The following is a 1,105,538-nucleotide window of genomic DNA, read 5'->3' as shown; positions in this document are numbered from 1 at the left end:
ACCTTCTGGCAGCTGGTCCGTGTGGCCCAATGTGAAACAATTATTTCCTAGTCCTCAAAACAGGCTATTGGGCAGACCTACAGCATCCTGGACACATCAACATTCCCACCTGTGGGGGAGGAGGAAGCAGCAAGATAGCCCTTGGTCTCGGCTTTAAATTGATAGGGGGAGGAGAGGAAAGGGCTTCTTAATCCTTCCCTGGCTGGCCAATGGGAAGCAGAGGAAACAAATGCACTCTGAGCCAGGAGAGGCCTCTTCACCAGCTTGTCTTAGCATGACCTGTGTCCGCCCTACTGTGGTCCATCCCCCTGTTGGTCTGATCCAACTTTCCCTGCTGAGATGGGGAGGAGCATTTGAATACCAGCAAGAGAGCTGGAGCAGATGAGAATGCAAGTGCAGGAAGAAAAGTCAAAATGGTACTGCAGTTCTTCAGGTGTCTGGGATATGACTCTCCCCGCCATCCTATCAATAGGCTAATGAGCATGCTGGCAGTGTCAACTGGGTGCACCTGCAGAACATACTTTCTTCTTCAAGTAGTGTCCCTATGGGTGCTCCACTTCAGGTGTGTCTAGCAATATCTTGGAGATTTTTGGTAGCAGTGTCCCATTGAGCCTGGGCATGTGCTCTCCCTCCCTCCTGGTCTGGCTCGAGGCTATTTAGCACTACAAGGGCAAATCCTTCTCTACTGCCTTTGGCCTCTGACTGAACTGAGCAGTTGTCCCTTCTTTATCTGTGTCATTAGCATAAGTAGTGTTTGTTTTGTTACCTTTGTTCTCCCTAAAAGTACTCAGGCTAGTATTTTATTTTAGGTTTCAGAGTAGCAGCCGTGTTAATCTTTATCTGGAAAAAGAAAAGGAGGAGTTGTGGCACCTTAGAGAAAAATAAATTTATTTGAGCATAAGCTACAGCTCACTTCGTCGGATGCATGCAGTGGAAAATACAGTGGGGAGATTTTATATACACAGAGAACATGAAACAGTGGGTGTTACCATACACACTGTAACGAGAGTGATCAGGTAAGGTGAGCTATTACCAGAAGGAGAGAGGAAAAAACCTTTTGTAGTGATAATCAAGGTGGGCCATTTCCAGCAGTTGACAAGAACGTGTGAGGAACAGTGGGGAGGGGGGGAATAAACATGGGGAAATAGTTTTACTTTGTGTAATGACACATCCACTCCCAGTCTTTATTCAAGCCTAATGTAATGGTGTCCAGTTTGCAAATTAATTCCAATTCAGCAGTCTCTTGTTGGAGTCTGTTTTCGAAGTTTTTTTTGTTGAAGAATTGCAACTTTTAGGTCTGTAATAGAGTGACCAGAGAGATTGAAGTGTTCTCCGACTGGTTTTTGAATGTTATAATTCCTGACGTCTCATTTGTGTCCATTTATTCTTTTACATAGAGACTGTCCAGTTTGGCCAGTGTACATGGCAGAGGGGCATTGCTGGCACATGATGGCACGTATCGCATTGGTGAATGTGCAGGTGAACGAGCCTCTGATAGTGTGGCTGATGTTATTAGGCCCTGTGATGGTGTCCCCTGAATAGATATGTGGACACAGTTGGCAACGGGCTTTGTTGCAAGGATAGGTTCCTGGGTTAGTAAACACTAAGTGTTACCTGATCACTCTCGTTACAGTGTGTATGATAACACCCATTGTTTCATGTTCTCTGTGTATATAAAATCTCCCCACTGTATTTTCCACTGCATGTGTCCGATGAAGTGAGCTTTAGCTCACGAAAGCTTATGCTCAAATAAATTTGTTAGTCTCTAAGGTGCCACAAGTACTCCTTTTCTTTTCTTTTCTTTTCTTTTCTTTTGGTTTAAAAAGAGAAAAAGGAAAAGAACTTCACTTTCCTTCCCTGTCTGGGGCCATTCCTCCCCTCCCCAGGCATCTAGTAGAGCGGCATAGAGAAACCCTTTGGTACCCAATGCAACAAAACTCCCATCTAGGAAGTGTTCTGCACCTTCCCAACCATTGATACCAACTACAGACACTCATCTGGGGTTCTGGATGAGCCCCTGGTAACACAGGTACTCAGATACTCTGGAGACCTGTGGCCTCAGTACCCAGGGAGAGACGATTACCATACCGTCTCTAAAAAAGTGGCACCAACTTTTTTTTCTGGGCAAAACTCTCCTTTAGGGAGTGCTCTGCCCAACTATCAGTACTGACAATGTACCATGGACCCTCCTCTGTGGTACCAAATGAACCCATGGTACTGCATGAGCTCTGGTACCCTAGAGACCTGATGAATGGGGAAGAACCACAATCCCCATTACTTGGTACCAGGACCCCGGTATCGAGCACATCCCGGCACCCAGAATCGCTCTTAGCACTGGGCTGTATACTGCCAATACCCCAGTCAGTGGCACCCTCACCCACTGACAAATCTGACACTGGGCAGGAGGAGATCATTCCCTGGCCCCTCAAGGTGGCCCACCACCACACTACAAGGGACATCCCCAATTCCATCACGCCAACCGCCTGTGCCTGCCTTCCTCGCTCTCCCTCCCAAGGCCATATTGTAACTCTTTGGGTATATACACACACATGGCGTGACTGTCTCCGGTATCTCTCAGGGAGAGTCCACCAGGTGGTTTGCTACAGCCTGGCACCTGAGCCAGGGCAGGAGAAAGCTTTTTCAGAACAGGAAAGAAGCGGGAAGTGGGCGGGGAGAGAGAGAAAAAACACACCTGAAGAGGAAGCTACCTCTTCAGCATGCTTCTCCTCATCTCTCCCAGATGAGACTGTGCTGCCCACCCTTCATCACTAGGTGAAGATTTAAGAACTTTCTGGATCTTACCAAGAGGGTGGCAGATGAGCTGCAGATTCCCTTACAGGAGGTGGCAGATACACATCACAAGTTGGTGGAAATTCTGCACACTACCTTCTCATCTAGAACTGTCCTTCCAATTAATGAGCTGATTCTAGATCCTACCAAAACCATCTGGCAGGGCCAGCCTCCATCGCACCAACCAGCAACAGAGTGTAAACAAAAACAACCCTACATCTCTCCCCAAAGAGGCAGACTTTGTTTTCAACATCTGCAACCTAACTCCATCATAGTGGATGTGGTTAATGCATGAAGCAAGCAACATAATACCAAGTTAACTCCATATGATCAGGCTTTGCAAGGTGGCGTATTCATCAACAACATTACTGTTTAGAGTCATAAATTACCAAACTGTCATGGCCAAAACAATTTTGTTAAATTTAGGAAACCCAGGATGTTTCTGAAACATTACTGGAAACACAAAAAGAACAGATTCAGACCATTCTTAGAGAAGGTCAGTTAATAGCCAGACCGGTCCTAGAGACACCACTGGATGTAGCTGTTACAGCTGCCCACCCAGTCTCCATGACAGTGGTACTGAGGTGGGTTGTGGGGTTTTTTTGTTGTTGCTGTTCGCTACACCTCTCTAGATTGCCTGAAGAGCTACAGACTTCCAATTTGAAGGGCCAAACTCTTTGTGGAGAAGACAGATTTTCCCTCCACATCCTGAAGGATTCTCGGACCTCACTACACTCCTTAGGAATCTACACTGTGGAACAGAAGAGAAGATATACCTCTCAACCTCACCACAGATCACAATCTTCTCAATACTCACCATCTCTGTACTGTTATGAGCCACAGTGTAAGAGGCGCAGGGCTCAAAAGTGAGAACAGTCTGCACCCCAGTCCATGACCTCTCAAACTGCCTCTTATGAGCACTTTGATGAGCTGGTCAGGGGACTGAACAATGGTACTTTACAGCATCAGCTTCCATCTGTACACCTGTCACGCCACTCAGAAATCACCTTACCTTACTTCACAGCAGTTAGGACCAGCTCTAGAGCAAAGAGATTGATTTCTAGCCCTGAACCTACAGGGTGCCTACTTCCATAGCTCAATACAACCATCGTACAGGAGATTTCCTACTGCTTACCTTTGGGGCAGGATCATTATAGGTACAGACTGCTCCACACAGGGTAGTCTCCAAGGTTCACTTCATTGTAGTGGCATACTAATCCCGGTACAGTGACTGGACTTTATCAGCACCAACCTGGTGCAGTACAAGCAAGAGTGCTCCTCTCACTACCCACATTCACCACCCTGGGACACATCTCCCTAATATGCTGGGGAGCTCACCTACACAACAACAAGGTTCAGGACAAATGGCCTTCCACAGAAATGACCTTCCATATCACTCTTTTGGGGCTAGGGGCTGTCAGGAGTGTCTGTGCACAAACTCTGCTTTTCATCAAAAACAACACACAAAGGTTATGATGGACTTAATGTGACCTGTATGTTTTGTATAAACTGCCAAGGAGCTGCCAGATCGCCCTCCCTCTGCAAGACAGCATTCAAACTTTGGAATTGATGCACCCATCACAATGTGCTCATCGCAGCTGTCTGTCTACCAGGGATACAGAACGGGATAACCAACAGTCTCAGTTGGAATTTTCTCATGACAATAAGTGTATACTGAATTCACAGGTGCTTCAAGATATAGCCACCCTTTGGGGAAACATTGACTGGCAGTTGCCCTCATCTTTCCAGCGGACAGGGCCCACTTGTATGTCTTTTCCCAGTTTCCTACCCTATCCAAGATTCTGTTGAAAATTCAACAAAACAAAGCGAGAGTTACTGTGATTGGTCCTCTTGACTATGACAAGGCTGGCTCCCTTATCTGATGCAGACGGCAATATGCCCTCCTGTTCCTCTGATGTCAGCCCATTCCTCACCCACTCTCTCAAAACAATTGGCTGACCCTTTACTCGAATCCATGGGTCCTCTGCCTCCAGGTTTGGATCTTTCTTTGTTCCAAGGCTTAGAAGCAGAATGCTCTGACAAGCTGAAACACATTTTGCAACACAACCACAAGTTGACCATCCACATACCTATCTTCAAAATGGAAACGACTCCAAGTTTGCACCATTCCAAACGGACAGACCCATCCTCATCTTTCCTCCCTCTGATTTTGCACTACATTTTAAACTCTCACTCAGCTCCCTTAAGGTACACCTCATGGTGAAAATGGCTTCCCACTTGGAGTTTGCTCAACCACTAATGCGTAGACTCTTTAAGGGCGTTGGGACTCTCTTCCCCCCATGTGACACCACCCGCTGCAGCCTGGGACTTTAATCTAGTTCTCAGGGCTTGGACTAGACCTCCCTCTGAGTCCAGGGCAACTTGTTCTCTCTTACACCTGTCCATGACAACAGCATTTCTAATTGCCATCACCTCAGCTAGGCACATAGGAGAAATAGCGGCCCTGATGGCACACCCATCATTCATGGCCTTTGTCTTTAAAAAAAACTAATAATAATAATAATAATAACAATAATAACTCTAGGGCCATATTCCAAGTTTCTCCCTACTTTTTCTGCACTTTCCATATGAATCAACAGATCCATCTCCCTGTTTTTCCCCAAAACCACATTGTGACAACTGGGAGACAATTGTGCATATGCTAGATATTAGAAGGACATTAGCATTCTACTTGGACAGGACTAAGGACTTCAGGAAATTCCCTAAACTCTTCCTTTCATCCACAGAAAGATCCAAAAGCTCTGTGTTATCTCCTCGAAGACTATCCAAATGGGTCTCTAGTTGCATTAATCACTTAGCAAGGGCACAACTTGCTTCTGTCCATACGCACTCCATGAGATCAGTTCCTACCTCAATCACATTCCATAGGGATATTCCTATCTCCCCAGTCTATAGAGCAATGACTGGGGCCTCTGTCCATACTTTTACAGAACATTATGCGATCGCTGAAGATTTGGCCACTGACACAGTCTTCGACTCCACAGTACTCTCTATAGTAAAAGTCTCTGCTCCAAAGTCCCAGCCTCCAGTGGTGGGTACTGCTCCGGAGTCACCTACAGTGGAGCACCCAGAGAGACACTACTCGAAGAAGAAGAGGAAGTTACTCACTTTGTGCAGTAACGATGGTTCTTCGAGATGTGTGTCCCTATGGGTGCTCCACAGCCCGCCCTCCTCCCCTCTACTTCGGAGTTCTCTATAGGGCTCTGTGGTAGAGAAGGAAGTGAGCGGGGTTCACCCATGCAGTGCTAAATAGCCCTGAGGCAGACCACGAGGGAGGGAGAGCACATGCGCAGGCTCAATGGGACTCTGCTATCAAAAATCTCTGATTAGAGGTGCAGGGGCACACAGACACCTAAAGTGGAGCTTCACCATAGGAACACACATCTCGAAGAGCCATCGTTACTGCACAAGGTGAGTAACTTCCTCTTATCTGGAGAAGGGGAGCTTAACAAGGTGAAGCCCACACATACAGGAAAGGGGCAAAGTTTGCTCAGGATGAAAGGTTTCTAGGGACAGCCTGTGACCTCTAGTAGCAAGGGGAGCCTGGTTCAGGCAGGGACTAGCTTCCCTTTCTTAGTCCCCTGTTCCCTTTGTTTGGGGGCAGACCGGCATTGCAAACCTGATGTGGACAAGAGGCCTGTAAGGCTGTTCCCAGCCAACAACCTGTGGTCTGGCCTGGGGAGCACTGCCAAGTACTAGAGGTAATTGGACTTAGAAAGAACCCTGGGAGTAAGCTGAACTCTTGCTGGGAACAGTGAGATTGCCCAGGGGCGGGGAGGGGTGTGTGTGCTCCTGTTGGGGAACCAGGGACAGAAGAGTGCAAGAGACTATGACTGAGTGTCGGCTGACTACAGGGTGTCCAAAAAGGAATGAAATGCTGAGGGAAACAATCTATGGAGTGGGAAGTGACTATCTCTGGATATTTGGTAAGCAGATTGTAAGGACATTTCTCGCTCTTATATCAATTTAGAAGGGAAGAGGAATACAGGAATCCATATCAGAATCATTGATATGTATTGTTTCTTGACTTTAGCAAAGCTTTTGACACGGTCTCCCACAGTATTCTTGTCAGCAAGTTAAGGAAGTATGGGCTGGATGAATGCACTACAAGGTGGGTAGAAAGCTGGCTAGATTGTCGGGCTCAACGGGTAGTGATCAATGGCTCCATGTCTAGTTGGCAGCCAGTATCAAGTGGAGTGCCCCAAGGGTCGGTCCTGGGGCCGGTTTTGTTCAATATCTTCATAAATGATCTGGAGGATGGTGTGGATTGCACTCTCAGCAAATTTGCGGATGATACTAAACTGGGAGGAGTGGTAGATACGCTGGAGGGGAGGGATAGGATACAGAAGGACCTAGACAAATTGGAGGATTGGGCCAAAAGAAATCTGATGAGGTTCAATAAGGATAAGTGCAGGGTCCTGCACTTAGGACAGAAGAACCCAATGCACAGCTACAGACTAGGGACCAAATGGCTAGGCAGCAGTTCTGCGGAAAAGGACCTAGGGGTGACAGTGGACGAGAAGCTGGATATGAGTCAGCAGTGTGCCCTTGTTGCCAAGAAGGCCAATGGCATTTTGGGATGTATAAGTAGGGGCATAGCGAGCAGATCGAGGGACGTGATCATTCCCCTCTATTCGACATTGGTGAGGCCTCATCTGGAGTACTGTGTCCAGTTTTGGGCCCCACACTTCAAGAAGGATGTAGATAAATTGGAGAGAGTCCAGTGAAGGGCAACAAAAATTATTAGGGGTCTGGAACACATGACTTATGAGGAGAGGCTGAGGGAGCTGGGATTGTTTAGCCTGCAGAAGAGAAGAATGAGGGGGGATTTGATAGCTGCTTTCAACTACCTGAAAGGGGGTTCCAAAGAGGATGGCTCTAGACTGTTCTCAATGGTAGCAGATGACAGAACGAGGAGTAATGGTCTCAAGTTGCAGTGGGGGAGGTTTAGATTGGATATTAGGAAAAACTTTTTCACTAAGAGGGTGGTGAAACACTGGAATGCGTTACCTAGGGAGGTGGTAGAATCTCCTTCCTTAGAGGTTTTTAAGGTCAGGCTTGACAAAGCCCTGGCTGGGATGATTTAACTGGGAATTGGTCCTGATTCGAGCAGGGGGTTGGACTACATGACCTTCTGGGGTCCCTTCCAACCCTGATATTCTATGATCAGTAACTTAGATTAGCTTTCTGTAGATATACATTGAAAAATGTTGCTTTTAAATGAAGTTCTCAGTTTTGGTAGAAAGATCTAAAACAAGACTAAAGAATACACCTGGTGCTGTTATAAAATTCATACCTAGACTGTGTGAAAGTGAGCTTTTCTGTCCACTATATGTACCCAGTGTATCTTCAAATCCCATCTGCTATCAAAAATATTTCTATGAATGCAGCACTAATTTTCACTAGTGATTCACTGTGGCATTTCAAGAAAAGACAGAGAAATATTAATGCCATTGTACATGGCACTGGTAAGATTGCATTGGAATACTGTGCATGATTCTGGCCACCCAGGTTCAGGAAAGATTAATTTAAATGGAAACAGGTGCAGAGAAGAGCTACTAGGATGATCAGGAGAATGAAGGACCTATCTTATGGGATGACACTGGAAGAGCTTGGCTTGTTTAGCAAAATGAAGGCTCAGATGGGATAAGATTGTCTTCTATAAATATATTGGGGGAAAAATACAAGGGAGTGTGAAGAGCTAAACTAAGGACAGTGTTGGCACAAGAATAAATTATATAAACTGGGCCATGAATAAATTCAGGCTGAATTTAGGTGGTTTCCAACCAATGGAGGGGTAAGGTTGGGGAACAAGTTCCCAATAAGAGTTGTGGGAGAAAATAACTTAATAGTTTTAAGAGAGCAGAATACATTTGAGTATAATTGTGTGATGGGGTTGCTTGTGATGGTAAGGGGCAGGACTCAACAGCTTTGGGTCTCACTTCCACTTTGTCTTATGTTCCTAAAGCTCATGCTTCAGGGTTTCATCTGCATGCAGGTGTAAAGAAGGGATTTCCCCTTTCACCCCCTATATTCTGAGAGGGTTTTTTTTTAAAAACTTCTTTCTCTGACCATGATTGGAGATAGGACATAGGACGGGGAGGGCCAGGATACTGAGCTGGCTCCAAGCATTCTCTCTGTCAGGTGGTTGGCTGGCTGGTTCTTGCTAACATCCTCAGGGTCAGACTGGCAATGACCTTGGGGTTTGGGTTTTTGGGGGGTTTGGGTTTTCCTCTGCAGCATATGGGCATGGGTCACTTGCCAGGATTATCTGGTTATGTCTCAGTCATTTCTCTGCCAATGTGGGGGCCTTGAGCAGTGGTGAACCTCAGTCCCTCCCATTCTCTGCCTGTGGCATGTAACAGTTTAGTCTCCTGCGGGCTATAATAGTCTAATTTAGGTTGCTGGGTTTATTCTGCAAGTGCTGAATGGTGTTGGTGGTCTGTGATGTACAGGAAGTCAGATTAGATGACCTTAAACTCTCTGACTCTGCCTTTATGAATAGACTAAGGTGAGCAAACAGCTGCCTTAAAAGTTTTGGAAACCTGTTTATGAAAACCCTTGCTTTTGCATCAGTATCCTCAGCATTGTAATTTTTCTTTGCTCAGGGCTAGGAAGCTTTAATTGTATCCTAATTTTAAGAATTATGAGGTAGAAGAGGAGCAATCATTCATTTCTCAGCAACAGATCAGTGAGTGTGGAAAAAAAAAATCCTGTGTGTGCTCCTTTGTTGGGCTGGCCCAGATGATATCTATTCCTTTTAACCACTGGCCAAGACAACTGGTCACTGGCAGGTAAATCCTCCTCCTAAAGTTAAGTTTAGCTGCTTCGCTGCAGTTTTCATTGCCAATATCTTGTAAATTTATTAAATTAATAGTATTTCACATAAATGTAGCTGGGTTTGCAGGAGATACTTCCGCTAAGGCAAGTAGATCTGCCTGTGAATGGGTATGATTTCTGAAGAAGATGGTGTAGTGACTTGTAACTATAAGTTGGTATTTGCAAAAGCAAGTGTGCTTAACCTCCCCTTGTTTTGTGACTAATTCACTTAGCTTTTTGAAATTAAGAGCCCTGTTCTGTAACTGCTCTAAAAGAAAAAGGGTGGAATGACAAAAGGATGCTAACTTTGTCTGAAAATGAACTGCAACCCAAAGTCAGAATTTCCAGGCACTTTGTTTAATGCAGTATTGCTGGCTGTCTACTCTAGATGATGCAAATATTGGTCAAAAATCGAAAGCTTGTTTATGAGTAGTGCTCTGAATTAGAAGCAATTTATAACTTTATTTTCTGTACTTCGATTATTCATGTGACCATAATGCTCAAATGACCAAAGATTTTCATAGGTTCATAAATTATGAGCTTCAGGTCGATAGGTGAACTTCATTTACTGAAGAGACTTGCTTGGCACTGCAGTAGTCAATAAAAAGGTTAGTTGGTCCATGTCACCTAAGTAACTTGTCACAGAGCATGGATAGCAAACTCCAAAAGCCAATGAAGCAACTGAGTTTTCATTACAAACAGTACACAATCATCCATAATTCCAATATAGTTGTAAAAATTATTTCACATAGGCGCTTTTGTTGTCAATTTGACACAAAGTTAGCTCTTACGTTTGTCAAATTACTCATAGTTCAAACAGCTCTTGTTGCCAGTGGGTGATCTAAGCAATGTCTTAAATGCACACAGTGTGAGCAGTAATGTCTAATTTCTTGAACGTATGATAGTTAACCACTTTTAGGTGCAACACTAGCAATTGCGCTTTATGGCCAGTATGTAGGACTTCTGTCTTAAATTGGGTATGTTTAGTGAAAGGCACTACACAAGTTTTCCTAGCTGCCTTACTCTGTCAGCAATCAAAATGTTTCACATCTGTGCTGTCCCAATTTTAAACTAGGCTTTTTGTATGTAGAAATATATCACTGGTGGAGATGGCCACTCACCTGGGTCATATTTCCACATATCTCTAAAGCTAGTGTTTGGTCTTGAACAGGAATGACTCCAGACTCATTTAATTCTACTCTTGTGTGCTGTACTCTATCTGCCTCTTACATTTTCTCTAGATTTCCCAGTGTAGCTACCTCAATCTGAGAGCATGAGGTTCTGCTTCAGTAACACGTTGCACTTCCTTTTAATCCAAGGAATAGCTTTTATATTTTAAGAGGGTTGTTCTAATATATTTCCTGGGCAATGCTTTTAACCCCTCAATAAAGTTTTTCCAAAATAATTGGACAATGTCTTCTCCGTTGTTCTCCCTCAGTGCAAAGGCTGAGGCACAAACACCTTTTCCTGTTCTCAGAGTAGCAGCCATGTTAGTCTGTATTCGCAAAAAGAAAAGGAGTACTAAATTGGCTAGTCTCTAAGGTGCCACAAGTACTCCTCTTCTTTTTGTTCCTGTTCTGTGTTTGTCTTCCCCTTTCCTCTCACTAGTTAAGGAACCTTCAGTTCCCACTGGTTTATCTGCCTTCTTTTAAGGGCTTTCTTTAAGGGTTTTCGGAAGATTATTTTTAACCTCTTTTGACCACAGAGAAATTTATTCAAGTAGGACGTTCATTAATGCAGCACCTCTTACAATTACATGCACCTTAAAGTAGTGAGGTGAAATTCTTATCACCAACTTCTTCCCTATTATGTAAGTGTTTACTGCATTTCTATACATTTGACTTACATTTTACTTGGCAACAAATTGCTGCTCGCACTGCCTAAGATTAATTTTACGACACCGTAGTAAGAGTCAAATACAGTAGCATCCCTGAGTTTAAGGCAAGTTAACAAGTCAGCTCCCGTTCTTGCTTTTTTTGACAGGGAAAATATATTCTTGTGAAGGTTGGAAGCTTTCAGGTGTATGGGAGAACTGAGTGAGAGTCCTGCTTAAGGTAAAAATAAGTGTTTCATTTTTTTCATTCCACTAGCAACTTCAGTAGGAGGCGCACCATGACTCTACAGCTGTTATCAATGAGAACATATAGCATGCAGAGGAAAAGCCCAGAACTTTTTTTTGCCTGAAGACTGACACCTATCAAGTAGTAATGGCTGAAGCATTAAGTAAAACTTTCTCTTAAGCCTCTCCCTAAACAAAGCCATAGAACTGGAACGGTCATGTCCAAACAGGCTCCTGGGTAGTCCACTGACAATCATGGAATTCAGTTAATTAGGACACAAGAACAGTTTCTAACAACATTGCTTAGCAACCCATTCAGTTCCTGGTTGCTCTCAGATTCCTGCTCCAGGTGAACAAGTTTACATTTGATCTAGTCGTATTTTGTAACTAATACCATATAGCATTTAATTCACAAAATATGGCCAATGGATTTAAAAGTCTGCAGTTGTACTTAAATATGTTTACATATTGGGAAAACCCTTTCCTATTTCCAAGTAACCACTTTCAATGCAGGACATTAACCATTTCTTTGGAGGAGAAGGAAGAAAGGGAAGATGCAATGCACGAGCATGAGTACCAACTTCAGGGCAGACTATTGAAAACCAGGGCACCAACCCCTAATTGGCTGTGAGTTCTAAATTTAGATTTCACCAAACTACCGCACCAAGTACAAACTCCTTAGGCATTTTAACAGCTTCAACATGGAGGCATAGACAGTCCCCTTGGGTACTCCAGCCTGTCTTCCCACCCGGGTGACTGTATCTCTGTGACAGATGGCCCCTTACACTAAGAATCACAGCAATAGTCAGGTTACTTCTGATCCCAAAGGACCAGTCACTTACACCAGGTCAGTTGTGCTTTAGGTCTCACACCAAAGACAATGCCTTGAGACAATCCTATATTAAATTGTATCAAGATTTCTCAAATAGAAAAAGAAATTTACAGGGCTAAAGCAAACAAACATAGTCATACCAATGAGTTACAGCCTTACGTTTCAAAAGATAATATTGGTTTCTATAATTAGCAATCTCTACTTGACCTTTAGGGCTACTCCAGGCTCAGCAGCTGGGGAGCTCTTATTTATGCCTAGGAACCCTCCTCCACTCCCTGATTCCCCGCAGTACAGAGGTACTTAGTTCCTTTTGTTTGGGGTTTTCATCCCCCTGCTGCCGTGTGCTCGGAGCTACACCTTCATGTGATGGAAGGAGTCTACTCAAGTGACTCACCTTCATGGGGTAGAGAGCAGAACAATAAGAAGAATCTTTAGTCCTTTTGTTGATGGTTTCTCAATCCAGATGTAGAGAGTTTCTAGTTGTTAGATCCAATCAGAGTCCATTTGGTATCAATAGGTCTCCTCTTTTGTAAGGGGCATAACATTTTTTTGGAGAAGAGTAGCTCTTCATGCTAATTAATGTCCCTCTCCTGTATGGTGATTCATATTGTCACAGACTCACAATACAACCACTCAAATATTACATACAATATGGAACACAAATATCACAAGTAAGATTAATGCAGGCAGCAACTCATAAGCATTCAATACAGTCTAAACACTTCCTTATAAATCTAATCCCTATTTTACCAATATTAACCCAAAAGTGAGCCAGACAGATTCCAGCTATGCATCTATTAGTGCCCAGTTGAGACATGGGAATCTTGGCATGAGCTGGCACCTGGCCTACCTGTGTCACAGAAGGCATTCCTTGCAAATACTTTAATAGAACCACAATTTTCTCATAACTATAAACAGCTGAAAATGATCCCAGGTTTAAGGTCTCAGTCATTACAGTGTCTCCTAAATATTTAAAAATAGAAATAATAAATCTTTCACTTGGTTAGTTTATGGTATTTCTTTGGGGAAAAGGGGAAGGGAGGATTTGCTTGTTTGCATTTAACTATGTGAAGAACTTATTGGGAAAAGTGGAGTCAAAAATGAGTTGTTTCATGATCATTCTTAACTCTTAAAAGCGAGTTCTTTAAAGGTTTTTAGCAGACCCAGAATTCTAATCTTTAGTGATGTCTTGGAAACTCTTCAAAGTGGGACTTTGGAACCAAGAATACATTTTAGTGTTAGTGTTTGTTTTTTAGTCTAAAAGTTCAAATTTCAAACAAATTAATTTTTAAAATGTTAATCCTGTCCTAAAATTAAATAGAAATTGGTTTACATTCTTTTCCAATTGGTCCCTGTGACGGGGTGGAGTGGTCCCACACTGGTACCGCAGTGGTTAACGCTTCCTTCCTGGCAGAGGAAGCCCCGTCCTGGAAGCCCTGCTGGGCATGCTCCAACTGGAGAATAGGTATAAAAGCCTGCAAAGGTGCTCAGTCTGGGCTGACCACTGGAGGAGAAGGAGGCACACTGCCAGCTCCTGACAAGGGACACCCAATCCTCCAGGGGCCAGCCAAGCCAGGATGCACCTGGCGTCCCAGGCAGAGGTCCCGACAGGAGGGGAGGGACTGAAGGACCCCACCGCCCTGGAGTGGAGAACACAACGGTGAAGGTAGGAAGTGACCACGGGGAATTTTAGAGACAAGCAGTTTTAAAGCTGCACTGACACTCGGCGTCCCCGCTGAGCTAAGCGTGAGGGGAAACCCCACCAATAGGAGAGCCCTGGGTTGGGACCCAGTGGAGAAGGTGGGCCCAGGTCCCCCTACCACTCCAACCATTGGGATACATTTCCCTGCCTGATGGGGGGAGCTATGGGCTCTGGCCGCTGGGCCACGCTGCCCTGATATGCAGGGCATGACACATGGACTCTGGACGCTGGGCCACGCTGCCCCGACTAAGGGTGAACACAGGGAAACTGGCCATTGGGCCACATCGGAATGCCACTAAAGGACGGGCGTGGGAATGTAAGAATGGCAAGGCCCCGACACCCCATCCACCCCTGCCACAAAGGGATGCTGTGGTGCTGGACCCATCACAGTCCCTATAATTCTAATGTCACTAATGCCAGCTCTGACCCAGATTAGTCAAATGTAATTTAAAATCTTTAAAATGTGTAATTGTGCCATATATTTCAAATTTATGAATAAGGCTATGATTTAGTTATGGGTATTTTTAGTAAATGTCAAGGACAGGTCACGGGCAATTAACAAAAAGTCACAGCTCGTGACCTGTCACCCCTAACTAAATCTTAAGTGCTGGTTGGGGTGCTCCTGCAGATACTGCTCCTCCTGCGGGGGGGAGTGGTTTCCAGGGCTGCCCCAGCTGCTCAGGTGGCCCTTGGGTTAGCTGCACCAGCCACTGGAAAAGTCACAGAGGTCCCAAAAAGTCACAGAATCCGTGACCTCTCTGAAAGACTCACAGGCTTTGTAGTCTTAATTATGAGAAATTTTTACCTTGCAAAATGTGTATACTTAGTCTCACAAATCATATGTAAGAAACCCCCCTTTAGCATAAGCAAAGGGTAGCTTAAGTTGTTGGACTTCACAAATATTTTTTAAATTCAGAAGTTATAATAATGGAAAGAAATGTTAACTTATTAAACCAAAGGACTACAGATTTCTATTGCACTATATACTATCTTTGAGACACTTCTACTCATTACTTGGCTAAAATGCAAACTGCATCAATATTTAAACATACCAGGCCAAATACTCTGTTTATACTGATGTAAATTGGAATTACTCCAATGAAGGCAATGGAGTTACAATGGTATAACATCACCGTAAATTCAGTTAGAATCTGGCCTGCTACCTCTAACAATATAACCACAGAGTTCTGTAGCTTGCAAATAAGTAATCCATAGGACCACGTAAAACAAAATAATTACTGTAAAACTGCAATAAAAAAGCAATTACAGTAGTGTAAAACCTCTGTTCTTACATAAACTCTGACATATCCCTCTATTGCTCTCTGGTTGGTTGAAAAGGTTGATTAAAGCACCTGTAAGGTTAATTGCAAAGTCAAATTTAAAAAATAAAGTTAGAACCAAAGCTTCTGAGATTTATTGCAAGCAAACATTGTATGGAGAACCCATTTATAATTAGGATCTGTGTGTAAAACTAATTTTTTTTCTTCCTCTGTCTAAAAATTCTATTTCATGCTGCTAGTCAAATGGGTGAGATTCTTGGTTCTACTCCCTCCACTTTGTCTGGCAGTGTAAAGGGGACAGGATCTGTTCTCATCTCCTCAGTGGCCACAGTTTTGTATAGCCACCGTGGCCCCAATTCACAAAGGTACTTGGGAGGGCATCTAAGTCACAGTTTTAGGTTCCACTGTGATCTACAAAACTCCCATCGAACCCTGTAGGCACCTAAATTTCCACTTCTGGCCATGCAGGCTGTAGATGGTCTGATGCCTGTCTCCTGCCTAAGCCACAGACTGAACCAGGAGACGGTAGGCATCTTCCCTGCCCACCCCCAAAAAAGTCACATATGGAGCCCAATCCAGTAGGCATGCTCAATGGTCGCCTCCCAGAATGGGCCCTATTCAAAATCTGGATGGAGGAGGAAGTGGTGACAGTGGTGCCCTCCTGATAACCTTTAGCCCAGGGAGCCACCAATGGGAGATGCTGTGTCAAGAGGAGTGTGTGCTAAGCCCTGCCCCTCTCATGAAGACAGGTGCCAAAGTCCAGGCCAGAGAGGCACCAAGCTCTGCTCCACAATCCATGAACAAGAGCTTCCTGGAACCAGGTAGCGTAGTGCCTAAGGCGTTTCTTGTGGGAATAAATTAAGCGCCTGCCTCTCTCCACGCAACCTTCTAGATGTTATCCCAGTGGTTAGAGCTCTCACCTGGAACGTGGGAGACCCAGATTCAATTCCATTCCCTGCCGAATTGAGGATTTTGAACAGGGGTCTCCACTGAGCTATGGGATAGTCTGAGGTAGGGCTCCCTCCATGTCTCCTATTTGAAGCTGTTCCACTGTGGATAAATACTTAGAGTTGTCGGGTCAGAAATTTTTTTTGGAAACAACTGTATAGACATGTGATTAGGGTCCCCACCTGGGAGGTGACAGAGCATCCAGTCATTTCCCTCCTCCCAGCACTTTCATTATTTATCCACAGTGGAACAGCTTCAACAGGAGAGGTTGCAGGACCCACCACATTAGAATAGCTCAGTGGTTAGAGCACTGAACTGAGAGGTGGGAGACCCCGTTTCAAAGCTTTTCTCCCCATCAGGCATAGAGGGGAATTGAACCTGGATCCCCCCCCATCACAGGAAAGCCCTCTATGCAGTGGGAGAAAAGTTATCAGGCAGGCAGAGGTGGCACCCCCTCTTCCTCCTCCAGCTGTTTTCTGAGAAGTGAGACAGGCATCTAACTCATTCCCGCAAGAATATACTTAGATGTCTATGCCTCTGACTCCAGGAGACAGGTTCCCCTGTGTGGCTTGCTAAGCAGAGACAGACGCCTCCCTGCAGCCTGGATCTAGGCACTGATTTCCATGAGAACGGCAGGAGGCTGACAGACAGAATCTTTTCTGGTTCTAATTCCTGTGGCTTTGTGAATGCATAATGTATCAGAGACTCCAGGTTTAGCTGACTTTGAGAGGTTAAAATAAATGTGGCACTTAAGAAAACTTGATTACAGCTGAAGTTACGGTAATTGATGTGATTGCTGAAAAATCACAACCAAGTCAATGTAGGCCCAGTTTAGATTTTGTGAAATCAAGGTTTTTTAGAAAAAACAGATCAAGTGACAGCCGCTTTTGTTTCAGCTGAAACATCCCCTTACAGCGATTGCAACCCCTACACCTCAGCATTGTCTAGTGAGTGAACTCAAAAATGAATTTATTTGAAAGGCTGAGGGTAAAGAATATTGATAGGGAAAAGTGCTGTTGATTTTAGTGTTACTTGAGTTTTATTAATTTCAAGTGTTAAGGATACAATGAAGGAAAATTTTAAAAACCATTGTAATACGATAGCTTTCCTTTACATGGCTAGAGGTTTGAGTTGGAATGGCTGAGCATAATTATTTAAGCCGTAAAAAACCACAGCCTGTAACTTGCTGGGGAATTAATATATGCCTCGAGCCATCAGGTTAAAAGCACAGGTGCACAAAGCCTGATTGACTTTAACCACCCAGAAGTGTAATAATCCTTTGATTCCACTGCCTCGAGTGTCTTGTTTTTAAATTCTATTTGATAAGAACAATGAAAGGAAACCAGGCAGACCTCAAGCATTTGCTGGGCTTATTGAGCTGAGTAATCAACGCCAGCTCATCAGAAATTTCCTGTTAAACTCACAGTTCTAAAGCCATTTCATTACTTGGGGCTTGTCTACACAACTGCGGTAAGTTGACCTAAGTTACTACTCCAGTTACATGAATAACATAACTGGAGTCGAAGTAGTGTAGGTTGACTTACCGCGGTGTTTACACTGCACTGCATCTATGGAAGATGCTGTCCCGTTGATTTACCTCACTCTTCTCAGAGTGGTGGATTATTGGAGTCGATCAGCAAGCGCTCTGAAATCGATTTTTTTTTAAAGCAAGTCTTCATAAGACCTGCTAAATCGACGCCTGCTGCATCAATTGCATCAGCACCAATCTACTAGTAAATGTTGACCAGGCCTTGGGCGTAAAAAATATCCCTCACTTCATATTAGCACCATTAAATAAATAAATCATCTTTAGATTACTGATTTTGCTTCCTGACAAACAAAAAGTGGACTTGAGGCTGCAAGCTCTAGATTTCATTTTGCATTTTACAGCAAAAATGAAAGAATAGCTGGCCACTTCTTGCCAGCAATCATGCTTCATTCTAATATAGTAAGCATTCTCCTCAGTTTCCACTATAATGAAAGTAAGGAGGGTACAACTTCGATCAGTAAGCTCTAGCATCCCTAGCAGATGCCTGCAATATTAATGAAAAATAAAATAGTCTCTTAAAATCTTGGCTGCCCAGTTCATAAGCAACAGAAAGGAACAAATTGCTTGCTGACTACTATAAAGATTCCTCTTCTGCATCACAAGCAATACAGTATATGCAATGGGACACTGCTTCACTATGAATTCTCAGTCTCACAGGAACCCTGGTGAGACTGAGAGAATTAGTAATAGGAGTGTTATACACAGCATATACTGTACACAGCGAGTAAAAGCTACCGGTATTTCAAAGCTTGGAATAATCTTGCTTGCCAGTGTGCAAGGCAAAGCCCCTTCCTTTTAATTGAAATCCCTACTGGAAACCAATTTCTTGTGGTAATAGCATCACCACTCCCATTTCTCTCTCCCATACTGTACACATGAACAGTCATCATCTGGGCATACCAGTGTGTTCTTGGCTGACGTTCAGGGAACATATTGTCATTTGAATCTTTTACAGAACTAAGCACAAGTGGGCAGAGTTTGATCTTGTGGATAATACTTCAGACTGAGACTTTCCACAGACTTCCTGTATGACCTTTGAAAAGTTACTTAATTTGCCCCGTGCCTTAGTCACCAACCTGTAAAATAGGTACAACAATTCTTCCCTACTTCACAGCTGTTGTGAGGCTAAAATTCATTAACAACTAGGAGATGCTCCGATATTATGGTGATGAGGGCCATATAAAATAGACCATCAGTGCATGTGTGTAAAATAAGTAACAATAGTATTCTTCAGAAATTGAAGCGTTATGTAACTAGGTCATGTAACTTTTTTGGTTTCACCAACTAATGGAAGTATCTAGGAAGATATAAGTGATAAATCTCTCCTGAAATGGTGTTAGAGAGCCAAGGTGGGTGAGATAATATTTTTTATTAGATGAATTTCTGTGGGTGAAAGAGATTAAAATTTTGAATTTAGAGAGAGCTCTTCTTTAGGTGAAGTGGTGTTGGCTCAGAAGAGAATTTTCTGAGTAGCTATCTGTTTTATAACTGTCCTGTTCTGTGTCTGTGACAAGCAGTGATGTTGTTTGATCAAAGAGTCAGAAGCTAAGAGTTTGTGGGTTCAACGCTGAGGTCATGAAAAAGATTTAGAATTAACCTTTTTTCAAATATTTGGAAGCTGTAAAGAAATAAGAGTTAGGTATTTTTTATTCAGACAACTGGGGAAAACCATCTAAAAGAAATTGTAAATTCAAGAAAGTAACTGCGTGGTGTAAACTAGAATAATGTCTCAGGATGCAGACTATTTGCTAGTGGATTTTATTAATCTCAGACTCCACTGATGAGCGACAGAAAGATACCAGTGCTTCCTAAAACCCGATCAGAGACAGATGAATGACTCCAAGGAAGTTCCTTTCTGTGTGTTAAAAGGAAACCTAGGATAGAAATAATCTTGTGTCAGGATATTATTAGATCAGTCCTCTTAATTTTTGCTGCAACTGGTTAACTGTTCATAGCGATGCTATGCAATGACCTTCCCAATCTTCTGGAATTATCTGAGTGTGTCGGCAAGACCATGTAAAATGGAGCGCCAATAGATACAATTTATTTGGACTTTCAAAAAGGCCTTTGAGACAGTCCCCCAGAAAAGGCTATTAAGCAGTCATGAGGCAAAAGGCAAAATGACTGTCCTGTGTCAGAAACTAAGACTGAAAACCAAGAGATGGAATACTTGTGTAAACAGAGTTTGAATGAGATCTCCCCTGACATCTAGTGGTGAGCTGTGGAAAAGCACTTCAGGAGCTGATTTCTTTTGCATGGACACATCCACACTGCCTAGGTGCTCAGCATGATGGGATTGCTTGCCCAAATGATCACTTGTGGCTGGTGTTGGATCCCCAGTCGCCTTGTTATTGGGGTGGAGTAATAATGGGTTGTTATCCTTGTTGTGTGAACCAAGGGCAGCAGAAGTGTACCGGCATACCCCAATGGAGGGACTTGTCCTCAACTGAACAGCAGTCACTAGGGAGGGGACATGGGTTCCAAAACACAATGAGCCAATGCCCCTCTGTCATGTACATTGGCTAAACCAGAAAGTCTCTATGTAAAAGAATAAAATGGACACAAATCAGACAGCAGGACGGTAACATACAAAAGCCAGTAGAAGAACACTTCAATCTCTCTGGACATTCAATAACAGATTTAAAAGTAGCCATTCTTCAACAACAAAACTTCAAAAACAGACTTCAAAGAGAAACCAAAGAGCTACAATTCATTTGCAAACTTCACACCATCAATTTGGGCTTGAAAAGGGACTGGCAGTGGCTGGCTCACTACAAAAGCATTTTTTCCCTCTCTTGATATTGACACCCCCTCATCAGTTATTGGGAGTGGTCCACATCCACCCTGACTGAATTGGCCTTGTCAACACTGGTTCTCAACTTGTAAGGTAACTCCCTTCTCTTCATGTGTCAGTATATTTATGCCTGCATCTGTAATTTTCACTCCATGCATCTGAATTTTTTACCTACAAAAGCTTATGCCCAAATAAATCTGTTAGTCTTTAAGGTGCCACTGGACTCCTCATTGTTTTAATGGACTTAGAATACTGTCAAATATTTCTTCATCAAAAATAAGGAATGCTCTTCAGGAGTTTGCTGTACTGGATGAGCAGGCAAAATTATTCCAGCCTTCTGAAGTTCATAGGACTCTTTTCCCTCAGGGTCCATCAGGGTAACTCCTAGTACTATGGCACACGTGCGCCTTTGTTTCCACCTATCCAGATCTGAAATTATGGTTTCAGCTGAGGCATCTATTCTATGTGGGGGAAATAAATATGCAACTAAATTGTAGCTATGTGATAAGTATCCAGCAATTACTTTGGTGCGCTGCTGTGCTCATTAGTTTGCTTAGTGCTTCAAACTCTCCAGAAGAATGGAGCTATTCTATAAACTTCCTCTTTTACTTTTCTACACGCCCACCTGCTCCCTAAAGTCTGTCTAAGCTTCCCTTGTTGCTTCCTTTGCACTCCTGACTACAAGCCACCTTCTATGCCAGGCCTTACACATAGGACAGGCTCCCAGATACTGTGTACTAGGCTCCCTTACTCTCCTCCTTCAATTGCTGCTGAAAACCCAACAGTTCTGCAGATCCTGCCAGAGTTAAAACCCGAGGCCCCTTTGTGCCTTTGGTTTGTGAGTTGTCTGAGGCCAGCATTTTGCAGTTGATTTAGTACCTTTTTACCGGTTGTAATGTGCCAGATACCCTTTAATAATAACTTACACTTCAAGTATCAGAGGGTTAGCTGTGTTAGTCTGGATCTGTAAAAGCGGCAAAGAGTCCCATGGCACCTTATAGACTAACAGACGTACTGGAGCATAAGCTTTTGTGGGTAAATACCCACTTCGTCGGATGCATGTAGTGGAAATGTCCAGAGGCAGGTATAAATATGCAAACAAGAATCAGACTAGGGATAACGAGGTTAGTTCAATCAGGGAGGATGAGGCCCTCTTCTAGCAGTGGAGGTGTGAACACCAAGGGAGGAGAACTGCTTTTGTAGTTCCCTACACTTCAAGTTTATTATTATCAGTTTAAGAAATTCCCTACTGGTTGCTCTGCTGATCCAATATCCATGGGATTTTCCCCAAAGGCTGGTTAATATTTGTAAAGGAGCCAAAAGGATTTAATGTACAGGCTCTTCAAGAAAATGTCATGGTTTAAGATGACTACAGTATGACCTTAAAATGTTGTTCTTGAAAATATGTATTACTGAATGACTCATCAGCATTTACAGGAGTACGATAACTTATTCTCTCGAACACCTAACATAAGCACAGTCATATAAATGGCCAATAATAACAATCATTGTTTTTATTTATTTCCAGAACATCTGAAATGTACTGTCAGGCTTTCCTTGATGAGGTTTCTGTCTATACCCAGTCCATTTCGGTGCACTAGAGTCACTGGTAAGGAAAAACGGGGAAGAGAAAGTTTGAACTCCCTATTGAAAGGATAAATATTGATGACCTAAATTAAAAACAAAGTGATTTTGGGTCTCTTTTTGGGAGCCTAACTTGACATCCTTTAAAGGAGGCTGATTTTCTTAGTCTGCCTTGTGAAAATCAAGCCCTTTTGAAATGGCTCAAAGTAGGAAGCCAAAAACTGGGGCATGCAAAATCACTAACCCTTTTTGTATATTTTGGCCAATGTGTCAAAAAAAAAAAAGTCTTAACAGACTTTAGCTAAATGGTAGAGATATAAGACATTGAGATGAAAACTAGAGTAATAGAAATGGGATGAAATTCAACAGTGCCAAGTGCAAGGTTATGCATTTAGGGACTAACAACAAGAATTTTTGCTATAAGCTGGGGATGTTTCTGTTGGAAGTGAGAGAGGAAGAGAAAGATCTGGGTGTCCTGGTTGATCACAGGATGACTGAGACACCAAAGCAATGCAGCTGTGAAAAATGCTAATGTGGTGTTAGGATGTGTCAGGCAAAGTATTTCCATTAGAGACAGGGAAGTGTTAGTACCATTATACAAGGCACTGGTGAGACCTCATCTGGAATACTGTGTGCAGTTCTGGTCTCCCGTGTTTAAGAAAGATTAATTCAAACTGGAACAGGTGCAGAAAAGGACTACTAGGATGATTTTAGGAATGGAAAAACTACCTTAGGAGAGGTTTCAGAGTAGCAGCCGTGTTAGTCTGTATCCACAAAAAGAACAGAAGTACTTGTGGCACCTTAGAGACTAACAAATTTATTTGAGCGTAAGCTTTCATGAGCTACAGCTCACTTCATCAGATGCATGCAGTATTTTCCATTGCATGCATCTGATGAAGTGGGTTTTAGCCCAAGAAAGCTTATGCTCAAATAAATTTGTTAGTCTCTAAGGTGCCACAAGTACTCTACATAAAAAACGAGGGCTCAGAGTTGCTCTGGCTGTTGGGTCTTGCCCATGTGTTCAAGGTCTGACTGATTGCCATATTTGGGGTCGGAAAGAAATTTTCTCCTGGGTCAGCTTGCAGAGACCCTGTGGGTTTTTCGCCTTCCTCTGCAGCATAGGGCACAGTTCACTTGCAGGTTTAAACTAGTATAATTGGTGAATTCTCTGTAACTTGAAGTCTTTAAATCATGATTTGAGGACTTCAATAACTCAGCCAGAGGTTAGCGGGTCTATCATAGGAGTGGGCGGATGAGGTTCTGTGTCCTGCAATGTGCAGGAGATCAGACTAGATGATCATGATGGTCCCTTCTGGCCTTAAAGTTTGAATCTGAGTTATATAAACTTTGAAAACAATAATCATGTTAAACTAACAAGTGCATCACATCTCCATTTCAGTCCAAGCCTCCCTCAGAATGTGAACTGGCAATTTCTGACGTCTTCTGTATGGCACTTAACAACAGTTAATAAAATACTGTAATTGAACATTGGCTTTTGTTTTGCTCAAGAGCAACAATTGCAAACATTTAACAATTCCTTCTTAAAGGGCATGGTTCATTACTTAATAGAACACTCGGACTGATGAATCATTAGCATCCTCAACTGAGGATGGCTCTTGAATATCTCTTAAGCACTGCTCCTAATAGTCCCAATAAAACAGCAACATAAGCCCAGAACTGCAGACAGAACCTCCATTCGCTATTTGTAATTTAACCAAGACTGTACAGTAATATTGCTCAGTTAAAGTCCATTTCTCATCCAATATAGTGTGCAGCTGTCCTCTTATTAAATGGCACCTCTCACAGAGAAGAGTGTTACACCCACACTCTGTGACCTGTACTGGCTTCTCTTTTATTTCAGGGTGGATTTAAAGGTGTTGGTTTTGATCTATAAAGCCCTGTGTGGCTTAGGTTCTAGCAACCTTAGAGACTGCCTCTCCTTCTGTGGTGATTCTGATTTCTGATTCTGAGGTGTTCCATCTTGTGGTCTATTTGTTTAATTAATAGGATGTTGGGTCATGATATTCTCAGTGATGGACATTCAGATCTGGAATTGGTATCCACTTCAGTGCAACAAGGTTCAGTTCTGTTGGTCTTCAGGACTTCTGGTCTGAGGGATTGATTACAAAGTGTCCCAGCAGTGTCTTGAGAGCAGAAGCCTCTCTGTGCCCAAGGCCCATGCTTAGGCCTACCAGGGATTTCATAAACTGGGGTCAGGCTCCTAAAATCTTAGTAAATGATGACTAAGCATGCTCAGGAAATGATTTTTCAGTCTCTCTAACATATTTTCCCCTCATAACCAAGCAAAGGCACTGGTCTTTAGTGAAGACCATATGCCAGCTAAGTCTAATATTTCAAACTCCCATTGCATATTCTGCAGCTGAATCTAAAGAGAAGTGTGATTAGAATTTAACATTGACTGGAATTTGAGAGGTGGTTTTGTGGTTTATTTTTTGTCTGGGTATTTTGGGCCCACCCATATTAACAATGGAGAATGGCAATAGCTATAATGTGTGGAATATAATAAACATCTTAAAAATATGATAAGCTCCATGTAACATTACGATGAAAGCCAGAATATAACAAAACCAAAAAAAAAAAAAAATGGTTCATGGCAGTTAAAATGAATACACAACTGAAAGACTAAATCAGGATGGTAAAAACAAATGAGAAAAAGATTAGCAACTGGCCTTATCAGTGTAGATATATGAAGGACTACTAGCATTACTGAGCATATGGGGAATTTCAAATAATCCTGTATGGGCGGTTGCTTTTCACTCTGTTTTCAGATCTGGAACATAAGCAATGTCCCAATTCGCCACTAGATGGTGTTTTTGTACCAGAAATTAGGTTTCAGTTCAGTGAGTGCCAGCGAAATGGTTTCCACATCTGCAGCAGCATCCTTTCCCTGTGACAACTCATCTGAAAGGAAGACACTAATAGACAGAGCACCAATAGAAAACAACTCTCTCTCTGAGACAGCCTGGTGCCCTTTTAATCCTAGATAATTGAGAGAGGACTGTATAGTGTTGCGCTTTGATTTACAGCCAACAAATAGGGATCTTCTGTTAGGTCTATGAAATCATATACGAGTAAGATGCGACATCTGAGAGAAGCATTGTGACATTACCGAAGAGAACTTATACTCAGATCAAATCTCGGTTACATAGCTTTTAATGCAGAGGATACCATAGAGCAAAATACCATGGTGATGGGCACTTTAGGAGTGGAAGAATACGTAGGAAGAGGTCATGCTTGTGTAAGGGGACTATTGGTATCAGGAATGCTTGGAATGAATATTATTAGAGAGCTGAAAGAATTACTGCTGGTAGGGGAAGGAACTCAGCAGCTGAACGGACATGGGCAAGCTAAGAAGGATGCTATGCTGAAGTGGGTACTAGCCCAAGTGGAGAGACAGAGACGTTTCCCAGGTCCTATGGGACAAATAGGCTATGTTAAGGTGGCAGGGAGACAGAAGGTGGTTCTACCCCCTGGAGTGTGAAGATTATTGATATTATTGGGTACCAGGTGGCTTTGATGGGTACTGAGTGCTTGTCGAGCCAACACCTGGAATCAGTCTCCATAATGGGCTCCTGGTTGCAAATGGACTTGCTAATGCCAGCAAAGGAAAAGTGCCAGTCAGGCTGTGAAACCCAAGTGAGAAAGCCATAAAGTTGTGCCCCCGAACCAGACTGTCAGAGGTACACCGACCTGAAGGAGTGGCTCCCCCAGTGAGGGTGGCCCTGGAAGAAAACAGGGATGAACTGTGGGTTCACAAAAGTGGAAAAGGAAGCACAGTTTATCTCATCCCAAGTGGCACCCAACAGAGAGCAACTCATTCCAGTGGACCTCCAAGGGTGAACCCCTACACAGGTTGGCTGTTTGCAGGTACTACTAGAGAAACATCAAGAGGTCTTTTCCAGGGATGAGCGAGACTTTGGTTACATCACCACAGTGACACACCAAATACCCACTGGAAATGCTGTCCCGATAAAACAGACACTGGAGGATTTCACTACGAGTATTCCAGGAGGTAAAAAGACACATCCAGGACCTAGTGTCTCAAGGTGTCCTTAAAGAAAGTGATAGCCCTGGGCATCGCCTGCAGTGATCATTATAAAAAACGGTGGTGGGTGGGATTGTGCTGTGACTACAGGAAACTGAATGAGGTGACATGCAAGGATGACTTCCTGCTACCCCAGGTGGGAGAGTCACTGGATGCATTAGGAGGGGCAAGAGTGTTTTCAACTCTCAGTCTAACTTCTGGTTACTTCCAGATTGCAGTGAAAGAACAAGACCAGGAAAAGACAGGAGTTATGACTCTGTTTGGGCTGTTCAAATGGACACACATGGCGTTTGGCTTGTGCAATGAGCCCACTACATTCCAGAGACTAATGGAGGACGTGTTAGGAGAATATATCCTAGATGCTTGCTGATATACCTGGACGATATCATTGTGTTTTCCAAAGATTTTGGGAGTCGTATGGAAAAACTTGACTTGGTTTTCACATGGTTGAAGGAATATTGATTGAAGCTGAAGCTGAGCAAGTGTTGCCCCCTTGGGCCATGTGATTTTTGAAGGATCCAATCCAGGTATGTAAGGAGGAGAATCCCAACCAAGTGCCGCAGGCCCTAGGTTTCATGAGCTATTACAGACCATTCATCCCAAAGTTCGCACACATTGCTGCACCCCTATATGGACTAGTGGGCCAACTGGCTCAAAGGAAGGGACAGGACCAATGCGTTGTGTGGGATGATGTCTCTCAGACAGCTTTTGGCAAATTAGGACGCTGGCTAATGTCACCATTTGTTCTTGCATATCCCAACTTTAGCCTGCCATTTATAGTGACAACTGATGGAAGCCTGCACAGCTTGGGTGCGGTGCTCAGCCAGAGGCAAGAGGAGGTCAAGCACATGATTGCATATGCAAGCCAAGGACTGAGGAGGTCAGAAAGAAATGACAAAAACTACCGTGCTTTTAAACTAGAACTGCTGGCCTTGAAGCGGGCTGTCACTGAAAAATGTAAGGATTATTTAGTCAGTGTACTCTAAGTTCACGGTGACTTCAGAGCACAATCCACTCCAAAATACCTGGCAATGGTTAATTTAGGCAACACTGAACACCAGTGGGTGGCCCAACTTGCTGAATTCACTTTTGAAGTATGGTAGGCAGAACCTGGAAGGCAGAACATCAGTCCAGACACCATGTCTAGAGGAGGACTCAGAAGAGGGCGAACATCTGGAAAAAGACCTCCTGGTCATTCCTGCAGATCGTGTGCAGACCTGTTTGTGTCTAGAGAATCCAAAGCCTGAGGATGAAATGATAAAGGATGCAGTACAAAACCTGGTAAAAGAGGAGAGTGCGATAATCTTGGGGTACTCATAGGAGGAGATTCAAACTCTGCAATGAGAAGGTTATGTCAGAACTGTCTTAGTGGCAGTCATGAGCTGAATGGGGCCAGATACCCGCAGTCTAAGAAGCTGGCCAGACAGTGGGAACGACTTAGATTGCACCATGGAGTGCTGCTCTGGGTACCATATCATCCCCAAGATGGTGAAGAAGCATGGCAGTTAGTGGTGCCTGTGTTGCTATGCCAGCAAGTTTATGAAGCCAGGCATGATAATGGGGGGCATTTTGGAGAAAGGAGCACTCTTGATGTAATAAGGAGAAACGATTACTGGCCCATGATGGGTAGCAACATACAGTCATGAATCCATCAGTGCAAACAGTGTGCCCTAGCCAACTATGTGTTTCCTCGCACCCGAGCCTCTTTGACCTGTACTAACGTGACTTCCCCAATGGAGGTCCTGGTGATGGACTACATACAGCTAGAAAGATCTTCAGAGGGGTATGAGAATGTACTGCTTCTCCTGGACAAGTTCAGCAGATTTATCATTGCAGTTCCAACTAGAAACCAGATGGCGCGGACAATGGCCGAAGCCCTCATAGAACACTGGTTTGTGTATTGTGGTTGTCCACTGTGGTTACACTCTGATCCGGGGAGGAATTCTGAATCAGAGGAGATATCTGAAGTGTGCAAACTGTATGGCAGAGCCAAAAGCCAAACACCCTATCACCCACAAGGAAATGCTCAGTGCGAGAGGTTTTGTTACCCAGGGTTCCTTCAACCCAAAGCTCTTGGTAACTTTTACTCTGTGAGGTGGTGTCAGGAAATAAATCGGGAGATGCGACCGTCCGACCGATAGATGGCTGGCACACACAGGACAACACAAGAGTGCTTTCACTTAAAGCTAAACTTTACTTAGTGTCAAGCACTTATACACACATCCGCAGCAGGTTAGTAAAACACCCCCAACCTTTGATAATCACCAAAGCTGAGTGTGGCCCTCAAGTGACACAGCGGCAGCCTGTCTGCCAGTGGGGAACACAAGATGCATCCAGAGGGAGAGTCCAGTCCTGAAGAGTCCCACTGCCTCAAACTTTTTCTCCTTATTTATACATTAGTAATAGAATGACATGTCCCTTAAAGCAAACTTGTTAGGTAAGCAGTTTCAATGGTCAAGTGAGAGGTTCCTTCTGATTATCGATTTAACCAGGTGTGGGTTTTTCCAGAGTTTGCAGCCTAGAGGCCCCCGTAGACATTTCTGGGGCACATCCTGCCCTTCTAAAATGTATGTATCAGTAACTTCAACACAAGTCTTATCAGGAAGGATGCAGGGTCAAGCTGCCCTCTCTGTGGCACCCACCCCTCCCCTCCCTGCCTTGGTTAAACTAAGACTGCTGAATGGCCAATTTACAGCCTGCTGACTTGGCTGCTTTTAGCAATAAGCCTTAGTGGTTTTAGGCACTTCACTGGTTTGCCAAAGTCTCCCCATACAGTTTAACCAGTCAATGCATGACATGCTAAGAACACTCTCACCTGAAAAGAAGTGAGCCTGGCAGGAATGTCTCCCTGAGCTGGTGTTGGCCTATAACAGACACATCCATTTATTGATGGGTTATTCTCCTTTTTATCTCCTGTTTGTGAGAGATGTCAGGTTGCTATTAGAAAAGTAGTACTTGTGGCACCATAGAGATTAACAAATTTATTTGAGCATAAGCTTTCGTGAGCTACAGCTCACTTCATCAGATGCATGCAGTGGAAAATACAGTGGGGCGATTTTATATACACACAGAACATGAAACAGTGGGTGTTACCATACACACTGTAATGAGAGTGATCAGGTAAGGTGAGCTATTACCAGCAGGAGAGAAAAAAAAAACCTTTTGTAGTGATAATCAAGGTGAGTCATTTCCAGCAGTTGACAAGAACGTGTGAGGAACAGTAGGGGGGGGGGAAGGAGGGGGGGAATAAACATGGGGAAATAGTTTTACTTTGTGTAATGACATATCCACTCCCAGTCTTTATTCAAGCCTAATGTAATGGTGTCCAGTTTGCAAATTAATTTAATATGAATATTAGGTTGCTATTAGATATTCTGGACAGAGAGGGCCCTGAGGAAGATGAGGTGACCATTTTGGATGACTGGGTCACAGGTCACCTTGTTGTGCAGTGCAAATAGCTTCCTCCGGCGGCTCTTTGCTCGGCTCCTAATAGAGCCCCTATGAACTTGCCACAGCCAGAACAACAGGTTTCAGAGTAACAGCCGTGTTAGTCTGTATTCGCAAAAAGAAAAGGAGTACTTGTGGCACCTTAGAGACTAACCAATTTATTAGAGCATAAGCTTTCGTGAGTTACAGCTGAGGAAGTGAGCTGTAACTCACGAAAGCTTATGCTCTAATAAATTGGTTAGTCTCTAAGGTGCCACAAGTACTCCTTTTCTTTTAGCCAGAACAACATTCATTTTCTGCGTTCAGGTTCTCCGTTTCCCACCCCATTCAAAAGAATTAAATAAATGCCCTTAAGATAAATCCTCCTCAAAGACCACATACTGTTCCCCAATCAACCATATTTAGAAATACAACACAGCCCTTTTAAATGTCTAATAAAGAAACCTAATCACATTATTTTCCAATGCATTGGAAGTTTAAGTACAGTGTAAAGTGGGTATGTGGGAGAAACAGACGGATTAAGTTAAATATGCCTCGCTGAGAGCTTCAGTGCTCTATGAATGGAATGTACTTGGGTTGGTTGCAGCAAAACGTATTAAAGGGTTAGACTTACTGAAGACTGGAAGATCCTTACAGAGCCCTCTACACTTCTTAACCCTGGTATTACCTATTTGTAGGGGCAACACAGAGTGAATTATGGATCCAGCAGGGAAGTCACTGCATCCATAATGGATCCCAAACCCTCACATACAGTAGGGGCTGCAGTCACAACAATTTTGTTCATTTTTCCCCTTAAAAAATTCAAAATTTAAAAAATTTCAACCGGCTCTAGAAACTACTTGTATATGTATGCATACAGCTTCAATAGGACTCCTTATGTTGCAAAAGTAGGACTGCAGACCAAGACCCAGGCACTTCCCTATGCAGGGGTCAGAAGAAAAAGAGACACAAGCTGCTCAAGAAAGCCAAGATATTGGTTATTCCCTGTGTGACACTGGCAAATCAGATGCCAGCTCAGGTCAGAACCCCAGACCAATTCACCTGTGTGTTAGTGTAGATGTTAAATGTGTAAGTGTGTATTCAGATCTTTAAACTTCATGAAAACTACCGGAATGTTACTTGTATTGTTTTCACTGATCTGTTCCTGTTATAATGTAACAGCAAACATTTACATTGTGTATTCCCTGTAACTAAATAACCATCAAAGAAAACTTGTGAAATGTTAATGGAAAACCTAGGACTTTAACAAAAAATGCTAATTTCAAAGCAAGTGGCCATTATGTATAATGGTTGGTGGTCAAAAGACTAGGTGCATTCCTCACACATCATCAAAGGAAAACTCCACATGGTTATAGACACTGTCAGCTTGCTTTCAGTGTGAGATACTGTAAATATGGATTCAAAGAAAGAGCCTTTATTTCTGAATGATTGGACTCTTACACGGACGTGTACCAGATGCAAAGCAGAAATCCACAGAGACAGTTTGGGTATCCTGACAAGAGTGTTGGGAAACTAGCCGTTTATTACATCACTGCCATTATTTGAAATTACAAGCTGTGATTCGCATGAACATATATCTTACCTGATGTAACCTCTCAATAACTCTCATTCTTTTTTCTTAGCTAATAAACCTATCGTTAGCTTTACTAAAGAATTGGCTGCCAGCATTGTCTTTGGTGTAAGGTTTGGAGTACAATTGATCTGGGGTAAGTGACTGGTCTCTTGGGACTGGGAGCAACCTGATGTGGTGTAATTTTTGGTTTAAGTGATCATTATTACAAAGTCCAGGTTGTCTGAGGGGCAAGATAGGCTGAAGAGTATAAGGAGACAGTCTCTGACTCCAGGGTCAGACTGGTCTAGTGATCCAAGAGTTCACATTTGGTACTGGCTTGGTGAAATCTAATTATAGAACATACCGCCAGCTTCGGGTGTGTACCCAGTTTTCTGGCAATCTGCCTTGAAGTAGGCACTCTCGGTTGTGGGTCACTTCAGGCAGCATGATACCATATCACAAGATGAACTGTCCCCACCTGATACATTATGAATACTGTTTGTGTTGTTTTTCTCTCTCTTGTTTAACTACAAGGTGGTTTAAACTGTTCTTTGGTGATTTTACACCAATCATCCCAAAGGACTAAAACAATTTTTAACCTTTAAGAGGAAGTAGTGAATAAAGGGGTCTGCAACCTATCCCATTTGGGATCCTTGGTCAAAAAAGTCCTTCAGTGCAATCCCCACAACCTCAAAGATGACAGGTCTTTGTCTGGGCTGTTGCGGGGGAAAATGGGTAGAACTTTAAGTGTCCCACCACCCCAGGGGGTTGGAGCAGGTGGGTGGCTGGGAGGGAGAAAAGGCATCACCAGAGCAGATGGGTTGGCTGGTGTGATTCAGGTAAGTTACGGGCCCTGCATACTTATGGGAGAGAGAATATATAAACTTGTACCTCCAGTCTGAGCCCCTTCTCATGCCCAGATTTGCATCTTGTCTGTCTTCCCATGGGTCTAGGACAAATACCACAAGGCTGATGAGGAGAACTGAATGTGAATGACGTAAATACCTCTATATAGGCTATTCAGTCTTACCTGCACAAACCAAGAGTTTTTAAAAACCTGCGTGTATGGCTTTCATTGGTCTTTAAAGAGTCTCTTGATCTCCTGTCACCTCTTCACTACCTAACCCCCCATAGCATGTATTGTGTTTTTCTTCCCATTTTGGGGAAGTAAGATAATAAGTGAAAGCAGCTGTATTTTATCAGTGGAATGGTCCTTGACACTTCATTCAGTGAATAAAAAGGAGAGCATATAAAGAGACAACTAGAAAGATATAAAAACTAAATTGTTTTTAATATAGCACTTGGATTCATCTCTATAATAACTTTGAATTGACTGTGAAATAGCATGCTGACTTAAGTGAGCATATAAAATGTACTTAACTTGGTAAACAAAATAGACTTTTTTAATATTGGTTTTTATGAAAACTGAATTTATATAAAGGCAATAGTGAAGTGAAAGGATATTTTGTTCATGACTGGATCACAGACCGTGAAACTACATGGTGTATACTTGGCTTTCAATAGCAGTGATTCTTTCTGATAACCATATACCTGTCCTTTTAAATTAAAACCCAAGACATGCAATGGTAATGACCATTAAAAGTCCAGTCTTTACATGATGAACATACCTCTTCAGACTTTGCTGTTTGTTTATATAGTGCCTATCCACCAGTGTATTTTAGGTGCTACATGGCATTAAAATGACAATTAAAATCAGTAAAACCATTTAGAATCTGCTTTTTTTTTTTTTTTAATGAGGCATGAAACAGAGGCTTTGACCCCATGATATTTACTGATGCCCTGGTGTTTTTCGTAAGAATGGAGGTGTTAACATTGATTCCAGGCAGGACTGCAATTTAAGTAATTATAATCTGCCTACCTGGATGTCTCCTGCAGGTTCAGCTGGGCACTCCATTATTTTTCATTTCCTGTCCTGAATTGTTGTGTAGTGTTGGATTCCATCCCAGAATAGTTGCATTTCACTGACGGGGGGAATTGATATATCTGCTATACCACTGTCTTTCATCTAATATAGTCATTTGGATCTGGGAAGGATGGATGTAAACTGCTAACAGATCAGTCTAGTACTATTTTACCACCATTTACCCAGCTGTAAATGACTAAGCAAGGTGCAAACCAGTGGAGAATCAGTGTAGCTTATAAGTGTCTAACCTATAAGACTGAAAAGCAGTTTGGGATCTATTAGGACAAAAGGCTATATATAAATATGGTCCTAATAATAAAACTTCAGATGCTATTAGTATTACTGTTTTTGTTATAGTGACAATAATTTAGAGTTGCAAATATTAAATTAAATTATTGCACTTAGATTCTTTTGAAACATTTATAATTTTTTATTATTTTACTTTGCAATTTTACTATTTTTTTTACAATGGTTTATTGGACAGATTACACACAGGGACTACACCTGGTCATTGGCTTCAGCAAAGTCAGTTTTTCTGCATCAGAACAGGTTTTCCCTAAGTGTCTTTTGGTGACTTTCATCTGCAGTTGAAACACAGCCCGTCCTCTGCAACACCTTTTACATTGTCACAAAGGCCTTGAAGTATTGTACTAGAAACAGCCTGGTGAATATGTCCAAGGAGAACAAATAATTTGCATTAGCACTTCTGTGTCATTACATTATTTCCTCACATTATAATGTTCTTAGCTCCACTTCTCTCTGTGCTAGTTATAAATGAGAGATAATTTAGACGCTCATTGCTTCATTCTTAGCTCTTATGTGCCTGCGTGAGAGGCACTGTATGATAACATAAGATAGACCAATGTACCAAAACATTCTGGAGTTGTCAAGGATTTGTTCAATATGAGAGATGCCTTTGGACACAGAGATAACAGTTAAGGTCACTAAGCCAGTAAATATATTGATCAATAGATAAACAAGTGTTTCCATATGACTGTTGTACAAAGAACCAAATACTTAATGGATGCAGAGGATCAAAAATGTTGGTTTCTATTTCTGTAAAATATCAGTTGACACACCTCCCAGGGAGCTACGTCCTTACCTTATAGGTGCACAGACTTTTAGCTGCTATGCTAGATATGGATCCTAAACCATGCTGGTGTCTGTTGCCTCATACTGCTTAGGTCATCTGAAGCAGCCATTCTATAGCAGTTTTCAGGAAGACGCAGCTTTCTCCAAGGCTGTGATCTGGTACAAAGGCCAAACTTTCTGCACCCTTCCTTGCCTCTCCTGATCTGAGTTTAATTTTCCCCTGAGTGTGCAAAGGAGCAAATGCCTTAGCCCTGGTCTACACTGGGGGGGGGGGAAGGGGGGTCAATCTAAGTTACACAACTTCAGCTACATGAATAACGTAGCTGAAGTCGACGTACTTACATTGACTTACCGCGGTGTCTTCACTGCAGTGAGGACTGCTGCTGCTCCCCTGTTGACTCCGCCTGCGCTTCTCACGGCGGTGGAGTACAGAAGTCGACAGGAGAGCGCTTGCGGGTCGATTTATCTCATCTAGACTAGACGCGATAAATCAATCCCCGCTGGCTCGATCGCTGCTGGCCGATCCGGCGGGTAGTGTAGACATACCCTTAGATAAAGAGACAGATATTCATTTCACTGTACATGAGTGAAATTCACCGCTGGTCGAACTCCAGTGACTTTAGTGGTATTTGGCCAGGGAGTTACTGGCAATTTTACAGAAAGAGAAGGAAACCATAACATAAAAGCTAGTGCAATTCTTATGACTAGGTGAATATTACAGAAAGCTTCACAGAATTGCTATTAAAATTTGAAGTGACAATGTTGTAAACTACCTGGAATAACACTATAGTAAAAACTTGCCTAATGTCTCGAGCAAAAAGAGACATTATGAGCTTCTGAACCAAAGTTCCTACAGAGTGCATGTATGTCCACTTGGAAAAATAAAACCCTTAGCTATGAAGAAAATGCTATGCACAGAATGACAATTAGGCTAGCTGTGATTTCACCATAGTCCAACTGAGCTTGCCTGAAGATAAATGGGACACAGGAGAGGGAGCACTTTAGCTACTGTTTTTGTGGTTAGACCTTCATTTGGCAAAGCCCTTTACCACATACTCTACTTTGAGTACATGTTAAATGCTTTGCTGAATTGGGACCTTAGTGCAGCAGCTAGAGTTGATTCTTATCTTAACTGGTGGAGAGAATTATTTTCCCCATGCACTAAAACTTTTGAAATATACTTTTAAAACCCTTAATACAAGATTCCTAAATTAACAAATGGCATAACATAATTTTGCCCACAGTTCTTATTGCTTTAATCCAAAAAGGATCAATTTATAAACACACGAGTCTATAACTACATATACTGGATTCCTGAAGGGAACTGATACAACATTGTGACCTGAAACAAGTCAGTGGAAAATTCTATACCACACAGTTCTGCCAGGATCTGGAGACATCTGATGTAACTGTATATCTTGTTGTGGATTACTCCTGGCATAACATTACCACTTGAATGGTGTCACAAGTGTCGACATGATGATTTCCTGTCCCCAAATAAATGTACTGAAACCTCTTGTCATAATTATGTATCTATGGGGTATGCTGTACTTCAAAAGCTGTGCTGGATAAGCCCTGCTTAAAAGGTTTACACCAGTGTAACTATTGTAAGCTCTTTAGAGAGGGACTGTTATTTACTATATATTTGTATATCCTCTAGCAAAATGGGATCCTGACCTGGATAACATCTAGGTGTGAGTGGAATTTAAATGGAAAGTTGTTATAATACATCAATGTAGTTACACCAGGCAAAATTTCTCTCAGGGCAACCTTTAAAGATGTTCAGATATTCATTTGTACAGAACTTGATTCTTTTCAGTAACTGCCAGGGCAGGAGAAGATGCTATACCTTGACAAATTGGATTTAGCAGTCTTGAAGATACACAGGCTATGTACAACAGCTCTTTTAAAAGATGTGATATCAATATGCCCATTCTTGTAGTTATTTAGGTACCCCACTTAAAATTATAACAAGCATCGAGTTCAGATTCCATTCCAATAGGAAGTAATATATTCCTTGAGGTTTTAAAAAAGTATAAATTACCCTGTAATCTGACAGGAGGTCGTATACTTCAATTCCTGCAATAAAATGGGAATGGTGTGATGTGGGTGTGAAATGAGGAGGCGAACATAATCGTTAAACAAGGAGGGGCTCTGATCAAGCCCATTAATCAAGATGCTTGCAACAGCTAAGGATTTGATTAAAAGGATATATGAGAATGGCAAAGGAAGTAGTGGTGGTTATCTGCGGCACTGTGTAGAGGAATAGGATAATCTTGTGCAGCTTTAACTGTGAAGTACTTACCAGTTTTAAAAATGAAAACTCTCTTAAGTGATCACATAAGGGCCCAGCAAAAATTAACAGCATAACAGATGGGTTAAACAAAACAGATGGGTAAAATTCAAACAAAATTATACCTGGAAACTTACACCAAAATGCAGTCATTTATCACAGGGTTGCCTATTGAAGATGGTTTTTAGTGGAGGTTTTAATGCCAATAATACTTCTAATAGTGATTTTTATTTGTGGGGATCAAAGCACTTTACACTCACCAATTAATCCACTCCTCCTCCCAACACCTGTGTGATAGGAAAGTTTCACTATCCCTATTTTGATAATGGTTAAATGGAGACACAGAGAAACTGTGGGTCTCTCTCCACTCTGGAGATTGTTGCAGCATAGTTATGCTGGCATAGCCCTAAGTGTAGGAACACAACCTCCCCAAATGAAATTAGCTACAGTGATGGAAACCTCCTTCTGCCAACGTAGCCTCATGTAGACTGGGCGTTATGGCAACAGATCAGTCAGGTGTACGGTTTTTCCCACCATGCCCCGACCGACTAGCTATGCCAGTATAATTTTTCAATGTAGGCCAGGACTGAGTCACATAATGAGAGCTAGATGGCCATTTGGATTGGAAACTAGGTGTCCTAACTTTCAGATCAATGCTCTAACCGTTAGACAACACTGCACCTGTATTCTTAGACTAGGGCTGCTCTAGAGAGTTTACAGCAGCGCAGCTGCACCCATGCCGCTGTACCGCTGTAAGCTTCCTAGTGTAGCCGCTGTAAGATGATGGGACAGAGCTCTCCTGTTGACTTAATTAATCCACCCGCAATGAGTGGCGGTAGGTATGTCACCGGGAGAAGCTCTCCTGCTGACATAGCGCTGTCCATCCTGACGCTTAGGTCAGAGTAACTTACATCGCTTGGAAGGGTGGCTTATTCAGACCTGTGAGTAGCATAAAGTTATACTGACATAAGTGGTAATGTAGGCATGGCTTAAGAAGAAGAAACTTTCATCTGAAATAATCAAAACAGTTTTTGCTTATCTATTGAAATAATGGCTTCCTGATGGGTGTTAGGTTGATATGCAGCACTTTATCCAATCCGTGTTTTTTGTGAAATGTCTTTTGAGAGCAAATCACATGCAGTCCTGATGATCAGCATTGCAAGAAAATTTCAAATCTATTTTTCATGATATTTTAGTGTTATTGCTGGAAAAAAAAAATCTCTCCCGAGAACCAAAAAACCTCCACCAAAAAACATTTTTGTTATTGTAGCTAGACCTGGTCAAAGAAAGATTTCATGAAAAATTTGACAGAATATTTTTAAATTTTGTTCAGAAATTTTTAAATGTTGTTTTTTTTCAACAAAAATGTTCAAAACTAAAATTTTTATTTCATTTAGCTGGGAATAAAATTCATTTTCTCTTATTTTAACCACAACATTTTTCCCACTGGAGAAAGTGGAGAGGAGAGTTAAAAAGTGAGAGGAAAGTAGGAGAAATCCCACAAGTTGAAAATTAAAAATTAAAAAAAAAATTGAAATATCCAAATTTTTCATTTTTAAATGTAATAAAAAACTAGAAGGAAAAAAAGTCTGAAAATGTCTAAAAGGAAAGCTAAGTGGATCATGTGATTTAATAGTGGAAAAGTCATCTAGTCCCTTCTGCCACTTCAGGGGTATTTCTCTCTGTCTCTCTCTTATACTGGAGTAGTTTAAGTAATAGTTTTGTGAAAGGTTTCAGAGTAACAGCCATGTTAGTCTGTATTCGCAAAAAGAAAAGGAGTACTTGTGGCACCTTAGAGACTAACCAATTTATTTGAGCATGAGCTTTCGTGAGCTACAGCTCACTTCATCGGATGCATACCGTGGAAACTGCAGCAGACTTTATATACACACAGAGATCATAAAACAATACCTCCTCCCACCCCACTGTCCTGCTGGTAATAGCTTATCTAAAGTGATCATCAAGTTGGGCCATTTCCAGCACAAATCCAGGTTTTCTCACCCTCCACCCTCCCACACACAAACTCACTCTCCTGCTGGTAATAGCCCATCCAAAGTGACAACTCTCTACACAATGTGCATGATAATCAAGGTGGGCCATTTCCTGCACAAATCCAGGTTTTCTTACCCCCTCACCCCCCTCCAAAAAACACACATACAAACTCACTATCCTGCTGGTAATAGCTCATCCAAAGTGACCACTCTCCCTACAATGTGCATGATAATCAAGGTGGGCCATTTCCAGCACAAATCCAGGTTTTCTCACCCCCCCACCCCCATACACACACAAACTCACTCTCCTGCTGGCAATAGCTCATCCAAACTGACCACTCTCCAAGTTTAAATCCAAGTTTAACCAGAACGTCTGGGGGGGGGGGGGTTAGGAAAAAACAAGGGGAAATAGGTTACCTTGCATAATGACTTAGCCACTCCCAGTCTCTATTTAAGCCTAAATTAATAGTATCCAATTTGCAAATGAATTCCAATTCAGCAGTTTCTCGCTGGAGTCTGGATTTGAAGTTTTTTTGTTCTAAGATAGCGACCTTCATGTCTGTGATTGCGTGACCAGAGAGATTGAAGTGTTCTCCGACTGGTTTATGAATGTTATAATTCTTGACATCTGATTTGTGTCCATTTATTCTTTTACGTAGAGACTGTCCAGTTTGACCAATGTACATGGCAGAGGGGCATTGCTGGCACATGATGGCATATATCACATTGGTGGATGTGCAGGTGAACGAGTCTCTGATAGTGTGGCTGATGTTATTAGGCCCTGTGATGGTGTCCCCAGTTGCCAACTCAGTTCTTCATCTGTTCTTCAGTTGCCAACTGTGCCCACATATCTATACAGGGGACACCATCACAGGGCCAATAAATTGGTTAGCCTCTAAGGTGCCACAAGTACTCCTTTTCAGTTTTGTGAAACTATTCCGCAAGCTAATTGGTCTCACTGTCAGGAAATGTTTTTTATGACATTCAGACTGAGCTAATTTCATCCACACTATGCTATTTTGATAACTTTACTTTTTACCTCTTTACTTTTACTCTGCTAAATAGTCCTTTCCTTCCTTGGTGTTTTCAGTCTTCAGATATGTACAGATGACCTAGCCTTCTTAGCCAAGCTAAAACATATCGTCCAGGCTCGAATCGTTGTAGCTCTCCTTTAAACTCCTTTCAATATATCAACATCTTTCTGGCAATGAGGTCCTCAGATAGGAATGCAGTGTTCTGCCTGCACTCATATCGGAACAGCAGAGTGTGCGTGTCTTGTTTTCCTCATCTCATTACATGTTTCCTCTGTATTTGCAAGCCCAAAATAGTAATAGCTTTTTAGGGCCATATCTTGATTTTTTTACTCATGTTTAATTTGCTGTCCACTCTCACTCCTGGCCTCTTTCTATATTAGTGCTTTCCAACTTTCGCCCTCCTACTGAATGTCTCAAACATAATCTAAAACCTATATATTAGCCTTCATATTTCCGAAGCTGAATCTCCTTTTATTATTTCTCTCCATGTTACTTCTCTGTCCTCACTGGTGTCCTCAACTCCTGATTTAACATCTGTGAATTTCATTATGTGCTGTTTATTCTGTCAGCTAGATCATTTGTGAAGATATTAAACAAGTCTGGACTGAAAAGATACCTTCAGCACTCCACTAAAGATGTATCTAGTGTTGTTGCATTAAATAAAAGTCAGTAAAATAACTTGGGGCCATCTAATCCTATATGGGAGTTAAAGTGTGGGAGACTAGAAACTCAGAGACTTTGCCTTTGGAAAGTTTCCTTCCCATCACTGCTTTGTGGGGGATGGGGAGGTGAGGAGTTTAGCCTCAGAATGCACAGATCTTGGAGAATCCATCAGAGGCCACATGGAGGCCCTTTCTTTCTGTACTATCTTCCAGCTTTCTCACATCCCTATCCGAGTACAGCTCTGTTGGATTCGTGCTCCTATGACTTCCCCCATTTGCTGCTGCCCGCAGGAAGTACCTCAAAAGGTGTATTTCAGAGCACTGGGGTTGGAGATGTGGAGTCAACTTAAGTTTCTAGTGACCCACTCATCACTGTTAGGCCCGGAATCTCTACGTGTTACATACAGGCCATCACTGCAGTGAGTGGCTGTGCACCTGGCTCTGACCCCATTCCGTAGCCTGCCCCATCACCACCCACAAATCCCAGAGCGGATTACTTTGCTTGTCATCAGTTTGATAAAGCTGTTGATCTAGGTCAGTGTATCTCAACCGGTGGGCTGCAATCCCCAAGGGGGAAGTCCCAAAAGACGGTCAGGGGGGTTGTGAAGTATTGAAAACATTATTACAATCTGAGCAAAGAAAATCTTGCTCCCCAACTTCCCACGCTCCATAACCTTTCAAGCACACGTTTTCTCTGTCATCCTCTTGAGCATACATACAAATACATTCTATTGGCATAACATTGTTGTCACTGACACTTTTACTGTAAAAGTAAGGGGGTCATGAACATTTTTGACTTTAAGGGGTTCCAAACTTAAAAAGGCTGAGAAACAATGGTCTAAAGAGACAATAGACCATTAGCCCTATAATTTCATGTAATGTTCCTGTAAAGAAACTCTCAAGATATATCATTTCTTTATTTGCATCTTTCATCCAGGTAGCTTTCCCTGTTCTCTGCCCATTTTGAAAGGCTAATGGTTTGTTCCAGCAAGAAACAACAGAAATGTCTGCAGAATCATTAATGTCCCCCAAAGGAAAATACTGAATCTGTCCTGCTTTAGAAAATGAAGGCCAGCAGTGGATTATAGCATAAGGTTATATATAGGATAAGGGAATGGAATGGAATGGAGGATGGGCTGCTCATGTACTGGTGTAGTAATTGACTTAATTTCACATGCAGAAATCTGGAGTGTAAAAAAAAAAATAAAAGAATCAAGCAAAAACAAATCATGACGATGTGAGTAAAATGTAAAGACTTTTGATAAATAGGCTGCAGTGCCTCCATGCTTCCTGGAGAATTACATAAATCTTATGAAGTGTTAGCACCCCTGGGGACGGAACATAGGCTGCAGGGTTTCCTATCCATCTTGGGATCCATAGTGAAAGTAAGTAAAAATCACCTGCAAATAAAGAGCACAGAATTGGTTATTGTAAGTCTGCTCTCAAATATGAATTCCAGAATAAAAAAGCAAAGGCCAGTGGTTTGCAAACTTGTTGGTGTTACACCTAGCACAACAGGGTCCTGGTCTGTGATTGGGGTTTCCAGGTACTATGGTAACAAATAATAACTTCTAAGGTTCCATTTTTCAAATTTTTCTTTGCAAGTATAAGAACTAGAAACTTACTTTTACTTTGAATGAAAGCCGAGAGTCTTATGTAATTGCATGATTCCAGTAGATTAATCTTTAAAAAAGCCACCAAAAAAATCAGTCAGAGTCTGGGAAGGACAGAAGACAAAGCAAACAGGCTGAGGCTGGCTTAGATGTTGGGTTGGTAGAGTGGCCAAGGGCATACCTCGGTCTTCATGTGGTACCTCTCTGCCGGCTGAAGGCTTGGCTGTGTAGTCCTGATGAGGAAAAAGGCCTGACACTGCCTTGGAGCCGGCCAAAAATAGGGTTCAATTGAAAAAAAAATTGTGTGTGTGTGGGGGAATCTTGTTTTTGACAAATCTGGGGGAGGGTCAAAATCCAAAGTTTTTCAAAAGGTATAATTTTAATACCCCATACTTTTAAAATTTTGAAATGATGGTTTTTCCCTGCTTTTCAACACTTCGTAATTTTTTCCAAATTACAAGAGTTGGCAAACAGAAAGTGGTGGTGGGAACTTTGCCAGCTGGAAATTAGTTACAAAGTTTTGACATGGGGGAAAGCCCCCTCTTTTTACCCCCCCTTTTTTTTTCTGTGAGAAGTGCTGTTTTCCCCACTTTCTTGCACTTTATGACTTGTTTCCAACTTCTGCCAGGTGCAAAACAATAAAAAGGTGAGAAGTATTCTTCCCCCGCACCCCGCAACTTTATCAGACTTTAAAAAATCATCCTCCCCTCCCTTTTTCCCTGTGGGGAAAACAAGAAAAAGCAAAAATGGGGAGAGAGCCTGAAAATTAAAGAAACTCCATTATTTTGGTTAAAAAAAAACCACAAGCAAATGACATTTGAATGACATTTTAAATCTTTCTGTAGGAAATCAAAATTTCAATAGGGATTTTTCCCATAAAAAAATCAGCATGAAGAACCCAGTTTTTCAAAACAGCTCCACATTGTCTGCTGCTTAGGGTTGCCAACTTTCTAATTCCACAATACCAAACCCCTTGCCCCGCCCCGCCCCTTCTCCAAGGCCCCCTCTGCTCCCTCCATCCCCCCTCCCTCCATTGCTCACTCTCCCTCACTCACTTCCACCAGGCTGGGACAGGGGGTTGAGGTGTGGGAGGGGGTGAGAGTTCTGGCTGAGCATGCGGGCTCCAGCATGGGGCCAGAAATGATCGGTGGGACTGGGGATGAGGGGTTCAGGATGCAGGAGAGGGCTCAGGGCTGGGGCAGAGGGTTGGGGTGCGGGGGGGGTGAGGGCTCCGGCTGGGGGTGAGGGCTCTATGGTGGGGTGGGGGATGAGGGGTTCAGGGTGCAGGAGAGGGCTCAGGGCTGGGGCAGAGGGTTGGGGTGCGGGGGGGTTGAGGGCTCCGGCTGTGGGTGAGGGGTCTATGGTGGGGTGGGGGATGAGGGGTTCAGGGTGCAGGAGAGGGCTCAGGGCTGGGGCAGAGGGTTCGGGTGCGGGGGGGGTGAGGGCTCCGGCTGGGGGTGAGGGGTCTATGGTGGGGTGGGGGATGAGGGGTTCAGGGTGCAGGAGGGGGCTCAGGGCTGGGGCAGAGGGTTAGGGTGCGGGGTAGTGAGGGCTCTGGGGTGGGGCTGGGAATGAGGGGTTTGGGGTGCAGGCTGCCCCAGGGATGCAGTGGGGAGAGAGGACTCTCCCCCAGTCTTCTGTTGCTGCAGCAACCCAGGGCCAGGGGAGAGATGCCTCGCCCTGCCTGCATGGCCCTTGATAGCCGGTCGCGCAGCTTAGAGGGAACGTAGCCAGTCAGCAGTGCTGACTGGAGCCGCCAGGGTCCCTTTTTGACTGGGCATTCTGGTCAAAAACCATACACCTGGCAATCCTACTGCTGCTGTATGTTCTCCTCCCAGTCCTCATGATGGGCAGCTGGTATGTTGGGAATCTAGAGGAGCATCACAGAATGAGCTGACTGAAGCTGGGAGCCTCGCAGTGTCTGGCAATGGTGTGCAACAGTGATAAGCATAGGGTGCTTGTTGTCTCAGCACAGAGAGAGAGGACTAGCTCTGGTAGCATGAGGGCTGCTTCTCATGCAGGCATGTACTCTCAGCTTCCAGAGCATGAGTGAGAAGGCAGCAAACTAGCTCTCCAGCCAGCAGACACTGGCTCACAAAGCAAATTCTGTAGGGCAATGCTAGAAATCCTGGACAAATCTCACAGCTCTTGAGGGGGTACCAGCTCATTTTTGAGAAATTAGTCTAGGCAACTGGCAGTGGAGATGCAGCTGAGACTTTTAAGGCTTTCAGGCCTGCTTGCTGGCCTCACCACTTTTCTCTGTTAGCCAGAGATGTGGAGGGCTTGTGGCTGTAGCAAGGATGTTGGAACAACTTTTATAGTGGGAGTGCTGAAAGCAGAAACTATGTATTTGTTTGTTATTACTACTTCAAATGTGTTAAGGGCTGCTATAAAGAGGATTGGGTTCAATTGTCTCATGTCCACTGAAGGTAGGACTAGAAGTAATGGGCTTAATTTGCACCCAGGGAAATAGAAAAGATTTCCTATCATCTAACCTATAAGGGTAGTTAACCTCTGAAACAGGGTTCCAAGGAAGGTTGTGGAATCTCCATCAGTGAAGGATTTTAATAACAGGTTGAACATACACCTGTCAGGGATGGTCTAGGCTCATTTGGTCCTGTCTCTGTGCACATCTGGGTATTACCAGTTGAAAACTACAAATCCAGTTCAGAGACTGAGAATGGTACCCACTTGATGTCTTTTTGGTTGCCTATGTCAAAAAATTGGGTTTCCGTTGTCCTATTTCTATGCTATTTCTGCAGTAGTGCACCCTGAAAATATGTAGGGACTGCATAATTTTCAGAATAACCTTTTCCTATCTGAAAATAATAATAAAAAACCTAACAATCAGTCTGTCTAGCTCACAGTATCAAAAAAACCCTGGAGGTCTAGTGCATTATGCAACATAAAGAAAAATCTATCACATAAGTTAATATTAAGTGTTTTGTTTTCTAATGAATGAGTAAAAGCCTTCTAAGGAAGGACTAAGGACCACATTTTTAAGTGTTTGGGAGCCTAAAGATGCAGATAGGCACCTATTGAAATCAAAGGGAATTAGGCACCTATCTGCACCTTTAGACCCCTAAATACCTATAAAAATCTGTCCCTAATTGAGAGATAAGGTGGCTGAGGTAATATCTTTTATTGGACCAACTTCTGGCATTCCCAAACCTGAAAGAAGAGCTCTGTGTAAGCTTGAAAGCTTGTCTCTCTCACCAACAGAATTTGGTCCAATAACAGATATTAGAGAGACAAGGTGAGTGAGGTAATATCCTGGGACCAACATGGCTACAACAACTCTGCATACAAACATGGACCTAACTGACTAAGTAATAGAAATCTGAAATATCTTGAAATAAGAATGAAACAAAAGGGAAACCGCTCGGACTTATTACAGTAGCAACAATGTTCACAGTCAACATGTGTTGTTGTATTCTAGACTGATAGCTCATATTCATGAGCATTCAATGGCTCAGAATGTTGTTTCAGAGACACCACATTTGCATGCATTTCACATTCTAGAACATAAAAAACTGAAGTGTCAGAGAAGCATTTTAAAGCACTATGTTATTAAGCAGTTACCGGCAGATTTTCTGCTTTTTGGTCATTAGTCTCTGTGAGCTCTTCCTTTCTGTTGTGACAGCTGTAGACATTGCAGCTTTGGTACTAGACTTAAAAAAAATCATAAAAAAGTGGAAAAAGTTATCTTTAGCTCTCCTCTGTGTCTTAAGATAATTTCCAATGAACGTTTAAAAGTTAATTGGAATTTAATGAAAGTAAAAAAAACCCAGTCAGTTTTAGACTCTTTCAATTTTTTTAAAAAATACATCAAATATTTTGCTTTGAGGACCTCTAATAATAACGTGGGCAACATGGCTTGGATCTTAAATTCTAGCACTTTTTCCCCTTGCAAGCAACAGGCAAGGGACAAATTAATCTGATGGAAGATTGCAGACAGAAAGAATCATATGGCACTTTGACACTAAAACCTTACCTGCAAAATAAATAGATAAAATGTTGAAATGTCTAAAGAAAGAACAAAGTGAAATGTAATGGTAAGATGATCAGACATTTGAGGCAGGAAGTTAATGTGACCCAAAGGGACTAGCAGAGATAGCACCTGGCTGTGTGGTACAAAACAAACTGTGCAGGAAAATGATGTTTCTCAGAGAAAATAGTGGAATAATACTATGATTGTAGAGATGTAGGAGAGTAAAATATGATGATAGCCGGACTGACAAACTTAAGAGAAAGATGTAGGCTAATGTAAAAAGGTTAGTGGGAAAGGGGCAGGGAGAAGATTTAAGGAGAGATTAGCATTGGATTCAAGCAGTAAATACCCAGGGCTATCTTGTGGTGACAGAGAGATCACAGAGGGCATTTTGGATAATTGCTTCTGCCTCAAGATTTCTCACCCAGTTCCACCCCTCCTGTTCAGTGTGTATATACAGCTGTTGGGAGGGTTAACTAGGAAGTATGGGCTGAATTGTTTTCAATATGCTGATGGCTTCTTCTATTTTACCATTTCAACAAATGCAGAGAGTGAAGTTGAGTGTTTTTTCTCAGGGTATGGAAACAATTCAGGCATGGATGAGAGCAAGCTGGTTGAGGTTCAGTCCAGAGAAGACCGAAGTCATGATGGTAGTTTGGCAGAAGCCACCAGAGGAAATGGCAGAGGTTATATGGGCCCTTCTGATTCAGAATGCATATCCATAGTTTGTTCACAAATAAGGGTCTTGTTAGATATCCAGGTTTTGTTACGTAATCAGAACTGCGTTTTTTGCTGTGTAAAATGCATATTTTGACTTTTTTGGTTTTTCTACCTCTTCTTTACAAGTTAGGCTGTTTTGGATCACAAGTTATGACTATTTCCAGCTGTTCAAACCTGCTACATAATTTGTCACAAAGGGTGGTCTACGGTCAAGAGAGGCCCATGACCTGTCTATCTATCTGAGGTCCTTAATATCTCAGTAGAGAACCTTTCCCAGTGCCATTTTGCTTTTCTCATGGCAGTTCTATTAGTTCCTCTTTGCTTTCATTAACATTAAGCACATCCTCAACCATTTTTTACTTAAATAAGAAGTTTGTTGGAACACATTATGAAGAGGTTGCTTATAGCTGGCATGAGTAGATCTAGCGTACGTCGGCCGTTTATCCAACGCAAATAAACAACTTCACTGGAGTTATCAATAAAGCATATTTGGAGACGAGTGTAAACATCTGAAAACAATCTAATCAGCACTTTTCCTTAAATAATTGAAGTGATGCCAGTGAATAGAAACTGTTCAACAAGTAAAATACGTGCAGGAATCTATTTTAAAAAGCCTGTCTGCAAAATTATTGAAAAGTCCAACACAGCAATAAAAATAAATTACATTTCAGTTCTTGCTGTTTTCCCCTTTAGAAAAGAGCACCCTGCCATCAACATTACAGAAAAATGGAATTGTTAAGCTTCTGCATAGATTTCTTCACAGGCATTTACAGTGAGGCTTGTATCATGAGATAATGGTTCAGCTTTGAAAAACCCTTAAGGAAAGACCACTCAGCTGTTCGTCCCATTGCTGAAATCTTAAAGCATGTGGTTCCTGGTAGTTACAGAACTATTAAGACCTTAATTGGCCCAGCTAAAAAGTTCAGTGGCATTTTCAGTCCTGTCCCCCAAGCAATATTCCCCCCCCCCATCATATTCTATAGAAACTTCAGAAGCACAGAAATCTGTTGCCTCTGCAGTTTGTACCAAGATGTCTCTGCATTGGCATTCACATACAAAATGTTGGAAACAGTACTTTAGGCAAAACTCATACATACACATCTAAATTAGAACCCAATGTGGTGGAACGGTGCAATTTGGACCCTTGCTATCTTTGCTTGGATGCTGCAGCTTCTTAAATTGACATGTCAGCTCCTCTGTGCCAATGGTTCCTCTGCCAAGTACGCCTGCTCATCTGTTCACATTATAAGGCTGAAATGTAGAACCAATGGTTGAACAAGAATGTGGGTTCAACTCTGCTTTCTAACTCCTCCCCACAAAATGCCTTCTGCTTTCTGTAGCTTCTGGCTTGGTGCGGGATTTCCTGTCCATGGTACAGGGCACTGGGCTTTCTTATTGTCTGTGTTCCTATTGCCATCCATGGCCACCAGTGTTGACCTACCATCATCCACTGGGGCATTGTGCCTGCTTTCCCCCCATGCCCTGCAGTGCTCAGCATGTAAAAATACTGTCTTAGATTGAAAATACACAGTGCAGTAGGGTACTTCCAGGCTGAAGTATACATTTGTAGCTTCCACTAAAATCAATGGGAACCTTGTGTGTCTGTTTAAGGGCAGCAGACTTTTCCAGTTGGGACTTTCTCACCAGCAAAGGATACTAATAAATGTTATGTCCATAGGCATCTCAATTAAAAAAAATAACTAAAAACATACATGTAGTGCATCATTATTATTTGCACTGTGGGAGTGCCCCCAAATCTAATGTACTAGGTACTGAAAAAACACATTACAAGAGGGAGAGGTTTTCAAAGGCACAATGGCACTGAGGTGCCTAACTCCCGTTGACTTACAAAGGTTGTTTGGGCGCCAGCTGTTTTTTGTGCCTTTGAAAATCCTCCTCTATTTTCTGTAACTCTATTGATTTTTTCCCAGTTAATAACAAATAACTTGCCCTAATCTTAAGAACAGACTCCATAAGTGATAGTGTATTCCATAGGCTTTCTGCCACTCCTTGATTCAGTGCAACATTTGGGTTTTCTATGGTTCAAAATGTATCTGTCCTTTACACGTGGTCCTGTCAGGAACAACAGAGAGCTAATTTCTATTGGTGCAAATTGAAAAATGTGTTACAAACTTCAGAAGGCAGGAACGTAATGACTGCACCTCTCAAGCTGACAGGATGTCCTAGAGGTGGAGTAATTTGAATTGAAAATAAATTTCACTAAGCACCAGACAGCGGTAGAGAGAGTCCTCGTGCAGGAAAAGAATAATAAAAAAAGAGCGTTAGAAGTTTCCAAACTGTCAAAAGTAAGTCTCATTGGTATTGGAAAGAATAAAAATGTTCAGTACTTTAATGTAAGGTGATAAGGAAAAGGAATACATATTTCCTGTCAGCACTAATGTTACTAGGGCGTATGTCAAGTTCACTAAACGGCCTTACAGGGAAAATGACCTGAGCTTCAGATGCTCTACTATGCTGTTTCACATAGTCAGCAGTTTGGGGGAGTTATGCTTTATAGAGCATTAAAGTGACTGCTCTGGATCTCTCTGACTCCATTAGCAAATAAAAGAGTAAAAATATTACAGTGGGGGGGACAGATAAGAAGGAAGTGATTTAAAATACATAAATGCTGTACAGTAGTGCAATCTAAAACTACACACGGCACCCAAGGCAGATTTACATAGCTGTTTGTGTATATCTCTGGTTATGTGTAAGTACTTTATTATCTCTGTGGGGGAAATCCTACACACCCTTCTACTCCATATGGCCCCTGGCAACCACAGTCAGCTGCTGTGAGTTGGTGCAGCCCCTAAATATCAGGCTGATTTAATTTAGGGTGGGCCCAGAGCAAGCAACCTGAAAATCAGGGAGCAGTGAACAGTTTCCTGATGACTCCTCTTCTCATGTGGATCTTGGTGCTGGAAAGAATCTAGCCCATTATTTCCCTGGTTTCCAAAGCCTCTCTATCAGTCCCTTCTACAGCAGGCAGCCTCTTCTCAAAACTGAATCTGTGTCTTTCTGGCACTTCTTTGGGGACTCTTATTTTTATATTGTTGTTTTAATTTCTAATTTAAGCACCTATCTGAAGATATAACTAGTGTCACAAATGATAAAGCTAGACAGTACAAGCCAGGTGACTCATTTCTGCCTCAAAGAAACCCTCAGAGAAAGGTTTCAGAGTAACAGCCGTGTTAGTCTGTATTCGCAAAAAGAAAAGGAGTACTTGTGGCACCTTAGAGACTAACGAATTTATTTGAGCATGAGCTTTCATGAGCTACAGCTCACTTCATCCATAAAGGAGAATCTCTTGTACCAGGGAAATAAGAGGCATTTACAGGCAATTTAGGCAATCTTTCTATACTGAATATTAATCATTGATATTATGATAGTGTCCAAAGGCTCCACTCAAATTCAAGGCTCCATTGCCCTGTGTGGTTTCCACTTATCCCTCTCTTTAAATGTATCACGCCATTGTACGTTCACTGAATGTAGGCTTAGTAACCACTCTAGTCATCAGAGCCATAGAAACTGATGTTACAGATGTTTGCATGAAAGGTTTTTGAGACCAATGAGGGATATGCCAGGCAATATTGTAATACAGCAGAAAACCATACTTTGACTGCCATGAACTGTGCTATACCTGCAATTCATTTTCCAGTGCTGTCAATTTTCCTTTAGAAGCACTACTCTGAGAGGGTTTTAGCAAGACTGTAAATATCCACTACAGCATGTGCGGTTGCGTTCTGTTTTGTTTTTTAATTAAAGGAATGGACATTTTGAAATTAAAGGCATTGGAAGAATGATAACCCACCTGTAGAAGTAGTATGATTAAAAACAATGGCAGATGTAGCAGCATTTGAGAAATCAGTGTTTAAAACACTAGACCGCTGAAATGGGGATAGGCGTATATGAAAGCCCTTCTTAGATCAGATCAAATAAGATCAAAGTGAAATTAGTATTAGCAATATGAACTCTGGTGAGATCAGTGGAAAAACTGCATTGCATGCCTTGTTTGTTCGAGTTGTACAATATGCTTGTTTTGCGGATAGAAAATGCATTCCAAACCACAGATAGGTAAGATTTAATGAACTAGGAGGTAATATATTTATCTATAGACATATTGCGACAAAAGAAATTGCTGGAGTTCAGCTGCAGCGTGAGAGGTGTGGATCCCAGAATCAGAAAATCAGGTTCTAGAGAAGGCAGATCTCTGTGTGGAGTAGAGAGTGGTGAAAAACTGAGTTTTAGGGTCACAGGCAGTTTCAAGAAAACAGAAAAAAAATGTTTCAAGTTGAACAGAATCCAAAATGTTTCATTCAACCCCAAAATGGATATTTTTTGGTTCCTTGTAAAGGGCTACTATACAGCTGGAGGAAGAGCGAGAGTTGGTTCCCTTAATGTTTACTGCATTCACTTGGGAAGTAGGAGACCCAGGTTCAGTTCCCCATTCTGCCTGAGCTGGAAAAGAGCTATGAACCCATCTCCTACTTTGTGGGAGTATGCTTAAACCACTGGGCTGTGGGATATTCTGATGTGGGGCTCTCTCCATATCTCCTGTTGAAGCTATTCCACTTTGTATAAATAATCAAATAGTCAGTGAAGCCAGGAGTTGAACTTGTCTTCTACATTCTAGGCGATTCTCTTAATCACCAGGATATAGAGGCATCCTTGCTCTTTCTCTGGCCCAGTGACTATTCATAGTCATTCATAATAACTATTAATTATTTCCCCTCTCTGTGAGGTGCCTCTATGAATGACAATGAATAATAGAGAAAATACCAGATACTAAAAAGCACTTTAATCTTAAGGAGAAAGACATAATAAGAACCAATGGCTAGAAGCTAAAGCTAGATGAAAATTTGTGCCAAATTTCTTATTTGAAGTTACCAGTGAGCATGATTAACCATTTGAATAAATTACAAAAGGAAGTGGTAAATTCTCTTTCTCTTCTGGATGCCTTTCTGAGAGCTATGCTTTAGCCAAACACAAGTTCTGTTTTAATCAAACACACTTTATTGGGGCTAAATTCAGGGCTAACTGTGTGAAATGTAATGGCCTCTGATAATCATTAGATGATCTAATGGCCACTTTTGGCCTTAAACTCTATGAATCTATGAACAGAAGAGCAGAAAGAAATCCAGAGTCCGTTGGCATTTATAAATCCCACATTTTAAATTAAAATTTCATGACAGGTAAATTAATATATTGTCATTTAGCATTTACATTAAGAATAGCACCTAGGGACCAAAAATATTCCCCAGGGCTCCATTGTGTTAGGTTCTGTACAAAGATATAATAAATGAAAATCCCTGCTTCAAAGGGCTTTTTTCTGAGAAAAGTCACAACTCATGACAGGTTGTTGAGGCAAATAAGTGGACCTGGACAGAATTAGGAAGGGAAAGGGAATAAAATTCAACCTACAAAGTTCCAGTAACAATGTAGCCATCACTTCTTAAAGCCCAGTTTTAAGTGTAAAAGAATTTCTACTAGAAATCCAGCCTAAACTGAAGACTGAGGACAACTGACTCCTATAGTGCCTGTTGAGTAGCTTTCCTTTGCTTCATCTCCCTTTTGCTTCAGCTAGTCGGCCCTTTCCACAATCTAGCCATCACCCCTTTAAATATATGTTTTAAAAATGTTGTAATGGTTTTCCACTTTAGCTTCCTCTGACCAGAAGTAAATAAGTGGGGCACCACCATTTATGCAAACCAGAACAAACTGAAATTAAAATAAACAGCCACCTAACAAATATATGGCCATATCCCCACTTCACAGTGTTAAGCTGCAGTACTGTATGTGTAGCACCAGGTGGTGCTGTATGAGGGTATAAATAGCAGTGCTCCCCCTCTCTTAACCTAAAGTGGAGTCTATTAGCAATGGTCCTGGGTTCCCCTAGTTCTAGAGACCACTCAGCACAGGCACAGAGGTACTTCGTTAAGGTAAGAGTACAGCTAAGGAAGAAACCAGCTTTGTAGCTGAGTTCTTTCCTGCCATTGAGGCTTTGTGTACTTTCAGTGATGTATTTTAATGAAATGAAGTAGCTTTTTGTATGAAGCTTGTAACTGCTCTCTCCCCTTGGTAGCCTGCCCTGTTTGGACCCTGTGTCAAAGGGCTAAGTGTTTCCTTTCTGGTTACTGGTCCAGAAAGTATTTAGGTACAGACCCAGTAGCCCTGAACATCATGTCCAAACCATTAAGAGTCAGCACAGATATCTTCTGAATATAGAGGAAAACTGAAAATCTCTGATATCTTTCAGTTGTGACTACTGGAAAATGCTTGCTTTTTATGGCAGTCACTGTATTTATACTGGTCCAACAAAGATTTCGCAGGCAGCTCTGGTAGGCCCATTAAATTTAGGACCTTAAAGCATAGTTATTCCCTCACTTTGTCTCTGGTCCAGTAAAGCATTTAGGTTGAGATTTTTAAAGGCATTTAGGCATTGCTTCGCTTAGTCTTGCAATTTTAGTTAGTCTTAACTGATTTAGGAGCCTAAATATAATTTTCAAAAGGGATTAAACTCACTGATGTGGCAAATAAACTAAGCAGCACACCATGTGCAGAACGATTTCAGAGATGAGGGCGATTCTGCCTCTTTTCTGATCCCTGGCAAATCTCTAGGTATTATACTATGGAAAACCCTTTTTTGTTCTGGAGCATTGACTCCGTGAATAAACAGCTAAATTAAGCCAGAGAGAAGAATGCACTGAAGGGAGCAGAAACTAATAATGAACTCACTGGAAAAGACTGAATTTTTTGGCTCTGTCATCTTGTTGGATTGATATTCAAGAAGAATTTTCAGATTCTCTACAGTATGTTCCTGGCCAGCTTTCATGGGCACCTTGGTATCTGGTATTATCTGATTTGTGGCTATATGGCTCTGTTGCTTGAGACTCCTTCCTTAAATCCTGAGAATTCTGCCCATTAAAAAGAGCAGTTTTAGGCATATTTAAATGCCTTTTTTATTAGTAGATATGTTCTGTGTTTGTTGGTACTGTAACATAACATGTATAAGCCATTGGGAAATGCAAATTTGTTAAACCAGCAATTGGGTTTTAGGTAAACAACAATATGTTTGCTTTAATAAGAAACTGTGCTTTACTCTAAATAATTTCCACTTATACACTATTGTTTTCCAGTGTAACAATAGCTTTTGGCTTATATACAAAAGCTTCCCACACAACTATTCTAGTCATGTGATTGCAGTACTGACAGAGAATGTCTGATGTGGTTTTAACTAAGCAAACACCCCAGGAAGACAGTCATGAAATGAATAAGAAAACGGATCCATTGCTTGGGGAGCACTACAATGGAAAAAAGCCATGCATTAATTTCAGTGGGATTTGTCATTACATTTTGGTTTGTAAATCATTACTTGTTAATGTACTTTAGGGAAAAACCCCTGTTTAATAACATCTTGCATTTATCTTACCTTTCCTCTGGAGACACCTTGCAAACTACTTGTAAGGATAGCTTTACCTACCATGGAAGTACAACGGCCTTTGTGGTGAAACACGGCAGCTGTTGACGAGTGTACAGCAAACAGTGCCTTGCCAGGCAATGGTTTAGAGCAAGAAGTGAAAAAGAATATCCCATCCAACCGAAATTAAGGGAGAATTTGGGAACAATGTAAATTAGTTGAGTTGGAATTTGTGCTAGAAGAAAGGGTTAATGTGTCTGTTTGTCGGAATGAAATAATTTAAAAAATCCATAGAACCTGTAATGATTACAAGCGGTGAGGACCTGGGCCTGACATTTCATGATCTCAAAGACCACTTATCTAATAGCACAGTACTACCTACCAATGAATTGGGCATTGAATCAGAGGAAAAACTGCCCTGTGCTGAAACACCAGTACCTATGTATTCCTCAGAGGTCTGCCAGTCAAGAACTGAGCTGGGTCTGACCCTGCTCCAGTTTGAGATACGTATAACGTGGCATGACTGTAGATCTATTGGTTTCCTTGGTATACTGTATTTTAAAGGCTGATGGCCTGATAATCCTCAGCAAAGTGGAGGCAAAGATGTACACACAGGAGAAGTGGAGTTTGAAAATAATCCAGCTAATGGATGTCTGTAATCAGATCTGCACCATTTCAGCCTGATAAAATTCTGTTTTCTAGACACTCAGATACAAATCCCTTACAAATTTTGGTTTCCAGTTGTTGTCATATTTTCTTATTTTACAAGTTTTTTGCTTTTTCTTCAAAGCACCTGTCATAAATATAAAGGGAAGGTTAACAACCTTTCTGTATATAGTACTATAAAACCTGGCCAGAGGCACAAAATCCTTTTACCTGTAAACGGTTAAGAAGCTTAGGTAACCTTGCTGACACCTGACCAAAAGGGCCAATAAGGGGACAAGATACTTTCAAATTTGGGGTGGAAAGGTTTTGGTCTCTCTGTTCTGTGTGCTTGCCAGACACAGATCAAGGCAGCAAGCAATCCAACTCCATTAGAATTAGTAAGTACTAGCAAGGGAATGCGTTCGCTTATTTTTGTTTTGGCTTGTGTTTTTCTCTGTGCTGAGAGGAAGATATATTCATGGTTTTCTTTTTGTAACTTTAAAGTTTGGCCCAGAGGGAAATCCTCTGTTTTTTTAATCTGATTGCCCTGTAAGATTATCTTCCATTCTAATTTTACAGAGGTGCTTCTTTCACCTTTCTTCTTTATTATAAAGTTTTATGTTTCTTTTAGAATCTGATTGGGTTTTTTCTTTAGTGTCCTAAAAAACCCCAAGGTTGGTCTATGCTCATCTTGTTTATTCTCAAGTGTCCCCAGGAAAGGGGGTGTGGGGGCTTGGGGGGATATTAAGGGGGAGTAGGAACTCCAAGTGGTCCTTTCCCTGAGTTTGTCTAAATCACTTGGTGGTGGCAGTGTTACCTAATCCAAGGTACAAGGGAGAATTTGTGCCTTGGGGAGTTTTTAACCTAGGATGGTAGAAATAAGCTTAGGGGGTCTCTCAGGCGGGTCCCCACATCTGTACCCTAGAGTTCAGAGTGTGGAGGGAACCCTGACAGCACCACATCCGCTATATGTAGCTCAGATGTTTTACAAATCGTGCTGTGCAAGATGGTGTGTGAATGTGTAGGGGAAATAATATGATTAAGGGATTAAGAGGAAAAATGGGTTCACTAGTAGCTTTAATAGAAGCTGAACTGAAATAAAGTAGGAATCATAGAATTGTAGGACTGAAAGGGACATTGAGAGGCCATCTAGTTCAGTCCCCTGCACACATGGCAGGACTAAGTATTATCTGGACCATCCGTGACAGGTGTTTGTCTAACCTGCTCTTAAAAATCTCTAGTGATGGAGATTCCACAACCTCTCCAGGCAATTTATTCCAGTTCTTAAGTACCCTGACAGTTACGAAGTTTTTCTTCATGTCCAACTTAAACTGCCCTTGCTGCAGTTTAAGCCCATTGCTTCTTGTCCTATCCTCAGAGGTTAATGTGAACAATTTTCTCCCTCCTCCTTGTAACAACTTTTTATGAAAACTCTTATCATATCCCTTCTCCATCTTCTCTTCTCCAGAGTAAACAAACCCAATTTTTTTTCAATCTTCCCTCATAGGTCATGTTTTTCAGAGCTTTAATAATTTTTGTTACTCTTCTCTGGACATTCTTGAATTTGTCCACATCTTTCCCGAAATGTGGTGCCCAGAACTGGACACAATATTCCAGTTGGGGCCTAATCGTGTCTTGCTTACAACACTCCTGCTAATATATCCCAGAATGATGATTGCTTTTTTTGCAACAGTGCTTTAGCTTATGACCCACTATGACCCCCGGATCCCTTTCTGCAGTACTCCTTCCTAGGCAGTCATTTCCCATTTTGTATGTGTGCCGTGGATTGTTTCTTCCTAATTGTAGTACTTTGCATTTGTCCTTAGTGAATTTCATCCTCTCTTCTTCAGACCATTTCTCCAGTTTTTCCAGATCATTTTGAATTTTAATTTTATCCTCTAAAGCACTTGCAACCCCTCCCAGCTTGGTATCCTCCACAAACTTTATAAGTGTACTCTCTATGCCATTGTCTAAATCACTGATGAAGATATTGAACAGAACCAAACCCAGAACTGATCTCTGGGGCACCTCACTCAATAGTCCTTCCAGCTTGACTGTGAACTACTAATAACTACTCTCTGGGAATGGTTTTCCAACCAGGTATGCACCCAATTTATAGTAGCTGCACCCAGATTGTATTTCCCCAGTTTGTTTATGAGAAGGTCATGTGAGACAGTATCAAAAACCTTACTAAATGCAGGATGTTAGGTCTTGTATTAACTATTCACACACACTCACAGGAAAAAAACCCATGAGGCTGTGGTGGTGGGTCTCGTCCCTCAGTACAAAAGTGTGATGATTGTAGATTAATCTCGTTTATGAATCATCTGGATTGGTGGTGATGATGGACCAAACCCAGCACCAGTCAGCTGCTGTTAAAAGGAGCCAAATGCTTCCCTTGTGAATCCCAATGTGCTTTCAAAAGGCACAATGACACATTTCTTTCTTCAAATGTATGTACCCATATGGAGAACAATTAACCAGTCTACTTCATCAGTCTGAATGCATCTGGAAAACATTATTTAAATCTATTTTTGGGTGGAGGTTTTGCAATTATGTTGCAATCTAAAAACAATCCTCTCTCCCTCACTTAAAATGGCTTTGCATTGCAACAAAGAAATACTCTCTGAAAATTAAACCACAGAAGGGGCAGCTACTTGCATTTTTTTTCAACTTGTCTCAAAATAAACCTAATTTATAACAGTTCTGTATGCTACAACAATTCTCCATAATACAAATAAAACATTGCATGCAAACAATACATGAAAAAAACATTTGCTGTAAAAATATACTCGTAAAGTTTCATTAAGTATAAAAGTTGTAGAGTTGAAATCATCGCAGTGAAAATACAGTTGAAATCAATAGTGTAGTAGAGGCTAAATACAGATGAATGGAGTTTACCTACGTCTCATTTGGGGAACATGGAATCTGGAGTTTGCTCACTTTTTTTATCACTTCACCACTGGCTGAAATGTCCTCTAGCAAATTTTTGACCTTGATTTATTTTTCAAGGAATACCGTTAATACAACTTCCAAGAGACCACAGTTCTCTGTTATATTACTATCTGTTCAGGTTCAACAAGAATTGCCAAGGACCATGACAGTAGTTAAGTGTAATGTTGCAGCTGGCTATAATTAAACCGGGCATATCTACTATGAAATAAAATACGCTGTAGCATAATTGTGATGGTTTGAACAACTTACCACATTATACGCTTCTAGGAAAGTAGCAACTGTAATAAATGATAAATATTTCCCTTGGCACTGACAACACTGAAAGACAACCATAGTATTCAGTAATTCATTTCTTTGCATTGATATGTAGGAAATAGTAACATTTGTAAAAAAATAAAAATAAAAATTATTTTTGAAAAAAATAGGTATCTTGAATCCATTCAATTTTGGATAATTCTGCATTATGTATGCCATTTTCAAAGCTATAATAAAACAGTAACCTAACCAAACCAAATAGAAATTCTCTCAATAATCCTTGAATGATTTTGACAAGTGTATTCATGACTTTACTGATTAGCTCCAAACTTAGATGACTGATTTAATGACTAAATGTAGGGAATGAGTGATTATAAAGGTTTAGCTGACATACTTACATGTAGCAAAGACAGGAATGAGTTATGCAGCTCGTCCCAAACATGCTGATAAAACCACTTCTCCATTGTGTGTATTGTTATATGCTGCTTGTGCTATAGGGGGAAAAAATAGGGACGTTTTAGTAAATTCTAAAGAGTCTTATTGGATCTCTCTAATATGCCTTTGCTGGTAAAGTGAGGTGCTTTGGGCCCCAATACTACGAACATTTATGCATGTATTTAACTTTAGGGACACAAGTTTTAGAAAAGCTGGACGTGCACAAGTCCATGGGGCCGGATGAGTTGCATCCGAGAGTGCTGAAGGAATTGGCAGCTGTGATTGCAGAGCCATTGGCCATTATCTTTGAAAACTCGTGGCGAACCGGGGAAGTCCCGGATGACTGGAAAAAGGCTAATGTAGTGCCAATCTTTAAAAAAGGGAAGAAGGAGGATCCTGGGAACTACAGGCCAGCCAGCCTCACCTCAGTCCCTGGAAAAATCGTGGAGCAGGTCCTCAAAGAATCAATCTTGAAGCACTTGCATGACAGGAAAGTGATCAGGAACAGCCAGCATGGATTCACCAAGGGAAGGTCATGCCTGACTAATCTAATCGCCTTTTATGATGAGATTACTGGTTCTGTGGATGAAGGGAAAGCAGTGGATGTATTGTTTCTTGACTTTAGCAAAGCTTTTGACACGGTCTCCCACAGTATTCTTGTCAGCAAGTTAAGGAAGTATGGGCTGGATGAATGCACTATAAGGTGGGTAGAAAGCTGGCTAGATTGTCGGGCTCAACGGGTAGTGATCAATGGCTCCATGTCTAGTTGGCAGCCGGTATCAAGTGGAGTGCCCCAAGGGTCGGTCCTGGGGCCGGTTTTGTTCAATATCTTCATAAATGATCTGGAGGATGGTGTGGATTGCACTCTCAGCAAATTTGCGGATGATACTAAACTGGGAGGAGTGGTAGATACGCTGGAGGGGAGGGATAGGATACAGAAAGACCTAGACAAATTGGAGGATTGGGCCAAAAGAAATCTGATGAGGTTCAATAAGGATAAGTGCAGGGTCCTGCACTTAGGACGGAAGAACCCAGTGCACAGCTACAGACTAGGGACCGAATGGCTAGGCAGCAGTTCTGCGGAAAAGCACCTAGGGGTGACAGTGGACGAGAAGCTGGATATGAGTCAGCAGTGTGCCCTTGTTGCCAAGAAGGCCAATTGCATTTTGGGATGTATAAGTAGGGGCATAGCGAGCAGATCGAGGGACGTGATCGTTCCCCTCTATTTGACATTGGTGAGGCCTCATCTGGAGTACTGTGTCCAGTTTTGGGCCCCACACTACAAGAAGGATGTGGATAAATTGGAGAGAGTCCAGTGAAGGGCAACAAAAATTATTAGGGGTCTGGAACACATGACTTATGAGGAGAGGCTGAGGGAGCTGGGATTGTTTAGCCTGCAGAAGAGAAGAATGAGGGGGGATTTGATAGCTGCTTTCAACTACCTGAAAGGGGGTTCCAAAGAGGATGGCTCTAGACTGTTCTCAATGGTAGCAGATGACAGAACGAGGAGTAATGGTCTCAAGTTGCAGTGGGGGAGGTTTAGATTGGATATTAGGAAAAACTTTTTCACTAAGAGGGTGGTGAAACACTGGAATGCGTTACCTAGGGAGGTGGTAGAATCTCCTTCCTTAGAGGTTTTTAAGGTCAGGCTTGACAAAGCCCTGGCTGGGATGATTTAACTGGGAATTGGTCCTGCTTCGAGCAGGGGGTTGGACTAGATGACCTTCTGGGGTCCCTTCCAACCCTGATATTCTATGATTCTAAGTAGTCCCATTCAACTTAATGGGGCTGCTTGCATGCCTTAAGCTAAGCATTTTGCAGAATAAGAATAAGTGTTTTGCAGAATTGGTGCTTTAAGGTAAGTCTACCCTGTGCCAAAAAAAAAAAAAAATATCCTCCCCATGGCAGCAAGTCTCAGACTCTGGGTCAGCTGACTCATGCTCATGGGTCTTGCTTTACAGGGCTAAAAATAGCAGAGTAGATGTCCTTGCTCAGGCTGGACCTCAGGCTCTGAAACCTGGTGGGGGCTGACTCAGGAAGTGAGACTTGCTGCTTTGGCAAAAAGAAAAGGAGTACTTGTGGCACCTTAGAGACTAACCAATTTATTTGAGCATGAGCTTTCATGAGCTACAGCTCACTTGCATCCAATGAAGTGAGCTGTAGCTCATGAAAGCTCATGCTCAAATAAATTGGTTAGTCTCTAAGGTGCCACAAGTACTCCTTTTCTTTTTGCGAACACAGACTAACACGGCTGCTACTCTGAAACCTGTCGTTGCTGCTATGGGTCTCTTTTGCAGTGTAGACATACCCTTTGTGACCATGAGTTCCATTGTGTAGGGCTTGGGTGAGAAATTAAAACTAAGTAAAACACTACAAAATGGCTTAAAACAGGTTTTGTAGGAGTAAACCAGGTTATTGGGTAGGTGGAGAGGTCACAGGCATTTGATAAATTTATCTTACAGTTAATTACTAAGGACATCACCTTCACATATATGGCACATAGAGCATGCAGTGGTGTTGTGGCTCTGTCGGTACCACGATATTAGACAGATAAGGTGGGTGAGGTTATATCTTTTATTGAACCTACTTCTGTTGGTGAGAGAGACAAGCTTTTGAGTTTACATTAAGTAGGTCTCACCAACAGAAGCTGGTCCAATAAAAAATATTACCTCACCCACCTTGTATCTCTAAAACACATCGGGTGAAATCCTGGCCCTATAGAAGTCAATGGGAATTTTGTCATTGACTTTAATGAGGCCAGAATTTTTCCTTTGTCAGTACACTTAATCAGAATTTGAGTAACTAAGAAACCAAGCTGGTCCAGCAATTTGCTTTACAAAGCAGAAAATAGAAAACACAGAATGTCATTTTTACGTTAAAACTTTTCTTCATAATTGGTGACAATTTTCTAACCTGTAATTTTATTTTCCTTTTAGCACATCAGGTTTATTCTTTCTTAAAAGGATTAATTCTGCTTAAATGTTTCTGTCAGTGTCTAAAAGGGTGCTCTGACTTTCCAAGTTTTAATTTTGGTTAACATCTTGCTACTGTATAGTGAATATATGAGACAAACAAAACCTCTTAATCTGATTAAGAAAAAAATAATTAAACCTCTTCAGAAAAAATAAAATTAAATAAAATTAACCAGTTTTCAAACATGTGATTCTGATGTACCTATTTGTCAAATAGACTTGATTGTTTGGAAGGACACTGTCAACTTAAATTTAGTGCAAAATTAAATTTAAAATGTTAATGAATTCTAAGGTCAACATACATACACCCAGTTTTTAATTCTGTAGTGTTTGAAAGGCTGACATTGCAGCTCTAAGGCCTTGAACCATCAAAGCACTTAAAACATGGGCTGATATCCCATGGATTGCAATCAGACTTAAGTGTGTGTTTATAGTTAAGTATTGCTTCAGTGCTGTGTTGGGGGCTTAAAGGTCTGAGGTTGACTTCCTGTTAATAACCAGGATTGAGCTGACCATGTCAAAATTTCCTTCTCCTATGTTTCCTTGCAACTAAGTGTGGACAGTACATTATGCAGTTGGGATAGTAAAGGCAATGCTTTTTGCTGTAAGGTTTTTCTTTGCTAAAATGAAAATGGTGTGTTTGTCACATAAAATAACCCTGGGGAGAAAAAGGCTTGAGACCAGAGTCTCATTGATGTACTGTCAGAGACTGGTAACAAATGTAGCTGTAAATGCTTTTATTTCTTTATTTTGAATGAAAATTATGGCCTGAGTAACTGTTGTTTGACACCCTCTGTGACTGTTCCTGGCTGATGAAGTAGTCAACATTTCATTTGCAGGGTAAGCAGCCATACTTACAATCATCCATTTCATCTTGTAACAGAAAAATGATGCATATTATACCTGCTTGCAGTGCCTTTTGGAAGAATTTTAAAAGGGGAATATTTTAATATGGCAGAGTGCCACGGTGAAGATTTGCAGTTGTTTACCCAATCCATCAGGGGCCTTAAGAAACAAGCATGTGTGTGCGTGTGAGAGAGAAAGTGAGTTGCATGTGTATGTACATATATCATCGTTGTTGTCGGCTATCCCTCTGTACGAGGATGATGTCTACTGGGGAAAAAGTCATTGATGAGACTTAAGATGGCTGAGGAATCCAGTCTGTGCTCTACAGATTTTTCCACATATGTGACAGGTGGTGGCATGGTGAGAGCACATCTGCTGGCAGGGATGCTGTACCCTTTTCTTCCTCCTCTGCCAGTTTTCAGCCTCTGGAGCAAGGCAATTCTCCTCAAGCTAAGGCATGATGTATGATGTGACACCATTGCGGTCCACTGCCAACCTGCTCTTCCCAATTCATGGGGTCAGTGCCTCCCTTCTTAAAATATACAACACATTTATATAATACACACACACACAAACACACACACACACACACTCTTCTCGTTTTACTAAACTTAGTGGTAGATGGTGCTGAGTCATCTGAAGAGAGATCCCCCCCCCCTTAACAAAACTCAAAGAAAAATATTGTTCCTGAGTGGTAGCTTGGAACTACTTCTGGTAAAGGCCAGATTGTAATTACAGATGTGTAGGTTGCAGTGTCAGCTATCTTGACAAATTCAGTCTTTGTCCTGCTCTGCAAATCGTGCAGCTAAGAAGCTGAGCTGTACAGTGAGGTGTGCTGCCTCGTTGGGGTTAGAAACCAGACCTCACTGGTGTAGCCGCTGAGTAATTCCAAATGTATTTCAGTTTCCCTGGCATATGCTGCTGGTTCTGATGTTGGGACCAGAATGCTTATAAAATAGGGGATAACATTTATTTCCTCTTCTTTCAATTAACATACCTTTTGAAAGCCTATTTAAAAACAAAGGTTTAAAACTTCGCCCTTCCCTGCAACAGTGATCTGTAGTCTCCCAGCTAATTTCTCTTTTGAGTGGAGACTGTAACATTGCTCTATATAATGGCATTATAATTTTTTTTTGTATTTTCTATCAATTTGCTAGACATCCTATCATTTTATTACATGTTGCCATCCCAGATAACTTGAGTAGAGGTTTTCCCTGCGTGGTGCCCAGTGGATTAACAACCTAGCACTTTCTATGACAAGTTCTTGCAGTGTGCATTAAATTGCATTTGTCAGTATTTTGGTTTTCACCTGTCATATGTGAATAAAGAGAACAACCAAAATTTTTAAACCTGGCTTCCTAAAGGCATAGGATTCTAAATCCATATTTGAAACTGTTAAATAAAAATGTATTGAGGTATATTGGAGATAATAGGACCTGATGTTGCTTAGCACTTGTGAAAACTAGACCATATATTTTTATACCTAATTTAAAAATTGTGGATGTTCTCTTTCAGTTGGTGCCTCCCTGGTATATCAAGTAATCTAGGGGTGTAGTCCCATCTTTTGTGGAAAGAACCGCTGATTTTTCCCATTACACAATAGTTCTGGCTATGTAGAGTTGCCCCAATCCAGTTTTTACCTGGACAGTCCAGTTTTTAGCTTCTGAATCTGGGTGCCATTTAGGGTTGCTAGATGCTCAGTTGTTAGGGACCTGGCAACCCCAAATGGCACCTGAACCAAAAATCCAGTTACCGTGGGGTGAGGAGAGGTGCTGGGTCATTAACCCCCATGAGGCCCTGTTCAGCTGGGGCCGCCTCCTAACTGCAGAAAGGCTCCTTGAGGTGGTCCAGCGAGTGACACGGGCTGCGGGGAGAGGAGCATGCAATGGGGGCGGGGCCTTGGGGGAAGAGGTGGAGCAGGGGCGGGGTCTTGGGGGAAGAGGTGGAGCAGGGGCGGGGTCTTGGGGGAAGAGGTGGAGCAGGAGGTGGGGCTTTGGGAGTCTGGTTAACAGCCGTTAGAAAAGTGGCAACCCTATGTTTACAAGGAAGGCTGTTAATTTTAATGGATAATAAATGGGACTGGTAAATGTTTTAAGATAAAACTAATTTTGACAAGATCCCTCAGTGATAGGAACGTTTCCAAGCAAACTGAAAACCCTACTTTACAGGAGATTCTCCTTGCTATAGCTTAGATGAGGCCATTGTGAAAGCAGTTTTCAGGAATTCACACAATGCCTTTTTTCACAGATAATTGATCTGACCACCTCAATTTCTCCTGCCTCTCTTTCCCCCTTTCCCCCCGCCACCAATGTGAAAAGCAATTAACTTTTAATACTAAATGTCAATGAAATTTAAGTCAAAAATTACCAAAGTACACTGTTTTTCATCTCTCTTTTTGTTCAGGATCGTTTGCAAATTTTGTTACATTGTTATCCTCAGTTGGTCAAGGGTTATAACAGGAATTGTAGGGTGCTGAAATTTTGATACGTGGAGGCTGAGAAAACTAACTGCTCACTGTCCCCCGTACTGCCCCCAAAATGATGTAACTAATTAAATGTACTTTTAAAGTAATATTTGTATGAGCAAGTAGAGAGGAAATGTTTTAATTAATTGGAGTCAGAGCATTATAATCCCTGTTTTTTAGGAGTTTGCAGTGAAAGCAGGAATTTATACTAAACTAAAGCACTGCCAATGAGCTCTGCTATAATAAATGAATTAAATATCAGTCAAGGACGTGCCATATTACTATATATAATTATCTGAATTTGTGTAAAATAGATTTAAACTATGTAGCAAGGGCTAAACAAATATATTTTCTTACTCCTTTGCTCTTCCCATAAAAGATGAAATTTAGATGACTTTAGACAGAAGGCCGTGGCTAGTGGGTGGAGTCACTGGGTGTTTGAGAGGGAAATGCGTGGAAGGGGGTTCCAAAGAGGATGGCTCTAGACTGTTCTCAGTGGTAGCAGATGACAGAACAAGGAGTAATGGTCTCAAGTTGCAGTGGGGGAGATTTAGGTTGGATATTAGGAAAAACTTTTTCACTATAAGGGTGGTGAAACACTGGAATGGGTTATCTAGGGAGGTGGTGGAATCTCCTTCCCTAGAAGTTTTTAAGGTCAGGCTTTACAAAGGCCTGGCTGGGATGATTTAGTCGGGGATCGGTCCTGCTTTGAGCAGGGGGTTGGACTAGCTGACCTCCTGAGGTCCCTTCCAACCCTGATATTCTGTGATTCTATGATTCTATGACTTGTAAACCGTGAAGGTGGCTTGTTTCTAGGAGAGTGCAAAGGTCATGGGTTCTAGATAAAGCTGGTTAGGGTATTTTTCAGAGTTCACACTGTTGAATTTACCAGGTGGTGGTTTCTCCTGGCTGTAGTGTATGAAAGCTGCTGATCCACACTGCAAAAGGGTGATTGGTGTTCAGCTATTAGCTGAATTCAGTGCATGAATTTAGCTGACTCGGTGTGTCCAAAGATGAAGGAAGTGGTAGGAAACAAGTGATTGAGCGGACCGAAGTAAGTAAAATAGTTCTCCTAAAGAAAAGTGTAGACATTCTCAAAAATTGCTGGATTCTTCAAGATCAGATACACCACTGCATAAAACTTTCACTAGTGAAGCAGAAGAGCAAAACACTGAATTTGATCCTGCAAGAGATACCTTTTTAACCCCACCATTAGGAACAAAATATAGTAGTGATTGTAATTTAAGTTCCCTTTCCAGACCTTCTAATACTTTGTCAACATCAGCTTCATCTAATAGCAGTCTCTGCTCATTTTCAACACAAAGGGCAACAATTAGTCAGTAATCCATGCTATAAAAGACTTGGCATTGATAAGGAATTTACAACCTTCTTTTTTGCTATCAGTATTGCCTACAACCAAACACAAAACGAGGAATTTAAAGAAGTTATTGAGAAGTAACCACAATCTCACAAGTAGCCTTGACTTTCAAAGAAGTGAGAAATCTATTATGCTTTCTTTCATTTTAAAAATTTTAATGTAAGGATCAAATGGAGTTCTGTTGAAATCCAATAGCTATCCATGGTGTACATGGTAACCACAGTGCCAAATTACTGACAAATGGAGACTTTACAGTCAAGATAATGGGAAAAAATTTTATGTATATGTATAGCTGGCAGATTCAATTTTAGTGCCACTATTAAAGCAATGTAAGTGTGATTGTAGTCTAGAAATTGCTTTGTGCATGCACAGTATTTGATTTGGCACCTTGTAAATACTAGACTCTATTATTAACGTGACACTAAAACGAGCTAGTATAGCTGGAGATTGAGATTTGGTCACACAATGAATATGCATCAAGTTTTCAAACTGAATTTAGTTGTATATCACTTATGTTTGTGTCCTGCTTTCAGAGCTGCTGAAGTTAAAGCAATGTGTCACATTTAACATATGTATGTATACTTATTTGACCACTTTCTTCATACAAAGGCATAGAGTGCATCCTCACTGTGGCCTTATACTGTCCAATTATCCAGCGTAACTCAGAAAAAAACCCATAATGGGTTCTGAAGACATCATGTTAATTATATCAGATACATATTTCTAGCACATTCTCAATTTCCAGATATTAAATTCAGTCCTCTGTGAAAATGTTAAGTAATATTGCATCTCTACAAAAAAGGGCAAGAGGCTACAAAATAGATGAATTTAAAATTATAGTGGACAGAAGTTGATTTAGATGTCACTCTAAAAGTATTTATGACTCAATAATGATAAATCTGCATGGGATCAGGGTATGAAATCTTATTTTCAATTTTTAAACACTGACAAGCTACAAAACATGGAAAAAGGGGTTTTGTTATATTTTTGGGGTTTTATGAAATCCCATTTTTTCTACTTCTTTTTCAGAAATATTTTTCAACTTGCATCTAAAACAGGCCTCGTTGCAAAAAAAACTCTGGCCCACGTTCATCTTTCAAAGTATAATATGCTAGCTTGTATACAAAAACCAAACATGATGAAAATGATAAAATATAATCAGCCCACTAACTCTAGGGATGGATGAAGGAGCTAGATTATGCCTGGCCCTTGTGGTGTGAATGCACAAATTTGGAGAATGCATGGAGCACCCATAACTTTGGGTCCTGCACTTGTGAGTCTGCTTTCTGCTAGCACCCTATAAGGGCACCAACTGGGGAGTACAAGCTGAACCTTATTAAGAGTGGCGATAATGGACAAGCTCCCTGTTCACTGGATCTGTCACTGGAGTGCGACATCACTACACTGCCTCAGTGTAGGATTGTGCTTTAATGGAACAGTTTGATCTAAACAATCTGATTTTCTTTATTTTCTTTGCAGTGGTTACAAATCTCTTTGATGTTCACCAACCTTTTTTCAGTTTTTTTTAACTTGTGGTCCTCCAAGAGTGAATCAGTTTCAAAACGTTTCCGCCTGTCCTATGTATTGTGCATCAAGGAATACCTCCTTTCTCTGAAATCAGCTCAAAAGGGTGACTTGACACTAATATGTATATAAAACCTATTGTTGCATTAGAATTTTTTCTCTCTCTGCCTGTTCCTTTTTTCATGTGGTCTCTTTCCCTCCCCTCCCCTGAAAAACCCCTTTCCTGGTTGAGTAGAACTTCACAGAATGTGACTTAGAAGTTGGGCAATAAGAGATCTGCTGTCCCAAACTGCAGCCCTTCTGGATTCAAGGCCCACCTGTTAGACTAATCATATATGGAACTCAAATTCTAGAATAGAAGCATAAAGAAACCTGTAGTTACTCAAAAGAGCAGAAGTCTCTCAGTTCTAAAGCTTTGCAGCTAAACACATTGGTTGGCATTTTCAGAGGAGCCTGAGCAGTGCTTAATTTGTGCCCCGGCACCTCTAGGCTTGGCAGTGCACAGCCCCGGCACTTTTGAGCTTCTTGCATCAGTTATGAATGTAAAAAAAATTGCTTGAGCCCTGGCACCTCTTTCATTACAAATTAAGCACTGAGCCTAAGGGAGTTAGAGACCCAGGTCCCCTTGAATTCGAGTAGGAATTGGGTTTCTATTCCCTGAGCTGCTGCTGAAATTTCTAGCCATGATGATGAGTGTGTGTGTGTGTGTGTGAATTGCAAGTAAATAAATAAAATCAGTGAAACCACTATTTTTTTTTCTTCTCTTAAAAAAAGAAAAAGCTGTGTGTATTGTCACAGCAGTACTGTATGCACAGCATTGAGGGCTAGGCTCATGGCATGGGCAATGCATGCTCTTTAGCTCGATGTGATACTGGGTCTGAGGGTACATTTACACAGCAACTGGGAGGTGTAATTCACGATTTGGGTAGACATACACACACTTGCTCTGCTCAGTCTAGAATCTATCATTAGCAGCGTGGCCACGGCGGTGCAAGCAGCAGCTTGGGCTAGCCGCCCAAGCACCTACCAAAGGGGTCAATTTGGATTGTACTGGGGTGGCTAGCCACAGCCACAGCACTACTTTTAGGTGCTAGCTCCACCAAAGCTAGTGTGTGTATGTCTGGCCATGCTGGGAATTGCATCACCCAGGTCCTGTGCAGATGTACCCTGTGTGTTTGTACCGTAAGGCTTGGATTCAGAGTGCCTGCTCCCTGAGGTGCTAGGAGGTCTGTGATGCTGGTGATGGCTTCCTCACACCAGTTCCTACACCTTGATCATCTCATGGGTGGGACGGGGAGATACCATTCACCTCCCCAACTAACTCCCATACGCTTCAGGAGAAGCTCCCTACTCTGCTAACAGCTCCCAGATCTACTTTTTTGGAGTAATCCTAGAGGAAAATCTTTCCCAGCTGACTCCAAGAGCCCTTCAAGGGACCAGAAATGGGTAGCCGTGATCTTGACCACATGCAGCAGTATATTTCTCCATGTGCAAAGCAGGCAGAATATTTTGGGCAAAACATACAGGCTCCGCTGAGTCTAGGAACAGGGTAGGCTGGTGTCCAGTCCACATATGCAGCTGTGTCCTCCTTATGGGCCCCAGGAGGCCACCTATACGTGTTGCTGAAACATTCATAATAAAACTCTGGTGTAACTTTCAGTGTTCTGAGCAATGGAAAAGAATATTGGGCCTGATTTTCTTAGTTGTCCCAATCTAAGTGCGAGGAGAATCAGGGCCCCTGCATTTTAAACATTGATTATGCAAAATAAATATGGAAAAAGGTAGGTAAGGAGATAAAATTAAATGAAATTTGCTCTTGGCAACAGCTGTATGAAATACTGGTCTTGAGACAGAAATTACTGCAGTGGTAAAATAGTAGCCTCACAACTGTATCTCAAAATGTCAGTGATTTTATTCCCCTTATGCTCTATTAAATGCTATAGAACTTTTCCATAAATTTTTCTTTAGGGTTTTTTACCTATCTTTTATAATTTTATAGAAAATTATAATCCTATTCTAGAACTCCATTGGAAGGCAAATTATGAGTCACCTAATCTCAACAGGTTTCAGAGTAACAGCCGTGTTAGTCTGTATTCGCAAAAAGAAAAGGAGTACTTGTGGCACCTTAGAGACTAACCAATTTATTTGAGCATGAGCTTTCGTGAGCTACAGCTCACTTCATCGGATGCGTACCGTGGAAACTGCAGCAGACTTTATATACACACAGAGAATATGAAACAATACCTCCTCCTTGTTTGCATATTCATTTTAGCATGGTATGACAGTTACAACATTAACTAATTTACATTAGTAAAATTTTCTGTATTTACAACTTTATTATTTTAATGTGATAATTTGCATCTTCAAGATCATATGTCAGGAAATCTGACTCAAATTACAGTACTTCTCTTTGAAACTTGATTAAGATCCTTTACTGGAGAAACATAAATGATCTTAAATCCCTTCCTCCTTTCTGAGATGAATAATCTAATCTATAACTCCTGTGAGTTTTGAGAAATACCATCTCCTCATTCCTCTCGTGCCTCATTCCTGTGTTTGACCTGGGAACAGGCTATAGACTTCAAGAGGTTTTTCAAATGAGCAGATTGCGCTGTGACTGTGTGTAATTACATTGCACTTAAAACTTGAACTTCAGGTGGAATTTTATCTAGTGTCTTCCATTTCCTATCGTAAACTGTTGCAAAATATCACTGTGTGCTGTTGAATAACTGGTGTGTTTTGTCTTCAGAGATGGCTGTGTTGCTGTGGCAGGTAAAGTGATTCTTATGTAAGATGTGTAGTATGCAAAGTACTAGAGAAAAAAATGGTTCTATAGAAATGCAATGGATTTGGCTCAAATCCCGCTCACTCGAGCAAGCAAAGCAGGATTTGGTCCTATGTCCTACCTGAATCTTCAGTTGGGAGAGCTGAAAATTCTGGGCCTTAGACATACCTAAAATATACAAAAGGAGCTTCAGAAATAATATTGGCAAAGATGTTAGCGAGAACACATAGCAACAGCATATAAATACCAGACAGAATTTACTCTTATTTTATTGTGAAGTACTTACGCATTGATCTTTGTATGAATGTTCAATAGATCTGTAATCTAGAGGGTTTCGTTTTTTCAAATACTTGTGTACAAAAGATGGAAGATTTTAGCATTTAAAAATGTATCTATATAATCTCCTCAGTGTAGCTCTGCAAGGATGTTAAATGTTTAAGTAGTACCATATCATACTAGTTACCCTTTATTTTAATCTTATTGTATGACAGATGAATGCAGTAATATCAGTTCAGTGAACTTTATATAGTGCATGAACATTTGAGATTAAAGTAAGTGGCTAATCACTCAGGACCTGGAATTGTCCCTGGGTAAGGGTAATTTTTTTGCATGGGCAGAAGCCAGCATTAGAGATAATCTTTAGTGTTGTGACAGACATTAATTGAGATGTTATTGCTGAATGATGTAATTCTCTTACTGTCTTGAACTATGAATTAATTTAGCAACAAGCCTTGGTGGGGAAAAATGACTTGTACTAGCCTAGCCCTGAAGGAAATCTGATGGAAAAATTCTTAAGATCGTATAAGGACAACCTAGTGGATGTGCATCACCGCTATTGTTTTCTTCTGGAACAAGTGAATATCCATTCTGACAGAGAAGTCAGTGGATGGCTTAATCAAACTTGTCGTAATCAAACTTGTCACTTTTGTAGTAGTTGAATATAGACAACAATTTGTTTTCGGGCGCTCTCTGTTACAGCACTTTCTCTGACATATGGCCACTCTACTGTGGCTCCTAGTTATTAAACGTTCTCACTCTAAAGACCGATCCTTATCTGCTCAAATAATTATTTTGTGGGGAGGATATTTGAAAGAGGATACATCATCAGGTTATGATTTTAAAACAATGACCCCAGTCCAAACAAAAAAGCATGCATATTAATTATGTAAGGTTTGAAGGGCATCATATAGTGAAACGTTTTCTTTTTCTAAATCAGAGATGTTTTCCACAGAAATATGCATGATACCTCAGTACATTTTTTGGTGTCTTCTTGTGTGGTTACAGGCATATACAGTTTACTTCTTTTGTTGCTTATGACAACTTTGGGGGTGTCACCTAACATGTTTCTAGTTCCACGTTATCATACTTAAGCCATTTAGAACTATTTTTCACAGGTAACATAAGAACAAATCATTAGCAAGGCAGTCACGTTTAGCTGCTCATTAATTAAATCAGTGCTATGAAGCATGGATTTACCAGCATGAATAAAACTGAAATAATTATTATTTCATCTGCACAAAATTGCAGAAACTTATTTGGGATTTCATTTAAATGGTTAACATTTTACTTAGCTGACCTAAACGCACTCCAAAAACAATTAACATTTGAGGACTTGTCATACATATTAATTAATAATGGTACCAAAGGAAATGAAAAGATGCTTGGTAGTTTTAGCCAAACATTAATAGAATGGAAGTTTGAGGCATGAAAAGAATGAAATGTATTTCTAGTAGGGATCTTCTTAGAGTTTAGAAAAATGTGTATTGAGTCATTCTCTTCCCTCCCACCGAGCTACTTCCCACCTTTTCATTCTAAGGCAGGCTGTGTACCCCTTAAATTCCTCTTCCTTATCTCTATATGAATCTATTTCCCTCTTATATTTGTTGCCTCTCTGCCAAGTGATGGCAGATGTTGGGGGCGGGGCTTGCAGGTTGGGCTTCCTTTGGAAGACAAATCGGAGATGTGGAATCTGGGTATATTCTTAATACAACCTTTTTGTTTACACATATACTAGTCCCTGAACAGACATGGTTACAAACGATCCATAGGCAAAACCCACTTAAGTTCCTCAGCCTAAATATCCATGTCTAGTTCCCATGCAGCAACTCTTGTGTTGCTAGAAATGGAAAACTAGGAAGATTCTGCATGCTGGGAAGCAGCAGAAAATTATCTGTAACAACGTAACTAAATTACACACTAGATTCTGTGATTTTTTTCCAGATGAGTAACTCAAGGATGAAGAATGGATCTGTGATCCATTTGGAATATTGCTGGAAAATGTGAGTCTGCCTATGGAGGAAGAATCTTAGCTGCTTGAATTGTCTTGCAATCATAGTCTACAGAGAAAATATACTGAAACGAGTCTTCCCAGTTGTGTGCAGCACTGCAGGTGAATAACCTGTTCTTGCTAGCCATGCTATTAGTTATTTTGCCATTCAGTGTGACATACTTGTGTGAAACAGGATTTTCAGCTATGAGTCAACTGAAAAATAAAAGCATGGATGTTGAGCCTGACCTTGGGACTGCACTGATTTACACCAAACTTTGATAAACTCATCAAAGAGAAGCAACCTCAGGTTTCTCATTAAGTGGAACCTGGGATTTATATAAGAAATACTTAAATGCAATATTGAGATATTTGCTACATTTAATGCTTAAGTTAATGTGTATCTTATATATTGTGAGTAACAAATATTGAATATGCCAGAATTTTTTTTGCACTACAGCTATTTATTGGGTGTTGCGGTTCAAATACAAGACAGAACAAGGCTTTAAGCAAGCAAGCAGGCTGGTCTGCCGACAGGCTGGTCTGCCTGTCAGCTTTTCCACCCTCTGCTTTATTTCTCTCTCTCTCCCCCCGCACATTACATACTCCAACAGATAAAAGGAATACACTGGCATTGTATAATATTCTTATTTACCAATTTCCATGTACCGCATTCCTTGCTCTCGGGCCTTGAGCCCAGTCCTGGGAGGCTTCCCATGGTTCAATGTCATCTGGGTGAGGTTCCAAGGTTCATGCCCTTGAGAGGAGCCGTGTGTGCACTGCTCCTATACAACACTCCGGGTGTGCCCTGAATGTTGTCAAGTGCATGAACCCCGTATGAATCCTACATCCCCTCCTTTTTTGTTTATTTGTGCTCGGCCATCTCATGGTAGCCATCAGTTTGCTTTTGCAAGCCAATTAACTCCTGGACAGACAAGGTCATAACTCGTGGAGCCTGCCAGGGCGGGTCTCAACAAAGCCTTAACAAAAAGGAAATACATTGCACACAGCAACAGCAAAAAATAAGCCCAAGAAGGTAAAGTGTAGTTGGTCGGGCCCCAATTAGCCATGCTAGAGTTCTGGGAAGAGAGGTTCGCATAAGCAGCGAGCATCATTTCATTCCCTATTTCCTCAGGGTGATGACATACTGGAATAAGGCACGTACCTAACAATTCTTCAGCTGCTACAAAATCAGATGAACAAAAGTGGGTAACATTTGCTATTGAAGCCAATCTTTCCCATAGGTTATATGTCATTCAGGCCCGTAACGGAGGAGGTGCTCCCGAGTCAACCCCTACAGGAAATAGCAGGCACATAAGGCACACAATCAATACGGAATTAGCAGTGATTTGGGCGAGAATGGCCACAAACAGAGTCTCAGGAGTCTCTGGCTGTTGGTTTGCTGCCAGTCTTCTTTGAGCCACAGCAACCAATGCTTTCACTGCTCCCCATGTCACGGGCTGGCTTGGGACGCTACGTCTCCTCCGTCTCCGTCCCGCCATTGTCGACCCGGGAGGCACTGCGTTCTCCTCCAAGGTCAGCTGAAACTCCGGTATGGGGTTTGACAGCCCCTAGTGCCACGCCATGCTGTTTCAGTGCTGGTCGCACAAACCGGGCCGGAACCCACAATGGTCCTGCAGGGAGAGACACAGCAGCATATCCCCGACCCCAAGTAATTAAAGGTACTGGGCCCAACCATTGCAGATTGGGCAGCTGACAGTAATAGACACACGGTCTTTCCAGTACCTCGGACTTATGAAAATGCCAATCTGCGGGGGTCTGCTGATCTGTATTCAGTGTTAAATTATTTAAAGTAAACAAAAGGATATGCAATTGTTGCTGAATGTCTCCTAAGGTTCGGAGATGCAGCTCCCCTTGTTTTAATTGTTTGTCAAGCAAGGTTTTTAGCGTGTGATTTGCACGTTCAACAATAGCTTGGCCTGTGGAATTATAAGGGATCCCGTGTTTGAGATGGACGTCCCATTGGGCACAAAAGGTGGAGAGGGCTGTGGAGCAATAGGCACATAGGATAATGGGGCATTATCCGTTTTTATCTGGGTCGGGCAACCCATAACAGCAAAACAGGCTAGCAAATGGTGAATAACTTTGGGAGTGGCCTCCCCACGCTGTGGGGTCGCCCAGAGGAATCCCGAATAGGTATCAATGGAAACATGTAAAAACAAATAGGGGCGGAATTGTGGCACGTGAGTGACATCCATTTGCCACAGCTGATTCGCTGCGGTACCTCTGGGGTTAACGGCATAAGAAAAGGTAGGGGCAGCAGCGGCACAGTGGGGGCAGGAGCGAACAATAGAACGTGCATGATCAGCAGGAATGTGAAATTGTCGGGCCAAAACAGAGGCAGACTGATGAAAAAAGGAATGGCTTTCAATGGGGTCAGAAAAGAGGGAATTTACCTGACCACGTAATGCGCGATCAGCGTGCGCATTGCCTTCAGTAAGTAGCCCAGGCAGAGGGGTATGACTGCGAATATGAGCAACAAAATAAGGGAAATTACGAGTGGTGATGAGATACTGTAAGGACAAAAACAGGCGAAGAAGGTCCGCATCGACCTGAGGGGTAATGAGGGCAAGGGGTAAATGATCAATTACCTGATAAACATAATGGGTGTCCACAATTAAATTAAAGGGACAATCAGCAAAAAAAATTGAAAGGCCAAAATAACAGCAGCCAGTTCTGAGCGCTGTGCGGAACGTTGAGGCAGCGTAAAACGAGAATGCCAACGAGGGGGGTCACCTAATTGATAGGTGACAACACCGCGATGTGGAGAGCCATCAGTAAAAAGAGTGATAGGTGAAACAATAGGTCGAGAGCGGCTAAGACTATGTACGATTAGTGGCACCTTTTGTGTAATCACCAACCGAGGATCTTTTGGGGGATTATAAGAGCTCTCTCCCACATAATCACAAAGAGCAACCTGCCAGGCCAAGGAGTTGTGGTACAAAGAATCAAATTCACTACGTGACAAGGGGAACACAATGGCAACTAAATCAGTGCCCGTGAGTTGCACTGCGCGGTGGCGGGCTTTACGAACAAGGTCGGACAGGGCGTCTAAATAAGGATAAATGTTCCAAGGAGGAGTGGATGACAAATATATCCACTCTATGATAGAGTCGGCTGTGTCTGTACGAGGTACAAACAGAGCCGCAGTAGGCGTATGAGGGGTGGCAAGGAGAACCAACCACAGGGGACGAACCTCAGTGAGTCTATCCACGAACTCCTGACTCAACACAGCATTGATCTGTCGAATGCAGGCAATGTGCTCCTCAGTGATGGCAATAACTGTGCCCGGTGCCTGAGCTCCACATAGGAGCTCGAACAATGGCTGCAGCATCGATGTGGGGAGACGGAAGTAGGGTCGAATGAATAAATGACCCCAAATTTGCTGTAATTTAACAAGGGTTCGGGGTTGGGGTAGAACCACTTCCGGGCGAACAGGGGCAGCATAGGTTTGTAAAACCTTATGCCCGAGATATTGGTAGGGATAAGAGCATTGGATTTTTTCTGGTGCCGCTAACAGGCCATTTTGGCCAAGAATCTGAGACAAATATATATAAATAAATTATATTCTGGCACCGTAAATGCGAATTTTCCACAATCTTGTGGGCAAAGGGGAATTGTGAAGAAACAATCTTTTAAATCTAACACACAAAGTTGATCGGTTTGAGGAATTAAATTCGGGTTTGGCACCCCAAACTGCAAGGGGCCCATGGGTTGGATGCGTTTATTTATTTCTCTTAAATCGTGTAACAGCCTCCATGCACCAGATTTTTTCTTAATAACGAACACCGGGGTGTTCCAAGGACTAGTGGAGCTCTCCAAGAGCTGTGCATGCAAATGTTGTCGCACAAGCGAATGAAGCGCTTTCAGCTTTTCTAGGGGGAGGGGCCACTGGTCAATCCACACGGGCTCTAAGGATTGCCATACCAATGGTAATGCGGAGGGCAAGGTGGGTGGGGGAGGGTTTTGGGCCATTATATATTAATATCGAGGGTGGTGTCCAGCTTTACAAGTAAGTCACGGCCCCAAATATTGAGGTGGACAGGGAGCACAAAAGGGCGGATCGTAGCAAGGGCACGGCCTCCTGGTTTGGAGACCGTGACCCAAGACAAACTTTGGCGCCCGGGTTTGCTACCCCCAATCCCCCACAACTCTTTAGAAGGAACTGTTGGCCAACTGACCGGCCACTCCGGATCACGAATCACCGTAACGTCAGCTCCAGTGTCCACCAGCCCTGTAAAAGGAAAATTATTTAAAAGAAGTGTTAACTGAGGTTTCGAGGGGCGGAGCGACATTGTTAGAGCAACAAGTTGAGAGGACGTGTCGTGACGCGGCGACTGAGACAGCGTTGATCCAAAGCCGCCTCCGCCCCGGGCTCAATCCTCTGCGGCTGGCACCTGATAGGGGACTAAAATCAATTGTGCAATTGACCGTCCACGCGGGAGCGACTGCGGAAGATGGGTCCACACCTGAACCTTAATAACGCCGGTGTAATCGGCGTCAATGACCCCTGGGATGACAAAAAAACCCTGTTTCCCAGCGTGTGAGCGAGGGAGAACCAGACCCACAAATCCGGCAGGGAGAGGTCCCGTCACCTGTGTAGGTATGGTGCAAACCTCCCCCGGCAACTGAAAATCAGCGTCCTCCTGCATAATCAAATCAAGCCCTGCACTTCTGGCAGTCACCGCCCTCATGGAGTCTATGGATTTTAAGGCAGAGGAACAGTTGTCTGATTGGGGAACACCCCCGTTTAGCCCTGGGTTTGGGGGGGACCCGTCGTGCAGTTTCCCGACCTGCTACGACACTGATTAGCCCAGTGATAGCCCTTCCGACACTTGGGGCACTTCTTTGAGGGGCGGGCGGGCGCCGTCGATGAGCGGCACTCCCGCTGAAAGTGACCCTCCTTACCACAGCGGTAACAACGCTTCCCCTCCTTCCCGCTTTTCCACAGGGCGGCGGCCAGAACCCCAGCTTTATGTGCTTGTGTGCCGATGTTTTGGCACGCCCGCAGCATGTCCAACAGCTCTAGAACGCCAGCGGCTTGTGCCGCCTGGAGAGCACGGCGGCAATCCTCGTTCGCATTTTCAACTGCCATTTTTAACGGGATCTCCTGAGCTGCCACAGGGCTATCCACCTGTCGGAGGATAGCCTCCTGCAATCTGTTGGTAAAATCCATAAAGGACTCTGATGCACCCTGACGGATACTGGCAAAGCTTTTGGTAGGCTTGCCTGAATCCGGGACCTTCCGGAAAGCATGCTGGGCGCAGGCAGAAATAATGGGGAAGACAGCCTGAGGGAGCTGAGACTGCATCTGAACGGTAGCAAACTGGCCCTCCCCTGCCAAGTGCTCATAAATGACACCATGCTCTCTATATACCTGGGCTTGGCGTTCCGCCATCTGCCGATACTCACTAAGCCAAATAACATACTGACTGGGTGTCAGCATCATGCGTAACAGCGCCTTCCAATCTTCAGGGACCAGGGTGTACCCAGTACCTAGCCCTTCAAGGAGACCACGTACATACGTGCTAGTGAGGCCGAACTCGCGAATCGCTTTCTTTACCTCTCTGATCACCAAGTAAGGCAAACTGTTTGCAAGCTGGTTGCCCTGGCCATCATCCTGCCAGGTCACCGGACAAACTGAGACCAGATCAGCCAGCTCCTCTGCTGTAATATCTGAGTGAGTCTTCGCTGTGTGAACCATTTGTTGCACCAGCGAAAGTCCCTGAGCGGACGCGGACCCCACGGGGGGATGGGGCTCCACGGGGAGATGGTGATCACACACCGGCTCCGGTGGGGAAGACGGGGAGGAGGTGGTAATTGAGGCTCTGGGGGCGAAGCAGGAGGAGGGATGGCTTCAGGAGCGGACAGGAGTGGCGAGATCACCAGCCCCACGAGGGAGGGCCTTTCTGAGGCGACACGCTGTATCGCGTCGCGGCAGAGGTGCCAGGCATGTAAAGCCTGCACGGGCGCCCGAGGCTCTTTGTGCAATCTCTGGCCCAACCGCTCCCAGTCCGCTAGCTTAAGGGTTCCGGCTTCAGGGTACCACGGGCATTGGACACTCACCTCCTGTAGCAGGAGAGTGAGTTCTCGAGTGGGGCAATCATGCTGAGCCTTACGCAGCAAATACTGTAGCTCATTGCGGTGTTGCACTTGCAAAGCAGAGAGGGAGCTTCCCATACTTACCACAACGAAAAATACTCACCGGGATCCGCGAAGCGGATGAGTGACGCGTCTGAAACCCTTGCCGGGCGAGGTGAGTGCTGAGGGCCCCACGTTTGGGCGCCAGTTGTTGCGGTTCAAATATAAGACAGAACAAGGCTTTAAGCAAGCAAGCAGGCTGGTCTGCCGACGGGCTGGTCTGCCTGTCAGCTTTTCCACCCTCTACTTTATTTCTCTCTCTCCCCCTGCACATTACATACTCCAACAGATAAAAGGAATACACTGGCTTTGTATAATATTCTTATTTACCAATTTCTATCTACCGCACTCCTTGCTCTCGGGCCTTGAGCCCAGTCCTGGGAGGCTTCCCACGGTTCATGTCATCTGGGCAAGATTCCAAGGTTCATGCCCTTGAGAGGAGCCGTGTGTGCACTGCTCCTACACAACACTCTGGGTGTGCCCTGAATGTTGCCAAGTGCATGAACCCCGTATGAATCCTACAATTGGGTTGCAACAGGCCAAATGGGTCTTGAGCCTAAAAAGGTTGAGAACCACTATATAGACAATGCCTGTAACAGAACATGTTGGCCCTTTAAGGACAGGTTCTATGCCTACCACTCCTGTTACTTTCTCAGTCCAGGACTTTGTGGAGTTTTGCTCTTGAAGGGAGCATGGGTACTGTTGGCTGAAAGCAAGGCCTTTTGAGAAGGAGATGTGGGAATGAGGCTATAAGAAGTAGCCATTTCTACTGTGGGAAGAAACTGAGAGAGAGCGAGAGCGCACGAGCCTGCTGATAGGGCTCTGTAGTGACTTGGGCAAAGATTGTGGTGTGTCTCCCAGCAGAGACAGAGCCCAGGAGAGGCATTGCTGAAGAAGTGTGTGGAAGGACCTGGAAGAAGGCGTAGAACAGAGGGAGGAAAGCTGTCAGGGAGGCAGCCCCGATGGAAGAGTGAAGTGAAAATATGGGAAACTGGAGCAGATGACTGCTTCACTACTTAAGTCAGTTGCAGCCAAGGGACTTGGGATCCTCTGTGCTCCTAGTGCCACCTTGAGGTGACGTGCTGATACCCATATGTAAAGCTGGACCCATGTAACCAAGGGACAAAGGACTTTGTAAACCCCTGCAGCCAAGGGGTGAAAGGCTAATTGATTACCCAAGTTCCTGTGAACCACTGAAGGGAGAATTGTGGCTCTGGAGTGGAATTAAGTGAAGGCTTTTTGTTGAACTTCTGTCTTATTTGGACTTGCATCAGCCCTGGACTGGGCAGAATCTGTTTTGATGGAAGAGCTAAATTACCTACCCTACTGGGTGAGGGAAGTTAAGGCACTGTTGGAAGGGGAAACTGAGGCAATGACTGCACCCAATGAGGAGGAGGAAAGACAAACTATGTTGTCATTGTGCTAACTCCTCTGTCATTGTCACATGAGGTGATCTCGGAGTAGGTGACTCCTTCTGAGCTAGCAGCTCATCACTTACGGGAGCCTTTTGGGATTGTTTGGGAGTGGAATCCCCACCAGTTACTAATCTCAGGTCTCCTGCCTGGGAATGGGATGCATTACTGATGACTCACACCAGACCAGCCTAGTCATTAAGTTTCTGATTAAGAGTAATTCTTATAAAAGTAATTCTTACTCCAAACATAAGTCTATAGCAGTGGCAGTAAATTGGGTTGAAACTAGAGGAACAACTCAAATTAAGATTATTCCTTGCTAACAGACTAGTTAGATAGGCAGGACATAATTTTTGAATGGCCTGGAACAAATCTGTAACATTTATACTTACCAAAATGCCTGCATTATCTATTGCTTAATCAGTGGTTGTGTAAGAAATCACTCTGTGGTTATCAGAGTATAGGAAACAGCTTTACTGCTTCCATTACAAAGTAACATTATGCTACAGCAGCAAACTACCTTCATAAATCATTTGTATTAGGAATATATTTGTCAGGTTTCACATAGATTGTGTAATTATCACATAATTTTATTTCAAGGGTTCATAACAGGAAATTAGATATGACATGTGGTAATATAAACAGTGCATTTGACTTCACGTTGCAGTTAGCAGCAAATGTTTACCGAACTTGGCTCTGAAGGATTTTTATACCAGCCTTTGATAGTTACTACTCTTTCAAGTTCTCAGAATTCATGTTGTATCTATGGCATATGTAGGAGCAGTTTGTCAGTTGTTGGGTCAGTTTCATGACATGTGTCATGCATTACAAGGCAGACATAAACACTTTGCGCTGTCAGGACTGGAAATGTATTGTTCATCAAATTTCAGAGCTGAAAAAAGCCATAGAAAATAATAAAATCCAAAAGACTGTTAATCTTTAAAATTTTAAGATACATTACAAAGAAAATAGAAAAGGAGGACTTGTGGCACCTTAGAAACTAACAAATTTTTTTGAGCATAAGCTTTCGTGAGCTAGAGCTCACTTCATCGGATGCAGAGAACAGGACCCCTCAGCCGGGTCCATTTTGGGAGGCAGTGAGCCAGATAACCATGTCTGCACTTCACTCCACATCCCCAGCCAGCCTCAAACTGACTTCCCCTCCAGCCCCTTCTCCTCTGGGCTTTGTCCCTTTCCTGGACCAGGAGGTCGCCTGATCCCTATGTTCTCCAACCCTTTAGCTCTCACCTTGCAGGGGGGAAGGGCCAGACCATCAGTTGCCAGGAAACAGGGTGTCGGCCATTCTCTGTGTCCAGACCCCTGCACACACCTGCCCTCTGGAGCTCTGCAACGATCAGCTTATGCTCAAATAAATTTGTTAGTCTCTAAGGTGCCACAAGTACTCTTTTTCTTTTTGCGAATACAGACTAACACGGCTGCTACTCTGAAACCTGCAAAGAAAATGGCTATCTGAAATTCAAGATTCAGAAACTGGTGGGGTTGCTGAAGAATACTTAGAGTGTATTGAAGACCAGTTAAAAGCATAATATGGCTTTGTACATCTTCGAGTTTCTCATGCACAGTGCATTATAGAATTACATAGTGTGTATGGTATATCTAAAGATCCAGTGGGAGTTGACACAGCTTGGGAGAGGTCTTCTTAAAATGCTGAAGCTATTCTAAATGCAGAACCTACTAACTACATATAACAAATTATATTCAATACGCTGTCCAATTTCTGCAACACGGAAACTCCAGGGAATCAGTCTTTTACAGCACCCAAGCTTACCTGTCAGGGAACGGAACAATAGAACTTCATTGATAGGAGATGCTCCTGTTTTTTAACGCCTGTCAGCGGCTGTCAAGATCCACAGGGTGTGCCAGAACTGTATGAAGATCTGTGGTATAGGAGTGTACCCTTCTTAGTGACAGGCCCTAGGCCTCCATTTTACTAAAGTGACCCAGCTGTTCTGAGACTGGGTCCCTGGCTTCAGCACTTCTGTTTCTTGCTGTGACTCCTTTTAGCTGATCCAAATGAGCATGGATCCTTGTAGGGAAGACTTCACCCGTTGAGAGCGATGCAACCAGCACATGTTTGCAGTGACTCAGGGCAGCCTTTTCTAAATAAGACATTATTTATTAGTCAGCTGGAATACTGTATTTAGGGACACTGGGTTAAAATGGTAAAACAAAGACTAAACGCATGTCTCTCCCCTAAGTAGCCACCTTCTACTTGCTCAGTTAGGTGAGTCCCTCTTTGCCCTGGCCTGGTAGCAGACTGCATGGTTGCAGCAACCTCCCTGCCTTGCTCAACTATTCCGTGTGGAATTACACAGCACATGGAGATCCAGTTAAATATCTCTGTCTCAGTTCTTTGTCTCAAGTCCCAGTAACACTATTTTCATGTATGCTGTTCCTCCCCACAGTGGGGGTTGTGAGGAGACCGGCAATTTACCCACATAATCCAAAAAAATTCCCTTAGCTAGCAATTATTAAAGGTTAATGGTCTTGTCTTTTGGTCTTCCAGTGTAGTTCCACTCACGTGTTGTTAGTTCGTGATAGTCCATTCATACAAGGCCAGGATGTCTCCACCCTAATCAATTTATCGTGTATTCCTCTGTCTCTCTGAAAATTAGTCCTTTCACACCAAGTGAGTAGGAATACAAAAGTGAATGGGGAAACAGAGATACTTTTCATAAAAATAATAAAGAAATTTCCCACATTCCCCACAGCAGGAAACCTTTGTACCTGTACAAGTGTCACGGCAAACCTGGTCGCTGAATTGTGACTTTGTCCTCACCCATAACTATTTAACATTTGGGGACAATGTATACCTTCAAATCAGCGGCACTGCTGTGGGTACCCACATGGCCCCACAGTATGCCAACATTTTTTGGCTGATTTAGAACGCTTCCTCAGCTCTCGTCCCCTAATGCCCCTACTCTACTTGCGCTACATTGATGACATCTTCATCATCTGGGCCCATGGAAAAGAAGCCCTTGAGGAATTCCACCATGATATCAACAATTTCCATCCCACCATCAACCTCCGCCTGGACTAGTCCACACAAGAGATCCACTTCCTGGACACTACGGTGCTAATAAGCGATGGTTACATAAACACCACCCTATACCGGAAACCTACTGACTGCTATGCCTACCTACATGCCTCCAGCTTTCATCCAGACCACACCACACGATCCATTTTCTACAGCCAAGCTCTACGATACAACCGCATTTGCTCCAACCCCTCAGACAGAGACAAACACCTACAAAGATCTCTATCAAACATTCTTACAACTACAATACACACCTGCTGAAGTGAAGAAACAGATTGACAGAGCCAGAAGAGTACCCAGAAGTCACCTACTACAAGACAGGCCCAACAAAGAAAATAACAGAATGTCACTAGCCATCACCTTCAGCCCCCAACTAAAACCTCTCCAATGCATCATCAAGGATCTACAACCTATCCTGAAGGACGACCCATCACTCTCACAGATCTTGGGACACAGGCCAGTCCTTGCTTACAGACAGCCCCCCAACCTGAAGCAAATACTCACCAGCAATCACACACCACACAACAAAAACACTAACCCAGGAACCTATCCTTGCAACAAAGCCCGTTGCCAACTGTGTCCACATATCTATTCAGGGGACACCATCATAGGGCCTAATCACATCAGCCACACTATCAGAGGCTCATTCACCTGCACATCTACCAATGTGATATATGCCATCATGTGCCAGCAATGCCCCTCTGCCGTGTACATTGGCCAAACTGGACAGTCTCTACGTAAAGGAATAAATGGACACAAATCAGACGTCAAGAATTATAACATTCAAAAACCAGCTGGAGAACACTTCAGTCTCTCTGGTCACTCGATTACAGACCTAAAAGTGGCAATACTTCAACAAAAAAGCTTCAAAAATGGACTCCAAGGAGAGACTGCTGAATGGGAATGAATTTGCAAACTGGATACAATTAATTTAGGCTTGAATAGAGACTGGGAGTGGATGGGTCATTACACAAAGTAAAACTATTTCCCCATGTTTATCGCCTCCCCACCCCCCACTGTTCATCAGACGTTCTTGTCAACTGCTGGAAATGGCCCACCTTGATTATCTCTACAAAAGGTTCACTCCCCCCCTGCCCGCTCTCCTGCTGGTAATAGCTCACCTTACCTTATCACTCTTGTTACAGTGTGTATGGTAACACCCGTTGTTTCATGTTCTCTGTGTGTATAAATCTCCCCACTGTATTTTCCACTGAATGCATCTGATGAAGTGAGCTGTAGCTCACAAAAGCTTATGCTCAAATAAATTTGTTAGTCTCTAAGGTGCCACAAGTACTCCTTTTCTTTTTGCGAATACAGACTAACACGACTGCTGCTCTGAAACCTGTTCAAAGTCTGTACCTGTAAGCAATCTGGCCACACGACTTGTGGCCTGGCCACTGCCCATCTAGACTGACTAGCCACAAATAAAGGTCATCAGCTGGGAACTGCAGACTCAGTTACAGAAAATCCAAGACTGAAAGTGCAGCCCATTGACCAGTTAGACAGGACTAGAGAAGAATGCCACAGAGACAAACACATGAGCCATATGACTTTCACAGGGTGGCAATTAATGTTACTCTGCATAGCCACATAACCTGTATTCTTGGCAAGTTATGGAGGCAGTGTTGGCTCTTGATGGAGACTGGGTGACTCCTGGGTTCTGTTCCTCATAATTTCACTAATATGTTGAGTGACATTGGTCAAGTTACTTAGCCTCCCTATGACTCCATTTCCCCTTCTGCAAAATGACATCATATTGTCTACCTCAAAGGTGCTGGGAGGCTACATTAATATTTAAGTGCATTGAAGTCTTCACATGGAAGCTGCCACCAGGACTGTCCTTAGGCATACGCAGCTGCATAGGGGACCCTAAAATTTGGGGTACCCCTGGGTCTTAATGTCCATCCTTCTGCCTCTTCCTATCCCTGTTCTGACCTTTCCTGCAGGCATTGGCCACAGCTGACTGCTGCAATCTCGTGAGTCTTCCTCCAGAGGGGATCTGGTAACTTAGAAGTGAAAAAGCCTGCCAGACCTATTAGCACAACTTTGAAACTGTTAAAGAGCCATTCAAGGGGTAATGAAGCCATTTAACAGGCATTTGCCAACCCCCAGATATATACTGTCAGTTTCTGAATTTACTGACAAAAACGGTTTTGCATTACTGTAATATTTACTCAGAACATGTTAGTCTATAGGACCTTAGTTTAAAATTTGCTTTAAAAATATTTCATTAGTGTGTTGGTGAAGATGATAAAATCACATCTCTAAAAAATCCTTACACAGATTTTTAGATGCACAATCTGAGTATTCATCTTTAGCCTTAAAAGCTTGGATCTTCAGACATATAGTTTTTAAAATAAGTCCTTCAAAAGACCACCCGTATGTAAAATACACGTTTAAATTTTAATTACTATGGTACAAAAAAACTTGCTTCCAAAGTCTTTCTGTACTTTCTATCCATCCCTTTTTCCCTTCACCCCCATGTTGAAGAGAGCCCTTAAACACCCCTTTCCTTTCAGATAGCTGAACAAACGACTTTCCCTTTCTTTACTTCTGACTATTAGATGAACTAGTTTTAAGAGAACCCTCCAGCAAAATCAGTACCTTAGTAAGATATAAAATCCTTTGTTATGCCTAAAATATTTGGAAACATATTTTTTAAAGTTGGTGAAATTTCATAAACATGTCTATTGTTATGGAGATCACACAAAGTAATTAGTGTTCCCTTTTTCTAAAAGCACTGAATGTTGTTATCAACACACTAAACCTCTGTGACTGATTAATTTAAAATAATGTCTTTATTTCAGTGAATTAAATATGTAGTAATCTGGAATGATTACTTTATGAAGGTTTAAGAGTACATTTAAAATATCATATCAGCTTAGAAATACTGATTAAGAAAATGTAAAACCGAGAAGAGCTGCATCGTGTATTCCATAATATTTAATGTTGTATTCAGCAGGACAGCTGACTTGCCCTTAGTACAAAGTTTTTGCAGATAAATCTCTGACAGACTTCAGGGTATCTCAAAAAATCCCTGACTGACATTTTTTTTATTCCCAAATTTAGTGCTTTTAATTAGGTACCTTCTGCATGTTCAGTCTTCACCTTCTGGCATGCAGTGGGAAATATGCTCCATTTTCTTTAGGAAAAAAATTGCAGTGTTTTTTTTTTTTCAAATGTCATTTGCTTCATTTGGGTTCAGGGATTTGGCTGGAAGGGGGTGATCAGGGAGCAGAAGGGAAGAGTGGGGAGAGGGCGGGGCCACAGGCAGAAGAGTTGGGCTGGGGAGCTAGCCTCCCCAAGCAGCAGCTTCACCCACTGCCCATGACAGCAGGTAAGAGCGGGTTGGCTCCCGCACACCCAGCGCGCACTGCAGGGGCCGTATTCACAAAGCCGAATGCGCTGGCGCTGTGTATTCTGCATGAGGGAGAGGGTGTAGGGTCTCTGCGGGGAACTGTGACTCTCCCTCATCTTGAGACTTGGTATCCTTTGCTGTCTCATCCCTCCCGCACCAGGGCTGCGAGCCCGGGCTGCCGTCGGGCTTAGGGGCACCTGTTTAATAATACTGCACAGGGCCCCATAAATTCGAAGGACAGCCCTGGCTGCCTGTCTTATTACTACATAGTGTTGGTATTGTGACTGACTGTTGAAGACCCTTGAAAGCATTGTATATAATATGCAAGTCATACATATGTGTGTATATATACACAAATACCTTCTGAATACTCTTTAGAAACTAGTTTCAGAGTAGCAGCCGTGTTAGTCTGTATTCGCAAAAAGAAAAGGAGGACTTGTGCCACCTTAGAGACTAACCAATTTATTTGAGCATAAGCTTTCGTGAGCTACAGCATCCGATAAAGTGAGCTGTAGCTCACGAAAGCTTATGCTCAAATAAATTGGTTAGTCTCTAAGGTGCCACAAGTCCTCCTTTTCTTTAGAAACTAGTATGCTTGTATAAAATATTTCTGAATTTTCTAAATGACACTGTGGTGATAAACCTCAAAGTGAGCAAGCGATGTTCAAAAGGGAGTTGGAAATATATTATATCAACACAGCATCATAGCAAATCAAAAGAAAGACAGAACACATTAGTCCTGGAAATCACACACTGTTTTTTCTCCTCCCAGATCCCTACACCATGGTAAGGTGGGAATCCATCACATTTTGTCTAAGAGCGTTCTGATTGTCGACTTGTTGTTATGCTCCTCAGTCTGACTTATATTATCTTTTCAAAGTAGCCTTTCCTATCTCACTCTCCTGCCAGTGGGCCCTCTAAATCTGGAAATGACAACCAGAGCGCTGGTAGCTCTAAAATTGGTATATGTTTCTGAAATGTTGCTAGAGATTTTAATTATTCTTTAATACATCGGTGTTAGCAAGTATCAATGAGGCATCTGTGGTTGCTGGACTGTTAATTTTTTTAGTTACAGTAAAATGATCATTGATAGGGTTTTTATACGTACAAGGATGGTTTAGAAAAAAAAGTAAAAGTTAGGATTTTATAACTGTTCTAGAAGTGGCTTATTCATCTGTGTGGAGGTTGGTTGGCTGATATTTCATTTTTGTTGTTTTCAGCACAGATGAAATCTAAGCATTGATTTCGCTATTGCTATTGCTCTGTATAGTGTAATTGTAATAATACATGCAATTGATAATGGCTTTCATTCACTTGCGTTATTTTGGTATATTGATATTTTGTTATGATGAAATAATTCTGCATTTTGTAGCTGAATCTTCAAAATACAAAAATTGTGAAGAAAGGGATGGCCTTGTGGTTAAATGCACTGTGCTGGAGATAGATGTGGGTTTGGCTCTTCCTGAGCATTTTTGGCAAATCATTTTATCTCTGTGCCTCAGCTCCCATCAGTAGAACGAAGATAGTAATACTTCCTTTCCCCCAGCCTTTGCCTGTCTTGTCTATTTAGAGTATATGCTTGTCAACACTGTCTCTTGATATGTGTATGTACAGCACCTGGCACAATTGGGCCCTGACGTTGACTGAAACCTAGTGGTGCTACTGTAATAAACACATAATAAAACCTCTTATTTTGAATAAGGGAAGGTGTACAGATTTCCAGACAGCAAATTCTTCACTGTTCATTAGACATAGACTATAAAGCTCTTGGATTATAGGCTCTCTCTCTCTATAGAAGCTGGCTGCGTAACATTGAGAGCTTTGGAAACTGTGCTCACCTTCCACTGCTTAAGTTTGTTTGTAATGGTTAGTTATTTGTGCAGTTTTCATTATTTCACTGAAATGTACATCACAGCCGACTCTGCTGCTGAGACTTTTGTTTGCTGATTGTTTTCCCAAGGCGATGATTTTTACTCTTGTCACTACCAATTAGGGGAAAGTCCATTATCCTCACAACGAACCAGTGGGCTTCATTTCTATCTCTGGAAGAGAAGGAACTTCTGGAGATTAGAAAATTTGATTGACTAGAGCAATGACGCATGGATGAAATCCTTAGTTCCAAATGCAGATGGTGGTACTGCCAAACTCTAATTTGAGCAAAGGCCTTTTGCGAATCGTACAATATACCCAGAAAGCACTACAACTTGCATCTTTAATATATCATTCCAATCAGTTCTTTGAAAAGTATTGTGTTTTTTAAAAGGCAAATGCAATTTTCCCAACAGAAATTTTGCATTAAATTCTTAGAGGCATATAAAAATCAAGTAACAAAAGCAGCTGTGTAGCTGGACTTTGTATTGTTTTAAATTTACATTGTGCTGAATTTTAAATAAAACCTATATGATATTCTCCCAGATATTGTCCTCCTAAGCAGTTCCTACGATTCTGTGAGTAAATAACCAGTCTCTGATATTAGCTTTGAATTTTTTAAGTTAAGAGAAAATGCATGCGGTCTGGACATGCTATGAATGTAATTATAATACTTTACACTTCCATGGAATCTCTTATCTCAGAGGATCCCAAGGTGTTTATCAAATAATGAATGAGATTCTGTGCTCTCAGAGGCACAGCACAGAGTTTGCAGTTCAGGGAAAAGAGGATTAATTTGGCTTTAAACTACCCTTTCATGCGCCTGATTCAGATGACTCTTGAGGAGTGTAGTTTGGACAGTCCCTCAGGACTAAGTTTATGGCAGCCTGGCCCACACCTACCTATGGGCAGCAGTGCTACCCAGAATCCCCGCAGTACTGTGTTTTAGCCCTACCCCTGACATGGCCTTCCCACCCACACCACAGTTATTCCTCTGGCACCCCCTCCTACACCAGTACTTACAAGGGGTCCTCAGAGGACAGTCTGTGACTGTCCCTATAATGCCTGTGCCTAGGTTCTGTTACCTGGCATACAGCGGCTAGAGCAAGGTGAGAATCTTATGTCGTATACATGAATCACATACCTCCCGGTGCAGTAGCAGTCGGCAGGCATGCAGAAAACACTGCACAGTAGCAGAGGTTGCGGGAAATCCATTGACAAAAGACATGGGGGAAATCCATTGTCCTATAGACTGCACTATGTTTTTTTCTGCTGTATCTGTAGGATAGATGGGACCTTGTGTTTTTTGGGTCTCATCCAAAAGACCCACGTTTATTTATTTATTTATTTGAATTTTTACCAATGAAAATAGTAGTCTGCCCATCCAGTTCTCTGGGTGCCCCTAACAATCTCTTAAAAATACACAGAAGAGTCCTGTCAATTTCAGGGGTGAAAGTAACTTACATTTCTTAGGGATACAGTCCTGCCACAAGCAACCCACCTCTCCTACACATTTAATTTCATGGATCCCTTTGCATAACTTTGATATAGAAGTTAAAGCTACTGCTACCAATACCGTCTCGAATAAAACTTTAATATTGGAATAAAAGCCTGAAAAGTGAAAACTCACTCAGTCAGATTTCACTCCTCCCTCCTCCTTCGGCCAGGCTGTGGAAGGCGGCTAGGCTTGGCGCTTCACTCCTGCCTCGCACTCAGCAGTGGCCGCAGCTCCTTTACTCAGCTTGCAGCGGGGAGGATGGGGGACTGGCTGATGGACAAACCCAGGGGGCGCCTGCATAACAGCTTAAACTCAGCTCCGTCCGCGGTTCAACCTGCAGGATTAGGGGCCATTTCTGGCATCCTTGTTTATTTCACAGTTGTTGGTGTGACCAAGAGGCAGGTTTTTTTCTGCTCTGGGTCCAATACACAAATGCAATTGGAATCGGGGACCACTTCTGAGTTCAAGTCTATCCCTCCCCATCAGAGGACGGATGTGATGTCCAAACTCCTTGCAGATCCTCACTGAAATTTTACTTGGAAAAAAAAGATGGAGAATGAGGTGGGAAGATGTGTCATGATGACTGGGACTTATTTTTGGCAAAGGAATTTTGCTTAAGCAACGAAAGAATCACACGGAAAGCAATTTGCCTGATGGAGAAATCCACAAAGAGCTCAGAGGGGAAAACTGAATATTTAAGGATATTATTGTGTGTGAGATCTTCATCCATTGCCAGGAGGGGATCATCCACCAGAGGTGTAACCAGATTGACAGAGGTCAAGGGAGATCCAAAGCCACTGGATACCATGAGAATTGTCTCACCAAAATGTTTCAATTTTTTAAAATATGAAAGATTCAACAAAGGTTTGTCAAGGTTCCTTCCCCACTCTGAACTCTAGGGTACAGATGTGGGGACCTGCATGAAAGACCCCCTAAGCTTATTCTTACCAGCTTAGGTTAAAAACTTCCCCAAGGTACAAACTTTGCCTTGTCCTTGAATCCTATGCTGCCAGCACCAAGGGTGTTAAACAAAGAACAGGGAAAGAGCCCACTTAGAGACATCTTCCCCCCAAAATATCCCCCCAAGCCCTACACCCCCTTTCCTGGGGAAGGCTTGATAAAAATCCTCACCAGGTTGTACAGGTGAACACAGACCCAAACCCTTGGATCTTAAGAACAATGAAAAATCAATCAGGTTCTTAAAAGAAGAATTTTAATTAAAGAAAAATTAAAAGAATCACCTCTGTAAAATCAGGATGGTAAATACTTTACAGGGTAATCAGATTCAAAACATAGAGAATCTCTCTAGGCAAAACCTTAAGTTACAAAAAGACACAAAAACAGGAATATACATTCCATTCAGCACAGCTATTTTACCAGCCATTAAACAAAAGAAAATCCAACGTATTTCTAGCTAGATTGCTTACTAACTTTTTACAGGAGTTCTGAAGAGCATTCCTGACCTGGTCCCGGCAAAAGCATCACAGAGACAGACAGACACCCTTTGTTCCCTCCCACTCCAGCTTTGAAAGTATCTTGTCTCCTCATTGGTCATTTTGGTCAGGTGCCAGCAAGGTTATCCTAGCTTCTTAACCCTTTATAGGTGAAAGGGTTTTGCCTTTGGCCAGGAGGGATTTTATAGTTCTGTATACAGAAAGGTGGTTACCCTTCCCTTTGTATTTATGACAAGGGTGATAGTTGGTCAGATTGTCAGCGCCAAGAGATGGTTTCTTGAGTGCAGGGCTTAAATCAATGAGACTACTTGCATGAATAAATGCTCTCCAGTGTGATCAAGAGATACACAATCAGGCTCATAAATTACTTTAAAGACTGAGGAGTTAGCCTGTTGGTTCTTCTCTGGTATTCGATACAGTACGGAGTGGGAGTTTCTCAAAAATCTGTAGATATGCCATTGTGTTTGAAATATTAAAGGCAATGTCTGCATTATGAGCTAGGGATGAGAGTCCCTTGCTCGTGTACACATACTTGTGCTAGCTTGCACTGAGCTCGTGAGGGTACATGGATATGAATAGCAGTATAGCCTGTGTATCGGCAGCAAAGGCACAGCTGAGCCATGCTCAGTACATGCCCACCTGTTTCAGATGGACTTGAATTTGGCATGGCTCAGCCATTCCTCCACGGCTGCTCTTGGTGCTACTGCCGACTTTCTAATTTCTGAAAATCCGGACACTACATGAGAGCCAGAACCTCTCTCGCTCCCCACCTCTTCCCCCGAGGCCCCGCCCTGCTCCACCTCTCCTCCCGAGGCTCTGCCCCCATCACTCGTGGCTCTCCCACAACCCCTTCCTCCTTCTTCGATCCCTCCCTGCACCAGCTGGGCTCCCTCTGCTCTGGGGCTAGAAAGTGAGCCCAGCAGAGCAGGGGCTGGTGTGGGTTGAGGAACTTATGAGAAAAGATATATATATATATATATATATATATGTAGGCAAGAAAGCAGGCTAGCCTTAAATGTATCTCATGTACCTGTTATGTATGTCAGTTCATTGCCAGGACATTTCTGTGATTGCATTATTTAGCTGTGGTCAGAACTTTCCCTTAAACTCAATTTTCAGCTCCCCAAATACTTCGGGTTTTCCATTGGGCCGTTTATCTGCGCAAAGTTTATCTGTTCAAAGTTCATAGGTCTCAAGCCTTATGCTAATTTGCTGAAGTTAATGTCGTACAGGATATAGGCCTGTCGGTTTCTTGCTTTACTGCTGAATATAATGCAAGGCAGAATATACTGCAAAGCAGTAAATATAATAAAGGCAAACTAGGCTGGGCTACATCCGCTCCCCCCAACTAGAAAACAATTTTGTTGTTTTCGACATAAAAGCTTTTGCCTTATGGGGATTTGGTCAGTGTCATCATGCAGTGGCAGCTAGAGCTTTTTCTGGTTTCATTTTGCTGCTGCTTCGGTGGCAGACCATTTGTTTCCAGTCACACATACCCCACACCATCAAGAGAACTTTCATAAACCTTGAAAGACCATTTTGGTAGAAATTCAGTTGGGGATGAAATTTATTATTTTTATAGAAGTTTGTATTTTGACTATGTTTATATCCACTTCCCCAATTACTTTGCATTTCACTTATTTTGTTAGATAGTAAATTCTTTGGGGGCACAGGCTGGCTCCATGTATCTCTGGATAGCATCTAGCACATTATGGGTACTGCCAGAAAACAAATGAATATAATAACTTGGAAGGACTGATGAAGTTTTGGGTCAGGTCTTATTTTATACAAAGCAGTTTGCCTATCCCCTTCTAAAACATTTCACTGTCACCTATTCTAAACTCCTATTTTCATTGCTTCTTTCATTTGTAGAAACAATGAAAGAAGATTTTGTGGGAAAACTGTCATTTGCAAAGGAAAGGGGGTGAACACTAGAGGACAGTAGCAATTAGAAAAGAAGGAACATACTCTCTGGGCAGCAGAGGAAGCCCTAGAGAAAGGGAGTTCTTTCCTTCTGGACTCTAATGGTGAAATTTATCTCTGTGCAGACAGTCAGCATGAGGCCTATGCACCTCTTCAGCATTGTGTTGAAGTAATGTGAAGTAAAGTGCTGCAGGGGAGTCCTAGTTAAAATTCCGTCTCCAAATTTAAGGAAGGAAAAGGATAATTTCCCTCCCTCAGAGGAAGCTGACTGGTAGTGTGGGCACAGCTATAGCATCCCTGCCGGAGACGATTTTGTCCCGGTGGCTCATAACATTACTTTTAAAGAGCAAACTTTTTTGCCTGTGGAATGGAACAGATTGCACCAGGTGACAGAGATTTTCAAACTATTGCTCCAAGAGAAAGTATCGTAGACTTCCCTTATAACAGGGGTGGCCAGCCTGTGGCTCCGCAGCCGCATGCGGCTCTTCAGAGATTAATAGGAGGCTCCTTGCATAGGCGCTGACTCTGAGGCTGGAGCTACAGATGCCAGCTTTCCAATGTGCCGGGGGGGGTGCTCACCCTGCTCTGCCTCAGGTCCTGCCACCACTCCATCCGTTCCCCCAAGGCCCCTGCCCCTTCCCCCGAGCCTGCCATGCCCTCGCTCCTCTCCCCTCCCCACCAGAGCCTCCTGTGCACTGCAAAACAGCTGATTGCGGCGGGTGGGAGGCATGGGGAGGGAGGGGGAGGCGCTGATTGGCAGGGCTGCCGGTGGGCGGGAGGTGCGGGCGGCTGGAGTGGGGTAGTCATTGCGGGGCTGTTGACATATTACTGTGGCTCTTTGGCAATGTTCATTGGTAAATTCTGGCTCCTTCTCAGGCTCAGATTGGCTACCCCGCCTTATAAGGTCATCCTTCGTGCTTCGTCCCCTCCCGTCCTTTTCACATATACACTTGTTTTACCATCCATATCCTTAGTATAGTTTTCAGGAATGAAGCATAACCATTTCCAGCAAATGCACTCATAGTTTAATTCTGTTTGCCCAGTGGTGTAGTCTCCCTCCTTGGTTATAGTTATGAGGAGGTATTTTTGTGTAAGAAAATGAACAAATAGATTCCCCAGCTCCTCACCTCTCCTCAGGCTGAGCACGTTAAACCCTAGTTGGTGTGGTTTATCGGAGACCAAGTTGAAGAGGGAGTGATTTTTTGTGGGAGCCCCTTCTAATATTAGTAGCAAATTACTGACGTTCTAAATGCAGTGTTGTTGTAGCTGTGTTGGTCTCAGAATATTAGAGAGTGAAGGTGGGTGAGGTAATATGTTTTATTGGACCAATTTCTGTTGGTGAGAGAGATGAGCTTTTGAGCTTATGCATAGCTCTTCTTCAAGTGCTAAGTAAAAATTAATGTTAAATAGAAAGTTTTAAGTCTGCTTTTCCACAGTTATAATTACTTTTCTCTGCTGAAAAGTTGTAGTGGCAATAATTGTAGTAGAAAGTGTGTTATTTGGGAAGAAAATAATATTATTATACTACTATTAAGAAACCTCCTTGGGTAAACTGAGATGCTAAGTGCTGACAGAACTGTTAAATACATTGGAGAACATTTTTTTTTCTCCAACTTCCTTTGCTGAATGAGAATCCAATTTGTGTGTATATTTGTGTGTGTGTGTAAGTGAAGAGAATAAATCCTATATACATATAGATATGTGTGTGTTTGCTTTTTGTTTTTAAGTGCCAAGGAAGCTTCCAAGCTAACTGGAGCTTGTTTTATCTCTTAAAACCAGTTTGCTATGCTTGAAATTACTGTTGCTCAGTGGTAGGCAACCTGCAGGTCGCACATGGCCCATCAGGGTAATTCGCTGGCGGTGCGCGAGACAGCCGGCGCTGCTTCTCGCAGCTCCCATTGGCCAGGAATGGCGAACCATGGCCACTGGGAGCTGCGGGCAGCCGTGCTTGCGGACAGTCAGTGTAAACAAACTGTCTCGTGGCCTGCCAGCGGATTACCCTGACAGGCTGCAGGTTGTCCACCACTGCTGTAGCTGCATAGTCTTGGTAGATTTCTGTAGTGCATATGTATAATTTCATTTATACAACAAAGAGGAACAAACCAGAGAACAGTGCTTCATTATGTACTACTGATTGCTATTGCACATGCTGTGCAGTACTTGTATTATGCATTAAGGGGAAAAATTTCAGAAGTGAGTAGTGGATTTTTTTAATGCCTTTGATATTGAATACCCAACTTGAAAGGGTCTCATTAGAGAACAGGCTACCTAGCACTTTCTGAAAATCCAGCCCTTTAAGGTATCTCAAGTTGGTCACCTGAAGTTACTAGTCACTTCTGAAAATATTGGCTTTTTTATATCACAGTTGTGCTCAAAGGCTCCTTTGTGAATAAGGACCATAATGTGATAGGTTCTGTACAAATTGTAAGGTCTGGTCTACACTTAAAATTTAGGGCAACATAGGTCTGGCAGTCAGAGGTGTGAAAAATCCACACACTTGACTGACATAGCTATGCGGACCTAATACCAAGTGTAGACACAACTATGTTGATCGATGAGTACTTCTGTTGACCCAGCTACCATCACTCACAAATGTGGTATTCCTACAGTAATCGAAAAACCCCTTCTGTAAGTGTAGCCTATGTCTACGCTACAGGGTTATGCCGACATAGATACAGTGACAACTATGCTGGTGTAGTCCTTGTAGCATTGACATGTCCTTGGTTAGAAACCATTCCTCCCCTGAATTTCTTAACAGTCTACTTTAAGACAAGATACAACAAGTACGGAATTCAGTGGAGGGTTCCAGTCCATTTGGTGCTCCTGAGAAGTGAGGGAAGGGCTACTGGGGTCATAAATCTCTATAATTTTAGCTCCATGGAGATGAGGGCAGGAGATGTGGAATTGATGGAAGGGAGCTACCCTGGTGCAGTTATCATTTCTCCATTCTCAAGGATATTGGGGACTTTTTAAAGGGTCACTGCCCCAGGAAAATCCTGTACAGTATAAAATATAACTTGTTACTCTGCAGTATGAATTCTTGTCTGGCTTTTGTAATAGTAGATAGAACCAATATAATCCGTCCTCTGTAAGGGCAACAAACAGAATGCTTTTAATAGCTGATAATAGTCCACCTTAATCGATTAGTCTCGTTATAGTTGGTATGGCAACACCCATTTTTTCATGTTCTCTGTGTGTATATATGTCTTCCTACTGTATTTTCCACTGCATGCATCCGATGAGGTGGGTTTTAGCCCACGAAAGCTTATGCTCAAATACATTTGTTAGTCTCTAAGGTGCCACAAATACTCTTTGTTCAGAATGCTTTTAAAATCTGCAATTTATGGAAATAAGATATATACTGATATAAACACCTACTGGTATAACTGCATCCACACTAAGGCACTGCAATGATTTTAAATGGATCTGTTTCTGAAGTGATATAGTTATATAGCCAGTCCCTGCATTAATGTAAAAAAGACTTCTGACTGAGCAGCAAAAGTCGGGGGAGAGGAAAGAAAAAATATTTTAGGAGAAATTGGAGTTTAAAAGAAACTGATGATAAATTTCCATTCTCTTCATGAAGTCCAGGAGAGTGCATTAAACACTGCCCAGTTCTGTTTGTATTTCGAAATCACATTGAATTTCCCAGAGCAAACAAATCCAAGATGGTAGGGCTTGGATTAACATGTCTTCAGGTTTGACTTGATTCACCACTTCCAAACTGCAGTAGCTCACCAGTAGCACCGTCTCTTCATACATTCCTCTCATCTGAGATAAGTAGACTGTCTGTCTGTTGAACTTACATGGTCCCCACTATGTTAGTATCAGAGCCGCTCACAATATTTAATCTATTTATCCTTACAACTCTTCCACTGAGATAAGGAAGTGAAATTATCCACATTTTACCAACAGGGAAGTGAGGTGCAGAGAGACTAAGGTCTTTAGGCACCCAACTGATTATAATTGGAGTTGGATACCTAAATAGGTTTGTGAATCCCACCTTAAGTGACTTGTGCAAGGTCAGACAGGAAACTGGAGCAGAGCAGGGAACTGAACCCAAGTCTCTCAAGTCCCAGACTGGTACACTACACTGGGCCATGCTTTTAATCTGAAAGGAGGCAAAATATCTTGCTTAGGCAGGTGATGGGGGTTAAAATTCATATTTTCTTAAGGGAAAATATAAATTAATTATTCCCAGAAATCAAGATAAATAGTAGTGACACACATTCATGGATATGATGGATAACATTGAAGGAAATCCACCCCTTCAGCAAATATTGTCATGAAAGGCCCAGTTACTAGAATTGGGTGAATAATGCCAAGCCGATTATGTAAACATTGATTTGCATTTTAAATTAATTAATTTGGTCCATGTTTGCGTGACTTTTGAATTCATTTTCCATGACAATTGAGAACAGTGAGTTTTAATGCCAAAATGATCTTGGGAAGCAAATTTCAAAGTTGCAGGTGTGAATCTTTGTCATGATTGGGGAGTGGGCAGTCTGACCTCATGGTCAGAGCAGGAGACAGGCCAGGTCAGATACCAGGAGATTAAAGTTCAGGAGAACCCAGAGGCAGAGTCATTTTACCAGTAACTCAGGAGCAGGCATTGCAGAGGAAGCAGTCCTAAGCAGGGAAATCCCAGTTACATAGATAACTTCCTGTTCTTGTGCTGGGTTTATACAGAAGCTGTGAACCAAGCACGACCTGCAGTGTTCTCCCAGTCAGACTTCAGGACTGGAGTCCTCTGTCACTGTTCAGCTTCTATTTTGGGAATTGACAGTAGGTCACTGGGCAGCAGGTTGGAACCTACTATTTCCTCAGAGCCCTGTGGATGAGGGTTCAAGATCCACACCCCTGACAATATTGACAGAAACTGATTTCAAATTGATACATACCAGAGTACATTCTAAAGTTCTGGTGTAGTCATCCAAAAAGCAGCAGTAACGTGTAACTTATCTGACAGGTGGCCTGCTAAGCAACCCAGTTCAAATTATGAATATTTGTCACTACTTCATAGAGTACAAAACTTATGTTGTGAGACTATATTTGAATAACAAATACATTAAAAAGGAACAGTGAGATTTAATTTATTTTTTGGTATATATTATTTGTCACTCTCTAATGGTTTACACTGCTGTTCTTTCTCCATAATAGCAGATACTAAAATGGCACTGTAAAAGCCTTGTTGCTGTCAACTTATTGAATTAAGCTGTATTTTTGCAAATAGGCACCGTACTATTACGCGATTCCACTTGGTGGCTGCTCACAAACATGCTTGGGAAGCTTGACACTTAACAGTATATGACTGTCATCTTTTTTAGGCTCTATACACATCAGTGGCACTGAGTATCTGATGTCACATTACATCACTTAGCTCAATAATACAAGAATATCGAACTGTATAAAAAGCCACTTTGTGTGAGTGACAATTTGTTGGCCCCATAACAAAGCTGTTAGCTTAGCTTATCTGTTCAAACACAGGGTTTTTTTAGAGTTCTGTGCTGCAAAATATGTCTCTAGTTTATGAAATTCTGTCTTGCTTTCTTCTCTCTTTGAACCTGGTGAGTGTTGACAGAGCAATGAAGAATAAAATCTATGTTCTTGGGTGAGGTTTTTTAAGGTGTTTAGGTCTATAAAGATGGAGATAGGTGCTTAACCAGATTTTGAAAAGTACCTAACTCTCAGAAATCAATGAGAGTTACACACTTAGGCGCTTTTGAAAATCTCTCGGGTGCCTTACGAAACACGTTTTAGTTTCTGAGTTTAGTGGTAACTGCTTCCTGGAGGAACATCCATATGGCTGAATTCCCTAATTTGTGGAGAAGGTGGGATTTTTGTTGCCCTCTTGTAAGGAGACTTAAATCACTTGACAGCCAAAAGAATGCAGGATAATAATGATGTGCCGTTTACTCCTGCTGTGAAACCTGCCGGTTATAGATTTAGGATTGTCTTGTCTCTTTACATAGTTCATACTCTGAAGTGTTTACAGTCACTTAATATCAGGTTTCAGAGTAACAGCCGTGTTAGTCTGTATTCGCAAAAAGAAAAGGAGTACTTGTGGCACCTTAGAGACTAACCAATTTATTAGAGCATAAGCTTTCGTGAGCTACAGCTCACTTCATCAGATGCATATCGTGGAAACTGCAGCAGACTTTATATATACACAGAGAATATGAAACAATACCTCCTCCCACCTCACTGTCCTGCTGGTAATAGCTTATCTAAAGTGATCATGTATTTGTACGGGGCCTCGCCCAGTGGAGGCCTGGTCTTGTTGAGGCCTCTAGGTGCTGCCGTAATTTTGAATGAAGATTTTAATAAGTGGGGCTTTAAAAAAAAGTTTAATTTATTTTTTTCTTCAAATTTCTGTAATACAACTACAGATGCTCATGCAGTGATCTATGTCTACCCTATAAATTAAAAGTGGCAACATAAAAAAGGGCTGTTCATAAATATATCCACTTCACCCCCATCCCCAGCTCACTAGATGTGAAATACTCAACGCTTGTGATTTCCCATTTAGTCACTGGTAAAATGTTCCAGATATTAGGACAGTTCGTTCTGCTGCAAAACTTTCCTAAAGTGGACGTCCGTGGAGTCACAGCAGGGATGAATTTTGCTACTTGTACCGTACTCAGTAGGATAAGGAAATGGAATGGGACTGCTACAGAAGTCAATTTCAAGTGATGTTTGAAGTTGTTTTTTCAAATGTGCTTTAATTTGAATCTGTGAAATTTGCTTTAAAATCCTGGACTATCATGGTAAAACTGGGATACTCTGTCATCACAGTTGTCTGCAATACTCGTGTGATTATACTTCATAATCTTTTGCACATTTTTAGAATTATTTGCAATCCTGTTAATGGTGCTGTACATATTTTCCACATTTATTGAATTGGTATTTGGTATTGGAAGATATCTTCAAAAGAATAATTTCAAAGCTAGTTATTTTCTTTTTCTCCTTCCCTTACTAATCAATACATGAGGTTCTGCTCAGATAAGGAAGGAAAAAAACTGCAGAAGTTCAAAAGGAATAATTTTGATGCATTAAAGGAAGTAGGCTTCATGTTTACAAATGGCATTGATGTTGTTTGTTGGTGGAATGACTGTATATTGGTCTTAGAATCCCTGTCCTATGTAATGCAGGCAAACCCTCCTTAAGTGGAGGTAAACGTAACCTATAACAAGTAGTACTATGGAATGCCTTTTTGAATTTTGCAAACATTAACCAATAATAGCTTGTTTATCGTAATTCTAGGGTCTTTTTTCAAGTTTAAATTCTGCATAGCAAGGTGTAATGTACTGACTGATGTGTTGTCTACGTATCGCTTTCCTCTGCTAATCTAGAAGGCATATTTGATTAAGTGGTTGTCACCATTTTAACCTCTGTTGGATAGCCTGAAAACTATATACAGACAAGCTCAACACAAGCACCAGTAGCTGATGGAGATTCTCATTTAGCTCACACAACAAATGTGTGCACTGAAGGGCTTGGGTTCCCCATGTGTGTGGCTGAACATGGAACCCTGGGAAGCTGAAATAGATGGAAAAGGTGATAATTATGGGAGTAGAGGAGCTCTATGTTTATACCCCTTTGTTAGATCATTTCCCACAAAGTTACCTAGGCTGGGCCTGAGGGAGGCAGACAGCCAACTCCCATTGAGTTTTATATTTACCTTCACCTCATGAGGGTACTCTACATTAGGTAGAAACACACATATTCTAAGACCAACGTGAAGACAGGTACTCTAACTGAAATTCACTAGGAGTTGGGTACTTTTGAATATCTAATTTTATTCTAGATTAGTGCCATTCATTTATTATAAAAAAGTAGACATTTTCTTACTAAACAATGTGGTGGTTGTTTTTAATCTTGCTTGTGGTATCAGTTTAACAATCATAACTATAGTTCAAAAAACCAGGACTGAAGCCAACCAACGGGGTCCCAGGTGTTTCAGAAACCTTATATTTTATCTTTGTAATGTTAAGTGAAGGTAGTAAGACATTACATATGCATGGTTTTTTGTCTTTAAGATATGTTCAATAATATATTAATATTTCTCATTTTATATTTATCTAATCACCTGCACTGCATTATAAATCACTGTGTTCTTTCCTGTAAGGTTCCATAGCAGGCAAGAATGAACACTGACTACTAACAGTGCTGAGAGATGCAGAAAATTATGGAGTAGTTCTTCAGATTTTGCATGGATTCAAATGAAATATGCCATGCTCCTTCAGGTCATTAGTTTAAAAGATCCTTAAGCTAGGATAACTGTGTTAGTCAAGAGAAGGCTGTATTAAGAAACTTGAAAATTGAATTTATTATTAATTTTATGAAGACTGCTTCAAGAATGTGGAATTCATAGTAACACTTCCTTTATGTCAAACTGTCTGTTTCAGCTTTCATGGGGAAATCATAGGACTTGAAGATGACATGAATGCTAGCTTGTCCGTTTCCCTGCTTTACCTTCACCTCCATTACTGGCAAGGAATACAAAATCCCTGTTTTGTTGTAAACCAATGTCATGGAAAGAGTCACTGAAATAGTACAATGGGTTAGCGTTATCCTTCACTTTACTAATGGAAAAAGTTAAAATGCTAAGCTACTTGAAAGACTAATTCACAGTGTTTCCAAAAAATCAAGCTTGTTATCATTTTCATAATTAAAAAAAAAAGTAATAGGGAAGATTTTAGAGTTAGAATCAGCCCTGCTTTATGTAGGCTTCTGCAGGGGATAAGCTTGGCATGGGGCCCTGATGTTGAAATGCCCACCACAACCATCACACTACTCTGCAGATGGGGGTGGGGGAGGAGCCCAGCATAGTCTGAAAAGGTGCTGTGTTGGCAGCTGCATGTGGGCAGGGCACTGAGGGAATGTTGCTGATCCAGTGCGTTCCTCAGTAACCTCTCTACCTGTAAAGTTTCTGTGGATCCCCCTTTAATGAAAACCACCCTGCTGTAGCAGAAATGCGGTGTTTTGTTTTGTTTGTCCAGTGTTGGGAGGAACTTGGCTTGGATGAATTTCCTCTCCAGTGCAAAGGGTCTTGGTGACTCCAGGGAAGGGTTTATGTGTGTGAGCAAGAGCAGGGTGACCAGATGTCCCGATATTCAGGGATTTTTCTTATATAGGCACCATTTGCCTCCCTCCCCCGCACTGTCCCGATTTTTCACACTTTCTATCTGGTCACCCTAAACATAAGACACACCAGTATCTGCCTCTAAAACTGCAATATAATAACAAGAGAGACAAAACATGTAGAAGTCAAGACACAATATTGGTAAATCCTCATAACAGAAACATTTCTTGCATTATTAGTGTTACAGTATAGCTCAGGGGTGGCCAACCTGTGGCTCTGGAGCCACACACGGCTCTTCAGAGGTTAATATGCGGCTCCTTGCATAGGTGCTGACTCCGGGGCTGGAGCTACAGACACCAACTTCCCAATGTGCTGTGGGGTGCTCACTGCTCAACCCCCTGCTCTGCCCCAAGCCCTGCCCCCACTCCACCCCTTTTCCCAAAGCTCCCGCCCCTTCCCCCGAAAGTGCTGTGCCCTCCCTCCTCCCCCCTATCCCCCAGAGCCTCCTGCGCATGCAAAACAGCTGGTCATGGCAGGCGGGAGGCATGGGGGGAGGGGGAGAGGGAGCTGCTGATGTATTACTGTGGCTCTTCAGCAATGTACATTGGTAAATTCTGGCTCCTTCTCAGGCTCAGGTTGTCCACCCCTGGTATAGCTCCTTAAAAGCAATACATTAGAGAAATCTTCATGTTCTTATAGTCCAAAACCACATTGGGTTTGTTTATTGATTCCTTTCAACGCTTTTTCTCTGTGTCAGAGTAACAGCCGTGTTAGTCTGTATTCGCAAAAAGAAAAGGAGTACTTGTGGCACCTTAGAGACTAACCAATTTATTTGAGCATGAGCTTTCGTGAGCTACAGCTCACTTCATCGGATGCTGTAGCTCACGAAAGCTTATGCTCAAATAAATTGGTTAGTCTCTAAGGTGCCACAAGTACTCCTTTTCTTTTTTCTCTGTATGACTCTCCTTTTCATTCCTTAAGGAGTTAGCAGAGCTTGTCTACACAAACAGCGCTGCAGCGGTGCAGGAAGACGCTCTATGCCGATGGGAGAGAGCTTTCCTGTTGGCATAATAAAACCACCTCCATGAGCGGGGGTAGCTATGTCGGCGGGAGAAACTTGAGGAGATAGAGTACATTCTATCCTATTTTAATAATGCTAATATGAGAATTAATTGTACAGTATTTGCAAGACTAATACAGTGCAGCATTTAACGGTGACATTCCTATCACCCATGCAATCTGAAACATTATTGTCCTAAGCCTTTGGTATTAAGAGCTTTGAATAAAGAGTTGTGGAAGTATTCATGTAATTTGGAAAGTGGTGAACATGGGATGTTTTTCTTGGCCTCAGAACAAAGCAAAACCATCTTCCTTTCATGGAGTGCTGCACCAGATTCTTCACATCAGACACAGGATGTCTGATTCACCATGAGAATGCTTAATACAAATCAAATACAATATGAGGCAGAAGCTGTTTTTAATATATCTAGATGAAATGTTCTGAAACACTTCTGTCTTATATACAGCTTCAGAACGTGTGGAGAGCTTGAAGTCTCTCCTAAGAGTTTGCTTAGTTCAGAGTGGTGGTACCAATGGGGGAAGGGAGGGGCGAGGGGAAAGAGGGGAAATACAAATGAAGGTGGCTTTAAAAAATGAGAAACTAAGCACCGTTCAAAATATAGCCACTGTGGTATTTGTTTCACAGACTTTATAGCTGATGCCTGTAATTTTGGGATGGGGTTTGGATTATAGCTCTTGTGCTTTTGGCAAAGTGAGAGTTGCCCCAAAATATCCTTCTTTGTTATGGCAGGCACCCTCAAGTTAAGGATGTTTCTTAGTTTATATATTTTATTTTGCAAAACCATCGCATTTTTCAGGGGGTGAACCAGCTCCACTATAGGTACTTATAGGCTCAGGTTAAATCTCCCTTTGCAGAAACACTACTGTTTTGGAGTGGACAGTTAGAGAAAAGGAACTCTTCACAGCTATGTTTGATACTCACCTGTTTTTTTCCCCCTAGTCAATGTGGTCATATGTTCCCATTGCCTACAGATTCAGCCATTTTGTCCTTTGAAATTTGTTGAAGTGGAGTTTGTTGGTCTGCTATTAAATTACTTCAGACTGTTTCACTGTTTGTCTTTCCTCTGCAGGGCTAGCCTGCACCTGTAACAGAGGGGGAAAAGGTACTGTAAAATGCTGGGAAATTTGCATTAGAAGTTAAAATTAGGGCAATGGCAGGTTCTAATAGCATGTGTAATTTGAACTTTAAAGGCTGATCTAGTAGAACATTCAAGTGAAGGACCAACTAACCAACCCTCAGGTAAGCTCCACACTGAACGGTTAAAACAGCTGCCAGAGGTGAGGTGAAAAACATAATAATTCTTTTGTATCGTCCATCCAAGCTTGATGGGCTGCGAATGACCTTTCACTTGAGCCCACACCAACTTCCATTTTCTTATTATTATCACTTGTGGATGTAACCTTTCATTTCAAAAACTTCCCCAGCTAGCTCCCCAGGCTGTGAGATGATTTTTCCTGAGGGAAGCAGGGTCAAGAATGTCATGACTCCAGAGGGAACATAATCATCTAACAAATAGAGGTGCAACAACTGGGTTTCTGTTTAATGATGTTTCTATATTAAATTCCTGCAGATTTGGTGAAAATACATGATTTTGTAAGCGTATCAAGAATATATATGTGCACATACACATTAGCAGGTGGCAATTCTCCCTGTCAGTGGACATGGCTGTCAACAATTTTTTTGGCTAAAATATAACAAATAGAACTGGTGACCTCAGGTGAACATAATTTCTCCAAATGAGAGGCCTCATATCCAGCATGACCAACTAATGGAAGAAATTAATATGACTTTTTATAAATTGTTAGACTGACCTTTATGATAGAAATGTCTAATACCCATTTTTCTGTAATCGTCAATGTATAATGAATAAATGCACCTCATTTCAAGATTGTTGCTGGAAAGAATATTTGACATGTTGAAAATCTGATCTCTAATGGAAAAGTAAAAGGTCAGTGTTTGATTATGGGGGATCTACTTTCTTGTGTTCATTGGCATTGGTATATGAATAAATATTCCAAATTTCAAGATTGTAGAAGAACAACAGAACACATTGCCATTTATTTTCTGTTAAGTAGGGATGGGATGAACTACACATTTGTCCATCACAAGAATTGAACTGGAATCTTTTATCAAGGTGTGGAAATGTTGAAATAAGCATCTTATTTCTTTTTATCACTCCCAACCCCAGTTTCGCCAAGCTTTTGCATTCCTGAGTTACACAGTGGCCAGCAGCATCAAAATGCCATGAGACTGGCCGCCTTCATGATATTTTTAGCTGCAAAAAGGAAATGGAAGTGCTGGAAATCTTCTGAAAAGCCTGATAATGGAAGGCTTTCCTATAACTTCTGAGTCTCAAGAAACTTAGATCGCTTGGATAAAAATGAGAGAAACGTGAGACGTTCTTGATGATCACCAAATTGATTCAGAGCTCTGAACCTTTTAGAGACATGCCTATTCCTGGTGTTAAGTGGAGAGTCCAGATGGCAATTGGGTATTTACTGCTGGAAGTAGGTGGTTTAGGGTTTAAGGGCAGGTCTACACTTAAAATGCTGCAGTGGCGCAGCTTTGCCACTGTAGCACTAAAGTGAGGATGCTACTATGCTAACGGGAGAGCTTATCCCATCAGCATAGTTAATCCAGCTGTGGAAGAGGCGGCAGGTATGTTGACGGGAGAAGCCCTCCTGTCTGATGCAGCACTGTCTACACCAGGGGTTAGGTTGGTATAACTGCGTCACTCGTGGGTGAGGATTTTTCACACCCCTGAACGATGTAGTTTTACTGATGTGAGTTTATAGTATAGACCAGGCCTGAGTTTTAGATGTGATTTTGGGTTAATACAAGAGAACTGCCACAAAACATGGAAAAGTACTGTAGGGCCTCTTTGTCCTTTGTTACTTATTCTTGGATCTGTCCTGATACTTTTATAGTTTAATATTGCAGATACAGGGAATGACGGTCCCTAGCTATTCCATACTAGTTTACACTTGAAGTCATTTGGCATCAATTAAAAGATTTCTGGAAGTATATGAAAATAAGCAAAAAGGCTTTTCTTCTCACTTTGTTGCTTACTGCGCTTTTGTAGTTTTTAGATTGATATATTTTTAGTAATGTTGCTAGATTAGTCTTTATTTCTTCATGGGCTGCTCAGTCTGTTCATAAAATAGAACACATCAAGAATTGAAACAGCCTTGAAATGTTTTCTCATCCATCAAGAAACACATGTCCTTTTAAAGCTTAATTGAGCTGCACAAAGATAATTAGCTGTCCGAAGACATGCCATTTAATTCACAATGCAGCATTAATTTGTTTGACAGAATGGGCTTATCTCCTGTATAAATGTCTTTGCCCTATGGCTTTCTAAGCAGCTGCGATATACAAGAAAGACCGATAACTCTGTCATTTAAATGTTGCTTGTTTCCTTCACTTGTGCATAAAATACCAAATTGCATGTCAATTTAAACTGGAAACTAACGCTTTAGTTGTCAAAAAACATACAAAAAAACAAACAAACAAAAAAACAACCTGTTTTGATAATTCTGTTGTATTTTTATTCTTCTGTATCTAGGAATAATGCTATCACTTTGGTGTACAAAAAACCCATCATTAGAAGTTTTGGGCTTAGTTATCATTTGCAGCCTCCTAATCTATTGTGTTATTCTGATGCTATGTTCAGCAAATTGTTTCAAAGCTTTTCATGGGTAGGAACTAATTGTCTTATGCTTTTTTATTGTACAAATTCCAAGTATATTTGTAAAGCCATTATAACACAGGAGACTCTACAGCTAATGTGAAAGAAGCTTTATATTGATAATCTTTGAAGCATACAATATCATTTTCAGAAACCACTTAATGAATTATCTTCCTCCCCTGTCTTTAGGAAGAAAGTAATGATTTTCTTAGGATATGTAATGAGAGAGTTCATGAAGTATGAAGTTTCATGCCTAAATACTAAAACCTATGATACTACATTGTCTCTGTTGCTGAACTCATTGTTCTAGCTAATCTTTGCGATTCATTTTACCATCTTAAAATATGAATAGTTTTTGTATATTATACTATTGACATAAGTCTAACAGGTTCATTTGAAAGGAAGCTTCAAGTCATCCTGTTTTTTACTTACCCTAAATTACATGCATTTAGAGTTTTTTTAATCGTAAATTATCACCCAAACAAAAAAATCTTAAAAACAAACTGAGCAACTATATTTTCCTTGAGTGTGTCAGCATGAACCTGAGGCCGGCACTTCTGAACAGCTTGGCTAATGCTTTTTTAACCGATTTAATTTTTTTTTATTAAAGCTGATGTTAAAATTATATAATACACAGGGTTAAAGAAATAGTGTCTGTTACACCTGAAACACGCCCCGCTTTCAGAGTCCTGGTTCTTTCTACAACAGACTGTTAATTCTTGTGCCAAATTGTAGGTGATGCCTTTGCTGTGGGAACACATTTTTGACTCGGTTGGTTGGTTGCTTGTTTATCGAAGCAGGCGCGTTGTATTTTTGTTTCCCCTGAACTTTTATCCAGAAAAGATGGGGTTATTGTCAGTATAAGCCAGGCAGGGCCTTGAAAAAGCTGCATTTAAGCAGATATGCAAGCATGAGAACTGGAACTTTCCACTTTTGATAAGTATAGACAGTTTTTCAGGTGCACTGTGTTAATGTCATTTACAATGTTGAGCAAAAAAGTCAGGCAGCCAGCTGGAATGTGTGGGGAATGGTTTGTTTCAGAGTACGGGATTTAAGGTCTAAGGTGGCTTGAAGAAGCACACGCACACACCTGCTACTTTACTGTCCCTATCATTGGGGTACAGAAAATTGGGGAAATAGGCAGGGAAAATGGTAAGGAGGGCAGACAACAGGGAGAAGAGACCTGGCAGCAAGTAGGAGGGAAATTTTGTGGGAGAGTAGGGTGGAGAGGGGAATAGGGACGTAATCAGTGGCTACTGACTGAGGAATGACTACGATCCATGTCTGGTGACTGGGGAGAGGAAATAAAGATTAATCTCTTACCACCACTTCTGTGTGTCGCATCTTTATCACAGATGGCTCCTCCACTCTAGGAAGCAGGAAGGGGGAATGAAATCCCCCTCTTTTTAGCCGGGGGGAAACCTGTGTTTTTTGTATTTGCATTTGAGGTTGAATTTTAAGCCTAACATGATCACAGTTCCCAAAATCAGAAGGCAGCCCAAATGGACTTCCTTTAAATCTAATGAATATTAAGGTTCTCTCACTTTTTTTGGCTCCAACTTGTGACTTATATGCTCTTTTGGGTGGAAATACTGCCAACTAGTTCACTGCACTCACTGCTTTTCCAACCCTGCCCTCCACATCTTATCTACTCCCTACTTGCACCAACACACACACTAAATACTCCTGGGTCACACACTGTTCTCTGTGTAGGGTCAGGTTGGGGGAAGGGAAAGGTTGCAATATCATTCCAAGTTCTCCCCATGCCAAGCCACCAAAATGAAACTCTGCTCACTGTAGATTGTACTTGTACCACTTGGCTCTTTGAGCTTGTCTCTGCTGCTTTACGGGTTTCTGCTATACTCCTTGACTGGGGTGGGGAACTAAGTGTGGGCTAGAGCTGGTCAAGAATTTTCCAATTAAATATTTTTTTTGCTGGAAGATGTCAATTTGTTGAAACTAAAACTGTTTGTAGGAAAGGGGCGGTCTTGATAAATCTCCTGGTTGAAAACATTTTTGAAAAAACAAAGTTTGTGAATGGTCAGTGTCGTGTTTTAACATTTTCAAAATGAAAAGTTTAATTTTTCCTGGCCAAAACAACTTTTTGGAATTTTGGAAATTTTAGTTAATTTATAGTTAGTTTTTTTTTAAAAAATGTCAAAATTCAAACAAAATGTTTTAGAATTATCAAAATGGAATGTTTCAATTCAATTTTTGTTCAGATTAGCAGTTTGCAAAAACTTTTGAGATTTCAACCCTTCCTCCCAATTCAAGAGGGCAACATTTTTTGAAAACCACTTCTCACCCAGTGGTAGTATCTCCCAACCACCACCCACTTGTGCTACAAAAGGAGATGTCACTCTCAGTAAATTCTGTAGAACTGTGATTCTCTCTTTCTTACAGGAGGAATGAAATAGGTAATGAAATAGTTAACGAGCTGAATGGGGCAGTTCATACCTCTGAGCTATTGTTCCAGGTTCTCTGCAGTCTCCCATCTACCTCTCTTACACACAGCTCACGTTTTTGAGGTTTTCTTTGTAACAATAATAGCTAAATATTTTTTTAAAATGAAAGCTGAGATTCTGGAGAACAAGTTAATAGATCCGGAGAGGTACCAGCACAACATATGGGTGTGTACCAGCTGTTCCTGAGCCCTACCCTATGCATCTTCCACGCTGTCTAACAGACTTTCATGCTGTACGGAAGTGGTTTTAATTCCCTTTAGGTGGGAAGGGTTCCTTCCGCTCATCGAAGGAGGAGGCATTGAGCTAGTCTCTAGACTGAGTGCAGTGATCAGGTCTCAGCTTGGCCTGGCATCAGACTATGCCACTCTGCTCAGGTCACTCACTCACTTCTTCAGATTTCTGCACTGCCCTCCTTGTGCCTCCTGAATTGAGGTCAGAGTTCTCACTTGCAAGGCCATATCCTGCTCCACTATGACTTACATCTCATCCTGCTTCCCCTCCCCCGCTCCCTGCACCCCAACCATCCCTCCTTGCCACCCTTTTGTATTGTTTGCCCTGTCACCTTTACGCTGCCCTCCATTGTGCCCCATTCTGTGTGGAACAATCTCGTCCTCTCACTTACATCAGTGGAAATCAGACTGTTCTAGTTTCAATAGATTCTGCCCTATTGAACATTCCCTGACGTTCTGGCATTGAGTAGATGTGGTGTTCAAGTAATTGCTTTACAGACAGACAAAGAGAAAAATGTCTTTCTGTTGAGTGTAGGCCCTTGCTGTGCTCTGCCAAACAAGCAGATGGACAATTCTTACTGTTTTTGTGCATTTTTAGTTTTCTCCTCCCAAATTCATTAAGCCAAAATTGCTCTTTATTTCTCCTCTCCCACGCCTAATACAATATATTTCTGCAAAAGGGAATAACACTCTGTCTCATTAAATCCCTGTAAGGCCTTAACTCCAGCCGAAGGGCCAAACAGGTTCTCATTCTGGGTACTCATCAAGGAGTAAGTGGCACCTGTATCTAACAACAAATTCTGTCCGAATGCCCCTCCTTCAAACTCCACATAAACCATGAACCACCCCAACCCACTGGTGTCCAAATTTGTCACTGTTGGGGGAGCTGGGGATGCCGGCCTACCTACAGGGAGACAACTGGCTGTCATAGCAGTTCACTCAGGATTTTTCCTGCTTGCTCAGCCAGCCTCAACAAAAATTTCAAGATGGACAAGTCTTAAGAGCTGTCTCCAAATTTCCACCTTCCAGTTGAAGGGCCTGTCTTCATTCACTTTCCCTTTTTCCTTTTTGCCCTTCTTTAAAATCTTATTTAGGAGGGGCCATGGCTTTAAACAAAATTGCTTCATGCGGACACAAACTTTTCAATCTTTGGGCCTGATCCTTCTTTTGTTAATTTACTGCCTTTCTGAGAACTGCTTCCCAGGCCCTAATCAGTATTGCCTGGCAATCATATCTTCAACAGTAAAAACTTTCAATGGAGAAAGGGGGGACAGAGTTGGGGTATGGGGAAGCATTGAAAGAGAAAAAGCGGAGGGGGGGGAGAAGTGGAGGGAGAAGAGGTGGAGACAAAAAAAAAGCAGAGAAAGGGGGAGAAGTGGAGATGGGGAGTGAAAAAAGAACGACTTAGGGAGAAAGGAAAACCTAAGCCGAGGAAAGTACAGACAGCAACAACAAATCTAGAAGTAGGGCTCCGCAGACCAAAGCATCTGGGAACGTGGACTCCTAGCCCCTATCCTAGCTCCGAGAGGAGAGTGCAAGTTGCTGCCACATCGGCTGGAGTGAGACCGGGGGTGCCAGCTGTCTTTGCCAGACATTCCAAGGCTGTGCTCTGGGTTAATGGGCCAACAAGTTTTCCCGCAGCTCTAGCCTGGTTACGGGTGAAGAGCCTGACTTCTACCCATTATTCCCCTCCTGGGTTACTCCCTTGGTGACCAATCTCGCTTACGATGGGGGCTATGGGTGCCTGCAGCTCTTCCAGCGTTTCAAGCAAGGGACCTTACAGACACTGCCCAGAAGAGTCCAAGGGAAATGGAAGCTCATGGGGATCACCCCTCTCATCATCATCATAATGAGAAGGGTACAAGTTGACCTCCTCCTCTGACTCTCCACCCCAAAGCCTACCACTCTCATGAATCATAACCACTATTTCCTTCTGCTCTCCCCGCATGGGTCTGAGCGCACAACTTTGACTGTTACATTGCCAGAGATCGGCCTGGCTCTTATCTTGGGATTCCTTTAGTAAAGCTCTAACAACAGATTTACTCTGTTTTCTGTTGTTTCAATCCAGACACTTCCTGCTCCAACCTATTATTCTCTCTCTCACTGTCACAGCTGCCCTCAGTCTAGATAATTCTTGCTTTCTCCACTTTTATCTGTTTATCTGCTAGCATCTTACTATATGCTTACAGAGCTACAGGAATGCTCTGGGATCAGTAAATCTCCAGACTTCCAAAAATCATTATCAGTCTCCTGTATGAAATCTTCCAAGTCCTTATCCAAATCTACTTCTAGCTTTTCTTTCTCTCCACGTGTTCCCTGTCCTTCTGATATATCTTTTTACTCAACCAGGCTTTTCATCCTGAGCCCGCAAATCAATAACAGAATATGACCAAAAATCAACTCTCGGACTACAGCGTGGAGAATTACAGGTTGCTATCCTGTTCCACCGCCTCCTTCATTTATTGCAACAAACAAACCAACCAATCACTTGCATTAATTGTTCCCGTCCCCTACACGGCTCCTGGTGGGCTCGCCAAAATCTATTACCCAGGGTTTTCAGAACCCCCAACAGGTGCAACTTAACTATTTCACTCCAGGCAGCATAAGAAATAAATCAACAGGAACTCAGCAATTCTGTCTGATCAAGGAGGAATGAAAGTAAGCACGCTCTATCTAAAACTGCAGTTTATTAGATTTAAGCACACACAAACATAAGTAATAGGTTTAGAACGTCTCAGATATTTACCTAACATCTGGAATGGCATTGAGTAATTAATGGCAGGTTCGCAGTGGCCAGTTGCTCACCAACTGGGGAGAAAGAGTGTCAGGAAAAATGTGTCTCAAGATGGCTTCAGAGGACTGCTCCAAAGTACACTCTATTAGCTAATCTTTTATAACTAACTTCTACAAAATACATAGGTCATAATGACCCCTACTGTATCATCACTTTTCTAACTTTCAACAAACTTTTAATATCAGAGGCATCAAGGTTTTCCAACCACCAAGGTTTTTAGTTTCAATTGTTTACTTATTTGTCCTCTCCTCCCATTCTGATTAGCAGAAACTGTAGCAAGTTTTGACCTTGCTTCTGAAAGCCTGTCTCCAAATTAACCCTTAAATATGGTGTTCTATTTAATTAATTCATGGTGGCTGAATGCATATAATATGGTTGCAATTAGCTTGATCAGATTCTGGGGTAAACACACCCCTCAAGTCCAGGGCAGCGGTAGTACATAGTTGTCTAAAAGGGAGTGAATGGTTGGTACTGATGCAAAACTACATGGTGCTCAACTAAAAAGCAAAATAGCGTACTAATCTTGCTACTTGAGCCATTGTGTGAAAAAGAAGTCACAGAAAGACACACAGCAATAAAAGAGGCAGGAATAGAACCAAAGAGGCCTGACTCTTTGTCCCTTTTATTATCCGCTTGTAACTGCTTAACTCCTTATTTTTAATATAGCCTCTCTTCCAAATTACAGTTTCAGAAAGGCTGGGAGAAGCATTGTTATGAGAAGCTCATTCATGAGAGGTTAAAAAAATCATAATTTGAAATATCTGTTGCGGTTGAATTAAGCTCAAGATTCTTTATTGCTTTAAACAATTACTTAAATCTCTGTTTTGAATGTCCTACAGTTTTGAAACTGCTTTAAACTTGCAGTTGTCCAGAGAGGTAAAATTTATATGGAAGAGTTTTATGGGGCAATTCCTTCCATCACTGTGCAATGCACTGAACAATGGAACGTACCTGCTAAGATGGCAGAGGGCAGGTGGTTCAACATGTAACCCCCTTTTTCCTCCTTGGGTTACTTGTGAGCAGGCAACACTCACCTGTGTGCCTGGGCGCCTGATGATGTTGACATTAAAGGAGATCCTGAGTATCCCAGTGGTGATGTTGGGTAGGTGGGGATCCTCTATCCACCCCTCTGCTGCAGACCCCATTACTCCTAAAGAAATTTAAAATTGGAGGTGCCTCCACCTGGCGGGCCCCTGTACACACTAAAGGGCATGCCTTGAGAAACTCCAGGAATAAACCCATTCTAATAATAATAATCTGTGCCATGGGTCTAACTCAAAAATACCAATTATAAATAATATACATCAAAGGGTTAACAAACCTTTACTTAACAATTTAGAGAAACAGAGTATTACAGACTAAGATTAAATGTCACTACTTATTTAAATCCACAGGGGTGAGTTGAATGAAAATCAATTAACAAATCTAGTATACAGAAATAAATGAAACTTATCTAACTGGCATTTACACGGCCATCATTTATCCCACCCTGCAGCGTTCACTCCTCTGGGTTTCAGAGTCCTAGGCAATAGCTTGCGTGGGTGCGCTGGAAGATCTGCAGCTGGGGACAGAACTCTGTTGGTTCTGTGGATCAGTCCAGCCAAGGCAACAAGCTGCACAACCCCGCTGACGATTGGAGCTGGCCCCACCAAATGTCAGCAACTCTGGGTCCTGGTTCAATGGGAAGATCACTCTGCCTCTCCTCAGACTCAGTCTTTCTGCTGTGCCTCTTCCCTTGCAAGTACTTTCCCATACCAGAGTGGGAGTTACTCACAGTTCCATCACTGCAGGCCCACCTCAGTCAGCTCTCGGCACAGCAACAGTCTCTGCCCTGGCTCCAGTGAAGCCACCAACAACCTCTGAGGCTCCCTGTTTGATCAAAGCCCCTGCAGGCTCCCAGCAGCAGCTTCTGGCTTCCTAGGAGCAGTTCCTGGTATGGACGGAGCTCCACACCAGCAGTCTGACTCTTCTCCCCAAAATGGAGCCCACTACCTGCTCTCCCTCCACAAGAAAGTCTGTCACCCCTTCCCCAAGGTATCATGGGAGTTGTGGTCTCTAAGGCTGGATTGCAGCACACAGGATTTTCCTTTACTAGAGGGGCCCCTGAACTTAATTGGGGTGCCTATAAATACAACACACTTTTAACCAGTAGGCATTACTGCCTGAATCACTCAAGATTCATAGACTATCACATCTGCCTGAATTCCTAGAGCTCTACAGACTCCTCTCTGAGGTTTGCCACCCAAGTCTGCTTGGTATGGTGAAAAAAGCTTTGAATTAATTTGATTGTTCTTATTGTCTCATTGTGTAAATTAGTTTTCCAGACTAGACTAATGGACTGTCAGTGATTTATAAGGATTACGCATTCATGACTGAGATAATGATAATGGTAAGATACTTCTCATTTTCAAACTTTAAACAAAAAGGCATTCCTGTTGATTTTATTGCTAAATCATAATGAATCTAGCAATAATTAATGTGTATCTAGATTTAGAAAAGACCGTATTGGATTTCAGTATTTATAGAATACAGCACTGTAATATTATGGGCACTATCATCAGCAGCACAGCACACAGTGGCAGACCTTGACAGTGTCTCTGGAATACCAGGCTTTTGCTGGTTGAACTACTACTAGGACTAGTCGGGTGCAGAATAGGAGCCCACATGGATCTACACTGCGTTTCTTCAGTCTTTATTAAGACTTGGTGGTAGAGCGCCACACAAGCTGCTGTTCCGATCCCTCGTTCTTGTCCATACAATGGAGGGAAGGGGAGAAGATACCCCAATGGCTTCCCCAGTCCTACGGAGTGGATGGAAAAAGTCTAGGGGGTTCCCAATCCTGTAGAGTTGGAGCCAAAGAATCATTTCTGCAGCTCCCATGGCTTCCCAGCTGTGAGGATAGAGGATAAACGACCTCTGAACCAGGACTGCAGGTGGACTATTTCATCTGCTGGTTCAAGCACTCATGGGAAAGGGGAAAAGGGGCCCGTGCTGATGTGCCTTGATCTTGCCAATTTGCTGAGCCCACTCCATCCACCACCACTTGAATTACAATAGATATGAATGCTGATAGCTGGGGGGAGAATAGCTGGGGAGAGTGCATTTTACATGGCCCTTTGTGAGTGGAGTTTTTGGATCAGCTTTACAACCCATGTGCTCCTCCTCCTCCTCCTCCTCCTCCTCTTTTTTTGTTTTTTAATGTCAACAGGGATGATATGAGAAAACATCAGAATTAAATATTTATGGAGCACTGATCTACTACAAATATAGAAATATGATGATTATTACTTTAAAAATTTAAGAACACTCTGATGAAAACTTGAAAGTGGTTAAATAATTCATTAAGTTCCCTACCTTGTCCTCAAGCCATGGTAGAGCTTAAGGGCCATATACCCATGGGAGAGAACTTGGAATATGCAGCATGAGTGACTGTAATGAAATGCAACATATTACTGCTGGTTAATGCCTTTTATCTTTCAATACAATTAGTGCTGATTAGTCCTGGAAACTGGACACTTGTGTTGATCCAGATTCATCCTTGGCCATGCAAATTACAAAGCAAAATAAAAGTTATTATCCTGGAGGCCAGGTTTACACCCAACAGCTCTTGCTGAGCACGTTGTAATCTTGATCCTAAAGTCTTTGTTCAGATTTTTAAGATCTTCATAGCAGTAACTTGTCTTTTTTATTGTGTGTATGTATACAGTGATTGACACAATTGGGTCCCACACCTAACTAAGGTCTGTAGGGGCTACCAGAAAACAAACAAATTGTCTTGAAAAGTAAGTGTCTTCACTGCTGATTTGAAAATCAACATATAGCTTAGCAACAGATTAGAAAAATAGAGATCTGACCACAATCTGTTGGTCTGGTCTAAATTAAGTGGAAATAATGTGCGTAATGATTTACTGGAGACTACTGGATGATCAGTATGTATAGCTGTTCTCTAGATATGGCACTAAAAGTACTGAAAATGAGTTTTGTTTTTTATAACTTTTATAGATTTCTTTTTTCGTAACACTTACAATTTGGAGGATTTGAAAGACTCAGAAGAAGGCCAGCTGAGACATGGCAAAGGTTGTTGTTTTTTTTTTTTTTCAGAAAAATGATGTGGAATATCTATTTTGTTACATCTAAATTGGGTCCGTTTTTTGCTGCTGTAGTGTGTTATCTACACAAATATCATTACTGCATACACTCACTTGTAGCAATCCTTCATTTTGTCACCAATTTTAATAAATATTTTGTTTATTCTGTCCCGTGTTGGATTAAAGAAAGCTTATTTTTTTATTAAATGGCAATAGTTATTGCTGATGGATGATAATTTACAACTGTGCTACCAGTAAAAAAGAAATAAACCTTTTGTTTATTATGTTCTTGGAACTGATTACTGGTATAAAAGAAATAAAACAACTCGTACATCCAAGAAAGCTTATTGCATTATCAGGCAATACACCTGCCCAACTGATGAATAGGACTCAGTAGCACAGTTAATAAAAGGCTGAAGTTACTTGAAGCTGAAACACAGTAAAATAAAACAGCACAAATGTGGTGTTCATGATGATTTCACCATCATAAGAGAGAATCTGAAGCTTTAGCAGTGATTTGAGGAAAATATGTCCTTTGCATAGGACACCACTAGAGTGTGGACATTCTGCTTTTCAGTTCTAACTCACTTTTTTGTGTCTAACGGAAGCGAATGAGTGTTAAAAGGTGGTTTGATGGGGTGATGAAAGAATTTACATGGGCTTGGGGCCAGTTAGCTCACCTGCCTGCACCTGGACGGTGGGCCAGCCCTAATTCAAGATGAAGCCCAGATGGAAGAGGAAGTGGGAAGAGGAAGTAGTCATGCCTGACTAATCTAATCGCCTTTTATGATGAGATTACTGGTTCTGTGGATGAAGGGAAAGCAGTGGATGTATTGTTTCTTGACTTTAGCAAAGCTTTTGACACGGTCTCCCATAGTATTCTTGTCAGCAAGTTAAGGAAGTATGGGCTGGATGAATGCACTATAAGGTGGGTAGAAAGCTGGCTAAATTGTCGGGCTCAACGGGTAGTGATCAATGGCTCCATGTCTAGTTGGCAGCCGGTATCAAGTGGAGTGCCCCAGGGGTCGGTCCTGGGGCCGGTTTTATTCAATATCTTCATAAATGATCTGGAGGATGGTGTGGATTGCACTCTCAGCAAATTTGCGGATGATACTAAACTGGGAGGAGTGGTAGATACGCTGGAGGGGAGGGATAGGATACAGAAGGACCTAGACAAATTGGAGGATTGGGCCAAAAGGAATCTGATGAGGTTCAATAAGGATAAGTGCAGGGTCCTGCACTTAGGACGGAAGAACCCAATGCACAGCTACAGACTAGGGACCGAATGGCTAGGCAGCAGTTCTGCAGAAAAGGACCTAGGGGTGACAGTGGACGAGAAGCTGGATATGAGTCAGCAGTGTGCCCTTGTTGCCAAGAAGGCCAATGGCATTTTGGGATGTATAAGTAGGGGCATAGCGAGCAGATCGAGGGACGTGATCGTTCCCCTCTATTCGACATTGGTGAGGCCTCATCTGGAGTACTGTGTCCAGTTTTGGGCCCCACACTTCAAGAAGGATGTGGATAAATTGGAGAGAGTCCAGCGAAGGGCAACAAAAATGATTAGGGGACTGGAACACATGAGTTATGAGGAGAGGCTGAGGGAGCTGGGATTGTTTAGCCTGCAGAAGAGAAGAATGAGGGGGGATTTGATAGCTGCTTTCAACTACCTGAAAGGGGGTTCCAAAGAGGATGGCTCTAGACTGTTCTCAATGGTAGCAGATGACAGAACGAGGAGTAATGGTCTCAAGTTGCAGTGGGGGAGGTTTAGATTGGATATTAGGAAAAACTTTTTCACTAAGAGGGTGGTGAAACACTGGAATGCGTTACCTAGGGAGGTGGTAGAATCTCCTTCCTTAGAGGTTTTTAAGGTCAGGCTTGACAAAGCCCTGGCTGGGATGATTTAACTGGGAATTGGTCCTGCTTCGAGCAGGGGGTTGGACTAGATGACCTTCTGGGGTCCCTTCCAACCCTGATATTCTATGATTCTATGATTCTATGGGTGATTGCTAAAGGCAGGAAGGTCTGGAGCAGAAGGAAGCTGCCGGGAGAGAGGTAAAAGCTTTGCAGTTGGGAGACAACAGGCAGTATCAGAAGCTCAAGGTTGTAATTATAAACTAAACTGACCAAGTGAGCTTTATTTGAAGTGCCTCATTTATAAAAGGTTTACATCGAGGATAAGAAGCCTTCTCTAGTCAAGCAAAGGTTTCCAATTTTTGCTGTCTTTAAGAATGACACAAACTCCAACTGACTTCACTGAACTTTCCTCAGGTGCCTATATATTGATCAGCATCTTCCATTTTGTAGCACTTTTTTGAGGATGAGTTCAGTATTCACGTCTCTCTTTGAGCCCCATTGAGCTGAGTGGGGTTGCACGTCTGTAAATGAGAGCAGAACTTAGCTCACAAAATGCAATCTAAGATGATTTAAGTGTTTTGTCTCATTCTAAATTATGATGAAAGACCAGACATGTTACATTATACTCTGTCCTACTGATGGCGGACAGGTCTTTGTTATGCAAGTTTGCAGGTACTTAATAAATGAAAATTCTCAGGTAGTGGTTCACATAATTGTATGAATTTGGTTTGAGGGAAGGGCTACCATTACTGTTCTTAGCTAGGAGAACTCTTTGTAAAGCATTTTTTTCCCCCTGAAGGCACACCTTCCTACTTGATCTCATAAAAGACATTCAGGGTATGTCTACACTACGAAATCAGGTCGAATTTATAGAAGTCGGTTTTTTAGAAATCGGTTTTATATATTCGAGTGTGTGTGTCCCCACAGAAAATGCTCTAAGTGCATTAAATGCAGTAACTCGGCAGAGTGCTTCCACAATACCGAGGCTAGTGTTGACTTCCGGAGCGTTGCACTGTGGGTGGCTATCCCACAGTTCCCGCAGTCTCTGCTGCCCCTTGGAATTCTGGTTTGAGATTCCAATGCCTGATGGGGCTAAAACATTGTCGCGGGTGGTTCTGGGTACATATCGTCAGGCCCCTGTTCCCTACCTCCCTCCGTGAAAGCAAGGGCAGACAATCGTTTCGTGCCTTTTTTCCTGAGTTACCTGTGCAGACGCCATACCACAGCAAGCATGGAGCCTGCTCAGGTAACCGTCACAGTATGTCTCCTGGGTGCTGGCAGACACGGTACTGCATTGCTACACAGTAGCAGCAACCCATTGCCTTCTGGCAGCAGACGGTGCAATATGACTGGTAGCCGTCATCGTCATGTCCGAGGTGCTCCTGGCCGCGTCGGCCGGGAGTGCCTGGACAGACATGGGCGCAGGGACTAAGTTTGGAGTGACTTGACCAGGTCATTCTCTTTAGTCCTGCAGTCAGTCCTATTGAACCGTCTTATGGTGAGCAGGCAGGCAATACGGATTGTTAGCAGTCGTACTGTACCATCTTCTGCCGGGCAGGCAAGAGATGAGGATGGCTAGCAGTCGTATTGCACCGTCTTCTGCTGAGCAGCCATGAGATGTGGATGGCATGCAGTCCTTCTGCACCATCTGCTGCCAGCCAAAGATGTAAAAGATAGATGGAGTGGATCAAAACAAGAAATAGACCAGGTTTGTTTTGTACTCATTTGCTTCCCCCCTCCCCTGTCTAGGGGACTCATTCCTCTAGGTCACACTGCAGTCACTCACAGAGAAGGTGCAGCAAGGTAAATCTAGCCATGTATCAATCAGAGGCCAGACTAACCTCATTGTTCCAATAAGAACAATAACTTAGGTGCACCATTTCTTATTGGAACCCTCCGTGAAGTCCTGCCTGAAATACTCCTTGATGTAAAGCCACCCCCTTTGTTGATTTTAGCTCCCTGAAGCCAACCCTGTAAGCCGTGTCGTCAGTCGCCCCTCCCTCTGTCAGAGCAACGGCAGACAATCTTTCTGCGCCTTTTTTCTGTGCGGACGCCATACCAAGGCAAGCATGGAGGCCGCTCAGCTCACTTTGGCAATTAGGAGCACATTAAACACCACACCCATTATCCAGCAGTATATGCAGCACCAGAACCTGGCAAAGCGATACCGGGCAAGGAGGTGACGTCAGCGCGGTCACGTGAGTGATCAGGACATGGACACAGATTTCTCTGAAAGCATGGGCCCTGCCAATGCATGCATCATGGTGCTAATGGGGCAGGTTCATGCTGTGGAACGCCGATTCTGGGCTCGGGAAACAAGCACAGACTGGTGGGACCGCATGGTGTTGCAGGTCTGGGACGATTCCCAGTGGCTGCGAAACTTTCGCATGCATAGGGGCACTTTCATGGAACTTTGTGACTTGCTTTCCCCTGCCCTGAGGCGCATGAATACCAAGATGAGAGCAGCCCTCACAGTTGAGAAACGAGTGGCGATAGCCCTGTGGAAGCTTGCAACGCCAGACAGCTACCGGTCAGTTGGGAATCAATTTGGAGTGGGCAAATCTACTGTTGGGGCTGCTGTGATGCAAGTAGCCCACGCAATCAAAGATCTGCTGATATCAAGGGTAGTGACCCTGGGAAATGTGCAGGTCATAGTGGATGGCTTTGCTGCAATGGGATTCCCTAATTGTGGTGGGGCCATAGACGGAACCCATTTCCCTATCTTGGCACCGGAGCACCAAGCCGGCGAGTACATAAACCGCAAGGGGTACTTTTCAACAGTGCTGCAAGCTCTGGTGGATCACAAGGGACGTTTCACCAACATCAACGTGGGATGGCCGGGAAAGGTGCATGATGCTCGCATTTTCAGGAACTCTGGTCTGTTTCAAAAGCTGCAGGAAGGGACTTTCTTCCCAGACCAGAAAATAACTGTTGGGGACGTTGAAATGCCTATATGTATCCTTGGGGACCCAGCCTACCCCTTAATGCCATGGCTCATGAAGCCGTACACAGGCAACCTGGACAGTAGTCAGGAGCTGTTCAACTACAGGCTGAGCAAGTGCAGAATGGTGGTAGAATGTGCATTTGGACGTTTAAAGGCGTGCTGGCGCAGTTTACTGACTTGCTTAGACCTCAGCAAAACCAATATTTCCACTGTTATTACTGCTTGCTGTGTGCTCCACAATATCTGTGAGAGTAAGGGGAAGACGTTTATGGCAGGGTGGGAGGTTGAGGCAAATCGCCTGGCTGCTGGTTACGCGCAGCCAGACACCAGGGCGGTTAGAAGAGCCCAGGAGGGCGCGGTACGCATCAGAGAAGCTTTGAAAACCAGTTTCATGACTGGCCAGGCTACGGTGTGAAAGTTCTGTTTGTTTCTCCTTGATGAAACCCCCGCCTCTTGGTTCACTCTACTTCCCTGCAAGCTAAGCCCCTCCCGTCCTCCCTTTAATCATTGCTTGCAGAGGCAATAAAGTCATTGTTGCTTCACATTCATGCATTCTTTATTCATTCATCACACAAATAGGGGGATGACTACCAAGCTAGCCCAGGAGGGGTGGTGGAGGAGGGAAGGAAAATGCCACACAGCACTTTAAAAGTTTACAACTTTAAAATTTATTGAATGACAGCCTTCTTTTTTTGGGGCAATCCTCTGTGGCGGAGTGGCTGGTTGGCCGGTGGCCCCCCCACCGCGTTCTTGGGCGTCTGGGTGTGGAGGCTATGGAACTTGGGGAGGAGGGCGGTTGGTTACACAGGGGCTGTAGTGGCAGTCAGTGCTCCAGCTGCCTTTGCTGCAGCTCAACCATACACTGGAGCATACTGGTTTGGTCCTTCAGCAGCCTCAGCATTGAATCCTGCCTCCTCTCATCACGCTGCCGCCACATTTGAGCTTCAGCCCTGTCTTCAGCCCACCACTTACTCTCTTCAGCCCGCCACCTCTCCTCCCGGTCATTTTGTGCTTTCCTGCACTCTGACATTATTTGCCTCCACGCATTCGTCTGTGCTCTGTCAGTGTGGGAGGACAGCATGAGCTCAGAGAACACTTCATCACAAGTGCGTTTTTTTTCCTTTCTAATCTTCACTAGCCTCTGGGAAGGAGAAGATCCTGTGATCATTGAAACACATGCAGCTGATGGAGAAAAAAAAAGGGACAGCGGTATTTAAAAAGACATATTTTATAAAACAGTGGCTACGCTCTTTCAGGGTAAACCTTGCTGTTAACATTACATACATAGCACATGTGCTTTCGTTACAAGGTCGCATTTTGCCTCCCCCCACCGCGTGGCTACCCCCTCAACTCTCCCCCTCCCCGTGGCTAACAGCGGGGAACATTTCTGTTCAGCCACAGGTAAGCAGCCCAGCAGGAACGGGCTCCTGTGAGTGTCCCCTGAAGAAAAGCACCCTATTTCAACCAGGTGACCATGAATGATATCTCACTCTCCTGAGGATAACACAAAGAGATAAAGAACGGATGTTGTTTGAATGCCAGCAAACATACACTGCAATGCTTTGTTGTACAATGATTCCCGAGTACGTGTTACTGGCCTGGAGTGGTAAAGTATCCTACCATGGAGGACGCAATAAGGCTGCCCTCCCCAGAAACCTTTTGCAAAGGCTTTGGGAGTACATCCAGGAGAGCCACGAATGCCAGGGCAAAGTAATCCTTTCACATGCTTGCTTTTAAACTATGTATAGTATTTTAAAAGGTACACTCACCGGAGGTCCCTTCTCCGCCTGCTGGGTCCAGGAAGCAGCCTTGAGTGGGTTCGGGGGGTACTGGCTCCATGTCTTGGGTGAGAAACAGTTCCTGGCTGTCAGGAAAACCGGTTTCTCTGCTTGCTTGCTGTGAGCTATCTACAACCTCCTCCTCCTCCTCATCAGCTTCTTCTTCGTCCACAAAACCTGCTTCCGTGTTGCCTCCATCTCCATTGAAGGAGTCAAACAACACGGCTGGGGTAGTGGTGGCTGAACCCCCTAAAATGGCATGCAGCTCATCATAGAAGCGGCATGTTTGGGGCTCTGACCCGGAGCGGCCGTTCACTTCTCTGGTTTTCTTTTAGGCTTGCCTCAGCTCCTTAAGTTTCACGCGGCACTGCTTTGGGTCCCTGTTATGGCCTCTGTCCTTCATTGCCTGGGAGATTTTGACAAAGGTTTTGGCATTTCGAAAACTGGAACGGAGTTCTGATAGCACAGTTTCCTCTCCCCATACAGCGATCAGATCCCGTACCTCCCATTCAGTCCATGCTGGAGCTCTTTTGCGATTCTGGGACTCCATCATGGTCACCTCTGCTGATGAGCTCTGCATGGTCACCTGCAGCTTGCCACACTGGCCAAACAGGAAATGAGATTAAAAAGTTTGCGGTTCTTTTCCTGTCTACCTGGCCAGTGTATCTGAGTTGAGAGTCCTCTCCAGAGCGGTCACAATGGAGCACTCTGGGATAGCTCCCGGAGGCCAATACCGTTGAATTGTGTCCACAGTACCCCAAATTCGACCCGGCAAGGCCGATTTAAGCACTAATCCACTTGTCGGGTGGAGTAAGGAAATCGATTTTAAGAGCCCTTTAAGTCGAAATAAAGGGCTTCATCGTGTGGACGTGTGCAGGTTTACTTCCATTTAACGCTGCTAAATTTGACCTAAAGTCCTAGTGTAGACCAGGGCTCAGGCTTGTGAGTTGATAAGTCCATTAAAAGTCTCTTTCTCTCTCACTCACACACACACACACACACACACACAAAAGAATATGGACTGAAAGAAACTTTATAAACATACCTTCCTTTGAGAGTCAATTGTGTTATGAGTCTGAGCGACTAAAAGTACCAGCTTGAAGAGTACTTAGCATGGCCAGGTCTGATGTAGTCTCTCCTCAGACAGGTTTTGCCAGTGGTACCTTCTTTCTGTTTGCAGTACTAAACCAGTGCTGCTTCCCTTCTAAGGCCAAGGTGTCAGCCATGCTGGACCATAGCCAAATAATGGCAGTGGTCTTGTCTTGTGAACATAGTTTTTGTTGAGTAAATTTTTTGGCAAGACAGGAAAATAAAATAGGGGGTTAATTCACTGAAATATTAACAGTAGTACATTCTGCTATTTTTTTGCCAGTTTGGCATAGGTCAGGACCAAATCTAGTTTCCATTCAAGTCAGTGCAAGCCTGCTGAATTGGCGGATGATGAGTTGGCTCAGGCCCTCACTTCTTAAAGTGTTTGCAGCATTTATGTTGTAGTAGCCAGGCAAGGTACTAGCAAATTTCAACAGGACTTTATTTTTTAAAGTGAAAACCTCTTTTCCAAGCTGCTGCTGTACCCTCAGTAGCTCTCCCTCAGCCTCTTCAATCCTCCCCCCTCCTTCCTATTTCCTGTGCTTTCAGACTCCCAACAGCCAGTGCTCCCAATTCTAATAATTACAAGCAGCATCTAAACAACACAATTTGATGAACTTTTGGGTGATTTTCATTTTTCTTTTGCTTCAAAATGAGTGTAAAATAGAGGGGGAGCAGGTAATTGGCTCCAAAGGATCTTTTGACTCCTCAGTAACATATTCTGCTGTGTACCCAGAAGCTAAAACAACTCCTATAAGGCTGATCCATAGCAGCAAAATGGGTCTGTATGCTCTTTATTTTACAGTGGTATTAATGTCAAAGTGAAAGACTGCACAGATGACAGAGGGGAGCAAAGAGGCTCATGGAAACAGAAATTCTTTGTCCTGCTGAAAGGGTCAGAGAGTAAGAGGGATAAATCTTTAATCCACCCAATGCAAAGACTATTGGCTAGTGCTGTCTGTCTGCATTACCCTCCTTCTGTCATTCTCTTGTCTCTCTTCCCCAGTAAGCAGTGTGACTAGAACTGGCATGTTCACACATGGGTTGGATGCTGTGGGTAATTTAGTGGATAGGGGTTTCCTGTTAGAGAAGGGAGGAACGTGCAATGTGTCCCAGTACAAAGGAAGATAGCTTGGCTTCCTAAAGGTACCACCACAATAGTCTCTGTCTGCAAAGCAATGCATACCTGATCCCAGATGACGCTAGAGCACATGCTGTATACATCACATGGGCATTTCAACTTGGCCCTGGTGGAGAAGGCATCGGATGACCTGGAGACTCCCTGTGGATGAAGGTTTGGCAAAACTGTGTGAGTCTGGCCCTGTCACAGATTACTGTTTGAAAGGCCTGCCAAGTTTTAATGTTTTCAATATTAAACAGTGGCTGAAGGAGAGAGCTATCGATTATCTAGCAAGGGCTCATAAAACCTTCCCACTGAAAAAGCCACTAATCCACTTCCCTACCTTTTTAATCTCTAGGGGACCTAGTTCTTTCCACCTGCATGAAAATTCCTATTGACGTAAAGTGAGCCCTTTGTATGGAAAGACAAGTGCACAGAGCTAACTAAAGTGCCAGTCTCACAATAGAATTTTTACTGTGGAGTTCAGAAACAAGGTTACACACCTCTTCAACAATTTCCACTCAACTTACATTGAGTATGGTTCAGTAAACTGGAGAGGTGTCTGTCTCCTTTCATCCTTACAATGAACAGTGAACTTTCTAATGGAAGCATGACCCTGTTGGTGCTTTCCATAGGATTTCTAGGCCAGCAGAAAGTGCTTCAGTAAGCACATGCCTCTCTCCAAAAAAACACACTTCTGTTAATCAGAGAGGGATCATGTAAGTTCAGTGTGCATCAGTCAGACATATCCTGTTGGAAGTCTCCAGTCAAGCTCTAAAGTGGTGATAAATTCATATATTCTTGTAAATAGCTGACATAAAAGGTAGTACAATGAAGACCATGAAGAAACATCCTCCAAGGGGAGAGACTTTTAGTTTCTGTGAGACTGTTTCAAAGAAAACACACCAACTTCTGATAGAGCTCAAGCAATCAAACAAAACACAGTAGAACTCAGTTAGAATTGGCTTTGCTTTACAGGGTCACCTTGTTGATGAGACTAAAGCAGACAAGATTTTACCACTAAACACATGAAGAGGTGTATGTAGTTGCAGATTTTCTTTTGATCAAAATAAAGCATCTTATGAAAGGGAAACTTTTTCATGAGGTAGTGTATCCTGTCACTTTCCAAATAAGCCTACATTTTGCACAATGTAGTTAATATGTAATGACCTCTGCCCTTCAACTAGAATGAGAGTGTGTGAAAACGCTAGTAGTAGCTGTGATGTTGCTTCTTTTTACCTTTCCTTAGGGCTTTATGGAACATACACATAAAAGAGCAAGTTAGAACTAAATTAATATGTGATTTATATAAATGCGGAAATGAATTTTATAACTAGTACCACACTGAGACAATTCTGGAGCCAGATTTAACTAATTTCATAAACTTAAGGAGATAAATTTAGTTTTTGGAGGTTCCCAACTGGACTTTTCCTTCTAAAATCTGTTTGTAGTTCTTGAATAAAACACTTAAGAGCAACCCTGCAATAAGAAGCTGCACATACAATGGAATCTTTGTTGGATAAGGAAACAGACTTCAGTTTCAAGATTCCAAGGTTATTTGGAAATAACAGAGGGAGAAAAAATGTTGTTTTGTAAATTAGGAAATATATAGTACCTTGACAGTATCATTTAAAACTGGGCTAGAAAAGCAGCAGATTAAATACGTTGCAGGGAGTACTCCCAAAACAATTTTTTAAATTTACTATTTTTCTTAGTTCAGTAGGCATTATCAAGCAAACTTTATTGCTACAGTTTTTATGTCCATAAGTCTGTTCAAGTAGTAATACTAAGTTGTGAAGACATTTGTTCTTTCTTTTACTATATTTAGGAACTAAAGTTCTCTTCTTCTTCTTCTTTGTCTCTCATCCATCAGCTTCAGTCATGATGATGTGACTGAGTGAAGTCTTTTCTACCACTTTCTATCTTGTACCAGGTTCATGGCTTTGTTCATCTTTAAATGTTTTTCTTCTGTGTCATTCTTCACCGTGTCCAGAGCCATCCCTAGGGTATGGTTAATCGGGGCAACTGCCCCAAGCCCCACACTTTGGGGGGCCCCGCGGGAGGCGGGTGGGTGAGTGGGGGTGAGGAGGCGAACGGGGAGGTGAGTGGCAGGCAGGAGGCAGGGGTGAGCCCCCTACCAGAACCCCCCCTATCCCCCAGCGCATCCTGCCCGCTGGCGGGCCCTGCCAATCAGCACCTTCCCCTCCCTCTCAGCGCCTACTGTGGATCAGATGTTTTGCCCATGGCGTCATGAGGTGCTGGTGGGGGAAGAGAGAGGAGTGAGGATGCAGCACGCTCAGGGGAGGGGACGGAATTGGGTGGGAAAGAGAAGGGGCAGGGGCAGAAGAGCTGAGAAGAGGCAGGACGGGAAGAAGCAGGGTGGGGGTGGGGCTTTGGGGGAGGGGTGGAGTGGAGTGGGGTGGAGCCTGGGCAGAGGTGGGGGGTGGGGGAGCACCCCCTGGCAGATTAGAAACTCGGCGCCTATGTCCCGGGCCCAGCACCCACCTAGGGATGGCCCTGACCATGTCTATCTAATGCATTCTCCGTCTTCCTCTATTTCTAGTTCCTTGTAATCTGGTATGTATCACCATGCATGATATCTTTTTGGGTTCATTCACATGTCCAAACCATCTGTTATCTTTCTTGAATCTTCTGTAACAGCATTATTTCTTGCCCAACTCATTTTCTTAGCTGTTCATTTTTTTATTTTCTGCAGTCTTGAATCTCTTGGTATTCCTCAGAGACTGTTCATTTCTGCAATCAAAATCTTTTGTTTGTTGGCTTTCCTCACACCCCAGCATTCCCATCCATACAACAGTATCATCATGACAAGTGTCTTATATGTGCTGATTTTTGTTTTTATAAAAATATCTTTAGCCTTCCAGGTCTTGCAGAGTTTTCCAAATATAGTAGCAGCTAGTCTGGTCCTTCTTTTTTATGTCATCGTCACAACTCCCATTCTTCAATACTAGTCCTCCATGGTACACTTGTTCTCATTCTTTGTCTCTGAGTTTGAGCTTAGCTCTTTGTTTTGTCTCCAGTTGCCATAATTTTTGTCTTCTCCATTTTGATCTTCAATCTAAATGTTCTGCTTTCCAAATCTACTGGAGGCGGGGGGATGTGCTGGGTGAGCTCTATGGACACAAAAGGAGTGATTTTCTTGCAGTTGGTCCTGGCAACTCACTCAACTCTCACTGATAGTTCCAAGTACCTGTGTGCACTGCTCTGCCTCACCCTTGGACCTTGCCTCAGCTGGCATTTTAAACCTACTGAGGGTTGTTAGTGGCAATAAACACTACTGAAAAGGCACATCTGGCTCTCCAAGTGCACAAAGTCTCCTATGCCAAAGCTGGCAAAACAACTTTCAAAGTATAACATCGGTGGAAATGGTGCTCGAGCAAACTTGTTGAACACTTGGAGAATATTGGACAATAAAAGCTGAATGAAGAATGGAAAGAGAAATATGCTGGCTTAGTACTTACGTGAACAAACAAGGGCCTCATTCACCACTCAGAAACCAAGTGGGGTGTGTTAGGATATAGATATTCAGGCCTGTCTGTAAAGGCCTATACTCTAAGAATTTAGGTGTATTCTTATCACTTGGCTAGTGATGGAGGTATTAAAGAAAGAATCAAAATCACTGTCTGCTGGTGTAAGGGCCTTCTCTTACTGTGACAGTCTGAGGCCCTGTTCTTAGGCTAAGGCCTTTGGCTAAGCAGCAGAGGCAGCCATAAGCTGGGAAGCAAACAGTTACATCCTCACATTCCAAACTAGTCACACTGAAATAAGGTGCTATTCGGCTGTTAGGAATACAATCCTGTCCTGATAGTTCCTATCACCTCCAGAGAAAGGGAAGTGCCTAGAAAATGTAAAAGGAAACTTAGTTTGATAGCATCCTGTCTGGCAAGAACTCACTTATCAATAGCTGGGATGTGAAATCCTCGCTTCTGTGTTGTCTTGTCATTGAAGTTCCCACTTTGCTATTGTTTGTCTGTATAATCTCTGTCTGGTTCTGTGATTGTTCCTGTCTGCTGTATAATTAATTTTGCTGGGTGTAAACTAATTAAGGTGGTGGGATATAATTGGTTACATAATCATGTTACAATATGTTAGGATTGGTTAGTTAAATTTCAGGAAAATGATTGGTTAAGGTATAGCTAAGCAGAACTCAAGTTTTACTGTATAATCTGTAGTCAATGAGGAAGTGACTGGGTGTGGGTGGGGTTGGGCATGTGGGTGTGTGAGATGGGAACAGGGAATGGGGGTAAGAAAATTGGAATCATGTTTTGCTAAAGGGGGAGATGGGAACAGGGAATGGGGGTAAGAAAATTGGAATCATGTTTTGCTAAAGGGGGAGATGGGAACAGGGAATGGGGGTAAGAAAATTGGAATCATGTTTTGCTAAAGGGGGAGATGGGAACAGGGAATGGGAGTAAGGAAGTTGGAATCATGTTTGGCTAAGGGTAGGAATGGGAACAGGGACACAGGTGTAAGGAGGATAGGAAGGAAACTGGAATCATGCTTGCTGGAAGTTCACCCCAATAAACATCGAATTGTTTGCACCTTTGGACTTCGGGTATTGTTGCTCTCTGTTCATGTGAGAAGGACCAGGGAAGTAAGTGGGTGAAGGAATAAGCCCTCTAACAGGGTGAAAAGGGATAAAATCAGAACAAACACAAATACAACACCCATAAGGGGGTTATGTGATGAACTAGAAGGATAAGACTCACTGCCACTAGGTTTTTCTTTGTTTGTTTTTTGCTGTGTAGTCGTACCCTTAGCGACTTAGTTCTCCTAAAGGCTTTTGAAAATTTTACACATGTTACCCTAAGCCATTTTGAAAAATTGAACTTAAGCTCTTAGGTCACTTAAGTGTTTTTGAAAATTGGGTCCTATATTTTGTTTAACTGTTGATGAGTCTTCCACATGCTCTGGGAAAGTTCTGGAGTGTAGAGATGCTTTATAAATGCAATGTATTATTTTATTATTTACTTCATCAACATAAGAGATGTCAATTGTGCTGTATTTAGAACATGGTGAATCTTTTAGTTGAAATGATCATAGACCTGAATTTTTAACAAGGAATAGTACTGGTAGTTGCTATGATACAAAATCATTGAAATATTCAGAGCATCAGAATTCTTGTTGGTCATGTTAAAAAAAAAGCAATTTTATGGATATTAAATGTTTGAACAGTATTTGAAAAAAAACTCTCTCTCTCTCTCTCTGTATATAATATAAAAGACCCTATTCTTGTTTCCATATCAAATGCTTGAAAAACTTATTACACTGTGTTAGAGCTTGGCAGCTTATTTATAGTATACAGTGGTAGTGGAAAATTCATGTGTAAATAAAGCAAGCGAAGCGCTCTACATAATATAAACAAATCACGAAAATGTTGCAAGAAAATGCATGCTTCTCGATACCTAGTTATATGTACATTTGGATTTGCAAATGAAGAGCTGACTAATAGTGAAGTAAATGCAAAATAATGAATTCTTGTAGTTGGCTTCTTCACATAGGTTTGAGCAAGTATATGTTACATACACATTCTCCATGCTAAGGTGATTCTTTTGTACAACCTTGGAGTGAAAGATTTAAGTAAAAAAATCAAAGCAAAGTGTTGCTTCTTGGACTGAAAAGGTAAATTATTACATGACTGGGAAGAGTCCCCAAAGTATGCCAGAGAGAGAATCTTGATGTCTGAGGCTGTTACTATTTATAACTTCTATTACAATAGTATCCAAGGCGCCGTTGTGCGAGGCACTGTATATAAGCATGGTTAGAGGCAGTTCCTTCCCTAAAGAAGATCAGATATTTTTCTTTAAGATTTACTCCTGAGGGAATTCTGCATCAAAAAATTAAAAATTCTGTGCCAAAAAATAACAATTCTATGTACAATATTTTAAAATTCTGCCAATTTTATTTGTCAATAGATAAATATGGAGTTTCCAGAATGGCAGTGGGAAGCACAGATCACCCTGCATCTCCAAACCCCACCAGGACAGGGACTTGGTGGTGAGGCTTCGCCCAACCTTGACCCAGCACAATGGCCTGCCCTGCTTCAGAAACACCCTGGGGCCCTGCCTCTCCACTCCAGGTGCACGTGGTGTGGGCAGGCAGGTTCAGCCCAGCAGGATCCAGTGTAGAGGGGCTTAGTGTGGGGGGATCTAGGTGCGGGGTGAGAGGGTTCTATGTGGGGCAGTCTGGGTGCAGGTAGGATCTGGATGCGCAGGGGCTTGTTGGGGTTCCAGTTGCAGGGCCAATGGGACTCTGCAGGGGGGTCCAGATGAAGGTGTTTGGGGCTGGGGGGGCTCAGTGTGGGGATGGGGCTCAATGGGGGGCTGAGTGTGGGGAGATGGCCTGGGGGTTGTTTTGTGCTGGGAGTGTGGGGCTTGGTAGGGTGGGGGTCCAGGTGCAGCTGGTTGTGGCTCAGTGGAGTCGGGGTCTGGGTGCAGGGGAGGTGGGGCTCATCGAGGTGGGGTTTGATGAACCTACTTAACAGGGGAGCTGCTGCCAAGGGGATGATGGATGCTGGGCTCCTGCTCCCCCCCATTCTCCTATCCTCCTCTCTTCCCCATACTCTCCCCCTTCCTCTCCCCTCTGTTCCCTGCCCCTATCTCCTTCCCCTTATGCCAAAATCCCCCTCTCCCTGCCCTATCACATTCTCCTTCCTTCCCCCCGCCTCTTCCCCCTACCTTATTCGACTTCCCCCATTTCCCCTGCCCTACTGCGGGCACTCACTGTGGTACAGAAAACAAGGCACCCAGCACACACAAACGGAAAAGATGACCAGCACGAGAACCCAGGAGGTGGCGTCCAGCTGCAGAGTCAGCAAACTAGAGCTGCCAGGCAGCTAAGCACTAGTAGGAATGGTGTGTGTGTGTCTGTGTGTATGGGAGGGCAGTGGCACATGACTTCACATGCCCCCCCCCCAGCCTTGCCTCTGATTGGGGGGGCAAGGTCCTCCCAATTATGCTCATAAGCTTTCCCTACCCCACCGTCTGCACTAATGTATCTCTCCCCTGTCTACTTCAGGCTCCAAAACCAAGGCACCTGCACTGCTGGGGAGGGGTGCTTGACCGCTCTTATGGCTTTCCCTTTCTTCCCTGTCATTTTCTGTGGGGAAGGAAAAAAATCTGCAGAGGGGCATGAATTCTGTGTGCGTGCAGTGGTGCAGAATTCCACCAGGAATAAAGACACTGCATGTCTTTTAAAATGAGATACTTTAGCTCATAGAAGTTACGCGTTTGATGCAGGAATCACTTGGTGAAATTCTACAGTGTGTGTTATGCAGGAGGTCAGACTACATAATTGTAATGGGCCCCTCTGATTTTAGAATCTTTGATTCTATGAGTGTTTGTCTAAATAGACAAGAAAGACACAGGATAAAGGCAGTATTCTTATCAATAATCCCATTTTACAGAGGGGAAAACTGAGGCACCAATAAAGTAAGGGACAAGAGGTCTGTGGCACAGTTGGGAATTGAACACAGAGCTCCTGGGCCCCAGTCCCATTGCCCGACTATCTTTATTTTGGCTACTGACCCCTTCTTTCTCCTGGGAATAGGGGTGAAAATCAGTGAAAGGTGTTACATCCAGTCCTTCGTGGCTGATAGGGTGGTAACCATACAGCGAGATGTATTGAAGGGGGAAGAAACAAATAATTGGGGAAGTTAGTGAAGAAATTATATTGTATCATATATATATACACTTCATCAGGAATGCAAAGGTCTTCCCTTTGCCTCAGGGGAAAAAAAGTTAAAATGGTTTCTCATGGTCCATTTGCACTGGTAAAGTTGCCTAGAGGTAATAATGCTCCTTAGGAAGCCCCATTGAGTGAGACACGAATATTGCTCACTCGATCCAAGATATGATAGTATTCAGCTGCTAGCTGTGTTACAAATAAATATGTTTATAGTTGTTCTGAAGCAGTCAGGTCCTACTGGTTGTCTTTAATTAATCCGTGCTTTTCAGCTCTCAAAAACACAAACCCTGGAGGCCCATACAATAGAAAAGAGAGTAAACCAGCTTTGCGGAAAAGTCTCTGAGTGTGTCTCTACACTGCACATTTCTTATGGTGGCAAGTAGACCAACATGGGTATAAATAGCCGCGTATATGGTGAGGCACTGCTTAGGCAAGTTGAGTAAAGACATGCCAGAGCCTTAGGGTATCTACCCTACATGGCTATCTAAATGCCCTACTCCTGGGAGAATTCTATGCTACTGTGTGTGTGCATAATTAATGAGCCACACATATTTTTAATTTTTTTGCACAGAAAAAAGCTTCTGCTGAAATGTTGCTGCAGTTCCTCCTTTGCTCACCAGAGCTCACTGTGACGCAAGAATAGTAAGCAGCTTCCAGCAGACAATAACTTCTGCAGTTCTGCCTTTTGCCCACCAGAGGTCACTGTGGCCATAGAACACAGCAGCAGCTCCCAGGCAGCAAGGGAAGAGAAAAAGCATGCGACCTTCATAGCACCTGTTTGGCCAGGTCTGGAGACAGACAGTGTAGGGCTGCTGGGGGGGGTGTCAGACAGGGGCTCATAAGGACTCATAGTTGGGGGAGGACAGACTGGGGCAGGGGCTGAATGGGAGTGGAGGCACAGGGCCACAGGGGGGAGGGAGGTGCAGGGCCATGTGGTGATGGGGTACGGAGCTACATAGGGTCAGGGGAGCGGCTGAGTGGGGGCACAGAGGTACATGGGGATAGGGGATGTGGTACAGAGACACATGGGGACAGGGGAAGGGGTGCAGGGCTACATGGGGATGGGGGGAGTGAATGTCTGAGTGGGGGTGGAGGGACATATGTGAACAGTGGATGCAAGGACACATGGGGACAGAGGCAGATGTGCCTGACTGAATGGGAGAGGCTAGGGGTCAGCCAGGGTCTGCATGGGGGAAGCTCCCTAACAATCCCTCCAGCCTCTCCAAAAAAGTATTCCATACTTTTCCCACCCACACCCATCAACCCTCCAAGTTCACACCCAGGATCCTTCCCAGCAATTTACTTCCCTCTCTCTCAGCTCCTCCATTACCCCTGACTCCCCCAAGCCTTTGCCCCGCTTCTGAGGGGTGCGGGAAATATGGTTCTGTATTGTAGTTTAAATGAATTATTACTCAGAGTTCTGTGTTAATATGCCTAGTAAGGAATCTATTTGTCAAAAAACATTTCCTGAATCTTTATTGTTGTCTATATTGTTACAGACATATTTGCTGACAGGTATTTTAATATAAATGACCAAATACAATTGAAACCAGTGTGATTATATTGTGTTATGTTGACAAATAAAATATGCAGAATTTTGAAGAATTTTAAAATATTATGTGCAGAATTTTTTATTTTTTGGTGCAAAATTCCCCCAGAAGTAAAAGTGCCTCCCCTAGCTAGACAGCTATTTTTAGCAGTGTAGTGTCCCACTGCTGGACCCTTTTCCTGCTGCAGTGAAAAGCTGTGGCAGGAGTGGAGACAGTGGAGGAAAGACTCTGGCAGCTCCCCAGTGCTGGAGCCTTTCCCCGCTGTCTGCCCCCTTGCCAGAACTTTTCACTCCTGCATGTAGCTACCACAGTGTGGATGCAGCCTGCTTTTCACTGCAGTCTCTAGCTACACATACCCTCCATAACCTCATCAGTGGTGTGCAGTGTAGACATATCCTGAGAGAATACAACAAATTCTTAATCTTAAAAACCTGCAAAGATTTATACCTAGCTTTAATATGTATAAAATTGTATCTGAGAGCCACCCGTCTAATGTTGATAAAATACATATTTGAATATACAATGCTTGTATACCCTGTTGGTTTTGACTGAGGTGAAAACACATTCTGAAGCCATGAGGTGGGATTTGTTAGTACAAAAGAAAACAACAGTTATTTATTTTACCAGGTTGTTAGTATGTGAAGGATCTTAGTGGAATTCTTACCTTTTAATTGGGCTCATGAAACCAAAGCCCTGTAAACCGTGTATGTAACTGCTAAGAGAGGAGGCTTTGAGAGAATTGTAGGAAAAAAGCTGAGAGTTTTTAGAGCTACTACACGATGAATCAGTCTCTCCCAGAAACTTCAGTGTACTGAATTCTTGTAGCTTGTCCCTGAAAATTTAGGATGTACAGTATTTAGATATTCTGGAAAAATGTAAACTGTCTAATGCACTTGTATTTACAGAAGACAGGTCTCAGATTGTGATGTGTTAGTGTAGCTTAGCCCCAGAGTATCTCCACTGCCATGAGTAGAGATACTTTGGATTTATACTGCAGTGCCAGAGATTAACTGGCCCAACACCTTAAGAAGTATTACAGTAAAATCTGAAACTTCTCAAACCTGAGAGCAAGTTAGCTCTGTTAGTATGACGTCCTGAATCTAAATCGGGACTCAATAAAATGACATTTAAGGGACGTTTCCCTTGAAAGTTTGGAATTCTTAAAGATAGCTGGGAAAAGCAATTGGGGGGTCTAGGGTCTTATTCATTTTCTTGTACTGGATCTTGGCCTTGGGTCTTGGTCACACATGCCCAGTCCTTGCATTTTTAAATTTAAAAACTGTAATCGTGTGTGTGTGTGTGGCCTGTGATTGTGATCCCTCCTATCTAGTGTTTACATGAAATCTCTTCCCTGATCGTTCTCTTTCATCTGTTTTTCAAATATTTTCACATCTTGTCCAGATACTTAATCGTTAGTAATGGTGGTTGATTTTTTTTTTGTAAATTCCCTGATGAATTTTACTCTTTTTGATTTTTACATATTTATTAATGATGTGTAACTTTTATAAGCACAAAAACCAGCCTGTATGGTCATTCAAAGTGTTCACTTTTGACCATTTAAACAAGAGAGTAATTAATGCTTTGTTCAAGAACACTTGCCTGTGGTCAGTAAAACTGTTGCCAACTCAAGTCCCTTGCTGAGGGCTTGTCTATGTGGATCAGTAATGGGGGCTATCAGGATGTGATTTCTAAAGCACCTTGCTAATGCAAACTAAAAGTTCCCTAATATGCTTTAACGTACTGCTATATGAAACAGCAACATGTTAGTGCATTTTAGAAATCGCATTCCACAGTCCGCATTATTGCTCCACGTAGACAATCCCTGAGTATCAGCACTTGTTTCTACTGGGGGGAGAGATGGAAATTTCCCTCTGGTTGAGTTCAGTCTCTGTTTACCCAGTTCTTTAAGGGATCCACTGCAGTAATGGAGCCATTTGCACCAGCTCTGGAAGTGACTGACAGGCCCCACCAGAGGATATGCGAAGTGCCCCCAACAAAGGTATCTTCCCCACTGTGGTCAGGAGGGCTTCACACAAAAGTTAGCATATGCTGTATTAACCTTTCAGCACATTGACCGCTGGTGGCAGGCATGATAATGTGTTTTCCTCCTAGACCCATAGGGGATCCTGTGTGTGGGGCAGGGTCTGGGGAACGGTGCAGCAAAGGTGCAAACTCCTCCTGTGTGGGTGGTAGAGGCACACTGCCCTAGGTGGCTTTTCCTTGTGAGAGATAAATTGTCCCCTCTTAGTAGGTGGCTTAAAAATCTCTCTTCAGAGCATGTCAAGTCATGTGCCAATATAACACTTTTCAGTGACTATGACAAATTACTGCAGGGAACAACAATTTTTTTCTTTAACTACAAATATGACAATTTACAATACCCTTTACCAGGAACTTTTTGCTTTACCAGGACCAGTTCTAATTTTTTGATAGTACCTCAGCGTGCAGATGAAATGAACCGAAAGTATTCACTTCTCTTGGTTTTTACAGGCTTAATGAATTTTTTTGTCCCCACATTATTTTGTGCTAGCCCTAGGACTAGAAGAATTTACAAGTAGTAAATTGTCTCCCTGTCACTGAATTTTCTTTAACCTTTTCAGGGTATTTCATAAAATGTGATTGCAGTTCTTAACTTCTACCTCTAATAGTGCTTCCAAAACAATAAACAGGGGAAAGCTCTTGTTATCCCCAAATAATCCAACCCTCTGTCAGCATCCTTCCAAAATAACCTACATAGATTTTCACCAGTTTCTGTTAGCCTGAAAACATTATGGCTCTGATGCAAGGCTATGCTCTGGAACTTTGTGCTGCTCCACCAGTGCAAAGTGGCCGCACACCAAACTGAGCTAGTTTCCAGAGGACACATCCAGTGTAGGAGGACCTTGGATTGGTAAAAAACCCTCATAACAGGTTCTACGCTACTCACCACTGCTAGTTTAGGGAATATATTTGAGGTTCCTTTACAATCCTGCAATCTCTAGCTTTTGTAAGAGGCCTTTTGGAGTACAGCTTGCTCTGATCTATATCAGGAAGACCAGCCTGATGCGGAGTAGCTCTGGAACAGGGCAGCACAAAGGTCATATTTTTGTTCACAATTTCCAGTTGCAGCCAAGGATCTGCTCAACATGAGACGGGAGTTTTTAGAGGGAATGTTAGCAATAAGGACGAGTAGTTCATTTACTCTTCTTTGTTCCAGTCTCTTGCACAGACCAGAGTTTAGGATCATTTCCATGACTGTGTAAATACAGGATCTCAAGTGCTCTTTCCATATCTTTTTTTAAAAAGAAACTCGGAAATAAATGTGAAGCCCTGTACTCTTCCTCCTGCAGGTATGTACCCTCCTACTTCATGGTTCTGCAGCAAGCCCAGGGAGGGAGATTTGAGGGCGTCCCTTGTTTAGCTATTTGGGAGCACATCACTGATACATCACTGAAAATATTAAACAGTTTGGGAATATTAATTCTTTAAAATGATTAGCAATTACTTGACAGTCTCTTCAGTATTGTCAGTGCTCAGAGGCTAAAGGTGACCAAAAGGTAAGCTAGCAGCAAAGCTACTAGTGAAATGAGCTGATTAAGTCCCATACTGATTTGACCAATGCAAGATTGGCTGTCTGAGGTTCAGAAACCTTCCTCTGATCCAAGAGTTGAGACGCCAAACGTCCATCAATTTAGAGATTTCTAGCAAAGGGAAGAAAGAGGGGGAAACAGAACACTGAGTAATGTATTTTAAATAATAGAGAGGGGGAGAGTCCACAGCCAAATTATAATATAAATCAGAAGACTTCTACTCAGAAACTTTGAAAAGGAGATTATTGGACTCAAACAAATATCATACCGTATATCCTGAGGCTGAAACCAAGGCTTATCATTGGTAATACTTACATTCTAAAGCTAACCCAAGACACTCTTTGAAATAGCTGTTGCCAACTAAACATGTAAACAGGGATTGCTTGTCTGTTTTACCCATAAAGACAAGAGCAGTTGCTTACATAACAGTATTTTTTTCGACTAGCTCCCAAAGTTAATTGTAAGTATGTCCCTGTCATAAATATAAAGGGAAGGGTAAACCCCTTTGAAATCCCTCCTGGCCAGGGGAAAGTTCCTCTCACCTGTAAAGGGTTAAGAAGCTAAAGGTAACCTCGCTGGCACCTGACCAAAATGACCAATGAGGAGACAAGATACTTTCAAAAGCTGGGAGGAGGGAGAGAAACAAAGGGTCTGTGTCTGTCTATAGTCTGTCTTTGTCGGGGATAGACCAGGAATGGAGTCTTAGAACTTTTAGTAAGTAATCTAGCTAGGTATGTGTTAGATTATGATTTCTTTAAATGGCTGAGAAAAGAATTTTGCTGAATAGAATAACTATTTCTGTCTGTGTATCTTTTTTGTAACTTAAGGTTTTGCCTAGAGGGGTTCTCTATGTTTTTGAATCTAATTACCCTGTAAGATATCTACCATCCTGATTTTACAGGGGGGGATTTCTTTTTTTCTATTTACTCCTATTTTTATTAAAAGTCTTCTTGTAAGAAAACTGAATGCTTTTTCATTGTTCTCAGATCCAAGGGTTTGGGTCTGTGGTCACCTATGCAAATTGGTGAGGCTTTTTATCCAACATTTCCCAGGAAAGGGGGGGTGCAAGTGTTGGGAGGATTGTTCATTGTTCTTAAGATCCAAGGGTCTGGGTCTGTAGTCACCTAGGCAAATTGGTGAGGCTTTTTACCAAACCTTGTCCAGGAAGTGAGGTGCAAGGTTTTGGGAAGTATTTTGGGGGGAAGGACGCGTCCAAACAGCTCTTCCCCAGTAACCAGTATTAGTTTGGTGGTGGTAGCGGCCAGTCCAAGGACAACGGGTGGAATATTTTGTACCTTGGGGGAAGTTTTGACCTAAGCTGGTAAAGATAAGCTTAGGAGGTTTTTCATGCAGGTCCCCACATCTGTACCCTAGAGTTCAGAGTGGGGGAGGAACCTTGACAGTCCCTTTATAATAAATGAACACTTAAGTTTTAAGAACTGCTTTATGGAGATTGTAACTGAAGCATTCCAAACTTGAAAGGAACAGAACAACTGCAAATTATTCTAGTTTTGAATGTTTATAGTATTAATTGAGAATAAGGGTTTGGAGCCCTTTACAAGCCTGAAAAGAAATCTATCAATGTATTTTTTAGGATTTTAGAATCTATATCCTTCCCCAGAAGTGTGTCTATCACATGTGATTTTTTATTGTAAGGTTGCTTATGAGTATGTGGCTGCTGTCACTTTTTTTTTCTTAAAGAACATTGAAGCAGTTTGTTGCTTAAAAAACTGTACAAAGAATTATGTGGGCACTAAACTGCTCTTACAAAAATAAATTGGTAAATGTTTGCATCATGAGCCTTGAGAGCTTGCTTTTAAAATTTAACTTGTATTTGTAACAACCAAATAGGATCTGTTAATTTCACACCGTTAGCTTTCTGCAATCTGTTCTTCAGGTCTAGCTAGCTACAATGCATTCCACTTATACAAAGGTTTTGGCACCTTCTGCTCCCAGTAACTACAATGGGACTTGTGGGTGCTCAGCAATTCTGAAAATCAAGCCAACAAGTTTTTCACCTTCTTATGTCTCCCTTAGGGCTTGTCTTCACTACCAGGGAGATCAACACTTCTGCAATCAATGCAGCAGGTGTCGATTTAACAGGTCTAGTGAAGACCCGCTAAATCGATGGCAGAGTGCTCTCTGGTTGAGCCTGGTACTCCAGCTCCCAGAGAACAGTAAGGTAAGTCAACCGGAGAGCGTCTCCCATAGACTCAGCACAGTGAAGACACCGGGGTAAGTCGATCTAGGCTACATTGATTCCAACTACGTTATTCACATAGCTGAAGTAGCGTAACTTAGGTTGACTTACCCTGGTAGTGAAGACAAGCCCATAGAATTCTTACTTTCTTGCAAATTAGTATTTTCAACAATGAATATTTTCAGCATATTTCCCAGGCATCTTGGCTCAGATCCCCTTTCCATACCAGGGGCGTCTTTGAAGGAGGCAGCTTCTAGTCAACTCCCAGAATATAGGGAGTCTAGCAGCAGAATTTGGATCCTTTGTTCCGTGGTTAACATTCTGGCTCTGTCTGTTTCCATTTCTCCATCTCTTTATCTCGATGTGTGGTCCCTTCTTAGTCACCCTCCTTTAAATCTCTTCCCCAACAGCTCAGGAACGTGGATTGAGGATCCTTGGGGAAATTTTTAATGCAACATTTAGTACAGTGAGTAATGTAGAACACCACCTTCTTCCAATGGTGCAGTGAAACAATTTCCTTGACTCTTGTAGCTCAACAAACTCGTGGAAATTATTTACACTAAGACTGTAGGAGGCATCTCAATTTAAAGAATGCAAAATTCAATTGTGTAGTGCATGTTTCTTCCCAGGAAAGTATGGTAAGAAGGGACTGAGAGGAAGAAGATATTTTAGTGTCTGTGCATATTAAACTCTAGGCCTCATTTAGCAAAAGTTGCATAATGTGATAAAACTTTGCTAGATGTAAGATGTTCAGTGATGTAGAAAGTGTTTTGGGGAGATTAGGCAGTGTTCTCAAGCCTTTTTCTCTTCTGAGAATAAGTGTTTCAGTTCTCAAAGATTGGGTTGCTCCTCTTGCTCTACAGAGATGATTCATAGAAATTATTTGTGAATAACTGTTAGTAAATCTGAGACAACCATAAGTGGTTTTCAGAAATTTATGACTTATGGACAGATTTTTAAAGATATTTAGGTGTCTAAAGATGCTGATAGGTGCCTTGTGGGATTTTCAAAAGCTTGCTTTTCTGCAGCTTTAGGCACCTACATACATTTAAAAATCTGGCCCTTGGTGTCTATATTTGTTAAATAAATTATTGACATACAATGGAGGAATTGGCTGAGGTTCTGGCCCTTGGAATAATGTGGATGTGCAGGCAGAGGATAAGGGATTCTGTGTTCTTTGACTGACCACTCTGCCCTGCTTTTGTCTCTACATAGCAAAAGGAGCAGCCCAGTTGTTTGCCAGATTTATTATCTTGTAGAGAAGAAGTGAACACTCAAGCCAAACTTCTTCTTTCTTTTGCTTTATCATTTACAGTGGTTTTGTCCTTTCCAGTAACTATGATCACAGATCATTTAAAGGGTAAAAATCACCTTTTCATCTGCTCCTTGAAATTTCTCAACTGCAAAAGTAGGCCCTGGGTTTTGAATCTTTAAATTATTAACTAGATCTTGCATTAAATCTTACCAGCGTTTGAAAACACCTTTAGAAAGGAGCCTCTGTATCATAATGTTCCTGATCACAGTGCTCCTCAATTTTTTTAAAAAAATCTTTGGTGTGTTGTTAGGGCTTTCTACCTGCCTTTGGATGTCAACATTTTTGGGAATTATTTTTACAGACTTTCACTCACCTTGGGCCTCATTTTGATCTCACAATCAGGAGTCACTTCACTGAAGTCAGTGGAGTTAGAGCGGTATTTACTTGATATAAGTGAGAGATGATTCAGGCCCCTTACATTTCTTGATCTTTCATAGTGATGTATATTTGTATATGCAATCATCGTAGTTACAGATATTTCTAATAGACTAAGGTGTCAACCTAAACTTTTAGGTTATTCTACCTAAAATTTAAAATGTGGATGATTCTTTTTCTTGGTATGTATCCAGCTGTTTCAAGGACCCTTGTGTGTCTCTGCTTTTCCCTTGATTTAGGATAATCCCCTGCCTCACACAGACTGTCCAAAGTTCAGGTTCACCTTGCAACTTCTATCATGCTGTATCTCTGCAGCTCTTTGATGTTCCTGTGCTCTTCAAATTTCATCTGAAAACAAACCACTTCTCTTTTGCCTGTGCTTCTGCATTCTCTCTCCTTTTTATATTATGAGTTATTTAACCTTGTAATTGTACTATTTAACTTCGTAAAATGCTTTGGGATAAATCTTTAATGAAAAATGTTAAAGTGGGGGAGCTTCATTGTATTGTAAATGTAACAAACTCCATGCAATGAATTTAGTATCCCTGCTAATCTCCTTTGCCACTTTTGGCCTAGGATGTTGAAACTCAGATGTGCTTCTGCTCTGTTGGTTAATTTGGTTCATCGTAGGCACGGGAAATTGGCTGAGGTTTTTGTAAGTACTTGATCTGAAAAGAAACTCCATGGTGGCAATAGATCTGAGGTATCTTACAAAGAACACAGGCCCAGATCTCAGTCATTCATGTACAACCCAGGTTGCCATGGCAACAACAGGAAACTGTTAGAGAACCCACAAATTCAGTGGGTTACTGGAAACCCTCTGATAGCCACTTCAGGTTTCAGCAACCTCATCCAATTAGTAAAAACAAAGTACATTCTGCAATGTTTCACGTACGTTTCATGCCACTAACGTTTTGTGTGTGTGTGTGTGTGTAATGGATGTTGAAAATCTTCAGAGTTTGGGGCTGAAGTTAAAGATATGGGAACAGAGAGTTGGAGTTGAGAGAGACAAGCAGGAATGTTGGAGAAGGAAAGAGAAGAGAGAAGTAGGAGGAAGGAAAGGACAACCAAGTATATATGGAATGGGATGTAAAAGAGGAGGGAACAGAAAGGTTAAAGATGACGAGAGAGAGAGAGATCAGTGAAAAACGCTAGAGGGAAAGGGGAGAGAAGAAATTGGGAATAAAAGGCGAGTAAAGAGCAAAAGAATATATTTTTATGGTGGTGCTGTCAAAGGAGCCATAGATTTATACATTATAAAAGAAAAATAAAACACAAATCTACTTTGCCACTACTGGGAGAAAGGATTACTATGGTTGAGGTTAGAAAACACTCTTCTGAATGGCCCCTCCGGGTGCCATGCACAACCGTACATAAAGGGATTATTTGGCCTATGGAAGCAAATAAAAGAGGTGGCTATGTGGGGGGGGGGTGATAATAGAGTAGGAGGTTCTAATTCTTTTTTTCTACTGGGATCGTTCTGAAATATAGCGTCAGTATTTAAAGTGGCTTCAGAACTCAAATGAAAAGAACCCTCATTCAATGGTGTCTGTAGGGTGGAATTTGCAAACGTGCCGTTGTTTTTTTAGTGGGACTTGTCGGTTAGGCACTTTTGATAACCCCACCCATAATATGTAGCAGTGCAGGTTGTTCATTGTGAGAGTTATGGGATAATGCTATCCAAGTTCAGAACCAAGAAAAGTGACAACAGTACAGCTGCTGAAGTCCATATGTACAGAAAAAGAACTGGAACAAAATGAATTACATTACTAAACTTGATTTTTTTTTTAAATCCTTCAAGTCTTCATCTTGGAACGGTTTCTCTCACTTGTTACTCTGTACCTCCAAGGGTCACCCGTTCATCTCCCTCTTTACTGATAGCGATTCATCACAAAGATTCATAGCTTAACTCTGGTAGTTGTTAATCCACCACTCTGAGGCTACCATAGTAATAAGCAATATTGAATTGAAAAAACGGTCTTGAAATCCTTGGGCCAAATTCAGTCCAGTCATTAATCCATGATTACCAATGTATTTTGTAAAGTAACTTGATTTGCATCAGAGGCACATTTGGCCCCTTGAGTGATAATACGCTGCCAGTATCCTGAAAAATATCCAGCATGGACATGAAGGTAGCACTGTGTGAAACTTGGCTGTTCTGATTGGCAGAGGTTCATGGAAACTGCTTTGTTTTTCAGCTGCATGAGATCCTACCTTCTGCATTTCCCTTTGGGTTTCGGGTTCCAAAACACAAAGCAAGACTCAGTTAAAGCTGCCAAATATCAGCTGATTTTTGTCAAAATCCTAATTTGTCCCTGGTTCCTTTTGAAAATGAAACCAGGTTTGCCTGGAAGATTCATATATCTGACTTGTATTTTGATTCTGTAACAAAACCCAACCCTGGTATGGACAGTTTTATTTTGCTCTATGCTATTTGTTATATTCAGCATGTATAGGAGTCTGCTTGGAAGAAATCACTAAGCTTGTCAGAATAATTAATGTTTCCAATAAACATGCTAATTAGTTGACATGGAGAAAACTCTTCCTGGGTACCTGTTGGACTTTTACATATTATCCTGAATGCAAACACCACCTTATCATATCCTTACCTTTGAACGCTACCTCTACATCATTTCCTGAGTTTAGATGCTTGTAATTGACTACTCAAAGAGCAGCAAAAAGACTTAATAAAATCTGACAGCAAGAAGCTTTCTCTGCTTGCATAGATTAAGTGCTCAGCACTGTGCATTTCAATTACCTAAGATTAATGGAATAAATATTTTACATTTTAGCTCCTTATTTCACCAGTTGCTCAGAAGAAAAAAAACATATTTTGGAACTACAAGTATGTTCTTCCTTTAAAAATGCTTGAAAATGAGTTTAATCTTTTGGCTTCAATTTATAATAATCAATTTTTAATTAAGCAGAAATATACATCTTATTAAATACTCTTGTGAATTTTCTAAAGTCACTACTGTTAGAATTTTAGGTCTGTCATGGATTTTACAAATATATTTTGAAACTGCTAATGTAAAAATGTTTCCAATAAATCTACACTATTCCAGTTTCATAAATTTTCCAGATAAGTTTTTTTCAAGATTTTTTTTGTTTGAATGTTCATCATGCAGTATAAATAACTGATCTGAATTACAGCTTCTGTCTAGCCATTTGTTCTGTATTGTTTCAGCTCGTGGTTATCCTCATGTAGAAGGCTGATTATTGAAAACTGCACACACAAGTGACTTGAGACAAACTGCTGACTGAATAATATGTCTCAGTAAATTAAATCAAAATAATACATTTTTTGTATCACGTTTCTGTTACAAAAAGTGTAACAAATCTTTTGATTTATTTATTATATTAGGGTAAAAAAATGAAGGGTATGCTAATTTCAGTGTTTTGAAGTTTTCTGTTGCAGAAAAATAATGTATTTCCCTTGCAGGTATGCCATAGTTTAAACTATTGTTAATAAACGTAAAAATGTGATCAGAAAATGCAGAATAGAGCAGAAGCTTGAAATTATGTGTGAGGTACAAAGTTATTTTAAAAACACTGGGTTCGATACTACTGAATTCTTTACTCAGGCAAAACTCTGACTGAAGCCAGTGAGAGTTTTATCTGGGAAATTTTGCCACTTTGGCACGAGCAGATAGCCAATATTGAGGACCTTGCTTGGTTATTTCCATTAGGAGGAGAAATGAATTATTTGAGTCAGATATGTTCTTTGTCGCATATTGTGCGTATTTACAAAAAATGAACACAAAGTCCTGTTTCCCTGAACACAGTAGGAGCAAACAGCAGCAGGAAGTTTCCAACCTTGCCTTTCCAGCAATTTCTGTGCCCACAGGAACTCCTTTGCTTCCTCTTAGGGCAAGTTCATGACTGCTTCTGCCTTTTGTGCACACAGACAAGCACACAACTGAAATCAATCCCCAGCCTATGCATTTGAAGTCAGTCCCAGGGAACCTCTTCCCCTCCCCCGCCTATCCCATTTAGTTTGTCATTGGCCTTGCTATGTGGCCTATTGCATTGGATGGTGGCTTCCTGTTGTTTCCAGCTGTAACTACATAAATCGACATTTAATTGCTCCTCCCAGTCATCTTGAAAGAAGGCATATCCATCATATTAAACCAGATCTGTAATTGTCAATAGATGAAAGACCCACTTGATAGCAGCCATTAACAGTTTCCATTCTAACAATTAGGACTGAAGGATTGGGGTTAACACTAATTACAAAAACTGTCCTGAATATGTCCTTTGAGGTAGAATTCTGGGTAGTTCAGTCTGCTTAATTATTGCACATGAGACACAAAACCTGCTTGCATCATGTGTTCACCCAGCAAAGCACTGATCCCACCGACATAAAAAGCATTGTCCTTGAACAGGACTGAGTGATAACAGAGCTTCCTGCTAAGGCTACTGTATGTTGTGGTTATGCATCTTTCCACACTTGTTCCTGTAAAAGATATTGAATGAAGTCCCTTGAAGGATACCAGTTCTGTCTGTGACCAATGGGAAGCTAGGCCTGAGGTGGTAACTTGAGCAATGTTTGTGTTGACTACATGGGTTGACTACAAGATAATGTCAGGTTAACATACTAAAATTAAAGCAAAAAAGTCATTTTGTTAGATGTGAACAACTGCATTTTTTTCATTCAGTTCTTTAGAAGATGCTTGTGACAAGCAGAAGTAAAATGTGATTAGTTCAATGCCTAATCCTGTGAGGTACTCCCACTGAAATTTGTAAAGCTGGGCAGGAACTGGATTTTCAGTTTTGCGGAAATTTTCTGATTTCAAGTTTTTCTTTTCCAAAAAGGAGTGCAAATAAAAATTCCCACAAAATAAAAATTGAGAAAAAAATTAGTTTTGGGTTGATCAACACGTTTTGTTCAGTTTTTGACATACAAAAAAGTTAAATGTATAATATAAAATAAAACATTATTGGACTTACTGAAATGAAATTTTGTCAAAGTTGACATGTTTGTGAAACATTTAGCTTTTGATGAAGCTTCATTTTTCTCCAGAAAAACTTTGTTAGAAGTTTTCCAACCAGCTCTCGAAATCAACCCTGCCAGAGACACTTAGAACCTCACAGGATTGGTCCCTTAAAATTACTGCTGAGACTTCTGAATTAGCTTTGCCAGGCACCTGGTTGAAAAGAGACCCTGGTGGCTCCAGTCAGCACCGCTGACCAGCTGTTAAAAGTCTGGTTGGTTGCCCACAGTGGGGCAGGCGGGATGCCTGCCTGGCTCTGCGCGGCTCCCAGAAAACTGCCAGCATCTCCCTCTGGCTCCTAGGCTTAGGGGTAGTCATGCATGCTGCTCCTCCCCACCCCCAGTGCTGGCTCCACAGCTCCTATTGGCCAGGAACCACAGCCAATGGGAGCTGCGGGGGCAGCCCCTGCAGGCGGGGGGCGGCGCACGGAGCTGCCTGGCCTTGCCGCCTAGGAGACAGAGGGAGATGCCGGCAGCTTCCTGGGAACCACCTGAGGTAAGCGCCACCCAGAGCCCGCACCCCAACCCCTCCCATGCCCCAAACCCCTTCCCCATCCCAGAGCCTGTACCACCTCCCACACCCCAATCCCCTGCCCCAGCCTGAAGCCCCCTTCTGCACCCTGAACCCCTCATTTCTGGCCCTACTTCGGAGCCTGCACCCCCAGCCCAGAGCCCATACCTCCTCCCACTTCCTGCCCCAGCCCTGAGCCCCCTCCTGCACTATGAACAGAAGGAAGACTTGACATAAGCAATTAACCAGTAAGTGACCCTAGGTTAAAAGTTGTCACAAGATAGTAATGACCTTATATCATAAAATGCATAAGAAAATGCTGCATTAAGTAAGTGTGTTAAACTGCTGATATTTAGGAAACATACTGTAATGTAGCAGTTAAAGCCAGTTAGAGCATTGTTTGGATTTTTGCAGACATAAGGTATGAGCAACGTGTTATGGTGACTGAGTAAGTGTTAATCAATAAGGGGAACCAACAATGAAAAACAGGGTACCCCAAAAGTAATGGAGTGTAGCAGTTCAAACATTAAAAGGGCTTGAAAGCTTCATAAATATGTATGAACCCCAGTGAGTATCAGTGCAACACACTATAAAAGCTGTGTCCCAGCCTGCGTGCCTTGGAGACGCCAGGATAACACCCATTGGTGGTGGTGGTGCTGATGATGAGGAAGATGAGAGGAAATGTGAGTGATGCTCGTCACAGGGTTAAACCTGTTGCACTCTCTATCTGCTGTTATATTTCAGTGTTTGTGGAATTGTTTATCTGCTTAGTGGATTTGATACTAAATGGACTTGTGATAAATGGCACTCCATTCTATTTAACTGTGAAATTAAATCATAGTGGTCATTAATCAGTGTGATTTTTCTATCCATGCTTCAAATGACTCTTCCTATTTCGTTTTGATATCCCAATTCTTTTTCCAGTGTGTCTAGCTTGTATTTTACACGTTTTGTGGAAACACATCCTTCCACATTTGTTTCTGCAAAGCTTTTACTAGTGAAATTGCTTCTGCATGTAGATCAATGGCAAGTTAGAATTGAGGTGATAGTTTCAGACTCCAAACAACTCTTTGTTTCATTACCTGTGATTATGTAGCACCTTTCATATTGTAGCATCCCAAAATAGCTCCTAGGACACTCAACGTGGGAATTGCACAAGGAAAGGCAGCTGCCACTGGGATGGAATACAACAGCCATTCATACAAGCAGCACTATATAAAAAGTTTTTAAGGAGTGGAAGCAAAGGATAACTTCTCCAATTGAAACTTATATTAAGTTACAAGTAATCCTTAATAACCAGAAGTGGTCAGGACCTCAGGTTTACATCTCCTTCAGGAGATACAACCTGCACCTACATAGTGTCTTGTTGTTAATAAATAATAATATTAAATAACAATAACAACAATAATAATATAATGATTAATATGCAGGTCAGCTCAATGTTTATTCTAAGGGTATTCTATTATATAACCAACCACTGCTTGTAGCATCTGGAAGCATCCTGAAGTCTGCATCCAAGCATTAATCAGGTCTGATCCTGTTTTGCCTGCAAGATTGCAATCCATCACACAAAATAAATCACAGTCCAGCAAAAGGTATCAAATTTGCTACTCCAGCACAAGATATTAAAATTGCAGGCATAGCGATTAAAAAGTAGGGAAAATACTAAACTTCTTATACAGTTTTTACTCGATTCTTATTCTGGCAAACCCAGTTGGGGACTGAGCGAGGCCCTCAGAAGTTTGCCCAATGTGTTTACACTTTTGTGGCAAGAAAAGGTAATATTTCTGTAGCTAAGAAAACTAAAACAAGAAAAGCTAAAATAAAGCTGTTTTATCATGTTCCATTTCTGTATTAGCATTCAGTGAGAAATCCCCCTGGCATTGAGTCAGCTTTATACATAACTCTATATGCTCAAGTAAGTTATAAACATTTAAAAATATTCCACTTCTCCATATTCTAAACTCATGAACAATTGACTTGATGCTAAAAGCGTTAAGTTGTGGTGAATGAACTGCACATAGGTAGGGTGACCATATTTCTCAAAGGGAAAACGGGGTACTGCACGGGGCTCCCCTAAGGCATTCCCCCAGAGACTGTCACTGGTCACTCGAACCCTGCTGGCCCCCCGCTCGAGGATGTCACTTGAACCATGCCTGCCCCCCACTTGAGGCTGTTGCTGATCGCTGGAACCCTGCCTGCCCACACTCCAACACTGGAACTCTTCCTTCCCCACCAATCCCCTTCAGCCCAACCTCCCTCCTGCACGGAGCTGGCATCTCCATTCACCCCCCACGTGTTCCTCTGGACCTCCCTTTTTTGATAAAAGTGGGCAAGAGCAAATGGGACAAATTCCCACTTTTATCAAAAAAGTTGGGATGGCTGGGACAGGCCCTAAAAAAGGGACTGTCCTGGCCAAAACGGGATGTACAGTCATGCTACACACAGGAGTCTCAAAATTGCCCTAATGGATTAGACCAGTGGCCTGTCAGACCACAAACTTATTGCACACAGGCCACCAAATAGCCCTCAACTACTGAGAGACAGGTAATAGAGAGGGAAGGGAATTAGAAATGTTTTATCAAGCCCTCCAGCAATATATGTTTCTGAGTAATTTTCACAGAGGGGGGATCAAATTCTGATGCTCATGATTGTACTGTAAATAAATAACAGTAGCTAGACAGAATTGGTCCATCTCATAGACACTGTGTCTTATTTCTCAGTGTTAAATAGCTGAAGTCATCTTTCCAACAGTTCATCATTACGGTGAGTTTAGCCTGAGCAAGGACTGCAGGGTTTGGCTTGTACTATGTGCTCTCTTATAGTAGTGGCCAGAGACGATACTGAGAAAATTATGAAAAGCAATTTTGTTGGAGGGAAGCTTTCAATTTTGAGCTTTTCCGCTTGGACATGGAATTACAGATGGGGCTATAACTCACTCGAAGGCCAATCCAGCTCCTTTAAAATGGCATATGTGAAAAAACCTTCGATACCAAGCTTGCTAGCAGACTCCGTTTCCATCTACCCCCACTCCCTGTAGAGTCTCATTTGAAATTAGGTCTGCTCAAAGTCTGTACCCATTTTTATCCTAAGGATTTTGATGAGAAAGGTAAAGAAATTTAATTAACCCCTCTATGGGTATATCATTCTTCAATGGAAACTTTGTCACATGCAAATTTGTTAGGTGATGTTTGGTATGGATTTCCCGCTTGCTCCAATGTAATTACTTCAGAATCTGCATAATAATCAATAGTTAGTAGTCTGAATCATGGAAAGGATGACAGAGTGATTTCGAATTGCCACATTTGACAGGGTTGCATTCTCTTATCATATCTTTTTAATATCTCTGCTGAGATAGCAATGGTAATAGGAAAAGAGGAGCTATCTGGGCAGAATAACAATTGGCAGAAGGTTGACTAATACTCTCTAGTACCTAATAAAATGTTCTCATTGCCAATAAAGAGAATGGGCAATAGAATATTGTGGAAATGAGTTATAGCAGCTAGCATCTAACTCAGAAAATTACTTGTCATGGCAACAGGGAAGTATCACAGCTGAGACCACAGCCCTGGAGCAAATGGATTGTTTCAATTATCTAATTTGCACAGTGAATGAGACCTGTTTATAGGAAATCCATAGGTGGTTGGCAATGGCAAATGGTAACTGCGAGTGTAACTAGTTCAGAACTGGTGAATACACAACTTGTTCCAAACTGCAAAGCAGGAATGTTATTTCTTAAAAATGAACATGGGGTTTGGGGAGCTGGAGAAGTTGGGGGCGGGGGGGGGAAAGGGGCGGAGAGGAGCTGGAGAAGAATGGACAAACCAACTCTGTTTCTTGCTTTTAAATTATTAGACTTTGTATTTATTTATATTGTGGTAGCACTCAGAGACCCCAATCTGGGATCATGGTTCTATTGTGCCAGGCACTGCCAGGGACACCATTTCAGATTTAAGTTAAAGGGGCGGATGCTCAGCTCAAGAAGTTTGAAAACTGCTGACTTATACAATATTCAGCTATATTGTCATCTTATCCAACATCCCACTCTTTTTTGCCAGTTTATCCACCTGTTGCATCTTGTCATGATCCTTCACTATGAGCTCTCTGAGGAAGGAACTATCATCTTCATCTATGCAGTGCCCAATAAACGATGTTGGCATTTTGTACGGAAAGCCTCCATCTTTGCCCAGTCTGAGTGTCATAGTGTCCATGTTTCACAACTATATAGAGAGTTTGGAGAGGATACAGCTCAAATAGATCCTGAACTTGGTTGTCATGCCAAGATGATGTTGATTCCATCTTTGTCATAAATGACCCATGGCAGATGCTGCAATGCCAATTCTGGTGAAGAACTTCCTGATGAGAGTTGGAATAATCAGCGAGTCTAGAACCCAAATTGCAAAAGCTGGAGACTGCTTTGACAGTTTCATTATTCAAAGACATTGGAGTCATGGGTGGACCTGATCCTAGGTTTTTCAACTTTGTCTTTGAGCACAAAACATGGAGGCCAACCTTGGCCAGCTCCTCCTCCATTTGCTAGAGTGTCTCACGAAACCTGTCAAGGCTCTGAACTAGAAGAGTAATGTCATCAGGATAGTCGAGGTCTGAGAGTGAGAGATCACTGATCTTAATGCCTGTGGACCTGATGGAATGCTGCATTATGAAAAATTGACAAAAGAGTGCAGGGGCCAAGACACAGGCCTATGACACCAGATACTGATTTAAAAGGTGCCAATATCCGATTTCTGAGATGTATGGAGGCAGTGGTTCCATTATGCAGCTTGCTAATCAAGTCCAGCAGAATGGTTGGAACACTTTAAGGCCTTCCATCACACGACTTGGTCAACTGAATCAACTGCAGCCTTAAGATTGACATGTGCTATGTACAGGGGCTTCTTAAACTTGCAGTGTACCTCCGACAATAAACGGAGGGCCAAAATGGTGTCTAATGTGGACCTGTTCCTTGTAAAGACTGACTGTTGAGGGCGACACTTCCGATGTAGCAGGGGCTCCAAACGCGCCAGCAGAACATGTGCACCTTGGCACCTTCGCTGGCATGGACAACAAGGTGATCGGCCTATAGCTCTTACATTTGCTGTGTGGTCCCTTCCCTTATAAAGTGAGACCACAATACCATCCTTGCCATGGCTGGCCAGGTTCGAGTTCTCCACACCAGCCGAAAGCTAGCCAGAGTTGATTCTATTATAGGGTCAATAGCGCATTTTAGCAGCTCCAGAGGGATGCCATCAGAACGAGCTGCATGTCTGTTTTTCAGATCACAGATGGAGTGCTGCACTTCATCCAACATTGGTGTGTCAGTACAAGAATCTGGGTCCAAAACCACAGTGGCTGCCACATCATCCAGCTCTGAGCAAGTGGTGGCTGGAGGGTGGTTCAGGGCACTATCATAATGTTCCACCCAGGGCAAGGGGATGTCATCATCAGATTTACATGGATGGCCTTGGCTGTCATTCAGGATGCTAATGGAGACATGAATCAGTGTTCACATTGTGCTCCCCATTAGTACCTGCCCTGGGCAGAGGAAGCTAATGATCCAACCAGTGGACCAAATTCAGTGTTGAATCTTGGTCACATGCCACCTGAGGCACGTTGTGCATATGCTAAGAAGGATGCCATTCATAGCGACTACCTCTTGACCACTGAGGTTATGGATCACATGGAATGCTGGCTGTAAGTCTCCTCTTGCTAAGCCAAGTTCAACTTCATCTGCCACTTGGTTATAATATTCCCAGCAGAGATCCCAGCAGTAGCGGATTAATGGTTTTGCCGCCCCGAGGCCCTGAAATAATTGCCGCCCCCCAGCCCCAGCAGCTCCCAGCCCCCCCCGCCGCAGCACGCCTCCTCCTCCTCCCCTGAGCGTGCCACCAGGTCCTGCTTCTCCCCGCTCCCTGCCAGTGTTTGTGTGTGAAACAGCTTCACGAAGGAGGGGCGAGGGGAGGGGAAACATGGCGCGCTCAGGAGAGGAGCTGAGGCCGGGGTGGGGATTTGGGGAAGGGGACCAATAGGGGCAGGGAGGGGGTGGGGAATGGGGGTGGGGAAGGGGTGGAGTTGGGGCAGGGCTGGGGGCGGAGGGCGTGAACCGGTGCCGGGGGCTGCTATTATAAATTTGCCACTCTAGGCCTAGGCGTTGTTACCCCAGCCCACTGGGATGAGATGGAGTCGCAGCAATGTGAACCTTTTCCTGGTCTGCCAACACTGGCGTCGTGCTGTGCAACTGGAGCCATTGAGTCTTTCTTCCTGACTTCCTTCACCTTGGGTAGCTAGGTGCAGTTGCTACCCTGGATCTTTGCCGCCTGTGTTAGCTATCATTTTCAGGGTTCTCATTGGACCTGCCTACCTCGCATAATGCCCCCAAGGCGATATTTCGGACTGGCCTTCATTGCTACTGGCATAGCTCCAACGAGCAGTTTCCTATTTCAGATGTTACACCCCTCCACCATGATGAGGTACAGGTTGGAGTCTGGGGGAAAGAACTAAGAAAAATAAATTAGTTATTGACAAGATTAAAGCAGGTAAGCATGCACACACAAATGAGCTACCGTCAGGTTTCAAAAGGTAATAGAAACATCTATAGTAAGCAGACTCAGTATATCCTTTAGGTCTAACCCAAGCAAAACAACTGGGGACTCATTGCTTATGCTTAGAAATCTTTTCCCCTCAGAGTTCAAGCAACATAGGAATTATAAATTCTCCTTAACAGGACTTTTTATTCCCTTCCCGCAGCATTCAAGCTATGGTGGAATGAGGGCTTGGGCATATGCCCATTTTCAGGGTTATCTAGCTAAGATCCCAATATCAGGCACACTTTTTTGAAGGTGGTGTGTTACACTGCACACACACTCTTGTGCCTACAACTGTAACCAGGGACTAGGACTCACATACTGTAAAAGACTAGTGGACATTTTTGAGCCCTTTCTCAGAGTGAGTGCCACATTTTCTGCTTCTGCTCTTTTTGTGTGGTATCTGTGTTCTTGGAAATTAGACATGTTTATAGAAAGCACAGTTGAGGATTTTTGCCTTTTTTGTCATCGCTATTTTTACCACGTTTTATGCACACAGCTCTCATTGATATTTAAAGGGAGCTTGTAGCCCATGGGGGGGGGGAGTGTCCCTTCCCCCCTTCAGGTCCGTGGGAAGCCACTCCGCCCCATTACATCTCTGGGGGGTCGCCTGGTGTGGGAAGTCAGCGGGGAGACGTGAGCATGGGTCTGTGATCAGGGCCGATGGACAAACACAGTTACATAGCCCAGCCCCTGATTGGGGCAGGGCAGCAAAGAGTCTGAGGGCTTAGGCCTGCACCCAGGCTGAGCAACAAACAATCGGGCCTCCTAGCTCTGGAGGAGGGCCAATAAGCACAGTCTTCTTGCCTAAGAGAGGGGAAGACTGCCACCCACAGATTGGGGGGGCAGGGGGGACACAGGCCCACCCACTCCACTGCGTCCTGGCCCAGGGCCTTAGCAATGGCAGAGCGGTCTGCCGCTGGGTCAGCGGGGATCCAGCCACAACTCGCTGACTCACTTGCTGGCAATGTTGCAGCCAGACAGGGGTCGGCTACCCCTTGGCCACTTCCTAACTCCCCCTCAGGGCGTACCTGGCTCTGTAGAGGGTCATCCTGGTTGTCAGGGAAGAACACCTCTGTCAGGGCTTGCAGCTCCTCCGTGTTCGCATCCGTAAATGGCCCTGGCGGTCCTGGCCACTCCTCAACTTCCTTGGGGTCTGCAGCAACCTCCCAGCTCAGGAGCTCACTGGAGGCATCTGGCTCCTCCAGCAGCCAGGCCCACACTGCATTCTCCGGCCTGCTTTTTGTACTTTGTACTTCCTGTCCCGCCCACTAACTTCTGGCGAGAGAGTTGAGCGTGGCTTGGCTCCGCCCACGAGGGTTCAGTGAGGGGCCCCTCCCCTTCTGAGTCTGTGGGCGGCCAACCCGCCTCACTACAGAGCTTCACATGGGGATCAGAAATTAAATGAAATTAAATTAAATGAAATCAGGAATGAAATCAGATTCAGACCAAAATGTTGAGATATGTTTTTTTGTTGGTGGTAAATTCATAGCTTAGGGAGATTAGAAAAGCTATAGTAATTTATCTTTGCTGAAGACTAAAAACAAGACATTGAAAGGAGCATTTCATTTTCAGTGTCAATTTAATGTACTGTGTGTGACTTCGCTAGAATTTCAAATTTATTGAGCTGAAAACTGATTTTCTTTTAGACAGAAAATGTTCTTTGCTAGAGGATGCTGAGGAATGGTATGTGACTCCCTAATGCCCAGCATATGCTCCTTGAACCTTCCCATATCTTGAACTACAAGTGTATTTTCTCTTAGAGGAAAGAAAATCATTCAAAGTTCTGCATTACAGGAGGTATAAATAACATATATTGGTATTAAGCATAGAAAAGTTTCTTCTCAGCACCTTCTGCCAACTTACACACAAAGAATATCCGTCTTTCCTTCAGTAATTTGTAACTCTAATGACCAGATGAATAAACGTTTCTCTGTAAATTTCAAAGGCAGAAAAAGGTTTGACTTTTTGCTTATATTTCATTTAAAGATATAGAAAATGTCATCCAAAGAACAGTGGGGTTTTCTCTCTGTTGCTTTTGCCTTAAAACTAAAGGTGCTTGTTTAGAACAAACTCTGTGGTAACTTGTAACTGTTAGCAGTACACTGTTCATAGCCCCTGGAGAAAGAGAGAGAGAGAGCAAAGGACAGGCACTGGCCTTTTGGCAGACTGGCTTGCTGCAGATATTGCAGTGTAAGGCCGGGAGTTGTGCAGCCTGAAAACCCTGGTCAGGAGCTAGAGAGACATCCAAGAGAGATATTGGCTGGAAGCTAGAAACCTTAAGTGGTTGCCTTTGAGGGACCAGGGAGAAGAAATACATGTGCAGTTACCCAAAACTGTTACAGTAGGCATAGTATTTTATATTGTCATGATAAAATAGTAGATAACATGAGTAATCAGTACCGTGTAACATTCTGCATTTAACTTCATTTTTATGGCACTGGTTTTCATACTGTGTGTGATAATTGAATACAGTAGTTGGATTGACAGCACTTGTTTTCCTTCCTATGGAAGGAAATCCATTTTTTCCTTTCTTTTGATGGATTTCCTCTGGATGGAAATCAATTTAATGTATTTTCTGTGATGTGAGTGAGTTAGTGATTGGAAAAGGGCAGGAGGGGAAGAGCTTGTGCATTTTATGCAACTGTGCAGTGAAAGTGAATTTTTATGGCTTGAAATTATAATAATCAAATCTAGTCGGTAACCAAGAATGAGAACAAATACTTTTTTGAGACAGATCTGGCAATATTGTCTATATGAAATCTAAAACCAACTGCTGAGTCAAATATGAGACCCATGTGTCATGTAGTAGAATTAATCTAGGGAGACTGCAAGGAAATAAGTTATAGTTGCAGAGAAATTTGACAGTGGACCAAACATCAGTTTAGGCTCTTGAGGATGCCCTTCCGGGACTAAGGGATGACAATAAAAGAAAAACCAACCTGACTGACATGCACCCAAAAGATCTTTGTAAAAAAGATGCAGCTGTCACTGCAGTGCTGTTGCCTCGTTGATTATGTTGGTAAAGAATGGATGATTGAACACAGGATGGTAACTCATTGCGGTGCACTTTATACCACAAGAGATTAGTTCAGGGGAAAGTGATCCAGCAGCAGTGAAACACAATGTAATGCAAAATAAAAGCGGGGAATGGCCTGATCAAAAAAGAGACCCTGCAGGGCATTGAAAGAAATAAAGGAAGGAAAATCAGACCCTTTTAATGCCGTGAGCTCCCCATTCTCAATCAACAAAATCTAAGACCAAATTCTGGCTGGCTTAGGCTGAATAAGGATGGCCCACTGATGTGCTTTGTGACCTGAAGCATTTAGCATGTGAATCTACAATTACTTAATTTGCTTTAAAAGTACGTGGAAAAATCACCTTTAACACATTTTGTGTTTTTACTCAATTGGGTAGTGGTAAATTGCACATGTAAATCTACATTCATAATGATTCAATGAACATATGGGTAGTGGAACAGCTTTTTCTGCTAAAAAACCCCAATCCTATTAACTGATGCTTTTTGTGAACATAGGGCAGCTAATCAACCTTCGGCACCCACACTGATATTTTTTCCAATAGTAACTATCCAGGACACATTTTGTTATTTAAAGTGCGGTGCTACTCTGTAAAGTAACTCCTGTTCAAATGACATTGTAGAGCTTCAGGCTTATTGCCTTTCAATTATTTCATAGCAAATCTGCTCAGTTTACATGTAAAAAAGTTTTTCTTACTGCTACCTCTTCTAAAGCACCCTGGAATCTAGAAGTCAGGCAACATTTTTTCCAGATAGCATCCCCACTAATGAAGATCCTATGAGCCATATTCTGCTGTCAGTTGCACACATCTGACCCTATTGTTTTCGTGGTGGGGTTTCACAGAAGTAGCCAAAAAGTGGGGGAGGGTGTTATACACTTGCAATTGGAAATGGGGTTCTGTAGATGACACCAGACAAGACTGGAATATAATCCAAGAGGAATTGGGGCAGTTTAATTCCTAGGGTTAAAGTAAGGGGAAGCACAGATCCTCCTTCCCCTCCTCTCCTTATCCAAGACTTGATGGAGTGCTGCTGGTCTAACACCTCCCTGCCCCCACTTCCCAGCTGATGATGTGAAGACTTGCTGGGGCAGGCTTCTGAATTACAAGCATCAGAAGCTATTGCCTGGCTGAGGGTTTTGAAGCCCCCAATGGGGGTCTGCAGCACCTGATGGGGGAGGAAGAGATGTCCCAACTGCGAGACCCCCCTATCTTTCCCCTCCTCTCTAAGGGATAATACCCATCCTGGCTCTCCTTACGCGTCAGAGGTGATAGTCACCCATTTTTATAGACTTGAACCATTGCTCAGCACTTCCAGGATCAGGATCTAAATGCTCAGCCCTTTGTGGTTCCTGCAGAGACAGAAGCTATTAATACTGAGAAGCTCTGACCGTCCTTATTATGTTGCCTGTGCCCAGGCTTGTTATGATGACACACTTTCCTGGCACGTTTGAATCTAAATGTCACTGTGACGTGGACCAGACAGACCTAATAGACTCAGGCTCTAAGTCCAAAGGAAAAATAAACAACTGTGAAGCTTTATGTGGCTTGGATAGCCACCCAATTGAGAACTGGTTGAGAAAAATGCTGATTTGGCAAAATCAAAATTGTTCACAGAACAGGTTGGTTTAGATGAATCTCTTGACTCAAAAAGTTACTGGGGAAAAAGTTTCAGAATTGTCCAAATATCATGAAAAGTTTAGGGTATTTTTAGTCAAAATGACATTTCTGAAATTTTAGTAAATTTAGACTAAAAAGATTTTATTAATAAATCAAAATTACCAAATACGAAACATTTTGAGTGACCCTAACTGATATTTTTTTGGATGATCAGTTCACTAACAATGTCTAGATTTTGACTTTTTGTCCTGATTAAGGACCAGGAACATTTTTTGATCTCTCCCCCACACAGTTCTAACCCTAACCCTTACCTTTATCTATTGTGGCCACCGCTTTTATCAGATAACTTGGAATGTCATGAATGTTGTCTGCAACTTCCCCTTTGGGGAGGGGCTTCATTTTATTTTACGCCACCAGTGTATGGGGCTTCCTCCATCATTAATAACGTCACTTAAACTTCCTGTCTGCATGAGCTGTGTGCCTGGGAAGCAGCAAGCTCATCCTTTTCCAGAGAATATGATAGTAAACATATGGATTACTGCCAAGGTCTACCCATGTATTGGGAATAGCTTTAGGAAAAAGAGGATATTAAAATAGTCAGAATGAACTCGATGTAGAAGAATTGTGACTTTCCATCTGTGTTTCTTTAACTGAAATTGATGGCATCCACAGAGAACAACCTTTATTGTATAGAGACCTGTAAAATTCCATAAAAAGAAAAGGAGTACTTGTGGCAGAGGAGGAATTATGAACATCCCCAGTATACCACATAGCCTGTGGATGCTACAGGAAGAGCTTCGCTATATTCCCTAGCAGACCATAGGGAATTCTGCAACATTCAAAGGTTTTATTTAAACAGTAACGACACAAGAGGAGAAATTGGCCCGAAGGGTTTCCACTGAAAAAGCTTTTCAATTACCTGGAACTAATATTCTATGTGAAATATGCAAAATAATGTCAATACATTAAAAAAAAGAGGAACATCCATTAAACCACTGCTGCATGGAAGAATTGGATATTTGTGAATGTCAGGGGTGTTTTTCTCTGTTTGACCAAATGAATTAATTCATCTACAAAATTTATAATTTTTTTCTTAACTTATTATTAATGACCTAGTTCAGACCATTGATTTTACATCCTATATGGTTAGCTAATGTATTCAGAAAGGCCTTCAAAATATTTAAATTAATGATGTCAATTATCAAAAGTGATAGATGTTATGATGGTTATGGATATCAAGTGACACTTAAGATATGAACAACAATAACATGATGTGTGAAGTTATGTGAAGCAATTAAGGTAATGAAAACACGGCCTAGTCATCTTTTTGTTTCACTTTTTTTTAAAAAAGCTACTCAATTATAATAATGGTCAGTTGTAAACAAGTTAAAAAATCCTTCATCTGACTTCCTCCTGTGTATTTTGTAATGGAACTCCCACCTGCTGTTTAATATTTTATCATGTCATTACTGGTGAAAAGAATTTTCACTGGCAGCACTAATTGTTTAAAAGCTTTCTAACATTTTTATAAAAAGGGTATCCTGAGTTCTGCATAGTAACTTTACTTTTTTTATTGTCCAATTTCTCATTATAATATGGCTTTAAAATTGAATTTTTAAAAAATGGGGGAAAAGCATATTAAGGACTGTATAGACCTGGAACCAGGGGGTTCCATTACGGTAGGTCTATCTGAATATATCTGTCCTTACTATTTTGCTGCCTAGATGGCCTGCCTGTTTTTTCTGTATAGAAGAGCCAGTCTGTTGGTCTGTGTGATGGAGTCACACTATACAGGAACTGTCACATTTCATTTTGTGGTTTGAGTGTAATTTGAATTAGAATTTATTAACTATACAACAACAAGCATTTGTAGTGCTGGGGAGATACCAATGACACAGAGAAGGATAGGAGAGAGGTCCTGGAGGCCAAATTTAGGCTGCTAGGTAAGAGACTGAAGTCCAGGACCTCAATGGTAGCATTCTCTGAAATACTTCCAGTTCCACATGCAGGGCCAGTTAGACAGGCAGAACTGTAGGCTCTCAATGCGTGGATGAGACGATGGGGTAGGGAGGAGGGGTTTAGATTTATTAGGAACTGGGGAAACTTTTGGGAAAAGGGGAGTCTGTACAGGAAGGATGAGTTCCAAAATGGAACCAGATTGCTGGCACTTAAAATTAAAAAGAGCAGTCGTAGAGCAATTTTTAAACTAAGGGCTGGAGGACCACGTGGTTTGGACAGAGACATCCCTTACGGGGGGATCCCTTAATGGAGATTTTCTATGTCCTAGTAAGGAGGAGAGGATGGAAGATAAAATACAAGTAGGATCTGATAAGAAACAGTCAAATGAAAAAAAATCCCATTCAATTACATCATGTAATGTAGATAGCTAAAAAAGTGTTAAATTTTTTAAGTTCTTATATACAAATGCTAGAAGTCTAAAAAATAAGATGGGTGAACTAGAGTGCCTCATATTAAATGAGGATATTGACATAATAGGCATCACAGAAACATGGTGGAATGAGGATAATCAGTGGGACTCAGTAATACCAGGGTACAAAATATATCGCAAGGACAGAACAGGTCGGGCTGGTGGGGCAGTGGCACTATATTTGAAAGAAAGCATAGAATCAAATGAAGTAAAAATCTTAAATGAACCAAACTGTACCATAGAATCTCTATGGATAGTAATTCCATGCTCTAATAATAAGAATATAGCAGTAGAGCTACATTACCGACTACCTGAGCAGAATGGTAATAGTGACTGCAAAATGTTCAGGGAGATTAGAGATGCTATTAAAATAAAAAACTCAGTAATAATGGGGGATTTCAACTATCCCCATATTGACTCGGTATATGTCACCTCAGGATGGGAATGCAGAGATAAAGTTTCTTGACACCTTAAATGACTGCTTCTTGGAGCAGCTAGTCCTGGAATCCACAAGAGGAGAGGCAATTCTTGATTTTGTCCTAAGTGGAGCATAGGTTCTGGTCCAAGAGGTGAATATAGTTGGACTGTTTAGTAATAGTGACCATAATATAATTACATTTAATATCCTTGTGGTGGGGAATACACCACAACAGCCCAACACTGTAGTATTAATTTCAGAAAGGGGGACTACACAAAAATGAGAAAGTTACTTAAACAGAAATTAAAAGGTACAGTGCGAAAAGTGAAATCCCGGCAAGCTGCATGGAAACTTTTTAAAGATACCACAATAGAGGCTCAACTTAAATGTATACTGCAAATTAAAAACATAGTAAGAGAACCAAAAAAGTGCATCCTTTAAAAAGTGGAAGTTAAATCCTAGTGAGGAAAATAGAAAGGAGCATAAACTCTGGAAAATGAAGTGTAAAAATATAATTAGGAAGGCCAAAAAAGAATTTGAAGAACAGCTAGCCAAAGACTCAAAAAGTAATAGCAAAATTTTTTTTAAGTACATCAGAAGCAGGAAGCCTGCTAAACAAGCAGTGGGGCCAGTGGCTGATCGAGATGCTAAAGGAGCACTCAAGGACGATAAGGCCATTGCGGAGAAACTAAATGAATTCTTTGCATCAGTCTTCACAGCTGAGAATGTGAGGGAGATTCCAAAACCTGAGCCATTCTTTTTAGGTTTCAAATCTGAGGAACTGTCCCAGATTGAGGTGTCATTAGAGAAGATTTTGGAACAAATTGATAAACTAAACAGTAATAAGTCACCAGGACCAGATGGTATTCACTCAAGAGTTCTGAAGGAACTCAAATGTGAAATTGCAGAACTACTAACTGTAGTCTGTAACCTACCATTTAAATCAGAACTTCGATACCAAATGACTGGAAGATAGCTAATGTGGCACCAATTTTTAAAAAGGACTCCAGAGGTGATCCTGGCAATTACAGGCTGGTAAGCCTGACTTCAATACCGGGCAAACTGGTTGAAACTATAGTAAAGGATCAAATTGTCAGACACATAGATGAGCATAATTTGTTGGGGAAGAGTCAACATGTTTTTTGTAAAGGGAAATCATGCCTCACCAATCTACTAGAATACTTTGAGGTGGTCAAGGTGGAGAAGCCGGTGAACAAGGGGGATCCAGTGAATATAGTGTACTTAGATTTTCAGAAAGCCTTTGACAAGGTCCCTCATCAAAGGTTCTTAAACAAAGTAAGCTGTCATGGGATAAGAGGGAAGGTCCTCTCATGGATTGGTAAGTGGTTAAAAGATAGGAAGCAAAGGGTAGGAATAAATAGTCAGTTTTCAGAATGGAGAAGTAAGTAGTGATGTCCCCAGGGGTCTGTAGTGGGACCAGTCCTATTCAACATATTCATAAATGATCTGGAAAAAGGGGTAAACAGTGAGGTGGCAAAATTTGCAGATGATAACTATCTTGAGTAGTTTTGTAAGTCCCAGGCAGACTGTGATGAGCTACAAAAGGATCCCACAAAACTAGGTGATTGGCAACAAAATGACAGATTGAAATTGATGAATTGATGAAATTCAGTGTTGATAAATGCAAAGTAATGCACATTGGAAAACATAATCCCAACTATACATATAAAATGATGGGGTCTAAATTAGCTGTGACCACGCAAGAAAGAGATCTTGGAGTCATTGTGGATAGTTCTTTGAAAACATCCACTCTGAGCAGCGTCAGTCAAAAAAGCAAAGAAAATATTGGGAATCATTAAGAAAGGAATACATAATAAGACAGAAAATATCATGTTGCCTCTATAGGAATCCATGGTACGCCCACATCTTGAATACTGCATGGAGATGTGGTTGCCCCATCTCAAAAAAGATATATTGGAATTGGAAAAGGTTCAGAAAAGGACAACAAAAATGATTAGGGGTATGGAACAACTTCCATATGAGGAGTGATTAATAAAACTCTTTTCAGCTTCAAAGAGAGACGACTAAAGGGGGATATGATAGAGATCTATAAAATCATGACTGGTTTGGAGAAAGTAAATAAGGAAGTGTTATTTACTCCTTCTCATAGCACAAGAACAAGGAGTCACCTAATGAAATTAATAGGCAGCAGGTTTAAAACAAACAAAAGGAAGTATTTTTACACACAGTCGGTCTGTAGAACTCTTTGCCAGAGGATGTTGTGAAGGCCAAGACTATAACAGGGTTCAAAAAAGAACTAGATAAGTTCGTAGAGGATAGGTCCATGAATGGCTATTAGCCAGGATGGGGAGGGATGGTGTCCCTAGCCTTTGTTTTCCAGAAGCTGGGAATTGGTGACAGGGGATGGATCACTTGATGATTACCCGTTCTGTTCATTCCCTCTGGGTCACCTAGCATTGGCCACTATCAGAAGACAAGATACTGAGCTAGATGGACCTTTGGTCTGACCCAGTATGGCCACTCTTATGTTCTTATTGCAAATATCTACAGATTAACGGGAGGGGAAATTTTATAGATACCCGTGCCTCAATAAAATTCTCAATTGCCCTAAATTGGTAAAATAAGTTATTACATCCCAGAGTAGAAACAAAGTCAGAAAATTCAATATGATACTCCACAGTGTTTGCAAAGTCTGAGAATCCAAGCAATACAAAAGGGTGAAATGTGGTCAAACATCTTTAAAAAGGAAACTTTTTAAACTCCCTGGCTAATGGGAGCTGCAGGGGCAGCACCTGTGGGTAGAGGTGGCGCACAGAGCCATCTTGCTGCCTGCGCCTAGGAGCCAAGGGACATGTCACCACTTCCGGAGAGCCACCCAAGGTAAGTGCTGTCTGGAGCCTGCACCCCTCTCCCCAGCCCTGAGCCCCCTCCTGCAGCCAAACTCCCTCCTGGAGCCTGCACACTAACCCCCTTTCCCAGCTCGGGAACCCCTCATCCCTGATCCCACCCCAGAGCCTGCATCCCAACCTCCTGCCCCAGCCAAGAGCCCCGTCTAGTACCCTGAACCCCTTATTTCTGGCCCCACCCCAGAACCCGTAGCCCCTCTCATTCCTCAACCCCCTGCCTCAGCCCGGAGCTCCCTCCCACACTCTGAAACCCTTGGCCCCAGCTCGGAGCCCTCCCTGCACCCCAAATTCCTTATCCTTGGCCCCACCCCAGAGCCCCCATCCCTAACTGGAGTCCTGCACCCCAACCTTCTGCCTCAGTCTGGAGCCCCTCCTGCACCCTGAACCCCTCATTTCTGGCCCCGCCCGCAGCCCCAGCCAGAGCCTCCACTCCCTCCCGCACCCTAACCCCCTGCTCCAGCCCAGTGAAAATAAGTGAGTGAATGACAGTGGGGGAGAGCAAGCAACAGACGGAGGGGGGATGGAGACAGTGGGGGTGGGGCCTTGGAGAAGGGGTGGGGCAGGGGTGGGGCCTTGGGGCAGAGGTGGGACGTTGGGGCAGGCGTGGGGCAGGGGTTGGAGCAAGGGTGTTTGGTTTTGTGTGATTAGAAAGTTGGCAACCTTACACCGTTCTTCAAGGGCAGCATTCAGTTGCCTTTCTTCACCAAGCTACTACAGCTGTGCACGTATTTTTGCCTGAAATATTTTTCACAAAAAAAAAAAATGCCAACTTGTGTCAACTAAAAAGTTTGCAAATTTGGGTTGATTTTGTTAAATAGTTTGGTTTGGAAAAAACATAAAAATAAACATAAACATGTTTAATTTCAGCATTTTCTAAACAAAACTTTTTGTTTTGAAATGACTTTGTTATGACATTTACTTCAATTTTCTTTTTTAAAAAAAGGTTTAAAAAGATGGGAAATGTTTAATTTTGGGTTTAACAAAATATTTTGTTCACCCTGTGATGGGGGGGTCTGCCCTGCACTGGTCCTGCTAGGGTTAAAACCCAGCCTGGAGGGCTGCAAGGAAACAGCTAATTAGGGCAGTGGCTGCAGCCAATTAGGATGGCAGCTGGACCAGCCAATCAGGGCCTAGCCGGCCCACATAAAAGGAAGCTGCAGGCTCAAGTAAAGGAGTCTACTGCAGGAAGCCTAAGGGAGGGGACTGGCTTCTTAGAGGGCTGCAGGGACTAGGATTGTGAACAGGGCTGCTAGGACTTGCAGCCTTGGGAAGAGGGTGAAGGAGCCAGAGGCAGGAGCGGAGCTGGAAGCTGTTGTTTACAGGGTCCCTGCGTAGGGACCCAGAGAGGTGGATGGGCCTAGGTCTCCCCACCAGCCTGTGCACTGCCAAGCTGCTGTGAGCAGCGGCTAGACCAGGGGTGGGCAAACTTTTTGTCCTGAGGGCCACACTAGGGTTCCAAAAGTGTATGGAGGGCCAGTGTAGTGTATTAAATTGCTCCCCTGTAGGAATGTGCTGCTTATGGCTGCTGATCCTGATGCTCTTAAGTAGCACATTCTTACAGGGAGCAATTTAATACACTACACCTGGCGGCTCTCGCAGTCACACTGCCCGGCAGGAGCTTGCAGCCCTGCCTCCCAGAGTGCTGGTGGCATGGCGAGCTGAGGCTGCGGGGTAGGGGCTGGGGGCTAGCCTCCCGGGCCGGAAGCTCAAAGGCAGGCTGGATGTGGCCTGTGGGCTGTAGTTTGCCCACCTCTGGGCCAGACTGTTGCAGAAGGAGTCCCCTGGAAGGGGGGAACCTGGATTGTGACACGGCTGGAAGGCTGTGCAATGAAGCAGAGACAGTGAGACTGGGATTGCAGTGGATCTGCAAGCGGAAACAAGGATGGGAGAGCTGCCATCACTGGAGGGCATACCTGCTGACCAGAGCTAATTCCCGAAACAGCCAGCAGGAGGCACCAGTGAGGTGAGACTCCCCAAAACATTTTTTTTTTAAATTGGTTTGCCAAAAATTTCAAAAAGCTGGTTTTGGGGTAGAACCAAAATGCATTTTTCTTTTGGAAGAGCCAGCAAACTGAAAAATCAGTTATTTGCACAGCTCTCCATGAGACTCTTCTTTCTCGCAGTCCACATTCTCATTTACCACACTTTCCAATTTCTGCAGTAAGTGAAGCAGGAGGTCCTATAGACAACGGCCTCTGTCAGTAGAGAACCCTGATTAATTTCCCAGAGCAGGTCCATCCTGTGCACTGAATGAGGAAGGGGTCCTGTGGAAGAAGTAGTATGTAACAATGTAACTCAAGACTATATTGTAATGGCATACACACAAAGGGGCTGAATAAAGGTTGCTCAGGATACCTTAATTCTGGTATTTCCTAATTTTTTGAGTACTTGACTTTGACTTTTGTGTAATAATGGTTGTAATAATATTGTTTTAATGTAGTGTCCTAATACTGACACAGATGATGTTAATCAGCAGGATTGGAACATCTAGCCTCACCACACAGACATCTACCACTTGAGCTAATACAGTAATAGATAGCAATAGTATCTCCAATAGTGGTTGTCCTCTCTGCCAGCAGAGGATGGTGAGGCTCAGGATCTTCGGATGCATTCCATGCTCTGGAGGGGATGTGTTCTCGTGCAGTGGTTTGCAACCTTTTTTCATTTGCGGACCCCTTTATAAAATTCAAATGGATGTGCGGCCCCCTTTGGAAATCTTAGACGTAGTTTGCAGACCCCTCAATGGGTATGTGGACCACAGATTAAAAGCCACTGCTGTATTGGGCAAAGGCTCTTCAGCCCATTCCCTTCCACCCCCGTCTGTCATTGTCTTAGTTCTGTCTTGTTTGCACCCTTGGCTCTTTGTCCCATTTTAATCTCTTTAGGGGTTCTTGTCCCAATCCCAGTCTTTTTGCCCAGCCAGTCCCAATCTCCCCCACCTCAGCTCCTTGTCCTCACTCTCCTGGAACAGCCACCCCTCCTAGCACCTCATCCAGTTTGTCCTCTGTTCCTTGACCCAGGCTCTTGGCCCAGCAGATCCAGTGCTCCCCTCAAACCCTGGCTCCTAGTCGGATCTGTCACTCCTCCCACTTTTCCCATTTCTCCCCCATTCCACTGGTTCCTAGTCCCAATTTCCTTGTCTAGCAAGTCTTTCCCCCAACAGCATCATTTTGATCTTTTGCCTCCTAGCCTCCTTGCCCAACCAGTTCCAACCTCTTCTCCTCCTATGGCTCGCAGTCCTAGCCCAATCTCCCTGCCAGCTTACATTCTGTTTGCTCAGCCAGTCTGTCTTCCACTTCCCAAGTCGCTGTCCCAGTCTCCATTCCCATCCCCACATCAACTCTTAAATACAATTTCTCTACATCTAGTCTGTCTCAACAGACCCCTTATTCCAATTTATTCCTTTCTCTTCCCTTGCACTGGCTCTTGTCCTCTCTGTATTTAAATCTGATGGCTTCTTCATCCACACTGCCTGGGTACAATGAGGTGGGGTCATTTAGAGTACACTAGAGACAGGCTCCCTTCTCTCAGTTCCAGTGCTCAGCTTCACACTAGCTCAGAACAGCCACTACTGGGAAAAATCCTTTTGTGCCACCATACCCTGGGATTCCTACCCCCCACTAGCCTCATTTTCAGAAACTGCTGAACCATTTAGGCTGAAGATTTCTTAAAAAAAAGGAAAAACATCAGCCTGAGGCAGATATGCAATGTGGAAATTTCAGTCCAAACTGTTTGGCCAAGTTTTATAAGTAACTGAAAGTGGAGTCTTATAATGGGAGTTGTCAGGCAACCTTAATACTAGGTAGGGCTACTAGCCCTGTCTATAATTGAGCTCTTGTGTCACCTCTAATACCCCATCCCTTTAGGCAGGCCAGCCGACAGCAATACTGTGCCCCGGGGCCAGGACTAGGGCTGTCTCTGGGGGGGTGGGTGGAAGTGACAAATGCATCACTTCTGGGACTGACCACGCCTGCCCATGGGGCCCCCCAAAACACGAGCCCTAGAGTGGTCATGCATGCCTTGAAGCCCTGTAGCCCGCCCAGGTGATTTTAAAAGGGTCTGGGGCTCCTGGCTGCCGCTGGTACCACAGCAGTGGCCAGGGCCCCCTGGGCAATTACCCCCTTCGCCCCCACCTGTTGGCAGGCCTGCCTTTGGGCTGCTCCCACCCGTAGTCTTTGCATCATTTCCTACTTCTAAGCCAATGCTAAGGTCAGTTTAGAACAAACTCCAACCTAGTGGTTATAGTAGATCTGGGCATCTAATTTTATGTTTGATCTGGGATTGCTTTTCATGCCTCTTTGTACAGCTACTAACTCATTGACAATGAACTCCAGGCTCTAGTATCTCCTTGGTTTTGAAGTAGGAAGTTTTCTGTAGTTCCCTAGCCTTGTCATTTTTGGTTCACTCTGTATTCTTTCTGAATTTAGCCTGTGACTGATAATTATAACATCATCCACACTAGTGGAAAATAATTTGGTTCAAGCATAGATCTGAGTTCCTTCATGGATCAAAAGCATAATAGATGAAAACACAGTAAGTCTGATATTTTTTGAGTGATTCAAGATGTCAGACTCAAATTACCTATTTCTTCCTTAGAGTTAAAACACAAAAGATTGGTCAGGCACAGTATAATTGGAAAAGAGAGCTCCTTCAACCATGCCAGTGAAACTCAACATCTTTTGCCTCTTTCTTAAAGAGGTGAAGCTGACAGTTTGGAAACACTTGCTTTTAGAGTATGCCCAGCAAACATAAATTGGTCTATAAGGTAGATCTGAAGTTTTTAAGGTATATCCTTTAATGCACCATGATAAACTGCCTCATGTCTTTCTGCACGATCAACATTATTCACTGCTGGCTGGCTGATTAGAATTACAAGAAATTGTCAAAACTTAAAATTCCAAATAATCATTTCTCACAATGGAAAATTTATTATGCCATTAAATTTATTCCTAGCAGTGATTTCACTTTGGAAAACCTAAGTGCTATAAAAGTTTTATAGCTTGTTTAATGTATTTCTCCCTCCAGTCAGGAAACGTGAGACTTATTTTGGCATTACTAGTATCATTAGTTCTTAAATATACCAAAACACATTTTTATTTATTCATTGAATGCTCTGTGCCTTGGGGAGTTCCCCATTCTCTGCCAGCCCCCCACAGAGGGGCCCTAGTACAAAGCCTGCTTATCTGGGCTTTATGGGGATTTCAGGATTTGGCCCATAAGGTTAGAATAACCAATAATTCTGTATTAGTAGTTGATGCTCAGCTATGCTTTCATCACCACAGTACTGCTTAGTTGAGGGCCTGGCTATCTTACCATTATAAACACATGCCTTCAGGGACTCCAGGCTAAAAATGCCCACTGGGCTGAAAATTGTTTTACAAGGTCATTGCCTGGGCTGAACTTTTGGGGTGAAAATAAAGCATGGAGCCTGATTCTCTATTGCATCATCCTCAGTGTCATTTACATTTATGTGAAGTTGGTGTAAAATGCTTCCAGTTCAGACTGATTGTGTTTTATGTGCACCTTTCACAGGTTTCAATGACAAGGGGCAAGGTACTGGAGAATCAGGCCCAAAATGGATAGTTTTTATTATTTAAAATGATTGTTACTGAAGTACAAGCTTTCAGTGAAAACTCAAAGTTATCAAAATACAGAGGATTCTTACTTCTAAGAAATATAGAAGTAACTTAACCACTGTCAACAGAGAATCATATAAATAACCAGATCGGTTGGTTTGTATAATTTAGGGATATCTTCCATATGCTTAATGAAGGGTTACCATGTTTCAGTATACCTGGCATGTTTACCCTTTTACCTACACCAAAGCTTCTCCATAGATAAAATATCCCAGGATTTAGCAAGCCATTTATTGTCTAGGATGGTACTGGGAGATTTCTATTCTGAAGAGCATAGCCTTCTAGCTACATGGAGTAACTGATCCAAAAGAAGACAAAAAGGATCAAGATTTAAACCATTCTCACAACCCAGAAAAGTTAGTCCTGTAGTCAGATTAATTAGGGCATCAGAAGTGTTACAGCAACGGATTGATACTTGCATTCCAATGTGTTTGGTGAAAGGACATTGGTCACTGGTACTTGGGCACAGTTCAAGCTTGGAGTACAGAGTCCTTTGCTGTGTTGTCTGGTGTCCTCTCTGTGGTCACTGTACTGCTGGTCAAGACTTCTCTTCTGGGTTAGGCTGCTCCAGCAGCCTGGCTGCTGTTGTGCTCCTGGTCTTCTCCCTAGGTGGGCTCAGGCTACGCTTGGCCTTGATCTTGCACAAGTGATACTGCAACATATACTCAGGTAGGAGTGAGTGTGTGTGTGTCTTTTTAGCCCTGCCCATAGCCAGCCACCTGTCTTGTAGCTAATTCCCTGTAGCGGCTCTGGAATGACATTCCTTCACTCCAACAGGAGAGGCTGGCAGACAGAAAGAAGTCAGGGTGGGATTTCTTCCCAGTCCTCCAGGGCCACCTCCCCTTTCTGCCCACTCCCTGATCAATCAGGGTTTCTGGGGATAGAGCTGACCCTTCCACTCAGTGGCCACTCCATCGTAGGGACAAAAATTGCACAACATTTTACATTCTTGACTGTGTGAAAGGTTCTGACAGCCACTCTGGGCTTGCTCATAAATCAAACACAGGGACATGCAGGAAGCTGAGCACAAAGTGGCACGTTTGTCAAAATTAGTATAATTTCTGTGTTATATTCTGTGAACTGATATTTTATGGGTCTAAACAATAATTGCTCTTTGATGTAGGGATAACTCTGTGAAGGGGTGCATTGCTTGGGAGAAACCATCTCAAACAGCCGCTATTGTTAGACTCCAGCCTCTCCAAAAGGATGCCTTGGGAATAGCTTTGAAACTTACTGACTCTCAATCTCTGGCACTTGAATTTAGTGTGCTTTCTCCTGTATTCACATCAACCACTGACTGCTCTGGTTCTCCTGCAACTGATTGTCCACATAAGGTACTAAGGAGACAGAAGTACACTTTCAATATTTATATGTGAGACTGAGAAATCCTAGCAAGAGGAAATGATAGGAAATAGGTCCTTAGAGGAAGATACTTATGAAAGCTAAGGAACAGCTAAAAGCATGTGAAACTGCACTAACTCTGTCAACAACCAGTGTATTTACACAGTAGTTATAAGGTATTCATAAGTACTCATGAACACGCTAGTGAAGTATTAAAAGGTGACATGTCCTTTAAACTGTCTCATCCTTCAACCTGTAATGGACTAGATATAGAACATTCTCTACAAAGAGCAGGACTATATTGTATTCCTAGCGTATCCAATCCTGATCCCTAATGCTGTGCCTCTCCTTCATAGTTCAGGATATATCTACTGATCGCGTTTCTTGCCCTGGACCTGGATTCGTTTTCATAGATAGCATTTTTAAAATGCCACATAATTTACCCTTTGTGTATCCGTGTCAAAAGTGAAATTTAAGTGGCTCTTTAAGCAACTGTCTCACATCCATTTTGAAGAAAAATTGATCAAAGATAGCAAAAGATATATCTGTAACTGATGTACTTCTCTCTGTTGCATTTTAATGCATTTTGAGCCAGCAAAGTATCAATGCACAGCCTGACTCATGCTTTGTAAAAAGCAGTCTGCATAGTAGTGCACAGCTACATACATTTTCAATACTCATGCAACTTTTCTAGCACATCAGAGTTCTGTCTGCAGAGGAATATGATTCTCATTCTCCTGACCATGTTATAGAGATGGGTCCAGATCCTGGGTCTGGCTGAACTGCGCTTAACACTCTTTGGAGGTGGAGGCTCAAGGCAGTGCACTTTGGTACTCCCCCAGTCCTCCCCCACTATACAAATTGTTCTAGCACCACTGTTAATATTTTAATGTTTGTTTGTTTGTTCACTGTCTGGTCTATAGTTTGTAAGTGGGATGGGATTGCAGTAACTCAGGATGTCTGCATTCTGCAATGTTTGTCACATACATCATACGTCTACATGTCTTATTCATTTTAATATACCTTTTCTATACAACTACAGCCTGAATAATTTTCACTTGGCAAAAATCAAGAACAGTATGAAGTTGAACTTCATGCCGCTCATCCTTAACAGAAAAGTAAATAACAGTAAAGTTATTTGAAATTTAATGGAAGATTATTTCCAATGCATCCCACACAGACATCCTAATCTGTGCACTGTCAGCTAGTAACAAGTTTGTAATATGTTACATGGGGATATTTGCAGCATGCTTTTTTCTTTTAAAAAGAACAGGAGTACTTGTGGCACCTTAGAGACTAACCAATTTATTGGAGCGAAAGCTTTCGTGAGCAACAGCTCACTTCCTTGGATGCATGCAGTGGAAAATACAGTGGGGAGATTTTATATACGCAGAGAACATGAAAGAATGGGTGTTACCATACACACTGTAACGAGAGTGATCAGCTAAGGTGCGCTATTACCAGCAGGAGAGGGGGAAAAAAGCCAAATTTGTTAGTCTCTAAGGTGCCACAAGTACTCCTTTTCTTTTTACGGATACAGACTAACACGGCTGTTACTCTGAAACCTTTTTTCTTTTGTAATTCTCGTTTGGTTTTTCATCTTCCATGTTAATTTACAATTAGCAGTTTCACCAATAAGTCTGAATGCATCTACTGCATGCATCCGATGAAGTGAGCTGTAGCTCACGAAAGCTTATGCTCAAATAAATTGGTTCGTCTCTAAGGTGCCACAAGTACTCTTTTTCTTTTTGCAAATACAGACTAACACGGCTGCTACTCTGAAACCAATAAGTCTGAAATTCATAAGCACAGGTAATTATTGTGCATGTGTGTGTCCATAGGTATGTTTGTACGTAATGCAAATGTTATGAATCTATGGGAATTGGACTATGCATTTGCATATAACTGCAGTGCAATGACTGCTGACATAACACAATAGCAGCAATACATATATGTAGCTAGAGTGAACACATATTTAATTTCACCTGTCACAAGAACCTGTTTTGCAAGAGGCTATATTTTTAATACTGAAATGTTGACAGTGGTGCTATGTTACCTGCAATAAAGAGAAATACAGTTTGATTAAAAGCCAGAGGCTAAGCATCCAGGGGGAGCTAGCGAACAGAGGACTGCAAACAGGGGAGTTTGAGAGAGAGAGAGGAGATCCCCTGCTGAACAAACAAGGTGCGAACACTAATCTTTGGGTGAATGAGTTTGGTTGGTTGTGTGTGTTTCTTTCTCTTTCAGATTATTTAAAATAACAGGATCCATTGGAATTGTGTGTTTGGGGACTGACTGAGCATTTGTTCCCCTGATCCTCCTTGGTTATCTTCGATCAGCCTCAGTCAACCTCGTGGTCACCCTCCCCTTGTGTGATTCAGAAGTGGGTAGGGCTGACCTTGCAGCGAGAGCTTTAAAAGCCAGAGGCTGAGTGACCCAGGGGAGCTAGCAAATGGGGGATTGCGAACGGAGGCGTTTGAGAGGGAGTTGTAATACGGTTACTCTGGTTGGGAAGGGCCGCACGGCCAGTGCCAGCACTGCTCCTATCTCCTCCACTTGCACCTACAGACAGACGGAGAACCTGACTGTGGAGGCCTCTACCCAGATCCTGGAATTGGGGTTTACAGAGACTGTAGCCTGCATTTCCTGCTCTCAGAAAGCCAGGCTGGGGGGGACCATCCAGTGTGAAAGGTGCCTGCTGGTGGAATCTCTCAGGAAGCAGGTGGGAGATCGACAGGAGGAGGTGGCTAGGCTGAAGAACATCCATGTCTGCAAAGAATTCATTGAGAGTATTCATATGGAGACGTCCAAGGCTGAGGAAGCTATCCAGCTAGAGAGGACTGCTGTCATGCCACTGGGGGACTGACATATGGGTCAGTCACAGGGACGACACTGGCTGCTGGTTACTTCTGGAGACAGACTTGTTGAAAGTCTCTGGGTAAGGATAAAAGGGGTAAAAAAACAAGGATGATGTCATGGTAGGGGTCTACTACAGACCATTTAACCAGGAAGAAGAGGTGAAAGGCTTAGCTGTTTTAAAAAAAAAATCATCCAAAGCACAGGACTTGGTGGTGATGGGGGACTTCAACAACCCTGACATCTGTTGGGAAAATAATACAGCAGGACACAGATTATCTAACAAGTTCTTGAAATGTATTGGAGACAATTTTTTATTTCTGAAGGTGGAGAAAGCTACTGGGGAGAGGCTTTTCTAGATTTGATTTTGACAAATAAGGAGGAACTCATTGAGAATTTAAAAGTGGAAGGCAGTTTAGGTGAAAGTGATCACGAAATAAGAGACTTGCTTCCCATGGGATACGGGTAAAAACAGTTCAGGAGAGTTGGCGTTTTTTTCAAAGAGACATTATTAAGGGCACAAGAGCAAATTATCCCATTGCATAAGAAAGCAAGGAGATATGGCAAGAGACCACCTTGGCTTAACCAGGAAGCAGTAGATGTAGTATATCTTGACTTTAGTAAGGCTTTTGATATTGTTTTGCGTGACCTCATAAACAAACAAGGGAAATACAACCTAGATGAAGCTACTATAAGGTGGGTGCATAACTTGTTGGAAAACCGTTCCCAGAGAGTAGTTACCAGTGGTTCACAGTCAAGCTGGAAGGGCATATGGAGTGGAGTCCCACAGGGATCAGTTCTGGGCCTGGTTTTGTTCAATATTTTCATCAGTGATTTAGATTATGGCATAGAGAGTATGCTTATAAAGTTTGCAGACAATACCAAGCTTGGAGGGGTTGAAAGTGCTTTGGAGGATAGAATTCTAAATGATCTGAGAAATGGTCTGAAGTAAATAGGATGAAATTCAATGAGGACAAATGCAAAGTACTCCACTTAGAAAGAAACAATCAATTGTGCACATACAAAATGGGAATTGACTTCCAAGGAAGGAGTACTGCAGGAAGGGATCTGGGGGTCATAGTGGATCACAACCTAAATATGAGTCAACAGTGTAACATTGTGGCCCCCCACCCACCAAAAAAAAAAAGCAGCAAATATCGTTCTGGGATGTATTAGCAAGAGTGCTGTAAACAAGACACAAGAAGTAATTTTTCCGCTCTACTCTGTGCTGATTAGGCCTCAACTGGAGTATTGTGTCAGTTTCTGGGCACTACATTTCAGGAAAGATGTGGACAAATTGGAGGAAGTCTAGAAAAGAGCAACAAAAATGATGAAAGGTCTAGAAAACATGACCTCTGCGGGAAGGTTGAATAACTTGGATTTGTTTAGTCTGGAGAAGAGAAGACTGAGAGGGGACCTGATAGCTGTTTTCAAGTATATAAAAGGTTGTTACAAGGAGGAGGGAGAAAAATTGTTCTCAATTACCTCTGAGGATAAGAAAAGAAGCAATGGACTTAAATTGCAGCAAGGGCAATTTAGGTTGGATATTAGGAAAATCTTCCTAACTGTCAGGGTAGTTAAGCACTGGAATAAATTGCCTCGGGAGGCTGTGGAATCTCCTCCATTGGAGATCTTCAAGAGCAGATTAAACAAACACCTGTCAGAGATGGTCTAGATAATACTTAGTCCTGCCATGAGTGCAAGGGACTGGACTAGGTATCCTCTTGAGGTCCCTTCCAGTCCTATTACTCTATCATTAATCTGGGTGGGCTAATTTCAACTGAATTGTCATGTCAATAGTTTCATTCAGGAGAAACTGATTTTAAAGACCCAGGAGAAACTTCAGTTTTACCCAAATGTACATTATTTTTTTAAAAAAAATTCTTGCAGTTGTCTGCTCCAGGTTTTTCTTTTATCTACACAGGCAAACACAGACTCTTTCATCATTGGTGCAATGTGGCACAACTCCATTGGTGTTCCAGCCAAATTAATCCTTGATGTAGTTTACAAGAGAGAAACTTCTCTAGAGCTATATGTATACCTCTTTTCATTCATATGTGCATGTATACGCTGGGGCTGGTCAAATACTGAAAACATTTTGTTTGTGAATATTCATGTAAAGTTTTAAATCAATTTGTTTTTGCTATACCCCAACACACTATACATTTAGATGTACAAGTGTTTGTGCTAGAAGTTATTTTATTATAACCCTCTCCATGTAAGACTGCCTCTGCACATGTGTACATGTAAACTGAATAACATTCTTGATCTATATGATTTCTCATTTTCTTGGATATGCACACAGATGAATAAGAAAGTTTGGTGGAGTTTCATTTTTAATGTGTAGAAATATGTGACTGCTGAATGGACCTTGTCTCGTTCTATATGATGTTTGACAGTACGCATGGAATGAGGCTAGATTCCATGGGACTAATATAATTTAATAATATCAGAAATATTTTGACTGCTGGGGATTTCTCCAATAACTCATCATTTGACATAACAAAGGTTTATATGAGCATGTTATACAGTGTGTAAATCTAATTTGCAGTTGTAACTTTGACAGGAATTACAGTATTAAGCAGAACAATAGAATTTTTGGGATAATTTTTTACTTACTTTCTTTGTAGAGTAATGGATAGTGTAATGATGCTTCTTAAATCTGCTGTTATTTCCATGGCAGTGACTTTCTGCTTAGATCTTGGGTCTTGTTTTTATAGATTCCAATTTAGGAAAAGTACTTAAGCACCTGCTAAGTCCATCCATATTCAGGAAAGCATTTAAACGTGTTTATGTTCCATAGACATCAATGGGACTGAAGTGCACTGCAGGATGAGCAAACACTTTAAGTGCTTTCCTGAGCAGGGATGCTTTCTTGAAATGGAGTTATATAGTGGAATTGTTTGCATTCCCCCCATCCCCCCAATTTTTGTGCTATCTGCTTTTGCTAGCTTATATATGCTCTTCCTTTGCAATTTTCCATGTTTGTATATATGATGTCTTCATTCTATTCCTCTTCCCAAATACACTCAATGCCTTTCACATACCCCTTTTGAATAACTATTGCTGCTGTTGAGAAGCATCATGGTTTAGTGGATAGGGCTATGGAACTGGGAATTAGGAGATCCAGATGTTCTTATTAGCTGTGCCTGTGCCCCATTGCACAACCTTGGGCAAGTCACTTCATCTCTCTGTGCTGTAATAAATAACAATATTGATGCTGGGGAAGCAGAGCTATCCTGATATTGGTAAATTCACATGAGGCTGAACGGGGTTGCATGCAAACATCATTAGACTAGAGGAGAGTAAAATAAACTTGTAAGCTTAATAGGCTCAAAGAGGTGTTTTTTCTTGTGAGCTTTTCTGGCTTGCTATGATCAGAAACATCTTTCAAAATTGGTTTGATTGCGAAATTGATTACTGTAGCTGGGAAACTAAATTGAAACACAAAATAAATGAGGGCTTTCGGAGTTGAGAAGTAATTGGAGAATTATCGCAGAAGGGACAAAGCAAATACAAATTGGTGGACTTTTTGTAATCTTGATATAAGAGCATTTAAATTGATGCAATTAAACAGAGCCTACAATAGCAGTGGAAATCTTATTTAAGAAAAGATAAGCACTAATAGGGGGATTTTTTACACCATGGTACAGCTTTTCAAAAATTATTTCTGGAGAGGGAATAGTGCCTTGGGGGAGTGTATGTCTTCCTATGGGATGTTAACCAGATGGCAGGGGGGGAAATTTCAAGCAGAGGAATAGGTTGTTGCTGTTTAAATCTTCAGACAGAAGCTAGACTCCCTAACTTTCTTGGCCATTGGGTTATTGCTGTCTGCATGTCTCAAGCATGTGTCTGACTCTCACAATGACAGATTTGAGAAGGAGTTGATGTTTTTATAAATCACCAGTCTTGAAATGCTGCCTCAGGAATATGCTCTTGGAAGAATATACAGTAATTTACTGAAATTCATCTCTGCATAGCATCATTTATACAGAAATGTCATAGCCATTTCATGGCCAGTTATTGTCAATATATGAAAGACACTATAATCCAAAGTGCAGTGAAGGACTTGAGTGTTGCATTGATTGAAAAGATCAGGAATGATCTCTGTCAGAAACTGGACTGCGGAGAAAATGGTTGTTTTTGAACACTAGAAAATGGGTAAAGCTGAGCAAACTGAAGATCATGCACATTGTGCTGATGTACATATACTAATGTTACCATAGTCACATATCTGTGTAGACTGAATACCATTGTGGTGGTTGTATTACACTACTGCCTAGTGACTCATTCTACAAGGCATAGAGTTTTGCAAAACTGATTTTTTTTGGTTCACTTGCAATTCAGAAAACGTGTGTACAATTTTTTCCTGGGTTGACCTCAAAACAACTTTTTGAAAATTTTCAGCAAATCAGAGTAAAACAAAAAACCCTCAAAATGAAAATTTTTTTTTTACTCTGATTTGCTGAAAAATTTCAAAAAAATTATTCAATAATTGAAGGAAATTTCAAAACAAAGTAGTGTCAGATAAAAGATCAGAATTTTTGATTTTGACTTTTTTCAAACTTTTTTATACAAACAATTTCACAGAAGTATAGGACTGGAAGGGACCTCAGTAGGTCATCTAGTCCAGTCCCCTGCACTCAAGGCAAGACTAAGTAATAACTAGACTATTCCTGAGAGGTGTTTGTTTAACCCGTTCTTAAAAACCTCCAATTCCACCACCTCAGAATCAACAAAGATTTGCAACGCTTTTTTTAATTGTCTCAAAATCTGCATTTTTTTCATTGAAAACGTCTTTGGCTAAATTTTTTTGCCCTGCTCTAACTAGGCATGGTATATACAGTGGCCACAGTAAAGAAGTTAGTTCCAGTTTTAGAGGTATTACAGTTTCTAAAAATGTTCCCCATTTTAGATATTGGTAATATCACTTTATTATATCTGAAATTGGAATAAGTCTGACTACTGTACACATAATAAAAGACAGTTACTGCTCTGAAGAGTTAACAATTGAAATGTTCACATTAATGATAGCCCTGTACTTCCTTATTCCGATCATTTTATTGCTTAAATGAGGATGAGAGGGAATGACTTATGTGTGACTGGTGTTAGTGATGTTTCTTAACCCTGGTCTACACTGGTGGGGGGGGGGCGGGAGATCAATCTAAGTTAAGGAACTTCAGCTACATGAATAACGTAGCTGAAGTTGACGTACTTAGATGGACTTACCGTGGTGTCTTCACTGCAGTGAGTTGACTGTTGCTGCTCCCCCGTCGACTCCGCCTGCGCCTCTCACGGCGCTGGAGTACAGGAGTTGATGGGAGAGTGCTTGGCGGTTGATATATCGTGTCTAGACTAGATGCGATAAATCAATCCCTGCTGGATCGATCGCTGCCCACCGATCTGGTGCGTAGTGAAGACATACCTTTAATGCACTACTGGAAAATGCTCAGACACTACAATGATGAGTGAGGTATTAGAACCTATGTAAAACAGAATAGAATATGAATGTGGCCCTGAACTGTATTGCAATATTGAGAGATCATTTAGCTTGGGAGACAGAGTCCAGATGACAGCTAACTGGCAATTCTTTATTGAATTATCTGGCTACTAGCTGGCAATTCCTTACTGAGATATCTGTTAACAAACAATAAAATGAGTATGAAATGTACAGTTTCCGAAAGTTGCCTGTCTGTCTCTCTCCTTAGAGCTGAATGAACAGCTTACAGCAAAAAGTGTATTCAATGAGTTTCTGTTTGTGAATTTTCCATGAATAGACTATGATTTTTAACAAGTTTTTCATTATTTGAAATTATTGGAGTGTGCTATGCAAACCAATGTCAGCCTGTGGCTTGCTTGCTCTCATATTGTGTGATCCTTCAAGCATTCAGTAATGATTCAGTTTCTCTCTATACTGTATGATTGGTCAAGGTCACAAGATATTGTTTTTGTTCCTTGGCTGGGTGATTACATCCATTCCTACCCAAAACAAATATTTCAAATGAATTTCTGTTGCAGGCCCACAACTCACTTTCCATGAACATTAATACAAACAAAATTTCACCAGCGTGAACACTGCTGCAAAGCATATATAAAAGGTAGCAAAAAGGTCTAAGTGAAATTCTGTGTAGAATGTTCTTGAATTCCTGTTCATTACATTGCCTTACTATGTGCCTTCTCCTGACACTCATCCCTAGTGTGTGTTGAGTAACTGCTAGTTCTATTAATAATTTCCTCCTGACAACTTGTCTGCCTTTAAGTTTCCACTCCTTACTGTAATTGTTACATGGCGGAGCAAGCTATTCTGTGTCAGTATAAGAGCCACCAAATAGCACTTAAAAGTTCATTAACAAACAAGATAAAACTGCTGCAAATGTAGTTGTGAAAACAGTTTGCCACTGATCTGAGAGTCTCTTGCTCACACTCAGCCTCTTATTCCACATGTCCCCTGCTTTTGTGATGTCAAAGGAGAGTACATTATCCTCTGAGATTTTGTAGCTCTTCAGACCCATAGTCAGTGCCAGATGTAGCCTTCCATTTCAGTGGGTGCACTCCTCCTTCAGCATCACACCCTTCTCCTCGCTCCCTACCATGCACAGCAGCGCCTTTTGCACAAACACCACAACCCTAATCCCAGCCCAGTGCAGAGAGGAAGCTGGGGTCTCCTTCATTCACCCTGCAGTGGCAGCTTTTGTCCCACGGGGCTGGACCCAGCTCCCTGCTCTGCGCATTGTGACCTAGCATATTGGATCACAGTGCTACTCAGGTTTGGCCCAGCTGTCCTTCGGGCATGATGGAGTGGGGGCCAGGCCAAATTTGAGTGGGGTTACAACCCATGTGCCAGGTTGCAACTACCAGAGCAAGGAGCTGAGCCTAGTCCCAGGGGTCAGGAATTGCTATTCCAGGGTTTCTCTATGGTTGCAGTTGCACCCATGACCCTGTACTGCATCAAATGCAATACAGCTTCAGAGTCTGGTTTGCAGGCCATAAGTAAAATAAATCAAGAAAACAGGGCAGATACTTTTCCTGGATCACAGCTCAAGTTAGACAGGGATCAGAAGAGGACGTAAAAAAAGAACACCACCTAACAGTAGAGTTGATATAAATTACAAAGATTAAAGTTATTATGATGGTCAGTTCCCTGGTTAGTCTTGAGAGGAACCTTTAAAACAGAGATGTGATTGTGGCTTTGGCTTGTTTGAAGAAATCTGATTCACAAATGCAAAAGTTCTAAGTAATCAAACATGATGCTGTGGTGAAGCACAGTAGTTCATTTGTGTCCTTTTAAATCACTTATGACATTTTCATTAGTAAATCCAAATTTCTTCTGTCATACCAAGTGCACTTTTCCCTACCGAACCTTAGCTCCATGGCAATTCTCAAGTATAAAAATGATCCTATTTTCAGAGTATAAGAAAGCACCTTAATTTTTTTGAAAATTTTGTTGACATGCTTACAGGAGTAGGAAGGGTGATCTTAGATGGGTTCTGTTCCTGGCCTCAGTTCTCCAGCTGTGATGTGGATGACGTTTCCTTACTTCACAGAGGTGTTGCAAGATATGCAGGTGCTACAGGGATGAAGGCCATATAAGTACCTAGCTAGACAATGTGCATATTTTATTTTGTTGAAGTTCCCCTTTGTGCAGCAGCTTATGCAATTAGTTCAGTCAAGAAATACATCTACTGTAATTAGAGCTTGTTGAACCTTTTTTCCAGAATGATTTTCCCCCCAACAAAATATACCCCTTTTGGAAACTGAAAATTTCCAGAGTGAAAACAGAAATGTTTTCCTAGCTGCCAGTTAAATTGACAAGAGTTTTCCTAGAGGGCTAGCTTCACGGGAGGGGGAAGCAGACCTTTCAGCCTCCTCGCTAGCTCCCGGGGATGGGGAGGCAGAGTGTGCCAGGTTCTCGGCTTCTACAGCAGCTGGGCTGGAAGTCTCTTGTCAAGTTCACAACTTGACAAGTCGACAGGAAGCTGAAAAATTCCATTTTAAGTCTCTTGAAATGGAATTTTTCTTTAAACTCTCCAAAATTTTTCATGACTTTGGCATTTTGTCCTAATATATATTTTTTAAAAAGACAAAATTTTTCATGGAAAAGGATTCCTTTTTCAGCCAGCTCCAATTGTAACATCACATACTGAAGTGCATGGTATTGTAAGTGCTGTAAATGGATTATAGACAATAATAACTGTGTGTGATGGGGACTACTAATTTTCTTTGAGTTAATTGAGCATATTCTCTTTGAGCACATTGTTGGGTTTTCTTGTTAGGGCTCTTTGGTAAATCTTTATGGTGAAGAGGTGACTCCTGGGATATGACCTGAAGAGGATGTGAGTCTTTCTGATCTTCAGAGGTTTGTGCATGCTACTGAGGAGATTGTTCTTACATTTATTCTTGTTAGTTAGAGCACAGCTGATTATCAGATCTGCTGTGGCAGGTCCTGGAAGGAAAGATCATCCTGGAAGCGTCAGTAGGCACCTGTTAAAGGCTTTGCAGATTGATAACAGAAGCAGTTCTTTCCTGCAATAGGATGTGGTAGTGAATGGTGAGTGAATGTCCTTTGTGGAGCACTGGAGTAATACTCCCTCCTCAGTTTGTTTTGTGTAGGAGACAGACTACCCTGTTGAATGCAGATTGTATCTTGCTTGTTACCTTATGATTTTTCAACCCTCTCTGAGTGCACCCACTGTTGCTGTGACTGCAGCAGCTTCTGCAATTGGAACTCACTTTCTGTAGCTCCCATCAATGCCTCTAATTGTGTAAACACCCACCACAGCTCCAGCAGCAGATAAGGAACCAGGTCTAAACTACTGCTGCGCTGAGCAGGAGTCCTGTAATCATTATAGGTCACCTATTTCTCGGCAGTATCTGCAACTGATGTCCAAAGATCTGATACTGGTAGTCTTCAGCTAGGGGAAAAGCCTTTTTGTGGGGGAGACCAGCTCATCTCTTCTCCCAGATCAGCTCTGTAGGCCTCCAGCAGTGAGGAAGACCTGCCTACTTCCCAAATGACCGCCAGAAGGTGGACCTGCTCACCACCTCACCAGACACTATAACCTGAGACTGTAGGATGCCTTGCTTGCCACCACTGATCCCAGCAGAGTCTGTAGAACAACCACGTGCCACCATGACTGGTACTGATATGAGGAACAACTGCTTGGTACAAACACCACCTAGAGGGCCTCACTGAGATACTGAAGAGGGGGAAGCATGGTAGGCCAACAGATACCAGACAGGACCGTGTAGCATGAGGGGACTGATGGATTTGGGAGAGGGGAATATGGAATTAATAGACTTTCCTTGGATGGCAGGGAGAAGAGAGTGGATTTTTGTTCCTAAAGGGAGGGGAAAGGAGAGTGCTTCACCTAGGGAAAATCACGTGTTTCACTGATGAAGAAGGCGTTTAGAGGAAGCCCCTTCTTGTTAAGCATTTTCACAATATATTACTGCAACGCTGTGTAATGGACCCTGGGCAGAGCCATGTACTCTAGTATTCAAGGAGTTAAGAGGAAGATGACAAATTTCCAGGGAGGGCAGGGGAAGTGGAAAAGAAATAAGTTACTATGATAAAATATACTTTAGAAAGCCAAGCAAACTTGAAGCCCTTTTGAAGCCCAAATTTTTATTGACAATGTGTCAGAAAATAAAGAATGCAGATCAATAATTGATTTCTCTCATTTTAATATTTGATTTTAGTCAGCTATAGTGCAAACTGGTTATAGCGAAAGGCTGTTTTAACTCTCTACTTCTTTGAAGTTTATGATGGGTTGATGAGTGCTTTTTCACCCAAACATGCATTCCTTTCTCCTTCATCACCATAATCCCCAGAAAACAACCCAGCTAAAAGTATCTTATTTTAGCAGTGAAGGACACACAACTATGAAGACCTCAGAAAATTAGCAAAGCAATATGTTGTGTCTAATTGAAGGAAAATGCTGTGTATATCTCCTACACATATCTTATCAAGAATAAAATAGGTTAATGAACTGTTTAAATCAGTGGGAACAGAAGAATGTAATGACTATTTATGACAACATCAGAGCAGTATGTGTCTGTGTGTATATAGTTATTTTGGTCAGGGTAAACTTACCAATTGCCCCCAGGAAGAATCCAACATTACTCATGTTGATCAGATCAAATAAAATGAAAAAAGAGGATTTGATTTCTAAATTCATATATCTAGCTCATGCAAACAGGTCTTCTCTGATCATAATCTACACAGTAAGTTCACTACTCCTAGAAATTCAAACTCAAAAGCATAAATATATGGCACTGGATTACTTAGGTTTAAAAAAATTCCCACAGCTCCAAAAACTTTCTTAAAATTAATCTCCAAAGGGAATTTTAAAAGCAGCTTTATTTAGTTTGGGTTTTTAAAATTAAACCATATTGACATGGCAAATAGGCAAGTATTTTTCTTAAATTCAGGGCCACAGCCTTCAAAATGAATTTCAGTTTTGCATTAATCATGAACTAGGCCTTAGTATGTGTCCATTTAGAAGATTATCTTCTCTTCTGAGGGACCAAGACGTGTGATTACAGAAGCTGTGCATAGTATTTTTAATGAGCTTTGTTGAAAAGAGAGTGTGGGAAGGCTGGTTTGCAGAATTTATGGCTAGTTTTTATAGTTTGATAAGGGGCGATTTATGAAATGTTCTATGCCCCAAGCCTCAGAATTTGCCTTCTGCCAGATGCTGCAATATCCATTTCAAATATGCTCAGAATGCTATTAAAGGGAGTGTTAGAAACCAGTGGGGGAGTTGGGATAAAAATGCTGCAACTATAATTGTAGGTTGGAAATATCCTCAAGCTCTACTCTGCATAACAGAATGAGTCACTTTCTGTATTCTGAGCGTGTTTGTGAGTTTGGATGCAAGATCACTGTTGTACTGGAAACTTGAACAACGTAGTATTGCAAATATATCACTGAGGATAGTGGAACCCTAATACAGGATGTTTATTCTGCTTTCTTTTTCTCATTCTATATATATATATATATATATATATATATATATGGGGGGGCGGGGGGGAGGAAGACGGGGAGAAAAAACCCAAACACTGTGTGTGTGTGAGTCTTCAGCCTCAGCATGTTGCAAAAATAGTCATCCACCAATTATGTCTCTGAATAAGTCAACTTACCTGTACTGGAAATTTGTTAAATCATTGCTAGTGTTAAATTCAAAGTGGATTTAACCTCTAAGTGATTTTCATTCATTAATCTGCATTCAACCCCATTCTTCAGAGAACAGCAACGACAGTCTTCCACTTCAGTAGCCTATTATTAGAAGACAGATTTTAGGAGCTTGCAGTAAATCAGCATAGCAGAAATCAAATCTCAGATGTTGGATGCATTCAGATGATTTTGAAGTATTTGTTTCTCTGTTTCATGCAGCAGCTTCTTAACTGATGAATCGGGCCTGGCTGTATTGGATGTATGTAGAAGTAGACTTCTGATTCACAGGCAAGTCTAAAATAAACAGAATCTGTAGTAGATATGAGTGGTTTAATAATTGTTTCTGTTCTTAACTGGATAATTTACAACTCATACCATTTCAAGAAATTCAATATTGATTAGTAGCTGCTGCTTAAGCTAGCTGATGGTCAGCAAATTGGTGAATGAATTCATCTATATTTCAGATTATACTAGTGGAGCTTGTACCAGTCTATAAAGCTGAGCAACGATTTACAATTAAAGTTTTTAAAATGAAAATTTCAGACAAATATACACTGTCTTATTCAAAGTATGAAATAACACTCATGAATAAAATTTGACCCAATCCTGGAAGCTATTGTCCACATGAGAAATGCTATTGATTTTGAAAAAAACCCAAACCGTCTGCTTACATTTGTAACCGATTTCACAAACCCTAAATTACTCATGTCATAAATATAAAGGGAAGGGTAAACCCCTTTGAAATCCCTCCTGGCCAGGGGAAAGCTCCTCTCACCTGTAAAGGGTTAAGAAGCTAAAGGTAACCTCGCTGGCACCTGACCAAAATGACCAATGAGGAGACAAGATACTTTCAAAAGCTGGGAGGAGGGAGAGAAACAAAGGGTTTGTGTGTCTGTCTGTAGTCGTCTTGGCCGGGGACAGAACAGGAATGGAGTCTTAGAACTTTTAGTAAGTAATCTAGCTAGGTATGTGTTAGATTATGATTTCTTTAAATGGCTGAGAAAAGAATTGTGCTGAATAGAATAACTATTTCTGTCTGTGTATCTTTTTTGTAACTTAAGGTTTTGCCTAGAGGGGTTCTCTATGTTTTTGAATCTAATTACCCTGTAAGATATATACCATCCTGATTTTACAGGGGGGATTTCTTTATTTCTATTTACTTCTATTTCTTATTAAAAGTCTTCTTGTAAAACACTGAATGCTTTTTCATTGTTCTCAGATCCAAGGGTTTGGGTTTGTGGTCACCTATGCAAATTGGTGAGGCTTTTTATCCAACATTTCCCAGGAAAGGGGGGGTGCAAGTGTTGGGAGGATTGTTCATTGTTCTTAAGATCCAAGGGTCTGGGTCTGTAGTCACCTAGACAAATTGGTGAGGCTTTTTACCAAACCTTGTCCAGGAAGTGGGGTACAAGGTTTTGGGAAGTATTTTGGGGGGAAGGACGCGTCCAAACAGCTCTTCCCCAGTAACCAGTATTAGTTTGGTGGTGGTAGCGGCCTGTCCAAGGTGTAATATTTTGTACCTTGGGGAAGTTTTGACCTAAGCTGGTAAAGATAAGCTTAGGAGGTTTTTCATGCAGGTCCCCACATCTGTACCCTAGAGTTCAGAGTGGGGGAGGAACCTTGACATGGTGGCACAGTGGTGGGATTAACCTGAAATCATTTTGAGATCCAGTTGAGATTTTTTGAACTAGAAATACAGATTTTAAAAAGGAATTTTTAGGAAGTCCAGAAGGCAGCTTTGAAACTGAAAGCAGCTTGGTTTCTCTCTGCTTTGTGGCCAAGCAGAGACAAAAGGGGATTATCTTGTGAATTGCAGGTTTTCTTGCCTGGAGGCAGGGTACTTAACTCCTGCAGGGAAATTCACAGTCTTCCAACCCAGAGGTTTTTTTTTTTCTTTTCTTCCTAAAAGTAAATAGGGGGTGTGTGCTCTACCCATTTGCCTGGAGACAAAAGTGGCAGGGTTTTTTTTTAGGATTTTGATTTTTTTTTTGTTTTACAAGGAGCACAGGTTTGAAAAGAAATTTTTTTTTCTTCTTTGGGCTGGGTAAGCAGGTTTCCAAGTAGTTGGAGGTTTTTTGCTTTAATTTGGGCCCAGAGCAGAGACAAGGGAATTGTCTTTTTCTGTAGGCTGACAATCACTATCAGAGAATAGGTATTCTATTCCAGCACAGCAAAATTTTACAGCCAAGTTTTGTTTGTTTATTTCTAAACCTCGGGTGTAAAGTTAGTTAAAAACAGAGAGGTTAGAATGGCCAAATCCTCAGCTCGACTACAGCTGGAATTAGCCAAATTTCAGGCTGAAGAAAAACAAAGGGAACATGAAAGACAGATAGAACTCATGCGGCTGAAGGAGGAGGAGAAGGAAAAAGAGAGGAAGCATGTGGAGGAGATGGAGAGGATAAAGGCCCAGCAGAATATACCAACAAACCCTAGCAATCCTTCTCCAGGTACCACTTCCCATCCCAGAAGGTTCCCCACCTACAAGGCAGGTGATGATACTGAGGCCTTCTTAGAAAACTTCGAAAGGGCCTGCCTTGGGTACAACATCTCTACTGACCAATACATGGTAGAGCTGAGGCCGCAGCTCAGTGGACCCTTAGCTGAGGTGGCAGCTGAAATGCCTAAAGAACACATGAACAAGTATGAACTGTTTAAATCCAAGGCGAGAGTCAGAATGGGGATAACACCCGAGCAGTCTCGTCGGAGGTTCAGAGCCCTAAGGTGGAAACCAGACATGTCATTTACCCGACATGCCTACCACATTGTAAAACATTGGGATGCCTGGATATCAGGAGCAAGTGTTGAATCTCCAGTAAATTTGCCCTTCCTAATGCAAATGGAACAATTCTTAGAGGGTGTTCCTGAGGAAATAGAAAGATACATCCTAGATGGGAAACCCAAAACTGTAATTGAGGCAGGAGAGATTGGAGCCAGATGGGTGGAGGTGGCAGAGAAGAAGAAAACTGGTCGCAGTTGGAGCGGAGACCAGAAGGGACCACCCCAGACCACACCCTATTACCGGGGGCCGCCCAAAGCCCCACCTACCTCCCAAAGAACCCTCCAGACCCCTTATCGTCCCACCACCCCGTTCTCCAGCAACCCTCCTCGCCCCAGTGACCCGTCAGCTGGACGATGTTTTAAGTGTAACGAGCTGGGGCATGTAAAGGCCAACTGCCCCAAGAACCCCAACAGATTACAGTTCATTGCACCGGAATCCCACCAGAGGTCCACAGGCCCAGATACCTCCCAGATACCCTTGGAGCGGAGGGAAACTGTGAGTGTGGGTGGGAAGAAGGTCACCGCGTGGAGGGACACCGGAGCACAAGTGTCAGCTATCCATGCTTCCTTAGTGGACCCCAATTTAATCAACCCAGAGATCCAAGTGACGATTCAACCCTTCAAGTCCAACTCTTTCAATTTGCCTACAGCCAAGTTGCCTGTCCAGTACAAGGGCTGGTCAGGAATGTGGACTTTTGCAGTCTATGATGATTATCCCATCCCCATGCTGTTGGGGGAAGACTTGGCCAATCATGTGAAGCAGGCCAAGAGGGTGGGAATGGTCACCCGCAACCAGGCTAAACAAGCCGTGAGGCCTAGCTCTGTTCCGGAAACTTCTATCAGGACCCAGTCAGAGGTGATGGACCTGGACCCCAGGCCAATGTCTGCAACAGCAGTAGTAGATCCAGTCCCAGAGACCCAGACGGAACCAGTCCCAGAACCGGAACCAGCCAAACAACCAACACCAGACCCCGTGTCAGCACTGAATCCAGTACTTGCAACCTCAACACCAGAGGGCCCCACCGAACCTGAACTGGCAGCAGCCGATAACCCTACACAAGAGGCTCAGCCAGAGCCTGAATCCCAACATAGTGCACCAGCGGAGAGCGGTTCACAGTCAACAGAAACAGCTCCATCCCCTATATCGCTTCCAGAGGGACCAAGCCTAGGTCCACAATCCCATGAGGAACTGATGTCTCCAGCATCAAGGGAACAGTTCCAGACCGAACAGGAAGCAGATGAAAGCCTCCAGAGAGCTTGGACGGCGGCACGGAGCAACCCACCGCCTCTCAGCTCTTCTAATCGATCCAGGTTTGTTGTAGAAAGAGGACTTTTATACAAGGAAACTCTTTCTGGGGGACACCAGGAAGACTGGCATCCTCAGAGACAGTTGGTAGTTCCAACTAAATACCGGGCCAAGCTCTTGAGCTTAGCCCATGATCACCCTAGTGGCCATGCTGGGGTGAACAGGACCAAAGACCGTTTGGGGGGGTCATTCCACTGGGAGGAAATGGGCAAGGATGTTTCTACCTATGTCCAGTCTTGTGAGGTGTGCCAAAGAGTGGGAAAACCCCAAGACCAGGTCAAAGCTCCTCTCCAGCCACTCCCCATCATTGAAGTTCCATTTCAGCGAGTAGCTGTGGATATTCTGGGTCCTTTTCCGAAAAAGACACCCAGAGGAAAGCAGTACATACTGACTTTCATGGATTTTGCCACCCGATGGCCGGAAGCAGTAGCTCTGAGCAACACCAGGGCTAAAAGTGTGTGCCAGGCACTAGCAGACATTTTTGCCAGGGTAGGTTGGCCCTCCGACATCCTCACAGATGCAGGGACTAATTTCCTGGCAGGAACTATGAAAAACCTTTGGGAAGCTCATGGGGTAAATCACTTGGTTGCCACTCCTTACCATCATCAAACAAATGGCATGGTGGAGAAGTTTAATGGAACTTTGGGGGCCATGATACGTAAATTCGTAAATGAGCACTCCAATGATTGGGACCTAGTATTGCAGCAGTTGCTCTTTGCCTACAGAGCTGTACCACATCCCAGTTTAGGGTTTTCCCCATTTGAACTTGTATATGGCCGTGAGGTTAAGGGGCCATTGCAGTTGGTGAAGCAGCAATGGGAGGGATTTACACCTTCTCCAGGAACTAACATTCTGGACTTTATAACCAACCTACAAAACACCCTCCGAACCTCTTTAGCCCTTGCTAGAGAAAACTTACAGGATGCTCAAAAAGAGCAAAAAGCCTGGTATGATAAACATGCCAGAGAGCGTTCTTTCAAAGTAGGAGATCAGGTCATGGTCTTAAAGGCGCTCCAGGCCCATAAAATGGAAGCATCGTGGGAAGGGCCATTCGTGGTCCAGGAGCGCCTGGGAGCTGTTAATTATCTCATAGCATTCCCCACCTCCAACCGAAAGCCTAAGGTGTATCATATTAATTCTCTAAAGCCCTTTTATTCCAGAGAATTAAAGGTTTGTCAGTTTACAGCCCAGGGAGGAGACGACGCTGAGTGGCCTGAAGGTGTCTACTACGAAGGGAAATGTGCTGGTGGTGTGGAAGAGGTGAACCTCTCCATGACCCTTGGGCGTATGCAGCGACAGCAGATCCAGGAGCTGTGCACTAGCTACGCGCCAACGTTCTCAGCCACCCCAGGACTGACTGAACGGGCATACCACTCCATTGACACAGGTAATGCTCACCCAATTAGGGTCCAACCTTACCGGGTGTCTCCTCAAGCTAAAACTGCTATAGAACGGGAGATCCAGGATATGTTACAGATGGGGGTAATCCGCCCCTCTGAAAGTGCATGGGCATCTCCAGTGGTTCTAGTTCCCAAACCAGATGGGGAAATACGTTTTTGCGTGGACTACCGTAAGCTAAATGCTGTAACTCGCCCAGACAACTATCCCATGCCACGCACAGATGAACTGTTAGAGAAACTGGGAAGGGCCCAGTTCATCTCTACCTTGGACTTAACCAAGGGGTACTGGCAGGTACCGCTAGATGAATCTGCCAAGGAAAGGTCAGCCTTCATCACACATCTCGGGCTGTATGAATTTAATGTACTCCCTTTCGGGCTGCGAAATGCACCCGCCACTTTCCAAAGACTTGTAGATGGTCTCCTAGCGGGATTAGGAGAATATGCAGTCGCCTACCTTGACGATGTGGCCATATTTTCGGATTCCTGGGCAGACCACCTGGAACATCTACAAAAAGTCCTTGAGCGCATAAGGGAGGCAGGACTAACTGTTAAGGCTAAGAAGTGTCAAATAGGCCTAAACAGAGTGACTTACCTTGGACACCAGGTGGGTCAAGGAACTATCAGCCCCCTACAGGCCAAAGTGGATGCTATCCAAAAGTGGCCTGTCCCAAAGTCAAAGAAACAGGTTCAATCCTTCTTAGGCTTGGCCGGTTATTACAGACGATTTGTACCGCACTACAGCCAAATCGCTGCCCCACTGACAGACCTAACCAAAAAGAAACAGCCAAATGCTGTTCAGTGGACCGGAAAGTGTCAGAAGGCCTTTAACAAGCTTAAAGCGACACTCATGTCTGACCCTGTACTAAGGGCCCCAGACTTTGACAAACCGTTCCTAGTAACCACAGATGCATCCGAGCGTGGTGTGGGAGCAGTTTTAATGCAGAAAGGACCTGATCAAGAATTCCACCCTGTAGTGTTTCTCAGCAAAAAACTGTCTGAGAGGGAAAGCAACTGGTCAGTCACTGAAAAAGAATGTTATGCCATTGTCTACGCTCTGGAAAAGCTACGCCCATATGTTTGGGGACGGCGTTTCCACCTGCAAACCGACCATGCTGCCCTAAAGTGGCTTCACACCGTCAAAGAAACTAACAAAAAACTTCTTCGGTGGAGTTTAGCTCTCCAAGATTTTGATTTCGACATCCAACACATCTCAGGAGCTTCTAACAAAGTGGCTGATGCACTCTCCCGTGAAAGTTTCCCAGAATCAACTGGTTAAAATCGTCCTTGAGATGTGGAAAATATTGTTAGTCTTTATGTACTTGGTAGTATATTTAGAGATGCATGTGTCTTATTAACTCTGTTTTCCTAGAGCTCCAGGAAGAAATCCCAGCCAGTGTTTCACCCTAGCTGAGATTTGGGGGGCGTGTCATAAATATAAAGGGAAGGGTAAACCCCTTTGAAATCCCTCCTGGCCAGGGGAAAGCTCCTCTCACCTGTAAAGGGTTAAGAAGCTAAAGGTAACCTCGCTGGCACCTGACCAAAATGACCAATGAGGAGACAAGATACTTTCAAAAGCTGGGAGGAGGGAGAGAAACAAAGGGTTTGTGTGTCTGTCTGTAGTCGTCTTGGCCGGGGACAGAACAGGAATGGAGTCTTAGAACTTTTAGTAAGTAATCTAGCTAGGTATGTGTTAGATTATGATTTCTTTAAATGGCTGAGAAAAGAATTGTGCTGAATAGAATAACTATTTCTGTCTGTGTATCTTTTTTGTAACTTAAGGTTTTGCCTAGAGGGGTTCTCTATGTTTTTGAATCTAATTACCCTGTAAGATATATACCATCCTGATTTTACAGGGGGGATTTCTTTATTTCTATTTACTTCTATTTCTTATTAAAAGTCTTCTTGTAAAACACTGAATGCTTTTTCATTGTTCTCAGATCCAAGGGTTTGGGTTTGTGGTCACCTATGCAAATTGGTGAGGCTTTTTATCCAACATTTCCCAGGAAAGGGGGGGTGCAAGTGTTGGGAGGATTGTTCATTGTTCTTAAGATCCAAGGGTCTGGGTCTGTAGTCACCTAGACAAATTGGTGAGGCTTTTTACCAAACCTTGTCCAGGAAGTGGGGTGCAAGGTTTTGGGAAGTATTTTGGGGGGAAGGACGCGTCCAAACAGCTCTTCCCCAGTAACCAGTATTAGTTTGGTGGTGGTAGCGGCCTGTCCAAGGTGTAATATTTTGTACCTTGGGGAAGTTTTGACCTAAGCTGGTAAAGATAAGCTTAGGAGGTTTTTCATGCAGGTCCCCACATCTGTACCCTAGAGTTCAGAGTGGGGGAGGAACCTTGACAACTCATGAAAAGGGTTTTATACATATGAGTCATGATCATTGCTGTCTCCGTTCTAATAGATTTTTTTTGTGTGCTGCAGAAAGGCATGGCAACTAATGACAATGGGCAAGTTCCTGTGCTCATTTATGACAGTCTTTCATTCATTGCAGACAATGAACTTGTGTGGAGTTGAGAGCAAGATTTTTTTATTTTTATTTTAGCATATGTATAAAGATAAAAAGGCTATAATTATTTATATAGGATCATGGTATAAAGCGCTATGCGTCAGTATTTAAGGCAGAAAGGTTCCCATCCCTTGAAGTTTACATGGCTTCAATGGGAGCTGAGTGCTTGTATGAGTAAAGGCTTTTAGGTTCAGGCCCAATGCTCTCTACATGGCTGAAATGCACAATAGATCTTTCTCCACGCCAGTGAGAATGCAGTAAATCAGTAATCTGTCACTCTGAAGATCCTATAGCCACACTGATTAAATCTGTATTACTCATTTAGTATAAAAGAACTACAGTCATTTAGAAATAATTGTGCCCCAGGATCAAGGACACCTGCTTTGAAAATAAAGGTCTCTGTTTCACCCCCGTGTACTTAGGAAGCAGAAAGTGAGCTGCTTATCCTGAATCAACTTTACAATTTCACTGACATTATCTCTTAATTTAAACACTGACCTTTATCTGTTCAATGAACAAATCTACTGGAGACAAAATATGCCAATGGAGATGAAAAAATTACCAGCTTCTAATAGCTTGCACAAGCCCAAAATTTCCTATATACACACTGTGTTTTGGATGTTTGAAACACATACTAATTACCTGAATATGATGATTTAGGATTGGGGCAGGTATTGTCTCATTAGCATTCAAGCATCTCTGCCAAAAAATGAAAGAAATCCTCAAGTTTTTCTTTTTTTTTTTAAAAAAAACACACCAAAAATCTTGTTTTAACTTTTTTTAAAAAAATTGCTATTATTTAGAGAGACCTATAAGATGAAGGTTCACCTCTCTCATCTCATACGAACAAGGCCCTGACTAATCTCAAAAGCACAGAGAAAGTAATCTTCCTTTGAAGCATTTGATGCTGTCCATTCTTGCAGACAGGATAGTGGACTAAATGGACCTTGGGTCTAATTGGATATGGCTGTTTCTATGTGCAGTGTAGCCAGTGAATGGATATCATACTTGTCATCAGCTAAAATGGACCCGACGTAAGGAGCAGGAGATTTGGTGCAGGAGGTGGGAAACTAAATATATATAAAAATTAATATCAAAGATTAAAGATTAGATTTTTTTTGTTTCTTAAGAGGTAATGAATTAATGGCATTTTTGCTTGTTAAAATGTGAAAATAAATAAGCATTCCAGTGCTAATTAATTAATATATAAGCCCTTGAGTGATTTTTGTTTTTTAAGGAAAACAATTATTTGTGTCATCAGCAACCTAAACAATTGACCATTTTTTGCAGTTTTTATTGAGGGTTTTAAAACTTCAGTCGATTCATTTAAGGAAGGTAAACTGGGAGTTTAAATGTGTTAATGGGTTTCCAATTTAAATAATGGGGCTTGGGAAGTCTCATCTGTTTCTATAATATATCTTTCTCAAAAGAAAGAATATTAAATTATAGATTCATAACAAAAGGCAAACAGAAGATAAGATCCGAAACTCTGTCTCAGTGGTTCCCAAACAGTGGCCTACAAAGAAAGGGCTAGTCACGTGATGCTGGTTCTCCTTGTTTCCAGCTGAGAAGGAGAAAGAGTCAGCAGCAACAGTGTTCATGATAATTCCCATTATTGAAACATGTTTATGATGCAGCTCATGACAGCTCAAAAGGGTGATAAGAATTGCATGGTTTTAAACCATCCTCTAGTGAAATGTCTTAATCAGAGTAAACCAACAGATTTGACAAATCAAGAATAATGGTCTCAAACGAACCTATAAATAATATGTATTGTTATGGAGGGAGCTCGTGTGTGCCTTAAATTATCTTGTGAACATTATTTAAGATCCTGTGCACTGAAGGAATGCAGCGGTTTTTACTCTTTGCTTATTGTTGTCATGTCTAGTATCTGAAGCACATAACTCAAGGAAATAACTGCTGGGTGTGATGTATAGATGCAAACATTTTGCTGGCTCTTTGTTTTGTGTGAGAAAAATAAGGCTATAAACGCAATGAGACAGAGGGAAATTCCTGAGGAAAAAGAAATCCATGATTTTTCCTGGCTCGTTGTTGTTGAATTTGAAGGGATGTAAAAAGTTTACTGATCCCCTTTTCTTAACAACAAAAAACAAGCAAACAAAACCCGTCAGTGACTAGGGTTAGGTCTACATGTGTAGCGCTGCAGCGCGTTTGGTGAAGACACACTGTGTTGGTGGGAGGGAGCTCTCCAGTCAGCATAATAAAACCTCCTCCGCAAATGATGAGCTATGTTGGCGGGAGAAGCTCTCCTGCCAACAGTGCTGTGCACACAAGTGCTTATGTTGGCGTAATTTATGTCACTCGGGGAGGGGGGACTGAGTGACATAGGCTATGATTACACTACAGCTTGTGTCTGCATAACTTAAGTTAATATCCTTAGTGGATGTACAGTCGCTATGCAGATAGACTGTTATGAAGCCACTTCTGCTTCATGCACGATCATAGGGACCACTTCTCCCTATATCTGCGGTTCACAACTATGTGGGCTATCCTTTCCATTCACAATCACATAACAACCCTGTAGCTGCAACTTTCGAAATTGGTTGCATAGAAAAGTAATATTAAGAAAATACTTAGGTATTTTTGCTGTTCTCAGTGGTATAGTTTTTTCCCCCTCCATTTTAAAAACAGTTAAATGGGCAGCCTTTGAAAGAAAATGGGGTTTTTGACAAAATGAATGTTTTGCAAAAAAGTATTTTGCTTTTTGTAGAAAACTTAGACTCTTTGTAAAAAAAAAAAAAAAAAAAAGCCCTCCTGAACAAGTGAAAACTGAAAAATTCAATTAGGACATTCTACCACGATAACTCATGAGTAGGCTTTGAAGGATTAGGTTTTTATTGGTAAATGTTGATAAACATCAGTTTCATCATACACATACAAATCAAGGGAAAAATATTTCAAACAATAATCACTGAAATTTACAGATAGGCAAAGTAATAAAAATGCTGCTTGGGAAATTGATTAGCATTTGATTTAAGGATATGTACTTAGTTTATTTCGATATGTGATGCTGACCATTTGTAATTTAACTATTATAAAGCTTTAACTTTTTGAATCTCAACATCTACTGTCATTAAATAATTATTGTCTGACTCCCCCATTGACTGAGCCCCCCATGATTTCTTGCAACTGTGAACATTTAAATTGATAAAAATTAAAAATGCTTAAAAATAAACATCAATATAATTAATCAAAATTATCAAAAAATGAAAAGCAAATTCTGCCAAGCCTACTCATGAGAATTTTAGATTGCCTTATACCTCCATTCTTCTCTCTGAGCTTGGCCCCACAGCTATCCTGTGTCTTCCAGGATGCTTCACAGCAGCTCAGCAAGACTATGGTGCATCAACGGAGATATAGTCCAGCCAGGGAGCCAGGAACGTATTGGGAGAATGAGGCACCCAAACTGTAACTTCCATGAGGCACTGTGGCTGCATTTCCAAATCCAACATTTTTTGTTTTTGGCTGAAAAGTCAAAATTTTCTGTGGGTAAAATATCTCAATTTTTTTCTGACTAGCTCTATTAATCATTATTTACTTCATTCTTTGTTTAATTTCACTCTCCCATCTGCATGTACTCCCTCCACTCTGGTCCCCTTCTCCTCCTCCTTCTTCCCCTGTATGTGCTTCCTTGTTGCTTCATCCCTTCTATTTTATATGTTTGTCTCTTGCTGATGGCTGACACGTCCAGTTGCACCAGCCTTTATTCCTCCTTGTTTTGAGGTGCTTTACTTGAGGAGTGCATGCAGAACATGATCAGATTGTGCTCTGCACACCACCAATGTACATTGTTACTTGGGAATCAGTGTAATTAGATTCCAATTGTGGGATTCAGGATATTTAGTGCATTCCTCAAGGGAATGTACTTTCCGTGTCTCTACAGTGACTTGGAGAGTAACGTGGGCTTACCTTTAAATACTGTGTTTCCTCCAAGGAGCTCCAATAATTCACAAACTGACTGACTAACTAAATCATCACCTCCATGAAGCAGGCAATTATTATTTTATTTTATATCATTTTGCATATAGGAAAGCTGAAACAGAACAGTTAAGGAATTAGTACAAGTTCATGTAATGAGTGAATGGCAGAGGGAGGCATAGAATTAAGATGATTATCTAAGATTATCTGTGCTAATTAATTAGCAATACTTTTATGTATCAGTATATGGAAACATTTCAGACTGTAACTTGGAAAATAAGGTGTATGAAAGACTATTGCTTTTTTGGGTGGGTATGAAATAGACATGGGTGTGACATCAGACTTGAATACTGCTTAACTTTGAGTGTATGAATAGTGGGATATTTTGGTATCTGAATTGGAATTTCATACATGGCACTGTTACCAAACCCTTGATTTTCCAATGGTGAAAATATCTTTACATGTTGGTCTAGAAATAAAACTATAACATTAACCAGTATGTTATAGAGCTAATCACAGTTGTTTCCATGGAGTGTGTGTGTGGTATTTTCAGATAATGTAATGAGTGTTGCTATTTTCTTGCTTAATAAGGTCTAAAGTTAGAATAGACACATTCCCACTGGTACTGTGATGAGGTAACTCATCACTGAATATTTCAAAGGCTCTGCACAGACCAAGTGCTTGTGATAATTTTCTTAGGCTGTAGCTCTCCAAGAGGGAAACAGAATGATAAAAGGCCCATCTCTACTGGTAACTTTATAAACACTACATTTTTGGCTTTTTGAAATGTGGAATTCTGACAGAACTTAATTGCAATGCTGTTAGTTAGTTGTGTGTAGAGTCCTAAACAATGATTTAATGCGCTGCATATTATTCTGGGTGTTTACATGCCAATTACAAAGAATTTAGCCATCTTTGTAGGCACAAAAATTGTAAACATTTCTTAGGAAAGAAATCAAATGTAAGATTAATAGACTATTCACTATGTAGTTCTACTATGAAATTTGTCTGCACATGAGAGTTATTTGTTTGACTGCAAAGAGGTAACATGTGGCATAAAAAAGTTGAACAAATTAGTTACCTAGCTTTCATCTGTGGATGAAGTTCTAGAAGACTCCTATCTAAACTAACTGGAAATCTTTCTGACTGGATGTAGGAATAGTTAAGAATACAGACAGAAATCATTTTACAGAAAAGGCTTGTTGAGGTACCATAAATAAGATTTAAATATAATACTTGTATTTTTTTATTACTTTAGTTCTTATAATATTTGAACCTGATATTTACCATACTTACATGTTGATTATGTTTTGTAATATGTAACTGACCCAACCCAATGAAATTGCTGGAGCACTGTAGTACACAAACTTTTTCAGATACTTGGAAGCACACCAACTCATGTGCCAAGACTTGGAGGCAAGCGTTGACGGTGTTTCACCTTCTAGGCCCTATAGAGTTTCCAATGAGCACTGACAGAAAAAGAATTATTATGGCTGGTCAAAGTTTTTCTTTTGGAACTGTTTTTGATGGAAAATTGGGTTTTGACTAAATGAAACTCATCTGGAAAAGTGCCTGCTTTCTGCAGAAACTGTCAAGTTATCATAAAAAAAACCTCACTGTCTCATCCTCCCATTCTCCTCTAGGGGCCAGGCTACATGGTACACTACATCTCCCCTGATGCATCACAGCTGTGGAACTCCCAAGATGCACTGTGGTGGCTCAGTCATGGGGCATTGTGAAAAATGTAGTCTGATGAGGGAGCCCATCCCATAGAGGAGAATGGCAGTATGTGGTACTTGGACGACAACTCCTATGAGGCATTGCAGCAAGATTTCCAAATCAAAACATTTTTTATCCAGATTATTTTGGTTTTTGATGTTTGCAAAAACTTCAAAGTTTTCTGCGGGATGAGGGAGGGGGTTGAACGTTCTCACACATGTTCTAATGATTATTGGCAGATTAGCTGGAGTTGACAGAAAATTTGTAAATATCTTAAAAAGAAGAGGAGTATTTGTGGCACCTTAGAGACTAACCAATTTAGATGAAGTGAGCTGTAGCTCACGAAAGCTTATGCTCAAATAAATTGGTTAGTCTCTAAGGTGCCACAAGTACTCCTCTTCTTTTTGCGAAAACAGACTAACACGGCTGTTACTCTGAAACCTGTAAATATCTTAGGCACAGCAGCTTAGTCAGCAACTTTATTAGTGATTACCTTTTGTTGTACCTCCTAACCTGGTCTCTAGGGGGCAGTACATTAGAGGGGATCACAGTCCTCTTTCTTGTCCCCTCCTTCCTTCGCTTTTCTCCTGAACGTCCCACTGCCCAGGATTCAGATCCAGTTAGTTGTATCATTGAGTGCCCCCAGATGTGTGGCTGTCCAATGTCTTTTGCTAGCAGATGGCTCCATCTGTGCATGAGAGTTAAGTTAGAAGCTCCACCCCACGCCCCTTTAGGAGCACAGAGGCCCATTCCCTTGGGGCTAACACACATTCATATTGCTTTGAACCCATCCTGATGTTGATTCACAGTGTCTGGGGCACGTTGGCTGCCACAACTTAAGTTACTGCCCTTTTTAACAGCCTTGGCAGGCTGCTGCCTGTTTGCTCCTGAGAAGTCCCCATTGGGTCCTCTCTAGTCAGCTGTCTGAATTGAGGACTCTCTGCCCTCAGTCTCTGTTACTTCCTCCCTGGCTCTGTGCAGCCCTGTATTCAATAGGTGATACAGCTCCTGCCAGCATCAACCTTCTTCCATGGTGGGCTCTCTGTTGATCACCAGCACTAAAGCTGGTTTCTTCTGTTGGATCCCCAGAGAGCTTTCTGTTTCCTGCTTATTAGACAGGAGAAAGGACAGGGTCTGCACTCCCCCTTCCGCTGACCATCACACTGGTAGTGGTGGGAGGAAAAGTAGCAATTTTGTTGCTCAGGAGATTCATCATAATTCATATTTTATACAAGTTAAAGATCCTAATGTAATTAAGTGAATAGAGATCAAAACTATTCATTGTCGTGCTTTTTCATAAAGACACAATGTTCTCACACTTGGATCAGGATTTCATGGATTCATTATGAAATGTCGGCCAAACAGTTGTCATATTTCACCCCAGGGATAGCTGCTTTTCAGCAGCAGGTGACATGACATAATACTTGTAAAGATCTTTGGGATCTTTGTGAATGAAAGAGATTGCTGGAAGAATAATGAAAAAAAACTGTCCACAAATATTTTATGCAAAGTACTTTTAACTATGTTGGTCCCAGGCTATTAGAGAAACAAGGTGGATGAGGTTATATCTTTTATTGGACCAACTTCTACTGGTGAGAGAGACAAACTTTTGAGCCACATAGAGCTCTGCTTCAGGTCTGGGAAAGCTCTGTGTGGCTCGAAAGTTTGTTTCTCACCTATAGAAGTCGGTCCAATAAAAGATATTATTTCCCCCACCTCGTCTCTCTCAAATATTTGTTCATATTTCACCTCAGTTATTTACATTTCCCACATCTTTATTTTGGTTTACTTTACAAGCATTCAGAGCACTTAGGTTTTACTGGCATGAATTCTGGTGGAAACTGAATTTCAAAGATGTGTGGGAGAAACTGAATTTGACATTTGTGCAAATAGGTATGCTTGCTGAAAGTGCTTGTTCTCGTCCAACAAAGGAACAAACCTTCCTTTGGCTTTTCCATTGCTGGAGGTGTGTGTGTGTGGAGCACATCTGTAGGGATCTGTCTCAGAGAAGCTGATACATCCCCTGCAGTGAATCTGGCCCAGTATATAAAGGCAACTTTGACATGTATGAGAGAGTCAATATTCTCTAGTCCATCACTCACTTGACTCAGATATCTGGTTTGTTAACCAGTCCCCATTTGTCACTCAGAAAATCAATGCTAGTGATGCATCCTTAGGCAACTACTTACCAGGGAGTTCCATCTTTTATTTGCTCAAATGTGCCCTGAACCTGAAAGAAAAAGGAAACCCATTGTGCAGTAAGCCTGAGCTCTTAAGGTGGTCATGGTCTCTAGGATAACCTAAAATATGTTTGAAAAACTACTTGACCCATGTTTTAAGAGCTGCATTTGTAATATGGGGCACAGATATTCATCGATTAAAAAAGCGATTTACAAAAGAAACATGCAGTGGGAAAGGAATGGCCAGGGGTAGAAGGGAATAAGGCAGCTGGGGGACATGCACATGAAAGGAGGATGACCAGACAACTGGAAAAGATAAAAATATGTTATTACAGATCATATCAAGCTCTAGTTTCCAGATACAGGGCTAGCAGGGCTTGGGAATAAAGAGCTTCCATGTTATTAAGAATCAGATTCTGTCCGTCCCCAGTGAGTGCATAGTGTTCTTCAGACCCTTGAAAACATGGACCAAGAGCAAGGCAGGGCTGGAGTCCTTTCACTCAGGGAAGCATTAGACCAGCTCTCTCTCTCCTCACTTGGGGGAACTGCCACCCAAAGGTGATAGAGATTTGGCTGGGTCATGGCTTTGTCCTCCCCATACACTAGCTAGCCAAGCTGTCCAGGATGTAGTAAGCTGCACCCCATAAAGGGATATTGCAGTGGATTCTCTGCCTTTGTTTCCTTATGTTCTCTTTGCAGGCAATGAGGCTCCTCCTCATCACCTCTCATTATAAGCAGCTCCAAAAAGACAGGTTTCAGAGTAACAGCCGTGTTAGTCTCTAAGGTGCCACAAGTACTCCTTTTCTTTTTTCCAAAAAGACATGATCTAGTCCTATATATATAGATGGCTGAATCATGGTGTGTTGTTTTGCAAAATGTCCTGGAGCAAACAGGAACTGCCTCAGTAATGGCGCAGGAGCAAACACACAACAATGGTGGAGCTCTATTTGTGGAAATAATTTAACATATAGATTATCATGAGAGGGTTTTGTTGGTCAGCATAGTAGAACACTAATGTGCTACCCAGAGTATTATGGGATCGAGACATGCTTCCTATTTTAGTGAGTGGGAGTTTTTCCTCTACTCTGTTGTGATGCAGCTAAATAAAGCAGCAAGTTCCTTGTCTGCAGTCCTGTGATGGACTTATTTTTGTTGCACTGAGCAGACCTTTTACAAAAGTCACACCAGAACTATATTCCCAAGAAACTGTCAAATTTCTCTGTGATAAAGAATATTATACTTAGGTTTTGAAGTTATTTTGGAGAATGGAAAATAATTGTCAACACAGTGTTTGGTCAATATTTCTGTTGTTTGCGTGGGACAGTTTAGTTGCATAAAATTGCATGGATGAGAAAAGGGAATAACTGTCATACCTTTTTATTTTTGGCATGGTTGCAGAATCCCTTCCCAGTCTGTAAAAACAATCAAGCTTTCTCAGAAACAAGTGATATCCACTGAATATTTTACACATGCAAGGTTGTGCCATTGCTTTCTTGCTTCTTTGTGAGGACTTAGACACAATGGTCCAGATTTGTGTTTGACATAACTTTGTTATCTTAAATGGATTTACAGTAGGGTTGAATTAGACCCTTCTGTTTGGAATTTCAAAGCTGATTGGAAGTTTTGCACATATGGAAAATGAGATTTTAAATGGAAGGAGTATGACTTTCATTAATTTAAACCTAAGCTAAAGAAGTAATTGCATATGCTGCAACATTTTGTAATTATGAGTAATTAGTCACAAGTGATTATGTAAATTTTAAAGTCTGAATTACTTTTAATATGATAGGGGCTAAATCTTGCCCTGGCTGGTACAGCATGTGTCAGGAGATGCATTGCTCACTGTGTGTTCTTTGCACAAGGACTCTGTCTGGCATGGGCAAGATTCCTCATGGCAGGCCAGGAGAACATGGTGTGGAGTCCCTTTTGTTCCTTTAACTGCAGTACGCTTACTAGCTGGTTTGAGATGCCGAATACAATCTTAAACAGCAAATATGCCACTCTTTTGTCCAACTTTTAGCTGGTCCTTCCTACTACTATCTTGAGGTCTGTGGAGGGATTGGTCCTCTGTTACTTGGGGAGGAGATGGTAAAAGACTTCCCATGTTCTTTTCTCTTTCCTTTCCTCTTTAAACAAAGTTTTAGCCCTTGGTCTTTATAACAAGCAAATTGATTTTCATAAACTTTAACTATATTCTGTATCTGTACCTATATGAGGATATATTTTTCTAAGTCAATGTTAAAAGCATTCAAACTAACTTAGGTTGGAGGTGCATTCCAGCAGGTGTTACTATCCTCCAGTCCATATTTTTGGGGCATTTCTGATTAGACATATTAGGTTGATTTTTGAGTTTCCCTCTATTAATTTAAATACCCGAGTGAGCTAACAAATGCCCAACAACAAAAATTTCTTTCATGGTTTGTTCCAGTGGGATTCTACTATCTTTACTTTGGGTAGCTAGTTTGGCCAAGTGAGGTATATTCGTGTAATGGAAAAATTAACTAATATAAAATGGTGAGGAATGTTTGCTATTTAGCTTCTTTTATAAACACATGTTGGTTATAATGTATAGCTAAATTGCATCTGAAGAAATGTTTTTTTTACGAAAGCTTATGCCCAAATAAATCTGTTAGTCTTTAAGGTGCCACCAGATTTCTTGTTGTTTTTATGGTATAATAGAGGCTCTGATATTGTCTAGGGTCACCAGGCACTACTGCATTAATGGTATTATTATTTATTAATATTATTTTAACCTTCACTACCAAGGAAACCTGACCGTCTTAACCCTTGTTTTTGCTTGTGTGTGGCAGGTCTTTCAGGCAATGAAACTAAATTAATATATTTTACAAATATTTAAAAGGACATATTCTCTCCCCTCGTTCTACTGCAAAGGACATTTTACTTATGGGGTGATAACAGGATGACAGCCCCTACAATATAAAATTGTGAGCTGCTGCTACTGCATGCTGCTATTTTTTTTTTAAACAATAGAAAGATTTAATTTAAATAAATCAGTGTTAAATGCTTATCTGATTTCTCTATTATTTGATTTTGTGCTAGGGTGAGGGGGTAATGCCAGTTTTCCCTAGTCGGAAATCTTAACATATCCTGCATAAATGATATGAGCCCAATGTAGTTTGGGAGTTGGCTACTTTAAACTTTGCCTCTTTCTTTGTGTGAAAACACGATAGTTGTGTTCAGCACTCAAAGTAACAGCTCACTAGTTTGAACTAGTGGGAGTTGGTGGCAGAGTACACTCCGCAGGGGGTCCTGAACTCCTTCGAAATTCATTTCCTTTCTTGGTCCGTGAGAGCCTGGATTTAGGACAGATTACAAGGCTCATCTGTGCTGTTTTCTCAGGCTTTTTTCTGAGAGACAGTGTGAGAATGGAGTGTTACTAGTGTTTCAGGATGGGATGGAAGAGCAGCCTTTTGTTTCAGTAGGTGGGGATGTCTCTTTGATCTAATGAGTTGTATATTTTATAATAATTATGACAGCACCCTGACTTCTGGCTCTGGATGCTTTATACATTTAAATAATAAATAGATACATATACTATTTCCCAGACATTTCTTTTTTCTGTTGCAGGTTGTTACATACTAAATCAATTTTCCTTGCTTCCTTTTCTTGCAAATTCTCTCATTAAATTAAATAGTCTGAGAGGAATAACCATTAAACATTCATTCCTTATTAACTAAGTGGTTTAAAATGTAGGTCTTAGAATACTTTCCTAATTAATTGTGTAAAGCTGGAAACTAACTTAACAGGGAATGAAAGAGTATTACTTTGGGGAAGTAGTTTACAGTAAACAGGAGAGCTGTTTACCAAGTGGTGCAATTCTGAATGGCCCATTTAAAAAACAAACCAACCCTGCAGAGGTGTCAAAGTTTGTTGTATCTAACAGTTCTCATATTTGGGACTAATATATTAATTTAGGCTAATTTTCTTGCATAAGCAATTGTTTAGTTTGTTAGTTTAGCAACTTTGCTTAGTGTGGCAGTTAATTATTTCACAGCCTTATAGATTGTTTCAAAGCCAGCTGCCCTAGGATTATGGTCAATGAAACCCATGCCCAGATTCTGTTCTTGCATGAATTTGACACTAATGTGATTTAGTTGCCATCAATGGGCCTACTCCGGACTCTCAATAATGTAACCAAGCTTCGAGTCAGGCCCTCTGAAGTTATGGTTGGGTAGGATTGAATCAAGCCCATATATTTCCTCTGAGTATTTGTACACCTAACTCCTCCAAACTGATTGGCATCTTGATAGGATTTGAGAGAAGGAAAGTTCACACCTTCAGTTCTTGAAAATTTGCAGTAGGAGTGAAAATAGTATGAATAAAAGCATGCATAATTTGGTGGAACTATGTGATATTTTTGCGTGAATAGAAAAAAATATGCAATTGCTTGTCTGCTGGTTGCCCACATGTGGCAAAATTAACAGATTAGCACAGGGAATATTTTTAGTAAATCTAACACAGAAGTAGAGTTGGCCTTAAGCAGAAGCAACACAAATTACTGTGTAGGCCCCTGACTTTTCACGTCTCCTGTTAATTTGGAAACTCATAGGCCAGCCTGATATTTCCCTTTGCAGCTCCCACAAGAAGAGGGGTAGGCCACTTGCTGCCAATATTCCTTTTGCCAGTGTGACAGGGAGCAGTCAATTGACTGCCAGATACTCCCTTTGACAGCAGAACAAGTGTGTGTGTGTGTCTGTGTGTGTGTGTGATAAATATAAAGGGAAGGGTAAACACCTTTAAATCCCTCCTGGCCAGAGAAAAAACCCTTTCACCTGTAAAGGGTTAAGGAGCTAAGACAACCTCACTGGCACCTGACCAAAATGACCAATGAGGAGACAAGGTACTTTCAAAGCTGGGGGCCGGGGAAACAAAGGGTTCTCTCTGTCTGTGTGTTGCTTTTGCCGGGACCAGAGCAGGAATGCAGGTCAGAACGCCTGTAAAGAGTTAATAAGCAATCTAGTTAGATATGTGTTAGATTCTGTTTTGTTAAATGGCTGACAAAATAAGTTGTGCTGAATGGAATGTATATTGCTGGTTTTGTGTCTTTTTGTAACTTAAGGTTTTGCCTAGAGGGATTCTCTATGTTTTGAATCTGATTACCCTGTAAGGTATTTACCATCCTGATTTTACAGAGGTGATTCTTGTACTTTTTCTTTAATTAAAATTCTTCTTTTAAGAACCTGATTGCTTTTTCAGTGTTCTTAAGATCCAAGGGTTTGGGTCTGTGTTCACCTATGCAAATTGGTGAGGATTTTTATCAAGCCTTTCCCAGGAAAGGGGGTATAGGGCCTGGGGGGATTTTGGGGGGAAAGACGTTTCCAAGTGGGCTCTTTCCCTGTTATATTTGTTAGACACTTGGTGGTGGCAGCAATAAAGTCCAGGGCCAAAAGGTAAAATAGTTTGTACCTTGGGGAAGTTTTAACCTAAGCTGGTAAAAATAAGCTTAGGGGGTTTTTCATGTAGGTCCCCACATCTGTACCCTAGAGTTCAGAGTGGGGAAGGAACCTTGACAGTGTGTGTTGTGGGGTGGGGGCAGGAAGGACGGGTAGGTGAAGGAGGAAAGTAACTCTCCAGGTTCTTCCTACCTTTGCCTGGCAGCAAGCTGCAGTCCACTGCAAATGCCTCCCTCCAGCTGCAGGGCTTGAAGGGAGAGAGAGCTCACTGCATGATTTTCACCCTACAACAGCAAGGTGAGGAGGCAACTAGCTGGACTTCTCATCTTCCAACAATCTGGGATCCTGCAAATTTTAAGGCCATCCTTGACAAAAGGCGTATCTGCCCATCTAGTGAAATTTTTCACATTGCTGTTTTGGCATTCAGGTGCAGAAACAGGGCAAAGAAGCTCTGATACCCCACCAAAGAGAGTGGTCCATATCCTCTACTGTGGCAGAAAGGTGTACAAAATGCAGCACAGAGACAGCTGTATATATGTAGGTGGCTTGCACTTCTGTATTTCCCTTATCCCAGGAAATAGTGTACTGGTTTGGTCCCAAAGCATAACTTAGGCTGCTTTTGATTACACTAGCTGCCAACAGCCCCAAGGGGCCAATAGTGTTACTTCGGATTGTCAAAGTTCAGGAAAGCATCAGTTGCACCGATTTTCCTCTAGCTGTGCCCCTACACTGGACACCACTACATCTATTCTGTCTCTCCCCTGGATACCTCCTACACTGGGGAGGTCTTCCCATGACTGGCTATACCTGCTTCAGGGCTGCTTTGCATCTGCCAGATCCTAATCCAAATGTTCAGTTGTGCAGTCTGTAGACAATCTTTCTGCTGTATCTCTGTGGCATTTCATAGATTTTAAGGCTAGAAGGGACCATTATGATCATGTAGTCTGACCTAATTCTAGTCTGGATCTGTCTAGCTTCAGCTTTCAACTGTTGGATCTTTGTTATACCTCTGTAAAAATGCAAGGACTAGAACAGGGGTCAGCAGAGCCTGAGCTGGCTGAAGTTCCCACAGTGCCACCAGGAGGCCTAGCAGAGCTCCAGGCAGGGAGCAGTGTGGAGACTAAGCACTGCAGGAAGTACTTCCCAAGGGACCCAGAGATTGGCCGACCAAACTATTTAACCCTTGAGGGTACCCCAGAAAGTTGTTTGGGCAACAATACAAACTTTGGGCCTGCTGTGACTCCAGACCTCACCTCATCTTCTGATCTCTGGCCTTGGATCCCAGCTTGATCCTGATTCTTGCCTCCTGATTCCAGCTTGGTGCTACCTCTGGTCTCTGACTCCAGCCTGACTTTGACCCTGACTCTTGCTTATAAAACCCAGCTCTAGTGAGTCGTGACCCTTGCTTACCAACTACTGTCCCTGTCATGTGGACCCCTGTCCAGCTGTGACCGCTAGGCCAGACTGCCTATGCCTCAGTGCCATACAGGCGCTTTCTGCTACATTAAAGAGCTTTCTACTATCAAAGATATTCACCTTGTGTACATACTTGTAGACCACGATCAAGTCACCTCTTAACCTTCTTTTGGATAAACTAAATAGATTGAGCTTCTTTAGTCTCTCACTATATGGCATATTTTTGAGACTTTGAGTCATTCTTGTACCTGTTTTCTGATCCTATATTGATGACCTAGTCATCTATAGCTGCAGCTGGGAAGACCACCTACAGCATGTCACCATGGTCACTTGGGCCCTTGAGAAGGCAGGGCGTACAGTGAACCTGGCCAAATGAACCCAAGACAGAGAGAGGGGATGTATCTTGGGAACACTGTGGGGTGGGGCTGGATGCACTTCCTAGTGGACAAAGTCCAGGCTTTGATAGATTGCCTGATACTATCAACCAAAAAGGAAGTGTGACGCTTCCTAAGTTTGGCCGACTATCACAGGGGATTCGTTCCCGACTTTGCCACAGTAATTGCCCCCCTGGTGACCTGGTGAAAGGCACAAGCCCCAAGAAGATGCAATGGATGGAGGCCTGCAATAGGGCCTTCAGAGCACAGAAGCACCCGCTAATCTAGGGGCCAGTTCTCTTCCACCCTGACTTTTTATGAAGTCCTTCATTCTGCAATGAACACTTCAGAAGTTGGCCTCAGAGCTGTGCTATCCCAAAAGGTCAAAGGAGAAGAACATCTGATCCTATAAATAAGTAGAAAGCTGTTCCCTTGGGAGGTGAAATATTCTATGATCAGGAAAGAGGCCCTGGCATTGACAAGTGCCATAGAGACACTTCGAAATTATCTCCTAGGGTACTCCTTCATACTTATCCTAGACCACATCCCCCTCCGGTGGCTAAACTCCAGGAAATTCTCCAATGCCTGGATCATGAGATGGTACCTTTCCCTTTAACCCTCCGAGTTCCGGGTACTCCTCCGCCTGGGAAAGGCACACAAGAATGCTGATTTCTTCTCTTAGAATGGAGGAGAGTGGCAGGAAAAAGACCCACTCCCAGGTCTTAGCCTGAGGACAATATATGTGTGTGTGTGTGTGTGTGTGATGGGGTTCATAGGTCCCACACCAGGGGAATCAAGGATTAATGAGCAGCTCAGGGCCCAGAAGGCCCCACAAAGCTGTACTTGATGGGCATGCTCAAAAGCAGAGCTCAAAAGGGGAAGCAGAGCTCAAAAGGGGGTGGCCCAGCTCAGTCAGGGTGGGCAGAGCTGATAGCTTCTGCAGAGAGGCTGCAGGAGCACCACATCACCTGGACTAGACCCTACCGCAGAGCTACCGAGGGCCCCCATGGAGTCCTGGAACTGATGAAGAAGAGCCTCTGGACCACTGTCAGTCAGAACCAGGAGATTATTTTTGAAGATGCTCTGATACTATGATTATGGGGACATATTAAATAATGATATATTATGTGCCAGGAATGGGGATGAATGACAGACAAATCATCTAGTAATGAATACTGGGCCAGGTTCTCAGTTGGTGTAAATTGGCATAGCTCCATTGGCTAGTGTTTCAATTAAGCTATGCTGATTTGCCACAGCTGATTCACGTGCTGGACCCAAAATTGAGGCCATACAAAGATTAGCAAAAATGAAATCATTTTTCCTTTTTAGCTTCAGAATTTAGCTCAAAACATCTCAATGTCAGGTCAGTCATTCCGATATCTTTAGAATTTTTTGCTTTACTTCTTTGGTGACAGTTAAGCAAGGCATGAACTTGAATAAATAATTATTTCTGATTTTGAGGGCCTTGCATTCATTTTTACATAAAAGAGATGTCCACTCCTCCTAACAACAAAAAAAGCAATAAACAAAAATAATTCAGAATGATGCAATGTAACAAACAGCCTGTTCCATCTCAGCACTAAGCTGGGTTGAATAATTCAGAAAAGACCTAAGTACCTTTGGGGCCACCCATCAACACACCAGGAACTGTGAAGAGGGAAGAAAAAAACACCCAAACACTTCTCTTTTGACACTTCCATAAATAACAGCAACTCCAGCTCCCTGTTAGCTGATGCTGCAGTTGCTATACAGCAGTGTAATTGAAATGTCTCGTAAAGGCAGCTCAAATGGAAACAAATTCCCAAATGACTCTATTATACTTAAGAAGTGATGTAGTTAATTTTTCTTCCCTTCTGAGCCCAGAGAATGCCTGTTGACCAGTGATCATAAGAGCCAAATTCTGTGATCTGCACTGCAGATGCCTTAGGCATGTTGCAGACGTGTTGCAAATTCTACTCCAATTCCATTCACCAAACTCCCATATTTCACTGGCAGCTCTGCTTGTGAGTTCTTGTAGAGAGAAAGATGTTACAGAGGTCTGAGCACAGGATAAGGACAGGAGTCAGATCTCTAATCCTAACTCTGAGGCTGAACAATTAAAGTGTCCTGGGGCACTACACAGTTTTGATTGTTTCCCCATGTTTAAAATGAGGATGATAATATTGAACTATGTCACACCAGTGTTTGGTGTTGTAGAGATTAATTTTTATTATTAAAGTTTGTGAAGCACCATTGTATTTGAAGAGCTTTATGTAAATAATAATTTACTCTTCTTACGTATCAGGGGTTAGCCATACTAGTCTGTATCTGCAAAAACAACAAGGAGTCTGGTGGCACCTTAAAGATTAACAGATTTATTTGGGCATAAGCGTTCTTTATGGTGCCTCCGGACTCCTTGTTGTTTACTCTTCTTAGGGACCTACAGTGCTGGTTTCAGGGGAGAATTTTGGAACTCTCAACTCGAGCACCAGGGTCCTGTGAAACCAAGAGGCCTCTTACTTTCATTTTGGAGGACCCTCTAGATCAAACTGTAGCCATGGGGACTGGTGCTGCTGATGGCGTAGGGCTGCAGCAAGCCCCTTCAGGCAGTCTTTTGTTGCCGAGCAGATAGTAGGTAAATGATAATGTTGTTGAGGTCCACTTCAAGACAATCACTCAGCTCAGAAAGCAAGAAGGACTATGTATGCATCTCAATAGTCACCTAATTGATTGGAGTGGGGCGGGGGGGGGTCAACATTTTAAAAAAACAAAATAAAAATGAGTACAGCAAATTAATCCCATTGTCCTCTACAGTGGGTCACTCGTGGCACCTAATGAACACCTGATAGAAACTATTGCCAGGAAGCAAAGATGTCTGAGATTTTTCCATCTGTATCTCTCTTCCAACTTCCTTCCCTTTGTAATATTTTAAAACTCATTTAGTTTAGAGATGAGCCAAAGCTGGAAGATCCCAGTATGCTTTTTGAATACTTTAAAATTTGGAATAGCCAGTTAAGTGTTATGTTTCAAAACTTTTATGATCTGTCACTTGTAAAATTTTGGATTGCAAACACCTATAAGGTCTGGAGCATTCTGAGATGCATTATTCTAAAACAGGCCCAGCTCTGTTCTAGTGAACACACAAACATCAGTAGGTCTAATAGTCCTGGTCACCTCAAGTCCTCACCACAGCTGCCCTCATACCAGCCAGGCTATATATACAGTTTGTAAATTGCTTTGGAATCCTTTGGCATGAAAGGCACTGGATAAATGTAAGTTACTATTTGTAATTACTTTTGCAGTGCTGATTGCTTGGCCATACTCTTATTTGTATAGTCGGAATTGTGGATTTGAAAGGCAGAGCTATGGCATCTTTTTGAGTTGGGAAAAAAAGTATGTGCTAAGACTTTGATTTATGTTTTTCTATTCTGGTTTTTGAACATAAGTAGGAGGGGAAAGAGTAGAGTAAGTACATTTAGTGAATGTGCTCGTATGGGGAAATTTATCTTTGATACTGAAACAATCAGTTTATAAACTCAGTTAAGCAGCCTCCACTGATTCAGCTCTTTTTCATATACATAGCTGCAGATTCATTGTTTCCGAATCATGTCCATTAATTGAGGTTGAAGCATAAAGAATTTTTCTAGATACAGGCTTGGGGATAGATTCTGGTGATCCCTGAAGCAGCTGCCATTGGTACTGGACCAGACATGTATAGACTAGGGCAGTATTTCTCACTCATTAGTCATGACCCCCTGGGGAAGTCATGAAAGGCGATCAAGGGGTCACGAGACACTGAAAGTTTTATTACAACTCTGAAGCCAAGAAAATAAAATCTCCACAATAACTTCAGGGCAGCCAAACCCTTCAAAGTTTGTGAGGTCAAATGTACTATTTGGAATAGTAGTTGTATTATATACGTTTATCATTGATGCATTTCGTACTGTTGTGTTTATAGTAAATGTAAGGGGGTTGTGAATATTTTTGCCTTTGAATAAGGGTTTGCCAACCTGAAAAGGGTGAGAGAAACTAGGCTAGGAAAAGAACAAAGGCCTTTCTGGGGGAAGAGCCAACCCTTGGCAGCCTCAGGATCTTCCCCAATAATGACTGAAAGCAGCAGCAGCAACAGGGAAAGAGGTCCAATCAGAGCCCTCTCCCCTTAATCTTCACAGCTGGACAACCAGTGATATGAGCAGACTGCTTTTTACAACTGGAAGTTTGAACACTATTTTCTGCCCCAACATTGGCTTTCTGCCCCAAACTCTTCTGACTGTTTCTCATAGTCCCTTTACTGCTGGTCACAGGACTTCCCTCCATGCTCTTCTCCCCACTACTTCTGTCTTCTCACTATCTTTCCTTTTCTAAAGTAAGGGATTAGATGTGCAAAGTATTCAGTGTAGTCTTGTGCCTGGTGGATTCCCAGTTGCTGGAGTGGTCATTAGCAGTAACATAAGGTGTCTCACCCCAGAACTGGGGAGCCACAAAGGTGTATTAATGCCAGCTTTGTCCTCCTCCTGATGTTTGCCAGCCTGGAGGATCTGAGCCAGAACCCCTCCAAGTATATAGCTCACTGGATATCCCTGCCATCTCTAGTCCCTATTAATTAAAGTTGATGCTTTTTGCCAAAATAAAAATAAGCCAATAAACTTTATGTGGGGGCGGGCAGGACAAAAGATGAGTAATTTATCTTCCACTTTTATAAGTGTGCCAATAAATTAAAACCTTTTCTGGTATTCTGATTGTATTTTATGAACCTTTTACAAATTGAGGGAATTAGCATTTTTTAGATGAAAAAGGAAGGGGGCTGGGACAGATTGGGAAGGACATGTTTTCATTGATGATGTTGGCAACTCCTTATGATTCCCTTCCTAGTTAGTGTTGTAAGGTATATCCTTATCTTGTTGTGTGTGTATACAGGGACTGCATTTTCTTTTATGTCTGTGCAAAACATGCCACATGATAGGTGCTGCTGCAATATAGATAATAATTAGACTAATACAAATGGAAAGTATGAAGTCTAAAGCTGAGGAAAGGCTCCTAAGAAAAGCAGCTGAAGTGTTTTTCAGATGGCTCAAGACAAAAAGCTGCCCATGCAAGCCAATTTATAAATTTCATCCAGAAAAAAGGTCTGGATGAATATGATACTAAAATTGACCAACTTGCAGATTTGTATCCTTTTGAGTGCAAATGTAGGAAAATAGAGCAGTCCTTGTTGTTCAGTAGTATCCCTAAGGTTTTGACTTGGCATTCGTTATAGATTGAGTATTGTTCTTCTAGAGATGTTCTTTTGTTAGACTCTTTATAGCAACAGCCACAGAACAGGTGGTAACATGTCTTGTAAACCCAGAACTCATACGGCCCATGAGAGGAGGATCTGTAATGGATGGAGCCAAATTTCTTCTGTTACTTTTTTGAGTCACTAGGCCATGTTTTTATTCAAGCTGGAAGGCTGCTTTGTGCCTTTCCTGCCTGATCTCAGAGATGTAACATAAAATATAGACAGGGTCTGTTCATAATAAAAATTAATCATCAAAAGAAAAAACTTTCTCTCTTTTTTCCATGCTGAAAAGTAATGAGATACAGAATCAGATTCAGACAAAATATTCTCTGTCTTCTCTGATCTTTCATTAAAAACTTGAATCCCAACCTGAATCCAAGATGAAGAACTTCTGGACTTTAGGAGACTTTAGATCTAGATCCAGTGCCAAATTCCAGTGCTCATGCCCATCCTCCAGCAGGAGAGAAGATGCTGGAAGGTTAGACAAGGCTATAAAATTCTTTCAGTATAAGCATTCTATTTGGTTCTTATTGTCCCTATGGTAATCAATGTTTTCATGCTTAAAGGAGTGTAAATTGGTACTGGAAGATACTTCTGCTGCTTTTGGGACTTCTCCAATATTTTGTAACAGTTAATGAGAACTTAAACATCTACCCTATTAAATGGGAGGAGACGGCTTCTTTGCTGGCGTATCCTTATTATTTGTTTCTTGAGCTCAAGTGTGTGTGACTTGATTTGATTCTAAGGCTTTTCTGGTGGCAGACAATGTTAGTCTTGTTGGTAGCGGAAATAGTTGTTATGCAGAGAATTAAACCATCAATTCCAATGGTTTGCCTCTGTTTTTTGCTCCATTTTTATAACAAAAGAATTCCTACTAATAAAGGTTAAAATATAAGAAATTCCTTATCTTTGAAAAAGAGAGGAAGAGTGGTTGTCTTATTAAGTCCTTGTGCTTGGGTTCAGACATTCTGGTTTCTGTCCTGACCTTGCCACAGTCTTCCAGTGTGACCTTGGACAAGTAACTTATTCACTCTGTGCTTAAGTTCCCTATCTGTAAAATGGGAGAAATGCTACTTCACTTCTCCCACCCTTTTTCTGACTTGTCTGATTAGATGGTAAACTCTCTGGGGTTGATACTGCCTCTTCTATATTTCTGTACAGCACCCAGCACTGAGGGGCCCTGATCTCAGTTTGGACCTCTCGGAACCCCTGTAATACAAATATGTAAAAAGAATGGGACAATCTGATGTTTTATGGTGCCAAAGTCTCTCATATACTAGGATAGAAAGTAAGATGAATGGAGTTTCTGTGGCAATACAGATTTCTTTTTTTGCCTGTTCCCTGACATATTTGCTATTACTCTGCAGTGCTGTTTGAAAGCAATGAAAAAAGGGCAAAAAATGGATGTTCCTTCCACTTCCCCTCTGAAGGCTAATGAACAATGGAATTGCACAAATGTGTGCACAGGAGGATGGTATAGCTGGTGCAGTCACTCTTCACATCCGCCATGATCAAAATTCATTCAGCAGTTCTTAAGGGGCCTGGTGAGTGTGTTGCTGCTCAAGTAGCTCATAAAGTCACCTTCTATCTGCCTATGTAGGTTGTTGCAGGTGATGTTAGATGATGAGGTGGATGAAGGGAAAGCAGTGGATGTATTGTTTCTTGACTTTAGTAAAGCTTTTGACACGGTCTCCCACAGTATTCTTGTCAGCAAGTTAAGGAAGTATGGGCTGGATGAATGCACTATAAGGTGTGTAGAAAGTTGGCTAGATTGTCGGGCTCAATGGGTAGTGATCAATGGCTCCATGTCTAGTTGGCAGCTGGTATCAAGTGGAGTGCCCCAAGGGTCGGTCCTGCGGCCGGTTTTGTTCAATATCTTCATAAATGATCTGGAGGATGGTGTGGATTGCACTCTCAGCAAATTTGCGGATGATACTAAACTGGGAGGAGTGGTAGATACGCTGGAGGGGAGGGATAGGATACAGAAGGACCTAGACAAATTGGAGGATTGGGCCAAAAGAAATCTGATGAGGTTCAATAAGGATAAGTGCAGAGTCCTGCACTTAGGACGGAAGAACCCAATGCACAGCTACAGACTAGGGACCGAATGGCTAGGCAGGAGTTCTGCGGAAAAGGACCTAGGGGTGACAGTGGACGAGAAGCTGGATATGAGTCAGCAGTGTGCCCTTGTTGCCAAAAAGGCCAATGGCATTTTGGGATGTATAAGTAGGGGCATAGTGAGCAGATCGAGGGACGTGATCGTTCCCCTCTATTCGACATTGGTGAGGCCTCATCTGGAGTACTGTGTCCAGTTTTGGGCCCCACACTTCAAGAAGGATGTGGATAAATTGGAGAGAGTCCAGCGAAGGGCAACAAAAATGATTAGGGGACTGGAACACATGAGTTATGAGGAGAGGCTGAGGGAGCTGGGATTGTTTAGCCTGCAGAAGAGAAGAATGAGGGGGGATTTGATAGCTGCTTTCAACTACCTGAAAGGGGGTTCCAAAGAGGATGGCTCTAGACTGTTCTCAATGGTAGCAGATGACAGAACGAGGAGTAATGGTCTCAAGTTGCAGTGGGGGAGGTTTAGATTGGATATTAGGAAAAACTTTTTCACTAAGAGGGTGGTGAAACACTGGAATGCGTTACCTAGGGAGGTGGTAGAATCTCCTTCCTTAGAGGTTTTTAAGGTCAGGCTTGACAAAGCCCTGGCTGGGATGATTTAACTGGGAATTGGTCCTGCTTCGAGCAGGGGGTTGGACTAGATGACCTTCTGGGGTCCTTTCCAACCCTGATATTCTATGATTCTATGATTCTATGTTTATCTTTTACTCACCCCAAGCTAACATTTCCCCCTTTCCTCTTACATCCTTCTCTTCTCTTCTCCCTTATGACACCAGTGCTGTCTTCACCCGTCTGTTTTTCATTTTTATCATGTCTGCCAACAAACTCTGCTATCCAGTCCATGACATGTGGATGCTGTTGATCTTGTTTTCATGATAGACTACAAGTTCATAGTCCTCAGATAAACCTGTCAGAGCAGACTCTTCTTATTCAAACATCAGGATTTTCCCACTTTCAGGCCATAAATTAAGAACTGATTGAGAGCTTTTTTTTTTTTTTTTGCAGAAACTTAAAAGTTTCTGTCAAGAATCAGAATACTACAGCCTGCCCCTCCTTTCTGAACAGATATACCAAAAAGTCTATCTGACTATTTTCTATGAAAATTAAAATAGAGCTTGATAATAGTCGAGGAATCATCAGATATTTTGCAGTGGAGCAGCAGTTTGTATGTGTCGATGTTGGCTTATCTGTAAAATAGGAAGACACCTTGAAATGTTTGGGTATGTTTCTCTATCAGTTCAAAACAATGGATAGCACTTTCCAGTGTTTGCCTGGGCCTCATAAAGAAAATAATTTTAAGCAGGAAACTGGATTCTCTTCTTTGTACAAGAACATCAACTGTTGCTGATTCGCATTGAGCTGTTTTTAACATATGTATATTTGTACAATGCAATTGAAGGGTATTTTTTGGTTTTTTTTTTTTTGGATAGTGTGTATGTGTGAAAAGTTGAACTAAGTTAAATATATTGGGATGATGCATTCCAAGATAGTACACTGCTCTTCAAGGTATAAAAGAGTTCACCACATTAAAGACTCATTTATTTAAAATATAAAAGCAGTGACAGTTGCAGGTTAACAAAAGTAGGCTGTAGTCCTATATGGTTCCACGCTTGCATTAGAGAAAATTAAAATAAACATTAAAGGGTTGTTCTTTCAAGGTGTTCCTTATCTGAGTGATTTCTTTCCTGAATTCCTGATTTCTACTTCAAGTGGTTTAACCTCGCAAGCCCCATGACTGCAGAGTACAATCTGTGTGTGTGTGTGTGCGCGTGCATTAGTAACACTCAACTATGGTCTGTTATTTTCTTCCAACATAGGGTTTGACCATTAGAATTTGAACTGTATATGAATCCACTGGTCATGCCAACCCCATACTGCAATGCAGGGAGAAGGCTTCCTGTGTTTTGTGTGTACACATGTGCAGAATCCTTTGCATAGTGTCCTGGTGTTTCTGTTGTGTTTGAGCCTTAGGTTTGCTCACAAACCTGCTCAGAATTCAGCTCCTTTTGAATAAAACAGTAATCAAGATGGCAATCCAAGAGTAGTCTAAGGTTTACTGGTGCCATGTATAATTAGCCACAGAATTATTATGCACCTAAACAGAGAGGCCCTGAATCTGATTTCAATCCAATGTGAGCAGAAGTAACAACGACATCAACGCCAGAATACGTGAATTCAAAATCAGGCCTTGAGCTTGTGGGAAGGCAATAAAAGAAAACTTCAGTGTATGCCTATGTTAACAAAAGAAAGCAAATAGCTACAGGAAAGCGGGTTGGTTCCATGGGGAGTACCTAACTAGAGATATTGGTTTGCTTTTGTTCTTGTAGCACATCAGTTATACAAATTAAATTAGAAAACTGGAGTTCTAAAATACAGTAAGTTTTCAGAAAGAACATAAGGTTTAGAAAGAAAGCAAGGAGGAGAAAAAATATGTGGCAAGGGAGCCATATCAGGTGGTACTGACAGTGGGGTACAGAAGGCCTTTAATAGTTATCAGGAGCCTCAGGGAACAGTGTCTATAATAGCAGAAGTGGATGACTGCAATCACTTATTGCGTTCCAGGGATGGGGTGGTCATGAGTGTTTTTATTACAGGACTTACAATAATAGGAAGTTTAGTTTATATTATGAACTGTCACAGCAATTTCTTAATAATTTTAAATATTTAAGGAAAGAGGTTCATTCAGTGTACTGAGAGGTACAGTTACCACCTGTTCTATTGCAAAGTGCAATAAAGGCATCTGTTCTTAGCTTTAATATTCTCAAATATATTTTGGTAATCTCTGTTGTTTAATTGAACCCTGTGAGCACATGGATGCTTGAAAACCTCCTCATGGGGCAGCATGGATACTTGCATTAGCAGTCAACAACACAGGAGCATTTTGTTAAGCAGCCAGTTATCAAAGAGGATTACACACTACAAAGGATTAAAGACTGCATAAAAAAACCCAAAGGATGGGAATGAATGACATTACCAGAGAATTAAGCAATAGGCCAACGCTCTAGAGGATTTCAGTCAGCACTTTGTGGAACCCCATTCTATTGATCTAAATTGTTTCTGAGATATTTTATAATGATAAATGGTGCACTTACAGAGTCATTACTACGTCTGGTCACCCTTGTTAGGGTTATACTTATAATTAGGTTATATCTAATAAGACTGGAAGGTTAATCAGCAATATATGTATGTTCTAGGGGTACATAAATTAAAATTTGTAGAAGTCCATCTACATATAAAGCTGGGAAATTATTGATCTCTTAAATCTTTGGCAGCCTTTTAAACTTTTTTTTCTTTTGTTGTTTAAGGAACCATTTTATGAGTTAGCCACCAAAATAGACTTTAAACTAACACAGGAGATCAGCTATTGCAAATCATAAAACAGGGCATAAAAACTTGTGTAGTGCCTATTGAAGCTTATAAAATCAATATATATTTTAGTCACACTAAAAATCTCATTAGTTCATTCTCTTGACTTAAAGTAGCCAACACCTTATTAAATACTAACTATGTTTCTGATTCAAGAAAAAAAGTGTATTGTTGACTCCCCAGAGGTTCTTCCATTTACCCCAAGTCCCAATATCTGATAATCTCTGCAACCATCTAGTGAGGATTTTCTTTGCATTGTGAACATAAATAGTAGGAGTCATGGTGTAGGGAAGTTTACAGAGATCCTGTTAGCCTGAAAAAGACTTTTTTCACATAATATTATCTTGTGTTTTCCCCCAATATCAGTTTAGAAACCTACAAAGTCAAATGTGTATTTAAAAGTCATAGTTTTCTGTGATTGTTTTGGAACTAAATCCATTATGTTTCAGTCCTGCCTGGATGTGGGTGGTGAAAGAGCAGTACTGAGCTATTAAATACGCTTGCTGAACATGGTGCTTTTATTACTCATGATCCAATAAAATGAAGCAAGGTGAAGGGAGTGGGCTGTGCAGGCTAATTGTTACCAGGGACATGGCACCTAAGAGGCTCCTAGCTCGCTTGGGAAGATACTATTTTTTCAGAAACTTTGGGCATATTTCTGTCAGTGGGCTGTCCCTGGGCAGTGGTGTTCTAAACCTCAGTTGAGCAGACACTACTCTTGGCAGAAGGGGTCAGCAGCAGAAGAAATATAGCCTAGTCCATATCTAAAGCCCTTCCTTTCCTCAAAGAGACCTGCGCAAGCTGTCCATGGAGTAGTCAGGCGGTTTGTTCGTAGAGGATACAAAAATCCATGCACAGTTTGTATTCAGGTTGTTCCCTGTCTCAGGGAATCCCTGGCAGTTTCTTCCACAGGAAAGCCTCTTGTCTCATCAGCTTACTGTGGTTCCCAGGCCTGTGAGCCTGGGCCAAAATTGGAAAAATGAATTTTGAATTTGCATGCCCAATGTGAGATGACTTAAAGGGGTATGAACTTCAGGGATTGCTAAACACCAGCTCTCTGACAAGCTCTACAGCTGGCAATGATGTTACCCTCAACTGCCCACTTTCTCTCATGCTGCCCCTCATACATGGAACTCTCCATAAGCATCCGTAGAGCCACTTTATTGTTCTCTTTCAAATCCCTCCTGAAAACCCCTTTGCTGCGATTCCTATGGGGGGAAAGGGGACTTGACAAGGATTAGACTGTTGGAGTGCAGAGACTATTGGCTCACCAATATTGCCACATTGTTTCCTTGTACTCCCTATCTGTTTGTATACATCTGTGCTCTCTTGTCTTATGCTTAGATTGAGAGATCTTTGGGGCGGGGACCATATTTTTGTTTTGTCTGTTCAGCCTCTGGCACAATGGGGCATATCCATAAGTAGGGCTCCTATGAACTATGATAATACAAATAAGAAAAGGAGTACTTGTGGCACCTTAGAGACTAGCAAATATGTTTGAGCATAAGCTTTCGTGAGCTACAGCTCACTTCATTGGATGCATTCAGTGGAAAACCAAATAAATACAAATACAAATAAAGTTCTGTCTCAGCATCCATTGGGTTTGTCATAAAACCTAGGGTGGGTCCCCTGGGAGCAATCTCTTATTTAGTTGTTGGTCCTTGTCAGAAATGTGGAGGGGATATTTTCAGGACATGACACAGTCCAATAGCCCAAGAAAAGTTCTTTGGCAAGAAGGGAGCTAGCAAAGTCCAGCCCGAGTTCCTTTTCTCCTGATTTAGAGGAATAATATTTTCTTGTTTCTCCCTTTCAGGCTCTACAGCCAGGGACACATCCCAGGAAACGGGGAAGAGGAACATGCTATATTGGCATAGTGTGTGCATGTGACACTGATGTTCACAATCTGGCATCTGTGATATCTGATGAGGTTTGTGTCATTCTTGCAGCAATGGGAAAGCAGTAGAATCAACGGAAACAAACCCACACAGAAAAAGGGTGAAGCATGCGAAAAATAATCCCTGTAATAAACACTCAGAAGAACATAAACTTTTTGAAACTATCTTATTTAATGGGGTGGGAGGGGGATTTTTCAGTGCCCCATTAAGCCACGGACCCGCAGTTAATCTGGCGTGCTTTCTCTGGCATTCAGCCCTTTCGGAGAGAATGGGAGCCAAGATCAGTGGCTGAGCTGTGTAGCTGTCACAGTCTCGGTGCTGGAAAGGTTCAGTGGAAGCGAATCGAAGCAGCATTTTAGCTTGCTGTTGCACATCGCCAGGAGAGCCGAGGCTGATGAACGGAATGAGTGCTCTGAAGCTAAGTACGATACCGACTCTCTCAGCCTAGAGTAAGAAACGCTCCTGCTGCAGCAGCACAGCCACCAGCAGCAAAGTCTGCTAGAGAAAAGAACTGATTTCCAGCCACCCATGCCAGCGCCTTGTGGGACGGTGCGCTATCCAGGGTGCTGAAACATGAACCAAACAGCAACCGTGTCCCATCATGTCAAGTGTCAGTCATCTAAGCCGATCAAGGTAGGGGCAACATTTCTTTCTTTTATTCCCCTGTTGTGCAGCATGTACATTGTAATTCCATATATTTAACACACCTTAATGTGTATGCTGGGTTTGCTACCAATAGAGCGTCTTTGGATTGGGTTTGGAAGGAAGGTTGAATCAGAGTAAAGAATTTGTGTATAGGAAGCTGCATAAAGATTTTAGTGGGAGAACATAGTAGTGAATATAGTACTACAGGGTCATTTATCATTGGTAGTTTTAATCTTAGTGTCTGAGAATCTTGGTATAATGCAGAAAGTTTCCAAAACTTGGGGTGAGTTTGCAGTGTCATCTGGTTAGTGGTGAAAGAAATTACAGAAGACTATACAAGCTTGAAAAGAGCAAACCAGCACCCTGAAATTACTATGCATCTGGCAACTGTGTCTGATGATTTGCCACCTTTTATATCCTTTAACTAAAACATAAAAACCCCAGAGGCATTAAAGTTGCAGCAGAGATAATGAACATGTGTTGATTAATTGATCTTAAGGTCCAAATCCATTTTTTACAAATGGTTTGCTAAGTGAAACCCAGATGTATATTCATGTGAAAGTTTGTCATGTAGTATCTGGTTAATTGAAAATATGTTGTTCTGGAAGATCTTACTTTATTTTTTGATTCTTTACTGCATCGAAGGGTCAAAGGCTGTGATGCGATGATCTAGAAGTGCAGTATAATCTTGAGGTTTTATTAATCATTGTATCATTCTTCAACCAATTCTGATTGGCATGGGGCTAATAGTTCATTTCACATGGTTAACTTATCTGGTTACTACTTTGGTTTTCTTCATTGTGCGTTGTGACTGCACTTGTGTATGTATTGTAGTTCTGGTAAACGATGGGCATTTCTTATGGCAATAATCCACTAGATTTTTTGCCATCTTCTTCCCCCTCTTCTGTCAAAGCCTTGTTTTTTACACAGAGGTAAAGTTTTCTATTAATGCAAAATGACTTGCCAGCTGAAGTTCTAGTCTCTTTAATAAGGAAAAAGTAACCCCTAAATATACTTGTATGCAGTAAAAATGATCTCTATAAATATAAGTGATTTTTCCTGGAATAATATAATGTCCCTGTGTTTGGCTATTTTTCTCAGTTCTGTTCTAGAGAGAAAGTACCACAAGAGGAAATTTTGCATCTGTTATTTTTTTTCACAGATTAATGTGGAAATCTGCAAAAAGTACAATGCAATACTTCTTTTTTCACATAATGCAAAACTGTGCAGTGCTAACTGGGGTGCAAACTAATTCTAAGTGGCATGACAAAATCTAGTTCTTTACTCTGTATAATGGAAAAAGTTGGGAATTTATTTATTTTTAAAAAGGAATGTCTGAAAGACCTATATTAGAAAATTATCAGCTAGGTTTTCTACGTTAATTGCTGGAAGTAAAAACTGTAACCTTTTGAGTAACTGAGAGAGGAGGGAATAACATACATCTTCTATGTCATTTTATCTATAGGCTACAATTAATAGAGTACAGAGAATAATGCAAACTATGTGTAGACAGGGAGGGGTTGGGGACTGACCTCTGTTCTTAATGACTAGTCATGCAATTCATAATGGTATTTGTCAACCATAAATGACCAGGTTTTTTTCATGCTTAAATGTTCAAGGTCACAAAAATGATGAATTGCAGTTGCCTTGGCCCACTTCAAAGCGTGCAAGTGTATATAATATTAAATCACTTCAAATCATTTCATACTCTGCGGGTCTAGCACTGAGAATAATAAGGGAACAGAGTGTACCGTGCAGTAATGGTACTTGCACTGTAAAGTATTCCTACATTATATTTGACATAACTTATACTTATTTTTCACTGACAGCAACACTTCCTAAATTCATTTGATTGGACTTTTTAAACCAAAACAAAAAATGTTGATACACGACTAAAAAACAACCCAAACAAGTCAGTATTCTTCAGAAAGAGAGAGAACATGATTCAGAGTCTTCTAGACATCTTTCATTATGCAACAAACATAGCATTACTGATACCATAAGTTAAACTATATTTCATTTTTCTGCTCATTATTTAGTGTCAGGTGTAAGATGTGCCTTAGAAAAGCTAAGCCAGTGGTTACTACATGGTAAGGGAAATATGATGTTGAAAGATTAGTAACAGACCTATTGTAGAATGCCCTATCACTGAAGGCTATATGTGAAATAAGCAGTAGAATTCACAGTGAATATTACTAACTATATTTTGACAAGTAGCATGGAAAATATTGGTAGAGAAATTGTAAAATCGAAGGAGAACATGTAAAAGGATAAGTTAACACCTCTTGTTGTTTTGTCTATATAAAATAGTTCTTTGTTTTCTCTATTTGTGGTGTTCTTTATGCTTCTCTCTGACACACAGGCCCTTTACATCTCTGCTCACTCCTTGTTACACTTAGTATGATGATACCATCATATGTTTGTATGGAGTAGATATTTCTTGTGCTGCTAATGGAACCCGAAATTCTGAATTCACACACACAAATACACAGAATGACCCACTTGTCCAGTAAACTGAGTCTTGGACACTTTCTGTTGTCACTGACGTAATTCCTATCCTAATTAGAAGTTCTGAAACTCCCATTGCATTCTATCCAGTGCAGCAGACTGCATGGTAAACAGTGACATGTTGAGTTATTTTGGGTCTTCGCATTTTAACCATTGATATGTTGTGTACAGTAGAAACGAAAGAACAGCAGAAAAATAGTTTGAAAAGGGCAGCAGAATACTCAGGAGTATGATGAATAGTTTTCTCGGTAAAGTTTGACTGAAAATAGCTAGGGTTTAGTGAGTTAAATACTGAGGCTACTGCTGCTGCAGGTGAACGTGATGAATAGTTGACTTGCACGTGTGTGATTTCTTCATGCACCAATAACCTTTTGTTTAATATAGACTCATGCGGGCGGAGTCTCATTTTCAGCAAAGCCCTTTTACATCTTTCTTGGGATGTTAATGTGCCTCTAACTGGGTGCAAATTACAGCTACACCCATTTTCACTGGTCCCTTACACTGCCAGAGCAATGTTACCTGAGTGTATGTGAGAAACAGATCCATGACGTCCAAATGGTTTCAGGGACATATGGCCATGTTAACATATGAAATCCAATTGTAGCGTCAAGTAGAAAAGAACAAAGATACCAAAACCCTTCAGTTTACCTAGGATCAAATGCAAAATGTATTAATAAAATATTTTTAAACTTCTAATCCTTTTTATAGCTTTTCTGAAGCGATTGCAAATCTTACCAGCATGCTAGCAGTATTATGAATAATGATCTTTCACTCTGAGACCTGTAGCAAATATTTTTAGGGTCTAGCAGTGAACAAAGTCCCCCCTTTCTCTCCCCTCCCCCCGAGGGCAATTATCCTGTTTTTTTTCTTTACGCTCTTGGCCCATCTTGTCAACACTGCAAGTAAAATAGATCTCATAGCAGAATCACACTGCTATAGTGTACTAATAGCAAAATAAAAAAAATTTGCCACCAAGAAAATAAAAAGCAAATAATAATTTAATAGGTTTGAAAAAAATATTGAATTATCATGACTGATCAAACTCCCTATCACCATAAAAAACCAAAAATCTATATGAAAATTAGAGGTACTGAAGAGCAGGAATGCTTGCTTCTCACGTCTCTCCACAGGCAGGTCTATATTGTGCGCTTCAGAAGAAAGGAATTAAGCTAACATTTCTGCAATTCTCAACTTTCTTTAATGACATAGACTTTCCAATAGATCATGCCCCTTGACCTTTATAAGCCCGTTTCTGGATCAGATTATGGGTGGGTCATATAGAAAGGGCAACTGACTGGCATTTCAGGAACACATGGTCTCTGTGTAAGGCATGGTGTACTTCAACATATTGTCCATATGTTTTTCTCCTTTACCCCGCCCTTCATCCATTTTTACATTGTAAGATCTATGTGGTAGGGATGGATAAACATGTGTTTAGCCAGTGCTTAGCACTTTGTAGGATCTACCTCATCTTAAACAAATAAAAAGTAATATCAACCATTCTTTAATAATTTGACTGCTCCTTAAGGAAATAATAAAGCTTTTTTTGTGTTCAAGGTCCATTGTTGTAGTTGCAAAACACACAGTAGATGTCTTACCTGAAAGTAGTTTGAGGGATGTATTTTTAAAGGGGCTTCTCTCAGTCCTCCTGAACTGGGTATACAGTTTTCCATCCACAACAAATCGGATTTGTACAGGAAAATTGCATCTTCTGTCAAATCAAGGACATAATCCTGCAGACTCTTACACACACAAATCTTCATTGCTCAAGTGAGTACTGACTTCACTGAGAATGCTCATATGAGTTTGGATTATTTGCTTTGGTAAAGTTTGCAGCTTTGAGGTCCGGGTAGATAAATGCTTAAATACATAATTTGTGTTGACAAATTAGATTTTTTTCCACACATGCAAAAATAATTGCACCTGCGCCTATACAGATTGCTTAGAAAACTAATCTCTTATAGGTTTCAGAGTAGCAGCCGTGTTAGTCTGTATTCGCAAAAAGAAAAGGAGGACTTGTGGCTAACCAATTTATTTGAGCATAAGCTTTCGTGAGCTACAGCTCACTTCTGTGTAAACTGAGAATAGCACTATTGAAGACATGCTTGATTTGAAAGACCAGGTTCCCAACAGATAATCTGAATGATTGTTCCATTCTGAATTGTCCTGGACAGTATGTAACAAAAATGTCACATGTCACTATTATGGGAAATGGCATTCAATGGGAAGGCTATCTATGGCAGTGTAATAATGCAAGAAGAAAAATGTTGTGCATTTAGTACTTTAATAGGCTTGTATAGACTTACTATATATGTTTTATTTTGTCCCAACAGCAGTCTGATGCCATAGCATTGTTTTCAACATAAGATATTTAGAGTATTTCCATACATTGAATTATAATGCTCAGTTCCTGTTGTCCATTGAAGCATTGTACAGAGGTGATAGTGGAATGTGTGAGGTATGTTAATAATGTGAGACATGTCAAACATATGCTTTTGGAACCAGCCACCTAGGAACAGAAACTTAAAGAAAGAAAAAAAAACATTATTTTTTTTTACAGCCACTTGTCATTAATCCATGAGTTGAAGGCTTGTAATATACACACAAATAAATTATACACTTTGTGCATGTTTATCTAATCCACCGGTATTTGACTCTTCTGTAAAAAGACAGTACCTACAAAAATGGTAATCTAGCCATGTCAGATTGAAGAAGGGTAATGAGCAATTAGGAGGATTAGGTGCATGTAGATGAAAGAGGTAAATTGGGATGGGACATAATATGAATGTTTTGGGTTTTACTCCCTAAATGCATATTGGATTCCATTGCCACCACACCATGTACAGTCACATTTCTACCCACCTTCACTTTTGGTTTACGCCTGTGTGCTTATTTATATTTTATAAAACAAAAATACCAAGCAATGCACACACGTGCTTACAGTGAACATGACATAACAGTCAACTTCTGTGAGCTGGAATTTTCTAGATGAAAATGCTAAGACTTTGACAACCGCATGTAATTCTTCCATTTCCACAGCTTGCTCATATTACATTTCTATACCATCTTGTCCTTCCTGCCGACAGCCTGCAGCTCTTCCTTTGAAAGAGCAGCCCCATCTTAGTCAGAAGGTGCACATTTACCTGCATGCTTACAGAGAAAGAGCTTAAGGAAGGAAAACAATTTTAAATATAAAGAATTTTTTCCTTCCAAACTGTTTAAAAGTAGCTATTCTGTTATCTAGCTAACATCAAGATCAGTTTTATTGCGGTGATTCTGACTGATGCCAGGTGGAAGAGAAACAGGTAGTTAAAAAGGAATGAGAGTTGAAAAGAAATAAGAGAAACTAGAAAAGAGTTGGACAAAAAATAGAAAAAAATGCTAAACATATCTTTATTTTATACTGTAAGAAATGGTTTCGTATCAGCACTTTCTCGTTTCAGTTCCGCAGTATACCTGCACAGTGATTGTATAACGCTTTTCAGTAACAAAAGTGGAATTGTGCACAAGTAATTCCTAATGGTGAAATGAAACCTTGAAAAATCAGTTTTGTGACCTGACATTCATAGTCAAGTGGCTATATGTGTTTGCAATGGATCACACTTCATTAGAAATCTTAATATTGATCCATCAACTCAGGACATTCCATTTTTAATTTCACCTTCTTTTTATAAAAAGATATAAATCTCTTTGTGTGTGTGTGTGAGATATGCTTCATATTTGCCGATGCTTAAGCATGTATATTTATGTATATGTATATATATATGTATATTTACCTATATACACTATAATATATTTATATTATATATATAATACATTTGCCATTCATAACTTCTAAATGAATGACCTTTTTGAGAAAGAAATCATTGTAAAGTATGTATAAACAATTCTATAGGAAAGTTTTAATAAACTATATTTACTGTTAGGTTAGTAGTTTCCTGGATTGTAATCGTAAGTATTTGCCTGCTAAAAGAGAGATGGTTTTTGAGGCAGTGTAAAATATGGGTCTATGGATGTTAGATAAAGTTTTCCCTAAAGAATGTTAGAGTGAGCAGTTTAATCTATTCTGGTCTTTAATCTTAAAACCATTGTGTTAAACAAATTTTACAAGAAAGTAACACCCATTTTCTTCAGCATCAGAGCCTGAAATTTAACATGTCGAGATTTATTTCTTGGTATCTTATGGGTAAACTATAAGTTGTTTTGGAAATTAATAAGAACAACTTGCTTTTATAGATACTGCCTTTCATGTGAGCATATCAAATGCTCTTATAAATGTTAAACTTCACAACATCTCCCGGCAGGGAGGTAGAGTTATTCCCATTTGACAGATAGCTCTTCCGCAGAGACTGTGGTTTGGTCTACACTACAGACTTATTTCAGTATAACAATGCCGCTCAGGGGGATGGAAAATCCACACCCTCAGGGTAGCGTTACCAGGCATCTGGTTTTTGACCGGAATGCCCAGTTGAAAAGGAACTTTGGTAGCTTCAGTCAGCGCAGTTGACCGGGCTACTAAAAATCTGGTTGGCCTCAGCGGCCGGCTCCACGCTGCTCCCGGCATGTCCCTCTGGCTCCTAAGTGCATGGGTGGCCAGGGAAGCTCCGTGCGCTGCTCCTGCCCACGGTGCAGGTGCCACCCCGAGTGGCGGCTCCGCAGCTCCCATTGGCCAGGTACCACAGCCAATGGGAGCTGCAGGGGCAGTGCATGTGGACGGGGGAAGTGCGCAAAGCCCCTTGGCTACCCATGTGCCTAGGAGCCAGATGGACATTTCTGCTTCCTGGGAGCTGCCTGAGGTAAGCGCTTCCTCGAGCCCGCACCCCGAACCCCTTTCCATACCTGAGCCCCCTGTCCCAGCCTTGAGACCCCTCCCACACTCAAACTTCCTCCCAGAGCCTGCATTCCTTCCTGAACCGCAATCCTCTGCCCCAGCCCTGAGCCTCTTCCCACACTCTGAACCCCTTGGCCCCACCCCAAAGCCCCCTCCTGCACTCCAAACCCTGCACTCCCAAAGTCCATCCACAGCCCCAACCCAGAGCACGCATCCTCACCCCCTCCTGCATCCCCTGCCCCATCCTGGTGAAAATGAGCGAGTGAGCAAGGATGGGGGAGAGCAAGTGATGAAGGGACCAGGGGATGGAGTGAGTGGGAGTGAGGCCTCAGAATGGGCGGGGCCGCAGGAAGGGGCAGGGGATGTTCAGTTTTCTGCAATCAGAAAGTTGGCAACCCTACCTCAGGGATGCAGTTATACTGACATAACCCATGGTGTAAACTGTGCTATGTCGACAGGAGGGCTTCTCCCATGAACCATAGCTACTGCCCCTCGGAGGTGAAATACCTGGGTTGATGGGAGAAGCTCTCCTGTTGGCATAGGTAGCATCTTCACTGAGCACTACAGCACAGTGCAGCTGTGCTTCTGCAGCATGGTATGTGTAGATACGCTCAAAGTCTTCCTGTGTGGGTGGACAGTGCCTAGCACACTGTAGGCACTAGAAGAATTCAAAGAAATTATAACAATTCATTATAATTATTATTGGCACCCAGTGTAGTCTGGTGAATGGAGCTCTGGATAGACTGTCTGAGTTTTATTATTTATTATTATTTGTATTACTGTGGCTTCTAGGAGCCCCAGTGAAGGAGCTGGAGCCCCCAAGACAGATTAAAAAGATGGTCTGAGCTCCAAAGAGCTTACAGTCTAAGGGCATGTCTACACTTACAGCACGGCAGCTGCACCGCTGCAGTGCATGTGATGAAGATGCTCTACACTGATGGGAGAGAGTTCTCCCATTGGCATAAACACCACCTCATGAGCGGCATAAGCTATGTTGGAGGGAGAAGCTTTCCTGCTGACATGGTGCTGTGCACTCGAGCACTTATGTGGGTGTAACTTGTGTCACTCAGGGGGACAGAATATTCATACGTTTTGCCAACATAGGTGTAGTGTAGACATAGCCTTAGCATAAGCTGAGAGACAATGGATGTTTACAGGCAGACAGATAGGGGAGTAAAAGGAAACTAAGAGACAGTATTAGTCAGCATGATAGGCAGTTTTGAAGATGTTTACAAGGAGCAACTCTCAAATCTGAGGGGAGGCCTGGTAAAAAGCACAAAGGTGGTTGTCTAAAAATTTAACAAGTGGGTGATGGAGCCTGGCATCATGGGCCAATCAAAGACAGGAGCTGACATTTCAACAATGAATGGGAGATGATGGGTAGAATGGGGACAGGAAGAAGGTTCCATTTTATTTTGTCAATTTTCTCCTGGAAGAAATTGTTGAGATCCTGTGCAGGGGAGGGTTTTGAGGAGTGAGTCAAAGGTGGTGAAAATGCATCTGGGATTCAGTGAAGTTGGAGAAATTGTTTAGCTAGGAAGATGGCAGAACTGAAGGATGAAAGAACAAATTTGTAGCATGGGAAGTCAATGTGGTCAGAGGATTTCCACCAGAGATTGTATGCAGTGCAAGCGCAGGAGCAGAGGAAGTGGATGTTGGTGGTAAGACCGTCACGGGGGTTGGCAGGGTGCACTTTGTGATGGGAGTGGGGGACAAAAGAGTTAAGGGTGCAGAAAAGAGAAGAATGGAGAGAATCAACAATTATATCCATGGAAGAAAGAGAAAAGAAGGCAGTGAATGAGGGCAGAAAGCAGACGAGAAGTGATCGATGCTGGTGAACTGGAAGTCATGGAAAAACTGAGTGACAGGGCAAGTGGGGCTAACAGAGAGAACAGTGATGGTCGGAGAGGGGGGACTGAGCAACAAAGAGATCAGAGAGAGAGCGCAGCAATTGGTGAAGGCCAAGTCAAGTGGACAGCCCTTTTGGTGAGCGGGAGAGCTGAACCAGGGCTTCAGAGTGAATGAGGAAGTGAGAGCAAGGAAATGTGCAGCTAATGGGTTGGATGGATCATCAGCATGGAAGCTGAAGTAACCAAGGATGAGCATGGAAGATTGTGAGGAGTTGAAGAGAGAGAACCAGCAGTCAAAGTCAGAGAGGAAGCTGATGGGGAAGAGTTGGGTGGATGGTAGATGATCGCAACATGAAGTGGGAGAGGGAAGGAGAGTCAGATGCAGAGCTGTTCAAAAGGGGAGAAAGATAGGGAATGGGGAGGTGGCAGAGATGGTGGTGTCGGGAAGTGGAGAGGAGAAGGCCACCAACCCCACCCTTTTCTGATCCAGGGTGCGGAGTGTGAGAGGAGAGGCCTCTGTAAGAGAGGGCAGCTGCAGAAGCAGCATCAGACAAAGGGATGCAAGTCTGTGTGAGCGCCAGAAGCTGGAGGGAGAGAGAGATGAACAGGTTGTGAATGACTATGATCTTTTTAGAGATGGAGTGGGCATCCCAGGGACAGCAAGAGAAGGGGAGGGAGAGGAGGTAAGGATGGGGGTGGTCATCAGGTGTGGAATGGTGACCTGAAAGGGGCAGAGGGGTGGTGGGGGTGGATGTTGGGAAATGGATAGGGTGGGAATGAAGGGAGGGCTGAGATTGGGGCAAATGTTATCAGGGGTGATCAGGAGGATGTGGGACATACACTTTTAGGAGAAGGGCGGGATCCATGTGGAGAGGGAAAGAGGAGCAAATAGAGGTGATGGGACCTGTAAAAGGGTGAGGGTAACCAGGAAGGAGAGAGAGAGAGACCCAGAGAAGAGAAGTGGGTGAGTGAGAGCTATGGATGAATGGCAGATGGACAAGATTACAACCCGGTCCCTGCAAACCCACCACTCAAGGAAAGGTCTGCTCATAGCCCTGGCACTGGGTCTGAGCTGGCTGGGAAGTGTCCTCTGATACAGGCAGAGCCTCCAGTCATGCTCCCCATTGGCGGTGAGGGGAAAGGGCCAGACTGTGATGTTCTACTGACCAGTTCTGTGATCTTGGACAAGTTATTTTGCGTTTTTGTGCCTATGTTTCCCAATCTGTAAAACAGAGTTAATGATATTTGCCTTCTTTTTTAAAGCACTGTTTTTGGAGATCTGTGGTTGTACAGCACTATATAACCAGACGACTTTTCTAAATATGAATAAATCTGCCTCTTTGTGTCCAAAATATTTATTAAAAAACCGTGTTTGTATGCATCAGATGATGTGGGTGGGCAGGGATTAAATACCGGTTTCTTCATTTTCATATAATTCACTGTTTGGAATACTGGGGTGCAATCCAGACTTGTGGGTATGTGTGTCATTGCCTGCCCTGTAGCCTGGGTGCCTTAAATGCTCTGCTGCTGTCCTCACAGCCTGGACCCAAACTGCCAGCAGACAAGCTGCTTTCCTAGACCATTCAGGGGTTCGTGTTCTCCTTTAAAGAGACAAACTTTATCACTTTCACAGGAATTAACAAACATTTTAATTCAAACACAGCACTGGATTGGTTTTGATTAAAAGTAAAACAAGTTTATTAACAAACGGAGACAGGATTTTAAGTGAGTTAAAATATAAAGGTTAGAAACAAAAGTAGGAATATGCTTCGAAGTCTAAAGCTTAACTCGAGCCAGTTACAATCTTTGCCTAAGCAGGTTTCTCAACTATAAGCAGTTTTCAGAGGTTTCAACCCCATTGGTTGAAGGACCCATCTTTCTGCAATCTCAAGAACTCTGGCCTCTTTATCCCTAAAGTGATGGATAACGTAGGTGTTCTCTGCGCCTCCCTTTATAGATCAGTAAACCTTGAAAAGTATATCTCTAAAAGTTCATTGACCCTGCTTCAAAAAGCGGGAAGGCTTTTTGAGGGTGCTGTCTCCATCTCCTGTCAAGATTAAGTGATCATCTTTCCCCACCTATTCTTCTAATGGCTTTGTTTACCTTGCATATAAATATGTCTACATTGTCTCTGCCTGATGACCAGGCTGGTTAGACAAGCAAAATACACAGTCCTTTGTGATAGGGACATGCAGATTCCACAACTACCTCGTGAGCTTTGGTGGTTCTGTTTACTACATAAGTAAACTGCAGTCCCATTGTCACTGGTCAACTGTGCTTCATTTGTATTCAAGATTGGGCACACCTGTTTCTACTTCATTCATATACAGACTTTAAAACATAATATCAGAGAAGATCCATGACTCCATATAGGGTATTCATACATATATGTCACAATGATATTAATCCCCATTGTGTTATTAGTTTTCCAGTCATATATTACATGACACATTTTAGTTACAGATCATGACACCAATGAATTGGAGGACAATGGTCTAGCCAGCTGAAACTCACTGCTACATACCAGGGAGCCACTTGCCCTCTGGCCTAAGGATGCTCTTAGGGTCACAAATACCTTATTGCAGTACTGTGGAATATGACAAGGCAAACAACTAAGGTAAATGTTGTATTTTCATACCAATACATTTTGGCTTAGGTCCTCAGGAGGTTTAACAGGATGCAACATCAGCTAGGTCTTTAGAGTTGTGCCCATTTACCTCCATCCTCCCTTATTTACAGTGGCTACAAAAATATGTATACAGTAACCAAATACAGCTAGATCCCTTGATTCATGTGCCACAGTACAATACGTAGGATTGATGATGATGATAATGATTCTGTCTGTCACAATGGGCAATATATTACTCTTTGCCTGTGATAACGCTATTCTGACCAAAGCAATGACACTTGCCTCTGTTGAATGAAAATGATTGGTGAAAACACTGACAAAGTTAATGCATACTCAAGCAATAACTGATGCATACTTTTTTGCAGTCAAACTACAAGACCCACTTAGACAGTGAACATGAGTTTAGTCACACATTGATGCCAGTGACTGTGCAATGTTTTATTATTTTTGAAAAATAAATGCTTTGGAAACATAAAGAGGAGAAATAATTTAGATAGTCTTTGTTGAATTTGAGCTGTATATACAGTAGTGATTAATACTGAAACCCAGTGGCAGTGTGTAGGCGGAAATACTTATTCATTTTCTTTATAATAGTTTTAAAGCTTATTCTAAAATGTTTTAATTGATGGAGTTTGTAAAAAGTGTACTTAAAAAATACTTGCTGGGAAGATGTCTCATCCATCCCTCATACATTTTCTGCAAAACCTGTGAATTATTAATACATAAAAGTAGCCTGACCTGTAGCAATCCATAAAAAATCTCTGTTCAGAATTGCTGAAAATTCTGATATTAGCACAATTTTGGACAAATCCAGAATTAAAGTTATTCTGTGATCAAGAGTCTAAACTCTTGTCATTTACAGTAGCTAATCTTCAGAGATGCTTAATTGTTTGCACAGTGTGGGGAAAGCTGATGGTATTAAATTCTAGGGCTGCATTTAAGTTTTCCAGTTTTCTACTACTTGAGAATTGCAGAATCTCTAAACCATGACATTTGTTTTTACATTTGTATAACTAAGGTAATTTTTGGTAATGAAACATCAGAGTCCCATTGTTTTCTTTAAAAAGTTGGGGTGGGGGTGGGAGTGGGAGGTGGGGAGAGAAACACTTTTCCTTCCCTGGAATCTTACTTAGCCTGCCAATTTTACTTTATTTTTAATGCTCCAACTGTGATCTCTTGCTCAATCACAATGCTTCTTTCCACCAGCAGCCTATTAATTCCTTGATAATTGGACAGCCTTGATTATTGCACCAGAAAAAAAGGCCCCCTACAGTGGTGACAGCATCATAGTACGGTACAGCTGCACCCTGCTACACATACTGTGCTCATGTTCATCTACATACTTGATGTCCTAGTGAGGAACACAGTTTTCTGGGAACACAGACTGCAGCAAACTGTACATTCTCACTCTGGAAGAGGCCAACTTATTCATCATAAAGATTGGGTTGTTGCAGAAGCACAAAAGAACATTCTGTCTCTCATGCTCTCTCTCAAACACACATGCTAGTTCTGTGTCTGAAAGATGTGGATCTGACAGACTGGACGGGGTAAGACACAATTCACAATAATCCTTCCTTCTCATGAGATTTAAAAACTCTCCACATCTAGGGTTGCCATCTTTCTAATTGCACAAAACCCAACACCCTTCCCTGCCCCTTCTCTGAGGCCCCACCCCTGCTCACTCCATCTGCCCTCCCTCTGTTGCTCGCTCTTCCCCCACCCTCACTCACTTTCACCAGGCTGGAGCAGAGGATGTGGGCTCTGGCTGGGGGTGCAGGCTCTGGGGTTGGGCAAGGGATGAAGGGTTGGGATGAGGGAGAGGGCTCTTGCCTGTTGCAGGGGGAGCATGGGCCTGGGCTGGGGGTGCGTGCTCTGGATGGGGCTAGAAGTTAGAGGTTCAGGGTGCGGGAGAGGGTTCTGAGGTGGGGCCAAGGAGTTGAGAGTGCGGGAGGAGATGCGGGCTCCAGCTGGGGGTGTGGGCTCTGGGGTGAGGCTGGGGATGAGGGGTTTGGGATGCAGGAGGGGATTCTGGGTTGGGGATGAGGAGTTCGGAGTGCAGGAGAGGGGGTGGGCTCCAGCTGGGGGTGTGGGCTCTGGGGTGAGGCTGGGGATGAGGGGTTTGGGATGCAGGAGGGGATTCTGGGTTGGGGATGAGGAGTTCGGAGTGCAGGAGAGGGGGTGGGCTCTGGCTGGGGGTGTGGGCTCTGGGGTGAGGCTGGGGATGAGGGGTTTGGGGTGCAGGAGGGGACTCCAGGCTGGGGCAGGGGGGTTGGTATGTGGAGGGGGTGAAGGTGTGGGATCAGGGAGGGAGTTTGGGTGTTGGAGGGGACTCTGGGCTGGGGCAGGGGATTGGGTTGCAGGATGGAGTGCAGGGTCCCGGCTGCGCTTACCATGGCTCCCAGGAATTGGCAGCCAGGTCCCTGCAGCCGCTAGGTCACAGTTCCTGGTCAATGTGAGCTGCGGAGCCGGCAGCAAGAGCGGGGGCAGTGCACGGAGCCTTCCTGGCCACCCATGTGCCTAGGGGCCGCAAGGACTGTGTAGCCACTTCCAGGAGCCCCTGCTGCACTGGCAATTGGACTTTTAATGGTCCCTTTTCGACTGAGCGTTCCGGTTGAAAACTGGATGCCTGGCAACCCTACCACCATCATGTATTTTGCAAGAGCTCCTCTAGAGAGACTGTGATGTCTTAGCTAATTAAAACTGTTGCTGAGCAGGCTATACTGAATCCATTCACTGGAATCCAATCACCTCACTGTTCTAAACAAGCAGACAAGTACTAATAAACAGAGCATTTTGAAAATTTTCTGATGCAAAATGCAGGTTAGTCAATAGTGACGCTTTCCGCAGGAATGTGTTGATATAAGCAAAAAATCATTGAGGAAAAAAATCATAGCAAAGCATTGTGAACTCTTATTTCCTATTATATTTATTCTGTAAAATAAAATTTCAAAATGCTTTTCTCAATGTTTTTATAAATAATATAAAATAAAGTCAAAGTCTGAATGAAATATTTTGATTGTATCAAAATGGAACATTTCAACTCACGAGAATTTTTTTTTTTTTTGAAAATTTTGTTTTGTGGGAAATTTCAAATGTTCTGTTTTTGTTCTGATTTGGAATGAAAATATATTTACATTTTTTGCAGTTTTATGTGGAATGGAAATTGAGTTTCCACTAGCCACACTGATGACCCTGTCCAAAGTGACGTCACATATAGGGCTAAAATAGAAGCCTACAGTTATAGAACAAAATGTTCATTTAGCAGGCAGCAGCACCGCAGGAGAGGCCTACCTTGTATGCAAGATGGCCATCAGGTATTTGATCTATGGATGGACAACACTTAGACCCTTCTTCCATCTCCTCCTACATAGCTGATACGTGAGGACAGCAACAATGAAACAAAAGAACGCCTGTCAAATATTGAAGCCTTTCATTTCTCTCATGCCCAGTGTGAAAAAGTTGTTTGCCAGAGACACGGAAATAGGGCAGGCAAAAGAACCATCAAGCTGGAAATCATTAACAAAGAATTAAAAAGGAAACTTTGTTTCTAAAGGAAAAAGCTAAAGAATCTGGGACACAGAAACAGTGTTGTTAGCATTGTGGTTGGGCCCAGGAGAACAGAGGACATGAAGGTAAAATGTTTTGCAGAAAAGCTGCTAAAAGATGACAGGATCATTTCACAGATTTATTCCCATAGTGGAAAGAGCTGACTGCCTGTCTGCACTGAAACCTCCTCCAGAAGGATTGCAAGAACCCTCCTCTTTTGCTGCCTGAATTTTCAAGATAAGGAAGATATCAACTCCCCACAACTTGCAGTCACATTGAAATCAAAAGGAATTGAGGGTGCTCAGTACCTCATAGGTGCTGGTTAGTAACTTGTAGGATTGGGCCCTCAGTTTGTTGAAGATGCCAGATTAATTTCAGTTCAGCTAGAGAAATATAATAACATCTTGAAAGAGTGCATAATTTTGGCATCACTGAAATCTGTAATAGAGAAGTCTTTGATCTCTCTTATTTACCCTTGCTTCAAAAATAGAACAAATGTCACTTTCCCGGGCAAGGCTGAGTTGTACTCTGAGAAATCCATAGTTTAACATGTATTCTGCTTATCTGTAGAGTGTATGATGATCATATGTATATTGTGTATTATCCCTAAATGAAACACATTCAGTAAGATTAATATTTTAAACCTTTCGCATTGTTAGTGCCTAGCATTGCAGTGTGGCCTCTTGTGCCAAATTAGGAAATAAATAGTGGGGACAGATTCTGGTCTCTCACTGGTGAAACTGTAGTGACTTCAACCACAGCCGGTGTTCCCCTTAAACAGCGCCTGGTGGCAAAAGAAGACGTAATCCACTCTTCTACTCCTGTAAGAAGCATCCTGCTTGGAGCAAGAAAATGAAGCCAGCATAGAAACCTGCAAGATGTAGGGCTAATGTGCACCAAAAGGCAGTACAAGTTTAGAGAGGGCATAGAAACAATGACTAAACTTTATCCAAAGTTTGTCTGTCTGTCAATTTGGGGATGAACCAAGGGTCAGGCTAATAGATTTTTGTAGTGACAGGTTTTCCCATTCCTGATATGAATATGTTTGGACAAGTTCTATGATTGCCATCTCTGCCTCCAAATGCTGAAAGGAACCAAAGCCCCAAAGCTTTTGAGGTTTGCCTATCACTCACACTTTACCCCATAAGGAAATCATGGTCCGTCTCTGTGTGTGTGTGTGTGTGTGAGAGAGAGAGACTCTCCGAATCCTTGTAATGAAATGCAGAATAGTCTATCAAATCTATATCTTAACCTTGTTCCCCTGTGAGGTCAAAAGGAAATTGCTGTGCCTCTGCATTTGTCCCGTGTGGGATCTATTTCTTTCAGATCCTTATAAAGTTCCTATTTTTTTCCTCCGAATCCAGACCCATTAAAGTATTTTAGAAGCTTGGAAATGACTGAGTAAAGGCTTTCTTGCTTTAATTTATACACACATCAATAATTATTTAGTTGACTCTTGGACCAGTGGGAGCAAGGCCAGAAAAGGGAATCAGAACCTTTGGGTAAACTGGTGTGTTACCATGGAGAAAGTCACCACTTTTCATTTTTTCACATAACCAAAATGGTAAAAATGATCATTTAACTATAAAGAAGGAGAGGCCATTTTTTATTCATCTTGAACTTGTTCTGTGGAGTTAGAGAAGCCTTTTCAACAGAATTTATTCCTCTTAGTTTCAGTAATTAATTATCAACACTCTGCATGTTAGCTTTCCTTAAGAGGTTAGATTTTTCTGATAGCTCTGGGGAAAATTCTGGCCCCCGCTGAAGTGCCAGGCTCAAATTACAATAGAAATGCCATTTCTCCATTGAAAGGAGGAAAGAGGTAAAAGGCAGCAAAGGGCTTTCACAGGAGGGATTCAGCACCCCTTTTTGTGCTGCTGTGTAGAGCTAAGTACAAGGTCTGTGTATCTCCTTATGGGCGTGAGTGTAGGCCAAGGAATGGATCCACTGCCATACAGGCATTCATGGTACTCCTTCCCATACACTGTCATATCAGATGTGCCCCAGCTGCATTGGTTCTTTAGCCCTGCATATGAATTGTGAAGGAGGATTCCACCTTGGCCTAGCTTCTGTGTAGTTCTTGTTGGCCAAGGCTCCTTACTCACAGGGCCAGATTTTGTCCCTCTGGGCATTACCTCCCAAAACTTTTTGTTTGCTGCTTCATGCGCTTCCACTGCTGTAGTCAGATAAACACCTGGGCAAGAAAAATAAGACATAGTATTCTTGAAGGCTGGAAACTATTATCATGTTACAACTGTCATTGCAGCTCTGTGGGAGTGTTCTGGCAATCTTATCAAGCTGGGCCCAGATCTGTCATTCAAATTCTATGATAGTTTATATTGTATTTCTTGGGGATTAAAAAGTAAAAATCTCAAATTCTTGTTAAGATGGGTACATTTTCTGTTAATCATATAACAGTTCAATGGACACCATTTATGACTTTGCATGCTACACCAGTGCCAAGAAACCATGGAGCTTGGCTGTCTGGCAGTCTGACCTTTTGGCAATGAGGTGGGGCTGTGTTGTAGGGGGTAGTGTAATATGAGCTGATGCTGTGCTTTAATTTTTGCAATTCAGGGATTTACTGCAGTCTACAACTAGAAAAGAGCACTTAGCACAGTTGGCTGGGGATAAAGTAAGGCACTTTTATTAAGAAAGATAGGGAAAAGTCAGGGGAACAGAGGGAAAAGATTGAACTAGTTACAGCAGGAGGAGGAAAAAATAAGTAAGTGTAACAACCACGCATAATTCCTCAGTTTCCTCTGCAACGTTATAAGAGACGTGTTTGTTGAAAAAAGATCATATTCCCCTCAAAGTGATATAGGACCTGATCCTGCTCACATTGGAGACAGCTGAATTTGTAGCTCTTCACTTTGAGCCGAGTGAATAAATCAAAAATGAATATTTTATCCAATTAATTTCCATGAACACTCTTGCCTTAAGAATCAAGCTGGGGTTGGAAAAATCCCATTTTTAAAATTCAGTGGATGCAAATAGAATGCTTTCTGTGAACATAAGTGCCAGTGAAATTTGACTGTATGAACATTTGTGGAGGAGAAACTCAAAAGCAAAACAAAAGCAACTTTGAGTGAATATTTGATATTCACTCTGTACATTTCCCTAACTCTGAATGTTCATTTCTCTTCAGTTGTTGTGTGGGTCTGTAGAGGAATCAGTTAACTTACTTGCATCCCTAATTTAGTCACATTTCTTGAAGATAACACATCACATTACTAATGATCTTTTAAAATCTAAGAACTTCAGTAGTGTTCTAATTCTGAGTAGCACATACATTATTAAGTATTAGGGATTGTTTTAAGTTAAAAGTGGCCATTGATTTTGGGTCCTTTTGTTACTAGTGCTCAACGTGAGCACCTGATTTGGCTTGATTTTAAAACATGCTAACACCCAAACCTCCATTTTAAAAAAACATTTTTAAAAGGCTAGGCAGCCTTTCACTGATCATATTCATCTCATTATTACCTTGTACTCATCTTCTCTGTACGTTGCATGTTCCATTTGTCTCTTGCCATGTATTTTGATTATCGGCTTTTTGGGACAGGGACCATTCTTTTATTGTAGACCTAATCCTGCACCACTGAAGTCAATGATAATTTTGCCATTGACTTCAATGAACTCAGGATCAAGCCCTGTATATGGATGTACAGTGCCTAGCATAATGGAGGCCCCGATTAGGTCCTTAAGTGCTATTGCAGTACAAATACGAAACAACAATTATGGATTCTCAGCACTTCTGAAAATCAGGCCTCAAGCTAGGCAATCAAAATTGGAGGCCTCCTTTGAAAATTTGGTTGCAAGATGTGATAGCTCCGAAAGATAGATGCTTGTTGTTTTTCTACACCTGGACTTCTCTCTCTATCACTTCTCTTAAAATATGCCAATATTTTTTTTCTTGTTTTGTGGTTGTTTTTTCTATTGGTTGATCCATTATTGTAAACTTGATGTGTATGGATTTGAACTGCACAAAATAAGACTTCAGCTGTATTTACATTTAACATAAAAGTATCAAGGATCAATATTCTGGGTCAAATTTTCAGGTGAACTAATCCACTGATGTGCATAGTGTTATGGCAGCAGAAAATTTGGTTCTCTGTGACTAATAAGTGTCCTGTACTTGAACTTTTTTTTGATAGAATATATTTGCATTTCTAAATTGAAATATTTGAAACTGCTTTTGAGGTTCAACCAACCTCTCCCCATTCCCACCGAAAAAGAGTATTTTTGTATGATTGCAAATTTAAACAGAACAAAAATTTCTCTAAACCTTGAAGTTTTTAAAATCAGATTAGGACTAGATTCTGCAGTCATGATGTAGTCAAAACTCATAATTAATACAGGATTACCATTAACCTATTCCTTAGGTAGCAAAGACTCATGAGAATATCCCGGTTTTATTCAGCATGTGACATCCTATAAGAGAAATCTGTCTTGAGTCCTACAAAAATAAAGCTGACATAGATGAAATGTCAGGGAAATGAAAGGGAATGGATTTGAATGAGAAAACAAAGATTGTAATGCATTTGAGACTCAAGAATTTTATGTTTCATTGTTAAGCTGTAAGATCTAAGAAGTACTTATACTCTTGTTTGATGAATGCTGCACTCACTGCAGAAAATCTGATTTATAAATCATTGGAAACAGTTTCTGAAAATGCTGTGGTGTTTTTTAGATTTTTTTTTATTGTACAGTATCTTTAAAAATAATAAATCTCAAGTTTCCTACCTACCTAGCCCAACTATTCACTGGATGCTAATGCTACATGCTCATTACTTCCTGTTCCTTTTTTCTGTATTAATGCTTTGTAGAAACAGACAATGTGCTTTTAAAACCCTTCAATTAGTCCTTAATGCCAAACATCTCAGATGCAGAAGAATAAAAAACTAGTGTCGCAGCTTGGGTGAGAAATAAAATTAGCACAAATCTGGCTTCCATTTATAATGGAGTTAGATGCTGGCCTGCCTGGAGCTTCAGTGTTGTGTAAACTGGGATGTGTATGTTTTAAAAATAAAAAGCTGAGAATATACAATACAGAGTATTTAAAATAGCATGTGACGTAGAATTGCTCCCTAGAATATTATTACTTAGATTGCATGTTTAACAAAATCTCATAATGTCAAAGCTAAAGTCATTAAACGAATTCTAGTCTAAGCAGCTGATGAAACAAACAGTAGTAAAAAACAAGTTAATTGGATAATGTAGGTAGATTATAGATAGTGTTCTAAAATAAATGATCATTCAGTGGCTGATAAAGGTATCTTAATGCAACCAAATAGGTCTTTAGAAGAAGCATATCAGAAAGATTGTGTCCAATTAAATATTAAATAAAAAAAACTTAAATGTAAAGGGCAAGGAAAAAATGGATGACAAGTCCTTGTGTATAAGTATTCTCTTATCCATCCCTCTCATAAGATGACATTCTTAAACCATTACAGGCACTCCCAGTGGTATGTACTAATTCATAACAGATGATAGTCTAGAGATAGATAATGACTGATTAAGACACTTCATAGCCAGCAATAAAGAGATTTGTGTACACAGTAAACATGAAAAAATGAATAATAGAAGTCAAAAGGTCAAGACTGTATACATCATTAATTAATTATGAGCTACCTGAAGCCATATCCAAATGCATAGGGTAAAGGCAAATTTGAATCCCTAGAGAAATTTCCAATACCAGTGAGCTTAATCTTGCAAAGTATTGCTACACCAACAATGTTCTGAGTGCCATCCAATGACACTTGTTATAAATACGATCACTAATACTGTAAGGACTAGCCTCACAGCTCCAACAAATCATCCATTCTGGGACTAATCACTATCTTGCAGAAGTAATACTCTCTCTCCAGAGTTAAAGATGGAAAAATATATAGCTTCACCTCAGCAGGTACTTGTTTGGGCATCAAAAATCCGTCATGCCTGCCAGCAGGTGAATAAATGCTGTCAGCAGCAGAATCTCTGGAATTTTTCAAGGCTGGCTAATATACCTGCCTATTTTAAAACACACATTGGTTTGCCTCACGGAAGGGAAAAGAAGTAAAGGAATTAAAAGCACTAGCAGCAGCAGCAGTGGTATTCATAGCAATAGCATCTCCTCTTTACTAACCAGAAGCAGTCTGGGGAGAGATTAAAGAACTGATATGTCCCATGGGACCCGATGCTCCTTTGTTCTTACTTTTTCCTTTCTGATGTATTTTTCATCTCCTCTCCAGCGGAGAACTAACATGTAGCTCCAAAGCCAATGGCAATGAGCTGAGGTAATGAAGTTTTCAAAAGAAAAAGGGGTAAAAAACAAACAATCCCCCCCCCCAGGTGTATTAACTATTTCAAATCAGAGGTCTGTTGGCAAATGTGAAATTCTGTTTAAAACAGCAGATGAATGATACTTGGGAAATAATATGTATGATAACAAATACCAAAATCATAGCAATAACTAAATGTTTAAAATTCAACTACTGTTTTATATAACTAATTGATCCATCAAGACTTATGGAAGGCACTGATGTCTATGAGAGCTAGATAACAGACTGACTTTATCTTTAAAAATGTGCCAACCCCACAGTCTGTATTCAGTCAAAACTCCTACTTTTCACTGGCTATTTTGCATGAGTTTCAGAATGGAGAGAGGTAAATAGTGGTGTCTTGCAGGGATGTGTACTGGGACCAGTAATGTTCAACTTATTCATAAATGATCTGGAACAAGGGGTAAAGAGTGAGGTGGCAAAATTTGCATAACATACAAAATTACTCAAGATATGTAAGTCCAAAGCTGACTGCAAAGAGTTACAAAGGGATTACACAAAACTGGGTGACCGGGCAACACTATGGCACATTAGAAAACATAATCCCAACTATACATACAAAATGATTGGGTCAAAATTAGCTGTGACCACTCAAAAAAAAGGTTTTGGAGTCATTAATCACATTAGCCACGCCATCAGGGCCTCATTTACCTGCACATCTACCAATGTGATATATGCCATCATGTGCCAGCAATGCCCCTCTGCCATGTACATTGGCCAAAGCAGACGGTCTCTACGCAAAAGAATAAATGGACACAAATCTAACATCAGGAATCATAACATTCAAAAACCGGTAGGAGAACACTTCGACCTCTCTGGCCACTCAGTAAAAGACGTAAGGGTGGCAATTCTGCAACAGAAAAGCTTCAAAAACAGACTCCAAGGAGAAACTGCTGAGCTTGAATTAATATGCAAACTAGATACCATTAACTTGGGTTTGAATAGAGACTGGGAGTGGCTGGGTCATTACACGTATTGAATCCATTTCCCCATGTTAAGTATCCTCACACCTTCTTGTCAACTGTCTAAATGGGCCATCTTGATTATCACTTTTTTTTCTCCTGCTGATAATAGCTCATCTTAATTAATTAGCCTCTTACAGTTTGTATGGCAACTTCCACCTTCTCTGTATGTGTGTATATCTATCTCTATCTATCTATCTTCTTACTATATGTTCCATTCTATGCATCCGATGAAGTGGGCTGTAGCCAACGAAAGCTTACGCTTTAATAAATTTGTTAGTTTATAAGGTGCCACAAGTACTCCTGTTCTTTTTGCCAATGAAATTAATAGGCAGCAGGTTTAAAACAAACAAACGGAAGTACTTCTTCACATAACACACAGTCAACCTGTGGAACTTGTTGCCAGAGGATGTTGTGAAGGCCAAAACTGTAATGGAATGCAAAAAAGAATGTACCTAGATGACAAAGATGATCACGGATGAATCCCCAATACTCTGGGTGTCCCTAGTGTCATAAATATAAAGGGAAGGGTAAACCCCTTTGAAATCCCTCCTGGCCAGGGGAAAGCTCCTCTCACCTGTAAAGGGTTAAGAAGCTAAAGGTAACCTCGCTGGCACCTGACCAAAATGACCAATGAGGAGACAAGATACTTTCAAAAGCTGGGAGGAGGGAGAGAAACAAAGGGTCTGTGTGTCTGTCTTATGCTGGTTTCTGCCGGGGATAGACCAGGAATGGAGTCTTAGAACTTTTAGTAAGTAATCTAGCTAGGTATGTGTTAGATTATGATTTCTTTAAATGGCTGAGAAAAGAATTTTGCTGAATAGAATAACTATTTCTGTCTGTGTATCTTTTTTGTAACTTAAGGTTTTGCCTAGAGGGGTTCTCTATGTTTTTGAATCTAATTACCCTGTAAGATATCTACCATCCTGATTTTACAGGGGGGATTTCTTTATTTCTATTTACTTCTATTTTTATTAAAAGTCTTCTTGTATGAAACTGAATGCTTTTTCATTGTTCTCAGATCCAAGGGTTTGGGTCTGTGGTCACCTATGCAAATTGGTGAGGCTTTCTATCCAACATTTCCCGGGAAAGGGGGGGTGCAAGTGTTGGGAGGATTGTTCTTAAGATCCAAGGGTCTGGGTCTGTAGTCACCTAGGCAAATTGGTGAGGCTTTTTACCAAACCTTGTCCAGGAAGTGGGGTGCAAGGTTTTGGGAAGTATTTTGGGGGGAAAGACGCGCCCAAACAGCTCTTCCCCAGTAACCAGTATTAGTTTGGTGGTGGTAGCGGCCAATCCAAGGACGACGGGTGGAATATTTTGTACCTTGGGGAAGTTTTGACCTAAGCTGGTAAAGATAAGCTTAGGAGGTTTTTCATGCAGGTCCCCACATCTGTACCCTAGAGTTCAGAGTGGGGGAGGAACTTTGACACCCAGCCTCTGTTTGCCAGAAACTGGGAGTGGATGACAGGGGGTGGATCACTCACTGATTGTGTAACTTTAGCACCCTCGAGGCCAAGATGGAGTCTGCTCTGCAGGTAGCTTTGACCAAGAAAAGGTATGTGCAGGAGTGAATGGAGAAAAACAACAGGGAGAAATATAGGGGGAACAACAAAACAGGGTTACTTTCAACACCAGCCCCCACAGCCCAGTGGTACCACAGTCTAAAAAGGCAGACACCGAGCAATGTGTCTGCACACAGAGTTCAGGAATCCAATGGGGGATGCTCTGGGGGAGGTGCGCATGGGCAGCAGGCGGGACCATGGGAGAGACCCAGCCCCCAACATTGGTGGAGCCTGGCCCGTGGGGCCCTGAATTTGCTGGAGCAAGGGCACCAAGGGCCTATACAACTCACCACTCCTGGTCCTGGGCAAAGTTCCAGTCCAGTGGTGATTCTTGGGTGCTTCTGGTTGTCTTCAGCTCCAGTAAACTTTCCTCAACAAACCCGTCTGGTGCCCTCTTCTGCCGCTCTCTGCAAAGCCACACAGAGCGACAACCTCCCCAATTAACTAGCTGCAGCCACCCTCCTTATTCCCAATGCAAGTCACAAGCCCCAGTACAAGTCACAAGCCCCAGGCAGCTCTGGGCAGCAGTAATACTGGGTCCAGCTGCAGTTTGTCTTTCTAGGGTGATTCCTCTGTGGCACAGTGCTCCTCCTGGCTCCTGTCCTGGAGTGTTCCTGGTCAGCCGCTCTGTCCCTCCCAGGTTTCAGGCAGGTTCTTGGCTCCTTCACTTTGTGAGGGCCTGCTTGCTGCAGCCCTTCTGTCTGGAGCTCCAGACATGCATCTTGTTCTCTCACCTGTCTTTTAAAAGTCAAATTATTTCACAATTATTAAGTACTTTATTTCCCTCATTACTTTCTATGATTCAAGCTTTTCAGGAATTATATTCCATCAGGTAATATTTAACATTTGTGCTTATTTTATTGAGAGATGAATAAAAAAAGACTAGAAGTTCTATATTCAAAGCACTGTAATTTAATATTCTTAAACAATAACTCATTAATCTTTTCTGAAAATAAATACAGAAGTATTCTGTTCCCCTGAAACAGCACCCCAGATAAGTCGGAGGAAATGTTTCCTGTGTCAAAAATCTTATCAATGTGAATATTTTAGTTATCTGTTCATTGTTAAAAGAACATGCTGTGATCTTCATTACTATGTGAAGAAAAAAGCAGGAATAAAAAAAAAATCAAGACATCTAATGAAAATCTTTCCTGTCTAACCATATTTGATTCATTTGTTGTCTTTCAGTTAGAGATATTACAGAAATCTATCTGGGTAGGTCGTTGCTGAAAGAGGCTGTGCTGTGTTTCTTCATAACAAACACAGCTTTATATATAGTGGCGACTTACAAAGATTTTGTCCTCCTTCCCCTAGATATGATCCAAGTTGGTAAATTAAAGGAAGGCAGGTGGAGTTGGAATCAAATGATCTTATTAGGAAATTTGGTAATACACAGAACTTTCTTGAGGCTGACTCTAGGGTTATTGCGAATATGTGTCTCTGTAGAATACTGAGTGAGATGGAGGAATCTCTAGCATGTATATTGCATGAGTAGCCTACTGATGAAATATGGATGGAATCAAATAGTAAAACGAATATAATTGTTGAAATCTGCTGCAGAAGCTGTGCATAATTGATAAATAATTTCTGATAATTAGAGCAATAGGTTTTGCTATGTATATGTTCAAATTAAGCTTATGCTTTAAAGAGAAGTTCAAATATGTCTGTCTGAATTTTACTCATTTCAAACTCTGAAAGCCCATATCCTGAGCTGCTTTGCACTCCACTACTGCAACAGATCGATCTATTGATCTGTCTAATATCAGGTATAGCTGTGGCCTGAGAACGTTATTATTGTAGAGGCATCCTCTGGTGGTGTAGATCAACATAGTGGTTTCTATGCCACCCCTTACTCCAAAGGTGGGCAAACTATGGCCCGCGGGCCACATCGGCCCATGAGACCGTCCGGCCTGGCCTTGAGCTCCTGGCCAGGGAGGATAACCCCCGGTCCCTCCCCCGCAGCCTCAGCTCATTGTGCCGCCAGCAGTCTGGGTGGCAGGGCTGTGAGCTCCGGCCGGGCACAGTGGCGGCATCGCTGGCTCCGGCTGGGCGGTGCGGCTGCCAGTCCTGCTGCTCTGAGTGGCATGGTAAGGGGGTGGGGTTGGATAAGGGGCAGGATGTTCTGGGGTGGTGGTCAGGGGACATGGAACAGGGGGCGGTTGGATAGGCGTGGAAGTCCCAGGGGGCCTTTCAGGGGGTGGGGGTGTGGATAGGGGTTGGGGCAGTCAGGGGACAGGGAGGAGGGGGGTTAGATAGGGTGTAGGGTCCTGGGGGGTGGTTGGGGTGGGGGTCCCAAGAGGGGGCAGTCAGGGGACAAGAAGCAGGGGGGGTTGGAGGGGTAGGAGGTTCTGAGGGCGGCAGTCAGGGGGGCGGGAAGTGGGAGGGGGCAGATAGGGGACAGGGAGCAGGCTGTTTAGGGAGCCACAGCCTTCCCAACCCAGCCTTCCATACTGTTTCAGAACTCTGTTGTGGCCCTCAGGCCAAAAAGTTTGCCCACCCCTGCCTTACTCAATGGTTATTATAGGGGTACGATTTTCCAGGACCATCCTGACTTCCAACTTTTGTTATCAGCCTTTTGGGGCTGTTAGTAGTTGGTGCAAGTTAACACATTTTGTCTCAGCTGGCTCAACTGGAGGAAAAGTGGTCCAGTGTTTGGGAGTTATCCTGGGATTCAGGAAATCTGGGCTCAATTCCCTGCTGTGCTGCAGACTCTTGTGTGACCTTAAGCAAGTTAAGTATGTTTCTCTGTGCCTCAGTTCCCCATGTAAAATGGAGATAACCACATTTCCCTGCCTTCAAGGATAAATATATTAAATATATTAAAGATTGTAACTTAGGTAATGGGGGCTATCCGAGTACATAAGATAGATCAATAGAAAGATGAGTTCAGAATGTACAAAGATGGCTTTGAGTCATAACAGCAAAAGAACAGAAGAATGGCCATAAAGGGTCAGACCAATGGTCCATCTAGCCCAGTATCCTGTCTTCCAACAGTGGCCAATGCCAGGTGCTTCACAGGGAAAGAACAGAACAGAGCAATTACTCAGTGATCCATCCCCAGTCACCCAGTCCTAGCTTCTGGAAGTCAAAATGTAGGGACACCCAGAGCATGGGTTGCATCCCTACCTCTCTTGGCTAACAGCCACTGATGGACTTATCCTCCAGGAATATATCTAATTCTTTTTTGAACCCAGTTATACTTTTGGCCTTCACAATATGCCCTGGCAATGAGTTCCACAAGTTGACTGTGTGTTGTGGGAAGAAGTGCTTCCTTATGTTTGTTTTAAACCTGCTGCCTATTAATTTCATTGGGTGACCCCTTGTTCTTGTGTTATGTAATGAAGTACAGAGCACTTCCTTATTCACTTTCTCCACACCATTCATAATTTTTATAGACCTCAATGATACCCCCCCCTTAGTTTTCTCTTTTTTAAGCTTTTTTGACTGCTGGGCAAGGCTTTCTGAAAGGCCAAGTGCAGTCTATCAACTGTATCACCCTTGATGACATACTTGTTGATACTCTGAATGAGTTTTGATACAGCAGTGAAGCATGATTTCCCTTTAGAAAGTTGACTTTTCCCCAACATATCATGTTCATTTACGTGTCTGATAATTCTGTTCTTTCCTATAGTTTCAACTAATTTGCCTGGTATTGAAGTTAGGCTTCCCAGCGTGTAATTGGCAGGATCACCTCTAGAGGCTTTTAAAAGAATTGGTGTTTCATTAGCTGTCCTCCTGTCGACACTGCACTCCAAATACCTCTATAAGCCCTGTAGCCAAGGACCTGGGCCTAATTTTCTAGTTAAACTGAAAAACAACATGTGTTTTTGACCTTTCTTTAAAGGCTTAATACTTGAGGATGTCAACTTGTTACAATATGTTATAGTGGCAGAAGAACTCCCATCTTCTTGTTCCAATTTTTAGGCACATCTGAGTGTGTGAATTTAGCTGTGGAGAAGTTTTCACTGCCAAAATCAGATAACAACGATTTAATGTTCTGAAATTTGTGACACGTTTTTGTCAACTTACCTATTTTGCTACTTACATGGTTTTGTCTACTTACATATTTTGTTTAGTTACTGTGTTATTTGTTCTAGCTTTCCAATCCAATATGCTTATCTAGACATACAATATTGGAATGCTTGCTGTAATCATATGATGAATGGACTTTTCTTTAGTTAAAGCACCAGGGTCAAAACAATTTAGCCATAATTGTGTGACTGTGAACCTAATACCAATTATTGACGGAACTGAAAATTGCAAATGACCTTGCTAAAACAAAAATTTATTTGAGCATAAGCTTTCGTGGGCTAAAACCCACTTCATTGGATGCATGCAGTGGAAAATACAGTAGGAAGATATATATACACAGAGAACATGAAAAAATGTGTGTTGCCATACACGCTATAATGAGAGTGATCAATTAAGGTGAGCTATTATCAGCAGGAGAAAAAAACATAGCTCACCTTAATTGATCACTCTCATTATAGTGTGTATGGCAACACACATTTTTTCATGTTCTCTGTGTGTGTATATATATATATATTTTTTTTTTTCCTGCATGCATCCGATGAAGAGGGGTTTAGCCCATGAATGCTTATGCTCAAATAAATTTGTTAGTCTCAAGTACTACTCTTTATTTTTGCTGATACAGACTAACATGACTACCACTCTGAAACTTGCTAAAACAGATGTTGTTATTAATGCCCCCTATTGGTGAGAATTATAACGCAAATGCTTCTTGCTAGCTTATATGATAATGCCAAAGGAGTCCCTTAGGGAACAAAAGTATATAGTACGGTATTAATAATTTTAAGTGGAGATAATTATAAGTAGTAGTTCCTGTTTTGGATTTGAAGTCTGATTGTAGCTTGGATTTGTGTTATTGCTCAAATTTGTCACCATAACTTGAAAAATCCCTTATTAGGGATGCTAGTTTATAAGCAAAATTAAGTTCTTATGTTCAGTGTTCCCCTGTACCGTCTTGATGGTTAAGGTTTTGGGGTATTTTAAAAAATCCTATAGCATACATTGTAGAGCAGATCAATATTTCCATGAGGCTAAATTATCTCAAAAGACACAGAGGAGTTATTAGAGTTGATGTGGAGTTGTAGTTCCAAAATATTGCTGGCATGTTGGGCTATTTGTTTTACCTACCTTTAAAATAAATATCTTCAAAAGTGAAAGCTCCTCCCTGAGATCAGAATTTCATATGTTTCAGCATTCTCTGGCTGTTTTGTGGCAATGTAAGAGTTTGGGATAATTATCATCAAAAACATTTCATAGTGTATTCATGCTGAGCAATGCATCATATTTTGAACTTTCTGTCTTCCGGGTTGATGTAAACTGAGAGCAGTTCTTTAAATAGAGAAACTTATATTAGTTGCATAGAAATATACTACTACATTTATAGCTTTAAGAAAAGGAGTACTTGTGGCACCTTAGAGACTAACAAATTTATTTGAGCATAAGCTTTCATGAGCTACAGCTCACTTAGTTCACGAAAGCTTATGTTCAAATAAATTTGTTAGTCTCTAAGATGCCACAAGTACTCCTTTTCTTTTTGCGAATACAGACTAATACGGCTGCTACTCTGAAACCATTTATAGCTTTGTAAACCATTTACTAGAATATTGTCTCAAAGCCATTCAAAATCTTTCACAGATCCACATGTTGATAATGAATGCAAGATTTGTGATGTTTATACTCTGGAATTAGTTGAGAAGATGAGTAACAACTCATGCAGCTTTCTGTTGCTTAACCAGTAAGAGTATGGAATAAACAGCATTGAATGATGTCTGTTCATGTTATGCTCTTTCAGATGTGAAATAACTGGTTCACGGGACAAAAAACCTCCCACTTGAGATCAAATCTCAAAGCACACTCTTCCAGCGCAGGCCTAGGAGTGACTAACTTAACATTCTTTGGAAATGGTGAGGTGTATTTGATTCAGATGACCCATGCTCCCTGGAGGGACTGGTATGGACAGGAGACCAGAAGAAGATGGAACGTGTGGAGTGAGGCTGGAAGTGACTCAGCCATATGAACAGAGCAGTCCACAGGGTTTAATGAAATTCCTCTTGTTCAACTTATCCTGCATTCAGCATTACGTTTTGCTAAGGATACATAGCTATGAGTTCTCTGAAATGCAGCAGCTGTTAATGTGAGCCATAGAACTCGGCATGAAGCCTCCTGGAGCCCTGGAATTTGCAGACACAAACCTAGCCCAGTGATGGACTTACTGGAAGGAGGAGGGTAGTGGTCCTTCGCTCTTAAGATGGGAGGGAGGCCACTCCGCCTCACTGTGTCCGGTCGCAGCACTCGGACTCAAGCAACAAGCAGTCTAGCTCTGTAGCCCCCTAACAGAGGTAAACAACCATTAACAGCCTGGTTCTCTAGCTCCCTCGGGCGGGGCAGAGCAGTAAGCAGTCTCTAGCCCAGAGTTTCCCGGCTCGGGCTGCTGCCAATCAAGAGGTTAGGGCTCTGGCCTCTCAGTGGGGCAGAGCATAAGCAGTCTTTAACCCACAACGTCCTTCTTGGGGAAGACAGCAATTAACAGTCTGAGGCTCAGGCTTTAGTCTGAGCCTTCTGGCTAAGGCAGCCAGCAAACACACAGTCTAGGCTCTGGCCCTTTGGGTGGGGCAGAGCAGGAAGTAGGCTGTAGCTGTCAAGGTTCCTTCCCCACTCTGAACTCTAGGGTACAGATGTGGGGACCTGCATGAAAGACCCCCTAAGCTTTTTCTTACCAGCTTAGGTTAAAAACTTCCCCAAGGTACAAACTTTGCCTTATCCTTGGACCCTATGCTGCCACCACCAAGCGTGTTAAACAAAGAACAGGGAAAGAGCCCACCTGGAGACGTCTTCACCCCCAAATATCCCCCCAAGCACTACACCCCCTTTCCTGGAAAAGGCTTGATAAAAATCCTCACCAATTTGTACAGCTGAACACAGACCCAAACCCTTGGATCTTAAGAACAATGAAAAAACAATCAGGTTCTTAGAAGAAGAATTTTAATTAAAGAAAAGGTAAAAGAATCACCTCTGTAAAATCAGGATGGTAAATACCTTACAGGGTAATCAGATTCAAAACATAGAGAATCCCTCTAGGCAAAACCTTAAGTTACAAAAAGACACAAAAACAGGAATATACATTCCATTCAGCACAGCCTATTTTACTAGCCATTTAACAAAAGAAAATCTAACACATTTCTAGCTAGATTACTTACTAACTTTTTACAGGAGTTCTGAGCTGCATTCCTGATCTGTTCCCGGCAAAAGCATCACACAGACAGACAGACCCTTTGTCCCCCGCCCCCAGCTTTGAAAGTATCTTGTCTCTTCATAGGTCATTTTGGTCAGGTGCCAGCGAGGTTACCTTAGCTTCTTAATCCTTTACAGGGTTTTGCCTCTGGCCAGGAGGGATTTTATAGCCCTGTATACAGAAGGGTGGTTACCCTTCCCTTTATATTTATGACAGTAGCCTAAGCCTTTGGGCTAAGGCAGCCAGGAAATCACACAGTCTCAGGGTCACTGTCTTCTGACAGGGGCAAGCTACCAGCCAAGCACAGGCCTTCTTGCCTAGGGATGAATAGGCCACCCCCTCAAGGGTGGGGTTGGCGGTGTGTGGGTGTAGGACCCAGGCCCACCTGACTCCACCAGGGCCTTAACAGTGGCAGAGTGTTCTGTCTTTGGGTCAGCCGGGAATCCAGCCACAACAGGGTGGCTCCTGCTCTGGCAACAAAACCAGACTAAAATCTGGTTTCCATGGTCTACTTCCTACCACAGTCTGGAGAGGGGGTTTTGTAGTCCAAGGGTCCACTGTCTCCTCGGGGCATACTGCAGACAGCAGACCTAGCAACTCCTCCCCAGGGTCAGTCTCTCCAGAGACAGGGCACTGCACAGTGTGGGCTCAGCTGCTGCAGTTGGCAGCAGCCTGGAGAGGTCTGTCTCCATACGTAGCTTTGCTCAACTGAGCTGCAGGGCCCTCTCTTTATACTTCCTGTCCCACCCTGGTATGTCCATTGAAGGGGGGTGGTGCCCACTGCGGGGGTGGGTTAGTGGTTACTCACTCTTAAGTCTGGAGGGAGACTACTCCGCCTTGCTACAAGGAATTAGAGTTGTTCCTAGACCTTGCTGTGCAGGAGGGTGACAACAGCAGGAAAATAAAACTTATTTTACCTTACTGGGGGACAAGCACCACTTTGAAGCTTACCACTGCCTCAAGCCTCACAGCGCTCCTACCAGCCCTGGGGATGTATTGCTCCCCAAAGCAGAACAAAACTGTGGAACGACACAGGTTTTTCACTACAGACTAATCTGAAGGGGAGCTGACAGACCCATACGTAATTATGCATGCCGGTTGCTACATGAAATTTTGGTTAGTTGAAAGACTCCCAGGATAGTTTGCAGCATGTGGGTTCACCACCTGCAGGAGAGGCTGCTCTGAGAAGGCAATCTCACATTAGACAGATGCTTGGACATGGCATGTTCAGCAGAACCCTCAAGAAGAAAAGATGAAAGCTGTAAGAGGCACAACATGCCCAGAGATATACGCAGTGAGACAACACCGAAAGGAAGCAGATGGCTATGGTCCATTACCCGTAGTAAGATGCATTTACTGTGGGAGACAGCATGAGTGGGTAAAGGAGAAGTGCCCCACACTAGGACAGAATTGTATGTAGGAGCAGAAAAAGAGCTCAGAAAGATTCAGTTAGACTTGCGCAAAAGGGAGATGACACATCAGACAGCGGTGAGGACATCATGACTTTCTCCTTGATTCCAAGAGCATATCAGGTTCCAGCTGTTTGAACTGGTAAGCAACAAGAGACCGTACCAACCATGCATGCAACAATGTTAATAAGGAAATGCACTCTGCGATTACTGCTGGATAGTGGGGCTTCCAGCAATGTGATTCCTGAGGGTGAATTGGACTCAAACACACCCATGACAAAGAGCAGGTGCAATCTAATAATGTACAGTGACAACATAATGCAGCCCATAAGAAAATCGAAACTCATGGAAACTAACCCCCAAAATAACAGTACTAATTGAAGTTTGGGGTGGTGAGTGGCAAGCACCCCTCTTGGGGAACACAGCCATGGATATGGTCAGGGTACAGTATCAGAATATTATCGTTACAGTACAAGAAGCAAAAAGAGAGTCCCATGGACAAAAGGCATAATTTTAAAGTCATATGGGGATGTTTTCAAAGGTGACGGGTATCTTGAAGAAAAGTTGCAATTGGAAGTAGACCCCCACAATAGAACCTGTATGCTTACCACAAAGGAAAATTCCAGTGGGTCTACATAATCAGATATGCAAGGAGCTTGAAAGTCTGCAGTGCTGGGGTATCACGGAACCTGTAGAGGCAAATGTAGCCCTGGTAAGCAGCATAGTGGTGGTTAAGAAGCCAACAGACAAATTATGCATTGGGATAGATTCAATGCCACTGAACTAGGGATAGAAAAGATGCCATTATCCACAGCACACAACTGATGATATCTTGCCAGAACTTCCCAGAACCTCAGTCTTTACAGTCTGTGATATAAGGAATAGGTTTTGACACAGAAGACTGTTCCTTGAGGTTCAGACCCCTTGTTAGCATTTTTGGCTCACAGGAATACCACATCACAGGGGTGCTAAAACAGTCCAGCACAGGAGCTGGTGGGATGAAGGCCCAAAACCCTGCTGCCAGTGAGAGGAGACCTGTGGCTGCTGGAAGGATGGAGATACTACTGAGAGGAGATGGCAGCCATTACAGTAGGACCGGTTAGCCAAGGATCTACCAGCTCTGGAGACAGGCACTCCTGTGAGGATCCAGCCATTAGAGACACATCGGAAGGAGTGGCACCTAGGGTCACACAAGATGACTATGTAAGAGGGGAAAGTGATCTGAGGGAACACAAGGCACTTATGAGTCAGCTGACCCAACACCTTCACAGATTGTCACAGAACAACGAGACAGAACCATCTGGAGGTCAAATCCACAGTGAGGGAGGAGACTCCAAAGAGAGAGTTTGCTAGACTCAAAGACAGGTTACAGAGAGACAGAGAGTGGTCACTCCCAGTATGGTTGCCTGTTGAGGAGATCAGATTATCTCAGACTATGTAACAAGCTGTCTGTGGTAAAGATAAGATTCCAATTTGGCTATGTGCTAGCAACCTCTAGCTGAAGGAACATGGGGTAGGGGTTTGGACATCAATTATTTGTAGTTAATGTTTTACTAAAATATTTGTAAAATAGGGAAGATGTACTGTGATCACCCATGCTTCCTGGAAGGACTGTTATGGACAAGACACTGGGGGAACAGGGAATATATGGAGTTAGGTTGGAAGCAACTCAGCCACATGGACAGAGCACTCCACAAGGCTTAATAAAGTTACAATTGTTCAACTTAACCTGCATTCAGCATCACTTTTTGCTAATAAAAAGGAACAGTTTGACAAGCAGTTGATTATTAAAACAAATTCTTCCAATGCTGATGTTATGCATATGCAGAAAATGGGGTAGAATTGCTCCTTTAATCTGAAATTAGAAGTATGTGATATGGCCAGAAATTTAGGTGGAAATTTATCTTAGTATTTAAGCTGGCATAGGTGTGATCTGAGAAGACAATGTAGAGGGATGCTCTTTGGTACTGATACCATATATATGTCTCTTTTTGTTACACTTTACTGATAAATCAAAAGTAATCTGACTTCAAAATTTCTGCTTAACTGAAGTCAGATTACTTTCAATCTTAACAGTAAGGTGTAACCAAAAGAGAAAAGCATCCCTCTGCGCTGTTGTTGTCTTCTCAGGTCCCACCTATCAGCTCAAATACATATTTAAAGCACAATATGTATTTGTAAAGAAAATCACAAAGGGGAAAACATTTGTTTAGAAGACAGACTGTGTGTGTGGCTTATCCTTCTTTTCAAAATTTAGGATAAAACTAATCTGTGAACCTTAACTTTTTAAAGACTCAGGGAGTTTACAGAACATTGATACTATATATTTTCCAGTATGTGGAGTAAGGAGTGTAGCAAGGTTACAGAACAAAACAAGATAGACTGTTCAGAACTCCCTAAATTAAAATAAGTGGAGGAAATGTTGAGACATTTTTTAGGAAAAGCACATCAATGTTCATTCTCTCCCCCTCCATTGTGTTACAGTTTGTAGAATCAAATAGATACAAGTTGGCAGCTTTCAAGACTAACAGGTGATCAGCAGAAGGTTTACAAGATTTTCTAGATGAGTACAGAGGGATTTTTTTTCTCAAACTCTGCTCTGAAGCCCTGAATATGCCAAATCCCATTAAAGTGAAAGAACAGCCTCCTTACAAAAATAAAGCTTACTGAGAGCAGCTAGTCTCCAGTGCACAAAGCATTTAGTTCCTATCTAAGACAAATATTCAAAATACTGAAAATCTGTAGCACACTTTAAAGGATTAATGAACAAATGGCTGTCTGGAAATCTTGTGGATCTGTCTAGAACCTGAATATGAGGTTGCTGCCTTGTGGCATTGTTGTCCACTCTTCCTTTGACTTCACAAAGGCCCCTTTATGGATTCCTCCGGGGTCTCAAAGATAGCTGCTTTCTTCAGCATCATCCTCACACCAGCCCCAAGGAGGTTGGACTGTATGCATGCCTTTCAACATTACCTTTCTCGGTTTCCTTTACAAGATCTGAATCTTCATTCCACCACCTTCACAATAGTGGATTCCAAGGAAGAAAGCCTTTTTTCTGGGGCGGGTAGAGGAATCCTTAACAGCATGGCTCTTGTAAAACTTGACAAGGAACTGTAGGTGACCAGGGATTCTAGGAGGTAGTATGGAGGCAAAGAGCCTTTGCATTTGTAACGCCAACAGACTCCAGTCGTCAGCGGGCAGGATCAAACCTATGACCTCTGGCACTAAATGCATGAGCTAAAAGCCACATGGCCTTTTGCTAAGGCTGTAGCAGACTCATTAATCTCTAAATGGTCTTGGTGCCGCTAGAGGGGAAAGAGCACCACACTCAGGAGGTGCGTGGATTGCATATCTCTCCTTTGGTGGGTCACCAAAGCTCTATGGATTGTGTGCTCTGAATTTCTTGCAATATCATCAAAGGTTTTGGGGGTTTCCTAATACCTTCTCTGCACCCCTCTCTTCCATGTCCTCCCCCCACTAAAGAATGATAAGGAAAAAGAAATTATGAATGCAAACTTGTGGGGTTTCCAGTTCCCCATGGAGAAGTAACAAAAGTAGCAGACTTTTGGGTCTAACTCTTCATATGCTGTAAATTAATACATTCCCTTGAGAAACGCATGTAGCCTAAGAGTTATAAAAAATAAAATCTGAAAATTGGTTCAAAGTTCGTTTTTCTAGCCATACGATAGCCGTGCATGAATAGATCTAAGTTAGTTTTTGAAAAGAGGTAAGCATCTCATGTGCCCAGTGCTGTATCAATATTTTGTTCAATTGCATATATAAATATTCAATCAGAAATGGCCCCAAACAGGGTTTGTAAAAGAAAAGACACTGCTGCAGTTCAGTGATGGAACCCGCGTGGGCATGTCTGCATTGCACTTGGGAGCGAGCCTCCCACCCTGGGTCCACAGACTGGTAGTTGTGGGGCTTGGGCTAACACTCCAAGAATAGTTGTGTAGGCGCTGTGGCTGGTGCTCGGGCTCTGAAACCGGGTGTGTGGGCTTGAGAGCCTGAGCTCCAGCATGAGCCGCAGTATGAACACACCAGGTACACACCTATTTTTAGAGTGCTACTGTGAGTCTCTGACCTGGGCTGCGAGACTTGCTCCCAGATGCCGTGTAGACATGCCCTGTGGGTTAAGTTTCTCAATTAATGTTGCTGTTTTCCCTCATAAAATTGCCTTCATTCATACCGAATCATGCTCCTAAAAATTTAGATCTGTGTTTCAGGACAACCCAAGAAACTCAGTTCAGTAAAAAGCACCTGTACGGGTTGCATTTATGCGCACAAGTACTCTGACTGGTTCTGTTTTATGCATGACTCCTGCACTTTATCAACACACACTGTAACATGAGCCAGAGGCGATCAAAACCCTCACACGCACAAATTCCTCCCTAATATTAGCCTATTTGCAAATAATACATTACCTTTCTGGGAAGAATTCCGTGGTGGGAACAGAATACAAGTTACCCAGCCAAGTGTTCTGCCACAGAACCAAACGAACAATTCTATTACATAATTCCCATGCTGCTTTATGGGAGGCTGTCATTCGTGACTACACCTTTCATGTCTTTAATTACTCAGCTACTGCACTTCTCTTCAATATAAAATCAGGTTACGTCTCAATGGGTTTTTATCTATTTAATTAATTTATTTATTTGGGAAACTACATCTGAGAGAAAGTTATGTAACACTACCTGAAATGTCATCCAGATTCACTGAAGGGTTTGCAGGAGTTTGTGATCGGTCAGTTTGGGTCAAGTCTTTAAAAGAACAATTTATGGCCAAAAATTTGGAGATTTTAGAGCGTTTCCTGTTACTATTTTATGTTCTCTGGAAGGGAATATTAAATGCCTTAGATTACTTTGATTATTTTGTATTAAAATAGTACAAAGAGGCCCCAGTCAAGAGCAGGGCTCTATTTTGCTAGGGACTGCACTTACATACACAGAGTAGGAGACATCCCCTGACCTGAACAGTTTATAATCTAAGTAGATAAGACAGGCAAACCACTAAGGGGAAAATAGCGGCAGAGAGGTGAAGTGACTTGCCAAAGGTCATAGAGCAGCTCAGTGGCAGGAGCAGAAATAGAACCCTGATTTTCTAACCCAGTCTAATGCTTTGTCCATTTGGCCATACTATCTCTTGGCTCAGGTACCTTAAGGAGGCACGGAGTTCATATTTTGCACCTATTCATACCAGGACTCTATTTTGGTATGTGTTGCACAAAAACAGAACAAAACATGGTCCCTGCTCAAAGATCTTACAATCTAAATATAAGATGAGAGGCAACAGATAGGAGAGTACAAGGAAACAATGAGACAAAGTAGGTCAGTGTGACAGTTAGTGGTCTCAGTTCACCCGTGGCCTAATAGTTGTGAGATTTTTTGTAGGCATCCTGGCAGAAGAGAATTTTAAGGAGGGATTTGATGGAGAACAATAAGATAGCTTTGTGGATGTTTACAAGTAGCTAAAGAGGGATGGAGAGGCTGAGGGAGCTGGGATTGTTTAGTCTGCAGAAGAGAAGAATGAGGGGGGATTTGATAGCTGCTTTCAACTACCTGAAAGGGGGGTTCCAAAGAGGATGGCTCTAGACTGTTCTCAATGGTAGCAGATGACAGAACGAGGAGTAATGGTCTCAAGTTGCAGTGGGGGAGGTTTAGATTGGATATTAGGAAAAACTTTTTCACTACGAGGGTGGTGAAACACTGGAATGCGTTACCTAGGGAGGTGGTAGAATCTCCTTCCTTAGAGGTTTTTAAGGTCAGGCTTGACAAAGCCCTGGCTGGGATGATTTAACTGGGAATTGGTCCTGCTTCGAGCAGAGGGTTGGACTAGATGACCTTCTGGGGTCCCTTCCAACCCTGATATTCTATGAAACCACTCTAATGTGCACAGCCTTAATATACATAAATTAAAAAGGATTTTACTAAACACCATTGAATGGCATTAACATGTAGGCCAGCTAATGGGAAATAAGTCTGATTATCTTCCTTTTGTCTCTAGGAGTCCATAATGGTAGGAGCCAGTGAGTTAAATGACTAGTATAACTCTTCCTCTTATTTAAGATTTCAGAGTAGCAGCCATGTTAGTCTGTATCCACAAAAAGAAAAGGAGGACTTGTGGCACGTTAGAGACTAACCAATTTATTTGAGCATAAGCTTTTGTGTTGCATCCGATGAAGCGAGCTGTAGCTCACGAAAGCTTACGCTCAAATAAATTGGTTAGTCTCTAAGGTGCCACAAGTCCTCCTTTCCTCTTATGTAAGTATTCTAAGGGGAAAAGTTGCTTCAAAGTTCAAAGATGAGGTTGCAATTAAAATAACACACCAGCACTAGAGAGTACAATATGGATTCATACAGTTAGTTACTAAGGAATCTTAATTCTGCCCCTTCATCAATGACATTTCACCCTGCCCCTCCCATCAGACCTAGTACCTAAGACTGAGGCATTTTGATGGAGGTTTGCTGGAGGATTTCAAGAAGCTGGCTACAGTCTACTTTAAATACTCTAAAGACCAAAACCTCAGCTGGCTGAAGACACGGGTACATTGATTTCACTGACACTTGAGTTCTCTGTGCCTGCAAAGTAAGTGTGTTTCGATGTTACTGTCTAAATCTCTTCTCAGCCCCACACCTCTCCTTAGATCTACTTACCTTTCCCTCACCAGACTGGTTCCCCCATCACATGTGAATCCCTAACTTATTGCTCCCCCATCATAACTGTATTTGTATGTGGGAATTAACCATGACTAACAATATAAAATGTAGTCACTCACTGTATATGTACGGTGTATAGATGTAATGATTATTCCATAGGCTGGCAGTGTGCAATAACTGTAACAGAAATAGAAAATTCAAATTGCTTTTATGGTACAATTGTGGACTTTGAAAAGTTTTGTTTGGTTTTGTTTGTTTGTTTTTAACTTGTGTTTACATCTTGCTCGAATCCCCTAGAAAGAGAAATATAAATCTCTCAGTGTTCTGATATAAAATTAAATAAGATCTGTGCTCCATGTGAAATACAAATGTAGGTGGGACTGCAAGAAAATTAGCTTGGTTAGAAATGGTTTTCAAGTCGCATTTAATAGACTCTGGTCCCAAATCATATCACTAGGTTGCACTTGCTATGTGTCTCAATGAACAATAAGAGGCACAAAGAGAAGAATGTGTCTAGAGTTGGCAAGTCTGCACAGTGCAGGAAAAAAAAGACATAATTTACAAAAATAAAAGGCTGCAGCTTAGAACGGACTGAGAAGAAGTGAGACAGGAGATAATACTTGGCATATACAATTAAAATTATGTGAAAGCCTTTGGAGAGAGACATCAAGATCCCACAGCAGGTGATTGATCTTCAGGGACATGAGGCTCTTTCTGGGTGACTAGTCCTTGCTGGGGCAGCTTGGCACCAATGGTAGTGAGAAACCAATTTGTTTCTTTTCTATTTGAAAGGGTAACTAGGAGACAGCTGACTTACCTTCTCTATAGCCTACATTATTTTATACCTCCATCTTTTCCCCACTGATTCATCTCCTCTAAGATAAAAAGTCACATTATTTTCAATCTCTCTTCTTGCAAATGTCCCCTATACCTCTAATCATTTTTGCCAATCTCAGAACCCTTTCTGTTTCTGCTCTAGCTCTTTTGAGATATTAAACATCATGCTTCAGGGTTTAAGCCAGTCTGTATTAGCGATCGGATTTAGATCTAATGTGGTAGCGGGCAGATTATCCCATGTTTGGCTGTGCAGTTCTTACATCTTCCTCTAAGGCGTCTGGGGTTGGCTGCTTTCAGAGACAGGATACTGGATTTCAGTGGACCTCAAGTCAGATCCAACATGGCAATTCCTATCTTATGGAATTATAAGACCTAAGCATAGTATTTTAGATGTGAACATACCATTTGTTCATACAATGGTATTTTCATATTTTCTATATTATCTTCTATTATTTTTGATAGAAAATTGTGTTTGGGATTAAACAATTTTTGGGTGTGAAAAGTCTATTTTGTGTGGAAAATTGAAAAACCAAACACCCGAAACTGAATCATTTTGGAGCAAAAACCTAAAACTTTCAGCCAAAACCCCAAAAATTTCAATTTAGAAATGTTGAAATATTTATTTCAACATTTTAAATCAAAATCAAACATTTCAGCATTCCTGAATTGAAATATTTCAGTCTAGCTTAGTTGGACATTAAACTGTGTCCCTCTGAACTCCTGGAGTTGTAGTTTATATGCCCCATTCTTTTCTATGGGTTGGGCTCCTTGACCAGAATATACATCTCCCACGATGCATCACAACCATGTGACTGTCATGATGCACTATTAAGGGACACCAAGGAGCGAGATTGTGGTACATCACTATAAGGATCTGGGGACTAGAGCCTGGGGTGGCTGATATTCCCACAGTGACACCAGAAGGCCCTGCAGAGGCACAGCTAGGAAGCAATGTGGAAAGTAGGCACTGCAGGAAGTACCGCCCATCAGACCCAGAATGGCGGTACCCTGTAGCCCTTTGATTGGCCCCAGGGGTTGGGCCCAGGAGGTTGTCTGGGCAACCATATAGCACTAGGCCTGTTACTGTATTGGATTCTGCCCTGTCTCCTCATCTCTGGTCTTTGACTCCAGCCTGACTTCGATTCTGACTCCGGCCTCTCAACTCTAACCTGGTACTGCCCCTCATCACCGGTCTCCAATCCCGGCCTGACTCTTATCCTGACTGCTGTTTATGGAACCTGACTCTGTGATTCCTGATGACTCCTGTCCCTGACTTCTGTCCAGATGCGACCACTTGGCAAGACTGCCTACACCCTGGTCCCTTACAATCATGGAAGATGTAACCTGGCCAGGCAGCCTGGCTCATAGAGGAGAATGGGAGCATGAGGCACCTGAACGACAACTTTCATCACAGCGATGTCAACACACTTGGTTTAACTTGGGACGGACACAAAACAAACTGCTTCAAGTCACATTGACATACTGAAATATTTTAATTTGGGTCATCACAACCTGAAAAAAATGTTTCATTTTCATTCTCATGATGATGGAAACTTTTGGTTATCAGCCCAAATTTTTCAGGTTTTGGGTTTTCGATGAAAAGTAACTTTTGTGTGTGGAAACTTTTGATTGAAAACCATTTTTGTTGTTTTTTCTTTTGTCAAAATTTTCAGTGGAAAAACACATTTTTGACCATCTTCTACTTTCTATCCCATCCTGTCATAGCATATTGTTGACATTTTTTGACTACTGCTGCACATTATAGTACAATATGATGGCCAGACTTTTTTTTGGAATTAATTTAGAATCCTACAATTTGTATGAACTCAAATGATTCATTACAATGTGCATTATCCTGCATTTGTCATGGTAGTATTTCAGCTGGACAGCATGCTGCTCCATTGTCTAACTGTTAGATTTCTCTGAAGCGCCTCATAGTCTTCTCTAATATTGACCTAACTTAAATTACTTTTTGTTTTCTGCAATCTTTACCATCTCATTACTCAATCCCTTTGCTAGATTATTTAAAAATATGTTGAATAACATTGGTGTGACATTCCAGTTCTGGAAAGTATCCTTGTGCCAGAGAGCACTTAATAATCTGCTCAAATCCCTTTGAAGTCATCATTAGTTTGTTGTAATTATATATTATTGGAATTGGCTATGATTCCTTGCTAAGGTTTGTAATTTTTGACTGATCAGTGTGTTGTATTAATAAATACTAATATTTTCATGCCAATATTCATGAAGTTCTGTTTTTTACATATTAATATTATATGGGTTTTTTGCAAAGGATGTATATTCTCATAATAAAAACAATGTCACTAAATGTATGTAATATTTTGAGTGAATATCCCATGTATAAAAGGAGTGTGATACTTTTGTATCACAAAACAGGATACTATATTCAAAGGAGACATGTAGCAGAAAATGCATGTCATTACACAGGTGAGCACTCCCTTAAAACGCACTGTACGTCCGATGAGACACTGAAGAAACACTCAAAAAATTCTGAATTATTTATTTCCATAGGTTATCCTTTAAAACCATTTTAAGATCACTCAAAAAAAATGCTCCTGTCAGCATACAATATTCTCAGAAGTTGGATGAAGTAAAAGATGTGTAGGTGTAGGAGACAAAGTGGTGAATGCGAGACAAAGTGGTGAATGCGAGGTTACTTAGCTAAGGTTTTAGATGGATCAAAACCATCTTTCTCTGTTTCCTTAGACACTGTGATAGAATTGAGAGTTGTTATTTTTTTTTAAAAAAAATAGACATTTTATTTTTGCCTTCAAATTGTTTCCTTCTACTTTCTATCTTTTGATCCATGCACAAATCTCACCTCTCCATCAAAGAGGGGCATCAGCTTCCCAGATTCCAAATGCCAGAAGTGATCATCTAGTCTGATCTCCTTTATAACACAGGACATTGAACTTCCCCAAAATAATTCATAGTGCAGCGCTTTTAGAGAAAAACATTTGATCTTGATTTAAAAATTCTCAGTCATGGAGAATCTACCATGACCCTTGGTAAATTATTTCAAAGGTTACTTATTGTCACTGTTATAAATATACCCCTTATTACCAGTCTGCATTTATCTAGCTTCAATTTCCATCCATTGGATTGTGTTATATCTTTCTCTGCTAGATTGAAGAGCCCACTATTAAATATTTGTACCTCATGTAGGTATTTATACTTACCCCTTAACCTTCTCTTTGTTAAGTTAAATAGATTGAGCTCTTTGAATCTATCACTGTAAGGGATGCTTTCTAATTCTTCAATCATTCTCATGGCTCTTTGTTGAACCCTTTCTATTTATCAACATCCATTCTAAATTGTGGACAACAGATCTGGCACAGTATTCTGGCAGTGGTTGCACCAGTGTCAAATAGAGAAGTAAAATAACCTTTCTACTCCTACTCAAGATTCCCCTATTTATGCACCCCAGGATCTTATCAGCTCTTTTGGTCACAGCATCAGAGTGGGAGCTTATGTTCAGCTGCTTATCTATCATAACCCTCAAATCTTTTTCAGAGCCATTGTTTCCCAGAATAGAGTCCCCCATCCTGTATGTATGGCCTACATTATTTGTTCCTAGATGTGTACATTTACATTTAGCCATATATACTCTGGAACCCTCCCACCTTGCAGAGACCTAGAGCCCAGGCTCCAGCCTGAGCCCGAACGTCTACACTGCAATTAAACAGCCCTTTCGCCTGAGGCCCACGAACCTGAGTCAGCTGGCATAGGCCAGTCGCAGGTGTCTAACTGTAGTATAGACATATCCTAAGTTGCAGAGTAGGCAGCAGTATGTCAAAGCATATTACCTAACTTTTAGCGTGTGGTAGCAGAGTCCATGTGCCCTGTTAGTGCGTAGCAAGCTAGGTGCTGTAGATTTACACCGCAGCTTGCCACCACTGATTGACTGTGTAGACAAGCCCTCAGTGTTTGTTTGGGACTAAGGCTGACTGAAAAAAGATATTTTTCAGAGATTTTTTTTTAATTTAGGGGGTTTTTTTCCCAAATTCTCACAAAACGTATAGTTAATGAAAAAACACGCACACACAGTTTGGTTTTTGAAAGTAATTGAAAACAAAAAAATATTGTTTTTTCATTTAAAAAAAAAACCCTGAAAATGTTTGTTCAGAAAGGATTTTTAGCTACTTCTACTGAGGACACAATGCAGCCAAGAGGCATCAGAACACACTGCCTGAGCTCCTATGGGGCTCATTCTGCTGTACTGTGCCTAGATAGAATTATTCACGTAGCCCCCTGTGAAGAGAAACTTGCAGAGATTTTCTCCTCTTGGTCTTTTCCCGCAAATTTCCCCACAGGCAGTGGCAGTCAAGCCCACACAGTGATTAAGTACCATTTCAAAGGGTCATTTTAACAGAGTGGTCCATAGAGTAGCTTGTTGTGTAATATCATTTTCAGGCATAACTATCCATTACAGGCAGGCTTAACATGTACTTAGGTGTTACTTTTCCTGAGTTTGTATTTAAAGTCTCTGTCACTGAGCTGTCTTTATAGACACTTTGTTCCTTTAATCCACTCTGTGTTAAAATTTTTATTCTTCTTTCTCTTATCTTTTAGCAGTGATAAAGGGTATATCAGAAGATTTAGTACTACAACATTTTTAGAGTTCTTTGTCATTTAAAATGGAAAAAGAAAGTGTAGATGAGGAGGCAGAAATTCTGGAAGAAAAAGTTAGATGCAGACGTTTATCGCTAAACAAGTATACAATTCTACAATATTGAGTTAAAATACTAATTAGTATTAGTATAATAAATACTAATTTATTATAATGTTAATGACAGCTTAAAGTCTTAGTGTAGGTTTCTCAGACTAGCTTTTCTGTATTGGAGAGAGAGCACGCTCTCAAAACTGAACTTTGGGCAGGATTTTCAAAAGCATGTACAAGATTAAATCCCATTGATTTATGAGTTTGTCATACTGAAAGTCAGTGGGATTTGTGCTATTAAGTCATTTAGACACTTTTGAAAATCCCATCCTTTTCATTCAGTTAGGCACTTGGGGATGAGCAATGTACTTTTCAAGCACTCATTAAATTTAGGCTTATAATATATCTTTGATGTGGACAAGTATTGTGCTCACTTAAAAGATGAGAAGACTGAAGTATGTTGGCTGAGATTTTCGAAACTGACTAGAGGATTTAGCAACACAACTCTCGTTAATGGGAGATGTCTGACTAAATTCTTTAATAAGCTTTGAAAATCTCAACCATTGATATTAAGGTACAAATTCTGCTTTATTTTATACCTGTGTAAATTGTAACTCAAATGAAGTTAATGAGTTATTCTTCATTTCCACCAGTGTGATTAAGAGCAGAATTTGATCGTAAGTGATTTGGCCAAGGTCACACAAGAAATATGGGGTGGAACAAGATAAAAGAATCCAGGTCTCCTGCCCCTACAGGCTGCACCTTTATTGCAAGACCATCCTTCTTCCTCTTGCATACCAACTGCCTACTTTAACATAGAGCACTCAAAAATAATTCATAAGAAAATGCTCCAATCTCACATGACTGTGGCAATGGACAATAAGCAACACACACAACTGTGGTAGTAGATAGTAAACAACATATTTCATCTTGGAAGAATCTTTTCAGTAACATAGCTTGACACAATTAGTAATATAATTTGTCACAACCGTGCCCTGATTTTCAGAGGCACTGAGAGTCTGAAGTTTGCACTTAAGTCAATAAGATTGCTCAGAACTAGAGGTGTTTGGGAATATTTGATTAAATATTTTTGTCAGAAAAATCTGATTCATCAGAACTTATACTGTTATTGGGAAAGAGTTAGTTTTGATGAATTTCTCAACCTGGGGAAAAAAGTTTAGCAAATGTTGAAACATTTCATTTTGACATTTTCTAAATGAAACCTTCCATTTTTCCTGTTAGAAACAACCTTTCATTTTGAAATTTAAGTTAATTGTAAAAAAATCAAACAAACACAATTTAAAGATTGTCATCATTATAATTATCAAATGAAATATTTTGATTTACTTGAACCATTTTTTCCAGAGATTTTTGACTTCTTGTCCCAATTTGGGGCAGAAAATGTTTTCAAAACCTCAAATTTTTTCAGAGGATGAGAAGAATGTTTCCCACCCAGCTCTACTCAGATTGGTTGGACCATTACTGTACATACATAACGAATATCCAAAAGCATTTCCATCTGTCAGTTTATAACATGCGTAATCATGAAGTCCAACCATGACACCAAAGCAGAATCTTCATTTTCTGAGATGCTAGTGTTAAGCTAAAAAATAAAAATATCCCAAGCTCTCCTACGGTGTTAACTTGCCAGTAGATTGTTGTTCTTTACAATTGATCTTGCAAGGATTCCTTTCCTTCTTTCTGGTGTGTTTTATATATGGTTTAAATATTGTTGGTTCTCTTTAATGGATCCATTCAGCAGATGGGGCTTTAATGCTTACTTTGCTTCACTGAAAAATGCTATATCCAACCTTCTTCTGAAAGGAAGCAATTGAAAGTATTAGATGCAAAGTTATTCAAAGCATATGTAAAGTTAAGACAGAATTGGTTAGATAATATTCTGTTCCATTTTTATCAATGTTGCAAATCAATTTTATTCTAAAAGGAAAATTATACAAATGAATAAAATAAGATAGCTTATTCCCATCAGAACTTAGAAGATAAAGTACTTCACCCATCATGCAATAGTGAACAATAAAACCTGTTATTAGGTTGGGAACTAGCACATATTACTCTTGAAATGTACATAACATTTTTAGGATGATTAGTAACCCAGCAACAGTAAACTTGCTTCATACATTAATGAATCACCATCATCCTGATCTGTTCAGTATAAATGAAGATGGTTTACTGAAAAAAAATGAACTTAATTCCATGATAAAATATGCACCAGTTATAGGCATCTTTTGTATGTCAGAATTTAGTCAAATGTGGTTTAGTACCAAAAAACCCTGAGTAAATCCCAAAGGTCTTCATACATCATTGCCACCACCTTTATGTGCAGTTAGTTCATTTGTCACTCTGCCTGAAACAGAAATGGGATAGAGCAAGCAGAGAAAAATGTGAAATAAACAAAGGAACTAACTCTGCTCTCATATACTCCTGGTATAAATCAGAACTAACTCTTTTGAGATCAGAGGAGAGTTACATTAGTGTGAAGTTGTATTACACTGTGTGAAGCTGTTGTAAATGAGAGCAGAATTAAGCTCATAAGGTGAAATCCCATATTGAAGGCATTGAGTATTTTGCAATTGCCATTAATGCGGCCAGGATTTCCCCATAATATTTAACATAACATTTTGAACTCTCTTTTAAATGGAAATAAACTTTTTCATATTTGAAAACAATTAGTTCCACTCTTTCAGTGGACTGCTTTTGAAAACATGGACACTTCATTTAGGTGCCTAAATAAACACTGAGCTCTGTTGAAAATCTGCCCCAGAATTTACTATTTTAAAGTTGCTGTGTTTGATTGATCAGCTCATGTTTATTTGTAATTGCTGAGGCCACATGCCATGGCAATGGATGCTGTGTAAAATTACGTAAAGTAGCTGTGCTGTGGTTACCATTATTCTTGTATTAGCATTATCTTGTATCCAACTGGATAAACATCTCTTCAATATGAAACATTTTTGTTTAAAAAAAACCCTATGCCTTTTTCTCTGTAAAATGTTAATATAAAACATGGTTGAGTGTATTTCCTTTATCATTGAGCAAAAGAGGTAACTTAGCACTTGTAAAAGCCAGTGAGTCAAAGAAAAAGTTCTGGTCTCACTTGTCTGTGTCAGGTTCCAAATTTCTTTTCTCTCCCCTCATTCTCTGCTCCTTCACTGTGTATTTGGAAGACAAATAAGGGAAACTAGAAAACTAAAAAGAAATGACAGTGGACCAACACTTGTCCTCAGATGTATAGCTTCAACTGAGTTAAATGGGAACTAGCCATGTACATCAAAGGACAGAATTTGGCCCATAATTTTATCTGTATATTTAATTCATGTTAGAAGCCTGCTGGATTTTTTAAAAATGCTCTTATTAAAAAAAAAAAAGCAAACCACCAAACCCAGCTTATTTATAAAACCACCATCTTATTGTACAATATTTTAGCACAGTTATTACTATTAAGTGTTATATAAAATTACTCTCTTTTACTCATGATATTGAAAGTTGCAATGCATTGTGGAATCTTCCATTTTTGTGAAACTGACATTATTTTTAAAAGTGATTCAGCTCTCAGTAAACAGCAGGACTGTAAAGAGGTACACAGTGGAAAAGATAAAATGAGGATACAATATTGGGATCTGTATCTGGATTGGGTTTGTGCTATGGTTCAGATCTTGAATCAAGAGCAAGGATTAGGTTTGGGCTCACGTACAGTTTTGAATGTGGAATTCTCATGAAATCAGCAGTTCTAGCAAAATTTCATATCCTTTGTGGCTTTGGATTTCAGTTAGAACCAACATCATACATAGGGGCAGGTCGAATGAATTTATGTTTTCCCCCCTCAGTGGGGATTTGAAATTCTAGTTTTGGTCCATCTCTGCATTGCAGCTGCTTTCAAGCTGTCAGCAATGATGGTGCCTCCTAGTAAATATTCAATATAAGAAAGCCAGCCCTCAAGTGCATTTTCTTTGTGTTTTCAAGGTCATGGCAGATTCTCTGATCAGGCCCAGATAAATTTCAAAGAAATAAAAGGCTATTTTAGCATAAATGGTCTGACCTATAATTATGGTTAAAGTATCCATAGGTTTAACCTGCTGAAATGCCATTGCTAACCCACATAGTGTGTGTGTGTTGTTCTCCTTGCATTAGGACATGTAAACTCCTCATGTTCAGCTGTGACATGAGCCAAAAACTTTGTCATGGGATAAATAATTAGTTACCCAGAGAACAATTCTGTTTCACAAAAAAATCTGGGTTTTGAAATGTGTTTGTGTTCAGATGCAAAACTTAACTGAAACTGAATTTTCTCTCTCTCACACGCACAGATAGAATGTGATCAGAATAGGCAATAGCCTGGTGTTTGTGACACTTGCTGGGGACGTAGAAGACCCAGGTTCAAGTCTCTGCTCTTAATCAGAGAGTGTCCTTACCATGGAGCTGTAAAGTCAGTCTTTCTCTTACAGCTGCTTCAACTTTGTATAAATTAAATATTCAGTGGGCCTCAAAGTGAGACTGGCAGACTCGCTCTCGCTCTCACACTCACACACACACACACAAAATTCACTCCTGGACTTGAAGAACCTTCTTAAATAAATTTCTTGTCAAAAGTAAAGTTAAGATCAAGAGTGAAATATTGTAGCTTTAAATCAGATAGATCATTGTAAAAATGAAACGTTCTGTGGTTCAGTCTTCATACTTTTTTCTAATACCCTGACCTTTTTCACCATTGTATATTATAAAAAGTTATGATTTTATCTCGTTTTAAAAAAGCAAGAGAATAATATAATAATAATAATGTTTTTCCACATATATACTTATGCTGACAAAGAGCAGTGGAACAAAGAACACACAACTAATGGAGCATGAGATTATAATCTTTCCAAATGTTATGTCAGAACCTAATACATGTAACAATCATTTCACAGATGCAAGATACACACCCACATACATGAAAAATAATTGGGCAGTAAAAACAAAGGAGCATTGCAACTATTAATGGCCCTACTGACTTTCTGACAGACGAAAGTAACAAGTATGTTTGATAGAATATTGAGTGACTTCTGAGTGCAGCAGAGCTCCCTTATGCAAGCCATGTATCCACCATGGAGCTGCAGAGATGAGGAGCCATAAATCTCCTGTATCAGATGGCTGTATGTACTGCACCCTTGCTTGAGCTGAGGAGTGACAGTCACATTGGCAATACCAGGAGGGATGAGCTGGAGTGCCGATGAGAAGCGCAGTAAGGAAAGTAACTGAAATACTTCCCTGATAGATTGTATTTTCTAAATGGACAACCTACCCTAATTCTCAATTACTGAGGGACAATCTCCACTCATTGATATAGTTTGCTTTCCACATTTCTCTGTACAACTTCTCATGAGTGATGTACCCGAATACTTGGATGCTAATATCTAAACTGTACTCTTAAATTTATTCACCTAAATTTGGGTGATTGCTGATTATGTACTACATGTATCAAATTACTTTTTAAAACAAACTTTATATTTGTGGATAATCTAAGCACTGTACCCAGATGTACAGACACTCTTTTCTCAACCTGTGCATTATATAATTTTAAGATTGGCTTTAATAACATTTTAAAATCTGTATTGTCCATGAGTCTTGAATTGAGTCTCTTTGTAGTTTGGCGGTCATGGTTGGTTGTTGAGATGTGTAAGCAGTGCAGTTGCATGTGCCCTGTAATGTCCCCTCTCTGGCCAAGGATTTGGGCTGGAAGTAGTAGCAATACAGATACTAAATATTCTTTTTTTTTTTTTTTTTAACATGGAAGTGGTGAGACCAGCAAGTTCATTTTGGGAAGCAGCAGGATGGGATTTGAGTAAACTAGCTTTCCCCTAAATGATTCCTGCCCTTTCAGTGAAAGTCTATAAAACCATTAATAGTCATGGTGTTTCTTTGTTTGTGCTGCCCAATTATTTTTCATGTATATGGGTGTGCATCTTGCTTCAGTGAAACGATTGTTACATGTATTAGGTTCTGAAATGACACTTGGAAAGATTATAATCTCATGCTCCATTAGTTGTGTGTCAAGATTTTCTTTCTTCCAACACCAGGCTGCATAGTTTGCTCAGTTATGAATGCTTTTGCAGTTCAATCCCTTGGAAGAAAAACTGTGCAGGAAAGGCCATTTAACAGTTTTACCACTTATTCATCAGCCTTTGAACACACATCAAAGCAGCTGTTCAAGGGGGGAGGGAGAAGGGGAATAATGCGTAACACAAAAATAAAGTAGTTTGTAAGACCAGCTCAGTGGTTTGGTTTGCTGGCAACAAGGAAATATATTTGCCATTTGATTTTGTTTAGATTGAAAGCAGAACGTCACTTTTTTTCCTGATAAAAATAAGTTTTGCTATTTAATTACTAAATTATCAAAATTGTACTAACAGATTGAGTAGCTAAAAATATTGTAATGCATTGTACCACAGTTAGCTAGTAATGGCATGCACTTTTTTCCCCCATGGAATACATGACTAAAGTGTTCTGCTCCTGGAATTTGCATAGAACATTTTAAATAAAAAATAAATTAAAAGCATTTTTATTTACATATACCATGTGATGGAAAGAGAAATGAGAACTCTCCACTAAAAGCAGCAGAAACCTCCTAGAGTAATTTATACCTGGAAATTCAGAGGACACCATGATGATTTTCATGAGGATGCTGCAAAGGGTATGAATGAATATGACAGCTAAATGTGAATGCGAGTAGCTTGAGACTGCTAAAAACTGGCATGCTAATTGTGTCAATTTGCTCACACTGACTTTTGAATTCACATCACATGATGAGATATTAAACATTTTAAAAAAATCAAATCTCAATTTTTGGTTAACCCTTTTAGTATGCATGGATCCATCATGACAATAAAAAAATTCAGTGGGGGTTGAAATTTGAAGGAAGATTGCATGCACCATAGGATTTGTCTCATTGTTAATATTTTTGTTGTCTTTCATCCATGGGTACTGAAAGGATTAAATGAAAAGGCCTGAGTCGTGTGTAGAAGATTTGGTGTGGTAACTTATTGTACACAGTTCTGCCCTTGCTGCTCAGGTGCTCAGGAAGACACACAAGCAATTAAAAAACAATCAACACAATAATTAAAAGGTCACACAATACAAATTTATGGTCTCCTGAATACATGTGATGTGCAGTATTTGAGAGGTGAGTAAAATATAGTGCTAGTCAATAGCTTCTCAATGCTTTCTGTGCTAAAGCAGGGAATGTATATCCTAAAAATGACACACATCCCATTATATACTGACAAACTCCCACAGTATCCATGGTAACAAGCAACATTTTCAGGGACTTGTGCTGATTGGCTCGTAGGTCCCAATCCTGCATGAAGACGCCCATGGCGAGGGAAGAAATTGTCCTAGAAGTCTGTTACGTTCATACAATCCATTCTGATGTCAGCTGCATTATACAGTTGTAAGGGTAGAATTTAGCTCAAAGTGCAGTTTAAGTTACTACTCTGTTTGGATCAAAGCCTTCCATGGGAGAAGGTATCCACTTGCTGCTGGCTGAATTTGGCCCATTTGGGGTTGAACATGGCCCTTAGCTATGAACTTCTAAGGTAGAGAACAAAAAAAATACATGGGGCCTAATTTTGATCTCACAACAGGCATAAATGAATTAATTTCAGCCAGTTGTTCCTGATTCATACTGGTGCAAGTGAGACCAGAATCAGACCCACAGACCTTTGTTCACCTTGTAGACTCAGTTTGGAGAAGTAGAGCTCCTATGTATTATTCAGTCAGGTTAGAAGCATTCCACTAGCTCACGGCCCTGGGAATCTAGTGTTTTTTGTACCACTTTCTTTTCTGGTAAGTCATAAAATTCTGTGCATGAGAAGGCTGTGTCTGCTCTTCAGGTGAACTCATCAGTGAGGGTAATTCAGAGTTCCCAAAACTAAGTGCTACTGTAATTAGACAGGCAAGGAAGAGGTTGTGATTGCAATTCTCAAGGCTCATATGGATGTTATTCTGTGTCTTTTTTACTCCTTGTACCAGGGAGATGCAAAAATCAAATAGCTGAATAGCAACTTTGCAAATAATGTTTAAGATATATTTGATTATGCCTCTGTCAGTATGTGTTCTGGGGGAAGGCTGTGATTTAAGAAACATCAGGCTGGGGAGGAGTCAGGGGAACTCTTCTAACCAAACATCTGTATGTATTAATGAGGTAATTAGGAGAAAATGTGTAACTCTAGACTTTTCCTGTGACATCTTATAGTCACACTTACAACACAGCAATACTGATGATAATAACAAAGTTGAGCTCATTGCTTTTTAGTTCAGCAAAGCTGCTACGAAATCCAGGCAAGGTAATCTGGTTAGTTGAGTGATTGGGGCCACCTAGGTTTTATTATGGTCATCTATTTAAAAAACAAAGTGGAATTTAAAGCTTGTAGCAGACCTTAAAACCATGAAAAGAGAAAATGAACACTTCCAGTTTCCCCAAAATGCCACTTTATGTAGTCATAGAATCATAGGACTGGAAGGGACCTTGAGAAGTCATCTAGTCCAGCCCCCTGCACTCATGTCAGGACTAAGTATTATCTAGACCGTCCCTGACAGGTGTTTAACTTGCTCTTAAAAATCTCCAGTGATGGAGATTCCGCAGTACTCCTTTCCAGGCTGTCATTTCCCATTTTGTATGTGTGCAACTGATTGTTCCTTCCTGAGTGGAGTACTTTGCATTTGTCCTTATTGAATTTCATCCTATTTACTTCAGACCATTTCTCCAGTTTGTCCAGATCATTTGACTGGTCCTTCTAGGTGGGCTTTAGGTTTAAACCTGAAATGAATTACCAAATTATGTTTAAGGAATTCTGTTGAATAATTTAGGTTGCAAGTTTGACCCATCTTAGAATTATAAAAATCTTGGATAAAATTTAGGCACCTAGGAGCTTAAATCACTTTTGAAATGGAACTTTAACTGTGACATCACTGAGGCACTTTTGAAATTTTACCCTGGGCCTGGAAAGTTCTCTAGATTCTAAATATCTTCTTTGTTTCTTAGCCTGCTACTGACTGTTTCATTTAAAAAACACACACACAGAAAAGAAATAATACACTGCCTTCTTGTGACATCATTGGTGATGGCCCTTGTTGTAGTGATTAGGTGTTCCCCACCCATTTTTCTCATGTGTAGGTACACAATCTACCCACAGCATATAGTCTTTGCCTCTTTCCTAGAAAAACAAAAGGTACAGAAATACCAGAGTACAGGAAGACAGGATTGCAAGGGGGAAGCTTTTGTTTTATAAAGGAAAGTGTTTGCCTGTTAGGAGTTTTGAGGTAGGTATAGTGTAGGGCCTTTAGCTGTGCAGATCCTGGTACTTCTGGAGGGAACCTGCTGTTCTTCGTGCTTGGCGTGGAGAGACCACGTTCTGTTGGAGGGATGTTATGGATGAGATCCTCAGCTGATGCAAACTGGTGGAGCTCCACTGAAGCTGATGAGGCTGTGGTGATTTACATCAATAGGGAGCTATATCTTATTCACAGTTGTAGCAGTTGTGATGTCATTTGTTTGTGATGGCCATTCCTGTCCTTCATCTGATACTGCTTTTAGGGAAGGAGAGGAGAAATCAGTGTAGATGTTTGATCATTGTCCATCTCTGGAAAAAGATCATAAGCCAATGAGATTATTGTTGTACTCAAGGTAAACCAAAAATGTGTCCAAGAAATCTGAGGACTGAAACGAACTAGGATTGCATCACTAAGGTTCTTGAGTAATGGCTTATTGGTCACTTGTCTGTGGGAAGCTGACACCCTGGTTTCTCATAAGGAGGCATTAAGAATCACAGCCGTCAAAACACTGCAGCTTTCACTGCTTGCTTTTGCAAAATGTAGGTGAGTTATCTTCAAGGTTCTAACACAATCTTTAAAGACACAGGAGAGTAAAAATCAACATTTAAACCTAAAATAAGTATAGTACTGTATATCATTTTAGCATCTGTGGAGCAAAGTCATCAAGTGGGAGCTCTGTGTTTTTCCAAGGGGAAAATTGAACTTTATGGATTCAGTTCAATACCAGCAGTAAATTACTACCTGAGCTGGCAGAGAGATTCTGGCCAGCAAGTAAAGGGGGATTGAATAAAGGCTGTACCCATTCTCTATTCTTCTCCACTCTTCTCTTTTCTGCTTGCTCTGGAAGGAGCAAGCATGCAAGTAGCCCATCTAACTCTTACTTGGTTAGACTCAAAATCTTGGTAGCTTGCATAGGGAGTAAAAGGTATTTCTTCATGCCACTTGCTCCCTTGCACAGGTGTATAGTTAGAATCAAAGTAATGCTAGCCAACATCCAGTTATGGCAGCAAAGCCTCTTTGTTTTTCTATAAGTCACCTCCAGTAAACATGGGAAACACATCTGATGGTTTCCAAGGTCATTTTTATTTACTGTACGTCTATTGCAACTCCAGCAATTATTAAATAATGATGGTGTGCTTTGAAATACGTAGAATTGATTTTTTGTAAATTATTGATTGGATTGATTTTACACTTAAGCCAGTATGGGACAATTAAGTGTATAAATTGCTTTGGTGTCTCAGATATTTTTCTTGATCTACTGTGATGAGCTAAGGCTTTAGGCACATTAATAGTGATAATTATAGACTCTAGAAATGGAAAAGGCCTATTATTTCATCTAGTCCATCTCCTGCCAGGGCAGGACTGTTCCCTAATGTACATGTATTAGTCATTTTTTCCCCAGTCTAATTTTAAATTTGTCAAATGATGGGGCTTCTTCCACTTCACCCAAGAGAATATTCCATGGCTTGATATATCTGACTGGGCCAAATTCAGCTGTGGTGTCAAGACTTCAGTAGAGTCACATGTGCTTCCCTTGGGTTCGAGGTTTTTCCTGACTCAGCCTAAACTTTATTTTTCTTAATTTTATCTCTCTATTCTTAGTTATTGTGAGACGATCCGACAAAAGAAGTACCAAAGCTGGCATGGTTAGTGAAGCAGGGGGGACGGGAGGTGGTTCAGTAAGAGTGTGGCAGAATTATGGAAGGTCTTGAAGTTGAGGGCAAGAAGCTTGATCTAGATACTGTGGAAAAGGGGAAGCCAGAGGAAGGATTCAGAGGCTGCAATGATGTGGTGGGAGATATCTATATTATCACAAATATTATCTATTTTTATTAATATTATGGGGTGCTCTGTCTATTGGATTACTGTTATGTAGTCTGCTACTGGGTACAAAGAGATAACAGAGTCACCTGTGGTTATTGCATGTCTTCAGGAAACAAAGTCATTGGCTTTATACAGCCTCAAGCACCAGTGCTTAACAAACAGTTCAGGTGTCAAGTCCTCTGAAGTTTTGCCTGTGTCCCAGTTGGGCACAATATTGCCTTTGTTTGGGGTAAAGGGGCCTCAGTGTGTGAACACAGAAAACAAAGGGGTTTGCCTGGTTTGAAAAAGACATACTTCCTGAAACTCAGGGGAGAAAGAAAGACTGGGTCTGTAGAGAAACAGACTATAACCCAGTCCTCAGAATACCGGGGGTAGCAGGAAAAAGTCTGGCCTACCTAAATCTTGAGGGTAATGCTAAACTTAGGTAAGACAATATGTGTGAAATCCCTTTTGTTATTTTAATCCTTTTCTCTCTGATTATTATGTTGCTATGGATGGATAAATAATACTTTGTTTTGAAGAAGCTATTTTGTATCACTGCCTTTATCTACTGGGGATTTTCCTTTTTCTCTGTCTCTCTCTCATACTTAAAATTGTCCATTACCATAGTATCCAAATGCCTCAGGTCTTTAACGTATTTATCCTGAGAGGAAGTCTGTAGTAGGGGCCAAACACAGTTGGACATATGGTTGGTAATTGGAGGTGCTGTAACCTGGAAAGCAGTCTAAAAATGGGGTGACTTGCAGGATTCCAGTCAGAGATGGGCGGGTGCTTGGCATGTCACTTGAAAGAGGTGCCCATGAAGAGACTGAGTGTGAGGTCAAAAGCACAACTAACCCTGGAATCATAACACAAGGAAAGTGATCTTAACTATATTTTATATAGACTGGAGGAGGCAATGTTGGTGTCTTGGAGGAGGAAATGCCAGGAGATAATACTAGCAATCCACAATGTCTGTCTGCTCCTCTCTGTACCTCTCTGATAGTTACGTGGCCCCTATTATTGTGATATCCAAATGCCTCACAATCTTTAGTGTATTTATCCTCACAACATTTCTGTGCAGTAGGGAAGTACTATTGTCCCCATTTTACACATGGGTGACTAAGGCACACAGAAATGAAGGGCCAGATTTTCAAAGATATTTATGCACCTAAAGATGAAAATATGTGCCGAGTGAGATTTTGAAAAGCACCTAAGCAGGTTAGACATCTAACTCCCATTGAAATCAATGGGAGTTAGGCTCCTACCTCATTTCAAAAGTGCCTATTTGCATCTTTAGGGGCCTAAATACATTTGAAAATCTGGTCCTAAGTGATGTGCCCAAGGTCTCACAAAAAGATCCAGAGTACTAATTAGTGGACCATCCCTCTGCTAATTCCTGAACCAGGTAAATATGTGCTTTCACAAAATTTTTGGATTACTCTACATCTGAGATTATTTTTAACTTTTTTGCCTTTTGGCACTGAAAAACAGTGTCCCATTGGTATCAAGTTTCTTAGCAAATCAGCATTGATGCAACATTTAGGTGGAATCATGTTGAGATTATATTAATCCTCAGACAGCTTTTTCCTTAATGGCATTTACTGCAGCACTTTCTATTTAGAACTGCTACGTTTAATATGCCATGTCTATTCACTGAGGGGGTGGCTGGAGTAGGAACGAGATTATGCAACATTAATACATAGTGGCTTATTACTTTTCTCATCTGCATCATCCTAGTAGTGACGCTACTTTAGAGAAATTCTATAATTCAGGACTTCTGCACCCAGTAAATCAAAGAATAAAAGTTGTTTTTGTTTTTCCATAATTTTAAAATCCTGATTAATTAAAATAATAATTGTGATGTGGGGTGGGATGGGATAACGAGCCTTTCATCAAAACCAGCTGAGGCCGGGAGTGACTGAAAACTTTGTTTTATTGTCCAGTGTTAATCAGAGGTCTAAGTGAAATACATTTATGCTCTTGTGACCTATTCCTAAAATACCACTAAGTAGAGGGGCCAAAGATTACATCGTCATGGAGGCTAGACCACTTCTTTCTCCCACATTCCAAAGCAATGTTAGAGGCTTAGGACATATTGGTAGGGACTGTGCATTTCCAAGGTTTACATGTTACTTGTTCTGTGGACAGAGGACTTTGGTCTTTAGGACTGTCAATCTGGCACTTTCATTCGGCCGTAGTTCAGCAAGGACTTAAGCATGTGCCTAATTTTAAAGCACACTGAAGTCAGAAAGAGTACTCACATGCTTAAAGTTGGGCACATCCTTAAGAATTTTGCTGAACGGGGGCTGTGAAAACTGAATTTATTAAATTGTTCTTAGCGTGGTTAAATATCAGGCTTCCTGTCATGGGGAGCTTCCTCTAAGGGCACTCAAGGCTTCATGCCTTTAGTCTATTACTTTTCATATTTTGTCCTCTTTGGCTCTTTAAATAGGTTCTTAGCTGAATGCTTTAGAGTAAAATCTGGGGATGCAAGAAACTGATCTCCATGTAACAAGTTTCATTTATACATGTTGTGACACTAGCCTCTGCTGCATTGAATGCTGGACATGTTCAGGTCTAATGATCTCTCAGCTGCTTGGGGGCCTGGAAAGTAGTTACAAGTGGGTATATCTGTGGCCATTAATGGTGATTTGCCTGTAACTCAAGTACTCGTACCTTGTGATTTGGAAGGAGAAAACCAGTTCTGTTCCCCTCACTGCATGCATGAGACTAATGCATGGCACAAGGTGTTTTAATATGTGGCAGTGACTCATGGATCTACTACAAAGAAAATACAATGTGTCTAACTCCATCCTATTCTTACAAGTAGGAGTTCCTAGCACGGAAATAGGGCAGTTACATAGTTCTTGATGTTTAACAAACTCTTCTGTGTGCAGACTTGGTATTCTTCTAGTTATAAATATCTCCTTGCTCTGTGTGTTCACATGGAAGAGAGGCAAAGAGCTAACTAAGTGGAAGTGTTAACCCTGAATGGACTGCAAGCTGCTAAAACAAGCACTGGATGAAAGAAGCAGCATTCTATTTTATCAGGCAATCATTTGATTTCCAAGCGGATAAAAGAAGACTGAAAGCGAAGTAGTTTATTGCAACAAGGAATTGGATTACTGGCATTGAACTCTGAGCACATTTTCTGTCACTTGAGGCATGGGGCATGTCACTTTTGTGTTTGTACAGCATCTAGCTTGATGGGCCCTTACACTGATTGGAGCCTACAGTGATACAAATTATTATTATTAAGACAAGAAAAATAAAAATCCCCACTTCTTACTGAAGAAGCTACTCACATTGCACTCTCCATTTAATAGCTGATCATTTAGATTCTCCCTAATAATAATAATAATAATAAATTAATAATTAATAACATTTCCCTCCATTACCTTACAAATGATTAGCACTATCCATGTTCACATGGGCAGCTTAACAAAATGTTAAAAATTAAACCCATACTTTTTTCTTTCGCTTGCTGCTCCTTCAAGCTGAGCTCACCTCGCTTCAGCCCCAAGTAGCTCAAAAATCCACCCACAGCAACAGAGTGGTTGATAATTCAGAGTTAATAGGAATGAGGAATTTTTAGTAAGCAGTTCATTATATTAATTATTTTTCACACAGTCTCCTGTTAGAACAAGTTTGAATGTGTGTTCTGATGGCACTCTTATTAAGACAGGCTCCCTCTGAAAATAATATGAAGCAATGAAGCAAGCAAATTTAATCTGTAAAACTCACGGTGCCTCCTGGTGGTTATACAATGTAATTTACTTTTACTATCCACTAAAGACCAATATCATAGGCTTAGTCTACAGGTGAAGTGCCCTCATGGACTACTGTGTATATTACAGAGAGAGAGTGTGCAGTTAGTCATATGAAATCCAGATTCTCCTCAACACTGAAAACAATCTACAACTTTCAATAAATACTTTGTGGCAAAGCAACATAAAGACTTTGCCATGGAGGTTTCAGGTCTAATGTTTTATTCATTAATATAAATAACATACTTTACCATATATGAACTTCAGTTTTGTGAGTTTTAAAATTATGGTTTGTGCTACTCTGTGTGAAATAATTTAGCGATATCATATTTTAAAGGGATATACAGAGGTAAACTGCCTTGACCCCCAACATTGCTATAAGTGGGTATCAAGAGGGAAACAAAAACCATCTGCATAGGTCATATTTGCTGAAGTAGTTATGTCAGAAATCTGAAGGAGAGAGATCTTTGTGTGCTGAAGACATTATGTGCAGAAATCTTACTTCAGGACACAACAAATGGCTCCTCTGTTTATCTGAGTGTTAAGTTTTCTGAGTGAATTGCATAACATTATTACTCTGTTTTTTACCTTCGCATAATACTACTATACATAAGGCCCCAACAAAAATATCTCTCTTTGTAGGTCCCATCACTCTAGGACCCACCTCCATGGCAGATATGCCTCACTAAGAAAAAACATCCTCTCTCCTGTATCTTTTGACTGATGAATTAAGTACAGACTCTCCAGTAGGGTTGCCAGGTGTCCGGTTTTTGAATGGAATGTCCAGTCGTAAAGGGACCCTGGTGGCTCCGGTCAGCACTGCCGACTGGGCCATTAAAAGTCCGGTCGGCCTGCTCCAGGGCTAAGGCAGGCTAGTCCCTACCTGTTCTGGCTCTGCACTGTGCCCCAGAAGTGCCAGCAGGTCTGGCTCCTAGGCGAGGGGACAGGGGGCTCCATGAGCTGCCCCCACCCTGAGCACCGGCTCCGCACTCTGATTGGCTGGGAACCATGGCCAATGGGAGCTGCAGGGGTGGTGTCTGCAGGTGAGAGCATGTTAGCCGACGGCCAAGGATGTTTGGTGAGGTGCCAGCTATGCCCGTTTATACCATCCGTGACTTTAACCGCTAGGACGCACTGTCCCTTCGCGGCGGGCAGCCCGGGCTAGGCTGACGGATGCCCCAAGGTCCTAACCACCCGTGACTTTAACTGCTAGAGCTCAGAGCTCCTTCGCAGCGGGCAGCCAGGATTGACTGACAGGTGCCCCAAGAGTTTGCCCCGTGGAGGCGGCACAACTCAACGCTAGGCTCTTAGTACTCTCACCTAATGGCCAGGCTTTAGAGCCAAAACGGCTGAGGTTCTTTAATTGTGTTGGCTGCTTTACAGTAAACCAGAGAAAACAAGTCAGGCTTATGCATAAATGGTTACCAAAATTTATTAAGCTAGATTCTAATCATGTGGTTACAAAATTGCTAGTGCCTACTTATTTAAATGTAGAGATGTTACACACACAAACAAGTTACAAAACTGAAGCCACAATCCCAAAGAAAGAAAACAAAGTATAGAGCTCTATTTCAAAATATGTGTACACTAAAGATAGGAGATCAGGTGTGGGTGCTTCTTACCCTCCTTGCATCTCTCGAGTCCAGCGGTGCCAAGCCAGGATCGGTCACTCAATTCCGCGGAAAGACGAATAAGGGACAAGGCGTAGGGACCCTCTTAGCTGCAGAAGCCTTGGGAGGCTGTCACTTATCTGACCAGCAGATAGATAGTGAAAAGTACTCAAAAATCATGGTGCTGTAGATCCCCTACTTATACCTCTGTACTCCTTTATTCTCTTTCTCCTTTCTTATGCCAAATTGGGGCTGGTCTGTCGGGGTGACGCCAGCTTTCGCAAGAGTAGTTTACACTTGCAAGGGAGAGAAACAATAAGTTTCGACTACTGGACATTTCTTTTATCAGGGTAAATATTTTCCCACCTAGGATGTTGGTGTGTGTGCATCACGCTATTTAGTAGGGGCTAAGAGCCATGTCTGTCACAGGGCCTCTGCCTGCTGTGAGCTTAATCGTTGTATCTGTTCCCAGAGGCACATTGTAGCAGCACACCTGTGCTTTCACAGCTTCAAAGGCTGTGCTGGAATATATGTTAAGTGCCCTGTTCCGGCTTCCTCCTGTGTTTCCAGCAATGCTGGTCTGAGGGGGGGCGGGGGGGCTGGCTGTCTGGCTACAGAGCAGGGCATGGAGCCTCCTGGTCCCCCCCGCCAAGGAACCGGCCCTGGTAGTGCTTCTGGGGTGCAGCGCGGAGCCAGGACAGGCAGGGAGCCTGGCTTAGCCCTGCTGTGCTGCTGACTGGGAGCTGCCTGAGGTAAGCTCGCACTCGAACCCCGAGCCCCAAATTCCTGCTCCAGCCCTGAGCCCCCTCAAGCCTGTAGCTTTTCCTGCACCCCAAACCCCTCATCCCTAGTGCCACCCTAAAGCCCTCACCCCCTCCTGCACCCCAATCCTCTGCTCCAGCTCAGTGAAAATGAGTGAGGGTGGGGGAGAGGGAGCCACCGAGGAAGGGGGGATGTAGTGAATGGGGGGTGGGGCCTCAGGGAAGGGTGAGGCCTTGGGAAAGGGGCGGGGCTACGGTGTTCGGTTTTGTGTGATTAGAAAGTTGGCAACCCTACTCTCCAGACAAAAGGCAATGGGTTCAAACTACAGCATAGCAGATTTAGATTAAATCTCAGGAATAAATTCCTAACTGTAAGAATACTGGGACAATGGAACAGACTGCCTCGGGAGATTGTGGAAGCTCCTTCACTGGAGGTTTTCAAAAGGAGGCTGGATAGCCATCTGTCTTGGATGGTATAGACACAACAAATCCTGCATCTTGGCAGGGGGTTAGACTACATCAGAGGTTCTCAAAGTGCAGGGTGTGCTCCCATGGGGGGCACCAAATGTATTCTGGAGGTGGGGTGTGAGAAACTTTAGGAGTAAAAAAATTTCTGCACACATTCAGAGCTGGGTGTCTGGAGAGTGGTGCCTGCTGGCTGTGCACCCAGCTCTGAAGGCAGTACAGCAGTGGAGAATTAAGGGTGGCAATGCCATACCATGCCATGTGCCCGGGGGTGGGTGCATAAGCTACTACAGACCCAAAGAAGGGTGTGTGTGATCAAATAAGTTTCAGAACTATTGGACTAGATGATCCTTTTGGTCTCTTCTAACTCTGTGGTTCTAGGATTCTGTAATTCTCAAAGCTCAGGGAATGATGGGCATCTTAGCTGAGTAAGGAGGGCTTCCACGGTTCTAGTTCATACTATGCTTGTATTTATCTAGTGCTATAAGTATATAACCCTGAAACAACTTCCATTAAATTCACCTAAAACATTTCTAATACAAGTAAAATCAGGCTAGAATACAATGGCCACCATTTAAAAATACATGTGCCAACAATCACCACCACATTTTAATACTGAGATGCTACAGTTATTTCTTATTTGATATGTAGGGGAATTCTGTATTGTAAGGACTTTAGCTGCATCTCAAATTATGTTAGAAAGCACTCAGTACATGAAGCTGTTTTGTTCTACCAATCCTACTTATTTCTGCACTCTGTTCCTCTGTTTCAGAGTAGCAGCCGTGTTGCATCCGATGAAGTGAGCTGTAGCTCACGAAAGCTTATGCTCAAATAAATTGGTTAGTTTCTAAGGTGCCACTAGTACTCCTTTTCTTTTTGTTTCTCTATTGTTATTGAACAGCCTTGTGGCTTCCCCAGAGACGAGTTTTAGATTTAATTGTGGAATGAAAGGGCTTACATGCTGAAGCTGGACAACAACTGGAAGGCTCACGCTAAGCATTGAGAGGTGTGCAAAATATCCTGCCTTGGAAAGTACTTCAAGCTTGAAATTTCACTTTCTTACTGCAGTCTCTAAACACGTTTACAGTCTTTTCTTTCATTCTGAAAAAAGCAATCCTGTTCCACAAAAGATAATACTTTTCATTGTATTCCCAAAAGACTAAATCTCATTGTTAGAGAGGCCAGAAATTCTTTCAGTTAACTGCTACATATCATGCCAAAAAATGAAATTCTTTTCCACTCTAGTAACTTTACATTTTCCTCAAACCAATGCACATTTCTAGTCTACATCCCACTATAAAAAAGGTCAAGCCACACAATGCAAATTAAAATGAGGTGAACCACAAAAACCTTCCTCATGCTTTCACTTATTAGGGGGAAAAAAGTTTCCTAATTTCACTAGGTTTTTGATCTTAATTAACATTCACAGGAGACTTAAAAGTGAAGAGAGAAAATGGAGGGTAGAATGAAAAAGAAAAAATTCTTATTTATATGATGGTCTCTCTTTCTATTGAGCCTCTTCCACTAGGGTGACCAGATGTCCCGATTTTATAGGGACAGTGCCGATTTTGGGGTTTTTTTCTTATATAAGCTCCTATTACCCCCTACTCCCGTCCCAATTTTTCACATTTGCTGTCTGGTCACCCTGTCATCCACACTGGGATGTAATGTTTTATGCAGATGGATCAACAATCACACCTACACAGAGTGTTGGAATTTGAGCTTCACACCTATCCAGAAATTTTTACATACTTTGGGATAGGAAGGAATCACTTGCTGTAGAGTAACAGAGAGGTGGGGGAGAGAGACAAACCTGTGTGTTTCCACTGTCATTAACTGAAATCCCCAGATGAGAGGCCTTTGTGTATGAAGTTACTATTGTTTATTAGGTATTTTTCTTTCAGCATCTTCCACTTCCACATCAAACCTTGATTGGTACATGTGCAACAATGTGTTTTGTGTCCCCTTTTCTGTTCCCAATCCATAGTATATGTGAGTGGGCGATAACCCCTAGGTGGAAAGCCTGGCTCTTTAGTTTAGAAACTGTGCTTTTAACTACAGTTTCAGTTCCTGATGTCGGCCAAGATGGCGACCAAATAAAACAAAATAAATCTCCAAGGAGAAGCGGAGAAGAAAACCTCACGCTATCTGATCTCAGTCTGATCATAAACTTGCTAAACTACAGAGAAGAAAAAGACCACAAGAATGTTATTTTGTTATCACAGCCTCAAAAACAAAATAAAATAAAAAAGTCTTTCTGAGTTTCTTTGCTTTCTCTAACTGGTTCCTATTAGATCATGTAACAAAACAAACACCCCAAGAAAAAAAAGTAGTTAATTGTGTTCTGTTCAGGGCTCCCTGTCTTTTATCAAAATCAGTAGAATAGGAGAGGAAATATCTTTTAAAGCACCAGGTTCTGTTGGTGAAAGAGGCAAGCTTTCAAGCTACACAGAGCTCTTTCCACACCTATCTTTTGTCTCAATAATAATAATAATAATAATAATTAATAAAACAGTTGCAATCATCTTGAGGTATCACAGCATGCTTTATAAACTGGGCCAGCACAAAGTCTGTAGGAATCACTGTTCTTATGTGGGGTGAAAAACACCACTGTTCCATGTCACTGATACCTGTGATAGACCCAGACCAGTTGGGTATAGCAGAGTAGCCTTATTGGTATCCAGGAAGTGGGCAGGCGAAGCTCGCCCACTGCTAAAGGATCCCCCCCCAGCCTAAGGGGGGGATCCACAGGACCTGGGAAACCAAATAATTACGGGGGACAACTAATGAACAACAGGGACAGGAGAGCGGTCAAAGGGTCAAACGAAGGGAACTGGATGGGGACACCGAGCAGAGAACCCCAGACAGCGCCCACCGCTCCTCAAAGGCATCAAGGGAGTCGGTGGACGCCGCCCAGAGGAACTCTGCCCGGAGGCGTGAATGGACAGAGGATCGGAAATAGGCCCCGCCGTCGCAGGAGACTCCATCGGCCAACCTCCTGACCCTGGTGTGTTAGATGGCCACTTTAGCCAGGGCCAGGAGGAGGTTGACTAGGAGGTCCCGCGACTTAGTGGGGCCACGGACAGGGAGTGCATAGATAAGGAGGTGAGGAGAAAAGTGCAACCAAAACCTTAACAAAATATTCGTGAGGAGCCAGAATAGGGGCTGCAACCTGGCGCACTCCAGATAGACGTGTGCCAGGGTTTCCCTCATGCTGCAAAAGGGGCAGGTGTCTGGGATTGGGGTGAACTGCGCCAAGTACATGCCCGTGCTCACGGCCCCGTGAAGGAGCCGCCAACTGATATCCCCGGCGGGCCTTGGGACTAAGGTGGAATAGAGGCTGGCCCACCGGGGCTCCTCACCCTCTAGAGGTGGCAGGAGGTCCCACCACTTTGTGTCAGGGCGGGATGCGAGGGTGAGGACATGAAGGGTGTGGAGCGCGAGCGTGTAGAGATGTTGTTTTGGCGCGGTCTGGAACCGGACCGGCTGCAGCTCACGTAGCCGGCTCACGGTGAAGGGGCGGGAGGGGGTCGGTCGGGTCCATGGGGCAGGGGCCCATATAGCAGAGTAGCAGAAGGCAGATATACTGGCCACTGGATGAACAGTTTTCTATTCCCTGACTGACCAGAGCAGGGGCTGCTCCAGGCTAATGAGAACACCTGACTCCAATTAATCTGCAAAGAGTCAGGTGAGGCCATTAAGCTAATATGACCACCTGTCTCTAATTAAGGCCCCTCTGATAATATAAAAGGGTTCACTCCAGTCAGGCAGAGAGGAGTCGAGGAGAGGAAGTGTGACTGAAGGGCTGATTAATGAAGACACCCTCAAGTCATTGGTAAGGGAGCCCTAAGCTAAGGGTGAAGAAGGGAGAAGCAGGAGAGATGTGGGGAAGTGGCCCAGGAAAATGCAGCAACTCTGGCAGTAAAAGGTTGGCTCCCAACAGCTGCTACCTTTAGGGTCCCTGGGCCGGAACCCGGAGTAGAGGGTGGCCCGGGTTCCCCTCCAACCCACCACTACAGAAACACCTCCTGGGAGGGGAAAACAGGCCCCTGTCAGGACAGGAGGCTAAACTGTTTTGGCATGAGGCCGTAGGAGCAACAGAGACTGTGGGAATTCTCTCACCAACCTCCATTGCTGGCTTATGATGAAAAAAGCTCAGTAGACTGTATCCCTGGCCCTAGAGACAGAAGGGCTATGTGGAGAGTTGCAGTGAGCCTCTGAAGCTAGCATAAACCGCCTGGAAGCGCAGGACCCATGGAGACAAGGTTGGAGCTCTGCCACACACCATACAATATATTTTTTAGTCTAGGGAGTGAAGAGTAACTTCTCCACTTTACACTAGTGAGCAATTTTAGGAAGGTGTAATCTAAAAACTCAGGTTAGGACAAGACAATGTACTCACTAAAGGTGCTGTGAGATATTTAGGTGAATCTGCCCAACAGTCTGCATTCCTTTTACAGACACAATTGAATTACAAATATAAATCTGAGTACTTGCACCTCTAACTGCCAAATTGTGTTTGTATATCACCCAATTAGACATGCAAATACTCCAATTTGTGTCTGTGATTAGTTTTGAGGTGCATAATGCAGGTGTAGATTCTACCTTATGCATTTGATCCCACAGCCACCACAGTTAGTTTGAGTCTTTCCATTAACTTCAATGGATTTGGATCAAACCCTCAGTCAGGGAGACTGGGCCTTAGCCACTTTGAAAATGTACTTCTTAATAATTCATCATCATCATCACTTCCATAACCTCATTGGTCATTGGGGCACCATCATTGATAAGCAATCAACCTATTGTCTCCACCCCTAACAACTGTGTGTCAGTGCTTGAGTCTCCGCGAAGTCCATTCTTATCCACTCTTTTATGATGTTAATACATCTCTTCTTCTGTCCACCTCTTCTTCTCTTCCCCTGTACTGTCCCTTGGAGGATGATCTTGGATAGGCCAGATCTTGTTACATGGCTGTAGCACTTCAGTTTGCGCTTCTTCACGGTCGTCAGGAGGTCTTCATATGACGCAGTTCATTGGGTGATGATTTTGCGGACCTCTTAATTAGTGATGTGATTGAAGTAGGAGATGCCTAGGATTTTACAGAAGTATCTCATCTCAACTACCTGTCTTTTTCGTTCAAGTTCTGCCGTAAGGGTCCATGTCTCGCACACATACAGAAAAATGGAGGTGACCAGTGCATGCAGCAGTTTCAGTTTGGATTCCAGAGAGATGTCTTATTCCTTCAAATTGGCTTTAGCTTTGCCACTGTTGCTGTTTGCGCAGTCCTTGCCAGAATTTCTGCCTTTGGTCCTTCTTCAGTGATGACTGCCCCTAAATACTAGAACTGTTTCACTGTCTCCAGCTCTTGTCCACTGACAGTGATATATGAGCTGATCCTGTCACATTTGTTTGTCATCAGCTTGGTTTTCTCTGTACTGATTTCCATACTGTATTTTGCGGAGGTTTCATCCATTCATTCAATTGTTTCACAAGGTCGGCAAGTTCATCTTCACCGCCTGCCAGGCCGTCAATGTCATCAGCAAACTGAAGATTTGAGATTGTTCGCCCCCCAGTGCTGACTGTGTATATGTGATCTTCCAGGGCATCAGTCATTATGCGCTCCAAGTAGATGTTGAACAGCGTGGGTGAAAGAAGGCAGCCTTGCCAGACTCCAGCAGTGATACGAAACCACTCTCCTATTGTGCCATTGACAAGAGCTGCACTGCTGGCCTTGGCATATGTTTGTTTAATGGTAAGAATAAGCTTATGACCAACATTGTACATCTTCATGGCTGCCCAGAGAGCTTCGTGCCATACTCTGTCAAACGCCTTGATGAAGTCAACAAAGATGTGGTAGATGTCCTGCTGGTGTTGTAAGTACTTCTCAAATAGAACACGAAGATTAAAAATTTTGTTCTGTAGTTCTTCTTGTTCAGCGGTGATATTCTCCGCCTGTGGCTTCAATCTGTTCAGTATGACTTTCAACATCACTTTGCTAGGATGGCTAATTAAGCTTATAGTCCGGTCATTTTGACACAGTTGCAGGTTGCCTTTCTTTGGCAGAGTGATGATTAGTGACTGTGTCTCATGGAGCGCCATTGACCAGTCTTCCAGATCTTGTTGCAGATCTTGGTGTGTACATCTATTACTATTTCTCCTTCGAATTTCATCAGTTCAGGTGGGATGTTGTCAATACCTGTAACCTGTCCGTTCTTGAGTGATTTCACAGCTCTCTCCACTTCTTCATGGAAAATTGGAAAGTCATCCTCCTCTGTTGAATCTGGGCTGTCTGACACTAGGATATCCATTTGTCTGGTGATTGTATAGCTCAAAGTAGTAATTTGTCCACCTATTCATGTCCTTTTCTTCTGTAAGACTGTTTCCTTCTTTGTCTTGAATTGCCTTAGCTTTGTCTGGAAGGCTTGTTTGCTATTTTTATTATTGATTTACTTTTCAATTTCAGAGCATTGTTTTTTGATCCATATGTCCTTGGCCACCTTCATTTCTTTCTTGATCTTTCTGCCAATTGTTCTGTATTTATCAGCTCCCTCAGTGCTGTTCTTGTCTCTCGAGTTCTCTTCTAACGTCACACATTTGTAGTATTTCATTTGTGACCCAAGGTTTTATCTTCTTATGGTGTTTCCCAAGAATGTCCATTGCTGCCTCATTCATTACAGCATTGAAATTGTTGGTCATTGTTTCTACATCTTCCTCTAGAACAAGCAATGGAGCAAATTTTCCACCGATCATTGCTTGGAATGGTTCTGCAGTGCTTCGGTCTCTAAGTTTTTCTAAGTTAAACTTGATTCTGGTGAACTTTGGCCTAACGATTTTCCTTAGCCACAAGGTCTAAGTATCACAAGGTCATGATCACTTCCAACATCAGCACTGGGGAAGCTTCTTGTTTTAGCTCTATTGATCCCAGAACAAAATCAGTTTTTCACCATGATGTAGTCGATCTGACTAATGTAAACCATCAGGTGCATGCTACGTTGATCGTCTGGATGCTTTATGTATTCCTAATGTGTTTGCAAGAACCAGATTATTATAGCTGGCAAACTCCAAAAGTCTCAGTCCTCTCTCATTGGTTACCGCATTACAGAAAGGGCCACAATAATCTCACCAATCTGCCTGTGTGTCAGTACCCACTTTAGCATTCTAATCTCCCTGTACAATCAGGATATCTTTCTTGTGTACTTTATACATGACGTCTTGGAGCTGATTATAAAAATCTTCAATTTGCTCATCGTCATAGTCTGTTGTAGGGGTGTAGACTTGTACCACTGTGATACTGAATGGTACTGCCTTTAGACAGATGGAAATAAGCCTGCTGGATATTGGGTGGCATCCTAATACTGAATTCCTGATATCCTTTTGCAGAAGAAATCCTACGCTGTTGACATGTTTGTCCTCTCCACTGTAATAGAATACACGGCCTTCTTCCATTAGTGCCTCTCCAAAGTTCTTTCATCTGACCTTAGAGATTCCTAGGAGGTGCCAGGTGTATTGTTCCATTTTGTACGTGAGTTTTTTCTACATCCCTATTTATCTCAATGTCCTTACATTCCATGTGGCTATGGTGGTGGTCTCTCTTCCACAGATTTTCTTTATTGGGGTTACACCAGTAGTATACTTGTCGCATCTGTTCTGGTGGGAGACGGTTGGCGCGGTCATATTAACCCGGGCTGCCACCAATCCGGTACGGACATGGTTGACATGCTCATCATATGGTATGTCTTGGACAAATTTCTAACCTGGCAGAGCCCATCCCTCTCCAGGCAGCCCCCTTTTAGTCGCCTCTTATGACATGTAGGAGGAGCAATGGGCCTATTCTGTCCCCAAATCCACAGGGGATAACCTTGGCTCAAAACCTTGGTTTTACATTTAATGTGAAAGGTGACACCTACAGGAGTATTTTTAAGTAATATATTGGATCTTCTCCCATTGACTTCCATGGCAAAACTTTTGTTCTTGACTTCAGTGACAGCAAACTCAGGACCAGTATGTCATCTGAGCCTTTGGAAGGAGCCTAAAAGTTTAGTTTCTTAGCTGAACTGAAAATACTTTTTTGCTTTGTCTTGTCTTGCTCACTGTACTTTTCTAATTCCAGACAATGTCTATTAATCATCTACCCCTGTTGGTTATATCTTGCCAGCTCATGCACACCCCTCACTGCGTCTCATCATCACATCCTTTTAATTTAACTTGCCTTTGTAAATTTAACTTGCCTTCTCTCCATCACATGGAGTATCTTATGTGTTATATTAATCTGCTGCTTAAATTGTTCTCAGGTTTGAATTATTTTACAGTCCTCATTTCATTTTCAAGATGACAAATTTTGTCGTAGTCCACATTTCAGATAATTCTTTTTTTCTCTCCTCACCATTGTCATACTATACTCGGGGGGGGGGGGGGGAGGGTTCTGCCTAAATCTGTTATTTTCTTCCTCCCTGTAGTTGACACTGATGAATTCCAAATTAAATCTTATATATGAAAATTGTATCCTCAACTGGAGTTGAAATCCAGCCCCTTGACATTATTATCGCACTATGTTCATGGGCAGGTAGTTGAAAATGATAGATTTCCACTGACTGGAAGTCATAAAGTTGTGCATCTGATTGCAAATATATTTATGCACACATACTACTTTTGACTGTGGTGTTTTACAGAGTCATAGAATCATAGACTATCAGGGTTGGAAGGGACCTCAGGAGGTCATCTAGTCCAACCCCCTGCTCAAAGCAGGACCAATCCCCAATTAAATCATCCCAGCCAGGGCTTTGTCAGGCCTGACCTTAAAAACTTCTAAGGAAGGAGATTCTACCACCTCCCTAGGTAAGTCTTTCTATCTTCAGTTTGTCTGTTTATATGAGAAGAGTTAACTTGTTTTTCTGTACACTTCCATCATTCTGAGGTAGACAAGGTAAATGACATCACAGCTTTAATTAGACCAACAAAAAGCCAAAGGTTTATATTTGTTTTGATGTGTCTTCTAGGCCAGAGAAAAGGATGTTTTGATGGGTTCTTCCTTGTGTTCTTCAGTGGTATCCCTGGCTCCACAATGGCGTCTCCTGAATGTTGCACTGGATGTTTCACTTCTACATAGCAGTATGGATGTGGCCAGACTAGAACTGGGCAAAACCTACATGATGTAAATCAAAGTCCAAATAGATTGGCAGACTTGATTTGCATCAGGCATTAAAAAAGTACTGTTCAGGTGTAAAAAACACCTTGGAACCGTGGTCAGTCCCTGCTGATACTAAGTCATTCCACAATTCTAGCATAGCCTCCTTCTCCCTGTCAGTGTGACTCTTTTGGGAGCTGGGCTGTCATTGGTTCTCTTCCCCTCTAGCTTGTGGCCTCTGAAATGGGAGAAGTTGCAGAGGTCAGTTACCCATGATTTTGACAATGGAAATCTGTGTGGTACAGAGGGCAAAGTGCTGTGGAGATTATCTTTCCCCTCCCCTGCCCAACGCTGTGGAGCTGCCAACTCTTGTGATTTTTATTGCAAGTTATGTAACATATGGTGTTTCTCAAAGCCCCAGCTCCTAGAGGCACATGATTACACAACTATTTCAGCTTTTCTTTACAAAAAATCTAGCCCTCCTGGTTGCCTAGAAAACATGACCTGAGTGTATCCTACAGGCTTACTAACCATAATGCAAAGGAAAAGAATCCAAAATGTATTATGTATTTTTTTTTTAAATCTCACTACTAAGACAATTTTTTTTTTAGGCCAGACTCATTACTTTTGTGTGCTTGGAGTTAATGATTTGCAGCAAGAACATTATCCCTGGGGCTGAGGGTAGCATAGGCTATCAGCACTGCTCCCCAGTCTTGCATATTTTAGGGGGCTTTCTGCCACACCTTAGCGGGGAGTCAGTGTCCTTGTGATTTAAGTCTGTCTTGCTGTTTTCCTCAGTGTTGCAAGTTGGATTTCTTCAGTGAATCTAGTGAGCAACGTTCAGGTTTGCTGCGAAGAGCCAGGATGTAGGGGGATGGGTAGTGAGCTTGAGGACTGCAAGGAACTTGTTCACTTCAGTTGGCTGCAAGAGTGAGGCTGTTCCTGGCACACTAAAATATCACAGTGTAAGCATGTTGTATTCCTCGGGTGAAATCCTTGCTTATAGACAGCCACCATATGGCCTCCTACAGTTTTTTTTCCCTTTGTTGCTCCCCTGTGGCCCTATCAGGAAGAAGCATGTGGCAGACAGGAAGCCTGAATCAAACATCCTAATAATCTTTCCTAAAAGCTGCATGTAAACAAGAAAGCACAAGAAAATGAGGCCATGGCTGTAATCCAGGGGGGATCGCTAAAAACATGAAATGATGAACAAGCTGCAATGCTGAGTGTCTGTCCTTAACATACACTCCCCAAATTAGTTCTGAAGCCCATTTATTACAGAAAGGATCTTTGATCCACCTTTCTAGAAGCAAAATGACTGCAGGTAGAGCTTAATTCCACATGTAATTTTAAAATTATGTGTTTTTAATTTTGTTGAAAGTGAATTATGACTATAGCCAGGAACTATGTATGCTTTCCATCACATTTCTTCCTGAGCTCATCTAAACCTCTTGGTCTAAATATCATGCTGGAAAAATCTGACAATAACATGCTGTCTTGAGAGAATTCTAATATTAGCCTGCTGCAACCAGCTGGGAAATACTGCCCCAAAATGAATCTTATCTCATAGCATATCTCTCTATTTATCTCAGCAATCCTGCTCCTTTCTGAATTTGGTAATTCCATTTCCAGTCATGCTTCAAATCACAGAATACAGTGGCATGCAAAAATACTTAAATGAGTTTTTTGTGCCTTAAAAGAGGTTTAATTTCGAGTTTTAGGTAAGGATTACTTTTTGAGAGAGAATTAACAGTGCCCTTGGTGCTGTGCAAAACAAAGAGGAAAAAGGCTCTGTTTTCCAGAAAAATACACTCTAAAGACATGCCCCTGCAAAGGCGTATATATGCAAATAGTCTTATTGACTTCACTGGGACTACTCCAATGCATAAAATTTTGCATGTCCCAATCCTGAGAGATGCTGAGTGCCTCCTGAAAATTGAGGCCTGATTCTAATCTCATTGAAGTAACTGGTGTTTTGCCACTAAGAAAACAAGATTGAGCATCCTCACTTCCCACGGAAGCTAATGTATGTGCAATAAGGGGACAGATTGGGTTTCATTTTGTTGCTTTTGGAAAAAGTCCTGCATCATTGAATAGATTATGATCCCTCTGTGGAATTTTAATGTAACTGTACACAGATATACAGGGTTACAATTCTCTATTGATCTATTAAGAAATATTCTTTTTGTAGAAATATTCTTCTGTTGGTTTTTAGGATCATTTGTATAGAACTCTATTGGCTCGATCTCTCTTAAGGGTAAACCTGACCATTAACTGTGACATAACCAGGACTCATAAATTTGAAAGAACCAAATTCATCTAATTTGTGAATCAAAAGTACATTTAAAGCTATGAAGAGATTAAAAGGATTAATCCAATCACACTACCCAACACTTCTGTCGTCTAAATAGTATTTAATAGTAAAAGATAATTCTTTATTAGGTGTTTGTTGAACCATCCTGTAGAAATTAATATTTTCCATGCTATGGGACTCTATAGGATGGTTTGAAAACCTATAGAAAAGATATCAGTCTCAATTAAAATTGCAAAAGTATTTAGCGTGTTGCGGTAGCAGTGTTGGTCCCAGAATATCAGAGAAACAAGGTCTGTGAGGTATTATCTTTTATTGAACCAATTTCTGTTGGTGAAAGAGACAAGTTTATGACCTATAAAGAATTCTATGTAACTTGAAAGCTTGCCTTTTTCACCAACAGAAGTTGGCCCAATAAAAGTTATTACCTCACTACCTTGTCTCTAAAAGTATTTAGAGTAATTTATTTAGAATATTATATTCCTTTAGAATCCTGTTACCATTGTCTTTATTAAATTCTATAGGATTTTCCCTTATGTTTTCATTTTTGAATGAAATTTGTCTGCATGTGAAAAATAACTGTCAGTCATCTGGCAGTGTCCTTTCAGTTTATGCTTTGCTGGTATATTATGCTCTTTTGACTATCCTCTGTAATTTTACTTATAGGCAACAATGATATGTACTGAATTTATTTTGATCAAGTATTTGTTTAAAGTTCAGTATGTAAAGTCATGAGAGAATCTTAGAGCAACTAATGAAGCCTCAGTTGATATGCACATTCGAAGGATGTTGTTTATTCACTTCATAAATCAGCCCTGGTTTGTACAGCTGAATATAATCCAAACAGTGGAAATGAGAAATAACCATGGCATACATCTTTGCTGAATAATTTTATGACACTTTATAGCCTGGAAAATGTAGTGAATTTCATAAAAATGACAAATGACACAACCATGTAATAAATAGCTATAGTTTATGAAATGTGAATTGGAGTTTAGATTCAGATGGAAATACTTTTTCAGGAAATTGAGTGATGACTTAAATCTCCCAAACTCTTTTTATACAGAAAAGAATCTGATTTCTATATGCTTGTTCTCTATTATGATCAATTACATGGCATGCACAATATGCTAAATATGAAACATACACAAAATTGGTTTGAGTTCATATAAAAAAGTATATGGTATAAAATTAATTATTGTATATTTAATACATAAAATTTATATGATTTTTATCACATAGCAGGTCAGATTTTGGCCTGATTCACACCTCAAGAAAGTCTGCTGAATGTAGTCCACTGTAGGCTTCAGTGTAATAATCTTCTACCAGGTATAGGAAATTTCTATACTATATGTCTCATATTCTGCATCTACTGGAGGTGCATGTTAATAATTCAAGTATACCCCTGTGTTTTAACAGGATAATCTGAGGCCATCATTCTCCTACTGAAACAAATCCCTTCTTTTTTTAATTAGTGTATAATAATATAATATTAATTTAAATTATAATTAGTATATAAAAACCAAAAGGGATACATACAGGAAATGGAAGGAGGGGCATGTCATCAAGAAAGTATCCATGGGACTAGCACAAGCATGTAAGGACAAAATCAGGAAAGCCAAGGCAAAGAATGAGTTACAGCTGGCAAGAAATGTTAGAGACAACAAGAAGGGGTTCTTCAAATATGTTAGACAAAAAAGAAAGATTAAGCACTGTGTGGGTCTGATGCTCAATGGAGAAGGTGAGCTGGTAACAGAAGATGATAGGAAGGCAGTGCCGCTCAATACCTACTTTGCTTCAGTCTTCTCACAAAAAAATAACATGACCAGATGACTAGTGGATAAATAAAGAACATATCAGAGATCTTCTGACCAATGTGAATGAATTCAGACTAGTGGAGCTGGGTGCTATTCACCTGAGGGTACTGAAGGAATTAGCTGAAGAAATCTTGGAGTCACTGGAAATAATATTTACAAACATATGGATGACAGGAGACGTCCTGGAAGACAGGAGAATGGCTAATGTAGTACCCATCTTTAGAAACGGGGGAAAGGAGGAGTCAGGAAACTAGAGACCAGTCAGCCTGACTTCAATACCTGGGAAGCTACTAGAGCAATGTATAAAACATTCAATTTGCAAATACTTGGAGGATGAAGGGGTGATCACTAGCAGCCAGCATGGATTTACCAAGAACAAATCATGCCAAACCAACTTGATTTCCTTCTTTGACAGGGTGACTGATTTGGTTGATGAGGGAACGTGGTGGACATAACGTACCTGGACTTCAGCAAGGCTTTTGACACAGTCCCACATGACATTCTGATAAGTAAGCTGGAGAAATGTGGGCTCAAGAGAACTATAATTAAATGGATACATAATTGGTTAAACAACTGCAAACAAAGAGTAACTATTAGTGGAATTATGTCAAATTGAGGGAAGGTCTCAAGTGAGGTTCCAGATGAAGTTTGTAGATGACCCAAAGCTAGGGGTGGGTTGCCAGGACTCTGAAGGGTAGAGCTAAAATTCAGAGGTATCTTGATAGATTGGAGAACTGGGCTATAGACAACAAAATGAAATTTGACAAAGACAAATGTAAGATGCTACACTTAGGGAAGAAAAACCAAATGCACAAATACAGAATGGTGGGAAACAGGTTTGGCAGCAGCATTGCTGAGAAGAATCTGGGAGTTGTAGATGTCCAGATCCCCTGATTTAGCAGATAAGGAGCTTATCTGTGTTACTGTACCTCCTGAATTTTGGCAAGGACTCTACTAGCCGAGAAGCTTCAACACAGATATCAAAAGCAAAGGAAATTAAAGAACAGCATTAAATGTGCCAATCAAGGTCGGGAGCCATTGTCTTCAAATAAAACAGAAAGGAAATTAATCTATACGGTCTAAAGGGAAAGTTTCCAATGATCATATTAGCTATGATCACATCATAACAATGTGGAAGAACTTGCAAAGTATCACAAAATGATCACATAATTTAGAAAAAACTTTAGAAATCAGACCTGTGATCAGTGTAGTCTAGCACCCTATCTCTGACAGTGGCCATTATCAGACAGGTCAAGAGGAGGATACAAAAAGTCTGTGGAAGCTATGGAACAACCTGCTTATACAGAATGTTTCTTCCTAATGCCCATCATTTAGAGGTTAGTTCATACCTGAGGTATTACGGTTTATATCCCTTCCAATTTTTTTTTTTAATCTATGCTATTGTAATTTTGGATGTTCCCATAAACCTGTTGCAGGAAAACCCACATAAATTGCTGATATTTAGATTTTGAGGCCACATCCCAAGCACACTTAAACCTGCCTCAGCCTAGGGGGTGGACTAGATAACCTCTTGAGGTCCCTCACAACCCTTTCATTCTGTCTCCAGTATATTAATTAATTGGACCAATAAAAGCAACCTTTTGGGTGAGACAGTAAAATAGTCTGACAGATTGCCCTGCCACAGCTTGAAGCCTGCTCTTTAAGAATTTGTCAATTAAATACTTATATATAACATACCAGTACACTGAAGTAATGGATTTCTATGGAAATTTGTGCTTGTAGTCTTTATAAATAGGGGGACATAGCAAAATGCAGGAAATACTTGTGAAGAATAAAGGAATTATGCCATCAAAACAACCCCCCCCAATTTTGCTGAAGATTGACAGAATCAAGAACCTTGTAATTAGTGCTGCATACTACATATTCCTCAGAAAAATATTATAGCGTACATCTGTTCATATGAAATTCTGGAATGTGGGTGCTTTGTATCTCAGTGAGATTGTGATATACACTAATGCTCTCTGCTGATGTTGGTTTTTACTAAACAAAAAAGGCATTGTAAATGGCATAAAAGAGGTAATGCCTCCTGTGATTTGAGTGCCAGAGGCCTTCCTTAAGTCAGCAAAACATTTAAGCGTGCGGTTCACTCTAAGCAAGTACTTAAATGCTTTGCTGAGTCAAAGCCTAAGTGAGTAAATTTCCTATTGAAATCAATGGGAGTTTTGCTTGATTTAAGATCACAGAATCTGGCCCTTTTTATTTAAAGAATTTAGCCCTTTGCACTTAAAAAATGTGATCTGTCTTTGGGTTCTGATGTATTTTCAGTAGGATTGACTTCCAGAGGCAAAAAGCCACTGCCACAATACCCTGCTCTCAATTCTCTTTAGCTTTATGTTAGGGATATCTAGCCATTGTGTTAATCAGTCCGGGTTTGGATTTTGTTGATTATGCTAAGAAATTAGTTCCTTCAGCACCTTCCACGGGACTTGGCCCACATCTTTAAGTGCTGCCTTCCATGCTTTTAATTCTTGGTTTTTCTGCTGAGACTGCTAACCATGGCACTATTTGGGGTGGGAGTTCAGTGATGGAGACACCTACGTCAGTATTCTCTGTGAACTAGACTGAGATCAGCAACACATGACATGGAGCAATGACATGCAAAATCTGGTCTGCCAGTTTGGAGCAACTCTTCAAGGCCACTCTTAAAAATTTCAAAATATTGTTTTTGATTGGAAATATAAATCAGAGCCACAACTTGGGCTCCTCTTGGCAATATTCACAGAAAGGCCAAAGACTGATTCATTCTAGAGCTCAATTGTACTCTCTACTGTGAGCAGCTATAACCCTGATTCTTTTCTGTATTTTCTATTTTTATATTTTTAAGCCTTTCCCTTTGCGTACAGTTTATTCTCTCAGTTGCTAATAGCCTGTAAAACACAAGTGGCTCATACACACGGAGTTCTCTCAAAGAGACTTTCTTGTCAGTTTCCTTAGTCTAAAATCATTTTAGACTGAAAATGGATGATTGCACATTATGTATGGAGAACATTCTCAAACAACTTCACTCCTACTCTATATTAAAGTAAAGGGAAATTGCTGCTACCCTTTTTATACATTGGCTGTAAACTTGTAGGTCTTGGATAAATAAGGAGCAATGAAACATACATGTGAGACCTATTTATTTGCAATCATCATAGAAATGCCATCAGCTAATACAGTTTATTTTTATTTTTTGTTATACTGCTTAATTCCAGAATTGGCAAAAGAAAGAATGTCTTTGGGGTATACATCATACAGCTGAATCTCCTTGATGACAAAATCTTATATAATTTTTTCAAAGCAATCTTGATAAGTGAAAAATTATGTAAGTGCTTTACTTTTCATTGTAGGCTGTTACTTAAAATGTTACCATTAGAGGAAAGCTTTTCACTTGTTGAAGAAGTCTCTTAGATCTGCACCACAGAAGGGGCTGAAGAAGAACATTAAAAGTCAACTAGCTATGCTGCATCATCACAAAAAGCACTTGCTAACCCATAGCAGCGATTGGAGAGAGAGAGCGAGCACACTGTGGAGGGGGCAGAGAGGGGAAAAAAATCTCCTGTATGATGTTTGCAGTTGCACATTTTATTAAAAGTTTCTCAGGATTGTTTCTCTGATGCCAAGGAACTTCTAGAACAACATAAACACACACACACAGTGTGTCTATGTCTCCGTGTGTCAGTCTCTGTCTGTGTTTGTGTCTCTCTCTCTAGACTAGCCTCTTACTGTCCTAGGAAGTTCATTAGAGCAGTGAATAGGCAAATGAGATTTTAACTTGGATTTAAAGTTTGTGAAAGTGGGAGTATTATACTAAAACAGAAATTGCGTTACCTCTCTTACCTCATGTATGCCGGAGCTGTTAAGATATTATTGCCACAATGAAGTAGCACTTTGTATTGTAATGTACACTACTGAGCCCAATCAAAACACCAAAAATACCTTTAATATATTTGCAGTGTGCTTCGGGGAGAGTATGTGGGTGGAGGACAGTGGGAGTGAAAAATATTTCAAATGTAGCAAAGGAAGGAAAAAGCAGCAGAGAATGAAAGAAGGATAAAGGAGTAGTAATGCTAAAAAGAAATGGGGGTGGGGGGGCGAAGCAACGTACAAAGGGAGGTATTAGAACCCCCTAAAACATATCCCCCTGCCTCCTTTGGGAAAGGATATGTGAATGCAGCTGGGGCATTCATAGCAGTAATGATTTTCCTCCCTCCCTAGCTAACCATCTCATTCTTTGGAGGATAGGTACACATGAGATGGATCCTATGTAATGTTTTCTACGTGGTTGTTATAGGGCTGTTGACAGTGAGTTGAATTACAGCATTAACGCTGGGTCTGAGCTGCAAAGTCTGGATTAAAAACATCTTCAAATGGAAGAGTGTCCAAGCACAGCACTTTGGTGCAGGCCCCTCTCCAGGCAACTCTATTACTTTCCCTTCACATTGTATCTTGAAGCTTATCTTTGACTCCTCTGTTTCCTTCTGTCATATCCATGATCTCACAACTCTTGCTATCTCTCGCACTATAACATTTTAAAAATCTGCCTTTTTTCTCCAAAGCCTGGTTCATGCCATTGTTCCTTCTCTCCTGGATTACTGCCACCACCTCCTCTTTGGTCCCTCTGACTCTCTGTTAGCTGCTCTTCAATCTGTCCAACATTCAGCAGATAATAAAAGGCAAAATTGTGCCCTACATGTGGTTGCATTGTCCTAGAGCAGAGGCAGGGAACCAGATTGTTCACTCAGAGTGCTGCAAACTGCTTCCCAATCTGCAGCCCCCCCTTCACTTTGGGCAGCAGAGAGGGGAATAACCTGTGCCAAATTACTTCATCTGCCTCGCCCTCCCCAACCTGCGCCCTCCCCGCTGCCTGGCATGGAAGGGGGAGTATTGCCCCACTGGAAGCTGCTCTCTGCCCCCTGTGGCTACCTGCGATAGATAAGCCCATAATTGTTCCTTCCTGCAGCTCTAACCATGTCATGTCTCTGCTCAAATTCCATTGTTCTTGTCTTGTCCTCACTTCTAAAGGTATGTCTACACTTACCAGAGATTGATGCTGCAGCGACTGATCCATTGGGGGGGGTCAATTTAGCGGGTCTAATGAAGACCTGCTAAATCGACTGCAGATCGCTCTCCCGTTGATTCCAGTACACCACAGGAATCAGAAGAGTAAAGTAGGTTGACGGGAGAGTTTCTCCCATCGACCCAGCACGGTGTGAACACTGCAGTAAGTCGACCTAAGCTTACGTCGACTCCAACTATGTTGTTCACGTAGCTGGTGTTGTATAACTTAGATCAACTTAACCGCGTAGTGTAGACCTGCCCTAAGGCTCTGCACAACTCAGTCCCTGATCCCTCCTTCTTTTAGTTCTCACCTTGTTGTGTTCTTGTTATCCAGCACCTTGTGGGTCAGAGACCTTTGTCTTCTCCCTGTTATGCCTTTGTGAACATGGCTCCCTCCTCCTGGACCTCCCTTTGTTCTCTGCACCAAGAATCCTCATCCCCCCCACCCTCCCGCAACCCTAGCCAATCTCTTGTCATAAACCATGTGTTCCACCAGTCTTTCCTCCAATGACTTCCACTCCTACTCCTGAATCATCCAGAATATTTGATCACAGTCTCTATTACAGATTGCAGAAGGTTGTATGCTGTATTCTGCGTAGGCAGGGGTTGAGTTTAGCTGTTCTGTCTGGTTCCCTTTTTCCTGGATCACTTTTAATTAGGGATGTTGCCTCTTTCCTTTTTGGTATTCATCCAGACATTGAATAGATCCTGTAAGTGCCAAATAATTGCATGTGAACAGCAGCCTTGTCATTTTAGGTACAAAGGGCTTTTAGTCAGTTTTCATGATGTGAATATTATGGGCTGGATTATCACTCAGAATAAGGCCTTTTTTGCTTCCCTGCTCAGACCGGGGACCCAAGGTTTAGTGGGGAAAAGAAAGGTACTAGAGTTGGGTAGGTACTGGATTTTTCATTTCACAGGGAATGTCACAAGGTTTCCATTCTGAAATGAGAAAAAAAAAAGGAAATTTCCCACCCAAAAAGATTCAAAAAATGTTTCATTCCAATTCTGACTTTTATATTAGATGGTAATAGAAAATTTTAAAAAGTAACAAAGTCCTTTTGAAATGGAAAAGTGAAACCTCCAGGTCGTAAAAGGTTGAAACATTTTTTTTCCAAAAAGAAAAGGAGTACTTGTGGCACCTTAGAGACTAACAAATTTATTTGAGCATAAGCTTTCATGAGCTACAGCTCACTTCATCGGATGCATTCAGTGGAAAATACAGTGGGGAGATTTATATACATAGAGAACATGAGACAATGGGTGTTACCATACACACTGTAAGGAGAGTGATCACTTAAGGTGAGCTATTACCAGCAGGAGAGCGGGGAAACCTTTTGTAGTGATAATCAAGGTGAGCCATTTCCAGCACTTGACAAGAGCGTCTGAGGAACGGTGGGGGAGGGGGGGAAATAAACATGGGGAAATAGTTTTACTTTGTGTAATGACACATCCACTCCCAGTCTCTAGTCAAGCCTAAGTTAATTGTATCCAGTTTGCAAATTCATTCCAATTCAGCAGTCTCTCATTGGAGTCTGGTTTTGAAGTTTTTTTGTTGAAGAATTGCAACTTTTAGGTCTGTAATCGAGTGACCAAAGAGATTGAAGTGTTCTCCGACTGGTTTTTGAATGTTATAATTCTTGACGTCTGTTTTGTGTCCATTTATTCTTTTACTTAGAGACTGTCCAGTTTGACCAATGTACATGGCAGAGGGGCATTGCTGGCACATGATGGCATATATCACATTGGTAGATGTGCAGGTGAACGAGCCTCTGATAGTGTGGCTGATGTGATTAAGCCCTATGATGGTGTCCCCTGAATAGATATGTGGACACAGTTGGCAACGGGCTTTGTTGCAAGGATAGGTTCCTGGGTTAGTGGTTCTGTTGTGTGGTGTGTGGTTGCTGGTGAGTATTTGCTTCAAGGTTGGGGGGCTGTCTGTAGGCAAGGACTGGCCTGTGTCCCAAGATCTGTGAGAGTGATGGGTCGTCCTTCAGGATAGGTTGTAGATCCTTGATGATGCGTTGGAGAGGTTTTAGTTGGGGGCTGAAGGTGATGGCTAGTGGCGTTCTGTTATTTTCTTTGTTGGGCCTGTCCTGTAGTAGGTGACTTCTGGGTACTCTTCTGGCTTTGTCCATCTGTTTCTTCACTTCAGCAGGTGGGTATTGTAGTTGTAAGAATGCTTGATAGAGATCTTGTAGGTGTTTGTCTCTGTCTGAGGGGTTGGAGCAAATGCGGTTGTATCATAGAGCTTGGCTGTAGACAATGGACTGTGTGGTGTGGTCTGGGTGAAAGATGGAGGCATGTAGGTAGGAATAGTGGTCAGTAGGTTTCCAGTATAGGGTGGTGTTTATGTGACCATCGCTTATTAGCACCATAGTGTCCAGGAAGTGGATCTCTTGTGTGGACTGGAGCAGGCTGATGTTGATGGTGGGATGGAAATTGTTGAAATCATGGTGGAATTCCTCAAGGGCTTCTTTTCCATGAGTCCAGATGATGAAGATGTCATCAATGTAGCGCAAGTAGAGTAGGGGCATTAGGGGACGAGAGCTGAGGAAAGCTTATGCTCAAATACCTCTGTTAGTCTCTAAGGTACCACAAGTACTCCTTTTCTTTTTGCGAATACTGACTAACACGGCTGCTACTCTGAAACCTTTTTTTTTTCAGTTTTTCCTTTGAAACAAACTTGTGTCAAAATAAGCATATTTATGTGAAATGTTTTGCTTTTGACAAATCAGTTCTCCAATAGTTTTTCCAATAGAAAAGTATTCCCCTGGAAAATTTCTGCCCAGCTCTGCGAGGGATACCTGCTATGAGCAAGTGCGTAGTGAGGGTATGGAGTGGGAGGAGCCTTGGTTTTACATCCCGCCTTATTTGCTGGCCAGTAGCTGTTCAGGAGGGGATGAAGTAATTGACTCCCTCCCCAATGCAAGGAGGAAGCAAGGGAGCTACTGCAACTCTCTGAATCAGTTTTTCTAGTTTGCTCCTGAGGCAGTGCAGCTACATGCTTCTTCTTTCTTATAGTATATTGTAGAGTTACAACAATCTAACCTAAAATAATAGTCTGAGTCTATGTCCCATACTCTTGGTGAGAAGCATCTTACTCCACTAATAGACCCATTCCATTTAATGGGACTAATCACGGAGTAAGAATGACAAAATCTAGCCCTCAATATATATCCTAAAATATAGTAAGGGCCAGTTTGTGCATTCCTTTCTCACATCTGTGAGCTGTTAGTGGGAGAGCTCAGGTTAATAACTGTTCAACAAAGTGAGTAATGATTGGCAGTTTGACTCTAAAGGGATGGCTAACAATAGTCACTGTACATGTTGTAGATCATTTCTGATTGCAATCAAATATAGATGTAACTGTGCGAAAACTGAAGACTGAATACAGTCACTAATAAAATGAAAAGATCTGGAAAATTCATTTAAGATTTTACTGTAGAGATAGTGCTATAATACCTATTTTTAATTCCCAAAAGGGTTCATTTAATGTGTGTTGTAATTAGTTACCCATAGAATAATAGTTTTTACATTATGCATTAACTTTAAAATATATTTTCTAATAATTTATTGAATGCTTAGTGTGCAAATTGACTAAAAGGGCCTTAAGTCAAAAAACTATAAGTGCTGAGCAGCTAAGCACATGCAGTTAATTTTAAATTTAAAAAAATCACTAGTTTAATGTGTTTGCATTAGTTATACTTAGGTTTGGATTGGGCATTTGATCCTTATCAAAGTGAATGGAGAGATTCCTACTGAGTTCAGTATGTTTTGGATCAGGTTCTAATACAGTTACCATTAATACAGTTTTGATGATTCACTTACTTTTGTAACTGTCTCCCATACACGAGAAATAAAAGTTTGTTTGGAGAGAACTTCCACAGCTGGCAGCTCATACTTCATATCCCCTATCTCACCTGTCGAATTTCAGTGAACCAGAGTGCCCCCTTCTGCAGATAAAGTCATGGGAGGAAACTATTTTTACTGCATTTTAATTAAGGACTCTGGATTGCCCTGATAAGAGAGTGAAGTTTGTACATACCTCCTCCTAGCTCTGCTGAAAAGCTGCCTCCCAATAGCATCCTCTGGAAGCTGCAGTTCTCTGGCCCCCAGCAGCTCCCTGCTCCCTACAGATACATTCCTTTGGAGCTACAGAGTCAGTGACATCCTGACCAGGGCTTCCCCAGGTTCCCCACTGGAGGAGATCCCTGAAAAAGTCAATATAGCTTGTGGGGATATTTAATTTTTTTGAAGAAGTTCTACAGGATCTAAAAGGAAATGATGGACAATTCCTCCAGTCCTGCCCCACAGTCTGCCCTGGCTCCATCCCTGCCCCATGCAGAGAGAGCTTCCCAGGGTTTAGGGAGACAGAGATGGTGCTTCAGAGGCACCTGATTTCCATTCTGTTCTGTGAAGGACTCCTGCATGAGTGGATCTTTGGGGGATATGAATGTGGGCCACTACTTTTAGAGTGACTCCTTTCTTTTGCTTAGGGTCAAAAACCAGGGACATTAGTAATAATAATCCCAGCAATCACACCTTAAAACCTTTGCCAATCAATAACTGCTCAAGTAGCCCAAGAAAACCTCCAGATGAAATACTGTCAGTAAAACGGACCGACGTAAAGAGCACACACAAACAAAGCAAACCAGGAGTTCGACTTATTCAGGTCCAAACCTTGAGAGAGTGAGTAAAGCTACAATAAAAGAGCTGAAAAAGTGAAAAAAACACAGTAGGGCAGAGGAAAGGACTCTCAGCCTCCACTTGATCTTTAATACCATCCTGCAGCAACTTCTGTGTGGAAATCATGGCCGCCTACTTATGTGGGTTTGGGCATGAAATAACCCCACTGGCCATTCCTCCCTTTGTGGATGACACACCCATGTCTCCTCTGCATATTCTCCTATGGAGCCCTACACTGGAAGCCATTTCTGTGAAATATTGGGGATCCAGCATCTTCTTGTATAGGTTTTATATTAGCCGAAGTGCTTAATTTCTGCTATGTTAATTCATGTGTTTGTATTATTGGTCTTGGGATTGGTCCCTTTTCATGTGGCAGTGGTAAAGGATCACAGGAAGAATTACTCTGCTGAATAAGGACAGCACTATCAATTCTCTCTTAAAACTACGTTGTGTCTCTGCTTCACTGTAAAGATTCTGCCTAGCCCCCTCCGACCTGGCTTTGTGCTAGAGATTTAAAGAAATTGTACGTCTCCTCAGAGGCCTATATTAGTCAATAGATATCTAAAAACAGCGTGAAAATAAGTTGGCAAGTCTAGTGCTCAGCAGTTGTAAATGCATTCAACTAAATGATTAAACAAACTCTTTGTGTGTGTGTGTGTGTGTGTGTAAGAGATAGATACACCTAGTAGATTCATCAACAAATCTTCCTGCGGTTGTTTCATTTTGCTGTGGATCCCCAGCAGAACACTATTTTGCACAATATATCACTATCTGTATGTTGCCCCCTTTTTATTCAAATGGCTAGTCAAAGTCTGGGGCTCTGGGAATGTTCCAATTGGGAGCAGAAGTTGGTGATAGGTATTTCTCTGATGCAGTCCTGTTTATTTACAAGGGATGTACAAAGTCCTGTGCCTCTGAACACAGAAGGAATCAAATAGCAGGAAACTGTTTCTTTTGCTCACAGTACCATGAACACACTTTTCAGCCTGTGTCGCTGACCCAAAAACCTCTCCCCAGATTTCTTCCAGGGTCAGACACTCTGCTTTCAGCTGCTCCTTCAGACTGTCTGTCTGTCCCTCCTTGATCTTCTGTGTTCTTCCTCCTCTCTTTCACAAACACCCTTGCCCAAAACAATACTCAGCAAAGACTCCAGGGCAGGTTCACATACTCCTTTTGTCCTGTATGGGGGCTTATCCTTACAGTTATGTTAACTGAAGAGTTTCAGAGTAGCAGCCCTATTAGTCTGTATCCGCAAAAAGAAAAGGAGTACTTGTGGTACCTTAGAGACTAACAGAGGTATTTGAGCATAAGCTTTCGTGAGCTACATCTCACTTCATCAGAGCTGTAGCTCACGAAAGCTTATGCTCAAATAAATTTGTTAGTCTCTAAGGTGCCACAAGTACTCCTTTTCTTTTTGTTAACTGAAGAATGAGTTTGCACCAATCTCAACGAGGTTTTAAGTTAACCCTTAACAAGGTTTCACCCAGCTCATAGCATGTCCTATACAGTCACACAGTCCTATATCTTCTCATAAGAGAAAATTCTCACTTTTAGAGGTAGATTGTGGTTAGCCTTGTGCCATGGGACAAACAGGGTGTTCAGGGAAAGGGGAAGGTAGAGGGTATAGGAAGCTTTCCCAATACATAAGTGGCTAGTCACAATTCCAGTCCCTCTGCACCCTGAGCACAAAGACTGGGCAAAGCTAGGCAAGGGAAGGGCTGTGACCATGTGCCCCTCCACAGCAAAAAGCTGAGCAGGGCTGGTGCAAGGGGGGGGCATGCTACACCCTCTCAAATGACATAGTAGAATTACTTTGGTCTGTGTTCCATAAACCACCTGGTTTGAGTGAGGCTCAGTGCTGCTGAGATAGCATGCCTCCATTACTCTCTTATTGCAAACTGTCATCTTGCCCTACTTGATGCTGCCTAAGTTGCTTGTAAGGAACAAAGGAAATGGTCAGGAAATCTGCATCCTATTTAGAAATGACATCTTTGTTATGCATGCTCTGTGCATATGCCCATTGCTTGTGATGGTAAACACTATGCAGAGAATAACTACACACTTCCGGGGGGAAACAATATAAAAATCAAGACAATAGAAATGTGTTTTAATTTTCTTGGCCGGTTAAGATACAGTTGTATGAATCAAATTATGTCAGACCAACCAGAAGTGACAACTCCAAGTAATTCATTTTTATGATCATGTTAAGTTGAGAAGATGCTGAAGGTGACAGATATTACTAGAGCAAGCCTGCTTATGGAAATTTTCTGTAAACAAGGTCCATTTAAACACCTTTGCCTTTGGAATGCAAGCTTTCTGATTTCTAGCATAACTGTTTACGATAGTGGGAAAATGAAAAATCTTACCTGTTACCTCCACTTAAGGGTCAGATAACATTTAATATTTTTAAATTGCCAGTAAATTTACAGTTGCTTCAGCTGACAGGATATGAGATTAAAATAATCTCCTGTAATGACAGAAGGTAGTTTAACATTTATAGGGCCTCAATCATCCTGCCATATGAGCAAAATGCATTTTAACATTTTTTTTTAAACCTTCTGATGTGATGGAGTTTGGTTTGACTGATTAATTTTAGTTCTTCTGCTTCACAGAAGAGATGGGAAGAGAGAGAATGACCATGATAAATTGATGTATTAAAGTTTTGATTAATGGTTACTTTCTATTCAGTATAATTATCAGGTGATAGTTTCAATGAAAGATGCTGGGAAATGAAACTTTTCACTCTAGATAACCATCCACCCTGTCTGGCAAGAAAAATGAGTCTCTATTTTCAACATATTACAGTGAAGCAAGGCCAATGGAGGGAGAACATACTGTTTGTGAATTTTGAGGGATAAGATTGATTTGAAAAAGTGCCTGTCCAAATGAAGTTGTGAAAGAAATTCTGATGACCCACAAATAAATAAATAAAATAAAACTGTACATAAAAGATAAAGAAACAATGATTCTTGAAAGCAAAGCTTTTTGGTTATCTGTGCTTGGCAAAGGATTATTCATTAACAAAAACACATACACATTTATTTTTAACTGCAAAAAATAAAGAGGGATAAAATGTGCTTAATCCATTAACGTGTGGATAGGTTCTTACCGATTGCATTCCATTTCTCACCCCATGAAATAGTCCTGCAAGCAACTGCCCATGAAGTTGTTGGTGAGCTTCATTTACCACTGCAGACGCATTAAAAAGAGGCACAATTGGGAAAAAAAAAAAGAGAGAAAACAGCAGAAAACACAAAACCTTCCTCATAGACTCAGAGTTTGTCAGAAGGGACCATCATGATCATTTAGTCCGATCTCTTGTACATTGCAGGCCACAGAACCTCACCCACCCATTCCTGTAGTAGACCCTCTAACCTCTGGCTGAGTTACTGAAGTCCTCAAATCAAGCTTTAAAGACTTAAAGTTACAGAGAATCCATCATTTACACTAATTCAAAGCTGCAAGTGAACCATGCCACATGCTGCAGAAGACGAACCCCCCCAGGGTTTCTGCCAGTCTAACCCGGGGGGAAATTCCTTCCCAACCCCAGATATGGTGATCAGTTAGACCCTAAGCATATGGACAAGACCCACCAGCCAGACACCTGGGAAAGAATTCTCTGTAGTAATTCAGAGCCCTCCCCATCTAGTATTTCATCACCAGCCATTGGAGATATTTGCTGCTACATATATCAGATACATTCCATTGTAGGCAGTCTCATCATACCATCCACTCCATAAACTTATGAAGCTCAGTCTTGAAAAGCCAGTTAGGATTTTTGCCCCCACTTCTCCCCTTGGAAGGCTGTTCCCAAACTTCACTTTTATGATGGTTAGAAGCCTTCACCTTATTTCAAGCCTAAACTTGTTGATGGACAGTTTATATCCATTTGTTCTTGTGTTGACTTTGGTGCTTCATAGAATCATAGAATATCAGGGTTGGAAGGGACCCCAGAAGGTCATCTAGTCCAACCCCCTGCTCGAAGCAGGACCAATTCCCAGTTAAATCATCCCAGCCAGGGCTTTGTCAAGCCTGACCTTAAAAACCTCTAAGGAAGGAGATTCTACCACCTCCCTAGGTAACGCATTCCAGTGTTTCACCACCCTCTTAGTGAAAAAAATTTTCCTAATATCCAATCTAAACCTCCCCCACTGCAACTTGAGACCATTATTCCTCATTCTGTCATCTACTACCATTGAGAACAGTCTAGAGCCATCCTCTTTGGAACCCCCTTCCAGGTAGTTGAAAGCAGCTATCAAATCCCCCCTCATTCTTCTCTTCTGCAGGCTAAACAATCCCAGCTCCCTCAGCCTCTCCTCATAAGTCATGTGTTCCAGACCCCTAATCATTTTTGTTGCCCTTCGCTGGACTCTCTCCAATTTATCCACATCCTTCTTGTAGTGTGGGGCCCAAAACTGGACACAGTACTCCAGATGAGGCCTCACCAATGTCGAATAGAGGGGAACGATCATGTCCCTCGATCTGCTTGCTATGCCCCTACTTATACATCCCAAAATGCCATTGGCCTTCTTGGCAACAAGGGCACACTGCTGACTCATATCCAGCTTCTTGTCCACTGTCACCCCTAGGTCCTTTTCCACAGAACTGCTGCCTAGCCATTCGGTCCCTAGTCTGTAGCTGTGCATTGGGTTCTTCCGTCCTAAGTGCAGGACCCTGCACTTATCCTTATTGAAGCTCATCAGATTTCTTTTGGCCCAACCTCCAATTTGTCTAGGTCCTTCTGTATCCTATCCCTCCCCTCCAGCGTATCTACCACTCCTCCCAGTTTAGTATCATCCGCAAATTTTCTGAGAGTGCAATCCACACCATCCTCCAGATCATTTATGAAGATATTGAACAAAACCGGCCCCAGGACTGACCCTTGGGGCACTCCACTTGATACCGGCTGCCAACTAGACATGGAGCCATTGATCACTACCCGTTGAGCCCGACAATCTAGCCAGCTTTCTACCCACCTTATAGTGCATTCATCCAGCCCATACTTCCTTAACTTGCTGACAAGAATACTGTGGGAGACCGTGTCAAAAGCTTTGCTAAAGTCAAGAAACAATACATCCACTGCTTTCCCTTCATCCACAGAACCAGTAATCTCATCATAAAAGGCGATTAGATTAGTCAGGCATGACCTTCCCTTGGTGAATCCATGCTGGCTGTTCCTGATCACTTTCCTCTCATGCAAGTGCTTCAGAATTGATTCTTTGAGGACCTGCTCCATGATTTTTCCAGGGACTGAGGTGAGGCTGACTGGCCTGTAGTTCCCAGGATCCTCCTCCTTCCCTTTTTTAAAGATTGGCACTACATTAGCCTTTTTCCAGTCATCCGGGACTTCCCCAGTTCGCCACGAGTTTTCAAAGATAATGGCCAATGGCTCTGCAATCACAGCCGCCAATTCCTTCAGCACTCTCGGATGCAACTCGTCCGGCCCCATGGACTTGTGCACATCCAGCTTTTCTAAATAGTCCCTAACCACCTCTTTCTCCACAGAGGGCTGGCCATCTCTTCCCCATTTTGTGATGCCCAGCGCAGCAGTCTGGGAGCTGACCTTGTTCGTGAAAACAGAGGCAAAAAAAGCATTGAGTACATTAGCTTTTTCCACATCCTCTGTCACTAGGTTGCCTCCCTCATTCAGTAAGGGGCCCACACTTTCCTTGGCTTTCTTCTTGTTGCCAACATACCTGAAGAAACCCTTCTTGTTACTCTTAACATCTCTGTCTAGCTGCAGCTCCAGGTGCGATTTGGCCCTCCTGATATCATTCCTACATGCCCGAGCAATATTTTTATATTCTTCCCTGGTCATATGTCCAACCTTCCACTTCTTATAAGCTTCTTTTTTATGTTTAAGATCCGCTAGGATTTCACCATTAAGCCAAGCTGGTCGCCTGCCATATTTACTATTCTTTCAACTCATCGGGATGGTTTGTCCCTGTAACCTCAACAGGGATTCCTTGAAATACAGCCAGCTCTCCTGGACTCCTTTCCCCTTCAAGTTAGTCCCCCAGGGGATCCTGACGCAGGGAAGAAAGGTAAGCAGCAGGATACGGACCCTGGACTTCAGGAAAGCAGACTTCGACTCCCTCAAGGAACAGATGGCCACGGGTAACTGCTCTCTGGGAATGGTTTTCCAATCAGTTATGCACCCACCTTATAGTAGCTCCATCTAGGTTGTAGTTCCCTAGTTTATTTATGAGATGGTCATGCAAAACAGTATCAAAGTATACTAAACCTACTGCTTTCCCCCCATCCACAAGGCTTGTTGCCCTGTCAAAGAAAGCTATGAGGTTGCTTTGACACAATTTGTTCTTGATAAATCCATGCTGACTGTTACTTATGTTATTCTAGGTGTCTGGAAACTGATTGCTTAATTATTTGCTCTGTTATCTTTCCGGGTACTGAAGTTAAGCTGATTGGTCTGTAATTCCTCAGGTTGTCCTTATTTCCCTTTTTATAGATTGGTACTGTATTTGCCCTTTTCCAGTCTTCTGGAATCTCTCCCATCTTCCATGACTTTTCAAAGATAATTGCTAATGGCTCAGATATCTCCTCAGTCAGCTCCTTAAGTATTCTAGGATATATTTCATCAGGCCCTGGTGACTTGAAGGCATGTAACTTGCCTAAGTAATTTTTAACATTGTTCTTTCCTTGTTTTAGACTCTGATCCAACCTCATCATCACTGGCATTCATTACGTTAGATGTCCAATTGCTACTAAAATCTTTAATGATAATTGAAACAAAAATGTCATTTAACACTTCTGCCATTTTCACATTTTCTGTTATTGTCTTCCCTTCCACCCCCCGCATCATTGACTAACAGGCCTACTCGGTCTTTGGTCTTCCTCTTGCTTCTAATGTATTTATAGAATGTTTTCTTGTGACCCTGTAGCTCTCTAACTATTTTAATTAAACTAATTAAATCTTTAATTTGTGCCTTGGCCTTTCTAATTTTGTTCATACAGACTTGTGTTATTTGTTTATATTAATCCTTTGTAATTTGACCTAGTTTCCACTTTTTGTAGGACTCTTTTTGAGTTTTAGACCATTGAAGATCTCCTAATTAAGCCAGCATGGTCTCTTGCCATACTTATCTTTTCTACACAGTGGGATACTTTGCTCTTGTGTCCTTAGTAATGTTTCTTTGAAAACTGCCAACTCTCTTGAACTGTTTTTCCACTTAGACTTGCTTCTCAGGAGTTCTTACCTACCAACCCCCGAGTTTGCTAAAGTCTACCTTCTTGAAATCCATTTTCTCTATTGTGCTGTTTTGCTTCCTACCATTCCTTAGAATCATGAGTGTTATCATTTCACAATTGCTTTCATCAAAGCTGCCTTCCACTTTCAAATTCTCAACCAGTTCTTCTTTATTTGTCAAAATCAAATCTACCTCTCCCCGGTAGCTGTCTCCACCTTCTGAAATAATAAAAAAAAAAAACGGTCTCCAATACATTCCAAGAACTTGTTGGAAAATCTGTGCCTTGCTGTATTATTTTCCCAACAGATATCTGAGTAGTTGAAGTCTCCCATCATGATCAAGTCCTGTGCTTTGCATGATTTTGTTAGTTATGCTAATGGACACAATGAAAAAATGCCAGATGTTGCTGGCATTCACAGAGCAGCTCCATATGGTGGATCACTGCTTCTGGACCCAAGAAATGAGTACTGCCTGGTGGGATTGTATAGTAATGCAGATTTGGGATGATAAGCAGTGGCTATGTTACTTTTGGATGTGAAACGCCATATTCCTGGATCTGCATGCCAAGCTCACTCCAGATCTCCAGCACACTGACACCAAATTGAGAGCGGCATTGACAGTAGAGAAGTAAGTAGTGATTGTGCTCTGGAAGTTCGTAATACCAGATTGATATCAGTCACTGGGCAATCAGTTTGGAGTGGGAAGATCCACAGTGGGAACCATTCTCATCCAAGTGTGTAAGGTCATTCAGTGTACCCTCCTGTGCAGGACAGTGTCTTTGTAATGTACAGGAAATAGTACTGGATTTGTAGTAATAGGATTCCCAAACTGAGATGGAATGGAATTCAAACATCTCCCTATTCTGGCACTATCCCCTCTGAGTACATCAGCAAAAAAAAAAAAAAAAAAAAAGCTTTTCCATGGTTACGTAGCTACCAGGGACTCTGCAATGATATCAGTGTAGGATAATCAGGGAAGATACATGACACTCACATCTTTAAGAACACAGAACTTTTTAAAAAGCTGCAAGCAGGGACATTTTCTCTTGACTGATGCATTAATACTGGCAATATTGAAATGCCAATAGCAATTCTGAGCCTACACAGTTTTCCTTTGGCTCATGAAGCCAGACACTGGTCATCTCAACGGTACCAAAGAAACAACTACCAGCTCAGCAGGTACAGAACCATTTGTGATTGTGCTTTTGGTAGACTGAAGGGTCACTGGCTCTATTTACTCACTAGATTGGATTTCACAGAGGCAAACATCACCATTGTCATAGCTGCATGTTGTGTCCTGAGTAACATCTCTGAGCCAAACAAGGAAAGTCTACCATCTGGCTGGAGGGGTTGAGGTGGACCGGCTATCTGAGAACTTGACCAGATGACAAAAGCTATTCAAAAAGCCACCCTGGAGCTACATGACTGACGGAGGTCTTAAGACCATTTTAACAGTTAATCTTAGTAATGTTGTCTGATGCTTGTCTGAAATAGCATGTCTCATGTGATTGGAACTTAAATGTAGGCGGGTAAGTGCTTCCCGTTATGAATTCTATATTGCACGGTGTAGACTAATGAAAATAGTCTCAGGTGTCTGGGTTGTAGGTGGTCAGAACAGGAGTCACATCTAGTGGTCAGAGTCAGAGTGCCAGAGCCCAAGGTCAAAGCAGAGTCAGAGCCACAGGTCAGAACTGAAGGCAGAATCAAAATGCCAGAGCCAAGTGTCAAAGCCAGAGCTGAGGGTCAGAACTGTAATCGGCGTCTGAATACCAGACTTAAGGGTCGAGTCAGAGTGGGAGCCAGAAATCAGAGTTGAGGATTAGAATCAAGTTACTTGGAATCAGGAAAAGCTGGAGCAGCGCTGGTTCCAAGACAGGAACAAGACTGCTGCAGAACTGGAGAAGGTGGGGTGCAGGGCCAGGTCTAGCCTGGAGCAATACAGTAACAACCAGGACCAGGGCCTGAAGTGTGGTGAGCACAAGGAGCTTGAGAATCCAGAGACATGTGCATTGAGCAGCCACTTTTCATTCACAACTGCTGGGCTTAAGAGCAAGTCTCCTGACTGACTTAACCAATCAGGGAGTTCTGCTGTGTCCCAGCTGTGCTTATTGGCTGGGTGATGACTAGGTGGATGTAGCTATAAAAACTCTCATTCCTGACAGAGCCTGAGTTCCCAAAAATAAACTTTGTGTGCAGAACAGGCAACAACATTAACATGCAAACACACAAGGTAAAAACCTTCTAGCAACTCTAACAGGATGAGCCGTACTTTAAAACCCCATGTAAAAATGGAAGCAAACAGTGAATGTTTATGTCCATGTAACACTTACTTCTACCACTCCATGCCTGGAGAAAACAAGGAGAAACATAGCTACCAATATATCGGTCTATGGAAAAAAAAATCACAGAATCAGCCACAGTTTACTAAACTGTAGTAAATACTGCCACCTGATATGTGCGTGGAGAGGAGTACAGGAAGCACCAATCATGGAGTTTTTCAAGGATTGGATAGGCTGCCGAGTCTGGGCTATTTGGGCACGTAGGTCAGTAATGCTCTGCAACATCTGAGCAAACCCATGATGTTCTGGTGCATCTTTCCTTTGGCAACCACTCTTCATTTTTCTACGATCAGGGTCTTCTCTATGGTCAGGGTCACAAAGCCCCTCCAACCCCTCTGTTCATGGTTCAAGACCATAAAGGATCAGAGAATCTCTGAGAGCATATCCTTCCTAGTATGCTTCTTTCTCCTCCTGATCAAGGTCAGACATTTAGCAGATATGGAGGGGCGACCATCCAGGCCACATTGCCAGAGGCTGCTGATTAAAACAGACAGATTACACCATTAGATTTACAGTCACAGTGGGAAGGGAAAGATGTCTGAAAACATCCAACATTATTCCCTTTTGTACCTTTAATAAGGAATGATAATTTTCACTTGAATTTTGGAGTGGCTTGCTACAGCCCTGGTCTGTAGCTCAAACCATGGTGAGTGCTGCCTAGCCTAGAAGCGATGAAGAGGCGTGTTTTGTGGCATGGAGGGTTTAAATGCTGTAGTCTCCTTGGAATGGGTATTGGGAAAGTGTAGGCAGTGTTCACAGACAGTTCTTTTCAAGAACCAGGTAGTGGTTATTTTAGATGTTCTCACTCCTGAGGGTAACAAAGGCAGAGAACCCAGATGCTACTGGCACTGGGCGAGCCAGGATGTTGCTAGCCTGTTTACTGCAATAGAGCCAGCCAAACTCATCACAGAGTGGTGTGAAGTTTCCTGTTGCAGGGGAAAACAAGGCTGCCATCCCTAGAAATGGTCCAGGAAACTTTCATTGAGATGCTTAAGAGGATAAAAAAAGGACATACCTATTCAGATAAACAAAGAACTCTGTATGTCCCTGCCTCCTCTAGCCCAACAAACCAAAGAGCTGAAAAGCAGATGCTGGAACTACCCCTGGTTGTTGTGTGTCTACCCAAGTACAGGAAACAATCTGATGTGGAGTGTGTAATTGAACGGCCATACTACTTTAAATTAATTCTCTAATATTTTACTTTCTGACATATACCAGGTTCAGCAGAGTAAGCAATGAAAACTCTCAGTGCCTTTGTACTCTAAACTTATAGATGGGATGGACACCATTTTTAAAGGTGGAAGAAGGGCAGGAAAGGGAGGGAAGGAGGTGAGGTTTCAGGCAACAAAAAGAAAAGATAAATAATGCATATACACACTCACTCAAGATCTCTTCCCCTTCATCAGTGGGCTCACTCGTGCTTGCTTGGTGTGGCTGGCTTGACTCTGGAGTTTCAAACAGTTCCTGGTTTATGGAATGTTTTGAGTCTCCACCCATGTTGCCTCTCTCCTTGCCACTCTACCTCAGGCTCCTGCGAAGTGCCCACAGAAGAATGTGGGGTGCTGGTAGGGGGTCACTGCCAAGTACAGTAGAATCTCAGAGTTACAGACACCAGTGTTACAAACTGACCAGTCAGGCACACACCTCATTTGGAACCAGAAGTACACAATCAAGCAGCAGCAGCGACAAACAAATTTAGTACAGCACTGTGTTAAACATAAACTACGAAAAGGGAAAGTTTAAAAAAAGATTTGACAAGGTAAAGAAACTGTTTGTGCATGTTCATTTAAATTAAGATGGTTAAAAGCAGCATTATTTTATTCTGCATTGTAAAATTTCAAAGCTGCATTAAGTTAATGTTCAGTTGTAAACTTTTGAAAGAACCAGCGTAACATTTTGTTCAGAGTTATGAACAATTCAGAATTGCAAACAGGGTGTTCATAACCCTGAGGTTCTACTGTATGGCACAGTTGTAAAAGCAGCAGATTTTTTTGTTGCCTTTCATCATTTCCCCTATACTGGAAACCTACTGACCGCTGTACTTCCCTACATGCCTCCAGCTTCCATCCAGACCACACCACACGATCCATTGTCTACAGCCAAGCTCAACGATACAGCCGCATTTGCTCCAACCCCTCAGACAGAGACAAACACCTACAAGATCTCTATCAAGCATTCTTAGAACTACAATACCCACCTGCTGAAGTGAAGAAACAGATTGTCAGAGCCAGAAGTCACCTACTACAGGACAGGCCCAACAAAGAAAGTAACAGAACGCCACTAGCCGTCACCTACAGTCCCCAACTAAAACCTCTCCAGCACATCAGCAAGGATCTACAACCTATCCTGAAGGACAATCCCTCACTCACAGACCTTGGGAAACAGGCCAGTCCTCGCTTACAGACAGCCTCCCCCCCCCAACCTGAAGCAAATACTCACCAGCAACTATACACCACACAACAAAAACATGAACCCAGGAACCAATCCCTACAATAAACCCTGTTGGCAACACTGTCTGCATATCTATTCAAGGGACACCATCATAGGACCTAACCACATCTGCCACACCATCAGGGGCTCGTTCACCTGCACATCTACCAATGTGATATATGCCATCATGTGCCAGCAATGCCCCTCTGCCATATACATTGGCCAAAACCAAACAGTCTCTATGCAAAAGACTAAATGGACACAAATCAGACATCAAGAATTGTAACATTCAGAAACCAGTAGGAGAGCACTTCAATCTCCCTGGACACTCAATAAGACTTAAAAGTGGCAATTCAACAACAACAAAAAAACTTGGAAAACAGACTTCAACGAGAAACTGCAGAACTGGAATTAATTTGCAAACTAGACACCATCAAATTAGGCCTGAATAAAGACTGGGAGTAGATGGGTCACTACAAAAAGTAATTTTCCCTCTGCTGATACTCACCCCTTCTTGCCAGCTGTTGAGGATAGGCCACTTCCACCTTAATTGAATTGGCCTCATTAACACCTACCCACCCCCACTTCCATCTTTTCATGTGCTGTAATATTTATACTACTGACTGTGTTTTTCACTTCATACTTCTGATTGTCAGTTTTAGCCCACAAAAGCTTATGCTCAAATAAATTTGTTAGTCTCTAAGGTGCCACAAGGACTCCTTGTTGTTTTTGCGGATACAGACTAACACGGCTACCACTCTGAAACCTAAATTATAGTGTAGGCCAGGCTTAAGAAAGCAATATACGTGTCTGATATAAATAAACTGGTATCAGTGGGTCTTTCAGGTATAGTCTTTGTATAGTATATGGTCTTTCAAGCCAGAGACGCAGGCCCATTTCATACCCCCATGATGGCACTGGTCACTTCTTCCTAGAGCCCCATGTTTTTACCTCTCTGCTGGTTCAGGATTTGTGCTGAGCATAGGGATGGGCACAGGGACCAGGCTGTCCACATTCAGTGGAAGTTGGGCTGAGTGAATATATATATAGCTTTTCCTAGAGCTCTGTGGAGACCCCCCACTCTGTAAACTAATACAGCCTGGAACTGTATTACCTCTTCCCAGGAGCCCCCTTTTCTACAGGCTCCATGTTTCTGCAAGCACCGAGGACAGCATTCATTCAATAGCACAGTCTCAGTGGGGTACACTCAGGAGAAGAGGTGATGTTGCTCTTGTGAAAACTCATTCCTGAAGGTACAGTATGGCCCCATAGAAGCATATAGACTGTCTTTCCAGGTTTGAGAGATTATGGTGGGAAAAACTTACTGGAAATAGAAATGTGGATAAATACAGGAACTCAATCTGAGCTGTAAATTTAACCACTACATTCAATTTCTAAAAAAAGGTTTTTAAAATATATTTATCATATTGACAAATATTCAGATATGACAAAGAAAAAGCTCTTTAGAGACATGGACATTTTTAGTGCAAGACTGAATCTTTCCTCAGTTAGAGATTATATGAGACACATTCAGTTTATTATCAGTAGAAATGGGGAAAAGTAGTCGTGTTTAGATTCAGTTTAGGTTTAAGAACAAATCAAGGCTAGATTTTTTTGATATTAAAAACTCCGAATCTTAAGACTTGTTTTCTCTAGTTTTTGACCCGAAAGATTTCTGCCATCTTGAATAGAAGACATTCAAAATGTTCCCTGAAATTTTCACCATCTTCTACTATAAGCTCACAAAGAAACAGATACATTGGCTGCAACTAACGTCAAACCAGAAAAGAGAGAGACAAGGTGTGTCAAGGTTCCTTCCCCACTCTGAACTCTAGGGTACAGATGTGGGGACCTGCATGAAAAACCCCCTAAGCTTATTTTTTACCAGCTTAGGTTAGCTAAACTACTCCATTTGTACAAAAATGATTCTTTTTCAAATGTTATCTTACATGACTTAAGATATGGCAACCTGCAGTAGAATAAAAATCATTCTGGCAAAGAGTATCAATGTATCAATTTGTATTGACTGAGAAAAAGTTTTGCACTCAGTCCCATCACTTGAATTATGGGGAATGGATATCTATTTCAAGAGTATCTTCTATAATATTATCTTATCATTACTCCATAGGTCTTCATTTTCAGCTTCCTCTGGGTATTATTTCAGTTTAAAAAAACCATCATTTTTGTCTTTTCAATTTATCTTCTTGTTCTTTTAAAGCTTAGAGTAAAATCCAGTAGAATAAAAATCATTTTTCTTTTTGAGTTAGTTGTAGTAACAGTCACATGAAAAAAAATCATTTGTCATCTTGTTCTTTTAAGGCCTGGATATAGCAAAATCTAGAAGGAAAAAAACTTTAGCTATCCGTGATGTTATACTATCTTTTAAAGTAACAAAGTGTTTAGAGAATGTGTACAGGTAAGTGGAGAAAGATAGAAGTCAGTGGGTGACAAATGTTTATTTTCAATCTCAGTGGAATCGGTGACTTTAAAAACCATATCTCACAGTTTATACCTAGGAATATGGGCCCAATTCTGCATTATTAATGCACTCAGTTCCACTGATTTAAGTCAGAGCTTTGGGTATACAAAGGATGTATGATCTAGTGCGAGTGTTGAGTGGGCAAGTAATGTCTTACAGCTCCACACTCTAGTGAAACCAATGTTTTCTATGATTAGAGATGAGAGAACTGCTTTAAGAACTGACATACTGGTCAGTTACTCAGGACATGCAAATAACCTTTTGTGAGATTTAAAAAGGTTTGACAAAACTACTTTTGGTGTGATCCAGACTGGAAGAACCTGAACTGTACTACTGTAGGAATTCTACTAATTCAGCTGCAACTGGGCAGTGAATAGAGATAGAAATTTCATGAGATGCAAATGTCAGAATCATTGTATTAGGGTTGCACACTTTTACTTGCACAAAAGCAAACACCCTTGCCCCACCCTGGCCCTGCCCCTCCTCAAAGGCCCCAATCCATGCCCTGCCCCTCCTCAAAGGTCATCCCCCCTTCCTCTGTTGCTTGCTCTCCTCCCCCCCATCCCTTCATTTTCACCAGGCTGGCTCAGGGCTCCACCTAGGAGCATAGGCTCTGGGGTGGGGCCAGGGATGAGGGGTTGGGAGTATGGAGGGGGCTTCAGGCTGAGGGAGGAGGTACAGGCAGTGGGTTGGGAGTGTAGGTTCTGGGATAAGGAGTTTGGAGTGTAGGAGGGTGCTCTGGGTGGTGATTACCTCAAGCAGGTCCTGGAAGCAGTGGCATGTCCCCCCAGCCCTGGAGCTCCTATTGGCCATGGTTCCTGGCCAATGGGAGCTGTGGGGAGTGGTGTTAGGGGTGAGGGAAGCGTGTGGAGCCCCCAGCTTCCCCTATGCCTAGGAGCCGGGAGGGGCATGCTGGCTGCTTCTCAGGAGCTGTGTGGCAAGGAGGCTAGTAGGGAGCATGCTAGCTCTGCTGCATGGCACCACCAACCAGACAGTCAGTGGCCTGGTCAGCGGTGCTGACTGGAACTGCCAGGATCCCTTTTTGACCAGGTGTTCTGGTTGAAAACTGGACACCTGGTCACTGTACTATGCAGCCAGATACCAGAGGCTCAGCTATACTCCAAAATAGCATACCACATTTTTCAATTGTTTGGACTGAACAAAAGCCTGCTTGAATCTTTGTTCCCCCCCCCTGAGATTTGAAAACAGTTTTACAAGGAAGGAAGTTGTCCAAATCCTTTGTACTGCAGTATGAGAATTGATACACTGAGTTGTCCAAGGACTATGTGATATTCCAAAATGAGGAACTTGCTGTATAGGAATCCAGCTGGTAAAGAAAGATGGATCTGGAGAGAGAAAAATTAAGTAGTAACAGGATTCAGCACATTAAAAAAAAAAACTATGGTTCTACAACTTATGAGTTTAAATAGTCTTTGACACCAATGGGTTAATACAGGTTAATTGTGAACTACTTTTCTGCATGTTTGCATGATCAGGGCCTGTATCTCATTGATTTTAATGGGAAGCTGTATCAGGCCTTGTAAAGGAACCATAGTTTCCTTACATACTAAATACAGTGGAATGCATTATTTCAAGATAAATATACATATCACTGATAGCTGAATAATGATCAGCTTTTTAACAGCTCCATATTTATTGCTTTGTAAATATTGTGAAGACTTGTCAAAGCTTAGGGGTGTATTACAGCTGCAAAATATCGGTCTAATTTCAGTTGTTTCAAGATACTGGTGTACTTTCATTTTGAAAATTGATGAAAGCATTAAGTTCTGAACTGGAATGTTGATTCTAATGGAAACAAATGGCACCATTATTTCATAGCTTGAAGTTCCAGTAAACTGAAACCTAACAAAGAGGGTTATCTTGTTAAAGGAGAAAAATTAAAGCAATCAGCTTGCAAGGCTTATGCACAGATTCAGCATGTTAGATAGTGTTTAAAAATGTGCCTTTAAAGCTAGACGATTAGAAAGTCAGTAATAACAGGGATAACTCAGTTGCACATAAACAACCAATATTGGTGCATAAAAATATTTGGTTTCACTTCTACAATGTGCCACTGATGTAAACTAAGAACACTCATATGACATTAATACAAGAAAGAAGGTTGTATTGTGAAGAAATGTAAAGATTTTATGAAACAAAGGACTTCATACATTTTGAAAACTGAAGTAATTATGTGAAAGAGAATTACTGTATTTACCTCCTAATGAAAATTCTTATATAGGAGCTAGTTCTTGTTATTACTACAAGATGAATTTTATTAAGACTTAATCTCAACCCAACATAATTTGTAGAAAAGCTTGGTAGAAAGGAACATTTTCCTAACCTGAAAGAAACTTTCTAGTATCTTGTATAATTAACATTAATGATTCTGGGACTTAATTTAATTGGAAATCCTAGGTGTCTGCTGTGAAATTCTTTTCCATTAATATTAATTTACATTTTACACCAATTGAGTTAAGCAGTGGTTGTGACTTGTTTGTTTTTAATGAATATACTAGCAAACGAGTTTACTTGCAGCAATGTTCATCTTTTTCATGTTCTGCAGATTTTAAGGAAATGGGACAACAGGTGAAGATGATCAAACTGGGAGAGGGCAAAGTATCAGAATTAATCCTATCACAGCATACTTGCTGCCTAGACATGCTTAAGGGCCTTATAGAAGAGGTGAGTTTAAAGGAGGGATTTGAAGTAGGACAAAGGAAGATTCAGTGCATTTTCAGACTTAAAGCAGTGTCTTTATACATCTTTTAGGATGCTTACCTAGGCCAGGTATTTAGATCTACAGTGCCTTTCAGCCCCATTTCACATAAATGACATTTCAATGTGACAAAGGTCCTGCCTTCAATAGAATTTGCGCTTCATAAAGGAGTGCAAGGCATGGATTCACTATGATTTGGTGTTAGTATTTTATTTTAATCAGTAGTTCTATATCATGTTTCCATGAGTCTGCTTATTAATGAACTGTACATTTTATTGGTTTTTTTAATAAGACATGCATTGACCAGTTTTTCCCACTAGGGTGTACAAACAGTCTATGCAATTTCTACATGATGGTGTAAGAATTATATTAATTCTGCATAAATCACAATGGCAACATGCCAGCCCAAATTAATCAGTATTCTCTAAAACAAGCAAGCAGATGGAGAGAGATGGATTTCTGAAACAAGAATCTCATGAACAAAATCTAGAGAATGCTGCATTTTAGGGCAAATTGGAGTCTATACATCAGTCTGTACAAACTATGGAAAATTTACATAATTGTAAAAGTTACCATGAATTTCAAATCTTTAGAAGACTGCCCATCTAATAGAACATTATGAAAGGATCGAAAAATCAGTGTAAGTCTCACACAAGTCTCCTTGGAGAAAGCCACTCAATTTTTAAAATATATCTATATACCTGAATACACTGAATCCTTTTTTGTAATTTAATGTTAAATTCAGGTGCAAATGGATATATAAACTCTGCTGGTACATGTGGGCATAGGTCAAAGCTTTCAAGGGGACTAGTAATTTTGAGTACCTCTGTTTACATCTTAAAGGGTCTTGTCTTTCCGAGGATGGATGCTCAGCATTTAAAAAAAAATAGGGCCCTTTCACAGTATCTCAAGCTGGGTGCATGAAAATTGAAGCCACCAAAAAATCACTAGTCAGTTTTAAAAGTCTTGGCCATAAATTGCATCCCACTGTGTCACGGTGCTCAAATACTATTTTAATAGGGGAAAGGTGACTAGTGTGGCATCTTGTGCTCCAGGGATTATTCATCACTAGGGGAGGGCAAACTGCATATCCACTGCATCTCCTAGAGATGGGCAGCTTTAGATTTTCATGAGGCTCCATCGGATGTCTGCAGACCAAAGCATCTGCTGGAAAGCATGGCATCATTGCTCTCAGTACCCTGGCCAATGCCACCCATATTTGGAGGGTGCCAACTTCCTGACACATGGAAGGTTGTACATACTTTGGGTACAGACTTGCTACAGAGGGAGCTGAAGGGAGGGGCTTCACTCTTGATTTCTCATGCTAGATTAAACTAACTTTTTAAAAACAATGCACATAGAAACTTTTATGTCCTGCAAAGAAATATACAGTATTTAGTTTATGCAAATTCCATACCCGGTCATGTAGAAAACTATTTTACACCTAGCATGAAACTTGAGCAATAATACCAAAACAAAATTTTGTTTGAGTGTAATCCAGCTTCTTTACAAGAGAAGTGAAACCTATTTCATTAAAAATAAGAAAGAAATTGGGACTGGTTAGTACTAAGCAAAAAACCGCTGTAAGGTCAATCTTTGGGGTCTGGGAGGAGTGAAAGTTCAAAGTGAACATTTGTAAATGAGGTTGGTTGAGGCACTTTTGCGCCAATGACTCTAACCTTATCAGCAAGGTCTCAGCTGAGAGATGAGGCAGTTCATGGGATCCCAAAGCTTTAAATAAAACTTTGGGAAATGTTGCCTAAAGTGGACCAATTGAGAAGAAAGGTGTTGTGTATTTGGTTGTGGTAATAGAACCTTGTTGTTGCTATGGCAACTGAGTTAGATTAGGGGTTAGCCCAGCCAGTTTTGGCTGGTTTGGTCAGTTCAGTGTGGCAATAAATGGCTGCTTTTAAGGTTTACAGCTCTGTGTCTCAAATCAAAAGGCACATACTGTTTTTACCCAGAACTCTTTGGGGCAGAGTGGGGGTAATAATATTTATAAACAACATTTTCATTATATTGTTTCGTGAGAGAGGGAAGGAGAGGCTGGATAAGGACATGATTCTACTTTTCATAGCTGCAGAGTACAGAATAAGTCAACGAACATGGTGGGAGAGGATTCAGAAAAGTAGTAAAATAGCCTGTTACAGTCAAATCCTCAATCTTCTTGTCATCTTGTTTGGGAGACATTAGAGGGGGGTGCCTTGGGGAGACCAGAGGTATTGATCAGAGCTTAATATTTTATCTGAGTCCAGGCACCACTTTTCAGTGATTTTTTTCCTATTAAACACACAGAACTGGAGATCAGCTTACCTGCTATATCAGGTTTGTAAACAGTCCACTGTTAATTTGAAATGGGAAGGCATGTGGGTGAAGGCAAACCATTATGATTCTCATTACAAGCCCTGGCTAAATCATTGAGAAACCAGGATTTCTGGATTATAAAAAAACATTTCTTGTCTTAAAATTTATTAGTTTCACCCTCATCTCAAATGCAGGAGAAAAAAAACAGCTGCCTTTCAGTCTGGATATAGTGTTTGGTTGTGTCTCTAATATCCTGGAGCTGACACACAAGGTGGGTCCTTAGAATATATGCTCATTACTTATGGTAAACCACCTGTTTGATCTTGTATTTTGCTCTTAATACCTTTCCCAGACCTGAAGAGCACTGTATAGCTTGAAAGCTTGTGTGACCAATAGAAGTTTATCAAATAGAAGATATTGCCTCACCCACCTTGTCTTTCAGTCTGGGGAAAGAGGCAGCCTCATGGTACAGAAACAGCTCTGAGCAACGTGGTAGAAAATGTTGTCCTGGCAATAGACTAAGGGATCTGTCCTTGACTGACAACTGATCATGTGTTATCAGTTGACTATGCTGTACTTCCTGGTTGAGATTGATAGAAGCCATCATGAATCTTTGAACTCCTTGCTTGAAGAGAAGGCTCAGAAAATACAGATATGAGTTTGCCAAGATTACAAGTTGACACAGGTCAACTTGATACATACTCCTCCCCATTCATCATGTGCAGTTGTCATGGGGCAAGTATACCCCAGCACCAGGGTGATGGGGTAAGGGTGTGGTAGACCCATAATTAAGTCAATATGGCTGCACTCAGCCTCAGAGCTGTATGGCCAGCACCAATAGGGCTTCCCATGGCAGCAGGGAAGCATAGTCTACTGGCCAGAGTCAGTAAGAGGGAGTTTGGTGGGCTACCCCCCAAAGGAGGGGTGGCCAGGAAGGGGGACCTAGGCCCTCCCTGTTCCACCAGGTCCCAGCCCAGATAGTGGCAAAAGGGTTCACCACAAAGTCAGCAGGGAATCTACCCACAACACACTAACTGCTGCAGGGACACTGGCTAGTCCCTCCCTGGGCTACTTCCTACCTTGACTCCTGCAGTTGAAGTGGGGGGTGTCCTCAGAATCTCCAGGCCCCTTGGGCAGTGCAGCCCTTGGAGGCTGCAATCTCCCTGGGTGCCTATCCAGGTCTCAGCAGCATACATATGTCCCTCCCTGGGCTTGCTGCTGCTGCTCAGCTGGAAACAGAAAAGTGCATCCTTCCTCCTTAGTAGTTCACTCAGACTGAGCTGAGTTGCTCCCTTTTATACTGCAACAGTTGGAGCAGGCCCAGCAGGGGCAAGGGGGTGTGGATTCTCCTGCCAAGAGTACTGGTGTAACCCCTTTGTCTCCCACATGGGGCAAGTACACCCCATCACAGCAGTATACAGTGCTTCTAGATTATGGCATCAATTTGCTGATTATACTAACCCATGTGCTTCCATTTTTGTTGACTCCTTGTGGACTGTCTCTTGACTTAACTATCTGGCAGATATTTTGGTTTGGCTCAAGCTAAACCCAGTTAAAATAGAAGGCAATTGTAGTGGGTTGAAGGGAGAGAAGTACTGCAAGGGACTCACATCACAATCAGATTCTTCAACCCTCACTCATTTGAACTGCTGACACTTTAGCTTTGAATCCCAAACTTTAAAATTATATTACTTTGCCTCAAAAATTCTCAAACTCCTCCAGGATGGGCAAATAATTAAGACAGGTAATTGGACCTGATTCAATAGCCTCAGAAGTAAATTGGAATCTTTACTTGATTTCAGTGGGCTTTGGATCAGAGACTTAGTGAAGAAACTGGCCTAATTGTTGAATCTAAATCTGTCTCAGACACCATTATACCTTAATGGCCAAATTTGAAAATGAAAGCAAAGAGTAGGCAAAAATAAAAACAAGTTCTAGTTAATTGAGCTACCTTCTTGCCACTTGTGTTCTCATGAAGCCTGGAAACAGTAGGGAATAGTAGCAATGATTCCATTTAAAGTGTCAATCCATATAAATGAATAATAGCAAGATGAGTTCATACTGTCTTTTTGGATTAAATAAAAAAAAATCTGAAATGACAATGTCAACCAGCAAAAGTCCACATTATTCATGGCACAGAAAAATCGGTCTCATTAGGACTCCATTATAGATGGCTAACTCTTCAGCCCATTTCTAGTTCAGCTATAAAAATAAATTAATGTCCCTTTATTTTTAACTGCTTCACTCTCCCTCTACTTGTGGATACAGTGTGGTCTGGGGGCTAGGGTATACAACTGGGTGTCAAGAGACCTCTGTTCTCTTTGTAGCTCAACAACTGAACTGCACTGTGATCTCAGGCAAAATATTTCTTATCTGGATGCTTCTGTTTCCCCTCTCGCCCTTTCTTTATTTTGAATTTAAACCTTTAAGGCCAGGACTGTTATATGGTGTTTGTACAGTGCCTCACACAATGGGGTCCCATTCTTAGTGGCTTCAAGGTGCTGCTGTAATACAAATAATTTATAATTATTATGGAGACAAGAATGGGAACTGAATGCAAAATAATCAAAGTTTAAAGCCCTTTAGTCACCAATGTTTCACTGCATATGCAAGCTTTTAAAAATTTTATTTTGGGGAGGGGTTCTAACAACTCTCGAAAATATTCTGAAAATTGTGACTCTGCATCAGGGCCACACTAAAGCAATGTGACCCCCTTCACCCTTCCCTCCACCACCTGTATCCCTGAGAGGTACTGGCAGCTGCCTGGGGCTCCCCTTTCCCCCATGTAGCATGGCAACCTTTCCCACCCACTTGGAGGCCCCCTTCATGAAGGCAGGAGTAGTAGCAAGAGGGCCTCTTACCACTTACCCCTGGGGTAAGTCTACTTATGCAGGTGAGCTGGGCCTACTGCACTCTTCTTCTACCACATATACAGTCCGCTACTAGTGTGATATTGATGGGAACCTCTTATAAAGTGGGTCTTGGAGTTGATGCCTCAATGAGTTGCCTGGGGCAGTTCACACCTCTTAGATCTATTGTTTCAGGCTGTCTGCAAACTCAGAAGGATCTTGTTGCTTTAGTTACACTGTTTGTGTTTTCAGACTTTTCTTTGTAACCAACTTTTATTTGAATGAAAGCAAAGATTATGATGTAATGACAATACTTTAAGAGTTGGGTCCCTAGACACAAGCCTGTAGTTCCTGTGTTTTAATTCAGCCTCGACCAGCTTAGCCTCATTCTAGTCTATGGAGTAATGTAAATTTACAGCTAACCTGATGTTTTGTAACATAGAAATTGATTACAAACCGTTCGCTTGTCGAGTCTCTGTGCACAGCCAACAATTTTTTTTTTATTATGATGAACAATTTGCTGCTGTGATGTGAGGGGCTGTCAGGAGCCAGCCTGCAGCAGAGCCAGTCCCCTGGCAGTCCGCTGAGCTCAGCTGGCCCTGACAAAAGCTGTCTGATTGACTGCGCCATCTGATTGGCTGCTGGAGTTTGCAGGCTCAGATTTAAGCTCAGAGGCAGCAACTCAGTGTGTTCCTAGCCTACAGCTAGAGCCCTGCACCAGGCCTGGGATTTGCGGGGGGTCTCCCCTGATTCCCCCTGCCGCTGGAGCAAAAATATAGTCCTCCTGCACCACAGACAACATGAATGCCCCAACCAGCAGCCACTGCTCTCTGACCATCCAGCTCTGAAGGCAGCACCACTGCCAGCTGCAGTGCAGAAGAAAGGGTGGCAATGGGGGCTGCCTGCCTGCCTGTACCTGGGGATGGTAGTGTAGGGGGGCTTACTGTCCCCTTTACATGAAGATGCAGGGGCTCTCCAGCCATTTGCTGGAGGGTTAGAGGCTTCCTTTATGTGGGGAAAGGGAGATGCAAGTGCTGCTCATCTCCTTCTAGGAGAGTACAAGGACTCCAATCCCTTTGCATACGTGAGTTGGGAGGGCGGGGGCAAGGAGTGGGTGAGTGCTGCTGAGAGCAGCACGTCCAGCCATTGCTGGGACAATTTTAGAACCTTGCAGCGGGACTGGGATCCTGCGGCTTCAGCAGGACTTGCTGCCATAATAGTGGGAGCAGGATAAAAAAAAGAAATGATGTGGGAGCAGGTGAGAGTGGGTATTGCGGGGTGGGACAGGAGTTGGGAGTAAATAAGAGTCCCGTGCAATTCTGTCTGCAGCTGCACTTGGTCCTGTCTATACCTCCACTGTCTCTAGACTTGCCTCAGCTCCTTCCTGACTCCCAGCTCAGACCCACCTTCTGACTGCAACTCCAGCCAAGCCTTCGGTGTAGGTTTTGGTTTCTGACTCATGGCCCAGACCCTTGGCTGTGCCTTCTGACTGAGCTAAAGGGTTATCAGGAGTCTCGGACTTCAGTCTTTATCTCCTAGCTATGACCCTTGGCTTCGCACCTGGACCTGCCCCATCTGGATTCAGCTCTCACTGGTAGACTGGCTTCTTGCTCCAACCACTAGGCCAGGCCACCCATTATTTGGCTGCTGATAGGGCTAATAGTTCTTCCAGGGAAAGTTGCAGGACAATTATTTATTAGCACTCGGAAAAAGGACCAAAGATAATGCTTTCATGATCAATTTCATTATTTGAAATTAAAAATTCATCATTTTCATAATATTCAGGGTGGAAGGTAGCAGCTGTGTAACAGCACACAGCAATCCCACACAACAGTAGGAAGTGAAGAATGATATAACACTGTAATGAAAGTGCATAGGAAAATGTTGATAGGAAAAATGACAGGAAGCAAAGTTAATCCCAGATAGAACACAGAGCTAGTACCTTTACTGTGCCATGTTGGTCAGTCACAGGTGGTCATTTTACACAACACCTAAAAGATGGCATCAGTTCATAAATTAATTTGGGCCCAATCTTGTGAGACACTGGGTAGTTCCTGAGAGAGAGGATGTTTGCCCTCAGTTGAGGGTGCATAGTGTGGAGAACTGGGGAAATTCTGTATTATTTTTAGGACTATAGTGCATTCCTCTGTGGGTTTATTTATGATGAGCTATCTGTTATGGAGTTATATGGAATAGGACTGTCAGGAAAACCAAACAGGAAAGGCAACAAATTGGCCTAGATAAGGAGCATCTGAGCAAATGTCCAAACACAATAGTACGTTAATAGCCATGAAGAGGCAACTCCTTGGACCCAACCCTGGTTACATAGCTATTTTGCCAAGGCCGGGAACCTCGAGATTGAAAGACACTAATCAGACAAAAGATCTGCTGGCTGAAGGGTAGGGAGGATGTTATCAGCTTCAGCAGGCTGACAGAATCAGGGTCTGCAGCAGGTAAGCAATTTGGTCCCAAAGAGAATGGGGGCTGGGTTGGGAGGGACACCAAGGTTAAGTAATTTCTGCCTAGAGCCTTAAGGGAATGCCAGACATAGGTAAGACAGTTTGCATATGGGTCTCTTTGTTGTTTTTAAATGCATGTCTCTGAGTGCTCTCAATCGTTGGGCAAATAAATGCTACTTTGTATTGAGGAAGAAGCTTTTGTGTCATGCATTCTGTTACTAGCCACAAGCTCCTGAAGAGAAACTCTTGAAGTTGCCAGGCCCAATGGGCCCGCTAGGTATCCTGGGTGGTCACCAAGGGATAAGGTTATCAACTTTCTAATCACATAAACCGAACACCCCTGCCCTGCTCCTTCCCCCCCCCCCAGGCCCTGCCCTTGCCCTGTCCCTTCTCCGAGGCCCCATGCCCACTCGCTCCATCCCTCCTTCCTCTGTTGCTCACTCTCCCCCACCCTCACTCACTTTCAGGGGCCTGGGAGGGGGATGGGGGCTGTGGTGTGAGGTCCAGGCTCTGGGGTGCAGAGATGAGGGGTTTGGGGTGCAGGAGCGGGCTCTGGGCTGGGGCAGTGGGTTGGGGGTTAGGGTGTGATGGGGAGTGAGCACTCTGTCTGGGGGTGTGGTCTCTGGGGTCGGGCCGGGGATGCAGGAGGGGGCTGGAGCAGGAGGTTGGAACGGGTTCTGGGAGGGAGTTTGGGTGCAGGAAGGGACTCCAGGCTGAGGCAAGGGGTTGCATATGGGAGGGAGTGCGGGGTCCCGGCGGCACTTACCGCGGCTCCCACGAAGCGGCCGCCAAGTCCCTGCAGCCCCTAGGTGCATAGGCGGCCAGGGAGGCTCCATGGTCTGCCCTCATGTCCGCAGGTGCCATGCCTCCCCCCCCACCCGCCCCGCAGCTCCCATTGGTTGCCGTTCCAGGCCAATGGGAGCTGCAGAGCGGGCACCCATGGCCTCCCTGGCTGCCCATGTGCCTAGAGGCTTCAGGGACCTGGCGGCTGCTTCCGGGAGCCATACAGAGCTCCCAGGCCCCCACTGCATCACAGACCAGACTTTTAATGTCCCAGTCAGCGGTGCCAACTGGAGCCACCAGGGTCCCTTTTTGACTGGATATTACAGTCGAAAACCAGATGCCTGGCAACCTTACCGAGGGGGGTAACCTGGAGACCCATTGGAGAGTAGTTGGCTCATGGGATTTCACCCAGAAGAGAAGTGGAGGCACCGGCCTGTCAGTTAAAACAGGTGCACTTGGGATACTGGAAGAGGGTCTCAAAAGGGACAGCCTATCCAGGGACTGTGATACTTGGCACCAGGCAGGATTGGACTTTTAGGAAACAAAGTGCCCAACTGGCAAACACTTATTTTTTAGGAAGCACAAGCCTCATGCCCAGCATTATCTATTTGCAAGCAAAATTCTAGGAACAGGGTTTCTTAGTTGTATTTCAAACTCGGTTGTTTGAATGGCTGCTTCTACAACAGTGTTATGAAGTGTTCCATTTTCTTGCAACCTTATTAAGTCAGTCTCAGATTTCATCAAAGAGTTGCAAGTTGGAGCTGCAAGTATTTTTTCTTGATGATGCCACTGGCTACCCAAAGCCTTGAAATAGGCTAATGTAGATCATACCTTATTTTGTCGTGATGGAGCCACTGATGTGACCATAGGACGTGATGCCACATTGGAAAACTGCAGTCTGCTCACATGAAATTCACAAAGAAAAAGAGAAACCGCATCAAGTCAATTATTCATGAATGCTCTAAATGTTAACATTCTTAGAGGTAATTTAACTTTTAGGGCTAAACAACTTGACAGTAGTAGTTTTCATTGGAAGTTAGTTCCAAATGCAAATCTTGAAATTTCTGAAGTTTTTGACTACACATGATTCTTTACACTGGCATAAGAAATAGGTGAGAGATTTACTTACATCTTTCTCCATAATGTGCTTGTGTGTCTGTGCCTGTGTTTTCACAGAAAGGTGAAATACAGGACTCGTGATATCAGAATGATTTCTTTATCCCTTTGTAATTCATTCTTATGACTTCAGGTGGTTCTAGGGTTTCATAACACATCATAAGAAATGAAACTTAGCAGAGACAATCTCAGCTAAGTTTGAGGGAAGATCAAAGCTCCAATTTTTCCCATAATGCTTTTTCTAAAACCTAATTTAAATAAAAGTAGAAGGAGCATCCCCTTGAGTGAAAAAGGAAAATGAGAAGTAGAATCATAAGAAGTGGATGTAACAGGAAAACAAACACCTCCCCCTATATTGTACATTTTTAAAGTGAATAATGCTTCCAGTAATATAAGTAACAAGGAAATCATGCAAATTACTAAGTTATAGTGAAAATGTAAACATAAGGCAAAACTCTTTAGTGCTCTGTGTCTCTGTAGGCATGCATATACTGCAGTCTGGTGTGCAAGTAAGAATTGTAAGAGGTTTGCAACGTTTTTTAGTTTTTATCTTATTGTATTTAATTGTGCTGGGTCAGTGTATTGCATTTTTTTTAAGGTCACTACACATCTGAGACTTAAATCACTGTTCATCTCAGTAAGAGGACCCTCATATGTCTTTAAAAGTAACATGCATTTGGAAATTTCTGAAGTGGGAATATTTAGTGTGTTCTTGCACATGGTAATTATTTGAGTTAAGGTGCTTTTCTTACTGGCATGTTTTTCTTCATCATTGCTCTATGAAAAGACCAAAACTTTTGAGTTTGAATAACTATAAATAAAAAGCTATTCCCACACAAATATTCTAAAATATTCACACACAAGTCCTATTGGTTTTAAGGGTTCTCTGCTGAATACACAATGTAATTCTTTCTAGTTTCATTTTGGTTTTATACATATAGGTCAGATTCTCAACTAGTGTAAATCAGCATAACACAATTGAAGTCTATATAGAGCTATGTGGATTTATAACACCTGAGGATCTGAAACATTATCTTTAAGACTGAGTCTTTCTGTGCTCCCACAAGATTTTGCCTTAGAAAAATAACATCACCTCTTAGTTTAAACTCTCTTTTATTTTTCACTTATTAAAAATGATTTGCTTAATGTACGTCAGTCAGCTTTTCATGTGCTCATTCTGTATTGAAATATTGGCATAGGTGTTTCTCATGCGACTAATGAAACATAATTGGTTTTGCTCATATACATGGGGATTACTTTCCAGAGACAGGCAGAGGATTCATTCTTAAAGACTGCTGATTATCTGATGGATAACATGCACACTCATACTGCTTGCAAGATTTTTTTTTCCTGTGTCATAATATAATAGAAGTTAGAGTTGGAAGAGACTCATCCAATCTGATAATCTAAACCATCTCCTTGTCAAGACAGGATTGTTCTCTATTGTGCATTTGTCTAATCTGGATTATTAAAAGCCAGTGTGATTATACTACGGAGATATTTGTGTGATAAAACAAATACAACTTCATCTACATCTAGACACACTTATGTCAGTATGCATGGGAGGATACAGGGAGCCTTTCTTTCTCCTAAGATAGTATACAATATTGTACTCTTTGTGTAAGTAATTTTTTTTTAGACCTCATTGAAAAAGATTTGGGAAGTGTAAGATTGGAATCAGGTTGTGTACTTAAGTGTTTATCCTAGTGTTTTTCTTTTTCATTTTTCTTTCTAAATTTATATTTTGTTGTCATAATTTGTATTAAATATTAACATGCCTATCGGGGGAGACTATTTTGCACCATATTGACTTATCTTCTACAATAAAATGTGTGGTATATGGAAATACTAAATATTTCCATTCAAAAATTTACCTTCTTACAAGTAAAAGGTATTAAATTAGAACAAGAATCTCTCCCAGAAGATTTAACTTAGCCAACTGACCTCAGCAAAAAACGTGAGTAATTTTTTGTCATGAAGTGGCCTCCTAATATAGTACTTCTGCTATTGTAAATCTTTTTTTCCAAAAAGATTAAGAATTGCTGTCACTTATTGGTTAAATAGGGTCAGTGAGGATGACCTTATAGTTAATATTTCCCCAAAAGGCCTTTGAAAATCAGTTAAAGGGATAGATTCTGCTCTCATTTAAACTGGTGTAAATCTAAAATACAGTTGCTTCAGTGGAGTTGTACTGAAGTACTAGAGCAGAATTCAACCCTTTCATGAAATATAGCTCTAACCAAGTTTGTTTGCTTTCTTCTTTGTTGGCATGAGGTAGTAAGAGTACTGTACCATAAGTGTCAAAGGGTTAATTTACTATGAATATTGATACCAAGGCACATCAATTTATCTTTAAATAGAAGTTAAGGAAAGTGCCTTAAAAACATTGTGAAGATGTCTTAAAATGCACATACTAAGTGTTAAGTAAAAGATGCTTTTTAACTATTTTTAAAGTTAATTTAGCTGTTTAAAGAGGGTGTCTTAAAATTAAGTAAATGTGTATGTAAAAGAAGTAAAGTGTAACTCTTACAAAGGTTGTTCTCAGAAAAAGAAACTGCTAAAACCTATAAGCTAATGCCAGAGCGGAAGTATAAAGATGCATTCTTCTGCAGTTGTAACCTAGGTAAGTAAATATTTAGCTGCTATTGTAAAATTTTCTGCCATTAATTTTTCCAGTTATTTATAAACTTGGACCATGATTCTGCAAATGCATATGTTCACACTTACCTTTTAAGCACGTGAGCATAGCCCCATTCACTTGTAGACATAACCCAAAATGGCAACTGGGAGGGAGCTTCCCACTTAGTAGATGGATACGCTAGTTCTGCTGGAGCCGGTGTGCTAAAAATAGCAGTGTGGTTGCAGTGACACAGACACGGGCTTGGGTTTAGTCACTTGCATACAATTGTGCCCAAGCTCCTGGGCATATACGTGGATAGGAAGCCCAAGCCAATGCCAGTGCTGACATGGCTACACTGCTATTTTTAGCATGATAGCTGAAGCAGAGCTAGCGTGAATACATCTACCCAAGCTGGGATTTACACCTATCAGCTACTGTGTAGACATACCCTTGGTAGAATAAGTTATTGAAAGTGTGGGCTTGTTTGTACAAGCAGTCTGCCTTAAGATGAGGTGTGACTCTATCCTGCACTAGCCTTCTGCGCACTAACAGTTCCTTAGTGTGCTCTGATCTAGTTTAATTTCAGAGAGGGTAGATCAAAGCACCTAAGGAAACCATTAGTGCACAGCAGCAGGGTCCATATGAATATTTAGTTTGGGGTAGATGCACACATAGGTTGACATGGATTAACTGTGTAGACAAGTCCTGTATTCTTGTTAGTGAAAACATTTCTTTTGCTATGTCTCATGCTTATTATATAGCACTAGCTTTTACCCTCAGAGAAGTATCATGGTGAAAATGAAGGTTTTCTTCCTCCTATACAAAGTGTGTGTGGGTTATGACTTCAGAAGTAAGTCCTCTTATGAACAACTCACTCTTGACTGGTGGGACTATGATATCAGTGAAAAATAGATCAGACAGCAAGAGGTGAAGAGAAAGCATTATATTGTGACATCAGATGTAGCATCTCTGCCTCTCATCCTGTCTGTACCTTTGTCTCTTGAATTATACATAGATGGTAAGCTATTTAGGCAGGAACCATTTGTGTTCATGCAGTGCCTAGCACTATGGGCTCTGATTCATGACTGGGCCCTCTAAGGGATGATTAATAATAAATACCTGTACCCTTCTCAGTGTTTTAGTCCTTAACTCATTTACATGCTGCAGTCCAGTTGGCTACAAGGAAACAAACAAGCAAATTAGTCAGGAGAAGAGCATGAGGACAAATACTTAGACATATGTCCTTGGTCACAGCATTAAAGGTACCACTGGCTATGGAGGAAGCATGGCCAAAGTGTCAGGTGTGCTGATTCGGTGTATTTTTCTCAGTCCCTTACCAAGCCATAACTGCATGGTGCAAATAGCCTGTGGAATTAAGTTCAACGTAATACACTGTGGGATATATTTTTAGACAATTATGCAGTGATCCTTTCTGTGTGGCTGCTGTTGACATTTCTAGCTAAATCCCTGCACGCTGCTTTAAATATTAATCCCTGTTTGTTCCACACATAGAGCTGGAAATAATTTAAATATGACAAAGGATTATCAAAATTAATTAATTTGATATTACAAGGTCATGTTCAGAGGTGAAACATGAAAGCAACTTTTGAATTAGTGGGCTTTTAAAAAATATAGTGACTGTTTGTTGAGCTCTGACAAGTGCACAGCACTATACAAAAAGCAAAAATAAAGACAGTGTCTCTCTTGCATAGAGAAGATTAGACATATAGAGGAGGCAGTTATCAGGGAAGACAGGGAACATTTTTATTCTCAATCACTATTCTTCATTGTAATGGAAACAAGATGAAGGATGGTCCACTGGTTGGGGTGCTAGTTTGAGAACCCAGGAGATCTGAGTTCAGTTCTCTGCTCCCTGAATTCACTTTCAGTGCAACCTTTGGCAAGTCAGTTTCCCTGTGCCTCAATTTCCCATCTCTAAAATGGAGGTAATGTGGGTGTTACGATAGACTTTGTTGTTCAGCAACATGAACATTATTCATCAAATGCAATAGCAGCCTATGTAGTAAGATAATGTGAGTTGGGTCTCCTGTTTTTTCAATGCAGTGAGTTTCTCCCTAACAAGGGTATTCTAATCATTGGTGAACTACATCCCTTGTCATAAATATAAAGGGAAGGGTAAACCCCTTTGAAATCCCTCCTGGCCAGGGGAAAGCTCCTCTCACCTGTAAAGGGTTAAGAAGCTAAAGGTAACCTCGCTGGCACCTGACCAAAATGACCAATGAGGAGACAAGATACTTTCAAAAGCTGGGAGGAGGGAGAGAAACAAAGGGTCTGTGTGTCTGTCTATATGCTGGGTTTTCTGCCAGGGATAGACCAGGAATGGAGTCTTAGAACTTTTAGTAAGTAATCTAGCTAGGTATGTGTCAGATTATGATTTCTTTAAATGGCTGAGAAGAGAATTGTGCTGAATAGAATAACTATTTCTGTCTGTGTATCTTTTTTGTAACTTAAGGTTTTGCCTAGAGGGGTTCTCTATGTTTTTGAATCTAATTACCCTGTAAGATATCTACCATCCTGATTTTACAGGGGGGATTTCTTTATTTTTATTTACTTCTATTTTTATTAAAAGTCTTCTTGTAAGAAACTGAATGCTTTTTCATTGTTCTCAGATCCAAGGGTTTTGGTCTGTGGTCACCTATGCAAATTGGTGAGGCTTTTTATCCAACATTTCCCAGGAAAGGGTGGGTACAAGTGTTGGGAGGATTGTTCATTGTTCTTAAGATCCAAGGGTCTGGGTCTGTAGTCACCTAGGCAAATTGGTGAGGCTTTTTACCAAACCTTGTCCAGGAAGTGGGGTGCAAGGTTTTGGGAAGTATTTTGGGGGGAAAGATGCATCCAAACAGCTCTTCCCCAGTAACCAGTATTAGTTTGGTGGTGGTAGCGGCCAATCCAAGGACGACGGGTGGAATATTTTGTACCTTGGGGAAGTTTTGACCTAAGCTGGTAAAGAAAAGCTTAGGAGGTTTTTCATGCAGGTCCCCACATCTGTACCCTAGAGTTCAGAGTGGGGGAGGAACCTTGACATCCCTATAGAAAGAATATAGGGATTGTGCCCCTGAGCAGCAGCGGGGAGCTTTACTACAGTGTAGTTTTATATGTATCAGTCATTTTAATGATTGCAAAGACTGGTATGTAAAACCAGGCACTTGCAGAAGTTTGTACATCCTATGAGTCTTCTGAAATCCAGAATTATGAAAACACTCCTCAAGGAAGTGTTGTTTGTTTATTCATGATATTTATAATCATAATGCCACAGGGTACTCTGAGCTTAGAGCATGCAGACTCTCTTATGGGAAGAAGTACACTTAAAAATGAGGTGCAGAGCAAAAGATGGGACAGAGCCAATAACAGCAGGTGCAGGGAAGGTATGCAGCTCTAACACTTTTGAAACCCACCTCCAAGCAGTATTTCTCTGCCTCATTTAGTCTCTAGGATATCTGAGGAGTCCGCTACAGATAATGCCAAGTTGCTCCCTCTCACATCAATACCTTATAGACAGGGCTTAAATTCTCACCAAGTATTTCCTGGAGCCTCAGTGCTCAAGCCTTCAGCTCCACGGGGTGTGCTGGGCTCAGGCCTTCAGTCCCGCGGGGCACACAGGGGCTCTTGTGGGTTTGAAAATATTTACCAGAGCTCTGCTCCATACGAATTTAAGCCCTGCTTATAGAACTAAAGCCCTGCAGAACTCTGCAGTAAAGACCTGCACCCCAGGAGTGCTGAAAAGAGACCAGTCTATTTTCCGTCCCCAGGTGCATCACATGAGAGATGTCAAGGTGAATACTCTTGTCATGTGGCCAGGGTCAGTGGATTCTGTTCCAGGTTCCAGTGGATGAGCTTATGCAGGGTGCTTGAAGAGAAGGTTAAGAAGGAGGGGATAGAAGGGCGTTACAGGAACATTCTATAAATGAGGGATGTCTGATTATATATAAGCAGTTAGCTAATGGATAATGTGCCATTAGATGACACTCAGTTGGTTTAGACATAGGGTTGAGAGAGCATATGGAGGCAGAATCTGGCTGTGACCTACTTTTGCTTGTCGGGATTTCCTCTCCGACAGAAGGAATATTTGGCTGCACATTTGTGGCCAGATTAGTTTTTTGGCACAAAGGGGCATAATGCAGTAGAGAATCTGGCCTCACCTCTGTGAGATGAATCCGTTCAGTTTTACCACACGCACACACACAAAAAAACAGAGGCAGCATAGACCAGTTGCATACATATTATTTTTAAAAAATTTCCAGTATAAATAAGGTACATTTACCCTTTTGTCTTATTTGAGATTGTAGCTACTTTTAAGTTAATACAATCCTTCACACACAGCAAACTAACCACTGGCTGTAGTGCTTTAATGAGAATGGAACTTGCTGGAAAAAAAACACGTACACGCTTTTATGCTTTACTACATTGTCACCATTAGTGCCAACTGGACGGCATAGTGGGTTTATTTACGCATTATGAATTGGCTCAGAGGAACACTTTGTCCTGATCTTATTAGTTTTCGGTCTTACTTGAATGAACAGCTGTTGAAGTGTAGGTCTACTTTTGTATCAGCATCTCAGAGGAATATGTTTGTTAATTCAGCAGTGAAAAGGCTTAATAAACTGGCAGTGATCAAAATCTAATTGAATTAGCTCAATTAAAAAAAATGCACTGAATGAGTTAAAAAATCTCTCGACTATAGCATGGGAAAATTAAACTTTCAGAATTCCGTCTTAAATTAGACATCAAGGAAATTTTTGCTATGATGCCTTTGTTACCTAAGACAATAGAATTTAATGGAATTACATGAATTAGCCACGTAACAAAAGTTTGGTTTGTTACCTGTGTGGCTACATGAATATAAAGGGAGTCAACCGATAAAGATCTCCTGCTTCTAGAATTACTTCTAGTAGTGTGTTTGGTCTTTTTATTTCTGGATGAAATTTGGTCTTACCTATGTTGGCTCTGTGTTCCAGTTGTGCTTATATTTAATCATTAGGTCTTAGTACAAATAGAAACTTAATGTTTCCATTTTTTTCCCCATTAATGGTAGGATTGGGTTGGTTTCTCATGTTTGAAAGAGTTTCCCCTTTAATATGTTTACAAAAAAGTTAAAATATACAGGACTTGATTTTAATTTGTGTAAAATCCTCTTAATAGCATTGCCTAATTAAGACACCCATTAAATTCATGTAATGCTAGTTTAATTGGAGGAAAAATCTATTAAAGCACTACTGGATTTCCCTCCAGCCCCAGCCCATAAAATGAACACTGAACATAAAATAAATCCTCTAATTAGATATAGTTATCAGAAATATTACATGAATGAAAATTAGGTCTGATTTCTTGATGGTAATATTGATTTAGAGGCATGGTGAGCAAGACATACTGGATATATATATTAAAAGGAGTACTTGTGGCACCTTAGAGACTAACCAATTTATTTGAGCATAAGCTTTCGTGAGCTACAGCTCACTTCATCAGATGCATACTGTGGAAAATACAGAAGATGTTTTTATACACAGAGACCATGAAAAAATGGGTGTTTATCACTACAAAAGGTTTTCTCTCCCCCCACCCCACTCTCCTGCTGGTGGTAATATATAATACTATATATTAGTACAACTTAGTATTTAAAACAGCCTAAGAGCAAATGTAAGGACAAAATTTCTCAAGGTAAAACTCCATTATTTATCTCTTCTTAGATCCGGAATATACTGGACAACTGTGGTAATTCCAGTCATGTCATGAGACAGTGCATAAGAACATAAAACATAAGAACAGCCATACTGGGTGAAACCAAAGGTCCATCCATCCCAGTATCCTGTCTACCGACAGTGGCCAATGCCAGGTGCCCCAGAGGGAGTGAACCTAACAGGTAATGATCAAGTGATCTCTCTCCTGCCATCCATCTCCACCCTCTGACAAACATAGACTAGGGACACCAGTCCTTACCAGTCTTGGCTAATAGCCATTAATGGACTTAACCTCCATGAATTTATCCAGTTCTCTTTTAAACCTTGTTAGTGCAATTGCGTATGATCGTTATTTGCACCTGCATGCCTTACAGCAGAGGTGGGCAAACTATGACTCGCGGGCCACATCCGGCCCCTGAGCTCCTGGCACGGGAGGCTAGCCCCCGGCTCATCCCCTGCTGTCCCCCCTCCCCCACAGCCTCAGTGCGCTGTGCCACCGGTGCTCTGGCCCGCCACTCCTGCTGGGCAGTGAGGCTGCGAGCTCCTGCCTGTCTGAGCGGCGTGGTAAGGGGGGGAGGGGTTGGATAAGGGGCAAGGGGTCCTGGAAGGCAGTCAGGGGACAGGGAGCGGGGGGCGATTGGATGGGGCAGAGGTTCGGGGGGGTGCGGTCAGGGGACAGGGAGCAGGGGGGTTGGATAGGGGGTAGAGTCCCAGGGAGCAGTTAGGGGCAGGGGTCCTGGGAGGGGGCGGGCAGGGGACAAGGAGGGGGGGGGGGTTGGTTGGATGGGTTGAGGTTCTGAAGGGGGGCAGTCAGGTGGCGGGAAGTGAGAGGGGGCAGATGGGGGTGGGGTCCATGCTGTTGGGGAGGCACAGCCTTCCCTAACTGGCCCTCCATAAAGTTTCACAACCCCAATGTGGCCCTTGGGCCAAAAGGTTTGCCTACCCCTGCCTTATCACTATTGAGAAGTACTATATGGATTTTATAGTGACATTAAAAAAAATCACATGATCTAATAACATATGCACAGAGCGGGTCTGCGGTTTCATTTGCTTCTAAAAATTAACCTTTTTGTTTGAATCCTAATAAAATTTCGGGGGAATGGAGACTTTCACTGATACACAGAAAGATTGCATGGGCAGCAACAATTAAAACTTCTCTATGCTGCTCTCTCTGGCACCAATCCAGCAAAGCACTTATGTACATTCTTAACTTTAAGCATGAGAAGTGTCCCTCTGAAGTTCCATTAAGCATGTGTTAAGTGCTTTGCTGGAGCAGGTCCTCAAAATATTTTTCTCCAGTCTTGGTAACATTCCTTGCAAATCTCATGTTTCACCAGAACTTCTGAAGGATACCTGTGACTCGTTGGCAAGTTTCCAAGACTGCAGCCAGGAGCATCAAGTTAACACTATTGAACCCTCAGATCTGAACATTTGCTTCCAGCCTTGAGTACTCTTATCTGGTGTTATCGGTGGCATCTTTAAATCCTACTCTGATACTAATTTAATGACACTAAAAGTGGGTTGCCAAATTCTAATCTAGAATTTTATATAAAGATGCCTGATACAGGCCACAGTATAAGAACCAGAATTGAATAGAATAGGTGCAACAAGTATATATACTCCAGTGGCTGATCCTGTATGACCCTCCCTCAGACACCTATTATTAATCATGTTTAATATGGTAGTGCCTGGGGGCCAGACTGAGAATGAAGCCCCATTCTGCTAGGCACTGCACAAACAGAGAATGAGAGACAGTCCCTGCCCTGCAGGGCATCTAATCTAAATAAATCTAGTGTTTGAGTCCTCAAGAATGTGTTGTTGGAATCAGTGAATAACCTGTAGAAGGACTTACTACTTCAATGTCCACCTTATCATATCTAGGACAAGGCTGCACATTCATATCAATGCATGAATGCTTTAAAGTTGATGTTCAGAATTTTTTTTCTTTTTAAAATGCCTGGGAAATTAAACAAAGTCAATTTAATTAATGTTACTGAAGAAATTTTAAATGTATTTAAGTCAGGTTATAAAAAATTATGACTCCCACATGTAACTGACATCACGTTACTTGAGGAGGATCTAATAACCCCCCTAATTGACAAGTTTTACTGATGAAAAGCACCAGATAGCGCTTTCTCAGCAGGAGACACTCTCCCACCGATGAAGCTACCGCTCCTCATTGGGGGTGGTTATATGTTGTCGGAAGAACTGTCTTCTGCCGACAGAGCAGCTACACTGCATACCTTGTAATGGCATGGTTGTAGTGGCATAGCTGTGCCGCTGTAGGATGCACAGTGTAGACATTGCTTCAGGGGGGTTTTTAGCAAGGGCAAGTGGGGGAGAGAAGTTTTATCCATATGTAAATGATGAGAGATTATTGCCTAGGTACTTTAACAATGGTCTGATTTTTGCCAACTCAGTACCTATTCTTGGGAAGCAGAACCTCTAACCTAAACTGATCTGTGGTTCCTTAAACAGTGTCTCACGTTTTATTATTGTCTTTATTCTCTAGGTGGTCCACTTTAGCAGTGTGCTGTATTTTGGGGTAATCAGAAGGTGGATAGCTTGTCTGATATTTGAGGTCCAGGAGGAATTAATAGTTAAGCTTTTCAGAGAGAAAAGGTAGGTGAGGTAATATCTTTTGTCAGTGGAAGGGACAAGCATCTGAGCTACACAGGTCTGGGAAAGGAAATCAATGTCTGAGCTAAACACAAGTTGGGATAGATGGTTAAGCATAAGGGGTAATGCATGTTGTAGGCAATCATTTGAAACGCACTGGGTTCAGTTGAAGGTTAGATTGTTACAAATTGTTGTAATGAGCCATAAAACCACTGTTCCTGTTGATTCCATGCAGTCTAACAGAGTTATGAATTTAAGTTCCCAGGCTCACCTTTTGAAGGTGTTACACAAGTTTCTTTTAAGGACAAGTATTGAAAGATCAGAGAGAGAGTGATTGCTTTGTGTAAAGTTTTTGTCCATGGGTGACATGGTGTTTTTGACTCTTATTTTTCTGTGTAAGTTCATTCAAGAGCATTATCTGGTTTCACCCACATAGTTGTTATTGGAGCATTTGATGCACTGGATCAGGTACACCATCCTTTATAATAAGCATGTGTAGGACCCATGAATCTTGAAAGGAGTGTCTTGGGGAGTAGCAGTGGAGATATGTCTGCAGGTCTTGCATCTATTTTGGCAGGGTCTGGTGCTGCACTGGTTTTGTGGCTCATTACAACAATCTGTAACACACCACACTGTCTGCTACTCTTAATACCCTACTTCAAACCCCTTATGCATCACAGTCTAACCCTCAATTGCCCGCTTCATTTTCAACTGACTGCTTGCAACATTTCAACTGACTGCATGCATTACCCCTCAGGCTTAAGTTTCTGTCCTAACTTCTATTGAGCTTAGACACACTGATTTTCTTTCCCAGACCTGAAGAAAAAGCAGCTCTGTGGCTTATCTACACTTACAGTACTGCAGTGGCGCAGCTGCGCTGATGTAGTGCTTAGTGAAGACGCTACCTATATCAACGGAAGAGCTTCTCCTGTTGGTGCAGATACTCCTCCTCCCCGAGAGATGGTAGCTAAATTAATGGGATTTTACACACTCCTGAGAGACACAGTTATACCCACAGGTTTCAGAGTAGCAGCTGTGTTAGTCTGTATCCGCAAAAAGAAAAGGACTTGTGGCACCTTAGAGACTAACAAATTTATTTGAGCATGAGCTTTCATGAGCTACAGCTCGCTTCATCAGATGCATTCAGTGGAAAATACAGTGGGAAGATTTATATACACAGAGAACATGAAACAATGGGTGTTGCTATACACACTGTAAGGAGAGTGATCAGGTAAGGTGAGCTATTACCAGCAGGACAGTGGGGAGAAGGGACCTTTTGCAGTGATCATAAAGGTGGGCCATTTCCAGCAGTTGACAAGAACATCTGAGGAACAGCAGGGGTGGGGGATAGACATGGGGAAATATTTTTACTTTCTGTTGACACATCCACTTCCAGTCTTTATTCAAGCCTAAGTTAATTGTATCCAGTTTGCAAATTCATTCCAATTCAGCAGTTTCTCATTGGAGTCTGTTTTTGAAGGTTTTTTGTTGAAGAATTGCCACTTTTAGGTCTGTAATCGAGTGACAAAAGAGATTGAAGTGTTCTCAGACTGGTTTTTTGAATGTTATAATTCTTGACGTCTGATTGTGTCCATTTATTCTTTTACGTAGAGACTGTCCAGTTTGGCCAATGTACATGGCAGAGGAGCATTGCTGACACATGATGGCATATATCACATCGGTAGATGTGCACGTGAACGAGCCTCTGATAGTGTGGCTGATGTGACTAGGCCCTATGATGGGGTCCCCTGAATAGATATGCGGACACAGTTGGCAACAGGCTTTGTTGCAAGGATAGGTTCCTGGGTTAGTGGTTCTGTTGTGTATGGTTGCTTCAGGTTGGGGGGCTGTCTGTAAGCAAGGAATGGCCTGTCTCCCAAGATCTGTGAGAGTGATGGGTCGTCCTTCAGGATAGGTTGTAGATCCTTGATGACGCGCTGGAGAGGTTTTAGTTGGGGGCTGAAGGTGATGGCTAGTGGCGTTCTGTTATTTTCTTTGTTGGGCCTGTCCTGTAGTAGGTGACTTCTGGCTTTGTCCATCTGTTTCTTCACTTCAGCAGGTGGGTATTGTAGTTGTAAGAACGCTTGATAGAGATCTTGTAGGTGTTCGTCTCTGTCTGAGGGGTTGGAGCAAATGCGGTTGTATTGTAGAGCTTGGCTATAGACGATGGATCGTGTGGTGTGGTCTGGGTGAAAGCTGGAGGCATGTAGGTAGGCATAGCAGTCAGTAGGTTTCCCGTATAGGGAGGTGTTTATGTGACCATCGCTTATTAGCACCGTAGTGTCCAGGAAGTGGATCTCTTGTGTGGACTGGTCCAGGCTGACGTTGATGCTGGGATAGAAATTGTTGAAATCATGGTGGAATTCCTCAAGGGCTTCTTTTCCATGGGTCCAGATGATGAAGATGTCATCAAAGTAGCACAAGTAGAGTAGGGGCAGAAGTTTGTAGTGTAGACTAGGACTTAGTAGCTCTAAAGGTTGTTCCTTCCACCAACAGAAGTTGGTCCAATAAAAGATATTGCCTTGTCTACCTTGTCTCTCTCATATCTTGGGACCGACATGGCTATAACTAGCTGGAAACAAGTAAGCATTCCAGGCATTTGTCACTTATACTTGTCACAGGAAGATCATATAACTCAACAGTTAACTCACAGGACTTGCTCATGAGGGGTAACTTCAACTACCTAGACATCTATTGGGAAAATAATACAGCAGGGCACACATTATCCAACAAGTTCTTGGAATGTACTGGAGGCAATTATTTCAAAAGGTGGAGGAAGCTACTAGGGGAGAGGCTGTTTTAGATTTGATTTTGAGAAATAGGGAGGATGTGGTTGAAAATTTGAAAGTGGAAGGCAGCTTAGGTGAAAGAGATCATGAAATGGTAGAGTTCATGATTTAAAGAAATGGTAGGAGGGAAAACAACACAATAAAGATAATGGATTTCAAGAAGGTAGATGCAGGAAGTTGGTAGGTAAGATCCCATGGGATGCAAATCTAAGGGGGAAAACAATTCAAGAGAGTTGGCAGTTTTTCAAAGAGACGTTAAGGGCACAAGAGCAAACTATACCACTGTGGAGGAAAGGTCGGAAGTAGGTCAAGAGACCACCCTGACTTAACCATGAAATTGTCAATGATCCGAAACTCAAATAGTCTTACAAAAAATCAAAATTACAAAGGATGAATATAAACAAATAGTACATGCATGTAGGGACAAAATTAGAAAGGCAAAGGCACAAAATGAGATTAAACTAGCTAGAGACATTCTGGGTAACAAGAAAAGATTCTATAAAATATGTTAAAAGCAAGAGGAAGACCAAGAACAGGGTAGGCTAGTTACTCAATGGGGGAGGGGGAACAATAACAGAAAATGTGGAAATGGCGGAGGTGCTTAATGACTTCTTTGTTTCAGTTTTTACAAGAAAGGTCAGTAGTGATTGGACATCTAACATACTGAATGTCAGTGAACATGAGGTAAAATCAGAGGCTAAAATAGGGAAAGAACAAGTTAAAAATTACTTATACAAGTTAGATGTCTTCAAGTCACCAGGGCCTGATTAAATACACCCTCGAATACTCAAGGAGCGGACTGAGGAGATATCTGAGCCATTAGCGATTATTTTCTAAAAGTCATGGAAGATGGGAGAGATTCCAGAGGACTGGAAAAGGGCAAATTTAGTGTCCATCTGTAAAAAGGGGATAAAGGACAACTTGGGGAATTACAAACTAGTAAGCTTAACTTCAGTACCCAGAAAGATAATGGAGCAAATAATTAAGCAATCAATTTGCAGACACCTAGAAGATAATAAGGTGATAAATAATAGTCAGAATGGATTTTGTCAAGGACAAATCATGTCAAAGCAATCTAATAGCTTTCTTTGACAGGTTAACGAGTCTTGTGGATCGGGGAAAGTGGTAGATGTGGTACATCTTGACTTTAGTATAGCTTTCGATACTGTCTCACATGACCTTCTCATAAACAAATTAGGGAAATACAACCTAGTTGGAACTACTATAAGGTGGGTGTATAACTGGTTGGAAAACAGTTCCCAGAGCATAGTTATCAGTGGTTCACAGTCAAGCTGGCAGGGCATATCCAGTGGGGTCCCACAGGGATCAGCTCTGGGTCATCTGATTTAGATAATGGCGTAGAGAGTATGCTTACAAAGTTTGCGGACGATACCAAGCTGGGAGATGTTGCAAGTGCTTTGGAGGATAGGATTAAAATTCAAAATGATCTGGACAAACTGGAGAAATGGTATGAAGAAATGAGGATGAAATTCAATAAGGATAAATGCAAAGTAGTTCACTTAGGAAGGAACAAACTGTTGCACATATAAAATGGGAAATGACTGCCTAAGGAGGAGTACTGCAGAAAGGGATCTGGGGACCATAGTAGATCACAAGCTAAATTTGAGTGAACAGTGTAACACTGTTGCAAAAAAAGCAAACATCATTCTGGGATGTATTAACAGGAGTCAGAGGTGAAAGTAAGCTGGTACGGTCCAGTATGGCATACCGGCAAGAGCCGTGCTGGACCGGACCAGCTTCCCCAGGCTGGCACTTTAAAGGGCCCTGAGCACCCCGCAGCAGCCGGAGCCCCGGGCCCTTTAAAGCACCGTCCGAGCCCCACTGTCAGAACCCCTGGGGTAGCGGTGGCAGGGCTTCAGCGGTGATTTAAAGGGCTTAGAGCTCCTCTGTGGTAGTGGCAGCTGGAGCCCGGGGCCCTTTAAATCATCCCAGGGCTCCCAGCTGCCTCTGCAGCTGGTAGCTCCGGGGGTGATTTAAAGGCCTGGGGGCTCTCAGCTGCAGCTGGAGCCCTGGGGCCTTTAAATCTTGATTTAAAGGGCCTGGGTATTTAAAGGCCCCTCCTTTTCCAGTCAAAGCCCCGCCTCATCCAGTCAAGGCCACGCCCCCCTGCTCAGGACTCCAGAGTACAGGTAAGTCCTTTTAAGTTACTTTTACCCCTGATAGGAGTGTTGTAAGCAAGGCATGAGAAGTAATTCTTCCACTTTAATACACACTCTTTAGGCCTCAGCTGGAGTGTTGTGTCCAGTTCTGGGCATCACATTTCAGGGAAGATGTGGCCATATTGGAGAGAGTCCAGAGAAGACCAACAAAACATGACCTAGGAGGGAAGATTGAAAAAAACTGAGTTTGTTTAGCCTGGGGAAGAGAAGGCTGAGAAGGGATATGATAACAGTTTTCAGTACATAAAAAATTGTTATAAGAAGCAAAGGGCTTAAATTGCAGCAAGACAGGTTTAGGTTGGACATTAGGAAAAACTTCCTAACTGGCAGAGTGGTTAAGCACTGGAATAAATTGCCCAGGGAGGTTGTGGAATCTCAATAATTGGAGATTTTAAAGAGCAGGTTGGACAAACACCTGTCAAGAATGATCTAGATAATACTTAGTTCTGCAATGAGTGCAGGGGACTGGACTAGAAGACCTTTCCGGTCCTATGATTCTGTGATTCCAACAGTGGTGAAGTCATGGATGAGCTGTGCTATAATAGGTCACTTATCATGGGTTGTTTCAGCCATCAAACAATCAAACTAATTTAAGGTGGGATCCTGTGTTCTTGGATATCTGTGTTTTGGAGAAATTGAAAGTTTTTTAAAATACTTCTTAAATTCGCCTATCTTCAGCAAGTTGTAGTATTTCACTGCATGTGTAGTGGGTACATATGCAGAACGTTTTAACCTATTGCAGTTGTGCCTCCAGCAGCAGAAAACTGCATTGGAAATTTGAGCCTTGGCATTAAGTCTGTGTGGCAGTGTGTGTGAAGGAGAGTTTAACAGCACCCTCCATTTTGTAAAAATAAAGTTTTCATTAACCAGTGACATTGTGCCCTCAATGCACTCTACTTGCATGAGTATCTACAATAAGTAGACATGTTGGATTGGTGTCCATTTGTTTTTGTTTTTTTTCTTAGCCAAACCACCTCAGTAAGAAATAAAACGTTTACAAGTTTTTATGATCTCAAGGTAGAGAGCTCCATTACTGAGCAGGAAATGTTATTTAGAGTGCCTCTATTACCCTTGCTTTATTCCTTGTTGTCTTCTGTAAAACGGTATCTTTCTAGACCGCTTCCACTGTCATCTGTTGCTTTCTGCTTCCAGGGTCCTAATCCATCTCTGTTTATTTCCTGAGTCGTATCCACAATTCTTTCCAACACACTGTCTTTCTGTCTCCTCTCAGGGTTTCTGTCTATCTTTTTCTTTTTCAGATAACCTTTGTCTCTGTTTCTCACACAATCCCCCCCACTGCTGAAAAGTTCCCACATGTCTTAACTCCTTACTTGCTGCATGTAGTTTCTGAGAACCTCTCTATCTATGCTCACTATCGTTTTTCCTCAAGTCCCTGTTTTCACTTTCGGGTCTTTTCTTCTCTCCTCCGGGCTGAAATTCCCTTTATCCAGAGCCAATACTCGCCTTGTGGCCTTTCCACATTAATAATGATGGGTTACTTTTACCATGATGTGGGTGAATGGATGTAGCTAAGCCACACAGACTAGATACAAAAGGTAAGAGACAACTGAAAATGTTCACTTCCTTGAATATTTCAAAGTTCTAGATTAAATATATTCACAATTTGAGTGTATTCTCCCTCTGTTCTAATGAATGTTTAGTGGAAACTATGTATATTGTGACAAAGTTCCTTCTCTACCTTGGTGGGTCTTGTACTTATTGTCGGATTTGCTTGCCTTGGAGCTTCACGGCAGCCCTCACTTTGGCTGTTTTCGTGAACCCACAGTCCAGATCAACTCCTCCTGTGTCTGACCAGGAGTTGGGAGGTTTGGGGGGAACCCAGGCCCGCCCTCTACTCCGGGTTCCAGCAAAGGGCTCTGTGGAATGCAGCTGTCTAGAGTGCCTCCTGGAACAGCTGTGCGACAACTACAACTCCCTGGGCTACTTCCCCATGGCCTCCTCCCAACACCTTCTTTATTCTCACCATAGGACCTTTTTCCTGGTGTCTGATAATGCTTGTACTCCTCAGTCCTCCAACAGTACTCATTCTCACTCTCAGCTCCTAGTGCCTCTTGCACCCAGCTCCTCAAACATGCACCACAAACTGAAGTGAGCTCCTTTTTAAACCCAGGTGCCCTGATTAGCCTGCCTTAATTGATTCTAGCAGCTTCTTGATTGGCTGCAGGTGTTCTAATCAACCTGTCTTAATTGTCTCCAGAAGATTCCTGATTATTCTGGAACCTTCCCTGTTAGGAAACGGAACGTCTTTTGCTTGCTCCTCAGCTATCTGCTTTCTGTTCTTTCCTAAAGCCCCCTGGCCCGGATTTTTCTTACTTTTTGCACCTGCCTTAGTCCCCCCCCCGACCGGGCCAGACGCTTTTTTGTTTTTTCTTTTCATTTTTTGTGTTTTTTTTCCGTTTACGTCCTTCGCCAGCCACCCCCCCCACGCCTGCTTTCGGGCGCAGCTATTTGCCTCAGCTGAGCCCCCGGAGGGGGGGGAAGATTGCCGATTTTGCTGTCCGGAGGGGGGAGTGGAAACCCCCAGACCCAGCCGTTTCGCCAGTAGCTCGGACCTTATAGCATTCTTAACATACCGGAGGACTTAGAACACAGCCAACACAGCCGGAGACGGAGATTCCATCGGACAGAAGAAATAATATAAATCATCGTGACGGAGGCCGTAAGACTGAGTAACTTTCTGAATTATACTCTCGTGGGGGGGAGTTTGACTGTGATTACTTGCGTTTGTGGCGGCACAGGGGGTGTGGCGTGGAGACCCCCACCCCCGATCCATCGGTGCCCCTAACCCCCCCATCGTTATTACAACTGTCACGGCCCCCCCGCAGTCTGTCCCTGCTGGCAATCTGCCATCTCCCTTCGGATCCAGCTGTTTGCTTTGAACTTTGCCTTCCGGACCGGACCTAACAACCGACCAACCGAGACTCTTTGGACAAACGTGTGTGGGTCTGCACCCCCCCCCCGGATTGCTTATCCCACAACTTGCCCCTTTTACTGGACCCCGATTTTGTTCCCCCCCTCCTCCCAGCCCCCCTCCCTCGGCATTTTTTCCCTTCCCGTCCGCAGCCAGCGGAGGGAGGGGCTATTCTGCCTCCCCCCCCCTCCTTCCGGTGTCTCCCTGTCTCTCCCTGCTCACAATGGCGGGGAACGAGAGGGGTGAGACTGCTTTAATAAAATTAGTTGTCCCTTCCCCACCACCACCCCAGCCCAACCCCCAAGGTCCCCCCCCTACTACTATTGTTAAGGTACTTGCCACCCCCCCTGCTGGGGCACCGGTAGCAGGAGGCACCAGGGTGATTGCTGCTGCTGCTGCTGCACCCACCACCCCCCCAGATTCTAGGAAACCCCCCCCGGTTCGCAAGAAGGGCCAGGGCGGGTGGAAGGGAAAGGGCCCCGCTAAAACCACTGAGCCCTCCATGGCGGGAGCTGCCCCCACCGCCGCGGCCTCGTCATCAACCGTGGCGCCCCTCCCAGCGTTTCCCTCCACCAGCTCTGCGATTGTCCCTCCCCCGGCCCCCAGGACGTATGCCCGGGCGGCAGCGGGCTCCCCGCTGCCTGCCGCCTCGTCATCTCGCCCCCCCCGCCTCTGCCACCATCACCAGCGGCCGAGGCCCTTTCCCCGCCTTGACCAGGAAGCACGGCGTCCGTTGCCTCCTGGTGCCCGCCTCGCCCCACGTGGAGACATACGTGCAGGCGTTGGCGAAGGTGGTGGGACCCACGGCTATTGTGGCGGCCTCCAAGATGTATGGGAAGGTCGTTTTCTTCTTAGCCTCGGAGGATGCCGCCCAGGAGGCAGTGGAGAGGGGCCTAACGGTAGGGGGGGTGTTTGTCCCCCTAGAACCGTTAGAAGACCTGGGCGTTCGCCTTGTCCTTACCTCCGTTCCTCCCTTCTTACCCAATGCTGCCCTGTTACCCGCTCTTTCCACCCTGGGGAAACTTGTTTCTGTCATCAGCCCTCTCCCGTTGGGCTGCAAGGACCCCACCCTCCATCACATTTTTTCGTTCCGCCGGCAAGTGCAGCTTCTACCACCGGCAGGGGCGCGTGACGGAGAGGCGCTTGAGGGGTCCTTTCTAGTCCCCTACGAGGGAGCCCGCTATCGGGTCTTTTATTCTACCGGAGAGGCCCGGTGCTACCTCTGCCGCTCAGCGGGGCATGTCCGCAGAGACTGCCCTTTGGCTCGGGGGGGAGGGGCACCCGAAACCCCCGAGACCCGGCAGGACGTTGGCCCCGTCGCTGCCAATGCCCCTGGCTGCCCAGTACCTGAAACCAACCCTCCTCCTACTCGACCCATCGCTGCTCCCGTCCGGGCCCAAGAGATACCTTCCCTACAATGCCCGGGCGAGCAAGGGGTTTCCACCCTTGCTAGTACCACCCCAATAGAGCCCATGGAGGAGGGTGTGGCAAGGATGTTATCGGGTATAAGAGAGGGCCCTCCCCAAGGAGAAGCCCCCGCCCCTCATGTTGCCCCACCGCTACCTCCCCGAACCCCTAAACCATCACCTCCGCCCCCCGACACGACCCCTGCTAACCAACCCCCAGATGATGCTATGGAGGGCTGGACCCTAGTCCAGGGGAAGCGAGGCAAGCGGAAGGCTCGAGCTCCGCTGCATCCACCCGACGCGGAAGCCCCCCGGAAGACCAGGAAAGGAGGCACTGCTATCGAGCCTCCCGCCACGGCCGCGAGCGAGATCCATCCGCCGGTGTCGGGAGGGGAAGACGGACTGGCATTGGTGGGCAGAATCCCCCCTCCACGGGAAACCCTCCCCTCCGAGACTTCTGAGGACACCCCTTCTGCCTGGATGCTACCCGAACCCCCCGCAGACCCCGAGGCCGCCGTTGAGGCGGGCCCTAGAGGAGAGGCCCCCGGGGTGGCAGGAGTTGGCCTCTCCTCCGTGTATGCGGAGATTGAGGCCCTAGATTTGACCCCGGTCACCCAGGGAGGGGATGATTTGCTGCCGGCTGGCCTCGAGCTGGGCAGCCTTACCCCAGCCTCCCTTTCCCCATGCTCCCTCCCCCTTTTTGCCTTTCCGGGTGAGCACCCTGCAGAAGGCGGTCCACCACCTGATGCCGTGACCGCTAAAACCACCATGGAGTCAGCACCTAGCATTCTTGGGAGCCCCTCCCCTTCCCCCTTAACCCTTGATTCTGCTCAGGAGGCACTTTTCTTTAGCTGCTCGCCTCCTGCACCCCAGAGCCTTACCCCTGCCCCCACCCCTGCCCCTGCCCAAGGTCCCTCCTCCTGCAATGTTAATGCCGCCCCTGGGGTTATTTCCTTTCCGCCTTTTGCAGACTCCCCCCAGGGAGCAGTCTTTGCACTTTCTAGTCGCGACCCGTTAGGAGTGGCAATTTTTCCCCTGCCATCCCCCTCCACCCCAAGGTGTGAAATGAATTTAATAACCCCAGCCTGTCAGACGCCTCGTCGGTGGTCCGCACCCTGTCTACCTGCCTTAGCGGACCACGAGGCTGTATTAAGAGGCCCATTAGGGAATACCTTGGGAATTGTAACCCCACCCCCCCATGAGCTGCGGCATGCGCTACGGAAGTTCCTAGAGCACTCCCGTGGCGCCCGCGATAGGGCACAGCTGGCTCTTCGGCTATGTGGGGACTTTGATCAACTCCTCCAGGCCGCAAAGGCCCTTATAAAGGAGGGCAGGGGGCAAGGACAGCGCGGTGCTGCGGCCTACGAGCGAGCCCGCAGCTTCCGCAGCGATCTACTCATCTATGGGATGGGTCATGGGTTGCTGTGCAACCCGCCGGGGGCCCTGAACCCCCCCGCCAATACGAGACCCCCACCCCCCCAGCCCTCCGTATGACGCCTCTTATTATTGCGACCCTGAATACCAGGGGCTGTAGGATGGCTCTCCGCAGGTCCCAGGTGCTCTCTTACCTTCGGGAGGGGAGGTACTCTGTAGTTTTCCTGCAGGAGACCCATACAGACCCGGCCGCCGAGGACAGGTGGCGGCTGGAGTGGGGGGACAGGGTATACTTTAGCCACTTTGCGACCTGGCAGGCTGGAGTGGCAACCCTATTCTCCCCCAACCTATGGCCTGAGGTGCTAGGGGTCAATGAGGCCGTGCCGGGCCACGTGCTGCACCTTCGAGTCCGTATGGAGGGACTCGTGGTTAATTTTGTTAACATCTATGCCCCGCAAATGAGCTCCAGGCGGCCACAATTTTATCAGCAGGTGTCCGACTTTCTCGGCACCCTGGATTCGCACGAGTGCCTGGTCCTGGGAGGGGACTTTAACACCACCCTCGAGGAACGGGACCGCTCAGGGGCCGAACCGAGTCCGGCCGCTGCGAATGTTCTCCAAGGGATAGTTGACCATCATTCCCTAGTGGACGTCTGGCGCGACCATCACCCAGATGACACCTCCACGTTTACCTTTGTCCGGGTGGAGGCCCATCGGTCACACCACTCTCGGTTGGACCGTATTTACTTATCCCGTTTCCATCTTTCACAGGCCCACTCCTCCGCCATTCGGCCGGCCCCATTCTCCGATCATCATTTAGTCGCTGTAACGGTTTCCCTCCGTGCAGAGAGACCGGGGCCGGCCTATTGGCACTTTAATAACAGCCTGTTGGAGGACGAGAGCTTTGTGATGTCCTTCCGGGAGTTTTGGTTGGCCTGGCGAGAGCAGTGGCGTGCCTTTCCCTCGGTGCGGCGATGGTGGGATCTCGGGAAGGTGCGCGCCAAGCTCTTCTGCCGTGACTACACTCGGGGCACCAGCCGACGGCGAAATGCGGCGATAGAGCAGCTGGAACGGGAGGTCTTAGAGATGGAGAGGCGCCTGGCCGCCGATCCCGAGGACCCGTCCCTCTGCGGAGCGTGCCGGGAGAAGCGGGAGGAGCTCCGGGCCCTTGAGGACCACCGGGCCCGAGGTGCCTTCGTTCGATCCCGCATCCGCCTCCTTCGGGAGATGGACCGCGGCTCCCGCTTCTTCTATGCCCTGGAGAAAACGAGGGGGGCCAAGAAACACGTCACCTGCCTTCTTGCGGAAGACGGCACCCCCCTCACGGGTCCGGAGGAGATGTGTGGGAGGGCCCGTGACTTCTACTCAAGCCTTTTCTCCCCGGACCCGACCGATCCTGACGCTTGCGAGGTGCTCTGGGAGGAACTCCCCACGGTCAGCGTGGGCGACCGAGACCGACTAGAGCTGCCTCTCACCCTGGCCGAGTTCTCGGAAGCCCTCCGTCGCATGCCCACCAATAAATCTCCGGGCATGGACGGGCTGACCGTGGAGTTTTACCGCGCGTTCTGGGACATTCTCGGCCCAGACCTAGTCACCGTCTGGGCTGAGTCCTTGCAGAGCGGGGTCCTCCGTCTGTCATGCAGGCGAGCGGTGCTCGCTTTGCTGCCGAAGAAGGGGGACCTCCGCGATTTACGAAACTGGCGTCCCGTCTCACTCCTTAGCACGGATTACAAAATCGTAGCGAAAGCAATCTCGCTGCGGCTAGGGTCCGTGATGGCGGACGTGGTCCACCCAGACCAGACCTATACTGTCCCGGGTCGCAGCATTTTTGACAACCTCTTTCTCGTCCGAGACCTTTTGGAACTCGGGCGGAGAGATGGTCTATCGTTCACCCTCCTGTCTCTTGATCAGGAGAAGGCGTTTGATAGAGTAGACCATGGGTACCTCCTGAGCACTCTGCAGGCGTTTGGATTTGGACCTCAGTTTGTGAGTTTTCTCCGGGTGCTGTATGCCTCCGCGGAGTGTTTGGTTAGGCTCAACTGGACCCTGACTGAACCGGTCAGCTTCGGGCGAGGAGTGCGGCAGGGGTGCCCCCTCTCGGGCCAGTTGTATGCTCTGGCGATCGAGCCTTTCCTCTGTCTCCTCCGCAGGAGGATGACAGGGTTGGTGCTGCGGGAGCCGGAGCTGCGGCTGGTCCTGTCGGCGTACGCCGATGACGTACTCCTCGTGGTCCAGGACCCGGGTGACTTGGCGCGAGTGGAGGCATGCCAAGCCATCTATTCGGCAGCCTCCTCCGCCCGAGTCAACTGGGTCAAGAGCTCTGGCTTGGCGGTGGGGGACTGGCGGCAGGTGAGCTCCCTCCCACCCGCACTTCAGACCATTCGGTGGAGTGCGGGTCCACTGCTCTATCTCGGCGTTTACCTTTCCGCCACGCATCCTTCCCCGCCGGAGAACTGGCAAAATTTAGAGGGCGGGGTGATAGAGCGGATCCGGAGATGGACGAGGCTTCTTCGATGTCTCTCCCTCCGAGGGAGAGCACTGGTGCTTAACCAACTAGTCCTGTCCACGCTCTGGTACCGGCTCAACACCCTGGCCCCGGCCCCGGGTTTCCTGACCCATCTCCGGAGATTGATTCTAGAGTTCTTTTGGTCAGGAATGCACTGGGCCCCTGTTGGAGTTCTTCATCTACCCCTGAAGGAAGGAGGGCAGGGCCTGAAGTGTCTGTACACTCAGGTCCGCGTCTTCCGCCTCCAGGCCCTGCAGAGGCTCTTTTATAGTGCAAGTAGTTGGGCGTGGAGCATACTGGCGCACGCCTTCCTGCGCCGTTTCCAAGGGTTTCGATATGACCGGCAGCTCTTTTATCTTTCTCCGAGGGGTTTTCCGCGAGACCTCTCTGGGCTGCCGGTCTTCTACCAGGACCTCCTCCGGACCTGGAAATTGTTTCTAACAACCAGGTCCGTGGCGGCCACCGTGGGGGCAGATCTCCTCACGGAGCCCCTGCTACACAACCCCCAGCTCCGTGTGCAGGTGGCGGAGTCCCGCTCGGTGCGCCAGAGGTTGGTCCTGGCGGAAGTCACGAGGGTCGGAGACCTCCTGGACTACGACCGGAGAGACTGGCTGGATCCCCTGATGCTCGCTCGGCGCATGGGGCTCTCCAGCCTTCGTACCCCCCGGCGCGTACTTCAGGAGGTGAAGGCCGCCTTGATCCCTGCTGCTCGGGCTTATGTTAGCCGAGCCTTGTGCGAGGGCGCACCCCACCCATCCCTTACCCCGGGCCCGCCGGACCTTTCCATCGGGCCCCCACCCCGTAGATCCCAACAAACCCCTCACCCTTTCACTGCAAGCCGGCTGCACGAACTGCAGCCGGTTAGCTTTCAAATTGCTCCACGGAAATACTTATATACACTTACGCTTCACACCCTTCACGCCCACACCCTGGTGTCTCGCCCCGATACAAAGTGGCGGGATCTCCTGCCACCTTTGGAGGGTGAGCAACCTCGGTGGGCCAGCCTGTATTCCACCCTGGTCCCAAGGCCCGTCGGGGACATCAGTTGGCGGCTCCTTCACGGAGCTGTGAGCACGGGCGTGTTTTTGACACGGTTTACCCCCATTCCGGACACTTGTCCTTTTTGTAATGTGAGGGAAACCCTGGCGCACGTGTATTTAGAGTGTGCCAGATTGCAGCCCCTTTTCCGGCTCCTCACAAATATTTTATTACGCTTCTGGCTTCATTTTTCCCCCCACCTTTTTATCTATACACTTCCCATTCGTGGCCCCACAAAGTCGCGGGATCTTCTGGTCAACCTCCTCCTAGCTTTGGCTAAAACAGCCATCCATAAAACCAGAGAGAGGAGGTTGGCCCATGAAGCGTCCTGCGATTGTGGGGCCGTTTTTCGATCCTCAGTACACTCACGTATCCGGGCGGAGTTCCTCTGGGCGGCGTCCACCGACTCCCTTGAAGCCTTCGAGGAGCGGTGGGCGCTGTCTGGGGTTCTCTGCTCGGTGACCCCGTCCGGTTCCCTCCGTCTGACCCTTTGATTGAGGGGAAGAGCGAGAGACGCCAGCCCCAGCCGTTGCCGCTGTGGATACCATCATTCCTGTCATCTAGGAGGGGTCCTATAATACATGGGTGTCTACCCCCCCCCCCTCCCTAACCTGCCCACCCCGCAGCCATGCCCATCTTACCGGGCACTCTCAGGAGGGGGAGGATCGGTGACACTGGGCGCGGCACTGGGTAACTCGAGGGGGTGGAAGACCACGAGTGTCGAGGAAGCCCCCCCGCTCTAGGCCACCAGGTAACTCAGGAGGGTGGAAGACCACGAGTGTCGAGGAAGCCCCCCCGCTCTGGGCCCAGGCTAGCCTGAACACTTCTCCCTCCTGAAAGCTGCTGTGTTATACCTTCTGATTGCGTTGTTTTGTTGCATAGTTGTTTTGTTTCCTTTGGTAATTCTGTAAGCGTTACCAATAAATTTTCTTTCTGTTTCAAAAAAAAACCTTCCCTGTTACCTTACCCAGGGAAAAGGGACCTACTTAACCTGGGGCTAATATATCTGCCTTCTATTAGTCTCCAGTAGCTATCTGGCCCGACCCTGTCACAATATTTACTTTAAAAAAATGTAGTGGTGCTCTACATTTCAGTCCCTGGCAAATGTAGAACATTTACAAAAGGTTCCCTGACCACAGCCAAAGTCTATTTAAAAGTTTATTAAAGTTCTCTAATAAACTACCTTTTCCAGCTCACAGATAAAAATATATTTTATGGTTCAGTATAATAATTCAGTGAAATTAACCCAGTAAGTGATCAATGAAGCAAATGATTAAGAAGCAGGAGAATGCAAAAATGAATATTAAAAAAGATAAAATTGCATTTGCTATTACTGTGTGTTTTGCAGGTCATAAATGAAAGCCCAATGCACAAAAACTAAAAGTGACCTTTTAAAATGTTGAAAAGGAATGTTAGAGTGCTTACACTTTTGCCAACTGAATTCAATTATTTAGGTCTGTTTCCATCTTTCTGCAGTATATTTGATAACTGCTAATAATTGTACATTTAGTTCTGGCTTCCATTGTTGCACAGAGGATGTTTGGCTATATTAGCCAGTGATTTTGCTCTAATCTCTGATTGTATATCTCTGATCAGCTTTTATTTTTAAATTAAGTATATAAATAGCTAACAGTGAAAATAAATTAGTTAGATCATCTGCTTATTTCTCAGAAGTTATGGGGAGTTTATAAGAAAAATCTTCAAAGTGGGAAAAAATGAGTATCTTATGGAAATGATTAAATGCTGTTTGAGCTTTCCTGCCTTTGCTACTGTTTGTAGTTTTGCTATTGTTTGTTTGTACTTTTAAATCCCAGGATGTTGTTAACAAATACCCTGCCAAATTAAGGGACATAAGGTAGCATCAGAGTGGCTCTACATCTAGTTTGGACACACACAACAATATTTTCAATTTCCTGTCTAAATGCCAGAATGGGAATACTGAGGCACCATGTTTTACTGCCACCCAGATTCTAACCTCTCCTTTCTGTAGCATTCTTTATCAATCCTCATTTTGTATCTACCCACCAAGCTTAGATGCCTAAATAGTTCCCATTACCACAGCATCTGAGCGTCTTGCAGACTTTTAATATATTTATCCTCAAACACCGGTGTGAAGAAAGAGAGTGGGGTTTTACAGATGAGGATTTGCACTACAATGAATAAATGACTTGCCCAAGATCACACAGGACGTGTGTGGCAGAGCAGGGAATTCAGCCCAGGTCACTTGAATCCTATGCTTGTGTCTTAACCACTGGACTATCCTTCCTCTGATGGGGCAGAAAAAGGTTTTGACCCTGCAAGGTGATTGAGGACCTTGTGACAGGTGCTGAGCTCATGCTTAGCACCTTGCCAGTGAGACAGGGCAGATACTAAAACAAATTCTGTAAAAGAATTGTGGAGAAAAATCTTGTAGATGATGATTCAGTACTGTATATCTTGTCTGATGGGCAGCCGATGATGTATTAATGGGTTTCTTGTGAACATTTTTGAGCATTGTAAGAACCGTCTAGTTCTTCCATTGTGGACAGGTATCTCCATCATAAACCCACCAATGCAACAAAAACTAAAATTAGCATCTTTGCCTCACAGAGAAATTTGGATCCTGGAGGTTATCCATCCTGGTCATTTCTTCTGCACTTGTTTTTAGACAGGAGACTTTGTCTCTAGGCTATTAATTTGGTATCTTCCATCGGCACTAAAGACAAACATTTGCAGATAGTCTCATAGGCAGTCTGTGAATTGAATCTGAGAAGTTTTATCATGAATTGAAGATGATTGATAACCTCAGAACGTGCTTTCCGTTACCACTTCTGTTTTTACATGCTCTAGGCAGAATACTTGTAATGGTGAGTTCAGAGACTTTGCATAAAGACAGTGCACCTGAAGAGAGAGAGAGAGAGAAATACATTGTTGTAATATTTGACATCATGCAATGTTTTGTATTCTTGTGTGGGTGTAACCTAAAGGAAGCAGTTGAACATAAGCAGTGGGGGCAAAAGATCTATCTGGCTTTAAGATTAAACTCTATAACTTTATGGAGGAGATGGTATGATGGGATAACATGGGTTTGGTAATTAAATATTCATGGTAAATAGGCCCAATGGCCTGTGATGCGATATTAGATGGGAGGGGATCTGAGTTACGCAGGAAAGAATTTTCTGTAGTATCTGGCTGGTGAATCTTGCCCATATGCTCAGGGTTTAGCTGATCGCCATATTTGGGGTCGGGAAGGAATTTTCCTCCAGGACAGATTGGAAGAGGCCATGGAGGTTTTTCACCTTCCCCTGTAGCATGGGGCATGGGTCACTTGCTGGAGGATTCTCTGCTCCTTGAAGTCTTTAAACCATGATTTAAGGACTTCAATAGCTCAGACATAGGTGAGAAGTTTTTCGCAGGAGTTGTGGGTGAGATTCTGTGGTTTGCTTTGTGTAGGAGATCAGACTAGATGATCATAATGGTCCCTTCTGACCTAAATATCTATGAATAAGGAAAAGGTTCTTGTGAGAGATTCTGGCAGATTGGTTTTAGAATTTAAAAAGGACTGCATCACAGCTGAAAACAATTTATTTCAAGAACTATCTGCTTAGTCATTCATTTAGACCATCTTGATTTTACAAGTAAGGTACTCAGAAACTATGGTGATGGGCAGCAGTATAAAATCCTAAGATCTGCAGCAGTGCAATTTGATGACTTCCAGATTGCATAATGCAAATAAAAGACCTTTATTTCTCCCAACCAAGAAATGGCCAGTTGGAAACTGACACATGAAGGCTAATTAAATAATAAGTATGGTAGAATCAGTGGAGTCACGCTGAGACTAGAGCAGCAGGGGGATTGTGACTTTTCAAAAAGCAACCTACATATTGTGTCAATAAATATGTTCTTGTTGTTTTTAAATCTGATGACTGAAATGGTTACCTCTCAATTATGTATAGATTATTTTAATAATTTATTTTTATAATTTAGTCTATTTGGTGCGGAGGTGAAAAAAGGTGATAGGAATATTGTGGGACTGGCAGTTAAGTAATAAACTGATAGGACAAGTGTATGCTGTGTGTTTGTTCCTACCTGCTCCATGGTGTGGAAATGGTGGGTGTTATGGAGCTGGAAGAAAAGATACGTGTAGTAGAAAATAAAAAAAACTGAGCAGAATGGCAGAGAAGTGGGGGGTAGATGGAGTGTGAGTGGAAGAAATTAGGGGGGAAGATGAACTAGGGACTCACAATGATAAATAGTTGGAGAGGTGGGCTGGAAATGTGGTTAAAATGGGAGAAGAATGACTAGCAAAGACAGCAGTGGAGTAAGATGACAGTAAGAGAGGATGTGGAAGACAGAGAATATGGTGGGACGACTCTGTCAAGAAAAGTGTGAAAGGAAAAAGAAGTGGAATTCTAAAACTTATGAACCTGTGCCATGGATTGGAAGGAGTGGCGAAGAATCATGGACACCTTCAACCCTGTATAAATGGGAAAAAGTCAAGAAGTGAATTTAATGCAGCCACTGCACTTATTTCTTATTTACATATGTTTATGCACTACATTAACTAGTTTTACATCAGATAAAACTACCTTATTTTTTTAATTACTTGGGTAAGTTAACTATTTAAACGCATGGCATGTGATTCTTCTTTGGCCTGAAGGCATGTATGCGGGATGCTATAATCCTGCACCCTAACATCCCTTAGGTACTTCCTAGTGGACTGTAGAACACTCTACTAACTTTGTATGCTACTTGCTCTAATAAATGTAAACTATCTGAACCATGGTTCCATAAACGTCTACATTTGTTTAGCTCTATGCCATCCTGTACATTATCTTGAATTCTGTAAATGTACTGTAAATTATTCCTTTCATAGTTCTGTCTGTCTCACTTTTAATAAAATGCTCTTTTAAATGGAAAATATATTTGACACATCCAAATGGGGCAAACACATCTGGCCATAGTGAAGAAGAACATTTCCCAGGACAAACCTAATAGAGAATATTTAGGAAATACCTTTTTGTATCCTGTGGACAACATCACAGGCAGATCCCTGTGCAGGGAGCCTTAAGCTATAGTTTGTTGCAAAGTAGGAAATTATATTTTTTTTACGTGGGGAGGACTTAGAAATGAAGTATATTAACTGTTTTTAATACAGATAATATCTTTCCTCTCTGTTTTCCCTAGCAATATGCTAAGTCTCACAATATTATCCACTCTGAGGCTCAAGCCTGAGTAATTCCTCTACTGGAAAAGAGAGGCAAGGAGTGATATTATCATTTAAGTAAATGACTGCATTTTTAATCAGTCAGAAAATTAATAGTAAAATCTCAAATGTTACTATTAAGCAATAGAAACGTGTTTGAGAGCCTTTACAATTGGGTAATAATTGGCTAGTGGATCTGAGATAAAGCAGAAATTACTTAAACCAGTCTTTACTAGATTTTTCAATACCCACAAATGGTTTGCTGAAATTGGAATTCAATGAGATTTAAAGTGCAATGTAGATGTTTCTTTTTATTTCTCTGATAAATTTGTTTAAGAAATTGCAGCCTAACACTCATATGGTCTCTGTAAAAGAATTTCCATGATTGGGGAAAGATGACTAAGGGAAGGTAAATATTTAAAATGTTCAGAACTGGAAATATCTGATTTGGTGAAAATAACTTTGGATCCAATCCAAAAATAACTGAAGTAAATAGAAGGACCACCATTGCTTTGAGTTGGCTTGATAAATATGAAGATCTAAGCCTTTCAAATAAGAATTATAGCTAAAATGTTCAAACTTTGGGTGCCTTAAGTAGGTACCTATATCCACATTTAACCATCTGTGTATGATAAATAGTCTGATTTTTTTGTTTGAAGGGGTCAGACTACCTCAACTCCTGAAGTCACTTGAAATCATTGGGGTTCCACACTACTGAAAATCAAGCCACTCCATTTAAATATGCATGCAGGTGCCTTTAGGCAGCCAAATTTGAATGTGTCAGCCTGTGTTTTAGAACACCAGTTTTCTGTTCACTGATGGAGAATATTACATAATGACTTTGGCATTAGTTATTTGTTTTCAACTACCATGTACCAACAACTATATTTAAAGACTAAATATAGCTGATCTTCTATCTTTGTAACTTCATTCTTAAAGTATTCAGTTTGCATAATTAAGTATGATTTTTGTGGCTACCTTTCATATCCCAACTTGGGAACCTCAACTGAATCTAATTATCTTTCAATTGAAAAGAAATTTCACAAACAGAAGCTATAGATCAGAGCTCATTACTAAGGCAGCTCATTATTTTTAATGAACAACTTCATTATCTGATTCTGCAGAGAACAAGACATAATTCTATTGATGCAGGGAAGCTTGTTAAACTTCAGCGGCCAGAGACATATGGCTAACAGTCAGAATTTGGCGACAAAGATTATTAGGGTTAAAGAAAGTATCTTGTAGGATTCTAAGGTCTTCATATAGGTGATTTATAAAGGTCAAAAATTACAGAATACTTTTCTATTTGTTTTTTCCCAAGTGAAGTTAGACCATAATATGTATACATTACCAGTCTAAGTGGTCGTCTTTAGAAAACAAATTGCATGGAAAATTCACATTCAATAAAACACAATCAATTCACTGGAAAGCTTTACACCAAAGGACGTGGTAACAAAATCACTTTTCTGCAATTCCAAGGGCCTCTTGGGAGTATTACAAATATTCAGTGTTTCCAAATGCTGCATTTTGCATTTGGATCTCTGAATTAGCTGACAGATATGAAAAATCTCATGTAACCAAACAACTTTCCAGGGAAGGTGCAAATTGCAAGGTATCCCGACTACATTTACTATTAAAATAACATCAAACTCTGATCCAGCAAGTACATATGTGCTGTACAGCAGGGAACATAAGGTGGCTGTGCTGTACTGAAAAAGTCCAGCTTGTACTATGTTAAAAGTTACTATAGTACAAGCTGGACTTTTCTTTTCCTCTGAACAAACATAGTGTGGGAAGTCGTCATGATGCTCACAGGATGAGAAGCAAACTGCGAGCCTGATACATTTATTAATTTATAAGTATCTAACAGAAGTATTTGTAAGAGTGTTAACCCTAGTGTTCTGGCCAAAATTCATTCCCCATGATTTCATTCTGCTTCTCCAAATTCTCCCTGCAGATTCTTCTTCACTTCTTGTCTGGAGTGTTTTTATTTTCTGTATAAACACAAAGCAAAACCACCTGCCAGATTTCAGCTAGGGCTGTAGGAAACCCTCAAGCTTACGGGAATTGATTTCAACAGCCGCGAGATCAATGGTCAAACTTCCACAGAAATGAGTGGGAATAGAATGAGGCTCTTGGGTTGTGTGAGATTCAGCTAGCCATTTGAGAGGGTTTTGGTCATGCATAAAAGGATCCCCAGAGTTCAGCTTGTGTTTTTAGGCTCAGTAAGTCAAGCTACCCCTCAGAACAAAACAATGGGAACTAGCTGAAGGTTAAATACTTTAGTTATGAAACCAAGGAAACTTCCCTTGCCAATTTCTGCTGAACCATATCCCAAAAGCCAGATGCCTCTGCTTACCTCCTGGGGTGGAGAGCGAGAGAAAGGAAGCAGACATTGTGGCATTTTGCCTCCTCCTTTAAATTTGCAAAATACTTTGGAACCCATTGATTTTATTGGCAATTGAATCAGGTTCTAATTAAATGTAATTTATTACCTGTCTCAGTTTTCTAATTTAATCTATCTGACTGGCACTAATATGGCAGATAACCTATACCATGTGTTTGGGGCTTGCAGACATGCCATTTCTTTGAAGATCCCCTACAGTAAATAATGACTCACCTTAGTAGAATTAGAGAATAATGTTTTAACTAGGATTAACCAGACGGCTGTCTTAATGCATTAGGCACAGTGATGCTTTCTCTTTCCTTCAACTTCAAATATCCACCGCACTGTTCTTCAATAAACCTTTGCTCCGCCCGCAGCAGGTGGTCCATTTATATCAACAGCTGATTTTTCCAAACCTCCAAAATCTGCAACAGCCTCTTGAGCTACAACAAAAAATATCTGGGTCTTTTTTAGTTCCATGTAATGAGGTTAACTACATAAATTCTTTCTGCATGTTAAGATTACTGCCAATTGTTTGTATGTATATCAGTAGCTGATCTTACATATGACACACCTGTACTAATGTAAAAGAAAAATAAGAACAACCGTGGATAGTTTTCTTTGGCTTTTCTTCCATATGTTCATGCATATCTGAAACGCTTCGTAAACTTGTACATCAAGAAAGAGATACTGTTTCAAATAATTTTTTTTTGCCATTTTATTGTTACTAAGTGCCTTTGCTATTTATATTGCACATCATTTTACCGTTTTGTCATCACTCGGTGGCTTTTTTAGCCCATACCAGCTTGAGATCAATAAGTTATGATGGAGAAAGTCTTGAAGTTTGTACTGTGGCAGCTCCGGCAAAACAACTCTGCTGCCTTAAAACTTTGCCATTTAGATCAGCAACAATGGCATCCCTGGCATCACCAGTATATTTGTTGTACTTTGCTTTGTGATTGGTACATAGTGACCGTTCAAGTTGTATTCCTTTTTCACTACAATGACTTGGAAACATGTGAGGCAATGGGGCTTGCCTCCATTTTTCAGTAAAAAAAAAAAAAAGTTAATGTTTCCACTATACATGGATGTCTTAGATTTCTCTACCTCTTTCTTTTACTCATGATAAAACTGTAAAGGAGGAATCAGCCACTGGCTTCTCCATATGCCACTTCCCACTTTACTCATGGTGCAGAGGATATAGAGCTGACATTTCAGGATATTGAATTTTGTTGCAGTCATCATACATGCAATCCAGAGAAGTGCACGACTCCCCCTAGTGATGGGTCTTCCACATTGAAACAAGCGCTTAATATTCACAGTTGACCACAGAAAATAAGTGATAAAGAAATGTCACAGCAGACTAAATCATCTGTTACAATTGGCTGGCTGAATAAAATGATCTGGCGGGCCAGATGCAGCCCCAGGCTGCTGTTGCCAATCCCTGATCTATAGGCTCCCTTAGAAGGGTTCTTGAAAAGGAATGAGTGAAGGCACAGAGGTTTGTGGAATGTAACTGCTGGCAGGCTTCTCTTTAAAACACCAAATGCCAAATCTTCTTTGACATAGAGGAAGCAGGATAGAGAATAGAAGCCAGCTTGTACTCCCTGCCCACAAATACCGGCTCTTAATTCCATATGCAAATAAACATCCTGTGTGAACCACTAGAGAATGCGATAAGATGCAGTGCAACACAACAAAAATAGTATTTAATTCAGATTTCACTGAAACATTTAGAACAAGACTGGTTCCTTGATACTTTTTTAGAACAGTGGAATACAAGTAATTGCTAGCTACTTCCTGGTCTTGGCCTTTTCTTCTTCTTTTCTATCTCTCTTCCCCCCTGCCCCCAGTCTATTTTGCATCATCTCCTTTGTTCAGTTTACAGATGGGCATTGTTGGTGCCTTTACATTTATTTATTTTTTTAGCAATAAGAAATCAGCAATTCATTACTCCAGGCTTTTTGGACATACATGCAAATCCCATAAAAATTTGTTTTAGCAGAAACATACCTTTCAATGTCATCCTAACTCATAATAGTTCAGCCCTGTAATATGAATAATTAAGATATTATACATAGACATAAATATTAATATTGGCTTTGTCTCAATTAAGCATGCCATTGTTTATAAATCCTATCAGTGCACCTGCTTTATCACTGACATACTAATTATTTTTACCTTCCTTCCACTTTAATTGTTTGGGGACTAGATTCACTAGAATATTTTATGTTACTGACAAACATGTTATTTATAAAGATATCTTATTTTTGATGGTGTCTTGTATAAAGAAAGAATTTTCTCTCTTCTCTTTACTTTTTTCCTGTTTGGGTTTTTTTTTGCACATAAAACTCTCACACCAACATTTTTTGCTTCTTTTATCTAGATTATAGATAAAGGGTGTATGAATTTGGGATCAGTCTATTCTCACTCTTCTTGTAATATTTAGGAAAACTTTTGCCCATACAGTTGATCGAAGACTTGTGTTCTGGTTTCTTATAAAGACAGTGTCAGGGAGAAGGTGGAGGTACGCTAATTAAGTTCTCCTTCTCTGGTTTAAAGGAACATTATATGCCTTTGAGATAATTATAGTTTAATATTAGGCTTTAGATGGGAGGAAATTTGTTTGAGAATGGTTGTCCAAATTAAACATGAACCAGATTACACCCCTGTATAACAAATTATGGGTCTTATTCAGCCCTTCTTTCCCCCTTGTTAGGCATTGATATATCCCATGGAGATTAATGGGAATTTTGGCTAAGTAAGGTGGGCATAGAGAGTACTAAATAAGGGCATACAAAAGGACGAGGACTAGCAGGGACTAGTACAAATCAACAGCAAAAGCAAATCTTTGTGTGTGGTTACCTTATGTCACAATTTTTTCTTGGAAATCCTAAAATAACCAGTGGATCACAGGGCTGTTCCAACTGTCCCACCAGTCCTATGGTTCATGTTCCAGATAACCAATCAGAGCAGTTATACAGAGAAAGAGGGCCTTGTGTCATCCTTCGTGGTCCTAACCTGTCCATATGGAGCACCCTGAATATCCCTGGTCTCCAGTGTCATATAGACGTCTCCTGTGACATGAGTTAATGTTCACGAGCACAGCTAGAGAAGGGAAGAACACATTTCCCAAACTATCATGGCAGTGAAATATTAAAGAAGGTGCGTATACAAACTGAAGTTTGTGGAAAGGATAACTTCTGAGCAACCCTTTCTTCTTGGTCTTTATACCTGAATGAGCTCTATTAGATTTAGCTCCAGGAAAATGAATTTTCCTAATAATATACATGCATTGAAGCAAAACAAAAAATTGTAAAGTAAGAGTTACTGCATTTTAACTCATTTGAAGACATGTCAGTCAAGTTATAATTAACACTCCCACAAGCTGTAACGTTCTGTACCTTCACTAGAGTTGAAATCACATGGGTGAGGCATTTTTTCTTTCCTTCAAAATCATTTACTACAAATGAGAAATTTTCCAACCTGATGCTGACAACCAAGAGGCCTATGAATCATGGGCAAACACTTCCACTCCAGTGTACACTGTCTTTTGGAAAGTAAGGTGTGATCTAGGTATTCAAATCATCATTTGAGATACTGAGTAATACTGAATCCCCTTGTAACCGGGCCTGTGTTATGCAGTGTTTGTATCTCACTTCATTAAGTGTATTCAGCAGCTGAGTATTCTAATCAGGGAAAATATGGAATGCCACTTTTAGATTGTCCAGATATAAACGAGAGACAATATATGGAAGTGGGTAATTCATCTTTTTAAAATAAGCAGAAAATCTTCAGTGTGGTACAGTCGGATTGGGTGCTGGGTTAACTTTAAAGATCAACCTATCTGAAAAAAATATAAAACCATAAATGATATTGTGGACCTGTTTCTGCTCTGATACACCTACATAAATACTGGGTAGCTCCACTGGCAGAAAACATGCTTTGAGCCATAATATTGGCCTGGATTGTCCCCTCTCACAGTCAAACCCACAGAAACGTGATATCAAAGGAAGAAAATCTACACAGGGATCCCCTTGCAGAGTTCTTCCATTGTCATTCTCTTGCGGTGACGGGGCGGGGTGGGGGGCCCTTAACTTTGCTCTCATGTGAATAAGCAATGCGCCTAACTCCCAAACTAACAGATCCTAAAGGGAGATCTGTTGTCGGCAAGTATCATCTGTGGTATGCAGGCTTCATGTCTGCACACTGGCTCTCTGACCCGAGTCCTTCCTGCCCCGGCAGCACAGCTCCTTTGGAGCTGCACCGCCACCATGCTTGGCCATGGCTCCGTGGAGAAAACAAAACAGCCACTGGCGATATTAACTCTTTCATTCAACCTCCATGGGGCTGGAGGAGTGATAATGTCCCCTGCCCTCACCTCCTCATTGACCATGCAATCTCCATGCCTGGCCTAAACCGCAGTTCTGTGGCAGCAACTGACGGCAACCTTCAGTATGGGAAGCGGGAGATTTACAACTGAAGGGGAATGATCTGGGCCATTGAATGTAGTTCCTAAAACTTCGGGGGAGTTACTCTGATGAAAGCAGAATTTGGCCTAATATCTTTAGAGATACCATGGTTATTTAAAGGTTTTAAATTATTTTAAATATATTTGAGTCTAAAATGGAAGATGCTAAATTTCCTGGTTCCTTTACTATAATGTTGGGATACAGAATAAACTCAGCAAGAGGGAAGAACTGATAGTGCAGGAACTCTGGATATAAACTTCCCATCTTAAAAACCTTCCCACTTACCAAAATATCAGAAGGAAATGTCAGTAATCAATTTCCCCAAAAAAACAAAAAACCAAGATGAAGGTCTCCTCCAACGTCCATCAATCCTCACCTGATTTCTTTTTTTAAAAAAAAAAGCTAATTCAACAGAAAATGATATTTTCCTTTGTGGACACCAACATGAACAGCAAAAGCAGGTAGAAGTATTAAAACAAACATTTAAGGGATCAATCCTTGTGCATGCAAAACTGCTGTTGGTTTCAGTGAGAGTTACTTGTGTGTAAAGGCTACAGGATTTGGCTGTTGGTGCTAGACTGTAAGTGAGGGAAAAAAATTAACATTAAAATCATCCATGTCCTTACAAGCATTTTTTAATCAGGGCCTGATCCAATTTCTGTTGAAATCATTGGAATGTCTCTCATTGATTTCAAAGTGCATTGGATCAAACCTTCAGCTAAGAGCAATTAGATATTTTCTAATGTATTTTACTAATTTGTTGCCACTCTAACATTTCTTTACTTTGTGGTGGAATCATAGAATATCAGGGTTGGAAGGGACCTCAGGAGGTCATCTAGTCCAACCACCTGCTCAAAGCAGGACCAATCACCAATTAAATCATCCCAGCCAGGGCTTTGTCAAGCCTGACCTTAAAAACTTCTAAGGAAGGAGATTCTACCACCTCCTTAGGTAACACATTCCAGTATTTCACCACCCTCCTAGTGAAAAAGTTTTTCCTAATATCCAACCTAAACCTCCCCCATTGCAACTTAAGACCATTACTCCTTGTCCTGTCCTCTTCTGCCACTGAGAATAGTCTAGAACCATCCTCTCTGGAACCACCTCTCAGGTAATTGAAAGCAGCTATCAAATCCCCCCTCATTCTTCTCTTCTGCAGACTAAACAATCCCAGTTCCCTCAGCCTCTCCTCATAAGTCATGTGTTCCAGACCCCTAATCATTTTTGTTGCCCTTCGCTGGACTCTCTCCAATTTATCCACATCCTTCTTGTAGTGTGGGGCCCAAAACTGGACACAGTACTCCAGATGAGGCCTCACCAATGTCGAATAGAGGGGAATGATCATGTCCCTCGATCTGCTCGCTATGCCCCTACTTATACATCCCAAAATGCCATTGGCCTTCTTGGCAACAAGGGCACACTGCTGACTCATATCCAGCTTCTCGTCCACTGTCACCCCTAGGTCCTTTTCCGCAGAACTGCTGCCTAGCCATTCGGTCCCTAGTCTGTAGCTGTGCATTGGGTTCTTCCGTCCTAAGTGGAGGACCCTGCACTTATCCTTATTGAACCTCATCAGATTTCTTTTGGCCCAATCCTCCAATTTGTCTAGGTCCCTCTGTATCCTATCCCTGCCCTCCAGCGTATCTACCACTCCTCCCAGTTTAGTATCATCCGCAAATTTGCTGAGAGTGCAATCCACACCATCCTCCAGATCATTTATGAAGATATTGAACAAAACCGGCCCCAGGACCAACCCCTGGGGCACTCCACTTGACACCGGCTGCCAACTAGACATGGAGCCATTGATCACTACCCGTTGAGCCCGACAATCTAGCCAACTTTCTACACACCTTATAGTGCATTCATCCAGCCCATACTTCTTTAAGTTCATCTAGAATTAGAATGGGCCATGTATATTGCTAGACATTTTTGATTTGTATTATTAGCTGGTGACTTCATTCATTTATGCATGATACTACTCTGAAAGGGTGATTTTGCACAATTAGATTTTTAACCTCTCTAAATATTTGCTGCATGCATAAATATTTGTGCTGGAACATGAAAAATCAACGTTTGTAACTAAATGCTTATTTACAGATTCATGGCACTTTGAATATCTAACCCATAATATGGATTTAATGTTGGTCTTTGTGGAGGAATATGCAACTAATTTGCACTGTGTTTTTCAAACTTAAGTGGACATTTTATCTTAATCACTATATAAATAAACAGTTTAAAATTCAGGAGTTTAAAGCAATCATGAGTCGAAATAAGAGTAAACTATTGCATAAGAGCATCTTACGTGTCATATAGTACTCTGTGGTTTATACACAATATTAATTTGCTGTTTGGCAGTTATCAGAATAATTCTTCTTTACATGTTATATCAAAGTATTTCAATAAAATAGAGTAAGATCTGCTTACCTGGTTCTCCAGAGTTACATAAGTGGAATCAGAGTTTGTTCAGGTTAATCAAATAAATTGGTTCTTGTTGAATAACAGCAGAATATTTTTTTAATTTGTTTCAAATGATCTGCAATGCTTTTTATTCATGGAGTAGCTTGTAAAGAAAAAAGAAAGAAACTATCATTTGGATTTCAGATGTCTGGTCCACCAAACAGTCAAATGAATATTTAAACATGCACAGTAAAGTTAGACTTTATATTTTGAAAATATTGCTATTTGCAAAAGTCAGAATTATACATCCATGACCTTTAAAATGAAATGAACAATTTCAGTTAAATGCACAACATGTGAGTGGATGCGGTTTAGTGTCTCTTGCAAATGACTGTGACAAAATTATCCTACATAATGCATCTGGTCTGCTTTTAAAAATATACTTAAATTTGAGAAATGAAACTGTTTAGAAAGTCTGCAAATAATATGCCTTTTACACATTTATATTAATTCCTAAAATGTAATAGCAGGTATTACTCATGTATAACTTGAAGTATATCAATCCATGTTATAGAGACTATTTTAATTATTAATTTATTAAAAAAACGATTGCATTGCAATTTTAAACTGCAGGTCCTGATTTCATATAGGCAGCACATATCAGTGTGTGACAGATTTATCTTACCAATCTGCCTGGGGCGTCAGGTGATGAGGCTGAGGCTGCAGAATATTTAGGGGAGGAGTTGAAGGAGCACACCAAGTGACTAAGTTTTAAAGCTTTATTAATAAAATAACAGCGGTGAGTGCTGGGAACACTCCCACGTCATTCGGAGGAAGAAAGAAAGCGTTAGTGCTCCAGCCCTAACCCACTTTCATACGCACACATGCACGACCTGAGGCTGGCCAAGCCTGTGTGTAACGTAAGAAGAAGGGGGGAAGGGTGGACGAGAATTCTGTCCTGTGCACAGGCCCTCCAGGGTCCACTGTTGAGCTCCAACTTGCTTCAGCTCTCGGGAGGGTTTTAAGTCCTGGGTTCTTCTGGGGGCATTTCATCCAGGGACCTTTGTCCCCCGTACTCTCTGTACCGGTCCAAACCGACCTTTCAAGACTTCCTTGGCTTCCCCAAAACACATCGGCTTCAGGGTTGTTTGTTCCCATTTGCTGACCTTCGCATTCTCACTAGTTATTGCAATCCCCTGCAGTCTTGCTCAGTTTACTGCTCTGTTCTCACGGCTGGTCGGGGCTGGAATCCAGGCCCCCGTCTTTCTTGGCATCAGAGAGTCTGCTCGGGTGCGTTGGCCTTGCATGGCTGGAGTCAGCTTCTTATCTTCAGACCTAGCTGGATTGTCGAGTTAACCCGTTCCTTTCTCCCTTCCTCCTCTTTTGGCCTCTTGCAACCTGCAAAGGAATCTTTTGCTCCACACTCACACCTTCAACCCTTCCCAAGAGCCTTTCCAATGTGTATGAATGCATTAGCAGTATACAATGCTGGGGCTTACCCAGGGGACCCCCGGGGGCAGGGGGACAATTTTACTGTGACTGTGACATTCCCATGGGGCAATTTTACTGTGACTGTGACAAGTGGATATCTCATATACCCTCATGTACCATCATTCATATTATGTATGTCAGTATTCTACTCCCTGAAAACTGCCATTGCACATCTTCAAAAAGGAGCAGAAATAGATAGTCCTATTTTTCCCCTCCCAGGGTGAAATTCCATTCTCTTCTAACTTCTACCTGTGGATTTGATCATCTTGTTTACTGCAAACAAGTCCATAATCTGTGCATTTCATATCAGAAAGATCTGCAGGGACTTTGTGTATGTGTATGTGCGTGTGTGTATATCTATATCTATATATCTTGAGCAAATATTATGACTCAGAAAATAAAAGTTCATCCCTCCCCCTAAAAATGACCTGGAACCTGACACAAACGTAAGGGTAAAGTTGGCTCCTTTAGCCATATGTTGATTGATTATAACATCAAGCTATTTTTCTAGTAGTGATAATTGGATGGTAATGCATTTTGCCAAATGGTTGATTACAGGCAAACATAGTGGTGGTCTTTGAAATCTTTACAGATACCTTAGAAAACTAAACGCTGATATGAAATTTGATAAATTTCCCTATTAAAAGCATGTATAGAAGTACAATGCAATATTGAAGATACTGAAGTTATTGTTATTTAATTTTATTAGTGTAACACCTAGGAGCATTAGACATGGACCAGGACCCCGCTGTGCAAGGTGCTGTACAATCCAGAGGGAAAATGTTGTCCCGGTCCCAAAGAGCTTACAACCTAAGGGCCAGATTTTTAAAGGTGTTACTGTGTTCTACATTGCAATGCCTAACTGATTTCGGAACCTAAATCTCATTTTCAAAAGGGATGTAGGCACTTAGGAGCCAAAATCCCAGCCAAAGTTTTGAAGTTCCACAAGAGCTTCTAAATTCTGCTTTGAGGCAGTGATTCAAAGCTCTGTATTTCTAACAACCACATGACTGAAGCTCTGACAGAGTTCAGAAGCTGTGCAGGGTTGTTTGATAATCTGAAAAAATGCTTAACAGGAGCAATAGGCTACCACCTGGGTTGTCCCAGTTACGCAGTTTCTACTGTATATATTGCAACCTCAAGAATGTGAAACCAATTATTTGAATACAAACAATATGGCATATGGGCTGTCACGGTTCCTCCCCCACTCTGAACTCTAGGGTACAGATGTGGGGACCTGCATGAAAAAACCTCCTAAGCTTATCTTTACCAGCTTAGGTCAAAACTTCCCCAAGGTACAAAATATTACACCCGTTATCCTTGGACTGGCCGCTACCACCACCAAACTAACACTGGTTACTGGGGAAGAGCTGTTTGGACGCGTCCTTCCCCCCAAAATACTTCCCAAAACCTTGCACCCCACTTCCTGGACAAGGTTTGGTAAAAAGCCTCACCAATTTGCCTAGGTGACTACAGACCCAGACCCTTGGATCTTAAGAACAATGAACAATCCTCCCAACACTTGCACCCCCCTTTCCTGGGAAATGTTGGATAAAAAGCCTCACCAATTTGCATAGGTGACCACAGACCCAAACCCTTGGATCTGAGAACAATGAAAAAGCATTCAGTGTTTTACAAGAAGACTTTTAATAAAAAATAGAAGTAAATAGAAATAAAGAAATCCCCCCTGTAAAATCAGGATGGTAGATATCTTACAGGGTAATTAGATTCAAAAACATAGAGAACCCCTCTAGGCAAAACCTTAAGTTACAAAAAAGATACACAGACAGAAATAGTTATTCTATTCAGCACAATTCTTTTCTCAGCCATTTAAAGAAATCATAATCTAACACATACCTAGCTAGATTACTTACTAAAAGTTCTAAGACTCCATTCCTGTTCTGTCCCTGGCCAAGACGACTACAGACAGACACAGACCCTTTGTTTCTCTCCCTCCTCCCAGCTTTTGAAAGTATCTTGTCTCCTCATTGGTCATTTTGGTCAGGTGCCAGCGAGGTTACCTTTAGCTTCTTAACCCTTTACAGGTGAGAGGAGCTTTCCCCTGGCCAGGAGGGATTTCAAAGGGGTTTACCCTTCCCTTTATATTTATGACACGCCCCCCAAATCTCAGCTAGGGTGAAACACTGGCTGGGATTTCTTCCTGGAGCTCTAGGAAAACAGAGTTAATAAGACACATGCATCTCTAAATATACTACCAAGTACATAAAGACTAACAATATTTTCCACATCTCAAGGACGATTTTAACCAGTTGATTCTGGGAAACTTTCACGGGAGAGTGCATCAGCCACTTTGTTAGAAGCTCCTGAGATGTGTTGGATGTCGAAATCAAAATCTTGGAGAGCTAAACTCCACCGAAGAAGTTTTTTGTTAGTTTCTTTGACGGTGTGAAGCCACTTTAGTGCAGCATGGTCGGTTTGCAGGTGGAAACGCCATCCCCAAACATATGGGCGTAGCTTTTCCAGAGCGTAGACAATGGCATAACATTCTTTTTCAGTGACTGACCAGTTGCTTTCCCTCTCAGACAGTTTTTTGCTGAGAAACACTACAGGGTGGAATTCTTGATCAGGTCCTTTCTGCATTAAAACTGCTCCCACACCACGCTCGGATGCATCTGTGGTTACTAGGAACGGTTTGTCAAAGTCTGGGGCCCTTAGTACAGGGTCAGACATGAGTGTCGCTTTAAGCTTGTTAAAGGCCTTCTGACACTTTCCGGTCCACTAAACAGCATTTGGCTGTTTCTTTTTGGTTAGGTCTGTCAGTGGGGCAGCGATTTGGCTGTAGTGCGGTACAAATCGTCTGTAATAACCGGCCAAGCCTAAGAAGGATTGAACCTGTTTCTTTGACTTTGGGACAGGCCACTTTTGGATAGCATCCACTTTGGCCTGTAGGGGCTGATAGTTCCTTGACCCACCTGGTGTCCAAGGTAAGTCACTCTGTTTAGGCCTATTTGACACTTCTTAGCCTTAACAGTTAGTCCTGCCTCCCTTATGCGCTCAAGGACTTTTTGTAGATGTTCCAGGTGGTCTGCCCAGGAATCCGAAAATATGGCCAGATCGTCAAGGTAGGCGACTGCATATTCTCCTAATCCCGCTAGGAGACCATCTACAAGTCTTTGGAAAGTGGCGGGTGCATTTCGCAGCCCGAAAGGGAGTACATTAAATTCATACAGCCCGAGATGTGTGATGAAGGCTGACCTTTCCTTGGCAGATTCATCTAGCGGTACCTGCCAGTACCCCTTGGTTAAGTCCAAGGTAGAGATGAACTGGGCCCGTCCCAGTTTCTCTAATAGTTCATCTGTGCGTGGCATTGGATAGTTGTCTGGGCGAGTTACAGCATTTAGCTTACGGTAGTCCACGCAAAAACGTATTTCCCCATCTGGTTTGGGAACTAGAACCACTGGAGATGCCCATGCACTTTCAGAGGGGCGGATTACACCCATCTGTAACATATCCTGGATCTCCCGTTCTATAGCAGTTTTAGCTTGAGGAGACACCCGGTAAGGGTGGACCCTAATTGGGTGAGCATTACCTGTGTCAATGGAGTGGTATGCCCGTTCAGTCAGTCCTGGGGTGGCTGAGAACGTTGGCGCGTAGCTAGTGCACAGCTCCTGGATCTGCTGTCGCTGCATACGCCCAAGGGTCATGGAGAGGTTCACCTCTTCCACACCACCAGCACATTTCCCTTCGTAATAGACACCTTCAGGCCACTCAGCGTCGTTTCCTCCCTGGGCTGTAAACTGACAAACCTTTAATTCTCTGGAATAAAAGGGCTTTAGAGAATTAATATGATACACCTTAGGCTTTCGGTTGGAGGTGGGGAATGCTATGAGATAATTAACAGCTCCCAGGCGCTCCTGGACCACGAATGGCCCTTCCCACGATGCTTCCATTTTATGGGCCTGGAGCGCCTTTAAGACCATGACCTGGTCTCCTACTTTGAAGGAACGCTCTCTGGCATGTTTATCATACCAGGCTTTTTGCTCTTTTTGAGCATCCTGTAAGTTTTCTCTAGCAAGGGCTAAAGAGGTTCGGAGGGTGTTTTGTAGGTTGGTTACAAAGTCCAGAATGTTAGTTCCTGGAGAAGGTGTAAATCCCTCCCATTGCTGCTTCACCAACTGCAATGGCCCCTTAACCTCACGGCCATATACAAGTTCAAATGGGGAAAACCCTAAACTGGGATGTGGTACAGCTCTGTAGGCAAAGAGCAACTGCTGCAATACTAGGTCCCAATCATTGGAGTGCTCATTTACGAATTTACGTATCATGGCCCCCAAAGTTCCATTACACTTCTCCACCATGCCATTTGTTTGATGATGGTAAGGAGTGGCAACCAAGTGATTTACCCCATGAGCTTCCCAAAGGTTTTTCATAGTTCCTGCCAGGAAATTAGTCCCTGCATCTGTGAGGATGTCGGAGGGCCAACCTACCCTGGCAAAAATGTCTGCTAGTGCCTGGCACACACTTTTAGCCCTGGTGTTGCTTAGAGCTACTGCTTCCGGCCATCGGGTGGCAAAATCCATGAAAGTCAGTATGTACTGCTTTCCTCTGGGTGTCTTTTTCGGAAAAGGACCCAGAATATCCACAGCTACTCGCTGAAATGGAACTTCAATGATGGGGAGTGGCTGGAGAGGAGCTTTGACCTGGTCTTGGGGTTTTCCCACTCTTTGGCACACCTCACAAGACTGGACATAGGTAGAAACATCCTTGCCCATTCCCTCCCAGTGGAATGACCCCCCCAAACGGTCTTTGGTCCTGTTCACCCCAGCATGGCCACTAGGGTGATCATGGGCTAAGCTCAAGAGCTTGGCCCGGTATTTAGTTGGAACTACCAACTGTCTCTGAGGATGCCAGTCTTCCTGGTGTCCCCCAGAAAGGGTTTCCTTGTATAAAAGTCCTCTTTCTACAACAAACCTGGATCGATTAGAAGAGCTGAGAGGCGGTGGGTTGCTCCGTGCCGCCGTCCACGCTCTCTGGAGGCTTTCATCTGCTTCCTGTTCGGTCTGGAACTGTTCCCTTGATGCTGGAGACATCAGTTCCTCATTGGATTGGGGACATAGGCTTGGTCCCTCTGGAAGCGATATAGGGGATGGAGCTGTTTCTGTTGACTGTGAACCACTCTCCGCTGGTGCACTATGTTGGGATTCAGGCTCCGGCTGAGCCTCTTGTGTAGGGTTATCGGCTGCTGCCAGTTCAGGTTCGGTGGGGCCCTCTGGTGTTGAGGTTGCAAGTACTGGATTCAGTGCTGGCACGGGGTCTGGTGTTGGTTGCTTGGCTGGTTCCGGTTCTGGGACTGGTTCCGTCTGGGTCTCTGGGACTGGATCCACTACTGCTGTTGCAGACATTGGCCTGGGGTCCGGGTCCGTCACCTCTGACCGGGCCCTGATAGAAGTTTCCGGAACAGAGCTAGGCCCCACGGCTTGTTTAGCCTGGCTGCGGGTGACCGTTCCCACCCTCTTGGCCTGCTTCACGTGATTGGCCAAGTCTTCCCCCAACAGCATGGGGATGGGATAATCATCATAGACTGCAAAAGTCCACATTCCTGACCAGCCCTTGTACTAGACAGGCAACTTGGCTGTAGGTAAATTGAAAGAGTTGGACTTGAAGGGTTGAATCGTCACTTGGAACTCTGGGTTGATTAAATTGGGGTCCACTAAGGAAGCATGGATAGCTGACACTTGTGCTCCGGTGTCCCTCCACGCGGTGACCTTCTTCCCACCCACACTCACAGTTTCCCTCCGCTCCAAGGGTATCTGGGAGGTATCCGGGCCTGTGGACCTCTGGTGTGATTCCGGTGCAATGAACTGTAATCTGTTGGGGTTCTTGGGGCAGTTGGCCTTTACATGCCCCAGCTCGTTACATTTAAAACATCGTCCAGCTGACGGGTCACCGGGGCGAGGTGGGTTGCTGGAGAACGGGGTGGTGGGACGATAAGGGGTCTGGAGGGTTCTTTGGGAGGTAGGTGGGGCTTTGGGCGGCCCCCGGTAATAGGGTGTGGTCTGGGGTGGTCCCTTCTGGTCTCCGCTCCAACTGCGACCAGTTTTCTTCTTCTCTGCCACCTCCACCTATCTGGCTCCAATCTCTCCTGCCTCGATTACAGTTTTGGGTTTCCCATCTAGGATGTATCTTTCTATTTCCTCAGGAACACCCTCTAAGAATTGTTCCATTTGCATTAGGAAGGGCAAATTTACTGGAGATTCAACACTTGCTCCTGATATCCAGGCATCCCAATGTTTCACAATGTGGTAGGCATGTCGGGTAAATGACATGTCTGGTTTCCACCTTAGGGCTCGGAACCTCCGACGAGACTGCTCGGGTGTTATCCCCATTCTGACTCTCGCCTTGGATTTAAACAGTTCATACTTGTTCATATGTTCTTTAGGCATTTCAGCTGCCACCTCAGCTAAGGGTCCACTGAGCTGCGGCCTCAGCTCTACCATGTATTGGTCAGTAGAGATGTTGTACCCAAGGCAGGCCCTTTTGAAGTTTTCTAAGAAGGCCTCAGTATCATCACCTGCCTTGTAGGTGGGGAACTTTCTGGGATGGGAAGTGGTACCTGGAGAAGGATTGCTAGGGTTTGTTGGTATATTCTGCTGGGCCTTTATCCTCTCCATCTCCTCCACATGCTTCCTTGCCTCCATTTCCCTCTTGTGGGCAGCCTCCTGTACCTCCTTCTCCAGCCGCATGAGTTCTATCTGTCTTTCATGTTCCCTTTGTTTTTCCTCAGCCTGAAATTTGGCTAATTCCAGCTGTAGTCGAGCCGAGGATTTGGCCATTCTAACCTCTCTGTTTTTAACTAACTTTACACCCGAGGTTTAGAAATAAACAAACAAAACTTGGCTGTAAAATTTTGCTGTGCTGGAATAGAATACCTATTCTCTGATAGTGATTGTCAGCCTACAGAAAAAGACAATTCCCTTGTCTCTGCTCTGGGCCCAAATTAAAGCAAAAAACCTCCAACTACTTGGAAACCTGCTTACCCAGCCCAAAGAAAAAAAAATTTCTTTTCAAACCTGTGCTCCTTGTAAAACAAAAAAAAAAATCAAAATCCTAAAAAAAACCCTGCCACTTTTGTCTCCAGGCAAATGGGTAGAGCACACACCCCCTATTTACTTTTAGGAAGAAAAGAAAAAAAAAAACCTCTGGGTTGGAAGACTGTGAATTTCCCTGCAGGAGTTAAGTACCCTGCCTCCAGGCAAAGAAAACCTGCAATTCACAAGATAATCCCCTTTTGTCTCTGCTTGGCCACAAAGCAGAGAGAAACCAAGCTGCTTTCAGTTTCAAAGCTGCTTCCTGGACTTCCTAAAAATTCCTTTTTAAAATCTGTATTTCTAGTTCAAAAAATCTCAACTGGATCTCAAAATGATTTCAGGTTAATCCCACCACTGTGCCACCATGTCACGGTTCCTCCCCCACTCTGAACTCTAGGGTACAGATGTGGGGACCTGCATGAAAAAACCTCCTAAGCTTATCTTTACCAGCTTAGGTCAAAACTTCCCCAAGGTACAAAATATTACACCCGTTATCCTTGGACTGGCCGCTACCACCACCAAACTAATACTGGTTACTGGGGAAGAGCTGTTTGGACGCATCCTTCCCCCCAAAATACTTCCCAAAACCTTGCACCCCACTTCCTGGACAAGGTTTGGTAAAAAGCCTCACCAATTTGCCTAGGTGACTACAGACCCAGACCCTTGGATCTTAAGAACAATGAACAATCCTCCCAACACTTGCACCCCCCTTTCCTGGGAAATGTTGGATAAAAAGCCTCACCAATTTGCATAGGTGACCACAGACCCAAACCCTTGGATCTGAGAACAATGAAAAAGCATTCAGTGTTTTACAAGAAGACTTTTAATAAAAAATAGAAGTAAATAGAAATAAAGAAATCCCCCCTGTAAAATCAGGATGGTAGATATCTTACAGGGTAATTAGATTCAAAAACATAGAGAACCCCTCTAGGCAAAACCTTAAGTTACAAAAAAGATACACAGACAGAAATAGTTATTCTATTCAGCACAATTCTTTTCTCAGCCAATTAAAGAAATCATAATCTAACACATACCTAGCTAGATTACTTACTAAAAGTTCTAAGACTCCATTCCTGTTCTGTCCCTGGCCAAGACGACTACAGACAGACACAGACCCTTTGTTTCTCTCCCTCCTCCCAGCTTTTGAAAGTATCTTGTCTCCTCATTGGTCATTTTGGTCAGGTGCCAGCGAGGTTACCTTTAGCTTCTTAACCCTTTACAGGTGAGAGGAGCTTTCCCCTGGCCAGGAGGGATTTCAAAGGGGTTTACCCTTCCCTTTATATTTATGACATGGGCAAATACAGTTTTTGGAGTTATTTCCACCAACACCAAAGAGCACCAAACTCTGCTCATGTTTCTTCTGAGCAGTTGGTTCCCAATGAAGATAAATTATTCTAAGAATATGTTGATGTTGTTATATTTTAGCTGTAGAGTAAAAGGGAGAGCCAAATATTTATATACATATATTAAAAATAAATCAAAAACAAACCCTGCCTCCACTAACAATGGAGTCAGTGAACACAGAATCCCCAAGTCCTCTATAGAATATTCATGATCAGTAAATCCCAGTTTGTGTACCATCATTCTTCAAATAGAACTCAAGGGATATCGAGTAAATGCTGTGGCTGAGATGATAAGATTCAAGAAAAGAAATATGCAAACAATGATGTACCTTTTCCCTGAGAAGTAAGTTATATCAGTGCTAATAAGAATGCCGTCTATATTTAATCAGAAGTATCTTGTAGAACTAGGATAACTACAAGTTGACTACATTTAAGATTGTGTTTCCAGGTGTTTTTCTACATAAAGAATAAAGAGGACTCATTTGAGAAATGTGTAGTGTCAAGCAGTTTATTTGCATGATAATTGTTCTGAATTTTTGTATTCTTACAGGCAGGGAACAGGGGGCTGGACTCTGGGTCTCCCACCTCAGTGGCGAGTGCCATAACCACCAGCCTTACAGAATCATTCCCTCCCACCAATCTCTCTCTTGGCCAAAGACTATTTAAGTATTTATCCAGTCCTTAATCCAGTGTCCCAAATAGGAGTAGATAGGTGGACATATATATTCATAATTCTTTTAAATGTTTCACCTTGTTGTAAATGAATGCCTGTATGATTTAGCCTTGTATTTCAGCCAGCATGATCTTTTGGCATGTTTTGGATGCCTGCCCTCTATAATTTCCAGTTAAGAACTATATTGCAGTAGTTGTCAGGGTTCAATCTGGAGGGTTTGGCAACTGGATAGAGGATATTAGGGTGTTTGACATCTGGTTGGCAGTTAAGGATTTAGGAGTAAGCAAATTGTTTGGATGGCACCTGCCTCCATCAACACTAGTTCAGTTTCAGTGGCTTTCCTGATATGGGCATATTATTAGAGTGGGTGACCAACAAATTCTGAAGCATGTGTACCAGGAGTGCCACTGTATGGCCAGCAATCACATGGGATTTGTCAAGGTTCCTCCCCCACTCTGAACGCTAGGGTACAGATGTGGGGACCTGCATGAAAACCTCCTAAGCTTATCTTTACCAGCTTAGGTCAAAACTTCCCCAAGGTACAAAATATTCCACCCGTCGTCCTTGGATTGGCCGCTACCACCACCAAACAAATACTGGTTACTGGGGAAGAGCTGTTTGGAAACGTCTTTCCCCCCAATTACTTCCCAGAACCTTGCACCCCACTTCCTGGACAAGGTTTGGTAAAAAGCCTCACCAATTTGCCTAGGTGACTACAGACCCAGACCCTTGGATCTTGAGAACAATGAACAATCCTCCCAACACTTGCACCCCCCTTTCCTGGGAAATGTTGGATAAAAACCTTAACCAATTTGCATAGGTGACCACAGACCCAAACCCTTGGATCTGAGAACAATGAAAAAGCATTCAGTTTTCTTACAAGAAGACTTTTAATAGAAATAGGAGTAAATAGAAGTAAAAAAATCCCCTCTGTAAAATCAGGATGGTAGATACCTTACAGGGTACTTAGATTCAAAATGTAGAGAATCCCTCCAGGCAAAACCTTAAGTTACAAAAAAGATACACCGACAGAAATAGTTATTCTATTCAGCACAATTCTTTTCTCAGCCATTTAAAGAAATCATAATCTAACACATACCTAGCTAGATTACTTACTAAAAGTTCTAAGACTCCATTCCTGGTCTGTCCCCGACAAAAGCAGCATATAGACTGACAGAGACCCTTTGTTTCTCTCCCTCCTCCCAGCTTTTGAAAGTATCTTGTCTCCTCATTGGTCATTTTGGTCAGGTGCCAGCGAGGTTACCTTTAGCTTCTTAACCCGTTACAGGTGAGAGGAGTTTTCCTCTGGCCAGGAGGGATTTTAACGGGGTTTACCCTTCCCTTTATATTTGTGACAGGAGTCAAAAGCTTCAGTGGTACAACAAGATTACCAGTGATGGTCATAAACTGAATATGAAACCTGACCACCTTAAGCGCCTTGCCAGAGATTGAGCTGGGTGGTGCATGATTAGCAAGGAAACCATATCCCTGTGGGATTTATCAGGATAATGTTGATGTTATCTGGATGTTTTTGCTGAAATGATCAGCAGTGAAGTAGTTAACAACAATAGTAAAAACAATCTCGATATTCAGACTGTCATCTTTAGATTTCAGATGAGATGACTGACTCCAGTTTTAAACTGATATAATTGAGTGCAAAATTTGGCCATTTGTCTTTATATGTGTCTCCAGGTTTTGCTATGTTCTTACCAAAGAATAACTCTTTCTAATAGCTGAATGCCACCAGATGATTCATGTGGCAACCACTTACACATTTCTTTGGAGCATTTAGGTCTTGATCCAGAAAATCAAGTAAGGACGTGCAATTTTAAGTATGTGAGTAGTTCCACTGACTTCAGCTGTACCACTTATTGGCTTTATTAGATTGGGACTAGTTCAGTAAGTCTAGTGAAACAACAGAGTCCATGAATGCCTGTGGATTTACTGAATGCAAAAGAGAGACTTGTAAACTGGCACTTCTGTAAATGATGGCAAGAAACATAAAATTTCCCCACATGGATTTTCATTCAGGAACACCCAGGGTATCTCCAGTGACATTTCTCCTATTGATGTCCTCCTGAACACTTTGCTATCTGGTGCCTGGATAATGCTGTAATGGGAATACATGCTGAGCTGAAAAGTTGTTTTCTATTACCCACTTCACTGTGCCACTGTAATTTGGGTGATATATTACAACTCGCACCTGCCCCTTGTAATTCTCAGTCAGTTCCCAGCCCCCACCCCGACTTAACTTGTACAGTAGGTTTATGATATGTAGTTGATTTAAATGCTTGTCCTCTTTCCACAGTCTCTAATACCTCATCTGCCTTCAAGTTGTTTGTTGTTGTTGGTGGTGGGTTTTTTGTGTAGTTTTGTTATTTTATCCTAATCATATATTATAGCTGTGTTTTCCAACATGGCTATGAATGAGGATCTGTCAACATTTTCCATTGTAGACTTCTGTTTTTAGAGTTTTATAACTTCAATGTGCAAATTCTGTGCAGGCTAAAATTTGATATAGATGATCTCAGCCTATGAGAATAGAAAAAGTTGACTAAGTAGAGAAACAAAAGAAAACTCTAGCTATAGTCTAAATTTTCAAAATAAATAATGATCTTGGATCAATCGACTTCTGACTGTTCAAATTGAGACAATGGGCGAATTCTGGATCATGAAGTTGCAGAAGTTTGCAGGAGAGCAAGGAGTACACTATGACCTAGGGATTGCTGACTGCAGGCTGATTTGGGTGGAGAGAGGTGGCCTGCATTAGCATCATGTTTTCTTCATTTGAGGTTGTAATCTACAGGACACTGGTGAGTCACTCGAGTGGAAATGATCTGGTGCACTCTCATACAATGTATGAGAGCTAATTTGGATCCCATCAGAGATTTGTGTCCAAGATTTGTGATAGTTTTCTCTGATTTTGTGAGCGTCTGAATAATTGCTACAGTGACAATATGAAAGAAATTAAGAAGTGTTGGAAGAACATTAATTAGGAAATTGGAGGGGTGACCAGAAAATGTGCATTGTATGGGCATAGAAACATTATAAGCTCTGACGTTTCTCTGTTTCTTGAGATGGGATACACCTATTCGACAGGGGTCAGACAATCTTTCTCTCAAACATAAAATTGTCAGTATTTTGCTGTGAATTGTCTTGCTGGCCCTGCACAAATTCTACCCTCCAACCATTCTGAAACATGACCAGGAACACCATTCCACTGTAACATAGCTGTCAAGGTTCCTCCCCAACTCTGAACTCTAGGGTACAGATGTGGGGACCTGCATGAAAAACCTCCTAAGCTTTTCTTTACCAGCTTAGGTCAAAACTTCCCCAAGGTACAAAATATTCCACCCGTCGTCCTTGGATTGGCCGCTACCACCACCAAACTAATACTGGTTACTGGGGAAGAGCTGTTTGGACGCGTCTTTCCCCCCAAAATACTTCCCAAAACCTTGCACCCCACTTCCTGGACAAGGTTTGGTAAAAAGCCTCACCAATTTGCCTAGGTGACTACAGACCCAGACCCTTGGATCTTAAGAACAATGAACAATCCTCCCAACACTTGCACCCCCCTTTCCTGGGAAATGTTGGATAAAAAGCCTCACCAATTTGCATAGGTGACCACAGACCCAAACCCTTGGATCTGAGAACAATGAAAAAGCATTCAGTTTTCTTACAAGAAGACTTTTAATAAAAATAGAAGTAAATAGAAATAAAGAAATCCCCCCTGTAAAATCAGGATGGTAGATATCTTACAGGGTAATTAGATTCAAAAACATAGAGAACCCCTCTAGGCAAAACCTTAAGTTACAAAAAAGATACACAGACAGAAATAGTTATTCTATTCAGCACAATTCTTTTCTCAGCCATTTAAAGAAATCATAATCTAACACATACCTAGCTAGATTACTTACTAAAAGTTCTAAGACTCTATTCCTGGTCTATCCCCGACAAAGACAGACTATAGACAGACACACAGACCCTTTGTTTCTCCCCCTCCTCCCAGCTTTTGAAAGTATCTTGTCTCCTCATTGGTCATTTTGGTCAGGTGCCGGCGAGGTTACCTTTAGCTTCTTAACCCTTTACAGGTGAGAGGAGCTTTCCCCTGGCCAGGAGGGATTTCAAAGGGGTTTACCCTTCCCTTTATATTTATGACAATAGCAGTTCTTCACTCCAGGCACTGTGTGTGTTGGGTTATAGGAAGGCAAAAGTAATGGCAATAGACACCTTTGTATTCCAGGGAGTGAGAATTTCAGGGATATGCATTCTCTGCTTGGGATGGGGGGAGGCAGGGACTGGGTACTGTAGCACAGAGGAGGCCAAATTGGAGGGAGAAACACAGTGAATGGGTCTGGGACATGGTCCTGAAGCAGGGCTGGTGGAGCCCAGCTGGTGTGTGTGTGTGTGTGTACTGGCCAGGCAGGCATGCAAACTGCAGGACATATGTACAGTTTCCTAAATGACTACTAACTCTTACCAAAAACATATCTTTTCCTGTTTAATAAAAATTAGGAAATTCAATGGTGAAAACTCTGAGTTAAGGTTGCTTGATGGCATGTCATCTCCTCACAGAACGGTGAGCTGATCAAAACTCAAATTTCCAAAAACCAGGCAATGCACACTTAAGGTTGTTCAGGCAACCTTAACTCTTCTGTCTTTCAGCAATGCCCCAATATACCCTGTTGACTCTCATACCTGTTATTTATGTATGTCCCAAAGCACCCAGTATTCACTCCCTACATACCATTGGAATAATCTTTGTACAACATATGCCTTGTGAGGTATCATTTGAAGATGAATAACTCACTGGTCAATAATATCATGGCAAAACGTATGTAGCAACAGTATATGTAAAGTTATGATTTCCCCTGGTATGATGATGTTAGCACATGTTCAAAACCAGACAGCCCTGCCTACACAAAACTTGTTAAGCAGGCCTAACCTAAACAAAGAAATGTGTGTTTACCTTAATTTACATATAAGTAGTAAACATAGTCCTCAGGACAGCACAGGGAGGAGATGACAGAAAACAAAACAACTTGCATTCTAGCAAACACATGTGCGGGAATAAAGAGCATGGAGCCTCATCACCACCAAACTCCATGTCTCCTTCCTTATGGTTTGGATAAGCTTTTAGTTGGAGGGGAAACCACTTCAGGAGAACCCACTTCCAAGGTTCACTGGACTAAAAAAGAAAAGGGCAGAATACCACATTTTCTCTTTCACCTAAGAAGAGAAGGTGCACCAGCACCTTTGAGCCTCTGGGAGAGATTCTGACCAAAGAAAGGGTCAGTCACCATCTTGCTGGAAGACTGTGAGTGAGAAAGACCATCTTCAACAAAGCCTTGAACCAAATCTTGCTAGATATTTTTAGATGTGTATATTCACTTTTATTTGCTCATGACCATTTCTAACTTTATCCCATATACTTGAATTCACTTAAAATCCTCTCTTATTTTGTTAATAAACTTGTTTTATTTTTAAAACAATCCAGTGCTGTGTGTAAATGAACTGTTTGGTAACTCCAGTTAAAGTAACTGTCGAATATTGACTCTTTTCAGGGGCAACAAACCTTAATATCAGAACTGTCTAGGAGAGGGCAGAACAGTGCCAAACTTTTTGGAAAACCGAGGACTGGGAGTGTGTTGGGGTCACCCTGTAAGTCTGTACAAAGATGGTGGAAGCCAGAGTGTGACTGGAGTGTTGCTGACAGGCTGCTGGGGTCAGATCTGCTGGACCAGGGCTGCAGCTGCACACAAACACTCAGGGTGTGACCTGCCTGCTGGTAGGCTGGTTGTGAGTGTCGCAGGTTGGGAGCTACAGCAGCAAAGTAATGTGAGACACCCAGGGTTACAGGCCAGGCAGTGGCACAAGCCCTCCATGGTCTGGATTGCATCCCAAAAGGTGACACTCTGTTAGCATCACAATTGCTGACATGTACAAGCTCTTCACCTCCTTTTACGGGCCATTCGCTGCCACCCCCAGGATTCTACTTAACACAATTGAAGGGGGGGGGGAAAAGTGCGCCTTCGCTCTGTTTCCCTGGAGCTGGCAGTAGCCAATGGGAATTATTGGGATCCACTCCCAGTGCAGTCTGTGTGTTTGTCGTACCTACACTAAATGGTGAAGGCAGTAGCTAGCCCTGCTTGGGAAACGTGTGTTTGTGGTATGAGAACTGTGGGTTACTTTCAGGTGTGCAACAATGTGATAAAATCGATGTTTTGCACCCTCCAATGTGTGTGAGCAAAGGGAAGAGCTGCAGGGATACCTAAAGGATCCATATGCATCATAGAAATGCAGAATTGTGTACATTATATGATTAGGAGGGAACTGCAATTGTATTTCAAAGGGCAATAGCAAACTGGGATAGGAGAGCTGCCTAAGCATTTATTATCTGCATGCACTCCAGGATAAAGTGAGTGTGATTTGTGTCAGGCGTAGCTGTACTGCTTGGTGTGTTTGTGAGATCTATGGATTACTCTGAGGTATGTGACAGAGCTGTGATCGTGATATGAAGAGATCTATGTTTTTCACCCTCTTGTGTCAGGAAAGAGAGGAGGTGCATGGGAACCTGCAGGATGCAACATTTCCATACAGAATTGTGTGGGCTATGTCCATAGCAGGGCACAGGGCTTTTATTAGAAAGGATATTGTTAGCAGTGAGGTGGAATAATAGAGAATTCTAGTGCATTAAATGAGGGTTAAGTCAAAGTGCAGGCTGAGATGGCATCCTGTAAACATAAGGGTGTTGTAAAATGCTGGGAAAGGTTTCTTGAACTGTAAACATGTGGTATTCTTTCTGAGGAGCTGGCAAAGTGTGTGAATGTACCTGGAACCTCTGCAATATTATAGTGCCACCGGCCAGTGCAAGGATGGGCATACTGAGTCATTGCTTGAAGAAGGTAGAGGGAAGGTGGCATGGACAACTGCCCCCGCCCCTTTTGTTTTTTAATAGTGTTAGATGGAATCCTGTGGGTGAGAGTGAATGAGTTGTAAAAGGAGGGGAAGAGAATGTACATTTCAGCAACTGTGGTGGAGTAAAGGTTGGTGGAGTAAAGGTACTTGTGTTAACAGGGTGCTGAAAGAGAGCAAATGGAAGGAAGCATGGGCAAACTGAATTGCAGTTCCTGGTTTTCAGAAATTTGAGTTTTGCTTAACTCAGTGTTCTGCAAGGGGGATGACGTACCAGCAAGCCACCTTAACGTGCAGTAAATATAGTTTTTTGCCATTGAATTGTTATATCTCTGTACAACACTGAACCCAATGAGGCACCAACTGTGATTAGGGTTTTGAGGCACAGCTGAATTACAAATAATAAATAAAATAATATTTATAGTTATAATTAGTCACACTGTAACCCCAAATTATGACTTTTTTGCAGCCCAATCTTATTTCCTTTTCACATCTAATTGCTCTCTTTTTCTTTTAGTATTAAGAATAACATCCGTAGGGGGTAAAAAGTACAATGACAATCCCCAGGCCATGGGGCATCAATGAATAACAGATGCAGGTAGCACGATATCATCCCATGTTACAATGCATTATGGGTTTGGCTTTTCTCTGAAGCATCTGACATAGGCCACTGTTTGATACACCATATGGGTCCAGAAGTACTATTGGTATTATCTAGTAGAACACTAATAATGGATTGGGTTATCCCCTCTCATGGAAATGCTCACAGGAAGGGAAATCTCTTTCCCTGCAGAATGGGCTTCAGGGCTGATCCACAAACCTAGAGGACCACCCTGAACACCATACCCTTGGTCCCTGGTAGTCCATTGTACTGGCAACTTTTGGCTTCAGTTGTCCCCAGGATGCCTGGGAAGAAGGGGATCCACGGAAATGATAACACAGCCTGTGGACCACTGGGCGTGGAGGGAGCTGGAGGCTATGTTATTTTATACGGTAGGTAGCTGTAGTGTCTTTGCTGCTTAACCTACCCAGGACCAGAAGGGAACAAAAATATGTGTTTTCACCCCTCTTCCTTCATGGAGTCAGACCTCTGGAGAGGCTTCTACAGGATAGGGGGCGGGGGGAGGATCTGCACCAAACAGAATAATTCTTTCCGCTTTTATAGTGCCTTACATCTGAGGATCTCAAAGCATTGTACTCAGCTGAATTAACTTAAGCCTTGAAATAAATTTTTTCAGGCAATAGCTGTGCACCCATCATAGAAAACCATTCAAGGAACCTTAACTTTCATACTGCAAATCTTTTAGTAACTCAGAGTAAATTAAAAAGTGCTGCCAAAACAATCTATGGTGGAAAAACTGTAGTTCATATTTCTATTTAATAAACCTCATATATTCTAAAAACAAGTACCAAAAACCCTTTCCAAAACAGAGCAGCAATGATTAGCTTTGCTGCATTTGTACCTTGACAGTAACATACTAGATGTTTTATTTGCTCTGTTATATATAACGAGCATTCCATTTGGATTATAAAACAGCATGACGAATGAATCAGAGTGTATTGATTAGGCTTCTACACTGGTCAGCAATCATTTTGTTTTCTTAGTTTTTATGCCCAAAGAGTGGGAATGAAAATATGGTTTAATTAGAATGTGACGAAGTGTCCCCTTCAATCAACATCTAGTAACAATGAAGATAAAGAGCTTAAAGCAGTAAGGTCTAATGGCTTGTCATAAGAAATGTGAAGTGATGAATGATGTTAGCAGTTGTTTCATAATCAGACCCTGAAGATTAATATTAAGCTGTTTTACTTAGTTTTTTATTTTGTTCATATTGAATTTGGATAAAATCTATTTAAACAATCTAGTATAGTTTTCAGGGACTAGCCTTGAAAAAAAAAACCCTTCTAATTAAACCATCTATGTTTCATTTAAGCTAAATGATTAGAAACATCTCCTAGTAATGGTGAATTAAGACAGTTTTTCCTAAATGAAATAAAGGCTTTCTTCAGATCAGTAACCTTCATGAACAGTCACTATCTAATTTACCCTTTTCTTTTACAAGTCCCTGAGTAAATAGGACACCTAGAGTAATGTTTCACTATCTTTCCTAGCATCCTTATTTGGATAGGAGTTATTCCAGTCAAGTCATCCAGTAGCAAAGTCATTTTTTCCCCATAGAGCTTCACTCATTACAGCACTAGAACAATTTGGTGGTTTCATTTTGCTTCGCTCCAGAGTCTCCCTATAGCCTAGGTCACTAGAAGTGTTTTCCACTGCATATGATAATTCAGTGCACGACTGGTAAAACCCGAATTTGCACTATACGAGATTGTATGCCTCTGCATATGCCTGAATTCAAATTCAAGGCTTTTGCTTTAAAAAATACAGCATGTTTTAAAATATGTTAGCTTGGAGGAGATCAAAAGATCAAGGGTGACATTCACTCTTCTGCACGGAGCCTGATGTTAAGGGTCCATATGGCCTTCTGCAGCCCCTGTGTAATGAAGTGAATGTCAGTTCAAGGGAGAGGAGATAGGAAATGTATTGTCTGGATTTTTGACATAGAAAACTCTCCCAGTTGCAGAAATGGAGAATGGGGCTCCTATTCTACACAATAGGAGATAGAAACAACCATATTATAACCTCATTCAGCTTTTGTTGGAAAAAACACTGGCTTTTTGAGCTTTGCGTTAATCATGTACGGTAACTCTGATGTTTTTAATGAAAAATTCTCTCTCCTTAAATTGGATTGTGAATGATTTCATGAAAAACAATACAATCTGAAATATATGTTTGAAATATGTTTTTCCTCTAGGATATAAGCTAGCTGGCAACAACAGGAAGGAATAAGGTATCTGATAGTGTACAGAGGTTCAGTAGGTGGCAGCCAAGGATTAGTTTGTGCTGTAGTCTTAAAGCCCAGTCCTGCAGCTCTTATTCCCATGAGTAGTCAGTCCATTGACACTCCAATGGGGCTACTCACATAAGTAAGGGCTGTTGTATAGGGCCCTTACTATGCAAGTTCTGGAGGCAAGATAGGGAAATAGCAGCTGGTTTGTAATTAAGATTAAATTCAACTGCAAACAGTTCCGGTTCTTCTAGAAAGCCACCCATTCAGCGTTAACTCTGGATATTGAGGGCAACACATTCTAATAATGAGACATAAGATGGAGCATTATTGATCCAATCAATGGACTTGCACTGATTGACTACAACCTGGGATTTAAATACACTGAAGATACAGTATGTTACCTAGCAACTGCTAAAGGACGATTAACTCTTTTGTGGCCATCACTTCCACTACCCTAACATGCTAAATATGTTAAAGCTGAATTTCTTAAATAAAACATTGAAAAAAAGTTTATTCTATAGTCTTTGTAGGGTCACACTTTGTCTGAAGGTTCCATTTATAACCAGTTTATAAATAATTAATAAATGATTAATAGATGTTCTAATAAATGATTAATCGATTGTTGTGGAGTCCAAAGAATTAATAGATTGTTCATAACCATGGCTTATAACATATTTTACTGAAGTGCTTATAAAATCTATAATACTCCCTACTCATGCCTATAATATCTATTAATCATGTATTAATTCTTTTTAAACTATTTAGACATGGGACATTAATATGAAGTGTGACCATTTGCAGATTCATTTTTATTTTTTTCTTCATTGCAACAGGGAATCGATGCTATAAATCTATGCCAGTTTACACCAGCTGAGGATCTGGCCTATAATGTGGGATTACTTGACTACTGTACCATGTTCTGAAATCAAAGTTGCATCCAGCTGCTGCAATTTAACAAAGTATTAGTTGAGAGCAGGGTGACCAGATAGCAAGTGTGAAAAACCGGGACAGGGGATGGGGGGTAATAGGCGTCTATATAAGAAAAAGCCCCAAATATCGGGACTGTCCCTATAAAATCGGGACATCTGGTCACCCTAGCTAAGAGGCAGTCAAACATATAGGAAGCACAAAGGATGTGTAAAGGGGTAACAGCAGGTGAAGGATCAACTTGAATTCTGAGCACTGTAATGTGAAATAAAGACGAGATGACCTAGTCTTTGTTATCTACTCTGCTTAGAGATCAATATATTGGTCAGGGTGTGTCAAGGTTCCTCCCCCACTCTGAACTCTAGGGTACAGATGTGGGGACCTGCATGAAAACCTCCTAAGCTTACTTTTACCAGCTTAGGTTAAAACTTCCCCAAGGTACAAATTAATGTTATCCTTTGTCCTTGGAATATCCACTGCCACCACCAAACTCTAACTGGGTTTACTGGGAAACGTAGTATGGACACGTCTTTCTCCCCAAAATCCTCCCAAACCTTGCACCCCTCCTTGCACCCCTCTTCCTGGGAAAGGTTTGGTAAAAATCCTCACCAATTTGCATAGGTGCCCACAGACCCAAACCCTTGGATCTGAGAACAATGAAAAAGCATTCAGTTTTCTTACAAGAAGACTTTTAATAGAAATAGAAGTAGATAGAAGTAAAGGAATCACCCCTGTAAAATCAGGATGGTAGATACCTTACAGGGTAATTAGATTCAAAACATAGAGAATCCCTCTAGGCAAAAGCTTAAGTTACAAAAAAGACACACAGACAGAAATAGTCATTCTATTCAGCACAATTCTTTTCTCAGCCATTTAAAGAAATCATAATCTAATGCATACCTAGCTAGATTACTTACTAAAAGTTCTAAGACTCCATTCCTGGTCTATCCCCGGCAAAAGCAGCATACCGACAGACACAGACCCTTTGTTTCTCTCCCTCCTCCCAGCTTTTGAAAGTATCTTGTCTCCTCATTGGTCATTTTGGTCAGGTGCCAGCGAGGTTACCTTTAGCTTCTTAACCCTTTACAGGTGAGAGGATTTTTCCTCTGGCCAAGAGGGATTTTAAAGGGGTTTACCCTTCCCTTTACATTTATGACAGGGTGTTTGTCAATATGTGATAATTTTTTTAGGTGTTCTGAAGACAGCTGAGTTGTTTGGCCTTTTGCAGCCATGAAGTAAAAAATTTATTTTCCACAATGTTATTCTGCGTTTTCTGTTCTTGTTTCCCAGACCTGATGTTCTTTCTGCTAATTGCTGTTACTTACCTATCTAATTATGGTAGAGCGGTTGGCAACTTTGGTGTTGTGTTAATGCCAAGGGTTATTACTGCTGTTATTAATTTCCTAATATTTGTAGGAAATTACTTTAATTTCTAGAAATTGCCGTCAGAGAGGCGTGAGGTAGAATAACTCGTCGATTTCTCTTTAAATGACGATGGAACAAATTCCACTTCTCTTTACCAGTGAATGCCAGCTATGTTAGCACTACCATGCTACATTTATGTGTAAGTGCTTTTAGGGCTAAACTCATTGTTGGCTTTAATGGACTCAGCTCTATTGAATTCAATGGAATTTCACCCATTTTTACCAGTAGCGATTCTAGCCACTTAGTTTGTATTTTACATTTACTTTTTGGACTTTTTTGTTAGTAATAATAATTATTATCATCTGATAATTATGTTGTATGTCTGAATCCCAACCTCTTTATTTGCAGTGAGTCAGATTCTGACACCCTTACTCACATTGAGGAGCAGCTTACTTCAAGAGTAGCCCACTGATTTCATTGGATATGTTAATGAAGTAAGGTGCTATTTGACATGAGTAAGGCTATCAGAATTTGGCCATCTTCTGAACCTTCCCACTCAGGGAGTGCACTGAGTACTTCAGAACTGGTAAGGAGTTTCCCTCCAGAACTTGTTTCTGATCTTCAGCACCAGTCCGCTTCCCCAGTGCTGAGAAGAAAGCGCTAGAAGGCAGATTCCTCAGAAGAGCAGAGAGTTAGTTCCACGAGGCAACTGAGCTCCCTTATACTGCCCACCAGCTTGGGGAACAGGGAAGGGCGTAGTCTGGAAAAAGCTTCCCGGTACCAACCTCATCTCATCAGGAGTTGTTGATTCTGGCACTGGCCATTGAGACTGACCCTCTGCAATGATACTGTCTTCTTCTGTGCCACAGCGTCAGGAAAATGTTTTTGTACCATTGACAGCAGAGAACAGTGCTACAGCATGAGACCTACACTTCTCAATGCTGGACTCCTTGAGGATACAGGAGACAAGCCGGTCAGTACCGGTGGATCCTCAGGCCCGAGCTACAGATTTACCACACAGTCTTGAAAAGCCCTTGGTTCTATGGGGTAGCTAGATCATCAGAGCCTCCAGTGCTTTCCTGTGCAATCGTTATGGCAAATGTCATCCTCTCTGCCTCCGCCAGCTAGGAGAACCAAGAAACGGTACCATATTCCTTCTCAAGGATGTGGACATATTTATACCCATTCTTTGTCTCAGCAGTGAATGAAGATGCTTATCAGGTTTGACCTTCTTCTGCCACAAAGAACAAGGATCCAGAGAAAATAGACCTTTGTGATAGAAAAATGTATTCCATATCTGGTTTACAATTTTATATCGCTAATCAACAACCCTCACTGGCCAGATGTAGCTTCTTTCTCTTGGACAATATGCTGATGTTCTCAGACAACTTGCTAGAGGATGCCAGAGAGGAATTCCAGACACTATTAGAGCTGGACAAGTTGTTCGCTTGCACCGCTCTGCAAATATCATTGGATGGGGCATGCAGAAGACTGATGAGATGTTCCATAGTCTTAAAGATTTAAGAGCCACATTGAAATGGTCACTTACACCAAAAATCACACAATCTTCAGGTTGCTTCTGGTCCCAAGAGACCAGTCACTTACCCCAGATAAATTGATACCCTAGATCTTACACCAAAGACACCCACAAGTACTCCTTTTCTTTTTGCTTACACCCATAGCCAGTCTTGTAATAAACTATCTAAAGATTTATTAACTAGGAAAAAAAATAAGAGTTATTTACAGGTTAGAGCAAGCAAATATATATATATATTTGCTCATATGAGTTATCATCTAAATCCTAAGAGTGACAGAGTAGTAGTGATCTGTCAGTTCAAAGTGTCTTTCAGGGCACAACCCAGGATGTAATTCCTGGTGATGTCTGGCTTCAGTTTGTTGTATCTAGTTCAGTAAGCATTCAAACAGCAAAGAGAGATGGAAAATTTTCCTGTAACTTTATTTCATTTCCTTCATTCAGCTTCCAATTCCAGAGGAGGAGCTTCCTTGCAAATAGCATTTCCAAGGTATAGCATAGCTATTAACCAATCCTTTGTATTGTGATGTTCCTCAAGGGCCCATCTGATTTTGGTAGGTTGGATGGGTGCGAGGAGGATCGGAGATGATTCTTGTGCCTGGGTTCACATGTTCAGAGCAAATATTTTCAAAGTTAAAAAGCAAAACCTACATATTTTCTTATAGCGTGGAATATCAGCATTACAAGTGAGATTAATGCATGCAGAAATTTACAAGCATTTCATAGTGTCTAAACACTAAAATATGTTCTTATAAGACTAATACCTATTTTGATCAAAACTAACATGCATCTGAACTGGTCTGGTCTCCATGAGTACCACTAAGGGAAATAGCTCTGATTCTGATGCACAAGGCGTGCACACACCTGGACCAGAATGGATATGTGCAACACATGTCAAAAAACAACAGTTATAGAACAGGTTAGTAATATTTTTTCCGTATAATATGAAAACAAAGATTGATTGGAAACAGAAATGAAATCTCCAAGAACAATATCAAAATAATTTGCATATCACTGCACAGACTACTTTGAATTAAAGTAATAGATTGTACTAGGACAAATATTTCTCTACAGCTGAATATTGATTTTGGCTGGGTGAGCTAACACTTTTCCATATTTTCTCAGATAAAATTACACTAGTGAAGTTCTAATTTCCGAAGTGTCAACAAACACTAACTGCACTTAGTGATGTGATTTTAGGGGTTTCATTACTTGCCTTTCCATGTAAAATGAACAGATGTTTCTTTTCCTGGCAGAGAGAGATTATTTCATACCAGATCTGATTAACCAGTAATACCCCAAGCATAGCATTGTTTTGGACTATATTTATATAGTTCAGAGTTAATGAGAACATCCTCAAGGATTTGGGCCCAGAATGTTTTTTTCCCCAAACCCAAAGGTGCATCATAGTACATATAAGAGACAGTGGGTAAAATTTTCAAACATGCCTAAGTAATTTAGGAGTGTAAATTAACTTAGGCCAGATTTACCAAGGTGTTTAGGCAGCTACAGGTGTAGACAGACACCTAGTGGGATTTACAAAAGTGGCTGAGTGAGGCGCCTAACTCCCATTGAAAGTCAATGGCAATGAGGTGCCTAACATCTTTAGGATTTGTAAATCCTATTAGGTGTCTGTCTATACCGCTAGGTGCCTAAATATCTGGAAAATCTGGCCCTTAGACTTCTGCGTGATTTAGGCTCCTAAATCATTTAAGTGCTTTTGAAAATTTTACTTACTATACCTGCCCTTGAGTCTTTAGAGATTGGTTTGCCCTAAGGTTAATCTGGAGTAATTCCATTGTAAATGAGATTGGACAGCTGAGATGCAGATGAGGAGTTTGTAGTAAATATATGAGAGCATTGCTCCTGTTGTCGTTTGCATTTTGTCGATAAACATAAGGCTTTGTAAGATAACTTCACAGAATAATATTCACAAGGAGCCATTTGTCAAGTAAAGTAAGACTTTGAGGGGAAGGTTATAATTGTTCCAAAAACACTGCAGGCACTAAGGGTGAGAACTCCACTGACATATGGTCTGAACTAGAGAAAATGGGCAAAATTTCATCTCCAATTATACCAATGCATTTGCATGTGCCTAACTGACAGCAGAATTTCGCTTTGTTTTATCTGGAGGATGGTGTTAGAACCAGAGCTTGGCCAGATTTACAGTCATCAGTATTCCCAGTGTAAAGCTCTACGTCGGTAGCTGGGGCTGTGGGGGTGCACAAAGGGAAAAGGGTGACCAAGAGCCCTCCCTCTTGGTCCAGCATCAGGCAGATGTGAGCCCACAAGAAAGAGTGTGAAGACAGTGCCATGTTAAAGAAAGTCATAGCTTTGTTCTTGTGTGCACTCTGTACAAATCCATGGAGGCATTGTGGCTGAGTCAGAAATAATGCCTCTGGGTATTTCTGCTGATGCAGAGTCCTGATGCATTCCACTTACCCTACAACTTGGGCTGTGGTTTAACACTAACAAGGCAATCTTTCATGTGGGCTATCCTGAATAGCTAAAATCTACGTTAAACAATGCATGCAGTGATAAATTGCCTTGGGACTCAGGTTTAGAGGATGTTTAAGGAAGATTTCTATTTATCAACAGCAGGGAAAATTGTATGGCCACCTTTGATTTTATTAAAATTTTTTATATAGTCAATATATCTTGCCTGGGTAGTAGGCCTGTGCCTCATTGCACTCCACACACGAATTCCTACTAAGTCAATACTGGTTTGTCCCTCTCTCTTTGGTATTTCTAAGGTGTCTGTGATCTAGATATCTAGCTCACAAACACTAGTACAAGTTTCACGTGGGCAGTGCTTGCAGGACTGAGGCCCAGAGTGATTTTAGCGGTTACAAAAAGGAGGAATTAAGTTATTTCTATAAAATCATAGAAATTACATTTCTTGAAACAAAAAGCAATGGGTCAAAATCTGCACTGGAATGCATGAAGATTAGAACCAAGACCTTAAGCAGGTATTTGAAACTGAGTGAGTTTTAGGGAGTATGGGTCTTGACCCCAGCTCTACAGCACCCTGCGGTGCTACTAAGCACCAACCTGCCACCCAGTATCCTGCTAATGGTTACTAGGACAGAAGGACTACTGGAACCTTATTTGCAGACAGCTGGGAGTCCTGATTGATCCACAGCTTCTGTATAAACCCAGAACAGGAACATATCCATGCAAATTGGAGGATTGGGCCAAAAGAAATCTGATGACGTTCAATAAGGATAAGTGCAGGGTCCTGCACTTAGGATGGAAGAATCCAATGCACAGCTACAGACTAGGGACCGAATGGCTAGGCAGCAGTTCTGCGGAAAAGGACCTAGGGGTGACAGTGGACGAGAAGCTGGATATGAGTCAGCAGTGTGCCCTTGTTGCCAAGAAGGCCAATGGCATTTTGGGATGTATAAGTAGGGGCATAGCGAGCAGATCGAGGGACGTGATCGTTCCCCTCTATTCGACATTGGTGAGGCCTCATCTGGAGTACTGTGTCCAGTTTTGGGCCCCACACTACAAGAAGGATGTGGATAAATTGGAGAGAGTCCAGCGAAGGGCAACAAAAATGATTAGGGGTCTAGAACACATGACTTATGAGGAGAGGCTGAGGGAGCTGGGATTGTTTAGCCTGCAGAAGAGAAGAATGAGGGGGGATTTGATAGCTGCTTTCAACTACCTGAAAGGGGGTTCCAAAGAGGATGGCTCTAGACTGTTCTCAATGGTAGCAGATGACAGAACAAGGAGTAATGGTCTCAAGTTGCAGTGGGGGTGGTTTAGATTGGATATTAGGAAAAACTTTTTCACTAAGAGGGTGGCGAAACACTGGAATGCGTTACCTAGGGAGGTGGTAGAATCTCCTTCCTTAGAGGTTTTTAAGGTCAGGCTTGACAAAGCCCTGGCTGGGATGATTTAACTGGGAATTGGTCCTGCTTCGAGCAGGGGGTTGGACTAGATGACCTTCAGGGGTCCCTTCCAACCCTGAGATTCTATGATTCTATGATTCTATGAAATGGGATCCACCTTGCCCTGGACTATGTGACTCCTGCGGCTTAACTTCCTGGTATCCTGACCTGGTCTGACTCTGGTTATCAAGCTGTGGTTCTGCTTTCAAGTTTGTCTCCTGCCCCTGATAACTTGTCCCAACCTGCCTACCATCAACACTCAGATCTTGGTTTGCTCGCTGGCCTGTCTCGGACTCTGACATCCCAGTATCAGACCTGGCCTGACTCCTGCTTTGACCATTAGGTAATACTGCCCATGTCCTGGTCCTGACACTGGGAGCCGGGGGCAGTGCCTGTGGGTGGAGGCAGTGAACAGAGCTGCCTGCCGCGCCTCCGCCTAGGAGCAGCCGGGACCAGCTGCCACTTGCAGGGAGCCACCCAAGGTGAGCGTCCCCTGGATCCAGCACCCCGCACCTCCTCCCACACCCCAACCCACTGCCATGAGACCCCTCCAGCACTGCTTCCAAACTCCCTCCCAGAGCCCGTGCTCCACACCCCACCCTGCACCCAAACCCCCTGCCGGCCCCACACCGACCAGACTATAAACCGGAATTTCAATGACGATCAGAAATGCTGGTTTATAGAGCTTTCTGGTTGGTGAAGTGCCAGATAAAACAGCTTTTACCATATTATCATTATGAATTACTGTTATACCTGTTCTGGGCTTGATACTGCATCCCCTGAATTCAATGACAAATGTTGCATTTCAATGGAATGATTTCAGTGGGAGCAGATTTAGGCTCAATATCTGTGGTCTCATTTGGCTCTGACACATTTGCTTTCTGGCTTGTATATTTCCTATTTTTACCTGATTTTAAATATACTAAAACACTTCTCATTTCCCCCCAAGTCTCAAGACACTGAGAGCTTAGAAAAGCTATTTTTCTCATTTTAGTTAACAGTATTGAGTGGAAGATGGCTGTAGTTTTGTAGCCTGATTAAGAAGAGAAATCCAGATTTTAGAGTACAAAATCAGAGCCAATTAAAAATAGCTTCAAGGTTATCTCAAGGTAGAGACATTTCAGAACTTGCACAGCTGCACTCAGGCTAAAGTTAATTACTACAAATACTTCAAGGAATTATGTTGTTTATAAAACTGGAGAGAATGCAGTCATGAAAAGCGAGCTTCAGGAGTAACAATGCAAAACCAGGCAAGAAAATTATTAGGAAGATTTGCTTGCTTTTGTAATGCATCTTTAACTATTAGTAAAATTGTTCTCAATAATCTACAATGTAAGGCACCTTCCCCATCAACCCAGCCACTGCTTTAGAGATACATGCTCCAGTTCTGTTATTACCTATCAATAGATACATATTTTTTTTGTCTCACGAATTTGTATTTAAACAGTATATTTAGTAAATATAGGTTTCAGAGTAGCAGCCGTTTTAGTCTGTATTCTCAAAAAGAACAGGAGTACTTGTGGCACCTTAGAGACTAACCAATTTATTTGCGCATAAGCTTTCGTGAGCTACAGCTCACTTCATCGGATAGTGAATATAGTAAATATAGGGTTCTTTTAAATGTATACAATCCTGGTCCTATAAAGTTTCTCCAGTCTTATTTGGGATGTGCTGCCCTGCATCAATGCTCTTCAAACATGACAGAAGAAATTGTAAAGGGCCAGAACAGTACTCAGTAAATTCCTATGCTGTTGGTAACATGAACACCGAGATTAGGAAATGAAGGCAAAGGAAAAAATGCCACATAAGCAGTGAAATGAATTGGATGCTTTATTAAGTCTATTCTGTCTTTTCCTGCTAATGACAAAAGCAAATCACAAACACCCATTATAAGGTGGTGTCATGGGGTGTTCACACCATGCTAGGTAGCTGGAAAGGGTCTACTTAGCCTGTTAGGCTGCACCTGGAGGAGAGTCAGTGCTCTGAAGGCCTGATGGCTGATGAAGCCCAGCTGAGGGAGGAGCTAAGCTAGGTATAAAGAAAGGAAGTTGGGGGTAAGAGGAGCTGCAGTAAGCAAGGCCTGATGTTCTACTCTGGGCCTAGAAAGAGAAAGGAGGAACTAGGGAGGTGAATAGGAGCCCTAGGATCCTGGACCTGAGAGAAGGGTGTACCTAGAGGAGGTTGGGGAAGGAGCATGTGCAACAGCAATGGGATCTGGCAGTGAGTAAACTGAGGAGGCTGCTGGATAGAGGGTCCCTGTGCTGGAACCTGGAGTAGTAGGGTGGGCCTGTGTTCCCCTACTCGCCAATGGGAGAAGTGGCACAGTGTGAGTAGTGGAATGAGATAGTCTGTCCAGTAGGACTTTGATACTCTCAAAGGGAAGGACTACAATGACCTGGTTGGAGGGCCATGCTATGAAGAAGCAGCCATCAACACTCAGATCTTCTGAATTCTGAATGATGAAGAAGCAGTAACCTGACTGAGGGAGGGGGTGTCTGACTGGTGGTGAGCTAATCCACCAATGAGCCACAAGGGGGCTACAGGGGTAAGTAGTGAACCCCATTACAGGTGGAAACTATTGTTTCCTCCTGCACTCTCAATGAAAAAAGAAAAGCTGTTTGTAATTTAAAGCATTTACTTAGTAATATTGAGAATCTCACTTAAAAATCACTGAGAAAGCTGGATGGATCGATCTTAAAGCTTGAAGAAATAAGAGGGCACCATTCAGAATTTAATCTAAGTCAGCTGCCCATGCTTCAGTATTTGAGCAGAATATATTTCATAAGCAGGGTTAGAGTATTAGATGGAAGCAGCCTGCTATCATCTTTACTTTCTGTAACTACTTTACATATCATTTATATAGGCTATAAGAACTGTATTTGGGCCCTGCTGAAGAGATAAACAGGGCTTAACCTAAGATACTGTATCCCTTTTAATAAACTTGACTAAACTTTAATGAGGGCTAAGAGATGCATTGTTTTAGCACTGGGTTGTGTGGGGTATTTACAATTACAAATGATGCATTGTATAGGGCCTGTGTGTGTATTTATAGCAAGTTAGAATTTTTTGTCCCCTCTAAAACAGGAATTATAAGATCATATTCGTGTATCTCCAGGGAATAGGATTCCACAAAGTAATGTTCAATTGGCTTAGAATTTTCTGCAGGAGAAAAACTTAAATATCCAAGACATGCAATAGTCAGTATGAAGATTCAAAGTAATGGGGCAGTTAAGTGTCATATAAAAAATTGCATTCTAGTGAATTCATTCAACTAGATAAATCAACACTAACCTGATAGGGGGAAAAAAATAAAGTTTAAAATAGATGGAAAAACCAGTGCTTTTTATTTTAAACTCCATTTGCTGTGCATTGGATTGCTTTCTTGAGCTTATAAATGTTTTTTTTATTCAATCTGATTAACAGAGATCATCACCAATAAAAACTCCTCATTACTAATAGTCACAATACTGTCATGTCTGGGGTACCACAGTATTTTGCTCTGCTTATTAGGTAACGAGTCCTTTATTCCATGTTATGGTAGCTGTGGGCAGATTGTGACTCCATAAGATGTTTGTTGTAGCAGTCATACCCCTTGTTGCTTGAGTACCATGATTTTGTTGGCAGGTCATCATTTTGACTTTAATGCTAAGAACAACAGATTCTCTGGCAACAGATTCTCTCTTTTCTCTTTTAGCCAAACCACTGTCTTGAAAATAAGTTTGTAACAAAACACAACTATTATTCTTCATTGGACCCAACACAGAACCTTAGATCTAAACAACTCTTTCCATCCAGCACTGTTTCTGGATAACAGGGTTCAGATTCAAATAGTCTCATCTGAGACAGTTCTTACTGTTTTCAAATGAAAAACAGGCAGGGACCTGTGAGACAACCGCTGTATCCCAGCCAATCAATCACACAAGACAATTTGGCAGATACTCTTTCTTTGTCATTCTCACTATATTTCTCCTGCACTTACAGAGCAACAGGCATCTGTTGGGTGGCTAATTTAATATACTTCTAAATTATCAGGGATGTTGACAATTTTCTTTTAAGACCTAGAAAATAAAATGTTTGCCTTGCATTTCAGTTATCCGGTTCAAATCTGATTGGAGACATATTTCTACACCTGACCTAGTAAATGGGAGGGCAAAAGCAGTTTAAATTTATCTTTGCACATGCTTCTACTGAAATGTGTGTGCTGCTTCTCCTCAGCCCTGGATCTGTTCAGTCCATAGATCTAGTTATTAAAATACAGTTAGTAGGTGTACATGTCTGAACTATTCTTTACCATAGCTTTTCTGTACAATTCTTAACTTAGCTTTTTTGTACATGTGAATCTTGAGGATCAGATGTAATTTTCATGACAGTCCTATTGTAAGTGGCCTCAGTCAGTTACCCAGTGTGTGATGTTGGACTAAAGGCTTTAGATTTCCTTACCCTATATCTGCTTGCAGCACTTAGTGAAATGATTAATTTCTCATGATTGACTATGTCAGCATCCTAGGATGTAAATATTCCATTTCAAAGAATCCTACCCACACAGCATTCTGCGTTGTAAAAACAACAAATGTTTTCCTGTGTCTGAGAATATTGGAAATGCTAAGCCACATAAAGACGTCTTTCCTTTCTCATCATTCAAGTTGTCCTTTTTACAGACAGTAACACAACTGGGCTTGGAATATAACATGACGACAGACAACAATAAAAGGGCTCTCCAGAACTGTTCCTTTTATCATACTCTAACCTTCAGAGTGGTTCTCTACTCTAAATTTTTTACAAGGCTCAACTTCCTCTGTGCAGTTATAGAACTTGAAATGCAATTCTCTTTGGAACACTAAAAGATTTAGAGTGTTTTGTCCAAAACCAATTTTTATCTGCCAAAACTGCAAACTGATGTGTCACAGAAAAACATTTAGAGGATCATTAAAATAGCTGTTGAATATGAATGTCCTTAAATGGAGACTGTAAGAAGCTCTCATTTAAAAGCATAAGTATTATAGAACATATGAATTTTTGGATTCCTTCTTAGACAGTATTTGGGATGATTTTTAATGAGCACTGTCATAAATATAAAGGGAAGGGTAAACCCCTTTAAAATCCTTCCTGGCCAGAGGAAAACTCCTCTCACCTGTAAAGGGTTAAGAAGCTAAAGGTGACCTCGCTGGCACCTGACCAAAATGACCAATGAGGAGACAAGATGCTTTCAAAAGCTGGGAGAAGGGAGAGAAACAAAGGGTCTCTGTCGGTCTATATGCTGCTTTTGTCGGGGATAGACCAGGAATGGAGTCTTAGAACTTTTAGTAAGTAATCTAGCTAGGTATGAGTTAGATTATGATTTCTTTAAATGGCTGAGAAGAATTTGTGCTGAATAGAATAACTATTTCTGTCTGTGTATCTTTTCTGTAACTTAAGGTTTTGCCTAGAGGGTTTCTCTGTTTTGAATCTAATTACCCTGTAAGGTATCTACCATCCTGATTTTACAGAGGGGATTTTTTTACTACTATTAAAAGTCTTCTTGTAAGAAAACTGAATGCTTTTTCATTGTTCTCAGATCCAAGGGTTTGGGTCTGTGGGCACCTATGCAAATTGGTGAGGCTTTTTACCAAACCTTTCCCAGGAAGTGGGGTGCAAGGTTTTGGGAAGTATTTGGGGGAAAAGACGTTTCCAAACAGCTCTTCCCCAGTAACCAGTATTTGTTTGGTGGTAGCAGCCAATCCAAGGACAAAGGGTGGAATATTTTGTACCTTGGGGAAGTTTTGACCTAAGGTGGTAAAGATAAGCTTAGGAGGTTTTCATGCAGGTCCCAACATCTGTACCCTAGCGTTCAGAGTGGGGGAGGAACCTTGACAAGCACTACAAAGGAATTTTATCAATCTTCATTTGCTTTACAGAAATCAGGAACAATACTAAAGATCATATTTGTTATGTGCATCAAAATAGTATCTTACAACATCAATGGTAACATGCTTTAATCTGTCATATTTATACAGTAAAAATAAATACAAATATACAGTTGCCATTTTACAAAGACTACACCATACCCACATATGTGTTCGTAGGGCGTATACTACGTTCCAAGTAAGTTTGTGCTAATTCAGTATCAAATGTGGCTCTGTATTCCAATGCCATGGCATTTTTTGCCCTAGGTAGTGTTGGTCTTTCTAAATAATTGGCCATAACAACTTGATAGCTTACTATAGTCTGAAAAGACACCCACTACTGGAAATTCCAATAAGACAAACCCCACGCAAGTATGTGGCATACAATCACTGGAAGCCAGAGCTGGTGCAGTTTGTTTCCTTTGGCATTTGCCTGTGCTGGTCTTGGTGATTCTCCTCCACCTTCAGGTTCTTTGCACCCTGTTCCCATTCTATGGGAGAAATATGATGCTGCTTTACAGAGGAGCAAGAGTTTCTTTGCTCTCCTCCATCCTCTACTGATGCTGCTGCCCTCACATGGGAACAGTTCAGGGGATTCCGTTATGAGGAAAGAGAAGCTAGCAAGGTAGTTCTCAGTTAGAATGATGGGGCAGAAAGCAAGCACCATTCACAAAATGGAGCAAAGGAGATGGTCCTGCCACCACCATTTTCCTTATACCCAATAGTCCAGTGATGAGGACACTCATCTGCAAGAGAACTTGCTCTGGAACAGGGACTCGAACCAGATTATTGGCTATTCTGGTGTAGGTCTTTCTTTGAAGCATTTCACTTTGTATGTGATCCTTGCATAAACATTGGGCCAGATAGAGCAAGAGTGCAAGAATGATTCTATAGCCCGGTGGTTAGGGCATTCCCCTGGGAGAGGGAATGCCTCGGTTCCACTCCTGGCTGCACTGAGTAGTTAATTGCTGATACAAAATGGAACAGCTTCAATAGGAGAGAAATTGAGAGAGACCACCTGAGAGAGACCACCTCAAAATACCCCATAGTCTGGCACTCACATGGGATACAGAAGACCTGGATTCAAGTCCTGTATCCCAGGTGAATGACATAACCACTGGGCTACCTTTTATGAGGGAGTCCCCACCACCTCAATCTAGATCTTCTCCTCCTCCTCAGTTCTATGGCTCTAGCCCTTCATTTCCCCTTCCTCTTAAAGGATAAGTGTGTGTGTGTGTGTGTGTGTTTAAAAAAAAAAAAAAACACCCCAAATGAAACTTTTTTTGATTTGAGTCAAAATAAATGTTTTGACCCAAAATTATTTTTGCTCAGACTTTTTCAATTTTCCCCAAATTTTCCCCCACCCTACCCTAAAAGTTTGATCCAAACCAATTTTTTTTTTGACTTTTTGGAACTGCCAGTGAAATGAGAGGGTGTTTTTGGTTTCCTCCCACATACCCACAGCAGTGGGCCAACTATGTTTTGTGTAAACAGCCATTGATTGTGATTAAAGCATGCTTGAAAACCATCTAATCATTCCTGTAGCTAAAACATCATATACGGCGCTTGTTTGAAGAATTCATGCATGAGTTGGTTGTTAGTTTGGCTTGACATAAATTATCAGGAAATAATATGTAGCCCTGAAGCCTAAAATTTCTATCTGTCATGAAGACCATGTCTTCTGATTACAGGAACTCAGTGCTATTCAATGGAATTTATCCTGCAGGGCAAGAAAGTACCTTCGGGGCAGGTGACATTTTTAAAATCCAGGGTAGTATTTGAGTTCTGGTAATTTGATACACAACACCTAGTTCGCATTAGAGTATATGAATATGTATGTCTTCATTTACCACTTGTGCTTTGCTCCATTTTATTTGCTGTCTTTATTTCCATGTTAGAGTGCATTGCAGTAAGCCACAAAATATCTTTAATTATAAGGTAAAAAGTTGCTGTTTGTGAGCAAAACTTAGGCCATATGAAAACTTTCCCAAAGCTTCTGCAATACAAGCTGTTGTTCATGTCTACTAAAGACTGATTATGCCTTTCAATCCAGCTTTATAGTACGTTTTGCTAAAATGGCAAATCCTATATCTGTTGGGGGTGTGTGTGTGTGTTGTTTTTTTTTTTTCCTGGGTGATGTCATGCCATGCCACAGTGAGTGCTCCAGGAATAATCTAACCTGCGGCATTGTACAGTTAGAGTGAAATTCACCTCTTTGAAGAAGGTCTAAACAAGCACCTCTGCACTCTGGAAACCCTGAATGGGGAGGGAGATGGAGAGGTGGACTCTTACCCCCTGTTTAAGGAGAAAATATCTTTGGATTTGTGGAAGGGTCACAGAGGGAGAGCAGAGGGTTCACAGAATTGTGTGAATGCAGTTTCTTGTGGTTTGAAGGAGCAGATTCCATGCTCCAACTTTCTGCCCTGAATATATCCAGTTTACTTTGTGCAGGAAGATTTGAATTTCAGTCATAGCACACATGGGGGAACAGAGGACTGTATGCACCTAGATCCCTTATGAAAAAGGCCTATAGAATGTATAAATGATGGAAACAATAGAGTATTATGGAAGTGTAATAGGTTACTATGGAAATTTTATAAACCCATCAAATTTAATAGTGTGCCAAACTTTCTATTAGTTTTAGAATAATCCTGTAGAATTCTATAGGAGGGACATAATTCTCAATTACATCCCATAGGATGGTTCAAAAGCTTTCCATAAGGAGTAGACCACAATTTAAAGTAAAAAAATATAACTTTGCCTGAATTTACCCATAATCTTGTATCCTGGCCAAAGAAAAATGTCCAACAAAACCCAACTATAGCACTTCAGTCATACTGCTTTCTCAGGGGAAATCATTCAGACCTACCAAAAGCTAATCTGACTTATGCTCTCATTTCAAAATACATGTTAAGTAAAACAGCAAATTATCTTAATTATGTTTCATATTTAACTATGTGTTTTCCTGGGCAAATGAAGCTTTACAATTGTTTGAAAGTCAGAGTAATTTGCATCTGCATTAAGAAAAGTCAAGGATATCAAATTATTAGTAGTTTCCACTAGAACAGCTGTGTGACTTTAAAAAATAAATAAAATGAAATTCAATAATCTAATCCAACAAGTGCTCTAACCACTGAGCTAAAGGCTATAAGAAGGGAACCATCCCCATTTACTCTTCCTTCTCTGGCAATTTTGTGCATTTAGACATCCATTGCTTTTCTTGAAATGCAAATGAGAAATTGCAGGTTAGGTCAAATGGAACAATTCCTTCAGTCTGACTTGAAATTTCTTCTGACATCTTGATTCACTGAAAATGTTGGGGGGGGGGGGAACTGGTGTTTAGTTCAACCCAAAACTTTTTTTTTAATTGCCAGTGAATCAAAATATCCATTTTCCAGCTCTATCCATTAGTACTTCAGTAAAGGGTTAAGATTTTAATTAGTCATCTGTTTAAAATACACTTTCAAAAAAACCCTACAAAACAGAAAGCAGACGTTCAAACATTTGTGTGTGTGTAAGGAATCCAACTACTTACCATTTTAAATCTTAAATAAAGCATGCTTATATGGATACATGAAATATGAAAGGTTAAGCCTGTGAGGACCCAATACAAGAGAAATGTTATGTGTACTCCATAGAAATATTCTGCAGAAAATCTTGCATATTTTACTTTTGCATTCAGGAAGACAACTCCTAGTGAACCATATTCTAGGGCAACAGGTGAGTCAGAAATAAGTGCATGATTTTATGCTGAATATAGAAAATACATAAACTATAATGGACACATTTTTCCTTGCCTTCAAAGGACCCTTCACTTTTCAGGAAGAACATATACTGCAGGGGGTCCATATTTAAAAAAATATAGGGACCTACTATACTTTCCAGCTTTATGGGTGTCTCTGCAAATGTCAATGTACACAAATAACAAACTGTTAGCATGTTGTTCGTTTAATTTCAGTGCCTCATGAAAGTATAATATAGTTCTCTCTTACTCTACAAAAATCAATCCATGCAAATATTCTAATAGCTCTTCTAAGAGTATCAGTAACGGAAGAAATTTATAATTTAAAAAAAATCACATTAATTGCGCTCTGATGCCCTGATTCAGGAAGTTATTTAAGTATGCATGTAATGTAAACTAAGTAAGTAACTTTCTTGAAGGCAGTGACGCTACTCACAGGGTTAAAGTTACACATGAGCTTAATTACTGTGGTGAATTGGGTCCATACTGACCAAACTTACCCAGACTGTACAACAGACACTTGTTCCATGGTCTGTTATAGGTGGACCTCCTGGAATAATTATACTAAAATAGATTTTGTATTTTCATTACGACTTTGCCTGTCTGCTTATCTGTATCCATCTGCATCCACTTTTCTTACCTTGAAATGGTAAGCTCCCTGGGCAGTTACTGTCTTTTTTTGTTGTATCTTGGTGCAGCACTTAGCATAATGATGTCCTGATCTGGAGCTGGTAGGGGCTACCCCAAAACAAGTGATAAATAGTAATAGGTTTGCACAGTTCTTAAGAAGCAAAACCAGCTGGTTGAATTTATTTATGCCCTTGTGACCTGAGGTTTGCTTCAAATTGTGAGATTTTAAAAAACTGAATGTGCCAGTTCTCTACTGAAATTGGTGTGTTTCATCCTCCCATCCTGCCTCTCATATGAGTCTGCCCAGTATCTTCTCTTTAACTTGGGTTATCTTTTGGGAAGACCCTTTTAGCCCAGCCTCACCTCCAGATGTTGCTAGGTTGTCAATCTTCTTTGGGAAGAGAAAATACATTAATAATAAGAACACCACTACTTGATATAGCACCTTTTCTATTCAGATCCCAAAACTTCAGACCCAGCCCTTCTGATTCTGGGAAGCAGATCAATGGTCCATCTAGCCCAGTATCCCATCTTCTGACAGTGGCCAGTGCCAGATGCTTCAGAGGGAATAAATAAGTCTGGAAAACTTTGAGCGATCCATCCCCTGTTGTCTAGACCCATCTTCTGGCAGTCAGAGGTTTTGGGCTACCTGGAACTTGGGATTATTTCCATGAGCATCCTGACTAATAGCCATTGATGGACCTCTCCTCCATGAACTTATCTAATTTTTTTTTAAGCTTAGTTATACTTTTGGCCTTCACAACCTCCCCCTAGCAATGAGTTTCACAGTTTGACTGTGCAAAGAAGTACTTCCTTTTGTTTGTTTTTAAACCTACTGCCTAATCATTTCATTGGATGGCCCCTCGTTCTTGTGTCATGTGAATGGGTAAATAACACTTTCTCTATACCTCCATGGTTTTCTAGATCCCTCTTAGTCCTCTTTACTGAACTGAACAGTCCCAGTCTTTGTAATCTCTCCTCCTATAGAAGATGTTCCACACCCCTAATCATTTTTGTTGCCCTTCTGTGTCCTTTTCAAAATTCTGTATCTTTTTTGAGATGGGGCAACCAGTATTAAAGGTATGGGTGTGCCATGGATTTATACAGTGGCGTTATCCTTTTTTTATCTGTCTATCCCTTTCCTAACAGTTCCTAACATTATTAGAATTTTTGACTGCTGTTGCCACTGAGTGGATGTTTTGGGAGAACTATCCACAGTGACACCAAGATCTTTGAGTGTTAATAGCTAATTTAGACCCTATAATTTTGTATGTATAGTTGGGATTATGTTTTCCAGTGTGCATTACTTTGGATTTAGCAACATTGAATTTCATCTCCAGTTTGTTGCCCAGTCATTCAGGTTTGTGAGATCCCTTCGTAACTCTTTGCAGTCAGCTTTGGACTTAACTATGTTGAGTAATTATGTATTGTCTCTAAATTTTGCCCCTCACACCTATTTCCAGATCAAAATGTTGAATAGCACAGGTTTCAGTACAGATCCTTGGGGGACCCTGCTATTTACCTCTCTCCAGTGTGAAAACTGGCCATTTATTTCTCTTTTCTTTTCTATTTTTTAAACAGTTACTGATCCATGAGAGGACCTTCCCACTTATCCCATGACTGCTTAGTTTGCTTAAGAGCCTTTGGTGAGGGACCGTGTCAAAGGCTTTCTGAAAGTCCAAGTACCTATATCAAGTGTATCATTCTTGTCCACACGCTTGTCTACACACTCTGAATTTTAATACATTTGATAGGCCTGATTTCTCTTTACAGAAGCTATGTTGGTTCTTTCCCAACATATCATATTTATCTCTGTGTCTGATTACTCTGTTCTTTACTATAATTTTTAACCAATTTGCCTGGTACTGAAGTTAGGCTTGCTGGCCTGTAATCACCAGGCTTGCCTCTGGAGCCTTTTTTTTAAAAAAAAAGTTGTTACATTAACGGTGGTAACTTATCACTTAAATCAGCCTCCGTACCAGATCACTGGAGGATAGTTAGTCATTTTACAATTTCATATTTGAGTTCTGATGACTTATTAAATGGATCCCGTTTGTTCTAAAACCTCCCCTATTGGCACCTTGATCTGGGACAGTCCCTCAATTTGTCACCAAAAAAGAATGATTCAGGCCTGGGGCTCTCCCCCACATCCTCTGCAGTGAATACTAATAAATAATTCATTTAGATTCCCTGGTTTGTGTTTTTCTACAACTGTGAACTTGCTTGAGCAGTGTGTTAGAAGCCACCTCGAAAGCCACTCTACTGTGGTTTTTCCTTTCAAAAGTTAATTTTGTGTGTACTATGAATCCCATAAATATACAAATATTAAGAGGGTTTATATTTAACATCCTGTTTTATTTGACTATCTTGTGAAAGAGCTGTTGGGTAAAATTATTCAGAGAAACAGTGGATGGCACTGTTGGTTTGCAGCTATAAAGTGGTAAAGAAATGCAAGTCTGATAGGACAACATTTAAAATTATACATAAAATATACTGATGTCTCCTTAAAACAGAGGAACTGAGTCTAAGACTATCAAATCTGGGCAAGAGCTGTGGACACCAGAGAGGGATTTAACTTTGAAGACTTTACATTATCAACAGTATTCAGGCAAAAATGAGACTGAATTATGTTCTAAACCCCACATTTTTGATCACACTGAATTTATGCCTTTTAACTGTTAGTCTGATACTGTGGATTTTTCATGAAAAGAGAGACAGACTAATGATGGGGTTAATAGCAGCAAAACAAGTTGTCCAGAGGCACTGGAATAGCAATGACATGCTAATCAAGGCAGGGCAGTGAGCATTTCTCTCACATGGCTTCCTACAACAAGATCAGTTACATTGTGAAACAGAAGGGATGTGTTTTTGAGAACACTTGGAGGCCACTTATGGATGAGGTTTAGAAAGTAGATGCTGCTGCTTGGAAGTGTTTGTATTTCCGTGTGTGTGCGCGCACACACGATTCAGCTGAGGTTGCATGGTGTTGCAAAATGATTGTGACTCCCTTGTCATTATATTTGATAACTCTGTTATTCCTTTCTTACCTTTTTTGGCAAGGTGAGTTAAGTTGCTTAAATACATGGAAGTTTGGGGTTGGGTTTATCAAGGAGTAGGAAGCTGGGATGTGTGGTGAGTATCTGCTTTAAGGCCTGATCTGAAGTTTGAGTCCTTCTGCTGACTCCAATGGGTTTTGGACCAAACAGCCAAATATATTGTATTGTTAGCCTGTTGCTTTTGGAAAAAAGTGTGTGTGTAACTTCTTCCTACATATGGGGTGTGTGTGTGTGTGTGTGTATATATATACTCCTGGGGATGGCTTTCTCCTCTTGAATGTATCAAAGCAAAATAATAAATACAAGCCATAAGGAAAAAAATCTAATGGGCTCAGGTCCTGTGTTAAGTTGCCATACATTAAAATTGGTATCTTCAATTCCTATTTTGTCCCTTTCATTTTAAAGGGAGAATAAAGCAGTTAAAGGGAAATATCACTCAAAAATGAACATGGTTATCATTGTCACTAATTCGTATATCTTTGGAGACTGTTGTTCTCAGAAAAAAGTTATTTGCAAAAGTCTTATTCAATTTTAAAATTTATGGTCTTAATGCTACAACATTTCTACAGTCCACTACATATCTGAACCCTTGAGAATCATATAGGTGTTTGATAGCTGGGAAAGCTGCAAGGTTATAAATCTCTATAGTCTTTGAGAACAGAATGTCCTTTGTGGTTTATAACATGATTATAAGAGTCCATTTGAAATTATAAGAATCTATTGGTTGACTAATTAACCACAAAAATAAACCTAATGGCTGGAAAGAGAGGGGAAAATACTCTGGTGAATAATATCAAATTGAATGTATGTAGGTATAAATAACACTTTTTTTCATTCTGAATGAAAACAGGATATTAACTATGAAGTTATCACTCAGTTAATGCTTTAATAATGTAGGTTTGAATGAAGGAGGATTAGCATCAAGTCAGGTAAAGAAGAAATCCAATATTAACAAGGTCAAGTGCAACCTTTTACTAATTTGATTGAAATCATTCTTACTATATTATCCTCAAGTCTCTTCCTTTGCTGTCACAATCTAAGCTGGATACTACTTGTCCACTATACCACAAATGCAAATCATGTAAAATCATCATATAAATACTAGCAGCTGAAATGTGTAACTTTGGGAGCACACCTTCTGTGTAAGGTGAATTGCTGCACAAGACAGCTGCATGAGACCGCTTCCTGTAGACCGGTGTATATACACCCTTTTTCGTGTACTATATCTTTCATTTAGAGCAATAACCCTGATTAACATTGGTCATTTGCCCTTTTCAATATATTTCATAAGGAACCAAAGTGTGGTCAAACAATTGACTATACAATATAGCAAACCAACTGGCTTTCAGTGCCTTTCATTTAAGGTGAGCAGGACTTGGTGATATGGACTCAGTAATTTTAAAGCCTTTGAGACATTCAGATATTTCCTTAAAATCTGGAAAGAAATCAAAGTTCCTGAGAATCAGATATAGGGCTTGATCTTCAGCTGGTGTAAATCAAGTAACTCCATTTACTTCAATGTAGTTACACCAATTTACACAGGTTGAAGAGCTGGCCCAGGATTTCTGTGCATTTTGCTTTGTGGGACTACCATGCTCATAAGTAATTTCATTCCTTGGGCACTACTTAGTATTCAACACTTACAAGAGCTTTTGGATAGAGTTTTACTGAAAATATTTGACCACTTGTATGCAATGTTTCTGAAACATTAGCAATACCTAAAAATCTGACACAAGTACAATAACCTTTGCAAAAGTCTTCCACTCTACTTCTTGTAATCTTCAAGATCATAATTTAGTAAAAAATAATTACCTGAAGATACAAATCTCTGCAAAACATTTTAGCTAGGATATGCAAAAAACATCACTTCATAAATGGGAACCTAATTGAGTGTTTAACTCCCCCCCAAAAAAGTAGGTCAAAGTTTTGGGACCCAATTTGAGACACTTGGGGCCAAACTTTCAGAGGTGGTGCCCACTCACAGCTTCTTCTCACTTCAGCTGGAATTGCGATTATACCACACCTCCAGAACTCAGGTCATAGATCTCTCAAGCTGGGCACTCAAATTGATAAGCTCCATATCTGTGGCTATTTTTGAAAATTGACCATTCACTATCTCAATCTCTGCAAAATATTAACTTTTGTGGTGGGCCCTCAGGCTGGCTCCACAACAGCTTACTCACTTATTTCTACACTTTCAAATAATTTACTAAATGCAAGTTAAATTAAAACAATCTGAAACCCTATCTGTCAGCAGCCTAGAGCTGTACAAGGGCAGAAATCTTTACTTGCTGTAATTAATTGACTAGGTGAAATGGTAAATGAAAATATAGAACCATAGAGATGTAGGGCTCAAAGGGACCTTGAAGTCCTCAAGTCCAGCCCCCTGCATTGAGGCAGGACAAATAAACCTTGATCATCTCTGACAGGGGCTTGTCCAACCTGTTCTTTTAGAAAAACAAAAAAACAACAACTCCGGCTGGGATTCCATGGTTTCCCTTGGAAGTCTATTCCAGAGTTTAGCTACCCTCCTAGTTAGAATATTTTTAAATATCTAACCTAAATCTCCTTGCTGCAGATTAAGCCCATTACTACTTGTCCTACCTTCAGAGGACATGGAGATCAATTGATCATTGTCCTCTCTTTATAACAGCCCTTAATATATTTGAAGACTGTTATCCGGTCCCCTTCAGTCTCTACTCAAGACTCAACATGCCCAGTTTTTAACCCTTTCCTCATGAGTCAGATTTTCAAGTGTGGTGTGTTCGTTTGTTTGGCTGGGTTTTTTTTTTTTTTGTTTGGTTTTTGCTTTCCTCTGGACTCTCTCCAAATTTGTCTACATCTTTCCTGAAGTATGGTGCCCAGAACTGGACACAGAATTCCAGCTAAGGCCTCACCAGTGCTGATCACCTTCTATTCAAGGAGCTTAGTGGGACAACTACCTCCCCCCCACCCCATGCCTTGCAAACACTTACTATACCCAGTACTACCACTTAGTTATACCTAATTTTGTAGTTGTGCATTTGATTTTTTTTCCTTCCTAAATTAAGTACTTTTTTTACTTCATCTTGTTAACTCAGACAAGTTCTCCAATTTATCAAGGTTATTTTGAATTCTAATCCTGTCCCCCAAGGTGCTAGCAGCCCCTCCCAGCTTGGTGTCTACTGCAAATTTTATAAGCATGCTCTCTCCACTCCTTTATCTGAGTCATTAATGACCCAGAACTGTGCGACCCACTAGATAGCCATCCAAGACTGACAGTGAACCATTGATAACTACTCTTCAAGTACAAACAACAAGGAGTCCTTGTGGCACCTTAGATACTAACAAATTTATTTGGGCATAAGCTTTCATGGGCTAGAACCCACTTCATCAGCTGCATGGAGTGGAAAATACAGTAGCAGGTATAAATACCCATCTGTTCATGTGCTGTTTTTATACCTGCTACTGTATTTTTCACTCCATGCATCTGATGAAGTGGGTTCTAGCCCATTGAAGCTTATGCCATAATAAATTTGTTAGTATCTAAAGTGCCACAAGGACTCATCATTGTTTTTACTGATACAGACTAACACAGCTACCACTCTGAAACCTGTCTTCAAGTACAGTCTGTCAACTAGCTGTGCACCGACCTTAGAGTAATTTCATCTAGTCTCCATTTCCCTAGTTTGCTTATGAGATTGTCATGTGGGACTGCGTTAAAGCTTTACTAAAATCAAGATATCCCATCTACTGCTTCTCTCCAATCCACTACACCAGTTACCCTGTCAAAGAATTAAATTAGGTTGGTTTGGCATGATTTGTTCTTGACAAATCCATGGTGGCTATTCATTATTATTCTCTAGGTGCTTTCAAATTGATTGTTTAATAATTTGTTCTAGTATCAAAATTAGGCTGACTGGTCTATAATTCATCAGGTCCTCTTTGTTACCCTTTTTAAAGGTAGGTACTGCATTTGCCCTTCTCCAGCCCTCTGGGACCTCACCTGTCCTCCAAGACTTCTCAAAGATAACTATGAACAGTTCCAAAATTGCTTTGGTTAGTTCCTTAAGCACCCGAGGATGAATTTCATCAGGCCCTGCTGACTTGAATATATCTAATTTATCTAAATATTCTTTAACCTGTTCTTTCCCTATTTTGGCTTGCATATTCAACATTCTTTCTGTAGAGTATTGGTCACCCTTCACCATTTTAGTGAACACTGAAGCAAAATAGGCTATTAAATACTTCCACTTCCTTGATATCCTCAGTTATTAGCTTTCCTTCCCTGCTAAGTAGAGGACCTACATTTTCATTCTTCTTTCTCTTGCTTCTAATGTATTTAAATAACTTCTTACTGCCTTTTATGTCTCTTGCTAGGTGTAACTCATTTTGTGCCTTGGCCTTTCTGATTTTGTCCCTACAGGCTTGTGCTATTCTTTTGTACTCATCCTTAGCAATTTATCTGTTTCCACTTTTTGTAAGATTCCTTTTTAATTTTCAGTTATTAAAGAACTCCTAATGGAGCCATGTTGGCCTCTTCCTATCTTTCCTTTGCAGCAAGATTCTTTGCTGTTGTGCCTTTAAGTTTGTCTCTTTGAGAAACTGCCGGCTCTCCTGAACTCCTGTTTTACTTAGATTTTTCTTCCCATAGAATCTTACCTACCAGTTCTGAATTTATCTGTAATGCTTTACTTAGGCTGTGGAGAGTATATCATAGCAAATTCTAATTTAAGGAGATATTCTGTACTAACATAACTTATTTTGGCACATGCCAGAAATTGTGTAGCAGGCATCACTTGAGGGCCAGCAGTAGGGTTGCCAGATGTCTGGTTTTCAGCCAGAATACTCTGTTGAGAAGGGACTCTGGCAGCTCCAGTCAGCATCACTGACTGGACTGTTAAAGTCTGGTTGGTGCTTTACCAGGATTAAGGCAGGCTCCCTACCTGCCCTGCCTCCACACAGCTCCTGGAAGCAGCAGCATGTCCCCCCTCCAGTTCCTAGGCATTAGGGTAGCCAGGGGGCTCTGCGTGCTTCCCCCACCCCAAGTGTCACCCCTGCAGTTCTGTCATAAGAATAAAGGGAAGAGTAATCACCTTTCTGTATACAGTGCTATAAAATCCCTGCTGGCCAGAGGCAAAACCCTTTCACCTGTAAAGGGTTCAGAGCTAAAATAAACTCACTGACACCTGACCAAAATGATCAATGAGGGGACAAGATACTTTCAAAGCTGGAGGGGGGGAAACAAAGGGTCAGTCTGTCTGTGTGATGCTTTTGCCAGGAACAGATCAGGAATGCAGTTTCAGAAACTGTTAATTTAGTAAGTAATCTAGCTAGAAATACGTTAGATTTCCTTTTGTTAAATGGCTGGTAAAATAAGCTGTGCTGAATGGAATGTATATTTTTGTAACTTTAAGGTTTTGCCTAGAGGGATTCTCTGTTTTGAATCTGATTACCCTGTAAGGTAGTTACCATCCTGATTTTACAGAGGTGATTCTCTTACCTTTTCTTTAATTAAAATTCTTCTTTTAAAAACCTGATTGTTTTTTCATTGTTCTTAAGATCCAAGAGTTTGGGTCTGTGTTCACCTTTACAAATTGGTGAGGATTTTTATCAAGCCTTCCCCAGGAAAGGGGGTGTAGATCTTGGGGATATTTTGGGGGAAGACGTCTCCAAGTGGGCTCTTTCCCTGTTCTTTGTTTAACATGCTTGGTGGTGGCAATATAGAGTTCAAGGACAAGGCAAAATTTGTACCGTGAGGAAGTTTTTAACTGAAGCTGGTAAGAATAAGCTTGGGGGGGGTCTTTCATTCAGGTCCCCACATCTGTACCCTAGAGTTCAGAGTGGCGAAGGAACCTTGACAAGCTCCCTTTGAGTTCCTCTGCATAGGAGCCAGTGGGGGGACATGCCACTGCTTGAGGTAAGTGCCGCTTGGAGATTGCACCCTGACCCCCTCCTGCACCCCAACCTCCTGCCACAGCCCTGATTCTCTACCCTGCACTCCAAACCCTTCATCCCCACCCCTGAGTGCACACCCCCACACCTGAGTGTGCACCCCCAGCTAGACCCCGACCCCCTCCACACCCCAACGCACTGCCTCAGCCCGGAGCCCCCTCCTGCACCCTGAACTCCTCATTTCTGGCCCCATCCTGGAGTCCGCACCCCCAGCCAGAGCCCTCACTCCCTCCCACACCCCAACCCCCTCTGCCAGCCCAGTGAGGGTGGAATGGGAGAGCAAGTGATTGAGGGAGGGGCCTTGGAGGAGGGGTGGGGCGGGGCAAGGGCATTTGGGTTTTGTGCAAGTAGAAAGTTGGCAACATTAGCCACCAGGCCATGGCTCAACAGGGTCACAGACTTTGTGGGATGGCTTTGTTGGGCAATCTGGGGGCCTGGCAATTGTCCCCTGATGTTCTCCTGGTCAGGAAAAGGGGAAGGGTTCCTGGGCCCTTCCGCTCCACCAGGTCCCAGCCTAGTGCCCAAGGGGGAAGGAGTGTTTCAGTTTTGTTTAGCTGATATATTTGACACCCCCGCCCCCCCCCCGGCAGGGGCGCTCTACCACTTTTACCGCCTCAAGCACTCACCACTGAATTGCCACCGCGCCCAGACAGAAGAGCGGCAGAGCTGCCTCCAAATTGCTGCCGCGAGACACGGACTGCCGTCCCATTCTCGATGTCGCCCCAAGCACCTGCTTGGAAAGCTGGTGCCTGGAACCCAGCCCTGCCTCTGGGCCACTTCCTACCTTTCTTCAATTTGGGGATTGATCATAGCACTCTGATTCTCTTCTCCCCTCCACCCCCACCACCAGCTTGCTCAGACATTCTCTGTAATTCAGATACTCAATTCTCACTTGTCAGTGTCCAGTTGTTCCCCCTTGTCAAGGAGAAGTAGGGAGGAAAAAGTGGCATGTCCCCGGTCTCCCAGTCAGGTCGTACCCACAGTCCAGGCTCTTCCTCTGTAGATCTCTGTCCAAGAAGCTAAAACTGGCTTCCTTTCTGCAGGGAGCCTCTCCATTCTTCCCTCCCCACGCTGACTATGAGTGCCCCATTTTAAGTAGTGCCTCCATTTGGAGCATGCTGTAAAGCTGCTGAGGGCTGGGGACTTCTTGGCACTACTGCTCCACCACCCCCTTAAACTTGGGGTGAGGGTCTGTAAACCCCATCGTGCCTTGGAAAAACTAACCCCAAACTTAAACTGTCTTAAGAATCCAGCCACAATTTGAAACAAAAAACCCATAACAGCAGTAAAGACCATATGACCCATTTAATTTAGGTGACTTTGCCACCATTATGGAACAGAAGAACTCTTGGTCCATATATTTGGATTCTGTAGCACTGGCAGCTACAGAGCAATGCTATTACCCTTTTTTATCCTATTGTAGTGTTCTGATACCAGTATATAATACTCTGTGCCATATATACTCAGACATGCTTGTTGTTTATTCATGGACTTTGTTTTATTGCTGCCTGCTTTCAAAGAGAACAGTAATTTGAGAAACTTGGCAATAACTTTTTTTTTTGAGCTATGGAGTAGATAAAACACTAAAAAAAATTGTAACAAGTAATGCTATACTGACAGTGGGATGGACTAAATAACGTATTCGGTCTTTTGCAACTCTAATTTCTGTGGACCTGATTCCATTTGCACTAGTGTAACTCAAGAGTAATGTTACTAAAATCCAATTATGCTGGTGTAAAATCAGAATGAGCAAAATTGAACCCTATGATTTTGAGATTAAATGTATGTACTTTGCCAATATATGGGTGTGTTCTAAGGGCACGATCCTGCAAAGGGCTCAGCACTATAATCTGATCAAGCAAGAACAGAAGCATGTACTTAATTTTAAGAACTTCTATTTAAGTCAATGGGACTAGTCACATTTACAGTGAACCACGTGCTTAAGTGCTTTGCTCTATTAGGTCAGTGTACTTAACACTTTCCAGGATTGAGTCCTAATATGTAAGAAATCTTCCTCTACTTGTGTGACCTACATAAGAGCCAGGCCAAATCCCTGTCCCTTACTTCAAGAGGAGCTGTTCCCTCCCAGGTGCCTAAAAATGGGGAGGCAGGTCCTATCTCTTCCTCTCAACTATAGGTTGGTCACACGATGGGCAGAAAACTGCATCCTAGGAAGGTAGGTAATTAGTGTTCATAGGCGCTCCAGGAGACCTGTTTCTGAATGTAGAGTGCCTCCAGGTGCTGCTCCTGGGGTGGTGTGCTCTGCCCTGTCCCTCACTCTGGCAGGTGCCTAAATATCTCAGTCTTGCCCCACGTTCTCTTTTACCTGTCTTCCATTCACACTTATGGCTGCATGATGCATAATATATCAAAGACTATATTAAAAGAGGAAATCAATACTTTTCTCCAGTAACAAATCAATTGTTCGTTTTTCTATAAGTGAATTCTTGTCAATAAGTTCCATGAACCTATTACAAGGGTGTTATTGAGTGTGTGTGTGTGGAGGGGAGGGAATCCTGTATAGCCAGAGATAAAACTAGGTGTTCTAAAAATATATTCACATTTGGTCTTTGGGCTGATTTTCTCACTCACTTCCACCAGTTTTCCTATGGTGAACTCCATTGACTTTGCAGGATTTATTCCCAGTTTACACAGGTGTAAAGGAGTGGAAAATTAGGCCCATCACCTTTTTGGTGGGTGTTTGTGTTTTTTTTGTTTTGGGTTGCATTATTCAAGCACACTTTTCCCTCCCCCCTTTTTTTTTTTTAAGCCTGATTCTTCTTTCCTTAACGCTAGAATAAAACAGCAGTGACTTCCACTGGTGATAAATTGGCATTATGTGAACGGAGAGTCTGACCTATAGAATTTAAAGCATGCTTCATGGCAATGATAAAAGTAGCATATAGTTTAAAAATACTCTAAACAAAGGAAATATTATATCATCACAAAAATGAAATCAATATATTTCAAAAAGGGATTTCAAAAAAGCTAATCACATACGATATGTATCCAACTATGTTAAGTTTTCTAGCAACTTAATAGCAAACCTTTTCTACCAAATCAGTATATATATATATATATTTTTATATACAGCTGAACATCAGGAGATGGCAGTAGTGTTTGCTGAATTGGATGATGTGAATGTTGGGGGGGAACCTTAGAAATAAAAACAAGCCATTTTGCATGTTTGCCAAACCAGATAACATTCTAATTTATAAAGACTAAACAATTATCTCACTTTAATTGTGAGCTTTATTGATTATTTGGTATGATAGTAAATAATTTACAATTTTAAGACCATTGAAAGCTGCATTGTATATCTATTGGTAATGTATTAACAGCAGTGCTCTGAAAGATTTTTTTTTTCATCACAACTGTCTAATTTCATCTGTGACCAAATTTCTCATCCATTCCTCTGAGCAGTTGAAATCTAGGTCCAGTTTAGACTTTATGCTTTTACTAGGTGCCATGTGAATGAATCCAAACTGCTAAATGTGCAAATCTAGAGAAATTATTGTGTGATTATGTGCTGTCATTTTAACTTTACCAATATTGAGTGTGTATAGGAAGAATGTGACTACATTTTATTACTATTTTTGCTAAATCAAAAATATATTTTATTTTACAGAATGAGATTAAGAGTGAAAAGGGAAGCTTTGAAATGTCTGTGTTCAAAGTATTCAAGTCTGATCTATGCACTGAAGTATCTCAAGCTTAATTCAGACTGTATCAAGTTTCTAAAACATGAAATTTCTTATGGAAGCTTGGCACCAATTATACTTTAAATGCTTTGAAATAACTCAGAATATATATATACACACACACATATATAATCCTGTTAAAGGAAATTAAATCCAGAAAAGTTGAGCTGTGTTTTTATTAATGAACTGTGTAAAAATTGCACAATAGATGTCACTGTACTCTAGCATATAATGTGGTGTTAATGAATAAATGAAGATATCCTGGTCTCTTATAACTATTAAAAGAAAGTATTCAAATGCATTGGCACAAAATGCTGTAACTGTGGGCAGGAATGAAGTATGTAGTTTTCCTTAATTACTATTAGTGTCCTAGACATGTGGGAAGAAAGACAAGATGCAAAGGATGTGGTTTAATTAGCTTGTCACTTGAACTTAATTAATCTAGGAACTCTCTCAATAACTCATAGCACAGGTCATGAGTCCTTCCTTAATCTTTTCTACCACCAACCCATTGCTGGGAGCTCACCACCCTTACCTCGTATGGAACTGGCTTCTTTTATCACTGTACACTCATCCACATCTACTTCAGGGGATGTCTTCACTTAAGTCCACTTCTAATTCCAGTTTACCAGGAAACTGGACACTTTACAGAACAAGTACCTGCACTGGGCACCTGCTAAAAGGAAGCAGTGGCAAACAATTTGGCTGCCTCCTCTGATCCTCAGCCAGATTTCCAGATAGCTAACAATTCCCTCCCTCCCTCACAAATGGCCAAAAATACATCCGCCCTCTTGTTGGAGAGGTGTACCCCATGCTCCCTGAATAAGTGAGGTACTGACTACTGTGTTTGGTGGGTGATTACTAATCCTTCCTGTTTACAATGATTCATACATCTTCTGGTTTTGTCAACCCATGGCAGCCTGGTGATTCCTTGCCAAACATTCCTCTTCAACATAACAGTTCACTGTCACCTCCAGGAAAAGGTCCTGCTCTTCCCTAAATTTCTCTGTTCTAATGATTAAACCTCCCTTATAAATCCAAGTTTTCACTCAGCTGTACAATAATCTTTAGGTAGCTGCTTCCTGATTGCCCCTCTTGCTATGAAGAAACCACTGCTCAGTTTCCCACCAGTCCCAAATAAAAATCCCGGCCTGTAAGGTTGCGGTTGTTACATTTTAAGAGCATTCTTTAACAGCACAAATTACAAGCTATCCATTGTGGTGGTTTTTTTACATGTATTCACCTCACTGCCAGTTAACTAATACTACTACCAAATAGTCAATACAAACATGCCTTGCTGTCCCTGTGCAGGAATCATAACTCTTAAATTACTCCGTTCCTTCTCTTGAATAGTTTGTTTTTAAGGTAAAGGCCAACAACATATACAAGACCAACTTGTACTTCTGTTTCAGTGAAAATACCTCTGCAGTAATTTGGTTACTTCATGGACAGCTGCTACTAACCTAACCATTAAAGTGCGAAACCATTAAACTGGAATTGCTAATCACTATGATGGAGGAAGAAAGCATTTCTGGTTGTGGCACCAAGTTGGGACTCATGACCAAGGGCTGGTCTTCGCTACCGGGAGATCAACACGGCTTCAGTCAATGCAACAGGGATCAATTTAATGGGGCTAGTGAAGACCCACTAAATTGATGGTTGAGTGCTCTCCAGTCAACGCTGGTACTCCAGCTGTCTGAGAAAATTAAGATAAGTCGATAGAGCATTGAAGGCACCGGGGCAAGTTATCTAAGCTATGTTGACTCCAGCTACATTATTCATGTAGCTGGCATAGCGTAACTTAGGTTGATTTACCCCTGTAGTGAAGACAAGCCCTAGGCCTAGTCACAATTGGCTGTCCGTTCAGCCAATGGACTCTGGTGCTTGAGGAGGTCATGGTGACAGATTTATATCCCTCAGTTTGAGGTCCCATCATTGCAGAGGACGTGCTTCGTTGGGCCCATTACTCCTCTTGAGTGAATCACGTACTCTGCCCTGATGGAGTAATTGCTTTTTAACCTTAATAGCCAAGGACAAAATTATCATGTCTTACCACACTATCAACAGTGGGGCTATAGGATATTTTGTCCATGGCTATCAAGATCAAACATCCTCTCCCTCTTTTCATCCTTTAATATACAGAATATCTGCAACAGATGTAATATATGTGGAGGAGACTGGAAAATGGATGGTAGCAGCTGTGCTTTGTCAATTTGTGCTAGACAGTGGTGTGTGTGATGTGTTTTTGTTGTTTTTTTTTTTATTAAATGTGCTGCACTAGAGGTCAATTAAAGTGTACTACCCCTCCCTATATGGCATCCACCAAGTCATGTGTGGCTAAATATCTGTCAGCCTCACAAATCCTGACTGCTTCCACTTGGAAACAGTGTCAGATCTTAGTCTGTGAGGAATTTTTCTACTTCACTGGAAGGATTGATTAGTTTTGGAATGTGTTGGCTGCCACAGTGGCAGCAGACCTTGTCTGAATACAACAGGCCAATGCGTGTTTTTCTCACTGTGTTTCAGCCAGTTTCACCCATGAGGTTTCAGAGGTATTAAGGGAACTCTGGCCTGCAATTAGGACCCTTGCCCCAATGGCTTGTTAAAGCAAGTGGGGAATATAATGGATCTATTGACAGTGGAAATTATTAATGCCTGTGGGAAAGTTAAGTTACAGCTTCCATCAAATGAGCAGTTGTTAGACTCTTAAAGAAATTATCACTTGATGTTGGCAATCCCCTGACTCAGTGCCCTGTCTCTAAGGCTATGTCTATACTGGCAACTGAATGACACAACTTTTGTCTTTCAGAGGCGTCTTAAAAAAAACACTGCCCCTCCCCCCAAAGACACAAACATTTTTCCGAGGACAAGTGCTGGTGTGAACAGCTTTGTCAGCAGGAGCACTCTCCTGCTGAGAATGCTAACGCAGCTCCTTGCGGGTGGAAGTTTTTAGTTGGCGGGAGAGCTAACAAACAGCAGCTATGCTGCACGCCTTTTACTGATATGGCTGTAGCAACACAGCCTCTGTTGCTAAAAGCTGCGTAGTGTAGACATAGCCTAATCTTCCTTTTTAGGGAAGATTATTGAGAAAGTTGTGACAAGATGTTACCCAAAGGCCGCCTATTTTCTTGATCCCTTTCAGTCTGATTTGAGATTCATTTGTATATGCTTTGAGCTGGTTGAACTGAGAATTAATCTCCTAAAAATGGTGGGCAATACCAGTTGTTGGGTTTTTTTTTGTTTGTTAATTAACAGCTGTTGATTCTATTGAGTGGGATGTTCTGTTAACTGACCCGTGGCTAGCTAAGTAAATAGCCTCCTTTCCCTCTTCTCTGAGAGGTCAGTTTAGGGTCATCTACCTTAAGGAAAATCTTTTGCAAGGTTCCACAGGGTCTACTTTATCAACCCAAAGTTGTTCATTTGTATATTAAGTGATTTGGGCTCAAGTTTTTATCTGATTTTTATCAGATCCGGCTGCTATAGTCTCTGCTTTCCCAGTGTCTGACAGCCACTGAACCTTGCATGAGAGCAAGCTGTTAGAGGAAAAAAGAAGCACTATGTAATGGAAGCTGACGGAGAGGGTATGGGAGGGTTATGAGCGAAATCACAGAATCGAGGGTTAGTTAGGGAGAAAGTGGAACAAGAATTGAGATTAGAGAGAAAAGGAGACAGAAGTACTTGGAGAAAGGCAGAGAATCAAAAAAGGAGAAAAACAAAATGGGGACGTGAGAAAACAGAGAAGAATATAAATGCAGAGAGAAATCTGAAACAGGCACCACAAAAAAGGGCACTCACTGATTCTGCACTCCGATTAAACATACAGCTTTTCCCTAAGTAAATATCTCTCAAGTTTCCTTTATTGCTGCTCATAACCCTTCTGATTCAGAACTGCCACCTCTAAAAAAAAAAATCAGTACTCTGATTCCTTGGTTCCCTGGCTGTTCTCCTCCCCCTTCTTCAATCTCTCAGTAGTCACTGACCCAAACAGTAGGCATGGCTGATGATGGATTTGTCTACAGAAGATGCAATACTTAGCAGTGTAGTGCTAGTATGTTCTCACTTCAGACCTTGACCGGATCAGCACCGATTCCTTTAAAAAGCAACACAAATAGCAAGGGCAGAGGACTTGGTAGAAGACTCTTTTTATTAGTTAGACAAATCAGGACCTGTTCCATTTTGTACCAATGCCAAGTACCTTTTAGAGTGGTCATTTTGCTGATCTGACCAGATTAGGAGGCTTTTTTTCCCCTTTCCCTTGTGAAGAGGGAATCCATTCACTCTACAATTTTAAAAAGTAGCTTATAAAGATATATAAAAGGACATTCTCTGGGCAACAAAGAAAATGTTAAATTAGGCTTTGATAGAGCATTTCACTGCAGGTAGATTAGGAAATTGAATTGCAAATAGCTCATAGAGGAAATTTTTATTTCACATCTTAGTGTGGTACATGCAAAATGCTAGTGCATTGAATTCACATCCACCATAGACTGACTGCAGTCTGTGGAGATCTGACACTTTTTTCCTCATTATTTGTCATACATGTGATGAGAAGAGGATTAATTTCGAACAGGAGTAGGATGCAATGTGAATGCTGGAACTTTTGTCAAACTGACTGACTAAAACCTGTGTTTGAATATATTGACTTGATTGGCAAATAACCATGATTCCCCTCTCCCTCTTTCTCTCTCCTCCCTCCCCTCCCAAAGCCCCTTATTTTTGGTGGACAAACACTCTGGACTACAGGAGATAATTTATTTTTACACCTCAATGAAAGGGAACCAAGGCACAGTGTTCGCAAGGGCTAAATGGATACATGAATAACGAATGAGTCACAAACAATACTGTATAATATGCATAAGGATTTTTTATCACATCTAAGATTAGCATGACATTATGAAGTCTAAATGGCAACACCGAACTGCACATTGACATTTGGCACTGAAGTGGAATGCTTAAAGCTAAAATTTGAACTTTAGCCAAACCATCAAATGCACACATGAATGGACCAATTGCAAGCTTCATTATGGGCTAAATTAACTGCTTCACATTCTCTCCCTGAACTGCAGTTAATAGAAAAGGAAAAGTCTCTCTTTCTTTTTAGTTCTGACTAAAATAGAAAAAAATAGCTGGAATATTAGTGACAAGAAGAAATGATCTGAATGGCAAGTCTCCAAGCTGTTTAGATACATTTTATCTGACTTTACCTTTAAAAATAATAACACGTCTTTCTTATATTTTTGCTTCATTCTGCAGAAGATTTTGGCCAAATTAGTTGTGCTCTCACAATGAGGTTTTGCTGTCATATAAAGCTTAGATGGATTTCTTAGTTTTAGCTATGAATAAATGCAAATTATTTTTTTTTAAAAAATCACCATGAAGTGTTTAGGACTTGATCCTGTGTGTATTGAAGTCAATGGGGGCTTATCAGACACCTAAAGAATCATAGAATATCAGGGTTGGAAGGGACCCCAGAAGGTCATCTAGTCCAACCCCCTGCTCGAAGCAGGACCAATTCCCAGATAAATCATCCCAGCCAGGGCTTTGTCAAGCCTGACCTTAAAAACCTCTAAGGAAGGAGATTCTACCACCTCCCTAGGTAACGCATTCCAGTGTTTCACCACCCTCTTAGTGAAAAAGTTTTTCCTAATATCCAATCTAAACCTCCCCCACTGCAACTTGAGACCATTACTCCTCGTTCTGTCATCTGCTACCATTGAGAACAGTCTAGAGCCATCCTCTTTGGAACCCCCTTTCAGGTAGTTGAAAGCAGCTATCAAATCCCCCCTCATTCTTCTCTTCTGCAGGCTAAACAATCCCAGCTCCCTCAGCCTCTCCTCATAACTCGTGTTCCAGTCCCCTAATCATTTTTGTTGCCCTTCGCTGGACTCTCTCCAATTTATCCACAGAGAGAAACATTATATTTTTTCATTAATAGCCTGGTATAATGATTATCACACTTGGTCATTTTTCCCCATGTATTTTGCATGTGTGTGTGAATTCCTCGATTTTGAACTTGGTTAGCTCAGCCAGAATATTTCAATTTCATTGTCTCTTCCCATCTTATTAACTGTTGTTTCTATGAAGATGACTTAGACATTAATAATGCAATAGCAGTTTCTGAATCAGTAATAGAAACAGACCTGATTAACATGAGTCTTGAATTCAGATCCTCACAATAGCAATAATATGCTATATTTAATATTCTTTTTTGGATACTAGCCTTTGAGATGTCAGTTAAAGCAATCTAAACATTCAGAGCATTAAAAGTTAATTCTTTTAATGAGATAAAGCAAAGATTTGGCCGCTAGAAAGAACTATTTCTTTGGGGTATACTGAGCTTAGTCTGTCTCAAACCTCTTGAAAATGTTAATTGGCATCAAATAAAGAACAATGTCTGCATGTCTGAGTTCTTCCTTAGAGACTTCGATTTGGGACAAGTAATTTTGCACGTGAATAGAATATGTAAGTGTAAAGAGATTTAAATATCTGATTTTAATAGGTTTCATCCCACTGGGAGAGACACTTTTTGATTATCTATGACCTATACCAATTATCGTGATACTCCCTGTAGGCCAACCATAATTTTAATAACTAATCAAACTAAGCCTGAAGGTTCTGTAAAATGCCAAATATGTACTTGCACTTTTGCTAGTTGCAGAACTAGTACTTGCTACCTGACCTTCTTTCAATTTTTCTTCTTCTCAACCCATTAAAATGTTTAACTTTTTTAGCAAAGGATTTTTCAAACGTAAAATAAAATGAATTGATAACTACTATCCCCATTTTGATGTTGGCTTCTGAACAAGCAATGGCATGTGTTTTGGAAGCAGCCTTATGTTGTGTTTAAAATAATGCTAACTTTGGACTCTGTTTAAATGAAATTAGATCCCTGGTGTTGAGCTGCAAAGCATATAAGCATCAGTATTGTGGGAATTTAATGGTGTAAATTAAGCTCCTTCTATGGCAGTAGCCCCAATAAAATCAGCATGTGGTTGATTGTACCAGCTTCACCTTACATGTTAGGTCAGTACCATGTCCTCTCTCTTATGTATACTGAAGACTTTCATTAACTGTAGGAGCCCAGGAAGTTCCCTGAAATCAGAGAATAGAGGAGTGCTCTTCCAAGGTAACATCTTGTCTAGAGTATTCTAAAAGAACTGAACTGGGAACTCTTCTTTTAGTCTTCAGAATGGTTTTTTCACACCCCTGAGCAACATAAGTTATGCCAACATAAACTGTAGTGTAGACGGAGCCTATTATAAATCTGGAGTAACTGAAATCAGAATCTGGCTTGATGTTCCCCTTAAAGGTGTAATTGGGGGTTTTCTATAAGTGCCATTTTGTTACATCTTGACTGACCTCTGAGGTAGAGTTGAAATGTAAAACTCAGCTAGGGGAGGGAAGGTCTGCGGGAATAAATAGAAGTATTTATAGGTTAGACCACAAATTGAACAACTCGTGCACCTTAACCATATCTGTAGACTACCTCTCATTTGTGTCTGTGGAACTAGGAACGATAGCAGTGAGGACGACTGTTACCTAACTAAACATACTAGGCTTCTCTTCTTCCATTGTGCTGTTGCCTCATTCTCTCTAATTTTCTACATTTTCCCCAAGGAAATTGGTCCCATTCTACTGAGGTGGAGACCATCCAGATGCCATTGTCCCCTCTCACTATGGAAGGTGGACCAATATTCCCCAAAACCAAATTTGGCTATCTAGGAACTTCCAGCCTCTCTTATTCTCAGTAGTGTCTGTACTTGCCCCTCCAATCCAAGAAACTTTTCCTCCAGCACAGCCACCAACTTTCACTTCATACACAGGAAGTCCCCTTTGGTTTCAGGGAAGAAAGGAAAATGTGGCACTTCCATTTTGGGTCACCCACACTGTTCTATTGCTCACCATCATGACATTGCACAGAGAGCTGAACCTAGAAGGAAAGCCTTTCATGCTCCCTCTCCAAACTCCCTCTAAAACTCTCCTGTTAGCTGCCTCTGTTCATGCATCTCAAGTTTGTATTAGGTATCCCCCTCCATACCTGATCTCTGCCTATGTCTGGACCCCTCTGGGCTGCCTGAGTGACACACAGTGGTGGGAATCTGGCCGTAGCTGCTAATTTGAGAATTAATGTAGATGAATGAATTCTTAAACACTTGTGTTTGTTCCTTAGGGATCAGAGCCATCTCTTTATAAATTTAAGACAGTCACTAGGTTGTGCCAGCTTAAGTTGAAGTTGAGCTTTGGGGTTGATCAAGAGTCAGGGAGCTGTAACTAGCTTCCTGACAACTCCCCTCTACCAAGTGGCTCTTGGCATAAGAGACCATATGGTCTGCAGTAACCCACATTGCTGTAGGAACTCTTCCAACTTTGTAAGCTGTTTATGCTTTCAGGATCCCATTCTAGCCTTTACTTTTGACTCTTGGACTTCTGCCAAGTTCCAGGCCTTTTTATCTGCTTAAAAATTGGGGTCCCCTTTTCTTCTCACACTTCCCTAGGTTCTGTCTCTTTTTATATGCTTTTCCTCCTGCTGATAGTGCCCTCTTTCATTCTAGCTATCCCTGTACTCAATGTTGTTCTTTCTTCTGCTCATTAGCTTTCTTCCCCTGCTCCCGTCTCTCATCAACTTTCTTCTTTGTGGCAATACAAAACGCAGCACATTTTAATGGCTGGCTTTATCAGAATGACTTCTTGGCCATCTTTTAAACTTCTGTATGTTCCCATTTTTCTGCGTTTCATCACGCTGAATTATGTCACAGTCCATTCTGCATGCTGCTATGGAAAATTACAACAAAGCTGGGCAGTCCTTTTGCAACACCAGTACTTCCAGAAGTACATGGTGACTGCACTCGGAGAACACACAGTCCTGAAAGATTCGATTCAATAAAAATTCAAGCCCATAAAGTTTTACAGGTTTCAAATTTACGCACACAAGTTAAAATCCATAAAAAGTAACACTTCCATCTCAACCCGATTAGAGCCATCTAGGAGCCTAACATTTTTAAATATTAGTATTTGAGGCAGTAATTTTATGGATACAATAGCTATTTTGTTAGTTACTGTGTGGTATATCTTGATATGCTGTACCCTGGGTCAGCCTTGGGATGTGGGGAAGAGCCATCCAGAGGGCTTATTTTTCTTCTCCACCATTCCTAACTGACATACAAGAAAAAAGGGCTTACACAGAGATTTCAGGTGACTGTCCTGTCAGTTCCTCTACTGCCAAAGTGGTGTCTTCAGTTTGTGCTGGGGTACATGAATAGCTGCTCATATTTGAGATTCATTAGTGAAGGACAGTAGGAACCCTGTCCCTAAGTAAACTGGGTATCTGAGGGATTCTCATTCTCCTCTCCCCCGCCCCCATATTATGAACACTCCCATCCACTGGAAGTTCTTATGGTCTTTCTGGTGACTTTTAGGCTCTCTCTCCATTTCTCCAGTAATTCACCTATAGGGCCTGTGTCTCCCATCACCCCAGCGTAACTCCATTAACTTCCAGGCAGTTACTTCTGATTTATCCCAGTGTGAGGAGGAGAAGTAGGCCCACAGAATCCTCGGAACAGGGAGCCCTCCCCTTCTTTTCCACAGATGCAGCGTGTGTCTGCTAGGGTGATGCAATAAAATAACAGAACATAATTAAGGTATATCATTAACCTATTTATACTTTGGTATTACCTAGAAATTGTTTGTCTGCCTTTTTCCTTCTTTCTTTGCATTTCTTTATTTTGTTTTCTCTCCTTTCGTCCATGTCATTCTGTTGCATTTGGAGCTTAAACATTTTTAAAAACATATTTAAAAACACACCCACGGATGAGATCAGCAGCAAATACTCCTTTAATGACTTGTAAATATACAAAGAGATCAACCTAAGATAAATACTGCCATCCATAATTGAGATAGATTGACATAGATCACTGTAGTCAGGTCTTACAAAATACGAGTTCCTCATTCCACGGCCTATTTCCAGACCCCCCCCCATTTGTCTATAGTTTGCATTCTCTTTAAAATTCACTCTTTTGATTCCCTTTTCTTTCATTGCCTCATCCTTTTCTTTTTTTTCCATATTCCCTATTCCCCCCTTGTTCACCCTCCGTGCTCTCCAATTGTATACAACCTTTGCTCACCTTTTCTGCTTTCACTGTTCCCTAAATTCTCTCTCCACATTTCTTCATCTCTTCCTCCTCCCACCCCTTAACCCAAGATCCTCCTCATCACCGCTCCCTCTTCTTTGCTACCTCTTGTTTTCAATTTCTTCCTTCGAGGTCCCTCCAGAAACATCGTCTCATCCTGTCTCTTCACATCATCCCTGCCCCTCGAGAGGCAGCTCAAATGAAACCGTTCTCCCTTTCTTCTGCTTTTAGCATATACCAGTACCCTGCAGCTCAGTGGGCTCTTCCTTTGAACTGGATCTCCATTCTGTGGCAGGAGGCCACATTGGCAGCTCTGCAGGCATCTGGTCAGTGGTAGGAACAGAGCTCTGGGCCATCCTTGTATCAGTGTTGGCTCCCTCACAAACTTACAAATGTCAGTTACTACACAGTTTGCATTGACATCCTGTAACTGCTTGAGGCGGGGGAGATACGGTTGTGGTCATAGCTATTTCCTACCCCAAACCATCAATTGAGTCTGTCCCCACCTCATCTTTTGCTCAGAAGCACAGGCAATCGCATTATAATTGATGGCTGTGTGGGAGCATTAGGGAAGAAAATGGCTCACAGCTTCTTCCCCTTCACCCAGTACACCTGTGCTTGGGTAAATCATAGTTTGTTCACCGGTAATTTACCTAGAAGCTGATGAGGGGTTCTCAATATGCACATGTAACCCACTGGTTAGTCTGTGTTATGTATCCCAGAGGAGGTGTGTAACCCACTGGTCAGTACGTTCCAGATCCCTCTATGTGCTGCTCTACAAAGGATATGTGTTACAACTACAGCTAGGGAGCTCTAGCTCGAGCTGCAGCAGCTCATGCTTTTAGCTCTAGATGTCTCTGGTTCACATCCCAGTTGTGTCAGCCAAGGTGGCGACTGTTAAACAGATACTCATCTCTCTGCCACTGATCTAAAAGTCCAAATGCATGCCCAGAATTAATAACAAGCTTGTTATATCGTTAAATCACTGGGCCGAATCCTGAAGTCTTTCCTCATTATTGCCTGAACGATGACCTCAGAATTTACCCATTGATTTGAATGTCCAGTCAGCTATCAAAGGAAAGGGAAAAAAGCAGCTTAAAACAATGGTGCACAGTAGAGCATTAAATTACTATGTTTGTTTATATTTACTTTTCTTTAATGTACAACAGGGAGTTTTTTCACTTAGGTAATGGTGATTTAAAATGTTTTTTAGCTCAATTAGCCCTAGTAATTTTCCATACATGTTGGATAGCATTTTACATTAACTAATTTCTTTGGTACTAAAGACTTTCAGCAAAGTGCATGTCCAGTAAAGTGACACTTGGCTAGCTTTACAGCACATGCAGAGATTCAAGCTGCTGCTTAAAAAATTTTTTTTTTAATTGCTATTAAAGTGCTTAATTTCCTTACCAACATAATTATTACCAAGAAGCTTATCTGATTTCTATTGGATCCAGTACAATAGACGTTTTGGTAACTGTGTCAAAGAGTGTGGCATTGTAGAAGGTTGGTGGAAGGTGATATCACATGTATTATCTGCAGGCTCCAACTGAGATTGAGGCCCCATAATTGTGCCCATATTGAGAAACAGTTCTTGCTCTGATGACCTAGTTCTACTGAAGTTGCTTTGTAGCTATACCTGCTGGTAAACCCATAGCTTTAGTGGTGGTTTTGAGTTGTGCATTGTAAAATTGTCTTCCCAGACTCAGACTGAGAAAGCTAAGTCCTAAAAATTTAAAAGTATAAGCAACACATTGAATGCACATACACACCAATTTTGCTCATACCTTTGCACACACAGATCCAAAACTTGTCCTCTGCAAACACACACATAATGCAAGCCCAGATGGGTTAAAAAGTTGCAAAGGCTCCAATTTTGCTCTTATTAGCTGTACACTGATAACTCCATTTATTTCAGTAGAGTGATGCCTGATTTACCCCTGAGTAAACAAGAGGAGAATATGGCTAATGAGTCTTGTATTTTTGGTGGAAACTGCTAAAGCTATATGAAAAGGATGAAGGAAAAGAACCAGAATATACTGACAAGAATAAACGTCCAAATGTATCATGGATTCCGACATGAAAGTAAATTATATCAGCATATGTACCCTTTCATGATACTATAGTAACAGCTGTATTCCCCTGTGTTCTAGAAGGCTGTGATAGAGCATGCTGACTCCTATAATAGAAGGTGTTGCCAAATGGCATATTACTGGAGCTCAGCCTTTTAAGACAAGGTATAATAGTCCTTGGCGGGTTACTTAGCCTAGGAGTAAGCACACCCATTTATAAGACATTATCAATAGGGGACTCCTTGTGCAAGCAACCAAAACCCAATATGCAAAGAGTTGCCCACACAATTAGAGGTGGTCTTAGAGATGTGCCATGGAGCTTTGGACTGATAAGTATGTCTGGCTAACACAATTCGATTGATTGTACTTATTAGGACTTCTGTATAGCCACACTACCAGATGGTCCAAGAACCAGATTCTGATGCCCCCCCTCCCTTTTTTTTTTTTATGTTGAGTAGTATCTTAACCTACACATAGTCTGTTGGTGGGACTCAGGCCCTTATGACCAGATTCTGATACCATCTTTGGTACAGGGGTTAAGGTTCAGAGAAAAAGGAGTGGGAGTTGAGCCTAAATCTGATATTATCCACAGTATATGCTGGAAATGATTCGCATCAGTTCAACTGTGTCCAGTTGTGCCTGGTGATGATTATACCCTCTTTGTCAGAGACTAGAGGACCCTGAAAAAACCCTATTAATTCTATATTGGAGATGCTTGCTACAGAATTTGTACTATTCCATTGTACTTCCGTATATTACTGGAGGGAACGTCTTAAATAATGAAGTTTCTAATTGCAAATCATTATTTTAAATCTAAGATAACTGACCTTTTAGTAACTGCCTATCATGTATTCCTTTTAAACAGAGACACAATTAATTTCTCTTAGTGGCATATCAGAAGCTTTGCAAACTTTGTAACACTTTGTCAGTGTTTGGGTACAGTGTTGTTTTTACATGCTTTCTAGTATAAAGGTTTTTCAGCGTAGTTTCCAATAGTGATCGCAGTGTTCAAGCCCTAACCATGCAGGCATATGTGCTACTTCCCCCTGAAACTGGCCCTGCATAATGTTGCCTGCAGCATAACTGAAGGCAAGAAATATTTTGATTATCTATGGAGATTAGCCTTAATGTTTTATATTAGAGGTAAAGGTTTGCTGCTTATGCAAGTTGTTTTGGTGACTGCTATTTCTAAAAGTGCTTTTGATGAGTTAAACTGCCTCATTAATTGTTTTCAGAGTGAACATCCTAACTTGTGAATGATCCTTCATCTAACTTAAAAAGATGCATATTTCCATTATGGGGCTTGAAACATTGGTGGTTTTTTTCATTTCTGTGCAAGTGGTAGAGTCTCTTGGATTACTTTTTTCAAATTTTCAGCTGCCTATGAAGACTCCCTTGGCCTGGTCATCCTGCACTTATGAATATTCTTGGCTCTGAGAAACAAAGCTTTTAGCTTCACTATTGTAACATTCTCTCTCTCTCTCTCTCTCTCTCTCTCTCTCTCTCTCTCTCAACCTTGACACCTGCAACAAGTCGGAATCTCTGCAGTTTTATTGCATTATATGCTTTTATGGCACCTGCCATCCAACAAAAGCAGCATTATTTGATTAAAGTGAAATGTTTAATAACAAAATTTCACTTTAATATGCAGTTCTCTTAGTTAAAGTTGTTCTCTCTCTCTCGTTCTCTCTCTTTAAAAAAAAAAAAAAAAAAAAGAGGAGGAGGAAGTTCCCTTATACCCAATAACCCAGTGGTTCAAGCACTCAAGCAGGATGGGGGAGACCCAGATTCAAGTCCCCACTCTGCTTGATTCAGAGCAAGAACTTGAACCCAGGGCCCCCACCTCGTAGCTGACTGTGATTAGGGTAGTCTATGTGACCCCTTCCTGTGTTGTAAAACGTGTGTGGAATGGGGAATCCCAAAAGAGTGGACACTCAAGCAGTCACATACTGTACTTGCACTTAAGGTTGGTACTATGCCTTGAATCCATAATTCATTGTGTATAATCTTGATGGCTGCAATATACTGGCCCTTCATTACCAATTCAGTGTCTAATTGAAATCTAACATTATCAGTCATATCTTTTTTGTAAATTATAATCAAGTCATTACTTATATAGCACACAGCAAGTTGGACGGTGATTTAGATGGCACGGTAGGGGAGGAAGATGTGTCCAACACAATGTAATCTGAGAAGGCATCAGTAAAATTACTAGTATCTAATATAATAATCAGAACTGCGTAGGATAAAAGGAGAGCTGACAACGGTCCAAAGTGGCTGAAGGAACTGAGAAAGTAGATTAGAATGTCAAGGAAAGGAGAATAGAATGGATCATGCTTCTGGTGGTTAGCTTTCATTAACTCCATTGTCGTAGCTGTGAAGAGGATTTTGTAGACCCAAGAGTCCTTGATAACAAAATGTGGTTCCAAACTATGGGAGCTGAGAGGCAGAGGAGCATATATTTATAGCATACCCATTTTGTAGGAATAGTACATTCCCTTCCACCATGGGCTCGTGTTGGTTTCCTTACATATGCTAATTTCCCAGCACCATGTTTTTTGGTGCCTTACAACTGGTCACTCCTACTTACAGATGTTTTTGGATATCAAAATATAAAAATACGTTTTCTAGCCTATAGTAAACAGTAGAAAGCGTTTCAGTAGACAGAGAAAAGCTGTGATTAATGGAGAGAGAGTTTCACCATGGCTCCAGAGAGCCTGTCTGTCATTCTGTATTGTAAAATTTAAGCTGTTAACAACTCCTTGTGCACCTAAAGTTGATGGTTGTTACTTTGCTGTCCAATGTGATTACATAGAACTTCATGGCAAGGGCAGGAATAAAAGCCAGAGTTTGCAGTTCAAAAGGATAATCCTTCACCAATTGAGTTGTTACTACTACAGAGTATATTGAACACATTTGAGCAGGTCTGAGTATATCCACAAGAGGGTAATTTAATTGAGGGCAGTAGAGGGCATGTGTTCCCACAATGCCCCTTACCCATATTCCTTCTTGGTAGCCAGCATATTATCAAAATAAATGTTCAATAAATAAAAGGATGAAATAAAAGGAGGCAATGCTTAAATAACTGTGGTTGGACACATGAGCCTGTGTCATTCCCAACCTTTGCACGATATGCAGAATCTAAACTCACCCCTTTACTGGGATTTTTTTTTTTAAATACAGAAATTAACAGTAAGATAAATTTCAGCTCAAGTTTTCTGTTGAGGATGGGCTCAACAGTTTTGTTTCTTTGTTCCCCACCCCAGACTGCTCAGCTCACACCTTAGAACGGGGCAGGCACATCCGGTTTCCAAAATTGTATGGAGGGCCGGTTAGGGGAGCCTGTGTCTCCCCAAACAGCCAGGTGTGGCCTGACTCCTCCCCCCCACTTCTCACCCCCTGATGGCTTCCCCGGGACTCCTGCCCCATCCAACCCCCCTGTCTCCTGACAGCCCCCGTGGGACTCCTGCCCCATCCACCACCCCCTGCTCCCTGACCACCCCTGGACTCCCCACCCCGACTGCCCCCTGCCGCCCCATCCAACCCCTCCTCTCATTCCTGACTTGCCCCCTAGGATCCCTGCCCCATTCAACACCCCTGTTCCCCGCCCTCTGACCGCCTCAACCCCTATCCACACCCCTGAACTCCCCGCCCTCTATCCAACCCCCCTTTCTCCCTTACCGCGCTGCCTTGAGCACCGGGTCAGGCTGCGGCTCTGCAGCTGCGCTGCCCGGCCACCCAGAGCATTGCGCTGGCAGTGCAGTGAGCGGAGGCTGCAGGGAAGGGGGACCCTTGGGGGAGGGGCTGGGGGCGAGCCTCCCAGGCCAGGAGCTCTGGGGCTGGGCAGGAGGGTCCCGTGGGCCGCATGTGGCCTGCGGGCTGTAGTTTGCCCACCTCTGCCTTAGCCTCTGTTTCTACAGGACAGTTCCCACATCCCTTATATGTGAGTGGAATAATAACCTCAGTGAGTCAGCAAACTCCATACAACATTTCCCAGCAGTCTCAATAGCTGCTGAGAGGGTGGGGTGCTTTAGGCAAGAAATAAAGAGATTAACATCAAATTTCTTTATTTTCCTCTATAATCAGTAGCAGCTTTCATGGGTCTTCATGGGTTCAATTGCACCCACAGAAATCATGACACCATGGATGCAAAGAAACAGACAAACATCCTGTGACACAATGCACCCCTGTATTCATACCCTATACACTATTGTAGTACTCTTTTGTACAAAATATGTCCTGTAAAGTATCATTTGATAACTAATAACTTGCTAATATCATGGTGAAATGTGTGTAGCAACATTATATGTAAAGTTATGAACATAAGCTGAGATCGTGACTGAAGTCTGTTTACCAGACAAGTCTGGGGAGTGGGTGAACCTGTTTCTCAAATATAAAGAACAAATTGATGTCTCTGGCCAGGTGTCATCAAAGCTGATGGGCATCAACTGTCAAGTGGCCATTCTTTGGTAAGGAATGGGGGTAGGATCAAACACCTCTATATCTCAGTGAACAACAGCATGAAACCTCTTCCTTTCTCTCCTCTGGACAGAACTTTATCTAGGGGTCACTCTTAGAAAAAATCATTACAAAGTGTGACTGAACTATAACAGTGAGGGGCAAAAACACACCACGTTCTCTCTCCCTATCTGTCTCTCTTGTCGCCTAACAAGACAAAAGAAACAATAGTTGGACTTTGGGAGCACATCCTGGCCTGAGAGTTTGGTCAGCAATATTACTGGAAACATGTGGTAACGAACTTCACCTTAAACCAAGTCTAGTTTTAAGTTTAGAAAGCATTTTATCTTTATTTTTCTTGTAACTATTTTTTATTTCAGTGCCTCATTACTTGTACACACTTAACCAACTATCTCTATAAGTAAATAAACTTCTTTATTTTTTAATCCAGTGTTGCAAATTGTTTGGGTAATTCTATTTAATGTGGCAGACTATTGTGTATTGATCCCCTTAGAGGGACAAGGGATCTAATATATCTGGACTGTCCAGGAGAGGGCTGGACCGTGCAAGACACAGGTGGTGGTTTTTTGTTTTTTTTTTTTGTTAAGGGGGTGGATCTGACCTGGGAGTGTGTTGGAGTCACCCTGCAAGTAGTAACCAAGGCTGCTGGAAGCCAGCGTGTGGTTGGTGTTTGTTGACAGGCTGCTGAGGTTAGAGTTTCTGGACCAGAGCTGTGGCTGTACGCAGACATTCAGGCTCCTCACAAACAGCATGTAGGTCACACCCTAGTAGGGAGTTACAGCAGCATAGGGTTGCCAGGCATCTAGTTTTCAACCAGAATGCCCAGTCAAAAAAGGAACCTTGGCGGCTCCAGTCGATACCGCCGATCAGGCCATTAAAAGTCCAGTCAGCAGTGCAGCAAGGGCTCAGGGCTAAAGTAGGCTCCCTGCCTGCCCTAGCTTTGCACGGCTCCTGGAAGTGGCCGCCAGGTCCTTGCAGTCCCTAGGCGCATGGGTGACCAGGGAGGCTCCATGTGCTGTCCCGCCCTGATTACCAGCTCCACAGCTCCCATTGGCTGGGAATTGCAACCAATGGGGGCTGCGGGGGCGGCACCTGTGGGTGCGAGGAGCCTCCCTGGCTGCCGATGGGGCTGCAGGGACCTGGTGTCTGCTTCCTGGGAGCTGTGGTTGCACCCCTGTGACCCCGCACCCCAACCCCCTGCCCCAGCCTGCAGTCCCTGCCTGCAACTGAACTCCCTCCCAGAGCCTGCACCCACACCCCCTGCCCCATCCCGGTGAAAGTGAGTAAGGGTGTGGGAGAGTGAGTGACGGAGGGAGGGGCAATGGAGTGAGTGGGGGCAGGGCCATGGAGAAGGGGCAGGGTCTCGGGGAAGGTGTTTGGTTTAGTGCGATTAGAAAGTTGGCAACCCTAGAACAGCAAAGCATTGTGAGGCACCCCAGGCTGCAAGGCAGATGTAATACAGCCCTTCACTGGTCTGGATTGCACCCCATAATGTCATACATACACTTGTCCTGGTCTGGTGGGAAGGGTGGTTAGAGAGCAAACCTTCCCTGCTCTCACGCGGCAGCAGTGGTTCCTGTCCTGCAGGGCTGGCCCAGCTCCCCACTCCAGGCATTGTAAGCTGATGGACTGGGTCACAAGGCCACTCAAATTTGGCCCAGTTGCCCTTCTGTGATGGGGCAAAGTCCGGAGCAATGCCTAGGTCCAGTTCTGCAGCACAGGAGCCGCCACTGTTGTGTAAGTCCAGAGTGGACTTTATTCTCCAGTTTCCCCTCCTCACTGATTCAGAAATAGGGTTCTGGTTCTAGGGTGGAAGGTGATGCTGCAGGTGATCGGTGAGTGCACCTACTGAATCAGGAGGCTACAGCCAGCGCAACATGTTAGTGCTGCCCCTTCTTCCATAATTTAGGGTTTTGTCTTTTTGGTTTTATTTCTCCATAATGGCATCAGCTGAGGTGTCTGAGGTCAAAACGTTTCTTTCTGTTAACATGTAGGCAACCAAGAGACTACAACCAAGATCATATCTAGGAAATACAACCCAGAGAATACTGCGTTGGAGTTTGACTTTATATTTTCTGTTTTATTAAGTTTGTGTCTCATATTAATATGATTTCTGCATAGCTTTCCAGTTTAGTTTATACATAAAAATAAGGGAGAATTACATTTTTTTTTTTTAGTACAGTCTTGGCGACTGTGATAAAGTGGAATCTTCTGACACTCTTGCTGCTTTCAAATATGCAGAGACACAAAACACAGTGCAGTGCAAATGCATTATTAACACTCCATACAGTACCTCTTTTACTATGATATATTTCCTGCTATACTGGCCTCTAAATCCATTGGAGACCTACGTGTTTTTCTTTTTCTCAAGCTCTCTGGAGAAGTTGTATAAAGGATAAGTGCTGATTTATATGCTACTTTAGTCATACTGTGAGAGTTTGTTTGTTATACAATAGCTAATGTTTGCCCAGTTTGGGTATTATATTGAAAGTACAATTCCTTCAACATGGAAAGTACTAATTATTACTATTCCCCACCCCTGTGTGTTGACTGACTTGCACACCCCGTTGTGCAACCTCCTTTTTTTGGTAATGAATCAAGACCCAAGGTGCTTCATTTTATAGGACCTCATTAATCAAGATAGAATTTGTACATTCATGTCTACTTGTTTGTGAATATGTAAGCAATGAAGTAATGCAATATATCAAGTGTATACGTACTTTAAACTCAAATAGCATAAAATGTAATACAAAAGTGGAACTTTATCAATGTTGTCTTGCATTCTCTGCTGAAGGGTAATGGGCAGATCTTCGGCGGGTGCGTACTGTCCTAGTTCTACAGGAGATATAAGAATGTACGCTATTTGAGGATCTGCACCATCGTGTTTGGTGACTATGATCTACTGCATGTAACTGGATGGAAATGCAGTGGAAGACATCAATGCAAAAAGTCCCAAGAAGAACTGGGAACTTTAGAAGGAGCAGCCTGGTTATGTTTGTAATAGCATAAGGAAGTATGACATGGCACATTATACATAGGTTTCAGTAATAAGTGATTTATTATAGTTGAATTGCTATTGAAAACAACTCAGATTTCATTCTGCAGTAGGTCTTTATCCTACAATGGCCTGAATGAGACTGTGATAGTGTTAATGGTGCAACAGGAGTCCAATAGATGGACAGCAATGCATATAGACCAAAGTTTTGGATAACAGCAACATAAACTCTCATAATATAAACATGTATGTAAGCCAGTTGAAAAATATGAATTTTTCACTTCTTTCTGCATATCTTATAGGTCCCTCAGTGCAGAAAATGTAGAAAACAATACATTGTCAGGAGTACTTCCCTTGATTCTCTGCAGGATTTTACAGACTCTGTTGAAGCCCCCGAGGGGGAATGTACTTTCCAATATCTCTATTGTATATACAGAAAATCCCAAGCAGCATTTCATTACACTACTGCATATTATAAAAAAACCTTCTCTATTCCTCAGCTACATGTCATTATTGCCTTTAGCAATATGCCAATAGTTGTAATATAAAATGAAAATGTATGATTGCAGGGAGAAAGTTTTTATATCTATTCAGATATACTAAATTGCCAAGATATGAAAGGGATAATGTGCACTTCTGCCCAAATGCTTACAAAGTATACTATGATTATGGTCAGTAAATGCCATTCTGCAGAGCTAATTCATTTAGAATATTTTGGAAGAAAAGCAATAACAGAGGATTATTGAACTTCTATAAAAAGATGGACTCTCTATGAAATTTATGTTAACTGAGTGAATGCTGGCAATTTTGAATACCTCTGAAGATTGTCTTGTCACTTTGGATGATAATAATGTGAAATAAATAAGAATACTTGTAATATGATGGGTGTTTGATTTATGCTACATTCAGATGTGTACATCAGTCACTTTCAGTAAGTGGATGCTGGTCTCTCTTGGGATTTTCATGGCAGTGAAGGATATCTGACTATAGCTCATTGTTTTGCTCATCGGGTTCTCTCATGCTGCTTTCAGATTCACTGGCAAGAATCCTCTTAGGATAGTCCATCATAATAACAAATGACTAGATAAGGAAGACAAAGACAATTTGTAGCTTCATCCTACCTCACAAGACAATGGCCTAAAATTAAAATGCTGATTCAATAAGTTAAATAGAATTATTTTGCAGGATCTGTGTGTCAATGTGAATATAAAACAAAATGAGAATATGTACAGTCAGTTTAACTTGACCCCTGAAAAGTGATGTAAATCCATGTGCCCTGGCTAAACAGCATTAGAATATGAACACCAGCCTTTTGTTTGGGGTTCATATCTTTTCAGTATTGCAGGTGGGATCAATACTGTATGGGAATTCTCCTTAAATCTTTCACTGGCCTGGTGAACTATTTATGCCTCCTAGAAAACTATGCAGCAAATTAAACCATTTTTTATTTTCAAGGGGAATTAGATACCTAGGCACTTTTGAATGTCCAACTAGGGATATTTAGGCACCTAAATGCCTTTTAAAAATCTCACCCAAACTGTCCTTAGCATATTCTCCCTTAAGGAGTTGATGGCCATTTGTTTCAATACCACTAAAACAGTATACTGGTGGCTGGTTTGTAAAGTCTCCCACAATGTGACTAGATACTAGAAAACTCATCACCATTCCTGTAGGTTAGATTATCACTGTGCACATATACCTCTTACACCAGAATAATACTGCTCATCTGTAATTGTGATCAATAAAATTACTGGTTAATAATAAAAAGAAAATGCACTGAGGAAAAAGGGAGTTGACTTATTTGCAATTTAAGAAATATTTGTTTTCTGGATGAAATCACTTTATGATGGTGCTTCAGAAGTGAATAGAATGCCACAAGTAAAATGTGGCTTCATTGTATTAGGTTTTGGTAATAAAGGAGTTTAGTACAATAAATATTTATGACTTCTCTATATCTAATATATGTAATGTGGAGACTTGCTGTACAGAGTGATATCCATTCAAAGAAACACTCAAGGATTTTTACAAAGACTTCATGATTAGAGAAATTTCAATACAGAATTTGTATCTACCAACTTAGCAAGTTACGTATTCAAACTATCACTTTTCAAATATATATAGAGAGTAAATCAAGCCAGGCTACTTACCAGAAAGACACACTAGGCTTGATTCATCAAAGCAGTAGGGAGGAAATATTTTTAGTAATTATGATGTTTCTAGTCTGTAAAACTTTGAGTGAGATACCTACTTACCACTAGGGGCCAATCCTTCAGGTCAAACTCTTCAGACACTATTGGTGAAGTATGACCGGGGATCTTGCATCTCTTTGAACTGTACATGTTCTCTGGATATCGAGAGAACTTCAGTCTCCACTGTCATCTTTCACAAGTAGTAAATTCCCTTTTTCACTTGCACAAATATTAAAAGTATATGAAATGAGATACTTTATTAGTAAGGATACAATTCTGCCTCAGAGGTCTTAGATTCCATGACTTTCCGGGACCTCTGTGACTTCTTCTGCAGCAGGGCTGGAGCAGTTGTCAGTCAGGGCCACCAGACTAGTGGCCCTGAGGCTGGAGCAGTGGCTGGGGTTGGTCAGGTCAGGTCAGGTCAGCACCTCTGGGGCTGGAGCAGCAGTGGTCAGCCCCTGCTGCAGGAGCAGTTACAAGCCCCTATCTGCGCTTGATTTCTTTTCCCTTCCTGGGGTATTTTTAGAAAAAGTCAGAGACAGGTTGCAGGCTTCCATGAATTTTTGTTTATTGCCCATGACCTGTTTCAAGTTTCAAAATTCCAAAATGAATATTTTCCAAAAGGAAAGAAAAATCAAAATATTTTTTTCTGTGGGAATTTTTGTTTTAAAAAAAACCCCAAAATATTTCCAGCCAGCTTGACCACTAAGTGCTTAACAGGAAAATAAAATGGACACACTGTCTATTAGAGTTGCAGTGAAAGATAACAGGAAATAGGAGGAAAGAAGGACGAGAATTACAAAAATGAGGTCCTTTGGCTACTTTGGGTTAAATGCACAGCTTGATGGTTTAGTTTGGCTTATGTAATTTCAGTTTTTCAGTATTTGCATAGTTTGTATACAAACTGTGACAAATCAGGACAAAGGCAAAATGATCAGTTAGATGTCCAATTTCAATACAGGTTATGTCTACAGTTGGAGCTAGGGATGTGATTCCCAGCTTGCGCACACGTACTCATGCTAGCTCTTAATCAAATTAGTGTGCTAAAATTAATAGTGTAGCCAGGGTAACCACCCGTGTTACACTACAGTACTGGGTTTTTTTTCATAGATTCCAAAGTGAGAGGGAAACACTGTGATCATCTAGTCTGACCTCCTGCATAAAGGAAGTTGGTCTCCTAACACCCCTTTGTGCCTTTGTAAATCTTCCCCTAAACGAACACATAACTAATTCCAACATTGTTAGGAATTACTGTTTATCAGTGTTCCCACAACAGTTCATCTACATGAAAGAGGCATATATGTAAATAACAGGATAACTTGATATTTATTCAGTACTCCAAATCAAATGACGTTCTGTTATTTTAAAAAAATAAATAAAAGCCAGAGAGACTACTTAGTTGTCTGTCAGGTTTTGAATAGCTAAGAACCCTAGCATCATAATTACTTATTCTAGCAGAACTGAGTCATTCTTCTGATGCTGATGAATCAAGAGTATGATGCGGTTTACTGTGTGTGGTTCTTTCAGATGACACTTTAAAACCCATGGTCCTCCTTTTCTGCATTTTGTAAGAGTCACAGTTAAACTAGTCTCCTTGGTCAGAATTTCTCCTTTCTCCACTTTTTGTTCAGTGTGCTGAGCTCCATTTGGATGCAACTCTAACATCAAACAGGTGGTGGTAATTTCATGGTGTGCTTTGTATAGTCGATGGTCCCGACCCTTCTCTGTGACTTCATTTACTCAGACTGGAAAGTGCTATGTAGATATCCAGTAACCTATTACATTCTGCATATTTTTAAAAATGACATACTACGGGTAAGTCATTGTTACACTGTCTGAATGTAATTCATCCATTTCTGTTTCACAAATGTGTAGGAATTTCATTTATTTGTTGAAATGTGACACAGCTGCTTATTATCCTTCATAATTTTGGTATATGACACTAAAACTTAGAAAATTCTGTTGCCTGGAAAAAAAAGGGCACTGGGTCTTCCATCTGGGGATGGGTAGTGATGATTCTGGCTGCTCAAGAGTAGAATTGGTTGATACTCATTTCCAGGGACAGCCAGGAATATGTAGATAACCCCAAAATATTTCTCTCTATTTTTCAGGCTATTGGTGGGGAGGTAGTGTGGGTCATTGCCCAGATTTGTGATGGAAGGTGAAAAAGCATCATCAGTCTGGAGATAGTATGTCCACAATTCTCTTAGTGTTATTGTATTTGGCCGTGTGTGTGGTATGGATTGGGATTCTAATTATATTCCACCCTCAGTTCTCATCTGTGGTATCCCAATAGGTCTAGGAACGTAAATGAGTTTGGTGAACTCCGTGCTATTGGCCATTTTAGAATATCATTACAACATGGCCCTTTAAAGTGGTTAAATGACTGTTTTGTGATTTAGTGTCCCTCGTAGACAAGAGCCAGGACTCAGGTTTAATAAGCACAGAGGAAATCATTCACTTGGGATGATGGATGCCCACAGATTTGTGTAACTCACTGGCTCTGTAACGTGTAGACTGAGATACAGGGTTTAGGCTGTACAGTGTGACACACGGGACATGTGTAAATCTTGATCTAGATTAAGCAATCATGGAATGGATTGCTGGCATTGCTACAATAATCCTGAAGGCCAAAACAAGTAAGTAAGGACTTGTTCTATAGAGGTGCAAAAAGGTTTTGGCAGAGGGCAGACATAGCTTCTTACACGGACGGCTTGCTTATTTATTTATTTACTTATTTAGCAGAAGACTTATGAAAGGAGCATGTGATCTAAAAAAATGGACAAAACGGCAGCTCATTAAGGAGCTGGATTAAAAACTCTACACATTTACTGTGACAGGCAGGAAGCTTTTCTTAACTCTCTGCTCTGGGAAGGAAAAATTCCCCTGACATAAAACTTCATTTTGAGGTCAGAAGGTGAAAAAAATAATACTTACTGGCCAAGGCGAAACAGAAAATCAGATCAGTTTCAGGCTGTGGATTTTTTTTCCCTTTGAAAAGTCATTGAAAATGAGGCTCTAATTTGGACTTGCCTTGTGCATATTTCAAAGACTCACTTTTAAAGCAATAGGGACTTGATAAATGACAAAGTTTAGTCTGTGGAGTCACTTCATTTATTATCTAGTTTTGCCACTGAGAAACTAGAAGGTTGGTTTAATTACTTGAATTATGCTAAACTCAAATCTTCACCCAAAAAATCAAAATCAATTTCTCCAACATCCCCTGGGGAACTAGAAAGAAGACAATTTTATGCCAGTCTGACTAAAAGAAATGATATTTAAATACTGAGCATCGTTTTAATCAGCTGATTATCATAAAATGTCACTCTGTTAGTAGACCAATGTATGAAATATTCAGTTACATAACACATTTGAGGAGATAATGATTCTTGACTGCATTACCTCATTTATTTTTATGCCATATTCCATTGTCTGTGAGAGTTGCACAGTGAGTGACATTTTTTAAAAATAGGAATGTGCAATCTGTGAACACAGACACGGGTAAGGATTATGCACACAGAGTTTGCAGCTGTTTGCACCCAGGAGTGCATATTTTGCATGCCTATTTTTGAAAATGTGGCCCTACCAGCTGTGTCAATGATTAATAACCAAGTACAATTAAAAATATGTGCTCTGAATCAGAAAAGCCTGCCTCTTGATGGATGAAATTTATGAAGATCAGAGTTTACCTCATAAAAAGCATCCATCTGTTTGGATGATAAGGATCCGTATCCACTTTGGTGTGAGAATGAGATGGAAAATGTAGGAAGATCTAGCTCCCTTCTTACATTTCTAGAAAGTTCTAGGTGTTGGCTAAGATGGCAGTACCTTGAGAGCAGCTTTACTTGGGCTATTTCAGAGGTTTTACTTTTGGCTTATGTTGTTAACTGCAGAAGGGCATGATATTGATTTAAAAAACAGAACCCCTTAATTTATACAACTTGAAATGTTGGCTGGCTTGAGATCTGTCACGGGCGGGAGGGACAGGTATAGATTGAACTAGGAAATCTCAAATTAATGAAACTTAATTTTTTTTTTAATTTTTAAAAACAATACATGTAAATTCTGCTCTTGGTTTAATTACTGTAATCTCATGTTTTTGAGGCTGCAAGGGTGAATTTGAGGTTGGTTGATATTTTTCTCTCTCAACAGTACTCCACAGAGCTATGTAGCATGAGATGGAAATAGGGCTGGTTCAAACAGAAGAAGTCATAAAGTCCAAAGACAAACCACTGAAAAGATTCCCAAACCGAGCAGTTACTGTTCCAAACTGAGTCAGGAGGAGTTTTACATAAGCTTTGGCTTTTATACTCCAATTGAATAAATCAATCTGCAGATTAGAAAAGATTATGCTGGAAAAGTATCATACTGTATGTATAAAATGACCCAAACTTGATCATGTAAAAAGTAGTTAAACTTTATAGTGAAAAGCATACACAAGTTCACCAAAACTTTGAGGAGCATTTTAGTGGCGCTTTTTCAGTCATATCATCCGCTTTTATAATATGGTATTAGCAGATTTCAGTCGCATCAGATTATTGTTTATCCTAATGCAATAAGATAGAAGGATCATAATTCAGGATATATTAACACAAATTAATGAAAGTACTTACATGATATGACATTAGTGTTGTCGAAAGATAATGCAATAGGATGGTCAATTGGTATAGAAACGTAATTTCTGGCTTTCCCATCTTTCTTGTATTCTGTTTACCCCTTGCTATAGCAATGATTAGTTTGGAAAGTGGTATGCCCTTGATCACTTGTGTAACTTCCATTGACCTCTTTGGAAATTGCTTGTGGGGATCAAGGGTAATTGTATATAAAGAAGGCCCTATGCTATTTTTCTATTTCTTTTTATGAGCATAAGAGCATTTTATATGGAATAAGCAATGGAGTACAAGAAAGACTGAGTCCACCAATGACTGTTCTCCTACAGTCACAAGAAATCAGTTATGGGATACATTTCAGAGCTCCAGCAGAAGGTAAAAAACCCAAGTAATTCACCTCGGTGCATGTGAACAAAGATTTCTTTATAAGTATTTAATCACAGTTATACTCTGCAATACTGTTAATAGGCAAACAGTTGTGTGAGTTCTCCCCCGTCCCCCCCACACCCTCCGGAATCCCAGTAATATGAATTCTTTCAGTGCTTCCTGGAACTAACAATGGACCAGATCCTCAGCTGCTATAAACTTAGCTTCAGTAGACCTCTGTTGATTTACACTGTCTACAGTCTGAACCAATAGATCTAGTAGGGGTAGCACTGGGCGGGACTTATGGGGGCTATAGCCATCCTTAGCAGGCCATAGCTGGCTGCTGCTCTGCGGCTGCCCAGCTCTGAAGGCAGAGCGAAGATATTGGCAGTTGCTGGCTGGGCACCCAGCTCCAGCAATGCAGAAGTAAGCCTGGGTGGGGGTTAGGGATGCCTGAGAGCAGCCTCGGCCCATGTTCACACCCACCGGTGCACACCGCCCAGGGCACATCTAGGGTCCGGGGCTCCCCACAGAGGTCCAGACTGACCTTCTCTAGCCAGGGCTCTTGGACCCCCCCCTCCCCACAGTTGCTGCTCCCCAAGCCCTGCCAAGGACTCTGCCAGCCCTGAAGCTGAGTCCCCGCCTGGGCAGCTCGTACTGCCTGGAAGCAGCCAGTGCTGTGCACTGGCCGGCTCTGGCTTCCAGAATCCAGTGGGGCCTTGAAGGGGAAGGAGGACCGCATGGGACCTTGTGGTGGTGGGGAGTCTGACGACACCCCTGATGTCTAGTCAGCATAAATCTGTACTTCAGTCTTTTATTTACCATCAGTGAACAGATCTTTGCATCAACACATATTTTTACTTATCTATGAGGCCATGTCTATTCTACAAAATTATGTTGACCTATGTTATGTCAGCATACAGTTGCCACAATTATTACATTGCTTGAGCATGTGCACACTTCGGTCCTTGTATCGGTGGTTCATGTCCTCATAAAAGCACTTGTATCGATGCAGAGTGCAGTGCACCATGGGTAGGTATCCCACTGGGCAACTTGCCACCATCCAGCGTAGGGTGTTCTGGGAAGTTTTTGCAGTGTCTCGTTGTTACCAGATTTGCCCGTTACTTTGGGGTACGCTCATTTATTAGGGTTACTTTTTCGGGGAGGGGGATGTTCTGTAATTCTATGAACGTACTGCTTGTGTCACTTGTGTTTTCATATGGAGCTCTACTCCTCCCTTCGGCAAGTCCCCTCCCAATGGAGCTATTCTGCAGGACCTAGGTTCCCCAGGGCTGGGTTCCTCCAGCCCCAGAACCAGATGAGCATGCGTGCGCACACACACACATTAACAGATTAAGTCTGAACAGACCGGGTCAATCAGCACTTTCAAGCTGACCCCTTATATGTTCCTGGACTCAGTGGGCTGGGTCAAATTGCCCCCCTCCCCCACACACCCTTATGTGCCCTGGGCTCAATAGGTTGAGCCAAGCATCACTTCCAAGCTGCCACCCTTGTATGTCGCAGGTTCAGAACATCCCTATTCCCACTTTCACGTCACAATTGCACTGGTAGTAACCCACTTGATGAGTAAACCCCACAGTATTTTTGGGCATTGCAGGGATCTTTAGCTTAGGTAAAAGAATAAATGGGGAAGCTAAAAACACAAAAGGGTAAAGTTCAGAGAGAGAGAGAGAAGCGACCAGCTTAACCATAAAAGTTATTTATTGAATAATAGTGATAACTACACAAGGAGAGCCTAAACCAACAACAGTTACATTATTAAAGGTTAACACCTAAGGTAGAAAAGAAAACCGAGAGAGGGAAGGAGCTCACCACTCCCATGAAGCTTGAACTGGTCAGGGTTCCCAGGTGATGGTGGTAGCTCAGAGTCCTGGAGACAGGCAGAGCCCCCAGCACGATCAGTCAGGAGAAGATGGACTCCCAGTGGAACTGATGCATAGTTTGGATCCAAGCATCAGAACACTTACAGGAGTGCGGGTGGGGTTTTTTGTAGGGAAACAACAATGGTTCAGGGGAGAACACTGGATTTGTTTATGGGTAAACTGATGACTCAAGGGTTTTCTTTAGGCTAGACAATTGGAGCTAATCACTCTTGGCTATGGGTGGTGTTTCTTCCAGGGAGTTCACAATGCAATTAGGCTGCTTCAGTATTTTGGATATCAATCAAGGGTTTATTACTAGAATTGGTCTGATAACTGCTGAGCTGGGTGTAGGCAGAGCAGAGATCCCCCATGATGCAATGCTTCCCTCCTTTTCTGGTCCCAGAGTTCAGTGTGGTTCTTACTTTGGAATCTCTGTTCTCCATTCTGAATGCTAATGGAGATGCCTTCCTGTCCTATCTTCGATGCAGTGGAGGCTAGTGGAGTTGCCTTAATCTTGTCACCCTTGTCATGAGGGGGTCTAGGTGTGTCTCCCACTGCCCTTCACTGCTTTCTGCTAGTCTTTTCTCTGATTGGTTTTGGTTCAAGCTGAGGCTGCGGTGGGGTGTCTTTCATGAGTCAGACAGTCTGGATACTGCGCCCTGGTTCCCCAAGAACACAGAGCTGACTGGTATCATCATGGGGCTGAAACGAATCATGCAGGGGTAACTGGGAGCATGGGGTCAACTTCTCTTAATGCATTGTTCTCCATTCCATAATTTCATCTGCATCCCATAATATTTTGCACCGTCTTAAAATCCCCACATCCCTCCTCGCTGTCTATCATCTCTGACTGAAGCATGGAACCTCTGCACTATTGTCATGACCTTTGCAAGCACTATTTGCAGAGCCACAAGGGGAGCCCTGGAGAACATGACCATTCTTTGGAATCTAGCTTGCTGTGAAACATAGAAACAATTCAAGGTTGTTGGTGGCGTTCACGGAGCAACTGGGATTGGTGGAGTGCTAGCTCTGGGCCAGAGAAACTAGCAGTGGCTGCAGAACATTTGGATGCACAAGGCCACATTACCAGATCTGCATGCCGAACTCACCCCTGTCCTCCAGCTCATTTGATTGTCTTACTGACAGTTGAGAAGAGAGTGGTGGTTGCACTGTGGAAACTTGCAACCCAAGACTGCTACTGATCCGTCGGGAATCAACTTGGAGTCGGGAAGTCCACCGCATGGGCTGTTGTCATGCGAGTGTGCAAAGCCATTCATCGCCTCCTACTACTCAGGACTGTGACTCTGGGCAATGTGCCTAACTAAAAGAAGGCTAAGGGGAGATATGATTGCTCTCTATAAATATATCAGAGGGATAAATACCAGGGAGGGAGAGGAATTATTTAAGCTCAGTGCCAATGTGGACACAAGAAATGGGGAAGTTTAGACTTGAAATTAGATGAAGGTTTTTAACCATCAGAGGAGTGAAGTTTTGGAATAGCCTTCCAAGGGAAGCAGTGGGGGCAAAAGACCTATCTGGCTTTAAGATTAAACTTGATAAGTTTATGGAGGAGATGGTATGATGGGATAACATGATTTTGGCACCTTTAAACCAAGTCTTTAAACCATGATTTGAGGACTTCAATAGCTCAGACATAGGTGAGAGGTTTATTGCAGGAGTGGGTGCGTGAGATTCTGTGGCCTGCATTGTGCAGGAGGGCAGACTACATGATCATAATGGTCCCTTCTGACCTTAATATCTGAGTCTATGAGAGCACAAAGGTACCACTGTCAGCATATTCATGACAGGAAATTGAAACTTAGAATACTGAACTCTTGATCCCCAAAAGTTGTAAGCACTTCTCCTTGGGATTGGTGCAGCACCTTGCCAGCACCACCCATAGTGCATATGGGCCTCGGGGGTGGAGGGTAGGTGAGCAGGGGTTGGGGAAATGAGGGGAAATAGGTGATAGGCATGAGTCTATTTGCTTAGGGAAATGGAACTGAATACTAGCACCGTTTTCCACGGGGAGTGGTGGTTTTAGCTGATACCCTCAGGAGTGAAGTAACAGTGGTGGAGAAAGCACAGCTGCTGCTGGTGTTCCACTCCCACCGGGGCCTGTATGCGGCTAGTCTCTGTACTGCGCTGGTGCCTGCTGAAGGACTTGCTGAGTGGCGTGGGAAAGTGTCACGGCGGAAGCAATAAGGCAGCCCTCCTCAGAAACCTTTGGCAGAGGATTGCAGAGAACCTCCAGGAAAGTTTCATCAAGCTCTCTATGGAAGATTCAGGAGACATGCCAGTGCGCATAAATAAACTGCTCTGCGTGGCCCTCTCTGCCTAACTCTAGAGAGGAATGAAAAGCAGATAGCAACTCGACCTCTCTTGGTTGGTTCACTACCTCTTCTAGCACAAGTAAAAAAATGTAAATCAACAGATGTGTCCTGTTACTCTGAGAATTTCAAAGCAAACGCTATACTTACCAGAGGTTCTTTTTCCTGCTCAGGCTCACCCAGGTTTGACTGTTGGGACTGGCTGGACAGCAACTGGAGTCAAAAACGTGTCCTGGTTCGCTGCACAGCTGGATCCGCTGGTCAACTGTCCCCCATATTTCTCCTCCTCCTTCCACTTCTTCCTCCTCGCTGTTCACAGCAGGAGTCTGTGACTTGGACTCCTCTGAAGTATCCATGACCTTCTTGGGAGTGTGTGTGTGTCAGGCGGTTGTGGGGGGGGGGGTTCCACTGAGGATGGCATGCAGCTCTTAGCAAAAGTGGCAGAGCAGCTCTGTGACTTTCACATGCCAGTGCTGCTGGTCCCTGTTTTAGCCTTTCTCCTTGATCCACCTCCCCCCATCTCACCCCCCGAGCCCTCTGCTCGTAAATGCCCATGTTTTTATGGCTGGATTGGAGCCGTGCCTGTACAGCCTCTTCTCTTCACAGGCCCAGGAAATCCAGTATCTCCTGTGTACTCCAGGAAGGAGTCCATCTACATAGTGTAGCTGGCATGGTCAGCTGGGCAGCTATACCCACAATGGAGAGCTGCTAGGTGTGCTGGGCAGGCTTTAAAGAGGAGGGGCAGCTTCCTGTCCACCTGATCCCTGGGCAATGGAGTTCGCAACTCTGATCAGAGCAGCCAGCGTGGGGCACTGTGGGACAGCTTCTGGAGTCCAGTAAGAGTCAACTTAAGTAACCCAGTGTCTACACTGCATCAACCTAACTACATCAACCCTGACCCTACATCATCAGAAGTGAAATTTAAGTGTAGACACATCCACAGTTAGGTTGGTGTAAGCTGCCTTGAGTTGACCTAACTATGGAGTGTAGACCAGGCCTAAGTCTATTTCTTACATAAGGTCTTATGTGCTGTTAGTACTGGTAATTCTGTTGTTGTGTTTTGATTTTAATGGATTGTAGAATAGTTCAGAGGCTCTAGTATGTAAAATCTCATTCCTTCCCCCAAATTATCCTAATTCATTACCTTCTTGCTATGGGAGTTTGAGGTAGGGTTTAAAGCTAATGTTTCTTTTTTTTTCTTAATGGTTTTTACTTTCTTTACTGAAAAAGTAACTACCAAATTCCAATACAATAACTGGGAAATTACATTTTCTAATAACTCAAATTATCACATCACCATCATCATAGTAAAAATCATTGGTGCACCAAAAAGAGGATTCTGGACTTCAGATTAGTTTAAAATTGCTTGTATGGTTATAAAAATGTTCGGATTTCTGTTCTGTCACCATTTAACCTTCTGCACTAGGGACTTCACTGTTGTGGATAGACGGTCATAACCCTGGGAAATGTTGTGGAGTTCACTTCTCTGTTGCAAAATTCTACATGGGTAAAAAAGACAAATGATCCTTCTGTGCTTAGGGAATGTATCTAACAGCTTCTGCCTATATTTGCTGTCTCTCCCGCCATCTACCCCTTCTTTAGATTGTTCCATTCAGAGATACTAAAAGGGAAAAAAAATATTTAGCTTCATAACATAATGCAGGATTCTTTTGAAATTACATCAGTATATGCCATAAAAGAAGGCTTAAGGGTAGAAAAGAACAATGCTGAGTTGATAACTTAATGAGATTATGCAAGATGTATGTTGCGATGGAGATGTAATTTCCCACAATATCCTTGAAAGACATTATGGTATTGAGTTTATGCAGAATTCTGAGCCTAGATTGTATGCAACTTCCTTATGTGGGGGATATGACTAATATTGAAACCCTGTGCAGAATCTTTGGGGTCCATTGCTTTAAATAAATGGTTTATGTATGCTTATGTTCTAATCCATGGGGGAGGGCTACCACAGCTCCTTTAGGAACTAAAACATATGTGGTGATTAAGGGAAATCAACCTGGTTATAATCCCCAAGAGAGGTCCACCTCCCAGAATGGCTCACATATTAGTGCAAACTACATTCTCCAGAGAACGACAGACAAATAAACCTACTTTTGAATAAATAGCTGGAGTTTAAACTGATCCAGGGTCTTATTTCTGATCCAGCCAAGAGACCCTTTTGTCAAAAGGGGTCCCCCAATCCTTAGGGTAGGGTTGGAAGGACTGACACCTGCCAGAACCAAGGATGGAGTTGGGGTGACCTCTGGAAAGCTTTTTAGGATGCCTGTAGGTTCTTTTATTGTTTTAAATATGTTTTCTTTGTAATGCTTTCACCTTAAGGATATATGTGCTTTCTTATAAGGAGTTGTGTTGTAACTTGTGACTCATAGAATTTAAGGCCAGAAGGGACCATTGTGATCATCTAATCTGATCTTTTGCACATAGCAGACCACAGAACCTCATCCACCCAGTCTTGTAATAGGTCCTTAACCTCTGACTGACTTACTGAAGTCCTCAAATCTTGATTTAAAGATGCACTATTTATTTTACTTCAAACAAGTGACTCATGCACCAGCCTGCTGGCAATTACAGTTGTTCAAAAGCCTTCAAAGTGAAAGCAAAGTTCAGACGCTGGCCTGTTTACACAGTTTGGCTTGCTGATTATATCACAGTGTAAGGAGGGAACTCTACAGCCTGGAAAAAACCCAGTCAGGAAGGGGAGAGAGACAGGTCTCGACCCAAGAGCAGTAATGGCTGAGGAGTCTAGTGTGGAGTGAGTTTCACTGAGGGACCATGGAGGGGGAATACAGGTTCAGTTGCCCAGGAACATGACACATATTAGTTACTTACTTTAAACAATGAGAAAGTTGACGGCTAAAATGGGTAGCAAAACCAAACACATCAGCACTTAGATATTGGATGTGTGAGCAACTGAAGCTGATACAAGCATTTGCAAATTGAATGAATAATAAATAACATCTAATATGTATAGCATTAAAAACAAATCTTCATGTTATACTTGCATAATTAGGTAATTTATTGTCATGCATGTTGTATTAAGGCAAATATATGATTGCTTTATTCCCTTCTCCTTCATTTTCAGTGGTCATTATTTTGCATTGCAATTAAGTCACTTTCAACAGAATTTCTGTATGTTTTTGGGTGAACTGGAGACAGCCATTACATTGCTAAAAGACAGAGAACAGCACTGGGTTGGTGGAGGGTGAATGGAGCTGCATAAGTGTCAGCCCTGTGAAACACTAATTGTTCTCCTATACTGCACAGTAGAGATAAGAAACTAGACAGCAATAAAAATGTGTAAGCCTTAACAAGAACATCTAGTTCTATCACTTAACTTCTTTTAGATTCAGGGCCAGAGCCAATGCACGTTGAAGTCAATGAGAGTTTTTCCACTGATTCCACTGGGGACTGGATTGAATCCTTACGAATATGGTGCAGTAGAACAGGAGCAAATCCATCATCATGTGACTAATGAAATATCTCTTAAATATGGAGGGGGAGTGAACACAGCTATGATTCTTCACAGGATATGTGTGGGTCAGTGCCGTTTTAGGTAATGATAGACTATTTGTTGTTAACAAGTGTCTTTTTTTTCTATCATGTAGTATATTGAGGATCCTGTTTGACTGGGGGACTCTAGGTGCTACTATAACACACACAATTAATAATAAGTTCTGTAGCTCAAGAAGCCAGTTTAGGATGACTCGCTGTCCAAAATAAATGGCTTCTTTTTGAAGCCAGTTGTAATTTTAAAATAACGAAAACCCTAGAACTTAGAGATGATCAAAAATGGTAAACATTTTCCACAAAAGATATTTATAATTCTTCATGGAAAAAGATGATCACATTTTCTGAAGCCTTTGAACAGCTGTATAAACTGGTTGACAAACAGTAAAAAAACAAAACAAAAACCAATGAAATTTCAAAAATTCAAAACATTTCAGCTAGCTATAATAATAATTAACTGTGTCTCTTTTTTTACATCAAGCTTATATGGACCAAATCGTAGAAGGTACAGGTGGAAAAGACCTACTAAATCTACTCCATCCCACTGCCCATACAAAATAATATTTAGAATATATTTGCTAGTGCACTACCCACTCTGGTTCTAAACATGCCAAGCAATGAGGCTTTCACCATGCCCACAGAGTGAATAGTCACATTTTACTATGAATGTATCTATTGTAGAAGATAGAATTAACCTGTGTTGGTTTTAGCATTACATCCATTTTCACTCGGTACAAGTCAGTTCCTTCATTCTTGAAATGTATTCCTTTTGAAACCAGAACCTAATCTTGGGTATCTCAGTATAATTCTGTAGCTATGTCTATAACCCCTTTTGCTGCTGTCTTGTCAGCTTTTCCAAGCCAGATATAGTCCAGCTGGCTCAGAACAGGTCTTGGATGGGAGGCTTCCAACTAACATCCATTAAAGGTCTTGCAGGAGGAAGAGTTAACACTTCAAAGTAGATGGCATTCTTTTCTCTGTCTGTACTGAACCAATGCCTCCATGCAGTATTCGGCCGGTCTATTTCATGTGGCAGAGATGTGAAACTTAGGTCCTGACTACATATGGCTATCAAAGATCCTACAGTGCTTTCCACTCAAGTATTAAGATTCTAACCTTGGTGTCCTGGACTACAGGTCAAATTCCAACCTCAGTAATTGTATTTTACCCTAACAAAATTATGCTAGCAGCTTCGGTTGGAGGCAGTATTCTTTACTGCTGCTGTTCAGCATTAAGCAGTTGCTGTGTTTCACCTCAAAATTGGATGGGTTTCAGTGATGGATGAACTGATCCCTGTAAAGCACTTTGAGACGAAAGGCAATGTAAAGGTAGGATCATTCTACATCTGATATTTAAGTGTAGTAAAAATAAAATTCCCCACATTTTATCTTGCTTTGTATTGTATATCCTAAATTAGATTTTCATGTTGTGGATTAACATAACTAGGCAAAATATATAACTTGTATGAGTTTGTATCCATATAAATGATGATAGAGCAGTTTGATTCATTGTTCCATGTCTGCTCATAGATCACTTTTCTATACATTACAACATTTATATGTGACCTCCCAGCAAAATGTTAACCAGTAGTTTTTAATTTACCTTCATATTGCCAACAGGAGCTGCTGTTTGGCTTCTTACTGCAATCATGAACCCTTACTTGGGTTTGCAGGGCTTGTTCTAGTGCTCTGTAAGTAGCGGAGTAGGCAGAGCTTTGAAAGTGAAGGTCAGGCTGGAAGCTTCAGCTCTGCAGCCTAGGGAGGGGGATGGGCTTCAGAGCTCCAGCTGGAGCCAGAACTTCAAAGCTCTGTCTACACAGCCTTTTTAGAGCACTAGCATGATCCCCAATGGCCCAAGTCTGTTGACCCAGGCTGGGAGACTCTTAGCTGCAGGCTGTGCCGGCGCCTCCTCAGAGACAAAACTGTTTAGTGATATGACTTACAATTATATTGTGACTTGTAAGTACACTGCCCAAGGCTTAAATAGTTGTTAATAATCTGGAGTTTTGCACTGGCCTTTAATTATTCCTCACTTTACTTGTGATGTAACTTTGAACAATGCAATATACTTGTAATTATTGTTTCTTCCCTTCTTCTATATTTTTCACTTAAAGCCCTGTCGTTTTCTATTCTTTCTGTCCCTCTTCCTTTTGTTGCCTTCACAGTAGCAGGGCCCACATCAGTGCCAGTGGTAGAATAAAATTACAATGCTACCACATGCTTCCCTGGAGTTTTTTCTTAATGCCAGAAGTGTATTTCTATTCAGCTGTGCAAGGTCATTCAGAGCTGCTGCTGCTTTTAGTGGTAAAATACACCAAAGTACAGTGTGTCACTCTTTGTCATTTTTCTGAACAGATGTACTAGGCAATTAGTGTGTGCATCACAGTTCCCAACTGGCTAGCAATAATATCTGAAATAAGCAGCAAACTATATGTTGTCAGTGTTAAAAAAGTGAAGAAAATGGCAACACCTTTCAATTAAAGATATTGCAAACATATGGGCCTTTCCCTAGAGAAATGTCTATCCACGTGTTTTAAAATGGATTGGAAAAGGACTGCAAAGAGAGAGTGTACAGAAAGTTCCAAATGGAAATGAACATAATTTGCCCCTCTGTATTGTGCTACATGTCTAAGAGGCAAACCAAACTCTTCTATTGTAATTAAATTATAAAATATTATAGGTCAAATTAACACCTGGTATAACTCTCTTCACTGTAATGGCCTCATGTATTTCACACCAAATCTCAAACAGATATGCTTTTCTTAAACTTTGCCAGAAAATATTGTGGTGATTGTTATTTCAGTACAATACTAGTTTGCTAAGTTCAAGGAATATTGGTTAGAATCAGAGAAACTTCATTTGATGTGGTTCATTACACATAGAAGACTAAGGAAAAACAATTGACCGTACAACTTACATGAATCTAGATTGATATGAACAATATCATTCCAATTAGGATAAGATTTTGCCATCAAGAACATTTTATAACTTTATTAGGAGCCTCAAACAATAGGTATCTGTCAAGGTTCCTTCCCCACTCTGAACTCTAGGATACAGATGTGGGGACCTGCCTGAAAGACCCCCTAAGCTTATTCTTACCAGCTTAGGTTAAAAGCTGCCACCACCAAAGTGTTACACAAAGAACAGGGGAAGTGCCACTTGGAAACATCTGCCCCCCAAAATATCCCCCAAAGCACTACACCCCCTTTCCTGGGGAAGCCTTGATAAAAATCCTCACCTAAAGTATTTGATTTCTGTCCCTTCATTTCAATGTCTGCTCTGAGGACAGTTAAATTGTCAACATTGTTAGCAATCTATTTTGTAGGCAAAGGCTTTGCAAAGACAAAAGCCTATTCTTCAAATCCCAAGAGGCATTGTCAAGGTTCCTTCCCCACTCTGAACTCTAGGGTACAGATATAGGGACCTGCATGAAAGACCCCCTAAGCTTATTCTTACTAGCTTAGGTTAAAAACTTCCCCAAGGTATAAACTTTGCCCTGTCCTTGAACAGTATGCTGCCACCACCAAGCGATTTAAACAAAGAACAGAGAAAGAGACCACTTGGAGACATCTTCCCCCCCAAGCCCTACACCCCCTTTCCTGGGGAAGGCTTGATAATAATATTCTCACCAATTGGTACAGGTGAACACAGACCCAAACCCTTGGATCTTAAGAACAATAAAAAATCAATCAGGTTCTTAAAAGAAGAATTTTATTTAAAGAAAAGGTAAAAGAATCACCTCTGTAAAAGCAGGATGGTAAATACTGTACAGGGTAATCAGATTCAAAACATAGAGAATCCCTCTAGGCAAAACCTTAAGTTACAAAAAGACACAAAACCAGGCATACACATTCCCTCCAGCACAGCGAATTTTACAAGCCAAAAAACAAAAGGAAATCAAATGCATTTTCTAGCTAGATTACTTACTAACTTTAGAGGAACTGGAAGGCTTGCATCCTTGATCTATTCCTGGCAAAGGTATCACACAGACAGACAAAACCCTTTGCCCCCCTCCAGATTTGAAAGTATCTTATCCCCTCATTGGTCATTTTGTGTCAGGTGCCAGCGAGGTTACTTTAGCTTCTTAACCCTTTAGAGGTGAGAGGATTTTGCCTCTGGCCAGGAGGGATTTTTATAGCACTGTATACGGAAAGGTGATTACCCTTCCCTTTATATTTATGACAGGCATGAAAAATGAGAAACCCCTGGGATTTACGGAGCTGCCCGGTCTCACTGCTTAAGTGCCTGATGATGTACATTGGCTTCCATTCACATCAGTGGGTGTCAGAATAGGCCCTAATTGTAAAATTTGGCCCATGATGATGATTATTTCAACCTAACTGTATGTAAAACTCTTTGATCCTTACATATTGGATGTTCTTGTTCCATCATGGGTAGATTAGACCCATTGCTTTACTATGAAACCCTTTTTTGTTTCTCATAACATCAGATTTAGTCCTTTGTTTATTGTTGAATATTTTACCACTTAACACATGGGTTTTTTATTGAATTAACAGTCCTGATCTCTTGATCAAGTTTTTGTTTTAAAGATTTTCCTTGTAACAGATTTATATAAATGAGCCCAAAGTGAGTAGCCATGGTTTATACTTTAAAATACAAACATATTTTATTTTCTTTTTGTAGAGGGGAGGACTGTTAAAAATAAGCTGGACAAATAGGGAAATCTGAGGACAAATTAATCCAATATTAGTGGGTAAGACAGAAAGCTGGGATTTTCAAAGGCGCTCACTATTGGCCTCACTGTGCTCACATTGAAGTCAATAGGAATTTTACCATTGACTGCAATGGGAGCTGAGTTATGCCAATGCACTTTTGTCCAGTGTTGCCAACTTTTGCAAATTTATCACAAGTTTCACCATATTTGGTGGGTTTTTTAACCTTGAGCTCTGGTTCCTGGAGTCATGTTATTTAATGAGAATATCAGCTTTTAGAGAGAATCCAATCTCATAATTTTAAGCCAATTTTGTGATGTTTTGAAGCCTGATCCTTTATTTATTTTATTTTTGAATGTTTGGAGTTAACAGTACTGAAAATCCTACCTCCAGATTTCATCATCAATTAGTTCCCTGTGTCGGGCTTCTCAAAGAGGGATGTTTTGACTAACCAGGAGGTGGAAGAAGAGTTCCACACATCTCTGCCTATAGTACTGACATATTCACCATGGAAGGAAGGAATTTAGAGGGTGCTTTTGGACTGAAGATGGGCCTGAACCAAAGACAGGGATCTGAGCAGGGATTTTGAGTAATGCACTCTACACAGAAGGAGCAGTTGAAACATTTAGGAAGGATGTTCGCTGCTCCGAGGAGCTCATGGTCTAGAAGGACAGACACGTAGACAGAGTTTAGGGGCAAGAGAGGAGTTACAACAGTAGACGATTTATATAAAAGTTAACTGGATTCATTGTGGGCAGCCTGGCCCATAAGAAGAACACACATGTCGACAGTGTAGGAGCCCTTTGAGAGGTCATGCTATGTGTGTGAGGCTACATGAAAGAAGTCCTAGAAGTGGCTGTGTGAGAAGCTGAGAGGGCAGGGCACACAGAAGGAGCAGAGGGGAAATTTTTAGGAAAGACTGGACCTGATGTCCATGCTGCTTGTTTTGTTCTAACATTAGAACTGATTTTAACAGGTTTCTCTCTATATATTTTATGAAGTTTTATTTGGAAGGAATTTTTTCCATATATCGCTAAAATGTTGGACGTTAAAGTGATTCAGAAGAAAGAGAGATCTGACAATACAGTAATTGTACTATATATTGAATTGGTGTATATTCAGTTTATCTCACTGGTAATGTCATGCACGATAAATGTATTTGGCAAACTGGGATTAAAAGAATGTGGACCAAAGAATTGATATTAACATTTTATAGCTTACTCAGTGACCTGCTAATAACAGTCTGCAGTAATGTGGGAGACCTAGATAATATTATTCTCATGACTATTTTCCCTGGAGCTACAATGAATGCAGCTATAAAAATATGAAGTCACTAGCCATATTACAATGGACTGTGGTCTTATTCAGCTGATGAAAACCAACAAAACTGGCCCAGCTCAGAATTTGGACAGGAGACCTCCAAGAAAAATGAATCCATGGAACATATACTACTATGGCTTCCTGGCTAGACTACATCTCCAATGATGCAACGTGGTCCCTCTGGTTGAACTGATGCAGTCCATCATTGGAGTCATATGGGTGTGGTCAATTATGGAAGATGTAGCCCCCCAGAGCCTGGCCCATGCCTTTTTAGGAGGTAATATTTTCTAGGCAGTGTTTTTTAAAGCACAGGGCTTGGAGTTGGGAATCCTAGATTCTAGTTGTGCTCTACCATTCTGTGAGACCTTAGACCAGTCTTTCTCTACTTCAGTTTCCCTATCTGTAAATTGAATCTAACGATACTCATCTTAGAGGGCTTTCATGAGGCAAGTCCCAGAATCTGTGCATAAAGAGATGGGAGAGGACTTGTTAGGAGCAAGGTTTGTAGGGATGTGCATTATTCTTGCTAGGGGCTGAATGCCCATAGCTTCCATTGATGTCTTGTAATAATATATCTTGAAATCCTCGGGAAATTCCAGAAGACCAAAAAAGTGCTACTATTTTGGCAGTATTCAAAAGGGAAAAAGATAGGACCCATGTAACCTGATACCAAACTTAGGCAAAATAATGGAAAAGCAAACACAGGATTCAACTGATTAAACATTAAATGATAGGAATATAACTAACACCACTCACCATGATTTTAAGGAAAATAGGTCTTTTGAAACAAACCTGATTTCATTCTTTGAAATTACACATCTGGGTGATAAAGGTACATCTATAAAGTTAGTATGGCACATCTAATCATGGCTGATTAGAAATTTAGCATGATGTAACATCGATAGAGGACACGTTAAAAGGATTACAACCTGGCTAACTGACAGATCTCAAAAGTAATTGTCAATAGTGAATCAAGGCTGGAAACTGAAGCCCAACAAATTCCAACTAGAAATTAGGTACAATTTTTAACAGCAAGGACGACCAGCCATTGGGGGTGGGGGGGGCTAACAAGGGATTTGGTGAATTCTCCACCTCTTGATGTCTTCAAAACGAGGCTGGATGAATATGCTTTAGGCAAACAAGTTATTAGCGCAATACTGTTGTATGTGGGAGAAATTTAATGGCCTGTGATATACAGGAGGTCAGACTCTATGATCTAATGGTTCCTTCTTGCCTTAAACTATGTGAATTGATTAAGCTACTGTAGTATTCTATAATGGCACACTTTGAAAATGTAGCCTATTAAGTCATAATTGATGATTAGTAGTGTTACTTATTTGTTCTTATACCACCCCGAATATACTAGGCACTTTATAATCCTTCCCCAAAGGGCTGGGTTTTTTGTTTTGTTACTTTAAATAAGACTTCTTTCTTGTCAAGAGTAAATACATTTTTTGTAAGTCCTTATGCCACCAGTCTAAAGGCTAAGTCCATGGTACAATGTTCAGTAGAGAATGTCCTCAAAACTGGCAGCCAGCAAGTTAGATCCGTGGTGGAGAATGGTTTAGCTTTGAAGTACATCTAAATGAGTAGAAGAATTAAGACTAATAAATCTCTGTAGTGGGTTATATGTATTTCTAGAAATCTTGCTTGTGAGGGATTAGATTGTAAAATACACAGTTAACCATTTCGCCTGCTATCTCTCTGAAGACAAGAAACCTGGCATGTTTCATCATTACCTCATAACACAGTGTTTTTTCATGATTGTGTGCTTGACTTTTTTCCCCTCAGAGAAACTTTCAGGAAATATAAGGGCAGGGACTCATACATGGTTGAAAGATGCACATTTCGGCACAAAATAACCTTTGGCTATAATAGAAAACATAATGTAAAATCTACATTTTTGTTACGAATGACATACCAGTCGGAAAAAAGCCATTTTGTAGTTGTCCTTTATGATACTAAATTTTATAATCTGTCTTTGTGGAAGTAGAAAGCACAATGTTTAATGTTAAGGAACAGTTGAACTTTGGGGATTTTCAGATAACTATACATGCAATAGACAGGATATAATTAAAACTGTCTTGGATAATGAACATTGTACATGTGTTTTTTTTTTTAAAAAACCTGAAGTAATAAATAGTTACATTTGCCATTTCCATTGAGACACTTTTTTCAGAAGGTAACTTGTTCAGAAAGTTATGCTGTAGGAAAACAGATTTCAATGCTTGGCCTCTGTCTTGAGGTACTTTAACCAATGCCCTGCTGCCCCTGGAGTGCTCATGGAAGCTGTGTTCCACATTATGGATTAGAGCTACTATATTGTGTCTGTTGTGATACCTCCAAGAAATGACCTGAATAGTGATAGATAGCCTGAGCCACAGTCAGAGGTAGCTGATCTTCTTCATGTGGGTTTATAAAAGCAAAATATACATAATAATTTGAAAAATTTGGAAGGATAAGTTGTGCACCTAAGGGCTTTGTTAATTAAAAGGCAAGTTAATATAGCATAATAGCCTTGATGCCATAATTGTGATCATTTTGTTTTAAATTAGGAAAAAGACTTGTATACAGGGGCCCCACAAAATCTAATGCCCCCGGATCCACAGAAGACTTAATCCAGCCCTGGCCATAGCCATGGGGTGGGGGTGCATCAGCTGGTGAGTCACTCTCTTTCATAAGCACCTAATGCAAAGAGGGCCTGAGCCTGAATAGGGAATTTTGCTACTGCAAAATAAATAGTAATTTAATTAACATTATGTGTGTGTAACCCATATATACTAGACATATATATTACTATATATGCGCATATAGATATCCTTCACACAGGTATACCCTGTTGCTTGACTTTATAACAGGCTACAATTTGTCTAGGGAAAAAACTTGTACCCATTGTGTTTTAGTTTACTTGTAAGGATTCAGATTTCCACTTCCTTAATTATGTCACCTGTGTAGGTAGCAACTGCTGACAGGGATGCAGTATGTGGAGTCCAAATTGAGGCTTTGTGACTAGTCTTACAATGCGTGAACAAATGTTACAATTGTACATTTCCCCTTTTTGGTACAAATGTTGTCACAAGACTGGATTAATGTTCTGCCATTTTCTGTTCTTGTTCTAGTCATTTTCAAAGACTGTTGTATCAGAATTTTAATGCCTTGTATAATCTGTGAATTATATTGGTGTGCTCTACCACTCTGACCTTTTCAGCATGTTGTAATTTGATTGAGTAGCCATGCCAGTGCTCTCTTTTAACTGCTTTATTGTCTCATAGGGAATAGATAGACTAGGCAGACATTCAAAATGTATTCCACCCTCATTTTGACATCAACTCTTGGCCTTTTGAATGTTATACAGAGGTGTTACTGACGGTTGATACTCATTAATTGGTATCTAACAGTGAAGTCGCCTTATCCAGGAACTTGTTTTAAAGAGGGAGCTTTGAGGGAACAATGTGTACCAGAATATTGAAAATCCATAGTGTAGCATAGGTAACATATTTCACAAAGTAGTTTAGTAATAACGTGCTCATATGCATTAATCTGTGCTATGATAGAGATGATAACAAAGTGGGAAATGAAACAAATACTGCCCATTCTTATTATGGTGTCATGATCATAATCTTGTGGTCTTTCTCAGATGCCATAATATTAAACTGCATGATGAATGGGGGGTTAATATTGGACATTACCTTTCAGAGAGATACAGAAATAGTGTTATGAAATTGATACTGCATCAAAGGTTGAAATGAGGTTTCAGAATTAAAACTATAATAAGAACGATTTAACTTTATATTTTCCCCACACTCATCCCAAGCTTTGAAATAAGTGTATTGATTTTTGTGTCACTTTTTGTTACTATTGCAGGCTGTCTCTTAAGTATACTTAGCATATGCCAGAGAATAAACATCTGCTATGAGTTGCAGCAGTTGTAGAGAGCTGTGATAGTTTGAGCATTTTTTGGTTGTTTCCTATATTTCAATCAGCTCTCAGGTTCTTCAGTTCATAGCAAAATATAAAGTTCATGAGCACTTGCATTTATCATACAGCTGCAAGGAAGGGATGTCACTTGCCATGTCTACACAGCATTTACAGCAAGTCTGCTAGCCTGCGAGGCTCTAAAAATAGCTGCATAGACATGGCTTTGAACTTGTTGCTTAACATAGACCTTGGGCTCTGAAGTCTAAGGAGGTGGGTGGGCTTCAGAGCCCAAACTCCAGCCTGAGCAGCAACTTCCAAGCCCTGTTGATACAGCTATTTTTAGAGCACTAGCATGAGCCCCCCACTAGCCGAAGTCTGTCAGCCTGGGCTGGGAGGCATGCCCCAAAATGCTGTGTAGATGTACCCTCTGTGGCTCAGTTTTCACTCTTGCAGAATGGGAATAAGACTTGCTAGCAGAGTGCACTAGATGTCACCTAAAATTATTTTTGGCAATTGAATAAAAATATTTATTATCTGAATTAAAAACAGAAAATTGTTGGTTAGAACTGATGATGTGAAATTAAGACCCCATTGAATGAGAGGGTCATAAAGGTTAAGACCATGGTGTTAGCTGTAATTCTGAATTTCCTGGGGGTTGGTTAGGCGGGTTTTGGACAAAACTTTAAACACAACATAGTCTAGCTTTACAAATACGTCTTTTATGTTTTCCTGGTATCTCTCATAAATATCTATTAAGCTCATGTGAATATCAATGTAGGGGCTGACTTTTTTCAAAGTCAGAAAGGGCAGTTAGGTTCCCGACTCCCATTAATTTTGAATTATAATCCTAACTCCCAGTTATCTCTTTGCAAATCTCCCTCTCAGATCGTATAAAAAGTCTGTTATTTAACTGCTAGATGCTTAAAATACATTTGTTATATGAATGTACACCCCTTCTCATATCCATAGTTTGTTTCAAATTACTCTGGTAATATATTACTACCAGCTATGCAAGAGACCATTTGAAAATATCACAGGAACTCCTTCTTCTGATTCATCTTTGAAACACTTTTTTAAAAAGTAATTTCAGATTCTTGTAACAACTATGGTGGCTAGTCAGCGATCTGTAATGCCTTATAGCAAACTACAAAGTACAATAAAACTTCAGGCCCCAATCCTGCAATTGATAGCATGGAGGTGGATTCACATAGAAGGCAATATCAATTGCAGGATTGAAGCCTTATTTTGTTCTGATCCTTTTGTATTTCTATAAACCCTGCTTGAGGACAACACTTAAGCACGTGCTTAACTTTAAAAATATGCTTGTATACCCTTCCTGAGGAGGAATGCTGTTCTGAATGAGAACCACAAGTTGCTTCTCAGAATTTTTTAGAGTTAAATAATACAGTGCATATATGGTATAAATTACAGCAAACAGTAACATAAAGACCTTGTGATGAATAAAACAATCAAACATAAGTCAAAGGTAACTAAATGAAAAAGTTAAAAAGGAATGGGAAGACATTGAGGTAGATTTTGAAAAAAAGATAGTCATTGAGATGGCAAATACAAGAAGGATGTTATAGGTGACGAGTCATGACATCAACAATAGCAAGATTAGGTGAAATGATAGAAGGGAAGGTGTGCTTGTACAACAAAGTTTTTCAGTCCAACTTAAATCTCAGGCTTGAAGTCTCTCTCGACTGTATTTTCCCCAAAGTCTTGTGTAACAAGTCAGTGCACCAGACTTCAGTGCAGATCATTTAACAGAATCCATAACATATTTCACAATATCATGGCTCCAATCCTGACCCTTTGGATCAAATGTTTTGCTACTCCAGTCAATTAAATATCAGCTAATTTTAAAATTTGACTGTTTTTGAACCAAATTGAAGCGTAAATGCAGCTCTCAAGAGGAAATCCATGTATTTTAAACAACATGTACGTCAGTGGTTAGAAGCTGGACTGGACCAGAGGAGATCAGAGTTCTATTCCCAGCTCTGCTAATGAGTAGAGCTGGTTGGGAAATTTCAGACACAACACTTTGTCAGAAAGTGCCAAATGTGAAAAACAAATAATTTTGCATGAAATGCTCAGTTTCCATGAATTTCCTGTCTCCAACTTCTTTTGGAAAAAATTCCCCATCTCAAAATAAAAGTTCTGTTTTTCAGTTCAAAATGAGTTTTCATTTTGAAAGTTATATTTATTCATATTAAAAAAGGTTAAAAAAATTAAGTGGTCAGAATTGAAAAAGTATTGATTAAAATATTTCAATTAACCTAATTTATGGTTTGTGGGGGAGGAGGAAGAAGGAACGTTAAGATTTCAAAAAAACATCCTCCCCAATTGGGAGGAAAAGTTGAAATCTAGAAAATTCTCATGGGATAGGGAAACTTTCATTCCTAGTTTTACTGATGAGTGATTTTTTTGGGCAAGTCATTTCACCTCCCTGTGCCTCTGTTTCCCCCCAATGTCATTTCTCATCTATTTAGGTTGCAAGCTTCTCAATGCAAGGTGTGTGTGTGTGTCATAAATATAAAGGGAAGGGTAAACCCCTTTGAAATCCCTCCTGGCCAGGGGAAAGCTCCTCTCACCTGTAAAGGGTTAAGAAGCTAAAGGTAACCTCGCTGGCACCTGACCAAAATGACCAATGAGGAGACAAGATACTTTCAAAAGCTGGGAGGAGGGAGAGAAACAAAGGGTCTGTGTGTCTGTCTATATGCTGGTTTCTGCTGGGGATAGACCAGGAATGGAGTCTTAGAACTTTTAGTAAGTAATCTAGCTAGGTATGTGTTAGATTATGATTTCTTTAAATGGCTGAGAAAAGAATTGTGCTGAATAGAATAACTATTTCTGTCTATGTATCTTTTTGTAACTTAAGGTTTTGCCTAGAGGGATTCTCTATGTTTTGAATCTAATTACCCTGTAAGGTATCTACCATCCTGATTTTACAGGGGGGATTTCTTTATTTCTATTTACTTCTATTTTTATTAAAAGTCTTCTTGTAAGAAAACTGAATGCTTTTTCATTGTTCTCAGATCCAAGGGTTTGGGTCTGTGGTCACCTATGCAAATTGGTGAGGCTCTTTTTCCAACATTTCCCAGGAAAGTGGGGGGTACAAGTGTTGGGAGGATTGTTCATTGTTCTTAAGATCCAAGGGTCTGGGTCTGTAGTCACCTAGGCAAATTGGTGAGGCTTTTTACCAAACCTTGTCCAGGAAGTGGGGTGCAAGGTTTTGGGAAGTATTTTGGGGGGAAAGACGCGTCCAAACAGCTCTTCCCCAGTAACCAGTATTAGTTTGGTGGTGGTAGCGGCCAGTCCAAGGACAACGGGTGGAATATTTTGTACCTTGGGGAAGTTTTGACCTAAGCTGGTAAAGATAAGCTAAGGAGGTTTTTCATGCAGGTCCCCACATCTGTACCCTAGAGTTCAGAGTGGGGGAGGAACCTTGACAGTGTGTGTGTGTGCGTGCGTGCGTGCGCACACACATCTGTGCCCTGTGTGTGTGTGTGTGTGTATGTATATAAATCCGGTCATCTGTGCTGTGTGTGTGTATGTATCCAAACTGAAATCTACTTCTGTTACCTGGGCCAAATTCTGCTCTTTACAAACCCACTGATATCAGTGGGTTTTTAGGGAAATGGCTGAAGGCTATTCAAAAGCTCACTGAGGTCAGTGAAAAGATTCTCATTGGAGCAGGCCCTGCGAGCAGAACTTATCCCACCATAGTCACTCAAAGGATCTAGCAAAGCAGTTGTACACTGTGTGTGTGTATGTATATATATATAAAGCCTTTCAATGGCACTTGCTTGACAGTAAATGTCAAGTGTAACCCCTTGACATACAGCCTCTAGGTGACTCACTCCTGGACTGCAACAGCTAGAGAAGCTCAGGTCTCTGTTTCCCAGACTACCTTGATACTACCCTATCGTAAACTGGAACTTGGAGACTAAGGGTTTTGTCTTACTTTTAGTTTGGGCTGGGTAGTAGAGACACATCAAGTCCAGGGAGGACCCTCCTACCATCCATATTGCTACCCAAGGGAAGACAGAGTCCGTTGGGGATTTCTGGGACATTGAAAAGACACCCGGGAGGTCGAGGAGAGACTAAAGGTCAGGCTACTAAGAGCTAGCCTAGTCAGACATTTGAATCCAGATCAGAGAGCCATAAGGATTATCTTACCAAGGGGCAGGGGAATCTGCGGGGGCTCCCTGGCACCTGTGGCAGCTGGGAGCTGCAGGGGTGCCCAATGTGGCCCCACGGCTGAAGTGGAAAATGTTGCAGAGGTGTCCAGAAGTCACAGAATCCATGACCTCCACGACATAAACTAGCCTTCCCATAACTACTTGACTTTTTCAAGGTCTCTCCATTGTGACACTGGCTGAGGAAGATGAATCACACCTTAGACCTTCAACTCTCTCTCACTGGTGATTACACAGCTTTCCATTTTGTAAAATGGAAAGCTGTTTTCACTTGCAAAATCATTTTATTTTGCCAGTCAGGTTGCTTGTCAAAACAGACTGAGTTTCTCTCTTTTACTCTGAAAGCAAAAGGAACACTAAGCAAACTTCATCTTTTGGGTCTTTTTCTCCTTTACTAAACAACATTTGTTCTTTGAGTTTGATTCTGGTATAAAACTTTCCTGCAAAACAAATTAGGTAAAGTTGGTGCAGTGAGCTCTGAGCAGCAATGTGCTTAAAATCCTGGGACTGCATAAAGGTTTCTCTTTGATAAAGATCAAGAGTTCTTGCAAAACTATTCATGTACAACACATTTGATTTAAGGTTGAAGGAAATTATGATTAATGAAAAATTTAATGTTTGAAGGAGCTCCTCTTAACACAACTGATAGTCTACTAAAATTGTGCAGTTATTTCATCAGTAGGATGCAAGCTACCAACATAATTGTACATCTCATTACAATGAGCTTATAGGAGTGAAAGGCAGTAGCATGTGTATTTTAATTAACTTTAGAATTTTAAATTCATTTATGGAATGTCAATGCATCTGTCCTTTCACCTCAGATGATAAAATTTCCGGAGCATCTCTCTGTAAAATATTCTACTTCTGCATCATAATCTCTCCCTCTTCCATCTGAAAGTCTTTTGAAAATTGTATTAGAAGCCTACAGTGCCTTTAAAGCATCACAGAAATAGAATCTGGGTTCTTTTACTCTGATTCTCTTCATCTCCCTCCTTAATTATCATTGGCCCTCAAAATATTTTTTTAAAACCCAACCTTTTAATTATCACTCTTCGTTTGCAGTAATGGTACATTTACACTGCTGGTATATTTGCTGTTGTCTTACAGTTTCTAGTTGTTACAGTGCAGCTGAATTTAAAGTACTATTTTACCACTTTGACAGGCAGCGTCTTCTGGCTGCTGGAAGCCACAGGTATAATAGCACACTTGCACTGTTTGCAATTACAAGAGAGAAGCCAAGAATTTCAGAGTGGGAGCTTTTAGAGGTAGACAGACCAGCTTTAAAGGTGCAAGGTAGTATTAATACAGTATAGTACAGTAGTACTAGAATGGTCTTAACACACAGTGGCGTGGTGTGAAGGATCCTGAACTTCTAGTATCCATAAAGGTGTGAGGGAATCTGTACTCCTCATATACATATTATACTTGCTGTTCTTGTAGAAGACTTCACCATTCATTGGCACCAGCAGAAAATTTGGCCTCTGGTCTCAAAATACACTTATACAGCACTCGGGTTGTGCAAAACCAGCCGTGGAACCAAAGTACAGTGTTCAGCGTATACACGTATATCATGGAGTTGATGCAATGGCGGCAAGGACGCTGGAGACTGGCCTGTGAGCACTTGAACAGAGAGAGAGAGAGAGAGAGAACACTGGGGCCAAGAAATTGGCAGGCTGACAAATCTGTCCTCTTTGTGGGAGTCTCCTCTGAAGGAACAAGGATTCTAAGGTGTCTGCTGTTTGTCAACCTCCTGTGCCCCTCCCAATCAGTACAACTCCACGAAGGGGGAATATCTGTAGCTCCTCTTCTGTGGATCCCAAGCTCTTTAGCAAACATGTAATAGAGAATAAAATAAAATGTATGGAGACTATAGTGCTCTCTGAAAGTGTGACTTCTGTATGTTAACTAGTGACCAAGGCAACACTTCTGCCATGACAAACTACTCTCCTCCAAAGCAAAAATCTCCAATAATTTTGAGACTAGTTTGCTTTGTAAATGTCGTAATTTTCCACAATCACTGAGCAGAAAACAGATAAAAGAGGGTGGAGGAGAGTATGATTTTTTTAAAAAAGAACATAATCTCCCACATTTATTTCATTTTCTGCTCATAGAGTCTTTCATGAAATCTTGTCTCCACTGAAGTCGGGCAAAATCGTCACTCACTTAAATAGTGCCAGGATTGCACTCCTTAGTCATGCTGGGAAGAGAGATGTTCCATTTCAGAGTTTTTCTCTACTTTCTTCCAAACTGGAAGAAACCCAAACATTTCCACATTCTCCCTGAAAGAGAGTGGAGTCCTGACTCTGGGGCAGCGCGTCAGGTGGACTGTTCTAGAGTTGCAGACCCTGGAAGCCCTAGTGTCCCTGATTCTGCCACAGTCCACCTCATAGGCTATCTCAGAGCTATGGATCTGAGAAGCCCTGGAGTCCCTGGCCTCAGGACAGTATGGATGATTGGCTGTCCTGGAACAATGGACCTTTGTAAGCCTAGGCTCTCCAAGAGGGCTACTGAGGAGCCAGGCAGGCTTCCAGAGGAATTTCATAGAAATCAACCATCTCCACAGACTTTTTTTTATTTTAACGAATCTGTAAATTCCAATGGAGGAACAGTTGCACCAAAAATTTTCCAACCAGCCGTATTTTTTAGTTTTAATTAGGGCTGTTAAGTGATTTAAAAATAAGTAATTGTGTGAATAATTGCACTGTTAATAATCATAAATACCATTTATTTAAATATTTGTCGATGTTTTCTACATTTTCAAATATATTGATTTCAATTACAACACAGAATACAAAGTGTACAGTGCTCACTTTATATTTATTTTTGATTACAAATATTTGAACTGTAAAAATACAAAATAAATAGTATTTTTCAATTCACCTAATACAAATACAGTAGTGCAAGCTCTTTATCATGAAAGTTGAACTTACAAATGTAGAATTCTGTGCAAAAAACCTCTGCATTTAAAAATAGAACAGTGTAAAACTTTAGAGCCTACAATCCAATCAGTCCTACTTCTTGTTCAGCCAATTGCTCAGACAAACCAGTTTGTTTACATTTGCAGAAGATAATGCTGCCTGCTTCTTGTTTACTTTGTCACCTTAAAATGAGAACAGGCATTTGCATGACACTGTTCTAGCCGGCATTGCAAGATATTTACATGTCAGATGCGCTAAAGATTCATATGTCCCTTGATGCTTCAACCACCATTCCAGAGGACGTGTCCATGCTGATGACAGGTTCTGCTCAATAACCATCCAAAGCAGTGCAAACTGATGCATGATCATTTTCATCATCCGAGTCAGATGCCACCAGCAGAAGGTTGATTTGCGCCCCCCCCCCTTTTTTTTGATGGTTTGGGTTCTGTAGTTTCCGCATCAGACTGTTGCTCTTTTAAGACTTCTGAAAGCATGTTCCACACCTCGTCCCTTTCAGATTCCTAAATCTCGGGTTGAGTGCTGTAGCTCTCTTTAGAAATTTTACATTGGTATCTTCTTTAATTTTTAAGTTAATCACATGAGTTAACTGCAATTAATCGACAGCCCTAGTTTTAATGCTTACATTTTAGGATGGTTGCTGAAAAGCAGAATACTTCAGAGTTCCATCTAGCTAAGTCATATTTTCCCTCTTCTTGCCCTCCTTTTCAGCCTTTTTATCCTATAATATTTTCTTCGCTTTCCTCAGGGGGAGCTATTTATAATGTATTTTATTGGCTATACTACAGGCGGCTAACATGGACATAGATTCTATTCTCTCTCATATACCCAGCAATCCAGTATTTCACATTTATGAACCCAGTTTTAAATCTGCTTTTTGCATTTCCAAACCGAGAGCCTACTCTGATTTATAGCTCAGCTGAGACCCACATAGTATGCACCTAATGTGCAGAAACTGTTTTCTTTCCACACTGGTACTGCATTGTTCATCTTTTGAGAAGTCTTCTCATACAATCAGTTTTAATTGTAGGTGCTGTGTTCCTGGCAAAAAGAGCAACTCTGTTATTTGAATGTGTATCATAATTCTGAAAGTCAAGGAGGGGGAAAATGCTAAAGAATATTAGAAGTAGAAAAAGAATTAGATATTCTGCACATAAGCTTGCTCCATTAATGTGAAAGCACAAGCGCTCATCAAAAGGGAAAATCACAATACTGTTTAGTAGCAGAGGAAATTAAGTTTTAGAAGAATATACCATAACTAAGATATTAAATAATACTTCACATAGTTTATCAGAGAACACTAAAAATGTACTGAAGATATATCTAGATAAGGTTTTTAAAATCTTATGTAATTTACATCAGATTAAAAAGCCTCCATGAAATAAGAAAAGGTCACTTGGCCCATGAAGCCGGTCCCTTGTTGATAGCTTTACTTCGAATTGTCTATTTACTCTTCATATTCCCTTATCTTCTCAAGAATTTAGCTATTTGAGAAACTCATTTTCGATGCCTTTTTACTTTGAAATCTTTGTTGCCTTTTGCTTTAATAACTTTTGTGGTAATCTATTTCCTATTTGTACTCATACCCTCTGGATTTGGTGGTTTAAGCAAGTGTGAATAGTTTAAATTGATCCATTTAATCTTCCCTTTTCATAATTTTAATTAGATCATATGAACTCTCCTCCTTCCACTGAGCATAACTTTAACACAATACCAGCTTTCTAAGGCCTTCTCCTTAATTCAAAGGAGTCATAAAAATGAAGGGAAGGGTAACCACCTTTCTGAATACAGTGCTATAAAATCCCTCCTGGCCAGAGGCAACATCCTTTTACCTGTAACGGGTTAAGAAGCTCAGCTAACTTGGCTGACACCTGACCCAAAGGACCAATAAGGGGACAAGATACTTTCAAATCTTGGGGGAGGAGAGAGGCTTTTATTTGTGCTCTTTGTTTACGTGGTTGTTCTCTCTTGGGACTGAGAGAGGCCAGACAGAAATCCAAGTCTCCAATATTGCAACCAGTATAGGTAAGCCAGGCAAGGCGAATTAGTTTATCTTTTGTTTTATGTGAATTTTTCCTGTAACACAGGAAAGGTTTAAGAGAGAGGTTTATTCCTGTTTTCTGTAACTTTAAGGTTTTGCCCAGAGGGGTATCCTCTATGTTTTGAATCTGAATACCCTGGAAAGTATTTTCCATCCTGATTTTACAGAGATGATTTTTACCTTTCTTTTTTTTTTAATAAAATCCTTCTTTTAAGAACCTGACTGATTTTTCCATTGTTCCAAGATCCAGGGGTTTGGGTCTTTGATGATTTTGTAACAAATTGGTTAGGATATTATTCTCAAGCCTCTCCAGGAAAGGGGGTGTGTAGGGCTTGGGGGGATATTTTGGGGGAAGACGTCTCCAAGTGGTCTCTTTCCCTGTTCTTTGTTTAAAACGCTTGGTGGTGGCAGCATACTGTTCAAGGACAAGGCAAATTTTGTACCTTGGACGAGTTTTTAACCTAAGTTGGTAAGAATAAGCTTAGGGGACTTCATGCAGGTCCCCACATCTGTACCCTAGAGTTCAGAGTGGGGAAGGAACCCTAACAAAAGGATTAAATCCTGGTGTTATTTCAGCCCCCATCCATTGTAAACAGCCTCTGTCACTGTTCCCTTTCAGAGAGACAGCCAGTCTTTCTGCCTATGTAGCCACAGATTATTCCTAATTATGTAGCCACAGATTATTCTAATGGGTGTACTTTCCCTTCTAAACCCTTCCAATAGTGGCCACTCTGATGTTATAGGATTAAAATATGACCATGTAGAGCAGTGGTAGGCAACCTGTGGCCCGTCAGGGTAATCTGCTGGCGGGCCACCAGATAGTTTGTTTACATTTGCATGGCCGTCTGCAGCATCCAGTGGCTCCGGCTTGCCGTTCCCAGCCAATGGGAGCTGTGAGAAGCTATGGCCAGCATGTCCCTGTGACCTGCACCGCTTCCTGCAACTCCCATTGGCCGGGAATGGCGAACGCAGTCACTGATGTAGATCATTGTTGCTATCACTGTTATATAATCGCAACAAATCTTGTACAAAGTGTGTCAAGTAAGGTGTCAATGGAAAAGTTTTATGGTTTGCTGAATATGATTATCCTACTTGTATGCATGTATCATTTTTAATCTAAAGTTATGAATATTGGCTATATACCTGTATTTCAAATGTGTTTGCTTCTGGGTAACATCCACAAGGTATTTAGCCAGGACATTGTGAAGGGACTATTCAAGTTGAATGGTCCATCTAAGAACACTTAACTCACAATGGATCATGGAAGAGGCCTATCCACAACTGATGGACTTTCATGTAAACATTCTAACTAGAGTAAGGGTAATGGCCCCTGCTTTGACTCAGCGAAGCATGCAAGGACATGTGACTAAACCATGTGATCCTAAACTCCATCTTGTTATCTGTATTTTTGCACAAGCTGTGCTGAAGGCTTTGTTTGAACAATGGGTTTCCCTCTACATGGCAGAAGCTATAAAGGCCCTGAAAACATCTCCATTTGGCCTCTTTCCTGCCTCTTTCTAACCTCTGAACTATGGACTTATACTAATGGGAGCATTCTAACCAAGGGACTGAGGACCTTCCAATCATTTGGAAGCAACCAGAGACTTAACAAGTCAGCACTTTATTCCATCACTGCATCAAGAACTTTGCAGTGTTTGTATGTATTTGATTCCTTTAACCAATTTTAACTCTCATCTCTCTTTCTCTCTATAAATAAACATTTAGATATTAGATACTAAAGAATTGGCAACAGCATGATTATTGGATAAGATCTGAGTTATATATTCACCTGAGTAATGTGGCTGGTCCTTTGGGATTAGAACAATCCTTTGGGATTAGAACAATCCTTTGGTTGATGAAACTGGTTTTAAATAACCTCTCATTAAGTCTAATGTCTGGGTGTTGAATCCAGGACTAGAATACCTAAGGAGTCTGCATTTCTGACTTCTTGTTAGACCGTGTAGTGAAACAGAAGTTTACTTTTGTTGTTGGTAAGTGGTTTAATGAACTATTAGTATATAAAAATTTATCTGTGTGAGAGGGTTACTTGGCTGGTGTCTGTGTAACACCAACAGACCCGGGTCGTCGGTGGGCGGGATTGAACCTGGGGCCTCTGGAGCTTAGTGCATGAGCCTCTGTCACATGAGCTAAAAGCCAACTGGCTGTTAGCAGACTCATTTGATCTCTAAGTGGTCTCAGTGCCACTAGATGGGACAGAACCTCACACCCAAGAGGTGTGTGGGTTACATACTTCCCCTACCTGAGGAAGCGCATCCCAAGCTTCAGAGACTTCCCAGTTGAAATCCTGGACGAGCCCCCACTTGTAACACCGACAGACCCCCTTCGTCAGTGGGTGGGATGAAACCGGTGATCTCTGGAGGTTAGTACATGAGCCTCTACCGCGTGAACTAAAAACCAACAGGCTGTTAGCTAAGGTTGTAGAGCAGACTCATATTATCTTTCTCTCGGTGCCACTAGATAGAACAGAACACCACACCCAAGAGGTGTGTTGGGTACATCTGTATTTGCTCAAGAGCATAATGGTTCCATCTGCATCAACAATGCACATCTTAATGGTTTCAAAGTGCAGTTTTTGAAGAGTTCTATTGAAGGTCCAAGTATCAATGACTTGATTCTTCATAAAACAACGAGGAGTCCTTGTGGCACCTTAGAGACTAACACATTTATTTGGGCATAAGCTTTCATGGGCTACAGCCCACTTCATCAGTTGCATCTGATGAAAGCTTATGCCCAAATAAATGTCTTAGTCTCTAAGGTGCCACAAGGACTCCTCATTGTTTTTGCTGATACAGACTAACACGGCTACCACTCTGAAACCTGTTCATTTTTCATGTGTTCAGTCAGCTCATGCTATGGTCCTTTGAAGAGTTACTGAGGTGTATAAAAGAGCATCAAGCCTTAACTACACTTTCATACATCCTTGAAGTTCTGTGACAGAGTGAAACACAAGAACATGGAAGAAGGAACATCAGAAAAGAAATCAGCTCATTTTGTATATTTTTTTATCTTTTCTAAAGAAAGCTTCTTTGATTCACTTTTGCTTTTTCTCCATCTATTTTTTTCCAATAATAATAGTAATAATTAATAATAAAAAAAGCAGTAAGATTCAAGGTTCAAAGATCAGGTCATCATTTTCTCAGTTCTGTGTACAGGCAGACATAGGATTTTTCAGACCATTTATCACCATATTTCACCTGCAAATATTTATTCAAAATTAAGATTAAATGGGAGTCTGTGGCTGCTATGATGGTGGTCCTGTTGCTAAGTGATGACGTTTGGGAACAGTCTGGGAGCCCAGTGTCAGAGAACCAATTTCAGGACCTGATTCTCCTGTTGTTAATGTAATGGGAATCATGAGAACCTCCATTAGAGCCAGTGAAGTCACACCGGTATCAGTGGGAATAGAAGCTCTTATTCTTAATGTAACACTTGAAAAAGAAATTTACACTTGTACTCTGAACAAGCACAGTAAAGTTAAAAAGTTCTGATAATAAATTCACCTGAGTAATGTGGCTGGTCCTTTGGGATTAGAACAATCCTTTGGTTGATGAAACTGGTTTTAAATAACCTCTCATTAAGTCTAATGTCTGGGTGTTGAATCCAGGACTGGAATACCTAAGGAGGCTGCATTTCTGACTTCTTGTTAGCCTCTGTGGTGAAACAGAAGTTTACTTTTGTTGTTGGTTGGGTATATCTTATCGAAGAATAACCACCAGTTTGGGGGTGTCTCTGCCCTGTTTCTCAGCAGTTTGTCCTGAATTTGGTATTCTCAGTTGTGACCCATTCAGGCACGGTGGCAGCCACTCAGTGTGTAAACTTGTTATGCAGGGCTATCCAAGAATGTCTTCTTTCCAGAAGCAGTGATAAAGCCTGATTCTCCTCTCCTTCCACCAGTGAAAATCTGGTGACCACAACTGAGTTAATCCTGATTTTTACATCCGTGCAAAGGAGAGACAAACCAGACTGTGTCCACCCTGATTGCCACATGCACTGACTGAGATTAGTACTAGATTGTTTGGAGAGACACTGAGCATGCTCAGTACAACTCCTCTTGGCCTTCTACTGGGGCCTCTACAGCTCTTGAGTTTAGCCCAAACTAAGCTTACTCCCTATCAACATTTTATTGATTCTTCAACAATATATCAATTTAACTAGAAACACTACAGTTCTCTACCAGGCTGACAATGCTAGGGATTTTGCTGTAATAGTATCCCCTTTTATATACACGCGTTTCCTGTAAATTGCAGCATCTTTTTCATGTCACACTTTTTTTTCAGTGGCTATTAGAATCCTGCCTTGTCTTAGGCTGGCATGTGCAATCCACTTTCTACTTGTTGTTAGAGGTTAGGGGCAAAAGGGAAAAATATAGTGTAAGTAATGCAAAATCTGTTAACGCTACAGTCTTCCACCTCGAATGTCCTCAGTCTTTCATTTTTCATAACTGCCCTCCTTATTATCCTCCCATTCCTTTCTGCTGTTCCACACCCTATTTCTCATCTCACCATGTTGAACATCATTTCATGTAAACAAAATGAGTTCATGGCTTGATCTTCTCCTCCCATTCCCAAACCTGCCTAATCATAGGAATTATCAGTCACTCACAGTCCATTGATTTCCTCTCTGTTGATCTTAGGACTGTTTTTACTGTGCTCTTTTCAAACTGAATTCTATCTCCACCAGTAGCGAACTTCTCATCACTAAATTTCACTTCCCAGAGCCTGGAAATCTCCACTATCACCTTTCTCAAACCAATTTCTATACCATCCAAGTGGGGGGAGGGGGGGGGGGAAGGATGGCCGGAATGCTGCCCCTGGAATTGTGCCACCCCAAGCACATGCTTGCTTTGCTGGTGCCTAGAGCTGGTCCTGCCCACAAACACACTGCCATGATGTCCCACAGCCTTCTGTCCTCATATCCATACACCTCCTGTCCTCGTATTCAATGACACCTCCTTTTCTAACTTCAGCATGGAATATGAATATTATACAGATCAGAGCAAAATTCTGTTGCCCACTAAGGTCCTGATTTAGCATCTGCCTAACTTCAACTACATGAATGGCCCCACTGAGTTACTCAGATCACATCAGAAGTTTGTTTTAGACAATAAAACTAATTACTTAACAACTTTGATATAAAAGACAAGCACTTGTATCGGATTATCTTAAATTCAAGGTTTATTTCCCTACAATTCTGTCGAACCACTTACCTTTATTAGCCTGTTTTCTGTTTCTATCTTACAATTTTTGTTCCAGTTGAAACTTTATCAGACTTCGTACTTACTGAGTTTACCTGCCTTTCCTTGTCTATTCCAGAGTTTTGACCTGTGTTGGATTTTGATCTCTATTTGGCTGTATTGGTGATCTATCTACTCTGTTTTTCTATCTTTGTTTCTTATTTATTTTCTTCTCACTTCACCTCTTTTTCTTTAAATGGTGGACTGAGTATTCAGTATTCAAATCACAAATATATTTTAATTAAATATGGTTCTGGTTAAATAAAACAGGGTGTAGATTGAATTAATTTCACATTAATTACCTGGAAAAATATACAACAAACTCAGAAAAAAGTCTTTTTTTTTAAAAAAATATTGTTGTTGTTAGATGTAAGCAGAGCTATTATGCATCAGATAAGAGGGCAGGCATTTAAAAAAACAGGTTGAAATAAGTGGCCAGTTGTAAGTTGGCACAGTTATATTGACTTCAATGGAACTACACAAATTTACAGCAGCTGATTATCGAGCCTGAAAGATATAATGTAATTTTGAAAAATTATTGGGGATACATGGGGTTTGAAGAGTCGGGATGATTTCATATGACACTTCTTTCTGGCCTGTTTGTCACATAGATGGACTTTGGCAAGAGCTTCCAAATATATGAAAGAGGACAAGAACAGAACCCTTTTTAATTGAATGAACAAAAAGATTTCTGCTGGTTTGTGTGTGGTGTCACATATGTCAGTGGGATTGAAAGGGCTTTCAAGTAAACCATGAAGTGGTAATGCAAAGAAAATACTAAAATAATATCTTTAGTTCTCTTGTCTCTGGTGGATTGATGTTCAGTAGCTCGTGCCTTGGGCATTAAGCTGAAATAAACCTTAAAATGAGAAGCCATTAGAGGCCATTGTGATGGGGTTACGGAACCATATCCATGGATTTGGAAGAGAGAAATAAAAACAACATGGCTGAATTGGGAAGGAAGATCTTGAGGCTTTTCTCTCTTCCTGCATATATGAAAGTGTTGGCCAGATACCTTTTTCTGTCTCCATTTCCCCATCCAGTGGTGGATAGAAAACTTGCTAAATGAAGAATTAGAATGAATAATTCTACTGTTAAACCTAGGATATGCCATAGGATCTGTCACATTAATGGTCCATCTAAGTCCATCATTTTGTCTCTGACACTGGTGAGTACTAGACACTTTAAAGCAGTTGTTCTCAACGAGGGGTACATGAACCCCTGCGGATACACAGTGGTCTTCCAGGGGGTATGCCAACTCATCTAGATATTTGCCTAGTTTTACAACAGGCTACATAAAACACACTAGTAAAGTCAGTACAAGCTAATACTTCATACAGACAATGACTTGTTTATATTGCTTTATATACTATGCTCTGAAATAAGTGTATTTATATTCCAATTTATTTTATAATATGGTAAAAATGAGACAGTAAGCAATTTCTCAGTAATAGTGTGCGAGACTTTTTTTATATTTTAATGTCTGATTTTGTAAACAAGTCATTTTTAAGTGAGGTGAAACTTGAGGGTACGCAAGGCAATCCAGACTACTCTACCCCTTTCAGGAGTCTGATAAGGTTGAGAGCCATTGCTTTAAAGTAAAATGGAGGAAACCTCTCTGAGACCATAATTTGTACACAGGAAGTTTCTTCCTAACTCCTTTCAAGTAGGGGGTGTACGGTCTGTGGCATGAGGGTTTAAATCCTTCTAAACTTTTATTTATGTAATTACGGACATTCTCATTTTCTATATAAATGCCTTATCTTTCTTGGAATCCTGCTACCTGTGTGACATCTTATGACAGTGAGTGCCATTGGTTAATTACACATGGTATTAAATTATATCCTTTTATGACTCTTTCATCTGTCGCCTTTCAGGTTCATTGAATGTCACCTTGTTCTTGTATAATTGGAGGATAAACAGGAGTGCCAGATTTACCTTCTCTTTAGTATGCATTATTTTCGATACCACTTGTTAATCTGGTCTGTAAACTATACAGTCCCAATTTTTTCAATCTCTTGAATTAATTTTCTCACGTCTCTAATAATTTTTGCTGTGCATTTCTAAGCCTTTTGTTTCTGCTGTATTGTTTCAGTGAGTGAACAGAATTGATCACAGTATTCCAGGCGAGGGTGTTATGTCAGTGTATATAACGACATAATGGTGTTTTTAGTATTACATACACTCTCGATGAACTATAAAGCACAAGCTGACCAGAGGTTTTTGCTCTTATCTGTGCTATTCCATGGCAGAGATGTGTTGTCAGTTTCCTGACTGGACAGGTATTGCAACTCTTATCTGTTTTAAGTGGCCATTTCTGGGGTAATAAGAAACCATTAATTGATACCCTCTTACTGTGTTTGTCTGTTTAAATGAAAGGACAGTTATGGTTATTCTGGTTCCTATTAGTGATACAATGAAAATGCTTAAGGCTGAAATGTTCTCCCCTGGAAATACTTAAAGATGTCTTGGAGGGAGAAACTCTGCAGGAATGCCATTGTAGGGTTTTCCCCAGCCATTCTGGGATGGGGCTTTCCAGTAGAATGAGCTATGCTTTTGCCAACAAATCTGCCACAATCTCCTAAAGCACCTTGGAGACCCAGAGATGTCTTTGTGGCAGAACCATTATTGGAGCCATGCAGTTGAGGCCTCCAGTCCCCATCTTGATTGTTGTTGCCCTTGGAATGCTCCTGAAAGGGATAGACACTGCAAGATGCTCAGGACCCCTTTGAGATGGTGAACATACTAAACTCCCATTAATTTCAATAGGATTGAGAGCCTTCATCCCCTACAAGGAATGTTCAGCACCACGCAATATTCAGTAGAGCTGGGTGGGCACAGGGAAAATTCTCATCTAACCCCAAGAAACTTCAATTACTTTGATCCAAAATTGATTTTTTTTCTTTCCGTTTTTGACCAAAAGGTTTCTGGTTTTGGCCAAATCACTTCCAAGTGAAAACTCCAAATTTTCAGTGTTAAATGGACACTTTGCAAGAAATATTTCTTAACTGAAATCCCACTTGCCATCAAAAATATTCACCAAAAAAATTTCAGCCAGCCCTACTGTTCCCTATAAATAGTTTCCAACATGGAATCGTTCACTTTCTCAATGAAATTGCTGCACAGCTGGTGGAAAAATGAGGTGGCCTCCTCAGTCCCACTCTTCTCTGGGTCCATCCCCTCTTGATCCCTTCCCCTGCATGGATCCTGCCTCTGAAAAGCATTTGTGGGGTTCCAAGAAGTGTGTGTGTAGGGAGGGCAGTGTTGAAAAGGCAATTAACCCTACCTCTGCTTCTCATCTGTGTGGGATCCGTGTGCAGAGGGACCACGATGAATGGATCTAGGGGACACAATTTGCCCCTGAGATATCACTTGACCACAGCCCTGAGATATACAGTATAAAACAAACATTTAATGTTTCAGTTGGTGCATGTCCAAATGAAGAAAGGTGATGTAGGTTGAGAGGAGGCTACAGAAAAGGCAACAGTTAAAGCAAGTAATTACCGAAAAACCTCTCTCTTCCTGTAAGGGTGTTGGAAGTAAGTTATCCTGAGCATGCACAAAAAAAAAATTAAAATGCAGTGTGTTTGCCAAGTTGTGTAATGCATTGTGATATCCCTGCTCTGGTTACTGACCTGTAGCAAATCTGTCAGTTTCCTTGCATGGAAATTTATAGGGCTAATATCGATGCCTGACCTGTGATGGATTTGGGAGATCTTTGTGTGAAAATTTCCATCTAGTAACTTTTTGTGGCGATATCACCAAAGACTTTTTTTTTAATTTGAAGCTATTGCTGAAGACTCATCTTTCTTTTTATTGTCCCAGTCTGTGCAGAACTGGGTGGCTACACCCACGCTCATTTTGTAACAGAACTTTGATTTAAAAATCCCAAACTCTACAATACAACATTTTCCCCAGCCAAGGGTTTTAAAGCCACTTTTGTTTATACAGTGGCAGAGAGATTCAGAATGACAAAGGAGAACATTTTCAAAGGCACAAAAGCGACACTGGCAAGGAACTGCCATTGACTTTCAATTATAATTGGTCACCAATCTGTCTTTAAAAGAACGAGTCATTTCTCTGAGGAATTTACAGAGAGAGAGGTTGATCTTCTTAAGGCACTGCCCTGTGACTTGGAAGATCTGGCTTCAGTGCCTGGCTCTGGCAAACACTTGTAGTCAATTGGTTCATTTTATCATTCATTCAACTAACATGTTAGTCATATAGAAAGTTAAATTGTAGGATTATAGAAGTATAAAATTGATCAGTAGTTAGAAGGGATAATTAGGTGTTAGGTATCTAAGGAAGTGGGGCTGGAACATGACGCCTGTAAGATTTGAGCATAGCCATACTAGGCCATGTCAAGCTTTTCTTAAGCCTATAAGTAAATGACCCTATGCCACAAGATTGAGAAAAGATGTCCCACTGGGTGCTATTGCATTAAAATTTACAAAAACAATATTTGTTTTGCTTACAAGATACCCAGTAGTCACACTTTTCTAACACATGCCCTAACTGCAAGGTGCACTATGTGAATAAATGCTAATGAGATATAGTCAGAATCGCATTATGAAAAGAGGGTGCCTAGATTAGGAAAATTGAGCTCCCTATGGGAAACTCCAGCAGGAACCATCCCTCTATTGATCAATCCATGAGAGACCCATCAGACCCTAACACTATCTAGGAGGATGTGAGTATGACCCTATTTGTAACTTGTGCATAGGTCTGTATGGAATTTCTATATTCTTGGGTAATCATAAGTTTAATTGTAACTTTAATAAAACTTGTAAAACAGACTAGACCTTATACTTGTAAATGTATGTGTGGTCACTATCCTGGTCTTTGTGTTCCTAGAGACTCTAAATCTGAATCAAGTAGCAGAGGTGACTTTCACTCTGAGCTTGAAACTGCAGCCACCAGAGCTGAACACACAGTGGTGTAATACTGCATTGCAAAATTCAGTTTAAATAAAATAAAAGGCTATACACTTCATGGCGTAACCTTTTGAAAGTCCCTTCCTCCCCCCTGCCCTTAGTTCCCCATTTGTAAAATGGGGATAATCAGTCTGGTCTTCCACCCTTTATTTTGTCTTTTTTTTTTCTTATTTAGGTCTGGTCTACACTACATCGATTATAACTACATCTCAGGGGCATGAAAAATCCACACCCCTGAGGGATGTAACTATACTGACCGGTGTAGACAGTGCTAGATTGATGAAAGAATTCTTCTGTTGACCTCGCTACTATCCCTTGGGGAAGTGGGTTAACTGTTGTGGTCCGTAGGCACTACCTTACCACAAATAATAACAAACATGACAATATCACGAATGAGGAGGGAAGTCCGATTCGCCCCTAGATTATAAGGGTGAAATTCTGGCTCCACTGAAGTCAATAGCAAAAAACCTATTGAATACAATTGAGCCAAGATTTAATCCTAAGTGGAGACCTTTCAAATGGGCTAACAGATTCATCCTGCTGCCTTTTTTACATTATTTGTTTGCTTTATTTATAATTTAGGTCTCAACTGACCTCACAGAATATGGGACTTTGTCCTTAGAGCATGTGCAGAATACGTTGACTTTTTTGGGTCAAAAATGCCGGTTCATGAAAACAAAGGGTCAGTTTTAACAAATTTCTTGACTCGTGTCCCTTTTCAACATTTTTAAACAGAAATTTTTGGTTTTCCAGTTCAAACTGACTTTTTGTTTGGAAATGTAAGGTGGTAACGTGTACAAAAATAAAAATAAAAAATTAAGTGGTCAAAATAAAAAAAATTTCAAGTCAATCAAAATGTTTGAGTTTTGGTGTGGAAAAATATTTGCAACTTTGATTTCCTCCTGATTTGCTTTGGAGAAAGTGGCTGAAATCTCAAATTTTCATGGGATGGGAAAAATATTTCCCATTGAGCCCTACTTGTCTTTGCACAATGGGATGATTTGTGCGTCAGAGCAAATGACAAATTAAATTGGTTCTGAAGATTAAATATTCAAATCCCAAAAGTTGTCATGACTTTAAATAAAGACGTCATTTTAAAGTTGCTATTTTTCTTTATTTTAGCTGTCAAATTAAGAGGGTAGCATGCCTGCCTTTTAAATAATCTGAAGCAGGTAAAAGCCAATGGAATTTAGGAAAATAATCTCTATCTGGAGTAGTTCAGTAACACTGTGTGAAGTTACATAGCAGAATTTCTGCATTACACTCAGTACAGTATAGATCTTATAAAGAAACAGGTAGAATATCAGCATTTATAAGCTATCAGGTGTTCAGATTCTGTGGCAAAGGGACCATATAAATATTTTGAGGATTAAGTCCAATGATTTTTTTTATTTAGTGAATAACAAATGAAAAATGCTTTTCTTTACCTGGTTTTAAATGTAGTCTTTCTTAGCAGCTCGTGCTGAAAAGTGTGTGTGGTTTCATGCATAATTTGACCATGTACTTACCATGATTGTGCATGCAATTCAGGTATCTGTATGTGCCTTAATCACTACTGAGATAATGGTATATACATTAATTTGGAGCACAACTGAGCATGGATTTTTGAAAACTTTCACTCCTGCCATGTTGAATCATAATTTAAGTGTCACTGTTGAACCATATTTGGAGGGACTAGGCTAGTAGCTACAGCAAAGAATGAGAAATCAGTATTTCTGGGTGTTCTTCCTAATTTTGAATGCGGCTCATTCTGTGAATTTCAGCAAGTCACATCACCTCTTAGTGATTCAGTTTCACCCATTTGTAAAATGGTGATTGTAGTAATTGCAGGAGTATTTATTAATAGATATTTTCAAATTATTTTTGGATCCTCTTATAAAAGATGCATTGAATGCAAGCTATTGCTGAAAATTATTTAATGTATAATATGTTTATAATATATTTTTGGTGCTTATGTATCTAAGTCTGGACTGATCGTGCACTCTTTCCTTATGTGACTTATCCTTATTCATGCAAATACTCCAGGTAAATAGTTTAATGAACTATTAGTATATAAAAATTTATCTGTGTGAGAGGGTTACTGGACTGGTGTCTGTGTAACACTGACAACCCAGGTCATCGGCCGGGATTGAACCTGGGGCCTCTGGAGCTTAGTGCATGAGCCTCTGTCACATGAGCTAAAAGCCAACTGGCTGTTAGCAGACTCATTTGATCTCTAAGTGGTCTCAGTGCCACTAGATGGGACAGAACCTCACACCCAAGAGGTGTGTGGGTTACATACTTCCCCTACCTGAGGAAGCGCATCCCAAGCTTCAGAGACTTCCCAGTTGAAATCCTGGACGAGCCCCCACTTGTAACACCGACAGACCCCCTTCGTCAGTGGGTGGGATGAAACCGGTGATCTCTGGAGGTTAGTACATGAGCCTCTACCGCGTGAACTAAAAACCAACAGGCTGTTAGCTAAGGTTGTAGAGCAGACTCATATTATCTTTCTCTCGGTGCCACTAGATAGAACAGAACACCACACCCAAGAGGTGTGTTGGGTACATCTGTATTTGCTCAAGAGCATAATGGTTCCATCTGCATCAACAATGCACATCTTAATGGTTTCAAAGTGCAGTTTTTGAAGAGTTCTATTGAAGGTCCAAGTATCAATGACTTGATTCTTCATAAAACAACGAGGAGTCCTGTGGCACCTTAGAGATACTAACACATTTATTTGGGCATAAGCTTTCATGGGCTACATCCCACTTCATCAGTTGCATCTGATGAAAGCTTATGCCCAAATAAATGTCTTAGTCTCTAAGGTGCCACAGGACTGCTCGTTGTTTTTGCTGATAGTGACTAACACGGCTACCACTCTGAAACCTGTTCATTCTTCATGTGTTCAGTCAGCTCATGCTATGGTCCTTTGAAGAGTTATTGAAGTGTATAAAAGGGCACCAAGCCTTAACTACACTTTCATACATCCTTGAAGTTCTATGACAGAGTGAAACACAAGAACACAGAAGCAGGAACATCAGAAAAGAAATCAGCTCATTTTGTATATTTTTTTTTATCTTTTCTAAAGGAAGCTTCTTTGATTCACTTTTGCTTTTTCTCCATCAATTTTTTTCCAATAATAATAATAATAATTAATAATAAAAAAGCAGTGAGATTCAAGGTTCAAAGATCAGGTCATCATTTTCTCAGTTCTGTGTACAGGCAGACATAGGATTTTTCAGACCATTTATCACCATATATCACCTGCAAATATTTATTCAAAATTAAGATTAAATGGGAGTCTGTGGCTGCTATGATGGTGGTCCTGTTGCTAAGTGATGACGTTTGGGAACAGTCTGGGAGCCCTGTGTCAGAGAACCAATTTCAGGACCTAATTCTCCTGTTGTTAATGTAATGGGAATCATGAGAACCTCCATTAGAGCTAGTGAAGTCACACCAGTATCAGTGGGAATAGAAGCTCTTATTCTTAATGTAACACTTTGAAAAAGAAATTTACACTTGTACTCTGCACAAGCACAGTAAAGTTAAAAAGTTCCGATAATAAATCCAGTACTGAAGAAAGAGAAATTATTGGCCAGTATCTGACACTGGACCCCAATAGTTCCTCTTTAAGAATGGATACCATTTTCGGCTACAGGATTTGAGTGGTAGATACAGAGAGCAAGTCTTATAATTAGGAAGAATTTCTCATAACGAATCCTCTGGAAAAAAATAGTTAGGTGCATCCTACTAAAACTTTAGCCGTTTCATTGTTAGTTTAATCTTTGCTGGTGGCCAGACTTTCCCCTCTCTCGTATGTAACCCACTGACTTCAAGAGGGTTACGTGTGTAACTGAGGATTGAATTTGGCCTGCAGGTGTTGTACATTCTAAAGGCCTGATTCTCAGGAAAACTAAAGCATAGGATTGGCTAAGAAAATTAAGCATCATATTAATAAAGTGTCCCTTCCTCATTCAAAGTGTCCTATCTTGGTAACCCAGCAGAACCTCTTTAACTGTGCAGAGCAAGTTCTCAATGGGTGACGTGTCTGTGAGGTGATCCGAAGGTCAGGAGTTTAAATGCAGATGCAATGGTTATTCCAACAATATTTCACAGGTTCCCTCTACAGCATAAACAGTCAAACAGTTGCAGAGTTAGCTGATGGAAATTTTCTTTTTATCTCAAGTGGTTAGAAGCTGGTGCTATTAGAGCACAAGGCTCCACGTTCAACCTTGCTGTCTCTGTGAAATTTCAAGGGGCCATGATGTGACAGCCATGAGAATCCTAGATGATCCTGGGTTTTGAACAATATAATGCTGAATCGATCTCTCAAAAACTAAGAACATGCTGAAGAATTATGGAGTAAGCAAAGCTAGCATGGCTGCATCTAATCAATCTAATTAAAGCTGATTAACTTTAAATGATTATTGAGGTCCAATAATACTCAATAGATTGTGTGTATATTCTCATGGAAATGAAGATGAGAAAAGCTAGCCCTCAGTATGCATCTGAGGGACATTTGAATGCAAGAAAATAAATTCGTGTGTGTGTAAATTAACACTGAAATGGTATATGATTTTTTTCTTTTAACCAACAGCTCAGTAGAAAACCTGTCAGTGAGCAGGAGTCTGAGCCAAGGACCAAACTGGGTTACCAAGAGTGAGGTCGGGCTAGGTCCTCACCTGGGAACAAGCAGGCACCAGTACTATGACAGCCGAACTGCTGCTGGAGTTTAAGAGCCGGCTGCTGAGTCTTCTAGCCAATCAGGAGATGTAGCCACTTTAGGAAGCCTACAACAGGCCAGCTGTGCTTGCAAGGTTGCCCCCAGACGGACTCTGCTGCAGACTCTGATTCCTGGCAAAACAAAAGGATCCAGGAAAAGAGATGAATGTAGGAAAATAATCTTATTAGAGATCATCAGTACAGCAGTGTGTTTCTCCTGGTGGTTATTAATTTTTGTTTGTTTCTGTAGCTCTGTAGATGGAGAATGGGATTTAGAATGAATTTTTTAAGAAGACAATGCCCTGAATTAAACGGCATATAGTCTAAAGCTCTGGTCCTGAAGTTCACTGAGCATGGGAATTTCACTTCATTTGGGGAAGAACTACTGCAATCAATCGGACTTCACACAGATGCAGGAGTTCATCCACACAGCTCCATTTGGAGGTACTAGCCTTGAATAAATTCTGGAATCCAAGGGCCTGATCTATTGAAGTCAATGGGCTGGTTTCCTTTGGAACAGGTGATGGTGATTCATTCTGGTGACCCAGCCTCGTTAAATTTTACACCTGCATTGAGAGTGAGAGAAAAAACACACATCTATATTTAAAAGTTACCCTCAATACTAAGGACCCTTCTGCAGTAGCTGCTGCTTTAAGTAGAAGCTGCCCTTGCTAGTAGCCACATTTTTATCATTCAAGCCATGTAATGATTATATTCACATCATACACACAAGTTAGATTTAACAACAAAATAATCTTGCGGGAAGTTTGCAATGTAACACTACTTTATTTCTTAGAATTCAAAACACTGAAACACAAGAACCCCGAACCACAAATAGAAAGCAGGCGGAGAGAAAACAGAGGCAAAACTCAACCTTGCTCTTAACTTGCTTTCTGCAGAGTTACTGAAAAAGACCAAAATTGCAGGAGTCCCTATAGAGTCTCCTAGTCCGCAAGCAGGACAAGGACACCTCTTACAAACTTAAAGTGAGAGCATGTAATTTTAACATGGTTTTTAATACACCACAAGAACAAAAGTAAAAATGAACAAAAAAGATGCTTTCCCTGTTAAGCAACCTTTAATGGAATTCTCCAGTCCCGCTGCTTAACTTTATGCACTCTTAATACCTCTGTAGACTTCAGTTGGTTTGCTCAGAGTTAGAGGTGGCAGGGAAACCAGATCTTAGTTCTGTGAAAGTTTGAGGTTTTGGAAATATATTTCTTCCCACCTTGGAGTGAAAGGTGAAACTTCATTTTTTTGTGTGTGTGTGTGGAACTGAACTGCTGCAATATATTATGTCAGAAACACCAAAATGTGATGGTCCCAAAATGAAATATATGCCCTAAGATCCCTGACTGCCTACTTGGGAGTCTACAGCAAACCAGGGACTTTGGAAACCCTGGAAGCTGCATTCTGAAATTGGCTCTTCCAAGAATCACCACTGCTGTTCAGTGGGGGGCAGCAATAAAACTGACAAGAATCATGTCCGTTTCAGTTCACAGCTATCAGGGCTTCCAGAATCTCTCTGGCTCCATGGCAGCCTGCCTGCCAGGATCTGGAAGCCCTGGGTCCTCAGACCATCTGGTAGGCTGCAGAAGAGCAAAGTATCATGAGCTCTAATGCTCCCAGCTGCCCTTCAGCTTGGCTGGGCTGACTGGGAACCTGGAATCCCTGGCTCCCAAGATCTGAGGCTTCTGACTCTGCCAAAGAGCTGGGCAGGTGATCTGACAGGAAAACAGACAGAAGTTTGTCAAAATCAAACCATTTCTACAAAATGTTTCTATTTAGACACATCAGGAAATCGAATAACTTGTTTCATTAAAATTTTTCCATTTTCTCCACTCAGAGCATGTAAAATTAAGTACATACATAATTATTTGTAGGATTGGATCCTAAACTTGTATGGGGAAGAAATTAAACACAAGAGATATCATATGAAGTAGTAGTAAAAATGCAATTGAGTTCCATAATACATTATGTAAAGGACTTACTGTGTTCTCCATATTACAAATACTATAAATCATATAAAACAGCTATAATTCTGTTAACTAGGGTCATTCCTCAAAAAACAAGAAAACCCCCCAAAAAACCCTCCCCAATGATGTTACAAAAATATATCTACTTTACAAGTGAAACACCAGGAAGAATTTTTTTAAAAGCCTCAAGAAAGGAGATCTACTTAAAGAGAACAAACAGGATTCTAGAATACAGAATTGAAAAAAAAAAAAGTAGAACATAAGTTTAATTATGATTAACTTTTTCAAGTAGTATCTCACTTAAAGTATATCCCCACATTATAAAAATATCTCATGGCTCTTGAAAAATACTGGGAATAGCAATTATGTTAATCCTAGTTGTAGAAAGGTGTATGTTAGGAAGATAAGCTTGCAAAAAAAAAAATCAAATCAGTTTAGTCAGCTAAGGAGGATTCCATTGAATTATAGAAAATCTTACATGGCATATATAATGTCAGCTTAAGTTAGTATTTTTATCCTAACACAGATAATAAGATAACAAGCCATTTCTGGAGATTATACACAAAGAGGAACAAATATGCTACACTCTAGCCAGCTGGAGAATACAATGGGGGTCATTTTAAGAAATTAGAAATGATCATAGCACAAAGTAATATTAAAAAGGAAATGAACTTTCTTGGGTTTAATGGCTTTTTACACATTCTCCAAAGGCTTCTCATGTCCTCTCCAAAAGTATTTAGTTGTTATAATGCACGTGCATTTGAAGTTTAATATTGGATCCTCAGCTGTGCTGTCACCTAGACCACAACTGCACCGGTTTTGAAATGTGCCTTAATGTCTGCTCTCCTCCAAAGGCAGGGTTATTTGGTGTGCCCAATCAACTGTGAAAAGGCAGGGCATTTGCAAAATATAAGGTGTTCACTATTGGGCAGTGTTTTTAGCTGGTATCAATCATAACTGGTTTTAGTTGGGCAGTGTTTTTAGCTGGTATCAGTCATAACTCTGGGTTCAATGGAGCTACTGAAACATGCTCACAGAGCATCTGCCCATATGAATAACTTGCTTTGTGCTTATAAGTGGGCAGAATGGTAGCAGGAATTTGATGTAATGTAGCTCTAATATCCTGTCAGCACCATTTCAGGCCTTTGAGGATGGTACCTTTTGATAAGATGCACACAAAGGTCAGTGTTTCAAGTAGTTTGAATTTTGTATAAATAATTTCTCCCACCAGTTTGGGAAGAGGGGGCAGGGAGAGAGAGAATGTGAATGAAACAGAAGTGGAAATGGATGGGTGGGGGAGAAGCTATTATGGGACCGACCCAACCCCCTTATTTGAAGTCAATGGGAATCTTCTATTGGCTTCTGTAGTAGCCCTGGGTAGAAGGTTTCAGGAGAAACTTTTGCCACCTAATTGTTTTTGTCCTAGCCTAAAATAAAAAGCTCTCAGTAAGTCATTAGGAGACTTTCCATTGACTCCATTGGGAGCTGAAGTGCAGTATTTCCTCTAAAGACTTTATTTCCACGGTAAGGGGAAAGTTTCTGCTTCAGTCACCCACTGTATTATTATTTTGGAAGTGGTGGGTTAAAGGTGTAATTAAATATTCCAGATTCCTGAATGCTTATTTGATTAAGAATATTGATCCAGGGTAAAATTTTCAGAAGTGCTGCAGTGTTACCCTTTACTATTTGCTTAGCATCAACATTGTGTTTAGTGCCACTGTCCATCTGTTGAGAAACTTACATCCTTAGCAATATGACATTCCTAAAAGAAAAAGACTCTTTAAAATCTTAATATAAAGTTGCAATAGTGCACACGTATGTATTTGCTGGTTCACAATAGGACTAGTTATAGCTGACTACCTAACTCAAATGGAAAAGACACATGGGTTTTGCTAGATCATGAATGGAGCAAACATGCAGTGTCCTTTTCCACTGCTTTCCCTTAATGTTAGCATACATCCTTTTAGCTGTGTCATTTGTCATTAGTTCAAAGAGCTTGTCCGTGATGACCCTTGCTATCCTTTAAGTAACTTGAAGGCTTCAGTCAGACCCTGTTCTCTTAACCTCCTTTTTTCTAAAAAGTGTATTTTCAATTTTTCCAGCTTTCCTACATCATGTAACCTTCCTATCCTATATATCATTTTTGTTCTGCTCTGGTTCCTTCCTTTGTCCTCAGTGCCTTTTCTATAGTAATAGTCTTAAGAACACTATGAAGGGCTATTGTTAAGGTTCAAGACTAGAAGCCACATTTTGCCTTTCAGATGTACACATCATAATCCTATTCTCTTCAATGGGAAGTGAGCACCCACAGAGATTAAGGCCAGGAGGAACCATTAGTTTATCTTGTCTGACCTACTGTGTATCATAGGCAATTAAATTTCATTCAGTTACCCTGGCTCTGAGCACAGTAACTGGTGTTTGACTAAAGCATATATGCTCCAGAAGACCTCTAGTCTTGATCCGAAGACATCAGCTGATGAAGAATCCACCACTTCCCAGGGTAGTTTGTTCTAATGGTTAATCATCCTCACCAATAAAAATTTGTGCTTAATTTCTAACTTGAATTTGGCTGGGCTCAGCATCTAGCCATTAGTTCTTGTTATCTGTTTCTACACTAAATTAAAGAGCTCTTTAAAACATGGCATTTTCTCCCCTTGAAGGTACGTATCTACTCTAACCAAGTCACCTCTTTGTCTCCCTTTTTGATTGGCTAAACAGCTGGAACTCTTTAAATCTCTCACTGAAAGGCATTTTGTGGATCTTTGTGCATTCTCTCCAATTTTTGAACAGACTTTTTAAAATGTGGGCACCAGAACTATATGCAGTATTCCAGTGTTCGTTTCACCAATGCCATACACAGAGGTATAATCACCTGCCTACTCTTACTCACTTACATGGGGTGGATACCCCATCACCCAGGGTAAGACTTGGAGGGGTTAAGGTGGCCCAATTAACTGCCCAGGCTGCACCTGGAGGAGGAACGAGGGAGCCAAAGGTTGATTTAATGAGGCTCAGCTGAACAGGAACAGGAGGGGCCTGTATAAAACCCAGGAGGTGACCGTACAAGGGGGCTGCTGAGAAATGGAATTCAGTTACTTTTGGGGAGAAGGAAGGAGTGTTTGGGACTACAAAGATAAATATTCTGCAGTTGCTTCCTGGGAGAAGAGAGTTGGGACCGTGGCAGGTAAACCCAGAGAAGGAGTGCTAGCTGGTAGGGAAAAGGCTCAGGGAAAGGCAGAACTTGGCTGATGACTGGAGGGTCCTTGAGATGAACCTGGAGTAGACAATGGGCCTGGATTCCCCTCCCAGCTACTGGAAGTGGCCCAGAGCAAGCAGTGTGGAGCAGACTGCTTAGGACAGTTTTTGTCCTGAAAAGCTTTGATATCCTGGAAGGAGAGGATCATAGTGACCTGACCAGAGGGCTAAGTCACAAACAGGAAGCTGCAGCTCGTGGTGAGGGGCTGTAGAATGAGAGAAAATGGGTGGAGAGACCACTGGAAGAGGGTGCAGCACCTAGAAAGAGGTAATCCCCAGAGTGGCCAGGAGGAGGCATTTAGTAGTGAGTAGATCCTGTGACACCCTGTCTTACACAATCCTTGGCTGTATAAAACTGTTTACCCTCTCACTTGGAACTTATTTTGAGCTGCTTGTCTGCTATGAACCCTATGTCATTTTTGGAGTCACTACTCTCCAGGATACAGACTCACCTTCTGTAGGTAAGGCCTTGTGATGGGGTGTTCACCCCATATGAGCCCTGATGGGGTTAATTGGCCCCTTCAAGGCCCCCTTAACTTTCACAGTTGCACTTGACTGGAGGCCCAGGGAATAATAACACTAATAGCATATGAAGCCTAGCTGGGGGACAAATGGAGAGGATTATGTAGATAAGGAGCCTGAGGAAGCAGGAGGCTGCAGGGAAAGAGTCTAGTCACTCTCTGGGAGAGGAAATCGGGGTGGTGGAGAGAATAGGCCTTTAGATCCTGGCCCTGGAAGGGTCAACCCCAGAGGAGTTGTGAAGAGAGCCTGTGAAAGCAGTGTAGGAAGAAACCTAGGGAAACCTCTGCATTGTAGACCTTTGCTGCTGGAACCCAGGTTAGAGGGTGGGCCTGGGTTCCCTTACCAGCAGCTGGCAAGTGGGGCAAGGTTGTGGGGACAAGCCAACTGAATGGCTGGGCCAACAAGACTGATACCCTGGAAGGGGAGAACTAAATAGTCACCTGGCCAGAGGGCTAAGAGGGAGTGCCCTGAGTCCGAGAGAGACCACAGGGTGAGCAACTGATGGAAGGGTAGGGCAATTATGGCCACAAGGAGGTGCCCCTAACAGTGAGGGTACCCTATTACAGGGCTACAATCCTTGTTCATGTTAAAATACGTGTGGTTTTGAATGCACTCAATTACCACATTGCTCTGTGTGACTGTCCTGTTTTCCTGATTATCCACCTTGCAAATCTTTGTCATCTAAACTTTATCACTAGTGATTTTATATTTACTTCCTGATGTGATGATTTTTAAATCAGCATGTCATGCAATACCAAGATGACATGCCTTACAAAATCTAAGTATGTTATATCTATACTGCTACCTTTATCAACCTTACCTGTAATTTCAAAGGATTAAATTGTTTGAGACGACCTGTTTTCCCCAAAACCATATTGACTGATGATTATATTCCTATTTGTTAATTCTCTATCAAATGAATCCTGTATTAGCTTTTCCATTATTTTGCTCACGCTTGATTTCAAACTATAGTTGACCTATAGTTTCCTGAGTCATCCTGCTTGCCCTTTTTGAACATTGGCACAACATTAACCCTATCCCGCTCTTTCAGAATACAGGGGTGCAAATTATCCAGGCCTTCAGATTTTAAAATATTTATCCTTAGCAAATGATGTTTAACATCCTCCTTAGTCACTAATGAACAGAAAAACACTGCATGATCCACATGTGATGCAGAATGAAGAATGTATTTGTTTCTTTCCAAAGACAGAACAGAAATACTTATTGAGCATATCTTCTCTTTTCTGCATAGTAACAACAATTGTAACTGTTTCCATCTAATAATGGTAGGATTTATTCTGTTCCCAAGTGCTTGTCTACATCCAGGTAGGGGGGAAGCTCCAGAGGAGTTAGTGCAAAGTAGCTAGTACACACTAGCTACTCCACACCAACGCCCTGTGTGGACACTTACTCCTCACTGAGACTACCTTTATGTGGTTTAAGGAATAAGAATGTCCACAGGGGGAACTGGTGCACTTCAAACTGGTGCACACCGCACTTCAAATTCACACCAGCTTACTCCACACTCCATTCCCCATGTAGACAAGCCCTACTGTACTCCAACGCCTTCTTGTCCTTCGGCTTGCTAGTCATGTCTTGAGCTTCCTGTATCAATTTTGGGACTTAGCAATTGATATACACTTTTTTCTTATGTTTTTTATTGCTGCCTTCACTTCATCTCTGAACCAGGATAGGCTTTTAGCCAGAGTTGTCCTTTTTCTTGATTGTGGAATTGTGGCTTTTTGGCCATCTAAAATCTCCTTTAAGAGTGTCTAACTTTCATTCATATTTTTTGTCTAAAATTTCTCAATGAATTTTGCTCATAATTGTCTTCAGCTGTGGGAAATTAGCCCTTTTGATGCGCCAAGTATATATATTAGTGGTTGGAACGATCTTCAGTTTGCCCAAATTGAATGTAATCAGGTCATGATCACTGGTCCCTATGCAACCACCATCTTCCATACCAGTGATTAATTTATCTTCATCCATCAGAAGGAGATCCAAACTAGTTAATGTATGTTAAAATATAATCTATAATGTTTAGTAATCTGGGTCAAAGAGGTTATAGACATAATTGCCTGTTCTAGAGTTACAGATCATCTAGACCCACAAGATCTTAATGCATTTGGATAATTGTACTAACAAAAAACATTTTTAAACATACTAACCATGTTTTACTATTGGCTGCATGAGACCTTCAGCATATTTCCCAAATTGAAATAGCTTGTAATACAAGTTTTCTTTCCACATGTTAAATAGGGGCTTAAGCATCTTGTTCTTTGGTTTTCTTTGATCTGAACAGACTCCTCCTCCCCCTCCCCCGCCACACACACGCTTTTATTCCCAGCTGGGCTTTTTATTTGTGCAATGAATCAAATACATTTAAGATATTGTGGGTCTGAATTAGCAATAACTCTAAAACAGGCAATTATGTCTGTAACCTCTTCTATGCACTCTGCTTCCTGAACAGGTTATAATCAGTGATTTTTAACAGTCATGTAATCATCTCACCAAGTTTCCATAATGCCAATTTATATCAATTTTTAATCACCACTGAGAATTTCTAGTTCCTCTGCCTTGTTCCCTCTAGCATTAGTAAATAAACTGGAGAAAATTCTCTTCACATTTTAATAATTTGAGGGTAGAATTCAGGCTTGGACACCTTTTCTTGGATTATCTTCTTTACGAGTATGTTCTTTGCTTTTCCTAAGACCTCAAATTTCCTCCTCCTCCTCCCATGGTGACTGCTTCCCCTCTCCCTAGCAAGAGTTGGATGTGGCTTCCTTGGAGATGCACACATACAACTCTGTAGGTAGCTGGCCAGAGTGTGCTGTGTGTGTTTATATATTTCAAGGCCTTCTGCTTCTTCAGGGACTTGGTGAGCTGCCTGCATAACTCTCCCAAACTTGCTATCCTGGGATTGAAAAACTGAGGTCAGAATTTGACTATGAATCCCTTTCATAGCCATACTGTCACTAAACTGCCAAGCCATTTTTCTCCTCTGGGAATCTTGCATTCAGTCTAATAGCAGAGAATTTTTCTAAAAATCCTAAATAACATTTCAATTTGTATCAGTAGCTGCCTCCCATATCTATTCCTGGGCTGTTCAATATAGCTGTCTCACATTCTTAGAGCATGCAGTGTTTGTTGTAGATGTGTTGGTCCCAGAATATTAGAGACACAAGGTGGGTCAGATAATCTCTTTTTTTGGATTAACTTCTGATGGAGAGAGACAAGCTCTTGAGTTTACACAGAGCTCTTCTTCAGGTCACATTCTTATAGTGAGAGAACTACAAAGTGAAGCCCAACAGTTCTGCCAATTGACAACCTGAAGAGGTGCGATAGAAAAGCAATTGGCATATTATCAATTTTTAAATGTGCACTTAAAAAAACCCCTTTTCTTTTTAGCTTCCCTCATGCAGTGGAAAGACAGCTCTGATTATTTGAGTGTGCTGAAAGGCAATTGTTCGTTCATTAGAGTAGAAACCATTCAAGTAATGTGAAACTTCTCTGGCACATTTTTCTTCTGTCTCTGAAAATAAACACAGAGGCTTAGGGAGATTCCGCATCTTTAACATCCTAATCTACAATGACGTAGTTTTGTGTGCTTTTATATATACTCTTATATATCAAAGCTCCTACTGATCTAATAGATACACTAATGCCAGAAGGAAGGTATAGGGTATCTTAGGGCATATCATTACATTAATAAGGGTGATACATCACCAAAATGTTGTTCATTGATACATCTTCGAACAATATCATTACTCTGCCTTGGCTGATGAATCAATGAAATGCATCATTGCCTTGAACCATCTGATGTTGTTGCAGTATAATACATCAGTGGCATGGCATCACCTAATGATAACTCAGTCATGCTAGCAGACCCCATTACATTAAGCTATCCAATACAAGCTTATCTCTTATATACACTAATATATTATTTAAACCATCTGATCAAGTAGGGGAATGAGACAGAAGGGAACAATGGATGGATGCACAAACAAAAAGCATACCCAAAGACCAAATTACTGCAGTTTGATTTCTTCTGAAAATAAAACCCTTGAGTAGCTGTTGTTAAAACTGGACAGATCAGCACTTGAAATTGCTCTTTCAATCACAGCATAATAAACATGTCTCCTGTTTTCTTCTGGGCTTGGCATTGTTATGTTAGTCTGTCAGATTAAAAACTTGGAATGGGAACTAATTGAACATGCGGGGAGTGGGGAGACTATGGCTCTACACAGAGACCTCATGAATCATAGAATATCAGGGTTGGAAGGGACCTCAGTAGGTCATCTAGTCCAACCCCCTGCTCAAAAGCAGGACCCATCCCCAATTAAATCATCCCAGCCAGGGCTTTGTCAAGCCTGACCTTAAAAGCTTCTAAGGAAGGAGATTCCACCACCTCCCTAGGCAACGCATTCCAGTGTTTCACCATCCTCCTAGTGAAAAAGTTTTTCCTAATATCCAACCTAAACCTTCCCCACTGCAACTTGAGACCATTACTCCTTGTCCTGTCCTCTTCCACCACTGAGAATAGTCTAGAACCATCCTCTCTGGAACCACCTCTCAGGTAGTTGAAAGCAGCTATCAAATCCCCCCTCATTCTTCTCTTCTGCAGACTAAACAATCCCAGTTCCCTCAGCCTCTCCTCATAAGTCATGTGTTCAGACCCCTAATCATTTTTGTTGCCCTTCGCTGGACTCTTTCCAATTTATCCACATCCCCCTTGTAGTGTGGGGCCCAAAACTGGACACAGTACTCCAGATGAGGCCTCACCAATGTTGAATAGAGGGGGATGATCACGTCCCTCGATCTGTTCGCTATGCCCCTACTTATACATCCCAAAATGCCATTGGCCTTCTTGGCAACAAGGGCACACTGCTGACTCATATCCAGCTTCTTGTCCACTGTCACCCCTAGGTCCTTTTCCGCAGAACTGCTGCCTAGACATTCGGTCCCTAGTCTGTAGCTGTGCATTGGGTTCTTCTGTCCTAAGTGCAGGACCCTGCACTTATCCTTATTGAACCTCATCAGATTTCTTTTGGCCCAATCCTCCAATTTGTCTAGGTCCCTCTGTATCCTATCCCTGCCCTCCAGCATATCTACCACTCCTCCCAGTTTAGTATCATCCGCAAATTTGCTGAGAGTGCAATCCACACCATCCTCCAGATCATTTATGAAGATATTGAACAAAACCGGCCCCAGGACTGACCCCCGGGGCACTCCACTTGACACCGGCTGCCAACTAGACATGGAGCCATTGATCACTACCCGTTGAGCCTGACAATCTAGCCAACTTTCTACCCACCTTATAGTGCATTCATCCAGCCCATACTTCTTTAACTTGCTGACAAGAATACTGTGGGAGACCGTGTCAAAAGCTTTGCTAAAGTCAATAAACAATACATCCACTGCGTTCCCTTCATCCACAGAACCATTAATCTCATCATAGAAGGCGATTAGATTAGTCAGGCATGACCTTTCCTTGGTGAATCCATGCTGACTGTTCCTGATCACTTTCCTTTCATGTAAGTGCTTCAGGATTGATTCTTTGAGGACCTGCTCCATGATTTTTCCAGGGACTGAAGTGAGGCTGACTGGCCTGTAGTTCATGGTCAGCAGGGATCAAACTTGGGACCTTCAGTCCAAAGACTGACTTTTATTTGGGAGAAAGCAGTCAGCTGTTACAGTCATAGGGACGGGGAGATACTTAATATTCATACGGACTAAGCCAGTGTGTTTATATACTTCTCTCTTCGGTAACTGAGTGAGATCCCCACAAGTTCCATCTGAAGTGTTATTTTGAAAGGAACTGTGCCGGTGCACATAAATACTACATGACTTCAATGGTAGGGAGGGGCCTGAGACCTTGAGCACAAAATTGTAGATCTCTTCTCATTTGAGCTAAAGGATAGCTGTGAGATAGTACACTGTTGTAGTTTGAAGCCAGTCACTAGAGGTGGCCCAATCACCAATACAAGGCCTTTGTGTTACCCACAGATAATGATATACTGGGGGAAATAATGTCCCCTGTTCAGACAGACGTGTTATAAGTCCAAACAGGGAAACATATCGTGCTTGAGTTAAATAACTATAAAATCTGTTTAGCAGTAATAATTTGTACTAGAGCTGGTTACATTTTCTGATATTCCCAGTGAAATGTTTTAATCAAAAATGAAATTGTTCAGAGGAAATGTAATTGTGGGTGAGATTTTTTTCCTATGGGAAATCATGAAACTTTCTTTTACTTGTTTAGTTTTTGAAAACATTTTAATGAAGTCTCACTTTTTCACTTCATAATGTCTTGTGGTAAATCAATCTTTTGAATTAAATTTCCAATGCAAGCTTTTCATTTTTGTTTTTGTTTTTTTTGAGGGGTGGAGTTCTTGACCAGCTCTAATTTGAATACAAAGTGCTGGTTACATTCACAAGAACTTAAAATAGAAGGTCAGGACTGTGTTTAAATAAATTCACTGAAGATCTACACCCTCAAAATTCAGAAATTCTAATTGCTGTGTGGGTGTACATCTTTGAGTGTTTCAGCTATGAGCCCGACAGTGAACTTGAAGTAAATGTGGCTTGGGGACCTTAAGCATCTGTTTTTATCAATGGGCCTAATCACAAAATAAAGTTGTTTCTGAAAACTCTTAAGTACGTGCTTAAACTGAGACAAATGCGTTGCTCCATTAATGTCAATAGAGCTATTCAAGTGAAGAAAGTTAAGCATGTGCATAAGTGTTGGCAAGATCAGGGCCCAAGGTACTATTCAGTGTGCATAAGGATGGAAGAATTGGCCCTTAATTATTAGTATTCCCAGCATTTTGTGTTACAACTTGGTACAGTAAATCTTAATTGTTTTGGTATACTGTACATAACAGAACATGGATTCTTTTCCTGTATGTTTCCTAGTAGGTTTGGAAAACCTTCAGAAATATCTTTTATACAATTTAAAGATGCTGAAGTTTGCATGTATTATGTGAACCCTCCAGATATTATCAAGTAACATCAAAATAAATTAATCATTTTGAGTTAGTATTTTTGGATTTGTGGAAAGGGTCTGAAGAAAAACCGAATAAAAAAAAATTTCACTGCATAACTAAAAGGATTTGTTGAAAGTAGCTGAAGATTCAAATCTAATTAAAAATGCACATGCTACATAAGAAAAAGGGGTTTCATGCTAACTATATTTCCATAAAGAAATTAGCTTTCCATTATTATTTGTTAATGCTCTCCATTAAGTTAATGAAGCGTGGAAATTTAGGGTATATAGCCTGGTAAATTTTCCCTTTAGCTACATCCTATGTGTGCTTTAAAATCCCACACTGATTGCTTCTCAGTACACTGTGCAGCTTGTGTATGGAAAAAACTGGAGAGATGATCTGAACAAGTTATTTGAATACATTTAAAATCTAGTTCATAGTCAGAGTAGGGTAAGGGCCAGTGGGGATTGCAGATTTATTTATACTTCTATAAATTCAAACAAAAAAAAAAACAAACTTAGTCAGAACTCTGTGCCATGTATAATGATAGCCTCAGCAAAAGCATATTCTCACTATTACTCCATTCTCTTCTTTAGTTTATAACATTCATTATAATAGAATTTAGGAACTTCAATCCGTGATCAGGGGCCCATTGTGATAGACACCGTACTAGTAACAAATAAAAGACAGTCCCTGCCCCAGAGAGCTCTCAATCTGCATGCAGACAGGACACAGCAAGAGGCAGGTAACAATTAAACTAACAAAGGTTTGCGGAAAAGCAGGTTTTGGCTTTTTTTTTTTTAATACTAGGCTGTAAAGTCCTGCCCACACAAAGGGGCTCTTGTTTCTAGACTAGACTCAGTTGCCTCTCCAAAAGCCAAACTTAGGGCTTGCCTACAGAGTAAAATGTACACTCCTCTAATGCGGACTAAAGCATCGCTTAGACCAGCCCTTGAGCAGTACAGAAGAACAGTCAGTGTACAATGTGTTAAGCAACTGCTGCTACTCCAACTATTCCTCCTCCCATGCAGCAGGTGGAGGGAGACAGGACAGATATTCTTTTCAGAGTAACAGCCGTGTTAGTCTGTATTCGCAAAAAGAAAAGGAGTACTTGTGGCACCTTAGAGACTAACCAATTTATTAGAGCATAAGCTTTCGTGAGCTACAGCTCACTTCCTCAGATGCATATCGTGGAAACTGCAGCAGGCTTTATATATACACAGAGAATATGAAACAATACCTCCTCCCACCCCACTGAGTGAGCTGTAGCTCACGAAAGCTTATGCTCTAATAAATTGGTTAGTCTCTAAGGTGCCACAAGTACTCCTTTTCTTTTTAGGACAGATATTCACGTTTCTACTTTCGCTGCTACCTCTAACTTCTGAGGAAGCACCAATTCCGGTGTTTAAGGCCATAGAGCAAGAGCTGGATGGGAGTGTGAGCACATAGACTAGTTATGTGAAGTGTGCCTGCTGTTCCCCTGAGGTGCAGACTCCAGTGAGGGCATAAAGGCTAGCTATGCTGTAACCATACCACGTTAAATCGGTGTCGTTAGCTCGTGTGTGATGGTGCTGGGTCATGGTCTCTAAGAGATGGAAACTCTCCTCTGCTTCCCTCCAAACTGCTCTTTGGTCCAACGCCAAACCACTCTGCTTCAACTCCTCCTCCTGTCTGATTGAAGCAGGTGTTTTTTATCAGCTGACTGGCTTCAGGTGCTCTAATTGGCTTCAGGTGCTGTAATTAATCTATAGCAAACTCTCTTCCCTCTACAGGGAATAAGGCTCCCTTCTAACAATCCTGTTGCCCTCTGGCCATACTGTATCACAAGACACATTTCTTTATTGTAACCATTCAATGCTGAATAAAACTGAGAAGAAACACACTAACAGAGTCTCTGTGATTAGATTGTCCAGTCCTTGGTCATTCAGTGTTATCCCAATGGTATTGCCTGTCCAGTTTAGATAGCAAAGGTCTGATTTTTCTTAATTTTTTTTCAGAAAGTCTGAGTACCCACTGCTGCTACTGGCTTAATTTGGAGTTACAGAGGGTCAGTTGCACCTCTAAAATTCAGGCCCCAAACACTTTTGAGTAGCACTGTGTCAAGCACACTGATAGTGTTTGACTAATAAACTTTGATCCAAGAAACCATTAACATGCATACTTAATTGTTACACATGACTTCATACTGAAGTCACTAGAACTATACTCATGAGTAAAATTACTTATGTGACTGTGTGTTTTCTGGACTGGGATTTGAGAAGTTTTCTAGACATACTTTTCCTAATATAGCTACCACATAACACCTTTTTGGTTCCTAATGACATTTAGCAGACTAGAAGATTAGACTGAATATTCATCAGTTCAACAGTTTTCAAAACCCTTTATTTGTGAATCACGAAACACCTACAGCAAATAATATTGCATTACTTTCGTTCTTTGGTAGCTAAGAATCTATTATCGTAAGCTTTTTTTCATTACTACAGTGCTTAGGAACCACTCAGAAACCGGATACCATTGTGCTAGGCATGATACAAAGAGAGTAGTAGACAATCCCTGCCATAAGGAGCTTGCATGGTGTCTTGTCCTATCTTTAGAATGCTTTTAAATTGGAAACGGCAGCATCTATTTGGCCATTGGGGGCCAGATGTTTCTTTCAGTTACAAACTCCACTGACAAACTGCATTTCATTACTGAGTATTATCTATTGTTTCTAGTTATTGAAAAGCACCTAAAACATTTTAACTTGCAGTACACTAACTACTGCAAATTACTTTGTGTCTGATCCAAATACCATGTAATGTTCCTCTTTGTATTCAGAAAACTAAAAATGAATCTAACAGGTTTGGAATCTAATTACACTATCCTCTTATCTGTGCAAAATTGCTAATGACTGGATGGCACATAAATATGTGAGTTGTTATGACAGGTATTGAGATGGCAGCCATTGTGCTTTGAATTGGGTTTCATTTCAGCAATGAAAGACTATTGTCTACTCTGCAAGAGGTACAGGAAAGAACTTCATTTAATAATCATTTGTTACATTACATTGGTTTTGGTTCAAATTCAGCCCTGATGTAAGTGAACCCAACTTCACTGAAGTCAACTGAGCAGTACCGTGTCTGGAGTTGGCCTTTAGTTTCTGACAAATATTTAGAGAGTGGAGTAAATCTGTGTTGTGTTAGAATTAAAGGAGCAATTATGACACAATCATTACACACTGATCTAATGCCAACCACTGAACACGAGTGGAATCTTGTGAAAGCTACAGGAAGATTGTATCTTGTCACAAAGCATGTATTAGTGAAATGAAGGAGAAAGTCTTTTTTGTCTGTGTGAAACTGCTATTTCTCAGCAATCATCTTTATAGAACTCAAGGGGAAATGAGACTGATGTAATCCCATTTTTAGATCCAATTCACTGATGATCTGCACTTTGTGCAGTCATTTATACTAGCACAAAGTGAGTGGAAAATATTACCACATGAGTAAAATACCATCCAAGTAGTTGTGAACTCTTAGATCCAGAGGAATATAACATAAAACTAGCCCTGTGTGGGAACCAGAATTTTCATCTTTTGGAAAACTGCATTTCCAAAAATTGGAATGAAAAGTTCAAAATGAAGAAAATTCTGATCAAAGGAAATTTTTCCAAAAAATCAATTTTGGAAGAACCAAAATGGATTCATTTTCTTATATTCAGAAAATTTCTGGGTCAGCAAGCTGGCTCCCTAGCTGACTGGCCTACCCAGCAGGCAAGCAGTCTGGGGTGCCTGCCACCCAGGCAAACCTATTTAAACCCAGGGGATCCTGGGAAAATGGATACCTTGCCATGGAAGCATCTCCAGAGCCTGAGGCCCTGGAGAACTGGAAGTATTTAATTACCCATGTAGCCACAGGAAGCTTGAAAATTCTGTACCATTATAGGACCCAGGAAGGAGAAGGCACTTAAAGTACCACACTACAAGAAGGATGTGGATAAATTGGAGAGAGTCCAGCAAAGGGCAATAAAAATGATTAGGGGTCTGGAACACATGACTTATGAGGAGAGGCTGAGGGAACTGGGATTGTTTAGTCTGCAGAAGAGAAGAATGAGGGGGGATTTGATAGCTGCTTTCAAGTACCTGAGAGGTGGTTCCAGAGAGGATGGTTCTAGACTATTCTCAGTGGTAGAAGAGGGCAGGACAAGGAGTAATGGTCTCAAGTTGCAGTGGGGGAGGTTTAGGTTGGATATTAGGAAAAACTTTTTCACTAGGAGGATGGTGAAACACTGGAATGCGTTACCTCGGGAGGTGGTGGAATCTCCTTCCTTAGAAGTTTTTAAGGTCAGGCTTGACAAAGCCCTGGCTGGGATGATTTAATTGGGGATTGGTCCTGCTTTGAGCAGGGGGTTGGACTAGATGACCTCCTGAGGTCCCTTCCAACCCTGATATTCTATGATTCTATGATACTACAATCCTAATGCAGAAATATATAGAGTAGGAGACCAATTATAATGTAAGTGCATCGTATATCAGTTAGGAATTGCACAAGAATAAGACTTCACTTGAAAATAATGTAATAAGTTAATCTTCTGATTGTAGGATTTTGTAGTATATATGAGTATTAAACGTAAAGTATGATATTAAGGAACTATAAGTAATTCAGGCATTGTTAAGCTTCTCAATATATGAAATAGTAGTAATGATAGGCAATAAATATTAAACCGAAGTGGTAATCAGAGTGTAGTATGAACTGTGTACTTAATCATGAAGAGTATCTAAATATTTCATCTACCAAAAAAAAATGCTAATATATGTCTCTAGGTATTTATTCTAAAGTAATTAGCACATTTTCAGTTTGAGCTGTAGAGTCAAGGTCTAGCAAATCTATTGATATCAAAATGTAAACAAAGATAGCCACATGAAGAACGACTTCCTTGTTGCTCTCAAGTATGAGGGCAGCTAGATAGCAGACAAGGACCAGAAGCCAAACCCTGCACCTCAACATATTGCACTTTCAGAAGGTTTAGAACTGAAGCTGAACTTTGGGATTCTAGCCCATCTCGCTTTTATATGGATATATATTAACAGGATGCATGAGTCCTGCAGATTATCTGGCAAACCAGGGATTAAACCTGTCTCAGAATGCCAGAGCACCTAAAATTGCTGGCTGCAATTAGGCTCATCAGCATCCCTCTCAGAGAAGTACTACTGGCTTATTAAGGATAATTGCTAGCAGGCACCCGATTCCCCTAGATGAGAAGAATATAAGCTAGGTATGGGGAGGGTTGTGAGCTACTGTGCTAGAGGGGACTGCCAAACAGCTGTGTGCACCTTTAATAATTCCTGCAATTAACTCACATCTCTAGGAAGTTTGACCTTTACTTTCATTAGAATCCTAGCTGATGAAATTCCTCTTCTTCCCCACAATCAGCTGCCACACCAACAGGGCCATCAAATATGCATATCTATGTATCTGAATTAGGCACATTACTTTAATGACTGCAACATTAAAATCTATTACAATTGCTGATTACAGCTCTGAAAAGGTATCCGTTACGATGAAGTAATACTATTTTTAAAACTAATTTTGAGAGGAACAGCCAACCAAACTGTAGATAAAATGTTAGTGTTTTATTTTCAGTTATTTTACGTGGAGAGCCTCAGTAGAACTGTGCAAACACTGGATATTTTAGTTTTCTGGAAATGCTGGAAAAAATTGTTTTGGGTTGACCCGAAAACAAATTTTTTTAGATATTTTTGGCATATCAAAAAGGAATAAATTAAATTTTGTTTTGGGTTGAACAAAACATTTTATTCCACCTGAAGCCAAATGTTTCATTTTTTATTGAGCTTTTTTTTTAAAAAATTGTTTTAAAACAAAATTTAAAGAAATATTGAATTGACAAGTCCCAACATTTTGTTTAAAAAAAAGTCAAAATATTTCCACAGTTTTCAGATTTTTATATTGGTTTTTAATTGAAACAATTCACTGATATTGGACACAAATACACAAAATGTTTTGACTGGAATCTTCATTTTTCACCAAACAAGTGTTTTGATTGAAAAATTTCACCCAGCTGTAATCCTAACATTCTTGTCCTTTGCCTGAGCAATTGTGTCCATGTAAGCATGCTCCTGCTCTCCAAAAATAAGGTCAGTTTGAGTGGGGGGTGGATTAACTGGCTTGTACACAATCAGAACTTGGGCTGCACCTTTTCCCCAAACTCAGATTAAATTTATTTTTGAGGTTCAGAAACATTTCGACAAACTTTTTCTCCCTTCCAATTAATTTTGTTCACACTTGTCTCAAAATGTTCAGGTTCCATTTTACAAAGGAGCATTGAAAACATACAGATATTTCCAGCCCCAGCAGAAGCAGGACATCCTGAACATCTAATGAAAGGTCAGCCCCAGGCCCTCATCTTGCAGCTGATCTCTTTAAAGTAAATGGTGCTTTGCATGGGTTGAGGAGGATGCTTGCATGAGTTCAAAGAGAGGACTGGGACTTAAGTTTGCAGCTCCATATGTGCTAACTATTTTAGATGTCTTGGAGAAGCATCAACATTTTTGTTGTCTAAACAGACTACAGTTTCCAGTTCATTTTTGTTGTCTAAACAGACTACAGTTTCCAGTTCTGAGATTCTTTGCTCATAATATACCTTCATGCCAGGATTCCACTCTGCATACAGGTCAATGATCTGGAGCCCCGTGGCAGTAGCTTTCTGATGCTCTTTTCCAGAGTTTTACTTTACAGAGCATTACTGACTATAGCTGAAAAGATCTGTATTGCTTTGTGTAATTACCTAACAGAACTACTGGAATTGCCTGAAGGATAAACTATATATCACATTCACAGCATTTATTACTTTTCCATTCTTGTGGAGGAAAAAGGCTTGCTGTGTCAGACTTACCAAAAGAGTCATGAACGCTGTGTTTATCAACAGCATGACTTAACAACAATTACAAACCGGCGGTGTATAATAAAACTCTGAATCCCAGCAACTTTTAATTATATTAAAACTTGTTTGATTACTACGTCATGGAGTTTCAGACTAAAGGTTTTATTCCTCCCATCCACTTGTGAATTATAGCAGCAGTATGATGAGTAGAATATTTCAAGGACTAAGGGAGCGTGGAGGGAGAAATATATACCTGAGATTAATTCAGAAGAGTGTGGACCTTTTAATACTTATCCAAAGCAACTGAAGTCTGAGACCTTCCTCTGTAATGGTTTTTGGTGGACTAGACACCAATGTACTAACAATTGGAATGAAACCCCCCAACTCACTTCAGTTGGTGTGCAGAACCACTGCAGTCCTGACCTGCAATATCCCTCCTTGTTCAATTCTTAGATATTGTTTAAAAGATGCCTGTTGTGCACATTGCGATTACTTAGGTGGTCATTTTGTGGTGCACACAAATCAGAAATTAGGCTAATGCCTCCAAGGTCCTTTTCATCTGTCATCTGTTTAGAATTTGAACCCAGCTCTCCACACATTTCAGTTTATTGTGCTGTGTGCCTAGCTTTCTCTTCATGGTGGAACTCATGTAACTTCACTATCAAAAAAAGTTTATTTCCCCCAGAAAGTCCAGACTTCCTGGATTTGTATTTTCTTCTGAAAACATACACACATTCTATTTATGGTGATGCTGCCTGAATATATTCCACTTCTTTTCTGGGAAAACATTTGTCGTTCAGGGGCAAGATATGGTTTAATATTTGGAAAGACACATTATAGATCTTCTCATCTATTTTCTTCTTCTAGTTAAAAATATAAGTAACTAACTTTTTTATACCTGTGAGACTGTGACAACAGCTATTTAAGTTTCAGGATGATTATAAATGACATTGTCAGAGCTAGTGACACTAAAGTTATAACCCTCCCCAAGACGCACATGATTTCATTACAACATCCCAGAACTATAGGTAATATGTGTTATACTAAGTCCTAAATATACTTACTTATACATACTAATTGGTCTGAGGCAGACTTCAGAACAAGCAAGTGATGGCAGTACTAAAAAAGTTATTTTCATTATTATTTGCATTATTTACTATGGAAACTAGTTTGCCACGTATTAAAGAATATGACTTAAATGTGTATTTACTGCACGACTTGTGGAAAAAGTGAATTAAATTAAACCTATACCAAAACTTGACTGAAAAATGTAGTTATAGTTTATACTTTCAGGGACCTCCCCTCAACTTGGCCTCTAATTTTGTGCCCAAATTGATGTACATGTACAGATGCCTGATCTGCAGGCACAAAGACCTGGATCCTCTAACTTCCATAGTAATCAGTGAAAATTAGGAGTTTAAATTCCTTTGAGGATCTGGGCCAAAGAGCCTGCAGTGTATCCACAGCTGAATGCACCTGTAATATTACAAGCCCTAAACTGGAAGGTTGAGGTGCCTTTGGAAATGTGGCTCTGAACAGGTCTCCTAATGGGAAAGGAATTTTCAATCATGTAGGGCCATGGTGTCCCTTCCATGGATTAACCCTGAATAGGAGATTGGAAACTCCTTTCCTTACCTCATTTGGTGCACGTCTCTGTGGAAGTAGAAGAGGTTGGGAATGATATGCCTTCTCTAAAACATCCATATGCTTTCAGGAAGGTTTTTCACAGAATCAGCAGTGAGAGTAATTCAGTATAGCTCCATTGACTTCAGTGGAGCTATGCCACTTAATATTGGATGAGGATTTGGCCTAGATTCCCGACCGAGAAATTTATGCAATAGGATACAAGGAGGTTAACAGGAGACAGAGAAAAATATAAGACAGTGCTGAGTCCCTTTAATTTGCACTGGAATAAGTAGGAGCTCAAGGCACTTTCCACTTCATGGGGACAAGCCCCACACGGTGTATGATGTTAAAAATGTCTACATATTTTTGCTGGGTTTTGTAATATATCTACTATCTTGTGTGCAAAAATAAATGAATAGACAAACTGTTATAGCACACTGTGCTGTATCCTCACTTAGCTATTCCTGCTGACTCCTCACCTCTCTCCTCAAAGGATCCTGCAAGCTCAGTTGAGAGCTGATCTGTGTATGTGAAAAGTTTTTTGTTTTTGTTCTGATGTATTTCATTCTTGGTAATTCAGAAAACAGACCTGAACAATCTTAGCCATAGTCATTTAATGGATGACCCGTAACTCAGCATTTTGAATGACTGACTTTAGTCCGTCAATGCTTGTGAAATTACGGGGGGGGGGGGTTACCCTATATAATCAGTACTGGTTGGAAATGTATTGAAGTCCTAATATCTAAAGACTGTATGCAGTATAAGGATTATGTACTGCCAATTTTAATCCCTCCCTCCCAATATTGTATTAAAAGATACAAAAAGTACGGTATGATTAACAATTTTTACCCAAATGAAAGTAAACCTATAAAGTATCTGTTTTTCTGACTGAACCACAAGCATTTTTCATAGAAAAGTGAATATTATCAGAAAGAATAAAATCTATACATGTAATCCCATGCAGAGAGAGATTGAATTTTTAACCTTTTGAAATGTATTTAAAAGGATATAGTCACTTAATCTTCCTTAATAGGACTACATATGTATAAATTAGCCTTTTGGTCAAGTTGATTATTTTATTTTGCTATCTATAGTAAAGAACTCTCAATCAACAAAATAATAATAATTGAATTAATACTCATGCAACTGAAGCTAGACAAATTCAAACTGGAAATAAGGTGCACATTTCTAACAGAAAATAATTAACGATTAGATCACCTGATATGGGTGTATCCTCTATTCCTTGAACTAATTAAATCAGCATTGGATATCTTTTTAAATAAAAGGTCGCGTTAGTCTACGTGTTAGTGCACTTGGTGCAGGAATTGCTGGCTGATATTGTAGAGTCTATTATGCAGGAGGACAGACTAGATGATTACAATAGTTCTTTGGCCTTAATATCTAGGAATAGTAATGTTTTGCACTTGTAGATCTCCAAGCTTATAACTAAGGTGGGTGATCAACATTGTGTCCAGATGTAATCACTTGGGCAGAGAGAAATTTTCACGTCTGGGTCTCTTGAATTTCCTGCTGGCTTTTCTCAGTAACCATAAGAGCTAGAAATTTACTTTTTTTTTTTTAAATAAAAACTGAAATTCTCAAATCCCATGATGCCAGATGCTGGGGCTTTGAGAAGTAAACTAAATACTGTGAGACTCGTGATGAAATCTCAAGAACTGGTAACACTGCATGCATCTCCCGCTCCATACCTGGCCAGCTCTGCTATCTAGTACAGGACTGGAGCCATGCCCTCAACTCACTGTGCTTCTTTCAGGCACCTAGCACTTGCTGGAGTGCAGTACTTGAAGACAGCAAGGAACATTCTCCCTATAGGCTGCCTGGCCATCCCTTTCACAGGCACACAAGTGGATGGATCTCCTTGTTCCCACATGGAGCCTAGCCAGAATCATCTATTCCTAAATATTATCACATTTACGTATGTCCAAACCAGCCTCATTGATATCAGTGGGACACTTGCTCACTGGTCAGCCTCCTAGTTGTTGGTTAGGTATCATACATGTGATTCACGTTCTACCTATTCCTAGGTAAATGCTTTCCTCACAGCACTACATTACAGTCAGGCTTCCTTTCTACTTCCCTGTCCCCGGCTGCATAGAATCATAGAATATCAGGGTTGGAAGGGACCTCAGGAGGTCATCTAGTCCAACCCCCTGCTCAAAGCAGGACCAATCCCCAAATTAAATCATCCCAGCCAGGGCTTTGTCAAGCCTGACCTTAAAAACTTCTAAGGAAGGAGATTCTACCACCTCCCTAGGTAACACATTCCAGTGTTTCACCACCCTCCTAGTGAAAAAGTTTTTCCTAATATCCAACCTAAACCTCCCCCACTGCAACTTGAGACCATTACTCCTTGTTCTGTCATCTGCTACCACTGTGAAGTCTAGATCCATCCTCTTTGGAACCCCCTTTCAGGTGGTTGAAAGTAGCTATCAAATCCCCCCTCATTCTTCTCTTCCGCAGACTAAACAATCCCAGTTCCCTCAGCCTCTCCTCATAAGTCATGTGTTCCAGTCCCGTAATCAGTTTTGTTGCCCTCCGCTGGACATTTTCCAATTTTTCCACATCCTTCTTGTAGTGTGGGGCCTAAAACTAGACACAGTACTCCAGATGAGGCCTCACCAATGTTGAATAGAGGGGAACGATCACGTCCCTCGATCTGCTGGCAATGCCCCTACATATACATCCCAAAATGCCATTGGCCTTCTTGGCAACAAGGGCACACTGCTGACTCATATCCAGCTTCTCGTCCACTGTCACCCCTAGGTCCTTTTCTGCAGAACTGCTGCCGAGCCATTCGGTCCCTAGTCTGTAGCTGTGCATGGGGTTCTTCCGTCCTAAGTGCATGGCCTGCTCTAGCACAGTATGACCTAATTGCCAGGATAGCTCATTCAGAACAGAACGTCAAGGCACTCCACTCCAATTTGAAGTGAATTAACTCCTGCTGCTTGGGCCCTCTAGGCCTTGAATTCTGACGTGAATGGTTTACTATGACACTTTCATCTCTTCAGAGTGAAAAGAAGGATCCAAAAGCCCAATGAATAGAAAGTATATTCAGGAAACATTGCAGCATATCACAATGATAATGGGCGGGCAGTGAGGGGAGGTCAAAAAAGTAATCTTAGAGCTTTTACCAGCCAGGCATGAGCGACGTTTCTGAAACGGTGCGCAAGAGCATTGGAGTGCCCTACCTCCTGCTTCTCAGGCCTTTGTTCTCTGAACAAGCCCAGCTTCTGTGCTCTGTTCTATGCACAGAGCTGAGTAACTGAGCAACATAAATGACTTGCTATGAGGATAACTTTTGTTCTTCTCCATTCCCCTTCATTCTTGCTCCTCCAAAGAGTCATGACTTAGGAGTGTGGAACTATAGGTGCTTTTTAAATCTGAGAGAATGGAAACCCAAAAGAATATATTCCTACAGAGGTAGCACATCGTGCAGAAGGGCTGTCGGTTCACTTGTATTTGGAAGCTGATTCTCTCACACTTACTTTCTCGTTGGCCTACCCCTTGAAACACTGTAATTGCCTGCATTAAGGTGAACAAGGCTCATGTTTTGGCCCCCTAGAAAGAATACTGAGGGGTAGATAGAAATGAAGGTAGAGAGAGGAACCAATTGAGAGCTAGAAAGATTAGAGGTGATTAGGGGTATTTTGAAATGGAGATGAGAGAATGGCAGAGAGAGTTTGGGGAAAGAAAACACTGAAGATGAGAGAAAATACTTAAGGTAATGAGTAAACAACGGTGTGGGGGCAAGGGCGCCAATTATGTAGGGTAGAGCGGGGCTGCCTCCCCCCTCCTGAGTTTCGTACAGAAGGTGGGCTGCCAGACTGAGCTCTTAACAGCTCAGGATTAGTGTGGAATATGAGTTCTGCAGAGAGGTGCTTCTCCTAGCTTGTGTCTCTGGGGCAGGTAGTCAGTGTTTTGTTTACAAACCAGGGAAGGGTGATTAAGATAAGAAAAGTCCTTCGATCATAGAATCCTAGACTTTAAGGTCAGAAGGGACCATTATGATCATCTAGTCTGACTACCTGCACAACGCAGGCCACAGAATCTCACCCACCCACTCCTGTAACAAACCCCTAACCTATGTCTGAGCTATTGATGTCCTCAGTTCATGGTTTAAAGACTTCAAGGTGCAGAGAATCCTCCAGCAAGTGACCTGTGCCCCATGCTGCAGAGGAAGGTGAAAACCCCCCAGGGCCTCTTCCAATCTGCCCTGGAGGAAAATTCCTTCCCGATCCCAAATATGGCGATCAGCTAAACCCTGAGCATGTGGACAAGACTCACCAGCCAGACACCCAGGAAAGAATTCTCTGTAGTAACTCAGATCCCACCCCATCTAACATCCCATCACAGGCCATTGGACATATTTACCGTTAATAGCCTAATTTTGGCAATTAATTGATCTTTGAGTATCCCATCATACCATCTCCTCCATAAACTTATCAAGCTTAGTCTTGAAGCCAGATATGTCTTTTGCCCCCACTGCTCCCCTTGGAAGGCTGTTCTAGAACTTCACTCCTCTGATGGTTAGAAACCTTCATCTAATTTCAAGTCTAAACTTCCTGATGGCCAGTTTATATCCATTTGTTCTTCTGTCCACATTGGTACTGAGCTTAAATAATTCCTCTCCCTCCCTGGTATTTATCCCTATGATATATTTATAGAGAGCAATCATATCTCCCCTTAGCCTTCTTTTGGTTAGGGTAAATGAGCCAAGCTCGTTGAGTCTCCTTTCAAAAGACAAGGTTTTCCATTCCTCAGATCATCCTAGTACTTATGTTGTCTATGTACTTAGTATCTATGTACCTGTTCCAGTTTGAATTCATCCTTCTTAAACATGGGAGACCAGAACTGCACATAATATTCCAGGTGAGGTCTCACCAGTGCCTTATATAATGGTACTAACACCTCCTTATCTCTACTGGAAATACCTCGCCTGATGTATCCCAAGACCGCATTAGCTTTTTTCATGGCCATATCACATTGGCAGCTCATAGTCATCCTGTGATCAATCAATACTCCGAGGTCCTTCTCCTCCTCTGTTACTTCCAAGTGATGCGTCCCAAGCTTATAACAAATTTTTTTGTTCTTAATCCCTAAATGCATGACCTTGCACTTTTCACAATTAAATTTCATCCTATTACTATTACTCCAGTTTACAAGGTCATCCGGATCTTCCTGTATGATATCCCGGTCCTTCTCTGTATTGGCAATACGTCCCAGCTTTGTGTCATCCACAAATTTTATTAGCACATTCCTTCTTTTTGTGCCAAGGTCAGTAATAAAAAGATTGGTCCCAAAACTGATCACTGAGGAACTCCACTAGTAACCTCCTTCCAGCCTGACAGTTCACCTTTCAGTGTGATCCATTGTAGTCTCCCCTTTAATCAGTTCCTTATCCACTTTTCAATGGTGGTTGAGGAGGGTGGGGGTTGAAGAGAGAATGCAGGGGACTCAGAAGAAATAGAATCAAGCCTTCTGAGCCAAGGTTACATTCAGAAAAGTGGAAGATGTGAGGGGCATAAGTGAAAAGAAGGGACCAAAATCAGGGAAGGAATAGCAGTGGTATAGAGAAGTTACCACTCTACCTCTGGTACTTATGTGGCCCCATCTCCATAGTAGCTGAGTGCCTCACATCACAGCCCCTCGCTGAGGTAGAGCAGTGCTGTTATCCCCATTGTACAGATGGGGCACTGAGGCACACACAGACTAAAGGCTGGATTTTCAAAGGTATTTAGGCACCTTGTGGGATTTTCTAAAGTGCCTAGAAGGTTAGGTGCTTTGTAAACCCCACTAGATGCCTAGCTACATCTTTGGGTACCTAAAAACCTTTGAAACTCTGTCCCTAAGGCACTGACCTAGGTCATACAGGAAGTCCAGGGGGGGGCGGGGGAGTACACCAAATCTATTATTTTTACATAATCTCGTTATTTTAAAGCCAATTTCATGATTTTTGGTGAGCCTGATTCCTGATTTTTGAACATTTGGGGTTGGCAAGACTATGAAAGTGACTTGAAAGTGTCAGTTTCACTCCTGTTTAAAGTCATTTTCTAGTCTATTATTTATAGTGAGGTAACACCCCTAGAGCCCCAGGCAGGTGCAGTATAAACTCATGGGGCCTTGCCCTAGTAGGATGTTTCCAAAAGTTAAATGATCTGTTCCAAGCTTGATGAACTGCAAAAAAGTGATAGAAAGTAATCTAGGTTTTTCTACAATTGTTTCAATTGTTGTATTCAAGAATTAGTAACAAAGTAAGAATATACTTTAAAAAAAACAAAAACCTAAAGTGAATTGACACAAGATGTCAGAACAAATATTAGAGCTGAGTGGGTCTAATATTTATTTAATTTTCTTTGGTACCAAGTATCAGAGGGGTTGCTGTGTTAGTCTGTATCCACAAAAACAACAAGGAGTCTGGTGGCACCTTAAAGACTAACAGATTTATTTAGGCATAAGCTTTCGTGGGTAAAAAACCCCACTTCTTCAGATGCATGGACTGAAAACTACAGATACAGGCATAAATATATATTGGCACATGAAGAGAAGGGAGTTACCTTACAAGTGGAGAACCAATGTTGAAGGCCAATTCAGTCTGGGTGGATGTGGTCCACTCCCAATAACTGATGAGGAGGTGTCAATAACAAGAAAGGAAAAATTGCTTTTGTAGTGAGCCAGCTACTCCCAGTCCCTATTCAAGCCCAAATTGATGGCGTTAAATGTGCAAACAAATTGTAACCATCAATTTGGGATGCTATGGAATCCTGTGAGAGTCAGGGGCAACAAAATTGTCAAGTGATAGTCTAACTTTCAGTTTCTATATATTGCCATTATAATGTTAAAATACAGGATGTGATGGAAGGAGATATGGCTTCCAGTCTTGTCTCTATCAGCCTTCCTGTGTGATCTTGGGCAAGACACTTGGGGTGTGTCTACACAGCAACTAGACACTCATGCTGGCCCATGCCAGCAGACTCAGGCTCATGGGGCTTGAGCTGCAGGGCTGTCTCATTGCTTTATGGACTTCTGGGCTCTGGGAGCCTGGGAGGTGCTTTTTGATGTATAGGGAAAATACACTTTGTGTGAGAGAACCTGCTAAATGGCCTGTCTTTTTTAATTTTACTTTTTAAAATCAATGTTCTCAGACTGCCATTTAGAGAGGCTCAGAGAAATATTATTCAGCTGCAAATGGATATTTTTTTCATCTATCTGTAGTTCATCTTTGACAAAGATTGATAGCATTGAGTAGGGATAGAATTCATCCCTGAAGTGTATGTCCCTGTTCTTATAGGGGACATAATGCCACCATGTCATCTGATCAGCATCTTTGAATACCAAAAAGTCCTTTGAAAAATGACCTCTTTGAGTAATGTGTTTTTTATTTCTGGGAATAAAGGAAAAAACAACATTGCAAGATTTCCAGATTCAATATTTTGCCAAATATTTTATCTCCACATATCAACTAGCTTCTGAATATACACAGCTCATTTTGTACCGGTCAGTGCTCAGTATAACCCTCCAGGGGTCATGTGCATAAGATTCGTTCAACTACGTGGAAGTTCTGGGTTCTATTCCTAATTCTGCCAGAAGTGGCTTTGCAGCATTTCTGCTGGCCTCTGAGCTCCCAGTATCACTTTATAATTCCCTCTGTGGCAGGAGTTACTTGCCTGTATTATATGGGAGATCGGAATAATTGTTTACCATGCCCCCTTCAGGCCTTAAATTCTATGAAACCCGTTAAATCAATTTCTTCTTAATTTCTGACCTACATCAGTCACTTTGTTTCTGTAAAGTAGAAAAATCTTATTTAATCTGCTACTGCTGTAGGCAACTCCCTCTGTCTAACACCTGCTTAAGAAAGTGTTCTGATAATATACTAATTACTATATCTTTATGGGGATAGAAAGCTACTAAAGTCCTGGGTTCTGAGGAGTCGTAAGAAGAATCAATAGATGAGTGTTATCTAAACAGGAAGGTGAAGTCTTGCGTTCACAGATGAAAAATGTAGTATTGTTATACCAATAAAATAAAAACCAGCAGGATCTTATTAAAGGGAATAAGGCAAAATGCCACATTTACAGTGAATACACAAAGAATCGTAGTAAGCAGTTAGTTATAGGTATAACATTCCATTCAATTTCATATTTATTCACAAATTCATTCATACACACACACAGGTTCTGCAAGGTTGTTATCATAATTACCAGCCTTAGAGTTGCTCATGCCAAGCCACTGGCCAGGTGGCCTGGACACAAGGAGGGAGCAGAGCCTTGTCAGATGCACATCTGAAGCTCCTGGAAGTTGGTTTGCAGAATCAGACCCCAAAGTTCTCAGTTTCTAGAGTCCATTTTTATAGGAATTTATTCCTATGCCAGTCTATGGGAATTGCTTCATCATGCTGTTGCTGAATCAATCAGCAGATGGCACATTCCTGACGGCTCCGTGTTGTTCTTCAACTTCCCATCCTTGAGGCTGTTGGGTGGATTCCAGTCTGCCCTCTGGGGGTCCTCTGGTTGTTTCCACTGGACGCCTTCTTCGGTCAATGGACACTGGATTCTTAGGCTGGCACCTCCCTGATCATTCCATTATTATCCACACCAAGCATCCATCCACATACATCCTCTATCTCTATTTTAATCACAATTGTTAACAAAGCGAGATAAATACAACAAAAGGGCGGGGAGACTCTGTGTGCTGTTTCTGTTGTTACAAAATATCACTTTGAGTCTCTCTCTGTCTGAGTTGTTGTTGGTGCAAAGTATTGCTTTGAGAACAGACTCTGTCTCAGGATGTACTAACACAATTAGCAGCTTGCAAGTTTCACACAGAGAGGGAGAGAAACAGTAAAAGCAAGAGACCAAAAACCAAGAGACCTTTTAATTAGTAATGCCCTGGAATTTAAACTATGGGGAATCAAACTCATTTGTGATTTTAATACAGAACTTCTTTAATATGATCCAACATTATTAAGTAATGTTCACTATTTTAGAAATGAATTGAAAAAATGTTTGGCATAAATAAGCCTGTCTACCAAGCCCTGCTTTAGTACTGGCAGAGAAAGGAAGCTGCTTAGAATCCGAACACTGACATTTTAATTACTGAAAGATCAATTTATATAAGCTACAAAGATGCTGGGGAAATAACCAATAAATATAAAATGCACAACTAATAAAGTAAGTGTGTTTGTTTTCAACATCTTTCTAACTTCCATACAGAATGAGAGATCAGAAATTTGTAAAACTGCAGGACATGTATTTACTGACAATTTGTATAGTGTAATTTGTTAATATACTAGGATATTTAATTATAGTTCACAAAATATGTTCAGAAAATACCTGTGGCAAAATAAAAAATCAATATACATTGCATGCATATAAGGAAATATCTCTGAAATAAGGGTATTTATCTCGTCACTTAAAAAGACCTAAATAATCCTTTTGCAGTAATTGTAAAATGTTCATGATTTATGGTTTCATGTCTTTTCAAGTAAGGGCATCATTTAAAAACACTTTTTCCATAACTGCTGATAGTCTTTTAGAGGCCAAAGATAATTAGATCTCATGTAAATTGTGTGACTGGAATATACCTTTTATAAATGTTAAACACATAACACCAGTGCAACAGATTTTATATTAGAAATCTGATCTATTTGTTGTACTCACAACAATAAAAGTATCTGGATCATATCTAGAGCTGGTTGGGATTCCCCTCCACCTTCTATTTAAAACACACACACACTCACAAACCAAAAACTTTTTTGTTTTGGTCAAATATTTAAATCAGAAATATTTCTGCAGCAAACCAAAATATGTTGATTCTGAAATGCTGCCATGATTCCTCCTGAGGGGAGCTGTAGTTTAGATGCCTCAGATTCCCTAGTCAAACAAAATCTCCCATGTTCCCCCACATCCTCCCATCTTGGTGAGAGGTAGCAGTGCATCCTGTGAGTCACATGGCCATAATGCATAATGGGTAGATGTGATAGAAACTTGGAATTCAAGTTCACAGGGCACATCCACGTTTCAAAATTTGTTTTCAGTCTGGATTAGCAGGAAAGCCAATACTTCCAAAACTTCCTGCAAGTCAGAATTGCCAAAATAAAAAATGGTTTTGGAATTCTGAAATTTCAGGTGGTTCTTTATTTCTATTTCATAATATGCTCTAATACTACTAACATGCCATAATATGACACAACATAGTTGAAATATTCTGATTTTATTTTTTAAAATAATTAAGGGCAAGTGCTCCCTAAAACTGATTGAAACATTTTATCTTCGTTCCTAGATCAGTGTATCCTGTCTGAGCTGTAATGAAATGATTTAAAGCAAGCTATTTTATTACAACTCAAATAGGAGACACTTTAATCTGGAAATGAAGATAAAATGTTTCAATCAGTACAGGTACCGGTTGCCTTTAATTTCAAAATAAAACTAGATTTAAATGATTATATGTCATATTATTTTGTTTATTGCTGACACATCATAACATGTAAAAATAATAAAAAAAATAAGTTTAAGAAGCATAAAATAAATTCCAAAATAAAATTTCAGAATTCTGAAATAAAAACACTTTTGCTTTGAATTTCCACCCCCACCGCCACCCCCAGAGGAATGTTCATCAAAATAGACACTTTTTTCCAAACTGTTTTGATTTTAATAATGTTTCATCAAAATTTTCTTTTCAAACATTTCTGACCAATTCTAATCATCCAAGATAAAGTCGGGCTCCAGAGCCCAGCATATAGAGGAGAATGGGAGCATGAGGCACCATGAGGTGCCCCATTGTGGCATTTCACAACTGAAAGCAGAAGTGTGTGTGTGTGCGTAGGAGAGAGAGAAATATCACTTAATTGAAACCCCAGTTTTCCATCAAAACTGTTTTGATGGGAAAAAAATGGATCATCCCTTCTTTCCACACTGAATATTGTGAAAATCACTTAGGCTCAAATCCTTCAAGTAGCCATGTTGAATTCAGTAGCTTGGTACCCTATGGCAATGTCTGATCCTGCAACGTGCCAACTTCAATGAAAGGGCGTTCGTCCCCTCATAGGAGGTGAACAACTCCTTGCGAAATTGGGTCATAGATTTTTTTTTTATACATATAAGTGCTCAGTCATGTTCCCAGTGAAACTGACAGCAAGACTCCCATTTATATCAGTGCTGTAGGATCACTTGCTACAACATCCCTATAACCAGATTTTTATGATCCAGCAATGTGCTAACCAGCATTGGATTCCATTGACTTCAACTAGAGTTTTGGGATACAGAATTGAGGAGACCGAAACAATACTACTTAACACTTCTATAGCACTTCTTGTATTCAAATCACTTTTCATGTATATATGTATAGATATATTTAAACTGCATTTTCTTTAGATCTGTTTACAAATTCAGTGTAATATCTTGTGCCAAATGCATGTCTTTCTCAGAACAAATGCTTCAGTGGTCTTTAATTGATGCTTAACTATTAGAAAGCCAGGAAATTGAGTTAAGATTTCACATCAGCCCCGAGCCATTGTCACACTCAGCTGACCACTTGCTTTAACTCTGCTCCAATTAGAGGTGTGAATACCTAGTAGTCTGACTTGGAAAGCATTGCATCATGTTGTTTTTGTATTTCAGTTTAAGGGGTTGATTTGGACATTTTACAAGATGACCGTTTAGAAAGTGATAGTGAAACTGTTGATGTGATTTGTGGGCCAGGTGCACAATTCTTGTTTACCTACATTTGTCCTGGAAGGTGTTATGAAATTCTTATGTTGGTAAATACCGATATAATACAGTTCACAGTCTGACTGTGGATTCTGCAGACAGGCTTTCCAAAATATGCTATTTTCAAATGACATTTCATTTGACTATCTAGACATCGGATTCTTATGTAGACATAGTGATAATGAAAGGGGCTTGGAGAAAACACTGCTATTTTGGATATGCTTCCTTCTCCTTTCCTCAGTTTACTTCTCTGCCATGGCACAAAGCAGAGATTAGCGTTTTCAGGATGATGAATTATACAATCTCTGATATGTGAGTAACTCCCCTGACTATGTACTTTCCCCTTGCAGACCAAATAGAGAGGCAGGACTAGAGGCACAAGATGGCATTATGGCAGGATGGCGAATGTGGAAAAGACAGTGTAGATTTGGAATGGGCTATGCAGTTATGTCAGAGAGATCACATGGCCTTGGCAGGATTTGGGAAAGCACCGACAGTCACCTAAACAGAATATCACTTTATATCCTAACTGCATGTTTGGAAACATTGGTTTCCATAATCACCCCCAAAATGTGTATGTATGCTGAACTAAGTTGTGCTCTGTTATATTGTTATAAATCTGGCATAAACCAAGTGCTGTGGTTGAAAGCAGAATCCATCCCAGGCCTTCAGTGTTCAGAGTATTGGCAATATTTCTAAATCCTGCGCTGCTTGGTGCAATGACACCTATGATCAAGGAGCCAATTTCTTCTCCCAGCTACATTTGTGATACCCCCTTGGCTCCTAGTGTCTTTAATGAGGTTAGTGAGTAGAATTTGGCTGAGTCTCTCAACTGTCAGGAGAGTGTAGTTAGTGTAAAATCAGAGTCCCATTTAAATGGCATCCTGATCCACCAATATAGCAAATGGTTCCAGAAGAATCACAATCATAGACTCTTCCCACTCATGCTCCCTCTCCCGATTCCACTTAGTGTATGTAGCTTCTATGGCAGAGCACCAGGCCTGGATTCCAAGGATCAGTCTTTGCACACCTCAATATAAAGTCAATTGAGAGAGAGAGAAAGAGAGAACTTCACAGTTAACAATTATCTATTTGGCTAGTAACATCATTCAGTGACCCCTGGCCTTATGGCAATAATACAAATTGATCAAGTTTCATTTCTAGTCTCTGCATAGCAAAGAGAGAGCCTTATTTACACCATTCTAAAACTGCATTTGCTTGGCAGTCTGGAAAGTAGATTTCTCAGAAAGCTCTTCCTCTTTCAGAAATTTCCGTCACAATTTCTTTTCTGTTTTTCTCTTGCATCAGATGCTGTGTCAAGGAAAAAAACAAGTAGTAAATATATTATGTGGCATCTGTATATTTGATTATTTTTTCCAAAGGAGCCTAAGGGAGTTAGGTGCTCAACTTCCATTAAAATTAGGCTCATTTGAAAACCCCAGCCATAGTGCTTTCTTATCCATAACCCTCACAATACTCTGTGATAGAAGGTAAATACCGTTATCCTTAGCCTCTGTATAACTCCTATACATTGTGACTTGTCAACATCTCACAATGAGTCCGTGCTAGAGACCGGCCTTGATACAATGTCCCTTGATGATCTTCAGTCTGGATGTTTCTCCTAAAATGATCAGTGAAATAATTAATGATGACACTTAAATGATAGTCATTAATCTGCAGAACCAACACCACACTGAGATGAGTGGTAGCGGCTCGCATTTTCCTTAGAACAACTTTGTCTACAGGCTCAGTGAAATCATACCACATTGGACTGAATCTGATTGGGAGTTTATCTTTGCAACCAGACACTTAGAAATGTGTTTCTGTTCAAATGAAATCTTATCTTTGCCGAATAGTGGTGGGAACACTGATCAAGGTATTATTTCAGTCCAATCTCTGTGCACCAAGTCATAGTTGCACTACTGTAAGACTGGGCAAAAGGAAAGAAAATAAACCAAATGAGCAATGGAAGAACAGCTGTTGCAGAAGATGGATGTACAGCTGTAATGATGTTTCTGAGATTATTAATTTATATGAATAGAATTCAGAAAGGATTCATCTGTTAATTATCATGATTTTATCATTGAGAGACTGTAGGCTGCTGCAGGCTATGGCCATGATGTTTGCCTGTTAACAACATCCAAGGGGGCCAACTGACAAATAGCTTTGTTTTCTAGTATTTGGTTAATAGTGCATACAGTATTTTGGTTGGAGAGACCCACCAAACATTTTGTCCATGATATATTTCTGAACATTGCTGATAAAGGGTGCAACAGCAGCCCATGCTTATGTGAAGGTTGCACTTTTCCCAATGATTACGTTTCCATTGTTGGTCAGTCTCCTTTTCCCCAGGGATTTTATTCTGAATTGGTAGACATGTTAAGCAGTGTCTAACCCTCCCCCCTCACCCACACATACCAATATGATCTGTTGTAATCATTGGACCTATAAATTTCCCCTAATTGTGAGGTCAGTTGTGAGAAGTGACTGAAAGTTCATGGAATGTCTCAATAACCTGTAGCAACAAATGTTGATGGGAAAAGGTGCACAAGCAGACAGACTGAATTAGTCCAAACGAAAAGGCCTTCTGATATAAATCAAGGTCTGCATTAATCATGCCCAGTAAATAAGAAAAGTGTAGAACTGGAAATCAATGAACCAAAACTGGTGCATCAGAAACTAGGCCTAATTGGTGGACAACATAATAACATAAGAATGGCCATAGTGGGTCAGACCAAAGGTCCATCTAGCCCAGTATCCTGTCTTCCAACAGAGGCCAATGCCAGCTGCCCCAGAGGGAATGAACAGAACTCCCATTCCCAGCTTCTGGCAAACAGAGGCTAGGGACACCATCCCTGCCCATCCTGGCTCATAGCCATTGATGGACCTATACTCCATTAACTTATCTAGTTCTTTTTTGAATCCTGTTATAGTCTTAACCTTCACAACATCCTCTGGCAAGGCATTCCATAGGTTGACTCTGTGTGGGGAAAAAAAATACTTCCTTTTGATTGTTTTAAACCCGCTGCCTATTAATTTCATTTGGTGGCCCCTAGTTCTTGTGTGAGGAGAAGGAGTAAAAAACACTTCCTTATTTACTTTGTCCACACCAGTCATGATTTTATAGACCTCTATCATATCCCCCCTTAGTCGTCTTTTTTTTTTTAATAAAGGGATGAGCTATTCTTGTGGTGTCCTCCAAAAAGAGACTTTATGGGGAAAAGGAGGCTACAGTGATGCTGGCTGACTGAAAGAAGGAGAAGGAGTGAGCTTCTCTATCATGGCTGCCACCCCTACTGTTTCCTGGGCCGCTGGACTTTCTTTGCTCTAATCCTGAGAGATGTTGATTAGGCTATGGACATCCAAGAGTACCAGCTGACAAATAGCTTTGTTTGTTAGCGTTTGGCCAGAGAGAGACACCCAGATGACACTGCCACCTCCACCAGCTCCTGCTGAATCCCAAATTCCAGCTGGGCTGAATCCTGGATACTGATTTGTCTCCTCCCCTCAATGTATCTTTTTCCTTCACCCCTTATTTCTTCTTTCTTGTCTCCTTTTTCCTTTTGTGTAATAAGAATCTGGCTAAGCCAGCCAAGACTTTCTGCTTTGCAATACTGATGTAAACCTATGACCAGAAAGATGTGGCTAAATGCAATGCCCTAAACAGCTCTAGGCAGTACAAGTTTGCCAAGTCTTGGTGTGGCTGATAAGATCGTGTGCTGAGCCTCTGTCATACCAGCAGTGCAGTTGAAAGTGAAGGTCAATGCCAGAGATAGAAGCTGCAGCTTCTTTCTTTGCTGTTCTTTTTTCTCCCCTTTTGTGTGTGTTTGTCTTGTTTTGCCATCTTAGGAGACAGGATCAGACTTTAATAACAATAGCAATAACAGCTCTAGCCCATCTCAACTGATGTACCTCTCTCCCCCTCCCTCATACATTAGGTATTACCATCTAAAAGACTGTCAAACAAGGGGGAGGAGCAATCCTTCTAAAAACCCTCTCCAGCTATAGGGAAATGGAACAAAAGATGATAAAATGAAAGTCTTAATTAATAGGTCACATTTCAAATGCTTTAATTTTTCTTCTTTTCTGTATCTTTAATAAAAAGGTAAAAGATTTTTTTGTGCTGTTTGCCATGGTGCTAATCAGGCTGAGATCCCTATATACCAAACCCTGAATTTCGGTTAACCCTGTCACTGTCCAACATTAAACAGTGTCATGGTAACACCTTTAACTCTTTGGGCCAGTTTATGCATCTAGATTAATACAAGAAATCCCTGGGGTTTACAATCAAATCAAAGGGTTTACAATCAAAAGTATAAGACGAAGGACAACAGGTGGGTACAACAAACAGATGTGGGGAGCACAAGGTAATAGTGAGATGATTGCAATTACTGTAATAAAGCCACAGTCACAGTACACCATCTGTCGAGCCATTGTCCAATAGTTTAAAAATTAGAATACATAGTGTGAAATCTTTTAAAGATCAGTATTCTTCTTTCTTCGTGAATTCAAAATAAGATTACAGGAAACCTTGATTTTTAGATCCTAAATTGTTACTTCTGCTTCTGGCCTTTCCCCTGTATCCCTAATTCCTTCCACATAGTATAAATAAGTTTAAACCTTTCAACCAGTGAGGTGTGTCAGCTGTGTGGTCCTGAGTCAGTGAGATGACTACCGAAGGTGAAGCTGAGTGATTCTGGTGTGTGTACTGATGAGACAACGCATCACTTAAGATGCCAACAGTTATTAACTATAACCTATACTCGTAATTTAGGCAGTCTGATTTAACACAAGTTGATAACTCTCCTGCTCAATATTATTTTAATGTAATAATTCACTAGGGGAAAAATACAATATAGCCTCTCCAGCGAATGACCATGCAGTCAGGATTCCCTAGTCACCTGGGAACTGCATGAGCGGACACAGACTTGATTTCTAGGAATACCATAGGTGCTGGCCCTGGGGGTGCTAGCACCCCCTGGCTTGAGGTGGATTCCATTATATACAGGGTTTATGGTTTGGTTCACTGGCTCTCAGCACCCCCACTATGCAAATTGTTCCAGCACCCCGACGGAATGCAGATTGGGGTAGTAGTACAAACAGAAATGCGTGGGCCATGAATGTCCTCCTTTACCAATCCAGTGTTTGTCTTTCATAAATTTAAACAAAACAAAAATTCTTCTCTTTATAACTTCTCTTTGTTTGTAAATTCTTTACTGCTCACAAATACTCATGTTTAGGCTACTGGGGTGACACCACACACTATTGTGCTGACCAGTATTGTCTCATTATTTCCTCGTGCTCCCCCATCTGCTGTTCCTCATTTTACACTTAGCTTGTCAGCTCTTTTGGGGTTGGGGCGATCTTTTTGTTCTCTTTGTACAGCATGAAGCACAATGGGGTCCTAGGTGCTATGGCAATACTGCTAATAAAAACTTTGCAAAATGTAGGGAAATGCAGTAGAAACTGGAGCACTGTCACCAGGGTCAAATGTTCATTGGAATTCAGCAAGTCTATTGGGTTGAACTGCAAAAACTTCCAGAAGCAAAAGCAAGAACTTTGTTCGGTATCCAGTTAAGATTGGGAGATTCAGAGATCAGTAACACTGATAAAGAATAGCAAGGAGTAAATGGTTTTACACTTGTGTAAAAATCTGTGGAAGAGAAGAGGCAAATGAAGCCCATATAGATTAGTGGGAAGGAGCGAGGAAGAGATGGGAAGCAAAAGTGGGACAAGTACCTAGGGGCATGGTATTCACTCCTCATAAATGGACTAGAGGTAAAAAGGCCAATTTCATGTCTATCAGAGGAAATGCATTAGGCAGTGTTCCTGTCTGATATCTCTGCCCTGACAAGATTCAAAGCTACAACCATCAAGAAACATACTTTGAGCCACGATTCAAAGGCAGAATTGAGTGTGAAACCATACCTCCCTATGAAGAGTGATATTTTGCTGGAAAGGTGCTTCCATTATAAACTGCTCAAGCAATGTCATCCTTGTCTTTCACCTCCTCTTGCACCTTCCAAATTCCCGTGTGCAGGCCAAATGAATAACGTGAAATTCCAACAATGAAATCTATTCTTTAATGTCTTTGAGTTAAATATATTGAAGTTTTGCTGTCAGTAGAGCTCAAAGGAGAACATGCACAAGTTCACTGAATGTCCTAGATTGCAAAAGGAACAGAGGCAAGAATAACAAGCAAGTGATGTGTCAGCCAGTAAAATAGCTGCACAATAATTGATCATAATAAAGCAATGCCGTCAGCATCGAAAAGGATTAATGTTCCTGTACTACTACTGCTCAGTGAGGCTGAGAATATAGTAGCCTGGGCACTTTCTTCTAGCAGAGCTGCTTTTTTAAAAAAAATAAAAAATAAAATTTAATTTTATTTATTCTAAAGTCAAGTATTTTTGTGGGAAATTTTGGAGAAAATAAATATCCACCCCACCTCAAAAAGACCTTCCAGTTGAAATTTTTCAGAAGAACAAAAAACTGAAAAATGTTCATTTTGATTTTAAGTCTCCCCCACCGCCATCCTTTATTTTTCCTCTTTCTCCCTCTTTTTCAAATGCGGGGGGGAGGGGAAGCAAAAAAGAAAGAGGAGGAGTGAGGATCCCCCAAATTTGATTTTAAAAATAAAAATTTCAGGTGGGGTTTTTTTATTTAAAAAAATGAAAAATTTCCAAGAAAACAACTGAAAATTTTCACTTAAAAAAAGCCAATAAAATATCAAAATATATTAAATAGAAAATATTAGTCAACATGAGTTATGCACATATAACTGGGGACCAGATATGGCCCCCAGTTATATCTGAATTGCTCACCATTTAGTGTTCACTTGTGAAAAGCATTCCAACAGCACAGAGGGTCCTTTTTGTTGCAGACAGTAGATTCCTGTTTTCTGCAACCAGTATTAAATGGTGTAGGTCTCCTCTATATACACGAATTATGCAGTTTTAACTATACCAGTATAGTTAGAACAGCCCCTTTGTGTGGGTACAGTTATGCTGGTGTGAGTGCTTACATAGGTATAACTTATTCCTGTGCAGGATGCCATACTGATATAAAGGCACCTTAAACTTCATCTGTCCTAAGAATTTACTGGTATAACTCTTTTGATAAAAAATCACCAGCTAATCAACCTAAAGTTATGCAAATACAAAAACATGTGTGTAGCTCTGGCATACGTTTCTTTAAAATAACTGAACATTTTTCCATCTACTTCTTCAATGTGCACGTCAAGATCTGTTCAGGAAAGAAATGAGGATAAAGGTCCCATCTTTAGTCAGTTACTTTCCTTACCTCCTCTTCCTGACATATTGGTTTTATGTTACGTTATTCAGTTAAGTACTCTGGCATGAAGTTCATCTTACCTCCCTCCTCACAAAAATAAAATAAAACTTGTTCAAGAAACAATGCTTGGTTCAATCACATATGAAGAGACTTGATATGTAGTGTTAAAACTGTTTAGACGAGTTTTTGGGGAGCTTATATGCACTGCTTTTTGATCTCTTGAGAGGGATTGGTTTAGGGAGCAGTTCTTTGAATCTCTGGAATATCTTGAACCATTGTTGAGACAAGATGTCTGAGGTAATATCTTTCATTGGACCAACTTCTGTTAGTGAGAGAGACAAGCTTTGAAGCTTACATTGGACTCTTCTTCAGGTCTGTGTAAGCTTGAAAGCCAGTCTCTCTCACCAAAAGAAGTTGGTCCAATGAAAAATATCACCTCATCCACTGCATCTCTCTAGTATCCTGGGACGAGCATTGCACTGAGCCTTTAGTATTACTTACAAACTTTATATTGACAGGTTTCAGAGTAGCAGCCATGTTAGTCCTGTATCCACAAAAAGAAAAGCAGTACTTGTGGCACCTTAGAGACTAACCGATTTATTTGAGCATAAGCTTTCATGAGCTACAGCTCACTTCTTTGGATGCGATGTGAAGGAATGTAGCTCTCATAAAAGTGAGGGACATAGGATCATTTCTTAAGCCAAGCATAGCATAGCATTATTAAAAAAAGAAAAGGAGTACTTGTGGCACCTTGGAGACTAACCAATTTATTTGAGCATAAGCTTTCGTGAGCTACAGCTCACTTCATCGGATGCATTCAGTGGAAAATTCAGACTAACCAATTTATTTGAGCATAAGCTTTCGTGAGCTACAGCTCACTTCATCGGATGCATTCAGTGGAAAATTCAGTGGTATTTTCCACTGAATGCATCCGATGAAGTGAGCTGTAGCTCACGAAAGCTTATGCTCAAATAAATTGGTTAGTCTCTAAGGTGCCACAAGTACTCCTTTTCTTTTTGCGAATACAGACTAACACGGCTGCTACTCTGAAACATAGCACTATTAGGCTCTCCTCTTACATAGCTGTGGTAGTACACCTCAATGCTGACCTGTAATATGCTTGCTATTGCAGTTTTGGTTTTCAGAGAGAAATTTAGTCACATTTTGTAGTGTTTTTGATGTCATAAATTACTGCTAAGGTGATGAGCCTACACTACTCATCACTTTATGACCAGAGATGACCTGAATCATAAAGTTACTATCCAGAATCAAATCCTAACCTGAGCCCTTCCAAATGTCATGGAGGTCCAGATCAGACGTTCCAGTTTGAGCTCATCTCTCCTAATAATCTAAACAAGGATTTGGCCACAGTTTTTGGATGGCGGGATGATATTATATGAAACCACTGCATTATCTAGCAGCTGTGTCATTGTTGACTTGATTTGTCGTCTTGATCAGCATCCAGATCAGTAGAATTACATTGTTGGAATATTTTTGGTGAAGGATGGGGAGGGGAATGTTAGGTACATCTGTATAAACATGATCCATAGCATAATACACTGGAGTTTTATTTAAATGTTAATCATTTCTTTGTATTATTTGTAATACAACCACCAGATTTGGTCTGAGACAAAATAAAGAATATTGACTCATTAACAAATTTGGCAGCATTATTGTGACAGTAATCACATTTTCATTCTATTTTCATACCCAGCGCTTCAAAGCAGCTTGAGAAATGTTCATTAATGATGCAGGCTTTAACATGCAAGTTGAATAGCTGTATCAGCAGTGTCATATATAATTTCAGTAATGCTATCAAGCATGGAGGAAGTTTAGCTTAACTGCAAAATAAAAACAATGGAATTCCAGCTAAGATTAATGTAAATGTTCCTGTGAAAGAAAATGAGCTGCTTGAAATCCCATGGTAATTTATTAGTAAAGCAATTATTGTTCATTATTGATTAATTTCCTGAAGGAGAATTGTTTCATGTTCTTTTAATTTTTTTCCCCCCAAAGCGGATCTCCAGGCTTGTGCATTGCAGAGAAAATACCAATACAGGACCCCATTTTCAATATATTTTTCTGTAGCTCATACATTTTAAAAACAATTTGCTCCCACTGCCCTTAAAACATTTAATCATTGTCTGTTAGTCATTATGGTTAGAGCTGGTCAAACTCTTCATTAGAAAAATAGATTCCAAGGCCAGAAGGAGCCGTCTTAGCCATCTATTCTGAACTCCTATAGAATGCAGGCTGTAGGACTTGCCGAAAATAATGGCTAGAACGTATCTTGTAGAAAAACCTCTAACCTTGATTGAAAAAATCGTCTTGACCCTTGATATGCTGTTCCAATGGTAAGTTACTCTGTCTGTTTAAAAAAAAATATGCCTTATTCCCAGATCCTTGGGCCGAGACTTTTTGTTGCGTGGACAGTGCCTAGCACAATGCAATCCCAGTCCCCGGTTGGGGTCCTCAGGTGCTCACATGGTATAAATATTAAATCAATAGACACAAACACTGTGGGGGGTCTATGTCATTTAAGGTTAGTCTACATTTCACAAATCTAACACACAACCCAAGAATCAAGGGAATGGAAAATAAAGCAACCCACAGTACATACCATCTCATGTTTCAGCTATTGACACACACCACACCATTAGCACAAACACGCTACAGAGAAATTGTGAAATTACTAGCACTCAGGTTTGGGAAATAATAGTAAAATTATTTATTTATTATTATTTTACCCCTTTCTAGGTTTGCACACTGATCGTTATTTTCTTTTACTCTTTAAAAGACTGACTAATAATTAATACATTTTTTTTAAATGGGTTGATTGCAAACTCTTTGCTATGACTATCCTCTGCCGGCCTCATGTAAAGCCCATTGAAGTCAACGGAAAGTGTCCCCCTGACTGCATGGGCCATGGATCCTGCCCTAGGTGTAGTATATGGCTGATAACCTGTGCCAGATGGTGGTATTTCTGCTTCCTGATTATGGTGAGTAACACTTTAAAATGAAAAATGAGTAGTGAATAATGCTCTTCAGGTATGAAGAGCTGGAAATGTGGTGGTTCATGCAAAGATCTGTGTAGCTCCAAGAGTTTTAATGAATACCTAGTGGTTGGGTGAACACTCAGAAATAACAATTATTGGGCCTGACTGTCTTTTCTCTTAGTTTAGCCGGTCATAGGCTTTCATTGAAGTTACTGATTTCTTAAGACACAAATGATCCTATTCCACCTGTGCTCTCTAGACCTCACTGGTTTCCATTTGTTTGTTTATTTAATGCAAGTGATGGTGTTAGCTTTGATACATATAACCCAGCATGAATTGCATCAAGCTACATTTAGGGCCTGATCCAACTCCTGTTGAAATCAATGAAGGTTTTTTTTCCATTGACTTCAGTAGGTGCAGACTGAGCCCTTTAAAACCACTTCTCTTATGACCTGTTCTTACAGCTGAGATCTATGTAGTCTCCAGGTTCCAAATCTAGGAGCTGGGAATGAAGGCACAGCTCTGGAATGGTCTGATGAGACTGCATTTGTTGATCAGCCAGGCACGTGGCAAAGCCTATCTCTTCACTAATTCATTTAAAGACGACTATCCAGGAAGGAACTCAGTCACAGCCCTAGCGGCAAACATTCATTTTTTATTCCATTAGCGAATGGCAGCCCTCAAAGGGATCAGTGGTTTGGTTCAATTCAGGAAGGAAAAGCAGATGGTCCAACATGCGACACTTTTGCGTTGTGCTTTCTGGCGAAGGACCAGAATGACACAACACTTTAAATCAAAAAGCAAAGTGGATGCAGCAAAACACTTGCTGGAGTCTGCTGCAGTAGATCAGGGGAATAGGATGGCACCTGATCAGACACAAATGTACAGCCACATTCCAGAGCCTTCCTACTGTAGGCAAGAAGCGGTTGTGGTTAGCAGGTGGCTTTAGCCCAAAAAACAGGAGAAAGCTTTGGGGAGTCTTATTTTATTTCAGCCAGGTGCCTGTTTTCTTTTTCTTTTTTCATTATCCCAGATAACCAAACACTCATAAGTAGTAATTTATTCTCCTGAAAATAGAAATAAAGCTGAACTGTTCAGAGAGATGGAGGAGTCTGTAGAGGGAGGTGGAGTAATGGAGGAGAATGCATAACTTGCTTATTGTCCTGAACCTTCTTCACTCCACGTCAGACTGCAGCTAAGCATGACCACCATGCTCCTGCCTGGGAGCAGGGTTGGGGCACGGAGGCTTGCCCCACTCCACCTGCCCTCACCTGGTGCTCCTGCCAGGGAGCGGGGTCAGGGCGTAGGGGCTTCCTCCGCACTCCAGCAAGAGCGCTGGGCTAGCAGAGCGGGGCAGCCCCACACCCCTACCCTGCTCCCCAGCAGGAGCACTGGGTGGGCAGAGTGGGGCAAGCCCTTGTGCCTCGACCCTGCTCCCTGGCAGGAGCGCCGGGTGGTGCAGGTCGAGGCATGGAAGGTTAGGGTTAGGGTTAGGGTTAGGGTTGATGACCGTGTCACAGCAGGAGCTCATGTTTATTTGATTACCTCTTTATCACAGTCACTGCTTCCCAGGATAAAGTCCCACATACTATAAGTTTGGGCTACATTGTTTGTTCCTAAATGTATACATTTAGCCATATTAAAACATATATTGTCTGCTTGCACCCAGTTTACCAAATGATCCAGATTGCTCTGAATCAGTGACCTGACCTCTTCATTATTTACTATTCCCTCAATTTTTGTGTCATCTGCAACCTTTAGCAGTGATGGTTTTGTGTTTTCTCCCAAGTCATTAATAAAAATGTTAAATAGTGCAGGGCCAAGAATCAGTCTGTGCAGGACCCTGCTGGAAACACACTTGCTCGATAATTCTGTTTGTAGTTACAGATTTGAATTTGTCCCGCTTTGCTTTGGAGTTCAATCACTTTTGGAAATTGGCTTTAAGATACAATTCTGTGACACATTTTTAACCTTGTCTAGCAAAAAGCATTTGCAACACGAGAGTTTTCTAGCTTGGCAGTTGTCAGCACAATCTCGTGTAATGTTATGTCATTAACAGCTGATCTTCTAGCTTGATGACATGATGGTCTTACAATCAGAAAATGCACAAAATGTTTAAGACATTCCACATCTCTGCTCTTTCTCCTATGGGATTGTAGTTGTTTGTGGGATTTTTGGTTTTAAGGTTTTCTTTTTCTGCCTATTTATTTTCTGCCTATTTAAATTTTTTAATTTATAAAAAATAAAAAAAACCCACCTTGTGAAGTCCATACCATTTATTAGAGAAAATGGATGCAGTTTTATGACTATCTATATTTAAGGATATTTAATTATACTATTTAAGTTGTTATAGCAATCTATCTGTTTTGTCTTCATAATTGAACTTCCATGAATACCGCAATTTTCAAGTTTACATTAAAAAATATTTACAGAAACCAAGCTGGAAGGGAGGAGGAGAGTGTTAGCAGCTAAAACCAACCTCGAAGTACCAAAGAGTTTATAAATCAAACCTTGTGTCATACCAGAAATGAAGATGGTGCTCTCTTCTCAGTTATTCACAATAGTAAAGTATATTCTTGAATAGTACATGCAAACAAATATCTGTAGGATACTAAGAAGCATCTCATGTAATCTTCTAAAGAGACCATCAGCCAAAAGACCTTCTAAAGTAGGTGGTGCTTGTATTGGAAATTTTAATTTTCTATGTGTGCATTACAGAAATGGACCTCAAATTTTGACTGACTGATTTTTTAGGGCCACCTAAGTCTATGGTTTCTACACAATATGGACTCATCACCTGACTCTCTGTACCAGCAGTTCTCAAACTGTGGTCTGTGCAGTACTCGTAGCCCACAGAACAACTGCTGTTGGTCTGTAGACAGCTGGTTGGTCTCATGGTATTAACTCTATCTTATCTTCTCCTGCTAAAATAAACACTTTCCTCCATATTGCTCTTCCAGGGAAGTAATTGCTGCCGGTGCCACAGGGATGTCATATGACAGCAAATTGGGGGGAGAGGAGGGGAAGGAGGGAGGGGGAGTTTGACTGAGTAATCACAACTGGGAGGGAAAGAAGGAAGTCCATGAGATATGATGTATTAAGATGCTGTCCACACTGTGAAACAATTTTGAAAATCCCTGGAATATGTGGTATAATGGGGAATACTTCTCCATTGGACCTGAATTTTTCCTTTTGGCCTGTGACTCCAAAGCATACAATTTATATCTGTGTACCTTGAAAAAATACCCTAAAGAAAACCCAGATTCCACCCTTTAGTTCGTGCGAGAGCAGCTGCACTGGGACTAACTAAATGTTTCTCTGAAGATATACTTGCAATTCCTTCTAAGGGACACCTTCAAAGATACCCCAATGGGCAACATAAGAGGAATTTTAGGCATCGCAGTCTATAGTTCCTGGGACCATGATCCAATAACTAGGGCATACGGTTCCTAACTGTAGTTCTAGTATTTCTCAGTTCAGGGGAGAGAAAGTTATCTTTGAGCTGGCAGAGTCTTTTATCAATATATTGTTCACTATGGTTTCTCTGGGAGTCTGTCTATTGCACCATTCCTGTTCTCTGTGTGTTGCAAATTTCTCCATATCAGCAAATCTGCTTCTTCTATTTGAAGCTGACATTTAGAAAGGAATGGATTCTTTTTCACTCCATCTTACGAATTTTAGAGAAGATTGCACATTTTCACTCCCTACTCTGCTGATTGGTCTTGCTCCTCTCCGTTGCTTCCAAATCTTTTGGCTCCAGATGTCTTCCCTCTCCCCAAAGCAGCCCCTCTGAGATTGTGTAGTATCCAAATACATTCATGCTATGTGACATTCCCAGAATTACCCACGTCAGGATACAGTTCTAAGAAAGTCGAAACTTAACTGCAACTGCCTCAAATTTCCTGGAGGTATTTGAGAAGTTCCACGTAGGTAAAAAATATTTTTGCTACTGCCGGTGTCCAAAGAACACCAGTCCCTGATTTGCTTATATTTAACCTATTTTATCTTTAGGGCTCTATTTGCACAGCATTTTCCAGTGGAAAAGGAACTGGAAATGAAAAAGAAGAGAAGGAACCTAACAAAAGTATATGAGAAGTCAGTTAAGGTTTGCAAGGGAATAAGAGTTGCAAAAAATGAGAACAAGTGAATGCTAGTCAAAGAGTTAATGGGCCATAAGAAACATTTTTACAAATATATTGTACAGAAAGATATACTATATAGCTGTGGTCTTTCTAACACATCCATCACTGTAAGACTGAGGTACAAAGCCAACTAAAAAACCGATCCATTAATAAATGAAGAAAGATTAAATCAACAGAGGCTTGCAATTAGCTAACTAACAAATTGAACTTTAATCTTGAAAAACAGGAAAAAGAAAAGGTTTTCATTTCTTCATAATTGCCCCCTATCAATATAGGTGTGGTTAAAAACTGGGAAGAGTAATATTTGAACAATTGAAATTTATTTATATAAATAACACACATGTAACATTATTGTTACATAACAATCAGCATATATCAAATATAGGACTCTATAAAATTGGCAACTGAAGCTATTGAACTATTGGCAATGATTTCTGTAAAATCATGAATAACTTTGAACAGATAAGATATCTGTTTGTTTAAATGCGAATATGGTACTGGTCTCCAAAAAGGCAAAAGTGAACCATCATGTCACTTACCAACTGACATGTATAACAGCTAAATAAAGGAACACACTTGAAAAAAATGGAATAATCTAGGTGAGAAACTAACCCAGCGAAACAAGCAGCATGAGTAAAATTCAGTGCTGATTTACAATTCAAGGTTCCATGGGCTATAAATGAATGCTTGCCTTTTTGTTTCCCACCAGAGGTTTCTACCATCTTGGCTGTTACCTTCCCCAATAGATTACAGGTCTAACTGGAAAGCCTCCCACCACATTGTGGAATCATCTCCAAGGAGACCTTATTGGTTCAGTCAGTTAGATCTAGGCTGGACAAAATGCTTGGGGAATTTGTTGTATGGCAGGGTCCAGATCCTCAAAGTTATTTAGGTATCTAATTCCCATTGAGTTAGGTGCCTCAGTACATTTGAGGATCTGGGCCTAGGTGACCTAAATATGCCTATTTTATCTCTAACTTTTATAATTCTACTAAAAGTAACTCTGTATGTAATTCAAGCAATATAGGAATGTGTCTAATCTGTATTCTTTCATCTTGTCCTGAATGAAGTACAGTTATAATCTCGGAAGTAACTATACTCATGGTCCAGCTCCCCAGACATAGTTCTATTTCTAGGACCTCCAGTTAGCTTTTCCCAACACCATTTGTTCAAACATGACATTTGTCTGCTATCTCCAGAGTCCAGCTTTTCACATTTATAGAGAGTTTAGCATTCAGGACTAAGCCAATGCACATATCATTCTGATTTTGTGCTTATCAAGACAGTCCATCCGTTTTCCATGAATGTAGAACAAACCATTGCTGATGTCTGTCAGAGTTTGGAACAATCCTCTCCTGAAATCTAGTTAAAAGTACTTTTTTCTGCTTTTCTAATGTAGAGAACTTAAATTTGCTATTTAGGTTTTATCATTTTGAATATTAATGCTACATTTAATATTCAATGTACAGTGGTGTTCATACTGCAGTACTGCAGGCCAGTAATTTTATTGTGATTCTTCAGCATGGCAACACATTCCTCAAATTCAGCAGTGAGTTTATACACTTTGTGATTCTATCTCATTGTTCTATTCAAGCTAATGCTTTTATCAAAACTTTACTATTATTCATCTTTTTCACATCTTATTCTATTATGACGCATACAGTTTGCTCTGAGGTCTCTTGAAAAACCTAGGCAGTTGTGCTCTAGAAAATGTCCTCCAAGGAAATTCTGCAATTACAGTAACAAATTTTGTACAAAGTTACCCCTCTTAAGGGTATAAAACAAGGAAGAATTTTGGCCATAGGATTCATTCTTGCTTGAAAGTTGCATGTGGCCTCCAGCTCTGCTATAATCAAATTACAAAAGTGTTTTGATTGTTGTTGCCATAAAGACTTTATCATTTATGTCATCATCATTCATTCCCTGAGGTGCAGGTTAAACTTTGTGAACAGTAGCTATAAGCCAATATTAGCATTAACATGAATGTAAAAGATTGATTTTATTTTTTTTCAGGTCAGTTTGCAATATGTTTGTTTCCAGGATACTTAACCTGACAAGGTGTAAGTATTTCTTTTTGCCATGCTGTTGAGATAGTGATTGTGGGAAGCTCACTGGGGAGCTGTTCGTTTTGACCTCCCTAAATCGTTCACCCCAATTCCTTTCTGATCTACAATCTGCTACTTTTTACTACCTAGTTCTCCTTTGATGATTCTGAGTACAGTCATAGTAGATCAGACTAATGGTCCAGCAAGTCCATTATCAGTCCCCTGACAATGATCTATATCCAGGACCTTGTGAACTGTGTGATTTGTGTGTGTGTGTGACCACAGCACTTGCCAGAGAATCTACTTTTGTTGTAGAAGTGCACCTAAAAAAAAATTTCTGGCCATTATGGTTGCACAGAAAATGTTTCAAATATAAACTTACAGTAAAACATTTGTGGTCCTATTGTCCTGAGTCTGCAAGCAGCCTGCGACAATTATTTTTAAAGAATTTTTCCTTTCATATTTGTGGGATTTACCTCTGAAATCTAATGATGACTATTTTAAGTGTCATTATAATATCTAATTCCATAATCATGTTAACAGCAACATTCAGCTAATATGATTATCCAATGTATCCAATCTGCCTGTAATACCTTCCAATAAGTCATACCTTCAGTGTCCCTCCCTGTGACCATGACTTCGTCCATCCATTGGTGCTGTCACAGTAACTTACTCCAGGAATTCTCAAACTGGGGGTTGGGACACCTCAGGGGATCACGAGGTTATTACGTGGGGCGGGGGGTGCCATGAGCTGCCAGCCCCTACCCCAAACCCCACTTTTCATCCAGCATTTATAATGGTGTTTAAATAGATAAAAACATTTTTTTAATTTATAAGGGGTCGCACTCAGAGGCTCGGTGTGTCAAAGGAGACACGAACACAAAAGTTTGAGAACCACTGTCTTATTACCAGCTAAGTGAGTCAATCAATAAACCAGTGTCGTGGTCATTCAGGAGATTGGACAAGAAGAGGAAGTTGTGATACACCCTATACTCCTAGTGAGTAAGAAAGTTTGTTGATACAGACTCTGAGAAGCAGGATGTGCTTCAGCTGGTGCTGATTGCAGGTCCGCTAAAGGATATTCTAGCAGAATGAAGAAGGTTGTCTGGGAACCTGGGGGAAAAGGCTCATCATGGATCCAGTAGTGCTGGATAGAACTATTTTCCACCAGCCAGGGGAAATGAGCTCCTGGTCAATAAGTGGATGTTACAGGTGTACTTATCTCTGTAAACAGTTGATATATAGGAAAATGCAATAGATGGCACTCAAAAATATGTCGCATGGTTGCTGGTGTTTTCAGGACCAATAAAACTTCTGTGCACTGCAGATGTTTTCCTCTAGCAGCTCTGTATATCAGTTCTTAAGAATGGATGCTTGCCAAGGTCTTGGTTGAATTGAGTCAGCCCAGGAACTTTCTTACTATTTTAAATAGGGCTGAGGCAAGTTGGCTCTACTAATGAGTATCCATTTGCTTGGGCTTAATAAAAAATGGGGGCGGGGGATGTCTAAATGTTGCCTTTTAAGGGGGATAGGACCATCCAAGCAACCAGCCATCCTAGTCAGAAATTCTACATTAATCAAAGATTCTTTCACTCCCCTCCACATTTTGTCTTCATTATATCACATCTACAGTAGTACCTGTGGGTCAAGGGAGCATAATTCTCAGAGCTCTTCACTTTTAAGTCATTTTATTTGAGTGTGTGTGTGTAAGTAAAAAACACACACACAGAATAAATGCTGGCATGGCTAACCACAAGCGAGTTCTGCAGTTCATTGCAAGCTCATACCAGTAAAACCTTTTTATACCTCATGATAATCTGTATGATGCATCTTATACATTAAAGAAAAATATATATTGCAGAGTTTTAAAAAGTTTTACATTGATTATTTTTGTATGGCCCTCTATCTGTAAAACCAGATGTCTTCGCTATCATAAGGCCAACCATACATGACTCAGGGAAGGAGACATAAATCAAATGCAAGACAGCTATAAAATGAGCTAAAATGACTTTTGTACACTTCAAAAATCAGGATTTTAAAGAACATTTGTAATCCTGGGAGGGATTACTAAATAGAAAGTGCTGTGTACACCTTTAGAGATCTGGCACTCTTAAGAAGATCCCATATGTAGTCATGCAAGTCTGTGGGAAACTGAGTTTTGAAGTGGTTCATGTTCTTCCAGTGTAGGGCCTGATTGTGCAAAGGGCTTATGGCCCTGAGAAGCAGAACCACTGCCCCGGGGGAACATGGCTAGGGATAGTTCAAAATTCTTCCCACAGCTCCAGATAGTGCAACCCACTCTGCCGTCAGCACACTTGGCTTGCTCCCTAGGCCAGTGCGGATAGTGGGCCCTTGACAGTCAGCAAGGTCAAGCAGTCCCTACAATTTCCCAAATATAGGGAGTGCCTATTATATGGAGGTGGGAAAGGTTTGGGTGGCAGAGCAGAGTTCTTTGCACCCTCCCTCCACTGCATGCCCATGATAGGGCAATGCACAATATGGCCCGCCATGTTTTATAGCTGAAGCAGCTCTTCGTACTCCCACCTATGGCATGGCATTTCTTTTCTCTATGGTTGGTAGGTTTGTTTTGTGTCCTGAATCGCTTTGTAGTGTCCTCTTTCTTACAGAAACAAATGGAAACTGTCAATAAGTGGAGTGGAGATAAGATAGATAGTTACTAGTTAGTAATTTGGGAGCTAGGCAGTGTGGCCAAGTGGATTAATGCGTTGCCTTCACTTGCTGACATTTAATCTCTAGAGCTTGGTTTTGTATTTCAGCCCAAACGTGAAGTGACTGAATCTCTCTGATTTGATAGCTGTGAAGTTGATATCGTGATAAAGTTCAGGAACCTGGTTCCAAGCACTAGTCGGGGCTTAATGTTTTATTTTATTTTTTTTAAGGAGGACTTTTCTCTACAGTCTTGCAGATTGAGATAATCTCAATAGTTTTCAGGGAATACAATAATTATCTCACCAGCTTGCCATATTCTATCCCTTTATTTTTTCTTTTCCCCGTTTCTCTGGAGAGGGCATCTATTGACTCGGCTGTGTGTGTGTGTGGTCCACTACTCTACTGTTGGCATTCCCTACCCAAATAGTACTCAGTCTTTCCTTTTGGCAATGCTGCCTGTCATCAGACCAGTAGTGGAGTCTAGAAGAAGCTGCTATGTGCCAGCTGGAAACAAAATGAAGAGAAGAGAGTTTTCTCTTTGCAAGGTGCTTCCCCTAACCAGAGAGCGAAAAGACTGGAGACGTATAAGAAGATTGTCTCACCTGTCGCCTAGGAAGGCTGAGTGAGAAGCCTGAAGGTTCAGCAGCACCATTTTTACCCATCAGCCAGTGAACTTCTAGGAAGGGCAAGGAGGTATAGTTCAAATCTTTCCAACGGTCAGATGTTCAGCTGAAAAGCTGATCACAGGAGGGGCAAAACGGAGAGAACTAGACAGTCCTTGTAATGCAAAAATTTATCTCCTGCAATTCTGAACCTATGCAGGGGCATGAATAAGAGAACTCATTCCCTGTGAGTGTGAGCTCAATGTAAAACCATGCTGGTGCACAGGACTAGGTCCTTCTGAAATGCTAGTTATAACATGATGGGATTCTGGGTGGCCATGAACACAAGTTACTGACAGCATGTGTTCTACTTAGAACTTCTGACAAAGTGCCTTTTGCCTTTTCTTTGCTAAAATCTACTAGAAGAAACCATTCTGAAAGCAGTTAGTACTTGCGAGAGTTGCCAGTTTAACATACCTCGTGACCAAAGTCTTCTCTTCAGTCAAAGATGTACAGCATGGCCTGTAGGCGTAGTATCAATGGTTCATCCTCACTTCTTCACTAAGGATATTGGCTCAAGGAGAATTCACAGTGATGGGCATGAGCCCAGGGCATGAGCCCAGGTTTTGGGAGATGGGGTGCAATTCTCTTCCTTGCCACAAATTTCCTATGTGACTTGGGCAAGTCACTTAGTCTCTCTGTGCCTCAGTTTCCTGTCTGTAAAGTAAGGATAACAACACTTCCATACATCAGTGTGTTGTGAGGATGAATACATTAAATATTGTGAGACACTCTGATGCTATGTTGATGAGGGCCATATAGGTAATTTAGATGGATAGAGTGGAGAAGAGAGTTCATTCTGTTGATGCTAAGACTCCCACAAAGGATAAAACAAGAGACCGTAAATGTGGGACCACAAGGAAATGATAAAGTTGGTAGGCCAGGTCTCAGAACTTCAGTGGTCTGTCAAGTTTTATGTAAGCACAGTAGAGCAATAAGAAAAGAAATGGGGAAGGGGGAGAATAATAGAGCTCATTTTCTCTATTGGGACAGGGGAATGTTCAAGGTAGTATTATACACCATGCTTCAATGGTACATGTTGTTTTAAACCAACCTTCTGAATATCATCCTGAAAACATCAGCCCAAGCATAGAATCCTCTCATCCACCTTTAGCCCGCTGATGGTAGAATGAAATGAGTAAATAAATAATATTCTCCTGTTAAAATAAATATGAATTACATGCATTGGGTGAATGCACAAGTAGTATTTTGCAAAGCTGGTTTAACCAGTAACCCCCTTCCTTTGCAAATAACAATGCCTGGGTCAATTCTTGTTTTATCCAGACTAGTTCAGCTGTATCTAGATGTAACATAGTAACACTTTCTGTAGTTAATATGCACCACTATGTTTGGTGATTAATTCTTCAAGTCTCCCCTAAATCACCCTTTTGTGTGCAGAAGAATACTAATACAATTTAGTTAGTTCCTTGTGATTCTCTTCTATTGTACGGTGAAAAATCTTGCTACATGACTGACTTCTGCATCTTAAATATTTAAATTATTTTTTTCTTCTTTGCAGTGCTGAGCTCGGTGTATGCTTGAAAGCTGGTGTCTCTCACCAACAGAAGTTGGTCCAATAAAAGATATTACCTCACCCACCTTGTCTCTCTTTCTATCTACACAATTTGCCTGAGCCTGCAGTATGGATATGTATCTGTGTGACTGCTGTTGCTACAATAAAATTGCCCAAATAATCACCTACGACAAGCAACTCCGTGCCTTAAGAGACCACTTAAAACAAAACATCTATGAAGTTTCCAATTCAGTTTTGTTTGACCTGTACCTAAAGCACACAGGTCACTTAGGACAGATTTTTCCTGTATAACTTCCACCAGGAGATGTTCAATGGGTTTTAACTATAGCGGCTTCCTTCTGTTTCTTAACCAATTGTAATGTTGACCTCTACCACCTCTGTTATTCCGCAGATGACGTAGAGTATCTGCCTTAAAATTCGGTGGATCTGATTACTTGCTTATTTTCAGTATGACAGTGTGGTGCTGTTTTTGCCCTGTCTCTACAAGTAATCTGTCTGCTAATTGCTGCAGGTCTTCTTCTCATCCTATAACTAATTTATTTTCCTTATCTAGAACATCTGTCACCTCAGCATTATTTGCTTCTTTACTAATTCACTATCATTTGCACTTAAGAAATTTTAAAGGGGGAGGGTAAATAGAGAGCGTGGGGAATTTGTAATGGGCTCTTCATCCCTACATACCTGATTCTGATTTCACATCATTGTAAATAGAAAGTAACTCAATGTGGTCTATAGAGTTAAACCAAGGTTATAGAGAACACAATCTAGTCCTAGATCACCTGGCCCCAAAGGCTGTTGCTCTCTGATGGACATTGTGGTTTATCTGGTGGGAGTCTGGCGCTCTTGCTCCAATTCCCTCTGGATAGGCGTCCCCACCAAAACCACTGTGGCAGTTGGCATCCATGTTAACAATGTCAGTGAGAAGACAAAGACTGCACGGGCATGGAGAGGGAAAACTGGAAAACTGGCTTCTCTCCCCGCTGTGTGAGGCTTGAACCTGACCTTCAGTGCAGATGAAGACTTTGCTGGATCCACAGCCTTCTTGTTTCAGAGTAGCAGCCGTGTTAGTCTATATCCGCAAAAAGAACAGGAGTACTTGTGGCACCGTAGAGACTAACAAATTTATTAGAACATAAGCTTTCTTGGGCTACAGCCTTCTTGCTGTATTCTGTGGGGGTGCCCCAGGGCTCTGGGAATCCATGAGGAATTGGAATTTGGAAGGCCAATGAAGGAGTGAGTAGCCTAGGGATAGCGAGGAACGTCCATCTGTTATCTTTCTGCTGGGCCATCTTCTTGGTGGGCTCTCCCTTTTCAGGGATGTCTGTGATGTGTGGGGTACCATCAGCTGCAGCTCCATTGGAACCATATTAATGCCAGTGAGCAGTAAAAACAGGAGCTGGCTGCTGAGAGCTTGGCTTCTGCCTGTGCAGATCCCACATTCAGTCCCCATGTGAATTCAGAGTCAGTCTGTAGTCTCCAAAATACCTTTCCATGCCTTTTACTCCTATGTAGTTATAGATGCTGGTGGAGGCTTTTAAAAACGGATTAGACAATCACCTAGTATATTTGGTCCTGTATCAGTGCAGGGGACCGGACTAGAAAACCTACAAGGTTCCTTCCAACATGACATTATAATATTCTAGAATATAGATTCATAGTAGGTAGCTAAATTAGGTGGGTAGATTCTCTACAACTAATCATGGGAGAGGGAGCTGGATTATAATTTGACTTCCCATCAAAGTGATTGGCTAAATTCCAATTTCAGAGAACTAGGGCTGGTTGTGAACTGGGAACATGCTATGGAAAAGTTACAAACAATGAATATGGAACCCATTGGAAGACACTTTTTTTTAAGCTATTCTTTGATGCGCAATCCACGCTCTAATCAGGGGGATGGGGACTCCTGTCAAATCTCACTTTCCCCAGTAGTAAGGACACAAATTGGTGTCAGGCTGACTAGCGCATTGGGCATTTTGCACATTTGGGACCATCATTTCCATCTTTATGTTCCTGTTTCCTTCTCTGTTGTGGTACTGGAATCCTGTATGATGGGGCCACCATTACTTGGGAAAAGTTTGTAGTTGTGCATGACTTACTATGTACAACATCTTGAACTGACTTTTTTCCCTTTTGTAACAGCTTTGGATTTTTGCCCATCTTTTTTTCTTACTATTCTCTAAAGCTCCATTATTCCCATATAATCCCTTTCTACGTTCTGATTATAGACTCTAGTCTCCAATAACACCATTATATTTCCTGTATAAGAACCAAAACAGTGGAAAAAATTGTACACTCCACTATAGACACTACTATAGAGTGCAGATTCAATGAACTCTGCCAAAAGGTTTATGATGTTGATTACAGGAAGTCTTGCAAAAAGTTAACAAAAGGGTCACAAAGTTCCTTCTTGTGCTGTTCATGACTTGTTAATCAGAATGCATATTATGCATGTATAATTTCTCTCGTCTCTGAAAGCATAGGGACAAGCTAGCATACACAACAGATTAAATAGTAAAATTGTTAAGCACCTGTCAGTTCAGTATGAATCACAGATTTGTAGAGGTCACACTTTCTTCCAAAAGGGGTAGGGAGGGTGAACAATACAGCTCTCTTATGCACTCCTTAGCAGTTGATTTTAAAATTGAATTACAGCTTTGGTGAAAATTGTTAGCCCTTTGATCTGTGAGGTCACTGCTGTGATGCAGCAGAATATAAATGGGTAAGAGGGGAGAAAGGGAAGGGAATGTGGTCAGTCTATTTAGGTCTCCGAATACACTTTCTGCAAAGGAATGCTAATCCTATACAGATGATTTTTTCATATTAAAGACTTTGTTAGCTTTAATTGGGACTTCAGCAACTCAAAGGATAGCTTTCGTATGTATTGTGCAATGAGGCAGCTGGTTTATAGCATGCTTTTGAGACAGTTATAAAAACCTAATTCATTTCATATCCATTTTACCATTGTGAGACTATTTTACTCTGGGCTTCTGCATGTAGCTTGCCTACGTTAACCCTATGGTTTGCATGGGTTTGTTTCATTTTAGAATCAGGGCAACAATTACAAGGGGCAAAGGTGACTATTATTTCAGTTTGAGACAATTGGAGAGCATTAGCACCGGTACCTTTTAAAAATAAGCTCTGTGTCCCGCAGGATCAATTCAGAGCATATGCTCATTGTAGCACAGGAATGAGTGTACAGATTATATTAAATAACCTTCTGCTACACATTCATAACCGTAGGAGGGGAACTTGTTTGAAGATTAGGCTGGGCCTGCCGGTCTGTTACCGTCTGAGTGGGTGTATGGGTGGTGGTGCCTTTTTTGACCTGAGTGGCTCATCAAATTTCAGGGCCTTGGAGATGTTCCAGTAGGATGTAGAAATTGATGGACTCTGTTTCCTTCTTTGGTGCAATCTTGTTTATTTACAAGGAAAGCACAAAGTCCATCTTCTCTGAATGCAGGAAGACCCAAGAAAAAAAAAGATCACTTTCCTATCTGACAGTCCCAAGCCTCTTTAGACAATAGATCCAAAAGTTCACAAGCTCCTGCCTGGCTTTGTTGCTTTTTGCCTCTATGTCCCTTTCTCTGTTCTTGCTTTTTTGCCCCAGTCTTTTGTCTCTCCAGCCTTCCCACACACATATTCAAACAATACTCAATCAAAAGCTTCTGTGCAGGTTCATACACTCCTTTTGTCTTAGGTGTGATCTTGTGCCTATAGTTATATTAATTGAAGGGTGAATTCACCTCGCAGTCTCAATGAGGCTTTAATTCAGCCCATAACATTGTTTCACCCAGTTTATAACATATTATTATATATTTTACTTTTTTATGAAACATCCTAATCACTCCAGTGACCTTGTGCAGTGAAGAGGCCAAAAGAATCAGTCATGCTTTGGAAGTGGGAAGTAGGAGGGAACCACGTAACTCATCCACAGCTCTTGCTACTGATGATGCTTTCTTCCACGTACAATTGTTCACACGCTCTCTTGTCTGGGCTTTACCTGTTCTTTTCATCCTGCTGCTCCCAGTGCTTGCTTACTTGTCACTAACATTTTCAGTGTCTTAACTGTCTTGCGTAAATCATAAGAATGTCCATACTGGGTCAGACCAACGGTACATCTAGCCCAGTATCCTGTCGTCTGACAGTGGTAAGGGCCAGATGCTTTGAAGGGAATGAACAGAACAGGGCAATTATCAAGTAATCCATCTCCTGTTGTCCAGTGGGGCAGTGGGCAGTGGGAGGTTTAGAGACACCCAGGGCATGGGTTTGTGTCCCTGACCATTTTGGATAATAGCCATTGATGGACCTATTCTCCATGAACTTATCTAGTTCTTTTTTGAACCGAATTATACTTTTGACCTGGTTTTTGTGTTATGTGAAGGGTAAATAGTACTTTTTCTCCACATCATTCATGATTTTGTAGACCTTTGTCATATCCCTACCTAGTCATCTCTTTTCTAAGATGCACAGTCCCAGTCCTTTTAATCTCTCCTCAAGGAGACATTGGTCAGTGCCCCTAATAATCTTTCTTTCCTTTCTCTGTGCCTTTTCCAATTCTAATATATCTTTTTTTGAGATGGGCCAATCAGAACTGCACACAGTATTCAAAGTGTGGGCATACCATGGATTTATATAGTGGCATTCTGATACTTTCTGTCTTGTTATCTATTCCTTTCCTAATGCTTCCTAACATTGTTACCTTTTTTTTGACTGCCGCTGCACATTGAGCAGATGTTTTCAGCAAGTCATTCATGATGACTTGAAGATCTTTCTTGAGTAGTTACAGCTAATGTAGACCCCATCAATTTGAATATATAGTTGAGATTGTTTTCTAATGTGCATTACTTTGCATTTATCTACATTGAATTTCATCTGCCATTTTGTTGCCCAGTCCGCCAGTTTTGTAAGGTCCCTTTGTAACTCTGGACAGTCAGCTTTGGACTTAACTGTCGTGAGTAATTTTATGTCAATTGAAATCTTTACCACCTTAGTGTTTAACCCCTTTTCCAAATCATTTATGAATCTATTGAACAGCAGGAATTCCAGTACAGAATCTTGACGGACCCCACTACTTACCTCTCTTTCCACTGTGAAAACTGACCATGTATTCCTAATAATTGTTTCCTATCCTTTAACCAATTACTGATCATTGAGAGGACCTTCCCTCTTATCCCATTATTGCTTACTTTGCTTAAGAGCCTTTGTTGAGGGACCTTGTCAAAGGCTTTCTGAAAGTCAAAGGACACTATATTGACTGGATCACCCTTGTCCAAATGCTTGTTGACCCTCAGAGAATTCTAATAGATTAGTGAGGCATAATGTTCCTTTTCAAAACTTATGGTGACTCTTCTACAACATATTGTGTTAATCTATATGTCGGATAATTTTGTTCTTTACTATAGTTTGAACCACTTTGTCTGGTACTGAAGTTAGGCTTACTGGCCTGTAATTGCCAGGATCGCCTCTTGAGCCTTGTTTAAATATCAGCATTACATTAACTTTGCTCCAGTCTTCTGGTGGAGAGGCTGATTTAAGTGATCGGATACATACCATAGTAGTTTTACCATTTCATCTGAGTTACTTCAGAACACTTGAGTGAATATCATCTGGTCCTGATTTACTTCTGATACTAAACTGGGAGGAGTGGTAGATACGCTGGAGGGGAGGGATAGGATACAGAAAGACCTAGACAAATTGGAGGATTGGGCCAAAAGAAATCTGATGAGGTTCAATAAGGATAAGTGCAGGGTCCTGCACTTAGGACGGAAGAACCCAATGCACAGCTACAGACTAGGGACCGAATGGCTAGGCAGCAGTTCTGCGGAAAAGGACCTAGGGGTGACAGTGGACGAGAAGCTGGATATGAGTCAGCAGTGTGCCCTTGTTGCCAAGAAGGCCAATGGCATTTTGGGATGTATAAGTAGGGGCATAGCGAGCAGATCGAGGGACGTGATCGTTCCCCTCTATTCGACATTGGTGAGGCCTCATCTGGAGTACTGTGTCCAGTTTTGGGCCCCACACTTCAAGAAGGATGTGGATAAATTGGAGAGAGTCCAGCGAAGGGCAACAAAAATGATTAGGGGACTGGAACACATGAGTTATGAGGAGAGGCTGAGGGAGCTGGGATTGTTTAGCCTGCAGAAGAGAAGAATGAGGGGGGATTTGATAGCTGCTTTCAACTACCTGAAAGGGGGTTCCAAAGAGGATGGCTCTAGACTGTTCTCAGTGGTAGCAGATGACAGAATGAGGAGTAATGGTCTCAAGTTGCAGTGGGGAAGGTTTAGATTGGATATTAGGAAAAACTTTTTCACTAAGAGGGTGGTGAAACACTGGAATGCGTTACCTAGGGAGGTGGTAGAATCTCCTTCCTTAGAGGTTTTTAAGGTCAGGCTTGACAAAGCCCTGGCTGGGATGATTTAACTGGGAATTGGTCCTGCTTTGAGCAGGGGGTTGGACTAGATGACCTTCTGGGGTCCCTTCCAACCCTGATATTCTATGATTCTGTTTAATTTATCAATTTGTTCAAAAACCTCCTCTATTGCCACCTCAATCTGGGATGGTTCTTCAGGTGGGTCACCTAAAAAGAAAGGCTCAGGTTTGGGAACCTCCCTCAAAACCTCTGCAGTGCAGATTAATGCAAAGAATTCATTTAACTTTACCACAACAACCTTGTCTTCCTTGAGCGTTCCTTTAGCACCTTGATCATCCATTGACCCCACTGATTGTTTGGTAGGCTTCCTGCTTCTGATGTGACATTTGTATGACAGGATTACATCCTTCTATCTTACATCAAAGCTAGCAAAAATGATGGCACTGAGTTTGCTACAGTTCTGGCTTGTTAGCTTGAGGTCTGTGTGGGTGAAACATACTACCTAGGAGACATGTGGCCCAGGTGTTGGACAACTCTTTACATGTACGTGAGCATGCACAGTGTCCATTTGGGGAAGGAAATTGAGAGAGAAAGGGATCAACAACAGCATAATACACTTCTCTCTTTCTGTCTTGCCCACCATTTTGCATTCACTACAAGTGCATAAAAGAAATGTAACTGATGGGTATTGTGCCTCAGTCACCTGAAATTTTGCTTGCACAGAATTTTGAGCAAAAAATTTTGCACATTTTTCCATCTTCTCTTCTAGCCTTTCTCTTTTAATTCCTACATTCGCAATCTGAACTGCAGATAACTGGCAGATATGCACATCCACTGACATTTCTTTCCCAGTAAGATATGAATCAAAGTTAGGGTAAAATTTTCATAAGAATCTTAGTGACTTCAAGTCTAAGTCCTATTGACTTACATTGATACTTAAGCTCCCAATTGACTTAGCTGGTTTTGAAAATTTCACCTGTAGTCTGTAAAGAGTGCTGGTTCTGAAGATACTCTCCATTCTTTCCCTTTGTCCCTTACAGAGGGGTGCATGATATGATTGTCAGTGTTTAAACCTTAAGATGTATCCTAGATTATCCTGATATGCCTAAATATTATCCAAAAAGTGTGTGATTGTATAGGTGCTGAAAAGTCTATTTGAAAGATTTGATTTAGCGATCAAAGTTTAGCTTTAACTTGGACATTTTATAAGTATTTCTTCATTTACTATTTGTTTTAAAATGGGGGGAAAGACCCTTGCTTTGGAGGTTTTTGGCAGTTATCAAGCTGGAATGGAGTTGAGGAGCTATTGTAACTGTTATGTGCAATATTTCAACCATAAATAAATCAAATACAGCTTATACCTAATGGAGTGCAATTTGGCATTATGCACCAATGTTTCATTACAATACGTATTTAGAATACTACAGTAAGCATCTTATTTAAAAAAAATAAAAAACCTCAACAGCTTTCTTTTAGTGCTGCAGGTGACTGGATAATGTTTTAAATGTGCTAATTACTCAAGTCAATCTTCCAAACCAAGGTAGGAGTTTATATAAGTGAAGATACATGTTGTAAGCGATTTAAATGTCATTTTAATTTAAAAATAATCTTTCGTTATTTCTGTGGACCTAGTTCTGGTTTCACAGCAGCGTCGCTCTTTTGACTTCAGTGAAATTATTCCAGACTGTAACCAGTATAATTGAGATCAGAATCAGGCCTCTTATTCACATAAGCTAAAACAAAGAGCCAATCTGACTCTCTAACGCCAGAGTAACTCCATTGAGTATAAATTAGCTACTCTGGAATCTAAGCAGTCTGAGCAATGTTATTTAATTCTTAAATGTACTATAGCAAGATCCAGACCAGAGTATTGTTTTAGTGAGTAGTTTATAAAATCTGAGTTTCACAGTGGAATCTTTGATATGATCATAGCAGCGCTAGGTTTTCCCCCCGTACCACACAACTGTAGAGATCTGGGAAATATCTGTATTATTTTTATGAGTGTGAGTGTGTGTGTGTTTGAGAGGTTACTTGCTATGGAGTTGTATCAAATGGGACCATGATGGGGAACCAAACAGTAAAGCCAACAGGATTGCCTAGCATCCCAACAAATGCTGAAACATAACAGACGGGCTACTAGCTGTGAAGAGGTGACTTCTCAGCTCCAGCCCTGGTACATAGTTGTTTTGCTAAGACTGAGATTCTGGAGATCAAAAGACACTGATCAGATAAAAGATCTGCCCTGCAGAGAGTGAGGGAGAAAGTTGTCAGCTGCTGCGGGATGACACAGATTGAGAGCATCAGCGTCTGCTGTAAGCAGGCTGTAACTTGCTGCCCCATATTCTCTTGAGGACTAAGGCTGACATGTCTACTTAGGGCCTTGAGGGGAATGCCAAGCATAGGTAAGACACTATGCGTACAGGTCACTTGGCTTTAAATCCATTTCTCTGAGTGCTATGAACCTTTTGGCAAATAAATCCTGCTTTTGTTTTGAAGGAGTTGCTTCTGTGTCACTGCATTCAATTACTGTTTCCGCGCTCCCGAAGGGAAACTCTCTTGCAGGTGACAAGTCCGTTGGGCCTGCTAGGTATCCTAGTTGGCAACCAAGGGAGGTGTAACCTGGAGACCCAGTTGGAGAGTGGTTGGGTCACACACAGTCTCACCTCAAAGAGAAGTGATGAGACAGGTCTGTGACTTTAAAGGGTTACACTCAGGGAAAAGGATATCAGAAGGTGCCAATTTATGCAGGGATTGTGACAACCACCATGATGACAGGTTTAAGAGTAGCAGCCGTGTTAAGAAAAAGCTGATCTATGCAGGAAAGGGTCATTCTTATTCAATTGCATTGCACTTCCTTAAGCTATTGCACAGGTTCAGAATTTTCAAGGGTTATGTCAGATATTAGCTATTAGTTTTGTTTTCATATAAATATGTTTTTGGAATTTTGTCTACATTAAACAATCAGTTTTGAATTAGACTCCATGTAACTGATTGGTGAAGGCACAGCTAGTGAAGATTCACATGCCTGCACTACAAAGAGCTTCATTAAATGAAATATAGATCAAAAATACTTGGCATACATTAATCCTGCAAGATCCATGGCATTGACAGCCTTTCTCCTGCGCCCCCTTTCCCCATAGTTTTGAAGTTTTTAACAAATAAGCAGCTTTGTAAAATGGATTTTAAAGTTCTCTTTGATGTGTAAACCTTTGGAAACACTGAATATCTTATGTTCTTTTTTGATACACTAATCAGCTAAAGGACAGACACATGTTATATTATAAGAGCAAACAGAGTGCATCTGCTCAAGGGATCAGAGAGAAAGATACAAGGTTTGACAGCTGTAGACTTCTAAAAGAGGCTGGACGGAAATGAAATTTTGCAGAACAAGAGCTGTTAGTATTGTGACAATCAGTTTTCATCTAAATAACAGCATTTGCACCACAGACATCTCTGAAACAGTGACATTTTAATGAGATTTCTGCATGTTTACATTTGCGCAGCAAAGTAGTAGAGCAACAAATCCTATACCAAGATCTAAAACTTGGTTCTACCTTATGTCTAAGGAATATCAATTAGATAGAAAAGAAATTAAAATGTCAAGGCTTGATGATAGAACATTAAATGATAAAGTGAAGAACAGTGACAGGAAAGCCATTATGATAACATGTTGTACTTCATGTTGACTTGTATTTAACACTTTATCCATGTTGATTTCATCTTGTCCAGATATTCTAGTCATCTGATCTCTTAAAATGATTAAAAGCTGTAATTTCCCCATAAAAAACACTTCACAGTCACTAATTACATTTCTTGCATCACAAAATTCTTATTCCCAAAGCTGTTGCCTCCATTTTAAAATCCTATAAAAATAATCGAGTGATATTCATCTAAGCCCATAGCCATTCAGTTCAAATGATATGCCAACATGTGGCTTCATTCTGATCTAAAAGCACTTTCACATCTGTCAGGTTTCAGAGTGGCAGCCGTGTTAGTCTGTATTCACAAAAAGAAAAGGAGTACTTGTGGCACCTTAGAAATTTGTTACTCTCTAAGGTGCCACAAGTACTCCTTTTCTTTTCACATCTGTGTAACCCCATTAAATTCAGTGGAGTTACTTCTGATTTACACTGTATAAACAAAATCAGAATCAAGCCCTTATGTACCGTGTGTGTGTATAATATATATAGCTGCATATGAATGTATCGTTCGTTGTGCATGTGGTGTTAAGCTTTTATTACATGGCTTACCATGTTTCTTCTAGTTTTCTCTCTTTCATACCTGTTCTTCAGATTGTGTTCATTGTGTTATTGAATAGTCTGCACCGAGAACCAGATTGATCATATGTCCCAAGGGCTGCAAATAATTTGCATATACATTTCCATAAATATACGTGTACTGGGCTTTCCCTCACACTAGCTTTACACTGCATTAATTCCATTTACTCCAGAGAATTCCCTCCTGGTTTGCACTGGTGTAAATGAGATCAAGCTCATGCTATGTGTGTATCACTTTGTATTCTCTACATAATGCAGTTAGAATAAATTAACTATATATGAATGCATAAAATGTTTTATTAATGTTTTAACTAAAATGAATACTGCATTTTTCATTCTCCTTCCCCCTTTTTAAGCTTTATTTCTCTCCTTTCTGATCCTCCTCTCTCTCATTTCTCTGTGACAATTTCCTTCCTCACTATTTTTTCTCTGCCTTGTTTCCCTATCTTTCTGTGTCCATTCTTAAATGGCCTGTCTCACCATTCTTTCCCTTCCCTCTATCCTATTCCACTTTTTCCTTTATACTCATTTCTTTTCTCTCTTTTCTCTTTCCCTAATTTTTGCTCAGCAACCATGAGACACAGAATATTTCCATGGGCTTGTGATTGGGCATTAGTGATTTACATAAGAATGACCATACTAGGTTAGATGAATGGTCCATGTAGCCCGGTATCCTGTCCTCCAACAGCAGCCAGTGCCAGATGCTTCAGAAGGAATGAACAGAACAGGGCAATTATCAAGTGATCCGTCCCCTGTCATCCAGTTCCAGTTTCACACCCAAACTGACAGAGGCCAGCAACAACCTTATTACGTATTCTGCTTTATAATTAGTTAGCAGTAGGCTTGGGATTTTTGATGTGACTTAGTAGACCAAAAGTCAGGGAAAAAAATTCATTTTCATCAATGCAATTCACTTGTGCAATGTAAATAAAATTTAGTGTTTCTTCCAAAAGTGTGATATAAAAAAATAATTTCATAATGTGAAATTTAAAAAACAAAAACAAACAGTCCTACATATTTCTGAAGTGTGCTGTCAATCACTTCACACACACACACACACACACACACACACACACACACACAGCCCTCTCTTTCCACCCACTCCCCAAAAAGAGACCTAATACAAAGTGGCAGCTAAAAGCTACCAATCCCTACTGTCACCAACTAATTAACTTTCTCATTCGCATTCTGATTAGACTTGAAACTTATGTGGGATGCTGCCAAGAAACCTAACAATAAAATGCTAGTTTAAAATATTGAACAAGTTAGAAAAGATCTCAAGGCCTGGAATACATAGCATTACTTTGAAGGAAACCGATATCTTCAGTCTGTATACATCGTATACTTTCTAAATACACAGCCATCACTTTGAAATCCAGGTAGATCCATAGCTGCGAATGGATCTACACACCTGTCAGGAACAATGGAACCCAACTCCATACTATTTTGGGCCACTGTCTTGGAATTCCTCAAGATCCCCAAAGTTTTTGTGTATCATTTGCTATAAAAGCATATACATAGAAAATCACATGTCCAGTAGTGTTGAGCACCCATACTTGTTAATTTAACTGAAAGCTGTAGGTAGTCAGCTGCTTTAAAAATCAGTTGCCTTTTTATCCCGCCACCTAAAACTTCTCTCTGACTTTACTATGAATTCTGAAGTCTATGGGCCAGATTTAAGGTATTTTGGTGAATAAAGATACAGATAGGTGCCTAGAGGAATTTTTAAAAGCACACAGGTGTCCCATTTCAGCACAACCACAACTATAGTATCCCTCAGTAGTCCAAGAAAGGCACCCATTCTCAGGCTTCCAGCTCCCCACCTTTGCCTTTCTAGGTGGAGATCCATGCCTCCTTTCTGACTGGGGTATTTCCAGGCTGCACAGTTGCCTGCCTTTACTGTTATTCCCAGCATAGACAGGTTGCCCAAAGACGTCTGCTTGCTTTCTCTTCAGCCACAGTTAACAGATGCAATTGATACACTTATAAGTTATTACACAGGACTTCCTATACCTACTTTATTCTTAAGGTAAAAAGCATTACAGAGAAAATATATTAATCAACAAAAGAGCATGTACACATGCTAATAAACTTACAGAGTTCTCCCTAATGTGGATTCTGGCAGGAAAGGTCCTTTAGCCCCAAACCAAGGGGATTCCTTGTGGTTACAGGTTCACCACAGCTTCAGCTCAGAACAAGCATCTAATCTTATGAGGCCTCAGTAGGCCCAGTCCTTCCAACCCTTCACAAAGGATTGGGGCCCTCTGTGGACGAGGGATCCTGTCCATTTGTTAGATCAGGAAGAAGACTCTGAGCCGGTTTAAAACCAGACTATCCAAAAGCTTTCTTTGTCTGTTGGTTCCTGGAGAAACCAGTTTGAACTAGTATATTCACACCTCTCCCAGAGTGTGTCTTTAACGGCTAATAAGGGAGGAAGTACACTAGCATCACCCTGCCGTACTACAGAAGGTACATATGATGTCACAATAATATACACACAATTGCATTTTTAATACAATATATCCCAAAGGTATTAACCCTAATTCAGTAAGGTTTAACTTAATTTAATAAAGATTATCTTAATTCCATTAGGCTTGTTCAGGATATTGTTAGTCTGTCACAATAGGTTCATAATTCCCATAGTGCCTAGGCCCTTTTGAAAATACTACTAGGTACCTGTCTGCATTTTTAGATACCCAAATACCTTTTTTAAAATGTGATCCATAGCCTCTTGTAAGATCAGACCCTTAGAGCCTGTGAAATCCCATTCATTCAGTTATGAGTTGTGTAAAACCATGTTAACCTAGTTATTCATACACATGATGCCGAGAGTTAAGCACTGGCATCCATTAGAAAGCCTGCCTATGAGATTTCTGCATCAGTAACCTTTGTATTGTGACTCCTTGTGCTGTTTTGCTATTTGGTTAAACAATGTATTTGTGAGGGCTGAATTCTGCTGGAATTGAATGTGATGCCATAACAAAAAAATACTAATGAACGGTCTATTTTTCCTAGACAGCAAGGGGAAAAAAATCACCCAACTTTTTTCAAAGATGCTACTTGGTTTGTAAATTGAAAAATTGCTTGACACTATGCTAAGAATTGAATTGACATGAAATGGAAATACAATATTTTATAATGCGACAGATTCCCTAACTCGGGTTCATGGACTGTGCATTCACTTGGTCTGCCTGACATTTAAATTTGTGTAAATTCAGTGGTTTATAAGAAAAGCATCTGTTGTTGGAATGACAATAGCAAGATACAATACTGAGGAAAAAAATCTAATTGTTATTAGCTATTAAGCTAGAATGTCAATGAAGGGGCCCTCATTGTGTTCAGACTCTGGCATCAGCACGGATAGGAAATTGGCCAGCTCATCAGGGAATATAGTACATTAGCGAGTGATTCAGCTGTGACGGAGTGTGTGCATTAAAAAGCGTGACTTAGAAAGTTTCTAATATCATAAATCAAGAAGAGATTTCATGCACAACACATTCATGAAGGAATATAATATATTTTGTGTGCCTCAGCTTAACTAAGTTAAAACTTTAATCACATTAGAGTCAATATTTCATTTTTCCAACTTTTTTCATGCTATTGGCATGCTTCTTGTAGTAGTACGCACTGAACTGTTTTTTTGCAGCTGGTAGCTTGAATTTTGCTATGTATGTCAAGCTGAGTCAAGAGTAAGGCAGGTATCTGGTAACTTCTTGTTCAAGATTTCTAGTTGGGAATTTTCAGTAACTAAATGGTGGGGATTCTTTTGAATGACTTTATAATTATATCAAAAAGCTCTGAGATCATGAATCCACTGACATTATTTCCATTTTCCAGTGTGAAATGAAAGTAATTACTGTACTGCATATATGGGCATCTTATTAGATTTGCCTTAAAGCTGCCTTTTGAAATTGAGACTTCTGTTAATGAATGAAGCAAGTAATGCCTTTCAGTAATTTAATGTTGCAAACATTAACATATTTTTCAAAAACACATTTGAGAACACTTGTTTTTTTACCTTAGTTTTATTTTTAGAGTCTGAATTAGCCTATTCCATTGCAGAAATTTTGGTAGCCAGCTGGTTTCTAATTATTGCAACAAATGTGATTCTGGTATGCAATGGCCAGTTTCATAATCTCAGTATACTGAAGAATACTATAGTACAGCTTTTTTTCATTAAAACCCCACTATAAACTCTTTACACAGGACATAGTATACAATATAGAAAACAAACAACTTTTGTCGTAGGAGTAGCATGAAAAAAAAAGAACAGAGGTGAAAAGCATCTTTAATTTTCTCCTCAGTGCATAGCTTCTGTAGTTTATCATAACTTTTTCTTAATCTAGCAAAATGTGCTGTGCAGTGAAGGGAAATTTAAAATTCTTATTCCTAAATTTTAGTCCAGGTTGAAGATCACAGTGATACCCATTCTGGAGCTCTCTGTCTACTGAGAGTTGTCTCCCTCTCTTCCCACTTGATGCTAAGATGGTTGAACATCATAATTATGTAATCACTGCACTTTGTTTTAAGATCTCAAGATATGCCCAATAAAATTTTGTTTGCTAGATAATTTCTAAGTAAAATCAAAACCCTCTGATATGGGTTCTGAGGGAATCTTTTGCATTCACATTAACTTGTGTTGGACATGACTGGACAAACATGCTGATGATTGCCATATATCAGAACTTTTGTACTTGAGATGAGTTATTTTTTTAATAGTTCTCTCCCACATGTTTGCCTGGGCACATTTTTGTGGCAATATTTCTCTGCATGCGCCAATTCTCAGGCCCTCCTTGTATTTTTGCATGCTAACTTCATCACCATGTTCATATAGAGTTGCATTTGCTGCAAATGCCTGCTCCTGCTTCTCTCCTATCATTTCATTGTCTCGTCTGTGCTGTCAGCATGGGATTCTTGCCTTGCTCTAATGCTAACATCAGTTTAGGCTGCTTTTTTCCAAGTTTATCCACAGTAGGATGGTTCTGCTTTACCTTTTCTTTCTTTTACTCCTCCCACTTTAGCAATGACCAAGCCCCCTATTTTGTATTTTTACCTCTTTTTCACCATCCTCTGCATACTGATACACAAGGTGATGCTTTCTAAACCCCCTTTCTTCACTTGTGCTTTGCATCACTGCTGAAAACTTGACTCAGCTTGACATACTTAATGAGATTCAACAGTAAGGCAGGTACCTGACTTTCCCTCTTAGCTTGTTTCTCTTTGTACCACTGGCCATTGAACATCTCACAGATTGAACTGGCCTTAGTTACTGAACAAATGGCTGCTGCTTCTTTTTTGTTTGTTTTTAATTTCTTGGAAGATTGAATCTGAGCACATTGTTTTCTGAATACAAGTATAAAGCTCGCTGAACTACATGCTTTAGGTTTTAATGGGTAGGATAGTTGACTTATATATGATCATAGTTATACTGTACTCTCAACTTGAATAACACCTCACTTCTGGAGTTAAGTGTTTTTTAACATTAATTAGTTAAAACAAACAAACAAAACACTTATACAGAAGTATGCAGGCATGAACTTCATTCTGTGGGCAAGGAAAGAGATGAAGCCCCTCATCCTGCAAGTTGTCCTACACAATTGTAGACATCTGTTCATGTAGAACTGCTAGCAGGATCGGGGCCCATATGACTTGTCCAGCAAGTCCGTACAGAACCAGGAAGAGAACCCAGGTGTTTCAGGCTTTATTTGTATTTGGACAATATGCATAAGCATTGTCTGTATATCAAAGAGCTTTTAATATTAGAAGACAGTCAATGGGCAGAAATGGAGAGAGAAAGATACCATCCAAATACATACAATTGATAGACAAAATTTTCAATAGTGCTCAGCTGCCATTTAGGCACTTAAGTGAATTGGCAAGATTTCCAAAAGTACTCAGTACTCAGCAGTTGCTATTGTTCTCTATGGAAGCTGCTCACTCTTGAAAAGCTGGTTACCTCCTTTAATTATCTAAATGGGAGCTGAGCTCTTCTTTGAAAATCTGTTGTCATGCTTCTTTGTCTTTTTAAAATACTCACATCAACTATACCCCTATTTTCAATCCTATCCAATGTGGTAGCCATTGTAGATATCACAGAAGTGGGTTTCCTTTTCCAGGAGATTGTTTCACATTTACGAAACAACATTGGAGAAGGTTCAAAGTCAGTTGGGGGAGATGCTGACAAGGTCTCTAAAATCTCTAGACCATGATACCTCATTATTCCATAAGACGCAGTTTCTTTGTGTTACAGGGTATCTGTCCCCTGGTAGGGTCAGACACCCAGCCTATCTGTGATAGAGTCCACTAAAAAGAATGAGCCAACTCAGATCCACTAGTTACTAGATAATTACCTAAGTGGCAGGGTGGTAGTTAATTATTAAGGAACACCTGGTCCTCATAAAGGGTTATGAGGGCTCAGTCAGAAAGCCTTAGAAGGCAGAAGACAAGCGCCTGAGGAAAGGGACTTCTCAGGGATGAGGGTTAAAGAGCTCACTAGAAAAGAGGACCAAGGAAAGATGCCCCTGGAGGGAGGAGTATCCAAAAGTGCTATGAGAGGCAAAGACCTGGGGAGGCTCAGCCCCAGCAAAAGGACCTTATCAGATAGGGGTAAAAAGTCTGGGTTGTTGGGAACTACAAGCTGCTTCAGGGAAGACCTAAAGCTATTGGATCTCTTCAGAGGCCTTGGGGCCAGAGATGGAACTGTGCCCTGGGTGAGTGCAGGAGACTTGCCTCCAAAAGATGGTCCTGGATTGAGAGGGCCTTACTGGTGAAGAGTCTGGCTGGACGAGGAGAGACAGGTGAGGGAAGACTAAGATTAACTTGGCCCTGCAGCTAGGATGCTGGAGTGAAGTCACTGGCTGTTGACTAAATGAACTAAGTCCCTGAAGGGACCCTGTTTACTGTATACAAGCCTCACTGAACTTATTGATAGCCCATAAGAAGAAACTGAGGCAGAAATGCAGGCTTGGTTCCCAAGAGATCGCCAGTGGGCTCTCTAGGGGTGAAAGCCCACCTTTAACACTTTGGCTACAACAAGTTCTGTACAGCATACTTTTTGGAAGTTGTTGTCTTCATTCCAGTACCAAAATACAATTATCTGGAATGAGTGGTCAGTCACTGTGTTCTACTGTTATACGTGCAGGTGGACCAGAAGAATAAGTATGAGCGTGTGTCATACCTAGTAGCTTCCTGCAAGCTATGGCAGCTGCTTGAGCTTGTTTTGTTTTTTGTTTTTTTAAGTAGCGCTAAATTCATTACAAATCTAAAATCCAAACAGTGACATGTAAGGGTTTAGCTATCTAGTTAATGCTCATTTTGTAATATTAGCCACACAGTGAGAGAATTCAAGACTTGCATCATATTAGGGAGACACTAAAACATCCACAAGTAATCAAGATGTTTGGAAAACCACAGCATAGGTGGATTACATTGATAACTGCTATTAGCTCCTTCACTTGTGTGTTCCTCTTTACTTTAGAAACTACTTAGGACATATCATCAGACCAAGAAGTCATCTATATTTTCAAATTACAGGCATATCCATTACAGTACCATTGCATCACCTCACATTCTAAGCTAGTGTGATGATGCAGCTTCTAAAATGTGCTTTACTGCTTCAGGAAAGTAAACTATTGTAATTTATTTTTTTAAGTTACACAAACTATGGAAACTAGGTGCTGTGCAGACCATCCGTTTTGTTCTGTTTATACAGCACCTAACCGAATAGGGCTGGTCCATGTCTGGGGTTGCTAGGTGCTCTCTCAGTACAAGTAATAACTAATTTTTAATATTACTTAACTTCACAGGAACAACTAGTTTATAGGTCTGCATTACTAAGTCATTCTGAGTCCCCCCCCCCTTTTCCTTATGTTTCAGAATAGACAACTACTCTTCACTATGTGCTTAATTCAAATCAAAGACCATTGAAGTTGGTGGGAATTTTCATACCCCATCATAGAGGCAGGAACGAGGGTACTGGGGGTGCTGCCGCACCTCCGGGCTTGAAGTGGTTTCCATGATATAGAGGGTTTACAATTTGGTTCCATGACTCTCAGCACCCCCACTATACAAATTGTTCCTGCACCCCACATTTGGCTATTGACATGTGCATGGAATTTTTCATGTGCAAAAGGCAGTGGAAGGCTACCATCCTTTTTGAGAATAATCCATTAAAGGACCAGTAGTTTTGTATTTGTCTACTGAACAAGTTGCTGCATCAAGTTTTTGAGCTATGTTCCATACATTTATAAAGACACCTATTGGCCTAATGTACTTATAATCAAATTTAAGTTTTATTTAGATATTTAAAAATAAGTATTTTTGAAAGTACTTTTGATAGTTGGTTTACAAAATAATTTCCATGAAAACTCTGAAGAAATGACAAAAACTAATTAGATTTTTCTATATAATTTCAACATTCAAAAATTTTAATTTAAAAAATTGGAAGGTTTAGGTTTCTTTTAGTTTTCCAGGTTTTTATCCCTGCCCCTCTTTCCCTTCAGATATCACCTTTCCTCCCCTCCTCTTTGAAGAAAAAGGGGAAGCTGGAGAACGTAAAGTCAACCCCCCAAAATTGTATGTCCTTTTGAGAAACAATACAGAATGAAATCTTTTTTTCTAGTAGAAAAACTTCAAAAGAAACATATTTTTTTTATTTCCTTCAAAGAGACTTTCTATGGCTAGAACATTGCTGTGTTCTAATTTCTGACTGAATTTTACATTCCCAGGCACTCACAAAACACACATGCAATGCTGCATTCAATTTGTATACGCCCATTGCTACAGGCAAGAAATAATTACTCTGAGCTTTTTGAGAAACCTAGATATACTACTTAGTAGTATGGAAAGAACGAAAACATCAGTAATTTTGAAATGTAGAATGTATAATAATTGCATCTATTTTTAAATTTATATTTAAGTTCACAAATATGTACAGGGGAGAGTCTGGGGTTAAACAGTAAAATAATGTGTCATCTTAGGGTATAACTACACTGTAATTAAAAACCTCTAGCTTGCCTGTGCCAGCTATGGCTTGTGGAGCTTAAGCTGCAGGGCTGATTAATTGCAGTGTGGACTTCCAGGCTTGGGCTGGAGCCTGAGCTGTAGGACCCGACAAGGTGGGAGCATCCCAGTACATGGGCTCCAGCCGGAGCCTGGAAGTCTTCTCTGCAATGAAAGAGCCCTACAACCTGAGCACCATGAGCCGGTGTCAGCTGTTATGGGCTGGCTGTGGATTTTTAACTGTAGTGTAGACACATGGCATCTGATATCAAATATCACAGTGCGGCAGGGTCTCTAAATAATTATCAGACTTTAGCAGATGAAGGTCATTAGTTTGGCTCATGTTCTCTATGGGAAAATCTGTCTTTTAGAAGGTACAAAAATGAGAAATGCACTTTGTAATGACCACTACTTATATAATAGCAAATAATGGTGGCATTTTAGTAGCAATGCATATTTCATATTCTTGTTTACTTTACAAAAGTTTTTGTGAATTCAGTGGTAAAGAAGACTGAAGTCTTCTATGCATAGAATAGGTACAGCACAGCATGTGGTAATGAAAGCTTCCACGTGCTCCCTTGTCAACAAGCTTCAACCCTCCCTTGGGTGGATCACCTGTAATTGAGGAGAAAGGAGCTGCTTCTTTTCTATTGCATCCTTCATCTTTCAGCTGATACTGCCAGGAATAATGCCAATTTTTTTTTATGTGGAAACTAGACTGAGACCTCCCAACCAATGTTGCTTACTGCAGCTGCTAGTAGCTATATCACTGATTGGAATAGTACCAATACTAGTATCTAGCATCTCTTTAAATTGTCTGACTCCTCATCGTCTCCTTACGTTTGAGAAGCCATCTGCCGGAACAGCAGTGTATATATGTAGCTACGACTTGCATATTGTGAATAGTTAGTAAACAGCATTATTCCAAAAAACCCTCAGGTCTGTGTTGTTGCTTCATATCATAGAATCATAGAATATCAGGGTTGGAAGGGACCTCAGGAGGTCATCTAGTCCAACCCCCTGCTCAAAGCAGGACCAATCCCCAAATTAAATCATCCCAGCCAGGGCTTTGTCAAGCCTGACCTTAAAAACTTCTAAGGAAGGAGATTCTACCACCTCCCTAGGTAACGCATTCCAGTGTTTCACCACCCTCCTAGTGAAAAAGTTTTTCCTAATATCCAACCTAAATCTCCCCCACTGCAACTTGACCATTACTCCTTGTCCTGTCCTCTTCTACCACTGAGAATTGTCTAGAACCATCCTCTTTGGAACCACCTCTCAGGTAGTTGAAAGCAGCTATCAAATCCCCCCTCATTCTTCTCTTCTGCAGACTAAACAATCCCAGTTCCCTCAGCCTCTCCTCATAAGTCATGTGTTCCAGACCCCTAATCATTTTTGTTGCCCTTCGCTGGACTCTCTCCAATTTATCCACATATTTCTTGTAGTGAGGGGCCCAAAACTGGACACAGTACTCCAGATGAGGCCCCACCAATGTCGAATAGAGGGGGACGATCACGTCCCTCGATCTGCTCGCTATGCCCCTACTTATACATCCCAAAATGCCATTGGCCTTCTTGGCAACAAGGGCACACTGCTGACTCATATCCAGCTTCTCGTCCACTGTTACTCCTAGGTCCTTTTCCGCAGAATTGCTGCCTAGCCATTCGGTCCCTAGTCTGTAGCGGTGCATTGCGTTCTTCTGTCCTAAGTGCAGGACCCTGCACTTATCCTTATTGAACCTCATCAGATTTCTTTTGGCCCAATCCTCCAATTTGTCTAGGTCCCTCTGTATCCTATCCCTGCCCTCCAGCATATCTACCACTCCTCCCAGTTTAGTATCATCCGCAAATTTGCTGAGAGTGCAATCCACACCATCCTCCAGATCATTTATGAAGATATTGAACAAAACCGGCCCCAGGACTGACCCCTGGGGCACTCCACTTGACACCGGCTGCCAACTAGGCATGGAGCCATTGATCACTACCCGTTGAGCCCGACAATCTAGCCAACTTTCTACCTACCTTATAGTGCATTCATCCAGCCCATACTTCCTTAACTTGTTGGCAAGAATACTGTGGGAGATCGTGTCAAAAGCTTTGCTAAAGTCAAGAAACAATACATCCACTGCTTTCCCTTCATCCACAGAACCAGTAATCTCATCATAGAAGGCGATTAGATTAGTCAGGCATGACCTTCCCTTGGTGAATCCATGCTGGCTGTTCCTGATCACTTTCCTCTCATGTAAGTGCTTCAGGATTGATTCTTTGAGGATTCCTGCTCCATGATTTTTCCAGGGACTGAGGTGAGGCTGACTGGTCTGGTCTGTAGTTCCCAGGATCCTCGTTCTTCCCTTTTTAAAGATTGGCACTACATTAGCCTTTTTCCAGTCATCTGGGACTTCCCCCATTCGCCAAGAGTTTTCAGAGATAATGGCCAATGGCTCTGCAATCACAGCCGTCGATTCCTTTAGCACTCTCGGATGCAACTCATCCGGTCCCATGGACTTGTGCACGTCCAGCTTTTCTAAATAGTCCCTAACCACCTCTTTCTCCACAGAGGGCTGGCCATCTACTCCCCATGTTGTGATGCCCAGTGCAGCAGTCTGGGAGCTGACTTTGTTAGTGAAGACAGAGGCAAAAAAAGCATTGAGTACATTAGCTTTTTCCACATCCTCTGTCACTAGGTTGCCTCCCTCATTCAGTAAGGGGCCCACACTTTCCTTGGCTTTCTTCTTGTTGCCAATATACCTGAAGAAACCCTTCTTGTTACTCTTGACATCTCTTGCTAGCTGCAGCTCCAGGTGCGATTTGGCCCTCCTGATTTCATTCCTACATGCCCGAGCAATGTTTTTATACTCTTCCCTGGTCATATGTCCAACCTTCCACTTCTTGTAAGCTTTTTTATGTTTAAGATCCTCTAGGATTTCACCGTTAAGCCAAGCTGGTCGCCTGCCATATTTACTATTCTTTCGACTCATCGGGATGGTTTGTCCCTGTAACCTCAACAGGGATTCCTTGAAATACAGCCAGCTCTCCTGGACTCCTTTCCCCTTCATGTTAGTCCCCCAGGGGATCCTACCCATCCATTCCCTGAGGGAGTCGAAGTCTGCTTTCCCTGAACTCCAGGGTCCATATCCTGCTGCTTACCTTTCTTCCCTGTGTCAGGATCCTGAACTCAACCAACTCATGGTCACCGTCTCCCAGATTCCCATCCACTTTTGCTTCCCCCACTAATTCTTCCCGGTTTGTGAGCAGCAGGTCAAGAAAAGCTCCCCCCCTAGTTGGCTCCTCTAGCACTTGCACCAGGAAATTGTCCCCTATGCTTTCCAAAAACTTCCTGGATTGTCTATGCACCGCTGTATTGCTCTCCCAGCAGATATCAGGAAAATTAAAGTCACCCATGAGAACCAGGGCGTGCGATCTAGTAGCTTCTGCGAGCTGCCGGAAGAAAGCCTCATCCACCTCATCCCCCTGGTCCAGTGGTCTATAGCAGACTCCCACCACTACATCACTCTTGTTGCTCACACTTCCAAACTTAATCCAGAGACACTCAGGTTTTTCTCAAAAAGAAAAGGAGTACTTGTGGCACCTTAGAGACTAACCAATTTATTTGAGCATAAGCTTTCGTGAGCTATGCATCCAATGAAGCGAGCTGTAGCTCACAAAAGCTTATGCTCAAATAAATTGGTTAGTCTCTAAGGTGCCACAAGTACTCCTTTTCTTTTTGCGAATACAGACTAATCAGGTTTTTCTGTAGTTTCGTACCGGAGCTCTGAGCAGTCATACTGCTCCCTTACATACAGTGCTACTCCCCCACCTTTTCTGCCCTGCCTGTCCTTCCTGAACAGTTTATAACCATCCATGACAGTACTCCAGTCATGTGAATTATCCCACCAAGTCTGTTGTTCCAATCACGTCATAATTCCTTGACATCACCAGGACCTCCGGTTCTCCCTGCTTGTTTCCAAGGCTTTGTGCATTTGTATATAAGCACTTGAGATAACCTGCTGATCTCCCCCCATTCTCAGTATGAGGCAGGAGCCCTCCCCTCACAGACATTCCTGCCTGTGCTTCTTCCCGGTATCCCGCTTTCCCACTTACCTCAGGGCTTTGGTCTCCTTCCCCCAGTGAGCCTAGTTTAAAGCCCTCCTCACTAGGTTAGCCAGCCTGCACGCAAAGATGCTCTTCCCTCTCTTCGTAAGATGGAGGCCATCTCTGCCCAGCACTCCTCCTTCATGAAACACCATCCCATGGTCAAAGAATCCAAAGCCTTCTCTCCGACACCACCTGCGTAGCCATTCGTTAACTTCCATGATTCGACGGTCTCTACCCCGGCCTTTTCCTTCCACGGGGAGGATGGACGAGAACACCACTTGCGCCTCAAACTCCTTTATCCTTCTTCCCGGAGCCACATCATCTTTGTGTAAAGAGGAAAAAGACACAAATATACTTATGTATAAAAGTATCTGGGTTTGCTATCCACACAATATACTATTGTTTGTTATTTTGTACACATAAAAGAATGCTGGGTGTCGTACAGGAGAACTCTAGGGACGTGGTTCCTGCCCTAAAGAGTTAACTATCTACACACTAATCCTGCAATTGGCAGCATGCAGGCGGACTGTTGATCTTGCATGTAGCCCTGTTGCTTTCATAAATATTTTGCATGGGAGCAGCAGTCTGTTCAGTTGCCAGATTGTAGTCTAATTTAGATATGATGCAACCAGTGGGCTTAACAAACAGCAAAGGAGGACCTGATTTAAAGGTGCATATCCTTTTATGCATTTGGTTTATAACCTTTACATGGTAAGATTTTTATACCCTTGTTCCCAAACACACACAAGTCACCATTCCTGAAAAAATTATGCAGTGCTGAGACTCATTAACCACTCTCAGCTATGAAAAGTAAGCTCCATTAAACACCTAATGGTGTTTGTGGCAAACAGAGGTAAAAACAGGATGATGGGATGTATTCCTGTCTTGACTGCACAAACCACACTGGAGTCAATTCATATAATAAAGTTGGCCAGGGTCAGATAGAAATTTCAACTGTCTATTTACTGTATCCGTATTTGAAGCAATGGTTTACTGTGTTGTGCAATAGGAAATGAATACCCGCAATAGTAACTTGTGGTCTGTCTGGTGGCTGTAAGACAAGGAATGTAATTACTAGAGACATAAGATCACCCCTACATAATGGAAATTGCAAGAGCTTTACAGTGTTGTAAAGTAGTACATTTTTTATAATAACCCTTAATTTATGGAAATACAATGCACTTCCAAGTATCCTAGTCAGCTGCAATATTACTTGGAATATTAACCAGAGGAGAAAGTTACCAGATAAAATATAACTTTCATTCAAAAGCATTTATAAATAAGAAAGAATGGGAGAATATGCTTCAAATTATTTTCCTAAATTGAAAAGCCTGGCTTTTGTCTTTGATATAATTTATTAGAACAGTATCACTTGTTCAAAGAGCAAGTTGTCAGCATTTAAAAGGAAAGTAATATATGAAAAGACATGCTATGTTTGAAACAACGGATTGCCGCAAATAATAGTCTGACTTAAAAAGTAATTAGAGAAGTCAGTGCTAATTGGAATAGAAATTGCAAGTGAATCTTTAATGTCCAGGTGCATAGTGGGGAGAGAAGGGATTTGCTTTCAGGCATTTTTGGAAGGGTGATGCAAGTACGTTTACTCTGGAAAATAATTTACTAAGTCATCTGTTTATGCTTTCAAATGTAAAATATGAACATTGAGTTCAATAAAGGAAGCAGAATATAGTCATCACAATCATGGCTGGCACAGCTATTCCTAACAGAGAACAATAACCTAATAAATCAAGGCTGCATAAGCCAAACAATAGACCCAAGTTTAAAGGAGTTCTTATCCTAGTTTGCTGAAAAGACCAAGTGAACACAAGTGGAAATCACTGCAGCAAAAATCTTTAAATAATCCCAAATTATATTAACCACCCTGCCAGAGAGTAACTCCATCATGTTTATTGAAGCTCAAGAAGGCCTGTGGAATATTTGAGTTATCACTTATGAAACAGATGCTTGCCCCTCCTGGCTGTTGACTACAGACACAATAGCTATGCCTACTACTAACTGAAGTGATCAATGTGTCCTGCAGAGAAGCAATGGAGGAAACCTTTCCAACCTTCCATAGCACCAGCTCAGTTTTTAGCTACATCTGCTGGCATCCTGGGAGCTCTGCAACTGGACTTCAAAACAGGTCGCAGCATGAAGATCACACTGCAGCCACTAAAATCTGACTTCCTGATAGCAATGGGCTGTATTTCCCAGTTGTCAAATATGTAAACTGTCCAGAAATGGTTAGCAATTCTCCCTGAGCAGGGGAGCGCTTGCTGGCAGAGGCAGCATCGGAGATAGGAGGAGTGTTGTGCTTACACCAGTGCTGAGCAGCCTGGGATCAGGGAAGAACAATAGGCTCCCAGTAGCCACTGATTTCAAGTGTGGGATGCAGAATCTAGACCTGAATCTCAAGGCTCATGCTACTCAACCTCTCTGAGCTTTTGACACATCCATCTACATGATGTGACAGCACTAGACCGCATGGAACTACAAATCTATACCACTGAGAGAAATTACCATAGTTAGAGGTTACGTGTTGAGGTAGAAAGATAGAAAAGTCTGATGTTAAAGGCTGAGAGACAGAGAAAACTAGAGTTGACAATTGTTGGGGGAAGGAAGGGGAGTCCCGGTTTTGATATAGTAGGTTTTAAGAAATCATTGGGACTTCTAAGAAAAGATCCTGGTGAGACTGAAGGCGACGTGACTCCAGACAGAAGGACAGAGTTCAGGGTGGAGAGGTGGACTTCTGAGTTGTTGGCATAAATGTGGTAGGTGAAATGGTGGAAGTGAATAAGGTTGCCCAGGGAGCAGGGAAAGGGACCAAGGACCGAACAATGAGGAATATCAACAGAAACAGGCAGTAGAGGAGAAGAGCAGCCACCCAAGAACACACTGAAGGGCCTGTGAGCCAAGCACTGTAGTCTAGTATGAAAGCCAGGCTTTAGGGAAGCTAGAGCAGCAGATCTCTCCAGAAGGAGGTCCACTTTGCCAAAGCCTCTGGAAATATAAAGAAGAATGATCAGAGAGTTGTCTTATATTGTATAACCAGCTGTTCTCATTCTAAATATTGTCACGAAAATGGATTAATGTAATAATGCATGTTCCAGTTCTAGTGAACATAGAACGATTGCACAGATTGTAATACATTATGCCACCTTAAACCAGGACATGACAAAGTTAGCTGCGTACTGTAAGACTTGGTGCCTCCAGCCAAGCGTCAAAAACAGTTTCCGGTTTGTTCCATCTTCATCACGCCAGCGCAACCCGAGAACTGAATGTTTATCTGAATGGTCAGAAGGTGAAGCATGAAGTAGAACCTTAGACTGCACACTGACTTACCATGCCCACCTGAAGATGACAACAGCTACAGTTAACACACATAACAATTTTCTTAGCAAACTGGCAGGTTCGTCATGGGGTGCTCGTGCTCCAAATCTGCGGACATCAGATCTTGCCACCTCATATTCGATGATGGAGAACTGTGCGCCAGTATGGAGCTGACAGTCACCCACCAAACTGGTGGATACACAGTTACATGCCACCATGTGTATCATCTCCAGCACACTGCATCTGACTCCACTCCCATGGCTTCCAGTTCTGAGCAATATTGATCCTCCTCATATCAGATGAGAGTTTGCCACTGGCAAGTTACTGGAGAAAGGATGTGCCAGTTCGAGCCTGCTGCTGCACAATGACCTTTTTAAACCACCAGCTGCACGTTTGCCATCACGTCACCCATTATGGTCTCATCTGCCACATCAGGATGTTCGGGCAGAAATACTCTGGCGAGAGAAATGGATATCGGTTATAATGCCCAACCAGTCCCTCATTGCTGACCCCACAATTTGCCTGCCTGGTTTTAACCTGCCCTGTCGCCAATGGTCCCTGTTGGATAGGTTCTGGACCGGGCAGGGTCTCTGTGCAGCCAACCAGTATCGCTAGGGCCTTTGTGCCAGCCCTTTGTGCAGCTGCGGCACAACACAGATGATGCTGCACATTGTCAATGAATGCCTGCTGACTAGGGTCAGCGGTGGCCTAGAACAGTGGTCTCCAAACTGGGGTGCACGAACCCCAAGGGGTTCGCGAGACGATCCCAAACTGGGGTGCACGGCAGGAGTAGCGCTGCCAGACAGCGCTCTGCCATTTTTTTTCTTTGGCAGCAGCTCTGCCCGTCCACGGCTGGTGTTCCCCTCCAGCAGCCCACCTGCAGCAGGTCTTCCGTTCTTCTTCCTCAGTGGCAGCAGGTCACCCTAGGGGTGCATGAGCCAAAAAGTTTGGAGACCACTGGCCTAGAAGAACTGCATCATGCCTATAATAGAGCCAGACTCACCCGGTGGTGCCTCCTGCTGGTCGTCCTTGGGAATTAGCTCACCGGCCTCTGGAGCGCCCTCTGCCGTCCGGTGATCCGCCTGTCACTGGCCCCCGTCCCTCCCAGACCCGGTGCCCTTTTGTCTGGGGTGCTGCCCCTCTGGCAGCAACCCCTCAGTCTCAGGGCCTCCCCACCCAGGGAAACCCCCCACCCACTATCCCCACTTCACTTCAGTCTTGGCTACTGCCAGCCCTCACTTAGCCCCACTCTTTGTGAAGACTGCAGTGTATCAGCCACTCATCACGGGTGAAGGGGCTTGGACCTGCTGCCTCTGTCTAACTGTGGGCTGCCCCCTTGCAACCCCAGTACCTAATAGGCCCTAATCTAGGCCTCGCAGCCTGGGGGTTTCCAGGCTGGAGCTCCCCTTCTCCCAAGGCCTTTCACCCTCAGCCCTGCCCCAATCTAGGTATTCCCTCAGGTCCCTGCAGCCAGGCCCTTCCCTCTCTGAACACAGAAAGACTGTGGCTAAGCGTCAGCCTAGCAGTCCCTTTATAGGCCCAGCTGCAGCGATTTCCCCAATCAGCCTAGCTTCTCTTGCCCTCAGCCCTGGCTCTCTCCCAGGGCTGGCTTTTAAGCCCCACCGGGCAGGAGCAGGTAACCACCCCGCTACAATGCCACTGAAGATGCCATCGGTTGGCTAGATGACTTATGCGCATGCTAAATAAATACATTATTAGTATTTACATGATACATATAATAAGATATAGGGCCTATAGTTATGACTGAAGGCCTTTGGGCACCTAATATAAAATAAAGTATCATGTAACCCTGGAGAGAGAAGGAATAAAGTCTAGGATCTATCCAGGCCTGCCCCATGTTGTCTATGCAGAAAATCTGATCCAGGCAGATTTTGTTCCATTATCTCCATTGCCTTTTCACTGATCAGGTAATTTTTTTCACTGAGTTGTGGTTTTAACCTCACAAGTTACTAATGCAGTAAATGTTTCACATTCATAATTACACAAACATGACTGCACTTTAATCTGTAAAATTTGCATTTATATTTTCATCCCAATGATTCATCTATTAAGGTCACCCTTACTGCGTTGTGAAGTCAGATAAAATACTTTGGGCCTGAATCTCTTGTTACTTTCACCAGCATAAATTAGAAGCAGCTTCATTGAAGTCATGGAGAGAGACAAATCAGGCCCTTTATAACTACAATATCTTGACCTACTTGATGCCAAAAAATTGTCATTGTTTGGTAACTCTGATCTTAATCATAACAATTATAAATGACTGTGTTTTTTGATACTTTCCCCTGTAGTGTAGCGGAGGGAAAAAAATCAAGTGTTCGTATTAGTCCACAAAATGTGCGTTTTTACTGAAAACCATAATAAAAGAGGAATATTTTGAAATACTTAGCTCTCATGTTAATCAAATTATTATCATGACCAATATACACATTGTTACATTTTCAGTGTCACTGGTCTATTGGATTACTCCTCACTCATCTAATAATAGTGACAATCTTCATAACAACCTTCATAACTTGTGTTATTCAACACTATAAGATCAGTTGTCACTTAGCTCAGATGGACAAAAATAGATATATCGGAAAAAGCCTTTGCAAAAGAAAAAAAAAGAGGAAATTTGCTTTAAATAATAATAAATCAAACTTACTGACTGGTTCCATTTTCTCCATTAGAGGTATTTAATTAGGTGCATTTGATGGAATCTTTGACACAGTTCCTAGACACCTGATATTTAAGGCTGTTTTGTAATTAGATGTCATATCATAAAAAGCTCTTCTGGCATGTGCATTCACTGTTGTTAACAGATTTCAAAATTAATATAGCAAATGTAATGCTAAGCAGGCTGTTGAATAATCTTTAAATTCCACCTAATAAACAACGTGTGTCTTGACAGTGTTGCTGACATAGGAAACTTTTTTCTTTTAAAAAGAAACACAGAATGGTGATCAAGTACTGTGAAGAACCTAAATATAGACCCAAAGGGCACTGCAGATTGTTCACGTTTTTCAGGAACTCAACTCTACTTCTGTTTCATCAAATAGTACACTGGGGCTCTGACATTAGTCACTGAAAGCAGCTCGGATTTAGCATCTGGACACAATGCAACCATATGTAAAACTGGAAAATAGATTTTTAAATAAATTCAAGTACTCACAGGACATTAGGAATTTGAAGCTTAATCTCCCAGCCCTGATCCTTTTTGTCAGATCAACTAAAGAGATACTGTATGTTGTGGCTGTTGAATTATATGGTTTAGCAGTCTTTGTAATTGAAATGGTTGCACATAACAACTGTGTCATGTCTGAGTACTGTGTACCTAAAGCAGTGCTGGGATGAATTTTGATGAGCCTGTACATTTCTTGTTTCTTCTTGGAAGCGGGAATAATTACAAAGTAGTAGAATATCACATTTCCAATAAATGTCATACGCTTTTTTTGTTGTTTTATTTCGAGTCCTGATAAAGCTAGCTACAGGAAATGTTCCCTTGTTGGAAAGAGTCTTCAGTCCCAAACAGTAACTGTAACATCTTAATTAAAAGGTTTGGCATAAACACAGCCTTGTTATAGCCATGCTGTCTCATGAACCTCAATGCGCTCTTGTGCATACCTGGGAGCCTAAGATTCTGACGGCATAGATTTTCCTCTCTCTCTCTCTCTCCTCCCCTACCCCTACTCCTACTCCTACTCCTACTCCTACTCCCCCCCCCCCCCCCGCAACCATGGAAATGTGTTTGAGGTGGGTGGCGGGAGGTGAGGGGAAAGCAGGTGAGGCAAGGCACGGCTCATCCATTTCCATTGTTCTATTCCCCCGTCTCTCCAGGCAGTGGTTAATGGGGAGGGAGTATGTACTGGGTGGGCCAGAGGAGGAGTGGGTGAACTGGGGCTGAGCATTATCCCTCCAATATCCAGCTGATATCAGCAAAGAAAGTTGATCACTTTCTACAGGAGATTCTGCACTAGTGGTGTTGCCCACCAAAAGGAGTCCTGGAGCAGCAGATGCCAAGGTAGTCCCTGAGAGTGTGGCTCTGTTAGAGCCATGCTGTTAGATGATCTTATGCTATGTGACGCATGCGGCAACCCACCTCCATCTGTTGAATGCCATGTTCTTGCTCTGTATCTGTTTGGGGCACATTGCAGGGGACCCAGCAGCCAGGTGGAGGCCTTTGTGGATGACCTTTTGTCATGCAGGGATCCAGCATTTCTTTGCAAGGTGGTGAGGTGGAAACCTCATGGAGCTTCCTGGTCCCTATGTGGATGTTTTGGAGCAGATGGGTATGCAATTGACTGTTTGTGTGAGAGACAGATTTTAAATAAATAATAAAAAGTTTATGATCCATGTTTAGTCCATAATGCATCACCACCACTTTTGTTTCATCTCAGATTCTTTTAAATGTTGTCATCGTATAGATGATCAATTGCTTTATTAATAGTTCTACATCTAGGAACTGATGTTTTGAGAACCCACAACACTCACAATGAAGCTCTGGGGCTGAGCACCTCTGAAACTAGACCCTATATGCTGCACTTCAAAGAACCCAATTTGGCTCAGATTCTTAGCTTGTGTACTTTGGTGGACACCCAAGTCATTGGACCTACACTGATTTGTACTGTGTGAAAATATGGTCTGTTATCTCTAAAGATACTCAGAAAAACTAACTAGGTAGATTCCAACCTGAAGAGAACATTGCAGAGCTTCCTCTCACCTTCAGGGGGAAAAACTTCTTAAGAGAGAATTTGACCTCAGAATTGTAGGCTCAGACTAAGGCATCAAGGTTTCCTAGCTTCAAATAATATCAACACCTCTTAAGCTGCAATTCAAACAACTCCGACAGTCACTAGGCCATAGACGGCAATATCATAATAGGCAAACAATTTATTAGGCTAACATTAAGACTGCAGTGAACAGGAGTGAAGGGGATGATGTAATTCTCACATTCTTGAGAAACAAAAAAGGTTAAATTCCCCAATCTATGGTTATTGATGCAGGCAAAAGAAAAGATTGGATTGATAGCAATTGGATTTGTGGCTTAAATTTACCAAAAAAAACATTTTCCTAATTTTTTTCAAGAGTGATTTGGGCAAAATAAGTTCTCTCCATACTGGATAATCATTCCTTTATGGCTGGATAATCATGCTCTTTCCATCTTCTTATCCTCATTTTGCATTCTCTAAATGGTGCTGTTGAATTTTAACTGGACTGGCCAAGCCATTCTAAAATGGAATTGAAAACTCCATCAAATAGCTACTGAACAACTTGAGATGATTATGGCAGAGCATTTAAGAAGCATAAATGCACAATATGCAAATCTGTGAGCTCTAACCACCATCCCCCATGATAAATGTTTTGTTGCATCTATTTAAGGATAGTTAAGTTGGTTCCTGATAATCACTGTTCTGAATTTAAAGAATAAACATGAATTGAATTAAACTTTGCAGGTGGCTTGACCTCCACTAAGCTTTAAGGTGCTTTTTGACTAGCCATCAGGACCTAGCCCATGATTTAGTTGCAGTTTATTTGGGCAAAATTCTCTTAAGTATTCAGGATTTGGTCCCATATGTTTAAACAAAGCAATAGAGAGTATATGGATTTATTGAGGGTAAAGCATCTGCAATTCATGGAAAGCAGAAGACTTAATTCCCCTCAACATATAATTCTATGATGTCATAGAAAGTGTCAAACCCATGCAAGTGCCTGGTGTGTATGTGTGTGTTTTAAACACAGAAACCTCTATGGTAAAGTGGGAATAAGAGCAAAACTGTGCCCCACCTTATATCCTGTGCAACATTGAATTCAGTGGAGTGGTACAGGGTAGTGTCCGAATAGAATGTTTCTTGGGCCTTCCCTAGGTGGTGCTTCAGTCACACCAGAGGAGTGTACATTTTAGTTTGCACTAGTATGTCATACACTCAATAGCCTGTGAGGACACTGCAGATGTGCACTAAAAGTTCCCTAGTGGGTGCTAATGTAGTCCCATTTCAAATAGTTTTAATGTGCACTAGGGAACCTTTAGTGCACACCAGCAGTGTCTCTCTCGATCAGTTAGTTCTCCTCACCCTAGTGAGGACTAAAATTTACGATCCTCTGGTGCAGATTAAAACACCATGTATGCAAGACCTTACACTCTATTCTAGCTGTGTTGGGGTTTGTTTTCTTGAGCAGTTAGGGAAATGTGATACCCTGCTCAGTTGTCATATTATATAAGAGCAGAAGAAAGGCCATACTGGGTCAGACCAATGGGCCATCTAGCCCAGTATCCTGTCTTCCGGCAGTGGTCGGTGCCAGGTACTACAGAGGCAATGATCAGAACAGGGCAATTTATCAAGTGATCCATCCCCTGTTGTCCAGGCCCACCTTCTGACAGTCAAAGATTTAGAGACACCTGGGGCATGGGGTTGCTTCCCTAGCATCTTGGTTAATGCTCATCAATGGACCTATTCTCCAAGAATTTACCAAATTCTTTTTGAACCCAGTAATACTATTGGTCTTCACAACATGAGTTCTACAGGTTGACTGTGCATGTTATGAAGAAGTACTTCCTCTTCGTTTTAAACCTGCTGTCTATTAATTTAATTGGGTGGTATGTGAACCCTTGTTCTCGTGGTATGTGAAGGGATAAATAACACTTCCTTATTCACTTTCTCCACACCATTCATGATTTTATAGACCTCTATCATATCTCCTTAGTCATCTCTTTTCTAAGATGAACAGTCCCAGTCTTATTAATCTCTCCTCATATGGAAGCTGTTCCATACCCCCTAATAATTTGTTTCACTTCTCTGTACTTTTTCCAATTCTAATATATCTTTTTTGAGATGAGGTGACCAGAACTGCACACGGTATTTGAGGTGTGGGCATACCAAGGATTTATTTAGTGGCACTATATTTTGTGTCTTATTTTCTATCCCTTTCCTAATGGTTCCTTATATTCTGTTTTAGCTTTTTTTGACTGCTACTGATGTTTTCAGATCACTATTCATGATGACGCCAAGATCTCTTTCTTGAGTTGTAACAGCTAATTTAGACCCCATCATTTTATATGTGTAGTTGGGATTATGTTTTCCAATGTGCATTAATCTGCATTTATCAACATTGAATTTAATTTGCCATTTTGTTGCCCATTCACCCAGTTTTGTGAGATCTCTTTGTAGTCAGATTTGGACTTAACTAGTTTGAGCAATTTTGTATAATCTGCAAACTCTGCCACCTCACTGTTTACCCCCGTTCTCAGGTTATTTGTGAATATGTTGTACAATATTGATCCCAATACAGATCCTTGCGGGGCTCTGCTATTTAACCTCTCTCCACTGTGAAAACTGTTTATTCCTACCCTTTGTTTCCTATCTTTTAACCACGAGAGACCCTCCTTCTTGTCCTGACACTACTTACTTTGATTAAGAGCCTTTGGTGAGCGACCTTGTCAAAGTCTTTCTGAAAGTCCAATGACATTATATTGACTGGATCACCCTTGTCCACATGTTCAAAGAATTCCAATAGATTTTTGAGGCATGATTACGGCTTCTGTAAAGGCAAGTCTGACACGTATAATATGTAGTATATAACATGTTAACAGGCCCAGACCAATATTTCTGACAGTCTTTGACATAAGTTGTTGTACACTTTCTTCTCCTATTCAAAGGCTAATGGGGAGGCAGGGATGTTTGATCATTGATGTGTAGGGTGACCAGATGTTCCGATTTTATAGGGACAGTCCCGATATTTGGGGCTTTTTCTTATATAGGCACCTATTACCCCTGTCCCGATTTTTCACACTTGCTATCTGGTCACCCCATTGATGTGGCTGTTTTTCCCAGTGGGGGAGACGTATCTCCTATTGATCTCAATCGCAGCAGCAGCCAGACCCTCTGTCCAGATGTTCTTGCCTGTAGTATATGGTGCCTGTCCCAAGCCTACAGATAGCAAAGCTCAGACTCTCCTAAATTCTCAATATATTTTACTAAATAGTTCTTTGACATATAAAGATGCTCTGTATTTTTTTCTCCCTATTCTGCCAGGCCTTCTACATTCTCCACACTATTTACTGTAACACCATTCCCAATAACCTTTCTGATGCCCAAGACACCACTTCCCCATTAGTCCATATGAAACACACATGATGCTAAGATCATTTTATACCTGTCATTCTGTCCCTGGCAGGCTTCTCTATAAGTCTCTCCACTGGTTTCCTTGATTTCCTCAAAGCATTAATTTGAGCTTATTTTCCTTTTGTAAAAATTTCAAATGACATAGGATCCTCTTTCCCATTTTTTTAGGTGCTTTTGAACAACCTTCCCTGTGTCTTCAAGGTTGTGCTGCATACCTCTGCCCCTCTCCACTTACCTCACTTGCCTCTTGTCTTGTCATGCCATCATTCTGCCAATTATGAAAGCATTGATGCTGCTTGTCTGCTTCTCTCATGTTCATTGTCACGATTTCTGCCGTGCCTGTCTCCCCGTGCACATATTGCCTTCCCTAAGCTGGTCCACAAAGCCAATACCTTCTCCAGACAGTCAAATTTCTCTTCTGCCACAAAGCCTGCAATAAATTATCTAATTACTAATGGGCAATTGGGACTTGGCCTTATACTTTAATGAAACAAAACACATCTAGGTTGTGTTCTCCCTTTGTATGTTTCATTTGTCTCCTAAAAAGTATAAGCTGTTCAGACTTGGGATGGTATCTTTCATTTTGTGCATAGCTAGTGCCTCTTGGGTTCTACCATAACAAAAGAGATAAATAGACAATTAAGTTGTGCTCTACTTATTTTTTGCAATAAATATCTATTATAATTCATTTAATGTTATCTAGTGCACAATGCTCTTTTCAGGACAAATCCTGAAATGATCAAATTCTATAAGCCATCAAGAATAATTAAACAGAATGTCTCCAGTCTTGTGTGGAAAATGGGACGTTGTCAGGTGTCGGACAAACGTAGAAGAGATGAGTGAATCAGTGTCTACAAACTTGCTGTGTGGTTTTGTTTTTCATGATCTCTCCTCCTCAGTAATGACCTTTCTTTTGGGAATTAATGAAATGAATCTTCGTAAGGATAGTCCCGTAAATTGCTAGGCTAAAAGTAGTAAACATCAGCCTCAAGGACTAGCATGTAAGTTGAATGGCTTTGATTTTCTTTAGAGGGATTTAATTTATTTTGAATATTACAGTGGCTTGAGGCAAGCTGTAGTCATCTGTCATTCTTTAGTCAAATCATATTATTTCACTGATAAAATATTCATTGATCTCTTAAACTGTAAATCACACTTTGCCTGATTTTGCTAGATGTATATTTTATTAATACAAAAATGATATTAAAGATTGGTGAAAAGCTCTCCAGTACAGTCTGTGCTTTTAAACAAGGTACTGAGAGATTGTATGTATTCATCCAACTCAGTATGTAGGCTTTGTTACAGCCCATGGCATTCCCTATTTTCCAAAGTCCTTCTTGAATATAGAAAGAGAAAATAAGCTGTTAAAATTTCAAAGACGCATAGCATGTTTAGTAAGATCTTTCCTCATAATTGGTAAGGAAGAAATATTGTAAGCCAATATATTTGTTTTCTAAGTGTCTGTGCATTTTTGTACCACTTACTGAGTCTCTGATATCAGTAAGAGAATAAGAATACTTTTTCCCTCTGGCAGTTCAGGATAGCTACCTACGGTAGACAAAACCTGCAGAAGTCAATGGCAAAATTCTCTCTAACTTCAACAGGTTGGGTCTGCTGTGGGTAGCTATCCTGAACTGCCAGAAGGCTGGAAAAAGTATTCTCATTTTAAAATATCAGAGTTTCAATAAGTGGTATTCCTACTGAATTCACTGGGAGAAGTATATTTTCTAGGGTTTATTATCTGTGGAAAGAAGATATACTAATTATTTCAGTGGGTGGCTCTGGCTACTCAAAGAAGGCAGGACTGGGCTCATGTCTGTATGATTATTGCACTTTATTATTGGCACTGCAGTAGCTCCTAGAGGTCCTAACTGAGATCCAGGCTCCAGTGTGCTAAACCCTGTACAAACACAGAGTAAGAGACAGAACCTGCTCGGAATAGCTTACAATCTAAATAGAGAGGACATTTGTATTGTTTTGCACGTTGGCTTCATTTTCTGTGCGTATTCTTTCAGGATATTTTCTCTTTTAAGTACTATGATTATTATGTTTATTCTTCTCCCCTTGTTGTGTTACATTTTATACTTTTGTTCTTTCCCTGCCTCCTGCTATTTTCAAGGGAAGCCAATGGAAGAGACATTCTCCATCCCTGAAATGTTTAAAAAAAAAAAGTATTGAAGGTACTGATTTGATGGGATTGGAGCAAACAGAGAACTTGTGCAACACTTAATTTTCATGGAGTTCATTTGCTATACAAAAGGGTAGTTGGTGTTTGTATTTGGAGTCTCAGCTCACTGAATTGTATTGCTTTTCTATAGGAGAATTTTACTGATCTGCTCCTGACATAGCTAGATATGTTAGAAGACTGCACATAGTAATTATAATTTCATTTTCCCCAGGAGCTAACTGTAAGGCCTGGCATTTTAAAAATCCACTGCAAATACTGTTGTGTCTCCTAACATTAGCATTAGTGTTATCATAGATTCATAGATTCCAAGGCCAGAAGGGACCATTTTGATCATCTAGTCTGACCTCCTGTATAACAAAAGTCATAGAACTTTCCGAACAAAATTCCTAGAGCATATCTGTTAGAAGAACATCCAGTCATGTCCTCAGTGTGGCAAAGGCTAGGATTAAAGTCACAGCACCAGAATTAGTAAATGATTTTTACACATTAGCTAGCATATACCTGCCCACTGGCACTCAGAGATGACAATGCAATTATAGAAATGGTTCATATCTAAAAATAACTTGCCCGAGTTTCTAAGAAAGTCGTGTTTTGTATATGTGGAAATTAAAATAGCACTGACATCTTTTTCAGGTGTAATATTTTAAAAATGAAATGATAATTTAAATGTTTACTTTCAGTAGGATTTTCAGTCTCAAAGTTAAAATGGAAAGGATGCATATTACTTTATATGTCATGTTTTACTGAAAGTACACAACAGGCTATATTGGGTCATTTTGTACCTTTCATCATGGGAAATGAATATTTATGTGGGTATAGCAGTTGTTCAACTTCATACACACAACTTGCAAGCCAAGGTCTTATGATATTAGTCCACAGACAAGATAGGGTTGGTGGAATTTTATTACAGATAATAGATCACACAAGATATGTCGTGTATTCTATACTACCATGTGTTCTATTTTAAAAGCTTTTTTGAAAGTCAGCTTCTTTATTAATAATGTACAAATGGAAACAGACCAGCTGAAAGCTGAGAAATCGGAAGCTACACTAGATAGAAGGGATGATAGTAATTGGAGATTACAATTCAGTAATGATTGTAAATGCAAAACCTGACCTTTGCTGTATCTTTATTAGATATTTTCATGTCATTCCTGTGATTAGAGAAGTGACATGAAGAGTGACTTCTTAACTAATAATGTTGGCTTGAAGTTTCTCTAGCAGAAATATGTGATCTGAATTTCTTGACATATCTTGCTTACCAATCAATGGTATGATTTTATCTCTTATAATCCTGAAAATAAGTGTTATACCTGGGTCTCAGTCATTGCCTGTGGTAGGAGGTGCAGGGGAGCATCTCTCAAGCAGGAACTCTCATAGGCACAGTGTCTCCAGAATCATTGGTCATTTAGTCAGAGAGTGTAGTATGCATTTCCCTCTCCATCCCAGCTCTACTGATGTCTTTAGCTTCCCTTATCAATTTTCATAACATCTAATTTATGTTGATTGCTATATATTTCCCCTTTATTTCCAGGAACAGATCCTCCATCACCTTTTGAAAAAGTACTGCTTGCTCTTCCCCCCCCCCCCCCAGATGTACATCCACCGCAGTATCTGGAGCAGAAGGGTAGAAAGGGTTATGACCCTGCCCTCACTCCACCCACTGAGTTGGGGTATGAGTGACCAGAACCACTGGCAGTATTAGCCTAAGATTATGCCTGTGCTATTCAGTTTCTGCACATGGCTGAGGAGCACCAGGGAGGTTCCTTTGCACCCCCTCTGCATTCACTTTTCCCCATTCTAATGTTTCTATGGGTGTTCTTTAGAAAAACAAAATAAACAAACTAATAGTTAATCTGATGTAGAGAAAAACTGATCTCCTTGCTGTCGGTCTCTTCAAAATACTCTGCATATTCTCTTTTTAGACACCTGACAGGTTAGTCCCAGCTTCAAACTTTAATGTAAATCAATGTTAATTTCCTTGGATATAAAGATAATGTATAATGAATAAACAAATCACTTATTGCTCATGCTATTCATTTTTTCCTCTCAAAAAAAGTTAAATCTGGACTGCCTGTGTCTCTGTACTGTGTGAAAGTAATATCTGATCAAAGGGTTTGGTGAAAAGATCCCCAGCTCAGGACGTTAAAATTAGAATAAGCTATAGAAAATATTCTGCAGGGGTCAATGTTGTATTGGCATGAGGTTGGATGAGATGACTTAAAAGGACACTTCCATTTCTAATATCTGTGTTTTTGTTATTTCAACAAATTATTTTTCCAGTGATAGTGATATGAACATGCTTTGGGGAAAGGATTTATAAAGGCAATTTCATCAAATGATCCAGGATGCTACCAGTGATGTATACTAGCAGACTTCTAAAGCTTCTTTCCTCCTCTACCGTTTCAGCTTACATTTCTATAGCCTCCAAATTGCAAGCTGCCTTATGCGTACCAACAGGTGGCACCACATGATACCCATCTATTCCCATGACTCATTCATGTCAGAGTACAGTTAAAAAATATCCTTCCTTGTTTATTTTTTTTTAAACCTTCCATAGATTTTCCCCAGCTTCTCTGCATGCCTTGAGCCAGGGCATTGTAGGAGGAGTGTGTGCTCAAAGCAGCCAGAGCACAGCCCATAATATGGAACCTTGTCTCTTTCACCTTCTGTCTCCTTTCCCTTCCATCATCTAGCAGAGGCCTCCTCTGCTCATTCACATAATCTTGATGATTTTGGTATGAGTAAAAACCAAGGGCCTGATTCCTTTAAGTGGTGAGTACTGTCACCCCAAACTGATGTTGCTCAGCACTTTGCATGACTGTGTCTAACTTTTTGTTGACTGTATCTAACTTTCTAAAGCATTTTGAGATACAGTTCCTAAGAAAGAGGCTCTACCAAGTATTATAAACTAATTTACTGCAGCATAGCATGTAGTATGTAAGGGCATGATTTTGCAATTTGTCAATATTAAAAAAAAAAACCTTTTGTCTTTTGGTGGGATTTGTGAATGCAGCGCTACTATAGGATTGTGCCCTTTTGTAATACTGGGATTTCCTAGATTTTTATTGTATATGTTTATTAAATGTTTGTTTTTATCTAACAGCAAAAATAGGTTAGGCATAGACAGTGAGTTTTAGGGTCACACGTAATTCCACTAAAACACTGTGGATGACATTCTGCTTGCCTTACGACCACGAGCCATTAAGAGTAGTGGTGCTGATCATATGAGTAAAGTGACTGAACCTTATATGGATGTGCAGGCTGAGAGGGCATAAGGAACCCATCTTTTGCATAGCACGTGCAAAGTCAAGGGACAATGGCAGTCCCTGCACTCAGGGAAATAAAGAGACTGCTTTCTATGTGAACCTAGCCACCCCGTCTCCCGTCCACACTGGCCTATCTAGCAACCAAGGTGGAGCAACCTACACCATCCTAAAGGTGGACCAGGCTACATGAGTCAGAATTCTTCCCTGAACTCCCTAGAGGAACTGAAACTCTGCGTGGCCCCTAACTAATGGTTGTGCCTACAAGGCAATATTTGGTCTCTGCAATATACTTGTTCCAATGTAGCAAAAAAACTTCTTAATATACCACATCATGCTTTAAAAAAATGAATACATTTAACCATGATAGCAGGTACTAATTTATTTTTGTTAGTGGATAATAATGAAAAGTCAGAGAGATTAATGTGCTGTTACTGTTTATTCAGTACTGCATTGCTCGTGACTAAGTACAATGGATGAGACCTTCTTTCTGCCTCATTAAATAAGTTAATCATGTAAGTCAGGGGAAAACATTTTGGATAGTGTGAGTATAGGCTGAACATCAGATATGCATTTTTCACTACAGAGCGGTAACGCAGGTTTGACAACATACAGGTGTCCCATCTGCAAAACATTAACATCTCTCTCCTGTTATCGCTAAAGTAAATGAAAATTACACAATTAAAAGGTTGAACTGGCACATGTTGCTATCAGAGTTACATGGCCACCAATAGGAATTCCTTCCTACTGAAGAGAGAAGTTTTAAGATGGATAGTCTTCTGCGGTAAATAGACCATTAGATTATCAGGAGTGCTGCTATAATTTAACTAAAAATACATTTTCCTGTGTCTTTTAAAATGTAAATAAAAGTACCAATTCATTTTTCATTAGCAGGCACATTTTAATGGCAATAAAATGTTTACGGTTATTGTTTTTTAGCTTACAACAAAAGTTAACACAGAAAAACACTGTTATTCTGATACAAAATATAATACATAACCCTGAAAAAACAACTAGGATAGACAAGAACAGGAAAATCCTTATCAATCAAAATTTGTCAAAACATAAACCAACGGTTGAACTTCAAAATTTTTGGTTAACTGGTGGTTTTTTTTAATTTTTTTTTTTTTATTTGCTTTAAAAAATTTGGGTATCTGCACTTCCTGACCGGAGACAGGACTGGAAACAAATATCCCAATAAACTATTTTTTCGCCCAACCTGGCTAAAGTTAGATAACACTAGACTTATTGTGTTGCTTGCTGCCCAGAGTGCAGATCCCAAAAGCTCAGATATTCATCTGAACTTTTGAAGTTCCTTCAACCTTAGTAACAAGAATGAAATACTCAAGTTATGTAACTTGTGGTGTTTAGGAGCTGGACTGAAAGACTATGGAAGCGAATGATAAAGAATCTGATTGGTTGAAAGAAAAAGTAGGCATGGACCTGATGCAAAACACACTGAAGTCGAGGCAAAAACTGTTGTTGACTTAACTTGTTTTGGATTATGTTTTATATAAACTGTTGGATAATTAGACCTCTAAATGCTATCATTTGATTTGTCAAATAATTGCATTTGCATTGGATTGTATGCTCGAAAATAGAGGCAGGTTTTTTTAAGTGTCCCTCTGTGTCCATTTTATAAAAATCTTTTGTCAAATTTTAGCTCTGAAGTTTTAACAATCCTAATTTAAAGATAGCTACTTTATTTGGTATAAAATGTTGTATGACATGGATTTACAATCTTGAAGTTACAAACAAGCAGGAGGGTTGCCATTTATTTTATTTATTTATTTTTCTTTCTTTCTTTCTTTTGTGTGTGTCCTGAAAATCTTCTGTTGTAATACTGGGTATGGTATGGAAAAGGTTCAGACCAATATGTAATAACTACACATGGAATTACAGATCCACTTCAGATTTTGAGTAGGATAAAATTGGAATTCCTGTTTTCTAACCTGTCCTTCCTGGTTTGGGACATGACCAAGAAACAAAACATCAAAGTAGCTATATTTTGGATCAAATATAAAAATAGCCTTAGATGACTGAAATTTTGTGAGAACTGTCATGCTGGTGAAATTTCTATCCAAAATGGTAGAAATCTGGCACGAGCAGCTGTTCTCATGACATTTATGCTGAAAAAAATGCTAGAACAGCTAATGAGATTTTGACACTGTTGAAACCATTACTTAATATTGATTCTGCCTCCTTGATCTCTATTTTAATAATAACTGTAAGGATATATGGACTTCATTCCTTTTTCATTATAAATATAGTATGTTTATTTAACAATTTAATAGCCACCACATTAAAATCTTCCAAAATATGCTTTCCTATTTCCATGGCATTATGAATAAAAATGCATTATGTGGCTCAGAATGACAAAAAATATGTTTTTAATTTGATAAATTGGTCTCAATTGAAAATTTCATGTGTTCCTGTTTAAAACTTACTAAAGACTAGCAGACAGTAAATAATGTACAATTTTATTTGAACTGACATCATTAACACTCTTTTTTTCATGATGCACAAATAAACACTCCAGATAGACCACTAGTTTAACTGATAGACAGCATCTTTATCAAAGAATTAATCTACATCTCCAACTGTTAACCAAGAACAAATCAAGTTCTTGTGGTCACATTCATAGCTCAGTGCTATAGCTTTAGTGATAGAGCCAGGCAAGAAATGGCTTTCCTGTCCCAGGAAAAATTTCAAGATTTCAAAAAAAAATTCCTATCTTAAATTGGGATGAAAAGTCAAACTCGCAAATTTTCATGAACTCACAATGTGAAAAATTATTGATTTGAGACAATTGAAATGTTTAATTTTGATTTTTGCCTTTTAAACTTAATATTTTACTGTAATTAGGTTAAATTTCATAACAAAAACTCATTTTGACCAAAAAAATGGAAATTTTTCATTATAAAAATGTCAAAATGGAACACTGACAACTTCAAAACTTTTCCAATATGAGAAGTTTATCAAAAGCTACCCTTTCCCATAAATAGTTTTAGTTTTGATAAATTGGCATTTTCCAACAGAAAAAGTTTAGTTGAAAAACATCTGGCTGGCTCTACTCAAGGATAGCTTTACAGCCATCTGGTCAAATCAGGGATTTAGCCTTCCCCATTGGAAGAATCCAGTTCCCATAAGCAGTAGAGATTTAAATTTCGTTCTCGGATCCAGCACTGACTTCCTAGATACTCTTAGGCAAGTCACTTAACTTTTGTGGCTGTAAAATAGGAATAATGATGTTTGCACACCTTTGTACAGGAATTAAAGATCTGTGGATGAAAGGTAGTAGAGATATGCAAAGTATTTATTATTCAACTTGTATGCAAATTTAAGGTTGCCTCCCCATGTGTAATTTTATACACATTATCTTGGCGGTCTTGCTCCTGAACCTGAGCCAGGGTTTGAGACTACAAATGAGACCATTGCCTGAACCAAAACTGCAAGGGACTTCAGCTATAAGAGTGGCAGTTATTAGCGTATATTTGGAAATGATGATCCTAAATATGTTTCCATTTATAACCAGATATTCAACAGGCTTGTCCTCCTAACAGGTAGATGCCAGGCTGTGTGAAGAAATCTAGAGCAGCTATTGCCAAATGCCCAAATATTTACTTAGAGCTCCCTAAGGCTTTCTCTTTGCCTGATTCAATTGCAAGATCAGCAGGTAGGGCATAGGTGATCCAAATTCAGAGTGGTATTGCCATTTATACTGTATTCATCACCACGGTCTCCAAGTGTCTGTTTTTCTATCTTGTCCTTTGTCACTTAATTTAAAGTACAGTCAATTTCCAGGCTTCCAGTCAAATGAATGCTTAAGAGGGCACACTTAAATGTCTACAGTCTCTAAAGGGTTAAGAAACTTAGCAGTTAAAATATAGTAATGAATTATTTAAACAGTTGCAGTGTTTCATGTGTTTTCTGATATATTTGATTATCTTTACCTAACTTGCTTAAGTTAAGCCTTCATCAATATGTTAAAATATTTCTCCTGCATTGTAGAACAAAATGCTACCTAATGAAATGAGCAAAAATATGACATGGGCTATGTTAATATATTTTCTGCTCTTTTACCTTCCATGGTACCTATGTCACTCACTTTGTTCAAAATAGGGGGAGAGAAATATTCCTCTCTAGCAACAACCCTGTCAAGAAGCTATTTTTTAATTTTGTGTTTTACTCCAGATAAATGATGGAGAAAACCCTTTTCCCAGAGAGTCTTAAAATATTACCACTGATGCTTGTAGATCATTACAGATATAGTGCAGGTAAATCCACAAAAATGCAGGGGTGGGAAAATGAGAGGTCTTTTTAAATTCCCCCTCCTAATTTAAAAAAAAAACCCAAACATTAAATATGCCTTAATGTTAACTGGTACATCATTAACATTTCCCTGTACATAGACTAATACCAGTTAAAATATAATTTTACATCTACATATAGAGCAGTGCTTATCCCAACTCTTGAAAACAAAGCTGTATCCTCCACAGGAAAATTAATCTAATCAATCCATACCATGGCTGTTCTGAAGGCCTGCATATCGTCCCCCACCTGTGGCTAGTTCTTTGCACACTCACACTCTAGGAAGCACTGATGTGTGCCCATAATATGATCTATCTACCTAAGGATTTTATAAAGCCACCTGTCACATGGCATCTGAGTGCTTTCCATGTAAAACCAATAAAAATAGCAAAATCCTTTGTGGAAGTCATGTCACCTCTGGCGCTTCTCTATTTTTGGGGTCAGAATTCTGCTTGGGGTAGGGTTTTATTTATTTCCTTTTTTGCTGTTAGCAGTTAATGACCTCTCTCCTTTCTTACATGCATTGATGCATAGTGAAATAGTTAACAATGTTTACACTTCAAGTATCACCACTGAATTAGCTCCCTGTGATGGGACATGCTTGCATCCCGCTGACAGCAAGCCTAATAAAGGTTCCTGCACTCAGGCAGTGCCAATTAAACACCCCTGCAGAGCATGCGCGACCAGGAGAAAGGGAACTTTAAAAATGGAGCTGGGCATAGAATAAGAGGGGAGTTTGCCCAAGAGGAGAGGTTGCTAGGGAGCCTAGCCTGAGGCAGCGACCAGCCTTTCCCTCCTCCCTACTCTTGTTAGGGCGGACAGACAATGCAGCACGGAGAGGTTTCAGAGTAGCAGCCGTGTTAGTCTGTATCTGCAAAAAAACCAGGAGTACTTGTGGCACCTTAGAGACTAACACATTTATTAGAGCATAAGCTTTTGTGGGCTACAGCCCACTTCATCAGATGCATTGCATGGAACATCTCTGGATGTCTGCTTTCTGTCAGTGCCCTGTTGCTGGGTCTGTGGAGCAGCACCAGGGCCTAGAGGTAATTGGACTCTGAAAGGACCTTTGGAGTGAACTCAATTTCAGGGAAGCTTGCCCAGGAATGGGGGTTCTGGAGTGGCCCAGGGGCAATACACATTAATTTCAAATTTACTTCTGTATCATTATATACATTTTCTGTGCTGTGGATTTGTGCCCATTTACAGTGTCTGAGAATCTGACTCTATATAGATTTTAGGGCAGTAAGTTTCTACCTTGTGAGAATGCCCCATACTGCGTTAAATCAGATGCTCACAGAAGGAATTTGGGGAATGTGCCATTGGACAGGAATAAAAAGGTCTTGCAGCTATCAAAAGAAAACTGAAGAGGGAATTTGAGTTTTCTCGTAGGAACGTTGCTTTCAACCCCCAGCAGGGCTATGGACATGGGTTTTCCCGCACAAGTATCTAACATCATACTATGATAGCTTGTATTGAGTAACCTTTCTTTTTGTGGGAGATGAAGTTCAGAAGTCCTGTACAATGCTGAATCTGCTTTTCATCCATTCTCTGCTCTGCAGTAATGCACAGTGCAAACTTCATTTGCTAGCATTTTGATCCAGCAAGAGTTTAATTACTAGTCAAGAGGTTATCACTAGAAAATGAACATTTACTCACAGTTGCCGTAGAGTAGTATCCGTATGCTAGTTATTCCATTACCCCAGTATAAGGAAATAAATGCTTGCCTTCTGATACCACTGACATTTAATGGTGATCAGTGTAGGTTCTCTAGTGATTCTTTGTGTCATCCCGGATTCCTTTCAGCTACCTCCTACACTGCCAGACGCCAGAAGTAATTTTTCCCCATATCTAAGTAACAGTGGTTTGTGTCAGGACTCTGAACTAAACAGAGCATTTAAAATATTTACTTTAAAATATCTAGGTATGAAAAGGTACACTTCAGTAACATTTCAAATAACAAATGGAGGAAGGAAATCTCAGCATTTCAGTAATTCAGTAACTTCCTGAAATTCAAATCCTTCCCCTGCCCCAGTCGCTCGTCTTCTAATATTTGAAGCTGCTTTGGCGGTCACAATAGTTTATAGAGCACTTTCACAATACATTATTGAAAGAAAGGGAAGTACCATCTGAAAAATATGGAAGCAAACACAAAAGAACAAGTAGTAAAATACAAAAGACCAGATTCTGTTTCTTATTCATGTTGAAAAATATTAAGTGTTCCTACTCAAATCAGTGGGTTCACTTAGAGAGTATGGGGCTTTTTGGCATCCGTATCCAATCAGAATCTGATCTGAAGTACCAGAGTGATTATAATCTCATAAACATGGACATCAAAAGATGCTGAATCACATTCTTAATTTGAAATGGCATATTTGAAGTGTCTCTCAGAAAAGGAGAGCAATGGCTTATATCATTTACAGCATTTTGTATCTTGTCGTCTTTAAACAAAATGACTCCCAAATTTCTAGAAACATGCTAATGACTGCAAGCTACCAGTATATATACCTGTCAAGAGCTATGGATTACTTAATTACCATTTTCTACCCCACAAAGTCCATCATCTGAAAAATCTTCAGAATGCTGCCAGTGGTGGTAATAAGAAAAATCAATCATTCAAAAAGGGGGAAGGATGATGACAAAGTTATAGACAGGCTTTTGTTACCCTCATGATCCTGTTTATGAAGATATCTGATTGAAAACTTATCATATTAGCTGGTGAGGTTTAGGTTCAACCGTTACTATATGAAAACATAACATTTCACAGAGAGCAGAATCTTCAAAAGCATCTGGGTGACTTAGAAGCCCACGTTCTGTTGACCTTTAACGGACCATCACGCCTCCATCTCTTAGGTTCTTCTGAAAATCCCACCCACTATGAGAAATTAAAGCTCAGTAAAGTTGTGATGTAATCCAGCATAACTCCCAGTGCAGTCTACTAAATTGTGCCTCTCCCAGGGCACATTTTTGTCTTCCAGTCTTTCCTTCTATTTAACGTTTTTTCTTCTAAAAATTATATATATGTAATATTAAATGTAACAATAAATAAATATTAAACTTGTTTTAGCACACAGGAAAGTGAAGAATAAATTAACTTAATTTAGCACACTCACTGGCACCAGGCATAATGCAAACCAGGGTTGTGCATGTTTGCCCACACAGTTTGGCAATTTCTTTGCTATTTAAGTCCTGGGTTTCTCCTGAGTAGAATCTGCATGTTGTTCTAGATAGCATCAAATTGTCTTGTAATTTTTCTGACATGAACAAATGGAGACTAGAGTAAGACCACCAGGTTAATGTTTGCTTGTGATCTGAGGCATGATGTGCTGTAGAACATTTTTTTTAAAAAAAAGCATGTCCCTTAACCCTCCTTTCTGCATTTTTTCAAAGTTAAGGCATCAGTCAAATTTCTTGTAACTCAGAGGTGCTTCTGTATTCTTGTCATATCTTCTGGGTCAGACTGCTACTGTTACATGAACCTTAAAAGCACTTTGGCCTACGTCCCCTACTGCAGCTGAAGAACGCACAGTGAAACTCAGGAGGCTTTGGTGCAAAGGTGGCCTACTGATCTTGCACTGGCTGTGAACTGGGCTAGTTCCTTGGTAAAGTATAGAATAGCCTGAGGACTGCTAGAACTCGCATTAGCTGCCATCAGCTCCAGGGAGCTCTGATGGCAGATTGGTATCACCAGGGTGAAAGGACGCCTCAGCCAAGCCTCCTTTTCACTAGCCTTTCCCTGCCTTGCCATCAGCCAGATAAGGGGAACATTGAAGTCACTCTGGCTCTAAATAACCCCAAGATCTGCCTGCATTATAGGATTCTTCTGTGGCTGACTTTAGGGTAATTTGTGGCACAGTGTGAAGCAGTGACAGTGTTGGGAAGAATCTGACTTTGTTTCTCCAGTTCCTAGATACATAAACAGTGCCCTTCACAGATCTATACTATGGTATATCTAATGCAAAGCTTGTGTAAAGTCATGCATGCTCATATTGAACAGTACTTAACAAAGGGAAATATAATGATTACATCCAGGTAGCAAACAACCGATGTGTTAAAGAGGGAAATAGTCCGCAGGAAATCAGCGCTAGTCTAAAATAGAGGGGATTGCACCTGTTTTGTTGGCCTTGGTATGGTATAGAGCTTACCAATGTGATGAGCTATGATCCTTTCCCGGTGATCGTCAAATTCCAAGTGTCCTTGCTCTTTGTTTGAGCTCCACTGACATCCTTTTGGTGCTGCAAAATACTGTTGACTGGAAATAGGTGAAGATTTCAGTTTTGTCGCTGGAAAAGTTTTCTTCCAAATTTACAGGGGAAAAATGAGTAAATTGTTTGATTTGCCAAAGTGACATTTCTAAATCAAATGTAACATTTCATTTCAAAATGTCTACTGGAAACAAAACATTTCAAATTGACATTTTGACTTACTGTCATTTTTAAGTTGAAATGCCAGTTTCAAACAAATTTGTACTTCAAATCAAATGAAATATTTTGGTTCAAATCAGTATTTCTCTTTAATGTTTGTTTGAAATGCCAAAGCATTTGTCAACATTTTTTAGTTTTGTTAGTTCCAAACTGAAATTTTCAGAATGGTTGAAATTTCTCCTCTATTTGACATTTTGTCCTTATTTTGGATGGAAACAAATGTCAAATCAGTTTCCCAAGGGATTGAAATTCCATTTTCCAACCAGCTGTATTGTTTACTTTAGATGGAGTACATGTATTTTCCTTGAGTTATTCACCCCTTGTTCCACCAAGAATCCTAATAAAGCTTCAGGACTGCATTTGCTTCTATATGTGGTGCTACAGTACATACATTCTACTGCATTCAAGGATAATACAGTACTATTTTTATATACCCTATGTCCAAAGCACAAAATACTTTTTTGGTATACATGACCACAATGCACCTATATTCCTAACAGATTTTTCCTAATATGGGTTTTGGCCTCTAGAACTTTTATCTTCAGCCAAAGGAGTTCCTATGCATCCAATGAAGTGAGCTGTGAAGCTTATGCTCAAATAAATTTGTTAGTCTCTAAGGTGCCACAAGTACTCCTTTGCTTTTTGCGGATACAGACTAGCACGGCTGCTACTCTGAAACCTTTGAAAAAGGGGAAGTCTTGTGGAATAAGAAAGGAGAACGGTACTCCTCTGGGTTCCTGGATGTTTCCTTGCCAGGAGATTTTATTTGCTTGCTCATTCTCCTCATGAAGATAAATAACAAGAGTAGTAAAAAACTGAGGCAAGCATATAGGTTCCAGCAAAGTTACTTGGGTTTTATTAAAACAAGTTCCTATGTAATGTAGCAATTTGAAAAAGGTCCTGCATATGACATTGAGCTTCTTATAATCATTCCAATATTAGTTGCTAGAAATTTTGAAAGGACTATCAACCTTATCAGTGATACCACTCTCAGCTGAGGCTGCTGCCACCACCAGACTCAACAATACAGCAAAAGAAGTTCAGAACCCCGCCCCCCCCCAAGCAACTCTACTGTAAAGGAGGACTTTAGCCAGAGAAGCAGTGCTCAGAAGCAAAAACGTTTGCGAAACAAGGATAATTACAATGACAAAACACTAAAGAGAACTAAAATTAGTCAAATAGGGGTCAGTGTCACAAGAGAAGTGCTCTGGGGAAAGTAGCATAACTGCATCTTTTGTAGAGAGAAACTCTGGAGGACTTCTCCTTTTGTGTCCTTAGTCAGTGACTTTACAACTCGAGGGAAAGTAAATGAAATGAATCACAACCACAGGCCTGCCACTACTGGAATGCAGAGCTAATTGGTAAATGTAACACATGCCAGCACTCAGCAATAAGACAGCAAACCAAACAGCTGCGGAAGAGCATCTCCTCAATATTAGTGACAGTTAAGGAACTGATATACTGCATCTTCACTACAGGTTTCTCTATTTACAAGGCTCCTTTTGATATAAGACTTCTCTTCAGTGGCAGCTAGCTTCACCGAAATTCATTATACAGTAAATAGATGCTACTTTTCTAACGCACCTCTTGATAGAATATGTAAATTTCATGATTCCCAAGAACATGCTGTGAGAATGTGCTGAATTTTTTTAGTCATCAGACTTTTCTGCTGGATCACTCATGAAGAAGCAGCAAAGTTTTTAATGTGGCTGTCTTTCCCCTGCTTTCCCCCACCCCCTTTTAAAAAAATATTTTGTTTTGCTGTACTGATTGTAATGGAAACCTTGGTGAGTTTTGCATTTAGGTCTGAAAGTGGCTGGTCCTGTTATTGTTTTGATCTTTTGTTGAGGGAGTGAGTGCCATAGTTTCTGGTTCTGTGAAAGTTATTCCATTTTTGAGCCTGCCTCTCTCTATTCCAGAGGAACTTAGCTGTTATGGAGGGTCAAGCTCAGGGAGCAAGAGCAGTGCTTAATTTGTAATGAAAGAGGTACTGGAGCTCAAACAAGTTATTTTTTTTACTTTTGTAACTGATGCAGCAAACATAGAAGCATGAACTGTTAAGACTAGAGGTGCAGGGCTCAGCCCAGGCAGGCAGCAACACAAATTAAGCAGTGAGCAAGAGACAATCCTGTGGAGACCATTGAATAATCAGATACAGACCATTAATTGGCATCTGTATTCAATGGGAAGTCAGTGCAGACAGCACAGCACTGGGGTGATGGCTTCCCGTGTTGCTAAACAGATGGATTGCTGAGTTTTGTGCCAACTGGAGTTTTTCAGGGAGTGTGCCTCATTCCTAAATAGCATAAACTGTAAGGTTTTCCAATGTACAGTTTCTTTGATTCTGAGGCCATGTGAGATGCTTATGTCTCCAGTAACCTGACTTTTTCCAGTCAACACTCACTCCTCAGAACTTCAAATTTGTTGTTCCTTTCAGCCGCAGAGTGCTTTCACACCACTGGTTCTCTACCAGTGTTAGGAAATGAAAAGATCTCTAATTCCCCTTCTTTGGAACTCAGTCTTCTAAAATGAATATCAAGCCCATCATAATCTGGTTCCAGTCAGTCTTCTCCTGCCCCTCTGACAATTTGTGCGGCCCCATTTGCTGTTCCTCCCACACCCCTATGATTTATTTTATATATATATATATATATATATATATATATATATATATATATAGAATGCAAAACTTATAACTTCCATGGTGACTCTCGTAAAGTTGTTTCCAGAGTACCTCAAGGCTGCTGAGACTACAGCAATTACTGTATTTAGCCCTGATCCTGCAGTTGACAGCAGAGAGTGAAATCAATGAGGGTCCAAGCGTGCACCAGTCTAACCAGGTGCTTTCCATTGCAGGAGCAGTGCTTTGGTCCTTATTCCTAGAATAATGCTTTTAATTCCTGGCAACAGAAAAGTTCTGTTTTACAAAGTTAATATTTTTGTTTCCAAAATTTCAGAAGACTCCTTGTTGTGCAATTAGCATGGATTGAAGTCTTTTTGTTTTACTGCAGAATAAACAGTACGCAACTGACACATTGTAAAACTAGGTTCTACTGAAACTTGAAAGCACTGAAATTGGAATAAGAAAATGGCTATTTTCAGTGGTGTGTTTCCCTGCCTGATTGAGGAAATAAAGAAGTGTCTTGTTCCCTGGGCACTCTATTTATACTATTTTCAGTTAGACATGTCATGGCTCATTGCAGGATCGGGATGTTCATTATAAATTTAAATAATGTAATATGGCCATGCACATATATTTCAGACAAAGCTTTACACAATAAGCATCGAACAATTGAAACTTACAAAATCAGGTGGTATAGATGTAAAGAAAGAGGAAAAATGACCGTTGAAGTTTATAGAGCCAGTAAATTAAAGAGCTAATTTTTTCCAGACTAGCAACAAAAGGAAAAAAAATAATTAAAAAAAATCTTTGGGTTCAACAAATTAACAGCATTTTTTATGGAAGACAGCTTTAATTGCTATTATTTTCCATAATGCTTTGCATAAATTATATCTTCACTATATATTTTCTTTGTTTTTTTGGCTTTGCCTCCTGTGGGTTTCATTTATCAAACTTGTCATTTCCTGACTCTTATCACAGATTGAAATGTATAGTAGACACCTGGAGGCTTTTACTTTTTTTATTTCCATCCTTGGGCTTTGTAGAAATAAGACCATCTGGCCTGTTGGTCTGGAAGCATCAACTTTCACTCATTAAATGTGTCTCAAACCCTCGCATTCAATCTGTTTCCTATTTAGGTAGCTTCAGAATATTGTTAGGAATATTTTTTTCCAATTCGTGGTTTAAAAGCACTTAAGAGTGAATGTGCCAAACCTCGACTAGCATTCTTTTTACAAAAATCTGTGTTTACAGTGCTTTTCACTAAAATAATAACGGTAACACATATAAAGTCATATCACAGTGAACAGTAAACACAATATGTGGGAGTTATTGTCCCACAATCTGCTTTCATGTTTCACAGTCTTCATACAGCCTTGAGAAGTGCACCATACCACATCCAATCCAGTCAGCCATATTGGCAAACCACAATTGCTGTAGATCAGAGGTTCTCAAACTGTGGTCTGCGGACCACTGGCTCCATTCAGGAGGTCCACGGGTAGTTCCCTCTAAGGTGTGCACCTGGGTGGCTGCACAAGAGAATGAAGGGCTACACACCTAATCAGTGGAGCCGTGCAGGCGTAGCTCTGCTAATTAGGTGCCTGGACCCTGGAGAAGACAAACATGTAAGGTGAGGTGGTGCCTTGGGGGGAATAGAAGGTAGGTGGGAGGGGGCAGTGGGCTGAGAAGAGGGGTTGGGGGGAATTTGGGATGTGCAGGGCTGTGGTGGCCAGAAAAAGAGACGACTTTCCCCAGCTCCAGGGCTGCAGCTGCTGGGCAGAGATGGCCCTCCTTCCTAGCCTCAGCTCTGTGGCTGCCGTGGTGGGGGAGACACCCCCCTCCTTCCCAGCTCCAGCACGGGAGCTGCCACGGAGGGGGGAGAGAGGGCACGTCTATTGCAGTAGAAAGGAAAACCACTGATATTAAAATATGAGTTGTGTATTTTTATTTGTAGAACAAAAGAAGTTTTTATTAAGTTTTTTTTATATAGCGCTTTTATCCAAAGTGCTTTACAATAGTTAGCTAACGGTACAAACACTATTTGAAAAGATCATTAAGTGGTCCGCCGAGATCCTCAGCAATTTGCAAGTGGTCTGCGAAAAAAAAAGTGAGAACCACTGCTGTACATGACACCTGACACCAGTCTCTGCAAAACTCGCTACTATTACCTTTCAGATATTACTTCTCCAAAAGAGAGGCAGAATGGGATTTTGCAAATTAAAGGGAAAAATAAAACCTGAGATGGTGCTTTTATGATTCCTTCTTCCCTAACTTTATTTCTGATATGTACTCTGAACCTAAAGGTGATTCAATTAAAAAGGATAGAAGGGAGATTTTCAGTGGCATAAATGACAATTAGGTGCCTATCTCCCAGCTGGTATTTTTTCCTTTAAAATTTCCTCTAAGCGCTTTTATATTCTGCCTTTTTATGTGTTGAATGAACTAAATGCTTACACACCTCACCCTAACAATCATAGGACCAGCTCCTCCTCACCACCTTTGTGTGAGTAATATTTATGACTTTACCAAAATTACATACATGAGTAATCTGTGCAGGTCAATCTTGAATCTACTGAAGTCCACAGAAAAACTCCTAATAACTACAATGGATGGAACATTTGGCTCATTGATATTAAAGCTATTGAGCATATGGCTCAATCCAGATCCCGTTAACTTCAATTGGAGTCTTTCCATTGATTTCTGTAAGAGTTGGATCAGGGCCATACCACTTCCTATTGTGGGGAATTGTGAGCAATCTCATTGACTCAAATACAATAGTAAACGCTACAGGACTTGTCTTGCCAACATCCTGAACTCAGTGTGACTATTCATGTGATTAAAGTTATTCATGTGCTCAAGTGTTTGCAGGATTGGGCCTGTGCTTGGCAGCTAGTGTGTATGGGATTGGGCTGCTGTTTTGTACCTTCACTTTTACTGCATATGATTAAAATATTGGCTTTTATATATGAGCACTAAGACCTCAGTGGTCCTTTGGCTGCTTTCTCCATTGCTTTGGCTTCTTGGAGTCTTCAAGGTTTCTTTCAGTATATGTAAAAAGACTTATAAACACGTTTACACACATAAGATTTAAAGTCTGAGAGCCACAACCACTTCAGTAACTTTAATAACCAAGAATACCTGGGGAGTGAGATTAAATATTGATGTTCTTCCATCCTCAGTTTGCCTAAAATATGTGCATATCTATCAGTGCTGCCTTTCTGAGTGACAGGGGGAGAGCCATGAGTGGAGGCAACCCTGCCTGAGAAACTGGGGAAATGATCTTACAGTTTGTTTAGATGTGATATTGAAATCCGTGGGAAGATTCCTACTGGGGGTTGAATCTGGCCTGAAAAAAGCAAGACTAGAAAGCCAGTCACTTCAACCTCTTTCCCTCCTTGAGGATACCCAGCCTATTAAAATATTTTTTGCCCAATACACAACAGGATGTTCTTTGCACTCTTGTAACGCTGTCGTAGAGTGACTGAGAATGGAACCAGTGGCGAATATCTGTACCAATATAAGAGAAAGTGATGCTAATCTTTCCTTTCAAGCTGGTCAAGTGATGCAAGTTGTTCCTTTGGCATCTGAAAATGGAGGAATAAAAACCCCTTATTGCATTCTTCATTTAAAATTGTTATAGGAAGTAAAAACATTTTTTAAAATGCTGTGATATGACTGTAGCTATTTACAAGGTTCCCTCTAGCAGAAAAAATGACAATCAATTAGGAGTTATAAATATAGAACATAACTTGAGTCTGAACTATAATTAAATCAAATAATACTTTGGGCCTTATTTTTATTTCCATGCAGGCCTCCGAAAAATGGAATGCCTGTCCTGAATTGGTTTTCCAGGCTTCTACTCTTTGCCTCATTCAGATCCACCTTTACTGCAACACGTACAAAACATGAGTCTTGGATAGTGTGGTGCTCAGGGCATTGATCTGGGACCTTGGAGATCAGGGGTCAGATCCCAGCTCTAACAAAGATTTTCTGTGTGCTCTTTGAAAATCACTTAAGCCTCTGGGCTTGCAAACGCTTGCATATGAAAAGTCCCAATGAAGTCATATGCTTGAAGTAAAGCACATACATAGCTGTTTGCATTCTCTGGATCTTCCATAGCAGCTTTAATCCAGGCTTTTAAAAAGCACTTTTCAGGCATTAATTCATTAAGTCTTTCACCAACCCTATGTGGTAGGTGAATATTTGTCAGTGTTTTAGAGGTGGCAAAATCAAGGTGTAAAAGACTTGTTGGAGTTGCCACAAAAAATCAGTGGAGAAGTCATGGGTAAAGCCTAGAACTAATTGTGACCCATTGGTACCTGGGGCAGCCGTCACTGGTAATGCCAAGGTCAGGGCAAGCTGCAAAAGGGAGAGCAGATACTCCCGAGACTGGTGGGTGACACTGAAGTTATACCACCCAATCAGTCACAAACTGTGCTTCTGATTCTGCGGGTTATCAAGAAGCAAAAAAAAAAAAAAAATCTCACAGCCCCCTTTATTGCCTTCCAGTCTCTGGATCCCAATCAGCGCCTAGGTTCAGTACAGTGAGAAGCTATTTAAAACTCTGCTCACATATACAAAATGTTCTTCTGACCCCAAAGGGTCAGCCACTTTACCAGGTCAGTATAGGTTTGGATCTTACCCAAAATACCACACTGCCACCCAATCCTTTAGTGTCTAAAATTAAAGGTTTATTATAAAGAAAAAAGAAAGAACAAGAGCAATGTTAAATGGTAAAGCAGTTACATACCTACAAAGACTTCAAAGTTCATATTTCCGGTTCCTAGCAGCATTGGTGAATTTGCTCCCTCTGGATCACATCCATACCTTGGATCGGTCATTCAGTCCTTTGTTCAGAGCTTCATTTGTAGAAAGGTTACTCCAGAGGTAAGAAGCAGGATTGAAGACCAAATGGAGAAGATGCAGCTGCCTTTTATAGTCTTTTGCCATGCAGCCTGTGCTTCCTTTGTTTCAAACAAAAAGCTGTCCAGCACATGGCTTAGAGTTCTGTCCATAGGCATTTCCCTGCATGCCTTGCTGAGTCATAAGTTGTATCTGCCTTCTCTCAATGGGGCGATTGTATAGCTGATGGTCCTTAATGGGTCATCAAGCAGGCTAGGCAGAGCTGGCGCCCAAGCTGTCTGGGGTGTCCCTCAGAAGCATAGCCCAAGTTTGAAATACAGACATACATACGTATCTATAACTCATAATACAAAGGTGATACAAACATATAAATGAGATGATCATATCTGGCAAATAATAACATTTTTGCGGAATCTCACATGGCCTGTCATAACTCATTACAATTTTACAATATTGATATTCATAATATCCTCAAGTGTCCCCCGGATTCCATACAACATCACATTAATAATGTATTTTTTAAATTCTGTGTTGCTTGTGTTTTTTCCATTCATTGTGGGCCCAATTCTGTTCTTGCTTATTCAAGTGTAAATCAGGAATAACTGCACTGAAATTGAGCTACATCAGAGTATAACTTAATTTGTGGTCAGAATTAGGAATCATATATTTCTCAACTTTAAATTCTGTTACATTAGAGTTAATATTAATATGCAATAGCTGAAATACATCAACCAACTCTTTCCCACAAATGGTTTCGATAAATTAGCATTTTCCAATTAAAAACATTTAAATGAAAAATGTGCAACCAGCTCTAATCAGAAGTTACTTCCCTAATACCAAACCTAAACCAGCATTAACATGGTGTGGGTGGACAGAGAATTGGGCCCTCGATATTCAGTCATGCTTTGTGACTAATGCCAAATATTAGTTTCCACAAGCTTTTTAAGCCCCAGTAAGGTAGAGGAGGAAACTATAAGAACAAATATACCATTCAGTGGCTGTCCACAAAAATGTATTTAGTGAAAATACAGTATCTGTTTACAAAATCATGTGACTTTTTTAGTGTCAAGCCTCAAACATACACCTGAGAATTCCCGTAAAAACAAATTATTGTCTCATCCCAGGCAGAAAAACTCATCTGTAATAACTATTTCATGGCTTTTTACTTTAGAATGAATCATTCTGTCTCACACTCATAAAAACATGAGTGACAAATAACTTTTAATATGAGCTTTTAGCATTAAGCTTTTTTCAATGTTTTTAATGATTCTTTGCAAGGGGGAGGAATGAAGGGGCAGATTTTGCTACCACTGATGAAAAGCATTCTATTAAGAGCTAGGTAGTATTATTCCCCCACAATGTGAGTAGGAGTATTAGAAAGTGGCCCTAATCGGGTACAACCAGATGCACCGCTGTCTAGATAAAATTTGTTAATCCTGCCATTCATACTTTACATCAACCTTTCTTCTTCCTAAACAAAGTCATTATCATGTACACTTCAAAATGGGAAACTACTTATTGTTGCACACATAAATAATCATATCTCTCATTTGGATCATATGTAGTCTTAACCATAAACATAAGATTAATGTTTTAAACTAATCTCCAGATCAGGTTATTATTTTTATAACTATCAAATGAAAATTATGAAGTTTAAAAGAAAAAACAAAACCACCAATACTCAAAGGGAATAATGAGAAATAATCAGCTGTTTATAAAAAAAATCTCACATAAATGTGACATACATTTCTGCTCTATCTGGGCATTACTATATTCTCATTGGTTATGCAATTATTATTCATTCATTTTTTAATATTCTCTGGTCTTTGAACAGCATTCAGAAATATTCTATTTTGCTTTCAAGTACAATGTAGTCATTTAGCTATTTTCAGCTGAAGTCAACAAGAGCTAGACCACATTGTGGTCTTTGATCAATGTTCAGTATAAATATGACAGAGAAATATTAATCCTTACCTCTAACATATTCTTTCCAGAGGGCAATAGATTATTTACTGCCATATTAAACCACATAAACTAATTCAAATATGATAAATCACAATAAAATACATTATAGAATTTTGTTCATGACTTCTAAGATTATGTAGAATAGATTTTTAGCTACCATAGACTGCTCACATTTATAATCACATTAAATTTACAAATACATTTAGTAACAAGTCTTAAACAGTGCATATAAGTTGGAATTGAAGATCTAAACATTCTTGACAAATTTTTTATTTCATTTTATTTTTGTCAAGGTCCTGTACATAAGAACAGCTTGAAAGAAACATTGACACTGACTCTATGGTGTCACATTCTTTGCTGGTGCAAATTGGTGCAACTGCATTGTGGCAGTGGAGTTGTGCCAATTTACACCAGAAGATAATTAGACCCATTGATAGGCATTGTTTAGACATCTCCCTAAGTTTGAAATAACAAAAAAACAATCAAGCAAACAAAAATCCTAACTGAGATACTTCTCAAATTTATGTATCAGTGAGCTTTACCCTAACCTAGTAAATATGTTGCTTTGGTAACAACCATAAAATTTTCCAAAGACTAAAATAATGAGACTGCAAAATCAGTGTCCTATACAGGGATTTCGAATGTCATTTATGAAAGAAAAGTTGTGCTCTTACATTAGTCATTAATTGCAAGCCATTTTCTTTCCATGTGCTTCCATTAATGTTAGTTGAATGACTTCAGGATTGGACTCCTTTGGTGAATCGACACAAAGTGCTGAGTGCCTCCAGCTCCCATATGAAGTCAAAGAGAAATTGACTCACATGAGAAGTCTGACTGAAATCAATGAATTACTTACATGTGTAGAAAAAACAGGACCAGGGCCTTTGAGAGGTTTGAAATCTGAATCTGAATTTTGTGTTGCCAGTCTGTCTTTATATTACCTGTTGTTTTTTCCCACGCACATTTTTAGTGATCACTCAACAGCCTGGAAATAGGGTTATAAAAATGCAATGCTCTTGCAGTCTTTTAGGTACATATTATACAGAAAACATACATTAAACCAATATACTTTAATCTGCATGGTAGCTGCACTGAGCAGGAAGCTGTTCGGGTAAGACTAAAACTAGCAAATAAGCGAAAGTATTAACCAGTACAGAATGTTGTTGTTGTTGCCAGTGGCCAGGTTTTAAAGATTTAACATAGACAGGCCTCTTTCTCTAAGGCAAAAACATTGGATTATATTTATTCATGGAGATATTTTTTACCCCATTGCCTTGCATGATTCCTGCTGCGTACAGATGTGAATATAGTGGCTTTAAATTCACCTGACTGCTGCATATGTCCTTGAATCTACAGCCTGCAGTTCACTTAACAGTGTTATGATGGCTATTATTTTCCCTCTTCCCAGTGGGCTACCACTCTTTGCATTCCTGTTGAAAACTCCAAACACAAGACCTAGAAATTTAATATTAATAATGAACACTTTGTTTTGTCTGAGAATTATTTTCAAACAGGAATATACTGTTAGGAAATTACACAATATGTGTAACCCTTCTTTGCTAATACCCCTTGGTAACCCAAGTTACAGATACAGTTATCTTAACGTAAGTGTAAAGGCATCTAATTTATGAGTGCCTTGAAAACATCTATCTTGGAGATAAACTTTATGAATAGCCAAGCCTGAGGAGGAAGTTTGAGCTGCAGTGTATCTCACGTTAACATGGCTATCCCTTTTGGCCCAAGTGGTTAGCCAAAGTTTGGGGGCCTGTGGGCTGTTTCTGTTAGGAAGAGAAGTTGGTGATGGAGTCAGGTATTTTGTTGACGCAACCCTATTTATTTACAAAGAATGTATACAATCCTGTTTCCCTTAACGCAGGAGGAATCAAACAGGAGATGGTTTCTTTCCTCACAGTGTCTTGCCTTTTTCAGCCAGAACTCAGCTCAAAAGCACTCTCTAGCATAGGTGCTGGAACTAGGGCTGCTGGGGGTGCTGCTGCACCCCCTGGCTTGAAGTGGTTTCCATTATATCCAGGGTTTACAGTTTGGTTCAGTGGCTCTCAGCACCTCCACTATTAAAACTGGTCCAACATCACTGCTCTCCAGGTTTTCCTCTGTCTCTGTGGTGTTTCTCCTGATTTTCTCTCTCTCTTTCTCACTCACCCACATTTCTACTACCCAGGGGAAAAAACCCTCCGTTTACATGTCCCTTTGTTTTGGACAATGACGTGCCTGTGGAGGCTGCTATTTTTCTGATTCCGCACAGGATCTCATTGACTTCTTACTACTATCTTAAATGATGCACGGCAGTTGCATGGATCAGTTTCAGACACATTTTGCCCAGTCCACAACAATATTTGTGAGTAACGAATAAAGACAACTCCAAGACAGGGAGGAGTTCGGACGCTGACTCAAGGTTTGCACGCTTTGTTGTGGGCAGGGTAGGAATTCAGCCCACTTCCAGCCCCCCCAAGTCACATGATATGGCTTCTGTTCCCTGACTGGATGATTTAATCTTTTATAAACAATAGGAGTACTGAATAAATTATTTGAGGGTGTTGCTCTTCTAAGTGCGGGGGGGGGGGCACTTTTGGAGTGAGAGGTAGCAGGAAATAAATAAGCCTAGGAAAAATTAATTAGAATTGTTATTTTCTTGTCCTCTTGCAAAAGTACCTCTGCTTGAGCTCTAAAAATAACTGGGTTCCTTCTTGATTGATAGTGAGAGAAAGATATAAGCCAGATTTACTGGCTCTCTAGCACAGTTGACTAGGCTATGGATATAAGTTAAATTTTGAAGTTCCCCTTTCCTCCTGCTCCCAATATTTCATCAGGAAGCTTAAGATTTACCAGAGTCTTGAATTCAGCTCCTCAAAATATTGCTGTTCTTTCCACAGATTCAGCTGGAATCTTAGTGGGTTTTATAGGCTTTCACTATTTTCCATCTCTCTGGCTAATCCTTTTAAAAAGATTATTAAAGTTTATTAGCCAATATGTCAAAGTATATAACACAAGAATTTGCTCGAAAGGAACTGGTAGACTTAGTGTGCTGTAGGAGGCTGGGCAGTGTGGTACTATATCTTTTATCCATCAATCTGTCTTTCTCTAGAACCAACAAGTAGATAAAGGGGGCCAGAATACCAAAATCCTCTTTTTTTTTTCCTTTCTTTTTTTATAGAAAGAGGGTAGTATTTACTGTACCCTTTTCAGCAGTGGTGACTCACTAAGAATGGTTCTGATTTGATATCTATCTTTTTTTCTTTTTCTCCCTTCTACCCCAGAGCTGTACCAGTGGTGGGTGCTAGACCTTTCCCCCTCCCCATTTTGTCAGTTATTTTTAGGGACCGATCATGAGCTTCCATGAATTTTTGTTTATTGCATGTGACCTGTCCATGACGCTTACCAGAAATAACCATGACAAAATCTTAGCCTTAATTATCAATAATTATATAGGAAGGCTGAAGTGTTAAATATTTCTGTTTTGTACGGGGAAGGGAGGGGAGGCAGACAGATAATATAGTCTCATCGTATGGTGATGTTTACACTCTTTCTAGTCTACGAGTATCTCTGGAGGATGTTAAACAGAAGCTAATAATAGACATTTTTAAATCATCTGGCCAGATAACTTACATCCAAGAGTTATAAAATCACTGGCTGAGGAGCTCTCTGGACCATTAATGTTGATTTTTTTCAATTAGTCTTGCAGCACTGGGGAAGTTCCAGAAGTCTGGGGAAAAGGTAATGTTGTACCATTTTTTAAAAAGGGGAAATGGAAGGTCCTGCATAATTAGGCCTGTCAGCTTGACATAGACCCTAGGTAAGATAATGGACTCTATCCTGGCAAGTAGTGACTCAGAAAAAGATGTGTTGGTTGTTGTGGATAATCAGCTGAACATGAACTCCCAATGTGATGTTGTGGCATGTGACAGGGTGATAAGTAGAAAACTGCTTAGCCAAACCTCTGTCACTCCAGCTCCAATTAAGGGAGGTGAACTGGAGCTTGGTAGATCATCTGGCCCTGACTGGGGAAGCTGGAACAGCTGCTGCCTCATCAGGTTTGGGCTGGATAAAAGCCCCAGGGGAAGGAAGGCACTGGACAGGCTGTAAACTGCATTAGAGGAAAGGTAGTGAGGGGAAGCAGAGAGAGAGATAGCTTGCCCCCTCTCTCCTGCTGGTGGACTGTAAGAAGGGGACTATGTGTATGGTGGAAAGGTTGTGGGAGCACAACCTGTACATAAAAGCACCAGGTGAGCACTGCATCAACGTCTCTGTGTGACTTTCTCACCCCAGTGGGGGCAGGAGCCAGGAGGGCCCTGCAGGGTCCCCATTACATGGCCAAAAGAGCTAATGCAATCCTGGGATGCATAAACAAGGGAATCTTGAGTAGGAGTAGAGAGGTTATTTGACCCCAATATTTGGCACTGGTGCAACTTCTGCTGGAATACTGTGTCCAGTTCTGATGCCCACAATTCAAGAGGATGTTGACAAATTAGAGAGGGTTCAGAGAAGAGCCATGAGAATGATTAAAGGATTAGAAAATGCTCGTATAGTGATACGCTACTTCTATTTAGCTTAACAGAGAAGGTTAAGGGGTGACTTGATTATAGTGAACAGTGAGTAACAAATATTTAATAGTGGCCTCTGCAGACTAGAAGAGAATGGTACAACATGATCTAATAGCTGGAAACTGATGCTAAACAACTTCAGACTGGAAATAAGGTGTAAATTTTTAATGGCAAAGAGTGATCACCATTGGACTAATTGTCCTCTTGTATTTCCATCTCTGACCATTTTGAAATTGGATGTTATTTTCTAAAAGTTATCCTCTAGGAATTGTTTTGGGTAAATTCCCTGGCCTATGTTAGACAGGAAGTAAAATTAGATGATTTCACTGGCCCCTTCTAGCCTTGGAATCTATAAGTCTGTGTCCTAGACTAATGCCCTAACTGCCGGACATGGTGCTGTAGGCACAGGAAGTAGCAGTCTAGGGGGGTGTGGCAGCACCCCCAGGTTTTATGTGGGGCCACTGGCCCCGCACGTGGGGCTCCACTCCCTGGTTCAGGTCCTGGCGGGCCGGCCCCGCTCCCCAGCTGCTGACTCTGTGCCCAGGGCCCTGCTCCCGGCCCTCCACTTCCTGGCCTGGGTCTCAGGTCCTGGCCACTGGCCCCGCTTCTCAGCTGCTGGCCCCGCACCCCACACTCTGTTCCCCAACTCCAACACCTGGGGCTCAGATCCCAGCCCTGAGGCCAGGGCTCTGCTGCTAGGGCCCCGGCCGCTGGCCCTGTGCCTGGGGCCCTGTGCCCAGCTCCACTCCCAGGACCCTGCACATGGCACCACACTGGCCCACTGCATGTGGGGTGCCAGCTGACAGCCCCCCCCGGGGCTCCACTTCTGGGCCCGGGCCCATGCCCATCCCCAACTGTGGCTACAACCTTGACCCCCTTGCCCCTGTCTGGGTCCCGTCCTCCCCCCGGAGACACAGCCCTCCTCCCAGCCTAAGCTCTGCACAGACAGCAGTAAGTGGGCTGGATTTCCCCACTACTAAAAATGTTCCAGCGCTACTGCATAGTGCAGGCATCAGTTACTGCAGATTATTATGATTTCCCTCTGGAAGGAAGTAGGAAACAATAAGAACAGTGAAAGTTCAGGGGGTCGTTTGCCCTGGGAGTTGACCTGGAAGCAGAGCAGACTCTCCCTGAGATAAAAGAGTAGGAGATTGACTGACTGTAGACGATGTGGAAACTTTGGTAACTATGGAAACTTTAGGTAATATCTGCTCATTCAATTTGACTCTTGTGAAAGTAGCCATTAATTTTATATTGGGATTTGTGTCACAGCAGGAGGATTAGTACTAGCCTGTGGCAGCTGCATCATAACCACAAGGTAATTTTCATTCCCCTCACAAAGGGATAGAGGGGTGGCCATGCTATCATACTGACATAATACATTTTATTCAGTAGTCCACAGTGACATATTCCACTTATCTAAACAATGTATGCCAAATCTGCTGCCAGAAACACAGGTGCAGTTCCTATTGACTTCAGTGGAAGTTGCATATGTGCACGTGACGACAAAATTCAACCCTTTCATTTGTAGCTTTATTCGTGAATCCTGAATTTCTGAATATTGTCAATCATTCCTTGGGATGGACCCTCAGCTGGTATAAAATGTCCATTGCTCCATTAGCTTCAAGGCACATTGGCTTCAGTGGAGCTGCAGCAATTTGAAACAGCTGAGTATTGATAGTTTTGCCTTCATACAACTTCCTAATGTAAATCACAGCCACACCCTTCTTACAATATTCTCCCCAATCCTTGATACTAATTCTTGCACCACTCTTAATCTTACCTTCCTCTGCAACATGCTTCAGATGTGACTTACTCTTATCTATTCTGGAATCTGTGTTGGCCAGAAAAACCCCACAAAACCTACTTTATTATCAGCTCAGCAAAGCTTCCCTGACATAGTGTCCAACACTGTGATATCTAGATATGCGGAGCAGGGACTTAAATTGGCGAAATCAGCAATGAACAATGTAACCTGGCAAACTTCCCCCAACCAAAACAAATGGCTGGAATATAAATAATAAAGGTTCCTTACAAATATACAGTAATTGAGTAAACATCAGAACGTCAATGTGAAGGGCAAGAGTGACATCAGCTTTCTTTGGTATGGCTCACACCAACTTTGGTAGGCTATGATATGCCAGCTGTCAAGGTTCCTCCCCCACTCTGAACTCTAGGGTACAGATGTGGGGACCTGCATGAAAAACCTCCTAAGCTTATCTTTACCAGCTTAGGTCAAAACTTCCCCAAGGTACAAAATATTCCACCCGTTGTCCTTGGACTGGCCGCTACCACCACCAAACTAATACTGGTTACTGGGGAAGAGCTGTTTGGACGCGTCCTTCCCCCCAAAATACTTCCCAAAACCTTGCACCCCACTTCCTGGACAAGGTTTGGTAAAAAGCCTCACCAATTTGCCTAGGTGACTACAGACCCAGACCCTTGGATCTTAAGAACAATGAACAATCCTCCCAACACTTGCACCCCCCCTTTCCTGGGAAATGTTGGATAAAAAGCCTCACCAATTTGCATAGGTGACCACAGACCCAAACCCTTGGATCTGAGAACAATGAAAAAGCATTCAGTTTTCTTACAAGAAGACTTTTAATAAAAATAGAAGTAAATAGAAATAAAGAAATCCCCCCTGTAAAATCAGGATGGTAGATATCTTACAGGGTAATTAGATTGAAAAACATAGAGAACCCCTCTAGGCAAAACCTTAAGTTACAAAAAAGATACACAGACAGAAATAGTTATTCTATTCAGCACAATTCTTTTCTCAGCCATTTAAAGAAATCATAATCTAACACATACCTAGCTAGATTACTTACTAAAAGTTCTAAGACTCCATTCCTGGTCTATCCCTGGCAGAAACCAGCATATAGACAGACACAGACCCTTTGTTTCTCTCCCTCCTCCCAGCTTTTGAAAGTATCTTGTCTCCTCATTGGTCATTTTGGTCAGGTGCCAGCGAGGTTACCTTTAGCTTCTTAACCCTTTACAGGTGAGAGGAGCTTTCCCCTGGCCAGGAGGGATTTCAAAGGGGTTTACCCTTCCCTTTATATTTATGACACCAGCCAACACTCAATGGAAAGGGCAGTTGCTATTGTAATCTTCACTGCTGCTTCTATATCCAGTTACAAGAGAGTAACTCAGCAAAAATGGCCCCTTGAAGAACTCCAACCTTGTAATAGTGCTGAATCCACACGTTTAAAACAAGTGAGATCACTGAACAACAGTGTGAGCTTACTGAGGACATCTCATATCAAAATCTTTGTTACATATTAACAGAAACTGCATTTAGAAGGGGACAGTAGAAAAAACAAACAATTAGTTGCATCCTCTGATGTTTAAAATTGATATTCACTTTTTAGGTTGCTAAGGCCTGTGGCAGCAATACATAATTTATATAAAAAAGTAAATGTGTTTAAGAACTGCTATAAAGAGTAGGAAGGTAGTTAAAAATACATAAAGGTAGTTAAGAAAAGAACACCACTTTCCAATGAATGGAGAGGGGTTCTCTTTAGTGTTTTTTTTCCTTTTCTCCATCAATTTCTCCCTAATATAGCACCATAGTTCCATGAAATCATCTCTGAACTAACATTTCCATTTACTCTACTATATAAAGAACAGATCTACGAATTTATCTTCTCCATATTATAGGAATGCATGCCCAGCCCTAGGCAGCTAATTATTGTACCATCTCCACAGCACACCTCCTTATCTGTTTGACAGTTTGTTCAGAGACTGAAATTTGGTGTAAAATAACAAGAACTAAAAAACTCAACTTTGCGTTTTGTGTGTGTGTGTATGTGTGTGCAGGCACTAAGGGTGATGATACTCTGAGCCTATGGAATTCCAATCAAGTTTTGCAGAGGATTAGCACAAATGGAAATGACTGAGTATTGAGAAGGAGAAGTAAGAGTAATTGTGCTTGATGTGCATAGATGTGTACAGCATCCGTGTTCTAACTTTAGAACATGGCACAGGTGAGTTGCATTATACAGAATGTAGTTGTATTGATCCCAGGATATTAGAAAGACAGGTGTGTGAAGTAATATCTTCTTCAGACCTGAAGAAGAGTTCTGTGTAGTTAAAAAGTTTGTCTCTCTCACCAACAAAAGTTGGTCCAATAAAAGATATTACCTCACCTACCTTGTCTCTCTTGCATTATATTGTATGTATGTATTGTGTTGTATGAAAGGAGAGAAGGTTAGCACTCCCCTTGATAAGGATGGAAGAGGTCCTAGTGACCTTTACAACACGCATATGGTTAAGGCATTGCCACTTACTTCGTGGCATCTAACCAAGTTTTTTGGGGGGAGGGATAGTTCAGTGGTTTAAGCGTTGGCCTGCTAAACCCAGGGTTGGGAGTTCAATCCTTGAGGGGGCCATTTGGGATCTGGGGCAAAAATTGGGGATTGGTCCTGCTCTGAGCAGTGGGTTGGACTAGATGACCTCCTGAGGTCCCTTCCAACCCTGATATTCTATGATTCTATATGCAGCAGTTAGAGCTGGTGATCCATTGAGGACATTGTAAGAAACATTATCAGCAAGATTCTTAACTGGTATAAATAGGCATAGCTTGCATGAAGTTAATTTGCAGTATTGATTAATGCCAGCTGTGGATCTGGCCCATTGTCTTTTCTCTATAATGCAACACTTTTTTTGTTCTCTTCTTCTGAGAGGCTGATGTTTTAAAACATCAAAGCTTATGTCTATGTCCAAAAAAGGAATGTGCAACTATATCACCTTTGTCTGGCTAGCCCTCATCCGTCCCTCCATGAAAGCAAATGGACACCACACCATTCTATTTTGTTGTGACCACCTTCTTTCCATTTCTGGCCAAAGAGTTTTGTCATGGGATTGGCCCAGCACGTTTTTGGTCTGCCCAGAGGTCGCTTGTGTTCTCTGGGGATCCAGTCACTGATGTGGGTTGTCCACCTATTGTCTTGCCTGCGGACTACATGACCCAACTGTATGCTCAATGTATACGTGCAATTACCGCAGTTGTACCCACAAATAGCCAGTTAGATGCCTAACTGGTGAACTGTACACTTACGAACTCAAATTGCACACAAAAGCATGGTAATTAAGCAAGCAAATTAGGCATGCAGTTGAACACGCATTTATGGCACAACCCTGGGATTCTAGTATTTTAAAAATCCAACTCCTCATTGTCTCTATCAATTTTAACAAAAAAAGGAAACTTTAAAAAATCCTCTTTGCAAGACAAAATACAGTGGCTTGTAAAATTCAGCAGGTCAGACTAGATAATCTGGTGTCTGGACTTAAACTCTGACTCTATGGTCAATAATTTGAAATATTTCTTTCTGATGTGTGAGAGAGAGAGAATTAGCTCCAGCCATGTTCCCCAAATAGAGAATCTCTCTCAAAGCAGAACAAACATTTTGTGTGATCATTCTATAGCCATAGAAAAACACAAGCTAGATACAAAAATAGTTCCAATTAAGGTTGTAATATTTGCTAAATATTAAATTTATTTTCTCATTAAATATAAGCATACGTAATGAGTCTGTTATGATGAGAAGAAGGATGGTTCAGCAGTTATAGCACCAGCTGGGCTGTGGAAGACCCAGACTTCATAGCTGCTTCACCACAATTATCTTATGTGACCCTGGGCAAGTCACTTAGGGTATGTATATACTACAGCTACAAATCCATGGCTGGCCCATGCCAGTTGGCTGAGGCTAAGGGGCTGTTTAACTGAGATGTAAAATGGGGATTGGGTCATATAAGTACCTAAGATGGTTAGAAATGCATCAAAGACTATTTATTTTTAAATGCACCAATCCCCATAGTATCTGAATGCATATTTTCATAAACATCAAGCAAACTAGAGGTAAATGTGATGTACAATGAACCCCATTCATAAATGGTTTCTGCCAATGGGTAACTGTCCCTGGTTGCAGCAAATGGTCCAGGATGAGTGGTCATGGGGGCGGGGGGTACAACCTCACCTACATGTATGTGTTTGAGGCTGTTATAAGACGCTTTTTCATGGATTCCAAACTGAGTGCCCAAAGGGCTGTACTCATCTTTGCTGAATTTGGCCTTCTATCTATATTTAATGCGTGTTACCAATAGGTTAAGGATATGATTTTTTACAAAGAATTCTTTATTAACTAGATCTATTTTGACACTTTTATTTAGAAAACCTAATGCCTTAGATCCTGATCCTGCATTGAACTCAGTAAGATTACTCACGTGCTTGTACCAGTGTAACTGCATTGATTCAAAAGAGATACCCCTAAAGTTCACCAAGTTAACTAAAATCAGAATCTGGTCTTGCTCCTTCAGAAACTTCATTCATTCATTGTTTTAAGAATATATTATATATTAATATATTATTGGAATATTATTCTGATGGACACTATTCCTTTGTTCAATCCTAAACAATGGTCCTAATATATTTACAAATGAGACCATCTTCTGTAAGACCTTATCCAATATTATTACTTAATATTTGTATCATCATAACACATAGAGGTCATAGTAAATAGTGGGTGCTAAGTACTATAAGAACTTGTAACCAAAACAGTTCCTGACTCAAAGAGTTAATAATCTAAGTAAGCTTTCAAGGGAGTACTTGCATGAGGAAGGACTACTTCTGTAATAGAGCTGGATGGAAAAATGGAATTTCCATGATGTGAGAAAGTTGGACATTTTTAAATTTTATTTTCATTCCAAATCAGGCTGAAAAGTTGAAATTTTAATTTTTTTGTGGAATGGAAATTCTGAAAACCTTTTTTTGGTAACATTAGAAACCTTTAATTTTGATAATGTTGAATTACTTCGTTTCAGTGAAGTAAAAATGTTTCATTTTAAAAAAATCAAAATGTTATAATGTATTAAATATAACATATTATGTTACATGGACTGTATTATAATAGTATAATATAAAAGTGAAATGAAAATATTTTGATGCTATTGAAGCAAAATGAGAATGTCAAAATGATTTATTTGACTCTTTTCCACTGGAAATTTCTACATTCCCATGAAATGTTTCGATTTTGACACAACTGCATTTTCCAGTAGAGAACTGCTCTGTGGCATATTTTCTAACAGCATTATTGTGTAAGGATTTGCAGCTTCAAGTCTATGCTCCTGTGAATGTTTGTTCTACTTAGTGAGTGGAAGAACCATTTTATTGTACCAAGTTAATCTTAGTAACATTTTGAAATGTCAGAATAATGAGGAATTAATTTAGAATGGTCTACCACAGAGTGAAAGAGTCTGGTACTCATGTAAATGTCACATATATTTTCATGACTGTTCCATTGCAGTTTAGCAATAGTTGTTAGACAAATAGTGAAATATTCTGTTACTTTAATCTGAGCCATATTTCTACTAACGTGCATTTCTCAGCCTCTCATTTCAAATAATATGTGCTAAAACATTAGATTTACCAAAAGCAACAACCTTTGCAAGCCTCTTTTCAACCGTGTATAAGATATCTTATTATCAGGAACTAATCAAGGGAACTATCCATTATTTTAGGGAACTTAAATTATTTTAATGTTTATTTATGCTTTTTAAAAATGAACTACATTTATAAATGGATACAACTTTTATTAAACTTTAATTTTCTTCTTTTCATTTGAAAATGAGTCCACAATCCAATATGTTTTATTTATATGAAAGTGGGAGAACATGTATTCATGAAACCATTTTCAGGAATTCTGTAGCATGAACACAGTACAACTGTACTTGCCAATCAAATCATATAAATTGTGGTTACAGAAATCCATTTTGCAGCTCGAGTTTCCAATCCTCCTTTATTCAAAGCAATTTAAGGAAAGACCAACAAACCTTTGTCTAAATTTTAAGAATGTATTGCCATAAACGAAGGGTTACAGTGTTTTGCAGAATATGTTTCAAATGCCTTTTAAAACCTCTACTTGGCCAGAATATCTATATTAAAAAACCCTGACAACAGTTAGGTTGCTGGTATTGAGCCATTGCCATCCATGCTAAGCAATATTGTCTATTTAATAATTGATTATTTCCTGGTACTACCACATCTGTCTGTTTTACACTTCATATTCATAGATTCCAAGGCCATAAGGAACCACTGTGATCATCTAATCTGACCATATCTATAACACAAACCAGAGCGTTTCCCCCAAATAATTCTTTGAACATATCTTTTAGAAAAACAGCTGATCTTTGTTTAAAAAATTGTCCGTGATGGTGAATCCACTACGATCCTTTGGTAAATTGTTCCAATGGTTAAATACTGTTGCCATTAAATATTTATGCCTTACTTCCAGTTTGAAGTTGTTTCACTTCAGTTTCCAGCCATTGGCTCATATTAGACCTTTCTCTACTAGATTGAAGAGCCCATTATTAAATGTTTATTCCCCATGTAGATACTTATAGACCATAATCAAGTGGCCCCTTAACCTCCCCTTTATTAAGCTCAATAGATTCTATTTAGCTTAGCTCTATCACTATAGGGCATGTTTTCTAATCCTTTAATCATTCTTGTGGCTCATCACTGAACCTGTTCCAATTTATCAACATTCCTCTTGAATTGTGAGCACTAGAACTGGGCACAGTATTCCAGGAGCAGTTGCACCAGTGCCAAACAGAGGTCAAAAAGCCTCTCTTCTTCTACTCAAGATTCCTCTGTTTATGCAGTCCCAGTCCCAGGATCACAGTCTCTTTTGGACACAACTTCACATTGGTAGCTCATGTTCAGCTGATTATCCCCCCCGACTCCCAAATTTATTTCCAAGTCACTGATTCCCAGGATAGAGTCCCCCATCCTGTAATTGTGGCCTGCATTCTTTGCTCTTCAATGTATATGTTTACGTTTTAGCCGTATTAAAATGCATATTGTTTGCATGTGACCATTTTACCAAATGATCCAGATCACTCTGAATCAGTGATCAGTCCTCTTCATTATTTGATGTACTGCTATTTCTTTTCCTTTATATGTTATACAATTTGAATATTATGTGGTATTAAATTTTATTTTATGTCTGTAGTTTGCTATTACGCCAGACATTTTCTTTTAAAAATAGATATACACTCTACTTATTTAGAACATTTTAACGTGTACAAATCATTGACATGTAAATATCTGAAACAAACCAAACATAAAATAAGCTCACTATTGTAACAATTACTTTTTTTGTTTAGAGAAATATTATGCAGTAATTTAATCATCAGACCTTTCTGTTTAACAGGGCATTTTTTATTATAGAGTGAGCCTCTTTACACTGTCCAGGATGTGTTGCTAGTGACTTGATTATTACATTGACTCCCCTGACTTCACTCATATTTATCAAACCATGCTTGTCAGCATCTGGGATGTTTATAAGTAGCATTTCAGACACAGAATAAATTACTTTAAATCTAGATATTTTCCCAAAGTCATGGATTTCTTTAGATACTAATTTTAGGGAATTGTTCGGGTTACATAAAAATAATATTACATAATTGACATATAAACTGTTATCTGATGTGTCCCTGCAAAATGTATTCTTGTGATTTCTTGTCCTCTGTGCAAAAAGGCTCCAGGACCAGTGCAAAAAGGAAAGGAGTCCGTGCACATCCCTGCCTCCTTCCCATGTATAATTCAAATGGAAGATTAAGTTCCATTGACCAGTACCCCTGCAGTAGAAATATTGGGGCCCTGGATGTCTGTTTTCACCCTGCCAATGTCTTCTGCCCCCACAACACCTCATGGAGGCAAGAGCAAAGCGGCACCCAGCTATGTTCTACATGCATAATGGGGGAGGAGGCAGAGATGGGAGCAGGACTTTGGGGAGAGGCTAGAGCGGCTGCCAGTCTGCAGTTCACAAGATCAGGGCATAAGAGTGTCAATGCATTGAACTGTTCCTGAATGGCTCTTCTTGAATAACACCATGTGCAGACAAGCCATAATTATGCAGGACCTTGATGGAAGGGGGACAAAAAGTTTAAACTCAATAGTACAGGCAAAAGATGGAGGGGGGCTTTATCAGTATCTTCACCTGGTCTTTATATTGTAAGTGTTACACTTTATAGTTGCTGTACTGATAAGTTTGGGAAAAGCTTCATTTAAAAAACATCCACCTGGAAAGGAAAGTGTTGAAATATATAATAGATTATTGAAATAGAAAGAAGTTGAAGAATGTAACTGATTTTTCACTATTCAAGCTTTTGCATTTGTCCCAACTCAGACAGTGAAAATGAATGGAGTCATTTTTTGTTGTGTGTGTTTACATTCGTTCTCTTTCACTTTCTCAATTCTGCCATATGTTGGTTGCAGGTACTACAGAGTTATTGGTTTTTAAAACAGCCCTTTCCAACTGATTTAAAAAATTCTGAATATCCTCAGGTTGTCTTGATAAAACTTATATTTTGTTCCAAAGATGAGTTGACATTGTGTCTTTAGAGAGTTTGCTAGCCTCCTTCCCCTACATTGACTGTGTGTGCCTGGAAAAGTTCTTACACACACACACACACATGGTTTAGATACAACTGTGATAATACTATACAAGCTCTTTAATACTCTGAGTATGGTTGCTGTACAAAGGGTTGTTTTTAAAACAAAGATAGCTAAACACAGATCTCAAATTCCAATGTAGTTTGCCTATAGCCTCACAGTGTTTGTTCAACCAGAGGGTCCTAAATATGGGAGCATGTGCATCCCACCGTAAAGAAATACCCTTGTGATCATCGTCTGACCTCCTGTGTAACACAGGTCATAGAACTTCCCCAAAGTAATTCCTAGAGCATACCTTAAATCTCCAATCTTGATTTTTAAAAATTTTCAGTGATGGAGATTCCAAGATGATCCTTGGTAAATTGTTCCAATGGTTAATTACCCTCACTCTTATATGCTTATTTCCAGTCTGAATTTGTCTCGTTTAACTTCTAGCCATTGGGTCAGATTATACCTTTTTCTGCTAGGCTGAAGAGCCCACTACTAAATATTTATTCCCCATTTAGATACTTAGAGACAGTAATCAAATCACCTCTTAACAAAGAGGAAATTTAAGTGAAATATTGAGCTCTTTGAGTTTATCACTAGAAGGCATGCTTTTTAATCCTTTAATCATTCTCATGGCTCTTCTCTGAACCCTCTCCAATTTATCAATATCCTTCTTGAATTGTGGGCACTAAAACGGGACACAGTATTCCAGCAGCAGTTGCACCAGTGTCAAATATAGATGTCAAATAACCTCTTTACTCCTACTTCAGATTCCCCTTTTTATGCATCCTAGGATCACAGTAGGTCTTATGGCCACAGTGTCGCATTGGGAGCTGATGTTCAGCTGATTATTTATCGTGACCCCAAGCAAGGCCTTCTTCCTCAATTTGTAGGATTTGGCATTTTGGGCCTCTATTAAGATGTTCTTAAAGGATTCCCAATTATCATTCACGTTTTTCTGATTAAGTTCTTTCCTCCAGCTGATTTGACTAGAGATCCAGATTCAAATCATTGCTGTGCTGCTGCCTTCCTGTGTGGCCTTGTTCAAGTCTTAGGCCCAGATCCTCACATGTATTTAGGCCTTTCATTTCCACTGAAATCAACAGGAGTTAGGCATTCAGATATCTCTGAGAATCTTACGGCAAATCTACACTAGAGCGCTACTGTAGTATGTCTGAAGATGCACTATGCCAATGGGAGAGGACTCTTCTATCAGCATAATTACTCCATCTCAGTGAGATGCAGAAGCTGTGTCAGGGGGATAGTGTCTCCCACTGATATAGCATCTGTGTGTACAGTGTGAAACTTGTGTCACTTGGTGTGGGGGGATGGGACGCTATTTCACACTCCTGAGAGATGTAAATTAGATTGACACAGGCCAGTCCTTGCCTACAGACAGCCCCCCAACCTGAAGCGAATACTCAACCACATACCACACAACAGAACCACTAACCCAGGAACCTATCCTTGCAACAAAGCCCGTTGCCAACTGTGCCCACATATCTATTCAGGGGACACCATCACAGGGCCTAATAACATCAGCCACACTATTAGAGGCTCGTTCACCTGCATATCTACCAATGTGATATATGCCATCATGTGCCAGCAATGCCCCTCTGCCATGTACATTGGTCAAACTGGACAGTCTCTACGTAAAAGAATAAATGGACACAAATCAGATGTCAAGAATTATAACATTCATAAACCAGTCGGAGAACACTTCAATCTCTCTGGTCACGCGATTACAGACATGAAAGTTGCGATATTACAACAGAAAAACTTCAAATCCAGACTCCAGCGAGAGACTGCTGAATTGGAATTCATTTGCAAATTGGATACAATTAACTTAGGCTTGAATAGAGACTGGGAGTGGCTACGTCATTATGCAAGGTAACCTATTTCCCCTTGTTTTCCTAAACCCCACCGCCCCCCCTTCCTCAGAGGTTCTTGTTAAACCCTGGATTTGTGCTGGAAATGGCCCACCTTGATTATCATACACATTGTAAGGAGAGTGATCACTTTAGATAAGCTATTACCAGCAGGAGAGTGGGGTGAGGGGAGACAAAACCTTTTGTAGTGATAAACACCCATTTTTTCATGATTTGTGTGTATAAAAACCAACATCTTCTGTACTTTCCACAGTATGCATCCGATGAAGTGAGCTGTAGCTCACGAAAGCTTATACTCAAATAAATTGGTTAGTCTCTAAGGTGCCACAAGTACTCCTTTTCTTTTTGCAAATACAGACTAACACGGCTGTTACTCTGAAACCTGTCATAAGCAGTAGTGTAGACCTACCTTTAGTCTCTCTGTGCCTCAGTGCTCCATCTGTAAAGTGGGGATGATGTGTCCCTGACTTGCAGGAGTGCGGAGAGAATAAATACATTAGAATATGAGGCAGATACTGTAGTTAATGGGCATTATATAAATATGTTAGTTAAACAACCTGTTACTCTCCTGCTCAGAAATAAGATTTTAATTATGCTTGGAAGATTTTTAATCAGTAAATGGCAATAAAAATAAATTTTATGTCTGCACGCAAACCAATGAAAAATATTTTCATCAATAATAGTTGAAATTTACAAATAGGCAACACAAGAAAAATGTTGCTTGAGAACTTAAAGTTTGATCTAAGGATATTTACTTTGTATATTTTGACGATCTGTGTTTTAATGGTTAAGGCATTATCTTTTTGAATCTCAACATCTAATGTCATTAAATATTGTCTGACACTCTCCCCTCCCCCAATTTCCTGCAAATATGTACCTTTCAAATAGGTAAACAGAAAAGGTAAAAAGCTAAAACCCCACAATTTTGCATAACTGGAAATTTTAAGTGATAAAAATTTAAAAAAAACATCAAACAGCCATTACCCACTGATATTACAAAAATCACATTCAGCCAGCCCTAGTTTTAATTCATCATGGGACTGAACTGCAAAATTACATTTGAATTAAGATCTTGGTTTTGAAAACCCTTCCTGTTGAGACAAAGAGTTTAGATCCAGAGTTTTTGGTTCCTCTGGGTGATCGAGACAGGTGCCAGCTATTAAATTCAGATTCAGATCTGGATTTGGTTTCTAAGGCCTCCCTCCCAGAGGTCAAGTTTCTAAAGTTTGGTTTAGTCCTATCTGTAGTTTGAAAACACCGAAGTGCAGAATTTATATGCTTCATCACAATCACTGTGTTATACTTATTTTTAATTATAAGTACATGCCATAGTTCTGCATTTGTACAATATCACTTTGGGTAAATATACTATGTTCAGTCAGAATTGTAAAATCTAAATAATGTCTCAGATTATTTTGCTTTTAAGGGAAGCACATTTGCTTAGTAACGTGACCAGGCACTTAAAAGCCATTTTATGGGTTGGCAGTTTCAAATGCTTAATTAGAATGTTGGTTCTTTTAATCAGCAGTAATTTGTACCACATTGCTTCAACATCATAGCAATATGTGATAATGCCATGGCACGGACCTTCTGTGATAAATGAAGGGGGGTAACTCCCTTTTATGGACACCCAGTCAACCAGTTAGCTGTAAAATCCCTCTTGGTAGCTGTTCTTTGCTTGCTTTACCTGTAAAGGGTTAACAAAGGTAAACAAAAGGGCACCTGACCAAAAGAGCCAATGGGAAGGCTAGAACGTTTTAAAATTGGGAAAGAAGCTTTCCCTTTGTGTCTGTGATTGTCCTCCAGAGAGCAGAGACCCAGGGCAGCAGAAATGCTGTGTAAAGCTTTAAGCCAGGTATGAGAAATCATCAGATCATACCTAGATTTGCTTATTGGAAAACCCCCAAATATGTTAGTAAATTAGGAATATTTAGATAGATGTGATGAGGTTTATTTCTTTATTTTGGCTTGTGGACTCCTTTGTGCTCAGCCCAGATGCTTTTGTTTGCTTGTAACCTTTAAGCTGAGGTTAAAGAAAGCTATTTTGGGTGTTTAATTTTTCAAATGGCTCTTTTAAAATCTAGCAACAGCCTAAGTTCCAGATATATTTTCTTTCTTTTTTGTTTTTAATAAAATTTACATTTTTTAAGAAAAGGATTGAATTTTTGGTATCCTAAGAGGTTTGTTGTTTGATTAGCTGGTAGCAACAGCTAATTTCCTTTGTTTTCTTTCTCAGCTCTTTTCCAGAGAGAGGAGCATGAAAGGGCTTGAGGGTACCCCACAGGGAGGAATTCCCAAGTGCTCCTTCCTGGGTCCAATGGGATTCTTTGTATTTGGGTGGTGGCAGCGTTTACCAAGCCAAGGTCAGATAAAAGCTGTAACCTTGGGAGTTTAATACAAGCCTGAAGTAGCAAGTATTAATTTTTAAAATCCTTGCAGGCCCCCACCTTCTGCACTCAAAGTGCCAGAGTGGGGATTCAGCCTTAACACCTTGTTATACCTTGGAACCCAACACAGGTAATGGCAGGATGCTATGAACTAATAGTTAATGTACAGTTTAATATTGTAGATTCATAGATATTAAGGTCAGAAGGGACCATTATGATCATCTAGTCCCCCTGCACAACGCAGGCCACAGAATCTCACCCGCCCACTCCTGTGAAAAACCTCTCACCTATGTCTGAGCTATTGAAGTCCTCAAATCGTGGTTTAAAGACTTCAAGGTGCGGAGAATGCTCCAGCAAGTGACCTGTGCCCCATGCTACAGAGGAAGGCGAAAAACCTCCAGGGCCTCTTTCAATCTGCCCTGGAGGAAAATTCCTTCCCAATCCCAAATATGGCGATCAGCTAAACCCTGAGCATATGGGCAAGATATCCTTCAGGTATCGTCTATGTTTTCTGTTTTATGGTGGGAATGCCATTAAGTGGTATAGAATATTTATTTAATCCATTTGTAGTGCGCCAATCAACATCTAAATGCTGAACAATAAAGCCAAATTAAATATTTTAAAAAATTAATTAATTAACTAGCTTCTCCTGCCAAACGTTCAAAAGAATGAGGAAGTATATATTTCAGAGAAATGACTGCATTTATGCTCAACTTGTATGGACTGTATTAAGAACTTCTAAAAGCATACATGTAATTATGAATCTCTTAGAAATATAAAATTTGAATTTTTATCTAAACTTGTTTAAACTATATTGTTGGAGTGAAAAAGAAATGCAACTTTTGTTCCTTCCTCTTGAACCAATAATGGAAAATACACATTGTTCCGCTTTACTGTGTTTTAACAATATAAACTAACTTCGCAATCCAGGTAGCAAGTTGTATGAATGCTGTATGACCTGAAAAGTCCTTGCCCAATGCAAAGAAGAATGTAGTGCTGTCGTGTGTGTGTGTGTACATACACACATACACGTACATAGATGTATAGCATTCAGCGGAGGCACTTACCATTTAAATTGGCTTACATTATTCACAGAGCTGGCAGTGTTAAAGTATTTGACCTTTTCTGCTAGGTTTAGTTAAAAAAACAAAAACAAAAAAAATCCTATTTTTCCCCATTGAAGTATGAGCACTTGTGATTTGCCCTATGTTATTCTTTGTGCTATATAATTTAAAAGGCAATATAGAATCATAGAATATTAGTGTTGGAAGAGACCTCAGGAGGCTATCTAGTCCAATCCCCTGCTCACAAATATTAAGATGTTTCTGAAGAAATAACATTTCCCATGATTTTTAATCACTTAAAAACAATGCGCCAAATTTATTTCTGATATCAATGAAGTTCCATCAGTGATAATCTGGTCTATTTTAAAAGTTCATGCTTACATATATCTTACATTATGGAGCAGAATCCATTCTTTCCTACAAATCTTTGTTTCCAGACTTCATCTGGTTGCAAATGCATAATTGTTTAAGAAAGAAAATGAACGAATAAAAATGAATTTTCCTGATAAGGTTGAGAACATTAGCATTTGCATGTGGGAGTTAGATAGGGTCTTAAAACTGGCCTCATGTTGGAGCTGTGGTTATAATGTTTTAGTGTCGTATTTCCTCAGATCAAGCAACTGTGTTCATTATTTTTCATTGTTTCTACTTGTGTTACTAATGCTGATGATTTGCTTAAAAAGCTGTTAAACATTTTACAATTCTGTTCAATTAGTCTGAGTCTAGACACCACCACACTAGACACCTTTGCTGTTACACTGGATTAGCCCCTTCCATTCTAATTACTTGCCAAACTAGCTGGTAAAAGGAGAAATTGGGAACTGGTATCCTAAGGGTGAAACTTAAGTAGGAAATTCAAAGTCATCACTTTTCCTGACAGACATATTACAGTGCCTCACTTCCTGATGACTCTCTCTGGTTCCTGCCTTTGTGCATGAGAGGGCCTGTTTCAGAGACTGAGATAGAGAATACTTCTAGGATAGACTATAGCATCACCAATACTATGCTTACTGTTTAAGTTACTACTTATTATGAGTTAAACAGTAAAAGGGGCTACATTGATTTACAACATTTGGCCCTTTTTTGTTTGGATAACATGGCCAATATGAACGTTACCGTTTTCTATTCCTGCAAAATTCCATATTTTAAGTTACAAATACACACTTGCATGAATTTCTAGCAGGCATTTATATTATGTAAGGCTCTGAAAACATGTAGATTCTCTTACTGATAGAAATGGAGGAGGAAACTGAAACTAAATTAATGCTGTCAAGGAAAACACCAAACATAGTGGGTTATTGATGTTTAATAAAAAGTTTGACTTGTCTGACTCTAATATTATCAGGACTTTTAAATATTTTTCTTCACAGCCAGGCTTTCCCTAATAATATGAGAGAAATAATGATACCTTATTTTTAAGAGACAAATGTCTGCTACAATATGGGTCCTACTGGGTAGTGCATTTTGGTGGCAGGACATCACTTATGCTTCATGATCTATGCTGGCTTCCTGTTGGTACTGGAATTGAATTTAAGGTCCTGGTTTCTATCTATAAAGCCCTAAATGGGCTGGGAACTTGCAACTTAAGAGACCGCCTCTCTCTTCATGCCATAATACCACTGTTGTGATCAGAGGAGGCTTTCAAGCTGCCTCCTCCATTTAAAAGAGAAGGGATTGGCAGTTCAGCATTCTTTGAAGGGCCCTCAGCTTAGGAACAGGCTTCTACTACTGGTCTGAAATAGCCTAAGTTTATTGATCTTCAGAACATGCTTCAAGAAACATCTATTTCTGTAGGTTGCTGTGGAGGTGGGATTTTGAAAAATCGTGTGGAGGAGAGGGGAGCTTGGTAATGGCAGAGGTGCTTACTGGCTTCTTTGTTTTGGTTTTCACCAAAAAGGCTGGTGGTGATCGGACATCTAACATAGTGAATGCCAGTGAAAATGAGGTAGGATCAGAAGCTAAAATAGGGAAAGAACAAGTTAAAAATTACTTGACAAGTTAGATGTCTTCAAGTCACCAGGGCCTGATGAAATGCATCCTAGAATACTCAAGGAGCTGACGGAGGAGATATCTGAGCCATTAGTGATCATCTTTGAAAAGTCATGGAAGATGGGAGAGATTCCAGAAGACTGGAAAAGGGCAAATATAGTGCCCATCTATAAAAAGGGAAATAAGGACAACCTGTGGAATTACAGACCAATCAGCTTAACTTCTGTACGCGGAAAGATAATGGAGCAAATAATGAAACAATCAATTTGAAAACATCTAGAAGATAATAAGGTGATAAGGAACAGTCAGCATGGATTTGTCAAGAACAAATTGTGTCAAACCAACCTGATAGCTTTCTTTGGCAGGGTAACTAGCCTTGTGGATGGGGGGAAGCAGTAGATATGGTATATATTGACTTTAGTAAGGCTTTTGATACTCTCACATGACCTCATAAACAAACTAGGGAAATATAACTTAGATGGAGCTATTACAAGGTGGGTGCTTAAATGGTTGGAAAACCATTCCCACGGAGTAGTTATCAGTGGTTCACAATCATGCTGGAAGTGCATAACAAGTATTTTCTCTCTTCTGTTTTTCCTTTTTGGATAACAAATGTTCAAGTGCTTAGGATTGTCACCTAAACTGTATTCATTTTATACACGGTTTTTATTTTTAACTTAATGTGGATTTTGGACAGTAATCCAAGTTCATCCTATCATTCATGGAAAGGACTAACTTAACGGAGGGGGGAATGATTGTATCCTTTTCCTTTCTTAATCACTTTTACCTATTAATATAACTGATTTTTTTAAACAGATTTACATTTGGCGCTAAATGAATTTGGAAGCCCAGGGTTTAACTGTCTGGGAAGTGATAACGGGAAAAAAACAAGTCCTACCACAGTCTGATTTTCAATTTCATTATTGAGCAGCTAGATCAGTGATTCTTTTAAAGAAGTGGATGCAGAAAAGCCCCAATTTAATGTGGCTTCCTTTTGAAACAATGCCCCATGGAAACACAGCTCTGCATTGTTTTCTTTTTCCCTCCTCTTCGGTTCTTTTCTGGAATATGGTGCCAACTGGAACCCAGTAATTATGCATTTTAGGTAAAATTCTGTTTTGAAGCTTGTTTGGGGAAGCTCTATATTCTAAGTGCTTGTCTCCACTGACCAGAGGGTTGACACGTGGCAGTCGATCCACCGGGGATTGATTTAGTGGGTCTAGTGAAGACCCACTAAATTGAGTGCCGATCACTCTCCCATCGACTCCAGTACTCCAGCAGAACAAGAAGCATAAGGTAAGTCAACGGGAGAGTTTCTCCCATTAACCGAGCATGGTGTAGACACGCCAATAAGTTGATGTAAGGTACGTCGACTCCAGCTATGTTGTTCATGTAGCTGAAGTTGCGTAACTTACGTCAACTTAGCCCCAGTAGTGTAGACCTGCCCTAGGATGTCAAGATTTTTTTTGTTTGTTTCTTCATTTTTTGAGTCCTTTATATTTTCCTAGGAGCCTTGTGATTTTTTTTCTTCTAATTGGCAAACCAATTTCAAAACACAGTATCCCATTTATGGAAAACCTACGTGCGGGAAGGAGGACTCAGACAAATGTGGATGTTGCTGCAATAGAAATAGAAAGATAATCTAATTTATTACATTTGTTTGTAAGCAATGGTGAGATTAGGAACTGATCTTTCTCCATTTTTGGAGAGTGTATGATACACCAAGAGCATTGATATTGAATTCCCAATGGGGTGCTCTTTTTAAAGCGTGTAAGTGTGTGCTTGATTCTTTGTATATTTGATTAGGGCATCCTGTGTGTGACTTGATAGGCAACAATACAGAGTGATGTTTTTAAGGGTCTAAATATTTCTAGGATGATCTGCACTTATTGTACTGCTTTTGATTTGTCTTGTCTTAAATAAATACAGCCAGTTAAAAATAAGTAAATAACTCCTACTTAGCTTTTACTCCCTGTAGAAATTTCCTCCTTTCTTAGTAATATGACAGCACATGTAGAGTTGCCATGATTCATTGTTTAAAAGCAAGTAGTTTAAAATGCATTTTCCATAATAAGATAGGTTTTGTGCACCTAATGCTGATTTTCTTGTTACTGTTTTTCTTTGCCACTGCTAAGACACCTCCCCTGGTTCCTTTCAGTGGTGGTTTGTATCAGGGAAGACGTACATTGCCCCTCCAAGGTAGTAATCCTTTTATAAAGCTCCAGTTGCATTAATCATTCCTCTAAATAGAAATATAGAATTGTTGACTTCTTTAACTGCTGTCCGTGACATTCTCTGTGAGTAGTGCTCAAAGAATGACTTGTTCCATTCTCTTCCTCCTCCCTCTTTGGAAATGACATTCAGTGATAATTTTCAGTGATAGGAGAAAGACCTGGGTTTTTTTTGTTTGTTTTTTTAAAGCTTAGGAAACGATAATTGTACATTGTGAGCCTGAGCATTTGCTGTGTTGCACCTTTTTGTAGCTATTTACATAGGGTAAAGAGAAAAATGAATGTTTTAGAATAATAGCCTTTTATACATACTTTAAAGGCATAAATGACTAAAGCATGTGCATGAATCAGGTTCAATGTTTTCTTTGTTTTAACTCATAGATGTGGCTGAGAAATTATAGAAACTCATATCCAGCAATAGATTTTTAAATCAGGTTTTCCTTCATGAGCATGTATAAGGCTACAAGAAATTAACACATTTTAAGAACTCAGTTTATGTCAGGAGACCTGGTCATAAATGGTCATGCCTAGTGGTTGGAGCAGGAATGACTCATAGGGATCAGAGTCCAAATGCCAGACCCAAGGGTCGAGGCAGAGACAAGAATCAGAGTTGAGAGACGGAAGCAGATTACCTGTAGTCAGGGAAGGCAGGAGCAGGGCTGGTTCCAAGACAGGACTGGAATAAGACAGGGTCTTGGCTGTAGCCATGCTGAAGCAAGGCTTGGAGTGAGGTGGACACAAGGAGGCAGAGAATCCACAGGTGTGTATGTTGAGCAGCCTGTGATCCTTTATAGATGCTGGGCTTAAAAGAAAGTCACCTCACTGCCTTAGCCAATCAGATGGTTCTGCTATGGCCCAGCTGCACTCATTGGATGCCTGACAGCTGGGCAGAAATGATGTTATCATTAATAAAAATGGGTCTTTTTCTGCTGCCAGATGTAATGCCATTGGGTTGGTTGCCCTGGTGTAATTGACAAAAAACATTGAGCAATCCCTTCCCATGTGGGTATCCCAATCTTCTGAGATGTGTATCTTGCCAATCCACGTCCCAGCTTCCAAGTGCTCAAGAAGTGTTTGAACTTCTTCAGTGGTCACATTCCTTGTTGGAAGAGAAATAAGGATGCAGAATTGGAATATTCATTCTTCATATATTTTTTATTAAAATATGCATGTTATTCATGATAATGCTTTGACCAAGAACAGACAAAGCAGCAGCATAGGTTATGTAGCACCTTTTTCAAGAACTCCAGCAAAACAGCTCTGTTCAAATTTACACCTATGCTCCTAACACCCAAACTGCCTTCAATTGCTTGATAAACTTGTAAGCCCTAACTATATCCAACGCACACTAGAATTCTTTTTCTGGGGACATGTGTTAGTGCTCTCACTTTTTATTAAAAAAAAATAATAATAATTGAAATTGCTAATGGCTAAATCCTATCCTGCAATAAGTCCCCCTATCCCAACCGTAAATACACTGTTGATGATTCCCCCATGTTGAGGGAATCTTTACACTATTCACTCTGCCCCCACTTAGGTGTAGGGAATGCAGAGAGGTATGCTTAGTTGGATGGAGAGAGGATGATACTATGGTTATGTCTACACTACCACGGTAAGTTAACCTACGCCACCCAACTCTAGCTACGTGAATAACGTAGCTAGAGTTGACGTACTTTAGGTTGAGTTACCGCGGGGTCTACACTGGATGGGAAAAACTCTCCCGTCGACTTACCTTACTCTTCTTGTTGGGAGTAAAGTACAGGGGTCAACTGGAGAGCGATCTGCTGTCAATTTGGTGGGTCTTCACTAGACCCACTAAATTGACCACGGGTGGATCAATCTCAGAGCGTCAATCACGGCTGTAGCGTGGACATAGCCTGCAGAGACTTTAAATTACACCAGGGGCCATCCCAGCAGTGTTAGGATTATGAGAGCCATAGAATTGGCATTAAACTCTCTCTATCTTCTAGCCTTGAGGGATGCTGAACTGCACCTGAGGAATGAGCCTGAAATCTGTATTTCTAATTTAAACAACCCAAATATTGCATATTTGAAATGCACTTCAGCTTCTAAGATGATGCTAGTAGGTGAATCAACTGCTAACAGATGTCTAATGCTTCACTTGCGTGTTTTAAAATATTAAATTTTAAACCAATCCCATGGAGAGCTGAAGGAACCTTAAATATGAATGGTTTAAATGAATTAATGGTCATATTCTTACTACATCTGTTGGAATAGGCTGGAATAAGTTATGAAAATGCCCAAATGCTGGTGGGATTTGGATATTCTGTTCAGGTGCCAGTGTCTGAATATTTAAATATTGTTCCCATAGCTGTGCTGAGACTTACCTGAATTCAGTTATTCTAAAGAAACCCAGAGTCTGTAAACGGTTTTTAATTCAGCTGCACTTTTCCAGAACAGACAGACATCAGGAGCTAACTTACTGTATATCTGAATGCTAAAGGATTCACAATTTCCATCTTGAACTAAAAGGTAAATGTAATCGACTATTGACTATGGCTACTAAAGAAAATACTGTAATCCCTAATGGAACAATTTTATTAAGATCTTCACAAAATGTGTACTCAAGCTGTGATAGTTTTTAATGAACCCCTAGATGGATCTGTTTGTTTTCCCTCATTAAAGCCCTGGATTTTTTTTATTTCATCATTTATTATTTTGTAAATTAATGGTGAAAAAGGACAAGTCCTCAGGAAAAAAAAATCACAAAAGCTGTAATATGGACATTTTATTTTTGATCTGTAAATGTCACTGACACCAATATATTTTAAAACAGAAGTCAGACTAAATCATGACATAACTAGCTGATTAAACACAGCTTCAAAGTGCTTAATACATAAACATACATATAATTTCCATCACCTAAAACTATTTTGGCATCAGTGTGATGGCCCTACTGTACTTTTGCAAATTACTTTGTCTTCTTTCAGCTTTGCAATTCTTCTTGACAATGGCATGTCACTGATAATGTCACTTTTAACAGTGTTTGTGTGAATGCTTGGAATTACTGATAATTTCCAGAGACACTGTCCTTCAGATAAAAAATTGATTCACCCCCCACCCCAACACACACACACACACACACACACACTTCTTTGCAAGTCTTACAGTAACTGATTTTTGTAGAAAATGGGTTTTTTTGTGTGTTTAAATACAAGGGCTTTTCTCCAGAGAGAGAACTGTACACCAAGATTAGAAATGTATAAAAAGATCTTATTCTTAAAATAAAGTCTCAGGATTTGCAAGGATATTCTGTACCGTATCTTCCAATGTAAACATCTAGTTCTACATTATGTAATTAAGTTCAGTTTAAGCATACAATAAAGTGATTTTTTTAAAATATAGCATTGTATAGCAACAAAGATAATATACTATGTTGCAATTGTTGCATTTCTTTTGCATTTTTCAAGAGAAGAAAACAGATATTGACATCTGTTGAAGGTCTTTTTTATCGGACAGATAAATATCGACTAAACTGAAGTTACTGTCAAGGTTAGAACTCAAGGGTCAAAAATAAGTCTATTTTCTGTGAGAGGAAAAGAGGGAGAGCCAGAGAAAGAAAGAAAGATGACAAGCTTATCGCTTGCCATAGATTTCCCCCCACCCCAAAGGTAGTTATAAGGTCAGCCATGATGTTTGATAACTATAAGCTAGCTATCTACATTTTTTTTTTAAAAAAACTTTCATTCCCCTCTAAAATTTGGACTAATATATACAGTCCCCTCTCTTCTTTTTCAGGGTTAAAAACCTTTTTCAATTTGTTAGATCAAGCTGCTTGTTTTGAGCTGGTGCAATCTGGTCTTAAAAATCAAAGTTTGTCCTGAAATGTTGTGGCCCTTAAGGCAGCCTGTGAACATCATGGTACATAAATTTGCATGGCTATTGCTCTCAGAAAATAACTTTGACATGAGGCTTATGCAGATTTTTGGCCAGGTGCTTTGAGAAAATGAGTGTGCAAAATGAAGAATGGCAGCTTTCACTTTTTTTTTTATAACAGGCAATTATATCCCTTAAGTCCATTATTGTGCAGTGACAATTTAGATGCATTTGTAAGAGAGATGGTAATTTCCTGCGATATCCTTGAAATACCTTAATATATTAAGCTTCCATATTATTGTGAAGGGTAACCTCTCTTGGGGGCAGATGTGAAAGATATAAGACCTGGGAATTCAAAAGTCTATATTGAAAATGTGCCAGACATGTATAGACTATTAGGACAATAAATGTTAACTGGATTTCCTGGGGAACCCGTAGGAAAAAGTTAATGCAAATTCCCTAGGCCTAGCTTAGGGCTCTGGTAGGTTTTAGTCCTTCAAAACCCAGAGCTGGGTTTTCCTCATGGTTACAAATTCATCTGTCTGATTCAGAGCCCTGACTGGGCAGATCTGCCATTTCTTTATACACCTTTGATTTTTTTCGGTCTGTTGACTACCTGCTACAGAAGGCAATGACCCTTTCCTCAGGGTGTAGCTTCAAAAGGCTGGAGTTGGGGAATTTGCATTAACCACTGCCTAAAGATTCTCCAGGATATCAACTGAGACACCATGTCATTCTCAATATTTTTTTTTTCAAATGGAGGGAATTAAGGCCCCCTTCAGCAGTGCAGCTAAGCACTTGCTTAAGTAAATCACTGTTCAGCAAAGCACTTAAGCATATGTTTAACTTTAGGTGTGTGGTAATGTCTCACTTATTTCAGTGGGAGTTAAGCACATACCTAAGTATTTTGCTTAATAGTGATGGACTGCTGAGTCCTGGAGTAAAACTAGATGATCTGGCCCAGATATTGTTGGAGGAAAAAGGAAATGAGCTTCTCTCTTCACGCACTCTGAAGAAGCTCCTTGCACACATTAAATAATCCTTTGTTTCAGGGAAATTAGGAGACAACTAGGTTAGCTGGAGGATAGCTGCTCTTCTAACATTCATCCTCACACCTGTGAAGATCTCCAGGTTAGGATAATCCTCACACCTGCTGTCATAAATATAAAGGGAAGGGTAAACCCCTTTGAAATCCCTCCTGGCCAGGGGAAAGCTCCTCTCACCTGTAAAGGGTTAAGAAGCTAAAGGTAACCTCGCTGGCACCTGACCAAAATGACCAATGAGGAGACAAGATACTTTCAAAAGCTGGGAGGAGGGAGAGAAACAAAGGGTCTGTGTCTGTCTGTATGCTGCTCTTGCTAGGGACAGAACAGGAATGGAGTCTTAGAACTTTTAGTAAGTAATCTAGCTAGGTATGTGTTAGATTATGATTTCTTTAAATGGCTGAGAAAAGAATTGTGCTGAATAGAATAACTATTTCTGTCTGTGTATCTTTTTTGTAACTTAAGGTTTTGCCTAGAGGGGTTCTCTATGTTTTTGAATCTAATTACCCTGTAAGATATCTATCATCCTGATTTTACAGGGGGGATTTCTTTATTTCTATTTACTTCTATTTTTTATTAAAAGTCTTCTTGTAAAAAACTGAATGCTTTTTCATTGTTCTCAGATCCAAGGGTTTGGGTCTGTGGTCACCTATGCAAATTGGTGAGGCTTTTTATCCAACATTTCCCAGGAAAGGGGGGGGGTACAAGTGTTGGGAGGATTGTTCATTGTTCTTAAGATCCAAGGGTCTGGGTCTGTAGTCACCTAGGCAAATTGGTGAGGCTTTTTACCAAACCTTGTCCAGGAAGTGGGGTGCAAGGTTTTGGGAAGTATTTTGGGGGGAAGGACGCGTCCAAACAGCTCTTCCCCAGTAACCAGTATTAGTTTGGTGGTGGTAGCAGCCAGTCCAAGGACAACGGGTGGAATATATTGTACCTTGGGGAAGTTTTGACCTAAGCTGGTAAAGATAAGCTTAGGAGGTTTTTCATGCAGGTCCCCACATCTGTACCCTAGAGTTCAGAGTGGGGGAGGAACCTTGACACCTGCCTTTCCTTATGTGCGTGCCTCATCTACCTGTTCAACCCACCAACCTGTTTTAGGGCAGCCCCCAACTGGGAAACATGCTAAGGCCAACATCTAGACAGCAATTTCAAATCAGTTGTCATCCATGTCGGAGTGGTCCTCTGTAGATGTCTAACCACCAACAGTGGTGCAAATCTCAATACGTTTGTGGATTATGATCTCTGCTCATTCTTCAAGGGTAAAAAACAGTCCCAAACTTTTAAACAACATTTCTCTTACCCAACCATGGCCCCCAATATTTCTAACAGAACTAGCTTTCCCACCATCACCACTCTTTTTCTTAACTAGTTCACAGCTAGTTTGGTTGATAATTCATATAAAAAGACTACATCAGACTCCTCATTACCTGCTGCATGAGCCCTTAAGTATCTTTCCCACTCTTTGTCACCCTCTTTATTCAACAAAAGTGATAGAATGACTCGAACTCAAAAATGCTCCATTGGCCTTAAAGCAAATATGAAGTATGGCAACTATGTCAAAATCTACTGTGCTTTCTTACACACCTTCATAGTAATTATGACCATTAAAAATGAAAACAAAATAATGCATCCGATGAAGTGAGCTGTAGCTCACAAAAGCTTATGTTCTAATCAATTTTAGTCTCTAAGGTGCCACAAGTACTCCTTTTCTTTTTATGGATACAGACTAACACGGCTGCTACTCTGAAAAATAAAATTGGTGTTAGTATTTTAGCAAGCAATCCAAATATTACATGTAGATCAGTTTAAGGCGCTTTGCATTCTGGTTTTGGAAACTCCAGGGTAACTTTAGTTTGGGATTCAGAGCCTATAGGAACATTATTTTCCCTTGAGGTTGATTTGTGCCTCTGAAAATACTAATATACTTCTTTTGAATACTTCACACCCTGCTTCTAGGAATTGCATGGGAATATTTTTTAAATGAATAAGTGACTTAAATATTGGGAAAAATGTTTCTGAAAACTCAGTAAACTACTCCCCATATTGAAAAATTACATATTAAAAAGTAGTGCTGGAAGAGCAAGGAAGTTCATGTTTAGTTTGGATATGTCTCCAAAAGTTTCTTAGCTTATCCAAAGGACTTGCAGCCTATTGAGGCCAGAATGTGGACTTGCTCTCTTCAGTCATTCTTCTCTTCTCCTGTCTCACCTCTGTCCTTTAGTGAAGGCCTAGAAACCTGATATCCTTTCCCAGTAGCTTCAGGTCAGAATATCTTATAGTAGTTGTCTTCAAAAGCAAATCGTGTTGTGTTACATATTTTTTCTTAATTTTCAATGAAGCATAAAAGCATAGGTTCAAATTTGTATCAAAGAAAAATGTAATTCTCTGTAGAAATAGATGTATAATCCTATTTATCATAAGGATTGTAGGTTCATGTGCTGCATTAATAATATTATTATTATTATTAATAAACAACAAAGGACTATGGATAACATTTCCAAAAGTGCCTAAGTCCCATTTTTGAAAGTGATTTAGGACCAGATTTTTAAAGGTATTTAGGTGTCTACAGATACACATGGGTTCCTACTAGGATTTACAACAGTAAGTTGCCTAAGTGAGTTAGGTGCCTAACATCCATTGAAAGTCACTGGGAGTTAGGTGCCTAACCTGGTTAGGCACTTTTGTTATTTCCACTAGATAGCCCTCTGAATCATGATTCCATTATTGTTGTATCACCCTCTTTCATGGACGATGTGCATGGGGACTCTAGGGGTATGTCTACATTGCAATAAAACACTCGTGATTGGCCTGTGGCTTGTAGCTGGGTGCAGGACTATAACATTGCAGTGTAGACCTTTGGGCTCAGGCTGGAGCTCAGGCTCTGCAACAAACCACCCTTATGGGGTCCCAGAGCCTGGGCTCCAGACCAAAGCCAAACTTCTGCACTGCAGTTTTATAGTGACACAGCCTGAGCCCCACAAGTCTGAGTCAGCAGACACAGGCCAGCTGTGAATGTTTTATCACAGTGTAGACATACCCTCAGATGAATGCTAGCCTGATTATTCCATGAGAAATGGAAGGGGAGTTTGTCTCCCTCCTTCGTCCCTTCCCCATGTCTTAGGCTGCAGGCCCCACTCTTGAAAAGGATCTTTCAGAGGCCAGAGACATGTATTTGGTGGTGATTCTTCAAGTGATGGTCCCTATTGTATTCCAATGTGAGTTATGCATTCCTGTGTGAGTTATGCATGTCCCTAGAGCTGGAGCATTTTGAAAGAAGTGTCCATTGGTCCATGTATGCTCCCTGCTCACCTCATGCATCCAACTAAGGTGATAAAGGGTCTCTCCAGTTCCTTCTCAACACTGCAAGGTCTGGGTCAGAACCTTTAATGTCCTCAGCTTCGGCTTCACACGACAAAACAAAGATTAATCTTATTGTTAATAGTCTTAATAGTTTTAGCAGTTTTTGCAGTTAACTAATTGTATTAGCTTAGCATTAGATTAGTCTATGGGGGGGGACCCTTTCCCCCCTCATTCCTCTTACTCCACTCAGGTACTGGACTTTGCCCAAGATCCTGGGCTTCAAACTCTGCACCTCCTGCCCACGATCTTTCTTGGTCATCAAGAACCAGCACCATTGCCTGTACGACCTCAAGAAAGCTCATATCATGGTGAAGTGCAGTGTCTGCTGCTCATTTCCCAACTGCACTTGAGAAGCACAGGAACTTGGGCTCTGTTAACACCTAATGGAAAAAGCATGAGCTAGGGAACGCGCTGTACATCATCCTGATTCTGCAAGGACCATGCCTCCTGCTGTGAAGTCTGACTCCAATGTGGGAGAATTTGCCCCCACAGACCCTATGGCAGGGCCTTGCCAGGAAGCTAGGAAACACTCTCATAAGCATGAGTCCAAATCTTCCTCAAAGTCCACTTCAAAGAAGTCCAGCTCAGTGGCAAGCAAACCTCTCAGCTTGACCCATGAGGACTTAGGATGTACTAAGTCCCATAGGCACGTCAAGAAAGCCCAGAAATATTGGGCTCCATGGGCTCTGGACTGTGTACCATTACTACCATCTCCCTGGCTCCTTCTGCATCCTGGGATCCATCAACACTGATGATGCCCAGTCACAACTAGTTACCATCCTCCTTGCTGGCTTCAATGGCCTGCACAAATAGTCCCTTTTACACTGGGGAGATCTGAACCCAAGACCACACCACAGGACATCTTTGCTCTCCCAGATCCAAAATCCCCTCCCCCCCCATCAGGACCCCCAGTCTCTCTGTAGAGATATTATCTCTCTGGAAAAATTGCTGCAGGATGGAGCTTATCACCTCCTCCATACACAGAATATACCTTCCCTTTGATGACACTACTGGTACTGCCTCTGGAACAGAAGTCAGCCTTCTCTTTGGGAGAGTTGGAGCTATCAGTAGATCCATTTTGAGATTACCGTTATCCACTACCTAAAAGGCCCACCTGGTCCTGGGACAATCTCCGTCTTATCTACCTCAGAGTGCCATGGGGACCCCCAAGACCACCTCTTGATCCTACCTATTGGCCATATTGGGGACCTTGATACTAGCACCCCCATACAGAGGCCATCCAATCTATTAAGAAATCAGCCTTTGCCTCCCGTCTGAGGGAATCCTCAGATCAACCTCCAGATCCCATAGAGGATGACCAGCACTACACTTTGGTACTGGAAGTTCCAGCAGAGCCAACAAGACTGCCATCATCATCCCCAGATGAGTCTATGACATTGGGAAGAGGGGATGTCTATGACTTCAGGGAGTTCCAATACCACCTTTGCAGAGTCGCTGGAGAACTTTAGAGTCTCCTGCAGGAAATCCAGGACTCCCAACACAAACTCCTGGACATTCTGCATACTCCTGGATCTAACAGGATAGCTCTCCCATTAAGGAAGCTACTGTTGAGCTGGTCAGGACAGTTTGTACTCCCCTGCCACCTGCACTTCTACCCTCAAGGGAGCAGAGAAATGTTATGTGCTAGTCAAGGCTGCAGAATTTTTGTTCTTCCACCCAACTCACTGGTGGACCAGGCAGATACTAAAAGGTCAAGACAACAACATCTCAGATCCACTCCTGCAGAAAGAGAGGTTAAATGCTTGGGTCTACAGGGAAGAAATGTCTTCTCATCATCCATCCTCCAGTTCAGGATAGCCAATTACCAGGTGTTACTGGTTAATTATGATTTCCTGAACTGTGACAAGTTCAAGAAGTTTACCAACAACTTTCTGTAACAGGACAGTCTGTTTCCAAGCTCTGATAGACAAAGGCAAACTAAGCTAAGACCACTCTCCAATCCACTGTTGATGCTGTCGGTGCCTCCTCTACAGACATGGCTACTGCTGTTTTGCACAGGGAGTTGTGGCTCCATGCCTCAAGACTCCCTAAGGAGGCCTAGAATACCATTAAGGACCTCCCTTTTGATGAATTTCACCTCTTCAGTCAAAAGAGAGAAGTCCTTACATACCCTAAAGGACTTTAGGGCTACCCTTCAGTCACTAGGTATATATGCCTACTCCTAAGAGGAAGTTTCATTGCACAGCCTCCAAATTTAGGTACGTGGCTCATCAGTTCTTCTGTCAGTGACCCTATGAACCACCACATAAGAAGAGGCAGAGGGTTCAGAAGTTCCACTTCCCTACACCCTCCACAACAGGCTCAGCATCTCAATCTCAGCCACCAGCTCAACGACATTTTTGACAGGAGCTCAAGAGCTGCACATCACTAAGCCCAACACTTCCTGACCCCCACCATGACGATTTGGGGGTTGTCTAGCACTCTCAACAGCTGGAGTGCCATAACAATGGACAAAGTGGTTGCTGAACATCATGCACTCTGGCTATACAAGTTTGCAATGTTTCCTCCAAGACTTCTTTCCCCAGTCTCCTTCAGGGACCACTCTCAATAATATTCTCGCTTATGAGGGAAACACCTTGCTGCTGTGAGGAGCAGTAGAACGTGTCTGCACAATATCAAGGAAAAGGATTCTACTTGACCTACTTCCTAATACCCAAAAAGAAAGGTGGTTGGAGACCAATACCCGACCTCTGCCATCTCAATTACCTCATTCACAAACTCAGATTTTGCACAGTCACATTGGCAGCATCTCTAGGAAAAGGGCTGTGGTTCATGGCTCCCAACATGAAGGATGCCTACTTCATGTAGAAATTCATCCTGTACACAGACACTTTCTCATATTTACAGCAGGCTCTGACCATTTTCAATAGAGAATACTACCCCTCAGCATATCAACCACCCCCAGAATCTTTACCAAGATGTTTTCAGTCATAGTGGCTTATGATAGATGTCATGGCCTCCTTGTCATTCCATACCTCTCTGACTAGCTTCTTGCCACCAAATCTCACCAGGAAGCCTATGCATCAACCTATATGATGCTCTGCCTCCTCTCTTCACTGGGAGTTAGTGTAAACACAGAAAAATCTGTTTGTTTACATTGACTGTCCACAGGCACGGCCGCCTGCAGCTCCCAGTGGCTGCGATTCACCGTTCCTGGCCAATGGGAGCTGTGGGAAGTGGTGGCCAGCATGTCCCTGCAGCCCATGCCGCTTCCCGCAGCTCCCATTGGGCGGGAACAATGAACCATGGCCACTGGGAGCTGCAGGCAGCCATGCCTGTGGATGGTCATTGTAAACAAACTGTCTTGCAGCCCACCAGTGGATTACCCTGACGGGCCACAGGTTGCCCACCACTGCTCTAGACTGTATCTGAGTAACCTTGAATTCTGCCTCCACAAGGGCGTACCTGCTGACACACTGGTTCGGACCATGAGTGATATCATAGCTCTCATCACTACCAACCCTCAGGTACAAGTCACTACATGTCTGTTCCTAGTAGCCACATGGTCTCATGCACTGACATCACCCCATTCACAAGACTCCACCTTCAATGCCTTCAAGATTGGCTACAGTCAGTATATGCCCCAAGTCGCCATTCCATGAACCTCATGGTGACAGTCCTGATCAAGGTACTGTCCTCCCTCCTATGGTGGACAAATCCACATTTAACATGTTTGGGGGGTCTCCTTTTTCTCTTCCTCCGGACAGAACCATCATTATGGATACATCCCTGCTAGGTTGGGGAGTACATATGAACAACTACACAGCTCAAAGACCATGGACACCTTGAGAATCCAGGATACACATCAATATCCTGGAACTATGAGCAGTATGGAAGGCATGAATCCTTTCTTCCATTCATTCTCTCTCCCCATATGCTTATACTGTCAGTCAACACTATCAATGAGCAAGGGGGAGTGATATTGGTCTCCCTGCGTGAAGAAGCAGTCAGCCTCTGGCACTGGTGTATCAACAATCACATCACCAAATCAGCAGCCTAGCTTTCGGGAAAGTTGAATGTGCTCACAGATTCCTTCAGAAGACACTTGAAGTTCCCCCTTGTGGTCAGTTGCAATGACATTGTGCTGCACAACATAGTAACTCTATAGAAAGTCCCAACCAGAGATGAAGTGAGCTGTAGCTCACAAAAGCTTATGCTCAAATAAATTTGTTAGTCTCTACGGTGCTACAAGTCCTCCTTTTCTTTTTGCGGATACAGACTAACACGGCTGCTACTCTGAAACACACCACATATTACTCCAGATGTGCCCTAGGTCATTGCTTCCAGAGCAATGCTCTGCTTCTTTCCTGGCCAGATTGGTTCAGTTATGGCTTCCCTCCACTGCTGCTTCTGGCACGAGTCCCCTATAAGATCTGACAGGACAGAGAAAGGGTCATCTTGATTGCCCCTTTCTGGCCCAGACAGTTGTGGTTCCCCAATCTCTTGTGCATATCATCTCACCCACCAATTAACCTCCTGATGTTCCCCGAGCTCCTCACACATTGAAATAACAAGTTCAAACACCCCAATCCATGACCTCTCCACTTCGGAGCATGTTACTTGGAGGGGCATCATCCCTAGAACATTCATGCTCTTCAGCCATACAAGACATCCTCTCTAATAGCAGAAGACTCTACTAGGAAATGTTACCTAGCTAAATGGAAATGTTTCTCATCTTGGACACAGAAAGGAGGCATTGTACCAGTGGCTGAAGATATTCTGCACACCTTAGACTATATCCTATCTTTAAGGACACCAGGTCTATCCATCAGCTCCTTACAAGTGCATTTAGTGGTGATGGTGCATACTTCCCACCTGCTCAGTGCTACTCAGTTTTTTCACACCCACTAACCAATAGATTCTGGAAAGACTTAATAAGGACTTTCCCACCTACTCGGATTCCAACCTAATGGGACCTGAATCCCATTCTTTCAGCACTAACAGAACCCCCTCTTTGCTCCATGTCCCTTGATGAAAGTAGTCTTTCTTGTAGTTATCGCATCCGCAAGAAGGGTTGGTGATCTGGGAGCCATGATAGCAGACCATCACTACACTGCATTCCATATCAATAAAGATTCTTTGCATCTACATCCAAAATTTATTCCTAAAGTAGTTTTGGAATGTCACCTTAACCAATCCATTCACTTGCCTGTATTCTTCCCGAAACCACACACTGAAGAACAAAGAGTACACTACCTCAAAGTTCAATGAGCCTTGGCCTTTTAACTGCTGAGAACAAAACCAATCAGGAAACCCCCAAGCTGTTTATCACTATACAAGAGAGAGAGAGTCAGAGGGCACGCCATCTCCACCCAGAGATTCTCCAAATGGATATCTGGCTGAATTCTACTCTGTCAGCTCTCCAACCTTCCCTGCACAAAAGAGTACAAGCTCATTCCACTAGAGTGCAGACAACTATGGTGTATCTTCAGGAGGTGCCCTTTCTGGACATCTGTAAAGCAGCCACATGGAGTTCCTTTCATATGTTTTCAAGGCATTTTGTTCTGATACTGGACTTGGCTGCTGCTGTCTCCTTCGAGATAGCAGTTGTCTGCTCAGTCCTACTGTCCATGTCCTCTCACCTTCTCCCATTTAGGTACTACTTGTCAATCACCCACAATGGAATAAAATAGGGACCATCACTCGAAGAGGAAGTTGCTTACATGTAACTGGAGGGGTTTTTTTTGTTTTTTTTTAGATGTGTGGTCCCTATCTGTATTCCACTATCTGCCCTCTGTCCCCTCTACTTTGAATCCTCTCTGATTCAAGGTGGAGAAGGAACTGGAGAGGTGGCCAGTACACTGTGCCATTTATCACCTCGGTCAGAGACACAAGGTGAACCAGGGTACATGTGCAACAGAGACTAATGGACACTAGTTTCAAATTCTCCAGTTCTGGGTGCATGGTGCACATGTGTAACTTGCAGTGGAATACAGATAGGGACCACACCTTGAACCTCCAGTTTCAGGTAGGCAATTTCTTCTTTTGTACCTCCACATGATTTGTAGCTCTAGAGGCTCCCCCACCAGCTGGTCCCTTGCAGAGGGATATCTCTGGGATGCCAAGACAGTAGAATTCACCCCCAAAATGTGCATCTTCCTAGCTTAGACTTTCCTACCCACTCCTGGCCAAAGATGTTGGGCCAGCAGGAATCCAGAGGAAGGGGCATACTATAATGGTGGCTGACCTGCCTCCTTGAACGTAAAAGCGGAAGGACCTGTGTGCAGAGAGGACCCTCCACTTGTGTATCTGAGAAGCAGGGGAATGATCCCATTTTTAGGTTTTAATCAGTCCTCACTCAAGCAAATTCCCATTGGTGTCAATGATTTTGCCTGAATAATAATTTGGTCCAAAGCCCTCATGATATTGGTCCAATTATGATCATTTTTATTTATAAAATACCACCACATACCTCCTGTGAAGAGGCAGTGGAGATGCTGCAATATGACATTTTGTTTTTGAAAGCTCACTTAAAATTCAGAAAAAAATAAAGCCAACTGACTGTGCCTAAATTCAAGAATAAAAGGAATAAAATGAGTAGAGGCAAAGGTAATACATATGGGGACAAGTGGATACATTAAAAATCTAATCTTATTAGGAGAGAAGATTGTTTCTTTTAAGTTGGGAAGAATGGGTGATATCAATGAATGTGATATGAACAGTAGGAAGTACTTTTTGCGTTCTCGTATTTATTATTTGTTGACTATATTATTGGTCATTTATGTTTTTTGCTGTGCTTTTTGCACAAGAGCTGCAAACTGAACATCATGGAGAGACAAGGGTCTTGTTTTGATCTCCTATCAGTTTTTCACCACTGTTAAACCACTGACTGAGACTCTGGAACCAATTCTGATCTCTGCCATAAGAGGCTTCAGTCACCTGACAGCCTAAGTTGTCACAGTGTAATCTGTAAACAGCAAATGAAGTATGAGTGCAGATACCCATCAGGAGAAATTTGAAAGAGTAGATCTTAAAATATAGTTATAATGCGGTATCATTAAGGTGTTTTTGTTTTTGATTTTTTCACAGTAAAGTTAAGAAAATAGTGTTCCTATTTGTGCCTCATCCTCTAAGCATAACCTTTGCTTGAATGTAGAAATTGTTCTAATGTCTCACTCCAGTGCAAAGATGTGACCCATTTAGTTCACTCTTCTTGCATGTGCACAGCTGCATAAACATTTCCATTGGGTGATTTTTGGAAAATAAAATCTAAATATTTTATAAATGCATTTCTCTTGAGTGGATAAATACCTATTAACCAACAAAATACACAAAGTAAGCATTTTAAAAACTGCGATATTGGTTTAGGGTGAGTCTGCTACACAGTTAGAAGATCAAAAAATACTATAAGGTATGAAATAGTGTATTGTAGCTGATCTGCATGAGCAAAAGGCTGATACATTAACTCATGTTGCCAGAGTGGATAGCGTGGTATAGTGGCTAGCGAACAGGAATGAGAGTTTTGAAATCTGGGGTGTATTTCTGCTCTTGCCTTCCTCTCAACCCCATTTTAAACTTGCCAAATCACTTTAACTTCTTTCTGGAAGTGGGCTGTTTATAGCACTCTAGTGTGTGTTGTATGAGACAGCTATTTGTAAAGTGCTCTGAGATCCTTACGTGAGCAGTGTTATAGAAAAGTACAGTATTGAATTATTTTACTTATGAGTGTGGTGTTGATACAGGAAACCAAATTACTAGGTAGAAGATTGAGGCAGATTGATTGTTGGATTTGATTGAGTGGCCAGCACAGCACTTGTGGATGGGTAAAAGGAGATAGGCATGTCACTCATTCCCTTGCTGCTGTGACATTAATCCCAGTGTTGGGGAAGGGATGGGAGTCATTGCGATCCCTGTCTAACAACTGAGGATGGCTGCCTCAGATACAAGGACTCCAATTTGTTAGTCTTTAAGGTGCCACAAGGACTCCTCTTTGTTTATACCTGAACTATTGGTTGATGCAGCCAAATCTTTGTCCGGGGGAACAGTTGAATCTGTCATCCTCTGCACAGCCATTTTTCCCAAATGTATTTTCAGTCATTCACATCCTGGAAAATGTGTGGTTGAAAGTTATTAACAGTGAATGATAAAGCAAAAATTAAAATTGCATTAATCCTGGGTTGATTATAAGACTATCTCCACTTACATGTCAGTGGAGGAGCAAGAGGCACATTGCAGCCTAGACTCCTAGAGTTCTGGTAAAGTTATACCACACCCTCCATATCTGCTATGTAGTATATGCTTGTCCCTGACCCGCTCATAGGATGAAATGGCATTATAAATATATTGAAACAGGCTGTGAGAGATTATAGCTGGTTGGGAATAAAAACATAAAACCAACTTTTTCTTTCTTTCAAAAAAACCAAAACAAAAAACCACAGAACTTGTTGAGCTCTTTCTAACTAGCTTTGTCAGAGACCGAAAACTGCTATGAACTAATGAAATCCAACTGGCAAGCAATGATAGACACAGCACTTCTCCGAGACTACTTTAAGGCATAGGTGAAGTTGGAGTTTGTGGGATTCAAATGATTAACATGGGGCACTTTGACCATCCTATTGCACACGTCTTTGTACATCTTTTTGTATTGGAAGGTGACATAGCATAACTTCTGAATTCATAAATTATTCAGTAACAAGAAGCAGATGTCATGGGGATGACACTATGATTTGTGTCCTTTTGTAATAAATTATTCCTTCGAGCACTTCTCAAAGACACATGCTGGTGTGCACTGATTGTGCATTTTATTGGTTAAAGGGTGGTATTTTGAAATGTAGCTTGGCTCTGTTTGCATTAGTGCTGAAATATTTGCATATGTATTTAATACGTACTGTGATCTTTCTTGTTGGAATATATTTGCATTCATTTGTATTAACTCAATGTTTGCATTGATTGTTTTTCTAAAACAAGGCAAGAAGAGAAAAACATGTTTATAATTTATTCACAAAGAAAATAGGCTTTCAGTAGAACAGCTATTTGAATATAATGTATTTTTGAATACAGAGGACAATTTGGTTTTTTTTTCCTCTACCAGCAAGAGAATTTCCTCAACCACATAGTTCAGTTGTTCTAAAAGAGTCATTTAAGAGCATGCTGTACAAAAATATGTTCTTCCAGAACCTCAGCTGGTACAAATCACAGTAGCTCCACTGAGTTGAATGAAGCTACATTCATTTACACCAGCTGAGGATCTGGACTACTATTTTCTTTAATTCTTGCAGACTCACAGATCTCCTTAAAAACACTATAAAAATGACAGCATTCAGCTATGCTCATTGGTTTTTGAGGTTGCATTAGAATCATAGAATATCAGGGTTGGAAGGGACCTCAGGAGGACATCTAGTCCAACCCCCTGCTCAAAGCAGGGCCAGTCCCCAATTAAATCATCCCAGCTGGGGCTTTGTCAAGCCTGACCTTAAAAATTTCTAAGGAAGGAGATTCCACCACCTCCCTAGGTAACGCATTCCAGTGTTTCTCCACCCTCCTAGTGAAAAAGTTTTTCCTAATATCCAACCTAAATCTCCCCCACTACAACTTGAGACCATTACTCCTTGTCCTGTCATCCGCTACCACTGAGAATAGTCTAGATCCATCCTCTTTGGAACCCCCTTTCAGGTAGTTGAAAGCAGCTATCAAATCCCCCCTCATTCTTCTCTTCTGCAGACTAAACAATCCCAGTTCCCTCAGCCTCTCCTCATAAGTCATGTGTTCCAGTCCCCTAATCATTTTTGTTGCTCTCCGCTGGACTCTCTCCAATTTTTCCACATCCTTCTTGTAGTGTGGGGCCCCAAACTGGACACAGTACTCCAGATGAGGCCTCACCAATGTCGAATAGAGGAATAACACGTCCACTGCTTTCCCCTCATCCACAGAGCCAGTTATTTCGTCATAGAAGGCAATTAGATTAGTGAGGCATGACTTGCCCTTGGTGAATCCATGCTGACTGTTCCTGATCACTTTCCTCTCATGTAAGTGCTTCAGAATTGATTCCTTGAGGACTTGCTCCATGATTTTTCCAGGGACTGAGGTGAGGCTGACTGGCCTGTAGTTCCCAGGATCCTTCTTCTTCCCTTTTTTAAAGATGGGCACTACATTAGCCTTTTTGCAGTCATCCAGGATTTCCCCGGATCGCCATGAGTTTTCAAAGATAATGACCAATGGCTCTGCAATCACATCCGCCAACTCCTTTAGCACTCTCGGATGCAACTCGTCCGGCCCCATGGACTTGTGCACGTCCAGCTTTTCTAAATAGTCCCTAACCACTTCTTTCTCCACAGAGGGCTGGTCACCTCCTCCCCATGCTGTGCTGCCCAGTGCAGTAGTCTGGGAGCTGACCTTGTTCGTGAAGATAGAGGCAAAAAAAAGCATTGAGTACATTAGCTTTTTCCACATCCTCTGTCACTAGGTTGCCTCCCTCATTCAGCAAGGGGCCCACACTTTCCTTGACTTTCTTCTTGTTGCCAACATACCTGAAGAAACCCTTCATGTTACTCTTAACATCTCTTGCTAGCTGCAACTCCAGATGTGATTTGGCCTTCCTGATTTCACTCCTGCATGCCAGAGCAATATTTTTATACTCATCCCTGGTCATTTGTCCAATCTTCCACTTCTTGTAAGCTTCTTTTTTTGTGTTTAAGATCAGCAAGGATTTCACTGTTAAGCCAAGCTCGTCGCTTGCCATATTTACTATTCTTTCTACACATCGGGATGGCTTGTCCCTGTAACCTCAATAAGGATTCTTTAAAATAAAGCCAGCTCTCCTGAACTCCTGTCAAGGTTCCTTTTTATATTTATGACAACTCCTTTCCCCCTCATGTTATTCTCCCAGGGGGATCTTGCCCATCAGTTCCCTGAGAGAGTCAAAGTCTGCTTTTCTGAACTCCAGGGTCCGTATTCTGCTGCTTTCCTTTCCTCCTTGTGTCAGGATCCTGAACTTAACCATCTCATGGTCACTGCCTCCCAGGTTCCCATCCACTTTTGCTTCCTCTACTAATTCTTCCCAGTTTGTGAGCAGCAGGTCAAGAAGAGCTCTGCCTCTAGTTGGTTCCTCCAGCACTTGCACCAGGAAATTGTCCCCTACATTTTCCAAAAACTTCCTGTATTGTCTGTGCACCGCTGTATTGCTCTCCCAGCAGATATCAGGGTGATTGAAGTCTCCCATGAGGATACATTACTTTCATGTATTTTACATTTTATTTTTATAATTCACAAGATTTCTTTTTACCAATGTACTGTAGTTTAACAGGAGTTAGGAAAGGTGAACATTGATAAGATGTGATTTCAATAGTGATACAAGGGAAATAAATCAACCCTTAAACCATCTGTGATCTTTGTGGATTTCATAAACTGAGCTACATCAGGGCTATAGATAGTAAGGTAGGATTGGTGATTCAGAAGATGCATTAAGGTACAAGGGGCGCTGCTGCTGGTGAGTAAGCTATAAAACTGGGGTTTTGACTACCTGAGGCCTTTAAAAATCCCATGGACTTTGTGTGATAATAGAAGTGAATTCATAGGCACTGATTTCCCCTCTGCCCCGCCCCGCCCCCTTCCTACCCCCATTCTACCCCTTTCCCCCAAGTCCCTGCCCTCCCTCTTCTCCACCTCCTCCCCTGAGCACACCTCGTTCCCGCTCCTTCCCCTCCATACCGGAAAGACCTAAGCGCCACCAAACAGCTGTTAAATGGCGGGGGGCTGGAAGCACTGAGGGGGAGGAGCAGTGATGCAGCACACTCGGGGAGAAGGAGGTGAGGAGGGGGGAGGTTGGCTGCTGGTGGGTGTGGAGCACCCTCTAATTTTTCCCCGTGGGTGCTCCAGCCCCAGAGCACCCACGGAGTCAGCTCCTATGGAAGTGATAGCTCTGGTGTCCAGACCAAATTCCAGGTGAACAATTATATTTTCTCACCAGATTTCCCTATAGTTTCATTTGGACGAGGTATTCTTCGCTCTGCACCCTGACCTGTTAGTAGATTTTCTGTGCAATTTTTAAAGGCTCAAAATTTCACTCGTGGTCTAAGTGATCCAATTCCTGGCCCTAATGCTGACACAACTTTCATAGAATCATAAAACTGGAAGGGACCTCAGGAGGTCATCTAGTCCAGTCCCCTGCACTTGTGGCAGGACTAATTATCTAGACCATTCCTGACAGGTGTTTGTTTAACCTGCTTTTAAAAGTGTTCAATGACGGAGATTCTACAACCTCTCTAGGCAATTTATTCCAGTGCTTAACCAACCTGACAGTTAGGAAGTTTTTCTTAATGTCCAACCTAAACCTCCCTTGCTACAATTTAAGCCCACTGCTTCTTGTCCTATCCTCAGAGGATAAGAAAAAAAAATTTTTTTCCCCATCCTCCTTGTCACAACCTTTTACATACTTGAAAACTGTTATCATCTCCCCTCTCAGTCTTCTCCTTTCCAGACTAAACAAATGCACTTTTTTCAATCTTCCCTCACAGGTCATGTTTTCTAGACCTTTAATCATTTTTGTTGCTCTTTCCTGGACTCTCTCCACTTTGTCCACATCCTTCCTGAAATATGGCACCCAGAACTGGACACAACACTCCAGTTGAGGTCTAATCAGAGCGGAGTGGAGCGGAAGAATTACTTCTTGTCTTGCTTACAACACTCCTGCTAGTACATCCCAGAATGATGTTCTCTTTTTTTTACAACACTGTTACACTGATTCATATTTAGACTGTGGTCCACTATGACCCCCAAGTCCCTTTCCACAGTACTCCTTGCTAGGTAGTCATTTCCCATTTTGTATGTTTGCAACTGATTGCTCCTTCCTAAGTGGCGTACTTTGCATTTGTCCTTATTCAATTTCATCCTATTTATTTCAGACCATTTCTCCAGTTTGTCCAGATCATTTTTGAATTTTAATCCTATCTTCCAAGCACTTGCAACCCCTCCCAGCTTGGTATCGTCCACAAATTTTATAAGTGTATGCTGTATGCCATTATCTAAACCATTGATGAAAATATTGAACAGAACCGGACCCAGAACTAATCCTTGTGGGACCCCTTTCGTTATGCCCTTCCACTGATAACTACTCTCTGGGAATGGTTTTCCAGCCAGTTTTGCACCCACCTTATAGTAGCTCCAACTAGGTTGCATTTCCCTAGTTTATTTACTAGTTCATTTACGTAAATGAAAGTTTTAACTGCATAATTGCACAGTGGAATCCAATGTTTGTAAAGTGTCTTGGAATCTTTGGCTAAAAAGGCTGTATTAAGTATCATTTATTAACAAATACTAAATGGCGCTAAGCAGAATACACTCTACTTTACCATTGTTCGTCTTGCCACTGATAAGAAAACAACACTGAGAAGAAATATTTTTTATTTTAAATGCATCCACTGTGGCTTGATCTCAACAAGGGGCAAAATTGTGTAGCGACTTACACAGTGGAGTAAACTTAGCTTTCAGCTGCAAGTTAGTTAGCAAATGGATGTGAGTAGCAAAGGAATATAACACACCAATGAAGCATTGTATGGATGTCTAATTTTAGAGAAAATTAAGTTCCATGAAGGAGGACAGAAGGGGGGAAGTACATAAGGATAAAGAACAGTGGGCTAGCCAAATAGAGGGAACATCCCACCTAAATCTCTCCTGCAATTTTTCATGCAACTAAAAGAAGGGTGTAATAAAAAACCTGCAGCAATGTAGACATTGCTCTTGGCAGCGCCCTGTTCTGTTCCCATTTTTGAACTGGGCCCATATGGGAGAAATAAAGAAGATATACACAATCTATTTTCAATTCATATTAAAAAATATGGCTTTTAGAGTCTCTTCCTGTTCCACGATACCTTTGACTGATGGGCTGAAGGCCTGATTCTTCCCTTCCTCACCGCATTTCTAGTAATTTCTATCCTTGCAAAGTGGTAAATGGTGGTACACCCACTTTGCAAAGGTGCAAATGGCTGGGAAAGTAGCAGAGAATCAGGCCTTGCATCTTCTTGAGATTGCATCTGGCTGGGGTAATCTATAATCAGTAGATCTGATTCTGTTCTCCCAGACACTAGTGTAAATTAAGGGTAACTCCATTTCAGTCAGTGAAGTTGCACTGGTCCATCTGAATGCAAAATCAGGCCCAGTATGTTAGCTGTAACTTTCTCTGAGCTGACATTACTCTACTCTAAAAGAAAAAGTGAGACAATGCCACATAGCAGGCTGAACAGTACATATGTTAAGAATGAGTTTGTAGAAAATGCTTGCAGTTTTTAGTAACTCCTACTGAACTTTTGAGAATTGATTTTGCAATATACAAACAGATCAGTAACAGATGCTGACATGATTTTTACAGTTGAAATGCTAAAATATTAAACTAGGAATAATTTTATGAACTCCATCAGAGCTACCTTCAAATGTTTGTGTATAGAGATTGCCTGTCTACTTAATGCCCTCCAATAAACATAGTTAGCAATGGGATGAAACTGTGGTGTGACTAGAATAGATTCACCCTTCGAAATCAAAAATCTGTGCTATTATCAAGATAAAAAGAAATGAGGGTGATCATACATGTTATATATTATATTACACAATGCAATTTAGGTGATACATTTTATGTCCATGTCCTCATATAGAATAGAGGAGAGACCTGCAAAGCAACTGCCTTTCTACCAATAATGAAAAGCCATTCTTACTGATAAGATGTACCTTTGCAGACTAAGTCTAAACCTGCACTCTCTGTGCTGGCAACCCTGCCCCCAGGAAGTAAGGCAATTGCAGTATTGCCTGCTGTCACAGCTTCAGCAAAAGTGTACCTCTATTCCCCCTCTATGGTCCCTCAAGTGCACCCACTTAAAGGTTCCTGGATCCCAGCCATCACTTCTTTTGCACCAAGACCTGTCTCTCACTCTCTCATGACTGGGTTTCTCCAAGCTGCATATTTCCTTGCCTACACTGATATTCCTACCCATCCAGACTTCCTAAACAGGCCGGTGGCTATGCTTTGCTTTCTTGCTGAAGGTTATGAAAAGTGTAATTGTCTGCAGTGACAAGTTACCACACAGCTCTTTCTAAGCAAGCACATTTATTCTTAAGGTGAAAGCACTACTGAAAAAACAACATAAATACTGCACACTAACATGACTGTTACTCCTACGTCATTCATTTTAGGATTGTCTCTAGTCTAAAATGTGTGTCTGAGGTGTAAGTTGATAGTCACCTGAACCAACCTGTGGACCTCATTGCCAGAGGGGATGTTGTGAAGGCAAAAAGTATAACTGGGTTCAAAGAAGAATTAAATAAGTTTATGGAGGATACCATAAGGTTACATCTTTAACTATCAATGGCTGTTAGCCAAGATGGTTAGAGATGCAGTCCCCATGCTCTGGGTGTCCCTAAACCGCTGATTGTCAGAGGCTGGATCACTTGATGATTGCCCTGGTCTGCTCATGCTTTCTGATGCATTTTGCACTGTTCACTGTCAGAAGACAAAATACTGGTTTAGATGGACCAGCGTTTCTCAAACTGGGGTCCACCGGCCCCACTGAGAAACTTCTCCCCCTCCCTCCCAACATGCCACAGAACAGGCTTCCTACCTGCCCTGGCCCTGTGCTGCTCCCAGAAATAGCCAGCATATCCGTGCAGAGATTCCTTCCCCCCCCCCCCCCCCCCCCCCCCCGGAGTCACTGCCAGAGGGATGTGCCAGTCGCTTTCGGGAGCTGCCTGAGGTAAGCACCACCGGGCCAGAGCCCTCACTCCCTCCCACACCGCAACCTCCTGCCCCAGCCCAGAGCTTGCACCCAAACTCCTTCCCAGAGCCTGCACCTAACACCCCCTCTGGCACCCCAAACCCCTGCCTCAGCCTGGTGAAAGTGAGTGAGGGTGTGGGGAAGGGATGGAGTGAGCAGGGTGTGTGGCCTCAGAGAAGGAGCAGGGCAGCAACATGGCCTCAGGAAAGGGGCAGGGCAAGGCTGAGTGGGGGGACTTGGGGGTCCATGAAAAATTTTAAATCAAAAGGGGGGTCCTCAGGTTGCTAAAGTTTGAGAACCGCTGAGATAGACCATTGTTCTGACCCAGTATGGCTATTCTTACCTTTGGTCCTGATCAGTCAGATTATTATTATTTATTTATTTGCATCACTATAGTGTCTAGGTGCTTTGGATGTGGACTTCTGAATTTTGATTCAGAAAAAAAACCAGTCACATAGAACTGAAAAGTGTCAATTTGTTTTGTATCCTCAAAACATTAGCAGCATGACTAATGCAGCATGAACCAACATTTGTAAAGGTATTTTTAAAGTAATGATAAAGGGTATAATCCATTGATATAATTGGGAGTCTTTCAACTGATGTCTAGGATCTTTAGATCAGGCCTAAACTGCATGGGGCCTGATCCTGCAACCTTTATAAAAAAAAAATCCTGATTTAAGCAAGTAGTTCTATTGATTGAGGGTGTTCCCGAGAAGGCAACATGCATGCCCTTTTACAAAACTGACACTGCAAATCTTACACTACCTGAATGATAAAACCAAGCAAGTCAGAATACATGTGATTGGGCTTTGATTAGTACAGCTGCATCCAGCAAGCTGCAATTAAAACTAAATATATTTGTGACTACCACCATCGTTTGCCTCATTGATTAATAGTGGAACTCCAGCAACATGGATGACATTCAAAACAACAAGATTAAAGGAACCAAAACATGGTTTTAACATGCACAATTAAAACTGTAAAATGAAAAACTTATTAATAAAGGGATTCAAGAATTGTTGAAGTAATGCTCACTAGAAATGTACTTTAAGGGGTATGATTATGTAGTTGTGTTTTTTAAGATGAAGGTCCCATTGTGCTATGTCCTGTATGGACAAATAATCTCTGCCTTGGTGAGTTTACAGGTTAGAGATAGGATCAGGGGAAGGGATGCAGTATGAAGGCAAAGTAATAAGGGTGATGATTGACAGATCGATGTCATGTTGATTCATTTTATTTTTCTTTGTCTGTGGTGCATGTGTGATGGGTTTCTTCCTATGCTGCCACCTAGAACTGGGGTACCACTGAGCTCCCTGACCCAACAGCTTGGCCCCCCTTTTACACTGTTTTACTGTGACAAGCTGCAAAGCCCTCTCTAGCCTGCACTTTCACCAGTATGCATATAGGTAGGGACACACCCAGCTGCAGTTACATACAGGCAGGCTCTCTGACCAACCACTGCAAGGGAAGGCTACAGCTAAGGCAACTATCAGCTCTTCAGGCACGTACCCCCTCTGGAGTATAAACCCAAAATGATAACCTCTTGCCCTACACAGGGAACTGTACAGCATAAGCTCATAAAATTCACCCCCTTCGTCAATGGGGAGAGGAATGTGTAACAGCCTTTTGTCCCTGAGTTATGAATTCCACACCGGTTTAGATAGAGCAAAAACAAGTTTATTCTCTAACTACAAAATATAGATTTTAAGTGATAGTAAACAGATCAAAGCATCTTACCTAGCAAATAAACAAACTAAACATAATATACTGAACAGATTGGATATGAATAGCAGTTTCTCACTCAAAGAGATGATGCAAGCAGGCTGCAGATTCTTAAGGGGCAAGCTGCACTTGCTTACAGCTTGGAATGACCAGATGTTCCATTCACAGGCTAAAAATCCCTTTAGTCTGGATCCCACACTTCCCCCAGTTCAGTCTTTGTTCCTCGAGTGTTTCCAGGAGTCTTCTTGAGTGGGAACGAAGAACACCAGATGATGTCCTTCCCGGCCTTGTATAGTTTTGTTTCAAAAGCTTAGTTCCTAGTTCCCAGACCTGTCTGTGGAAAATTGACATCCCAAGAAGGAGTCCAGAGCCACATGGTCTCATCACGTAGAGTCATAGCAGACATCGCTCACAGGCTGTTTGGAGCATACACAGGAAGGCTCCCTAGGTGGAAGATAAGCTTCTCCCAAGGCCTATTGTTTTTCAAATGGCCCATTCCCCACCCACTGTCTAGAATGAAAGCATCTTGTCTAGTGGACATTTCCCAAGGTGTAATTACATTTGAAATGCAGACTATTAATAACTTCAGATACAATTATACATGAATACAAATAAGAATCATATTCAGCAAATCATAACCTTTTCAATGATATCTCACATTACTTATCTTGCATAAAGTACATCATAACTATGTCATGATTATATCATGCCAATATCACCATGAAGAATATGGGGTGCAGTGTCACAGTATGCAGACAAAAAGTGAGGGTGAGGTGGAATGGTGGAGGGGAAAACTTAATAGGAGAATGGGGGTAGGGAAGTTATGGTAATATAGAGCAGTGAGGAAGGAAGGGAGAGAGCAAGGGATAGAGAAGAGAATGAGTTGTTCAGAGATGGGGTGGAAGGGGGAGAGAAGCTGTTGGAATGAACAGAGAGGAAATAAATGTCCAGATTGAAAACCATGGTACATAGTGGCTGATAATCTCACAGTGTTCACAGCATATGCTGCTGTCCCCTTGCTGGATCTCTTGGTGTGAGGGATGGGGAGTGCTGACTAGGTCTTATCCCCATTCCTACTGCCTCGGGCCCTGTGGGGAATGGTGAAGTCTTTGTGTTCCTAGTTGCTGGCTCTGCCCTGGACCTCTGTTTCTCTCACATGTGGTTTGTAGCCGATGCTGCTAAGGGCCTCATCCACCAGTGTGGGTTCCCCCTGATAATTCTGGTAGTGCAACATTGTGAGGCCAAACCTATGGATGGATTAGTTAATGTAGAATTGAGCAAAATACTGCTGAAACCAGGGATAACCAGACAGCTTGGGCCTCATTTTCAGAGGTGTTAAATGCCTGAACCTACCATTGATGTTAGCTAGAGGTGTGGGTGCTGCGTACCTCTATCCAACATTGGACAGCCCAAACACTTGGACCCCCCACAAAGCAGTGGCTTGTGAATAGGCGGGCCTAGACCCATGTAGGTCACTGTGCAGAATCAAGGCTTCTCACCCTAGTTATGTATATTCCCCAGGTGCTGATCCTCAACCCTTCTAGCACCTGATTCTTTCCCTGATAGCTGAAAGAGGGCCAAGTCTCTGGTAGCATAGTTTACACCGGTAAATCCTGTAGAAGGATTAGGGACTAACCCGCCCCCAAACACCTGTGAAGGTGCCCCGCAGCCAAGTAAGCAATATACAGGCTATGTAGATAGTCTCCGATATGACTGTATGAGGGATACAACAAAAAACCTGAGAATTTGATCAATATCCCGAGCTCCAGCCGTGCTTTTCGAGCTGGAAATGGCTGAGGCTGGGACTGCAAACCTCTGGCTGTTTTTTTAACTTTGTGTGTGTGTGTGTGTGTGTGTGTGTGTGTGGCGGGGGGAGGGGGTACAGCTTGTCAGATCCTGTTAAAGCCAGATCCACAGCGCCCTCCTCTCCCCCCCCCCCCCCCCAAAAAAAAAATCCGTCCCATCCTAAACAGCCCAGAAGCAGCTGCTCTTCGCTGCCCAAAGAGAGGATTTACCACAGCTTTGTGGGGCCGGGCTTCCAGGAAGGCGGGTGAAGGCATTTGCAGCGCGGAGCTGGCGGGCTGGTCCAGTGGTGGGCGGCAGGAGCAGCCCGAGACCCGCCCACCCCGCTCCGGCTGGGGGCTCGCAGTGGTCGGCTCCCGCCGAGGAGGGAAGCGGCGGGTGACAGCGGCGCCTTGTTGCTCTGCCGGTCCATTGCTCCAGCTGTGCAGCCAGCGGCGCTCGGCGGCGGGACGCTGCCGCTGCCGGGAGGGGAGAGGCGCTAAGGCGGGGAGCCCCCGGCTCCGGCTCCGGCTCCTCCGCACCTGCCTCGCCAAGGAGGGTTCTTCGGCGAGCCGCCGCCGCCGCCGCTGCTGGAGGGGGCGCGCACACTGCAGTAATGCGAGACCATCCCCTCCTGGCGGGGAAGGGGAAGCCGGCCGAGTCCCAGCCCAGCCAGGTGTTCCGCTTCGGTCTGCGGCTGGCGGCCCAGAGCGCTCAGTGACCCGCCAGCTGGAGTCTCCTCTGCCCCTGGGCGCGCTTCAGACCGCCTGGCTTCAGCCGGAGGGGGGGTTGCGGTAGCTGGAGAGGGGGAGACAGAAGCGGCTGCTCCTTGGTGCTCCTCTTCCTCCCCCCCCCCAGCCCCGGTCATTTTCTGCTGCCGCCGCTTTGCCAGTTCGAGGAGGGCAGGGAAGCTTGTGTCATGCAGTCGGTGCCCAGTGAAAGGTCCCCGAGGCTGAAGTACCCGTGAGAGGAAGTGCAGCGAAATCAAGCCCGCTCTGTGCAATGACAGCCATGAAGGAGCAGCAGGCACCGCCGAACCCGGGCAGCCGGGGGAGCCAGCCCCAGCCGCAAGACCAGGTAAGAGTTTGCAGGAACTGTGCCTTGGGGGGGGGGGGGGGGAAGGTTTCTCCCTCCTTGTCTCCCAGAGAGGCTTGAAGATTAACCTACGTTTCACGTGTGTGCCTCCCCCCGTCTCCATCACTGACTCCGGACGAAGTTGTAGCAAACGGTGGGTAAAAGTAACAGTCTGTGTGGCCAGGAAAACGAGGTGTCGAGAGGGCAAGGGGCTGCCGCCTTGCTCTAGAGGGGAGGGGGACAGGTTGGCTGCTACAGCCGCCGCAAGAAAGAAACGGACCCTTTGCGCCCTGGGGGAGGGGGGCACAGCAGCCTGAGTGGAGTACTTTGTTCCCCTGCAGGCGAAGACTTTGGGGGTGGGGGTGGGGGAGAAGCTCCTTGGACGCATCGTTAGCAGACGAAATTAAGCATTCGAATGACCTTTCCAAGCGTGTGAACGGAGCAGTGAGAGGGACCAGAAGCCTTTTACTTGCGGGGAGGGAGGCTAGAGCTGGAGGAAGATTCAGGGGCTGTGGGAGGTTGTTAATATATATTTTTAAGGAGTCCAGATTTGAAAGGGTCTCCCAGGGTGTCTTGGCTGCGGGGCTGTGTCTGTTTCAGGTGGGCGCTGGAGAATTCAGAATGCAAGTCAGGGCTCCACACTTCGATCATTGCGCTCCGGTATCATTCTAGGCGGTTTGGGTGTCATTTCCAGAGTCTCCCGCCGGAAAATCGTGCAGGACTTTGTGCTCTTGCTTCCCCAAGTTGCATCAAGTGACATACATAGACGAAGTGATCAGTCTCTACAGATGTCATGTTTACATCAATTAGTGGCTCTAAGTGGAGGCTGTCAGCTATTAGGTCATTGGATAATTATTGCACTCCGGAGAGGAGCAGGCTGATACTACCAGAGATGGTGCTGTATGCTCAGGATACGCTGTATGGAGTGGAAATCTATCAACTGCATGAAAAAACTTGTCCACGATATGCATCTGAGGAAGTGAGCTGTAGCTCACGAAAGCTTATGCTCTAATAAATTGGTTAGTCTCTAAGGTGCCACAAGTCCTCCTTTTCTTTTTGCTGGGAAACAGTGTAATTCTTTCCATGTCAGTCACTTTAGCTGCCAAGCGCTGGAAGTGGGGCTGAAAGGAGTGTAATAAGCTTAAACATCCGGTATTGGGGTGCGGGAAACAGTGTAGGTTCTTTTCCTGCTGTCCAGCTAGAAAGCAGAAAGAGCGACCCCTGGATCCGTGGGGAAGGCTAGGGTCTTTAATACTGTGAGATTCCACACCTCTGTTTTGCCGAGTGCTTCCCACATCCCTGTCTGTTCATCCCCTTGGCAAATGTGTGAGCACTTTGGTTTGATGTAGAAGGTGAGAAAGGTTCTTTACTAGCCTGACAAGCGTTACAGCAGCATTTCATCCAGCCTTTTCGAAGTCCTGCCGCTAAAAGCCTCTACACTGAGTTTATGTTAATAAATGGGGCTATTTGGAACGTTATGTGTCTCTTAGTACCATTTTGCAAGCAATTTCAGTGTACAAAGGTTTGCCCAACCAGGGCATGTGTGTTAGCAGAACTAATCTTTCAGCATCACAGAACCTTACGTTTCATTAACAGGCTGCTATTTCTCACTGGTGCTCTTGGATGATGGTACCAGGACGCTAGAAAAAACGGGTCGTGTGAACACTCCCTTATGAAATCTCTGATCACTAACCTGTGACCCCAGATGGTTACTTCTGGTGCTGCAGAGTTTGAAAAGGTGGGAGGGGGAGAGGAGAGCAAAGAACAGACTATAAATGCTGAAAATAGTGCACCTAACCTCATCAGTTTTTAGCGGAGTCCAGCGGATCAGAGATTTTGTATTGCCTGCAAAACACCTGAAATTTTGCAAACTCATAAAGATTCTTTGTGAGGTTGCATTTTCCTTTCTGCTCTCAAGACTGATACGTCCCAATTTGTGCATTTTGAAACCGGCATTTTTCAAAACGTAACCAAGATAAAAATTATAAATCACATTTGTTTCATTATCAGACTAATTGATAGGATTTACGGATATATCAAAGAAGCAATTTATTGGATGAAAAAGCACATTTTGATATTGAAAAATCCCATGTTATAGGTTTATGTGTTAATTTAAGTCTAAGGATCCTATCCTGAATATATTTACCTATGTTTAAGTATGTCAGTAATCCTACTTACTTTAGTGGGGCTACTCGTGTGAGCAAATTTAAGCAAGTGTGCCAGTATTTGGAGGGTTGGGTTTATGTGTATGCATTCTGACATTTTTCTCCTGTGATATTGAACAAAGTATTCCATTTTGGCTGGTTTTGAGGAGGCTTTCAATATTCTGAATAAATTGAATGCATCTGTTATAATAGTTTGAGACAGAATGACTGGGATATTGCTGTCAGCGCTTCCTATTATCTGTACAGAATGATTAAAGTTTACAGTAAGTCAGCTGGTGCAGGCGTTTGTTGCTACTGTATGATCAATCTCAGGCATTCATAGGGCTCTTTAATGTCAATAAAATATTCTGTTTGCTCTCTTTTAGAAGACAGTGCTCTTAGCCAACATCAAAGATGGTTGGATCTAACCACTCACTATAGCTTTATTTTAAATTCACACACAATTGAATTACCAAAATCGCCTTTTGTTGTTGAAAAGCTAGTGATCTTTTTTAAATATCAAAGCAGTTTGTTATATATCAAACCCTATTACTTCCTACTGCCCCGTTACCTTGCACTGAAGAACAGTATTCTGTTCTCTATTAGTTTTAAATAGTTGAAAAGCTTAGGAATATACTTATCATTATTTCACTGCTCTACAGTTTTCAAGCTCTCTTTCAACTAATTTGTAAGTCAATGGAGATAACTGTGATTCTCCCAACTGTATGCAAACATTAAATATAGAAGAGAACAAAGTTTTGCTAGGCTCAGACCAAATCATGTTGTGAAATTCCTGGTTTCCAAGTATTTTTTGCACAGTGCTTAATATTTAGATCACACATAATGGTTTTTCAGAGTTGAATTTTATGTACAGAAGAAGATTATTCTCTTCATTTTAAATGGTAATTGACTACTGAGAAGGTTTTAGGGGTCCAGTCCTGTAGTAGAGCCCATGCAGCATTCAATTGAAGCCAGTGGGGATCCATATGGATTCAAAGATCTGCCCATATGCATCTATCTAGATACTTCATATGGTCTCTGTAAGCATCATTTCTGAGAGTGCCACAATCGTTAACATATTTTTCCTCACAAGACTCCTGCAAGGTAGGGAAGAAGGTCTATCCCCATTTTACAGATGGGGAACTGAGGTCCAGAGAGACTAAGTCCAGGTTTGCACTAGAAACTGCGGTTGGTGTAGTAATGTTGAATTTTTTTGTCATACTTCTATACTAACAAAAGCCTTCGTGTAGACACAGCTTGTATCAGCAAAAGCTGCTTTTGAAGGTATAGTTTATTTTTCTTGTTGAACCAGTATAAACCATACTGGCAAAAGTCCTCCTTTGATGGTATAAGCTGTGTCTATATTAGGAAAGTTTGCTGACATAGCTATGCAGGGAAACAGGAACTTAGGACTGGAAGAGAAATCCTGGGTCATTGAGTCCATACCCTGGCTATTGCAGGCAAAACTGTCATATAAACTCATTCATAAATTTAACAAGCTCTTTCTTAAAACTAGTTAGGTTGTTTGCCCTATGATGCCCGTTGGAAAACTGTGCCAGAATCTCACCCCTCTGATGGCTAGGAAGCTGCTTCTAATTTACATCCTACATTTATTCATGGCCAGTTTATACCTGTTTGTTCTTTTACCAACACTGTCTTTTAGCTGAGAGAGCTCTTCTCCTACCCCTGATGTGTTTATAGAGAGCAATGAAATCTCTCCCTCTCTTCCCTTCCCCCCAGCCTTACCCTTCACTTTGCAAGGCTAAACAAGCCAAGCTATTTTAACCTCTTTTCGTAAGATAGGCCCTTCATTGCCTGCACTTTTTGTAGTGTCAACCTGGCCCAAGTGACGTGCCCAATGCCCCAGAGAAAATCTGTGGTGAAACAAGGAATTGCTTATGGGTCTTCTCCTGCAAACACCTAAGCACAGATATACCTTTACTCATGTGAGTAGTCAGATTGAAGTCAATGGGTTTGCTGCAGTAAGTGTTTTCAGGATTGGGACCTGAGTTATCACTGTAACTTACAACTGGCTGTTACAGAGAATTTCCTGGTTAAAAAAAGGTGTTATTTTACTGAGTGAAACATTAATGGTCACTTAGAAAGAAATTTGGTATAACTTCTTATCGAGCACTTTCCTCAAGAAGGTAGTTGTAAACCAACATTCCCATGGACAAAACATCTAATGACTGTACATCCCTCCCAATCTCTTCGCTTCAGTGTCCCCTCTCCCTTCACTTTTATTTCCACTACCTTGTTCCCTCCTAATTAAACTCATTCTGCTTGAGTCGTTCCTTTTTCTCCCACACTGTTGGTACGTCTACACTGCAGTTGGGTGTGTAGTTATAGCATTTGTAGACATACCCAAGCTACCTTATTCTGTCTAGCTTCTGTACTGGTAGCTGTGAAGTTGTGGCAGCATAGCCTTCAGCACGACCTAGCTACCCCAGTTATTACCCTGTTGTACAGTCCCTAGTGAAGCTGTACTGCTTCAGCTCCACTCCCATTGGTACATGAGCTAGCTACATTCAAGCTGGCTCACGGATGTCTATGCATGCAGCAGTCACACTCATTGATTGCATTATAGGCACACTGTGTGTCTTGTCGATTTTTAAATTGTAGGCTTTTCCGGGCAGAGACCGCCTACTACTTTGTGTTTGTACAAGGCCTAGCACAATGGAACCCCATTTATAGTTGGTCCTTAGGCAAGATTGTAATAAACAATGTTTTTAGAGAGAACTTTGATAAATTAGTCACATTCATTCCAAACCCTTTGTTAAATTATTGCTGCTGTTTATTTCTAAAATTACATTTTTATGTTATTATACTTTATCTGCAGAGGAAAATACCTTTTAAATTACTCTTATTTCCACTGAACTCTGTTTCCTGAAAGCTTGCTTCAGAAATTATTTTAGCTTTCTGAGTTCTACCTGTGTAATACAGCAAATGACTTTGTCAATCTGTAGTTTTTAACAGCTGCCTGCGGTCTTAGACAATAGCTCTTAGTGATCATAAAAAAAAAAAAAAAGCACTGTTTAATAGTCAATAACCACAAAAAATTTGGTACCTGTATAACATGCCAGTTCATGCATATTGCTTTCTTTGCGGATGAAAAACTAAGATAATTCCTATCGGAATTAACATTGTGAGGCGTCAGTCTGTTTATCTAAAAAAAAAAAAAAAGATGATCCACACCACCTGCTGCTGCTTGCTGTTCTTTGTCTGTATGAGCAAAGAGATCTTTGAAAATTTTAATCATTCTCCCTTGAGTCACTATTATTCTCTCACACTTAAGTATTGGTTTTTTAAAATTCAGTTTTAAAATACAGCAAACTAAAATTTTCTCTAGTAGTTCTGAACTGCAGTCCGTTACTGCAACTCTAAGTTAATATATTATTAAAATAGATATGTGAAAGTGAAGTTAATTGTGTGCTATTCTGCTATTATAAGGCAGTTATTGGTTGAGCACAAGAGCTAACTATAACTGTATAATATATAGACAGGCAGAGTCTGCTTTTGCTCCTATGGAAGTCAATGGCAGTATGAGTATTGCCTTTATTGTAAAGTGCAGTGAATTAAAGAGCAAGACATTTAAACACTGCTTTCTCAGGGCTAAGATCTGAAAATTTAAAATGTAGTAAAGCCCCTATTGAGTTCAAATAAATTTGACCTCCAAGGGAGTTTTATCTCTGTATGCATCAAGGTTTAGTTTTCAGTGAATAAAAGGTGAAATAGTCTAATGTCTTTCACGTGTTCCTTCATCATGTTTTAGTGGTTTCCCCAAACTAGGCCCTGATACTGCAAAGAGAAGTAAATTGGTGGACACCTATGCCTGTTCAATGGGTTTCAACGTGGACAGAGGAATCCCCCCACATGGATCTCTTTGCAGGATCAGGGCCTTGGGGGACATATATTTTGTGTTTTGGTGGATGGTTCTGTTAGATTATTTTTCATATTTCTAATTTTTTAAAATAATTGTATGTTGTCTTTCAAAAACTTACAAGACTTTGTGAATTTTTACATTATGTGGTACATGCACACATAGGAGACAGTGGGTGAGCACTGACCTACTTTTAATGTGACAATATTGATCTATTGTAGGTATTCCTACATAAGTACTGGTCTTGAACAAGATCCTGTCTGTTCAGTCAAAATTGTCTTTTCCTGCTTGGATACATAGAAAAACTTGAACTCTTACGTTACACACTAACCACAGTTTCAGCAAACTTGGAAACTTGTAAGATTTAGTGCTTTGTGTAAAAGGTATTCAGCTCCAGGTAATGATTGTCTCAGAAATTCTTTCCATATGCTGTGTGTGTTTGTGTTTTGAGTGTGCTTAGGATTGAAATAAGAAATGCTCTTACAGTACAAAATCAAAAGTGACTTCACATTTCTCCAAGTTTCTGTAGCTAGCTGTGTTTTTGACTTGTAATACTATTGTGATATATCAAATGTATTGATTTTTGTGGGTCAATACAAAGTCAGGTACATCTGGGTTCTAAGGTGGAAAAATGAGGAAAAGTGGAAAAAATAAAGTTCTTTTATTATCCCCAGAATTTTATGACAACAGTTAAGATTTAGATTCAGATTCCATTTCTTACACCAGATGTGAGTGAGCCATGCCATTTCCATGCTGAAGACAGAGAGGAAATATTACAAACCTAGATTATGTGGTCAAGTATATGAACGGCAACCCAAGAAGTTTATTTGAATTTGCATTAATAATCCTGCTACAAGGTTAGAACTATATTTTTCAAGCTCTACATGCAGGAATTGAGAATTAGGGGACTGCATAGAGCAAGTGAATATTGAAATAGTTTACTCTGCCTTGAATTACCTCCCTCCTGACAGGTGTCCACGCACCCTTCATTCACAAGTCTGGTTTCATACAAGAGGAGAAGTCAGGGTGTGGGCTGGAGAAAAATAAGCACATTTTTCTTTCCAGGTCCATCTCCTGATCACCTTCCCCAGACGACTACTCTTCATGATTTCAGTGGGACCACTTGCATGAACAGGACAAGCAGGATTGGGCCCTAACTAGCATGACCTGTGTAGGAGCAGGACTATATATGTTGTAAACAGGCTGTTTGTGTCTAGAACCTCAGACATCCTGGGTGCATGCAGAATTCATACCATGGGTATTTAAAATGTGTTGTTGTTGTTGTTTTTTTTTAAATCAGGAGTTCTGAAGCAAACTTTTAAGTGAGTAACTATATAGGGCTTAGTCTTACGGATCTTTCTAAGGTGAACCTCCCATTGACTCGTTGACCTATTGACAATAGGAAAACAAATCAGACTGAAATTCACATACCTATTGCAGAGGGTCCAATACTTGAGCACTTAAGAACAAATTGTCACCCCAGGAACCATGCTGAGTAACTGCACTGCGGAACTCAAAAAGGGCGAGGGGGAAAGGAAGCTGTTGTCTTATGTTACAGAGCAAGAATATAGCTATTAGGCTGAAGGGGCTTTCACTCGCATTTTATAGTCCCTCCAGGCCTGCACAAAAACCCCTTTATCTGTGTTTTTGTTTCCATAATAACCTACAGGTAATTCCTATCGAGTAGAACAGTACTATATTTTCTGTTTGTGGGACCCTCTGCCTCTATAGAGGTGGGACTAGGATTTGCCTCTTCACACAGAACTTTAATGGGACTTCTGTGGTGTAGAAGTCTTTGCATGGTTTTTATACGCTGGAACAATTTTTCATTTACAAAGTGTCCAAGTTAGCCCCAGGATCTTGAAAATGTCTGTTATACCATATATGTTCAAATACAATTTCTTTGCCTCTTTTTGGTAGCTTCCCATTTTAAGGTACTGCAGAGGGCAAGCTACTTTGATAATTAATAAGGAGAAGGAAGTGTTTAAGCAAACTAAATTGCTGTTGAATAGTATTCTTTCACTGTATGAAAGTCCTTTTATTAGCTTTGTTTGTTACATTTTAAGGCATTTAAAGGCTTTCATTGATGTTATGAGGAGAAATAATAATTATTCATATAAATTTTCATACTGGTAAAATGTGTGAATTCAATCCCTGAATCAGTATCGGGGCCTGATCACTGAAGTTAATGGAAGTCTTTCCATTGATTTCCATAAGTTTTGCACTAGGCCCCATCTGCTGTAAGTCCGTTTGTATTTGTATTGTACTGTATTTAGTATGTCCTAGTTTATACCGCTCATAATTAACCCTTCTTTCATATTGCACTGACAGAGTTAGACAGGAAGGTGAGTAGCTGCCTTCAAGTCCATTGCCAGAGATGCCCTTAAGTCTTCTGCCAGGAGGTAGCTATAATTTGATGAAAAACTCTTTCTCACTCTTAGAAGACCTATGTCATTTCTCAGTCCATTCAGTAACCATAAAACCTGTGCTGTTTCAAACTCTGCACCTTTTCACTTTAATCATGTAGTTCTTTTATGCTCTACTAAGCTGTATCGAATAATGTTCATGAATATATGATAGTAAAAAGAATAATGCTGATGGTGACTGATGATGATAAATTACAGTATTTATCCATTAGGAAGGACATTGGATGACCTACAGAATTGACGGCTGAAGCTAGAAAACCTTTCCTAATTGTTCTTAACACTGTTAGGAACTTGAACATAACTTACTGTATAGAGATTCTGTACACAATGAGTGATTCAAACCAAGATAAAAGCCCTCTGACACTTTGAGACTGTTGTATAAGATGATCAATTATCAAGTATAAAATTGCCTATTGATTTAAAAAAATAGAAATTACTTTAATAGAGCTGGTGGAACATGCTGTTTCATTGATGTGGACATGTTTTGTGGAGATATATCTGATTTTTTTGTGGCATGGCAGAGATGGAAGGGAAGAGAGAGCAAAGATGACAAACTTGTTCTGTAGCTTAGTAGTTAGGGCACTAGACTAGGATGAGGCAACCCTAGGTTCAAATCACTGCTGTAGCTGAGTGAGAATAGGCTGGGATAAAAAAAACTGCTCTGAATCAGGCAGAGAAGCAGGGACTTGAACCTGGGTCTCCTACATCCCAGGCCAGACATGCTGAAAAGCTTAATCTTTGAGCCAAAATGGACATTTTGACACACTTCTGTTTTTTTGCATTTAAGATATTTTGGTATCGTTCCCATGCAGAACAAAACCAAACTTCAAAACCTCAAAAGTTGCAGTGACATGGAACTGTCATCCTCTAGCCATCTCTACCCTTTAAAGATTTAGTAGAGTGTCTAGGGTAATATTTGCAATTCCCATTCATTTGAAAAGGCAAAGTGTTCTGTAGACTCCCTGAAAAGGAGCTAGGTAAAGGTTAAGACAGATTCTTCTGCAATATGGGTGTGATTTCCAAATACTAGAGGGGAAAATGTTAAGCTTCTTTTATTGTATAAGTTAAATACTGAATGAATACAGAGAACTAAACCAAGCAAACATTACTAATGGGACTGATCATAAATTCTGGGTCTGATCCTGCATTTGTATATGTTACCCTCATCCCTGGACTATACAGTGAATGCTGAGTCCCTCTGTCCCCCACTTTCTGTCTTGAGCACCCCATTGATTGTCCAGGCTAATGAACTGACATACATGGGGAAAGAGGCTTTCGGAGTCTCTGGATTTTGGCTTAAGTAAAATCTTATCTAAGGACTTACTAGAGTGAGCTTCTTGAATTTCGAGCTTCTCTCTTTCTCTATACAGTAGGGTGTGGGGGGAAAATAATCCTGAGGACATAGGAGCTGAATCCCATGTCCACGACTAATTCTGCTGGAGGGCAGGGTAGGCCAAATGACGACTGTAAATACATCCAAAAGACCACAAAAATCCCGGATGGCTTTAATAATAAAAGTATTGTCCAAGTAGGTGTCTTTTCTGGATAGGAATTAGCTTGCAAGATTGCCTGCTCTTTCTTGGAAGAAATGTACGATATCCCACAGTGTAAAAAGCAACAACATAAAAATCCTGGTGGAATGTTTGTACTAAAGGCCTTCTTGCTCCAAGGCATAGATGATTGTATAGGGTAATTAGATGCTGTCAAGCATAAATATAAATTTAAATCTAGTCAAGGTAATAGACTCTTACAAAGTCAAAGATTCTGAAATAAGGGGGTGGCTATACAAGGAAATTAGTTATAAAATAAGCTTTTTATTTTTTTATATCCAAACTGTATTGCAGGGTAATTGCAGGTGCATTGTTAGGCAGATGCCGTGTTCTGCTCCTGATGTGACTGTATTTCATAGTGGTTGAAGTTCTTGTCTAGAAGCCCACTGTTAATACTCTTAGTCTCAATGAAAGCAGTGGGACTAGTTACATGACTAATTGGTACTAGTACAAGCACATATTTACACTACAATATTTTTTGTAGTTTGTCAATTTGTTAAAAGTTTTTTGGGGTCCCACAGGATGGAAGGCAATTTTATAAATGCAAATTGTAATCAGACTTTTTGTGAAAGTGGTTTGTATTATCGTTCTGGAGATTCTGTGCTCTGGTCTACACTAGGACTGTAGGTCGAATTTAGCAGCATTAAATCGATGTAAACCTGCACCTGTCCACACGATGAAGCCCTTTATTTCGACTTAAAGGGCTCTTAAAATCGATTTCCTTACTCCACCCCTGACAAGTGGATTAGCGCTTAAATCGGCCTTGCCGGCTCGAATTTGGGGTACTGTGGACACAATTCGACGGTATTGGCCTCCGGGAGCTATCCCAGAGTGCTCCATTGTGACTGCTCTGGACAGCACTCTCAACTCAGATGCACTGGCCAGGTAGACAGGAAAAGAACCACGAACTTTTGAATCTCATTTCCTGTTTGGTCAGCGTGGCAAGCTGCAGGTGACCATGCAGAGCTCATCAGCAGAGGTGACCATGATGGAGTCCCAGAATCGCAAAAGAGATCCAGCATGGACCGAATGGGAGGTACAGGATCTGATCGCTGTATGGGGAAAGGAATCCGTGCTATCAGAACTCCGTTCCAGTTTTCGAAATGCCAAAACCTTTGTCAAAATCTCCCAGGGCATGAAGGACAGAGGCCTTAACAGGGACCCGAAGCAGTGCCGCGTGAAACTGAAGGAGCTGAGGCAAGCCTACCAGAAAACCAGAGAGGCGAACGGCCGCTCCGGGTCAGAGCCCCAAACATGCCGCTTCTATGATGAGCTGCATGCCATTTTAGGGGGTTCAGCCACCACTACCCCAGCCGTGTTGTTTGACTCCTTCAATGGAGATGGAGGCAACACGGAAGCAGGTTTTGGGGACGAAGAAGATAGCTCACAGCAAGCAAGCGGAGAAACCGGTTTTCCCGACAGCCAGGAACTGTTTCTCACCCTGGACCTGGAGCCAGTACCCCCCGAACTCACCCAAGGCTGCCTCTTGGACCCAGCAGGCGGAGAAGGGATCTCCGGTGAGTGTACCTTTTAAAATACTATACATGGTTTAAAAGCAAGCATGTGAAAGGATTACTTTGCCCTGGCATTCGCGGCTCTCCTGGATGTACTCCCAAAGCCTTTGCAAAAGGTTTCTGGGGAGGGCAGCCTTATTGCGTCCTTCATGGTAGGACACTTTACCACTCCAGGCCAGTAACACGTACTCGGGAATCATTGTACAACAAAGCATTGCAGTGTATGTTTGCTGGCATTCAAACAACACCCGTTCTTTATCTCTCTGTGTTATCCTCAGGAGAGTGAGATATAATTCATGGTCACCTGGTTGAAATAGAGTGCTTTTCTTCAGGAGACACTCAGAGGAGCCCATTCCTGCTGGGCTGTTTGCCTGTGGCTAAACAGAAATGTTCCCCGCTGTTAGCCACAGGGAGGGGGGAGGGTTGAGGGGGTAGCCACGCGGTGGGGGGAGGCAAAATGCGACCTTGTAACGAAAGCACATGTGCTATGTATGTAATGTTAACAGCAAGGTTTACCCTGAAAGAGTGTAGCCACTGTTTTATAAAATGTGTCTTTTTAAATACCGCTGTCCTTTTTTTTTTCTCCACCAGCTGCATGTGTTTCAATGATCACAGGATCTTCTCCTTCCCAGAGGCTAGTGAAGCTTAGAAAGAAAAAAAAACGCACTTGAGATAAAATGTTCTCCGAGCTCATGCTGTCCTCCCACACTGACAGAGCACAGACGAATGCGTGGAGGCAAATAATGTCAGAGTGTAGGAAAGCACAAAATGACCGGGAGGAGAGGTGGCGGGCTGAAGAGAGGGCTGAAGCTCAAATGTGGTGGCAGCGTGATGAGAGGAGGCAGGATTCAATGCTGAGGCTGCTGGTATGCTCCAGTGTATGGTTGAGCTGCAGCAAAGGCAGCTGGAGCACAGACTGCCACAACAGCCCCTGTGTAACCAACCGCCCTCCTCCCCAAGTTCCATAGCCTCCAGACGCAGATGCCCAAGAACGCGGTGGGGGGGCCACCGGCCAACCAGTCACTCCGCCACAGAGGATTGCCCCAAAAAAAGAAGGCTGGCATTCAATAAATTTTAAAGTTGTAAACTTTTAAAGTGCTGTGTGGCATTTTCCTTCCTTCCTCCACCACCCCTCCTGGGCTACCTTGGTAGTCATCCCCCTATTTATGTGATGAATGAATAAAGAATGCATGAATGTGAAGCAACAATGACTTTATTGCCTCTGCAAGCGGTGATCGAAGGGAGGAGGGGAGGGTGGTTAGCTTACAGGGAAGTAGAGTGAACCAAGGGGCGGGGGGTTTCATCAAGGAGAAACAAACAGAACTTTCACAGCGTAGCCTGGCCAGTCATGAAACTGGTTTTCAAAGCTTCTCTGATGCGTACCGCGCCCTCCTGTGCTCTTCTAACCACCCTGGTGACTGGCTGCGCGTAACCAGCAGCCAGGCGATTTGCCTCAACCTCCCACCCTGCCATAAACGTCTCCCCCTTACTCTCACAGATATTGTGGAGCACACAGCAAGCAGTAATAACAGTGGGAATATTGGTTTCGCTGAGGTCTAAGCGAGTCAGTAAACTGCACCAGCGCGCCTTTAAACGTCCAAATGCACATTCTACCACCATTCTGCACTTGCTCAGCCTGTAGTTGAACAGCTCCTGACTACTGTCCAGGCTGCCTGCATACGGCTTCATGAGCCATGGCATTAAGGGGTAGGCTGGGTCCCCAAGGATACATATAGGCATTTCAACATCCCCAACAGTTATTTTCTGGTCTGGGAAGAAAGTCCCTTCCTGCAGCTTTTGAAACAGACCAGAGTTCCTGAAGATGCGAGCATCATGTACCTTTCCCGGCCATCCCACGTTGATGTTGGTGAAACGTCCCTTGTGATCCACCAGAGCTTGCAGCACTATTGAAAAGTACCCCTTGCGGTTTATGTACTCGCCGGCATGGTGCTCTGGTGCCAAGATAGGGATATGGGTTCCGTCTATGGCCCCACCACAGTTAGGGAATCCCATTGCAGCAAAGCCATCCACTATGACCTGCACATTTCCCAGGGTCACTACCTTTGATATCAGCAGATCTTTGATTGCGTGGGCTACTTGCATCACAGCAGCCCCAACAGTAGATTTGCCCACTCCAAATTGATTCCCAACTGACCGGTAGCTGTCTGGCGTTGCAAGCTTCCACAGGGCTATCACCACTCGTTTCTCAACTGTGAGGGCTGCTCTCATCTTGGTATTCATGCGCCTCAGGGCAGAGGAAAGCAAGTCACAAAGTTCCATGAAAGTGCCCTTACGCATGTGAAAGTTTCGCAGCCACTGGGAATCGTCCCAGACCTGCAACACTATGCAGTCCCACCAGTCTGTGCTTGTTTCCCGAGCCCAGAATCAGCGTTCCACAGCATGAACCTGCCCCATTAGCACCATGATGCATACATTGGCAGGGCCCATGCTTTCAGAGAAATCTGTGTCCATGTCCTGATCACTCACTTGCCCGGTATCGCTTTGCCAGGTTCTGGTGCTGCATATACTGCTGGATAATGCGTGTGGTGTTTAATGTGCTCCTAATTGCCAAAGTGAGCTGAGCGGTCTCCATGCTTGCCTTGGTATGGCATCCGCACAGAAAAAAAGGGCGGAACGATTGTCTGCCGTTGCTCTGATGGAGGGAGGGGCGACTGACGACACGGCTTACAGGGTTGGCTTCAGGGAGCTAAAATCAACAAAGGGGGTGGCTTTACATCAAGGAGTATTTCAGGCAGGACTTCACGGAGGGTTCCAATAAGAAATGGTGCACCTAAGTTATTGTTCTTATTGGAACAAGGAGGTTAGCCTGGCCTCTGATTGATACATGGCTAGATTTACCTCGCTGCACCTTCTCTGTGAGTGACTGCAGTGTGACCTAGAGGAATGAGTCCCCTAGACGGGGGAGGAGGCAAATGAGTACAAAACAAATCTGGTCTATTTCTTGTTTTGATCCACTCCATCTATCTTTTACATCTTTGGCTGGCAGCAGACTTTGCAGAAGGACTGCATGCCATCCTCATCTCTTGCCTGCCTGGCAGAAGATGGTACAGTACGACTGCTAGCAATCCGTATCGCCTGCCTGCTCACAATAAGACGGTTCAATAGGACTGACTGCAGGACTAAAGAGAATGACCTGGTCAAGTCACTCCAAATTTAGTCCCTGCACCCATGTCTGCCCAGGCGCTCCCAGCCGACGTGGCCAGGAGCACCTCGGACACGACGAGGACAACTACCAGTCGTACTGTACCGTCTGCTGCCACAAGGCAAGGGGTTGCTGCTACTGTGTAGCAATGCCGTACCGCGTCTGCCAGCACCCAGGAGACATACGGTGACGGTTACCTGAGTGGGCTCCATGCTTGCCGTGGTATGGTGTCTACACAGGTAACTCAGGAAAAAAGGCGTGAAATGATTGTCTGCCCTTGCTTTCACGGAGGGAGGGAGGGAAGGGGGGCCTGACGATATGTACCCAGAACCACCCGCGACAATGTTTTAGCCCCATCAGGCATTGGGATCTCAACCCAGAATTCCAATGGGCAGCGGAGACTGCGGGAACTGTGGGATAGCTATCCACAGTGCAACGCTCCGGAAGTCGACTCTAGCCTCGGTACTGTGGAAGCACTCCGCCGAGTTAATGCACTTAATGCACTTAGAGCATTTTCTGTGGGGACACACACACTCGAATATATAAAACCGATTTCTAAAAAACCGACTTCTATAAATTCGACCTTATTCCGTAGTGTAGACATACCCTGTGAGTTTATTTGTAAAAATTCAGTATGTGGCAAATTTGAAAGTGTGGGATCAAACTGTGAACATCATGGAAATATTTTGCATAACTAAGTGCTCCGGATTCTGAGCGGGGACTTAACGATCTGACGCTATACTAGTTTATTTAAAATCAACAGTAATTGGTTTCAGAATGAAGTTCTAGTTCTATTTTTATTTTTCATATATTAATAAAAACAAAACAGAAAGACTCCTCTGCATGTAATTCTGAAACATAATACAGCAACTTTAAACCTAACTTTAAATCTAGGCATGTTTATAACTAGGGTAGTTCCATTGAAGTTTTTTTCTTCCCCCCATTGCCCCACACTTTGGACAAATATAGACATTTAATTTGACTACCTTTTTCTCTAAAACAGGTTTCCAAGTTTGTTGTGTCAAGTAAACATCTGCCAATGCATTTCATGGAACACAAGCAACTCAGATTTGGTTCCAAATTATGCATGTGAGTAACATTGCAGAGACAAGGGAGGACCCATTCAGCTTGATAGGACCACCAATGGACTTCAGCTTGCAAGAGCAGGGCATTAGATTTTTATAAAATGAAATCACAATACGTGAGACCAATAGTAAGGTTTCCATTGTTCTTATTCTAATAGGAAGAGTTATTTTAAACAAACTCTCCCTTAGGGTGTTTGGAATCCAATTACTGCAGAATTATGAACCAGAAAGTGAATCTAATTTAATTATCTTTTTTTGTCCATCCTGAGAAAAAATTACAAAGTAAGGCTCTGATTCCACCCATAAGCTCCATACAAGGAGATCCCTGTACCTCTGCAAATCTCAATGCAGAATTGGGACCTAATAAACAATATAATAGTAAAATGTAGATTGGAAGTGTGTTTAATTATGTCAGTTTTAAAGTTAATTGTTGAGGAGATGTATTTGTTTAAAATATGATTCTTATTGACAGTGTCCCTTTAAGTTCTTGGGCTAGCTGTTTAAAAATAATATTGACTTAATTATAATTATTTTTTGTAATTCGTTAAAATAATGAATGCATTATTTTATAGTGTCCCACAGAAAGCCCATCAAAGACACGGTTATACCTCCAAAAACTTAAAACTGAATGCAATGAAAATGTCATGTTTTGTTTTTTACTTTTGAAACTTACATATCAAAATATCTACCGCTAATAATAATGGGGTGGGGAGAAAGGAAAAGAAGAAATTGCTTTACAAAATTAAATACTCTTGTTCTGGAACATAGAATTATAAATTGTCAACTAATCTTGAAAATTACATGGTTTGGGAAATATTTTGATGGGAGATAGAGATGCAAAATTCTGTAAATTGTGGCTTAAACACAGAGTAGCGGCATAAAACAACAAGATCCCTAGATCAGCCAGGAAATTGGAATAAAATGTTAAATGGAACAAGAGAATTGAGCTCTGGTCATGTAAAAATGTATGCATGCGCATAATTCTAGTCATGTGAATTGTCCCGTTAAACTCAGTGGAGCTACTCTTGGGCTTAAATTTAAATATTTGCATATGTGTTTGTAGGCCTGTGATTCAGTCATTTTCCTAATGCTCCGTTTCTTTTAAAACAAAAGTTAGGTGTCTCTGTCTGTAGTTATTTCACTCCACATGGGGGAAAAGGTGAGTAGAACTGGAAGAAATTTTTCGGACAAACATTTTTCTCTAAAAAATGCTATTTCGTGTTGACCCAAACATTTAGCAAATTTGTGTGTAATTCAACACATTTTTTAGCCAAAAATAAACAAAACAAACAAAAGATATGAAACATCAATGTTTACTCTCAAAAATATCAAAACAAAATGTTTCAATTTTTTGATTCGGAGTGACTTTTAGTTTCAGATTTTTGTTTAAAAACAAAACCAAAATGAAACATTTCATGTTGGGTCAAACAATATTTTTGAAATGAAATGAAACTTTGGTTTGTTGAACAATTTTCACTTTGTCTTGACCCAAAACAAATGCTTTTATTATCATTGTTATTAATATTTTATTACTGATTCAGCCAATGATCTTAAAAATGAGATACTCTCATATCTCTTTTGGGGAGTAATAAAGGAATATATTTCCTGATTTGCAGCGCCGTCTACAGGCTTCAGCTAGGATTCACTTTATCCAGAATCCTGCCAAGTAAGGCCCTGATCCTGCAATCTGCTGTCTGTGTGGATTCCTTGACCTGTGCAGAACCTCAGTGAAGCCATTTGGGATTTCCATGGGTGCAAGGTTCTGCCTGAATGGATCAGGTGGTAGAATCAGGGCCTGCCTGTATTTGGTAAAGGAATGATGTTGCCTGTCTGGGTTGAATTGATGAGATTTCCCCCCTCTTCTTTACAGTATACTCACCAATTCCCACAGCACTGTTATGTTTGCAAAATTGTCATTCTCAGGTGACATATTATCATGAAATATGCATATCACAGCTCTTACCAGAAATTCCACCTCTGTAAAGCAGATAACTTCAAATGGAGCTAACTTCTATTTTATGCAAAATATAGTGATTTCAGGATTCTTCTTGTTCCCTGGAAGTGAGTATAATTACCAGGTTATATCTTAACTTTTTTCCCCCTTGGAAAATGTAAGATAATTTGTCAGTCTTCTCCCAATAAGAAAATTTTATTGCAGAAAAAGTTTAGATGTCAGGAAAAGAAAATAGTCACAGGCAGTTACTCTACTTCATTTCTTGTAGAGTCCGCTTTTAGGTGTATATTGAAAGGGAAATATTCCTGGTTTGTCCCCTGTCACAGGAGATGGGAAAGAAGACTACTTTACATCTTAAGCAGAGCTGCAGACATCAAGACCTTAATGATCTGCCTGCATTATGGGAAAGCTGGCGAGAGTAGGTGGAAAAAAAGAGCACAGGGTATAGGCTGTAATGGGTATTTAGGCCCTGATCTTGGAAACTGATTCAGGTGGATGGATCCCCATATCCATGCATTGTTATAGGAACCTGAACTTGTTTTTCTCCTGACTTTGGTACATTTACATTTGTAAACTTAAACCGACAGTAATGTAATGTTCTGCCTTTAATAACTTTAAATATCGGTATCTTGCCACAAGAGTTTGGAAGGAGAGTTCCTTGCCTCTAGCTCTTCTCCTATATAGCATGGTGTAAAGTTGCTTATTCAGGAAAACCAGAAGTTGAACAACTTCAGCGGATGTAATTTACTACACCTTTTGAGCAACATTGACTTATGTACCAACACGTGGTACATCTTTTATTTATTTACCTTCCTGTTCAATAAAAAATGTGTTTGCCATGGTAACCTTGTATCTCATGGCACATATGCTGAGATAAAGAACACCTCCTGAAAGAAACAAGCACAGAGTAATATATCATGTCAACATGGGAATATTTTTCAGTGTATAAAGAAAGAAAAATATTCTTCATGCTAAAGTGTCAATTTCATTGAGGTTTTTCATTTCATTTTTTTATTTTTAGATCTAAAAATAATAAATAGAGAATTATTTTTTTCTTCAATGTTTTCTTTCAGTGAGACTGCTTTTATTAAATGAATTTTCTATATCTAGGAAACCTGTCAAATATATTTGCCATAAATCTTATATAATTTCAGAATGGGTGTCTTTCCCTTTGTGAAATATCAGATATACCACTGGCATGTCAACCTTTGCTATTAATTGAACTCATATTTGCCAGCCTGGTTAGACTTTCTCCAACATTTGACTCTTATGAAGTGGTGCCCTATTATTGGATTTTCCTATCTCTTCCTTCTAAATGGTCACTGCCAGGATAAAAAATGACAACGTTAAGCAAAGAACTGTCCTTAAGCAAAGGACGTTAAGCAAAGTGTCTGCCACTACTAACACCTTATAAAATACTAAAACAGAAAGAAGTTGAACAGCCCCCTTTGCCCTTCGTTATTTGTGCTGTTTCTTTACATTATGCAATATTTTTTGGTCTTACATGGGCAATGAAAATCAGTGAAGGGCCTGATGATTCACACAGTTAATCATGCGCTTTACTTAAAGCGAGTGAAGAATCCAATTGAAGTCAACGGGACTAGCTAAATACTTAATTTTGTTGTTGTTGTTGTTGTCTTGAATCTTAGCCTTAAAGGAGGACTGTGTCAAATCTACTTTTATAATGTCAAAGGAAATTTTTCTTACATTTTTGAGGGGTTTTGTTCAAACAGGTGTGGGATTTGTAATTAAGATGGTGCAAATTAACTTAGTTCATGTGAAGCCTAATTAGGAGGCTGAGGTTCCACTGTATGCAAGAACAGTTCAGTATGAGATGGAGAGCCAGCGAGAGAATGAATATAAACAAGGATAAGAAAACATTTAGAAAAGTCTCAGTATAGGATTTTAAATCATGCCATATTATGCTATATAGTAATTAAGAAATATAAAACATTTTTGTTTAGGCAGAGGAGTTTAACACCAATGATTGGTGACTAGGTTTTCAATCCTTATACTTGGGCTGATGTACCTGAAAAGAGCATCATTATTTGTGTAGTGAAAACGGATGGTAGGCCTGGGAATTAGCAGCATGAGTTCTATTCTTGGCTCTAGTACAGAATTCCTGTTTGACTTTGGGCAAGTCTCTAAGGCCAGTATTTTCCAAAGTGCCCATTTGAGTGACTCATTTTCTGCTGGAAACTTGAGGCGCCAATCTAGAATTGGGCACCAAAACACTGTGGCATCCAAATTTAGTTGAGGTTTTTGAAAATTTAGTCTCTAATCTCTCCTAGTCTCAGTTTCCCATCCATTAAATAAAGATAAATACCTTGCTATCTTGCAGGGAGGGGTGTTGTGATGTTAAATGTATTGGTGTTTGTGAAGTGCTTTAAGATCCTTTAATGAAAGGTGCTATAGAAGTGCTAAATATATTATGATCATAATACCAAAAACATGCAAATAAGTAGAGGATTTGTTTGTTTTTTACAGTTATTCCGTGCTGACTTCCTGAAGAAAAGTCTAGGTTTCTGCTGTACAGACTGAATTTTGGGACAATATTAAATCTAATGATTCACAGTGTCTGCCATAAAGGCGGAGTTTCCACTATTGCAGTATCATGCTTTGGTGGTGCTGTGTTATACAAACATAGTAGCAGCTCACTCTGTGACTGTAAAGCAACTGCAGTGTGGGGGCGGGGGGTGTTGTCAGTCAGTATGACAAAGATTTCTGTTTGGTGCAGTCCAGAGAATGTGGCAGTGTTCTGCAGCATGTACTTTCAAACCAAGAGCTCTGTGCTTGATCCTGCATAAATACATATGTGCATGAGTAACTCTACATCTAAGTAGTCCCATTGTTTTGAATGGAAACTACTCCCAGGCATAAAGTTTCTGACCTGCATGAGCATTTGCAAGATTGGGCCTGAAACTTTGTGCCACAGAAAAAGCTGTGAAGAACATTTTAATTACTTTATTCTTTGCTTCCTCTCATTTTAAAGAAATATGAGTAGTCTTCCTTTTTTCTGTGCTGCTGCCTCTCTCATCCCTTGTTCTGGGAAAGCACTACTATTAAATCATAAGTAATAGTATCACGTTTTAACCATTGAATCCTACCCACTCACCCAATTCTGCAAACCCTTACTAAAGAGCATAGTAATTAGTCCTATTGACTGCCTATATGGCCAGTTTTGGAGCTCAAACCTTATTTAGATGAATGGTTGTGGTGTTTTCAGTGGAATTTCTATTTAGTCTTACCTATCCAGACACCGTTGGTGAAGACTGAAGGTTCCTGGGCCTATTTCTGCTGTCACTGACATCAATAGCAAAAATGTCCAGTGGCTTCAGTGGGAGCAGAATGGGACCCCAACCACTTATAATTCATTATTCTATATTCATTGAACATTCTATATTCAAAGATCTTTGATATCAATAGTCTTCTTTCCACTGACTTCAATGGATCCCACTTTATAGAGCACTGCATATCTTGGTAAGTTTCAACTTTTCTTTAACAACTATCTGTAAAATACACATTTAAATTCAATTGAAAAATACATAAGGCATTGAAGATAACTTCTTTAAAGTAAAATTAATCTTTAAAGTATACTGATCTATAAAGCCAACATTTAGAGTACTTATCTAATCTTTGAAGTAAATTTAGCCAGATGTGGTGGAAGTATGGATATGAGGTTAATTTTTTTTATTTGTGAATGGGGAAGAGCAGGATCAGAGTAGTTCAGAAACTGTAATGCTCTCCTTTTGTTATGATTTATCAAAGTTTTCCTTAAAAACAATATTGGTGTGACAGGGAAGTTTTGGCAACATAAAAATTGAAATATTTTTTCTGATATTTTAATAATTTTATCTCCGTTTGTCTTCCCAAATGGAATCCATCATCTTGGTATCAGAGTATCTAAATAATGCAAGTGTAAAAACATACATATAGAAACCATGACTTTTAATGAGGGTCATGCCTGCTTTATTACACTAATAAAATACAATACATGAAAAGGTTTATTGAAAATGCAATGGGAGACCATTTTTTCAAACCTTGAATCAGACAAGTAGTCTTTATGTGAGGAGTTTCATTGGGGGTGAACTTAGGCCTGGAATAAGTTGTCTTACACAAAAGGAGAAAATAGTCCACTGACTTAATTGGGACTACTTGTATGAATAAGTGTTTGCAGGGCAAGTCCATGGTTTGTAATCCTTCACTATTACTTCTACCATACTCTAAAAATATATAGTCACACTAAAATATTCTAGTAATCTATGTGATGCCATTGCACTATTGCAATAGAATAAGACTGATATACTTACATTATTTGAAATGGTGAAAAACTTTCCAGTCCACTAGAATAACTGAGGAGGATGTTAGACAACATTACTAGGGATACACATTTTTAAATCATGAGGCCCAAATAACTTTCATCCAAGAGTCCAAACAGAGTTAGCTAAGGAAATATATGGCCTGCTGATGTTAATTATTAATAAATCTTGAATACTGGAGAAAATCCAGAAGATAAAACTACAGGCCAGTTAACCTAACATCAATCCTGAATAAAATAATATGAGTCTTATTTGATAAAAAAATTAAAGATAGCAAGAGAATTAATGCTAGTTAACATGGTTTTGTGAAAAATGGGCCTTGACAAAGCAACCTGATTTCATTCTTTGATGAAATTACAAGTGTGGTTGATGAAGATAACTGTAGATGTAATATACTTGAACTTTTGTAAGGCATTTGACTTAGTACTGCATGACATTCTGATTAAAAAAATAACACTATTCATATTAATAGAGCTCACGTTAAATGGCCTGAAAACTGGCTAAGTGACATTTCAAAATGGAGTTGTCAATGGGTATTACTTTCTTTCCTGGGTATCTGGCTGGTAAATCTTGCCCATATGTTCAGGGTTTAGCTGATCGCCATATTTGGGGTCGGGAAGGAATTTTCCTCCAGGGGAGATTGGAAGAGGCCTTGGAGGTTTTTTGCCTTCCTCTGTAGCGTAGCGTGTAGCGTGGGGCACGGGTCACTTGCTGGAGGATTCTCTGCTCCTTGAAGTCTTTAAACCATGATTTGAGGACTTCAATAGCTCAGACATAGGTGAGAGGTTTTTTGCAGGAGTGGGTGGGTGAGATTCTGTGGCCTGCGTTGTGCAGGAGGTCAGACTAGATGATCATAATGGTCCCTTCTGATCTTAATATCTATGAATGGGGAATCATCATGGATTGGGGATACTTCTACTGGGGTTCTGCAGGGATTGGGATTAGGCCCAATGTTATTGAACATTTTTACCAGTGATCTGGAAGTAAATATAAAATTACTGCTGATAAAATTTGAGGACGACATAAAGACCTGCTGAATGAGAAATACTTATGAGGATAGGGCAGTCATTTAGAGTGATGTGGATTAATTGGTAAATTGTGTCATCTTATGCAAAATGCATTTTAATACAGCTAAATGCAAAGTTATACATCTGGGAACAAGGAATGCAGGCCATATCTACATCATGTGGAAAGCAATGACTCTGAAAAGGATTTAGGAGTCATAGTGGACAAGAAACTTAACATGAGCCCCGAGTGTGATGCTGTAGCAAGAAGGGCCAATGTGATCTTTGGCTATACAAACACAGGAATAGGGTCCACAGTTTAAAATGGGTGTTGAGAAATTGGAGAGGGTGTAGAAAAGAGCCACAGAAATGATTTGAGGGTTCAAGAAAATGCCTTAAAGTGTGTGAGAGAGACATCTGTTGAATTTTATGAAAAAGAAAGTTGAGAGGTGACATAACAGTGTATAAATACCTTCCTGGGGAGAAAATACTGTGTACCAAAGGGCTATGTAATGTAAAGGAGAAAAGCATAATAAGAACCAATGGCTAGATGCTGAAGCCAGTCAAATTCAAATAAGTTTAGGTGAGGATGATTAACCATTGGAACCAACTACCAAGAGAAGTGATCAATTCTCCATCTCTTCAAGTGTTCAAATCAAGATTGGATGCTTTTCCAATAAAGATATGCTTTTTTAGCCAAAAACAAGTCCCTTATAGAGTGATCTTGCAATTGTTGACATTGTTTTATAAATGGACTTCTACAAAAAGTAGCTCTTTTGGTCTATCTTAGCTCTTTTTTTCCCTTTTGCGTGATAGTGATAAAATCCATTCTTCCCTTTTTATTAGATGTTGTAAATCTTAAGTCATAATAATTAAAGAATAATAGGTTATTTATATATGATCTAAAGAAGAATAAGTTCTTCTAAAGGATTATATGCTTAGATGTGTGAAATTTTCCTGTCAGGAAGGCTTATGTTTAGAATTCTGCACAGCCTCAGTCTTGGGTCCCAGTGATGCAGTTTTGGCTGTAGGGAAGCTTTGGGGATCTACACTTTTCTTGCACTTTCTCAGTGGTCCTCCATTAGCTAGTCCTATATCTGGGGTGCACTTATTATATTAAGTGCATGTTCTTGGTTAAGGACTTGCGTGCTGGCTACCAGGATTCTCCAGACTTCTTGACTCTCTCTGAAAGCACAAAGAATTCCATTATAAAAGGTCTAACTTACTATGTACCTGTTGAGGAAATGACTTTTTTTCTTCCCTTTCCCATCTGCTGTATATCACTTGATCTATTTCAATACACAAAATCCAGTATGTCTACCTCATGAACAAGCAAAATGGTGGTTCAAGTAAGGCCAACCTGAAAATCTGTTCCGTTTGTTTTGTGGCCTTAGCAGGTACCTCCTATGCATAGCCAAAAGCTTATGTCTCTTTAGCACAGCTGCTCCATGGGCATAGTAGCTGTTGTGCATAAGCTATTCCCTGCCTCAGAGGTGGAATATTTTTGTTCCAACCAGAGCCTTATTTCCATGAACTTGAGATAGAAAGATTTGGAGTTGAGCATGTGTCAAAGCAAAAATGTTACTTTTGGGTCAAACCATACCCTGTTTTTGGAGATGAACAGCGAGCTTCTGTTTAGTACATGGAAACATTTTTAGGAGGAACATTTGTGCAGTGAAATGGTTTTAAGTCACTATTGCTACTAGGTATCTCTGATTCAGACCATAGATTTAGCCAGAGGATTTTGCCTTTAAGGACTTTCCTGAGGTTCTTGGTATTCAAGAACCCATGCAGTGACATTAACATATTCAGTAAGTGCTTTTCAAAGTAATTAAAGCTTCTAGGATTTAATCTTTTATGTATGTAGATTAAAACTGAAAGTTGGTTTAAATTATGACAAAGGGAAGTTCATTCAGAAACAGCTGACAGTAATGCCCCTTTTGTGGCTGGTAGAACGCTGTTGAGCCTAGTTTATAACACAGAACATTGAATTTATTATACTTGTACAATTTTCCCAAGTGACAGTGCAGAGTGTGTTGTTTTTTTTTTTAAAGTAGAGGTAATATTTGATGCAGTAAGCCTCTGGGGTTCTTATTTAGAACAGAACATTTCTTCTGTCAAATATCTGATGTATGAACAATTTAAGAATTTTTGTGTTTTGCCATGACCAACCAAGATGTACAAAACTCAAAAGGATCAAGAGACTGATCAAAGTATCTATTTTCATGTTGGCGAATAATAGACCATGCCAAAATACTGTGTAGTAACTGCAGGTTTTTACAGCAACAGCAGAGAATAGTATTATGTGAAACATACGTTACATAATTTATCAGTGCTTAAGCTTTTGCTACTTTGAGCTAGAGTAATTCACTTTCTATTTGTTTTTCAGTCATTTAGGTTTTCAGTGTGTAAACACTTTCAACTCTTTTTTAAAAAAATAAGTGGGACATCTTTTCTGGATTGAGTGCATCATTATTTGAATACATACTCTTGACATTAATCAGAAATAGGCAAATAGTCCTATTTAAGTTCTTACAGAAAATAGAAATTTTGTGTCTGTCTCGTGTATTTGTATAAAATACACATACCAATGATCTATATATTGATTTCACTAAGACTGGAAGTGCTTGTCCCCACCTGAAATTGTTCCTGAGATTATAGATTGTTTTCTTTTTGCGACATCTGTCTGGGCAAAAATCAGATTGGGGAAGAAAGCTACTAGAGCCTCTCCTGGGATAGTGCTTGGGGTTTGCTATAGACCACCAGGATCCGATTTGGATATGGATAGAGACCTCTTTAATGTTTTTATTGAAGTAAATACTAATGGGAATTGTGTGATCATGTGAGACTTTAACTTCGCAGGTATAGACTGGAGGACAAGCGCTAGTAATAATAATAGGGCTCAGATTTTCCTGGTTGTGATAGCTGATGGATTCCTTCACCAAGTCGTTTCTGAACCAACAAGAGGGGATGCCGTTTTAGATTTGGTTTTGGTGAGTAGCGAGGACCTCATAGAAGAAATGGTTGTAGGGGACAACCTTGGTTTGAGCGATCATGAGCTAATTCAGTTCAAACTAAATGGAAGGATAAACAAAAATAACAAAAATAACCCTGTGACTAGGGTTTTTTATTTCAAAAGGGCTAACTTAAAAAAAATTAAGGAAATTAGATGGGGAAGTGGATGGGACTGAAGAATTTGTGGATTAAAGGCAGAGGAGGCCTGGAATTATTTCAAGTCAAAGTTGCAGAAACTATCAGAAGCCTGCATCCCAAGAAAGGGGAAAAAATTCATAGGCAGGAGTTGTAGACCAAGTTGGATGAGCAAGCATCTCAGAGAGGTGATTAAGAAAAAGCAGAAAGCCTACAAGGAGTGGAAGATGGGAGGGATTAGTAAGGAGAGCTGCTTTATTGAGGTCAGAACATGTAGGGATAAAGTGAGAAAGGCCAAAAACCATGTAGAGTTGGACCTTGCAAAGGGAATTAAAACCAATAGTAAAAGGTTCTATAGCCATATAAATAAGAAGAAAACAAAGAAAGAAGAAGTGGGACTGCTAAACACTGAGGTTGGAGTGGAGGTTAAGGATAATCTAGGGATGGCCCAATATCTAAACAAATACTTTGCCTCAGTCTTTAATGAGGCTAATGAGGATCTTAGGGATAATGGTAACATGACAAATGGGAATGAGGATATGGAGGTATATATTACCATATCCAAGGTAGAAGCCAAACTCGAACAGCTTAATAGGACTAAATCGGAGGCCCAGATAATCTACATCCAATAATATTAAAGGAATTGGCACATGAAATTGCAAGCCCATTAGCAAGAATTTTTAATTAATCTGTAAACTCAGGGGTTGTATTGTATGACTAGAGAATTGCTAACATAGTTCCTATTTTTAAGAAAGGACAAAAACGTGATCCGGGTAACTACAGGCCTGTTAGTTTGACATCTGTAGTATGCAAGGTCTTCGAAAATTTTTTGAAGGAGAAAGTAGTTAAGGACATTGAGATCAATGGTAAATGGGACAAAATACAACATGGTTTTACAAAAGGTAGATCATGCTAAACCAATGTGATCTTCTTTGAGAAGGTAACAGATTTTTTAGACAAAGGAAAAACAGTGGATCTAATTTACCTCAATTTCAGTAAGGCACTTGATATGGTTCCACATGGGGAATTAGTAGCCAAACTGGAAAAGATGGGGATCAATATGAAAATTGAAGGGTGGATAAGGAACTGGTTAAAGGGGAGACTACAGCAGGTGACACTGAAAGGTGAACTGTCAGGCTGGAAGGAGGTTACTAGTGGAGTTCCTCAGGGATCGGTTTGGGGACCAATCTTATTTAATCTTTTTATTACTGACCTTGGTACAAAAAGTGGGAGTGTGCTAATAAAGTCTGCAGATGACACAAAGCTGGGAGGTATTGCCAATACAGAGAAGGACCGGGATATCATACAGGAAGATCTGGATGACCTTGTAAACTGGAGTAATAGTAATAGGATGAAATTTAATAGTGAAGAGTGCAAGGTCATGCATTTAGAGATTAATAACAAGAATTTTTGTTTTAAGCTGGGGGTGCATCACTTGGAAGTAACAGAGGAGGAGAAGGACCTCGGAGTATTGGTTGATCACAGGATGACAATGAGCCGCCCATGTGATATGGCTATAAAAAAGCTAATGCGGTCTTGGGATGCATCAGGCGAGGTATTTCCAGCAGAGATAAGGAGGTCTTAGTGCAGTTATACAAGGCACTGGTGAGACCTGATCTGGAATATTGTATGCAGTTCTGGTCTCCCATGTTTAAGAAGGATGAATTCAAACTGGAAGAGGTACAGAGAAGGGCTACTAGGATGATCCAAGGAATGGAAAGCCTGTCTTATGAAAGGAGACTCAAGGAGCTTGGCTTGTTTAGCCTAACCAAAAGAAGGCTGAGGGGAGATATGATTGCTATCTATAATATATCAGAGGGATAAATACCAGGGAGGAAGAGGAATTATTTAAGCTCAGTACCAATGTGGACACAAGAACAAATGGATATAAACTGGCTATCAGGAAGTTTAGACTTGAAATGAGATAAAGGTTTTGTAACCATCAGAGGAGTGATGTTTTGCAACAGCCTTCCAAGGGGAGCAGTGGGGGCAAAGGACATATCTGGCTTCAAGACTAAGCTTGATCAGTTTATGTAGGGGATGGTATGATGGGATAGCCTAATTTTGGCAATTAATTAATCTTTGACTATTAGAGGTAAATATGCCCAATGGCCTGTGATGGGATGTTAGATGGGGTGTGATCTGAGTTACTACAGAGAATTCTTTCCTGGGTGTCTGGCTGGTGAGTCTTGCCCACATGCTCAGGGTTTAGCTGATCACCATATTTGGTGTCGGGAAGGAATTTTCCTCCAGGGCAGATTGGAAGAGTCCCTGGGGGTTTTCGCCATCCTCTGCAGTGTGGGGCACGGGTCACTTGCTGGAGGATTCTCTGCACCTTGAAGTCTTTAAACCACAATTTGCGGACTTCAATAGCTCAGAAATAGGTTAGGGGTTAGTTACAGGAGTGGGTGGGTGAGATTCTGTGGCCTGCATTGTGCAGGTCGTCAGACTACATGATCATAATGGTCCCTTCTGACCTTAAAGTCTATGATTCTATGATCTGATGTGGGGTGGCCTTATGCTACAGTGTGTACATGGGAAACTGTTGAAAGGTGTACCTTTAAAACTGATACATCACATATACATATAATTAGAAGAGCTGGGCAAATAAATAATTTTTTGGTTAGCTGGCAGTTCCAAAAAACTGAAAAATCAAAAATTTGGTTTGAGTCTAAATGAATTTGAAAATGCTGAAAAATGTAGGTGAATAAGAAAAATTCAAACTGCAATGTTTTGTTTTTGTACATTTTTAAAGGGCATAGAAGTGAGGATGAGCAGCTTCAATATCTGTCTATGTTTGGTACTTACATGGCTCCCATTACCAGAGTATCTGAGTGCCTCACAGTCTTTTAATGTATTTATGCCTGTGAGATAGGAAGTGCTATTATCCCCATTTTACAGATGAGGAACTGAGGCACAGGGACTTGCTCAAATAACACAGGAAATCTGTGGCAGAGCAGGGACTTGGAACCCATGTCTCCAAGTCGTAGGCTAGTGTGCTAAATGCTGGACCATCTTTCATCTCTTGGCCTCAGAATGTGTCCCTCAGAGCCATACTTTGAGATGACCCTGAACATACTGACTAGGAAAGCAAGGGATAGCAAGTTACTAGTCCTCTCCTTCAAGTAGACACCCAATGTAGTACTGCAAGGTTTCAGAGGGTTGTGGAATGCCAGAGGGCCACATGGCCTCCATATATTCAGAAAGTTCAGATGAGTATTGACTCCCGAGATCATTTGAGTCATTGTTTGCTTATAATTTTCTTCTTGTCTGTTTTTTATTTTTTGTTTTAGGGAGGTTGTTTAGTTTTTGTGCCATTACGTTGTGTTTCTGTCAAATATGTATGGTCCCTATGACTCTGGAAAGGTGCTCACACAGATCTATATATAAATATCTTATTGATCCAAATAAATATATTTCACTTTGGGACCAGTTTCACACGAACTGTTACATGTAATTTGGTGACAGTAATGTTTGGGGGGGGGGTTATGTTTTTGATCTTATTCACTTGCACTGGTAGTGATAGGTCAAAAGAATTGGGAGTGCTTTGTGGTACTCTGGGAAGTTCTTTGTGACAAAGATAATGTCCTGACTGGTTTAGTATTCCATACAGATCCCAGTTAGAGCTGGGTGATTTTTTTTTAATCAAATAGTAAATTTGCTGAAAAATTTAGTTTTGGACAACTATAAAATGTGGAATTTTTTTTCAAAAAAGTAAAAAGTTTTGTTTGACAATTTTGAAGTGAACCATTTCTACATTTCATTTCAATATATCGTTTGAAATTTTTTGTTAAATATGAACAAAATTTTTTTTTGTTTCAACAAGAAAAACTAAAAAAAAAAATCTGTCTAGGTATGAATGATTTTTTGATTTAACCACCAAATCAAAGATTCACTTCAGCTCTCATCACAATGCCAGCCTCAAGGTGGAACTAGACTGCATATATCCCATACCACTTTGACCTGATGTGTTCATGTTTGTGTGTGTTAGCATATGTATTCTATTACAAAAGTGTGTTATGTCCCTCCCTATCATCTCTGTCTATGGTTCTTCTGTGGCACCCATCTCCATAGCATCTACGTGATGGGTCCCTGTCTATCAATCAAAGATGTCTCCCTTTGTAATTTAGAATATGTAAAATAAAACTGTTCCAATCTGGAAGTGAATGTTATAGCTTCGGGGTGGGGATGATATTTGTGGAGTAAATCTAATGGGTAGTGGACAATGCCATTTAGAGGATTGAAAACCACACAAAATGAACAGGCAAAAACGTTTGCGTGAGAGAGCATGGGAAAACCTTCCCCAATTTCAACTAGCTCTGTTGAATAAATCTTACTAACTGTTACTTAAACAACTTCGGTTTTCCATCCCATTTCTACTGCAATGAGAAACTCTAGATGACACTAAAAGATTTGTCAGCATGGATAGAGCTGCTGATATTTAATGGCTTTGCTCTTGAATGCAGACAAGGTTTTGTCAGTATGTAGGGGGTAATCTTTTCATATGAAGATAATTTTGGTATTAACTCCCTGGAATGGCTGAAACTTCTGTCTGAGAGACCAACAGGATGTGCTCTGATTATTTTCTCTATTGTGTGGAACATGTCAGGGTTACTCCATGTCTCCATTACTGTTCCTAGTTGAAACAAAGTCACTGCATGTCACCATCTGAGCTCTGCTTTATATCAAGGGATTGAATCAGAAAATATACCTGTGTGCAGATGTTATAATCCGAAGTGTCTATCCCTCACCTTTAAGTGGCTGAAAACTAGATTTAAGATCACCTGGGAGAAATCAACGGTTATTTGGTTTTTAAGATATTGCTGACAGGCATTGCATTCCCAATGTAGCTCCCTCTGATGTAAGTGAAGCATGAAATTTAAGCATGAAACTTAAGTTTAGCTCAAGTGTTATACATCTCATGTTAATGCAGAATTGTGGATGCTGCTCTGAGGTTAATCCATATTAGTGTGAGTTGTTACCGATTAAGATGAGGACTGCATTGTGCTGTACAACACGCAGTGAGAGAGAGCCCCTACCCCAAAATCTAAATAGATAGAAAAAGAGAGGGTCAAAGGAAGTAATTGTATCTCAGTTTTTTTTTTTTTCATTTGAGGAACTGAGACACAAATCCTGACTTGCTTAAGGACATACAGGAAGTCTGTGGTAGAGACAGATAGACCCATAGCTCCTAAATCTAGTCTAGGCCCTTAACTAAAACACCACTATTTTTCAGGCCCAAGCCATCTGAAGATGGGTACCTAAAATTGAAACATCAAAATATTTTAAATTTGTGGTTGTTAAGCTATGTGCTTCAGCAGACCCATCTCTGAAATAAGGATAAAAATGTTCATTCATATTTACAATGGGTTTTGAGATCTTTGAATGAAAAGTGGAATATAATGGAGATATACTGTTATCTTTAAAAAGTCAGCTGATACAAAGATGAGTGTGGTTTACATCTCTAGATAAATGGAGAGAACATCTGTCAACAATTACAGCAGAGTGGAATAAGAGATACTATAGTATTTCCATATATTTATTAAAGGAAACAACTGGAATATCTCAATCTAATTTGGATAATAATTGAGAACGGTTTTCCTGGGGACACCTTGCTTAAATGGCATTGATGGGGCTTAAAAGCTTCGCTGCATGCAATGGGTTCCCATTAAATAGTCATCTTTTGTCATTTGTTACTTCACAGTGGTGTCTCAGTGAGTTACCACCATGTGGTGACTATTGGTAGATATTGACCTTTTAATGGGGGCCAGTGCAGATATACGTTGGTTGGTCTAACCACCCTCATCTTGTGGTGAAGTGCATCTCTCCTGGATGTATGTAGAGCATTGGATCAATACTCTTTGAGGTTTGATAAAACCTACCTCCAAGAGGTGTTGTGAGTATTAGGTAGACATTTGTGAAGCAGTTTGAAATGCTACAATGATAATTTAAAAATGAAAAAAAAATCCCAGAGAAAAGAGCTTCTCACTAGAAATGCTCATAAACCTACAGCTAATGCTGTTAAGATTTTCTTACGTCTTCCTTTTGGGGTATGCACTGTGTAAATTCAGTAGGAGATTATACTGATATTTTTCATGGAAATTAATGAAGCTACAAGTAGGCCTGCTGCTCGGCTAATACTCCTACTAATTCATTCTGCTAAGGGTTTGTAGAAATCAGCTTTACAAAGTTTCTCAGTTCTTATATGATACTTAATTGGTATAAAGTGAAATGTGGGCCATGTTAACTCTTTACTGCCTGTTCCTCATGAACCCTGAATGATCCTGATGAGTAACAAGCTAGTTAATAAGGTGGTATAAGTCAGTGGGCAAAATCACCAGTTAGGGAAGCAAAAAACAAAACCAAAAAACCCCACCCAACAAAAACCAAAAAGACTCCTAACATTCTCTGTCTTTCTTCGGGACTGATTTTATTAATAACAAAAAATGCAAAAACCTTCAAATGGTACAAATATTAGGTAACAGAGACCTTTTCTGCTTTCCTCAGCTAGGAAAGGATGTGGTACAATCTACCACTTGGGCTATCCCCTAGGCCTTCTTCTATTTCCTAAGAGAAACACTTCCTTCAGAGTCTTAACTCCAACCATCATCTTTGCCTGACTGATGCAGGAGAACTCCGTTATGTAATCTCCAGCAGGCAGTCACATGATGCTTAATCAGCTGACCCTTCCACTTCATGTGTCTCTCTCCCCTCCCACCGCTAACCTTGTTCTTAAGACCTGAAGGCAACATGCACAAGACCAAGACATCTGTTGCAGGATCATCAATGGGATTTACAGAGATGATTAACAGGAGGGGTTTTCATGCTAATGACTTTCCTGTCCCCCCCGAGTAGCACTCCATATAGTCTCCTCTGCCTGTGCAGGACCTGTAGAAACAACTGAAGACCTGAGATTGCAGGAACTGCTGAGACTACACACAGAAATTGAGGGATGAGGATGTTGCATGGTAAGACATAAGTGCTATTCTAGCTCTTCCAAACTACAGAAGTGAGAGAACATTCAGATGAAAAATACTTTTTTTCAGGGAAGACTATAGAGGACTTGCTTGGTAAAACTACCTCAGAAGGTTAGGGGACATAAGAACATAAGAACGGCCATTCCGGGTCAGACCAAAGGTCCATCCATCCCAGTACCCTGTCTACTGACAGTGGCCAAGGCCAGGTGCCCCAGAGGGAGTGAATCTAACAGGTAATGATCAAGTGATCTCTCTCCTGCCATCCATCTCCACCCTCTGACAAACAGAGGCTAGGGACACCATTCCTTACTTATCCTGGCTAATAGCCATTAATGGACTTAACCTCCATTAATTTATCCAGTTCTCCTTTAAACCCTGTTATAGTCCTAGCCTTCACAACCTCCTCAGGCAAGGAGTTCCACAGGTCCACTGTGCACTGAGTGAAGAAGAACTTCCTTTAATTTTTTTAAACCTGCTACCTAGTAATTTCATTTGGTGGCCCCTAGATCTTATGGGAAAAAGTAAATAACTTTTCCTTATTCACTTTCTCCACACCACTCATGATTTTGTATACCTCTATCATTTTCCCCCCTTAGTCTCCTCTTTTCCGAGCTGAAAAGTCCTAGCCTCTTTAATCTCTCCTCATATGGGACCCGTTCCAAACCCCTAATCATTTTAGTTGCCCTTTTCTGAACCTTTTCTAATGCCAGTATATCTTTTTTGAGATGAGGGGACCACATCTGTACGCTGTATTCAAGATGTGGGCATACCATGGATTTATATAAGGGCAAAAAGATATTCTCTGTTTTATTCTCTATTCCTTTTTTAATGATTCCTAATATCCCGTTTGCTTTTTTGACTGCCGCTGCACACTGCGTGGACGTCTTCAGAGAAATATCCACGATGACTCCAAGATCTTTCTCCTGATTAGTTGTAGCTAAATTAGCCCCCATCATATTGTGTGTATAGTTGGGGTTATTTTTTCCAATGTGCATTACTTTCCATTTATCCACATTAAATTTCATTTGCCATTTTGTTGCCCAATCACTTAGTTTTGTGAGATCTTTTTGAAGTTCTTCACAGTCTGCTTTGGTCTTAACTATCTTGAGCAGTTCAGTATCATCTGCAAACTTTGACACCTCACTGTTTACCCCTTTCTCCAGATCATTTACGAATATGTTGAATAGGATTGGTCCTAGGACTGACCCTTGAGGAACACCACTAGTTACCCCTCTCCATTCTGAAAATTTACCATTTATTCCTACCCTTTGTTCTCTGTCTTTTAACCAGTTCTCAGTCCATGAAAGGATCTTCCCTCTTATCCCATGACAACTTAATTTATGTAAAAGCCTTTGGTGAGGGACCTTGTCAAAGGCTTTCTGGAAATCTAAGTACACTGTGTCCACTGGATCCCCCTTGTCCACATGTTTGTTGACCTCCTCAAAGAACTCTAATAGATTAGTAAGACGCGATCTACCTTTACAGAAACCATGTTGACTTTTGCACAACAATTTATGTTTTTCTATGTGTCTGACAATTTTATTCTTTACAATTGTTTCAACTAATTTGCCCAGTACTGACGTTAGACTTACTGGTCTGTAATTGCCAGGATCACCTCTAGAGCCCTTCTTAAATATTGGCGTTACATTAGCTTTCTTCCAGTCATTGGGTACATTAGCTGATTTAAAGGACAGGTTACAAACCATAGTTAATAGTTCCGCAATTTCACATTTGAGTTCTTTCAGAACTCTTGGGTGAATGCCATCTGGTCACGGTGACTTATTACTGTTAAGTTTCTCAATTAATTCCAAAACCTCCTCTAGTGACACTTCAATCTGTGACAATTCCTCAGATTTGTCACCTACAAAGGCGGCTCAGGTTTGGGAATCTCCCTAACATCCTCAGCTGTGAAGACTGAAGCAAAGAATTCATTTAGTTTCTCTGCAATGACTTTATCGCCTTTAAATGCTCCTTTTGTATCTCAATCGTCCAGGGGCCCCACTGGTTGTTTAGCAGGCTTCCTGCTTCTGATGTACTTAAAAAACATTTCGTTATTACCTTTTGAGTGTTTGGCTAGCTGTTCTTCAAACTCCTTTTCGGCTTAGTTTAAAAACTGTTCTGCAACCTTTGTAATGTTAAATGCCAGCAATCTGGATCCACTTTGGTTAGGTGGAGCCCATCCTTCCTGTATAGGCTCCCCATCCCAAAAGTTTCCCCAGTTCCTAATAAATCGAAACCCCTCCTCTCTACACCATAATCTCATCCACATCTGAAGCTCTGCCTGCCTACCTGGAACTGGAAGCATTTCTGAGAATGCCAGCACAGAAGTCCTGGATTTCAGTCTGTTTCCTAGCAGCCTGAATTTGGCCTCCAGGATGTCTCTCCTACTCTTCCCTATGTCATTGGTACCGACATGTACCACGACCACCGGCTCCTCCCCAGCACTACACATTAGTCTATCTAGATGCCTCGAGAGATCTGCAACCTTCGCACCAGGCAGGCAAGTCACCATACGGTTCTCCCAGTCATCACAAACCCAGCTATCTATGTTTCTAATGATCGAATCTTGCATTACTAACACCTGCCTTTTCCTAATGACTGGAGTTCCCTCCTGCAGAGAGGTAATCTCAGTGCAAGAGGATATCCCAACATCATCTGGAAGGAGGGTTCCAACTGTGGGAAGGTTTCCCTCTGTTCCTGTTGACTGCTCTCCTTCTCTGAGCCTTTCATCCTCCTTAACAGCGCAAGGGCTGTCTGACCAGAGGTGGGACAAATCTACAGTGTCCCGGAAAGCCTCATCAACATACCTCTCTGCCTCCCTTAGCTCCTTCAGTTCCGCCACCCTGGCCTCCAAAGCCCATACATGGTCTCTGAGGGCCAGGAGCTCCTTGCACTGAATGCACACATATGCCACCCGCCCACAGGGCAGATAATCATACATGCTACACTGAGCGCAATAAATAGCGTAGCCCCCACTATGCTGCTGGGCTTCTGCCTGCATTCTCTCCTACAACTACCTAGGATAATGATAGGGTTTTTGTTTAAATCAAGAAGTTTTGATTATAGTTTAGTTTAAAGGTTTTACAGAATGGCAAGTGTACCTTGCCCCCTTTCCACTCTCCTTCCAAACTCCCTCTCGAAACTCCCTATTAGCTGACATTCTACAAGAACATTCTGAGAACAAGAACAAGATGATATTCTACAAGGGGCGTTCTACAAGAACAATGGGCTAATCCTGGAAAGAAAAATCATCAGCCCAAACTTGTTCAAGGAAAGTTCAATTACAGTAAAGATGAAAAATGATTTTCCTCAGATCAGTGTGTTTTCAAACTATGGTTCATGGACTATTTTATTATTAATATTTATAGCAGCTAAGAGCCTAAGCCTGTTGTACAAGGCACTGTACAAACTTGGAGACATTCTGTGCCCCAAAGATTGGAAGTAGAAGACAAAAGGCAACAGGAAGGTGCCACAGAAAGAAAGACACAATGAGCCAAAACAGCGTAGCATAGGTAGTATGATGCATGGATAGACAGATGGCTACGCACATGGTGATAACTCTTCTCTTTGTTTCTGCCTGCTAAATCACATTACAGGACAGATAAACTATATTAAATACTCAAACAGCTTTTTCATGGCAGTCAATCACAGGGATGTTTTGTGATCATGAACAGGAGGGGAGGTGCAACACTTCTAATTAGAGTTTGTTGAAATTTGGAATCTCTTTTCCAAGGGACATTCTGATATTTCAAAGATGTTTTTGTTCCTCTGGATGCCAAGGAGTTGGGGAGGCAGGCAGGTTTCCTTCAGAAATCTATATGGTTTCTGTGAGGTTTTCAAGCTGGAAATAAGGTGTACATTTTTAACAGTACAGTAATTAATCATTGGAACAATTTACCAACGGGTGTGATGAATTCTTCATCACTGGAAATTTTAAAATCGAGATCAGAGGTTTTTCTAAAAGATATGCTCTTAGGATTATTTTGGGGAAGTTCAGTGTCCGGTGGTATAGGAGGTCAGACTAGATGATAACAGTGGTCACTGCTGACTCTGGCATCTTTTAATTTCACAGATTCCCAGCTGCTGTTTAACCCCCTAAGTTTGTCAGCTCTGAAAATCAAATCTGTAGTGTTTTTGCCAACACATTTCAGTTGTGGAGATGATGATGCATGAGTGGCCGGATTTTCACAGATACTAAGCATTCACAACATTCAGCGGGAGTCTCAGATGCTCAGTGTCCCTGAAAATCAAGCTATAAACTGAAATAATAAAGTAGTAATGGTAACCTGTTGGTGGATCACCCTGACCTGGCCTTTTCAGACAATTACTTGAGAATACAGCTTTGTAGCTTCTGTTTTCAGCATATGTCTCACAAATTAGCTAAATATCAATCAAGTTGTTAAAATTAACCTTTTACATTTCCTTCAAACAATAAAAATGTGCTAGTGTTTTTATCCCTTAAGTATACCAATATATACAGCGTCAGAATGTTATTTTGCACTGCTGTGACACTTGTATGCCCTGCTGCTTTATTAGATGACTTCTTTGCATAACAATCATACAAATAACTATGTTAATATAATGTTAAGGTTCTGCAGGTTTTCTTAAGATGTTCCCAGAACAGTTCCTTTTGAGATAGAGAGCAAACAGAAGAAATTCAGTCCACAGAGGAAATATTGAAAAAAAAATTATAACCAATAAAATAGGGATTTGGATGGTAATAGCTTTGTGTTGCTGCTGTGATGTTATAATAATAAAGTTGACTTAAATAAAAACCAGATCTGATTCTGCCCTCGCTTACACCTGTAAATTTGTAGCAATTCCTCTAAACTTACTGGAATTGCACCAGTGTTCACAATGCCAGACTCAAGCCTGCTGTTCCCACAGAGTTAAAATAAAATGGAACAACCTCAGTATTTTCCCAGTTTTGTAAAACACAAAGTTTATAGAAATGTGTTGGACAACAAATTAGTGTTATAATTGCACACACACTAAAACACACATGTGCACGTACACTCTAAAAAAACTTTGCCATTTGTATTTAAAAAAACCCCAAACTAATTGCTCCTAAAAAGACCATTGATCCAGGAAAGAACTCATCTCTTAAAAAGCAAGGTTCTTATTTTTTTTAATTAAAAATAGTATTTTTCTTAAGTAAACTACTCCCCTTAGATAAACCATATGATTCATGGGAGTGTTCTTCCTGGCTGCCTGTTCTCTGCACTAGCCACTACAGGACCTTCTTCTGAATTTTAGTTCCAGCTCTGACCTAGGGCTTGGTTATCTTTTTGGCAAGCTTTTCGTGCAGGGATTTGTTTGAAAATATAGGTCTTAGGCCCTGATCTACAGCCCACTGAAGTTAATGGAGATTCCCATTGATGTTTGTGGACTTTGGATCTGGCCTTTTATTCTCTTTCTTCTTCAGGTTACCCAATTTTGTAACAAGCATAACAATTGCATATATCACAGGGGTGTCTGAGGCTTAACTTGAGATCCTGAAGCTTTTTCTGGGATCTTGGAATAAACAGTGATATGTTATTTTTTCCCCTCTAGCTGAACTGTTTGTTTTCTACTAAAAGATAGACTCCATTTTCTTATCCAACAAAGCCCAAGCTGTTGCCAGAATATTACCTGTACACTCTTACCTCACATTTTAGCTGTCACATGAAAGTATATTTGAATTAATCACTGTAGAATTTTGAAGCATTAGGAAGCAAAGAGAAAAGGATTACTGTTCTCTCTGGAACATGAGCAATCAACTAATGTTGCTTTCTGTGTTTTTCATCAGCTTTCAGCAGAAAACATTTCTTCATGGTCTCTTTAGACTTTATGTAAAGCTTCAGGGCTAAATTATGCTCTCAGTTACAATGGCTGAGTCAGCGGGGGTAATCCATATTTACACTGGTGAACTGTAATTGAGAGCAGATTTGGCCCACCGTTGTCCAGAGAGTGAGAGGTTATTTACATCCTATGAAACATCATTGAAGTGAGTGGCATTGCACAGGGTGCAAGTGGTGGTGTTTTGGGTTGGGTTGAGTGTAGGGGGAATAGAGTCAATTAGTCAATGAAATTGTGGGTGTATTGATGTGATGCGTAAGAGGAGGGTAGTATTAAGAGCCAGGTTGGGAAACAAGGGGACACAGAGGGATACATGCTGTTTACCCTTATTGTGACCCTTAGACACCCAATCCCACCCTTCCTGATTACACCATTAGTCTTCTCACTTCCCCACCAACCTACCTTCCCCTGCCACCCCCACCCCCTCGATGCTTCACTGTGACACCCCAAATGAGGGTGTCCCCATTTTCACTTTGAACATATTATTGATGGGGGAGAGGTGCATATTGGCTAGCGGTGCCCCCCCCACTTTGGGCACTAGTCATCACAGAGTGTAAATCAACACAGAATGTAACCCAAAGATGCTGCCACCACCACAAAGAAGTTACAGTATTGCTGTGTTCTTCCAGTAATGTAGCTTTAATCATTGTCCTGGAGTTCAACCCTGTTGCTGAGTACATCTTCAAGACACAATCTACATTTGTTTTTCTTCAAAGAAAAAAAACCTTAATGTCAGCAGAGTGATTGATTACTTTGTAGGATTGATAGAGTTATTGCAAGTTTTTTATTATTATTATTATTATTTTTTTAGCCCACCATTCTCTAATGAAGAGGGGTAAATAATCGATTGCAGTCTATTTCTATAAAGTTTGTAAGATGTTTTTTTAGAAAATGTACTATAAAAATCCCCAGATCTCTTCTTTTGGTCTGGAGAGTTGTTTCTCGCATAAGATATAGCGGCTTTTATGGTGATAGAGGAGATTTTGAGGAAGGGATTTAAAAAACTTACATCCTTTTTAGTGCCATCCCAACAATGCAGCTTGGAGTATAGTCTCAGTGGATGTGGCATTTTGTAAAAAGGACGTCGGACTGAAGGTATTATTCAAGTTTTTATCTATCTCACCACCCTTGTGAAGTGTGATGTGATATTGATTTTAAATGGTCAGCTTCATTCCCTGGGCCAGAGTCTTCTCTTGACCACACCTCATCTCAATCTGGATAACTATGGAGAGAATTGAGAGAAGAATCTGGCCTCAAGCTAAATTAAACCCTCTGATGTAAATTCCTATGTAAAGCCTATGTAAACTTCCTGTGAAGTCTATGATATGGGTGTGTGCACCTCAGGAGTCAGAACTGGGCCCTATCTACATCAACTTGTACAGATGAATCAAATGTGGTAAGCACCATTATTTTAACAGGGAATATTGGTATTTATGTGTTAGAACAAGAAAGAAAGAAATAAAAGGGAAAAGTTGGTTGAAGATATTAATGTATGAATTACAGGAGCTATGGTGGCAGATAAACACAAAATTCAGGCTCTTCAATCTAGTCAGAATATGCCCCCTTATTAGAATAGAACTGACCTCGGATTATGTTGCTCCTTTAAGTCTCAGAATCATTCTCGAGGGGAACAATAATGCTGCGCTAGTGGTACATATCATGTCGTCAACATGAAGACCTAGAACAAAGTCCAGGGAGAGATTGGAGAGAGATGCAGTAAAATCAAGAACAAAATGAATCTATCATATCTGTTCTGTTAATGGTCTCCTGCCTAGTTTTAAAAACCAAATAAAATATATAATCTTGCTCCTGTGTGAAGAAATCTCCCACAGATTGTCAACAGGTACACAAGAATATTCATTCCCCTCTGAAGCTTGGATGTGACCATACAACACCACCACATTCGTAACATATTTTTTTCAAATATAAAATCACAAGAGAAAAAAGGTAGGGTTGCCAGGTGTATGGTTTTTTGAATGGAACATCCGGTTGAAAAGGCACCCTGGCGGCTCTGACTGGGTCATTAAAAGTCCGGTTTGCGGGGCTGGCAGGTTCCCTCCCTGGCTCCGCATGGCTCCTGGAAGTGGCGACATGTCCCTCTGTCTCTGAGGAATAGGGGTGGCCAGAGAGGCTCCGCGCACTGCCCCTGCCCCATGTGCTGGGTCCACAGCTCCCATTGGCCAGGAACTGCAGTCAAGGGGATCTGCGGGGGCAACTTCTGCGGGCAGAGGCAGCCTGGCCACCCCTATGCCTAGGAGCTGATGGACATGTTGCCGCATCCAGGGAGCTCCCTGAGGTTAGTGCTGCCTGGAGCCCGCACCCCCTTTCCACACCCCAAACCCCTGCCCCAGCCTGGAGCTCCCTTCCAGAGCCTGCACCCTGCACCGCCTCCCATACCCTAACCCACTGCTCCAGCCCTGAGCCCCCTCCTGCACCGAGAACCGCTCATTTCTGACTGGTTTCAGAGTAACAGCCGTGTTAGTCTGTATTCGCAAAAAGAAAAGGAGTACTTGTGGCACCTTAGAGACTAACCAATTTATTTGAGCATGCTCAAATAAATTGGTTAGTCTCTAAGGTGCCACAAGTACTCCTTTTCATTTCTGACTGCATCCCGGAGTCCACACCTTCACACCCTCACCCCCTCCTGCACCCAACCCCGTGCCCCAGCCCAGTGAAAATGAGCAAGTGAGAGAGGGTCGGGGAGAGCAAGCAACAGAGGGCGGGGGGGGGGGATGGAATGAGATGGGATGGTGCCTTGGAGAAGGGGTGGGGCAAGGGTGTTCAGTTTTGTGCGGTTAGAAAGTTGGCAACCCTAGAAAAAAAGGTCATTACTGAATATTAAATAACGTTTAACATACTGGGGGAAAGTATGTCTTGGCAAATAGAATCACTTGTAGCATTCTCTTCCAGTTGTTGCTAGTATGTCATGACATGATTGGTGACATTTTTCTTCACTTTGATTTCAAGCCCTTTAAAGCATATTTTTAAAATGTAGGTCGCACAGTCTTAAGGACCAGACTGTGTGGTTTAGGCACAGACCCACTTTCGGGGCAGTGTGATATTGCAACACCACAGTAGAAGCTGTAGGATTCCTTATGCCTTAGAGAGATTTTATTGGGGTGTAGATTTTCATCCTGTCTGCATCTTTACTGGCCACTTAGGGCATGCACCCTCCTCCCCCATTCTTAACTGGTTAGGAATGGCTTGCTCTTCAGAAGGTATTAGCAGAGATTAGACCCTGTAGTCATTTTGAAAGTTGATTTCCAATTTGGCTAGCAAGTGAGGTGGGGAAGGTTCTGTTATCTTCCACCCCCTTGCCTTCTTTTGCATCGATGTAAGGGCCAGGCATAATCCTGCCTTAAGTCAATACTGACATTTTATAGTCCATTTTCCCCCCTAAAGGCTTGATTGTGCTCTCTTAGCGAACTATTAAGTGCCCTTGCTACCCAATAAGATATATTAAGAAAAGCAATGATTTGTGTGCTCATTCTTGTCTTCATTTTTTTGGGTAAATTTTAATTCATAATGCTGAGCCTTTGTTCTCAAACCCATGATTAGAATTAGATGAGGATGAACAGTGCTGACATCACATTTGACAGTGGTGGGAATCAGTCAGGCTCGGCCAGAGTTTTATATTTGACAAAGCTTAATTAAAAATGGATCAAGTGAAAGATTTTTGAATGTTGTCAAATATCCTGGCATGGACCTACTCACACAGTGATTCCTTTCGCAGCAACACACTGGAAACCTAGCTACAAACTGGTATGTTGCTTTGATACCACCTGTCACTGGGGACTAAGAAATATCATGGTTTAGAACACATTTCCATAAGCAACATTGCTAAACCCTTTAGTATAGCTGCCTTCTCAGTATGTATTCTATTTAAAAATCTTAAATTCAGTCTCTGTAACACATCGAGATTGACCATCAAAGGAATGCCCAAAACCTTACGAAAGACCTGGTCATTGAGACAGGTGCTTAACGTGGTAAAAGTACTGAGTATGAATAAACAGCACAACATAAACACTAGACCTCCAAGAGTTTGTTACAACTGTTGTGTGTCAGTAACACAGCTAGCAGTAAGGTATTGGCACAAACCACTACTTTTGGTTTTATTTGGTGCTTTTTTTGAGCTCACTCCTGCTTCCATTGAAAGTGAGTGTGAACAGGAATATGTTCAGTCTTAGTAATAGGAAGGTGTCTGTAATGTCTGTATGTTAGGATTCAAAGTAAAGGCTATTGGTGTGCTGAGACTGCAGTTTATCATGCTGACCAGATTGTCACATTGTTTCCTTGTACTCCCGCTTTGGTCAATCTGTGTCTTTCTGTTGTTTCTTGTCTTGGTACTTAGGTTGTGTAAGCTCTCTGGGACAGAGACCATCCTTTTGTTCTCTGTTTTATACAATGCCTGGCAGAACAGAGTTCTGGCTGATGACTGGGGCTCCTAGGTGCTACAGTAGTACAAATAATTATTATCCATTTTCATAGGACACTAATGATGTATTACCGGCCATCAGTATAGTACTATATTTTTCTTTGGCTTTGCTTAAGAAGGGTGTTTTGTCCAATCATCAACCTGCTGGGCATTTCCATTATGACCTGTGACCATATATATCCTGCCAGAACCCACTCTTGTTGACTGCTTCATCAGCAAACGAGAAGATGCTTTCATTGCCAGTAGTTGAACAAAAAACTAGCACTTATTTCTATCTGCAAGCTGAATGAATATTCTAAACATTCTGTCACCTTAAATGTTGTGATACTGAGGCATGCAGTGTTGCTGTAAATCCAATTAAAGGTATTATCTCACTCACCTTGTCTCTGTGACACTCATGTCAGGATACCAGATTTTGTTATGATCAGTTCAGTAATAGTGGGGAAAGCAGGCCTGTTCAAAGATGTACATGCAGTATGTTCTGTAAGGCTGGATTCTGATTTAGCTATCTGAAAGCATCTTGCAAACATAAAGAATGCATTATGCTGGCTTATTGAAATGGTCACTTTTTTTCTCATAAAGTGGTGAGGAGAATCTATGCATATGTAAAATAGTTGTCTTGATATCCAGTCAAAAAACTACTTAGCATCCTACATTTTGATACTTACATTAGCCCTTAAAACAGTGCTGTGTTTTTTATCTCAGCACTCACAACAGCATTGTGTAATGTTAAATATTAAAATTGATGGAAAGATAGTAAAATATGACTAAAATACTTAAAACCTTGCTTTGTTTTGGGTTTTTTGTTTATCAATTACAGTACTTTTCTACAAACCACAGTGAGAACCCTGAACACCTACCTGCAGGATCACATTATACATGGCTGTATGTCTTTCTTGTAAAATCATGTCCTGTAGAATTATTGTACAGTGCAAACTTGTAAAGGCACAAAGTGCAATGTAGCATAACCCAACATTATGCTAAATGGAAGATATTAAAGTATTTCTTTTCACTCTGTTACTTGTTATTAGTAATGGATATATAATCTCTACAGTATCCATTGTGGCAGTGAAGGGCAAAATTGCCTTCTCTACCTGCAAACTGACAAGTGCAGACCTGTGGATTTCACATTGGTAGTTCACTTTTAATTAACAATCTTCCATCATGGTCAATTATCATTATGGATGTGTGTGTGTGTGTGTGTGTGTGTGTGAGGGTTAATTAAAGGAACTTTTCAGAATTTTATAAATATTAGGTTTAATGTTATTAATAATTAAACATATACATGTTGCTAGCTTCTGCGTAATGTGGTTTATGTTTTCCACTAAAGAGTGACTCAGTCATTTGCATTAATTATTAGACTTTTCTTTAAAAAGTCATAACTAAGATATAGTTATGCATGAAACCCTTGCTATGTTTTCCAGGTGTTGAGTGCCAGTGACTGCCTGAGCTATAGGGACATGATAGGATGTAGAATTGCAAAGGACACCTATTCCACTTTGAGGAATATCTAAGTGTATACTATCCCCTATTGCAGGATTGAAGACTATGCTAGATGCCTTTCTTATTTAGTTGACATTTCACACCCATCAGCCACAAATGACTGTGTATATATTCTTCATGTGACCATGGTGAAACATTTGGGGAACACTTTGTTATAAAAATAATTTTTATAAGGGTTTGTTAAAGATAAAATGACTCTATTTGCTACTTTACTTTGCTTCTTAATAGTGAATGAATTATTTAGCAGCACTTTAACATTTTTGGCTTATGTCTATTGGAAACCTGGGAAATAATGATATTATCTAGAATATGTAAGTGAGAAGTAAAGTAGTCAATGTGTGTGTTTTGGGGGAGCTTGGTGGAAGCTCTTCCCTTGAAAAACACAAAAAGAAATATTATGCTGGTGGTATTGTGGCAACACTGATTGCCACAGATTAAACCATTTCAGAGATGTTTAAATGGAAGATTGTACACAAAAGGAGAAAAAAAAATGATGGTAAACAGAATGAAGGAGTGGGGAACCTACAAAACACCGGCTGGACATGCCTTCTGTCAGGGCCAAGCATAGGAAGAAAGAATCCATGCTCCGACAGCTTGGTGGGGTGCTGTAAAGCACAAGCAGTAACATGCTATTACAAGTGTTAAATCCATTCTGTTTTATCCTGTGTCAGATGGAGGGGAAGTAGAGCACCAGTGGAGAGCTTTCCAGGGACATTTTCTTGCCACACAGCAGGTGGTAGGCTGACCCCAAAAGGTGGAAGTTTCCTGCCAAAAACAGGACATTTGGCTAGAATCAAAACCTTTTCCCCCACTGTTATCTGCATTGTCATTTAGTGACTTCTACCAAATTTTACATCTGAAAGTTCATATTCAGGTATCTGGAGGGAGCATTTCAGATTTAGTTAAAAAGTGATCTTTGTGCCTGTATCATAAAGTAAATAGATGAGTACACTAGATTGATTTCAAATCTGTAAACTTTGGCAAAGGGACCTAATTTCTGCTGCTTTTCAGATTTTTTTAAAAAGTTTACCAACTCACTGATTATTTTATTTTTGTGCATTTGTAATGTAGCCTTGGTTGTAGCTTTTACAATGTACCTGTCGCATAGGTGGTAGATGAAACTTCTAAAAATTGCTGATACTTGGTTTTTTTATAGCCTGACTTCAAATCATGCTGGAATGAGTTGACCTCTGACTATAGCTTCATAGCAGATAACATTGTTTATACTACTTTCCAAACAAGAACTGATGCTCAATAGAAATCTACTGATCTCAGAGTATCTATTCAGGATCTGCTATGTGATTTCATTACTGTAAACTCTGCCCTTAACAAAACTGTTTGTTACTTTTCATATTGTCTGTCTCTAAAATTTGCATGAAGCACAGTTTCCATACAGTCGTCATATTGGGCTGATAAAAAGCCATTGCTATACTGTGTTGAACCTTTCGAAATTGAACTCTGCTATGATCAAGGTCATTTTGTGCTTTGGTTTTTTTTTTGGGGGTGGGGTGGGGATTATGTTTTTTTGTCACCAACCTCAAAACTGGCTACTTGATTCTTTGACTTATAAATTACATTTTCTAATGCGCTCATGACAAAAATCATATTATAAATTCTTAATCTTACCTGCATTTGATTTTCACATTCATAGAATTGTAGAAATTTTCATTGTAAATATAGTGCATAATTAGCGTTACTAAGTCTGATTCATGGGCATGAATAGGTGGTATTTTCTCTGTACTTCAGCAAGCCAAATAGAGACATGAGTTGTTGGCTTCCCGACTCGACCACTCCATGGAGTCCTAGCACCTGATGGTGTGAAAGTGCAGTGAATTTACTTGTGTTGTAAACCAGGCTAATAAGGGGTTTCTGCTTGGATTGTAACTTGAGGAAGTGCACTTAGGTAACTAGGCTCCTTCACTTAAGAGATGGCTAACAGAGGAAGATACTCTTGTTAGATCCAGACGCAGTAGTTATTGTTAAAAATACATGTAATAAATAAAAATAATTTGTACAGCTCTGGAAATTTACATGATGCTTTATAACCAAGGATGCCATAAATATAGATTGCTTACCATATAGAAATTACTATCCAGGTAAGAGGAGGCAAATGAGGCAACAGTTCAGGTAAAGGATGGTGAGGGGGTTACTGTTAAACTGGTCAGAGGCATCACTTTAAGAGATAGGATTTAACAAGGGTTTGAAGGATTTTTGAGAGGCAAGCAACTGGAAACTGTTCCAGACATAGAGGGCAGCATGAAAGCAAATGGGAAGTAGGAGACAAAGGGACCAGTAAGGCACAGGAATGGGAAGGGATAGAGAGCAAGAGGGGAGTATAAGGGAGAGTAAGAGCAGAAGTGAAGGTGGGGGTAAACTTTTCTGTGCCACAATCAAGGAACATTCTTCTTTTCAGCATGGTGCTTGAAAGGTTGAGCTGGTCTCACTTGTCTGCCATCAGAAAATGAAGAGGAACCTTGTAAGATCCCATAACTCCATAAACTTTCCTACAAGTTTCTGCTGATTTTTAATGGCTGGCAATACCCAAGTATCTTAGATAAGTGAGAAGCAACTGGAATAGATTTTTTTTTAATTAATGTGATACCAATATTTTTTAATCAACATCCTGTGTCTTTAATTAATCATTACCTCACTGGCAGTTCAAATCTACACACTTATAAGGCTGGCATTGATTCGCATTGGTATCTGAAGTATAGTGAAACTTGAAATGCTGTGAGAATTGTTAAATCTTGCATAATTATAAAACTCGTGGAATTGGCAGACTATACCGAGGAGATAGAATGTGCAGCCGCACTGAAACTACTTTGTTATCAGAAATGCAGAAAACTCCAACAAGAGCGGTATGTGAGGTGTCCAATCCCACTGAAATTCACACACAGAAGTTTTCTTAGAATTCTGCATTTCAAAAAGTTTGGAAAAGAGTAAATGGTCATATGCCCATCTTTGTCAAGGTAATAAAATGGGATTTATGTTTCTTCTTTCTAGCACCAATGAAATACTTTGTTTTTTTTCCCTTGATAAGAGATAAATAAATAAAAAGACCACTGAGTGTGACTCAATAATTCAATGATATTTAAGGGGTGGATACATTGCGAATAAGACAGTGATTGTATCTTTTGTGACAACAAAGGTAGAAAAATGTTTGTAAAATGGCTTTTCATAATGGAAGAAAGATTTGTGAGAGCTGAGTTTTATTACACTTTTCAAGGACTGTGTTCCAAAATGTGATATTAAGAAGATAATTTTACTGGCAAAGTCATAGGAGAACATTTATAATTATGAATCTTCTTTTCTACTGCATATCATCAAGAGCAAAACAATCTCTTTCCCCCAATAAAACAATGATGAAGAATACAAAGGACTGTTCTTTCTACGCAGATTGTAATTGGCATATTCAGGGATAGATTGTAATTGGCATAAGAACTGTGTAGGGGGCCTTGGGGAGCTATACCATTTTGGGGGAGCACCAGAAGAAGATTAGCCTCAGGAGGCATAGTCTCTCTGCCAGGCCTGCTCCATACACATAGGTGATGCACTCCCTGTGCCATCTATTAGAATAATATAGATATTTCTCTCCTCCTCCCCTTGCTCTGGCCCCACTTTGTGGGATTCCTAAATTTAAAAAAAAGCCATAACTTCATATTCCCATAATCACGTTTCCATTCTCTTTTCCCTTTAAGCAGTGTCCCAGTCTGGGGGCAGTGCAGAGCCACACTGCCCCAGTGGAATCTCCAGGAGGCACTGTCCTTCATGAACATCAACACTGGTGTGATCGGTGCACCAGCAATTGATTTAGTGGGTCTAGTGAAGAGCTGCTAAATCGATTGTATATTGCTCCCCCATCGACTCCAGTACTCACTGGAATGAGAAGTGTAAGGTAAGTCAATGGGAAAGCGTCTCCCGTTGACCCAGCACTTTGTAGACACTGCAGTAAGTTGACCTAAGATATGTTGACTCCAGCTACGTTATTCTCGTAGCTGGAGTTGTGTAAGTTAGGTTGACTTACCCCCGAAGTGCAGACATAGCCTTATTCTCTTATCCTGTTTTCTTTTCACTGGAGAAAATTCAGATCTCATTTGCAGTGTTTTAAATCTGTCCTCTTCTCTGTATAAATACAATCAGAATCTGGTACAGTATGTCCGATTTTTCTCTCTCTCGCTCTCTTGCTTTTTTCATCCTGTCCTTCTCTCTTTTTGTCTACAAGACAATTTGGTGGTATATTTAGTGAAAGCAAAACAAAAAGGCCACGAGACTTGCCCTCCCAATATTTCTTCTGAGGATGGTATTCAATTGCCTATTAAATAATTCACTCAATATCTATTTCTCACCAGTCTTTCTCAAAAAGCTGTTCTAATAATTTGTTTCTTCAGACAAAATTTAGGGCTAGATCCTCAGCTTGTGTAACTCCAGTGAAGTCAGTGGAGTTCTGCTGATTTACATCATCTTAATACTGAGCTCCTATTAGCGTAATCTGCCTTTAATTCCCCACTTCTATCTCTTGCCTTTAGCTGCTTGTTATGCTGTGTGTGCTATAATGTGTGCTGTGTTTAGGGGTGGGGATTCTCTAGCAATGTATTATAATGTTATCCACATGACTTCAGCTTTTGGTATTTTGGTAAATAAGAGCATACAGCTTATTTATACTGCTGTAGGCTATATGCATTTAAGATAATTGGTTAGGAGCTAGGAAGAGAGTTAAAATAATCATATTAGTAGCCTAGTTGCACTTCCCTGTAGCACTTAAGGAACAGTAATGCCATTGTTTGTTTAATGAGGTGACAGAACTTAACTGGTATTTTACTATACATCTAACCAATAGTGTATAATTCCACATGAACAGAGTTCAGTCCCTTTCAACGTGTCCTTTTTATAACTACTGTTTGGGATTAGTTTTTTTACATTTGTAGATTGTGTTTCATCTGTCAATTTAGTGAAACAAGGAATCTAAATGCTTCCATAGGGTGGTTCATGGCTCCAACTCTGGGGCAACTGTGACTTCTAATTAAGCAGTAACCCATGACAGTGCCTTTGTTCAGTTAGTAGATTTGTGGAAATGTGATCCAATCATCTTAGGAGTAGAGAGACATGATTTCTAATCTTAGCTGTCATACTGGATGACTTCATGATAATGGGTAAATTTCGTAAAGAAAGTGAGATGCAGGGAGATATCTGTATTAATACAGATAATGAATTTCCTTGGTATGTAAAGTGTCTCAAGACATAAAGGTGAGCAGTACCATGTAAGTGCCAAATGGTATCTTGGGTATGCTAAGACCTGCAGTGCTGATGGCTATTTTGGCCACTTGTGTTTTGTTACTCCCCCGTTAAGAGTCACAGAATACAGAGCATTGTTTGATGATGCTTCAGGCAGTGGTGAATTAGTGCCCAGTCCTAATAAAGAACCCCCAAAAGCAAAGGTCCTCCTTGCAAAACTATTGATGGCATGCCTGGCTCCATACCCTGATAATGCTTCCTGGTCCCTAAAGTAGAACACAGCACACTCTGGTGATGGTCCTGACCCATGGATCCCTTCGGGTACATCTACACTGCACACGCCTTATGGCAGTGTGTAGAGTACATACACTACACACCCCTATCACGAGTATAAATAGTGTAGATGGTGAGGCACTGCTTAGATGAGTGGAGTAAAAACACACCTGCACCCTCTGGGTGTGTGCCCTGCACACCTCTCTACATGCCCAAACAGCACCTCCCCCATCTACACTGCTGTTTTTAGCAGTATAGTGTCTCACTGCAAGAGCCTTTCCTTGCTGCAGGGAAAAACTCTGGCAGAGGGGAAAGGCTCCAGAAGCTCCCTGCCTCTGGAGCCTTTCCCCATCACAGGGAAAGTCTGGCAAGGAAGAGACAGTGGGAAAGGCTCTGGCAGACCTGCAAGAGCCTTTCACTGACACACGTAGCTACACTCTGCAGTGTGGATGCAGCCTGCTTTTCACTGCTACACATACTCTATATGCTGCCACCAGTGATGGATACCCCAAATTAAAAGAAAACATTGTAAGAGGATCAAAAAAGAGTGCAATCGTTGCTAAACAACAAAGTAAAAGAAACAGTTAGAGGCAAAATACAAACAAACATCTGTTTAAAAGTGGAAGTTAAATGCTATTGAGGAAAATAGAAAGGAGCATAAACTCTGCCAAGTGAAGTGTAAAAATATAATTAGGAAGGCCAAAAAATAATTTGAAGAACAGCTAGCCAAAGACTTAAAAAGTAACCGCAATTTTTTTTGTAAGTACATCAGAAGCAGGAAGCCTGCTAAACAACCAGTGTGACCACCAGACAATCGAGATGCTAAAGGAGAACTCAAGGACGATAAGGCCATTGGGTAGAAACTAAATTCATTCTTTGCATCGGTCTTCATGGCTGAGGATGTGAGGGAGATTCCCAAACCTGAGTCATTCTTTGTAGGTGACAAAGGTGAGGAACTGTCCCAGACTGAGGTATCATTAGGGGAGGTTTTGGAACAAATGGATGAATTAAACAGCAATAAGTCACCAGGAACAGATGGTATTCACCCAAGAGTTCTGAAGAAACTCAAATATGAATTTGCAGAACTATGAACTGTGGTATGTAACGTATCATTTAAATCAGCTTCTGTACCAGATACTGGAGGATAATTAATGTGACACCAGTTTTTTTAAAAAAGTCTCCAAAGGGCTCTGCCAATTACATCAGCCTTGTTGGCCATTTGTCATGGTAAACTATCTTTATTCTTTTTTCCATGCGGCTCTCACAAGTGAATTCTTTTCCTGAATTGGTCTTCACAGCTGCTATTAATTCACTTAAATCCCTCCTGTATTTACAAGACCGTAGAGGACTAAGTCATCTGCATACCATTTAATTTGGTTACTCAGTGATGAATTACTAATTGTGTGGCGAGCGGAGCATGAGGGATACTAGTCATGAGGCTGTAATTTTGATGTGTGCAAAAGATGATTGCTGAACTGTGGAGAGAGATTGTCATACTCTGTTTAGATTATATACTCTTTGGGGAAGGGGACTGTATCTTCATGTGAATTGGAAAGTGCCTAGCACACTATGTGGATGCTACTCCAGTTTACGTAATATAATTACATCAAAAATATGTTAAAGGAACATTAAAGTTGCCAAGTCAAGCACTCAGAGTTACGGGAGCCTGTGCAACTTTAATTCAGGCCCCTTTGCACATGCATTGTGATACAATATTTAGTAACATTATCACATAAGTGGAAAAAATCATGAGCTAATAAAGTAACTGGTAGCAGTATTGAACTGTTATCCCCCATGTGGACCTCACATGAGAAGCAGGATGGAGAGAGACATTTTGCCAGTATGTTTTACAGTTATTTGCTGACAGCAAAGGAGTGTAGAGAATGATCACTGCTTGGCTCAGTTCCAGGTTCTGCAGAGGACCGGTTATAGACCTACCTGTCTGCCTCCTCTACTTCTATCTGCCTCGGTCTGATTCTTATTCCACTATTCCCTGTGCTGCATTTCAACTCCGCTTCCCCCCACCACACCCTATCCCTTTGTTCCTATCCACCCCCTCCTTTGGACTTCTGTGTCATTTCCTTTCTGCCCTTTCTACTCTCTGACTCTTCCAACAACCCCCTCAATCACATATGGGGATGAGGGAGAGAAGCAGGAATGAGTTTTTTAAACTTAAAGTTTAAATATTGTAAATTATTGTTCGTTAATATAAATATAAGTTGCATATTTTGGAGTGGAAACACAGATCTGGCAATCTGGTAAAAATTAAAGATTTTTGAATAAAATACTCTGGGCCTGATTCCTTCTTGCTCTGCATCTCACTTATACAAGCACAAAGTTAAGTATAAAATACTAATGAAGCATAATGGTAGTGTTTTACACTCACTTTGCACTCAGTATTAACTTCCCTTTGAGAGTAAAATTGCCCATCCTTAATTCTGACCATCTTTACCATTACTTTTCTCTTTGTAGCCTTTTAAAATTAATTGAGTTATTTTTCAGAGTTCTCAGCTGTTGAAATCACATTTATTTTTTAACAATCCGATATATTTTAATTAAAAGGCCATATTTGAAGAGGAAAGCATTCAAGTCTATTTTTATATATAGAAGATCATCTCCTGAAGTGCCTTACTTCATTAAAATTAAAAGAGAGAAAATAGACAGGGGAAGTGAGGCATATTATACTATTACTTTCATGTTTAGTTTTGAAGGTAAAACTATGTCAAAATTATAATTAGATTTTGTCCTTGAAATGGCCTTGCTAGAGTAAGTGTATTGATGGAAGAGAGTGTGATAGTATTTCCTTTATGGAGTTACAGAATTCCCAAATGAGTAAGTTCAAACTGCCTCCAACCATTCCACTAAATTATCATAACTAAAATCATATTGCCCACACACTGGAAGTTCTGGCATACAGGGTAAAAAATTGCCTTTTAAACGTTCCTTGAAAAATTCAGATGGTTGATTAAGAGAGAAAAAAATCAAATTTTCAGCATGAGGTATAATCCTGGACTGAAGTATTTTAGAGAAATTACATCATTTCTAAAATTCCCAAAACAAGTTTAAACCCAAATAAATACCACTTTCAACAGTGCATGTAGGTGATATTTGGGCCAGACAAGGTTGGTTTGGTTTTGGTTGCATTAGAGAAACTGGAACTAATTCCTCTCTGCTATAACTCCATTGAGGCAGAATCACCCCAACAGGCAAAAGATGGAGCAGTGCACACTTGTCAGGGATATAATTCTGAAGGAGGGGAAGTCATGTTCAGAATGCCTCCCTCCATTTTAATTTGGGGAGGGCAGATTTTATTTCTTACAAGGATATCATAGATGTCCTAGCAATGCAAACAGCTCGGGAATCAAAACATCCTTCCTCATCTGCTTTGGTCACGTTTACCTCTCTGGCCACATCAGGAGATGCTGGTTCCCTGTAGCTTTCCTGTTGCTGTTTTCTGTCACTGCATCATTCTCCTTCAGTTAGACTTTTCTGCACTGAGGGTTTTAGAACTGATTTTCACACAGGAATAATGTTCTCAGTTACTCCAGTGTGAATATAGAGTAAACCCAGTCAACTAATTGGATTTACTCCAGATGTACACCAGGATAAATTAGAAGAATTTGACCCATTAATGCAAAAACTAGCATTAATTAACATTTGTCTAATTTCCCAAAAAAAGACTGAATGTCTATACTTAGGATTTATGTACAAATATAAATAAAATATGATAGGGAAATTAAAACTCAGCACTTCTTACAGTGCACCCCTAACTTGATAAGGTCTGAACTGTGGCAAATTAATTTAGGCAGCTTAATTTAGGCATCATAAACAACCTGAAAGACTTTTTCTGACTTCAGCAGGTATTGGATGTCTTTAACTGATCCACCCATAACAAGTGAGTCCTAACATAATACATGTCAGACAAACAAAAACTATATAGAAAATTCAAACTCACTGTGCAAAATTGCCAAATTGAAAATTTAAGCTTGAGTAATTTGAAGGCCTAAAAATTTCAAAATTGGCTTATTTTATAATCTCCACTGAGGAAGTAAAACAATTAAAGTTTTGCAGAAAATTGGTTCAGTATCTCTTTGAATTATAACGATTTCAATCAAAATTTATGGCAAAGATGTATTTTTCCACACACTTCTGTAAAATCATAAGTGACATAATGGTATACTTCGCCTCTCCCTAGCTTTCCTCCAAAGTTAACCCAAAAATAAACTTGTTAGAGAAATTAAGCCATGCAAATGACAGAGAATGGGATCTTCATCTAAACCTTAAATATAGTATGGTAATACTATAATATTCATTGGGCAAGTTACTTGTTTGTTATCCAGATTTGTGTTACTTCATAGATTTGTCCTTTCATAATATATAAAGGAAGATAATATAATGAACCTTGACTTTCTTTTTTACACTGGAGGTCATGTATCTAATGAAAACATTTCAAAATTTTTGATGGGCTGATAGTTGATAAAAGATGTAGAAAATGTAGAAAAACATCCAAAATATTTAATAAATTGCAATTGGTATTCTGTTTTTTAACAGTGCAATTAGAAGTGTGATTAATCACAAATAATTTTTTAATCGTGATTAATTTTTTGAGTTAATTGCATGAATTAACTGCGATTAATCAACAACCCTAATTTTTGTTTCAAAATTTACTTAAAAATCTTTTTTTATTTTTTTGAAAAAGGGTTAAAGTAAAAAATGAAACATTTAGTTTGGGGTCAAATGAGCTGTTTAGTTCTATCTGTTTTCACTTTCACATGACATTGTAAATAATAAGTGGGAAGCTTTATCTCCCCTAAATGTAAACAGACTTGTTTGTCTGAATGAAGAAGTAGGCCTGAGTGGACTTGTAGGCTCTAAAGTTTTACATTGTTTTGTTTTTGAATGCAGTTATGTAACAAGAAAAAAATCTACATTTGTAAATTGCACTTTCATGATAAAGATATTGAACTAAAGTACTTGTATGAGGTAAATTGAAAAATACTATTTATTTTTTTTACAGTGCAAATATTTGTAATAAAAATAATAATATAAAGTGAACATCGTACATGTATTCTGTGTTGTGATTGAAATCAATATATTTGAAAATATAGAAAATATCCAAAATATTTAAATAAATTGTATTCTATTATTGTTAAATTGCAATTAATTTTTAATTGCTTGACAGCCCTAACAAAAAGTAATTTTGAATAACAACGCCAAAGGTTGGGTTTTGAAAATGTCAAAACGAAATTTTCAATTTTTTTTCAGAAACGATTTGGCAAGTTCAACATAAATTTGCAAAATGTTTTGGTTGACCTGAATCTTTTAGTGAAAAAAAATTTTCTCCAAGAATTATCACCCAGCTCTAGTTTCTAATATTTCTTAATTTCAAAATGGCTGAGCCACTGTTTGCTATGTATATAATAGCTTTCAGAGTGTCATCGGCTTTCCAGTTTTGCACTTCTACATTCCAGCTACTCAAATGTTCCTTGTGATGAGGAGTGTTATCATCAGTATTTCATTGTAAGCCTCCTTAAAATGTTATTGTCACACACAACACTCTCACTTCCTGATCTGGGGCTCTCCTTTAAAAGAATATTCCCTTCTCTTTGCATAACTGTTCAAAGTCTTTTGAATCATGGGCATCACAGGGCCGTGGTTCACTCATGTATCTTCTTTAACCCTTAAAAACTCTAAACATCAAGTTAAAACTTTTAACAGTGCTGGGTTATGAACTATAAATCCAATTGACCTGTAGCATGTGAATCCTCCCAAGACTATGCACTGTTTGGAGTGGCTCACAAGCAAGAATACCAACCTCATGGCAGATTGTTAAGAAGGCAGGGCACAAACCCCAAACTATACTTAGATTTCACTAACCCTAGTAACAAGTGTGAACTCCTCAGGCACTATACCGCCTTAACATGGAGTCACAGACAGGGCCTTTGGGCATTTGGATCTATCTTGTCACCCAGGCAAACTTGACTCTGTGATAGATGATCACTGTACACCAAAGATTACAAAATATTCAGGTTACTCCCAGTCCCAAAGGACCAGTCACTTACCCCAGGTCAGTTTGTACCTTAGATCTCACACCAAAGACAACACTTGTGGCCAATCCAATGGTAAGCTAACTGAAAATGTATTAACTATGAAATAGAAATAGGAGAGTTATTTACAAGGATTAAAAGAGGTAAACATACCCACCAATGAGTTGCAGTCTTAGGTTTCAGATGAGGATGGAGCTTCTGAAATATACCAGTGCTATAAATCCTTTAGGACTAAACCAGATTAATCCTGGGGATCTCTTCTTTATGTTTGTGAATCTTTGCCTCTTAGAGTGTAAACAGCATAAAAAGACCCTAAATTCTGCTCAGGGATTTTTATCCCAATCTCCCTAGAGTCCAAGCTGTTGGGATAGGTGCTTGTGCATGTCCCCATCTTCATGGGTGTGTCAGGAGCAATCAGAGGTGAAAGTGGGCTGGTGCAGCGTACCAGTAAGAAGTGGCTGCTAGTACTGGCCTGTAGTGCTTTAATGTTGCTGCCACTTCCCGCCCCCTCCCCCCTCCTCAGGGTTGCTGATGGCAGCGGGGGAGGGGCAGGGAAAGAGGCAGCTGCCTCAGAACCTGTAAATTAAAAGGGCCCAGGGCTCCCGGCCGCCAGAGCCCTGAGTGGTGCGGGACAGGCAGCATGGAAGGGCTGGCTGGGGGAAGCTGACCCCCAGTCCCGCGCCTTCCGCCTCAGGCCCTGCTCCTTCCAGGAGCCTGGAGTCTGGCTCCCGTACCAGTAACTCTTTTGTGTTACTTTCACCCCAGGAGCAATCAACAAGGTCCTTGTTCTTTGATGGCTTATGATAGCCTATTTGGATTCAGTAGGCCTTCCTGAATGGGCTGGAGATAACTCCTTCTCATGGGTGCAAACCAGTATGTCACACTTGGTGATATTTCTTTCCTGACTGGATTTATAGTTTCAGAGCAAACTATTTTTATAGTTGCAGAACAAACACTTAAGTATTACCTTATAGCATGGGTTACAGATTTTATAAGTGAGAATATTGCATGCAGCAATTTACAAGAATTTCATAAAGCCTAAACACATTGTTACAAATCTAATACCTAATACTAACACACTGGTGTATAAGACTGGTTTCCAGCTATGGATTTGATAGTGTTCACTTGAGGCCTGGGGGCTTTAGGATGAGATTGCACCCAGTGTCACAGGTATCTTTCTTTTAAAATTCCATTCTCATCCATAAAGAAGCATAGGTATGTTGGTATGACTTTGATCATTATTGCTGCTATACTTTGAATGAAACTGTAAATAGTTAGTGCAGATTTTATTTAACTGGCTTAGTGATAATTACTTTTGAGCAATCCATTTTTGATATCTGAGCAATTTAAATATGGTAGTATTTAATCCTGGAGATTCTTGAATTGTTGGAGCTGATGTACATAATCTTTGCGTTGTAATATTTATGCTTCAGGAAGTATAAAAACTGATATTATATGGCTGAAGCTGAATTTATCTGTGGACCTCTCCAATTATTTTAGCAATCTTACTATCAGATGAGATATTTACATTGCTAGAGATCTGAAGTTTTCCATTTGATATGCTTCCATGTGTTAAGCAAATACAAGGATGATAACCAGATTTGCTTCTCTTCCTTGCAACTGCAACAATGATATGATCAGATTGAGATGAGTTTTTACTCCATACTATTTGTGAAGATCCTGTATGCTGAGATGTAAATTTTAAACATTCCATTGTTTAAATATGGTCATTTAAACATGAACTGACTTCAGACTTATACGCTTCTTTGAAGGCGAATATTGAAGTGGAGGAGGGGGGCAGTACGTATTTAAAAATTAATCCTTTCTTTAAAACCAAAATGGCTGTTTAGAGTGAATGTTCATCCATTATGGCCTATAATTATTATTACTATAAACATTTTACCACACTGTCTTCTATAACAAAATTGTTTAGTATATATCAATGCTTAGGCCTCGTTTTTTATATTTTTAATGGTCACTGTAAATGAAAGGACTGCTTGTAATTCTGGATAGTAAAACTGAAATGTACAGAAAATGAGAAAAGTGGAAGCAGTACGATGCAGTTAGATGTTATCAGTAAAACATGTAGAGATGAAAATGGGAGCAGGTGAAGTAGTCTCAAAAACGGTGAAGGAAGTAATACTCAGTGATAAAAGTTCAACCTAAGGATAAAAATAAGACTTGTTTCAGAGTAGCAGCCGTGTTAGTCTGTATTCACAAAAAGAAAAGGAGTATTTGTGGCACCAAATTTGTTAGTCTCTAAAGTGCCACAAGTACTCCTTTTCTTCTTTCTAAGGATAAGAGGAAAACAAGAATGGGGATGTAGGATCGCTGCTAGATGGGAAAGGAAATCTAATATATTGTAAACCAGCAAGAAAGATGGTATACATCCAAGAATGGTTAAAGAACTACCGGAGGTAATTGTCAAGCTTCAGGAGGATATCTTAGCATCCCATTGAGAACAAAGGATAAATATTGAAAAAACCCATAGGGACATTCTATGAAGTGAAGCAAACCCTATAGTATGTATTTGTTTCATATGCATACTTATTCTTCAAGCTTGAATAGGTAAAATAAAACCTAAGAGTTACAAACACCAGGGTTACGAAATGACCGGTCAACTGCACACCTCATCTGGAATTGAAAGTACAAAATCAGGCAGCAGCACACACACACACACACACACACACAGAGCAAATATAGTACAGTATTGTGTTTAAATGTAAACTTCTTAAAAAAAAAAAAGCATTTTCTTCTGCATAGTAAAGTTTGAAAGCTGTATTAAGCCAATGCTCAGTTGTAAGCTTTTGAAAGAACAACCATAATATTTTGTTCAGAGTTACAAACATTTCAGAATTACGAACAATCTCCATTCTTGAGGTGTTCACAACTCTGAGGTTCTACTGTACTCATTATCCAAAATGAAAAGTTTGCTATACCGTAAGTAAAATGTAGGAACACAACAATTGAATCATCAGTCTACTGACAACTTCGGTCTACCACATTTTTGTATCTGCCTTTAGGTTCTAATACACTGTTACCAATTGATATGCTTTTTCAGCACTAAACCTACTAATAAGATCTGATCAAACTAGTCAAAATGTGCTAAAAATACATGCTGATGTTGAATTAGTGAAAATCTTTTAAAAATTGAAAATTATAAATTTAAGTGTTCCATGTCCTATGATTTTACTTCCTCGATTTTCCACTACTTCGATGCAACAAACTGTGACCCCTCTTTCTTTTCAAATATGGATGTGAGTAGAAATCTCATTGTAACCTGAAGATCTAGGGGGGGAAAGAAAGAAATTTGGGATCGTATCACATCAATCACATTTCAGGTTCTTCTTGCTTTGGGTTCCACCAATAACTTTTGAGTTTCAGATTGGTCATGTGGATTAAGTAACAGAAAGGTTCTATATTCTTTCCGAGTAGTATGTTCTTACTTTGGTCCTGGTCTAATATTTACATTATAATCCAGTCAGGAGCAGAACCCTGTTGTGACAGCTGTAGTATTTCAGGGGTGACTGGCAATATTTTAGAACAATTTATTTAACCCTCAACAAGAAATAAATTGAAGAAAAGGCAGCCCTATTCTGTCCTGGCTGCAACTGGTTCTTGTCTGTGTGTGAGTGAGTCAACTGGATGTTCAGCACTACCTAGTAGTATGCAGGGTGTGTGGCAGTTTGAAGCTCCATGCTGAAGCATAATCCTTTACATGATACCACAGTGGGCACTGTCCAAACATGTTCAAAGACATGATCCTTGACCCATACAGTTTAAAATGTAAGAAGGCAAGTGATATCCAAAAGGGGGGGATGGATAGTCAAAATATGATTTTTATAAACACTTGCTTATTTTGATGAAAGTGTCAGCTATCCCCATCTGCCTCTCAGCCCAGCCATCATGGGTTTGTTTCCTGTGGCTGATTTCTTATACGTATTATGACAGAGTTGGGTTTTGGGGATAGACTTTGAAGAGGGAGAGGATATGGGGTCTGACTATAATTTATTATTTCTGTGGCAGATATCTGGAATCCTTAGAAAGTATTATCCAGAGGCAAAGTAGTATATGAGGAGGTGGCTTTGGGGGACAGATTAAGAGTGAGTGTGTGTGTGTGTGTGTGTGTGTGTGTAGTGGGGGGTGTGCTCTCTGTATGGATTGAGTTTCCTACGTATATTTACCTATTAGTTATCAGTGCATATATGACGTAGTGTGACCTGCAATGTAGTTGTAGCTGTGTCAGTTCCAGGATATTAGAGAGGCCCATCTAATAGTATGTCTACTAGTGTGACCTTTTATTATAACCTCCCTTAGGCCTTGGCTACACTTGTGAGTGGAGCGCATTAAATCAGCTCCTGAGGTGTCCACACTGTCAAGGCACGTAGAGCGCCAGGACTCCGCGGCTGGAGCGCCCTTGGTAATCCACCTCCACGAGAAGCATAATGCTTGCTGTGCCCCCGGCTGGAGTGCTGTGGTACCAGTGTGGACACCCTGGTCTATTAATGCGCTCTGATCAGCCTCCAGAAGTGTCCCAAAATGCCTGTTCTAGCCACTCTAGTCATCACTTTGAACTCTATTGCCCTGCCCTCAGATGACCAACCATCACCAACCAAGTAGATAGGCATCTAAATGGATGCAGTTGTAGCACAAATAACTGGACACTCAACTTAGGAAGTGGCTGGAGAGCCAGCTAAAAATCAGGGCCTTAATGTGCGGCTATGAGAAAAGGCAGTGAACATTGTTCATGGGCACTTCCTGATCTAGTACTGGCAGTTAAGGCACTGAATTGATTTTCCCCTTTGTTCTACAATATCTTGACTTGTAATCTGAATAATGTGTTTTCCTGCTCTTTGTAATAGCGCACTGGTGCAGCAGTTGTTGTTATTGTACCTGTCTGCTGTATAACAGAACAAGAATAGATCTCATTCTGTTAGAGATTATACCCTTTTCTTGCTCTTTACACTTACAGTACTTGGAAGTTGCAATCCAAAAACAAATCACTTACCAAAAGTACAAAGGTTTCTCTTGTCTTGTGCTCTGCAATGGTACCTAAGTATACAATTAAAAACCTCATTGGAATCATAGAAAACAAAAGAATTCTGATGATGCAGTCTTGCAATGGATTGACTAATGGCATATACTCAGAGAGGAGGTAGCAAAGCTGATGTCTGACAGGACAGAGGGATTTTGTTAGAGATAGGGTTTCATTGGAGGGTTACTGGTGGATCAATTGCTGCTTTCATTGGGTTTTTGTCAAAGGTACCTAGAATCATTGATAAATACTTTTGCTATCCTATTATTAATTTCACAAATTATAATTCAGATTATAAAATATTGACTATGTAGTTATATTTTTTTAAATTTCACACTTCAAGATTTTTTTTTAATTCACATTTTGGTTCCTTCTAACAACCTGGATTTTTGCTTGTTTAAATTAAATACAATGGGCAAAACTTTTAGTTTGTAAAATTACCAACAAATAAAACCCCCTAGCTTCACTTTGGTGCAAAACTTGGTGTACAGGATACTTTGCAGACCTCCTTTATTTAATTCTTCATAAAATTAATTGCAATGCAGCACGTACATGCTCCTCTCATAGTGGAAATAATTAAATAATCACCACTAACTACTATTCTGCAAGGTCAGAAAAATGATTGTTATAAAACTCTCAGTTTACTACAGTCTGGCAGTAAACCCAGTCTCTTTGAGGCACTTTAGGAATAACACCACCAACTGAGAGAAATGATTTTTTTACACTAGATTAGGAGACATTTAATACTTTTCTATAAGGCTTGCCTCAATTTCTTTTGTAGTATCATTCTGGTGTATCAGACCATTAAATCATCATGTTATTGTATGAATAATGAAATTATGGACAAACATCCTTTATAAACAGTTAAGACTACCAAACCCATTCCACTTGTGAGTGTGCGATGTAAGTTATGAGACCAATCCTGCTGCCATTGGAGACAATATAATTTTATTTTTCATTGACTTCAGTAGACAGGCTACTGCCTGATTTGTTCCTGTAGCCCAGTTTTGTTAAGAGGAGTTGTTCCCATTATCTAAGAGTAAAATTTTATCTGTGTACTACCTAGTCATTCCACAAGTCAAGTTTGAGTAAAAGGCTTTTGCAGGGATAGGTGTGGCAGAATCTTCCCTGGATTTAGAGGTATGGGGCAGAGGCTATCTGCACAACCAGGCTGGGGGATCCATTACAGCCAGTAGGGAAGAGGAGTTCAAGGTTTGGAGCAGTGGATCTGTGAGATCCACTGGCCATGAAACCACTACTCCCTTGGCCCATTCAAAAACCCACCTCCCTCCCACATTCACTCTAATGGGGCAGGGGAAGGTACGGAGTCCAGAACATGATCTCTGCTTTCCCTCCTTGTGTCTTTGCACAGCAACAACACCGCATTTGCAGTGTGTTTCAGCCATTACATGCCCACAGAAGTTGCTGCAGGATTTGGCTCTATATCTCTAAAGAGTGCTTCCTATCCTCTAATCTTGCTACTTTAAAACACCACTGTAATTTAGAAGTCATTGTTACAATGTCAGACACTATGTTTCCCCCTTCACTGGATTACTTGGTAGGCTTGGTCACTTTCAAGGTTCTGATGTAATTTGGTCTTATCTTGGTGTGCTGTCCAAACTCATGCCCCTATACAGAAGTCTAGTGCTGTCCAAAGTTGTAGCCTGACAAATTGCAGAGTGTACCTACTGCCAAAAAAGCTAATAAAAATTTTACACTATAAAACACTGTTATAATGAATGATTCAGTGATAGCTGTTCAACAGGGAATCCGGAGTTTATGGTACAATGAGCTGTAGCAAACAGAAAATAAATATATAGGGGTAAAGACCACAAAAATGTGAAGGAAAAAATTCAGATACAATATTATATATTAATTATTGCAGTTGTGAAAGACTGTGAATTAGCTCTGATATACTTGTTGGCAGTTTTCCACAAATTTTAAGAGCCATTTGCTAATCATTGGGACTTCTCTGTGTTCACTTTTCCCCCCCCAACTTTTGAAAGTGGTTTGTATGTTAGGAAATGCAAGATTAGCAAAAATGTGCTTCCCAGAGGAGCAGAGATGATCTTTGGCATGAATCTAGGAATGCACCCAAATAGCTTCTGGAAGTGGTGATTAATTTAAAAAGATGAAAGGTCAGCAGTTCAAGTAAATATTAATTGAGTCATGCAGAATACTCATGAGTTGTTTTCATACTATTTGGAGAGACAGTTGTGATGGGGCAAGGCCAGATGGCTATAGAAAAGTAGTGGGAGATAGATATATTAGCTCCAGGCTAAACAAATCCCTGGTACCAGGATAAGTTAAATGGCAGCTGCTCCAGGTCAGTTAAGACACCTGGGGCCAATTAAGAGCTTTCCGGAAGGCAGGGAGGACGTTAGGTTGATTGAAGCCAATCAGGGGCTGGCTGAAACTAGTTAAAAGCCTCCCAGTCAGTCAGGTGGGTGTGCATGTCAGGAGCTGTGGGAGGAAGTTGCGCTGTTGGAGAGACTGAGCAGTACACACCTTATCAGGCACAAGGAAGGAGGCCCTGAGGTAAGGGTGAAGTGGAGCTTGAGGAAGTGGGGGCTGCTGTGGGGGAAGTAGCCCAGGGAATTGTATGTGTCATGTTTCGAGAAGGTCAGCTACCAGCTGATACTATTAGGGTCCCTGGGTTGCAGCCCGGAGTAGAGGGCGGGCCCGGGCTCCGCCCCCCCCCACACTTTAGCCTTCTGATTAATCACTGAGACTGGGAGACAACAGAGACTATGCAAGGAAGGATAGCTTCTCCTCACCTCCCTTGCTGGCTTGTGATGAAAATGGCTCAGTAGACTGTGACCCTTGTCTCTAGAGAGAGAAGGGTTATGTGGAGGGTCACAGTGAGCCTCTGAGGCAAGCGAAATTCACCAGGAAACGCGGGACCCACGGAGGCAAGGACAGAGCTTTGTCACAACTTTATCACCATATCCACATGGTCCCTGGAGCCAAGGTAACATTGAGACCCTACCGAATGCCAGCAGCCAAAAGAGAAGAAATCAAGACCGAAGTAAAGAAAATGTTAGATTTAGGGGTTATTGAAGAATCTTAGGTTTCAGCGTAGCAGCCGTGTTAGTCTGTAGCCGCAAAAAGAAAAGGAGGACTTGTGGCACCTTAGAGACTAACAAATTTATTTGAGCATAAGCTTTCGTGAGCTACAGCTCACTTCATCAGATGCATTCAGTGGAAAATACAGTGGGGAGATTTATATACACAGAGAATATGAAACAATGGGTGTTACCATACACACTGTAACGAGAGTGATTAGGTAAGGTGAGCTATTACCAGCAGGAGTGGGGGAACCTTTTGTATGATAATCAAGGTGGGCTGTTTCCAGCAGTTGTCAAGAACATCTGAGGAACAATGGGGTGGCGGGGGGAGAGAGGGGGAATAAACATGGGGAAAGAGTTTTACTTTGTGTAATGACACATCCACTCCCAGTCTTTATTCAAGCCTAAGTTAATTGTATCCAGTTTGCAAATTAGTTCCAATTCAGCAGTCTCTCGTTGGAGTCTGTTTTTCAAGTTTTTTTGTTGAAGAATTGCCACTTTTAGGTCTGTAATCAAGTGACCAGAGAGATTGAAGTGTTCTCCGACTGGTTTTTGAATGTTATAATTCTTCATATCTGATTTGTGTCCATTTATTCTTTTACGTAGAGACTGTCCAGTTTGACCAATGTACATGGCAGAGGTGCATTGCTGGCACATGATGGCATTTTTCACATTGGTAGATGTGCAGGTGAACGAGCCTCTGATAGTGTGGCTGATGTGATTAGGCCCTGTGATGGTGTCCCCTGAATAGATATGTGGACAGAGTTGGCAACAGGCTTTGTTTCAAGGTTAGGTTCCTGGGTTAGTGGTTCTGTTGTGTGGTATGTGGTTGTTGGTGAGTATTTGCTTCAGGCTGGGGGGCTGTCTGTAAGCAAGGACTGGCCTGTGTCCCAAGATCTGTGAGAGTGATGGGTCATCCTTCAGGATAGGTTGTAGATCCTTGATGATGCGTCGGAGAGGTGTTTTAGTTGGGGGCTGAAGGTGATGGCTGGGGGCGTTCTGTTATTTTCTTTGTTGGGCCTGTCCTATAGTAGGTAACTTCTGGGTACTCCTCTGGCTTTGTCCATCTGTTTCTTCACTTCAGCAGGTGGGTATTGTAGTTGTAAGAATGCTTGATAGAGATCTTGCTGGCATTTGTCTCTGTCTGAGGGGCTGGAGCAAATGTGGTTGTATCATAGAGCTTGGCTGTAGACAATGGATCGTGTGGTGTGGTCTGGATGAAAGCTGGAGGCATGTAGGAAAGCATAGCGGTCAGTAGGTTTCCAGTATAGGGAAGTGTTTATGTGACCATCGCTTATTAGCACCATAGTGTCCAGGAAGTGGATCTCTTGTGTGGACTGGTCCAGGCTGAGGTTGATGGTGGGATGGAAATTGTTGAAATCATGGTGGAATTCCTCAAGGGCTTCTTTTCCATGAGCCCAGATGATGATGTCCTCAATGTAGCGCAAGTAGAGTAGGGGCTTTAGGGGACAAGAGCTAAGAAAGCGTTGTTCTAAGTCAGCCATAAAAATGTTTTCATACTGTGGGGCCATGCGGGTACCCATAGCAGTGCCGCTGATTTGAAGGTATACATTGTCCCCAAATGTGAAATAGTTATGGGTGAGGACAAAGTCACAAAGTTCAGCCACCAGGTTTCCAGTGACATTATCGGGGATACTGTTCCTGACAGCTTGTAGTCCATCTTTGTGTGGAATGTTGGTGTAGAGGGCTTCTATATCCATAGTGGCTCGAACGGTGTTTTCTGGAAGATCACCGATGGATTGTAGTTTCCTCAGGAAGTCAGTGGTGTCTCAAAGATAGCTGGGAGTGCTGGTAGCGTAGGGCCTGAGGAGGGAGTCTACATAGCCAGACAATCCTGCTGTCAGGGTGCCAAATGCCTGAGATGATTGGGCATCCAGGATTTCCAGGTTTATGGATCTTGGGTAGCAGATAGAATACCCCTGGTCGGGGTTCTAGGGGTGTGTCTGTGCAGATTTGTTCTTGTGCTTTTTCAGGGAGTTTCTTGAGCAAATGGTATAGTTTCTTTTGGTAACCCTCAGTGGGATCAGAGGATAATGACTTGTAGAAAGTGGTGTTGGAGAGCTGCCTAGCAGCCTCTTGTTCATATTCTGACCTGTTCATGATGACGACAGCACCTCCTTTGTCAGCCTTTTTGATTATGATGTCAGAGTTGTTTCTGAGGCTGTGGATGGCATTTTGTTCTGCACGGCTGAGGTTATGGGGCAAGTGATGCTGCTTTTCCACAATTTCAGCCCGTGCACATTGGTGGAAGCAGTCTATGTAGAAGTCCAGTCTGTTGTTTCGACCTTCAGGAGGAGTCCACCCAGAATCCTTCTTTTTGTAGTCTTGGTAGAAAGGTCTCTGTGGGTTAGTATGTTGTTCAGAGGTGTGTTGGAAATATTCCTTGAGTTGGAGACGTTGAAAATAGGATTCTAGGTCACCACAGAACTGTATCATGTCCACCCCCACAAACATGATATGATATTGGAAACCTACTGACTGCAAAGCCTACCTACATGCCTCCATCCCTGCCACTAGGCCAACATTTTACTTTCTGCTGTGGGCACCAATACCGTCACCCAATCCCCAGGTTGGAACCATCGAAGCTTCGCTTGGTGGTTATAATGGGTTCATTGGTCCTCCTTTTCTTTTTGAAGAATCTTAGTCAGTGGTCCAGTCCAATTGTTCTAGTGCCTAAACATGACGGTACCATGAGATTCTGTAATGACTTTTGCTGAATGAAGGAAGTATCCCAGTTCAATGCATACCCCACGCCACGCATCGACGAACTGGTTGACCGACCAGGTAGTGCCCGATTTTTGACTAAACTGGATCTGACAAAAGGGTACTGGCAGATTCCCCTGACCAATGAAGCTAAAGAAAAGACCACTTTCTCCACCCCGGATGTGCTATTCCAGTACACCATCCTCCCTTTGGGGCTACATGGGGCCCCAGCCACATTCCAGTGCCTCATGGATAAGCTGCTGCGCCCACATACTAGTTATGCAGCTGCATACCTAGATGAAGTCATCATCCACACGCCAGACTGGGGAACCGACTTGGAGAAATTTGAGGCAGTACTGCGCACCTTAAGGCAGGCTGGCCTCACTGCTAATCCTGCTAAATGCACCGTAGGGCTAGCAGAGGCTAGGTACCTGGGATATATTGTAGGAAGGGGAATAGTGAAGCCCCAAACGAATAAGCTAGAGGCGATTCAAAACTGGCCCCGGCTGACTCGAAAGAATCAGGTCCGTGAGTTCCTAGGCGTGGTAGGCTACTATTGACGTTTTATTTCCCACTTTGCCACGAGGGCAAGTCCCCTAACAGACCTGGTGAAAGCCCAAGGTCCAGACATGGTGAAGTTGACCAACGCAGAGGGGGCATTCACAGACCTTCAGATGGCTCTCTGTAATGACCCTGTACTCATAGCCCTGGACTTTAACAAGGAATTTATTTTACAAACAGACGCTTCTGTTTGGGGTTGGGGACGGTTCTGTCACAAATGGTGGCAGAAGAGGAACACCTGATCCTCTACCTAAGCAGAAAGCTTCTCCCAAGAGAACAGAAATACACAGTAGTCAAGAGAGAATGCCTTGCTGTCAAACAGGCTATGGTGACACTGTGTTATTACCTCTTAGGCCAGTGATTTACTCTTGTGACGGACCATGCTCCCCTCCAGTGCATGCAGCGGAATAAGGAAAAGAATGCAAGAGTCACCAGGTGGTTCTTATCCCTCCAACCGTTCCAGTTCTGCATATGGCACAGGGCTGGATGCCACCATGGCAATGCTGATGGTCTTTCACGAGCATACTGCCTGGCGTCCCAAGTTGCCCAACTCTATGGTGCTAAGTGGGTGCGGGGGGGGGAATATGTGATGGAGCAAGGCCAGATGACTATAGAAAAGTAGTGGGAGATAGATATATTAGCTCCAGGCTAAACAAATCCCTGGTACCAGGATAATTGACCTGGAGCAGCTGCCATTTAACTTAAGACACCTGGGGCCAATTAAGAGCTTTCCAGAAGGTAGGGAGGATGCTAGGTTGATTGGGACACCTGTAGCCAATCAGGGGCTGGCTGAAACTAGTTAAAAGCCTTCCAGTTAATCAGGTGGGCGCGCATGTCAGGAGCTGTCATAAATATAAACCACCACTTAGTAACCACCTTTCTGTATACAGTGCTATAAAATCCCTGCTGGCCAGAGGCAACATCCTGTTACCTGTAAAGGGTTAAGAAGCTCAGCTAACCTGGCTAGCACCTGACCAAAAGGAATCATAGAATCATAGAATATCAGGGTTGGAAGGGACCCCAGAAGGTCATCTAGTCCAACCCCCTGCTCAAAGCAGGACCAATTCCCAGTTAAATCATCCCAGCCAGGGCTTTGTCAAGCCTGACCTTAAAAACCTCTAAGGAAGGAGATTCTACCACCTCCCTAGGTAACGCATTCCAGTGTTTCACCACCCTCTTAGTGAAAAAGTTTTTCCTAATATCCAATCTAAACCTCCCCCACTGCAACTTGAGACCATTACTCCTCGTTCTGTCATCTGCTACCATTGAGAACAGTCTAGAGCCATCCTCTTTGGAACCCCCTTTCAGGTAGTTGAAAGCAGCTATCAAATCCCCCCTCATTCTTCTCTTCTGCAGGCTAAACAATCCCAGCTCCCTCAGCCTCTCCTCATAACTCATGTGTTCCAGTCCCCTAATCATTTTTGTTGCCCTTCGCTGGACTCTCTCCAATTTATCCACATCCTTCTTGAAGTGTGGGGCCCAAAACTGGACACAGTACTCCAGATGAGGCCTCACCAATGTCGAATAGAGGTGAACGATCACGTCCCTCGATCTGCTCGCTATGCCCCTACTTATACATCCCAAAATGCCATTGGCCTTCTTGGCAACAAGGGCACACTGCTGACTCATATCCAGCTTCTCGTCCACTGTCACCCCTAGGTCCTTTTCCGCAGAACTGCTGCCTAGCCATTCGGTCCCTAGTCTGTAGCTGTGCATTGGGTTCTTCCGTCCTAAGTGCAGGACCCTGCACTTATCCTTATTGAACCTCATCAGATTCCTTTTGGCCCAATCTTCCAATTGGTCTAGGTCCTTCTGTATCCTATCCCTCCCCTCCAGCGTATCTACCACTCCTCCCAGTTTAGTATCATCCGCAAATTTGCTGAGAGTGCAATCCACACCATCCTCCAGATCATTTATGAAGATATTGAATAAAACCGGCCCCAGGACCGACCCTTGGGGCACTCCACTTGATACTGGCTGCCAACTAGACATGGAGCCATTGATCACTACCCGTTGAGCCCGACAATCTAGCCAGCTTTCTAACCACCTTATAGCGCATTCATCCAGCCCATACTTCCTTAACTTGCTGACAAGAATACTATGGACCAATAAGAGGACAAGATACTTTCAAATCTTGGAGGGGAAGGCTTTTGTTTGTGTTCTTTGTTTGACCTCTCCAAGTGATCTCTTTCCCTGTCTTTGTTTAAAACACTTGGTGGTGGCAGCATATTGTTCAAGGACAAGGCAAAGTTTGTACCTTTGGGAAGTTTTTAACCTAAGGTGGTAAGAATAAGCTTAGGGGGTCTTCATGCGGGTCCCCACATCTGTATCCTAGAGTTCAGAGTAAGCTTAGGGGGTCTTCATGCGGGTCCCCACATCTGTATCCTAGAGTTCAGAGTAGGTAAGGAACCCTGACATGGTGGCAGAGCGGTGGGATCATTTTGAACCAAAAGCACAGTCCTGAAGAGGGTTTTTTTTTTTAAACTGAGAGCAGCTAGAGGGTTTTCTGTCTATTTGCTTGAAGACAGAGGTGTTAGTTTTTTTACAAAGGGATTTTTCTTTTTTTGAGCTGCAGTTTTCTCTACCTAAAGGCAGGGTAGTTAACCTCCTGCAGGGAAAGTCACAAGTTTTTTTTTTCCCTTAACTCTGGGTATAGCTAGAGTTAAGCACAAGAAAGCAAGAAAATGACTACCAGTGAAGCAGCTAATAAACTAGAGCTGTCCAGATTCAAAGATGAAGAGAAACAAAAAGAGCATGATAGACAGATAGCCTTAAGGCGCTTGGAGGTGGAGGCAGAAAAAGCCAGGATGGAGGCAGAGGAAGCTGCCCACAAGAGAGCTATGGAGGAGAAAGAAAAAGAGAGGAAGCATGCCCTGGAAATGGAGAAGGCCAGGGCTCAGCAGAATATACCAACTAACCCTAGCAATCCTTCTCCACGTACCGCTTCCCATCCCAGAAAGTTCCTCACCTACAAGGCAGGCAATGATACTGAGGCCTTCTTAGAAAACTTTGAAAGGGCCTGCCTTGGGTACGGCATCTCTACAGACCAATACATGGTAGAGCTGAGGCCATAGCTCAGTGGACCCTTAACAGAGGTGGCGGCTGAAATGCCTAAGGAACACATGAACAGTTATGAACTTTTTAAAACCCAGGAGAGAGTCAGAATGGGGCTAACACCTGAGCATTCCGGTCGGGGGTTCAGAGCCCTAAGGTGGAAATCAGACATGTCGTTTACCTGACATGCCTACCACATTGTGAAACATTGGGATACCTGGATATCAGGAGCAAGTGTTAAATCTCCAGAACAGTTGCCCTTCCTAATGCAAATGGAGCTGTTCTTAGAGGGTAATAGAGGAAATAGAAAGGTACATCCTAGATGGGAAGCCCAAAACTGTAATCGAGGCAGGGGAGATTGGAGCCAAATGGGTGGACGTGGCAGAAAAGAAAAAAACTAGTAGCAGTTGGAACGAATATCAGAAGGGGCAACCCGAAACAAAACCCTATCACTGGGGGCAACCCAAGGCCCCACCTACAGCCCAAGGAAAACCCCAGACACCTTATCGTCCCGCCACACTGTTCTCCAGCAACCCACCACGGCGCAATGACCAGTCAACTGGGCGATGTTTTAAACATAATGAGCTGGGGCATGTGAAGGCCAACTGCCCCAAGAACCCCAACAGATTACAGTTCATTGCACTGGGGTCAAACGAAATGTCCTTAGGCCCAGATGCCTCCCAGATACCCTTAGAGCGAAGGGAAACTGTGAATGTGGGCGGGAAGAAGGTTACAACATTGGTGAGGCCTCATTTGCAGTCTGTGATAATTATCCCATTCCCATGCTGCTGGGGGAAGACTTGGCCAACCAGGTAAAGCTGGCCAAGAGGGTGGGAATGGCAACCCGCAGCTTCCACACCTATCACTGTTCCTGAGCCTTCCACCCGGTCCCCGTCTGTGTTACCAGAGACCCAGATGGAGGTGGTGGAACCGGATCCCCTGCCAACGACTGCAATGGCCGTAGTGGATCCAGTCCCAGAGACCCAGCCAAAGCCAGTCCCTGAACTGAAACTGGCAAAGCAACCAGCACCAGAACCATTGCCAGCACTGAGTCCAGCACTTGCAATCCCATCTACAGCTCCAACACCAGAGGGCACAACCGAGCCTGCACTGGCAGCAGCAGCAGATGACCCTACACAAGACGCTCAGCCGGAGCCTGAAATAACCCATAGTGCACCAGCGGAGAGCGGCTCACCATCAACGGAAATAGCCCCATCACCTGCATCGCTTCCAGAGGGACCAAGCCCAGGTCCACAATCCAGTGAGGAACTGATGTCTCCAGCATCAAGGGAACAGTTCCCGACCGAACAGGAAGCAGATGAAAGCCTCCAGAGAGCTTGGACGGAGGCATGGAGCAACCCACCGCCTCTCAACTCTTCTAATCGATCCCGGTTTGTTGTAGAAAGAGGACTTTTATACAAGGAAACTCTTTCTGGTGGGCCCCAGGAAAACTGGCCTCCTCAGAGACAGTTGGTAGTTCCAACTAAGTACTGGGTAAAGCTCTTGAGCTTAGCCCACGATCATCCTAGTGGCCATGCTGGGGTGAACAGGACCAAAGACCATTTGGGGAGGTCTTTCCACTGGGAGGGAATGGACAAGGATGTTTCTGTGTATGTCCAATCTTGTGAGGTATGCCAATGAGTGGGAAAACCCCAAGACCAGGTCAAAGCCCATCTCCAGCCACTCCCCATCATTGAAGTTCCATTTCAGCGAGTAGCTGTGGATATTCTGGGTCCTCTTCCGAAAAAGACACCCAGAGGAAAGCAGTACATACTGACTTTCATGGATTTTGCCACCCAATGGCCAGAAGCAGTAACTCTAAGCAACACCAGGGCTAAAAGTGTGTGCCAGGCACTAACAGATATTTTGGCCGGGTAGGTTGGCCCTCCAACATCCTTACAGATGCAGGAACTAATTTCCTGGCAGGAACTATGGAAAGCCTTTGGGAAGCTCATAGGGTAAATTACTTGGTTGCCACCCCTTACCACCATCAAACAAATGGCATGGTGGAGAAGTTTAATGGAACTTCGGAGGCCATGATATGTAAATTCGTAAATAAACACTCCAATGATTGGGACCTAGTGTTGCAGCAGTTGCTCTTTGCCTACAGAACTGTACCACATCCCAGTTTAGGGTTTTCACCGTTTGAACTTGTATATGGCTGCCAAGTTAAGGGACCATTACAGTTGGTGAAGCAGCAATGGGAGGACTTTGTAACCAACCTACAAACCACCCTCCGAACCTCTTAAGCCCTTGCTAAAGAAAACTTACAGGATGCTCAAAAAGAGCAAAAAACCTGGTATGATAAACATGCCAGAGAGTGGCCCTTCAAAGTAGGAGACCAGGTCATGGTCTTAAAGACTCTCCAGGCCCATAAAATGGACGCATCATGGGAAGGGCCATTCACGGTCCAAGAGCGCCTGGGAGCTGTTAATTATCTTATAGCATTCCCCACCTCAGACCAAAAGCCTAAGGTGTACCATATTAATTCTCTAAAGCCCTTTTATTCCAGAGAATTAAAGGTTTGTCAGTTTACAGCCCAGGGAGGAGATGACACTGCGTGGCCTGAAGGTGTCTATTACGAAGGGAAAAGTGTTGGTGGCGTGGAAGAGGTGAACCTCTCCATGACCGTTGGGCGTATGCAGTGACACCAGATCAAGGAGCTGTGCACTAGCTATGTGCCGATATTCTCAGCCACCCCAGGACTGACTGAACAGGCATACCACTCTATTGAGACAGGTAATCTCACCCAATTAGAGCCCAACCTTACCGGGTGTCTCCTCAAGCTAAAACTGCTATACAAAGGGAGATCCAGAACATGCTACAGATGAGTGTAATCTGCTCCTCTGGCAGTGCCTGGGCATCTCCAGTGGTTCTAGTTCCCAAACCAGATGGAGAGATACGTTTTTGCATGGACTACCATAAGCTAAATACTGTAACTTGCCCAGACAACTATCCAATGCCACACATAGATGAACTAATAGAGAAACTGGGACGGGCCCAGTTCATCTCTACCTTGGACTTAACCAAGGGGTAGTGGCAGGTACCGCTAGATGAATCTGCCAAGGAAAGTTCAGCCTTCATCACACATGTCGGGCTGTTTGAATTTAATGTGCTCCCTTTTGGGCTGCGGAGTGCACCCGCCACCTTCCAAAGACTTGGAACATGCTCCTTGGAACAAGGAGACTTGTAGATGGTCTCCTAGCTGGATTAGGAGAATATGCAGTCACCTATCTTGATGATGTGACCATATTTTTGGATTCCTGGGCATAACACCTTGAACATCTACAAAAAGTCTTCGAGCGCATAAGGGAAGCATGACTAACTGTTAAGGCTAAGAAGTGTCAAATAGGCCTAAACAGAGTGACTTACCTTGGACACCAGGTGGGTCAAGGAACTGTCAACCCCCTATAGGCCAAAGTGGATGCTATCCAAAAGTGGCCTGTCCCAAAGTCAAAGAAACAGGTCCAATTCTTCTTAGGCTTGGCCGGATATTACAGGCGATTTGTACTGCAATGCAGCCAAATCGCCGCCCCACTGACAAACCTAACCAAAAAGAAACAGCCAAATGCAGTTCAGTGGACTGAAGAGTGTCAGAAGACCTTTAACCAGCTTAAAGCGATACTCATGTCTGACCCTGTGCTAAGGACCCCAGACTTTGACAAACCGTTCCTAGTAACCACAGATGCATCCGAGCGTGGTTTGGGAGCAGTCTGAATGCAGGAAGGACCGAATCAAGAGTTCCATCCTGTTGTGTTTCTCAGCAAGAAGCTGTTTGAGAGGGAAAGCCACTGGTCAATCAGTAAAAAGGAATGTTACGCCATTGTCTACACTCTGGAAAAGCTACGCCCATACATTTGGGGACGGTGTTTCCACCTGCAAACCAACCATGCTGCACTACAGTGACTTCATACTGCCAAGGGAAATAATACAAAACTTATTCAGTGGAATTTAGCTGTCCAAGATTTTGATTTCGACATACAACACATTTCAGGAGCTTCTAACAAAGTGGCTGATGCACTCTCCCATAAAAGTTTCCCAGAATCGACTGGTCCAAATCATCCTTAAGATGTGGGAAATATTGTTAGTCTTTATACAGTTATGAGTATATTTAGAGATGCATGTGTCTTAACTCTGTTTTCTCCTAGAGCTCCAGGAAGAAATCACAGCGAGTGTTTTATCCTATCTGTGATTTGGTGGGCTTATATGTGGAAGTATTATTTAAATTTGTTATTCGTTAAATATATATTTCAGACTCTTGTTGGAACTGGATCTGGAACCTGGAATTCTAACTGTTCAGTCTGGGGTATAGTCTGAAAACTCTGGTCCCGCTGTTGAGGAGTTCACTCACCACAGAAGTTCCTCCTTGTGGCCAAGGATTGTGTAGCAGCTCTCACCCCCATCTGACACCCATTGCCCATGGTTGCTTCCCGTTACTCTGTCCTCTGGCAAGGCCATGATTTAATCTACCACTTCTGAGGTGACAACATCCAACAGAAAACAGTCCAGTGTCCTCACAAGAGGTCTCTGGCCCCAACTCCTGGCCCTGTGATCCTCATACCCTTGCATCAGAGCTTTCCAGTGTCCTTCACCCCTTGTATCATGGGGGCTTCAAGTTACCTTCTCCAGGTAACATAACAACCACATAACATAAATTGACCTCTCAGGCTCTGATTATCCCATTCAGGGTCTGTCTGGTATATATCCCCCTTCCTACCCACCAAAAAACAACTCCAAAAATATCAGTCATTAGAAAAAAAAAACACGAGCCTTTTACCTTCCCTCTAGTTTCTTCACTTACCTTACTGTCCTCTCTGAATGTTGACATTTTAATGACAACCACAGTAGACATTAATCTGGAGTTTGTGGAGAGAGTGTTCCGGGAAGCAATCCTCCTTTTAATGTTAAAAAAGTAATTTTCTTTCAATATGCACATTTTAAAGCTTTTTTATTAAGTTGATAGTGTGGCCTGTCTCATAGCCAAAGACCTTCAATTGGGTCAAATACAGTCCTCTGCTAAGTGCACAAGATTCCCATTGACTTCAATGGGAGTGCCTCTGAAAACACTGTTTGGCCCTCATGTCAAAGCTCAGTACCAAGGCTTCTGAATTACCAACAATATATATTGGACCTTGTCATAAATATAAAGGGAAGGGTAAACCCCTTTAAAATCCTTCCTGGCCAGAGGAAAAATCCTCTCACCTGTAAAGGGTTAAGAAGCTAAAGGTGACCTCGCTGGCACCTGACCAAAATGACCAATGAGGAGACAAGATGCTTCCAAAAGCTGGGAGGAGGGAGAAAAACAAAGGGTCTGTTGTGTCTGTCTGTATGCTGCTTTTGCCGAGGACAGAACAGGAATGGAGTCTTAGAACTTTTAGTAAGTAATCTAGCTAGGTATGTGTTAGATTATGATTTCTTTAAATGGCTGAGAAAAGAGTTGTGCTGAATAGAATGACTATTCCTGTCTGTGTGTCTTTTCTGTAACTTAAGGTTTTGCCTAGAGGGATTCTCTATGTTTTGAATCTAATTACCCTGTAAGGTATCTACCATCCTGATTTTCCAGAGGTGATTACTTCTATTAAAAGTCTCCTTGTAAGAAAACTGAATGCTTTTTCATTGTTCCAAGATCCAAGGGTTTGGGTCTGTGGTCACCTATGCAAATTGGTGAGGATTTTTACCAGACCTTCCCCAGGAAGTGGAGTGGCAAGGTGCTGGGTAAGGAAAGTTTGGATGAGCCCAGGCAGCCTTGTGAGCTGATGGCTGTGTCTATTCAGCAGTGTGGGAAGGCGAGGAGAGTGGAAGATGAGTGTCCCTGGACCTTACCTGTTAGCTGAGTGGAGAATTGTGACAGTGAAGGAAATGTGCCTGTGTCTGTCAGGGGTATTGACTTGCCTATGGAGGGAGCTACCCTGGTCTCCCAGGAGTTGTCTGTGACCAGCCTTGTGTGCTGGGACAAGGGGAAAGAGATCCCAAGCTGTGTGTCTGGGAAAGGAGAAAGTGTGTCCGGCTCTTCTTTGTCTGTGGAGCAGACAGAAGGGGCCTTTCAGCCTGTGACGGTTGAGGGTAGTGCAGCAACTCTGTCTAATCAGGGTGAGATCCTAGCCAGGGGACACGGAGAGCATGAAGGTGATGTGATTGTGTTACCTACTGAGGGTGTGGAAGCCTGTAGCAAGAAGGAAAAGATTCCTGAACTTGTGTGTGGCAAAGGGAAGGAGAAGGCTTCTGACCTTTTATCTAGGAAGTCTGTGAGTTTGCCTGAAAGGGGATTGTGTAGGAATCCGCCAGATGGGCCAGAGGTAATTCTGGATGTAAGGGAGACCCAGAAAAAGTCTGTTGCTCAGGAAAGTGTTCCTCTAGAGCAAGCCCTCAGGAAAGAGGATAAGGGCAGAATTTCTGTGAGGGGTGAATTGTTACATAGAAAAGCCCTAGGGAAAGGAATCCTCATGGATTCTTTGCAAGCAGTTTACGGCAACTGAAGGGTGTGACAGTGATTTAATCAAGAAAGTTTCAGTTCCTAACAGCCAGAAATTTTCTGCTGTGAATGGATCCACTGACTTTCCTGTTGAAAGATCCAGTGTGGAGAGCTCTGAGAAGGTCTCAGATGAAGTGAAAGCTGTTAAGAAAGTTAAACAGTCTTATAACCAAGTGGGTGTGTTTGGCCAGTTTGTTGGGGAGAAGACCCAATCCCAGTTTGACCCCCTGGGGTTTTGGGGTGGCCAAAGGGCACGGGCCGCATAAACCTTCCCACATGTGGCCTGCGAGTGCTATCGACCACCCCCGACCTAAGGGAGGGCGTGAAACTGGAAGGGCCTGGTGTAACTCCTACCAAGGAATGGGAGAGATGCTGGGGCATCCCTGGGAACATTGGTGGCTTTGAACTTCCCCAGGTCACTGGCTGAAGTGACCCTGCTCAGCTCAATCTCGAAGGGGGGAGAGATGTAATGAAGTAGGACTGTTCTTAATGTTTCCTCTGAATTGTGTGGGGGTGCCTCAGTTTCCCCTATGCAGTTCTTAAGTATCTAGGGGGTGGGATAAGGGTGTATGATCCTTGCAGACCCCTAGAGGTCAGGTGTGTGCAGGGTTCTGGACACAGAGAATGGCTGACACCCTGTTTCCTGGCAACTAATGGCCCGGGACCTTCCCCCCTGCGAGGTGAGAGCTAAAGGGTTGGAGAACAAAGGAGTCAGGTGACCTCCTGGCCTGGGAAAAGAACAAAGCCCAGAGGAGGAGGGGCTGGAAAGAGTTTCAGTTTGGGGGCTGGCTGGGACATGGAGTGAAGGGCAGACGTGGTTGTCTGGCTCACTGCCCGCCAAAATGGACCCAGCTGAGGGGTCCTGTTCTCTGCACCTACAAGCTCTGTTTTAGACCATGTTTCTGTCATTTAATAAACCTCTGTTTTACTGGCTGGATGAGGGTCACGTCTGACTGCGAAGTTGGGGGGCAGGACCCTCTGGCTTCCCCAGGAGCCCCGCCTGAGCGGACTCGCTGTGGGAAGTGCACGGAGGGGCAGAGGATGCTGAATGCTTCGAGATCAGACTCAGGAAGGTGGAAGCTGTGTGAGCTGTGTGTCCTGCAGACAGTCTGCTCACAGAAAGGCGACTGCCCCAGAGTCCTGACTGGCTTCATAAGGAGCAGTTCCAGAGCATCGCCCAGGGACTCTGTGACAACTGGTGGCAGGGGTGGGATGTACTGCACCCCATGGATGGCACTTCCTGCAGTAAGTGACTGGGGAGCAGTAAAACAAAGGGGGATTGACAAGGACCAGGTGTGCCAAAGGCTCAGAGAGGAGCAGTTTTGGGGGGCGGTTAACCCCTGGGAGTGTGTGACCCACGAGAAGGGTGCAGTAACAGGGTTCCCCTGGGGATTGCAGTGAGCGGTCCCAGTGGCGGAGGAGTCTGCAGCTGGACCCTGGCAAAGAGGTGGTGACCTTGAGAAGGGCTGGCACGCTAGGGGTTCTCCCTGGAAACCGTGGGGAGCTGAGAGCACACAGGCCTGTGAGTCCACAACAACTTGGGAAGAGCAGAGTGATGGTCTGTCACCGTCTCCTTAAGAAGGACATTGTAACCCTATGCAGAAAAAGAGGGTTGAGCTTTGGAAAGTTCACCAAAGCACAGTTAATCGTGCAGCTGGAGGAGGATGACCACTCTAAGGAACAGATTCCTGACCCCAACTGGGGCTATAGCAGGATCTGGGAGCAGCTGGAGTAGTAGCCGGGCATCCCCAAGACTCCTGTCCCCGACCAGACGAGGGTCTTCACGATCGGGTTCCCCATCCGGGGATTGGAGATGGATGGGATTGGAGCTGAGTCTGAGAGAGCAAGAGGACTGTGAGAGACAGCGAGAGGCCAAGAAAGAGCTGCAGAAGCAGCAGCTGCATGAACTGGCGGTGGGGGAGCGGAGAGGCATAGGGGACCTCCCAGGGGTGAGTGGGGATAGATCCCGGGGGGCCAGTTCTGCAGGGAACCTCAAGACTAAATTGCTGCCCCTGGTTAAGGAGGGGGGGATGTGGATGCCACCTCACTGCCTTTGAGCAGGCTGGCGATTTGAACCAGGGGGACCCTGCGGAAAAGCCCCAGTGTCTAGCTCCCTTGCTGGGTCCCAAGGCCATAGACTCCATCAGCCAGATGGCTGGGGAGGTGGACAGGCTCCCACTGCTGACCCCAACCTATCTGGCTGTGTGGAGTTTCCTGGGGTCAGGCCCCTCGGACCTCCAGTGGGAGCGGAAGGTGATGGTCAATGGGGAGACATTCCTGGGGTGGCGAGATCCTGGGACAGAGAGAACTGTTGTCAGACCCCATGTGGTGCGGCCTCACCAGATGCTGAGGGGCTGTGTGAGCTGGGTGAGGGTCCCAGGGACGAAGCCCCTTGCCCTGCCTATGGCCCAGATCCCTGTGCAGACCCAGGAGGGGTGGGGCTGGCTGGTCGTTGGGGTTCTTCAGGATATCAGCTGCAAGACCCTGTTGTGGGGTGGCTGTCTCTCTTGCGGACAGGATCCAGGCCCTGCTCCTGTAACTGCCGAGGGTTTGAATTTGAATCCAGGGAACCAATCGGTGGAGGGGGAAATGGTCAGTGAAAATGCAGATGATCTGGCTGGCAGCAGAGAGGAGTTGCTAGGCTCAGGCTACCTGCCTGCCTGTAACCAGACCCCTGGGGCTGGGTGGGACAGAGAGATGCTCCCCGCTCCCTTGCACACCGGAGAGGGGCTCACGCTGGCTCTGATGCAGTGAGGAAAGCAGGGAGCTCGCTGCCTACCCCCACTGGGACAACAAGGGCAGCGCTGAGCACAGTGGGAGCTGAAACAGGCAGGGCAGGGCATCTGTTGAGAGTGTCAAGGTTCCTTCCCCACTCTGAACGCTAGGGTACAGATGTGGGGACCTGCATGAAAACCTTCTAAGCTTACTTTTACCAGCTTAGGTTAAAACTTCCCCAAGGTACAAATTAATTTTACCCTTGTATTTCCACTGCCACCACTAAAGTTTATCTGGGTTTACTGGGAAACATCTTTCCCCTCCAAATCCTCCCAACCCTTGCACCCCACTTCCTGGGGAAGGTTTGGTAAAAATACTCACCAATTTGCATAGGTGACCACAGACCCAAACCCTTGGATCTTAGGGCAATGAAAAAGCATTCAGCTTTCTTACAAGAAGACTTTTAATAGAAGTAAAGGAATCACCTCTGTGAGATCAGGATGGTAGATACCTTACAGGGTAATTAGATTCAAAACATAGAGAATCCCTCTAGGCTAAACCTTAAGTTACAGAAAAAGACACACGGACAGGAATAGTCATTCTATTCAGCACAACTCTTTTCTCAGCCATTTAAAGAAATCATAATCTAACACATACCTAGCTAGATTACTTACTAAAAGTTCTAAAACTCTATTCCTGTTCTGTCCTCAGCAAAAACAGCATAAAGACAGACACAGACCCTTTGTTTTTCTCCCTCCTCCCAGCTTTTGAAAGCATCTTGTCTCCTCATTGGTCGTTTTGGTCAGGTGGCAGCGAGGTTACCTTTAGCTTCTTAACCCTTTACAGGTGAGAGGATTTTTCCTCTGGCCAGGAGGGATTTTAAAGGGGTTTACCCTTCCCTTTATATTTATGACAGACCTGCAGACAGCCATTACCTTCACTGAATTAAGGAAAAAGTCAAAGACAAGGCTGATTTGAACTTTGCTTACAATTTAGTAGAACCATTCCACCACTTGACAATCAACTACCCTCCTCTGCACAAGTAGAATCTTCCCTGCCCCACCCCATCCCTAAAACTGTTCAACCTGTCTGTCATTATAAATTCCTAAATCTCAAAATTGGCAAGAAACCAAAAAGAAATAAATAATATTGTTAAAGAGAGAGAGAAATTGGCCCTGCCTTATATGTCACAAGAACAGGTACATTACTTAGGAAGAAGACCTTACGCTTGTGGAAATGAATGATGCCGTTCACTCCTTGCTCTCAGGCAAACCTTTTTGTTTGGATGGATTTCTGCCAAAATTTTATAAGATGTTCAATGAGATGCTGTCACCTTTAGTAGTGCAAGTATTATGGCATGAATGGGGAGCTCCAACAATGTGATGTAAGAATGGGTCCTAAGCTCAAACTGACCCTTCAGTTAGTTGTGCTTACTATTGTAAAAAGGGCATGTGCTCAGGTCAGTAAGAGATTTGTATGTGTTGTAATATACACGCAAAAAAGTCTCTAAAAAGAATCGACTGCCTGAAAGATTCCTGTGATTAGCTGTTATAACAACTACCAGACCCATATCTGTGGCTCTGCACATTCTATTGATTAAAAAATGTGGTTAAAGACTCAGTTGAAGTAGCGTATTATCCTCCTGATACATATGTGTAACTTTTCCTAAAGTTAATCGAAGGTGTAAATGTGCAGCAAGAAGGGAATATATCTCTAAGCTTCTGCTATCCAAGGTCTGTTTGAGACATACGCTGCCAAAGGCACAGCTACAAAGGGCCACAAGTCATTAAGATCCACTCCACCAACTGCTATCACATGAATTATTACTATTACTGTCATGTGATGTTCTGTACACTGGCTGAGAACTCTGATGAGAGTTGGGATCCTCTGGAGAGTCAGCATGTGTTCATGGCTGAGTAACCTCACCAGTTCTCCCATTCATCCATTGTTTATGGTCTCATTTGAAGAGTTTTTTGGGGGAAGAACAGGAGTGTGTGTGTATGAGAGAGATTGAGAGAGAGAGATGAACACAAATTAGACTATAGTGACATTTGCCTTTCAAACAAAGTGACATTTGCCTTTCAAATTTGCTTTCCGTTTAGGAGAGATACTGACCTATGAGGAATGGTTAAAAAAACTGGACAGGTTTAGTCTTGGGAAAAGATGATGCAGGGACAGGGACCTGATAACAGTCTTCCAATATGTTAAGGGCTGTTAGAAAGAGGATGGTAATCAATTGTTCTCCATGTCCACCAAGGTAGGACAAGAAGTAATGGACTTAATCTGCAACAAGGGAGATCTAGGTTAAATATGAGGGAAAACTTTCTAACACTATTCCTCTAACTCCCTCCACAAATGTCAGGTCTGGATATATTACTTGTTCAACTAGTTTAACTTTGCTAGTGTCTAGCAAACTTATACATTTAAGCTCCCAGGCTTATATTTTGAATGTGTTGGACAAGTTGTCCTTTGACTGCAGAGCTGTTAGTTGGCTGCTCACTTCACTTTGAAAGATCTCTTACACTATGTGTTTACTTATGCTAAACAGTCTGTTCCAGCTTGTTTGTAGCTGTGACACTTTAAGTACCTCTCTCAGACATGAAGAAGAGCTCTATGTAGCTTGAAAGCTTGTCTCTGTCACCAACAAAAGTTGGTCCAATAAGAGATATTACCTCACCCAGGGGACTGAAACTTCCCTGCTATCATGGTAATAGGAGTTTGAAGCAGCTGGTAGGAAGAAGGCAATAAAGAGATTTGACCCTTATGGCCCAGGGGTCTAACTGAGTGGTTTTACAGATGGCCAAGCTTTTCTTGAGCTGGCCCTAGTTGTCTGTTTGGTCTGTTTTGTTTTCAGTAAGGTGGAATCTGGAAAATTAGACTATAGTGACATTTGCCTTTCAAACAGCTTTCCGTTTAGGAGAGATACTGCAATATAAGATTATTCTTAGGATGGCCACATTGTTTATGGTCTCATTTGAAGAGTTTTTTTGGGGAAGGACAGGAGTGTGTGTGTGTGTGTGTGAGAGAGAGAGATGAACACAAATCTTTCATTCAGCAGTTGAAAACGCTTTTATATTGAGAAAGCAGCCAAGATGCTTTGGGGCCTGATTCTGATCTTTCTTTCACTGGTGTAAATCAGGAGCATCATGGCTGAAATAAAACTGATGTAAATGGGGTCAGTACCAAGCCTTGAGAGAAGACATGGACATTGGATAAGAAGTCCATAAAACATATCCCAGAACTTTAAATAATTGAGTATTTTAACTTATTCTGGTTCAACTTAAAATAGCACTTTAAGATCTTAATGGTTTTTACTTTAATTAAGCTTGCCCTAGGGTAGGTGCTGATGGGCATATCTGCATGAGAGAACTATTATAATACCTAAATGAGAACAGAGCTGGTTTTTGACCTCTGCAAAGAAGCATTCCCTCTAAGAAGTATTCCAGTTATCCTTAAATCAGTCAAGTTCTACTGACTTATTGCACCGCTCACATTCCCCCATGAAACATAAAGGATAAAGAGGCTTTTAAAATGTTTTATATAGTGTTGTCCATTAAAATAAGAAGAGCTTGCAGAAAAAAATGTGGGATTTACACAGTATCTCTGCATCTCCTATTGAAATCAATGGACCCTGTAAAATGACCAACAAATCCCCACAAATTGTTTTCCCCAATAGCTCCTATTGCTTTTTAATTGTATATCTGGAGGAAGAGTTTCAGGAGAACCACACTGTTTAACATATTTGTGAAAAATACCATGCCCTTCAATGCTTCCAGGATCCATATTGTTTCTAAATGGGAGTATAGCTTCTTTAGGTCAATATGTACAGTGTGACCTTGGGTTATTAAGCCTTGATGTATATCTCAGCATACACTAATAGCTATGTATTAGAAAGACAAGGTGCTTGAGGTAATCTCTTTTACTGGACCCACTTCTGATGGTGAAAGAGACAAGCTTTCAAGCTACACTGAGCTCTTCTTCAGGTCTTGGTATTTGTCATTCATCATCTGACAACAAGAACCTAAACTAGAAATCTACCATAGGGTCATTTTGTCCTGACAACATAAAGAAGAAACAAAATTTTACATTCCTGATATTGAGTATTACTTTGTCTAGAAAAACACACTATCCAATTCTCATACGACTAAAAACCAAATGTTTTTTAAGTCTTATGTAGGGAGAGAATTAAGGAGAGAAGTGGGGTCTAGTTCTTGGGCACAGGATTGGGAAAAAGAAGCTCCAGTGCAGAGCTGAGTGAATAACCAATTTTTTTGATTTGATGGTCAAATCAAAATACAGTCATTTTGGAAAGACTCAAAACAAAACAGTTAAACAAGAAACAAACAACAAGAAAGTTGTTGTTTCAGGTTGACCTAATAATTTTGTTCTTTCAGGCATTTTAACTGTTCTCCAAATTTTTTTCTTTTAATTAAAAAAAATTGCCATTCAAAAAACCACTGGAGGAAGAGGAGATCATGGGAATAGGGACTTCACAAGTGTCTCCCAAGTGTGTGGCCTAACCACCAGGCTGTAGAGTTTTCACACACTTTCCCCCTCTCTGGCCCAGTGATGATTTAATCCTAAGTGGACAAGCTTCAACAGGAGAGACTGAGAGACTCTGTGGCAGGATGCTGCTGGGGAAGCCTCAGCCAGCTCCTGCCACTCCAGCCCCAATCAGGGGAAATGGATTGGGGCTGGGTAGATAGCCTAGGTTTGCCTAATCACTGATTGCACCTGCTAGCCTCATTAAATAGGAGCTATAAGTCTGGGAGGAATTGAGTGAAAAGGGGGATAGGCAGGAATCTACCTACCGCTGACCCAGCCTATGTTAGGCCAAACCATTATAAATATCCTGTATATAGTAGGAAACTGGTGGTGGGAAACAGACACAAATAAAGAGTGTGGGTGTTGCACTAGCTTGGAGTGTCTCTGAGTCTGTGAGGAGCGGGACCAAGGGGCTGAATACACAGGGGTATGCCGTGAACCTCGTTACAGATCCACACCAGGATACCCCATAGCTCAGGGATTCAAGTACTTTTCTGAGAGATGGGGAAACCCAGTACACCCCTTCTCTGAATCTTTCAGAGTAGAAACTGAACCTGGATCTCCCACATCCCAGGTGAGTGCTGTAAACAGTGGTCTTTAGGGGATGATGAGTGTGATCCCTTGTGAGTCTAGCCTGGTGTGGTGTTCTTTTTTTGTTTGTTTTTGTTTTTAGATTTTTTTTTTTGGCTGAAACTACTCAGTGAATTCATGCCAAATTGGGGTGACCAAAACTGCATATTTTGATGAATAAACTGCCCAAAAAGTTTTACCCAGCTCTGCTTCTGAAGTCTAATCTCGACACTAATGCCTTCTGAGGCCTTGGCCAAGTCACTTAAGCTCTCTGCCTAAATTTACTCCTCTAACAAACATGATACTTACATGAAAGAGGTGTTGCCTTTCCCACCATATCTCTCAACCTCTGGACTTTGAAATGAGGGATAATGACACTCAAAATTAGTGACAATGATTAAGGCTATAATTTAGTCATGGCGGTCACAGATTCTATGACTTTACTGGACCTCTGTGACTTCTTCCTCTTCAGCTGTTGACAGTTGAAGCTGGAGCTGGTACTCTGTGCCCCTGCCCTGCTGCAACTGGGGCTGGATGGCCGGAACCAGGACCCTGCAGCCCCTGCTCTGCGCCTCACAGGGGTTGGGGGTGACTGCAGCCAAGCTGTACTCCTCTGTCCTCCAGCTCAAAGTGAGGGCTGTGCGCCTGCAGCCCAGCCCCATGGCTTCTGCTGGGGGCTGCAGTCGGGGCCCTGTGCCCCCTCGTGGTGTCCCAGGGCTGTGCACTACTCCTCCACAAACTCCTGTCCCACAGCAGTGGCCAGCTTTAGAGTGGGGTCTATGCGTTCCCGCATTGCTGTGCCCCCCGCTGCAGCAGCTGGAGCCAGGACTCTGTCCCCGCCATGGCGGTGGTCTCAATCTTTCAGTCGCCTCCGCCGCCCATGGGACTCCATTCCTCCCCCGCACTTAGCCCTGCCCCAGTTATTTTTAGTAAAGTCATGGACAGGTCACCGGCTCCGTGAATTTTTGTTTATTGCCCGTGACCTGTCCATGACTTTTATTAAAAATAACCATGACAAAACCTTAGCCTTATCAATGGAACACCACACCTTGAAATAAGGGACATAAAGAAGAACATCAAATTTTGTATTGAACATACTGTTTTATTAAACATTATATAGATGTACAAACATGCTGGACCTTATAATAGGAAAAAAAGTCAATTTGCTCCTTATTTTTCACGTGTGCTGTGAAAATCTATTAGCTGATAGGAGATTCCTTCTGCTAGATCACTAGTGTAGTGGATCCCTCAGCACATTTTGTCAATATAACTCGACAAATCAAATGAAATTAAAAAGGATTTGAAGTTTTTCAGAAAGTTTCCAATGTGGGTGCAGGTTTCAGAGTAACAGCCGTGTTAGTCTGTATTCGCAAAAAGAAAAGGAGGACTTGTGGCACCTTAGAGACTAACCAATTTATTAGAGCATAAGCTTTCGTGAGCTACAGCTCACTTCCTCAGATGCATATCATGGAAACTGCAGCAGACTTTATATATACACAGAGAATATGAAACAATACCTCCTCCCACCCCACTGTCCTGCTGGTAATAGCTTATCTAAAGTGATCATCAGGTGGGCCATTTCCAGCACAAATCCAGGTTTTCTCACCCTCCACCCCCCCACACAAAAATTCACTCTCCTGCTGGTGATAGCCCATCCAAAGTGACAACTCTTTACACAATGTGCATGACAATCAAGTTGGGCTATTTCCTGCACAAATCCAGGTTTTCTCACATCCCCCCCACCCCCATACACACACAAACTCACTCTCCTGCTGGTAATAGCTCATCCAAACTGACCACTCTTCAAGTTTAAATCCAAGTTAAACCAGAACATCTGGGGGGGGGGGGAAACAAGAGGAAACAGGCTACCTTGCATAATGACTTAGCCTCTCCCAGTCTCTATTTAAGCCTAAATTAATAGTATCCAATTTGCAAATGAATTCCAATTCAGCAGTTTCTCGCTGGAGTCTGGATTTGAAGTTTTCTTGTTTTAAGATAGCGACCTTCATGTCTGTGATTGCGTGACCAGAGAGATTGAAGTGTTCTCCGATTGGTTTATGAATGTTATAATTCTTGACATCTGATTTGTGCCCATTTATTCTTTTACGTAGAGACTGTCCAGTTTGACCAATGTATATGGCAGAGGGGCATTGCTGGCATATGATGGCATATATCACATTGGTGGATGTGCAGGTATACGAGCCTCTGATAGTGTGGCTGATGTTATTAGGCCCTGTGATGGTGTCCCCAGAATAGATATGTGGGCACAATTGGCAACGGGCTTTGTTGCAAGGATAAGTTCCTGGGTTAGTGGTTCTGTTGTGTGGTATGTGGTTGTTGGTGAGTATTTGCTTCAGGTTGCGGGGCTGTCTGTAGGCAAGGACTGGCCTGTCTCCCAAGATTTGTGAGAGTGTTGGGTCATCCTTTAGGATAGGTTGTAGATCCTTAATAATGCGTTGGAGGGGTGTCATAAATATAAAGGGAAGGGTAAACCCCTTTGAAATCCCTCCTGGCCAGGGGAAAGCTCCTCTCACCTGTAAAGGGTTAAGAAGCTAAAGGTAACCTCGCTGGCACCTGACCAAAATGACCAATGAGGAGACAAGATACTTTCAAAAGCTGGGAGGAGGGAGAGAAACAAAGGGTCTGTCTGTAGTCGTTTTGGCCGGGGACAGAACAGGAATGGAGTCTTAGAACTTTTAGTAAGTAATCTAGCTAGGTATGTGTTAGATTATGATTTCTTTAAATGGCTGAGAAAAGAATTGTGCTGAATAGAATAACTATTTCTGTCTGTGTATCTTTTTTGTAACTTAAGGTTTTGCCTAGAGGGGTTCTCTATGTTTTTGAATCTAATTACCCTGTAAGATATCTACCATCCTGATTTTACAGGGGGGATTTCTTTATTTCTATTTACTTCTATTTTTTATTAAAAGTCTTCTTGTAAAACACTGAATGCTTTTTCATTGTTCTAAGATCCAAGGGTCTGGGTCTGTAGTCACCTAGGCAAATTGGTGAGGCTTTTTATCCAACATTTCCCAGGAAAGGGGGAGTGCAAGTGTTGGGAGGATTGTTCATTGTTCTTAAGATCCAAGGGTCTGGGTCTGTAGTCACCTAGGCAAATTGGTGAGGCTTTTTACCAAACCTTGTCCAGGAAGTGGGGTGCAAGGTTTTGGGAAGTATTTTGGGGGGAAGGACGCGTCCAAACAGCTCTTCCCCAGTAACCAGTATTAGTTTGGTGGTGGTAGCGGCCTGTCCAAGGGGTAATATTTTGTACCTTGGGGAAGTTTTGACCTAAGCTGGTAAAGATAAGCTTAGGAGGTTTTTCATGCAGGTCCCCACATCTGTACCCTAGAGTTCAGAGTGGGGGAGGAACCTTGACAAGGGGTTTTAGTTGGGGGCTGAAGGTGACGGCTAGTGGCGTTCTGTTATTTTCTTTGTTAGGCCTGTCCTGTAGTAGGTAACTTCTGGGAACTCTTCTGGCTCTATCAATCTGTTTCTTTACTTCTGCAGGTGGGTATTGTAGTTGTAAGAAAGCTTGACAGAGATCTTGTAGGTGTTTGTCTCTGTCTGAGGGGTTGGAGCAAATGCGGTTGTATCGCAGAGCTTGGCTGTAGACGATGGATCGTGTGGTGTGGTCAGGGTGAAAGCTGGAGGCATGCAGGTAGGAATAGCGGTCAGTAGGTTTCCGGTATAGGGTGGTGTTTATGTGACCATTGTTTATTAGCACTGTAGTGTCCAGGAAGTGGATCTCTTGTGTGGACTGGACCAGGCTGAGGTTGGTGGTGGGATGGAAATTGTTGAAATCATGGTGGAATTCCTCAAGGGCTTCTTTTCCATGGGTCCAGATGATGGAGATGTCATCAATATAGCGCAAGTAGAGTAGGGGCTTTAGGGGACGAGAGCTGAGGAAGCGTTGTTCTAAATCAGCCATAAAAATGTTGGCATACTGTGGGGCCATGCGGGTACCCATAGCAGTGCCGCTGATCTGAAGGTATACATTGTCCCCAAATGTGAAGTAGTTATGGGTAAGGACAAAGTCACAAAGTTCAGCCACCAGGTTAGCCGTGACATTATCGGAGATAGTGTTCTTGACGGCTTGTAGTCCATCTTTGTGTGGAATGTTGGTGTAGAGGGCTTCTACATCCATAGTGGCCAGGATGGTGTTATCAGGAAGATCACTGATGGATTGAAGTTTCCTCAGGAAGTCAGTGGTGTCTCGAAGGTAGCTGGGAGTGCTGGTAGCGTAGGGCCTGAGGAGGGAGTCTACATAGCCAGACAATCCTGCTGTCAGGGTGCCAATGCCTGAGATGATGGGGCGCCCAGGATTTCCAGGTTTATGGATCTTGGGTAGTAGATAGAATATCCCAGGTCGGGGTTCCAGGGGTGTGTCTGTGCGGATTTGATCTTGTGCTTTTTCAGGAAGTTTCTTGAGCAAATGCTGTAGTTTCTTTTGGTAACTCTCAGTGGGATCAGAGGGTAATGGCTTGTAGAAACTCGTGTTGGAGAGCTGCCGAGCAGCCTCTTGTTCATATTCCGACCTATTCATGATGACAACAGCACCTCCTTTGTCAGCCTTTTTGATTATGATGTCAGAGTTGTTTCTGAGGCTGTGGATGGCATTGCGTTCCGCATGGCTGAGGTTATGGGGCAAGTGATGCTGCTTTTCCACAATTTCAGCCCGTGTACGTCGGCGGAAGCACTCTATGTAGAAGTCCAGTCTGCTGTTTCGACCTTCAGGAGGAGTCCACCTAGAATCCCTCTTTCTGTAGTGTTGGTAGGGAGACCTCTGTGGATTAGTATGCTGTTCAGAGGTATTTTGGAAATATTCCTTGAGTCGGAGACGTCGAAAATAGGATTCTAGGTCAGTATGCTGTATATTTTAGACAAAATAACCATTCCAGGAACAATTCCCCTCTGGGTCTTTGCAATATCCCCCTCCCCAGAATCTGTCCCACACGTGTGCTGAATATATTCCCCAGCAGACATTCTATCTTGAGATGGTAACAAACAACTGGCCCAGTGACCTTCTCCCCTGCCCCACCCTGACTGGCGCTCTCACTGACTTGCCAAAGACTCTGATGCTCTTAACAGCCTTCCTACCTAAATCCTATTTGCCGGTGCTCCTATTTTGCAAGACTGCACTGGGTGCAGAGCTTGCCAGTCACTGTCAATCCTACCTGTTTTCACCTCCCCTCCCCAGGAACTGTTCCCCTCCAGGACTTTGCAATGGCAATGCCAGACAACTTTAAAAATTGGGGCTCGATGTGGGATGTCCTTCACAATGTGGGGCAGTTGAGAGGTATGCATGCCACAGAGACTCCCTGTGTGACCTAGAAGTCTTTTAACCTCTGAATTTCAGATCCCTATATGTAAATGGGTATTATTATACTTCCTTTCTCCCATAGTTTGAGAGTCTTGTCTATTTCCGTAGTCACTAGAATGAAGAGCTTACAATCTTTACTATGTGTATGCACAGTACCTAATACAAAGGCGCTCCACTGTTGGGGCCTCTAGGTGCTACTGTAATATAAATAAGAGGATTAATAGTTTGAAATGTTGTGATCAGGAAAAGCACTATATAAAGGCTAAATGTTATTGAAGCATCTTGTGTCTAAATTGCCTTTTTATTTGAAAGTGTCTCCTGCAAGTTCTGACAATAGCTGGAAAGCCATTGACTGATATTTCAAAAATATCCTTGAAAAATTGATTAAGCAGTCTGAGAATTCCTGATACACTACAATTGCTCTTGAAAACTTTTGGAAAATGTACTATTATTTAAAGTGCTTAATTCAACTTTCTTCTTAATTGCATGTTGTCTCTAATTAGTGTGTTCCACTTTAGGCGTGAAGAGCTGTAATTAAGAAAAAAATAGTCTCTCCTAATCAGTCTGTCACTTTATCAAATTCTAGCACAGTCATTCCACTGTTAGATACGTTAATAGTATCTAGCTCTGCCCTGTCCTGGTTGGAGTCAAATATAGCAATTACAATTAAGCATCTTCCAAATTTAATTTTAGAACTAGGTTTCTGGATTCCCTGGTATCATAAGTCACTTCAGCCCGCACGTGTTTCTCTAGCAGCTGCAAGTGATTGTGAATCAGAATTACCTGAGGGTCTGTTGCCCTGTAAGTCCCCACAGGTGATTTAGGGCCTAAAGATGTAGATAGATGCCTAGTGCAATTTTCAGACATGGGAGTTAGCCACCTCACTTGCTTGGGCACCTTTGAATATCACACTGGTTGCCTAGCTGCATCTTCTGATGCCTAAATACCTTTGAAAATCTGGCTCAAACCACTATTATTCAAACCACGTCTGAACATACTGATTATTCTAAGTCCTCAAAGCAGGACTGGGTATCACAGGGGAACATGCTTTGACATGGATAGATCGATCTAAATTTTAAGCATAGACCAGGGCTCAACTAAGTTCAGTTCAGCTAAGATAGGACTTGGTTCATATGAGAGAGCACAAACATAGAGAAATAAAATTATGAAAAGAAAGAGTCCCCCTAATCCAAATTCTGACAATGTACTTTTGCTAGCAGCATAATGGCTCCTTTTAAAAATGCTTTCTATCCATACAGTTGAGAGAGAATCACGGACTTGTGTGATACTGACACTTCACAATGACTCTGAAAGAAAACTCTGCTATTCCGATGAATAGAGACATTGACCAGGGGAAGTAATTGTGAGACCATAATCATTCAGACAAGAACTAGCACAAAAGAGTCCTTAAAAGCTGCGAATCACGAAGGCAGCATGATGTGTGAAACTTATGGGTACTTACGCAAATGGATTATAACTATACCATACCACTTCATAAATACATTTTTTTATTCCCCATTGCTATCTAGGCCATGGAATTACTCAAAAACAGCCAGGGAGCTACAAATACCATCCTTTTTTTCAGTTTTTAAGTTGTTGTTATATTCATTTTCCTGCATGTACAGCACCGCAAAATCAGTGAAGGTAATATTTAATACCAATTACAGGACAGGCTGTATTGTGAGAAGCTCCACGTAAGACTAAAGCCTTTTATTAAAAGTATACCAGACATATCTTTTGCAACTCCAAAACAACAGCAGGAGTATACCTGTCTTTTGAAGTTTATCACCTTTCTACATGTTTATGGGCTGCAAATGGCAATGTTTAACAAAGTAGATACTTGAAGTGTTAGTGTCATGACTACATTGAAGCTAAAGTCACACTCCTTCTTGCTGGCAAAGCAAAGTACACTTCCCTCTGCCAGCCTGGCCAACTCTATCCCAGAAACATTTGCACTGAGTGAAGATAGTGATGGGGGTAAAAGTTGGGAAACTGAGTCACCAGTCCACCCAATTTAGCCTTAATAAATTTTGCTTTTATTTATACAATTTCAGATAGAATTATTGCCCATTATAGTGACTGGACATATATTTATGCCAGACAAATAATAAGACAAGACCGAAGTGGTAAGTGGGTCCAAGTTACCACATTCTGGGATACCGCTCAGATGTTCTTCCATCTTCCATGATTGCTGCCGCCACGTTTGACCCCTTGGTCTGGTCCTTCAGTATTGTTTTTCAGTTTCTGGTCTGGTGTTTCTCCAGTTTAAGCCCCCATGTTCACTAAGGTCTTTTTTACATTTCTACAGTATGGCTTACTTAATTTTTGTCCAGTTGGCTTTTAGCACATCAACCCTTTGGATTTTAGATAACCCGTACTGTACACTCAGTTATCTAATGTCTCTGTTTTTTCTGCTGGATTTGCAGTTTCTGGGTCATGTAATCTTATGTCACCTTACCCTGGGTCTTCCCAGATTTTTTTTTTTAAATTTATCATTGCATATTTATGTTTCTCTTACTTCTTCCAACCCAAACAGGTTACCTTTGTTCTGTCAGCAATAACATTCTTTTAAACAAATCAGCAATCCTATGTAAAGGAAGAATTGGCTAAACCAGACTTATTCCAGCAAAGCTGTGACCTAAGTGTTATGTCATCTGGGCTCATTCAGTATCCATAATTACAAATAATTAAAAGTATAACTAACAAAGATTTTAATTGTACCATTTATCAAATCCTTCATTTTATATTTCAGTGTTATAAGTCAGTAAATATTGCTCTGTGCTACCCTCAATGTGTTAGAAGGTGTGGGGAGTTATGGAAAAAATGATGATTCTTCAGTGCCAATATTTCTTCTTTAAACTTGGGTTTTTCATTCAAAGTCCAGTTTTGTTTGTAAATGGTTAGAGAGAAATGGCATTAGAAATTTTCCTGTGAATGCATTTTGAGGGGTGTCTCAATTTTAGTTGTTTTTAATGATATCTATTATTAATATATTATTATTTTATTATTTATTATGGTTCTGCTGCATGCTTTCACTCACGATTTCTCTCCAGGTGGTGAAGAGGGAACAGTATTTCTATATTTTCATTGAAAGCTTCATAAGATGATGCACCATTGTGAGAGGCTGCAATGAAATGTTTGGAATCGCCATGTACCCTTCTGCCCAGGCTAAGCCTCTTCTTACACAGTACCCACCACTTTTCCGTGAAGCATCCCCATCAAAGGAAGGGGGAAGTCAACATGTACTGCTGTAACGTCCCACTGATGGATCTTCTGCTTGGAGGGACCCTTAGTCAAGAGTTTGCATCAGTGCATGTAGACATTTTTGTATCACTGAATACTACAGCACTGTGTAAACTCAACTCAAACTGCAAAAGCCTAACTTTGACTTTGAGTAGCATCCACAAACCAGCAAAAGTTATCTTAATCTGTGAATTTTCTGTACTTGGTGAGCCAAAAACTTTAAGAAGAAACTGCTTTAGATCAATTTTAGGTTCATGGAGTTTATACGGAGCAAGTCAAATAGTGGAAACCACATGGTAACTCTCCTATATATTGGATTAGTTTAGCCCATACCACATTACCAGGAAAGTTCAGAGCACCTCATCAAAATCCATTTTCACTTGTTTTCCAAGGGAGACGTACCTCTTTTTAGTTAAGAAGCCTGTGTCAGCTGAAAAAGTTGGGCAGAGGTGCAGGGACCGAAAACCTTCTGTCCAGTAAATCAAGGGAAGTGATTATTCCCCTCTATTTGGCACTGGTGAGGCCACATCTGGAGTATTGCATCCAGTTTTGGGCCCCCCACTACAGAAAGGATGTGGACAAATTGAAGAGAGTCCAGGGGAGGGCAATGAAAATGATTAGGGGGCTCGGGCACATGACTTATGAGGAGGGGCTGAGGGAACCGGGTTTATTTATTCTGCAGAAGAGAAGAGTGAGGGGGGATTTGATAGCAGACTTCAACTACCTGAAGTGGGGGTTCCAAAGAGGATGGAGCGTGGCTGTTCTCCGTGGTGGCAGATGACAGAACAAGGACCGATGGTGTCAAGTTGCAGTGTGGGAGGTCTAGGTTGGATATTAGGATAAACTATTTTACTAGGAGGGTGGTGAAGCACTGGAATAGGTTACGTAAGGCGGTGGTGAATTCTCCATCTTCAGAGGTTTTTAAGGTCCAGCTTGACAAAGCCCTGGCTGGGATGATTTATTTGGCGTTGGTCCTGCTTTAAGCAGGGGATTGGACTAGATGACCTCCTGAGGTCTCTTCCTACCCTAATCTTCTATGATTCTATGATATGCAACTCAAACTGCAGACATTTGAGATTGTTGTGAAACGTATAAATCCAGCGCTGTTGATATCATCCAGGCAGATGATATTCTGATCTTTAGAGAAACAAGGTGGGTGGGTTAATATATTTTAATAGATCAACTTCTATTGTTGAGATACAAGCTTTTGAGCTTATGCTCTACTTCAGCTTTGTGTTAGCTTGAAAGCTTGTCTTTCTCGCCAAGTTGGACCAATAAAAGATATTACCTGATATACCTTGTCTTTCTAATATCCTGGGATCGATGTGGCTACAACAACACTGTATACAATTTTGGTCTTTATTACTTTAGGGCTAGATCCAAAAAGGTGAGTTGGACTGAGAGGTTCAACAGCTAACGTTTAGGTATCCTGCCATGCAGTGGAATACACACCAGTCCCAAGTTAGGCTCCCAATGCAGTACATGAGGAGAATTAGGTGCCTAAGAACGGGATTCACAAAAGCCAGTATGCTGAGCAGGGAGTCACCTCAGGTATTCAGTAGAAAATGTTGAGGGGAGGGGTGTTGCCTAAGCCCCATCCATCAGAGGGAGTTAAGTCCCTAACTCTGGACTGCACAAAGATGCCTGACTTGTCTCAGGATTCACTGAGACGTCAGATTCCTGACTCGTCTCAGCCATGAACTCTCTCTGGAGTTAGGTGTCCAAGTCAGATCAGTCAGTCCTTTAATGCAAAAAAATAAACCCTAAGATGGTCCCCTCTCCCCTTATATCCATAGCCATGACTGGTGGGTGGAGCCCCAGTTTGGGGAGGCTAAACCCTATCTCCCCCTTCTGTCTTCCTCCCTCCTGCGGCCCGAGGAGCCCTGGACCAGCCGAAGCCCTGAGCCTCCCCCCAACCTACTTAGAGGAGCCGCAGGCTGGCCGGAGTTCCCGAAGCCATGCCTCCCCTCCGTAGATCCCAAGCTGCCCTGCAAAAATTCAAAAGCTCTTCTCTTCTTCTCTCTTCCGGAAGAAGAACCTGAGCTTTTACTATGCCCCAAGCAGGTTCCGGGCCAGTTGAGGAGGCAGTATGTGTTATTTATCACCCTAGGGAGTCCTGGGAGATTACTAATGAATCCAGGAAGCTGAATAGCACATACTCTCTCCTCAGCTGCCCCGGAACCTACATAGGGCATAATAAAAAGTAAAAATTTTCCCTGAGCAAACCACCAAACGCACAACTGGGGTCCCACAGCAGCACCTGAGCTAGGGGAGGCTGAGCCTCCCCTGGCCTATTATACCCGCTGCCCATATCTATAGCCCAATAATTAAATCACTCACTGAGGGCAAGGGAAACCCACGTGCAGATCCCCGCTCTGCCTGACTGGGAGCAGGGACTTGAACCCAGTTCTCAGACTGTCTAGTTAAATGCTCTAAATGCCAGGCTATAGTGTATTCTTTCTCAGTGTTTCCTGTTGGAGCTGTTCATCTTTGTATAAAATATTAAATAGTCATTGGGCCAGAGGGTGTGTGACTCTCTAGCCCGGTGATTAGAGCATTCACCTGGAAGATCCAGGTTCCAGCTCCCTGCTCCTATAAGCAATTAAATATTTTATACAAAGGGGAAGTGAGTGAGATAGGTGGGGAATGCCTAGTCTGAGGATCTGCTGAGCTGCTTGGCAGTGTCAGGACTTTGCTTTGTGCATGCGCACCAGCAGAAATGTAGATACCTCGGCAATTTAGGCAGTATCCTGGAGTTTTTATATATTTGGACATAGGCACCTAAAGTTAGTTCCCTTTGTGGAACTAACCCTTAGTTTCCTGTCCTTTGTTATGATCAGATCCTATTGTTGGTTTCAAGACTGTGTGTAGTCATTACAGGGAAAGGGGGAAGTCAGAACATTAAAAGTTACTGATAATTCTAAGAAGATGATGAAAAATTCAGTTTTCTAATAAGATTTACCAAACCAAGTTACTACACTAACTCAGCATGTTAGAGCAATGCTATTGTTTCAGTATCCTGCCCAGTTTTATACATGCTTGCAAAAGAAGTTATGCCTTAAAGGCTTTCATGCACATTGATTAACAATAAAAATGGTGTAACTTAGAAGCCTTTAAAAAGAAAGCTGTGAATTGTTTCTGGTTGTGTTAATTACAAGAGAGATTGTGAGTTTATACAACTAAATAATTGCTACAGATGTGTTTTTGAATAATGTTCTGTTAATCTAAAATTATTCTCTTTTCCTAACCCATGTATCCAATTCTACTTTAAAGAAAATGGGTTTCCTAAATTATGAACCCTTAAACTTTAAACTTCAGATGAACAAAGTATCTGTGTATGAATTGAATTTAAAGAGAATTCACTTCCTGTATCTGATACCACATAAACGTATTATTTCTATTGTGGTTTGACTCTGAGCTCCATCGTAATAATCATCTTGATGGAAGATTTAGGCTGTCTCTAAAGCATAGTACGTTACAGAGATATCCTTGTAGTACTTTGGGTGGGAAGTCCAGAGTAAGGAGGAAGAGGGAGAAAAGGTCTCATATTTATTATTTTTCTACCTGTACTGGGTGTACAAAGTCACACTAGATGATAAATATCTGGAACATTATTTAACATTACTCTAGGTCTTGGTGGAGATCAGAAACATCTGGAGCATTATTGAATGTTGAGTGTAATAAAGTTGCAAAGAGGTAATGTAGAATGCTGCCAGTTGTGCCATTCTACAGGATTACAATACATAGACAAAGACAGCTTTATAGTCCGATCAGGGCCAGAGAGAGCCAGAAATTACATATGGCTCGAAAAAAAAAATGCCAAGAATAAACTAAGCTTCCTTGCTGGAAGAAAGCCAGATGTATTTTCTGAGCTGTACTGGCAAAGGCCAACATTGTTAAATACCAAAGAAAGTAACTGCAACAGAAGGCAGTGGCTGGTGAAACTGGTTTGAGAGATTGAGGCTCATTATATAGGTATCATGGACCTACATCCCCGCTGCATAGCAAATGTTTTATACTGTACTGTCAGCGTGCAAAGCAGCCCAAGAGCCAGCATAGCAATCCACAGGAGGATTAGCCAGTGTGTTTCTTCTAGACCTTAAAATATATGGATCTGTGAATCACTCTGCCACCAGAGGTTTTCCATTATGCCATTCCCTGTGGCTAGCATAGGGGGCAAAACCATTGTGTCTCTGAGACCTCTAGTGATTGCTGTCCAGAGTAATGAGCACATCCCTACCTCCTGAATTGTACTGTTTGCTCCTCAGTCATAGTCCAGGCTCCAGTCTGGAGAGCTTGCAAACATGTGATGTTTGCCTAGAGAAGTCTTCTCTTTAATGTAACTGCTTTTCAATAATGTCTACATACATTTCTTTCAGAACTTCTAAGAAAAAAATAGTTATTTAAAAATAATACCAAAGTAGTGGGTAAATAGTCTATACAGCATCCCATGGGTTTGCGGCCAACTCCATCCTAAATTCTGCGTCCTTGAGACCACCTTGGTACCTTTTCTGGTCATGAGACCATGCTGCTTACAGACCACAAGGGCCTGGAATTTACAACACAGAATGTCTGGACCAGACCTCCAAAATGCATTCAGAGTAGAGATGAGTGGCTAACCTCTAGGGAAGTAAGCAAGGTGTATAATATAGATAATTCTTTTAAGATGCTGAACATGAAATTTTTATAAACATTCCTGACCAGGGCTAAAAGGATTTGGATGTGGTCCTTCAATCAATGCTCCATCAATCAATAAACTGTGATTGGAAAGAACCTAAATTTGGAAAGCAGCCCTGTACAAGAAAGCCATAAAGCCCCAGCATCTTTGGGTACATCTACCCAGGGATAACAGACCCATGGCTGGACAAGTTCAGCTGTCTTGATTTTACGGGGCTAAAAAATGCTGTATAGATTCTTGCAGGGTCCTGAAGTTTGGGCTCCAGCCTGAGCCCGAATGTCTATACAGCAACTTTTCAGTCCGGAGGCTGAGCCCCATGAGCCCAAGTCAGCTGACCTGGGGCATCTGTGGAATTTTTCTCGCTGCGTAGAAGTAAGCTTTATTCCTATCCTCCTCTTGTATTTTTGGGATAACCTTTATATCACTTTCCCTCTGAAATACCATCCATAAGATATTTTCACTGCGGTCTTACAAGGTCTTATTTATAGGAGAATGGGACTTAGCCTAGAGGGACGCTGAAGCCCTGGGCTGACTCGTGTTCTTTCTGCAGTCTGAACATGGCACCCTTGTGTCATGTCCTGTCTCGACAAGTTTTAATTTTAGAAGCTTTTATTTTTTGTAGGATCACATAGCTCTGAAGGTAACCTACACGAGTTGATGCAAACAAAACCACCAAGCACCAGGATACGATTCCTGCATATGAACCTAAAAAGGGTACATCCACAAGGTGCTGCTTTTCCTTATCCCTCATGAGACACTTACTGAGAAACTGCTGTGCTGCCATGTAATAGCTGTTTTCATGAAGCCCGTCTGACAGCAAGTTATGCCCTTTCTCCTTAGGACTCCGTTAAATTAAATGCAGACATTGACACAGCAGAAAGTTATGGATTTGGCTTTTTCATTTAACTGAGCTATTTATCAGGAAACTTCACTGGCTAGTAGAGCCATTTGAGGCCGTATCTGTTTGTTCCTCTCATAGGATTGGTCCAATCTACCCTCATCCCACCTTTTCGCAAGCCTTTACCTTGAACTTGTGGACAAATATTATCTTTCTATAGTCACAGAACTCATTTTTTAAAGAAAAACATTTCCTGGTTTAATTTATATCTATGCAGTATCTGCAGTTCACCAGCTCAGGGCCTAAAACTTACTCAAAGTCAATTTTTTTCTTTTAAATATTCTGCCTCATCTGATGCTCTGGAGAGAGGGGAAGAGTAGCTGTCAGTCCCAAAAGCCTGTTATTCCTCACATCTATGATATTTGTTTCCCCTGAGCCTGCTTACTGAAGTCCAGAGCACCACCTCTACTGGGTATCCTCTGCTGCATGGAAATACTGCAGCTGAGACTAGATATTGTATAGGGATGGGAACTTCCTTAGTGATACCAAGAAATAATAAATATTGTTGCAAATCTTGTAGAGGCAAAACCAGGCTGATGTCAGGTTTAGGATCTCGGCTAAATCTCCTTTAATTTATAATTACACATATGCCACTCACGGATATTAACAAAGTTCGACATATAACTGTTAGCACAATTTGGCCCTCAGCATACTGGACAGAAAGGTGGCTGAAAACAGTAGGGTTTTCAGTGGTTGGTGCACATTATTTTTTTAATTGGAAATTTTCCTCTTTGTAGCTGTGTTTTAATGGTGTTACTCAATTACATCCAAAGGTATACTATTAATGGATTGTATCTGGTGATAATGCAATTAAATGGATCATTGGGAGGAAAAAAGTCATTTAAAATAATGAGAATCTTTATGGTAGTGGTATGATTTAAGTGACCATTTTCTGATTTATTAGAGTTATACTGTGAAATCTATAATAGTGTTTTAAAACAGCCTTTTCAAAAGTTGATATTTTTCTTCACACTATTTTGGTATAAGAGCCTATCTAGAACCCTTGAAACCCCACCAGTCTATTCACTGTTTTTGTATGCCACTTAAGAGTTCCATGCATTTACCTAAGGAAACACTTTATAGTATCAGGGACTTTCATCCACTGACTCCCTCTTACGTTTCTCTCTCCACTGTGCATCATTTTACATCTCTCCAGCGTTGTCCTACCCAGACTAACATGACACTTTTTGACTTATGAATGAGACATGGTCTAAAAAATACTTAATTATCTCTTGTTTATGAACACTTTGAGATGAACTATGAAAAAAGCTTGTGAGGTTGTATATGGCTTTTTGCTGAATAATAATAATTTTTACTTTGTATCAAAACATTTTAGAGCCCAATCCTGGGAGGAGTTCCAAGGAAGTGCAATAGGCTAGCTGGTTAGATCTCATTTGGAGGATGAGGGCATATCCACTGTCCTGATTCGCCTCTCATTTATAATTTATAATATAGTATACAATTGTATTATAATATTATTATAGTTTATAATATATGGGGGGACTGGGGCCTAATTTTGAGACCAGAATAAACATGTATAAACACAGGAGGGAAAATGGTAGGGAGAACAAGGGAAACAGTGATACAAGACACAGTTGTGTGGTCTAGTTAGTGTGTTACATGCTAATTCCAATTTAATTACAAGTAAGAATAAATGATAGACTCCTTGCATTTGGAATGCACAACCCACATTGTCTATCTGTCTGAGGTTGCGGGAACAGTGCTGGGGTTCTCCAGCCAGTACTGCTTGTTCCCTATTGTGCTAGTTGGTGCTTCTGCCTTTTACTGCTCTCAGGAAGGCCTTTGGTAGGCCATTGACTTCAGTGGAGTTACTCCTGCGCTATAGTGGCATGGAAAAAGCATCAGGTCTCTCATCTCTACATTTCTTTATATTGGTCTTTCTCTTTAAATACTGTCTTGCCTGAGAGTATTTAAAATGTTTCCTTTTTGTTATGCAACAATATTTGTTTCAACAAAGAAAGATGCTCGGAACACCATAATCTTTCTCGCCAAACAGTGTTTATAGCCCTACGTACAAAGAACTATGATAATGATTTCTAGCATCTGTTTGTTAAAGTCATTTCCTCAAAGTAGTGATATGCACAATTCACTGGGGATGACGACTCTTCTTTTTTTCCTTAGCATACATATTTTAATGGATGGTCACTTTCTTAAACAGCTATTAAGTTCCATTATCTGATGGCTGAACAAAGGTTGTATTACTTGCTTTTTATAATGACTTCCAGAAGAAAGGTCCAATAACTGGGGCCCTTATTCATGAGAATTGTCCCACTATAATCAGCATGATTTTCACATAAGCAAGAGCAATAGGATTGGGCCCCAATTTATTTCTAGAACATGATAATATTTTATATAGTATTACAAAAGGGGCTGATTGTTGGGGTAGCCTCCGAGACCTCTTCAACTCAGGTCCCCAAGAACTCAGTTCAACTCTGGTCTCATCACTCAGGTTCCTTTAATGGAATTTAATGTAATAACCCAAATTTCTGCACCCTCCCCAGAGGTGGTGGTGTGAAGCTAATGGTCCAGACTTTCCAATCAAGCCATGCACCTACAGTGGGGGCCAGGAGCAGCTTCCATATGTGTTTAACCAGTTGGGGTGAGTCAGAAGAAGCTGCAGAAAAAAAAGCTGTAGGCAGTTTGGCCTTGTGGATCTAGGTTGGTCCCTGGAAGACACTGAGTGAGCTGAGCCACCTCTTAACCCAGAGCAGAGATGCTGGGCCTAATTATTCTCCAAGAGTGGGTTGCTCTTGTGCTCTTTGTTTCTAGCCAGGCTTTAAAAATCTGGAGTCTAGTACATTTGTATCCTGATTCTGTCACTGATTTCTGCTGCGATTAGGAAAACTGATGTGCAAGACTCTGAAAATCTGCCACTATTTGGCAGTGAGGCAATGATAGCTAACCTTTTAAAGCATTGTGATTTGATATCAGGTTTGCTCAGTACAACTCTGTCTCTCCTAGTTCTTTCTGCTTGTTTAAGTGTGAAGATAATTTGTGTTTCTCCAAATTTTAAATTGCTTATATCTATTGGTGATGGTGGAGAAAAATGGTTTGTTATGCTGGAATTCAGTCTTAAGGATTCTGTCCACCAATATTGGACTCAGAGCCACATATCTGAATTTTTTTGTGGGGCATGAAGTGTGAGCTGTATGCAGTAAACACAGCAAAATGACACCTACATATTAGCAACTTTGAAGGGGTTAAACTGTGTACAACAGTGCAAAAAGTGGGATTAGCAGTCCTTATTACCACACAGGGGACCTGTGCTGGTCCATCTGTTCTGGACTGAACATTAATTGTTGGTGAAATGTCAGAAACTGAAAATGCTGAGGTCAAATTCCCATCTCATTTAATGTGTATGCAACTTGGTTTGAATTAAGTGAATTCACTGGGGATGGCGACTCTCTTTTTTTCTTAGCATACATATTTTATGTATTTTACATATTTCTCATTATATTCATAAAGTGAGAGTAAGATCTAGTCCAAATGTTTATATTAATAGCACAAAAAGTGACTGCTTGCCTATTGCTTTCCTCACAGTGCCCTTGCTCAGTGTTTCACAGTTGTTCAAGGCACATGTGCTAAACTGGAGTATTTAAACTGACTTCTTTCATAAGACAGGACGAGGGCAAGAAAAGGTCTTTAAATTTTTTCCGGTGCTAAACTGTGGAAAGGAAATTCCAAAAAAAATAAAAGGCAAAAATTGTGAAGGTTGGTTCAAGTAGTATGCTGTATTAATTGTTATAGGACAGAGAGAGAGTGATCTTCCTTGCATTACCTATAAATATGCTCACAGCCAACCATGTGCATTACGTTGGATCATGTCTGATGTATACGTGTGTCATAAATATAAAGGGAAGGGTAACAACCTTCCTGTATACAGTGCTATAAAATCCCTCCTGGCCAGAGGCACAAAATCCTTTTACCTGTAAACGGTTAAGAAGCTCAGGTAACCTGGCTGGCACCTGACCAAAAGGACCAATAAAGGGACAAGATACTTTCAAATCCGGGGGTGGGGGAGAAAGGGAGGTTTTGGTCTGTCTGTTCAGTATGCTTGCTGGACACAGATCAAGGAAGCAAGCAATCCAACTCCATTAGAATTAGTAAGTACTAGTAAGGGAATGTGTTAGCTTATTTTTGTTTTGGCTTATGATTTTCTCTGTGCTGAGAGGAAGGTGTATTCCTGGTTTTCTTTTTGTAACTTTAAAGTTTGGTCCAGAGGGAAATCCTCTGTGTTTTTGAATCTGATTGCCCTGTAAGATTATCTTCCATTCTAATTTTACAGAGGTGCTTCTTTTACCTTTTTTCTTTCTAATAAAGTTCTGTTTCTTTTAGAATCTGATCGGGGTTTTTTTTTTTTTAGTGTCCTAAAAAAACCCAAGGTTGGTCTGTGCTCATCTTGTTTATTCTCAAGCCTCCCCAGGAAAGGGGGTGTTGGGGCTTGGGGGGATATTAAGGGGGAGTAGGAACTCCAAGTGGTCCTTTGCCTGAGTTTGTCTAAATCACTTGATGGTGTCAGCGTTACCTAATCCAAGGTACAAGTGAGAATTTGTGCCTTGGGGAGTTTTTAACCAAAGCTGGTAGAAATAAGCTTAGGGGGTCTTTCATGCAGGTCCCCACGTCTGTACCCTAGAGTTCAGAGTGGAGAGGGAACCCTGACAACGTGTAACACACAAGTCAAAAGCATTGGGTGTTAGCCGACGGCCAAGGATGTTTGGTGAGGTGCCAGCTATGCCCGTTTATACCATCCGTGACTTTAACCACTAGGATGCACTGTCCCTTCGCGGCGGGCAGCCCGGGCTAGGCTGACGGATGCCCCAAGGTCCTAACCACCTGTGACTTTAACTGCTAGAGCTCAGAGCTCCTTCGCAGCGGGCAGTCAATACTGACTGAGAGGTGCCCCAATGGCAGCACTAAGAGCCTCTCCACACCCGTGACTTTAACTGCTAGAGCTCAGAGCTCCTTCGCAGCAGGCAGCCAGGATTGACTGACAGGTGCCCCAAGAGTTTGCCCCGTGGAGGCGGCACAACTCAACGCTAGGCTCTTAGTACTCTCACCTAATGGCCAGGCTTTAGAGCCAAAACGGCTGAGGTTCTTTAATTGTGTTGGCTGCTTTACAGTAAACCAGAGAAAACAAGTCAGGCTTATGCATAAATGGTTACCAAAATTTATTAAGCTAGATTCTAATCATGTGGTTACAAAATTGCTAGTGCCTACTTATTTAAATGTAGAGATGTTACACACACAAACAAGTTACAAAACTGAAGCCACAATCCCAAAGAAAGAAAACAAAGTATAGAGCTCTATTTCAAAATATGTGTACACTAAAGATAGGAGATCAGGTGTGGGTGCTTCTTACCCTCCTTGCATCTCTCAATTCCAGCGGTGCCAAGCCAGGATCGGTCACTCAATTCCGCGGAAAGACGAATAAGGGACAAGGCGTAGGGACCCTCTTAGCTGCAGAAGCCTTGGGAGGCTGTCACTTATCTGACCAGCAGATAGATAGTGAAAAGTACTCAAAAATCATGGTGCTGTAGATCCCCTACTTATACCTCTGTACTCCTTTATTCTCTTTCTCCTTTCTTATGCCAAATTGGGGCTGGTCTGTCGGGGTGACGCTAGCTTTCGCAAGAGTAGTTTACACTTGCAAGGGAGAGAAACAATAAGTTTCGACTACTGGACATTTCTTTTATCAGGGTAAATATTTTCCCACCTAGGATGTTGGTGTGTGTGCATCACGCTATTTAGTAGGGGCTAAGAGCCATGTCTGTCACAGGGCCTCTGCCTGCTGTGAGCTTAATCGTTGTATCTGTTCCCAGAGGCACATTGTAGCAGCACACCTGTGCTTTCACAGCTTCAAAGGCTGTGCTGGAATATATGTTAAGTGCCCTGTTCCGGCTTCCTCCTGTGTTTCCAGCAATGCTGGTCTGAGGGGGGGGTGGGGGGTGGGGGGCTGGCTGGCTGGCTACATTGGGTTAGGACTCTTATGGACCTCAGACATTTGGGATGAGCTTGTCTGACTTGTGGAAGTATAAGGAGGACAGTATATTTATGAGTATGAGGGAAAGAGAGAACGTGACTCCTTTGAGCGACTTCTCTTATTAAAAAAGAAAAGGAGAACTTGTGGCACCTTAGAGACTAAGTATCCAGCCTATTATTTACTGTCTCACCACTAAGGGAGTTCTCCTTTGGCTTGGGCAGTAAAGGCTTCTGCTTTTGGTGCTGAAAGACCCTTCTAAGATCCCATGATGCCCATGTGATTTGTTTGTATCAAAGAATGTGGATTGTCATAACACCTTTCTTGTCTCAGACGTTTGCAAACTTGTTCAGAAACAATCTTCTGCATGTGCAAAAAAAAATTAGTATTTATTTGAAGTTATAAATTACAGCAGGCTGCCTTTCTTTGCCCTGGGTGACTACCCCATTGGCTAAAACAAACAAAAGAATGCAAAAAGACTATCCATGAATAGAACCATGCCCATCCCTCAGCCTGCTCCTTCCTTAGTAGCCTGAGAAAAGACAGAGAGAAAAGATGGCTTTGCAACATGGCCAAAAGTTTAACAAATCTGGGCACTGGTGGGTCAGGGAGAGCAAATTCTAAAACCAAGGACCCCTCACCTCAGCAGTTTCCTTTCTTTTATTCCATGAATACTCCATCTCAAGTGGTTCTGCTGATCTCATCTATGACCATATGTCACAGAGAGAGACAATCTCTTAGGTGTCCAGGTCCCAAACCATTTAAGGCATTTATAATTTAAAACTGACACCTCAAGTTCTACTCAGAAGCTTACTGAAAGCCAATGAATATTATGGTGCACTGGTTTAATGTGCTCCCAAGGTGCAACTCAGTAAATAGATCACAGCATTCTGCACTTGCTTCAACTTTTAAATGCTCCCAAACTGTAATCCCTCATAGAGTGTATGATAGCAATCTAATCTTGAGGTGACAAAGGCATGGATAATTGTGATAAGGTCAATATCAGAGAGAAAAAGTCAGAACTTGTCTTGCCAGATGCAGATGGAGAAAGTGCTGTTTCATGTGGGGGAGGGAGAGACCAATACCAACCAGGTATCACCTTGATGTATTTTTCTATTCTGTAAGGCAATGATGGTGCAGTATGAAATCCTAGATGAAATAGAAACTATGCATTACTTCTGTTGACTAACTTAAAATCCCATTTGGCTAATGTTAACATGAGCTACACAGGTAACCAAAGGAGAATATATGATTACATGGAGTAGTAGTTACAGAAGCATTCATTTAATATTGTTACAAGCTACTGTTGATTATTACGAGTGACAGGAGAGCAGTTTGCAGATGAACTACTGTATAGAGGAAAAAGAACGAGGAGTACTTGTGGCACCTTAGAGACTAACAAATTTAGTCCAAGGTGCCAAAGGACTCCTCGTACTTTTTGCTGATACAGACTAACACAGCTACCACTCTGAAACCTGTATAGAGGAAGAAATGCTGTTCAGTTTAAGAAGGAATACTTTGATCCTTTGGCAGTTTTGTCAATGTTTTCCATTACAAATAAGAAGTTTAACATTATACATTAAAAGCTTGTGTATTTAAACCTTTTATGGTCCATACCACTTTAGGTAGAAATACAGTAAATTGCCACACTTTATTTCTGTAATTATCTTGTAAAAGTGCCAGTTGATATTGTCCTGAAGTTTATGTTCAGCACACGTTAACACCAGTCATATTTTGGACAGCTTGCATATGCTCAATTTGATTGTCTCTTAGGGAAATAAAATTGTTTAAAAATACATCTCTATTAAAAAGATCTAAAAATTATGTACTTTGAATAATTAAATGAACTACAGAGAGGAGAAGGTTGATAATCAGCTCACGTATAGTATGATTAGAACAATCTGCAGAATCATTTCTTGTATTCATACATTTTTCCAGGATTATATGTAATTATGAAACATTTTTTTTTAATCTCTGCAGGAGCTTGGAAGTAACAGCCCTCCGCAGAGGAACTGGAAGGGAATTGCAATTGCACTGCTGGTGATTCTAGTTGTATGTTCACTCATCACTTTGTCTGTCATTCTTTTAACCCCAGGTAATCTCTCTCTCTCTTTTTATATATATTCTTACTGAAGACATTTTGATTCATAATGTAATTTTCAAAATGACTTATAAGTATAACATTAACACTTGTCTTTGCTCATTTTAACTTCTGGCTGCTTGAATTTCAGTATCCAAAGTAGGCACAGAGTGACCTCTATGATGCACATTTGGACCTGCCATTATACATCCACTCAAAATCCCCATTGGCTTCCGTATATGTGAAATTAATTAAAGTCATGGGTGGTTGCCTCCTGGTGTATTTTCAGATCCCTGGGTATATATAGAAAACTTTGTTTAAAATGTGCTAATACTGAACATGAAATTTTTATATCCAGCCACATCAGTGTATATGTATCTCTCACTGTCATATACACACAATAAATCAGAGAGAACTGAAGGTATTTATTTAACAACTGATTTGCAAAAATAATATTAATATGCCTATTCAGCAAGTCTGGACAATGTAAGTTCCTACACATGGATGTTTTAGTTTTGCTGCAAGTTTTCTTTATTCTAATTTATCCAAGACATATTTTTAGTGGAAGTCCTTTTTCTGTTGGGATAGCAAACATTTAAACCAGGATAGAAGCCCAGATAGAAGGCAACATTGAACATGTTGCAAAGAAAAGAAAAAATTCATTGATTTCTCCCAATCAGACAGAGATTATTTAAAATAAGTGAACTGAGATGCATATATCAGTGGTAAATATTGGTCTGAAAATATTCTGTATTGGAAATGTTATTCATTTGGTTTGTATTTGAATGTGCTTTTTAAGTTCCATAGCCTTGGAATTTGCAAACCATTGATGAAGCTATATATTTTCCTGATTAATTTTCACTCAGTTGCATTTGTATATTTTTTGCATAATTATCTAGTATACTTTATGAATCAATAATTAGATGTTACAAATTCATTTGTATATTTTAGTATTTGCTGTTTAGGTTAATTTAGCATTAATTGAATCATCACACTGGAAAGCTTAGATATGATGGACCAAATTTAAGTTAGACTCCTAACAACCCTGTTAGTCTCCCTTAGCCTGTGGTTATGTTGATGTAATTTACACACTACGGAGCTGGCAGAAAGTGTAAACAGGCTGTGAAAAATTCCTATAACTCATAACCAAGGGACAAGTAGAAGTGCTATCTGGGCAAGTAAACGAGTCAGATTATCTGGCCACTGGAAAAGGGCTACGAAGTAAGCAAAGAATGGGCTGAATGATAGCAGGCACAGAAGCTTGGAGCTGCTTCTCAGTCAGGGAGGGGGCCAGATTGTCTGGGAAGGGAGCAAAGAGGACAAGGCTGCCACTTGTGAGGAAAGGTGGCTGAACAGAGCATGCCTGAGTGCTAGACTGTGCTGCTTTCCCTGTATTATGGAGATATCCACTATGTACACCCACGGCTGGGAGGTTCGTAGCCACCACTCTCAAGAGAAAACAAAGGGTAGTGGTGGTTGGTGACTCCCTTCTGAAGGGGGATCCATCTGTAGGCCTGAGCTGGCATCCCAGGAGATGTGGTGCCTGCCAGGGACCCATATCTGAGATGTTATGGAAGGATTACTGAGGATCATCTGCACCTCAGACTATTACCCCATTCTGCTCACTCATGTGGGCAATAATGATACTGAAAAAGATATGACTCTGAGCAGATCAGAAGGAGCACAGGACTCTTGGAGTGCGGGTGAAAGATTTGGGGGCACAGATGGTGTTCTCTTTGATCCTTCCAGTGAAGGGTAGGGGTTCCAGCAGAGAGAGACATATTCTGGAGGTAAATGCATGGCTCCACAAATATTGTTGCCAACAGGGCTTTGGTTGTCTTGACCATGAGATCCTGTTCCAAGTAGAGATGGGGTCCACTTTCAAGGAAGGGGAAAAGTATCTTCAGATACAGACTGGCAAACCTAGTAAGGTGGGCTTTAAACTACGTTTGATGGGGCAGAAGACAAATGCCAACAGATAAGTCCAAAACATGGAGACCTGGATGAAGGGTAGGAATCTGTGGGGGACATGGGAAATTGCAGTATGGACAAAGGAGAGACAAGGAGGAATATAGAGCAGAAATCTAATAATCATCTTAGAGGTCTGTATACTAGTGATTGGATGACTAATACAGTGAACATCTGTGTGAATGGGTTAGGATCTGAGGCTAAACTAGGAAAAGTTGGGCTAATCTAACCCCAGTTAGAGGGGAGCGGATTCTTCTGGGGATCAAGAAAGGTAAATTTGGGAGCATGTATGTCATGATATACCCAAAGCCACCCTAGTGACTGAAGTATATTTCTTTCTTTTCAAGGAGAGGATTTCTTGTTTGAGGGGATGGCAAAAGCTAGAAAGAATTATGCTGAAACTCAAAGCAATTAAAGTCAGTTTTGGCCCTTATGTTTGAAAACCTATTGTTAACAGTGGCAAATTTGAAGGAGTATTTCAAAGCCTTCAGAGGCAAAGATTTTTTTAAAAAAACCCTCTACAACATATGGACTAACACTATGTTATGTTGTTAGAATGTATGTCCCCCCTTACACTGGTCTTTGCCAACAGTTCAAGTCACACAAGTGAAAACCAGTATTGTTATGTCAGTTGCTATGATTTCCCTAAGAAACTTCCCAGTTTGGTGTAATTAACAGAATCTGCTCTGCAAGGATCTAGGATTGGAAAAAGAAGGATTTTATGCAGGTCAGGAATGAAGGACATAGAGAGCTTTGAGAGGAAGCTTGCATCACAACTGCTTGGTGTCTCGAGCCCGTGCTGTCCACACCTCATTTTCCGGAGCAAATAATTTATATTATTATTCTAATTATTTATTATTTTATAAAACTTTTAAAAACTAGTTAGGTAAACTGAGATTTTTGCTTATATGTGTTAAATACTGTAGTTGGATTAGTTGGTCTCAAGTGTCTCAAAGGCAACTGGGATGTCTAGCATTAGAAAAAAATAGACTACATCTTGTAAATCTAGAAACAGAAATAATCACTGGTCATTAGTACTTGTAGTTGGTCTAAATCTGCCTTAATAAAATGTAATCTTTTTGTAAAAATCTTCCTGTGAAATACACTTGATAGGAATTAGTATGTTTAGCGCAGTAGTGACAGTTAAGTTTCATGTTATCTCAGGATCATTCAGAATATATTGCTTCCAGTTTCTAATACCACTAGTCTGAGCAAACTACTTTGAAGATGAAGAGTGCTTTATAATCTTTTTCTTCTCATCCCAAAGTATCTTAATGGACACAGGGAGCAGTACAGTGTCACCATTTATTTCTGTCCATGGTTTGTTTCTCCATGAAGCCCAGCCTGGTCATGACCCTGCATATCATATCCCACCATTGAGTTGGTGGTTGGCCTCTAATTCTGACTGACTTTGGTTGCATGTGTGGGTTTTTTTTTGGCATCCTATTACATGTTTGTCTTCTGCAGTGTCCCCACATTCTGAAACTTTTCATTTGCAGCCAGTCCTGTACCCTGATTTCACATCCTACTCTTCTTTGAACTTTGTTTGCCTTAAAATCATTCCTTCTTTACACGTTATCTTCCAAAGAACTGTCATTGTTACAGCCTTCGGCCTTCTGATGTCTGTTTCATTTAATGCAGTTGGTTTCAGACCAGAGAGTAATGCTTTTAAGTACACTGGTTTGATACATTTTCACTTTGGTACCAAATGTAATGGTGAAATTATGGATGGATAAAAACCAAATTCTGTGTAGCATTTGTATCTAAAGAACATCTCCTTTTAATCACATTCTTGGTGGAACTGGTTAAGCTTCCTAGGTATACATAAAATTGTACTTATTCTATGACTTCTTTGCTGCTGCTGCATTTCAACACTTTATCTGTTTCCCCTTTTCCAATATACAGCCACCTTATCTTACAGCAAACTTTGATTTGAACGTGTTGCTTAATTTTCCATCAATTCTGATAATACTAGAGGCTTTGTACACTTTTATAATTGTAGTTATCCTATAAGTAAACCATGTGATTTTATGGCTTTCCATAATGTTTTTTCTCCAAACTGAATCCAATACCTTCATGTAGTTGATGAAAACAGCAAACATCTTAAATCTCCATTGTCCCTTTCTTCCATCAACTGTCAGAGCATGACATCAGCCTAATCTGAAGCAGCACTAAATCTTACCTACCACTTCCTCTAAAAGTGGCCTTAATCTGTTGACAATAACTTTCCCAGTATTTATAATAATCTTACGGCTCTATAATTATTCACATTGGTAGGATCTCTTTTTTTCTGAATTGGTACAACTATTGCCTTTAATCAGTCATTGTATCTCCTCTTGTTCCCATACTCTATTATATATTTTTTCCAAATGCTTTGAATAGTGCTTGTCCTGCCAGCTTTTAGCAGCTTATCTGTTATATTGTTTAACCCTGTAGCTTTCCCATTTTTAGCTGCCTTATTTCTCTTTCTCTTTCTATTTCTTCTTCTGATGGTGGTTCAATGCTGGTAGCCATTCTACATTGCAAGCTGCCCTGTTCATCCAGCATGTCTAGAATGCTTGCATCTGGATGAAATACAGGGTTCAGCACTTTGTTACAATGCTCCTTCCATATTTCCAGCACCTCTTTGGCATTTGTTGTCAGTTCACCGGTAGCCTTTCTTATGATTTGCATCATTGGCCTGATTGTGTGTCCATACAGCTTAACCATTTTTTATATTGTTCTCATATCTTTTTTTCTTGATGCCTCTTCTAGTTGTTGAGCCTCTTCTTTCCAGCACTTTTGCTTGTTCAGTCTTCACTGCTTTGCACACTTTTACTACTTCTTCTTTCCTCGCAGTCTTGGCTTGTTTACACTTTTCTTGTAATGTTCTTGTTTCATTGTTGTCCAGCTTTCCCATGTTTTCTTACGCCTTCCAATAACTTTCTCTAGTGTATTTTGTACTGCTTCCTATAATATTTCCCATCTGTTCTGTAGTGACATTTCTTCATCATAAATTAATGGCCTGAAATGCCCTCCAAACCTCATCTTGTATGCTTCCCCCACAGAGCTATCCTTTGACTTATCAAGATCAAATTTGGGTCCAGTTGCACCCATCTTTGCTTTGCACTTTAACTTAATCTTTCCCATTAGTAGTTCATGATCACCGCCATGCTTGGCACTTCTGTAGAGTTTAACATCCATCAATTATCTTCTATGCTTTTGACTGCTAATCATGTGGTCGATCTGGATTTTAGTTTGCCCATCTGGTGAGTTCCATGTAACCTTGTGAATATCTTTGGCAGGACTTGTTTTCCTCAGTGTGTATCTCACAGCTAGTTCTTAACCTTTCCTTGTTATCATTTATAATGTTGTCTAGGCATGGCTAAGTCTAATAATGCATATTGCTGTGTCCAACACAAATAATAGCTTTTGCTTGTAGTTAACTAGCAGATTTAATTGCATTGTGGGGCATTCAGAGTAACAGCCGTGTTAGTCTGTATTCGCAAAAAGAAAAGGAGTACTTGTGGCACCTTAGAGACTAACCAATTTATTTGAGCATGAGCTTTCGTGAGCTACAGCTCATCCAATGAAGTGAGCTGTAGCTCACGAAAGCTCATGCTCAAATAGATTGGTTAGTCTCTAAGGTGCCACAAGTACTCCTTTTCTTATTGTGGGGCATGTAATTTCCTGCCTAATACCTAGAACTAAGCAGGTGTCACATGAATACATGCTGTGTATTTCTAAAGCTTCAAACAGTAATTCAGATCCTACTTATTGTTCCCAAGAGAAAAACAAATGTTCAATAAGATAACTTATATATGAATTTATGACATTAGTTCCATACAAATATTGACATTAATAAAAATAATAAAAAGAAGAGCTCTGTATAAGCTAAAAAGCTTCTCTTTCAGAAACAGAAATTGGTCTAATAAAAGATATTACCTCTCCCACCTTGACATTAATATAGACATTGTCTTTTCATCTTCTTTTGTAAAGGATATAAGCAGTGCTAAAACCAAAGAAAAATTATTTACCCAGATTTCAAGGATTTTTATTATGACACGAAATAAAACTTGAATTTGTAGAACTAATTGGAGCAGATATTCATTATATTGATAATGAGGGATACAGGCAGAACTAGTGATATCTTACTTATTGTTAAAAGAGAATCAGACTGAAGAAGTAAAAAATACAATATAGAAAAGTGCAGGAACTTGTTCATTTTATGTTGCTTGCTCATACTATGAATCTCCACTGATTCCTATATTTCCCAAGAGTCTTCTAATAGCATTTGTGTTTAATTCCAAATACCATAATATGAAGGTCATGGGGGAGGAAAAAATCATAGCTTGTTAGATACTATATCACACATGTAGAATATGTTTATTCTGGTACTCTTGACTGGGTTTAGGTTACTTTCCTCAAGCTAATACTGAGCCCTGGTCTACACTAGGACTTTAGGTCGAATTTAGCAACGTTAAATCGATTTAAACCTGCACCCGTCCACACAGTGAAGCCCTTTATTTCGACTTAAAGGGCTCTTAAAATCGATTTCCTTACTCCACCCCTGACAAGTGGATTAGCGCTTAAATCGACGTTCCCAGCTCGAATGTGGGGTACTGTGGACACAATTCGATGGTATTGGCCTCCGGGAGCTATCCCAGAGTGCTCCATTCTGACCGCTCTGGATAGCACTCTCAACTCAGATGCACTGGCCAGGTAGACAGGAAAAGAACCGCAAACTTTTGAATCTCATTTCCTGTTTGGCCAGCGTGGCAAGCTGCAGGTGACCATGCAGAGCTCATCAGCACAGGTGACCATGATGGAGTCCCAGAATCGCAAAAGAGCTCCAGCATGGACCGAACGGGAGGTACGGGATCTGATCGCTGTTTGGGGAGAGGAATCCGTGCTATCAGAACTCCGTTCCAGTTTTCGAAATGCCAAAACCTTTGTGAAAATCTCCCAGGGCATGAAGGACAGAGGCCATAACAGGGACCCGAAGCAGTGCCGCGTGAAACTGAAGGAGCTGAGGCAAGCCTACCAGAAAACCAGAGAGGCGAACAGCCGCTCTGGGTCAGAGCCCCAAACATGCCGCTTCTATGATGAGCTGCATGCCATTTTAGGGGGTTCAGCCACCACTACCCCAGCCGTGTTGTTTGACTCCTTCAATGGAGATGGAGGCAATAAGGAAGCAGGTTTTGGGGACGAAGAAGATGATGAGGAGGAGGAGGTTGTAGATAGCTCACAGCAAGCAGGCGGAGAAACCGGTTTTCCCGACAGCCAGGAACTGTTTCTCACCCTAGACCTGGAGCCAGTACCCCCCGAACCCACCCAAGGCTGCCTCCTGGACCCAGCAGGCGGAGAAGGGACCTCTGGTGAGTGTACCTTTTAAAATGCTATACATGGTTTAAAAGCAAGCATGTGAAAGGATTACTTTGCCCTGGCATTTGCGGTTCTCCTAGATGTAGTCCTAAAGCCTTTGCAAAAGGTTTCTGGGGAGGGCAGCCTTATTTCGTCCTTCATGGTAGGACACTTTATCACTCCAGGCCAGTAACACATACTCGGGAATCACTGTAGAACAAAGCATTGCAGTGTATGTTTGCTGGCATTCAAACAACATCCGTTCTTTATCTCTCTGTGTTATCCTCAGGAGAGTGAGATATAATTCATGGTCACCTGGTTGAAATAGAGTGCTTTTCTTCAGGGACACTCAGTATAGCCCATTCCTGCTGGGCTGTTTGCCTGTGGCTGAACAGAAATGTTCCCCGCTGTTAGCCACAGGGAGGGGGGAAGGTTGAGGGGGTAGTCACGCGGTGGGAGGAGGCAAAATGCGACCTTGTAACGAAAGCACATGTGCTATGTATGTAATGTTAACAGCAAGGTTTACCCTGAAAGAGTGTAGCGACTGTTTTATAAAATGTGTCTTTTTAAATACCGCTGTCCTTTTTTTTTTCTCCACCAGCTGCATGTGTTTCAATGATCACAGGATCTTCTCCTTCCCAGAGGCTAGTGAAGCTTAGAAAGAAAAAAAAACGCACTCGCGATGAAATGTTCTCCGAGCTCATGCTGTCCTCCCACACTGACAGAGCACAGACGAATGCGTGGAGGCAAATAATGTCAGAGTGCAGGAAAGCACAAAATGACCGGGAGGAGAGGTGGAGGGCTGAAGAGAGTAAGTGGCGGGCTGAAGACAGGGCTGAAGCTCAAATGTGGCGCCAGCGTGATGAGAGGAGGCAGGATTCAATGCTGAGGCTGCTGCAGGACCAAACCAGAATGCTCCAGTGTATGGTTGAGCTGCAGCAAAGGCAGCTGGAGCACAGACTGCCACTGCTGCCCCTCTGTAACCAACCGCCCTCCTCCCCAAGTTCCATAGCCTCCACACCCAGACGCCCAAGAACGCGGTGGGGGAGCCTCCGGCCAACCAGCCACTCCACCACAGAGGATTGCCCAAAAAAAAGAAGGCTGTCATTCAATAAATTTTAAAGTTGTAAACTTTTAAAGTGCTGTTCTTAAAGTGCTGTGTGGCATTTTCCTTCCCTCCTCCACCACCCCTCCTGGGATACCTTGGTAGTCATCTCCCTATTTGTGTGATGAATGAATAACGAATGCATGACTGTGAAGCAGCAATGACTTTATTGCCTCTGCAAGCGGTGATTAAAGGGAGGAGGGGAGGGTGGTTAGCTTACAGGGAAGTAGAGTGAACCAAGGGGCGGGGGGTTTCATCAAGGAGAAACAAACAGAACTTTCACACTGTAGCCTGGCCAGTCATGAAACTGGTTTTCAAAGCTTCTCTGATGCGTACCGCGCCCTCCTGTGCTCTTCTAACCGCCCTGGTGTCTGGCTGCGCGTAACCAGCAGCTAGGCAATTTGCCTCAGCCTCCCACCCCGCCATAAACGTCTCCCCCTTACTCTCACAGATATTGTGGAGCACACAGCAAGCAGTAATAACAGTGGGAATATTGGTTTCGCTGAGGTCTAAGCGAGTCAGTAAACTGCGCCAGCGCGCCTTTAAACGTCCAAATGCACATTCTACCACCATTCTGCACTTGCTCAGCCTGTAGTTGAACAGCTCCTGACCACTGTCCAGGCTGCCTGTGTACGGCTTCATGAGCCATGGCATTAAGGGGTAGGCTGGGTCCCCAAGGATACATATAGGCATTTCAACATCCCCAACAGTTATTTTCTGGTCTGGGAATAAAGTCCCTTCCTGCAGCTTTTGAAACAGACCAGAGTTCCTGAAGATGCGAGCGTCATGCACCTTTCCCGGCCATCCCACGTTGATGTTGGTGAAACGTCCCTTGTGATCCACCAGAGCTTGCAGCACTATCGAAAAGTACCCCTTGCGGTTTATGTACTCGCCGATTTGGTGCTCTGGTGCCAAGATAGGGATATGGGTTCCGTCTATAGCCCCACCACAGTTAGGGAATCCCATTGCAGCAAAGCCATCCACTATGACCTGCACATTTCCCAGGGTCACTACCCTTGATATCAGCAGATCTTTGATTGCGTGAGCTACTTGCATCACAGCAGCCCCCACAGTAGATTTGCCCACTCCAAATTGATTCCCAACTGACCGGTAGCTGTCTGGCGTTGCAAGCTTCCACAGGGCTATCGCCACTCGCTTCTCAACTGTGAGGGCTGCTCTCATCCTGGTATTCATGCGCTTCAGGGCAGGGGAAAGCAAGTCACAAAGTTCCATGAAAGTGCCTTTACGCATGCGAAAGTTTCGCAGCCACTGGGAATCGTCCCAGACCTGCAACACTATGCGGTCCCACCAGTCTGTGCTTGTTTCCCGAGCCCAGAATCGGCGTTCCACAGCATGAACCTGCCCCATTAGCACCATGATGCATGCATTGGCAGGGCCCATGCTTTCAGAGAAATCTGTGTCCATGTCCTGATCACTCACGGGACCGCGCTGACGTCGCCTCCTCGCCCGGTATCGCGTTGCCATGTTCTGGTGCTGCATATACTGCTGGATAATGCGTGTGGTGGTTGATGTGCTCCTAATTGCCAAAATGAGCTCAGCGGCCTCCATGCTTGCCTTGGTATGGCGTCCGCACAGAAAAAAGGCGCGGAACGATTGTCTGCCGTTGCTCTGACGGAGGGAGGGGCGACTGACGACACGGCTTACAGAGTTGGCTTCAGGGAGCTAAAATCAACAAAGGGTGTGCCTGTACATCAAGGAGTATTTCAGGCAGGACTGCACGGAGGGTTCCAATAAGAAATGGTGCACCAAAGTTATCGTTGTTATTGGAACAAGGAGGTTAGCCTGGCCTCTGATTGATACATGGCTAGATTAACCTCGCTGCGCCTTCTCTGTGACTGACTGCAGTGTGATCTAGACAGGGGAGGAGGAAAATGAGTACAAAACAAATCTGGTCTATTTCTTGTTCTGACCCACTCCATCTATCCTTTACATCTTTGGCTGGCAGCAGACGGTGCAGAAGGACTGCATGCCATCCACATCTCTTGCCTGCCTGGCAGAAGATGGTACAGTACGACTGCTAGCAGTCCGTATCGCCTGCCCGCTCACCATAAGACGGTTCAATAGGACTGCAGGACTAAAGAGAATGACCTGGTCAAGTCACTCCAAATTTAGTCCCTGCGCCCATGTCTGCCCAGGTGCTCCCAGCCGACGTGGCCAGGAGCACCTCGGACACGACGAGGACGACTACCAGTCGTATTGCACCGTCTGCTGCCAGAAGGCAATGGGTTGCTGCTACTGTGCAGCAAAGCCGTACCGCGTCTGCCAGCACCCAGGAGACATAGGGTGACGGTTACCTGAGCGGGCTCCATGCTTGCCGTGGTATGGCGTCTGCACAGGTAACTCAGGAAAAAAGGCGCGAAATGATTGTCTGCCCTTGCTTTCACGGGGGGAGGGAGGGTGGGAACGGGGTCCTGACGATATGTACCCAGAACCACCCGCGACAATGTTTTAGCCCCATCAGGCATTGGGATATCAACCCAGAATTCCAATGGGCAGCGGAGACTGTGGGAACTGTGGGATAGCTACCCACAGTGCAACGCTCCGGAAGTCGACGCTTGCCTCGGTACTGTGGAAGCGCTCCGCCGAGTTAATGCACTTAGAGCATTTTCTGTGGGGACACACACACTCGAATATATAAAACCGATTTCAAAAAAACCGACTTCTATAAATTTGACCTAATTTCGTAGTGTAGACATACCCTGAGGAATGTAAGTTGTTCCATGTAGTGATATTATTTTGCTTGTATATAGTGCTTTTCATCCACAGATATCAAAGTGCTTTATAGAGACATTATTATCCCCAGTTTGCAGATGGGAAAATGGAGACACAGAGGTGCTATGGCTCCCCCAAAGTCACACAGCCAATATTTAAAAGCAGGATGATATACTTAGGTCTTATATTACCAGGTCTCATATTACCAGGATGATATACTTAGGTCTCATATTACCAGGACATATTTTTTTTTCTCAAAGTAGAACAGATTATTCATCTAAAATTTGAAGTATTAAATTAAATAATTAAAACTAAACTAGTTTTATAAAATAACTGTACAAAGTAAATTTTGTAAGGCGCTATTCTTCCTTTATTTTTTTTTTTTTGTGAAAAACTGATCTTTATTTTCCAGAAATATAGAAACTTATTCTCTCATTTCCCCATCTTCTTCTTCTTCTACTTCTCTGATGTACAGGACATTGTTACATCTTTTCAAAACTTCACCAAGGTGTCCTGACAACACCCCATCTATGTATTCTTCTGTGTTTGCAAGTTGCATGTTCATGTAGCCGTCGACAGATACCAGGTAGCCCTTGTACTCCATCCCCCACTTCAGCTACACCATCACCGGCTTCCCTGTCAGGAAGGGCTTGGAGTTCAGGGGCAAGCTCATGGTAACGCGGCGTGGCACAAAGCAGCGGTAAAAACAAAAATTACTCATAGGGCCGCATGTGCACCTGCTGGAGTCTAATTGTCTGTTCATTTACTTGCTAATTTGCAAAAGCATTTTCTTATCTATTAGTTCATATGAGTGAGTTTCTACTCTACTTGATTTCTGCTTTTCAGTCTTTAATTTAGTTAAAATATGAAGGTTTGCTGTCTGTGTACGAATGTGCACCAATTGTTAAGCAGTTCAGCTGTCAGTTTACTGCACAGTATAAAAATGTAACACTTTTTATCTTTTAACACTTGAATTCAACTCTGACTCCAGTAATCTACAATATATATATAATCTACATAATATATGTATGGATTGTTATGATTCCAGTTGAATATATATTCAACTGGAAATACAAAAATCTATCAAGTTAGTTGGGGACCTGGGAAATGTTAGCCCTTCAATGAATAACTCAATAAAATTTAAAATGGAAATGGAAAAGAGATGGTAGACTATTCTGCAATGTAATAATAAACATTAAGGGGGAAAAGAGAGTCTTTAACAGACAGACAGAAAATACACTCTACAGTATGCATACAAATTCATATTTAGACTAAAAATACAAATTGCAGTCTTCTGATAGCTTACATGATGAGCAGCTTGTCTTTCCATGAATTAACTGAGCATTTTGGGAATTTAAAAGAGTATTTCTGAGTCTGTTGGTGTGAAACCAACATCTTGCTAAAAAATTACATAATTTGAGATGTTTACAGCATGGACACCTAGACTAAAAGATCACAAATATGGTTTTATTTAAATACCGTCTTAGCATTAGGAGAGTTTTACTCTTCAAACATTACACAGTATAGTTGTTTGAAGATGTCTATTTTTCTAAACTAGATGGTTAAAAACAATGCTTAAAAGTACTAGATTCAATTTAAAGTTATAAAATGCAATTTATAACAAAAAAATTACTTGGCAAGTATGTGAATTGTCAGAATGCTGAGAAAAGTGGGTTCAGTTGTCCTTTCAGGTAATATTTCCATATACTGTCCAATGTATTTTCAATGATTTTAATAAGGTATTTAATAAAGTTTCTCAGAGGAAACTAGTGTTATGCAAAAAAAAAAAAATCCGGTGTCATAATAAAATTGGTGATCTGGATTGAAAGTTGGCAAACTAGCAGGGAATTTAGGGTCACAATAAATGGAATCTGACCCTTTTTGAATGCTGCAAGTGAGTTTTCACAGTGCCAGTTCTATTTAACTTTTATCTAAATGATTCAGAAATGGGAATGATGTATGGTGTCCAAATTTGCAGGTGATCTGCTAAAGTGCAAAAGGAATTAAGCACTATGGAATTTGATTGTAATAAGTGCAAGGTAATAAGTGCTTCTGAAGGGAGAAATGTTAGCAAAAAATACCTTAAATAATATATTAATGGAAGCTGAGGTGGGGAGAGGCTGTAGTAATGGTATGTAGTAGTTTGAAGGTAGAGACTCAATATGTGGGATCAACAGCAAGAAAGGCTAATAAGGTTCCATGGTGTATAAACGGGGATTAGGTATAAATCAAGAGAGATAATAGTTCTACTCTGTAAAACCCTTGTAAGACTACACTTGGAATACTGTGTCCAATACTGGGCTTTGAATTTTAAAAAAGGTTATTCTTGGGAAGGTGCACAAGAAGTCAAGAAATCTTTTTTTGGGGATTAGGAGTTCTGTTTTGCGAGAGAAGGTTTTAAGAGTGGAACATGGTTAGCCTTGAAAAAAGGAAGAGTGAGAGGAGAGTTTATTAGAGTAAGTATTTAAAGGGTTCCTGCTGACTGAGACTTGAGGAAAGACCTGTATAGATTACAGAAGGATGGCATAGTGAGAGGTCTCACTCTGAATTTTGTTAAGGATAAGTATAAGAGGGAGAGGGGGGGAGAGATGTTGTTTCCTGAAGACAGCAAGTAGGCCATGGATACTACTGAGAGAAGTGAGTGAAGCAAGCGGTATTGACAACATTTAAGAGAAGCACAGATCTTTATCTGGGGGGTAGGAGGGGTTGATTTCAATGGACTTAGAACCAGCCTGTACTCTCCAAGAGTAATGGCAATGGCAAAGCTCCTATTGACTTCAATGGGACCAGGATTGGCACCTTAAGTGAATTATGGGATGTTCCTGCTGCAAATCAGACTTCTTTTTTCTCTATTGGAGTCAGGGAATATATTGGTGAACCAAAGGGAGAAGGGTCTGCTACTTGACTGTTGTGATTCTAGACTTTCTGTCCTAAGTCACTGAAAATATATATCAGCAGAAATATGCAAAGCCAAAATTTGAACCCAACAGAAAAGGTACTTTCAGACAGAGGGGAGTCAGTTATGTAGGAAGACAAAACCCAATGCCAAAGAGGAGAATTGCTGTAATCTACTGGTAGTTGGGCTAATAATGATACTGTGCATATGTAATATATACCCGATATTCTGGTAGGAATGAGTTCTTTCATATGTTATGCATATAAGTTTGTCTAAAGCAGCTAGTGATCTAGGACATGTAAGATAAATATAATTGGAGATTTGTGTCCTGACAAGCAATAATGACTTTCAGTTAGCAATACCTTTTAATCTCATGTATTAATGGGTCCATTTACCTAATGACTTTTAAAAAAAAGATTTCTGGAAGTATTTCCATAAATGATGTTTCAGCACAGGAAAATGAGAATTGACTGCTGTTTCCTTTCTGGAAGTAAGGAAGTGATTGCAGGGGTCGACATTTAAAAAAATATACATCAACATTCACTACCATTTAGTAACATCTGAGATGGCACGGTCTCCCTTTTAGCTGAGCATGTGAAATAATTGTGTGGAATCTCTTGGCAAATGTGGACTTACTAATGGTGGGCACTGTATTCCTAGAAAATGTACCACGTATAGTTCTGTATCCCAGAATTCCATTGCTCATATCTACCGAGATCTGATGGTGCGGGGGGCGGGATGGGCTGTTCAGATTATTTTTACATATGAATTTAAGTGGTTACGGTTAAACAGAAATAATAATGGAAAAGGTTAATATAATTTTCTTATTCTTGTAATGTATTATGGTTAGTGGGACTGAGAGATATGATCTCTATTTAAAACTGGCTCATGGCCATAGGAACTTGTGTTAAGGTAGGATATTGGGTTTCTTTTCACTCACCGTTTAGGATATGTGGTGGGTAAGATTTGTTCTAAATTTCTCATTTTCTGTAAATCAGTATTTCACCAGTCTGAAAAAATTGATTTATTAGTCTGTATGAAAAAAACATGTAATCACTATATCCCTAATGTTTCACTATGCATACAGGAAATGTTCACTGAATTGGGGTGACAGGGTGTCCTAGTGGCTAGAACACTGGACTGGAACTCGAGACCTAGATTCTATTTCCACTTCTGCCATTGGCCGGCTGGGTGACCTTGGGCAAGTCACCCCCTTGTGCCTCAGTTTTCCCTGGGGAATATGGGAATAATGATACTTATCTCCTTTGTAAAGTGATGAGCGATGTCCTGATGAAAAAGTGCTATGTAAATAAGAAGTAGGCATTATTATTATAGACTTCATTAGGAGTCTTACTTGTTTTTGAGCTGTAGGATCTGCCCCTAAAATCCCAACAATTTTACAATAATTACATGATATATATTAGTGTTTTTTTTTAAAATGTGTAACCTGGTGCTTCTTTGTTTCTTTTTAGATGAGCTTACAAATTCATCAGAAACCAGATTGTCTTTAGAAGATCTCTTCAAAAAAGAGTTCATAGTTCATAATCCAGAAGCCAAATGGATTAATGGTATGTGTATATATTATCAAGCAGTTTGAATGCAGATAGAAGCATTTTTATGATGAATCGAGACACTGTCATTAGTGAAGCCATGAAAAAGTCATAAACCACCATTGGTTCATTAGAAGTTTTGATGTGTTTGCAATATGTTACTGATTTTTAATATATGCTCTATATAAATATCTGTTAACCTAGGTATTGTGTTAATGTTACATATGGAATTTGATCCAGATCACCTCGGTCATATTGCATGGCATTTTTTAATTGTACCAGCAGTTCCAAATCACTTGTGAGAACCTTTATGAATATGTAGGAACTCTTTTAAAACTGAACCTTGTCTGTGGATTCATAACAAAATCAGGCCACTGAAGGAACAGGTTTATTCAGATCTAAATTTCAGGGTGTGCAAATGGTTCTGACACATAACATATGGAAACACATTTTAGGTTGAACTTCAACTTATTTGTACAGCTCTAGTTATTCTCTGATGCCTGTGCATTGTATTTCAGGTTCTGTTTGTTTAGATGCTTTAAGAATTGTGCATAATGTTCTAAAAATAATGCATATTGTTAAGACTCATATACCTGAAAAAGTCCTTGTCATCTCATTCAAATCTTTATTATGTTTTTTTTTCTTGATCAGATACAATGTTTCACATTCTTTCGGTTAGCAAGAAATTTTCAAACAACACTGTGTCCTTCCCCGTCTTTGTGTCATCATAATTGTGTAGCAGTCAAGGTGTTATAATCAGAGGAATAACAATAGGCTTTGTGCAAAATAAAGTATTTGAAGAAGAGTTATGAAAATAGGAAGTCTTATGTGGCTGCAGAGTTTATAAATTAAGTGTAATCAGAATGATTTATCCTTCACGTTGAAAAGATAGATATTTAAAGATACCAAAGCTGGCTTCCATGACGGAATCCGTAAGAATTAGAAACACCGATTGTCCAGTAAAAGGGCACTAATGGAATTAACTTTGACAACCTTCTCTGGAGACTGAAATGGAGTTGCATCTCCCAAGTGGAAGTTCCTAGGTGTGTTTTGCTTCATGCAAGGGAATAGATGGGGAGAGTGGGCTCTTTCATGAAGTGAAGCATGCATTCCATCTTTGAGGAACCAACCCTTGGCCCTAGTCCTGCCTTCCCCCTGCCCTTCCATTTATGGGGAGGTTGGCCTACACAGTAGCACTAACCTGCAGCAACTGTGTTCATGGGAATGCCAGGATTCCCAGTGCATCTGTTCCCTGAATAGGTGTGCAAGAGAGAAGAAGGAGCCTTGCTTTGTCTAGTCCTCCACCCTGCTTTGCCATGTTTGTTGCAATTCCAATTACCTTACTCTATGATTAAATTAATCTTCTCTATAGAATATTGATTAAGTCCTTCTCTTGTGCATGAAACTGAATAACTCTCTCATTCACGGTAAACACATGGTGTGAGCAGCCTGCACACGAGTGCAGCTAATTAAGAAAATATATTTTTGAGTGAAAATTATATTGCATTGAACCAGAGATGTAGAGAATACTCAAGGATACAAATACTGCAGGAGTCACAAATAACATAACAGAGGCAGTGAAGCCTATCTTCAAAAACTGCTCAAGACACTAGCAAAAATCAATGGCTTAATGGAGACAGAGTATTCTCTACTTCTGCTTGTACAAGTAATTGCACGTGCATGTAAATACACAATTGATTTTGCATGTGGACTTTGTCCTCCTCTTAAAAAAAATTGCATTGGTAACAGCACTGGCCTTTTAAAGTGATTACTTAAGGTAGATAATTATTTATTGGAAGTGAACCTTGGTGCAAGTTTCATTGTTAGTACTCTTCCCTTACTACTGAACAGATATTTAATATTACTTGCCTAATTATCTTACTAGGTCTTAATAAATGTGTACAATGTAGCTCTGATATATGAAATATAACCTCATAGCATATTAATGTGGTGTTTCCAAAGACATGTAGCATGGAGGCTTGGAACTGACTGTGGAGGTAACTTGTCCACTGAGGGAAAATAAATGTGTGTGCTGCCAGGATTGCCAGCATGTGGATTCTGGGTGATTCCTGGATAATGAAGTTACAGAAGTTTTGTGGGACAGCAAGGAGTACACCATGGCATGGGATTTCTGACAGCAAGCTGATTTGGGTGGAGAGAGGTGGCCTGCATTGGCATCATGTTTTGCCACTATGTCTCATCTAAGTGGTAACTTAAGAGGTTGTGATCTACCAGGCACTGTGGTGATTCACTTGGGGAGAAATGATCTGGGCCTTTTTCCTGATACACACCTCATACAATGCATAAGAGAAGATTTGGATCAAATCAGAGATTTGTGTCCAGCAGTTGTGATAGTTTTGAGAGCCCTGCACGGATACAAAATTTGTATCCAAATCCAATCCGCAATCTTCCTTGAAAGAATACTACATGTGTACATTTTAAGAACCACTTCAGTCTTTTACAATGCCCTTACACTTACAGAGTTTCATCTCACTTTCACTTAACTATCATTTAAAGCATTACAATTCTCTCTTCTTCAACCTGCTGATAATATCCTTTGTAATAAAAGCCCTATGTCCTGCTAATGACATAACCCATACAATCAGAGAAATGATGCATACTGTATTCTGGAGGTACTCATGCACCTCTTCCCTTTCATCACACACATCAGAGGGTGCAAAACATAGATCTCGTATCACAGCTCTGTCACACACCACAAAGTAATCCACAGATGTCGCAAGTGCACCTCAACCATGCAGAGCTAACTACTGCTTCCACCATTCAGTACAGCTACACCTGATATTAACCACACTCACTTTACCTGGAGTGCACGCGGATAATAAATGCTTAAGCTGCTCTCATATCCCAGTTTGCTACTGACAGTACCATTTGTAATAAAGTCCCTGTGCCCTGCTAATTGCATAACATACACAATTCTGCATTTAAGTGATTCATACTGGATCCTAAAGGTACACATGCAGCTCTTCCCTTTGCTCACACCAGAGGTGAAAGTAAGCTGGTACGGTCCAGCCGGCTTCCCCATGCTGGTGCTTTAAAGTGCCCGGGCCTCCCCGCAGCAGCCGGAGCCCCAGGCTCTTTAAAGCGCTGCGGGAGCCCTGCTGCCACTACCCCAGAGGCTCTGGCGGCAGGGCTCGGGGGGTTGGGGGGGCTTTAAAGGGCCTGGGGCTCCCCGCAGTGGCCTCAACCCCTGACACTTTAAGTGCCTCCCAAGCGCCGCTGCCGGAGCCCCTGGGGTAGCAGCGGCAGGGCTGCAGCGGTGCTTTAAAGGGCCAGGGGTTGATTTAAAGGGCCCGGCTGCCTCTTCTGATCAAGGCCACGCCCCCCCTGCTCAGGACTCTAGAGTACCGGTAAGTCCTTTAAGTTACTTTCACCCCGGCTCTCACACATTGCAGTGTGCAAAAGATAGATTTTACCATATTGTAATCTCAGCTCTTTCACCCACCTCAAAGTAATCTACACATGTCCTCATAACACAAGCCCACCTTTACCAAGAAAGCCTAGCTACTGCCTCCACTATTTAGTGTAGGTACACCTAACACACTCACTGCACTTGAAGTTTGTGCAAATAATTCCCTTGGCTATTGCCAACTCCAGGGGAACAAGAAGGAAAGTGGCATGACAACTTTATTTTTTTTGGTCCTGTGTGTGTGAAAGTGAATTGATTGAAAAAGGAGGTGAAGAGCTGGTACTCTTCAGCAACTGTGGGGTTGGCAGAGTAAACGGATGTGTATTAATGAGATATCTTGGTGCATTGCTGAAATAGGGCGGAGTTAAGGTTGCATGGGCAAACTTAACTTTGCATTTGCTGGTTTTCAGAAGTTTGAGTTTTGCTTCTGCAAAGAGACGACACATCACCAAGCAAACTTATCCCTATGTTAGGGTAATTTTTTCCCACTGAATATATTTTAAGGCCAGAAGGAACCATTATGATAATCTAATTTGACCTCCTGCATAACACAAGCCATAGAATTTTGACAAGAGATTCTTGCCCCAAGGCCATAACTTGTAGCTGAGGTATTCTCTAGGTAAATTGTTCTAATGGTTAATTCCACTCACTTTAAAATATCCATCTAATTTCTAGTCTGAACATATCTAGGTTCAACTTCCAGCCCTCTACTGAGCCCTCAAAGAGCCCTCTACTATCAGAAATTACCTCCTTTTATTGGTACTTACAGACCTCATTTGCAGGATCTAGTCTTAAATCAACAGCAGAATATGTAAATAGGCTTTTGAAAAAGTATTGATTTATGTTTAACAAATTAATTTTAGTTTATTTCCTTTTCTGCTTAGTATCTGGATCCTGTGTTTCCAGTGCAAGAATTAAAAACAATGCAGATGTCTAATGCTGCTCTCTCTCCTGCTTGCCATGGGATCATTAGCTCTGCCAAAGAAATACAAAACTCTCAACTACTGTCTTGGCAGATGAGGAGAACAAATAGAAACTAACATGTTGTATTTTAAATGTATTGTATCTTTTATCTTACCCAGGTGTTTGCATTTATTTAAAAAGCTTTTCAGTTTACTTTAAAATTAGGACTGAGAAAACATTACTTTTGATTTTTCTTTTCAGCTGAGGTTTATTAACTGGTTTGGCAGAAATTTGTAAAAAGGCAATTAAAACCTATCTGCTGTCAGCCTACACAGCACAGTTGCTTATTAGTCATGGTGCTTGCAGTGCTAATAGCAATAACTAAACACCTATGCATATTCTTCTGCTTCTGTCCTGGTCCATACATGTTGGTTAGTAAATGTTCAAGACACATCAGTAGAATTCCTAGAAGTGAGTAATGTGCTCATAGCTGACTGTATAGATACTGTAACATGCTTGATGAATACACCATGATTTTCCCCTAGAATTCATATACAATAGTTGAGAACAGAACAAAAAATTAGTTGTTTTAGTAATGTGAAAGATTTATTCTAAAAACAATCCCATAGTACTTTATTAAACAGGTATTTTTAATTGTAAATCCTACGTCCTATGCTGTATTTAAAGCCATGGTGATAGCGAACTTGGTGATCAGAACAGTCAATGTTATCTGAAAGAGCATGTGGTTCCAAAAAGAACACAAATTGTCTGGCATAGCTTTGAAGATGCTAAATGAAAGTGCATTTTCCCTTAGCAATATTGATTTTCAGTTTTTTAATAAAAAGTGAAAATTTTAAATGTTGCCAGTGTCTGACACAAAGTACGTAAATCTGGCAGCACATCGCCACCAAAGGAGATATTGAGTTGAAATGGCAAAGAAATAGCCTGGTTAACTTTTGTCTATGTAAATGTACATAGAGTACAGTACTGCACTGTGGTTTAAAAATTGTATGCATTAATTAAAACTAAAATAGGGTAGGCCATTAAAGCAATAAAAGGGAACTTTCTCTGCACAAACCATTCTATATTGCTAAATACATTTTTATATTGACAGCTCTCCCACATCTGTCTGCATCTACCACGTTGTCTCCTGACTTATACTGAGATTATAAATTCTTTGGGCCTGTGTTTCTGTTCTGTGTTTGCGGAGTAATTAGTGCAATGGCATCCGTGAATGGAGAGCCTATGTGCGACCATCATACAAATAATAGATGATGGCAGTAACTGTTACCCTATACATGTAAACTATTCACATCAGTGATAACAGCAACCACAGACCTTTCCATATTACTATAATGCTTGTCTCTCTTATAGTGGAGTGGGGCTGTGCCTTCCGATGACACCATTTCATGGCTCTTTGCTTTCCTTCTTTCTGCAAAAGTGGAGTTAGCTCACATTTTTGCTGTCTGAGTAACAAATCTAACTTTTCACATTCCCTTCCTATGTGCAACAGGAAGCATTGGCACCTCCGTGTCATCCTCCAGATTATATTAAGAGTAGTGCCATTATAATTATGATATTTTTCTTATTTCAGAACAAAATATGTAGGAAAAGGCACTTAGATCTGCATGCTAATCTTAGGCAGCTGGGGTATGCAGGCTGTGCCCTGGTATCTAGTCTGGAGACGAAGGTTCTGATTCAGAAAAGCTTTTAAGTATGTGCATAAGTGCTTCACTGAACAGGGACGGAAAAAGGCATGTGCTCAAACTGAAACATGCTGAAATGCTTTGCTGAATTTGGGCTAGGATAGGGAAGAAATCTTTCTCTTCCACACTCACCTCCCATATCACGGAATAGCCGTAGTGCATGTTTGGCAGCTACTATGCCCCATGTTGCAGGGGGGAATTTGGGGGATGCATTTAGCTGGTAATCTTTTGACCCTCCACCCTATCCTAGCTGTGCACATGCAATCTCCATACATCTGTAGTCCATGGAAAGGATGAGGAATGCTTGTGTGGGCCTTCTGAATCCTGCTTAGCTCCCTGGCACACTAGAACTGCAACTGTTCTTCTCAGTCTGGGCCCTAACACATCTACCTATCAAATCCTGACCTCTCCTCTGCAATCAGTGCTTAGGTTCCTTGGTGATAGATAGATTTGTCCCCCGATGGTTGGCTGCTCTCTTCCTCCTCTAACGGAGCAGAATTAAAATGCACGAATTTAATAAGAGATTTCTGGAGAGAATCAATCCCCTGAAACTTTTTTTGTACTAAAGCTTTATTTTTAGAATAAGGTTTATTGCTCTGCTTGCCCAGTATAAAATCCCTGTATATTCCACAAATATTGGCAGGCATAGCCTGTTTGGAAACCGTTTCCAAAACAAACCATTTTACACACAAATATTTCCAAAGCAAAGACTTTTCAGACCTTCCTTTTGCTATGTTGTATAATTCCTTTGTGCAGAGATGATAGTTATTAGCTTATTTCATCTTCCTAGGTCAGAAATGTTTTCACTGTGCCTGGATGAAATCAAGGGAGCAGGTGCCTAATTTTGCCCGACTCACTCTTTGACCTCAAACTCCTGTATTGATCATATATTTTAAGTCCTCTTTTCTGAGCTTTCCTCTGTTTGCTCCACTAGAGAAAAGCTCTCCTTTTCCTGCTAACCTGTACTAACAATTTCTGGCAAAAGGACTTTACTGTGGTTTCCTAGGTCGGTCTCATCCCATGAGAGACCAGAATAGGTCCTATTCTTCCTTGATGAAACACCATTGAAATGAATGGAGTTATCCCAAGATGAATGTGACCCAGTGTCTTTAAACTGTATTTATGTTGTACTCATAGAATCCTTATAGTGTTTTATACCAAGATCCCTTTCGTTTGTGACTAAAATTCTATTCCAGCACAGATGAACAAATTATTCAGTGTTTTTTTTCATAGATTTGTGTCTGTTTAATTCAGCATGCAAAGGAATGATTTAGCTGGAAGTGCTTCATCATTGCTTCTTGATACCTGTATAGCATGTTCAAAAGAAGATGATATAGTGGTTTCCCATTCAGCTATTTCTAAGGCTATGTCTACACTGCAGCCATTACACATAGAGAGACATGCTACAAAAAGCAATGTAGACTGGGGTTACACAGGTGGCAGCTTGGGCTACTTGGCTGAGTCCAAGTCTGCCTGGCCTCTCTTGGGTATGTAGTGAGAATGCCAGCCTGAGCCGCTACCCATGCCAGCCTGAGCCGCTACCCATGCCCAACCTACACTCAAGCAAAACTGGCATGTCTATCTACTCATGACGGAAAGCATGCTTCCAGCTGTAGTGTTGACATACCCTAAATGTGCCCATCACCCTCCAGTAGCATTGCATTAATAGCTTTTCTATTTAGAGAGATGATCAAACATGCAGCGAATTTTCTCTGTTGCAGGTGATTCAGGGCAGGCTTTTTTTCATCAGGAAACTCCTCATAAAAGAAAATAAAAGATGAGTTAGGCATTGTGCACAAAGATCTGTATGATCATTCTTATGTTTGCCTCAGAATTCTGGGCAGTAAAATGAAGTCGGTATGAAAAGCATGGCACGCTCAGATTCCACAGTGTGAGTGACCCACACTACATTTTCTCATAGCCCTGTAAATCCCTGGAAATTGGAGCAATGGTTGAGCCATTTAGCAGTTTTTGCAGTGAAGATTCTTCCAATACATTTGGGGCAAGTAGAAGTTTTATCTATCTGAGCTTGAGCATATGTAACCCACATACCTTCTGAGTGTGGTGTTCTGTCCCATTTAGTGGCACCGAGACCCCTTAGAGCAGTGGTTCTCAAAGCCGGCCCGCCGCTTGTTCAGGGAAAGCCCCTGGCAAGCTGGGCTGGTTTGTTTACCTGCCACGTCCGCAGGTTTGGCCGATCACGGCTCCCACTGGCTGCGGTTCACTGCTCCAGGCCAATGGGAGCTGCAGGAAGGGTGGCCAACGCATTCCTTGGCCCACGCCGCTTCCCTCAGCCCCCATTGGCCTGGAGCGTCGAACTGCAGCCAGTGGGAGCTGCGATCAGCTGAACCTGCGGACGCAGCAGGTAAACAAACTGGCCCGGCCTGCCAGGGGCTTTCCCTGAACAAGCGGTGGACCGGCTTTGAGAACCACTGCCTTAGAGAGAGAGATAAAATGAGTCTGCTCTACAGTCTTAGTTAATAGGCAGTTGGCTTTTAGCACGTGCTGTAGAGGCTCATGCACTAAGCTCTAGAGGTCCCCGGTTCAATCCTTTCTGCTGATAACCATGGTTCTGTCGGTGTTACAAGTGGGGGCTCATCCGGGATTTCACTTGGGAAGTCTCTGAAGCTCAGGATGTGCTTCCTCAGCTAGGGGAAGTATGTAACCCACACACCTTCTGGGTGTGGTGTTCTGTCCCATCTAGTGGCACCGAGACCACTTAGGAGAGAACAATTAATGAGTCTGATCTACCGCCAGTTGGCTTTTAGCCCATGTGGTAACGGCTCATGCACTAAGCTCCAGGGCTCCCCAGTTCGATCCTGCGCACTGACAACCAGGGGTCTGTTGGCGTTACACATGCACGGCTGCTTGCCAGTGGAGACAGGTCAGAATGCAAGAAATCACTGTTCTGCTCAGCAATGAAAAGAACAAATACTTCTAAGTTTCCAAAAAAGATGGATCTGAGCTGGAATTTTGAAATGGACAATTGGGCATGCACTTGGCGCAAAGTATGCTTTGCACATGTAATTTTTAACATATGCTGTTAAGAGGGCAATGTCTTAGCTTTCATTTCATTCAGGCAAGCCGAAGTGGCTAGGTCAGAGTGTGGCCATTGTGCACAAATAGGAGCTGAGTCATCTAAAATTTAGATATATCTCAAATAGTGTCTTGGCCAGGAGTTATGGAGCGCCACTCCCTGGAGCTTGAGAAGGGAGGAGAACTGGCTGCCTTGCAGGATGAAGGCAGCAAGCACCCTGGACAGAGCAGTGTTGCAGGTAGAGACCTGGAGAACTAAAGGCAGCTCCTGGCGGGCTGCAGGGATCTGCAGGTTGAGGCCCTGAGGCAAGGGCAAAGAGGGTGCTGGGGCTGTGGGGAAGTGGCCAGAGAAATCTACTGAGGAATTGGAGGGGATGCAGAAGTGGCGGCCAACTACAGGGTCACTGGGCCGGGACCTGGAGTAGTGTGCAGTCCCGGTCCCCGCACCCCTCGCCACTGAGGAAGTGGCCAGACAATGGGCTGCAGATGTCACTGAGGGAAGTGGCTGGACAGTTCGACTGTGGTACATTCCCCTGGAAGGGGGGAGCACAGAGTGCAGCACAGCCAGAGGGCTGTGTCATGAAGACGACGCCGCCATCCTGGGAGTGATGTGGGTCCCTGGAGCAGAAGTGATGGCGGTGAGACACCACCAGAAGAGGGGGCACCAGCTAGCAGAGCTGACCCCCAACTCTTTGGGTTTTGCTGCATGCATAACAGTTCTTTCCCCTCCCATAAAACTCCCTGGCTATAAAGAGCCACATGACTTGCATGCTTAAATGTGGATCTCTGGTAATTTCTGCTGAGACCAGCTATGTTAAGCCCCTATTGCTACATCGATAGTCGTGCTAGTATTAATGATCATTAAACAGCATTAAATAGTGTTATGTATTCAGGGCCATTAACTTGTCTCACCATTGTATTTTGCAAATGGCTTCTTAGAGCACATATTTTGAAAAAGCTCTGCCTTTCCTGATCTTCTTTCTACACAAACAAAAGATTGCAATAGGGGTGACCTTTGATGTATAAAGGAAGAAATAGATCACACAAAGGATGTTGACTCTTCTTTTATACTATACATGCCTCCCTTCTTCCCTTTATCATTTCTGCTTCTGGTTGCAAATATTCTGTCTGGCCCTTTTTTTTTTTAACCCATTTCCCTCTTGAACAGTTCTTGCATGGGCTACTTCAAAATTTACTTTCCAAAGAATCCCTGTCTACTACAGCAATTTATTTCCATTTGCATTCACTTATACAGGGGCTGATCCAAAAGTTAATGAGGAATGGGGCAAGGCCGATAGAATGGAAAATAAATTAAGAAAAATAAAGTCATCCTGTCCACCTCGTAGAAGATCAAACTACATTTCAGTAGTACAGTCAAAATACGATGAGTTCTCAAGTATTCTTCCATCCCAGTCTTTTTTTAAATTAATGTTCATATTGATTTTAGATTTATTCTACAACCCAAAGCATTAAGAATTAACAAATTGATCAATACACTTACACTGCTGCCTGGGGGAATATTTTGTAAGTATCAATCATATGATGCATTGTATCTAAAATAGGATGACAAGGATAGCAAAATGGCTTATGGTCTCCAAAAACATCTTTGTGTACCTCAGTATAACATCCAAGGGTTAAGTACAGTCACTCTAAACATGAACCTATAGAAGAGTGGACTAGACACCTCAATAAATCTCACTTCTCTATATTGGTTGACGCAAAGCTCTCTTGAGCGCAGTGAACAGACTAAGGCTAGTTTTCTGGTTGCCATAGCAATGTCCCTGAAAAATGGGGACTTTCATTTTTGTAGAATTAAATTTTTGGCTCAGAAAACAGCCTTTAATATAAACTGTTTAGCTGGATAGGCTGTATTATTACTGTTATCCATACTCCTTGGGAAAGCACTATTTAATTTATGGGCAAATCTGTATCAAGTAGGGAGAACTGGATAGTGAGTAGAGTAATTTTCATACAAAAGCTTCAGAGGACAAAGAGCTGCCTCCATAGATGAGCATCATTCTCCTCCTCCTGAGCCCGCCCTCCCAGTACTACCAAGTCCCAAATTTTATAATAAAAGTGGGTATGTCTGTGCATCAAACTTGTCCATACTTGAATTATTATTTGTGTTCAATGTGTTAACTAACATGATTCTATATTCCACTATAGTCCCTACACAAATGTTTGTTCCAGTTCACACACATTTGTTCCGAATCATGTTAACATGATTAGCAACATACATTGGTTTCTGGTCTCCAGGAGAATTTGTAGTGTTCATGTTCATTACCACATGCTGCTTATTAAAGCATGTTAAACCACAACTTAAAATTCAAGTGTAGACAACACACTTAAGGTAAGTAGGTATGTGTGCATTTTCTTGCACGTGTTTATATATAGTGCAGTGCCTCATTTGTTTTCCACCCCAGAGCCATGCTGGTCTGTCTGCTCACATCCTCCCACCTCTGTTTGCCTGTTTTCCTCCAGTGCCCGTGTCCCCCATGTCTGCCTGCGTTCAGGGGCATCATTTGCTATGAGACAGTTGCCCCTCTGACTTTGTTCCCCCATTCCAGACTTCTCATGGGTCTATATGCTCCATTATGTCTTCTATTCACCCCCCACCCCCCCACACACTTTATAGGATATAATATAATCACATAAAATGTTCTATAGGCTGATGAAACTTTGACATCCTCACCCCAGAATTTGTCTGAAATGATGCCCCATCTGTGTCCCGCCATCTGTCTGTTGTCTTCCCCCATTATTCTGTCCTCCCCAGTATCTGTCTGTGCTTCTGTCCCCACCAGTAGTGTATCCTTCCCCCTCATCCCACGCCCCACTGCTCTGTAAGTTTCCCCCTGTCCTGTCACTTATGCTTGTATTCGTTGCTTCCTTTGTCCCTCTTCACTCTATCTCCCACCTATGATCTCTATTCCCCACCACTCCTCTTTGGGTCTAGTCTCCACAACAGGGATATCTTCCCCAGTGTCCTGTCTACCTCTTCCCAGGTGGAATCTTTCTTCCCATTACTGTGTGTGCAGCCAGTGGAAGGAACTGGACTGTTTCCTAGGGTTCCCTACTGAAGTGGTTCTTAACCTGGGGTGCATACACCCCCTGGGGATGTGAGATGCCTTTTCTGGGCGTGCGAGACAGGCCAGACTTTTTTAGAAGGTTAATGATCGAAAACACAAATTAAGCACAGGCACGTAAGTACAACTCCTTTATTTCATCAAACCTATGTATTTATTAACATTATACATTTTTTTAACGATTACTGTAATATACAAACAAAAATATATCTAGGTTTAAAGAACTGAGCTACTTCAACAATTTTTGATAACCGGTGTGAGAACATATTTTGAGAACCAAAGGGGTGCAGGCTGCAGTAAAGGTAAGAACCACTGCCTTACTCCATTGCTTGGCGCTGCCTGTGCATTTTAGTGGGTGAGCTGAGTGCTTGTCTCTGTTCATCAGCTATTAGTCTGCCCCACAGCCTGGCAGGTAGAGTGTTCAGCTCCTGCTGCTGCTGCACACAGCACCACTTTTTGGACTGGAGTCGCTTCCCTCACTCCCCTTCCCTGACAGGGAAAGTTTCTTCCTCACCCCAAACCAATGGTTTTTTTCTTAGTCCTTGTGATTGTAGCTCTGGCTGTTCTTGTTATCACTGTAAATTCTTGGTATTGCTTGTGATTTCTGTCAGTGTCCCATCCTTTTATGACTCCTGCTATGGTCTTGGCCTCAATGACATCTTGTGGTGGAGAGTTCCACAGGCTAATTTTGCTTTGTGGGTAAAAGTATTTTCTTTTATTTTGTGTAAATCTACTGCCCTTTAGTTTCATTGCATATTCCTTTCTTCTATTATGAGAGAAGGTGAATAGCAATATATAATGTATCTTCTCTGTACTGCTCAAACACGTGACACTTTCATTGTTTCATTATATATTACATCCACACCTATTGCACCTCTAGTTTTTTCTTCATTTTTTGTTCTAATCTATTAAGTGTGTATTCTCTTTTGTTGTTTTTTCTGATCAAGTGCCTGAATAGCATTTGCCATTCATCCACCCATATCCCCAATCTATTTAGGTTTCTCTGTAAGGTGTTGCTTTCCTTAGGTGTGTGAACTGACCCTCCTGTTCTGGGTGTTATCAGGAAACATAGGCATACAGCAATGTCTGTCAGCAGCAAGGTCAGTCTTCATATACAAATTACTTGTGATACTTAATAACCTTGTTACTTACCTCCCTCCATGTAGCTGGGAACTTGTTTCTTGTTTTTGTTTGTTCATAAAAGGCTATTCAGTTCATACATCCAACATCTAACCCTCAATACAAAAGGACTGCTCAGTATATCATTTCCAGTAATTTGGGTTTCCAACATGAGTGTATGTGGGGGTGCAAATAATCTGGGGTGAGTGCAACAGAAGAGAGGAAGGGAAGGGACAGATAAATGATTTCAGATTTACTCTGGCTCCCACTGCATATGTTTTTCTGTTTCCTTGGGTAAAATGGGAGGATGAGAGAAGGCACCTAACAGATGGTTGGGGAAAAAAGAAGAGCATGTTCTTTTTATTAGTTAATGAGAAATTGTTTTATGATTGTTCAGCATCCCAAGTCCTTTATAAATAAAATTATGATAATGATTATTATTAATCTCCAGAGGAGGAGGAGCACAAACCAAGTAACAGAGCAAAAAATATAACAGAAAGGAAAGAAACAGTGCTAGAAAGGGAGACGAGACAGAAAAGGACAGGACAGAGGAAGAGAGAGAAAGTGGGGAAAAGAGAAATGGTGGCAGTCTGCCATACTTCAGGATTAACGCCTTTCTTGGGTATCGACACCACAGCTCATACTCTTATAATTGAAGATTCTTATAACTATCCTTCCTTAGCTTCAGGTCACTTTTCAGACAAAAGGCATTTATAGGTTGTGGTAACTTTCCACCTGAGTCTCATCCTTTAGAGGCTTCATGGGCCAAATGCTGTGCTGGTATCCAGCCTGGGTGAAGAACAGAAGTGTGTTTGCTGCTATCCCCTCTGAGAGGCATAACGTGTTCTGCTCCTCACATGGTCAGATTGCTGGCTAGTGCACAGGGGGCTAGACCTTAAGACACAATGCTTCTAGGAGTTCTTACAGGGATGGTGCAGCTTAGCCATTCCCCCTTACTTAGGGCTGTGGCTCAAAACCACAATCCAGCAGTAAGTTGGGAATGCATGCTCTGCAACAAGTACTAAATAAGGAACTGATGTAAATTCAGTAGATTACATTTTTTGAATGTCTGACTTTAATTTCATTTTTAATGTACTATTGCAAAAGTTGAATGGGGCCAATATACAAACTGTGCAAGGAAGAGTAGTTGAAATGAACAAAAGACAACGGAAATGTGTGCTTTTCCTATTTGACAAAGTTTTCATGCAATTTGTGGGAAATATTTGCCAACTAATAGTCATAACAACAATGTGTCTGCCAATAAATAAATATAGATTGATTCCCATCCATTACTGAGACTGTAGTATCCTCTCTAGTGAGATAACTAAAGACTGGGCACTTTGTTAAAATAAAACATGGAACTAGGAAGAACAATTGGGTATTGGCCTGAACTGAATTATTGGCCTTCTATGCTGTGTGCACTTGACTTTAATCCCTTTTTTTTCTCTCCCCTGTTTTTTTGGTGACCCACAACAGGAAAAATGAATCTTTACTTTTTTTACAGTTCAAACTGTGCATGTTGATGAGCTGAGGCAAAATCTTATTTGACTTGTATTTTAAAGGGGAATTTTAAAATGTGTGTTCTGTAATAGCAGCCCACTCTGCAAATACAGCTCACAACACCATTCCAGCATTGGGAACATAGGTTGCTAAGTCAAGCCAAAATCTCATTGCTGTTGTTTAGAAGTCGAAAATTTGTTCACACTGATGATTTATAAATTAAAAATAAATATTATATGTGTTGGTTATGAAATATGCTGGAAAGAAAACCTGATAATCAGGAACCTTCTGTATGGGATCTGAGAGTCTACACACAGCAGGAAGCTTGATCTCTTTTCCTGTAGGGCAAGTATAAGGGAAAAAGAGGGCAGAAATGAGCATTAATTTAGCATAAAATCAAGATGATGAGAGCAAAATTAATCAAGAAACCAAAAGGCATGAAGAGAAGAAATTCTTTACCTATATACCAATGCCAGGGGCCAGGTAACTAACAAAATGAATTAGAATTGCTCATTTATGAGCATAAATTCAATCTAGTTGATATTACTGAAAGCTGGTGGGATGATTCACGTGATTGGAATGTTAAAAATCAATGGTTATAGCCTATTTGGGAAGGATCAAGTGGGCAAAAGGGGAAGAGGAATGACACTTTGTGTCAAAAATGGGATTTGCTGTTTCCAGATCACTGACAACTCAGAAAATGATTGTGAATGCTTATGGATCAATGTCCCAACAGATAAAGCGCAAGATGGTATATTAGTTGGTTTCTGCTACAGACCAACAAATCACACAGGAAACAGGATGACCATCTCCTTATTAAGCATCTCTCTCTAATGTATAGGAAACAAACAAACATGCATGATCATCGGGGACTTCAGTTTGATGACATATGCTGAAGGTTTCATGCTTCCAATGCTAAAAACATCCTTGGAATTTCTAAATATTATAAATGACAATTTCCTAACACAAAAAGGATTGACTCCAACATAGGTGAATTCTGTATTAGATCTCAGAGGACAGATAAAGAGGAATTGATCATAGAACTAAAAAAAAAATTAATGGTAGCTTAGGTTCAGGTGATTATGACTTGATCACATTTGTAATGTGTGAAAATAATTAAGTCCAATAAATATACTTGATGGTTAAAAGGACCAACTTCACAAAGATGAAAACAATTATGAGCCAAATCATCTGTTGGTAAAGAATTTAAACAGAAATTTCTGAATGATGATTTGGAATTATTTAAAAATACTTTAGCAGATGACCAAAATGCTACATTCCCACAAGCAAGAAAGAAGGAAATACTGGTTACAAAATTGACGTGGTTTGGATGAGAAGTGAAGACAATTATAAAAATAAAATATAACCAGTGGAAGAAAGGGGAACATAATGGTAATGCATATAAATGGGAAACTAGGAATTGTAGAAAATTGATAAAGGAAGCAAAGGGACACAGAGAGATTTATGCCCACCAGAGTTAAGAAAAATAAGGAGTTTAAGTATATAAAGAACAAAAATAATCCTAACAATTGTATTTGGTCCATTACTCAATGGAAATAGTAGAATTATCAGTAATAGTACAGACCAGGCAGAAATATAAATATTTCTGTTCTGTATTTAGGGGAAGAAAAAAAAGGTGACATATTAGTCATATCATATGATGATGACACTCTTTCCATTCCACTACTATCTCAGGAGGATGTTAAACAACAGCTACTAAAGTTAGACATTTTAAATTAGCAAGTTTACATAACCTGCATCCAAGAGTTTTAAAAAAAAATGGTGGAGAAGTTTGCTGGACCATTAGTGTTCATCTGCAATAAGTCTTGGAATACTGAGGGAGTTCCAGAAAACTGTAAAAAAAAAAAAAAAAAAGCTGATGCGCCAATATTTAAAAAGTGTAAATGGGATGGCCCGGGTAGTTATAGGCTTGTTAGTCTAATATCAATCCTGAGCAAGATAATGGTGCATCTGAAATGGACTTGATTAAAAAAATAATTAAAGGAAAGTAACATAATTCATGCCAATCAACATGGGTCTATGAAAAATTGATCCTTTCAAACTAACTTGAGATCTATTTTTGATGAAATTATAAGTTTGGTTGATAAAGTAATATTTGGTTGCAATGTTGTTGTAGTCATGTTGGTCTCAGGGTATAAGAGAGACAAGGTGGGTAAGGTAATATCAGAGCTCTTCTGGAGCTCAAAAGCTTGTCTCTTTCATCAATAGAAATTGGTCCAATAAAAGGTATTAGCTCACCCACCTTGTCTCTCTAAAAATTATAGTGTTGGTGTAATGTACATATACTTCTGTAAAGCATTTGACTGGTACCACACAATATTTTGATTTAAAAAATACCTAGAAAGTCATAAAATTAACCTGGATGAAAAGCTGGCTGATTGGTCTCAAAATATAATTGTAAAGGGGAATCATCATTAAGCAAGTGTGTCTCCCAGGGGGTCCCCCAGGGATAGGTTCTTGGCCCTACGCTATTTAACATTTTTATTAATGACTTAGAAGAAAAACATAAAATCACCACTAATAAAGTTTGCAGAATACACCAAAATTAGGGGAGTTGTCAATAATAAATAGCACAGGTCACTTAGTAAGCTAGATACAAGCAACCAATATGTGTTTTGGTATGGCTTAATGTAAATGTATACATCTAGGAATAGGCTGAACATGCATCCTATTTTGGCCAGGACAGTCCTCTTTTTAAACTCTGCAGGGTGTGGTGGGGGAACACAGAGCAGAGGAATGTTCAGGCAAGAGCAAACGGGACAAAAAAGTCCTGATGCCTGTGAAGTCGGCTCGGGAGAGCAGCAACACCAGGTGGCTTGGGCCAGGCCCCCCATAGCCACCTGGTGTCCAGTTTTCAATTATGGAAATGTGGTCATTCTATCTAGGAACAGAGACCATAGGCCATACTTACAGGATGGGGGTCTGTGCTGGGAAGCAGTGACTCTGAAATAGATTGGGGGTTATGATGGATAATCAGTTGAACATAAGCTCCCATTGAGATGCTGTGGTCAAAAGAGCTAATGCGATCCTTGGATGCCTAACATGGGTATCTTGGGTAAGGCTGGGGGGGGGGTAATATTATTTCTGTATTTGATGCTGGTGCAACTGCTGCTGGAATATGGTGTCCAGGTCTTGTCCCCACAATTCAAGAAGGATGTTGATAAATTGGAAAGTGTTCAGAGAAGAGCTACAATGATGGAGGGATTAGAAAACCTGCTTTATAAGGATAGAATCAAGGAGCTCAGTCTATTTAGTTTCAGAGAAGGTCAAGGTGTAATTTGATTAATCTGCAAGTACGTACTTGGGGAACAAATATTTGATTAAAAGTGGCTCCTCCATCTAGCAGAGAAAGGTGATCCAATAGCTGGAAGTTGAAGCAAGACAAATGCAGACTGGGAATAAGGTGCACATTTTTAACAGTTAGAGTAATTAACCATTTGCTCAAAGGTGGTGGTGGATATTCCATCATTGGCAATTTTTAAATTAAGATTGGATTTTTTGGAAAAGATGTGCTATAGTTCAAAAAGAATGATTTTGGAGAAGGTGTATGGCCTGTGCTATACAGCAGGTCAGACTAGATCAGTGGTTCTCAAACTAGGGCCACTGCTTGTTCAGGGAAAGCCCCTGGCGGGCCGAGCCGGTGTGTTTACCTGCCACGTGCGCAGGGTCGGCTGATCGTGGCTCCCACTGGCCATGGTTCGCCGCTCCAGGCCAATGGGGGGTGCGGGAAGGGCAGCCAGCACATCCCTCGGCCTGTGCCGCTTCACGCAGCCCCCATTGGCCTGGAGCGGCGAACCGTGGCCAATGGGAGCCGCAATCAGCCGAACCTGTGGACGCGGCAGGTAAACAAACTGGGCCGGCCTGCCACGGGCTTTCCCTGAACAAACGGCGGCCCTAGTTTGAGAACCACTGGACTAGATGATCACAGTGGTCCATTCTGGCCTTGGAATCTATGAATCTATGAAGTACTACAGTAGCAATACAAGCTATCCCACTTACGTGCTTTAATGCTGTCCTGGAGTAGCTCTCTGCAGGGTGAGAGGATAGTTGAGTCTCCATGTCCTCTCAATCCTGGATGTGTGTGCTGAGAATGCCAAAAAAGGCTGTATTTATTCCATGGTGATGGTTCTTATGATGTGCATATCTGTTCTCTGGGCACTAGACTGAAACAGCTCATTTCATAAAGGTCATTGAGCAGCAATCAGATACTAACAACTTTCAGGTGCTACCAACCTGAATTGGATTCATATTGGCAACCACAGCTCGTCATTTTTGTTTGTTTGGGTTGGTCTTTTTTATTATTATTTATTACTATTATTATTATTATTATTATTAAATGCAGCTTAATTAAAATGGAAATGTTTTGTGGGAAATTTGATAGTCAAAACAAAACAGGCTGATCTTTTCCTATCATTGCATTTTGACATTTATTTTATATTGTGTATATATGCCTGCATATTATATTGTTTCAATATTATCCAAATGAAACATTTACCTTCTTTTTTGAGAAGGTAACTGATTTTTTTAGACAAAGGAAACGCAGTGGGTCTAATTTACCTAGATTTCAGTAAGGCATTTGATACGGTTCCACATAGGGAATTATTAGCTAAATTGGAAAAGATGGGGATCAATATGAAAACTGAAAGGTGGATAAGGAATTGGTTAAAGGGGAGACTACAGCAGATCACACTGAAAGGTGAACTGTCAGGCTGGAAAGAGGTTACTAGTGGAGTTCCTCAGGGATCGGTTTTGGGATCAATCTTATTTAATCTTTTTTATTACTGACCTTGGCACAAAAAGCAGGAATGTGCTAATAAAGTTTGCAGATGACACAAAGCTGGGAGGTATTGCCAATACAGAGAAGGACCGGGATATCATACAGGAAGATCTGGATGACCTTGTAAACTGGAGTAATAGTAATAGGGTGAAATTTAATAGTGAAAAGTGCAAGGTCATGCATTTAGGGATTAATAACAAGAATTTTTGTTATAAACTTGGAGTGCATCACTTGGAAGTAACAGAGGAGGAGAAGGACCTCGGAGTATTGGTTGATCACAGGATGATGATGAGCCGCCAATGTGACATGGCTGTGAAAAAAGCTAATGTGGTCTTGGGGTGCATCAGGCGAGGTATTTCCAGCAGAAATAAGGAGGTCTTAGTGCTGTAAAACAAGGCACTGGTGAGACCTCATCTGGAATACTGTGTGCAGTTCTGGTCTCCCATGTTTAAGAAGGATGAATTCAAACTGGAACAGGTACAGAGAAGGGCTACTAGGATGATCCGAGGAATGGAAAGCCTGTCTTATGAAAGGAGACTCAAAGAGCTTGGCTTGTTTAGCCTAACCAAAAGAAGGCTGAGGCGAGATATGATTGCTATCTATAAATATATCAGAGGGATAAATACCAGGGAGGGAGAGGAATTATTTAAGCTCAGTACCAATGTGGACACAAGAACAAATGGCCACCGGGAAGTTTAGACTTGAAATGAGATGAAGGTTTCTAACCATCGGAGGAGCGAAGTTGTGGAACAGCCTTCCAAGGGGAGCAGTGGGGGCAAAAGGCATATCTGGCTTCAAGACTAAGCTTGATAAATTTATGGAGGGGATGGTATAATGGGATAGCCTAATTTTGGCAATTAATTAATCTTTGACTATTAGCTGTAAATATGCCCAGTGGCCTGTGATGGGATGTTAGATGGGGTGTGATCTGAGTTACTACAGAGAATTCTTTCCTGGGTGTGTGGCTGGTGAGTCTTGCCCACGTGCTCAGGGTTTAGCTGATCACCATATTTGGGGTCGGGAAGGAATTTTCCTCCAGGGCAGATTGGCAGAGGCCCTGGGGGTTTTTCACCTTCCTCTGCAGCATGGGGCACGGGTCACTTGCTGGAGGATTCTCTGCACCTTGAAGTCTTTAAACCATGATTTGCGGACTTCAGTAGCTCAAAAATAGGTTAGGGGTTTGTTACAGGAGTGGTGGGTGAGATTCTGTGGCCTGCGTTGTGCAGGAGGTCAGACTAGATGATCATAATGGTCCTTTCTGACCTTAGTCTATGAATCTATGAATCTAAGATATTTCCTAATCAATTATTTTAGAATTGCCTTTTTGCAAGAAATTTTTAAACTTTGCTTTCTCTTCCACTTCAGGACAAAAATACGTTTCAAAATGTTGGAATTTCCTGCGGGAAGGAAATTCCATTTTCTGACTTGCTCTAAGGGCACCTTACAGATGGAGGACTCTCTACCCCCTTACAAATCTCCTGATCTTTTCAGTCCCAATTCATGCATGGAGGGCAGCTGCAGAAATGCTAATGTAACCTGGGGCCTTGATAAGTTCCAGGGAAGCTTGCTCCTTGTTCAGTGTTGGAGAGCTGTAGTCAGGGAGGGGATGATTCAGAAGTGGCAGCTGATTCCTCTCCTCTTGCTCTGTGTGCAACTTTACTTGGCATAATCTCTTGGATATTTTTACCAGTTTGACTTGTTTCCTTTTTCCACACACTGCATTATCTCCTTAGATAGGAACAAATTTGGTGCTCTAATGAGTTAATCTTTGTTTTATGCTTTGACATGACTGTCGTAAGAACTGCATAAGTGCCATTCTTCGTTTTGTGGTAGTGTTCTCTTTTATTCTTATTCCCGTAATCCTATAGTGATACCTTGTGTATTTTGGTTGTTTGAGTACTAAAGACAGGTTGAAAGTCAAACTCCAAAGGTTTGGATCTACAGTTGGTTCAGAACTTTGCTTCTGAGGCTCATCTCTATTTTTTAATATTAGCTTTTGTTATCTGCTCATTTTATGTATTGTTCATAACTTGCTGGTACCCCATATTAACTCCAGGATTTATAGGCAGTGAAAACAGAAGGGGGTGGTTTGCTTCCAAAACCTTGGTGATGGGATTGGAAAGTCTAAGTATTAACACACCACAGGGATGTTCGACTGCTTGCAAAAGTTGGGTGAACCCAAGGCAGCGTGCCAGTTCTTAGACAGGAATGGGCTTCTAGCCAGGGTAAAGCTATTGAACCTGTAGGCATGGTAGCTGGGGGAAGGGGTGGGCAGGATGATAATTGACTCCAAATGCTGGCACTTAGGTCCTGTATCAGGCAAGAATCCGATCACACTGTAAGGTTGTTTCAGGGGCTGCTTTCTATTTGTTATATAATTTTTGTCTGGTCTCTTTTCCAAGGACTAAGCTGCTCAAGTCTTTCTCAGCATTCAAGCAATGATGCAATCTTCCCCATTTTTCACTTCTTTATTGATTCCTATTGTCCCATGTGCACGGCTATAATACAACTAGCTAATAATATTCTTATTGTGTTTATGGGTCATAGACCTACAGACTTCCTACTGTTGTAGTGTGTTTTTAATTGTGATTGAAGTCAGTGGGTCATGCATATTGAAAAAGAGCTAGAATGTGTTTTCCTCATGCACTGATAGAAGTACATTAAAATGGAAGAGATTAGGGTATGCATCATTTAGGACTAAAATGTCTTTAGATCACTGCATAGTTTTCATTTTATGTTTTTTTCTAACTAAATATATTTTAAAAATGTATTTATATTATACGTGATCTACTTATGGAGAATAGACATGCTTTTCTTCACTCCTGACCAAAGTTATACTCTGAAAACTTGTGTGTGTGTGAGACAGAGAGAGAGAGAAAGAAAGGGTAATTGGATTCTTTAATGTGAACAACTCTAATTCTCGGGATAACAACAAAAACAACAGTTAGCTTCTCTCACATGTCCTTCTATTTGCTTAAAGGTTTTCTCCCCGCCCCCACTTCAGGAGAGGACTTTCCAGAGATGACTGCAAAAAAGTCATGTTATACGTATCTTGATTTCACCTTTTCATTTTCTGGGTATTTCAGAATAACTCACTGAATTATAGAATCACAGAAATGGAGGGCTGGACAGGACCTCAGGAAGTCATCAAGTCCAGCTCCCTGTGCTGTGGCAGGACTAAGTAAACCTAGATCATCCCTGACAGGTCTTTGTCCAGTGTCAGGTGTTAGAGGGCTTTCCTTTCACCCTCTCCCCTGGTTCTTGTCACACAGACAGAAAGAAGAAGACCAGAAGTCCAAAGGCAATGTGATGTTTATTGGGGTTAGTTCCAAGCAAGCATATCCATAACTCTACACGCCAGCAGAATCTGTTTCCCAGTGTTCCGTTCCCAGCTTCAATGCCCCAGAGCATTTACCCTGTGTCCCCCTTCCCAGCTCTGAAGCTTCAGAACCTTGCCTATGTCTCCATTCTCAGCAGGCCCAAATATACCTGCAGTGTATGCCCCTAGTCGTAACTCTTACAATTTATGGTCATGTTCTGTTTTGGGGGGTCGTGAGTCATCCCACCTCTTTTGTATCCCATGGGAGGGGTGAAGAGTGAGGCTGTGCTACAGTCAGGGACAGGCATTTCTTTGACTTTTTAGTGTTTTATACTTCTGCCCCAATCTCCTGTTGCCCTTCCTGAGTGGTTGCTTGATCTTGCCTTGAGATAGGATTTGAGGCAGCTTTTCAGTGTATGCTCATATATTACACTCCCACCCTACACTGAAACACTTTAACTGCTCTATCCTTTATCTCTTCCCATTATACTAACAAACCCATCTGGCCAAGCAGAAGCCACACACACAGTGTCTTTGTTTACACATATTAGTATGAGATATAAGAGTATCAAAAAAAAATCAAACCCAAAATTCTCTCTCAGGCTGACAAACAAGCCTATATACTAACAATGGGGATTCCACAACCTCCCTTGGAAGCCTATTCCAGAGCTTAACTATCCTTAGAGTTAGGACTTTTCTCCTAATATCTAACCTAAATCTTGCTGCAGATTAAGCCCATTACTTCTAGTCCTACCTTCAGTGGACAGGGAAAACCTTGCTGCAGATTAAGCCCATTACTTCTAGTCCTACCTTCAGTGGACAGGGAAAGAAAAAAACAAACAAACAAACAATCTGTTCTCTTTTAAAACAGCCCTTAACATGTTTTCAGTCTTCTTTATTCAAGACTAAACATGCCCAGTTTTTTTAATCTTTCCTCATAAGTCAGGGTTTCTAAATCATTAATCATTTTTGTTGCTTTCCTCTGGACTATCTCCAATTTGTCTGCATCTTTCTTAAAATGTGGTGCCCAGAACTGGACACAGTATTCCAGTTGAGCCTCACCAGTGCTGAATGGAGTGGGACAAGTACCCGCCCGTGTCTTACATAAAAAACCTCCTGTTACTACACCCCGGAATGACATTAGCTTTTTTTGCAGCTGCATCACATTTCTGACTCATATTTAGTTTGTGATCCTTATTACTCCCAGATACTTTTCAGCAGTACAACCACTCACCCAGTTAGTCATCATTTTGTAGTTGTGCATTTGATTTGTCCTTCCAAACTGACGTACTTTGCACTTCGTCTTTATTTAATTTCATTTTGTTAACTTCAGGCCAATTCTCCAATTTGCCAGATTGTTCTGAATTCTAATCCTGTCCTCCGAAGTGCTTGCAACCCATCCCAGCTTGGTGTCATCTGCAAATTTTTATAATCATAATCTCCCCTGCATTATCCAAGTCATTAATGAAAATATTGACTATGAAGACAATATTGAATATGAAGAGATTTAGCAATAATGAGTAATATTTCCTATTTCATGACAACTTTGTCAATATAAAATCTTAATTGCAATGCTGATGGAAGAGATTCATTGCTTCTCTTTCTCTCTGTTTCACATCCAGAGGAAATTTCAAAGCAAAATCACCAAAATATTCTCCCTCCGCCACCGCAAGAAATCAGATTCTGTAAATACATATGCATGTCAGTGGAATCTCAGCCAAACAGCAATGCTGTCTACACTATTAATTTGAAAATTCAGGTTTCATTATTAAATGGAATCCCCATTTTAACGTCCATTTCTATTTTCTTTTAGTCATCCATTTTATGTATTTCCTTCCTCAGCTTCTTTCAGGCCTGATCTATGCTCAGAACCTAGGTCAGTGTAGCTACGGAGCTGAAGAGTGTGAAAAATCCACACCCCTGAGTGCGATAGCTATGCCAGCTTAACCCCCGGTGTAGACGCAGCTAGGTCAATGGAAGAATGCTTCCGATGACCTTGTTTCCACCACTTTGGGAGGTCAAGTTCCTACAGTGACAGAATTTTTTTTTTTCGGGGGGGGTGGGGGATGTCAAAAATAACTTTGACATCAAAATTAAATGTTTTGGTTTTTCAGGTTAGATTCACAAGAGGATTTAGGCAAAACAGTGGAGTTGAACTAACCTGGGATGTGGCAGAAGCAGGTTCAGATGCCCTCTCTGGAGCAGGAACTTGAACTCATGTCTTCCCCACCTCTCCTGTGAGTACCATAAACAGATGGTTACAGGATATTCTGAACTGAGTTATTCTCCTATTCTCATGTTGAAGCTGCTCCACCTTGTGTAAACTATTTGAGTAGTTACTCAGTTAGAGAGAGGTAGAGAATGAATCTATACCTCGGTGTTTAAGGCACTCACCTGGCACAGACACTGGCTTCCAGTCTCTGCTCCAATGAATATTTAATCATTTATTCTCTGTGGAATAGCATCAACAGGAGAGACTGAGAAAGACCCACCCCAGAGTAGCCTGCAGCCTGGTGGTTCTGGTCTTCACCTGGGAAGGTGTTCAAATCTCTGTTCCAGAATGGGGATGGGTTGTCCTACATCCCAGGGCAGTGCTCTGACCAGGGGAGACTATGATGACAATGAAGGTTTTGTGAATCTAGCCCTTCATTTCCTTTTCTTTAATTAACGTTAAAATATTTGTCTTTTTTTTTTTTTCAAAAAAGGGTCCATTTCATATCCAAAACATTTAATTATTTTATTTTTTGGAACTGCCAGAAAGAAACACCAATAAGAAAAAATCAATTTTTTGCATAGATCTCATAGTGATGTGTAAATAGCAAGAGAGCCAGAGTGTTGGTTTGGAAAAGCACTTGATTTTTTGAAGTCTGCAGAACGTGTGTGCATGTGTTTGAGAGAGGGGTTGATGCTGTGGATGTAACTTCCACTAACTTTTATGGGATTTTAGGTACACAGAAATCACATATGATGAAACCCTTATGTTTAATACTTTGTTTTTTACAGTACTTTTTCCTCTCGTGGCACTATGAAAGTCTTCCTCATGCTTTTTGTTTCCAACCAAACCTGATCTTGTAAATACAGACATCAATGAAACTTAGGGGGAGCACCCAAAAATGAACTCTTTCAAAATTCAGAACAGGTTTGGTACAGGTTCAAGTTAACTTTTGGGTGCTCTGTTTTTTTGTTATTGTAGCTACACTGACTTTGTCAACTACTGTATATTCAACAGTTTCAAAAAGGCAGCTGCAACTGGGCCATAATTAGTTTTGTATGATTATATTATTATTTCATGCCCATAGTGGGAAATCAGCCCAGCAACTACCCATAGATGTTTTTCTCTTACTCAGGGATCTAGATCTAATCTGTTTCTCACAATCCCCCAATTTATGTGATTGTGTATGTGGATAGGATGGTAGGGGGAGAATTTCTAAATTTCTCATTATTGTAAATAACTTCAGCCCTTTATCATCTCATTCTTTTGCCTGTTGTGCTATATATAATAGCATTAAAAACTAAACACTTATAGCACTTTTCATTTTCAAAGAATGATGCAAGCATTGACTGATTAATCCTCACAGGAGTCCTGAGAGATAGATAAATATTATCTCTTTTGATGGAGGAAATGGAAACAGGGGACTTGATTCTGATCTCACACAAAGATAACTCTGTTGACTTAAGTGTTGTTAGTCCTGACTTATCAGCATAAGTGGGATCAGAATAAAGTCTAAAGGTCTTGTCCAAAACCATACAGCAAATCAGCAGAAGAGCCAGGATTAGGATTCTGCTGTTCCTAATCATTTGCTCAGATCACTTGATTGTGCCACCCTCCATTATACCTTCTTGTTTGGAGTGACCAGTTTTTCATGGATTGCTATTGTTCCTGGATTCTAGTTAGTGTTTTGATTCAAGACTATTTTCTTAACTATGCATTTATTGATGAGAAAATATAAGTCCAGATTCCCTCTGCATCTGATCTCCTCTTAGCACAATTTGGAAAGGGAGACTAAGGTGTCATTAAGTCACCTTTATGCAACTCTCCTCAGTCCTGAAGCCAGATTAAAGCTCAGTTTTTTCAGTGTTGCTTTACCTTGTGTCTGCAGCCACCTGCCTCTAAGGGCCATTCCAGTATCTGGGGTTGCTAGGGTGTAGAGATGCACCAGCCATACCCCCTCCTGGAAACAACCCTTGCACCAGGGGATGAAGAAGAGTGGCGTAGAACTGCACAGCAGTAGAGGGAATCCATTGGAGGCCAGGTTCAGCAAGGTTATGACCACTGGTGCCAGAGTGAGGGGCCAGACCTGGCTCCCAGAATGCCCATTCATGGGGTCCTGCCTTTATGAAAAATGTGTATTTCAATTTTTGCTTTTAGGTCATTGCTCTTATTAAATCAGCTCTCCAACTGATATCAGAGGAAGAAGAAATGCATTTTCAATACCACTTCTAGGGTCGTCTTAGCCATTGGTTACAGGACCTACTATTGAGGGGGTTAAAACATATTGCTATGGCTAAGTTATTGGCAATATTTTGACAGCCTGTAACAGGAGTCTTTTATAAAGTGTAAACTCAATCAGAATACATATTTGGGTGTGTTTTAGAAATGTAGTAATCTTTTATAAAGGACATGAATAACTGCGTGATCTGTACAGACATCTAGCAACTTGCTAGCAGACAGAATGGTATTGCTAACTGAGCTGTTTAACAAGAAGCCATAAACCAAATCCATCTGATTACATCTTTGCTCACAGATCAGTGAAATATTCTTTGAATAATGACAGGTTTCAGAGTAACAGCCGTGTTAGTCTGTATTCGCAAAAAGAAAAGGAGTACTTGTGGCACCTTAGAGACTAACCAATTTATTTGAGCATGAGCTTTCGTGAGCTACAGCTCACTTCATCGGATGCATACCGTTTCCACGGTATGCATCCGATGAAGTGAGCTGTAGCTCACGAAAGCTCATGCTCAAATAAATTGGTTAGTCTCTAAGGTGCCACAAGTACTCCTTTTCTTTGAATAATGAAATTTTTTAAACAATTTGGAATGACAGCCTTTAATTATAAGGGTAAGTATTTTTATTCCATTTTACAATGGTTTAAGACTTTAACATAATAGTGAAGTTTTCCCATTATCAGTTTTCCCAACAGTAGAAAGATCTTTTCTAAGTGCACAATTTAAATTTAAATAAATGCAGACCTTTGTTCTCAGCTTGAATAGAATGAGTGTGATAACTTAAGAAAAAAAATATAGCTTTGACACACTGATTACTTTTGTAAAGACAGAAGTATATTTTTCCCTTGATGCACGTGTCTAACTTCCATTAGTGTTAATGGGAGTTTGTGTGCATTCCAAAGAGAATGCACTCCAATTAATTATAACACTTCAAGAAAATCTGAGATATGTGAGGTTAAGGTAGAGATTTAGGGTATTCAAATTTTTGGAATTTCTATCCTGTTCTCAATCCTTTGGTGGATGCTTTATTTAACACTGACTGGCATGTTGTCATGAAATCTTGTAAATATTAGTACAATGTTTAGTTTAAACCATATTGTGACATAGTTAGTCAGCTCAAATCTAGTTCTTTCTGGGATATTTAGCCAACTACCTGTCTGTCTCTCTTCTGTTTACTGTTAACTTTAATGGAACAGTTATTCAACTGTCAGCTATCAATTTCAAGGTTAACGTGAGATCAAGCTGTAGCTAACTGAAACAGATACTGAGAAGTGTGAATGAATCATGTTCCTTTTCTCAAGTTTTCCTGAATTTTGTGAGTAGATACCTCTGATCATCTAAGAAGGAAGAGATAGCAGGCAAATGATTTTGTATTTTAATTCTGATTGCAAACTAAAAATAGTGTTGGTAAAAGGTAGAATGGGCTGAGGAAAGTAACAATGAGCTATTGGTAGCAAACAAACAATGTGGGAAATTGACATATTTGAGATAATAATAATAATTCATATTTGAGATAATTCTTGTGTAACAGCACATCTGGAAACTCGAGGCAGTAAATTCTGTAGTCCATAGCTATATACGTGGCGGAAGTTCAGCATGCAGTTAGAGAAAGTGAGCAACCAGGTTTATGTGCAAGTGTCAGGTAGATTAGAGAGATTCAGCAAACTTGTTGTGAGACAAGGTATATTTCTATTTGTCATCTTCACTATTCCAGAACATATGAGTTTCGGTATCTCCTTGCAGTCACTGAAATCCTCCTCTGGGGATTTTCCTCATTGCTTGCAGATCTATGTGCACCAAAATTCTAGGCTGTGGATCTCATTTCAAATCTTCAACCACTAGTCTGAGATCTGAGGTACTGCATATAGGTATATGAGGAGAGATTCCAAATTTCTATTCTTCCACATTGGAAGGGGTTGTGGGATTGCTTAGAGCCACAACTTTAACAGGTTTTAGGTTCCTTTTGTATGCTGGAAAAAAGGACTGCATTAGTGGGAAAGGAAACATTTTCTTTCTTACCAGTTACCCTGGTGTTTTGTCTCTTTGTTGGAAAACATGAGAAGGAGAAGAAATTTGGTATCTCTAAAGCAGTAAATGAAAAGTTCAGGGGGATAAAGAGAGATTCAGGCAATAAGGGGATGGATCTTGTGATAGGCCAAGAGAAACCCTACTGTTTAGAGCAGTAACAACTTATAAGAAAAGTCTCTTAAAAAGGTGTGAAAGGAGCTAGAAAGACAGAAAGGGACATGTCCCTGCTCAGTTTTTCAGTTGTCTGGAGAGCATACATCACAGTCAACTTTTTCCAGATAGCACCTCCTTCTAGATTCAACTTCCACTGACCTGAAAAATGGCTGTTTTGGATAAGAGTACTCCAGAGACTGTGAAATCCAGTTTGCCTCAGCAGCTGGAGGAGAAGGTAGTCAGATTGATACAGTGGAACCAGAGGTCAAGGCCATTTCTGGAGTGTGTAACATCACATCGGCCCAAGTGAAACAGTTCACCACAGCTAAGGATGAACTAGACAGCGGCTTCATGCTCTGTTGCAATGCTGATTTTGAAGCAAGCATGTTATCATTCACATAGACAAGGGAAAAGTGAATCAGTGCATAATTTTATAACAGCCCTATATGACCTTATTGAACACTATGGCTATGAACAGATGAGTTAAGAACTCAACAGGGACAGACTTGTGGGTGTGTGGATACAAAGCTCTCAGATGTTGGTTCTAGTTCTGATACTAGAAAGGCCAAAGGGTTTTGTCTGTTAAAGTGAGAATACAATGAAGTATCAAATTATTCTCCAAAATAATTTTAAGCAGAGACCACACTATATGAGGAGGGAAGAATACATCCCACGGTCTTTGTGGTTGGTAGTGTTTATATTGCTGTATTTAGCCAGCCAGTGATCACTGTTCCATATATGCTGACATGTTGGAGGCTGACGGTGGTAGTGGAGGAATGTACACTTGATACATCCACTAGTGAAGGAAGCATCAGCACCTGTTAATCGAGTCTATAACTTGAGCAGCAGCCATAGTGATAACCTGCAGGTCTGCTCACAGGTTGGATGGGTAGATCTAGGCTACCCCAAATCCCATTACAGGAGAGTTGGTAATTGGTCTTTGTGGCATTCAAAGATTTCTTCAAGTCCTGGAGCCTTAACATTTCATCTGTCCTCCAAGAAGTAGTGTGTGGGTAGGGTCAGAAGGGAGATGGGTATTTTTTTGTTTGGTTGTTTCCAGAACTCAATGTCACTCAACAATAGAACTTCACAAAATAGTAGATTTTTCAGTTTGCTGACAATTAAGAAAACTCATTTAGGTTCAAAACAGAACACTTTTTTCCAAAAATTTTGGCAAATAGTAAAAAATATAAATGAGTGTTGGGTCAAATGAAACATTGTGTTAACCAAATCATTAACCAAAAAGCATTCTCTTTCCCTTCCTCCCGCTCAAAAAATTAGAGGAAACTTTGAAATGGAATATCAAAATGTTTCATTTTGAAAATGTCAAAACAAAACATTGATATTTCAGAAATGTTTAGGATTTTTTTGTCAAAACAAGTAGACAAAACCAACACAAATTTATAAAAGATAAGAGTTGCTGCATCTGTATTTTTCACAGAAAAGTAGCTTCAGGCAAAAAATTTTACCTAGCATTTTGCAACAGTCTTGTTGCATCTGCAGTATCCCCAATCCTATAATAAGGTTCTCCAAGCAGACTTTAGACTCAGCTTATGAAGTTTAATTATTGCACTTTATTCTATTCCTGCTGTTTATTTAGGATGCTCTTACAGTTCACAGAAACCTTCATTTTTATATTACGTATTCAACCCCTCTGACATTTTGAATCAGTCATGGTCTCTTTTCTGTATTGTGGTTCTTATTACAAAATATAATGAATGTTTTCTGTGTTAAAGAAAAAAAAAGATTTAAGTCCTTGTACATCAAGTTTCAACAGAGAGTACGTGTTTAATGGCCAACTTAACTACTGCTTCAATAAAAGGTTTATGATGAAAATGCTGCAGCATCCTTAACAGCTGCATGAACATTCTGATAGAATACTGTAGGTGCAAAACATAATTAGCATAATGGAAAAAGGACAAGCTTTTATGGGGATTTAGATTTCCTTCTATACTGCAAACAAAAGACACTCTCAAAATGTAAGTTTTCTGGTTCATCTTTTACAATGGTCAGTCAATCAAGGCAAAGCCAGAAAATATGCTGATAAGAGAGAGTCTTTGTAATTTGTATTTTAACAAATTGAAAAATGTTATTGCAACGGAGAAGGATGTTTAAATAAAATTAAAGCTGAAATACAAGCTGACAAAAGGAAAGACATTGGAAGTTAAGGATGACTTTTCATGTTCTAAAAAGTAAAGCCATTTATTCATGTCTGAATATTGGTGATATAGCTGAATTTTCATTTGTTGCATTGCATCAGTGGTTGTCAAAGAATACTGTGTCATCAGCATATCCAAGGTGTGCACCAATGGAAATCCCTGCTCCCTTCACTTTGTATTATGAGATGTGCCTTCGAAGGTTTTGACATTCTGCATATATGTTAAAGCAGCTTGAACAAAATACACCTTTGTCTTACACTCTGCCCAGTGGGAACGCACTCACAGTCACCTATTGCTATTAGCAACATGGTCTGTTCATAGTAGAGACTTGCAATGGGTGCAATTGGATACTTTGGAATACAATTCTTGATTAATACAGCTGTGAAATAGAAAAAAGAATACCACAATGGCAGAAGATGAGTTTGAAAGAATGAGCTGTTGGTCTTCACTACAAATTTCTGGGCTTCTGTTTGGTTGTATGAAGCAATTACAGTATTAGGACATAAGTAAGTCAGACAAAACTGTGTTTTTTGCAATTTAACAAAGTTATAGAATGATCTAGTGAAAACAAAATGGCTAGGCTTATAGGCAATTGTATAAAGAGGTCATATACCCGTGTTAAATGTCATTTAGAGAGAGAAACTATTTTGGCTTTACATTGTAAAGTTCTAGTTTGTCTTTGCATCTAACTATTATGGTGAGGGGACTATTAGAATTGCATATGTGAGTAGAAGTTCTACCAATGTCCTACAAAACTGATGGCTATACATTAACTCCAAGTTAAAGCCCCCTTTTTGGTGTGTACACTGAAAACCAGTTGATGAATGAAGAAATGGAATTTGATCATGATTCAAATCTCACTGAAACTAATGAGACTCTGTCCTTACTTTGCCTATTCCTATCTCCTGTGTTATCTGAGGGCATTTTGGTATTGATTGTGAAAATATTCATAGAAGCACTAATTTTCTTTCTATGGCACAAGTTGTATTTGAACTAGTAAGTGGTTGTCTTAGGGGTCACTCTAGCTCCCTTTGAACTCAGTGAAAAAGCTCCTGTTGACTTCATTGGGAGCAGGAATTTTTTATTCCTGCAATCATAGAAATACCAATAATAATAAAAAACAATAATACTTATCCTTTATATAGCCTTAACAAGAAGGATGATTGTATCACAATCCCTGTAGGAAGCTAAGGCTTGGAGATATTGAGCTTTTTCCCCCAAGGTCACCCAGAAAATCAGTGTAATGCTGGGAAGTGAACTTCGATCTCCTTATTCCCATTCCTATGTCCTATCTATTGCAGAACACTACTTTCCCATCATGAATATAAATTAGCCCATGAACTCCATCACAGACCTCATTATGCTGATTTACCTATCCATTTCTTGTATTCTCTGGTGATGAGTGCTGTATAAAATCCTGGGATAGATTTCAGTAATGAGTTCTTTTTAATCAAACAATGGAATGAATTGCCCCACAGTTCATAAAGTTCTTTTTCGAGAACTTAAGAATAGTGCTTGATTTTTTTCAGTTGATGCTGCTGAAATGAAGTGTTCTATTATTCACATAATATGTGGATGTACTTATTAAACCCTAAGTATGTGTCTAGACTAGTGATTGTAGTCCTGTTTTAACTTGACATTTTTGATTGTGAAGGATAAACCACAAACGTTTCTGCAATGTCTGGAGTAAGGTTTACAATTGTGTTTGCCAGTTAACTTGATTTAATCCATTGACCTGGATTAAAATATGGCCACAGACTCATGAAGCCTCTCTCCCCATGACAACTGATATCTGCTGAGGTATTTAGGGTAATGGATGCTCAGTTTAGTCAGGAGCGTGATGGATTCAAAATATTTTCATTGGAGGATCCTTAGTTGCAGAACCTGGCATGTCAAAGCTGGAATTTATTGAACTCCAGGTCATCCTGCAAAAACATCTTTCCTTCTAGGCTGCTTCTGGGTGCAGGAAATTGCAGGGGTGGGGAACCTATGGCCTGTGGGCCTCATCTGGCCCATTGCTTAATTTTATCTGTCCCGCAGCAAGTCTTGGTGCTGTGGGTGGGAAGCCGCAGGGCTGTGTATGGCCCGTGATTGATTTTTTTCTGTGGGTAAATGGCCCTTGACCACTCCTGGCTTATTACATGCTAAGACCGACCTAGTTTGGGTAAATTGGTTGGATTTCATATCTTGGACATTGGATTTAATGCATCTATGTTTTATTATTTCTGTATATGGGTCTAGACTGCAGGAAGGCACAATTTAAATAAACCTAATAAAATAAATAAACAAAAAATATGCTTTTATTTAAAAAACTCATCTACACATATACTTGTCATAAGGGCATTTATTGTATTATATAAGTACTGTCATGCCTTCACAGAAACCCACTGAGTGGAGCTCTGTGCAGATGCAGGAGTGTGACCACATGTTTGCAGGATCAGGGCCACAACTTTTAACGTTTGGAAAATATATTGGTTCATTACTTCAAAACATCACAGTAGTATTACCAAGTATCCAAAGGCAAAAATTCAGAGTGGCTAGTAGTTTTCAAATGTCAAAACAAATCCAACCCCCCAATACCTTTGCATTATATAATTTTTCAACACCATCTAAAGGAATACCTGTTTTTGGTGTTTTTATTACTTTAAAGGGACCAAATGACTTTTTATTTTCAAATATGGTTAGGCTTCAGGGTCTAAATGCTAAAGTTTAGTCTATACTGAACAGGTAGAATCCTGTTCTAAACCGTTAAGGTTCTGTCAGCATTTCTGTTAACTAGAGTAGCTTGAAGAGTGTTGCTATAATAAATTAATTTTACTAGCTGTACTGTACCTCCAAAGCTTTTTCCCAAGGTGCTGTTTTATCTGTGGGGGAGTGATTGAGTTTAAATCAAATATAAAGAAGAAATGTGCCAAACCTAAAAAAATCAATAGAAGCCACAGGAGTTTGAAATCCTTACAAGTTCTTGAAAGAAAAGTGAGAAAAAAAACAAAAAGATGTTTCTGCCTGAGGAGCTGTAAATTCTGCACACATTGCTATACCCAAATGAATCAGAGGTTAGGAAACAAAACTCAGAAGAACTAGAGAGGGTATAAAAATACTCACTTCTTGTACCCTGCTCTCTGCCATATGTGCTAAAATAGACAGTACTTACAGGAATGCTGCTACAACACTAATGATTCAATTATTTTAATACTATACAGTAGTTCCAAGAAGAACTATTCTATAGAATATATCACTTCCCCAAAGGGAGGTAATATTAGTAGCAGAGTGACAAAAAGCCCTTCTCTGTGATTGGTGAGTAAACGCAAAGTCAGAGCAATCTTATTCTAGGCAAGAATATATGCAGCATTCTGTAGGAGTAAACACCACTGCAGAACCACAGGCTAAAACATGGTGGATTAGGATTTGTCTTACTTTCAGACTCTTATTAATTCTGTGTGCCTTATCATTCTCACTTACACTGGATTTACATCTGTATGACTCCACTGACTTTAATGGAGTTACCACAGATTTGCGCGAAGAATCATGGTAATTATCTCTGCTGAATTTTTGTCAAATTCCCCACTTAGCAAGTCTAGTCCAACCAAAGACAAAAACGCCCCAAAGTATCACAGTAGAAACTTGAGTAATTCCTACTAATGACTGGTAATTTTTAATTACTGTGTGAATTAGTGAGCAAGTCAAACAACGGAACAAAGCAAGGATAATACAGATTTCAATGTACTTTGTTCACATTTGGACAATTTCCATTCAGTTAAAACATTTAAGTGTGTAATAGTGTACATGTCTTCAGTCAGGCTTACACAAGCCTCTTGCACTCACAACACCGTACAATAGCAATGCAGACTAGTTCAGAGCATTGATCAGAACACCTTTTGGAGTGCAAGTGAATCTTTCTAATCTAGCTCTCTTGGACACAAGTCTTATATTCCATGATATTCCTAGATACTATGAAATTGAGGTGTGTGAGGGGTCATGTTTTCCATTGAAGCTTTGAGTTAATAAATAGTGTTCTTCATTCATTTGTGCTCTTCAGTTGTAGCCTATATAGCCATGGGATGAATGCATAACTCGGTGCATGTCAGACTCAAAAGGATTTTACTCTCTAAGCAGAAATGAATAGAAATGGTGAATGCACTGAGTTCCTATCCTGTTGTCGGAACAAATAATGTCCAAACTCTCCTCTTCAGGCTTAGTGTCACAACATAAATCTGAGCCTTAACATTCTCCGTGAGCTTTGGATGTCTCAAAACTTTACCTTCAGAACCTCTTCTGGCATTCCCTCTCTCAGAGAAGCACTTTAATTTACCAAATAGCCCACATGGAGCTGACCATGTAAACCTGCCAGAATGATCTATCAGTACTTCATTTTTATGCAGGTCCTAATAGAATTGCTCCTCTACTCTGTTCCCCCATTCCTGTTTGAACAACTTACATACTCTTTATATAGTTTCGCAGCTTTATAAACAAAAAAGTTCCCTGCCCAGGAAAGCTTACAATCAAAGGACCCGATTCAGCAAATATGAGTAATTTTGTCCAGCTGCAAAGCAGTGCAGGATCAGACGCTTAGCCAGTTATATGATCTCAAGGGGTTAGCATTTTGTTCCTTACTGTAAACATGCATTGCAGATGTGTATATAGCTATTTTTGTAGTGATATAATAAAAGGTGAGATAAGAAGGGGATTGCATAGTGGTGATGATTCAGAAAGGATTGCAAGATAAAAGTAGTGCATTTTAAAGCGAGATTTGTTGAAGGACAGGATAGTCACCTCATATACAATGGGAAGCTTTATCAGGTGTACAGAGCAGGATGAAAAAGAACCACAACAGTGCAAGTGGATGAAATAGACAAAGAGCGGTCAGTTCTTAAAAGCTGGGATGAATAACTGTGAAAGCTTTGGATCTGTTCCTCAGAGCATAATGAAACACACTGCAGGTTTGCCTATTGAAAACAATGGTGGTGACAGCCTCACTCCATCACATTTAATGTGGCTAGAGAAAGTGGGAAACCCTTAGGAGCACATCCTGCTCAGACACTGGATGAGTGATGAGTTTCATGGTAGGTGATTCTCTGGGAGGTTGTTTTTCACAATATGTAAAAGCTTAACCTCACTGCAGCAGTGGGAAATCTTTAAATATTTGCTATGAAGACGATAGTGCTTTATACTGGAAGGAAACAGTTTGTTAAACTGTTACAGTAAAACTATTCTGCAATCATTTTGGATTCAAAAATTCTGGAGTTTCCTATATATTGCTCACACAAGTATAGCTTTACATACAGAGGCTGCAAATTCTCTAGAATAGGCACCATCTTCGACTATGTGTAGGTATGTTACCTAGCTCAATGGGACTGGGGTCACTAGAAACAACTCTGTAATGCAAATAACTATTAATAATTGTTGAATATCTTTTTCCCTGTCCTAAGAAACTCGCCTTCATGGTTTTATCTCTCAGGGAGCAAGAAGGTAATTGAGTGAACACTATGTACCCAATCTGAGAAATACTTACACACATGAGTAGTCCCATTGAAGTCAATCAGATTACTTGTGTGAATAATGATAAGCATATGCAGGTTTGTAGGATGTGGATTTCAGAAGGCACATGAGCCACTGCCTCCTTGTAGTCAAGACACTTCTGCCCAAAACATATAACCTTAAGAAATATGAGATAAGGAAGGTGGTGTTATCATTGTTTGTTATTTGTAATGCCATGGCACCTGAAATGTGCGACACACTGTATAAACACAAAGGGAGACTGTCGCTGTTCCAAAGGGCTTACATTCTCCATTTAGATAAAAGATAGCAAACAATAAGGGTGGGGCAGATGAGGTTAAAGAGTGAGACAACAGGGTTGCTTAGATAGTTGATCTTAGAAAGGGGGCTGCTAGACTAAGATAAAGATAAATACCAGTAAAGTAATTCTGCTTTGTTGAGTTTCATCTCTCCATCCATCCTACAATAAATCAGAATTGTGGCAATCAATACAACTTAGGATATCAGCTTTTCTGAAGTTGCTGCCTGGAGAATTTTCTGTCCAGAAACACTGCCTCTTCTATTGAGGACAAATTTGCTTTATAATGCAAGATGTCACAAATGTGACAGGTGTCTGACAGGTACTAGGTTTGCAATTTGATTGGACCCAGTGTTTGAACTTTGTCTGGTGAAATTGTAGAAGGACCTCTGGTCAAGTGCTTTTCTGTTTTCTCTGAAGGGTTGGCTATCATCTGAGGAGTTGTATGCTAGCCAAAAGCTAGAATCCAGAAACTACCCAGTAACTGTAGCCCTGCAGAGCTATTTTTTGCCTTTGTCAGGGTACTTGAAACTTGCCAAGTCCAAAACATTTAGTGCAATCCAAATACAATTTAATAACTCTACGCCTGCCCAAAGTTGTCCTTCAGAGGTCCGAATTAGGAAAACAACCAGCAGTACAATAGTCTGGAACTTCAGTAAACTTTGGGAGAAAAAATAAAGGTTCTTATCAAATCTGCTTTAACCAAAGGAGGGTGCTGGCAAATTTGCCCTGTTGTTTCCTTGGAAGTAGAGACGCACTGTATTCATTGTCCTTGGGCAAAGTGAAGAAAGACAGGATGCAAGGTATATGGTTTAATTAGGCCACAGCATCATTAATTGGACTCATCTGGGAACTATCCAGCAATTACTCCTACAGTGCAGGTCATGAGTCACTCTGTATTCATCTTTACCTGGGAGAGGCCTGCAGTCAGCTCCCCATCCCCCACAGCTAATCCCCAGCCTGTTAGTGGGGCCCCTGTGAGTTAGCCTTCCCACTGCTACCACTCTTTCCCAAATCTTGAGGAGGGGGACCCTTAAAGGAGCCACTACCCTTTTTCCCCCACCAGACCAAATAAAGACCTCCTCCCACACATGTACCTTTCAGGTTGCAGAAGCTGCATTCTCCAGATGGTTGTGGACTGAGGCAATAAGAGATGACAAGTATTTCCACCTCACCTGCTGCATTTATCATTTCATTACACAACTGTCACAGAATGGTGGGCCTCCAGAGATTAAAACTATGCATTAAGTGTCCTCTACATCATCCAGAAGGAGGGAGGCTAGAGTTTGATTAACGTTCAGAGGACTTCTCTGTCTTTAAATTTATTTTGTCTTATGTGCCTATTCACCTTCATCACCTTTGACAGAAGTTGTAGTTATGCTGCTGTATTTTACCTCTACTTATAAAATTGGGTAATCGGTTTGTACCAAACCTATTTCAGGAGTACTCTGAATAGTGAGTAGCACACTTGCTTTGCACGTGATAGGGCATGCACATTTTGCTCTGAGCACTTACTTGTGTCATCTCTGCCTTTGTTCAGAGAGCATGAACACCAAGTAAATCCCTTCACATCCCTGATCCTTCCTTGTTTCTCTACCCACACTCCACCTATTCAGAGTATGACAGTAGAAGGGCAGGCTGCTTCAACCTTCATCCTGTGCCATTATTTAATTTGACTGTGTTTCCAGTTCCACTAATATACAGATAAATGCCATTGTGTTACTGGGCTAGTCCTAAAATTTGCATTCTTGTGCTCTTCTGAATACAAAGGCCATGACACGTTAGGGCTCCTAGAAGCCATCATGATTTACTTTGCCTAGATTTGGTATCAGTGTTGTATTATTAGGTTGTATTTTCATTCTTTGAGCAATATGTCTCTAGACGTGCCCACACAACAAAAGTGCAAAGACAGTGTATGTTTCAAGGATCATGTATGGAAATATGAAATTGTCCATTCTTTACATGTGTCATGTTTCATCCATGCAAGAACCTTATCCTTTTTGCTGGCTGGGAAACATTTTCATGTACTATGAATTACCTGAAGAGATTAGTCCACTAAAACAACTGGTTGAATAAACAAAAAGCATATTAAGAAGTGTCCCAAATCTGCAGAGACACCTCTGGAACACTGACCAGGGATATTCTATCTACTACCCAAGATCCATAAACCTGGAAATCCTGGACGCCCCATCTTGTCAGGCATTGGCACCCTGACAGCAAGATTGTCTGGCTATGTAGACTCCCTCCTCAGGCCCTACACTACCAGCACTCCAGCTATCTTCAAGGCACCACTGAATTCCTGAGGAAACTACAATCCATCGGTGATCTTCCAGAAAACACCATCCTAGCCACTATGGATGTAGAAGCCCCCTACACCAACATGCCACATAAAGATGGATTACAAGCCGTCAGGAACAGTATCCCCGATAATGTCATGGCAGACCTGATGGCTGAACTTTATGACATTGTCCTCACCCAAAACTATTTCATGTTTTGGGGACAATGTATACCTTCAAATCAGCGGCACTGCTATGGGTACCTGCATGGCCCCACAGTATACCAACATTTTTATGGCTGACTTAGAACAACGCGTCCACAGCTCTCGTCCCCTAATGCCCCTACTCTACTTGCGCTACATTGAGGACATCATCATCATCTGGACCCATGGAAAAGAAGCCCTTGAGGAATTCCACCATGATTTCAACAATTTCCATTCCACCATCAACCTCCGCCTGGACCAGTCCACAGAAGAGATCCACTTCCTGGACACTACGGTGCTAATAAGCGATATCACATAAACACCACCCTATACTGGAAACCTACTGACCGCTATGCCTACCTACATGCCTTCAGCTTTCATCTAGAGCACACCACACGATCCATTGTCTATAGCCAAGCTCTACGATACAACTGCATTTGCTCCAACCCCTCAGACAGAGACAAACACCTAAAAGATCTCTATCAAGCGTTCTAAAAACTACAATACCCACCTGCTGAAGTGAAGAAACAGATGGACAAAGCCAGAAGAGTACCCAGAAGTTACCTACTACAGGACAGGCCCAACAAAGAAAATAACAGAATGCCACTAGCCATCACCTTCAGCCCCCAACTAAAACACCTCTCCAACGCATCATCAAGGATCTACAACCTATCCTGAAGGACGACCCATCATTCTCACAGATCTTGGGAGACAGGTCATTCCTTGCTTATAAACAGCCCCCCAACCTGAAGCAAATACTCACCAGCAACCACACACCACACAACAGAACCACTAACCCAGGACCTATCCTTGAAACAAAGCCCATTGCCAACTGTGTCCACATATCTATTCAGGGGACACCATCATAGGGCCTAATCACATCAGCCATATTATCAGAGACTCTTACACCTGTACATCTACCAATGTGATATATGCCATCATATGCCAGCAATACCCCTCTGCCATGTACATTGGCCAAATTGGGCAGTCTCTACGTAAAAGAATAAATGGACACAAATCAGACGTCAAGAATTATAACATTCAAAAACCAGGCAGAGAACACTTCTAAGTCTTTGGTCACTCGATTACAGACCTAAAAGTTGCAATTCTTCAACAAAAAAACTTCAAAACCAGACTCCAATGAGAGACTGCTGAATTGGAATTAATTTGCAAACTGGATACAATTAACTTAGGCTTGAATAAAGACCGGGAGTGGATGTGTCATTACACAAAGTAAAACTCTTTCCCCATGTTTATTCTTTCCCGCCCCCCAGTAGTTCCTCAGACTTTCTTGTCAAGCTTGATTATCACTACAAAAGGTTCCCCTCCAACCCCCGCTCTCCCGCTGGTAATAGCTCACCTTACCTGATCACTCTTGTTACAGTGTGTACGGTAACACCCATTGTTTCATGTTCTCTTTGTATACAAGTCTCCCCACTGTATTTTCCACTGAATGCATCCGATGAAGTGAGCTGTACCTCATGAAAGCTTATGCTCAAATAAATTTGTTAGTCTCTAAGGTGCCACAAGTCCTCCTTTTCTTTTTCCCATAACTGTGCGTCACTTCCCCTCATCAAGAGTGGGGACTCTGGTGCATCCAGAGGCCAACAGAAATTATTAGGGGTATGGAAAAGTTTCCATATGAGGAAAGATTAATAAGACGGGGACTTTTCAGCTTGTAAAAGAGACAACTAAGGGGAGATATGATTGAGCACTATAAAATTATGACAGGTGTGGAGAAAGTAAATAAGTGTTATTTACTCCTTATAACACAAGAACTAGGGGTCACTAAATGAAAATAGACAGCAGGTTTAAGACAAGCAAAAGGAAGTAGTAAAGGAGTGGACTCACCTCTGCGGCACCTCCTGCTGGTCATTGGGAATTAGCTCTTTTCCAGCCTGGAGCACCCTCTGCAGGCCAGTGATCCACACAGCTCTGGCCCCCATGTCCCTCACAGACCCTGGTGCCCCTTTCTCTGGGGTTCTGCTCCCTGGCAGTACCCCCACACTCTGCCTCTGACTCTCCCCTTCCTGGGGAACCCCCAATCCACTATCCCCACCTTGCCTCAGTCTGGGCTACTGCCAGTCATCTCCAAGCTCCCACTCCCTGGGGCAGACTGCAGTGTAAAGGCCACTCATCATAGCAAGGGGGTTCAGACCTGTTGCCTTCCTCTGCCTCCCAGTACCTCTGTGGGCCTTGGACCAAGCCTTACAGCCTGGAGAGTGGCCAGCCTGGAACGCCCCCACTCAGCCTGCTCCTTTCCCGGCACTGCACCACCCTCAGTACCCTGGCTGGCCCTGCTCTCTCCCAGCCTGGAGAGAGACTCCTTTGGCTCTCAGCCTTTTTATACAGGCCAGCTGGGGCCTGATTGGGGCGTGGCCCAGCTGCGGCTGCTTCCCCAATCAGCCATCCCCAGCCACAGCCCTCTCCAAGGCTGCTTTTAATCCCTTCTATTTTAGGAGTGGGGTAGCCACCCCGCTATGGAAGTATTTTTTTTTACACAACGTACAATCAGTCTGTGGAATTCTTTGCCAGAGGGATGTTGTGAAGGCCAAGACTATAACAGGGTTCAAAAAAGAACTAGATAAGTTCATGGAGGATAGGTCCATCATTGGCTATTAGCCAGGATGGGCAGGGTTTCTGTCCCTAGCCTCTGTTTTCCAGAAGCTGGGAATGGGTGACAGGGGATGGATCTCTTGATGTTTACCTGTTGTGTTCATTCCCACTGGGGCACCTGGCATTGGCCTCTGTTGGAAGACAGGATACTGGGCTGGATGGACCTTTGATCTGACCCAGTATGGCTGTTCTTATCCTGGGAGATGTAACCTGACAAGGGAGATGGGCTTGTTGAGGAGAATGGGAACACAAGGGTGCCTGAACCACACCTTCCATGAGGCACCACTGCAGTATTTCCGAATTGAAATATTTTGGTTTTCAGCTAAAAAAAAAAAAGATTTTTAATATTTCACAAATATTTGAAATTTTCTGAGGAATAAAACAAACCTTTTCCAACCAGGTATAGCCATATCCCAAACCATGCATAAAGCAAAGGGAAGAAGCAGGGAAAATAAAAGTCAACAAAAAGGATGTTGATGGACAGGTTTATATCCCTGATGTTCTGTTGCATAAACTTCCTTCCCTCTGTTACTTCTCTCTTCCCAGAGAAATGTGGATTAAGTTGAGAGCTAAAGAAACTAATCCAATCTTAGTTGAAGTGATAAGAACATAAGATCAGCCATACTGGGTCAGACCAACTATCCATCCAAAACAGTACCCTGTCTTCTGACAGAGACCAGTGCCAGATTCTTCAGAGGCAATGAATGGAACAGAGCAATTATCAAATGGTTCATCGCATGTTGTCCAGTTCCACCTTCTGGCAGTGAGACGTTTAGGGGCAACCAAATCCTGAGGTTAAATCTTTGACCATCTTGGCTAATAGCCATTCATGTACCTATTCTCCATGAACTAATCCAATTCTTTTTTTAACCCAATTATTCTTTTGGCCTTTACAACATCCCCTGGCAACAGGTTCCACAAGTTGACTGCACTGTGTGAAGAAGTACTTCCTTATATTTGTTTTAAACCTGCTGCCTATAAATTTCATTGGGTAACCTCTGGTTCTTGTCTTATGTGAAGGGGTAAATAATACTTCCCTGTTCACTTTCTTGACATCATTCATGTTCTTATAGACCTATATAATATCCCCCCTTAGCTATCTCTTTTCTAAACTGAACAATTCCAGTCTTTTTAATCTCTCCTGATATGGAAGCTGTTCCATACCCCTAATCAATTTTGTTGCCCTACTCTATCTTTTCCAGTTCTAATATAATATTTTTAGATAGGGTGACCAGAACTGCATGGAGTATTCAAGGTGTAGGCGTGCCATGGATTTATATAATGGCATTATGATATTTTGTGCCTTATTATCTATCCTCTATTCCTATTCCCCTTTCCTTACATTCCGTTAGCTTTTCTGACTGCCACTGCACATTGAGTGGATGTTTTCAGAGAGCTATCCTCGATGACTCCAAGATCTCTGTCTTGAGTGGTAACAGCTAATTTAGACCCCATCAATTTGTATGTATTGTTGGGATTAAGTTTTTCAGTGTGCACTACTTTTTCCAATGTGTACTACATCAACATTGAATTTCATCTGCCATTTTGTTGCCCAATCAGCTGGTTTTGATTACTCATTTTGTAATTTTCAGATTCAGCTTTGGTCTTAACTATCTTGAGTAGGTTTTTATCATCTGCAAACTTTGCCACTTCACTGTTTACTCCCTTTTCTAGATCATTTATGAACAGCACTGGACACAGTATAGATCCTTGGGGGAACCCCATTATTTATCTCTCTCCATTGTGAAAACTAACCATTTATTCCTACCCTTTGTTTCCTATTTTTAACAAGTTACTGATCCATGAGATACCCTTCTCTCTTATTCCCTCTGATATATGACTACCTTTGTCTGTTTCATGCATGTGCTGCTTCACAGTTCTACAATGGAAAGGGAGCTCTGAGGAGAAGTGATACATTCTCCTAGTAATAAGTGTCCTAGAAGTAAATAGCCACTTCAGTTAAAGAAGGAACATTCTATGGAAATAAATACAAGAGTGTATGATACTAATTGCCAAATTCATAATTCCATATTTGAAGGACAGACAAGATGACCATCATTGATTTCAATGGAGTTAAATGGTACAGAATTGGAGAATAAGTCCCATAGGGGGAAAAATGAGAGGTTTTCTGCTGTTCAAGAAGCATCTTGACTATCAGTTTATAGGTCACAGTGACCCAATTAACAGCAGTAAATAAATACATATATAAAAGCAAGGGCTGGGTGTATTTTTCAGAAGATGATGATGAGTAGCTTTGGGCTCTGATTTTCCTTGAACTTTGTGTAGTAATTATTACTTACACAAAGTGGGTGAAACTCTTGCGTTCTGATTCAGTAGCATTTTATACTCACTTTGCTGTGGGATGTGACTACACAAGGTAGCTCACAATCAAACCTTGGTAGAATGACTGAAAGTTGAATGATCTGAAACATGATGAAATTGTTTCCAACGCAATGTCACATTCAAAACAATTTTAAAGTTTAACTTTAGTTATGTTTTTATGCCTTCTCTTGAACCCACGTGGTTAGAATGTCTTAAGATATTAGTCAATAAAATGTTAATAAATATTAATATTGTTGGCATTCTACAGTTGTCTCAAAGCAGAATCCAAACTGTAACTCAGAAAAGATTTGCCACATGAAATATATTGGGGCAGATCCTCAGCTACTGTGTGTGTGTGAAAATCACTGATATCAGCGGTGCTATACTGATTTATGGCAATTAAGGATTATCCATTAGAATCATCATGCTCATTACATATTGTTGAGCTTGTTTCTTTAAATTCACTGTGCCTCTCCAAGGTATAGTAGCATATGCATTATGTATTGCAGGAGTTGCTAGGGAAACTTCTTTTTCAAAACTGCATGATATAGTATGTTGTGTAAAATGTACATGATTAGATTAATTAAAGGTGATTGACTCTTTTTAGTGTATTATTTACTAACACCCACAATCCATTGTGTGTGTAATTTGCTGTTTTAAGCAGGGGGAATACCCTTTTTTCTGATGATATCCACCATTTTGCCTAAGGGGAACCAATGGAAAACTTAGGACCAGATACCTTTCTGAGTTCACCCAGCAGACTTTACTTCAGATTCTTTTGCTGGAATGGGAGGAGGTTGCCCTTCATAGAAGGGGCAGTCGGATCATCTCCGGAGTTTATAGATCTAAGAGGATCTGCCAGCAGCTAGCGTCACATTCCCCATCCTCAGTATTGCCCCAGCCATTGCATCCTCAGCTGGTGACTCCAAAGGAGAACTTTTAATTTCATGGGGGAACAAATTTTAGTAGCATCTTGTTCCAAGCATTAGGGCCTGATCCATGAGAAAATCATCTGTACTAGCCACTGCCACTTGAATGGTTTAAGTGATTAGCCTTGGTGCCTGTTCTCTTCCTTGTTTCTCATGTTATGGCCAATGAAAGTAGTAAAAAATATGAACTGTGCTTGTGTTTTTGTAATGTTTTTACAGGTATTGACAACCTAGACAGATAGAGGTGGTGAGCAAATTTTTAAAAGCCATCCTAGAGTAATAATGATTTGGGGTTATTTCTATACAGGTTTACAGCTGAACTTTTTACCTGTATGTGAAAGGCCACTGTCAAGGTTCCTCCCTCACTCTGAACTCTAGGGTACAGATGTGGGGACCTGCATGAAAACCTCCTAAGCTTACTTTTACCAGCTTAGGTTAAAACTTCCCCAAGGTACAAATTAATTTTATCCTTTGTCCTTGGAATATCCACTGCCACCACCAAACTCTAACTGGGTTTACTGGGAAAAGTAGTTTTCCCCCAAAATCCTCCCGATCCTTGCACCCCACTTCCTGGGAAAGGTTTGGTAAAAATCCTCACCAATTTGTGATCACAGACCCAAACCCTTGGATCTGAGAACAATGAAAAAGCATTCAGTTTTCTTACAAAAAGACTTTTAATAGAAATAGAAGTAAAGGAATCACCCTTGTAAAATCAGGGGGTAGATACCTTACAGAGTAATTAGATTCAAAACATAGAGAATCCTTCTAGGCAAAACCTTAAGTTACAAAAAAGACACACAGACAGAAATAGTCATTCTATTCAGCACAATTCTTTTCTCAGCCATTTAAAGAAATCATAATCTAACTCATACCTAGCTAGATTACTTACTAAAAGTTCTAAGACTCCATTCCTGGTCTATCCCCAGCAAAAGAAGCATATAGACAGACACAGACCCTTTGTTTCTCTCCCTCCTCCCAGCTTTTGAAAATATCTTGTCTCCTCATTGGTCATTTTGGTCAGGTGCCAGCGAGGTTACCTTTAGCTTCTTAACCCTTTACAGGTGAGAGGATTTTTCCTCTGGCCAGGAGGGATTTTAAAGGGGTTTACCCTTCCCTTTATATTTATGACAGCCACATTACCCATTATGGATTCTGTGATCCATCTAGTCCACCATAGCTTAGTTTGTTAACAATTAGAACTCTAATTAAACATTTTGTTAAGCATCAAACATATTTATCCTATCTGAAAAGAAAATAGCTTCTCCGCTCTTGGTACTCTGCAGAGTTGTATCTATTAACTATACTGTGGTGGTGTATAATAGGACAGTGTAGTCTCATATAGTGGCTGCAGTTGTAGAACTGCTGTTCAGGTGAGGGAGCAAACTCAGAACACTTGCTTGGTGGACTAGTAGAGTTGCCTATGGAGGTGTCACATTTGATTTTATTTCCATAAGAATGTGCCAGGTGCACCGTTTTTCTGCATTTCTGCTTGATAATTTGTGGGACAGTAACAACATATTCCGGTTTTCCCACCCATACCTCTTCCAGAGGACAGGAGCTAAAACTAGCTAACACAAACAAAATTATGGAGAGCTATGCCTCCGAGCTCTTTGCAAATAGTAAGAAACAAACAAAAACCTTAGCTTTTCTTTTAGAACCTTTTCTTTTGCTATAATTTTGTGAGAACGTGAGACTCAGAGGGGAAAATATACAGATATAACTTTAAACAATTGGCTGAGTGAGATTTATATTACATTAGTGAGTTTTGCATCATTTAGTGAAATGCAGTGATTTATGAACCTACATTACTAGATATTCTATTATATAAATACAGTGCAAAAACTATTCATGTGACTAACATTTTCTTGTTCCACAGCATTAGTACGTTATTTTCCTGAAAATTCTCAAATATTACAGTGAATTTTTCATTCCATAAGAATACACCAATAAGAAAAAATGCTATAAAATTAGGTATGATTAAACATCTTGAAATTAAGAGCTAGTCTACACTAGAAGCGCTACATGGGCACAACTGCACCAATGCAGCTGAGCTGCTGTAGTGAATCTGTGAAGATGCTCTGTGCCGATGGGAGAGAGCTCTTGTCAGGGTTCCTTCCCCACTCTGAACTCTAGGGTACAGATGTGGGGCCCCTCATGAAAGACCCCGTAAGCTTATTCTTACCATCTTAGGTTAAAAACTTCCCCAAGGCACAAACTTTGCCTTGGTCTTGAACCCTATGCTGCCACCACCAAGTGTTTAAAACAAAGAACAGGGAAAGAGACCACTTGGAGACGTCTTTCCCCAAAATATCCCCCCAAGCCCTATACCCCCTTTCCTGGGGAAGGCTTGAAAATAATCCTCTCCAATTTGTACAGGTGAACACAGACCCAAACTCTTGGATCTTAAGAACAATGAAAAATCAATCAGGTTATTCAAAGAAGAATTTTAATTAAAGAAAAGGTAAAAGAATCACCTCTGTAAAATCAGGATGGAAAATACTTTACAGGGTATTCAGATTCAAAACACAGAGGATCCCCCTCTGGGCAAAACCTTAAAGTTGCAGAAAACAGAAATAAACCTCCCTCTTAACACAGGGAAAATTCACATAAAACAAAAGATAAACTAATCTGCCTTGCCTGGCTTACCTATACTGGTTGCAATATTGGAGACTTGGATTAGGATGCGTTGGAGAAGATGGATTTCTGTCTGGCCTCTCTCAGTCCCAAGAGAGAACAAACACATAAACAAAGAGCACAAACAAAATCCTTTCCCCCCCACACCCCCAAGATTTGAAAGTATCTTGTTCCCTTATTGGTCCTTTGGGTCAGGTGCCAGCCAGGTTAGCTGAGCTTCTTAACCCTTTACAGGTATCAGGATGTTGCCTCTGGCCAGGAGGGATTTTATAGCACTGTATACAGAAAGGTGGTTACCCTTCCCTTTATATTTATGACAGCTCTCATGTCGGCATAATAAATCCACCTCTATGTCCACACTGGCTCTCCAGACCGGTGCTTAGGTCAGTTTAATTTATGTCACTTGTCGGGGGGAGGGTGGCTTATTCATACTGCTAAGCAATGTACGTTATACTGAAGTAAGTGATAGTGTAGACCTGATCTTAGAAGCTAGTTGCACTACACAGGGGAGTATAGAGCTGGAGGCAAAAGATTGGGGCCAGGTCTGCACCACTACTACCACTTACTTCGGAATAATTTATGTCACGCAGGGGTGTGAATAATACGCCCCTGAGCAGCATAAGTTACACTGACCTAAGCGCCAGTGTGGACAGCCCTATGTTGGCAGGACAGCTTCTCCTGCTGACATAGCTACCACCTCGTGTAGAGGTGGATTTATTATGCCGACAGAAAAGAGCTCTCCCATTGGCATAGAGCATCTTCACCAGACGCACTACAGCAGCATCAGTGCAGTTCTGCCAATGTAGCACTTCTAGTGTAGACTAGCCCTGGACAAGACACAGTGATTTATGTACATGAAGTCCTAAGAATTAATAGCAATGATAGTGTTTGTAGAAAACCAGTAAGAAATTGCCAAATGATAGATGGTGGTCATCACTGTTCCATTTCTTCCAGCAACTATTTTAAAATTGATAAACTAAGTAATTTTGTTCTTATGACTGCATGTATTAAATAAGGGAACTAGTTTTTCCATTTAGTTTTTTGGGAGGGCTATGGCTATTAAAGTATCCCCCATGTGATTCTTTTAACACTTGTAGTTTGTACCATCAGGCTTTTAAGATTGTTATATCAGCTATTAATGCTATATTGATATCACAGAGGTCATTTCTCCCAGACCAAGAAGCTTCAACTGAATCACGTTAATAAAATGGATGAATGAATGTGCCAATTAGCCTCTGAAAAGTAGAGTACCACTCCATGTCTCAGAGACCTGCTTGGTTCAGCCAAAATACATTGATCAGCTGCTCTGGAGGGTATATTTAGAGACTTTGCTTAATAAACTTACTGCACAAGAAACAAATAGGGGGGTACTAAAAAGGTGGGCAAAAGGGAAATGCAATACCAATTTTCAGTGAAGGGAAGATGAATAAACCAGATAATTAATACCCCCCCAAAAAAACCCTTGCTTCTGCTCCTACTTAAACAAAATAACAGACATTAAAGCGGCAAAATCACTAAAAAAGATAAGGATAATGGAGCTATGTGCAACATGGATTTTTGTATCCTGGATTGCTTCTGGATGGTTTTGTAGCACAATGGCTAGGAGCACCTTTCCCCCTATATTTGCTAGGCCAATAGACAATTATGACATCATCTTTAGGATGCAGACCTCACTGCACAGTCATTTACACCTTTGTTACCTTGAGACTGGTGACAAAGGTCAATAATGCCATCTTTGAAGTCCCACTGGCCTGCTTCTCCCATTGCTTTTGTCTGCACTGTCTACCTGCTCCACCTGGGCTCAGAGTTCCCTCCCTGTGGTGGTCTGGGTAAACCACTAACTGAAAAACCATCCTGTGTATATAAATGTGGCTTTTGTTGTTTCTCTGTCAGTGTTAGACCAGAATGGAAGCTCTGTATTGATGTAAAAACAAATTAAAATGAAGGGGTCCAATGCCATTTTCTGCACTTTAGAAGATTTTAAAACCTTTTAGTAGATTAGAGTTTGTATCAAGTCTAATTGATTGTATACTGTTTCTCTGCCATTTCCCCCAGAAGGGAAGGGTGAGCTCTAAGGGCATTATCCCTTTCTCCTCCTGCAGGGGCTAGAGAGCCAAAAAAGGGATGGGCCACTCCTCGCTAGGACATCTCCCCTCCTATCAGGTGGTGCTTCTGCTTCACCTGCTAACACAAAGAATGAGAGCCCAGGATCTGTTCATCAAGACATAAGCTTCCTCGGCCTCTCATACTTCAGATTTCCATCCCTGAGGTGTCCTAATCTTGGCAGTGAAATAGGAGGTGGGAGCTCTGAGAGAGCAGTACTCCCTCCAAGTCAAGGAGAATCAGAAAATGGGAAGATCTCCATCCATTTTTAGGGGTAGTTGTGCTCCTTCTTAATTTAGCCCTCTGTGGAGTGGTGACAGACAAACTGCTCTGCTGAATAGTGTTCCTTTTAACCTGGTAACCTAATAGTTGCAGAAGCATGGTAGCTTCAGATTGGATGGAACAAACTATCACGATGTGTAGAAAGAATAGTAAATATGGCAGGTGACCAGCTTGGCTTAACAGTGAAATCCTTGCTGATCTTAAACACAAAAAAGAAGCTTACAAGAAGTGGAAGCTTTGACAAATTACCAGGGAGGAGTATAAAAATATTGCTCAGGCATGCAGGAGTGAAATCAGGAAGGCCAAATCACAATTGGAGTGGCTACTAGCAAGGGATGTTAAGAGTAACAAGAAGGGTTTCTACAGGTATGTTAGCAACAAAAAGAAGGTCAGGGAAAGTGTGGGCCCCTTACTGAACCTAGTGACAGAGGATGTGGAAAAAGCTAATATACTTCATGCTTTTTTTGCCTCTGTCTTCACGAACAAGGTCAGCTCCCACGCTACTGTACTGGGCAGCACAGCATGGGGAGGAAGTGACCAGCCCTCTCTGGAGAAAGAAGTGGTTCAGGACTATTTAGAAAAACTGGATGAGCACAAGTCCATGGGGCCGGATGCACTGCATCTGAGAGTACTAAAGGAGTTGGCGGATGTGATTGCAGAGCCATTGGCCATTATCTCTGAAAACTCATGGCGATCGGGGGAGGTCCCAGATGACTGGAAAAAGGCTAATGGTAGTGCCCATCTTTAAAAAAGGGAAGCAGGAGGATACGGGGAACTACAGGCCAGTCAGCCTTATCTCAGTCCCTGGAAAAATCATGGAGCAGGTCCTCAAGGACTCAATTTTGAAGCACTTAGAGGAGAGGAAAGTGATCAGAAACAGTCAGCATGGATTCACCAAGGGCCAAGTAATGCCTGACTAACCTAATTGCCTTCTGTGATGAGATAACTGGCTCTGTGGATGAGGGGAAAGCACTGGACGTGTTATTCCTTGACTTTAGTAAAGCTTTTGACACGGTCTCCCACAGTATTCTTGCCAGCAAGTTAAAGAAGTATGGGCTGGATGAATGTACTATAAGGTGGATAGAAAGCTGGCTAGATCATTGGGCTCAATGGGTATTGATCAATGGCTCCATGTCTAGTTGGCAGCCGGTATCAAGCAGAGTACCCCAGGGATTGGTCCTGGAGCCGGTTTTGTTCAATATTTTCATAAATGATCTGGAGGATGGTGTGGATTGCATCTTCAGCAAGTTTGCAATTGACACGAAACAGGGAGGAGCGGTAGATACACTGGAGGGTAGGGATCGGATACAGAGGGACCTAGACAAAGTAGAGGATTGGGCCAAAAGAAATCTGATGAGGTTCAACAAGGACAAGTGCAGAGTCCTGCACTTAGGACAGAAGAATCCCATTCACTGCTACAGACTAGGGACCGAGTGGCTAGGGAGCAGTTCTGCAGAAAAGGACCTATGGGCTACAGTGGACGAGAAGCTGGATATGAGTTAACACTGTGCCCTTGTTGCCAAGAAGGCTAACAGCATTTTGGGATGTATAAGTAGGAGCATTGCCAGCAGATCGAGGGGCATGATCATTGCCCTCTATTCGGCACTGGTGAGGCCTCATCTGGAGTACTGTGTCCAGTTTTGGGCCCCACACTACAAGAAGGATGTGGAAAAATTGGAAAGCATCCAGCGGAGGGCAACAAAAATGATTAGGGGACTGGAACACATGACTTATGAGGAGAGGCTGAGGGAACTGGGATTGTTTAGTCAGCAGAAGAGAAGAGTGAGGGGGGATTTGATAGCTGCTTTCAGCTACCTCAAAGGGGGTTCCAAGGAGGATGGATCTAGGCTGTTCTCAGTGGTAGCAGATGACAGAACAAGGAGTAACGGTCTCAAGTTGCAGTGGGGGAGGTTTAGGTTGGATATTAGGAAGAACTTTTTCACTAGGAGGGTGATGAAGCACTGGAATGGGTTACCTAGGGAAGTAGTGGAATCTCCTTCCTTAGAGGTTTTTGAGGTCAGGCTTGACAAAGCCCTGGCTGGGATGATTTAGTTGGGGATTGGTCCTGCTTTGAGCAGGGGGTTGGACTAGATAACCTCCTGAGGTCCCTTCCAACCTTGGTATTCTATGATTCTATGGGCCCTCAGCCCTTAGATTATTGGCCAAATCTCCTGAACCATTTGGAACCACTACAGCCTGTCTATTTTAAATGACATTTAGTGTAACTGAGTGAAATAGTTGTGTACATGTAATGAGCTGCTTACTAAAAATAAAAATATATGCTATGTATTTGCATTAGACACTTCAAAATATTTTTTTTGGCTCAAACTCATCTAAGCACATTTGATAAAATACAATTTGTTCTGCAGCTGAGAAACCCTATAGGGCAAGTTTCACTGATGAATGCATTTTTACAGCTGGCTTTTAAACCCTTGAAAAACAGGTTGTAAAATGAAAATGTTCATTGGGAAATACTCGACTGCTAGCAAAATCCTGCCTGTGTTGAAACACTGTGTAAATCTCCTCTCTCTCAAAAACTTATTTTTTGTAAAATAAAACAGTAACAGAAAAACAAAAACAAAATTCATAGAGGCAGAACTGTTTCACAACAGAGCATCTTCCTCTGTAGAGGTCTGGGTGAGGGTGACTAGATAGGTGGTAGGTGTACTGGTAATTTGAGTAGGGCTGGTTCATTGGGTGGGGAAGGATCATACTCTGGGCAAGTCAAAATTTGGGCGTGGATCCTGAGCTACAGTTGCATCATGCTCAGAAAAGCTCATGCTGCTTCACTTTGTTCCAGCTGCTGGCAGCCCCTGACATGCTGTTCGAGTAGCTGGATGAATTACCACACCAGGGGATAAGGATTTTTGGCCACACCTCCTGTGCTGTGAGGAAGCACAGAGTAAGGATAGCTATAGAGTATTGAATTGATTGACAGCTTTGCATGCCAAAGTAGTGCAATACTGCCCCATTGTAGGAGAGGACTGGGGTCTTGGTCTGTCGTCTTTAATCTACCTTTGGTACTTATATGGACATCATTACAATAGTATCAGAGTGCCGCAAAAGTTTTGCAGCCCCTCTAAGAGGCAAGGAAGTGCTATTATTCCCATTTTACAGATAGGAACTGAGGTACAGAGAGACGAAGGATATGTCTATATTGCAAGGGTGAAGGTGCGGTTGTAGCACAGTTGTAGCTTTAATCTATTTGTAGCTTTAATCAGGGTTAACAGAAGCAGTGTAGGCATGGCAGTACAGGGTCACCAAGGCCTAGCAATCAGAGTGCGTACCCAAGCTGCCCAGCAGGCTTGTACTCTGGTTTCTAGCTCATGGCACCATGGATACACTACTGTTGTTACCTGTGCTTGCTACATGAAAGCTAGCGTGGGGTATTTCTTTTTTGTGATACAATTGCACTTTCACATACAGTGTATGCGTACCCAATGTGCCTTGCCCAGGGTCACACAGGAAGTCTGTGGTGGAGCAAAGAATTGAACTTTGGTTTCCCCACTCTCAGGCTAGTGCCCTATCAATGAACCCCCCACTTCCTCTTAAACCTTGCTGATTGTACCTGCCTTTTGGGTGGGGCTCATTTTAACACTATAAGGCCTTGAATCAGGAAAGCACTAAAGCACATGTTTAAATTTAAATATGTCCATCACCACTTAAGTATGTGCTTAAATCCGATTGCAAGCATGTGCTTAAGTGCTTTGCTGAATCAGAGAACTATGAATAAAACATGTGACACATTATTTCTTGCATAATTATTTTCTCCAAAATAATACATTCAAAATGCTTGAATGGGCTGTATCCTTTTTGTCATGATCCTTTGTATTGCTGAGGTATGCACCACTTTTCAGGCAAAGGCAATTCCAACTAGATTCAGATGATAAAATTCTTAGTTTGCATGCCATAAATGACATAGTCTCATTATTTGTCTCTTGCATTTTGAGAACATCTCACTTGCACACTGCAGTGATGATGGGAAAATGGGGAACCAAGTCTTGATATATGTTACTTCATAAAGATTGCATTTATTGCAAAGCCATTTATGAAAATAAGGATAGCATAAATAAAGAACTATTAGTTTCTCAGTATTAACTTGTGTACTATTTTGTCATGTATCCCAAAGTAAAAAAAAATGCAATAAAAGATTTCAATTTCCAAAGCCATTAGCATTGGTTGTTGAGATCATTCACCCGCAGAGGTCATAGCCATATCAGTTTCCTTCCATCATCATTTCTCAATCAAGTCTACATCAACCATGTACACTCATCATTATAAGGAGAGTGAACTGCAGAAACATCAGCAGAAGGTGAGTCTGGAAACTGAAGCTTTAGTGATGGCTGTTTTTTATTGAGGTGACCAGATTACAGGGACCCCACAAACAGGCTAAGTAAACTCCAGTAATTTACTTTCCCAATTGTGAACTGAAAGGCCAGTATTTAGAAATTGTGTGTTTGATGAATATACAAAAGCAGATGCATGGTTTCCTTCATGGGAAGGCCTGTACAGCATATTATTAGCTGAAGTATTATTGCTAGGTTACAGAAATACATCCACAGTTAACGATGTGACTCTAAGGTCACACACAAGTCTTTTATTTATCCAGAAATGCTAATGTTACTGCCCACCAGGGAAGAACAGGAGAAAATGATAGAATGGTGCAAAACAGAGAGCCAGGTTCTGATTTCCAACATCAGTTTTACATCCGTCTGTGTTTTATTTAAATAGAGTTAATCCTGATTTACTCTGGTGTGTTAATCAGGCCCCCATTTTTTCAGGTCATGACATTTTTCAAGGATTATCAAACAGACTTAGGACATTGTCTCATAGTACTTTTTTAAAAAAATCACCCATAGGGCCCCATCTTGCAAACAGTCATGTGCCTAATTTTCCTCACCTGAGTTATCCCTTTGACATCTACAGGCGAGTTCACACGTTGCATTACAACCCCTTTGCATTGTTCAGTGTGAGGCACACAATACTCCTGTGGATAGGGGAGTACTAAAAAGCCTATTTCAAATGCAAGAAAATGAGGCACAGGGAGACTAAGTGATGTCACATGGGAACTCTGTGGCAAATCAGGGACTTGAACACAGGTCTCCCAAGTTCTGGGCTAGTGCCCTAATCACTGGACTTTGTTTAAGCTGTGGAAAAGTCAGGTTGGCTTGCAACTTGCCACACCATTGGAATAATAGTGCATTGAATTGAATTTCATACTTTGTCTGATAAACTCAGCCCCTTAACAACGTGTAAACTAGTAGCCTTTAATGTATAAATATATGGCAAACTTCACTCAGGTAGTCTTTATGCAGGAATAATTTCTCACACGAAAAAGGGTTTGCACAATCAAGGCCATAGTTGTCTATTTTTGTAATTTATTGTCTTGTTAATGGCCTAAAATATGTGCTTACTTGTCTAGGGTCCTGGTATAAAGCTTATAGAATTCAGTGGAAAGATTGCCAGTTGACTTCCCTGTGCTTTGGATTGTGTCCTCAGTGAGGATGTGCAGGATCAGCGGCTTATTTTCCTAGGAAGATTAAAAGCAAGATAGTATGTACACAAGCAGCTAGACTCTCTACCATGAAGTAAATAACAACCAAACAGAATGATTATAATGTGCAATATTTATCCATGACACCATCTTGCAAGCAAATACATTGTTAAAAACATGTATATGGTTTTTAGGGGATGAGAGGAGTTGCTTTTTTGACTGTTTTTAAAGGAAAATTATGTACCTGACCTAGCTAGAACATCTCCAGAGGAGTCATTCTAATTGATCAGGTAAAATATATATTTAAAGAAAACTTTTCAAATGACCCATTCTACTTTCTCATATGATTATTATTTCTAAAGTCAGGAGACGATTAATACAAACCTCTCTGAAAGTTCACTGGAAAAGTGAAATGATCTGTATTTCTCTTTGATACCCAATAGTTTCATGGTTTTAAGGTTAAAAATAAAAAAAACTAAATTTCTTATTTGTTGCGACACCATTATTAGCCACAATTGTGCCATATATCTTGGGAAATACAATAAAAAAAACAGTGAATATGACAGCATTTTGAACCCTGTTTTATGGGTGATATAACATTAAACTTTTTGAAAAAGAGTCTATTTTTCATCCCTTGATGTGTGTTTGTAAGTATCATGTCAAGGCAGGAACAAAACTCAAAGAATGATAGAATCTGAATGCTTAGATGCCAGTATGTGCTTTTGTTATGAATGTAAAAAATGCTCAATATACACAATTGGCTCTTACAAAATTTACTTTTACTCTTAATTATGCCAATAAAATATTTTAGAATATAACGTACAAATCAGATGTTAATGTGGCATTACACAACTGCTGTAATATTAAAATGTGATCCATAACTCCTAAAATACATGGAGTTATTTTGCTTTGAAAAAAAGACTTCAGTGCCAGAGTAGCTATACACATTACAGAGTATGAGAAACAGAATGTGCAGACAGGTGTGCACTTGTAGTTTCATTGAAATTTAAATTAGTTCAGAATTCAGCAGAATTAAATACCCCCCCTCCCCCACATCAGGAATATCTTGTAAAATTATTAGTACAGACTTACTGTGCAGATGGTTATACAAGGGTTCTTTTCTGATGCAAAAGAATGGAAATTAAATCTTAAGCACCTCGAAAAAATGTTCGCAATAATTCAGTCTTAATTGGCAATGTGGAGGCCTGTGCATGCTGAAGTTATGTTGGGCAGTGTTTCCTCTTTATAAAGCTTGCAAATCTTTTCCATTTTAGTTTACGCTTGAACATACAAATAATATTCAAATGCACAAAGCTAAATACTGGTCCCTGCCCACAGTCCATTTACTAGGGCTATATGGAGGGGAGTGCCGAGAGATGAGAGGGGACTGAATCCTTCTTCTCCCAGGCTAATGAGGATCAGTGGCAAAGCCTGTTGGGGGCCAAAATTTCAAGATCAGTTTTCCATGACTGCTCGCCACCCCCAATTTGAAGGAAGATTTGATGGTAGTTCTGTGCATTCGTAGTTCTACTTACCACACACGTTTACTTCTCTTGTCCTAACCCAAGCCCTTCTCCATGGTGGGACAGATGGAGTTATGCAGCTGTTCACAGAAGCCTGGCTGAGATTCTCCTGTTTGTCTGTCTCTGTGTACACTGCATCTATTTTGTGTCTTTCCACTTCCCTTGTTTGGGTTGGAAGATTTTACCTATAATAATTAAAATGGCACTCTTCCTTGTTTTTTTCTTTTTCATAGATATTAAGGTCAGAAGGGACCACTATAATCATCTAGTCTGACCCCCTGCACAACACAGGCCACAGAATCTCACCCACCCACTCCTGCGAAAAACCTCTCACCTATGTCTGAGCTATTCAAGTCCTCAAATCGTGGTTTAAAGACTTCAAGGAGCAGAGAATCCTCCAGCAAGCGACCTGTACCCCTTGCTATAGAGGAAGATGAAAAACCCTTAGGGCCTCTTCCAATCTGCCCTAGAGGAAAATTCCTTCCCGACCCCAAATGTGGCGATCAGCTAAACCCTGAGCATATGGGCAAGATTCACCAGCCAGATACTCAGGAAAGAATTCTCTGTAGTAACTCAGATCCAACCCAATCTAACATCCCATCACAGACCATTGGGCCTATTTACCATGAATAGTTAAAGATCAATTAATTGCCAAAATCATGTTATCTCATCATACCATCTCCTCCATAAACTTATTGAGTTTAATCTTAAAGCCTGATAGGTCTTTTGCCCCCACTGCTTCCCTTGGAAGGCTGTTCCAGAACTTCACCCTTCCGATGGTTAGAAACCTTCATCTAATTTCAAGTCTAAACTTAACGGTAGCCAGTTGATATCCATTTGTTCTTGTGTCCACATTGGTACTGAGCTTAAATAATTCCTCTCCCTCCCTGGTATTTATCCCTCTGATATATTTATAGAGAGCAATCATATCTCCCCTTAGCCTTTTTTTGGGTAGGCTAAACAAGCCAAGCTCCTTAAGTCTCCTTTCATAAGACAGGTTTTCCATTCCTTGGATCATCCTAGTAGCCCTTCTCTGTACCTGTTCCAGTTTGAGTTTATCCTTCTTAAACATGGGAGACCAGAACTGCACACAGTATTCCAGATGAAGTCTCACCAGTGCCTTGTTTTACAGTACTAAGACCTCCTTATCTCTACTGGAAATACATCGCCTGATACATCCCAAGACCGCATTAGCTTTTTTCATGGCCATTTCACATTGGCGGCTCCTAGTAACCCTGTGGTCAACCAATACTCCAAGGTCCTTCTCCTCCTCCGTTACGTCTATTTGATGCATCCCCAGCTTATAACTAAAATTCTTGTTATTAATCCCAAAATGCATAACCTTACACTTCTCACTATTAAATTTCATCCTATTACTATTACTCCAGTTTACAAGGTCATCCAAATCTTCCTGTATGATATCCCGGTCTCTCTCCAAATTGGCAATACCTCCCAGATTTGTATCATCCGCAGACTTCATTAGCACACTCCCACTTTTTGTGCCGAGGTCAGTTATAAAAAGATTAAATAAGATTGGTCCCAAAACTGATCTCTGAGGAACTCCACTGGTAACCTCCCTCCAGCCTGACAATTCACCTTTCAGTGGGACCCGCTGTAGTCTCCCTATTAACCTTATCCACCTTTCAGTTTTCATATTGATCCCCATCTTTTCCAATGTAACTAATAATTCCCCATGTGGAACAGTATCAAACGCCTTACTGAAATCTAGGTAAATTAGATCCACTGCATTTCCTTTGTCTAAAAAATCTGTTACTTTCTTAAAGAAGGAGATCAGGTTGGTTTGGCACGTTCTACCTTTTGTAAAACCATGTTGTATTTTGTCCCATTTACCATTGACCTCAATGTCCTTAACTACTTTCTCCTTCAAAATTTTTTCCAAATCCTTGCATACTACAGATTTCAAACTAACAGGCCTGTAGTTACCCGGATAACTTTTTTTTTCTCTTTCTTAAAAATAGGAACTATGTTATCAATTCTCCAATCATACAGTACAACCCCTGAGTTTACAGATTCATTAAAAATTCTTGCTAATGGGCTTGCAATTTCATGTGCCAATTCCTTTAATATTCTTGGATGAAGATTATCTGGCCCCCCTGATTTAGTCCCATTAAGCTGTTCGAGTTTCGCTTCTACCTCAGATATGGTAATATTACCTCCATATCCTCATTCCCACTTGTCATGCTACCATTATCCCTAAGATCCTCATTAGCCTCATTAAAGACTGAGGCAAAGTATTTGTTTAGATATTGGGCCATGCCTAGATTAACCTTAACCTCCACTCCATCCTCAGTGTTTAGAGGTCCCACTTCTTCTTTCTTTGTTTTCTTCTTATTTATATGGCTATAGAACCTTTTACTATTGGTTTTAATTCCCTTTGCAAGGTCTAACTCTACTTGACTTTTAGCCTCTCTCACTTTATCCCTACATATTCTGACCTCAATAAGGTAGCTTTTCTTGCTGATCCCTCCCATCTTCCATTTCCTGTATGCTTTCTGCTTTTTCTTAATCACCTCTCTGAGATGCTTGCTCATCCAGCTTGGTCTACAACTCCTGCCTATGAATTTTTTCCCCTTTCTTGGGATGCAGGCTTCCGATAGCTTCTTCAGCTTTGATTTGAAGTGATCCCAGGCCCCCTCTGCCTTTAGATCCATAAGTTCTTCAGTCCAATCCACTTCCCTAACTAATTTCCTTAATTTTTGAAAGTCAGCCCTTTTGAAATCAAAAACCCTAGTTGCAGATTTATTTTTGTTAATCCTTCCATTCAGTTTGAACTGAATTAGTTCACGATCACTTGAACCAAGATTGTCCCCTACAACCATTTCTTCTATGAGGTCCTCACTACTCATCAAAACCAAATCTAAAATGGTATCTCCTCTAGTTGGTTCAGCAACTACTTGATGAAAGAATCCATCAGCTATCGCATCTAGGAAAATCTGAGCCCTATTATTATTACTAGCACTCGTCCTCCAAGCTATATCTGGGAAGTTAAAGTCTCCCATGATCACGCAGTCTCCATTAGTATTTACTTCATTAAAAACATTAAAGAGGGCTCTATCCATATCCAATTAGATCCCGGCGGTCTATAGAACACCCCAAGCACTATCACAAGGGAGGCTTTAGTAGTTTTCTTCCCCAATGTAATTTTTACCCAGACGGACTCTGTCTTATCCATTCCATCACTTATTATTTCTTTACATTCTACCTCATCATTGATATACAATGCTACTTTACCACCTTTACCTTTATTTCTGTCTTTCCTAAACAGCACATACCTTTCAGTACCCATAGTCCAGTCATGACTACTACTCCCATGTTTCTGTTAACCCTAAAATATCTGGTTTCACTTCCTGCACCAGTAGCTCTAGTTCCTCCATTTTGTTACCTAGGCTCCTTGCATTGGTGTACAAACATCTTAATTTTTGCTGTTTGGCCTCACTCACATTCTGTACTTGATTAGGCACGAACATTCTACAGCCAGTATAACTTATTAGCCTGGTATCCACACTGCCCTTCCTCCCTATGTCCATTCTTCTACCCACGGCTGTATCCTTTCTTACTTCGTTTTCTTCCCTCTCAATGCTAAAATCTGGTGTGGAGATTACCTGGACATCTCCCAACCATCTCCCCAAATTCCTAGTTTAAAGCTCTCTTAATCAGTTGTGCCAGCCTCCATCCTAGAAGTCTATTTCCTTCCCTACTCAGATGAAGTCCATCATGAGAGAACTGTCCTCTGTCCATGAATGCCTCCCAGTGGCCATACATCCCAAAGCCCTCCTTATAGCACCACTGCCTAAGCCATCTGTTGATAGTCATAATCTTGTCACATCTTTGTTGCCTTTCTCTAGGAACAGGCAGAATCCCACTAAAGATCACCTGAGCCTCGATTTCCTTAAGCGTCTTCCCCAGCCTAGCATAGTCTCCCTTAATACTTTCCAGCGAGAATCTAGCCGTATCATTTGTTCCCACATGAAGGATAATTAGGGGATTCTTTCCCACTTCCTTCAGGATCCTTTTCAACCTCAGGTCTACATCCCGTATTTTAGCACCTGGAAGACAGCACACCCTTCTATTCTCTGGATCAGCTCTGGTTAAAGGCCTGTCTATTCTTCTCAGTAAAGAGTCCCCGATCACAAAGACCTGCCTTTTCCTGGTGTTGGTGCTATTCTCCAGGCTATCCCCTGTTCCCTCTGGCTGCAAGTTCTTTCCATTCCTATTCTCCCTTGTAATCCTCTTCAACCCATCCTGTATCCTCCTGGGGCTCATATTTGGTGTAGTCTCCATTGACTGTTCCCCTTTTTCTATAGGACTAGCCGCTTTTCTCTTCTTCCTTGCTCTTCCACCTTCAGTGACTACCTGCTGAGCCCCTTCTTCATTTTCCAACTCTACAAATGTATTCTTGAGCTCTATTTCTCCTTCACTATCCCGTCTTTTCCTCTGCCTGGTTCTTTTAGTCACATGCTTCTGCTGACCACTTTCCTCACCCAACAGTCTCCCCTCAGAATTCCTCAGTCCTACTTCCATCTGCAAGTCTGAGCTTTTCCCTTCAGATACCTCATGCTTTTGCCCCATAATCTGTTTGAACCCCTTTCTAAACTCAACCAGACTTTCCACCTGCATCTCCAAACCTCAGATCTTTTCTTCCATCAGCTCTATCAGACGGCACTTCATGCAGACAAAACTCTTACCAAGTAACCCCTCCAGGATCATGTGCATACCGCAGCTTCCACATTCCGTCATCTTCATTGTGTCTTCCACTACATGGGTCACTCCCACTGCTGCCTCTGTATCTGTTATAGCCTTCCCACCTAAACCCTGTTAATCTGGGAAACACAAACCACACCAAAATACCACCACCCACAGCAAAAACAAACCCCAAACGAGCACTGCAATACAAACTAACTCCCACTGAAACTCCCGTTTACAGCTCTGTTTGCTGGCTCCTGTGCCGCTACAGCTGTTTGTGCCACTGCCTGACTGGCTGGCTACCTTTATAGGACCCCTTCTCCTCCAACAGAACTCCCACTGAAACGCCCCTGGTGAAATTGCTGAGCTTTAACCCTAGTCTTTGACAATTGCTTGTAAGACGGTATAGGCGTGTGTTGCACATAACTAGAACATCAGTTGTTTCCATGCTTGATTGGTAAATTGTTGATTGTATATTGATGTGGTTCTGAGTGAATTAATCAATTGTTGATTAGTTAAGAATAATAAATTGTCCTGACTCTGAAAAAAAATGTTCAAGATAAAAACCGACCTGAAAAGAACCTAGCATTAAATTAGTAAAATGACATTCCCTGGACTCAATAAGTAGGGGTTATCCTATTAGATTCCATTCTAATATTTGCTATTTCACGTATCCAACTAGCAACTCTAGTTTGTTAGATTTCAGCTTTAAAATCTAACTGGCACCTCAGCAAATTTGTAAAATTTACCCCCTATCATGCTTACAAATCTACTAAAATTAATTGTAGCCTAGCCTCTCAGAACACAGTTTATTCAGTCCACATGCACTTGTTTTTCTAAACAGCAATTCATGAAAATTTCTTATTACGTTTATTTATGAGCATTAGTTCTTCAATATCTATCACATTTTATCATCATTCTAGTATTTCTTCAGAGAGTAAGGAAATACTTGTCTTTTAGACACTTTTAAGAGTGTGATCCCTGCTATTGGAATGGATTTGTCCAAAGGGAAAAGTTTAGCATATGAAAAGCAATTCCTTAAAATTATGGTTCAAATCTCTCTTAGGCCAATTTGTTTGGATTTATAAAGAAGGGCATGTATATAGTATCGGTTAAAATCTAAAATGCATGATGTCTCACTACAGAATGTAGATCTAATCAAGATTTATGTTAAAGAATAGAAGGGGAAATACAATCTTTGAAATGAAATCTCACCATTTCTTCTTATCCTCTTAATCCTGGGATGGGGGAAGAGTCCTTTCCACACAGCTGGTATGAGCATCAATTGATTCTATAGCTTTGTGATTCTAGTGATTCTATAGCTTTGTTGTGGGTTCAGACATCTCTGGGGTCCCACATGATGACCTAAGTTTTATATATCCAGATTCCAGGGTTTGTTGGAGGGGATCACCCTCTGGTTACCAAATATCTCTCAACTTTCAGCTTTCTCTGCTTCTCTGCCGCTTCTGTTGATATCCAGTGGACATATAACAAAACATTCTTTGATGCTTCCTTTAGTCAAGGGTTTCGTTTATTTCATGGATTATATTTCATAATTTGCCCTCGCTATTAATTTGGGATCTCTCCCCCCTTTTAAGAAATTTCTTTTAATATTCCAAACACACTCTGGTTAAGTGATGATATCTTTCAACATTACTTTTTCATTCTAATGTCATACAATTCTTATTACTTCTAGGATGCAACAATCATTTACTAAAAATGCAAACAAAATCCTTGGTGGTCTTCTAAATCTCGACATGATCTGTACATTCTTTGATTATATCAAATTCTCTTCATATCTTTTAGGCTTATTATAGGATATGAGACATTACATTAGAGGAATAAAAGATTATTCAATAGGCAAAAGTACATTTGATTCACAAGGCAATTAAATGTACAATTTCTAAGTTGGGGTGGAAGAGTTTATTTGTAATATAGGCATTTTGAGGTATCAGGAAGTTTCTCTGGAACTTTCAGGTTCTGGGTTACCAGCAAGTTATTCCTAACGGGTTTTTAAACCTACATGTTTTTTCTCTCCTCTGATTCTTAATTAATGTACTGGAGACAATAGGCTTCTCCACAGGAAAGAGTGCAGTTACTTGTGTCTGTTGCCTGGCATGGGTTCTCCTTAGCTAGACTAAGAGAAATGGAAGTCTCATCCATGAATACATTATGGACATGTTTGGTTTGAGAAACTAACAATAGTTGGAAAATTCTGTACCAAGCTCTAGAACTTTCCTTTCCTGGGAATTGTGTGTTTTAGCTTTAATTAATGCTCCCCAGACAAGACATTTCTCCTATTGGGATGGGTCTATTGACTGTCATTTTTCTTGAACTTCAAGAAGAAGCGAATGTTTGGTATGATCCCCACCCCCAGATAGTTAAAAGGGCAGAGAGAGACAAAAGTTGTCAACATATTTTCAAGGCATATTTTAATTTCTATATATCTTACAGCTTGCTAGCCCCAAAACTAAGTAACATACAAAAACACCCATGTAGCTGTAGCATGCTAGGAGAGTATGGGTCTTTAGCACCTCTTCATGGCTAGTCCGTATAAGGGACTTGAGTCTGTGACTACATCTAGCCTAGACTATTGTAAGACATTTGACGTAGTACTGCATGACATTTTAATTAAATAATTAGCACTGTACAATATCAGTGAAGTACATGTTAAATGGCTTAAGAACTGGCTAATTGATGGATCTCAAAAAGTAGTTGCTAGTGGGGGAATCCTCATCAAGTGAGGAGGTGTCTTATGGTAGTCCACAGGGTTCGGTACGAAACCTGAGGCTAGCTAACACTTTCATCTATCTTTATCAATAGATATAGAGACAGTAGTGTATAAAAAATTGCTGCTGATAAAATCTGTGGATGACCAAAACATTGGCGGAATGGTAAATAATCATGGGGACAGGACAGTCAGACAATCGCTTGGTAAGCTTGGCCCAATACAAGCAAAACACATTTTTTGAAATATCCAAATACAAGGTCATATATCTAGGAAGAAAGAGTGCAGGGCATACCTACAGAATATAGGACTGTATCCTGTGATTCTAAAAAAAAAAAATTAGAAGTCATAGTGAACAAGCAACTCATCATGAGCTCCCAATGCTATGCTGTGGTTAAAAGGGGCTAATGTGATGCTTGGCTGTACAAACAGTGGAGTAGTAAGTAGGAGTTGAAAGATGATTTTATCTCTCTATACAACACTAGTGAGACCAATACTGGACTACTGTATCCAATTCTGGTATCCACATTTAAAAGTGATGTTGAAAAATTGGAGAAGGTACAGGAAAGACCCTCAAAAATACTCAGGGGCTGGAGAAAATTCCTTACATTGAGAGACTGCAAGAGCTCATCTGTTTAACTTAGTAAAAAGAAGACTGGGAAGTGTCTTGATTACAGTGTCTAAGTGCTTTTTCAGGGAGAAAATACCATGTACTAAAGGGCTCTTTAATTTAGTAGAGAAAGGCATAACAAGAACCAATGGCCAGAAGCTGAAGCCAAACAAATTCAAATGAGAAATTAAGCACATTTTTTTTAATAGTAAGGGTGATTCACTCTGGGAAAAAGTACCAGTGGTGGATTCGCTTGATTTCTTCAAACGAGCATTGGATGTCTTTTTGGAAGATACACTGTAGTCAAACACAATTTATTGGGTTCAGTACAGGGGTAACTGGGTAAAATTTAATGGACTGTGATACATAGGATCAGACTAGGTAACCTAGTTGTCCCTTCTAGTCTTAAAATCAGTGCATCTATGAAAAGGGGAGGTAATCCTATACATCAAGCAGTAAAGACTTATGCCCCAAGAGGGATTTATTACATTACTATCCTCATCCATCCATGCATTTCTGATTTCATTACTGTATCATGTCCTGACACTAGATAACGCCTCCTTTTAACATTGCCAAGAGACTCTTGTTTTCTGTAAGAGACCGTAAGGGAATTTTCTCAGAATGATTGACATCTCTCCATATAATTATTATGGTAAAGCTTAAAATGGGAAGCAACCAAAACAAGGTCTATAAAAAGTAAAAGGATTATTCAGGGAATGTTGCCAACAATTCAATGCATGATGAATCACTAAGGCTGGAGGCCAGGTACTTAAATGAACGTTGCTTCTGAATAGCTCCACTGGTTGCAGAGCCTGAGATATATGTGACCTTCCAAAGATTCTGTGTTCTTGCAAGGTCTTGAAAACTATGAAAAACTAATTATTGCTGATTAGATTCCTTAGTGCAGTAAACCACATTTCACTACTCCATACATTAAAAAAAAAAAAAAAAAGAAGATGGCCTCTGCCTATTTCCCAGCAAGGTTTTAATAGCAGAGAGTAGTATATTTAATTATTTTAATAAAATACATTACAGTGCACGTGGAAGTGCCATCTCTTGACTGGGAACTTTAGACCGTAGTCTGATACAAATAATAAATTATATTACTGTAAAACACAACTGCCAAAATAAATGGCGAGAGGAGAAGCATTTCTCTTGCACTTTTATTGTTCACATACTCATTATTTTTCCAAATTCAGTAAAGAAATAATAAGCCACGACAGGGTATGCATTACTGGAGTATTGTATATCTACTAAGTCACACCTTGGAATGCCTTGTTGCCACTAGAGTATATCTCATTCTTTATGCATGTCTTTTAAAACAATATAGATTTGTCGAGGTTCATGTAATGTACCCATTTGCTGCGAGTAGTTCCAACTGAAAGAATAAGAGAAAATAGTAGGGAAAAGGCTATAAACATGTAGTTGATATAGTTTTTAAAAAATACTTAGTGTTTCTTCATCTTTATTAATCCTTTTTCTTTCTTTTTCTTTGAAATTATCTGAACCACCTGGATCTAGACTGCCTCTTTCTGTTTCAGTTGCCTTTTCAGCAGTGTTCTGGTCTAACATACAATTTCAATTTGTTTGCTATAATAAAATGAAATAAATAAAAATCTGCTCTTGAATAGCTCCTATATTTGGTTTTACAGAGGGCCACAGACTGGTTCTAAAAAGTACAGTTGGCCATTTAGAGAACAGGCAATTTAAGCTCATGCTCCCAAACTCACAGTATCTTTATTTTTCCCCACAATCCTCCAGTCAATGCTTTTTCTTCACACATTTAACATAAGGAAGGCATTATATGGGGAATTTCAGTGTAAAGATCCCAACTGTGTACTTTTGGGGGTATGGTTGTGACATCAATTGAAAGGTTTCACTAGCTAAGCAAAATGTAGCTTTATAATGATAAGTGCTGTCAGTCATATTCTAATTTTCAGTAGGTTTCCCTATCATTTGAGCAAGTTAATGGGGCTCTGCTGTTAGGAGATGAACAGTTTGTACATGTTCATAATCAAAAGTGCATCTAGTCTTTGCTGTAGTTTAATTGCAATTGATCATTGTTTTGACAAAACAATCTCTATAAATATTCTTCAAAGAATAAAAAATCACTGTAAAAAGTTCTCATTACTGACTTCCAAAAGAACATAAATAAAATTAATTCTGTGAAATGATTTAATTTCATACAATAAGATACTGCCAAGTATGTAGTATAGAGCTCTATAATTTGGCTTTTGTTAAACATTTCATGGGCTTCTAGAGGCTTCTGAATGAGCGGTCTTCAGCAGAGCTGTATTGGAACCAGAATTTCCCTCCTGTGGAAAAATTTGCATTTCTAGAAAAAAATAATTCTGAGTTGGAATGAAAAGTCAGATATATAAAATTTTCCACAGGAAGGACATGTTAAAAAAAATCCATTTAAATTTCCAGTCCCATTTCCTGGATCTCCTGGGCTCCCAAGTTCTGCAGCAGCCAAACTGGCAAGCTGCTGAGGAACCTGGGACTTTTGGAAGTCAGGGCTTGATCCTCGGCAGCCTGCCAGGTGGATTGCTGAGGAGCAGGAGAAGTGGATGGGCTCACAGGAAACCTGCTGATTCATATGTTTCATGCACATTTCTGCTTGGAGCATCCCTAAAAATAAGCATGGCTTGTCTAAAGCAGATGGTAACAAAAATAAACAAATAAAAAGAAATATACCTGCCAATAAAATATGGCAAAATCCATTAACTAGTAGTTTGAGTGCAAGCTAATGCCAACCTCAGAGCGGGAATACCTTTTGCTTTCCACATTTGCATATGTGTAGACACTTGGGAGGTGTCTGGTTACATGTGGTTTTCTCAGCGTCATCAATTAAATCTGAGGTCCAAGTGTGCAATGTGCTAGTCAGGCACATTATGTGGATTCATGATACTCCCTGGAGGACTTTGCTCCAGTTTTGTTTAGACAAACTCATGGGAAACCTTTCGTTTTTCTACATACTAATGTTCAACAAGATTTAAAAAAAGGATTTAACATGAATATGGATATCAAGAATATTCATATGTAATGATTATAAAATATTTGGAAAGGATATTAAACCTCATGCTTCAAGGCTAGAGCCAATGTCTAACTTATATAGACCAGAGTGAGACCTATTGCAGGGAATGTCTTCCTAATGCTGGGCTCTCACGCCTTCCTCTGAAGCATCTGGTGCTGGCTAGACCTAGAGACAGAACACTGGGCTGGATGGACATTGGTTTGATTCGGTGTGTCAATTTGTGGTTCCTACCTGAAGAGTAGAAGTACTGTAAACACAAATGCACTGACCAATGTATAAGGCAATTAATTAATACCACCTCTTAGACACCGTGCTGCTTTTAAGGGTGAAATTCACCTCCTTTAAAGCGCCATCGGGAATACTATGCACTGCTTAAGCCCCCTTCAAGAGTTCACAATGAGTGATACACAGGACTTATGCTGGCTCTCGGTGAACCCCTGCAATTTAGAGAAATACACTGACAATTTGCCCCTTAAACTGATTTTTTTTATTTCAAAGGGATATCCTGCATCTAATGGAATCATTGATAAAAATTATCAAACTACTCATGAATTGCATACAGGGCAACACCTGCAAATTCTTAGTACAGGCCTTGTTCCCCCAGAAATGTGTCTCTTGTACTGTCCAGCACACTACTGAACAATGCAAGCTCATAGAAAGTCTGTCATGTCATCAAAGGAAAATGATAATGCACCAACTTTGTTACCCCAAATGGAGTTTTCCATACATTTTAATCCAAACAAACACAGGTTAAGATGAAACAATAAGATACATTTCTTAACTATAGAAGGATAGATTTTGAGTGATTACTAGCATTGATGCATAAAAGTCAGGATTGGTTTTAAAAAAATAAGAGTAATACCAAATTAATACCTCACATAACAGGCTAAGTGCCTTAAAAGCAAGGGTTTTGTCACCATACGCTGTTGTAAATTTCACAGGCTGGGTCTCTCTTCAGCCTGGGACCCCTCCCGCTTAGTTCAGTTCTTTGAGAATTGTTGATATCATGAGCCGAGAAATGAGAGGAGAGGCAAAGTCAAGTAATTTGCTCCCCTTTTATAACTCAATTTCTTGTGCTAAAAACATCCTTGCTGAGTCATGATGACATATAGTCCATTGTGGACGTGAGATTTAAAACATTCTTGTGATGCAATGTAATAGCTTATTCACACCTTCCCATTGCTGGAGAATGGCTGCTTAAGTAAGTGATGGCCCTCTAACACCTGACTGGGGTACTAGTGTATCTTTCGCAAAAAGAAAAGGAGTACTAGTGGCACCTTAGAGACTAACCAATTTATTTGAGCATAAGCTTTCGTGAGCTACAGCTCACTTCATTGGATGCATTCAGTGGAAAATACAGTGAGATTACTGAATGCATCCGATGAAGTGAGCTGTAGCTCACGAAAGCTTATGCTCAAATAAATTGGTTAGTCTCTAAGGTGCCACAAGTACTCCTTTCCTTTTTGCAAATACAGACTAACACAACTGCTCTGAAACACGTAGTGTGTCTTTGTCTCTGAGAGACTGGCTTATAGGTTTTACCCAGAATTACAGCATAATTCAGTAACAATCATACAGTAGAACCCGGTAATGTTACACATATTTTACCAGGACAATGATATTCAGCAGGTTATGCCTTTTTAAATGATACCTCACAAGGCATACTTTGTACAAAATTTATCATAATCTTGTAAAAATGGTGACCATAATAGGCTTTCACACATACCCTTAAAAACAAACAAATGGGCCAGATTCTCAGGTGATGTAACTCCGAAGAGCTCCACTAAAGCCAGTGAAGTAACAGTGAATTATACCAGTTTAATTTCTGTCCCACTGTTTTATTCTTATACATCTGAAGACTGTAAAGGGAGACATTTTTAATTCAAGTGGCAAATTTCTGAAATAGCGAAGGACCCAATAAAGCCTATTTATAGTCATAGTCTTTCTGTAACCGAGGGGAGAATTTTTAATATGGGAGAAAGAAAAGGAGTACTTGTGGCACCTTAGAGACTAACCAATTTATTAGAGCATAAGCTTTCGTGAGCTACAGCTCACTTCCTCAGATGCATATCGTGGAAACTGCAGCAGGCTTTATATATACACAGAGAATATGAAACAATACCTACTCCCACCCCACTGTCCTGCTGGTAATAGGAGATCCACTTCCTGGACACTACAGTGCTAATAAACATAAACACCACCCTATACCGGAAACCTACTGACCGCTATTCCTACCTGCATGCCTCCAGCTTTCACCCTCACCACACCACACGATCCATCGTCTACAGCCAAGCTCTGCGATACAACCGCATTTGCTCCAACCCCTCAGACAGAGACAAACACCTACAAGATCTCTGTCAAGCTTTCTTACAACTACAATACCCACCTGCAGAAGTAAAGAAACAGATTGATAGAGCCAGAAGAGTTCCCAGAAGTTACCTACTACAGGACAGGCCTAACAAAGAAAATAACAGAACACCGCTAGCCGTCACCTTCAGCCCCCAACTAAAACCCCTCCAACGCATTATTAAGGATCTACAACCTATCCTAAAGGATGACCCAACACTCTCACAAATCTTGGGAGACAGGCCAGTCCTTGCCTACAGACAGCCCCGCAACCTGAAGCAAATACTCACCAACAACCACATACCACACAACAGAACCACTAACCCAGGAACTTATCCTTGCAACAAAGCCCGTTGCCAATTGTGCCCACATATCTATTCAGGGGACACCATCACAGGGCCTAATAACATCAGCCACACTATCAGAGGCTCGTTCACCTGCACATCCACCAATGTGATATATGCCATCATGTGCCAGCAATGCCCCTCTGCCATATACATTGGTCAAAGTGGACAGTCTCTACGTAAAAGAATAAATGGACACAAATCAGATGTCAAGAATTATAACATTCATAAACCAGTCGGAGAACACTTCAGTCTCTCTGGTCACGCAATCACAGACATGAAGGTCGCTATCTTAAAACAAAAAAACTTCAAAACCAGACTCCAGCGAGAAACTGCTGAATTGGAATTCATTTGCAAATTGGATACTATTAATTTAGGCTTAAATAGAGACTGGGAGTGGCTAAGTCATTATGCAAGGTAGCCTGTTTCCTCTTGTTTTTTCCTACCCCCCCCCCAGATGTTGTGGTTTAACTTGGATTTAAACTTGAAGAGTGGTCAGTTTAGATGAGCTATTACCAGCAGGAGAGTGAGTTTGTGTGTGTATGGGGGTGGGGGGGATGTGAGAAAACCTGGATTTGTGCAGGAAATAGCCCAACTTGATTGTCATGCACATTGTGTAAAGAGTTGTCACTTTGGATGGGCTATCACCAGCAGGAGAGTGAATTTGTGTGCAGGGGTGGAGGGTGAGAAAACCTGGATTTGTGCTGGAAATGGCCCACCTGATGATCACTTTAGATAAGCTATTACCAGCAGGACAGTGGGGTGGGAGTAGGTATTGTTTCATATTCTCTGTGTATATATAAAGCCTGCTGCAGTTTCCACGATATGCATCTGAGGAAGTGAGCTGTAGCTCACGAAAGCTTATGCTCTAATAAATTGGTTAGTCTCTAAGGTGCCACAAGTACTCCTTTTCTTTTTGCGAATACAGACTAACACGGCTGTTACTCTGTAATATGGGAGAGTCTTCAGTAGACTTTTATTATCACAATTATAGAAATTTTTGGAAACAGAAATTTATAAGATTATTTTTTAAATTCCAAAATCAAACTATAAACTATAGATAGGTTTGAGTTTAATGTCTGTGTTCATAACCTGAAATCACCATGGTGTTAAACCTAATTCCAAATGATCAAAATCCAATTCCATCCTTCTCTTTTCTTGCTGGTATAGGTCTGTCTCATAAGGCCTTTTTCTGAACTAGATAATATTGCCGTTACTGATGATCAAGCAGATATTCTTTCCAGTGAGAGATCAAGCTTTTAACATTTAGCCGTGAAGTGCACTCTGCAAACCCTATGGCTAGTCCCTGAGATGTCAAGTTATGAAGTTCATCTCCAATCATTTTGGGGAGATGAAATTGTGAAGCTTGAACTTACATGGAAAAGCATATGGGAGAGGAGGGAATTTGCGTTATTAAATTCCATTTCTTTGCGCTTCTGAGGCACTACTGACACAGTACATGCACAATAATTTTGCAAACAAAGCTGATGATTATAAAATGTATAGTTAATAAATGTCATTCCTTAGAAAAGTTACTGTTAAGATTGCTTAAATAGGTACTATTCCCAGTTGCTCCTAATGTAGCATACACCTATTGGATATTATCTAGATTTACTCTCTTCTTTGGCTTTGCCTTTATTGTTAACTTAAATAATAACAAAACTAAACCTCAATCTGAGCTCCCTCCAAAGGTTTGCTATTCCCACGTGTACATTTGATCATTCCACCACAAACTAACTTTACACTTTTACTACTTATTTTCATATAATTGGTCCTAATTTATTATCCATGTTGCTAAGACTGTACTGTATTTTAATCTTATTCTTCAAAGAATCATAGAAACATAGAGCTGGAAGGGACCTTGAGAGGTCATCTAGTCATCCCCTTACGCTAAAACTGAACCAAGTATTCCTAGACCATCCCTGGCAGGTGTTTGTCTAACCTGTTCTTAAAAGCCTCCAGTGACAGGGATTCCACAACCTCCTTTTGTAACCTATTCCAGTATTTAACTACTCTGATAGTTGGAAAGTTTTTCCTAATATCTAACCTAAATATCCCTTCTGCAGATTAAGCTCAATACTTCTTGTCCTACCTTTAGCGGGACTTAGAAAGCAATTAATCACAGTCTTCTTTATAACACCCATTTAAATATCTGAAGACTGTCATCAGGTTCCCCCTCAGTTTTCTTTTCTCAAGCCTAAAACTTGCACAGTTTGTTTAACTTTTCTTCATAGGTCAGGTTTTCTAAACCTTTTATTTTTTTTCTGGCTTTCCTCTGGACCCTCTCCAACTTGTCACATCCTTCTTAAAGCGTGGAGCCAAAAACTTGGACACAAAATACTCTGGCTGAGGCCTTACCAGTGCCATATAGAGAGGAACAAATACCCCCTGGGTCTTAGAGACAACACTCCTGTTAATATACCTGTGACAAAGTGCCAGGAATTAGGACCTATTGAATTCTGGGAAAGGGGAGGAGCCACTAAATCCACAATTCAACTGATCAGATGGAACAGCTAATGATTAAATGGGAATGGGAGTGATGGACATAGGTTCAAAATCAGTGATCTGGAGGGGGACACCGAGCAGAGAACACTGGACAGCGCCCACTGCTCCTCAAAGGTGTCAAGGGAGCCAGCAGACGTTGCGCAGAGGAACTCTGCCTGGATGTGTGAAACAAGTGAGGGATGGAAGTAGGCACGAGAGTCACAGAGTACCTCCCTGTCCAGCATGCTCCTCCTGGTATCGTAGATGGCCACTTTGGCCAACGCCAGGAGGAGGTTGATGAGGAGGCCTCACAACTTTGTGGCGCCATGTATAGGGTGTGCACATATGAAAAGGTGTGGGGAAACGTGCAGCCAGAGCCTCAAAGGAAGGTTCTGGAGGAGCTGGAAAAGGGGCTGCAACCTGGTACACTGCAGATAGACATGAATCAGGGTCTCCCTCATGCTGCAAAAGGGGCAGACATCCATTCTCAGGGCTCCATGAAGGAGCCGCCAACTGATATTCCCGTCAGGCTGCGGAACCAAGGTGGAGCCAAGAGTGAGTAGGTGAGCCTGCACTGTGACCACTTGGAGGCTAATTAGTGCCCCAGGAGAAGCTGATTGGGGTAATGATCTAAGAAGGCTAATGGGCTGGATGGGGTAAACATTCAATTGGCCCCATCAGCCCAGGGCTGACAAGAAGCACAGGAAGGAAGTGCAAGGGGGAGAGAGAGAGGGACAGGGCTAGCTGGTGCTAGTCACGCAGAGGGCTCAGAGGAGGGAGACCTTTGTTCCCCTCAGGTCCTGCTGAGAGGGCCTAAAGCTCGGCAAAGCTTGTAAATGGGCAGAAGCACGGAGGACTGTGGTGATAATGGTGAAGGGAAATTGAAATAAATTGTCACTGAGAGCACACCTGGTGGACTCCATGCAATTTCTTCAAGGAAGAGGAGGGGGGCAGACACAGGCCCCCGTTACAGCACCCCAGAATGATGGTAATACATTTTGCAACTGCATCACATTGTTGGCTCATATTTAACTTGTGATAACTACAACCTCCAGATTCTTTTGTGCAGCATTACTACCTAGCTAGTTATTCCCCATTTTTGTAGTTGTGCATTTGAAGTTTTCTTTCCTAAACAAAGCACTTTACACTTGTCTTTATTGAATTTCATCATGTTGATATATCAGACCAATTGTCCAATTTATCCAGGTCATTTGGAACTCTAGCCCTGTCCTCCAAAGTGTTTGCAACCCCTGCTAGCTTAGAGTCAACCGCAAATGTTATCAGCATAGTCTTTACTCTGTTATTTAAGTCATTAATGAAGATACCTCCCTTTTTTGGATCATCTGCACACTTAATTACCATACTCTTTGCTGTGTTGTGAAGGAGGGCTGTAGCTCTGAAAGCCTAACCAATAATACTGCATAATGGGACATGCATGCTAGACTCATGACCTGAGAATGCTAGGTAGTAATAAAAAATGGCAACAAACAGCAGGATTGGGCATGGACCCTCCTGTTTCATGTTAGAGCATCTGCATGAGGCAGGTAGTTTGGGGGCACTTGTCTCACCTTCTGTATATGATAGCTCAGCCCTACCTGATGTTTCAGGTCTTCTCCTGTCCTTGTAGAAGTTGAAGAAAGTTTGGGTATGAAGGGCACACATATAAATCATTCCTTCAGTACTTTGCTTAAAATGAGATTAATCCATTCTTCAGCAAGGTTATTATGTTTGAAGGAACTGGTGGGACCTCCTGTATCTTTTGAGAAAGATAGGATTTCTCCTCTTCCCCATTTTTCTGATATTCCAACCTCATTATTCACCTGGGCAGGATATTTTTTTCTTAAAAATCAATATATTTAAATCCCCCAAACTTTATGATGCCCTAAAAAGCATCTGGTCTTAATAGCTATTAAGCTGCCAGTCTGTATTTACTCCCTTTATACAGATAGGACACTACTGGTATGCAATGAAGGATCATTCCTCTATTGTTACCTCAAAGTTAGAGCTACAGGGCTTTATGAAAGATTATTTACCCCCCCGCCCCCCTGTGTGAGATGGTTACACATAATGGCATACAGGGACTCCAGTCTTGGAGCCGATAAGAAAAACAGGGTACCACTGCTGTTGGACCCTATCCTGAGAGTGGGATAATAAAAAGGCAATGCATATGTTGGGGATTGTTCCGTAGCACAAACAACAGCTGTGTTGACTTTACACACTTCCTCCAGACAACAGGACCCCAGCTGCAAATGTTGATCATTCAGTTGTTGCTGCTTTCTGTTTGTCCAACGATCTAATCTATCAGTTACGGGGCTGGTGTATCTCATATGCAGAGGCCTGCTTTACTTTTGCATATTTATAGTCATTTTCATATTTTATAGCTAAAGCAAATCAGCATATCTTTATCTGAATTGTTTATTCATCTCTAGGATTTTGAATGGCTCCTGAAAAAACACAAAACCAATTCACTAAAGAAACCCAAAACAAACTGTAATGCTCATTTCTGGCAGTGTGATCAAATAAGTGACCACATTTTGGACAGCTTGGTTTGAATTCTCAGGAAGGTGCACATGTGTCCTAAGTTCAGCCAGCATTTCTCTGGACAGTGAGCACATTATTCCTAGAAACAAAAGTAACATAAATTATTTACCTGGAGAAATAAACCTGGCTTGAAAAACTCTGCTGCAAATAGAGGAAACTGTAGACCTTGTGAATTATGCATGGATCTTAATTTAACATAAATCTTCATTCTGTCTTCAGAGATTAGTGAGTAGCATTTTATAGCATGCAGGGTGGGAAGAGTGTTTGATTCTACTTACAGACAGGTGAAATTATCATTTTTTCTTTTTTTTTTTTTCAGGCAAATTGCAATCAATAGCGGCCACTGTTTTCATTTTTCTCACTCCAGTGCCCCATTTGTTTTTATTAAGAGTAAGGATGAACTTTCAAAAATGGCCTGCCACATAGTTCTTGTGAGATCACATCCTTAGCATCTTTTTGGTGTGTTCTAATAGGTGTAGTAACTTAATTCCTGGTAGCAAGGCAGTCAGCACTCCCAAAGATTTGCTCAGCGCCTCTCAGGATCAGGTATTTTTCAACTATGCATTCCTCTCATGTTCTCTTGTCTGATGTTACCATTCATATAAGACTTCTATTAAACAGACCATAACAAGTATTCCATGTCCTTGTTAGGAAAAACCTATTTTTGCTTATAAGCTTTTTCTACTTGCCATTCCAATATCTACTCCAAATAGCTCTAATGTCCAATAGCACATTTTAGCTTCTATGGATAATCATTCTTTAGCATTTATTGCATCCTATTTCTTTCTCAATGAAGTCTTCAGAGCCATTCTCTGTCTCTCTGCTTTGTGAGGAAACATGGGCCTCATCCAGCTTCCAGTGAATTTAATTGGAGTGTTTCCATTGACTTTAATAGGGGCTGGATCAGGTTGGTAGGGCCCACCTTTGCAACTGTTAATGTTTTGAAATCAATGGGACTACTCATATAAAATAGAGCTGCATGTGGGTTCTGATACTTGCTGATACTTTCTTAAGATAAAACCAAAACATCTGTAGTGTAATGCTCCCAGGCAGTCAGAGAATCAAAAGGAAAGAAACATATTTAAATGATTGACTGAAGCAGTGTCATATGTGTGAATATTCATGCTGTTAAAATGTTTAAACATGCTGCTGGTTGTTTGGTACAGTTCTAACATGAGCTGTAATAATATATATAAATCCTTGCCAGCTACAAAGTCTGAAAATTATATTGATATAGAAATTGTATGGAAATAATTAAGCCATTAAGGACTGTGGGTTGCCAACCCTCCAGGATTGTCCTGGCGCCTCCAGGAATTAAAGATTGATTAATGTCATGTGATGAAACCTCCAGGAATTCATCCAACCAACGCTGGAACCCTATCTGCTACAAGCACTTACTGCTGGGTGGAATGCCACTAAAGTCAATATAACTGTTCCTGTTAAGTAAGTGTTCCCCTTGGGAGTTCCCCTTGTTCTGTATGTAGGATTTGGCCTTTCCTTCCTCATGTCGGTGGGCCAGAGACAAAGCCCATTGAAGTTGCTAGAAACATTGTATCAGGCACTTTGGCCCAGATTTTTAAAGGTATTTATGCATTGCAGCATTCCGGGTTACAATGCATACCTGGTTTAGGAGTAAATTACTTTTCTAAAAGGGATTTATGCACTTTGGAGCCAAAATCCAATTGACAGTCCATGACATGTTGGCTCCTAAATGCCTAGATCCCTTCTGAAAATGACTTACATTGCTAAACCAGCCAAAATACCTTTAATAATCTGGGCCTTTGCATTTTGAGCATTGTTCTTGGGTAGGAATAGGCAATATCCATTTTTAGAAACTATGTGGCTACATGCTTGTCCTCAGTGAGGACAAGATCATGCTCGAAAAAGTTTGGCTGTCAAAGAAGATCCAAATGAAGATGTTGCCATATAGATAGATATCTATATGTATAACACCACCCTCATCCCCCTGTGTAACAGTTTGCTAAAGGAAGCCTAGAACGCAATAAAATAAAATAAAATAAAAAGCAAAATAAGAGTCATGCAACTGGACCTCCTTCATGTAATATAGATCTTTTCTTGAGGAGAAAGGAAAGATAATCAGCAGATGTACTGCACTAGAAACATCAAAAACTCTCCATTTGCCGTTTTTTCTCAAAGAAGAATTATGAGTATCGTTTACCATGAGAGCGAGAAATGGGATAGATCACAGTGACACCCTGACGGTTGCCTGTGATTCATTTAAAAGGGACAGCTTGTAGTACCACTGCAGGTGTTTCGAAGATGCACATTGAGAAAACGCTTCAGTCTACTTAAAGATAGTCTGACTCTAGAATAGGTCACCCTCTGAAAGAAACCAGCAGATGTGATTACAGGACATTGTTGACCTTTGGATTTACTTGTAGAAAGCCTGGCAATCAGATGGTTTTCTCAGAAAGGGTGTTCCTTTCATATATAGCTTTGATAAAGACCAATAAGCAGCCAACATCTAAGGAGTGATATTAGATGTGCTAACCCATTTCTATTTTATGGTAAATGATCAATTCTCAGAACCTCCAAAATCCTACTCCCCCAGCCTTATACAGCAGAACTGCACTGGTTAGTCTGTCAGAGGGTCTACTGTGGCTCCAGATTAGAGGATCAGGATTTGCCTGCCCCTTCATTAATATTACAACTGTCTCTGATGCAAACTTGCATGCACTATAAAGAATAAATCCAGGACATCCAAAATACATTGTATTTGTCCTGTGACAAATAGTTGTAGACTTTATTACCTAAGGCTTTTATTTCACCAGCCCTCTCACCATACTTTTTCCAATGAACATGAATTTTTTTTCTTCATGGGAAGACTGTTCTTCTTGGTTGAAATAAGGGAAATTATGGACAAAATTATGGCTATTCCAGCACAGATAAGCGATAGCAATGTACCTTTCCTTTCCCTGTGCGTTCTTGTCTGTGATCCTCGAATGCAGAGGGGCTGGGAGGACTGCTAACACTCTTGGCAGCACTTATGAGCAAAGAGGTGTGTGTGTGTGTGGATAGGGTAAGGCCATGTGCAGGCATCATAGAATCATAGAATATCAGGGTTGGAAGGGACCTCAGGAGGTCATCTAGTCTAATCCCCTGATCAAAGCAGGACCAAGCCCAACTAAATCATCCCAGCCAGGGCTTTGTCAAGCCTGACCTCAAAAACCTCTAAGGAGGGAGATTCCACCACCTCCCTAGGTAACCCCTTCCAGTGTTTCACCACCCTCCTAGTGAAAAAGTTTTTCCTAATATCCAACCTAAACCTCCCCCCACTGCAACTTGAGACCTTGTTCTGTCATCAGCTACCACTGAGAACAGTATAGATCCATCCTCTTTGGAACCCCCTTTCAGGTAGTTGAAAGCAGCTATCAAATCCCCCCTCATTCTTCTCTTCCACAGACTAAACAATCCCAGTTCCCTCAGCCTCTCCTCATAAGTCACGTGTTCCAGTACCCTAATCATTTTTGTTGCCCTCCGCTGGACGTTCTCCAATTTTTCCACATCTTTCTTATAGTGTGGGGCCCAGAACTGGACACAGTACTGCAGATGAGGCCTCACCAATGTTGAATAGAAGGGAACGATCATGTCCCTTGATCTGCTGGCAGTGCCCCTACGTATACATCTCAAAATGCCATTGGCCTTCTTGGCAACAAGGGCACACTGTTGACTCATATCCAGCTTCTCGTCCACTGTCACCCCTAGGTCCTCTTCTGCAGAACTGTTGCTGAGCCATTCGGTCCCTAATCTGTAGAGGTGTATGGGGTTCTTCCGTCCTAAGTGCAGGACTCTGCACTTGTCCTTGTTGAACCTCATCAGATTTCTTTTGGCCCAATCCTCTAACTTGTCTAGGTCCCTCTATATCCTATCCCTACCCTCCAGCGTATCTACCTCTCCTCCCTGTTTAGTGTCATCTGCAAACTTGCTGAGGATGCAAACCACACCATCCTCCAGATCATTTATGAAGATATTGAACAAAACCGGCCCGAGGACCGATCCTTGGGGCACTCCACTGGATACCGGCTGCCAACTAGACATGGAGCCATTGATCATTACCCGTTGAGCCCGACAATCTAGCCAACTTTTTATCCACCTTATAGTCCATTCTTCCAGCCCATACTTCTTTAACTTGCTGGCAAGAATACTGTGGGAAGAGCACCAGGGAAGAGCATCAGGGAGTCCACACTTTATCTATTCTGAAGCTGTGGCAAGGACTGGTAGTAATATGCTCCCTTTAGTAGCCCTAGAGACATTATTGGAGCTGGTTAAATACAGATATTTTTTGATTGAGTCAATTTTTTGGCAAACCTTTTCGAAAACATGTGTCCCTTTGGGAGCTTGGAAGGATTCAATTTTCATCAGTAAATAATGGTGGACTTCAATCTCTCTGTATGCACAGAAACTGAAGGAAAAAATATTTCATCAATAATAAACAGAATTAACAGAGAGGCAAAGTAAGAGAAATGCTGTTTGAGTACTTTAGAATTTGTGTATAAAGCTTTAACTTACAAATTGTGTTATAAAGCTTTAACTTTTTGAATCTTAATGTTTATTGCCATTAAATAATTATTGTCTGACCTCTCCCATAATTTCCCTCAACTGCAAAAATTTAAATAGACACAAATTAAAATATATATATTTAAAATAAATATCTATATTACCCATCAAAATGATAACAAAATAAAAATTTATTTCTGTCAAGTCTAAATACCTATGTGGAGACCTATAACATAAAGACCCTTTATTTTAAAAAGTCTCTCTCTGTGATGTGAGTCTGAATGTCCTTTCTTTCCCTGCCCACCACCTTGTAGTCTGTTACTCATCCACCCATTGTGGGGGGAGGGTGGCGTTTCACAGGCGATTTTTAAAGGCAGTGTATCTGCATACTTCCAATCAATAACAATAGGAGCCACAAAACACCAGAAATCTCCAATCACCAGTATGAACTTGGGGGAAATATAAGGCACCCACTTTGTTTGGTTTGGTTTAGGACATCTATTAAAATGAAGATAGGAATTTAAATAGTACAGTGTAATGGCACTGCTTCTGTTATTATTGTAGCTAAGCTCGTCTTTAGAAAACAACAAAAAATCCTGAAGATGAAGTTGTATCTATATCCCTGCTGTGTATGTCATAAAAAAGACATTGCTTTCCACTGAAAGAAAAATTAGTGCTACGCATAATGAACAATATTATGCAAATTACTACATACACGAGGCAGCTAGGCTGACTAAATACTATAGATCACCAAACGATTTCAAGTAATGTCCTCAGCATTTCAGAATGCCAAAGCTGAAACCCAAACCATAAGCACTTAAGTTTGTCTGTCTGGGGACACACTCTTATATACGGTATCATTGACTATGCCTCAGAAAGTGTCACCACATAAGACAAGCATACTTAATTAGGTTAGGTGTAGTGTTCTGTCTCAAGACAAGTGTAATCACTATGTTGTGCGCCTTTTATTTACGTTACTATAGCCTTTGTTTCAAGTTTACATAAATACTGAGGTAATGTGTGCTAAGAAATACAGTGTGCAATGAAGAACTAGACATCAAGTGATAAAGACAGGTATTAAACCCCTCCAAATGGCCTCATTTAATGTGGAGACTGCCTCACCATATCAAATAACATATTAAGCTGATTGTATCTTTTCAAGACAGAATACAATGCAGACATTATGGGTAGCACTATGCAAAATGTTGCATATATAAAACAATGAGGTTAAAGTCACTGCAAGACTACAGAATGTTGGGTGATAAAAGTTCCACATTTGATGTGTCATTGCTTCTGCAAGAAACACACAATTTCATTTCCAAGCTCTAGTAAATTGAATTCACCACTTTCTATAATTTACCACCATATTTTTTGTCAAAGTGACTGTTGTATGATTAAAAAAGAGGAAAACATACCATTTATTTTCACTTTGCATGTGAATCCCGGACTTCTAGAGCCACCCATTTTAGTCTAGTCATGTCTAAAGCCTTTTTTCTGTAATGAGCTCCATGAGAACCCAACATCTTTGTGATTCCTGTACTCCCACATGGGACAATGTTACAAGATCAGGGCCTGTGAATCACTTAAAGAGGACCACATATGTCAGGGTATGTCTGCATTGCAGCTAGGAGCGTATTTCCAGGTGTGGGTAGACAGATATCTGCTTGCTCTGCTGGAGCTAGCATGCCAAAAATAGTAGTGTGGCCGTAGTGACCCAAGCTAGCCATCCCAGTATAATCACGCTCAACCTTCAGGGTACGTATTCGGGCAGCTAGCCCAAGCTACTGCAGCCACACTGCTATTTTTAAGCACACTAGCGCCAGCAGAGCTAATGTGTATCTGTCTACTAGTGCTGGGAAGCATGCTCCCAGCTGCAGTGTAGACATACCCTCAAGATAAACTGTCCACTCATTGAATAATAGGAATGTGAAATAGGAAAGCCTTGTCAGCTCATTTGAAAGTGGAAGGAACAGTGAAATGTTTCTCTGTAAGTATTAATTTGATTTTGAAAGTGAAAATTTGTTCAACTACATTAGTGACTCTTACTAGCTTTCTGTGAATGTTGCTGTGCTCAAGTTTTACCAGCATGGAATACCCCTAAATAGCCATATCTCTAACGTTTGAACGTTGACTGAATGTAAATTTTGAATGATATGTGTGACCGTAGCATTTTCAATTTTCAGTTTGCATTATTTTGGCTATTTACTAGGAGTCATTCAATCAGGGAATGGAAACAATACCAAGTGACTTCTTAAAAAGATAGCACAAATCAGGAATTTCTCTGAAGCTTGTTTTCTATGAAAAATTATATGCTGAAGAAATTCATCAATAATCGTTCATATCAAATTAATCAAAATTTTTCAAATCTTTGTGTGGACCATTAAAGAACAGGGAAAAAGGCAAAATTAATACATTACAATATGTTAATTACATATGATTTGCTCAACTCTAGTTCTGTTCTCCAGCAATGCAAGATTATTTCCTTTAGCATATTCTGAAAAGCTTTCTTCAATCTACATTTAAATAACCCAACCAATAAAGTTTCTATTAATTCCTCCTGGAGATTTCCCCCCAGTCTAATAGACTATGACATTAAGAAATAGATTCTGTTATCCAGCATACATTTTCCTTTTCTGACTTTTATTCTTTTTTTTTTTTCATAATTATGCTCACTTGGGCTGTGTTAAACAATTTCCCCTATTCTGGGTTTGAAATATTTGTAATCTGTTATTCTTTTCTTGTCATCATCATTCAACCAATATATTACTCTATTCAACATATACACTTTACAGATGAGTGAAAATTACACACAAACATTTTCCATTTTTGACCAGCTCTAACCCACATCCAAATCCTTCCTTATGTCAGTTCTTCAAACAGTTCTACTGAGTTTAGCTACTCTTCTGTAAACTAAATCCAATTTATTAATATCTTTATGGTACTGCGATGTAGAGATATGTACATCCTGAACCATTGTCAGTTATATTCAATGGTTGGTATTTGTCTTGTATATGTAAGGCTAGTTTGTTGTTGACCTTTTAGAAGAAGTTCCTCTTTCTTAAATCTTCTGGTTTATTAGTGTTGTCTTATGGAAGAGGTCAGGCTAGATGTCAGAATGACCTTTCTGTCCTTAATATCTATGAAACTGTTATCTGATTATGTGAGGATTGAACATGCTTTTTCACCATGTAACTGAATTAAGATTTAACTTTCAAATGAATCCGTTACATTGTTGTTATCCAATTAGCAAGAAACTCATGGCTTGGTTGGAAATGGTCTGGAGTTGAGTGAATCAAATCTGGTGGGAATGAAATGAAATAGTAACCAAAGGAAAGAAACTATTGGTTGGAATGTTAGTCTAACCTTTAATGACCTGATTGACAACAATTATTTGTAGAACAGAGACTAGATGTTTTTTTCACCCCAGTAGGGCATGGTCTCTGGTTTCCTCTAGAAACAATGGCTCACCACTGGACATTAAGTTTTTCATCAACAGAGAAGGCAGCAGAATTGGGGCCCAGCAACAACTTCTGCGCTTCTTTTATGGCCAAAGGGGAGGAATGTGTCTCAGGCTATGTGTACACTGCACACACTTTGCAGTGGCGTGTATAGTATTTGTAGTGCCTGCTGCCAGGAAAGGCTCTGGTAGTGGGGAGGCAGCAGGAAAAGGCTCCAGCAGCTCCCCATGGCAAGGAAATGCTCTAGCAGCAGGGAGACAGCAAGATGCTACACTGTTAAAAATAGCCATTTAGACAGGGGATGATACTGCAGAGAGCCATGTAGGGTACTGTGGTGGGGAGTGTTCCCCACACTAGCCCCTGTAAGAGCTGAATTAGGTTAGGTGGGCCCAACCAGCTAATTTGGCTGGAAATAGGGGAACTTTAGGCTGGAGGCAGCTAATTAGAGAGAAGCTCGCCTGTGATGGACAGGTGAGACTTCTACAGAAGCCAGGAGGCTGGCAACAGAAGAAGCAGCTGGGAAAGGCTGCTGTCATTCCCTGGGAAGAGGGGGGAGTGTTTGGAGGTCGCAGAGATGAGTTTCCTAAACTTACTCCCTGGAAGGAGGCAGGGAAGAGACTGGAAAACCCACAGGAGAGGGGAAGGCCAGGAGGTATGGAAGCGGCTCAGGAAAAGGCAGCAAGGTGCAGGGAACAAACCTTGGCTGCTGAGTTGAGAGTCCCTGAGCCAGAACCCAGAGTGGAGGGTAGGCCTGGAATTCCCTGCAAGCCACTGTAGGAGTGGCACTGTGAGGCAGTGAAGCAGAAAACTTCCTGAGACAGCTGGAGAGAAGGAACGTTGATGCACTCCCCTCTGGAAGGGAAAACAACAACAGTGACCTGGCTGGAGGGCTGAGTCACAAGAGGACAGCTCTGGCTCCTGGGAGTGAGAGAGGGGCTGCAGACCAGAGAGAGAGAGACATGGAGAGATGGCATGCAAACTGCAGAATGGGGCTTTGACCTCAAGCACTAATCCCCTTAGTGATCAGGAGGAGGTGTCAGAAGTGGTGAGTGGAGCACCCCGTGACGGGTACATACAGCATTCAGGTGTGTCTTTACTCACCTAAACAGTCCCTCACCATCTACACTGCTGTTTATACCTGTCATATGGGGATATATAGTTTATGTACTCTATATGCTGCCAAAAGGAGCGTGCTGTGCAGATGTACCTTTAGTTGGGTCTCTGAGCTTGAGAATTCTGCCGGTGACACACCTGCTTATGCTATGATAAATGATCTGTCTGTATTATGTAGAAGCATAAATAAATCTATCATAATAACCATATAAGAAATATTGGCCATTTATTTGCTGTTCAAATGAAAAATATGTCCTACTTTAATCCTTCCAGCCGTCAGGATATTTTCTACCATCTAACAAAAGTGGACTCAGAATGCACTTTCATTAGTGCTGATGATACTATGAGTAATCATAGAATAAAATGTAATATAAAGAATGTGTATTGCTGCTTCTGAACCCATGCCATTCATTACTGCTGTAACGGAGACTTTTTTGATCAAGCAGATAGGAAGCTGGAGAGGGTATATTTACAGCTGAAGATGTCTTTGATGAAAGGCATAATACTTTGAAGAGACGTATGGTGTAAGTTCTGGAGAAAGTACTGATTTTTATATAAGTATAGTGCCTAGATTACTTGCTGTCTAATGTGGTTTACTCTGAGCATTTTGATGCTGTTATTTATTTGGAGTCCTCTTGATTTATTCAGCTTTTAATGTATCTGTTAACGTTTTCTCTAAAGCCACTTGTTAGTGAAATGATTAAACTCAAAACAGAAATCAGCTTCAAAATACAAACATATTTTTAAATAACAAAAAACCCAAAATCATTAAGATTTTTTTTTTTGCTTATAGTACAGTTACATTTGATATCACTTACTCAGTAGCCTTATACTGCACTCCGATGCACACGGAAATATCACCGAAGTCATGATTTTGTTGGTGAATGGCACTGTACATCCTGCCCACATCTGGTATCTTCATCTGCCTAAACACAAGTCATGAAAATGCAAAACGTTTGTTGAGAGAGTAAATTTTTCAGTGTACGCAGAATAAAAACAATTCTGCTTCATAAAACATTAGAGAGCAGCTCCGTCTTTTCACTTGCTTTCTTTCTTTTATAACCAGTATTTTCTTAAAATAACCTTTACTTGAAGTTTTTCATATGGGTGCGTTATTGCAATAATATGTCCCATCTGTTTATATGACTACTGATGGTAAAGGAGCATTGTGAAAAGATGGCGTAGGGATACTGTTATATCTGTGAGACAATACAAGCACTTCAAAAAGTATCTATTTTTTGAAGTATTTTAAAGACTCTTGACAGTTTATGCTTACTTTAAATGTTTATTATTTAGAAGTGTATGATTCTCCCCACCCCACCCCCACCCCCACCCCCAAAAGAGCTTTAGGATTCTGTCACTTAATTTTCTGAACAGGTTTCAGAAAATTACTTCAGTTATAAGGAAGTGGGAATTCCTATTTTAAGCTACATGAAGTACTTTATATTTATGATTTTGGTAATTATTGCTCATACTTTTTGTCCAGTAGTAGTTATAATGCTGTATGGGAATAATCGGATTAAGTGGGAAATGGTAAGAAAACAGATTATAGTGGTAGATACTATATAGTATAAACATTTAACATAATTACTATGTTAATTGTAAGTTTCTTTCTTATTCCCAAAACATCTGTATTATCAGCCCTCTGCTCTATTTTGCCAGCAAAAAATGAGTGCACTAGAATCCTTGTAATAGAAACCTGAAAATTAATTAGAGATAGTGTTTAGATAACAAGTATCAAGAATAACCCTTTGCTGGTACTCTGTACCAGAGCTGTATGAACAAAGCAAATTAATTTTGAGTATAGAAAGTGTGTATCAGGGTCTTTCTTCTATCTTATGTGGCAATATGAAAGCTGAAATTTAATAATAGGCATCTAATAATAGGTTTTTTTCTTATTTATCCTCAAGGATTTCTTGGTTTCAATGGATAATATAGTAAAGAATTTAAATGTAAATTATTTATTTATTAGCTACTTGTGCTTTTCCCATCAATTCATACTATTCCATATGAGAAATGTTTTGATTCTTGAAGACTGTAAAGGCAAGTCTGGCAGGCACACAGCTGTGCTTTCACAGCTGGAGATGAACACAGACCATTATTATGTTCATAGAACTCTGATACCTTTTTAAAATTTGTGTATATTGAGTTCATACTACTTCGGGAATCAGTGAGTGTATACTAATTCAGACTAACTCTTAAACGTTGCTCTGAGGCCATAGTAAGGGGCAGGGCATAGCAGCCCAGGAATGGAATCTTTGCTCTGAAAGTCACAGATCTCTTCTTGGTCCTTCCTTGATGCTGCTATGGGTCTTGGCAAAGCAAATTACTTTCCCCTTTGTATTGAGTAGTGTTTTGGGAGTGGAGAGAGTCAAGGCTCTGCCTATTCCTTGCCTCTCTTCTCCTACTCGCTGTCGACCTGTTGAGAGAGGCAGGGAGTACAAACCCCACAAAGCATGTCCTCCCAAATGGGTGCAGACCAGTAATACTGGTATTCCACAAACAGGAGTTAGTGGGCTCCTTACTCCCTGCACAGGGGAATAGAACAATTGATAATCTTGTTACTAATATAGGGCCAGAGTATATTTGGACCTAAAACACATGCCTAAGTGGGAGGAGGTGGAGGAACAAGATGCCTTTCCTCATTTTGATTGGTTGGTACAATGTCTAGACTTTTTCAGGCCTGAACTCAGAGAGGGCTCTCCAAAGTGTGTAGCTATGGCCTAAGGAAGCCATGCTGGCTCCTGATTCTTCTCCTGAAAAGCACAATAGAGCCCATCATTTTTAATAATAGGGACTCATCGATTTTTAAATAAGTATATATTGTTTTTTATTTTTAATATTTATTAGGAAATTTCACTCAACCAACATAAAGCCTGAGTATTTGTACTCTAGGCTGGTAGAGTGTGGGGAGTTGAAATTCAAACTCCCTAAATTAGATTAAGATGATTGATCCATCTTGAGAGTCTTCCTCATTTGTATGGGACCCACTGCCTTACCATGGGCAGCCTACCTGGCTGGTAGAGTAGGACTTTGCCTAGTGATTGTGGTGGCAGTTTAAGTAATCACAAGTGTAGATCCAGGAATCCGGCACCAGTTCAAGGGGGAAGGCAGAGTCAGGATTAAGGGGCCAAGCCAAAGGCCAGAACTGGAGTCAGAAGCCTAAGTCTGAGTCATAGTTAGGGACGTGTCAGAACCTGGAGACAGAAACCAGAATGGAGCAAGTACAGGCTGGGACTGTTGCAAGGTGGGAGCAGGGTTTGGAGCAAGGACTGGAAGCAGTTTGGAACAGGAAGCAGATGGGAGAGGAGGGTAAGTGTAGCTGCAGGCATGGTACACATCCAGCAGCCGTTGTACTGCTTCTGCAAGTCTCATGCAGCAGACTGCTGGCTCCCATGGCAAATAAGAAATCACAACCATTTTGGAGGGGGCTCATTGCACCCAGCTGAGTCTGCTGGGTTGCCTAGCAACCAGGCTGGGAACCAGCTGCCCTTGAAACCAACCATATAATGCATCTTCAGAGTAATAACAACTATCCCTAAATTCTCACCGAAATGATTATAGATTTAGTCCCGTGAACCTCAGTAATAATCAGATAGAAGTCTTGCTGAAAAGCCTCTGTCTGCAACTGAACATTTTGGTGTGGGGAAGATAATGTCTTATGAGAGAACAGATTTTAACTTTAACTTTCATCATATGTTGTCTTTTTAATTTTGGTACTTTAGTGAATTGCTTGCACTAAAGTATGAAAAACTGTGTTCTCTGTTTTACAAATGTTTGGAGGGTTGGCACATGTACAGCTAGAAGATGAGATGAGACTGGCTGAAATTCATTGCAATGCAGAGTCGACACATGAGGAAGGTCATGTGCCCCACCCTCCGATTTGCGCCAGGGATTATATGTCCTTCCCAGAGCCTTTCAATGGTGCCTCCCCTCCCCATTAGCAGTTGTGTGTTGTCTCTGTTGCAAGGTAATAAGAATGAAATCTTGGGCTTGGAGCAGAGCACACATGCCAACAGAATGCAATCCTCAGGTCCAGCAGTGGCTGTAGAAGCCATTCAGTTACTACTAATTCGTATTATGTGGTTGGGAGACAGAAGGCAATAGAAGATGCATTCCACTTACCCGAACCTGTGAATCAGAAACCCAGTGTTTCTGCTGACTGTAGTGCCTTCTGTGCTTATAAAAGGAGCAGCAGGAAATCAAAAATTAAACATTGATATATCTCTATTATCATCTAAACATATGGGGATCCACTCGGTCATCTATGTGCAGGGGTTTAAAAGAGTACCTACTATCAAAACATTAAGATTTGTTTGTCTAAAGCATTCTCCCACTGTTGGAATCATAGATTCCATTGATCTTGATATAACTAATATATATAGCTAATAATATAACTAATATAGCTAATGTAACGCCAATATTTAAGAAGGGCTCTAAAGGTGATCCTGGCAATTACAGACCAGTAAGTCTAACATCAGTACCAGGCAAATTAGTTGAAACAATAGTAAAGAATAAAATTGTCAGACACATAGAAGAACATAAATTGTTGCACAAAAGTCAGCATGGTTTCTGTAAAGGGAGATCATGTCTTACTAAACTATTAGAGTTCTTTGAGGGGGGTCAACAAACATGTGGACAAGGGGGATCCGGTGGACATAGTGTACTTAGATTTCCAGAAAGCCTTTGACAAGGTCCCTCACCAAAGGCTCTTATGTAAATTAAGTTATCATGGGATAAAAGGGAAGATCCTTTCATGGATTGAGAACTGGTTAAAAGACAGGGAACAAAGAGTAGGAATAAATGGTAAATTTTCAGAATGGAGAGGGGTATCTAGTGGTGTTCCCCAAGGGTCAGTCCTAGGACCAATCCCATTCAACTTATTCATAAATGATCTGGAGAAAGGGGTAAACAGTGAGGTGTCAAAATTTGCAGATGATACTAAACTGCTCATGATAGTTAAGACCAAAGCAGACTGAAGAACTTCAGAAAGATCTCACAAATCTAAGTGATTGGGCAACAAAATGGCAAATGAAATTTAATGTGGATAAATGTAAAGTAATGCACATTGGAAAAAATAACCCCAACTATACATACAATATGATGGGGGCTAATTTAGCTACAACTAATCAGGAGAAAGATCTTGGAGTCATCGTGGATAGTTCTGTGAAGACGTCCACGCAGTGTGCCGTGGCAGTCAAAAAAGCAAACGGGATATTAGGAATCATTAAAAAAGTGATAGAGAATAAGACAGAGAATATTGTGTTGCACTTATATAAATTCATGGTACGCCCACATCTTGAATACTGCATGCAGACGTGGTCCCCTCATCTCAAAAAAAGATATACTGGTATTAGAAAAGGTTCAGAAAAGGGCAACTAAAATGATTAGGGGTTTGGAACGGGTCCCATATGAGGAGAGATTAAAGAGGCTAGGACTTTTCAGCTTGGAAAAGAGGAGACTAAGGGGGGATATGATAGAGGTCTATACAATCATAAGTGATGTGGAGAAAGTGAACAAGTAAAAGTTATTTACTTGTTCCCAAAATATAAGAACTAGGGGCCACCAAATGAAATTAATGGGTAGCAGGTTTAAAACAAATAAAAGGAAGTTCTTCTTCACTCAGCACACAGTCAACCTGTGGAACTCCTTGCCTGAGGAGATTGTGAAGGCTAGGACTATAACAGGGTTTAAAAGAGGACTGGATACCTTCATGGAGGTTAAGTCCATTAATGGCTTTTAGCCAGGATGGGCAAGGAATGGTGTCCCTAGCCTCTGTTTGTCAGAGGGTGGAGATAGATGGCAGGAGAGAGATCACTTGATCATTACCTGTTAGGTTCACTCCCTCTGGGGCACCTGGAATTGGCCACTGTCGGAAGACAGGATACTGGGCTGGATGGACCTTTGGTCTGACCCAGTATGGCTGTTCTTATGTTTATGTTCTTAACTGTTTGACTCTCCTAGTATATAATGCATAGCATGTTCTACAGAACTTTCATTTAAAAGGAAGGCATGCCCATACATTATAGAAACTTTGGCTTTTCTGTTATACATCGTATTAACCAAATGATGTCCTGTCAAATAAACTTTTTTTTCTTTTTCTTTTCATTTGAAAAAAAAAAGACCAAGACAAGGTTGTTGTTTTTTTTTTAAATGAAGTGGTTGAAAAGATACATTTGAGAGTTTTTTTCAGTGGATGAATTTTCTACACAACAAATTAAGAAAACAGGGCTGCTTCTATTTTATTTAATAATGATTCTTGTGATTGCCATACCTGGTTGATGTTTGAGCAATAAAATGTTTCCCAGAGTTTGTCTACATGTTGATATTTGCTCTTTAGCATTACAACAAGAATCTGATGTTTATGGTCTGATTCTGATAGAGAATTCTCCTTTTTTTAGAGACAAACAAAAGAAGAGACAAAAGCAACTGAAATCCCCGAGGTTTTTTTAAATAGTGAACTCTTCTCTTTCTATAAAATGTAATATTTGTATCTTTGTTATGATATGTATAATATATATGTTCAAATTCTCTGTTCATTTTAAATGGCATCAATCCATTGAAATTAAGTTACACCAGCTGAGAATCTAGCCCATAATATATGAGAAGGAAAATAAATAGAGAAATATTATACTATTATAGTAATTCATAATATCTCAGTGAAAAAAGTCAAATAGTTTTATAATATAACAATTCTGTAGTACAAATTTGTATTCATCCCAGTTCCATCTTAAAGTATGCAGCAGCCAAGGGCACTATTGCCTGATTGGCAAGGTATTTGACCCTTTTTGCTTAGTCCTTGAATGGTATAGTGCTTTAGCAAACAATAAATTATCTGATGATGTGAAGACAGTTGCTAGGGAGGTACAAACCTGTTAGCAGCATGCTTGGTAAATTTAGATGCAACTTTGGACTGTAGCCCAAATTAAGACTACCTTTTAAACTGAATTCAGAAAGGTGAAGAGATAAAATTTTGAAGATAATATATAATACGCTCTAGGAGTTTGATATTAATTTCTGTATTAACTTGGTATGTATTTACTTTCCATGTTGGCCTAGCATCCTTATTTCAGAATTCAGGATCAGTGCACAAATGGTGGGAACTCCATTTGTAATAAACAGTATTTATAAAAAAAATAATCTGGTTGGCTCTGCTCCCAAAACTATTCACCACTGATTTGTTACCTTCTATCCAGTAAGACTTTCCCACCTATCATTTGTCTATATTGCCAATATATGCACCAACAATGTATTGCTGTTGCAGTTATTTGCAGGTGCAAAACTGTGAAGAGACACAAAAAACTGGTTTGAGGTTTCTTATTAAAAAAAAAAACCCTAAACGTATGAAATTGTCAACTGTTGAACATTTATAATGATGAAATGATACCATGTGTATATTGTGATGCATACATAAACAAAGCTAGAAGACTGAAAGACCAAATTTAGGCTGTGAGGTAAGAAATTAAAGTCCAGGACCTCCAAGGCAGCATTCTCTGAAATGCTTCCAGTTCCACGCACAGGGTCAGTTAGACAGGAAGAGCTGCAGGGTCTCAATGCGGGGATGAGATGATGGTGTAGGGAGAAGGGGTTTAGATTTATTAGGAACTGGGGAAACTTTGGGGGAAGAGGGAGCCTATACAGGAAGCATGGGATCCACCTAAACCAACATGGAAGCAGATTGCTGGCCCTTAAAATTAAAAACTTTGTAGAGCAGTTTTTAAACTAAGGGCTGGGGGAAAGCCGACTGGTGTGGAGGAGTACGTGGTTCAGACAGAGACATCCCTTAAGGGAGGATCTATTAATGGAGATTCTTTATGTTTTAGTAAGGAGGAGAGAACATAGAGAAGATGAAGATGATAAAATACAGGTAGGATCTGATAAGAAACAGTAAAATGAAAAAAGAATCCCATTCGATTACATCATGTAATGGCAGACAGTTAAAAAGTGAAAAGTTATTAAAGTGCTTATATACAAATGTTAGAAGTCTAAATAATAAGATGGGTGAACTAGAGTGCCTCATATTAAATATTGAATGAGGATATTGATATAATAGGCTTCACAGAAACATGGTGGAATGAGGATAATCAATGGGACACAGTAATACCATGGTACAAAATATATCGGAAGGACAGAACTAATCGTTCTGGTGTGGGGGGGAGTGGCACTATATGTGAAAGAAAGCATAGAATCAAATGAAATAAAAATCTTCAGTGAACCAAACTGTACCATAGAATCTCTATGGATAGTAATTCTGTGCTCTAATAATAAGAATAGAGCGGTAGGGATATATTACCGACCACCTGACCAGGATGGTGATAGTGACTGTGAAATGTTCAGGGAGATTAGAGAGGCTATGAAAATAAAAAACTCAATAATAATGGGGGATTTCAACTATCCCCATATTGACTGGGTACATATTACCTCAGGATGGGAAGCAGAAATAAAGTTTCTTGACACCTTTCATGACTACTTCTTGGAGCAGCTAGTTCTAGAACCCACAAGTGGAGAGGCAATTCTTGATTTAGTTTTAAGTGGAGCACAGGATTCGGTCCAAGAGGTGAATATAGCTGGATCGCTTGGTAATAATGACCATAATGTGATTTAATTTAACATCCCTGTGGTGGGGAAAACACCACAGCAGCCCAACATTTAATTTCAGAAAGGGAGACTATACAAAAATGAGGAAGTTAGTTAAACAGAAGTTAAAAGGTATGGTGCCAAAAGTAAAACCGCTGCAGGCTGCATGGAAACTTTTTAAAGACACCATAATAGAGGCCCAACTTAAACATAGTAAGAGAACCAAAAAAGTGCCACCGTCACTAAACAACAACATAAAAAAAGTAATGAGAGACAAAAAGGCATTCTTTAAAAAGTGGAAGTTAAATCCTAGTGAGGAAAATAGAAAAGAACATAAACTCTGGCAAATGAAATGTAAAAATATAATTAAGAAGGCCAAAAAATAATTTGAAGAACAGCTAGCCAAAGACTTTAAAAAGTAATAGTAAATTTTTTTAAGTACATCGGAAGCAGGAAGCTTGCTAAACAACCCCTGGGGCCTCTGGACAATCAAGATGCTAAAGGAGCACTCAAGGACGATAAGGCCATTGCGGGTAGTTCTCTGTAAACATCAACTCAATGTGCAGTGGCAGTTCAAAAAGTGAACAGAATGTTGAGCATAATTAGGGATATATAATAAGACAGAAAATATCATATTGCCTCTATATAAATCCATGGTGCACCCACATCTTGAATACTGCGTGCAGATGTGGTCATCCCATCTCTAAAAAGATATAGGGGTATGGAACGTCTTCCATATGAAGAGAGATAAATAAGACTGGGACTTTTCAGCTTGGAAAAGAGACGACTAAAGGGGAATATGATACAGGTCTGTAAAGTCTTGACTGGTGTCGCACAAAGTGAATAAGGAAGTGTTATTTACTCCTTCTCATAACAAAAGAACTGGGGATCCCAAATGAAATTAATAGGCAGCAGGTTTAAAACAAAAGGAGCTATTTTTATCACACAACACACAGTCAACCTGTGGAACTTCTTGCCAGAGGATATTGTGAAGGCCAAAACTATAACAGGGTTCAGAAAAGAACTAGATAAGTTCATGGAGGATAGGTCCATCACCAGGATAGGGGGATGGTGTCCCTAGCCTCTGTTTGCCAGAAGCTGGGAAGGGGTGACAGGGGATGGATCACTTGATGATTACCTATTCTGTTCATTCAGTCTGGGGCACCTGGTATTAGCCATTGTTGGAGGACAGCATATGGGCTAGATGGACCTTTGGTCTGACCCAGTATGGCTGTTCTTATATTCCTAAAAACAGTAATGTTGGTCAAAGGGACAAGGAATTGGAATGCAGAACAAAAGGCAAATGGCCTAAACTATTTGAAGCTGAAGTTATTATGTAAGTGTGTTTCCCAATAAAAGTCAGTAGGAGGAATTTGTCTCCGTAATTCTAATACTATATGAATAGTGTATTGAGAAGCTCTACTTGTGTTACTTACACTTTGCAACAGCCGTTTTACTGAATCAACTCTATTTTCACCCTGTTTGCAGTTCTCATAATTAACAAACGTCAGTAGCAAGTAATCTAATTACCACCAGATGCTCATATTACTGAAGAGAAGTTGCTAGCTTGCAAACCAAAGAATGCTATTGTTCAGCTTTACCCTCACTTTCTTTTTCTAATACTGTAGTTCAATCACATTTTACTTCAAATTCAATTAAGTGCCTAGATCAGGGGTCGGCAACCTTTGGCATGCGGCCCATCGGGGTAATCCGCTGGTGGACCATGAGTCATTTTGTTCACGTTGACCGTCGCAGGCACAGCCCCCCCTCAGCTCTCAGGAGCCGTGGTTCGCCGTTCCCAGCCAGTGGGAGCTGCGGGAAGCAGCGGCCAGCACGTCCCTGCAGCCTAGTAGGCTGTTAGCCTCCATGGAAAGTCAATATCTTCCATTGTTGTATGTAGTATAGTTGTAGCATTGTCAATCACAGAATATTAGAGAGACCTCACCCACCTTGTCTCTCTAATTGAAAGTCAATGTGAGTTAGGTGCCTAACAACCATCTTGCCTTTAAAAAAAGCTCCCCCTTTGGCTTTAAGAATTTCATGTTCAAAAGAAATTACTTGAAACCATTTCAAAATATTAGGCTCATAAAAAGATACCAACAATAACATCAATCATCTTTTTAATATAAATTGTGTATAATTCTGCTTGTGTACTAATTCTTGAGGAGTACTGAATCTTATTTATTCAATTTATTTTTTCTCATAAGTCAGAGTGAGACATCTGTTGTTTTTCTAGGAGCTGGTTAAATAATTCAGGGTGTAAAGAGCAAATTGCCTACTTTGGTTTACATTAATAACATTAATATTTTTACTTATACAGCACATTATTTTTTAAATCCTTGTAAATAACATAATGTTTTGCTGTGCTAGACAAATGGGGAAAATCACAGCTCCTCCTGAAGTCTGAAGCAAAACTCCCATTAACTTCAGTGGGGCCACAATTTTACCAAAGATGTCTAAATGTAATCACATGAGCAGTCCCACTGTAGTTGATGGGCTGAGAGTTAGGCACATGCTTCTCTAGCTTGCTGATTTGGGGCCACACCTGCTGAATGAATTTCTTGCGCCTGATGCATCACCATGGGAAAACATTTCTTAAGTATTTTAAAATTAGAAACATCTATATCGCACATCTGCATCTATATCGGTTTTGAAAAAAAGAGATTTTTTTTAAAACCGTTCAAAAGTCAGTAGTCCTTTTAATTTAGTTCTCATGAAAGGTAGTGAATTGACAGCCATAGACTCTTAAGTCATACAGTTGTTTGCAAGAGAGATATAGGATGGATATGTTTCGGAATAGAATGTCTTCAATTCTCCAAGGCCACCAGTTTATTTCATATGGGCCAATTGATGGTATCAACTTTCAGTTACTACCAACCTTAGTGTCACTTGAAGCAGTGGATTAGACAGGAAATGTTTTCACATTCCATTATCAACCTTTTCACCATCCAGTCTTTATTCCAAATAATATATTGTCCTGTCATCCAGATGCACAGTGGATAGACTTATAGTTAACATTTACCAGGGTATGGTATAAATACCTCACCACAGTATACATTTTAAATTTCATACTACATTCTGCATACCTTTTTATAAATTTAGGAAATACCATGTCAAGGCCATACCACAATACTGTATTTTATTTCATACTGTTAGTGTAAGCCACTGCTTAGCGTGTGTTAGGTGATATGAGTCTGTTATAGCCCTAGCTATGACGGTTAGGTCTATAGTTCAAGATGTAGCAATTGATGCTGTTTACCTATGAAGGTTCCTGGTTCAATCGCCATGTGTTGGCCAAGACGGCAGCTGTCACAAAAGCAGAACATTCAAGAAAACAGATTTATGTATAATGAAACATTTGCTACCCATGAGGGTCATAAAATTACCCACCGCTTACAGCTAATTTGGCTCTTTTACTTAGATCCTACAATTAGGATCATAGGGAAACCATATGTTACTATATGAATCCTTTACATGACAGATATCTAACAAGAATGAGGGGATTTATTTAAAAAATAAAAGCTGTATTTTCCTTGACTCACCTCCTGAGCATAGATGATGGCAGAAGACATCCTGTGAATGGGGATGATCTCTGCTGTATATTGGTGATGGGAGCAGTACTGAGTTGCTCAGAATAGGACTTGACAGAATTTAATATCCTCCTGATGACTTCATATTATAGCACACCCTGTACATAGGCCATCATCTTGGTGGAATATGGTTCTTGCCTCTTATTTTTGTTCTCTCCTTCATGACTATGGACCAACCAAATCCTGAAGCCTCTAGTCAAAAATTTCATTGGTTTTAGATGGAGCTTTGCCTGCATAATGATTAATGACTACAGGATTTGGCCTATATCTATAAAACTATCTATAATGTAAACATTTCATACTAGGTTAGGGGCAGGAAGAATGAAGCTCATTAATTTTTGTCACACTGATTAGTTTTGTTAAATTAGAAAGGGAACTTTGTGAAAGTGATGAGTTAGGGTAAGGCATATGAATGCCTCCTCAAATTATTAGCACTAAAGGTGTGGTTACTTTGAAACCTGGTGCCACCTTTGAGGTGATGCAAATACCTGGGTAGTTACTGTATTACTTATGCTCTATTTCTCATCATAATTTAGGCACAATGTAATACTCTCTAGAATGCTGAACCTCTAGCAGGTTTTGGCACTATAATGAAACATTAATAGGCACACTGTGATCTGAAAGCTGGTATCTTGGAATTGTATCAACTCCCACAGAAAAACCCTTTAGGGTTATCTTTGGCCAATTACAGTACAGTACAGTAAAATAGATTACAAAGGTACCTGGGAAAAGACAGTTCAGAGTCAGATGGACGTTATATGAGTAGTGCTAGGCAGGAAACAGTTCTAGAAATTTTTGGAGATTTCAAAAACTTTTTCCATCCCAGTTTGGGACAAATACGTAGTTAAATCTCAATTTTCATGAACTGACATTCCAAAATAAGTTCTGGTTCAGGTCAAATGAAATATTTTGGTTTGATTTTTGACTTTTCCTATTTTTAATGTATTTTACTACAATTAGCTTACATTTTGAAATGAATGTTTCAAGGCAAAAAACTGACATTTTAATTTTCAAAGGATCATTTTGATAATTTCAAAAACTTTTAGAAAAAAGTTTTTGAAATGGGAAATTTGTTGAAAACCCACCCTTTCCCAAGAAATTTTGGTTTTGATGAGTCTGCATTTTCTGACAAAAAACATGTTTATTTGAAAAATTACCAACAAGCTTTATATGTGATTGTACATAAAATATAGACATGAAATATAAGTATTACAATGAATAAGTAGGGGCTGTTTGTTTCAACATGGCAATCATTCCATAGGCCGAGTCCTGATCTCTCTCCAGTTTTATTTGAGTAGAAGTCCATTGACTTGACTGAAGTTAGCAATGGCCTGATTCTGAATAAATATGAAATTAACTAATTCTCAGCATTTACCGAGTTAATTCATTTCAGTATATTTTTGTTGCTTATACATATATCAGAAAATAATTAGGGCTGCAAAAATCATTTTGGACTAAACATTTTTCAATTTGAGGACTTCTTCTTCCTCTGTGCTTGGAAGCAAACACTGTCAGCAGTTCCACCGTCTAAATCATGAATGAATTTATATAGACATATAGGTAGTATATACTGAATAACTAAAATGTGTAAATCCAGATTTACATTTAACAGTGGCAAATGGTACTATGTATTATTTTTTCCCCAAACTTTCTCCAAACTGTGTAGCAAATAATCTGGATCCAGAACTTTGTTTTCATTCCTGCAGAAGGGCAAGTACTAAATGTGCATGGAGACTGAATACTTGCCCCCAGGTCCAGATTAAGGCACATTGGTAGAATTGCATTGGACTACTTGCATTGCCACCACTCACGCTGTTCCTTTTCTCTGGAGAAATGGATTCTGTCTCCCCTGCTACTAACTGGAACCAGTCACAAACGCTAAAGGCTAGATTGGAATTTTACAGTCTCCTGCAGGAGCAGACCAGGGAGGGAACTGTGACAAAGTGTCATAATTTATTCCCCACTTGCTCCAGGATTAAAATAATATACTATTTCCCTAGGGCAACAGCAGATTAAATTCTTCTCCACGCTGTCTCAACAATGTTGGCAATGCCATTCTGAGGGTGCAGTTGAAGGCACATTCTTCACTGCTGCCTAATCTTTCCTACCCGCCCATGTAGCAGGTTGGGGGAATATCAGCCTCACTTTGTTTGGTCTTCCCTCTGTGTTCTGGCCAGCAAATTTAAGAAACAACCTTACACCCCTCTCCTCCTCTGTATGGACATATTTGCAAGTAACAACCTTGCCCCAAAATAACTTTTAAAAAATTGCCATCTTTCTTCTATGTACAAATTTACTGCAGTTGTGGACTGTGTTGTTAACTGGAGACAGCATTAAATGTCTATTACCAGTTGTCCAAATAAAATTAAAATTCATGTTTGGCTATTCAGTTCAAAGTAAAGTTCTACTATGAAATTTCAAAGGTATTGAAACATTTTGCGATAGCGAAGATTTCATCTCCTGCACTGTCCTGTGTAATATTAAAATATTTTACAACATGGGAAGGCAAAACTGATTACCAATATAAAAGCTTTCATTCTTTCTCTTCAAAGTCCTAGCAATTTTAATAAGTTGCATTTTGTTGTAACAGAATGAACAGCTAAATAAAAACGTAGATGCTAGAAAGCATCCAGGAGTAAAAGCCCAGAGGGCTTATTGGAGCATCCTGGGCATAACAGCAGTTTAATGACGTAGCCTGGCAAGACAACTCCATGTTTATTGAGAAACAATTCTGTTTTTTTGTTTTTTTCTTAAAATTTTTGGGTGCTGCTTTACTGCTTAATATGTTTCAAACAAACTGGTATGGACTAGACTAGGGTCTATTATCCTGGCATTTAACTCCATGAAATCAGATTAAATGTTTCACTCTGTAGTAGGAATGAGTATCACTAACATTTTACTAAGTAATGACACAAATACAAATGTAGATTTGTGTGTGTGTAAAATAAATAAAGAGGGCCGAATCAAATCCTTCTTTTCTTTTTCCTCTTGTTTTCACCTTCTAACTGCTTTGTCCAGTTGCATTCTAAAAGTCACAAATGAAGGAAGCTTCCACCACTTCTCCAGGGAGCCTATTGAATCACCTAGTTCATCTTACTTGTATTCAATTTTTCCTGACTTTGGACCAGATTGGTTGGTGTAAATCAGTGATCTCTGTCACAGAGTGAGCTGGCCCTTTAAGGGGGTGGGGACACAGCAGCATTTGTGCCATTTGTAGCCCTCCTCCCCAGGTGACAAGAATGAGTCCAAGGGCCATGTGATGGGATCATGTGACTCAGACCCAGGCCTGCTGGGAGATATAATGGGCAGCCTGAATTCAGGGAGCCAGAGTTCAGGGAGAGCCTCAGAGAATTTGGAGGGCTGTATGAGCTGATCTGCAAAAGAGTCTCCTTCTCTGCCACATAGAGACCTGGGGTGAGAGAAAGAAATACAGGGAGATGCTGGCAGAGACTGGGAAAGGAGTTCTCTGTACCAGCTAAACGAAAAAGCTTTGCTGGAGTTACCTACAGCAAGATGAAAGAGCAAAACCTTCAGAGGAGTGTAATGAACTGGGTGACCCTGTAGAAGAAGGCTGGGCATTTCCAGTTTGAGGTTAACTGTTGTTTTATGTTAACAACTAGCACCCCAACAACCAAGCACCAGTTGGGATGGTTTTGTTTGGTTACAGAAGTAGTGAAACAAGCAGCGGCAGGAGGATCCAATACCAAATTGGGAATAGGGTTTGAAAGTGTTGCATATTCCATTAAAGTAAATAGAGCTATACTAGCTTACATCAGATGAGAATGTGTCCCACTGAGTCTAAATTTTTTCCTGTGTTAATGTCGTCTCCTAACTCCTAGCTAAATCTCCAGGTTGCAGATGGAGCAATTCTTCTCGCACCTTTGTGTCCACATCCATTTGATATTTATGGACTGTTATGTACTCTTAATTTGTCAGACTGCACTATGTATTGTTAGAGGGCTTATTCCTTCATCCACTTACTTCCATGGTCCTTCTCACATGAACAGACAGCAACAATACCCAAAGTCCAAAGGTGCAAACAATTCAATGTTTATTGGGGTGAACTTCCAGCGAGCATAATTCCAGTTTCCTTCCTTAGTGTCGCCCTTCCCAGCTTTGACACCACAGAGCCTTGCCTGTGTCTCTGTTCCCATTCCCCCCCTTAGCGAAACATAATTCCGATTCCCCCACCCCCATTCCCCCCTCACTTCCTGATTGACTGCAGACTATATAGTAAAACTTGAGTTCTGCTTCGCTATACCTTAACCAATCATTTTCCTGAAATTTAACTGACCAATCCTAACATATTGTAACATGATTATCTAACCAATTATATCCCACCACCTTAAATTAGTTTACACCCAGCAGAATTAATTATCTAGCAGACAGAAACAATCACAGAACCAGACAGAGATTATACAGACAAACAATAGGGAAATGGGGACTACAGTGATAGAACAACAAAAAAATGAGGATTTCACACCCCTGCTAATGCTAAGTGAGTTCTTGCCAGACAGGATGCTGTCAAACTGAGTTTCCTTTTACATCTTCTAGGCTCTTCCCTTTATCTGGAAGTGATAGGCATGATCAGGACAGGATTGTATTCCTAACAGCCCAGTAGCACCTTATTTCAGTGTGACTGGTGAGGATGTGACTGTTCACTTCCCAGCTTATGGCTGCCTCTGTTGCTCAGTCAAAAGCCAAAGAACAGGGCCTCAGACTATCACAGTAAGAGAAGGCCCTTACACCAGCAGACAGTGATTTTGATTCTTTTTTTTATACCTATATAACTAGCTAAGTGGTAAGAATACACCTAAATTCTTAAAGTATAGGCCTTTGCAGACAGTCCTGAATATCTATATCTTAACATGTATATTTAGTTCTTTTAATCATTCCTCCCAAATCAATCCCTAATCAGTTTAATTGATCTTCTCTGGCCTATTTCCCCCTTCTGAAGTGCTGGAACTGGATTAACAGCACTTCCAAGAACAATGCTGCATTCTATTGCTATACTATTGTGCGGAGGAGGGTGCGTAATGGTTAAAATTAGCAGTCAGTGAAGACTTGGAAGATCTCTGTGGTTTGGTTATAGAAAGAAACCAAGCACAGGAATGGAAAACTATTGCTTAGTGGGCTGGAAATGGGACACCAATACAACCAGGACCACATTGTGGCATTTGGATACCAGTCTGCATTTTGGATGGTACAGTATGATACCTCTTGGAGTCCAAGAAAGCATGATGTGGGTGGAACAAGAAGGGCTATGCAAACTGCACCATGCTGTGTTTGGGGCAGTTGCTCCCCTTTCAGTGCCAAATCACCTCTGCAAGCCATGGTAGGGGAAGTAGCCTCACCTGCTTTCTGATTGTCCCAAGCCCATGTGAGGAAGCACAAGACAAGGGGAAGCAAAAGCCTCTTTGCAGGAGGGTCGGAATAATCTGATCCAGAATCAGGATCTGCTTGACTTCAGTGAGACAGCTCATAGCAGGATTGGGCCAACAGATCGGAAAGCCTTTGGAATAGGGAACTTTGTATAAAATAATATTCTCCTCTGAACATAGTCTTTCAAAGTTTAAATCTTATTGCAAAACAAAGATATTTTTTGAAAATTATTAATGTGAATTTAATATTTAGAATGGGCAGTGGAAATCTCTAGTTTATTTGATGGATAACATATTTAGCAATCATGAAATTTCATCTGTATCTTTAATATCTTTGTAAATGACAATTTTATTTAATTAGCTAACACTTAATTAGACAAAGATTTGTCTAGCATCTCCTGTTCATTAAATTAGAAAGCAGTTTCTATTTTAATTAACATGGCATTTTCTATAATCAATTTAATGAAATGCCATCTGCAGTTCTAATAATATTTTGTGCAGCACCACGATTGACATGTGTTGATGGCACTGTATCAACTCCTCTTATATTCATATCATTAAAAAAATAAGAAAAAATAAGGATCCTGTCCTTCAAACACTGCTGTATATACCGTAAAGCTGAATTTTATTTTAACAAACTGTCAGAAAAAGTTATAACACTACTTAATTTAATTCCGTTACCAGTATCACAATAGTGGAGGTCCCATACTGTTTAGGCACTATACCTACCCCATAGTACCCATATCTCAGTATGAAACAGCCTCTGCCCTAGAGAGCTTACAGTCAAAATAAAGAAAACAGACATTATTATATTGTACGCATTGGGCAGATGAAGGCTGGAATTTTAAAAGGCTGTTTAGTGAGATTTGATTGCCTAACCCCCTAATCATAGAAAAATAGGAATGGAGTGGACTTTGATAGGTCATTTAGTCCAGTCCCCTACCCTGAGGCAGGATTAGGTATTATGTAGACCATCCCTGACAGGTGTTGGGAGGTTTTTAACAACAGGTTAGACAACGACAGAGATTCCATAACCTCCCCAAGTCATTTGTTCCGGTGCTTCACTACCCCGACAGTTACAAAGTTTTTCCAAATGTCTAAGCCCTGGTTTACACTAGGACTTTAGGTCGAATTTAGCAGCTTTAAATCGATGTAAACCTGCACCTGTCCACACGATGAAGCCCTTTATTTCGACTTAAAGGGCTCTTAAAATCGATTTCCTTACTCCACCTCTGACAAGTGGATTAGCTCTTATATTGGCCTTGCAGGGTCGAATTTGGGGTACTGTGGACACAATTCGATGGTATTGGCCTCTGGGAGCTATCCCAGAGTGCTCCATTGTGGCTGCTCTGGACAGCACTCTCAACTCAGATGCACGATTGTTTGCCGTTGCTCTGATGCAGGGAGGGGTGACTGACGATACGGCTTACAGGGTTGGCTTACAGGGAGCTAAAATCAACAAAGGGGGTGGCTTGACATCAAGGAGTATTTCAGGCACGACTTCACGGAGGGTTCCAATAAGAAATGGTGCACCTAAGTTATTCTTATTGGAACAAGGAGGTTAGTCTGGCCTCTGATTAATACATGGCTAGATTTATCTTGCTGCACCTTCTCTGTGAGTGACTGCAGTGTGACCTAGAGGAATGAGTCCCCTGGACGGGGGGCGGCGGGGAGGTTTGCAAATGAGTACAAAACAAATCTGGTCTATTTCTTGTTTTGATACACTCCATCTATCTTTTACATCTTTGGCTGGCAGCAGACGGTGCAGAAGGACTGCATGCCATCCACATCTCATGGCTGCTCGGCAGAAGATGGTACAATAGGACTGCTAGCCATCCTCATCTCTTGCCTGCCAGGCAGAAGATGATGCAATAGGACTGCTAGCAATCCATATCACCTGCCAGCTCACCATAAGATGGTTCAATAGGACTGACTGCAGGACTAAAGAGAATGACTTGATCAAGTCACTCCAAATTTAGTCCCTGCGCCCATGTCTGCCCAGGCGCTCCTGATCAACCTCACACAGGCGACCAGGAGCACCTCGGACATGACGATGATGGCTACCAGTCCTATTGCACCGTCTGCTGCCACAAGGCAATTGGTTGCTGCTGCTGTGTAGCAATGCAGTACCGCATCTGCCAGCACCCAGGAGACATACGGTAACAGTGAGCTGAGCGGGCTCCATGCTTGCCGTGGTATGGCGTCTGCACAGGTAACTCAGGAAAAAAGGCACGAAACGATTGTCTGCCCTTGCTTTCACGGAGGGAGGGAGGGAATGGGGGCCTGACGATATGTACCCAGAACCACCCGCGACAATGTTTTAGCCCCATCAGGCATTGGAATCTCAAACCAGAATTCCAAGGGGCAGCAGAGACTGCGGGAACTGTGGGATAGCTACCCACAGTGCAACGCTCTGGAAGTTGATTCTAGCCTCGGTACTGTGGAAGCACTCCGCCGAGTTAATGCACTTAATGCACTTAGAGCATTTTCTGTGGGGGGACACACACTCGAATATATAAAACCGATTTCTAAAAAACGACTTCTATAAATTCGACCTAATTTCGTAGTGTAGACATACCCTAACCTAAATCTCCCTTGTTGCAATTTAAGCCCATACCTTCTTGTCCTCTCCTCAGTGGTTAAGGAGAACAATTTATCACCATCTTCTTTATAACAAGCTTTTACATACTTGAAGACCATTATCATGTCCCCACTCAGTCTTCTCTTTTCTTCAGACAATACTCAATTTTTTTCAATCTTTCCTCATAGGTCATATTTTCTAGACTTTTAATCATTTTTGTTGCTCTTTTCTGGACTTTCTCCTATTAGTCTATCTATTCCAAAATATGATGCCCAGAACTGGACATAGTACTACAGTTGAGGCCTTATCAATGCTGAATAGAATGGAAGAATTACTTCTGATGTCTTGCTTACTAAACTCCTGCTAATACATCGCAGAACGGTGTTTGCTTCTTTCATGTGACAGTATTACATTGTTGACTCACAATTTAGTTTGTGATCCACTCTAACCTCCAGATCCTTTTCTGAAGTACTCCTTCCTAGGCAGTCATTTCCCATTTTGTATTTGTGCAATTGATTATTCCTTCTTAAGTGTAGTACTTTGCATTTCTTCTTATTGAATTTCATCCTGTTTATTTCAGACCATTTCTCCAGTATTTCAAGATCATTTTGAATTCTAATCCTGTTCTCCAAAGCACTTGCAACCCTTCCAGCTCATACTGTCTGCAAACTTTAGAAGTGTATCCTCTATGCCATTATCCAAATCATTTATGAAGATATTAAAACAAACTGGACTGGCAGCCATTGATAATTGCTCTCTGAGAATGGTTTTCCAACCAGTTGTGTACACATCTTATAGTAGGTTCATCTAGGATATATTTCCCTATTTTGTTTCTGGGAAGGTCATGTGAGACAGTACCAACAGCCTTACTAAAGTCAAGATATATCACATCTACTGCTTCCCCCTTGCCATCCACAAGGCTTGTTACCCTGTCAAAGAAGTATATTATTTGTTCTTAACATGATTTGTTCTTGACAAATCCATGTTGACTGTTACTTATCACCTTATTATCTTCTAGGTTCTTACAAACTGATTGTTTGATTATTTGCTCCCTTATCTTTCTGGGAGTGAATATTTCTGAACTTTTCTCCCAAAAGCTGTATTGCTGGCTAGTTTCCAAGAGTGGGGATGGATATTGAATGAGGGAGGTGAAATTACTGGCCAGCAGCAATAGTCTTATGAGAGTACTACCTCTGCAGAGTCATACTCAATCAGCCTGGGGTGTAAGAGGGGTTTCCAAACCTGCACTTTGTACACACAACCATGACATTTTCAGTGCATACTGTGAAGCACCCTATCACAGCTGTTTTTAAAGACCAGGTCCACACTATATCTCCAAAATATAGCACTGAGGAAAAGTATCATTCAAGAATTCCAGTTACTATACTATTTTGGATTATCAGGGAGCATGCCATGAGTAACACTTACCATGACTAACTTGAAATAGTGAAAGAGTTGTTTGAACACAGTGAAATATTAGATTGGATGCAGCTAATTATCTAAAGCTCAATTCATTTAATCTCTGGGTTTTAGTTTATTATTTATATCTAAAATAATTAGTCAATTAGCTCAAACTATATTTTTACCCTGGTATAATTCTAGTGACTTCATTTCAAGTCATAGAAGTATAACTCAGAACAGAATGTGGCCCATTTCCCTCTTCAAACAGCAAATTGTTTTTAAGTAGAATTGAACAGGGACTGATTTTCGAACAGGCTGAGAGTTCACAATGTCAAGTGAAGCCAATGGGAACTGCAAGTGCCTGAAAATTAGGTCCATGGCATCTAAAAAGTGGAACAGTATAGAAAAAGCAGTAAAGTGGGAGTGTGAATTTTTAGAGGGGGCTCTTTATTTGTGTGTTGAAAGAATATGGAGGGTTTCTAGATTTATTGCTCTGCATTTTGTGATATTTTGTCTTTGACGCTTTATGGAACAATACGTATCAGACCAGCCACATGGTAGATCTGTGCCTCTTGCCAGTAACACTAGCAGAACCTTTAGAATCGGTGAGCCTTATTTGTCACGCTGTCACTTCACTGCCATTTCTCTCCAGGCTCATCTCAAAGCTTTAGCTGCATGGCACAAACGAAAACATGGGCACTACTAAAATTTTATTAATGTAAAAAATGCTTCTGTAGTTTAGAAATATTGGGGCTGTGCCCTTGCATATTTTGTAATTGCATCGCAATGTGATGGCTAAATTCATGACATTGAAATCTGCATCCAAAAATATAATTTAAATTCCTTATGTGAATTCCAACTGGATTTAATGGCTGAAGCCTTCCCCATCCGCTGTTCCCTATAATGTTTTGCAATCTGCTTTTCCAGCATAGACAGAGGCTGGAGTAACATGGATTGCTAGCATTTGCTACAAATTGTTCATATTCTTTAACATTCTTCTTTCTGTCTCATAACGTCACATTTTATGAAGGATCTGCTTCATTTGGTTTTCAAATGAATGCACAGTCATTGGATACATCTGTTTTATTCCGTTCCTTCCTTTTTTTCCAAATGGGGTGTATCACCCGCTACTGAGTTAGATGCGAATTGTAAATCTTGCTGTAGTACCAATGAATTTTTTAAAAATATATTTTCTTTAATTTATACATAAAAATAGGAAAATGCAGATGCAAGTATGGCAAAAAGGATATATTTAGGGTCAAATCTTGTCTCTGTTAAAATCAGTGGGTTTTGCCATTGACTTCAGTGAGCCAGGGTTTCACCCTTTCTGTCTCACCACCGTGGGGTGCTTCATGTGTCTTCCTCTGCTCTCATTGTATGGATACCCAGCCCCAAGTAACACAGGCTTACATCCTATAGAAGGGGGAAAGGAACTCTTATAATTGGGCAGCCCCTCTGTGACCAGCACATCCTCTGTCAGGCTTACACTCAGTCACCAAATGGCCCTCCCCAGAGCCAGTTGTTGAGGGAGTAAACCCTCAGTCACATACCACCTCTTCCCCCACCCTAGTTAGGTTGTTTGATTACCAAACTGACTTCAGTGGTACTAGGGGAGCATATCATGCACCATAGTCAGGAGAAGACTAAGGACAAGAGTATTGTCCAGTTGGAAATAGTTGTTCAGTGAGTTAATACCCTAATGTATTAGACTGTGGATCCTGATTGTGCATGTGTGGTGGGAGGGGCAATACTGAGGATGGGGTTGATGCTACTTTTTCTTCTCTTTTTGGATGGGACGGTATTTGTGGCACAACATTCTTCCTTTTAACTTCCTTGTTAACACCCTGCCCTGGAGCTACTTACATCACTCAGGCACTCATCTGCAGTGCAGGGGAGGGGGGGTTCTTCAGTTGCCTTTGTAAGGCTGAACTCCTCCCCAACTCACTTTTGAACTAGTAAAACTAGACATGGAGTAACGTAGAAGGCGCTGGTCGCACCTCTGTAACCGTGGGCATCAGAACTTCATAACTGACCAATGGACTTTCTGCCCTCTTGCATGTGTGGACCCTCCTTTGCCTGCTGAACAGTGGTATAGAGAAAAATTGGAATTCCTGTGGCCTTTCAGGGCCATATAGGCCAGGCACCCCAAGGGGTGTTGGCTGATATCTGAAGAATGGGGCCCATCACCTCTTGGAGCTGTGGGTGAGTTGATATATTTTTTAATGAACAAATACTGGGGAAAGGAAAATTTGGGCAGAATCTGTATAGAAGTGGGAGAAACAAACAAATAATATAAAATTTAAAATAACGGAGCCTAGGGTTGTCAAGGTTCCTCCCCCACTCTGAACGCTAGGGTACAGATGTGGGGACCTGCATGAAAAACCTCCTAAGCTTATCTTTACCAGCTTAGGTCAAAACTTCCCCAAGGTACAAAATATTCCACCCGTTGTCCTTGGATTGGCCGCTACCACCACCAAACAGATACTGGTTACTGGGGAAGAGCTGTTTGGAAACGTCTTTCCCCCCAAAATACTTCCCAAAACCTTGCACCCCACTTCCTGGACAAGGTTTGGTAAAAAGCCTCACCAATTTGCCTAGGTGACTACAGACCCAGACCCTTGGATCTTAAGAATAATGAACAATCCTCCCAACACTTGCACCCCCTCACTTTCCTGGGAAATGTTGGATAAAAAGCCTCACCAATTTGCATAGGGGACCACAGACCCAAACCCTTGGATCTGAGAACAATGAAAAAGCATTCAGTTTTCTTACAAGAAGACTTTTAATAGAAATAGGAGTAAATAGAAGTAAAGAAATCATCTCTGTAAAATCAGGATGGTAGATACCTTACAGGGTAATTAGATTCAAAACATAGAGAATCCCTCTAGGCAAAACCTTAAGTTACAAAAAAGATACACAGACAGAAATAGTTATTCTATTCAGCACAATTCTTTTCTCAGCCATTTAAAGAAATCATAATCTAACACATACCTAGCTAGATTACTTACTAAAAGTTCTAAGACTCCATTCCTGGTCTGTCCCTGACAAAAGCAGCATATAGACAGACCCACAGACCCTTTGTTTCTCTCCCTCCTCCCAGCTTTTGAAAGTATCTTGTCTCCTCATTGGTCATTTTGGTCAGGTGCAAGCGAGGTTACCTTTAGCTTCTTAACCCTTTACAGGTGAGAGGAGTTTTCCTCTGGCCAGGAGGGATTTTAAAGGGGTTTACCCTTCCCTTTATATTTATGACAAGGGTCATTTGGTGAAGGCTACAGCTTGACAGAGCATGGAAAATGTACATTGGTATGAATGAATTATGGTAGAGAAATTTCATCAGACCTCATACACATATTTTTTACCCACTCTTAGTTTTCTGTCACTGTTTCAAACCTATCCAGTGATTGCTCAATTTATATGAACTTTAAAAATATTGTTTTTCACTGAGTGTTTAGTAAAATGCTCTCATAGAATCATAGAATATCAGGGTTGGAAGGGACCTCAAGAGGTCTTCTAGTCCAACCCCCTGCTCAAAGCAGGACCAATCCCCAACTAAATCATCCCAACTAGGGCTTTGTCAAGTCTGACCTTACATGAGTATGTAAAAGAGGGTTTGCTCCATCTATCAGAACTGCCAAAGATAGCTAGTTAACATTTGTAAAGTGCTCTGAAGTTGAAATATGCTGTATAAGTACTAAGTATTATTAGTATTATTATAAATGCAGAAGTAAAGCAGTACACTTGTTTCCCGAACTCTGCTCTGAGGCTGTTGCAACAGGGAACAACTCTGCCTCCAAAAAGTTACAACAGTGTGATTATAAGGTTTAGACATTTGAACATGACCTGTTGGTTTTCGCATGATGGAAAAATAACCTGTAGTTTCCCAATTTAGCTTGTAGGATCAAATAGTATTATGCCACACTGACATTGCTGACTCAAGTGAAATTATTGTGATGATCATACATGTATTTTCCATTAACAGTTAAATTTGAGATATTTGAATTGCTTAACTATTCATCTAGCAGTCAGAATTGCCAAGACTCTCTGCAAGACAAAACAGTGGCAAAGGGCCAGCTCCTGGAGTTAGATCCATGCATGCCGAGCTGTGCACTTGAATGGAGTTCTGCTGACTTTGATAGGGATCCACACTGTGTAGTGATCTGCCCACCCAAAGTCAGTTTTGAAACTAGGGCTATAATCAGTAAGTTTCTCTTGGGGAAAAAAGACCCTTTTCTTAGTCTGTCACTCTAAACATGTCACTCCCCACATTCCTTTGAACCCCTCTCTGTTCACACTGTATCTAGTTCTAACTTATATTCTGCAACTTCAAGTCTTTTCGTAGGTCTTTCCCTCTTGTTGCATCTACCCAACCTCACTATGCTCCATTACAGTGATGTAATTCGCTTCTCCCACTTGTTTGTTTTCTTCCATGGTGTCCTAATACACACAGAATTTTCTGTCCAAATTGGTCTGTGAAGCCATACCCCTCTTCAGATCTGCCCTTTAGGCCTACTCTTGCCATGCTGTCTACCAGAAATCAGCCAGCCAATGAGTGTTTGATTGAGGGGCGTTTGGGGATAGTGATTTTCAGTTGGTTAGGTCTAGATGCTATCTTGACCATCTGCCAAAGTAAGGAGTGGCACATTGCTGCTATATCCAGGGAGATCGAATTGTTACTCCCCTGCTCCTTGCGTGTTCTGACGGCTAAGTAAATTACTTAGCCCCTTTTAGAAGGGGCAGCTTACCTCCCTCCTCTATACCCAGCCAGCTACTGTGGTTGGTATGTTTTGGGATGGAGCTAGAGCTCCTTTCCCATCTGCACCCCATCCTTGTCCATTTCCTTAGGATGGGTAGCAAGCACAACCTCTGCTCTCCCCGTGTGGTCAGAATTAGAACTGGTGTCCTTACTCCCCTGCACAGCTGTGTGAGAACTATGATAATCTACCCTTTATTTGACAAAAATAAATGTTCAGAGAATCTGGACCCATCAAGAACCATCACACTATGTAAGAACTAATGTACATGTCTGTGTGATCTTGTAGTCCTCTCTTCCACCTCACTCTTACATTTCAGCTACCAATCAAAATATCATCATTATGTTGAGTGTCCATCAACTGCTCCATTATCTAGTCTGCTAAGTGTTCTTTATCATACAGAGTGTCATTCATTGGATTGGCACTTTCATATAAATTAATGATGATTGCCCGTGATTACTATACTTACATTCAACACTTATGCAGTGTTTTTATGTAACATGCTTTCTGAGGATCTCAAAGCACTTTATAGACATTAATTTAATGAATGCTTGCCCACTAAGGTATAATTATATCCAATATGCAGATGGAAGACTGAGATGCAGTCAACATCCAGGAATGTTCAGTCTGAGACGTCCTGACTTCTAGTTCTCTTTGCTAACCACTAGGATTACATTATTTTCCAACTCTACAAATAAAAACAAACTCTTAAATTAATCTTCATTTAGACAGTTGACCATTTCACTGCTGCCTCGCACGCCATGTATCTCTGGTTAAATGGACTTCCGGGGCTACATATTGTAGCTGATCTTGTAAACACTTATGTGCTGATTTAGCTTTGCTCACATGAATAGTTTTAACTCATGTGAGGGTACTTAACATGAGTAAAATTATTCATGTGCCGATGTCTTTGTAGGATTGGGCCCAAAAGCATAGCCTTCGAAGTACATATTGCCTGATGTATGTGAGGAATCAGGAAATGGTTAATTAAATTAAAGGCGATCCATGTTGAATCAGGTACATCCCAATGCTGCTGTTAGGTGGCATTGCGCTAGGGCCTAGGAGCTTTAGTCGTGAACCAGGACCCTGTGAGGTAGTTGTTAATGGAACATCAAAGGGTTTTTTTGTTTTGTTTTTAAATGCACTACAGCAGCTGGACAGAGAAATCCTTTCCCCCATCTTGTGTGTGACTTGTGTATATACATTTTAAATTCTTCAAGCCAGGCACCAGGTCTTGCTATATAACATTGACTATTACTATGGGGCTCTAGACTTAGTTGGGGCTATTCCGTGCTCCTGAAGTATAAATGACAAAAATAATATAAATTTTAAATCTTTGCATGGCAGTATATTCATAGAATCATAGAATATCAGGGTTGGAAGAGACCTCAGGAGGTCATCTAGTCCAACCCCCTGCTCAAAGCAGGACCAATCCCCAACTAAATCATCCCAGCCAGGGCTTTGTCAAGCCTGACCTTAAAAACTTCAAAAGAAGGAGATTCCACCACCTCCCTAGGTAACCCCTTCCAGTGTTTCACCACCCTCCTAGTGAAAAAGTTTTTCCTAATATCCAACCTAAACCTCCCCCACTGCAACTTGAGACCATTACTCCTTGTTCTGTCATCTGGTACCACTGTGAAGTCTAGATCCATCCTCTTTGGAACCCCCTTTCAGGTAGTTGAAAGCAGCTATCAAATCCCCCCTCATTCTTCTCTTCCGCAGACTAAACAATCCCCGTTCCCTCAGCCTCTCCTCATAACTCATGTGTTCCAGTCCCCTAATCATTTTTGTTGCCCTCCGCTGGACTCTTTCCAATTTTTCCATGTCCTTCTTGTAGTGTGGGGCCCAAAACTGGACACAGTACTCCAGATGAGGCCTCACCAATGTTGAATAGAGGGGAACGATCACGTCCCTCGATCTGCTGGCAATGCCCCTACTTATACATCCCAAAATGCCATTGGCCTTCTTGGTAACAAGGGCACACTGTTGACTCATATCCAGCTTCTCGTCCACTGTAACCCCTAGGTCCTTTTCTGCAGAACTGCTACTGAGCCATTTGGTCCCTAGTCTGTAGCGGTGCATTGGATTCTTCCGTCCTAAGTGCAGGACTCTGCACTTGTCCTTGTTGAACCTCATCAGATTTCTTTTGGCCCAATCCTCTAATTTGTCTAGGTCCCTCTGTATCCTATCCCTACCCTCCAGTGTATCTACCTCTCCTCCCAGTTTAGTGTCATCTGCAAACTTGCTGAGGGTGCAATCCACACCATCCTCCAGATCATTTATGAAGATATTGAACAAAACCGGCCCCAGGACCGACCCTTGGGGCACTCCACTTGGTACTGGCTGCCAAATAGACATGGAACCATTGATCACTACCCATTGAGCCCGACAATCTAGCCAACTTTTTATCCACCTTATAGTCCATTCATCCAGCCCATACTTCTTTAACTTGCTGGCAAGAATACTGTGGGAGACCGTGTCAAAAGCTTTGCTAAAGACAAGGAATGACATGTCCACTGCTTTCCTCTCATCCACAGAGCCAGTTATCTCATCATAGAAGGCAATTAGATTAGTCAGGCCTGACTTGCCCTTGGTGAATCCATGCTGACTGTTCCTGATCACTTTCCTCTCCTCTAAGTGCTTCAGAATCGATTCCTTGAGGACCTGCTCCATGATTTTTTCAGCAACTGAGGTGAGGCTGACTTGCCTGTAGCTCCCAGGATCCTCCTCCTTCCCTTTTTAAAATATGGGCACTACATTAGCCTTTTTCCTGTCGTCCGGGACTTCCCCCGATCGCCATGAGTTTTCAAAGATAATGGCCAATAGCTCTGCAATCACATCCACCAACTCCTTTAGCACTCTCGGATGCAGTGCATCCGGCCCCATGGACTTGTGCTCATCCAGCTTTTCTAAATAGTCCCGAACCACTTCTTTCTCCACGGAGGGCTGGTCACCTTCTCCCCATGCTGTGCTGCCCAGAAGTCTGGGAGCTGACTTTGTTCGTGATATTATGAAGGTATTACTGGCTTGCAAGGAAGCTGTGAACAATAGCTGCCTGCGAAGCATTGTCTCTTATTAAAAATTTATCATGTTCTTTTTTAGAACTACCGCTATTAATTCTTTACTTCACAACCTTACTCATCTTCACTTCTGTACCACAGATACAATAATCCTGCCCAAAACTATATCAATCCCACCTCAACAAAGACAGAGTATTACATTATTCTCCTAATTAAACTTCATTAATTTCACAAATCATATTAGAGCACATTCACCAGTATTATACACTCTGAATTTCTGTACTGCCAGTCAGTACTAAACTAGGTTTCTCTAAATGAATAAATAAAGCATATTTTGTGACGCTGTAACCTTGATTTTTTCCCCCCAAGTCACGTTTGCTTGCTAGTTCATAAAATTCAGTAATCTGTAATGAGTTTCTCAGACATTACAGTGAGTTAGTGGTGTTCTTTTTTCTATTTCAGCATCATTTTTAGCCTTTCCTATAGGTTTACTTAAGAACTTTCATTATAAGTCCTGCTTTCCAGATATTTATAACAAAGGAGTTATACTTGGTTAAATATTGTATCTGCAGGAAAGGTTTCATCAAAGCCAGGAAGCTAGGGTCTTTCTCCCTTTTTGCAGGTGTGTTAGGGCTAGTCAAAATCTAGCCCTATGATTTTACCCACAAACTTCATCGGATTATACCCTCAAGTATTTAAAAACACTGATGTAACAGTTTCTGTAAATGTATTCGCAGAAAGAAAAGGAGTACTTGTGGCTCTGAAACCTGTAAATGTATTGCAGCCTTAGATTTCCTTCAAAAATAAAAAGGCAAACCTAAGGGTGAATGCTGGATCTATTGAAGACAGTAATAAAACTCCCATCAATTTCAATGTTGGGGGAGGTTAGAATTTCATCCTGGCATCTCTTATTAATGGTGAAGATATGTTAGACAAAACCTTGGGTTTGAAAGTTAAGGCTGACATATCTTTCTTAACCCATATGCTTTCATAATAACCACAGTTAATGTACCTTTTATATATTGTAGTTTTGTCTCTAGTTTCAATGCGTTTGTATAAATTATCCTTTTATTATGGTAACTAAAAGTAGAACAAGTTGTTAAGAGACGATTTACTCACATTGCAGACTTTAACATGATTTTTTAAAATTTATGTTACAAGTAAACATACCATAACAGATCAGATCAGATCTATGTCTTAAAACTCATTCCTTTGATTTACTCATGTTGCATCATCTATTCCTAACTGGAATACAGAACAGAAAAATGTAAGATATGATCTGACTGCAATTTATTAAATTGTAGTGGGAGATTCCTTCAGTATTTAAAAATTAGTGAAATGAGAGAGAACCTAAATGCTTTTATTATTTTTCTGTCTTTTCCTTTAAATATGTCTGCCCATTACCTGTAGCGATAGTATCACTTACAGGTGATAGGACAGCAGACTTATTTAAAGGAAAAGGACAGAAGTGTAACAAAAGCATTCATATGAGAAATAAAATGTCCAGGTTTTGTCCTGCAAAACCTTACCCACTAGAAAGGCTGTTCTTCATGTGAGTCATCCATCGACTTTAATGAATCTACTTGTGTTACGGGGATGTTCACGTGAGCAGTTTTCAGTCTTGAAACCATGTGCGTAATTGTACTTGCTTTGCTCACAGGAGGGTGGACTCTCTGAACTCACAGGAATGACCCCATTGATGATTGTTCCCCTTGAATCAGATGAACAGGATTTGAGGCATAAACAGTTTGATGTATTTCATGATCTCAACACAAGAAAACAAAATAGATATTATGAATGGGGTTCATTCCTCAGTCTGTTTGCATACATTTTAAAGTATCAATGTGTCTTCCAATTATTTTGTTTATTAAATATGCCTGTTGTCTCTGCAGATGTATTAAATACTCAGTGTTTTTGCTAACTGATAATGCCTTTATTGTTGCAGATACAGAAGTGGTGTATAAAAATAGGAATGGACATGTTGTTAAACTGAATGTAGAAACAAATACAACCACGTTATTACTGGAAAATACAACTTTTGTAAGTAATACATACTTATTTTACTCATTGAAATTGTATGTGTCACATTTAAATGACATCCAGTTAATAATTATTTGGCATTTCTCTATAACAGACAAAGAATATAGTGCTTAAAGATAATATAGAATCTATTTAGAACAGATGATATTAGAGATGGAAAATACCACCCATTCCACTGTTAATGCAAGATTTTCCAGTCCAGTATATTCTCATGTGCTTAGCAGACAATATGACGGAGGCTCTTGAAGGCCGACTTCTGCTGTGCTGCCCACAGTGAATCTAGCTGAAGGGTATAATAAGTAGAGTTGATCATCAAATGGGGGAAAAAATAATTAAAACATTGAAAAGTGTTCCCTGGATGGTTTTTGTCAAAATTTGAAATTTAAAAAATTCAAAATTTGAAAAATTCAGCTATATAGTTGGTTGAAATATGTGGAAAATTTTGAAAAAAAAAATCCTCCTTGTTTTTTTTAAATTTTGTTGATATTACTACAAATTCAAGCAGCTCTCATAATTAAATAAAGAAAAAATATATATTTGTCATTTCCATTCACCTCTTTCTACTTACCTGTTGCTCTTTGGTAAGGGACCAGTCCTTCTGGATTTCTTGGAAAATGCCTTGCAAGTGGTAGGGTGCTACCTTAATAATAATAATTCTTAGGATACTTTTTGATATTTAGCTTAAATTTCCCTTTGTTCTATTTCATCCCATTATGCCCAGTGATACCACCTGTAATCCTCACTTCATCAAGCCATGCGGTACATATTTCATGCTTTTCAGTTCTTCCTCACAAATCTGTCCCTACAGTCCTTTGATCTTTTATGTTGTTGGTTTCTGAATTCACTTCAGTTTTTGGGGACCAAGGTGCCCAGGACTGAAATCAAGATTCATTTTCAACAGAGCCACATGGCAGGGGATTATTTTCTTCCTGGTCTGTGTTGTGATGCCTTTGTCGATGCAGCCCAAAGTTACCTTGGTTTCGTTTGCTCCCTGTATTTCATTGTAATGTAACTTCCTTTCTCCCCACACCTCAGGAGCATTCACTGCTTTCACCAGGCCCCAGCCAGCTGCCTCTTCTAAACACTTCAGCTCGTGGTAGGAGAACAGGAGCTCTTGGGAATAAGCCTATCTCCAGAAGCAAAGGACTCCCTTAGGCACTGCAGGAGGGCGGGGTCTGCATTTTCTGTTGGTATAGGCCTACAGAAAATGTGATACTCTTTTGGACTGAGCAGGAGAAAGACGGGAGAGAATTGTCTGAGGGGTGTGTCTGTGAGACCCAATGTCTCCTGGGTCTATTTCTGGAATGGTGCACCTTATATACCATCCATGCCTCAAGGCCCAGTCCGACACTGAGAAGGGCTGGCAGTACAAATTATAAATGTATCTTTTCATCCACTTGAGTAAAAATGCTTCTTTTCCATATGACAAAACACCATATTTTACAACAAATTGATGTGGAGAGCAGCCAAACACTGCAAATGCTCCCTCTTTTCAGAGGGTTGCTCTTTTCTGGGTTTGCATTAGAAGGGACCAGTTCGACCTCAGATCACCCAGACGGAGTTAAAGGCACAAGACACACATTCTTAATTAGAAGTTGGCAACTGATCAAAGATGCCTAATACCCAACCAACTGTCCAACAGGCCAATATACGGACCAGAGGCAAAGAATAGAGAGATGATTTGTCTGTTTTCCACATGAAGCTCATTTGAATGCAGTATGTGAGCATAGTAAAAAGTTGAAAGCATAAATGAGGTAGATTCTACCCACAGTCACATATAAGTGGAATAAAAAAGCTGAATGTGGAACAGAAGCCTAAATATGACTTGTAGGTATATTTGGGGGGGAGGCATAGCTCAGTGGTTTGAGCATTGGCCTGCTAAACCCTGGGTTGTGAGTTCAATCCTTGAGGGGGCCATTTGGGATCTGGGGCAAAAATTGGGAATTGGTCCTGCTTTGAGTAGGGGGTTGGACTAGATGACCTCCTGAGGTCCCTTCCAACCCTGATATTCTATGATAATCAAGGGAAATTTTGCTGTACCTGACAATTTTCTGTCTGTGATGAATACACAGCAAACAGTCCTAACGCAGGGTCGTAGTGTATCAGAGGCAGGCTGCAGAATTGACATTCAAAATAGTCCCACTTCTCTAAGCTCTACCCTCAAAAATGCTCCAGCTTCTCCACACTGCTAGATGTACTCTCCCAAGGATAAAAGAAAAGGAGTACTTGTGGCACCTTAGAGACTAACCAATTTATTTGAGCATAAGCTTTCGTGAGCTACAGCATCCGATGAAGTGAGCTGTAGCTCCCAATGAAGTGAGCTGTAGCTCATGAAAGCTTATGCTCAAATAAATTGGTTAGTCTCTAAGGTGCCACACATCCTCCTTTTCTTTTTGCGAATACAGACTAACACGGCTGCTACTCTGAAACCTCTCCCAAGGATAAACTCCTGAATCACTAATCATAATTTCCTCTGTCATTGTCATATCTGCTTAATTATTAGTGCATAAATAGAAATGGTGCTGGTTTAACACCCTGCAGCGCTATCTTGTGCTCATCAAAAACACGGGCACACCATAACGCAGGCACTGGCAATGCAAGTTTCCACACATGGTCCCATCCTAGAGAAGCCACTTTTCAGTGTGAAACATTCCTCCACTTTTCATTCTCTCTCTCTCTCTCTCTCTCTTTCTGTCCAAATAGCCAATAAGGGGGTGAGTTTTTCTTAGTGAGGTTGATAATTAGAAATCAACCTGCCATAATAAACTTCTTTCAGGGACACAACTAAAGAGGTAGTCATGGCTCCTGGTTGCTCTCTAAGTTGGCTATATTTGAACCAGTATCTTATAAGTGAATATCATCTTACTTTATTACTAATCCCTTGAGGCACACAGGCCCCCAGTGTGCAGCTCAGAGGTTCTAGCTTTACACCTTGGAGATTGCCATTTTGTGAAGAGTAAGTTTTCTTTTATCATACTTAGTGTCACTTTCTCTAAAATGCAGAGGCAAAGCCTTCTGAAAAGCCTTTTAAAGATATTCACTGTGTTCCCTCTCCATGTGTATCTGCCAGCAAAACTCAGTCAGCACAAAAAGGCAGACTCTGGGCTCATTAGTAAATTCTGTGTTAGATGCGTTGTGGAAAAGTGTTTTTTTTTTTCCTTAAGAAAAACAGCACTTCAGTTTTTAATCAAGGTGTAATGGTACTGGAATTTATTAAGAAGTTCTGGTGTTTTCTTTTAAAGTCTCTATTTCTCCTCGAAAAAGAATGTCTTTTAAAAGTTTCTATAGAAAACAGCAGGGTTTTTTCTCAGTCTCCTATGGATTTATTCAAAGACTGTCTTAAAAATTACTACATTTTAGTATAATTAAGCCATTTGTCCTCTCCAAACATGAGTAGAGAAGACTGAATACTTTATGTAATCAGCCCATTAGCAAAATAATCTAATAGTTAACAAAATGTATTAATAGGGAAAAAATTACAAAACCGTTTCAGTAAGCACCATAAGTAGCCTATTAGCATCTCTGTAGGTTATTGATTAGATGCATTTTCTGAACTATATCCTTCAACTTCAGTGAACCTGTCAGAGTTAACCAGTGAATAGTGTGCCCTCTCTAGCTGGCCAATAAACAGTTAATACTCTAAACCAGTGGTATGCAAATGTTAACAGCTGGAAGCTAAGCAACTTCAATAGTCCATGGAGCCAAAGAGACTAGAAACTAATCATAACATGGCATCTTGAATTTATATTGTGATGCTGTATCAATGTGTGATGGTAATACATTCTCTATTATTTAGCTAATATTCCTGTCACCCTGGAATGTAAGCTCCTGCTCACCAATTTAGCAGTCAGCAGCAAATCTTTATTCGTATTACACACTATAATTCCCAAATGATTTTGGAGTCATACAACATTTTTGTTTAAATAAGGTTGCCATTTTTCTGACATGCTTTTTTCTCCCTTTTTAACAGACTCTTTTTACTGTCATTTCTTTTAAAACTTTGTCAATAAATGGATTAACTGTTAGCAACCCAGTCATAAACACAATTTCAGAGATGGCTGTGTGAAAGAGCAAGAAAGGAGGTCTGCATGCTTGCTTGAGCTCATGAAATGCATGCATATGGCCTCTCCTCTTGCTCCCATCCCTCACCATACTGCCAGCATGGCCTTCCTCACCTAGTTTTAAATATATTCGATAAACCCCAAATGAAAAACGATACAGATATGCAAATATGAAAAAAGTATAGAGACCCAGTGACCCATAATCCACTTCCCAATTCATAACCACTGAAAACAACCAATGTCAGCATTTCCCTTCCTTCTACCACTACCCCCAAAAAAGACCACTAAAAATTAGTAACTGAAAATATGGCAATTGTATTAAATCTCAAGAACTGCTAGGATCCATCTACCACATGTGCGATGATTAAGGATGTGGGAAAAAGTTAGAAAATGAATAAAATAGGGGCTGTTGTTCTAAGACCTACCAGTTCCTGGCCCATTCACTTTGGTGCTACCCAGTCTCCATCCACATGTTAGCTGATTGTGCCTATCTTGTGACTGCAGTGGAAAGTCTTAACCTTGAAGGATGACAGCAACAGAAAGACGCAGGGGAGGGGGGAAGAGGAAGAGTAATTTATGCATCACTATTCACACATGCAGTATTGTTAAGATAAATCAATCCTTCTCTCTGTGACCAGAGGCAGGATTCAATAGCAGGAAGGCCATCAAAGCACTTGTGTTCCAGATGGGAAACTAGGTGCATCCTGACAGGTTTCAGTCTGTATTCACAAAAAGAAAAGGAGTACTTGTGGCACCTTAGAGACTAACCAGTTTATTTGAGCATTTGAGCAGGCATTATGCTCAAATAAATTGGTTAGTCTCTAAGGTGCCACAAGTACTCCTTTTCTAGGTGCATCCTGTGCAGAGTGTGAAGGGGATAATAGAGAGAGAAAGGAGAGCGCTTTACCTCTAACCTCAGGAGAAACCTACAGACCATGAGTTTTCACCTTCCATTGCTAAGAGGACAGAGCATGGAGTTATGAGAATCTCTGCAAGGAAAAAACACATGGCTCACGAATAACGCTAAGGAACTATCTGTATTTATACAAGGAAATGCCTTTTGCTTATTATTGTAATACAAATAGAGTAGTGATATTCTTATTTGAACATCATGCGTTAATCACAGAAGCATAGAGATGTGCGTCCTAGGTAACAGAGTGAGGCAGTAGCAACCTGGGGTACAACCAGGAGTCTTTTGCTGTAGCCACTAAATCAAACAGATTAGCTCAAACAGCATTTGATCACCTCAGCAGACAAGCATCTATGGGGTGGAAGGAGACATTCTCTTAGTTCCTTTATTGCTGGCATGCTATTTCTTTTCTTTTTTCTCTTCCCACTCCTTGTAACCTTCTGGCTGTACAGGAGCAGGGCAAATGGAGGGAGCAGTGATGCATTTTCCCCCAACATTTCTGCATGAAAGAAAGAGTTCGTTTCTCCTCCTTTTGCTGATCTCTCCACACTCCACTAACTGTATGCATATCATCATATAGGCAGCAGAAGCTGTAGGATCAATTTCTGGCAGCATGGTCAGAAGGAAGGAAATGGCTTTAACTGGACAAGGGAGTCCTTTGTGTTTCCCATGCAGCCAGTTTAGTTCTGAGCTATCCCTGCTATGAAAACTTGCCTTTCTGAGTTACACGTAAGCTGCTGGACTGTTGATTGGATGTGCAAGCTCTGAAAGTCACACAGAAGTACATTGTGCCATGTATTCAAAGTCTGGTGGGTGATGGGTTTGAACTCCAGACCCTAATTACGAAGGACATTAGTTGGTAAGGAGAAGACTTATCCACTGATCTACATCAGAAGAGTCTACATTGCTGAGAAATGTCATGTTGCTTTTGGTGCATTTTTAGCTTGCAAATTTGTGCTCATGAGATGGGTGTGGAAAAGAGTGAATCGTTCCAACGTGGTGCTTACTGTCCAGCAAACATTCAAGAGAATGCCACATCAGATTAATGCAGTCCCTCTACTTTCCTTCCCCTTTAGAGGACTAATCTTAGAAATATAGAATAAAATAATTTGGATTTATGCAGTTGCCTCCCCATGCATATTTAATTATCCCAAAATTATGTTCTAGTTTGATCCCCTCACATAGTTAAAAATATTAAAAATATTAATTTAAATTTGATCCCCTCAATTAATTAATCAATTAATTTGATCCCCTCACATAGTTAAAAATATGAATCTCATGCGCTGATGTTTACCCTTGCTCTTCAAAAATCCACTTTCCCCACTGCCCTGGTTCCTCTGCCTTTTCAAGAAGGCTTAATGTCAGGTTTAAGAGCCTCTGTCCGGGGTCTCATCCAGTTAATCTGTTTAAATTGTACATGTTTCCAGGGGCTTCCTATTTGATGTACCCTAGAGTGTATTGTGCTACTAGTATGATATTATTCTGGGCCATCTTTTGCACATGGATTGATAGAGAGGGATTACTTTTTGCTGCCTGCTAATTAGCTGTATGGTGTCAGATGGGTGAGCAGAGCAGAAAAAGTTTTGGCTCATGAATCACGATTAGGCTCTGTGGCAACCCAGCTGGAGAAGCCCTGCAGAGGCCTTGCAGCCAAAAGCACAGAATTAGAATTTTAGTCTGAATGGAGGTTTTGGCAGTGAATATTTTTGTGATATTTCATGCAGAATTGTTCACAGTAAGCTTTTCTTTATTGTCCCCTTCTTCTCTCTTGACTGGAAACTCAGTACAGCATCATAGTGCAATTATAGTTCTTTGTTGATTATCGTAGTTTTAATTGCAAGAGCAGCTCACATGGTTCTGTTTTATTTAAGAGCTTTCCACAAGAGATTAATAAGACTGAATAATAGTAAATACTTAAACTACACTTTATACCACATAAATATTACTAACTTTTGCAACATGGGGTGTTTTAATGACACTTACATGTTGTGAATATGTTATGAATATTGGAACATCACCGCCATATGCACTTCTAAATGTTAAATAACATCCACAGCTAATTTATTTTATGTTATGGTTTATTAGTGCAGTGCAACAATGCACAAAGATACGGGAAAATCTGAAAGAGAGAATGGTTGATAAATAAAATTTTAAGGATCCTTTCGTAAAAGTTCTAAAACATCTGCAACAGCTTTCGTAACTCATCAGAGTGGTCAATATCCACGAATTTGCTATGATCAACACCAAAGATTTTGTTCAAAATATGTTTGCAAATAAGGGGGAGGCTTTTTAAAGCACAAAGGAAAGGCTCTTAACTGCCCTTTGTATGTCCCTAATTATACGCAAAGCTGCAAGTCCCTTCACAGTCTCTACTGGCAGACTACACTGTGCATGGCCCATCCCCACAGAGTGATTTAGCATGCTTCATCCCAGACTCCAGTGCTGAGCTTGACTTTCCCTTGACTTGGCCCTCCCGGCTGCTGGGTGATTCTGTGGCACTAGGTATCAAAAACCGAGAGCACAGAGACCTTCTCCTGTGCTCTCAATGCTGTCCCCCGTCTCACTGCAGGTGCCCAGGCAGCAAGGAGGAAACATCCTGAGTGGAATGCAAAGGCCATTGAGGAAGTGTGGAGAGGGGAACAGGAACAAGAATCAGGGCAGTGCAGGGATAGCACAGGAGTCACATGTGCAGCGGGTCAGGGACAGGAGCTGGTGTGGGAGAATTAAGAACATGAGAGCCAGAAAGAGATAAAAGCAGAGGTGCACAGGGTCAGGAGAGGGGCAGAAGATAATAGCTGGGGAGACAGAGGGCAAGAAGGACAGAGCTATGGGGAGGATAGGGACAGAAACTGGAGTGGGGTACAGGAGCACAGAAATGATTGGGGTGGGGATTGGGTAGGAGTAGAGTGGGCCAGCAACAGATTGTGTAGCAAACAGAGTTTTTGACAAGTAGACAACACTCCCCTCCAGAACCTGGAATTGAACTCAGGATTCCCAAGTATCTGTAGACCCTCTGCTGTCAGAAAACAGCCATGAAACCCCCTGGCAAAGTGCTTGTTTCATCTCCCTCTAGTAACTTGCCTGCATAGAGGAAAATAGCTTTCTACTACCAGTTACTCCATTAGCTCAAGTGGCAGAGGTCTGGGTAGTGGATCTAAAGGTCCCAACATTGCTGATGACCTATTTCAAGTCAATGTGAAAACACATGGTGCATTCTGATTTTTCAGTTTGCTTTTTAAAAATGTAGGAAATTGTCTGTAAACAATAGCATGTAATAGTGCAATTATAGACTGTGTCATAATGCATACACACAAGGGGAACAAATTAAGGTTGCACAGGCATTTCTTAGCTTTTGAATGCTTGACATTAAAACCCGAATAGCCTTTTTAGTGTGATTTTTTGTATATAACTTATCGTATATTGTAGAATACACACAGTTTTTAAAAATCTCAGACCAGACCCAACAACAGGAGAATTCAGTCAAGTTTGGATTTTGCCTATATGCTCCTCATTACTTTAGTAGCTCAGTGCCTTACAGTCTTTAATATATTTATTCTCAAAGTGCTGCTGTGAGGTAGAGAAGTCATATTATCCCATTTTACAGACTGGGAACTGTGGCACAAAGGTTTAGTGACTTGCTCAGTCACACTGAAACAGAACAAGGTATGTAACCTAGTTTCCCAAGTCCTGGCCTCATGTCTTAATCACTGGACCATCCTTCCCCAGTTACCCTGCATTTTCTGACTGCTACCAGACTTTCTTCTTAAGCCTTCTCTGTCTACTTCTACACTGCCTTTTGTGCAGCTGGGCCCTGTCCACTAACTGCTCCCTATCCTAATCATCACAATGGTCCTGAATCCTTTCTCAGTCCACCTTTACACTGGTACAAAACTCTGTGTACCAAACTTCTGATTTACAGAAATGAAAGGGGGCCTGATGCTCACTGTTCCCATAGTTGCCACTGCCACTTGAGGAAACTATTTTGAAACCTAGTGCCATGTTAATGCTACCCACGTAATCCTTACCCCTCTGATTACTGATCTGCATTGCCACTTGGCCGATGACCATCTGATAAGGTGACCCGAGCAGGTCAATGAACATCATCAGCATAGTCCCTCAGCTAATATTTTGAAGACACAAATTGCTATGTGAAGTGCTACATATTGTTATTACTGTCAGTATTAAAGGAGCAGTCTTCAAATGGCTCTATTCTTGGTAGGGTGAAATAAGAAAGAGCATGCTCTTTGGATATTAACAACTATGGAAGTGAGAGGGAATGGTAACAGGAATGGGAAGAGTGTAATCATCAAGAATGGAGACAGTGTTTAGATTAGGACAAGGTAATCTAAATATAAGTGGGGTAAAATTAAAGAGAAGAAAATATAGCCTAAATAGCTTGTAAATTTCACAAATGTGGAAAACTCTCCCAAGTTAAGTGGCTGAAGCTCTGCTGCTATACCCACTGCATCTATCCTGGAGAAAGTGCTAAAAGCACTAGAAAATATACTATGAGTAATAATCCTGCACTGTCAAAATGTTATGAATAAGTTTTCTGATGCATGCACCAAGTTTGGCATGGTAATCAGTATCAAGAAAACAGTTGTCATGTCACAAGGTACCAACATCCCACCTAAAACCTACTTTAATAATGAAACTCTGAACAATGTGGATCACTTCTCATATCTCGGCTCAATTCTTACCAGCCCATTCAACCTTGATAGGGAACTTGATGCTGGAAGTGGCAAAACTTCTGTTTTCTTTGGCAAACTTATCTCGCATATTTGGAACAAGAAGTTGCTAACTCTGAATGCAAAGGTGTCTGTTGATCAGGCTTGTGTCCTTAGTACCCTCCTTTACAGTTGAGAAAGCTAGGTTACGTAATCCAAGCAGGGACGGAGATCGTACAGTTTTCACATTCACTGTTGTAGAAAAATCCTTGGAGTTACTTGGGCCATCAGATCACCAATAATGAGATCCTTGAGAGAACTGGCCTACATACAGTCTATGCAGACTGTGCTGGGCATTCTCAGGCTTCGCTGGTTGGAACATGTGGAGCACATGCCTCATGATCGTCTGCTGAAGGCTGTGCACTATGGCCAATTTAAGAATCACCTGCGATGCAGAGGAAGTCCAAAGCTCCAATACAGTGACAAGGTCAAGCAAGACCTCAAGAAATACAGCAACCCACTGACAACTGGGAAAATCCTGCCCACAGTCCTTCAGTTTGGAGAAGCCAGGTTTAGACTGGTGTAGTCATCATGGAGAACCATCAGAGAGCCCAGGGTGAGGCCCGCAGGCATGCCACGAAGCAGAGTATGCTTAAACTTCCATCTGGCAAGTGGACCTGTAGATACTCTGAGGTTTGCTGCTCATCCATTGGGCTCTTTTCCCATGCCATTGCTAAGAAACCACTGATTTTGTCATGTCTCCTTTCATCTGTCAAAATGTTGGACAGCCGTATATAACCATAGAGGTTGACTAGGTTACCTTATACTTAATTTATAAGTAATTTCCATCTCTGTCATATGTATGCTGAAAGATTAGAAGCAGGGCACTAATTTAAATACAAGAGCAATTAAAATTCACCAATCATGTGGGCCTAGATCCTCAAAGATATTTAGGTTCCTTACACTTAAATCAATGGGAGTTAGATGCCTAAATATCATCGAAGATCTGAGCCATGGAGAATATCATATAGTGAGTGAGACTATCGAGGGGAGATGAAGGGACTAGCCTGAATGTCAATAATAACTCAAAACCAGGTTTCAAGAAGTAAAGCGAAGGAAAAAGAGGCTAGGGTTGAGTGGCTTATATTGGCACTGGAGATCAAGTAAAGGCTGAGTCTGAATCCAGATTTCCTTCTTTTAGTTATCTGAGCATTCACCATGGCCCCTGAAACCGGGCATTGTTAACTGTAATGTGGGCTTAATTATACTGTCTCTGGCCTAAGCTATCTTTATGTGTGACAATATCAACTGAATTGTAACAAAACATTTCTGGTTTTCAGTGAAACATTGATGAAATATGAAAGAAAAAAAATCTCTATCAATGTGAAACCTTGGCCTTGTAAAGCAAGATCTGAGCAAGTTTCACTTTCAGAAATACCCAGACATTTTTAATATTTCTAAAAGGTGGAGGAAAGAATTAGTTCTCTGCCTTATTCTCTCTTTCTCCTCCCTGCTTAAGTCTCTCTCACATTCTTTTGCTTTTTGTCACACTGTCTCAAAGAACAGTTCCTACCTTTCTTCTATGCTGAAAAACTACTTTACCTTAAAAAACAAACCTGGTATGTCATCAGGAAGGTAAAGGGCAAAGGGTAACTTAAATATGCTGTATCAGTCTGTCTCCATTTGGTTATCATCCTTGTGATCTGTGGAAGTGGTAATACCAATGGTCATAGTTGTCAAGTGCGTTACTGGGAGTAGAAGAGGCCATAGATTGTCCATGGAGTGTCACATCAGGACGCATCGTTGTCAGAAAAGAATTAAAACCCGTATCACATGAGGTATTTCTTTCATAGGAGGCTAAGAATGCAATCTGCTGCTCATCTTATACTATTGGTTCGGATCCTGCAGTCAGTTGGATTCTGTCTCAGCAAGGAATACAAAATCAGATCCCTAGTCTGTTGCTTTTACAACTTAGAAAAAATAAAATTTTGTCAGATTCAGCATTGTTCATGAAACACATGATAGACCTCTGAGTTTAGGAGGAGGAAAGAGAATGTACAAGCCTTTGAGATCTAATTTTTGGGTGAAAAGTTTGCAGCATTATGAAATAATATATTGCAGGAGTGGAAGTTATGCAGGTAACAGGGCATGTCTGTACTGCAATGAGGAGGTGTGTTTGCAGCTGATATAGGCATACACAAGCTACATTTGCTCTATCTAGATTGAAGCTATCTCAGGTCTATCTGCATGTGCTGTAATCACAAATCCTCATTACAGTGTAGAGATTCCCATAGAGACAGCATTAAACTGTATCTGCCTACAGTAAGAACAACAGCTTCTGGCACAGGCAACAGTCCGAAAAGTAGTGTTCATGCACGTGGTAGCAAAACTAGCAAGAAAACTCAACTGCGTCAATTTCTGGGGGGGAAAGTTATGCTGGGGTGGGGAGAGCAGGGGCGATTAACCTCCAGTTTTTCACTTGGGTTAAAAGCACTAACGTCTCAGGTTAATAAAATGCTTAATCAAAACAAAACAGAAAATCCTTCCCCCAGAAAGGTAGAGAACATACTGGTTAGAAACAGATGTGCAGATGTGGTCGCTCCATCTCAAAAAAGATATATTGAAATTGGAAAAGGTTCAGAAAAGGACAACAAAAATGATTAGGGGTTATGGAATGGCTTCCATATGAGGAGAGATGAATAAGACTGTCACTTTTCAGCTTGGAAAAGAGACGACTAAGGGGGGATATAGGTCTGTAAAATCGTGTCTGGTGTGGAGAAAGTAAATATGGAAGTTTCAGAGTAACAGCCGTGTTAGTCTGTATTCGCAAAAAGAAAAGGAGTACTTGTGGCACCTTAGAGACTAACCAATTTATTTGAGCATGAGCTTTCGTGACCTACAGCTCACTTCATCGGATGCATACCGTGGAAACTGCAGAAGACATTATATACACACAGAGACCATGAAACAATACCTCCTCCCAGCCCACTGTCCTGCTGGTAATAGCTTATCTAAAGTGATCATCAAGTTGGGCCATTTCCAGCACAAATCCAGGTTTTCTCACCCTCCGCCCCCCCACACACAAACTCACTCTCCTGCTGGTAATAGCCCATCCAAAGTGACAACTCTCTTCACAATGTGTATGATAATCAAGGTGGGCCATTTCCTGCACAAATCCAGGTTCTCTCACTCCCTCACCCCCCTCCAAAAACCACACACACAAATTCACTCTCCTGCTGGTAATAGCTCATCCAAAGTGACCACTCTCCCTACAATGTGCATGATAATCAAGGTGGGCCATTTCCAGCACAAATCCAGGTTTTCTCACCCTCCCCCCACCCCCATACACACACAAACTCACTCTCCTGCTGGTAATAGCTTATCAAAAGTGATCATCAAGTTGGGCCATTTCCAGCACAAATCCAGGTTTTCTCACCCTCCACCCCCCCCACACACAAACTCACTCTCCTGCTGGTTGGATGGGCTATTACCAGCAGGAGAGTGAGTTTGTGTGGGGGGGGCGGTGGAGGGTGAGAAAACCTGGATTTGTTCTGGAAATGGCCCACCTTGATTATCATGCACATTGTAGGGAGAGTGGTCACTTTGGATAAGCTATTACCAGCAGGAGAGTGAGTTTGTGTGTGGGGAGGCGGAGGGTGAGAAAACCTGGATTTGTGCTGGAAATGGCCCAACTTGATGATCACTTTAGATAAGCTATTACCAGCAGGACAGTGGGCTGGGAGGAGGTATTGTTTCATGGTCTCTGTGTATATAATGTCTTCTGCAGTTTCCACGGTATGCATCCGATGAAGTGAGCTGTAGCTCACGAAAGCTCATGCTCAAATAAATTGGTTAGTCTCTAAGGTGCCACAAGTACTCCTTTTCTTTTTGTAAATATGGAAGTGTTATTTACTCCTCATAACATATGAACTAGGGGTCATCAAATGAAATTAATAGGCAGCAGGTTTAAAACAAAAGGAAGTATTTTTTTCACACAACGCGCAGTCAAGCTGTGGAACTCCTTGCGAGAGGACGTTGTGAAGGCCAAGACTATAACAGGGTTCAAAAAAGAACTAGATAAGTTCATGGAGGATAGCTCCATCAATGGCTATGAGCCAGGATGGGCAGGGATGGTGTGCCTAGCCTCTGTTTGCCAGAAGCTGGGAATGGCTGACAGGGGATGGATCACTTGATGATTACCTGTTCTGTTCATTCCCTCTGGGGCACCTGGCATTGGCCACTGCTGGAAGACAGGATACTGGGCTAGATGGACCTTTGGTCTGACCCAATTTGGCCCTTCTTATGTAAACAATCCCCCCTCCCCAAAAATTAACAAACTGTATTTTTCTTCTGAGGATCTCATTTCAAAACACTTTGAACACTTCATAACACTTGAAGTTATGTAGAGACTGGAAGCAACATCAGCTATCAGTTATAATCAGGCCCAGTGTGAACTGAACTGTCCTAAGCTCAACACCAGCTGACATCCTCTCGCCCATGAGAGAGTCAGAAGTCTGTCATGTGGGCAAGGAAGAACCCAGAGGAAGAGTGTGTGGAACACCTACTCTTTCTGCCTTTCTTTCACTATAATGGTTCTACAGACTCTGAGCCTGCCATATTTTTCCTATTTGGCACAAAGAGAAGTGCAGGTGCTAACTTGTTTTTTTCCTAGAAAGCTGTTTTCTGTGAATATAATGGTGAAAATTAACACTGGCTAAATTTCTTATTTTATTGCCAAACTTATCATTTGATGCCCACCCCCCCAGAATATGAGGCTGAGATTTTCAAAAAAGCCTAAGGAAGTTAGGCACCCAAACACTACTGACATTCAAATGGGCACTTCACTAACTCCCTTAGGCTCATTTGAAAATCTCACTCTCGATAAATACATGCATTGCATTTTTTAAAGTGAATTTTGAAAAGTGTTAGCATGCATGCATTGCCAAGCTTATTTAGTATGTTTTCTGCTGGTCTAATATTAATTTTCCTGCTTGTGGAACATATAAAAATATTCCATATTTTTAACTTCCGTTTGCAAGAACAATCCCATTATACCAGATGGAGGGAAATAATCTGCCAAAACCACTAGCTGTAACCAGGAGACTGTAATTTACTGACACTCCACTTACACATTCGACACTCCCAGAATCATACAAAAAAGTGCAGGTGAATTCAAGGTGAACCAGGACATTTTCAGCATGTCTCACACGATTATAAATCCCAAGATACTTGAGATGATCTTTTAATGGGAATTAAGAAACTAGCTCTTACTGGCTTTGCTTAAAAGTGCCAACATTCTGCAGCTGAGCTGCCCAGATGTTTACTCTGAGTGTGTCATTAGTGTTGCAGTGGTATAATCACTGACTGAAGATTCTCACTAAATGCAGAAAACCTCACTTGCTTGAAAATTATTTTGGAAAACTTCCCAGGTTATATATTGCAGAAGACTGAGTTAGTGTAGCAATAATTAATACATTGCCAGAATGAAGTAGAACTCTACATCTAAAAATGTTCTTAGTGCTTTGCCAAATAAGTGAAATGTTCATATACATGATCTGTCTTGACTGCATAAGTTAGTGAGTCAATCAAGGTTAGGTTGGGGGACAGGAATCTTTTGTTTTGAACAAGCAAAAAAAAATATTTTAAACCCACAATCCTATTCTTTTATTTTTCTCTGGTGGCTGTTTCTTGTATTTCTTTTTTCCTCTGGCCACTTGTCGAAGTGTTGTGCTCAACATTAAAATAATACATTTACTATGGGCTTTTTGTTTCAAAATCTAAGTTTTCCCAGTGATTTCTTTTGCAAGGTTGGTTCTGTTAGTTCTGTATGGGCTAAAATTCTGCCTTCAGAGTCAAACCTGCGATTTCCTCTGAATTTAGCAAGAGATGTGCATACACTCATCTGAGGGCAATAGCGAGCCTGAACGTGGTTTTAGCAAGGCCTACCCTTGCATACCCCTGTCATAAATATAAAGGGAAGGGTAACCACCTTTCTGTATACAGTGCTATAAAATCCCTACTGGCCAGAGGCAAAGTCCTTTTACCTGTAAAGGGTTAAGAAGCTCGGGTAGCCTGGCTGGCACCTGGCCCAAAATGACCAGTGGGGGCACAAGATACTTTCAAATCTGGAGCGGGGGGAAAGGCTTTTGTCTGTCTGTGTGATACCTTTGCCAGGAACAGATCAGGGATGCAAGCCCTCCAACTCCTGTGAAGTTAGTAAATAATCTACCTAGAAAATGCATTAGGTTTTCTTTGTTTTGGCTTGTGAAATTCGCTGTGCTGGAGGAAATGTGTATTCCTGTTTTTGTGTCTTTTTGTAACTTAAGGTTTTGCCTAGAGGGACTCTCTGTGTTTTGAATCTGACTGCCTATAAGATTATCTTCCATTCTGATCTTACAGAGTTGTTCTTTTATCTTTTTTTGTTCTTCTAATAAGTTCTGTTTTTTAAGAATCTGATTGGGTTTTTTGGGTCTTAAAAATCCAAGGCTGGTTTGTGCTCATATTGTTTATTCTCAAGCCTCCCCAGGAAAGGGGGTGTAAGGGCTTGGGGGGATATTTTGGGGAAATTGGAACTCCAAGTGGTCCTTTCCCTGATTAAATTGTTAAATCACTTGGTGGTGGCAATGTTTTACCTAATCCAAGGGCAAAGACTTTGTGCCTTGGGGAGGTTTTAACCTAAGCTGGTAGAAATAAGCTTAGGGGGTCTTTCATGCTGGTCCTCCCATCTGTACCCTAGAGTTCAGAGTGGGGAGGGAACCCTGACAACCCCAAGTTTGTCAGCACAGGTATTAGTGTGCATGTGCACAGGCCCTTTGAAAATAGTAGCATCCATGAAAAACCTTTTTATTGTGAGTATACCCAATTCTGGCCTAGTATTCTCCACCTTCCCCTCCCCCCAATTATGCTGCTTCTTTTCTTTTCATCTTGCCTATACCTTCACTACCTGGTTTTTGACCCTTTCCTTCTATAGATAACAAATGTTTCCAAATTAACATAAAATATTTTTCTTCAGTGATACTATTTCTTCTGGAACACTCTGATCCTCCTTCTACATCAAATGCATTAAATTCTTTCTGACATCAGCATTACCCCTTGGTTAAATCAGAGTCCTCAATTCAATTGGGTGTCATGTAGGCTTAGCTATATATAAAGCAATATTAGTTTTATAATGCTTCTTTCTGTTTCACTTTACTTTCCTCTAGGGATTTTTCTTCTTGTTTTCTTCAAATTTCCTGTAAAATAAAAGACATTTCCTCTTACTGAAGGTTGTTCTACAAAATGTTTATTCTCATAAAGATAAAAGAGAAGCAACTAGACAGACAAAGCTCCATTACTGTAATGTGGTTATCCATTTTTTTTCTGTACATTATCTTTAAGCCTAACCAATGAGATGTCTCTTTCATAATTGTCTATGAAGTATATACCAGCAGAAGCTTAGTCTTTCTTCTTTTGTGCTGGGTATAGTTTCCCTCCTTCAAACAGTTAATGTTGAGCATAGTGTTGTTATTATGACCAAGTCTGTTTTTTTTTTTAATTTGTTGATAGTGTAGCAGCCAAATTCATCTGTTGTAGTCTACTAATGTCAATGAAATTACACTGAGAAGTAATATAGCCCTTCTGATGTACAAATAATTCAGTTGTTTGTAATAGGAATTATCTTGAGGTGAATGTCAGAATCTTTGGGGGAAAATGACCTTACATGTGTTAGTTACCCATATTATTACCTGTTTTTAGGTAACATTCAAAGCATCAAGATATTCAGTTTCACCAGATTTAAGATTTGTTCTTCTTGCATATGATGTTAAACAGGTAAGCAAACTACTCATACATTCAATTGTCTCATTAACTGACACTTTACATGTTTTATCATTTCTGATTTAACTTATGATTGCATTTAGTATAATTAGATACAAATATGGTTTATTTTTTCTCCCCCAGTGCTTTAAATGAAATTGATGGCAGTATCTATCTATCTATCTATCTAGATAGATAAATAGATCCTCAGCTGGTATAAATTAGTATAGCTCCTTTGAAATAGTGTTATGCTAATGATCTTATCTACAGTTTATAATTTGTAAAGAAAAAATAATGGAAATACACGCTTAATTATCCAAAGCTGAATTATCTAATGCTCCCTGCTATCCAAAAGAAATAATGTCATCTGTCATTTATAAAGGGTCAAACTCTAGACTAGTGATACTCAGACTGAGGCTGAAAAGCTGCAAGTGGCTCTTTATTATGTCTCCGGTTGCTCTTTGCTCACATGATATTAAAAGACTGGGTAATTTAGTTATTAACCGATCAGGATGCTTATACAATGTTATTAACCAATTGTAGAATACTCCATTGGTCATTTTGCTGTGAGAATGGTGTGTGTGTGTGTGTGATATATACATATAAAGAGGGAGAGAGAAATGAAATAGTGCATTCAAACTACTGTGGCTCTTTTGGACACTGTTGATTGCTAATTTGGCCCCTGAACCACTGAGGTCTGAGTATCACTGCTCTAGACCCATTCAAGTCATGGGAGTTTTACCGTTGTCTTCAGTAACACTAGGATTTGGGCCATAGAAAGTCCCTCAGACTATATCCAAATGTATGTTTCTCATGATATTTGGATAATCAAGGCTGTGCAGAGTGTTAGTATTTTGGCATACAGTTTACATTAGTAAAACCATAATCTGATTATCTAAAATTTGAATCTTTTGGAACAGGAAAATTAAAGAAGGGTTTAAGTGTGGTAAACACAGAGAAGCCAAGATTTTGTCTCAAACACTGATTACATATAAAAGGTGAATTGGCATTCGCATTATTCACAAGACTTTGATAGACTGATGTATTAAATCGCTATACAAATAAACCTTTTTTTCTTCTTTTTTAAGTTTTGGGACAATAAACTCTGAGTTACAAATTCCACAGAGGTGAAACATTTTGCTTCCCTTAATTTCAGAAATCAGTATTCAGAAATTGGTTCATATTAATTTTATTACTTATTTTTGATAAGCCTCATGTTGGTAACTCACCTTAGACTTCTTGTGTTTAGCATACTGAATTTCTTGCAATAAAAAATATTCATTTCCAGGTCAGAATAAAAGCCTAACAGGTGCACTGGTAACATTCCTTTATTGATTTCTAGACCCGTAACCTTAATGATTATGTCTGCAACTTGGAAAATATGTTGACAGCTAATAGAACATACTGGAGTGGTGTGATGTAAAGGAAAAAAAGTAACTTCTTAAAGACTGTTATTTATTTGAGTCTCATTTAAAGTCTATTGAATTAAATGGAAGCTTTTCCAATGAACAGTCTTCTTTCTTTCTTTCTTTCTTTCTTTCTTTCTTTCTTTCTTTCTTTCTTTCTTTCTTTCTTTCTTTCTTTCTTTCTTTCTTTCTTTCTTTCTTTCTTTCTTTCTTTCTTTCTTTCTTTCTTTCTTTCTTTCTACCAAGTTAAAAAGGAAGCAATTAATACTTTTTCTGTTCATTAATTTGTTCAGACAGGTGATGATTTTCTTTTAAAATTAATTTCTGCAAAAAATTCTAGGCCTTACTTGGGCAACAGTCACATGGTATGTTTCTGTACCTTGACAATAGGTGTGTGACTCTCAAAATCTGAATTCCTATGCAAATTCTAGTGATTACCATACGTTTTTCCATTATTTGCTTAAAACCTATTTTCTTTAAAATTCACACAAGTAAAATCATTTAGTAAAAAAGTTACAGAAAACAGCACAGAGGTGAAAATACAGTCAACACCACATTAACCGAATATGTACAGTAATCATCCAGCTATCGGGCCTGATCCAAAGCTGTTGAAGTCAGCCACCTGACTTCACTGGGTTTTCAGTCAGGGCCCCTAGCTACACATAAATTTGTACTATTTGCCAGATGAACAGTACTTGTATACTATGACAATGTGGTGTTTGTCTTATTAATACATATTAAAACCTAGCTCTTATATAGCACTTTTCCTCAGTAGATCGCACAGTGGTGTACAAAGGAAGACAGTAACTTTATCCCCATTTTATTGAGATACAGAGAGGGGGGCAGTGATGTGTCCAAGGACACCCAGCATTTCAGTGACAGAATTGGGACTAGAACCCAGATATCCTGCATCCCAGTTCAGTGCTCTATCCACTAGGCTTGACTCTCATCCGCTGTAAATTAGTATAACTCCACTGAAGTCAAGAAAGCTACACCAATCAATCCCAATGAAGATCTGTCCTATAGGTATATGTGGTCAAACAGTATAAATCACTAAAACTGTTGCATAACATAATTTTATGCTATTATGGTTCATATGAGGTCAAATGTGTGTTTTCTCATCTCACATCCTTGGTTCATTTAGAGAACTAGTCATGCCTGATCTTCTTAATTTATTTAAAACATTAATTTTGTTTCTGATGTTGTCATACTTCAGCAGCTGCTCCTCTGCGTTTTCTACATTATTTGCTTCATATTATTCCCGCTTTCACTTCCACTGTTAGGAGAGTGGGGTTTGCTTCTGCGTACAAGAAGCCCATGGGGGCAGTGCTAGGGGAACCCTGCAAAGATTCACAGGAAGCTAGTGGCATCTGTTCAGGAGTGCCAGCTCTATTTGTTTTGCCTGGCCCCCTGCCACTATAGCTCTGTTACTGCTGACAGTAACCTGCCCCTGGAATTCTCCTTTAAGGGGGATCAGTTTTGTGAAGAGATGATGTCATAAAGGGTTAGAAGACATGATGTTCATTTCAGAGTAACAGTGTAAGTCTGTATTTGCAAAAAGAAAAGGAGTACTTGTGGCACCTTAGAGACTAACCAATTTATTTGAGCATAAGCTTTCGTGAGCTACAGCTCACTTCATCGGATGCATACTGTGGAAAATACAGAAGACGTTTTTATACACACAAACCATGAAAAAATGGGTGATTATCACTACAAAAGGTTTTCTCTTCCCCCACCCCACTCTCCTGCTGGTAATAGCTTATCTAAAGTGGCCACTCTCCTTACAATGTGTATGATAATCAAGGTGGGCCATTTCCAGCACAAATCCAGGGTTTAACAAGAAAGTCCGGGGGGAGGGTAGGAAAAAACAAGGGGAAATAGGTTACCTTGCATAATGACTTAGCCACTCCCAGTCTCTATTCAAGCCTAAGTTAATTGTATCCAATTTGCAAATGAATTCCAATTCAACAGTCTCTCGCTGGAGTCTGGATTTGAAGTTTTTCTGTTGTAATATCGCAACTTTCATGTCTGTAATCGCGTGACCAGAGAGATTGAAGTGTTCTCCGACTGGTTTATGAATGTTATAATTCTTGACATCTGATTTGTGTCCATTTATTCTTTTACGTAGAGACTGTCCAGTTTGACCAATGTACATGGCAGACGGGCATTGCTGGCACATGATGGCATATATCACATTGGTAGATGTGCAGGTGAACGAGCCTCTGATAGTGTGGCTGATGTTATTAGTCCCTGTGATAGTGTCCCCTGAATAGATATGTGGGCACAGTTGGCAACGGGCTTTGTTGCAAGGATAGGTTCCTGGGTTAGTGGTTCTGTTGTGTGGTATGTGGTTGCTGGTGAGTATTTGCTTCAGGTTGGGGGACTGTCTGTAGGCAAGGACTGGCCTGTCTCCCAAGATTTGTGAGAGTGTTGGGTCATCCTTCAGGATAGGTTGTAGATCCTTAATAATGCATTGGAGGGGTTTTAGTTGGGGGCTGAAGGTGACGGCTAGTGGCGTTCTGTTATTTTCTTTGTTAGGCCTGTCCTGTAGTAGGTGACTTCTGGGAACTCTTCTGGCTCTATCAATCTTTTTCTTCACTTCTGCAGGTGGGTATGATGTTCATTCTCCCCCCAGCCCTTCCCTTGCAACCCTTTCCCAAGCAGAGATCCCCAGACGTACTGACAACTGTCTCAAGGAAATCAATGTATAGGTAAAAAGTGTTTGGATTTGCTCTCATGAAATTAATTATAATTTCATAGATTTAAAATAATAGACTTCAAAATAGAAAATAAAGTATAATGCATATTCAATTACTTTAATGAGAGAAAGATCAGCCCGGATTCTTCCTTTAGTTGATGCCATCAAAAATGTATACTGTTATCATACAGAAGTATTTTCTTCTGGTAATGGAAGTTACCACTCTGTAGAGTAAATGTAGTTTTCAGTGGCACTCATTATTGGGAACCACAACTGAACTGTTTTAAACCTTTAGAACGAGAGCCTTAGATGATATAAATCAGTATAGGGCTATTGACTACACTACCTGAGACTCTGACTCTTATTTTCCCTTACGCATTGTGCGTTATCAGTCATTTAATTGAATTGTAACCCCTTTGATTGGATTTAAGCTATTCATAAATATTTGGGTAATAGGTTTTTCTTTAATGAGAGTAATAGTTTACATATGTTTATCTGTGTTCCATTTTATGACAGAGTAATACAGCTGGTGCAGATGTATAAATCAACGGAGTTTTATAAAGAAGCTAGTGTAATTCAGCTGAACAGATTGAAGGAAAGTAGAGACAAATGTTTGTTCAAGACATTTGTCATGAAATTGTAATTAGAAACAAGGTTATTTTGATGTTTGGATTAAAAATAAATGTTGAGTTAAATTAAATAGTTGAATATTTATTTTACCATAGTCAGCATTTTCTCTAATCGATTTTATGCTTTGAACGGCAAACCTGAATTAAATTTGCAGTTGTTTCAGCACAATTAAGATTGTCCTTTATGCATAACGGGACATAAATCTGCATGAAAATAAGCCATCTTTGAATACAAAAGTAATAATTGACTGAATCATTTAAATCATGCCTAATCAAAGGAACAAAGGAATCAAACTGTGCCACAGCAGCTGGTTTAGCATTGCTTTCTAAACTTGGTATGTGTCAAAATACAGCCTTTATCATGTGCAAGATAGTTGTGTTATGAAATAATCTTTACATGAGGGCATATTGATTTCTGTACACACGTTTGTCTCCATCTTTATGACAGCGCACTACATAATGTGGCTTGATGTTAAGTAAAACTGAGAGGTACCGTCACCTTAGGGATTACTTGTAACAATAGCGAGGTGGGAGCTGTGGAAGTGGTGGGAATGGTTTCACTGTTTTCACGACTGTGTAGCTTCACATTTTCCCAGTTCTCTCTCCTGTTCTCCACAATTCCGTGACTTTGCCAAAACTCACGTAGATCAGCTGAGGGCAGCTCAGACTTCCATTACTGATGCTCATGCTATTTGGCGAACATCCATGAAAAAGGTTCTTGCTTTACCAAGTAGCTAACCAACAGGTGAGAACTAATGTGAGGAATGAAAGTGGCCTATATGCTCACAGGATGTGAAAAACATGGCAGTAGTTAGACCATTGCCCTGTGCCATCCGTACATTTATTGCATACAGGATGAGAAGGATTGGAAATGGTAAATCTTTGATTTTCTGATAAGATTATAATTCTCAGCCAAGGACTGGAGTGGGTGATGTGATATTCAAAATGGATGGAGGCTATATTTGGAAGCCAGTGAGGCGTTTGAGAGAAGCAATTACCTCAGTGTTGCTTTTAATAAGTGACATGACTGAAATCTGTCATTTCAATCTTCTTTTTTTAATTCCAGTACATGTTGATAGTAACAGCTGCCAAAAGGTAGGTAAAGTTCTGCTCATAAAAAAAGGAAAACTGCATATGCTTATTCCACCTTCCCTTCTGCAGTGGCCCTAAAAGATGGCACAGTTTTGTACACAAGCATGCTCTGACCACTAAGGAACTCAGGAAGTTTCTCCAAGGGGTGTGTGGATCTTCATTCCTCCCCAGAGCAGCGTTACCTCAGAAGGGTTTGATCCAAAGTCCATTGAAGTGAACGTGAGGCTTTCCAAATACTTCAGTAGGCTCTGGATCGCATCCTAAAGCATGACCTCGCCACTCCCTCACCAGAACTCAGCTTCACATTGAAGATAGAGCTTGTGAATTGGAGCAAATTCCCTTCTCCTTTCCTCACCACTTCTCTCTCATCATATCTCCCTTTTTTCTTTGTTTTGACTTTGTGATCCCTTTCTTCTGATCCCTTTTTGTCTGCCACGGGCCCTCTCTCGCCTTCAAATGCTTTCTTAATGCCAACTTATTTTAGGAACATTTCCTATCATCTCTAATCATCTACAACTTACCTTTCTTGAATTAAGTTACGTTTGCACATTTTAGTTCCTGATTCACGAAAGCACTCATGGTATGAACTTAGCTGCATCCCCATTCAGGAAGCTATGAAATATAAGCATGTGCTTGCCTGGATGGGGTCTTTAGACTGTAAGTCAGTCTGACTAGGGAATGTGTGTAAAACAATGCTAGTTTATAGCACTGTAAATGGTGGATGGATGTGTGTAATGTCTCCAGATGCTGCTGCTGTGATAGAGTGCTACATCACTGACCCACCATCTAATTCATTGTTTGTTCTGTTGGAAGCCATACACCAGAAGAAGTGATTTTTAATAATCAGTTAGGGTACGTGCAGGATGAAGGAGAATGCAAGCCTGTGCAGAAAGAAGAGGAGGAAGCTGAGTCATGACACTAACTGTGTTTTGAATTGATCGTTCTATGTGAATGAACAATATTTCAAAACACTTCCTGAAAAGTTGTAGTTTAATGCACCAAACAACATAATGACTCAAGCACAGCAAGATAGTTGAAGAGAAATCACGAGAGATTGAAGTTTCTTATCTGCTGTGCAGGGATGCTTATCACCACTCCACTGTTGTTATATGTATTTTTACAGAATAATAACAGAGCTGACCACAATCTATAAAGAACTGAGGGTAAATTGCGAGAAGTGGCACACTCATCGAGCTTTTTCAGTTTGCCTATGATATTAGCTTTTAGAGAGCACTGCAAAAGATCTACAAGAGTTTATTTGCAGATTAGAAGAATCCAGGAGAAAAAATGCATTAAGGCCTTAAATTATGGTTATCTGTTATGCATTATGAGATAATCTTCCTACCAATTACTTGGCAGTTAAATGTTCAGTTATGTCAGTAATCTTATCTTCTTGGTCTGTGAAATTAATTATGGTAATTGTTCTGCTGAAATTGAAAGAGAGGAAAATCAGTTTGCTGATTGTTTTCTTGTTTTAGAGATTATTCAGAATTAGAATAAACAATGTGAAATATCAAAATGATACAGGTGTTTTCAACAAAATGATGCCGTACTGTTATGGAAGACTGACTATGGAGTATTATGTCCCAGGAGACACTAACTGTAGGTTGGTGATGTTATCATTTAACAAAGCCGCCCCCCTGAATTCACCTGCACACCACTCATTTTTGGAGTACTGCATATGAAATAAGGAACTGAAATCAGCATCCCATCCTCAATTCTACTGTCTTTAAAAATGCTGCCCACATACCTCAATGGGCAGAGTAACTTGCTGGGGCCAGTGGTGAAATGGGACAGTCTCAGCAGCAAGGAAGGGAAATACTCATTCTGGCACACTAGGTAGCTCTTTCCCTGGGAATCTCTGGCCATGGGGGAGGCATGCTGATTGGCCAGCATTCCCTAGCTCCCAGAATTTAACCTGGTGCGTGGGCCATGTGGAGCCTCTTTCAACTCTTCAACTCAGCAGCACAACTCTTCCTTCCCCTCTTCCCCCCCCCCCCCCGAACTAGGAACAGGAATCTGGCTGGACAGATGCTGTGGGTCTAGCTGATTGCCTGTTTGGGGGTCAGGTTGGAATTGTTTCTACCATGGGCCAATTGGCAGAGAACCAGGGAGGGTTTTTTTGCCTTCCTCACTGCGCCTTCACGCCACAGTGGCTTAAGTAGGAATGCGCTTAGTACCTTACTGAGGTACTTGGGTTGACTTGTTTATTTGTTGCAACTTATGGCCAGTTTCAAGTGTGGTTAAAAGAATAAAATGAACGGTTCTCTGAGAGAAAAGGCCTGGGATTTTGGTGATGGGCCTTTGTCTCACAGGTGAGACCTTGTGGCCCTCGTGGCCCATCCTTCTGCACCCTCTTCCCCTTGGAGGAGGATGTTAGGACTCAGAGAGAGCTGAGTCCTGCAGGTAGGCTGAGGAGAGCCTACCCTGAGTAACAGGTTATATGGTAAGGAGCCCTGTAACCCCAACACTGGAACCAATTAAATGCCTGGTAATAGAGAGTATGGGTGATGGGTGGGTAGCAACCCCTGCTCCGGGTGAAAATTTAATAAAAGTTATAGCCCACCACTTAATTCCATGCATGTCTGTCTCTTTGTGCCCCTATGTCCGCATCAAAGGCAGGTTTCTTCAGATTTTATGTTACTCACACATAGGAACATAAGAATGGCCATACTGGGTCAGACCAAAGGTCAATCTAGCCCAGTATCCTGTCTTCCGACAGTGGCCAATACCAGGTGCCCCAGAGGGAATGAACAGAACAGGTAATCATCTCGTGATCCATCTCCCATTGCCCATTCCCAGCTTCTGGCAAACAGAGGCTAGGCACACCATCCGTGCCCATCCTGGCTAATAGCCATTGATAGACCTATCCTCCATGAACTTATCTAGTTCCTTTTTGAACCTTGTTATAGTCTTGGCCTTCTCAGCATCCTCTGGCAAGAAGTTCCACAGGTTGACTGTGCATTGTGTGAACAAATACTTCCTTGTGTTTGTTTTAAACCTGTTGCCTATTAATTTCATTTGGTGACCGCCTAGTTCTTGTATTATAAGGAGTAAATAACACTTCCTTATTTACTTTCTCCACACCAGTCATGATTTTATAGACTTCTATCATATCCCCCCTTAGTCATCTCTTTTCCAAGCTGAAAAGTCCCAGTCTTACTAATCTTTCTTCATACGGCAGCCATTCCATACCCCTAATCATTTTTTTTTTCCCTTTTTTGAACCTTTTCCAATTCCAATATATCTTTTTTGAGATGGGACGACCACATCTGCATGCAGTATTCAAGATGTGGGCGTACCATGGATTTATATACAGGCAATATGATTTTCCCGTCTTCTTATCTATCCCTTTCTTAATGATTCCCAACATTCTGTTAGCTTTTTGAACTGCAACTGCTCATTGAGTGGATGTTTTCAGAGAACTATCCACAATGACTCCAAGATCTCTTTCTTGAGTGGTAACATCTAATTTAGTCCCCATCATTTTACATGTATAGTTGGGATTATGTTTTCCAATGTGCATTACTTTGCATTTATCAACATTGAATTTCATCTGCCATTTTGTTGCCAGTCACCCCGTTTTGAGAGATCCTTTTGTAACTCTTTGCAGTCTGCCTTGGACTTAACTATCTTGAGTAGTTTTGTATCATCTGCAAATTTTGCCACCTCACTGTTTACCCCTTTTTCCAGATCATTTATGAATTAGTTGAATAAGACTGGTCCCAGTAACAGACACCTCTATTTACCTCTCTCCATTCTGAAAACTAACCATTTATTCCTACCCTTTGTTTCCTATCTTTTAACCAGTTACCAATCCATGAGAGAACCTTCCCTCTTATCCCATGACTGCTAACTTTGCTTAAGAGCCTTTGATGACAGACCATGTCAAAGGCTTTCTGAAAATCTAAATACACTGTATCCACTGGGTCCCCCTTGTCCACGTGCTTGTTGACCCCCTCAAAGAATTTTAGTAGATTGGTGAGGCATGATTTTCCTTTACAAAAATCATGTTGACTATTCCCCAACAATAGTGTCTGACAATTCCCTCATCTATGTGTCTGACAATTTTGTTCTTTACTATAGTTTGAACCAGTTTGCCCGGTACTGAAGTCAGGCTTACTGGCCTTTAATTGCTGGGGTGACCTCTGGAGCCCTTTTTAAAAATTGGTGTCACATTAGCTATCCTCCAGCCATTTGGTACAGAAGCTAATTTAAATGATAGTAGTTAAATGTCAGTTAGTAGTCCTGCAATTTCACGTTTGAGTTCCTTCAGAACTCTTGGGTGAATACCTGGTTCTGGTCTTGGTGACTTATTAATGTTTAGTTTATAAATTTGTTCCAAAACCTCCTCTAATGATACCTCAATCTGGGAGAGTTCCTCAGATTTGTCACTTTAAAAGAATGGCTCAGGTTTGGGAATCTCCCTCACATCCTCAGACGTGAAGACCGATGCAAAGAATTCATTTAGTTTCTCCGCAATGGCCTTATTGTCCTTGAGAGTCTTTAGCATCTCGATTGTCCAGTGGTCCCACTGGTTGTTTAGCAGGTTTCCTGTTTCTGATATACTTAAAAAAATTTTTGCTGTTACTTTTTGAGTCTTTGGCTAGCTGTACTTCAAATTCATTTTTGGCCTTCCTAGTTATGTTGTTACACTTCAGTTGCCAGAGTTTATGCTCCTTTCTATTTTCCTCACTGGGATTTAACTTCCACTTTTTAAAGGATGTCTTTTTGCCTCTCACTGCTTCTTTTACTTTGTTTTTAGCCGGGGTGGCTCTTTTTTGTTTTTTTTTACTATTTTTTTTTAAATTTGGGGTGTACATTTAAGTTGAGCCTCTATTATGTTGTCTTTAAAAAGTTTCCATGCAGCTTGCAGGGATTTTATTTTTGTGCTGCACCTTTTAATTTCTGTTTAACTAACTTCCTCATTTTTGTATAGTCCCCCTTTCTGAATTAAATTCTACAGTGTTGGGCCGTTGTGGTGTTTTCGCTGCCACATATATTTGTGGACTTTCAGATAGTGATGATTTATTTTTACTTGGCATGGGTCCAGAACAACACCCTGGATGCAGATGCTCCTGAACATTGTGAGGTTTGACTTTAACCCCAGATCCAGATTTTACCATTTGTCCCTATTTCTATCTCAACCTCCCCAAAAGATCAGAAACCTACTCACCTTAAGGGTTATCAGAATCAATCCAGACAGGAATTTTATTCCTCATGTGCATCCATAGCTAAAGAAAATAAAAAGAATTTCCAAAAATGAGGAAGTTCGTTTCTGCACTTCACTTTGAGATTCTCCAGTTGTTATTTAGCTAATAAGTATTGAAACAACGTGTACATGAAAGGCTAGATTTTCAGCTGGTCATTGCAATTAAATGGGCTATCCCCATTTACCTTAGTTGAGGATCTGGCCTTTAAACACTCTTCTTGTATTTTACATCAAAGTTCCAACTGTGTAGAAGGGATTTCATAAATAATAATAGCTATACTGAAGGTGACCATGGTATACCGCGTATTTATTATATATATTTGATTTTTTAAAATGACCATGTGTTAGTTTTGTAGCACCATAGAAGTGCATGACATTTTACAGACATATAAAAACATGAGATATCTACCTGAGGAGATTTCCAATCCTGCAAACATTTAATATCAGTGTGTAATACTTGCTGCCATGAATTCTCATTGACTCTAATGGGACTAGTTGCATTAGTCAGCATGCACACCCAGTATTAAGTGTTTCCAGAACTGGACCTTAATTATATGATGCAAAGAATAACGAAAACAGGCCTTGGTGAGTAGGAGACAGGAAACAATATGAAGGTTGAGACAATTATAAACAATGGAAAGGGAATATTATTTATGTTGAATATATTGGGAACATACTGTGGTTTACTATGGGTCCAATTCTTACTCTATCCACAGTGAGTAGTACCTTATTATAAAGTTATTATTTGGGATCCTATATATATAATATGATCCCTATATACTGACAATGATCCAGCAATGTATTTTCTTCATTGGTCAAAGTACTACATTATTCTAGGTGTTTCTGAGATCGAAATGTTAAATCTTGAACTCGCAAACATTGGAGGACTTTGTCATATACCCCAGAAGACACTGATTTTTTGAACTGTTAGATGGATTGTGCTTCTCCATTAACTTTATAGTGTCATATATGAAAAGGTTAATATCCTTTTTCCATACCTTTTTAACCGACAACCAACTACAGAAAATTGAGTTAATGGAGTTACACTGGATTTACACCACTGCTGGGAGAGCAATACAGCGGTGCATAGACAATCCAGGAAGTTTCTGGAAAATGTAGGGGACAATTTCCTGGTGCAAGTGCTAGAGGAGCCAACTGGGGGGGAGCTTTTCTTGACCTGCTGCTCACAAACCGGGAAGAACTAGTGGGGGAAGCAAAAGTGGATGGGAATTTGGGAGGCAGTGACCATGAGTTGGTTGAGTTCAGGATCCTGACACAGGGAAGAAAGGTAAGCAGCACGATGCGGACCCTGAACTTCAGGAAAGCAGACTTCGATTCTCTCAGGGAATAGATGGGTAGGATCCCCTGGGGGACTAACATGAAGGGGAAAGGAGTCCAAGAGAGCTGGCTATATTTCAAGGAATCCCTGTTGAGGTTACAGGGACAAACCATCCCGATGTGTCGAAAGAATAGTAAATATGGCAGGCGACCAGCTTGGCTTAACGGTGAAATCCTAGAGAATCTTAAACATAAAAAAGAAGCTTACAAAAAGTGGAAGGTTGGACATATGACCAGGGAAGAGTATAAAAATATTGCCTGGGCATGTAGGAATGAAATCAGGAGGGTCAAATCGCACCTGGAGCTGCAGCTAGCAAGAGATGTCAAGAGTAACAAGAACGGTTTCTTCAGGTATGTTGGCAACAAGAAGAAAACCAAGAAAAGTGTGGGCCCCTTACTGAATGAGGGAGGCAACCTAGTGACAGAGGATGTGGAAAAAGCTAATGTACTCAATGCTTTTTTTGCCTGTGTCTTCACTAACAAGGTCAGCTCCCAGACTGCTGCGCTGGGCATGACAGCATGGGGAGTAGATGGCCAGCCCTCTGTGGAGAAAGATGTGGTTAGGGACTATTTAGAAAAGCTGGACATGCACAAGTCCATGGGGCCGGACGAGTTGCATCCGAGAGTGCTAAAGGAATTGGAGGCTGTGATTGCAGAGCCATTGGCCATTATCTTTGAAAACTCAGCGAACAGGGGAAGTCCCAGATGACTGGAAAAAGGCTAATGTAGTGCCAATCTTTAAAAAAGGGAAGGAGGAGGATCCTGGGAACTACAGGCCAGTCAGCCTCACCTCAGTCCCTGGAAAAATCATGGAGCAGGTCCTCAAAGAATCAATCCTGAAGCACTTACATGAGAGGAAAGTGATCAGGAACAGTCAGCATGGATTCACCAAGGGAAGGTCATGCCTGACTAATCTAATCGCTTTCTATGATGAGATTACTGGTTCTGTGGATGAACGGAAAGCAGTGGATATATTGTTTCTTGACTTTAGCAAATCTTTTGACACGGTCTCCCACAGTATTCTTGTCAGCAAGTTAAAGAAGTATGGGCTGGATGAATGCACTATAAGGTGGGTAGAAAGTTGGCTAGATTGTCGGGCTCAACGGGTAGTGATCAATGGCTCCATGTCTAGTTGGCAGCCGGTGTCAAGTGGAGTGCCCCAGGGGTTGGTCCTGGGACTGGTTTTGTTCAATATCTTCATAAATGATCTTGAGGATGGTGTGGATTGCACTCTCAGCAAATTTGCGGATGATACTAAACTAGGAAGAGTGGTAGATACGCTGGAGGGTAGGGATAGGATACAGAGGGACCTAGACAAATTAGAGGATTGGGCCAAAAGAAATCTGATGAGGTTCAATAAGGATAAGTGCAGGGTCCTGCACTTAGGACGGAAGAACGCAATGCACCGCTACAGACTAGGGACCGAATGGCTAGGCAGCAGTTCTGCGGGAAAGGACCTAGGAGTAACAATGGACGAGAAGCTGGATATGAGTCAGCAGTGTGCCCTTGTTGCCAAGAAGGCCAATGGCATTTTGGGATGTATAAGTAGGGGCATAGCGAGCACATGGAGGGACGTGATCGTCTCCTCTATTCGACATTGGTGAGGCCTCATCTGGAGTACTGTGTCCAGTTTTGGGCCCCACACTACAAGAAGGATGTGGATAAATTGGAGAGAGTCCAGCGAAGGGCAACAAAAATGATTAGGGGTCTGGAACACATGACTTATGAGGAGAGGCTGAGGGAACTGGGATTGTTTAGTCTGCAGAAGAGAAGAATGAGGGGGGATTTGATAGCGGCTTTCAACTACCTGAGAGGTGGTTCCAGAGAGGATGGTTCTAGACTATTCTCAGTGGTAGAAGAGGGCAGGACAAGGAGTAATGGTCTCAAGTTGCAGTGGGGGAGGTTTAGGTTGGATATTAGGAAAAACTTTTTCACTAGGAGGGTGGTGAAACACTGGAATGCGTTACCTAGGGAGGTGGTAGAATCTCCTCCCTTAGAAGTTTTTAAGGTCAGGCTTGACAAAGCCCTGGCTGGTATGATTTAATTGGGGATTGGTCCTGCTTTGAGCAGGGGGTTGGACTAGATGACCTCCTGAGGTCCCTTCCAACCCTGATATTCTATGATTCTATGAGAATACATTTTGGCCTGCAATCTTTGAAACTAACAAAAATGGAAATTGCTTCTGCTGTCAAAATGTTGTAGTAATAATTTGGTATATTATATAGTAAGGTGTTTTTTTCTTTCCGATTTAGAATTTCCACAAATGGAATTTAAGTGATTAGAATTGATGTTTTACATCTTGTCTTACAAAATTGTATTGGAAGTGAAACTCATGATAGATATGCTTTGCTGCTGTTCACTAAAAACGAATTCAGGGCATTTATCTTTTATAAAAATATGTATTGACAGAACAAGTATTTCCTTTCAATAGTATTGACAGTCAGACTAAGTCGGAATAGTATTATCTGAAGAATAATCATTAATGTCTGACTGAAATTCCAAGGTCCAACCGATAAACTTAACACATTACTCAACATTGGTGTGTTCAGTATCCTACATTGAGGTGGCTTTTTTTTTTTAAATTCACTGTTGATACTCTGGAGTATCTACTGAACACTGAGTATTCATTGGAGAAGGCTATTCATATTTACTATAATGATGAATTCCATTAGAGTAGAGGAAACTGCTAGGAAAGTCATTCTGTAATTGTAAGCCAGAATGTGGCAAATTGTAGAAACCACCAATGACATAAACTATAGTGTATATGGGTGCCTTTTGCGTATTGGCATTTTTTTTCATTTAAAATTGTGACGTCTATATTTTTTGTTATTACAGAGCTATGATTTCCCCACCCATGCAGTTTATTTTACTATGCCAAACAAGTCATCCTAGTCATCAGCCTAGAAGTGGTAAATAAAACTATGAAACAAGAACAGAGATGGGGAGGAAGGAATGAGAGGCTCTACTAATGGCAACACAGAAAATGTAGGTGGAGAGTCAGGGGAGGATATAGTGACATAAACCAAAGGATGAGATGGTCTCAAACATGAGTGTTGTCAGCAGAGATTACTTCTCTTATTCTGCAGTGATGTCTACAGATTTCACACGTAAATGAGTGGAGCCAAAAAAGTGGCAAAATTTGGCATGCATGTGCTTATACCATACAAATAACATCAATTTTTAAAGAGTTTTAGACCATTTCAGTTAAAACCACTTTGCTTTCAGGACAAATTAATATTAAAAGCAAGTTTGATTTGGGGCCAGATTGCATACTACATGCTTCTGTTGAGTTATACATTACTTCTCAAATATTCTCATAGACTGCAGTAGACTTTTGGAGGTGTAAGGGTGTACTCAACATGAGTAAAGGTTGCAAACCCTAGGCCCTTGTGAGTAATTTCATCTAGCAGAGAAGTATTTACTTAAATATTGTAGTTGGCTGCTAAGACATTTTACTATAACAAGTAAATGTTACAGACCTTACCTCCATGAAAAAAATTTCTCCGGTATATCATCCGTGGAGTTAAATAATATAGACAACTTTTTACTTTGGTAACATACTGAAGTAAATTGCATTTGGACAAGCCCCACTTTGTACCAGAGCATCACATCTACATTAGGCATTTGCATTGATCTAACTATCTAAACATAATTGCACTGGTGCAGAATTCCTTAATGTAGGAAACAGGTAGTATTGTTGTGTGGTAGTTGCCCAGAAGTATTGTTGTGTGGTAGTGCCTAGAAGCTCCTGTTACGATTGGGCACCACAGTGCTGAGTGCTGTACAAAGATAAAACAAAAGTCTCTCTCTACTTGTTTAACTGAATCAGCAGTTTCCTTCATCTTCTGAACAATTATAGGGAATAGAATTCTAGCTCCTCATCTCACACTGTCAGCACTATGCCATCTTTGTCTTTTTGCCTGTTCTATATAATGGTAATGCCCAGAAATGCCCCAGAAATGTCCTTTTAACTAAAGCGTGTGTCCATCATAGTCCATGAACAAATTATTGAATTTCATATAGTTTATTATTATGAACTGTAAAAACTGTTAAAAACTTCCCTTATAACCCATTGTCTATACGAGCCATTTTATAGGTGGTAGTGGAGGTATATTTAGATAAAAAACTGATTTTGCACTTATGTTGCAACACACATATTTTTAGAAGATGAGGTTCTGGTGACATTTTACTCAAATAGATGTCTTTCAAGAGACTCTTCAGCAAGGTGGATTGGAGAAATGAGTTTATAAGAATGAAATCAGGCTGGATGAACTGAATAAATCAACAGGGCAAGTAATGTTAGGAGTTCTAACTGGAAACAGTACTAAATGATTGTAACCATTTTTTTTAACCTCCAGTAAAAAGTTTACTATTGACTATTATGATTTTATCAATTAATTTTGGGCCATATTTTTAGTGGGAACTCAAAACAAAATTTGGAATATGTGAGTATATTGATCAAGCAAAAGTGTGACTTCCAATTTATACATCTTTTTAAAAAGATTTACTCTTTTCTATTTCTACAGTTTTAACCATGCTATGGATTTTGTTAAGTACATGGGACTAGATTTGGGCACAACTCATAATAAGGAGTGATTTGGAGCAGCACCTCCATAGTATGAATACCAAGAGGTATTTCTATATATGGAGAGGCTGTGTACATAGCTTCACCTTTACATGGTTGGCTTTTATGTAGGAGGGAGGAGCCATAGTCCTAGCTCCTTTATGGCTCATCTACGGAAGTAACTGCACTCTTCTGAGGGGCTGCTTTTCTTCCTGGCTCTTTGGCAGGCAATACAAGGGTGGCGCCTTGCTCCTCCTTTCCACTGCATAATTTCATAAAGGCCAAGCTGATATTGTATTTATTTGTCACACTCAGAAGTAAGATACATGTTTTGTTTTTATTAAAACCACAGTGTACTGTAAGAGAGTAATATACTATACATATTGTAATTCTGTACTGTACAAACTAATAATCAACAGTACATTTTATGATGTTTTGAGAAGTTTCAGAAGAAATTTAATTATGAGAATTTGGAAGGATTGAGATCTGCCAATGCTCACCACCTGCAACTGCAGGAAATTAATACTCCCTCCTGCTCAGTACTCCAGAGGAATACTAATCCCTTTACTCCCATCCCAAAATTACTGAATACTATGGCCTCAAAGACCATTCCTTTCATACCTTGAATTTGACAATAACTTTAATCCTGTTCACAAACCACTGTCAAGCATCTAGTCTTGCTGATTCTCAACTAAAATGTTGGTCCAGAGCCTCAACTAGTGTAAATCTATTAAGCATCACCACTTTTACAGCAGCTAAGGATCTGGCCCATTATAATTAAAACATTGTAATGAACATACAGTATAGACAATTTTATGATATAGAAATTAGCAGGTACCATAATTAGTCCTTTCAAATCTATCTTTAAAGTCCATCTTTTTGGCTATTGCCTCCTAGCCCTCTTCTCTGTATGCAGACACAAATATTATCACAGGCACATCTTGAAAATAGTCCTCTTAACAACTGCCTACTAATCACCTTGCTGTTCAACACATTGAGGAAATGCTCTTTTTGTTTTGCATGCAATATATTTCATTTGTCGTGATAATCTATTTCTGAAATTCTGTAATAGTAATATGTGATTGAGAAATATCACATGTGCAGTCTTTTTCTCAATACACATTTACACAAGCTGCCATAAGTATTGATACATTTCGTCTTAAAATAGTCATTGATCACAACATTCTGATTCTTTGTTTTGCCACCAAATTAGCATGGGGTTTCGGTAGTCATTAATTTATCCCAAATGGAAATTTAACACCCTGCTTTCATTGAGGTATTGTGCATTAGATTTATAAGTTAATGATGAGTAGTGATGGACACCAAATTCTAAGATTTATGCATTTAAAAGAGAAAATCACTATGTTAAATACAACACACGTAACAGAGTTGCTGATCTATTATTTTAAACCTACTCTGACATGTAAAACTCAATGATTTGATAAGACACATAAGAATAGGATTACACTGCTGAATCCCAGAGTTCTGTAATGTCTGAATCTTATTTCAGTGTTCTCATTGACTATTAATCTCTGTTTTACAAATGATATAAAAAAATGGAAAAAAATAATTTTACTGTATTGATCGTGGTGTTTTCCCTGCATCGGTGAACCTTTATTAATAGCAAAGATAGATATTATTTTCTTGGAGAATCTTAAAAAAAAATTAAGCCAAGTCTGTCAGTTGTGCAGCACTGCCCTTTTTCACATTTTATGTGTATTTCAGAAAATATTAAGTCAGAAACTAACTAATGATAAGTTGCTGACAATATACAAGCCCATGCAAAATAAAAAAACAAAACAATTGTTAAAAATACGGTTGCTATCATTTTGTCAAATGGAAGTCCCTTATGCACTTTGGCCAAAAACTATCAAAAAAAGAAAACTTGGAAGAAAAACCCAAACTTCACTGGCATGTATTCTTCCATTAATAAATAAGGTGAAAACTGCCACAGACTCATATTTCTCTTGAAAGAAAGAAATTTCATTAAGATAGGTCCGTTTTTAAAACAAAAAACAAAAAAATGCTCAAGAGGACATAATGGTAAATGTGCTTCCAAAATCCAAATGTCCATATTTAGGAACTCATGGTGCCCAACATAACCCAAGCCACTCAAGTTCACATCAACAACATCCTTATCTTTTTCTTTTTAGGTTCATTTTGACCCTGCTTCTGCAAACACTTAAGACATCTTATGTGTGTATGTGAGCAGCCTCCTGGAATTAAAAAGTCTAAACATCTCCATTGTGTTTGTGTGTTTGTGTGTGTGTGTTTACGGAGATGTAGAGACTTTTTAATTCCAGGAAGCTGCTCACATATATCTACACATTACTAAAATGTTCATACCCCATGAAAATAGCTCTGATCAAAGATTCAAAAATATTTTCCATTGTTATTGAATAGCCCTAGCAAGGTCTGAAAACTAATGAAATTTTTTCTCTTATATTTTAGAATACCTTTGCATTTCTACATAATTCTGTCATAATTTGATATTAATAAAAAATGTAATTATTCAGAATAATCTAATTAAAAATCTTCAAGCAACACATGAACATTGTAGTCTATATTTCCCAATAAATCAGTTTTATGATATAAATAAAAATGGTCTTTATGGTAGTGCTTATTAAATCTTTAAGGGATCACTTGTTATTTTGAAACATATAACACTGCTTTCCAATTTATTTTTATGTTCAACAACAGATTCTTTTCTTTTCTCAAAATCAATAATCAGAGACAACAATTTTTGAATTAAGGGAGTGTATCTTGGATTTTATTCAACTGAAGTACATTTGCAAAGCCTATTTTACAGTAAAGATACGATATTCAATGTGACCCTAGGGGTTTTTAAGTAATCTTTCCATGGAGATGCCAACTTATCAACAGCTTGGACAGTGTCTATTGCAGTATCTGTAAGCGGGAAATGTGAACTTCTCTAGCTGTCTTCTATTATAGTATTCACATATAATGTTAATGCCATTTATTTATGAATTTGTTTATCTTATTTATCTGTTATGTTTCCATCAACTTTCTGGAGGCATTACAGAGATAGAAAGCAAAAGCAATATGAGTTGAACTCATTGAGCATAATCCATAGTTTGGAAGAAAATATTAATAATAAAATCCCCACCACCCCGATGTGGGCTATAATGTGCTGATAATCTTCACAAATATAGACCTCAATCCTTGAAACTGATCCATGTGGGCACAGACCCGCATAAGCACCAGGCCCCATTCACATCAGTGGGGCTCTGTTTGTACTCAAGGGCATATTTGTGTCGATCTGATTACAGGATCAAGGCCATAAATGGGGGGAGGGGATCACAATTCCTCATTTGGCAACTGTGAGAACATATAGCTACTCCGTCACCCCAAAAAGAGAATAAAATACTTAAGAGTCCTAAAATGGCAGGTTCAAAAGTGTTTCCTAAATCATAGAATTCAAAACTAGTGCGGGCATCACCAATTGACAGACTGAATGATGTCCTAAGTCTCAAAAGGGAAAGAATAACCTTCTCAGACAATCCCCTTCAGCATAGTTGCAAACAATCTGTAATATTTCAATTGTGCAATTAAAATGTGAGAATTAGATACTGATCGAATTTGAGCCACTGCACTACAGCTGTTTTGCTGTCAAGTTACTAGACTCTGCAAATTATTTATTAAATAATTACAAGTTACAGGAAAGTAAGAAATAAATTTGCCTTATTCCATGAAAGATTCCTGTGCATACTGGATCCAAAAATGACATTTCAGGAAAACATTCACATAAAATGTATAATAATTTCTTAAATACACTTTAATTTGATCTTCTCACATTTCTGGTGCCTAGGTTATTTTATATGCAGGCAGAATAAGTATAATATTGCCAAAAATACAACAGCTGAGATTCTTTTGAGTTTTAAAATCCATTATTCTTAATAAACTTCAAGGAAAAAAAACAGAAAGAAACACAAACAAATATTAAAAAAATTAAATAATGGATTTTTTCTACATCATGCAGTAATGCATATCTGAGGACAGAATTGGCTCCTCAATGGGGATAAGATTATGACAGCTCTTGGAAGGACAGCATATTGTTGGGCTAACCATGTAGTTTATCATAAGTAAGATTGATAATCCTCAAGTCAGAATCTACCTCTTGGTCTCCCTGGGGCCATGGGGAGATAGTAGACTACACTATGTGCTTCTGGCACACTGGCACAAATATGCCACCTCGTATGCTGTGGGTGCATAGTCAGAGCTTCAGCCCCTCCTATTGCTTCCCACCCATCAGTGTTAGAGAGGGATCTAGCAACTTGGTGGAGCCTGGAGGTGGCAGCAGAGCACACCAGTGCCTCCTCATCCCTTGAGCTGACATACAGTTGTGCTACAGCCTGGCCCTATACCAGTAACCAGTGTAATTCAGTATCACTGTATGTGCCATGTAGTATTCCATCACTCATTCAAATCTTTAGGTAAAATAGGGATAATTTTCAGTATTTTAAAAGCAAGACTGTCGGTATTGCACATATGGCCATTTGTGATGGAATGTAGGAAACACAGGCAGGGTAGCAGCACCCACAGGACTTTTTCTGATTGCACTGGTGGAGTGTGAGAACAGTGAGGAAGTGATCAGCTCAGTGTCTCGGGCGCCCAATTATTCTATTAGTAATTTCAGTGGGTGTTGGATCAGGCCCCACAAGGTAGGAGGATGGATGGTGTGAGCTAGTTCTGTCCTGTAAAAGAACCCTGCTATATCAGAGGGTAGGTGTAGCTTGGAGGTACTGCTTTGGGGAAAGTGACACACCCTTCCTTCTCCAGTAAAAGAAAGGTTACTAAAATGGGAGCCCTTATAAAAGTGGGGGAGGGAGTTTAAAATGAGGCTATGGTGTGTCATGATAGGAAATCTACCATGCTTGAACTTCTAATGGGTATAAAGTGTCATAAAAATCAAAACCATTACATATAAACTGTATTAAGATGAAATAAATACTCAATAAATACCAGATATATTGAATGGTATATACCATATTAATTCATCCTTATTTTTATTTTCTGTCCATGAAATAAACAGGTGGGTAAGTCCACCAAGCTTTCAGTGGTAAGCCAACAACACACAAATAAAATATTTGTTTATATGTATTTTATTTGGGTTTCTAAGTGCAGCCAACAAAGAGAAAAGTGACAATCCCTAATCTCCAGGTGTCCTTCGCAGTTGTTTTAAAAATGCAATCCATTACAACGACAAAATCAGCAGCAACATCCCTTATATACAGCAGTAACTAGTTAAACAATACAGCAAAAGATATATGAGTAAAAATGCCACAATATCCTTGAAAACTTCACCATCAAGCAACGTATCCAATCCAATAAACCTCCATAAAGAGTATGAGCTTTGTAGTGTGCCCTGGAAGTAAGCAAACTGAGCCTGTTTCACACCATGTTGGGAAGTGAGTTCTGAAACTAGTCTCCACATTACAAAGAACTGAAGCAAGCCCATCAGAGAGTAATTTTCTTCCATAATTTCTGGCTCTTCCTTTGCAGATTATGTAATAAAATTACTTTATATTTAGGTATCACTTTTTACAACATCGTACAATGGTTGGAAGAGACCTTGAGAAGTCATCCAAGTCCAGCCCCCTGTGCTGTGGCAGGACCAAGTAAATCTAGACCATGCCTGACAGGTGTTTGTCCAACCTGTTCTTAAAAACCTCCAATGATGGAGATTCCACAACCTCTGTTGGAAACCTGTTCCAGATCTTAACTACCAATATAGTTGGAATGTTTTTCCCCCTAATATCTAACTTAAGTGTCCATGGCTGAAGATTAAGCCCACTATTTCTTGTCCTACCTTCAGTGGACATTAAGAACAATTGATCACTGTCTTCTGTATAAAAGATTGTTATTAGGTCACCTCTCAATCTTCTTTTCTCAAGACTAAACATGCCCCATTATTTTAACCTTTCCTCACAGGTCAGGTTTTGTAAACATTTTATCATTTTTGTTGCTCTCCTCTGGAGTCTCTACAATTTGTCCACACCTCTCCTAAGTGTAGCACCCAGAATTGGACACAGTACTCCAGCTGATGCCATGTAATCTTGGTACCCTCTCAGATGACAAGGAAATTGTTTGGAATGATATACATAGCACTATATCCTATGCCATCACTGTAACAATTTGTTTCAGAAGGCTGCATAAGAAACCTTGGCTTTCTGAAGAGGCCTTTGATACCAGAGGCCTTTGATATTAGTGAGAAAGTCAAGGGCATAAACAGCTGAAAGGCATTTTCCAGTCCACAGAGAAAAGTGACTGTGATATCTATGTCAATTCCCTGGCTGACAAAGCAGAGAACAGCCTAAAGAACAACAAACTACGTCCTGCCTTCAGAGCCGTAACATACCTGGCTGGCAGCCATGAATGGCCTTCTAACATTCTCTGAAACTGGATAGCTCTCCCTGCTCATCAATGGATGAGGTCCTGAACAGTTGGAAGACACATTATGAAAGCATGATGAACCACAGACCTGCTGACGACTGTATAGAGGTGCATGAGCTAGCAAACTGAACAGTTGATGATCCAAGAATGAACTCTGATCCTCCATCACTCAAGGAATTATGAAAGGCCATGCAAAGGTTACGGAATTGGCATGCTGCTGGACCTGGTGGCATTCCACCTGAATTGCTCAAAGGTGCCTCGGAACCAGCAAGCGTAGACCTACATCAACTGCTCTTAAAAGCGTGGGCATCAGGCAAAGCACCAATAGAATGGAAAGACTGCATCTTAGTGTCCCTGTACAATGGCAAAGGATCTTGCATCCAGTGTGGCAACTACAGGCTAATTTCACTGCTATCAGTCCCCTGAAAGATCTTTTCCTTGTGTTCTACTTGGTAGGATGCAGCTGCTTCTTAACAGACATCACCATCCACAGTAATCAAGTTTTACTGTAGGGCAGTCAACAATGGATGCTGTTTTTTCCCTTTGGCTTGTGGCTGAGCTACACTCAGAATTTAATGGGTTTCAGAGTAGCAGCTGTGTTAGTCTGTATTCGCAGAAAGAAAAGGAGTACTTGTGGCACCTTAGAGACTAACAAATTTATTTGAGCATAAGCTTTCGTGAGCGACAGCTCACTTCATCGGAGCATCCGATGAGCTGTCGCTCACGAAAGCTTATGCTCAAATAAATTTGTTAGTCTCTAAGGTGCCACAAGTACTCCTTTTCTTTTTTCAGAATTTAATGTCCTGCTTCATGTGGCACGTATAGACATTAAAGTGGCTTTTGATTCAGGCAACAGGTCAGCAGTCTGACTCTCACTTAAAGGAGTTGATGTATCAGATGTTTGGATAAACCTGGTGTGTGACCTTCACGGCAGTAGTGGTGCAGGAGTGTGTGTTGGTTCTTGACTTTTACTGCATTTCTAAACCTCCTCAGGTGTGCAACAGGGATACATTTTCACCCCAGCACTATTCTATTAAGCTATTGACTGGATATTAGCACTTGCCACTACACATGTTGAAATCAAGGTTGGTCAAGAACCGTTTATCAACCAAGACTATGACAACAATGCTGTCTTGCTTGTGAAAAAGTCAGAGAATGACAGTCCCACCCTCCAAGGTCTCCAAGAAGCCGTCCACGCTATGGAGTCCAGAACTCCTGGAGCAAGTGGGATCAAGTACCATGGAAAGCACTGATGATCATCTATGTAGGCTGCAAGCAGAGTTCAAATAGTTGCAAAAAACCAGGCATTCTTCGATGAATAGCTCTTGCTGCCTTCTGAATGAAGTCCATGTTTTGATTGTAGACACAAAAATGTCTTTGTGCTGAGATAAAGTTCAGGATCTATCAAACCTTTGTGTTTCCTGTATTGCTATATGGGTCAGAAATCTGGACCCTCCTACAGTCAGACTTGGAATGCCTAGAGGCATTCCATATTGCACTGTCAGCTCCAAATTTTGATCATAAAGTGGTGAATTTGTGTGAAATGTCACAATCTTGCAAAGATCTGGCTTTCCTTTAGTCGTTTGTTATATTCAAAAGGAGTATTGCAATGCTCTGCAGCCATGTTGCCAGGATGGACACAAAAAAACCCAGCACCCTGCTCTCAGAGTTTGCATCAACACGTGACGGGGTGCACACCCTGACTGCACCTAGTACTGTTTACGGGGCCACCCCAGAGATTTGTGGATTTGCAGGATTAAGCTGGATCTGGGAACTTCACCACATGATGCATTGTGCAACGTTATCAAACATGGTTATTCTGTTAGTCGATGATGTATGTTTGATGATGACTGCAACTGAAACCTCATCTGTGCTGAGTAGAATGGGACAATTATCTCCTGTATCTTACATGCAACACTTCTGTTAATACACCCCTGAATGATATTAGCCTTTTTCAAAACTGCATTGCATTGTTGTTTCCTATTCAATTTGTGATCCACTGTAACCCCCATTTTCTTTTCAGCAGTACTACTGCCTAGCCAATTATTCCCCATTTTGAAATTGTGCCTTTAATTTTTCCTTTCTAAAAAGTTACTTTGCATTTATCTTTACTAAATTTCATCTTGTTCAAGTCAGACTAATTATCCAATTTGTCAAGGTTCTTTTGAATTCTAATCCTGTTCCCCAAAGCGCTTGCAACCCCTCCCAGCTTGGTATCATCTGCAAATTTTATAAGCGTAGTCTCCACTCTATTACCCAAATAATTAATGGAAATATTGACAAGTACCAGACCCAGTACTGATCCCTGCAGGAGGATCCCAAAGTGTTTTACTAACTATAGACCTGATCCAAAGCCTATTATAGAGAATTGACTTTGGATCTGTCTTTGAACATGTACAACACCACCATCTCTGGGGTGGGAGAGCAGCAGCCGGGGGGCAATGAGGAGTGCACATGTGCTGTATGGATTTTCAAAAGTATCTCATAAGGGATAAATTTGTCAGTGTTGTCAGTGCTTCATCTGTGCTGAAAGTCAGCAACTCAATGTGTAGTTTACTAGCTCCTCTGTGAATATTAGTCCTCTCACTTTCTGTGTTGCTCCATGTTGTTAGGGACAGCCCTGACAAAGATTTTTTTTTTGACAGCTTACTGTCTCCCTTGCTATTTTCTTTAGAATTTGGGGATGTAATTCATTTGGCTCTGGTGCACAGTCAACTTGTAATGGTTCTAATTGCCTGTCTACAGTGCCATTATCATAAAGATATTTTAGAATTACATTTTCCTCCAGCAAAATATATCCCACTCTTCCTGAATGTAACCTTCAGCTGCTTCTCTTGGATGCTGAAGTAAGAATTCATTCAGGTTCTTATCACTATTAGGTTCATTTGTTCTTAACATCTCTTGAGACCCTTCTTGCTTTCCTCATGCTGACATGTTTTAAAAGATGTACTTCATTCTCCCTTCCCTTTCTCTAGGATTAGATTGTGTCTTGAATGACACGCCCAATAGGTGAATAAGGGAAATCTAATCCACTCCACCGTATCCCCTTCATTCATACTTGGGAGTGGTTAGGTAGGAGTAATCTATTTGCCCAAGTACTCCCTCCCCAGAGGAAAGGAGTAAGTGGGAAACAGCTGAGCCTTTGCTCCAGCCCCTTTTCTCACCAATCAGAGTAGCTGAGCCAGCAGAGTAGCATGAGGTGGGAGTGGAGGGTAATAATTCACCATTGTTTTGTACCAGGTGTGTCCCTGGGTCACAGTAGGTCCTGGAGCTATTCCTTGTTTATGCACTGGTGTTACAGCATGCGCACAGAGACGCTAGAGAAAAACAGAAATACTGTTGATGGAAGGTTGCAATGTAACACTATTTTATTTCTTAGAATTCAGAATGATAACACAAAAGAATCCCAAAACTGAGAGAGACAAAGCAGGCAGTTCCTTAAAACAGAAAGACACAACTCACCTAACTCATTATAGGCTTTGTCTGCAGAACTGACTGCTGCGTTGCTCTTAGGCCCAGATTGCACACGTCTGTCGAGAGCCTCCAAACAGAATTAAAAATCACGGAAATTTAAAGTGACATTTTACAAATGTAACACAGTTTTCAGTATACCACAGAGATGAAAAGTTAAAATTTAGCCCAATTATTTACTATTATTCATGATTGCTTCTTTACTATGTGGTGTTGTCCACACCCATCACACATTAGGTATGTCTAATTTAATCCTAGATAGATGCTGGCCTGTTTCTTACTCATCTTGAATTCCTTTTAATCTTTGGTCTTCAGCTCCTCAATCATTCTGACTGAGGAGTTGTAGTTAACAAAACTGACCGCATATGTCCATCTAAAAGAGAAACATGACATCGCTGTTGTTTGATTTTTGGCCCAGCAAGCCTTTTTTCAAATAATGGAGCTACCGAAGTACACCTGAAACAAAGATCACAGCCAATGGGGTTGTGATAGTAAATATGCCTTTTATTTATCAAATTGTCCTTGATTTCAAGGATAGATCACACAGAATAATTGAACACCTCTTTTTAGTTTACATCACGTCTTTAATATCATTTAAGCATTGATATTTGAATCTAATTTGTTGTTCTACTCTTCTGGAATTTGGCACACATATGTGAGAATGGGTTAAAATTTAGGATTCTCTCTTAAAAAAAAAAAGACAAGTATGTATTTGATGCACATTTTTGGCCTGGAGCCATAACAACATGTGCTGTCATAGTGTTATACCTCACAAGTTAAGCAGGGTTGGGGCAGGCCATTATTTAGATGGGATGTTACAAGAGACACCTCTGTTTTGCAGGAAATGGCAGTCTTTCCCCGCCTTAGATGCTTCAGATCCAACTCCACAGTGTACTGTGCTGCTTGAGATATTGTATTCTGGATAATATGTAAAATTGAGATTTTGCCCACTTATGCTCACGTAAGATACTTTGCATAATGCTTGTCATCTAAAGATCGCCAAGTGATCTACACTAATTCATACTTTATACCTCACTATATTCCTGAAAAACAGTTAAATAGTCACTGGAAAAAAAACGAATCTTTTCTTTTTTGAGTGAGGGGGATAGCTTTTACCTGGTTGAAAAATTGGATGAATATTTGAATGAAATTTTTAATGAAAAAATGTCTCTTGCCTCAGAAAAAATTTAAATCCAAAATGTTTCAATCAAGTATTGCTAACACCATTTTACATATATGCACCCTGGACACATAGTGGTAAAATGACTTGCTCAAAAGATCACAGATCAGTCTCATGGCATAGACAGGAATGGTCCCAGATTTCCTGACTCACAGTCATATTTAATTTGCTAGATGCTGCTTTCCAAAATGAAAGGTCCCATAGCACTTTTCTGAAGAGAATAATGTTTCCTGGCCAAATTCTAACCTGAGTAATTACACGATGCTTACCTCAACAGCAGTCACTTTACACACCAGACTGGATGGGTTTCAATGGTAAGTGAAATGATCTGGACACTGTAAATACTTTTATAATGCAGAGTCTGTACTTTGGAAATCTATTATGCTGATGTATGTTATTAGTTGGTCTGTGTTAAAAATAATGAGGAACCTATTCTGGATTGGACAGCCAGAATGAGATACACATTGTAGTCATAAAAGTACTTAAAACATGTGTCTATATATCAGAATATGTACAAATTATTCTTTGATGATGTTTAGAAAAGAACTTAGTCTGTAATACTTACAACAAGATACATGAAAAGCAGGCCTTCCCCCAAAAATGGGTAGATGAAAAGCAAGAAACTTTGGTGTTGAGCACATTTCTTATCAGGAATGTTCACATATCAGCAGTGGCATTCACAACAAACATCTGTTTAGGCAGGGGCCTAATTTCTTTTTCAGTATCTCATATGAAATTAAAATCATTGTCATACAGTAAATACCAGGAAAGTGAAAAAGCTAACTATTGACTTTGCATTAAAGTACTTGTGGCTTGTCGCAATTTATGTTCTATTTATACAGTATTCCAAAAGTAGAAAAAAATTCCAACAGTTTTGGAAAAAGTTATACATTGAATAGTATTCAGCAGATTTTTGCACAGAAGTTCTCCACAGAGGGTTCACAAGCTCTTCGGGCTTGTTTTCACTACCAGGGAGATGGACACTGCTGCAATCAATGTAGCGGGTGTTGATTTAGCGGGTCTAGTGAAGACCCCTAAATTGATGGTAGAGCACTCTCTGGTTGATCCCAGCACTCCAGCTCCCTGAGAAGACTAAGGTAAATTGACCAGCAGCGCGGTGAAGACACTGGGGTAAGTCGACCTAAGCTACGTCGACGCCAGCTACATTATTCACGCTATATGCTATAGCTGGCATAGCGTAACTTAGATCGACTTACCCCAGTAGTGAAGACAAGCCCTTAGCCTTCTGTAGATGCAACAGGTAGATGTATGGATGGGAATGTAGAATTAACTCAGAGAGCCAAGATAAAGAACCCATCAGGTAGCCCTCACACATATTCATTCTAGGATCTAAAAACATCCCATTGTTAATGTTATATTTAATGGCATCTTATAGCAGTCTTTGCATGCCACATATCTCTATTTGTCTTGCATGGCTGTTTCTCATTTTGTTTTATACGGGGAATTATTCCAAGATTTCAGCACATTTTCTATAACTCCCCTTTGTTTCCAAGTACCTCACCAAACTAAACATCTGGCAAGAACTTACCCTTCCTTATCTTCTCTCTTGCCCACTTCTCTGGCCTCTGATTATATCATCTCTACTGTTTTTTCTCCTGTTTCATCCATGAAATCTCTCTTCTGCTTTCTGTCCCATTGACCCCATCCCTTCTCAGCACCAATTATTCATAGCTCTCTTTTTCTCTAATTCCCTTCATCTCCCTTATCTTTAAGCACGTTCTCTTTCCTCTCAGTCATTTCTGTTCACCATTAAAAACATTATGTTATTCCTCCAGTTTAAAATAATCCTCACTCACTCCAGCTTCTCATTACTGTCCTGTTTCTGGCATTTTCACTATTAATTAATGCCCAATCTCCTTCCCCAGTACTTTTGAGCTGTCTTTTCTCTTTTGCGTTTGTCTTGGCTTCTATACCTGAAAGCTTTTCAGGGCAGAGGGTGTGACTTTTATTTCTACTTTTAAAGGATCCCTTAAATTAACCATGCTATCAAAAGATTATTAAATAATACATACTGTTCTTGGGACCAAACATAGTAGATTATATTTTAGGAGAGATTCTTGGCACACTGTACTCAAAATTTCCTTCCTTGATTCCCTATCTGCTGTACCAAGATGGAATACAGGATTTCTAATATTTGTATTTTAAAAATATTTTCTAAGTAAGGAAAATTAAAATCTGTATTGGTTAAACTTCAAATAGATTTATTTTAACAATCCCAGTCACTAATTATTTTAATATATAAAATATTGCGCGCACACTTTTTTTTTCACCTCAGGAGTTCAAAATAGTTGTAAAACACTCCCTAAATCATCCCTTTGAAAGATAGCATCTTCAGTAGTTTTACTTATTTTTATTTATACACATTTTACAATTGAAAAAAACTGAGGAACATAAAAAAAACCTAAAGTGACTTGCCTAAGGCTGCACAGTAACCCAAGGGCAGAGTCAGAAACACACCCCAGAATTTACAGTCCCTTAGTTTAACCACCAGAAATGTTTTTGCTTAAACATGTTTTTTATTATTTTCCCATTATCCATAGAATGAGTAGATCATACTGAATTTGTCAAACCAGTCATTTCTATTGCTGTGTTACTTCACAACAGAATTAAGGCCCAATCCTGTGCACACTTAAGCACTGAGTGACATCACTCACAGGAGTTATCCAATCAACATCAGTGCGGCTTTTCCTGTAATAAGCACTGTGCCCAATAGAAAGTATTTGCAGTGTTGTGTTCCTAAGCACAGAAACCTGGGTGGAAAGTTCTTGTTCCTACCAATGTATTTTCAGTAAGAAGAGGGGTAATACAGAATGGTGAGATTTCAAAAAGCCTGCCTACGTGTAAAATGGCCTCCTTTTATTCGATTGTAAATTGTGTAGTGTAGTGTTTATGTATTGTATTCAATCCATTTTCCCCAGCTGCCATGCTGCAACCTTGAGTGAATCTGACAATCTGATTAGAGAGGGAGTTGTTTCAAATTTCTACTTCTGCTGAGATTTTTTTTTCATTATGCTCATTTATGCCTTTCTGGATCTATGCAGAATGGATGCTTTTCCACTGACTTTTTTTTTAATTTTCATTTGAGATTATACGCTATCCCACACCATGCCCATCATTGTGATGTTTGATCATGGATTCCAAGATCAGTGGCTTGCAATATGTGCTCTTGCAGTCCTAAATAATATGCAGAGCAAGAAAAGACAAGTACAATAACCGATGATGAACACTGGCAGTTACGTTCTGCCTTCACTTCCACCCCTTTACCTGCGATGAAGTGTTCAAAGTTTATAATTATGCTGATAATGGCTAATGTATATATCTTAAATAATGGAACTGAAAGTCAACGCTGGGGCTGTATCTCTTTCAGAAATGGTTGAAGTATTTTTTTTCTTTTTAACCTTGAGAGGATATGTGTAACAGTATATTAAATTAGCATAAAATATTATGGTTATTGAGAGTAATATATCTTCATGGATCCTCATTATGCTTCAAGAGTAATGGATACTAATTGGTTCAGGACATTGATTTAAAGGAGTTATTGAGTAAATTGTAGTTGTAGTTTACTACTCAAAATGGCATAGCCGATAGCATCTGTGCCATTGTGCTTATTGTTTTATTAAACTAAAGGTGAAAATATTTTATAAAAATAATGTGATATTTTGTGTAGATTTTGCAATCTGGTACCCAGATTTTTAAAAGAGGTTTGAAAAATTAGAGAGGGTTCAGAGCAGAACTCCAAAAAAAAAAAAAAAAAAGATTTTAGATCTGGAAAAATCGCCTTATAGTGAGAGATTTTAAGAGCAAAATCTGTGTAGCTTTTCAAAAAGAAGATTGAGAGATACGACTATGGTGTATAAGGACCCTTATAGTGAAAACATACTGAACAAGAACTAATGACTGGAAATGAAATTCAAATTAGAAATAAGGAACAATATTTTATCAATGAGGGTGATTAGCCACTGGATTAAACTATGAAGATAAATTATAGATCCTCACTCTCTTCACATCTTCAGATCAATACATTCTGGAAGATATGCCTTTATCAAACACAAATTATTGGATTCAATGTAGGGTAACTGGGTGAAATTCTATGGCCTATTTTATATAGTAAGACAAACCTGATCCCTTCTTACCTTAACATCTAGAATCTAGGAATCTATAACTGAATGAATGTTGATTTTTTTATATAATCCTGATATTTAAAAGCACTATCTAAATTTATAACACTTAAGATGTTTCAGTTATTAAAGGCCCATACTGCTCAAGACTAGAACATGTCTGGTGATGGTGTAGCCAACTCACCCACTGTTGTTTTGTTGGAGAATGGATTAAATGAATAGGATGGGGCCCCCCGAAACATGGGTGGTTATCAATCTGTCCGTGCTTTAGGCTTACTCTAACTATTCCTAAACCAAAAGGATACCTGCGGGAAAAATCAAGTCAGTCTCGTTGACATAGGACCCCATGTATGCATGTAATTCTGACAAACACTGAATGTACAGACAAAGAAACTGTAAATAAGCATTTGATCAGGGGCATCAAGTGAGATATTTTAACATATCCAAAATAGTTGTGTCTGTGGGTGCCATCAGTGAGACCAGAATTGCAGCTATTGATACTTTAGTTACAGAAAATCACAAAGGGGACCATGATAGTTGCAAATGACAGGTACTTATGCAAATGGCATAGTCATACCAAGTGACACAGAACTGACTAAGCTTAAGCAGGTGAGCTTTATGTCTTCCTAAAATAGGGAAGATGAGAAAAAGGGACCCTCTTGGATCTGGCAGACTGAGCCTTAATGTATTTCTAAAAAATCCAAAAATAATGACAAAGAACTATTTTATTGTATAATTGACAGAGAAAATATATAGGGTATGCCAGGCATGAATAGACTCTCTAAGATTCATAGATCTGGAATATATCTTTCTTCTTTACTCAGACATTCTTTTTGCAATGTACCCCTCAAATGTAGAAAAGGCTGAAAAAAACTCCTATTCCCAATTCACACAAAAACAGAGCACGTTTGTTCACTGAGAAATATCTTTTCCCAAAATGTCAGTGCATACATTACTAGAGAGTGGTATCCTGAACTTCATTAATATAAGTTATTGGAAAAAAGTGTATTACCAACCAACCATTTGCATGCTAATGAACAGCTTAGTAAACTCAAAAGAAACTTTTCTCACAATAGTGTAGAGTAGCCTATTAAATGACAAAATTATACTGAGGGGATATTACTTTAATCAACAAGTGCATAACAGGAAGAAGGCACTCTTTATTTACTCCTATGATTTGTTTTCCTCTTTGGTTACTCCTGATGTGGAAATGTAGTGGCTCTTGCTCCATACGATGTTCCGACATTCATAAAACTAGTGCTTTGACGTCAGTCACAGAACTCCACAGGAGCATGGAGCTGGTCTGTATTGGTAAAGTAAATACTATGGAGTTTTTCTTTTTCTTTCATATAAAATATAATATAGTTTTGCCATCTCCCTATATCAGAGGGTACAAAATAATGATTGTTCCACACAGTTTAAAATCTATTCAACACTGTCTAAAGCATGAAAGACAGAAAAATTATGATTTCCCTCACCCCTTTATACGAAAAGGAGTACTCTTCATTTGGGTTACATGCCGAGTATAACATCGCTAGCATAGTCTATATCGGGGCATCACATGGAATGAGAATTAATAGCTCTAGATACAAAACAAAAAGGGCCCGATCATGCAGGCATGCATGGAAGTAACTTTACTAAGTTGCACCTGTGCTTAAGTATTAGCTGGATTGGATCCTAAAATGGACACTTTTTAAAATAATCAGTCCTGTGCTGAATGTTACTCTTCCCCTTGATATCTGTGGCATTCAAAATTAACTGCTGAATCTGTTCCATTCTGAATGGCTGAACTGGAGAATACTGCAGTCTGACAGATTGATCTGTTGAAAATGGATATGTGTATGTTGGGCTTCAGCTACTTTTTTTCCTGGTGAGTTTCACAGTAATGCACAATCTAGGAAAATACAGAGTACCTCAGTATTCCATGCAAATCTCCCATTAAAGTCAATTAGAGATGTGGGCTGTATCTCAAAGCCAAACTGGGACCTTCAGAATTGTGATGGCTAATGTAAAGTCAACCTGTAAATAGATTACAAAAAATCCAACTATATTAAAATAAAAGTGATGAATGTCCGAAATAATGAGGGTTGGTGGATCCCTGATTAGCATCTGGTTTTACTTAACATCCTTAATGATTTGTGTGAAGGAGTAAGCAGCATGCTTGTGATATTTGCTGATTATACTAAATTGTGAGGTGTCATTGGTAATAATAGTGTGGACAGAGAAATACTATAAAATGAGTTAGAAAACATGTACAAAAAGAAACAAAAAACATTGGGCTAGAACCTCAGCTTATGTAAATCAGTATAGCTCCATTGGTTTTAATAGATCTATGGTGACTTGCACCAGCTTAAGATCTGGCCCATAAGATTCCTGTTGGAAAAACTGCTGCTTGGTGGGAAAAAAAATCCACCTCCATTTATATTAAGTGAGAGAGAAATCTAAGAGAATATAATCATGAAAGAGACTTCAAAGTAATAGCAGACAATAAATTGGAAATGAATATGCAGTGCAACAGGGCACCAAACATGAATCCATTCCATTTGGGGGCTGTGAATACAGAGGCATCATGTCACGGAACTGGGAAATAATAGATTTCAGAGTAACAGCCGTGTTAGTCTGTATTCGCAAAAAGAAAAGGAGTACTTGTGGCACCTTAGAGACTAACCAATTTATTTGAGCATAAGCTTTCTCATGAAAGCTCATGCTCAAATAAATTGGTTAGTCTCTAAGGTGCCACAAGTACTCCTTTTCTTTTTGGGAAATAATAGCTTATTTTCCTATATGGCTCTCCCATGACCCCTCCTATAATATTATTTCATCTAGTTCTGGGTACACCAGCAAGATGGTGACAACTTGAAGAGAGGTCAGAGAAGAGCAACTACAATGACAGTAGGCTGAGAGACTGGGTATGAAGAAAGATTAAAAGAGCTAAAGATAATACAACTTGAGATAAGAGGAAACTCAAGGGGACATTCTAACAGTTCTGCTTGCAGCAAGTTCTGTTAGTCTATGGACTTTCAGGGAAAGTAGTGGAAGTCCAATTGTTGGGGACTTTTAGAACCAAGTTCAAGGAAAAATGTTTTGTAGAATGGAACCATTCTGCACTGACAAGTGGCTGGAATGGATAACCTATGAGGAGTTTTCCACCTTTAATTGTACCTCTAGGAATGTCCTCTCTGATCCCTTTGTGCCATACATCTTGAGTCTCCTCTATCAAATTCCTCAAGAAAAAAATTCCAATTCACCCTCCATCACTGACCTCCAGTCCTGCCCTATTCTGTGCCCTCAGACTATAATGTGCTGACTTTATTTTTTTTTTAAGAAAAACCTTAAATATATCTGCTGTTTATAACCATGCATACCTAAAGGGAACTAACAAGAAGTGTATGTGAGAAAAACGTTATCTGAGATGGGAATGAATCCCCTGGAGCAAAAGGTACTCCTGTGGCTGGAGCTGGGATGTTGTGATAGCAACAGAAGTGAGATAGGGCACAGCTCATGTGGGACTCACTGAACGCAAAACAGAAAAGAATCCTTCAGCTCCAGAGACACTAGGCTAAAGTGCTCCCTCCATCTTTTTTACTGAACCATGTGGACTGGAGGAGGTGCTCTCAGCAGCCCTGAATAAAACAAACATGCCCAAAAGTAACTTACAGCATGTGCTCTGGGTTTCTTCACACCCAAAGCTGAGGTTTGATGATGAAGGAGAGAAGATGTTGTTATGGATAGTTGAGTCATGGATCAATATGTTCAAAATGGCCTAAATTTACCAAACCAGAGTAAAGAACTCTGAAATAGAGCCAAAATAGTAGTAGGCTTCAGTGCAGAATGCAAAGTTGCGTGTCCATCAAAATTCTCACACAACAGCAAAGCAGATGTGATGCTTTTCTAAAAGGGGACATTAATCTATCAAGATGAATTGAGCAACTAGAACAATGTGACTGCCATCCTAAATAAACAATCAATAATAATTAATCAGTAAATGACACTGCTCCAGTTGCTTCCATCTGAGGACCTCAAAGTGCTTGATAAACTTTAATGAGAAATCCTTGAACTCGTGTAGTTTATTACTATAGAACTCCAGTTTGCAGGATGAAAATGAAACCTAACCCGATGGATAGCAGTTATTGCTTTGGCTTTTTAGCTTTAACTACTAGACTTAACTTTCTATGGTAAAATTAAGGGTGAGTTACAAAGGCTCTTGTTCTCTAGAAATGACGAGGAGTATGTTATTTAGTAGTGTTGTCAAGATTAAAATGCTCCACACCCCTTTTTGGCACAGTATGCTAATGTATACTCCCGCCAACCTTACATACTCCCCATTGAATATTATTGTAAAATATTGTCTGTTTTCTGAATTGTTCAGGATATTTTTTTCCTCTTCATTTTCTGTTGATTTATTAAGGGTGGCTTTTCCACTCAACTTTCAATGGCACAGTGATCCCTACAGGTTATGGGCTGCCTAATGCATTCATGTACAGCATCTTCCTGCCTTTCTGTTTGTTTACTGTGGAAGAGTAAATACAATATTGTATTGTATTGTGTTGTAAAGGACAATATTTGTGTATTGATTTTTACATGGAAAATCTATGCATAAAACAGTAATAAAACTCCCTTTTGTGCCAGGTTATGGTCTAGGAGGAAGTTGCTGGAATCATAATAAACAGCTTAAAATGAAGTGCTCATGCGCTCGTAACTGCAACATTGTGAATGGCAAGCCTATGATACTATGCTGTCTCTCAACAATGACAAAAAAAGATTTATTTTTTTTTCCATTTTAAAGCTGGAGTTCTATTTTTGTTTTTTATGTATTTATTCTCTTCTCAAGGACACAGAACATGGAAATTATCTATATTAAAGAAGCAAAATATAGGAAGAGCTAATTTTCATTAAAATTGTAAAGCGTCCAGTTCATTCTTCCTGTTCATTACTTGAGTCCAATCTTTCATTCATTGAGGACCTCAGCCTCCCTTTGGTTTCCTTTCAGTGGGCGCACATGGAATATTGTACTGGACCCATTGGGGCACATTCTGAATTCTACTAAAGCTGCTTTGTGCTATCCTGGTGGAGAAGAGCAGGCATCAAGCCAGCTTAACTGGCTACTTGTGCATTCTTATGACATACAGAGGAAATCCCAAGTGACACATCTTGCCTGGCATGAGGGCAAGTCTGGGGAAAAGGGCAATATAACTGAAACAGCCAACACAATTTAAAGCAGACTTGAAGCTTCTCTAAGTTGTGTTTTGGAACCAGCCCAACAATCCAAGGTTCAGGAGGCCCAAAAGATAATTTATAACCCCTTATGCCTCATATCCTGTCACCAAAGTCACACAAGACACTAAATAACCAGTCATGAGTATTTGGGCCATTATTTGCACTTTGTCTAATTTATAGAGAGAAATAGATATGTCTTGTTACTGCTAACTTGCAAGAACAGCAAAATGTTCCTCCTGGCCCCACGCTGCAGATGGAACAAAATTTCCTTCTTGTCTCCACAGTCCTACTCTGCCTAAATGCATGGAACAACTATTGACATCCATAGCAGTTGCAAGGATTTAGGGAGAACAGCCTCTGATAGTTAAGATCTGCCATGTGTATCTGTGAGGAAAATTTTCCTTGAATTGAGTTGATAATATTGAAAGATGCTTGTAACATTTTTATGTTTCTATGAAAAAGGTAAAGTCAATTAATACACTAGGTGAAAGAGGTATTTGAATTTGATTAAAGATAATATAGTATTCTGAAGTTCACTTTTTAAGATCATTATATTTTTGCAATGTCAGGCTTTTTGAGAATTAATTTATACTTAATGAGAAACATCCTTCTATTAGTTACAATCAGTGCAAGGAGCATTGCTAACATAGGATGCATTAACAGAAGACAGATTAGATTTATTGCAGAATGTACTTAGGGTGAAATTCACCCATTGTGCCGAGGGCCAGTGCAAGTCCTTGGGCTCTGTTTAAACTCTATATTGGGCCTGTGTGAGGTGGAGATGAAATGGGCACCCCTTTGCTTCCTTTGGAAAAGGGTTTCCTTGGCTGGCCCTACATAAGCAGCACAGAGAATGATGGAGTAGGCTTCTGAAGGGTCCTAAACAAATAGCTCTCAGGGACTGTAGGTATTACGCCAGTATATAGGAGCAGCAGTCACAAGGTCTTTTTCTAGTTATCCTTTTACCTCTATTATATGCTGGGGTTTGATATTTTAAGCATGTTCATCAGTAGCATTAAGGAGTACTTTTTTCTGTTCTTATTTGACAAAGTTATTACACTGACACATTTAAATTAAAAGAAAAAACATTCTGCACTGAACTCCTTCCCCTTATATGACAGTGATTATGAAGTTTTGTCCTTATAGAGAATCATTTTCTCTTTGGGAACTCTGCCAGTTTGAAAAATAATATACATATGTATAGCAGAAACACAGGAGTATGGCAGCTTTCATTGTTAGATCCAAACATCACCCAATGTGCTTTATTATTGGGGTGAAAAGAGCAAGTGCTGAGGGAGAAAGAAGGGGCATATGGGATTAAGACATCAAGGAGGATTAAGTGAAATTGAATTATAACTTTTACAAAGAAATGAGGTGCAGCGACTCATACACTATATATCAAACACAATAATTAGATCCACAGAGTATTTAGCTATGAGTATACTGAATGCATAAGCCTGTCAGAGAATGCAGTCATTCAGATGCATATTTCTACTCCTGATTTTGCTCAGTGATATCAAAAACCAAGGTAAAAGGAGATAACATTATCTTGCATTACAATCCCTTCACTCAGAAATCTCAGAGACCTAAAAGAGTTTAACTGTCTTATTAAAGAAAAGCAACAACTTTCTTTTCAAAGGAAACCTAACACTAAAATAACATCTATCTCATCTAGAGTTTTCCAGAGCAACAAAAAAGTTCAGTCACCCTTCCAGAAGTTAACACTTGACAGTTAAAAAACAATCAACTGATGTAAATGACGACATAAGGTGCAGGGCAATGGAGAATCAGACCCAAAATCTCATCAGATCTTCTGCCCTCTATACTCCACTACAGTTAGTTACTTGTTTTCTGTTTGATAATATAAGCAGTTTAAATTCAGCTTTCTCTCACTATGCTGATGTTTTCACATAGTGACTGATATCAGTGGATTCTAGCCAATAAAAAATATCTAGCTTTTTATTCAAAAAGTACATACTTTGGAACATGGCTGTTCTCCACAGCTGCCGGTTCATTTTCATAATGCAGCTGCACATGTCCATAAATGAAGATTTTAATGATGAATGAACCTCAGAAAGCTTCAAAGTTCAATTCCAAAGCATTTCTGAACCCGCTTGAGTCCGCAGAATGGGTCTGGTTCTGTTCAATATCTTCATCAACGATTTAGATTATGTCATACAGAGTACACTTATAAAGTTTGCGGATGATATCAAGCTGGTTGCAAGTGCTTTGGAAAATAGGATTAAAATTTAAAGTGATCTGGACAAACTGAAGAAATGGTCTGAAGTAAATAGGATGAAATTCAATAAGGAAAAATGCAAAGTACTCCACTTAGGAAGGAAGAATTAATTGCACACATACAAAATGGGAAATGACAGCCTAGGAAGGAGTACTGCAGAAATGGATCTGGGGGTCATAGTGGATCACAAGCTACATGAGAGTCAAAAGTGTATGTTGCAAAAAAAAGCAATCATTATTTTGGGAGGTATTAGCAGGAGTGTTGCAAGCAAGACACGAGAAGTAATTCACCCCCTCTACTCTGCACTGATTAACCTTTGTTCTGGGCGCCACATTTCAGTAAAGTTGTGGACAAACTGGAGAAAGCCCAGAGAAGAGCAACAAAAATGATGACAGGTCTAGAAAACATGACCTATGAGGGAAGATTGAAAAATATGGGTTTGTTTAGTCTGGAGAAGAGAAGACTGAGGTGGGATGTAACTGTTTCCGAGTACATAAAAGTTTGTTAAAAGGAGGAGGGATAAAAATTGTTCTTGTTAACCTCTGAGGATAGGAAAGGAAGCAACAGGCTTAAATTGCAGCAAGGGCGGTTTAGCTTGGACATCAGGAAAAACTTTCTAACTATCAGGGTAGTTAAGCACTGGAATAAACGTCTAGGGAGGTTGCGGAATCTCCATCACTGGAGATTTTTAAAAGCAAGTTAGACAAACACCTGTCAGGGACGGTCTAGATAATACTTAGTTCTGCCTGGAGTGCAGGGGACTGAACTAGAAGACCTTTCAACGTCCCTTCCAGTCCTACGAGTCTATATATACACATTTCAATTCAGAATTTGCCTATAAAACACATTTTTCTTTTCTATATATTCAATGGACCAAATTCATCCCTGATGTAAACCCACAAGGCTGTTAATGGCCCTGAAGTTAGCCTCGTAAAAAGTGTATTTCTGCTAAACTCCTTAATTATTCAAAGATGATGCAGAAGTACATTTTAGAACTACCGCAGAATGGGTAAGAAATCTCATGAGAACAGGGATGTTGTGGTTTTCAGCACTTCTTTAGCTGAAACCACCAAATTCAAAGGTTCACAGAAATACAAGAATTTCCTGAACTTCATAAAATAGATAGATAGATCTAGATATTCATTTGATAGGAGAACAGGGTTTTTTCCCCTTCTTCTTCCCCTAAATGTTTTTGCCAGTCCAGACATGTCATCTGCTATGTTAATGTCCTTAGAATCAGTTCTCTGAAAGACTTTTGCTTAGACGGAGGAGCAACCTTTCACAATGCATGATATAAGGAGAGCAATCTTCAATTAAGTGAAAATATGGAAAAAAGAATTACAGTAAAGAAAGGGTGGATCAGGCACCATTACAATCTGTGGCCTTGTGATGTTGTGAATCTTGTATGTCTGTGCACCTCTTCTTTATTTTCTCATGTGAAGATTTACAAATTTTAATCAATTTTTTTTTAAAAAAGCCTATTGAAAAAGATAGAATTGTACTTTGCCACTAAATAAAATTACAGAATGAAAAGTAAAGCTGTTGCTACATTGGTTAGAGACCACTGTGTCCACTGACGTACTCTAAGAAATAAGTTACCTGTAATAAACTGGATAAGTTTGATATGGACATTAGCATTCCACCACAAAGAAACTATTGTATTTTGGGTACATGATGAAGTCAGTGGGACTACTCATGTGAGTAAAGAGTACAGGATAAGAATTTTAGAAGAGTATTCTTCTAAATAAAAAGGTTTTGTGTTGTTTATATCTACTAGAAGTAACAATGAGAAGAATGAACATCTGCTTTATTGTATTGTGGAAATCTCTGTCCTAGGGAGACATGTAGAGAAGCATACAAATTCAGTCAAGGATTTTGAATGCAGCTGAGCTGTTGGAGTGCATTTACTGTACACATCTTGATCAGACTGAAACATTTTCTGAACTATCCAAACTGTAGTGTCACATAAGTAGGGATTAAGTGAAGTCATGGCTCCATGCAAAATTCAAATATGGGCATATGGAAAGAATGATTGATCACGTTCTCCTCCAAATTCCATCCTGAGCCTTGTTAATTAAGGAATCAGCAGCTGTTATTTAGCAATGCTTTAACTTCATAGCTATGCCCAAGTGACCCTACAGGAAACAAGTGATAGGAGATGCATTCTAGCTTTCCTGCAAATCTTCCTTTTCCCTTCTTCCTCCACAATTTGTAGCTTCTGCTACAGAGAAATTCCATTTAGCGCACATAAGGGAATTAATGAATAAAAGGAAACAGAGTAAAAAACATTTGATAAACATTAAAATTAGAGGGAAAAAAGTGTTTGTGATAAAACACATTGATTTGCCCTCAAAACAATGTAAACCAAAGTAGGGTAATTATACACTGATGTCTGCGGTATTTAAAAATATACTTGTTTAAGAGAATACTTGTGTTCCTATGGAAATTATTTTCTCTGTCAAAAATTAAGTAACTGAAATTTGAAAAAATCCTGACAATGATTTGTTCTGTTGTTGTGACTAGCATCCCCAACCCACACAGATCCTTGTTACAGAACAGCTGTTTTAAAGTAGCTAATACCCTCCTAACATAGAAGAGTCAAATACTAGAATTGAAAGACGCATCATTGCTGTCTAAGGATTGTCTTCTCTGGCCCAGCTGTCCTGAGTTGTAATTCTAGGAGGAAGATATCAAGGAAAGGTGAAGGGTCTTCTTGCTTCCTTCTTGATAGACGAAAGCCAAATGCAAACATGCATGTCTCTACAAGAAGTGAAACATGAATTTATCTCATGTTAAGGGAGTTCCACAGTTGAAGGACACCCACCAAATCAGCCTATCCTTATTCCCTGGGAGTTGTTATACTTTTCTACATTAGCCACACCATCCCTGTTGATTGTGGTAGACTCAGTAATTCAAAGAGCTGGAGAGCGAAATGGGGGCTATCCCTGGGGTAGCTAAGCTCCAGTAGTCCATTCACAGTGAAATCTTGATCCTGTTGAAGTCAAGGGCAAAATTCATACTGACTTCAATGAGGCTAGGATTTTCACCCAGAGAGCTTTGAAAATAAAGATCAGGAAGCCTAAGGCAGACCTGGAATTGGAATGAGAGTTGTGTAAAGAAAAAAACGCTGGCATGAGATACTTTTGCTGATTTATCCTACTCAGGAGAAGAACAGTTTAATATTAGGCAAGCTGAAGTTTCTGTATTTTTTTTTAATGTTCAACCCAATATTGCAATATTCTGGTCTTAAGATGACAATACATTGATCACCTCTGGTTCGGTCTGGGTTTAAGAGGAAAGTGTTATCGCCTTGCTGTCTTTTTCATCACCACTGCTATTTAAAGACCTGATTCAAAACAGTTAAAATCAATGGAAAGACTCTTGTTGACTTCAGTGAGCTTCAGATCAGTCCCTGAGCATCTAGATTCAATGCTAAGTGCAGGAAGATTCAAAGAGTACCATTAACTCTGCAGTACAATGCACCCTGGTGCATATGGAAGAGATCTCTGTGCCAAACAAAGGATGGATTTTTCTTATTTTGAGAATTACAGTGACTTAGGAATGTAGAACATAGGACTAGAAGGGACCTCCCAGGTCACTGAGTCCAGTCCCCTGCAATTACATGCAACCTTGTCATAAAATCCCATTCATAAATGTATCAAGCGCCAATGCTGATAAATCAGTATTTGTTTAAAGAGATGCAGGATCAGGACATGCCATCTTGAAAAACTTATGGAAGATAGGAAAATTGCTGAATTTAAGCACAGAAAGGATGTGATGTTTGTTAAAAGGAAAGAGTTGAGTCTAAGTAAAAACCTCTTTGCTCTCATTAAGGCCTTTCCATAGCAGGTCCACAGCCTAAGTCCACAATTAGGAGGACCTAGAGGAGGACCATATTCTGCAGCAGCATCCCTTCTCCCAACCTGTGGGGTTTTGTTTGCATAAGACAGTACTGATCTTCTGCATTCTCCCCTGCATTTTCAGGGATGGTTTCTTGGCAGTTGGTGTCAGAGAACCCATGTGCACATAGGTCCTCAGTGAGGTGTGCGGCACAGAGAAATCTAATGAAAAAGGAGATAATATGAAGGCACTTGGTCTTTTCATGAATCCCTCAGCTTTCTGTGGACAGCCCAAGATGCACAGGATTGCTCCATGGATATTGGGACATGCACCATTGAGAGGAGCAAATTCCATAGTCTGTTTTAATTTAGATGTCATGTTTCCCTTTTCCCCTACAGGGGTAATTCAACGGAAGCTCTTTTTGTTGAAACCTATTCAGTTTCCTGGCCTTAAAGATGTAACTCTAATGTAATGTTACTCTGCTGCACCAGCCACCCTATCCATCTTTTAAATATAATTTTAATTTGGTAGCATGAAAATTTTCTAAGCCACACTTGCTCATGAGACTAGAAATATTTTTTTAAAGGCAGCAATACAAAAAGTTTTCAGATTGAATATTGTTTGATATTAATATCATGGTTGCAGTAGTTTATTGGTCTACTATTATTATTATTTATTATCTAATATCTCTAATTTTGGTGCATATTCAGTGACGCTCATATTTCAAGCTTGTTTCTATCTTTAAAAATGCACCCAGTTTAACCTTTAACAATAACAGCAATAACAAAACTTGAGCCTGAAACCAGGCCATCCTACTATAAACTCCTGGTAGATGCGATGGTTGGACTTCAAAGAGAAATACTGTGTCCCTTCCTCCCGGCCTCCCATTACACTTAGTAACATTTTGCAAGTAGGTGATGGCTTTCAAGTTACATCAAACTTAAAATGCAAAACTGGGAACACTTCTGTGTGGCTCCTAGTTTGATTAGTCTTTTGTTTTAAAGTGAAGCTACAGAGTTATCTAGCCGCCTCTGAAGTACTGTTGAGTGCAGTGCTGGGAGAAGAGACTCCTTGGGAAATGTGACTTTCTAGTGTACTTCTTTCTAAAACATCAAATACTTCTGATAAACAAGCGCTTTCAGTACTGGAAAATAGTTTTCACTCTCTTTTCTCTTTTTGCATCCATCCCATTTATGTTTGTCTATAATATCTGTTAGTAGGGGAAATAGACCCTGTGATACCTTATCAGTATTTCATGCGGACATTCAAACAGTGGTATGACTACACACATATGACCTTACTAGTTACTCAGAAATCTGCTGTGGGCAGGGGTGTACAAGTGTGACAAAGTCTGGATTTAGGTGTGCCTCCAATGTCCTGAACAAACCTTATTGAATTAAATCTAATTTTAAGTATCTTAGGAGCTCATTGTGTTAAAATGCACATGTTTGTGTTATTATTTGATTCCATGTAACTTGCCTAGCAGACATAATTAATGTAAACCCTGGGAAATGTTATAACCTTTAAACAATCAGCTAAGAAAAGAATGAACTGTTAGTTAAGTAGATTTCCTAGGAAATCTCTAGGAGGAGGAGTTATGCAAGAATTTAGCCTTTGAAGCTTCCAAAGGAGATGGGAACCTTTTGGCTGATGGATCACCTGTTACATGAAGATAGATCAAAGATCCAAAAATGTATAAAGCAGTGAGTCTCTGATTCCTGGGGTGTTCGTTCTGAGCTAGCAGTTGTTATGAACACGTGACAACAAGAAAATCTCTTGGTGGGGTTTGAAGGACTGTTCGCTAGCCAGTGCTTTTGCTGGAGCTAGGGGCTGATGTCTGGTAAGCTTATTAGCATGTGCGTAAATTTGTTTATTGTTTTTAATGTTTTCTCTGAAATGCTTTCACCTTAAGAATAAATGTGCTTTTTTAGAAAGAGCTGTGTGGTAGCTTAACTGTGGCAATTACACTGTTTACTGATTCTAAGGAGAGAAGTAGAACAGGCCTGCTTATGCAGCCTTACTTTTCTGGGGAATTCATAGTGTAGGCAGGGAGCTGTGCAGCATGGAAATACCTATGCCAGGAGAGAAAGATGTGTTTGTCTGCCCAAGAGAGATGACAGCTTGGGAGTTGGAAGCCTAAGAGTGAATGTTCTTGCTGGACCACACAAGGGGAATACAGGAGCAGTTGCCCTGAACTTTGACAGTAGAGCATGGGTTTTTGTCTGGTTTGTCTGCATTATTCTCAATACTCTTCTTTCATTTTTTTCTTTACCAGTAACAGGACAACTTCTGCAGTTAATATGACTGGCAGAATTTCAAGAGAAGTACGGAAGAATTTATCTAGTGAAATACTAGCAGTGAAGTTGAAAGACCTTTCCAAATTCTCTTGCACATTTAGTCTAAACCACCTGTCTGTCTATCAATGCAAAGTCTAAAGAAATAAACTGTTTCTAACATATATATACATAATCATCCATACAATGAGTTTTAGGTGTCAAGTTGAACTTATGCAAAGATTTAAAGTGTGATTTTCTTTTCCTTTTTACACTCTTCACAGTTGCCATCATCAGTGGGAATCATAGCAACTCAGGAAGGCTTTTTACAGTTCTCTCCTTTGTTTGTAACAGATCAAATGTGCTTCTGCCACATATACACAGAAAACAATACATACCTGTCTACGGGAACTGCTAGTTCTGTGACTGCATCATAGGTAGGACAGAGCTGCCTGAGCGTGTGTTGCAGATCTTTTAAGCATGGTTCACTGAGCTCAGTGGAAGTGAATAGCCTCTACCAAGAATGGGAAACAGGGAATATGTCTAAATATTACAATATGTTAATATACTGTTAAATAAAAAAACAAAGCGTGTAGCAGAATAAGCTCACCGGGCAGTTTGTCTTTTTTGCTACCATGGAAATTTTTTGTATTATCTGGTGATTGTGGGGAGAGGGGAAGTATGTTCTGCATAGTCTGTCTTGGATATAGGTTAACTGCTGTCAGACCCAAAGTATGGCAAATTTTCTTGGCCTCTGCAAAGATTATTTTCTGTAGCAGTGAGTGTGCATAGTCCAGTTACATTTTCTGATGGCATCCTTGAAATTTGAAATTGCTTCAGAGCCTGCTTGCTCTTTTAATTGTATTATTTTATTATCATTTGTTAATACAATACAAATACACATGCAAACAACTCTTTATTGTACTGGTGTAAATGGCTACATAAAGTTGCAGAGCAATAGAGAATCAGACTCCATATCTTAACAGGCTCGTCAGATCTTCTGCCCACTTTACTCCACTACAGCTTTTTACTTTTTTTCTGTTTGAAAATATACTGTCTACATGCAGCCTTCTTGCATTATGATGATGTTTTTGTAACTTGATTGGTATCAGTGGATTCTAGCCATTGACAAGAATATGTCTCTATGATCCATGCAAGGCCTTGTGGATGCTGGCTGCATTACAGATCAAACTACTCAGGGACAGAACTATGTAAATAATGGGTATTTCTGTTTTCTGGGAGTTCTGAAAAAAATGTTTTAAATCAACCAGAAACAATTTTTTTTCCCCAGCAAATTGAAAGGTGTAAAAAAAAAAGTTTTGGGTGAAACTAAATGTTTTGTTTGATTCAAAAGGAATAATTTCTGTTAGATTTTGAAAATATTTTTGCATTTGAAATTTAAAAAAAACAAAGTAAAAGTTTTTTTGAGTGAAAAAAAGAATGTTTCATTTTGAAAATGTAAAAAATGAAATGTTCTGATTTTTTGGGATTTTTTTAATTACTTTTTTTTTCATTTGAAACAATTCAGTGAAATCCACATGAATTTACAAAATATTTTGGTCATCCCTGTCATAAAAATAAAGGGAAGTGTAAACCCCTTTGAAATCCCTCCTGGCCAGGGGAAAGCTCCTCTCACCTGTAAAGGGTTAAGAAGCTAAAGGTAACCTCGCTGGCACCTGACCAAAATGACCAATGAGGAGACAAGATACTTTCAAAAGCTGGGAGGAGGGAGAGAAACAAAGGGTCTGTGTGTCTGTCTATATGCTGGTTTCTGCCGGGGATAGACCAGGAATGGAGTCTTAGAACTTTTAGTAAGTAATCTAGCTAGGTATGTGTTAGATTATGATTTCTTTAAATGGCTGAGAAAAGAATTGTGCTGAATAGAATAACTATTTCTGTCTGTGTATCTTTTTTGTAACTTAAGGTTTTGCCTAGCGGGGTTCTCTATGTTTTTTAATCTAATTACCCTGTAAGATATCTACCATCCTGATTTTACAGGGGGGGATTTCTTTATTTCTATTTACTTCTATTTTTATTAAAAGTCTTCTTGTAAGAAACTGAATGCTTTTTCATTGTTCTCAGATCCAAGGGTTTGGGTCTGTGGTCACCTATGCAAATTGGTGAGGCTTTTTATCCAACATTTCCCAGGAAAGGGGGGGTGCAAGTGTTGGGAGGATTGTTCATTGTTCTTAAGATCCCAGGGTCTGGGTCTGTAGTCACCTAGGCAAATTGATGAGGCTTTTTACCAAACCTTGTCCAGGAAGTGGGGTGCAAGGTTTTGGGAAGTATTTTGGGGGGAAGGACGCGTCCAAACAGCTCTTCCCCAGTAACCAGTATTAGTTTGGTGGTGGTAGCGGCCAGTCCAAGGACAACGGGTGGAATATTTTGTACCTTGGGGAAGTTTTGACCTAAGCTGGTAAAGATAAGCTTAAGAGGTTTTTCATGCAGGTCCCCACATCTGTACCCTAGAGTTCAGAGTGGGGGAGGAACCTTGACAATCCCAAATCTCTATTTTTCATTGAAAAGAGAGTAGGTTGAAAAATTTTGCCCATCTCTATTGAGGAACGCATTTCTTCTTGAAGTCTGTTCTTAATCCTAATCAGGATTTACACACACTTTGATCTGCACCAGGTGGCATGGTATTCAATATAGAAGGGACACTGTACAAAAAAATAAATTAGGTGATTATGGGGAAAAATGACAACAGATGTTTCTCATAAGAAGTTGGTCAACAGTACAGTCATTATTGTGCTTATCCAAGTGAATGGAATCCCATTAAACTAAATCTTAATTTAAGAAGCCTTAGTTTACCAACTGGTAATGTGTGTATGTGATGTAAAAATTAACATATCAAAAATAATCTCAAACTAACACTGCCAAAACTGAAAGCAAAGAATCTGGCATGTTTTCCATCCTGTACCAGTCTTCTAAGTTAGATATGTGATACAAACAGTATGTTGTCTTCAGCAAGTAGAAAAAATAATTTAAAAACAAACGAACACTATTACATTCTAAAATATAAGTGCTTTCGTAAGTATACTTCATCAGGGTCCTTCAGAAATCTTTCCAGAGTCCCAAAAGCAGTGGAAGAAATAAATGAAATTAATCGGGATGACTAGATGTTCGCTTTGGTTTGATTAATGATGGTCTGCAAAGTAAATACATTGCAGTGATTATCTTACTTTATAATGGTAGTGCTAGTAACTTTGCAAAGGAGTAATTTTTTAAGGTATTCTTTTCATGGGTGATTAAATTCAAATTATTGTGTTTATAACACAGTATAGCAAAAAAGTTTGGTTTGCCCTAATGTTTCAAATTCTGCCTTTGATTTAATGGGGATGCATAGGCCCTGTTGTGAGCCAAAATTCTCGCTCTATTCTTAAATCTAAAATGAGGCTTTCTGGTGTTATATATACAAGACCAAATTGTGGCATGTAGACACTGGCCTCCATGCTAGTCGACCTACTCTGAGCCAACATAAAGGGGGAAATGGGATATGGCTCTGCCTCTTCCAACTTCTCCTCCCATTTTTGGGGCACTGAGGACTCAGTCCTGCAATGTACCGAGTACTCAGATGAAGTTCTGAGCACCCTCACGTTCCAGCGCCTTCAGTGGCAATTGAGGGTCCTCAGCACACAGCAGGAGCGCTCTGCACCTTGAATGCCTGAGCTGTAGCGGAGCAGTACCTATCTGCTCTTCAGTGTATGCAAGGGCGAGAGTTGTAACAGGCATTCCATAGACCACACACGTAGCACAGCTCGGAATAATTTTGACAGAACCATTTTCCTCTGGAAAACACGGTTCTGTCAAAATTAAAGCGCTTCATGAAATCACATTGATTTTCCCAAAATTTTGTTTTGGAGAAAAAACAAACGAAAAGCCTCAGCAATACGGAAATGCCCTGTTTTGGCTTTTTCAACTTTTTTTGAATGAAATGGGTTGTTTTTGTTTTTAAGTGACTTTTCCGTTCTATTTTTTAAATTTTGTAGTATATGCTATATTACTGTATAAAATTTAAAAAAGTTTAAATCAAAATGAAACATTTTGATCAATCCAAAACATTATTTTTTTTAATTTTTCCTTCACAGTTAGGAAATTTTCAGGTTTCATTCTGATTCAAAACTAAGCCAAATTTGAAAATCACGAAATCCTTTGGAAAACTGAATTCCTCATTTCAGGTCTACATACATGCATGGGGCTTTGGTGTGTGTGTGTGTCTGTGGAGGGGGTGAGACGTGTGGGGTGGAGTAGGTGGCATTCAGGAGTCTGTACTGTGTGTGGGGTGGGGAGAAAGGGGTATTCTGAAATCTGTGTGGGATGGGTTGGTACGTATGGATGTGGGGACACTTTGCTGAACGGCCCCTATGCAGGACCTCAGCACTCTGCTTGTGTCATGCAGAGCTGGCAGCAACTTGAGTTGAGCTCTAGTCTGCAGGGGTGGGCATGGGTCGTAATTTCCATAGTACACGGAGCCCTCAAATTATTCAATCTGGGCCCAGTGGGGGGGGGGGCAGCTCAGAGCAGAAGAGGGTAAGAGGGCAGGTGTGAAGTGAAACTGAGGTGAACAGGTACCATGAAGGATGAGGAGGGAGGGAGTTGCAGCGAACAACCAGTCAGCACAGAGCAGAGGAATTCTAGTAAAACGGTAGGAAGTGTCTAAAGGTCCTTGCTGCTATGACTGCTTCTGTATCTGCTCCTGCCAGCTGGAGTCGCTGCTTGGTTCCTCCCTGTAGTTTTCTTCCAACTTAGGTCACATAGCAAAGGGGAGGGGAGACATCACCTAGATCATAGTTTCCCGAGAGGGTGGCCCCAGCGAGTCTGCATTTTAATCCTATACCCCAGTGCAGCAGTCCCTGCTTTGGCTGCTTCTGCAGCTGAGTTTACTGGCCAGGGTCTCTGGCTGGATTGGGTCTCACATGGAGAAGAAAATATAAGATGAATGGTTAATAGTAATTATAAATAATTATAATGGTTTTATATAGCATAGTTGGTCAGTCAGAGTGAAATGGTGTTTATCTAATAACATATGTGTGCATGATGGTTTGCAAAGCCCATAGCACCAAATAATTCTTGGACACTATACCCCATATGCTTCCAGAACTAAGGAGCTTAGGGGAGATTTTCTGAAGCATATTTGAAGTATATTTGAAGTGCAAGTTATGCTATGAAGTCCCTTAGATGATTTTGATAATGCTAATGCCTGCATTCTCAATTAGGCATTGCAGTAATTACTGTACACTTTGGACTTTTATATTGTATAGCTACACGTACGTGTATACTCTCATACAGAAAGGAAACCTAGAACCTGTAGTGGTGTAAAAAGCCCTAGGCAAACAGTGTCAGGATTTCCTTTACCTGTCCAGGTGAAACGATCAGGAATCAAATGCAGAGCGTTGGTGTTGTAGGTTCCTTCACTTATGGAACTTCTTACTGGAAGAGGTCAGAATTAGTCCAAACCTGATCAATTTCAAAATGTGATTCAAAAGACATCTTTTTTTTTTTTTCAAAAGCCAACCAACAACAAGTGAAAGAATTAATGGAAAAAAACCCATCTAAAAACATTTTTAAAGAGTATATGTGGCTGAAGTCAGAGTTAGCAAAAAGTGGTGACCAGCATTTCAGATCTAGTGCCTGAAGTCAAGCACCTAAATTCATATTTTGGAGCCTAACAAGGAAACATGACTTTCAGAGATGCTGAGCCCTCCAGGTACTATTTACCATTTTTCAGCACTTCTTAAAAAATGGCCTGCTTTTTTTGTCACATAACTTTTGTCATTAAAGACAAAACTCTATGTGAATCCTAACACTTATTCTGTGCATTTTCTATTATCATTACTATTTATTAACGGTAGATGATTATCTATTTCTATTTTTTTACAGATGGCTTTATATAGTTTTTAAATCTTTTTTGTCTAACTGTTTTCAATAATCTGTTTTATCTTGATCCATTAAGGGAAAAAAATGTCCACTTGACTGAATCAAAAATATAGTTAATCCAAATCTAAATTATTTTAAGAGTCTAGTACATATAACCATAATGTACAAAGATAGAATTTATAATTTGTAAGAGATAGTAACTTTGAAGTTGACATTTCTTTTATATAGCAGTGATTGCTTCTGCAGATACTGTGTAAATGGCATATTATGCAAAGTGAAAGTTTAATTATAAGGGGAAACTTCAGTTGAATACTTCTGTTTGATTAATAATCTATCAGCAGATAACATCTAATTTGAATTTAGATGTAAGCCAAACAACTCATGTTGAAACATTTGCTGTCAGCCGAAAAATCAGTGACACAAAACTAAGCTTTACTTTCCCCTTCTGTGTTTATAATATCGGTTCACAGGCAATTGAGTAGGGACAGTAACCTCGTTGCATAGATTTCTACTATGTGCAGAGTTTAGAACATAGAGCAAGGCAGCCAGTATAAAGGTTACAAAGTTCCCACCCTCCTAACTCTCAGCTGCCTTTCACTATGTTTTCTCATCTGCCTCCTTAGTGGGTGCAACACTAGCCACACGGTTAGCAAGAGAAAACTGTTCTATTGCCCACCAAAGCGTATTGAGATATGATGAATGCTGCAATTTGTGAGGCTAAGTGTTGCCTCTCTGTCTCTCCTAGTCTCAATCATGCAGAAGATGGCACCTCCAGAAGCACAACATTCCTCAACACGCCATATTGCGCTGTTGATTCAAATATTGTCCTAAATAAAGAGTCCCACCTACTGAATAACCAAAACAACTTCCTTCAGCTTTTAGGGTTCCCTTCGAGGTCTCCCATCCAAATAGCAACTTGGCTTAATATTTCTGGTTTATGAGATCTAATAGGGTCTAAGCCTACATGATATAGATATCATGCTGCCTCATTATGTACATAAATTAATGGGATCCTATTTCAAACACCAAGAAAAAAAAGGCCCTGAAAATGCAGTAAGGCATACCATACAGCATCAGTTCTCAACGGGATGTGGGGGGAAAGGGAGGGATGTTGAACTCTCTAACGGGGCATGGCAAGCCTTCCTACTCAGTCACTGGGTCACAACACCACTCACTTAGATTTGGCCTGGCTGCTCCTCCATCATGATGGAGGTGTGGCTTGGCTATATTTGAGTGAATGACATTGTAATCTCGTGGTGCCCTCTAGCATTCTTCAACGCTTAAATTGAGAAATACTGCCCTGAAAAGTTTGTGGATATTAAGGTATGTGAGTTTAAAAGCCTGTGCATGGTTAGACATCAAGATCAAAGGACTGATTTATTTAAAGTAGAATCCTCTGTACTGGAATCAGTATATTAATGGCCCAATTCCATCTAGATTATATTGGAAAGTTCCATTTTGTAAGGGGAGAGGGAGAGCGCCAAGTTTTAAAAAAAAGGAAGGTTAGTGGGGCGTAATTCAAAACCGGTTGAGAACCCATAGCATAGAGTAATCATTTCCCTTGAGTATGATTACATAGATTTTGTGGGTTATGTTCAAGATATTAGGATAGTGCTTGTAAAGGTGTATATGTTCCTACAAAGAATAAGTACTTCTTGAAATGGTCATATCAAATCTGTGTAGCTCTTTCTTTTCTTTTTCTTCCCTTTCTTTTTGTTTTTTCAGTAAAAATGGAAATAGAATGCTTATACATTTAGAAGTGTATGGCTGTATTCACAGTGAATAAGAATAGTCTGATGTTACTCAATGTCATGGGGGTGAGGAGACGGAGGAAGAACTTGCTTAACTTTTCAGTAGGTGATTGAATGTATATTATGGCAGAGAGATCATTTTAAATTAGCATTCTGTACATTTAGGAGAGAGTATATTTTTGCTCAAACATAAATTGCCTCTGATCTGAACACATTTAAAAAACCCAATCTTAATCTTAGCAATGAACATTTCAGAAAGTAAATTAATATCTTGAAGGGAAAGAAATATAGTATTTTAGAGCAGCACCCATTATTGTCACTATAATTATGGCTTTGTCAGCGTTTCCATGAAAACCCTATTTCTGAGGAGGGTTTCTTTTTTTAAACCCTTTTCATAACAAAATTTAGCTCTGCCTGAATCTTGGCAGACAAAGTCTCAGCCTGTTGGTTTTTTTTAAGATACATTTTGAAATAAACCATTTTGACTTTTCTTCTGTGAAATATCACACAAAATAAGTTGAGTTTTATATAGGCTTTATGAGCTTCTCCAGAGTTGCTGCACTGAAGATTTTCATTAGCTTATAACATGGAACAATTGTGCGTGGAGTTTAAAGAGCACACACCTTTCCCCTCTGACATTATCACTCAGCTGGGTCCAGGTCGCGCCCTAGGGAGCACTTCATTGCAACCTCTAGCCACCCCTCTCTGTGGAACAATTGTCAGGCTTCCAGTGCTCTGGGGAGGTCTAGCTGGGCTGACCCTGTCACCAGAAGAGGTGATCTGTTAGCTGGAAGGTGTGGCCAGCTGCACAGCAAACCAGCACACATGCTGCTGTTTTCAGTAAATATTACATTATTTTTTTTGTAAGACAAGTGCCATGAGCCCTGAATCATCTTATGTCTTATACATAAGAACATACTGGGTCAGACTAATGGTCCATCCAGCTCAGTATCCTGTCATCTGACTTTAGATAAGCTATTACCAGCTGGACAGTGGGGTGGGAGGAGGTATTCTTTCATATTCTCTGTGTATATATAAAGTCTGCTACAGTTTCCACGGCATGCATCCGATGAAGTGAGCTGTAGCACACGAAAGCTCATGCTCAAATAAATTGGTTAGTCTCTAAGGTGCCACAAGTACTCCTTTTCTTTTTGCGAATACAGACTAACACGGCTGTTACTCTGAAACCTGTCTTCTGACTGTGGCCAGTGCCAGGTGCTTCAGAGGGAATGAACAGAACTTAACACAATTCTGGCATCACTTCCCTACCTGCTTCCTATTCGCCTCCTACCCAAAGGGGCAGAATTCGGTTAGTAGCTAGATGTATTATAGTGTTTTTTGGGGGAGGAGGTTAGCCTTCTAAGCATCAGGTTACCTCTTGCATGGCCATGTTAGGGTCAAGTCACAGCCTTGCCGTTGATTTCAGTGGTCTATTTCCATTGTAGAACAACGCTGATTTCAGTTGGGCTCCACAAGGGAGTAGAAATCTGCCTGTGTGAAGCAGCTACAAGATCAGGACCCAAGAATGTGTTGGCTACATGGCAAAAATCATCTGTAAGAACTAGAAACTGTTTTTAAAGAAAAACAAGATAGACAGTATCCCCATTAACAACTATGGGGAAGGCCTTAAAATTGCACGATCAGCAATTTTATGTGCATACAATGTTGATATAAGAATAATTAGAAATACAAAATTCAGATTTTTCTTCTTTTCTCTTTTCTTTCTATTGATTTCCTTTATATTGAAATGGATTTTCTGGATGTAGGGGGCATGTCTGCATCTAGATTTTTACTGTTATGTTACTGAAAATTATACACTTTTTGCCACGTCCTCTGGCACATGGGACAAATGTGATGCAGATTCTAATTGCATTTGTTTAATAATGATTCATAAATAATAAAAACTAGTAGTAAATTATAAAAAACAATGTGATTCAAATTTCTAAATGAACAATTAGCCTGAGAGAGTGAAATAGAGTTAGGAGGAAATATAAATCCATCAGAGGAAAGCTGAGTATTGAAGGCCAGTATGACCTTTTTCTCAATAGAGAACTTCATTCTCTTCTTGTCCTCTGAGTTAGACCTCTGCTGAAAAAAGTGTCTTGGGACCTAAATCACGGGTAACTCTATTGAAGTCAGTGGAGTTATGTAGGCAGAAAACAAGTATAAAGTAAGTGAGAGAAGAATTAGGGTATCTGTTTGATTAGGATAAAGTTTCTGAGGTGGAGTTAAATGGGAGAACTCACAAGCTTAAAGTTAAGCATGTGCTTAAATACCTCGTTGATCAGGACCTTTCTAAGGGGTGAGCAAGATAAAAACCAGGAAAACAATTCTTAGAAAAGTAAGGGAAGATTTTGATATTCAGGTATTTCTTCTATTGCTTGTTCCAGGTAATTAATCCAGTGAAGAGTAATTGTCATAATGACACAAAAATACTATTTTCTATACAGAAACCTTTACTGTTTAGAAATTCTATTGACACTACAATTAATGTAGTAAAAAAAAAAGATAAGATTAATCAGAACAACAACAACTATAATCAAGAAATCTAAATACTGTTTTACTCCATTGAAGAAGTTGCAGGAGTTTAGTAACTGCTAGGATTTGGTCTCATCATAGGGTCTAAATTAAGTGAGAAAATTCTGAAGCATTGTCCACCTCCGTGGGTGGAGTTTTTCTCCCAGCGGAGGGTATATAAATCATGGATCTGGAAATCTGCTGGGAAACCAGTTCAGACATAGAAATTTGGGAATTCTAACAGCCAGTCAGACCTTTCAGAAGACTTCCCAGGTCCCTTGGCACCATGTCTCCCTCAAGCTGTTCACAAGACCTGATGAGGACATGGTTTTCCTGACCCTCAACAATTTTTGAGATACGGAAAATTTTTCCCATCATGGTGAAAAGTAAAAATCTCTAAACATCCCATGATCTGAACCCCCCCTCCATCTAAAATTTGGATTGGGTCAGTCAAAACATTTTGTTTCAATTTCAACGTATGAGTCTTATTATTTTATTTATTTATTAATTATTTGTTATTAACTATAACTGGTTGGCACGCATTCAGTTCCATCAAGGATGTTCTCCAAGGAAAAATCAGCAAGGCAACTCTAGCCAACCTCTTCAATTCAACAGTACTGCTGGCAATGTTGTATGGCAGAGAAACATGGGCACTGATGAAGATAGGGGAGCAACAACTGTCTGTCATGGAGGGGGTGATGAAGTGATAGACAAAAACGTGGAGTACAGGACATTGTTGTTGGAAGCAGGTAGAGTAAAATGTGATAGGCCAGACATACAGCTAGGCTCACAGACAACCGATGGACTACAGCTGTCGCTGAGTGGTACCCACGGAAACTGAAACCACCACTTTGCCGACCTCCAAGACAAGAGAAGAATGGAAGACATGTTGTGATCGGTGCAACCTATGTGAGGGATGAAGGTCAAGGTGATAATGAGATTAAATTGTGAAACGCTGAAAAGCTCTCATAAATTTTTTTTCTTCATTTATATGTTGACAATTTTCAAATGTTTTTATTTTTTTTCTATTTGAGAAATGTATCGAAACTGAGCCTTCCCCTCCTCCCCCCCTCCCCCCCGCCAAAAAAATCAGTTTCAACGAATTGGTATTTTCCAGTTAAAAATTCTTTGAAAAATTCCCAAAGAGTTCTACGGCTGACTATGCTGGCCTGGTCCTGCTGTAGGTGACCTCAGGATTCCCTCGTGCCCTGTGGTTTCCAGTTTGTGAGTCCATCTTGCTGATGTAGAACAGGGAAATTGTAAATCTGTTGAACCAATGTTTTACTTTGTGTTCGTTATACATGTTTGTCATCAGTAAGCACTAGCACTTGGAGACTAAAGAACAACACCATGCTTCAGCCTGAAATGTTTTACTCTTAGGGAAACTGAGTTGCATCATACCATCCTTGACATTTCCTACACAGCTGACCCTGCATTTCAGTGCAGGAATAGAGGCTTACTCATCTTCTGCAGAAATCCTGAAAGAAGGAGAAAATGGAGAGAGTAAGGTGGTAAAAAGAGAAAAAGAATTAGAGAGGCGAATGCAAACATAGTGCCAAATTGAATTAAAAGGAAAGGCAAAGACAGTGAAGAGAAAAGAGACTGAATCAGAAAGTGGAGAAGATGTACAAAGATGAAGAGAAACAGAAGGATACAGAGAAACAGAGAGATAGAAAACAGACAGATCCTGAAAATTATAGACCCAACCCGTTAGTTTAACCTCAAAATGGGGTAATTTACTAGAGCCAATAATAAGGCAATCAAACTGCAGGCAACTTGAAGATAACATGGTAATGCATTCACAAAACTGTTATCAGGTTAAAAATATCCTTTTAGTTACAGTAATAATATGGGCGGGCAAGGGAATATAGAGATACATTTGGATGTCAGTCAAGCATTTGGCATCTTTCCACATGGGATTCTTTTAGACAGTTTGGAATAGTGTGGTATGGATACAGAATGAACGGGAGGTTCATAAACAAAATAATTATTGATAGTTGTACATCAAATTAGGGAAAGGCTTCAAGCCTGGTGTCAAGTCTTGATGGTTCATTTTCATATTTTCATAAAAGATTTGGAGGAAAGCGTGGAGAGTACACTGCTGCTGCTAAGATTTGCAGTTGAAATTAAGAGTTCAACCCAGTGAAGCTGTACCTTTTGATTAGTCCTGTTGTTTTGGGAAAGAATGACTAGCAGTCTGGAACATATATTTTAAATACTGCAGTAGCTGAAGGAATGTATTGAAAAAATTGAATAGTTAAGATTTGATGTATTTCAAAAAATCGAATAAAAATGTAGTCCCATGGTTTCATTTTGAAAACAGGGAAATAACAAGGGCTAATAACAGTGTGATGGCAGTAGGGGGCAGTGTGGATTTCCACAAACTACCCAGGGAGCCTTAGGGAGCTCCCTGATTGCACTAGGGGAGAGAAATCTGCAACATTTCTTTAAGAGGTGAAGCATATCCCCTCCCTTCCTGTGTAGTTGGCCAGCTGCTGACTAGTGTCAGTAGGGAAGGAGGAGCTGAAATCTGTCTGCCTACTTCTCGTCCCCATACTAGTGAGTTGCATTTGGGTGGGTAATGAGGGAGCAATTCTGCAAGAGTCCTTCCAAAATGTAATTAACTCCCGACCTTCAAAGATCACATTTTATAGCACACGTAGCATGCTATCATTCAGTTAACAATTGAGTGGAATTTTTGGGGGGTGAGGTTCTAAAAACATTTGCCAGTACAGTACAGGGTTTCCCTCTCTACCAAGATTCATAAAGTTTGAGGGCTACCCACCAAAATAACATTGATATGTGACTGAAAAGAGCATAAAATTTGGAAATTAAAAAAAAAGTGTGTTGGTTAATTTGGGTTACTGTAAAGGTGGAGAAAGGGGGTTAGTAGGGAGGGGTTTGAAAATGTAAATATAAATGTGCACGTCATGTTTTAAGGAGTCCCAAATCTCACAGTCCCTGCCAATGTTAAAAAAACATTCAACCTAGTCCTTCTCACAAATGATCAGTGCCAACTTTGGAAGCAGAGAAGTACCATGTATGGAGTGATGGAGGACTCTGAGAATACAAGATAACAACAAATGAAGACTGGTTGTCTTTCTAAAAGATACATTTAGCTCAACCAGAAGTTATGGGCATGATGCATAAATCACTGGGTGAAATTCTATAGACTGTGTTTTGCAGGAGGTCAGATTAGATGATCATCATGGTCATTTGTGGCTTTAAAATCTATTAATTTTAAGAAAGCTAAGCACTACTCACAGTGTTCAGACATGGCGCAGTAACTATAATACCTGATCTATGTTTAGGCCTTGAAAGCATCAGGAATCACATACTTATGGTCACACTTGTCTGTTTCCTGCCTTTTTGGATATGTCATATCACAATACCTCAGTAACATACCTAGTCTTTGGCTTATAAACAAGCATTGTGCATACTTTGTTTAATCAAACCCTTAAATTGCAGTTAAAATTTATCTCGAGTTATTAAACATGTTTTCCCTTGAATGCAAGTGGACACATTTCTGTAAAATATTCATGAACTTTGCAATTTAAAAAGAATGAGCTTCGGGGGGAATAAGCATTCTCTGCTTAAATGGCAAAGAATTGTGAGTGTAAAATGCTACTGTTTTGATTGGGTAGTGGGCTAGTGTTTTACAGCTAGTTTGCACTGGTGTAAAAGGCTATACAAGGTACAGGGCAATGGAGAATCCTAAAAGTTCTATAATTTTTTACATCTTCATTGCCAGTTATTGTTCATATTCATCATTATCTTTTTTTAAAACTAAGCTCAGTGTGGCAGTTTTCATTTAAACCTTTGTTTTCTTTTCTTTATTCTGACAAAATAGGAAAGGGGAAATAAATTCTCAAGAGTGCTGATTAACCAGTGACAGCCATGTGAACGCTGTGGGGTACTGGCACATAGTATGTGAGGACAGGGGTTTGGGGGGGGGAACAGCTGCTATTTGCCTAACTTTAAAATGAAATCACCGGATAATACTTTTATTAGATCTAGAAACAAACATAAAACAATTTTAAATAGTCATGTGTTTGTTGTTGTTTTTATGGTTTTGTTAGGATAAAACATCCATAAAGGCATTTTCATTGTGGTTTTTGAGAAATAAGGAGAAATTACAGATAACTTCATTTAGAATCATTTTCGAATGCTACAAAAGTAAGGTAAAAGTTACTATTTAGTGGCTGTGCAATGTCCCAATGGCACGGAAAAGGTAGCCAAACCAAATAGATTCACAAATGATATGGTATGTAACATAAAGGAGAAAGGTAGAATACTCTCATCGCTCGCGGTGGGAGATGAGCAGTGTATCATGATGATATTCCTGTAGCTCTGTCATCAGACTCTTTAGAGTATGTGTGTTTTCAGGGGTAGAAGAATAATTCCAGAGACATGTTGGCCACACAAACTAAGCATGAGGTCAAGAACAAGGAATTCCTGAATTTTTGTCCCAGCTCTGCCACTCACTCTTTGTGTGGCCTTGGACAGGCATTAACTTCTCTATCTTAGTTCCCCTTCTGTAAAATTCAGATTATACTTATTTCTCTTGTGACAGGTTCCCCCTGGGGTGCAACCTGGAACTGGGGTACCACTGAGCCCCTTAACCCAACAAACTGGGCACCCTCTCACACTGTGCTGCTGTGATAAGCTTCAGACCTGCTCCCGGTCCCACACTTCCACTCGCATTCACATAGGTAGGGACACACCCAGTTGCAGTTACATGCAGTGGTGAGCTGGAGCTGGTTCGCACTGGTTCACTAGAACCAGCTGTTAAATTTAGAAGCCCTTGTAGAACTGGTTGTTCCGCGAGGGACAACCGGTTCTAAAAGGGCTTCTAAATTTAACTGGCCAAAAGTGGAGCCTTGGACGCTGATTCCATGGGTGCTCCAGCAGCTCCCCGGCCCCAGCTGACCTCCACCTCCGCCTCCTCTCCTGACCATGCGGCCCCTCTCTGCTTCTCTGCACCACCCCCCTCCCCCGGCTTCCTGTGAATCAGCTGTTCGTGCGGGAAGCCGGGGTGGGCTGAGAAGCAGGTGGCGGCTTCTCACTCAGGCCCAGGGAGGCAGAGGAGGGGGGGATGCGAGGAGGGCCACCCGCGCTGCAGCAGGTAACCCGGGCGGGTGGGAGCGCGCAGGGGAACCGCTCCCCACCCCAGCTCACCTCAGCCACCCTCGGCCTGAGCAGGAAGCTGCCTCCTGCTTCTCAGCCCTCCCCGGCTTCCCACCGAACAAATGATTCGCGGGAAGCCAGGGGAGGGAGGAGCGCGGAGAAGCAGAGTGGGGCAGTGCATTCAGGGGAGGAGGCGAAGCAGAGGTGAGCTGGGGCTGGGCACTGGACAAGGAGCTGCCGGTAGGTGCTCTGCACCCACCAAATTTTCCCCTTGGGTGCTCCAGCCCTGGAGCACCCACAGAGTCGGCGCCTAAGGCGCCACTGTTGATGTGATCAGTGGGGGGAGCAGCCGCTCCCCCGCCCCTAGGAGCCAGAGGGACCTGCCAGATGCTTCCATGTAAGCACCGCCGGGACTCCCCACTTTGCCCCCCAGCAGGTCCCTCTGGCTCTTGGGGTGGAGTGGGCACCCACTACGGTGGTCCACGAGACCCTCCTGCCTGGTTCTGGGGGCAGTCAGGGGACAGGGGAGGGGGGTGGATGGGGCAGGGGTCCTGGGGGGGGCATCAAGGAACGCAGGGGGTTAGATGGGGCAGGAGTCCTGGGGAGCGGGGGCGGGCAATGACCCCCTCATGGGGTGAGGAGGGAACCGGTTGTTAAGATTTTGGCAGCTCATCACTGGTTACATGCAGGCTCTCTGCATGAACCAACAATAGAAAGGCCACAGCCAAGGTAAATCCCAGCTCCTCAGACATGCATCCCCTCTGGAGCATAAACCTAAAATTATATTATCTTGTGCTGCACAGGAAACTGTACAGGGAAAGCTTATAGAGTCCCTCCTCCCGCTCAATGTGGAGAGGAATATGCAACAGCCTTTGCCCCTTGAGCTATGATTTTCCACGCACGTCACTCCAACTCACTGGTTTAGATTAAAACATAAAATAAATTTATTAATTACAAACAGATAGATTATAAAGTGATAGCAAACAGATCAAAGCAGATTACCTAGCAAATAAAAATGCAAACTAAATTTAGGATACTAGAAAGATAGGATATGAATTAGCAAATTCTCACACTGGCTGATGATACAAGCAGGCTGTGGATTTTTAAGGCACAAGCTACACTTGCTTTGCAGCTTGGAATCCTCAGGTTTTCATGCACAGGCTAGAAATCCTTTTAGCCTGGGTCCAGCATTTCCCCCAGTTCAGTGTTTGTTTCTCAGGTGTTTCCAGGTGTCTTCTTGTGTGGGTAACAACGGATGATGTCACTCCCTGCCTTATATGGCTTTAGCATATGGCAGGACCCTGTTGTCCCAAACCTCAGTTTGGGGAAAAATCCTGACATCCCGAGATGGAGTCCAAATTATTACAATTAATTCTGTATATAATGTATTATTTCAGTGGGGATTTTGCCTTAGAAGGAATAGGGTATTTGTGCAATCCATGAAAACATGGGGGCCTTTTTTAAGGCAGTCTCCATTTTTACAAACACAATTTTGCAGCTGCAAATTATTGCACATTCAGATATTTGTGGATACAAAGGAGCACACACAGACATCTAACAGCTTGGTTTACTCTGGTGTACTCAGGAAGCTGCCATGTCTTGTGGCACCAGGAGGGGGCAGTCAGGAGACAAGAAGCAGGGAGGGTTGGATAGGGCATGGGAGTCCTGGAGGGCCTGTCAGGGGACGGGGGTGTGGATAGGGGTTGGGGCAGATGGGGAACAGGGAGTAGGAGGGTTGGATAGGGGGTGGGTTCCCGGCGGGGGGCAGGAGGTGGCAGTCAGGGGACAAGGAGCAGGGAGGGTTGGATAGGGCGTGGGATTCCTGTGGGGCCTGTCAGGGGGCAGGGGTGTGGATAGGGGTCGGGTCAGTCAGGGAGCGGGGGTGGGGGGTTGGACAGGGGGTGCGGTCCCGGGGGCAGTCAGGGGACAAGGAGCGGAGGAGTTAGATGGGTCAGGGGTTCTGAGGAGGACAGTCAGGGGGCAGGAATTGGGAGGGGGCAAATAGCGGGTGGGGGCCAGGCTGTTTGGGGAGCACAGCCTTTCCTACCCAGCCCTCCATACAGTTTTGCACCCCAATGTGGCCCTCGGGCCAAAAAGTTTGCCCACCCCTGCCTTAGAGACTAACAAATCCAATGAATCTGTGTTTTCTTTACTAATGCAGAAACACATCTGACTCCCCACCTACCTGTGAATCAGGATGCCCATCAGTGCATCAGCTACTGATGTACATACACTACATGAAAGAGCTCTTGACATCTGGTGTCACACCATATCTTGGAATACCAGGTTGAGAAAGTACAGGTTAGGCAATATCCAATATTAAGCAAACCTTGACACAGCCACAAATAAACTAGTTTTTCATGATTATTTAAATCAAATAGATGGTAGCAATGAAGGAGAAATTGATCTTTGTGCTAGACCAGGTAATCTGAAAGGTAGAAAGCAAGCAGCATTTCCCTTCCCCTATTCCTTCAGGAATAAACTGTGAAATATATTTGAAAATGAAGTTTAATTTCAATTGAAATTCTTAATTTAAGTTTGTTAGCAACCATCCTATTTAAAGGTGCCAATTTGTCATATAGATACAGTATCAGCATTTAGAAATGAAATTCAGTGTCACTTTTAATAAATTCCTATTTCCTTTTATTACATTGCAAATTTTATAGCTGAAGTAAAATATAGAAGGAATTAGATGTCAAAAGTCCTCTAACAGAATATCAAATGCTAAGTATGTTTTTATTCATTTTTCACAATTTAACCCTATTTTTTCAAATAATGTTTTTTGTCAGACTATCCAGGAGAGTTCAGTCAGCATGTCTGACTAATTATTTATTTACTAATTTGATTAGACAAAAGTCTCTCTGAAAATGCTGGAAGGCTAGTAATACCTCACAAGTTACTTCTAAATGTGAGAGCACTCTAAAATGAAGCCATTACTTTTGCTTAAATCGATTTCTTTATATTTATGGAATACAATATGTTTGCTTCCATAATAAAAATCTTCAAGAAAATATAAAAGTAGTACATGTATCATTATAAGTATGCAGAGAAATGGATGGTCTCAGTAGATTTAGTCTTATTGTGTAAACTATTAGAATATCTGCATCTCATCTTTGCAGTTCAGCGTTACAATCAGCAGAAGTCTAATTGCTTGAGAAGCCCTGTGGTCAGATTAGCTATGTTAGTAGCAAATGGAAGATTAAAGAGTTATGTATTGCATTTTGTCATTAACACAATTACTATAAGAGACTCATTCAAATGGAATAAAGAGAATATGACAATTAATACAGATGGAGGCTTAAAAAGGGCTGCCTGGGAATGCTGAAATATCCAGGTTCTTCTGGACTGAAGTTAGCAACATGCTCATTCAGTATGAGACCTAAACATATTTTCCTATGCATGTTGTTTCACTTTGGAAAAACACCTACCAAGTGAAAACAGTTTCTTATACCATCAGGCAGCTGACATTCTGGGAAACGCTATGGCTAGCTTATCACAGTTAATGATGGGGAAGAGTTAAAATTCCTGCTGTCAAAGCCAATCACTGGTAGCTTGACCTACTATACCTAGTTCCAAAAATGGTCTGGGTCAGGTATTTGCTACCAAGCAGTGCTTAGGTATCTTTCAATAGCACAGTCTCATAACTTGAATAGCAAAAATCTCAGAAAAATATGAAGAGACAGAGATCTGTCTACAGAAAAGAAAGCGTAATGGGTTTTATTTAATTTGTAACCCTCCAAATACATTCACAATAAAGCATATTGCACGCAGTGCAAATAAACAAACAGTAGCACACAGAGACTTGTATTATTGTATGCTACAGTTGTAGCATTGTGCTTATACCATGCTCGACTGTTGCTAGTCAATGTGGTTAATAATAACATGCAACACGAACAATTTAAATACAAAAGGTTTTCTTAACAAACACCAGCTCTTAAAATATTATCAGACCACCCGGAGTTTGAATGTAAACTCCATTTCTCTTTGTGTTCATTTAACACTAAGTAAATTTAATTGGGATGGGAAATGCACATCATTAGCACGCTATGCAGATTCTGTTGAAAAATGGTCCTTTTTATTATTTAGAGAGAGACCTGAGGTCCACACTTAACAGTGTGCTCCAAATTCCTGCCTGTATTTTTGTATGCAGTTAGGGTCTGTTCCTGCACCACCAAAGTCAATGGAAGTTTTACCATTTATTTCAATCAGAACAGGATAAGGGCTGTCCAGACGGCTACTTAACTGAACCTCAGGCTGAAACAGCAGCTGCAGAACAGCTCTACAGCATGGGGGAGGATGATTTGGAATGTCCATATCCACAGGACAGGCCCAACAAAGAAAATAACAGAACGCCACTAGCCGTCACCTTCAGCCCCCAACTAAAACACCTCTCCAGCACATCATCAAGGATCTACAACCTATCCTGAAGGACAACCCATCACTCTCACAGCTCTTGGGAGACAGGCCAGTCCCTGCCTACAGACAGCCCCCCAACCTGAAGCAAATACTCACCAGCAACCACTAACCCAGGAACCTATCCTTGCAACAAAGCCCGTTGCCAACTGTGCCCACATATCTATTCAGAGGACACCGTCATAGGGCCTAATCACATCAGCCACACTATCAGAGGCTCGTTCACCTGCACATCTACCAATGTGATATATGCCATCATGTGCCAGCAATGCCCCTCTGCCATGTACATTGGTCAAACTGGACAGTCTCTACGTAAAAGAATAAATGGACACAAATCAGACGTCAAGAATTATAACATTCATAAACCAGTCGGAGAACACTTCAATCTCTCTGGTCACTCGATTTCTGATCTCAAAGTGACTATTCTTCAACAAAAAAACTTCGAAAACAGACTCCAACGAGAGACTGCTGAATTGAAATTAATTTGCAAATTGGATACAATTAACTTAGGCTTGAATAGAGACTGGGAGTGGTTGAGTCATTATACTAAGTAAAAATATTTCCCCTTGTTTATTCCTCCCCTCCCTCCCCCCCCCCCCACTGTCCCTCAGAGGTTCTTGTTAACTCCTGGAAATGTGCTGGAAATGGCCCACCTTGATTATCACTTCAAAAGGTCTTCTCTCCCCCCACCCCACTCTCCTGCTGGTAATAGCTCATCTTAAGTGATTACTCTCCTTACAATGTGTATTTTTTTCATGGTCTGTGTGTCTATAAATCTCCCCACTGTATTTTGCACTTTATGCATCCGATGAAGTGAGCTGTAGCTCACGAAAGCTCATGCTCAGATAAATTGGTTAGTCTCTAAGGTGCCACAAGTACTCCTTTTCTTTTTGCATATCCAGGGAGCCTCCACCCTCCCACCATGCACAGTCTGAACTATTTGGGTTTGGTATATAAGGGAAGGTTAATCCAAAGTAGGCTCTGAAAAGACACTGTGCAAATAGCAGCACATGGTTTCATATTTAGTGTCCATATCTGACTCCAAATCAAATTTGCTTAGAAGGTAAAAAAAAAGTCTGGGAGAGCCAAGCTAGAGTTTTTCAGGTTGCTGCAATGTATTAACTAACAAAGATTCTTCAATGACCCTGCTAATGGGACAGGAAGTTGGTATGGTGGGAAGTTTCTGAATTGCTTATATAGGATTTGACTAGCAAGATACAGACCAGACACAAATAAACGATGCCACTTTGCCCATGGAATTTATTATTTCACAAATAAATAGTTTTATAAAATATAAACAACAGTACCAGAGCAAACCAATGAAACGCTTTAAAAAGAAGAAGATATGCAGCCAGATCCTCAGTAGATATAAACTGACATGCTCCACTGAAGTCAATAGAACTACAGTGCTTTGCCCTGCCTGAGGATCTGGCCAGTGGCTTATAATGAGCTAGCCATTGCTTACTGGGAAACCCAAGGAGTTTAATTTGATTTAAATTCCATTTTTTTTAAAGGGCAAAAGTGTGACTTTTTTACAAGTAGTTTGTCAAATTAAAGGTCCTTAACAATTTTTACAACTCCCACAATTGAAATTTTACAAAGGATTAATGGTATGTTTTTCCTCATTGCATATATAATCACTTTGGAGTTTAATCATTTAATTCTCCCCTTTGAATTACGAGAGAAGAATTAAATGTCAAATATGGGTTACTCTGGGTAACTTCCTTCAGAATGTGGAATAGAAAGTCAAAACGTAAAGCAAGTGTGGGAGATATTCAGTGCATAATTATGGGGGTGTCTTTCCTTTTCAATTAGGAAAGTGCTTGGAAAAGGTTTCGGGGAAAATTTTCAAAAGGGCTTGCAGGCCAGATTTTTAAAGGTATTTAGGCTCCTAAAGATGCAGACAGGTACCAAGTGTAATTTTGAAAAGTTCCTAAGCAAATTAGTGCATAAGTCTCACTCATTTCAATGGGGGTTAGACGCCTAACTCACTTGGGTGCTTTTGTAAATCCCACTAGGTGTCCAACTGCAATTTATGGCACCAAAATACTTTCTAAGGGAACCCCCTGTTTGATATCTAAGCCAGCAGCTAAGACATCAGGTAGAGGGGTCTTTTTAGTCACTAGTTATACTGGTATTTGTAAGTGTAACTGCTGCTGGATGGTTGAATAGCAATAATTTGCTTATTCCTATGAATGAATGAATCTTCAATCCATCCTGTGCTCACCACTGTAATGTTAATGGGGCTTCACAATGAAAAGTTCCACCTAATGTTTCCCACCTCCTGTGTCGGGGGAGCCTCTAGGAGTATGTGAATTGTATGCTTACTGTTACGTCTTGAAATTGGCTTCTTGTTGGCAATTCAAGGATTTGGGACCCATGAAGTCAGTCGGAGAACTCCTATAAATTGGTTTTGGATTGGGATTGGTCTGGTTGAGGCTCTCTAAATATATGCACAGTGCAGCACGTTCTCATCTCAGGAATTCTTACACTGCACACCTTCCCCACAGTTAATCTCAGATGGGAAACATTTTGTGTCAATACCAGAACTGGGGTCAGACTTTTCTTTGAAATTCCCTTTCTTGGATGAATGGCGATAGTGTGACACTAGCAAGCTTTGGAATATGATCTAAAACATGTATATTGTCTGATTTATTAGTTTTATTCCTCACAGAATGACCATATGGTTACTAACATTTCCAGAGGCAGCAGGCACCAGTGGTTCTTTAACACTTTCCATTTCCTTCTGTTTCCTTTTATTTGCATGTATGTATCTGTCTTTATATTTCTGGCTAGTATAACAACATAGGTTCTGATCCAAAGGCCACTACATGAGTAGGACATTTTCTGTTCATATCAATAGGCTTTGGATCAGGCCCATACACACTCTAAAACTATATGGTAAATAATACACTTTTCCCCTTCGATTCCCACTCTGCATTTAATCTGCAGCCTTAAAATTCCATCTGCCCTACAAACTGATCCTATTTTAACAATAAAACAAATCCAGGGATCATTAGTTTGGAATCTCCAGGGCACAAATTCCTCCACAGGACAGCTGAAGTTTTAAGGCTCCAAGACTATAGGTAAATCTTTCTTGGTAGTAGAATTTGTATGTGTAGTAACTGATGGTTACTACAGCTAAGAACTACAGGTATGTTAGCAACAACAAGAAAGTCAGGGAAAGTGTGGGACCCTTACTGAATGGGGGAGGCAACCTAGAAAAAGTGGAAGTACTCATGCTTTTTTTGCCTTGGTCTTCACAGACAAGGTCAGCTCCCAAACTGCTGCACTGGGCAGTACAGTATGGGGAGGAGATGAGCAGCCCTCAGTGGTGAAAGAACAGGTTAAGGACTATTTAGAAAAGCTGGACCTGGACAAGTCCATGGGACCGTATGCAATGAATCTAAGGGTGCTGAGGGAGTTGGCTGTTGTGATTGCAGAGCTATTGGCCATTATCTTTGAAAACTCGTGGCGATCAGGGGAGGTCCCAGACAATTGGAGAAAGGCAAATATAATGCCCATCTTTTAAAAAGGGAAGATGAAGAATCCGGGGAACTACAGATCAGTCAGCCTCACCTCAGTCCCTGGAAAAATCATGGAGCATGTCCTCAAGGAATCCATTTTGAAGCAGTTGGAGGAGAGGAAGGTGATTGGGAACAGTCAACATGGATTCACCAAAGGCAAGTCATGCCTGACCAACCTGATTGCCTTCTATGATGGGATAACTGTGTCTGTAGATATGGGGAAAGTGGTGGATGTGATATACCTTAACTTTAGCAAAGCTTTTGATACAGTCTTTCACAGTATTCTTGCCAGCAAGTTAAAGAAGTATGGATTGGATAAATGGACTATAAGGTGGATAGAAAGCTGGCTAGATCATCGGGCTCAATGGGTAGTGAGCAACGGCTCAATGTGTAGTAGGCAGCCGGTATCTGCAGAGATTTTTAAGGCTCAGCTTGACAAAGCCCTCGCTGGGATGACTTAGTTGGGGTTGGTCCTGCTTTGAGTAGGGGGTTGGACTAGATGACCTCCTGAGGTCTCTTCTAACCCTAATCTCCTATGCTTTTATGATTGTATGATTTGAGTGAGAAACAATGTAAGCACTTTGTTGTATAAATTACACACAAAATCACAGATGCGGTGTATAGTTCATAGCTGAAGGCTCCATAAAGGTATCTGCTTTTGTTTCTGGATAGATAAGTAAACAGGAGTTAAAAAAAAACCTACTAAGGTAAAAGGAAAAAGAAAGCTTACACCATTGTAGATGCGTGGTTAGACATTTCACTCTGGTTTACTATAGTGCTAAATGTTATCACTAAAGTGTGTTTAACCTTGAAAGTGCTGCTAAAAGATTTCAGTGAATATATCCTATAAAGTATCTTATATATTGTCCCTGAGGATAATGAAATAGAAGAGGCCAAGAACTATTGACCTATCATGTTTATCAACCATGTACTAAATGTTTGACTCTGCCTTAGCTTAAATCACTGACTTTCTCACAAATGATTATGGGCTTATAGCAGAAGATCAACAAATATGCAGTAAGATGTCACAAGGTTTTGAGAGTCAACTTGTAATCCATGTGGTGTTCCGGAGTGAGTGATTTAAATCGATTATACCAAAGACTGTGGCTTAGTGTAGCATAACTGGTTAATGGAAGTCCTTAACCTACATAAGAAAAATGCTGTACTTATTAAACCAGTAAATGTCCAAGACTGTGAATACCTACACTGTATGTTTTACACCCAGATGATTAGAAATTACTTTTTCAAGTGTAATCCTCAAAATAGAATTATTCTCCTATAAATGCAAGTCAACCCACTCAGCAGAGCAAGCTTGGCTTACAGCTCTTGGGAAGAGGCCTAATACAACACTGATTAGTTATTTTAAACATTCGTAGCTTAAAACCTATACTGCATACTCCAACATGAAGTGACAGGCTTGGAGATCACCAAAAGATTCAGCCAATACGCTGGCATGATGTGCCACCTCGAGTTTAGATGCACCTAAAAGGACTGCAGTATAGTACTTGAAGCCAATGCTACTTGATGGAAACAGGAAAACTGGTGAGTTGACAGATGGGGAATTCTATAAATACATCAACAAAATTTTAAAATGTTGAAAGACAAGGGAACAAAGGTCTAATAAGTACAGAATGAAACTAATTATCAGGAAAGCCATATTAATAGAGGCAACACCATCTGCACTATCAGTTGTACTGAAATGCCTATGACTTACACATCTGATAGAACACTCGGCACCAACTAATGCAGATGCATAACAAAATAAAGACAGTTCTGTTTTGCTGAAACTCATACTCTGAAAACTGGAGTCACCTTTGTCTACTTTGACAAGGCAATAGATGCAGAAGATGAACGGCAGTGTTGCTGATGCCCTTTAAAAATGTCTTAGAAAAAGCACCATCTTGGAAAAAGCAAACTGCATTGGATTTTATTCCCTCTGTTCAGGCTAGAGGAGCCACTGCTAACTTCCTTGCTTGGTGGCAAGGGAAGGGACTGAACCACCAGAGTAGCAGTAGGTGAAAGAATTACGCTTCAGAGACCCCTGGAGTGACATGCTCACCAACAGCCCTCGCTACCCCAATATTAGTGCACCTACTTGCAGTTAGGCAGCATTGTGTGTCAAATAATGCCTGCCTCCTGGATGAGAGCACTAAGGAGACAAAAGCTGGTCCGCCATTATTTAACAAGTATTAGGATCTGGCTCAATTTAACAAGAACTGTGTGATGTTCTGTGGGTGCATTACCAGAGCATCCACAGAAAATAGCTCTCCTGGATACATTCCATTTAGTGTTTAAATAAAAGTGGAAGTAATTTTCTTTTTTAAAAAAGTAACCAGAGAAGACAGAGTAGGAACATTATATAAAGGCAAGACAACAGAAACAGCTATAAAAATCCCTACCAATTACCACCAAATAACACAAAAATTGTCTCAAAACAACAAAATAAGACGAAAGTTGCTCAGACAAAAATCTCTTATCTGCTACTCCCGCCCGCCAATGAGGAGAACCCTGCATTGAAAGGCTGATTCCCCTCCTCCCTCTCAAGTCATATCCTTCCAAAAAGTCATAACCTTAAAAAAAAGCCTCAGACTGAACCAACCCACTGCTTCAAAGGTGCCAGGCTTGATCCTTAAAGGAAGGAGAGCTGCCATTTGCCAGAAGGCAATGTGGTATAACCTATAACTCCTGGCCCACCCTGCAATCAGACACCAGTTAGGATGGTTGGCACCACTTACGTATTATGTGATCATATAATTGAAAACTTTATCCCAAAGCCTGATGCACCAAGGGAACAGAGATAAGGGTGAAGTTAAAGTGCTGAGCTGTCCAGTCGCAAGATTCTCTTATTGTAGTTTTCTACATGGGCTGTTACGGCTGAGGAATCCACCCATGCTTCACTCTTAAGAAGGAGTCTTCACTGCTTTACTGGCCCCTCTGGTCCACGAAAATGACTGGCAACATTTTCCCTGAGCAATAGACAAAAAGGCCATTCACAAAAAGGGGAAATCTGCTGGCTGCCTTACACATGCAGCTCTGAACAGCACACACCTGATTATACAAAGGAGAAGTATTGAAAGAGGAAGTGTTGAATACAGGAGTCCCTGGAGAACAGTGGTTAGCAGCTGCTGAGCTGCAGATAGACTGCAGAATCTTTTTTAAAACTTCTATACAAAGGATTGAAATACCTTGAAGTCGATTGCCAAGTCGAGGCCTCCTTGTTAGAGTGTCCTCGAGAAATGTTTCAAACACTGCTTGGTAAGTTGCCCTTGTTGCTCATTATGCCTTAAGCTGAGCTTCACTCTCATGTTCCAAGGGCCATCTACAATGTAACATACCTAAGAACTCATCATTTTATATGGAATTGAAAAGATCAAATACACAGATGTTTGAGGTCACTTTGTTGAAGAAATATGAAGACATACAGCTTTTTGTCCAGTTTCTGTGTTCTTTAAACTAGGAACAAATCTTCTCCATGTTTTGTACATTAAAGGTTGTTAGCTGGGGAAGTGGGCAATAAATGAGTACTTCAGTGAAGGTGCTCAACCACCAGCATGCATTTAATCTTTTTAATTCTATTTATTGTCTGCAAATATAGCACGAGATTAGATGTGTCCTAGAGAGTTGAGTTTGGTGTGAAGTATTCATTACTTTGTTACAATTCTTTTGAGGTCAACATGAAGTAGTCCCTTGTACTCAATGAATAAATCTTTTATCATGACCTTTTAATCACTCATCATGAAGAAGTCTTTTCTTTTGTACAAAAGGCTACTTCACATTGCCCTCATCAAAGGGGCTAAAATAACATAAAGCAGACACAACAGTGACTGCTACTGAAATATGTTACAATAGAAGAAAATTAATGTAGGTTGACCCAATGGACTAGGACAAGCAACAAGGACTATTAATGGGAAGTCCTGATGTAGGGAACTGGCTGTTAGTTCAATTGTTGTAGATTGCATAGAAGAGGAGGTATTTTAGCTCTATTTTATATTGGGATAGAAGAAAAATAATTTGATTCAGTTAACTGGAGCAGTGGCACCAGCGATTCAAGTCCTAATGGAAGAGCATAGAGGACTCCTAAATCACAAAGCTAAGGAGTTGGATGCGGCATGAGCAAGAAGGAAATTTAACACTAAGATCTAAATCTATCTCCAGTTAGACTGGTGTACCTTATTCCTATGGGCTCAAGTCTCTTCTCACACTGGTGTAAAGCAGGTATAATTCTAGTGAAAACAATAGAACGTGCATTGCTATAAAAAACAATGGAAGTCAGAGCAGAATCTGACCATAAGTATACAAGTAAGTCCTTTTGACGGTATAAATCAAAGTTGGGGCACAGTGAAATAGGTGTACGTCCTAGGCTGGTGGGTGGGTGGGCTGTAACAGTATGACTGATGAGATAGGAAGGGAGAACCTCTTGGCTTTCAGAAGTAGTAGGGAAAGCTGTACACAGAGCTTGAACTTCACACCAGTCAGAGCTTTAGTGACAGGCAGGCAATGAAACACACAATAACCAAGGCAGAAAAACAGGTTCTGAGACAAAGTAACCCCATAGAGGTCCACACAAGTAACTCAGGACCACTGTGAAGTCTCATGCAGAATACACATATGTTTTCACAGTGCTCACCAACATACACACTTCCTGCTGCACCCCATAGGGTGGCTCTGGGTGTCCTAGTGCCCTCAGAGGGCATGATAACAGATTCCATTTGTGCCTGGCTGGTATACGGAAGGTTCAAGGTGAGGAGAATATTTTGTGTCCCACCCATTATATTGCATGATGGCTGGGCAAAATCTATCCCTGTACGTCTGTAAAGCACTTGCCTTTGGGATCTGTATGAATAATGATAATTTCTTGCTCATAAAGAATGTTTTCTAGATCATTAATGATTTGCTTCAGTGTTTTTTTTTTAAATATAAATAACTTACCCAGAGTGAGAGGATGGGTAGATTTGTGAGGAGTGGAGTTAAATACAGGTATAAAATAGGGACACGCTATGCCTCTATTTAGGTGACACCATGGGTCCAGCATCATTAAGTGCCCTCAGCATGTTAGGGATTTGCCAGAAAATTTTGCACTTTCCCTTCTGAAGGAACTGAATTGGTACCAAGGAAGAAAAACTTACACTAAACAACCACATAAAGACCATCTAATGCACCTGCTCTTCCCCCCTCCCTCCAGACAGAACTCCACACAGAGAAATTAGCAGCACCAATACCAAATAACACAACCAACATCCATTGCCTTATTGCGGAAGCTCAGGTATTTAAATACTGGAGCTTCCAGTCAGATTCCTGGGGCAAATTGTTCTTCTGTTCCGCTTGCTCCTTTTATTCTCCATGAAGGCAGTACCTGAACCTGTGTGTTTCATGCAGCTTTCCTTCATAGGTCACAGCAGCCCTTTTCTGTACATGTGTTTTTGAATTACCACACCCATATGTGTCAAGCTTCTTATTCCTCTCTACCCCCCTTCCCCCCCCCCCCCGCTGCTCATTTCTTCTTCCCCTTTGAGGTTATTTCCCTTTCTCTCAGGTGTGCTATTCTTTGATTCTATTGATTTTTCTCCTCTTTCATTCACAGCCTTTATTAAATTCTGTTCAGCTTCTTCTATATTTACTTTTTTTCTTCTGTACTCTTGTCTGGCTTTCCCTTCTTGGCATATGTAGCTCTGGCTCCTTCTCTCCCTTCCTCTGTGTTGCTTACTAGGACATATCTTCTGGTTCAAATCTTTTCTTCCACTCACCTTGTTTCCTTTCTTCCTCTGTCCATCATATCTTTCAGTCTCCCATGGCACATGCTTCTTGCTGCTGCTCCATTCTTCAGGTCTCCTGGGTCTCTTCTTCTCCTCCCCATGTCATTTATAAACAGATATGAAAAGAGCAGCTGATATTTCCTAACTTACTGTTCTGACTGATGCCTATATGAGCCGCATCAGCTGGAGGAGAAGATATGAAATTGAGACCAGCGCCTTTTTTCCCCAAATTGTCTCATCACATATCCTGATTTCCTTTTCTATATGATCATTTTAGAGCAGCTGCAGCTCAGTTCTATGCTGCAAAAACCGGGTGTTTTATTCCATATGCAGTGCACATATTAGTATATATAGCCTGGAAGAAAAAGTATTTCTAATTTAATCTGAGACTCTCACATTCTTTACACACTGGGGAAAAATGTTTTGCCTTGGTAGGCTAATGCATGCTTCTGCAAATAATCCTGTATAAAGCAGTGTGCTCACTCTGCAAATAATCCTGTATAAACCAGTGCAACATTCTCTCTGCCGTCACACAACCTCCTTTACAGAAATCCTAGAAAGTATACAGCTTGCAAAGCCTGGGAACCACATTGCCCCATAGGCTGAGAAGGAGACTGGGCCTTGGCTCCAATCTCCATCTGCACTAACAGAGAGAGCAGGCTGCACGTAGCCCAGGAGAAGGCTGAACCACCATAAAATGCCCTAGGGGAGAATTATGGCTTGGAAAACCCCAATCCCTCCTTCAGCTCCTTCAAGGACAATGTGGCTGTGCGTTGCAACCACCATGGGCCAATAATTCCAGAGCTGAGATTTGACTCAAGTAATATAACTCTCAAGGAATTAAAGATGTGCCCAAATGACTTCTTCCCTAAAGGATGCCTCCATGGAGTGAAACCCAACTAGATCAATTTTGGGGGTAGGGGGAAGAGGGAGCGTCATTTAAAGTATTGGTATCAAGTATCTCCTAAGCCATATCCTGCACATACGGCTGCGGCTTCAGTGAGTGAGTAACCTCCTAAATTGAAGGTTTCCATCTACAATGGAGATAAATACATGGTTTTGTCATGAGAGCTGAATCCCCAGTTTTTCTTATTTTCCTCTTCTTCTATTCCAAATCAGAGTCTGGCTCCTATACATGCATAGTATATTGAGGAGTGGGATGCTGTATAAGAGAAGAAAACAGTCTGTATACAATAAAATCTATTTTAAACATAAGTCAATTTTTAAAGTATATTTAAAATAGATAGCTAGAATGTGATGCTACAGTATAAAGTATTATATCTCATAGACAGGAAGGTGTTATGTGGAATTAGGTAGGGCCTGATTTTGATCTTGCATCAGTTTTACACCAGTGTAACATTGATTTCAGTGGAGTCATACTGGATTTGTAATGGTGTAAGGTGAGTGAGATCAGAATTAGTTCCATATTTTATTTGTATTAAGTCATCAAATAAGACTCAAAAAGAAACATATTTGACATAATAGTGTAACTAATAGAATTTCAAATGACAGCAATCTATTAGGCTTTCAAAAGTAGTAATGTGAAAATTCTATTTTGAATAATTCACTCATCTTAAATTGTTATGTATTCAAAAATGATTGAGCTGCATCTCCACATATCTTAGTTTTTAAATTAGCAGTAAACATCAAGTTTTCACAGCTATTCTCAACTGTAGCTTGTATCATATTATACTGCTGGTGAGTTGAGTTGAGTTTAATTGATTGTGAATTAATTAACACTCTACAGTAGATGTCTTTTTCTTGAGGTAATTAATCTTAGTGAAAAATGATACACAGAGCAGTTGAGGCTCCAGCAGATTTTCTAGATGTGCCTTTTTGTTTAGGCTTACTTGACAGCCTTTTTTCTTGTAGATGAATTAGGTGTCTAGAAATGACTCTTTCTTATATTTATTTTGGCTTGGCAGCATATAGTTGTTATGGCTGGCAATATTTCATACCCAAAAGTGTTAATACTATCCATAAATTATGACCAATGATATACAATGGTTGTTATCAATCATGACAAGTAATTTATCTTGATTGAATCAAATAAATATGATGCTTTGCAAAGTTATGACCTTGTCATTTAACTTCAGTGCTGCAAACACATCAAACCAGTTTGCATTAACTCTTCATAAATGCATATAGAGTTTTAAGAAATAAGATACTGCATCAGTAAAGGCCACAACTGCTAGATGGATTAGATAGGCAGATATCAATACTATTCTATTCTATATAGATTTGTATACTGCGCTCATCACTGTAGTAACTGAACTTCGTCTTGTGATGAATTAACCATGTGACTACACATCTGTCACGTGTTCTTTGCTCTCTCATTCTCTCCCCAATGGGAAAAGCATCTGCGGTGGAGTGTCTTGTTTTAGTAGAGTTTGTTGATGCCAATCTTCGTCCTCAAGCTTTAGGTGGTCTTTTAAGTCTCCTGAGCTCAAACCAGGGAGCTTGAAGATAAGAACTGAGACTTTGAACTTGATTCAAAATTCTGTGGGAAGCCAGTATAGAAAGCAAAAGTGAAGGACCGATTTGCTAGGCTCATGGTAGCCTGTGTTGATGAGGCAATGTGCTGCAGCATTTTGTAATAGCTGAAGGTTTCTAAGTGTTGAAGGTTTCATGCCAATGTACATTGTATTTGCTGTAGTCCAACTCAGAAGTGATGAAGGCATGAAGAAATGAGGCCATGTCAGGATGGGACAGAGTCTCCTAACTAACTGATGATGATAGAAAATGTTACTCACAGATGCTGCTATTTGAGAGTTTACTGTCAGTGAGGAATCCAAGAGTACGCCTAAATTATGGACCAAGTTGGCCAACTGTGGATGTGTACTTTCGACCAAGAAGACTTCACCATGGCTGCATACTGTTCAGAATATTTCCTCTGATAATCTGCATCACCTTTGTGTTGCTCGGATTCAGTTGTAGCCAGCTGTTCTCCATCCATGAACTGAACTACTCCAAGTATTGTGCCATCTTGGTGCATAGTTGTGTGGTCATATGTGATGAAGAATAAGCATATTGTTGGCATTTGACTCCACGTCATCTCACCTGTTCACCTACCGATTGTATGTGAACATTGAAAAGGACTAGAAAGAGAACTGAACCTTGTGGGACTCCACAAGTAAGAAGTGTAGAGGTGGAGGTGCAGTTTCTCATAACTGTGAAGAAATGGGTCCATCCCGGAAGTACTCAAACCATTTGAATGCATTACTCTGGACGCCTGCTATCCCTCTCAGGTGAAAAAGCAGTATCTCACGGTCTACAATGTTGAATGCTGAATGCCTGAATCTAGGTTTTACCAGGTCTAGAATGCCAATTCCTCTAATTAAATCTAGCTTCTCTATGAGCTTGCTCAGGAATGGCAGGTTTGACACTGGGCAGTAGTTTGCTAGAAATAATGTATCCATGGTGGATTTCTTTGGTGCTGGCCAGACTAGTGTTTGAAGGAGGAAGGGAAGATTCCTTCTCTGAATGGTGTTTTGGGCATTTCACTGTGGAGTGGCACCAATTGTTGATATCTCTCTTTTACCTGCCAGGAAAGGCATGGGTCAGAGTCACAATTCTTGTGTCAAAACTCCATTAGTTTGTCAAGAACTTCTCGATGGGTGAATTTATTGAATCCTGGGAATGCAGGTGGCCTGTTGGTTGGTGGGCATATAGATAGAGTGGACCTGAATATGTATGATTTTTTTTCAGCAAAGTAGGATGACAATTCTATTGGCAAAATCTGGTAATTTTTCTTGTCAGTTTCAGGAGATCAGAATAAATATGATGAGACTCAAAACTGAGCAGGAATAATGGTGTTCAAAGAGAAAAATGTCAAACCCCTCTTTTAAAAAAATGATATTGTGGAGTCTTTGTCTCTTTGGTCCTTGGGGGCCGGATCCAGCATTTACTGCTGTCATTGGAAAGATTCCCAATGGTTTCAATGGGCCTTAGAGAAGGCCATGATCAACAAAACCTGATTGTGTGTCACTAACTGTGGCAGTTGTATTATTTAGAGAAGCCCCATTGTCCTCAATGTGACTAGTCATGAAAGCAAGGGCTACTCATATGAATAAGATTTACAAGTCTGGGTCCAAATTCCTGCTGAATACCACTTTCATTTGTTAACAAAATACAGTTGTTTTCTGCTGATCATGGCTTTGATCCTGCAAAACTTTTGATCCTGTGTTGTTATCATTGAAGCCTGTGGGTGCTTAAATTTAAGCCCATGCTGAAGTGCTTTGTTGGATTGGGGTCCAAGCCCCAGTTCAACAAGGTACTTAAGCATGTTCCTCACTTGGAATACTTAGTAGAGCCCGATTTAAATCAGTGGGGCTACTCGGGTGGTTAAAGTTAGGCATGTGCTCAAGTACCTAGCTGAATCATGGCCCATAATTTTCAAGATAAACAAAGTTGAGCCTTTATTGATTCAGTGTCTTGTCTCTTAAAGCTCTTCATCCACATCCCAAGAGTTTATCCATATTGTTTTAATGTGCCTGCAGCTCTGAAGTTAAAATGGCAAAGCTCACTTTTCACTTGACATTGTATTCTGTGCACACAAATAACTCATTATAGGATCATAGTAAACTCCAACATTGGCACTGCTAAATTCAGTGTTTTTAAATCTTCTTTAATATCAGCTCCTGTGCTGAAGAGTGCCACAGAGTTAGGTTTGGTAAGCACATGGTGCATGTTTAAAATGGAGAAGGAATTTTAATACAGCGTCAAGAAAAGGTGAATTTTAACTTCAGTGTAGATATTGATGACATTACTAATTTATTTAGTAGATAGATTCCAAAATGGAATAAGGATTCATCTATGAGCTGAATCCTTGCCTTGGGCAATAGACATGCTGCTACTAATTTCAGCTTATTAACTACATCACAAGTTTTACTAATGGAGAAGCCACACATCTTTTAACACAAAGGAAAGAACCGGATATATCATTTTTATTGCCTTCTGGAAGTTCTGTCTCGGCACATTAGGTACTGATTCCATTTTCTTTGCACTGTAATCTTTGCAAAGACACATATCCTTAAGTTAACGCAAAGTAAATAAGAAATGGAAGTTTGTTATATGAATGTTGATTTATATTTTTGGAGCAGAAGGGTGAGGAGATATTGCTGTTTGGAATCTTGACTCTGTAAAGCAAGGACCAGTTTCATGCCAGGTTAACTCAGCTTCCTGAAGTAGAGAGACAAGGAATGAATCTGTCCTCAAGTGGGTTTGGTATCTGCAGTTCATCTCCCAAGTGAGTGAACAGAATTAATGTTTTTTAATAAATGAATTAGGTGTCTAGAAATCTCTCTCACACACATTTATTTTGGACCTCAGCACGTTGCACAAACTGTGCTCTCATTTGCATTGGTGCAAATTTGGAGTAATTTAAACTGGAATCCCACCTGTGTAAATACAACAAAAGTGAAAGCAGACTGTGGCCTTCTGGGTGTAAAACATTTAACATCCATAATGAACCTTGTAAAATGTTCCTACTTTAGAGGAATGATAAATATCTGCTTTTTTCCCTTGTTTTGCACCCAAAGGGAAACAAAGTTATTTGTCACAATTACCATCTGCTGTGTCATTTCATCTTGTTCTGATTGCATCATAAGTGTGATAGTACAATATTTCCTTCATGCCAGTCTCATGCCTGTCTTTTATTTTGCTCCTTTTCTATTCTCTCTAACCTGTTATTCTGTACGTGTGTATTATTTGTAGTTTATTGCTTATGCTGGGGACTTCTATTTTATTCCAATTGCCTTTTCTCCCAGAGTCAAAACATGAAACATTTTTTTCCTTTGTCTAATAAAAGTAAAGTACTTGGAATGTTGTGACGTTTTATTCTGGATTAGATGCCGGTATTACTGGGTGAGGCTCCATGACCTGTGTTATGCATGCAGGAGGCCAGGCTAGATGATTATAACGAACATTTTGTTCTTAAAATCTTTTAAATTGCACATAAGTCAATGATCAAAAAAGTTTTTGAAATTTTAATTGTAACAAAAAATTGAAAACGAAGTCACTCTGTCACTGCTTCTACAAGCACATCAACAGCTACAACCAACGTTCCCTACATATGGCAATAACCAAATCAATATGATAACAGCACAGTCTTCTTACTTCCGTACTGTGTAGATCTTTCAGTGGTGAGTGTTCATGGATGAATGAAGAAGTGAATATATTTTAAGGTAGTGGTTTTTTTTAGCTTTTTTGTTATTTTTCCTTTTTACAGTGTTTTCATTCCCTTTATTTCTTAATTCCTATTCATTTTGCAATATGTGCTTCAGTAACGATGACTGTAAAAAACAAACCTCTTTTAGTTTTAGATTATTTTTCTTATGTGAGCTGAGCTCAGGAAAATTTAGTTTTGTCAATTCCCATTGATTTCCATGGGAGCTGAGGACACTTATCACCTCACAGCTGGTGGTGTTAGTTGGGTTCTCTTAGCTGTATTTTGCTCAAAAACTCCACTGTTGAGAAATGTTCTAAAACACTCCTTTCAACTGAATATTTCCTGGTGTACATTACAGAATTAGTGGAGCCATGAAACTGCACTTACATTCTGTTAGACCATGCATTGAGCTCCATGACAATAATTCATTTTTAGGAACCCCGGCAAGACTAAGATGTACCTTGACACACAGAAAATAAAGGGCATTGCTAAAAACTAGGACAATATGTTGATTGAAGGTTCAGATCATAATTGATAAGTTTTTTTATTGTTGACTCTTTGCTGAATAATAGATTGTTGTTCTAATGTGTTTTGACTGGAGCTGTTTGTCTTAAAGCTGCTTTTTCTTTTGGATCTTTTGTAATATTAGTTTTTTTTAGGTTGATTTCTCATACATAAATGCAGAGGAATTTTTCCCCCATTGTTGACTGCCCTCAGATGAAAGCCTGTGTTCACTTTACAAATTGATGGAAGACTCCGAAGGGCTGTTTTTGAGAAGAAATATGTAATATTCAGTAGCTGTTACATGTAGAATCCACAGCTGTTACTCAGTGCATAGTGGTGGGAGAAAAAATAAACAAAATATTCAGAGGGGGCATATGCTATCTATTTTATCTAAAAGTCCATTTTCAGAGTTTCTAAACCAACATTGCCAGCTGATGGGGGGAACATTTTCTAACATATCACAGCAGACATGTCCAATGTCATTTATTTGCCGTAGACCAGTGAGCCTTGGCAAGCATACATCCCATACTGGGACATGTACATTTCATGTTCCCACTGTAATATCCTCATAGGGGCCTCTCTGAAAAATACAGTAATGTGGTTGAAAAATGCAGGCCACTGTCCTTTCTTCACTTTCCCCCAGTGAATAAACTGATACAAGATAAAGATTTGAGCATAATGGTGCAGAGATGATCCGACTGTATTTAACTTTTTAAAACACAAGTAAGGTTGCATTGCCCCTCCCTCTTTGACCCATCTGCAAGAGGCTCTCCCTGCTTTCCCATTCATCCGTTGCCTTCCTTATACATAGCAGGACATTCTTCTCTCTGTTCTCTCTATGTTCTTCCCTCCTTTTCCTCGGTATGCTTTTCTTTCATCATATACTAGTGAACTTTGCTTCTGTGAAGTCCGTTAGAATTACTGCTAAGGTAACTCAGGTGACATGTTTGAAAGGTTAATCATGATGTAGTCTTTGGGCATGCTTTGTAGCCACCACCATAATTACTAGAAGGCAGGGACTATAAGAAATGTTTGGGGATGCAGAGGTGAAAGGGAAAATCAGATAATTTAACATTAAATCTTACAAAGGGGATGAAACAACCTTCACAAAGAAAGCTATACAGGGTCAGATTCTCTGGTCTGTCTGGGCTGAGCTTAATGCAAGTCTGGTGAGAGGGGACAAAAATAGAGTTAAGCTATCACTTCACCCCGCAGGTCCTGGGCCTGTCTGGTTGCCAATCCAGCATAAATAAAGCCTACCTCAGAGCTTCTCTGATTTATGCTAGCTGCTCTTGATTCCAAAAGGGAATACGGATATCCCAGCCATGCCCCCTTTTCCCTGACCACTCCCCATGTGCTAGGAGTCAAGAGAAGAGTGGCCTAGGAGCCACTGCATCATCTCTATACAACCAGAAGATTCCCTAACATCAGTGAAATCTTAAAGGGGCTGGTTAAACCAGCATTAGGCCTCCACAACAGTACAAAACAGTTGGAGCCTGTCTGAGGATATAACTCATATTATAGCAATGAGAGTTTAAAGAGTGAAATCACTTTGAACCTCCAAATATTTTGATTCTAGACAGTGATTTTTTTAGTGTGTCTGGCTATTACAACTAGTATGAACAACCAGTCATCCTATTTGTTATTTATGAATAGTGCTTCTTTTTTTAAAAAATTAAACAAGCATGAAAGATTCAAGCAAAATGACAAGATTCCTTTGTAAATAACCTTTTGTAATGTCAGTTTCTTCCAACTGTAGGAATTATTTTCGAGACACCGATACTTTCAGCACAAAGCTCATACATATTTAGATCGAGATTTTTAAGTAACAAAAAGGAGAGGGAATTAAATGGAATATAAAATACCCTTCACTTTGTATGTAATAATAGTTTGTATTAAACCTATCAATCAAAATAACTTTGTAGTTCTACATCTCTTCCTAAAACATACTCCACTTAACACTTTATTTGGTACTTATTGTGAAAACATACATAACTGTCTTAAATTAAATAAAGAATATTTGATATAAAGGTTACATAATTAAAATATTTTAAGTTCCATTCAATTATTTTAAAGAGTTATTGATGTGGATAGCCTACTCACACCATACATGTTTTTCAGTATCCTCTTGCCTATCTTTTGTTTAGTTTTCTTGGAAACAGCCCTTGTTCATTACAAGTTCATCAACTCTTATTCCATATTCTTCTCCTGGTGCTATAGACTCTCCAGACACCAAAACTGATAGGTTGATTGTTTTCTATGGGACTTCTCATACAGTCAGGGTGTTTCTCCTGGAAAGGTCTGTCAGGAAAGGTGACTGAACTAGGCCCTAAAATGGCAGCAGTTCCATTTCCAACCAGATATCCTTAGTAATGAAGAATGTGGGGAAAATATAGAATAGTTTGTAAATCTGCTGAACAATTGCTTCCAAATTGAATGTTTTTAAAATTTTCCTTGAGGCATCAGCTTAAATTTACTTATAATGTAAGTAGCATCCACAGGCCCAATAAGGTAAAATGGGAAGGCTGACATTGTAAAGGATTTGAGGTTCTTATTGGATAGAACAATCTTTCTGGATTTTAATATTTCACTAATGCTCAATAAATACCCTAAACGGTTATGTGTTGATATGTGTGGTCAGGGAAGGGGCTTAATTTTTGTAGTTTCCTTGGGGGAAGAAAAGGACCCTTATATTTAATTTATTATTTGAGTGGAGATAGGAACCTGCAAGGAATTGTAGTTTTCCTAAGGAATGGTGTCTCTATGGATCCTTTAATTAATTCTCTGTTGGAATTCAAAGGATACCCGGGAAAAACAAAATTTGAAAATATGGTTGTCACAATGAGAGCAATCTCTCTGTTAACCCAGTTGGGATAATGCCTTTAGGGGATTTGAGTACTTCATAAGACATTGCATTTTTAATCATATTCCTATTTTATTTTTAAAATTCAGTATCTTATGAGGTATCCCACTCTCCCAAAACAACATCCCAGTTGTATTAGCACATTATTCTTTGAGGGAGATGGCTTCATAGTGATATCCACATTTCCAGGTGTCCCTTTCTCCCATGTTCCCTTTGGATTATCGTTATTGTTTTATTATGATTAGATTTAGCTATTATATAGCACTTCTCATCTGTAGATCTCCAAACACCTCACAAAGGTTGGTAGATATCATTATTCCTATTTCACAGAGTGGGAGAGTGAGTCACAGAAAAGTCTAGCCACTTTCTTCAATATCTGAGTTGAAATTCCAGTGCCCACTGCAGCTTTAGGTCTGGTGGTCCTGTTTTAGCCTTGCACAGTGCAGAGATGACAGTTCCAGAAAGTTTAAACCAGTATTGTTATTTCACACCTTTCAAATGTTAATTGTGAAGAAGAAGTAGCTCATAACTATGTTTCCTACTATGTTTTTCTGTTAATTTTATTACAATAGAAATCTAAGTTGTTCATTCATTGTCAAATGCATGCAGATATCTTAGTGGTATAGAGAATATAAATGTTATAAACCATCTTCTTGAGATTGATTTCATTTGTTTATCTAGTTACTTAAATGTAGTCCTTCTTTTTTTCAACTAGGAAAAGCCTCTTGTGTTTTATTATCATTGTCTATCTCAGAGGTTTATTTTTCTTATGAGGACTGACAAAATAAGTGTAACAGATTTTAGTTGACTAATACATAGTAACATGATATAACCCTCAGGTACATTTCAGTGTGGCTAGGTAGAGTTTTACCAACCTATTTTCTTATTTTGCAGTAGATGTTTTATAGCATCTTTGCATTCTGATTGTTCAGATAAAAACCCTGAGCTTGATTCTCATTACGTAGCACTATCTCTCTCTCCCATAATCTTCCTGTACGTCTTCCTAATTTTCAACCCTCCAATACTCTTTGTAGCAAAACACAACACTTCTGTCTTTAGGAGTCAGTTAATTTAGCCTAAATGAATACTTTTGTAGAAGTATTATTCTGTACCTGTCTGTTCTCCTTGCTATTATATTGTTCCCAATTAAATATTCTGTTTGTAACCATCCACGATGGGCTAGTCAGGAGGCTGTCATTTGACATATCTATGTCCACTAAAAGTTACAGAACTGACGGGGAGGTCCAGACTTAAGCCTTGGTTTTGACTATAAATTGGTATATATTTGTAAGAGAGAAAATATTTTCTTCCTAGTAATTTGTATTGTTTTCTCAAACAAGGGAATTATTTTGCAGTAGGGGAAAGTTTGCCTGATTTTTTTGCATGACCATTTTGCATGGGTTTAGTGATTGATGAAATTAACTAACCATACTGTACCTTTAGAACAGTGGGGTACACGCCAAACACTGTTTGTTCTTCATACTGCATTCAAACCATATTTCAGACCTATTAATTATAATTAATACTGACACAAACTTTAATTTAGGTAACAAGGAAACAAATGTATGGACATATTGGAAGATGATAAATATTGGCAATATAATATGTTCTTCACACTGAATGAGAGCTATAAATACTGGATCTATCTTTCTGTCTTGTTACAGGTTTTTCATTATTCTTACACAGCTTCATATGTGATTTATAACATACATACAAGGTAAGTCATTTTGTTTTTTCAATACAATATGATTAAGTTTCAATGTTTAAAAAAATGTGGTGGTATTAATGTGTTCAAGTAAAAATGTTTACATTTTTTCAAGGGAAGTTTGGGAGTTAAACCCTCCAGAAGTAGAGGATTCAGTTTTACAGTATGCAGCATGGGGTGTAGAAGGAGAGCAACTGGTAAGAAGAGTCATTTAAAATGCTATGTTAAAAATTGTATTGTAATAGATTGTGCTAACACTCCACCCCAGCCAGATTACTGACCAAAAAAAACGAAAAAACCATAAAGGGAAGTTTCTGTTATTGTAGACTTATTCAGACTCGGGATTATAAAACCTGCAAGGTCCAGTCTTGTTGTTGCTTTTGACCCTGATTCATAAATTCATGTTTTTAAGTCTGTTCCTATTCAGCCAAACACTTAAGTATGTGCATATGGATGGACTTAAGCATGTGTTTTAAAGTTAAAGTAATTTGCTTAATTACCAGTAATTTATTGAATCACAGTCTTTTGCCAGGATTAGGTAACCCTATGAGAGGACTAGGGTTGCAGATGAAAAAGGTTTTCAGGTGCAAAATCTGTGAAAATCTTACATAAAATGCAACACATTTGAGACCCAGAGTGGATCTGACAAACAAAATGAAAATGCATTTGTTTCAGTTTCTGTGTGAAATTATTATAAAGGTCAGTTAAAATCCATAATAACAACAATACTTTGCACTTCTATATTGCCTTTCATCCAATAATCTTAACATGTTTTACAAATAAGTATTAAGTTTACTAAATCCCACAAAGTAAGCAAATAAGAAAAATCTTGATTCGAGAAGCAGCATTTATGTTAATCTATATTTTTGCGTCTCTTATGTGAGTGGGTGCATAGAAGAGGAAGATTTAAGGAGAAGAACGAAAACTCAATTCTCAGAATGAAGAAATCACACAGTTCTAGTCTCAATGATCTAATAGTCTCGTTACTGCCTTTAGGCATGAGCCTGCAGCCCCTTCATGCACGGAACTTAAGTGAGAATTCTGCATGCAGATTGGTTATAAATTGGCCATTTGGAGAGGATAACCTGTTGCTTGTGTCATTAATCAATATGGTGGGAATGGAGACTATGCCTCTGGTTGGGATCCATCGCATTAAGCACATGGGGGTAGGAAGCCAGAAGTAATTACATTAATCTGGAACATGCTTGGCATTCTTTAATAATTAACCACACTAATTTATCAATAACCAGTCCATAGTGACAAGATTGACGATAACAAATACATAAGTTATTTACTAAGCACTGCACCATGTACATGCTTAACAGGGAGGTAACGTGTGTTTAAAACTTAGTAGGAATTTAAGTGTGTCATATTATTTTTTAACTGCAGTTCATAGGAAGATTTCCAGTGCTGCACTGTGCAGTAGATTAATGTGTTAGAGCATAAACAAAAAACTGTAGGTGATGAACATTATGTGTTCCTAAAATACATCAAAAAGAGTGACACATTTAAAAATTAAAAGTTAGAAAAGTAACAGCATGGAATATAGTTTGCCTAGATTGTCACATTATTTTATACAGACTAGGACAAGAGCTCAGAGGAACAGCTATTATTTGAGTTGTGACATTTTTGTGGTAAAATTGAAAAAAGTTTGCAGACAGTTTGGGAGAGCAAACTTTTACTTAATCAATTAATATACTTTTCTATCATATAGCCGTTCACTTGGAAAATTGTCTTGGAGCTCACTGTTTTCAAAATGCTATTGTTATCTCTATTAACAATGAAGACACCAATCCAAATGCCCTTAGTTTTATGTGTCATGGGGTGTAGGGGAATCTGAGGGGTTTTTTGAGTCTGAATTCAGATTCAAATTTTGAAAAGGATCTCTTGATTTGTAACTTGTTTTTATATAGCACCCAGCACCACAGTGATAAGTGCTTCTCAGGTAAAATAGATCAACATAAAATATACTTAATTAACTTCATGAAAGCATGTGCTCTTCTCATTTTTCTTGAGTAGTGCTCTCTTTTTGTGGGGGAAGGAGGGAGGTACCCAAATCCAGTTATGGTAGGAAGGCTTTATCAAAGAGGAGAGTCTTGTGATGTGCCCTAAAGGGATTCAGACACTGGACTGGTCTAATTTCTTCAGAAATTCTTTTCCTCAGCCATCTCCCCTCCAACATTTTGCATCAATAGAATTGAAACCTTTGGGGGTCATCCTTCAACTGGTATTATATTGTTATAGTTGAACTGAATGGAACTCCATGGAAGTCATGGGAGCTGACTCTGCTCAGATATCCCCACTTGATAATTTTTATTCCAGTGACATGGGGCCAGATTTTAAAAAGTATTTAGGTACCTATATACGTAGATAACCCAACAGGGAAATTTGCAAAAACTCCTAGGTGCCTCATTTCAGTGGAAGTTAGGCAGCAAGGCATTTTCAAAAATCCCATGAAGTGTCTATCTCCATCTTAAGGAGCATAAGGTCTTGTATACATGGGGCAGCAATGCATATTGGTAGTGTGTGATTTCTAAAGCTCATTAATATGTTGCACATTAATTGATCCACGTAGACCATGCTGGTGGAATTAAAAGCTCCCTAGGGGCATGTCAACATAGAATTGTTTCAAATAGTACTATGTTAAAGCGCACTAGGGAACTTTTAGATCACACCAGCAGGGTGTGAGGATCTCATGGGTCAGGAACCAGGTTCCCAGGCAACATTTGCATCCCAACCATCCTCAGGCATTTGCTAGTTACTGTGGGCTGAGTGGCTAATATAACCCTGGTTCCATCAGAGGCACTACCCCTGGGTGTCCTGATTGGAGAAGCACCCAGCCCTGTCAATTGGTCTGGATGTACTATTTAATCTAGAAGGAAGCACAGGAAGTTGTCCGTAAAACTGGATGACTTCCCAGCTGGCTACTGCATCAAACCCTGCCTTCTCAGCTGACTTCTGAGCTGTGCTATCCTGACCTGTTGTTGGCTCCTGCATCCCTGATGTGTTCTTGTTTCCTGCCCCGGTCTCTGACTCATCACCCCGGCTTGACTCCCAACTCTGAATCCAGCTCTGGCCTTTGGTCAACTCCTGACTCCTGCTCTGACCGTTAAGGTTAACCACCCAAGTACCAGTTGTGATAGTTTTCACAGGCCACTCTAACTCCTCTGGGGTTTGCTCCATGGGGAATGATGGAACCAGCAGAGCTCCCCCTCCCCAAGGAGTGCCAGAATCACTGGAGTGGGTTGTCCACCTTCAGGCAGACAACCTAGAGATGCAGGTCCAAATGACGCAGCTGACAACCAGAAACCAGATGCTGTGGGAACAAGTACTTCAGCTTCCCTCAGAGAATGGTGTGCTTCAGACCCATTGCCCTCCAAACAAGGAATGTCAATTCCCGTGATAGAATGCTTCGCTGGGAAACATCAGAGCTTCTCAGGGCCCCCTCCTGTTCTTACTTCACCCGCAAGTTTACTCTTCCCACCAAGCCAAGATAGGCCTGGTAATTAGCCTATTGACCAGGGAAGCATTGCACCGGGCCTTCCCCTCACTGGATGGTGATAAGCCATTGCTAACCAATTAGAATGCCTTCCTACAGTTGATCTCAACAGTCTTTGATGACTTCCATCGCATCCCCTTGGCCAAGAGCACCCTATGGAAACTCTGGCAGGGGTAAAGTCACAGCTGCCTCCTGTGCCGCACAACTCTGTTGACTCACAACTGATACAGAGTGGAACAAGGTGTTCCCGCTATAGCAATTCTGATAGGGCTTGCGGTAAAAGGCTAAGGACGAGCTGGCCTGAGGAGAAACCCCATCAGGATTGGATGTCTTCATTGACCTTGCAATTCAGATCAACAATCGGTTGTGTGAGCAGCAGGAGGAAAGAAGAGGGTCATCGCAGCTGCCTGGCCCGTGCCCCAGTTATCACATCCTGCACAGCACACTGAGCTGATGCAGGTAGACATGGCCCTTCAGCAACTGAACAATGACATTGCCTTAACCTATGCTTCTATGGGAGTGAGCCAGGCCACCCCATCTTCTTCTGCCCTATGGGAAACCCAACCCAAAGGGATGTGGAAAACAAGCAGGGACAGGCTCAGTAAGAAGGGCTGGCCTGGGTGTCATGACAGGGGTATACTCCTGAGACCCCAGCTCCAGTCTTCGCCAAATCACACATCGGTTCTCACCACTTGATTCCATACCTTCAAGTGCTGACCTGGCTGTGCATTCCTGGACAATCCTGACAGTTTCCTATGCAATGGGCCCCCTTTGACTCATGAGCAGCTGATAACTCTATGAATGTGATGACATCACAAACCCTGAAAATCCCCTTAGAGATCACCTCTGCCCTGGACTCAGTAAAGTCCAGTAGAGACAATTGTCTCAGTAGAGACAATCGACAGGTCCCTCCTATCCTGTGGACCAGTGACCACAGAAACCATGCCTTTGGGGGTTACCATTCAGGCACCCAGAAGCACTGCATTTACTGTAATCCTCTCCCTGCATTTCCCCTGAGCCTAGGCATCTCCTAGATGACCCTCCATAACCATCTCATCCACTGGTAGGAGTAAAGGGTCAGTTTTCCCTTGGAGTTCTGCTGATGGCATTGTTTGGTTCAAGCATGTGGGAGGCACATAACTATCCTTAGGGGGACTCAGTCAGGGATGACTGGCCTGGCAGGGTCTCCTGCCAACTCTACACCCCAATTCCCTTCTAAATATGGTGACTTTGCTGATGTATTTGAAAAGAAAAACATTGATTCCCTGCCTCTACAGAGACTACAACTGCCCTGTAAACTTGCAGCCCAGAGGGAAGAGTCAATGTGGCCATATTTATGCCATGTCAGAGTCTGAGCTGGCCACCCTATGCATATACCTCCAGGAGAACCTGGCTGAGAGGTTCATTCACTAATAGACCTCACCTGCCGGGCCACCAGTCCTTTTTGTAAAAATAAAATAAAAAGTGGCAGTCTCTGCATCTGTGTTGACTACTGAGCCCTGAATCAGATAACAATAAAGAATTGATCCCCAAACCATTGGGCTGTGTGGCCTGAAAGTTCATGAAACTAGACTGGGGAGCATATAACATTGTCGCATCAGAGTGGGAGATGAATGGAAGACTACCTTTACCACTATGGCCATTTTGAGTACCTTGTAATGCCATTCAGTCTAACAAATGCTCCCACCATGTTCCAGCGTCTTGTCAATGATGTGTTTTGGAACATCCTGGACCTGTTTGTAGTAGTGTATCTTGATGATATACTCGATGACAACCCTGAGCAATATAGTGTACATGTCCAAGCCATTCTGGAGAGACTTGACCAACAAGGCCTATATGACAAGATGGAGAAGTACACACACCTTCACCCATATCTTCACAGAGTTTCTGGGGTTTATCCTGTCTTCAGAGGGTATTGAAATAAGCCCATGTAAGGTAGTAGTGATCTGTCATTGGGCAACACCCTGAAATATCCAATATCTACAGCACTTCTAGGGCTTTGAAAGCTATTTCTGTCAGTTTATTCCAAGGTTCTCTGAGAAAATCATACCCCTTACCTCTCTGCTCAGTTCCTTTGGTCCCTGAGGTCCAGCATGTCTTTGAGCAATTAAAGCTCACATTCACCACCACTCCCATGCTAGCCCTCTCCTGTAGCACGTAAGCTTTTATTGTCAAAGCAGACACCTTCAACATAGAATTCTCAGCAGTATTCTCCTAAACGTACAGTACTCAGGAGGTACTGCATCTCTGAGTCTTCTATTCTAGAAAGCTCGTTCTTGTGGAGCAAAATTGTGAAATCTTAGATAGAAAAACTTCTGGCAATTAAAGTCACCTTCAGGGAGTGACACCCCTACCTTGAAAGGTGCTAATTATCCAGTTCAGGTTTACGATGACCGCAAGAACTGTTCATTATGCAGGGACAAGGTCCTCAATCAGCAGCAACTTTTGTGGGCCCTATTCTTTTTCCCATTTTGACTATATCTCCTACTCCCTGGGATCACAGAATGACAAGGCTGATGCACTGTTCCAAGAGGGAGAGTATTATGTTAACCCAGAGGGGTCTCAATCAAGAGACCTCCTATATCTTTAAGCCCTAAAACTTCCTTGGCATGATGCTCTATCAGGATCTTCCTGCCCTAACCCATGCAGCCTCTACCGTATGGACTCACTCCCTCCCCCCCCCCCCCCCGATGAACAGGAAACTATAAACAAGGAATCACATGCCATCCAGAATGGGCATGAAGGGATGTGTATACATTTCCCGCAGACTCCCACGAGTTGCAGTTCTGTTACCATGCCATGATTTCCCCTTGGTGGAGCATTCCAGTCACTCCAAGACCCAGTACTTAGCATTTCAATTTCTTTTGGTGGCTGTGAATGTAAATGACAACACAGGCATATGTTGCCTCCTACTAAAATGATTGTTTTGTAGAAGCCTAATAGCTTTTCTGTCAGAATTTGGTGCCCTCAGCAAAATCCAGGATTATCAAATGCTATGATTGGAGATGAGCTGTTATTGTGCTTAAAGGTAATTCAGGTTATCAGTATAGAGAAAAACCCATTATTTTGTGTGTAGAAAGAACAATTTGTTGCCAGTATATTAATTGTCTATTCAGCTTTGCCTCTTCCAATGTTTAGAAAATATTAGAAAACTGGAAAAAATGCCCTCTCAATCATCAAGATGTAAGAGGAAAAGGAGTACTTGTGGCACCTTAGAGACTAACCAATTTATTTGAGCATAAGCTTTCGTGAGCTACAGCTCACTTCATCGGATGCATACTGTGGAAAGTGTAGAAGATCTTTTTATACACACAAAGCATGAAAAAATATCTCCCCCCACCCCACTCTCCTGCTGGTAAAAGCTTATCGAAAGTGATCACTCTCCTTACAATATGTATAATGTAAGAGGGTTCCCAAAGCAAACAGGCCTAATATGCCTAAGATTTTACCTTTAAAACAAACAAAAAACAAAAACAAAACAATTCATCCTATTTTCATGAGCCTTTGTACTACTTTCAAAGCCTTCTGCCACTTTACTCTGTGTTCAGCTGGGTTTGTCCTAGCTGTAATGCATGTAGGTTTATTTTTCCTTCCTGCCTGACAGTGATTTGCATGTATCTGCTGTCACACTACAAAACTCGTAGATGTTTCAATTATTCTTTGTGTCACTGTATTAATGTGAGAGACTATTTATAATTTCCTTCCTCTGCAGAATGTGAGCTCTCATTGTGGTTGTTAAAGCATTTTTTCTACACAATAAAAAGCACCATCTCAAACAAGTCTACTGAAATCATATCTATTTTCAATTATGATCTGGTTGTAACCTGAAGCTTGTGCCTACTTTAGCCAATGAGAAGTGAGTGGGACTGCTCATACACTTAAAGTTAGACATATGCTTAATGGGTGCTGAATTGGTGCCTTAGTGCTCTAATTGTGGGAAGCTTAATTTACTTTATTAAGTAATCTAAGTTCAAACTACAATTAACACGCAATTTGGTAAACGCAATTTTTGGAAGAGATTTGCTTATACATTTTATTTCATCATAATTAGTACCGTGAGAGACTTGACAAACCCTCCTGGCAAAATTTTAAAAGGGGGAGAAAAAAAAAACCCTGTTCAAGTTTGTGATCCAAATGGGAGCTTAATTAATGATGATGAAGTAAACTCCTAAATAAATATATTAAATATGCTATTTTAATTCTTATTTTTCAAAGTCTTTTCCTTTTCTTGACGTGCTGCATTCTTAGATAAAATAACCTAGAATCACATACTGGAATATCAAAGCCTCTTTTTCATCCTCCCTTTTAATCCTAATGAAGCAAATGACAGTAAGAATGAGAGCAGGACAAGGTGTGTTTTTTAATTTATGCTGAAAACCAAAACATTAATAAGTGTTTTAATGTGATGTCAAATGATTTGTAAATTAAAATGTATAGAGAGGGCCCAGCTGTGCAACCCCTGTCTCACATTGGGAGAACGTATCAGTAGTCACTTAGACTTCAGTAGGGTTACTCATATGATAAATACGTACATGAGTAATCACACATTTAGTGTGATCACAGTTTAGTGATCACACATTCAAACAAGTGTATCTGTGCAGTAAACCTGCCTGAGTGTAAAATTTGAAATACAGTATATGGGCTGAGGTTTGGAAAGTTACATGTAGCCAGTCCTCTGAGAGTAATTATCTTGTTCCTGAGCTATCAGAAAGAAAATGTTAATTTGAGAACATTGTGTACTGTGCATGAGCAGGACATTATTTCCCCACATACTCTTTTTTAGATGTTGTTAGAAAAGGTCCAGAAGGTCCAGCATGAGAAGATCAAGAGAGAAAGGGGGATGATAAAAAGTCTCTCTTCTTTTCTTTACTCTGTTATCTTTTTGGTTTAGTTTGTGACTTGAATGTTGATTCAATATATAGCCTGTACATCCAGTCTATATGGTAATAGCATGTGTGTACACACACACTGTTGAAATCTAAACTAAATAGATAGACCTGCCTTTGTATTTGAAAACTAATGCTAAATTATATGGCCTTCTAAATTATAAGCGTTTTTTTAAATTAAAAATTATATAGAGATTCCATGGGATAACTGATTATGACTTTATCCCATATAGGCCGCTAGAGAAAGAAAGAATAGAAATATCTCTGTGTTCTTAAACATCCTGTACACTGTATTGATCAACATGTACCCAGCATATCTGAATTTTCAAGTTCTTTTTTCCTGTTAACCATAGTAACTGCAAGTTTAGTAGTCTGACAACTTGTAGGACAGTGCTGCTGTGCTGCTTGTACAAAAAAAAAATAGTACAAACATGTAAGAATAAAATCAGAAAAGCTAAAGTACAAAATGAGTTACCGCTAGCAAGGGGTGTAAAAGGCAATCAGAAGAGGTTCTATGAGGTACACTAGGAGAAAAACGAAGGAAAGTTTAGGTCCACAGTTTCTCTGGGAAAGCAAGCTAATAACACATGATATCAAGAAGACTGTGTTTAATGCCTATTTTGTTTTAGTCTTCACTAAAAGAGTTAATTGTGTCCACATACTTAAAACAATAAATAAGAACAAGGGGGAAGGAACATAAAACAGAATAGGGAAAGAAGAGGTTAAAGAATATTTAAATAATGTATTCAAGTCCATCGGGTCTGATGGCATTTATCCTAGGGTACTTAAAGGGAATTAGCTGAAGTGATCTCAGAACCGATAGCAATTATCTTCAAGCACTCATGAAAACCTGCGGGGTCCCAGAGGACAGAAGAAGGGCAAACATGTTACCTATCTTAACAAAAGGGAACAAAAACAATCAGGGTAATTATAGACCAGTCAGCCTAACTTTGATACCTGGAAAGATACTGGAAGAAATTATTAATCAATTTGTAAGATCCCTGAGGATAATAGGGTTATAAGGAATAGCCAGCATTAATTTTTCAAGAACAAATCATACCAAACCAACCTCATTTCCTTCCTTGACAGGTTCACTTGCCATGTGGATAGGAGTGAACAAGTAGATGTGATATCTTGATTTTAGTAAAGCTTTTAACACAGTCCCATGTGACAAACTAGGGACGTGTGGTCTTGATGAAATTACTATCAGGTGGATGCATACCTGCTTGAAAGACCATAGTTGGAGTAATGATCAATGGTTTGTCAAACTGGGAGGACATATTCTAGTGGGGTTAGCAGGGATCAGTCCTGGGTGCAGTATTATTTCATTAATGACTTCGATAAAGGAGTGGAGAGCATTCTTATAAAACTTGCACTTGAACCTAAGCTGGGAGGAGCTGTTAGTACCTTGGAGGACAGGATTAGAATTCAGAATGACTTTGATTAATTAGAGAATTGGCCTGAAATCAACAAGATTAAATTCAGTTAAGGCAAGTGGAAAGACAAATAAGAAAGACAAATTAAATGGACAAATAGAAGATGGAGAATAACTGGCTAGGCAGTAGTACGGCTGAAAAGGATCTGGGGGTTGTAGTGGATCACAAATTGAACATGAGTCAGCAATGTGACATAGTTGTGAAAAAGGCTAATATTATTCTGGGGTATACTAACAGGAGTGTCTTATGTAACATAGGGGAGGCAACTGTCCCACACTACTAGGCACTGGATGGCCTCAGCTGAAGTACTGTGTCCAATTTTGGGCACCACACTTCAGGAACGATGTGAACAAATTGGAGAGAGTCCAGAGGAGAGCAACAAAAATGATAAATTGAGAAAACCTGACCTTATGAGGAAAGGTTTAAAAAAACTTGGCATGTTTAGTCTTGAGAAAAGAAGACTGAGGGGTGATAAGTCTTCAAATACATTGAGGGCTGTTCTAAAGAAAACACTGATCAATTGATTTCCATGTCCACTGGTGCTGGGACAAGAAGTAATGGGCTTAATCTGCAGCAAGAGAGATTTAGGTTTGATATTAAGAAAAACTTTCTAACTATAAGAATAAGTAAGCACTGGAATAGGCTTCCAAGGGAGGTTGTGGAATTCCCATGACTGGAGACTTTTAAGAACAGGTTAGACATGTGTCAGATATGGTCTAGGTTGACATAAACCCGCCTCAGCATGAGAGACCGAACTTGATGACTCTTAGAGGTTCCTTCCTGCCATACATTTCTGTGACCCTAGAAGGAAGCAACTATGAAGAGAGTCATGCTTCAAAAATCTAACACTGAAGCAATTTCCACTTGTGTATCCGCAAAAAGAACAGGAGTACTTGTGGCACCTTAGAGACTAACAAATTTATTAGAGCATAAGCTTTTGTGGGCTACAGCCCACTTCATTGGATGCATAGAATGGAATGTATAGTAAGGAGATATATATATATACATATATATACACATACAGAGAAGTTGATCAAAATCTGATTCAGCCTTTTCGTGCAAAGGTGGGAAATGCCTTTTTTTCCTTGTCTCAATACGTCTTTTAACCTTACAAGGTTAGTTATATTAGGGGCCATACTTTCAAATAAGCCTCAAAAATACTGCCTGTAAATTTTTTATAGAATCATAGAATATCAGGGTTGGAAGGGACCTCAGGAGGTCATCTAGTCCAACCCCCTGCTCAAAGCAGGACCAATCCCCAATTAAATCATCCCAGCCAGGGCTTTGTCAAGCCTAACCTTAAAAACTTCTAAGGAAGGAGATTCTACCACCTCCCTAGGTAACGCATTCCAGTGTTTCACCACCCTCCTAATGAAAAAGTTTTTCCTAATTTCCAACCTAAACCTCCCCCACTGCAACTTGAGACCATTATTCCTTGTCCTGTCCTCTTCTACCACAGAGAATAGTCTAGAACCATCCTCTCTGGAACCACCTCTCAGGTAGTTGAAAGCAGCTATCAAATCCCCCCTCATTCTTCTCTTCTCCAGACTAAACAATCCCAGTTCCCTCAGCCTCTCCTCATAAGTCATGTGTTCCAGACCCCTAATCATTTTTGTTGCCCTTCGCTGGACTCTCTCCAATTTATCCACATCCTTCTTATAGTGTGGGGCCCAAAACTGGACACAGTACTCCAGATGAGGCCTCACCAATGTCAAATAGAGGGGGACGATCACGTCCCACGATCTGCTCGCTATGCCCCTACTTATACATCCCAAAATGCCATTGGCCTTCTTGGCAACAAGGGCACACTGCTGACTCATATCCAGCTTCTCGTCCACTGTCACCCCTAGGTCCTATTCCGCAGAACTGCTGCCTAGCCATTCGGTCCCTAGTCTGTAACTGTGCATTGGGTTCTTCCGTCCTAAGTGCAGGACCCTGCACTTATCCTTATTGAACCTCATCAGATTTCTTTTGGCCCAATCCTCCAATTTGTCTAGGTCCCTCTGTATCCTATCCCTGCCCTCCAGCGTATTTACCACTCCTCCCAGTTTAGTATCATCCGCAAATTTGCTGAGAGTGCAATCCACACCATCCTCCAGATCATTTATGAAGATATTGAACAAAACCGGCCCCAGGACCGACCCCTGGGGCACTCCACTTGACACCGGCTGCCAACTAGACATGGGGCCATTGATCACTACCCGTTGAGCCCGACAATCTAGCCAACTTTCTACCCACCTTATAGTGCATTCATCCAGCCCATACTTCTTTAACTTGCTGACAAGAATACTGTGGGAGAACGTGTCAAAAGCTTTGCTAAAGTCAAGATACAATACATCCACTGCTTTCCCTTCATCCACAGAACCAGTAATCTCATCATAGAAGGCGATTAGATTAGTCAGGCATGACCTTCCCTTGGTGAATCCATGCTGGCTGTTCCTGATCACTTTCCTCTCATGTAAGTGCTTCAGGATTGATTCTGCTCCATGATTTTTCCAGGGACTGAGGTGAGGCTGACTGGCCTGTAGTTCCCAGGATCCTCCTTCTTCCCTTTTTTAAAGATTGGCACTACATTAGCCTTTTTCCAGTCATCTGGGACTTCCCCTGTTCGCCACGAAATAATGGCCAATGGCTCTGCAATCACAGCCTCCAATTCCTTTAGCACTCTCAGATGCAACTTGTCCGGCCCCATGGACTTGTGCACGTCCAGCTTTTCTAAATAGTCCCTCACCACCTCTTTTTCCACAGAGGGCTGGCCATCTACTCCCCATGTTGTGATGCCCAGCGCAGCAGTCTGGGAGCTGACCTTGTTAGTGAAGACAGAGGCAAAAAAAGCATTGAGTACATTAGCTTTTTCCACATCCTCTGTCACTAGGTTGCCTCTCTCATTCAGTAAGGGGCCCACACTTTCCTTGGCTTTCTTCTTGTTGCCAACATACCTGAAGAAACCCTTCTTGTTATTCTTGACATCTCTTGCTAGCTGCAGATTCAGGTTCGATTTGGCCCTCCTGATTTCATTCCTACATGCCCTACATTCCTATATATAGTGCACATCTGTCTATGTGAATAGATTGAATAGTTATATTCACAAGCAAATGGGAGGATCCACACAGAAAAGCTTAATGTGCCAAGTTTTTATGTAGCCTTTCAGAGGCTCATTTGAACAGATGTCTCTTTGATTCCGAGACTCAAAAAACAGTAGGGCAATAAAAGTGTCTTTAAAACTCATTCAAATTTCAGTTGTGAGTGAACGATAAGAGCTGGGTGTTTACCACCCAGAGAAAAGGAAAGGGGGAAAAATTCAAGGTGATATTCTTCTAAAATCTCATAAAGCAAACATTTGGAAACTTGACAGGTATAGTGCTTTTCTAATTCAGGCTCTAAAACCAGATATGTTTATTAACAAAAACAATCATATATGACTATTGAAGTCTTTCAGAGAGAAAGTCCCTTCAGTAGTATTGGTCTAATACAGTGTTTCGCAAATGTGGGACACGCTTGTTCAGGGAAAGACCCTGGCGGGCCGGACCAGTTTGCTTACCTGCCGCGTCCTCAGGTTCGGCCGATCGCGGCTCCCACTGGCCACGGTTCGCTGCTGCAGGCCAGTGAAGGCTGCGGGAAGCAGTGGCCGGTACGTCCCTCGGCCCACACCACTTCCCGCAGCCCCCATTGGCCTGGAGCGGCGAACCGTGGCCAGTGGGAGCTGCGATTGGCCGAACCTGCGGACGCAGCAGGTAAACAAACTGGTCCGGCCTGCCAGGGGCTTTCCCTGAACAAGTGGCCCCAACTCCAGTGTATTTTAATTGAAAGACAAAACAATGCTTTGTAACACTTGAAAATTTAATGTTTTAAGACCCACATATGTCAAACTAATCAACAGCTAGTGAATTAATTCCCCACAGCCTCCAGAATATCCTGTCATCGTGTCTCTCCTTGTGAAAATTCCTTTGGTTAATCACAAGGTTTAGAAAATCAGCCCCACTCAAGAATGAATCTACTAACTGCTGGTTGCCAGTGTTATTATTGATTACTGTTTATTTTCTGTATCATTCACAGTGTGTCAGGTGCTTTCCATACAGAAAAGAACACAAGAGTATATTCTCCCCTGCAGCCTAACTCAGTTTCGGGAGCTGGTTATGGCTGCCTAATCCACACGGCCCAACCCCAGTTTAAGTTAGAGATGCTGGGGAACTGTACTTGTTCAGGCCACTGGTGTAAAACGGTGAGCTTTACTCCTCCAAGATCCCAGCCCACCGACTCCTACCATGACTTTCCCTATACAAAGGGACTGCTCCACTGCCATCCTCTGACATGGCCATTTTACACTGCCTGAGAGGTTCAGAGCAGCCATAGCAAATCAGAGAATGCAGCTCAGAGTGCATGCCCTAGAGAGCTCTCACTGAGTAGCACTTTACTTTGTGAGTAGCCCAACCCATGTCAATGGGGCTTCTTTTGGTGTACATTACAAGTCAGTCTGAGCAAGCATATCACATACTGGCCCTTTTTATTGCCATTAGAAAAGCAGAGTTCCAAAAACGTACAAGGCATGACCAAGTGTGACTGCATGTATACCAGGAGAGGGCTTGTTTTCTTTCCAATGTGGAGTTAAAGCAAATTTTGAAAATTTGAAAGTTGTTGCAAAATGGAATGGTCATCCTCCAGACCCCAATCTGGCAAAGCAATTAAGCACATTCTTAAGTGCTTTACTGGATCAGGGCCTGGAAGCCTAAACATTTATTTAAATCAAAGACTTTAGGCATTGGAAAAATTCCAATTAACTTTGCTAGGCTAGGAGGCCCTAAGCAATCAGGAACTTTATACCTAGCAATGTAAAATATTGTTTGGGTTGCATATTTTTAATTACTATAGCTGATACTTAAAATTTGAGAAGTCCGAAGTGTAGGTTTTGACATTAGAAGCCATAATGTTGCCATGGAGGCTAAGAGAACAAGATATGTTGGGTGGATTTGATCCCTGGATTTCCCTAAGTGCACTGAAAGGAGAGTGAATTGTAAATACATCACCAAGCATGCACCTGACCTGGTTTAATAGCTGTCAGATTAAGCAGCCATTTAGCAGAGCTGTCTTGTCATATCTCTATGTAATTAAGAATCAGTAGCATACATATTAGAATCCACTGGATAGTGGTAAGTGAAGCCATCAAGATATAGACTTTCTGCTATTCTAAATAAATTCTTTTAACAGAACCTTGGGGCAGGAGAGTAGACAATAAGTATATGCCATAACTGAGGGCAATATAATCAGCGGAGATATATATAGATATAGATATAGATATAGTGACAGAGTCGGGCCAGATGGCTACAGGAGAGTAATAGAAGGCAGATATATTAGACCCAGGTTAAGTAAGTCTCTTTTCCCTGGGTAAGGTAACAGGGAAGGTTCCAGAACAATCAGGAACCTTCTGGAGACAATTAAGACAGACAGGTTGATTAGAACACCTGCAGCCAATCACGAAAGTAGAAGTGGGACCGCTAAAAATGAGGATGGAGTGGAGGTTAAGGATAATCTAGGCATGGCCCAATATCTAAACAAATACTTTGTCTCAGTGTTTAATAAGGCTAAAGAGGATCTTATCCAGGTTTCTCTCCTATCTTTTTATCTGGGTTGTTTTCTTAACATCTTTTTCAATCACAATTGTGTGTGTCTTGGAAACTTAACGTTTTGTTCCAATTTGCTTTTGGGTCAGCTCCTCACAAGTGGTTAAAGGTCCAGATAGACCTGTCCTAGATCCAGAGGTCACAAGAAAATGTCTGACCTGTAAATATTGAAAATATGGGATCTTTATATTATTTACATGATATTGTTTTTATTGAAGTGTGTTAGCATGTGTGGGCTCTGCAGGCTTCATTTGGAAATATTACTGGGTCAGGATTGATCTATCAAAGGAATGCAGGATTTGGCCCTGGTTAATATCCTATGGTTACCCATTTGTTCTCTCTCATGCTTAAGAGACAAGCCGAGATGGAAAAACTTCTTGTCGCTTTTGAAGAATAACCAGTAATTATCAGGGAGTATCACCAGAAGAAGCTGTGGAACGTAGACAACACTTATGATGTGATGAACTCCTTGCTCTACCCAGCAGCATTTTTAATGGTGGAGGTTAAGCAGGGAATGCGGGATGTAAACAGTCACACTTGCTCCAGGCAGCAGCACCAGAGTGAAGCTTTTATCTTGTTAGGAGCAAAAAGAGATACAGCTTGGTCCAGTGGGAGAGATGCTGAACTGGAGTCTGAGGATCTGGGTCCTGTTCTAAGTTCTGCACTCACTGGCTGGGTGACCTTCGCCAAGTCACTTAGTAACTCTCAGTAACTCATTTCCTTTCATCTCCCTTGTTTGTCTAATCTATTTAGAGTATAATATATCTTATTATGATCGTACAGCGCTAAGTTCAGTGTGGCCTTGATCTCACTTGGGTCCTCTAGATGCTTCTGAAATAGTAATATCAGAAAGCAATAATAATGTAATAATCACAATAAGATGTGATGTAGATATCTTAAATGTCTTTAACACTTATAGGGAATTTTATTTTATTCAAATTTATTAAGTCTATTATTTTTCTTTACTATATACATATAAAACCTGTCCACCCTCCTATTATCCTTGCAGCTAAAACACTTCTGGGTTTATCTGCCACCTTAACTACAGCCCTTTCTCTCTGGCCTCTGTTTACATATCACTTGCTTCCAGTCTACCCAGAATCCAGCACCCAAAATCATCTTCCTTCCCCTCCTCTTCAGCCATGTTGTCTCCTGTTTGATTACCCAGTTCCTGCACCTCGTCTATTGAATCAAATATAAGATTATTGCATTAGCTATCAAGGCTCTGCACAACTCCAGCTTCGCATCTCAGTCTCTCTGTTCATTACACCTTATTACATTGCACCTTATCCTCGTCACTCAGCCAGTGGTATCAGCCTCATATTCCTCTTGTGTCGCTCTCCCACTTTCCTTTCCTTCCCAATGATCCCACCCTCTTCTTCAGACACTCCATTACTTCCATGATACCTTCAGATGCAAACACCTCTAAATATACCACTACTTCCATTTTATTTAAACAACAAAAGAAAAAAAATCAGCTGGGTCTCCAAATGTCTGTTTTATTCTTGTTGTTCACCTGTCATTTGCAGGATTGGGATCTTACAGAGTCACAGTTTAAGCACATGAGTTGACCCTGAAGGATGGGATATTGAGCAACAACTGTCTCTTTTAATCTTGTCTAATATCAAGCACAATGCTGGTGTTTGACCACAAATAATACTGCCTTTGTTTATCATGTATTATTTGTATAATGCCAGTGGTGTGTTAGGTTGGACCCAATCACTAGCCTGAGACAGTGAATTGGCCACTCCCAAGTTTATAGCCCATGCCTCTGAGCTTAGTTTATTCTTCAACATAAAGTAAACATGGAATAACATCGTTAAGTAATAGGCGGAGAACAGGAGAGAGGACTATCTTATAGCATCCTCTTGCATTCTACAGCTTACTAATCAGGACCTTCTCCAGTCTATGAGGGTCTCCAGGTCTCTTCACAGTCCCCTGCTACATACAGGCGAGCATGCTCCCAGCCCTCTGCTAGTCTCAGACTCTCTCCTGGAGCTGGGGTCCTCATATATATATATATCCTCCAGCTGGTAATCATCTGCTCCAATCACTTTATGCTGTCCAGTTGCGTTGGGTGATTCCTGGCCCTGTTCCAGAACAAAGCTGGCTTCTTCCCATCCTCCTGGCCTATAAGGAGGTAGACCACTCTAGTAGAGGCTCTCTCGACACTTCACCTCACCAGAATGTTGTGAAGGGCCATATAAGTACCTGAGTTTGAAGTTAGAAATGTATGAACTCTTCCTGGCAAGAAAGACATGAGTGTGAGTCTTGTTCAGCAAGCAGCCCAAATAAGAATTGTGCTCTGGGGAGCTCTGTAGAAAGCAGGGAAGAAAAACCTTCACTTCAGACAATGAAACCATAGTGAAGTTGTATTGTGGTTCTGTAGCCTTAGGTTGCAGTTGCTTCCCTTGCTGCTGTGCCCTCCACCACCTGATCCTGAGACAACTGAGCTAGTTGCAGATCCACTGGCATGCCAATAGCCCACAAACTCTCTATGCTTTCAGCAGATGGGCCAAGATCCTCAAAGGAATTTAGGTTCCTGTCTTCCATTGAAAGCTAGATCAAAACTAGCTCAGATATGTCTACAGGTACTGCAGACATACTTGAGTATGATCAATTTTAAAGGTTTATGGTAAATGGTGAAGTTCTGACAGGGATATTGCATGGTGCTATGTAAAGAGAATACAGATTCTTAAATAAAATAATAAAATGTGATTGTGCTTTTAAACTGGTTCTTTTACGATCCAGATAATGATTCATTTGCTTTTATTTTGGGGGGGGGGATAATCAGACTTACTTACTTTCCAACATAACTGCCTCTCCCTTATTTTATAACAGTGATTTACTTTAACACATGGAGGCTAAGAACACATAAAAAATTGTTTTTTGGGGGGAAAAAATTACAGCTGACTTCAGATGAGCATAAACAAGTCCAGTGCGTGGAGAAATTTATTAATCTTCCCAATCTCACTAACCACAATTTTACTACTTTTCAGAATTGGAGTATGCCAGAGGTGCTAACATATATTATATTCTGTAGCATGTGACAAACCTCTGTTTTCTTGGGATTCTACTATTGTTGATTCCCCCAAGACAAGACACTGGACATTTGGTATTATCATTTCATCTTGAAAATTAAATTTCTGGAGGCTATTAAAACTAGTTGGTAGAGGTTAAATTGTTTCAGAACTCACTGACCCTCATAGCTCGCAGTGCATATTTCTATTATCTTTGACGGTGCACGCTGCTTGTCTTCTTGTTGTTATGAATCTTAGAGTCATGCAAATTGGTCACAGACAGGCTACGAAAAAGTAATTGGAAAAATTCACTCATTATCTTAGTATAGGATTTCCTGTTATGCTAACTAGTTTGGGATCGGGGTTAGTTTTTCAGTGACACTATGATGAATAATCAGATTATATTAAAGGATATGCTAACTAGAATTCTGTTTGATTGTTATCAGTACCTTCCATTATTTTATTTATTTATTACACTCTAGACCAAAGCAGATGTATTAGAAATAGATCAAAATTAAGCCATTAGTTCCAACTCCTCACCCGCAATTTTTGGGGAAGTTCCTCTCTGAATCTTAACTTTGCACTGGGCATCTGAACCCTTGCTGATGTCCGTAATTCCAGTGAAGTAAATGAGATAAATAATGTAAAGACTGCACACTGAGCTGCCCGTGCATTTATGCTGGGCAGAAATAGAACACCCTTGAACTTCAAGAAAGTTTGGATTTGCTTCTACATTCAGAGTAGAACTCTGCAGCACATATGTGTCACTAAAATGTGTGCAGATCTCTTCAGGGTAAATCCAGTCCTGCCCTCCATGGCCAGATGCTGGGAAAAGGGGGCCACTGGCAGTGGAACTAGAAGAAAGGTGCACATCATCTGCATAGCACAAAATCCAGCTCCATTCATACGCCCTGCTCTGAAATACATAGGGGGCTGAGAGAAGGGTTGGGGGTGTATTTGGAGATTCTAGCACTCCATGGATCCTCTCCACCTGCAGCAGTGGAAGTGATTAAGAAGGCCCAGGAGCTACGCCAGTTATTAGCAGTAGATTAGCCGTCACAACTTTAAGAGAAGATTTCTCCACCCTTGCACATCTGCCTATTATCTGGCCCTAACTACCTGGACAGCAGAAGGAGACTCCGCTGGTTGGAAGGCATGAGATGCGATGTCCTGAGGTTGGGAGTTCCACGACCACCACTCCCAAGAGGAGAAGGCGGGTGGTGGTGGTCGGGGACTCTCTCCTCCGGGGGACTGAGTCATCTATCTGCCGCCCTGACCGGGAAAACCGAGAAGTCTGCTGCTTGCCAGGGGCTAAGATTCGCGATGTGACGGAGAGACTGCCGAGACTCATCAAGCCCTCGGATCGCTACCCCTTCCTGCTTCTCCACGTGGGCACCAATGATACTGCCAAGAATGACCTTGAGCGGATCACTGCGGACTATGTGGCTCTAGGAAGAAGGATAAAGGAGTTGGAGGCGCAAGTGGTGTTCTCGTCCATCCTCCCCGTGGAAGGAAAAGGCCTAGGTAGGGAGCGTCGAATCGTGGAAGTCAACGAATGGCTACGCAGGTGGTGTTGGAGAGAAGGCTTTGGTTTCTTTGACCATGGGATGGTGTTCCATGAAGGAGGAGTGCTGGGCAGAGACGGGCTCCATCTTACGAAGAGAGGGAAGAGCATCTTTGCCAGCAGGCTGGCTAACCTAGTGAGGAGGGCTTTAAACTAGGTTCACCGGGGGAAAGAGACCAAAGCCCTGAGGTAAGTGGGAAAGCGGGATACCGGGAGGAAGCACAGGCAGGAATGTCTGTGAGGGGAGGGCTCCTGCCTCATACTGGGAATGAGGGGCGATCAACAGGTTATCTCAAGTGCTTATATACAAATGCACAAAGCCTTGGAAACAAGCAGGGAGAACTGGAGATCCTGGTGATGTCAAGGAACTATGACGTGATCGGAATAACAGAGACTTGGTGGGATAACTCACATGACTGGAGTACTGTCATGGATGGTTATAAACTGTTCAGGAAGGACAGGCAGGGCAGAAAAGGTGGGGGAGTAGCACTGTATGTAAGGGAGCAGTATGACTGCTCAGAGCTCCGGTACGAAACTGCAGAAAAACCTGAGTGTCTCTGGATTAAGTTTAGAAGTGTGTGCAACAAGAGTGATGTAGTGGTGGGAGTCTGCTATAGACCACCGGACCAGGGGGATGAGGTAGATGAGGCTGTCTTCCAGCAGCTCACGGAAGCTACTAGATCGCATGCCCTGATTCTCATGGGTGACTTTAATTTTCCTGATATCTGCTGGGAGAGCAATACAGCGGTGCATAGACAATCCAGGAAGTTTTTGGAAAGCGTAGGGGACAATTTCCTGGCGCAAGTGCTAGAGGAGCCAACTAGGGGGGGCACTTTTCTTGACCTGCTGCTCACAAACCGGGTAGAATTAGTGGGGGAAGCAAAAGTGGATGGGAATCTGGGAGGCAGTGACCATGAGTTGGTTGAGTTCAGGATCCTGACGCAGGGAAGAAAGGTAAGCAGCAGGATACGGACCCTGGACTTCAGGAAAGCAGACTTCGACTCCCTCAGGGAACGGATGGCCAGGATCCCCTGGGGGACTAACTTGAAGGGGAAAGGAGTCCAGGAGAGCTGGCTGTATTTCAAGGAATCCCTGTTGCGGTTACAGGGACAAACCATCCCAATGAGTCGAAAGAATAGTAAATATGGCAGGCGACCAGCTTGGCTTAATGGTGAAATCCTAGCGGATCTTAAACATAAAAAAGAAGCTTACAAGAAGTGGAAGGTTGGACATATGACCAGGGAAGAGTATAAAAATATTGCTCGGACATGTAGGAATGTTATCAGGAGGGCCAAATCGCACCTGGAGCTGCAGCTAGCCAGAGATGTCAAGAGTAACAAGAAGGGTTTCTTCAGGTATGTTGGCAACAAGAAGAAAGCCAAGGAATGTGTGGGCCCCTTACTGAATGAGGGAGGGAACCTAGTGACAGAGGATGTGGAAAAAGCTAATGTACGCAATGCTTTTTTTGCCTCTGTTTTCACTAACAAGGTCAGCTCCCAGACTGCTGCGCTGGGCATCACAAAATGGGGAAGAGATGGCCAGCCCTCTGTGGAGATAGAGGTGGTTAGGGACTATTTAGAAAAGCTGGACATGCACAAGTCCATGGGGCCGGACGAGTTGCATCCGAGAGTGCTGAAGGAATTGGCGGCTGTGATTGCAGAGCCATTGGCCATTATCTTTGAAAACTCGTGGCGAACCGGGGAAGTCCCGGATGACTGGAAAAAGGCTAATGTAGTGCCAATCTTTAAAAAAGGGAAGAAGGAGGATCCTGGGAACTACAGGCCAGTCAGCCTCACTTCAGTCCCTGGAAAAATCATGGAGTAGGTCCTCAAAGAATCAATCCTGAAGCACTTGCATGAGAGGAAAATGATCAGGAACAGCCAGCATGGATTCACCAAGGGAAGGTCATGCCTGACTAATCTAATCGCCTTTTATGATGAGATTACTGGTTCTGTGGATGAAGGGAAAGCAGTGGATGTATTGTTTCTTGACTTTAGCAAAGCTTTTGACACGGTCTCCCACAGTATTCTTGTCAGCAAGTTAAGGAAGTATGGGCTGGATGAATGCACTACAAGGTGGGTAGAAAGCTGGCTAGATTGTCGGGCTCAACGGGTAGTGATCAATGGCTCCATATCTAGTTGGCAGCCGGTATCAAGTGGAGTACCCCAAGGGTCGGTCCTGGGGCCAGTTTTGTTCAATATCTTCATAAATGATCTGGAGGATGGTGTGGATTGCACTCTCAGCAAATTTGCGGATGATACTAAACTGGGAGGAGTGGTAGATATGCTGGAGGGGAGGGATAGGATACAGAAAGACCTAGACAAATTGGAGGATTGGGCCAAAAGAAATCTGATGAGGTTCAATAAGGATAAGTGCAGGGTCCTGCACTTAGGACGGAAGAACCCAATGCACAGCTCCAGACTAGGGACTGAATGGCTAGGCAGCAGTTCTGCGGAAAAGGACCTAGGGGTGACAGTGGACGAGAAGCTGGATATGAGTTAGCAGTGTGCCCTTGTTGCCAAGAAGGCCAATGGCATTTTGGGATGTATAAGTAGGGGCATAGCGAGCAGATCGTGGGACGTGATCATTCCCCTCTATTCGACATTGGTGAGGCCTCATCTGGAGTACTGTGTCCAGTTTTGGGCCCCACACTTCAAGAAGGATGTGGATAAATTGGAGAGAGTCCAGCGAAGGGCAACAAAAATTATTAGGGGACTGGAACACATGAGTTATGAGGAGAGGCTGAGGGAGCTGGGATTGTTTAGCCTGCAGAAGAGAAGAATGAGGGGGGATTTGATAGCTGCTTTCAACTACCTGAGAGGTGGTTCCAGAGAGGATGGCTCTAGACTGTTCTCAATGGTAGCAGATGACAGAACGAGGAGTAATGGTCTCAAGTTGCAGTGGGGGAGGTTTAGATTGGATATTAGGAAAAACTTTTTCACTAAGAGGGTGGTGAAACACTGGAATATGTTACCTAGGGAGGTGGTAGAATCTCCTTCCTTAAAGGTTTTTAAGGTCAGGCTTGACAAAGCCCTGGCTGGGATGATTTAACTGGGAATTGGTTCTGGTTGGAGCAGGGGGTTGGACTAGATGACCTTCTGGGGTCCCTTCCAACCCTGATATTCTATGATTCTATGACTGGGTGCTGCCCACAGGAATTAGTCCTTGAAGAATATTTCAAAATTTGATATTGTGAAACATTTTACAAACCATAAGCAAGTATCTCGAAAGAAGTTAATTTAGTTGAGGGATCAATGGAGATTTTTTAGGAGCTGACTGAGATGCAGCAGAAGGTGTGGGAAAGGATTATTGTCACATATAAAACATTAAAGTTAACAGAATCTTCAATTCTTCACACTAAATTGAAGTGAATTTCATTATTATCAGAATTAAATTTCTTGTTAATCCAAATTATCCTAAAAAGATATGTTTAATTAAAGGCAAAGATTTAATTAAACACATGCTAGATTTTGTTGGCTTGTTAAATTTGAAAATGAATAGGTTTGTCAAATAACACGCTAAGGAAATAATAGGTCATGCAATGTTGAGGTTAGGGTTTGATATTTACACACTTTGAAGTTTTATTCACTAAGTGGTCTATGCCCCAAATACTAAAGGGTATGGTGAGAAGCAGTTAAAAAATAGTAATGCAATTTTCAAGTGAGATAGCGTAGCCTGGTTCCACCTTATGCCTTTTTCAATTTATTTTCTTATCATCATGCCTAAAAGCTGGGAAAGCATTTTAGGCACAAAGCCATTGATGAATTTATGAGAATCTCTCTGACATAGTGTTAGCAATTTCTCTTCTAATAATTTTAGAAGATGGAGTCAGCAAATTTTAGTGTTCAGTATATCCCTGTAAAACCATAATATTAATAACTGGATATGAGTTTGTATTAAGAAAAACCTGCAACATTCACTTAGTGTAGTGTACGTCAGCAATACCCACAGACCCTTCTGGAGATAGAACTCCAAGGGAAGATGTTAAAATACACATCATCACCCTTTTGAGTAAGTAAGAGTGTGCACTAAGGCCGTGCTCCTGTAAACAGTTACACATGTGCTTAATTTTGCTACTTTGAAAATCCTGACTATTCACATTAGTAAAATTAAGAATATGTGTGTTTTCAGGATTCGTGTCCCAGATATGTGGTTTGTATTTATTTAATTTATATTACTATAGAATTTAGGGGTGTGAGCATGGGTAAAGTTAGCATAATAATTGTACTGTAATCACATCTCAGTTTGCAGTGTAGTCTATTCATAGTCTACTCCAGTATTGCCAACTCTCATAAATTTAACATGAGTCTTGTGATATTTCATGTTTTCCTTCAAGCCCCACCTCTTGGAGGCATGTGATTAAATGAGAATCTGAGTTCTTAATTAAAAAAATTGGGCCGTACCTAACACGAGGGGGTCCTGGGCCATGAGGGAGGCTCCTAGATGCTACAGTAAGACCAATAACAAATTCATAATTCATAAATGCATAAATAATAAAATAAGTTTACAGACATCAGTTTTGCAGAATAAAGCTTGAAAATGTGGCATGAGTGCAATATAGAGTAGAACTGGTCAGGGATTTTGCAACAAAACATTTTTTTATCAGAAGATGCTGATTGATCACGACTGAAATGTTTTTGTGGGAAAGGATTGGTTTTGACAAATTTTTTGAGTCAAAAACATTTTGGAAAAAAATAAAAATTGTTGAAATGTGTGTTTCAACATTTCAGAACAAAACATTCTGGGCTTCAAGTTGTAAATGACTTTTCATTTCAAAATGTCACTTAATTATAATATTTTTTAAAAAAGAAAAAGTGGTCAAAATCTAAACAAAATCTATTGATGTTATTAAAATGAAACATTTTGATTGAGCCAAACCAAATTTATTTTCAGATTTTCAGTTTGCACAGGGAATGTTTGAGATATCACCATTTTGTCATGATTCAGAACAGGAGAATTTTTTGAAATCTCAAAAACTTTGTGGGACAGGAAAAACCATTTCCTGCACTGTTCCAATGCACAGCTCAAAATCCAAAGAGCAAATAAAAAAGAAAACAAAATTTCTTGGTTTTTAAGTCAATCTCATGCTTTTCTGGGGTGTGGCTCTTGATTTTTGAATGCTTGGAATTTGCAATATTGGTACCCACGTCTAGTCTTTGCTGGGGTATTCATGCCATGCAAAATAATTCCCAATTCTATGGCTCTCCAAATGGCAATTCACACTTGCATAATTATACATTATCAGGAAGCAGATTAATATGTTCCTTCCATTGCAGTCAGAACTCAGTTTCACTTTGAAATTCTAACGAAGTAGATTCCATTTGATTGCATTCAGCATTCCTGCTTTCAGTTTTTGGAGCTATTTGAAAGGAGCACATTGCCAAATTAGCTGATGATCAGTGTCAGCTGGTTGCAAGATGCATGAGAGGTGGTTTTATCCATTGTTGCTGTGTATTAAGATGCTTACTTTATAATATTTATGCAGCTCATCAATGTCCAAAAATAATATGCATTAAATTTATTTTCCAGCCTTCAATTGTCCTAGGAAAGTACATTACTGTTCTTACTATAATCACAACTGTGGGCTAGCCTGTGGCCTGGTTTAGGTGGCTGAACAAAAGAGAATATAGCACCAACTTACTCAATTGTGCCAGCTACTAGGATCACAAGCGGGCATGCAGGGCATGTCAGGAGAATTATGTTGCACTAGGCAGGGACTTTAGACCTGGCACAATGTATTTCCCCCACAGAGTAGCAAAAAAACAGGAGGCAGATCCTGACTTCTAGAATCATGGGCTGCTCCTGGGGCACCGTACCAATGCACTGACCCTTGTTCAGGGCTTGTCGCAAAGCCATGGTTAAGTCCAATGTTAGCAATTTTCATGTTAAGCATACTACCAATTGATTTTAGTGCTAATGTTGTTGTAATTATGTGCTATCTGCTTTGCTATACTAATAGATATGAACATTTTCATTCTAAGGCCTTGTTTTCAAGGTGTGGAATGTGGTCAATTGATCTATAAAAATAAATGCTCTCAGATGAACCACAATGTGAAAAGTCTTAAACCCAATGACTCTGGGGTTTTGGTCTTTTACATATTTGTAAGAAATCTGCATGGAGTAATTTCTTTGGCTTCAAACACTTTTTATGGGCTCCTGTAACTCAAAAATGACACCAGATGAATTATAACAAGTGCTCAAAGTTACAGGCTGGGGCTGAATGACTGAACTTAATGGTGATTTATACTAAGGTATTTCTACAACATGAGGCATGAACACATTATTCTTTTGGGACTAAATCCTGCACAACAGTGCACAGACCTGGCAGTGGAGGGGATGATTTAGAGCAGCATGTTTAGTCTAGGTGGTTGATTTAGTTCTGCAAGGTCCTGCGTTTAAATCTTGTTTAGTTTATTAATATCTGTATTGCACTCGGTGTCATGGGTAACACAGTTTCATCATTTTTAGCTAACAAATAAAATCATCTCTAGCACTTGGACTCTAGCAGTGAACAAGTGGGTAGAGGGTGGGCACAGGTCCCCAGCAGCTCCACTCCTCATGTGCAATGGGGAGAAAGAATTTCCTGTGGGGCAGGATAGGCACAGATTTCACAGCGGTTGGAGTCTGAGATCAGGAGTAGTGAAGAGGAAAGGGGAATTTGTGATGAGAGATTACACTAGGATGTTTGTGGGAATGTTTGAAGGATGAAAAGCTGGCTGTTTGGGTTGTCAGGGAAGATGGGATTGGGGCACTTTATTAAATAATTAATACTGAGTAAGAATGAGTAACCATGTGATCAGTGGAACCAACAACTAGATGTTCCTTGTGAGATATTTTCTTATATGCAGAGTGTCAAATTCAATTAGCAACACATACTAAATAGTAGTAACAAGATTAAAGACCCTTTTCATGGTTCAGTTATAAAAGTAGTTCCTAATCCTGCATGGTGACTGACAATACAGTATTTAAATGAAAGCTTTTCACTACAGCGCCCAGACATTAAAGATGTTTTCACAGTTTGAGACAGAAACAACCTACAAGGTAAGAAAAAAAGAAATACAAGTAATATTTTGTCCTTGTTATTGTTCTACAATAATGGACAAGATTGAGCTAGTTATTCAAAGAAACCTAAATGAAATAAGATCATATTTCCAGTTGTTCTTTTAGCCAGTTAAAAACATTTCTTTATACATTGGAGGCAATGCTAGATATTGGAGCCACAACCATTTACACCACCTGAGGATCTGTCTTGGCATAAATAAATGCTTTTAACTGGCTAAAAGAAAAACCATTTGGCAAAATGATCTTATTTCAACTAGGCTTCCTTAAACAATTAAGTAGGCCACCTTGCCTAGTGTTACTTATATACATTTCTTTTTCCCAGCAAAAACAAACTTAAGTCCTCACTTTTTTTTTTTTTTTTTTTTTAGGAGATATACATTGACTACAGTGCCTGTCATTGCCTTCTTCAGAAAGTTGGCATCATTAAAATTCTTACTCCATTATCTTCTCCAAGCTTAAAGTTGGGTCATATTTTTCAGGTTCAGAGAGATTCTGAACTGCATCCAATTTCAGTTCTTCAATATAAACGTAATTACTGGTCAATACTTTTGGATAATTTAGATATCTGCTGAAACCATAAAATATTTCATCAATTATTTTTACTTCAAGTTTGAATTCACATAGGGTTTTAAATTTCTGACCGGAAAGTAACTTTGTCCCAAGTCACCCTTTGTTCCTGATAATAGCTAAAACATGCTTCAGTGCTCATGGTATGAAACTCTTCAGCTTTATTGCTTCATAAAGTAGAAATCCTGATACAGATATTATTAAATATCAATAAGGTCTGTTGTTTAAAGATGCTTAGGGAAATCTGTTTCAACTCATAATTGGGAGGGGGAGAGGAAAGCAATGATAAGGTCAAGAATACTTAACCTTAGATTGGTATTATTCCCACAAGCAGACATATGATAAATACCTGGGCCTTTTAGATTATCTGTGGAAATGCATTTACTGCAATTAAGCAACCCACTGTTGTAGCATGAGTGCATATAGAAGAGATGTTTGCACCAAAACTTATATTGTGTATTGTTTATCTATTGCTATATTATCTGCATTTTCCTGCCTGCAAAGCTATTATGGTACGTACATGTTCTTATGAATTTTTGTTGTTATTATTTATTATTATTGTGTGCTTGGCAAATGCAAACATGGCTATGGCACTTTAAAGATAAACAAGACAATAAGCCGTAAGGAATTTACAATTAGGACAATTCATGAATGTTGACATCAGGTGAGAGGGAGGGATGAGGGATAACAGAAAAATTAAAGGACTGGGAAAATCGGCTTGGTAGAAGCATTATTACAGGATTTCACATCAGCTGTGATTCCACATTTTCCTTTCCTTTTTGTTGTAACTTTTTGTTTGTTTTTTTGCTGGTGTGTGTTTTTTATAACATCGGGTGGGAAAGAGGGAGCAGATAGTGCTAATAGAGAGATCAGGGATAGCACATGCCAAAAGAACTGTGTTTCAAAGAAGAATATGATAGCAGAGGGGAAGATCCCTGTCTAACAGGAGAAAGGAGGTAGTGTTCTATTCTGTTCTACAGAAGTTCTTAAATCATGCTCATCACCATAGTATGTGAGTGCCTTTCAGTAGCATGTTAAGTAATGTGACTAACATCTGTCATATGTTTGTTCTATCATACTCTTCTCAGGTGGAGAAGCATATGTAGTAGAGTGTCTCAGTTTGTTTGTTTTTTAAATAAATATATGCATTGCTATTTATGTAAGAGAAGCCAAGGTCAAAGAAATGTGTCTTTCCCTTGGAGGGGAAGGTGATGAGGGTTGTGATAGTCCTTAGTTCTCAGGGAGTTCATTCCACAGACTTGGACCAGCCCCTGAAAAAGTTCTGTCTCCCACACAGACAAACTTTTTCCTTATTGTAGAGAGTTCCATTGTGCCAGAGAAACAGAGTTGTCAATTATGTTCTTCATCTCAGAGCTTTAGGCAAATTTTTAGATATCTGGGCCCAGGCTGGGGAGCACTTTGAAGTAAAGGACTGAGATCTATCATCCAAATTGATTCAAAATTTTATGGGAAGCTAGTGTAGAGAGTGGAGGACAGGTTTGATGCCTTGCTCGGAGAAGTGCTGGACTGTTCTGCATCAGCTGAAGTACATAGGATTGTGTGATTGTTTCCATTATAAACCCTCATCTTTTCAACCAGGTTCAATGCCCCTCCTGTTTTTTCTCTCTTGGTCTTTCCTTTCTCTCTCCCCTCTTCCTTGCACCTCTTAGTGCTCTAACATTCTGAACTTCAAACTTAGACTCTGAGTACATAAAAAGTGGGGAGACACTTCTGCCTCTTCCCAGGTGTCCACCTACTGGCTCCTTCCTCTAATTCTTAGAAATACCAGAATAGACCAGGAGCCTGGACTGTAAAAAATATCACTTTGGTTTACCATTAGCAACAGCAATGGAGTGAGAATGAATGAGGTGAAAACAGCCTCAAAACTCACTGTTATCAGAGCAAAGTGACAGACTCACTTCTGTCCTGTAGCTTTCCCTGAATGTCACTACAAGAAAAGAAATAAGATACAAGAGGAAGGATGTCGATAGAGAGAAGGGGCTGGCCATTTTAATAGGCTTCAAAAAGGTGGGCCAGTCTCTCCAGGTGTCAGAGTAACAGCCGTGTTAGTCTGTATTCGCAAAAAGAAAAGGAGTACTTGTGGCACCTTAGAGACTAACCAATTTATTTGAGCATAAGCTTTCGTGAGCTACAGCTCACTTCATCGGATGCATACTGTGGAAACTGCAGAAGACATTATATACGCAGAGACCATGAAACAATACCTCCTCCCACCCCACTGTCCTGCTGGTAATAGCTTATCTAAAGTGATCACTCTCCTTACAATGTGTATGACAACCAAGTTGGGCCATTTCCAGCACAAATCCAGGTTTTCTCACCCTCCGCCCCCCTCTCCCCCCCCACACACAAACTCACTCTCCTGCTGGTAATAGCTTATCCAAAGTGACCACTCTCCTTACAATGTGTATGAAAATCAAGGTGGGCCATTTCCAGCACAAATCCAGGTTTTCAAATGGCCCACCTTGATTATCATGCACATTGTAGGGAGAGTGGTCACTTTGGATGAGCTATTACCAGCAGGAGAGTGAGTTTGTGTGTGTATGGGGGTGGGGGGGTGAGAAAACCTGGATTTGTGCTGGAAATGGCCCACCTTGATTTTCATACACATTGTAAGGAGAGTGGTCACTTTGGATAAGCTATTACCAGCAGGAGAGTGAGTTTGTGTGTGTGTGTTTGGGGGGGGGGGGGTGAGAAAACCTGGATTTGTACTGGAAATGGCCCAACTTGGTTGTCATACACATTGTAAGGAGAGTGATCACTTTAGATAAGCTATTACCAGCAGGAGAGTGGGGTGGGAGGAGGTATTGTTTCATGGTCTCTGTGTATATAATGTCTTCTGCAGTTTCCACAGTATGCATCCGATGAAGTGAGCTGTAGCTCACGAAAGCTTACGTTCAAATAAATTGGTTAGTCTCTAAGGTGCCACAAGTACTCCTTTTCTCTCTCCAGGTGGTTCATGGCCCCTGCCAGCCAATGATAGCTTTCTGATCTCCTCAGAAGAATCTCAGCTCTAAGAAAAAGTTCTGGGGTTGGCTGGGAGGAACCAAGGGAAGATACTATAAAAGGACAGATGCAGGCCTCTTCCTGCTTCTCCTCCCTTGATTGTGTTAAATCCAGGACATGTTAGAGTGCTCTATATTTTAGCATTGAGGGAGGAGAAAACGACGGACTGCTTAAGGCGATTGTAGCCTTCTCCCCTTTCATTGCTGCTGGGACAAATTGTTGGCAGAAGATATCTTATTTGAAGTTCAAGTTGCAGCCACTTGCCAAAAGATTCTGATTGCTGTCTGTGTCCTCAGTGGTTCCTTGCCATTGAAGGGTGAGGGGTAAAAATAATGGAGAGAAGAAGAAAAGAGGGGAAGAAAAATGAGTAAAGAGAAATTCTTCCCAAACATCTACAGAGAAAAAAATAAGGAAACCAAACTTGACAATAGGAGGGTCATTATTATGATATGCTTTGTGTAAGATGTTCAGATACCAGTGAGGTGCATGGTTTAAGAACACAGAGAGAATCAAACAGTACTCAGTTCCTTGGTCTCATTCTTATTTCACTTAATTCCCAGATGTAATGTTACACCAGTGATGTATATCTGTAATTTATATTTGTAATCTATATCTATTGAGCTAAATCTATTTTCGTAGATGGAAATAAAGATATTTGTGCTGGATAAAAATGGGACTAACAAAATATTTCATAATCTATTTAATTGTAATAATTTTTGACTTTTTAAACTCTTTACAACCTGGGTGGTTCTGGTGATTGTGAGAAAATTTGCTAAAGAGAGTAGAAATATTTGAGTTGGCATCATAGTTAAAAAGAAAACATTCTTGTGGCTCTGAATCCTAAAAGTTTTTTAGAAATTGATAATACCAGAAAATCTAGAGAGATCTTCAATGAAAATTATGATGAAGTATTCTTTATACTGTTCTGAAACTGTGGAAATTGTATTTCTATCACTGGCATGAAAACATTCATTTATGTCTACCAACATGTTATTTCCCCCCTTTTTCAATTTTATCTAATCTAGATTTATATTTTTGAAAATAACATCTACTATCAACCTGATGTAAAGAGTAGCTCATTGCGACTGACATCCTCAGGAAAAGAAGGAATCATATTTAATGGAATTGCAGACTGGCTCTATGAAGGTAAGGTGGATAAATATAGATGTTTATTAATACAGGGAAGAGATTCTTGTACAAAACCTACAGGAGAAAACTATTCATTCCATGACAATGGTGTCTGAAGCTATTTTGATTTTTCTTATTTTCTTGCAAAATTGCCTTCAGATCTTTGCATTAGCTCATATTTTCTATTGACTCACAACTTGGTTTGCATATAGTTATATTTTCTAGAGTGGGGGAGGGTCCCCAAAGTGCAGGGTAAAGAGCAATGAAAAAGCTTCGCAGCCGGAGCCCCACAAGACCGAGTCGGCTGGCATGGTCCAGACAGTTGTGTAGTTGCTGTGCAGACATACCCTTCGGCTTCTTTGAAAACCCGAGATCAAATGGACTCTCTGAAATAAGAATGGTAATTTACATTGTATAGAGGTTTAAATGTCTGTATTCAAAAGATTACCTACCTCAGGTTTTAACAGATTCCATTAATGTTTTGTAAGTATTTTACTAGGTCAGTGAAGTTCAAAACCAGAGAGAAGAGCATCTTTAGCGTGGAAGATCATTTTAAATGCACTTCAGACACTGCAAATCTAATATGATTGCATATAAATTGGTATATTTAAGCATATAAAGTTAATTAAATCTGACAGAGCAGATCACCTTTTTGCTAAAACAAAGTATTGCTTGGGTCACATTCATGATTATTCAATACTTTGCTAGGCAACTTTGGGCCAAATTCTGCTAACCTTAAGGTGAATTGCACATACTTATAAGATGATAGCCTGTGTGATATGCTCTGAATTGGGGGCAGTGTGGAGTTGCACTGTGCCAAAGATAATTCTGAATGCCTTCTGGAGATCTCCAAATTCACACTGCTCCCCTTTATGGAGTGCAGTATATTCCTTCCCACCCTCCACCCCAGGCAGCTGACCAGCTCTGCTGTTCAGCACTTAGGCAGACAAAGTTATGGTTCTGCCAATTCTCCAGGCTTTTCTGGGCAGCATGCATCCCTGGGGAGTAATTAGAGGTCAGCCTGACATTTATTTAGGTCATCTGGAAGGGAGAGGGAGCCTCCACCTGATGACTAGGTAAAGTCTAGCATAAGAGAAGCCCTGGTGAAGTCAATTGGACTATATTAAATATTGGTAAAGGTTACTCAAATATACTTACTTGTGGGTAGTGTAGTAGTGAGCGAAACCGTTCACAAGATTAAGAGATAGCATTGTGGGATGAGTGAAACTGGGGAAAAGAAAGAGTCAGGTTTCAGGAGGGACTGGGGTGAAGTTGCTGACAAACTTTGGAGCTCTGGCATGTAACACTGGCCAAGATCTCTTTCCTATGACTGTGCCTGCCTGCCACATCACTTATGGCTAAGGAAACACTCAATATAAACAAGGATTACAAAAGCTGGTCCTTAGTTAATAGAGAATGAACGAGGAGATTCTAATGCTATTGTAGATCCTTATGGCAAAGCTGCACCTATTGTTAAGACCCGATACTGTGAGAGAAATAAATACGTTAAAATTACCTGAATACAATATAAGTATATTGACTGCAAAGGGCCTCGGTATTTGTAGTATTCGTATACAGTAACTAAAGGGTAACAAGACCAATTTCTGTCATTTATGCCATGCCAATGCGGCATTTTTCAATTTCAACTTGATTGTGCATATCAGAAATTTATCTGTTATAAAAAAGGTTGGTGTGCATTTTTAGAAACTAAAATTTTTATTAAAGATAAATAGAATTGTTGACAGAACAAATTACTTTCTCTTACATAAGCATTAAAAGACTGGGTCAGAAATATAAATGATAAGAAAGAGAAGTAACTAGTTGAAAATGCACATATTAATGTTACATTTGCCACTGATATTCTACCTGAGCTTTACACGTGTGTATGTAAAATAGTGCGTGCACATACACTTGCCCATGCGTTGAATGTGCATTGTAAAATTCCAGCACCTGTGTGCTCAGAGGTGTTAGAATTTCCATTCACAAAACTCACTGGAACATATGCTCATATGATGGTTTGCACCAGTCAATATATGTGTGTATCCACATGTGCAATTTTTAACGCAAGTGGATATGTAGGGGTTGGAAATCAGGTCCATTAACCTCTCCAAAAAACATGGATTTTCAGCAAGGCCACAACTTTTCCTCTGTTTTAATATGAAGGAAGCAGGACACACTGATGCGGAGGTCCTGTATTTCCAGTTTACTGTTTCAATTGCTCCTGGTTAATCCCTGTCAGGACAGGCACTGGAAGCCACTTTGTGAGGGGCTCCCCCACCACAGACGGGGCTCTGTGAATGAGGTAATATCCAGCAAAGGTTATACAGCCTTGTGGGGGGCTCGGAGGGGTAGCCTGGGACTGTGAGGTCTGCGTGGCCTCTCTCAAGTGATTTCACCCATTCTCAGGCTGTCCGATCTGTGCCCCATAGCTCTGATGCAGGTCCTGCTCCTAGAGAACGGTCTCCATGGATTCCGAGGAATAGGCTACAGTGGAATGGAAGAAGCTGTTTCCCTCCCCCCACCCACACTCACCATCTCTTTAACACTTGTGAGAGGGTGCACATGGGGGTCTTTCCAGGCACAAATCCCAGCATATTGTGGCATGCTGACTCTTTTCTTCTTTCCTAGGTAACTTGTTAATTTAAGCGGTACTCTGCCAGCTGTAGATATATATGAAATATTGTGTGGTAGCATCAGGCATATAGCTGATTGAATACCTCACAATTATATTAATGGACATTCAGATGAATTCCAAATAGCCACTCATTTTGACCATATGTGTGTGGCTTTTTCATTTGCAATTCATAAATACTCACATTTCTGGGCTTTGGTTTACAGAAGTATTTGGGAGTGTCTGTTCTTTGTGTGAATATCCTTATTTAAATACAAACAGCGGTGTTTTAGAACAAACCAAAATGTTTGCCATATGAATGTTCATAGTCAGGGAGCAGAAAGAATATTCTGTAACTCAGGCAATCAATCACACATGAACAGCAATTAGTGAATATTCTGAATGGACAGCTTGTGAATACTCCAAATTTTGGTTTTCATACACACAGCTGAAATTTCTGTACAACACACTGTTCACTGAAAAAGTACAAATCGTAAATTAGCTAGTTAAAAAAAATCAAAGTCTGATCACAGACTAAAAGTAAAAGAGTTAAATTAGTCAGATCTAGTGCTGGGCAGGAACTGGATTTTTCATTTGGCTGGGAATTCAGTAATTTTAAAAAAGAAAGAAAGAAATCCATTCCAAAACAGAATAAAACAAAACAAAAATCAAAATTTCATGCAAAATGAGGTTCAATAAAACTGAAGGTTTTCCTCAAATTAAAGAATAAAATATAAATAACTGGATAGAATGATATTACTGCTAAAAGTGCCTTTAAATTCTATTGTGCAAATCATTTACAAAAAGAATTAAACATAAAAAATGGATAGAATGATAGTAGGGCTAAATATAAGGCAATAATAATCATCCCACTTATGCAGGTAATTCCACTGATATCATTGGGAATACTCATCTGAGTAAAAACTCATAATTTAGCCTATAATGGTCCTTAATATTCAGGCAATTCAGTCCAGGATAATTTTCAATATTTCTTTATAATTACAACAGCTGCATTGCAACAAAGCATAGAAACAATATAAAATGCAAATGAATGAGTTGGTAATCTGAATCACACAATAGTTACTTCTATGAATTTCCAAGAATATGCATCTGTTTCAGAGGAGCTTCTTCACTCTCATGTTGCCCACTGGTGGTCCCCGGATGGAGAAAGGTTGGCATTCCTGATGATAAATGACACTTTGGTACCAAACATGGTTATTCCTCGGTTTACTGGAGGTCTGTATCCCAAAGGAAAGCACTATCCGTATCCTAAGGTAAGTAAAGTCTAAGTGCAATCTACAGCCCTTTTGCACACTTCAGTGAACCGACTGATAGCATTCTGCAGTACTGAAGGGCTGTTTCTACACAGTAAAAGAAGCTGCTTGTGTTGATGTGGCAGTAAAAGGAATAGCATTCAGGGTTATGCTATTTCAAATAGAGTTATAAAGCTTTTTGCTAGACAGAAATCATTAGGTCAGGATGAGACGTACAGTCTGTTTCATGCTAATATATGATTGGTGTATGCTCCAGCTTTTGAATGAAGAATGAAATGATCAGAAGGAGTCAAGAAAAAATGCTGCCAGAATTGCCTTTGAACAGCACAGAGTAGTAGTATATAGATGGATGAAGCATAAGAGGTTTCTGATAATACAGAGTATCCTAGTATCTGACTGCTACTTTTCATCAAACCATGGAATTATAAACAGGAATGAGAGGCCTTGGTTGGATAAAATAAGCATTGATATGAACTTTCCCCAAGTCTTTAAACTTAACAGAACCATACCTTTCAGTGAGGTTCAAAAACTTGGATAAGGAGCGCCTGTCTTTTGTGATGAGGAGAGATCTGCAGGTCTAAACATGAGACTCTCTGATACCAGAATTAGAATCCTCCTAATTTCCTATTTGCTCCCCATAAACCCTCCCCCAAGGTTCCCCTGCTCAAAGTCTCCATATTCACTTACCTTTGTTATACTATAAAGTTCCTAAACCTTGGCAGCCTCTTTGCTGGGTTCTGGCTACCACACTACTTTAGCTGTATCTCAGATGTATTACTTAAATTCAATATACAGGCAAGCTGAAGAAGAAAATACTAGGATGTTATATATAGAAAAGACATCATAGTCCTGATTCCCCTCGCCTATAAGCACGCTTTATGACTATGTAACCCCATTGACTTCAGTGAAGTTATACCAGATTTATATCCATAAGCAGAGAAATCAGGCTTTTATAAGTAGCTGTGGCAGGGTCTATGGCCCATTTCAGGGACAATTTGCAGCTTACAGTCAAAAAAGCCTGGGCACAATCAAGAAGCACCCTATCTCACGCTGGGGGCGAGGCTATATATAAACAGGAAAAGGAAGCCCAGGAGGAGAGATAAGGAACTGGAAGCCATGCTGGTTGTTATGGGCTGCAGGCTCACTCACACTTCAAGACACTAGCTTGACCTAGGCCTTAGTGACTTTGTTTTCTGACTATGAGTTTAGTTTCACTCAGGTAAAAGCCTTAGAAATTTGGTTAAGCTGCTGCTTCCCCAGTCTGATGTCTAAGGGAATGGAGAAAGCCTATCTGCCTCCTAGAAAAATAAGAAAACCAAGGGCATTAATTTGGAAGCCTTCTTAAAGGGGATGATTTTCTTTGTTAGTTTGGTTTTGGTCTCTCCTTGTTGGATTTTATGCAGTAAAATGCAAATATGTAGAATGGGAGCTGGCTTCTTTGAAGGACGTACAGTGATTGCTGAGACACCAAAACAGCATAATGTGCAGTAGGTAGGTATTTTCATTAAAAATGTTAAACGTTCAAAACGTAAAGAAAGTAGCAATAGTTCAGTGTATAGATTAAAGATTTGGGTATGATTTTCAAAAATATTTAAGTTTCATTTTCATAAATGACTTGGGCATGCAGAAGTCAAAGTCCCATTGATTTTCCTAAGTCACTTAAGTAGTCTTGAAAATTTTAACCTTGCTTCTTCTCCAATTGAAATCAATTGGAGTTGACCCATTATCTTTAAAGGAGGAAAGATCAGACCTTAAAAATACCTATGATTTTCTTAAGAAACAGCATTCTAGAATGGCAATTATGATTATTATTTAGTACGATAGAACCTAGGAGCACCAGTCATGCAATTCTGCCAGCTTTGATGTCTAAAAACAATTAATCAACCAAAAAAAATATACAAGGAACTCTTTTTTTTAAAAAAATTAGCACTACAAAGAAGTGAAAAATCTCAAAGCATTAGCAATTAAGCACAAAAGAGATGCACAATATTATTTCAGTAATCTCATTAATGAAAAACATTATCTTCATTTAATTTGTCTATTCAATAACAATTTAGCTTCCAGTTAAACATAATTTATTAATTAAGCTTGTGGTTAGGCAACATGGATAGTTAAAAGTTGTTGTTTAATACAGGATTTCACTTTACGTTATGCAGAAACTGTGACATGCTCACTTGGGATCTCACTCTGCAGTCCTTACTCACACACAGTAGTAATTACTCAAGAGAATAATCCTGTGGAGTGTAAAGGAGTAAGTGCGAGTAAGGGTACCAGAATAAGGACATCTGTAGGGTTGACATGCTTGGAATTAAATGTGCGTTATATTTTCCACCTAGGAGCATATAATGAATGATATAATACATTGCCAGAGAGGTAGAGTGAACCATTTTTGAATTAAAAACAAACAAAAAAAAAACAAAAAAAAATACACTGTGTAAAGTTTTTGCATATATTTTTCATTGTCACTGCTGTTTCAATTCCGAGTTCTTGCCAGAAGTAGAAGTGTGGGAAAGCCATTCTGGTGGCATTTCTGGCCTCACTGGAAGCTGAAAGAACTCAAAATCTCACACAAAATATTTGCCCCCGAACCTTCAATTACAGACCTTTGCACCATAACTCACATGAGTCATCTCTCTGCAGTTAATGGAGCCTACTCACATGAGGAAAGTTACCCATGTCCTTTTGTGTTTCAAAGATCAGCCCGTCATTTTGCGGACACATGAACTTCTAGAGACTCAACCTAAGTGATCGTCTAAATTTCATGTTTGCCTATAATTGGTTCAAACATACATCTGACTCCTGTCCTGCACCTCTCAGATATGGGTGGACATGGGATTTAGGCTAGAAATGTGATGAGATGAGTGCAATTTCCAAAGAAAACGTGTGTTGGTATTTCAGTGAGGCATCTTTTAAAGACCACACTGGGTCTGTAAATATCCCTACAATGAGTGAAGTGCACACAAGCTAGTTTTTTAACTAATAGTGGTAAAAATTGTGGGTTTGATCATTTTTTTCTTGATCCACAAATACTTTTGCCTATTCTGCATTAACAGGAAGTCCCCTCCTCTGCAGCAGCGGCATTGCCTCTTCTTCTGCTTCCCTGGGGCTCCTTGGAAAACTCTCTGTGGGTCCTGAAATCTGCACAGTAGAGAGGGGTTGGGCAAAGTGGGAAATAGTGCAGGATAAGGGGCTTTACAGCATCTTCCCACTGGCCCTGCGGAGCCCAAAGTTAACAGTACTCAATTTTCTGACTCTCTTCCCCACACACACACAACCCACCTGAAGAGAGTAAGGAGACTCTGGTGATGGTCACCACCTGGAGAAGCTCTACTGGGGTTACGTTGCCAGAGAATGGAGATGGGAGGAGCCTGTAATGGAACTCTGGAGCGGCCGTGGATTGAAGTACAACACATCACACACGGGGTCTTGACTTCCTGTGGATCCTCAGTCTTTATGACCTTGGCATAGGACCCTTCCCCACACCCTAAAAAAAATGGGAAGAAATGCAGTGAAGATTTGTTCTTCCCTAGCTCCCTACCATTTACGTTAAATTATCCGTATCCTTTTTTCAACAAGATGATTAGCCAGCACATGATTACTTTAGGGATGCTAATTTAAGGAGAACTACATTTATTTCTGTGTGGAACACAGGCTCCACAGTAAGCCATGAATGATTCTAATAAGACATAATATTTTAACAGTTCTAGCAGCTATGGAGTGAACCCACATAGATACCTAGTAGCTTGATCCCAGAATAAAAAAAAAAAAAAACGTATCCAGATCTAAAAGCCATTTTATTCTGTAAAACTGAAAAGAGGATATGATTTTACATTTGTGGAAAGTACAAGCAGGAGTCCCATTACCACTCCAAATTAACTGAGCATTTCAGAGCTACTCGGAAGCAGGCAAACTGCAAATAGATATTTTATTATATTTTACAAAATCTTATAAAGTTCTACAATCTAGTGTTTATTTATTGGGGTAGTGCCTCCGAAACCCAGTCATGAATCCGGACTCCACTGTGGTAGGTGTAGTACAGATCCAGAGGAAAAAGATGTTCCCTGCCCAAGAGTTCACAATCTAAATCTCAATACAAGACAAAAGACAACGTGACTACAACAGGCAGATGGAGGAACCCAAGGAAACAATGAGACAACATTCATTACCATGATAGGCAGTAATCTGAGTAATATCTATATTATTGATAATGTGAACCTCAAAATATTTGAAGGTGCAGGATACCATCTGACCTACCATCCTCTCCTCCCCAAGACATTCCATCCACCACCACAATCCTATTTATCACCCTCTCTTTGATTGTTCCCCTTTTGTCAGCAGCAGTCTTTAGAGACATGAGAGATCCTAATGGTTCTTCCTTGGCTGCCCCTAGCATGAATGTCCAGGTTTGAATATTAGATCTATTACTAGAACAGTATTACAAAGCTCATTTAAACTGGACTTTTAACTACCCAACAAGAAAGAATGCCAACGGTGCTTTCTTGGGATGTATGCATCTTCCTGCTACAGTTTCACATGGTCTTACCTTCTGGAATCTTAGGGCTAGTCTACATGGTGCAGCAAAGCACTCTAGAGGGATGTGGATTTTAAAGCAGTTTAAGGTGTTGCACTCTAACTGCCCCATGTAGATCCTGATGGCAGGCTCTTAACAGGGCTACATTAATGCAAACTAGATACCTTTTAGAGCACACCACCATGGTTTGCACAGGGTAGCTAGAACTCATCACATTAGAGCTCTCTACAAATCACAGCCCTCTAAAGTGCTTTGCTGTGTAGACAACCCCTAAATCCTAAACACCATGGGGTATATTCTGCCTTTGAACATGCATAATTCTGATAAAATATTAATGGAATTTCCATCTACATACAGAACTCACAAAATACTTTCCCAGTTAGTGTCATTTGAGTGGTCAATTTTTTTTGCATTACGGTATCTGTCTTCAGTGAATAGCAGCATGATCGATAGTATATACTCACTACTTTGGGTTTTGAGCTACATTTTCAATTGTGTAGTTGATTGACTCAGCAATTTGTGGGAGATAATGAGACAGAATTTTATTGTTTTCAATTGAAGATCACTTTAAGGGTTTTCAGGTTATGAAAAACATATTGAAATATATGTATTCCTTAAGTATATTTAGCTGTCAGTATTTCCAGTGCCTCTACATTACATGCTAAAATTTCTACTTCCTTTTTTTTCAAAGGCAGGTCAAACAAACCCAACAGTAAAGCTGTTTGTAGTCAATCTATATGGACCAACACATACACTGGAACTCATGCCACCTGACAGCTTTAAATCAAGGTATGTAATTTAATTGTTTTGCGAAACTCACGACTATCTCTGAGACCATCTCTTTCTTTATAGACCAACACAAAAGCTCAATTTAACTGGAGAGCTCTTGATATTCATCCCCAGGGCTGAGCATGGTGATGAGCACAGTATTAGAATCTGAATAGAATAGAACTCCATGGGATGGGCATCCTTAGTGGAAGTCCCAAGTATGTAGAATATGCACCTTTCTGAGATCCATCAGAGCCCAAATTTATTTTCGATTTATTGCACTAGATATTTACCTCATCAGGGAGCTAAGATTCTAGAGAAATGGTAGAGGGCAGAGGGTTGTGAACAGAGATTTTGCTTGAGGTCAGTGTAGAACAGAATTATGCCATTTGTTTGCCCTGTTCCCACTTGCTGGCAAAGTTGGTTTCAGTTTCTGTGATGCACCTGGAAAATACAACAATGGGTGCATTATCAATAAATAAAATAAATACATTTTGATAAACTTTTTTAAAATGTAAAGTGATATATTTAGGAACTTTTCAAATCATTAGACATAAAGGATTTAGTTTATTCCTGCAGCCATATCACCTGTCAGATCCAAGCAGATCACATAAACTAAGCTGTGATCCTGTCTGATCACATAGGCTAGGCTGTGTTGGACTTTGTCAATGTCTGCTACAGAGATCTCTGGGCATAAGTAGGTGCTTCAGGAAATAGTGAGATGATTTACTAGGTGTGACTCCTCCTCCTTTTGAGTCAGTACTGAAGTAGTGACAGCATGGTGCTGCCAGGAATTGTCCTCCTGAAGTTACTGTCTTTTGCATGAGGCATAAAGCTGAGCTCTTGACCCCCTATGCTTATTAAAGATCTTTTGGAACTTGCTTTAAGGACAGGAGAGTTTTAATTAAAGTCTTCCAGCCAAATTCCAATTTATATCATTATATTCTGCCAGCCTAAATTCCCATTGCAGCTTCAGCTCGCTATGATAGTCCATTTTACTTCTTGCCCTAAATTGTTAGGTAATGTTATTTGGTGCTATTGAACAGCGCTGACTGCATTCTAGAGGTAAAGGAGGCCGTCACTGTGTATCATCACCTTGCCCTTCATCACAGAACAGTTTGAGGCTTATTTAAATATTATTAAAATAGTTTGAGCTCTCCTGCTAAAAGGTGGTAAATAAGATAAAGAATTATGTTACCACTAGTCCAAAAAAGCAGGGCATACACTTTGTTGTTTGTGCAGTTCTGCAAAGCCTGAACGGTTTTACAGTTTTTAACGGGTTCTTTGAAATGGCCATGACATTAACACTATGGGCCTGAATTATCACAGTTTCATACTGCTATAACTTCATTGACATCAGTAGAGCTACACCAGAGTCCTATGGTAATAATTCAGGGGTGAATCAGGTCCTGTTAGTTGCACATGCTGGCATGAATACTTACTGTTTAGATAAAAGGAATGATTTTGAATGGACTGTGCTTGCTGAAAATAGATTTTCTCTCTGAAAATGGAGCCTTTTATGAAAGACATGAACACAAATCAAATGTTTGCTAACTGGTCACTGGCAGAAGCAACAGCATATGCCCTTCTAAATGAGCTAAAAAAACCCTAACAACCAAAAAACAAAAACTGGAGAACAAACTCTTAAATGAAATGGATTAAAATCGTTCTTTAAATCGTACAAAGCCAGTGAAAGTATCAATTATATACAGTGGAATTCTTGAAATCTTCAAGAAAAGAAAAAAGAAGCACATAAATTTACCAGTTTTGTAAATTCATTCTTGCTCCTTAAGTGATCTGTTTCTCTCAGAGTAAAACAAAATTGAATTAATTAAATGAATATTGACATTGTTCAGTCTTTCTTTCCATTCTGAGCTGTAAAGCTAGCAACAACTGAATTCACAGACTGTCCTATGTGGTCCTACAGGGACTCACTTCCCAGAGTTTGAGACTTTGGTGTGAAGCTCACTCTAGCTTTACTAAGACTAATGTTAACATTCTCAGTTCTCTTTGGGATACACTCAGTTAAAAAAAAATCCATTCTGCTGTTGCATCATGGAAACCAGAGCAAGGCTGTACAAACCTGGAAAAATCAATTTTAATTTTACCTATTAAAGCATAATGCCCTAGTTATCTAAAATAGAAAGTTGACATAGGTATGAGTCAAGATTCGTTTGAAAGTTGTGATCTGCAACTCGCATTCAGGTAAACTGAATGTTTGTCAATCTGAGTCTTACGTGCACATAAAACATGTACAAACATGAGAGAAGTCAAGAGTTGGGCAGGGCTTTTAATGATTCTGACGCTTTAGTATTAACTTGTTTCAGGAATCAGTGTTTTGCAGTCCCATTAGTAATAAGATCAGCAACGTGTTTCTCAAAAAAAACAGTAATGGGAACCTTTAAAAATTCTCTAGAGTTCGGTTCACTTTTAGGGATATTTTTTATATAGAACTTTTAGCAAAAAAGTCTTTCTGAAAACAGATATTGTGCATGCCTGAACCACTAAAGGTGACATATACTACTCTGTGTTCCCCTAAAGCCTCACTTAGGGTGAGGAATTTAGGCCCAGATCTTTGAGTGCAGTTGAATCACGCTCAGTGCAGGATCTGAGAGGGTGGCAAAGCATGATCTAGAATCTTGTTAGATCCCTAACATAAGTGAGAGCAGCTTCAGGGCTGCTTTAACCTATCCTGGCTGCAAAAGCCCCATAGAAGCCTTCTTCCAGCCCAGAATTGCCTAAGTGCTCTGGGCATTTCCCCCTATACATGAGATTGTCGAGTATGGTGTAAACTGGCAGTATGAGACTGGGATTTACCTATGCAAGCATGTCCCTGAAGTAAATTACTGTTTTACACTGCGAAAGTGGTACAAAGGAGCTGGAGACCCAGTGTCAACAATCTCATCCTTAAAGTGTCTGTGTTCTGAAAAGTTTCAGAGTAGCAGCCGTGTTAGTCTGTATTCGCAAAAAGAAAAGGAGGACTTGTGGCACCTTAGAGACTAACCAATTTATTAGAGCATAAGCTTTCGTGAGCTACAGAAGTGAGCTGTAGCTCACGAAAGCTTATGCTCTAATAAATTGGTTAGTCTCTAAGGTGCCACAAGTCCTCCTTTTCTTTTTGTGTTCTGAAAAGTAACTGCAAAAATTGTATCACTCAATGTTTCTATTCACAGTGTGTAACTAGATCCGTTCTTCTTCAATGACATAGTTTTTTACTACATTTTATGTCTCTCAATTTCTTGGGGCCCATACAAGGAGTAATGTCTGTGCAATACACAGAATTGTTGACTAAGAACCCAATTCTGTCCATGGAATGGATGTTTTGCTCTTGATTTTAATGGGACTAGGATCAGGTCCTATGTTCCAATTGTAAAGCCAAATCTCACTTACCTATACCTTTGCAATCTTCAAAGACAGATGTCAATAGCACAGTCAGGATGAAAAGATGTCATGGTATTTTTTTTGTCGAATCAAGTTATAAACACTCGAAAAATTGGATTTGTGTAAATACAGATAAAATGTAATAACACTGCTACGAGACTCCACTATCGTCTTCATTGTTTGCAGTATTTTCACATCATCAGATTCATTTATATATGTATTTTCTGTTTGTGAATGTGGGGGATGGGGTAGTTAGATATTTAAGAACTGGAGGGAACCTCAAGAGGTCATCTAGTCCAGTCTCCTGCACTCATGGCAGGATTAAGTATTATCTAGACCATCCCTGAAAGGTATTTGTCTAACCTGCTCTTAAAAATATCCAATGATGGAGACTCCGCAACCTCCCTAGGCAATTTATTCCGGTGCTTAGCCACTCTGACAGTTTGGAAGTTTTTCCTAATGTCCAACCTAAACCTCCCATGCTGCAATTTAAACCCATTGCTTCTTGTCCTATCCTCAGAAGTTAAGAAAAACATATTTTTTCTTCCTCCTCCTTGTAACAACCTTTTACATACTTGAAAACTGTTATCATGCCCCCTCTCAGCCTTCTCTTTTCGAGACTAAACAAACCTATTTTTTTCAATCTTCCCTCATAGGTCGTGTTTTCTAGACCTTTAATCATTTTTGTCACTCTTCTCTAGACTCTCCAATTTGTCCACATTCTTCCTGAAATGTGGCACCCAGAACAAAGGCACTTGCAACCCTTCGCAGCTTGGTATCATCCACAAACTTTATAAGTGTACTCAGTATGCCATTATCTAAATCACTGATGAAGATATTGAACAGATCCAGACCCAGAACTGATCCCTGCGGGACCCCACCCATTATGCCCTTCCAGCATGACTGTGAACCACTGATAACTACTCTCTGGAAACGGTTTTCTAACAAGTTTTGTATCCACTTTACAATAGGTCCATCTAGGTTGTATTTCCCTAGTTTGTTTATGAGACAGTCATGCGAGACAATATCAAAAGCTTTACTAAAGTAAAGATATACCACGTCTACCACTTCCCCCCATCCACAAGGCTTGTTACCCTATCAAAGAAAGCTATCAGGTTGGTTTGACACGATTTGTTTTTGACAAATTTTGACCGTTACTTATCACCTTATGATCTTCTAGATGTTTTCAAATTGATTGCTTAATTATTTGCTTCTTTATCTTTCCAAGTAGAGAAGTAAAGCTGACTGGTCTGTAATTCCCTGGGTTGTCCTTATTTCCCTTTTTATAGATTGGCACTATATTTGCCCTTTTCCAATCTTGTGGAATCTCTCCTATCTTCCATGACTTCTCAAAGATAATTGCTAATGCCTCAGATATCTCCTCAGTCAGCTCCTTGAGTATTCTAGGATGCATTTCATCAGGCCCTGGTGACTTGAAGACATCTAAATTGTACAAGTAATTTTTAACTTGTTCTTTCCCTATTTTAGCCTTTTCTGATCCTACCTCATTTTCATTGGCATTCACTATGTTAGACATCCAATCACCACCAACCTTCTTGGTGAAAACTGAAACAAAGAAGTCATTAAGCACCTCTGCCATTTCCAGATTTTCTGTTATTCCCCTTCTCCCCCCCACCCCTGCCCAATTGAGTAATGGGCCTACTCTGTCCTTGGTCTTCCTGTTGCTTCTAAAGTATTTGTACAATGTTTTCTTGGTACCCTTTTTGTATCCAGCTAGTTTGATCTCATCTTATGCCTAGGCCTTTCTAATTTTGTCCCTACATACTTGTGTTATTTGTTTATATTCATCCTTTGTAATTTGACCTAGTTTCTACTTTCTGTAGGACACATTTTTTTTTAAATTTTTAGATCATTGAAGATCTCCTGGTTGAGCTAGGGTGCTCTCTTGCCATACTTCCTATCTTTTCTATACAGCAGGATAGTTTGCTCTTGTGCCCTTAATAATGTCACTGAAAAACATTTAAATGTTTCAATTTGAAATGACTTTTTGTTTAGAAATGTCCTTCAAGTTCATGGAAGAATAAATAAATAAATTCTGAAATCAATATGAAACGTTTTGTTTCAGGTCGAATTAAACTTTTTGTTTGACTTGAAATGATTTTTTTTTTAACTTTTCAATTCATTGTCTCCCCTACCCCCCCAACCCCGATTTTTCAGACATACCAGCAAAGCAACAAATCAATGATTTCCACAGCTCTAGCTCTAGTCCTAGCGCTGCTTATAGACTTGCTATGTGATGGGAGAATTCATTCCACCCTCTGTCCCCTCATCTTTAAAATGGTAGTAACAATCTACCAACAATCTAACCTACCTCACAGGCTTGTTGTAAAAGAGTAAGCCATTAAGATCAGCATAGCAAATGGATGGAACATGTTATGTAAATGCAAAGAACTAAAGTATTGTAATTTAATCATAGACATTATGGTCATCTGATCCTTCCCATTGAATACTTTCAATTCCTTAAGCCCTTATCTGTCATAAATTTCCTATTTAAATTATTATTTATGTTATGTGTGTGTATTAGGGTAATAACCGGGACCAAACTAAGACTGATAACTCATTCTTCTAGGTGCAGTGCAAACACATGGTAAAAGTCCCTTCCCCAAAGAGCTTAGCATCTAAGTAGACAAGAGAGATGTAGAACATAAGAACAGCCACACTGGGTCAGACCAAAGGTCCATCTAGCCCAGTATCCTATCTTCTGACAGAGGCCAATGCCAGGTGCCCCACAGGGAATGACTAGAACAGGTAATCAGCAAGTGATCCATCCCCTGTTGCCCATTCCCAGGTTCTGGCAAACAAAGGCTAGGGACACCATCCCTCCCCATCCTGGCGAATAGCCATTGATGGACCTATCCTCCATGAATTTATCTGGTTCTGTTTTGAACCCTGTTTTATTCTTGGCCTTCACACATCCTTTGTCAAAGAGTTCCACAGACTAACTATGTGTTGTATGAAAAAAATGCTTCATTTTGTTTGTTTTAAAACTGCTGCCTATTAATTTCATTTGGTGACCCCTAGTTCTTGTGGTATGAGAAAGCGTAAATAACACTTCCTTCTTTACTTTCTCTCCACCAGTCATGATTTTATGAGTCAAGATGATTCAGTCTTATCCCCCCTTAGTCATCTCTTTTCCAAGCTGAAAAGTCCCAGTTTTATTAATTTCTCCTTACATGGAAGCCATTCCATCCCCTTAATCATTTTTGTTGCCCTTTTCTGAACCTTTTCCAATTCCAATATATCTTTTTTGAGAGGGGGTGACCACATCTGCACACATTATTCAAGATGTGGGCATACCGTGGATTTATATAGAGGCAGTATGATATTTTCTGTCTTATCTATCCCTTTCTTAATGATTCCCAACATTCTGTTTGCTTTTTTGACTGTTACTGCACATTGAGTGCATGTTTTCAGAGAACTATCCACAATGACTCGAAGATTTCTTTCTTGAGTGGTAACAGCTAATTTAGACTCCTTCATTTTACATGTATAGTTGGGATTATGTTTTCCAATGTGCATTAGTTTGCATTTATCAATACTGAATTTCATCTGCGAGGTTGTTGCCCAGTCACCCAGTTTTGAGAGATCCTTTTGTAGCTGTTCACAGTCTGCTTGGGACATAACTGTCTCGAGTAGTTTTGTATCATCTGCAAATTTTGGCACCTCAGTGTTTACCCCTTTTTCCAGATCATTTATGAATATGTTGAATAGGACTGGTCCCACTACAGACCCCCGGGGGGACACCACTATTTACCTCTCTCCACTCTGAAATCTGACCACTTATTCCTACCCTTTGTTTCCTATCTTTTAACCAGTTACTGATCCATGAGAGGACCTTTCCTCTTATTCCATGACAGCTTACTTTGCTTAAGAGCCTTTGGTGAGGGACCTTGTCAAAGGCTTTCTGAAAATCTAAGTACACTGTATCCACTGTATCTCCCTTGTCCACATGCTTGTTAACCCCCTTAAAGAATTCTAGTAGATTAGTGAGGCATGGTTTCCCTTTACAAAAACCATGTTGACTCTTCCCCAACAAATTATGTTCATCTATGTGTCTGACAACTTTGTTCTTTACTATAGTTTGAACCAGTTTGCCCGGTACTGAAGTCAGACTTACTGGCCTGTAATTGCCAGGATCCCCTCTGGGGCCCCTTTTAAAAATTGGCGTCATATTAGGTATCCTACAGTCATTTGGTACAGAATCTGATTTAAATGACAGGTTAGAGACTACAGTTAGTAGTCCTGCAATTTCACATTTGAGTTCCTTCAGAACTCCTAGGTGAATACTATCTGGTCCTGGTGACTTATTACTCTTTAGTTTATCCATTTGTTCCAAAACCTCCTCTAATGACATATCATTCTGGGAGAGTTCCTCAGATTAGTCACCTAAAAAGAATGGCTCAATCTCCCTCACATCCTCAGCCATGAAGATCCGTGCAAAGAATTCATTTAGTTTCTCCGCAATGGCATTATCATCCCTGAATGTTCCTTTAGCATCTCAATCATCCAGTGGCCCCACTGCTTGTTTATCAGGCTTCTTGCTTCTGATGTACACAGTGTGGAAGACAGGAAGTATTATTGCCCCCATTTTGCAAATGGGGAACTAAGCCACAAACATATTAAGATAAGAGGTACTTAGCACCCACAACTCCAGCTATAGTTAATGGTAGCAGCAGTTGCCTAGCATTTCTGAAAATCAGGCCCTAAGGCCCCGTTCCTCAAACACCTTTAAATGCCTAAGCACTTGGAAGATCTGGGACTAAGTGACTTGTCCAAAGTCACTCAGGGAGTCTGTGGTAGATCCATCAAACTGTATCTCCTGAGTCCCAGGTTTTTTTTCCTTAACCAAAAGACTAGCTTTCTTTCAATATAGCACGCAACAGTACTTGATTGTAATGAGTTTGGTTACCTTGCAGGGTTCATTTCTAGTTGCACAGTATTAACTTTTGCATCAGTGTCCATAAGTGCAAAAATTTCCCATTAGTACTCATAAATGCATATAGTACCTCTTTCTAATACACAGCAGTATAAATAATTTAAAAACACAATATATATTTTAGGAACTCATTCGTAGGACAAGAATCTAGTGTTTACCTTTCTTAGCAGACAATCTGCCAGCAAACTAAAAGAGCAACACAGCGTAGCTTGTTCATGCTAGCACACGCTGTACTTATTCAACCAGATCCACAACTACTTCATACAGTCACCATACACTAGGGTACACCATCATTCCATTGCCACAAGTTTTAAGTAACAGAAACTTCCTGCTACTGTAATCGGTAGATATGTTTCACAACCTATTCATTGGCTCTAAATTAGACTTCAATTACTTCATTATAGCAAATTGTCTGAATTTGCAAAATTGGATTTTTTTCTTGGACAGATTCTTATTTTAAAGCTCAAAACATTTTTTTCAAACTATTCTAATTCAAATCTAAGTATCCACTCTTCAGGCGAATTTAGATTGTGAATGTAACTATGCTTTCAGAGTAATTCAATGCAAATCCCTTTTCTTTGTTCAGATTACTGTCTCTGTTGACTTTGCTAAGCACTTAGCATGGCAGGCAATAAGATAATGCACATATCTTCTCATTCACTAGGTTCCCCAAACGCACAAGTGAGATCGGAGGATCATACATTTTTAAATGATAATTAATGGGTTAGCATATTATTGTGGTGTGAACATAATATAGTGCTCAATTTAGACCACCAAATTAAAGGAAAAAATTGTAAGAAAAGATTATTGCTCTTTCAACTGAGTGTATCTCAAAGAAGGATGGATTTAGTATCTCTGTGTGTGTGTATGTAACATACACGCACACATATATATACACATATATGTGAGTCCTGTCTGTTGCCCAACACTACCAATTATAAGACCCTGTTTTCAGCTCATAACTTTGTCAAACTTTAACCATTCATTCTGCAAGTTTGTGTGGCAGGTGTCTGCCCTAGGCTGATATATTAATTTTCAGCCAAAATTGCTAAGCCATTTCAGAGAACGAGGCTAGAGAAAATGCATTGCTTCCCTCATATTCAAAAATTTGGGTGACTTTTTCTTTCAACCTCCTTAGTGCTCCCACACTTTGGAGCAGGAACTTGACATGTGCTGGTGGGGTGGGAGGTGGGTGGTCTTTGTTTCAGAAATATGCCTTGTAGTGTCCCCATGAAATCTGAGCAAATTTAGCCAGTTTATAAACCTCTAAAAATTACAGTTTGCACATGCTCTGTAGAATCTCTTTCAATTTCAGCAGCTAAAGACTCTGAAGAGTCCATACTTACCAAGCATGCTCAAGCCTCTCTCAGCTCCTAATATTAACCAGACTGTGTATGCACCATTCCCACAGAGTGATTTAGTATGCCCATTCCCCCACAACTCCTGTATGTGACCAGACTGTAGATGCACCATCCCTGCAGAACAACTGGGCATGCTCTAGCCCAGAGTCATACGGACAAAGCCAGACTTTCTCTCTAATGGCTGCTTCCAGCTGATATGGGCCAGGGTGGGGCCAGGCACTAAAACTAAGAGCAGGGAACCAGTTTCTCCTGTGCTCCAAATGACCACCCCCCCACCCCCCTGAACCCAGGCAGAATGGAAGATGAAGCTGTCTGATTCAAATGCAGAGAGGACAAAAGCCAGACTGCATGGGGAAAAGCAGTAGACTGGGACAAGGAGTCTGGGACTGGCTGGGCAAGAAGACTGTGAGCTGGAGTGGAGGGGTGCTTTGACTGGGAGCCAGGAAGAATATGGAGGCTGGGACTGGGAGCTGGAGGAGAGAGGTGGCTGAAACTGATGGGACAAGGTGGCTGGGACTGGGAACCAATGAGGGAAATGGCAACTGGAACTAGGACCTAGTTGGCTGGGAGGGAAAACACTGAAATTAGATGAGGAGCTGTGGGAGGGAAGGAGACTGGGATGAGTAAGCAGTAAAGGGAGACCGGGGTAGGGAAGACTCATTTGACAAGGAACTGGAGTGCAGGGAATGAACTGGCACAAGAAGCTAGGGAAGGAGAAAACTGAAACTGAGAGATGAGGGGTGTGGGTGGAATACTGAGACTGGATATGGAGCCTGGGAAGGAAGACTAGGACTGGAGCCAGTGTGGTGGGGTGGGAGGGAGAAGAGATAGATTGGACAAAGAGCCATAACAGGAGATTAGGATGGTTGGATAAGGAGACTGGGATGAAAACCTGTGCCACTTTGTATAAATAAATAATTATTCAGTGGGGCAGAGACTGTAACCCTGGTCTGACCCCTCCCAAGAGAGTGCCCTAACCACCAGGCTATAGAGTCTCTCTCTCTCTCTCCCCGCCCCACTCCTGTCCAATGAATATTTATTATTTATACCAAGTGGAACAGCTTCAACAGGAGCTATTGTGACAGATGCACTCCTGAATACCCCATAGCCCTGTGTCTATGGCACTCTCCTGGCTGGTGAGAGATCGGGGTTCAGGTCCCTGCTCTACATCAAGCAAAGGAGGATTTGAATCTGTCTCCTGCATCCAAGGTGAATGCTCGAACCACAGTGTGATTGGGTGAAAGAGGGGCACCACCACCGCCTGCTCCCTCTCCTTGGTTTACCTTGAGAAGGAACTGACCTGATTTAGGTATCTGACTCCAGGAGTGGGTTCACAGCTGTGAATTCCGAGTGGAGGGAGTCACCTCAGGGTTAGGTGCCTAGTTCCCTTTGGGGGCGGGGCTTAGGCACCATTCCTCTGCTCAGCATTTCCTACTGGCTACGCCATTCAGCATGTTGGCTTCTGTGAATCCCTAACTCTCCCCATGCACTGAATGGAGAGTCTGCGCACTTCACCTTTAACATTACAAGATGGCACGATGCCTAACAGTGAGACATTGCAATTGCTAAGTACCCCTTGTGAATCTAGCCCCAGAGGGCCAAATTAAGGTCGCATATGCAACCTTATATCTGGCATTTTTTAAAAATTTTAAGTGTTCGACTTTGAAACTTTAATAATGTTCTTTTTGTGTATGTGATAGATAGATACAAATAGATTCAACCAAGTACAGGAGTATGTACTACAGGTAAGCATTACTTGGAGCTTGTCAAAATATCATGCAACATCAATTTATAATTCCAGAAAGACACATGTAGGGGGGAGCTTCTATAAACAGGTCATAGAGTAGTGAAATTTGAAAGTAGATTTTTTTTTGTCAGTAGACAAGAAAATTAAAAGAATTTTTAAATGGTCTGTAATTTTTCACGTATTGTGAACTAGAAGTGCAATTAAAATTGTGGGTTCACACGATATTTGTTGGAAGGTCACCTTATGGTTTGATTTTAACCATTGGTTTGATGTGGCTTGATGTTAAATATTCAAAATACAAATACTAACCCCCTACTCACTAGTTCCAGTCAGCATGTCAGATCACACTCTGGAAGAACACCCATATCACCTGGAATCAGGTGGAAAAACAGGGAAGGATAGTCCCAGGCAAGGTGTGCCAATTTAGTTATTCTACCACATGCCATAAACATGGGGTCAAATTCAGACCTGGGGCATCTGCATTGCTTTCCTGGGCCCATTATCTTTTGTGTGCAGCATCAAAGTCCCACAAAACTTTCCTACAGGCCACAAATTGGCCGTCTGTAATGTAGTAAGATGTTTTTTGACTCTATAATTATAAATAGCTGCTGTTAACAAGTAATGAAGCTTCCATCAAAACTACATTACAAAACTAATTAAGTGCAAGCTAACAGCCTCGGTTTAAAGTGGGACTGAATTTCTAGACACATTGTTTAAGTCCAATGTTGAGCATTTCTCAGCTGGACCGTAGGAGCTGCCAGCTGCCATAAGCAGTGAATTGAAGCAAGCACACCAAGTTTCTTTGTGATGACAAGCTGCAACAGGCCGCCTTAGTAACATCTTTAGTTTGACAGCATAACAGGATTTCTGTAGGAGATAAGTAGATATTCTGTGTCATTAAAATCTGTGTGTTGGACTCCTTTGCTGAGCCAAACATGTCTGGGGATGGACAGTTTGTCTGGTATTACAAGTTATTTGCTACAGTGAAAGTCGACTAACAGTGACACAGTGTCTGACTTCTCTTCACTTGGTCCCTGCATAGAATACTTACAGTGTATCAATGGCATTTTAAAATGATCCCACAAACCTTGCAAAACAATGGTGGGCTTTGTGGTTTTGTTTTGTTTTTGTTAGGGAGGGATTGAGTGTTTGTGCAAAAGTTTGTTTCTCTTAGTTTGATGTCAGCTATATGTCCAGGACAGAGAAGCGTCTGGCATAGCAAAGAAATACGGCAATCTGCAGACTATTTTTGAAAACAAATGCATTCATTACCACATGTGGTTAGTCTAGGAAAGTTCAGGTGCAACATCTGGTTTCTGTGTAGGTTCTCCTTTTACTTATTTGCTTCTCACACTAAACAGAGAAACGAGAATGCAAGTAAATTTACTCTCCTTTTATTCTGACCATGACTCAATGGCACAGTAATCTAGCCTCTCTTCTGTTTCATAAAACACCTTACTAACTTGCACAAAGTTAAGCACATGTTTATGTGGTTTGCTGCATCAGCATCAAAATGGACAGTATATATTTTTGGGAAACTATTTTAAATATGGCAGTAATTTGACATATTTGCAACCTGTATTTTATATAGTTTAAATCTTCATTGAATAATTTATTGCATACAGTCATGTGGGACAAAGTCTGTAGAAGGTGCATATGTCTCACGGCTACTTAAAAGATTACAAAATAACTGCTAAAGGAGCAGAAACTTCCCAGGCAAGCAGCATGCCATAACCACTATTCCTAGTGGTGGCATCCATGACCCAATATATTTGTCATTTGGGTATCCAATTCCATCCCTCAATACTGATGTTTTCACAGGGAGCAACTCAGTTCAGGCTTTGTTTTCCAGATTTGGTCTACTTACTACTATAATTTAAAACGTTACACAGCCGTATATAAATTATATGACCACTATATTTTAAAATTTATGTTTACCTCAGAGAATACTACATCACTATGGTAAAGTGGGTAAGCAATACCAAGACTGTGGTGAGATGGTTAAACAGACCACAGAACATTTCCATTCTTACGGTTTGTGAGACCACGACTGGGGCTTGTAGCAAGGTAAGTCAGATTTCCTTGTTTCTTTCTTTCACAGATTATATTACTGATATTTATCCTTATCACCAGAAATAGGTGTTTGGCGTTTAGTCTTCAGAATGTCTTTTGATGTCGTAATTACTAACTAAATATAATCAGATAACATGGAGATAAATGAAAGGATAGAAATCCAGATTTTATAATGAAATGATTTAATGCAATCAGTAAAATCGAGAGACCTAATTTTCAGAGTTCCTACGCTTTGTTCAATATTTAACTTCAGATGATCATCACCTCTGAAAATCAGGCATTTTACAGCTAGCTAAGGCAGAGGCAAGATATATCCCTTCAGGTACTCTCAGCTGTCCAGTCACTGTTTTTTCTTTCCACATAGTTCCATTCCAGACCTTAGTATCTATAAAGGTTTGCATGGATTTAAAGGAAAGATGCAGGATAGTCCCCAGAGGCTCATCGTACCTAAACAATATATTTGATTGTTAAGATAATGCTATTTTTTAAAAATTGAAATTGACATTTCTGGGAAGACTGGGGAGAGGTTTTTGTGGGCTTCAAAGGAAATCACATATGGTGACTGTCAGGGAGTCATAAGGGTGTGTGAAGGGGAGCTAAAGTTCAGAACAGGTAGTAGAGAAGATAACTTTTGTTTCCAAATTTCCTGCCGTAGAAGGAGCCATTGCTAAGATGTGATGTTTCCACAGGAGCCCAAAGTTGAAATAATATTTCACTTTTTATCCTGTAATTTAGCCATGATAACACAGCTCTAAACAGTGGCCAGTCCCATCAAAAGGAATGTTTATTTTAATGCTTTTGCTGCTGATTCTGACAGCATCCTCTGTGTGGTGATAGGATGTGGCACCATTTCAAAACAGAAGCTTTTTCACAAAGGTTCAGGACATGGTTCCTCGTTTTCCCCTCACACAAACATGTCTCCATACCTGGCAGGTCCTGCTTGAATTGAAGACCATAATAACAATCCCCTTGAGTTCAATAAAAACAGGACTGGAAACTAAGTGTTCATCCTATGATGACCTTTCTATTTCCAAAGACACGTGCACCCATCACTCATCCCTCTTTATACTTTTTTTAATAAGTCTGGGTGCCTTCAGAAATATTTGTGAATGTACACCTTCAGATGGACCACAAAATGTGACAGGTAAAGGAGAGCTTGCGGGTGTTGCTGGAGTGTGATTGGATTGTGTACAAGAAAAAGAAAAGAATATTGTATAACACCTTTACACTAACTGCACTGTAGCACCTCTCAGAAATATTTATTTCATTCGTCTTGATTCCTGTCATAACTGGGAAAAATATAAAAAAGCTATATAAAAGCTGTAGTCTGCACCTGTCATGGCCCTGAGTAGCTGTGTCCAGTCCCTCAGGTGCACCCGTTTCAATACCCACAACTTCTCTTTTCCCTGGGGTGAAACCCAACAATCCAACCACTCACTGAATGGTTTCCAGTTGGGATCATGTGGATAGTAATAAAATGCAGTGACACAGAAGCAGCTTCTTCAAACAAAGTAGGATTTATTTGCCAAAAGGTTCACAGCATTGAGAGAAGTGGATTTAAAACAACAAAGAGACCCATACACCTACTGTCTTACTTACACTTAGCATTCATCACAAGCCCCTATGCAGACGTGTCTTAGTCTTGGTGCCCCCTGTTCTCTTTGGGGAAGAAGTTACAGCCTTCTTGCTGCAGACATTTACTCTCAGTCAATCTATGTCAGTCTGCAGCAGCTGACAACTTCCTTGCACCCCCTTCCTGAGGCCAACATATTTAAGGGTTAGGATTCCTTTGTATGCTATGCTTAGCCTTGGGAAGAGTAAAGCAGTTTAGCCTGGATAGAGGCTTAGATAACTCTGATAACACCTTATCTTTGCCATTGTTTTGTTTCCTATTGGTTTCGTTCTTACAACCTCATTTTGATCTACCTCCATATCAAGTAACCCACATAAACAAACACAGAGGTATGCACAATACTCATAAAAAATAACTCAGATATTTCCCACTTTGTCACAGCACCCATTAGACTGAGGGAAAGTTTAGCCATTGACTTCAGTGACAGTGGGACAAGACTCATGGCTTTCTAACTGAACTGAAAAATCCTCAGTGCAAGAATGTTTTACAGCATATATTACCATTTCAGTGCTAATGCATATGCAACTTTTGTAAATATCCCAAGAGTTTATCAGTATTCATTTGCAATTCCAAAAGGATTTATATCAAAACAAATGATCCAATTATGATAGCCACTTGAATTTTAGTTGATCGGACCTCACTTCTAGGGGTAGATCCTCAGCTGGTGTCAGTTATCATAACTTCAGTGCAGCTAAGACAATTCATACCAGCAGCAAATCTGTCCCATATTATTTTACTAGTAGATATATGGAGTACCTGGTTGTATGGTATGATGTAAAGGCAATGGCCCTATATGCAGCATGATATAGTAGATACTAAGATTTTGATGTATTCATTAAACTATTACCCATGAAACTAAACTAAACTATGACTCATGAAAAACATGTTTCAGATGAAAACAAATGATAGAAATCTGGTGCTGGCTGTTTAGCCAATGTTGCTGAAGGTCCTAAAAATTTCCGGTTGTCAGATGATGCCTAGAGTTAAAAACCAAATATTACTGTCTGTTCAAAGCTTTTTGAAGCTAATAAAAAAGGATTTTAAAAGATCTTATGTCCCTAGTTATCCTGGAAATTCAGAAAGACAGCTGTACTTATAATTAAATTATCATCTGTTATAACCTTTTAAGTATTGTGCATTTTGGGGATAATGTCAATGGAAAGACTAGAACAGAGCTTCTCAAACTGTGGGTCAGGACCCCAAAGTAGGTCACAACACCATTTTAATGGGGTTGTCAGGATTGGTGTTAGACTTGCTGGGGCCTGGGGCTGAAGCCGAAGCCCGAGGGTTTCATCCCTGGTGGTAGGCTCAGCTTCGGCTTCAGCCCTGGGCAGCAGGGCTCAGGTTGCAGGCCCTCCACTCGGGACCGAAGCCCTTGGGCTTTGGCCGCAGGCCCGAGGCAGCTGGGCTCGGGCAGGCTCAGGCTTCTGTTCCTCCTCCTGGAGTAGTGTAGTAATTTTTGTTGTCAAAAGGGGGTCATGGTGTAATGAAGTTTGAGAACCGCTGGGCTAGAGCTCTATAACACAGGACACAAACATTAAATATAAAGAGTCATTTTGATGAAAGTGAGGATTTTTTTGATCTGTATACATTTCATAAAGATAATTCTTCTCTTTTAGAAATACGAGATTACATCAGAAGTGTGGCTTTCTAAACAGGTACTGTATGAATGATGTTTGAAATATGTAATGCATTGCTGCTTCTATTGTTACTTTTATCTCATTATTTGATTTTCTTTAATGAAATGTAAAATGACATTTCTGTTAAAATAAAATAGTCACTTTTTAGGACCCCCACATTAATATAACATATGATCATCAGAAAAATGACTGTGTAAAAATTACTTCTGTGTGCATTGAGTAAGATATGCTGACTTTTCAGATAAAAATGTTTTTACTCCTTTTTTCCTCCTGTTCAAAATTGATGCAAAGGAATAGAAGAGAAAGAGGTTGTATAAGGCTCCAGAGGAATGCTTGAGAATAATATGACAAAGTTAACACACATGAATTGTATGTAGATCCAAAATGTCAGCAAATGGTTCCACTTTCACAGATTCAAATAAAAAATCCAACAGATTGCAAAAATGGATGAAACATATTTATTTAAAACACATTTCAGGTCCCATCTTGTAAGCTGTTGAAGAAAAAATCATTAAAAATTATGATTTTCTGGTTGGCGGTGTCCCTTTAACATTTCTATATGATGTTGGATTAGGGAGATGAATAACAAGCAAAGTTACTTACACAGTTCAACAGTCAATGATAGGGCGCTGATTCATCAAAGCATTTACATGTGCTTATGTCCATCCAAATTCAGAAACGGTGGCTTACGTCCTGTAAAAGCCAACTTTGTTTTGCTGAATTGACATAGTAGACAACATTTGTCATCATTATCAATAAAACTTGTTTCTTTTATTATACATATGTCCGTAAAGGAAACTCTCTAGTATTTCCAACACTAGCAAAAGAGGACAATACCAAAAATCACATGAGAGAGAGTCAGTTTTGTGAGATTTTCAGCCCAAATATTCAGGCAAAAGAGTTTTGAAAAAGTGTCTGAATTTATAGCTGCTGAATTGAACCATATCTCAGAACCCTTTGAGGTTTAGCCATTCTAGTTCCATTATTTTTACCATGGTATATAGACACAGTTATGCTGAAAGCAGAAGGACACCTCTTTAACTTTCGTGTAAGCAATGACAATCCAGAGATTTAGGTATCCAAGCTGATTATTTGATGGAGAGTTTAATACACAGTTTGAGACAAATTAAACAATTTTATATTTATAGAATGAGGAGCCAGTTTTCTCCAAAGATGGAAGTAAGTTCTTTATGATAGTCCCAGTGAAACAAGGTGGCCGCGGTGAATTCCACCACATAGCCATGCTTATTGTTCAGGTAAGTTTTTGCTTCAGTTCATATTTTTGGGGAGTGGTTGTATAAATCCCCAGGCATATTGGTAAGGGGCGTCCCTGGTGATGTCTTACACAAAGAAAAGACTGCCCTAAGTAGACACTTGAGAGCCTCCACATATGTATAATTGGGATAGCCTTTTCTCTGTCGTGACCACAGCTCTTCTGCAAGACACATTTGCAGCACCATGTAGTCAGGAAGGTGGATGAACTCTCTCTCCATAGTAGGCTGATGCCAAAGATGCTCAATAGATCTGTCAACAGCAGGCACTCACAGCACCTGGTAGTCAATCTCTCTTCCTGTCTCCAAAACTAGTCATAGAGGTTGTTTGCATTCTAAATCCTCTATAGCAAAGTAATGCTCTGTATTAATCCAATAAGTTCCATATGAATATAGAAATCAAGGAAATCTTCAGAATGCCAATTTTACTTTATATATATATATATATATATATATATATATATATATATATATATATATTTAAATGTCAGTCCAGAACTCTGGGTGCACGCACAAAATTTAATTGATAAAACATATACGGGAACCAATGTCCAAATCTGAAACCCTCCAAAGTTCAACCAGACTAGAATTCTGCCACTTTCAAGTGCTACATTTTCCAATGACTTTGACTTCTTTGGGTTATCCCCCTGGGACAAAGTGTGCAGTGTGACCAGAAGTTCCAGTAGATTTGGACTGTGGTGAACTAACATAGAAAGTAAGGCCCAGATCCTCTAACAGATTTTGGCCCCTAATTTCAACTGAAATTAATAGGAGTGAGGCATCAAAAACCCTTGGAGAATCTGAGCCTAAGTTATAGAGCTGAGAATTCCTCCAGCTTCCACTTAAATCAGGGGGCTGATAATTCAGGTACCTGAGCTGATCTCAATAGGACACAAGAAGAGAGGGGCCATATCCCAGACAATTTATGCTGGGATTTTCAAAGGAGCCTTAAGGAATTAAAATAGCAGCCATTCATGATACCAATGCTCCTTGGTGTCACACGCTTACGATGATGTTCATGTTGATCTCAGTATAAAGCATGTTGTTCACAATTCAGTGTGCAAAAAAGAAAGAGCAGTTGCACCTTAACTTATCACTTTGGGCTTGTTTACACTGGCACTTTACGGCGCTGCAACTTTCTCCCTCAAGGGTGTGAAAAAACACCCCCCTTTGTGCTGCAAGTTTAGCCAGTGTAGACAGTGCCCCAGTGCTGGGAGCTGCTCCCTTCGTGGAGGTGGGTTTTTTAGAGCGCTGTGGCAGCACTTTAACATTGCAAGTGAAGACGTGCCCTAAGATTTTAGAATGGGAAACATAAGTGTATGTGTCAAACTTCCATCGTTCAATAAACCAGTGATGTGCATGAAAATCAGAGACTATTACGCTAATGTAACAATCAAGGCAGTCCTATTTAGGCATCTTTCCCATTGTATGGTGCTGTGTAGCCTGCAAAAGTGTTTGAAATAATAACAAAATGGAGGGAAAATATCTTGTAAGGTCACACTAAATGTTAGTGCCGATAAAGAGTTTGGAGTGAACTTGTAGGCTGGTCCTGCTTTGAGCAGGGGGTTGGACTAGATGACCTCCTGAGGTCCCTTCCAACCCTGATAGTCTATGATTCTATGATTCATTAGACCTAACCAAAGTTTTGAGGAAACTCAATAAAGGCCCCAATTTAATAAAGCATATAACCACACGCTTAAATCCATTCCTGTTTGGCAAAGAACTTAAGCACATGATTAACTTTAAGGACTGACTTCAATGGGACTTACACATATCCTTAAAGGTAAACATGTGCTTAAATGCTTAGCAGTCCATCCCTTTTCAGCAGAATAAGGACATGGGGGAATATACAACTGCAAAGTGGCAAAGACCTCAGATTGTTTGGGCCAAATTCACCACAACTATGAATAGGTCTAATTCTGACTTCAGTGGAATTGTACTACCTTACACTAGTGATGAATTTGTTTTTTTAATGTATAGCTGCTCCCCGGAGTTAGTTTTTATCTACATATATACGAGGAAACCAGACATTCCATATACTGATCGTTATTCATCAGTAAGCAACACTCTGTATGGTAATGGGGCTGATATGGGGCAATAAAGGATAGGAAATGTGTTTATATGCTGTGCTTTGCACACTGTATTAATCTGATTGTCCATTTCTAAAGCAAACATGGAGACATGAAAATTATATTAACCATTTCACATAAAGTCTTTTGTCATATCAAATATTTGTCACACTTTGTGTGAGCCACAGAAGCATAACAGTTGCCTCAGCAGAATTTTAAATAGGTGGTTAGTACACAACATCGTGAAAACCAAAATCCACAATGAACACTTGCAGTAAACAATGGAATGTTATGTTTAATTGCCCACTTAAGATCTTTCATTGGTAATGTTAAGCAGAAGTAAGCATTGTAGACACAGGAGAAGTTAAGCAGTTTTATTGCCCCCAACATAAAAGTCTAACAACACAGAATTAAACTTTAACGATCAATGCACTTCTGTTTCAATTAATCATTGGGGTTTGGTTATCCAAATGAAGCACAGCTAGTGAGATATGGTGGTTTTGCTTAGAACATCTTAAATCAACCTTCTTAATGCTAAGTTTTAGAAAAGCTATCACACAAAATGTCAATTACATAACCAAATCAGGTTATCAAAAGCATCTAATTTAATTTATCTGGGGCACTATTTTAAAAAGTGTTAGAGCCTATCAATTTATTTACTTGTTGAATGTAAAGTGTTCAATCTGTGTTATGTTCCCAATTACCTTTAATAATTTATATCATATTGAAAAGAAATTAATTAAAAAATTGGACTGAACCAGGAGTGATATGTCTATTGGAAATTCTTAGTTAGTTTCCCTCCCCTCCTCCCCGCCCCAAAAAATACAAATATACAGTGGTTCTTATTTTCTACCATAGTATGAGAATTTAAAAGTAATTTAAATGATTTGAGGCAAAAATTGCAAGCAAGCATAATAAATTATGTATTACAGCTGTAACCTTGAAAAACGGCCACACTGTTTAATACTGACCAGCAGTATAAACCACAGTTTATTTTGGAATCTGTGATTTCAGAACTTAAAAATTCTCTTCAGTGCTGCCACGGATGGAACTTTGTTATAAATGAAGAGTCCTCTAGTCTCTACCATCTAAGCAGACAGGAAACACTCACTCATTTCAATAGTTTCTAGATGCCCCAACTAATGTCAGTACCCCCATTTTAATGGAATATTTCTTAATATAGATACATACAGCACCTAGCACAATGTGGCCCTGATCTCAGATGGGGCCTCTAGGAACTACTGTAATACCTTACACTCGCCGTACAATTCTTTCCCAAGCAGTCTTTTTTATTTTCTCAGTGGTTGAGACACTGTAATTCTAATGACTGGAAGTTTAGGCTCTGATAGTTTAAATGCAAATATAACAGGTGGATTCTAGGGACCACGTTCAGCTCTGCCTTGACTCCTAGCAAGTTAGCAACAAAGGGGATTAAAACACTGATCTGCCTGCCTCACAGGATGGTAGTAGTATTGGTGTTGTTTATTTGTATTGTGTTAATGCCTAGAGGCCTAGACCAGCTCAGGGCCCCATTATGCTCTGCTCTGTACAAACATACAGTAAATTTTCTGCAGTAACTGGCTAATGTTTGTACAGCACTTTGAATGCATAGGGTCAGGCTATGCCTCTTTGTGCCACTTCAGCAAGTAAAGGACAAGCAAATCTTCAAGAAACACAGGTGATATTTATTTATGTTTAGCTCCTTACAGCTTTGGAGTCAAATCCTCAGCCGCTGTGAATTGCTGCACTAAAGATCTGGATTTGATCTTTTGCACCTTTATTCTCGTTTCTGGAAGAAAAACACTTATTTGTTAGTTTAAAGGGTTTTTTTAATATAGTGAAAATTTCAGGATGCATTGTGATAGCCTCTAGCTGAAATCAAACTTGCACCAAAATTAAAGATATGCCAACCTAGATAAAATATAGAACCTCTATTGTCGATATTGTGTATGAGTAATTGAAAATAAATATTGCAATGGAAACTGCCATGATTTTACTACCTTTGGAAAAGTTAATATTGAGGGAGAAAGGATCCTTACAGTCAATGCCTTTCAGTGCATGTGGGTTTTGTGGTTTAAGTGAGTTATGTTGTACATTAAAAGATTAAAAAGCTGTAAATCAGTAATGATGTGTGCTGACAATCATGTTAGGTAAAGAAAAACATAAGTAGTAAGATGAAAGTCAATACTTACCATTTCTCTGCAGGCTAAAACTGAACAAATCAGTGTGAGACACCTGACATCAGGAAACTGGGAAGTTATCAAAATCCTGGCATATGATGAAAATAATCAAAAGATGTGAGTATTCATGTTCTTTGTCTGCAGGTAAAATATCTGAATTACCGAGATAGAATTAATTTAACTGGAAATAGTGTATATACAATTAAGTAACAATATTTTTTTCATTTGCAAAGCACTGCCATAAATTATAACCATAGTACAAAGAGCAGTTTCATACATTTGATCTGCCAAGGTAATGCAAGTATCTTTTTCGAATAACTAATGGAGATATGCTGTGCCATCTACTGACTCATTCTGTTGATTAAATAAAAGGAATTAAACTACAGCATGGAGTTAATAACCTTTCCAACCCCACTCCCCCTCCCCACCCTCCAGAATCCAAGAAAAAAAAACTGGCAATATTATTAGACTTGATAAAACTCAGAGGTGTGAGTTCACAGGGGTTTTATACCTTTTCTTTGGTTTCGATGTGTGGGCATTCCAATCTTCCAAGCTTCACTTTAATGTTCTCTGTTCAAACAGATACAAAAACTCAAATAAGAAAATAGAGGGGAACTCAGCCAAAATCATTGAGTTTCAACCAATGTATTAATGAAACCTGGTCAAAACCAAATCAGGGACTATATTAAGGTTCCTAAATAAGGAAGGAAGTGCACTGACTGAATGGCAGTGCCTGGAGAGAGTATGGGCCTGATACAAAACAGATTGAAGTCAATGGAATGAGTCTAGCTGACTACAATGGGCTTTGGAACAGGTCTTATTTATATCTGTATAAGGCAGAAATAAATATAATGTGCTTGACTCTGAGCTCCACTGAAGTAAAAAGAGTTTCAGCAGCAGTGATGGAGCCTGTGTGAGATTCGAATCAGTACCCTTGCCTCCAGGGTTACTGGGGGATGCAGTTACAGATAGATCCATCTGTGGATTTTGAAAAGGAAAGAAGCTCTTTTTAGGTGCTGTTCAGTGCATAGGTGCCACACAAAGGAAGCCATAATGTGCCCCCAAGAGTTCAGCATTGGTTTGATATGAAAACATACATCAGCCTGGGTATGTAAAGCTTTCTGCACATTTGTAATTTGAGCTGGGTGAATAATGGATTTTTTGGGGCTCATTGGAAATTTAGAAAACCAAAAATACTTTGGTTCAAACTGAAAACATTTTTTGAAATGTTCAGTAATGCGTAAAGATCAGGGAGAAACATTTTGTTTGATCTGAATTGAAATGAATCATTTTGATTTCCAGCATTTTTTAAACCTTTTAAATTATTTTTTCAAATAAAATTAAAGGAAAATTTGAAACAAAAAGTTTCATTTTGAATTGAAAAATTGAAATGTTTTGACTTTTTCAGATTTTTTTTTTTTTACTGAAACGATTCAGCGAAACCAGCATGAGTTTGTAAAACATTTCACACAAAAAAAGTGTCAAAAATTTCACCCAGCTCTATTTGTTGCATAATGGGCTTTGCATGGATTTGGGCTTCATGTTGAAAGTTCTTCCTAACATTATATGGATCAGAGAGTTTTCAGAAGTGAGTTTAATTTTATTTGTGTTTCTTGGGCAGTTATTTTTTAAGCACTGAAGATTCCCCAAGAGGGAGACAGCTATATAGGTAAGTAATACTCAGAGGAAAATTTACAATAGCCCTAACACAAGTACTATAAACTAGAAAGAGATTCTATGTGCCTGACCTCCTGCTGTCTCACAGCTTGTTTAGTCATCTGCACTTGAGCAAAATGAGTACAATGTAGGTGTAAAATACTACTTTATGCTCAAAAATTGCCAATCATATTTATGTGAATATAATATGAAATTAAAAATTTGGTGAACTCTAAATGCAATGGTGTAATACATATGTATTCTTCAGACTGGTATACTGTATAGAAAGCTTTCTCAATGTGGCTAAAATTATATTTACAAAAACCCCAATCCTTCAGTCTAAAATTTGTGGGCAGACTGCCTCACCCATGCAGAAACCCCAGTTCTAAAAGCTACAGCTCCCTAATTCTCATTAATTTTTTACTTTTATTCTCACTCCCAAGGGTGCCTTTAATAATTAAGGTCTCAGTCCTGTAAGCTGTTTCATGCAGGTTTAGAAGACCTCCCTCACAGAACAGCTTGTAGGATTGTAGCTTAATGGAGCAACCAACAGCATGTCATATTCATATTCTGTGCAAAACTAGCAAAAAGAAAATTAGCAAGAGACGAGTGGAGATCAGGAAACAAACCTAATGTCTGGTGGGCCTTTGGCATCACTCCATGAGTTTGTTATGTTATCAAACGAAACTTTTCTGATGTTTGTAACTAATTTTGTTCTCAGTGTATCAACTATTGGATTACTGAACCGCCAGTGTCTTTCATGCAACTTCATGGAAGATCAGTGCACATACTTCAGTGCAAAGTTTAGTCCCATGAACAAGCATTTTTTACTACATTGTAAAGGTAAGTCATATATATTGTTCACAGTAAAAATTGTTTGAAGTAGTGCTTTATTTGTGTATATCAAATATTAATATCTTCTTCTGGGTAGTGATTTAGGCCCTAATATAGCAACAAGCTCAATTGCTAGGTCCATGCAGGCACAGGCTTCCCCTGTGCAGAGCGCATTGGAGGTATGGAGCCTAAAATCATTTTTGTAAAAATGTTTAAGGTAGAAAATGACGGAAAACAGCCATCTAGCAATACATTTGAACAGTCCACTTCCTGTACATCTACTTCTCTCTGCAACTGTGTATTTCTGTTTCACAAAAAAAAATACATTAGGTTTGAAAATAGAATATATTAATACAAATAGAAAAAAAATGTATAGTGACTAAAATAAGGGGCATTTTCATTAAGATACCTGTCAATAAACAAACACATGTGGGCATGGTTCAGGGCAATTGCACTTGTGTTTCCCCTCAGTGGTCTAGCAAGGGCATTCACTGTCCGGTTTCCAGCTCCTCACCTTTGCTTTTCTTGGGTGGAGACCGAAGCCTTACTCCCTCTGGCCAGAGTATTTCCAGGCTGCACAGTTGCCTGTCTTCACTGTGTTATTCTCAACAGAGACAGGATGCCCAAGCGCACTTGTTTGCTTTCTCCTCAGAAACCGATACTAGAGTAATTGTCAACAGTTAGAAGTTACCACCCAGTTCTTTTTATGAAAGCCTATTTTATTCTTAAGATAAAAGCATTACAGAGAAAACATATGGTTGAAGCAGGGTTCACCCTGATTAGTTCTTGACTGGGAGACAACCTAGACAATCCCTGGGTGCTGAAGGAAGTGGTATGGGCAAGTCAGCAAAGGGTTTCTTACTTCGAAGTCAGTACTGAACCACTGCCCCAGCAAGGTGCAAGGAGGTGCTGGGCTCTGTAGCTTTTGTTTTTATTATGTTTTAGTAAAATGTATTTAATGCGGAATTATTTATTTGTACACTTGAAATGAGAATGACCTTAATTCTGCTCCCAGCTTTGACATTCACTATACTAGCAATAGGACTGGTCATTAGGGGTCTGACTTTTAGAGATAGAGAGATCCCATATCTCCACTGGAGATTGATGGGATCTGTGGATGCTTAGCATGTCTGAATATCAGGCCCTATGAGCTCGAACGTTGAGCATGTCCCTGCACTTGGTGCAGGCCCCAAGGCGGCTACGGGGGGTACAGAGATGGCTACACACCACCTTTGTTTTTCCCTATCCCCAATATAAATTAGAGCTGCCAGCTGGGGATCGCACATGCCTCTTCTCTAGGTATATCCCCAGCATAATCCCTATGTGAAGATGGAGTACAGTCTTTTATACTCCACCTGGGAATCTTCAGCAGCCTAGTTATGGCAGCAATATGGCCCCATAGGACCACTAGGGTAGTGCAAAATGACTGTATTGGGGGCACAACATTTCTAAGATGTCAGAGTCAGCAGCACAGTCCAGCAACAGAAGCTTTTCTCTTGTTTACTTACAAGAGTTTGAGATAAACCAACTTGAACAGACAAATATCCCCCTCCTCCCCAACACATACACACATTTTAAAACAAACAATAGGCCCTGCTTAAAGCTGCAACAAAAACACACCTCTGCTAAACTCTTTGGGGTCTGCTGGTTAGCCTGATCCTTCAAGCTTCAGTTCTTTCACCTTCTGTTCGCTTGTGAGCACGTTTTATAGTCTAACTTCTACTTCCTGTTTGCCCACAGTCAGTAGCACTGTCTCATTATCCCATCCCTTTTAATCTCTCGAGCACCTCCAGAGACTTGAGTGAAGAATTAATTCCCAGTTTGCTAGAACTAGTGTTGAGCTGGTATCCTGTCAGACTTTCTTTGTGTTTATTTGTTTATAAGCTTTCCTTTGGTGTTCCTTGTTGAGTGATGAAAAAAAACTGATTTTTTGTTCACTTGCAGTACCAGAAAAGTGGAGAGAAATAATCATTTAGGTCAATCTGAAGTGAAACTGTTTCTAATTTTTGGAAAACTGAAAAGTAAAAAAAAAATAATAATAATAATTTCAGGTCAAACAAAACATCTTAGTTTTTGAGCTCTTTAAAAGATTTTTTAATTTTAAAATAAAATTGAAATAAATTTTGAAACTAAAAGTCATTTCAAATGAAAAAATTTATTTTAAAAAACATCAGTACTAAACATTTAGATTCTTTTCTGAATTTTTGGTTGGTTGGTTGGGTTTTGTTTTGTTTTAGTAAATTGCCCAAAGTCCCACAGGAAGTTATTAGCAAATCCAAGAAGAGAACCTAAATCGCCTGACTTCCATTCCTCAACACAAGGCCTTTTCACCTTCTTTTTGTCTCTTTCCTGTTTCAGAATGTATCTTTTAGACAAATATGTCATGTGCAGTGGTTAAAACCATTGTTCCCTTTTCACCCTTTTTATTTCTTTGTCTTTTTAGCCTGTATACTCTTCAGAGAAGGGACTGCAGATCCAATTCTTCTGTCAATTACACCACTCAAGATCATGAGTAATTTAAGTCAGTGAAGCTGCTTGAGTTCCACACCAGTCTAATTGACAGCAGAATTTGGTCCCATGTCTTCCTGTGTGTTTATACAGCATTTACTAAAATGGGGTACACGTCCTGGTACTTTCTGACCTTGGGCACTACTGCAATACAGTAAATAATACTTTAATATGTTAAACCTACATTTAACTGTAATACCTAGAAAAAAGATACCAAAAGAGTTTCTTAATTATGGAACTCTTTGGAATTATATGGTATTTTTCCTGCACTTTTGTAGATTTGCATCACAAAGTGATTATTGTCATCTCTGTGTTCACCTTCCTTCAACTATTGCGATCTTTGCTATTTGTTGAAGTTCAGAGCAACTCATAAACAGTTTCTACTTTAATTATTATTTGTACTTTTCTCCCTTTACAAAAATAGGGCCAGGCGTTCCAGTTGTTAGCGTGCACACTACAAGTAACCCTGGAAGTAAGTAAGCACCATTCCACAGAAACTCCTTATTATAATCTCTGTTTTAACATAAGTAAAAGAAAAAAATATGCAATTCATTTCCATAAACCTGTCTTAATTACATTCTAGCAATAAACATGGCTGGAAGTGATAAGAGAAAAAATTAATCAAGTGACTAGAACATTCCCAGGATTTCTCAGATACATGTTAGGCTAGATGCATATCTTTCACCTACTATTTACACTTGAGTTAATTAGGTGGCAGGATGTTCTTCATCCCTTTCACTCACTATGTAAATTATGTTTCTAGTATGAAATGTCTTCTGTAGTCTTAAAAATGTTTTTAAAGTTATAATCCAATTATTCTGGATTAAAGTACAGACCTCCCAGGGCTGATCATCAGATTTAACTTGCATACAATGAATCAAGTACTGCCCTCAGTATACTGGTGCAAATCCAGAGTGCCTTCACTGATATTTTAAATAGGAATTCCAAGAATTGCGTTTTGTGAGATCAGGTCCATTACCTCTACATTTCAGATGTTGCTAATTATGCTGTCTGCTATGGACTTTTGCACTGTCAGAGCAGCCAGGGAGCAGCAAACAAGCCACAAACATCAGGAAGTGTAGGACCACCATAGCAGCAATTATTGCCAATCCCTCCAGTCCCACCCAGCAGTCCTTCACCCTGGCAATCTACAGCACAGGCACCTGGCACTAGTTAAACCAGCCTCAAGATGTTCTAAACTTGTGCTGGAGGTCCAGGCCGATGCACATTATTTCCCAGATCCCAGGGCTACAAAGGTGGCAAGAAGCCATCTTTGTCCATCCTCCTCTTGTCTGGGCCAAGCACAGCTCAGCCACAGCAGAGGATCTGGCCCTGCATCTTCAAAATGTCATACCGATCAGACCTTTCAAATACATAATAGAGTTACAGCATGTTGATAACTATCCTAATCCACTTAATTAAGGAAAAGCTAACAACTGCCCTTTCTCCTTCATATGTTCAGTATTACTGTTTATTGTAGTTGTCAAGCTCTATACTGTAGAAACCCTAAAAGTGATCTAGGGGCTAAGTATATCACTCAGTGCATCTGAAGAAGTGGGTTTTTACCCACAAAATCTTATGCCCAAATAAATCTGTTAGTCTTTAAGGTGCCACCAGACTCCTCGTTGTTTTCGTGGATACAGACTAACACGGCCTCTGATACTTAGTACCCCTCTGATACTTTGTAAATTCATTAACTTTTGTGGAGCTGCCCAGTATTTATGAGAGTAGAATTTGGCTCTTTGTGATTTGTTTCTAAAATTCCCATTTGTGAAGAAACAAAGCAGAAATATGAGTGGGATTAACATAGAACATTATGGAAAGAAGAGAAGGCAGTAGGTCTAGAGAGAGAGTGCTTACCATTAACAACAACAAGAAAAACCCAATAATGAGATAAGATTTATTTATAATGTGTCAGTGAAAGATTAGATAATCCCCCTCTATTAATAAAAGAATAAGAGTGTGATTAAAGATTACTTCAAATTATTATATCCTAACACTATAATTATAACATTTTGGTTGACTGCCCAGAATTAACATTCTAGTTAGATTATCCCTTGTTGCCCTAAATGAGGATGTATGATTTCAAAAATCCACATTAAGGGGTGAGATTGGAGAATAAAAAAGAACAGTAGGATCTTTCATCCAAATGCAAAAGAGTTGTTTCAAATCTGGCTTTGGCTTTTAAGCCAAACTGTTCCCTGGCTCCTCATTGAAGTGTGGGAGAGGGAGGAATACAGAAAGGTAGTGACCAAGTAAAGGTGTTCTGGGTCATTTTCTTGCACTGGACAGACAGGTGCAAGCTCCTTACTCCCACTGGTGATAGGTGCATCATGTGCTCTCTCAGTCTTATCCCACTTCTTATTATCAGGCATCCATTTTGGCAGGGACTGTATGCCTGCCTTCTTGTAAACACAGAGCATTGTTCAGCATAGTAGCATCTCCCGTACAACCATCCACGCTCCCATTGTGTGTCAGGTATGCTAATATCTGCATTGTGCCTGGCTCCTAAATGGAGTGGGTAGTGAGGGTATTGCTCTTTCCCCCTACCACCTGCCATGCACCACAAGGCAAAATTTAGCCCTTGATATTTAATGAAGACAAAACTTGTTGAAGCCAGAACAGAGAATACAAAATCATTAATGCTCCCCTTGCACATTGTGAATTAAGCTGGTAGTTTGGCTTTTGAGTTCCAAAGTAGGTGCACTATAAAACTTGTTTAAAGAAAGAAACTATAAAAAGGTTTAACATTGTATATTTGTCTCTTTTTCTTTAATTATTGGTATCTTGATTTCTGTCTTGTATGGTGATTCATTGTATCTTTCCACCCTGATTCCTCCTATTTGTTTCCTGCAGAATTTTACATATTGGAAAATAATGCTGTGTTGAAAGAAACTATTTTAAAGAAAAAGATTTTGCGGACAGAAATTAAAATGGTTCACATTGAGGATTATGGTAATTTTAGCAAAATGTTCCTTTAACACAGAAAAAACTTTCTTCAAATCTTACTATTTTGGATCTGTGTAACTACCTGCCTTTAATGGTTTTCTCTTTTCTTAAAAGAACTTCCTTTACAGTTGTCATTTCCAAAGGATTTCACAGATCGAAACCAGTATGCTGTTCTGTTAATAATGTAAGTATCTATTTAGGGTCACTACAAATAATAAAAGTAGGTAAATGGGGGTATAAAGAGAGGATTTATTTCTGTATTTTCAGTTGTAAAATATATGTGTGGGGGGAGTGAGTGTAGGGAAAATATCACTTTCCCTATAACACAGCTTTTGAGTTGGTAAACTAAAACCTTTGTTATCAGGAAGATGCTGTTTTCTGTCTTGGCTAATAAAAATCCTGTTTTGTGAGCTTGTCAATATAAACATGGTTCAAGTTATTGATAGCTAGATGTGAAGGGCCAGATCTTCACCTGGTGTAATCTCAAGTAGCTCCACTGGCTTCATTAGAACCATGCCTGTTTACATCACCAGAGATACTGTACGGTTTTTTTGTATATTTTTTTCTTCTATCACTGGTAGAAATAGCAACTGCCTAGAAGTCAGTTAAGACTTCTAGAGCCCAACTGCTTTGGGAATAGCAGAGAGAGGATAAAATACTGGAGCACCAGTGGCTGGAGACATTATGGGCTTGATCCACTGACCACCAAAGTCAGTGGAAAGACTATGGGAGGACGGATGCACTCACTGGCAGCCCATGTTATAGAAATAAAGTAGCTATGTTTCTTTCAGAGCCAGCCTCCTTCTGCTTACTCATTCACAGGACATGTGTGCATGGGGAGGGAAGCCATGATCACACCTCCAATCCACCCTGATATGTCAGCAGTGATCAATACCTCTATCAGCATTAGCCAACCTCCATTTTTGCCCAGGGAGTGAGGGCTATAGTGTTAAGGCTGTAGTGTTATATGCAGGAGAGCTAAGGTAGGGATTCTTAGTACACACACTCTCCTCTCTCCATGTACCCACATTGGAGCAGACAAAATTTGTTCCTTTGTTTCTAATTAGCCATATTTGTTTTTCTCACATCTCAGTGGTTACTAACTAATTCATCATTGGTAAAAAGGAGTCATGTTAGGACACTCCGACTCTGGGATCCATCCTGATGTTTTCAGCACCCTAGATTTATATTCTCCCTTGGAGCCCCACAGACTGGGTTTCAAATTCTGGTTAACAAACATGGAAGCCATATGTCTAATGCCTGTATTATACCACTTGCATACAGCATTTACAGCTTTGTATTATTTACAGTCTTTGGATAGATTTTCCATCAGTACTGTGTGTAGGGCATTAACAATGTGACTCCTGTTAAAATGAATGGAGGGGTACACGCCTATGCAGCATATTGAAAATGTAATCCCTGATGAACACTAGGACATGATACATTAAACTAGTGTCTTCTGCTTAATAAAAATCTCCAAAGATACTTATAGTTATACGTACAAGGCCTAATTTGCAAGCATGAGCCTCTAAATAAGTTGTCCAGAATTCCTGCACTTGAGCATTCAGGTCAGTTCTTATGCATTAGTAGGTAAACACGCAGTAAGTGCTGATTTCAATGCCCAATATGTCATTTGGACATTCCATTTAAGTGCCTACATTTGAAAACTGGGCTCCTGGACTATCTTTCAGTTAGACTAGTGGATGCATCTCTTTTTTTTAATGGCTGATGTAAAATGTGACCTCTCCTTCAGGGAGGAGAGGATAGACATTAGAGAGAGAGAGAGAGAGAGAGAGAGAGAGAGAGAGTCTACTTGCTAGTGCATATGACTGAGCACATTTATATTATAGGCAGTTGTTCTCCAGGGCCAAGGGATAAACTCATTTGACACCAGCGTAATTGGTATCATATGCCATGGCAAAAACTTGTTTTTCTGTAAATAAGGGTACTCAGGGACTTTCATGTAACTTGCTTAAAAAGTGACTTAAAAAAGCTGAGTAAATAAATATTCTTCAACTTATATTTAATTCTTGTGCTACAAGTTAATGCAAATTTGAGGAAGGCAAAAGAGAAGGTGCTACTATGACTGAGCATTATTTACATACATGTCTGGAGAGAGTTTTAAAATGTTTTCTTTTGCAGAAGTTTCAGCACCCAAGAGTGGTACTGAGGCAGGGTTTGAGTTCTATATTTGCATGGTATCAGGTCTCCAGTGAACAGGCTGTCAGTGATACCAGAAAGTTATGCCTATAAAGTGATTATTTTTTGTGGTGTTTACAAATGGGAGGGAAAGGACCTTAGTGACAAATACAAATTTTTGGTTTTCTTACCTCTGGAATATTGAATTTCTGCTTCTCTTCAGTGAAACCCCTTCTTTTGCAGTGCTGAATTTTCAGAGTTAATGTTAACAGAAGTTATTTTTAGAAATCCCTTTAAATGGTAATGAAAAATCAATACTGAAAATCTGACAGGAAAGACCTTCTCTATCTCATTTAATGTGGCTCACCTCTCCCACCACCTGAAGAGAAAGAGGTGATATTTCTCAGCCCCGCTTGCCACAAACTCTACACTGAGGTCGCCAAATTAATCTCTTTTTAGAATTAGAGATGACCCAAATGGGACCTGAGAATGCAGAACTTCAGCTGAAGTCAATTTAGATTCTATCTGTGAGACCATTGCAGGACTGAGCCCAGGGGTTTCATACAGACTTTGGATAGCTCCAGTCTCTGAGGCAAGGTGTGGTTGGAAGCCTGTGTGCAAGCTAGATATTTTGTCCATCCAAACAACCTCAAAATTGACATCTTGCTTCTTTTCATTACCAGAAGTACCACCTCCAAAAAGCAGTACTGTACTTCCAGGAAGGACATCAGGCTGTTTCAGGTAACACTGATTGGCTGATTGTGTGATGTCATTTCCCAGACATTCTACCTTCTGAAAGTGGTACTTCTGTGACTGACTTAGGGTCACTTTGTTCCTTCTGCACACATGTTAGGAGTGTCCATACAATGGTTATTTTAGTGGTAGATCACCAGAGGAACCATTAATCCTGCTGTGCAGCCACACTTATTTCCTTGTCCATGGTCTCAAAGGGGTGATCAAACTACCAAGCCATCTAGGAATTGAAAGGGGAAAAAAGGAACGTTCACTGTAGTCCTCAATAACAATGGTTAGTGTTATCTGTTTCTATCTGTTTCTTTGCAAGCAAATGACTTCTGATCCAGTGTAAATGACTGAGATGTCAGTAGAATTATATTTTCTCTGTAGATGTAAATGGGTTTAAAGTGTTTATATCAACAGGATTGCAGTATACAAGTGAATTTAGGAGAAGGGGGAGGAAAGAAAGGTTGGGGAAAGGAGCAGAGGAGAGGGAAGGCAAGAGTTGGCTGATTTATTGTATCTCTGGGGCCAAGGTCTCAGCAAGTTTAGATGCACAATTAAGTGCACACAGGATGCTGATGCTTCACAGTCTTACTACTTGGGCAGGGTGTGTGTGGCATGTAAGCCCCCCTCATAAATTCTACTTCAGCCATTGGGCTGTAGCAGTCTCTACAAAGCAGCTCTGTAGTTTCTGCAGGGGATTATAGCTCTGCATGTCATGCATATGCCCGGTACCTGATCCAGCTATTCTTGGTATTGGTGACTTTCATTACTAGCTCAGAAAAAAAGTATGTTGGACTGAGGCTCCGAATTAGATTGTAAACTTTTGTGGGTAGGGACCATCTTTTATGCTCTGTTTGTACTGTAGATGGCTCAGTAAAACTCCTATCCCAAAATCATAGCTCAAGTAATAAATAAACTGGAAATCATAAGATCTGGGTATTATTCCTGCTGTCACAGGCTTCCAGTCCAACTTTGGTCAAATCACTCAATTTCTCTGACCAAACTTGGGTGCCTAAAATAAGCCTTCTGAACTTAGGCACCCAGGTTTGAAACTTTTGGCCTTCATGTTTAAGGCCCCAGTCCTGCAGCTGACTCTGTGCTGGCCAACCCCTGAACCTCCACCGAATTCCACTGAATTCAGTTAAGTTCCACACATCACGGAGCCCAGCCTCAAAGAGTCTGTTCCAGCATCAGGGCCTAAATTTCCTTACAGTAAGACTCACCTTCATCCTAAGGAGGTGCAAAGCTTAATTCCTTAATGGCTGTAAAGCGTATTATGACCATTAGACAGAAGTGCAAAGCACTGTTGTTCAAATTTATATTGGGTCAGAACACCAGGCTATCTAGCAGAGGTATAGGCCTCACACAGTAACGGGTTGCCTCTGGCTAGCCCTATTTCTCTTTCGTGAATTCCGATGCATAGGCCATAAAGTACTAAATAGATTTAACACTGTCCACTCTTCAATTTGTTCCTCCTAAACTACTAATACATTTCACACTCAGTTGCCTTCAAATATAATACATACACGGTAGCCTATGGGTTAGAGAGGTGTACAATAATTGCTTTAAAGTGTGGTTATTATCTCTTTTCTATATAATTAGGATCAAAGTTTAAATTTCAGATTTTTTATTTTTTTTTTTCATTATGGTTCAGCTTACTCATTAAAAAAGTTGGATGATCCAGTCCTTCATAATACACAGGAAATGATTAAGTGGAGTAAAGACTAAGGCATTTAATGTGGGTAATAAAATGAGAGGTGATAATCATTCTTTATTTCTTCTTGAACATAATTAACCTCATTCTTTCAAAATCTGAAGATAATGCATCTTAAATGTCAGCATTCATTATTTAATGTCATTTAAAACTGTACAAACTGTAAGTGGATATAGTGAAACTGAATCAGTAGAAAGATTCTTCTAAACTCAGAGAAAAAAAATTATCAGGCTGTATATTCCTAAGTAGACATCAAATATCTTAACTCTCCTGGAAGTGTTGCATACTTTATACATGTCTGCTTATACCTCCATAATGTAGAGGAAACTCTCCACCCAGTATTGAAATGGTGCCAGAGGTAGGCCTCACTCAAGCCAACTGAGCATGTCTATACATCACATGGATCTGGTACCAGCATCCCAGACCATAGGGTGGAAAGTGGCAATTTTTTTAACAGGGCAGGTACAATGGTGAAGAAGAATGCCATAACACATGTAGCAGGAATTCAGGGAGGTAAAATGTAACTATTGGTATTTCTCTAAGACCTTCAGCATGATAACATTCTTGCATTAATGATTCTCTTCTGGAATTTTCATTTGTTGTAGAGGATGTCTGTTGCAAGTGATGGAACAGTGCATTGCCACAGGATGCAGTATAAAAATATATGAGAGATTCTACCTTTTTTATTACACCCTGTTTAGAAGCAGGACATCCCAGAAGTCCTTTACATCTGGCTACATGTGAAGTTATTCTGCAGGTCAATTTTGTGGGGATCATTATAAATGAACCATCTACATAACTCTTACGTGTTTTGCATACTCTCCTGCCAATTAGGTTTTTCATTCTTTTCCCTTTGGAATGAAAATGATTCTCTGCTCTTTTGGTGTTGTTGCTTTGTGGAAGTCTTGTGAAAACCTAGCTCTTTTTAGTCTTCTGGGAGTTTCTCCTTTTTCTAAACATTTAGTAAGTTCCCACTGCCCACCACAGGCCATATGGGATCTGAGAAACAAGCAAGAAGCTTTCTCCAGCTATTTCACTGACAACCGCAGTCCTGTGCTATGGGGAATGCAAAGGCTGCTCCTTTTCAGGGACCAGGACTCCAGAAATGGGATGGGGAGAACATGGGCCATGGCTCAATCTTCTCTAAACCTCCTGAACAGGGATGGCACAGCAAAGGAAGCAGTGGATGAGGGCTAGGAGCAGCACAGTATGGAACCACAACCTTTCCTCATTTCTCGGACACAGCGCTGCATCTCCAGTACTCAGAGCTGTGGCTTAAAAACCACAATCTGGCCTTTAGCATTTTTGATGGCTGTTTAAAGAATATTCATGTTGCTTCTGCAATACTAGCTGTATTTCATTTCAGGCTATCACATGATTCCATTCTGATAATGTGATCTTTTCTGGAGGTGTTCCCCCCCGCAATGATAAATGCATTGGTTTGCACGGTTGCAAATGTATTGTCTGCTTTTTAGCTATGATAGGCTCTATCAGGGAAGATGAATGGGGATGGGTGGAGTGCTTGGCATTCTGACACCATTGCTTGGGATTGTTATGGGATCTGATCTCATACTGTTGATGAAGGGTGCGGTTGGTAGCAGGGCCATGTGAGAAGTTGCTCACAAAAAAGGAATGTGTGGTGAATTTTCTTTTCATGTCAGTTTTGCAAAATGTTCTTTTTTCCTTCAGTGGATTTTTGCCATTTGCAAAAGAGACTGTTTTCCCAGTGATTCAATTTTGAATTCCATAGATAGAATTTATCTGCTGAGCTCTAGTTTCCCTCACTAATTCATATTGCTATTATGATACTTTTTCATACTGTGCACTAGATTCATGAGCTTGTTTTGGGAGGGCGTTTGTACTGTATTGTGGATGTCCTTGATCAGGCACTATGATAATATTAATAAATAAGAAAAAATAAATAATAATAATAGCCACTGTGATAAGAACTACATATTCCCCTCCAAGCTCTAACGAGAGCCAAAGCTTTAGCTTTAGCTCCCAGATGAAAAGATTCTTCTCCTTTCAGTAATAGACCAAACAGATGATGAGCTGCCTCTTTCTCCAGACAGTCTGAGGTGTATGTGACTGAATTGCAAGAGGCATACAAATTACCTACTAAGGTCAATGATATCGGTATATTATTGATAGCTTCTGTCTGTTTAAATGGCACCTCAATGGTGAACTTCAACAGTGTTTCTGAATCATTCTCAGCCTTGCTATCACTGCAGACTCATAAGATGCTGCTCCGGTACAAGTACAAAAAATAAAGTTAAGAATTATTAGATAACTCCTTCACTTGAATCCCACTACTCCTCTTTTGTTGTTGAAAATACAGTAACACTGCTGCAAAATGACGTTCCTAGAAAACATAGAGAAAGGCATGTAATTGGATATGGCCCTTCTGTGTGTGTGTTTTGATTTTGCTGGCTGTGAAATATGTGTAATGCTTTGCCTATTAGAGAATTCACTTGTGTCTATCCATGCTCAGGTGAGGTAGGATGCAAGGAGGCTTGTGCTCATGGCCCCGGGTTTTTGTTCACTACTCCTTTTCATACCAGCCAGTGGGGGTCATGGAAGGGGGACACTGCATCCTGTAAAAAGGTGTAGCAGTGGAAGATACTGAGTGCTTCTACAGTGCTCCACTTCTGCAGTATTATTGGCATGCTGCATATGAGCAAGTTAACAATGAACAGAAGCTGATTGTATGCAGAGATGGGTATAAATCAAGACCCTGGATCCAAATGCTGCTGCACTTTGGGAAAGATTGGATTGCAATGCAAATTTTGCAGCTCAAGCCCACCTCTAATTGTGAAGTGTGCAATAATGGATCTGATTCCATACTGCAATAATGGTTAGGTGCAGTTTCAATCTGCCGTAGTCCTTTTATATATATTTCAGCATGTGAGTAGCTACAATGGATGGAAAAGTCCATGAATTCAAGAAATGGTGTGGCAAGAGAGGTGATGTACATTGCATTCCCCATTGTATTGAAATAGATTGTGTGTCCATGTTAATGGCTCTTACGGCAGACTTCTTTTTCATACCATACCCCTTTCGGGGTTTGATACAGTCAATCCGTGTCAAAACCAGAGACATTTGGTAGCAAAAGATTTGAAAAGGGACACAAAAACATAATCCATTCTTGTGCTCCAATAGTGGAATTCACCCCTGTGTAAAGGTCTGGCACACCACTTAAGCCTCACTTAAGCCCTATTTTAAGGGCATAAGTGGGACTTAAATGATTCATAGGATATGTCCTGTCCCTCTGCAAAGGGGTGAATTACAGCCCAAATGATTAATGTCATTTGTGTTAGGAGCAGTTAGAGACTCTGAAGCCCTTGTCTGACACTACTGATGCCATTGGGAGTTTTGCACCATCCCGCAGTACAAGTAGGGCAGTACACTATGGTCCCCCGTACTGGCAAGATACTTATAGCTGGTATGGCATACCAGGAAGGGGAGGAGCAGAACGTCCTCCAGCGCAGCCCGTTCCGCGCAGGGTCTCCTCTGTCTGCACAGCAGCCCTGCCGGAAGACAAGGTTGGAGGCGGGACAGCTACGCTGGAGGAGCTGCGGGCATGGAGCTTCCCGGCGGCCCCATGTTCTGCTCCTTATCCAACTCTGGTTCCCAGGAGAGCCCTGTGGTTCAGGGCTCTCCCAGAACCACAGTGGGGAAAGGAGCAGAACCCCCAGTCCTGCCCTTCCACGGAGCTGCGTCTCTTCTGGCTCCATCTGTACAGGAGGACAGGGGTGGGGGCGGGGCTGGGGGAGGTACAGCCCTACCAAAGGACAGGGCTGGGTGGGGTGAGGCTGGGGTAGTACAGCGGCCAGAGACGCTGCTGGCATTCTGCTCCTTTCCCCTGAGACACAGGGCTCTCCTGGGAACCACAGTGGGGAAAGGAGCAGAACATGGGGCCACCAGGCAGTCCCATGCCGGCAGCTCCTCCCGGGGGCTGCTGTACAGATGGAGGAGACCCTGTGGGGAAGGGCTGGGGGTGGTATAGCTGTGTCGGAGGAGCTGTGGGCATGGGTCCACCCAGTGGCCCCATGTTCTGCTCCTTTCGCTGCTGCAGTTCTGAAGTCTCCTGCACAACAGGAGGAGGACAGAGCTCCCCCGCCCCAGTAAGGGGAGTGGATCATGGGGAGGGGACAGGGAGAATCTGGGGGGCCCAGGCTGGGGGCGGGGTGGGGAGGAGTCACATAGAGGATCACATGAGGAGACCACGTGCCCCCCTTGGGGGTGGGGGACACGTACCAGTAAGAAATGGATTCCACTTGCCACATCCCATAGTGGGAGTGGCTTTAAGTGTCCATCACAAACTATTTATGTAGGTTTCAGAGTAACAGCCGTGTTAGTCTGTATTCGCAAAAAGAAAAGGAGTACTTGTGGCACCTTAGAGACTAACCAATTTATTTGAGCATGAGCTATGAAGTGAGCTGTAGCTCACGAAAACTCATGCTCAAATAAATTGGTTAGTCTCTAAGGTGCCACAAGTACTCCTTTTCTTTTATCTATGTAGACATCCTTGAAATAAATTAACACCTGGGAAATACACACCAAAACTAACATGTCAAAGCAACCCATCAAAAACTGCACTGCAAGACATGTGGGATTTAAAGTTTGATGCTCAGAAAACTCAGCCATTTTCTACCAAAAAACAAGCTTCAGGGGGAAAAAAGAGCAGTTTTAGAATCTCACAATATTTTTTTTTTAACTTAAAGCCCCAGCTTTTGAAAGACATGATTATATGAGAATCTCAGGCCTTTTGGTGGCAGAGAAAAGCTTTTAAATGTGACCGATGTGCATCTAAAAACTCAAAAACCAAGAATCCATTTTTTTAATCTCATGGATTTTAAGTCATGATTTTTTGGGGGCCTGACTCATGATTTTTGAGAGTTCGGGTGGGCAATTCTGAAATAGTCAAAAGTAATGAAGAACTGCATGTAGAGTCATAATTAGCTAGACAAGTGCTTTTATGGAAAATTATCTGACTATGAACATTTAGGGTAATATTTTCCTTAAAAACTCATCGTTGCTCTAAATCTGATTCTATTGAAGTCAATAGAAAAACTTCCATGGGAGCAGTTAGACCAACACTGAACGCTTTTGGAAAGCCCATTCTAAATGTTAAATATAAATTGGAAGAGCTTCTGAGTGCCTGTTGCTTTTGTACTTCAATTAATGAAGAAACTGAAATCCTGCCAAGTGGTATTTTCCCACCCAGCTCATATGACATTAAGCGGGGTTTCATGTTTATTGTTTCATAGTTAGCCGTATTGTATGTTAACTCCTTTTAAAAAAACATGCTGTCGTTTTGTCTTCTAAATTAAATTGTTTACTCAAGACACACAAGAATGAAAACCCAAAGGTAATTTATTGATATGCCATTTAAAAATAATTTATCACAAACTTAGTTCCTGAAATTATAGTTACATAAATATGGTAGGTCCTATGTAAATTTGAAAACAGATTTATGTATCATATACATGCTAATTAACAAGTTGTCTGAAAGCGTACCTTGCAGCTGAACTTTCTATTACCCACAGCAAAAATAAAACTGAATAATCAGCCAGCAGAGCCTATGACACAACAGTGATTGAAAGGGCTGTGTTGGTTTTTTTTTCCCTATTTCTACAACTCTTCCAAGCTTAGACTTCTTCAGCAAAATAATAATTTCTGCCTCCATCCTTCTTATACACGAGAATATTCCCATAGACACTCTCCAATCTAATTTCCATACAGCCTGCACAGACACTTTTACATTTTAATTTGCATTCAACTGGCAGATGCAGTCTGCACAGAGGCATTTTGCATTTTTTTTACAACTTCATGGTAGCCTGCTTTCTTATTCTGTGTTTATCTTTGGGAAAAAAAATTGACAAGGCTCCTTTTTAAAACTGACATTTTGTTTTCATTGGAATGAAAAAAGTAAACTTACCTTCAATGAAAAATGCTTATTGTCCCCATAGAAACCTCTTTTCTCCTATTCCTTTCTCTCTTTTCTGCTGTAAAATCTTTATTTTATGACTAAACAATAACAACAACAACAACAAAAACAACTTACCATTCATGCCTGCATCCTTTTGTTGCTAGAACCATTGACAGTGAAAAATAATTTCCCCCAAAATGTACTTAATTCTCCTCTGCAGTCTACTTCACAAAAATCCATTCCAGGATGTGATAATGCAGGTATTTTTGTTTTCTAGGAAAACATCATTCTAAGGAGTATTTTATTTCTTGTTCAGTTATCAGGCTGCAATAATGATTTTTCCCTTTTGTCACCCTATAGCATCTTAACAAATTCTAAAATGGAATTTCCAGAATTCAAATAACCAGAAGGCATAATGTTAATTTCGGGATCACTCTATGTAAAGCACGTGGTTCATTTTCCTACCTTGTTTCTGCAAAAATTATCCAAGTATCCCACCTACTGCATGGCATTATCGTCATAGTGGGTTTGCTTTATGCAGTTCAACAAATTATTTTGCTTACTGCTGCCATGAGGGATAAGAACACCGGTTAATGTGATGGTATAGATTAAGCTGACAGTAATTCAACTGGGTTGCACAAACTGACTGAACTCTGCTGTCTAGGTTAAATAAAATATTGAAGTACTGCAAAGTGTATCACATTGTCAATAGTCTGTGTTTGTGTCTGGTGTGTTGGTATTTACAGTGATGAAGATCCAGGCAGCCAGTTGGTTACAGATAAGTTTCACGTTGACTGGGATTCGGTGCTTGTCAACTCTGATAATGTCATCGTAGCTCGATTTGATGGCAGAGGGAGTGGATTTCAAGGCCTTAAAATTCTACAGGAAGTCCATCGTTGCTTAGGTTCAGTGGAAGTGAAGGACCAAATAGCAGCTGTAGAGTACGTATGTGCAAACTTTTCTTCTATTTTAATCCATTTTTACTTTGATGAATAGACACATTTAACTGAAAATTTCCAGCTATTACTGGTCTCCGTTTGCAGAATGAAATATGGTAAATGCTTATCTTTAGTGCAGTAGCACGTTTCGAAACATTAGGCTTTTCATTGCAAAGTGTGATTCAATGAATAAAAAATCAAAGGGAAAAATGTTTTGGATTGATGTTCCTCTTTGATAAAGTTGTCCTTCCGGGCCTAATCTAAATATGAAATCTAATCTAGTTTACATATTTTTCTAGCGTCCTTAGAAAAATGACTCATGGCATGATATACAGTGCTTCATTACAAGTGAAATATAACGTCTTAGACATATAGGGTCAGATTCTGTTCTCACTTAAATCACTGTAGATCTGGAGTGACTACACTAAATCACCAGAATTACAATAATGTAAATGCAAGCAGAATTTGGCCAAAGGGTTTATTATCCTCTCACTTGATCATCAGTCTTAGCATGGGTAACTCCATTGCCTGCAACAGAGTTACTGCAGATTTATACCAATTTAAGTAAGAAGAGAATCAGGCCCCTACTATATATTTACATGTAAAAATATGATAACACTTTTTATTAAGGGACCACTCCTCTCGTTGATTGCATGGTATTTTAGAAATGGACGGATTATTACCTACATTCATGTACGAGGTATGTTCATGTATTGGTTGAACAATTTTAGAATGACATGTTTTACATTTCTGAAAGTCATCTGTAATCCCTGAAGACAATGAAAACATTAACTGCCTACAGGTCAAATGGCTTTGCATCTCTGAAATAGGAGTGGAGTTGCAAAGATGTTGAGTGGAAGGACTCTGTCCTCCATATGCAGACAGAAAGCTTCACAAAGTGCCTCACAGGCTCTTGAAAGTAGCAGCATGCTTCTTCCCGCCTCCCTAACCCCCTTCCCTTGCTACCACACACTGGCAGATCTGCAGAGTGGGGAAGGGACCATAGTCACATTCCCAACTGGGTGAATGAGGCCTCCTTTGGGACATGGAGCTCTAATAAGCAGTCTAATTGGCTCCATATCTTAATTTTAAGAGTTCTTCTAAATCAGAGTTCTGCATTCATGAGTTCAGAGTCATTACTCTGTCTTTTATCTGGTTTCTGTGGGTGCACCACTGGGCAGGAGGGTATGCCAGGTGGCCCTGAGAGTTCTTTCTCTCTTGATGCTATTAAGAAGCAGACAGAAGTTTTCCTGAAATTTGTAGTCTCTCTTCTCTATACTGTATTATCCTTCTGAAAGCACAGTTGATGAATTACCTCTGTGGGAGGATTCATAATTTTGATCATTGCCAAAACACAAGTACTGTAGCGTAGGGATCTGAAAGCAAACTGCAAGACTTCACTAAAATAAAATAGTTCTTATTTGAACTCTTAAAAATCTGTTTCTCACTTAGTTTATCACAATTCTTTCTTCTACAAATAACCCACTCCACACATATGACTCTCCAGAATGTAACATTTCTCTTTTTCTTATAGGTCATTACTGAAACAACCATTCATCGATCCTAACCGACTGAGCATATTTGGAAAGGTAACTTACAAAAATAGCAGGAGGACACTGTCAATTTTAAAATCATTTGTTGCAAACAGATTGATTTACGTATTTTGCAAATAACCATTTTTGTTACTAACAATGAAAATCACATTTACTTGTCATTATTGAATGTTGATTCAATTTTTTTCTCATATTGAACAATTAGCAGCTAACAAGTCAGTTTCACTTTTCTTTATAGTAACTTTCACTTTCAGTTCCTACTGTTGCAAAATATGCTGCTCATATACTGCAAGGGAAAATGTTAATTGTTGAGGGGAAAAAACTTTTTTTCCATTGGAAGTTTTTAAAATAAATATGTGGAAACGTTTCTTTTGGTCTTAGTTTCTGTAAAAGCTCATTTCTTGTACAATTTAAATTCTAATCCATATTTAAGTTGACAGTGTCCCTTTAATACACAATTTATATGCAGACATTTTTAGCTTTTTGAGTTATTTGAGATAAGATCCTAGAGTGTTGACTAGCGTCCTTTTTTGTGCCATCTCTTAGAAGTCTCCCTTTTGCTGTTTTGTCAGCTGTTTAGCAATGTTATATGCTGTTGTCTCTGGCATCATACAGACCCAGGTAAAGGTTTAACCTTTAGCAAAAAGTTAAAGAGAATCTTAATTATCTCACTTGAAACGAGCTTTTAGACGTTTAACACAAGACAAGCTGTATCTTTTGGAAACTGACATTTGTTCCTTTGTGATATTTAGTTTTAAAATGTTACCTTGAAAATGTCAATATTTTGTGTCTTTAATACTTTAAAATTCCACAGTGAAAACAAACAAACAATCAAACCACAGCTTCTAATATATATAGGCACCATGGTCATCAGTTATTGAAGCAGTATGTATTCACTATGAAACCCCTAAATTCTAATCCCCATTCTGCTACTGTCTTGCTGTGGCTGTAGGCAAGCCATTTAACCTCTGAGTCTCACTTTGGCTGTCTGTCAGATGGGGATGATAATACTTCCTCGGAGCTAGCATTGTGGGAATTAGTTAATGGCTGTGCAGCCTAGTGAAAATAAAGTGCTGACTATTATTATTGTTCCACATGCAACAAGACCTTCCTCTCCAAACACATGACCTCCTAGTGTACCACTTAAGATGAAAGAAACTATTTCTGTCAAAAGTTCAATAGCATCTGAGTTTATACTTTGTTTGGAGGCTAGCCACAAAAAAAGAAAACATTTTCAAGTAAAGCAGGTTGGGGATTTTCCAACAAGATGTTTAGTAAAAATATGCAGATTCATCAACCTGAAATGTTTCACAGCACATTTTGTAGGCAGGACCAGCCTCATGATTCTGTGAGAGTCCGGGCAGTCAGCCTCTCCATTTTGTTTCAGGAAAAACATGAACTGAAATGGTTTGATTTTTTTTCCTAAATGATTTTTTTTATTTCCTTTCAGAGGAAATTGTCTAGCTTTTGTTCTGTAATGGAAAAAAAAAACAATGTTATCGACATTTCACAATTTCCAACAGAAGGGACATTCTGAGTGTTGACCAGCTCTATTTCCAACTAATGAAATGTAAGCATGACTGACTTCATCCACTAGGGGTGCACATCTCTCTTTGAGGAGTACTTGTGGCACCTTAGAGAGTAACAAGTTTATGTGGGCATAAGCTTGCGTGGGCTAAAACCCACTTCATCAGATGCATGCGGTGGAAAATACATATAAGATATATATACACAGAGAACATGAAAAAATGGACGTTGCCATACCAACTGTAATGAGACTAATCAATTAAGGTGGCTATTACCAGCAGGAGAAAAAAAAGTTTGCCTTCAACCATATGAAACATTGTTGACTAAGAAAATTTCTTTTTCTTTTATATGCAATACATTTTTGATGATCTGACTAAGGAAGTGAACAGAAGATGCCCTTTGCTGAAAGAGTAAGAGGATTGTGTGGATTACCTATGCTGATCTCAACCCAGTTGGACGCACACATATTGCTCTCCTGGAGCTCTCCATCATCCTTGAATGTTATAACATGCTTTTGAGCTACTCAGAACAAAGTCTTGACAAATTCCACAATATAAACTACTAGCAGTAATAACAAAAACAGTTGAAATATCAAGAGGGCAAAGTGTAAAAAACAAACACCTCTGTCTATCAGGCAGCCCACCAAAACTATCTTGCTCACTTGCAGGAAAGTTACACACCTTACCGACAAAGTACATCAGAAGAGTCTCTCTTAATTGTTACATATCAAATTGAGATGATATATAGTTTACAACTTTCCATCATGGAAATTGAAAATAAGCTTGAAAGTATGACTGTGTAGCTAACCAACTTGTGGAAAATTTGGTAGTAGAGGTGAAGCCACAGAAATTTAACTAAGAACAGGAAGTCCAGATTCTTAAATCATAAAATACCAACTAAATATTGTATAACCATTGAAGGAAACTATACATGTTATATGTCTGCCCGGGGAATCCTGGCTGGAAGCAAAGGCACAACCCCAAAGAAAAATATTCCCAACAGAACTAAACTGGGTTGTTAATGGAGACAAGGTATAAATTTTGAATAAGTTGGCAATACCTATCTAGAATTAAATTTGTGCTGTGAAACTACTGCAAAAAGTACAAGCAGAATATTAAACAAATGGCCAAGAAAAAGAGAACCTGGAGGCAGAAAGAAGTTATTGTTCCCTTCAGCTCTTTGAATTATACAAGTTACTGGCACCCACATCAACATTCTCTCTTCGCCAAAATCTTTTTCTATGTGTGGGCAATTTTGTGTTGTCTTTCGCAATTTAGGCTAGGATTTCTATGAGAATTGGGCACCTAATTCTCTTAGGCTTTTTCAAAAATCCCAGTATTATTCTCTATTTTCTTCTCTGTACCCAGTTAGCATTGACAAAGTTCTGAGCCCAAGAACACACTTTTTGATTTATCTCTTTTTCCTTAACTAAGATTTAGCAAAGTTTTTAAAATGCTCCGAGAATTCCAGAAAGATTAACTTTTTTTATTAACCATTTTAGAAATGAAGAAAAGGATATAGAAAATCATCTCAATAAGACGTAAATGAACCCTTTCTCCATTACTTTTTCATTGTTCAGTGCCCTTCTGCTGGATTAATTTTTACAGAGAATTATCATGCAAAAAAAAAATCCACCTTCAGCAGGGCAATTTTCTAGCAATAATCAAGAGAGAAAAGATAACAGCCCTTCTAAGAGAAACACAATGAATATAGTAAAAGCATTAAACCTGGACTGCAGGACATTGAACTCCATCTTTTAAGATTCTGGAGTTAATCTACAAGCATTTCATGTAGATTGTCATATTCATCGGAAACAAAACCCTGGTGGATAGTCTCAAATAAGAGGACTCCTGTTCACACTTCTCTTCTGCATACCACCTTATCCCACCAATAGAAGATGGATTTCAGACATTCCGCACGAAGTGCCTTTCAGGGTGGTGAGATGTGAAGAGGTGTCTTAAACCTCATCTTGGCACTCCTCTGATCTTGCAGATGCTCTGTGCAGGCCATTCCCCCTGTACTGCAGTGCAGCAGCCTGAGGGCTGCTCGAACACATGCTACCCTAGCCACAGAAATGCAGAGCATTGAACTTACTGGCCACCTTTCTTCTAGCCACATCTCCTTTTGGCAAGGTCGGCGGAATGCTTATGGCAGGATATATCAGCTGAGAGTCTCCAGCGCACACACTGTGATCTCTGCTCCTTTTAAGGCAGCACTTGAGCTAGTTTCTGTGGGGCAAAGTGTACCAGAGAATCTGACCCTCTCTAAGGGGCATGCGACAATGTGTCAAGCAGAAATCCCCATGGAAGGCAATGGGAATCCATCTGTGAAGACTGAAGTTTAGAGAGAGGACAGGTGACAGCTCTCCCTTCTTCCTTAGCCTCAATCTATAGCCTCAGTGTTTACCTAGAAATAAGTAAAAAATCTTCACAAAATACATTAATGTAAACAAAAATTCTCCTCTCTAAGCACTGTCTCTGACGCACTTACCTTCAGTTTTTCTATTTGTATCACTCGCCAGTTCTTCTGCAGGCTGAGGGCTAGTCTGCACAATGAGACTATGGTATCTTAAATTAAAATATACCTCTTCTTATTATTATTATTAAAAAAATCATAAATTATAACATATTTTTAAAGCCTCAGGCTTCATAGCAAGACAGAACTGCCACACCTTTTCTCACACTTCATTCGTAGGTTTTTAATTCACGCTAAAGCAATAGTTGCAGGTGTAAATACTGTGGAATGACATGACAAAGGTAGCATGATACTCTTTAACTTCATCTATATTAAGGAACAATGAACAAGAACAAACAAACTGCAAATCATGTTATCTGGTTTAATAGGGATATGGTGGATACATTGCATCAATGATCCTGAAATCCAATGAAAGACTTTTTAAATGTGGAGCCGTTATTGCACCAATCACAGACATGAAGTTGTATGGTGAGTGTTTCCCATCCTGCCATTTTATTAAATGATTTCCTTAAAATATCTGTACAGCAGATCTGTAACTCAGGTTAACTAAGTTCAGGTAGTGTAGTGGAACTGTATTAAAACTAGGCAAATTGGACATATGGTTCCAATTTTAAAATGAAGATAATTAATGACTGGAGCAATTAAGCACAGGATGTGCTAGATTCTCCATCACTTAGAGGTCTTTAAGATTTTTCAAAAGAAAGTAAGGGATTAGGTGTCGCATTCTCCATAAATCAGTGGAAGTTGGGTACCTAAAGCTCTTAGGCCCCTTTAAAAATCCCAACCTAAATGAATATTGGATGTCTTTCTAACAGATATGAGGTGAAATCTTGGCCCCATTTAAGTCAGTGGCAAAGCTCTAATTGACTTCAACCAGGCCAGGCTTTCACCATGCTTTGGTTCAATCACAATATATTGGGCTTAGTGCAGGAACTGTTGGGTAGAGTTCTGTGGCCTGCGTTATGCAGTGGTCAGACTAGATGATTATAGTGCTCCCTCTTGGCCTTAAAGTCTATTAATCTCTTTTCAAGATGAAGATACTTGCCATCTTTATGGCTTAACAAGCTTCTGCTGGCTTTTAACCAGAAATAAAGATTTTTAAAAATGGAATTTATCTTGATTAACTCTGAATTTCCTGTTTTCCTTTGTAGCTTCAGCTTTTTCAGAAAGATACCTTGGCATTCCATCTAAAGAGGAAAATACATATCAGGTAAGTTATTTTAACAAGTAATTAAAAGTAATGGTTTGGCTTTTAAAATATACTGCAATTACATTGTGTGTGTTCATTTTTAATAGGCATCCAGTGTACTGCACAATATTCATGGTTTAAAAGAAGAGAATTTGCTAATAGTTCATGGGACAGCCGATAGTAAGTATTTATAAATGCAATTACATTTGTAGGTACAGCCTGTAATACACAGCTGCTCAAAGAAAGATTATGTATGTAGTAAGAATACACATTTTGATACCGTTCATCTTCGTCTCCCTTCTAGTAGAATTGTCCATCCAAAGAGACCTGATTGTCAGTTTCAGTTGCCAATTGTAAATCTAAATGGGTGACATTTTCCTTTGCTACCTATTTGTAACTCTTAGCTGCTGTATGTTCTAATTTGTTTAAATCTGGTGAAGCAGGATGTTGCTAGTGAAAGGCACTGTATCAATTATTAATAAGGTGACATACATTTTTAAGTCTTTTAAATTAATCCTGGTTTTGTGATGGAAAGCATAATAAATGTCAGCGTAATCAGTGATAAACAGTACCTTTCAGTAAATTAACGCTTTGGCTAATTAATTAAACTGTAACAATGGGGAATCCTTAAGCTATTTAGGGCTAGATGGTAATTTGCTCTTGAGCATAGTCAATGGAGTTAACACCAATATAACATGTATATGAGTGAAACCAGAACCAGGCGCAGCTGGAAATCCAGGGGTGTCAGGCAGCAAAGAATTTGGCCTGTGCTAGTTGACAAGCAGTTTTCTTTTAGTATATTTTGCTGTTCATGATAAAGGGGTAAATAGTGACTTGGATTCCAAGCCCATCTAGGGTACTAAATTGCATTTTATGCCTTGCACAGCCTACCTAGATCACATACATGTTTGCTCTGCTCCTCTCAGAACAGGTAGGTGGGGAGGAATGGAAATGGACAGAGTCAATGTGCTGATCGACCTGGCAGAACTGGCATGGGAGACTTGGAATTTGCTGCTGGTATAGGCCAACAGCAAAGTACTACCCCTCTGTCTTCCAGACCAAAGGGGAATTAGGGAGGGAATTATGTCTGTAAGAGGTGTCTGAGCAGCACAGTGCTTTCCAGGGACGACTCCTGGGTTTGAGTAGTTTGTGCACCCTCTTCTTCAGGACGGTGCCTAGTAATACAGTCTAGCTAGTCCATCAGTACTTACTGAATCCTAGTTTCATGTTTACTCTGAATGAAGCAAACACAAGCATGGACCCAGAGCTGCATGTTTGTACCACCATGAAGTTTAGATTATTAAAATAACATTACAAAAGGCTTATTTCCTAAATGAACGCAGTCTCTTACAATCCTGTGCAAACAATAGAAAATCAGACATACTGTCATTTAATACACGGACAAACATTAATTGCATTTGAATACTCCAGTGCTACTCACCTTCAAACTATTTCGGTCCTTGCTAAGCAATGGATGAAAAATAAGAATTCCTACGTAGTACCCAGAAAGTATACTGTATTACAGTGCTGTCCATCACTGCAGCACTATTGTTATTTACTACGGTATGTATCTCAGGTGCAGTCAGAAAGCGTATGTCTACATTGCAATCATTGGTATGACTGCAGCATGTGTAGACATACTTGAGCTAGTTTTGATCTAACTAGCTCAAATAACAATAGCAGTGAATCCATGACAATACAGGCAATAGTATGGGCTGTACAAGCCTACCTGGGACAGGACCCTGAGTATGTACTCGATCAGCCAGCCCATGCTGCTGCTGTTTTAATTCCAGCGGGGTAGATCAAATCAAGCTTGGGAGTGTCTAAATGTGCTGCAATTATGCTTCTGATTGCAGTGTAGATAGACCTTAATCAACTGCAAATCTGGTAGCAGTTTGCCACATAACTTCAACCAAAAAGTTTCTTTATCTAAAAGGAAAATAAATAAATACAATTAATAAATAAGTACGATAATAATGTTGTTCACTAATATGTAGATGTTATTGTCTTGTAGCTAAAGTCCATTTCCAACACTCAGCAGAACTAATTAAACATCTAATAAAAGCTGGAGTGAATTACACTATGCAGGTATGTAATGCTCAGGTGTCTCTCACAGGTGCATTGTTCAGTGTTTAATCTCATTTTGCTTTTTCTTACCTATACTTATCTATGTAGGGGCTCTTTGGATAACTTGTAGTCTCGCACACCACCACCCCCATCAGTGACGGTCGTGGAGACTGTCTCCTGGGCTATTTGCATTCCCACAGACCAGGTCCCTTCCCATTTGGGAGCCCTGGTACCACTTTCCCCTGGTACCACTTTCCACGACCGTCACTGATGGGGGGGTGGTGTGCGAGACTACAAATGGAAGGGATGGGAGGTATCCAGGAAACACTGTCTGTTAAGATGTGATTCATATAATGGAAGTGTTTCAGAACTTCTGATCTAGAGCATTCACTTTCTTCGCCAAGGATCTGATCCCCTCCTCCATGGCTGCAGAGGGCCCTATTCAAAGGCACTAGTCAGCTCTGCTGCCCTAAGAGTAAAGGTGTCCATGTGCAGACACCTCTGCAGAAACGGCGCGGGAAAGGGAGTTGGCAGGATATTTTGGGGACATAGATTGTGCTCTGTTTTTATACAGGACCTAGTACATTGTAGCTTCTAATGGAAACAAGTAATACATGATTATATTTCTCCCTTCCACCCACAGATAAAGACCCTGGATATAGTACTCCAAGCATTGGGATGGAGCAGTGGCCACTGTGCTCTGAGGAAGTGGGGGTGGGGTGGGGTGGGGCAGGAATTCCTGTCCTACGGGTCACTCTGCATCTCTGTAGCAACTCACCTGTGGTTACTCAAGCTGAGCTCTCTGGCCTGGATTTCCCTCTCAAATCCTGAAGTCTCTTCTCTGTCCTTGCGGCAAAGAGTCCTGTAGCACCTTATAGACTAACAGACATATTGGAACATAAGCTTTCGTGGGTGAATACCTACTTCTTCAGATCACATGCATCTGACGAAGTGGGTATTCACCCACGAAAGCTTATGCTCCAATACATCCGTTAGCCTATAAGGTGCCACAGGACTCTTAGTCTGGATCTTTAGAAGCGGCAAATATGGCTACCCCTCTGATTCTTCTCTATCCTTGCACAGGAAAAGCGCCCATTATCTGGGGGCTGAGGAGACTACAGTGGTTATTTATGTTCACCATGAGGGAAGGTGTGAGGCTTTGGATGAGGTAGAGAAATAGTAACACCTATGAAAAGGTCTTCCGTTGAATACTTCCTTTGGCTGCACTGAAAATCCCAGCCAGAAATGCTTTTCTGAACACAATATCTGAGCATAGGCTTTTATGGCTAAAGATCACGATGCAGTCATTTAGTGCTGGTTTTGAATCCCAATCAAATGAATTTTGCTTTGAAGTTTATCACTTTCATTGATACCATAAAACTATTTAACATAGTCATTCTGTTGTCAACTGAAAAGCTTTGAAAGTCAGACTGAAAAAATTAGAGCCCTAAATATCTGAACTGATTTTTTTTAAGACTGTTTACTTTCTCCTTTTCCTCTGCTAGATCTACCCAGATGAAGGTCATAACATTGCATCTGAGAAAAGCAAATATCACCTTTACAGCACAATCCTTGGGTTTTTTAGTGCTTGTTTAAAGGAGGAAGCCCCAATTTTACCACAGGAACCTGAAGAGGATGAATAAGGAAGCCTGTTTGTACAGTACTGAAGGGAGACTTACTTTGAGGCTCAATAAAACCTTAAATAAAAGTGACTGTAAGATTGCAGATTCTGCAGAAGCTCAAGGGCAGCTAAAGGATATAACAGTGGAACAGCACATTTAGAGACACTGAGCTAATAAACTGGAATTTGAATACAAATCCAAACATATTACCGAGGGACAAAACCTATACCTTTGTGGATGGACAACGGTTGGTTACAGTTTCCTGGACAAACTTAGTTTTGCATAAGTGTAGAGTTAGTGCATGTTTATTATGTTAAGCCTCACTGTCTGTTCTGTAAGTAGTTGCTCTGTTTTTAATTTAAATGCACATCTTTATCCATTTTTGCATTATGCTCTACCAATCATAAATATTAAGGCCACTTATATTTTAAAAGGTGAGTTGCAATCTAATACTTTACTGTAACATTACAATAAGTGCAATTCCTTTCCTGCCTATTAAGCATAAGAAAGCATTGAGTTAATAAAGGATGTGATATTTTCTATAGTTTCTGTTTAAAGGGAAAATATTGTCCAGTGGGTCATATAACATAAGTGTAGAAACTTATTTTATTTTTATTTGTTTTAATTTCAGACATTTATTACTGTTATTGTACCTATTAGTAACCAGTAAGGGCATTTTTGGGAGTGCTCTCTTGGTCTTTATGTATATACACATGACTTCCTAAGCAGAAAATCTTTGTATGCTTGAATAATTTTTCAAGCCATAATTAACAGCTGTGTTTTAACAATGTCTGCAGTTGAAATACTTCCCCAATGCCAAATGTATCATTTCCATAAGAAATGTTTGGGTTGTGTTTTGGTATTGTTTATAGTAGTTAATAGTCTGCTGGTTACACTCTAATTTTAGAATATGCTACTTTGTCAGATGTAAATTAGATACATAAATATTAAATTATAGTTTCAGATAAAGAAATTTTATTAACAACATAATGCCATTGAGTAATATTTTACCCTAAAAAAGAAATCTTTGCTCAGATTCCATTCTAATTTCTGTGGCAGTAGCAGGTAACTGGAACAGCCTGTCAGTTTTTATTTGGTATTCCACAGCTGCTCATCAAGAAGGATTTACATTCAACAGTGTTACGAAGAAATGAAGTATTTCATCCATGGCCAAGGAAGCTCCTGACAAATGAAATTTTGTTATTTTATTCAGATGGAGATACCAAAATGCATCCATTTATTTGTCAAGGTTAATTACAGCACTAGAAATTGACATTACGAAATAAACAAAGCAGTCAACATAGGTCATCAGAATATTAACATCAACGATTGAAATCAAACATTATGTTCATTTAATATTAGATATGTTCCAGAAGGTATCTGAAGGCTCTTGACAAATGCTGTGCAACACACATAAATACTATGTAATTTTTTCTCTGGATATTATTTATTAATGCTTTTCTATGTGATTAGGATTTCATTTCTTGCGAGATTAAAATTAACATAATCAACATAATTTTTGGAAAGTAATTTACACTATTTAAAATGCAAAGTTTTGCATATTTTATGAAGAATTAAAATTGTTTTTAAGGTATATTGAAATTCATCTGAAGCTTTTTAATCAATATTTTCTTCTGGAATATTTTCTTCTTTGACTGCTAGAGTTTTTTCTGATGCAAATAGTTAAGTTGTCTGAAAGATGGTTTTATGGAGCACTTAAAAGTATTTGTTAATGTTTAGTATTTACTTTGTTTTACTAGCAATTTTTATCTATTTTCAATTAGTTTAATACACTTTTAATGTGCATTGACATCTTGTCTGGGTCCCAGTGTGACCGCAAAGTCTGAGTATGTCTGCAGTGGACGATATGGGAACACTCTATGTACTAGGAAAGACGTCAAGACAAATTTGAGAAAATCCGTTTGTTCAGCAGCAACAAGCAAGAAATCAAACACAGACCCACCAACTCTGCTTGTACTACAGGATCAGCACTTCAACTTATTAAACAGTTGCAATTTGTTATTGTAAATTTACCCAGATTATGTCCTTCATCATTTTCCTCTGATGCGCTACCATGAACCGAATTTTCCTACTCGAACACAATGGGTGAAATCCTGGCCGCACTGAAGTCAGTGGGAATTTTACCATTGATTTCAATGGGGCCAGGCTTCCACATAATAAATGGACACATAAGGCCCGCATCTGGATGTACAAACAAGTGCACTCAGTGTATGCAGTCGTGACCGGGGGCCCCACTATGCATTCACATGACATCGGGCTGCAATGCGATCTGCATATGGCCATGCACTCTGAACACGTGCCTGCTTTTTATCTAGGAGACAGCAGGCGTGCATTTTGATTTTCATTTTTAATACATTCAATATTTTTTCTTATTAAGCCATAAATACATACATTTCCATTGACTTTTCTTTGCAACAGTCTAACATTCAGATATAGGGAGAGCATCAGACCTTGGGAGAAGATTTTAGAAATGAAATTATTATCCACCAGTTCAATTTTGATTTTGCGTTACAGATCCAGTCTCTGAATCTGTATCTGAATCCCCCAAATCGAAAAAAAACAAACTGGTTTTTGTCGGCAGCTATCTTTGATCACACTAATGGGATTCAGATTTAGTTTTTAATCTTATGAACATCTTCAGAATTATTTTGCGGTGTACAATGTTTGGTTCCTTTCACTTGCTCTATTGGCCCAGCCAGGTATTGTTATGTAAACAGAAGCCTGTAGGTAATTAATGCATTATTAGTAGTTATTTGTATTTAAGGAGCACCTAAAGGCCAAAGTCAGTCAGGAACTATTACCCACTTGTGCTAGTTACTGTACACATGAATGGTCCAAAGAGCTTGCAGTCTAAATACCCCATCCATTTCTAACCACTATGGAAATATTTTAAGGCCAGAAAAACTACTACTAGATTCATCCTCCTTTTAAAACATGACTTTTTTTTAGACTATTCCTGCTATTTTGGAAAGGGCAGTAAAATCAGAATCTGTCCATTTACTCTCCAACAGTTTATATAGCTTAACCTTCAAAACTCATTCCTGATCATCTCTCTCCTAGCTATAATCCTGGTACTTGCAAGAACCATAAGAACCATGGGTCAGATTGTGTTCTCAATTATACGGTGAAATCAGGAGCATTACTATTTATATCAGGGGAGTTTTTCCTGAATTATACTGCCTAATGGAAATCAGAATCTGGTCTGTTTTGTTTTGTTTTTTGTTTTATTGATTGACTGAAAAATATTCTTTAATCTTAATGCAGTCAGGCAAATGGATTGCTTAGGAGAAACCTGATCAGTGTATGCTATCTGCAGCCTCGTCTTATGATGGTGTTTTTTTTTCTTTTAGAGTCAAGTACCCTCGGGTTATTATATTGCAGGCATCTGTAGACCTACTCAGAGGTCTGAGAGGCAAGGGTGACTCACTCTGCTCTGAGACTCAGTTTGCAAATATAATCCAATAGATTCATTTAGTCTAGTGTCTGTGGATTCTCATCGAGAAGGGCTTTCATTTGATCCAAAGACTCCCAGACAGGGGATTTGGTAGTGTTGGTTTTGATTTGGCAGAAGTAATCAAATGCAGAAGGCTCTTGATATTTAACTGAATATCCTTTGCTACAGATTTAGTAGGCATATTGAAAGTTCCTGAAACCTAGAATAATGGCTGAAAGAAAAGACTAGGCAGAAGCAACCCTGTATTCCCTCTGCCAGTCTCTTTTAGACAGCTAGAAGCACCTGTCCATTTTATGTCTGCTTTGAGTAACTCCTGCTGACTGCCACTCACTTCTGGGGAAGAGAGCACTTTCCCAGCGTTGGTAAATGAGCTACTTCCATAGAAAATCCTTTTATGCACATAGCAACACTCCTCTTTTTTTTAATTGATTCCAAGGTAGGTAAGTAATAAGTATCAGACCTGATTCCCTCAGATGTTCCACCTTGGCTTCTACCAACAAGCTGTCAGAATCCTAAATCAATACTGGTTTTGGTGATTGAGGTAAGTGCCTATGTTATTGGAGAAGACTTATACCTGAAGACTACAGTGCTATTAAATTTGCTAGGCCAGATCCTCAGGTGGTATCAATCAGCATAGCTCCACAGAAATTAAAGGAGCTATACTGCTTTTTACCATCTGAGAATCTAACCCACTGTCTCCATTTACAGTAGGGTCAAGACTTTTGCCTGTGGAAATAATTTAGAGATACAAATTTCTGCCTTTATATAAGTTTGCATCAACCAAAATTGATTCAATTATTGTTGTAGCCCTTGAGGACGTAAATGGAGTATGCAGTTCCTGTTTTAATTGTGACACTCTCAGTGCTGAAATCCCAGTGCAATATGTAATGATAAAACTATATATTCAAACAAGCAAAAAACCCACTTTCATAAGATGAAATAGAAAGGATCACAAGTAGTGAAGATGAAGGCTTAAAAACCTAAGAAAGGCTATAGTACAATGGTTTTCAATCTTTTTTCATAGATACTATGGTAACATGGCCATTATAAGTAGCCAATATAGATAAGCTAGGGATCCTTCTTAGCTTATCCAGAAACTGAATACCATTCTCTTGAACAGCCAGACTTCAAGATTCTCTTAGAATGAATTTGGTTGGAAGGTCACTGAATTTTGGTGGTAAACATCTATGCTACCATATACCCAGGGATTTGTCCCCCAGAAGCATAAAAAGCCACCAGGTACTAAGTCACTTAGTGCAACTGTCCTCTCAGGTAGTTGAGGAGGTTAAAAGGGGACTCATTTTACATTCAATTTATGCAATGCCTACTGTGTATAAGAAGGCTAAAAATAACACCCTTCACCCACAAACAGATGGCCCTGCAGAAATCCTTTTTGATCTATCCCAAGAAAAATCTAAGGTGTTTGATCAAACCATTGGAGTGAGTGGCTAGCTATGTACTCCAGATGAAAGACCAACTGGCAGAAATGAAATAATGGGCCCACAAACTGCAAAATGGTCCAGAGAATTTGGAAGGCCAAATATAACCCCAAAGCAAGAGAGAGACTTTATACCACAGTAATATGTTTTGCTCCTGTTAACATTCAAGAGGATACGCTTTTGATAAAATGGCAGAGCCATTCCGAATTCTTAAGGAAGACAGATGTGGTAGCTGTGCCTACTAGTAAACTCACCAATCAGATCTGGAATGTAATATGCTTCACACATGCATAGAACCTAAGGTGGAATCCTAGCGGAAGCTGATGGTACTGGAAATTCTGGAAGATGTGATGATACAGAAATGGACTAGTGTAGTTCAGAGATGGTGTAGTGCAGCTTTTTCCTGGAAATTACAGCATCAAAGGGAAAAGATCCATAGGGTAAATCCTGTCAGCTGTGTACCATGGTTTGTGGTGAGAGAAAGGAGAACCATGTTAATGCAATGCTATCGCGTTAAATGACTTCTCTCAAATTAATAAGCAGCATAATTGTATACTGCAGAACGTTACAGTAGCCATACAAGAGGAGGTGTAGGCAATACTTGATACGGGACAAAATAAACCTTCAAAATAGTCTGGACTAGCCCGATAGCTTTGGTACCAGAAAAGGATAGAGCAATATGATTCCGTATAGGTTTCCAATCCAGTATTAACATTTGATCTGACTACCGGACTTTAAATGGATAAAGTGATTAAAAAATAGCAACTGCTACATAAACTCAACCCTTGTCATAAGTGACTTAGGCAAAGGTTACTGGCAAGTGCCATTGTCGCAGCAGTAAAAGGAATATATGGCATTTAAAATTACAAATGATTTCCACCAGTTCACTGTCCTTCCTTTCTGACTACAGGGAGCACTGGCTACGTTCCAGAAGTTAATGGGTATTTCTGATGGACTGCAAATTGTAGGCAGCAGCCCATATGAACAGCATAGTCATTTATAGTACCACCTGGGCTGAGCATCTTGAGCAATTAGAGGAAGTAGTCCAGGGTTCCAGTGAGTGAGGGATGCCCAAAGGAAGGTTTAGGGCGGAACAAAGAGGATAAATACTGGAGATACATACCAGAAGGAGGTCTATGAAACCTCACATAGAAAATATTCAAGTTATCTTAGAATGAAGAAACAAATAAGCTCCTTTTGGGTGCTATAAGGTGACGGAGGAGGTTGAACACTATCAGCACCCTTGCATGAATTAATCAAAGCAGAACAAATGAAAAAAAAGTGGAATGGACAAACACGTTTGATCGGGCTTTCCAGGCATTAAAAATGAGTATTTGTGCCCATGCTGCACTGCCCAGCCTGGATTTAACAGCCAAATATTTGGTTCAAGCACACCGCTCTGGAGTTGAGCTGGGAGCAGCATTATTAAAGGAAGGAGTAAAACAGCCATCAGTGCTATCTGATCAGAAAGCTTTTCCAAAAGGAATCCAGCTGTGTCCCCACTGAGAGAAAATCCTTACCTAGTCTTACACTTACCTTACAAAAAGAACTGTGAAGCATGGAACATAAACCAAGCGCACAGTTACACAGGTATATCATGTAACTGCACATGGACTAGAGTCTGTTACTAATAGTGGGTAGCACCATACTTCACACCCACACAGCCTTCTTCACTTAATGGGACTATATGTAGAGTAAGATGCTATTCAATAGGAGTAAGGATATTGGAACCTCACCCTGTATTTGTAGAAACAGCATTAGGTGGAGGGTGTATTGCCTACCTCAGTACATTACAGTGAGAGTGAAATGGGAAGGTTGCCTTCTTTGTTATACAGTAATATATGTTCATTGAATGGGGCAGGGCTCAAAATTGTGAAACAGAGAGTTCTTCACTCATTGAGTAAACACCACAACATTCCACTTCCTTCTAGAAAACAGCTTCCCGTAATAGAATTACTTCTTTTGTTATTTGTCTTTTCTTTTTTTAAAAAAAGCTCAGAACTTCCATAGTTTAAAAACAATATTCAAAGACGGTTAAGGGTTACAGAGTGAGTCACACAAAAATAAAAAAAGGCTAAAATTAGGCCATACCTGTACAACCTTAACTGTGCCACTGATTAGTACGCCTTACGGTGGTCTCTATTTACATGCTTGACATCCTACTTTTTTGCACGAGCCCCGTGTTATTCATTATGCTTCTTGGGGCTGAAGAATGAAGACGGGTTTATGCAGGAGTGCAGAAGGCGCTTTTGTCATTCACTGCAATGTTGGACATTATAGAGGTGATGAGGTGGGGCCCTACAGATTTAACAGTGAGAATAAAATACAAACACTGAAAAGCTCTTTCATTCACTGTCCACTGACCAACTTGGGCAATTTATGAGGCTGGATCCCTATGGAAAATATAGTAAACTACATTCAGAATGGGTGTGAAATGCATAACTTCCCAGCTTACTGAAACACTTCCATTAAAGTCAGTGGAACTACACAAATTTACACCAGTTGAGGGTTCAGCTCAGCCTATGAACATGTAATTAAAACTGAAACATAATGTATGTGAACAACTTATCTGAGGCTTGGTTTTGCAATCTTAATATTCTTTTAACAGGTTTAGTAGGGAAAACATAATTAATTATACCGTTTATTCAGACTGAGCCTGCACTGATCCTTTCTGGCTTTGTTTCTACTTTCTATGTTAGAGAGGATTGCAAAAGGTAAATAATTATAATGGTCATAGTTAACATATGAAACAATCATGGAATACTAACCCACTCTGAGAAGCTGCATACTGTATTTATATTTTGTACAATTCAGTTTGCCCCATGAGCTTACTTCTAATCACATCAGAATTGTATGTACATTTTCAGCTTACTTGGGGTTAAATAATATTTAGGAAGGGAATTGGCTTCATCCTTTCCTGCATACTGGGTTTATAAAAACACACATCCAAAGTGGTATATTTGTACAGTGATTAATGTACCCACCTCTGCAGCATGTGGCTAGTTTTACGTACCTTAAAACTTAAAACAATACAAGTGTACTGCCTAGAACAAAGCAAACAGCAACTATCCACCTTTTTGTTCAGACCCACCCATCACAAACTCTGCCCCCCGCCCCACCCTGCTCCTTTTCACTTTTGACACAGTATTAATCAACTGCTTTGGTGAAGAAAGGCACCAAGCAATGTGTTATGATGGTCAGCAAATCCAAACTCTGGCAGACTGGTAGTGTGAATTTGAGGCAAGCAACTTTCACTGGGACTGCACTAGAGACACCAGACCTCAAGAAGTCCAATCTAGGGTCCGTAAACAAAGAGGACTGCCACTGTGCTCATCCATCAGGGAGGTAAAGGATGGCTCCACGTTCTTTGGAGCGCTGCAGTTTATGAAGAGGGACAATGACTCCCTCTAAGTCCCATTGGAGGAGGTCCATGATACCCAACATGACCTTTTGGACATTCCCTATACTGCAACTTCGGGGCAGGTAGCCGTGAGCATAGGCTTTACTTGAACACTCTTCCCCCTGCCCGAAAAAAAAACAAGCCAGCAAGCTCTACCCACCAGACCTCCAACTTGTAAAAGGGCAGCATTAGAAAGTACTATGTTCCTGCTACAGGTTCAGAATGTCTTCTTTGCTCACCCAGCACCTTGTTCATGAGTGTTGTGAATGAGCGACACCATTTAGTGTCACCGCACATGATAAAGACCAAAAAAAGTTCTCAGAATGGCAGCCGTGTTAGTCTGTAACAGCAAAAAAAAACCTGAGGCGTCCTTGTGGCACCTTAGAGACTAACAACTTTATTTGGACATAAGCTTTTGTGGGCTAAAACCCACTTCATCAGATGCATGCAGTGGAAAATATGGTAAGAAGATATATATACACAGAGAACATGAAAAAATGGGTGTTGTCATACCAACTGTAATGAGACCAATCAATTAAGGTTGGCTATTATCA

The 1,105,538-nt window shown here is 40.9% G+C and overlaps 1 protein-coding gene, 1 long non-coding RNA gene and 1 pseudogene across 4 annotated transcripts; 1 reads left to right on the top strand and 2 right to left on the bottom strand.

Annotated features, from left to right (window-relative positions):
- Positions 1-75,155: 75,155 nt before the first annotated feature.
- On the bottom strand, positions 75,156-79,018 carry LOC311528642. The gene is made up of 3 exons (XR_014713652.1): positions 78,932-79,018; positions 76,908-76,960; positions 75,156-75,189 (listed from the first exon to the last, which is right to left on the bottom strand). It is a non-coding gene; the product is annotated as an uncharacterized lncRNA (long non-coding RNA).
- A 143,046-nt stretch (positions 79,019-222,064) lies between these two features.
- On the top strand, positions 222,065-1,098,190 carry DPP10 (dipeptidyl peptidase like 10). 2 transcript variants are annotated; one of them, XM_084642969.1, is made up of 26 exons: positions 222,065-222,164; positions 767,405-767,519; positions 783,022-783,117; positions 900,082-900,176; positions 917,549-917,623; positions 1,003,486-1,003,538; positions 1,003,642-1,003,723; positions 1,035,228-1,035,348; positions 1,039,061-1,039,215; positions 1,044,438-1,044,535; positions 1,057,904-1,058,027; positions 1,061,286-1,061,324; positions 1,062,455-1,062,562; positions 1,066,852-1,066,943; positions 1,068,448-1,068,495; positions 1,069,204-1,069,325; positions 1,072,249-1,072,296; positions 1,074,681-1,074,779; positions 1,074,888-1,074,957; positions 1,086,046-1,086,240; positions 1,087,772-1,087,826; positions 1,092,161-1,092,260; positions 1,092,944-1,093,002; positions 1,093,089-1,093,161; positions 1,094,996-1,095,069; positions 1,096,554-1,098,190. In XM_084642969.1, the coding sequence occupies exons 1-26, from the start codon at positions 222,105-222,107 to the stop codon at positions 1,096,689-1,096,691; spliced, it is 2,394 nt and encodes a 797-aa protein (XP_084499095.1). In that variant the 5' UTR covers positions 222,065-222,104; the 3' UTR covers positions 1,096,692-1,098,190. The 2 variants fall into 2 exon arrangements, with proteins under 2 accessions (XP_084499095.1, XP_084499094.1); XM_084642968.1 differs by lacking the exon at positions 222,065-222,164 and adding an exon at positions 659,232-660,052 and having other exon boundaries at positions 1,096,554-1,098,189.
- Positions 779,078-779,326, bottom strand: LOC311528081 (small nuclear ribonucleoprotein F pseudogene; annotated as a pseudogene). Its single transcript has one exon. The product of its transcript is annotated as a small nuclear ribonucleoprotein F pseudogene (transcript).
- Positions 1,098,191-1,105,538: the final 7,348 nt, after the last annotated feature.

Source organism: Lepidochelys olivacea (genome assembly GCF_965140295.1).
Source record: "Lepidochelys olivacea isolate rLepOli2 genome assembly, chromosome: 11".
Classification (NCBI taxonomy): domain Eukaryota; kingdom Metazoa; phylum Chordata; order Testudines; family Cheloniidae; genus Lepidochelys; species Lepidochelys olivacea.
Note: the sequence above shows the minus strand (reverse complement) of the source record. Positions and strands in the feature narration are given on the sequence as shown.

Coding starts and splice junctions, on each gene's coding strand:
- DPP10 (XM_084642968.1), top strand. CDS start 659,978: ATGACAGCCATGAAGGAGCAGCAGGCACCGCCGAACCCGGGCAGCCGG. Junction 660,053..767,404: donor AGCCCCAGCCGCAAGACCAG/GTAAGAGTTTGC, acceptor TAATCTCTGCAG/GAGCTTGGAAGTAACAGCCC. Junction 1,058,028..1,061,285: donor CGACTGGGGCTTGTAGCAAG/GTAAGTCAGATT, acceptor CTTCTCTTTTAG/AAATACGAGATTACATCAGA.